General features: G+C 41.4%; 1 protein-coding gene and 1 pseudogene across 1 annotated transcript; one reads left to right on the top strand and one right to left on the bottom strand.

Annotated features, from left to right (window-relative positions):
* Window positions 1–207756: 207756 nt before the first annotated feature.
* On the bottom strand, window positions 207757–1094039 carry Sdk1 (sidekick cell adhesion molecule 1). Its single transcript, XM_027956222.2, has 45 exons — window positions 1093793–1094039; window positions 743548–743707; window positions 715323–715429; window positions 713525–713672; window positions 554805–554938; window positions 445530–445641; window positions 444242–444432; window positions 438304–438387; window positions 434747–434941; window positions 433036–433156; window positions 431713–431876; window positions 429610–429712; window positions 427026–427202; window positions 419455–419588; window positions 399722–399869; window positions 397458–397598; window positions 392809–392990; window positions 369815–369930; window positions 367678–367870; window positions 361330–361428; window positions 354881–355072; window positions 351940–352061; window positions 332197–332306; window positions 330422–330572; window positions 329600–329837; window positions 319011–319126; window positions 317358–317547; window positions 315215–315313; window positions 303283–303477; window positions 300738–300939; window positions 293271–293374; window positions 290080–290150; window positions 280195–280330; window positions 278803–278862; window positions 276593–276694; window positions 259135–259250; window positions 256876–257062; window positions 255038–255175; window positions 246209–246370; window positions 245294–245419; window positions 234716–234880; window positions 232691–232828; window positions 229399–229519; window positions 225299–225428; window positions 207757–211365 (listed from the first exon to the last, which is right to left on the bottom strand). The coding sequence occupies exons 1-45, from the start codon at window positions 1094037–1094039 to the stop codon at window positions 211114–211116; spliced, it is 6579 nt and encodes a 2192-aa protein (XP_027812023.2). The 3' UTR covers window positions 207757–211113.
* LOC114078679 (26S proteasome non-ATPase regulatory subunit 10 pseudogene) lies at window positions 1017130–1017581 on the top strand (annotated as a pseudogene).
* Window positions 1094040–1153433: the final 59394 nt, after the last annotated feature.

Genomic DNA, 1153433 nt, shown 5'->3' with positions numbered 1-1153433 from the left:
CTCACCCCTCATCTTCCCAAGAAGCTGGGATTACAGGCCTGGGTACCCAGCTCCAGGGGAGCCTTTGCTCCCTCAAACAGAATCAGGGAGAAAGGCCAGAAGGGAGGAGTCCCCAATCCTAAAATCAGTCATAGGATGTAAAGTTTGAGTAAGGCTACCAGGTGCATATTTGGTGACTTCCAAAGAATGGATTTCAGCACTGGAGGATGACTGTGTGTGTCATTTCCTTCTCAGACTCCATACTTAGAAAGATTCCAGGTGCCATATTGCTATTGCTAACTAAAAGGTAACTGTTCTTTCCATCATTGACACGGAGAGAGCTAATCAATAGCTTGGGTCGGAACAAGAGCGAGGACTACTGTTTGATAAATTTTTTTTCCTGCCAAAACCCCCCCAAAAAGTTTTGTTTTGTTAGCCAGGTAGGTCTGACTCATTCATTCATCTACCCATGTACCTGTTTGCTCAGCAAATATTCATGGAACATCTGCTGTGACAGGTATTGCCCTGGAGTATAGGGGATGAACAGCTGTGGTGCCCCCAGCAGCAGGGGTTGTTGGAGAGCAGGCTGGGCTGAAGCTGGACACCCTCTAAGAGCAGGCAGAGTCCCCCAAGGCAGCGTTTCCCCCCCTTACATTTTTTTTTTTTGGAAAAATGAAGCCCCTTTAGAAAAGTTGTAAAAACGATACAACAATCGCCCATTGTTATGGTCTGGATATAAGGTGTCTCCTCCAAAAGCTCATGTGTTAGGAATGTTCAGAGGTGAAATGATTATGAGCTCTGTAACCTCCTGAGTGGATTAATCCATCTGATGGATTAATAACTTAAGTGGAGTGGTAACTGTTGGCCGGAAGGGCGTGACTGGAGAGAGTAGGTCACTTTGGGGATTATATTTTGTCTTGCACTGAGAAGATTCTCTCTGTCACATTCTTCTGCCATGATGCTCTGCCTCATCTCGGGCCTGGAGCAACGGAGTCGACTGTCCATGGACCGAAACTTTGAAACCCATGAGCCCCAAAGAAACTTTTCCTCCTTTAAATTGTTCTTGTCAGATATTTTGGTTACAGTGACAAAATAAGTTGAATGACACACCCATACTCTTGGTGCTTTTTCTGTTGTGATGTGACAGAGGGCTAAAGCTATCAGCCCTCGAATCTCACTTGAGGTGTAGCTCAGGGATCTGACAGACAGAAGCAAATGACACACACAGCAACTCGGTCCAGGCATATGACTCATCTTCAAGCCCCTGAAACTGCCCACTCATTCTCTCCCTCCCTCCCTCCCTCAATTCATCTCTTCATTCAGTAGGCATTTGGTTGAGTGCCTATTATGTGCTAGATCCTTCGCTAGGCTTCGAATACGCAGTTTTACTTATACAAGGCACTTTCTGCACTGTCACTGTTAAGTTTTTCAAAACTCACCAAACTGTTCATCTGAAATGGGTCACATTTATTGTATGCAAATGATACTTTAGAGAAATTGTTTGAGAAAGTTCTTAAAAAGTGATTTGCATTCACACAATGGAGTATTATCCTCCATCCTCAAGAAGGAGGTAGAATACCAATGTGGAGAAGTCTTTAAGATACTGCAAGGGAAAAAGGAAAGGTGTATGACAATGGACCCTGGGGCCATGTTGGATTTAGGCCAAATCTGTTTATACCCATGAAACAGTGCCGGTCCTCACTGTGTTCAGGCCACCTTCTACCAAGCTGCTATGACTCTTCAGAGAGTTTTCAGCAGAGGAATAATGTGGTCAGCTGGTCCCTCATCTCATTTTGAGGAGGGTTGTTTTGGTTGCTTTGGGGAGGTTGTACTGGAAGCAGGGAGGCCAGGGAGGGGGCTACTGTGGGCATCCAAGCAGGAAACAGTGAACCTCATTGATGGAAGGTGAAGTGGTCAGATTGAGGTGGTCATATTCCAGGGATACTATGGAGGTGGTTATCTGATGGGCGGGGGGCCGGGGGAGGGGGAGAGAGAGAGAGAGAGAGAGAAAGAGAGAGAGAGAGATGCTCAGGGTTTACATTGGTTGTTGGTGTCAGGAGAGGCCAGCAGAGCCCAGGAGGATAGCTTCTGAGCTGGGGAGGTGAGATGTGTTAACTCTGGAAGGAGCCAGGGGACTCTCTGGGGCTGGGCCGTCACCCTTCTGTAGGCTCCCTAGGAACTCGGGGCTTCCTGCCTGTCTCCCTGATGGCTCCTTGTGTCTTAAAGGCTGGCACTGCTTTCTTCATCTCAGTCCCCCTTGGTGGATGCTAGAGGAAGAAGGTACCTATCTCATCAGGAAACCAAGGCAGTCCTGGGATTCAGGCAGCAAAGGGCTTCACTCATCCAGAGACCAAAGACCCAGATGGATCCAGAGGAAACCCTCAGCTTTTAGGTGAGAAGGTAGAAACGAGGGAGTCTAACAAGAGAACAGGAGGGAGGGTGCCTCTTGCCAAGATGTGCTCCTTCAAGTTTTTTATAGCTGTGTAACAAATAGCCCCGCTGAATGAATTCTGAGGTACAACAAAGTGGATAGGGCTCATCAGTACAGGCGAGTCTCTATTTCGTGAAGCCTGGGACTCACTTGGGAAGACCCAAAGCCTGTGGAGTCCAAGATGTATGTGCAGGACCTTGGTCTTGCACTGGTGGCTGTCTGCTGGGCCTCAGCCCGGAACAGAACGTAGGTTTTCTCCCAGTAGTGGCTGGGGTCCAAGAGCAAGGCGGACATCCGTGGCCCTTGTCATTTATGCTCTATCCCAAAAGTCAGACAGTGTCCCTTCTGCCTTGCCTTGTCAAGGCTTTCACAAAGACCTGCCTAGCCTCAAGGGGAGGGGACACAGACCCCACTGCTTCCTAGGAGAAGTATCAAGGTCTCATTTTAAGAACAGCAGGTGGGAAGGGAGATAGTTCTGTGGCCGTGTTTAGAAAACAGTCAGCTATAAAACTGACGGGGGCAATGGCTAGGGAGACCAAGGATTGGGAAGAATCCTTTGCCAATCCTTGTTGAGGATTTATGCAAAGGAAATTCCATAGAAGGTGGTTCCTGGTTCAAATCTCAGCCTCTCCACTGGCTCCCAAAGTAGCCTTTCTCTCGTATTCAAAACAAACTGTTGTGAGTGGCACAGATGGGTGCACATGGCGCCATGATTAGGGTGCTGTTCACTCTCCACACTCTTAGTTGCAGTTGGTTAGATCGGCTGCAAAATTCCTTTGCGCATCTTAAATGATATACATAAATTGGTCAGTATGCAAAATCCTTTGCGTATCTTAATGATGCACAGAGGTCTAAATAAGTACTTCGCAAAGACATATAGATATGATATACATAAATTGGTCAGTATGCTTGGTGGGCCCCACCTTGTTGTAAAGGTCAACACTGTCTAGAGCTGACTTTGTGTGCTGAGGCACAGTGGATATAAGATCCACCGTGGTCCTCCATAAAGGGAACATCCCATTTGGAGAGGAGGAAAATTTGGGAAAATTCAACAATTCAGAAGCCCTGTGTGTGTTGGGAGAAAGTGCCCTTTTTTTTCTGTCATAGACTCTGTAAACAATTTGGGGGTGGGATGGGGCAGGTGTTGGCTTGGAACCCGCCCCTGGGCTGGGGATGTCGTGTGCTTGCATATCCTACTCAGGGGATTTAGTGAGGCTGGCCTCTGGATTAGAGAAAGCCCATCATTCCAGCCAGGTAAACACTATGCTCCTGACAGTTTCATATTTTGTCATTTTCCAATGCCAGCGCCCTGTGCAGTGTTTATGCCTAGCTATTTTTCCATCTGCAAAATCTCTTTTCCTTCCCTAAGTACCTCACAGGGATATAAAATGCCTGCAAAGTACTTTTGTTCATCAGACAGGGGTGGGGGGGAGGAAGAAGAAGCTCTACCAAAATAGAAGATATTATAAATACTGTAGGATTGTAAAAATGGTGATCAGGGAATTGAGGCGTTTGCAGGACAGCCGCAGTAGTGAATATTTTAGAAATAAAACATACATGATAAAGGAATTACCAGCGCGGACTAATTATAGAACCGAGGGCTATTAAGGGAGGGGAGGAAAAGCTAAGCTGAGGGGGAAAATGAGAAGGAAATTGGTGAACAGAGAGCAGAAAATGGAGCAGGAGAGAAATATTGACGCTCGTCATCTGTTATATCGGCGGTATCTGAAATGTGCGGAATGAAAAGGAGACGTTTGAAAAGGAGAGGGGCCATTGTCGAACCAGGATGATTTATTTTTTATTTTCATATGTGAGTCAGTTTTATCGAGGTGTCATTTACATCTAGCAGAATCCGCCTTCTTCAATGTGCAGTTCTATAATTTTGACAGATGCCTGCCCAACAATAAAGACCTAGAATATTCCATCATCCCCCAAAGCTCCCTGTTTCTACTTCCTCCTACCCACCCCCACACAATCTGTCTTCGTCCTCCATCACGCTGGGGGGAGAGCTCTGGTCAAGGCCAGTGATGACCTTTTGATGATGTTTGGACACATTTGAGACATTTTAGGAGCCTATTCAACTGAGTAGGGTCAGGAGGAAGGTGAGATGGAGGGACAGGTGTAGGTGGGGCCACCTTTCTGGAAAAGGTGAGGAGTACAGTAGAAATGGAGGAAGTCAGATCTGAAGGTCTTCATCATCTTGAAGTGAGAGGCTGGGTTGCCTCCTCGGAGTCAGGACTTTAGGGCACAGGATAAGGATGTGAGGACTCTGCTGAAAACTGAAAAGGATTAGCAGGAGGAATGTGGGGGCTTGCTTTTAGAGACTGAGAGACCTGTAGGTACCTCCACCTGGCCTGGACGTGCGACTCTCATTACGCTCGATCCCAGGGCATGTAAAGAAAAATTAATGCCAATTCTTCTCAAACTGTTCCCAAAAAATCAAAGAGAAGGAAATGCTTCTGTACTCATTTTATGATGCAGGCATTACCATGCCATGATACTAAGACAAATGAATGCAAAAGATACTGTAAGAGAAGAAAACTGCAGTCCAATATTCCCGAGAAATATAGGTGTGAAAAATCAACGAAATATGAACAATCTGAATTTAACTGTGTATTGAAAGGATCACACACCATGCATGACCGGGTGAGTTATCTCTGAGATGCAAGGATAGTTTAATAAATGCATATCAATAAATACATATTGGGCCATGTTAACAAAGAACAAAAAAACATATGGTTATCTTAATAGATCTCTCAAAAGAATTTGACACATTTCAACACGACTTAATGATTAAAATACTCAACAAAACTAGGAATACAGGAAAATAGGAACATAGAAAGGCCACAGTTAACATGTTTAATAGGGAAAAGCTGAAAAAAAAATTTCTGCAAGGTCAGGAACAGACAAGGATGCTCCCTCTCGCAATTCAATATAGACAGAGCAATTGGGCAAGAAAAAGAAAATAAAAGTCATCCAAATTGGAAAGGAAGAAGTAAAAATTATTTGTTTGCTGATGATAGGATCTAAGGTGTAGAAAACCCTGAAAATTCCATCCCCAAATATGTTAGAACTAATAAATTCAGCAGGAATCAAGATTAGCATAGAAAAAAAAATCAGTTGTTGTTTTACAATGAATGACAATGAACAATAAATAATCCACTAGACAATTAGGAAAACAATCCCCATTACAACAGAATAAAACCAAAACAGTTTAGGAGTGAACTTTATAAGGGAGGTGAAAGAGTTATGCACTGAAAACTAAAAAGCATTGCTGACATTAAAGAAGACCTAACAAATGGAAAGACAGCCCATGTTCATGGATTGGAAGACTTAATATTGTTCAATGTCCATACTTTCTACAGTGGCCTACAGATCTGATACATCTCCAAACAGACTCTTTTGACTACAGAAATAGAAAAAAAAAAATCCTAAAATTCATTTGGAATGACAAAGAATCCCCAATAGCCAAAACAATCCTGAGAAAGAAGAGCAAAGTTGGAAGCTTCACATTTTCTGGTTTCAAAGAATATTACAAAGCTACAGGGGTCTAAACAGTATGGTACTTCACAAAGACATACAGACCAATGGAACAGAATAGAGAGCCCAGGAAAAAACAAACACATACAACCAAGTGATCTTTGACAGGAGTGCCAAGATTCCAGAGTGGAGAAAAGATAGTCTCTTCAGTAAGGAACTCCTACAGCTCAACAACAAAACAACCACAACCCAACAATAAATAACCAGATTGAAAAAATGGACAAAGGCCTTGAGTAGATATTTCTCCAAAGAAGAAACACATATGTGAAAAGATGCTCCACACCACTGATGATCAGAAAAAGGCCAACTAAACCACAGTGAAGTATCACCTCACACTTGTTAAGACGGCTGTTATAAAATAACCAACCAGCCAGCCAAACAGCAAAACAGGGATTGTCGACTGGGGAGAAATTGAAACCACTGTACACAGTTGGTGGGAATGTCAGATGGTGCTGCCACAATGAAAAACTGGAGATTCCTCAAAAAATTAAAAATAGAAGAACTCTGTGGTCTAGCAATCCAACTTCTGGGTGTTCATCCCAATAATTGAGGTCAGGTTCTTGAATAGATATCTGTGCTTGCATTGTCTTAGTGTGTTTTGTGCTGCTATGACAGAATTCCTGAGATTAAGTAATTTACAAAGAACAAAGGTTTGTTGCTTTCAGTTGTGGAGGATGGGAATCTAAGATTGAGCAGCTGCAGATGGTGAGAGCATTTCTGCTGTGTCAGAACACGGGTGAGAGAGCAAGAGGAAAGCAAGAGATTGAACTCCCAGCCTTAAACCCTTTTACTGGGAGCATAAATCCACCCACGAGGGTGGCGCCCTCATGATCTAAACACCTCCCATTAAGTCCCACCTCCCTACACTGTTGCAATGGGGATTAAGTTTCCAATGCATGCTTTTTTGGGGGACACCTTCAAACCATGGCATCCATACTAATTATATCATTCACAATAGCCACAAAGTGGAAACCACCTAAATGTCCACTCACGGATGAGCAGATAAAGAAAACACACACACACACACACACACACACACACACACAGGAAAATCAGGCAACTCTGAAAAAGAGATCCTGACATGAGACAACACAAACAACCCTTGTGGACATTATGGTCAATGCAATCAGCCAGTTATATGATTCCACTCACAAGAGGAATCTAAATTTCTCAAACTCATAGACACAAAAGGCAGGTTGGTGCTTGCAGGGCATGGAAGGAAGGAGAAATGGGCAGCCGCTGCTCAATGGGCTCAGAGACTGAGTCGTGCAAGATAAAACCATTCCAGAGATGTGACGTACCATTCCAGAGATGTGACGTACAACACCGTGCTTATAGTGAAGAAATATACAACATACATTAAGAGATTGGTTGAGGGTTGGCCTTGTGTTTTTGTTTTCCCCTACAATAAAAAATAATAGAAAAATAAAAGTAGATTAAAATGAACTGCAGGAAGACAGACTAGAAAGTGGCCCTGATAAAGAGGTGCTGCCGCCCCCAGAAGGGAACAGAGAGGAGACTGGTGGCATGCACCATGCAGGCCCTGGCTACACGGGGCCATGGAGCAGGAGAAAGGTCGTGAGTGTGATGAGGAGCCCCAGAGGAAGTGAGAGGGAGTCCCGAGGTCGAGGGGAGCAAGATAGGAGGTGACGTGGAGAGCCTGCAAGTGCTCAGAGTCACTGGGACCCAGAAGCCATGTATGGGTTTGATTTTGAACTTGGCCTTAAGGAAATTGGAGGCCAGGAATGGTTGTAAGCAGGAGAGTTAGAAGAAAGGGGTGGTTGGGTACAGAGGCCAGCACAGAGGCTCCTGCCATGGTCCAGGTGAGAGGAGGCTGGTTGTGCCCGTGGAGATGGAGTTAGGAGGTGAATTTGACAGGTCTTGGCTTGAGCATGTTCCCCTAGAATAAGAGAGACCAGGTGGCTGCCATCTTTATATGGTTTTATAAATTAGCATAAGTGCCGCCAGCTGCTGAAACAAAGAGCCCCGAGGTCTCAGTCGCTCCAGTCATCAGTTGTTTCTCCTTCACATCACAGACTGAGGCAGGTGGAGCAGGGTCTGAAGTTCAGCTTTCTGGAGTTGCCACCTGGTCCTTGGTGAAGGGGTGGCCCCAGTGAGAGACAGGAGGTCTGCCCCAGGGCAGTCTGGGTGACTCACCCCCAGCCTCCAGAAGAGGTGCCAGACATGGTGGAGCAGTGAGAACCCACCCGAACTTGTCCTGATTCCAAACTCACAGAACCCATGAGCAGAACAAAGGTCTCCAACCAAGGGGCAGGTCCTCCTGGCAAGACTTTTTAGGGGGGCGGGGGTACCAGGGATTGAACTCAGGGGTGCTCACCACTGAGCCACATCTCCAGCCCTATTTTGTATTTTATTTAGAGACAGGGTCTCACTAAGATGCTTAGCACCTTGCTTTTACTGAGACTGGCTTTGAACTCTCGATCCTCCTGCCTCAGCCTCCTGAGCCGTGTGCCCTTTCTTTTGATCCCAGCCCATAGGTCCATGCCTTCTGATTACTTCTTGGGATGGAAGAAGCATTGTGAGGACAGCTTTCTGTAAATGTCATCACGTCATCATTTCTTATTTTGCTTCATCCTGAGAGGTCCTGGGAACCCCGGTAGACCCTTTAAAATCAAACTCATTAAACCAGGTGCAGTGGTGCACACCTGTGATCCCTGCCACTTGGGAGGCTAAGGCAGGAGGATCAAAGTTCAAGGCCAGCCTCAGCAACTTAGTGAGACACTGACTCAGAATGAAAAATAAAAAGGGACTGGGGGTGTGGTTTAGTGGTAGAGCACCCCTGAGTTCAGTCCCCAGTACCATCCCCCCAGATCAAGCTAATTGTGTCCTACGTTAATCAAAAACCTAAGGAAATTGATCTGAAAAGTAAAATATATGGAGAGGAGAAATAGAATTAAAGCTGAAACTTAGGCAAGGGCCAGAGGCTTTGCGGACAGAGGCTCTTCTATTGTGCCGGGTGAAGGTTCTTTGGGGGTTGATTGCTGCTGGCTGGGGTCCTCTCTGGGATGGTATATCCTGTGGCCTCCAGTGTCTGGGGCACCTCTGATTCTGCACTGTGGACCTGTCCACGGGAGGCCTTGCTTCTGCTGAATGCCGGCCCCTCCATCTCTCCAAGCCCCACCACCCACCTGCCCGTTAGGTAAAGGGGAAGCCTGTCATGGTGGGGGGTGGGCCATCAGGTGTCCTTTTCCTAAGGTAGGTTTTTTTGAAGTCACAACAATGACCACAGCTCATATTTATTAAGTGTCCCTGTGTTCCAGACAGATGGCATCTAGGAACTCATTTGCTCTCAACAGACTCCGTGTCTGGGGACTAGACGGTGGGGGGGGCGGTGGTGGTGGTGGTGGGGGGGGCGGTGGTGGTGGTGGTGGGGGTGGTTGTATAATGCCGTGGGGGGACCAGATGCCACCGACGTGTTCCTTCAAAGTGGTGAATTTTATGTGATGTGACTTTCACCTCAATAAATCATGAAACCGACCAACATGACTCAGGGAAGCAGATGAAGTGATGGGGTCGTGTTTAGATGAGGACCAGGGTCCCAGGAGGTAACCTAGTGTCTCCTAGCCTGTCCGCGGGGAGCTGAGATCGAAATCCAAGCTGTTGAGTTGCAGGGCCCTGGATTCAGCCACCGAGAGCCGTTTGGTGGGTGCTTTGCAGGGACAGCAGCACCTCCATGCACACAGGTCTGGGTCTGTGGATGGCTTTTAGAGGTTTCTAGAAGGCCATTTTCTTCTTTGAGGACAGTGAGCTCTTTTTATTTAGAAGTCATTATTTTACCTTTTGCTGTTACCTCCTCTGCTAATGGACTCTCAGGTCTAATGTTCGTGGGATATTATGTAGTATCTTAGCTTTCCATTAGTGCCACAAATACCTGAAATAATCGACTTATTAAGAAAAAGGGTTTATTTTGGCTCAGGGTTTCCGTGATCGATTGGCCCTGCTGCTTTGGCCCTGTGGGGAAGAGGCACATCACGACTGAAGCATGTGGTAGATCGAGACCTCTCAACTCCTGGCTGGGGAGTGGGAGAGAGTGAGGAAGGGGTTGGGGTCCCACCGTCCCCTTGACGGGCACACCTCCAATGACCTGAAGGCCTGCCACTCGGCTCCACTTCCCAGAGCATCCCCACATGCCAATATGGGCCATGTTGGGGGACCAAGCCTGCAACCCGAGGGCTTTGGGGGGGCACATGCCACATCCAAACTATCGCATGTGGGATCCCCAAAGCAGGTCCCGAATGAAAACCAGGAACAGACTTGGTCTCTGCTCAGCAAATTAAGGTTTAAGTCAATTATATTTTTCGACAAAATACTTATCATGAGTCCAAGGCCCCAGGCCTGACTCCTTGGGGGCTTCTCGTTGCTCAGACTTTCAGAATCTTTTATCTAGAACCTTGGGAGACCTTTCATGGGAGTTTTAAAAAAAGCATCTCCTCATGGGAATAGTCCACAAATAGAAGGGGACTGGGTTGCACAGGTGCCTGCTCTTGTCAAAGCTCAATAGATAGGTGTTTAAAAATGTGTCACCTCCTCAGCTGGGTGCCACAGGCAGCAGACACCCGCTCAGCCCTCTGCGTGGCCCCACTTCCCATGTCAGGCCCTAACGAGCCCGTCCAAGTGGCTTCTAACAGGGCAGTCCTTCCCTTTCCTACAGAGAGGATAATTTTCAGTTTGGCACCTTTATTTTTCTTTTAGACGACCCCTGAGCCTGTGCCCGTCCTCCTGGGCCATCCTCACCCTGCTGTAGCCACCGCAGCGTTTTAACAGGCCTGCAGAGTTCACCTTAGTGATGATCGAAGCCCTCCGGCTTCCGTTCTCCTCCCTTTCTCCTCTCTAGCTTTGCCCTGGCCATTTTGGGCCCCTTTCAGTTGCCATGTGAATGTTAGCACAATCACTCTGGAAGATTCTTGGGCAGTATCTGCTAAGCTCAAGTGGCCATTGCACTCGGCCAATAGTCCTCCTCGCAGGTACATAGTCAAGTGAATCACATCCACATGTCAGCCCAAGGCATGGAGGAGAAGGTCTGATCATGGCAGTGCTATTCCTAATGGCTTTGGACTGGAAACTTCCCAGGGTCCCACCAGGACAATGGTCGAATACTACTGTGCAGATTCACTCTGTGGAATACTATACAGCTGCAAAAATGAAGCAGCTATTACTGGCTTTGAACTGGCTTTGAACATGAATCTCACAAACACAATCTGGTGGCTCCATTCATGTTAAAGACAAAGTGAGTCCAGCTCATTTTTTGGGGGGGGGGAGTGGGTTACCAGGGATTGAACTCAGGGGCACTTGACCACTGAGCCACATCCCCAGCCTTATTTTGTATTTTATTTAGAGGCAGGGTCTCGCTGAGTTGCTTAGGGCCTCGCTAAGTTGCTGAGGCTGGCTTTGAACTCCTGCCTCAGCCTCCTGAGCTGCTGGGAGTACAGGCGTGCACCACCGTGCCTGGCTCAACCTCTTACTTACATATGAGTAAACCCTCCAGTCTGCTGTGGCCTGGGCTTTGGAATCCAAATCTTAGGAACAACTTATTTCTCTCTTGGTTTCTGCTTTGCATACTCTCATTGTGGCAGAATGGAAGGAAAAACCAGGTATGAAAAAGTCAGCATTTACTTTCTGAGACTAGACAGCGGTGATGGTCGCACAACTTTGTACAGATATTAAATGCCACTGAATTGTACTTGAACATTTTTATTTGATGTCGTGCAGATTTCACCTTGATTTTTTAAAACGAAAAAAAAAAAAAAAGTAAAAAGAGGCATCAGTTAATAATTTAAAACTGTTATCTCATGACATTGCCACACGACTCGGGAACCAGGTGGAGAGAATGGAATCAGCACCTTTAATTCTATCCTCGCTAATTGGAGCGAGCTCAGGTTTCTGGTTGCTGCAAACTGACTTTATGTGATTAATTTAGCAAATGTCATGGTCAAGAGTACAGGCTGTGGATCGGACCCACGGAGGGCTGAGGCCTGGCTCTGTCACTGACAAGTTGTGTGACCTTGGCAAGATTTTTAATTAAAAAAAAATTGTTCATTTATTATCAGCAGCCCGAGAGGAAATGTGTGACTATTATCCAATCTTCTGTGTCTAACCTTTCATGTCTTAGGAATTTTCTCTGGAGGTGATGTCGGTCAGATCCAGTAGAGAAACATTCAAGAAGAAAGAGGGTAATCAGAAGTCAAAATATTCCAAAATGTCTCCAAATGTTAGAAAAATTAATCACCGACCAAAAAGCACTTTCAGTGTTAGATGCTGAAATTCTTTGCATTTTAGTTTCTTTACCAGTAAATGGGGAATAATAAGGACATAGTGAGACAGATGATTTTATATCCGTGGCTGAAAGATTTGCAGTTTTTGTTGTTGTTATTATTATTATTAATTTATTCATTAGTTCAATGCACGTTCTGAGGGTAAGAAACTTTCCTGATTCTTTCCTTCTACACAGTGGTCCCAGCTTTGAATGGGCTCCATATTTAATAAATAATAATAATAATAATTATTATTTTTTTTGGTACTGGGGATTGAACCCAGAGGTGCTTAATCACTGAGCCACATCCCCAGCCCTTTTTTAAAAATATATATATTTATTTAGAGACAGACTCTTGCTGAGTTGCTTAGGGCCTTGCTAAGTTGCTGAGGCTGGCTTTGAACCTGTGATCCTCCTCCCTGGGATTATAGGTGGGCACCATCGTGCCCAGCTCAATAAATAATTTCTTTTTACTTTAGTTGTCAATGGATCTTTATTTTCTTTATTTCTATGCAGTGCTAAGAATTGAACCCAGCACCTCACACATGCTAGGCTCTGCCACTGAGCCACAATCCCAGGTTTTAATAAATATATTTTTTAAAATTTTAAAAAATATTTTATTAGTTGTTGTTGGATCTTTATTTATTTTTATGCGGTGCTGAGAATCGAACCCAGTGCCTCACACATGCTAGGCAAGCGCTCTACCACTGAGCCCCAGCCCCAGCCCTTAATAAATAATTTTTAATGAATAATTAAATTGTTTCACTATTTAGAATCCAAGATGGTTTTGGAGCCTAAGATTGAATCACAGCTCCCCGTTTCCATTCTAGTTCCCCAAGTCTTCAAAACCTTCTCATGTCGATGTACAACGGGGTGGCCAGGATCCAGGAGGGTCTAGGGAAACCCCCCTTGCAGACACTCATCTGGGATCGTTGGGCATAGAAGGTGACATTATGGCCATGGTCAGAGATTACTACTCCCTAGCTGGCCGTGCTCAGGGTCCAGTGAGTTCTGCCAGCTCCAGGTGGGTCCAGGAGGAAGAACAAGCCATGCTAACTGGCTGTCTTGTGGTTGAGACCCAACTCCCCTAAGCCAGGGGGTGACAGAGAGCTAGCATCTGGGCCTTTAGTCCCCTTCCTCCTGCCCATGTGTCCCTAAGTTTGCCTTTGTGGCATTGGGAGCTTTGACCTTGACTCTGCAGTAGCCCTGAAGCCCTTCCTCTCTGACAGTGAACCTAGACATCCATCTGTCACTTGCTACAAGACCTCTTTGACTTCCTGCAAGCCAGGTCCCCAGCCAGGTCCCTTCGGGCAGGACGACCTTCATTTTTGACCCACTCCATCACGTTTGGCCTTGTTATTTCACAATCATTTAAAACCAGCGGCCGCAGGACGCCAGGTGACCCAAACTGAGATGAGGCTGAAAAGCGCTGGGGGTGGGTGGGCGGTGGCGATCCTGCAGCAGGTGGATTCTCCTGGGAAGGAAAGGGACATGCAAGGACAGGTACAAACAGCGGGGACAGGACCTTCCCTGGAATGGGAGACCTGGGGTGTGGCTCAGCTCCCCAAGGGTGGGAAGTACGTGGTCTGCCTTTTGTGGGTTTGACTGGCACACACATCCCCAGTCTGTGCGTGGCCATAGAGGGCTGCCCACGTCCCCACAGCGTCCCAAAGCCTTATAGAACCTTCATCGGCTCTTCGAAGCTCTGACAATATGTCGCTTCACTTGCTGATGGATGATTCCCTGAACAATCAATAGGGGCTTTTATTAACCTTCAGATGAACTTCCATCCTCAAAGCTCCTTAGATTCCTTCCTTCTGCCCGGGTCCTTCTCCTCCTCCTCCCTCTCTCCATCCTCTTCCTGGTTCTCCTCCTCCTCCTCCTCTTTTTGGTTGGCCGGTTTCATTGCTCCTTAATCATTTTGCAGCTGAGGGCATTGTTGACACAATATTTCAGATGAGTCAACAATGAATAGGGTTCTATTTGTCATCCAGAGGACCAAGGGGTGAGCTGGTTAGGCTGATGCAGAAGGTCAGCCTCCCTCTGCCCGCAGAGCCTGACCGCCAACAGGAAGTCACAAGTACTCCCTCATCTAACCCTTTCCTCTCTTGCTCCCTGGGAATTCAGTAGAAATCCTATTCTTGTCTTTAAGGGTTTACAAAATTGACCGTTCTGTGTCTTGTGTGTGTGTGTGTGTGTGTCTTTAGAATTCTATCGTGGATTGTCTTTCATTTAAGAAATCTTGTCTTCAATAGATGCCCGTGATGGATTCTAGCTGTGGACATTTCCTCATCTGTTCCCTGTCCGCCGCTCGGTCTCCTTGACCTGTTTTCTGGTCGCCTGTTCTTCTTTCATTTTAAAATAGCTCTGAATCAAGCCAGTTGTTCTGGCAGAGTCTGGACACTTCTGATTTTATTTCTGTCTCTTTCCCATTCAAAACTTCCCTCTATAATTTGAGTGTCTTCCTAAGGATTATGAATGTAACTCTTGTTTCCTTAACATCAGAGCTGTGATAGTTTTAAAAAATAGTTAAAATTAAAGGAGGAGGACCGTCTATATCAGTGGAAGAGCTGAAATCGTAAAACTTTTGGAAGAAAACAGGGGGAAATCTTTAAGACATTGGATTTGGCGAGGGTTTCTTGGATATTATACCCCAAATATAGGCACCTAAAGAAAAGTTGATAAATTGGACTTGATCAAAATGAAACACTTTTGTGCATTAAGACTATTAAGAGAATAGAAACACAACCTATAGAATGGGGGAAATATTTGCAACCCATATAACTGATAAGGACTTAATATCCACCATATGTAAAGATCTCTTACAACTCAACAATAACAAAAAGATAATTCAATTAAAAAATTTGGGCAAAGGACTTAAATAGACATTTCTCCAAAGATCAAATTTTTCCAAAGGGCCAATAAGCCCATAAAAAAACTCAATATCATTAGTCATCAGGAAAATGCAAACTAAAACCACAGTGAGCTACCACTTCATACCCACATCCTGGTCATAATGAGAAAAACTGAAAATAACAAACGCTGGCAAGGAAGTGGCGCAGTTGGACCCGTTGAGTCTTGCTGGTGGGATGTAAAATGGTGAAGCAACTATGGAAAACAGTCTGGTAGTTCCTCAAAAGGCTGAAGCTGGACGTGGTGACGCACGCCTGTAATCCCAGAGGCTTGGGTGGCTGAGGAAGGAGGATTACGCATTTAAAGCCAGCCTCAGCAATTTAGCAAGACCCTGTTTCTAAATTTAAAAATCTTATTAAAAAAATGGGGGACTGGGGATGTGGCTCAGTAGTTAAGCACCCCTGGGTTTGATCTCTGGTACCAAAAAAAAAAAAAAAAAAGCTGAACATAGAATTATCCAGCAATTCCATACCCAGCTATATATTCAAAAGAATTGAAAACAGGGATTTAAACAGATTACTTCTACATCCATGTTCATAGCAGTATTATTCAGAAAAACCAAGAGGTAGAAGCAACCCAAATGTCCATAGGTGGACAGATTAAATAAGCAAAATGTAGCCTATACACACCATGGCATGTTCTTCAACTATAAAAAGAGGCTGATACACACCAAACCAGGGGTGAGCCCTGGGGACATTATACTAAGTGGAATAAACCATACACCATGGACAACTATTATGCAGACCCCTTATTTGAGGAAACTAGACTTGGAGGATTGGGAAAGTAGAATGAAGGTTGTCAGGGATGGGGAGGGAGAGGAGGAAGGGGGTGCAGGGTTCCATGGTTTCTGTCTGAAGGGTGTAGGGTCTCTCTCTGGGGTGAGGAGAGTCTAGGGGTGGATTGTGGTGTTGGCTGTATGACATCGTGACTGTGCTTAATGGCACCGAACCATCCGTTACTACAATAAAAATAAAATAAAAGTTGAAACAAAAAAATAAAATGCCAAAAATAAGAGAGAAAAAAATGAAAGAAACTAAAAAAGAAGGAGAATCCCTTTCCATCAGTCCTTCAAGGTGCTACGGGTGTCCCATCATCTTTGCCTTCTTCTGGAGGAATATTTGAAAAATTCTGTTCACCTGTAGGCATTAAAGTAGCTTCAGTAGCAATGGGTCTTATTGATAAGACCCCTCAGATTTTTTTTTGGGGGTACTGGGGATTGAACTCAGGGGCACTCGACCACTGAGCCACGTCCCCAGCCCTATTTTGTATTTTATTTAGAGACAGGGTCTCCCTGAGTTGCTTAGGGCCTCGCTAAGTTGCTGAGGCTGGCTTTGAACTGGAGATCCTCCTGCCTCAGCCTCCCAAGCTGCTGGGATTACAGGCGTGCGTCACTGTGCTTGGCCCCTTAGATTATAATGGTATGAACATGAGCTTTACTTTGGCCAATACAATTTCTGAGCATGGAAGTGTCTGCTTTTTAGATTCCATGTCAGCAAATGTATTCTAAGAGGGCTGATGCTATCAAAGAAACCTTGATGTTTAATGGCAGGTCCTAGAGTTCTTCTGTAAGAGCTGAGTTCATATCCTCAACCTGCCCAAAGTGGTCTGATTATAATTTGAACTTCCTTAGGTTTGTGTGCCCAGTTGAGGTCTTGGTCTAATTTTCTTTCTTTCTTTTTTTTCTCTTTTTTTTTTTCAATACTGGGGATGGAGCTCAGGGGCTCTCAACCACTGAGCCACATCCCAACCCTTTTTAATATTTTATTTAGAGACAGGGTCTCACTGAGTTGCTTAGGGCCTAAGTTGCTGAGGCTGGCTTTGAACTTGCGATCCTCCTGCCTCAGCCTCCCAAGATGCTGGGATTATAGGCGTGTGTCACCGCTCCCAGCTCTATTTTTAAATTAGTTCTTCTAATTTATAGTTATATATGACGGTAAAATCCCTTTGATAAAATTATACAAGCCTGGAATATATCTTATTTTAATTAGTACCCCATCCTTGTGGGTGGGCATGATGGTGGGGTTCACTTAGGTATTTTCAAGGTGTACATAGTAAAATTGTGTTAGATTTATTATTCCCATCTCCCCTCCCTTCCCTTTGTTCCCCTTTGTCGAATCCACTGAGCTTTTCTTCTTCCTCTGTCCTTTATTGTGGTTTTAGCTTCCACATATCAACAAAAACATTTGGATTCTAAAAAATTAAATAACCCAGTCAATAAATGGGCAAAGGAACTGAACAGACCCTTCTCAAAAGAAGTATGAATGATCAACAAATATCTGAAAAAATATTTGACATCTCTAGCAATTAGAGAAATGCAAATTAAAACTACACTGAGCTGGGCGCAGTGCTGCACGCCTGTCATCCCAGTGGCTCAGGAGGCTGAGGCAGGAGGATCGTGAGTTCAAAGCCAGCCTCAGCAAAAGCGAGGTGCTAAGCAGCTCAGTGAGACCCTGTCTCTAAATAAAAAATATGAAATACGGCTGGGGAAGTGGCTCAGTAGTTAGATGCCCCTGAGTTCAATCCCCGGTATCCCCCACCATCCGCCCCCCCAAAAAAAACTACATTGAGATTTCATCTGACTCCAGGCAGAGTGGCAACAATCAAGAATACAAGTAACAACAAACGTTGGTGAGGATGTTGGGAAGAGGGACCACTCACCCATTGTTGGTGGGGCTGTGAGTTGGTCTAATTTTCAAGGGGATTCAGCCATTGTGGCCGTGGACTTTGATTTGGAGCACCTCCTGTTTCTGCCTATCTCAGCCTTCTGCTGAATCCACACCTCTGCCTTGGGTCTCTGTCTTCCTTGGAGGACCTGAACGTGGCTGTAGAATCTGCTGCCTGGGAAGGAAGAACATGGAGTTCTAAGGGACAGATGGGGAAGCCGAGAGCGAAGGGGCTTCCATGGTCCAGTGGGTGAGTGAAGGCTCTCTCCCCCATGTGGGACCCTGGGGCCTGGATCCCCGGGTGATTTCCTCCTAATACTATTTCAGCAGTCCCTTTGTTTTCTCCAGAATCACATGTGCGGCCCGAGCTTGCTGATTCCCACCTTTCATTCCCTGCCTTCTCCGATGGCCCCTTCTCTGTTTCACGCTGTGGCTGACAAACCCTCTGTGGCCCTGAGGACCCTTCTTTGAGTGAGTGCATGGTCTCAGTTTACAAAGCTGCTCTGGGGAAAGCTGCCGGGGCCTGGGCCTTAATGGCTTGGCTTCACCTTCTTCTGACCTCTGTTCCCACTCGGGTGGTGGCCCCTGCTTGGGAGCTGATGCAGAGGGTGAACTGACCTTGGAGGCTCGCTCCAGCTGCAGCTGGTTCCTGCCACCATTGTCTTCCCTCCATCCAGACCTGTCCCTCTGCTCCATCCTGGCAACTCTGCATGCTGGGTCCCTGCGGGGAGTTGGATCCCCAGGAACAAGCAGGAGTACACCGAGGGGGAGCCGCAGGCCTTTGGAAGTAACTGGTAAAGACGGCATCAGCAGCTGCAGGCTGGAGGGAAATGCTGAGTTGAAACCCTCCCTCTCATCTGATTGGCTAACTGCACACACCTCAGCTTTCCTACCAGGCATGGTGCTTGGTGGTGAAGGAGAAAAAAAAGCTTTCCTTCTATCAATATCTCTAACCTCCTATTCATTACTTCTTTTCTCTCTCTCTCTCTCTTTTTCTCTCTGGGTACTGGGGATTGAACTCAGGGGCACTTGATCACTGAGCCACATCCCAGCCCTATTTTGTATTTTATTTAAAGACAGGGTCTCACTGAGTTGCTTAGAGACTCATTTTTGCTGAGGCTGGCTCCGAACTCAAGATCCTCCTGCCTCAGCCTCACGAGCTGCTGGGATTACAAGCGTACACCACCGTGCCCGGCTCATTACTTCTATTCTTTTGAGAGGTTTGGGGATGCATGCTCCAGGCAGAAGGAGCAAGGAGACGTAAAACATCTGTCACACCTCTGTTAGAGTTGGGGCTTTTGGTCCACATGCGTCCTGGTGGATGGTTTCCACATGGAGGGCCTCTGGTACCTTGGTGACTTAGGAATTCTCCTCCCCAGGGTATGTGCTTGGCTCTCTGATGGACAGGTGGGAGGTGCCAAGGGTTCATGCTAAAGGAGCAATCCTTCTCATGGGAAGGGTGGGGATTGGTGGGGAACATCCCAGCTTCTTTGCCCCTCAACCCCGTTATGAGGCGTGTCCTACACAGTCCCTCAGAGGATGCCCCCCCCAGATGCCCTCCCCCCTTCTCCCCAGCAGGGACCTGCTCATTGTCATGCACCATCTTTCCTTCCCACCTTCCTTGAGTCCCATCTCTACCCTCTCAAAAAGCCTCCTGGGATCACCTGCTGAATAAACCGCTTCTCTCCCCTGCTCTGTCTCAGCATCTGCATTTGGAGGAAATGCAAGCCAAGAGCCCATTTGGGCACAGGGGACTTGACATTTGTTCTGTCAGTTGCTTTTCACGAAGGCCACGAAGTACGCTTCAGATCTTTTCTTCGGGTAGGAATGCTGAGGTTCTGATCCCCCGGGTCTCGGGGGGCAAATGAGGGCAGAGCTAGGATTCCAGACCATGCTTGCGAGGCTCCTAAGTGTGTGTGCCCCCATCCCAGGCTGCTACAGGCAGAACCTCGGGTGGGGCTCTGCAGACCTGCCCTCTGGTCCTTTTTTTCCGCCACATGGATGGGTGGGCCTGGCAGACCCCTTGGTGGCCCTTGATCTAAATCTTGTTTGCACCCTCTCCCCCACTTTCTGCATTAGCTGTTCTCTTTGCCTGGAACATTTCTTCCTTCAGTTTCTTCCTGGGCCAGGCATCACTGAGACCATCATCAGATCTAATGATTTGCCAGAAGGACTTAGAAAAGCTGGTTTATTACAGCCAAAGGGAGCAGATTGAATTCACAATGGTAAAAGGCATGCGGGACAGAGTTGGGAGGTGCCCGGGACAAGTTTTCCTTTGTTCTCCCCTGAAGATTTGTACGGTCAGCACTTGGTTCTCCCAGCAACAAGGTGGGAAGACACCCATGACTCACTGTCGACCAGGGAAGCTCACCCACGGGTTGGGGTCCGGAGTTTTTATTGAGGGTTGGTCATGTAACGCTGAAGCACCTGTGTGACTGGCTTTAGCCACTCAGTCTCTAGTTCCTGCGGCCAAGACCCCCACCATAATTCACACCCTTGGCTTAAGCTACCTGTGTGGCCTATTATTCCCAGGTATACAAGATACTCTTACCAGGTGGAAGATTCCAAGGGCTTAGCACATACTTCCCAGAAGGTGATCAAGGGCCAGGCCTTTTTTCTTTTTTTTGGATGTGCAGGGTTTGGACAACACAGGCCCCTGTGTTAACCCTTCCCTGCATATTCTCCAAGCTCAGCACAACATGAGCTCCTCACAAGGGCCTTTGCCAGCCACGTCACCTGTCACCTGGATGATCCTCTGTCACTGCCTGCCACTTCTCCTTGGTGAATTTTCATCGCTCATCTGACCCCTGTGTATTTCCCAGCTTGTTTATCATCCCTCGCCCCCAATGAGAACTGAGACGTTGCTCCTCATCTTCTCTGCTGAATTTCAAGTGCTCAGAAGGGAGGATGGCAGGGCACGGACACCTAAGAAACCCTCGGGTTAACAACACGTGGAATTCTAGAATCTTCTCTGGCTCTCAATACCATGAATCAAGTGAATTGACTCACATTTTCCTTACTAGATTTCTTCCCACTTTTTATTTTATTGGTGCATTATAGTTGTATGTACTGGTGGGATGTTATGGCTTGGAGGTGAGGTGTCCCCCCCCACCCCCAAAGCTCACATTTCAGGCAATGCAAGAAGGCTTAGAGGAGAAATGATTGGGTTGCAAGAGCCTTAACCTAAACAGCGAATTAATCCCCTGATGGGACTAACTGAGTGGTAACTGAAGGTGGGTAGAGTGTGGCTGGGGGAGGTGGGTCCCTGGGATGCATGCCTTTGGGGTCTATATTTGGTATCTGGTGAGTGGAATCTCTCTCTGCTTCCTGATCATCCTGGGAGCCTCTTCCCTCCATCCCACTCTTCCGCCATGATGTTCTGCCTCACCCTGAGCCCCAGGAATGGAGCTGGCTGTCTATGCATTGAACCCTTTGAAACTTTGGAACCTTCCAATAAATTTTTCCTCCTCCAAAATTGTTCTGGCTAGTCTGTAAGTCCCAGCATCGGAAAAAAGCTGATTAAACATGGGATTTGTCATTACCTATTTGCACATGCACATGATATACCATATAACAATATAATCTGGCCAAGATCACTCCCTAGCACTTGCCTTCTCTCTCCTAAGTAGATTTTGAGTTCTAATAAGGAAAGAATATTTTTTCCTAGGATTATTGCACCTGAAAGTCCACATGACTGTTTAGACAAGAGCAGCTGCCTGAGACACACTTGCTGAACGAGCGACTTCTCCCTCGCCTCCCACACCTCTCTCTCCGGGGGCCTCCCCTTCCCTTCTCCCTCTTCTTTCCCGGTGTTGTGGATATGACTTTGAATCATGCTGCTTTCCTCATCTGGGGTTGCATCAACTGTTTTAAGCTCTTTTGCAACGAGCTGGTTCTTTCTGAGGTGACAAGCCTGTCCCCTAAGAATGCAGCTCTCTGATGACTTATCTCTAGCAGGAGGTTCAGAAGATCTCCACCCAAAGTGCATCTTGCTTGAGTCTCCCCTTCCTCTGCCTTCTTACCCCAGTTAGCTTGGATATCCTGTGGATTCAGGTCCTCCGGCTGCCATCGCCAATTCCTACCAGGATGGCTTGAAACAGCGGAAATTTATTCTCTCATGGTTCAAGGTCAAGGCATGACCCACTCCCTCCGTAAGCTCTGGGGGAGGATTCTTCCTGCCTCCCCCAGTCTCTAGAAGTTCTTGGAGTTCCTTGACCTGTGGCCCTGCAAATCTAATCTCTGCCTCTATCTTCATATGACTTCTTCTTTATGTTTCTCTGTCTCCAATCTCTCTGTCCATCCTCTGGTCACTGAATTGGGGAGCCCACCCCCAATCCAGAATGACCTCCTAATTAAGATCCTTAACTCAGGGCTGCCAAGATTCAATTTCCAAATAAGATCACATCCACAGGTACTGTGAGTTAGGCCTTGGACATATTTTTAGCCGGGTTCCTCTTCAACCCACTACACCACTCATTTTGCCTTGGGCCACAAAACTTGTTTGAACGAATTCCTCTTTCAGGGTTTGGCAGGCAGCTGGGTCGTGCGGGGCTGGAAAATGAGTTGCACAGACTCCCAACTTCCCTTTAGGTTTGTATCAATGAACTTTGTCATTAAATGCGCTCTTCTTCCTGACCTTGACTGTCCTATTTAAACTTAACACCTCTTCCCAGAAACTTCTGAATTTTAGCTCCAGGCTCCAAGCTTAAAATAGGATGTCAGGATGTCTCACAAATCTGTAGACGGTACTGGGCGAAGGAAGGGGAGATGGGGCTGTGTCCGGTTCCTGGTAGTGTACGTTAGGGCCCTATATGCAGTAAGCACACACTAAATTCCTTCAGATGACTCTGAACTTGACGTTAAAAGCATAACCTGACCAGGAGAGCCAGAATTTGTATTTTCTACACCCTGGGAAACTGTCTGGTTAGACACAAGTTATGGCAGAAGAAATGCATACAGAATCAGAGAAAGTCCAGGCGACAGATGGCTGGAGGAAGAGAGATCTGTCAATTTCTTCCTTTAGCTAAAGCCAAAAAACAGTGAGAAAACAAGAGGTACTCCCCTCCTACCCCCACTCCTGGGGTGTAGTGATTTTCAAGTGTGCATCTCAATGCGAATTTTTGATCTTTCTGATGTGTCGTTTGGTCATATGGGTAAGCCTCTGTTTTGTTATTGAAATGTATCCTCTTTCAGTTAATTTGGAAATTGGAACACCGGGTAGGTCACAAGCAACCTAGTTTCTGCCTCTTTTAGCTTAAATTGACACTCAGATACAGAGACTGAGAACAGTGAACTGCAAATCCCGGCTCTCAGCCCCAGGGCTCGGCATGAGAGTTCTCAGAAACTTTATCAAAAAATCGAATCTCGACATCCCTTGTCTGTGGTCAAGGACGGTGACCTTGAGCAAACCTATTGTCTGTTTTTGCAATTCTACACAAAGCTTTATGTAAACCGGACTCCGTGAAATAATTTCCAGATTGCAAATCGAAACGTATGCCCTAATATGGAAATGCTACATTTTTTTACATCAAAATACTAAGCATATCTAGGGTTACTTTCCCCATCTTAAGGCAATCTCTCCCATTGCCTGCAAAGTCCACCAGTGTTCAATTCTTTCTTGATATTCCTAGCATTCTGCAAACATCTCACATCTTGTTTCCTATTTTTCCTTCCTTCCTTCTTCTTTCTCATATCACAGCCTCCTTATTCTGGGTTCTATTCCTGAATCTTCTACATCCACATGGGCTTGTGTCTCTGCTCGGGCTCCTACGCCCTTGAGCATTGTTCACTTTCTTCCTCTAGGTGAGAGGCTCCAACACTTTTTTCCCAGACAAGGTTTGGCTACTCACTCTTGATCTTTTTATTAACGGGCTTCCAAAACCATTTGTAGTGAAGCCTTGTGTGGCTCAGGCTTGGTAATTCCCCAAGACAACAAAGGCCGCTTAGAATAAAAGACACATCCAGTATAATGATTGGAAAAGAAAAAAAGGAAATGAGAGCCATTCAAAGGAACAAATAGGCTTCCTCCAGGACTAAGTCACTGTAATGAAATGCTAAATCCATCACCGGGGACTCCTATTAAGCCTGGGCAACGAGGGAAACAGAAGCATTGTGCAGGTCGCATCATTTAATGGAGAAGAGAGCTGGTCTGCTTGTCATTGGAGAGAGGCCCTTTCTGGTTTTAAATTATAGAAGGGACTTTTCAGGTGGATGCTGAATGAGGGACACCGAGCAGTGTCATCCACAAGGCGGAGGCTATTTTGACCTATTTTGATCCCTCCTTGGGGATGGTCCTGTGGGACTTAGCTACGAATCGCTTCACGAATCGCTTCCCTGGGACCAAAAAAGCCGGCCGTCAGAGACAAAGGGTCAGTGTTGACCACATCCTCCTAGATGCTGATGTTGGTACTGATGTTGCTATCATCTCTATGCTGATTGTGTTGGATTCACATTGACACTTCTTTTTTTTTTTTGGTGCCAGGAATTGAACCTAGGGGCGCTTAATCACTGAGTCACATTCTGAGACAGGGGTCTCACTGAGTTGCTTGGGGCCTTGCTCAGTGGCTGAGGCTGGCCTTGAATTTGCAATCCTCCTGCCTCAGCCTCTGGAGTTGCTGGAATGTCTGGTGTGCCCCAACACGCCTGGTTTGTCCACGCTGCTTGAAGCCAGGCTGGGTCACTGGTCATAAAATTTTCTATGGAAAAGGAGCTGCACGTGTTTCTTCCATACACTTTTCCTGCTTTGTGTCCTGGGGCCTGACTTCCACAGTTCGGATCCCAACTCACTACTTGGCCCAGGGAACTGATCAAACATAATACCCATCGTGCTGATGATGACATCAGCCAGCCTTCCTGGTCACCTTTGTTGAGAGTGTTGGGGATGGTCACTCTATGAAGACATGGACCTGATTTTCTTATCTCATCCTGACAGTGGCCTCGTGAACACCCTACTCTGTGGCCTGGCTGAGTTGTATAGTGACTCTGTTCACTTCTCGTGGCCACCATTGCAAAGCTGGGTGGCTTAAAACATTCATCCCTCAAAGGGCTCACCCTCTCATCCTCTCAGTATCCACACCAGCGTCCAGGAGGACCCTGCATGGTGCTGTCCATCAAGGAAGTCCTGGAGGCCAGAACTCCAAACTCAAGGCACCTAGGGGTTGGTTTCTGCTGGAGGCTCCGGGTGAGAGCCTGGTCCACATCCCTCCCTGGTTTCTGGTGACTGTGGGCCATCCTGGATGCTCCTTGGCCTGTGGCAGCTCAAGTCAGTCTGTGTCTCCAGTTTCACGTTGCAGCCTTCCCCTGGCCTGAGTCTCTGTGTCTCTTCTTATGAGGACACCAATCACTGGATAGGGCCCAGCTTGCGCTGGGTCATCTTAACAGATTACATCTGCAGAGACCCTATTTCTAAATAAGTTTGCATTCTGAGGTTGCCAGTGGACATGAATTTTGTAGGGGGGGCTGGTAACACTGATGAATCCAGTACAGAGGACGGGGTCTAGCAATCCGTTGGCCTTCAGCCCACTCTCTCCTGCCAATTTTAGGTGCCTTCTGTTGCTGAGCTGTTTGGGGCCCCAGTGGCATAGCTAGCTCTGCCTTGTGTATGCCTAGTGCTGTGGGCTCCAGCCCTGGACTTCTCTGCTCTGCCTGTCAGCAGAGCCTCAGGGCAGACACATATGGGGCAATGTGGCAGACTTCAGCCCAGACCCCCTGGGTTTAGATCCTGGTTCTGTGTGACTTGGTCCAAGTGACTTAACCTCTCTGTGCTTCAGTTTCCTCAGTGTAAAAGGTTTCTCTGAGCACTGCTGGACAGTGTGTGGACAGGGTGTCACAAAGCACTCAGGACAATTCTCGGCCACATCTACTTTCTAGGTTTCCGCAATTCCTGGCTCTTGTCTCTTCCCTGTTCCTCTCTGGCTCTTTGCCTTCTAAGAAATCCCTTTGATGTATTTTAGTGGGGCTTCAGGAGGCCTCGGGGGAATGCATGTGTTCAACCCACCGTGTTTAAGTTTCTGATTGGAACCTTAAGACAAGGAGGTGTTTGTGAGAGAAAGAGGGCAGATGTGGGAGCCGGAGGTCAAGGTCGCCTGGGGTGTGTTAGCCACACACCTGGGGTACCACTTTGCACACAGACAAGGGGCAGGTGGTGCTGGGCTGGGAAGAGGAGTCAGATTCTGGAGTGGCCTGAGTATGTGTGAACTTTTTTTTTGAGGGTGGGTCCCAGGGATTGAACTCAGGGGCACCCGACCCCTGAGCCCCATCCCCAGCCCTACTTTGTATTATATTTAGAGACAGAGTCTCACTGAGTTACTTAGTGCCTCACTTTTGCTGAGGCTGGCTTTGAACTCCCGATCCTCCTGCCTCAGCCTCCTGAGCCCTGGGGTTCCAGGCGTGTGTCACCGGGCCTGGCGGTGTGAACTTTTGAAGGATGCACTTTGGACGGTGACCGGTCTGGAGGCTGCAGTTCTTGTCTTGGCCTGCCCAGGGAAGAGAGAAGAGGGGAACTATTTGAAGGCTATTTAAACTCTTTAAAAATGTTTTCAGTTATTTCTTCCCATAATTTTATCCTGATGGTTTTCCAATACAGAAAATTGGGGCAACAAAAAGAAATAAAATAGTGTATAGCAAATCTGGATTTGACAATGAATATTTTGCTTTATTTGCGTTTCTGCCTGTCTGGCCACCTCTTGATTCATCTGCCCATCCATTTTATTTTTTGCTGTGTTTCAGGGTAAGTTTCAGAGGGAGGGTGATTTGCCCACCCCTCCCCCCCCCCCAACTCTGCAGCATGAGGGACTTGAACCAGACGAACCTGGTGTGTAAATACAGGTAACCTACTTTGGAGCAGTGCCAATGTTTTGGAGCCAGATAAAGGGGGCAGTCACTCAACACTGTGACCTACTGAGTTATGGTCTGTGTCCTCCTAAAGGCCAAGAACTCCAGCTTGTGGACCAAGGTGGTCTCTGCTGAGCACACCTGACAGAATCTGCTTCCCCTGCCCCTTGGTGCCCTGGAGACCCAGCCACTCCAACTAGCCTCACAAATACGACATATTTAACTTTTTCAGTGATTTTCGAATCTCCTCTCTGTTCACTCTGAGATCCACTCACTAGATTCCCTGCAAAAATGAGTGACGCCATTGGTCCCCATTTAGAGCAAAAAGCAAAGTTGATTGATGGGATTTTTTTTTAATTTAAAAAAAGTTACTTTTTTTGGGTAAAGGTTATATATACACACAATGAAACAAAATAGCCTAAAAGGATTGGGCTTTTATACTATTAAGAATGGTGTTTGTACAACCAAGTGTCCATCAGCTGATTAAGGGCTAAAGTGTGTGTCCATGCAATGAAATCGTAATCATCCATGAAAAGGCATGAATTCTGTCATTTGCAGTAACATGGATGGAACGGAAGGATGGTGTATTAAGTGACATAAGTCAGGTACCCTGATGTCACTTACGTGTGGAATCCAAAAAAGCTGATCTCTGAGGTCGAGAAGAGAATGGTGTTTACCAGGGGCTGGGGACAGAGGCGGGGAGGACCGGGAAAAGTTGATTGACAGGTACTAAGTGACAGCTGGGTAGGAGTCCTGAGTTCTGGCCTTACTGTGGCTCAGTAGAGTGACTCTTAATGACGACTGTGAACTGTACATTTCAGAGAACCAGAAGAAAGGATTCGGATTTGTTTCTTTAACCACAAAGAAATGATCAAAGTTGAGGGGCTGGGTGTGTTTAACGGGATTCCGTCAGCGCGCAGTGGGTGTGTGTATTGAGACATCCTGTGGCACCCCACGAATATGGGAGATTCTTACGTTTTTATGTATCATTAACACATTCAACTTAAAAAAATTCAGATCTCTGCTACCGAAAGAAAAAAGCAATCAAGAAGTCAATGTTGCTCTCTGTATTATTATTAACAATAATAAAAAGAAAGGTGTTTCCCTTTGGGTGTTTGGTAGGTGCTTATTATGGGATAAATCGCATCCCCTCAAAGCCCATGTGCCGAGGGCCCACCCAGCACCTCAGACTGCCTGTGTTTGGAGAAAGGCCTTTAAAGAGGGAATGAGGGGAGGGGAGGTCACTGGCTGGCCCCAATCCCAGCTGACTGGGGTCCTTCTAAGAAGAGGCGATCAGGATGGACACAGAGGACGGCCTGTGAGGACATGGGGAGAAGGTGGCGTCTGCAAGCCACAGAGGCAGGGTGGCCTCTTGGCGGAGCCAGTCCTGCCCACCCCCGACCTTGGGCCTCCTGCCCCTGGACTGCCAGGAATAACTGCCCGTCATTTCGGCCCCAGCCTGTGGTGCTCCAGCAGACTGACCCTTCTGTGTGACTAAGGATGCTCCCTGCCATCTGCAGGGTTTTTTTTTTTTTTAAAGTCACAAAAGAGTGCTGGGAGGACCCCGTGCCTCCCCTGAGGCTGCAGAGAGGATCGCCCCACCTCCTTTCACCTGTCGATGGGATTATCTGTCTTCATGTCTCTTCTCTGCTCATCACCTATTGAGTTCCACGTCAACTCCCTGTTTCTAGAATGTTCCACTTCATATTTTTGAACTAGAGTTGACTGTGGGCAACTGAAAACTCAGAAGAGAGAAACTGAGGCCGAGGAGCCTTCTGTAGTGCCCCATCTATGTTATGCTGGAAACTATTCATTTTTCTTTCCCATGGCTGGATGGAGCAAAGCCCATTAAATAAATGGTTACACATTAGAGTTGATTAGAGAAGAGTTTTAATTTTTTAAATTATTTTTGGTAGCAGGGATTGGACCCAGGAGCAATCACCACTGAGCCACATCCCTGGCCAGTTTTTTGTATTTTATTGAGAGACAGGGTCTCCCTGAGTTGCTTAAGGCCTCACTAAGTTGCCGAGGCTGCTTTGAACTCGCCATCCTCCTGCCTCAGCCTCTTGAGCCGCTGGGATTACAGGTGTGCGCCACTGTAACTGGCTTGTCATTTGATTTTCAGGTATTCAGGTGGGGCCTGGGGTGGCTAAAACAGATTGGGAGATCACGGTCACAGCTGGAGTGACAGCGAGGGCTTCCCCCTTCTCGCAACATGCCGGGTGACAGTCATCTTCTCCTTCCTCTCACACTCCCTGTCCCGTGAGTGCCCTCCCATGTGGTTTTCTGAACTTTGCCTAACGGTCTCTGGTTACTCATTACTTCCGTCACCTTTTACTCCCTGCTTTCCTGGAAACCCAAATGATCCCCATTGCGACATGTCTGAGCCCCTCCCCCGCTCTCCTTCCAATTCAGTGAATGGACCGTTTTTTTTTTTTTAGTCACGGGCAGCAGGGTGTGCCTGTCGTTTATGTGGTCACAACCAGCTCTGAAGCATTTTGCAACCACTATGAGAATGTTCAGGAGGCAGTGGAGGGGGAGATCTGCCCCGGGCGAGGCTGACCGTGCGGCCCAGCTGTTTCAGGAGGAGCCCGGGCAGGCTCACCACCCGCCCAGCTTGGAATCAAAGGATCTGGCTCCCCGCCCTGGATTCCTGGTTAAATTGCTTGGACAGGTCTCTTGTCCACCCTGGGTTCTGTCCCCACATCTGTAAAGTGGGAATTAAAATAACCCGACAGGACCTCTCTCACTGGGTCAAATGTCCTGGGCACAATGGTAGTGAATGAGATGCCCACCCCCTGCAGTGCCAACAGAGCATGTCCCAGGGCCTGCTGCCCTCCTGACTGCCCCAACTAAGAGACCCAAAACTAACAGACCCACTTCCATCGGTGCAGTGGCACATGCCTGTAATCCCAGTGGCTCGGGAGGCTGAGACAGGAGGATGGAGAGTTCAAAGCCAGCCTCAGCAAAAGCGAGGCACTAAGCAACTTCGTGAGACCCTGTCTCTAAATAAAATACAAAATAGGGCTGGGGATGTAGCTCAGTGGTCAGGTGCCCCTGAGTTTCCCATCACTCCACCCCTTCTTTGGTGCTGGGAGATTCTGGTGAGAGGTCCGTTCGGTGGTATTCAGCCTGGTTTTTCATCCGCTTGTCGGTGTTAAGAGATCCTGTGCATTTGGGCAACGGTCCTTGGTCGTCTTGTGGGACTATTTTCTCCTGCTGTGTGGCTTGTGCTCTCATTTTTGAGTTGGTGTCTTTTTGCAGGGTGTAAGTGTTCGATTTCCACAGAGTCCAGCCCTACTGTCTCTCCCTGTCGTGGGTGGTGGTGTCTTTGGTGCTGAAACTCATGTTGGAGTTTAATCCCCACTGTGAGGTGTCAGGAGTGTAGGAAATTGGGCCCAACTCTGGTGTTTAGAAGTGGAGCCCTTGGAGGGCCGTATGGATGAGGGAGGAACCCCATGAGCGAATCCTGGGGGCTTTGTAAGAACAGAGCGAGACAGAGTCAAAACAAACTTCTTTCCTTTAAAAGTTATCCAGGCTGAGGTTTCCTTGTGTTAATAAAATCGGAAAACAGACCAGACAGTAATGATTCAACTTCATGTGGATAGTCAGTTTTTAAAAATATCTTCATTTATTTATTTAATTATTATTCTTATTCTTTATGCGGTGCTGAGGATTGAACCTTGTGCCTCCCACTTGCTAGGCAAGTGCTCTACCACTGAGCTGTAACTCCAACCCCAGGGTATTCAGGGTTTTTTACTTTTTTATGTTTTTGGAATTGAACCCAGGGGCTCTTAACCACTGAGCCACATTCCCAGCCCTTTTCTATATTTTATTTAGTGACAGAGTCTCATTCAGCTGCTTAGTGCTTGCTAAGTTGCTGAGGCTGGCTTCAAGCCCAAGATCCTCCTGTCTCGGCCTCCTGAGCTGCTGGGATTACAGGTGTGTGCCACCATGCCCAGCTGGATATTCAATTTTAACACTGCCATTTGTTGAAAAGTCTGTCCTTTCCCTATTGAAAGGTCTTCATACCCTCATAAAAAAATAATTTGTTGGTACATGTGAGAGTTCGTTTCTGGAGCTCTGTATCTACTCCATCAGTCTGTAGGTCTGTGCTGAGGCCTGTACCACACTGTTTTGAGTACTGCTGCTTTGCACTATGTTTGAAACCAGCAAGTGTATGGCCTCCAAATTTATTCTTCTTTTTCCAGATTGCTTGGGCCATTTTGGGTCTCTCCATATTCCAGATAAATTTAAGAAGATGTATTTTTTTTTTTCTATTCTTGCAAACATCATCACTGTTGTTTCGACAGGGATTTCGTTGTATCTGCCACTGCTCTGGGGGAGTGGACACCTTAGCAAGAGCCGGCCATCCAGCCCACAATCAGTCCTTCCATTGATTGGTGTCTCCTTTACTTTCTTCAGTAAATATTTGTAGTTTTCAGGGAACAGGAGGTTTACCTCCTTGGTTAGGTTTATTTCTAACCTAAGACCTTTGCTCTTCCCATCTTGCTACACCGAGGAGGTGGTTGTGCGAGATAGAGGTGATTTCTTCATCCAATGTTCATTTTGAGGCAATTCTGAGTAAAATAGTTTTCTCACATTTCTTTTCTGATTTTTCATTTCAGTCTGTAGAGACATGACTTATTTTGTGTGTTGAGCTTATATCCTGCAAGTCTATTGAACTTGTCCATTACGTCTAATGTGGTTTTGTAGACTTCGAGGGTTTCTACCATTGAGGTCAAGTGGAGTCAGTGGCCCGTGGATCACCCACATCAGACAGAGCCCTTGGCTGAGGAACTATCGGCTGACAGCCTCATTGCTGGATTCCCGAGTTTTCTTCTCCCGGCCCCTCCCTCTTGATGCTGCCCTGTCACAGGAGAAGGGGAGGGTTTTCCTGTAAACACACTTTGCTGTTTTAATTTCTGGACTGAAATCGGCCCTGTGCCTCTGGTTTGTCTCATTCCTTTACCTGCCCTGCTGTCCCCACCCTATGGGCACCGAGGATGGGCTTTCCCATAAACCTATGTTTCTGGGTTTTTTTTCTTTTTCTATTTCTATGGACTTACATCCATTTTTCTGGCAAAGAAGTGGCAATGATGGACTATCCTGTTTCCGTGTCTTACAATTTGGTGAATCAACTTAACCTATCTCCAGAGGATTGTGGGAAGTGGGCCCTGAGCTCAAAGCCAGTCGCTCCACATGTTGACGATCCCACGGTCCTAATCACTTGGCCCAACCCTAGACCCTCCCTGTACCAGGGACATGCAAGTGGTTCACATCACTGTGACCTGTGACCCTTTGTGCTATGCCAGAGAATGGTACAGAAGACTAATTAATAGGGCTGTTTACAAAGCGATAAGACCTCTGCTCTTCCCATCTTGCTAAACCGAGTAGGTGATTGTGCAAGAGAGAGGTGATTTCTTCAACCACGTGTGCATTCAAAGTCGCGAAGCCTGCACTGCATTCTCAGGCCCTGGGAACAAAGAAATGAATAGACTGATGGTCCAACCCTGGAGAAAACAGTTTCGTGGGCGAGACAGACACCTAATTATTGCACATACAGCGTGACACGTGTCTCTGCAGGTACCTGCATGCAGCGTAACAGGGTTTTGAGGGGAGGGTCAGGAGAGTCTGAGGAGAGGGGTATCAGCCTGACTGCATTCAGGCCCAGACACTCAAGCACACAGTGACCATGACATTGATCCCAGGGCCACTCCTCTGCCTGGATACTGGCCTGTGAGATTTTCCAGCGAGCCCCAATAGAATTGAAACCTTCCAGTCATAAAAGATGGTGCTGCAGGGTTTGGTAGGGGTTTCTAAAATATAGAAGAACATAAAGAATAAGGTAATCAGCACCCACGCTTATTACTCAAGAGTCCAGAACTCAAATCATTAATATTTCAGATAAATATTTTTGAATATTTAAAGGAGATAGAATAATATAATAAAGATGAAGTACACTTTACATCCCTCCTTAGTTTCAATCTCCGTTTTTCTTCCCCAGAGGCAACATTATCATAAATTTGCTATGTATTTGTCTACTCTATTTTAAATGATTTCATCATGCATTTCAATGAATATATATCTCTATGATATTGCAGAGTATCATTTTATGCATTTTGAACTTTTCAGAGGTTTCTATGTAATGCATAGCATAAAATTCTAATGCTTGTTTTTTAACAATTCAACATTATGTTTTCCAAGGTCTGTCTGTCTATTATCCATCTATCTTATATTTAAATCCTTTATAACATTCTTCTATCGAATGGCTTGCATGACTTTTCCATAAATTTTCCTGCAGACGGACATTTAGATTTCCTTTCTTTCTTTTATTTTATTTCACCGATAATTCTGCAACAAGCAGTGTTTACACATCTCCTGATGGAAGATTGCAAACATTTTTTGGGTTGGAGAGTGTGGGCAATACTAGACTATGCAATAGTTGTTCTCCAAAATGGCTGGATCTATTTGCATCCCCCTCCACCACTCTAATGGAGGTTTATAGTAAGCATCTGGTATCGCCGGTCTTTTGGGTTTGCCAATTGGATGTGGAGATGGGGCCTCTTTGCCAGTGTATGCTGGGCCTGGCTTGGGCTGTCCTGGAGAGCTCACCCCAACTCCAGGATCAGGGCTTCCCAGTGCTTGCTGTACGTTGGCTGTGGTGAGGGTATTTACACCTTGGAAAGCGACAGAAGCTGCCTGTCAGACTGTCCTGTGGGGAGCAGGCTGTGGGGCCTTGTGACACTCATGGCCACCCATAGCACTCCAGAGGTCACCTCTGCCTCTCACTCATCTCACCCTGTTTGTGACTCACAGTCTGAAGACACAGGGAGTTGTGGCAGCTGTTGGTGACACAGTGTTTGATGGCGTTTTTGCCACATGACTGTTCTAGACTGAAGGCGGTACCTGGTCAGATGTTCCTGGTGAGTTCAAAAATCAGAAAATGAAAACTCCAAAAGCCCAAGAAAAACCTCCAGGGGATTTTATGTTGAAAGGGGAAGCAAAACGTTCAAATACATTAATATTCTCCCTCTAAAACTTTTTTTTTTCCTGACTAAACAGATTCTGCAGCCTTTTTCTCACCTAATGACATTTTCTGGAACATATTGGATAGTGTATGCTGTGATCTATTCCATACCTTCAGAGTCCCCATTTTATGGGCACACTACAGATGAGCTCGTCAATCCCCCACTGATGGACATGTAGGTTGCTTCCAGCCCTCTGCTTATAGAAAAGAAAGGTTACTATAGATTAATACATGGGTCATTTTGTATTTTTGATTAAGTATATCTAGGATAGATTCTTTTCTAAGAAACTTATAGCAGATTTAAAAAACTTTTTTGAAATAAAATTTATAAACCATAAAATGCAATAATTGTGGGCTGGGGTTGTGGCTCCGCGGTAGAGTGCTCACCTAGCACGTGCCCTGGGTTTGATCCTCAGTACCACATAAAAATAAATAAATAAAATAAAGATATTGTGTCCAACTAAAAAATAAATATTAAAAAAATGCAGGGGCTGGGATTGTGGCTCAGCAGTAGAGCGCTCGCCTAGCACAGGCGGGACCTGGGTTCGATCCTCAGCACCACATAAAAATAAAGGCATTGTGTTGTGTCCATCTACACCTAAAAATAAATATTAAAAAAATGCAATAATTGTAAGTTTCCAGTTCAATGATTTTTCCATAAATTTATATGGCTTTGCGACCACCTCCTTTATTCAGTTTTAGAACCCTGCCATCCCACCCCCAAATCTCCTTGCACCTGTCCCTGACCTCAGACTCACACAGTATTGATCTGTTTATTATCTTTGAAATTCTTCTTTTTCTAGAAATTTCCTAGAAGTGAAATCATACAATCTGCAGACTTTCATGTGGAACTTTTTCACTTAGCATCATTCATTGGTTTCATCCCTGGTGTTTATTCAATAGTCTGTTCCCTTTTATTATTGAGTGACATTTCAATAATAAAAGGGAACAGACTATTGAATAAATAAATGGATAAAAATGTTTATTCATTCCTCAGTTGATAGAGTCTGAGAGTCTTTTTCTTTTTTGGGTACTGGTGATTGAACTCAGGGGCACTTGACCACTGAGCTACACCCCCAACCCTATTTTGTACTGTATTTAGAGACAGGGTCTCACTGAGTTGCTTAGTGCCTCACTTTTGCTGAGGCTGGCTTTGAACTTGAGATCCTCCTGCCTCAGCCTCCTGATCCATTGGGATGACAGGAGTGCGCCAGGGCGCCCGGCTTCTGGCTTGTTTTCAGTTTGGGAATTATGATGGAGAGAGCTGCTGTGAACACTCACCGAGAGTCATTGTGTGATCATACTTTTATTTCTCTTGGGTAATCAGATACCTAGACGTGGAATTGCTGGTTCATATGATAAGTAAATGCTTAACATAAAAAAAAAAAAACCTGCCAAACTGTTTTCCAATTTTACATTCCCACCAACAATATTTGTGAGTTTGACTTTCTCCATGTCCTTGCCATTGACAATGTTTTTGTTTTAGCGCCCCCTCTTGGGTGTCCTTATTGTAATTTTAGTTTGCATCCCCCTGAGAATTCTGATTATCTTGTCAGGTGCTTATTAGTTATTTATGCAGCTTACTGAGGAAATGGCTATTCAAATCTTACTTATTTTTAATTGAATCCTTGGCCTTATAATTTTTGAGCTGTAGAAGTTCTTTATATATTCTGGATACTGGTCCTTTATCAGATAAATACATGATTTGCAAATATCTTCTCTCAATTCATGGCTTGACTTTCCATTTTTCTTAGGGTTTTTTAAAAAATATATTTAATTGTAGATGAACACACTCATTTGGGTTTATGTGGTGCTGGGGATTGAACTCAGTGCCTCACATGTGCTAGTCAAGCTCTCTACCACTGAGCTACAATCCCAGCTCCCTTAGGGGTGTTTTTGAAGAGCAAAATTTAAAAAATTTTGATGAAGTCAACATTTATCATTTTCTTTTTCTACTAATGGTGTCATATGCTTCTGGTGTCATAGCTAAAAAATTTCCATCTATCCCAAAGTAACAAGAATTTTCTCCATTGCTTTTTTGTAGATGTTTAGTGGATTTGGCTCCCATGGAGGTCTGTGATCCCTTTTGAGTTAATCTTGTATGCAGTCTGAGGTTCAGTTTGATTATGTGCACAAAAGTGTCTGGGTTTAAAAGTGTTTTGTTATCTGGTCCCTTCCATCCCAGTCTCCTAGGCCTCCCATGGACACCTTTTGCCCATGGAGGGGGCTAGTCTGCTGGACATCCGCTTCAGCCCAGGGACCCAGCCGTCTCCCCTGGATTTTGTCTCTCTCGTGAGATTTACACCTCCCTCAAACCTGGTGGCCCTTAGAGATCATTAGAGTTGCAGAGACACTTGGGGACCTAACCTTCCTTACAGAACAGGGAGAGGTGAGACGACCAGAAAGCAATGAGGTTTAGGTGTTCAAGGCCACTGTGATCTCATAGGACTGAGGTCAAATCTCCAAATACTTGAATGCTAACTCTCCACCCTGGGTGGGTGGGGAAGTGCCCGGTTCACATCATTTGCTCATGTGTGCTCCCCGCCACCCCTCCCCTGGTCTGATAGGGGAGCCACACACGGAGGCAAGCAGCCATGAGGGTCGATGCAGGAATGAGGATGGAGACGGGGACTGGGCATAGGTGTGGCCCCAGGGGAGGTCAGCAGCAGACCTTTCCCACCAGCATTCTGGAGAGATGTTGCTCACCAGAAAGTGGGGACAATGGCCCCATCCACAGTGTGATGGTTTTACAGACTCTAGGAAGAAACGCGTGCGCCCGCGCGCACACACGCACACACACACATGCACACACATGCACACAAACATTCCCTAGTGCCATTCCGCGTTGCAAATACAGGGCACCATGGCAGGGTTTGGTCCTGCCTCTCAGGGCATCTCAATCTCCTCAATCTCACAATTCAAACCCCCTGAGCAAGCCAGGGAGGGAACTTGTCACAGGTTGAATGTGAGTCCAGCCTAACTTGGTCTTCTAGTATTCTAGTGTTTCCCCAGATGTCAGAAATGTGATTTTTTTAAAAATAACTTTCCTTATTTCTCTAGGGATAAAAATGATTTAAAAAGATTCTATGAGCCAAGCCAAACAAATGTATGCGCCTGATCCCAAACACATGAGTGACTTCTGATTCACGGCAAGGTCTCATCAGTGATAGATCGCCAGGTGGATTAAGCCAACCTGGGCCAGAACTTCAAATTCAGTGGGGAAAAGGAGGTGGGGACGGGAGAGGAGAGTCTCAGCTGTCTCTTTGCCATGGAAACCCGGTGGGAGAAGGCTTATATTTTTTTCCTGTATTAAGAGATCAATGGGAGATTAATAATAATCCGGTACATTGATGTAGCTCTTCAAACTTGAGAGCTTGCTCGTCTGTAATCTCATTTGATCCTTGCAACGGCCCATGAGCTTGTCAAGAGCATCCAGGACGTCCCTGCCCGATTAGTGGGAGATAAGGACTTGGACAATTTCACTTATAGAAAGAAAACAGAGAGAGAGAGAGAGAGGAAAGGACACAGGGGACTCAGGTTTCTGGGGGAAATGCTCAAGAATAAGTTTATTTTTCCTGGGCTTTGGCTGGCCTCTCAGCTTCTGTTTGCTGTGCCTCTCTGCTTAGCAGATGCAGAAGGCAGAGGGTAAGGACCACACACGCGCACGCGCACACACACACTCCCCACATCCTGTAGATGGACATTGGGGTTGCCTACACCTTTTGTCTCTTGTGAATAATGGTTCCATGGACGCAGGTGTACAAATATTTCTTTGAGACCCTGATTTCAGTTCTTTTAAGTCCATGCCCAGAAATGGAATCGTTGGGTCACATAGTAATTCCATTGTCCTTTAGTGAGGAAGCTTTCCATTATGGGGACGCCATCTTACATTCCCACCCAGAGAACACAGGGCTCCCAGTGTCTCTCCATCCTTGCCAACACTTGTTATTTTCTGGATTGTGTGTGTGTGTGTGTGTGAGTGTGTGTGTAAATATATACAAAAATCTTGCTCAGCCTTAAAAAGGGTAGACATCCTGACACATGCCACAATGTCTTCGAAGGAATGATGCTCAATGAAATATGTCAATCACCAGAGACAAATACTGGAGGATCCCACTTACAGGAGGACCCTGTGGTAGCCAGATTCCTAGAGACAGAGAGTAGAAGGGTGGGTGCCAGGGGCTGAGGGAGGGATGAGTGGGGAGTTAGCGTTTAATGGAGACAGAGCTTTAGTTTTGCACGATGAAGAGTTGGGGAGATTGGTTGCACACCAACGAGTATTTACTTAACAACTGAACTGTACCCTAACAAGGGTTCAGATGACAAATCTTATATATATTTTACCTCAATTTAAAAATTAAAACAATTTTTTTAAAAATTGGGCTGAAATCTGAGGGCTGATGTAATCATTCCCAGTCACCCTTAGCTCCCCCTTGGCCTTTGGTGATTTCGGAATCACACTCTGCTGGTCTACATCTTGATGCCACTTTGGGTTTCCTCTATCTGTAATGTTCTTTCCATCTTTATCCTAGTTTTTGACCAAACCTGGCTCAGACAACAGCTTTCCAAAGCCTTCCTCATCCTGACCATCAAAACCAGCCTGAAGCTAACCTGTGATAGGATCTAGGATTGCGTTTGTCAGCTTTCCATTACTGTGACAAAATACCTGAGCTGGTCGATGTAAAAAGAGGAAAGGTTTATCTTGGATCATAATTTCTGAGGTTGCAGCTGTGGGCAGTTGGCTCCATTGCTTCTGGGCCTGTGGTGAGGAAGAGTGTTGTGGTGGAACATGTGTTGGAGCAAAGTGGCTCACCTCATGGTAAAGCAAGGAAAGATAGGCAGGGGCTGGAGTCCTCATGGGTCCTTCAAGGAAACTCCCTTAGCGTCCTGATTTCTTCCCACCAGGCCCCACCTCCTGAGGCAAAAGTCATGAAGTCATTGTTTTCATAGCTGAGTAATATTCCATTATGTATATACATCACAGTTTCTTTCTTCATTCATCTGTTGAAGGGCACCTAGGTTGGTTCCTTAGCTTAGCTATTGTGAATTGAGCTGCTATAAATATTGATGTGGCTGCTTCATTGCAGTATGCTGATTTTAAGTCCTTTTGGTATATGCTGAGGAGGGGAATAACTGGGTCAAATGGTGGTTCCATTCCAGGTTTCTGAGGAATCTCCATACTGCTTTCCAGAGTGGTTGCACCAATTTGCGGTCCCACCAACAATGTGTGAGTGTGCCCTTTCCCTTACATCCTTATTGTTACTTGTATTCTTGATCTGTGGTATATATGCACAATGGACTATTACTCAGCTATGAAAACAACGACTTCATGGCTTTTGCCAGTAAATGGATGGATCAGGAGACTCTCTTGCTTGGTGAAATAAGCCAATCCCGATCGCCATTCCAACTAGAGTGAGATGAAATCTCAGTGCAGTTTTAATTTGCATCTCTCTAATTGCTAGTGATGTTGAACATTGTTTCATCTGTTTGTTGGCCATTCATAGTTCTTCCTCTGTGAAGGGCTTATTCAGTTCCTTTGCCCATTAATTAATTGACTGGGTTATTGGGCTTTTTTCTTTTGGGTGTTGTTTTTTGAGTTCTTTATATATATCCTGGAAATTCATAAAAGAGCAACTGTTTCCTGCTCCCACTGTGTTGGGAATCTCCTCCCCGGGCCCCTCCTGCAGCGGGACCTTGGTCAGGCCTGGGTTTGACTCACGTGTACATGACACAGTCCCAGCTCCGTTTCCAGGGCAGACACAGCCTGGAGTCAGCGCTGAACATGTCCCTAACTGACATGGCCGTCAGGGCTCCCCGCCCAGTTCAGCAGTACTTCTGCTGGTTTGGGGCTGCTCTGAGCCAGAAGTCACCGTGGGAAAGGAGAGGCCTGGCAGGTCCCCAGAGTTCCCAGTCCTGACTCCCCAACAAGTGAACTGTAGCATGAGAGGGGAGGGAGAGGACAGGCAGATGCTGTGAGTCACTCCAGCCCGCAGGGCAGGGGACATTAAGGCTCTCTTTCTGCCTCCTTCCTTCCCTCTCTCCCCACTTCAGAGCCCAGGCACAGCACTGTCCAGCACCTGGCGAGGTCACCGAGGGTGAAAGTAGACTGACTCTGAACTGGATTCATGAAGGACGTGTGGTCTTAGCACCGCCCTCTCTAGCAGTGTGGCCTGAGGACGCCCTAGAGGTCTCTGGTCCTCTGCCTCTAGAAGCATGTGAGGTCCCAGTACTGGGTTTGAGCCAGTTGGAGGCTGGTTGAGGAAGAAGATAGGACCACAAGGTGGCAGTAGAGGGTGGGGTTTCATTTGGTTGAAACTTGGACAAAGTTGCACGTGGCAGGTCCCTCTGCATGGAACGTCCAGAGGCTTTAGGTATGGAGCCGCCACCCAGCAAGGTCCAGGACACTCTGAGGGAGTGGGGGTCAGAGATGGCTCTGACTGGTCGAGGTGTGGTGGTCCAGCATCTCTGAGGGGGGCCTCGCGTCAGAGCGCTGACTCCCTGGTCAGAAGATCTTGTCCCCTTCCTGGCTGCTGACTGACCTTAGCTATGGCCAGCAGATGTTGGGCACAGGTTTTTTTGTTTGTTTTGTTTTGGTTTTTAAAAAGAAACCAAAAAGAACAAGAAGCAAAGATCAAAATCATCCATAATCATAAGCCATTTACCAGTTTTAATTTTTTTTATTGGTTCTTTTTAGTTATTGAGAATTTTTGCATCTATGTTCATTAGAGATATTGGTCTGAAGTTTTCTTTTCTTTCTTTTTTTTTTTGATGTGTCTTTGCCTGGTTTTGGAATCAGAGTGACATTGGCCTCATGGAATGAGTTTGGAAGTGCTGCCTCTTTTTCTATTTCCTGAAATAAATTGGAGAGTATTGGTATGAATTCTTCTTTAAAGGTCTTGGAGAACTCGGCTGTGTATCCGTCCGGTGCTGGGCTTTTCTTGGTTGGTAGACTTTTGATAGCGTCTGCTATTTCATCACTTGAAATTAATCTGTTTAAATTGTTTACCTCATCCTGTTTCAATTTGGGCAAATTATACAACTCTAGAAATTTGTTGTGCCTTAGATATTTTCTATTTTATTGGAGTACAAATTTTCAAAATAATTTCTAATTATCTTCTGTATTTCTATAGTGTCTGTTGTGATATTTCCTTTTTCACCATATATGTTAGGGATTTGAGTTTTCTCTCTCCTTCTCTTCGTTAACATGGCCAAGGGTCTGTCAATTTTATTTTATTTTTTCAAAGAACCAACTTTTTGTTCTGTCAATTTTTTCAATTGTTTCTTTTGATCCAATTTCATTGATTTCAGCTCTGATTTTAATTATTTCCTGTCTTCTGCTGCTTTTGGGGTTGGTTTATTCTTCTTTTTCTAGGACTTTGAGATGTAATGTTAAGTCATTTATTTGTTGACTTTTTCCTCTCTTAATGAATGAAGTCCATGCAATGAACTTTCCTCTTAGAACTGCTTTCATAGTGTCCCAGAGATTTTGATATGTTGTATCTGTGTTCTCATTCACCTCTAAAAATTTGTAATCTCCTCCTTGATGTCTTCTGTAACCCTTTGTTCATTCAGTAGCATATTATTTAGTCTCCAGCTGTTGGAGTGGATTTTATTTCTTATTTTATCATTGATTTCTAATTTAATCCCATTATGATCTGATAGAATGCAGGGTAGTATCTCTACTTTTATACATTTGCTAAGAGTTGCTTTGTGGCATAGCGTATGGTCTATTTTAGAGAAGGATCCATGTGCTGCCGAGAAGAAAGTGTATTCTCTCGTTGAAGGATGGGATATTCTATATATGTCAGTTAAGTCTAAGTTATTGATTATATTATTGAGTTATAAGTGCCAGTAGAATGTATTTTGGAAGGGTCACACAATAGTACCCTACTTGGGGTAGACCCCACACTCTACTGTTATAATAAAGGAGCCAAAGAGGGTCCCTGAATATGGGTCACTGTGTTATTTATTTCTTCAGAGCAGGCTGGGACCCATTAGCTGGAAAGACCACCAGTACCATGTGTATACCAGCAAAATACACAATAGCCAAGTCATGGAACCAGCCCAGGTGTCCATCAATGGATGAGTGGACACAGAGAACGTGCTATGTAGGCACAGCTGAGTTTTATTCAGCCATAAAGGAGAATGAAATTGTAGGAAAATGGAACTTGAGAGCATTTAAACAAAAATAAGCCACGCTTGGAAAGTCAAGGGTCCAGAGTCACATGTTTTCTCTCCTTTGTGGAAACCAGGGAGGAAAATTGGGGACAGAAAGTGAAGGTGGGGGGGCTCTCATGAAAATAGAAGGGAGGCCAGTAGAACAGGAAGGGGAGGGGGGTGGGGAAGGAAAAGTGAGTCACGGGGAACAGAAGTGTCCCAAAGATACGGTGGGCACGGACAAATAGGTAATGACGAGTTCCACTATTATGTATAATTGTAATGCACTAATTTAAAAATCCCCATAAAAAGACCTCTACTACCAGATTCAATTTTTTTTAACACAGACAATTGTTTTAACTATAGTGAAAATAGGCATATTTTTAGCCATTCAGGGTCCACCTGCTTTGCATACCCCTCAATTTATGCAAAAGTTCTCGTTTCATGCCTTATTTCTTATCTTTTGAAGAGTAATGCTTTTGTTGTTTCACTGTTTTTCTTCCCATAGTTTGAGATTGAGTCCTTATACACTCATTTCTATTTTTCCTAGTAATTGCCTTTTAGAGTTTTTTTCTCACAAATTAAACAGTATTTTTATTTTCTCCTGAAGACAAAAATATCAACACTGAACTCCCCTCATTTCCTCTCAGTCTTTCTTCTCATCCCGCCCCCATTCCAAGTCAAAATCTTTTGAAATGTTTTTTCATTTTCTTTTTTTTTGATTGACACCTTCTAATTGTACATGCTTATGGGGTACAATAGATATTTTGATCCATGTATACATTCTGAGTTTTTTAAAAGATATTTTATTTATTTTTTTAATATTTGTTTTTTACTTGTAGTTGCACACAATACCTTTATTTTTATGTGATGCTGAGGATAGAACCCAGGCCCTCGCACATGCTAGGCGAGCGCTCTACCGCTGAGCCACAACCCCAGCCCAACACTCTTGAGTTTTTAATAACCCATAAAAATACTATGCATCAAGAATTATTTGGACATATATATTTTGTTCTCCTCTGTGTTTGAATTTCCTGCTTGTGAAACCCATAAGCTGACCATTAGTGGTTTGATTTTGGAATTTGTTGCTTTCCCTTCACTATGGTTACTTGTATTTTATGACATCTAATTTCTTAAATTTCTTAAATTTTTGTTGGTCTTGTTAGAATAAATCCCTAACTAATCTGTCCAAAGAAGATTTTTAGGGTGACAAACTTGTGAAGCCCCTGTATGTCTGAAGGTATCTTTAGTTTGATCTCACCCTTAAATATTAGCTTTTGACTGAGTATAAACCCCAAAGTTCAAAATAGGTTTTATCTTCAGACTTGTGAGGTTTTTGCTCTTTTGTCTTGGTGTCCGCTGTGGCCAATGAGAAGGCAGAGCCCAGGTGGATTTTTATTTCGTTGTAGGCACATTTTTCTCTCATTCTCATCCTTTCATTTTTCCTACCTTTTTGGGGGGAGTGGCGGGGGTTACCAGGGATTGAACTCAGGGGCATTCTATAACTGAGCCACACCTCAGCCCTATTTTGTATTTATTTAGAGACTCTCACTGAGTTGCTTAACACCTCGCTAAATTGCTGAGGTTGGCCTTAAACTCACAATGTTCCTGCCTCAGCCTCCCAAGCTGCTGGGATGTCAGGAGTACGCCGTGGCTCCCAGCCTCATTTTTCTGGTTTTGACACCTTTTAGTACTTCCTCTTTATCCTTGTTGTTTTGAAATTTCTACAAGATATCTTTAGGTGTTGTCATGGTTTTGGATGTGTGTCCTTCAAAGTCCTTATATAACGTCTTGGAGCTCAGAGTGGTGCTATTGGGAGGTGCTGTGGATCTTTAAGAGGTGGGGCCTAAGGGGAGGTGGTTAGATCTTTGGGGGTGTGCCCTGGAATGGGAGTGTTGGACCTGCCCACCTGCTACTTCCTGGCTGGAGATGTGCCAACATGCCCTGACACACCTGTTATTGCCATCAGCTGCACTAAACCGAGGTCAAACCAATGGGCATCCCTCTCTGCACTGTGAGCTGAATAAACCTCTCTTGACTTCATAAGTAGCTTGTCTCAGATGCTTTGTTGCAGCAATGCAAAGCTCACTAATACAGGTGCTGATCTGTTTCACTCACTGTAATCAGTGATCTATGAACTCCTTCAACACAAACACTGTGTCTGGATTTGCCTCTGGAAAATTCTATTTTATTATAATTTACTCTGCCCTCCTTGCTCTTGTTTCTCCATATGGGAAAATTTTATTAGATGGCTTTTAGGGTGAATTGATTATTTGGGCAATAATTTTTTTCACTTGCATTGATTTACATTCACCTAATCTATTGGGTTTTACATTTTATTTATCAGATTTTTATTTTCTAAGACTCCTAATTGGCCTTTTTTCTCTGATTATGCTTTCCCCACCCCCATAAGTTTACCAGGCATTGTTTTATTGGTGGCAGCAAAATACTTCATAAAAGAACAAACCTCCGTTGTGGGCTCCACGCCCTCAGATTCAATAGGCAGAAGATTGAAAATATTTGGAAAAAATTTGCATCAGAACTGAACAAGTACACATTATTTTCCTTCCCATTATTCCTTACATAATACAGTATAATCACTACTTACATGGAATTTACATTTTATTGGGTATTATATGTAATCTAGAGATGATTTTAAGTATACCAGTGGATGATTACTATGTAATTTTTTTTTTAATAAGAGACTTGAGCATTTGCGGATTTTAGTATCTGTGTGTGGTGGGGAGGTCTGGAACCAATCCCCCAAGGATACTTAGGGACCACTTATTACTCTGTATTTTAAAGAGCTCGACAATTATACATTCATGGTTGACCTTAACCTTGGCCAGGTGCAGTAAGATCTGCCGAAAGTAAAACAGAAATGCTACTATTAAAAAAAAAATGTCCTGCAAGGGTAAACGTATCCATCTTGAGATTCACTTTAAACTGAAGCAACATGAGACTTAGTATATCCCACAAAGAGAGACAAATCAACTAAATAGACTTTTTTCCTGAAATGCTTTCAGAACTCTGCTGCTGCCGCTCTGACTTGTCACACAGTGGACTTAAATTTAGATCGTTCCTTGTTATGAAACCAGGACGTTCCATTTTTCTTCAAAAAGAAATGGCACACCAGAGTATTCAGTTGCCTCATAAAACATTTAAATTTAGCCGAGGAAATAAAGATGTTAATTGCAGTGTTATTTATAGTAGCAGAAATTGGAAACCATTCAAATGGTCAAAAGGAGAGAAGAAAATAAATCATGGTCTATTCAATCAAAGAATATTATGTAGACATTAAAAAGGAGATCGATCAAACCTCCAGGGGAAGACTTCGATAGGGTTAAATGAAAACAGGGTATAAATTGCACACTTAACACAATTACAATTATGCATACGATTAAAATACATGTGAAAACAAGAAAGTACTAAAAAAGATTTTTTTTTTTTTTTTGGTGGTGATGGATAGAGATTCTTTTTATTGGGATTTTTTTTTTTTTTTGGTTTGGTTTTTAGGGCCTAAGTTTTACAACATGAGATAACTTTGGGAAAATAATTAGCTGAGAAGTGGACAGAGCCGGGAGTCCTGGGTTTCAATCTCAGATCTGTTCTGGGCTCAGAACAGTAAGCTATTAGCTTGCTTCTGAACCCTTATTGAAATGGAATATCCGGTGTGCTTTTAATACTTTTCCAAACCTCTTCCAAATTTCAGATCTAGTACTATTGTGGATTTTTTTTTCCTCTTTACAATTATATTTTCTGCCATTTTATGAGATTTAGAGACAGAAGGAAAGGGTGCTTGTAGTACAGAATCAATGACAGAGATCCTCCTGGGGATGTGAGGGAAGGGCTTGGGGACAGCTGACTGGCCTGTTGGGTCAACTGGGTGACAGAGTCTCTCCACCACTGCCTGTTAGGTGGGGGGGGGGGGTTGGGGAGGTGGGTGGAGGGTGGGAAAACCTAGTTCATGTGGTGCTTTGGCTTTTTCTTTCTCGTCTGGGTTAAAGGACAGGGTGGCTTATCTTGGCACTGCCAGAGGGCTTTGGTGGCTGCGAGCTGAGAGGTTGTCGTGTGCAGCTGGGTGTGATGGGGTCTCGCTTACTGGCTCAGGAACACCTTCCACCCATCCCCGGTGTCTTCACTGCCCCTCTGCCCTGGCCTCAGAAGTTTTGGGGATTCGACATGGAGGCTGAGGGCTCCCTGTTCTCAGGAAGAACTTTGGGGAGCAGAGACTTCAGGTCGTATTGCTCTGTTGGAGACAGGTGCCCAGGGCACTGTTCCAACCTGGTCCTGTGTGGGGACAGTGGGTCAGAGAGAGAGCACCTGAGCTTTGGCACTCCACTCTCCAGAGGCCAGGAGGTGCACGGGGCTGGAGGAGGAGTGAACCAGGGCCGAGGAACTGGAGATCTGGTACCTCCCCACCCTCCTGGCTCAGCCTTAGCCTCCACTGCCCCACCCAGACCCACCATCAGGAGCAAGTCGGATCCCCTGCAGCTGGTGTAGCTCTGACAAGCAGGTGTTCAGGCCTGTGGTCCCACAGATGAGAAAGAGGGAGAAGGATAGGGAGGGTAAGCGATAGACGGAGGCAAATTTAATCCATAGCATCTGAGCCAAGATTGTCATTGATTTAAAAAGTCAGGGTGACTTTTTAAATTCAATGCAGAGTTCTCTTTGCTTCTCTATCTGAATGTGTTGCTAAAGTCAATGTGCATGTACTTTCCTGTCTCTTCTTGACCTGGGAAAGCTACTTGTAGTCAACAGCAGAGGGACAAATTCCCCATCACTCGTGACCACTGGATGGATCTGCAGTTAGCCTGAGTGCCTCGCACCTTACTGAATTCTTTAGATAGCCCAGACACAACCAGCAAGATGATTTTGTCGCTTGGAGCCTCTGGGCTCTAAAGGGTGGCAGCTTCTGCCAGGAGGTGCCCTGGTGGGGGGTTTGGATTGTGATTTAGACACAGCTACTAGATTCAAATACTTTTGCAAAGTAGCTATTAGCTTGCTTCTGAGCCTTTGTTGAAACGGAATGCCTGACCCAGGGAGGCCTGAACAGTATCCCTAGTTTTTAGGTGTCAATCAACTCAATTCTATGGCTAGGAAGGTCCCTGATGCCTCACTTGTCCAATAAACATGGAGCATTGAAGATCGTGGTCAGCCTGGTCTCAGAGCTGTCTAGGTTTTGTGTCAAAAGTGGTAGCAATCCCAGTGGGGTGCTTTCTCCTTCCTCTGTTGCCTGAAGAAGAGCTCCGTGGCTGGTTTTCACGGGGTCCATTATTCACAGTTTCCCTCAGATGCCTGCATCTGGCTGAACTGAAAGCTGACAGTGTCCACGGGACCCTCCAGCCTCTGCATTAGCCATACACACCCGAGAGAGGGTCTGGCCGTTCCACTTGGGTGAGACTCAGACTAAGCTCAATCAAAGACACCCTCTTGGGGGCCGTGAGCTGTTGAAGCAGAATGTGGTCGCAGATTGAACTGACAGGGTCCCTGGTGTAGATGGCCAAGGCACAGGCTGGGACCAAAGAGGGACAGGGATCCTGCGGTGTGTAATGAGGGCTGCATTCACTGAGTGCTTGCTGTGTTCTCTGATGAGGCTCAAGGGAAGCCACTGTGACTCATTCTCAATTCTCCATCCATAGAGCCGCTGTGAACGTCCACACACTGACCTCCTTGTGCCCACTGAGGGGCAGTGTGGAGTCAGAGAGGCCGACTCTTGGATCTGAGCGTAGGACAACTTACACATTTTACACATGCCAGTCAGTGGCCTTCCAAAGCCGGTTATAAGTCTTCCCATTTTCCTATCCTGCTAAGCATAGGGCTTAAAATATTTTACTAAAATATGCAGCGTCTGACTTAGGTTTTGCCATGCCATGTTGTTTATGCTAAAATCAGTTTTGCCTGACACCTCTCGAGTTGCTATTCACTCCAACATCTGTGGGCTCCTGATGTGCTCCATGCACTGTGCAGAAACCCAGGAGGAAGCAGACAAAGCTCCCCCCTTGTGAGCTTCTCTGGAAATGATCAAGATAGTGGCAAAGAGGCCCAGGGACACGGGATGGCGGGGGTGGAGGGGATGTGAGGAGACACACAAACCAGAATGAGAGTAGGGAGTGGGCCACAGGAGAGGGAATGTGACCTTCAGATGTTAAGGAAACTCTTCAATGCAAACAAAGGGAACAAGGACCAGGAGGAGGAGATCGATATCAGAGGAGCCATAAGTGTGGACTAAGTGAATTTGTGTTGTATGTAAAAACCTCCCTTGTGAGGACACCTGAGCAGGACTCAGCACAACTGTGTTTGTTCCGTCATCTGGCCACTGATAGAGGATCTTGCACTTGGACAGACCCCAGATCCCACAGGACCAGACTGAAGGCATTTTCCAGACCAATGAACAATGGAGGTTGTGTTTACTGCTCTGTGGACTCCTCTGAGCTCATGTGTTCTCTCTACAACACTTGCGGTCAGTGTTTGATTGGCATGACCACCAGGGCCCTGCCCGTCCAGAATCAAACCTCACTCCTAGGCTTATTGCATTTTTTAGGGGTACGTGCTTCTTGGCTTGCAGCTCACGAGTCTCATCTTTGCATTTTTTTTTAAAGTTTCTGGTAGGCTTTATTAATTCCTTCACAGCGTCCATTGTGATCTAAATGAAAGTATAAAGAGACTGAGACATAAAAAGGCCCAAGGTAGTCTGAATATGTGTGTAGAGCCTCTCTCGTGTGAGGATGAGTTTAGTTTTGGTTTATGGGTCCTTCACACACTCACCCTTACTGTTGCTGATCCCACTGGAGTGTGGCACCCCAGACACCCTCACACCTGAGCGGCCTGCCTGTCACCATGAGGAGGAGCAATAAACAATGACCTCAGGTGGAAGCTGACCCTGAAAGGTTCTCCGAACACCTCATCGTCACAGAGGAAGGCCGGGGCAAAGCTGCTTGGACATTCAGGAAGCTAGGCAAAGGTTCCTTTCTGCACCAAATGAACTGCTAGAGATTTTGACTCCCTTGGAGCTCTCTTAGTGTCTAAGGAATGTTATTGTGCTGCTGACCAAGCGTCCAGTTGTGATGCTCCATGAATGGAAATGCATGAAATTAAGAGCTGAGCTGTCACTCAACAACTGTAGAAAATGTCACTTGAGGTACATATTTTAAGAATCTATACTCTTGCATGAATGCAATTTAGTAAATATAAAAATGGCTGCCTAGTGTACTTCAAAGTGGCATCTCTATGATATAATATAATGCAACATATAATTCATATATCCAATTCATGTAATATATATAATTAACGTCATGAAACATTATGTCATATACATTAATGTATGTGATATATACATGACATAAGATATGCAATTAATGTGACACTGACATGTTAATTATATATGATCATGTTGTATCATGTCATATATGATATCATGGTGCACTGTGTTATAGTTAGAGGGTGACTTGCTGGTTTGATCATCTCAGTTCTCAGAAGTGCAGCTTCAGGTCAGATTGGAGGAGCAGAAACCTAATCGGATTGTTAAAGTGGCTCGGGTTTAATCCGTCATCACTTTGCTCATTCATTAGGCCCGACTCTGCTGTGGAGCTTTGATGTGCATGTGAATCCCATCTGTTAAAATGCAGGTGCTGATCAGAAGGTCCTGGGCAGGACCTGAGAACCTGCATCTCCACCTCACTCCCAGGGATGCAGGCAGCAGGCACCCTGAGGAGCAGGGACTGTCCCTGTGTGCTGGCCTTGGAGACACAGATGTGCCAAGTGGGGCCTGGAGCTTGGGGCCTGTGTCCGGAGCCACGCAGGGCCTGTCTCTGTGGATGTGTCTCTGGGCTGCTTCCCTTCAGCCCAGAGCTGCTCCTGTTTGCACTCCAGTGACTCAATTTTTGTGCCTGTGCCAGAACAGGGTAAGAACTGGCCTTGCCTTTTTGGACTCTGGGCCATCTGTAGCTGCTGGAATTCCTTAACTTCAGGAGACAGAAAAACAATGCTAAACAACTCCAGCAAAAACAGAGATTTACTGGTTCATGTAGTTGGAAAGTCCAGGAATAGGCTGGGCTTCGGCATTCAAATGACGTCACTCCTGCTCTGATCTTTCCTCTAGGTTCTGTTGGCTTGTGGGTGGCTTGTGGGTGGCTTGATTGTGTCTATAGTTTCACATCCTCAGACTCCTATTCTCAAATCCAGCTACGGTGCTGCTGGAGCTCAGGGGTGTGGCCCAGGGCTTCTGATTAAGGTCTGGGATGAGGTGGGAAGACTGATCCTTGTCCCAAACAAGTCCTTAGGTGATGTTGATGAGGCCAGTCTGAGACCAATGCACTGAGAAGTCCTCCCTGGACCATCCTGCGGCCAAGCCTCCCCTCCCCCCCATCTCTAGATCTTTCCATTTACTGTCACATATTGTCAGTTGGAGGGTCCTGTTCTCCTCTGGTCTCAGCTGCACGTGAGCCCCTGGGAGCTGAGCACACTCTTCCTTGTTTAGAACGCAATAGACTCAGAAAATTGCCATTTAATGCCTGGATTTAGAGAACAGAAGCTGAAAGCGTCTGGGTAGTTTGTTGGTCACTGAGGGCTGCAAAAAGGCCTTTTACCCAGACTCCTCTCCCCTCCACGTCCCTCCTGCCATTCACATTTATCTACACACTGTGCCACCGTCCCCGGGAACCCAGCTCAATAGACCACCTTGGAGAGCAAAATGGCACATGCTTTTCCTAGAGATGTAGAGGGACAGTCATCTGTGTAAGTGCTGCTGCTACTCATGGGCTGGCAGGAAGCATGAATGCCCCTCCCCACATGGTGCCAATTGTTACGGCAATGGAGGGGCCCCCTGCCTGCCTGCTGCTGCAGTGGCTGCTGTGTGTATTTTTTTTTTTTTTTTTGGTACCAGGGATTGAACTCAGGGACACTCAACCACTGAGCCACACCCCCAGCCCTATTTTGTATTTTATTTAGAGACAGGGTCTCCCTGAGTTGCTTTGCGCCTCACAGTTGCTGAGGCTGGCTTTGAACTCGCAATCCTCCTGCCTCAGCCTCCTGAGCCCCTGCTTTACTGATGTAGAGCATTTGCTCTGATCATACGGATGTTGGTAGACACTATATGAGCAGAGGTTTGAAGTGTGTTCTTTGCCCATTCATCATCAACCTGAGAAGAGTTCCCCTGTGTGATTTCTGCCCCTGCCACCAATTGTCGCTTGAAGAAGCAGAGGAGCCCAGCCTTCATCAATAAACACATTTTTTTTCACCACTGAGATTTTGTGGTTTGTTATGCAGCAATAGCTGACTGATACATGGGGGGAAAACAATGGGTGGGGATGTTGGAAATGGAAAACAAGATTGTATCACCTTTTCAAATTTGCCTAGACAGGTCCTGCTTCCACACCAAAGACCACAGGTCTGTGCAAGACTTTTCCAAAAGCCTGATTCGTTTTTACCTCCCTCATTGTGGATCTCAGGATAATGATGTCATTAAGCAGCTTTTAAAATTTCACATTAGTCCAGCAATAGGACTGAAACCAACACTTTGGCAAGATTTCAAAACTGAAGGGGATTTGGGAGGCAGGTTCATTTATATAAAATGAAATGACTTGAAGGTTTTAGTTTTCAATTACTAAGGTTCTAGTGCCAAAGCCCAGTCATGCAATTTTGTTCTTAGCTATTTTCGATAATATCTCCTCAGTACTTGACATCTAAATACCCAGCCAATCAAGAGCCATTATGGGATTCTTATTACACGCAGTGTGGCGTATGGAGCTGTAGGGAGAATACACAAAGTAAAAATTGCTCCCTCCTCGTTGGGAACTCATAATTCAGAGTAAACATGAAGCACTAAATAGATCCATTATTGACCGAAGTGCTGACCAAATGTTATCAATGACCCCTTTATTTTTATGAATTACCATAATAACTTGTGTTTATTTCAAATAACTTAAAAAATGTGAAATAGCATAAATTTTGCCAATAATCCTAATACTCAGATAACCATTGTTAACATTCTGATGAGTAAATTTTCAGACTTTTTTCAGGCTATATATGTTTTTGTACACAAACTTTGAAAAAAAATAAGTTAAATTACTGCTTTTCTCCTCCCATTTAATATACGTGACATCTTTTCATGTCCATAATTACTGACTGTAGCATAGTTTTAGTTGCTACAAAGTATTTCTTTGCATGAATATGCCGTATTTGTTTCATTAGACGTTTTAAGGTTATTTTCTGTTTTTTTTCCCCTTTATTATAAAGAGCAATGTGGTAAAATTCTCAGATCTTCATGCATGTGCAATGGTCTTCTTGTGGTCTTAAGTTCTTATGGGTGCAATTTATTTCTAGGTCAAAGCCATGCTGTTTGTATAAAGCATTTGGTACACGTGGGTAAATGCACTCCCAAAGGTTCTATTTTAAATGTCTTCTCTAAAGAAATCAATTTCTCTAGATGGTCACATCACCGTTGAAACATGCTATGAATCTGACTCTCTTGATGTCAAAGCCTATCCTTTTCGGATTTGTAGGTTCCAAAAAAGCTTCATGTACTTGCAACTCAATCAAAAGCTTCCAATTTGGGTCCTTTCAACTCAATGTCTATAAGTTCCATCTTTCCCTGTATTGACCTCTAGCCCACAAAAGGAATATCTATACTGTGTCACTGCAGAGGAAAAAATATAGGACAGAAGGCTATCGCACCCCACCCCCCGCCCCCGGGACTGTATCACCCCCTCCTCGCAGCCCACCATCCCCATTGCAGTAATGGTTTTTGATAAATCAGCAGCTGACCTCCATAGGAGAAGGCTTCCCAACTGCTGGGAAATTCTACAGGGTTGAAAGCTGGCAGCCTGTCCACCGGACAAGTACCACCCTGTGATTCAGATTTCTCACTGTTCCCTCATGATCAAGACTGATGCTCCACCCATTCACCTTCCCTGGGGCTTCTATGGGCCTGTGAGTTTTGTTGTTAATCAGTCTTCTTCTGAATTAGAAGAAAAGGGGATTATAGGCAAATAAGGAGCTTTCAAGGTGACTCAGATGCTGCTGAGCTCGGATGTGGCTCATCTTCCAAAAGGTTTGTGTGTTGGAAGCCTGGTCCCCATTGTGGCTGTTAAGAGACAGTGGACCTTTAAGAGCTGGTTTCTAGGGGGTGGTCAATGGTCTGATGGGAGCGTTGACCTTGGAAGATATAAAGATAGATCTCAGGGGACCTCTAGTTAATTCTCATGATGAGGTTATTATAAAAGTGCAAGATTGCACTCATGACTGTCTCTGGCTTCCCGTGTCTGTCCTGCATGTGCTCCTTACCTTGACACCATCTGCTATGTGGTGATCCAGCCAAGGTGACTTTCACCAGGGCCTGAATCAATGGAGGTTTCTGATTCTTGGACTTTCAGCCTCCAAAAGTGTGAGCCAAGTAAGCCTTTTTACTTTGTAATGTACCCAGCCTTGAGTATTTTGTTAAAGCAACAGAAATTGGACTAATACAGATACAGACTCTATTTCATACAACTTTGTTGAATTAACGGATCCAGGAAGGGGGGCACTTTCTGCTTCAGTGGGGTGGCTTTTCCCTAGGTCTCTTGGGTCTTCCCTTCCCAGTAGGCGCCCCCTCAATGCATGGACCCCAAATCTTGTGTCTGACCTTATGAAAAGTGAAGTAACTAAAATAAAGATGAAGATGAAATATAGCATAAGAAAAGGACACAGTGGGGACTGAGGGTGGCTGTAGTTTCTACAGTTTGTGTGACAAAAAAATTCCTCGGGATGTTCCAAACTCATTCTTCCCCATCTGGCTTCCCTGATCCCATCTGGGGAAGTATAAGGTGGGGGTGTGTATGCAGGAAATGAACCCCTTCCTTAAATTCAAGCCATCATCTGTAGAAGCCAGTGATTTTAGAGTTCACTCTGGGGAGGAGTGAGGGGTTCCTCACTTCTGTTTTTTTTTTTTTTTTTTTTTGTTGTTGTTGCTATCTCTTGATTAAAAGATGTGGAATCAGAAGGTACATAAAAACCAAAAATAAAAGGATGGGAAGAAAAGTCCTGTCAGGCATGTACTACCAAAAATCCTTCTCTCCTGAGATAAATAGCAAACAAAATAGACTTTAAGACGAAAAAGCATCATGGAGCACGGAGCTGGTCTCTGCATGACATTTGCAGGTTCTGTTTAGCAGGAAGAGTCAGGTGCTTAAACCCGGATGCGTGGGATAAGATGGTCCTAAACAGATGAACCTAAAAACAGAACATCTGGGAACATCGAAAAATCTACCCATACCATTCTATCAACTATTGAGAAGCCAACCAGACAAAAAATGAGCAAAATTATTGGAGATGTGGACAAATCACAAGATGACCTAATAGTCCCCATGGAATTCTGCATTCAGTGCCAGAGATATCGAAAAACACAGAGACCCACAAGCATTAATCATGTAGTTTCTGGGCCACACAGTAGCCTCAATAAATCTTCCAGAATAGGTTTCATAAAGTCCGAGTTCTCTGATCACATGGCTGTTAAGTTAGAAGTTAATACAAAAAGATAAGTTAAAAAATGCTCACAGCTCGGGCATTGAAGGACCCTGTGAAATAACTTGTGAGTTAGAGTAGAACCATTAGTGGAAGGTTACCCAGAGCCAAAAGACATGCAATGGGAGCCCCTCTGAACTGGACCTTGTCCTTTGGCCCTAACTCTCTTAATCTTCCACAATGACCTTGATTTTTGAGTAAGAATAAAATGTCCTAGGCAAGCCTGGTGTGGTGGCCCATGCCTGTGATCCCAACAGCTCAGGAGGCTGAGACAGGAGGATTGTGAGTTCAAAGCCAGACTCAGCAACAGTGAGGCACTAAGCAAATTAGTGAGACCCTATCTCTAAATAAAATGCAAAATGGTGCCCCTGAGTTTAATCCCTGGTACCTACTCCTGTCGAAAATCTCATAGGGTTATTGTGGGTCCTCTGCCTCAGACTGTGGATCAACCGTTTCTCCAAGGGATGCTTGTTCCTGTTAGAAGCAAAAGGTATTTAGATATAAAAATACAGATGCCCAGATTGCACAGTGTCCCCAGAGCTGTGCACCGAGGACAACCTACGATGTCCTCGTTTCTACATCTTTCAGTGGAAACCCATCTTTTCTAAGATCATTAGTTGAGTCTTGTAATTCAAGTTTAAATATTTAACACTCAACATTAAAGTTTAAATTAAACATTAAATGTTTAAAAATAAAAATCTCAGAAATTTGCTTCACTTTATAAATTTTAAATTTGTATTTCCTCTTTTATCATTGAAAAGTCTTGTTGCCTTTATAATGTACGTCAACTTGTTTCAAGTTAACATCAATATTATTAATTTACCAAGCATACTAAATGTCATTGAAGGATTTCTTAGTAATTTGATTTTATTTTTGCTCCCGGAATACATCCCACTAAAGGAGTAGGGTTGAAGCACTTATTCTAAATTTGTGTGAAAGAATTCTTTATGTGCTGAGTTTATCAATTCTGTACACAGTTATGCCCATTTATTTCAGTTTGTTTTAAATTTTTAAGGATTTTCTGATTTTTTTAAAAAAATTTAAATATATTTAGATGAATTACAGGGTGCCAATGTCAAAACTATAATAAAATACATTCAGGGAAGTTGGGATTCCATTCCTGTTCCTTTCACCTGTCCCTAATGGTACCCCATAGGTAGCCATTTATAACCGATTTCTGGTTTAAAATATAGAGGGTTTCGTGAGTGAGCACATGCATTTGTATGTTGGAGGGAGGGACATCCACCTTCTTCCTTTTTTTTTTTTTTTGTACCAAGAATTGAACCCAGGGGCACTCAACCACTGAGCCAAATCCCCAGCCCATTTTTATATTTTATTAGAGACAGGGTTTCACTGAATTGCTCAGGGTCTTGCTAAATTGTTGAGGCTGGATTTGAACTTGCAATCCTCCTGCCTCAGCTTCCTGAGTGGCTGGGATTATAGGCATGTGCCACCGTGCCCAGTTCTCCTTTCTTCACTCAAATTCTAACATTTTGTGTCAATCAGGAGAGACTGATTAACTGATTGTCTTGGTCCATTTTTTGCTGCTATAACTGAACACCACAGACTGGGTCAATTATTAAAAAAAAAGTTTATTTAACTCACAATTCTGGACGTCAAGACTAGGGAGCCCACATCTGGTGGGCATCTGCTGAAGGCCTTTGGCTGGTGGGGATTCTGCAGAATCCTGGGGCAGCACAGGGCATCGCCTGGCAAGCTTTGGTTTGGATCTCTCCTTTTCTTCTTTTTATAAACCCACTCCTAACTGCATCATGACCTCATGCAATTCTAATGACCTCCTGAAGGCCCCACATTTGAGTATTATTAGCATATGTGACTTTGGGGATTAGATTTCCAACACGAGAAATTGGGGGATATAGCTGCACCATAAATACATGCCACAAACCCAAGCTCAGGTGTGTAAGCCAATAACAGTTCATTTCTCACTCATACCGCGTGTCCACGGAGGGTCAGCAAGAGGTACCTTGGCACGATCAGGAGCCCAAGCAGACTGAGGCGCTGTCTTGCAGTCGCACCATCTGGACCCCATCCCCTCTTGTTTCTGTGACAGGGGAAGTGAAAACAGCTGTGGTCACCGGCAGCCGCTTCCAAATTTCCTGAACTAGCACCAGCTGTCCTTGTCTTTGGTCTCTCTTTCTCTTCTCGGCTACTATTGCAAGTCTCTATCTTTTTTTTGTATTAAATTCTTTCATCAAAGTTGGTTTCTATTCTCCTGCTTAAACTCTGATGGATACAGCTAGACTCCGCCCCTTATGTCCTCATTTGGCATCTTACAAATTTCTACCCTTACAAGGAAGGGGTGGAGGAATGCCTCAGTTTGAGGGGTCACCTCGGATTTTGCAGACTTTGGAGCAAAGGAGAATTAGCCTCCGCAAATACTCAAGCATATGACAGAGCCACTGTCATTAATATGGTGAGGGCCCTGGCACGGGACTGGAAAGATCAAAGGTCACAGTGAAAATAGAGAAACAGGCACAAGTACCCATGGGAACTAAGTGAAAGGGAACATGGCATTGACTTTCAACTCAGAGGTAAAAAGCTGGATCATGTAACATATCATGTTGGGAAAACTGGTGAGTTGCTTTTAAAAAGATGATATAAATGGGATTTTGACCACATTCCTTTTATCAAAATAAATTCCATTGCATCTCTGTGGATCGCATTTTCTTTATCTAGTCATCCAGTGGATACTGAGCCTGAGTCCGGACCTTGGCTATTGCGGTTAGTGATACAACGAACATGGGAGAGCAGGTATCTCTTTGATGTAATGATTTTGTTTCTTTTGGATACACGGAATACTATTCAGCCTTAAGAAAGAAAGGATTCCTGTCATATGGGGGAATCTGGATGAACCCAGAGGACCATACCCTAAATGAAATACACTAGGCACAGGAAGACAAATGCTCTATGATCTCACTTCTATGTGGAATCTAAAAAAGTCATACTTGGAAACAGAGTAAAATTGCTGCTGGAGGCTTGGAGGGGGCTGGGAGAAGATGGCCGTAAGTACAAAGTCACAGTTATGCAAGATGAATAAATTCTGGAGATTGAACACACAGCATGGTGACAGTAGCTAACAGTGCCCTTGTGCACTTGAATAGCACAGAGTGGATCCTAAATATTCTCAACACACACACACAAAGATGTGAAGAGATGAGCATATTAATTAATGTAATTCAATCATTTCACAATGCATACCTATAGCAGCATGTATTGTACAACATAAACAGACATAATGTTCTACTTATCACTTGTACCTTAATAAAATTGGGAAACTAAAATGCAGAAATAGAGAAAAAAACTTCATAGAGAAATTTTATGTATAAAAATAAAGATATCTCCTCAGAAGAGAGATTGCTGGCTCATGTGATGGTCATAGTTTTAATTTATTTAGGAAATTCCATACTTCATTATAAGAATGTGTCAGGGAATGAATGGATGAAAAATGTAGTATCCATAATGGATTATTATTCAGCTCTAAAAATGTAGGTGATCCTGCCATTTGTCATAGTGTGGATGAACCTGGAGATAATAATACTAAGGGAAATTAGCCAGATGCAGAACAACAAATGCCAATATTACATGATCTTACTTACACATAAAATCTAAAAAAAAGAGATCAAATCCACAATAGTTACTGGGGCCAAGGGCAAGGGGTCTATCTGCTACTTTGCACTTATTTTCTTTTTATAATTTATAAAAAAATAAAAAAGAAAATAAGTGCAAAGTAGCAGATAGGTGTGAACAACAGTCTAGAGATCTAAAGTTCAACATGAGTATAACAGTTCATAAAATCATATTTTTAGGGATTTTTAAAAAATAAATAGATTTTAGTTGCATCTATTACACAAAAAGCAACTGCGTGAGATGACAGGTATGTTAATTTGCTTCATGGTAGTAACCATTTTACTACCTATGTGTATCCCCAAATATCACATGGTAACTTTCAAAAAATACAATTAGCTTTATTTAAATATGTTCTTAAAGTTAATCATTGGTGAAGATTTTTAAAAAATCGTGTTAACATTGAGAAGTTCTGAAAAACGTGCAAAAGATGTAGATTCATGAAACTATCAGCAGGATATAGCCCATGGGGCTCACTGTGCTGCTGTCTAGGTTTTTTTTTTTAAATAAAGTTTTATTGGAACATAGTCATGGCCACTTGCACTACAATGACCATATTGAGTAGTCCCAATAGAGAGCCTATAGCTCTCAGAGTTTGAAATATTTGCCAGTAGACCCTTCACTTAAAAGTTTGCTGACTATTGGGCAAAACCAAACACTATGAAGAAAAAGATTGGTACATCAGAGATCACAAAGGTTAAAGTCTTCTATAAGGTAGCAAAACTCATATAAAATTAATCAGTTTTCAAAAAAAAAACAAAAACAAAAACAAACAAACAAACAAAAAAAAAACTGTTGCAACACAAAGAGCTCTTCTCCCTAAAATAAAGAGTTTTAAAAAACCTGAACAGGATGCACCCAAGCTGCTATAAAGATATTGGCGCTCTCTGGATAGTGAGGTTGAGATTGCGTTCTAAAAACCTATGAGACACTCTCAATTTCTACATAATTTTGCAATAAGCCTATACAGCTTTTACGAAAGCACCGTGAAGCAGAGGGCTGAGATGATCTTAAGAACTTAATCTAATTCCCAAAGTTCGCTGGAATGTAAGCTTCTTGAGGGCGGAAACTTGTGTTTCAGCCACAGCTGAATTTCCAGTACCACGGACAGCGCCCGGCTACCGGTGGGGCCCTTGGTTTGCTGAATGCATCCTGATCATCAAATGAGACACGGGCATAATTAGATCAGGGTTCAGAAAACACAGCTTGTGGGCCAACTCCAGCTCTCCTCCAGCTTCACTTTCACTGAAACGCAGACACACCCATTCATTTGCATATTTTCTTGGGCTGATTTCCCTCTACAATGCCAGAGCTAAGTAGTTGCAACCAAGACCATCTGGTCCGAAAAGCCGAAAGCTATTTACTCTCTGGCACTTTAATGAAAAAGTCTGCCCACCCCTGTATTTGCTCTTAGCTAGTTTGTCCCCAGAGGGGGTGCCTTGGAGAAGGAATGGGGCAACCATTTTGATGTTTCCACAATTCCATTTTTTTCACTTAAATTCCGTGCTAATTTAGTTGGAATTGTACTGAGGCCTCAGACTTTATGGAGGGCAAGATGCTGGTTCAGTCTGGTGGGAGAGAAGGCTGTATCCATGCACCCACAATCCTCATGTGTGACTCCAGAGTTCAAAAGTACTGCAAACTGAACCTTTTTGGAACTCTTTGGCTGTAAAGCCTGACCTGTACTGATGAGACTCTATTTACAACCATCATTTTCCCCCAGTTCATCTGAATATTCATGTATTTTGCTGCATAAATGTTAATAGGTTGGGTTACGGGTGGTGCCTCCAGGTCCTTGAGGGTTTTTAATGCAATATGGAGCAAATGCAGTGTATTATCTTTTTGCAAGCTGCAACTCTGAATTCCAAAACACATCTGGCCCCAAGGCTTTCGGATAAGGCACCTTGGCCTTGAATTGTTACATGAGAATATATAGCTATCCTTGGGTTAGACGCTGAGTGCTTACAAGGGAAAGGAGAGCAGCCCTGAGAGGTGGGGGCACTGGGGTCTCAGGTAAGCAGCTCTTGGTGGGCATTTGGTCACTAAGCCTGGCTCTGAGCACCTGTCAGGCTCTCAGAGATGTTTGGGGGGAAAAACAGAGGAATGCATTTTTTTTTTGTAAGACAGATGCTATCTGAGCCCCCTTCTTCTTCTACAAGTTGAGTTCATTCATCTCTAAGCAACACGGTGGTGCTTATATTGGTGGCTTTTTTTTTCTTCTTTCTACCATCTTTTAATTTTTTTTCTGATTTTTTTTCCTCCCCAGATATCTACCTATAGTAGTCTCCCCTTATCCACTGATTTGCTGTCTGTGGTTTCAGTTATTCAGGGTCAACCTCACTCTGAAAATACAGTACAGTGCAATAATATGAGGGAGGGACGGGGAGGAGAGAGAGAGAACATTCATACAACTTTTATTACAATATATTGTTATAATCTTTCTCTTATTATTATCCACTGTTAATCTCTATTGTACCTAATTGTTAGTGAAACTTTATCATAGATTTACATGTATAGGGGAAAAACCCCACAGTATTGGCAGGGTTTGGTATTAGCCACGACTTCAGGCATCTACTTGGGGTTTTGGAATATAGGCCATGTAGATAGGAGGGAATCCCTGCTTTTTTCTGATGAGGGAGAAATTCTTGTCAGTTTCTGGTTGGGACACCTGGCTACAAGCTTCCTGTCCCTTGCTGTGATCTCCTTAGCTTGGGAATCAACACAAAGTGTGTACTGACTGGACAGGGTAGATCAGGGTTGGAGGCCGAGCATGGTGGTGGGAGCTGTCTTTATCCTTCTCTCCCATCCCCTAAAAACGGTGGGGACTTGTCAACTGCAAAAAGAGATTGAGATGCTGAGTGTGCAAAATGAATGACACATTTGCTAATGTCTTAGAGAAGGAGAGTGATTAGAAAACAAAATGGAACTGGAAAAACCAATGAAATCACAGACATTTCTAAATGGTCCATTGTTTTTTTCTTTTCTTCCTATGGATTCCAACCTTTGCATTTCTCCCAACTCTTCTCACTTGGGATTAAATTTGCTTTCAAAAGCTAGTCATTTTTTTTTTTTTTTTTTTTTTTTTGTCGACTGCTGGAACGATTTTGTTGACTTGAAAAACATCTTGCCAAGTGCCTTTCATTGCTTTTTTTTCCCCTTTCAATCAAAGATGCTTATATTCAGGCATGGATCTGCTCCAAATAAAGTGATTATATGTTGTTGCCTCCATACTCTCTTCTAATTTCTTCAAAGTGAATGGACTATTCACATGCCCTTCTAAAAGTAATGACCCATTCACGGAGGTAGCAACTGCCATCCTGGGTGACTGGCTTCTTGAGGGGAGGTAGATTTTCATAGTGTTAGAATTCTAATAAAAAGGACCCAACAAATGTTTAAAAGAAGGTAAGGGAAATGGTTGCTAGGTTGACAAATCAAGAAGAGTAGTGAACTCTGTTAGAGATTTTTTTCCCTCCTTTGATTTGATTCATTAAAACATGGAGGGAGATTGGTTGAGCACCTACCTGCTGTTTAGCATGGCTGCCCTGGAGTCTGCTGCATATATATATAGAGAGAGTACTGCTGGGGAATGGGGGGTCTGCAGGTGAGGGGCTCAGCTCTAGCAGAACCCAAGAGGCAGGAATGAAAGGGACATGATTAAGCACCAGGGTGGTACTGCAAGTGGCCGGCGGGTGGTCCCTGGACCCATGTCAGTTCCCAGAGCATCTGGAGGAAGAACTTCTTGTGGAAGGATTGTTAGATCCTCTAGGAACTCAGTTTCTTGGGCACCTTGGAAAGCAAAGGACGTAAGTGTCTATCAGGAGGAAAAATCTAGTTAGAATAAATTGCCTGGGAATGAATAAATGCTCACAGAAATGCAGGTGGGCAGGGACAGATGGGCTTTCCAGTCAGTCCATCTCTAGGTGAGCACAGGTGGGTGTTCGTGTTCCCCAAGACGGTTTTTTGAAGTCTGGTGTCTTGGTTCAATCTGAATGAAGGGGATTTGCACTAGCAATGGGAAGAGTTGGGGACAGCTGGGCACCCATGTGAAGTGGGCATGCTTAAGAACCCACTGCTCCCATACCCTGGAGACTGCCTCCCACATTCCTAGATGTGAGGTTAATAGGGGGAAAGAACAAAGGATCGACAAAGAGAAGAGACATCAGTCTCCTCCCTTGTCTAGTTGCCCTCTGTTTCTTCCAGTTGCCTTCCACAGTATCCTCTGCATCTGCATTTTTCCCCTTCCTGACCACGGAGGTCACCTGAAGGCCACTCTGGAATGTGACTACTTTCTTCAACCTTCCTTCCTTTCAAGACTTCACCTATGGTGTCCCAAGCCTTCCATGTGATGTCTACTCCTCCTGCCATGAACTCATCCCCAGCTCCGATTTCCACCCATTTGGATGGACACTTCTGCTCTGGGGCCACCCATTGTCTCAAAATCAAAATGCTCCAAACAATGTCCATCAGCGTCCCTGCCCATTTTTTTATACCCATTCCCAGGGGTACCACTATTATCATTTATGGGGCTTTGGAACCCTCTTAGTCCATTTTATGTTGCTAAGAACAGAATATCACAGAATGGCTTTGTTGTAAAGAAAAGAAGTTGATGTGGATCATGGTTCTGGTCCAAGGTCAACAGGCCCCATCTGGAGATGGCTTTTTCGATGGCAGAGCCCGGAGGCAGCACAGGGTATCACATACTGAGAGACAGGTAGCATGTCAGAGATGCAGACACACTGACTTCTAAAGCAGATTTGCCCTTGAGGTAACCCATGGACCTGTTAATATACTAATTCCATCATAAGGGCAGACCTTTCATCATCTCTTACAGGTACCAACTCTTAGTGTCAATAATGGGGACTGGATTTCAATGGGTTTTGGAGGGGACAAAGCATATTTGAATCATAACCCATCCTTTTCTAATTGGCTGACTTCTGTATCCAGTCATTCAAGAGCATATTTTTATCTTTAGATTTTTTTTGGTAGCAGGGATTGAACCCAGGGGCACTTAACCACTGAGCCACATCTCCAGCCCTTTTAAATTTATTATTTAGAGACAGAGTCTCCCTAAGTTGCTAAGGCTGGCTTTGAACTCACAATCCTCCTGCCTCAGCCTCCCAATCCACCAGGATTACAGGTGTGTGCCACTATGCTCAGATAGAATGTTTCTTGAGAGTTAATTCTTTCCCTTATGAAAAGTTTTTAAATTGAGCTATAACACACACATACAGGAAAATTACTAGTAGCAAGTATACGTGTGTGTGTGAGTGCATGTGCATGCTTGTGTAAAACAACCATCTTATTAAAAAAGTTCAGGCTGGGTGCAGTGGCACATGCTTGTAAATCCCAGAGGCTCTGGAGGCTGAGGCAGGAGGATTTTAAGTTCAAAACCAGCGTCAGCAATTTAGTGGGGCCCTAAGCAAATTAGTGAGATCCTGTTCCTGAGTAAAATATAAAAAGGGCTGGGAATGTTGCTCAGTGGTTAAGTGCCCCTGGGTTCAATCCCTGGTACAAAAGAAAAAATTTCAGAACGTGCCCCTGATTATGGAAGTGTGTCTCCTTCTGGCTCCTTGTCGGTCCATTTTGACTTGGGGGTAACTGCTAATGTCAACAGAGATGGTTTTGCAGTTTTGTATTTTTACACACATGGAACCGCACCCTGAACACTATTTTGTGCCTGTCCCCATCTTGCATATGGTCAACAGAATGCCTGTGAGGTCATGCTATTATTTTTAGCATTCCTTTCTGTTGCTTTATAGTATTCCATTATATAATATGCCCTGATTTATTCACCCCTTCAATTCTTGATGGACATTTGGGTTGTTTTAGGTTTGGAGCTATTTTAAGTAAAGCTGGTGTGCTCATTCTAGTGTGTGGTTTTGGTGGACAGATGCAGTTGGCTCTAAGAGCAGAGTTGCTGAGGACACCCAGGCCTCGTGTGTACCCTGGGGATTTTAATTGACTGAGGTGACTCAGGGAAGAATCAGACAGGTCAATGCCACTGAAAGAGGAAAGTATTACTCTCAAGAGAAGAAGGCATACCATGCCACACAGGGGCATACGGGAAGCCCCAGGGTGGGTCAGGAGGCAGAGGCCAGAGGCAGGGGGAAAAACAGAGGCCAGAGACTTTATTGGTGTTTCCATGGGAAAGACCAGGCAGGGTGGGGAAACAGTTGAGGATGGGCAGCTGTGAGTCTTCTAGCAGGCTTTGGGTTGTTCAGGTGGTCTCTAGTTGCCTGGCATGTGGCCCTGGGATGATCTGGCCAGGGGAACTATTGGCTTGTGCATGAGAGTGAGATAGAGAGGTGTCGGCATGCATCTGACAGGTGTGCTCCCCATTAACACTGTCTCCTGCCTTTAGAAATTAGGTACCCCTGGGAGAGCAGTGTCTCCCAGGGCCAGCAGCTTTTTAAGACATCACAACATCAAAACATGATAAAATGCAGAAAATCTAGAAAATACAATTCACATCCAGGCACAGTGGTGCAGGCCTGTAATCCCAGTGGCTCGGGAGGCTGAGGCAGGAAGACCATGAGTTCAAAGCCAGCCTCAGCAACTTAGCAAGGGACTGAGCAATTCAGTGAGACTCTGTCTCTAAATAAAATACAAAAAAGGGCTGGGGATGTGGCCCAGTGGTTAAGTGCTCCTGGGTTCAATCCCCTGTACCCACCCCCCAAATACGATTCCTACAGCACAGGTTCAGCTTTACTAGATACTAATAGCAATGTACCCAGGCGGTGGTCCCAGTTCCCAGGTCCACCAGCCAAGCTCCAGGTGGCTCACCTGCTTACCAGCAGGTGTCAGGACATTGCCACCGTCTTTTTCTTTAAATGAAGTTTTAGCCGTTTGGATGGATCTATAGTTGCATCTCACTGTGGTTTTAATTTACTTTCCCCCCACTGAGCACATTTCATATGCTTATTGAGTATCTTAAGTATCAGATATCTTGTTTGGTGAAGTGTCTATTCGAATCTATTGTTCATCTTTTATTTGGATTATTATTTTTTCCTTCTTCCTACAACTGAGAGTTGTCCTTCAGAGATCTATATGGCAGATATCTTATCTGGGTCTGCTCATTCTCTCTTCCTACCCTTGAGGTTTTCTGGTGAACAGAGCTTTTAGTGTGAAGTGCAGGGTAGAAGAATGTTCCTTTCTGATGAGTCTGAGTTCTCATTTCCAGGACACCAACATCCTGCAAAGAATCTGCTGTGTTTTCTTCTGGAAGCTGTGTTTTGGTCTTGCTTTTCACATTTACATCCATGATCTACCTCTGAGACATTATTTTTTATGTGTGTACCATGTAAGGCAGGTGTCAGGATCCATTTTCCCCCCCTGGGTGGCTCTGCCAGGCCCCAGCAGCGTTTACTGAGAAGAGGACTCTTTCCCTACGGAACCCTCGAGGGGCCATTGGTGATAAGGGCCCTTCTTGCACAGAGCTGCCTCAGACTCTGCCCTACCCTGCACAACTCCTCATGGCTGCAGTTTTAGTGTAAGTCTTTACTCAGAACTTACTTCCTCCAGCCAAACTTGCCTTTCACAATTCTGCAAAATAAACTCTCTTTTAGCAAGGTCAGATTGTGTGTGTGTGTGTGTGTGTGTGTGTGTGTGTGTGTGTTTGTGTGTAACAGGGATTGAACCCAGGGGTGTTAACCATGGAGCCACGTCCCCATCCCCTTTTTAATACTTTATTTTGAGACAGGTTTTTGCTAAATTGCTTAGGGCCTTGCTAAATTGCTGAGGCTGGCCTTGAACTTGCAATCCTCCTGCTTCAGCCTCCCCAGCCACTGGGATGATAGGCACGTGCCACCACGCCTGGACAGACTTTTTTTAAAAAAAATCTTTGTTTGTTTATTCTCCATTTTGTTTTTGGTTTTAGAAATCAAGGTGAAATTTTACACAAATGCCTAAATATCAAATTAACCAGCATTGATACTTTTGGCTCGAGCCTGAGGGGAGGGAGAGGGGCTGCCCACCCACTTGGCCTCCTCCGGCCTCATCTCCACCCATGCACTCCATCCTATGTTCATTTTGTATACATTTATTATGCATCCTCTGTATGCCACGCCCTGTGCAAAGTCCCAGGGAGTGTGGTGAGCAGAGGGTAGTCTTGGTTTCCTTAGAGTTTCCAGTTTAGAGGACAGCTAGAGATGTTTGAACCACAGATAAATCAGGATATTACAGAAACAGGGTGACAAAGGGGACAGAAGGCCATGACAAGACCAAAGAAGTAGAAGCTCCTTCTGTACACTGTCAGGGAGGGCTTCCCAAGCCAAGGCCTCAAGGATGGGAAGGATCCAGCCACCTGAGGGGAGAGATGGTTCTGAGCAGGGGAAAAAAAATTACAGATATGGGTCCCCACTGCATGTGTTCTGAAAGCAAGGACAGAGGCAGACAGGGCTGTGGGGACCCTGCTGAGGTGACGATTCATCTGGAGCTGGTTTCTTCAGGGGTTGTAAGTTCTCTGAACATGAGCATTGTGTCTTTTTTTTTTTTTTTGCATTTCTCAAATAATATGCTATTATGAACAGCAGAGGGGCAATTCGAAATTATTTATGGAGGGCTGGGGGGTGTGGCTCAGGGGTAGAGCACCTGCCTAAGGTGTGAGGCACCGGGTTCGATTCTCAGCACCACATCCAAATAAATAAAATAAAGGTCCATGGAAAAATAAATGTGGAACAGACCAGTCCAACCCCTTGTCGGGAATTATAGGTGCCTGACCGGAAGCTGAGAAGCCCACTTTTGGCTTTTTTTCCCATGGATTAATTATTTTCTTGTTTCAGTGTTGCAAAGAGTAAGAAATCAAATTAATAACTCCACAAGAGCATGCCCTGGGCCTTATGGTTTTTATTTAAAGATTTACCATCACCCATTTGTAACTTCTTCATTAATTTATGATGTTCTAGTGCTCTGAGCTACCCCCAAACCCTATAAGGAGCATCGTAGGCTGGGAATAAATAGGCAAATAATGACAAAGGCAATCTGTGCCGACCTGGGGTTGGTGAAGAGCAAGCAATGACTATTATGGGATGGATGCTCAACCAACTGTGAACAGCCGCTGATCCTTAACAAGCTCCATAATGGAAGAAATGAGAGGCTTCAGAAACCAAGCACGGGCCTTGGAAGAGAGGTTTGTGGTGGTTAATGACATCATGCTCCAGGTGGTAGATTGATTGACAGGTCATCCCCATTACAGCGGCACGAGTCAGATCTGCTGCCGTTTCAGGGGTCCGGGATCAGGAGGCAGACACCTGTCCAGTTGCTCCTCTGTTATTCTTGGTGGTGTGATCTTGGGAAGTCACGTAACATGGCCGTGTTTCAGTTTCTTCAACACCAGGGAATTCAGTGTCACCCGTCTCTTAGGTTTGCAGCGGCCGTTCTAAGGTATAATGGGGCCTCTGGGCCAAATTTAATCTGCCACCTATTTCTTTATGGCCTGCTAGCTCAAAGCGTTTTTTACATTTTTAAATGGTGGAAAAAAAAAAAAAACTCCAAGAGGAATATTTGGTGACATGAAAAAAATTATATGAAATTCAAATTTCAGTGTCCGTAAATAAGCTCGTACTGAGACACCGCCTCCTTGACTTCGCCTGTGACTGCTTTTCTGAGATGGCAGCTGTGATAGAGGTCAAGTGCCAGCAAAGCCAAAAATATTTATTTTCTGGTCCTTTGCAGAAGAAATTTGCTGACCCCGGGATAATTCGCCAAAAGGGCTTATTTGCACAATGCCTGGTCCTGTGTTGGCTATTGGAATCATATATTAATAAAAATGAGTGTTCGGGTTATTAAGAAAATAAATTGGTTTCTTCTCCACACTTTTCCCCTTCCTTTAAAAATCATTTGATTCTCATTACTGCTATTCTTAGTGGGAGGAAGAGGGACGTCCCACCTCCCTCGGGCTACACCCAGTGCGTGGCAGTGCCCACCCCCCACGCCATCTTCCGGCCATGCTGGCATAGTGACTAGCTGCTTCTGTTTGCAACATTTTCTTCCTAGGGCACTTCAAACCTTTCTTCCCCACCTCCTCCCCTCTGGCTACTCTTTCTCAGCCTCATTTTCTCTCACCTCTTTTCTTTTCTCACATTCCAGAGTTTGGCTGTCCCAGGGTCACGTCTGGGGGGCTCTTCTTGCCTCTGTCTGGACTCCCCATTCATCTTGTCCCTGGGTTCCCATGGCTGCAAATGGCTTCCTTCTGCTGATGCCTCCCACTTCACACCCCAGGTCTGGATTTCTCTGGCTCCACTGGAATCTCTCTTAGTGCCATCTTCTCACCAGTCCATCCAAAAGGAGCTGTGGGTCTACTGTCCATAAACTTGCTCTTTTCTTATTCCTTTCCTCTTCTGTCCAAGGCAGCTCTGTCTTTCCTGTGGCCTCTCCCCCTCACAGCTGATGCCCAATCTGCCTTAAATCCTGTCAGCTCTACTTTCAGAGAATTTGCCAAATCTGGCCATTTCTTACCACTCCCTCCACGGCTCTGTGGCAGAAGCTACAATCGTCTGTCACTCAAATGGTTTCAGGTGTCTCCTTATGGTTTTCCTTGAAACCATCTCCCCACTGACCGTTCCCAAAGAGCAGTCAGATGATTCCTTTATAAAGCAAGTCAGATGTTGTCGCTCCTGGGTTGAAAACGCCTTTGGATCCATTCTCACCAGGTAGCACGATGTTCCGGCTCTCCCAGTATCCCTGACCCTCTCTTCCAACTGCCCCCTGGCCCATTTAGTCGCACACATGGTGGCCTTCTCGCTGTTCCTGGAAACACCAGGCCGACTTCCACCTTGGAGTTGCTTTCTTTTTTCTGGAAGCTTCCTCCTCTCGAGAGCTGCATGGCTTATCACCTTCATGGCTCAGGTTCAATATCATTCCCAGGACAGGTCCCGCTACAGAATAGCAACACTACCTCTCCCCAGCTCTCCAGCCCTTCCAAATCTCCTTATTCGGCCTCTCCTCTCTCCATGGCAATTCTCAGACACAGAAATATCTGTGTATCCCATCTTCTTCTGTTAGTATATTGCCCCATTAGGACAGGAGCATGATCTGTTTTATCTTGCTTCTTCAATGCTTAAAATAGAGTCTGGCTTATAGTGGATGTTCAATCAACAGTGGTTGAATGAGCGATGGTTTTATATATCTATATCTATATATCTATACCTCTCCCTCTCTCCCTCTCTCTATCCTTTGACCTCTCCAGTTAAAAGACAGGTAGTCAGAATGGACACACAAATTAAATTCAACTGTATTCTATGTATTAAGATACCCATCTAGAAATTCAATTGCTTAGGTTTGAAAGTAAAAGGATAAAAAATTATAACAAGCTGGGACTAATGGGCGAATCTTGGTATAAAGGCTTTAAGACAGAAAGCAAAACTGAGTCACTTTATAATGATAAAATTATATTTTTTTCATGAAATCATGGTGTCAACTATAAATTTGTATGCACTACTAATAACACATCTTCAAAACCTATGAAGCAAGAATTAATCAATCCGCGACTAATAATGGGCAAATTCTTAATAATAATAGGAATCTTCAATTTAGCCTCTCAAGCAGACAAAAAAAATCAGCAGAAAAACAAAAATATTTCAAAAATGCAACTAACAATCTTTTTATAATAATCATATATAAAACATATATACAGAAAGCTTTGCATTAATCTGGACTTTTTTTCCCCCAGCGTGTATCACATGTTTCAATTAGGGTAGTGGATGCTATGCTATTGGACCCTTTTTAAGATAAATATTTCATAATATCCCTTTAATTTTCATTTTTGGAGGGTACTGGGGATTGAGCCCAGGGGCACTTAGCCACTGAGCCACATCCCCAGCCCTTTTTTATATTTTATTTAAAGACAGAGTCTCACTGAGTTCCTAAGAGCCTTGCTAAGTTACTGAGGCTGGCTTTGAACTCACGATCCTCCTGCCTCAGCCTTCTGAGCCACTGGAATCACAGGTGTGCAACACTGCACCCAGCTCTGTTTAATTTTCTTAAGATGATTTTTAGAAATATTTGAATCTAGCTTTTACCTTATTTCTTTCAATTATGTCAATCAAAAAAGCAATTCAAGGCCCTGCCATAGTACAATAGAAGCAAAAGAAATTAAGATAAAATAGTACATATTGGAATGTGTACACATGTCCAGCATATTTGAATGTAATACGTATATTTGAATGTTCAGGGGGGCCCATTCTAGAAGATAAAAGAAGGAGCCAGACACTTGTACATGTAAATTGCATGTAGAATCACTGCAGTGTGATAGGTACAGATGCAAACTAATAGAGAGGGTTATTGGCATCTCCAATGATTGCGATTGGCATTATCTCACTGGTTTTCTGAAATGGTTAAGCAACCATTCTCCTGGAAAAATTTCTAAAAAATAATAATGTGATCTTTGCACTGAATTTGCATCCCTAGGAATTCAATGTGTACTAAAACTATGCAAAACAGGGCATGTTTTTACACATAAATCTGAATTTGGTCTAAGCTCAGATAATTATGAGCAGGGTTTTCATCTTATCCTGTCAAAGTCAGTGAAGACATTACAGAGCCGTGGGATATTTGCAGAGGGTTGTGTCCATTACAGCGTGTCTGACGTCTCTGAGCCCTCCTAAGTGGCCCCAATTATTGTGACAAGAAAGCAGCCCCACCATTTTCAAGATGACTCCTGGGATAAGAACTTTCTCCATCCCGACAGGGAAAACCACTGAGCCGGGGTGTCCTAGGGCTTCTAGTTCTTGGCACAAATGAACTCCTCTCAGCTGCTCAAACTGGGACCAGCTGCCTCATCAGGTCCCAACCAGTGTCTTGCTGTCTAAAACACAAGCTGGATTTCCGTCAACAAAAACCCTGTCCATGCCTCGCAGAGCGATAACAAATGTTCAGGTACAAATCATACTGCAAACAATTACCAATAACCAAATATTGGGCGAGAATAACACTGGAAAAGGAGTGATGAAATTGAAGGAAAAAAAAACCTATTTGATTCTTGCAAATATAAATTTAAGTAGAAAAATGAATTTCAAATGCTTTTTATATTTTTTCATAGAGTTTAGTGAGGTCTCTTGTCAATGGTTGATTTATAAATGTAGATCAGATGAATAAAACGACATTCCTTCCTAAATATCTCAAAATGACACTTGTCATTGATTTAGGACCTAACCTTCTTTCCAAACAGTCCAAAATGAGTTTCTGCTGCATTATGTAGCGGATGCACGTTCTGTAGAATCGGGAATGTTATGAATGTTATCTTCAAACTACCTTCCAGCTCTGTGAGGCTTCAGGTGGTGAGGTAGAGACATTTTGCTCTTCCTTTATTTGTAGGAATGATATCTAGCCAGGTCGGGCCTTCAAATGCATTCCAGTGCACTCTTTGAACTGTCCTGTCTTATCACAAAGTTAGGGTTTGGAAGTTTCTACTCCTGTTCCTAAAATGTCTTAGATAACTCAGACTTCCTATGGAAGTCAGAAATTGTATGATTTTTGACTTTCCAAAGATGAACTACTATTGCTGATGCTTTTCAGAACCAGGGGTCACCATCATCAAGAGGTGGACTTCTTCCAAAGAAGTCCTAATTATGTCGTTCTGGAAATTTCTACTCTTTAAATAAAATTTTAATGCTTTTAACAAAAGTGCATCATTAATAGTGCATTACAGTTGTACGTAACAGATGGGTTTATTTGGACATAATCACACCTGCATAGAATTCCTTTTCCTCTGCTTTACAGGTCTTTATTGATTTTTAATGGATGCTTTGTAGATATGCATGAAGGTGGAAATCACTGTGGTATATTCTTTCACGGCTATACCATAATTTTGTCAAATTTGTTCTGCATTTTCTCCCCCTTCCTATCTCCCCCCACAATCTCCTACTCCACTGACCTTCCCTCTATCTTTATATGACCTTCCCTGATTTTTTTCTTACTTTTCTAGCTTCCACATATGAAAGAAAACATTCAACATTGTTTTTCTGAGCCTGGCTTATTTCACATGGCGTGAAGTCCTCTAGTTCCATCTAGTTACTGGCAAATACCATAATTCTGTTCTTCTTTTTTAAAAATTGATTTTATTTTTAAAACAAATGACAGCAGAATGCGTTACAATTCTTATTACAATATACAGCACAATTTTTCATATCTCTGGTTGTATATAAAGTATGTTGACACCAATTCGTGTCTTCATACCTGCACTTTGGATAATGATGTCCATCACCTTCCACCTTCATTGCTAACCCCCTGCCCACCTCTCTTCCCCTCCCACCCTTCTGTCCTATCTAGAGTCCGTCTATTCCTCCAATGCTCCCCCTCTCTACCCCACTATGAGTCAGTCACCTTATATCAGAGAAAACATTTGGCATTTGTCTTTTTGGGATTGGCTAACTTCACTTAGCATTATCTTCTCCAACACCATCCATTTACCTGCAAATGCCATGGTTTTAGTCTCTTTTATTGCTGAATAATATTCCATTGTGTATATATGCCACATTTTAAAAATCCACTCATCTAATAAAGGGATCTAGGTTGGCTTCACAGTTTAGCTATTGTGAATTGAGCTTCTATAAACATTAATGTGGCTGTGTACCTGTAGTATGCTGTTTTTAGGTCCTTTGGGTATAGACTGAGGAGAGGGATAGCTGGGTCAAATGGTAATTTGTTCTTCTTTATGGTTGAGTAAAACTCCATTGTGTATATAGATCACATTGCCTTTATTCATTCTTCTCTCTTTTTTTCCCCTCCAGGTTGTTAGTTTTTTTTAAGTTCTAATTTGTTATATATGATAGCAGAATGCATTACAATTCATATTACACACATAGAGCACAGTTTTTCATATCTCTGGTTGTATAGAAAGTATACAAAGAGTATTTTGATTTGAATTTCTGTAATTGCTAGTGATGATGAACATTTTTTTCATATATTTGTTGAGTGATTATATATCCTCTTCTGAGAGGTGTCTGTTCAGGTCCTTGGCCCACTTATTGATTGGGTTATTTGTTTTTTTTTTGTTTGTTTGTTTTTTGGTGCTTAGCTTTTTGAGTTCTTTATATACCCTAGAGATTTGTGCTCTATCTGTGTGAGGGGTAAACATTTGCTCCCAAGATGTGAGCTCTCTGTTCACCTCATAGATTGTTTCTTTTGTTAAGAAGATGCTTTTTAGTTTGAATCCATCCCACTTATTGATTCTTGATTTTAATTCTTGCATTATAGGAGTCTTATTAAGGAAGTTGGGGCCTAATTTGACATGATGAAGATTAGGACCTACTTTTTCTTAAACTATTAGGTGCAGTGTCTCTGGTTTATTTCCTAGGTCCTTGATCCACTTTGAGTTGAGTTTTGTGCGTGGTGAGAGAAAGGAGTTTAATTTCATTTTGTTACATATGGATTTCCAGTTTTCCCAGCACCATTTGTTGAATAGGCTATCTTTTCTCCAATGTATGTTTTTTGGTGCCTTTGTCTAATATAAGATAACTACAATTATGTGGATTAGTCTCTGTGTCCTCTCTTGTGTACCATTGGTCTACCAGTCCATTTTGGAGCCAATACCATGCTGTTTTTGTTACTACTGCTGTGTAGTATAGTTTCCGTTCATCTCTTGATGGGCACTTGGCTATTGTGAGGTGTGCTGCTATAAACAGTGATATGGCTATATCGCTATAGTATGCTAAATTTAGTTCTAAATAAATACTGAGGAATGGGTAGTTGGATAGTAGGTGGTTCCATTCCTGTGTTTTTGAGGAATCTACATACTATTTTCCAGAGTGGCTGTACTAATTTTTAGTTTTACCAACAATGTACCTTTACCCCCACATCCTTGCCAGCATTTATTATTATTTGTGTTCTTGATATTTGCCATTCTGACTAGAATGAAATGAAATTTCAGTGTAATTTTGATTTGCATTTCTCTGACTTCTGAGGATGTTGAAACTTTTCCACATATTTGTTGGCATTTCATATTTTTTCTTTGAAGAAATGTCTGTTTGATTCTTTTGCCCATTTATTCATTGGGGTTTTTTTATGGTGTTAAGATTTTTGAGTTGTTTATATATTTTGCATATTAATTACCAGTCAGAGGAGCAGCTGGCAAAGCTCTTCACCCAACAGTAGGTTGGTGAAGCCAACAACCCCAGCCCCTTCCAAAATATATTTTTGGCTCCTTTGTCAATTCTTGGATGGCTATAAGTGTGTGCATTTGTCTCCGTGTCTTCTATTTGATTCCATTGGTCTTCATGTCTCTTTTGATACAAATACCATGCTGTTTTATTATTATAGCTCTGTAGTATATTTTAAGGTCTGGTACCATGATGCCTCCAACATCACTCTTATTGCTCAGGATTGCTTTGGCTATACTAGGTCCTTTATTCTTCCAAATGAATTTTAGGATTTTTTTTTTTTAGCTATGTGAAGAATGTCCTTGGTGTTTTGATGGGGATGGCATTGACTCTGTATATTGCTTTTGGTAACATGGTAATTTTGACAATATTAATTCTGCCTATCCAATAACATAGAGGTCTTTCCATCTTTGTGTCTTCTTCAATTTCTTTCTTTGGTGTTCTATGATTTTTACTGTGGAGGTCTTACATCTCCTTCTTAGATTAATTCCCAAGTATTTTATTTTTGTTTTGAGGTTATTGTGAATGGGATAGTTTTTCTGATTTATTTCTTGGCATAATCACTCTTGGAGTATAGGAAAGCTATTGATTTATGAATGTTGATCTTCTTCCTTGATACTTTCCTGAATTTGTTTATCAGCTCTAGAAGTTTTCTAGTGGAGTTTTTTTGAGTCCTCTAGATATAAGATCATGTTATCAGCAAACAGAGATAATTTGACTTTTTCTTTTTCCTATTTGTATCCTTTAAATTTCCTTCCCTGACCTGAGTTTTCTGGCTAGAGTTTCAAGAACCATATTGAATAGGAGTGGTGAGAGTGAACATCCTTATCGTGTTCCTGATTTTAGAGGAAATGCTTTTGGTTTTTCTCCTGTATAATGTTGGCTTTGGTTTTGTTATATATAGTCTTTATAATGTTGAGGTAAGTTTCTTCTATTCCTAGTTTCTTCAGTTTTTTAAAAAATAGGTGCTGAATAGATGCTGAATTTTATAATTTCCTGAATAAGTGTTGAATTTTTATCAAAGACCTTTTCTGCATCTACTGAGATAATCACAGGATTCTTATCCTTAATTCTATTTATGTGGTGAATTACATTTATTGATTTGCATATGTCAAACCAATCTTGCATCCCTGGGATGAAACCGACTTGATCGTGTGTACTATCTTTTCAATGTGTATTTGAATGTAGTTGGCAATATTTTATGAAGGATTTTTGCATCTGTGTTCATCAGGGATATGGGTCTGTAGTTTTCTTTCCTTGCTGTGTCTTTCTCTGGTTTTAGTCTCAGGATGATACTGGTTCCATAGAGTGAATTTGGAAGTGTTCTCTCCCTTTCAACTTCATAGAATAATTTGAGGAAGACTGGTGTTAGTTCTTCTTTAAAGGTCTGATAGAACTCAGCTGAGAATTCATCTGATCCTGCATTTTCCTTTGCTGGAAGGTGTTACGGTTTAGGTGTGAGGCATCCCCCAAAAGCTCATGTGTAAGACAATGTGAGAAATGATTGGGTTATACAAAAATCTTAACCTCAGTGCATTAATCCACTGATAGGAACTAACTGGGTGGTAACTGTAGGCAGATAGGATGAGACTGAGGGAAGTGGGTCATTGGGGGTGTGCCTTTTGGGTGTATCTTTTCTCCATGGTCAGACGGGGAGTCTCTCTTTGCTTCCTAGTGCAATGTGCTGAGCCTCTTCCCTCCACCATACTCTTCCTCCATGATATTCTGCCTCAACTCAAGCACTAAGGAATGGAATTGGCTTTGTATGGACTGAGACCTCTGAAACTATAAGCCCTCAAATAAACTTTTCTTCCTCTAATTGTTCTTGTCAGGTCTTTTAGTCACAACAGTGAGAAATCTGACTAACACAGAAGGCGTCAACTGCTGTTTCAATTTTATTGCTTGGTCTGGTTAGTTTTTTTAAAAAAATATCTTCCTGATCCAATTTGGGCAGGTCATATGTGTCTAGATATTTGTCAATGTCTTCTAAAAATTCCACTGGAGTTTATATTTTATTGGAGCATAAATTTTCAAAATAGTTTCTAATGATCCTCTGGATTTCAGAAGCATCAAGGGTGATATCTCCTTTGTCATCTCTAATTTTATTTTGGTCTTCTCTCTTTCTTTTGATTAGTTTGGTTAAGGGTTTAATCAATCTTATTTATCTTTTTGAGGAACCAAATTGTTGTTGCATTGATCCTTTGTAATTTTTTTTAAAAATTCTCAATTTCATTAATTTCAACCCTGTTTTTAATTATTTAATGTCTTCTACTGATTTTGGCATTAATTTACTCTTTCTTGTCTAAGATCTTGAGAATTAGATTATTTATTTAGGGGTCTTTCTGTTTTTCTATTTTTAAAGGTAGGTACTCAATGCTATAAATTTTCCTCTTAGCACTGACTTCATATGGTCCCAGAGATTTTGATGTGTTGTTTCTCTGTTCTCATTTGTTTTTAAGAATTTAAAAGTTTAAATTAAGAAATTCTTAATTTCTTCTGAGATCCATTCCTCATTTAAAAGAGTATTGTTCAATTGTTTATTTGGTTTCTTTTTTTTTAGTTTTAAGTGGACACAACATCTTTATTTTACATTTATGTGGTGCTGAGGATCGAACCCAGTGCCTCACACATGCTAGGTGAGCATTCTACCACTGAGCCACAACCCCAGCCCAATTTATTTATGTGGTTTCTATAATTTTTCTTGCTATTGATTTCTAATTTCATTCCATTATGATCTGTAGGATTCATGGGATTATGTCAATATTTTTTTTTGTATTTGCTAAGACTTACATTGACCTAGACTATAGTCTATTTTGGATAAGGTTTCATGAACTGTGAGAAGAAAGCTATTTGGGGGTGAAATATTCTGTAGATGTGTTAAACCATTTGATTTATAGTATTTTTAGTTTGGAAATGTCTTTATTGATTTTGTTTGAACAACCTGCCTGTTGGTGATTGGGGTGTGTTAAAATAACCCAGTATTATTGTACTGGGGACTATGTTGAATTAAAGAAGTATTTTTAATGTAATTAGGCACACTGACAAATGAGGCATAAATATTTACTATTGTCATATCTTATTGTTGAATTGTTTCCTTTATCAGTATGTAGTGAGCTTCTTTGTCTCTTCTGATTAATTTTTGCTTGAAATCTGCTTTGTCAGTTATAAGAGTAGCTACTCCTTTTTTTTTTTACTCTATTTGCATGGAATCCTCCCTCTCCCTCCCCCAAATCCTTTTACTCTCAGCCTTTGCTTATCTTTGTCTATGGAACAGTCTCTTTCCAACAACACATAGTTGGATCTTGTTTTTGTTTTGTTTGTTTGGGGATGGAACCTAGAAGTGCTTAACGGCTGAGAGACACCTCCAGGCTTTCTTTTATTTTTTATTTTGAGACAGGGTCTTGTTAAGTTGCTGAAGGCCTCACTAAATTGCTGAGGCTGGCCTTGAACTTGCCATCCTCCTGCCTCAGCATTTGGAGTCACTGGGATTACAGGCGTGCACCACCCTGCCCAACTGTATCTTGGTTTTTTAATCCATTCTGCCAATCTGTGTCTTTTAATTGGGGAGTTGAGAGTATTTACTGCTGAGAGCCATAGCCCAGTCAGAATGATGCATGGCATTTTTGCCAGAATGGAGTGGTTGAGAGGTGACGCCAGCAAGCCATTGAGATGATGATGGTTATATTAAGCTGTGTATTCAATTGTATATTAGACCCCTGTTGTCCACCTCAGCCTGCTACTTTGGAGTTCTCCCCGGGATTCCCAGAGAGTTCCCATTGGTTGGGGAAGTGCCAGAGGAGGGATTTCCGGTTGGTGGTTCCTGGAGGAGCCGTGTGGCGTTCCCGGGAGCATGTGTGGAGTGTGCTGGTGGAGTTCAGAAATAAAGTTTGTTCCTGCTTCAGTGGCTCGTGATTTGTGCCCAGGCAGACTGCGGCAATTTGCATTTAGTGTTATTAGGGACAGATATTTTAGTTTGTTTGCTACATTTAATTCACTTTTGATTTTCATTTCGTTAGTTGCTCTTCTAGTGAGCTTCATCTATTTTGAAGCTTTGGGAGTTGTTTTTGAGTTTTTCTCTGTGCAGTATATCTTTAAGTATTTTTGTAGTTCTGGCTTAGTGGCCATGAATTATTTTAATTTATCCTTATCATGGCAAGTTTTATTTCTCTATCAATTCTTTTTTATTTTATTATTATTCTTTTTTTGGTACTGGGATTGAACCCAGGGGCAGTTAACCACTAAGCACATTCCCAGCCCCTTTTAAAATATTTTATTTAAAGACAGGGTCTCACTCAGTTGTTTAGGGCCTTGCTAATTTGCCAGGCTGGCTTTGAACTTGTGATCCTCCTGCCTCAGCCTCCTGAGTCGCTGGGATGACAGGTATGTGCCACTATGCCCAGCTGTCTCTATCAATTCTGAAAGATAACTTTGCTGAATATATCCATCTTTGTCGGCAATTGTTTTCATCTAAAGCTTTGAATATCTCATTCCAAGCTCCTCTTGATTTTAGGGTCTGATCTGAGAAGTCAGAAATGAGTATGTTCTGTCCCTAAATGTGCCCTGATTTTTTTCTCTTGTACCTTTTCATGTTCTTTCTTCATTTTCTATGTTGGGCATTTTGATTATGATGTGACTTGGAGAAGTTCTTTTTTGATATTGTTTATTTGGGGTTCTATACGCATCCTGTATGTGAATGTCTATCTCATTTCTTAGGTGAGGAAAATTTTCTGCTATTATCTTACTGAAGAGGTTCTTAATTCCTTTATCCTTTATCTCCACGTTCTCTTCTATCACAATGACACTCAGCTTTGGTCTCTTGATCTTGTTCCAGAATTCTGGTATATTCTGATCATGGTATTTTATTTTTTTTCCTTACTGCATACCAAATATCCATGTTCATAGACCCTGTCTTCAAGGCCTGAAGTTCTGTCATTGAAACCTTTCAAGTGAATTTTTTAATTTGATTCATTATGTCTTTCATTTCCAGACGTTCTGACTGGTTTCTTTTTAATATCTCTATTTCTTAATGAAATGTTCTTTCGACTCCTATATTTGTCTGTAGATCTTCTTATAGTTCACTGAACATTTTAATAATCAGTTATTTTTTTTTTTTTTTACTACCAGAGATTGAACCCAATGGCACTTAACCACTGAGACATATCCTCGCCCTTTTTATTTTTTATTTTAAGACACAGTCTCCTGGTCCAAGGACCTGAACAGACACTTCTCAGAAGAGGATATTCAATCAAGCAACAAATATATGAAAAAATGTTCATCATCTCTAGTGATTAGAGAAATGCAAATCAAAACTACTCTAAGATACCATCTAACTCCAGTCAGAATAGCAGCTATTATGAACAAACAACAATAAGTGTTGGTGAGGATATGGGGAAAACAGTACACTCAAACATTGCTGGTGGGACTGCAAATTGGTGCAGCCAATATGGAAAGCAATATGGAGATTCCTTGGAAAACTTGGAATGGAACCACCATTTGAACCCATCTATCCCTTTCTTCGGTCTATACCCAAAGGAGTTAAAATCAGCATACTACAGGGACACAGTCACATCAATGTTTATAGCAGCACAATTCACAATAGCTAAACTGTGGAGCCAACCTAGATGCCCTTCAGTAGATAAATGGATTAAAAAAGTGGCATATATACACAATGGAATATTACTCATCAATAAAAGAGAATAAAATCATGGCATTTGCAGGTAAATGGATGGAGTTGGAGAAGATAATGCTAAGTGAAGTTAGCCAATCCCAAAAAACAAATGCCAAATGTTTTTTCTGATATAAGGAGGCTGACCCATAGTGGGGTAGGGAGGGGGAGCATGGGAGGAATAGATTATCTCTAGATAGGGCAGAGGGGTGGAATATGTTGGACATTATTAACCAAAGTACAAGTATGAAGACACGAATTGGTGTGAACATACTTAATATACAAACAGAGGTATGAAAAATTGTTCTATATGTGTAATAAGAATTGTGATGCGTTCCACTGTCATGCATTTAAAAAATAAAACCAATAAAAAAAAGACATAGTCTTGCTAAATTGCTTAGGGTCTCACTAAGACTGGCTTTGAACTTGAGATCCTCCTGCTTCAGCCTCCTGAGCGTTAGGGATTACAGGTGTGTGAGCCACCACACCTGACTAATAATCACTTCTTTAGAGTCTTTCTCTGGAATTTCATCCACTTTCATTATCTGTGTGTTCCTTTGTTGGGGGATTGTGAATTTTGTGGGGAGATTTGTTGGCACGTTTCCTCACGTCGTTAGATGCCTTGGACTTGTGCATCAGTGGAGATGGATTCCTCTTCCTCTTTTATGCACATGTCCTCTGTTGTATAGCTATCTTTTTTATTCTCGGGAATTCTCTGCTTTTGCTGTGTAAGTAGATGTCCAGGAGTGGGACCTGAGGTCCCCCTATGGTTGTTCCTATTGGGTACTTGGTCATTGGTTTGGGGTTTTTGTCTCCTTTATTCTATGTTTAAGTGTTATTGAGGCCACGTGGGGCTGTGGGGCTCGTTGGTCTGGGGAGTGCGGGTCATTGTTACTTGACTGAGTTGTGAATGAGCTCAGCAGCAGGAGCTCTACTCTGTGATCCTGGAGTGATGCAGTCACTTCCCAGTCCTCCTCGCAGAGAAACAGTCTTCCCACTGTTTAAATCTTGAGCCGAGGAACTGCCGGAAAGTGCACCCTTCCTGTAATCCATCATCTTTCCTAGCGCCCTGGGTTTTCTTGCTCTATACTCCTGGAACCGGTGACTGCAAATACTTAGCTTTTTGTTGTAGTTGTTTTGGTCTTGTTTGCAGTTTTCACCGGTTTTGCTGGGGCGTAGATCCATGGAGTTCTTCACAAGGTCACGCTGAAAGTCCCATTTCTTGGCTTTCTTGGGGCCCAGTGTTTTCCCCATGGATCTTCCCACACCTGCACAGCGGAGAAACTGGGCCCCCTGAGCATAGGAGAGGGAGCCTAGGGATGGATCCAAAGGATGCATGGATGTTTTCTTAAATCCTATTCTGAGCTTGACACAGATGGGAAAATTCCTTTAGCTTTACAATGTAGTCCTAATCAGCCCCAAAGAGTTATTAGACACAGTCACAGGGTTCCAGGTGCCAGGATTAAAATACTCTAGGGAGGCATCCTTGTTCATATGCCCACATAACTCATAGTTCAAAGGAAAATAAATACTTTATCCCAAAGACGAATTGTGGAGTTGTCACAGGACATCAAAATGGTGGCTTTCCTGCCTCAGACCTTTGTGAGGGGAGGCAAAGGCATTGCCCTTTCTGTCAATGTTAGCATCCTCCATCGGCAGTCCCCCAAAGGACGGCTAGAAAATGTATCTCCTGGGGCCTGGAGGTCAGAAAGGAGAGCTTGCTCAAGAGCTCTGCCGAGGTGAAAGGCCATGTGGGACAACCCCTGGGGACAGGGAGGAGCAGGGTGCCACCTGGGGAGCAGCCTGCGTGCACTCGCATGCAGAGCAACTGGACTAAGTATATGTCCCGGGTGGGGAGTGACCTGATGTGGATCCGAGGCAGTGAGCTATTTTGAAGATGACCCCAACCTATAACGATGCCCGGGCAGGGGAGCTTGGGGTGGTTGAAAGCAGCTGGACGGAGGGAGTACTGCTTATGAAAAGGGAGATGCTGTTGGGGATCCTAATAGGGGGAGACTCAAAGACAGTCCTCAGAGCATCTGCCATGGGCAGGGCACCCCAATCCCAGCACACCTTCCTCTTCCTCTTCCCAGAGTGCCTGACCCCGAGGAACCGGCTGAGTCTGGAAGAAGGCTGAGCAAGGAATGAGCAACCAGCTCCACTGTCCCTCGACCTGGAGGCTTCTCAACAGCCACGGCTGCTGGAGGAGAGTTCTGCATGTAAGGAGATCAGTGTTTCAAATTCTTGATAAAAGATCCTATTCATTTATATCTTCTGGAAAAAAATCCAAAAATCTGTTCCGTCTACTTGGAATTCCCTCAGGGGGTAAGAAAACTAGTCAAGAAAATGGGTTTTAAGAGCGATGGTGCTCTCCACTGGTTACCCAGAGCCCAGTTACCGTGGTAATTCCTTACCTGGGCTGTCTGTGGGCAGGGAAGCCAAACCGAAAATTCATTTTCCTAACTGCAGATTCATCTCTTCTAAGCCCCAGACGGGAACGCCTGGCTTAGCTCAGCCTTTCAAACATTTATCTACAGAGGCAAATTCTATTTTATCAATACGTCTAATTAATATACAGAATCCAAGGAATTGATGGGAGCATTATTCAAGGAAGACTTAGGGTGGGCTTTTCATTCTTTTTTTTTTTTTTTTTTTAGTACTGGGGTTTTACCCAGGGGTGCTTTACTGAGCTACATCCCCAGGTTACTGCCCCCCACCCCCAACTTTTTTTTTTTTTTTTTTTAGTTTTGAGACAGAGTCTTGCTAAGTTGTTGAGGTCTCAGTACATTGCTGAGGCTGGCTTTGAAACTGTGATCCTCCTGCCTCAGCCTACTGAGTCCCTGGGATTATAGATGCATGCCACCGTGCCTGGTTAGCATGTGGATTTTAAGCTTGGGTCAATGACCCTCAGGGTTTCAGAATTTCTTCAGATTCCATGAACCTGCAAAACGGCAATCAAAGATCGTAGGTGCTATGCCTGTTTTTGGGAGGGGTGGGGGGGAGATAGTATCTTTTATTTGTTTTCTCAAAAGTTTGTGGCCTAAGAGTGGTCTAGAGCCCATGAATTGGGTCCTTGGGCTCTGATGGACCTTCTGGGATGAGATAACTCCTGTCCCAGGGTGCAGGGCAGCTCTTGGGCTCTTTACCAGCAGATGTGGAGCTGAAGCCATGTGACATGCTCCTGAGAGATCAGCTCCTGAGAAGAAAAGGGGAGGAATCAGGGTTGGGTAGAGGGAAAAAAATCGAATTTTCACACAGAGTCATCAGAGCCCACGCACCCTGGTGAGGGCTGTAACGTGAGTATTTCCACCAGAGCGCCCCTCCCTGGGCTGAGATGGAGCCTTAGTACCCCAGTCTTATGCAGTCACCAGATGCAGGCTACCCAGGAAGGGGTGACCTCGGGGTGGGGCGCTCTGCAGCTGAGGCCCACCCTGCAGGAATGGGTGACTGCTGGGATGCACTGGACACCCTTCCCAGCCGGGTAGCCAGGCTAGCTGGCCGGGGATTCTGCCAACAGCTCCGTGCCCACCACAGCTGTCTTCTGACTTCCAGAACCACCAAAACAAAGCCCTCACCGTCTGCTTGCTTCCCTCTTCGAATTGGCTCTCTTTGGCCATAGCATCCGGGGCCTGGCTGCCCACCAAGAGAGCAGAGGTTCCTACTTGCAAGCTATATTCAGGTGTCCGTTCAACTCAACTCAAACGTGCCATCCCACACTAAGTCAGAAGATGCTCGACCCTTTAAAGAAACCATCCAGGAGTTGGTAGAGCACTGGCCCACCCTGCAGGAGGCCCCCTGGGGTTCCATCCCCAGCACCGCACAAAACAGAAAACCAGGTCTCCAGTTCAACTCATCACAATCACAAACGGTGGCTGTTTTTTTTTTTCCTAGAACTTTCTCATCACAATTTCTGAAAAGTGGACAAAACAAAACAGAAGACTACAAACAACAGAGGGGCGGACAAGAAGAGGAACTCTCTGGGCTTCATGGTGGGCTTCTTGCTTTGTTGCTCTGAAGAACTTCTAGAATCCGGGGCTTCACCTGGTCTCAGGGGCAGGCAGCTTTGCCCAGGTTTCCCCAATTAGGAGTTTTACTCTCACAAACCAGAGTCCTTCCTGGGATGAGGCCGCCCGCCTGCCAGTCCTTTGCCTTTTCAACGTGGCTGCCTCTCAGCTCCAGTTTAATTCCTTGCAAGTGTCAGAAACAGGGAAAGAGAAACGCAGTTCAGCCTTCAGGCCGGCCCTGCGCTGGCCGCATCAGATCCCGCAGCTGCTTCCCCAATTAGAATGTGTTCTGGGCCGTTTGCCTGAGAACTAGGTCGTAACCCGCTTGGTTTCCTCCTTTTGAGGAAGCCTGCTGATTCTCTCTGCGTCTTCCTGTAAGTTAAAGAATATCCCCCATTGTAGAAATTCGACTTTTGACACAATTCTAGAAAAAACAGCTGAGAGGAAGAATATGTGACATAGTGACATTCATTTCTAAACATTTCTATGATTCAAATAGCTTATAATGGCCAAGGACCCACTGAGAGGGAAAGATTGGAATTAATGCGATCCTTCATCCTCAAGTATAGATTCATTTTAGAAGAAAAAAAACAATGCAACCCTGAGGTCTGGAATCTTGTCAGTTACCTTTGCCAGGATTTAATTGAGCAATGGGACACTCAATCGAGAAGTCCATCTTTAGATGGACTTTTAAGTTTTAAAACATGTCTCCCTGTCTTGGAGGAGATTGGACCATGGAGAACAATTTCGAAAATGGGTTTGTGAACTCAAGAACTGACCTCCCAGCCAACATGGGGCTCCTTGGTGACACATGCTCTCCCTTCAAAAGGACTTCACTTCTATCAGTGATCATCCCGGGTCAGCCTTCCTCCTACCAGAGCAGAGGAAAGAACTGACATCTCCTTACTATGCTGCTCATAAGTATTTGTATTTAAGAGGAAGCTCATTTCTTGTCTATAAACTTTCAAGGTAAAAAATGGGTCTATTGCATCCAAAAGAATACTTCATGTGAGACCTACCCTCTTACCATATTTTTTGGAGGGGTACCAGGGATTGAATTCAGGGACACTCAACCACTGAGCCACCTCCCCAGCTCTATTTTATATTTTATTTAGAGACAGGGTCTTTCTGAGTTGCTTAGGGCCTCGCTGTTGCTGAGGCTGGCTTTGAACTCACGATCCTCCTGCCTCAGCCCCTGGAGCTGCTGGAATTATAGGCATGCACGGGGGTGCCCAGCTCTTATCACATTTTTAAGTGCACAGTTTCTTAGCGTCCACCATAAGCCTTGTGCTTTGTAGCAGAGCTCCAGAACTGTCGCCGAATATCCAATGTACAACTCCTGACCTTCTTTCTCTCCCTCCTCCAGGTCACCCCTGTTCTATTGTCTCAATCACTGTATATTTCAGATGTTTCGTAGAAAAGAATCATGCACTGTTTGTCCTTCTGTCAATGACTTGATTCACCTACGATAATGTCTTCCAGATTCATTTGTGTTATTGCAAATGGCAAGTCTTCATTCTTTTTTAATGCTGAATAATATTCTGCTACATCTGTATACACTATAACCTCTCTACCCTGCTGTGGGCACTGGGGTCATTTCCACATCTGGGCTGTTGGGAACAGTGCTGCAGTGAGCATGGGCATGTGGGTATCTCTTCAAGGTCCTGATTCAGTTCTCTGGGATGTATGCACAGTAGTGAGATGGCTGCATCATATGGCTGTTCTGTTTCTAATTTTTCGAGGGACCTCTGTATCGTCTGCCCCAGCAGCTGCGCAGCTCTACGTTCCCGCTAACGGCACACAGATGGTCCCTGACTTACAATGTTTTCACTTTACAGTGGTGTGAAAGCCATGTGCATTCAATAGAAACCATACTTCAAATTCTGACATTTTCCTGGACTTGCGCTATGCCATATAATATTTTCTCAGAAGGCTGGGCCGCAGGAGCAAACAGAAGCTGGCATTCAGCCATGTGGTCACCAGGGAAAGAACTGGCACTCCAGGGTGTCCTGTGTGGCTGAGTCAGGGTGTTTTGCAGGTTAGGTGTATGAGGTGCCTTTTGGACATGAGATTTTCAATGAACAATGAGTTTATTGGGCTGTAGCCTGGTTGTAAGGTGAAGCACGTCTGGGCCGAGTTCTAGTTTCTCCACGACCTTGCCAGCTCTTGTCATTGTTTGCTTTTTGATGACAGCCGTCCTAGCAGGTGGGATGATATTGAAGGGCAGTTTTGATTTGCATTTACCTGGTGGTTATGATATTAAGCATTTCTTGTGCACCCATTAGCCACGTGTATGTCTTCTTTGGAAAAATCATCTATGTCAGGCCCTTGCCCCCTCTTAAGTCACTCATGTATGTGTGCATGCATTTGGTTATTTATTTGCTATTGAGCTGTAGACGTTCCTTATCTACTTTGGAAATCAGTCCCCTTTGCTGGGCAGAAGCTTTTTAATTTGATATAATCCCACTTGTCTATTTTTTTTTTTTTTTGCTTTTTCTGTCATATCCAAGAAATTACTGCTAAAATCATGTCAAGAAGATTTCCCCATGTTTTCTTCTAAGACTTAGATCTTCCTTTAACTATAATTTCAGATCTTCCTTTAACTATGATTTATTTTGAGTTAATTTTTTCAGTATGGTATACTATGATAATCCAATTTTGTATGGGTGTGTCTATCCAGTTTTCTCAACACCATTTATTAAAAAACACAAAATTCTTCTATTGGGTACCCTTGGCACCATTGCCAAAAATAAATTGCTCATGTATGTGGGGACTTATTTCTTGACTCTCAATTACATTTCATCAGTCTGTATGTTTCCTTTTATACTGGTACCATACTGTTTGGGGTTTTTATAACTTTGCAATATATTTTGAAATCAGGAAGTGTGATGCCTCTAGTTTTTTTTTCTTCTTGCTCAGAAACCACTATTTGGAGTATTTTGTGGTTCTGCAGCAAATTTAGAATTGCTTTATTCATTTCAGTATAATAGGCCACTGAGATTTTGATATAGGGTTGCATTAAATCTGAAGGTTTTTTTCTTAAACAGTATGGGCATTTTAACAATATTAATTTTTTCAATCCATGAACATGGGCTATCTTTCCGTTTGCTTATATCTGCTTTAATTTCTTTCATCGGTGTTTTTGATATACAAGTCTTTTGTCTCCTCAATTAAGTTTGTTCTTAAATATTTTTGGTGCTATAGTAAATATGACTTGTCATCCTTGTGGTCCTTGTCGGTGTTTAGAAATACAAGTACAAGTGATTACGTTTGATTTGGTATGTTGATTGTACCCTCAAACTGAACTGAATTTCTCTTTTTTACTGTAAACCGATTTTTTCCCCTGTGTAATTTTTAGTTTTCCACATATAAAATTATGTCACCTGCAAACAGAGGTCATTTGACTTCTTTCCAATTGGATGTCTTTCATTTCTTTTTTCTTGCCTAATTGCTCTGCCAAGGACTTTAAGCCCAATGTCAAAAGATAGATATTCTTGGCTAGGACTGAATTCTGTTTGGTAAGACACAGTCACTTATTTGGCAAATACTTCTGAGAACTGATTAGGGATCATATACTCTGTGAGTTGAATAGATTGTGCGGATGAGAAGTCATGCCCCCAATTATTACATTAGGTGGTACGGGACAAATGTTATTGAAGTTTAAAAAGACAGAGCTGTCTTCCAGCTACATACCCAGCAGGTGTATGGAAGCAATTCTTATGCAGTTGCACTGAGGGGCACATTATCTATATGAAGTTATCTAATTAGAAAATAGAAATGTGGATGCATTTGTATGTTTCCTCCAGCTTACCCTTTCTCCGCAGTAACCCCTTAGTATGTGACAAGAATCTCTGATCCCTACATGGTCATTAAACATTCTTTACTTTCCAAAAACCCCATAACCAGTGAAAAGTTTGAACGGAGTCCTACTTCTACTTCCCAGAACATTAGTCCCCTGAGAGTTGACTTCCTTTCTCTCACTGAGGATTAACATTGAAAGGAGTTTCTGGGTTCCCATAACATCCACTAGTGGGAAAACCAAGGCGATAAAAACCGTTTTTAAAAAAGGAAATGATAAGAGTGCCCTGTGAGCAGAGCCTGTCTGTATTCCAAGCGTCCTTGGCATCTCCTCCGGTCTGACTATAATCTTGCTGAGAGATGAACTCAACTACTGGAACACAACAAGTATTTTCTTTTTTTTTTTTTGTCAAGAAGCAGTTATGCCTATAAAATATCACCTTTTTTCAAAGCCTTTGAGATAGTAAGGGCTTCCAGATGCTGCATAGTGAAGAACTGTGTGCAGGAGTCAATGGAAAAAAAATGCCCAGTAGGAAGTGGAGCGGAGGGCGGGGGTGGTGGTGGTGGCGGTGTGCAAGCTCAGGATCAGCCAGGCAGCACCCTGGGGAGAACCACATGTCATCCGTGGCATTTCAAGAGTTTGCCTCGCTTTTTAGGATACACGGAACTGCTTTTATTTCTCCTAGTAAACAAGTTCCAAGTTCATAAATTTCACTGAACTGTCACTGGAATGGAAATGAGAACTTCCAGACCAGCGTAAGTGGGTATCCACGCACCATTTGAAAATCTAATCTGAAGTATCACATTGAATATCTCAAGCCTTTTCCCCGGTCTTCCCCTTGATCCTGAATTTAGATCAGACTGTCAGCCTGATCCAGACACGGAGCTGTCTGGAGCCCCCAAAGGAAGCAAGTTTTGGGGATTTGTTTTTCCCTCTTACCAGAATCTATGCCAACAGCACAGATATACATGTTCATATAATATAACAATATATATAAATATAACAGTTCACAATTAGGGGTCAGACCTATTCCCTCCACAACCTGAGTAATGCAGGAACAACTTATTTTGCATATTAGTTATCATTTTTAGAAACTTGTTCTTAGAAATGAGGCTAGATTATTACCCTGTTGTTGCAGATAAAGGAAGGGGGTTAACACTGATAGGTCCACTAGTCACATGGCCGAGAGCTTCCGTGTGTGTTACTGTACTTGACCACCATTACCACTATCTGTGGTTTAAAGATAAGGGGACCAAGAGACAAAGCAGAAATGCAGGACAACCAGCTCAGGGCATGTCAGAAAAGACAGGAAGAAAGCCATCTGCACCTGTGGTCATCACCTTAACGTCCCCACAAACAGCATGGCAGGAGTCTTGTTATGTGTCCAGATGTCCCGAAGAATAGGCACAGAAAAGAGTGGTGGGGACATCTATCAGAGAGATAGTAAATGAGGCATGAGTTCTGGGGTGTCCAGCATCTCTTCAAGGGGAGTGATGTGGAACCCTTGCTAATTTGGAAACTTACATCGATGCTTCCAGATTTTTACCCAACATAATAACCATGTTTTGGTGAAGCTCCCCTAGAGTTCTACCAAAAAGCATGCATTCAAAATCAAATTTATCTGGGAGGTATTCAGAGAGAGAAGGGAAGACAGACAACATGGGGCACAGTGTCAAGTCACTTACCATGTGGGTAACTGGAGTTCATTCCCACGAGGGAGCTCTGCCATTGAGAGCATGCACCGCCATGTTATTCCTCACAAGGGATGTGGGGACTGGGGTGTTTATACCTCCCGAGTGCAGCCAGTCATCGTTCGTGGGTATACTTGGAGGGCATAACTTCTCTGGCTATGTGGAAGCCACAGCAAAGAGCTGTGGGACACACTGCAGTGGTAATGACCACGGAGACCTGGGAAAGGCAACTTTGGAATGAATGGCGGACTTCACGTGTCCTGCATTTAGCCAGATAGAGCTCTTGGTTTCCACCTGATACCAGAAAGGAATGAGCGATTTTTAAAAATATTTATTTTTTAGTCTTTGGTGGACACATTATCTTTATTTTATTGTTATGGGGCGCTGAGGATCGAACCCACTGCCTCACGCATGCCAGGCGAGCGCTGTACCATTGAGCCACAACCCCAGCTCCGAATGAGTGAATCTTGATCAAAGGACGTGGAGGAGGAACTGATTGTGTTTTCTCACCTCCTCACGCCTCTCCGTGAAGTATACTTCTGGCTTATGGTTTTAAAAATATGCCTTTGATTTCCGCTTGATGGAGTAGACGTTGTGCCCTATTCATCTTGCTAAGTACAACTAAAGCCCCCGGATGGCGAATATAAAGCAGCATTAGACGGCGATGTGAATGTACCTAATGCTCCTAAACAATGCACTCAACAATGGGAGCAACGGTAAATTTCATCTTATGTATATTTTATCATAAATAAACAACAAACATGAGAAAACACTGAAAGGAGGAGAGAAGGCAAACTGGTCAGGGACTCCTGGAGCCAAAGGATGACATGGCAGTGAATTACCTGCCTCTTATATTTCATCTGGGTCCTGGGGAAGCCAGCCCTTAAGAAATGCCAGCAGGTGCCAATGAACCAAGCCCCACAAAGCTTGCTCTCTCTTGCCAAGGGAAAGGAAAAGAGAGACTTACAAGATTTTTATAACTTACTGGGGATTGAACCCAGGGGTGCTTTACCACGGAGCTACAGCCCAGTGCGTTTTAAATTTTTCTTTTTGAGACAGGGGATCACTAAGTTGCTGAGGGTCTCGCCAAGTTGCCAAGGCTGACCTTGAACATGTGTGAACATGTGATCCTCCTGCCTCAGCCTCCTGAGTTGCTGGGATTACAGGTGTGCACCACTGTTTCTACCTTTGAGACAAGAATCACTCTCCTCTAGCCAAATGCTACAGAAAACAGTGCCCCCTGCCTCTGCCCTTGCAGCAAAGGCCCCAGCTGGACTTCTGTCCTGGGAGGCAGCAGTGGAGGGTCCTGTTCACTGGATAGAGTCAGAAAGACCTAGAAGGGAACTTGGACATTCTTTCCCATCCACACAGAGAACTTAGATTTCCATCCCCAATCAATGGCCCCAAGACAACCTCTTCTTTCTTCTCACTGGGGGGCCGAGTGGAGGGTAAGGGCTTTTACCACTGCCCAGAGGTGCACCAATGTAATGAGGGTTCCCCTGCTTGCCGGTGGTGGCCACCCAGGGAACAGGAATGATGTACCCCTACCCCATCCAGCTAGGAGTGTATCAGTGGAGGAGTAGCAGGACCTTAGACTCCCCCTCTCCTGGAAGTGACGGGAAGCACCATCCTGCAGTGTCCATGCAGGCTGAGTGGGGCACTGAACCTCACCCACCAGGGCAGTGTCCGACAGGCTGCGAAACCCCAGGTGCAAGAAAGAGCTGGAGTCTCATGACATAGTACTCAGAAGGTCAAGTTTCAAGAGAAATCCTAGTCATACCAAGAACTAGGGATGGCCCAACTTGAATGAGGAAAAGACAACCAACAGACACCAAAGCCAAGAATAAAAGGCTCGTTGGCATTATCTCATGATGATTGACAAGCATCATCACAAAATCCTCCAGCAAAAAGCTGCAGACACGCTTGGATCCAAAGATGGAGTCTCAGCGAAGCAACAGGTGACGTAAAGGAAAACATAATAATCAAAATGGAAAATGCAATGGATGGGCTCCACAGCAGATCAGCAAACTTGAAGAGAGAGAACAGAAATGACCTCCTCCAAAACCAGAGAAAACAGACTGAAGTGCCTCAGAGAACTGTGGGAAGAGAAAGGAAGGTCTGGCGTTTACATCGTTGGAGTCCCAGGAGGTAGGCGACAGGGCAGCTGAGAACCCAGCAAAGTGACCTAGCAATAGGGATGCATGCTGAGAAACGTGCCTTTGGAGATTTGGTCCTCATGGGAACATTGTTGGGTGCTGATGCTGTAATCTCATGGGTCCACTGTGGACTGTGTGGTCCATCATTGAGAGAAGCATCCTTATGTTGTATTATGATTGCAAATGAAGAATGGCTGAATCCCCTCCATTTGGCAAAAGAGACTTAGTTACAGATTCAAGAAGCTGAACAAATCTTGCATTAGTCAGATTTTTATTGCCTTGACCAAAATACCTGAACGGCTTAGAGGAGGAAAAGTGTACTTTGGGCTCATTGTTTCAGTTTCAGCTTGTGGTCAGCTGACACCATTGCTCTGGGCTGGAGATGAGGCAGGGCATCATGGCAGAGGGGTGTGTTGGAGGGAAGCTGTTCAGCTCATGGCAATCAGAAGAAGGCAATGAATCTGTGGAGCCAGGGACACAATATGGTACCCAAGGACACACCCTCAGTGACCTGCTTCCTCCAGCCACACCCTATCTGCCTACAGTAACTAATCAGTCAACCATTTGAATTATTAATCCACCAAGTGGATTAATCCACTGATTAGGTCACAACTCTCACAATCTAACCATTTCACCTCTGAACGCTTCTGCCTTGCCTCACGCATGTGTTTTTTTGGTGGACACCTTCTCCCCAAACCCTAACAGATCCCTCACAGGACAAATCCAAAGACATCCACAGTTAAACCTGTGAAATTTTTAAAAAAGAAAGTCTTTAAAAAAGCCCAGCAGAAATGATACTTTGCGTGCAGGTGAGAAGCAAAGTGAATGGCAGTGAATTTCTAATCACAAACAAGAAAATATGCTTGCTTTTTTTTTAATACTAGTGCAAAAGTAATTCAATGAAGGGAGAGCAGAATTTTAAAGAAAATTAATGGAGACTTAAGCATTAGACTGTACAGAAAATTAACCTCAAATGGAAAAATGGGCATAAATGTAAGCACACAAAACTTTCAGAAAAAGGAGAAAATCCTCAGAAGCTTTTAGACATGGCCGCAGAAGTGTGATCCATAAAGAATAACATCATACATTGGATTTCATTTAAGTTAAAAATGTTTGTTCGGAAAGATCCGTGAAGAGGATGAAAGAGCTGGGCTGGGGGGAACAGGAGCAAACCACATATCAGGAAAACCTCAGACCTGAAAACATTTAAAGAACCCTCCGAACTCAGCCGTAAAAAGGAAATTGAACAATCAGCTTAGAAAATGGACCAGAGAGGGGCTGGGGTTGTGGCTCAGAGGTAGAGCGCTCGCCTAGCATGCGTGAGGCATGGGGTTTGATCCTCAGCACCACATAAAATAAAAAAAGATATGTGTCCACCTCTACCTAAATTAAAAAATATATATTAAAAAAGAAAATGGACCAGAGAGCCAGGCGTGGTGGTGCATGCCTGTAATCCCAGAGGTTAGGGAGGCTGAGGTAGGAGAATCACGATTTCAAAGCCAGCCTCGTCCATTTGGTGAGGCCCTAAGCAACTTAGTGAGTCCCTGTCTAAAAATGGATGTGACTCAGTGATAATGCACATCTGGGTTCAATCCCAATCCCTGGTACTAAAAAAAAATATTAATAAGAAAATGCAAAGGTTATACAGATTGCAAAAAGATGCTCCACATCACTAGCAGAAAGGAAAATGCAAATTACACCCTGATGAGGCTGCTACCCTCCCATCAGAGAGGCAGGGATAAAACCCAGGACACCACGCTGAGCGGGCAAGGAGCCACAGGAGGGGGCTCTCCAGCGTCCCTGGAGATGCTTGCAAAGTGGCACAGACGCTCAGGATGGTGGTTTGGCATTTGCTATGAAAAACACTAAACATACACTTAGCATATGGTCCAGCCATTGTACTCCTGGGCATTGATCCCAGAAAATATGCAAACGGAAGTCGACTCAGAACCTACTACAAAGGTTCCTTGCAACTCCCTTTGCAACAGCCCCAACCGCCAACCATGGGTGGTGAGCGGGGGACCTGCCCCAACGTGTGGCCACCTCGATGGATCTCACCTGCGCGAGCGAAAAGGTCAATCTCCAAAGGTCACACGCTGTATGATCCCATTTATATAGTACTCTCAAAAGGACATAATTAAATATGAGAATACATGGACAGATGGTTGCTAGGGTGGGGTGGGGGCGAAGGGCGTTGCGACCACCGTGAAGGGGCAGCTGAGTCACACGGATCTGCACCCACTGCCCTCCGTCACCTGCTCTTCAATTCACACTGTGATTAAGGAAGATGTCACTGCTGGTGAAATCGGGTGCGGGTTTCTCAAGATGCCTCTGTAAGCTCTTTGCAGCATCCTGTGAATCTGTCATGATTTCAAAGTAAGAAGATATTTTAAAACTGCCCGATTCCTACCAATCTGTGAGAATCAAAGACAGGGAGAACTCGAGAGAGCTTAGGTAAGCCTGGGTAGGCACCCCGTATCAAACGTGGAAAAACGCTGCTTCTTAAACATGAGCCCCTGGTACATATTTTTCAGATTTCCTGATAGTTCACATAAATGTCTGGCTTTTTGGCCCAGTGAGTGGCCCACACCTGTCACCCCAGCAGCTGCTCAGGAGGCTGAGGCAGGAGGAATGCAAGTTCAAAGCCAGCTTTAGCAATTTAGTGAGGTCCTAAGCAACTTAACAAGACCCTGTCTTAAAATTAAAAAAATAAAAAAGGCTGGGATATGGCTCAGTGGTTAGGCACCCCTGGGTTGAATGCCTGGTACCAAAATAAATAATTAATAATAATAATGATGATGATGATGATGATGATGTCAGGCTTGGGTGGGGGGCTGTTCTTGAGAGGTTTGGAAATATTTTCCAGTGAATTATCATATCAGGATTAATTTTTTTTTCTTTGAGGAGGATCTCTTGGATCATTTCGGGCCAATGCTGTGAAATTGCACAGAGTGCCGCATGTATCTGTGGGATTTGGAGCTGATCAAAGCGAGAAGCCCTCTCGCAGATCCGAGATTTTGTGAAGTTTTACCCCCCAAAGCTTGGCGATGAAATATAGTTAAGATTCTCTGATTCGTGACAGCCTTGCGAGAGTGGGCTCCCTGGGAAAAGAGTTATGAATGATGAATTCTGACTGCACAATTATAAATGAGCCTAATGGAAAAGATAATGGGGGAAAATGGAAAGAAATCAGCGTGGTGGTGGGGCCCTGGCGAGGGAGAAGGCTGGTTAATTTTGGCCGGGGAAGAGATACGGAGAGGGAAGCGTGGTGGGTAAGTGGGAAGCGCATCTCAGACAGGCATGGTTGTGACGTTGGGGTGGGGAGGATGCGGCCCACGGACACCGAACCCAACCGGCTTGGAAAGCTGAGCGAAAACCAGAAGACCAACAGCGATGTCTAGAATTGGGGGCAAAAATCAGTGTTGGCCGTGTTAGGGTTCTCTAGAGGGATGGGACCAACAGGAGATGATAGATGTCAAAAAAGATAGGAGAGGGATGTATCCGGGCCATTGGCTGGGAAGTCCCACCACAGGCCAGCTGCAAGTTGGAGATCCAGAGAAGCTCTGTCCAAGTCCGCGAGGGTCTCATGACCAGGGGGGACACCAGCAGAACTCTCAGCCCTAAGCTGAAGGCTTGGAGGGGGGGTGCTGACGCACCAGAGTGCAAAGTTGGGGAGCCTGGGACCCCGCTACCCAAAGGCAGGAGCAGAAGGCCCCGGCTCTGGGAGAGACTGTGAGATCTCTGCCTCGGCCATTTGGTTCTATCTGGGCTCAGCTGATCAGGCGGTGTCCGTCCCCATGCAGGGGCAGCTTGTCCACCCAACCAGCCATCTGACAACCAGACCAGCACAGGGTGAAGGTGCTCTTCCTGCCAACGGTGGAGGGAAATCTGTGGGAGCAGAGGCTCCTGTTTCTCGGCCACCCTACCCAGCCCAGCTGGGTGCTCCCATCTCACGGTGGAGCTCGGCTGCAGGGAGAAGAGCGTGCATCTGTGGGATTTGGAGCTGATCAAAGCAAGAACCTCACAAGTCCTAGATTTTGAGAAGTTTTACCCCCCCCCCAAAGCTTGGAGATGAAATATGGTTAGGACTCCCTGATTCGTGACAGTCTGCGAGAGTGGACTCCGTGGGAAAGGAGTTATGAGTGATGAATTCCGACCACGCAATTATAAATGAGCCTAATGGAAAAGATAATGGGGGAAAATGGAAAGAAATCAGCGTGGTGGCGGGGCCCTGGCGAGGTAGAAGGCTCCTCAGCTCCCTTTTCGTGTGAGGAACTGCTGCTCAGAGACAGGAGCTTGCCCAGGGCCATGCATGCACGCCGGCTCCTCAGGCCCACAGAGTCCAGCAACAGAGGGATTCACCATCTGGGAGAAGAAAACTGAGAACAAATTGAATCTCAATTTGAGATCATGAACGAAAACAATTGCACACCTAGTTATTGAAACATGAAGACTTGACTGAGCTCAGATGACTCTCATTTCAGAATGGTCAAAATACCTTCATCTGTCATCCTTCGTTCTGGGTCATCATAATTAAGAAACTTGAGTGGAACTAGAACATGGGCAGATATCCAGGTTTTCAGAGGAGGGTGTTGGGACAATGGACAGGGCTCCTTTAGAATGTTCCTAAGAGGGGCTGGGGATGTGGCTCAAGAGGTAGCGTGCTCGCCTGGCATGCGTGCGGCTCAGGTTCGATCCTCAGCACCACATACAAACAAAGATGTTGTGTCCGCCGAGAACTAAAAAATAAATAAATATTAAAAAAAATTCTCTCTCTCTCTTTAAAAAAAAAAAAATGTTCCTAAGAGTCTCGCATCCAGCTTGGGTGAGGCTAGCCACACAACCCTGCTGCACCCAAACCATGTTCTCTGTCTTAACATTTTGATTTTTTTCCCTTGTTGGCTTATGAACTGACACTTAAAGATTAGTGCCATAGCTCCAGGCATTGCATCCAGACAGAACTGCACCCACGGCCAGGAGACCGACAGGTGGCCACTCAGTTAAATATCCCTAGCACATATTTCCATACTCGATTTCCATATTCCATGAACCAGAACTGAGTCATATTGCTGTATAAGATGATGTGACGTGACCATCCCTGGTTGCAAGTGGAACTGTATCAGGATTTAGGTAAAGCATATATTTAAAAAATAAATTTTATGATTCCCTTGTTTGGGGGTCATTTGGCCTCTCCTTGAACGTCATAGTCCAAGGTCTTTTCTAGTACTCACTTTCCCGCTCACTTTCCTTTCCTGTGGATTGGGTATTTCTTGCTATGCTAACAGTACAGATGGCTGGTCTGGGGATCTGAACCCGGAGCCTTGAACTCTCCAGCTGACCTGGGAGCAATGCAGGCTCTGGTAAGTTCTAGAAGGTCTGAATTCCAGCCACCCATCCCTCCCCCATTCAGGAATTTATACGAGTCAACTCCACAGGTGTGGAAGGAGAGACCCCACTGGCAATATGTCTTGTGAAAAAGATCTGTGGGCCTCAGCTGACCATGGCTTAATTGGAGCCAAAGTCCAACCGGACTCCGTGAACAGCAATATGAGTTCTTGTAAATAGGTGCAAAATCAGTTTCCCGTCTTGGGAATCCAGTGCATTTTCCCGAGTAGACTTGGCGTGTTGGATTCAACGTCTCCCTGGCCCGTCCAGAGAACGAATGCAAACTCATCTCAAGTGTGTGGCAGGCCCTGGGGGTGGGCCGGGAAACCACGTCCCGTAGGACACAGATGGAGGAACTTGAGGTATGTATCTGGGAAAGGTGAAAAGGGACCAGGAGATTTGTTTCCCGGTCTCAAAAATCATTGGGCAGAGGAGGGTTCACTCAACAAATACCTGGTAAGTTCCTACTGTAGGCCGGGCTGGTCCCAGGACCTAGCAGAGAACAGAGAGACTGCTGGGGAGGGGCAGGGGTGAGATTTTAAGTGAAAGATTCCAGGGAGACCGTATTGATGGTGTGACATTAGGAGAGGCTTGAAAGAGGTGACCGGGTCCTGAGGATATGTGCAGAAGGTCAGCTGAGCAAAGGCCCTGTGGTGGGGCTGGCCTGGAGGGTCCCATGACCCACAGAGCAGACAAGTCCTGGGGGCTCGGAGCAGGGAGGGCATGACGAGGGTGTCCTCCTGCCCATGCCTGGGAGGCGGGGCCCAGGACTTACCCAGGAATCTCTAGTTTTTAGACTGAGCCATAGAGTTAACCAAGACCCGAGCAGAGCAAGAAGGTGAGGTGTGGAAAGTGCAAGATCCCGATTTTAGGCTTTAAAATAAAAAAGTCTTTAGACACTTAGTGAGGAGGAGGAGGTGAGTTCTGGGATTAAGGCCTGGCTGGAGGCACACTTTCAGGGCCAGGGTATGAGGACGGGGCTTATGGCCCAGATCTGGATGATGTCACCGGGGAGTGTGGCAGGCCCCAGAGGTCAGGGTGGTGAGGAAGAGGAAGTCACAAAGGGAAGGAGGAGCAGCAGCAAGGGAGGTGGGAGGAAGGGAGAGCTTTGGTGTCTGGAAAGACCAGGAAGAGCCTCTCAGGAGAAGGGAGTGGGTAACTGTGGCAAGTGGCCACCAGATCCAGAAAGAGCAAGGTTGAAAATTGAGCCCTGGATTCAGCCAGATGGAACGGGGTCTTGTTTTTTCTGTTATGGTTTGGATGTGAGGTGTCCCCCAGAAGCTCATGTGTGAGACAATGCAAGATGGTTTGGAGGGGAAATGATTGGGTGGTAAGAGTCTTTAATCCCTGATAGGATCAACTGGGTGGTAGCTGAAGTGTTGGGGTGTGGCTGGAGGGGGTGGGCATTGAGGCGAAGCTTAGGAGTATATATATATTTGTATCCGGCAAATGGAGCCCCTTCTCTCTGCTTCCTGATCATCATCCAACACACTCTTCTGCCATGATGTCCTGAGCCCCTTCTCTCTGCTTCCTGATCATCATCCAACACACTCTTCTGCCATGATGTCCTGCCTCACCTTGAGCCCTGAGGAATGGAGCCTGCTGTCTGTGGATTGAGACCTCTGAAACTCTGAGCCCCCAAATAAACTTTTCCTCCTCTACCATTGTTCCGGTTGGGTCCTTTAATCACAGCAGCAAAAAAAAAAAAAAAAAAAAAAAAAAAAAAAAGCTGACTAAAACAGGCGCTTAATCACTGAGCCACATCCATCCCTTTTAAAACATATTTTATTTTGATACAGGGTCTCGCTGAGTTGCTCAGGGCCTCACTAAGTTGCTGAGGCTGGCTTCGAACTTGCGATCCTCCTGCCTCAGCCTCCCAAGCTGCTGGTATTAAAGACTGAGCCGCCAAGCCTGGCTGGAACGGTGGTTTTGCAAACCGAATTGGAGTCCCCAGGACGAGGCCCTGAAAGGAGGAGACCCTAGACAACATCAGTATCAGTGGGTGACGGGGGGGGGGGGGCAGTAAGGAGGAGCTCACTGCAGCTGGAATGCTGGGCCGTGGAGTCCTGGCCGTGGGTCTGTCCCAGCGGAACCCCCAGCCCTCCAGAAACCAGATGCGCATTTCTTAGCAACAGTGCGGTAAGGATGTGCACCGTGTGTGGAGGGTTGACTGATGATTGATAAGGTCATTCCCTGCTCTGAGATTCCATCATTCATTTTGCCACGGGTTTTATGAGCATCCGCCATCCGGGTCTCCTGATGCAAGAGCATGAATGCGAATGTGCCCACAGATGCTCCTGCCACAGACCTCCCTTCCCGTTGCACGTCCTTTTTCTTTTTATGATTGTCTTTTCACCCCCAGCTCCTCTTCTTGAAATGTCAGACGTAGACCAGCTTCCTGCAGAAGTCCCGGAATTCTTCACTAGATCAATAAGAAACCTGATAGAAAATCATCCGGAAGATGTCTGTGTGGGAGAGAGCCTCCCGGGGCACTGAAACCGGAGGACCAAGGGCCTTCCTGGATCAAGCTGCGCTTGCTGTCTGACGCAGACCCCCAGGGCCTGGCTGGTTCTGCAGGAAGTTGAGGGCTTGGAGGTGCACAGGGGCGCAGGAGAGCAGCCCGGGAGGGTCGCAGAGTCTCGGCCAGGCGTTCCAAGTTTGGATGAAAATGCTCCACGTGCCGGGCATGGTGGTGCACAACTGTGATTCCAGCGGCTCAGGAGGCTGAGGCAAGAGGATCGTGAATTCAAAGCCAGCCTCAGCAGTGAGGCCCTAAGCAACTCATGGAGACCCGAAAAAGCCAGGCTTCCTTTTTCTACCCCAAATGGAACAGATACAACATGGGCTCCGATTTCCAATCCTAGAGAAAAACCAAACCTCGTCACCAGTCCTTAGGAAGTCCTGCTAGGGGCATGGGCTCCCCCGAGGGAGGGGGCCCAAGCTGCCCTGGGCTGCTGCTGAGAAGAGCACCCGACTCTGCCACCCGACTCCCTTGCTGGGCTCACCTCCTCCAAGCCCTGGAGTAGCACTGTAAGCAGCCAGGGCACAGGGCCAGCGCCAGCCGCCTCCCACCTGTCCTTGGGGGCATCTTCCCATGACCAGGAGAGTGGGGCTGAGCAATTCTAAACATAGAAGGGCCACACAGTCACTTGCTTAGCTGGGGTCTGGAGCCTTGGGTTGTAGCCATTGGTCCTGTGTGGCCAGTGACCAGCAGGGAAATGTGTGGCCAGTGACCAGCAGGGAAATGACGTGGAGAGATTCGAGGGCCTCGGCCATCACGGTGCGTAAGACCACAGAGGTTTCACCCCATCCCTGCAGAAGGCTGGCTGGCCCGAGCTCTCACTGGATGATGCTGTCGGCTCTCTGTTCGGGGTCCCTTGTCCCAGGTCAGAAACAGCGGTCAGGTTGGGTGTGTTGCTCTGCCGAGAGCACTGGAACACTCTATTCATGGGTCCAAAGGGAAGCTCACATCTGACAACAGAAATTCCCATTCCCCATCTCTTTTATTTTCCATCTTCATCAGAAAACTAAAAATGACCAGATATTACTTTCTTAGTATTTTTGAATTTTTTTTTTTTTGTCATAGTGGGTCACTACATATTGCAGTTCTTGCCAGTGAGATTTAAGGGAATATTTTTGAGGGGCTTCCACAAAACATTTTCCCTTCTTTGATAAGAATAAGAGAGAATCATGACAGGAAGGACCTTCCTACTTTTGAAGAATAAAAGATGATACCTGGTGCTACAACAGCTACTTTGTGAATGGGAGGCAATGAGCATGAGATCAAAAGCCCACATTTTAAAGATGGAAGAGTAGAAGAATAGGTGGTCTTAGATCCTTGAAAACTCTTTTGAGTTAATGACAAATACCACCTGTCCTCTTGCTCAGGAAGTGAGCCCTTGTTGTTGTGCTTTCTGTTGCTTTCAGCTTGTGGCTGGAGGAGATGAATCGCAGGGAGCATGACTTTGGGGTCTATATTGTGTCCCTGGCGAGCAAAGCTCTCTCTGTTTCCTGGTTGCCAAGACATCAGGTGCAGAGCGATGGAGTCAGCCATGTCTGGACGGAGTCTCTAAAAACCGTGAGCCCAAATAAAACTTTTCCTCCTTTAAATTGTTCTTGTTGGGTCTTTTGGTTACAGCAACGGCAAAGCCAATTGAAACAGAAATTAGTGCCAGGAGGTGGAGTCTTTGCTGCGACTGATTCTGATCATGTGGTTCAGAAGCCTTTGGAGCTGGTTGGCGGCGGGGTAGAAATGTTGAGAAGCTGAGAGATGCCAGCTGGAAAAGCTTTAGCATGTTGTAAATGGAGCTTAATAGAAAATTCTGGTGGCAGCTCAAAGACCAGAATGCTGTTGGGACTGTGGACAGTAAAGGCAGGGCTCATGAGGTTTCAGACAAGGAGGGGGCTCTACCGGAAATTGAACCTGAGGGAATTACAGTTATGTTCAGGCAGAGAAGTTGTCTACAGTTTGCCCATGTCCTGAGCCCTTCTGTGGCTGAACTTAAATGCGATGGTCTAGTTAATCTGGTGAAGGAGATTTTAAGGCAGCACGGCATTCAGGAAGTGGCGTAAATATTTCTGGGATCTTTTAGCCAAGTTTACTGTGATAATCAGTGGCAGAAAACAAAGCAGGGAGATTTTTAAATCTTTCAGTTTGACCAGAAAATGGTGAGTCAAAGTGGGGCTAAGGAAGCCGTGGTTATTAAAGATAATTACAAAAGAGATGTGGAGTGTTCTACCCAGAAACAACAGGGAAGAGAGGTGGAGGGCGTCTCAGGAATTAGTGAAGCCACGTGCCTCTCAGGTTCAAGGGTGTCATAGTCAAAATGTCTTTGGGAAGAGACCCTGGGGGCACCCTGCTCGCACAATGGGGGGCCCAGGAAGTCATCTCACAGGGGGCTGAATCACACAGGCACTCAGAGGCTGCTGCACTCAGAGGCTGTTGATAACTTTGGGCCACAAAGTTTCCCAGGAGTTTTTGGGCTACTGTTCAAGATGGCGGGAGACCTTGGCTTCAACCCTGGGGGTGCTCATTCTGCAGGAAAAGCAGGATGCGAGAGTTACAGGGAAGAAGCTCACTGGTAAACTGTTCCAGGATTGGTTATTTCGGTAAAATCAAGAATTCATTATGGATACAGGTACTTTCTTTCTTCAAACTTTCTTAGTTGAGTTTCCTGATGGCCACAAGATGGCTGCTACAGCTCCAAAAATCATATGTTCATCCAACTATGTTCAAGAGAAGGAAGGGACTTTTTTTTCCTTCCATATCCTTCTTGCCTAGGGAATTCCTCTCATGATTCATTGGATAGGAAGTGGGCAAGGTTTAGCTGGAAGGGAAGCTGGGATGCCATGCAGAAGGGAACAGTCTGCTTCGAAGTGCATCTGTACAGGACAACATTGTGGATGACCATCCAGTTGCTGGGGAAGCAACTGGCTTCACCAATCCACCTTAGAAGTTGGTGTGTTTGCTCCTGGCCCACAGGACAGCCTTGCAGGGGATGGCTCACCACAGTATCACCACATAACGATGCGTCCGTTGATAACTTTGGGCCACAATGTCTCCCAGAGCGTCATAGCAACTTTTTAAACAATGACTTCACGCATGTGTCTCTGTAATGACTTTTTTTTTTCCTTCACCTAATGCACACTAAATAAAATACGCTATAAAGAAGGAATATTTTGCTGGGTACAAGGGCGCACGCCTGTAATCCCAAGAGGTAGGGAGGCTGAGGCAGGAGGATAGAAAGTTCGAAGCCAGCCTCAACAACCTAGCAAGGCCCTAAGCAACTCAGTGAGACCCCGTCTCAAACTAAAAATTAAAAAGGGTTGGGGATGTGGCTCCATGGTTAAGCTCCCCCTGGGCTCAATCCCTGGTATAAAAAGAAACAATATTTTACAGTTTCGAGCAAGGACAGAAAAATTGACTTGACACAGTTTTGGGTTGGAGACTATTGATACCATAAAGTTTAATTGCACACCAAAGGGTTTAAGTTTTGCCTTTCCTGCATCTGCCCATAAGAATGATGGAAGATGGCAACTTCCACAAGCCTCCGTCCCTCTGTTGTGTGTGGATTCCACATTTTTCTCTTGTGTAGAGTTCTCGGGTTTTGCCTTTATTTTGCCCTGAAGGTGATTTTATTTTAAAGTGCACCTGGTGTAACCAGCCCTCTCCAAAACATTGAGAAATGGCTGAACAAAGCTCAGGGAGGAGGAAACAAAGAGAAGGGAACAATAAAACTTTATTACATTATGCTTTATGGACAAACTGTATTTATTTACTTTAAAGGAGTTATTTTATAACCCCGCTTTCCTTGTTCAATTGATCTATGCTTGATCTGCGACAATTGTTTAGATAGCTTAAAGTTGGGATGGATAGTGTCACAATTTCTCCCGTGAAATAATGGAAACATTTTTTTTTCTTCTCCCATTTAATAGCTTTTCACTCAATGCAGGAATTTCCAGAAGTAAATTAAGGTTGTTTAAGTGAGATATTGATGTATAGATAGATGTTGCTTTTTAGAACCACAAACTATGCACAGTATTTCCTTCGTTGTTCTTAATCACTGGCTGATTTATTTACCCTGCTGCATAAAGGCTGCCTTAAAGACGTCTGCATTCTAATCCCTGGAGCATGGGCCGCTCTCACGGGTACACGACGCAGCTGTGCATATTTTGGAATGGGTTTTAAAGTCAGCCTGTCGGGGGGGGGGGGGGAATGTCAATTGCAGGCAATGCTGTCCTCGGGATTTTCTTGGGTTAGTTTTATGTGTTGAGTCAGCTGGGCTAATGTCCCCGGTTATGTAATTCAGGACTAATCTAGGGGTGCCGCAGAGGTACCAGGTACCACATCTGCAATCAGTGGACTAAGTGACAGAGATGATCCTTTAGCTTGGCTTTTTATCCAGCTTAAGACTTTTACAAAATAAAACAAAAGCTCCTGAGGTTTCTCAAATAAGTTTCTGCCTCAAGATCCTAGATGGAATCAGGTGTGGTGGCCTACAACTGTTAATCCCAGCAACTCGGGAGGCTGAGGCAGGAGGATTGCAAGTTGGAGGTCAGCCTCAGCAACTTAGCAAGACCCTGTCTCAAAATTTAAAAAAAAAAGGGTTGGGGGAGCTGGGGAGGTGGCTCAGTGGCTAAGCACCCCTGGGTTCAATCGTTGGTACCAAAAAAAAAAGACTCTAAACTGCGGTATCAGCTCCTGAGTTGTGTCCCGCAGATTTTGGGACTCCCAGCTTCCAATAACTGGTTGAGTCAATGCCTTAAAATAATATCACCATTGATATATTACAGAAAACAATTAATACAATAGTTTGCATAAGCAATATATTCATGTCTGCATTTATAATTAACATGTTACTTGCAACAATTTGCATATTACATCGGTCATATTACTGGTATTGCATAACATGTAGCATGCATATAATATATCCCATATGTATACAGCGTGCACACATATATGGCATCTACGATTTCCCGTGTACACACGGCAGGTCAGTTGATGTGCCGTCCGACATCATCTGAGGATAAGGACCTTTAACCACAAGGTGCCCCCTGGCTCCCAGCTGGGATGTGCCTGGAGAGCCCCCCGGAGCAGGCCAGGCAGGGCAGAGGCTCGGACGGGGACACAGGCTGGTGAGGGGCCAGGGGCAGCCTCGTTGCTCTCTCCTTCCTGCCCTGGGACCTGCTCTGATTCTCATGGCGCAGAAGTGACGTGTATGGGTCACCGGGTCTCGCTCAGCCACAGAGCTTCTACCCAGTTGGGTTCTGGAATAAAGGGTCCAAGGACCGGTGCGGGGAGGGCCATGGGTCACTTAGGCTGATGGCGTGGGTGATGCACCATCTTGAAAGAAGACGCTGCAGGACCCAGGAGAGGTGCCCTGGTGGTGCTGCATTCTGTGGGCCAAATAAATAATCACTGCTAAGTCGCCGAGTCTGGGGGAGCTGACTGCCCAGCCGTAGAGAGCTGATTTTGATGGTGACCACCTCTTGCTCGGGCATCACCTCCCCCGTCTAGAACATTCTTCTTATAAATGACATTGAAGGTCCTCCATCAGGTGATGGGATCTGTGTTCCCTCCCCTTGACCCTGGGTGGGCTTGTGACTGTGGCCTGAACGCCCTGTGTGACCCCCAAGGCCTGGGTGGTAGAAGGTGATACAGCTTCCCCTTGGATCTCTGAGGAGGCTCACTCTTGGGGCCCAGCAGCCATCTTGTGAGGAAGCCCAGCCCATAAAGACCTGAGGAAGAGGTCAAGGTAGGTGCTCCGGCCGAGCTACGTTTGGACAGCAAATGCTTCCTCCAGGCATGTGTCAAAGGCTTGGTCCCCAGTCTGTGGTGCTATGGAGAGGGGGGGCGGAACCTAGCAGGTGGGGCCTCATGGGAGGAAGTTAGGGCCAAGTGACCATGTACTAAAGCCTCAGAAATTGTCAGCCAGAGCCGGAATGAACCTTTCGTCCTTGTAAGTTGACTGTCTCAGTTATTTCATCATAGTGATGGAAAGCAGGCTAACAGAAGCCACCAGCCCCACTGAGGGCCACTCAGCAGCCAAAAACACCTGCCAGACACACGTGCGTGAAGTTGACTCCAGACGTATGCAATCCACATGGCAGTTGATGGCCTCATGTGGCCACTCGATTTAAATTAATAGAAAAATAAATAAAGTTTACAATTCAGTTCCTTGGTTGCACTAGTCACATTTAGAGTGCTCAAGGGTCCACACGTGGCCAAAGGCTACTGCGTTGGACAGCAAAGTTCTAGAGGTTTCCACTGCTTGGCGGTTGAGTTTTTTTGAGGCTTTCTGGCTGAGACCCCAGATGTGGTGGAGGAGCCGGAACAAGCTGCCCCTGAGGATCTGTGTCTGAATCACTGCCCCACAGCCCGCAAGAGCACAAGAACTTGACAGACTCAGGTCTTGAAGGTCTGGGGTGGCTTTCTGGGCAGCCATAGTGCCCAGGGGGCATGCAGGGATTAGTCAGAGTCGGAGGCCCGTGGACAGGGCTGCAGAGGGGAGCCCTGCGCTCCACACCTTGCAGACCTACAGGGGCGGGGTCCGGTGGGTGGGGTCACTGCCTTGCCTGTGTGTGATACACGGTCCCTGGCTGTCCCGTGTCTGGAAGGTTGGCACACTGCTGGAGTTTCGGCTGGAGGCCAGTGTGACCTCCCCGAGCCACCTAAAGGGAGGTGGTCCAGCGGACAGCCTGGCCAGTCTCTGCTCCATTTTGTCCCCGTCTGCCACTAAAAGAGATTCCAAGTCATTTTTTTTTTTCCAGTGACTCTTGGACACCAATAAAAAATACACGTATGTTTCCACAGAGGAGGAATAAAAATCGCATTTATAATTTATAAGATGACCACGGCTGTGACCGAGGTGTTTCTTGGGTGATAAAAATGAGTGCGTTTTGCTCAGATACATTTCACCTGGCCATCGGAAAAGGGAGCATTTGGAGTAAAAATGATTTTTTTTTTTTAAAAAAGCAGAATAGAAAGTGGTATAAAAAAAAAAGCTGTTCATTTGGGGCAAAGTTTAACATGTAGAAGAGCAAGTTTAGGTCAATTATAACTACTTTTTTTTTTTCCTTTGATACCAGGGATTGAACTCAGGAGCACTCGACCACTGAGCCACATCCCCAGCCCTATTTTGTATTTTATTTAGAGACAGGGTCTCACCGAGTTACTTAGCACCTGATTTTGCTGAGGCTGGCTTTGAACCTGCAATCCTCCTGCCTCAGCCTCCAGAGCCACAGTGCCTGGCTAGTGATAGCCACTTCTGTGTGGCTTGTGTTCTCCTGGGGTAACACCCCTATCCACCCAGAAGACCTGGAAAATACAGTGTGGTGGCAACTGAACCTCAGACCACGTCCAAGGAGGGCCACATCCAACCACAACTCTCGGTTCACACTCAACCCATGTCAATAGCAGAAAATAATCAAACAATAAACTCAACAAAAAGACACACAGAGAAAGTTGCCCACATTTATATTCCTCCCACAGAGAGCCTGCTCCCATCTTAAGATGTTTCCTTCCATGTTTATTCCTATGCAAACACGAGCGTTATTTTTACAAAAACAGGATTACGCTATGGATACCATCTTGCGATCTCTTTCTCCCATTTAAAATATGTTCTCTTTTTTAATGCAATTTTCTTCGGATTCAAGCAAACTTTCAAATCTGAGTTGGAAAAGAAAAAGAGGGATAAATAATCAGTGTCATTTGTGCTTAAATTTGTTGGTGGAAACTTTTGAAGTTATAGCCTCTTGGGGAAAGGGGCATAGGAAAAGGGATTTAAAGAGGCTCAGTAAGAAAAAGAACCGGGAATTCAGTGCGTGTCTGCCTAGGCGGCCCGCGGCAGGGCCATCTAAAATGACACTGTGAGATGTGAACCAAGAGCCGTGTGGTTAACAGATGCAGCAAAAGCCAGTTTATTTGTAGCAAACGCTGTCTCCTGGATCCCTGTTAAAGTCCAGGCTATTGTGGGTCACTCCTGTGGGGTTAGCCTGGGGATGCGTGGGGCTGGGGCTGGGGAGAGCCATGGTCAGCGGTTGCCCTGGACTCACATTTGTGTCCCCCCCCCATGCATATGTGGATGCCCTGATCCACAGTGTGATGGTGTTAGGAGGAGGGGACTCTCAGAGGCTATTAGATCATGACCTTGGACCCTCTGGGTTCACTCTCTCTGTCCCTGTCTCTCTGCACCATGTGAGGATACAGCAAGAAGCCATCCCTCTGCAAACACAGAGGAGGGCCCTCACCAGAACCCGCCCCTGCTGCACCCCCATCCCAGGCTTCCAGCCTCCAGAACTGTGAGAAACGAATGTTTCTTGTCCACCCTGCAGTCGATGCTGTGTAGTGTGCCACAGCAGCTCTAATGGCCAAGAGGAAGACACAGGTGTTAGACAGGCGGGCAGGACCCAGAGACCCGGCCGGTCACTCATGCGCCAGGTGTGTGCACCACACGGGGCTGCAGAGTGGGGGACTCCGTCTCCAGGCATCTCCAGATGTGACCTGAAGCCCCAACTCGAAATCACACAACTAGACTATCTGACCCGGTCCTGGCTCCCAGGTAAACAGAGAGCCAGCTAAGGCCGAGCCTTGACGGGGCAGGTGAGGACCTCACGGGCCTGCTGGGTTCTGCACACAATGTAACAGTGTCGTTAGGCCAGTGTCACTCCCCGAGCTTCCTCCCCTCCCCCCTCCCCGGGTCCTGTCCTGCACTCTGCTGATTGACCCCCTTTGGATTTTCATGAGACCCCCCCCCCCCCCCACCCTTTTTTCTCTCTCGCCTCCACAGAGGGAAGATGACTTTATTTTCCTCAGGAGGTCACTGTTCAAACTTGGGCCTGACAGTGGCTCAGATCTTCACTAGCATCTCCCCAAGGCTCTATTTAATAACTGTCAGAAGCACCTTCTCCAGGGAGCGGGGAGAGTTGCACTGGACAAAAGTCTTCACAGTGAACACAGAACGCAGTGCACACGCACACCCACCCACAGGCACACGCACACGCGCGCGCACACACACACACACACACCCCTCTCCGTGCACCATGCATGCGAGTCTATGGGACGGGCCATCTCCTCCGGTGCTGTTGATGACACCCCCAGGCCACCACATGGCAGTTCCAACCCCAGGTGCAGACTCCAGGAAACCCAGCACACATGATGTCCCCGGGGACTCGTTTGAGAAGGGGCTTGGCATCGAGGAGGGAAATGACGAAACACTGTCACCAGAAGAAGGACAACACACTGTGGTGCTGTCACACGCTGGAGTGCCCTGTGGTGGGTTCTGGGGGTGTCGACCCCACAGCTTCTGATTGCAAACACCTGTGCTTTCCAGCTGTGGGGTGGGGTGCCGGGAGGCGGGGGCCTTCTTTGGTTCTGGAGTCTAACTGGCCTCTGCTCAGCCCCAGGGCAGCTCAGCAAGGCCTGGGGGGAGTGGGGGGTGAGTAACTCCAGCCCCACCATCCTCCTGGTCTCTGAGAGGCCCCCCCTGGGTGGAGGCCAGTGGCCCCCAGGGACTGGCTGCTCCCTAGCTGGTCTCCCTGGGCTTCCTCGGGTCACCTCAGGAACGAGCTGGGCTGGAGCCCTGTCTCAGGGTTAGCCTTTGGGGAAACCGAGGCTAGGACCTGCCACGCACCAGGCCCTCTTTGGGAACGATCCCACACCCTTGGCCAACGCCCCGGGCAGGCTTTCCGTACCCCCAAAAGCAAGAAGCACGGCTCGTTCTCCCCTGTTCACGCTGAGCAGGAGGGGGACAGCCAGGCTCTGCACCAGGACCTGCCCTCGGCATCTGTGGCTCTTAGGACTGACCCCCACATCGCTGTCACCGCCTCCTAACAGGGACCTGACCACCTGTCCAGCAAGGCTCATGCTGGAGAGCAGAGATGTGGAGACCTCTTTCCCACCCTTGGACTTGAAGGTGACTTTGAACAGATTGGAGTTGTTCCTCAACAAAACCATGCGATTTCCCCAAAACACACCTTATCATTTGATAAAGGGCTTTGTCGTGAGCTTGTCCCTACCTCGTCATAGCTGAGCGTCCTGCCATGCCACAGGCTGGGGAGGGATTGATGGTTGGAGTGGTTGATTGTTGAATTAAAAAAGTGTACAAATAGCCTCCTGCAAGGACCTGAAGACGGATGTTTCCAACCACACGTGTTAATTTTCTTCTTAGGAGTGAGGGAGAGTTAGATGAATTAGAATAAATATGAAGTGAAATAAAAATGGTTTGGTAATCCTGGTTGTATTTGCAGCAAAAGCTAAAATTGTTCTAGTTTGAAACTGGTCACTTCAACTAAAAGCAAGACAAATTCTAAAATGGGGTGTGAGCTCCAAAAATTTGATTTAGTGAAGTTAAAAGCTAGAATCTTCCATATATATATATATAATTTTTTATATGTATAACTTTTTTTTACATTGCCCTGAATCTCTTCTGGAACAAGAAAGGGTTATGTATGGCATAATCATTTAATTTATTTTATTTGTCTAAATAGGGAAACTTTTGAGATAGAAGAGGGATGATAACTAAAATAATTTAAAAATATTTATCGATTGATTGACAAACTGTTTTCATTTTACTACTGGACTTAAAAATAGTTCTTTTAAAAAATTAGTACCTCTTTTAAAATAACCAAATCCATGTGTATTAAAGTTAATATAATGTCAATTTCTTTTTTTTAAAATTTTCATTTGTTCTTCTTAGTTCTACATGCCAGTAGAATGGATTTGAGTTATCATAATACATTGAATTTAACTTCCCATTTTTGTGGTTGCACATGACTTGGAGTCACACTGGTGGTGTATTCATACGTGAACATAGGAAAGTTATGTTCAATTCATTCCACGGTCTTTCCCATTCCCATCCCCACTCTCTTTCCCCTCACTACCCCCTGTCTAACCCAGTGAACCTCCTTCCTTCCTTCCCCCCACCTCTGCCTATTGTGACTCAGTATCCGCGTGTCAGAGAGGACATTTGGCTTTTTTGGGATTGGCTTATTTCCCTTAGTGTGATAGTTTCCAGTTCCATCCATTTACTGGCAAATACCATAATTTAATTCTTCTTTATGGCTAGGTAATATTCCATTGTGTATATGTATCACACTTTCTCTATCCATTCATCCTTTGAAGGGTACCTAGGTTGGTCTCATAGCTCAGCTATTGTACATTGAGCTGCTATAAACATTAGTGTGGCCACATCAATAGAGTACGCTGATTTTAAGTTCTTTGGGTGTATACTGTGAGTGGGATAGCTGGGTCAAATGGTGGTTCCATCCCAAGTTTTCTGAGGAATCTCCATACTGCTTTCCATAGTGGTTGCACCAATTTGCAGTCCCACCAACAATGTGTGAGTGTCCCCTTCCCCTTACATCCTCAATGACATTTATTGTTGCTTGTATTCTTGATGATTACCATTCTGCCTGGAGTGAGATGAAATCTCAATGTAGTTTTAATTTGCATTTCTATAATTGCTAGTGATGTTGAACATTTTTTTTCATATATTTGTTGACCATTCATATTTCTTCTTCTGCGAAGTGTCTGTTCAGTTCCTTTGCCCATTAATCGATTGGGTTATTATTATTATTATTATTATTTGGTGTTAAGTTTTTTGAATTCTTTATATATCCTGGAGATCTAAAGTGCAGGTGGCAAAGATTTTCTCCCATTCTGGAGGCTCTCTCTTCATGTTTTTGATTGTTTCCTGTGCTGTGAAGAAGATTTTTAGTTTGATAGTATCCCATTTGTTGATTCTTGCTTTTACTTCTTGGGCTTTAGGAGTCTTGCTGAGAAAATTTGTTTCCTAAATGGACATGATGAAGATTTAGGCTTACTTTTTCTTCTATTAGGTGCAGGGTCTCTGGTCTAATGCCTAGGTCCTTGATGCACTTTGAGTTGAGTTTTAATTTATGCAGGGTGAGATAGGCGTCTAGTTTCATTCTACTATGCATGGATTTCCAGTTTTCCCAGCACCGTTTGTTGAAGAGGCTATCTTTTCTCCAATGTGTTTATGATACATTTGTCTAATAAGAGGTAACTATATTTATGAGGGGTTGTCTCGGTGTCTTCTCTTCTGTACCACAGGTCTTCATGTCTGTTTCGATGCCAATGCCCTTCTATTTTTTTTTTTTTAACTATAGCTCTGTAGTATAATTTAAGATCTGGTATTGTGATGCCTCCTGCTTCACTTTTCTCTCTGAGGATTGCTTTGGATATTCTGGGATTCTTATTTTTACCAAATGAATTTCACGATTGCTTTTTCTATTTCTATGAAGAACATCCTCAGAACCTTAATAGATATTGCATTAAATCTGTATAGCACTTTGGGTAGTAAGGCCATTTTGACAATATTAATTCTGCCTATCCAAGAACATGGGGCATCTTTCCATCTTCTAAATGTTCTTCAATTTCTTTCTTTAAAATTCTGTAGTTTTCATTGTAGAGGTCTTTCACCTCTTTTGTTAGATTGATTCCCAGATATTTTATTTTTTTGAGGCTATTGTGAAAAGGGATAATTTTTCTAATTTCTCTTTCAGTGGATTCATCACTGATGTATAGAAATGCAATTGATTTATGGGTGTTGGTTTTGTATTCTGCAACTTTGTGGAATTCATTTATCAGTTCTAGAAGTTTTCTAGTGAGTTTTTTTTTTTTGGTCTCCTAAATATAGAATCCTGTTATCAGCAAAGAGGGATAGTTGAGTTCTTCTTTTTCTATTCATATCCATTTAATTTCTTTCATCTGTGTAATTGCTCTGCCCAGAGTTTCCCGGACTCTGTTGAATAGAAGAGGTGAAAGAGGACATCTCATTCTTGTTCCAGTTTTTAGAGGGAATGCTTTCAATTTTTCTGTATTTAGAACCATGTCGGCCTGGGGTTTAGCACAGATAGCTTTTACAATGTTGAGGTATGTTTCTACTGTCTCTAGTTTTTCTAGTGTTTTGTACATGGAGGTATTTTGTCAAATGCTTTTTCTGCGTCTATTGAATGATCATGTGATTCTTGTCCTTAAGTCTGTTGATGTGATGAATTACATTTATTGATTTCCATATGTTGAACCAACCTTGCATCCCTGGGATGAACCCCACTTGATCATGGTGCATGATCTTTTTAATATGTTTTTGTATGTGGCTTGCCAGAATTTTATTAAGAATTTTTGCCTCTATGTTCATCAGGGATATTGGTCTGAAATTTTATTTTGTTGATGTGTCTTTGTCTGGTTTGGGTATCAAGATGACACTAGCCTCATAGAATGAGTTTAGAAGGGTTCCCTCCTTTTCTATTTCATGGACTACTTGAGGAGATTGGTACTAGTTCTTCTTTCAAGGTCTGGTAGAACCCGGCTGAGAATACATCGGGTCTTGGGCTTTTCTTTCTTGTTAGGCTTTTGCTGGTGCCTTCAATTTTGCTGCTTGAAATTGGTCTGTTTAAGTGTTTTCTATGCCCTCCTAATTCAATTTGGGTAGTCATATGTCTCAAGAAATTTGTTGATGTCTTTAAGATTTTCTATTTTATTCGAGTATAAATTTTGAAAATTGTTTCTGATTATTGGCAGAATATTTCCTTTTTTCATCATGAATTTTTAGTAGTTTGAGTTTTTTCTCTTTCTCTTCATTAGCTTGGCTAAGGTTTATCAATTTTATTTAATTTTTCAAAGAACCATCTTTCTGTTTTGTTGAATTTTGGGAATTGTTCCTTTTGTTTCAATTTAATTGTTTTCTGCTCTGGTTTTAACTGTTGAAAGCCACAGCCGAAGGGGCCCCAGCAAACTTCCAGCTGCCAGCAAACTTCCAGCTGCCGGCTGATGATTGGCTCACAGCAGCCCCAGCAACATCTAGCTGATTGGCTCCTCGGCCCCAGCAACATCTAGCTGTTTGGCTCCTCTGCGGTGATGCTCATTGGACTGTTTCCCTGCCCTTTCAGACCACGGAGCTGCTCATTGGGGGACTTTTTTGGCTCCGCCCACGTGACCCAGCCAATGGGCCTCAAGAGCAGGAGGATTGTGGGAGGTGGGGAGAAGCTTGTGGGGGAGAGAGAGGCTTGTGGAAAGCCGGTGGTGGCAGTTGAGGCTCTGAGGGTTTTTCCTGAGAGGCTGTTTTGTTTGGCGTGTGTGGTTCTAAAAATAAAGTTAGTTTCTTTTGACAAGTGGCTCCTGATTGTGCCCAGCCAGACTGCGGCATTTGGTGGCCCGTACGGGGAGCGACTGAGGGTAAGTGAACTGCTCGCCCCTGAGGGCAGGGCGAGAGGATGGGTAGCCATTTTAAGATTCTTCTTTTGTTATTTTGTTTCACTTTTGTTTTAAGTTGCCTGTCCCTGGAGATGTGTAAGATGGAAGAAAAACCGCTCACATCTGAGGAACAGATAGGGAGAAAGGACGGATGGACATTTCAGGAGGCTATTATAATGATTTTGTGTTGTTCCAATTTTGTTTCACTCAGTTTCAGTTTTGTTAGGCGTTATCTTGTTGGGTTGTATTATAGTAGAAATACGGGATCAGAAATTAGTAAAAAACAAACTGAAAGAGTGTTAAGTAAATTGTTAGAGGAAGGAGGCATCTCAGTAAAATCAAGAACAATCAGGGCATACGTTGATACAATACAAAAATGTAGCCCATGGCTTTTTAAGGAGGAGTTGTTAAATATATCACAATGGAACCATCATGGTGAAGATTTAAAAAGAATAGAAAAGAAAAGCCCAGGGACTCTGCCAGTTGGCACATTGCCATTGTGGACGTTCATATCTTGTTTGCTTAGTCCAAAGCCTTCAGTTCAGACAATGGTAGAGGAAGGAGAAGACATATTGATTCAAGTAAAAGAGAAGGTCTCTCAAGTTAGTCAGACAGAGGAAAAGATTCAAGTAAAAGAGAAGGCCTCTCAAGCTAGTCAGACAGAGAAAGAAAGTGTAAAACAGAAAAAGCCATCAGGGGGAAAGTTACAACAGGAGACTGCTACTAACACCTTTCTATCACCAGAGGATGTAAGTGTCCAACTAACAAGGCCACCTCCATATGCTGGGAGGTCCCCAACCCCCGCAGTTGATAGTTGGGATCCTGAGACAAGATCTCAAATATTAACATGCCCTGTATTTGAGGCAGGAGGGCAGCAATTTTACCAAGTTTTAAATTTCAAAACAGTGAAGCAGCTAAAAGAGGCTGTAACAACCTATGGTCCTCAAGCACCCTTCACTGTAAGCATGGTCGAATCCATTAACAACTTGAACATGACGCCAGCAGATTGGGCTAATATGTGTAAAGCTGTGCTAAATGGAGGACAATACCTGTTATGGAAGGTTGCCAATGAGGAATTTTGCAAGGAGACGGCTAGGCGAAATGCAGCAGCTGGTTATCCTCAGAGAAATCTAGATATGTTGTTAGGAAAGGGACCTTATGAGGATCAGCAGCAACAAATTGCATATGATCCTGGCGTATACGCACAAATTGCTGCAGATGCAATTAAGGCATGGAAGACTTTACAAGGACATGGAGGTTTACAAGGTCAATTATCTAAGGTAATACAAGGAGCTAATGAACCTTATGCTGAATTTGTAGATAGGCTTATTCAAACAGCTACCAGAGTTTTTGGGAATACAGAACAAGCAATGCCATTACTAAAACACCTGGCTTATGAGCAAGCGAATCGTTGGTGCAGAGATATCATTAGACCATGGAAACATGAAGATTTAAACACATATATTAAATTATGTAGAGACATTAATGAACAAGAGCAAGTCGTGGCAGCTGCAGTAAAACAGGCTTTAGATGCCAGAGACATTAATGAACAAGGGCAAATTGTGGCAGCTGCAGTAAAACAGGCTTTAGATGCCAGGCCAAGAACATGCTACAATTGTGAACAAACAGGACATTTTAAAAGGAATTGCCCCATTGGAGGAGGGTTTAACAAAACTAGGTATCAAAGGAGTAGAATACCAGGTATTTGCCCACGATGCCGTAGAGGGAGACATTGGGCTAATGAATGCCGTTCTCAAACCACCATAGAGGGTACTCCATTATCAAAAAATGAACAAGGACCAGGTGTTTATCCACGATATCGTGGAGAAAGGCATCGGGCTCCATTGCCAAAAAATGGACAGGGGGGCCCAATGCTCCGGGGCCCAAAACCACAAATATACGGAGCACTGGAGGAACCCAGCAACCCCATCAGGGTAGTGCCCAGGACACATTGTCCATCAGATCCCTCATCAGACAAACCAGAGGGAGCGCAGGGTTGGACATCTGCGCCTCCGCCAGAGCAGTACTAACTCCAGAGATGGGAGTTCAAATCATTCCCACAAGGGTGAAAGGACCTCTTCCCAAAGGAACAGTAGGCTTATTATTGGGACGCAGCTCTTCTACTCTAAAAGGACTTATGATAAGTCCTGGGGTAATTGATCCCGATTATGAAGGTGAAATAAAAATTATAGCCAGTTCTCCAAAGGGTATATCAGTAATTTCACCAGGAGATAGAATAGCACAGTTACTAATAATACCCAGCGTACATGATAAATTTTCCAGTCGTACTGTAGAAAGAGGTTCCAAGGGATTAGGCTCCACAGGTGTAGATTGGGCTATGCTTTCTTTAAATTTAGATTCTTGCCCCATGCTAAAACTAAATATTCAAGGACATGAATTTATTGGGCTACTGGATACAGGTGCAGACCTTAGCATCATCTCTCGTCAAGAATGGCCAAAACATTGGCCATTACAACAAGCCACTCAAACGCTTCGAGGCCTAGGAGTGGCGACTAATCCCCATAGAAGTGCAATGGTATTAGATTGGAAGGATCCTGAAGGATGTGAAGGAACTATACAGCCATATGTATTGGATCATCTTCCCATAAATTTATGGGGACGAGATGTCCTAGATCAATTAGGTTTGACATTAACAAATAACATCAACCAAAATGCACCCACTATTATGACTAGACAAGGTTTTAGGAAAGGAAAAAGATTAGAAAAACAAGAACAAGGTATAGCAGCACCAATACAAATAGATCAAGGAACAGAAAGACATGGGTTGGATTTTCAGAAAGGGCCACTGAGACAATAAAAATTACTTGGAAATCAGAAAGACCAGTATGGGTTCCTCAGTGGCCCCTGACTAAAGAAAAGATACAAGCAGCCCATGACCTGGTCAAACAACAATTAACGGAAGGACATATACAACCTTCTGTATCTCCCCATAATACTCCCATTTTTGTCATCAAAAAGAAATCTGGTAAATGGAGATTATTGCAAGATTTAAGAGCCATTAATAATGAGATGGTTATTATGGGACCTGCTCAATCAGGGATTCCTCAGTTGTCTGCTTTGCCAAAAACCTGGTACGTTTTAGCTATAGATATTAAAGATTGTTTTTTTTCAATTCCAATTCATCCTGAGGATAGTCCACGTTTTGCATTTACTATCCCTGCACTGAATCATGAAGGTCCTGATCAGAGATATGAATGGAAAGTACTCCCTCAAGGGATGGCTAACAGCCCAACTATGTGTCAAAATTATGTTAACAAAGCAATCCAGCCACTTAGAAATCAAAATCCTGAACTACAAATATTTCACTATATGGATGATGTATTATTAGCACACAAAGATAAAAACACATTGCTAGAATGTTATGCCACACTTACAAACTTATTAAAAAATTATAATCTAGAGATAGCAATAGATAAAGTACAATTAAATTTTCCAATTAATTATTTAGGAGTTCTATTATCCTCAACCATGGTCCGTCCACCAAAAATTCAAATACGAGTAGATCAACTCAAATCTCTTAATGACTTTCAAAAGTTATTAGGAGACATAAATTGGATAAGGCCTTATTTAGGTATACCAACAGGAGAGTTGGGACCTTTATTTGATATCCTAAAAGGTCCATCAGATCCAAATTCACCCCGCATGTTAACGCCTGAAGCAAGAAAGGCATTAAAAATCATTGAAACATATATGGAAAATATGCATTTGGATAGAATTGATATAAGTTTGCCTTTATTATTTATTGTACTACCAACAAAAAATATTCCTACAGGAGTATTCTGGCAAGAAGGTCCATTATTGTGGATACATTTATCTTATTCTCCTAACACTATTCTTACTAGGTATCCTGAGGCTGTAGGACAATTAATACTCAAAGGAATAAAAGCAGCAAAGGGAGTGTTTGGAATTTCTCCCAATAAAATTATTACTCCATATACTATGAATCAAATTGATGAGTTAGCTAATGAGTTAAATACTTGGGCAATAATCATGTGCAAATCTAATGTTTCATTTGATAACCACTTACCATCTAATCCTTTATTGTCTTTTTGGTCATTGCATCCTGTAATTTTTCCAAAAATGACAAGAAAAACACCTATCATGAATGCTCCAAATATATTCACTGATGGGTCAAATAATGGTACAGCAGCAGTAGTTACCCCTGATCAAACTTTTACATTTTTAGTACCCAAACAATCAGCTCAAAAGGTAGAGCTTAATGCAGTTTTACAAGCTTTTGTGATGTTTAAAGATTCTGTATTTAATTTATTTTCTGATAGTCAGTATGTAGTTAATGCTATAGTATCTCTTGAAGATGCTGGTAGGATTTCCCCTTCTTCTACTGTTTTCTCTTTGCTTTCCACTATACAAAGTCTAATCTGGGACAGAAAAGATCCATTCTTTATAGGACATATCAGGGCACATACAGGATTGCCTGGAGCCCTTAGTTTGGGCAATGATTTAGCAGATAAAACTACACATGACATACATATTTTCTCTACACTAGAAGAAGCTATAAATTTTCATAAAAAGTTCCATGTCAATGCTAATACTTTACAAAAGCGTTTTAAAATAACTAAGGAACAAGCTAGACAAATAATAAAACAATGTCAAAATTGTGTGACCTTTTTACCACAAGTTAATCTTGGAGTCAATCCTAGAGGATTGATACCTAACCATATTTGGCAGATGGACGTCACACACTTGCCAGAATTTGGAAAATTAAAATATTTGCATGTTACAGTTGATACTTCTTCTGGATTTTTGATGGGCTCCCTTCATGCCAGAGAAAAAACTAAAGATGTTATAGCTCATTGCTTACAAAATTTTGCCACTGTGGGTGTTCCAAAACAGTTAAAAACAGATAATGCCCCTGGTTATACTTCTACCTCTTTTAAACAATTTTGCTCAACATTTGGCATTACTCATATAACAGGAATCCCATACAATCCACAGGGACAAGGCATAGTTGAAAGAGCTCATCAAACTATTAAAATGTACTTACTAAAGCAAAAAGAAGGAATTGGGAAGGGGTATATATTCCCCAAAGATAAACTTAAAATAACCCTTTTTACTCTAAACTTTTTAAATTTGGATTCATCAGGACTTAGTGCTGCGGAAAGGCATATGTGTCCAAAAAATGTGCATAAGCCCAAGGTACTTTGGAAGGATATTCTAACAGGACAATGGAAAGGTCCTGACCCAGTAATTGTCTGGAGTCGGGGGTCTGTTTGTGTGTTTCCACAGGGAGAACAGCAGCCGATTTGGATTCCAGAGAGATTAACCAAGGTCCTGACCCAGTGATTGTCTGGAGTCGGGGGTCTGTTTATGTGTTTCCACAGGGAGAACAGCAGCCGATTTGGATTCCAGAAAGATTAACTAAAGCGATTTCTACAGACCAAAAAGAAGATGATTTGGCTCAAATCCATAACAACTGATATCCAAAACTCCAGTTTGGCTATTCTTACATCTGCAACAGAACCAGGATGCTTTTTTCAATATCTATTTTATTATTGCCCTTTGCCATATCATGAAGTTCTATTTTGTTTTTTGAGCTCATACAGACCTAGGTTAATGTTTTGCTGATCAGTTCTATTTTTTGACTATAGAGTTTTTAAACATTGCAATGGAGATTTCACCTGTAAAAAGTTATAAGGCCTTTACTATAATGTTATGTGTTGTATGTATTATATTATGTGTGCACACTTGTGTTTTGTGTTATATGTTTGAATGTATGTATGTCCATATATCATATATGATGAGCGCTCATGATAAAATGGATCCAAATATTTTTTTTTCACGTGATTTATATGGTTTAATTTAAATTGGGTAAACAACTGTTGAGGATTGTTTTAATATGTAAAAATGGCATTTTGCATCCTCCTCTACTAGTGATGGTCTAAAATTTGGGGGCCAACAGAGGTGAGGCAAAGAACCTCACCCCCCCACTGGTGCAAAGGCCTATCCACAAGTATAGCTGTATGCTGGACCGGTAGTCAGTGACGGGTATGATCCAATTGCAGTGGTACCAACCTAAGACAGGAGGCTGACGCCTAGAGGTCAGTTCATCCGATGACGGGTAAGGACCATATGTTGAATTGGACTGCCTAACAGACATGGTCCCTAAGCCACATGCTTGTTGTTTAAACAGAGAGGGGGAGATGTTGAGAGCCACAGCCGAAGGGGCCCCAGCAAACTTCCAGCTGCCAGCAAACTTCCAGCTGCCAGGTGATGATTGGCTCACAGCGGCCCCAGCAACATCTAGCTGATTGGCTCCTCGGCCCCAGCAACATCTAGCTGATTGGCTCCTCTGCGGTGATGCTCATTGGACTGTTTCCCTGCCCTTTCAGACCACGGAGCTGCTCATTGGGGGACTTTTTTGGCTCCGCCCACGTGACCCAGCCAATGGGCCTCAAGAGCAGGAGGATTGTGGGAGGTGAGGAGAAGCTTGTGGGGGAGAGAGAGGCTTGTGGAAAGCCGGTGGTGGCAGTTGAGGCTCTGAGGGTTTTTCCTGAGAGGCTGTTTTGTTTGGCGTGTGTGGTTCTAAAAATAAAGTTAGTTTCTTTTGACAAGTGGCTCCTGATTGTGCCCAGCCAGACTGTGGCATTTAACTATTTCCTGTCTTCTGCTGCTTTTGGTGTTGATTTGTTCTTCTTTTTCTAGGGCTTTGAGATGTAATGTTATGTTATTTATTTGTTGACTTTTTCTCCCTTTAATGAAGGAGCTCAATGCAATGAACTTTCTTCTTAGCCCCGCCTTTCTTCTTAGTCCCAGAGATTTTGAGATGTTGTATCATTATTCATTTGTCTCTAAGTATTTTTAAAATTTCATCCCTGATTTCTCCTGCTATCCATCGGTCATTCAATAGCATATTATTTAGCCTCCAAGTGTTAGAGTAGCTTCTATTTTTTTATTTTGTCACTGATTTCTAACTTTATTCCTTTATTATCTGATAGAATGCAATGTATTATCTCTATTTTTTTTTGTATTTGCTAAGAGTGGCTTTGTGGCCTGAGATATGATCTCTTTTAGAGAAGAATCTGTCTGCTGCTGAGAAGAAAGTGTATTCAGTCATTGATGGATGAAATACCCTATATGTCTGTTAAGTCTAAGTTATTAATTGTATGTTTTAGTTTTAGAGCTTATTTGTTCAATTTCTTTATATTAACTCTCAGACACTCCACAATAACATAAGAAGAATAATTATTCTTGATGGCTATTTGCATATTTCTTTCAGCCTTTAAGCCAAAACTACTTCTTATACTATGCCACTGGTATTCTGAAAAATGAAGTTTTAAAATATTATTCTATGTTATTTTCCACAAACTTGTCTGCACTCTTCATTGAAGTGTCTGTTATGGTTAATGGATTTGAAAACGTTGACACCTTCAATTGATCCTTCTTCATCATAATGTTTTAAATTGCAAAAATACCTCCCTGTACAGAAACCAAGGTATCTGTCAAGCTCAGAGCAATTATGATAAATGGCAGTCATTATCAATTTTATTATTTTTGCATTAAAATATGTGAATACTTTAGTCCAAATTTTTCGATTCTCCTTCTGCTTTTATCTCAAACACCTTCTGTTGACAAATATTTTTATGAATCAAAATTTGTAAAACAAGTTTCTTCTACCTAGGATTCTTCGGAGTGTTTTGTTAATCAAAGATGCTGAGAAATTTTAAGGATTGAGTATCAGTTTATCAAGTTATAAATAGGATCTGCAGCAAAAGGTTTTTCCCTGCAAATCTTGATATCCCCAATCACAATCTTAGAAGTTTAAAATTAAACCTTGTGCTCACAACATTTAAGTTGTTTACTTCCAGGCGTACTTTTGTGGGGACAAATTTCAATACCTTCTTGATTGCAGGTTTTATTTCCAATAATTGCATTTTGCTAAAATCTTGAAGCGCTGAAGATCTTTTGGTACTCTGTGATGACTTTAATTAAAAAATTCTAACTGATTGGAAAAAAATAATGCCTTCAAAATTTAGAGGACTCATTTACCAAAAAAAAAAAAAAAAGTCACTATCATTGTAGGTTGCTTCATTTAAATAATATTCTATTTAAAAATATTCAAAGATTCAAACATTTCTAAAATGCTTTGATGATGGGAAAGTAAAGAGAGAAAACATGAGTTTTTTTTTTAATTTACCATCAACATCATTTAAGTAATTTTGTAATTCCGTCACTCTTTTTACAAATAAAATATGTGTAAATTGTGTCAGGCACAGCTTTTATTTTATTGGCAGAATATTGCTGCAAATTTGGGAACAATTATACGTGTAGCAGAACCACTTTGTGTGCATGTTTTAACACCACGGGTTCTGTAATTTATTGATGATGATGTTTTTATGTTGATGTTGTACCTCACAAATTTTGTATTGTATTATCACTGCCAAAAAATCATGTTATCGTTGATGTTTAACTTTTCAGGCTGAATTTTCAGGGGCATTCATGATAATCTCAGACGGGTTCACCTCCAACATAGTGAATTTTTGAAGACTTGGTTTGGTTAATGTAAGTTGGATGAAAAAAAAATCAAACTATAATTATCTCATTTTCTATTTGTAATATCCCATGGCCATGATACTATTAAAGTAAATGAAGATGGAGATCATACCAGAAGAATCCCTGCAAGGATAAAACCAGGTAGATGTCTTCCGTGCCTTAACATTGCTTACTTATAAGCATCAACACAACTTAAATTGAGCTGTTTCTTACAAATGCCTAAAGAGAAAAAACAAGAAATTAGGCTCCACTAATCAGAAGTAGCCAACAAACTTAATTAACTAGAGATTTTCAAGGGAATAGACCAAAAAAACTCTTTCGACTTTTATCATGTCTCAGTTCACCTTTTTTTTTAACCAACACAAGACTGGGATCAGTTAGCTTTGAAATTCTTGGGCTAAAGAGGTCAACACGTATGAAGTGAAGCTCTGGCTTCAATATCTGTGCCCCTGCAAGGGCACTCAGGGGTGAAAATGGGTGACATGAGTTAGAGGTGCCACTTGATCTAAATGAAAAGTCACAGAGTCCTGCATGCACATGCATCCATGGGGCACACATCGAACTGTCATCTTAAAACGTCAATCAGCCCTTGGAGTAGAGCCTGAGGTTTCTGCAGCAGGATTTCCTTTCCCTGACTTTCCCGTGGAACGGGCTTTCACCCTGGCCTCCATGGCAGGTGGTACCTGTTGACAAGCATCTTGTAGGGATGGTGCGTCTGCCGTGGACTTTCTTGAGAAATGGAAATTCGCAACTGGATTTTTATTAAGCATTCAGGTTTGCTTTTCCTTTTCAGTTTATTGTTGGGTTAAGAGTTTGTACCATTACTTGCATCCCTCACTAGTTGTTTTACTCTGTGCAATAAGTGTCCCTGCCGCCATAGCAGAAGTGCTTGGGTTATCCTAACAGACTCTATGGCCGGTTTCCATGCAAACATCACACGCACCCATGGGTGTCTCCCTGTGCAGATCTAACCCATTGGTGGTCTGCTGGCTTCATGCCTTTTGCAGGGTGAAGCACAGGCCTTTCCAGATGACCATTCCACAGGCACTGGCCAGGTGACCGAGCTGACTTATTGCACCTCCTGGGCCTGGGCGAGGTGAGCAGTGCCAGCTGAGCCTCCCTGAGTGCCACACATGCTGCCCCCAGCCTGCTCTGGTGCACCAGCAAGTCTCCTATGTGCTCTCCCTCAAAGACAAGTGTGTCAATGTCAGCAATGGCCAGGAAGCAGGGGACAGGTGGTGGCTGGTCAGCTTTCAAGAATGGCATCCCCTGCATGAGTGACGCACAACTAGGCCAGAGGCTGGAACAGCTTCTAGACACAGGTCCTTCCCGCCTGGCCGTCTTATGACACTGTGATGTCAGAATCGAGAACTCAGAGACCAATGCTGCAGGCATTAACTGGTCCTGTCAGACAAAGGGGGCAGTGTGGTCACCCTGGTGAGGACAGGTGGATGACAGGCAGAGAGAGGATACCTAGACAGCTAGAGAGAGGATACCGATAGGATAAGCTGCAGATGAGAGGTAGACAGATAACTGACACATGGACCGATAGATGACAGACAGGTACTCAGATGGGAAGATGATCATGGATGATGGGTTGACATCTAGGAAAGACTCAGATTGATGATGGATAGGTCAATGTGTAGATCATACAATAATTTTGCAAATCGCCCATTGCAAAGCCATGGAAATTTGGTAAATTCACTATTTTGGGAAGAATAATGCCCACGTGGGGTTTACTGTGTACTGAGACCTCTTCTGGGAATTTATAATTAGTCTCTTTGAGTTTTAACGCTCTTACTTTCAAAATGAAGAGAAAAGATACTTCCAGCCCCTAATACAATGGTGTGATAGCACATGGGTGATGCCTATCAGCACGCTTTGAAAAACGTGAATGAGAAGCGTTCTCTTTTCAGAAGAAAAGGATCCCCGTGCAGAGTCGCTGCGGCTCTGTTCTCAGAGATGCTTTTACATTTCTGCTTTCAGGGGGGAAAAAAATTTCTTATTTCTTATGCTGTCAAGATGAAAGATACAGAGTAGAGATGAAAGATGGTATTCTCATATAGATTTCCTTGGCTTCCAACTAAAAGCTATCACTTGCTGCATTTGATTTTTAATTTAAAAAATATTTATCAAAGTATTATGTACACGTAGTTTAAAAATCAAACAGTATCACAAGGTTTTATACAGTGGGGAAAAAAAAACCCAATCTTCTGTGGCCCTGAATCCTACTCCTCCCTGATAACCATCGAGAACTGGTCTTATTGTGGTAAACTCTATATAACATGAAATTTGTCACTTTGGCCATTTTATTTATTTATTTTGGTACTGGGGATTGAACCCAGGGGTGCTTAACCACTGAGCCCCATCCCCAGCCCCATTTTGTATTTTATTTAGAGATAACGTCTCACTGAGTTGCTTAGGACCTTTAATTGCTGAGGCTGGCTTTGAACTCATGATCCTCCTGCCTCAGCCTCCCAAGCTGCTGGGATTACAGGAGTGCACCACTGTGCACCTGGCCACTTTGGCCATTTTTAAGTGGACAGTCCAGTGGCATCAAACACACTCTCACTTTTGTGCTACCATCTCTGCCATCCATCTCTAGACCTTCCATCTTCCCAAACGGAAACTGTCCGCATTAAACAACCCCCACCCCATCCCCAGTCCCTGTTGCCGCCATTTTGTTTCCTACAAGCCAATCTGACTACTGGAGGGGGCTCACAGAAGTGGAACCCTACAGCATCTGTCTGGCTTATTTCACTTGGTGTCGGGTCCTCGGGGTCCACTGGAGCTGTGGCAGGTGTCATGATGTCCCAGTCTGCAGGACTGGACGATGTTCCCTGGGTCATGGGCCCCACACTTGGTTTTCATGCCTTCCTTCAGGTCACTGAAGCCACTTCCACCCCTGGGCTCTTGGGAATGGTGCCTTTTTATGTCTAGACCTTGCACGACTTCTAACTTTTGGAAGGTTTTCCTTATTTTTCCCCCCCTGGTAATTCTCTTGCTGCCCTCCCAGTGACGTGCTGGTTCAGCTCTGCTTTAATGTTTAGATTCCAGGCCTCCATTAACTCTCTGCTCTGCCAGATGAAGAACTGGCTCTCACATCCACACCTGCATGCTGCCTGGGCAGCCTAATATTCTGAATTAAATCAATAAATGGGATTTACATTATTAGGTGTTTGCTGCAGAGCTAAATTGCCTCCCCTGCTGGCATTCTGTGCCCATGCCGCTGTCACTGCCTGGCGGCCTCCTTCCCAGAGCCACCGTGTCCAGGGACGCTGCCGAAGTGGTTCCCCTTCATCCTCCAGGGCGAAGCGGCTCCTGGTCTCTGGCATCTCATCTTCCCTGATTTATTTGTTCCCTTTGCAAACATCAAAGCTCCCTAAGCCCTTCCTCCCATGAAGGTCACTACTCATACCCTCTGCGGTCAGCCGGGTCCCTGTGCCTTCCTCTCCCCCAGGACAGTCCCTCTCCATCCAGAGCTTGCCAAAAGCATGTGGGAGACTGACATTTTTTCTGAGTCTCTGCATGTCTGGGAATTGTTGGGTGCAGAGCAGGCTGAACTGTGTTGTCTGCAGGGCAGGCTGAACAGATGTTGGCTGCAAGATAGCCCACGCACTCAAACCCCCCTCTATCTGGTCCTTTATCTCCTGTTTGCCTCAAGTCTGAACATTCAACCCCACTCAAGGCTGAACACTTAACCCCCCTTGGGCCAACAAGGCAAATTGCAGACCCAGAGGCCCCATTAGATTTGGGCTATAAAAACTCCCTCCTGCCGGGCCCCTCTCTCTCTTGCTCCCTCTCTCTTGCTATCTCTCTTGCTCTCTCTGTCTCTCTCCTGCATGCGCTTCTTCTCTCTCTCTCTCTCTCTCTCTCTCTCTCTCTCTCTCTCTCTCTCTTTCCTTCTTTCTTTTCTCTTTGTTGCACTGCTGCAATAAAGATGTTTTGGTTGCTCCGAGTGTTGTGGTCACTTTCCTTTCATTTGGTGCCGAAACCCGGGAGAGGGTTAAAACCCATTTTTGGGTCCCTCTTCCTTTGGAAGTGCCACTCACTGGACGGCCTGAACCCATTTTCTCGACTGCCAGAACTCCACCCGCTACCAACCTTCGATTGGTGAGGTTCCCTTCCTGGAGTCCTAAACCCAATGGTGGTGTCAGGAGGATTTGACTGTTGATTGTCCGGCAAACCTCTCTGCCCACCTGCAGGGAGGAAAGCACCCCACCACAGCCTTCAAGGCCACAGTGGCTCTCAGGGACTCCTTCCTAGGGCAGAATAGACTCCTGGGTTCAAAATTATTCCCCTTCCCTTCCCAGCTGGTAGTTTACCAGCATAGGCTTTGTAGGTCTTCCTCGAAGGACTCTGTAACCTCCAGGGACACATAACAGAGAACTGAACATCACCCCACCCAGACCTTCACGGTCTCGGTGGCTCTCCTAAAATCCTAGTCCTCTCACCTTCAAGACTCAGCTGCCAGAGAGAGGCTTACCCTCCCCTTCCTCTCTCTTCCCCTGTCTCTCTCTTTCCCCTCTTTCCAGCCCTGGGAGTATCCAGCCTCTCCAGGAGGAGTCCTGAAAAGCCTTGGCCAAGGTCTCCCATGGCTCCGGCTCCGTCCAGGACGAGAGCTTCGACTGTCAGGATTCAGTGACGACCAGTCTCTGCAGCTCGAACCTGCCACTAAGGCACTCCTGATTTTTGGCTCTAGCAGGGACGCCCCTTTTGCCAATAAATCAGTTTCCTCCTTCTCTCTTATACTATGGTTGCGTCTCCTTCCTTCTCCTCTATACTAAGTTTACGTCCTCTTCCCTCCTCCTTATACTACTTTGCGACATGGGTAATGTGTCCTCTCTGCCTGTTGACTCTCCCCTACAATACCTCTTGGATAACCTCAAAACCCTCTCCTTGACACCAGACATCAAACCCAAAAAATTGACCAAATATAGCACCCAGGCCTGGCCCACTTATCCCTTAGACAACCAAAGCAGATGGCCCCCCTTTTGGGTCCCTGGATCCCTCCATTCTAAGGGATCTCTACAATTACTGTGAGCATTCGAAAAAAATGTGTAAAAAGCTGCTATATCAAAGCTTTCTTCTTGCTTGTGCTCTCTGCACCTCTTGCAGACCTCTGCAAATTTTTCTAGCTTGCAAACCAACACCCACAACCACTGATCCCCAATCTCCTCCTCCTCCGGACTCATCCACTACTTTTGACCCTACTGATGAATTTCCACCCTATCGCCCGGCTCAAATAGTCCTCACCCTCAACCTTCTGCCCCAGCCCCTCCACTGTCTCCCCCACCTGAACAACCTGACTTCTCCTCTCCACTCACTAGATCAAAAACCTAAACAACCACCTTTCCTCAAACCATTGCCTCTTTTCTGAGGTAGCAGGTACTGAAGGAATCCCTTCACCCACTCACTCCTCTCTTCTCCTGTCAGTGCCCACACCAGGTCCCACCAGGTCCTCTTACCAGCTAACCCAAAGCTCAAACAAGCTGAGGAGAGCCCTCAGACCCCTATCAGAGATCTGGTGAAAATGGCCTTTAAAGTTGCTTTGTCATCACTGAAAAAAGGTTACTAAGAATTGTCCCTTATAGGCTTTTTGGGATATTCACTCCCATCCTCCCCTCTGCTCTACCTGTTCTACTGCTCAAGTTTTCCTTGCTAGGGAAAATCCCAAACCCCTTTCCCATTATTCTTTTACATCTCTCCTTCCTCATTCTCAGATCCACTGCTCTCAGCCCCGCCTTCCCGTCTTCCCCCTCCCTACCAGGTCCACAGAAAAGTCTTAACTGACCTTCTCCAGAAATCTTCACCATGGCTGATTTTAGGACTTTCAGCAAAAGAATCCCTATAAAAGAGTTCAGTGTAGTGTTAGAGTCTGTAAACAAGTCAGGATGGCACCTGGCATTTTGCCAGAGAAATGTTAGAGTCTGTAAACAAGTCTGGATGGTGCCTGGCAAAATGCCAGAGGGAGTGGTTTGTGAAGTAACGCCAGCGAGCCATTAAGTGTGGAGATTTCTTATTGGTTGACTGATGTATCTAGTTTATGCTAATTAGATAAGCTGTGTGGAATGTATAAATACCTCTGTTGTCCTACAATAAACGGCTCCTACTCCTGCTGTATCAATCTACACAAGTTGTTCGTCACACACACACACCCCCCCCCCCCCGGTTATTTTGCTGCAGCCGGACTGCAGCAGTGTAGATAAACTTCCTATTTTCCTGTTGCCCTGTTTTACTTGGCCACTGGCTGGAAAAATCAGCACTCAAAAAGCTAGACACCCCCTTACTAGTTTTTCACAAAATATGTGAACAAGACCTCTGGCTTTGAGCTGGGGCTTCACAGAGAAGTCTACATGTCTAAGATAAGGAAGTTACCAACTGGGCTCCATGATAACAGCTGGCAGGGGTGGGGAGGGTGGGGGGAAGAGGAGAGAAAGGGAAGAAAAAGCTCTCCCCCTCCCAAGTGTCCTTGAAGGGTTAGCTTGCCCAGAACAGAGAAAAAAAAAAACCTGCTTTTTGTGAACTTCTGCAGACTGTGAACTTCTGAGCCCCTTCCCTTACATGTTGGGTGCAAAATTCTGAAACAACCTAAACTTGGGGTTCAGGGGATTAATTGATTACAACAGAAGATGTGCCCTCTGAATCCGGTTGCAACCAAATAAGACTGTTTCCTTACCTTCAGTGCTATCTTAGGTGCCTTGCCTTGTCTGTCCCTACAACAGTATAATTCTATATACCTAAACATTGTTCATGTTTTCATGAAATGGTCAACAGATGTGATTAAATGTGTGCTGCAAATAACAAAATATCTCTTATTAAAATGGAATAATTTGCCTAAATTCAGAAATTTACAAGGATTGTTTCAAAGTGTGAATAAAGAAGGAGTTAACAGATAGGAAAGAGAAATTAGAAGGTTCTAAGTATGGATTTAATAGGTGGAAAATGTGTTTCTGGATAAGAGAGTCTATATTAAGTAAATAAGAGGATATAAGCAAGTGATAAAGAAGGTCTATGTAAGTTGGTTATATATGTAAGTTTTTTGAGCAAGTAATCTTGAAGGAATTAAGCATTATACAACTATGGTTAAACAACAACTGTTATTTTGCAATATTATAATATGTTATTTCTAATATTTGAACTAAACTTGATTAATATAAAAACATCAATAGTAATTGTGGTACTATTATTCTTCTTTGTATATTAAATGTGTTCATATTTTCCAGGTATATGTCATTAAGATAGAAGTTTAAAAAATTATATCGAGCTGGTGTTCTCCAAAAGGTTGCATGGTTATTTTAGTCTTATAAAAATAACATATTGGAAATTTATTTATATCATTTAATGTTCTATAAATGGACCTGTTATTGATAAGATTAATATAAAGTTCTATACATTGGGTACAATTTAAATGTAATATACTGTATTATCTAGTATTCATGTGACATCAAGCAACAGCATATATAAACGTTTTAAAGTGATATTTAAAAACAAAGATCAGTTCGATAGTAGAATACTTTACCTAAGATTTATAAATCTTAGCCTCACCTGAGATAAGGCTGTGCTTCCCATCTTACTACATGTCAGAATGACTCCAAAGTAGGCCAGACTTCAGCTAAAGCCCAATACTCTTAATTTAGGGTGAAACTGACTTTGCTGGATGTTTATGATCAAGACGTAAAGTTAAATTAAAATGGCCAAGAAAACCAATATTTGGCTCTGGCCCTCTGAGTCAGTCTGAATCCAGGGAAGAGAGAACTTCTCTAAAGAGCTTTGCAAACTCTGGGCCACATAACCTCCTGATCAGGGAGATTTTTGAGACCACTGGAGAATGAAAAGCCAATCAGTGCACTTGCTGTGAATAGGAGGGTCATTGGAGACAGGAGACATCCCTGATGCTTCCAAGGGAAGCCACATGGTCAAGAAAGACCTGGACCCATCCTAGTGCAAATGGCACTAGCAGAACTAAGAAGCTGCTCTCAAGTCTCCCCACGAGCGACCCCTATGGGAACTTGGCTGACTCTTATCAATAGATAGAAACAAAGTCAATTTTGACCAGCTTGATCTTAAACACCTACCAAAACCAGTTAAGCCAAAACACAGTCATTCCTGGGAGTAATAAAGGACAAGAACAGCTAGAAAAGAGGAGACAGCAACTAAGCCAACAGGCTCCATGGGGAATGTTCAGTCAAGTATGGCCTTGGCTCCTCCCCCTCACAGGACCCCTATTAGTCCTCTCTATGTTTCTCCTAATAGGACCATGTCTATTAAATTGCCTACAGAAGTTCATGCAAGATCAGATACACAGATTCACCAACAAGCTGGTCAATCAACTACTTCTTTAAGACTACCAGCCCTGATGCCCAAGATGGAGACCTATGACTCATGACCAACTCCTCTGGCTCCAGAGACTCTGTGCCCATCTAAAACCCTCTCTAACCCCTTTTTCCAGTTTTCACAACCCCTCTTTCACTTCCTAGGAATGAGAACTACTCTCCAGCACGTCCACTCTGCTTATTCTGTCTGCTCTACAGTATCCCCACAAGGAAGCATCAAACCTAAACTCCCCCTGGTACCACCATGTCTCTCACCTTAAAAAGGCACTTGTTCCAAATGTCCAGTCCTGGACTTCCACCATGCCCACCAAACTCAAGATTTCTCGCCAACCCTCTTCTTCTTTTATTAATCATTATTCTCTCTCAAGTTTTTATCTCAAACCACAGATACCGCTTCTACATCCAAGTGACATGACACCAGGATGACACCATCCACTCTCAGTTTATGGGTCAAGGTGATTGCCCTTCCACTGGCTGCAGTCAGTCTGTCACCCTTAACTGCCGCAGTCTGGCTGGGCACAATCAGGAGCCACTTGTCAAAAGAAACTAACTTTATTTTTAGAACCACACACACCAAACAAAACAGCCTCTCAGGAAAAACCCTCAGAGCCTCAACTGCCACCACCGGCTTTCCACAAGCCTCTCTCTCCCACCCCAGCTTCTTTCCACCTCCCACAATCCTCCTGCTCTTGAGGCCGATTGGCTGGGTCACATGGGCGGAGCCAAAAAAGTCCCCCAATGAGCAGCTCCGTGGTCTGAAAGGGCAGGGAAACAGTCCAATGAGCATCACCGCAGAGGAGCCAATCAGCTAGATGTTGCTGGGGCCGAGGAGCCAATCAGCTAGATGTTGCTGGGGCCGCTGTGAGCCAATCATCACCTGGCAGCTGGAAGTTTGCTGGCAGCTGGAAGTTTGCTGGGGCCCCTTCGGCTGTGGCTCTCAACATCTCCCCCTCTCTGTTTAAACAACAAGCATGTGGCTTAGGGACCATGTCTGTTAGGCAGTCCAATTCAACATATGGTCCTTACCCGTCATCGGATGAACTGACCTCTAGGCGTCAGCCTCCTGTCTTAGGTTGGTACCACTGCAATTGGATCATACCCGTCACTGACTACTGGTCCAGCATACAGCTATACTTGTGGATAGGCCTTTGCACCAGTGGGGGGGTGAGGTTCTTTGCCTCACCTCTGTTGGCCCCCAAATTTTAGACCATCACTAGTAGAGGAGGATGCAAAATGCCATGACATTAAGCCAATTGAGGGCTCCTTTGAAAAATTGTACCACCGGTGACATCATCAGCAAAAATACCCCAACACTACCACAAGTCGCTGCACCAACAGATAGTTCACAATGCATACAGGTGAGCTCACAATGTGTCCAGGCAAGTTCTGCAAGCAGTTCAGTGATGGCTATTGTAGAAGCTGTAGATTGGTTTTAACTTTGACTTCACCAGCACTGGGATGAAGATAGGAATTCTGGCAATAATGGCTAAAGAAAAAATTATGTAACATTACAGAAGGCACTAAAAGAAAACAATTTTCTTAACAATTTACATTGTCTTCACCGGCACTGGGATGAAGATAGGAATTCTGGCAATAATGGCTAAAGAAAAAATTATGTAACATTACAGAAGGCACTAAAAGAAAACAATTTTCTTAACAATTTACATTATCTTTAAGAGAATTATTAAATATAATGAAAAGGAAAGGTGAAAGTAAACAAACAGATCTGTTAACCTTCTTTTTTGTTTACATATTAAAACAATCCTCAACAGTTGTTTACCCAATTTAAATTAAACCATATAAATCACGTGAAAAAAAATATTTGGATCCATTTTATCATGAGCGCTCATCATATATGATATATGGACATACGTACATTCAAACATATAACACAAAACACAAGTGTGCACACATAATATAATACATACAACACATAACATTATAGTAAAGGCCTTATAACTTTTTACAGGTGAAATCTCCATTGCAATGTTTAAAAACTCTATAGTCAAAAAATAGAACTGATCAGCAAAACATTAACCTAGGTCTGTATGAGCTCAAAAAACAAAATAGAACTTCATGATATGGCAAAGGGCAATAATAAAATAGATATTGAAAAAAGCATCCTGGTTCTGTTGCAGATGTAAGAATAGCCAAACTGGAGTTTTGGATATCAGTTGTTATGGATTTGAGCCAAATCATCTTCTTTTTGGTCTGTAGAAATCGCTTTAGTTAATCTTTCTGGAATCCAAATCGGCTGCTGTTCTCCCTGTGGAAACACACAAACAGACCCCCGACTCCAGACAATTACTGGGTCAGGACCTTTCCATTGTCCTGTTAGAATATCCTTCCAAAGTACCTTGGGCTTATGCACATTTTTTGGACACATATGCCTTTCTGCAGCACTAAGTCCTGATGAATCCAAATTTAAAAAGTTTAGAGTAAAAAGGGTTATTTTAAGTTTATCTTTGGGGAATATATACCCCTTCCCAATTCCTTCTTTTTGCTTTAATAAGTACATTTTAATAGTTTGATGAGCTCTTTCAACTATGCCTTGCCCTGTGGATTGTATGGGATTCCTGTTATATGAGTAATGCCAAATGTTGAGCAAAATTGTTTAAAAGAGGTAGAAGTATAACCAGGGGCATTATCTGTTTTTAACTGTTTTGGAACACCCACAGTGGCAAAATTTTGTAAGCAATGAGCTATAACATCTTTAGTTTTTTCTCTGGCATGAAGGGAGCCCACCAAAAATCCAGAAGAAGTATCAACTGTAACATGCAAATATTTTAATTTTCCAAATTCTGGCAAGTGTGTGACGTCCATCTGCCAAATATGGTTAGGTATCAATCCTCTAGGATTGACTCCAAGATTAACTTGTGGTAAAAAGGTCACACAATTTTGACATTGTTTTATTATTTGTCTAGCTTGTTCCTTAGTTATTTTAAAACTCTTTTGTAAAGTATTAGCATTGACATGGAACTTTTTATGAAAATTTATAGCTTCTTCTAGTGTAGAGAAAATATATATGTCATGTGTAGTTTTATCTGCTAAATCATTGCCCAAACTAAGGGCTCCAGGCAATCCTGTATGTGCCCTGATATGTCCTATAAAGAATGGATCTTTTCTGTCCCAGATTAGACTTTGTATAGTGGAAAGCAAAGAGAAAACAGTAGAAGAAGGGGAAATCCTACCAGCATCTTCAAGAGATACTATAGCATTAACTACATACTGACTATCAGAAAATAAATTAAATACAGAATCTTTAAACATCACAAAAGCTTGTAAAACTGCATTAAGCTCTACCTTTTGAGCTGATTGTTTGGGTACTAAAAATGTAAAAGTTTGATCAGGGGTAACTACTGCTGCTGTACCATTATTTGACCCATCAGTGAATATATTTGGAGCATTCATGATAGGTGTTTTTCTTGTCATTTTTGGAAAAATTACAGGATGCAATGACCAAAAAGACAATAAAGGATTAGATGGTAAGTGGTTATCAAATGAAACATTAGATTTGCACATGATTATTGCCCAAGTATTTAACTCATTAGCTAACTCATCAATTTGATTCATAGTATATGGAGTAATAATTTTATTGGGAGAAATTCCAAACACTCCCTTTGCTGCTTTTATTCCTTTGAGTATTAATTGTCCTACAGCCTCAGGATACCTAGTAAGAATAGTGTTAGGAGAATAAGATAAATGTATCCACAATAATGGACCTTCTTGCCAGAATACTCCTGTAGGAATATTTTTTGTTGGTAGTACAATAAATAATAAAGGCAAACTTATATCAATTCTATCCAAATGCATATTTTCCATATATGTTTCAATGATTTTTAATGCCTTTCTTGCTTCAGGCGTTAACATGCGGGGTGAATTTGGATCTGATGGACCTTTTAGGATATCAAATAAAGGTCCCAACTCTCCTGTTGGTATACCTAAATAAGGCCTTATCCAATTTATGTCTCCTAATAACTTTTGAAAGTCATTAAGAGATTTGAGTTGATCTACTCGTATTTGAATTTTTGGTGGACGGACCATGGTTGAGGATAATAGAACTCCTAAATAATTAATTGGAAAATTTAATTGTACTTTATCTATTGCTATCTCTAGATTATAATTTTTTAATAAGTTTGTAAGTGTGGCATAACATTCTAGCAATGTGTTTTTATCTTTGTGTGCTAATAATACATCATCCATATAGTGAAATATTTGTAGTTCAGGATTTTGATTTCTAAGTGGCTGGATTGCTTTGTTAACATAATTTTGACACATAGTTGGGCTGTTAGCCATCCCTTGAGGGAGTACTTTCCATTCATATCTCTGATCAGGACCTTCATGATTCAGTGCAGGGATAGTAAATGCAAAACGTGGACTATCCTCAGGATGAATTGGAATTGAAAAAAAACAATCTTTAATATCTATAGCTAAAACGTACCAGGTTTTTGGCAAAGCAGACAACTGAGGAATCCCTGATTGAGCAGGTCCCATAATAACCATCTCATTATTAATGGCTCTTAAATCTTGCAATAATCTCCATTTACCAGATTTCTTTTTGATGACAAAAATGGGAGTATTATGGGGAGATACAGAAGGTTGTATATGTCCTTCCGTTAATTGTTGTTTGACCAGGTCATGGGCTGCTTGTATCTTTTCTTTAGTCAGGGGCCACTGAGGAACCCATACTGGTCTTTCTGATTTCCAAGTAATTTTTATTGTCTCAGTGGCCCTTTCTGAAAATCCAACCCATGTCTTTCTGTTCCTTGATCTATTTGTATTGGTGCTGCTATACCTTGTTCTTGTTTTTCTAATCTTTTTCCTTTCCTAAAACCTTGTCTAGTCATAATAGTGGGTGCATTTTGGTTGATGTTATTTGTTAATGTCAAACCTAATTGATCTAGGACATCTCGTCCCCATAAATTTATGGGAAGATGATCCAATACATATGGCTGTATAGTTCCTTCACATCCTTCAGGATCCTTCCAATCTAATACCATTGCACTTCTATGGGGATTAGTCGCCACTCCTAGGCCTCGAAGCGTTTGAGTGGCTTGTTGTAATGGCCAATGTTTTGGCCATTCTTGACGAGAGATGATGCTAAGGTCTGCACCTGTATCCAGTAGCCCAATAAATTCATGTCCTTGAATATTTAGTTTTAGCATGGGGCAAGAATCTAAATTTAAAGAAAGCATAGCCCAATCTACACCTGTGGAGCCTAATCCCTTGGAACCTCTTTCTACAGTACGACTGGAAAATTTATCATGTACGCTGGGTATTATTAGTAACTGTGCTATTCTATCTCCTGGTGAAATTACTGATATACCCTTTGGAGAACTGGCTATAATTTTTATTTCACCTTCATAATCGGGATCAATTACCCCAGGACTTATCATAAGTCCTTTTAGAGTAGAAGAGCTGCGTCCCAATAATAAGCCTACTGTTCCTTTGGGAAGAGGTCCTTTCACCCTTGTGGGAATGATTTGAACTCCCATCTCTGGAGTTAGTACTGCTCTGGCGGAGGCGCAGATGTCCAACCCTGCGCTCCCTCTGGTTTGTCTGATGAGGGATCTGATGGACAATGTGTCCTGGGCACTACCCTGATGGGGTTGCTGGGTTCCTCCAGTGCTCCGTATATTTGTGGTTTTGGGCCCCGGAGCATTGGGCCCCCCTGTCCATTTTTTGGCAATGGAGCCCGATGCCTTTCTCCACGATATCGTGGATAAACACCTGGTCCTTGTTCATTTTTTGATAATGGAGTACCCTCTATGGTGGTTTGAGAACGGCATTCATTAGCCCAATGTCTCCCTCTACGGCATCGTGGGCAAATACCTGGTATTCTACTCCTTTGATACCTAGTTTTGTTAAACCCTCCTCCAATGGGGCAATTCCTTTTAAAATGTCCTGTTTGTTCACAATTGTAGCATGTTCTTGGCCTGGCATCTAAAGCCTGTTTTACTGCAGCTGCCACAATTTGCCCTTGTTCATTAATGTCTCTGGCATCTAAAGCCTGTTTTACTGCAGCTGCCACGACTTGCTCTTGTTCATTAATGTCTCTACATAATTTAATATATGTGTTTAAATCTTCATGTTTCCATGGTCTAATGATATCTCTGCACCAACGATTCGCTTGCTCATAAGCCAGGTGTTTTAGTAATGGCATTGCTTGTTCTGTATTCCCAAAAACTCTGGTAGCTGTTTGAATAAGCCTATCTACAAATTCAGCATAAGGTTCATTAGCTCCTTGTATTACCTTAGATAATTGACCTTGTAAACCTCCATGTCCTTGTAAAGTCTTCCATGCCTTAATTGCATCTGCAGCAATTTGTGCGTATACGCCAGGATCATATGCAATTTGTTGCTGCTGATCCTCATAAGGTCCCTTTCCTAACAACATATCTAGATTTCTCTGAGGATAACCAGCTGCTGCATTTCGCCTAGCCGTCTCCTTGCAAAATTCCTCATTGGCAACCTTCCATAACAGGTATTGTCCTCCATTTAGCACAGCTTTACACATATTAGCCCAATCTGCTGGCGTCATGTTCAAGTTGTTAATGGATTCGACCATGCTTACAGTGAAGGGTGCTTGAGGACCATAGGTTGTTACAGCCTCTTTTAGCTGCTTCACTGTTTTGAAATTTAAAACTTGGTAAAATTGCTGCCCTCCTGCCTCAAATACAGGGCATGTTAATATTTGAGATCTTGTCTCAGGATCCCAACTATCAACTGCGGGGGTTGGGGACCTCCCAGCATATGGAGGTGGCCTTGTTAGTTGGACACTTACATCCTCTGGTGATAGAAAGGTGTTAGTAGCAGTCTCCTGTTGTAACTTTCCCCCTGATGGCTTTTTCTGTTTTACACTTTCTTTCTCTGTCTGACTAGCTTGAGAGGCCTTCTCTTTTACTTGAATCTTTTCCTCTGTCTGACTAACTTGAGAGACCTTCTCTTTTACTTGAATCAATATGTCTTCTCCTTCCTCTACCATTGTCTGAACTGAAGGCTTTGGACTAAGCAAACAAGATATGAACGTCCACAATGGCAATGTGCCAACTGGCAGAGTCCCTGGGCTTTTCTTTTATATTCTTTTTAAATCTTCACCATGATGGTTCCATTGTGATATATTTAACAACTCCTCCTTAAAAAGCCATGGGCTACATTTTTGTATTGTATCAACGTATGCCCTGATTGTTCTTGATTTTACTGAGATGCCTCCTTCCTCTAACAATTTACTTAACACTCTTTCAGTTTGTTTTTTACTAATTTCTGATCCCGTATTTCTACTATAATACAACCCAACAAGATAACGCCTAACAAAACTGAAACTGAGTGAAACAAAATTGGAACAACACAAAATCATTATAATAGCCTCCTGAAATGTCCATCCGTCCTTTCTCCCTATCTGTTCCTCAGATGTGAGCGGTTTTTCTTCCATCTTACACATCTCCAGGGACAGGCAACTTAAAACAAAAGTGAAACAAAATAACAAAAGAAGAATCTTAAAATGGCTACCCATCCTCTCGCCCTGCCCTCAGGGGCGAGCAGTTCACTTACCCTCAGTCGCTCCCCGTACGGGCCACCAAATGCCGCAGTCTGGCTGGGCACAATCAGGAGCCACTTGTCAAAAGAAACTAACTTTATTTTTAGAACCACACACGCCAAACAAAACAGCCTCTCAGGAAAAACCCTCAGAGCCTCAACTGCCACCACCGGCTTTCCACAAGCCTCTCTCTCCCCCACAAGCTTCTCCCCACCTCCCACAATCCTCCTGCTCTTGAGGCCCATTGGCTGGGTCACGTGGGCAGAGCCAAAAAAGTCCCCCAATGAGCAGCTCCGTGGTCTGAAAGGGCAGGGAAACAGTCCAATGAGCATCACCGCAGAGGAGCCAATCAGCTAGATGTTGCTGGGGCCGAGGAGCCAATCAGCTAGATGTTGCTGGGGCCGCTGTGAGCCAATCATCAGCCGGCAGCTGGAAGTTTGCTGGCAGCTGGAAGTTTTCTGGGGCCCCTTCGGCTGTGGCTCTCAACAGTTAACATTACTGGATTCAACCAAGCCACCTCCAATACTTCCTAGAGTCCCTGCTACAGGACCAGTGGCTGATACCAAGAATCTCCTCCATCCAGGACTGGTTTGATGCCATCAAGGACTTGTGGCTTCAAGGAACTTTTATGGACTTTACCCTTACCACAGTAGTTGTCTGTAGCCACTGAGTGTTATTTCTGGCTGCCCTGGTGTTCTCAGACCTGTCCCCCGAACATTCCTCCACTTCCCCTTCTAGGTGTAATGCCGCCCACCATTAAGCAGGAAGTAGCCAGAGGACTTTACGCGTCCCCCGTGTCACTTAGAAAAACAAAAAGGGAGGAATGTTGGGTGCAGAGCAGGCTGAACTGTGTTGTCTGCAGGGCAGGCTGAGCAGATGTTGGTTGCAAGATAGCCCACGCACTCAAACCCCCCTCTATCTGGTCCTTTATCACCTGTTTGCCTCAAATCTGAACATTCAACCCTGCTCAAGGCTGAACACTTAACCCCTCCTTGGGCCAACAAGGCAAATTGGAGACCCAGAGGCCCCATTAGATTTGGGCTATAAAAACTCCCTCCTGCCGGGCCCCTCTCTCTCTTGCTCCCTCTCTCTTGCTCCCTCTCTCTTGCTATCTCTCTTGCTTTCTCTGTCTCTCTCCTGCGTGCGCTGCTGCTTCTTCTTCTTCTTCTTCTTCTTCTTCTTCTTCTTCTTCTTCTTCTTCTTCTTCTTCTCCTCTCTCTTCTCTCTCTCTCTCTCTCTCTCTCTCTCTCTCTCTCTCTCTCTCTCTCTATCCTTCTTTCCTTTCTCTTTGTTGCACTGCTGCAATAAAGATCTTTTGGTTGCTCCGAGTGTTGTGGTCACTTTCCTTTCAGGAATGTCTTCTTCCTGAACCCCCATCAATGGACAGTCTGCCTTGGTCAAGGTTCCAAACTGACCATCATGTCCCTTTGGACATTAAAAAAAAAATCCTCCCTTGTCTTCCAGCCTCCAGGGTGGTTGGGAGGTGAGAGTCTCGACCTCTGGGAGGGTGACCTGGCTTTCTGGGTTTTGCTTTCCTTCTGGATTTAGGCTCTTCTCTTGATGCTCTGGGGTCTGGTGTGATGCCCCGTGATGGTGGGGAACGACCCTCCTCCATCCCTCACGGGTGGCTTCTTCCATCATATGTCCCCTTGCATTTTCTCAGTTCTATCAGAAGCCCCGGGGAGTTAGATGTCAGCTCTCCCCAGCCGATTCTCTGTTTCTTATCTCCTTTTATATCACAGTGCCGGAAATCCAATCCATGCTGATAAATTAGTGCATGAAAAAAAAAACTGTTATACCACAATATTACAAGAGAAACCCAATTCTAGGGCAAAAATCAAGCAAAATGAGCCAACAAGAAACACTTGCTTAGTTTATTTTCTCTCTGTACCATTGGACTAGCGCGTGTTGTGGAGGATGGAGGTGGTTTTGTTCCCTGCTTGGTTCCTCAATGTCTGGAATGCTCCATAGGTGCTCAGTTAACATTGGTGGATGCCTCTGTTGGGATGCATGGGAAATGGGTGGGATGACTGGTGATCAGTTCTCTTCTCTGTTGAACCCTCTTGACTTGGACCATGCTTGGTATATAATAGATGCTCATTTAGTAAGTCAGTTGGGTGAGAAGGCACCTTCCTGCTGAAAGATTCCAATGTGCTAACTATGGGGACCCTTGGAGACCCTCTTCAGGGTCTATATTTCTCCAGAGCTTAAACTTACTGTCTGTAGATTGGCATTTGATACCAGGTTGCTGAATTGAGTTTGGAGGGGGTTGGAGAAGGGCAGATGGTCTATGGTCTCATCACAGATACTCAATTAACTCCTCTGGTTTCATCTCTATATTGCTTTCACCTGGGCCATATTGGGGGACTAAAAGTCCCATTTCACTGGGGGTCTGTGGGAATGACCCCCCTCTCCTCCTGGAGCTCTCTGATGTCTGGATTCTCCCTGCAGCCCACAACAGTGATCCATGTCCTCTCAACCAGCCTCAGCCCCTTCCCACCTGCCACACTGTGCAATCTCTCTCCCACTGAGAGTCCTTTGGTCCTCTCTGCCACATTGTCAATTTAAATAGATTTTCATTTTGAATAGATTTTGGCATAGAGAGAAGGTATACTTGACGTTCAAATTGCCATCTTTTACATGTTTCTGTCATGCATTATGGAGGTCCCATGTTTGGGGAGGGAGGTGTTATTTAGGACCACCAGACCCCCCACTAGCAAGATGCTCAGTCTTCAAATCTTGACCAAATCTGATGCTCAGAGTGACAGGGTGGCTGCTTTGGGTGGCCTCTGCAGGAGCAATTCGTTATGGTGGATGAAGCCATATTAGTGGTAAATGAGTCACGGCGGGGAGAGTGGCAGCCACGGGACACGTGGATCCGAGTGGAGACTTTCTGTTGCTTAGGAGGAGGAATGAAGCTACGGTCACTGATCGGAACGTCTCAAGGTGCAAAACCCAAGCAAAGCCTTGGACTCCGCCTGCCAGAGAGGAAGCCCATTTGCAGGCAGAATGGGTGACCTGGAAAAATGATTCAGGGCAGCTGTCAGGAAAACCCAGTGAGGGGCCACTTGGGGCCGCACGCACCATCGAAGAGCAAAGCAACCAGAGAAGATGGAGGAGGTGGCAGGAGAAGCTGCATCCTCGGAGATGGGCAGGAGCTCAGCTGCTGATGGTCTAGACTCTCCCATCCTCTGAGAATCTGCCAAGGTCTGGACCCGTAGATGGTGCTTCTGCGTACTGCAGTTATTTTGCTTTTCTTGGTGACATAAGTGAGTTTTCCCCCCTCCCTTCTGAGCACTGTTATTTTGGGAGATGTGAAGCACGTGGCGGTGGCTCAGGATGGGGGCTCATCTCTACGCACAGGCCCACGGAGCACCTCCCTCCAGTTGCAGGCAGCCGGTAAAAGGATGCTTGGGTTCTGAGCAACTGCTGGTGAGCAGGGAGGTCATCCTCAGGGTGATTGTGGCAAACTTGACATGTCCTTGTCTGCTGGCTCCTCGACATCATCTTCCAGGTGACCTCTCCTGTTTCTACCCCCCTTCTTCTCATGCCACTGAGTTTCCTCCTTGTTCCCCGGAAGCTGCTCTTCCCAGGGCTCAGGTATGGGCCTCTTTCCTTCTTGCTCTAGGGAAGTGGTTTCCTGCTATTCTGAGTCCTCGGGTGTTGAAGGCAAGAAAGAAATAGATGACATCGATGAACAGAGAACAGGTGGCCTGGTGATGAGCTGTGTCCCACCTGGCACTCACCCTGCACTACGGACACCCCACACCCCCTGGGAGCTCTATTCAAGGAATGGTTTGGTAACAGTTGCTGAGATGCCCTGCCCATACCATGTCATTTGGATGATTCCAACTGCCCTTTCTGCCCCAAATAAAAGGCTCTCCCTAGAGTCTTTGCAGGAACAAGGTCCCACCAACATTTTTATTTCAGACGTTTGGTCTCCAGAATGGTGAGGGAGGAAATGTCTGTGTTTCAGTCATCCAGTTTGTGGCTATTTGTTACAGCAGCGGCAGGAAACTGATACATGTCTAGATGGCAGAACCCCCTTGATGTTGACCCCCTTGTCTGAGATACTACTTAGACTGTGTTGAGAGGGACTGTACCTCGCTGCAGTGGGTAATGAGTTCAGGTTGTGTGGCCAGCAGGTTATTTTGGTGGTCTTCAGGGGAGTCCACAGTTCATAACTTTCTTCTAAACACCATGCTTGATTCCCCACAATGCTCCACAAAGAGCCAATGGTGATACAAACATATGAGAGAGAGAGAGAGAGAGAGAGAGAGAGAGAGAGAGAGAGAGAGAGAGAGAAGAGTGGGAGGGGGTGGTGGGGAGAGAACTGTGCCCCCTTGGAAAAAAGTTGCATTTATCCTGAGGCATCTTGGTCTAGAAAATTGACAAATTAATTCATTTGTTCATGTTTTACCCACTTACTGATTTGTTTGTTTACATGCTATTTTACTAAGACCCTGGGGAAACTAGAGGTAGGACAGAAAAAGAAAAGAAAAGAAAAAAAAAAAAACCAACCCAGTAGATAGCATATGGAGTGTAGAATCCTGGAATAAAATAGATTAAGTGGGAAGAAAATACACATCTAAAATGTGAATTATGAATCCTTAATGGCTTCCTACTGTATTAGTATTGATGCTTTACCCAGAACGGAGACAGTTCCTGCTCACAGCAGTCATTCCAAACAGCAGGACAATTACAGCACACTTAAAACACAAAGGGAAGAGAACACACATTTAATAACACTCCACCTGACACCCTGGGCTTGGGACCACCTTAGTGCCATAAAGATCCGCAGGCCCTGGAGGCACCTCAGGTTTTAGAGGGTGGTCTTGATTTCAAATTGCAAGGGTGAGGCCCTATTAACAGCAAAATCCACCCATCTATCTAAAAAGCATCCAAGAGGCATTCTGTGGAGAAGTCAGATTGAGGACTCGGATCCCACACACCCTTGACCTTGGCAAGTCACTGGCCCGACTCGGTGCTATTGTGAAGAACTGACCAGCACGTTCCTTTCCTTGTCTTAGTCTCCCAATGTCATCGCTTGTCCCCCGAGGCCTTCCCTTGCAGCCCCTGACCAGCTTGATGGGAACGTCAAGTCAAATCATTGCATTTCACATCTACATATAAGATGGAGAGATGGGGTGACAGTATTGCAGAGTCGGTTCTCTCGATGTTCACGTCGCTCCGGGGGAAATAAACGCTCTCTGAATGTGTGGTTAAACAGGTTGGAAACAGTAGATGTTTAGATGCCAGCGAGGTTTCTGTCTTCTGCCTCCCCAGCAGGTGAATGAGAAGGACTGGGGGACGGGGGTTCAAACAGGATAGAATATTCCAGAAAGATCTGGGTCTGAGAGGAGAGAGGATGCACGTCTTCTAGGCTGGGAGAAGTGTCCTGTATCAATAAGGTGTGGGAGTTAAGGACGCTGCACAGGTGCCTGGCATAAAGGTCCAAGGCAGCCCCACTTGGGTGGTCACTGAGCGGAAGGGGTGGGACTGAGTTTCCCCGGGAGGATGCAGGCTGGAGAGGTCAGCAGAGCAGTCAGTGAGCTCCTGCACCTGCAGCGGAGAGATGCACATGCTCTTCTAGAACCTTGTCACTCCCAGGAAGGGGTGGAGTCTAAGCCCCTTCCCAGGAATCTGGGAGAGCTTTGAATTGCTTGTTAACCAACAGAATGCAGCAGAGGTGGCCTGTAATTCCCAGGTCGTGTTACAGAGATGAGGCTGCAGTGTCCTCCTGGCTTGCTGGAGTACTTCATGTGCAGGCTTCATTACCAAGTAAAGCAGCTTGATTGCCTCCAGGCCGCCATGCTTACAGGAAGCTCAACCATTCCACCTGGAGAGGCTGTGGGAAGGCATGGACACAGACAGGTGTCAGTCCGGATTCTACCGCCTGGTCCAGACACTGTTTGTCTCCTTGAGACACCAGGAGCAAGCCCTAATAACCCCACCCTGCCTCAAAATCTTGTCCCACAAAAGCCATGAAAGGTTAAAAAAAATTAATGCAGGACCAAAGATGTGGCTCAATGCTAGAACACCTACGTTGCTTGTGCAAGGCCCTGGGCTTGATCCCCAGTCACACACACACACACACACACACACACACACACACTCACACACATACATACAATCGGATAAATGTTTTTAAGTCTCTAAGTTTTGGATTGATTAATTATGTAACAATAGAAAACTGGTGAGAAGGATAAGCTTTCTCCTCTCTGCAGGAATAGAGATTTGAATAGAAGTGAGGTTTAATCAACAAAATTATATTTAATTTTTGCATTGCAAATTTGAGTTTGCAAATGTGAACCCAACTCTGTGAGTGGTCACTGAAGGACCAGAGGGTTTGTGATGGACACACATGGCCAAAGGTGATCTAGTCTTGAAATCCATGTGACTCACTCACTCAGCTCTGGGGAGGGTGGGAGCTGAGGACCTCAGAGTCCCTATGAGGTTTTTTGACATTTATGGGAAGAGGAGTTTGCAGAGTCAAATGCATGAATGATCTGGAGTGCAGGCACCATCAGCCCTAGGACTCCAGCATCCAGAAATCTCCATGACCAGCTCTGACCCCTCTCACAGAGGAAGTGCTCGGCCCAGGCGCGTCCCAGGGAAGGTAGCATATCACACTGACCCTACTGTTTAGGGCATATTTTCAATCTGCAGTAGGTTGAAACTGTAGATGCAGAATCCATAGCCAGGAGGGGCTCCTACATACTCTCAGACTCTGGGAAATGCCTCCCCCTTCCCTCCTGACACCAGGAAGTCTCCTGAACCTTTCTTCTCATCTGATTCTGCAGAAGGAATCGTGGTCTGTACTAACGGATTGTTCCAAAACAGTTTCAACATCATTTTTATGGATAAAGATTTAAGATTAAATCAGAATTTCCCCATCAGTTTCCATAAACCCACAGGGGCTCAAAAATACGTATGGGAGTATAAATGGCTAAAGATGAACACAGCATATATTTCCTTTTCAGTGATAAAAATGAACATTAAGCTTACTATTTCAGTGTGTTTTTATTACTTTTAATTAGAGCCATTTAGAGCCTCTGAGTGTCCATGGAGTGAGCCCGCCTATGAGCTCGTGGGACTTGGGTGCCTGTGGCCACCTCTCCTCTGTCCATTTTGTCCCTTGTGGGATTACTTAGGCCACTGAGGCATAATGGACCATTATGCAGTTTAAAGTGGTTTTTAATTGTATCATTTTAAATGGTTGCCATCCTTAGCCGTGGCTTAATGTGGGACCATTGTTCAAACATGGGAAACATATGGAACTCTGAATTTTAAATATAAGTTAAATAGGATAATAAAAAGAAATCAGGAGTCTTCAAATTCGTCTCCAGCAGCTCTTTACTAGAGCCATAAATTACAGTCGTTTTATAAAAAATGGCACCCTGAGATTTCCTTGTAATTTAAAAACTGGCGTTACAGAAAGTACAGCCAGGATGCCACCTCGGGTGACTCGCTGTCTTTAGGGAATCGTCTTCACACGTCTGTCTCTGCAGCGTGCAGTTTTGCAGGAACGCTAGGAAATGGCAGCCCACAGCCCCTGCACTTAGCTCTTCACTTAGAAATAAAACACAATGTTTATTTAAAAAAATTTAAAAAACCAAAACACCAACAACAGTTGATTGTGCACCACAGGTTGGAATGTGGGAGGGGGCAGCCACCATGGAGACAGGCGTGGGAGTTCCTCTTCTCTGGTCCAAGAACTCCAAGTCGGGGTGCCAGCTCTGAAGGGCTGAACACTGGAATGGGAACAGATGATTGCATTGCCATAAAAGGTGGCAGGAGCCCAGATGTCCACTGGTACTTTTTTGTTATGGAGAAATAAAATGGGATGTCTACCTAAAATGGAATATTAACCAGCCTTGAAAAGAAGGGAAATTCGAACACACACGCCACATCCTGGCCATCATTCAAGGCCAGTCACAAAGGACACATAGTGTAGAATTCCACTCCAGTGAGGCCCCTGGAGCAGTCATCCCCAGGGACAGAAGGTAGACTGGTGTGGCCAGGGGCAGGGGCTGGGAGGGGGTGGTGTTCAGAGCTGCGTTCTGCAAGATGGAGAAAGTTCTGGAGGGGGACGGTGGTGACAGCTGCAAACAATGTGAATGTGCCTGAGGTCATAGGAGTGTCCATGTAAAAAAGAGCTACAATTCCCAAAATGATGCCCGTGGTTCCATATGGCTGGGAAAGGGGCTAATGAATCAGGACTCTGAGGAGACCCTCAGGTACATGGAGAGCTAAATGCAATTTAGTTTTATTCCTTTGTATGATTTTTCTTCAAAACATGAAAAATCTACAGACCCTCACAGCCCACAAATTTGGAGGAGGCTATGGTCATGCGTGTTAATCAGCTTTTTTTGTCACTGTGATAAAAATACGTGCATGAAAACCCAGGCAGGGCAGAGTGGTCGGTGCTTTCTAGGACTAGGGGACTCTTCCCAGGAGAGATGACCTGAGCTGAGAATGAATAGAGTCACTGGGCATTGAGGGAGGCTTAAACAAAGAAAGTGCGAGGGCCAGCGGTCTGCTGGGCATTCGGTCTGACTGGAACATGGAGACTAGGGGCAGGTGGCTGAGGAACGGAGCCAGAGTTGGAGCTTGTCCCACCCTGCACCCCGTTACACCCGAAGCAGAAACCTCACTGAAGAATCTGATACAAACCCTGAAAATGACAGGGAGACTTTGAAGTAGCAGAAGGAAAGTTCAGGCCCAAATCAGGACAACGGCAAATGAAATCACAACATAGAAAATGCTAGAACTGTCCACGGAGACTTGACTTAGAGGCCATGCAGGGAGAGATGGACCAGGGATGGAGGAGGCAGATCACATCATCCAGACGGACAACACCCAAGAGTCAGCAGAGAATTGGGAAGAAGAAGAGGAGTACAGGAAGGAGGGACTGGGGTCACCCAGACCAAATCAATGGAAGGTCTGTGGACTCAAGGCAAAGTTCTCTTCAGCCAGTGGGGAAGGCAGCAGGACTGTGGAGGGACATGGCTGCCGGGGAAGGGTGGCCAAGTTACTGCTGTGTGTGGGCATCGCTGCCTGGGAGGGTGGACACAGGGACGGACCTGGGTACAGACCAACCTGGGGCTTGAAACTTCAGCATTCCCTGGAGTGAGCAGGCAGGTGTTGGTCTGAGGTGCAGACAGTAGGGTGCGGTGGAGACTGGGGCCCGCTCCACAGATTCACAGCTGTGACTCAAGTCCCTGGGCCATCTGTTGGTGAGGAACCCGAGAACCAATGATATTGAATCTTCTAATTGATTTCAGAGGGGTCAGATGTCAGGATGTGAATGGGAAATCATTCAGTTAAAAAGTGTTAAAAAGTTGTTAACTAATTCAATTTTATGATGTCAGAAAAACACCCCACATTTCACATGTCAAGTTTAAGATCAGAGAGACTAAATCTTTCCTGCCAGCAGTTGGAAATCTTCCATTCAAACCCAGAGGCGTGTGATCCCACCAAGGCAGGATTTCAAAACTTGCTAGATTTTTACCCCAAATCCAAAAGCCTTTGCCCTAACGATAGAACCAGGCCAAGCTTTCTGAAGAGGTACACAAGGGTCAGAGAAGGAAACATTATAAGCTCCAGAGTGTCTCTGGTTCCTCTATGCTGGGTCCTGAGGGAAAAAACACAGAGACAGAACCTTGGATCTGAAATGTCCCCCTAAGGCCCACGTGTTGAAGGTCCCAGCCCTTGGTGATTGGGAGTCTGTGGAACCTTTAGGAGATGGGAACTAGTAGGAGGAAGTAAGGTCATTGAGGGTGCACCCTTGAAGTGGATATGGGCACTCCAGCTCCTTCCTGTCTCCCTCTTTGTTTCCTGTCCGTCGTGAGATGAGAAAATTGGTTCCACCATGCTCTCCTGCCATGATGGTCTGCCTCACTACAGGCCCAAACCCATCATGGTCTGAAATCTCCATAATCATGAGCCAAAATAAACCTTTCCTCAGGTGTTTTGTCTCAGTGCCTTCATAACAGCACCTGTCTCCATGTTCTTCAGGTGTTTGCAAGTCTGTCCCTCACTCAACTAGGAGCTCCTGGCATAGTTTTATTAAATCTTCTCATCTTTGACCCCCCCCCCCACTTTGAGCATACAACCAACATGCATTAGTCAGCTAATGCCATAGTCATGCTGCATAACGAGTCATGCCGAACTCATTAGCATATAGCACCAAGCATCAGCTTGAGGCTCCCATGGCTGCCTGTTAACTGCAGTTTGACTGACGTAGGCTGAAAGTGGCTGAGCCTGTCTGTCCCCAGGCTGGGTTTAGCTCAGGTCTACTTTCTGTGCCTTCTTCTTCTGGAATCAGTGTGATGCCTGAGGTGTGTTCTTCTTGTGGAAATGACCTAAGTGTAGAATGCAAGCCCACCTGAGGGACACATGTCCAGCCTTCCCAGCTCACCTGCTTAAGGTCCCACTGGCCAGAATGTGACCCACAGTCTAGTCCAGTCAAGTAGTGGAGAAATGGCCTGCTCATCTGGAAACCAGAGCAGGTGGGTGGGAGCACAGTCAAACCATAAGGAAACCAAGAGTTCACACCCGCCCTTCATTCTACTCAGGGCGCTTAAATATCTGAGGAATCAACAAGTAAGAGACACTCGAGAGATTCTGGAAGGTTCCTCAGTGACTGGATAGTTAACACACAGGTGAGACAAGCCTTGGGAACACAGTGGTCTGTTGGTGGTGGCTCTCCCAAGGGTTCTTGTGCTGAAGGTGTGGTCCCAGCCTAGCAGTGTTAGGAGGTGGTGAGATCTTCAAGAGGCGGGGACTAGTGGTAGGTGATTATGTCATGGCGGGGTGCCTCTGGAAAGGATCCGTGTAGTCCTCTTGGGATTCTGGTTAGCTCTCTGGAGAGTGGGTTGTTGTAGAGTAAGTCCACCCCATGTGCTTGGTTCCTCCTGCATGCCACCATTTCCCTTCCCACTTCTCTACCATGTCATGATGCAGCCATGGGGCCTTCACCAGAGGCCAAACTGATATTGGACTTTCAGCTTCCCAAATCATGAGCTCAACCAGCTTCTTTACTTTATAAGGTAACCAGCTTTGGGTATTTTGTTATAGCAACAGAAAACAGACCAATACAGGGAGGCTGCTGCCTCTTCCAGCATCACCCCACCTAGGCTTGCATTTCTCAAAGAAGAAGTACTGTGAGTCTTATAGAAAGCTGGAGGATCAGAACCCAGGGCTTGATGGCATAGAGAGACACTAGCCTTCGTCTAGTTGCACAGGGTGTGATGGAACACAGCGTACCTCCCTCTCTCTCTCCCTCGATTGATGCTTCTCTTGGCTCCAGGAGGGAATGAAAGGCTGAAACCATACTGAATTCTTGTAGGCCATCCCATTTTATTAGCCCATCACTGTAAAATGAGTCTTGGCATATGTATGGGAATTATTAACAAAGCTTATGAAGGAACAAATAGTTTGGTTCATTATTGTTCCTTTATTAATGTTTGTTCTTTTGATTATTTGTGGAATTCTATTAAACGAAACGAAAAAGATGGGCCCTTTCCAAGTTCCTGCTCATTGATGTTAATCCTAGGGATTTTATGCAATGAAATTTGCTTTTAAGGTTTGTTTTTTTTCTTTTTTTGGTCGAGTTGGTTCAGCACCTCCCTTTGTAATTTGCAGGGAGGCAGAGGTCGGCAGTAATATGCATAAATATTTATTTCCCGAACAGTTAATTCTTACTCTTAAAATGATTTAGGGAAATTTGAGGGGAATAGATTTTCATTACATAGCAGAAAACGTTGAATAATTGAATTGGCATTTTAGAATACCTGACTGCGACGGAGAGGCGGGGCCCGGGAAGCCAGGGGGGTTCTTGGGGATGATCCAGATCTGGAAACCTGCCTGACGGTGGGAGAAGGTGGGGAGGGATGGGAAGCAGCAGGAGGGCCTCTGGAGCGGCTGCATGGGGTGACCTGGAGACTCACCAATTCCTGTCGCCCGAGGAACTAAAAATTACATGCAGACAATCCTGTTGCTCACTACCACCCAGAAGCTATTCTCTGCAGTGTGGCTTAAGTCCTCCACCCTGGGGACAGCCTTCCAATGCACATATAAAGAGGGGAGTCTTTGCTGAGCAATGCCTCATGGCCCCCTTTCCCTGTAGAAACCAGGTACATTATGTCAGGGCAACACACCCCACTCCATTGGTGGAGAGACAGGGCAGCATGACACTTTTTTTTTTTTTAATTGTTCCTCTTCAACGTTGGCACTATTGACATCCTTTGCCTGGGGGCTCTCGGGTGCCCTGGGGGACACTGGGCAACATCTGTGGCTTCTCCCCACAGCCGCCAGTGGTGCCGGCCACCCCCGTGACAATGAAGCCTCCTGTCCTTAGACCTCGCCAACACGTCCCTGGAGGGGGGAATCGATCCTCGTCGTAAGCCGCTGTTTGAGCCCAATCTAAAAACAATTATGTGGTCGGTAATCAGGGAAATGCAAATGAGAACAAGAATTAAATACTATTCCCCCCATTAGCTCTGCAAAAATGCAGCGGTAATGGAGACTGTTGGCAAAAGTGTAGCGCAGCACTTGGAGCAAGCGGGAACCGTGTTGGACAAGGTATTCCGGGGAACCATCAGTGGTTTCTATTAAAAGTACAGATGCACAGATCCAGCGGTGGGGACGGCTTCTCAGCACCAGCCCAGGGGAAACAGAAGCACTTTTCCATGAAGAAGCATTTAAATGATGTTCTTTGCAAAATTACTCGGTGTCATGGAAAACCGGGTTGCCCTCAACGTGATGTGGGGAAGATAGACTGGGGACTGCTTTGCAGCAGGAAAAAAAAAAAATTAAGCACATCTGTGTGGACCCGTGTGGACGGAATACCCAGAGGTGGCATTAAGAAAAAGCAAATTACTGAGTGATGGTTGTGCAAATAATAATTTTGCTCATGCTACCCCGCCACACACACACCCCCACAGGTAAGAGACTTTCTTTGGTCGCACGGATGTGCATGCAAATAGGGATACACAGAGAAGGATCTGGAAATATTTCCCTGAGAGGGGCGGGCATCTCTGCCGCTGTCTCCTCTGCTTAGGGGTCAGAGAGGGCTTCCGTGGGAACTTGCTGGGTGGGGCAGGTGGACAGGGTTAGGCTGGGGGGGGGGGGAGTAGGGGCTTTGAGGGACCTGCTTGTCACAGCCACAGCAGACATTTAGGAAGCAGAGGGAGTGGGGATATGCACTTGGCAAATAGGGCACCCCAAATTCAGGCTAGCAGCAGCACCATTCCCAAGGATGGAGAGGCAGAACCAGGTTGGGTGCCTAGCAACAAATGAATGGATAAACAAAATGTGGTCCGTCCATACAGTGGAATACCACGCAGGCATGAAAAGAACAGAATACTGATACTTGGAAGAACATGAACAGATCTTGAAAATGTGATACAGAAGGAAACTCACCAGACATGAAAAGCCCCATGTCACCATATGTGACTGTCTGATGTATCTCCGATGGCTAAATCCTTATAGACAGAAAGGCTTCTCTGCAGGAGGGAGGGGGGTGAAGAATGGGTTTCTCACAAGCACGGGTTTCCCTGTGGGGGAACTAAGAAAGTTCTGGAATGGAGCAGAGGTGGTGGCTGCAGCGCTTATTAATGTGCTGAATGCCCCCAAATCACTCACCTTGAAACGGTTGATTCTATCATTCTATTGAATTTCACTTTGATAAAAATAAATTCAAAAACAAACAACAAACTCTTCCCCAACAGAGAAGCTCTTCCAAAGTGCAAATTTGCTGTCAAAGAAAAATTGCACCCTATTAATTAATGAAAGTCAAATACGTGGATTCCTGACAAAACACCAAGGAAACAATCCCAACAGCTTCTACCAAACAGTTGGTAGAAAATTATCAAGGCCTTGACCCCCACTCTCGGGGCCTTCTAAGAGGAGAAAACGTTGTGAAAGTAAAAACGGTGTGATCAGTGGACAAATTGTGCCTGAGGATGCCTCCCCCTTGGGCAGAGAGGAAAGGTTCCACCTGACACCCTGGACCCTGGGTTTGCCTGGGAACCTGAGTGATGGGGACGAGTTTGCCCCGGGGCCTCTCAGCACGCCCTCTGGTGGTGGAGGGTGGCAGTGGTGGGTTTCCAGGGTCAGGTGTGCAAGGCACAGGTGGGGGTCCACGCTCACAGGGCACCTGTTCAGTTCCTCGGAACAGCAACTTCTTCTGTCCACCCCATCCCTGCTCCCACCCTCATTTTAAGAAAATGACTTTGCCTCCTTCTTCACTGAGAGAAGGGGAAGAAACCACCAGTTCAAAATTCCTTTGATTTTCAGATTGGGGTCCTCTGTGTGCGGGGGTCCCCTCCTGGGTCTGGACTGTTCAGCCTCCTGCTCACTGGCTTCCCCCCACAGGTGGGCTTTCTGCATGCCAAGGCCAACCCCTCTCCTTGTGCCCTGGAGAATTGCAGCCCTTAGAGAGCATGCCACCCTCAAATCCTGGTCTCTGTCCTCTGCCGTTGCTTTTTAACAAGAAGACATTTTGGGGGGAAATTGGATGGAAAGTGCAGAGAGTTCTTGTATCTCCCCTTCCCACCCTCGGGCTCCCCATCATCAACACCTGGCACCCAGGGGCACACGGCTTTTGACCAATGAGCCAATATTGAACACGACGTCGTGACTAAAGTCCAGCTTTCACTCTTGGGGTTGTATTTCTACAGGCTTTGACAAACATCCACGCCATGTGTCAGCCACTCCAGGGTCACTTGGAAGAGATTCACTGCCCTAAAAGTCCCCTGTGTTCCATCTGGTCATCCCCCCTGCCCCCCAACCTGGAAACCACGGGTCTTTGGCTGTAACCCAAGTTTTTTCCTTTTCCAGAATGTCATATAGGTGTCACCAGAGGACATGCAGCCTTTCCAAATGGGGATCTTTCACTTAGCCATGTACATTTAAGGTCCCTCCATGTGTTTTCACGGGGTCCATAGTTTTTTGGTTTTTTACTACAAAATCATACCCCTTTGCCTGGGTTGTACCACCGTTAGTCGGTTCACTTACCCGTTGAAGAGCATCTTGGTTGCTTTCAGGGTTGGGCAGGAATGAAGTCAGCTCCTGTGTGCGGATCTGTCCTGTCGCATTTTAACCTGAGCAGGCCTTGACTCGGTTTCCCCCACCTTACAATTCCTTTCCCACTTTCCCTCCCCACCTCTCGTTCCTCACCTCTCACTCGCCCCTTGACTCAGCCCAACCTTATGTTCTCTCCCAGACGTTCAGCCCGGTACTTCTCAAAGTGTGGTCCCCGGACCAGCAGAATCAGCTTCACCTACGAATTCTGAAAATGCAAATTCTCGGCCACAGCAGGCCACGGAGTCAGAAAAGGAGGCAGGGCGCTGGCCTCTGTGCTGACAACCCTGGAGGCCGGTGTGTGCTCAGGTGCGAGGACCACAGAATGCCCCGTTCAGCTTCCCCCATGGCAAAGTCAGTCCACTCAAAGACCAAGAGAGACCTCCTGCCGCCCACCACACAGCGGGAGTGAAAAAGTCAGACAATAACAAGCACGGGTGAGTTCCTGGGTCCACTGGGGCCCTCACCTCCAGCTGGTGGCCTGTCCATGGTGTCGCCACTGTGGAAAACCAGCGTGGCGGGATCCAGGGGTCTGACCCACCGTCCCACTGCTCTGAACGTGTCCACAAGGAATGGAAACACACATCACACAAAACCTCCAACACCCAGGGTCACGGCAGCATTATTCATAACCACCAAAAGGTAGAAACAGCCCAGATGTCCACCAGCGGACGCCTGAATAAGCAGAATATGGTCCATTCTTAAATGGGACATTAGGTGACGGTGAGGACATCAGGAAGCCCTGATAACACACGGAGGTCCAAAGGTACCTTGAAGACACCGAGCTTGGTAAAAGCTTGTCACAGAGGGTATACCTTGTAAAATTCTATTTATGTAAAATTTCCCAAATAAGAAAATCCATAGAGACAGAAAGTGGAGTGGTGGTTGCTTAAGGGTAGGATGAGCATGGAGAATAAAGGGGTGATAGCTACAGGTGACAAAGACATCCCAGAGCTGGGCACGGTGGGGCACGTCTGTCATCCCAGCAGCTCAGGAGGCTGAGGCAGGAGGATTGTGAGTTCAAAGCCAGCCTCAGCAAAAAAGAAAGTGAGGCGGTGCTAAGCAGCAACTCGGTGAGACCCTGTCTCTAAATAAAATACATAAAAGGGCTGCAGATGGGGCTCAGTGGTCGAGTGCCCCTGAGTCCAATCCCCACACCCTCAAAAAAAAAAAAAATCCTGGAGTTGACCATGATGAGCATTGCATATTATCCATGAATGAGTTGTGTATCAACAGAGCTGCTTTTTAGAACACCCAAGGGCTATCCATGGCTCTTATCATCAACTTCGGGGTCTGAGCAGCAGCCCATAGAGCCCGGCATGATTGGATGCCCCCTGTGTCCTTCTCACGTGCTGCTGGGTGCGGGTCCCTGCCCCTCCCTCCCAGAGCTCCCTGCCTGCCTGGGACAGCTTTGTTTCATTAGCCTCTGGTTCTCAGGAGACTCCGAGCTCCTCTGAGCTGGGCACCACGTCTCTCTGTGCCAACCCGAGATCGGCAGCACCCAGCGCAGCGCCGGGCATGGAAGGGTGCTCCATAAATATTAATACCATTAACTAATATTAATGGAAATGCTAATTTGCTCCCACACACCTGGGGGCATGCATCAATATTCTCCAAATGCATGTGAAGATCATTCTAATGGCTTTTCTTGTCGCTGAGAGAAATTTCATAATTGCCCATCTTGGAGGTGGAAATCAAGGGGAGCAGACACTGAGTCTCGAGTGACCTTTTAGTCCATAGGGACCTCGAGTTGGGAAGGGAGGAAGGAGGGTGTGCGGTCAGGTCAGAGGCTCCATGGGGACCGAGTCAAAATCTGGAATGTTCACTGCCTCAGGGTGGGACTCTAGAATCTCACATTAACCTGTCACAGGTTTCCACTCAGGGGACAGGTTGTTGGAGGACCAAGAGAGGCGATGCCCATTGGTGGGGGCTCTGAAGGGGTCCTCGCTCTCAGCCCCAACCCCAGGACACAGACGGGGCTCCAACCACAGACCTTGATTTTCTTGCCTTTCTAGAGGTTAAAAATCCAAGATACGTCAGATTGATCTGGGCAGGGCTGCTCCTGCTGGTCCTCTCTCCCTGAGTCTTCAAGTGGTTGTCCCTCTGAGTGTGTCTGTGGCCTGATGTCTTCTTAGAAGGACACCAGGCAGATTGGATTAAGGCCCACACTAGTGGTCCCTCACCTCAGCAGGCTGCTCTCTAAATATAGTCACACCTCAAAGTGTCGGGGCTGGGGCTTCCACAGATGCTTCCCAAGTCAGAGCACTGACCGTCTTATGCAAATAACCGATGACCTCAGGGAGGACCCAAGCATGTGGGGTCTACCCTCTACACCCACAGATTCTGACCCATGGGTCGAACCAACTGCAGATCAAAATATTATATATATATATATATATATATATATATATATATATATATATATATATATATATATATATAAAAATTCCAGAAAGTTCCAAAAGGCAAGACTTGAACTTGCTGTGCACCAAGTACTACACCAAATCCATGTGAATGAAATGGGTTGGCCTGGTATCAGATATCGTAAGTGATCTAAGGATGATTTAAAATATAAGGGAGAATGGGAAGAGGCTGTTGGATAAACCACACCATTTTACGTGAGGGACATAAACCTCCATGGGTTTTGGTTGGTGTTCTTGGGGACCAGTCTCTGGGGTGCCCAGGGATGACTGTATGACTCTGCCCAGACTAGGGACACCAGTATTAGCCATTTCTTGAGTGATATTTGAATCAAAAGCAAAGAAAACCCACCATCCTTCACTCATATGGTATGGACTCTCTTAGCTTATTGTCTAAGTCAATTTGAGCCTAGCCCTCAGCATTTGGGGATCCCAGGGCACGGTCACTGATACAACACAGATGATCTGCCCATGTTTAAGCACTGAATCAGAGCCAGGTGTGGCGGGCACACCTGTGGTCCCAGCCACTCAGGAGGCCGAGGCAGGACGATTGCTTGAGCCCAGAAGTTTGAGACCATCTCAGGCAACCTAGTGAGAGCCTGTCTCACAAACAAACCAACAAAACAAACAAATAAAAACCAAAGGATTAAGTAGAAGTTGATTCATGATACTTATGAGAGAGTTGGACCTAGTCTTCTACTTTTAAGAACATTTTGGTAAAATAGACATAACACAAAATTCACATTTGATTTGAACCCTTTCAAGTGTGTAGTTCAGTCGTACTAAGTATATTCAGGCTATGTGCCCGATGTCCAGAACTCTTTTAAAAGAGTAAAATAGAAACTGTGTCCCCAGGAAGCAATAATTGCCTGTCTGTCTCAACACACATTTTTAAAATGGAGAATAGAGTAAATAATTTGAAAGCTCTGAAAGGAGAGCCTATGGGCATGGGATTGAGTCTGTCTCTGAAGAAAACCAGACCAGAACAGAATATGTGAAGATCCAACTTTAAAAAAACTTATTTGAAACACAGGCTTTGGCCCTATGCAATGAAAGATCACAGACTGTGGCTCAGAGCAGTTAACAATGAAATATTTCTAGGGGCTGGGGCTGGGGCTCAGCAGTAGTGCACTTGCCTAGCATGTGTGAGGCACTGGGTTCGATTCTCAGCACTGCATATAAATAAATAAAATAAATGTCTATCAACAACTAAAAAAATATTTTAAAAAACAATTAAATATTTCTAGTTGGTAACTTAACTTCAAAGATAAAGACAAAAAATTCCTTGGAGTAGTCAGGCAGAAAAAAGGAAGACAAGAAATAAAAGTCCAGCACTTATCAGATATTCAGGTACTCAGTAATATAAAAGTAAAAAAGAAAAAAATCCAGGATGGGGGATATACTCATAATTTCTCATGGAAACTGTGTGAGGCTTGATTTGATACCCAGCTAAACTGTCCTAAAGTACCAAGACTCCCACAAACATGCTTTTGACCTGAAAGAACAAGAGAGCCTGGTGCTCATGAATCCTCCCTGGGGCATTTATCAGAGGGTCAACTCCAGTCAAGCAGGGCATGAGCAGAAAAAGAAAAAAAAATTTTTTTGAAGACAGCAGAACCCTGATAGCAATCCCCGGGAGATGGCGGTAATATTAGAAATGATAATCTTCTTCCTTCTATTAGTGATAATAGTAATAATAATAAAAAAATTCTCACTCATGAATATAGATGCAAAATTTGTAAATAAAATATTGTGTTAGTGAATGAATCTAGTAACATTTCAATATGTCAAGACAGAGCCAGTTATTATGTGAGGAATATAAGGACATTCAACTTGGGCTGGGGCTGCAGCTCAGCGGTAGAGCGCTTGCCTTGCACGTGTGAGGCCCTGGGTTCAATCCTCAGCACCACATAAAAATAAATAAATAAAGATATGGTGTCCATCTACAAGGAAAAAAAATATTTAAAATAAAGAACATTCAACTTGAAGATTCTTTTTTTTTTTCAAATATTTTATTTACATTTTAGTTTTCGGCAGACACAACATCTTTGTTTGCATGTGGTGCTGAGGATCAAACCCGGGCCGCACCCATGCCAGGCGAGCGCGCTACCGCTTGAGCCACATCCCCAGCCCCTCAACTTGAAGATTCTAATAAATATTCCAATTCACAGGGTAGTTAAAAAATCATCTCCATTTTATACTGAAAGGCACTGGAAAAATTTCAACATCCATATTAATGATAAAAACACTCACAGAAACACTGGCAGATGGACACTGCCTTGTTCACTATGGATACGTGATCAAGTGTGCCTACCCTGGCCTAATACCCAGCGTCACTCTTAACAACAACACTTCATGGTGCATTTCTACTAAAATCAGTAGCATGACAATAAGGTCTGTTCTCACTGCTGTCATTTGACATTGCACAGGAAGTTCCAGCTCCGGTGGGCAGACAGGAGACACTACCTCAAGTCTTGTCAAAGGGGTCGAGCACTCCGAATCTACTTGCCAATTTGCAGGTAACACAGAGACTGCAGGGACTTGCTGAATGGCACCAAGGGATGCAATCAGCAAAAAAATAAATGTCCCAGATTTTTTCAACAGACAAATTTCAAGGACAATGAAAGGAATGAAAGGGAAACTGTGAGATTAAATGAAACTTAAAAGACAGAGCATGGTTTTATGTGCTGGGTCACATGGCAGGTGGGCAGGAGAGCAAGGGCCAACCATTGTGTCCTAGGACTGCACACTGGGTAATTGTATTAAGAAATAAAGAAAGTCATGACTGTGTGAGCTGAGTTGCTACTTGGTGAGGAGAAAAGAAGGGATCAAGATTGGAATAAATAGAAAGGCAAGAGCGTTTCTGGGCATCCATTATTAACCTGGGCATTGTTTACAGGAGGGCCCACTGTACGATTTCTCCTCAAGCCGTACACCTCTTTTGTGTATTTTTTTCCATCCCCACGTCTCATTTTACAATAAAAAGGTTGAAAAACAAGTTAAACTCTGATGGCCTAAAACACTACAACAAAATCAAAGACAGATGACAACACAATGTTGGCAACTTAGAAGCAAATGGTTTACTCTAATTATATAAAGAGTTTTTAGAAATCAACAAGAAAGAAGCAACTCTTCGTTGGAAAAATGGACACGAGATGTGAATAACGAGTTTGAAAAACATAAAAGATGCTTAGTTTCATGGAGGTGGTTGATATGTCTGAGGTGCATCAGTGTCTCTGACCCAATTTTCTCACCCACAGTCCTTTGGGGTCAGGTGTGGCTTTGTGACTACTTGTGACAATGAGGCAAAGCCGAAGTGAACCATGTCACCTGCAGGTGGCAGCACTTCCATGCTGCAGAAGGGGCTCCGGGATTCTGCCCTGTCAACGTGATCCTGGCAGCATATTGGATATCAAGGTGCAGAGCTGAGCTGTTACCCAGAGAGCAGCCGGCCAAAGAGTCCCTGAGCTTTATCAGGTAATTTTTTTGTGGGAAGCCGTTTCCCCATGAAATCTTGGGGTCATTTGTTACTGCAGCATAACTTTGCTTATCTTTGGGAGAGTGGAGGATACAAATGTTCTCAAGGGTGGCCTTTCACAACTATTATCATGATCTAGACGGGGAAGAAAAATACTACCGTTCTCTGTGGTAGCTGATCAACTGCATCCTCCAAAGTGGGAAGGTTTCTAAATGTAGCTGATAAGGAAAAAAAAAAGAATGACAACCACTTTAGCAAAGCTGACTACCTTCGTATTTCAAAATGCCACCCCATAGACAGTGAGCTTAGATGACCACAGGATTTCATTTCTTTTGTGATCTCAACAAAATCACTCTATTATGGAAGAGGCCGTCAACCCTTTTCTATTTTTTAATTTTTAATTTCTCTTATTTGTTCCACAAATATTTACTGAGCACCTATTGTGCATCGGGCCCTTCTCTGGATGATCTACGTGGGAATGAAGGAAATGAAAATTCCCCCTGAGTTTACATTCTAGGGAGACAAAGACAATCAACAGCAGGCACAACACGTAAGTACCAGGCACGGCATGACAGGAGGTGACGGGGTGGGGGTGGGGGGAATGAGGGGGCATGAGAAAGATCCGGAAGGTCAGAGTAGGCCCTGGGGGGTCAGGAGAGGCCGAGCCCGGAAAGTGACGCTTGAGCAAGAATGGAGGAGCAGACAGGGGAGTGGCCCTCCGTGGGCACCACGTTCCCTGTGCAAAAGCCCCTAGGACAGGACGGTCCTGTGGGTCAGTGAGGGTGCCAGGGTGGCCCGTGGATGCAGTAGAGGAGGCCGTGAGAGAGAAGAGGAGGAGGAGTGTGTGTGCGTCCAGGTGACCCAGATACCCAGGGCCCAGCAGTGCTGTGACTGCCCTGGGGACTGTAACAGGCCCTTTTGTCACATGGAGAGATGTGGAGGACCAAGACAAACAAGCCACGTGAGGGCCCCACCGTGATCAGCACCCAGACCAGGGGAGGTGCAGGCCCCTCCCTTTCTGGGTTCAGACTTTCAGGGTGGAAGCTACAGGCAGCCAGATTTTTTTTTTCCTGGTTTGACTGTGGAATATGAGAGAAAGAAAGAGTCAGGACGCCTTAGAGGCATCCGCCAGAGCACCTGGGAGGATGGAGACACTGTTTACTCAGCTGACTTGAGAGCGACAGGCTTGGGGAGGGAGACTGGGTGATCAGCTTGGGGCATATGGGCTATCTGTTGGCCATTTGCCACTGCATTAGTGTCCTGAGGTTTTTGTAACCAGTAACTGTAAATGGAGTGTCTTTAAACAGCAGCATTTATTCCCTGGTAGTGTATTAGTCCATTTTTTGTTAATATAACAAAATGCCTGAGGCAGGCTATTTTAAAAAGAAAAGAGGTTTTTTTCATTCACAGTTTTGGAGGCTGGCAGTTCAATCAGCTTTGAGCCGGCTCTGGAGAGGGCCCCTGTTGGCTAGGACATGTGGTGTTCTCTCTCTCTCTCTCCTTATAAAACCACCAGGATTGAGTCGAAGGGACTCCGCCATAATGATCTAATCTAATCCAATCAGTTCCCCAAAGCTCCACCTCTAAGAGTTGGAGAAAAGTTCCCACCCTCTATCAAATTATGGCTTTGAGATGTAGACTCCTGTAGGATTCTGGGGCCACAAAAATATTTAAACCCTATCAGGGACAGTTCTGGAGGCAGGAGGGCTGCAATCTGGCAGGACCAAGTCCCCTCTGGGGGCTCTCAGGAGAATCTGCTCTCGCCTCTTGCAGGTTCTAGCAGCTTTAACACCCTGGGCTTGAGGGTGCACCCCATCTCTGCCTCCCTTCCATCGGAGTGTCCCCTGTAAGGACTCAGTGTTGGATTTAGGGCCCATTGGGATAATTCAGGATGAGCTCTGGGTTGTAAGATCTTTAGTAACATCAGCAAAGACCCTGTCCCCAAATACAGCCACCTTCACAGGTTCCTGGCATGAGGACATGGATGTAACTCTTTGCTTTGGGAGCCCAGTATAAGTCTCCAGTGACTCAGCCTGTCTTCCGGTGGGTTCCACCGGGGTGGCACGAACTTCTTGATATTACAGTCAGAGTTCAGGGGACCCAGTGAGGCGAGGCATGAAGTGAGTTTTGAGACGTGGTCATTGCTTTGTCCCCTGGAGCTAGTCCCGGGGTGTCTGAGTGGCTGGACATTGCTTCTCCCGGTGGTCTCTGGACTCCATCAGCATAAGAGGCTGCGGCAGGGAGAAGATGTCATTCCCCATCAACCCAGGGCCGACACCTGAGTGCAGTGGAGACACCGAGTTAGAGGAGTTGGTCCCTCCAGTTGGCATGTCACCGTGTCCTCGGCAGGAGGAGCTCAGCCTGTAATTCCAGAGGCTCTGGAGGCTGAGGCAGGAGGATTCCAAGTTCAAAGCCAGCCTCAGCAACTTAGTGAGGCACTAAGCAACTCAGTGAGACCCTGTCTCTAAATAAAATACAAAATAGGGCTGGGGGTGTGGCTCAGTGGCTGAGTGCCCCTGAGCTCAATCTCCAGTACCTCCTTCCACCCCCGCCCCCAAATAAAGGAGGCTGATGGCCTCTGAGAGTCATGAGTACAGTCAGCCTCCATGTCCGTGGGTTCTGCATCCACAGATTCAAGCAACCATGGGTCAAAATAAAGGAAACTCTAGGGAACACACATAGTCATTTCCTTGTCATGATGCCCTAAACTATAGAGTGTGACAACTATTTACACAGTGTTTACATTATGTCTGGTATCTTAAGCCGTCTAGAAATGGCTTGGAGTTTGCATAGGTTATATGCAAATACAACACCGTTTTATTTGAGGACTTCAGCATTCTTGGATTTTGCTATGCACAGGGGTCCTGGAGCCGGCTCCCTGCAGATGCCCAGGGAGAAATGCCCCTGGTTTAATCTCTGCTGATGCTCCCCCCTCCCTCCCACCCATCCCCTGGCTTCTCACCCCTTCTCACTCTGTGACTCCTCCCCTCCCCGCTCTCAGGTTCAATCACCAGGAACCCACAGCCCCGCAGGCTCCTGCCCCTGGTGTTCCCCGTGTGACCTTAGGCAGGGAATTCTCTAGTAATTTCTGAACTGAATTTTTGTTTTTTAAAGGAGTAGTGCTGTTGTTACATCCTCAGATTTTTAATTGTAAGTTTGCTCGACGGACAGGGGCCCAAATACCCCAGGGTGGGCTGCTGCTGATCGGGAGGAGTGACCCAGGATCTAAGTCCATGCCCAGCTGCCCGACAGGTGGGAAAGCCAGGCTGGGTCACTTTCCAGCCCGTCTGGGAGGTGACAGGTCCCCGAACTCACACTGAAGCTCAGCTGCAGGATGCCCAGCGTTAGTGATGTTCCCAGCAAGAAGCTGGGCTGTGCCCACTGGAAATGGTGACAGTACGACCGTGTTCCTAAAATGTCACCTTCTTACCCTAAAATTTTCAGTGCATCAGTAATAGAGCAAAACAAAGGCAGTCACCTCGCCCTGGATCCAGGGTCAGCTCCAGCCCATCTGTGTCCACCTGTGGTCATGCCCTGCTCTTCCGGGAGCCAGGCTGATGGCCTCTGAGAGTCCTGAGTACAGTCAGCCTCACCCAATATGTTCAAGGCACAGACAAAATATTTCCTTTATAATGAAGCTATTTCTGATTCTTGAGTCAAAATCCTGCTCCTGTCCCATGTTCATGCTCAAGACTGATTAACCACAAAAACTTGCACCCCTTCATGAAAGCATGTTAACCGAGCACCCTCTATGGGCATAAATAGTGAGGGAGACCTCTGACCCTCAAGGAGCTTACATTCTACAGGAGACACCAATCAACAAACGTACCTTTATAATGTAGTATCAGATACCACTTCACACCCATTGGGGTGGCTATAAATTTTTTTTTTTTTTTTTGGTACCAGGGATTGAACCCAGCAAGGCTTAACCCCTGAGCCACATCTCCAGCCCTTCATTTTTTAAATTTTGAGACATGGTATCGCTAGGTTGCTTAGGACCTTACTAAGTTTCTGAGGCTGACTTCTAACCTTCAATCCTCCTGCTTCAGCCTCCCAAGCTTCTGGGATTATAAGTGTGTACACTGCAGGCAGCAGGTGGCTATGATTTTAAACTGGTAAGTTAAGTATCGGCAAGGGTTTGGAGAAATTGCAATGCCTATATCTTGCTGGCTCAGGTGTAAAATATTATGGCCACTTGGGGAAACAATTGGATACTTCCTCAAAAAGTGAAACAGAATTACTGTGTGTCCCAGCAATTCCACTACTGGGTGGACACCCAAGAGGAATGAAAACCAGCACTCCAGCAGGTGACATACAGCCATATCTATAGCAGCATTGCTCACAATACCCAAAAGGTGGAGACAACCCAAATGTCCATTGGCAGATGAATGGATAAAGAAATTATGGTCAGATACAATGGAATAATATTCAGTCATCAAAAAAGGAGTGAAGCACTATATGAGTTTGCTAGTGCTGCTGTAACAAAGCACTACAGTCCAAGTGGCTTAAACAATGGAAATGTATTTTCTGACCATCTGGAGGCTGGAAGTCCAGGATCAAGGTGTGGGTGGGGCTGGTTCCTCTTGAGACCACCCTCAATGGCTTACAGATGCTGTCTTCTCCCTGGGTCTGCATGTGGTTGTCCCTCTGTGTGTGTCTCTGCCCTGATCTCCTCTTCTTATAAGGATCCAGTTAGATGGGATTAGGATTCACCCAATGACTTCACAGAATCTTAATTATCTTAAGGCAAGGATGGTTCAATGAGAAATCAATGTAACAAGGAAGTAGCAAGAAAGAGCAACCCCCACATGATCACCTTAATCGATGCAATAAGAGCATTTTATACATCATAACATACAGAGCAAAAGACTAAAGTAGAGATCCCAGAAAGAAACCTTCCCATATAAGGTCAAATGAGTTGTTGTTGTTGTTGTGTTTTTTTCAAATGAGTCTTGACGAGAGTGCCAAGACCATCTCAGGATGGGGAAGGACAGTCACACACCAGGGGGACAGTGCACCTCCCTAAAACCACACACAATCTCACCCAAAGTGGATCAAAGACCTAACACAAGACCAAAACCTATAGAGCCTCTAGAAAAAGACACAGGGAGGCTGCACACCTGTGCTGCACACCTGTGACCCCAGTGGCTCTGGAGGCTGAGGCAGGAGGATCACAAGTTGGAGGCCAGTCTTGGCAACTTCGCAAGCCCCTAAAACACTTAGCAAGTCCTTGTCTCTAAATAAAAACAAAAAAGACTTGGGGTGTGGCTTAGTGGTAGAGCACTCCTGGGTTCAACCCCCTCTACCAAAAAGGAAAAGAAGAGAAAACCGCAGGGTGACACTCCCCAACATTGGCCTTGGCCATGACTTCTTGGATGTGGCACTAAAAGCACAGACAGCAAGAAGAAAAGTCAGACAAACCAGACTCATCGAAACCACAAAAACGTTGCACATTGAAAGACGTTTGAGATGGCGGGTGACCTTGGTATCCTGAGTCCGTCAACACCAGGGTGCCAACATACCACAGCACTCCAACGCGTCCCCCGAGAGGGACCTCGGTTACCTGTCAATCAAAGAGACGTCAATGGAGTGAGAGGTGACCCACATTCAGGGGATGGGAGGAACTATCTGCTAATCACATACCTGATAAGGGATCAATATCCAGACTAGATGGAGAATCCAAAGCACATCCACAAGTAACTCCACTTAAATGGGTCCAGGGCCGACCGCGTCGGTGAGTTTCTAGAAGACAGGTCAGTGGCCAATAAGCCCAGGAAGCATGCTCATGGCCGGGACTGGGAATCAACACCATAACGAGATCGTCACCTCGCACCCCTTAGGAAGGCTACTAAAGAAGGAAGAGCTAATAGCACTGGGGGGCGCTGTAGGAAGCGGGGACCCGTGTGCTGGGGACTGTGGCTGGGCTGTGACTGGATGCAGCACCGGCAGAAAACAGCCCAGCGGCTCCTCAAAAATCATAGACGTAGGGTGACCATCCAATCCAGCAGCTCCACCTCGGGTGTCCCCAAAGCTCTGAAAGTGGAGAATTGAGCAGACATTTGTACGTCACACCCATGGTGGCTCTATTTGGTGGCTCTATTCTCAGGAGCCCAAAGGTGGAAGAAACCCCGGTGCTCATGGACAGGCAAAGGTAAGCGGCAGGTGGCCTGTTATTCAGCCTTGGAAAGGAAGGACGTTCTGAACCCTGCTGGGTGGCCCGTGGGGACGGATGCCCAGTGAAGGAAGCCAGTCACAATGGACAGTGCTTCTTGGTTCCATTTCTATGAGGTCCCCCGAGCAGTTAGAGTCAGAGACAGGAGGATGGGTGCCAGGGCTGGGGAGGGACAGGGGGACTCAGGGCTTGAAGGGTGCAGAGTCCCCATTTTATGAGATGAGAAGAGCCCTGGAGGAGGCTGGTGGGAGGGTGTTCAATGTTATGAAGGTTTTTAAAACCACCCAAGAACTATCCCAAGAAAATGGACAAGATGCTCACTTCCATGTTGGGTGTGTGCGTGTTTGTCCTGGGGATAGAACCCAGAGGTGCTTTACCATCAAGCCACATCCCCAGGCTATTTTATTTATTTTTTCTTTTGAGACAGGGTCTTGCTAAGTTGTTTAGGGCCTCGCTAAGTTGTTGAGGCTGGCCTTCAACTTGCAATCCTCCTGCCTCAGCCTCCTGAGCCACTGGGATTAGGAAAGTCAAAAGGAATGAGCTACTGATACACATAAAAACACAGATGCATCTCAGGTGAGTTGTGCTCAGGGAAAGAGGGCAAGCGGAAGGCTCCACCCCCTGTGGCTTCACTTACATGACAATCTCCCAAAGGCAATGTGGTGGGGTGGGGATCAACACTAGATCAGTGTTTCCCAGGAGCTGGGCAGGGGCAGGATGGTCCATATGGGTCCCATAGGGCATTGTTGGAGGAGATGGCTCCTTGTGGTGGTGGTGGTGGTGGTGACACAACTGTAAACATTTGTCAGGCTCAGAACTGACATTACAAAGGGGGAAATTTACCTCAAATAACCCTGACCTCTTTAAAAAGAGGAAGAAAATGGAAAAAGATGTTCCGAGTGAGTTGGCAGAAAAATGAAAGGCTGGGAAAGTATTTAGAAGAGATTAAATTTAAAAAAAAAATCAGAGAGGGGAAAGATGGCGGCGAGGGGAGTGCATTGCCCCCGTGTGCTGCTTCACTGTGTGGGAGTATGACAAGTCAGGACGGCTAAAGGATATCTTGTTAGGAATTTCCAGCAATAGTGGGGTGCTCCGGAATCTGGAGGAAGGATTTCCATCGCACGAGGATCAGCTACGGGGACTCAAACGCGAGAGGTTTGTCGCACTGCTTATTCAGCAAATCGGCCCAAGGCTAGAATCTGCAGCGTGCGCTGGGATAGAGACGCAGGGTTACAGCGCTGCAGTTTCTGCCAGCTGCGCAAGCACCGTACTCAGGGCTGAATTCTGGGTTCGAGACGGGGGAAGGAAGCGGTCCATCTCGGTTCTCCACACCGGTCAGACCACAGAGGAGGCCAGCAGCCACCATGTTGGTAAACTGACGTCACCACCGCTGTTTTCGACTGACCGCAGCTCATTCAGCCATAGAACAGGTAATTTCAGGCTGCAATTCGCCTGCGGCTTGCAGACAGATTGCTAGGGCTCAGCGCCTGGGTGCTTCTTAGAACCTGATCTTATCGGAGTGAATACCCAGCGCGGGGCAGCCAAGTTCCGGCTCCCGGAACCGCCCTGGCCCAGGGCTGCTGAGCCCGCAGAGGCTGCTTCTTGGACCCTGCGCCTACCAGAGCATACAACAAGCACTAAGCAGCCGAATTACGGCTCCCGGAACTGAGCCCGCGGGGACTGCTTCTTGGAGCTTACATTTATAGGAGCTTACACCGAGCACGGAGTGGCCGAGTTCCGGCTCCCGGAACTTCCCTGGCCCGGGGCTAGGAGCCCGCGGAAACTGCTTCTCGGTCCGGGTCCTGCTGAGGGCCGGTCAGGACTCACCCGGTGCTTTGGTTGCCCGGCAAGGGGAACGAAATGCTGCCATTCGCATAGGATACCAACATGGCAGAGATCTGGTGTCTGCAGAAAGCGGCGGAGGAGGGAACTTCATCAATACCAGTGGTGACATAAGCAGTTGGTCTCCTGGTAGGGGGGGTGAGGCACAGTCACCCGAGTCTCCTCAATTTGTCGTCGAGCCAGAGGGAAGGAGCCGGGCCGCCGCCAGCGCCCGGAGCAGGCCCAGCGGCTCGCCAGCGTGGTGACCGCGGGACCCCAATTGGAGAGGGGGTGGAGCGGAGCCGCCACCCGCAACCGCAAGGTGGGCAGACCCGCGACCCAGTGGTACATGGGCGTGGTAGGAGGGGCAGGGCAGAGCCGCGGTTCGCGCTGTGACGAATGAGCGTGCAAGGTAAACAGACCTGTGACAGCCTGGCGGGTCAGGCCCAGTGGCCTGCCAGTGTGGTACACACGTCACCCCAACTGGAGTAGGGGCAGAGCAGATCCTTCTCCCACGCCCGGATCAGGCCCTGCCGGTGTGGTGGTCACGTGACCCCAATCGGGGGCGGAGCAGAACCGCCACCCGTGCCCGCAGGGTGAGCAGACCAGTGATCAACCTGTAGATCAGGCCCAGGGGTCCGCAGGCGTGGTAGGAGGGGCAGGGCAGATCCGCCGCCCGCACCTCCAAGGTAGGCAGACCTACAACAGACCTGCGGATCAGGCCCAGGAGCCTGCCGGCATGGTACAAACACCACCCTAATTGGAGTAGTGGCAGAGCAGAGTCGCCGCCCGTGCCAGGAACAGGCCCAGTGTCCTGCAGGCGGGGTAGTCACGACACCCCAATTGGAGTAGGGGCAGAGCAGAGCCTCCACCCGTGCCCGAAAGGTGGGCAGATCTGCGACCGACCAGCGGGACAGGCCCAGTGGCCTGCCGGTACGACAGACACGTCACCCCATTTGCAGTAGGGGCAGAGTAGAGCCGCCGCCCGCGCCTGCAGGGTAGGCAAACCTGCAACCGACCGGCGGATCAGGCCCAGTGGCCTGCCGGCGTGGTACACTCGTCACCCCAATTGGAGTAGGGGCAGAACAGAGCCGCCGCCAGCTCCCAGAACAGGCCCAGTGACCTGCCGGCGTGGTAGCCACGACACCCCAATTGGAATAAGGAGAGAGCAGAGCCGCCGCCCGCACCTGCAGGAAAGATACGCAAGCAGTATGAAAAGACAAGGAAAGAAAGGACCACAAGCAATGCAGGTCAACGCAACTTTAGAAGAGGTAACAGCTGCAGCAGATGGAATGTCAGATAAAGAATTCAGGATATACATGCTTCAGATGATCTGGAGTATCAAGGAAGACATTAAACAGCAAAATCAGACAATGAAAGATCACTTCGACAACGAATTACGCAAACAAATCCAGGAAGCAAAGGATCAACTATACAGGGAGATAGAGGTTATAAAAAACAAACAAACAGAAATCCTAGAAATGCAGGAAGCAATAAACCAACTTAAAAACTCAATGGAGAATACTACCAGCAGAGTAGAACACTTAGAAGATAGAACATCAGACAATGAAGACAAAGTATTTCAACTGGAAAAGAACATAGACAGCTCAGCAAGACTGTTAAGAAACCATGAGCAGAACATCCAAGAAATATGGGATAACATTAAGAGACCAAATTTAAGAGTCATTGGGATACAGGAAGGTACAGAGCTCCAAACCAAAGGAATGAGAAGTCTATTCAATGAAATAATACAAGAAAACTTCCCAGACTTGAAGAATGAGACAGAATCCCAAATCCTAGAAGCCTACAGGACGCCGAATGTGCAAAATCATAAGAGATCCACACCTAGACACATTATAATGAAGATGCCCAACATACAGAATAAGGAGAGAATTTTAAAAGCTACAAGAGAAAGGAAGCAGATTACATTTAGGGGTAAGCCAATCAGGATAACAGCTGATCTGTCAACACAGACTCTGAAAGCTAGACGATCCTGGAATAACATATTTCAAACACTGAAAGAAAATGGGTTCCAACCAAGAATTGTGTATCCAGCGAAATTAAGCTTCAGGATGGAGGATGAAATTAAAACCTTCCACGATAAACAAAAGTTTAAAGAATTCGCAGCTAGAAAACCATCTCTTCAAAACATCCTCGCCAAAGCATTACAGGAAGAGGAAATGGAAAATAACAATGAAAACCAACAGTGGGAGGTAGGACAGTAAAGGGGGGGGGGATAATCAAAGAGGAAAACAAACCATGTTTAGTAACAGAAATAAACAAATATGGCTGGAAGAACAACCCATATCTCAATAATAACCCTAAATGTTAATGGCTTAAACTCACCAATTAAGAGACACAGGCTAGTAGAATGGATCACAAAACAAGACCCAACAATATGCTGCCTACAGGAGACGCATTTGATAGGAAAGGACATACATAGGCTGAAGGTGAAAGGTTGGGAAAAATCATATCACTCATATGGACTTCGGAAACAAGCAGGAGTGTCCATACTCATATCAAATAAAATAGATTTCAAGCCAAAGTTAATCAAAAGAGATAAAGAGGGACACTACATACTGCTTAAGGGAACCATACACCAACAAGACATAACAATCATAAATATTTATGCCCCAAACAATGGTGCAGCTACATTCGTCAAACAAACTCTTCTCAAGTTCAAGAGTCTAATAGACCACCATACCATAATCATGGGAGACTTCAACACACCTCTCTCGCCACTGGACAGATCTTCCAAACAAAAGTTGAATAAGGAAACTATAGAACTCAATAACACTATTAATAACCTAGACCTAATTGACATATATAGAATATACCACCCAACATCAAGCAGTTACACTTTTTTCTCAGCAGCACATGGATCCTTCTCAAAAATAGATCATATATTATGTCACAGGGCAACTCTTAGACAATATAAAGGAGTAGAGATAATACCATGCATCTTATCTGATCATAATGGAATGAAACTGAAAATCAACGATAAAAGAAGGAAGGAAAAAGCATACATCACTTGGAGAATGAACAATAGGTTACTGAACGATCAATGGGTTATAGAAGACATCAAGAAGGAAATCAAAAAATTCTTAGAGATAAATGAAAACACAGACACAACATATCGGAATCTATGGGACACATTGAAAGCAGTTCTAAGAGGAAAATTCATTGCTTGGAGTTCATTCCTTAAAAAAAGAAAAAACCAACAAATAAATGATCTCATACTTCATCTCAAAATCCTTGAAAATGAAGAGCAAAACAACAGCAAAAGAAGTAGAAGGCAAGAAATAATTAAAATCAGAGCTGAAATTAATGAAATCGAAACAAAAGAAACAATTGAAAAAATTGACAAAACTAAAAGTTGGTTCTTTGAAAAAATAAACAAAATCGACAGACCCTTAGCGATGCTAGCGAAGAGAAGAAGAGAGAGAACTCAAATTACTAGCATACGGGATGAAAAAGGCAATATCACAACAGACACTTCAGAAATACAGAAGATAATCAAAAACTATTTTGAATCCTTATACTCCAATAAATTAGAAGATAGTGAAGGCATAGATAAATTTCTTAAGTCATATGATCTGCCCAGATTGAGTCAGGAGGATATAGAAAACCTAAACAGACCAATATCAATTGAGGAAATAGAAGAAACCATAAAAAGACTACCAACTAAGAAAAGCCCGGGTCCAGATGGGCATACAGCAGAATTTTACAAAACCTTTAAAGAAGAACTAATACCAATACTTTTCAAGCTACTTCAGGAAATAGAAAAGGAGGGAGAACTTCCAAATTCATTCTATGAGGCCAACATCACCCTGATACCTAAACCAGACAAAGACACTTCAAAGAAAGAAAACTACAGACCAATATCTCTAATGAACCTAGATGCAAAAATCCTCAATAAAATTCTGGCGAATCGGATACAAAAACATATCAAAAAAATTGTACACCATGATCAAGTAGGATTCATCCCTGGGATGCAAGGCTGGTTCAATATACGGAAATCAATAAATGTTATTCACCACATCAATAGACTTAAAAATAAGAACCATATGATCATCTCGATAGATGCGGAAAAAGCATTTGACAAAGTACAGCATCCCTTTATGTTCAAAACTCTAGAAAAACTAGGGATAACAGGAACATACCTCAATATTGTAAAAGCAATCTATGCTAAGCCTCAGGCTAGCATCATTCTGAATGGAGAAAAACTGAAGGCATTCCCTCTAAAATCTGGAACTAGACAGGGATGCCCTCTCTCTCCACTTCTGTTCAACATAGTTCTCGAAACACTGGCCAGAGCAATTAGACAGACGAAAGAAATTAAAGGCATAAAAATAGGAAAAGAAGAACTTAAATTATCACTATTTGCAGATGATATGATTCTATACCTAGCAGACCCAAAAGGCTCTACAAAGAAACTATTAGAGCTAATAAATGAATTCAGCAAAGTGGCAGGATATAAAATCAACACACATAAATCAAAGGCATTCCTGTATATCAGCGACAAATCCTCTGAATTGGAAATGAGGACAACCACTCCATTCAAAATATCTTCAAAAAAAATAAAATACTTGGGAATCAACCTAACAAAAGAGGTGAAAGACTTATACAATGAAAACTACAGAACCCTAAAGAGAGAAATAGAAGAAGATCTTAGAAGATGGAAAAATATACCCTGTTCATGGATAGGCAGAACTAACATCATCAAAATGGTGATATTACCAAAAGTTCTCTATAGGTTTAATGCAATGCCAATCAAAATCCCAACGGCATTTCTTGTAGAAATAGAGAAAGCAATCATGAAATTCATATGGAAAAATAAAAGACCCAGAATAGCAAAAACAATGCTAAGCAGGAAGTGTGAATCAGGCGGTATAGCGATACCAGACTTCAAACTATACTACAGAGCAATAGTAACAAAAACAGCATGGTACTGGTACCAAAACAGGCGGGTGGACCAATGGTACAGAATAGAGGACACAGAAACCAATCCACAAAACTACAACTATCTTATATTTGATAAAGGGGCTAAAAGCATGCAATGGAGGAAGGATAGCATCTTCAACAAATGGTGCTGGGAAAACTGGAAATCCATATGCAACAAAATGAAACTGAATCCCTTTCTCTCGCCATGCACAAAAGTGAATTCAAAATGGATCAAGGAGCTTGATATCAAATCAGAGACGCGCTGTCTGATAGAAGAAAAAGTTGGCTACGATCTACAGTCGGTGGGGTCGGGCTCCAAATTCCTCAATAGGACACCCATAGCACAAAAGTTAATAACTAGAATCAACAAATGGGACTTACTCAAACTAAAAAGTTTTTTCTCAGCAAAAGAAACAATAAGAGAGGTAAATAGGGAGCCTACACCCTGGGAACAAATCTTTACTCCTCACACTTCAGATAGAGCCCTAATATCCAGAGTATACAAAGAACTCAAAAAATTAGACAATAAGAAAACAAACAACCCAATCAACAAATGGGCCAAGGACCTGAACAGACACTTCTCAGAGGAGGACATACAGTCAATCAACAAGTACATGAAAAAATGCTCAACATCTCTAGCTGTCAGAGAAATGCAAATCAAAACCACCCTAAGATACCATCTCACTCCAGTAAGATTGTCAGCCATTAGGAAGTCAAACAACAACAAGTGCTGGCGAGGATGTGGGGAAAAGGGTACACTTGTACATTGCTGGTGGGACTGCAGATTGGTGCAGCCAATTTGGAAAGCAGTATGGAGATTTCTTGGAAAGCTGGGAATGGAGCCACCATTTGACCCAGCTATTCCCCTTCTTGGTCTATTCCCTAAAGACCTAAAAAGAGCATGCTACAGGGACACTGCTACATCGATGTTCATAGCAGCACAGTTCACAATAGGAAGACTGTGGAACCAACCTAGATGCCCTTCAATAGACGAATGGATAAAAAAAATGTGGCATTTATACACAATGGAGTATTACTCTGCATTTAAAAATGACAAAATCATAGAATTTACAGGGAAATGGATGGCATTAGAGCAGATTATGCTAAGTGAAGCTAGCCAATCCCTAAAAAACAAATGCCAAATGTCTTCTTTGATATAAGGAGAGTAACTAAGAACAGTGTAGGGACGAAGAACAGGAGAAGAAGATTAACATTTAACAGGGATGAGAGGTGGGAGGGAAAGGGAGAGAGAAGGGAAATTGCATGGTAATGGAAGGAGACCCTCAGGGTTATACAGTGGAGGAGGTAGAGAGAGAGGAGGGGAGGGGAGGGGAGAGGTGGGGAGGGGGGAGGGTGGAGGATGGGAAAGGCAGTGGAGCACAACAGACACTAGTATGGCAATTTGTAAATCAATGGATGTGTAACTGATGTGATTCTGCAATCTGTGTATGGGGTGAAGGTGGGAGTTCATAACCCACTTGAATCAAAGTGTGGAATATGATATGTCAAGAAATTTGTAATGTTTTGAACAACCCACAATAAAAAATTTAAAAAAAAAAAAAATAAAAAAATAAAAAAAAAATCATTCCTGAACAGGAAGCCAAACTGGCAGCCCTTTTTCTCCTTCTAAGACTGAAAAATTCTTCGGAATTTCTTCTCCCCCCATATTACAAAAACCTTCCAGCACAGTTTAGAGAACTGCCTCTTGAACAGCTGTCCACCCCGACCTGGATTTGATAATGAACATTCTGCCATATTTGTGTGGCCACATATCTGTCCATCAACCCATCCATCCATCCATCCATCCATCTTCATTTTGGTGCATGTCACAGGAAGTGACAGTCACTAATACATTTACTCCCTGAACACATCAGCAGGCCTCTCATGAGCCAGTGCTCACAGGTGGCTCAAGCTTCCTTTTATAAGGGGAGGTGCCGTGAGAGGCACCTGCAGGAGGCTGGTGGGAGGGTGGGAGACGTGAGACAGTCTGATGCATGTGGACCTCGGCACACACCTGTGTCACCAAACCCCCCCCAAGGTGGAGAACACATCATCACCCTTCTGCCCTCCCCAGTCTGTCCCCAACTCCTCCCCTCCCCAGGAGCAATCCCTGACCCCCTTTCTGTGACTACAGGTACTTTTTTGACTGTTATATTTTATATTCATGGAAAAAAAAATAGTATGTACTTGGCTGTCTCCAGCTTCTTTCTTTAAGCAAAATGTTTGAAAGGGATTCGTCCTTCCACGCCGTTGGGTGCATTAGCAGTTGGTTTGTGATTTCCGTTCTGTGTGGCAATGGGAAGGGGGACGGGAGGATCACAGGAGCTGTGCAAGGGATCGCTTTTGTACAACACAAGCTGCTTCTGATCACGAAGACTGAGGGAGAACGGGAGAACAGGGTTCGGATGAGCCCAGAAGACAGAGCAGAGAGCATCTGCCCTCTAAGATGCCCCCAATCAGATCCACTTCATCTCTTTATATATCGGGACTCTGGCTCAGATTTGGGGAACCTTTTTATTTTTTTTTCTAAATGAGCCTTGAGATGTGTGGGCAGCCCAGGTGACCTGAGGCCCTGGTCTCCCAGGCTGAGCATGTCCTCCAGCAGGGACACGTCACAGAGAAGAGTCTGGAGTTCTTAGAAAGTCAGTGAACAAACATCCGGCTGCCCTGCTCAGGCGCAGAAGTGTGTGGTGGGACTGGAAGATTCTGCAGGCCCCAGAGCTGACTGCCGCAGGGCATGAGGTCTCGCTGGTGAGATGGGTTGGAAAGGCTCATCACCAGCACTGGCTGCGATTCCCTTGCAAGTTGGGCTCAGGGCTCAGGGAGCTTGGAAAGGCCCATCAGCCCTCCCTCCTCAAGCCCTGCAAATGAGGAAAGAGGAGACCAGAGCTGGAGCTGGGGGGGTATGCTTCCTGGGAACTGCCCTAAGACACGTGTGTGTGTGTGTGTGTGTGTGTGTGTCTGCGTACCTGGGGTTTCTGGGTGAACCTGATTGAACTTAGGATACTGGACTGAGGGCAAGCTGGAGGAGGGGGCTGGCAACTGTATACAGAGCAGGGAAGCCAGAGAGTCCCTTGACCACAGAGAGAGGACTAGCCTGGGGCCCTTGGAGACATCAGGCATCTCAGCTCCAGGAGAGTGGGTTTACATGCCAAAGGGCAGAATGAGGACTGGGGCTCACTCCATATCCAAGGAGCCCCTCCTGGACCACTCAACAAATGACACTGGGTTTGTTATGACCCCACCCCTCCTCCCCTGTGCAATTTTGTTTTGTTTTGTTTTGGTACCAGGGATTGGGGATGGAACCCATGGGTGCTCAACTACTGAGCCATATCTCCAGCGCTCTCTCTCTCTCTCTCTCTCTCTCTCTCTCTCTCTCTCTCTCTCTCACATTGTATTTTGAGACAGGATCTCACTAAGTTGTTTAGGGCCTGGCTAAATTGCTGAGACTGGCCTGGAACTTGCAATCCTCCTGCCTTAGCCTCCCAAGCAGCTGGGATTACAGGCGTGCACCACGGTGCCCAGCTGCAATTTTGCATCAAGGATACACAGTAGGGGAGGAAGGTGATGGTCGCAGAAAGCGCCGGGAGGCGTGGACTCCATGGGGGAGGTGGGTGCACACCCAGCATCAACCCGAGCATGGAAAAGGAGTCAATCTGGGAAGCGGTCGCTGGGGGGACGCGGTGCGGGGAGGCAGGAGGCAACGCGCTGCACTGTGGTCGTCTTCCCAGTCCATGAGGTCCTCCTCTCCTCCGGTAGGGTCAGCGCCTCCTGGCACATGGGTGGCCATTCTCACTGCCCAGCCTCTAGGGCCTCCCCAAAGGGCTTCCTCCAGCGCCGTCTTGCCGGGTTCCCAGGCAACCGGGTGCGGCTGCTGCAGCCCTACGCTGCCAGGGGCCGGCTGCCGTGGACAGTTCTGCTCCATCCTGCGGCTTTGTCCTCTCCACACGACGTCGGAGTCCGTGGACTCTATTTCCTGGCTTCCCCGAAAGCAGAGTTTATGGGATTTTTAAATCCCCCTTGTTCCTTATGTATGATCTCCAGGAGGGGACAGAGAAAAATGTCCTCCCAAGCTTTGCTGGGCCCGAAAGCCGATGGACTAGCTTAACGAGTCACTTTATTCCCGGTAGAAGGAGCCAAGGACAAGTTGGCCCCTTGGTTTAGCGGTGTCAGGCGAAGGGACTGCAGCAAGTACCAATGTAGACCTGCGACAGAAAATCCGCTTGATGAAAGGCGAGATCAGAGGAGGAGGGGAGGGGGAGGGGGAGGGGGAGGAGGAGGGGAGGGGGAGGGGGAGGAGGAGGGGAGGGGGAGGGGGAGGAGGAGGGGAGGGGGAGGGGGAGGAGGAGGGGAGGCAGGGGGAGGGGGAGGAGGGGGGGAGGGGGAGGGGGAGGGGGAGGGGGAGGGGAGGGGGAGGGGGAGGAGGAGGGGGAGGGGGAGGAGGAGGAGAGGCAGGGGGAGGAGGGGGGAGGGGGGAGGGGGAGGAGGAGGAGAGGCAGGGGGAGGAGGGGGGAGGGGGGAGGGGGAGGAGGAGGGGGAGGGGGTAGGGGGAGGAGGGAGGGGGAGGGGGAGGGGGAGGAGGGAGGCTGTCGTCTGGTGCAGGGACAGAAGATGCCTATTGTCCTCCGTCTCAGAACAGCCTTGATGACCTTGCCCTGGGTACCATGTAAGACCACTTTCTACCACTGAAATTGGCTCCTACATACCTTGCAGGCAGGTAAAGACCCCCCCAAAATGTAGAGAATCCAAGGAAATGAATGTGAAAGAGCCACCAAGCCAAGGCCAAGAGCGTGTTGGTGGCACCGACTTCCCCTGTAAGGCATAGCAACCACCAGCAGAAATGAAGACAGAGCGGACCCCTAACAGTGTCGCTGGGGCAGTAGCTCTGACCCGCCTGGCATCTCTGGCCGGGAAAGGACAGAAGCTGCAGCTGGCTTGAGCTGGCTTGAGCCCACTGCTAGTTAAGAGGCTAAAGAGACTCCTGCAGCCTCTGGGGCTCTTCCTTTAGAAAGCAGAGCCCTGGACTCTGAGCCAGGATGGGAGCCTGTCTTCCTTCCTGGAATTCCCCTGCTGGGGACATCCAGAGGGAGCCAGATGCAGAGGACATGATGTCATTCCATTTTAGAGAGAGTGTCACTGGGGTTTGCAGGGTGAAGTGATCAGCTTGACATCCCCAAGCCACAGGCTGGTCAAATAGCCAAGGTGGAAAGCGCCACCTGGGTACCTAAACCCCACCACCACACTTCCTTGTTGAGAGCTATAATGCCCCCAGACCCAAATGATGATTGGGATTGTCTAAGATATTCACGACAGAGCTGTTTCCAACTCCCCAGCCTCTCCTGCAGCTAGCAAAGTCATGTGATGTGATCCAATCTTGACCTGGAAAAACCAAGTTGCTGAGGCTGGCTTTGAACTTGGTGATCCTCTTGCCTCCGCCTCCCGGGCCTCCCGAGCCACTGGGATTACAGGGGTGCCCCACCGCACCCGTATCCATATCTATTGGTTCTTTTCTGATTAGAAAATAAGACACGGGAGCCGGGATTGATTGTGGCTCCGTGGTAGGGCGCTGGCCTAGCATGTGTGAGGCACTGGGTTCTAAATAAAATAAAAAATTTCATCAACAACTAATTAAAATATTTTTTTAAAAATAATGATACACGGTAAGTGCAGAAGCTGTGTTGAGCAGAAAGACAACTGAAACTGAGCCGTACACAGTCACATCAGAGAGACAGCCACACATACCTGTTGGCATTTTCTTTCATAATTCTTTTTTTCCCCAAGATAACTTCAGATCCTGATTATTAATTATATGCCAGAAATAAAACAAGATAAAGTTCCCCTGGACTTGGGGTCAGGAGGACACTGCTTTGGTTGGGGCTCTTGGGGAGCCTCTCAGTGGGCCACACTTCTGCTAAAAGCAAAAGCCCGGAAGATGGGGAGAGAGAGAGGCCCCCATGGGGATAACTGGATAACAAGAGAGTATACTGGGAAGGGAAGAAGATAAAGTTCTTCCATCCCTACATTAACTGTGGATTCCAAAGTACCCACACCCTCCCCCCAACCAGGACATTCTAGAGCCACGTGATTATTGATTGCAGACAGGTCAGGCCAGACCAGGCCAGGAGGAAAAGCAGACTCAGGACCAACGACCATGCAGGAGGGAATAATCCATTTTTTCCCCCACTATTGAAATAAGTTCTGCATTTTAGCCCAGCATTCGTTGGGAGATATAATTAACGTGGGGAGGGAGGACAAGGCACATCGCAGCAAACTGATTCAGCAGAAATCACATCAGAGCTGGTTATTGACCTCAGCAGGAGAGAGAAAAACCAATCAGAGAGGATCAAACAGCCAGCAAATGAAATGCACCCCCGCCCCCAACGTGGCTCACTACTTGTGATGAGCGATGGTCGGCCTGCGCGCAGTAAAGTAAGAACAGCACATAAACAACATTCAGTGTCTTAAAAAATGAAACCATTAGTGTAACTGCATATGCTGCTCATCCTTCCCCTCGTGAAACGTATGAAAAATCCTTTCTCCAGGGCCAATTAGGATCTTCTTCCACTTGCGCAAGAAATGCTACTTATTATAGGTGACAACCTAATGCTAAAAAGACGCTTAGAAATAAAACTCCAGCCGTAATCATCGGGCTGAATAAGACTCCCTGGCTTTGGCAGTCTCGTATATTTGGTAAAAATATTTTCTTTTTACGAGGGTTCTGTCCCTGTTTACTTTTTATTGTTGAGCACGTGTGGCCTGAGGGTTGGAGAATCTCTGCCCGTAATCTAGTGTGCCAGAAATGTCCCATATCTTTAATATCCTTAAGTCAAATTAATCTTACCTCTGAGTCCCCATTCTGCCTGGCTCGTGGAATACCACCTTATATTTTTATGATGCTCCTTCCCCCTCTTCTAGAAATTGGGCTGAGGTTTTGGGGTTCTAGGCAGGGCCAAGGCAGCCTTGGGTCAAAGATAGGTGAGGACAGAGATGCCCAGGGGTGGTCCCTGTGTACCCTTGAAGTCTAAGACTCTCTTTGCTGATTCTAAACCAGTTTGGTGCCCTAAAATCTTTGCTGATGCTGAGAGGCTGGTCTGAGATCCATACCCTGGGACAACCAGTGGCCACTGTCTCTGAGGTCCAGGCACAACTTTGGGGCATGAGGGTCCCTGCAGTTGAGGGGAGCTATAACAGGAGAGCTCATGTCTTACCCGGGAAGAGCTGTCCCTTGTCTCTGTTCTTGATTCAGAGGCCCACCTCTCTTTCAGGCTCTGGTGTCTCAGTGAGCTGAAGCTTTGGAGACTAAACCAGGTGGGGAAAGGAAGGGTTGGCAGACATGACCTGCTCCACCTCTTCTGAGGCCAACAGCTTCAACAGGGGGGAGGGGAGGAGCAGGCACAGGAGAAAGCAAAGCAGAGCTGCTGCGTAATTCCATTCTGGGTGGCATAACAATCACCCTAAACTGGATGTTCCTAAACAACAGGAACTCATTTCTCACAGCTCCATGCAGGGAGTCCAGCACGGAGATGCTGGCTGATTCTGTCTGCTGGGGCTGCCTCCTGATCCACACAGGACACCTGCTCACTGCATCCTCTCATGATGGGAGAGATAAGGGGTCTCTTGGGGCCTCCTTTGAAGGGGAGCCACTCCTGTCCATCCTCATGGCCCAGTCTCCTCAAAGGTCCCACAGCCTAGTACCATCACTTTAGAGGTTAGGGGGAACAAAGCATCCAAAGGACAGTACTATCCTTTGGATGAGTCCTGCGTTTGAATGAACTGAGGATTGGGGCGCCCTGATTGTCGTGTGGCCAGCTCTTAAAGTACCAGTAACCGGCATCTCAGGAGTGTGCTCTAGTGTCTTTTAATTCATGTTTTTTTGGAGTTGATACTTCTGCCAACTTTCTCATCTAGAGTAGAAGTCCATTTTCAAGGTTGTGGGAGATGAGAATCCCTGAAGACCCTCCACTGTGCAAATCAGAGAACCCTAGAATATGGAGGTTATGAAACATTTTTAGAAAGTGGGAAAGCCCCTAAGAGTCACTTATTCACTTATTCAACCTAGTCCAGTAGCAGCTGGAAACATAAAATGTTGAATAAGGTCAACAAAAGAAGTACAAAACGTATACACTTTACAAAACTTTGTTGAAGGATTTAAAGATTTTTAAACAGAAGAGCATCCCATATTCATGGATTGGAAGACTTCTTATTGTAGGATGGCAATCCTCTTCCAGTTGATCTATAGATTTAATGCAATATTTACCAAATCCCAGTTATGTGTTTTTCCAGAAATTAATATATTGACACTAAAATTCTGAAGGAAATGCCAGGGACTCAGAATAACTAAACCACTCTTGAAAAGGAAAAAATAAAAGTGAATATCAACACTTCCTGATTTCAAACTTGGTATAAAGCTACAGTAATCAAATTCTTGTTATACTAGAATTGAGATAGATATAAAGATCAATGGAATAGAATAGGAGAGGCTAGAAATAAAGATATATGATCAATAGATTTTTTTTTAAAGGGTACCAAGACAACTCAGTGGGAAAGAACAGTCTCTTCAACGAATGGGCCTGGCCCAAATAAATAGCCACTTATGACAGAATGGAGTAGGTCCTGTCCTCACATTCCACAAGAAAAGTTTATTCAAATGGACCATAGACTGTAGCCCTAAAGGCAAGAGATAAACTATAATGAAACTCCTAGAAGAAAACGCAGGAGTAAATCTTCATGACTTTAGGTCAGGCAACATTTTCTCGGATAATAATACCAAAAGCACAAGCAATAGAAAGAAAAATAGACAAACTTGGTTTTTGTCAAAACTAAACATCTTTGTACTTCAAATAAAATTGCCAAGAAAGTGAAAAGACAACTTACAAACCAAGAGAAAATGTTTATAAACTTTCATCTGATTTTGTCCATTACATAAAAGTTCTTATAACTCAATAACTTAAAAATTAACCTGAATTGAAAAAAAATGGGCAAAGGACCTGAATGGACATTTCTCCAGAGAAAATACATAAATAGTCAAAACCACATGAAAAGATTCTTTAACATCATTATCACCAGGGAAATGTCAACCCAAGCCACAGTGAGATAGCACTTCCTACCCTCCGAGGATTCGATTGAAGCCTTAACCAAAATGGCAGACAAGAAAAAAATGTTGGTAAAGATGTAAAGAAATTCAAACTCTTGAGTGTTGCTGGTGAAAGTATAAAAGGGTCCAGCCACTTTGTAAAACTCAGTTCCGCAAAATACTAAATGTGGAGTCACCCCACGGGCCACCCGTTCAGCTCCTAGACAGAGACCCAGCCAAAAGGAAAACACAAAAATCTGTACATGAACACTCAGAGCAGCTTTGTTCTAACAGCTAGAGGTGGAAGCAACCCACGTGTACACCAACTGACGAAATGGTAAACAATATGTGCTACATTCTCATGCCATGGAATATTTTCCGGCAATAAAATGGAATGAGGTACTAAAACATGCTAACAATATGGAGGAACCTCAAATACATTTTGCTAAATGAAAGAAGCCAGTCACACACACAAAAAAACCCACATATCGCATGATTCCATTTATATGGAAAGCCCAGGACAAGCAAATCTACAGAGACAGAAGGTAGATAAGAGATTACCTGGCGCTGGGTGTGGGAGGGAAGCAAAGAGTAATACTTAATGGATACGGGGTCTCTTTCCTGGGTGATGGAATGTTCTGGAATTAGATTTGTCAATGGTTGCAAAACTGTAAATGCACTAAAAACCACTACACTGTACACTTTAAATGGTGAATTATATAGCAACTTAGTTATAGCTCAATAAAGCATGTTTTTATATCACAATAAAGCAAATGACTCTGGCTGTTCACATAATCTCTGCTGTGGCCACCTCTGACCTCTGACCTCTGGTCTCTCTACCTCTGATATCTCTGTATGGCATCAGCCCCTGATGTAGTCAATGAATATTGCTCTGAAAAGTTCAGCCAGGATACGTATCACATCAGAGTTTGTGAATAAGGAGGGGTCGTGGAATTCTGGGATGAGGTCACCTTTTGGCGTATATAATCTTGACTTTGGCCACATGTTCATCACAATGGAAGCCTGCATTAATTTGAGCAAGATTCAGTAGGTCCATGACACATATTCTAAAACCCACAAACAACTCCACACCTTATCCTGGTTAGAGGTGCCATCCGCAGAGGTGACCATGGGAACACATGCCCACTGGATGGTCATGTCTTAGGCTGTCTTGGTGCTCGACCCTAGGGGGCGCTGTTTCATTGTGATGTATGGAGAGGGTGGCCTCCTGTGGAGTGGCGCGAGGCACAGAACTCATAAGCTCCCTTCTACACCCTATCCACAAACTGTTAAGGTAGACACTTGCAACGGGGGACATTTATTTATCCCTGGCATTTCTGTGGCCCTTCCAATTTGAAAAAGGGAGACGTGATTCTCTAAGCTCAGTAAACGTCTCCACATATATGAGACGCCTGCATCCTCAGGGGACCGTCACCCTGCAGCACTCTGGCCCCTGCATAGAGCCTCCTCATCTTCACAAATAATGAAAGTGTCCTGAGGACATCTCCCATTGCAGGAGCAGCATCCTGTCACTGTCAGGGATCTGGAGCAACAGCCTTCAGGTGGCCCTCCAATACTTTTTTTGTGTGTTTAATTTGTTTGCAAGTCCTGATATTCTGGGCCACGAACCAACATCTGGAGTGGTAGCAAAGTGCCACTTGCAAAGGGGACACAACACAGGGGCAAGTCCTTTGGGAGTGGCCAAGGGAGCCTTAGAGGGGGTGAAACGCAGAGGAAGATGTGTCCCGTCAGCCATCTCTTTGCAGATTCATTCACAGGAGAGATGCCGCGTCTCCATATAATTTTGCACATCTCTAAATACCTAGAATTCCAAACCTGAGTTTTAGGACCATAAATGTAAATCTGAATGATGGGGGAAAAAATTCTGGAGTAGGTGTCGGGATGAGCCAGAGAGAATGACTCTGGGTTCATGATGCAGCTGGTTAATATGAATCGAATTATTTTGCTTGGCTCAGAAGTGATCCCAAATCTTGTTTATTACCGTGCCTCAGCTGCTCCCCAGGAACATTCTAGCTATCTTGTGGGTGGATGATGAGACAGCCTGGCTCACCTAACTAAGGGGGTTTTGGGCTTTCAATGCTCCATTTTTATAGCCCCGCTCTCCCCAAATTTGGTTATTTTGTGCCTTATTAAGGACTTTCACAGTCCAGGTTCATTTGCTGTGATGATATCGGTGGCCAATGGGTACAAAGTGATCCAGGAGGTTGCCAAATGCCAACGTGGAGGCCCAGGTTTTCGTGCGGAGGGAGAGGCCCTGAAGTGCCAGCACCTGCCCCATGGTTTCCTGGGGGCTTGTTTGCCTCTGAATTGTTCTTGTATTTTTTAGCAAAACAATTGCAGTTTTCCACCTGTTACAAGCCAGGAGTGGTAACTTGCTCTGATGAGAGGGGTGGTAGATTATTGACTGAGCATCAAAAAATAAAGAAAACCCACTAAAATGCTTTCGGTGTGGATAATGGTGCTGGTTTTTATTTCCCACAATGAACTGAAAATTAACTCCAACCTCCTTCATGATAAATCTAAAGGGTACATATAAATACAAACAGCTTGTTTCACGGGTCAGCCTCCTGACTCCTATTTGTCCCGAGGTGTTCAGTTTGATTTTTCTGCCTGTCTTCACTTACTTGTTAAAAATGATGGGCAGTTTCCCGCCTTGATCTTACACGGCATCGCTAAGGCATTTTGAAGTTTAATTACGTTCCTCTCTGATTGCAATTCATGCTAACTGTAGGAAAGTCAGAAAATGCCCACCACCAAAGGCAAAGCACTGTAATCCCAGCAGCTAGGGAGGCAAAGGCAGGAGGATTGTGAGTTCAAAACCAGCCTCGGCAACTTAGGGAGGCCCTGAGCAACTCAGCAAGACCCTGTCTCCAAATTAAAAAAATAAAATAAAATAAATTTTTTAAAGGGCTAAGGATGTGACTTAGTGGTTAAATGCCCCCTGGGTTCATCCCCAGTACCAAAAAAAAAAAAAAAAAAAAAAAGGGTAAGCAAATATTATCCCAAATCACCCCCACCCCGTCCCAGGGTAGGGTTCATACTGTGGTGAATTTATTTCCGAGTGATCTTAAGACATCCCATAATATTAATTGGGTACCTGCTGCACGTCACACACTTCATTATCTTTCCTAGGTCTGTGTGTATATATTTATTTGTTCCTGAGCTAGGATCCACTGCATTTTTAATTTTATAATATGCCAAAGTTTCATCTCTTACATCCCCCCATCCCATTGGTGGTGTTTTAATTGATACATACAATTCATCCTAGAAATTCATCATGGTCTGTTTAGCTGTTTACTTATTTTTACATACGTAGGAGTTGGCCTCATTTCTGGCTGATATAAATTGCTGTCTGGATTGAAGTCTGCGTGCGCTCATTTAGCTGCTATTGGAAGATAAATTGGAAAATGAGGCTCCTCTGTCAAAAGTGGGAAGCTTTGGAAGCTTTGGGTGCGAACTTCCAAATGTGCTCTGGGAATAGGCTGGGGCTTTCCTGTGGCCAAGGGATGGCGGTGTCCTCCCAAAGTCCTCACTGGGTGCTACTTTTCTGTGAAAGCCTCAACAATTTGATGCTTTAACGCCTCGTTTTTGCATTAATTGGTATTTTTGATCATTAATCAATATTTTACATATTGGTGTAAAGTGCCTGAGATAAACAACTTAAAAGGGGGGGGATGTCTGTTTGGGCGCAGGTTCCAGAGGGTTCAGTCCACAGTCGCTCAGCTCTGTTGGTGAGGCAGACCAGCATGGCGGGAGAGCAAGGTGACACCGCTCACCTCCTGGTGGCCTAGGAGCAAAATAGGAGAGAGGGAAGGATCAGAGTCCCAAGTGCCCTCTAAGGGCACAGCCCAGTGACCGAGCTTCCTTCTCTTAGGCCCCACATGCTGGGGGTCCCACCTCCTCCCGTAGGGCCTCAGGCTGGTGACCAAACCTTGGGCGTGCAGAACTTGGGAGGCATTTAAGAGCCAAGCCCCAGTTCTAGGCTGGCTATTTCTTTTTCTAGCTTTAGAACTTGCCTGCGGAGACATCACCTCTCATGCATATCGCACACATTTTTTCTGAGTTTGTCTAACCCTTTTTAATTTGTTCATTCCCGTCCCCCCCCCCCGCTCCCCAGATTCTGTGTCCCCCCCACCCCCAGCTTCTGTGTCTCCCCACCCGCAGCCTCTGTGTCTCTGTGCAGCTTCACGGGTCCCTGTTGCCATTTTGTTCACGTTTTTATGCTCAGAGAGTCCTTTCTAGTTGACTCCCCACCCCCTCCATTTCTTTCTAGTGGATGGTTTGTGTATTTAACTCTAAACCACTTGAAACTTATTTTGAGATGTCATGATGCAAGGAAAGGAATTAACTTGATTTTTATCCAATTAGTCAATGATTGGCCGTAGTCCCTCAGTGACTAGCAGGTGGCATGAAAATTCCAGCAGATACAGAAATAATGAAATGGAACCTAGAGCTGGACCCGGCTCCACAGCCCTCCGCTTCTCAGTGTTGAGGTTCCCCCATCCCTAAATATAACCCCAAGTCTTAGCATATTCACATAATTGTGCACCTATCACCATAATCAATTTTAGAACATTTTCATTACCTGGAAAAGAAACCCCACATCCCTTGGCCTTCACCTTCAATTCCCCCAGCATCTCACACCCAGGCCACCACAGTCGACTTCCTTTCTCTGTGGAGTTGCCTGTTCTGGGCATTTCATATACATGGGATCTTACAATAATGGTCCCTGGTGTCTGGCTTCTTTCATTGGGCACAATGTTTTCAAGGTTCGTCCACATTGTAGCATGTGTCAGTACTCCATTTCTTTTTTATTACCGAATAATATTCCTCTGCATCTCAATGCCACGTTTATCTATCCATCAGTTGGTGGACATTTGAGTCATTCCTACTTTTTGGATTTAGGAATTCCAGAATCATGTTGATGTGGCCATTGTATTCCAATGGCAAGCTCTTAAAATCCCATGAAGTACAGTGTTTCTGGCTTGGGCTTTGTTACCCTGTTCTGGAATTCTGTGAGTTAAGGACCTCTGGGCCAACCTGTGGTCCTCATCTATACTCTGATCACTACTGAAAGGCAACATGACCACAGCCATCTTGAGTGGTAACCAACACGATCCCCCTTGAGTAACCCCAGCTAGCTTCCCTGTGTGGTTTTCCAACATACTATAAATAGGTGCAACCAGAGTGGCACCTGGAGCATTGTCACTGGACCCAGTGCCGGGAACTTGCCGAGCCTTTTTTGGTATGAACTTGAGATAAACCAGGTGCATTCTGGCTTGCATAGGGTCACTTTCGTCCTGACCGTTACATATACCCCTCCTTCCTACCCAAATCGCAGGGGCCCACCTGGGCTTGCTGCTGCCTAGGCCCACGCTTCTGTCAGTGAGTTCCAGTAAGTTGCACTCTGTGTCATCCTGGATCTGTCTGTCCCTTTCTTTGGGCTCATGCCACCTTGGGGGCCTGTCCTAGTTCACTGGGAAGAGAACCAGGTTTTCCAGACAGATGTATTTGCATGGAGAAAACTGTTTGCAGATGGGGGCCTACGCCTCAGAAGGGGAGGCAGTTAGAAAATAAGGCCAGAACTGACCCGAAACAGGAAGCCCTGAAGGGACAGTGCTGGCTTCAGGGCTGGGCGGAGTCTCCAGCCTCCATAACCCCTGTATCCCTGGGTGTGTGTGGGGGTGGGTACTGGGGATCAAACCCAGGGGTGCTCTGCTTCTGAATTGCACCCTCGTCCTTTTTACTTTTTATTTTTGAGGCAGGGTCTAAGTTGCTGACGATCTTGCTAACTTGCTGAGATTGTCCTCAAAATTGCCATACCTCCCAAGTAGCTGGGATTAGGGGTGTGCACCACTGCATCTGGCCCCCTAAATTCTTTCATCCTGGTTTAAGTAAAGCTGTATCCTAGGCCACAGAGTCTGGGGTCCCAGGAAGGGGAAGATTATGCTAAGCACTGAGCTGGCTGAAGCCCCCACCCCTAGGCCAATAAAGAAGCTGAGGGGTTGGCATTGCAGGTCTTGGTGGGGGGTGGGGGAGGTAGAGGGCCTGGCTTTAAAGAAGCCCAGCCTCAAAATCCAGCTCAAGCTGCCTCTATTTGTGGTCACTGGGAGACAGAGTTGTCCAGGTCCTGAATCTGGTGCTGGGGGAGGACCGGGTGCCTCTGGGCCTCTGTCTAGGAGGTCCATTCCTCCCATGGAGGTCCATTCCTCCCTGGGCCATGCTCTCTGTGTGCAGGGCAGGGGACGGCACTTCTGTGCCACAGGGCTTGTTTCTCTTGGAATCAAAGCTCCCCCTGGGCGTCAGTGTCAGCCTCTGGGCTTCTTGTGCAGGGTGAAGTCCACTTTCCGATTCTAAGGGGACCTAGAGGAAAGGTGGAGAGGACTTTGAGGGAGATTCACCCTCAGGGCTGAAAGGTGCCCGGCACAGACGAAGCAGGCAACAGGCGGCTCCCAGCCTGCAGCTCCCTTGGCCAAGCAGAGAGAGCCCTTGGTCACTCCACCTGTGGTTTCAAGCAAGGGTCAGCTCGCTGCCCCCCGAGCTGAAACAGTTTCCTGCACTGGAGGGAGTGATGTGCCTGAATTCTAGACCACATTTGAAACAGGTTGACTGTAAGCCAGAGTGTGAAACGAGAGACCTCTGGGTTAATTGCTGGTGAGTGTGTAGTAAAATATTTAACTTAGCCCAAAGACCTTTGCCCTCACATTCGGGAGGTGACTCTAAGCCCTGGGAGTGTCCAGCCTCCCAGGAATGTTTCTTTTTCCTGGGTCTTTGGTTCATGCCAAGTAGTAGAAGAATGTGATTTAGGTGGAGGCTGTGGGCCACGTGGTATCAGCTCAGACTCCCAAGAGGCTGGAGGATGAGCCACTGTGCCTGTGCCTGTGACATGGAGCCCCAGAAAACCCTGGCTGTGAGGAGCTTCTTGGCTCCTCACATTGTGGTGAGGAAGGCAGCTCAGTCCACAGGGAGGGGGCAACCATCGACTCCGTGGTGGAGCCCTCTTGACTCTGCCCTCTGCCTCCATGCAGATCTCTTCCCTTCACTGATTTTTTTTTTAAAACCAGAGACTGAACCCAGGGGCACTTAAACACTGAGCCACATCCCCAGCCCTTTTTAATTTTTTAAATTTTGAGACAGGGTCTTGCTAAGCGGCTTAGGGCCTCACTAAGTTGCCGAGGCTGGATTTGAACTCACGATCCTCCTACCTCAGCCTCCCGAGCTGCTATGCACCACTGTGCCTGGCCCTTGACTGATTTTGATCTGCATCTTTCTCTGTAATAAACCAGAGCAGTAAGGACACCCGAGAATGTGAGCCCTAGAGACTCACTGATGCTACAGGTGGTCTTGGGGACCCTGAACTTGCACTTGGTGGCAAAAGTGAGGGTGGCCTTGCAGATCATCCCCACACAGCACTCTACAAGCCAACCTGGCTTCTTACAGACACAACCCAAAGGCCACAGGGACTTTTGAATAAAGAGATTCCATTAAAAACACCAAGTGTAGTCTCACGGGGTCTCTGTAACTCTCCCCGGAGAAATTCTGCAGGAGGCTGAAGGGAGGTTTTAGAGAGAAGAGAGCAAACCACATCCAGGTGCCCTTGGGAGCTCAGTGCCACAGAGGAGGCGCTCCCAGGGGCCAGCCTCTCCCCTCTCCTCACCGAGCCTAGTTCCAGATGACAAGAATATCAGAAGGTGAGATAATAAAAACATCTGTGTTCTGGGCCCTCACATGACCTCCAATGTCCGAGGAACAGACCTGACGCTTTGCCCACCATTTATCCTCAAGGCCTGGCACAGTATCAGATGACCTGGATTAGACTGTGTCCCCATCTCCCAACTTCATATGTCCAAGTCCCAATCCCCAGGACCTCAGAACACAACCTTATTTGGAAATAGGGTGATTGCAGATGTAATTAGTTAAATTAAAGTGGGGTCACCTGGAGTAGGGCACCCCTAATCCCACATGACCAGTGTCCTTGTGTAATGGTGTCCTGTGGGAAGCCAGCACGCTCAGGCAGACGCCATGAGGGAGAGTGCCACTGTGGGTCAAGGAAGGTCCAGCAGGACCCAGAGAGGGGCTGGGACAGACCCTCCCGTGCACCTGCAGACACCTGGCATTTGTCTCCCAGAATATAGAGGAATAACTTCTTGCTGCTCTAGTCCCAGCTGCTGGCACAGGGCTTAGAGGTGAGGAACCTACAGCTGCCCCCTGCAGAAGGTGTGTGGGCAGGAGGAGTGGTGAGTACCCTGGGCGAGGGGCATGTCTGGGAAGCTCTGGCCTTCACCTCTCTTCTGGAACAACTCAGTTATAGGGTCCAAGGGCCAGGCCCAGGGTGACCTGAGACTAAAGAAAGGCAGGCAGACCCAGGATGGCATGGAGGGCCACTTACTGGGGGCTCACTACAGAAGTGTGGTTCTGGGTAACAGCAAGACCAGTGGGATCCCTGCCATATGGGTCAAAAAGAGGGGTCTGTTATAGATCAGGACTTTGTCCTATAGAAAAGTGGCTTTGTCCTGGCTGGAATGTACCTGGTTTACCTTAAAATGACTTCATAGTCAGATGCTTCCTGGAGCTAGGGTCCAATTACAAGGCCCCGCACACCACTCTAATGGTGTTGTCTGGTCAGAGTTTGCTGGGAAACTACGCGGGAGGAACTGGCCAGGGTGACTCTGGGTAGTCATGGTGGTAACAAGATGGCAGCAGTCACACCAAGCTGAATGGACACAATCTCCAAGGATGGTGATGTTTCAGCAAGCAGAGAGGGAGGAGGATCCACTGGGAGCCTGGGTTGAGGCACATCTGGACAAGATGGCCATGTTGAGGCCACCAATAGGAGCAGGGAGGATGGGCCCAGGGGCCAGCCCAAATTGGTTCAGTCGGGCCTTACAGTGGCCACCAATCCAACTGGGGACTGGATTTGCCTTCACTCCTGGGCCTGGCTGGACTGTGACATTCTTACTCTTGGTGGATGCAGAATTAATTCCGGCTGTGCCTGACCTGTTGTGAAAAGCGATTTAGTTAAATAGGTCCCAGGTGATTCCCTTGATTGTGACCATGAGGATTTATGCAAAAAAAAAAAAAAAAAAGAGTGGGGACTTAAAACCCTTCCTTGAGGTTGCTCCTGTTTCTGCTCCAGCCCACACATGGGGCCGCTAAATCTTCCTTGGTTCGCTGCTTGCTGGGGCTTCCCGAGCTCTCCTCCATGCCCGCCTCATTTGTTAGGCTGTGACCCTCACCATGAAGCTAGGATATGACTTGCTCCTAACCACAGCTGGAAAATTAAATTTTATTTTCAACCCATCTTTACCCTTCTTGCTGCTGATCTGCCTGGATCCAAGCCAGTCTCCCTGTGGCTTTGGTTTTAATATCTGGCCATAAACCCCTCAATGTTACAGCTGCCATAAGCGGGTCCTGGTGTCACGTTCCTCAAGACAGTTAATTAAATCCCGAGCCCAGTGTGCAAATGGAGATTATAAAGCTCTTTGGCCAGAGAGAGTGGGTTGGATGCTCTTGACCAGCATCTGGTCAAACATGGAATTGTCTTGTAACAATGGCGCTGACACAGAATGGATGGATGGCATCTGGGATGGGGTGGGAGGTCACAATTCTAAGTTTCTTTTAAAAATTCTACCTAAGCGAAATGAAGACACCAGTCCATAAAACCACGTACATGAGAATAATCATGGCAGCATTGTTGGTTTTGGTTCCAAACTGGAGACGATCCAGGCATCTGTAACTAGGAGAATGAAGAAGAAGATGGTGGTAGCTTCCTACATGGACCACTCAGCAACAAGAAAGAACATGTAACACAACAAGTCCATCCTGGAGAATTCCATTTCTTCAAATTCCGTAACCAGCAAGACTAATCTGTAGTCATAGAAATCAGAACAGCGGTTCCCTATGGTGGGATGGAGGGAGCACAAAAGAACATTCTAGAATGATGAAAATCTACCTTGACTGACACGGTGGATGCACTGGTGGATATGTTTGCCAAAGCTCATCAGAGTGTGTGCTGGGAACCTGAGTGTTTCACTGTCTGTCAACATTCCCTTATCATAAAAAGAAAGTTCCATTATGACACAACTGGAAAGTTACTGGCCATTAGAGTGTCTGTCCCACTTGTCTTTCAAGACACATCTCGGGCTCAGGCCAGAGCTCAGAATCATGGTGCAGAACACAGTTGGGGATCATCCCTTTGGGGAATCAAGATAGTCACCCACTGATCTCTGTGGTCTTCTTGGGGTCCTCCACAGATGTCCCCTTGGGATAGAGCCACTGCCACGTCCAGATGCTCCAAATGGAGGAGGACCTCATACTTTGGGTCCACCTAAGGGAGAAGAAGGTGTTTATTAGGTGGCTCTGAATTTGCCTTATGTGACTGTGACTTCTGTTACTCAGGAATTCTGCTAGGGCACTTTTGCTTGCTCAGAGCCAATAAAACAATTGTCCTCAGAGCAGATGCTGTAGGTGCAGGCAAGATGGGACTGTACTGTCCCCTACTTCAGGGTATCATTTATGTCCACTGGAGTCTCCTCCACTGGGCAGGGTGGTTGTGGGGAGATGGTAGCCCACTGCCCATGTTCTCTAGGGATGGTGCAATGTTCCCTTTCTCAGAATAGCCTGTGCCTTCATGCATGGGGACATTCAGTGTCTACTCAGTAGCTCCTGAGAACGGCCAGCCCCACGTGGCCAGCCCTGCCCTGGGGCTAGCTCCCCACGAGATGCTTGGAGCACCAGGCAGACTCAGGAACCACACAGCTCTGCTGACCCCAGGTGGCATCTGGATAACACTGCTGGGGGAGGCAGGCAGGGGGTAGAGCATGAAGCTTAGCATGACCTTGTCACTCTTCCCAAGATGCTGGGTGTCATTCACAAAGAAGTCTAATCCCTTTCCTTCTTTCCATTAATGACCCAAGGCCAGAAGACGTCACTGAAAGGAAAGGGGGACGGGGGGTGGGGGGGAATGATTGGGAGACTTCCTGCATGATGTGGCCACCCAGAGCTGATCTCCCCTGAGGTCTTGGATGGCAGGTGTCTTAGTCTGTTTTCTGTGGCTGTAACTGAGTACCACAGACAGGGTAATTTATAAATAGCAAAGGTTTATTTGGCTCTCCGGAGGCAATGATGTCAAGAATGGGGTGCCCGCATCTGTCAAGGGCCTCCTGGCTACATCCTGGTGAGACAGGGTATCGTGTGGCCAGGAACGGCAAGTAAGTGTGCTCATTCAGGTCTCTTTTCCTCTTCTTCTAAAGCCACTACTGACATCATGGGGTCCTCATGACCTTGTCTGGCCCTAATTACCTCTCAGAGGCCCTGCCTTCAAATCCGTTAACATAGATTTGCGGATTGAGTTTCCAACCCATGAACTTAGAGGGGACACATTCAACCAGAGCAGGTGGCGTGTTGGGGATGTGAGAGTTCTGAGAGTGGTCGGCTGGCAGGTAGGTGTTCAGGGCCTAAGCGGGGCGGCTGGCATGGCTCACACGTGGCTCTTCTCTCCCACTTAGAGATGAGGAAACAGAGGTGAGAAACCGCTCAGCGACTGAGAGCATCAGAGTCTGCAGCAGAGCCTCTGGGGTGTGCTGGGTGTGCTGCGCGACAGACAGCCCCACGTCCAGGACAAGACACCTGCGCTGAAGTTGGGAAGCTCAGAGTTGGGGTGCAAATGTTCTGGAAGAACAGAAAGCAGCAGCAGATGGAAATGCCGTCTCCAAGAACTTCATCTTCCACCAAAGAACCTCCCGTGAACAGCCTGACGGGCTCCATCTGGGATGCGCAGAACAATCCACAGTGCACAGAAGAAGGTCTTGAAATCATGCCCTTATTTTATTTTTATTTTATCCCGTGAAAAAGACTTGTTTTGGGAGTGTTTTATGATGTCTGTAGTACATTCGCACAGTGGTACACAGTGTGCTTCATCAATAAATAAGTGCACATATATTTGGGATGCACGTTTGAAAAATTGCTGCCCACTTGGGTCTACAATCCAAAGAGCCCCGAGGCCTGGACGAGATGGGCTTGGACATTAAGGACTTGCTCTGTGTTAACCGGCTGCTTCAAAACCCCAGTGCGCTACATGGGGCGGTCGTTCTGGTAACGTGGGTCTTCTTCATTCCTTTGCCCCAAGCTTACATGTATCTTTCCCACACTGGGTGTCCCTTGGTGTTCGCCATAGCACGGAGCAGTAGCTGGCTTCTTGGTTTTTCACCAGGGCGGGGGTCATGATGAGGGCAAGGTGACCTGGGAACACAGTGTGTCTCAGAGGTGGCCATGGGCCAGCACTGGATGTGAAAGTTTGCTTGTGGACCAGGAGAAGCGTCTTATATCTCTGAGCATGCCCAAAGGGCCTGGGAAACTGACGGCCATCAGCTGCCTGACACGGTGGGGGGGACTTCTCTAGCGTGAGCCATGGAGCCAGTGTCCACACCAAAGGAGGTGCTGTGGGGGAGGGGCTGTAAATGGTGGCCGCTGCGGCAGGTGAAGACTCTAGGCCCCCACCCCCAAGTCCTGGGATGGAAAAGATAACTTAGAATTTAAGGTCATAAAACAGAGCAAAGAGGTCAAGAGGACCCGGGGATTTTCTAACCCATCAATCAGCCATCTCCTGAGCCCCACCCCCCGGAGCCCAGCAGGTGTCAAAGAACAGACCAGACCCCCCTCCATGCAGTGTCTGAGATGCAGGTTCTGGGAGCACCACAGGAGGACCCGAGGACCCAGAGAGCAGTGCTAGGACAAGGACAGGGCAGAGGCAAGTGGGGGGCAAACAGGGGCTCACCTCGGGAGCTGGCTGGCTGCTTTCTCACCAGGTGGACAGTGAAGGAGGGGCTCCTGAAGGTCAGCGGTTGGGGCCTCACGGGATGGGGGAGATGCGAGCTGGACCTATGAAAGGAGCGACTTTCAATAAGCAGAACAAAAGAGTGGGATGACACCGTGACTTATTAGGGAAATGCAAGCTAAGGCCCTGGTACCAGCTCACGCACCCCAGAGCCCGCAGCTGGGACCCCCGACAAGAGGAAGAGCAGCTGGCACTCACACACATTCTGTGGAAGGTAAAATGGCGCTTGGGACTCTGGAAAACTGTGACATCACTGAGCACACACCTCCCCTATGACCCAGTGGTGTCCTGAGTGTACAAGTCCAAGAATAACGGTGGCTACGTCCACAAAAAAACACGCACAAGAGTGTTCGTAGCTATTTTAAACCTAATGGTTCCAAACTGGAAGCACTCAGATATTCATCAACAATGAATGGGCAAATAAATTCTGGAACAGTCATAGCATGAAGTGCAAACAATAATGAAAATGAATGAGTTGCAATGATATATAGTGCAGGCGAGCGAACACATCACCCAGAAAAAGGGACCCAGAGTCAAAGATGACTCACATAGGATCACATGCATGTAAGCTCAAAAAGAGGCACAACTTACTATGATGATGGAGGGAGAGGAATGGTGATCTGCAGGGAAAAAATGGAAGGAAACAGAAGGGAAAATTCTAGAAGCTAGAAGTAGTCTACATCTTGACTTGGTTGGCAGCATATGGGGAGAATAAATGGAAAAAATTTGCTGAGTTGTACACTTAACCTGCGTATGGTTTACTCTCTCTGAGTTTTCCCTCAATGAAATTAAAAAACAAACAAACAACAAACAAACCCAGACTATCATCAAATGGAAAAGAAAATGGCAATTCTAATAATGACCTCAACTATTACAGTTACTGTAACAAAATCCCTGAGATCATCAATTTAAAAGAAAGAAAGGTTTATATGGTTTCAGTCCATGGTCACTTGGCTCTATTGCTTTGGGCCTGTGGTGGCACAGAACATCATGGTGGGGAGCATGAGACGGAGCAGGCTATTTACATCATGGTGGACAGGAAGTAAAAAGAGAGACAGGAAGGGGACAGGGATCCCAATATCCCATTCCGGGGCATGACCCCAGTGGCCTAACTTCCTCCCCCATTTCTTAAGTGTTCCATCACCTCCCCAAAGTGCCACAGACTGGTGACAAAGCCTTCAACCCAAGGGCCTCTGGGGGATATTGAAGACCTAGACTGTAGCAATTGCATGATAGTAATTTACTGGGGAAAGTCTTCCCCTTTGAGGCCTTCTTATCCTTCCCTCAGCCTTCTGAGGCAGAAACATGCAAGTTTGCAAAACATGTGTCCGAGTCTTTGCTTCCCCACCGGCCTCCCTGTCATTCCCTCCAGGCTTCAGCGCGGCCCCCTGTCCTGGGCTGCGGGGAAGGCTCTGTAAGGCATCAGTGTTCCAAAGCAACCTGTCCTCTCCTCGCAGCCTCATGGAGCAAGATGTGTTCTGGGGACTGCTTGAGGACCGCTGAGCCAGTCGTCCTGGGACACGGTTACCGCTGTATTAACATGCAGAAAACCAGGGCAGAGGCGCCCACTGGCCGTCAGGTGTCTGCAGAGCCTGGGGGCGGGGATTCACTGACAGCTCCAAGCTGAGGACCCACAGGGTCCATTCCCGTTTTACACAGAAGAGAGAAAATCATGGGCTCGAGAGGGGCTGTGTGAGTTGGCATCAAATCTGAGGCCCAAGGGAGGCCCCTGGAGAGCACTCAGATGTTGACTGAGTAGAAGGAGATTAAGCAGATAGTATTCAAAGTCTGTGTCTAAGTTTTCCAGGTGGACAGTACTGGACACACTGTCCCAGGTGGAGGACTTGTCTGGCCTTCCAGTTCTGCATGCTCTGCTTCCTTTCGAGACACCCCACCTGCCCCTGTTGAAGCACCCTGCCTTCCTCTCATCCCTCCCCACTCTGCTCTCTCAGAGAAGGGCTTAAATTTATTCGCGATGGAATGCTAAGCTTGGGTGGGGAAAGGGCTGACAAGTTGACAGGAGGGAGATTTGCATTTTAATAGGACCAACCCTGGAGCTGCCTCTGCCTGCTGAGACTTCAGCCCAGCTTTGGGCAGCTAAGCAGGATGATCCGCAGCCACGCTCCAGGCCCCACTGCAGGTGCACCTGGCGAGCAGATGACCAGGGCCTCGGCTCATGATTTCTTCTTCTAGTAAAATCGTCACATATTTTTTTTAATACCTGTTCTAAATTCACTTGTGCTCTGGGCCCGTTAGCCCACGATAATAAACATGCAGGATTGGAAAAAGGCAAATGGATGTGGCTGACTTCATCCTACCATCCACAGGAGAAGAAAGTCCTGAATATTCATGCCTGGGCTCCAGACAGACAAATCCCCCAAACGCCTCTTGCTGCAATTCCCAGATGCCCTAAAGAGCCAGCTGCTCTTTGGTCCTCCATGAGAGCCACATGCTCTCCGTCATGTTCACAGCCTCATCCCAGCCTTAGAAGGTCTCTGCGTGTTTGATGCAGGGAAAACGTCCAGGGCACAAGATGGTCCTTCCACACCGTGTTGGTGTTGTTATTTCGTCCACAGGGACCACAGCATGTGCGCACCACACACACACACACACACACACACACACTCTTGGTGAATCTAACACAAAAACTCTACTCACCAGATCTGTGGAGCCAAAGGGGAGTCAGGTTAATTAAAAGAGGAATGGGATGCTCCAAGATTTAAATTGAGCAAGGAAAAAGACTCTTATTGCACCCTAAAATTCTTATATTCTTAAAAGGTTTCTGCAGCTCCAACTGACTTTCCTGTTCTCCTAAGTCCAATATGGAATATAACTCTTTCTAGAACTTACGGATCCTCTTAGTTTGAGCAATGACCATGCAGGAAAGATCACTGGCTCAAATTCTAGATGGAGGGAACTCGGGGAGCCGTGGTTACATTTGCCCAGGGATGCTTCAGGGAAAGAGTGCTGACCTGCGCTCTTAGCAATGACCATGGAGGAAGCACTCACCCAAGGCCAGCTTCCAGCTACTAATGACCCATCCCCGTGTGTGACGCCAAGACACGCGTGCGCCACCAGCCCCCTCCAGCAAGTGGTCAGACAGACTCCGGCTCATGGCTCAGTTTGGCCTCTCCAGGAAGATCTTTTTTTTTAAAAAAAAAAAATCCTGCTATAAATTTATTCTGCTATTATCTGTCTCTTTTGGCCTGAAAGTCAAGTGCAGAGAGCAAATCTGGCTACATGGAGGGGTTGAGTTCGGGGCTGATATTTATAATGTAATTGTCTATATTGAGACCTCGCTGAACTCAGTTCTACCTATTTTTGGTAGATTCCTTGGATTCCCTCCATGGACCATGGTACTTTCTGTAAATAAGGACAGTCTGACTTCTTCATTTCTAGCATATGCTATTCATTCTCTGCACAGCACTTCCAGAACTGCGAGGGATGGCAGTGGCAAGAGTGGACACCCCTTGCCTTGTCCCCACCTGGGGGGGAGGTGGCACGTTCAGGCAGCTGTGGGTAGGCTTTTGGTAGATATTCTTTAAGTTCCAACACTTCCTGTCCAGTCTCAGTTTCCTGAGAGTTTGCATCGTGAATAAATGTGGCATTTTTAGGAAATACCTTTTCTGCATTGATTGACATGACGATAATTCTTTTATTTTTAGCTTGTTCATATGGTAGATTGCATTGATTGAAGCTGGAAGATTCAACCATGTCTAGAACAGACCTCACTTGGTCATGGTGTCTAATTTTTTATATTTTGAATTATATTTGCTGATATTTTGTTAATAAGTTGTCATCTCTAGGTGTACGTAAGACATTGACCTGCCATTTTCTTGTTTTCATTGTGTTTGTGCAATGTTAGTATTAGGCTGATAGTGGCTTCGTAAAATTTGTGGGGAAGTGGGTCTGTATCTTTGATTTTCTGGAATAGATTATGTTAAATCAGTGTAATTCTTTAAATGGCTGATGGGGTTCTGCGGTGAATCCATCTGGAGATTTCTTTTTTCAGGGGGTTTAAACTTATAATTTCCATTTCTTTAATATGCTCAAATTATCTATTTCATAGGGGGTGGTACTTAGCACTTTTCTAGGAGTCTATGCTTGCATTAGTCTATTTTTCATTACTATAGTGAAATACTAGAGGTATTAAATCTTAACATGTGAAGCCTCGGTGGACATGTTCACCATATCCACACTGCAACGACCTACTTCATCTGAGAGCTGACTGGGGTGTTCCCTCATTACCCTTTTGATGGCTTCAGAAGTTATAGCCATCTCTCTATCTCATTTATAGTGTTGACAATATGGGTAATTTTTATTTGTTTTGTTTGTTAATTTTGCTACAAGTTTATCAATTTTACTAATCTTTTAAAAGGATAAGATTTCTGCTGTATTGACTTTTCTCTATTTTCGTGTTTTTAATTTCACTGATTTTTGCTCTAATGTTTATTATTTATGTCTTTCTCCTTGCTTAGATTTTAGTTTGGTCTTCTGATTTTTTGAGTGGAAGCTGAGATGATTGATCTGTGATTTTTTCCTCTCTTAAATGTATTGAGTCCTATAAATTTACCTCTCAAAACTCTTAGTTACAACCCACCAATTGATGTGTATTTTTGTTTTAGTTTAGTGTTAGGTGTATTTTAAAAATTTTCCCCAAGACTTCTGCTTGGATCCATGTAGTATTTAAAATATGTTTTTTTAAGATCACAGATGTTTGGAGCATTTCCTGTTATTTTTCTGGTTTTGATTTCTATTTTTATTCCATTGTGTGCAGAGAACACATTGTGCATAATTTCAACTCCTTTAAACATACTGCGGTTTGTCAGGATATGATCCGTCTCGGATAATGGTTCATAGGCATTTGGAAAGAATGTCCCTTCTGCTGTTGCGGGGTGGAATTTTCTATTAATGTCAATTAATCCTCTTGGTTGGGTGGTTTGTTGAGCTTTTGTAAAACCTTACTAATTTGGGGGGATTGTCAGTCTATCAATGATAGGGAGAGGTATTGAAATCTACAAATGCAATTGTAGATTTGCCTGTTCCTTTTTTCAGTTCTATCAGTGTTTGCTAGACATATTTCCAGGTGAGGTTTTTCCCCTTTGATGAGTACACATTTAGGATTTGTTATGTCTTTTGGGTAGATTGACCCTTTTACCATTATGTCACACCTCTCTCTATATCTAGAAATTTTCTTTTCTCTACTTTATCTGATTTTTTAAATAGAGCCATTCCTCCTTCCTTTCGATTAATGTTTTTGAGTCTTTTAATCTCATTATTTTGAAGTAATATTACTGTAGATAGTGCTTAATTGAGTCATTTGGGCCTCCCTGTCAATCTCTGCATTATACTTGGTGTATTTAGACCATTTACATTTAATGTAATTGTCAAGACAATAGCACAGACTTTTTGATGTTGTTTGCTGTTTGTTTTCTTTAGTTTCTGCTTTGTTTTCCCATGGTTACATGGTCACTTTTTTTTAGAATTCTCTCTTTGTCTGCAGTGTTTTGGAATATACCTCTTTGGAAAATTTTTTAGTCATTGCCCTGGGATTATGTTATTGGCACACAACTTATTACAGATAATTTGTGTTGGCACTTTTCCAATTCAAATGAAATGTAAAAACCTTACATCATTCTCATCCCCTACCCTCCCTTGTTTATAGAATAATTGTCCAAAGTATATTTTTTACTTATGTTGAGAACACATTAAAGTGTTATAACTTTTACTTTAACCATCAAACATAATTTAGAAAATTCATAGAAGAAGGAAAATCCATAGAATTGACTCATGTTTCTGTTCTTTCTGTTCTTCTTTCTTCTTTTTTTTTGATATTCCAAGGTATTTTTATTTTCTTTTTTTAAAAAATTTTTTAGTTGTAGTTGAACACAATACCTTTATTTTATTTATTTATATGTGGTGCTGAGGATTGAACCCAGGGCCCCGCACGTGCTAGGCGAGTGCTTTGCCACTGAGCCACAATCCCAGCCTTACAAGGTATTTTTCTAGTATCATTTCCCTCTCATCCAATGAGCTTCCTTTAGCAATTATTTTTGAAATCTAGCTACACATTTTTTCCTAGTTTTTCTTAAGCTGAGACCACCTTCTCTCTCACGAATTCCTGAAGGATATTTTTGCTGGATATAGGTAATAATTCTCTTTAGCACTTGAAAAATGTTGTGTCGGTTCTAAACTTTCTATTTGGTTGTTCTTTATGTATCTTCTATTTCTTTGCTGAAACTCCCAATTCTTTCATTTTTTTCTATTCATAATCACTCATTGAAGAATTTTTAGAATGGTTGCTTTAAATCCACATCAGACAGCTCCAACCACTGTTATATCAGTGTTGGCACCTGTCAATGGTCTTTTCTCATTCAGCTTAATACTCTCCTGGTTCTTGGTATAGCAAATGATTCTCAATTGAAACCTGGATAGTGGGGATACTATGTTATAGGACTTGATCTTATTTAAATCTTCTCTTTTGGTTCAAAACTTTTTAGTCATTGCTCTGGAATTTTCCTCTGACACTGCCCCAAACAGGGAGGGGAAGTGTTGCCTTTTACTGCCAGGTAGGGATGGAAGTCCAGGTTCTACACTTGACTTCCACTGTCACCTGGTTATCACACTTGAGTAGGGATGTGTTTTCAGGCTCCCTGATACATCATCCTAGAAGGAAGGATGGAGCCACCTCATCACTGCTCCCCAAGTGGCCCTCACTGATGCTAGGGTGAGAAGGTGGTGACAGAAGTCCTGACTGTCCACTAGGACTCCTTGGACACCACCATTCTTCTCTTGGGAAGGCTGGGGGATGCTTTGCAACCTTTGGGTGGTGGTGTAAATCTAGGTTTTGTGTGATCTGCATTCCTGGCTTCTCTGAAATGGACTTATCTGAAATCACCCCAGTGGCAGTAGGAAGGAGGGAGGTGACATTGCAGCCTGGCAAGGGTGGGAGTTTAAGCTCTCCGTCTTCATTGGCAGGGGTGGGGAACTCACTATTTTTTCTGTGATGTTTGGTCAGAGTAGAGCAATTATAATCTATTTTTTTATGTCTTGATATGAAAAACAAGCTTTTCTATTTATTTATTTATGTGTTTATTTTGTTGTTTTTAGATATGCATGACATTGGATGTACTCCAACATATTATACATAAAATGGGGTGCAACCTGTCAGTTTTGATCCCATTCTTATGGTTGAACTTGATGTGGAACTATACCAGTCATGTATTGATATTCTTGGGGGATTCTTTGACTGTGTCTATTGGTGTTTGAAGGTATTGACTTCTCCAGCACTAAGTAGGGGTTTTCTGAGACCAAAACTTAGAGAATCTACTATCATGTCATTCTGGCTACAGAAGTCCTTAGCTAGTCTTGCTTTCATTTGCCAGACTCTCAGGGAGTCATCTTCTGTTTTATAGGATTTTACCTGCACTTAGTGGGAATGATAGAAGTGGGAGAGTATATCAACTCCACCTTTCTGGAAAACTAAATCCCTTCTCTACATTTTCTGTTAATTCATCCACAAGAACAAACTCTTTTTGGGGAATTCTTGATCCCTTTGGTCCCCATTCCAATCCTTCCCTAAAGCTAATTATTGATTTAGTGTTTTCTAATAGGACTTCCCCATATCTATCTACACACATGTAGAAATATATAGCTTTCCTTTCTATAAATAGTCAAATGTAAAATATTGTCTGTTATTTGCTCTATCCATTTAGTATGTCAGGAATTGCTCTATGCCACTACCCAGGATTGACAGCATTTGTTTTAGCTGCTGCTAAAATGAATTGTGTTCCATACCATAAGAGTGCAGTGTGTTGAACTAGTCTACAACCTACAACTGGAGATATTTAGGGCATGTACAAATTTTTACTCTTACAAAAATGGGTGCTATCAATATTATCACTCCTGTCTGAATACATGTAAGGTTGCTTTTCTGGAAAGGACACACTAGATAATTAATTGTGCTCACATATTTTAATTTTTACTAACATTTTAACTCACTGCTCAGTAACTACTCTAGCTCCAGTTCACATCTCTCAAAGTAGTTAATGGATACCCACTCCTACATATTCTCTAGTGATTCTTATTATGAATAGTTTAATTTATTACAAGTCAGTGTGTGAAAATATTCTCATTTTTATCTTCTTTGCATGTGATTGATTACTAGTGGGTCTGAACATTCTTTTAGTAATTTTGGCCATTTGTGTTTCTTTTGTGACTCTCCTGTCTGGATCACTTGCCCATTTTCTATAAAATGTTTATATTTGGGGCTTTTTTCTTATTAATTTGCAGGCATTCTTCCTATATACTTGATATTATTCATTTCTTTTTTATAGTTGCACTTATTTCTTCCCAGCTGTTACTTTAACCTCTAATTTTAAAGTGTATTGTTAGCTAGAAAATTTTAATTTTTAATTAAACTTTTTATTTAACTAAGATTTTTGTTAGAGTAGTTTAAAATTTGTAGAAAATTTGCAAAGATAGTGCAGGGAATTACTGTATATGCCATGCCTTTCCCCTACCATTGTTAACATTATAATTATTCTGATGTATTTGTCATAACTAAGAAATCAATATTAAAAAATTACTAGTTACCAAATTCAGCAGCTTATTTTGATGTCACCATTTTTACCTAATGTCTATTTTTGGTTCCAGAATACCATCCAGGATTCCACATTATATGTGGTCATCAGTTTTTCAGAATTTTAATGTTTTTGATGAACCTGGCATTTTTTGAGGAGTGCTGATTATAGGTTTTGTGGATTGACCCTCAATTTTGGTTTGTTTTCCCCTCATGATTAGACTGGTTATTGGTTGGGGGGGAAGGGTACAAAGGGGAAGTGATTGTGCATCAGAGCCCAGGTGTGTGCTGTCTACACAGCTCATTGCTGCTGTCAGTCTGGGTAATCTGACTGGGGTGGTGGTTTCCAGGTTACTATAAAGAAACTAAAAAGATCCAAGTAAATGAAAAGACATCCCATGTTCATGGACCAGAAGTCTTAATACTGTTAAACTGGCAATACTTCCCAAATTGATCTACAGATTCAGTGCATGTTAGTAGAGGTCAAGGTGGTCACAACTCCTGATGCTCATATCTGCTGTCAGAGAAGTTATTTTGCTAATCCTACCAACAGGCAATATGTCTACCTTCCTTGATGTCCTGCTTCCCTGCACTCAATGGGAAGACAGGCTTATCAAGCCAGGGCTTAAGAAAGAGCAGGAGAAAGCTACAGAGGAACAATGACTTCATTGGGACTGAGAGGGCTGTGTGACTGCGACACTGTCACAGAGAGGTACAGTCTTTCAATGGCTCGCTTCCCAGTTTATGCTTTTTCAGGAGCTAAAATTCTGTTTTTTTGCCAGAATCCTGGGGCAGTTGCCCCTCCCTTCTCTTGCACCAGCTGAATACAATTGCCAATGTCATTCTGTGTCTGGCTGAAATGGTCACACCTTGATAAGGCCCCTCCATCAGCTGGGATTGCAGCTTCCTGGGAAGGGTAGGTGGGCCTTTGGATAAGGTTGTGCTTACAGTTGACCCTGGAGGCACTGGAAGCCTCCCTGTGACTGTGGCATGGAGTCTTTTCTCATTGGGTTGTATGTTGGGGGACATGAAGGTGCACATCTGTGTCCACTATGGAATTTTATTTGGTCTGGCATGTGGTGTCCCCCACAATGAGTCTGGTATTTGGTTATATGCAGCCTTCATGGCAGGTGGCATCTAGTGTATCCTTGTCTCCCCTAAAGCACCCAGTGTGGGGTCTGGGTGACACAGGCAGTACTGGAGAGCATGAAGCTAGAAGAAAACACAACGTGTCTCAGAGGGCTAATTGTCTGTTGGTAGAAGGTGCAAGGAACTACTGAGGAACAAGGGCTGAACTGTCTGACCTTCCTGGGACACGGGACATTCAGGGCCTGGAGCAGCAGGTTGGCTGGAGCAGTTGGAGGTGCTTCCTGGGACAGGAGAGGCATGAGTGACCTGAGTGAGGAAAGAATTGAGAGTAGAGCAATGGGGTGGGGAAGGTCAACATGGGGAGGGACCTGGGCCAGGTCCAGGCTAGGGTCGGAGAGGACAAGGAGCATCTGGGTTCTGAGTGGGGCCTGCTCACACTGAGGGCATGAGGTGGGCACTGAGGGAGATGATCAAAGGGGACTCCCTTCCCTGGGCTCCTCATCAGAGATGCTCTGGAGACCTTCCCAGGGGGTGCTTGGGATTCCCATCCCGCTTCTCTCGTTCCTCATCTCTGCCACAGTCCAATTATCTTATTCTCCAATTACCAACACTCTTGCAAAATGTTCCCTAAGACAGGAAGGGATGAGGGCCCTCCCCCACACACCTTGGGGCTGCACCTGGTGAGTGGGATATCAGTCCCACTGGGGACCCACCGAGACTGCCGGCCACAGTGCAGGATGGCAGCTGGAGAGCCCCCCGATAAACAAAAGCACTTTCAGGTTACTTCAGAATATGATGTTTTTTAAATAAAAATATTTGAGTCTGGATCCCATTCAACCCCATAATGTAGTGATTTGCTTAATGACTGCAGAATATTGTCTTATCTGAGGAGAAGCAGGACATTTTAAGACCACAGAGCCTGGAATTAACAGCTTGGAATTTTCACCATGCTGGCTGTTAATTGACTTAAGCCATTAAAGGGAGAGAATTTTTGGCAAATCCTGAGATCCTCGTACAAGCCAAGCCATGGGCATGTTCAAATCATTTTGAAATAAAGTGTCTGGTGAGCCAACTATTTCAGAAAAATGGGCTGTTTAATCAGGAGGTTTGCAAAGGCTTCTGCAGCTTCTGAATAAAGTCTGAGAATAGTGTTCCGCTGCCCAATGGACTAACTCTGGAACCAAGGTGTGAATTCAACACACTAGCAACAGCCACTTGCATTTTTATTTTCTTAGCAAATGAAGTAAGACCTTGCCTCCTACCTCAAAACCACATCTCACTCTGCCATTTTCTTGGGGCCCTGGGCCTCCCCTAGCTGTGGTATGAACAAGGGTAAATAAGGAGGGTTATGGGGTTGCCTGCCCCTCAGGGCAGACAGACATCCTCCATGGCCCATGTGCAGTACAGCAGGGATCCTGAGATCCTGCATCCACTGGGGACACAGCGGATCACCCAGTGCCTCTCCTGTGGGGTTGGAGGAAGAGGTCGTGGTGGAGGAAGGGGCATGGATAGCAAGAGTGTAATTGTTCTGTGATCATTTACCAGAGCCAACCCCAAAGATCTGTGTTGGTGGGCACAGAATGTGCTGGCCCACAGCAGCTGAGCCCCTGATTGGCTGGGGCCATTCAAACAGCTTGATTTTTATGGAGTGTGTTTTTGCTCTGGAAATGCTCACTCTGTGGAAGAGGTGCCAGGCTGGCCCTCAGTGTACAACGGAGGAGGCCGCTGCTGGGCTGCTCAATCTTCTCTTTCATGGGGGACACATGCTCTGTTGGGGAGCATGCTCACTGTATTATGTTGTTCTTCTAGGCCCAAGGAAAGGGGGCAAGGCTGCTGCTCCAGGGCTGACAGGCCTTCCTAGGGACTGTCCCAGTGCCTGAGGACAGTCCTTATGGCCTTCCCCAATTGAGGGGCGGGACCCAGCTGTGCTCACAGCCCAGGCTGGGTGGGGTCTCCTTGAGGTGCAAGAAGCAAGACCTCTGGTTACAAGCAGGTGGACATCTCGGCTAAATTCAGCAAAAGGGATTTCTTGAGGAGATAGAATCTGAGCTTGGAAACTGGAAGAAGGAGAGGCCACTCTGGGAAGCTGGGGGGACACCTCAATGCAGCCTCTGCCTTATTCTTCCCCTAACAGTCCAAGGAGGGGCACCACTTGCTCCATCAGCCCATCTTGAATCACCTGATGCTTCCTAGGCTGGAAGATGTCCCCTAAAAAGGCTATCCCACATAGTGTCACCTTGGGGGGGGAGGAGTTCCTCAGAGGTACTGAGAGTGCCATTGGTCAAGAGAAATGGGTGGTGGGCAGCCCATGCACAAATAAGCTCCCTCCCTGTTACAAATTTGGCCCCTGGAGCCAAGCTGGGCTCAGGGTGCTCTGCTAAGGACAGCTGTGCCCTTCCGGCCAAGAGTCCTGAGGAACCTAGGTCTTAGGTTCTCTGCAAGCGAGAGACAGCCAGAGCCTGGGTCCCTTCCAGAGGAAGCCCAAACTCATGGAGATGGAGGTCCCACAGGTCCAGCCCACGGGATGTCCAATGTAGACACTGGGGGCTAGAGGAAGATGACCAAGGGCTCTGCAGGGCCCAAGTCCAAGAATCCAAATGCTCCCCAACAAGGTCTGAAGCTGGAGGCTTCTGCACCTCCTGTTCCTGTGCCCTTCCTGATTCATAAACAGACACATTCTGGTCAGTCCCAGAGGCTACACTAAGACCCCCACCTGCAATGCTTCCCCCAGCCCCGCTGGAGTGCTCACCTAAGTCAAGTCCCTCTCCTGGAGGTCCCCTTATCTAACTGCCATCCAACAAGACAATGGGGTCTGGCTTTCTCTCTAACAAATGGCTGCACTTCAAAGGTTTCCCATTAAAATAATAATAATAATGATAATAATAATAATAGCTACAAGGCTCTGCACAACCCAGGCCAATTTAAATCAGGCATTCCTCTCCTCGAGGACCATGGAGGAGGAGGGACCTTCGGAACCCATCACATACTGGAGCAGCACGTGCCTTCCCCAGGGCAACTGTCTGTGTGTCTGAGGAACTCTTAGGGAAAAGCAACAGCTTCTTGGACAACGTAGAGGGGCAGTTAGGGACATAGGGACCAGGCTCTGAAGCTCCATCCCGCCTGCCCAGGTTTGGGTCTGGATCTGCCCCCTGCAGCTGGCTCCCCTGAGATCAGTGGCATCCCCTCTTTGGGTAGGTTTCCTCATCTATAAAATGGGCCCCCCAACCCCACCTACCTCACAGCACCCTGCTGGGAAACTTATGGATTAACAACTGCAAAGAACACGGGACGTGGCACGCGTTCAATACTGTCATCTGCCTTTTACACGACAGCTACAAATTCTGAAATGCTGAAGATGATGGAAAATGGGCAAATTTTAATTTTGCATGATGGGGGATGGTGCAGGCAGACAGTGGTGGGGAAAAGAGAGAGAAATGAAGGGCTCTTACCTTGGCTCCTCTGTGGCAGTGACTGCGTCTGGAGCTAATGGGCAGGGCTGGTAAGACAGGAACTGGGGACCCTCTTCCTCCAGCGACCCCTCCTCCTTGCAGTTGGCTACCTGTTCTGAACCCCTGGCTTCCTGAGCTGCAGTGAAGTCACCAGGGGATCAAGCCCTGAGAGTCTGACTCACTTGGTCTGGGCGTGGCCTGGGCCTTGGGAGTTCTAACTGCTCCTGGTCATGCTAAAACACACCAGGGCTAGGGACCAACTGGTCCTAAGTCGGGCAGGGAAGGGACATGCTGTGAAGCTGCATCCTCTCCTGTTGGCCCTGGCACGGTGGCTTCCAGAAGTCTGGGGGTGGCAGATGTCTTTGAAATCCCATTTCTGTAGAGAAGAGAAATGGCCTCGCTTGTCCTGTTTCCCTCAGAGCAGCCCTGAGCCCGTGAGGCCCTCTTGGGAGACTGGATGCTGCAAGGAAGCCATCTTCCTCAAGCTCCCTTCACCCAACAAGGCCAAGATTGGTCAGGAGCCGTTCTCCACCCCCCTCCCCCTCCTGCCCCAGCACCTGTTAAAGTCTTTGGGGACATAACCACAGGGTGTGTGGAGTTAGGTGGCTTCTGGTCCATTCAGGGGCGGCTCAGGGAGCAGGCTCTGGCTGCCACGGGTCAGGATGCTCCCATGGAGCTCTGTGGCCTTTCTCTGACCTCATCCAGCTGGGGGAGTCTCACTGCCCGCCGCCCTTGCACACCTGCTTCTCAGCAGGGGTGGGTCCTGGAAGTGAGCATGTGTGCGCATGTGTGTGGTTCAGAACAGCATCTGGGTTGAACTTCAGTGGTCAAATTTACAACCTTAGACCTCAGGGATATTCCTAAAGAGCCCAGGGGTCATTTCATCAATACTTGAAGAAAATCACAAGCACTTAAGGAACAAAATAACGTTTTTATTAAAAATCGTACCCATAGCACCTCTCTCTGCCTTCCTACATGTTGTTGGGTTATTTCTGTTTCTTTTAATGAGGTCTGGTTTTCAGCACAACTTCTGGTAATGCTGTAGGGAAAATATCAGGACTGCCCCGGGCTCTTCTCAAGCCAGAAGGTGAGTCTGGAGGGAGGCAGCCGTGCAGACCAGCTCTGTTCACGAGTTTCCCCACGTCCTCACCTCGGGTTGGGCCCTGTGCTGGCGGATCGAGGTCACCCAGGTGCTCTTCACAGTGCGCAGGAACACGTACAAACGAAAAACCATGCTAGCAACTGCTACGCAGGCACCACACCATGCTTTGGGCCAGTTGTGATCCAGACAAGCACAGCAGTCAAAGAAGTTAGCAGAATGAGCACCACCCTCGTGGGCTGCAGGGTGCCTGATGTGGCGGCCACTGCGATTCTGTCTCCCCCTGGGGCTCACGGTGGGAAAGACCCTGCTGCCCCACATCTTCTTTCACTGGGGCATCGAATGAAGTGCGCCTTAAGTGAATGGGGGAAAGACAAGGAAGGGAAGGTGGGCAGGAAGGGCTGTCCAGGCCAGCTGGTTCAGAGCGTGCCCTACAGGAGGCCGAGGAGACTACAGCTCAGCCCTGGGTCCCTCTCCAGACTCCTATGCCCTGGCACCCGAGGTGGAGAGGGGATCCTGTGTGCAAACCATGCATCTCAACCAGAGCACAGCCCCTCCCGTGCCAAGTGCACCATCCACACAGGGAAGGGCACTGGAGACTTCTGTGGGGAGACAGCACTACTGCCACCAAGGCACCTGCGAAATGCACCTTGCAGCACCACAGGACAGAGAACAATCGCTGTGCCCCTTGGTTACAATTTTTGCTTATTCTCAGAACTGAGATTTAGATCCAATGTCCATTTTCCTCTTGTGTGAATTTTTTCCCCTCCCTAAAGATGAGTGATTAGGAATGGATAGTTCTCAATGCACAGGTTGCTCTGGGAGGTCAGACCCTGCTTTTTTGGTGCAGGTGGCTCACATGAGACACAGTCCCTGGTGGTGACAGGCGTGACTGTGGCAACTGACCACTGTCCATCAGCAGCCCCAGCGTCAGTGCAGCCTTAAACCTCACTGAAAGTAGAGGGGATACAGGAAAGATGAGCCTAAAACAAGTGTCATGTTGTCACAAAACCGAAGAGCAAAGCCACATCTCAGACCAAATTGTCCTCAACACTTTTCCCGTTAATTAAAGCAATGTCCTTATGGCTTAAGGAAGCAAAGTGCGCAGCGAGGGGCTGGTTCTCTGGAGCATTCTCTCCCAAGAAGTTCAAGTGGTTGAATGTGATCTCCGTCCACTTCACCCTCTCTGGGGCAAGAGGAAGGAGGTGGCTCTGTCCACCGAGGTGGCCCCTCCAGTGGACTAGGGGCGGTGATTCTCACGCAGAAGTGGCTTTGGGCAGAGCATCTAGGATTTTTGGTTTAGAATATTCCCCCTTCCGCGCAGGGAAGGAAGGAAGGGAGGGAGGAAGGGAGGGAGGAAGGCAGGGAGAAAGCAGAGGAGAGAGGGAGAACTTTCCACACTCTCAATTTTGGAAAAACTGAAAAGGGTTTTTCACTCCACACAAAACTTTCCTTGGTCTCCTGGGTCACACCCAGCAACCTTCAAAGCAGAGGATCAAGACAACATCTACACTCTGCCCCACAGAGGGGCAGAGAGAAAATGGCCACGTGGGGACCATGTTTTCTACACTTGGCCATGAGACTGACTTCCTGTGGCGCCGGCCAGGGACCTGCCCAGCTGGTTAGCACTCTTAGCACACTGAGGTCCCTGGGAGGACAGTGCCCCACCTTGTCCTGCTGTTCATGGGGGGTGTGTGGAAGGAAGAGCCTCTAATCCTGTGTACGCTGTACTCTGCCCAGGAGTGAGGATGTGGGGCCCTCAGGAGTCCCGGGACACACATGCCAGTTGGAACCAGTAGCGCTCTGGTCACACCCAGACAGGTCCCCAGGCTGAGAGAGGCCACCTGCAACCGAGCTAGCTGTTGGAAAAGTCAAAGTTTGGCTGGAGGCACAGCTGTGGTCTGGACTCTATATTTTCCAAAGTAGTTCAGACTATTTTCATTTAGCTTAAAAAAATTAGAACAAACGAGTGACAATTACAGAAAAAAAATTCCCAGAAAAACCTGTTAAGGCTTAAAGCTGGCCTTGGATGGGGAGGGCAGCAGCACCGGTGGTCAGAAGCAGGGGGCAGCCCGTGGTGGCAGGAGGACGAACGGAAGGACTGTTCCCACGTGCCTGGAGTGGCCTGGGGTACACGGGGTGACTCGGGGCCCGGTTTCTCAGAGTGGGTTTGCTTTATTTGGAGACATTGTCGCTTCTCGTCTTTCCCATGTACAAAGCAGAACATATTAATAAAAAGGCACCCGGAGACAGCAAAGACGCATTCATTTCATGTGACATATTTTAAAAAAAGATAAAAAGATTTAAAAAATACTCTGGTTAACAATGCACACTTCCTACACTTTGACAAGCAATTCTGCAAACGCCACCTCACTCTTGGTCAGCAGGGTTGGCCGTGTGCTGTGTGTTCACGGGAAAGACCCAGTTGCACGGGCTTCAGGGGCTTCCAGAGCCTGGGGTAGGGGGAAGGGCTTCTTGTTCTTGCACTATCAGCTTGAAAGAAAGGAGGGGAGAAAGGAAAGCCCCAGAATAATTTACCACCGGAGTGACGGTGTGCCCAGCTGAGCCACAATGGGGCCAGGGGACACCACCTCCCAATCACCTGCCCATTGCTAAGACCTTAAAGCTGATTCCTCGCCTAGAATCTGCAGAATGAGAGCATTTCAGACACGGGTGTGGGGGGGGGGTCACCAAGCTGGAGCCCAGGTTTGCTCTCCACACCCCAGGAATGAGCAAGGAGGCCGAAGGTATCCTAACACGGAGAACGTGAGCTGGCTGGTTCTTGGGAGAGGAGGTAGAGAGAGACAGAGGCCTGAGCTCTGTTCCCCTGGCCCTCGGCTCTTCTGCCCCTGACCCACCTCCCCAGGTGACCTGGAGGATGGAGACGCCTGGGGCTGGCGGTGCCACACCAGGGCACCAGGGAGATATACCTTCTCTTAAAAAGAAAAGAAAACAAAGAAACCTGCTTCCTGCAGCGATGTTACAAAAAGCCATAAAAAAAACCTTCCTAAGTGGAACCTAGTGTTCACTTGTAGGTAAAATCATCGCTTATCAGAATTTTTTTTTTTTTTTAAACAAAAACTTCAGCTCAGTTATCAGAGTTGATTGTCTTAACAAAAATAGACTCCGGAAGGTCCGCGGTGGTTCTACCCTGATGGAGGCGCCCGTGTCACACGAAGGAAGAGAAGCCGGTGAGCGGGGCCCGGGCGCTGGGGCCTGCGGGCGTGTACACGCCGCCTGCGCTCTGCGTGGTGATGACTGTGTGCAGGTGCGGGCCTGCCTCGGCCCCCGCCACTGCCTCGTACCTGTGTGGCGCCGCTGGGGGCCTCCGCTTCCAGGAGTTGTAGTAGGTGGGGTCGCTCATGTAGTGGTTGACAAAGGAGTGCTTGGGCAGCGGGTCCTCGTAGTCCGAGTCAGAGGCCTGGGGGAGAGGGACCGTGTGAGAGGGGACAGGGGATGCAGCAGGGATGGAAAGCCACGTGGGGTGGGGGTGATGGCTGCAGAGGGGCTTGGAGGAAGAAGGCAGAGACCAGGAGGAGGGACAGCAACACCACTGGAGTGTGTGGGGCGGTGTCCCTCCTTCCTGCCCTCTCCACCTCCTCCCACTGCCCTGGGCAAGGTATCACTCTGGAAGAGGTCCACATGGCCACCCACAAGACCCCACTGGGATCTTCCTGTGACTTTGGGTGCAGAACACAGAGGTGCAATAGGGCAGGAAAGTCCCCAAGCCGTGGCCTTTGTGCGTCCAGGATGTAGGCTGCCATGGACCAGAGAGAAAGGACCAGGGAGAAGGGAGCCTTGAGCCCCAGGGAGGCTCAGGGGGAGGCCACTGGCAGGACTGTGGGGGTGCCAGAACTGCCGCTGCACCAAAGCGTATTTGCCCAACATTTCCATGTACCCTCCCCCAGCGGTGAAGACCTGGCCACCCCTAACCCTGCCAGGGACAGCTGCATCCCGAGAAGTCTGAGGCTCAGTCCTCTTGAGGGGCGACTGTTATCTTTATAAAACAAGGCAGCAGCTTCCGTAAGAACATTTACCCCATGTTCTCTGTGTTCACTGTCTTCAAGCAAGCTATTCTGTGGTCTTCTGGGTTGACATAAGTCATTGGAAGGATTGCTAAAAAGATGGAGGCCAAGGCAGGGTGGAGGATCCTGCCAGACACTGCCCCCTCCTGGGCCTCTCTCCAGGGGTCCTGAGAGCTTCCTGAGCCCCTCAGGGAGCCATGTGGAGGGGCCAGAGCCCACCAGGCCCATCTGGGCTCTAAGACCCTGGGGACCCCACAGGCCCCTCACGTCTCCAGAATAGGAGGCCACCCACACCTAGACATACCCACATGGTTCTGGTTCTGTCCCCATGGTGGCCAGGCAGCCTTTCAAGCTCAAGAAGGGAGAAAGATAGAGTTTCTTCTTCAAGGTCCTGACAGGATGTGGGGACCCTGGCTTTGGGACATGTGCTGTCTTGCCCTGTCCCTTAGGCTCCCAACATCTCCACTCTGTGCTCTAGACCTGACCTCTCAAGGGGCCAGTCACATCTGCCCGTTTTCTCTCCCCAGTAGACTTGGAATGAGTGAGCAAACCCAGGCTGTCTCAGAATAGTCAGTGCAGCCCTAAGACCAGATTCCTGGGTGGGACTCAGGGCCCTGGAGGTCTGGGATGCTTATGTTTTAGAAGCTCCCAGAAGATTCTGGTAAGTGTGAGGCTGGGAGCTGCTGGCCAGTGGTGGCATTCCAAGGGTGTGAGGCTGGGGAGGTTGTGCCCTAGTCTCAGAGCCTCCTCCAGACTGTAAATACTCTTAAAAGGAGAAGCACTAACCCAGCTCTCCTCGGGAGTAGGACCCGCATCCTCTCAGCTGGGGTGGGTGGGGAGGGGCAGCTGCTGCTTCCCCACTTGGCACATCCCACTGGAGTCCACGCTGAGACTCGGGGGAATATAACATCTGAGTGTTGTGAGTGCCATTGCTGCTGCTGACCCGGACCACACAGGAATCCCTCGGACACACAGGGTGGAGCCCGAGTGTCCCAGAATGTTCAGATACAGACTGAATTTTGGGCTTTAAGTAGAATATTCATATGAAGCAAGCTGCAGAATTGGGACACTGAATGCAAACAGCCCGTCAAGTGGCAACTGAGTGCAGCTATACTTTGCTTCATCTGCTTCTTACTTGTTAAAGCTCCTATAACGCAGCCTGACACTGCATCCCGGGATGCTGAGCGCACCAGCTTCTCTGTAATCTAATCCTGATGACAAACAGTGCAGCGGTTCCTTTTTCATGACCACTTATCACATACCAGATTAATCCACTTGCAGAATCTACAACTGCCTGCTGGCCTGTGCTGTGCGGTTAATCCCATTTCACGGATGAACAATGAGGCTCGGAGAGTCCAGCCAAATAGGAGTCCATGCCTGAGTGCCTAAGCCAAGGGTTTTGTGCCTCCGTGGACAGGAACTTACTCCCATCTCCTGACATCTCCTTCCCACCAGCTCAACCGGCCCAACTCCCTCATGCTACCCAACAACCCCAAACCCACAGTGCTCTGAAATCCCAAACTTTTTAAACTCATCTGGTGGAAGGCTGCCCTGCCTGAAGACAGCTGCTGCAGAGCTGAACTAATGTGGGCAGTTGATCCTGAACTCTTGCTGAGGAAATACGGGTGTGTGTGATGGCGCAGTGACTGTTCACTGTGCTGGGTGTCACTGAACGCAGGGTTGGTCCTCGTCCACTAATGTGGAGTTACAAAGTATGTTTGGCCTTCCCGGTAGGAGATCAAGGACCTATACTGTGGCTGCTGTCTAGATGCACTTTCCATCTGTTTTCTAGAAGACTCCAGGTGGTTGAGAAGGTTCTGTGGACATTAAGACTGGAGAAGAGGGAACCGATCACCCCACAGAAGCATAAGGACTCTACATTGTCAGCCCTGAATTGAGTTGCCCCGTCTTTAGTCGCCAACTTCAATTCTGAATTTCCTGAAGCTTAGGGGAGAGAGGGGTGTTGGAAAGGCCTTAATGACATCACTGTTCTCACGAGAAACTCACAGAAAAGTTAGGCATGGGCGATGGCAATTTTGTTCCATGTTTTACACACTAGGGTTAAAGTCATGGTCATCTGAGGATGGACGTTACACCTGGTTATTACCCCTGCAGGCCACATCTTCAGTGCCCCATGGCCTCCCTCTTCCACCCCCTACCACGAGGAGGCTGGAGGGAAGGGGAGAGGCAGTGACTGGATACAAGTTCCTCGTTTTGTCTGAAAGAATCGAGATTGACAAATTCAAGTGACCTCAGGTCACACTGGCCAGGCCACACTGAGGGTATCTCAAAGTCAGCAGGAATGAAGCCTTGCTAGGAACGGGTAGGGGACATTTACATGTCCAATAAAAGGTAGACAGACACCCTCGCTGTGAGCGTATCTCGGATCAAGTCTCCTAGTGGTGGAGGAATCATGGCGCTCAGTGGGAACATGAGCCATTAATTCTGCTTCAGTAAACCTGTCACTCATCCACTGGGGCTTCCCTCTGCCCTCCTGGTGCCCTTGCCCACCCCTCCTCCTGTGCTGTAGGGGAAGCAGGGGGACCTGGAATGGGCCACTGCATCCTCCCAGGAGCCTGGGTTAACAAGAGTACATCATTGAGACCCACTTAGAGGATGAACATACCCTGTTCCACACAGGTTCCTGTTTCCATGATTAATAAAATGCCTTTTATTGAAGACTTCTTATATGCATCATGTTGCACGGCTCCAACCAAAGGTCTAAACATGCTATGGTGCCAGAAGAGGGGTCTGTGATAAATGCGGCTGCTAAGAAGGGGTCTTGGCAGGAGACACGTACTGGGGGTGGCTGTCCAGCACACAGGATGTCCAGCATTGGTATCAGCCTTGACCTGTTCTTGGAAGGAAGCCATCCTTCCTCATCCCCTGGGATGAAAGGCTCTTGCCTCTCAGAGGGCAGTAGCTGGAACCTGGGTGGGCATGTAACATAGGCTGAGCCAGGCAGACTCGGGCCTCTGGGTTTCCATAGAGCATCTGGGAGGGAGGGGCTCTTGGTGTGAGGACAAAGCTGGAGGTTGGAGCCTGGCGCAGGCCTTGCCCATGGACTCACTCAGGCAAGGGATTCCAAAATCCATCTGAGAGAGCAAAACTGAGACAGTAGGACCAAAGGATAAGTGCACCCCTGGGCCTTGGCTCATACCTGACAGCCACAGATAGGTCCTGCCTTACTTCAAGTACCAAATGTGTGAGACAGTGCCAGGCACATCACTACAGCCAGGGGCTGTCACAACATGGCTCCTCAGGGCCATGTTCCTCAGCACCACCTGCTAGCAGATGATGAACCTGTCTCCTTTCTTCAGTTCCAGGGAGCCGACCTGACACTTTGATGTGGGAGCTGGGTCTCACTTCCAGTGGAGGCTCTAGTAAAGGATTTGTCTGCATGTTTGTATTTGTGGGACTTGGTTTCATTTCTGTTGTCATTGAGTCAAAGTTCCCAGTGTCTGGCATCAAAACCATCATGCGGAAAGGAACTCAGAGGAGAGACTAAGAGGGGCTTCTTTGCTTCTTGCTCTTCATAGGGAAGAGTCAGGAGAAGGTCCCCAGGGTTAAGTGACAAGGAGATGTCAGCAGAGCTTTTGGCTCCTGCTCAGACTGTGCTGTTGGGTCCCCGATAAAGGACAGCATTAAAACGCCATCCCTCCTCCTGTCACTGGCTCTGTTTATTGTTTATATGACGTTATTATTTTTTAATGGGGATATATTTTAGTGAGTGAAAATTATTGACAAAGAGGAAATGCTGCAGGGCCTTTTTCTTTTTTTTCAAAGTTTCCTGTGTGATGTGAAGTTGCAGTGTGTGTTGGTTTCCCAGGAAACCACAGGAGAACGAAATGTGATTGGATGCAGTGTCCAACTGACTGTGAGAGTCCCCAAGGGTGCACAGAGGCCTGGCAGCACCTCCGAGACCTTCTCAGCCCTTGGGGTTCTACTCTGGCAAGCACTTAGGGAGTTCACCAGGTACAAGAGGCTGGTCTAAGTTGGCCAGAGCTGGAGGGATTTTGAAAACGGTTTCTTTGGATTTCAAAATCAGTTTTCACATGTGATTCCAACAGCCATGCTGATAACATTCACAAGCAGCCGTGTGAGGAAAGGTGACAAATCCTCTCATTTCTAACCAGAGCAACAGAAAGAGCCCCAGAGCATGTCATGTGACCAGGCTGGTCCTGTGCACCTGCGAGCTTGCTCATAGAATTTCCACTTTGACAATATTTTTGAAAATGGTTTTAAAATGCCCTGGGGAGAAAAGCATGGCACCGTTATTTTCTTAGTGAAATATTAGCTTCTCAGAATTCTTCCAGCAGAGACCAGATAGGTTTCTAATTCCTCATCCCCTGAGCTCTGGAGAAGCGGGGGAGTAGGGACACGGGCCCTGTCTGAGGGTTTAACCTGAGTCCACACTCCACGAAGCCACTGACTTGAACCTGAGGCAAAGAGTGTCATGACTCTTTATCCCTAGAGTTTGGTTCATTGTGTTTGAATCTATAAGCTGCCTCCAGCAGGAAGGATAACCACCTGAAATCTAAACCCCAGTCTCTGAGTGGAGAGTACTGCATGCAAATGAGGGCCGCAGCTTTGGGGCTGGTTCTATTGCTGATCAGCCCTCAGCCTGCTTCCTGTGACTCCTCCTGTCTCTCTGTGGGCCTCATCTAAAGCTCCGTTTCTGTTTGGAGTTAAAGGACCCGACCAGAAGTCAATGCTACATTAGGAAAATAAACAGCAGCACTCAGCAAATGTTTCTTTCTAGGCCCCTCCGAGTGTGGGAATGATCAATCATGACGGCAAAAGATACTTCCAGAACCGTGGCATGAGGAGCTTGAGGACCCTCTCCTCAGGGGAATGATAACTGGTGAAAATTATTTGATAAACAACCACCTGAGCAGATAGCAAATGGGAAAAGATTCATACAAGAAAACCTGCTAAATATCTCTAAGGATAGTGACAGTCAGTGGTGTTTGAGCCACAGATGCTCTCCGCCCTTTATCCCACTCCCGGCTTAGTGTGACAGAAACTACGTTGGGCAGATGTGGCCAGGAAGACAGAACTGCTGGTCTAGGAACTCAGTCTAACCTGGATAGAGTGTGGGCGAGCTGCCAGCAACTCTTGTTCAACTTCCTCTCTCCCCAAGCCAGCTGCCTGTTCAAGAGGCCCTATTCCAGGCAGGTGTGGCCAGGAGACTAGGCTCTGTCCCCTTGCCAGCCTTCCCTCTTAGGCTGCAGGGTCTGCACCAGCTGTGCCAGACTGAGAGCACTGGGCCCAGCTGCCCCCACCTAACTTGTTTGTAGGAAGAAACTCCACATGGGAAGGAGCAAGCCTAGAACAGGGGGCGACCATCTCAACCAGTGCCACTTGTGTGGCAAGTGGTCATGGGAGAAGAGGGTCACTGTCCCCACCCCCGCTCTGGTGCACTGACATGGGGTCATTGGTGTGTGGGGGAGATAACACATAGGAATAGAGAATGGAGCCTGCCTAAGGGCGTGGGTGAAGACAGAGGAGACTGGGGTGGGGGCAGTAAGAGCTGGTGACTCCACCATGGTGACAAGTGAAGCTGTAAACCAGCCAGCAGCTCAACAGGGAGAGAGACACTGGGGCTAAGGGGTCTCTTGACAGAGCCAGCTTCAGATATTGACATCCTCTGGCCACTGCAAAGGGCTGGACATTAACTGGATCCGTGTATGGAATAATTATGCTTCAAGATGCTGTCACAATAACATAACTAGTGGGGAGTAGAGGGGAGTCACTGGGTGTGATGCCAGTGGAGATGGACCCTGCAGAACATTCATGGGAGGTGAGAAAAGGGAACAAGGAGAGTCCAAATAAAACCATGTCATCCTTGGTGGCCAGAGAGACTGCACAGCCACCCCCACTGAGGAGTGACACCAGAGCATGCACACTGAGAGGAAACACCTCACAGAGCTGGTCCAGCCAGGAGACTAACAAGAGATAAGCCAATGACAGTCCTCAAGGGATGGACATCAGCATTTAGAGTTGCCACAAGATGCCATCCCAAATCACCTGCTACAGACCCCAGGAAGATGCAAGGCACACTTAGGGGGGCCCCAGCCCTGGAGGGGCCCAAGGTTGGACTAACCAGGCAGAGACTCCCAGAGAGTCTGTGACAATGAGGGTCAAAGAACTAGGAAGCTACGTCCAAGGAATCAAGGGAAGACGTGAGGACCATATCACAGCAGGTAGAGAGTATCCATGAAGAGATAGGAATTATAAAAAAGGGTCCAACTGGAAACCTGCAGAGTTAAAATAATACAATAACTAAAATAAAAAAAAAATGCACTATTGGGGCTCAACAGTAGATTTGAGCTAGCAGAGGAAACACTTGAAGATAGATAAATGGAGACTATGCAATCTGAAAAAAAAAATAGAAATGAACAGAGCACTAAATGCGAGAGCGCTAAGTACGCCAACACTGTGTAAAGAGAGCGCAGAAGGACAGGAGAAAGAGGCAAGGAAACAAAACACTGAAAGTACAATGATTTAAAGTTTCCCAAGTTTCATCTAAAGGCATCTGCCTATCCAATGAGCTTCAGTAAGCTCCAAGCAAGATGGACGCAAAGAGATGTACCCCCAGGCACTGCGTAGTCAAAATTTTGAAGAACAAAAAACTCTTGAAATTAGCAAAAGAACAAGGACTCCTCATATACAAGGGAACATAAATAATATTACAATTGACTTCCAGTCAGAAAATAAGGTGGGCAGCAGGACAGGGTAATATGCTCACAATTCTGAAAGGAAACTGCCAGTCAGGAATTCTACATCCAGCAAACCTATTTTCAAAAATGAAAGTGAAATAAAGACTTTCCAGATATATGGAAACTGAGAAAAATTCACTGCTAGCAGACTGCCTTGCAAGAAGTACTATAGGAGGGTTGTTCATTGGAAAGCAACTGACACCGGACAGTAAATCAAACATAGACATACAAAATTGAAAAAAAAAAAGGTGAATGCATAGAAAATTATAAAAGACAGAATAATTACATGTTCTCTTTTCTGATTTAGAAAGCAGTGGTGCATAAAATAGTATGTGTATGTTGTACCACTGGGCCTATAAACCTATAGAAATGTGACACACAGAACAACAGCAACACAAAGGAGGCAGCAGAGTAGGAAACTGACCCCTGCGGACAGGCTGAATCCACAGGAGGAACAAAAGAGCACCAGAAATGGTGGGAATGACAAACTCTCCAAATACACACTTGCTCTCCCTCTCTCAGCTTCTCTAAAAGACATGTAATTATGTAAAGTATTGATTATGAAACACATTCTTGATTTTCTAACCTCCTTGGACACATGGTGTATAATAATATCATAAAAAGGGGGGGGGACATAGTTCTCTACATGTATTTATCCTGATATTCAGGATAAATCTGAAGTGGAAAATGATTCTGGAGCAAATCACTATGAAAATAACTAAAAAGTAGTAAAAGCAAGAGTGAGTGAATTAAAGTGGCATATTAGAAAATATCCACATAACAAAAAAGAAAGTAGGATCAAAAACATAGAGAAATTAGGACATTAAAATGTCAGACATAAATTCTACTTAAGTTATCATTACGTTAAATGTGGATGGATTAAAAAGTTCAATTAAAAGGCAGAGATGGGCATAATAATTAAAACAACATGATTCAAATATATACTTTCTATAAAAGACACATTTTGAATTCAAAGACACAAATAGGTTGAAAATAAAAGAATAAAAATTATATACTATGTAAATAGTAACCAAAAGATAATTGAAATGGCTATGCTAATAGACAAAATAGACCTTAAGACAAAATACTACTGGAGTCAAAGAGGAGACTTCTATGTGAATATAAGGGTCAATCCATGGAGAAGATAAAAGCAATTATAAACATTTGTTCCTAATCATAGAGTATCAAAATACATGAAATTAAAATTGATAGAACTGGGGATATAAAAGTGCAATTCAACAACTATGGTTGGAGACTTCACTACGTTAAGAGATGGCAAATAAGATCAAATAAACAGAAGATAATACTGTAAATCAATTAGAACAAACATACAGAACTCTCTATCCAATATAGTAGAATAACATACTCTTCTAAGTGAATGCAAAACACTCTCCAGTATAGACTACATGCTAGACTGTACAAGAAGATTCAACAAATTTAAAAGAATTAAAAATATGATTAGAAATAATCAATAGAAGCTGGGCATAGTGGCACATACCTGTAATTCTAGCAGCTTGGGAGGCTGAAGCAGGAGGATCATGAGCTCAAAGCCAGTCTCCCATAAAAGTGAAACACTAAGCAACTCAGTGAAGCCCTGTCTCTAAATAGAATACAAAATAGGGCTAGGAATGTGGCTCAATAATCAAGTGCCCCTGAGTTCAATTCCCAGTAACCCACACCCCCACAAAAAAAGAAAGAGTCAATAGTAGAAAATTTAAAATATAAGAAAATTAAAAATATTGGGCTGGGGATGTGGCTCAAGTGGTAGTGCGCTCGCCTGGCATGCTCAGGGTGCTGGGTTCAATCCTCAGCACCACATAAAAATAAAATAAAGATGTTGTGTCCACCGAAAACTAAAAAAAAAAATAAATATTAAAAAATTCTCTCTCTCTCTCTTTAAAAAAATATGCTCCTAAATAACCAACATGTCAAAGAAGAAATTAGAAGGAAAATTAGAATATACTTTGAGATACAGTTTAGGCACAGTGAACCAATCCTATAATCCAGGGATGGAGTTTTGGCATATTTGTGAGCCTAGGAGCTGAGTCCTCTAAGCAGCACCCCCAGGGCTGCCTGCAGTTGACTGTGCTCTGTCCTCTCTCTGTCATATCTCTCAGTCATAAGCACAGCTGAGTCCTGTTGAGTCCTAGCGAATCACTGGACTTGGAGTAGTCTTGGGGATCCTGGACACAAACCTTCATAAAACTAGTTTTAAAATGTGGTGTATCCATTCAATGAAAACATTATGCTGAAATAAATAAACTGGTCACAAAAGACAATCTGATTTATTTAGATGAAATGTCCATCAGACAGTGATGGTACCAGGACGGGACCTTTAGGCCTTTACCAATACTCATGGGTATTGGTATTAGGAAATCTCCCCAAGACTCATTAGATCCCTCTCCTTCTACTGATTTCTATGGTCACAGTCCCTTGTGGGCAGAGGGTTCTCCCCCAACAAAGGCTCTTAAGCCTAAAACTATGGCTCACAAGAAATACTCGTGCCTGACCAAGGCTTGGGAATCAAACTGCTCATATTGAGCATATTGTGAAGTGGGTAAAACTAAGTAAGTACTGGGTATTTTTGAGACCAGTTGTTGAGTGGGTGTTTGGAGAATCACAAAGATTATCTGCATGAAGGCTTCTGTCTGACTAAATTTGAGAAGCCAATGTTATTACCTTCCCAAAATTCCTCTTTAGAGTAACCAACACTCAAGCCCAAGAGGAGTGACAGTAATTTACTGGACAGAAGCTGCTCATAGTACCTCTTTAACTGGAAAACACCATAAACACCGTACAGTGGCTTAGTTCCTACCTGCTCCTGCTTATGAAACACTCCTGATCATTGGTCATTTGACCCTACCTGAACACTCCTCCACAGTCGTGTTTTAAAAGTCTTCCTTCATATTAAGTCAGAGAATATGTCCATTAATTTACTCATGGGTATTGATATTAGTAAATCTAGACATTCTTCCTTGTGGTTGCCCTTTTAAGTATCTAACAATATCTATCATGTGTTTCTCAAGTATTTTTTTTCCTCTAGATTAAATATCTTCAGTTATTAAAAAAAAAAAAAAGAATTGTCCATCAGAGGCAAATCTAAGGAGGCAGAAAATTGGTGAGTGGTGCCAAGGTCTGGGGCAGGCAGGTGGGGAAAGGTGGGATCTTAGTGGTTGGGGTTGGGGAGAGGCTGGTAATGGAATAGGATGTCTTTGGGGGTTATAACAATGTTAGAGTTTGTAGGAATGGCTGCTCCACTCTGTGAATACACTGAGACCACTGAACTGTGCTCTTCAAGTGGTGAGCTGCATGAATGGTGAGCCATGCAGCCTGTGGATCATGACTCAATCCAGTCATTTAAAACATGGTTCAAAGTGAACTTCGCCATCTGAACTGGCACTTCGAGAATGGTCTAAGTCCCAGTCCCTATGTTGGGATTTCCTGAATACTCAGTGCCTGCAAATCTCCCAAGTTCATAAGGTTTAAGATGGGATCAACAAGATTATTTAGCAAAGGACTCTCCAAAAATGCAGGGCATGTTTTAGCTACCCAGTGGTTCAGGCCCAGTATTCTTAGCTGGGACTTGGGGACCTTAGGTCAAGTGACCTATGAGAGGCTTCAGGGAGGTCCTAGGTAACATTCTATATATAGGTGGGGAGAATGGCTACCCCTTTCATTGGCTTCTGTAAGGAGCCCATGCCCAAAAGATATTTGGAACCTGGAGGTGTATCTGTGTAACATACGGAACCCTCTCAGGTCTTGCCAACGGAGCAGGCAGTTCCCTCATGGGCCCTGGCCTCCCCTGCCACATGACTGTGCCTCAGCAGCTCAGTTCTGAATGGCAGGTGCGGTGGGAAAGACGGAACTTAGAGCCCACTGCTGGACCCAGGTCGTTAGTGTGTGCCTTGGGAACATCCCAAGACCTCTCGTGGCCTCGCTCCTCCTCCGGCTTACAAGGAGATGACAACCTCTGTGCAGAATTCCATTTAGAGTGGATTCCATGTCCCGCCCCCATGCCTTCCCTCTTCCTTCCCCTCCCTCTTCCTGCACACTCACCTCCCTGCTCACACCTGTATGCTCATGTTTCTGTTTAGGTATGTATGCTACCTAAACTCATTCAAGACTCTAATTGCTGCTTTGGTTGTCTATGCTGCGAAATGTAAGATACTGAGACTGTGTGCTCCTCTGGGGGTATTTGTCTAGGCATGCATGGGTGCAGTGAGTATTTAAGTATGTGAGTAGGCATATGTGTTAATGTGTGTATGTGCATGCACATACATGTGCATGAGTGTGCATTTAGGTATGCACATGTATATGCACACATGTGATTTTAGGTGTGTGTGAAGGTGTGTAATGTATTTAGGTATGCATGCATGTATATGTGCACATATGTATTTAGGTATGATTATATATTTAGGCATGCATGTAAGCACTGTGTGTGTGCATGTGGTGTGTATGTATTTGCATGTGTGGCATATGCATGATGTGCAGCCTAGTTCAGGGCCTGGGTGCATTTAGAAATCCTCCATAAAAATCAGCTGAATTTGAATCTCAAAACAGCCCACCCATTTGAGAGAAGTAGACCCAAGGCTTCCATGAGCCCATTCTGAGAATACCTTGATGCACAAACAGTTCAGAATCCATGAATCCAGTTCTGGCTGCTTTAGGACACACCTCCACTGCCCGCACTGGGCTGGGTGGTGATGGAGGGGCAGGGTTAGGCTGAGCTCTGGAGACTAAGGATCTGTGAGCACCCAGTTCCACTTCCTACCTTTGGATGACCTTAGTATCTAAACAGGGAGAACACCCCCCATCATGGGGCTGGTGTGAGCACTAGCTGTAGGAGGTCAAACGTAGCCCATGCTCAGTCCCTCAGGGCAATGCACACCCAGAGCAGGTGAACCATACGCAGTTCCACAACGACAGCCAACATATGTTAGCTGGTGCGGTAGCTACTGATGTCACACACAGTGCCACACTGGAGAGAGTGTCCGGCCAGGAGTTAAGAACAGACTGAGGCAGTTCCCGCAGGTGTGCCTTTCTAGTGGTGCCAGGAAGTCCTGCTAGAAGGCTGTGCTGCTGCTTCCACACATGCTGCTTTTGGGATAAGCAGCTGTGTGTCCTCAGCAGGAGAGGTGGGGTGGGTCAGTTTCTGTAGGATTTTACACGACAGACCCTCAAATTTAGACAAATGCACCTTTTGGGACATCTGTACCACTGCTTGCTGTTTGCCAAGCCCAAGGCAATGATGCAGATGCACACCAGCATCCTTTGTAAACAGAACATGCAAAGTCAAGGCGAGCCAGGCCTCCCTGGCACCCACCTGCTGCCCTCTCAATGGGGTTCATATACAAACCATTTAAAAGAAGCCATTTTATCGAGCCTTGGGGCTCAATAAGGCCTGAATTCAGGTCAAAATGAAGGTGAGACTTATTTTAGATTAAATATTGATTTAGAGTAGGAATGCTGAGAGGTGGGGCAGGCTGTATGCGCAGCAAATGGCTCCCTGATTTTCGCCCCTCTCCAGGCTTGGCATACTTGAAACAAAGCATGTAGGACTCATTCAAGACTCTAATTGATGCTTTGGTTGTCTGGGCTGGTTAATTTAAGATACTGAGGCAGTGCACTCCTCTGGGGGTACATGGAGCCCCTCTCAGAGCACCCCCACAGCAGACCCCCTGGTTGAAGTCCCCTTGTGCCTCAGGGAGCCCTCACACAGGAGACGGGCTCTTCTGGAGAAATGCTGGGTACCCAGACAGAAGCGGAGGAGGCCAGAGATGGGCTCAGGGCCCAGGGCGGGGCTGAAGCTCATCTAGTTCCAAGTGCTCAGTGAGGACAGGAACGAGTCTCCAGCTGGGCTGACCCACCCTGTCACCTGGTCCAGAACTACTGTTCTGCACAAGGAGGCAGGATGAGGGAACTTCTCGGGCAGGATGGGGAGATTTGCTAATACCAGGGAAGAACAGGAAGCAACTGTCTGGCCAGGAACAGGGGCTCCACTTTCTGTCAGTGCTGCAGCTCAGCCCCCTGCACTGTGTCTAGAGACCACCAAGATGTGTGGAAACCTGGGAAATATAGGCTCATGCTGAAAGCAAATGGAAGGCAGCAGGCCTCCAGCTCTGAAGCCCACTTTGGGCAGTTACTGACCCTTGCTGGGCCTTATTCTTCACCAGGGTTGGTCCAATGCTAAGAAGCTCCAGGCCTAGTTAGGACAGAGCTTGTGAGAGTGTCCAGACACCAAGCACAGGGCCTGTTGGGTGGTGCTCTCTCAGCTGACATTGCTTTGCTCTATAGGGCAGCCCCCGAGGAGCGGGAGGAGGGGATACCTGTCTTGCTGATCTCTTACCCCAGGATCTGAGAAGGGAACCTGCTCCCCCAAGAATCTGTCCAGGCATCTGCTCTGCTCAGGCCATATGGGAGGTGCCCATGGGCCACAGCGTGGGCACCTGAACTTGGGCTCTGGCACTTTCTTCATCTGTAAAGTGAGGCTTTGTCCTGTGTTCTTCCTGCCTCAGGGGTGGGCGTGAGACAGAAGGAGGGCCCGGAGGAAGCAGAAGCTTAGTACAAAAGGAGGGAGTGGTGGTCTCTGTCCTGAAGCAACACTGACCTCAGACTCTGATGCATCTGCTGACTTCCCCTTGAGGCTCCCGCCCTCTGTCAGCACGGCACCATTGTACTTGTCACAGATGTCCTCATCTGAGTAGTGCAGGCCACCAGGGCTTGGTCGCGGTGGGGACCTAGGATGAAAGTGGACATGGCAAGTTACCCCTGGGCAAAGACACTCCCCCAAGGCCTCCCAAGATACTGCTGGCCTTGACCATGGAATGGGAGGCAGGCCAGAGCCTGTGCACCACTGTGGCCACCTGGTGATTCTGCAGCCTCTCTTCCTGTGCCTGTCAGCCCAGGGACTGTGCTGGGCCTGGGGCATGGGGTGAGCTGTTCTGTCCCAGAAGATGCTCAAGTGGGTGACACTGTGGCTGGGAGCAAAGACAGAGCAGGTGCTTGGTGCTGTGGCGAGCAGGGGACGGAAGCCATGGGGAATGGTCTGACCTGCCAAGCTGGAGGTGCCCGAGAAGTGAGCCCTAGCTGGTATCCTGGGTTGGGTCAGGGTGGAGGGAAGGTTGCTATGGCATTTGTCCTCTGTGGTGGGCAGAATCCTAAGGTGGTCCCCATCCCTGCCCCCTGGGTCATCTGTCTCCTCAAGTATGGGCAGGGCCTGTGATGTGCTTCTAACCAGTGTAATACGTGGAAGGAGAGGGGTGTTGTGCTGGGATCAGGTTATGGAATATGGAAAAGGTGAGGGTTGTCTCTCCCACCCCTCTCAGGACCACATGAGGTTAAATGATACTGGAAATAGAGAGTCTTCCTGGCCTCGCACCAGCCAATGGCAAGAAGAAGCCGGGGCCCTTGGTCACAGGGCCCGTTGGAATGCGTTCTACTGAGAGTCTGAGTGAGTGGGGAAGAAGATATTGCCTAGCCCAGGCTACAGATGAGAACACCGTCCTGACTATACCAGGATTGTAGCCCCTGGGAACCCAGCAGAGGGCCAGCAGAGCCAGGTCCAAAGTCCTCCCCCACAGAAACTGTGAGGCAGTAAATGTGTGTTGGTTTAAGCAGTTACATTTGTCACCAGCAATAGAAAACAAACACAGCCTCAGCCCTCACCTCCTGGTGACTATCATCTTGTGACTGAGTAAAAGCCCAGACTGCTCTACAGATGGAGAAGTCACCACTTGGGAACTCAGAGCACAAATCGATCCGTCTTTAAATGCAGCAGGGCTGAGCACAGCCTACTGCCCCAGGCCTGTTCAGGGACTTGCTAGTTTGTGATCACCAGACAGGCAGAGTGTACTGCCCATGTCCTCGAGGGGCGTGTCCTCATGTCCAGGACTCTCATGTTAGGAGGACAGAGTGCAGAGCCAGGTGGTGGTTGCAGATGGGGTGACCTTTGTCTCCCAGAGGTTAAAGTAACCCTGGTGATCAAGCAAGGAGAAGCCACTGTCCAGGAAGCCAGGCGCTGAGAAGACGAGGCGTGTGGTGGGGGGGAACCCTGGTTTTATGCATAGCTACTGCCTCCTTCAGGTTGGCTCTGTCTCATTTTTTTTCAGAAAAGGCTCAGGGAAGGCCCAAAGGCCTCCTTCCTTTCCACTTCAAAGATAATTTATTTTTGGAAAGACTTCATTTGTCATATAACCATTTGGGTAAATCATTTTTCCCTCATACTGTGCTATATACCCAGTCCTTTTTTATTTTTTAAACATTTTTTTAGTTGTAGATGAACACACAGTGTCTCTATTGATTTTTATGTGGTGCTGAAGATCGAACCCAATGCCTCACACATTTGAAGCAAACGCTTTACCACTGAGCTACAGCCCCAGCCCCATACCCAGTCCTTTTTATCTTTTAATTGAGGATAGAATCTCACTAAGTTGCTGAGGCTGGCTTTGAACTTGCATTCCTCCTGCCTCAGTCTCCTGAGAAGCAGGACTCACAGGCTTATGTCACTGTGCCTAGTTCCATTTGGGTAAATCTTTTAATCTAAGGTGTCTTCTCACAAAGAAGTGGGCACCACAACATAAACAAAGAGACGGGAACTAATCATGCCACACTTAAGGTACCTTGGACCTGATGCTGGAGGACCGAGGCCCAGCAGCCCTACCTGTCCAAGGGTCTGCACCCTTTTGGAGCCCCATGGACAGGCAGACCTGCCCCAGGATCCTTCTGTTGCATTTGGGACTTCAGACTAGAAAGGTGATGGTAAAGAGCCAAACTTTTTTTTTTTTTTGTCTTGGTTTTAGTTTGTTCTTGGTTTCCAGAAGCTTCAGGATGATTTGCATGGACCCTTTCAGGAAGTCCAGGACGCTGCCTGGAGCCAGTTGACATGGATGCCTGAGCCAACCCAGTGAGTGCCATCGGAATGCCACGGCTGCAGGTCAACGGGGCTGAGGGCTTGGGCTCCCATCAGACCACCCAGAGGCTGTGCCCAGGCACTGTCTGAGCTAAGAAGGATCAATTGAAATATGAAAATGTGACCTTGGAGATATGGACTTAGAGCTTAGAGATAGCCACTAAACATGCTGGAGAGAGAGATGCTCTGTGGCCCATCCATCATGTCCCAGATCCATGGCCTGTAGGCCTACCCAGGTCTGCTCATGAGAGGCCCTCACAGTCCCGAGCTTCTGGGACACTTCCTGGCTGGGAGGCTAGTGGTGCCCCTCTGCCCAAGGCTTCCTCACCAACCGGGGGAGCTCCGACCTGGCTATCCAGCCATCCCAACAGCATCCCTGGAGTTACCTGCAGGCTCTCGTTCTACTAATACGAGACTGATTTCTCCCTGTTACAGGAACCCTCGGGGAAATAAATCTCTGTGGGTTGAGATCTTCCCACTTCACCACAAAATAATTTTTTTGGGAGGAATCATATGACTTAATAAACCAGACCGCTGTCTGTCCTGGGGCCACGTGCTTCAAAGCTACGAGCCTCTCTTAGGAGCCTGAAGACAGATCGCAGCAAAGGAGCAGAGCATGTAATATTTTAAAATTCTGTGTGACGAGTCCCTCTTGGTCTTGAAATTATGTGATTGCTTTTCCATAATTCTGTGACAATTCTGTGAGCTTGCCTCTCAGTAGACAAGTGGAGTGAAAGATGTGACCAGACATCACCACTCACTCCTACTTCCTGCCCTAGGAGAGCAATATGGCGGGTGGCAGTCTGCTCTGCTGGGACTGGCCTCCAGGGTGCTGGCCAAGAGCCAATGGCAGGTGGGAGACCCACTGGCTGCCTGCCTCCTCCAAAAGCTGAGGGCCTCTGTAATCTCTGGCCTTAGCACCCTTCCAGCAATTTGAGTGTCCCAAACAGGCAGAGGACAGGAACCACCGAGGCTACCTGTGGGCGATGCTTGCTACAAGAGCTTTTGCAGAAGGGAAAGCAGCTGTGTGAAGGGAAATAGAGACCTTTACTCTGCCTGATGGTATGTGATGTTTTTGCAATAAAAGCCAATCCCCGTGGAGCCAGGCCCAGAAAGAGGAGGCCCCTCATGCTGCTGGGCATGGGTAAGACCCTGCGAGTCTGCTCCAGGAGGACATCTCCAGGTGTCTTGTTTTTTCTACCAGACTGTCAAGACCAGAAGACCAGGCTCTACAAGTCAAGCAGGTCAAGGTTATCCTGCTCATCTCTGGGGAACTTACTTCCTGCTGAAACTGGGAAAAGGATACGAGGGAAGAGGTCACTCTTGAGTGAGTGGGAGGTCACTTTTGCTGTTTTCCTGCACACATCTGAAATGGCCATTTGCATTGCAGGAAATCGTGGAATCCATCAAATGACAAAAGCAACCACTTCCCCTCTAGGACATGCATGAGCCTGCTGCAGCCCGTGTGACTCCCCTGAACTAGGCACTCCCGATCAGAGTTTCCCACTAAGTGACGGGGAAGGCTAACCTGGTGACTTTCAGGTGCCCTAGTCTTGGGCCTCCACACCTGAGGTCCCACCTCTTTTTCATATCCCTGAAAATGCACTGGAAACTTCTCTCACCCTCTGAAACCTTACCCCTGCCAGAGCCAATGTACCCTGGGGTCTTGGAATCATGCCTGTTGTGGGGTTATGCTCGGCTTTCTGGACCAGCACAGGGGGACTCAGTGGAAATCTGTGGGCATGCCCTGGACCAGCACCCAGCCCTGGCTGACCCAGGCCTACCTGTTGCCTCCTTACCTGGTCCCATTTTTCTTGGAGAAGGTGCTCTTGACATTGAGGTGGCGACTGTTGAGCTCCAGGGCAGCAAATCCTCCATTATCCAGGGTCACAGATTCCTCCATGTTGGAGATGCTCTTACCTAAAGCCCCACAAGGAAAGTGAGCACAGCTTTACTAGCCTGCCAACCATGGCCACACCAAGCCACACAGTCAAGGTCAGGAGTGCCTGCGGTCCTGCTAGATGCTTTAGCTCTGGAGGCAGGTACAGCTGAGCTGGGAGCATGGCTATGTATCAAATGCTGTGCTGCAGCAAAATGACAATATTAGCATTTCAGTGTTTATTTTGCCTGATACCAAAATACCAGTTTACTGGCTGATATTTTATGAAAATGTGCTTAGAATGCATAAATTTATTAAAGTCAGGGAAGTTAAATACTTAATAAATTTCAAAATAAAAAATGCACAGTCATATAAAAAAACAGGAAGTTAAAGGGAAATGTATATGGGTATTGTAGCTAAAGAAAGGGCACAGGATCTTTTTAATTAAGTAAGAAAAATGCTCCCAGATGGACAGCAGTGCTGGTGGTGTGTCACTGAATCAGTGAACCAACGGTATACTTTTAAAAAAGTAAATTTACTAATACACACCAGAACATATTAGCAGATGAAATGAACGCGGGTGAAGGAAACCAAACCACATGGCCTCCCTTCTCGTTGGCCATGGGAGCCCCGGTCCTCATGCCTGTCATGAACTTGGCCTGTTCTGTGCCTGTCCCCTTCATCAGCCCCGAGGCCCTGATCCTAGGCAGGCTCACCCCTCCGCGCTCTCCTGATTGCTCGGGCTGGAAGTCCCTTCCCCAGCTCCTCTGGCCTGCTCACCCCTTGCTCCAGGTGGGGGCAAATGTTTCCGTGGTTTGAATAATTTGTCCCCTGAGCCTCTTGATGAAATTTAATCCCCATTATGGGATATTAAGAGGTGGGGCCAGGTGGGACCTCTAAGAAGGAATTAAGTCTGACCTTATGAGTGGATTAATCCATTCATCTGATGGATGGATTAATGAGTTATCTGAGAGTGAGTGTGCTCTGAAAGTCAGGTTCCCCAGGTCTCTTGTGTGCTCCCTGTCTCACACTATGTGATGCCCTGTACCACCTTGGGACTCTGCCAAAAAGGCAGTTGTCACCAGATATGTCTCTGGACCTTGGACCAGAACCCTGAGCCAAAGTGAACTTCTCTTCTTTATAACCCGCCCAGTCTGTGGTATAGTGTAATTAACAACAGAAAACGGACTGAGACAGATGTTGTGAAACCAGCTGGCTCCCTCCCCAGTCCCCAGAGCACCCTCCTCTCCCCACACCTGCATCCCTACAGACCCCATCCCGAGCTAGCCCGCCTGGGGGACTTTTGCAGGAGGACGTTTGCTTGTTCCTTAGATCGCCTTCTGCCTTCCCTCATTGCACTGAGGCACAGACTTCATCTGTTCTGTCCCCCACCACTCTGCTGGCCCTAGGGTGGAGCCCGTGTGCAAACCAGGGCATGGCAGCTACGTGTTAACCCTGGCAGGCTCCTCTCCACGGGGCCCCTGGCATCCTCTACCTGTCGCGCTGCTCTGTGAGCCACAGAGAAACGGACAAGCGCAGAGCAGCACATGGAGAAAAACTTGCCCGTGAGTGGAGATTTGGGTTGGGGGGGGGCAGGAGAGGACCATAATCAGAAAGGAACACAGCCGCGGGTGGCATCTTGGGGAGTGCCCACAGGTAGGAGTGTGAGTGACACCCGGCGGGCTTGGCTTAGGTTCTGCGTGTCTCCTGGGCAGGGAGGGTAGACAGGCCTGGAGACAAGCTTGTCTTTTTTCCTCGGCTTCAATTATGATGTTAAATTAATACTCCAGGGTGAGGCTGGGTATCAGAAGCTGCAGGTCAGATCTGTCTTTTTAAGTCTGCTTTCCAGATGGAGAAGGAGGGTGAAAAGCAGGGAGATTTTCTATGCGCCACACATAGGATTCTGTAATAGCATTAACTCAGTAAAATGACATGCCATTCATACATTGTAAATCCCATAGGAATAAAATCTGATTTACAGACACTTGTTAGAAGTGAATTTATACAGAAAAAAATAAATCCTTTCTTTGAAGGATGAATTGCTTAACTTTACCAAAGCAAATGGTAAGGTGTTGTAGGTGCCCAGTTGTATTAACCCCTTCAGAGTCAGGATGGACACTGCAGATGGCTGGATAAGGATGTTCTGGGCCCTGCTCCTCAGCCCAGGGGCCCGTGGGTTGGGCTATTTTTAAGAGCGCCTCATCAGGGACTTCTAGAAGGACCACTGACGGGAAACCTCCAGTGACAGAGCCAGGCTTAGAAAGAGGCCCAGTCCAGCTGGAGTCTGAGTGTCAGAGGCCCGTCAGCTCCTTGGGCTCAGCTGGAGGACGCTGGCTGGGACAGGAACAGGCACCAAGCTCAGCCGTTTTCTGGTGATGCAAAGAAGCGGCCTCACTAGTAATTATGAGAACTTTTTAAAATTGAGGAGAGCAAACTCACAAAGTGCCCCAGTCTTCAGCGTTTGGTGTGCGGGCTTCTCACTGTGTGAACACCCTCTGTGAAGAGCGTCCTCTGCACTCTCCTGTCTGCACCTCTGCACAGAGAAGCCCTGGAGGACGTGTACTCTTCCCAATGCTCCCACCCCCACAGGAATGGGGCCACCCAGGGTGTCCTCTGGGCCTGGCCTACTGTGTCCATTTGTTGGCTTCTCTGATAAAGTGCATGCCCTGCACCAGCGGGGAGCACATGCTGGGGGCGTCACAGTGAAATGGCCCTTGGAGGGCTCAAAGCAGGACCAGGGGACATAAGACAAGGCCCCAGCTCAGGTCCAGGAGAAGGGAATTCCAGGGGAACATTTCCGTAACAGCCACAAGACACCCCAACAGTCGAGATGTCCAGTCCATTGTTCTCCTTATAGTGGACTCTATAATACTGATTCACATCCTCTCTAAACATTTAAAAACACAGAGCATCTGAGCAACGCTCAGAGGAGGGAACCGTGACCCTGGGAACCAAGTGAGTGCCAAATGCCCCCATCACAGCATCCAAGGCACATGGCTGATCTGCAGGGGGCCAGGTCCTGAGCTATTGCCTGCCTCAACTTGCTGCCTCCAGAAAGCAGACCCACGGCATCTGCCTCGGCCACAACAGCCCCAATGCAGTGGAAAGGTGGATAGTGGCACAGCAGGTCCGGAGGAGGAGACCCGAGGTCACCCCCTAGCTCAGGGGCACCGGGGACATTGGGAGTGGGGAAGGTGGAGGGGACATCGCACCTGCGCCGCAGTTCTTGTACTTCTTGCTCTGTCCGTGCAGCACCAGGGCGAACACTACCAGCAGGACGATGATCAGGCTGGAGAGAGCCATCACCAGCAGGAACCACCACTCCTCATAGAACGGGGCTTCCACTTTGGCTGTGGGAAAGACACAAACACGCAGTGACAGCGACAGAAACCTCGGATGCAGCGGTCCTGCCAGAACCAGGCGAGGAGGACATTGTAGATGACGTGAATCACAGACAAGACATGGCCACTGTCCAGTGTGGGCTACTGTCCCCTTCCCTGTGGGACCCGCTCAGGCAGCAGCCACCTCTCCCCCCACAGCAGGCTTTGGGACCTAAGCTGCTGCAATTTTCTGCCTTTTCAGTGAGGGAGTCAGGCTCAGGGCTCCTCCCACCTGAGACGCCTCTGTCCTTGCCTTGCCCATCAAAACTACCATCATGCCTCTCCTCTTAATGTCACCTGCTTAAAAATGTTGGCTTAGCTGGGCGCAGTGTGCACACCTGTAATCCCAGCAGCTCAGGAGGCTGAGGCAGGAGGATTGCAAGTTCAAGGCTGGCATCAGCAATTTAGTGAGGCCCTAACCAATTTAGTGAGACCCTGCCTTAAAATAAAAAATACAAAGAACTGGGGATGTAGCTTAGAAGTAAAGTACCTCTGGGTTCAATCCCTAGTACCAAAAAAAAAAAAAAAAAAAGTTGGGTTAAGGTGAGGCCCTGCTTCCCTTCCTGGGTGAGGCTTCTTTCCCACCAGCCCACCTCCTTACCCCACATGTTCCTCACCGTCTCTCCCCAGCACGGAGGCAACTGTGTCCCAGATCCACTCTTTATATCGCCACCAGAGAGATCTGCCCAAGATGGAAATGAGTTGTCCCCCAGATTCTCAAGGGCTCCCCATTAGCTCCAGATTTGAGCCTGCTCCTGCCCAGCTCAGGATTCACCCACACCTGCACTCACCTTTCCTCACAGGGCCTCACTAGGCGCATCTGTCTGTCTGTCTACAGCTTGGCCGCCTTTGCTGGACTACGTCCCTAAGGGCTGGCCCTGTGTTTTATTTATTTATTGCCTTCAGGAAAACTGAGCTGGATTACCAGCTCCAGTTTTAGATTTGATTTTGAGAAATGAATAGAAAAGGTTTTGTGTAAAATCTGCTTTGGAAAAGGAAACCCCTCTTTCCTTGGTGTCACTGTTTGCTAAGATCAGGAAAATGGGAACTGGCTTCTTGGGGGGCCGGCTGGCCCCAGGGCCCCACTTGGTGCCCTCCAGCAGCCCCTCCAGAAGAGTAGGTCCAGGCCTCCAGAGCCCTCAAGTAGGGAGCCTCTCACAGGCAGAGCCCAGGGTCTGCCTCAGCTGCCCACATTCACAGACAACACATCTACCTCCCATGAACTACCTCCCGGGAGAATGAAGGCCCTGCGCACACTGGGAATAAAGGGGAATCGACTCTGGATAACATGACACCACAGGGTTTCTTAGGAAATGACAGTATTTTGAATCCAAAAGCTATAAGCAGGTTTTCAGGCTGTGCATTCAATGCTCCTCATAAAAAGTCCAACAACTCCCCAGAGGGCCACCCAGAGTGGCCAGGGTGGGCCTGACTCCAGCACAGGCAGGAAAGAGGGGACCAGGGGGTTCTCACAGCAGGCAGGATCCCTGTGGGCATGGCGGGGGTCCTGATGTGATGAGGCTCCATGTTGACAGAGGCTGGCTTCTCTGAAGGATGTCACTGGCCTACTGTGGGCCAGGGGGCAGCCGTGGCCAGCATTTGGACACAGTGGAATCTCAAAGAAATGCTCCCTCAAGCCCCACGGAGGAGGCTGAGGCCCAGTCCCCGGGAAGGCAGAGCCAGCCATCAGCTGTGGGCAGGGACCCGCATCAGCTTTTCATGGATGGACCAAATAGACCTTTGCCACACAGTTGCGGGGTGCCACAGGAGCTCAGGCCTGCCCTCTTCCTGTCATCAATGGACACGGGGTTCCAATTCTTCCTCATTTCCCTCTGGCTCCCTGGAAGGGGTCCCCACCTGATACTGCCGTGGAGGGACTGCTGGGCTCCCCATAGCCAGCCTTGTTCACAGCCACCACCCGGAACTCATAGGTCACTCCTTGCCGGAGCTTGTCCAGGCTGACGGTGTAGGACGTGGCACTCCGGGGAATGTCCTTCACAAACATGTCCCACAGGCCTTCATCTGCAAGAGGGACAGTAAAACAGCAGAGGTGAGTCTGCTTCTCTCCCAGATATGAAGCCCAGGCACCCGGAAGCCACTCCGGCCTGGCTGACCAGCCCAAGCCGCCTGCTCTGGATGCCCATGCGGTGTCAGGGGTTAGAGAGTCACATGGGGAGGTGGGAGGGACACCTGCTGCGTTTCCATTCCAGGACCCCCCGACGCCCCCTCTGGATTCCCCAGATCCCCTCCTCGGGGTCTCTGCTTCTTCTAGCTTGCTGCGCGGTCACTCTCGTGATGCTCTCCGGCTGGTACCTGTGCAGCTGGGGTGTCCACCTGCATCCAGCCAAGGGGTCACCGTGGGAACCGTAAGCCCCGCCTCTCTCCCAGAGGCTGCTGGCTCTGTGGCAGTCCCCAGCCCAGAGCTGTAGCTGCGGAGGTGGCTTAACTATCCCCGTTCTGCTGCCTCCTCCTTTACAGCCAAGGGCTAAGAAGGTGGCTGGGCAGAGATGCTAGGATTGTGGGGTCCACACACAGGGTGACCACCTGCCAGTCCTGCCCTCATCCTGGACGGTGGCCCCTGGCTTCTGACCTGAAGGACACCTCCAAAGCATGCAGAGCCCCACTGAGGCCAAGCATCCTTTGGAGTCACTATAGCAGCAAACCCGCCTGGCACTCACATAGGTCTCTCTGTTCCATGCTCAGGTGCTGCCTGATGTAAGTATAACTTTTTGGAAAATACATTGAATTTCAGCACCTTTTCCCACAGCAGCATTATTCACAGTAGTCCAAAAGGTGCCCAGGGATGATGAACTGACAAGCAGAATGTGGCACACAAAGAACTATTACTTAGCCTTGAAAAGGAAGGCTGACACATGTTACAACAGGATGGGCCCAGAGGACATGGGGCTGAGTGTATAAGCTAGACGCAGAAGATGAAAGCTGATTCCACTCTGTGAGGTCCTGAAGCAGTCAAACCGGAGAGAGAAAGTAGCACAGAGGCTGTCGAGGGCTGGAGGAGGGGGCAGGGAGTCAGTGTTTAATGGGGACAGAGTTTCAGCTCGGGAAGATGAAGAGTCTTGGGCAGATGGACAGTAGCGATGGCTGAACAACATGAATGTATTTAAGGACATGGAACTGTACACTCAAAAATGGCTAAATGTTATGCATATTTTGCCACAGTTAAAAAAAAAAGCCAGAAAATCTGTAGAGAGGACGGAAGAAGTAAATGGGTCTGGTCTGAGACATACACCAACAGAGCAAAGATGTGATCAGTGGAATCCACCATCATAAAACCAACGACCCTACAGCATCATGGCTAAAAGGTTGAAATGTAGAACTAGACAGCCTTGGAGCAAAGCCTGGCCCCACTCACCGGCTGTGTAACTTTAGGCAGAGTTCTTGACCTCTCTGTGCTTTATCTGTAAAATGGTGATAACAAAGTACCTACATCATAGGTTGCCTTGAGGATTAAACAAGTCATTATTTATAAACTGCTTAGAACAGTGCCTCACACATAGTAAGCACTACATGAGTGTTTGTAAAATAGAATATAAATTTACTCCCTAAGGAGGTTGTTTGCTAAAAGGTGGGCTCAGAGCCCAAAATGTTCATTTGAAGTAGCAATCCTTCACAAATTATATTTTCTTTTATAGGTACAGGTAGGAGAAACTTTAAATAGCAGGAGATCTGTGGAGGAAGGGCCCATTTGAATATGCATGCCCATGCGCTGACAGCTTTATGGGCCCCGAGGGCGATCTGAAAACCAGCGCATCCAGAAGCTGGAGTGCAGACATGCTCGGATGGACCAGCCCCACGGTAAACAAGAGGAGATTGCCAGGTGGAAGTCTCTGTTTGCAGAGGATTTATAGTTTGCCCAACTAAGTCCTTACAGTCACAGGTTAATGAAGGAGAGATGTGAATGATTTTAAAGATGCACGTCCCGGAACAGGCAGGAAGGAGGAACAGTGGTGATCTGCTTCTAAATACCCACATTTATAGTTGCTGCTCATGGAGACACCCATTACCAGGAACACCACCCAAATGGCAAGCTCTAGCTTAAGGTCTCTGTGTTGTTGTTTTTTCCTCCACTTAGAACACTGCAGCTGGCCCATGCTATGGTTGTTGGATGCGGTTTACTCTGAACAGCCTCTCCTGGGCCTGGGGACCTCCACCCTCCTCCTTCACCCACAGACATTCCCAGGCCCATTCTGTGGCTAGGCCCTGCTTCGCCCTCAGTGCACAGTCTACGGCAGGGGAAGGGGAAGACACAAGACCCTGTCACCCTCTCAGTCTCACCTTTTTGAAGCCACCCTGAACCGACCCTGACCCCGACTCTAAGAAGGGATGGCTGCTCCCTGTCCACGGGTCTCCAGAGCATGGATCACATTTACCTGCCTGTCTATACACAGGGCTCTTGAGTTTTTCAAGAGTTCAGTAAGTATCTGTCGCTCTCATCCATCCACCCACTCACCCACCCATCCTCGTGTCCTGGGTCCCTCTGGGGCCTCGACCGTGCAGGCTTTGGGTAATGACACACCATTTCACTTAGTGTTTATTAGAAGCAAGTCACTGCTCCAAGGGCCTTGAATGTGGATTCAATTGTGGAAGGTTTTTCCTCTTAAAAAATAATTTTATGCTATAAGAGACCAAAGACAAAAATACAGACTTATAAGCCAAGTATTGTTTAAATCCACTGAAATTAAGGCAGCAGGAGCGTGAAAGATGCCCTCAGAGTGCTCCAAGGCCCAGGCGCCTCTGGAATGGGATTTTCCAGTATCTTCTGCATTAATGCTTTGTGACTGCCAGGGGAGAAAAATGATCCCCTCCTCCACCATCACCTGGAGGCCACATTTTATTTTAAGTGCTCCATCATAGCTCCAGGAAGTGTGTGCATTTTTTATAAAAACATTTTGAAATATTGATACAGAATCTCAACACTGAACGATTTATTTAGGGATCCATTTACACTCAGAAATGGGGGGGCATGTCATACCAGAATAATTTCTTTCTGAATTAATAGAAGAAAATGTTCACTTTTATTCTGCTTAATTCTGCCTTTCCAAAATTAGCCTGTTCAGCATTTTATACTTCAGTTATAATTCACTGAGCTATTTATCCACATCAATATTTACACCGTGATCATGAGTGGAAACGAAAAATTTGGCAGTTGTTAACGCATCCACTCTTTCTCAACTGTGGGTTGTTTTTCTCATTTGTATTGTGTTACTAAATATCTCAATAAATCAATGATGGAGAAAAGTATCTCTACAAATTAGCAGGAAAAATAACATTATGGAACTATTAGCAATAATGAGATTTGTGCAGCTGATTTCCATGTAGCAGGAGGACTCCGGTGCCTGGACTTTCAACTCAATCAACCCTGGAGAGGACAGCAGGTTGGGAGAGAATCCCAGGCACACAGAGCAGACGACTCTGTCACCCAGGTGTGGCTCACCCACGAGATTCACAGGAGATCCCAGCCTAGCCCTCCTCCCGACTCAGCCAGCTGCTGGGGCGCCATCACAGGGATGGCTGGAAGGGAGGGGTCACAACCCTGGAGAGCAGACGCCCGAGGATGATGCCGGGGTGGTTGGCTCCCAGAGGACTGATCCCCCTGGATAATCGGTCCTCAGATGATTGATCCTTGGACAACTGTTCCATGATTGATTCCCATGTGATTTGGATGATTGATCCCTTAGGCAATTGATTCCTGGATTGATCCCCAGAGGACCGATCCCAGCGCCAAGCTTCCTGCTGGGGCCAGAGCTTTAAACCTCCTGAGGCAATATCTACCTTCGGACCAGACTCCTCCACTTGGTGTCTGGGGAAGCTCGGGAGGTCCGCGCAGTACAGTTAGCTCATCCCACCTATCGACTGGGCCCACCCTTCCCTTCCTGGCTACTTTCCTGGGAAAGAACACTTTCCCAGAGTCTTGCTACTGAGTCACTGTTGGCACATCCCACCACCAGGCCTTAAGCAAGTAGGGGGACCACTGAGCACATACTCTAGGTAAGCCCCGCCATCATCACAAGCCTACACCTTGTCAACCTCAGGAACAAAGCAAATGAGCAAACGAGCACCGACGTGCATGGCTTTGGCGCTCAACAGGATGATTTTTCTTTAAAGAACATAGGCTGTTTGACTTTGCTTCTGTTCTTGTGCTATTTGTCTGCTAAAAGAAGGGAAGTGGCTAATATGGAAGATTCCAGAAAAAGAAATCTTTTCTGGTACAAATAGGTTTTGCTCCCTGAGACCACGCTTGTTCCTAGCAGACAGAATGTGTCCGCGTTTATCTCTCAGTGCTGACATCTTACCAATGGCAGGAGGCACATCTGTTCCCAGACAAAGTCCTGATGGGCCTGGACACATGGTCTCCTCTTTTCTGAATTGAGTCAGAGCCCAGCGCAGCCCATCCAAGGGGACGTCGCTGAATGTATCCCTCCAACGACCTGGGACTGTGCTGCGCACCGCAAGTACTAGGGCAGATGCCATGTCAATACAAAAGTCTGATTTCATGGACAATTAAGCAGTGTCTCCACGCTGAATGACACTGTCAGTCACCGCCTGAGATTTCTGGTTCCATTAACTCACACAACCAACAACCTGACTGTCAGCCCGGAGCTCTGAGCAAATGGAGGCCTGTTGGTTATTTATTTCTTAAATGCTGCCATTTCTCTTTATATAAATGGTTGAGCCAGGTCAGAAATTTAACTGGGGCAGGTGGGGCTTAGATACAAAACTAAGGACACCTGATAATCAAAACACCTTTTAGCTCACTCAAGGCAGGGACAGCACGTGACGCATGTCTGTGCGCGAAGCCTGGCCTGTGATGGAGAAGGATCTGGAAAGGAGTCAGAGGTTGACACACTGTCAATGGACTTGGCCACCAGAGGGGAACAGCGGTGGGGGCCTGACGCAGAGCCTCGGCTGTGTCCTGGGCAGCTTAAAACCTCTGTGGGTGTCAAACCTTCAGATCCTTCTGATTTAACTGAAAAGGCCCATCACCAAAGACCTGAGGAGGGACCTGGGAAGGGCCCAGGAGGACTAGAGTGGACAGCCCCCACTTCTGGTCTCTGGGCCAGAGACATCATCTGTGCAAAAGGCAAAACAAAGTCTGCCTGCACTGGGAACGTCCTAAATATGTATTTCATGGCTGCTCTGGAGAGGAAAATATATTTATAGTTCCTTTAGTACCATTCCAGTCTATTGTGTAAATATGTAAATTAGGCTTCGTGATCTACACAGTAAAATGCCTTGGAATAATTTGTGTAAATAAATCTGCATCTGCCCACTGCGGGGCTGCTGCTGCCTTCCAGAGGGAACCTTGGGCACAGCCAAGAAGTGACCCAGTTGGCTGGCCAGCCTGACGGAGCCTGATGGCTGTGTCCTGGAGCTACACTCAGGGACCACCCTCCCTGCAAAGATGAGGGGCTTGGTGTCCCAGCCTGATGCTAGTTTCAATAGTTGCTGTTCAATTTGTGTCTCAGCGATATGGAGACCTCTTGGGAATTTGCAAGGGTGAGTGAGAGGATATGGACAGAGGAGGGAGAGGCTGACGGCCATCTGCCCAGGCTGTCTGGGCCGCGGGTCACCCCCTGAGCAGCAGCCGCAGAGCTGGTAAACTTCTTATGTCCATGGGGCAAGCAAAGATGTAGCTGGGAGGAGACATCAGGCCGAGCAGGCCACCTGGGTCCCAGGGGCTCCTATCACAAAGGACTTCGGTCTTCCCAGATGCCAGCAGGAGGGCTCTGTCCATGTCCCCTCCTAATAAAACCAGGGCCTGCAGTGCCTTCACAGACCACTCCCTGCCTAGAGAATGTCTCAGTGGAGAGCTTTGGTGGACAAAATGAGAAGATACAGCATTTAATGTTTTGTGTAATGAGGCCTGAAATCGATGACAGCTGAGACCCAGGGCCCCCGGGCACCAGCGAGGTGTTTAAACACTGGCAATCCATAAAGCCTCATGCTCCACCCTGAGATGCTGCTGGCCTGAGTCGCAGAGGGAGGGGCGTCTTTCACAACTTTCAAGGAAAAAACCTCAGGCTCAGAAGCTCACTCAGGTTCAGTTAATGATCCGAAAGGGGAAATCACAGGCAACCTGCTTTCAAATGCCCAGCAACAAAACAGAAGAGGAAGCACATCTTTAGTGTTCATTGAGAAAGATGGTGTCTTCCAGGTCAGTTTCTTGTCATGTCTTGGTCCCCTTGGGTCCATTTCATATCCTGGCACAAGCCCCACTGAGCAAGACCTCCAGCTGACATCAGAGGCTTCTGCATGAGGCTGGGGCCCAGCGTGAAGTCTGAGCAACAAGCTAATTAGTTCTCCTGCACTCTGCTTTCCCCAGGCCTGGAAGCTGCATCTAGCCTGCAGGCATCCTGCTTCCAGAATGAGGGCGGACAATGAGCACCTGCAACTTGAGGAGAAATTAAATGGCTCCCCAGGCAAGTGTGAGAACCAAGACTTCACCATTTGGGGGGAAGTGTCATGGTGGGGTCACAAGAGCGGAGATGCCGAGGCCAGGCATCTGGTGATGTGTTATATCCCCCACCAGTGATCTCTGACACAGGGAAGTTCTTTTCAAAGAGACACTGGTGCTCTTGACTGAACAGCGTGAGGCCATTCACATCTCTTATTATTATAATCATCATTTTAGATTGAACTTTCCATTCTGAGGTCCTTGGAGAGTCCCATGTTGTTATAAGAAATAATACAGAGGGGTCCCACATATCCAGCTTCCCCAGGGGTAACATTTGGCAAAATAGCCAGGATGTCGTCATGATGCAGTTGAGGACAGAACATCTCTGGAGCCCTTGTAGGGCCAGGTGGCCACTGGGAGTCTTCTACAGCAAGGAGATAGTGCTTGGTGGGGAGGCAATCATTAGCAGGACTCTGGTTTTCTAGTGCAGGATTCTTAACCTGTCCTTGGTTCTGTGTACTCCTTTGACTCTTAAGGATATCTTTACAGAATAGCTTTAGTTGCTTAAAGTTAAAAAGGAAACCAATGACATGGGTAATGTGTCAGTTACCTAGAGGCATTGGAAGCTCCTGGTGACCTCTGTCTCCTGGCTAGTGCTGGGGGTGGACTGTGGGTATTTTCTTTGCATTGCTTGTTTAGCTATGTGACTCTTTGGAAGCTGGATTTAGATGACCTGAGACCACCGTTGTCCCAGGGCAACTCGGGAGTCTATGCTTCTTCACAAACTCATTGATTAAGAAGGCTTAGCAGAGTCAACCAACAGCTATAATTTCAAAGTTATGGGGAGTGAAATGATTCTGTGAACACTGGGTGTCCTGTGATAGTGTCGGGGTCCTGCTGCGACTCAGGAGGTTGCTCACCTGCCACTACCTGTTGAATTATGCCTCCCCCAAACCACAAATTCAAGTCAAAGTCATGACCTCGATACCTCAGGATGGCCTTATTGGGAAACAGGATCACCACAAACATATTAGGTCAACATGAGTTTGCAGTGGGGCAAGTCCCTGACTCAACATTGACCAGAGTTCTTCTAGAAAGGGGAAGTTTGGACGGGGACACACATATGAGGAGAAGGCCCTGTGAAAAGGAAGACAAAGATGGCTGACGCATCTCTGAGCTAAGGAGCCCCCAGGATTGCCAGTGACTACCAGAAGGTAGGAGAAAAGCAGAGGACAGAGCCTTCCTCAAGACCTGAGAAGCAACCAGTCCTGCCAACACCTGATTGGACATCCTCCTTTGGAGGTGCGAGATAATATGCTCCTGTTGTCTAAGCCGCCCTGTTTGTGGTACTTTAGTACAATCCTAACGAACTAATGTACCTCCATTCATAACTGACAGAAATGCTAAATTTCAGTTAGATGTTGATTAAAATGTGTTTCCCCCACCTTTCAAGTTCATGGATCTCCTTAATTCTATCCATGAATCTTGTTCATTAGTTCATTTTCTATTTCTATAGCAAAATGCCTCAGAGTGGGTACCTTATAAAGAAGAGAGCCTTCTCTGGCTCACAGTGCTGAAAATTCAAGAGCATGGCACCAGCGTCTGCTCAGCCCTGGTGAGGGACCCCTGCACCACAACATGGCAGATGACAACATGGCGGAGCACATGTGGGAGGAAAAGATCACATGGTGATACAGGAAGCCAGAGAGTACAGAAGGGCCAGGCTTGCTTTTTATAACAGTTCACTCTTGCAGAAACTAACTCACTCCGAGAGACTAACATTAACTCTTTCTGAGGGTAGCACTGCTCAGCTTCCACAGGGCCCCACACTGGGGACCAAGCTTATAACACATGACTCTACTGACCTGAGGGTGAATGACTATATGGGACTCTATGATAGCTCAGAATGGAAGGTTCAATTTAAAATGATGATGATAATAATAAGAGACATGGGTGGCCTCACCCCATGCAGTCAAGAACACCAGTGACTTAAGAGCTTCCTGGTGCCAGAGATCAGTGATGGGGAATGTAATCCATCACACACTCAAACCAACACAGCAGATCCCAAGGTGGGCCAGGAGAACTCACAAGCCACCTTTGGAACACATGCTCTCCCTAGATTGGGGAGAGAAATGTTTGAAGTATGTCCCTAATTCAAGGAAGCCCCTGTCCCTGGCTACCTCACAGCCTCCGCAGCCCCTGAGGCCCAGACCTTACTAGGACATTCCTCAGAGTCCTCATCAAGCTTTGAAGGTGCTCTTGCATGGTGGAGGGCTGGGTGGCTGTTCCAGGAGCCACCTGCTGACAGAGGTATGGGAGACCTGGTGGCCATGGAAGGTCCCTAGTAACTCCTGATCCTTCACCAGCTTGGGATACCTGTCTCCAGAAGAGGTTGAATGTTTTGCTCAGCACACACCATCAGGTCAGTAGGTCTAAACATATGCATTTAGAGCCAAAGAATTTTTCATGGTGCTTTTCAGGTAGAATTTCTCTTTGGAAGTTTCTAGAAACTAGAAACTAGTTATGTCTAACTAGTAATCTTTTGAAAGCAAGCTGTTGGGGGAGGAGGAAAGAAACTTCTCTGACACAGTAATGGATGTAACTTTGAGGATCTTTCCTCTTGGTCTAATAGCCTTTTAAAATATTAGACTAAAATGGCTCCTGATGCTTAGTCTGCCGGCAGAGGGCTTGAGAGCTCCTTCCCGAATGCATTCCTGGAACATTACCTGTTTTCATGCTCAGATGTTCTTGATTAACTGTACAATCATCTGAAGGTCATGGTGAAGCTGCTCAGTGTTCTCCACGTTTGGTGGTAACCTCCAGCTCCCAGCAGTAATATTCAACTCAACCCATCAGAAATTCACTCTGGATAATGTCCACCCTTCTTATTAAAGCAGAATGGAACTCTTATACACTATTGGTGGGAATGTAAATTAGTATAACCTCCATGGAGAACAGTATGGAGGTTACTTGAAAAACTTATAATAAAACTACCATACAATTCAGCTATCCCACTCCTGGGTATATAGCCAAAGGAAATGAAGCCAGCTTATGAAAGAGACACCTGAATGCCTGTGTTTATTGCAACACTCATCACAATAGCCAAGATATGGAATCAGCCTAGGTGCTGAATATATAAAGAAAATGGTGTGCATACCTATACACTACGGAGCAGTATTCAGCCATAAAGAAGAAAGAAATCCTGCTACTGGCAGCAAAGGAGGTGGAAGAGGAGGACAGCATGTTAACTGAAATAAGCCAGACAGAGAAAGACGAAACAAAGAATCAAGCTAAAAATAGAAAAGTGAGTACCAGGAACTGGAAGGGCACGGCAGGTGGGTGAAGGTGGAAGAGGGGATGAGTGGTCAGTGTCCACTGTCTACCTGTGTGGCATTATCACACTGGATCCCTTTTCTATTTTAATCAATATATGCTGATTAAAAAAAACACACAAGTCAACAAGATTAAAATGAAGTAGAATGGAAGGAGGGGGGAAGAGAACTCTTTGGTTGGATAGGGCAGGAAATGGGTCTCAAACCTCATTTTTGGAAGCCTCAGAGGTGAAGCAGATGATGTGCCAGGTTCACTGTTAATAAAGATCGGCACGATTATCAGACGCGAGCACAGCTCTTTCCACAGGTTGCCAGCATTAGACCCCTGAGATGAGTCCCTGAAAACATCCCGAATCTTCCTGATGAGCTGAAATTTCTGAAGTGCCCTTCAGGCCTCACCTACCTATTTCTGAGAATGACAATTATCCTTCTCCTCAGAGTCATGGGGCTAGAGCATCATGAATTGAATGCCCAGGAGGTTAATAACATAGCTGTGGTTATGAGGACCCAAGCAGGGGGCGAGAAGTAAGCCCCTCCTCCAGCACATAGCCCCTCAGTCCCACCCTGCTGGGGACACACAGAAGAGAAAGAGGCAAGGGGTCCCTGTTACCCAGACTCCTCCAGTCTGCCTTCAGCTTGGCTGCAAACCCCTCCCTTGAGCAGCCCACTAGGCCCCACAGCCCCTACCTGAGGGCCTGGCCTCTATGACGTAGCCCGTGGTGGGTGTGTGGCCTGCAGGGCCCTCTGTCCACTGCAGAGTCAGTGCAGAGGCAGATTTGGTGACCAAGATGTCTCTAGGAGAGCCTGGGGACCCTGCAGGAAGAAAGGAATGGTTAGACACGGGCCCTGGGGGTTCCTCCTCCCTGGGTGTGGGGAGATGTGTCTAGTTCTCCCAGGTGGCTTCTTGGCCTCATGGGAAAACTGCAGACTGTCTGAGGATGGAAGGAGGAGAGGCAGGCAGCGTGCCCGGCACTTAGCGGTGCTTCCTAAATGTTGACTCTGATGCCATACCTATCCAGTGCCTAAACCAGGTCAAAGAGTTTACTAAGTGGGACGTTACATGATCCTTCTTTATGACATGTGAAAACTTTTAATTCTGTTTATTTCAAAAATTGAATTAATGTCAGGCATGGTGGTACACATTGGTAATCCCAGCAACTGAGGAGTCCACGGCTGGAAGATTACAAATTTGAGGTCAGCCTCAGTAACTCAGTGAGGTTCTAAGCAACTTAGCAAGAAGGTCTCAAAATAAAAAATAAAAAGGGCTGGGGATGTGGCTCAGTGGTAGAGTTCCTCTGGGTTCAATCCCTAGTACCAATAAATAAATAAAAATTAAAAAGTTGAATTCACTTATTTTCTTTGGTTTCCCCAGAAAACAAAACATTTCTATGCTTAAGGTCTAAGAACTTGTTCACCTATACATGACAATCCACCTGCTGAAGTTTGCGATATCACCAGACTTTCATGCTGCCTCAGCATCCCCAGCTCTGCAGACCAAAACATCTCTGCTGAGATGGTAGAAAACCCCCAGCAGGACAGACCAGCAGGTGGAACTGAAATTTCAATTCACACTCAGCCTTCTGCCTGCGGAGCCCCACTTACCTTCCGCTGGCCCAGCGGTGACATTGGCTTGGAGCTCAGGTCCATAGGTAATGGTCCGTGCTTGGACGCGGAAGAAATAGGTCACTCCTTTTGTGAGGTCCCGCACCTTCAGCCAGCGCTGCCAGTTCCCCTTTACGTCCACTGTCACCACCTTGCTCACCCCTAGAGGGTCCAAAGGCAAAGGAAAAAAGGGGCTGAGCTTGGAGAAGCAATGAGCCCATCAGATCTGTTGTGATAGCAGGGAAAACAGCCCCTGCGGTTAGCTAAGGAAGTATTTCTTATAATTAGGAGGAGTTTAAGTGGTGATCATGGCCAATTTTCAGCACAGATAAGTGTAATTAGAGTTTAAACTTGATAAGTGGTGCTGACGAGGGAAGGAACAAAGCCGACAGACAGCAGGAGGTGGCCGACCTTACAGAGAGTCACAGGACTACCTGTGGGCAGCATGGGTGGGGAGCCGGCACCCCATGGGCCCTGAGCTGTACAAAGTCCTGTGTCACTCATGTAGGTGGCCATAAGCCTCCTGACTTAATCACCAGGGGTAGGAGAGTATGGAAGGGATGGAGGAAGACCATCAATAAAGTTAAATGGTGGGCTTCCACCCAAGGCTCTGCAGTCTGACTGGGTTGGCCAACCCAGGGCCTGTAGGCCTCACAGCCCAAGAGAACAGCCGTATGTCTTGGAGCAAGGATGAAGACGTGTTTATTTATCACTGCCTGTTTTGATGCTTCCATTTAGCGAACTATGACAAGAGTTCTTATTCATAAATATGTAAACAAATAAATAATGCAAAGTGTTGGTCGTATTAAGTACACGAATCCCCCATTATCCATGGGATGTGTCCAAAGACCGCCAGTATATCCTGAAACTGTGGATAGTATCAAACCCCATATACACCAGGTATTTTCCTAGTATCCTGCAGCACTGCCACTTAGTATGAGAATTAATCTGTCCCTCATGTTTTATGCCCATGCCTCCTTTGCACCATTGCTTTCGTACTTTGAGGCTATCACTAAGTAGCATAGGGTTACTTGAACACAAATACTGTAACACTGTGACAGTTGATTTGATAACCGAGACCATTATTAGGTGACTAACAGGTGGGTAGCACATACAGTGTGGATACACTGAATTAAGGGCTGATTCACATCCTAGCCAGGGCAAGGTAGGATGGTGTGAGATTGTGCCACACTGCTCAGAATGGAACACAGTTTAAAACTTACAAATTGTTTAGTTCTCAAATTTTCCATTTATTATTTTCAAGCTGCAGTTGGCTTTGGTTAATGGAAACCATAGAAAGCAAAACTGTGGATAAGGAAGATTACTGTATAATTAGAAAATTGAGATTTAACATTTAGGGGAAGGATAAATACTGAAAATTAAATAAATTTAGCATTTTCCAGAAGGGAAAATGGGGTCCTATGGTTAAGTAAGTTTGAAAATGGTGCCTTTTTTTTTTTTTTTTTAAACTAGTTAATCAAGTTCCTGACCACAGATTTCTCAGAGCTCTGGGTGGACTAATATCTACTGAGCAGTTGTTGGAGGAGGAGGTAAGGATGCTGCATTTCCATGCCTTACTGCTCAGCAGAACTGCTTCCCATGGAGCACGGGGAAGAGGTGCACTTGGAGGACCATGCCTCCTGCCCTGGGTCCAGCAGCCCACCCTGGCATTCCCCAACACAGCACTCCAGGCGCTGGCCTTGGTGCAGAGGACATGTGGTAGAGTTCAACAGCTCTCTGAGGTTCTGTCTGCCTTTTAGCTGGTTCACTGGTTTCATATTATGCTTTCTATAAAACATTTATTCTGCTAAATTATTTTCTTCCAAATTATTTTAGTGTACCTTCACTGTTTTTGATTGACCCTCCAAAATGGGGTTTTCTATAGAAAAATGGGGCTTCTTCTGCCCAGAGAGCCTGACCCCAGCCTTATATATGCTGCTCCAGAAAGAGGATTCAAGGACAACCACCCACAACCCTAACTGTCATCTGCAAATGAAAAGGGTCCTGTCAGATGTAGAGTTATTCTGGTAGCAATTCTTTTTTTGGTTGTTTAAAAATGCCTTCATTCTCCCTGGAGCAAAAACAAACCCATGTACAGATTTCGTAAATTCTATCCCACTAGGAGGTAGAGCCAGTCTGGCCTTCCCTCCGTCTCAAATGTGTCAGAATTTTATTTATTTAGTCAATTTTTAAGCCATGCCCTGCACTATAAAGCCTCAGGGTGCGATCCCATAAAATACTACTGTTTAAAACATTTTTAAAAACATAAAAATAGCTCTGCCGTAAAACCAGATGCCCAAGAACATCATGGCTCAGTGCTCAAATGGCACAGTGTTCTAGGTGGTTCTGTGCTCTAGAGGGCGTGTGGGTGGGTGGCATGGTGCTCCTTGCAGAGACCAGGGACTGGTCAGGGATGGCCTCGGGCTGCATCTCCACACACAGGTTTGAGCCAGGTCTGCTTTCCTGAGGGGGTGGCCATCCTGGTCAGTGCCTGCCATTGTCTGTAAATGACAGGTCTGAGCATCCCACCAAGAAACACCAACAGATGAGATTGCTATTGGACAGCTTTTTTGTATTTTCAAAAAAGCGATCATTACCATAAATTGAAAATTTTTGTTTCCAAAACAAACTTCAGGTAGATAGTTTACAATTGTGCACACATGCATGTAAACGTATCTCTGCCAATCTTCACAAGAGAATTGCCATTGTGCAGAGAGTGAATATAACTGTAGCCTCAAACAAAGCCTCCTGGTGTTCATTACATCTGCAAGCATGTCTCTGAGAAATATTTAGCTCCTACGAGGCATTTTAAAACATTAAAAAATCATACAGAGATCAGGTTACTACTTTCCTAGTTCCCTGTTGGAAATCCAGAATCCAAGAGATAAGGGGTGAGGGTGGGGTTTCTCCAAGAGAGCCCATGGAAAGGCACACCTGTCCTGGGATCCTGGCCTCCCAGTCCCTGACCAGCTCAAGGGGGAGCTGACCAACAAGGGGAGAGACTGACCAGGGTGAGGAGACTTGGGACAGCTTGGGCAGAGTAAGGCGGCGAGGACACCAGATGATATGACCTTCTGAGGTCCAGGAAGCCGCTCTGCTTTTCAGCAATCATTGCCTTCTACCCATCCGCCTCTTGACCATGACCCCAGCCCCTGGCAACCCGGTGCTTTTCAGCTGCATCACAGCATCATCTTATATCCTGCCTTTTCCAGCCCCCGTAGTCAAAATGCCCAGCGTGCCTGAGGGCAGAGAGGGGCCATGGGGACAAGGGTTTCTGGCTCCAAGGCTTTGCCAAGAGCTGGTCCTCTCTGAAATCTGCAGTCAGTCAGTAGGAGCATCCGGAGAGCTGGGGGTTTGGAGTGAGTCCTCAGTCTGTCACTTACTCCTGTGCCACTGGTCGAGGCCCTCGGTCTCGGAGGAGTGCTCAGTTTCCCTGTCTGCTCCGAGGCTGACACATCAAACGCATGGGAAGGATCCACATGGGTTCTGTCGTTGAAGAGCACACTAACTTATAGGACCTTTGTGATCTATGGAGTCCTTGTCCACTGTCCCTCTTACACATGACTGTGGGTAAAACCATGCCTCAAACTAGTGGCTTAAAAACTCGCCATTGGAATTAGCTGTGCTCCTGCTGGCTGATCCGGGTGGGCACGGGTCTGTGTCTGGATCTCAAGGTCAGTTTCAGCTGGGGGCGGCTGATACCCTGTGGTCTCCTCCACATCCTATCAGTTGAGGCAGTGAAGACACCGAGAGTTCTCTCGGCAGGCCAGCGCTGGCGCGTCCGCATGGCTGCAGAGTCCCCAGGGCAGCAGAAGGACGGAGGGCTTCCCACGAGCGGACTCTCTGATCTCTGCCTGCCTCGTGATCACTGATGTCCACTGGCCCGAGGAAGTGTAGGCAGTGCTGCCGAGGTGACAACAGGGCTGCCTGCCCATGGCCCACCTGGCCCTCAGGGCTCTTCCTGAGTGGCTGCTGCATGTGCCTCTGGACAGGGTGCACTCATGGCAGGCCAGATTCAGTCCCACTTGCCATCTTCTGTGTCCCGTGGCTGCAGGATGTGGTTCACAGGCAGGCCTGGGACTGGCTCCTCTAGGGTCCTAGAAGGAACTGCTAGCCCAGGCAGGTGAGTGACTGAGTCTTAGAAGCTCTGCTGGCACCAGGGTGGGGGTGGGGGCTTCCCCTGAAGAGCACAGGGCCACCAGGTGGTGCTGGGAGGGGTTGGTGAGCTCTGTTCCCAGAGAGCAGCCTGTCCACAGCCTGCCAGGAAAGCCAGGAGAAGTCTCCGGCTGAAGCAGGAGCAGCTGTGGGCTGGGCTGGCCTGTGGAGTGGAGGAGCCTGGCGGGGCCCTTTGACTTGGTAAGAGTCGCTGCTTAGAGGCAGAGCTGCCTGCAACAGAGCTGGGGCTGGACCCTTCCTGCCACTCTCAGGGATGGGCAGCTAGGCCCTGGGTTAGCCGTGGTAGATACACAGGAATCAGGAAGTCAGGACTGTGCCCAAGCTACAGTGGCTCCGAATCTGGGAATCCTGGTTTGTTCTTGAGCTGTCTGTGCTGAGAGTCCCGCATTTGCAACCTGTGGAGTGATGGGGAGCCACAGCACCAGAGAGCTGTCCCTCCCGGCTCCAGCTTCGGAGCACAAAGCCCTCAGGGCCAAAGCCAGGATGACAGGCCTAGGAGCCAGCCAGTCCTTGTCAACAGACGAGATAATTCCCGAGAAGGACGGTCTATGACTTGTGAAAAGAGGCGAGATGGTGGTAACTGAGTTATCCTACCCATTGTCACTCGGAGGAGTGACAACCCCACACATGGCATGTAGCTGAGATTGTCTGGAACGTGACATGATTGAGTGCACCCTCCCCGAGCTCCATCTCTGGCGCCCTCCGTCACGCTCGCCTTCAGGAACACAAGCGCTTGGCATCTTCTCCCCATCACAGGCTGTCTAGAGCTGGGCTCTCGTGTCAGATCCCACCTTCCTCATCATCCTCGAAATTCAGGTTTGGGGCAAACAAACCAAGGGTTCTGGGCTCAGTTTCTTGGTCTGTGAATTGGGAATCCAGGCGGCAGCTCAGGGTAGAGTTGTCATGAAGATTTATGGATGGTGAATGGCAAGGATGTGGCGCAGTGCCCAGTTCATAGTGACTGCTCAGTAAACCAACCCACGCTGTGAGTGAGCCTGCAGGGCATTTCTACAGGGGAACATGGCAAGCCACCAATGTGCCACACACTAGGAGCGCAATCCCCCAACAGCACATTCTGGAATGCCTTCGACTTTCCCGATAAGACAAAAATTATGAAAATTAATGAGAAACTGCAACTTGGTCATACAAGGGGAATCGGCAATGTGGGGTCACCTCCCTGGGAGGTTGGGGTGGGGACAGTGTGTAGAAACCAGGACCAATCTTGGCAGCGTGGAAGTGAAGCCAGAAGAACACAGTGCGCTTCGAGTCCCCGTGCCGCATTTCTGACTGAGGAATGATCCTGGGACCCGTCTTGCCTGGAGGGCTACGGACCACGAGCTGCGGCCCAGGTGTGCATGCCAGGGGCTTTCTAGAGACCCTGCAAGGCCGCCAACACAGGACAGGAAGAATGGCGAACTTACGCTCTTTTGATAAGGAAGGACTCAATTAGAATCATGAGGTTTTGACAATCATTTCTCATTATTTTGATGATATCCTCGGAAAAGTATTTGTAACTTGGGCTCCTTGTGCACGTGAACCAATGTACACACCGTGCGTGCGTGTGTGCGCCTGTGTGTGCAGAGGTGTGTCAGGGAAAGAAAACACTGCCAAGCAACATGGAAATTCTCTGCTACTTCTCCCTGCAGAGTACACAGGAATGATGGGCAGGTCCCCTCCTGGACATCTGCCACTGGGTCCTTGAAGATGGCCACACCAAGGCCACCATGTTCCCAGACGGGTGCTGCGTTGTGGAAAGAACACACTGAGCAGGGACCATGCCAAGTCCACGTCCTTCTGGGGCTCTCTTTGTACTTTCAGAACCACGTTCCTGATCGCCTCCGCTGTGTTCACATCACTGTCAGACACAGCGATGATCTCAGATACATTTTGTTTTTCTTTCTCACATTTTCACATCTCTGGGATGCAGCTTAGAATAGATGACACACAAGTATTGGGCTATAGTTTATTAGGAGTATTTTTTCTTTCTTAGCATGTAATAAAATAACTATGAATCTTACATCAATGGCATCTTATTTTCGATGAAATAAAATCTAGTGCTTAAATGTCCTCCTTCAAATCAAGTCCCTGTTTTATCTGAATGTGCTTATTTCAAAAGGAAACTTTTATCACTGCTTTAAATGGAGAGCCAATATTATTTGATATGCTGGTTATATTTTTTCTCCTAGACATTCAATAATCTATAATTTTTACAGTCTGTCTGTATATATTACCAGGGGAACCTGCCCTGGGCCACTGGGCAAAGACAGCTGGGCTTGACTCTGAGGTGAGAGAAATGTCATGGGCCCTCAGTGGACGTGTACACATCAGTCATCTAGTAGATGAAGGAGATGGCCGAGAAGATACCAGAGGCAGGTCTCGCTTTATCAGTGTAGGAACAGGAGTGACCGCCATGGAGTGAGAGCCTACCACTCACTCCCAGCTCCTGTCCTTGCCTCCAATCCAAGGGCAATCTATGTCTCCTTCAAAACACAGCCCTAACCCACCGCCGCTCACCTTTCCCTCCATCATCTGTCTCCTCCAGGCTCTCGTGGGCTCTGCCACAGCCCCTGCCTGCTCTTCCACTGCGGAGCTCCTGTGGGGTCCCTGCAACCTACTCTCCCCAAAGCCGTCTGCCCACCATCTTCTGTTTCCACCTATTCATTTTTGAGCTTTGTCATTTCTTCTCCCAAGCTCCTCTGTGTTCAAACACTCCCTCCTCACTATCCAGAGGGTCTGCTTCTGATTGATCCGGGAAGTTCTGGGGTGATCAATAATCCTCTTTTCATCCTGTGGTATTTAGACTGCAGTATTTAGCCGGGGGGATCTGGGCCTTGTGTCACTCAGGTCCTCTTGCTCCATTTCCTTCTGTGTTAGTCAGTTTTCTATCACTGTGACAAAACACCTGAGATAAAACTTAAAGAGGAAAGGTTTATTTTGGTCTATGGTTGGGAGATTTCAGTCTGCAGGTGCTTGGCTCCATCGCTGTGGACTTGTAGCGAGAAAGACCATCATGGTGGGGAAGGTGGGGAGGAGCAAAGCTGCTTATCTCGTGGCAGTCAGGAAGCAGAAAAATGGGGGAGGAGGAAGGGGCAAGGGATAAAAGATAGTCCTCAAGGGCACATCCCCAAAGACTTAGTCCTTTCACCTAGACCCCACCTCTTAATTTCTACCACCCCCTCCCCCAATAATCCATTCAGCTATGAATCATCAATGGATTAATCCACTGATGAGATCAGAACTCTCATGACTCAATCTCTTCCCAGAAGCCCCACCTCTGAACACTGCTGCACTAAGAACCCAACACATGAGCCTTTGGGGGAACATTCTAGATCCAAACTACAGCACATTCCCTAGGAAAATCCAGACCTTCTCAACCAGCTCTGGCCTGCCACATGTTCCCTCATTCAGCCCAGGTCACGCAGGACACTAAGCCCTGTCTCCCCCAGGGTCTGTGAGTCCTCTGTAGGAAGGTTCACCTCAGACGTGTGTGCCCAGGTCCTTCTTGACATGCAACATCCTCATGTGCTCCTGGCTTCTTTACCTCACAGCATCAATTACCATCTCAGTTTTGCTTGTTGGTTTAATTATTTGCAAGTTGCCTCTGTACGCCTGGAATATAAACTTGCTGGACTTGTAGCCGTGGTGCACTTTATGTTTTGAATATGACTTTTGCTTCTCTGCCATTGCAACTTATTTTTAAAATGGACATGTTTTTTTCTCTTCCGCTCTCCCTGCTCCCTCCTAATCTCTCCCCCTCCCTGATCTCAGGGGAAACAGGATTAACTTTCTTCCCCATCCTAGGCAGATTTATCTGTCCTTGAGTACACACCCACCATAGGAACAAAGTCATCCAGACTTTGGGGATGGTGTTTGTGATCTTTTTCACCAGAAGATCTCAGAAATGACTATCTCCCAAATTAACAAGTGAATTACAACTCAAGCAGAGAACACAGGAAGGCAGCCTTTTAGTCACCTCTTTAACAGCACCCTGTTCCTGCAGATGGGCAGAATCATAGCCTTTGGGACAAGAGTGTCCTGTGTTTCTCCTTTGCTAACAAAGCACTAAACCTTTTTTCTTCCTTTTTCTCTAAACTGTGTCCTTGGTATTGGATTGGTATTGGGGACAAGGACTGAGTTTTCGGCAACAGACTCAGGAAAACAAGGATCTCAATGCAAGACAAGGGTCTGAGTCAAGACACTTGCTTTCCTGGGCCCATGGACTCCAGCATTCAGAACAGTGTTGGAGACACTGCAGGTACTTGATGAATGTTTGTTGAGACACAAAAGAATGACAGGGAGCACCAGAGCACTACCCTGGGACCCTGGACTCTCAATGTCTCTTCTAGGATGCGCATGATATCCAAAGGGCCAACACTGCCAACGGGGTTCCAGGTGGAGCTTGGGGTGGTCTCTATGGGCCACCACAGGGACTCAGCTCTCAGGAGGAATAAGATAGAACCGTCATGGGGTTTGGAGACTAGTTAAGGGAGCATATAACATGGTTCCATAGGGAAATCATCACATTGGACTCTGAACTTGGAGCCTATCTCAGATTAGCCTTTCCTTCCCTTTCTGAGCTTCTGGAAGACTCCATGGCTGAAAGCAAGGTCAGGTGGTAGACCTGGTACCCTCCCCAGCTCCCCCTGATCTTACCTTGGACAGGTGCCAAGGGCTCATAAACCACCCGATAGCCCTGCAGGACACCATTGGCTGCCACCGGCTCTCCCCAGGACACGTTGAGCGTGGTGGAGGTTATTTCTGAGAACGCCAAGAAGCTGGGGGCCCCAGGAGCTGGAAGAACAGAGCACAAAGTGACTCTAAAATACCTTTATGGATCGCACGTATGTGTCTGAGCCTCCACAAAGAAGAGAAAATGTTATTAGGTGTTATTTTCAACTCAGTAAAAGTCTAAATGCCACAGGATGAAAAGGAGACTCATTGATCACCTCTGAACTTCCTAGGATCAATCAGCAACACAGACCCTCCCGAGAAGAGCAGAGAAAATGACAGAGTTGAAACACAAAGGAACTTGAGAGGCGAACTGACAGAGGCCTAAAAATGAATAACAGATGGAAACAGAAAATGAAATGCAGACGGTCCACTTCCCACGACTGCTAGCCCAAGGTCCTTGTCCTGCTCTTTTGGGGAGAGGGAGTTCTGCAGTGGACATGGCCTCTCCCCACCTGGCCTCTCCCTTTTCCTGGGGACCATTCAGGATACCCTCGTGCCTCCATCTGAATCCCCGGACACTGTGGTCTCAGTGGGCCCTGCTGGGCTGACAGGGGAGTTGCTGGCAGACATGGGAGGCCAGGAGTGTGGCCAGGGTGGTGGGGGTTTGCTCACATATCTCTGACTAGGCTGCATGCAGGTGGACATGTACGGGGCTGGCCCTGCCTGACAGGCTGGGTGGGTGCTTCATCTCCTCCACCAGCACCCTGCTGTTCAGAGGGCCTCCTGGAGCAGCAGATCCCTCTTCCCTCCCATTCTGGGTCCTTCAGTCCCATGACTACCAAGTCCTGGTGTCCCAAGGTAACCCCAGCCTCTACTTTCTGCCCTACAAATCTTTTCATGTCCTTCCATCTCAGATTTCAAAACTGGCCTCCTTGGGTGCTGGATGGGGGCAGAAGGAAGCAGCTCTTGAACTTGGGCATAGTAATCTCACAGGATGTGGGCCTGGGGCCCCTGATTAGGGGTTGATCATTTGGATAGGGTGTTAATTGGCTGAACCCACAGAATGTCAGGGAGCCCAAAGCCCTGCATCTTTGTACCCCAAAGGTTCCCGAATCTCATTTTCCTGGTCTTGGACTTCCTGGGTCTCATTAAGGGTCTCTGAGAAATTTTTGGATCTTAATGTTAGTTCACTATTTCTTGGGGGTATCTTTGATTTCCACCACCAAAAGCCAAAACTCGCTAGGGAAGTGGCCTGCTAGCCATACACTGTACCCTCTACATGGGGCGAGGCCTTAAGGACAGCCTTGTCAGCGTGGACCCTGTCTATGCACCTGTGCTGAGAGGCAGCTACCAAGCTACTCCAGGGGTGCTCTATGGACCCAAAACCAGGGAGACCTAGACTTGGAGCCTGGCTTTGATGCACAAGAAGCTCGGCCCCAGGGGTCCACACAAAGGGGGTGGCTCCAATGAGAAGTTTCCACAGGCAATGCCGTGTGGCCTGTAGGTCAGAAATGAGGCTAGACTGAGGGCAAAGCCCTTCCTTCCCTGCCACCCTCAGGGCTCAGGAGGGAACACGCGTTGCTCCACTATTAACTGTGGCTTAGTGCCACCATGGACCAGGCGAGGCCAGCTACCAGGAACCAAGTCCTGTCGCTTCAAATTCCTACTACACAAGGTGACACCAGTGACAGGAAAGGCAGAGCAAAGAGCTGTGAAACCAAAGGAAAGGGTGGTTTATTCTGCCTGGGGGTCTCCAGAGCCACCAGGGAAGTGACACAGGTTGGTGACTGAGGCCTGCAGAGAGGAAACGGCCCACTTACCAGCCTGATGGGTGCGCCCCTGCCGAGGGTCACTCTTGGGCCCGTCGCCAGCAGCGTTGAAGGCGGAGATGCTGACCATATACTTGGTGTGGCTGGTCAGGTTCTTCAGCTTCACCGTGGGCTCGGGGAGGAACAGGACCTTCATTTTCTCTGTTTCGTTCCGCCTGTCTGACTCCCAGTAGTAGATCTGTTAGAAAGGACACCGGGAAAGGCGGGGGCGTGAGGAAGCTGCATGTAGGATCAGCTCCTGAGGCTGGGCCTGCGTCCTGGGAAGAGTCCTGCAGGATGGGGCATCTTCCCCCAAGGGACCAGGGGTGACTATGGGCAGGTGAAGGTCTCTGGCTGCTGATGTCATTGGGCAAAGTTTGGTGTTTCTGAGTTGCTCATCTAGACAGTGAGCGCTGCCTACTCAAACCTTTCAAGATGGGGTCTCAGGGTAGGAGGGGTTCTTTCCTTCAGTCTCCTGTTGGTGCCTAGATTATAAAGCTTGCCCTGCTGGGGCCTGTACCAAGGCCTCTGCTGGGCTCTTCAGTCTTTTGGAGACAGTCTACCTCCTGCTCCAACCTATGGAAATAATGAGCCCTCAAACTCTTCCATGTGACCACATTTTGTTCAAAATTGAGATCTAATTTTTTGATCAATGTGAAAAAATACTTTGGACATTAAAACACTAAAAAAACCCCAGGAAGTAGAGCCATGTTGGACTTAGAACTGGGGTAAAACCCTGTACCTCTCCTGGGTTCCACTTCTTCTCAGCTAGCTTTGATGTGCTCCTAGGTGAACTTGATGCCCAAGCATAAAAGTTTGAATTGGTTGCCAGAATTACTTCCCTAGACAGCTGGCCAGGAACCACTGCCCCAGCCAGTGCCAGCTGGGCTGCCCAAAGACAACACAGGCCAGAAGATCCACCCTGGCTCTGAAGAACTAAGCCTGAGCCAGGCCCTATGAGCACTACACCTTGTGCAAGAGCGGCACAGAGGATGCAGGGGGCAGTGGGAGCCCAGGGCCAGGATCCCACCTTGCACGTGCACAAGTCACATCTCTGCTGAAGCAGGTCCTGACACGTGAGCACCACTGATTTCTACCTGCAAGACACATCTACTTGCAAAGCTGACCAAAGAGGATCCTTCACTCACACAGGCCTTGCTAACTTGAGATCAATATCCAAGTTCAATGTCTTTATCATTAAGGAAATGAGAAAACATATTTTGGACATACATAAATAGCACCTTGCCTCCGAGCTCACAGGACTTGCCATTGCCTCATTAATCATTGTAACAGCCCTGCCAGGGAGGAAGGTATTAATTTTCATAAAACACCTACAAGAATCATTTTTAAATGGACATTTAATTGGTCCAATAGGCATCAGGGCAGGCTAAACCATAGAATCTGGTAACTGATCAACTGGGGCTCCAGCAGGCCAGACAAGGAAATTAATTCTAGAGAAGGATGGGGCATTTTCAGGGAACAGAACAGGGTTTTCTTTTTTTTTCTTCTGAACGGTTTTCACAGCTGTCCAGGGGTCCCAAGCTCTCCTAGCAGATGAGACCTTAGCAGCCAAGAGCTCAAGGTGCCCTGGGCAAACTGACTCTGTGTAACCCACCCCTTGCCCCCGGGGCTTATGGTGGAACAGGATGCTGTCTTTTCTTTTCCTCCATCTCTGAAACATTTAGCTAATGATGACTTGGACCTCATTATGTGGTTCTCAAAGTGAGGTTCCCCAAATCCATGCCACTTGGGAACTTGTTAGAAATGTCATTCTCAGGCCATGCCCAGACCTACTGAACTGAGGGACTTACTCAATGTCCCATAGTGATTGAGTGCACTGAGGGATGGAGAACCTGCTATTTTGAGGACACCTCATTTCCTGTCACTGTCAGCAAATCCGCTGGTGGCTCCAGAGTGGGCTCAGGAAGAAGTTGGGTTCTCTGGGCAGGCCACAGAGGCTGGAGGAGGGACAAACCCAGGCCACCTTTGGATAAGCCAAGGAACCCCCCACCTTGTAGTCACAAAGCAGCAGTAGGCCCACTTCCCACCCCAGGCAGCTTTGATCCCAGGCCGTGGTCCAGCCAGGCCTGTTCCAGATGCTCAAGGCAGCAGCTTCCCGCCTGCTGTGTATTTGCCACTGAGAAAACAGCAGGACCCAGTGAGCTGAGGGCACAGCCCTGGGGAGGAGCAGGATTCCAGCTGAAGCCCTGGGGCCTCATACCGCCAACAAGTGAGCTGGAAAAAAGAGCCAACCCATGCGTGAGAGCTTGCCTTGTAACCCTGGATGTTCCCATTCTGGCTTTCTGGGGGCGGTGGGTCCCACATGACCTCCAGCTGGCTGGCCGTGAGCGGGGTGACCTGGATGTTCTGCGGGGCCATCGCTGGAGCTGAGGAAAGAATAGCACATGATGGTACCTAGCACATTCCTTCAGAAGCTGAGCCCCCCTACCCCCCAGGACTCATGCAAGCCCTAATTCCATGATGGCAGCATGGGAGATTCTGTCGGGACATTGCTCTGGCTTGGGAGACCTAGGGTACAGTCACATCCCAGCTCCAGGCTCCTGCCTCTGAAGTTAGTTCCTAGTCCTTTCATGCCAGGGGATGCTGCAAACCCTTCCAGAAAAACATACTTAAAGGCATAAAGTAACACATACAAAATTACAAAGAAGACTGATCTCACTGAGATAGAGTTACTGAGGATTTGAAAATAAACATAGGATATAGGAATCCATGGGTTCTGGGATAATGCTCAGGAGTGGTTTGATTCCAGTAGCACCTGGAGTGTGGCCAGAGATGCCTATGGCTCTGAGAGCAAGGGAGCCACAGGCACTGCTGACATTCCTCATTGGGGGAAATGCTGATTTTTGAAGAGGTTTTAGGGGAAAAAAAGATATTTGTATTGCCGTTGCAAATACAGGTGGCCCAGTGTGAAGTCTATCCTAGACCAGAAGAGTTTGGACACACAGAGGTGCTCCTCCAGGCTGATGGGACCAGCTTCCTGGGAATGTGGCTCCACATTGCTCTCTGAGGCTCTTGAAATTTGCAAGTTCTAAGCACCAAGTCATTGCCCCTTTCCCCCTCTTTCCCATGGGAGGGTCTCCTTGGGGTACCCCCTCAGTGCACATAGTATGCAGAAGATGAGAACATACCTTATATACAGAAATTTGATAAATTGTGGTATAAAGGTGTATTAAGAATTGCAATGCAAAAAATTATGAATGTAATACACTCCTCTATTGTGATGTATGTAAGAAATAATAAAGAAAGAAAGAAAGAGAGAGAGAAAGATGAGATTTCTATGGGGGACAGCATGGTTGCACCTCTAATGCAACCATTAGGGAGTTGTGAACAATGCACAGAGCACATGCACATTCTGGAACATTCCTAGTCTTTCTATATTTTGCTGGCTTCACACCATTTCTGAATTCCATGCAGAGTACTTTCTCATGATGGTCTGTTCACTGCCTCCTCCTAGGACTTACTCCCTTCTCCCATCTGGGCACTCCGGGTAGGAATCTGGGCCGTGCTGGACCCTGAGGAGCTGTGTGGAGTTATACTGGGTTCCCAGCTCTGGAAGGCCAAGCTCCCCCACCTCACTTCCTATGGCCTTGACCTGCAGACCCAAAACATAGCTGCCTTTTGATTCAGGACTGCTTATAGGCCATAAAGAGACAACAAAACAGTCACTGTCCGAGATGTCTGGGCACCTGGGCTCTGGAGAAGCCTTCCGGGGAGAGAATGACCTCATCAATCACCCCTTCCCAGGTCCCCCTCCCCACTTTCTGCTCTCTCCCCCCAATGTAGAATAAAATAGTAATTAACACCCGCTCAGCCTGACACCAACTATTTATTTTGTTCTAACTGTGTGGTTTCCATATTATCACTGCCCACCCTGCCGTTAATGGAAATGTTAATAACCCACACCAGGTTGTTGTGACAGATGCTCAGCCTCATTATCAGAAATTCTTATTTACCGCTCCATTAAACAACAGAATCACACAAAAAAACAATTCAATCAAAACTAACTGGAGGAATTTTAACAGCCACATTAATAATCCAAAACATAAATAAAGTTAATGTCTTTTGCATGTTTGCCATCGGCAACTCTATTGCAAAATTACTGTTGTACAATTAAAATGTGAAAGGCAAAATTGAGCACGGCCATTACCCTGGTGGTGGGTTAGGACTCCCCCGCGAAACACCCCAAGGTTTTCTTTCCACGGACTTCGCTAAATCCAGAGTCCCAACAGCCCTGGACTAGGATGTCTATCAGCAGGAACTGGTAGGATCCCGTGAGCTCCAGGCAGCCCCAGTGCCTGGGGCCCGCGTGCCTCCTGGCTAGGGCTGACGCACTGGACTAGGGCCCCTGGTGCATCTTGGGCAATTGACATGCTTCTGTGCAGCTGCCAGCTATGCTGAAGCACAGGGCTCTTGTTCCATAAAAATACTGCAGGTAACAAAGACTTTTTTATTGATTACACAAGCAGGGAAGAGAGAAATAAATGTAAACACAGAGCAAAGCCTGTCAGTTTGGGGACTTATTTTTTCTGGCTCCTGAAAGCTGCTGAGCTGCCAGCTCGACAGGAGAACTTGACTTTCAGGAAGGTCCTGCTGTTCCCAGTCCCGAATGCAAGCCTTGCCTGTTCAGTGTATGCAACTGGGAGCCAATGGTGCCACAGTTCAGTCAGTTTCTTTTTGTTCTCCCACTGGAACATTTGCAGCATAAGAAGCCACAAATATCAGCCGGAATTTTTTTTTTTAATGCATGAAATTGTTTTTCAAAAGTGTTTTTGGCCAGAACACCCGGAAATTGTTGATTTGTAGATTGCCCCCACATAGCACTTAAAGGTGGCACAGAAAGGTTGTGGTGCAAAGCTGAGACCTGTCCTGCATGCCTCATGCAGAGGAGGATGGTGCCATGACAGAGCTGTGTTGCTCCCACCCTTGGTGGGTTGGCTCCTGCATCCTTGCCACGGCACTGGCATAACCTTGGAGAGGGACTTCATCAAGGCAAAGACAGAGAGCATTCAGGGACTTTCAGAGGCATCTTGCATCTGATACCTCTAATGAAATTTCCAGAGGCTTCCAGAATTTTCTGGAATTCTGGCTGTTTACTTCGAAAGGCCCTGAAAACTTGGGTGCTGTAGGCTGAGCCAGGATGTGGCACGGCTCTCTCTGGTCCTGCCGCCTGTGCTGGGAAGGGGAGCCTCCCAGGGTGCTAGGGCAACGTCTGGAACTGTCACCTTCAGCTCTATCAGCAAGTAACCCCCAAAGCACAAGGTTTTCCCTGAAGCAGTCTTCACTTGCTGGTAAGCAAAGAGCTTGTCTCTTGCCCCTGCATCTGTGTCCCACTGGCCCTGGGGTAAGCTGGGTCACGCACAGAGCCTTGCACTGCAGCCTCGCCTCAGGTGTTCAGGTGGGTGGCAGGATGGGCACCGCTGTGCTACCACCACAGAAAGGAGAAGTAAGAAAGTTCTACAGCCACCCCCCTCACCTACATTTCACTTCCTGGGGTTTCCATTACCTATGATCAACCATGGCCTGAAAACATTAAATGGAAAATTCCAGAGAGAAAGAGAGACCACATCCACATAACTTTTATTGCAGTATGTTCTCCTAACTGTTCTAGCTCACTGTTAGTTATTGCTGTTAATCTCATGTAATACCTCACTTATAAATCAGACTTTATCGTAGGTCGGTATGGATAGAGGAAAGCAGGACTACCTACAGGCTCAGTATTCCTGGAGGATTCGGGCCTCCACTGAGGTCTTGAAGTGGACCCCTGAGGATCAGGAGGTGGACTTTGGCAAAGCCAAGGAGGCTCAGGAGAGCAAGAGCAATGTTCAAAGTTATAGGGAGTAACCGCAGCAATAAGGAGGCTCATTCATTCGGTTCTTTCCTCCCTCATTCAAAATGCTCACTGCCCCGGGATGGAGGGCCATCCATCTGACCTGAGGACAGTGGTGTGGGTGGAGTTTGCGGTGGCCTCTCCTGGAGGTGGTCTGCTCACCCTCCTCCCACCCAGTTGACCAATGCTATGGGAGCAGTAGTGGAACCCCGGCAGCTGCGACAGCACCGCCTCCTAGCAGAAGCTTCTGGAGGGTATGTGGCATGCTGCTTGCCCCCTTTTCCTATCTCAAGATGGCTGGCCTCATATGGCCAAGACCTCCACCTGAGTTTTGAGGAGAAGAGGAAGCAGAGACTGGTTACGCCTTAAAGGGCAGGCAACATGGCAGTGAACGTAGCATGGGGCTGGAACCTCTGAGAGTCAGGTTCCTGATTTCCAGGGCTCAGCTATGCTGGAAACTTCCTGAATATTCACTAGACCCTTGGCTCAGGGCTGACAGGTGGGTGGACACAGAGATGTAGAAGACAGTTTAACAGGAGAGAAACATGGCAGTAGCCACAATGTAAGATGGATGTGAACAGAGGTTCCAAGCGCTTCAAGCTGGGGATGTGGGTGTTTCCTGGAGGACAGAACATCAGGCTGACTCTTAAATAACGGGGAGGATTTAACAGGGGACTATGGCCAAGAGAGTGAGGGTACTGTCAGAGGAGGGTATGGAAGGAATGAGCATCAATTAAAAGCAGGATGTCTGTTGCGCTCACAGAAGGCAGATGATCTTCCTGTCACTAGGGCCTCCCGAGGCCAGTGGGGCACCAACTACTGCTAGGGCTACCATGAGCCTCACCAAATACCACTATTGCTAGGGACACCCCAGGCCACGCTGGGCATTCACTATTGTTAGGGTCATGCAGGCAATCACTATTACTAGGGCTATGTCAGCCATGTGGGGGTTTCCTGCTCTCGTCAAATCCCCCTCAGTCATGCTGGGAACCTGCTTTTGCTAGAGCCATGTTGGACTGTGATGGTCTGTGGTAGGTTTCTACTTTCAGTTTTTGTAATCCAGTGCTTTATGATTTGGGTAGAGCAGGTTTTTAATGGAATAATTTGAGGATCGTTGTTAATGTTTTACCATAATGAAATAATATTACTTTTAAATTCTACATTCATCAATTTACTTTAATTGCATCAACATTTTCCTGGTCAAATACTCTCTCTGACTCCCCGTTGAAATAAATAAGAAACAGAATTCTCTAATCTAATTTACCTTCTCGGCTAACTTTGCCAACACATCTGTCCCCCTAAGCTGGGACACCTGGAGGCACACTCCAGGTAGGTATGTTGCCTCTGGAGCCTTCTCCACACTTAGAGGAAGTTTAATGAAACATACTGCTTCAACTGGTTGGGGACAAGTCAGAGCTGGTGACAGAGAGCGAGACTCAAGGCAGCAAAGTGAGCCCCTGGGGACTGGCAGGCTTGTCAGGGAGCCAGGAAACGCAAAGCCAGGTACCAGGATGAGCGCAGGAGCCCAAGGACGAGGGTGTCCAAATCACCGTCATCCTCACAGGGCCTGGAAAGCCTGCTGCCCTAGATGGGCCAACTGTCCACAGCCCTGCCCTCCAGGGACTTTGGGTTGTTTTGAGGGCTTTAGTTGGCATCATTGGTAATTTTTAAAAAGCTTACAATGGATGATTCCAAGTAAAAAAAATCATATTTTATAAACCTGTAACAGACATGATGGACACGGATCACCCTTCTGTCAACCTGGAGCCCCCTTCTTTCCAGAATTCTCCAGGACTTTTGGGGTCAAGAGTAGGTGATGATTTCCCACTCGCTGACTGTGTGATTCCAAGTACTTTGTTGGGTCTCTCTGAGCCTCTGTCCTGATATGTGTAAGAGGGGAAGTCACCAAACTTGAAGGGCTTTGAAATGAAATGACCCAGGTGAGATGAAGCCGAGTCCTGCACGCAGGGCCCCAAAGGAGAGGTGGATCCAGATGTCTGGCTATGAGCCCATGAGCTTCTTCCTGAGGAAGTACGGCCATCATGGTCCCTCTCCACCCAGGAAATTGCCCAGGAGAGGGTGGGCACTGGTTCCATCTGGGGCACACCCTATGGAGGCTCTAAGTAGCTATACGACAGTGTGTGAAGAGATAAACGTGTGTCCCCTTATGGGCAACTTCTAACATAGCTCGATGATCTCACCTTGGTTCTTGGACGTGGGTTTAACCAGTGACCTGCTTCTAAGAAGCAGAACCTGGCACTGCTGGGATTCGGTCACAGGAGCCTAGGCTTCTTGCTCCTCCCTGTGGATGGAACCACTTGCCATGCTGTGAGATGCCCCATGGGAGACCCTTCCTGGCAAGGAGCTCAGGGAGGCCTCTGGCCAACAGCTCATGAAAACTGAGCCTTCGTCCAACTGCCTTGGGGAACAGAATCCTGCCAACAATCACACAAGCGAGCTTGTACACTGGTCCTTTCCTTCAAAGACACTGCCAGGCTGATACCTTTTCAGAGACCCTGAAGCAGAGGACCCACTATGCTGTACACACAGACACTGAAGCAGCAAATGTTTATTGTCTTCATTATACAAATGGAGTAACTTGTTGCATGGCAATAGCTGCCTAAAATTATCCTGGCTGGAGCCTGACCTGGGCCCAGCCTCCACACAGTCTGTGTGCTTAGAGACTGGCTGTGGTTTGGTGCAGCCCAATAAGAAACACCGTGTTTGCATGGTGCAGATATTCCAGAGATAACCCACTCGGGGTCAATGAGTCTCTGTACATGGCATGGCGCTGCAGGTATGTAGGAGCCTGGCCTTTTCATTTGCATATGAGAAGAACAGAGCTCTGGAACAGTATAGGATTCATCAAGTGGCTCTGATCACAGGAGCCTCCAGGACACACAGGGAAGAGCTTACTGGAGCTCTAGGTTCTGACTGAGCAGATGGACGGGTGTGGGAAGGCAGGACACTCCAGGTGGAGGATCTCCGAGTAGCAGAGGTGTGGTACATCCATTCATTTTACACTGCTGCCACAAAACACCAGAGGTAGCCTAACTTTATAAAGAAGAGAGGTTTACTCAGTTCAGTTTCAGATGCTGAAATTCCAATGGCATGGCTCCCCATCAGTTGAGGCACCAGCAATGGTGGTAGCACGTGTGGGAGCAAGAGATCATGTGATGAGGAAGGAAGCAGAAGAGACTGAGGTCCCACAGTCTTCTTGAAGGGCATGCCTCTAAATGACCTAAGGACTACCCATGAGCCTCATCTTTTAAAAGTCCCATCTTCTAACATCACCACATGGAGGATCAAGCTCCCATTCCATGTACTCCCGGGGGGATAAGCCACAGCAGTCGGGATGGGCACTCTCCCTTCCACAGCCTCGAGGTAAGCATGAGCTGATCTAGGGTGATGGTAGCTGCCATCCTAAGCAACTAAGTGGTTTTAAAAATGGCTGTTTCAATAGAAAAAGGAGGTTGAGGCCAGAGAATTTCAGACTCATAACAAGAAACATATTTTTCTTACGGATTTGAACTTGCCGTTTTGCCCTGAACCCTTGTTCTGCTGAGCATCCAGCCCTGATTCTACCCAGTAATGATCTCTGTTTTCCCACCACAGCTCACAGTGTTTACACGTTCTTATCGGTTCATCACCGTTATCACCCACTGTTCGATAAGCAAAGTTAAAAGCCACTGAAACCAGCCGGCTGTGCAGCTTGCATGTTTCTGTTTGTTTTTGTTCTTGCCTGGAGAGTGAGCAAGATCCAGGGACTGAACCACTCCTGCTCACGAGGCACCCTGGGCATTCCACATGGGCTCCTCCGTCCCTAGGTAGCCCGCCGCCTCCTGTGCAGTTGGTGTTTGCAAAACTCATGCTGTTGGAGATATAGTTCATCTTACAACCTAGAAAACTAAGGCTCACGTGGGTTAAGCCACTTGCCCCAGAATGGGCTAGACCTGAACTTGGATCTGACTTTAAGGTCCAAGCTGCTTCTCTAGAGCCGGGGTGGAAATTTCCTGTAAAGACCCAGGTACTATCTTAGCTTTGAGGCCTCTGTTGGAACTACTCAGCTCTCCACCTTTCTGTGGCAAAAGTAGCTCAAATATTTACTATTTAGCCCTTTACAGAAAAAGGCATGGCTGCATTCCAATAAAATTTTATTGACAAAATGGGTAAGGAGCTGGCCTTGGCGCCTGGGCCAAGTTTGCCGCTCTGCTGGAGGGCAGCAGGGAAGGAAGAGGGCAGCCGGATCGGGACGATGCTGATGGTTGAGCACCCAGGGGCTGAATCGCCCGGCAGAGCAGCTTTGTCAGCCCAGAGGCTGGAGCGGAATGGTGTAGAAGAGGAGGAAAACCTGACGGCTGAAAGACTAGACACCTCCATGGGAATGCAAAATGCTGACAGAATAGTTGATTATATTAAGGAATTATGATCACTTTTTCCAGGTGTGATAATGACTTTGCATTATGTATTGAATTTTAAAGAGTTCTTGTAGGGATATATATACTGAAGGTATTTTTGGATAAAATACAATGTTTTTATAAAAGAGTATGATGTCTGAGACTCATGGGGAGGAGGGGAAAGGCGGGTTAGATGAGGGGGAGGTTAGCTGACCTGGATTTACAGCGACACATTCAGAAACAAACACAAAGCAGTCATTCCTTCCAGGCTCAGCTGGGATGGGAACGAAGGCCTCAGCTGGTGTTGGGCAGGCCTGGGCTTGGTGAGACTCAGGGGCCACCGCACTCTCAAGTCTGCTGCTGCCTCTGCTGGTCCCAGTGACCCAGAGGGCCACATGAGCCTTGTGTCCATGTGGGACGCCAAGCCTAGGAGGGGTGGGAGTGCCTAGTCACTTGGTGATGGACAGTCTACTCATCTTGCCGACCGGCTTCAGCCGCCGTCCTATCCAGCCACTGCGACACAAAGAGGCCCAACCCTTTAAGGCTGGACCCTGGAGAGCCTTGTAACCCCCAGAAGACCCCATGCCAGGCAGCCCATCCGCCCAGAGACTCCAGGCAGGGCTGCCCTCAGGGTCCTCCCTCCCTTCAGCGGTCCAGCAAGCTCCTGTGCATGTGGGCCTCAGCAAAGCTGTCCCAGTGGATAATACAGCAAACCAAAGGATTTTCCAGAGAATCTGGAACACACTTAGACTCAGGACTGTGTGATGTTTAGGATCTTTTCCAAATAAAGCATTAGTCATTATAATATTCTCCATGACCTTTCTACTTTTATGGAAATCAGGTTATTAATAATGTCACTTATCCACCCACATTTCCTGGGCGCTGCGTCTGCCAGGAGAGGTAGCGACCAGGCTACAGGGGCAGCATATGCAGCATGCAGCATGGGAGGGACGTCCGTTCAGGGCAACCAGCATGATGCTCAGGGTGTATGGGTGGAGGAGGTCTGAGCAGGATCCAAGGGGTCCACGGGCCAGTCCCAGGAGGAGATTTGCTGTTCCCCTAGAGAATGTGGGGACCCACCAGGGTGGAAACAAAGTGCAAGAATGAGACCTGCACTGGACAAGGACCACTGTGGCAGGAGTGCAGAGGGCAGGGGGGTGGGGTGGGATGAAGTCAGCAGCCCCAGAGGTTCTGAATGTCCCTCAATAGAGGTTCCCGGGGATAACAGCTCACAGCTGTGCACATGGTCACCCACAGCATCCCTGAGACTGTGTCCGGGTGTTCTCTTTCCCCTTCCTCTCTCCCAGGGGCTGTGTCTACCTCTGAGCACAGGGCTTAGTCCTGGGGGTAGCTGCTCCTATAACACAGCCCTGCCCTTGCCACCCCCACTTGGTTTCCCCATTCACTGTGCTTAGAGCACCCCATCCAAAGGGTACCTGGTGCCCATGGCCTCCCCAGAGATGCCTGGGGTGGCATGTGCCAGTAAGAGCCTAGAGGAGAGCCCATATGACAACTTGATCCCCCCAGTGTAATGAGGCGGGGCCAAGCACCCACCCTACTGTGCACAGGAAGCCCGATCACATCCCAGACGGCCCCCCTTTGAACCTGGTGATGGCTTCCAGATGTGTCTGTCCCCAAGGAAGCAGATGCTGGAGACCCACAGCCCTCTGCCCCTCCTGACTGGTGATGAAGGGCTACTCCACCCCCTGAGGTCAGAGACTCATCTGTGAGCTGCAGGTGGCAGTTCCCACCCAGGTGACCGTGTGGGCTTTTGCAAGATGTTCACTCAGCCCTGCCCAATGGAAGGCCATGTCTGACCTCCTCACAGCGCTCGCTTCAGCGCGGGCTGCAGACTGACCACAGAAACAGCAGACACTGACAGTGATCTGCTTGTGGTCACTACCCAGTGTTTGGTTAATGGCCACCCAGGCTTCCCACCGAATGGCCATGATGAGATAGCTCAGCCTTGTGAAGTGCGGGGCGACTACATTAATTGCTCTGTAAGCAACTGCCGTTCTCTCTTCATTATAAACACATTTTCCAACACACACAGCTCTGAATCCTTTTAATCTCACTTAATGGGCTCCAGGACTGGCTTTATTTGTCACTAGGGGGAGCTAAAACAGCCAGAAGCTTTGTTATTTTGCTCTTGTTCCAACCAACGGTAATTAAAAGCTGGTAGTATTTTAGGAAAGGTAAAACCTACACTCCACAGTTAAGTTTCTCATTCTTTAAAAATAACGGCAAACCCACAGTGTCAAGATATTTTCTGTCTCCCAAAGCAACAGCCGAACCCAAAGCAACCCAAATACTGCCTAAGGCAATTGAGTGATTAGAAACACTGAATTTAAGAATCTCTTTTTTTCTCTTTGGGGGAAAGTTGTAGCGCCTCAGACCAAAGTTCTGATTCTTTAGCTGGGGTCTGCTCTTGGAAGTGAGTCCCCGCTGGGTGTAGAAATGAGGCGAGTCCTGGCTCCCTTTTCAGAGAGCCAATAATGGTGGACTTTTATTTGTTTGTACTTTAGTGCTGGGCAGGGGACGGGCCTCTGCCTGCTGCTGAGCCACACCCCAACCCCAAGGGCTCTTTCTGCTGGGCTTAGAGTGCCTAGGGAAGCCTAAGGTAAGGTCACCATGGTTATGCCCTTGGAAGGGACTAGGTGGTTCTTGTGGGACACTCTATGGGTACAACAGGGACAAATCATCACAGAACCCAGGTTCACAGAAAGAACTGCCAGCCACAAGCACTAAGCAAGCAGGACTGTCCCAGGAACACCTCCGTCCCCACTATGGGATGGGGAAGGAGGGACAGGCCAATTCTTGGAGAGGAAACAGGAGTGGAATGAAGACGTCAGGAATGCTGAAGTCCGTTTGTAATATAATATGATTGCCATCAAAATCCCAGTAGAATTTGCTTTTTTGAGCACTTGCCAGAATGATCATAAAGTTTATGGGATGGCTGAGAAATTTTGGAAAATGAAGAAAGAAGACAAGCTGAAGTGGATATGAGCCATGTGTAATAATGTGGTATAAATGAAAGGTCTGGTGGCACCAGAGCCATGGTGAAGTCACCCACCGAACTAAGGAATTGCCTCAGAGAGACTGGACTGAGTGGAAGAATTAAAACACCACTGAGCTACACTGCAAAGGGTCAGTCCATGGACAGCCTGTCTCTGGAAACAATCTGTGCGGGATCCTACTTTATACAAGGTGCCAAATTCAATTATAGCCAGATTAAAGATTTTAATGGCAAAAATTAAACCATAAAGATTCAGAAGAAAATCTGGTGTTTGCCAGGTTTCTCAGCGCAAAAGGGGCGAATCACAGAATTAAAAAGAAGCAATAGGAAGGGAAAACTTTGCCCCAAACATGATCAAGTGTGGCATCCTCAACACATAAGGAGTTCTTCAGTTAACTCGTAACACTGGACTTGTTAAATTGAAATGGTGAGAGGCCAGGCTCTAGACTCCCTGGAGAAACTTCGACTGTTTCTTCTAAGTGCCTGTGTTACAGAAAAATGAAGCTTAAACTCAACCAGAAGCTTCCAAGTAACTAGAATTATACAACTGGGGACTTCCCAGGACACAGACTAGAGAAGGCAATGGCACAAGGGGAACCAACCAGCATTTTTCTTGGGTGGCTTCCACATTTGTATTTGCTCCAAGTAGAGGAGAAATCACACCCTGGCTTTGGGACCTCTGGTCACTGGCAACTGGTTTGGCGATGGGCGTGCAAATAAAGGCAGTCTGAAGAGAGAGCCAGTGGATTTCCACAACAATGTAGAAAGTGCACAGCTTTCTGTGGCTGGAGCTGAGGGCCACCTTGAGGAAGAGAAAGGGGATGACTGAAAGGAAAGTGGAACTAAGAGGATGCTCAGAAGCAGCTTGTTAGGGCACTGGATCCAGCCGTGCCTGAAGCTGTATCTGGCTCTTCAACTTTTCTGTTACAGGAGTGCTAAGGTTTGGATATGGCTTAAGTGAATCCCTACAAAGGTTCATGTGTTGGAAGCTTGGTCCTTAATGTGGCAGTGTGAAAGTGGACCTTACAGAAGAGAGGCCTAAAGTAAGATCATGGCATGCCTTTGGAAAGGACCAAGTGGTTCTTATGGGACTCTGTTGGTTCTCAAGGGAGGCTTGTTCTAAAGCGTGAACTTGACCCTCTTTGGCTCCTGGGATCCTCCTGGAATGGGTCCTTGTCTAGACAGGGTCCAGCCCTGCTGACTGGGGTCCTGATGGGTGTGTTATTTTTACCAACTTGAGATGCCTATACTTGGAAACCAACCTTGATCTCAAGGAGAAATCTCCTAACTCTGCCTTTTTCTCTGAGCTTAAAAAGATTTAAATATGACCTCCTTGGGCTACAGGGGACCCAAAGTTCATCACTCTACACATCTTGTCATTTTCTAGATGCGACAGACAGTCAAGTGACATGAGAGAGCCTGCTCCAGGCTCCTCTGGGTCCTCTGGCTGGGTACCCCCTGCCTATGCAGTGCTCAGGCTCCTCTGGGTCCTCTGGTAAGTGCCCCTCACCCAGCAGTGCCCAGGCTCCTCTGGGTCCTCCAGTGAGTGCCCCTCACCCAGCAGTGCCCAGAGTCCTCTGGGTCCTGAGGGTGAGCGCCCCTCGCCCAGCAGTGCCCAGGGTCCTCTGGGCCTTATGCCACCTGGCTCACGTAACAAGCTGTGAGGGTGGCTGTGGTTCCCCGTCTGCCTCGGGACAGTGTCCAGGGGCACTGCTGAGGAACCGTAGAGAACTCTGGGCCTCCCTCTTTCCGACTCCCTGGCCTGGCCTTTCCTTCCACCATTCGCCAGGCTTCTCACCATGCCTGAAACCACAAAGGCGGTCCTCAGTGGATCTCGGGGATCTGTTTTCACCAGAGAAGGAACCCTCTGGGAACTGTGGACCAGGCGCCATTCCCACCTGGACAGGACCCTGTGAAATGTAGCGGGGGACAACTTCCCGCCATCATGGAAGACATCCTCAGACAGTAAAAAAAAGCACCACCGTGCCACCATCACTGAGGTGAGACTTTGGGCTCAGGGATCCTCTCCATAAGGTGCCAGGACTCAGAGTCCTCTGGGCGAGCGCCCCTCTCCTACCAGTGCTCAGTCTCCGTGGGTCCTGTGGGTGCCCACCCTCAGCTCCCTGTGCTCAGACTTCTCTGGGTCCTCTGGGCGAGCTCTCCTCTCCCACCAGTGCTGAGACTCCCGGCCTGGACCTTGAGGTTGAGTGCCCCTCGCCCATCAGCACTCAGGCCCCTGGTTTCTGTGGGGAGTGCTCTTCCCTCACCATGCAGACTCCTCTGGGTGCTGTGAGGGAGTGCCCTGCACCCAGCGGTGGGATCCCACACTGGCCAGGCCCATTCTGGACATGCACATTGTGGGTAGAACAGAGATTTGGTGGTACAGCTGGGCGAGACCCTGAGCTTCCCGCCCTGGCACACAGATCTCCTGGCTACGCCATGAGCCTCTAACCAGAGCTCAGTGCTGAAGCCACTTGCTCACGGTCACGCAGCTGGCGAGAAGGGTCTAGCACTCAATCACGAGGCCACAGCCCAGTCTGTTTTCACAAAAGCCTCTGAGCACTTGAGGCCCTCTGGGCTGTAATGCTCAGAAGCATCCAGAAAATGAACAGAAACTGCCAAGGTGAGTTCGTCTCTGAAGTCTCCCCTACTGTGTGCCAACACGTCCACAGTGCCTCTCACCGTCAGGTCCTCAGGATGCAATGGGAATGACTGACTGGCCTCCTCCTTCAGAAAACTCCCTCCAGTGTGAACACGGAGGACAGAGGCTTGCCAGGCTGACTGGCAGCAGAGGCCCATTTGTAGGACTGGGCCCTGCCAGGGTCATGTCTGAATGGTGTGCATTGCTTCAGGCAAGAAAGAGCCCAGCCACACAGAAGTGGGGGCAGACTGCGCCAGAGGCAGAGATTCACTCCAGGGAGAGGGTCCAGGAGAGTCATGTGGAGAAATGGAGTGGGAGGACTCCAGAGAGGAGGAGGGACCAGCACAGGAGCCCTCGGGGAGGCATCCAGAGGTAACCCCAGGCAGAACCCCAGACAGAGGGGAGAAAGCAAGGCAGAGTGGCTGGGAGCCCCCTGGGCCTGAGCCCTGCCTGCTCCATCCACAGGAACAGGGCGACTAGTCTGGGCTCACGTCCTAGGTGCATGGGACCTGAGAAGGATCGAGGGCCACTGACTCACCTGCTAAAGTCAGGGAGGTTTAGGACATTTGGGAGGAAAGGAAAAGGGAAAGGCATGGTTTTCAGTGTGTGTGTGACCGCACTGGGACACCAGGGAGGGAACGAAATTCTGTAGCAAGCAGCTGGAAACGTGGTGCTGTGTTTCCACCCCAGACCCACAATATGGCAGGAAGAAACACAACTTCCTTCTACTCCTTCCTTTCTGCCTCCACCCACCCCATCAGCACTGTGCTGGGTACAGAAGTGACACCACACATGTGGGCTTTCTCACTTGGGCCCTCCTGGGAAGGGAAGAATTCTGAGCGCAGAGCAGGCTGGCTCTGGCTGCCATCACTGCCTCCTGCCCTAGGGACACGCAGGGGCTGTGCAGTTGTCTCATACTAGACAAAGGTGCCAAAAACTTACATTGGAGAAAAGAGCCTTTTCAACAAATGGTGCTGGGAAAACTGGAAAATTCATGTGGAACAAAATAAAATTAAGCCCCTATCTCTCACCATGCACAAAATTCAACTCAGAGTGGTTCAAGGACCTAGGAATTAGACCAGAGACCCTGTGACTAACAGAAGAAAAAGTAGGCCCTAATCTTCATCATGTAGAATTAGGCCCTGACTTCCTTAACAAAACTTCTAAAGCACAGGAAATAAAATCGAGAATCAATAAATGGGATGGATTCAAACTGAAAACCTTCTTCTCAGGAAAAAAAACACAAAACCAGTGAGGTGAATAGAGAGCCTACAGAATGGGAACAAATTTTTACCACATGCATATCAGATAAAGCACTAATCTCGAAGATCTATAAAGAACACAAAAAAACTTAACACCCCCCCAAAACAAATAACCCAGTCAATAAATGGGCTAAGGAACTGAATAGACACTTCTCAGAAAAAAATATTCAACATCTCTAGCAATTAGAGAAATGCAAATCAAAACTACTCTAAGATTTCATCTCACTCCAGTCAGAATAACAGTTATTAAGAATACAAGTAACAATAAGTGTTGGCAAGGATATGGGGAAAAAGGCACATTCTTACATTGCTGGTAGGGAGACCTCAGGAATGCCTTGATGAACACCCAAGGGCTGCAAATTGGTGCAACCATTATCTGGAAAGCAGTATGGAGATTCCTTAGAAAACTTGGAATGGAACCACCATTTGACCCAGCTATCCCACTTATCAGTTTATACCCAAAGGACTTAAAAACAGCATGATACAATGATGCAGCCACATCAATGTTTACAGCAGCACAATTCACAATAGCGAAATTGTGGAACCAACCTAGATGCCCTTCAATAGATGAATGGATAACGAAACTGTGGTTTATATATATACAATGAATATTATATACAATGGAATATTGTGGTTTATATATACACAATGAAATATTACTCAACATTAAAAGAGAATAAAATCATGGCATTTTCAGGTAAAATGGACAAAACTTTTTCCCCCCAGAAAACCAAAGGCCAAATGTTTTCTCTGAAAAGTGGATGCTGATCCATAAGGGGGTGGTGGTGGGGAGCATGAGAGGAATGGAGGAACTTTGGATAGGGCAAAGGGGAGGGAGGGGGAAGAGAAGGGGCATGGGGGTAGGAAAGATGGTGGAATGAGAAGGACACCATTACCCTAGGTACATGTATAAAGACACAAATGGTGTGACTCTACTTTGTGTACAACCCAAGAAATGAAAATTGTGCACCATTTGTGTACTATGAATTGAAATGCATTCTGCTGTCATGTATAACAAATTAGAAAATAAATAAATTTTAAAAATAAAGGACAACTATCACATGCTTCTGTTTAGACGACATACCTAGAATAACCTGGGCATTTAGAAAGACAGAAGTAAGTTAGAGGATGTCAGGTGCTGGCAAGAGAGAAAGGAAAGGGATGCTTAATTGGTCTGGGATTTCTGTTTGGGAAAATGAGAATGTTCCAGAAGTGAAAAAAGCTGCTCGAACACTGAGTGTGCTTAATGACGAGGAACTGTGCACTTGACAAAGGTAAAGGTGGCAGATTTCATGTTATACCTATCTTATCACAATAGCAAAAAACAAACGTACCCAGGAACCAGGGCTGGGAGCTCAGCGGCCAGTCCCGCTGGCCTGTGCTGGCCTGCCACACCCACCCGTCTTTGCTTGGCTTCCTCCTCCATGTTGCAGCTCCCGTCTCTGGAGTTCTGGTCCCTGAGACAGAGGCCCTGCCTAGGAGCCCTGAGCCCCTGGCACTCAGCTGTCATCGGGGGTATAGGCTGACAGTGGGCAGAACTCCCGCATGCCACTGCCTGCAGCCACTGTTTGGGTTACATGGATCTCAAGTGGCCAGTCATGTCAGTCCCCACACTCCACCCACATGGCCAATAGAACCCACTGCCTGAACACCTTAGTGGGCATGCATCTGCCACAGCCACCCTTTACTGACACATTGCATGCCCCTCCTCTGCCCCAGGGGATCTTCTGGGGCTAGGTGAATCCCTCCCACCTTCGTGGCTGACTAACTCAGACAGACTTCTGAGGAAAGAGAGGCAGAAATAATGGAAGCTCCAGATGTCCCATTTCTGCAATCTCATTTGTGTGCAAATATTGTTTGACCATTCCAGAAAAAGGCTAGACTCTAGTGCCCTTGACTGACCTCTCCAAATGGCCAAAGGACATCTGATGCATTTCTAATCTCCGGCCCAGCAACCTGACCCACTCCCGCTCCTCAGCATCTCCCTGAGGCTGGGGCTGTGTCCTGGGGGAAATTCTCATTATCCTGGGCCTGAAGCATCACTCTTCTAAATTCACATCAGCTGATGGAGCAGAAGTACCAGGTGCATGTTGAGGAAGCCCTGAAAACCATCAACCCAGGAGGCCTGCCTGTGGACGGGACTCCTCAGCAGCAGGGAGGGCGTGAACACCTGGCCAGGAGGAGGAAGGAAGTTCAAGTGGATTAAAAACATGACCTAGGGCTGAGATTGTAGCTCAGGGGTGGAGCACTTGCCTAACATGTGTGAAGCACGGGATTTGATCCTCAGCATCACATAAAAATAAATAAAGGTACTGTGTCCTTCTACAACTAAAATATATATATTTTAAAAACATGACCTATATTTCACTGCAAGTTAGCCTGCTGTTCACTTGAGCGGTTGGGAAATCCTAGTACCCTCCTAAGCCAGGTTTTGCCAGTGGCGTCACAGAAACTTCCACCCCACCAAGGCTGGACAGCTGAGATGCCTGGCCACATAGTTCTTGGCCTTCCCATCCCTTACAGGGTCCCTGGATGGCTGCAGGGTGGGTGACATGAGGAGCTTACCAGCCTCACCAACGAAGACTTCCACAGGTGTGCTGGCCGGGCTCTCACCAATGATGTTGTAGGCGGTCATGATGACTTCATAGCGCCTGTACTTCTTTAAATCTACAAGGGGAGAGGATACGGGGTCAGCCTGTGGCAGCAGCATCCTCCATTCCTAGAAAGCTCCATTTGTGGACCACACTAAAGAACAGAACTCGAAGGAGAGGCAGGAGAAGTCTGTAATATGCCTATAACCCTAGGATCACATCCCCATCCTCCTGGCTGTCAATCAAGGACCACCAAAGGGAAGGGAAGCAGGAAGAGTTCTCCTGCCCTGTGTTCAGGTGAAGGCCGCATGAGGTGCCCTTCCACAGTGAAGGGGTAGAGGCTAACCAGGCCCTGGCCTGCCTTTGCATCTAGCATCTCTCCTGAAAAGTACCAAGAGGTGGAGGGAGATGTCAGTATTTAAAGGAAAACATTAAAAAGACAGGAGAAAATCTGAGCCCCTTGAGTTGTCAGTGACTCCATCAGGGCTGGACTTCCGAGGTGCCTGGGGAGGATGGGAAGGCCTCCAATCGTGTGGCCAGGCACCTCAGATGTCCAGCCCTGCTGGACCCTGCATGCAGAATCACACAGGCAGACAGCTAAGCACAGATTGCACACTGACAGCAAGAGTGACTGACCTTGAAATCAAAACATTCTGGAAAGTTCTCCCACTGGCAGTACTGCCTTGTAGCTGGCTCAGCTGTGCTAAGGCCCTGAGTGCCATGTCTGGGTGAACAGTGCCGCCTTCAGTGGTGCCCTCCCTGGTAAATGAGACCACCCAGGCTCCCCACCATTGCTCTGGGGAACATGTGTGTGGTCTGCCCTGATGGCTGAGAAGGGGCCCACCTCTCTGCCTCAGCCCAGCTAGAACAGGAACAGCCCTGAGGAAGGCTGCCCACACCCAGCAGCCTGGCTTGCTAGTCCCAGCCTGGGACCCTTGTGGCTGAAGAGTCCACTGAGACCTGCAGCACAGGGATGACAACCTGGAGCAATGTCCTGCTTGGGACCCTCCCGACCTGAACTTGATTTTCCTTTTTTTTTGGCGGGGGGAGGTGCTGGGGATGGAACCCAGGGCCTTGTGCATGCAAGGCAAGCCTGACCTGAACCTGGTCTGTGTCCTAGCTGAGGACACTTTTGGGAGGGCACCAGGTCCTAGTGGTCACTCAGCAATGTGTACTTGGGAGTGATGAACATGGGGGTGAGTGGAGTGGGGTGGAGTGGGGGAAGGGGAGCAAAGGACTCACTGCTTTGGGGAGCAGCATGGAGCAGAGGGAGGGGGAGCATGTGTGGGTAAATCATGCTCCACAGCCTTCCTGCAGTGCCTCCTGGGGGAGGGGCTCAGGAAGGCCTAGGCCCTCCCCTCCTCTTCCTTCCACCCACTTTCTAATCTGTCCAAATTCTCTACATCAAAGCAAGTCACATTATGGGATGTCCCATGAGCCCAGCACTTGGATCCTGAAACCCATCCTTAGTTGAAATCAAAGGGGAAGCAGGATGGGTTGGCTTAAGTCAAGGGAGAAACACAATGTGGGCTATACATCCAATGGAAGGTTATTCAGCCACAGAAAGAAGGGCATTCTGACCCCTGCTGCAACATGTATGAACCTTGGACGCATCCTGCTCAGAGAGGTGGGCCAGTCACAAAAGGCCACACACTGTATGAGCCTGTTTCTGTTCAGTTCCTGGAGTCTTTAGTCTCATGGAGACGGAAAGAGCATGGTGATGCTAGGGCTGGGGAGGGATTGGGGCGCTAGTGTTTAGTGGGTGCAGAGCTTCAGTTCTGGGCAAGATGAAAAAGTTGTGGGCATGGATGGCAGTAAGTGGACCACCATCTCAAAAATGGTTAAGGCGGTAAACTTCATGTTATGTATATTTTGCCACAATTTAAAAAGAAAGAGTGAAGGAAGTCAAAGAGGAGGCCCTGCTGGGTCTGACTTTCCTTTCTGTCCCAGACTGGGAGATTGGATGCCAGGACTGCAAACCCCTCTACCTTCTGCTTCTAGAAGTTTCCTTTCCTGTCTCCTGATGGTTTTGGCATGTTGAGAAGCAGCATTTGAGAGGCAGAACTCCAGAAATTAGAGCCATTAATCGAAGCTGGTTTCACTTGATCTACTGAGAAGCCAACTGGCATACTACAATGAGCTGCCTCGTCACAGCAGCCCCTGCGGAAGGCGGTGTGGACTTACGTGTTAATTCATACGTGGTTAACGTGGAGCTGCTGTTCACGGTCTTGAAGCTGCTTTGGGCTATTAGAAGTAAGCAAAGCAGAAAGGCAGTTAGCACGCAGGGAAACCGTTACTGCAAATGACACACAGCAGAAATGCGGGTATGGAGCGGCCTCACTTGGAAGCTGTTCCAGCTCCCATGCTGTACCTCCAGGGGTGAAAAGATCCGAGCCAGCCACCCACATGCCTCCCTTTAGCTCCCAGGGGGCTTACTGCACTGCTTTATAAAAAAGCAAGACACCTCAGGGTGGGGTGGGCTCACCTTCCCATAGCACAGAACAAACAGTGTTTGGCAAGCCATCGCACCAGGCAACGCCGAGAGAGAGGGACAGAGTTTCTTCTGGGCACCGGAAGGTTGAGCTGTCAGCTGACTGAGGCTCCCCTGTGGAGCCCTGGTCTGAGGGGATGGGCAAACCACAGAACAAAGGGCACCTGGGACCAGGTGTACGCACCCAGCTTCATCTCAGGGTCCTTCTATTTTGAGGTGTTTTGATTTGGCTACAAAGCCCAAAGAGTGACAAGGACCAACACAGCTCACTGCTGACTGATCATCAACAAGGGAACCTTCGGGGTGTGCAAGGGTGTGGAGGACAGCTGAGCCATCTCCTCTAGTCAACACCCCTCAGCACCACGCCAGGGGTTGGCAGGGTCCAGCATGTGCACACTGGTGCTGCTCCTCAGAGAGGCCTGGGGAAGGAACTAGATGGAGAGGGAGCCCCCACCTGCCTCTGGGCAAGCATGCCCAGACAGCACCCCCATGCCATGGGCAGAAGAAGCAGGAAGGTGCCAGCAGGAGGTGGTGGGGACCTGCTCTCCCACCCCGTTCCCAGCACCAGTGTGTCACGGGCAAGGAATATTTTCTGTGACGCTGTTTGGGGGATGCCAGGAAATGAAAGCTCTCTACCCACCTTCTGAATAAGGGGAGGTAGCAGAGGGAGGCCTCCCATAGTTCCAGAGGCTGCCTTGGTGGCAGCTGGACTACTGAGAGCCATGCCAGGTTGTGGCATGGTGCAGGCCTGGCACAGACCTGCCCAGAGACGAGAGTGCTGACCTGCACACTGTGAGGACAGGTGGAGCCTGCTCTTGGGCTTGGCTGTGGCCACAGGACTGGTCCCCCTCTGTCTCCAGCCCCGGGCCATTCCTCAGGCAGGCCCGGTTCTCCTCCCTCTGCCATGGCACTTTACGCTCTCCAGCCTCCCAGATGTGCGGGTCCAGTCACACCCACTCCAAATGCAAAACTCCCCAATCCCAGCAAAGGGCTGTACATCCCTGTATTTCATCCACAGCATGTCTATTTCCCGCCATGCTTCACGTGGAGCAGACAGATATTTGGGAGTCCAGGAGGCTGCTCACCTGCGAGCTCTGCGCGCAAGGCAGAGGGGCTTTTGAGTGTCTTGGTCTCGGGGCCTGAGCCCACCTCGGCCTCCAGCTCCCGGTAGTAGATCCTATAACCCTGCAGAAGGCCATTCAGGCTCTCATCCCGGGGAGGCTGTAAAGACATCACACAGCATCACTGGGTCAGCCTGCATCAGGGGCATGGTGGTGTCTGCCAGTTTAACCAGCCAATGGTGCAGGGGAGGCCACTAGTTTAAGTTCATGGCTCTTGTTAAAAAAAATGAATGAAAGGTATAAAATTGAAGAAGAGAAATGCAGGAACCTCCCAGGAGCAGAGCGGAGGTCGGGAACCCCTGCACAGGGCTGTCTTCCTAAGCATGTGTTTTGGGACATGAGTGTCTCATCCCATATTCAGCTGAAGTCCTTGAATGAGCCCCAATGCTGAGACAGGAGAGGAAGCTGCCCATTGTGGGATAAACCAAGAGAGTAAGGGGTCTGGGATGTATCCTGGCTGGGAATTGTCCACTGGTTGGCCCTTCCTGGCCTACTCACTCCCTGGCCACCCAGGCTTGTGGCAGTCTAATCAGCCCCTCATTGACCTCTCCACATGCCATGTCACCCCCACCCCACCAACTCAGACCTACGGCTGAGTCCTCAGGGCTCTTCCCATGCCAGCAGGCACAAGAGGGCCTCAGACAGGTCAGGTGCTCGTGTCCGTGCAATATGGAGCCAGGTGAGACCAGGCCAGCATTTAAGCAGGTTTGTTAGGCCCCAAGACCTGTACAAAGTCACATTAGGATGTCACTGCTCATCATTCAAGACCCAGTCCAAGGTCTTCTTCCCCTAGTCTGTTAAAAGTGAGTTCGGGAGGATGCTTCATTTATTTGACAGATCTGTCACTACAAGAAAAGCCCCCTGTTCCACATGGGCTCCTCGTAAAGCCTCAGTGGCCATAGATCCCATCTGGCTGTTGGGGCTCCTCCCAGGTTACTCAGATAAGGGACGTGGAGTCAGAACCTTGTGAGCTGCATCAGGAAGGTGGATGGAGACAAGCCTTGTCCCGGGATAGGATGTGCACCAAACACACTGGAATTAGTAAAATGAGGTCATGCTGGATTGGGTGGGCCCTAGCCTAATGACTGTTCTCCTTCTAAGAGGAAGGAAGTTTGAACATGGACACACAGGGAGAATGTCATGTGAAGATGGAAACAGACGTTAGAGGAGACACCCCAACAGGCGCCATGGTGTGTTGTCTACCACAGCTCTAAGCATGGCTCTGCCAACACTTGGATTTTGGACTTCTGGCCTCCAGAGGTGTGAGAGAATACACTTCATTGTCACCCCATCTGTGGTAATATGGGACCGCAGGCCAGGAAACCAACATGCCCCTGTAGTCTAAACTTTTGCTCACACTCCATCTATATTCCCTGAACCCAGGGACCACAAGGCTTGTGTGTTCCAACACCCCTTCCACTCTCAGTCCCAAACCCAGATTTAGAACATGGGATATCCTTTGCTCTCCAAACCTACCAACTGAATAACCAGGGGTATGCGTATTGCAATAGTAACCACACACACACACACACACACACACACACACACACACACACGCCAGCAGAGCATGGTATGCACACGACACACTCAGGATGTTTCAGAAATGAGAGTTGCTGACACGCTGACCCAGCAGCCCCCAGGCCTGCAGTGCAGAACAGCTCTCTGACCTTCTGCTCTGGGGGCCCCATCCAGGAACCACAGCACAGAAAAGTATTCCTGGACACCTGGGTACACTTGCCAAGTCCCAGTGGCTCACTTCAGAGGAGCCTGCAGATCCACAGAGCAGCTGGCTCTTTCACCTAGAGGAGCTCCGCTGTCCTGCCAGATCTTAGAGTCCCTTGTGCAGGTCCAGGGCCAGAGGGCTCCTTCTCCCAGCCACCATGGTCCCAACCTCATGCGTCCTTGTCCACACCCACAGCCCTCTTCAACTCTGCCAAAAGTCCGGTGTTACCACTCTACTGGCTGCAGCCCCAGCTCCAAGGATTCCCACTGCCCATATGGGCCACAAGGGAAATGGTGTGTGGAGACTAAGACTCCAGATTCTCAGACGGATGGAGGAAAGCTCTGTCTCTAGGGGCTGGAGACTGCTTTGAGAATAACTTTTCCTTTCCTCCCCTCACCTTCCCAGAAGCAGGGGAACCTCAGAGCTGGCTCTGCTCCTGTCTTTGCTAGACCCCCTGGGGAGGGGGACACCTCTGGACACCCTGGTGCTCCCAGGCGGAACTGGGCATCCTGTGTGTGCTCTGGCATCTCTGCTCCTTCCCCTTTTCCAACCTGCCTTCCTTCCACAGGACAGCCACAGGGAGAAGCCTTCACAAGTCATCTCACAATAACCGAGCGAGTGAAACAAAACCAAAGCCAACAAGCACAGACCAGGGTCTCTCCTGGATGGGGTACGTCCGTGTGGGGACAGACACCAGAAGAGCACAGCAGGGTGCCCTGCTGTGACCACTGACCATTTTTTCCAGTTCTCTGCCTGTTGCTCACCCAGAAGGTTCCTACGACATGTCACTCATCAGAAAAGCAAAACAAAACCCCAAACAATCAGTACCAGAGCACCAGAAGTGCTGGATGGACGTAGAACCCCAGCAGAGGAGGCAGGCTAAGTGACCCCAGGGGTCTGCAGGAAGGGAAGGTTGTGTATTTTATGGTGGTTTAATTTTGTTAAGTTTTGTCTTTTTCCTTTCCACTGATTTGGTTAACAACCTTAGTGTCTGGGACACCTTGTGCACCCAGCAATGGTGAATGGCTGGAGTTCTGAGCTGTTGGTTAGCTTCCCTTGCAGCCCACCCATCCCGGGTCCCCCAGTCTTGGTCCAAACTTCTCTCTGAGGACACAGCATTTCAGAATTTTTCCTGGGGGCCCATAGGGCTCGTTTTCAGTTGCTCTTCCCTGGAGATTCTATAGACCTGTTTCCAAAGCAGTTGTTTTAGGTCTTTTTCCTGTGCTCCTGGTGGCAAGGCCGGGTGCCATCCAGTATTACACTTGATGGCACCTGGATACGCTGCTCTCAGCACATTGCCACAGAGCAGAGATGGAAACTGAGTGTGTGCAGCCCATGACACATGGCACACGTCCACTCATCTAAGGACAGGGGTTGCTGGCAGTCCACACTGTCCACTCTAGTCCTGGTTTTCTTCTGGGGTACAGTTGAACCTTAAGGTGAGATCTTTATTCTGTGGGCATCCTCCTGCAAACCTAATACAACCACACAGTAACAGACAGCTTGTTTAATCCATTCTTCTTAAGAGAAGTACAATGAATTTAAAAGTTGGAAAGTGGGTGATAAGAATAAAGAGGCATTTATCACACACTAATGTTACAGAAATAGTGGAAGGAGTCACCCGGTGAATGAAGGATGCAGGAAAATGCTGTCCTTTGCTATTTTGCCAACTAATCCCAAAGATTCAACACCTCTCCCCCTCTGACTGCAGGTCGGTGCACAGATGTGGCCTTTTGAGGGAGGGAAGATGACTCTGGGCCTGCTGGGCCCCTCCTGCAGCGAGACAGGGCAGGGATGCTCTGCTGAGGACAGGGATGATGGGGAGGCCTGTGTGCACACTTCTTGCAGAGCTGTCCCCATTTGCTCACTATGCACCCCGGGGTGGGCGCAGGGCAGACTGAGTTAAGTCATGAGCTTGATGAGCTCCGCTCGTTGGGGAGTCAGCGGTAGCCTCATCATCCTTGGGTCTACAGATTTCCTGGGGTGTGATGCACAGTGCCACAGAAAGGGGATACGCAAGGACCAAGGAGACACCAAGGGGGAGCGGTTACTGCCCACGGCAGAACCAGAGAGTAATCTATAGAGGAATGACTTTGAGCTGCCCTTGAAAGAGAAGAATCTTTTGACAAGCAGAGGAGGGGGTGGTGCTCCAGGAAGTAGGCCACATGCCTGGTACAGACCCACAGGGAGCTCTGGTGCTGGGGCAGGTAGGGAAGAGCAGCCAGGCTAAGGAGTACAGTCCCTGAGACCTATGCCAGGAATGGTCCAGGTCCTATGTTGTCCCCCACAGGGTGGACTTCCAGAATGATCTGCAACTGAACTCAAGACACTGGCCAGAACGGGGCTTCCTCCAGGTCCACTGAAGACCCACCTGTGGGCCCAGATGGTGCTCTGGGCCCCTGCTATATACCTCTGTGGCAATGCAGGAATGAGGAGCCCTTTGCCAAATGAGGGAGAGAGGGGTTCCAAGACCTCGGGAGTTTTGGCCTTCCTTTTTTGGGTCCCTGACAACCAGACAGAGAGATGCACCCCTGTTCAGCACAGTTGAGTGCCAGGGAGCCTGCGCTTGCTCCTCAAGGCTCCCAGTCTGCTCAGATGACACCGGGCAATCCTGCTGAGAGTCTCTGGGCACTGTCCTCTCATATACTGGTGGGAGGTGGGAAGAGCAGGGGTCTGGCAGGGAAGAGGAGCTGCTGGCACTCCGGTTTCTGGGAGCTGGGCTGACTGGAATCAGCAAGAAGGGAGCAGCGAGTGGGCAGATCAAAAGCTTGCAGCTGGGTCTCTTTAAGCACCAGTCCAGCAAATCTCACCCTGCGGGTCACCTTCAAAGCCTCCCTCACAGTCCCGGATTATACCCGGGGCAGCTCAAGTACTCAGCAGGAAGATTGCGAAGGCCCAGGCCAACTCTGCAGCCACATGGGCAGAGTCGTGATTACAGTGAGAGCCATTTACTGTGGAGGAGGAGGGAGGCTCAGGCTGGTGGGGAGGACCCAATTCAGTTCACCAAAAATATCAAATAAGTGGAAAGTTGGGAGGTTGTGAAAATAAAGATGGCTTTGCTGGGGAGCAAATGTAGCTCTGCAGCTGGCAGTAGACACATGTCCCCAGCCCTTGTGTGACAATCCTGGGGTGGGGGTGGGAGCAAGGGCTGAGGGCTCCTCTCAGCAATGTTCCTAGCGTTCAAGGTGGACAGGGTGCTCTGGAGGCTTAAGGAGAGGCCCAGCCCCCTCTGCCCACAGGCATGAGGACCACCAGCCACTGGGCTGGGTCCACATTCACCAACAGGCTGACGGAGGCTGTCTGCAGCAGAAGTCCCAGGGCATCTCAAGAGTCAAAATGTGTCTCCCTCTCAGCAGGAGACTTCCAGGGAGGAGGCAAAGCCCTGGAATGATTTGGATAATGTCCCCCCAAGGCCGGTGTGTTGGAGGTTTCATCCCAAGGTGACAATACTGGGAGGTGGTGAGACCTTGGGGAGGTGGATCTTAGGAGGGGGCACTTAGGTCATTGGGGGTGCCCTTAAAGAAGATTCTGGGATCCCAGTCTCTTCCTCTTTTTTTCCCTCCAGTGCTGGGGATGGCCTTGTGCCTGCCAGGCAAGGGCTCCGCCGCTGACCCACGCTCCCAGCCCTGGCCTGGTCCTCTTTCCCTCTCCTTGGACTGGAACCTCCAGAACTGGGAGCTGTAAGCCTGTTCCCGTATAAGTCCTTCTCCTGGTGTTTGGTACAGTGACGGGTGCTGAAGCCCTGAGGTGGCTTGGCTCGAGGCTGCCTCTGGCCCAGGCCTGTCTGTGCACAGGTTCTGTCTTCCCAGCAGGACCTGTGCTTGTCAAGGGCCAGGTGATGCTGTGGAGACTCCGGGATGCCACCAAGGCCTCCTGGACAGGGTTTGACCCCGCTTTCTGCCGCAGCTGTGAAAGGGCTGAGAGGCTCTGGAGCCCTTGGTGGTATCAGCAGGCAGCTCCTTGCAACACACGGCTACGGGAGGGAGGGCGAGCAGTTCAGGCTGCGACTCCAGGCTTGGCTCCGATGCCACCCTGCCTGTGCACTCCCCAGCTTGCCCTAGGCCTGTAACAGGTGGGACTCTGTCTAGGTGGTCTCCAGAGTGTTACAGGACTCTGAGCCCAGGGTTTGCTCCCAGGCCGGCTCTCTAGCCCCTTCCTGTTTCTGCTTTGGCACTGACCAAGAATGCGAGGCTCTGGCAGCCTTTAGTTCCCTCCCCACAGCACCTGGGACGGGCCTTGGACAGGCTTTGGACGTGGCAGGTGCTCAATCAACGCTCGTGGAATTGAGTTGGACTTGCTGAAGTCCAAGATGACCCTGTCTGTGCTTAATTTCATCCTGGATTGGCCATCTGTATGGGCAGATGCTTGAAGGGAACTGGGAATCCCTCTGAAAGCTGTTTCCCTCTGCCTGCCACCATCAGAACCCACCAGCAGACTCTGTGGGAGTCCTGCAAGGATTTTCACTCTTCAAAAGCCCACTATTAAAATGCAGGTGACCTGGAAGGAGTGCACCTGGGTGTCACAGGCTGAGGATCTGGACCACTGGGTTGAGAGGATGGCCTGGGCCACATGCCTGTTTCCCCTCTGCTTAGGTGGGGAGGAAGGTGGGCAGGACCGACTTTTCCCCACTTCAAAGGAAGGTCTCCTGGGGAACATGATCTCGGGCTGTGGCTCAAGTCCAGATCTGATGGGAGTGCCATGCCCCCTGGGGTCTGTGTTTATATTCCCCTGACTTCTGCTTTCTGGAGAGTGGAACACAGATTCCCTCTGGGATTAAATCCCAGTAGTTCAGAGGAACACAGGAGGCTCAAGGTGCCTTCCCATGAAACACAGGGTCAAACACAGCACAGCCTCTGCTTCGGCTGTGTCTTTGCCCTGCCTTGGATCTGGGAGGCCTGTCCTTCCTGTAAAGTGTGCTCAGCTGTCCCATCAGCCAGTCAGTGGCCCCCTGGCTGTTGTCTCATAACAGCCTGAAAGAGCTCCTTGGGTCTACAGTCATCTGCAGCCCTCTGCCCAGGGTGAAGCAGGACATCCCTGAGATTTGTTTTGAAGAAGTCTGCAGCCCCTCTCCCCCAGTGCCCAGGCACCTGTCCTCTGCCCTGACAATGCTTAGTCCATCCTCAGCTGACAGCTTCAAGTATGAAGTCATCTATTGGTTAGGACTTTGTCTTTGCTAGAAACTGTCTCCAAATGGACATAGAGGAATCTGAGTGGCACAGGGGCCGTATGTGGCAGGCTGTGTGGTCCTCGGGAAGGTTTGGAAGAGCTAGCTCCCCCGCTGCCATCAACTCATAAACTTCACTGCCCGTTATGAGCAGTGCTCAGCGGGAATGCAGTGCACCCCTGTCTAGGACGTGCGTTCAAATCCTAAGAATTCAAACAGAAGCAGAACCATGAAAGGTGAGATTGATTATCCCACAAAGAAGAATGAAATCTGACAGACTGCTGGGGGAGGCATTTCGTGGGGTCTGCTGCCTTGAAATTTCAGCTGGTGTTTGCATTTTTAAACAAATTTTAAAAAATAAAGATTTACAGGTGAAACATTTCATTTGGAATGCAAATCTATATTTAAACCTAGTTTCTTTTTCTTTGTTCTATTCGCTCTGATTTAGTAAATTACTCATAATTTTAATTGTACTTCAATTGCCTGGCAGTTGACAGGCATTCATTTGTACAATGCAGCGTATTGACCACCTCCTGCTCTGGGCTTCATGCAATTAGTTTGTTCTGTTAGGCTCTGGAGAGGACAGCTGATGGACACATATGCCAAGTTCCCTTGGAGCAGCCCAATGCTTCAGAGCTGTCCAGCAGCAATGGAGGGGCCTGGAGCCATGCTGTGGGGAGGCAGGACGCTGGGGCAAACAGAGCCCCTTGTTTGGGGGAATGAGTGTCCCAGCCTGAGCACCAGCTGCCTTTATGGAAAAGGAGTTTACCTAGTTATTGGCAGGCCACTACCATGTTCACAAAGAAAATGCTGATTTTTTGGCAGAGTTTAGCATATACAAAGGACCAATCTCCTTTCAGCTGATTATGTTTGCGGAAGGTGGGAGTATCCAGCGCTGGGGACCTTGAATTTCCATTTTGAATGTTTCCAGGGCCCAGCATGGCCCTAGAGGAAGTCAAGGCCAAAGCAAGGGCTGTGGAGACCCGGAACACCAGGGAGCTCACACCTTTGAGAACTTTGCTTCTAGAGAGAAACCTGGAGCCAGAGGGTCACAGTGGTCCAGGTGAGTTAGGGGCTAGGTCCTTTGTCACTTTGCTCAGACAATTCAAGGCAGGTCAGAGCCTGGGTTGGAGGCTTCATGATCCTGGCCCCATGCCCTACACTGTGGTAAACTTAGAAAACACTAGGAAATATCTTTGGTCACCTTGGAAGATTCCCAGCCATAGACAGGAGGTGAAGAAGTGGCCCCAGCATCCTCTCACTACTTGAAGGAGATGATGGGCACCTGGAGGAAACCCCCCTTTGTTATGGAATCCACCCTTGTAAGTCACGGTTAATCAGGGGGAACCCCACAAAACTGCCACTTTTGTACTTTAAATGTGATGGTATTTCACAGGATTCAACCTGAGACTTCAAGTGACAACATCGCGGAAGACCAGCACCCTCAGGAGTCACCAGTCACCAGTTGGCCAGGTCAGGCATACTCCTGCTCTCATGGGGTCTACCAGCTGCCCTGGTCTCCTGACTCACTTCCTTCCCTCAGCTCCTTCCCATCACTCCTTGCCCAGGCCCTTGTAGGTGCCCATGCTGGTGGCTGCCCTGGCCCTGTCCTCCAGGCCTGCAGAGCTAAGTGCTGCCACCCCAGTGCCCTTCTCCAGGGCCCAGGGAAGTGCTCGCCTTGGGATGAGCTCCCCAATGGCCTAGCACTCCGGTCCCTTCCCCTACTGCTCCCCCATCAGGTCACCCCTATGCCTTTCCAGTGGACACTCTCCCAGCTTCCACTAGGCTGACAGTCTGCATGGTCAAGAAACGGCCCTCTCAGCTCTCCAAGGCCATGTCCAGACCTCTGGCGCCTGGTGGTCATCAGCATCACTGAGTTTCCTTTGTTTCCTGACCTCTTGAACGTTTCCTGCCTGCTGACTTCCTGCTGTACTTGAGCTGGCACCTTCCATTCTCCTTGACAGTATTGTCATCTGAAGGAACAGTCTCATGACCATGCAGGCCACCCTCTTGATCCCCCAGATCAGAGGGCCGCTCCTGGGCCCAGTAAACCTTGCTGTGGAACTGAACACCGCTCTTGATGGTATCTGTCCCCATTCCCCAGCATGATACCCCCATTCTGGCATCAGGGACTTCCCAGTTAGCCGGACGCCCTGCTTGTCCTCTCATCACTGTCCTCACCCTGCCCACTGGCCTGTCAGCCTGCTGTTCCTGCCCAGGCAATCTTCAGCCCTGGGAAACTCAGCATCTGCCTCCTCTGCTCCTGGACCTGGGCTCCTGGGACCCTGAGCCGAGCCCTCTCCTGCAGATTCCCTCCATCATCCCCTAGCTGTTCTTTCCCAGGGATCTCTGTGCCTTTCTCTGGCCCTTCTGCCCCTCTGTCATTTGTGTCCTCAATACACTTCTTGGTTACCAAATTGGAAATAAGGCAGAGAGGGTGGTGTGTCCTTGCCAATGGGCCAGCAGAGTGGTGTGATTATGCAGGAGAAGCTTCTTGGGTTTGGTTCAATGTTCACTGGAGATTAAAATCACAGACTTTGTGCAAGTACATGTAATCCTGTAGCTATTTTATCTGCTGTCATTGATTTCTCTAGAAAAGACAACTGCGGGCTGGAGTTCACTGCCCTGTGGGCCATTGGTTCTGTTCTGGAGAAGGAAGCCCAAGTCCAGCGCCCTTTGTCACAGGCTCCTAGATAGACAGCAGCTCTAAGGCTCTGAACAACCTGGCTGCCCCAGAGGCCCTGCCCTGTTCCCTCTGTATGCACACCACAGCCCTGTTTCTAGGACTTTGGAAGTTACACTTCCACATCATTTTCCCTTCCAGTTTGCCAGCCTGACCAGACTGTGTCCCTTGTTCCACTCAAACACTTGGCAGGGGCTCTGCTTGCATCTGTGTCCAGCCACTGGACCAGCCAGGGAATGATAGCCTGTTTCATAAACACTGAGGTCTCCCAGCTCTTACCTGCCACTGGATCAGGACCGAGGAGGTGGTGTGCGGGGTCGCGGAGACAGACCCTGGAGGCTCTCCTGGAACTGAAGCCAGGGAAGAAGAAGCAGGGTTAGAACAGCTGTGAGCCTGGCCACGGCAAGCTCTGCCTCCTTCCCAGGGGCAGCCTTCTCTGGGCCTTCCCCACAGCACCCTGTCCAGTCCCTCCCTATGGTTCCAGATCTGTGAGGGTAGGGTGGGCATACATCATTCTAGAAGTCTCTTAGGTCAGAGCTGCTTCTGAGAAGGACAGATGGTCACACTGAGATAGGAGTTTGGAGATACAGAAAAAGAAAGATATACTGAGTCTCAAAAGAAAAGTGTCCATAAACAAATGCAGAAAAAACCCAAGAGCCATTGGAGTGCAAAGCAAGCAACCAGGAACACCCAGCTCTCGACCTTGGCCAGCCACCCTTGGCCCTCATCCTTGCCCACAAAAAGTGACACCAGGAGGGCAAGACGGAAGGGCAGGGAAGCTGGCATGAAGTTGTATAACTCCACCCTGCCTCTTTCTCTCTAGTTCAGCCCTGGCTTCTGTCCCTCTGTGAACATTAACATCCCAGAGCAAGGGGTTGTGGATTGTCACTCTGGAGATGGCCAGCATTCTCCTCAAACGTGTGTCAGCTTCCTAGATAGCTGTCTCTAACTCATGTGTCCTTAAGTTCATTTCTGCCAGTTTGTGGAGAACAAGAACCCCACTGTCCTTAGTTATGGTCCCCTTCTCTAGGAACTCCTTGGACCCAGTGTTCTTGGTTCAAATTCTAATGTGACTCTTAAGAGGGCTGATCTCTGGTGAGGCTGTCGCTGGCTGGGCAGCAAGGCCAAAGGCAGCCAGTCAGGGTCCTGCGGCCATGATCTTGGAAAAGACCAGGTTGTTTTGACCTCTGCCCATGGCAAGCCCTGTCCCTGGCCAAAGTGTGGCTTTCTGTCACCCGCCATACCCAGGAGGTCATCTTTGACTACTTTTCTATGCCCTCTGCTCCTTCCAAATTGATGCGGTCCTTTTAATGTACTGAACTGACCTCCCCATGTCTCCTTGGCTATAAGGTCACAGCAGAGGCCTGACACATATTCTACATCCAGTAAACATCCACTGAACTGCATAAGATTGAGGGTGTCCCCAGACCCTGTCTGTGCCTGGCAGACTCTCCACTCTGGCTCTAAAACTCCTGCCAGGTCAACCTCTGTGAATCTCCTCTGGATCTGCCAGCCGCCCCCAGCCACACCCAGCCCCAGTTCTGCCTCCCACAGCAGGGTCTCCATCCACCCTTGGAACTCCTGCTGGCCTGTCCTCACTGTGGGCCCTTCATCTAGCCTTCCTGAGAGCCCCTCACAGCAGACTGCAATTATAGGGGCCTCTCAACATTCTCAAGCTGTGAGGTTATGCAGGAAATAAAAATCACAGTAATAAGAAAATCTTTATCAGTAAACCATCCACACACTCCAAGGATCCTCCCCATCAAGCAGGGTCAGCCTGTGCCTGTCAATCACAGCTCTCAGCAGGAGACAAAGCAACACAAATACAATGCAAATCTGATGCAAAGGGAAATTGCAAATCTCAGAGAAGGAAGATGCTCAGATAGGTGCATCAAAAGCACTGATTTGAATATCAAAGGACTGAGAAAGGCCTGGGAGCTTGGAGAGTCCCTCGAATGGTTTTTCAAGAAATGGCCCATTCCCGCAGGTCACAGGGAGGCTGTTGGATCTTGTGCTCACATGGTTTGTCAGAGATAACCCAACAATAAAATCAGCTTGTTATGTGTCTTTCTTCTTTCTTCTACGAATTAGTGCACAGTTGCAAAAATTACCTCAGTTGTGTTAAATGTAAATTAAAACGAAAGCATTTTCAGTTTCAGATGATGCTTTAGTTCCAGTGCCAACCTTCCCGGTGGTTTAGCGTGAAGTTGGCCCCCACTTGAAGTGGATCAATTGGAAGGCTTTGGGATTGCATGGAGCCTCAGTCATGAATGAAGGGGTTTGTGGACTCTTTACCTCTGCACTGACCTAGGAGCTCCCTGGGGCTGACTGGCTCCCCTGCCCAGCAGAGCTGCTGAGCCCCACAGGACTCTGAATTGGGGATTCTCCCCCAAGCCTCTAAGGCTTCTCTCCCCTCCTGCCTTTCCTCCAGGCTCCAATAAACTCCCAGGTTTAGTGCACAGGAAATAGTTTGGGAGAGGCTCAAGGAGTGGGGCAGTCAGTCCTCAAGGGCAGGCCAAGGGCCTCCTGGAGGCCAGAGGGCATCAGGGCGCAAAACCAGCAGATTCTACCCCACTGGGAGAACTAGTTTTCTAGCAAAAATCAGTTTTTCTGTGTCGCTGAGGAGTTGAGTATGGCTCCCCTCCTCCCTGGGCTGGTCCCTAAGGTCCTGCGAGGCTCTGTTTAGGAAACACTAAACTTCTAGGTTCTAAAAAAAAAAAAAAAATGGAGATGTGAGGTCACAGGGTGAGTGGCTGGAAGCTGGTCTATTTGGAAATCTTTCCACTGGTGCGTTAAATGGGAAAGACAGGGCTTTGGGCTTGGCTTAGGGAATTATTATCAAGCACTGCTGGGTGGACTAAGTGCTCAGGCCTGGGGCCGGCTCTGTGCCTGTTACACAACATCCATCGTTTCCATCCCACAGGCCACCAGACCATCGCTGTTCCACACATCTGATGGAGCTGTCCCCTGGGCTCCCTTCGGCCTAACAGGATGGGGCATAGAAAATTACAATGAACCTTCAGGCCCAGAGCTTCTGAGGCAGGATGGGGGTGAAGAACCACCTGGTGCTCTGAGGAGCTCTGCCTTCCTTGACCTGCCTGTGCTATTCTCAAACCAAGGGCCTTTAGAAAAACTGGGGAAACCTCTTAAACCCAGCTACCCACTGACATTCATTTTTAACGACCCTATCAATTATTCAACTTCTGGGATGCTAATGGATGTAAGGGGCTTTGGAAGCCAATCAAAGAAAGTTCCATTCCATTTGGAAGCCCTTGAAGCCTTGATTTACGACCACAGGGCAGGCAGGAACACTGGAAGCTGTCTGTCACTAATGGGATTCTGCTGCTCGCCACTGCTCCCTGGTGATCCCTTCCTTCCTGGCTCAAGACAAAGTGGGGCCTCTCTCTAGGAGCAAGTGTTTGGGGCCTCAGGGACAGCAGTAGAGAATGGTTGAGCCTCAACTTGCTCACCGTCCTGCAGTGTGGTGACCGCCTCCGTCTCTGAACTGAAGTCGCTGTCCCCGATGTCATTGGTAGCTTTCAGGCGCAGCTTGTAGGAGGTGAAGGGCCTCAGCCTGAAGTGGAGAGAGACTGTGACTGTGACGCACCTCCCACCTTGTTCCGTCCATCCTGGGCAAGCACAGAGGGAAGGCAGGTACCTTCCCAGCCCTGAGAGTGAGGGGCTCTTGTGCCAGTAGAGATGGGCCATTAAATCACCCCCAGGTACAATAAACGGGGCCTCTAAGGGGACCGTGGAAAATTACAGTGAATCTTCAGGCCCAGAGCTGTGAACACACAGCTGTGTGAACAGCCTGTGAACACCCTGGACCATGATATCAGGGTAGGAGGGTTTCCCATAGCAGAGATCTGGGAGAGATCCTGGTCTAGGAGGCACCACCATCTCCAAAGTGAGAGTCCACAGCCAGCCACTGCCCTCTGGGGAAATTGAGGGGCAAGGTTGCCAGGAGATGCTAATTAGATCAGCCCTAGCACTGACCTGCAAAGCGGGCGCCTGCCTGATGCACCCCTCTGCTCCTAGTGCTCCTGCGCGTAGTCTTCCCTGGCCCAACCTCAGGGGTCAGCCCAGGTCCAACTCTGCACAGCTGGGAGGGCCACCAACCTCTCCCTCCCATTTGCTGAACCTGCCTGGGACGAGGCACTTGGTAAGTATCATCCCATTTGGCCTGCATGGTGGCTTGATGGGCAGGAGTCATCGCTATGCCCATTTCCAGGCTGAGAAAACAGGCCAGTCGGGCCAATTCACTTGCCCACTGCCAGAGGACTGGTAAATGGCACAGCCAGGATTGGAATAGGGGCTTGTCTTGAAGCAGCATTCCTATGTCACATAATACAATGTCCATGTCAACTGTCCCTGTGAAAAATGTCCCAGACCCCTGATGAAGATGTTAGGGCGCTAATGCTCTGCTTAGTGCTCACACTTCAGGCCTAGCTGTGCCTGCTCCCCAGCCCGCCCTCCCTTCTTTCCTTCCTTCCATAACAGCAATAGGGGAAGCATTTCTTTAAAGTATATCCTTGAAAAGATGTTTTTTCTTAGAGTGACTTCCTCCTCCCCACCCAATCTTTCCCTAATCTATTCCCCATCTTTAACATCCCTTCCTCCCTTTCTCTCAGTTTCTAAACCCGGTTTCTAAAGAAGTCCCTCTGCAATGCCTTTCCTCTCTTCCATCAAAAAGTAGCATGTTTATCTGGAAAGAAGATGCAGATGCTGGCCCAGGAGGTCAGGTGCCCTTTGATGTGATAAGGAGGCAACAGAGACTCAAGGCCAATGTCTTGGAAGAGAGAAGCCTGTGAAATTCCTGCCTTTTACACCTCTTCCTCTCATAAAAGCTTTCTACCCCCTGAGTTCTCTGAAGAAGGAGCTTTGAGACTGAAAGTTCTCTATCTTGCTCAAAGCTTTGAATAAAACCTGTATTTTCCTTGCCAACCTGCCTCCCGGGTTTCAGTGGAGCACACAAGCCCTAAAGCCTTTCCTTCTTGGTTTTCCTCCTTTCTTCCCCTCCCAGCCACCGAGCCATGGTGGCTGTTGGGGCTCACAAGCCAAGCCCCATGCCAAACCTAAGCTGAGACTTCAGACTACACAGATGATGTCCCTTCTTCATGTCACTGAGTCCGTCAGTGACAAATGCCCTGGCTGGTTCGGTGTCAGGCCAATCGGCTCTTCCTGGTTGCCCTTCACTTCTGCATGGGCAGGCAGGGAGGCCACATTGTCTCCCTCCCCACCAGCAAGCAGCTCTGCATCAGGCCACAGCTGCACCATCCTCTGTGTTCCAGGCCAGAAGACTTGAGGGTGATTAGGACCCTCAAATCCCTGTCCTCAATACCAAGCCAACTATAAGTCCCCCTGACTGCCAGTCTAAGCCCAAGTTCTCCTCACTTGAAAGCCAGTCCTCCCCCCTTTACCACCCCCTCTAGAGCCAACCTATAGCCTGGGGGTTTTGCAGCCAAGACTTGGAACCCCTGAGACTAAGGACCCCGTGAGTGCAGAGCCCCTGCCGCCCAACAGCAGCAGCAGCCACCCCACTGATGCCTGGTTTGTGCACTCAGGGTGGAAAATACTTGTTTAGAGAAAGGGTCCTGCTTTGAAGGAAACCGATAACCATTTCTGGAAACTATGAACAGAAACCTTTCCAGTTCCCCTGCTTCCACAACACTCCTGCTTGAGATGGATTACAGCCCTCCTCCATCAGCTCCAGGGATGCTGTACCTCAAGCCCCCAGCAACCAACTCTTCCTGGCTGCTCCCCACTGGCCTGGTGTGGCTGCTCTGCACTCAGCTCCTGCAGCTGGGAAGAGCAGTGACCAGAAGCCTCAGGACTCCAGAGAGCCTTAATGGAGATACTTTCAAAGTCCCACAGCTATGATGGTCTCTGCTGCAGGCTTTGCCCTGTGAGGGCCTAGCCTCACCCAGCTTAGCTGCCCACATATGCAATGCCAGCAGCTTCTCCTCCTGACACAGGAGGTGGTCCAGATGGCCCTTTGGCATGTGGACTCTGAAGTCAAAGTGCTTAGCTTGGTTCCCAGTCACCCTGGATAGGCCACATTGCCCCACTTCCTAATATGGATGGGTAATAATGCTCATGTCACAAGGGTGAGAAGATTACTACATTCAGGTGAGGTCTTAGGAGAGTCTAGCACAGTGTAAGCACTCACTTAACATTCGCTGTTACAATGTCACCCTTTAGGATCAGCTTAAATAGCTAACATGCCTGTCCTGCCAGCTGTCCTCAGACCTTGTTTATTTCCCTCATCTCCTTTATCCCAATCTCTCTTTCCTTGATGACATTACAAGAGACAACATCCAGGAGGAAGGACCTTGTCCACCTCACTTCCTGCAGTAGCTTCAGCACCACACCAGGTGCACAGTTGTCCTTTACTGAAGGAATGAACAAAAGAGGACAGTGCCAGGAGCAGAGGACATGGATAGAAACTAACACATGTCCGGTGTGTGGAAGGAGCTTCAGAAAAGACTCAGCCTTACATTTAGCAGCGTGTAGCGCAGGACTTCACTGTTCACTAATGATTTAGGAGTTTGGGGACACACTGAATGCTCCTTGAAGACTCTCTCCCCATAATCCCACTTGGGTCTGTAACCTCTGGGGGCCCAGAATGCCACACAGTGACGAATCTTGTCCAGCTCTGAGATTCACAGGGCTGGGTACAAGGAGAGAGGACACAGTCCAGCAGCAGGCTCAGGTTCTGCCAGGCTCGCCTCATTCAACAAACATAATGAGCTGCCTCGGGGAGCCGCAGGGCTCACACACATGCCTGCACAAGGGAATGGCACCCACTGTCCAGATGAGACATGTGACAGCCCTTCTCCATCAGCTCCAGGGATGCTGCACCTCAAAGCCAGGTTCCCTGGCTCGGGGCTGACTGAGCAGCATCCTGTGCACACTGACCCCAGCCCCCTCCACCCCTCTGCAGAGCTGCTCCTCTGGACTGCTGGTCCACTTCCTGGCCCGCTGGTCCACTTCCTGGCCCTGGCACCTCCAGCCTACCTCAAGCCCAAGCCAAACTCCATGCTGTGGGGACCAGGACTTCAGTGACTACTTGAGACAGAAGCAAAGGAACAAATGGGTCTGGAACTCTCCCATTCATCTCTTCTGATTCCCCCAAATTCCGTGCATGCGCTCGCTTGCGCGCTCTCTCTCTCTCTCTCTCTCTCTCTCTCTCTCTCTCTCTCTCTCTCCAATTCAAGCCTCTGCTTTGGAGCTGTCAAGCAGAATTTCCATTCTGGCTCTGCCACTACAAACTGGGGCAAGTCATTTAGCTTCTATGGCTGTCACTTTTTCCATCTATTAAAATGGAGAGGATGGTATTGACACTTCTCAGGGATGTTGCAGAAATTAAATTTCATAACCAACCCCCCTCATGGAGTCTAGTGGATCTTGGCATATGGTAGGCAATCAACAAAGGTGGCTTTCTCTCTCTGGTCTTCCTGAAGGCTTTCCTCTGAGTCCTCTTGCTTTCTTTCAGGAAGCCCTTTGATGCAGGGGGCTGCTTCCCCTGGCCATTTGCATATTCCACATGCCTCCCCTTCCAAATCTCCACTATCCAACCTCAGAAACCTAATAGATTTAAGTACATTTTAGAGATGACATTTGTTACCTAAACTCTTGCTTCTAACCACCTCTAACACCCAGAAAATGAACCCAGTAGATAATACAGGACCCTGGCTATCCAAACTTGCTTCAGAACCCTGCTCCCCAAGCCCCCGAACAATTACACTGAGGAAATAAGTGTGTGCTGGTGCTGGCTCCAACTATTAATCACACACAGGAATGTCACCTCCAGAGCCTTCTGCTTTGCGTGGGGCATGGGGCATGGCTTAGAGTTCAGTGTTCTTCCCTCAGAGCTATTTTTGGGGTCTTATCAACAAAAGGAGTTCCTATATACTTCAATTGTTTTGGTTACAGTGTAAACTGTATGAGTTCTGGGCATTAAAAAACTATCGCCTTTTATTTATTTATCTTAAAGGCATCAAAACTAATAAGAACTCATTATTTGCATCACAGAGAACAAAAAATATCCAACCCATGCATAAAATCCTTGGCCGAATATACCTGATTTTTAAAAGTCAGTATTTTTGAAGATTATGTAGAAGAAGAAATGAAGACCCTGATGGATTTAGGGTCAGCATGTTGGCTCTAAGTCCCTGCTGTTTGATGTGAGAAATCCCTTCTGGCCCTCATGTTTTCTCTATGGGTTCATGGCACCTGTTGCAGCAGAACAGTGCTGAATCTTTTTTTCCCCCTTTGTTTCAGATGGTTTCACAAAGTGGTGAAGTTATTCATACCCATGGGTGCTGCTAATTAAGCTCAGCACCCAGGGCAATTGATCGTGGTTTATTAAGTAAGGCAGAAAGCCAGAGTCTACTGCTCACTCATGCATAGCCCCCAGGGTCCATGGTCACTGTCCATCCTGAAGTCCATATGGCCCCCTCTCTCTGCACATCTGTGCTAGGCTCACAGTCTGACAATCCTGACCATTGTCTAGGAGCTCACGATGTCCACACAGGTCTCAGGTGACCTTCTCCCTGGTGCTCTGGAACTAGATCCAGGCACAGTCACAGATCTTGACAGTTAAGCACTAAGTAATTTTTTTTTTAAGCAGGTTTCATGAGACAGGTAAAGGTCAAATGGAGCTGTCAGGATTATTAAGCAGGAAGGGTGATCATACCACAGCAGTGTACAAAATATTGCTTCCTTGGGATTCTGCCCGTGATGTGTTTTCTATTGACAAGTGGAGGAGGTATTTGTCCTAGTTCTGGCCTGTTAGGAAATTGATAAAAGTGTCCTCTGTACCAAATAAAACTGCCTGTCCTGAAACATGAACCTCTGCTTTTCTTGACCAAACAAAGCACACAATTATCTGGGCGATCTCAGAAGGTTCCAGAAAAAAAGTGCTGAATCTTTTTTTCCCCCTTTGTTTCAGATGGTTTCAAAAAGTGGTGAAGTTATTCATACCCATGGGTGCTGCTAATTAAGCTCAGCACCCAGGGCAATTGATCGTGGTTTATTAAGTAAGGCTGGGCACGTCTGGCCACACTCACCTGAACCCCAGAGGCAGGACAGGAGAATTCTAGAGGTGACACCTGTGCCCAGAATGGCTCCCCTCTGGAGCGCTAGGAGCTATACCTCCCAAGCTCCACTGCTATTGCTCCATGGGTGACTGGGTGCTGGCAGAAGCCTGGGAGAAGTCTGGCCATTCAGGATTGCCTATTTTTTGCTGCCAGTTTGCTGGCAGTCAATAATGAGGCCAGTTGGGGACTCAGCCGAAAGAACCACAGGATTGACCTTCAGCCCTGCCTTTCACAGGTGATGAGAGGGAGCGTGGCAAATATCCGGTGATGAACTTTTCCCAGGCCACGAGGCTATGCAGGGTGTCCACAAAGACTTGAGCTACAGGCCCACAGAAAGGCAGAGCCACAGAGGAGCCAAGGGCTCAGCCAAGGCACTGCACACCCATCACCTAAAACATCCTGCCTCAAGCTTCTCACTTGTGAAGTGGAATTCTAAACACTCCGACCTGCACCTCCACAGGGCTGCCGGGAGCAGCGTATGACCTATGGGAGTGGTGCTTCGGGTGACAGTGCTGTACTCTTAGTCACCCCCTCAATCAAGATTTTGCTCTCCTCATTTTCAGTTGCTCATGACTGTCTGAGATCAGAAAATATTAAATGGAAAATTCCGGAAATAAGCAAGTCCCTAAGTTTTAAGTAACTTTTATCACAGTCCATTGTTATATTGTTCTATTTTACTATGAGTTTTTGTCATCAATGGCTTACCATTAAAGTTTATCCTAAGTGTGTTTGTACAGGACACAGCACAGCAGGCAGGTGCAGCACTATTGCTGCTTCAGGCATCTGGGGGAACGTCTGGCAATGCGTGGGTGCAGCTCTGGGTGCAGCTCTGCTGAGGCAGGGCCTCCCCTCGGCCTGTGACCTGCCCTGATCGCCAGCTCCAGAGTGAGCCCAAGCCTGAGAGCCACTGCAGAGAGCTGGTCCTCATTCCCTCAGAGGAGGGGATGCTCACAGCCTCTGATCAGCTTTCAGGGTCAGTGCCTCCAGGGGGCACAGTGTGGGTGACAACGGCCATATCAGCCCACCTCTGGTTACCACTGCGCCAGCACCTGGTGCCCTGGGTGTCATGCGGTCCTTATTTCAGGCTACTCCATGACTTAAAAGACTGGGGGTGAGGAGATGTCTAAGGTCAGTCAAATCACCTGTGCAAGATGACCCAAGAGCAAGTGGCAGAAGCCAGGCCTGAACCCCCACGTTCTATATAACAATCCCTCCTCTTATAATGTGCTGTGACCACCCCTCCCATGTGTCACCTCCACCTCTGTCACTTGTCCCTGAGGGGCATTTCTCTTTTCTTTAGATCACCCCATTGTCACACCTAAGAGGCAGTGATGGAGCCACACTCCCACCTGCCCTCATCCCAAAGCGTATCCTGGGGTCTCTGAGGATGGAGGTGCCCGGGGGCTTGTGAGAAGCCCGGTGTCAGGAGTTTCCTATGTGCCTAATACCGATCTCCCCGGACCCCGCAGTGGTGAGGATGCTGGAGGCCTGGGGCCTCCTCCAAGACTAAGGCCTGACAGTTTACTTAGCCTCTCAGCCTGTTTCCTCCATAGTAAAGGGGGGTGAAAAGGCAGTCCTGAGCCCCACACAAGCAGACCTTGGGTCAGGGTCCGAACAGGAGGACAGTTCCTAGCTTATTCCCTGGGGCCCTCACACCCCACTGCCCACCCCCTGCTCACCCCTTCTCCATGCTCTCCTTTCCCCAGCTCTACCTTCTGGAGGAACTGGGACTCGGAAGCCACACAGCCTCCCACTCTGTAGGCAGGAGGAGGCCAGGGCAGAGACCCACAGGGCAAGGCCCAGGCTACTTGGGGAAAGTCCTGGTTCCCATAGTACCTTTCAACGGCACAGGCTGTGGCCTCGTGGCTGATGGACGAGGAGTAGGTCTGCCACTCTCCCCTGGGCAGCTCCCGAACTTGCACAGTGAAGTACCGGATGGGGGAGGCCCCATCACTTCCTGGAACCCACTGGAGCTGGAGGCTGCGGGCTGTCACTTCCGCCTGGGGCACCAGGAGCTCTCTGGGGGGTGCTGGCCGCTCTGCAACCAAAGGAGGACAGACCAGGGATGGGTGAGAGGGTGCTCTCTACTGTTTCCTGCTGCCTGCTTAGACTCGGTGCATCAGGCACCAAAAGGCTTGTCTCCATGGCTGGGGTGAGGAGGTTGTCTTAGCTGATTTTGGACATGCCCAGCTTGGAGCTGACTGGAGACTCCTGCTGGCTCCCACAGCAGAGCCAGCCAGAGGTGGGCAGAGGTGAACACCATATGGGCCCCCACCCTCCCACCATCAAGAGCAGGTGTGTGAATGACAGCTGGCTTTGTAGGGGCTAAGACATCTCCTGCCTCATTCAGTCCCTCGGAGTTTGGGCTCAGTACATTCCTAAGCGTGGACTTTCTTTTCCTTGCAGTCAACCAGAGTCTAACTCATTAGCGGCATCTCCTTGGTTCTTCTGAGGGGCAGGGAGCAGGTGCAGGGCAAGATCATCTCTGAGCTACCATGTCTGCGGTGATGAGACTGAGGTATGGGGTGCAGGGTGCATGGGTCCAGCCCAGGCATCACTTTCCTGTCACCCTGGCCTCGTTTCCCATCGATTTCAATAGAGAAACTCCACAGAGGGAGGAATAATTGTTTAATTGTTTATCATGAAGATTATTGATTCTGATTAAAATGTGTGGCGTGTAATAAAGCAGCAATTGATTGTCGGCCCTGCAGTGATGGGTCCGTGAGAAACGCTTCGATCTAACTTCATCAGCAGTCCGATCCTTAGGCACACGCTTTGGCTGCCTGACTTCTCCTGGCCCGAGTAATAGCCGGGCTCCCCCCTGCTTCCCCCCTCTGGACATACTGCCCGCAGGGCTCCGTCTTCCTGAGCTACCAACTGAGGGCCGGGCAGAAAAATCTAAACTCTCTGGGCTGGAGAAGCAGGTGGCTGGGAGGAAGCAGGGTGCAGGGTGGGGAGCAGTGGCCCCCACGCCCTTAGCAGCAGGCCAGTGTGGACCAGGCCATGAGGGTCCACCCACAGGAGGATGTTTGTGTGAGTATTTCTACTCAACTCTGGAGTTGAGCCATGTCTGCCTTTGGCCAGCCGCCATGCTACCCTCTGCTTGAGAGCTGAGTCCTCCTAAATGGTGTTACCCAGAGGAAGACGGCATGGATCAAAGGCCACTAGGCACAGGAGCCAGGGCCTCAGCTGCCACCCCCAGGCCATGACCACTCTCCCCAGTAACAAGGACCCTAAGGACCAGGATGCAGCTCCAGTTCCTGGGAATCTTCCCAGCCCAGGTTTGGCAGGTCGCTTCACCTCTCTGAGCCTCAGCCTCGTCCTCCACTAAAGGACATGGAAAGAGTACCGGCTGCTGGAGGTGTGGGGAGGTGAGGGGCATTTTGGAGAAGCACTTGCTCCCAGGCCAGACTCACGGGAGGAGCACAGTTGGCCCATTTGAGAAAATGTGGGTGAAAACACGTGCACCAGGAAAAGGTGGAGAGGTTTGCTTTGGGAGAGTCACTGATTATTTTCTCCCAACTTCAGACAAAACTTTCCCCTGATAACCAGGGGTGGCAGCAAAGGGAACTGAAGGTGGTCCTTTAAAGGGTCACTGAGTGTGACTGGCCTTTCCCCTCCATCTGCTGCACACTCAGAAGTTCTGGCCTCTCGGTGACATGAAGGCGCCTATAAGGATACCTTCTATCAACAATGCCAACAGACAGCCGCACCGGTGGCATAGCGGATGTGCATTATTGAGTGCTACCGCACCCTAAGGGAAATGTCACCACTGTCTCCCTCACTGGGAAACAGGCCTGCTGCTCAGTGATCCACTGGGACTCCCAGAGGAAGGCGGGTTTGGTCTTCCCTGGGAGCTTCGGGGCCACTGGGAGAGGTCAACTACAGGAGGGGGAAACCAGCCTTCCCTGCCCTGGTCACAGGCTTGGGGGTAAATAGCACCCAACGTGTGCCAGCTCACAGGGGCCAACTGCCCATCTGTTTTGAGCTCTGCCTCAGTGAAGTCAGACTGGTAGTGCAGAGTGGACCAAGTGTGAGGACTAGCACCCTGGAAGTCAAGAGCATCCCACAGGTGCTGCCTGGGGGCCTCTGGGAAGAGTCGAGTCACAAAGTCAGATCAGGAACAAGTCAGCCGAGGGAACACCAAGTGCCACACACAGGAGCCTAGGGGACTAGGTGGGTCCTAAGGCCTGGGGAGGGAAGGACCTCAGGCAGACTTGGGCCAAGGTGGGCTCAGAGAGAGGTGGCAGGACCAGGCTATGGGCTTGGGAAGCAGGGAGAAATCAGGCTGTCCTGTTTCTGGGCTGCTGTGGGCTTGGAGTGCAGGGCCCAAGGCCATCTCCTCCTGAGGGTGAGGTGAGATCAGGCTGGGAGGGCTTACCTCTCTTCTCTGTGGTGATGACTGTGGCCTCCAGGGGCTCCCCCCATCCCTGCCTCGTCTTGGCAGACAATCTGAAGATGTAGGCAGACTCTGGGGCCAGCTCGGTGGCCGTGAATTGCCGCACTGTGGCACCAACCTCCACGGTGGTGAATGTGTGGGGGCTGCTGCTGGCCAGGCGGTAGGCGATCTGGTACCCTGAAGGTGAGGTGTGGGGAGGGAAGGAGAGAGCTCAGCCAGCCCTTTGTACATATGCTGGGAAACCCGCCCTCCCACCACCTGTAATTGCTTCTGGATTGAAAACCCAAACGCAGACATTTGTTCCTTCCTGGTTTCTGGAGGTGGTCGAGGTGTGCACTGAAAGGGACATGACACCTACAGTGATGAATGGAGTGGCCTCTGAGTGCAATCCCCCCATGAAGTTTGTTTTACTCTTCATCCCTCACCAGAACAAGGTGGGAAAACAGTTTCATCTTTCCTGAGGATGCTGGCACACGGGGAGAGTGCCACAGGAGCCAGGACCCCAGGTTGTTCTTGACAGGAAGGTGGAGCATGCCCTGCCTGTGGCTTTTTTTTTTGCCCTCTGTGCCCCTCCCATGATGGAGTCCTTCCCCTGCTCTGGCAAAAGAGGGCAGTGCCTGACCTTGGCAGCTTCTTCCTCATTTGCCAACACAGCACAACCTGCAGTGGGCAAGATTATGCTGGTCTCACCTGTTACACTTCCCCTTCCTCTTATCTTCCCACCACCTGTAACCCTCGTGGTTTGCTCAGCAGCCCGGATTTCCTCACCCACTCCCCTGGTGCCGAGATGGGTGGCGCCACTTTAATTCTCCTTCTGTGATTTTTAATCATTTGAGGGAGGGCTGGGCCAGCTCTGGCCATCTCTCCATGTTCCTTGATTATTAAGGGTTCACGGTTGATCAGACATCATTAACGATCAAACCTCTCCAACAGGGCAACCCAGACCCAGCCTGGGTCTGGGCACTGCCTCCTCTGGGCTCTCAGCGTGTGGTCCAGCCACTGTGCCCCCATGCTGATTAAAAACAGAGCAGATAGGGTGCTGGGTGTCCAGAAAACTAATGACAGCCCATGGTTCATGGTAAACAAGGGGGGCACAGAGGGGCATATCAAGCCAGCAGAACTGAATGGGTCCTTGGTTGCTTGACTGGCATGGGCCGTCTGTGGGCGGGCAGCACTGCAGGGTGCGGCAGGCCTTGCCTCCTGACAGGCGGGCTCATGGTACACAGTGTGCATGTCCCCAGCCTCTGTGCTGGACGCAGTGCCTCCTCTGCCTTTGTTCTTCCTGCTTGCAGGTCCTTGAGGCCAGGGTGACTGCGCTAGCTGGCACCTCCCCAGCTCTGCACATTGCTGTTTCTCTGACTGTGTAAGGTGTCTGGCCCAGCTGGCCATACGGAGGTCAGGAGAATGAGTATGTGGAGATCAGACTGAGTGGGGACCCTGACTTAGCTCTAGCCTTTGCCTGTGTCATCATCACACAGACTGGGGATCAGCAAACTCTGCCTTATCCATAATGATGCCACCTGGAGCCCAGGTATTTGTGGGACCCTGAATTGCTGTGTGGCGACCCTGCCTCATGGACTAGGGCTCTTCTCCCTGACATGGGGAACAGGTGTCCTGGGGATTTCCTGGGGTGCCCAAAACTCTGACACGGGTGTTCTGCCCAAAGCCTTCCTCCTTCCCATCCCATTTGAAGACAATGGACTGGCAGCCCAGGGAAGGCTGGCAGGCCACTCCTTCCTCCTTAGTCATGCTTAGTCATGGGGTGAGGACCTTGAAGCTTGTGGAGCCAGTCTCAGGCCTTCAGAGACTTGTGGGCACTCAGCATCCTGAAAATGAGGGAGACAGCTGCTGTGGCTGAGCAGGCCACATGCAGGGCCCCTGCTGGGCTCCCAAAGCCCCTCCCACACCCCCAGCCTCACATCAGCCTTAGAGGGTGGCTGGTGAGGAGGCAATGGTACATGAGAGGTTATGGGGTTTGCTCAAGGTCACTGAGAACTGGAGCCCGGGTCTGTCTCACCCTTCCTTAAAAAGAACCTATGCCCATCTCTCAGCAAGGGGACAGGCCCTCAAGGGCCCTGATGATCTAGACCATGCTCCCTGTAGTACTGGATGAGGGGATTTTCCAATAGCAACAGTGCTCCACAAGAAGTGCAGGTATTCTGGAGGCTGAGACTCAGGTTCTGCATGTTTCCTACTGTCACTCATGTAACAGTGTCACCCCCTCTGACCCTCAGTCTATTGAGCTGTATGGGGGGACAACAGGAAACACTCACAGGGCTTCTGGGGTTACATAACCTACAACAGACATAGCCTCCTTGTACAGCCATTCTTGGCCTTGATGTGGTCACAAATCAGTAGCTGTCCCTTTGCTCAAGGTGTTCTGGTGGCATCTCATGATGCTCACGGGGTTGTTTTTCCATGAGGGTCCCTGGTCCTGCCAGGCACCAATGCTAACACAGTTCTGCAGAAGCCATAGGCCTTGCAGCTCCAGGTCACAACAGTGACCACCCATCAGAGGCAGCATGGGGACACCAAGCAGGTATGCAAGACATGCTCAAGCTCCCGGCCTGACCCCAAAGGAGCTGGGACAAGTGCTTAGCTTCCCTCACTTCAGCTATATTATAGTAGCAAAGCCCCGACTCTCGGACCTTGGACCTCTTCCTCCTTGAGTCAGCTACATCTGCTCGTGCTCAGCCCTGAGGAGATGCACATCAGGTAACTGTAAGTGGGTCCTCCCCCGGAAGTACGTAGTTTCCAACAGCTTCCTGCTTCCAAGTGCCTGATTCTAGGTCATCTGGCAGGAAGCAGCATATCTGGTTATGGAATCAATATGCATTTTTGAAAACTTCCTGGCTTAAGTTGCCTTTTTAAAAAGGCATTAAAATGTTATAATGTGTTGTTATTACTTTTTAAATTACTTTATATTCACATGGCTCAAAGATTATGTAAAAGGCAAAGAAAATAGTGTAAAGCGTTTCTCTGGTGCCTGCCCTCCGTACCTCCCTGAGCCTCTCTTCCATGCAAGCATTGCTGGTTTCTTGGGTGTTTTTCTGGTGATAATCTAAGAATACGAGAGCAGAGTGCTTAGGATGACAGCCTCATTCTTTCCTGCACATGAGAGCACATCAGTCATCCAGTCCTGTGCATGGCTTCTCTCATTAGCATCTCTATACTTGTCATTTGCTTGGATGGATGTGGGTTTTTCCTTCTCATCCTTTTGGATGGTTTATCATTTATTTTTGGTTCTTCCAGTTCTTACCCTCAGATTTACAGGTTATGCCATCTCCTCAGTCGTTGGCTTCTTGAGACAGCATCTGATAACTCGTCACCATGAATGATGATGAAATTAGCCTTGTTCCCCTTCTTTCTACCTCTATCTTTTCTGTCACACAATTTTGGTTCAGTATATTACTGCTTTCCTTTTTCCTTGTATTTGCCTTTATACACTTAAATGCATTTATATCTCTATTATCTGGTAAAGCTCTGAATTGTATCTTTTGAGAGTCACCTACTGTCTGAGAGATATAAACCAGTGTTCTTGCGTTACACTGACCTCCTCAATATGTCCACCTCTGGCTTTCAGAATCACATGATTATTCTCAAGGTGCTGATATTTGGAGAATTTGCACTTACGTTGTGCGATCAGGGGTTGCGGGTGCACAGTGATGACGGCTTTCAGCAGAGGTTTAAGAGGCACACGGGAGGGATCAAAGCTGGAGGAAATGGCCAGCCTCTGCCCTAGGGAAGTGAGGTGTGTACAGGATCTCAGGGGCCTAAGCAGGCCTCATCATGGACCAGGTGTCAGTTAGCAAAATGAGTTACACAAGGAACTTCTACCTGACCATTTGAGCACAATCAGGCTGTGGCTGGTACAAGAAGCAACTGACCAAGACCCAATGCCATTGTCCCATGCATATATTAAGGAAACCAAAGAAAAGCATTTTGCAATAAATAAACAAAATTTTACAACCAAGCAAGAAGTCTACACTGGCAGACATAACATGACCAATAAGACCATGATCAAATATAGTGTTTTAGAATCATCAAGAATATTGTGCAAGCTGGGCATGATGGGCATGTCTGTAATTCTAGTCACTTGGGAGGCTGAGGCAGAAGGATCATAAGATCAAGGCCAGCCTCAGCAACTTAGAAGACAGAGTTTGTCTTGAGAAAAAAACAAAAAAAGGCTATGGATACAGCTCTGGGATAAAGTGCCCCAGGTTCTATCCCCAGTACCACCATCAAAAACAAGCAAACAATAAAAACAAAAATGAAACCAAACCCCTGATTAGTATGAATTCAGGTACTTGAATGTTGTTCCTGGGGATAGATATAAATCATTCCTAGAGAAGCACAAATTAAGTCTGTAACAACAACAGATGAGTGCTGTACATCTGTGGTCTATTTCCTGTGCCCTACACACTGAAGACCAGGGAAGGATCACCTTGCTGGTTCTGCCCAGGTCTAACTGAGCAAATTTCTCCTCAGTGTGCAAAAAGCCTGCGTTTTCCTAAGACAGAGAAGTGGGACTGACCTGGTGCTGCTGGCTCTTCAGGCTCCTGCCCATTGCAGAGGCCTGGCCCTGCCACACCTCCCACTGTCGATCACCCCGTGGCTTCCCAGGTCCGCCCCCACCTGCCAGTGCACCCCTCTAACCGCCAATGGGTGTTAGCTCCCTTTCTGTTATTTTGCATTTTGCAGAGTTGTGTGTGATCAAGTCTCCTCTCTAAAACCCAAATTGCCTTTCAACTAAGAAGTTTGAATTAATGAGGTATTATTTATTTTTAGGACCAGGACATGAGTACAGATGTGCTTTTGTCATAGTTTAATCTTCATTATTTTATCACAGTTTATCTCTACTTAGATTCTTCTGTTGCTAGAGGTACTAATCCTGCGATGAATTGAAGATTGTGTTCAAAGGCTAATCTTTGTGAATCACAGAATTGGGGGATTAAGTGGAAACTAGTCTCTCCTTGCCAAGCCAGAACCTCCTTCCCATCAAAGGCTCCACCCTAACTTTCCATCCTTCCCAGGGTAACCTGTGACCTCAGATCACAGGAATGGGAGAGAAGGCTTTAGCGCTGTACAACAGGGTAAAGTATTTATCCACCAGTTCCCAGTGATCACTGGCTCAGGACTGCAGGGTGGGATGGGGGAGGACCCCTAAATGTCTGACCCAATCCTCAGAGCCCAGAGGCTTCAGCAGTCAGAGGCAGGGTTGCAGGTTGTAGACACTGGGCATCTGGGGCTGTCGGACATGGATCTACAATAAGGTCACCTTACACTCAGACACAACTACTACTTACTTCTACTACTTACTTGAAATTTTTTTTTCTTTTTTGGATGATCATTTTTCCATGAATTTTTGAAAACAACTGAAGTTTTACTCTAAATACGGCTTTTTCATTCTGAGATTTCTGTAAAACATCAAAGGCATGCTTTTCCCTTCAGAAATGGGAGTTTTAATGACTGTTTAATATAGTCAACCCTCTGTATCTGTGGATGCACGTTCTTAGATTCAACCAGCTGAGGATCAAAAACATTCAGAAAATAATTCCATCTGTATTAAACACGTGCAGACTTTTCCCTTTGTCATTATCTCCTAAATAATGCAGTCTAATCACGATTTGCAAAGCATTCATGCGGAATTAGGTATTATAAGTCATCTGGAGGTGATTTAAAGTACACAGAAGGACTACACCCGCCAGTTTACAGTGGGGACTTGAGAATTGATGGAGTTTAGTATCTGTGGGGTCCCAGACCAACCCTCTAGGATTATAGAAAGGTGTCTGTGTTGCCTTGAATGGGCCTTCATCACATGTTACCAACAGCTGGGTAGGAAGGGGGTCTTTGCCACCCTTGTCTCTTCAGAAATTTCTAGTTTCTGGTGCTGGAGCACAGAGAGGATGACATCTAACTGGTACAGTGTCTGTAAAGACTCAGTAGGTAATGCATGTAAATTGCAAACACAATGTCATTTGTTCCTAATTGCAGCAAATCTGGGTTATTATTTTCTCTCGCTGATCCAGGTCCCACACTGAGCCACTGGGAGGAGATTCCTCAGCCTCTGGTTATATTTGCACTTTCCTATTATATCCTCTTAAATAAAGATGTTATCATTTTTAGTTCCCACATCATGGTCTGTTAAACATAAAGATTAATACTTATATCTTACCCTGACACGTTTAAAAGGCTCACTCGCTGAACAATAGAAGGGTTTTTCCTGGGCGTATGTAGCAAAAAAAAAAAAAAGGCAGTCGTGTAATAGTCCTAGCATTTTTAGAGAAAATGATAGATGGTATTAGAGATAAGAGCGTTTACGTGGAAGAGGTTGGTTATGTAATTATGGCCAGAGCCAGATCAGAAACATTAGCGCACTGAATTTCAGCAAGGCAAGGTCAGAAGGCCGCGGTGTGCGTTAGGAAAGAATGAATACACTGAATCAATAGGAGGGCCAAGTGCGGCCTGAGAGAAGCCTGTTGTTAAGGTTATGGGTGTATTATGATAATACAGGTATTCAAAAGAAGTAAGGCCAAGCACGAGGAGCATCGATCCAAAATGAAGATTAAAACACCCAGCAAGCAGCTTGTGAGGGTTTCTGAATCCACCTGGAAGACAGAGGGGGCACTGTGCACCTAGAAAAAGAGGTGAGTGTGAGTGTGAGATGTGTTCTAGAACGAGAGACACAGAGAGGAGACTCCAGGAAGATAAGGCCACAGACTGCAAGCCCCATGGGCCTCAGTTCCTTGAAGCCTGCTGCCAGGGAGCTGCACGACCATTCGGGGCTCCATCCAGACATCTGGGGTACTGCAAGTATTTCATGGGTTGTGCTGTCACTCAGCAAAGAAAAGGCATCAGTTTGAGTCACCCTAATGCTCAGGTCCGCAGAGCAAGGCCACCAGCAGGGCACAGTGCTGCTGACCTTAGTAGCACTGGGAGGCAGAGACACCCCCACCAACCTCCAGGAAGAGGGCAGAGAAGCTACAAGTGGCCAAATGGCCGTAGGCAGCTCATGGGCCTAGCAGATGCCCGTTGGCTGTTGGTCTTCCCGTTTGCCCACTTGAGGCTCGGGGCACACAAATGCCTCAGGGAGTCCAAAGGAGGAGTCTGCAAACATGGATCATATTCAAATGGGTTCCTAATTCTCAGCAGAGTTCTTGTGCACCCTTGGTAAAAAGCTCAAGGTAATTGTTAGGCCCTGGGTGGGCAGGAGGCCTTCTGATGGGCATGGAGGCAGAGGCAGAATCTGGAGTGTTGGGTAGGGTGGGCTCAGGGATCTGAAGGGCATGTGCATTTCCTCTAGCTTAAGAGCATTAAAGAGTCCATGTCTGGCAAGTGAGGAGGGATGGTTATACTCAGGAAGCTCTGCACATCCCCCCAAGGATGGTCCAAAATGCTAAAAACTCTCCATAGTAAAATATTTACTCAAATAAGCAAGTGTTTTTCCCTCCAGGTGCTTGCTGGTGTTTCCTGCTGTTAATCTCTTTTGGAAATGCAAGAACATGTTTTGATATAGATTACAAAAGTGGGAGCTGCAGAGGTGTTTACACACTCGGAAGGCTGCGCTGCCAGAGCGGAGGCATTGATTCGTTTTCTGGACATAAAGTGAGTCATGCAAAGAGACAGATTCCTTCCTCCCCCATGACCCCCAGCCGGAATCTCTGGGAATTGTTTTGCCATCTTGCCGACAGCATCTATAATTTGGTGCACTGGCTGTAGGAACACACAGGTGAGGTGTAACCCAGACAACATCCGTTGCAGCCAAATGCCATTACAGCAAGGGACGCTCAAATGGGGTGCCTTCTGCAGTACAGGTGGACCCAGTGCTACCTGATTTAGCACCTCTCTTTTCACAGTTGGGGTCCTCTTCTTACCTGGACTTTGTGATTTTCAGTGACTTCCCAGAGATTCCGAATCAAAATCAAAACTTCCCAGCACACATCAGGGACATTCTGTGACCCAAATTGCTTTCCTAGGCTTTCTTTTTTCCCTTAGCATGAACCCCTAGCTCCAGCAACCAGATAGAAAACAAGGCAATGAAACATGTCATTGGTGTCAACAAAGTAAATACCTGCACAGGCCAAGCCTAGCATGACACGGAGAGCTGCCAGCCAGCCCTGGGCACAGGGGGCCTTGAGCTAGGAGCATTCAAACCGTAAATATGACAAACACTGACTACGTGGCAAGCATTGTTCTGAGTTCTCTATGTGCAACTCATCAGATGTAATGACGAGGCCCAAATGTCACTCATCTCCTAGGAATGGGGAAACTGAGGCATAGGAATGCCAAACAACTTGCATAAGTTCACTCAAACAGTAAATTGTAGGCTGAGGTCTGCACTTCAGCATGGCTTCCAGGTAGGAAAACTCATCGCCTTTCCCATCATGCCTGTCGGTAAACCAGCACTTAAAATACAGGGGACATCTGCCATAAGTCTTCCAAGAGGAGCAGAGCTCCCCAGGGAAGGGGGTCCTCCAGGTAAGAAACAGGCCAGAACCTTGGCTCAGAGCCTGTTGAGGTCAGGGCCTCCTAAGTTTGCAAGACCTGTGTGGGCCATTTAAAGTTGCAGCATCAAAGAGACCACAGGTCACCGGGCAAGAGAACACAGCTGAGACGCTAACTGCCATACAGCCACAAAAGGGGAACACAGGCAGGCAGCCCTAGACGCCTGCCATATGTGGCACATTGTGGCTACTCCCTTTTCTTATTACTTCAACCAATCTGCAACAAGTAGCCCTGTGCCCAGGTGCAGGGATTGCTTTCAGGAGTGCTGTGGAGAAGTGGAGACCTCTGCGACAGTGGGAGGGGCACACACCTTCCAGGTGTGGCCACTTGCCCTCAGAGGGTGGTGCAGTCCTAACCCGAGAGGTCCTACTCCTCCACATCCTCGTGTCTGGTGTCATCAGACTTCAGGTTTGGAGTCTGATACATGTGAATTGTGAATTGCTGCCTTTCATTTAATAGTACTTTTATAATCAGAAAAACAAATGTTAAAGACACTCTGAAAAGTAAATGACAAGACTTGCAAGTGAGCCAAGAGTCCCATCTGGACGGCGAGACTTGGGCTGTGCCAGGAGAGCAAGGTGCTGGGGGGGGTGAGGGAGAGGTGCCTACTAGAGAGCCATGCACACGAGGGAGGTGGTGGGACTCCTAGGCAGAGGATGTGAGGGTCTGAAGAGAATGTGAAAGTTTTTCCCACAAAAACCCAAGTGGAAATTTCATCCCCATTGTGAGGTATTAAGGGGTGGAAGCAGGTGGGACCTTCAAGAAGGGACGAGGGTATGCTGTCATCAATGGGCAAATCTGTTCAGGGAGTCCTGGATTCATGGGTTAATGGCTCCACTGCAGAGTGAGGGTGTCATAAAAGCCAGTTAGGTGCACATTCACAAGTGTCCCCATCATTATGCAATGCCCTGGGCAGGGTCAGGACTCTGCAGAGTCCCCAGGAGCAAGAAGGGCCTCACCAGAGGTGGCCCCTCCAGCTTGGAACTCCCAGCCTCCAGAATCTGGAGAAACCTTTGTTCTGTGTGAGCTGGTTTTAATATTATATTTATTATTTCATCTTCTGTTGGACCAGAAGAAGCTGCAGGTCCTTTAGGTCCAGTCTCACTGTCCAAATGGGACTCTCAGCTAGCATTTAAATCTTGTTATTTCCTTTTCAGGGTGTCTTTAACATTTGTTTTTCTGATTATAAAAGCACTTTGAACTGAAGCTGATAAATCTTTATAAATTACTCAGTCCATGGTATTCAATTATAGCAACAGACACCAAACCAAGAGGACATCTGCCCTGAGTCTTCCAGGAGGAGCAGAGCTCCCCAGAGAAGGGGGTCCTCCAGGTAAGGAGCAGGCCAGAACCCTGGCTCAGAGCCTATTGAGGTCAAAGCCTCCCATGTTTGCAAGAAAGACCTGTATGGGCCATTTAAAGTTGCAGCATCAAATAGACCACAGGTCGCAGGGCAAGAGAGCATAGTTGAGATGCTAACTTAAGAGTCCCCAGTCTGCCATACAGCCCTAAACTATAGAGTGGATTCTGGCAGTGCAGTCCCACTATAGGGCACACACAGAGAATCAGCCATGGCTGGGTGGGTCGCCGGGGCTGCATCTTCTCAGAGCCCACAGTTCTGCAGGCTCCTGGGACTGTAAGCAACAGATCAGAAGTTCACATTCTTCAGCTCTAAAAAATCTCCTCCATCTCACTTCAGCGGGCTGGGATCACTCCTGGGTAATCAGACAGCTGACCCTGTTTGTTCCAGAAAAGGCTGCACCTGGGTGTGGCCTTGCCTGAATGTGGGCAAACCTCTCCACCCTGTGTATTTACTTTGCAGGTCTGGGCTTATGGTGCAGTTCCCAGAGGCCGCCTGCAGCCCTTCTCAGTAGGAACAACCCTGAAACATTTGTTTCAACAGGAGCTCCTACAGCTGTGATGGGGCAGCCAGGACCTGGGATTCCAAAGGTCTCCCAGTTCAGAAAGTAAAAAGAAAAGAAATGCTATCCTCATAGCAATATTTCTATCCGGAAGCTGCAGGAGCCCCACACGGAAGGGTCTGATGAACACAGGCCTCTGCCTTCTTGTGTGCGTGACATAGGAGCACTCCAGGCCCATCCTAATGAAGCAAGTACTCCATAAACACCACCCTCTCAAGCCCCTTCTCTTGGCAGCCAAAATCGTCACCTAGAAAACAAATCTGATCATGTAATTTTCCTGCCCCGAGTTGGTGGGTGACTCTCCACTGCACTCAGTACAGGGTTTTAAAATCTAAAAAAACTGAAGCGAAACACTTTCTTTAAACCAAATCTTAGATTCCCAAGATCAAAACCAGCTAAAAATAGTGACTGTAAGTTCATATTTCTAATTCCACTGGAAGTCACCTAGAACACAAGCTAACTTAATGGAGGGTCTCCCCGCATCAAGATTAGGTGACTGTCATATTTGTGCGCTGACCTGGGTATGGAATGATATTCTGTGCTTTCATCTCTGCCTTTAAATGCCCATTTTAAGTCTGTCACACACTCTCCAGTGCACAGTACAGCACTCACCCCAGTCCCCAGCCTGGCCTGGCCCAGCCCTTGGATCTGTCTGCCAACAGGCTTCTGTTCTGGGTCAGCAGATGCCCCTTTCCCTTTTTCCAGAGCTACAAATCCACTCATTCTCAAGATCCAGATCAAAAGTAGCCTTCTGCCCACTTACCCACCCTAAAGGAGTGGCTTGCCATGGATGGGGGCATTCAATGAATCTCTCTCAGGTCACTTACTGTGTGGTACTGTCACTTGTATTATCTCCCTGATGGGACATGGGCATCTGGAGGATGGGCAGGTTTTATTCATGCCTGCTTCCCCCTATGCATGCAATGTTTGGTACTAGAGTCCTTAGTTTGTCTCAGTGAGAAGGGTAAATAAAGGGTAAATAGTTAAAAATATAATTTGCTGCCTTTGGGAAGTTAGGAAAAATTAAGGCCTTTCATCAATGTTGCTTCCCTGAATGAAAAATTAAATATGAACAAATTCCCTGGGACCTGAGGCCTGCACTTGATCTCAGTGGCTTTCAGCCTCAATGCAGAGGAGCTGTGTCCTGGAGCTGGGGCTGGAGGCCCAGGTCCACATGGTCTGTGAAAAAGTAGCCAATCATTTCCAAAACACGGCCAACAACCCAGAGTGGACGCAGGATGAATTACAAATGGCACTGTTGTGAATCCTGAGCAAATGGAAGAAATTCTGGGCTAACAAAATGTAAATTCATTCCACAAAAAACCTTTAGTGCATAAGCTCAGGAGACAGTCAAGGGTCCATGATCATCTCAGTTCAGAAAATTCTACATTGCTCCCGAAGGGGTTTGTCTTTACCCTTGTAACTATCTAATAAAAATAGGAGAAAGTAATCTAGTTGTCATTTCACTCTTTCCCGCCGCTCCTTACCCAGAATCACGCCATTGGGTTCCTCTGGGGGTTGCCACACGATCCGCACTGCCGTGAGCCTCACCTCGGGGAACACCAGCCTCACAGGAGGGCCTGGAGCTGGGAGAAACACAGGATGTGGATGCACACAGGATCTGAGGCCAGTTGTGCACTACTTCTGGGACACTGCTCATGGTGGAACATGCTGAAGCTTTTGATGAATCACTTTTGGAATCTACATGGCTTTGTGTGGCTCCCTAACAATTTTGGAAAAACACCTCATTTTTAATTCTACCCATCTGCTTTCCAAGTTTTCCAAGTTTCGAAAGCAGTGCTCATAAACTACTCAGGGAGTGGTGCAAATGCAGCTAGTATACTGCAGAACTAGTCCCCTGGCCACTAATAATAATTCTGCAGAGTGTGCAGCCAGTTGGAAGAAGATGATACTAATCTGAGCTCAGACTCCTTTACTGGGTTTGAGAGTGGGTGTGAGACAAGGCATACTCAAATCCCTTCCAACTCTAAGTGGAGGTTAAACTATTGATGAAGCAACATGTTGGCAATCAATGCTTTATCTCTTATGCATGCCACCCCTCTCCTGCCTTGTCCTAGAAAATTAAGAGTTGATGTGCCCAAATGCATATAATAATTTTCTGTGGTTCAGTGCACTGATAATTCAAAAAGCAGTTGTGTATTGTGGAACCACTGAATAATAGGGTCATAACCCTCATAAAATTTATTTGCTTAAATGAATAGACAAGTTAGTGTGTGGCCAGGATGGGAAATTCTTGTTGGACTTAATCATGGATTGATTCCGGGTAAGAGGCCATGGGCACGTGACAATCAATACAGAAACAGAACGAGGAGGCCCACAACAGCCACTGTGGACAGCTGAATTCTGCCTTGAGCTACTAAACTAGGATCAGTATTTAAAATTTTGAATGGGTCTTATGACACTTATATTTGGGCAAATAAATGTCCGAAGGAGACCATGAGCTCACAGACTCAGACTAATTCACAAATATGCGAGCTAGGAGGGCAATTGTGACATTGGCCTCCTCCAAGCTGAACATTTGGATTATGTTGAAATGAGAGGGAGGAAAGACGTGTTTCTATTAGGACTGAGAAAGAAGAGAAAACATCATTCCAAGACTAGCCAATGTGTCCTTTAGGAAGAGCAGATGGCAAAAGACCGGGAGTTGAGGAGTCTCTAAAATGCCCCTGGGACTTCATCGGAGCCTCGCTTCATACAGCCTGCAGTGAAACCATGTCCACTTCCCATTTCCCTGCTGGGTCCCCTCCACCTGAGCCTCTGGGCTGGGGAAGGATGAGGACCTGGGTGCAGTGCTCGGTTCTCTGCAGAGGCCAAGCCTTGCTCTAGTCCCTCTGAGAACAAGGGAGGGACAGTTTCCACTCTGCAGGTAGAGTGCATTTGGGGCTCATTAGTCACCTTGGTGAGATGCTTAAGAAAAGCTGCACTTGTTTCCATTCTGTCAGATGCCTCTGATTCCAGGGTGAGTGTTTTGGGGGAGATGGGTAATATTTTCCCCTGACACTTTCATTACAGTCTCTTTAAAAATGAAAATGCAAGGGAGCTAACCTTTAAGTGTTTGACATCTGCAAAGTGGAAAAACATATTTACTGATGATTCAGACTTCTATAAAAACAAAATCAGCAAGATATGCTTGTTACTCAGTCTGGAAACACAGGGGTCTGGGGACCCTGGGAGCCATCAAATGTACCGCTCTCTACATGGGAACTTATAATTATGTCTCATTACACAAATGGTGAGACCTGGGCAGTCCCCTAAGCATTGGGACCCACTGGCCCAGAGTGGATTTGTAACTAGCTTTGTATAGGCACCATCAAGATGAGCAGCTCACATTTTACAGCCGGGCCCACCCCTCGCCAGCACTGCCCAAGGCAGAGTTATGACTGAAATTCTGCATAGCTTCATAATCAGGCTGTAAAAATCCACTCCAGGCTGAAATTGGCCATATAAATGCTCAGTGACTGAAAAACAATTTTGTTTTGTTTCCCTCAACTGAGAAAAAAAAAGTGGTTGGAAAATTATGTTAAAAACACTCACAATCCAAATTGTTTGGATAGGGAAAGCAACCCAGGGAGGCGGTGAGGCCAGCGAGAGTGCCAGCCTGGTACATACCATCATCCTTGGTACGCTCGAGGATGAGAGGCATGCTGGGGACCCCGTTCCCGATGCGGGTGAACGCCAGCACCTGGAGCTCGTACAGCACGAACTTGCGCAGGCCGGCCAGCAGCGCCGACCGTGTGTGGTTCCCCCGCACGGTGTGACTTCTGGGCTCAGGATCCAAGTCTTTGGCTCGGTACAGAATCTGAAGCATCAACATACAAGTGCGGACAGTTGTGATCATGCTGTGTTGGGAAGGGTCTCTGTGGGCACAGGGCAGGCTTGTAACCATAAGGCTGGGACCAGCCAACTGGGTGCAGCTGTGTGAGGAGTGTGGACTCAGGTTCTATACTCCAGCATTGGGGAGGAAGATGATGATGAAGTGACTGAATACCAGAAGGGGCGCTTGAGCTAACACTCAGCCCACAGCTTGGCGGGTTGGCTGCCTGGCCACAACTGTCAAGATCTGAAGCACTCAGCTGCAGCCATGCCAGCCGTACCCACTAAAACAAGGACTCAATTATGAACACGGGCTTTCTGCATCCTGCAAAAGGAGCCAATAGCTCCATGGAAACTGGTTCCTGCCCCAGTAGACTCTCTGTTCCCCACAAGAACCTGAGCCCTGAGCCATATCAAAGCCATCCTGAGATGCGCTCCTCCAGGGCCCTCCTTCTCCTACAGAGTTCCTATGTCTTCCCTCCATGCTCATCCCCTCTCTCCAAACTCTTCCCAGAGATCAGTGACTCAGAGGTCATAAAAGGCAAGCTCTCCAGGGAAGAGTCTGAAAAGAGCATGGAAATCATTCTTGTCTGGGATCCAGGAATGTGGTGTGCTGTTGTGGTCACCTGAACCTAGGACTAGCATATATCATGGCTTGGTCATATGTCATGGCACTGCCATGTATCATGGGGCCAGAAGGAAGCAATTAAAATACCCAGGGAAGAGGGGTGACATGATAACAGCTGGGGGAAAACAAAGAACAGGTGTCTAAATTACGGAAAGGCAAAAAGGAGACCGCTCATAATCTGTGGAGCAGCAGAGAAAGAAGTGTGGCCTTGCTGGCCAAATCCAGAGACCCTCATCCCGCTGCTTGGAAGAGCTGAGCTGAGGAGCAGAATCAGGAGACGGTTTTCATCACCCTCCAGTGGTGAACAGGAAGTAGGTTTTCAGTGGTCCAGGTAGATGCATGGAAGACAGAACCCAGAGAAGCTGGGACAGGTCCAAGTCTCAGAGGCAGGTGGCACTGCCTAGGACCGTCCTGGGCCTTTACAATATTCACAAACAACACACACGTCTATCTGCACTTAGCAAGTCAGGAGCACTTCATAAAACAGTCCCTTGCTTCTCACACCACCTCTGGGAAGCTGCCAGTATCATTCCCATTTTACAAGTGAGGAAACAGGTGTGGAGTGAAGAAGCTGTCAAGGCACCTCAGCTGGTGCTGTGCAGAGCCAGCGCCTGAGCTCCTGGACTTCCAGCTCCTTCTTCACCGGCTAGGCATTCCAAAAGCACTTATGCTTCATTCCCAGACTGCAATGAGCGCAGAGGACAGCTAATGGGAAAATCAGGAAAGGGGAAATGTCTGAGGATCTGTGAGAAAATCGGAGTCTGTTTGGTAGCAACCTCACAGCAGCTCCACGAGGAGAGCAAGGTCACCATGACACATACCTTGTAACCTAGTATAAGCCCATTCTGGTCCTGCTCAGGGACAGATGCCCATGTCAGTAAAATCTGGGTGGAGCTGACGGCCTGGGCGGACACGTTTTCCGGAGCTGCTGAGGGAACTGCAGAGAAGGAGTGACATCAATTGGCATCAGAAGTCTAAAGGCTTCTACAAATAAAGGTCCAATTTTCACCCAAATAATCAAGTTGTCCTTGAAAAATGATGTATTCTGAGAGTTTTGTAGGGATCAGATTAAACCTGCAGGAGTATAACAGATATGTAAATCTCTTTAATGTTAGCAACAAATTCCATAAATCCTGGGTATTTAGAGCTCAATTTTCCCCGAGTCCACCCAGCAAGAAAATATGCTTGGTCTGTTCTCTGTAATAACTTGTGGAAACTTCAGGCTTTTATCTCAAACAAGAAATCCTCACTTTCAGACAGCTCTGTGACATCTCTGAACAGGGCATTCTGCAATGGGGGCAGGGGCCAGAGCAAAGACCTTACAATGTACACAGAGGGAAGGGGAGGGGCGGTTTGCCTGTGTCTGTCTCTCTGTTAGGTGTTCTCAGATTTCTAATTGAGTGTAGTCCCAAAGTGACCCAATGAGGCAGTTGTCATTATCCTTTGTGCAGACGAGAGGACTAAGGCTTAAGGAACCTCATTTCATTCTATTTAAATGGATGTTGTTTTTCACAAGGAGATGCCTACAGAGGCCCTTGCACATGTAGTTTTCCTGATTTTATGGAAGCTCTTCTTTTCTCCGTTTACCCTGTTACTGAACTCATTGTTTTGCTATGTGTGCCGGGATTCAGGTATGATGTGTAAAAAGAAAACAGTAAAACCTTAAAAACAAGGACTTCATATTCTAGACAGTCTCAATGACTTCACTATTTTTCTATGGGGCCCACTCACTCTTCAAGGCCATTCAGACAGGAAAATATGGATCTGGGTAAGTCCCCAAGCAAGTCAGAGGATGCACCTCTGATTTTATGGGTCATAAGCAAAGAGGAACTCTGAACCTGGGCCTAAAGGTCACATTGTACCCCAGGGCCACTGTGGTATAAAAGGAGGAATGCACTTCAAGTTTTTTGCATCTCACAGTAGGCATCAGACAGGTACCTGCCTGTCACTTGGGCTCTGAGGTCACTACCAAGTGCAGAGTCATCTTTTGAACTGGGAGGCCATGAGGCTCCTCAGGAAGAAGCAGCTGAGGAGCAAGAGCAAACCCAGAGTGGACCTGAGGATGCCATTCCACCCCCAGCCTCACTGCCCCACGTGGGAAACTGCTAAGTGCAGCACTTTCACTGAGCAGGTACTTGGTCCTGAAGACAGGGAGGTGATGATGCTGTAACCAGGTGTCGCACGAGGATGAGCGAGAGATGGGAGTGCTGGGTGTAGTTTTTGGAAGCTGGACAGACACCTGCAGTCCTCCAGGGCCCAGGCTGGGGGCCCACACATAAGCTTTTCCCACTCATTCATTCATTTACTCAGGTGGCATGACTTCCTCCTGTTGTGTAGAGGCTGTGAGGACCCAGTTCACCTGAATACAGCCAGAGCCTGTGTCTGCACAATAATGCTGCCCTTGGACATTGGATCACATCATAGTTTCATGCCACATGCTCTGATCTTTGTTAGGCGTTGAATCGTGTACCCCTCTGAATCCATACTTTGGAGCCAGACCGTAATTGGAAATAGGGCTATTGCAGATGTAATCTGTTAAGGTGTGACACACTGGAGTAAGGTGGGCTTTAATCTAGCAGATGGATGTCCTTACAAAAAGGAGAATTTGTAGACACACACACAGGGAGATGCACGGGAATGAACAGACCCACACACAGGGACAACACCATAGAAAGGTGAGTCAAGGACTTCCAGGACCAGGAGAGGGCCTGAGGGAGACCTTCCCCCACATCTCCAGCCCGCTGATGCCTGGACCTCAGACTCCTGGCCTCCAGGATTCTGAGACAATGCATTACTGTTGTTTAAGCCACCTGGTTTGGGGTACTCTGTTATAACACTACTATAGTTTTTTTGTTTTTTTTTAAATAAAGTTATAGGTGGACACAATACCTTTATTTTATTTATTTATTTTTATATGGTGCTAAGGATTAAACCCAATGCCTCACATGTGCACTCTACCACTAAGCCACAACCCCAGCCCCAGTTTTTAAGACAAAACACCAGAAGTCATTAGTCTTAGATATTTGGCAAGCTTAATTGAGATACTAGTTCAGCTCACAGTGTCTTCTTCTTCTTTTTTTCTTTTTTGTTTTTTTGTACTGGGGATTTAACCCAGAGACCTTTTACCACTGAGCTACATGTCAAGCCCTTTTATTTTGAGACATGGCCTCACTAAGTTGCTGAGGCCAGCCTCAAACTTGGGATCCTCCTGTCTCAGCCTCCAGAATTACTGGGATTACAGGCATGTGCCACTGTGCTTGGCATCAACCAATAATTTCTGCAGACCCACAGTGAGCCATAGTCTAACAATATAATCTGCTGAGGAGATGCTGATCCTTGGGTAAGGGGCCTCACCCACCTGCAGAGATCTTCCCAGGGGGTGGGGGGAATCACAGAGAAGTCCTGGAAGGGCCAAGACCTTGGCTGCCCACCCCCAAGAAGGTCCATTTCCTGACTCCTGATAGCCCTGGGGGCAGCACCTTTCCCCTCCTTCCTGAGTACCTCTCCTTACTGCCCAGCCCTGAATCTGCTGCCATAGTAGGTCAGTAAATGTGTCTACAAAATAGAAAAGTCACCTGTTTACCTGTTAGGAAAAGCCACAGTGACCATCTCTATGTTTTGGAGGGAGATACTGCTGGTCAGCTTAATCTAGTAGACAAGCTTTCTTCTCAAACACGTCAGTTGAGAGTCATTCACTCAATTGTTCAATCATTCAATGAAATAATGTCAATTTATATGAGCAGATATGTGACACAGAGAAGGGATATTTGTGATTTTAAGTTTAGTCAGTTCTCAGAACAGGAAGGATGCTTGTCTCAGGTGCCAGCCCCTGTCCCAGTTGCATTCCAGCTGTGGCTTCGGCATGGCCCCTGCAGACTCCCTGAGCGGACAAGGGGCTCCTATTGGTTGTCTCAAATGCTACTATGTCCTTTTCCATGAAATGGTTTTTACATTTGCTTATTTATAAAAAAGAGTAACAAACAAAATAGACTAACAAACTATGAACTAAAGGAGTCACTATCATTAAATGAAATGTAAACCTAAAATTTATCTGAATTTACTTAAGGTATGAACACCAAGTATAATGTATGCCCACAAGTTTAGTTTATGTTCTCAAAACTCTGTCTCTTGTCTATAAGAAGAAGGGCCATTGTCATAGCAACCCAACTGCTCCACCTCCTGGACCCTTATCTATTTCCTGCGAGTCAGTCTTTGAAACAATAAGTGCCCAGTTCTCACTGCAGACCTACAAATAACCACTGATTTTCTATGATGTGGTAGGTAATATATGCATCCATTTATTAGAGGACCACGCATGTCCCCAAAGAATGAGGTCAACCTGATGACTTTAGCGACTTGGGCTTTGTGCTTGGAACATGGCTGGGTTTTTCATAAGGAGAGAGCTGGGTCGAGTTGTTAAAGAAGAGAAAATGGCAAAGTTCAAGATTAAAATTTTCAGCCAACTCAAATTCCACCCAGGCAAAATCTGCCATTTAGTTACAAGATAGGTTTTTAAGATTTGAAAAAGAAATACCTTGTATCTGTTCTGAGGTAGGTTCAACATCTTTTCCAATCTGACATCTTAAGTTTTGCAATGTTCTTAGAAATTCCCCTTTCATTAAAAAACAAATCCATTCAAAAAACTTATTTTCTTCTTCTCTACCTATTCTCTCCTCTCTTTGGGATTTCTTACTGTGCAGTTCACTGATGCTCCTCGTGTGGTCTCTTTTGATTTTTAAGGCCTCATTTATCCTTACAATATATCGTAAGATGTCATGGAAGAAATTAGACTGCATTTCAGAGCCATAAATTTCACTTAAATGTGGTTCAAGATGTTCTGCTCCATGTTTCCAATCCCTTTTCAGTATTCTTGCTAACTGTGCCATTTTTCAGTTCCAAAGAACTATTGTTTTCATGGAGGTGAGACTTGAACCCGGGTCAGCAGCTTTGCCCTCTTCCTCAGCTCTCTCTCCAATACCTTCCCATCCCATTGGCTCCACAGTTCAGCCTGTGACTTCATCAACCTCATCTCCCCTCCTCATGCTATGCAGTGCCTGGCAGGATGGATCTCTGCTGAGGAGGGTGAGTGTCAGCAGGAGCAGGGAAGCTAAGAAGTCACAACTGTTGCAACAGGGAGGGTCTTGCTGATCAGAGGGAGGAGTCTTCCACATGAGCAGTCTCCAAAAGCTCCGTGCAGAGGAGGAAGAATTGAAATCCTGCAACACCACAGCATTGGAGGGGGCACCTGAGGGTTTCGCAGTGTGACTGGGGGCTGCCATGGAGAATCAGCACCTACCATAAAGGGCTTGGCCTGAAAGGGGTCCCAGCATTAAAAATCTATGAAATCTAAATTGTCTGCATCTTAAAATGAATACCAATAACCCAATTATCCAAATTATGATGAAGCCACTTGAACCAAAACTCTTCTTTCCAGACAGATGTATTGCACTAAAGTTTCTAACTGAATAAAGTTCAATGAAAATCTAAAAGATAGTTTTCTGTAAGCCATACCCTCAAAAGAAGAAAAGACATAATGATGAAGAAAGAGAAGCTTCAGCTGCAGAAACATCAAGTCAACTATAAACACAACCACACTGCAGTCCACAGTTCATTCTGCATAGGCTACATTTGATTCCCCTCCAGAGCGCATGAGACAACAGACTAAGACAAAACCAACTCCAATATGCTTCTCTTGATATGAAATCTATTCCTCCATATTAAATGAAATGTTGTAGTCCCTACAAAAATGAAACTGCTTGAGAAAGACCCTTCAAGTTACTGTGAAAGAGAACCAAGATTGTTTGAAGTAAACAAAGCCAGAAGAAAAACATGTGGAATGAGCTTATCTACAGAACATTATCCTCTGCATTCTCTAAACCTGTAAAAATAGGTTTTCAATGGCTGGAAAGGTTCATACAAAAAAATATAGACCCAATTCAGAAATTCTGCATTGGTTAACTCTGTTTTTAAAGAGTATTCTTTGAAAAGTTCTCAAAGCAATGTTTCTATTTTCTCTATTTTTATACAACATGTAGTTTGTTGTTTTTTGAATGAAATCACTAAGAATAGTTTAGCTGGGTATAAAACTTCAGTTTGAGGGTTCTTTCCTTTCAGTCCCTGCAACAAAGTGATTCCATCTTCTTCTGACCCTCATGGTACTTGAGAAGTTATTTCAACCAAGCTGTCATAATCACCTCTGCAGGTCATCTGTCTTTCACTTCCAAATGTCTTTATGGTTCTGTCTTTGGCTTTGGTGTTTAGCAGTTGTAGCTGAAGGCATTTTGGTGTGGATTTATTTTTACTTATATTTGGGATCTACCCTTCTTCAGTCTGATGAAAATGTCTTTCATCAATTCTGGTATTTCTCAGCCATTCTTTGAAGATATCTTCCTTATATCCCTTTTGAGTCCTATTAGATGTGTATTAGACCTCTCACTCTGGTCTTTGTTTTTCTATCTCTGTTATATTTTCAATTTTTATGTCTTTGTGTCTTTGTGTGTTTTCAGTTTCTGGCTCAAATCTAAAGTTTAAATGATTTTCCTTAATAATTTGAAACTTTAATAATTTCAAATGTACTTATTACACATTCTTTCAAACTAGTATGCATTTGAAAGCAATCAGGTCCTCTGTACTTTCTTTTTTAAAAGCTGTTTCATGTTTACCTGTGGCAGAGTATTTCCTTGTGCATCTGTTAATTTTCTCATTGTAAAAAGGGCTAGGTTTTATTTGGGACAATTTGGCTGTGACAATATTTGTTCAGAGAGAAGTTGTATTTGCTTTTGTTGGGTGTGCAGAAGGTCTGGCTTGCAGCCAGTTTCTTTCTTTCTTTTGGAGGTATTTTTCTCTTTGTTTCATTCTGTTTTGGAGAAGAGGACAATCTCCAGTATGGTACAATATAGAGCTATTTCAGGATGGTGATGTTTCTCTGAGAATGAAACGATATTAATGTAAATGAGGACAATCTTCAGTGCTTCTGAACATAGGCAAAATGCAAAAATCTATGCACTACACTTATTTTTATAACATTTTATCTATACAAAATTAATTTACAAAAGGCTGAGCTTTTCTTCAAAAAAACATTTGTATTGTGATGTAATCCATATATTCTAGAATTCACCTATTTCGAGTGTACAATTCAGTGTTTTTAGTGTATTCAGAATTGTGCAACCATTACCATAAGGAACTTTAGTTTTCATTACCCCCCAAAGGAACCCTATACCCATTACAAATTGCCCCATTCCACAGGCCCTTCCTCAGGCTTAGGCAACCAGAAATCTACTCTCTGGTTCTGTAGACTTGTCTATATTAGACATGTCATATAAATGAAGTCATACAGTATATGATATTTTGTGTCTGGCTTCTTTCACTTAGTATGATATTTTCAAGGTTCATCTACCAGATTGTATCATATTATGTACCAGAATTTCACTCCTTTTTATTGCTAAATTATCCTTTGTATGGATAAATCATATTTTACTTATCTATTTGTCAACTGATGAACATTTGGTTCTTCCTGCTTTTTTTGGTTATTATAATGAATGCTGCTATGAACATTCATGGTCAAATTTTTATGTAGACAAACCTTTTCAGTCTTCTTGGGTATATACCTAGGAGTGGAATAGCTGTGTAATATGGTAATATTATGTTGACTCTTTTGAGGAACATCAGTTGTTTTCTGAAGTCACTTGCATCATTTTGCATTGAATCACCAAACTGTAAGGGTTCCAGTTTCTTCACATCTCACCAATACCTGCTATTGTCCATCTTTTGAAATAATTTTAGCATATGAAGTGATACCTCATTATGGTTTGATTTGCATTTCCTTACTGACTAATGGTGTTGAGCATCTTTTCATGTGCTTATTGGCCATTTGTCTATCTCCTGTGGAGAAATGTCTACTCAGACATTTGCCCAGTTAATTGGATCATTTATCTTTTTACTGTGAAGTAAGAGATCTTTATATATTCTAGAAACAAACTTCTTGTCAGATATATGATTTGAAAATGTTTTCTTCCTTTTTTTTTTTTTTTTTGCATTTTGTGTATAAAATTCTTTGAAGCACAAAAGTTCTCACTCTGATGAGACCCAATTTACCTATTTTTTTTTCTTTCATTGCTTGTACTTTTGGTTTCTGGGACCAAAGTCTACATTAATTTCTCTTCTGGGAGTTTCTGGGTCCCTCATAAGAGCCTGAACCGGAGTGAGGCACAGGCCTAGTCATTTTCCCCATCCACGGTCTAGGTGGACACAAGTGAAACTCTGTGGGCAGATACTTTTAACCTTAATATGGAAGAGCCTCATCCTCACATAGGAGCTTAGGTCCCAACTCCCATTTCTGCAGGCTCACCTTCCTGCTCCTTCATGTGCATCAAACCCTGAGTCCTCACAATGCCAGGATGGATCCAGCCCACTGCGTAGCACTTGCTGCTTGGTTTTCAGTTCCCTTTATGCTGCTGACACCTGGAGATTTCACTGTTTGTCTTCTGAGCATACCATTAATTTTAAAATTGTAAAAATTTCTATTTTATCCACAATTTTATAGTTGGGTATAGCAAAAGATTTTTTAAAAAAATATTTTATTTTGGCTCAGAGTGTGTGGCTCAGTGGCAGAGCGGTTGCCTAGCAGATATGAGGCCCTGAGTTCAATCTCCAGCACCACACACACACACACACACACACACACACACTATTGTTCTTCCTGTTACTGGATTTAGAACTAGCCCTTAAATTTTCTCAAATTCTCTACTTTGTTACAAAGACTCAGAAGTTGAAGATAATATAGCTTTCTAAAAATCCACTTGCTCAGTCACAAGCCAAGCATCCGTGTGTCTCAATCTCTTCTAATATAATAAAACCTAGTCTGAACAAAGCCCAGACTTGCTTCAGCAAGATCCTCTCTCCCAGTCCCCTGGGGACATGCCAGTCAGCATGACAGCAAGCCCTCAGTGGCTCCATTAGCAGGTTCTGGGTTCACATTGCACGAGGAGAAGATTCCTGCCTGACAACAATTCTCTGTCTCCCTGCTCCTGTTTAAATTCTTCCACCTGCCCCAACTGTCCCCTGACTGGGCCCCCAGAAAATGAGGAGGAAATAAAGTCACGAACCTCATGAAATCTTTAGCTTGGAGTTTGTGACTGAGAGTGGACCAAAGTCAGGGAGGGCCCTGGGAACCCAGTGCAATCCAGGTAACAGCAATGTCAATTTAGACCTACACGGTGTCTGTGGTTTGAGGAATGAGCAAAGGAGATGAGAAGATGCTTCTCAGTGCCTCTCAGAGCTTCCACAGCCCGACTCATGCAGGAAGTGGTGCCTGCAGATACACTGTATACCCCAAGCAGTCTGTGCTGCCACCCCTGGCCACCTGGAGGGCCAAGGGCCAGTTCTGTGACACACCTAAAGCTGTGACTGCACACACAGGGCCCTAGCTGGCACTGGGTAATCAGGCAGTAGAGGAAGCCAAGGGGCCCATGGCCAGCAGGCTCAGCAGACCTCGTCTTCCTGTCAAAGCTGACCCCTCCTTACCAGCTTCTCTCAGGCCTCACTGCAAGCCTTGCACGGTCTTCCCTGGCCTCCAGTCCCTCTTGGAGCTCAGGCAGGCCACTGCTAGGGCCACAGCACCCGTCCCCTTCTCCTTCCTGCCCTCCCTGGCCTCAAGGATGGCTGCCTCTAGAGCCACACGCAACTTGTACTTGGCCTTCCTAACTTGTTCTTCTATATATTTTCCATCACATTCATGCTGAATTCTAATTTCCTCCTAAGGTGTTTTTCAATATTAAAAACTTCATTAATTAATTTTGCTACTTGAAACTGCCCGGGGAGGCCCTCCTCCCATGGTGTCTTAGTGTGGGGATAGGAGCAGAGGGTTCTGGTGGGGAGAGGAGCCCCTGGGTGTTTTCAAGCACTCCAGGTAGAAACAGCTGCTGCAGGTACCCTGCCTGTCGACTCCCTCTTGACCCTTCTCAGGTTCTAGGGTGACTCCCTGATGTGTCCCTGGGAGCCTTAAGGAAAGGAGACTCACACTGGGCTCAGGGAACAGCAAGGCCCTGATAGAGTTGAGGTGGGAGAGTAGAAGTGCTTTCACTTAATGTAGTCAGTGGAGAGGAGGCAAAGAGAAGGAATAATAAGCAAAATGCAGGGGGACTTCCTGGGGAAGGAGTGGAGGGCCTCCGTCTTCACCTCCGACCCCTGAGCCAGGTCCCTGCCTCCACCTGTCACATTTTCCCCTCATCTGGTGTGGACACAGGCAGGGTTTATTTTAAGAACTATTTTTTTTAAGAGAGAGAGAGAGAGAGAGAGAGAGAGAGAGAGTTTTTTAATATTTATTTTTCACTTTTCGGTGGACACAGCATCTTTATTTTATTTTTATGTGGTGCTGAGGATCAAACCCAGCGCCTCGCGCATGCCAGGCAAGCGCATTACCGCTTGAGCCACATCCCCAGCCCAGAACTATTTTTAATAGCCTTGGTGAGCCTAGAATTAGCAGCTGCTGGATGTGCTGAGTCCTTGCCAGAACATACAGGGCAGCTCGCTCCTCCCTGTCCAGGGCCACACCTCACCCATGTGGCCTGGGTGGAGGCCAGTCCATGTCAGGTGTCTCTGAAAACTGTGCTGCACTCTTCCCTTTGTGCTTCTAAAACTATGATGAGGCTAGGAGGGTCATCCAGATTTTGAGACATGACCATCCACAAAGCCTAGAGGATCGGGGGACAGCTCATTATCAGCACAAAGCAGCAGGGACTCTCAGTGTTGACCAAAAACTCTTGTTCTTTACCTCCTGGCAGTTAGTAGTACCCATGATCAAGACTGATGGAGATGAACAGAGCAAAGGGCTGTTTCTACACAGGTTTTCAGAGGAGGCATGCCTGCTCTTTGCTCGTTCTCCTCCCTCTGGTAACTGGGAGCAGAGGGTGATTAGCCCCATGGGACAGCAGAGCCTGGGCCCTTGAATTACCTCATGAAGAAAGCTATGCACCAAATAGGGACAGCCACTTAGCCTGCAGTCACATCAGCTATAGCACTGAAGCAACTGGCCTTCAGGGTCTACTTGTTACTGCAGCTACACCTCAGAACACACTACCTACATTCTTCCCAAACAGGGGGTCCTGAACACCTTGTAGTTAAAGATTCCCTATCAGATCTTCACATGCTCTCACTTTTCATCAGTATAGGGAAAATGATCCCTAACTTAAAAAAATGAAAGTATGAGTCCAGCCCCTGCTAGGTTCAACATCAACCTCAAAGGAGTGGCACTAGGCCTAAAGTTTCACTTAAATTCCTTTTGGAGCATGCCAACACAGACACAAGAAGGACAAACCAGAGAGGTGCCATTTACTTGGGACTTAGAGACTCACCAGGTCCCACCTCTAGTGAGTGGGCCACATCTCTAGGGCCCGCCTTGTCCTCTTCTCACCTGATTCCCGAGTCCGTCCCCGCACCAGCTCGCTCCAGGGCCCGGCCCCGATGGCGTTGAAAGCCTGCATCTGCAGCTCGTACTCCGTCCACTCCTCCAGCTCCTCAATGGTGAGCTCCCTCTCTAGCCGGTCGTTGATGACTTGGGCCAGTGCCGAAGATGGGAGGTCGGAGCGCCAGTACTTCACCCTGTAGCCCACGGACTCGGGGTTCCCATTGTACTGGGAATCAGGCAGAGGCTGGCAATGAAGGGCAGTCTGTGACAAGGTGACACTTTAAAACCATTGTTTTACAAGATGTCAAAGGATAGGCCTGTGTTATGAGGCTGGTTCCATGGAAAGCATGGGGGGAAGATTCTTAGAACCACCTATTTTTCCCTAAAACTTTTCTTTTTTAATTAAATGAAACCCTGTCAGTAACTTTGGTTGGACATAATTTCTTTTAATACATTTTGGCTTAATTTTGTGGGGAAATGTTCTGATTAAACATCAGGCTGGCCCTCTAACAAATACTGAGTATTGGTTCCATGTTGACAGAAGCTTAAAGACTTATAGGTCCAGCATGGAGTGCCATCCACATTCCTGCCCTGAAGAGCAGCCTTGTTTCAAGAAAAGAGTGAACAACGCTAGTGATTAATGAGACAGCCGAGGCGGGTCTGTGATCCTACACTAATTGGAAAGTATAATGCCGTTGGGCTTAAGGATGGATCAGTCTTGACAAGGAAGAAGGCCTGACTAAGGACTGTGCTAAGCTCCGGATCCCAGGCCTGCCTCAGCCTCCTGGGGCACCGTCCTGCATCCTCCCCTTCCCAGCTCCCACTTACCACCCAGCGCAGCCGCAGGCTGGTCTCACTAGCGGTTCGGACAGTGATGCTGGTTGGAGCCACATCGGGTGGGGCCTGCAGGGTCTGGATGACCCGGGATGACTGGCTGAAGGGACTTGAACCAACGATATTCACTTGTCTCATTCGAAATCTGGAGGGAAAATCAGGGATCAGAGTTATTCCACAGTAAAAGGTAATAAAACAAAACCCTCTTGGCTGCTCTCAGGGAGGCTCAGGGTATGTCCACCTGTTCAGAAAGGCCATTGCTCGGGGACACACTCTTCCCACCTGGTTTCATTAAAAATGCAAATTACATATAGGGACCGCTTTCTGAAAAGCCTTCAAAGACTGCTCTCTTGTGAGTCAAGGAGGTTAAATTTTGAGTGATACAGCGGGATGGGTAGAGGGCCAGAATCCAATCAGCTGCATTGGCTGATTCAAGTTTAGGGTAAACTTGATAGTTAAGATTCAAGGGACTACTGGACAGAACAGAGTGTCACACTGTTGCTACCAGATGGCAGTTTTGAAAGTCCAGTGTTGTTTTAATGTCTAAGGGTACTCTGTACCCCACTTTCTATTGGTTCAGGAGGAGGGTGGTGGCCCGGAATCTACACCCTGGCACTTTAACCACGTGCTGTGAGCCTTTTGGTAAACCAGGCCAAAACTTCCTTATCTGCAAAGCCAGGTGGAGTCGGAAGTCCTTCGAGGTTCACCTTAATGCTTTCAGACCTGTCTGTTCTTTATCTGCATGTATAATTATTTGAACTGAATTTACATACAATGAATCCCCTAAACTCTCATGCACATGTTTATTACTGTGGTTCCCTAAATTTATGCGAATTGAAAATGTGGACACAGATTATAATCATAGTTTCTGACCTTTGGAATAATTACAAAGATTCAGCTAATTTCACATACCAAGTCTTGTAAGCTAAACGTTTGTCTCTAAAAAACGAGTGTACTGTGCCTTGATTCATCTGCTCTAAGCTTAGGAGGGATGTTAAAATGAATAGATGTTAAGATGTATCTCTCATTAGGATTTTTTTAAATGCTAACTTTGGTATTGTACTAAAAAAAATGTTCTTCATGAAGATGTAATTTCACCTTTTACTCCCTGAATTAGTAATTCTTATTCTTTCATTCCCTGATCTCAAGAAATGTATCCATCCTGGCAGAACAATGACATTATCAAACTCAACATCTGGTGATAACTGGAAATTTCATCTCTTTCAACGATCTTACGGGAAGTTATAACATCACTAACAGCTCATGATCGCTCTGCCCTCTGTATGGCCAAGGATTTACTGCGGATAAGTTTGGGGATCAAGAAGCAAAAGGTGAAATGGCATGTTAAGTGCTTGATTAGTGAGACTAGCAGCTCTTGGGTCCCGGAAGAGGGAGGCAGAGGGATGCTCCTAGGACATCTGTTTGGTTTGCACATAGCATGTGAACAGTCCCAAGGGGCCTTAGAGCTCTGTGAAGAAAGTTGTCACATCTTTGTGGCCCATGGCCCCCGGCTGTCACACTGAATCAGTGAATCCTTTTGTAGAGCATTGTCTGGCCAGCACTGGTGGACAGACACGGCCACTCTAACACCAGAGTTATTCCCCTTGTGTCTTTCCTGCTTCTCAGGGTTTTGATTTACAGTTTATTGCTACTTGGAAACTTTTGATTTACATATATCACTGGGTTTTTGTTGGTGACAGAAGCCACTGGCTTGAGATGATGATGTGTCCTCCAGCAGGAGGTTATCAGCTGTCACCTGCTGTCCTCACCTGTAGTGGGTGTAGGGCGTGAGGTTTGGGATTTCCAGTGTCTGGGCATCGGGCTCATTCTCCTCCTCATAGAGGCTCACCCACTCCTCCTCATCACCGATGGCTCCAACCTGTGGAAAGGGATCCTGAGATCAGCTGGACAAGCCACAGGGACTGAGGCTGCCCGGATGCTGTGTGCACCTGCTGTGTGTGTGTCGGGGACTAGGCAGAGCACCATGTCCTCTGTCCCTGGGATAAGCTGGTCCTGCACACACCATCTTGTGCCCTGGAGGTATAAGTTCTTGGCATTCCCACTCCAGTCTGGGTGGGTCTTAGTACAAAGCTCACAGTCAAGATTGGCCTCAGGAAGGTGTGGCCTGAGGTGGAACCTCTGAGGCTTAGAGACCACTGGTGATGGAGAAGACACATCTTATCCTTCCTCCCATTTGACAGGTGAGGCCTCAAAGGCCCTGAGAGAAAGTCCCAGGCAGGATGCTACAGTGGGCAGTGACAGAGCCACGGGCACAGGTGGTCTCAAGGTCCAGAGCGGTTTCCTCTGTAGGCTGACCCAGGGGGTTTAGTCTCTCTCCTCATCCACTTGACCCTTTCCACCCCAGACATATACCACAAAGACTCCAGTGCTGGCCCTGGAGTAAGGAACATCCTCCACAGAGCAGGATGGAGCTTCTGCCCTGAGAGCAGACCTGGAGTGCCTCCCCTTCAAGATTCAAAACAATGGCCTCAGAACAGAGCTGATAGGAAGAGCCAACCCCTGTACACAGATGTCCTTTCCCAGGAATGCCAATGAGGCCCACGGGGCGCCTCCAAGTTGCCCCATCATGCACCTCTGTGGAGCCCTGGTTCCCACTCTGTGGTCTGTCTTGCTGGTTTTCATCCCTAAATGAGCCCCACATCCCATTGGCTCACTCAGGTGGCACTGTCATTTCCTGTGACCTGCCCTAGCCTGACCCTGCCACGCTCTTACTCTTGTCTCCTTTCTGTAGGATGTGGCCTTTCCTTCTGCCCACCAGATCTAACACATACTTCCTTGCACCTTGCCGATGCTTCAGGGGCCTGAGAGCCAGAGAGCACAGGGGAGACACTGTGATTCCTTTGTGCAGATTTCTTCATCCCTGCTGCAGGCCAGGCCTTGTACGACTGTGTGGTCCTGGGGACCCAGGGGACTCATACAGAGGGCAGGCTGTGAGCATAGAGGGGGCATGAGGCCAAACAAACTGCCCAGCTGGGATCAGCCAGCACCCTGGCATTTAACACTTCATAAGTGACTTAAACGACAGGAGAGGAGTGGTGCTCATTAAGTTTGCAGAGGAAAGCAAGCTGGCAGGTGGCCAGCTTGCGAAGAATGGCCTGAGGATTTAAAACGACCTTGGTCTAGTGCAGAAATGGACACAAAGGACGAGGAGGGGATGGGAAACAGAGCACTGGCAGTGTGTTTCCTGAAGAAGATGAAAAGCAAATCACAGAGCTCTAAACGCTCTCGATTACAAACATGAAAGTAGTTGGCGGCTCCTCAAAGCACTGAACACAGAGGACCATGGGACCCAGCATTTCCACGTCTAGCACACTTGCAGAAGTGGCAAACTCCTGCACATACATGTTCACTGCACAGCGTTCACCACAGCCAAAGGTGGAAACCATGGGTGAACAGTGCTGGTCCATCCTGTCCACACAAGGGAACACTGGGGCCACGCAGGGGGACAGCACACTGATGCAGGCCATCATGCAGACTGCCCTCAAAAATATTCTGCTGAGGCAAAGAGGCCAGACCCCCAATTTGACACCCTGTAAGATTCTACTTTATGAACTACCCAGAACCCACCACCTTACAGAGATGGAAGGCAGAGTGGTGGCTGCCAGGGCCCAGGAGAGAAAGGGGGGGCGTGACCACTGGTGGGGGCAGGGCCTTCATCTGGGGTGATGCAAAGGTTTTGAACTAGATAGAGGAGGGGGGTGCACAACACTGCAGATCTACTAACTAGGAAATTGTACTCTTTAAGATGGGTAATTTTATGTTATGTGAATTTCACCTCAATTAAAAAAGAAACATTAAAATGAAATGTGGGATTCTGTCCAAAAACACTCGGTGGGGAAAGAGCTAGAGGTCAGAGGTGAAATGGGTAGTCTCGGATTCTGGGAAGCAGGAAGGAAACTGAAATGGGAAGAGTGATGAGAAGAGAGGGTGCAGGCTGCACCACTGCAGGAGGAGGGGCAGGGCCTGTGCACCACCAGGGCCAGTCTCTGCACTGTGGTCTCCAAGGTAGACCACAGGGTGGACCACCCAGGCTCTATAGCAGGGCTGGGTGGGTGAAGGGGTGCTCTGGGCTCTTTATTTCCTGGCTTCTCTGTACTTGCATGGGGGGAAGCAGGCTCATGGCAAGTTCAATCCATCCTCTGAGTCCCCAGGTGTGTCTGGCTATTTGCATGGCAACTCTATTTCTCCACCCCTCCAGTCCCTCCCTTTCAACCTCTCCCTGCAAAGAAGGTTGGGGTCCTGGGTGTCAAGGCTCTGGCAAGCACTCCCTGCCCTCCTGCTCCTGCCTCGCTATCACCATGCTTGATTCAGCCTGTCAGTATCACTGGCTCTTGATCCATTCACCCAGGGATCTGACCCTGGGGACATTTCCTAGCCTATTTAGGAACTAAGTGATCACATGTTCTCTTGGCCATGTGGGTTACCGCAGGGTCAGTGCTGGTCAGAGCAGCAGCCCTGACATTCTAAGCCTTTCCACTCACAGGAACAAGAGGAATGGAAGAGAACTGTCAAGACTTGAGATGCTACCCAAAACGGTGGCTGCTCTTCCAGCAGGGGGCTGCCACTCCTCTACAAAGATGAGTTAGCACAGTGGGAGGCTAGGAAATGATCCTCAGTCTTCGCCAGCATGAGAGTCCTGGAGGAGAGGAAAGGGGTCTTCCAGTCTGAGACCTTATTGCCATTATCCCATAGTTTCTGAACTGCTGGCTAGGGAGGGAATCAACTGTAGAGTTTTGCTGAGCATGAGCTACAATTTCAGGGTGAGGACCAGATGGAGTGGGACAACATGGAATGGCTGAGGCTTGATCCAAGGTCAAATGTCTCTGCCCTTCCATCTCGCTCAGCCTCCCTTTTCCTAAGTCAATTTGGATGGAGGCCAGGCTATTGGCAAGCCCAGGTGGTGCCACCTGGCTCTGCATTCTGCCTGCCACACTGCCTGCCATCCATCCTACCTACCTCTGATGGTGCTGCTCTTGTGAAAGCAGTGACTGGAAAAACACAACCCCTGCAAGTACAGGTTGTGTGGGGGGAGTTACCTTGCTCATCAATGAGGGAACAGGCAGGATTGTAAAACAGGTTTGGAGGAGAATACAAGGGTGATTGTATGTAGAGTCAGTGGAAGAAAGAAGGCCCAAATAAGACACGCAAGTTAGAAATAAAACTGGCTACAGAGCAATACAACTGTAACCTCTGGCTTAGCCACTTTTAATCTTTACAAGTTGTCTTCTAGCATCACAGAGCCTGGGCTAGTGAGTCAAACACAGTTGTATTCCATAAGGCAGAGGACTTGTGGGCAGTTTATCAAACAAGGTTCCACTAAGTCAGGAAACTTTGGACCATGGGCCAGAGTCAGCCCACTCTCTGCTTTCGCTGATAAAGTTTTATTGGAACATAGCCATGCTCACTGGTGTGTGTGTTGTTGATGGCTGCTTTCATGACTCCACAGCAGCTGCATAGTTACAATAGAGTCCATCTGGACAGGAAGCTGAAAAGATTTACTACCTGGCCCTTCATAGAGAAAGTGCCAATCCCTGCTCAAGAGCACCACCCAAAGGGCATGAGGTAAACAAGCCCTGGGTCACTTCCCCATCTTCTGGTCAGGTTGGTGCAGTCCCTTGCTGCTCATGCAGGTGCGGGGTCTTACTCCTCACCGTGTCCCCAGCATCTCCCCCACGCCCCACCTCAACTCTGTGCTCAGCCCTGTTTCTTTATCAGTATTGAAAATGGGTTGTCCACCATGGAGCTCCAAAAGCAAATTATTACCCAAAATATCCCTTTACTTGTAGACCTCTGGGGGATACAACTTATATTTCCATAATAAAAGGTTTACATCTTTATCTGAAGAGACCAGGATTCTTCAATCCTTGCTGGCCTCCTCTGGCTTAATAGTTAGACTTCAAGACTATAGTAACAGAGAATTCCAGAAGTAACTGGCCACTCACTGACAATGTGCTGGACACAGAGTGAGACAGAGCTCTTTAAAGATAAAACAAATTGAAGCTCCCATGGGGAAGCTGGGATTTTGAAAGGTTTCTCCCCCTTCTTCTTTTAAAGCTAAGAAACAGCACTTTATAATACTTATTACAAAAGCAGAAATGCCACACATTTCAAATGCTGCCCAGTAGGGGGCCAGTCCTTTGGAGCCATTAAGGAGGAGCACGTGGTATCCCCTAAAGCCACAGGAGTCCAAGCCCTGCCATGTTGCACCAGGAGGACTGATGGCTTGCCTGCTCCCATGTCTAGCCTGTGTTTGGCACCAACCAACCAGGAGGCTGGGCCCCTCTGGACATGTGCATTCATTTAATAACCAGGGGTTCCGACCTGTCAACTCCTGCTAAGAGACTTTTTCTATCAGAACTCAAGCATTGCACCAGGAAAGCTGCTAAGCTCAGCTGGGCCTCAGGAAGTCTCAGGGAGACCTTGTGGCCTAGGAAAGACCTCGAATGCACCTGCCAGGTGCCAGGGTTCAGTGGCTACTCAGAGGACACTCATTAATCTCTCCAATAGATGATCCTGCAGATGGAAAGGAAGCACACAGGACTGCAGCAGATGGGAGGAGGATGGAAGGGGAGAGAAAGCAGCTCTCTCTTCATTCAGAGCTAAGGAGAGGGGAAGACTCCCAAGCTCCTTCCATGGAAACCTGCCAACCCAGTGCATCCTGCTTGGTTAAAACTCTGCTGTCAGCAGGAAAACTTGCATGTCTAGCAACTTGCACAGATACCCAGTACTCTCTTGTTCTGAGTGGAGTTCCCTTGCGCACAAGTCAAATGAAACTTCCCCAAAGGAGGCATGCTGGAGGGCACAGGGCAGATGGACAGATAGGGGTTTCTGCACACATGCTTCTGGCAAGGACACAGTTCAACCAGGGAGGGACTTGATGCCTGTGAGATCCATAGGCCAGTTCCCCAGACAGATCCAGAGAGCAGCACACTGATGAGCTTTTGAGGGGATCTCCTAAGCCCTCGACTGACCCTAGCTGGTGCATGGTTCCAAACAGGCCCCAAACTGATTCCCCTTCCCTTGCCTCCCATTTGCTATTTTTCTAGGTTTTTGTTTGTTTTTGCTTTTTGTTTTTATTATTTCATATTTCTAACTTCAGAAGAAGGAAATGGCTGCCTGGTTCATGTTCCTTCCTCCCTCCAACTTCCCAGTGGTTTCTCCTGATTACTTCTTTGCTGCCCCTTACACCCTAAAATGACATCCGTCTTTGCCCTTCTTCTTTCTCTTGTGGTGATGGCCTCTTCCCAGTGGCCTCCAAAGTCCCTCTGCAAGGAAGCCCTCTGAAGGGCTCTCCTGGGCTTACTCCACATGAGTGCAGGACCTGGGTTTTGAAGCTCTCAGCTTCATGCTGGCCTGTGTTGATGATCCAGCTCAGTAAATTAAAAAGAGAGTGTGATGTTGTCTTTGCTGCCTTATGACAAACCAATGGGTAAGGGCCACCTGACTGTTGGCCTCCCAGGTCCCCATGGTGCTAGAGGCTCTGGTGAATCAGCATCTCTTGTGACAGTTTGAAAACCACAGGTCTCAAGGGGCCTCTCATATGTGCATCTTGGAGGGCCACCTCCCACCATTCACTTGACACTGAAGGATGGGTCTCAGAATCCTCTGGGCTTCCATGATTATAGCTACACAAATGAGATGGATCCTAGGGTCTCTGCCTATGCAAACAGCTCAGAGTTGATCCCTCTGACTCAAGCTCTGCTCTGTGGTTCCCAGGGTCCAGACATACTCTTCTGGCCCAGGCTGCCCGAGTTCCACCCTGCTTAATTTTTGCTGTGTCTTACTTTGCTTGTTCAGGCTTCCACAACAAAAAACACAGGTTGAGTGGTGTACAAACAATGGGAATTCATTTTCTCCTAGTTCTGGAGACTGGAAGTCTGAGATGGGGATGTCAGCCTGATCAGGTTCCAATAAAAAGCCTCTCAGTTTGCATGTGGCCAAATTCTCCTTGAATCCTATGTGGTAGAAAGAGGGTGAGAGCTCTCTGGGGTCCTTTTGATAAGGGCACTGATCTCATTCATAAGGGCTCCCCCCACGACCTAATCCTCCCCAAAGCCCCTCTCCTGAAATCCTCACCTCAAGGGAAGGCTTTGACAGAATTTATGGGACACAGATATCGAGTCCATACTGCCTGTCTTATCTCCCCTATGTCCCTAGGTTTTGGGAAAATCCGTTTACCATTGTCCGAATGTATCCATTCCCCTGACATGGCCTCTCCATTCCTTCCCTCAGCCTCCCTTAGGGTTCCAGCTTTCTCCTGGAGCCCACTCCTCACGAATGGCTTCTCCTGGAGGTCACCTTGTGCCCCAGGACAGTCCCTGCTTTGGATGCCCATGATGTACTCCAGTCAGAGCATCCTGGCATTGAATTTGAGCCCTATGGCCTTGGGACAGACCCAAGCCCTTCTCCCTGCAGCCCACCACCATTCAGTTCATGCTTGTCTCGCACATCGCCGGCTTCCCCGGCATCTGTCGTGAATGCTGAGCAGCTGGTGTTGGCGTCTGCTCCATCTCCGGTTATATTCAACCTCTCGTGGGGCCTGAGGGATGTGATGGGGTGGGCCTTGGTGCTAACTTTCTCTAGTTCCAGAAGATGTCTGTTCTCTACCACATGGGATGTGGGACGCTGAGAGCTCAGCCTTCTTGTCCTTAAAGTAAGGATGACAGCAGTCATCCCCAAGTGCCATCAGAAGACCCTGAGGGTGAAGTGCCCAGGATCCACCGAGCTTAGGGACAGCCTAGCTTGGCAACCCTATGCAGTGTGGCGGTCCTGTCTTCCCCTCGTGGTTGCAGAGCTCATGGAGCTGCGATGCTGCCGCTGCCTGGCACTGCAAGGGGGAGTCACACTGTGTATTGATAGCTTGGGGAAGACCCACATCCAAAATTCAAAGGATGGTTTATCCTGAATGTGTATTGCTTCTGCACCAAAAATTATAGGTCAAATCCTGCAAAGTCGGGGCTGCCTGCCTCTCCACTGGTCATCCTGGGCCTGGTTCCAGCCTCACCAGCCCCTGGGCTCCCCTCCTCTGCCTCCTGACAGAGGCAGCCCTCCTCTTGAGATCTGTGAGGAATAAAATGTCTTTTCAATGCCATTTGTTTTGGAACCTGTGGCCTCACCATACCAGAATAAGAATAAAATCCACATTTTAAAATAATAGGTGCTGTGCCATCTCCTCCCTCCAAGCATTCCTCCTCCCATTCTCTCTTCTGGGAACCCCTTCCTCCCCCTGGAACACCGCTCGCCCTCAAGGTGCAGCGTGAATTCTACCTCCTGCCTTTCCTGACTGCCTACTTCCCTCAGTGCCTCAGAGACCCCCCCCCACACACACTACCAGCAACACACCAGCATGAAGATCCTCACGAATCTCACGGTACCACTCATCAGATCACATTCAACCCTCCCTCCTGTCCTCTCCAAAAACATGTGAGTTTCTGTTGAGGGAACCAAGACTTTCCCACCATAGGACTCCACAGTGTGACGCTCAAAACAATAAAACAGTAGGTGCTTAATAAACGTTTGCCCGATGAATGGATGAATGAATGAAACAAATATAAAACCTAATGACCAGAAAAATGAATCACAGGCAAATCTAAAAATCCAAGAAGAGACCTAGGATGAAAGGACCAGAGCACAGAGAAGTTCTCGAAAAGAACAGGGAAATATGACTCTCGTAAAATTTAATTTGGTTTGACAGTTGTGATTTATGAATACAATTGACCTGTTTCTCAGAAATGACATTTGTAGTGAAATGCTTCCCTTGGTCCTACTTGAGTTGTCACTTACGCTGCAGCATTTTCTTCTGCATAGTTTTAAGAGTCCCCTAACAGGACCTGAAAGGATCTGATAGACTAATGAACAAAAAGGCCACTTGAACCCACTCACCCCTACAGATTTCCCACGCTGGTCAAGGATATGAGAGAAGAGTCATTGTAATGGAGTGATTATGGACAATCTAGCAAACAATAAACATTTTGAAATATCTGAGTATGTATTTCATTGTCACCTGTCACCACAGCACTCAATGCTTGTGCAGACACATCACACCAGAACAAAAGATGGAGCCTGTCTTGGCAAATTTGCCCAGATGACCGCAATATTATTGAAGGACCCATTAGAGCTGATGACAGCTATCCCATGCATATGCGACAGACTATTCAAAAATAATGCCAGTATTTTTCTTCCTATTATGAAAAAGAAATTCAACTACAGTTGGGTTTATTACAACTGCAATGCTGACAGATACTTATCAAAAGGCTACAACAGCCCTAACATCCCTTCACAAGAAGGCAAGAAAGAGATCTGATGGGTGATTAGAAATCCCCAGCTACAGATCTCAGAGTGAGGACACAAAATCATTTAGCCCAGGAACTCTGCAGGAGACCAAGGACACTAGGGTTTCATTCTACTTCCAGAGGTAACAGGAGACCAGGTTGGCAGTGACAGAAGCAAAGAACTTGCTTTTAAAGGACGGGTCACTCCCTTCAGTAGGCTGGGCTATTTCTGTCCCCAGGTGGCATTTGTGCAATGACCTACCCACATTCACAACAGGCATTTCCTGGCACCTTCCTCGTGTGTACCAGGCCCTGGACTTTGGGTGGAGGCTACAGCCCGGATTTGCACAGCAAGGGCCTGTTCTCACTAAGCCGTTGTTTCTGGGAGGATTGGAAGTAACTACATCACAAATAAATATAGGAGGACATCTCTGAGACAAAATGGAGCCCTGGGAGAATCCCTTGGCCCCAGTGGGTGAATTGAGAGCCAGGTCCAGCTGCATCACCACCTCTGGCCTGCTGTGGGTGGAGACAGGAATGGGCAAATTCTTCTGCAGAGATGGGCTGCCTCCCCCAGGGCCAGATGAAGCCTGGGAGCCCAGTGTGCTGGGTAGCAAGCCCTCTTGCCATTCTTGAAGTTAATTTCTCTAGGACAAGGAGACAAGAAGCAGTTGGATTTGACATTCTTCAAGCTGTGGGAACGTAATGGGTGGAACGCAAGTACCATCTTGACTCTCCACTGATATTTTGATATTTCAAGGTGCTTTCTGGCCCCAGGACTGTGGGGCTCTTCCTGGACTACAAATCCTTGGACTCATTGAGAACCTGACTCACCTTGGTTCGCTGACCACAAAGGCCTCCCACATTCCTCTAAGCTGTGTGAAGCTGGCCTTGCCTGGGCCCTGGTCTGAGACACTGGCCTTAATCCTGAGCCTGCCCTGGTGGCCTGCTCGGTCTTCCAGGCATTTCTACGGCTTGGCCCTGCATTAACTCTCCAGGCCTTTCCTCAGGAATGGAGTCTTCTCTCTATAGCCTTCTTTAAAAGTGCTTGCCTTATCTTCATTATTTTTATTGTTATGAGCTTCCATTTAGTAAGTGCCTAATATGTGTTAGTCTCAGGCTAAAGTTTTAAATGTATCCTTACTCTCCCAATTTTGTGATGAAGAAACTGGGGCTTGGAAATGTTTTCTTTTTTGCCTCAGCATGGCTGGTTCTCTAGGGCCCATTCCTCACCCAATGCTGACCAGTCAGCTCTGATGGGCCCTCCTGTCCCATCACAACCCTGTGCCAGGAGGGTGGCCCATTCCTAAAGTGCCTCGTGTGCTTTAATCACTGGCCTGACCCTCCCCTGGCCTTGCCCATGACCACAGAAATCCAAGAAGGTCCAATCAGTTCCATCCTGCAACAGAGATGCCCAGTTAAGACAGAAGGACAGAGGCTAGAGGACAGAGGCCCATGTGGGGATCTGAGCCTCTCAGTCTAAAGACTGAGGCATCTCAAAGCATTGACGTTGCTCAACTTGCTATTTTTAACATTTCTACTGACCCTTAAGAGAATAAAACAACTTCAAACATAAATGTTCCTGACTTATGATGAGGTTAGTCCCAATAAGCCCATTCCGAGCTGAAAAGAACTGAAGTGTAAAATGTGTTTAATATACCTGACCCACCAGCCATCCCGTGTCACCCAGCCGCCTCCGACCTTCTCAGTGCACTGACGTTAGCCTGTAGTTGGGTAAAATCATGAACACAAAGCCTGTTTTATAATAAAGTGCTAAATCTCTCGTGGACACACAGATGGGCATTTTGTAGACAGGATGGGATGCAAAAGCACAAAATGCCAATATCCAAAAGCAGTGGCAACACAGGACACTGGACAGAATGGCCCCACACTGTCCTCGAGGGAACAGTTACAAGGTGAACCATCTAAGTTGGGGAATGTCCCTGCATTCACAGGGAAATGGAACCTGCAACATTTTAGGACAGCTATCTATTTCACGCATGCCTACCTCTACTTTCAGCTTAATATTTTTTTCCCTTCAGTCCTGGGGATGGAACCCAGGGCCTTGTGCATGTTAGGCAAGTGCTCGACCACTGAGCCACATCCCTGGCCCCCACTGCTGCTTTCTTCATAAACAAGTCTCCCCTGGGGCTCCAGCCCTTTACTTTCAGAGGCAGGGCCCCTGGCCTTGAGGCCTGGGCATTTACTTTCTTCCATGAGTCTCTCCTCCTTCACCAAGGTAGACACTGCTCTTTCCTTGTTTCTGGGGTTCTAAAGTCCAGTCCAGATCTGGGGCCCAGCTCAGCTCAGCTCAGCTCATGGGGGCTGGAAGCAGGAGTGGACAGAAGCAAGATCACTTCAAGGAAGCAGAGGGGACTCCAATTCCTCCTGAGAACCCTCAGGAAGGACATTTGGTTTTGATCCCCTGGTGGCTTAGGCAAAAGGGGACACCCTGGGACATATATGTGTCAGCTTCTGACAGACATAGACAGGATCATCTGCAGAGACATTTTTCCTAGAATTCACCACCAATGGAAATGTATTGCGAGTGGCATTAGATAAAGGGTGTGTTAGGCAGACAGAAGGCCCCATACAGCCTGCAAGACGTCCTCACAGGTAAGCGCATCAACAAACAGAAAAATGAAAGAGCTGCCTGAGGTCTTCCATCCATCAGCCTGCCATCCGGTCCCTCGGTGTGAGGAGACAGACAGCATTACTGTGTGACCAGGCTTCAGCAAGGAATGTGTCACTCCAAAGGGCTCTGGCACAGACGTGCCCGGCAACCTCAGCATCTGTAAGCATCAGTCCTGGGGACACCAGGGCACCCGGCCGCTCGTCTCCACTGCTCCTTAGTTACCGAGAGACCAGCACTGAGCCGACTTGCGCTGTGTTTTATTAGCCCATAACACTCTCTAAAACAGCTCCTTTTAAGAAAATGGCTGCCATTATGCACAAATAAGCACTAAGTGGGCTTTTTCCCTCTGCTTTCCATTTTTGGAATGGAAACAGTTTTATCTGTACCCGAAGTGTTACCACCAGCATCTTCATTACTGAAAAATCTGCCCAGCGCAGTTTTTTCTTTTTCTTTTTTTTTAAATTGGAGAATTTGGAGAAGACTGGATGCTGCTCTGACTATCAGAGCGTGGCAAATGGCTGTGAGGCTGGGGCTTACAGGGAGCACGCAGGCAAACAGAGGCACAAATGACAACTGAGAAGTTTGCATCCTCCCCTTCTACAGTATGCCCTAAAAATGCGGAGAGAGCTGTTGTGTTCACTTTGCAGTCAAAGGTTACTAATTAAGCAAAGCATTACTGAACCAGAAATACCTATAAAAGCTTCTTTTTTTAACCTACATCTGAGCATCAACGTATTACAGGGCCTTTCAATGGGCTCCTTCAACGAATCATCCCATAATTCACCGAGGATAACTCAAGTCCTAAAACCTTCTTGGTGCACAGAAAAAGAAAGAAAGAAAGAAAAAAAAAAAAAGGTCAGAACTTAAAGGTAACTTCACTGCGAAGAAGATGTAACTAAAAAAAAATAGTGGATCAAAGGAGGAAAGGCTTTGCTACCACAAATTGTCTTGGGAAATGTCCTTCAGTCCTTGTTCCACTCTTTGGTGCTGCCTGGGTGACTAGCAAAACCTGGATATGTGGCCCAATGTTGTCCCCCTCACAGTCCTCAACAGCCACCGATGGACTTGCGTGGTCCCTTGTGTTCCCCTGGCCCAGCAAGCTTCTGAAGCCACCCTGGTTTTATGTTGTACAGATCCATTCTCTCTTGGTTGCATAACTTGGTCTGGTTTTCAATCATCTACTAGATAATCCCAAGAAAATCTCAAGATCTGACATGGTGAAGGTCAGCCTGACTCCATTTCTAGCTGAAACTATTGTACCTTCATTGAGACCTGTTTCTGCTCCTCCAAAGGTGCATTACAGCAGAGCGTCCCTTTGAAAATGAACAAATGGCCTTTCTGTAAACAGGTCAGAGGTTTTACTGCTAGGTCAGCGTCCTCAGGGCTGTGCCCTGTGTCTGCAGACTCAGTAGACAGTGCCGGGACCCGCCCTCGCCATTCCCTGACATGCTCATGGTATATCTAGGGGAAGAACAGAGCTGCAGCCGTCTTCATTCCCAGCCCCAGGTCTCTGCCCTGCCTTTCCCCATGTGCCACCTGCCAGGCCTTTGCCACATTCCATGGGTGGCCCCAACACAACCCCAGGAAACTCCACTGACAAGTTCCCTGAGGTCATGCAATGATGTGAGCACAAATAGCTGGGGCTTTGGGAGGGGTGGGCAGGGCTCCAGTCCCTGCTGGACACTGTGGCTTTAGGGGAGTGTCTGGCTCAAATTCTTAGCTGTAAAACAGGAATAACAACACCTGTCTGCAGCGTGCTGAGAGATACAACATGGGGTGGTATTTATTCTCTAAGGTACATGTGCTCTGCTTTCTATAGGGCATGAGGCACCTTCCAGAACAAACCTCAGAAGGGACCTGGCAACCCCTCAGGGTAGCCTGGGGGTCTGTCACCAGCCCCACTCCATCAACTGTGAGGGAACTGGTCACTGGTCCTGCCCAGCCTCTTCTCCTGCAGACAGGCTTGAGGGGTGCCCATAATAGCACAGTGTTCCTGAAGACCAGAAAGTGGGACTCTTAGGGCTGTCACTGGTATAGGTGAGGTCTTCTGGAATATTCTACTTCTTACCATATTCAAAAGAAACACAAGTTAAGCCCAGGCTTTCTCTGTTGATGTAAGCAGCTCCTCCTCCATCCCTGCTTAGGTTCTTATTTGGTAGAGTCTGCTGGTAGAATCAACCCAGGTGATTGAGGGGAAAACTGTTTCTCTTATGTAGCACAAAGATCCAGCAGAGAAGAGACGCCATGGCTGCGTGCACTGCCCGGGACAGCTCTGAGGCTCCCCGAGTACTGAGTGATGAGAGACGCCGCAACTCACTTCTGCTTCCCCTCCTGACTATTGCTGTTTCCTAAAGAGCCGGAGGTACACCTCCAGTCCTTCCACGGCTCTTCAGAACTAAGCTTCTCTCTACACATGAACACTTACTCTCTAGGAGCACTAGACACAAATGGCTCAGATCATGAGCTATAGCAGGAGAAAATTCTCTTTTGGTTTTGAAATTTCAACCAGCTGTACCACTACAGAACTTTTAGACTTGCAGAGTTAATTTCAAGTATCTCAGAAAGAATACTGCTGAGGGGCTTCCAGTTCTGGCAAGGTGGCAGAAAAAGAGCCTAACAAGATGCTCACTCTGAAAGCCAGGGAGAAGGGGTATTATAGGAAGTGACTGAGTGACTGCCTGTGATCTTTAAAACTGTCAAAGTCACAAAAGTCAAGGAATGGCTGGGAGTGGAGGAGACTGGGAGATAGGACAGCTGGCTGTGGCTGGGGTCCTGGTCAGATCCTTAGTCACCTAGCACATTTGGGGACAACTGGCAACCCTTGGATGGGCCTTCTGGTGAAGAAGTTCTGTGTAGGCTTCCTGCAACTTTTTTTGCAGTTTCTAAAATGATTTCAAAATGAAAAGCAAAGTTAAGCTTCAGGGAAATTGAAAACTACAGGTTAAATGTTGAATGAGTAGCCATGCACTGACAGAGTTAGCCTGCGAGGAACAGCCCCAGGGGCCACACAACCAGGATGTGGCCCCCAAGTAGGCACCAGGCCAGGGAATGTCCTTATCTTGGGCATTCAGAGCATAGCAGGCCTAGGGAAGGGGCAGGGTGTCCTCTGGGAAGGCATGGAGCCTCTCATGTCATTGTCCCCTGCAGAATTAAACCCTTCAACCCTCTGAGGAAGAGCCAGGGAGAGGCTAGAAGGCAGGGCACATGTGTCCCACCTTGGACCTGGCACATAGGGCTCTACAACAAAGGGGTAGGTGTTCAATCTACTCTATTACCTGGGAAGCCACACAATGGAACATAGCCCTAAACCCACCCCTGAGCCTCTCACAAACTGATGTGGGGGGTCTGATGTTTTATGTGCAGACAGGACTGAGGAACACTGAGCACCTCTGAGGCCCCCAAAAGTCCTTGGCATGTGCCAGCGAGGTCAGCCATGCCCCTGCATCTCACCTCGCTGGCTGAGCTGTGCAAATGCAATCAGATATTCATTTACGGAAACTGGAGAGAAAATAAACCACAATCTTAAAAAACCAAGCCACACCCAACAGCCAGAAAAAGCCAAGTTCACTTACAGACATGGATAAAAAATCTGAACTTAAAACAAAATCAAACAACAAAAACATCACATCCAGTGTCATCTCAGGACACTGTGATGGGGACACCTTAGAAAAATAATGTGACCATCTTGCCCACAGATGAAAGCAGAAAAATGGTGAATGACTCAATGAGTGAAAAGTGTAATTGGATATAATTTAACTTATTTATGATTTTTAAAACTCCAAGAAACAAAACAAAATACCAAATCCACTTGTAGCAAAGCAGGACTAGAAAAGAATTGTCTCAACCCAGTATAGGCTAGCTGTAACAAAAGACACTTTCCATGGACATTGTACATATCATACTTGATGCTAATACCTTAAAGAATTTCTATAAAGTTAGTAGTTAAAAAAAAAAAACTGCCTTCTATGATTGCTCCAATTTTATATGATACAGAGGTTATTGCCTTTCCAGAAGGGTTGCAAAATAAATAAATAAAAAGAAATAAAAAAGAGAAAGAAAGGATGTAAAGATTTCAGAGGAAGAAACAAACTGTTACTACTAACAATCCATGTGAATTTTTTACATAAAGTTATAAGGGAACTAACAAGAACATTCCTGAAGTTTTTGGCTTGCAGCACCACATGCCAGGCTGAGCAGCAAAATGCCCAGCTGGGATCAGACAGGAAACTCCATGCTTTATGTCCTGCCTGTAGAATGGGACAACAGGAGCCAGAGAAGCACAGTGAGCACTGGATGAGCTGGTGTTCCTGCATGCCAGCAGCCAGGGCAGAATGCAGTTAACTATGCAGACATTAATTAATTCTCACAATGATCTTACAGATATCCTGCTGACCCATTTCACAGATAAGAAAAATCAGACTCACAAACAAGTCAAGAATAATGTCCTGGAGGATCCCAGGCCCTTCTCTTTATATGGCAGTTTTCAGAAATACTCATTGACCCTAATTTCCCTGCTCTTCTGAGAGCCCAGAGGAGTTAGAAATAGGACTCCAGAGTTGTGACAAGAAGAAAGGAGCTGACACAGTAGATTTAGACAAATGGGGTGACATACCATGTTCCTGGACAGAAAGGATCAGCATCATGAGGGACCAAGAAGAGCAACTGAGAAAATTCTAAAAATCCCAATCAGTGGATGTGTGTGTGTGTGTGCGCGTGCATGCGCGAGCGTGCAGGGCCCTGGGAAGATTTTACAAGATAGTAAAACATTTTAAAACCTCTATAATTAAACAATGTAGAATTAGTGCATGAATAACTAGACTAATAGAATGGAATAAAAAGTTCAGAAATAGATCCAAGTGTATATGGAATTTAATGTTACAAATCAGGAGGAGGAAAAAAGTGGATATTTTATAAAAGGGCCATGGGACAATTACATAGCTATTTGCAAATGGATTCATACCTCACTCCATATATAAGGACAAGTTCTAAGTGGATGGAGCTCTCTATATAAAAATGAAGTCATAAAAGTGGCGGCAGAAAATGGGATGAATTCCTTTATAATCTGAAAGTGAAGAAAACCTTCTTATCTATGACTCAGAAATCCAAAAGCAAGCAAGAGAAGATTCTTAAGTTAGACTTCAGTTATTTTTTTGCATGGCAAACACACACACACACACACACACACACATATTTCTCATGGGAATGCAAAATATTACCACCTTCTACAAGAAGTGGGATTTGGCAATGTCTAGAGAATCTCCATGTACAGTCACTGTTTGATCCAGAAATCTCAATTCTGAGAAGCTACCCCAAAGATTCAGTGGCAAAAATATAAAATTATCATGCAAAGGCTGAAAACAATCTTCTGGCAAAATAATGTGCCCCAAATATGTCCATACCTGTTCCTTAGAACCTGTGAGTATGTTCTCTCACCTGGCGGAAGACTTTGAAGACATAATTAAGGTTAAGAGCCTTTAAACCAGGAGATTGTCCAAGTAGATCCAAAGCAAGCAGAAGAGTCCTTAAAAGAAGAAGAGTGCCAGAGACGAGGCTGAAGGAGGGGAGAATTAAAGTCTGAGACTCAACTCATTGTAACAGACTCTGAAAATTGGGGAGGGACCATGAGGCACAGAATACGGTGGCCTGTGGCAGCTGGATGGCCTAGCTAACAGATCCTCATAAACAGGATCTCAGTCCTGCAACTACAGGGAAATGGCACTCTGCCAACATTTTCATGAGTTTGAAAGTGAACTCCTCCCCAGAGCCTCTAGAAGAGACCCTGCCCTGGGGATGCCTTGAGTTTGGCCCATGAAACCCGTGTTGAACTTCTGACCTATAAAACTATGATACATTTGTGTTGCATAAGGCAATAAGTGTTTGTTAATTTGTGAGGGCAGTGATGTAAAATGAATACCCAATCCAAATGTGCCCCCAACTAAAAGGCTAGCTAAGTAGATAATCCCCAGTGCATGCCCTCTGGGGAGACCTGTCCATGGAAGTACAGGAAGTATCGAGGGAGCCATCTACATGGATAACCAGTGAGCTTCAGGATGCTGTCACACGAGGAGTGTGAAGTTCAAGATGCTGCCTTCCATGTAAGAAAGTGAGATATGAATATATGAATTTGCTTATGTTGCTGGGGGAAAAAAGAGATTAATTCCAAACCTAATACACGTAGCTATCTATGGGAGAGACAGGAAACAGGGTGAAGGGGGGACTAAGGTGAACATAAATTTCTCTGAATGTGACTTTTTAAAAAACAGTTTTGACTTTGAGATCATGAATGAATTATATGCTCCAAAATAAATTTAAAATTTTTCTAATAATATTCCTAAAGAAAATAATTTGATTTTTTTTCCTTTTTATTGGTTCTTTTAAGCAAAATAATTTTTAAAGAAATTGGTCATTAAAAATTGAAGCACAAAAATGAAATACATGAAACAAATTCACTTATTCTCTATTAAGCTGGTGGTTACACAGTCAAAAAAAAGAAAGAGTTACACAGCATGACTTTAGAACTCAATGTTTTGACTGTATATGCATTGTAAAATGTATCTTAGAGACAAACACTCAAATTGCATTTGATAGTTACACTACTAAAATCACCATTTTGAAACTCTTAATATAATAGTCACATAGAATAAATATTTATGTATGGGTTTCTAAAAAACACAATTTTAGCATAAGAAAAATGATATTTAATATATAAATTCAGGAATAATAATCTTAAAAACTGGAATGAGAATATTGATATGTATTCATCATTAAAAAAATTTTGTAGTTGTAGATGGACACAACTCCTTCATTTTATTTGTTTACTTTTTTCATGTGGTTCTGAGACTCGAAGGCAGTGCCCCTCACATGCTAGGCAAGCTCTCTGCCACTGAGCTACACCCCAGCCCATGTATTCATCATATTTTTAAAAATATCATTTCTTCTTTCTGTCCACTGGAAAGGTCTAGAACCAATGACCAACTGATAGCAATAATCACCCATCCCTCTGGTGCCAGGTTATGGTCCTTTAAGACTCCTCTACACTAAATGAAACCAAGGCCTATCAGATGGAGGGATGGCTCCACCTGAGCTTGGGGCAGGAAGGTACAAGCTGGGCCTGAGCGGCCTCAGAAAGCAAAGTAATCACCAAAAATAGGTGGCTTCCAGTAAGGGGGCCCAGGACAAGAAAGACTGCCCAGGCTAAAGATGGATGAATTTGGGGCTCAAAAAAGAATAATGACAGCAGGCGGCTGCAACATACTGAATATATAAAACCCTATAGCCCTATACTTCCATAATAAAACTCAGGGAAAGAGATAGCAGGCAAATAAATAAATAAAAGAGGGAAAGAAAAATCTTAACATTAAAAATAACAGGGATAATTGGTAATTAAAGGAAAAGATATCAAGGTTCTTCTACATTTTCTTCTAAGATTTCCAAAGTTAACTTCCATTATTTTGGTTTTCATCCACTGGGGATTGATTTTCTTGATTAGATGTGATGCAGGGACATATTGTTACATTTCTAAGTAAATAAATGTTCCAGCATCATTTATGGATTGATCCCATGTACATGGTTCACACTTTGAGGATCCTAGGTAGGTTTTCAGAAACGTCTGCTTGATGAAACTTGTTAAGATGTGGATGGACTCCATCCTGATTTATGGCCAGTTTCCAGGAGTGACAGCCTTACCATCACCCAGTGCCAGTGCAGGCATTAAAGCCACTAGGGTTTCACTGCAGACAATCACCGCTCGGAAACTTTACTGCTCTCGTAATCTGGCTCTTTATCTTTTTTCTCCTGCTTTTATTAGAACACAGAAGTGGCAGACTGTGGTATTCACCCCTGTTGGTGGGTCCTGTCCAAGTACATCCCTCTCACAGACACCCTAGCCCTGCAGTACCGCTGTGGGCCTTGGCATCAGAACCCGAGTCTTTCCCACGGCTCACTCTAGGATCCCGTGTGATCTGTGCCCTCTCTCACCATTCACTTCGCACCTCTGTGTGCTGCCTCCTGCTGCCCTCCAAACCCAACCTGGGAGTTCCTTCCTGAGAACCAGAGGTCCTTCCACCCAAGAGAGAACATTTCCCTGTTACAGCAGAAACCTCATCAGTTTTTGCTTATTGCTAAATCCTCCATGCCTAAAACAGTGCTTGGAGATTGAACATGCTCCAGAAATACTGTTGAATGAATGCATATTCTTTGACAGACAAGTTGTGCTAAACAGTCAATCCCATCAGTATATTTGGTAGCTGATTGTGATGCAGAAGTTTAAAAACAAATCAGTCAACTGGGTTTTCAAATTTGGGGTACCTATTTTGAAACAACTTGAATTTGAACTCTTATTCTCACTCTTTTGATCACCCAGTAAGTAGGACCCTGTCTTCCCTGGTCTTGGCACATCCTGTCCCCAGCATCTGAGTTGGTTCTATCCTCCCCTTCTCCTCCTCTAAGCACAATCACATCAATTGTCCCTATGTCCTTGCTGCTGCTATTGGGTTGTCCTGCAAGCATCATTCAACCGTCCCTCAAGGACAGATCCCTATGATACTTTCTGGAAACTTCAGCTTCTGGTTTTATGAGACACATACCTGCCCCTCCACAATCCATCTGGAGATGGATGTCTTCCCATCGTAGCCTGGCCGGAACTGCAGAGTAGCTGAGCGAGGGCTGATATTGGAAATGACCAGGTTGGACGGTGCCCCAGGAAGGTCTAGAGATGAATGAGAGAGGGAGGTGGGGTTAAATTCTGTCAAGACTTAGGCAGGTATCATGTCAGTTTTGTGCCAGTTTCTATACCAAGAAAGAGTTGTTTTTCAAAACAATGAAAGTAAAAAGTAGCAGAACTTCCTCCAGGATAGAATTGAGCCTGTCATCTACCAGGCTCCAGGCTACCTGAAGTGGCCCTAGGAGGCACATGTCTCATTTCTTTCTGAACAGACATGGTAGTTAATTAATAAGTACTTGTTGAATGAGCAAAGGGTGAATGAATGTAATTCCTCCCATCTGCTAAAACCACTAAGTGTTGTGTCCAGCTTTCTTTCATCATTCCCATGATGCCCTGGGAAGGAGGGTCAGGGAGGCCAGGGACAAGGATGGCTTCTAGGTAGAATGACATGGCAGGTGTTCAGGTCTTAGGCTTAGGCTTCTTGGGTCTGGTTTCCAAGACAACCAAATGCAGGTGACAGTGCAGAACTCTTTCCACTCTGCCTGTATTCCGTTGCTTTGGCAACGAGACAAGGTGGAAGGTGGGTGTGCGCAGAAGGAGGCTGCCATCATCTGAGCCTCCCCATGGCTCATGCTGTCTCGCAGACTAGACACCCTTGGGTGGGATGCTCCCCAAAGAACCTTTCCAACTCACGAGTGCAATACTGTGTGTTCAGATGAGAGATCTGATAATTTATATAATAATTTCGTATTATTTGTTAGGTGATGCACAATACCCTAGAGAAAGATAATGGGATAAAATGAAAAAAAGAAGATTTCAATTCAAGCCAGCTTTCTACCTGCAGTGTTCCTAAGGAGTGACTTCCTAACATGCGTTGCTGGGGCATTTAAAGGCACTTGCCAGGGACAATAAAACCACTTGGTCATCAGTTCAATATTGGCACACGCGGGGTCTCTAGGATCTCAAGGGTCCTTCTGCATCTAGTTTAATGAATTTGAAGCAGAAAATGTTTAAACTGGAGGACAAGAGACTCTTTTCGTTATATTCCTCAGCTCTCAGTCACTAATGGATATGAACCTCAAGAAGGGCAAACAGAACACAGCTCCCCAGAAGGGTCTGTCCTCACAGCATGCTGCCCACAGCTGATTCCTGTGGTATGCCGCAGGATGGCTCTCCAGCTGTAGGTGACCTGTCCTGCAAACACAGAACAGCAGCCCCCACTCCCTTCACCCTTGACTAACAGGCCTGATCTATTTGCCCCCAGATCGCCCCACTGCAGGTCCAGGTGTGGCATGGACACAGTAATGCTGGATGCAGAGGGCATCTGGAGGTCAGTGAGCCCAGTCTCCTGCCCTGGATAGACAGTGTCCAAGCCATCCCAATAAAACCCTGGTAACTCATGCACGGGTGTACTTCCCATGCTGCCCTCCGTCGGTGTGTGCAGCCCTTATAACAAATTAAACAGTGCCACATCATCACCAGTGTTCTGAGAGTACTAATGATATTTCAAATATGTGCTTTGGGAACTGGCTTAAGACACTTTAAATATGTGTTATGGGAACTGACTACTTGTGTAAGATAAATGAAGAGATGAAAAAGAATCTTTCTGTAGGTCAAAGACTTAAAACAAGGCTGAACTGCCTCAGAGCAGCGGTTCTTGAGTGGCATTCGGCTGCAGCAGCTTCGCCTGAGTACTGATGACCTCAGAGTCATTGCAGATCAGACCCTGGGGGAAACTCTGCTGCAGGATGGGCCTATGGATTTTGCACAGAGGCAGTGTGAGGGTCACGACTGGATGGGCAGAAAGACGTGCCCCTGTGTTCCCTGCTGGGGGTGGCTCAGTCCAAGGGAGCGCTCCTCCAGCAAGGGCCAGGGAGGGCAGAGTGTCTTGTGGCAAAGAACCACAGAGAACCTTATGACTAAGTGGCACCAGAGTGGCACCATGGGGGAGGTATGGGACAGCAAACGGTGGTTCACAGGAGGACTTTCACCCTCTTTGTTTTATGTGTCATGTATTATCTTCCAATCACGAATGCCACCCTCCCAGGAGAATAGTAGGGTCATGAAACCTGAACTGAAAGTGAGGCAAGTATGGGGACAGGTGTGGCTTCCCGTGGGTCTTTCAGACTTTACATATGAGGCAGTCATGTTTCTCTCAAATACGGCAAGCTGACATCTTTTAAATGGCAAGAGACTTATAGCTTTAATTAAAGAATTGCTCTGACCTCCCCGTGACATTTTCTCACATTCACATGTATTTCTGATTCTCTGCAAAAACACCTTTATTTTAAATGTAAACTTTACAATTGGAGAAAAAAAGAAATGGGTAGCAATTTTCTAAAGCTGGAATGAGTGTGTGGAACATTTAGGAAGATAGCCTGAATTTCAAAAGGACAGGTCTGAGTCTGGCGGCACTGGAGCGCCAGCTGGACGAGGGCAGCTTGCCAAGCACACCCCTAGCTCCGGCCCCTGCCCTCTGCCCCCTGCCTTCTGCCCCCTGCCCCTGGCCCATTCTTCCCACTGTCTCCTGCTCCTTTTTCTTGTTGAAACCCTCAGTTTGTACTTCTTGTAAAGTGAGTAAAGCTCTATGCTTCCTACTCTAAATGGCAACCTCTCCTTCCCCCTTAACACATTCCCACTCGCAGGAGAGACAAGGACAAGCCCCATCAGATAAGCTGGAGAGCGAGGCTGAAGGCAGCCGATGCCTGCTTAACCTCCTGCCCAGAGTGGTCCAGCAGGAGGCTGACACTCCGCCCTGTTCAAGGCATTCAGTGGGTTCTGCAAGGAAATGCCATTGACCTTGAGGGTCAGGAATCTGTACAGGAAAGATGAGAGCAGGAAGGGTGCTCAGGGATCTTACCGACCTGGGGGCACTCCAGAAGAGATGGTGGATGAGGTGGCCAGGCCCACCCCTGCTGCAGTCAAGGCTGCCACATCAATGGTGTAGGTGGTGAGGGAGGACAGTCCTTTGATTTTATATTCGTGTGTTGTGCTATTGAGGGTGTGCGTGAGCCGAGAGTCGTTCTTTCCATACACCTCCCAGGAAATCTGATAGCCTGAAAGGACAAACAGGAGTTGAGTTGTGACCCCCACCAGCCTGAGGACTGAGATGGATGTCATGCCATTATCTTGGCAGATCTGGGACAGCTGAGGCAAGGAGGAAGTTCAGCTAGATCTGCCAAGGTCACGGTGGGATTCATGGCCCTGCCCAAATGGAAATGAAGCAGGGCTCCTGCCTCTGTGCCCCACGGAAGTTCGCCATACCCCTTCTTTCACTGCAGTGGCAGTGTTTCCCCAACACAGTGAGCCTCAGGAACCTGGTGTGTAGACAAAGAGTGGCGGATGATTATCATCAGCTGCTTGCTCCGCATAGCTCCTCTTGTCTAGTTATGTGTGGTGCATTCTGCCAATATTTCCATTTTAAGAAGCTACTATTTTCGTGATATTGTGCTCTAAACCAATGGCTTGCTCTTGGGTTGCATCTGGTTTCTGGAATCCCTTCTACCTTTTCCTTTTTTAGATGATTGACAGACCACTCTTCCAGTTTGCAAAGTGCTGTCCCTGGAAAAGTTCCTTTTTACCTGAGAGTGTGAGTTTTGCTTCTAGCTTTCCTTCTTCCCTTTTTGGATATTCTGTTTTCTTAGCAAAATTTAATTTCCCCCTATACTCTCTTCGGTCCTGCAGGGCCTCATGATCACAATTTATCCAACTCTCACAACTTGAGGCTTGGAGAAAAAGAGATCTGACTAGTGCCTGAGTCACCTTCCTCAGAGGGGTAGAGAACGCTTAATGTGTCTTTTAAATAAAGAGGGAGACCGTGATGGAAAGAGCTCTTGGGTCCAAGATACAGGAAAATTGCTGAAAGCACTTGCTCCCCCTTCTCCTCAGTCAATAAGCTCGGGGATGCTAAAGCACCAGGATGCATCCTGACTTCCTTCTCTTTCTGATGAAAGTAATAAATAAAGCTGGAAAGTTGCATTTGTAGGTGAACAAGAATTTAGAGGAAAGCATCTTGGGACTTTAATATTTTAGAAAACAAAAAAAGAAAAAAAGACTAATGTCAAAACCAGCTCCCTACTCACTGTCCCTGTAGTTCTCATGCAATCTGGCAAGCTCAGTGTGCAGGCCCAGACACTTTCAAGCTGGGTGGTTCATCCAGGAACAGCAAAAGAACAAAGGTTCCAGAGGGGTGCTGGCCACAGTGCCACAGGGCCACCAGAATACCTGGAATTACACTGGCCAGTGGCTGGGTGGGTCTTTGCTCCAGCCATGTAGACCCCTGGGCCACCTTCCTCTGTGCAGGTTCCCACTACCTCTTGGAACCAGTCCCCTTTTCCTCTGCACAGTGCTGGCTTGCTGACTCCTGGCCACTGCCTCCTCCCAACTCCCCAGGGTTGGGTCTCAGGCTCTCCCTCCTAACCTGCTGCCCAGCCAGCTCATCTGTACAGACCAGCACTAAGATCACTAGGCTCCTCATTAGTTCTTTCTTTTTGGCTAATTTGAAATTTTGGAAATAATTATACAATTAATAAAACAAAAACCTTCAGGATAATGAATACTAACAATATCAAACAGAGTGTGCACAAGGTCCCTGGGAACATCCTAAGTACTCCTCATGTAACCCACATAGCACACCTTTGACACTGGAAAGCTGCCATCCTCATTTTACAAAGGGGAAATGGTACAGGGAGCTTCAGGAACTTGCTGGAAACCAAGAGGCACTTCTAGGTCCAGGCTTCTCCTCAGCATGACAATGTCCTGCCACCCATGCCAACTTCTCCATAGTGTCTGAAGAATGTGTCTCCATAGGTCAGACACATGACCTGACCTTGAGCTCATCAGGTCAACGTGGAGCTGAGACACAGCCATCCCAGCCTCTTTAGTAAGAACAGCATTGTTGGGATTTATTAGAATCAAAATTGATAATATGGTATGTTCAAATTGTTATGGATATGAACAAAAACCAAATGAACAACTAAGGAGCCTGCTCTGCTTAGCAAGGCCCTAGAAAAACATCATCAGGGAGAAAGGCCAGCCCGGACCTCACAATGAAGAGCAGCACAGGACACAGCAGCACAGGACACAGCAAGCCCACAGACAGACAGGGCAGTGAGCACGTGGCAGCTGAGGATGCCCTCCCACTCGTGTGCAGCTTTGGGGATGTGCTGGGTGGACCCAGTCGCTCTGGCCAGAGACTGTTTCATCTGGCTCTAGTGCCCCTGTATGAAAGGAGAGGGGAGGGGCGCCAGGAGCCGGGCCGGAGCCTCCAGCTTGCGTCCACCTGCTCCAAAAGGCTGCCTAACTGAGACTAACGACCAGAGGAGCTTCAGAAATAATTTTCTGTTGATCTGAAGTAAATTCTCTACAAGAGAGCAGTGCATCCAATCACAAACTGTCTGTCTGCATCCCGGCCCTCATAAATCAGAGTGTACAGAGGGAGGAGTGGAAGACACTGAAATTTACAATAAGAGTCCGATGGGCAATTTACTCGGGTGGGTGCTTGGCTGCCCCTGCTCAGCGTTTCCCTTTCATTCTGGCCCCAAATTAAAACTGAGGCACAGGGGGGCCTGATGTGGCTGGGCTGATAAAGCAGGATTTCCAATGGGCCCCAACCATACAGCGTGCAGGGCACAGGACCAAGCCATCAGCGAGGGGCCCATGCTCCTCCCTGCAGAGGCCTTCAGCATCAGCTGCCCTGAGGGCCAGGTCTTGGGGAGGCGCGTGGGCTCTGGGGGCCTCGGTGGCCTGCAAATACAGCTTTTCTTTTGCTATACTTGATAAAATACCTCCAGTACACAGAGACGTCCATGGTGCTGCTGGAATGTTCCATGGGAGAGTCTATGTGGGGTGCCACTGAGAGCCACACTGAGGGTAGGTGTCACAGAGAGGTGAGGGGGTGATTTTCCAGTGACACAGCCATCCACTTCACCCTTGGGAACCTTCTCCTCTATAGTACTGCTCAGACAGAGCATGGGCACCCATTGCAGTTTCTGAGGATGGGGTGTGCTTTATAGTGTGGGCAGAAACAGAAACACAGGCCACGTGCAGCGAGGTGGGAACAACATGGCCCCTTGAGAAGAGGGACAGAGTCTGTGGCAGCAGCCCAGGCAGTGGTGAGAGGCAGGCTGGCAGACTCCTACTTGGAAGAGCCCAAGCCTTCCGAAGGTCAAGTTCCACAATAAACCATAGGCGTTTGCTTGTAACTACAGGTATTTGTTTAAATAAAATACGAAAATGAGTTCATTAAGTCCTATTAGCTGGCAAGAACAGCTGATCATAAATTGGAAGTATTGGCACCCACACTTGGCTATGCAACTTGGGGAACTCAACCTACTCCACCTGCTATTCCCCCTCAGGCTTTAAAGTGAGAATGGAGACTGCACTGAGATCAGAGGGACAGGGCAGGCTACGCCCATGTCTGTGACAGGGACACCCTTCTGAGACAAGATGTCTACCCAGGAGTCTCATCCAGAGTTCTGGAACACGGCAGACTGCCTTGAAATGCCAACTGGGCAGAGAGGAATTGCCAGTCTCTCTCCCTTGGTAGCCTGTTTCTCAACTGGTGGCAAGCATGGCTTTGTTCAGTGCCAGGGTTACCCTGAGAGGTGCCCATACAAGGCCAGACTGAAGCTGTCTGGACCTGCACGCAGCCCTGCCAAGCCATGCACACCCCGCCCCACTCCCCGGAGTGATTTTCCATCCTTTTGTGGCATAAAGCAATGCTAACCAGTGGGCTCCTGCTCTCCATCGTGTCCCGCCTATCCCCACCATGTTGACTTCCTTCCACGCCAGGAGACAGGAGGGCTTTCTTAGTCTGTACACTCAGTGCCTGCAGTCCTGTGCCCGAGAAGACCTCATCCCAACAGACAGGGGTTTGAAGTCCAGTTGGGACAGTGCTACTTCCCAGTCCTGGACTGAGGCACCCCGAGTGGGTTTTAAAACATCGGCTTCTTGAAGGCAGGCCAGAGGATATGTTCACTTCATTAAAATGTCTGAGGTGGCATTAACTTCAGGGCCTGTGAGTGATCAGCACAGCCACCCTGTGAAGGGTTCGGTGGACATAGTTGCACGCGGAGCACATACCTAAGGGCAGTGGCAGGCAGACGCCGGTTCTGCTGCTGGAAGGAGACTGGAGTTAGGGTGGGGACAGTTCCTGGAATGGCCACTGGGGTGCTGAACTCTTTGCAGTGAACTCCCAGGGCAGTGACCTTTGCTGCGGTGACACACAGGGTGTCTGACACCTGTTCCTACCACATGCCAGATGGAGTTCAGCGTCCCAAGGAGAGTGTGGCCCTCCTCTGTACACCCTATCCTCTCATAGCAGAGTTTCTGGCTGTTGCTGTGATATAGCATGAAACAACACTGTGAAGGAGGAAGTCAAAAAGTAACAGGAAAATCCAGGAAGCCCAGTTAGATGAGCCCACGGCTCAAGAAGCAGGACAGCACCAGTAGGGGCACACAGCCCACTGCGAGCACCTGTGGCCAGCGAGGGAGGAAGAGGGTACTCTGCTCTTGATGTGCATCATTTTAAATGGCTGTTAAGCTGTCAGCACACAGGCCCTGATGTCATCTGGCCCTACTGAGCAGGCCTGCCAGGAACGTCCTTGGCCGAGGGCTTTGAGAGACATGCAGGAGGCTGTGGACAGGGGAGAGAGGGTTCCCCCATGGGGCAGGGGCACAGTTCACCTCTGGGTCCACATTTGATGATGCAGAGGAGAGAATGGATGCCAGTCCTGGTGCTGGCTGGGCCACTGTAGGTCACGTGACCATGGGAGTCACTGCCCTAGCTCAATGTTCCTATCAAGTGGATGGGTGCAGGCTGTGCCTCTGTAGTGGTAGAGGCTGTGCCTCCTGCAGCTTTGAGGTGCCTGGGCAACAGGGTGCCCCGGGTGGTCACTGTTGTCGTCCAGGATGCTGGTGGCAGGAGGAAAGGATCACAGCCCTGTGGCAGTGACAGGCCACCTGTGCTCATCTGTAGGCTGCAGGTTCCTTGTGCAGGTTTTCAGACACAGTGGACAGCAGGTATTTGCTCCAGGAACCACAGGGAGCTAAAGTTCCCTGGGTCTGAGAATGTGACCACTGTCATGTTGTGAACAGCTCAGGCTCCAGACTGACATGTGTGCTGACAAATGACTCACTCAGAGCTGGGACCACCTGGACCCTAAGGGCCCGACTGCAAAATACCTAGGAGAAGCCTTTGATGGGATATGCCATGCTATTGGCAAAGTCCCTAGTGAGTACTGACATATGTACTCAGTGTGTGTGTGGCCAAGCAATAAGAATATGAAGTGGCTTGCTTAAAATTCCAAAAAAATATTTTGGAAGAGAAAAGGGCTGCTCACTGGTGGCTAAGCGGCTCAGGGCCAGCTGGTGGGCCACCCCCTCAGTACAACTTGCCTCAGTTAGTCCTCAATAGCCCTGGGGGGTGACATGGTCCACAGTTGACACAGGGCCTGGGAGGTCAGCTGCAGTGCCCACAGTGGAAGAGAGGCCTCCCAACTTCATCCGAGGCTAAAGCCTCTGCTGGTTTCATCAAACCAAGATTTCTTTCTTTTCAAACTGAGATTTAAATTGAGCTTTAACCTGAACAATTTTCAGAAACCTCTTCTATAAAATAATCACTGAAAGTCCTACAAAAGGTGAGCTGCTTCCTGGAGGCACCTCACACCACAGGAGGGGAGTCTCACTGAGAGGCAGCCATGTGCGCCCAGGCCTCCTGGGCACAACTCAGAAGCCCTCTCAGGCTAACAGGTAAGGCGATCTCCTCGTTCTTAGGTTTCTCGCAGTGGGGAGGGCCTGGAAGGGGGGATTTGGATTCAGGTGACCCCAGCTTTCTTCTGGCCTTGCCACTCATGGCAGTGGGGTGAGAGCCAGGACCTGGCAGGCAAGCATCATGGTCACTGCCTAACTGGCTGCATGTTGGGAACCTGCTGCAGACAGCAGGCTTTCAAAGAACACTTGCCGAATGACGGAAAGGTCCCCTACCCTCTGGCCAGAATATCAACCTTTGCCTTACCACAATACTAAGCAAATATCTCATAAAATGACCAATTCCTATTTAATCAAAGAGACTTTTAAGGCTTTTGACTATAAGGAGAACAAATCCCCAAACTGCCCACACAGTAAAATGACTCACACCTTTGAGTGGCCCTGGCCCAGGGGCTGTGACTGCCACATGGCTAGACAGACATTTCTATTATTCCGAGAGGGCCGTGATGGGCGCCCACTCTCCACTTTTCTGTCGGGGACCGTCACCACCTCTTTGTGTAGGGCACGCTTGTTGTTTCCTCTTGTGGGACTCAGGAACAAGTACCTGTAATGATGCCGTTTTTCTCCAGGGGCTCCTGCCAGCTGACCTTGAGAGATGTGTCTAGAATCTCCGTGAAGCTCAGATGTCCCACAGCTCCTGGTCCTACCAATTAAAAATAGAGGCACCTGTCAACATGAGAGCCCAGTTCTCTTTTAATCATATTTGGCTGGAAGATTCCAACTATGAGTAGGAAGAAGTGAGTAATGGCCAGCAGAAATCTGTAGGAAACATCAGGAAAAGTACACAAGGTTCAAGGGAAACAGGTTTAAAGTTGTCCTAGGTATCACTGCATGAATTATTTTGCCCACTCTACCCCAGCCACATAGAGAACTGAAGCAATGGGCAGCAGGAGATTTATACATAAATCATGCTCGGTCTTTCTCCTTGATCTAATCTAAGGTAGAATAATCAGGTGGGCTATATTCTAAACAGATCACTCTCATGGAGTGTCCCTTGATGGACAGACATTTGCAGCCATGTGTCTGGCTTATGTGGGGCTATGGGTCCTTTCAGAAGCTAGAACAGGGATGTCTTAGCCCACACTAGGACTAGCCCACACCTGGCCCACAGGCAATGCATGCCAGACTGATCCAGAATTCCGGACTCCAAGACCCCTCTCCTGAGGGATTCCAGAGGGGCAGACAGGTGCAAGAGAAAGTGCCAGCAAAAAAATGGTTCCTTTCTAGGAATTTCTTTGCACTCTAGCCTTTCTGCTAAGGGAGTGTGGAACAGCAGAGACAAGGTTAGCCTGGAGGTAAAGCTGGGTTTGAGACCTGGCTGCACTGTGCACTATCTCTGCAATTCAACTCTCAAAGCCTTGGTTTGCTCATCTGTGAAATGGGAAAATAAAAATAATTCTACAATGTAATGTGAGAATAAAATTTAATAAAGTCCAATTCTGCCTTGACACTGAGGAACTCCTCGGTGAACATTAATTGCTATCATTATTAATTATTGGAAGGACCATCCTATCACCAGAGGATATTGTCCAAAGATTAGATTTCTGCCAGTGGAGAATAGACTTGAGAAGCCACAACATGAGTTACCAACCCAAGCCCAGGCCCTGCACAGTGAAACAACCCACTCAAGGACACAGCCATGAAGCACAGTCCAGCACGTGGGTGGGTAGATCTGCTTGCTATCCAGGACAGCAGGGCAGGGAATGGGGAGGCTGCAGGCTAGACAGCAGCTCTCTGGGCAGTGCACCTCAGTTTACAGCCCTTTGCAGCTCCTGCAGCCCCCCTGGTGGGCTCAGCCCAACCTGCCTGGTGGTCAGAAGGTAGAAGAGGACACTATAGCCCAGGGGTGACATTCTTGCTGATGCTGGGCACTCCCAATTTAACTTGGTCTCTTGACAGTGTCAGTGGCTATTTGGGGCCTGGGGTATAGGCAGATGGCAATGAAAATGTTTAGGAGGTGGCTTTTAAGGTGGGAAGATGGGCTACACAGTCCAGCAGGCCCAGTGCTAAGTGGCACCTCCCAGATATCCCTCTGTCCACGGTTTACAGCAAATGCACCTGGTTTGCTCAGATCTGCTCTGAGTCCTGCCACCCTTCTGAGCCCGCTGTCCTCTGACAGTGCTCCCATGCCGACCCCTCTCAGCCCAATTCAGGAGAGATGCAAATGAAGAAGTCCTAAAGAGAGGGTGGGAAGAAAGGGTGGTTCGAAGGCAGAATTGGAGACAGAAGAAGAAAAGAAGAAGCTTGGAGGTGAGAAAGGACACTGCTGGTGTGTGCACATCAGGTGAGCACCTGCTCTTCTCCTATTGACGGTGCTGTGCCATCCAGCTCTCATGAACCTGATGGGGAGGACTGCACTGAGATCCTTTTAGTGGTAAAAAATGCAATTTTTTTTTCAAACTTAAATATGAACACATGAAGTCTAGGGTGCGGCTTGTCCTGCAGGAGAGGAGGGTTGGCAGGATCCTTGCAGACATGCCCCTCCCTGCAGTCCTTGTTCTGGTTCCCACCAGCCTTTCCTGCACAGGGACAGATTTTTAGGTGAATTCAATACCTAGTTCCCAACTGGTATGCTGACAAAGCCTTCTAACACAACTTGTGACTTTTAAAAAATGGTAACAGCCTTGGAAACCACATTCACCTGCAAAAGACTTTAGGATGAGCTCAGGCACTCTGACAAACGCAGCTTCCTCGCTTGGAAGATGGTAAAATAGAATGGCTGTCAGGACCGCCTCATCACCCTGCAACCATGAGCCCCCAGAAAAATATTCTGACAGGTTTTTGAACTGTCTTGTTCTTTTTCGATCGATGGAGTAGCAAAGAAAGCTTTTTGCTCCTTTTATATTCTCAGTGTATCTGCTTCCTGGATTTCTGCCCAAAAATGCTGTCCTCCAGCTCTGCTGGAACCAGCTGGCAATGTCTGGGCATAGATTTATACTGTTTCTCTTTACTGTCCCCCCTCCTCCAACAAGCTCCCTTGGAGCTTTAGGAAAGAAGGCCTGCTGCAGGTGGAGCTAAATGCAGCTGCCTGGGAGCCAGGGCCAAGGCCATTGCCAGGGACCACACACACAGAGGCTTCTCCCAAAGGCTGTGCTCCCTAAGCCAACTTTGTCCCACCTTCGACTTCACATTGACAAGGATGCTGCATCCTTCTAAATAGGTTAAATAGGCTCCCTGCCTATAAAATAGTTCCAATTAGAAAATTCTAAAAGGATGACCTTACTTCTTATTTTCTCTGATGGAGAGTACATAATATTTATGGCTGAAAAGCAGATGTCACAGCAAAATAGACATGTTTTAAAAGTACTCATTGAACACTTTGCCAAGGGCCACCAAGTCTTGACAAATTCAAAAGAACTAAAATCAGATCATGTGTGTTTTCTGGCCATAATGGAGTCAGATTGGAAATCAACAGCAGTAAGACCACAGGAAAATTTCCAAACACGTGTTAAATAGCATATTTCCAAATAACCATAGGTCAAACAGGGGGTCTCAAAGGAAATAAATACATAGAATTGAGTGGAAATGAAAGCATGCATATTGAAATATGTATAGTGCAGCTAAAACTGTACTGCGAGTAAAATGTATAGTACTAAAATGTTTACACTGGAAATAAAGAAAGGCCTCAAATCAATAACTCAAGTGCCTATTCTCAAGAAATTTGAAAAGGAGAAAAAAATCCAAACTAAGCAGAGGGAAGGAAATAATAAATAGCAGAAATCAATGACACTGAAAATAGGAAACAATACAAAAATCAACAAAACAAGAAACTGATTCTTTCTTAAAATATCAGCAAAATTGATGGCCCTCTAGGAAGAATGATAAAGTTTAAAAAGAAGACACAGGTAACCAATATCAGGAACAAAATAGAGAACATCTCTACGGCTCCTGTAGCCTTTGAAAAGATAATAAGGGCAGAGCTGGGGCTGTAGCTCAGTAATAGAGCACTCTCCTTGCATGTGTGAGGCACTGGGTTCGATCCTCAGCACCACATAAAAACAAAATAAAGGGGTTGTGTCCAACTACAAATAAAAAAGTGTTTTCAAAAAAACTTCTTATTAAAAAATTTTAAAAAAGAAAAGCTAATAAGGGAGTTTTACAAACAATTTCACATTCAGAGATCCAAACTCTTAGAAGAATGATTCCTTGAAAACCACAAACTATTAAAACACAACTGAGGTGAAACAAACAACCCGAATTGTCCTATAACCATTAAGCACATTGAATTTATTATTAAAACTTCTCTCCAAGAGAAATTTCCAGGCCCAGAGGGTTCCAATGAAAATTTCTACCAAACTTTTGAAGAAATATCAACATGAATTTGACACAATTTCTTCCAGGAGACGAGAGAAGGGAATGCTTCCAATACCAAAACCAGACAAAAGACAGTCCCCCCAAAAGAAAATCACAGACCAATATCTCATGCAATTAGATGTTAAAGTCCTCCACAAAATATCAGCCAAGTGACTCCAAAAGCAGATAAAAAGAATTATACACTGTGAGCAGGTGGGGTTTATTCCAAGTACACATGGCTGATTCAACACTACAGAATCAATCAGTGTAATCCAACAGATCAACAGAGTAAGAAGAAAAATCGCATGATCGTATCAACTGATGCAGTAAAAGCATGTGATAAAAAATCAAATATCTATTTGAGACAAAAACTCTCAACAAATTGAGAATATAACAGCGGGGGACAGCCTCAACTTGACAAAGAACATCTACAAGAACTACCCTGCATAACAGTGAGAGACTTTTCCTTTGGAGATGGAGAACAGGCAAGAGTGCCTGCTCTTATCACCCCCACTCAAGGTAGACTAGAAATTCTAGATACTACAAATAAGGCAAGAGAAGAAACAGAAGACATGGATTATAAAGGAGGAAAGGGAGGAAGGTGGTGTGGTACTGAAGAGGAACCTCAAGGATCTCTGTGGTTTCAGGACCATTCAGGTTCTTGAATGTGGTGGTGGATAAACAAACCTACACTTGATAAAATGTGTAGAACTAAACATACACATTTACACAGATGAGAACCAAAAACCTGGAGAAATCTAAATCAAGCCATTGAATGCAACCAACATTAAAATCCTGGATGTGATGCTACATTATAGTTTTGCAAACGTCAGCAATGGGAGAAACTGGGCAAAGGGTACATGGCCATCTCATTAGTGATTCTTACAACCTCATGGGAATCTATTACTCTCTCAATAAAAGTTCATTTAAACACAAAACAGAGAGCAGATCAAAGATGTAGTGTAAGACCATCCAGGATCAATTGATGGTAACAGCAGAGTTGCTTTAGATCTTTTTTTAGGGGGAAGTCAAGTCAATGGTCTCAGAAGGTCAAGACACTCATGTTCTGATCTTCCTGATATAGACCTTGTGTCAATGGCAAGGTGGCTGCACTATGGTGGATGGCTGAAACCAGACTGCTCAAGGTCTGGGAGGGCATAGAGGACAGAAGGTAAAAGCAATAGTTTATAAGGAAAGGAAATAAGAAGCCAACTGGAAAAGTCCATGGGGCAGCAAGGCCACAGAGTTGCCTGTCCAGGAAGAGGGAGACCTGAGCATGTGTGGGCTGAAGAGGTGCCATGAGAAGTGACGGGGCAGAGAAGAGCCGATGATCCTGGGAGATGGGGGAAGAAGAACCAGGGTGGGAGAAGGGTGGCGTCCCAGGGGGCACAGGCAGCTGGTCTTGGGTAGCCTTGATGTCTGCAGTGTCACCTGCTAGAGTCAGAGCAGAGGTGAGTTCAGGAAGCTGAGCCATCACCAGAGACCAGCCAAGACCTGAGAGAGGTGCAGTGTGGCCCTGGATGACCGAAAAACACACCTCCCCTAGGTTAACTCTCCTTATGAAAGAAATCATGGCAGAAATTTTAAAAATGCAGAAAAATTCAAAGGAAATGTAAAAACAAAATATCCATAGTCATTCCACATGCAGACACTGACTCAAAATTATGTACAAATGTACCTTGGAAAAATCTGGATCGTTTTATAGACTATTTTTTTTTCTTCACTTAACATTATACTATGACCATTCTACCTCAAAAATTTTGATCTTTACGGTTTGCGTTTTTTAAAAAATATGTATTTATTTATTTTTTTAGTTGTACATGGACACAATACTTTTATTTTATTTATTTTTATGTGTTGCTGAGGATTGAACTCAATGCCTCACACATACTAGGCAAGTGCTCTACCACTGAGCCACAACTGCTTTTTGTTTTTTTAATAACTATAAATTTATTATATAGTCAGTTCATAATTTTTTTCCAATCCTCTCCACTTGGGACATTTGCTTGCTTTTCTTTTTTCTTGTTCTTCCAGTTGCAAATTACTGTAACATGTCTCCTTGGACACAAGGTATTGTTCTGTCTGTGATGATTATCTCAGGATAACTTCACCAGCCAGTGTCTTCCTATCCCACGGGTTGGTTTGGGAGCAGAGGAGGAGCTGAATGGAATCCAACAGTGGAGATAATGCAAAGCCAAAGTCAAGGAGCTCAAAAGAGCTGGGTGAACACCCCAGGGCAGAGTCAGAAGTAGAATGGGCTGGAGAACATGAATGGCAGTCAAGGAAGGTGAGTGGACTAGAAATTTAAATCTTGGTGATGAGCTAGCTCATCATGACTTAAGGAGTAGAAACAGGACAGGGCTAGTCCCCCATCTCTGTCCCCGAGCTCCTTCCTCATTCCTTGGACCACCTTCCCTGAAGCACTATCAGCTGTCAGCGACTTACCTTCCCCAGATGAGCAGCCTGCAGGCCCTCTGGGAACACGGGGCTTCTTCATGCCTGTCTCTGCCCTGGCCCAGTGCTGGAAACAGCGGCCACATCTGTCGTCAACTGACTCTGGGAGACAGGCCTAGGGAGACGCATGGAGAGGAATACTCACTGTCCTCATGCGTCCACACGAGCTGAGGTGTGCTTGGAGGCCCATCGCCTGGGGTGGTGAAACACAGGACCGACGTGAAGTAGGCAGTGAACTTCTTCAAGTTTGTTATGTACCCATGGTGGATTCCATGGAAGTCTGGGGCAATGGTGACCACAGCGGCTGCCTCAGGGACATCTGCTGGCCATGCGAGAAGCTGGAGTGAATGGGTTAAAAGAAGTCCTCTTAATTGAATTCCCTCACTCCAGACTACCAGAATTTTATTTTGCAATTGGTAGGATAAGCTCAGTCACCATTAAATAAGCCCATAAATCTTACACATTATAACCTCATTTCAAAAAGAATGAATTTCAAAGACCTCAAAATTATTGCCTACAAATGTACATATACACGCACATATTTCATACACATATATAAGTAAAATAACTAACTCATGGAATAATGGATGTTCCCTCAAACCTTCACTGAAAGAACATGTCGATTTTTTAAAATCAACAAGTAAGAAATAAAATGACATCATTTTTAAATTCAAAGTAAGGAATAAAATGACATCATTTTAAAATTCAACTGTATCCATCTAAGGAGACAAACACATATATCTCTCCAGATAGGTGTCTACTATGATTCAAGAAGTTTAATAGAAACAACCTTAATTATTTATAATTGATATCACACTGGTTTCCTGAAAGAGATTTGAGGAGAGTGGTCAAAATTATTTTATTTTTTACTTTGTGTTTTGGGGACTGAACGCAGGGCCTTCTCGTGCCAAATAGGTGCTCTTCCACTGAGCTCTACTCCCAGACCCTGGTTAAAATTTTAAAGCAATGGAGTAGATGCACACATTCCATGGAAAGTAGCTTCATGCTGTGGCAACATTATGTAGTGTGAGTTTTAATTCCTTTGACACCAAACATCTCTAGGACTAATTAGTTCTGAGAGCTGGCGTGCTGCAGGACACACAGCGCTTCCAAGCAGATCAAACTGACAACTGAGCCGTCAAATAAGCGCGGTAGTCTTGCGATCAGACCTGGCAGGAGAGGCAGGGGGGCCGAAGCATCTGGGTTGAGCCGTACGATTTTCTTTCAAAAAAGCTTCTGACTTTAGATACTTCTGAGGAAAAGGGAAACACAGGGCAAACTTCCAGCCACGGAGGTTTCTACCCTCCTCGCAGACAAACAAGTGTTTTAGTTAGCTGAACTGAAATCTGAGGAAAAATACAACAATGCGTACCTGGGGAGTGACCTCCTCTGAAATTGAAATGACCACAGATTCAAGCAAAGAGGACAGAGCCCCTTCTTGACTCCTGAGTCTGCCAGGATAGAAGATTATATGGGGTATGTGAAAGGCAGGCAGGCTCCTAAATCCAACCAGGAGAAGGTGACTCAAGAGGAAGATGAACCCTGTTCTTGGGTTGTTTGTTTTGGTTCTGATTTGTTGTTACTGGGGATTGAACCCAGGAGCACTAAGCTATATTCCCAGCCTTTTTTATTTGGAGACAGGGCCTCACTAAGTTGCTGAGGCTGGCCTCAAATTTTCAATCCTCCCGTCTCAGCCTCCCTAGTCACTGGGATTACAGGTGTGTGCCATTGTGCCTGGTTTGAGTCATACTTTTGGAAATTGCATTTGAGCCAATCTATGAAGATAATAGATTCCGGTAACTAAGGACAACAGAAGTTGGATGGTGGGAATTTATCTGTGTCTCTAATTCAGTTTGGTCAAGTATCCTGTCTCACTTCTTTAAGCAGAACTCCCTGAAGCAGGGAGCAGGAGGAAGAAGCCTCCTTATCCAGGAGGAGACTGTGGCTCTTGCACAGCATGCTCTGCTCTGAGTGTGCATTTGCCAGCAGCCTCCCTTCCAGGAAGAGTGGCAGGGACACATGCTGACTCCAATCAACCCTGACACATCTCCCAAAGCCATTGAAAATGAATGCCTTTCTCCTAAGACTCTGCTCTTTTATGTATGAGGCCATCTCCTTGCTGACTGATCATTTGAGTTCTGAGCCAGGAGAGCTGATGATAAGACCTTGGATAAATGGTGACCCTACCAAGGTCAAGATGCTCTGTATTTCATGCACGGGGTTTTCCCTGATCATCACAGACCACGAGAGCCACCCAGAGGCTCCAGACTGAGGCCCGGTACCTTGTATCCCTGGTTGATGCCGTTGATAAACTGCTGCGGGGGTGGGTTCCACAGGAACTGCACAGTGGTGGAGTTCACCGCTTCCGCCTGCACGTTCTGTGGGGGCGCGGTCGGCACTGTTCCAAGGCGGTCATTGGAGACAGCAAAACAAATGGCAGGCGGCACAGTGGAGAGGAGAGATGAAAAAGAAACCCTTAGCCGCCACTCACAACTCACAGGCAATTACAGGACGGAGACCGGGAAGTGTGAGGGATGTTTCTGGAAGCTGAGAGTGGCATCACAAAGAGGGGGAATTGGGCTATTTCTCATTTTCTATTGGGAAATTCCTTAAGGCATAGGCAGAAAACTGGACCAGATCATCTTCTCATTCCACATGAGAGCCTTTCCCACAGATTCAAGATGGACAGCAAGCGAGCCTTTCTCTAATTCCTTTTCTCAGTTGCCCGATAGTTGAGACGGAGGCGAGGTGTCATCTAGAAACCCCCCACCATTACCTACCTCTGTGTTCAAGCTCAATTATTCTTTCTATATAAAAAGCAAGCAAGCAAAACAAAAACACTGCCACTTCCTGTACGCTTTGGTTGTTGATACATTTGGAAGCAAAACTTCCCTGGGTCAACCTCAACAACTACTTTGGGCTTTCCCACGGTTTCTTTCCTTCACTGAACAGCTACAGGATCCACTGATGCACCTTTGAGGGCTGTGCGTCCTGGCCTAGTGCTCCTGGAATGGCGAGTGGGGAGAAACGTGCCTCCACTCTGGAAGGGATGGAAGCTTCATTTGGTCTAGACTGAAAGAAAGGCTCAAGCTGGGAGGGGGCCGACCTGGAGAATGGCACTCTTGCTGGGGAACAGTGAGACCAGCATGGCATTAGGAAGGCGCCTGTGAGGTGGGAAGTAGCGAGCGGAGCCAGGCAGGGCATAGGGCGATAGGAGTGAGGACGTGGCCGGTCCCCTTGGGGTTGACTAACACACCCTGCACAGTGGCTGGCCATGCGTATGGTGGGGAATGGGGGATTGAAAACTTTGTGGAAAGGGCAGTGGTGCGACAGGACTGGCTTTCCCAGGAGGGCAACCCCTGTAGCCTGCAGAGAGCAGCCACTGGCTGGACCATCAGACCTTCTGCAGGACAGCAGGATGGTCCTGGCTCTTCAGGTCCGTGTTCCAAAAGTGAGGCACAGAAGACCAAAGGATCCTTTGACTTCCAGGAGACAATGCCAGGGTCTCCTGCCCCACAACACATGGTCCTGTTAAAAATCACTGCACTTCCCATGGCTCTCACATCATCAGGCAGAGATGGGAAACATGAGCATCACCAAGCCGAGTTGTGCTGTCGTTCCACCTGCTGCTGACCTTGGCCATATCATCCCCTCATCTTTCCCTCCACAACTCACCAAGGAAACTGTCTGACCTCCCTCTCAGCACCCATGTGAAACTGTGGATTAAAAATGGCACAAGGACAGCTATGCCTGGAATGTAGTTCAAATTACAAGAAAATATGGGGCTCCCCAAGGAGTCTGCCTCCCGTCCCTCAATGACCACTGTGCAGTTGGGTGAGGAAAACAAGCTGGCTTCCTCTACAGACTACTGCTGTAGGCTGGAGTGGGCTTCTTGACAGTATAGAGTCCTTGGGAGCCACAGAAACACACATAGTATGCTTTACATACACAGAAACAAAGATGCAAATTCTCAGTGTTTCCCTGGAGAATTTCACCAAACATTTGGGGAATAATTTAATTAGTTCTCAAGCATTACCCTGATAGCAAAATCAGAATAAAAGAACATTTAAAAAAAGAAAATTATAGACTAATATCCCTCCTGAACACAAGTTCAAAAACTCCTCAACAAAATGTTAGAAAATAAAATTCAGCAGTGTATAAAAATCATAATCTAGCCTGATCAAGTGGGATTTATCTTATAACTGCAAGGCTGGTCCAGCATTTGAGTATTAATCAAAGCAAAATGCCATATTGATAAAATAAAGAACAAACACTGTCATCTTAATGGGTTTAGAAGAACATTTAATAAATTATAACATCCAGTGAGGATGTTTTTTAAAAAATCCACCTCTCAGCAAAGGAGAAATTTAAAGGAAGTTCATAAACTTGATAAAGTATATCTACAAAGCACCTACAACTGATGTCTCATTTAAGATGAGAGGCTGAGAGCTGACTCTAAGATCAAGGTTGAGAAAAAAGACACCTTTCTCTTCATTCCTATTCTGGAAACCCAAATCAGGACAGTAATGCACGAAGAAGTGAAAGGCACACTGATATAAAAGCCAGGGAAGCCGCTCTTTATTCACAGAGCATATGATTGTCTATGTGGAAAATTCCCAAGAGTGAACACAATTAAAGCTTCTAGAACTAAGTGAGGTTAGAACGTTCACAGGACACAAGATCAAAATACAGAAATCAATTATATCTCCAAACACAGGCAAGATACAACTGGACACTGAAATTTTTAAAAAATCAGTGCTGCTTAAGGTAGAAATAAAAAGATAAAATAGACACAAACACTGTACAAGGTTTATACTGTGAAAACTAGGAAACCTGATCAAAGAAAGCAAGGACCTAGGTAATGCAGTCACAGCATATCAACAGGATGGAAGACAATGGAGGAGAGAGGACCATCTGATCTCCACAGGGAACTAATCCCAAAGTCACAGCTGGATACTTCTTAGAAATTGAAAAGGTGATTTTAAAATTTATATAGAAAGGCAAAGTAATTAGAATAGCCAAAACAATTTTGGAAAAAAAAATGGACAAACTTTAATACTTAAAGACTAACTGTGAATCTACTAATTAAAACAGAGTGATACTGGAAGATGGATGGACACATTGATTAATGACCTAGAACAGAATCCAAAAATTACTCAACATATATCAACTGGTTTTCAAAAAAATCACAAAGATAATCTTTCCAACAAATGATGATGAAGAAATTATATATCAGTATGCAAAAAAAAAAAAAAAAAGAAAGAAAGAAAAAGAAAAATCTAAATCTATACCTCACACCATCAATAAAAACTAACTCAAATGGATCACAGGGGTAAGCACAAGCCTATAATTATAAAACTTCCAGGAAAAAAATAGTTGTGACATTGGGTAAGGCAAAATTTCTCGGGTACAGCACCAAGGACACAATCCACAAAAGAAAAGATAAGTTTGATTTCATCAAAATAGAAAACTTCTTTTCTATGATAAACATCTGCTAAGAAAATGAAAAGACGGCCAGGGACTGGGAGGCAGTGTCTGCAGTGTCATCCGATATCTGATAAAAGACTGTTACTCAAAATACATCAGGAACTTTCAAAATCCATTGACAAGAAAACCAAAAACTCAAAATGTGGATAAAGGAATCAAATAATTACCTCATCAAAGAAAATATGTTGGAAAATAAGCAGGTGAAAAGACCCTCAGCATTGGTGGCCACAGGGAAATTAGAACCAGGATATGACACCACCTTTAACTGATGAAAGGGCTAAAATAGAACAAAGAACAATAACATTCAAATGCTAGTGAAGATATGAGGCAAATGACACACTCAGTAGCTGGGAACAAAGTGGTACAGCCAGGCAGAACAGGTTGCAGTTTCTTAGAAAGCTAAACGTGTAGTAGCCACAGAACCCAGCCATCCTGCTCCTAGGAATCTGTGCAAAAGTGCAACACTCAAGTTCACATAAAATCTGTTTGCAATGTTTACAGCAGCCTTAATAATCCCCCCAAAACTACAAAGAGCCCAACTGTTGGCCAACTGGTGGATGGGTAAACAAACTGTGCTACCTCCCTGGAGGGACACTGGTCAGCAACAAAGGGAGCAAAACTACTCATACAGCAGCAACCTGGTGACTAGATTACAGGGAAGGAGCCAGATTCCAAAGACTACATGTGGGGTCACTTCATTCACTTTATTCTCTATAAAAGACAAAATCGCAGGAAGAGAAAGAATCAGTGGTTGTCAGGGCCTGGGTGTAGGGGTAGAGGGTTGAGCATAAGGGGTAGTGTCAGGGAAGCCAGAGAATATGGAAATATTCTCTCTCTCAACCATGGTAGCAACTGTGGACTAAAAATGGCTGTGGAACGTAAGGTACTGTGGCCCAGAAAGGGTGGATTTTACCAGATGTTAAATATACCACCATAAATTTCACTTTAGACATGCTGAATTGGTGGTCTCTATGCTAGGGCCCCTTGAATGTGCGTTCTCTGACTCCTTTGACCAACAGGATATGATCTAGGCCTTGATGAAGTAGCACGTTTCCCTTTCTGGGAGCAGAAAGTGGTGTTACTGGAGAGGACGGGCACACTCATCAATGACACAGAAAAGAGGGTCTAGCAATTACTCACACATGAATCAATCAGTTTTCTTTTTTTTTTAAATATTTATTCATTTATTTTTTAGGCGGACATAACATCTTTGTTTGTATGTGGTGCTGAGGGTCGAACCCGGGCCGCACGCATGCCAGGTGAGCACGCTACCGCTTGAGCCACATCCCCAGGCCTCAATCAGTTTTCAATACGAGCACAAGGGAAAAAGTCTTTCCAACAAGCAGCACTGGAAAAATTGGACATCCTTCCTGGAGCCTTACCAGCCATGTAGAAAGTTCAAGTACACTGAGACCACTGTGGGGGAGAAGCCACGTGCAGGTGCTGCAACAGAGACTCCCCGGGGAGCCTCCCTGTCACCATCAACATGGTGTGGAAGCCCCCTTCCACCTCCCTCCGCAGATGAATGAGTGACACTCCGTGGAGAAGAGCTACCACCCAAACCCTGCTCAAGACCCTGACCACAACATCATGACCCACAACATAATGGTTGTTGCCCTTGACTGCTAAGTTTCAAGGTCATCTGGTATGCAGCAAGAGAAAGCCAGGGCAATATTCTCTGGCAGAAAGAAAAAAAGAGAAAAAAGGAAAGAGGAGGAGGAAGAAAAAATAACAAAGGGGAAAGCGCAGGGGAAAACATCAGAAGCTCCTGGGAAACACCAAAACACGTTTTGCCTTTTTCTGTAGAATCCATGCTTTTTGGGACTAAAGAGGAATTCCTTTCGTCCTTCGTGTTGCACCTTCAGAATAGCATCCGTCCCAATTACTGCTTGTGAGTTTATAATGCTTTTTCATCAAATGTCATTAAATTCTCTAAAATAAGACATGGATCATATGCTAGGAAAAAGGATACGTAGCCCAATCTAAATCGGAAATGACTTTCCAAGTTTCAAGAGGACGCCTGTACCTTTGTTTCTCTTCCCTGTGGTGTAGGAGTCCTGTTGAGAGATGAGTTCTTTCCTGGCCCTGTCCTTATGGTGGTATAATTAACATCCGGTAAAATCCACTCCCAAAGCACTTCTGCTCCCTGCTCATTGCATGGGATTTCACCAATAGGAGCCTAACTGTCATTGCACCTGGGCCACCTCAGCCCAAGCCAGAGCCTTAGGGTCTAACCCTCTGGCACACACCCTCCATCCCCAAATCAGAGGAGGACTCGGGTTTCTCTTTCTCTACCACCCTGGGCTTTATTCAGAAAATCACCCATTCTTCTCAACCCTCTTCTATTCCTAGATCCTTGGCTTCTCTTTTTCCTAATTATTGTCATTAGAAGTGACTCAGAAATTTGTGGACAATGGAATTGAAAATTCCCTCAAGCAAGAAAAAGAGCTACAGCCAGTAAATTCTTCCTGACAATGTTTCAAATAAAAGAGCAGTTATGGCAGGAAAGGTCTTAATTATTGAGGTTACATCACCCTATCCCTACAGGGGGAAAGACAGGGCTGCAGGCTCAGCCAGGGCTCCTGGGAGGAGGAGAGAGGGTTTTAGCATTGCCTTCTCCCAAGAGCTCCCAGAGCTGGCTTTTAGCATTGCCTTCTCCCAAGAGCTCCCAGAGCTGGCTTTTAGCATTGCCTTCTCCCAAGTGCTCAGCTGGAAGCTGCAACTTCCTGCTGCTCAGAATCTGACCTCAGGGGCATTTTCTCCCTAGATAATTAGCGTTTGAAGTTTGGTTCTTGCCAAACCCCTGAGGGCTGGACCTTGAAGCAGCTTGGTAAAGTGGCAGGTGTTATGTTTTTCTTTTTTTTTTTTTTTCTGATTTTCACTGCTAAGAAAACAGAAAAATATCCACTTTCACTAGCTGATTTCCCCAACAGACCTGGGTGGGTGCTCAGTCTTAAATTCAACATAGTCCAAACCCACTCGACACAGTGTCAAATCCACATGGCCATGGGTGAGCAGCTCCATTATGTAGCACAAGTGCTGACTCCTGGGGCCCAAGGATAACCACAGGTAAAAGGCAAAATGAACCGGGATGTGCACAGCCAGGACTAAAGAGCCACTGCTTCTTCTGCTTCTTGGAGTGGGTGGGTAGGAGGCAGGACAGTGCAGAATGGCCCTGGCACCATGCCATAAGGGTCATAAGACCAAGAGATACTGAGTTTGCATAAGGGTAAATCATTGTTGACTGACATTCAAAACTCTACTACTGTTGAAATCATGTTTGAAAACCATACTTACACATTGTATGTTACCAGGTCAAAGGAGCCAATCTGAAAAGGGTGTGATTCCAGCTCTGTGACATTCTGGGAAAGCCCATATACGGCCTGGCTTGTAAAGGATGTAAATACAGGAGGATCTTGTTCTTTTTTTTTTTTTTAATATTTTTTTAGTTGTAGTTGGACACAATACCTTTATTTTATTTATTTATTTTTATGTGGTGCTGAGGATCGAACCCAGTGCCTCGCACATGCTAGGCAAGCGCTCTACTGCTTAGCCACAACCCCAGCTGGAGGATCTTATTCTTGATGAAAATTCAAAATGAATCACTTGTTCTTGGAAGAAATTTAAAAATTTTTTAAATTAAATTCTACAATTAAATAAAAAATGGAATTTGCAAAACATTTTGTATTAGAAATGACTTCATTTCATACTGACTAATTTTTCAGAATTTTAATTCTCTTATCAAATAAAAAGGAATATAATAGTGTTGCCTATTTTTCTTACTGCATGCTTTGGTTTTTAAATTTTCCAACCTGATTTATGTTGAATGATCTTGGTGTGTACAACACAAATTTCTCAGAAGTTGGCTTCCTCAAGCTGTGAGAGTGTACAGTCCACTTTGTATACTTTAAATATACCGGCTGATATTATGAACAATATTTATGTCAATATTACCAACACTATTGTATGTTTATAGAGCCACATTTCCCCACCACAGTGAGTGAACAACTTTTCTATTAAAGGGAGTGAAAACACTTTCTCTTCCGAGAACATCAGGAGGATGCTCCCCAATTCAGATTTGCGTCTTCCAAGAATCCTCCCTTCTTCAGCCTCAGTGTTGTACTTAATGAAAAAGGAATCCGATGAAGCAAGGATTCCAGTCAAATTGTACCACACTTTCCTCCAAAACACGGCTTTTAGACAGAAAAAAGTTGGGACTGATAAGATCGTCTGAAAGCCCGAGTAAGTACCCATGAATGAGCTTGGTTACAAACTGTATCTGATCAGGTACAAGAAGCTAGTTTCAATGTCCTGCCTTTAGTAAAGGAAGCTGAAATTTTTCCTGCAATTGCAGAATCACTCATGTTGCCGCATGGAGACTGTCAGCTCCACATTTGGGACCGATGAAGTGCAGGAAATAGGAAAGGTGCTGTTTTAAATAACGGTGTTAGAAGATGCATGGATGACATGTAGGTGGACCCAGAGATAAATTCTAGTCTAGAAGACTATTAAATCACATCAGTTTGCATTGCAGGTTGATGGACACTGATGTGAGAATCTTTAGTGGGTATACAGCGAGGTTGAATCCCTCGAAATCAGTTCTTCTGTCAATATGGTATCCTGACTTCATATTTTCACAAAGCAAAAACCAGGAGGGACCACAATCTTGGATTTTATTTGATTTTCTACTCTGTTAACATCATTTAATGAGCAATTTGGATCTGCACATCACTGTTTATATAAGGGACCATCTCTGTGACTAAAACAATGGATCTCTTGAATCCCAGGCTTTTCAGGTTGAATTCTGCTATGGTATTTATGCCTTTCTGTTGGTGTTCATGTCTGAAACTTACAGATGTTTTCCTCTAAAATGTTATTTATTCTAAGGTAGTCTTTTGCTTCTGCATTCTAGAAGCCCTTCCTACATAGATAATAACCATTTGGGGGGGGGGGGCTAGAAGCTGCAATTATTTGTCTTTTTTCCCTTTGTTTTTAAAACTTGTACATAGTCAAATTTATCTGTTTTTTTTTTTTTTTTCATTTATTTCTTCTAAATATTGAGGCATAGTTAGGAACATTTTCCCTGCTTCCATGTTTCAGGGGAACTCACTAAAGTTTTCTTCTAGTACTTTCATATTTCATCTTTTTGATATCTATATCTCTGATGCACTTTGAATGGATCCTTACATATGAAACAGGGAATGTATCCACTTTTATTTTTTATATATAGGTATCAATTTATTTCAATAATTCTAATCAAAAATTCTAAATTTAGTAATTCAAGATGCTGCCTTCTATAGTGACACAGGCACACCAATGTTTATAGCAGCTGAATTTACAATAGGTAAACTGTAGAACCAACCTAGATACCCATCAATAGATGAACGGATAAAGAAACTGTGGTATATATACACAACAGAATATTACTCAGCATTAAAAGAGAATAATGTGGTATTTGCAGGTAAATGGATGGAGTTGGAGAATATTATGATAAGTGAAGTAAACCAATCCCAAAAAACTGAAGGCCAAATGTTTTCTCTGACTTTGTTTTTTTTCTGATCTATGATGGGGGAAGGGCATGGGAAGAATGGAGGATCTTTGGATTGGGCAAAGGGGAGGGTGGGGAAGAGTTATGAGTGTATGAAATATGGGGGAATGAGATGGACATCATTACCTTAGGTAAATCTGTGATTGCATGAATGGTGGGTCTCTATACCGTGTACAACCAGAGAATTGAAATGTTGTGCTCCATTTGTGTACGATGAATTGAAATGCACTCTGCTGTCACATACAACTAAGTAGAACAAATTAAAAAAAATTAAAAAGACACTGCCTTTATTACATACTAAATTTCCATATGTAATGGAGTCCATTTCTGTACTTTCTGTTCTGCTTCATGCATCTATTCATGCACCAACATGATGCTGTTTTATTTCTAGAGCTTTATAATATGTTTCACTACCTAAAGGACTCAAGCTTCACTGCTTTTCTCTTTCAGGATTTTTCTGGCTACTCTTGCTCTTCTCTCTGTCTCTGTCTTTCTCTCTCTCTCTTTTTCTTTTAATTAATGAACTTTAAATTAACTTCTAACTCCAGAAAAAAAATCTACTAATATTTTTACTGGGACCATGTGATAATTCTAAATTAATGTAGAGGATACCAACCTCACTGTGACATTGAGTTTCCTATGCAAGGACATGAATGTCTTTTCATCTGTTTATAACTTTTGTGACCTTCTGGAATGTTTGCAATTTTCCTCATATGTGTTGGCCAGTTCTTACTAATTCCCAAGCCTCTGTTCTAAGGTAATTCTGCTACCGTAAATGGGATCTTCTCTTCAATGATAACTTCTAGCTGTGCTTTGTTTGTGAGTATGAAGTCAGGTTTTTTTATATGCTGATTTTATAAGTTGCTAGTTCATTCAAGGCATTCTAGATACCAAATCTTATTATCTGCAAATATAGTTTGATTAATTCCTGTTCAGGCCTCCTGCCCATACCTGATTTCTCTTATCTATTGCTTTGACTAACTCTTGCATTTAACAATAACAAGTAGAGGAGGCAGTAGGGCCTGTGGCTCTTCCTTCTGTAGGAATGTCTGTATGCTTCTGATTAGATAAACAGAACACAGATTGTGGTTCAAGGTACACACATGGTTTACCATTCTGAGTAAATTTCTATTTATATGTTTTTACTACAGAGGAGAGTTGAATATTGGCAAATGTCAAAACTATATTCTTAGAATAAACCCCACTTGCATATGATCTACTATTTTTTAATATGTTGTTGAATTTTATTTGATAATTTCTAGCATATTTCCACCAATGCTCATAAACTAGTCTATGACTTTCTTTTTTTGGTGCATTCTTTGGAATTGTTTGTGGCCTATGATGGGATCCATTTGTAAAGGGTGTTCTCTGCTACCAAGGGTCAGAGTTGCATATGTAGCTATGACTGTTCCTGTATATTTTGTGTTGCTTGGTTTTTTAGTAAGTTAGTTTGCTTTTTGTGCACATCTATCTTCAACTGGAAGAAGCATGCTAAATTCCTTGAATAAGTATCTCCCTCTTTGCATCTCCTATAGGCTCTTCTTTATAGAAGTTGCTGCCATGTTCCTGGGTGCACAAGTTATGGTTGTTATGTCTTCACTGCAAATTGTGGCTTTTAGCATTGAAAAATTCTCTCTTTGTCTTTAATGTTTCTTGATGCAGGTTCTACTGGTCAAATATCAAGATTATGACTCTGTCTTTTTTTTTTTTTGTATCAGGAATTAAACTTAGGGGCACTTGATCACTGAGTCACACCCCAGACCTATTTTGTATTTTATTTAGAGACAAGGTCTCACTGAATTGCTTAGTGCCTTGCTTTTGCTGAGGCTGGCTTTAAACTCACGGAACTCCTGCCTCAGACTCCCAAGCTGCTGGGATTACAGTGTACGCCACTGTGCCAGGCGACACTTGCTTTCTTTTTGTTTTATTTGCCTGTGTCTCTTTGTTCATCTTTTCCCTTTTTAGCCCCCCACACCTCAGTCTTGCTGTAGGTATCTCTTATTTACAGCCAAGTGTTGGATTTTGGCTTTGTTAGCCAATATAGAATATTTGTGTTTTTATAGGTAAATTAAGTCTATTATATTTATTGACACAATCAATACATTGGGCTTCAGTTCCATCATAGTATCTACATAAATAATGTTACAAATACATATTCTATAACTATATATGATCATGGATATATGTAAGCGTAAGTGTGTGTATTTCATGAGATGCTATGTTCTGTTTTTTCCTTTATGCTGTGTGTTTTGATAATTAGAAAGGTCTGCATACATGCTTGTATGTGTGTGTGGGTGTGTACGTGCATATGTGTACATGAGCATGTGTGCTTGGATATGTGTGTACACACACATCCTACTGGCTAGCCAGGTCCTTTCTTTGTGCTTCTGCAATGAATCTAGGTATGAGGGTCTTGCCTTCATGGGGCTCAGATTCTAGTGGGAGGAGCAGACCCTTTAAATTCTATATAAAAACCACTACAGCAAAGGTCAGCTTGTTTCCTTAAAAGAGGATCTTATGGAGGAGCTAGTTCCTGAGCCAAATCTTTAAGTAGAAGCACCAGATAAAGATGCAGTAAGCAGGGAAATGCAACCTGCACACGTGCTGAGCGTATCTGCAAAGTTGAATACATGCACTCCCCTCAAGGTTGGTCTGTGAAACTGTAATACGCAGAGTCTGGGTGAAGAATGCCGCCTCTGGAACTTCCCAGAGCCAAGAGGCACAGAAACAGCCTCCTGCGATGTGTGCATTCTCGTGCAGCCTGGAGGGGGAGCTGTGGGGCCTCAGGTCAGGATTCCTGTGTGGGCAGGAGCCCTCAGCAGCCCAGTAGGTGGCCATTCAGCCCCAGCTAGTGGATTGGCTTTTGTAGGCCTTCAGTTGACATTGCAAAGGGGATTTTCGGCACATGGAACTAAAACCTTTCCTTCTGCAACTTCTGCCCATTGTTTCCCACTCTGTTTCCTGGGTAAGCCATTCCTTGTATGCACACATAATCTGACAGACTATTTGCAAATCACAAAAATACCCAGCATGGCTTTACTACTACAGGCCCAATAAACACCCTCCTTCTTCCCTCCACGTCTCATGCACAGGACGACTGAGCGGTGCCTGTGCTGGTTCTGGCTGTTTTCTGAGGAGCAGGGACTCTCTCACTATCCCTTATGGTCAGGCACCTGGAGTGGCTTCTCTCCAGCACATGTTGCATGGCATGACATTATGAACTGCTGTCATTTGTTAAGAGAGCTTAAGGTCATGGTCAAGGTCTCCTTCAGCCTCAAAGCCCCAAGTGTTTTCAAGGTGATTGGGAAGGTCGGGTCCCCAGGTCCAATGTCACAGTGTTGGTTGTGAGGTAGGATGGAAGAGATAAGGATAGGCAGAAAGGAACCTAACAGGGAAGGGAAGAGAAATTATACCTTTAAATCTGTGAAGCTTCACAAGCCCCCCCCCCTTTACTCCCCACGCCTGTCTTCCTCCAGGCCTGAATTCATAAAAAGAGCCCTTGAATGTTAGAGTATTGTGAGTCCAGATGATTAATGCCCACATTCATTGCTAGCCTACACAACATATTTTCTTTAGACTGAATAAAGCAAAGGAAACTATTGTTAGAAACTTATGAGTATCTCCCAAACGCTATCTGTTGCCTTGATGACATCAACCTAGAGATTCTAAAAGAAAGAGACCACTATGATGGTCCTTGGTTTCACTATTAAGAGAGCTGAGATCAGCAGGCTGATGCTGCCCCCCAAGAACATCTCATGTCCACTGTTTACAGAGCTTCCTTTAAAAAGAAGAGCCTGTGACCCCAAAAGTGAGTCTCACCCTTGAGCATCCCTTATCCCTGTGAGTGTGTATCCTGCTCTATTACTTGCTTTTCTAAATAAATATTTGTGCCTCTTGTGATGTGTCCTGAAATTCTTTCCTGTGACATAAGTTAAGAATCGGCCAGGGCTGGGTGGAGGTCCCCTTCTCCCATCTCAGTGAGGTCTCTTCAGACCCCTTTCTGGTGACAATGGTTTGTATCTAAATATGGTATTTTGGCTTATTTCTCTTACATTGCAATGTGTTGATTTTGATCATCAATCCAACAAAACAATTTGCTTTTGATTTCTGATTCTGAGGCTGAATAGATAGCTTACCCATAGACTTGTGACTGTGCCAGGCAGGCCCGTTCCCCACAGATGAAAAGAGACACAACACAGGTTGTTTTCTTCCTTCTCTTTTTGTTTTTCCTCCCCATCCCCCAATACTGAGGTTAGAACCCAGGGCCTCATACGTGCTAGGCAAGTGTTCTACCACTGAACTACACCCCTAGCCTGTCATTTTTATTCTTGACATTTCATTTAAATCAGGCAATATATGAAGACAACATCAAGCTTATTTGGGACAACCCTTCCCCACCACTGAGTGAATTCTAGTCAATCATTACACGTCCTCTTTTCCCCAACCTACATCAATGACAGCAATGGTTTAAATGATAATTAATCCAAAGAAGCCTCTGCTGACCATGGAACTGCATATGGTTTTGAAGATTCACATGACAAATGGAATTAATAAAAGTGACATCATGAAAGACTGGCAGAGAAATTTGTGGGGCCTCGTGGGACAGGTGGATGTGGGCATTCGGGCCTCTGCAGTAGGACTGATGGACCTCTGTCCTACTTATTGTCCCCTATCAGATGGATACAAACCCAACCTGAGGATGGCAAGCAGCCCACTGGCAATGCTGGGAAGTGAGCTAAATTTAGCACAGAGTGAAATTACAGTGTATTGTCCACCGGTTTTTATATTCTAATGTGCCCAGTTGTATTGATTATGATAACATTATCTTATCTGTTTCAGATAAACTGTGAAATCTCATTAACACAATAAAATTTCATCTTTCATTACCCTCAAATGCAAAGTCAGTTTTCCTGGGGGGTGGGTGGCCTTGCATGTGACTATTCAGGGAGGATCAGTCTCCTTGGCAGCATTTCCAGTGGAGGAAAGGGTCAGAGTCCAGGCTCCTGAAAAGAGCTGGGTCCTTGTGGGAGGGGGATGCTTCGGAAGGCAGGCTGTAGTCTCCTAGCTGGCTTTGGGGCCACCTGTGCCCAGAAATGAGTCTCACCACGTCTCCCACTCCCTGGTGAGAGCCCAGCACAGCTGCTCTGCCACGAGGGGGCTGGGCAGGGAGCTGAGGGCCAGGCAGCTGCTTTGCAGCAATATGGCGACACTGTGGAAAAGGGCACAACTGCACACCCTGTTTTCATTGCCCCCAAAGAATACGATTTACAATACTAGGGTCTGAAGTGCCTATCTAGGACTTAATGGGGATTCATGGGCATCTACTTCTCCAGGTAACCTCACAGAATTAAGCATATATGCCTTTCAAATGGGAGAGGTGAGCTCATTACATAGAAGAATTACTGGCTACGCATTACTGGGTGGATGTATATATTACAATCTGTGTGCCGGCTGTTATCGTTAATTCCACATCATTATAGGCTACAGCTGAGTTCTTGTGCTGTTATGGTTCTTGCAGTTTTGATATACCTAAATGTGCTCACTGCATTAAACATTTCCAACACATTATTAGGATAACAAATCTTTGACAAATAAACTTGAGTATCTTTTTTATGGCCTTAGTAAGAAAATACTTTAAAAGTTCTCTAGGTCCCTTTCTGGACTTGTTTTTTTTCCAGTTCTTTGTTTACCAGGCATCCAGAAGTCTTCGGGGCCAATTTTCAGGTTGAGGTAACATCACAGGGGCTAGGCAGGCAGGCCTGGGCACTTTGTCTGCCAACCTTGCCTAGGTCGGCCTGCTCCTCTGAATCCGTAGCAGGTTAGGGACAAGATGATAGGAAAAGAGTGTTTTTATTCATGAAATGCCAATTTCATTTCTGAGAAATGTTTTCACTTGTGACCAGGGCTGAGCTTCCCAAATGAAGGCCCAAGGCTGGCAGGGAGTGGCTGTGTCTCAGTCACTTTTGGTCCAGTAGCACTTCACTTTGAGGTAGTACCTCCTCCTTTTCTTCATCCAAATCCCGGTTCCCAGGCACCCCATCTTCATGATTTCTCAGTGTGTGTGGAAAAGCACACTAGAGGCTTCTTTCTAGTTCTTAACTGCTTTCCACACTAGCCTTTGGCTGCCTGCATACACACATGCCCATCCATACATTTAGGAAGTTGAGTTCTCTGTGATGCTGAATGACACACTTCCTGGACATGCTGGGTGACACTTTCAATGCAGAAGTTTTCATGGCATGTCTTTTAGGCTGTGGCCCATGGCAGCACTTCTGGCAGAGCAGGGGAGGAAAGTTCTGGGTCCAGGCTCTCGCATGGGGCTGGGTCTGTGTGGGAGGCACTCAGGTGAGGCTGCTGATGCAGGATGCAGGAAAGACACAAAGGGCCCAGTCCACTGTGACAGTGCCTGGAGATGCTTTCCCTAGAGCATTCGAGATAGTGAGAAGAGCAGGACACAAGGCAGGTATTATGTCGGCATAGCACTGAAGAGTGAAATAGAACCCGTGAGCCTTCTGATTATAATCAGACATTCATTTATGCTTTGTAAATGGGTCAGGCTTTGCTCTTGGATATGAAAATACAAATACAAAAAAGGCAAATCAGAAACAGCCCCTGCCTTCAGAGTCCCAGGCTAGTCGGAAACACGGGGCTGTAAATCACAAAATAATACAATGGCCAGAGCAGCTGAAGATGGGTTTCACTTGCTCATGTGTCTTCTAGCGGCAGCTGAAGGACAAGCTACAGAACCCCTCCCTTCTCACAAGGTCACCTGCAGGTTACAGATGCTGGGATCCATCCCAAGCCAAGGAGCTCCTGAATCTGAGCTCTGTGCCCAAGCTGGGGGCCCCTGCTCACATCCCCAGTGAGACCCCCAATTTGTCTTATAGCTGGACATATAGTACAGGCTCCACAGCCCAGACCCTGCTGAGCCCTAACTCCAGAGATGAAATCAGTCAGACCAAACGTCCTGGATTGCTGGAGTCCAGCATTCTTTAAACTGTGGGTCACAGATGATTAGTGGATTAGGAAACCAATTTGGCAGTCACACCAGCATTTTAAAGAGAATGAAACAGAATGGAAAAGAACAGAAAATATCAAAGAACATCATACACTGCGAGGGTAACTGTTTTTCCATGAACCCTTTGTTTCAGGTGTGTGTGCATACCGGGGTTGATGTAAAATAGATTTCTTATTGTGCACTGCAGTTCACAATGTCTGACAGCCACTGTTCACCCACCTGCCATGTGAGTACAAGTGAGATGAGATTTCATTTCTTTTTTTATTTCACATATGAGCTGCAGTGAAGTATATGAAGTAATTTTTGACCATGCTTGGTATATGCAAAAAAAAAAAAAAAAAAAAAAAGTAAATTCTAGTGATGACAAGTCACTGCAGTTAGGGCCTGGACTTTGGAGATCACCTGGCCAAGGTTTAAATTCCAGTATTTTTCAGCATTTTCTAGCTATGTGACCTTGGGAGAATTAGTTGCCTATCTGAACTTCCTTTATTTTTCCCTCTGTAAAATAGGGACAGTATGTCTGTCTCACATGACTATTAGGAGTCATGTGAGTAGCATAGCATAATGAAAAGCAGTATATAGTGGCTTCCCCCCAAACACTGGCTTCCTATCTTTTCCTTCCTGTAAATTCTAAAAGACCAAATTAAGCCCATACCTAATGGAACATTCCATATCTATTTTGTTCAGCTTTTACTCGGTGTTTTAGGTAATGCTGGGAGAATTTGGAACATTATCCTATTCTGTAGGAAAGGCCCGAGGTCTGGAAAGTCTTAGGGATTGAGAAACAAATCTTTTGTGCAGTGTCATTTAATGCCACATTGAGAATTTCCCAAGAGGAGATAAGAATGGGGCTTGCAAACGAGTGTTCATTTATAATCCTTACTTTAGAAAACCTTTGAAAGCCCAAGTGAACATTTAGGAGCTTTTACTAATGTTTTAGAAATGTGGATAACCAAATATTTTCTCCATTTCTTTTTAAATATGAAATATTTCTCTTTCATTATAAGATAATGTTCTGAAACCAGAATAAATCACCATAGCACAAACATACCTGTTACAGGAAGAAAAATGATAAAAGAAATAAAACCAGAAACAAAAAAAGTAAAACCTTGTTGCTCTCAAAATGATGATTTATGGTATAATTTGTCTTTGGATCCTTTTTGGAAAAATCAACATCTATATCTTAATGGATACAGTTTTAAAATGGGGAGCAGGAGTTTGCTAATCTACATGGGTTTGTTTCAGGATGTAACCACGATCTAGTACATTTTATATTCCAACAGTGCATGAGCAGGAGCCCCCCACCACAGGCTCACCTGAGAAGAACCCATGGGTCTGTCTTTCATGGTTATTTGAATGATTTTGAACAAAAACTGAATCCTGTGAACCATAGACTGAATTAGCATAGGATATGAACTGCTGATTGCTTCCGGTGACTGGTACTTTCCCTCCCATTCTGTACCATTAGAAAGTTGCTGAAGTCGACATTGGCAATAGGAAAAATGCTTCTAATTACTCTGGGCATTTAGTGTGCAGAACTTCCACTCTGGGTTTTTTCCAATTGAAACCAAAAGCATATCGATTTCTGGGAGCACTGTGAAATTTTCGAGTAAATGCAGGTTATTTTCCACTTCCTTCAGGGAGTCATGGTAGAAAACCGACAGGTGGGCTTCAAGCATGTTGAGATTTCAGGCCACAGGGTCTGCATAGAGCCAGCGTTTCTTATCACCCCTTGCAAAGTTCACTTGGCTGAAACTGTCTTAGAGTCGTGCTGCTCCATTTGTAAGTTAATATATCCCCTTTAAAATGCCTCGAACAGAAAAGGTCAAAGAGGCGCTGTTAATAAAATCTATTAAATGGAATTGGCAGACAAGAAACTGGGGGCTGGTGGATGAAAGGGGAACTTGAAAAGTTGGGAAGTTAGAAAGTTGGTAGCAGGCAGTACCCGTGTGCCCGCAGCCAGTCCATGCCAAGATCTTGTAGAGAGCCAGCGGGGACAAATCGCTCATTTCTAAGACATCTCAATAATACACGGAATTAAGCAGGAACGCAGGGCGTGTAGCAGGTGGATGGTGGGTTCAAAACTACGCTGTGCTGAAGTTAGTGTAGAAATAACTTCCTTATCTTCCTTAAGGAGCTTCCTGGAAAAACACACTTGAGACCAAAAATGTGTTTGCAAGAGAAAGGAGCTGGAGCGAGCAGCGCTCCGTTAGCTGCCAGTGCCAGCCGAGCAGCTTGCGCGCCCTGCGCTGCGCACCCCGGGCGAGCGCTGCATCATTTATGAGTTCTCTTTGAGAAAGACTGTCTAACAAGTTCCACTCCCACCAACGGCAGTGTGAGCCGCACATCCTTCCCCAGCGGCCTGTGCCTTCTCTGGGGGCTCCAGCCAAGCCCTTGTTAGAGCCAAGATGAAGCTACCTCGCTGCCCCCTCTACCCCCGCCCCATCGCACTTGCCCTTGGATAAGGAGAAGCGATCAGGCGGGCAGGAGGCAGCCCTCGCCCTCCCCAGGCTGAGTAATCCTGCCTCTCTCAGATCTCCTGATAGACTGCCAACCCGTGTTTCTATACATTCTGATAATTTCCCAAATTAAGCTGGCAAATAATTAATTTTATGAGTTATTCTTTTCTCCTTTCCTATGCAGGCATTTTAATTATTTCCCTTTTCAGTCTGAAGGACCTACTCAGCCTCCAGGTCTTCCCCACACTCAGTGCCAGCAGCTGTGGGACACTCATGGCCTAAGTGGGCTCCCAGGCAAGGAGCCTGGGCAAGGAGCCTGCTCAGCTGCTGCCCAAGCTGGGTGGAGGTCGTGGCCTGCGGGCTGTGGATGTGAAGTCTGCTGATTCCAGCAGGGATGATTAGGAAGTACCCGGAGGCGCTCCTGGGAGGCAGCCCTGAGGCAGCGGACTGTGCCATTTCAAACCTAGAAACCTTGCAACTCCTCAGCTACTGTCACCTTGGAGAGGAGGAAACTGCTAGCTGCCCCTCCAATAGCCTCCCCTTTTCCTGCCTGAACAATGGATGGAAAACCATGCAGCTGAGAAATCCACATTTCTGGCTTTTCCTGCAGAGAATTCCATGAATAGGAAGCAGAAGTCAGTGACACATGGAATTCTAAGAAAAATACTAAAAGATCTTTAAAGGAATACTTGGCCACAAGACACACCCATGTTATGTTTTCCTCCAACTTGCCTTCTAGAATGTTGATGTGATAGCAGGCATTACAGTAGATAGCTTATCACCATGAGGCAAATACCAAAGATAGCAAAGCAAAAAGACAGAAAATCCTGATTCTCTGATGATCCCAGAGTGGCCCTACAACCCACATTCCCACCCACTGCCTGCTCTTCTGATGTGAGAAAAAAGAAAAATCACATCTTCATTTTGTTTAAGCTACTGTCATTGGGGTCTGTTTCTAGCAGCTGGATCCCATATCTAACTAATACAGACAGCTACAAACTTGATCCCTTGCTGGTTCCACCCCAGGGATCCCAATAAGCCCCTCTTTAGGGGTGGCTCTCAAGTCTATGGTCTGTTCTGAGGGTTTTGATTGGGGAATTGTACTCCTCCTCTGGAGGAATGAGGAGCGACCTCAGTGAAGCTGGTTCCTTGACTGGTTCTTGCCCTTATTCCTCAAGCTCTAGTATACCTTCCTCCAGGACTAGCCTGCAGGAACCGAAGCAGAGGCTGTCAGCATCTTCTCGACCCTGATGGCAGAGCCCCTCCCACAGCTCTGAGCATTTAGTTGGTGCCCACATTAATTCTCAAATAGCTATTTTACTATTAGCAGAAAGACTGACCCCGAATATCTTTCTGTACTGTAGCTACTGAGGAAACTTTCAAACACCAGGTGGATGGATGCCCAGTAGGAAAGCAAACACACCCCAGCAGACAGGTCTGTAAAGCCCCAGTTCTCAGAGCCTTTGCACACATGTATTGTGTCCTTTTCTAGTCATACCTGCTTTCAAGGCAGCCAGGGCAGATATCAAGGGCCCAATTTTACAGATGAGGCCCCTGAGGCCCAGAGAGGCTTGGTACACTTCCTAAAGAAATAGGATAGAAAGCAGGAGGCCCAGAGAGGCTCTTATCGGGGTCTCATCTTCAGAGTGTGTGTGTGTGTGTGTGTGTGTGTGTGTGTGAGAGAGAGAGAGAGAGAGAGAGAGAGAGAGACCATATCCCAGCACTCCAGTCTGCCCCTTTGCTGCTCTAAAGCACTGTGGTCCTTCCTGTTGTCTTTTCTTCCTGCTGTGTCACCTAGTCTGACTGTTTTTATCTTGCTCACTGGGCAGGTGTGACTGTGCCTCCAAGGCACCCAGAGCTGAGGGCTGGTTGTGCTTTCCCAGCCAAGTGTTATAGCCTGGCTTATAGCCAGTGCCACAGCCAAATCCAAGGCACAGCATCCTCATGCTATTATTATTAAGTGTCACCACCTCAATCTGCCCTGGGGCTCCACACATTCCTTGAACAAACAGGTCTGGTGGGCAGGTGCTTCCTGGAGATGTCTCTGAGGCTGTTGTAGTCTGATAATTTTCACCAGTGGCCCATGAAAGGGTTTAAGGTTGGGGTCAGGGTCTGGAAAAAGAACATGAAATGACCAATGGAATCCCAGCAAGCTCTGAGGATATTCCCTAGGGGGCATTAACAGTCCCAGAGAGCACACAGGAAGTCTGAAACATGCAGAGGAAAAGCTGCATCCTCAAAGGGAAGGCAGACAGAACTGTGTTCCTGAAGCCCATGAGGAGGAAGTCTTCACACAGGGCTGGGGGTCAGGACAGCCATCATGAGCATATGAGGAAGGTCCATGTATGGATGAGGAAGTCCACGTGTACATGAGAAAGTCCTCCAGAGCATCGAAACAGAGCTGCCCCATGGGGAGTGAAGATGTGAATTATGGCCATGTTTGCTAGGTACCCCTGAAACCTGTGGGGCTCCAGGTTCATGTGCCCACACCTGACATCCAACACCCAAGCAAGGGAAAGACCACTCAGCTCCAAAAGTGAGGCTGCACATGGAGAATTGCCCGCGCAACTGTGGTTCCAATATTAACTTATGAGAGTCAAACAAAAGCAGATAGGGAGGACTGGAGAGAGAGCAAGTGGAGTCAGGTTCTCACCCATGTGAAGAAAAGAGCCTTTTACAGAGCTATGGCTCACTGCAGGAACCTCACCACCTGATAACTGCTCAGAGGAGCGGGATAGGAGCCCGCCCAGCACGTTGCCATTCAGCAGAACACATGCTCTGGCCTGCTAGTCCAGCTGCTAACATGCCAGAACCTTCTGAGGTCCTGCTGACATCAGGGGCTGCTGATGTCACTCAGAAGACAGTGGTCTTATCTCTGAAGATTGCATATTAGAGCTGTTGCAGCCATTTGCTAGATGTGCAATTTCATACCACCTAAATTCAAGCTAGCTGGCATGCAGTTTCTTTATGCATAGTGACTGAAGATACCGCCTGGACCCCATTCCTGTTTTTATACCCAGTTCAACTGTGCAGGAAGCAACGAATGAGGCTGTGAAGCTCAGCTGTATTGCCTGAAGGATTTCAGTGGAGCACAACTGAGGTAATACATGTAAACTGTTTTGAAAGGACAACACACCTCCCAAATATAGATCCTGACCCCTTCTTGTTGTAACCACTGAAGTGGGGGAAATCACCACTTGGGAGCCAAATTGTTGCTCTGATGTCTCTGAAGTTGTTGCCGCCATCTTTGCTTCCTCCCACCTTGCTTGCACTCCACTGACAGATTCATTTTCCAGGACACCACTTTGATCATGACATCCACAGCTCTTAAGCCTTGAATGGCTCCCCATTGCCAACTGTATAAAAGGCAAACTCCAAGCCTCAAACCCCCCCTCAGTCAGGCTGAGATCTGCTTCCCTCTACTCTCTGCAGAACTCAAATGCACCAGTAAGTAACACAATGAGGCAGTTGCAGTTAATAGTAATAGGGGATTATTAATAGCAGTATTAGTCATTTTAAGCCTCCAAGTTTACTGTTATTTTATTAAATAGACTAATTAAATCAAACATTAATGGTCCAGGTTTTCAGCTATTTTCTTCTTCCAATGAACGATCAAGAATCACTTGCAGATGGACAGGTTCTTCTGAGCTGTCCTGCATTTTAATATTTCTTCTAGCCACTGTGCAGGCGGAACTGACTACGCTTAATTTATAAAGGAGGATTTATGGGCTTGGGGATGACAACAGACAGCCAATCAATAAGGGATGATAATAACAGCGTGTAATATCAAGGAACATTAGGTCTCGGGCATGATTTGGGGAGAGAAGTGGGCAGTTAGAAACCTTATCATTTGAAAAAGGTCAAGGCCTGGCAGCCATAAAAATGCCTAAGCAAATAAAATCACACCTGTGAATCAGGAGAGGGCATAAATTGCTGAGTGAAAAAGGATTTTAGATTTTGTGGAAAAATTACTTCCCTGGGCAAGGATTTGGGCTGCTGTAGGACAAATGCAGTTGTGTCAAGAGAGGGTCTATTTATTACCGCTCAAACAATAACATGCAATGCAGATGGGGAGAGTGTTTCCCGGCCAGCCGGCAATTCCTGGGGCTGGGACCAGAATCTTTCAGAAACATGGGAGGAGTCAGAGGCTGTAGAGAGGCTTCCAAAGACTGGGCCGAGTTTCAGCACATATATTTAAGAACCATTGGCTTCATGACTTTCTGTCTGGTCATTCCCCCTCTCCAGGGCTGGGGGGAATTTTTATTGATTTAGTAAATTGGTTGTGTAACTGAAAAAGGCAAAAAAAAAAAAAAAAAAAAAGCACAAAGTAGCAGATTCTATTACCAATAATCATATTCCATCATGAAAACCAGGATTGGAAATAATCGTTCTCTTTGAAGGACATTCACAGCATTACACAGAGCTTTGTGACCAGCTCAACTGAAAAGATGCCCTGATGGCATTTAGAAAAGTTCCCTTCCACAGACCCTTTCAAGAATAGGTGTGCTAGGAAAGGATGCGAGCAGACACTTCCTGCCCTCGGCACCCAGAAAAAGCAGCTGGAACATTATGCTTCCCTTCCACAGCATCGCTTCAGCTTAGAGGAGGCAGAGAGATGAAATCGCACACATGATGGATTTCTTCTAAACACTCCCTGGAGGAATGCACCCTGTTTTCATTTCTAGCACATTGCAATTTGAACTTCACAAACCTGGCTGCCTGACCAAGCTTCTGCATCCTGGTGGTTCTGGAAAGCAAGCTCACCTCCTTGTAAGGTGTATTCGGTCACTGCCCTGCTGAAGACACCCAGGCCAGCCCCGTTGTAAGCGGCCACCTGGATTTCATACTGTGTCCAGATAATCAGGTCTGTCACCAGGCAGTAGTTCACCTCCGGGCTAGTGATGTTTCTCTGCTGATGCTCACCAGGCAGGCCAGCCAGGCGATACCTGCACCAGAAAGGAAGCCCATGATGGCACAGAAACAATTCAGACTTGAGCTGGTTTTCTGTGGTTCTATGCAAATAAAGAAAAATGGAATTACATAAACCAGAGAGGGGCCAAGAGGTCAGTCCCAGACAACACTGTATCCCAATTCAACAATTTCAAAAGTTTATACTCAAAAGGTAGCTTCCAGGCATTCTAAGGTATATTATAAGTTCTGAGCAAAACAAAAGTGTCATTTCAACTACATTATGGTTATGGGAAAACAACAGTCTTATAAGTGTAACTTGTCCAGGGCTAATGGTGACTTAGAACTCCAAATTCCCCAAGTGATTTCTGTCAGGGTTTGAGAAATACTTTACTCTTGCAACTGAAATGTGGGGAGAAGTGGAGAAGCCAACAGTGTGTGGCCTCTTGGCCTCCAGGGGCTGAGCTCCCAGTTCTGGTCCATTTAGGAAATCTGGGTTTATCTAAGTATACCCCAGAGCAGGAAAAAGTGGGCTTTGAAAAGGCGTTAACACTTCTAAAATGCTAGTTTAGTGCTAACTACCACAAATTGTTTTGGGGGCTTTTGGAACACTTGGGTGGTATGATCTTTAGTTTACTAAAGGCAAAAATTCACAGTTATGTTTATTTAAAAGGTGACTCGCACACCTCTGCACTTAGAAAATGCATAAATTAGGAAACTGCATTTTGCACTATGAAAGGACTTTCAGAGCATTATTTTGATTAGCAAATGTTTTTCCATGATTCAGTTTATAGAAGTTAATGTACTGAACTGACTTAGTTAATTTGCCGAGCTTTTCTGGATCAGTCTCCCTGGTAAATGAGGGAACATGTATAGTAAAAGTGATTTCCTAATCATCTGCAGCTTCCAAAGCATCTAATTTCTATCCCAGAAGTGGTTCTTGCCTCAGAAAACCATGGCTTTGTGTGATAAATGGAAAGGGGAGATGAGTGATAAGGGATCCAAAACCAGAGTGGCAGCAATGAATCCGCTGACTCTCCACAGCACACGGGAACCTCTGGGCTCCTCCCCATGCTGCCTTGTCCTTAGGGCAGAGCGCCTCACATGAAAGGAAGCACCTGAGATAGGTGCACACAGACCAGGGCATTAGCAAGGCCACCATTGTTAGAAAAAAAGCAGAGACTGCAGGATTTAGGCTCTTCAGGAAAAAACAATGTTCCAAAGAGAAGGAGAGCTGAGAAGTCAATAGGGAAGTAGAAGATGGTAATCAAAGTTTCTTCATGAAAATCAGAGTTTTCTGAGATTCTTTCATCCTCTCCTGTTATAGACCACTCGCTCTTGGTGAAGCCAGTTTGGAAGAAAAGGTAAATGGTCAAGGGCAGCACATGAATGCTGGAAGGAGCATGGCTTCCTTCTGTCTCATGCTTGAAAGCAGGTGGCCCCAGGCTCTGGGAGGCACCAGGGAAGGGAGCTGTTAATTCTCTGGTGGGCAAACATGGAAGTTATCAAGCCACACCTCTGCCTCACACCCCATCAGCCTCTGACACTTGCTGAAGTGGCATCCTTAACTGACCACCTGCACCAACCAACGGCAGGTGCAATTCATTACAGGTACTCAGGTCGTTGAGGTAATAATGGCCCTCAAGGCAGTAGGCCACCAGGAGAAAGGCCTGGCATGGATTGACCCATGTGACAGATATTTCCATTTAAATTCTCTGCCCACAAAAGATGAACTTTTAAAATAAATGGTACTGAGACAATTAGCCATTTGAAAAAGGGTAAAAATTGGCTCCACTTCCATATCACACATGGGAATGGCCCAGGCATGTGAATGGTACTTGCAGCCAGTGTGATGTGGTGAGCTTACCCCTCAGGAATGACTTGCTCATGTGGACCCATCACCACATGCTGCACACGCCAGGCAAAAGCAAAGAAATCAGCATCAGAAGACACAGGTGAGGACCTGTTCAGCCATGATGTGCCCGGTGACCTTAGGTATCTTCCTGTAGCCTTTTTTCCACCACTCTCCGATGGGAATTTTTAATAAAAGCATTTCGTAGGTTCTTGCAAGAATCGAGTGGAATGATGAATGTGAAGGAGATGTGAAGTATAAAGCACCCCAATTTTGTTTTAAACATTGCTCTTCTACTGAGGAGAGTGTGGGAGATAACTCTGAATTATGAACCACCCGTATTCTCCTAAGCCACTCACTCAGTACAGTTGTGCAAAAGGAATTGCAGAATTCACTTCTTCCAAACCGGCTATGCTCCCTACTGGAATGGGCAGGTTGGTCCACTCTGACTGGCAGCTGAGGGTGCTTTTGTAACATTCACAGGATGTCTAAGAAGGTCGCGATTAATAAGGGGAATGCAGGCATCCTACTCTTGCTGGTTGGCCATGTTGCCCAGGAGACATGCTGAGCCAGAACAAGATGATTTTTTATACAGAAATAAACAGAGAACATTTTTAAAGGACATAACCCTATGCTCCTCTCAGAGAAACACCCTGCCCATTATTATAAATATTTTATTACTGCACACGCATCCTAACTACTTCTTATGGCCAGAGCCACGGAGGTGATTTATTTCCATTTGCTCTTCCCTGTATTGTGCCTCAAATCTGACACAGAGACTATGCCCTGGAGGATACACGCTTGCAAACACAGAGCTGATTTGCAGACCAGAGGATTATTTGGAAATGTTTCCAAGCAAATTCATTTTGGCATGGGTATTTAATTTCTGAAAACTTTGATATTCATAGGCCTTGGGTAGTGCGCCCTCATTTTAAGGCTTTCTTGATTTAAGCCCCAACAAATACAGATGCCCTCTTCTCCAGCACTCAACTTACTGACACCATCACAGAAAATCCTTTTAACAGCAGTAATCCCACGAAATAGAGAAATGTGCAGTCCCTGATGTGGCCTTGCAACATCAGAGAGATGTTATTAGGAAAGTCTGCGCCCCGAGCCTGGTTCTGTGAGATGACTATTGAAGCCTTTACTTGACGGCTACTGCCCGAGGAAACTTTTCCTCACTCCCTGCTGAAAATGGCAGGGGCTGCAGGAGGACAAGCGGGAGGGGTGGCCGGGCCGGGCAGGCCAATTATTTCCATTCGTGGAACAAGAGGCTATGGCCAACGCTGGAGCAAGCGGCAGGAGGGGACAGATGGCCTCAGCCTGGAAGCAGCAAGGCTGTGGGAGGAGGTCAAGTGAATAGGATGGGTCCCAGGGGCATCAGGACAGAGCCCACAGGCCTCGCCTACCAGGACAACTCTCAGTCTCCTTGACCTTCTTTACACGGGGAAGGACAGGCGGGGGCACAGAGACACAGGAGCCTTCCTGCTCCCCAGAATGGGCCATTTAAACCCTTCAGGAGACAAGGAGAACCCACAGGCTTGAGTGGCAGGAAATTGGTTGTGACAGACAGATATTACCCATGTGGAGACAGATGCTGTTACCCAAGGAGTGCATGATTCTGGACATGCATATAGGAATGGGGGGTCCTTTAGATACACAGACAATGCAGTTAAAGAGCAATGCCATCATAATTTCTTACATTTACATAAGAAGTCAAATGTGTTCAGTTAAGAGCTTTGTTAACCAAGCATTTACTGATCGTAACTCCACAGGAGCCCAGTGTAGGCATCTGGAGGAAGGGAATAACGGATCCCCATCGTTCTTGCCCATATAAAGCCAATAATACATCCAGAGCAGACAGCCGACTAGAGATTCAATAGTTACCCTTAGGCTCTGCTTTATCTCTTCTTCTTGCTAGGTCGACAAACCACTGCAGTAGACACACTTGGTGCAGCTTTTAAAGTAGTGGGAGTTTGGCAGAGGACATTTCTCCTCCTGACCACAACCACATACACATATGGTTCTTTCAATATTTTTAGAAGCCTCACTGGCTCTTCTAAGGCAGAGATAGAAAACTGGCACCCTTTGGTTACATCTGGCCCACGGATGTGGACATCTGGCCTGCTCTATTGAACTCCTGAACCGGGAGGTTGTATGTAACTCCTGAACACTGGGAGGTTGTATGTAAAAGGCCAGGTATTGGAATTTTCTTGAACTCCTAGAAAATCTGGCAAAACTGAGCAACATGCTCATGTGGTAACCATTGGATAATAACTAAATCACATTAATTAGTATTAATTTAAGTGATTATGCTTAACAATACATGGATCTAGTGAAAGTGTTAAAGGAATTAAAAGGTTTACAATGAATAGCAACATTGCTCCCTTACCCAAGATGTCCCCTCCAATCTCCTGCCAAATGCAACCACCAATGCCAGTCTTTGTGCAGACTCTGCAGGTGGACACACGTGGGAGTTCTCTGCAAGGTGCCCACATTAGCATGTGCTCTCCAGTTTGCCACAGTCTCCACCACTCCATAGCATCTGACACCTGACCTGAGAGCCTGCACTACTGATTGTCTCCTACAGACATTTAGAGGAATAGACACCTGACTCTTGCTAGGGACCATATAGAAATCACTGGCTACTTGCCTGAGGATGTACCCGCGTAGCACCCCATTATGCTCAGTTTCTGGGGGTGGCTGCCACTGCACCATGATGGACTGGTTGGTTCGCCCACTGGCCACAATGTTTTTTGGGGGAGCACTGGGTGGTTCTTCAGGTAACATCAGCCTAAAAATAAAGGATGGGTAGGAGAGAGGGAGATGAGTGCCAGAAACATATGACCCTTGTCAGCCAAACTTGGAGCCTTCCTCTTGGTAAAAATCAATAAATGCATGTATGGGAACATCACAGAAAGCCCACTAATCTGTTCAATTAATATGACTTAATATTTATAAATAAATAAATTTCGTAAAAATCTTTGGTTGACAGAAGCTAATTGCAAAAAGTCAAAAGACAAATGGAAAATTGAGGGCAAATTGTTCACAACTCATTTCACAGCCAAGGTTTAGTGTCCCTGGTATTTTAAGAGCTCTTACAGTTCAATAAGAACAAGACCAATCATCCAGAAGAAAACTGGGCAAAGAATGTAAAGAGTTCACAGCAAAAAGAAGTATAAGTAGCTCTTAAACACATGACTAGTCAACTTCACTCTTACTAAGATAAACACAAGTTCAAACTAAAATGAGATACCATTTTTACTAGTAGATTAGGAAAAAACATAAATGTAAAAATATACTGTGTGTCAAGGAAGAGGGATGGGCTCTGTTGCACACTGCTGTTGCAGGTGTCATTTGGTGCCTCTTAGAGCTGGGCAATTTAACCATCAACACTAGTTATTTTTGTAATACTGTGTGCTGTACCACCAAACTGGTGGCAACCTAAACATCCATCAGTTGGGGATTTGTTAGATAGAGTATGGTACAGTGTTACAACAGGATACTATGTCGCTGTGAAAAAAAAATGAGGGTACTTCTTATGAACTGATATTGAAAGATTTCCAAAGATGGATTATGAAGTGAAAAAGGTTTCAGAATAATATGTATGGCATGCTCTGATTTGTGTAGAAAGGAAGAGACTGAATTGTAAATTCGTATTTACTAGTAAAGTGTATACATATTTAAATATCTGGAAAAATGTATGGGAAATATTTACATGGTTACTGGTTTAGAAAGGTGAAGTGGAACACAAGGGCAGGGGTGGAAAACAGACATTTGCATAAATATTTACTTAATTCTGAATCATATAAATATGTCATCTAACTTAAAAATTAAATTATTTTTTAAAAAGAACAAAACACACAGCAATTGTGCTGAAGGACTTTGTGAGTAGTCATGACCCTAAGCACTCTGCAGCTCAACTAGGCAGGCGGCCAGGAAGACCCACCTGCTCCGTCAAGAGCTGCAGAGCCTCAGCTCCCTAAACCACCACCAGCTGAGTGAGCCACTCACACTCAGCGTCCAACACTTTTTCTGGATTGTCTCTTTGGCTTTATTTTTATTTCTCCTCTAAAACTCCCACATTTTGAAAGCCATCTCAATCTCACTATTCTACAATCCAGGTCATAGAACTGGGGTTGGTTTGCGGACAGGGGAGAACCCTAAAATTGGATGTAGTCATTTGTCCCCTTACAATTGCAGGGCTTCCAAAATGGACCTCCTGGAATGTGTGGGTGAGGACACTGCTCAGGAGAACAGCACTTGAGAGACACTGGCAGCATTCAGCTTCCTGCATGACTACTACATATTTACCTCTCAAGCCCATGGCACAGCCTACACTCTGCTGGCAATTGTGGGGAGAAAGAACTCTGAAAGCCAGGCATGGGGGTGTTTGCCTGGAATCCCAGTGGCTTGGGAGGCTGAGGCAGGAGGATCCCAAGTTCAAAGCCAGCCTCAGCAACTTAGTGAGGCCCTAAGCAACTCAGGGAGACCCTGTCTCTATATTTATAGAAAAGGGCTGGAATGTGGTTCAGTGGGTAAGTGCTCCTGGGCTCAATACCTGGTACCAAGGGAAAAAAAGAAAAATAAAAATGAAAGGGCCCAGAAAACACAGCCAGCAGGTGAGCTCTTAATCTCCTGGGTACAGAAGACTGTGCCATCAGGAGCCATCGATGCAGGCACACCCAGAGCACCACAGGAGAAATCCAAGACACTGCCTCCCAGCAATTAAGAGAAACCCAGCTAGATCAACACATGGCCATGTTTGCACTCTTTGTGATAATTTTTTCTGCTCATGCTTTTGCCAATATCCCTGAGGGATGATCAATTAATTGCCTCCACCTCCTGTGATGCCTCTGTTTGACTCTCAGGCCCTGCTGTTCCTGGCCACTGTGCAGAGAGCAGGGCCCCACTCACCTGCTCGTCTCTGTGCTGTACTGGCCCTTGCCCACTTGATTCACTGCACACACCCTGAACTGATAGGTGCGGGCTGGAGTCAAGCCACCCACGGTGATTCCTGTCATCTCAGGGCCAACGTTTGACAGATGCACTTTCCATGGAGAGTCTAAAAGAATGAGCAAAACAGATTCACACCCACATGAGTACATGTCTGAATGACAAGCGAATGCAAATATGTTCTCACAAATTATCTCATTTGCTTTCCAAGACAGCACTAGGAGAGGAGGGCTGTTATCCCCATTCGACAGACATGGAAACCAAGGCTCAGTCATGCAGCTAGCAACTAGTGAGCCTGGCATGAAACTCAGATTTCTCAGCCCAGATCTAGTGTGCTTCCCATTACTCTGGGCTGTTGTCAAAAAGTAAAGGCATCCTTTGTTCAACCTGCACATGGTGGTTTAGAAGAAACCAAAATATTCCTGGGTTCAAGATGTAATGAGAAAAAGTTCTCTGTGGGCTCACATGGTTAGACAGAGTGCAGATTTATCTCCCAGAAAAGGAAGCTGCACTTGTCACTGAATGATAAATAAAAACTATATTTATTAACATTTTAATAAAAGAGGAAATGAGCATGATAAAGACAGATGGGCTGTGCGTTTTGCAACCCATCTGCAGCATGGCAGCCCATTACGCCACACCCTGAGTGGCTCTGGCTGGAGAGACATCAGAATTCAGAGCTAGTCTGGAGCCTCTTTCCAATCAGCTTTCCGGCAGGTGTGGAAGAGCGACTGTCAGCCAAATGGGCTCCCGCCTGCAAGAAGGTTCTGCAGGATCCCATGCCTGCATGAGTTTTTGCAGAGTTTAAGCATGCTTCTTGCTCGATCGTTTTGTAGAGTGATGCCCTGGAATGACCTGACAATGACTTTGAATATCCACCATCAGCTCCCATTCTGAGCCACTGTGATGCCTGGATGGCATTTTCAAGTTATCAGCAAGGTAAAATATGAGCTGGGACATTCCTCTGGAAATTAAACTGTCTTTCTCCTTCTTCCAAAGTGGTGCTAAGTTCCCTTTCATCCACATTGGTCAAAAAGACATGACTCCACTATGGTGCTGCGCTGTGCTCAGATTGCAGACAACACTTGCTGTGTGTAAACTCCAACCCCGCCCCCCCCCAAAAAAAAATCACATTGGCTCCTTCAGAAACCTCAAGACTGACCGTGCAGATTCACAGTGTATGCGTGGAGCTCATGGGAAGGAGACCTGGCATTTTAGTTCCTTAGAGGTCACCAAGAGGTGGCCACAAATTGCTCAAAATGAAAATGAAAGTCCCAAAGGCCACGTGAAGGTGTCTCACTAATTCAGAACCTGTAGCTCGGATTCCTCAGCACCAAGTTAAGCTGCTCTGAGGTGCAATGCCAGTTGGACGACAAAGATTGAATCTTTTTAATTATTTCAAATAAAGCTTCTTCCAAAAATGGCTTTCTGGGAATGCAGTCTCCACCACCAGCTGGGCAATTCTGTACTCTTGGCTCTTGATTTCCAGTGACACGGTAATTGGCGGTTGATGAGGATCCCCTTCTCTTTATGTTTCCTTTAAAAACCTGATGTGTGCACCCACATTAACTATGGAAAAGCCCACTCCACTGCTCTTTTTGCTCAGGGAGTCTGAGAGCCTCTGTCAGCATCAAATACTTCATGGTGATCTGGCTTCTAGATGGCTTCCCTAAAAAAGGCAGCCACTTGTCAAGGCGAGAGGTGAGAGGGCCTTCCCTGAAACCCGTGCAGCTGGCAGGGGTGGGGCCTCCACGGAAGGAGTTTTCGTTCTAAAGAACTGGCACATGTGGGAAAAGCATGGAGACCATGGTTAGCCAGAGCTCTTCACTTAGACTTTGATTTCATGTGAACTTCTGTAGAAATGGGGGACAAATCAAAACTGCAACGACCTACCACACCATGCCCTCCAGGATGGTTATTATCAAACAGATATACAAACAGAAAATAACAGCATCAGTGAGAACTTGTACACTGTTGGTGGGAATGTAAAATAGTATGGTGATTCCTTGAAAAAATTAGAAATAGCATTCCCATCTTACCCAGTGGTCCCGCTTCTGAGTATATACCTCAAAGAACTGCAACAGGGTATTAAAGAGGTATTTGGAACCCATGTTCACAGTAGCACAAGAGGTGGAAATCACCCAACTATCCATCAAGGGATGAATGGATAAACACGGAAAGTGGTCTAACCTACAGTGGAATATTACTCAGCTTTAAAAAAGAAGGGAATTCTGACACATGCTACAACATAGATGGACCCTAAGGACATTATGCTGGGTCAAATAAGTCATAAAAAGAGGAATACAGTGTGATTCCACGGATATGAGGTACCTACAGTACTCAATCCATAGAGACAGACAGTAGAAGGGGTTGTGGGAGGGAGAATAGGGAATTATTGTTTATGGGTGCAGAGTTTCACTTCTGCAACATGAAAAGAGTTCTGGAAATGGCTGTTGGTGATGAGCACACAATATTGTGAATGTACTGAATACTACTGAACTGTATTCTTAAAAAATGGTTGTGGATATTCTGTTATGGGTACTTTACCACAAATAAAATCAAAAACAGGTGAGAAAATAAAGTAACATGAAATCCCAAGGTCTTCTGAGTATGAAATGAGACAGTGAACACTGGGACACCATGCAGGAGGCCTGGCCTAGGGACACTTGTGCAGGACTGTGTCTGCTCCTGCCTCTTGTCTCCCCTGGGAGATCAAGAGAGCATAGTCAGGTCATTTCCTTCCTCACTGAGAGGGTGGCCTTCACTGTCCCTGTCCTTCCCAGGTGCCTGCTCTTCTCAAGGGGGCAGGTCTGCACAGCCTCTCTCTGAGTTCTGCAAGCCCCTGGTCTCTGACCCAAGAGGAGCCGACTGAGGCCACCAGCCCTGGGTCTCCCTCTGCTCACATCTCTGTAGACATTCTCTAGACCTCCTCCTGGACTGGTCCTATTGGGAGTGCTGTCTGCTTCCTGCAGGAGGCTCTCTTCCACCAGCCCTTCCTTCCTTCTGATCTCGCGGTGTCTGTCAGTGGACGGCTCACCTGCTCAGTCAGACACAGGGAGTAACAGCTGTTTCACAGAGGGACACAGGCAAGGACACCTGTGGTAATCAGTTGGCTGAAGTGACTCTTCAGAACAAGGTGGGGTGGGGGCGGAGAGGACCTGGGGATGCTGCCTGTCCTGGTCTGTATCAGGTCGTGCCCAACAAAAATCACCGAGGCTGGTCCCTGGAGTGGCCGAGTGGGAGGCAGTGCCTTGAGGGGAGTGGGGTTGTCAGAGGGATTAATTCTCTTACAGGAGTGAGTTCTCAGTCTTGCAGGATTGAACTGGTTACCTCAAGTGTAGGTCATTACAGAGTGAGTTGGCACCTCACCTTGGTCTCTCTGCATGGACCGGCTTTCCATTTTATTATTTTTTAAAATTTTTTATTTGTAGATGGACACAATATCTTTATTTTTATGTGGTGCTGGGGACCGAACCCAGGGCCTCATGCACGCAAGGCAAGTGCTACGCCACTGAGCTACAACCCCAGCCCATGGCTTTGCATTTTAATTCTCTGTCATGTTGTGACATGACAGCTGGGGGCCCTCCTCAGAGGTTGGCACTACACAGTTTGGACTTTCCAGATACCACAATCATAAACCAAACAAACCTCTTTTGTTTATACATTACCAGCCTCAGGTATTCTGCTATAGCAACACACAACTACACTAAGATGCCCTCAGTGTCATCCTTCCAAGCCTCTGCCCTGTTCAACCCTTGGCCATTTCTTCACCTAGAGTGTAAACAGCTCTTGAAAGTCCATAACATGAGTCACAGGGTCTGCTGCCCAGTTTGATTTGACAACAGGGCCTATTAATCTCCTCTGTCTCTGGCTCGGCTCAGTCCTCCAGTTACATCTATAGAATTCTTTATTTATTCTTTTTCCTCCCCACTAGAAGATAAAAGATCTGGCAGGAAGAGAGATTAGACTGAAAACTAATACAAATGAACCCTATCCATCTCATGGGCGTTCTGATTTGTAACAAAAAAAAAAAAAAAAGTGGTTTGGGAAGGATTTGTCTGTTCACAAGCTTTGCAATTGCAAGCTTGCTGAGAACTGTTAAAATTTAAATAGCAAGTCTGTTCCCGACAATCAACAGGAAGACTCCTTTTAAAAGGCTCTTCCAGCCAGTTCTCACAGAGACTCCAACACAAGGCTTGTCTTAGGGGATGGAATGCAGCAGCAGAATCTTTTGATGAGTGAACCATCCCATAAAAGTTGCAATGCCTCTTTCCTCCCCTTCAGGGATTCCTCTCTGATCCACAGGGCTGGGGGATTTCAGACTCCCCCAGTCAGGCTGCAGAACAAGCCTCTGCCACAGAGAGCACTGTGCATATCCCTCTTGGGTGCAGGGTTCAGGGCCCACAAGGACTTAATCACTCCCTGCTATCTCTGCTGGCTCAAAAACTGATGGTTTTCAATCTTTGGAAATGTACTAGAAGCTTTTTCCGATACAAAGAACATTACCATTTCCTCAATTAATGGTACCTCAGGAAGGAAAATGTTTTTTGAAGAAAATTTTCTCTTAATTGCCAAAAGGCAATTAAATCCCTGTCACTATTAGTGTGGATATTTGCATGGCTATGTTCAGTCTGAGGGTGTCTCCCCACCTGCAGCCCCTGGACCCTATTTTGGGGGAGATTTCATTGCGTCTTTTGTAATCAAGAAAACCAAGACTTGGGCTGGGGATGTGGCTCAAGTGGTAGCGCGCTCGCCTGGCATGCGTGCAGCCCGGGTTCAATCCTCAGCACCACATACAAACAAAGATGTTGTGTCCAACGAAAACTAAAAAATAAATATATATGTGTGTGTGTGTATATATATATATATATATATATATGAAATATACTAAGCTTTAAAAAAGAAAGAAAACCAAGACTCATAGAAACCTTAAATTACTTCTCCCAAATTCTGCAGGTGGTCAGTACCTAGACAAATGGCTCAACCCTAATAGTGCGAGAAGTAGAGCAGCTGGGCCTCATGTCCCTGCAATGGAAGGCCACAGCTGCACCTGAAGCACTCACATATGTGTATCACACAGTAACATACTTTATAAAAAACAAAGCCAGCAACACCTGAGGCACACAGAAGCACACACGTGCTAACACACTATACAAGAAAACAAACAAAACCAAGAATGTGAATCAAATCTGTCTCCAGGAAATAAAGAAGATGCAAGGATCAATTCAACTATGACCCAAATCCAGGATGTGGGACACTTTCAGGACAAATGTCATGGCTCCTGCCCAGGCAAGGGAGGAGAGGTGGAGAAGGCTGGAGGCTTTGGTTGATTCCAAGACATTAAGAGTGAAACAACCAGAATGTATGGACCTGGTTTGGAACCTTATTTGAGCCAATTGAGTGACAAACAAACAAACAAACAGACCTCTTCTAGAAAAGGGAAAATGTATAGACTATTAGGTGACACAAAGTTTACTAATCAGTTCCACTGGTGTGATGCCCCCTTTCTCCTTTCTTTTTAAAAGATGTTTACTGAGTCAAGAGGGATGAAGTGGCATAATTTCTGGAATTTTCTTTAAAATACTCTAGCAAAAAAAAAAGGCAGGAAATATATGAAACGTGCTAAAGTGTTAACGGTTGCTGAAGTTGAAGTCATACTTCTGTGTCTATTTAGTACAGTTTTAAAGAAAAGGTTTTTGGAAATAGACTGTTCTGTCACAACATTGGGAGTCCTGAGCATTGATTATCATCTTTAATTGTCTATTTGGTAAATAAAAAATGGGACTTGGTTAATGTGTACCTTGTGTTTTTACATGAAAGAGAATGAATATTCCTGCATTAAAACAAGGCCACTTCCCTCAGGTCCCAGAGTTAAGTGGAAGAATTAAGGGGCAAAATTCTTCTTATAATTCCCACTTCATTTCTATTTTGCTACCACTGTCTGATGTTCTATCTCCTGAAATATAAATATTGGGTGGTAAGAATAAGTTCTACTCACCAGATGGGCTCCTGGGACCTATGCTATTCCCTGCTCACTCCCCAGCAGCTGGAAGAGTGTCTGACGCCTAGTAGAGGTTCAACACCCGTCGTGTTCTCAGCACTGATGATGGCTTTTTTTTTTTTTGGTGCCACAGACTGCACAGTAGCCTTGAGATAGTCGTGTCCATCCTCATAGGAGAGGAAGCATGGGCTCCCCACCTGCTATTGATGCACCTTGGTAGAAACCCTCCATACACTGGCCAGATCTGCCTTGTGCCTATTTATTGCCTCAGATTGAAAGCTAGTGAGTTCAGGGCTTGGTCAGAGATGCTCCCGCGGCTCCAACAGAGTTACTGAGGCAGGAGGCCTCATGCTAATCAGAGGCCCCCTGCCAGTGCACCAGGCTGTCTCTCTACACTGAATATAAGGACACTACATTTATTAAGATGATATTGCACACTCAAGACAGGTGTTGCTGAGAGTCTAACTCTAGGCACAAATTAAGCTAAATGTTCCAACATTTCAAAGGCTTATCAGGCATAAATGGCAATAAGTCAGGTTGAGAGTGTGCACCCTGGAGGAATGTGATGAGGATGGAACTCTACCCCTGTCCTCAACCCATTCTAACCACAAGAGAAACATCAGATATATCCCAATGGAGGGAGCAGTGTTCTTCCACAAAGCCTTGGGCCAGTCCTCTCAACTGTCAAGGTCATCATAAACAAGGAGAGCAGGAGGACGTGTCCTGCCAGGAGAAGCCTGAGAAGACATGATGACCAAGTGTCTTGTGGGATCTGGAAGGGATCCTAGGCTAGAAAATTGACAACAAGGGGAAAGGGAGGACTTCCAGGGCTGCGTTAACAGCAGTGAAATGATGGGTTTGATAGAAACCTGCCACACTGAAGCAAGATGCTTGGTGTAAGGGAAACTGGATGCGCAGGGACTCTATCTTTGAAATAATTCTGTAAACCCAAAACTCTTTAAAAGTTTAATAAGAAAAAAAAAAAAGGAAGGCCTACCAGTGAACCAGTTGGTCTAGAGCTAGGCAGGAGAGGATCAAGTTATGAAGCTTTGAGTACAACCTGAACTGGAAGATTCTGAGTGCTTTGCAAGAGAGAACAGAGATATGTGTGTGTGTGCGGTGTGGTGTGGTGTGTGTGTGTGTGTGTGGGTGTGTATACGATGCTCAGAGAACACACTTATGAGCATTTGAATCCACATGTGTATGCCCAGGGACACAGCAGCTGGAGGCTGAGAGACATCCAGGAGTCAGGGCTCTCAAATGTGGCTCAAGTTCAGCCTCAGTGTCTGCAGGAGCAAAGGGTGGGGACCTCCATGAGCTACACACAATAGTCTCCAGGCCCCCTCCTGGCAAGAGGCTCACATTGGCTCCAAAGCAGTGTGAACAGAGGGGCCCTGAACTCTTGAACTTTTGCCCTTCATCTCCTTTGGCCCTTCTTCGGGCCCCAGGAGAGGTCCTTTCAAGGCTGTGTTATTTTTCTAATGAAGAGTTCCAAAATTATATAAGCTATAGAAAGCCTGGTTACACCCCTGAGAACCTGTTGATCTTCCTGACCATATTTTTTATCATAAAAGTAATACAGAATGGTAAATCTTACCATTTTATGTATTACCAAAATATACATAAAGTTATTATGTGTGTATATTATATATATACTTGTATGTATGTATATGTCTGTATATATGTGTACATTACCTGTACCACAAAATAGTAAAACAAGTTCATTAATGAAAATCAGAAAATAGAGTCTCAGAAGACATGGAATGAAACTAGCACAAGCACACACCGCAGCTGCTTCTATAAAGCATTCTTGTGGTTGTTCAAGGACTTTGACTAATTACCTTTAAGCTTTTCAGAGATTCCAATCCACATTTAATGTTTACCCCAAAGAGCTGTCAAGGGTAGTCTGGTGGATGAACAGGCCTTGCTCCTCCACATTAAAGAGCCTATTTCCTGTCACATGAAAAGGAATGCACACAGTACCCCCAGCTAAGGAAGCTGCTCTCAGCCTGATCATAGCTTGGCTGAGCATTTAAAGCAAAGCACAAAGAATAGCCCCTGCCATAGAGATTAAATGAGATCTTTCTTCAAGACTCTGGTTTAAGGCTATTACAGGAAGGAAAGAAACGTGATTTTTAGTGGCACTGTGGAATTCTAGTTTGAGCTGGAAAATATGACATGTAGAATGGGCTGTCTCTTGCAAGAGCACTGTGAGGGTCCCCACATGGAGAGACACTATAAAGTATCTAGACATACATGAAATGCGAGAACACAAACATGATTTTGAAAGAGAGTTGGGCCACAGAACTGCTCATGGCAACCCTGGGAAATGAGACTGAGGCTACAGGAAGACCAGGCCATACTTAGCTGAGGATGCCAGAGAAAAAAGGAACTTAGGCTAGATGGGGGCTTCATGGACAGGGAGGGGGAGTAGGAAACAGATGGGTATTTTCCACCCAAAATAAGACCCTGAAAGTAGACAGTTGAAATGCAGTTTGATGTCCTTTGCTTTGAGAAGGCCTCTCTGCTATATATGCCTCAAGAAAATCTACATGGTTCAGTTAAAATGTACCAAGTCTGCCTTAAATGTTAAGAATTAAGAACTAAGGTATTTAGGTAGTCAAACCTGCAATCAAGGGATGTAGCCAAAGTGACTAGGAACAGGTTCAGGGCTTTTCGCTATTCTTATCTGAGGGACTGTAGCCTCCAGAGATGTAGGTCAAGACCCCAAAGGTGGCCACCAAAGGCTTGGGCTTGATCCATGAGGAGACACAGGCCCCTGGCCAGGGTGGGGGCTGATGTGCAGGAGAAGCAGGTCCCTTCAGAGAATTGGAAAGGAGACTGGACAATCCAGAAGCTCAAGGGAGTTCAGCCTGGGTTAGTGCTGGTGAACCCCTACAGCGGGGCGGTGGTGGTCTAACCATGGCTAGCAGACTATGTGTGGAGCAGGTGGCTATGTCTGGATGGAAGCTGGCCCAGACTTAGGGACCACAGTCCTAGCCACTCTGAATTCTATACCTAGCTGTCACAACAGGCATTCTCATTTAGGAAGTACTGTCTAACTGCAGGACAGGCTTGGGCAGAGCAGTCCAGGAAATGAGATGAGGGACCAATCGAGGACATGGGGTCCGCATTGGGCCTCCACCCCCTCCTCATCTTGCCTGAGAGCAGGGAGCTAATTGCAGAGTGAACCTGGAAGCCCACCCCAGTCCTGTTCTGGGACCATATCACCACAATGGCATTCCTTCATGAACACCTGTGACAAGCCCTGTCTCCCAGGCTGCATTTTAAATGGGAGTAAATGCTATTAATGTGAGGCTCCATATGCAAAAGCCCAAAGGAAAATGAGCTAAAACATAAAATACTCTCTAACAACTCTGAGGCTATTAGAAAAATACCTATGTGAGATAGATTTCAAAGACATCATTGAAAAGCACAGAGAACAAAGTCTCTGCCGCTTTGGCAAGCAAAACAGCACAAAGCCCATCAGCTTTTAAGTACATAATAGCAAACGTGGATCAAGATGTTTAACATATTGTGCGGTGACAGTTGGGAACGGCTTTCATACCAGAGCAAATGAGCTCATGGCGCACAGTGTGCAAGACAGCGACGGGTCTGTACATGAAAAGACACCTGTGGCATTAGAAGAAAGGATTGAGCCACATAGCTTAGAAATTCTCTTTGTGAAGGAAGAGATCTCTCCCCCAAAGATGCCGGGGATGGGATCAGGAGAGGCATTGAGTCTCAGAAAATGGTCTCCTGAAGCCAATTTTAACTTAGTAGCTGGCAGAACCAAGCCAAAATGGGTGGGTGCAGAGGAGACCACAGTGAGTGCTAGAATGTTCCTGCTTCTCAGGACCAGGACTGGGGTTCCCAGCTGTCTTTGGCCTCCTCCTTTCAGAGAAAGGCAATCAGCCATTTAGGAATGACGGGCTGTCTGGCATGTCCCTTGGCAACTGCCCCCTAACCCCAGCCTTGAGATTTATAGTTTTCTTTATTCCTACTTCAAGGTGAATTTTGCTAAAAACTAATTTTCACATACATTCCCCTGCTTATGGGTTATATGGCTCTCTGTTGTGTAAGATTGCGGCCTGGCATTCTCTGAGCTCTTGGTATTCCTTGCAGGTCTCCATTTCATCATGGAAGGGTATACACTAGGCTGCAGGCAACAGTTCCTTGTGGTAGAGGCAGATAAGAAACTCTTCCTTTATACATCTGGTAACACTTGTTTAGCTGCAATCAGCATGTATTACTTTGTACTTTAAAATATATTATTACATGGAATTTTTTTAAAGCAATTAATTTCAGCCATACCTTAAGCTTTTCCTGCCCCTAAGAACCTTCTGTTTCTACAAATTCATTTGCCTGGGAATGTCCTGGATACCCATCATGCTATACAGCAGCATTCAAGCCTCTGCAGTCTTGGATCTCTCCTGTGAGGACGGCATGCACACAAATCCTACCCACTCCCATATTTAGCTCAAGGCCTTCTTCCAAGGATAGCCTCCTTGACCTTTCTGGCCCACAGTGACTGCCCCTCCTTGAGGAGCCCTGTCCCATAGCAACTCTTTGTGTACCAAATTAGGCCATCTCTTGTGTTCTTGGATCTGTTATTTAATTTTGGGAGTGTTCTTCTCTGCCTCCCTAATTGACTTTATGTTCTGTCCAGGCATCTTCCTGTGTTTAATACTGTCAGACAGGAGTGACTATATAATTTGCAGATTTACTGAAGCTGCTGGGGTTCATATTGCAAAATGATGGGGAGGAAAAAAATAGATAGCTCCAGGGCTTTCCTGGAAGAATGTTTATGTAATACCTCTCTCTCTCTCTCTCTCTGCATGCGTGTGTGTGTGTGTGTGTGTGTGTGTGTGTGTGTGTGTGCAGAGAGAGAGAAAGAGATCTCCTGCTTTTAAATAGGACTTAAAGGTCTTCTAAAACGAAAGCATACACAACACTGGATGGCAACATGAAAATAAATAAAAATAATACAAAATCATAAAGGAGAAGTCAAAGATGTTATATGCACCCCATTCCTTTGGTGCTTCAGTTAGGTTTCAGTTAAGCTTTGGGCTTTGTGACAACCAAGGCAAAAAGAAACATGTTGGATAGTGGAGTGTCAAAGGGGAGCTCCTCTTTTCTCTAGAAGAACAAGATTCTCTCAGCAGAAGAGAAATCTGTCCTACAAAGCTATACATGAGTGACAGGAAGTGACAAAGGATGTGGGAAACTTCTTCCCATTTCACTTTATTTCTTTTGTATTATTATTTATTTTGCAGTGCTGGGAATTGAATGCAGGGCCTCCTACTTGCTGGCCAGGCACTCTACCACTGAGCTACATTTCTAGTCCCCATTTGACATTCTTTCTCCCAATTTACAGAAGACAGTGTTTCTTTCTGAGTTAAGGAAAAACACATTGATTTCAGGTATGAGGCCTGGGAGCCTTGAACCATGGATGGAGACAAGAGTTCCTCAAAGCATCAACTTGTCTTGTGGGGCAGGGAGGGCCTGGGGAGCTCATGTTGCAGTTGGGGTCCTGAAGAATAGTCACATATAAATTCTCCTGAGTGAATTATGGGGTACTTTCAAGTTCAATACCAAGTTATTTTAAGAATAATTTGCTTAGAAGTAAGAAATTTCCCTATACAATTTTTAAAATCCTAAGAATAAGGAATGAAAGAATGTGTTATGTGCTGGAAAAATCACACTTTTGAATCAATATCATATTTGCTTATAAAACGAAGTTCAAAAGTAGGCAAAACTACCCCATGATGAAAGTACTTGCTTCTGAAGGAGGAAAGGTACTGGACAGGAACACAGGAACATTCTGGAAGATTAAAAATGATATATCTGGCTTGAGGTGTGGACTACATGGGTATATATATTTCTCAAGACTCACTTAAGATCTCTGCATTTTTTCTCTATGCAAAGTGTACCTCAATAAATAACCAAAAAAAAAATCAATATTATACAAAACAATAAAATCCTACCAGCAATTCCACTGACATCAGGGAAAAAACAAGACATATTACCATACTAATTATAATTTAAAATTATTCTCACAATCCAGTAAGATATGGAAAACAAAAAGGAAACAATAAATTTTTGTTATTTAGAGAGGACAATTGTCTACCTTGAAAACCAAGAGGATCATTAGAAAAATCCTTAGAATAATAAAAGAATATGGAAAGTGGCTGAATGGAAAACTAACATCTAAACATCAATAGCTTTCCTATAATCCAATAAGTAGTTAGATGATGAAAGGGGGAAAATCCATTTAAAACAGCTGTGACACAAAATCTTAGGACAACCGTAACAAAAAATATGGAGCCTGTGGGTCTGAATTTGCAAACTTCCCTAAGCAAAATAAGGAAGAACTGAATAAATGGGATAGATACTATGTTCTGGATGGAAAGAGAGAATTATCTGAAGTCAGTTCTCATAAAACTCATCACAGGCTGAACTCAAATAAAAACCCTAGGGGACTATTTTTAAAACTTAATAAAATAATTCCACTTTTTTCTAGACAAATAAATAGGGACCAGAAGTAATAAATTCTAAAAAGATTAGGGGACTTGCTTTATCAGCTTTGAAAATATATTTGGAACCAAAAGAATTAAAATACTATAAAATTAGCAGGAAAATAAATGAGTCAATGGAATCAAACAAACCCCAAACATTTAAAAAAACATGTCACCTTAATATGCAAAAAGGGAAACATCATAAACAAGTAGATTAGTCGATAAATGGAAAATGGGTCCTTTGGAAGAAAGGAAAAGATCATGCCAAAATATATATAACATCTAAATTCCAAATAAACTAAAGAGTTAAATTTTTGAAATTAAAATTTAAAAACAATGCAAAAATCGGTGATGACATTTATTTTATGCATAATAGTGTCAAAATACCCAAACAAAATGTAATGAAAGGAATCATAAAGAAAAATACCAACAGATTTAACTACAGAAGAATCAAACATTTCTCTGTGATTGATTTTGTGCACCAAAATTAAGGGCAAAAAGCATATTGAAAAAATACTTGTCAAAACGACAGGAAAAACCCTAAGGCCTGGAAAGAAAAAATGGGAGGAAGGAAACTGATAGATCACAGCAGAGAAAGTGCAAAAAGTCAACCAACTTGGAAAAATGTGTTTGACGATGCTGCTAATCAAAGAAATGCAAACTCACCTATCAGAGGATATGAACCTCAGACCCCAAAATGTTCTGAAAACATAATATATTTGAAAAGTTGAAGTGGGAGATTATTAAAATAATTTCCTTCTAGTTATACTTATCAGTGTCACTATCTTACCTTTGCTGGTCCACTAAGTGCTTAGTTTGCTGGGTGAGCATTTCAGCACCAAGGACAGCACCAAGCACAGCAGTTAGGGCAGTGCCTCCTAGAGGAGAAGATGGGGACTGCACTGTTTACACTTAATTTAGCCAAAAAACCAAGAAGGCATGGACTGTATCTCCTGGAGGAGACTGGACAGTGCTTGAAGACCAGGTAAAGGCCTAAGGGGAGATGTTAAGTAGGAGCTGACCAGACAAAGGTAGAAGGGAGGAGTAGGGGAGAGAATTCATTGACACAATGAGCACTGAATGTCTGGTGTGTTCTGGGAACTATGAGCAACGCCTTGTTATATAGCACAAAAGGCAAAGCAATGAGTGGCTGGAGATAAATCTGGGGATGCAGGCAGTGGTCAGAGATGAATGGCACTATCTGCCATGCTAATAAGTCTGGAAGCTATTCTTCAAGCAATGAGGTGTTCTATATAGGATGGGATTGGGCTAGCACTCTGCTTAGAGGGCGGGCCAGCAACTAGGTTTCAGGCTGCGCTGGAGGTAAGAGTCATTTTCAGGGAGTCAGTGGTGATAATGGGGAAGCTCAAGACCCACTATCCAGTGCCCTGTGGGGCCTTTCTGGAGAGCTCTGCAGGGTTTCATCATGGCCAGGTTTGTACTTTGTGGGGCTCCCTCTGGTGGCCCGATAAAGGATGGCCTTGAGTAGTACACGTCCATGGTGGGCAACAGAAGGACAGCCTGACAGTCATCATCAGTGTCACAGGAATGGAGAAGGGCAGTGGATTAGATAAAAATAACTGAATAAAGTCAACAGAATTCACTGGTTTATTTGTGGGGGGAGGAGGGAAAGGCATAGGAGTCAACGGTGACTGTATGGAATGGAATGAGAGAAGGGGAGGTAGAGCCTACTCCTTTGGGTAGAAGGAGCCATGAGAGCAGGAGAACTTGAAAGAGGGCAGTGAGGGAATAAAAGATGGAGCCAGGTTAAGGAGGAAGTAGGAAGGAGGGACCAAGGGCTTGGATGGAGGGCTGGCTTTTGAATATGAAGAATCTACGTGATTGTTTTTATTCTTTATGCTTTAAGCAATTTACAACTTTTTATTAATGAGCATATATAACTTTCACAATGAAAAGTACAATTTTATTTTATATTCCAATAAACCTTAAATACTATAAAGTATAATACAAAAATCACAACTACAAACACGCATGTCTACCAAAAAAACTAACAGCATAACTAAGTGGGATGGAATATTCCGAATTTTTTGTATGTTTGTTAACAGCAAATGTTCACTAGGAGATCCATGGCAGCAGGCACCAAGTTTTAAAAACATCATGAGGAAATGATTGAATTTTTACTAACTGGTAAAAGACCATTATCCTATTTCAGCTGCATGATACCTTAGTCCAGATCATGGAAAACATTTAGGTACTCAGTCTGAGACCTTGGCCTCTCCCCAAATATCAGTGTTACCATGGAAACTTGTGACATCTGTTGCATTAGAAGATTTTTTTCACTTCTAATACTAAGTGATGCCAAATGTTCATGTTTGAGGATACATTTATAAAAAGAAAAATTATGGCTCTTTTTTTGGTGGGGGGGTCATAAGAGGAATTGAACTCAGGGGCACTTGAGCACTGAACCACATCCCTGGCCCCATTTTGTATTTTATTTAGAGACAAGTTGCTTAGTGCTTGCTTTTGCTGAGGCTTGTTTGTGCCTCACTGAGTTGCTTAGTGCCTTGCTTTTGCTGAGGCTGGCTTTGAACTCATGATCCTCCTGCCTCAGCCTCTCAAGCCACTGGGATTACAGGCGTACACCACCATGCCCAGCAAATGATGGCTCATATACAAATACAAAATGAATGTGTACCAAAAATTTTAGTTAGCTCATTAATTTATGAAGGAAACAGTAAGATGTTAATAACTGTACAGTTAAAAGGAAAAATTCAAACAGCACACATATGTTGACGATGCTAAAATAAATTCACAAACAGATGTGAAACTGGTCAATGTCTGCAGAGCAGTAACCAACATATTATTATATTCTACAGGATAAAATTTATCTGCATTTTTATGGACAAGAATCATTTGCATTGCTATAAATTTTCTGAGGTTTACAGAGTTGCAAATGGCCCCGTGACAATGAAAGGTGAAGGTCCTTATGGAGTCATAAGCCCTGAAGGTGCTAGATGAGACACCTAGTAATCTTTTTTTGGTTCACTGCAAAGTCACAGATTTTCCTTGACAGTGTCCCCCCTTGTGATCATAATCACCTCCAAGAAAGATCATTCTTGATCGTAATCAAGAGACATTTAGAAAGCACGACAGGTACTTCTATTATTTAACAGAAGTCTCATACCTGGCTATCAAGCCATTAGGAATCGCTGCATTGTCTCAACAGAGGAATCCGCCAGGCTCCTGTCCCCTGTCACCTGGTCAGACTCTCTGTACTCCTCTGCACACGAGGTGAAGCAGGCCGTAGGACACTGCTACCCTTCTTTGTGCTCCCAGTTCACTAAAAGGGGACCTGGGACAAGAGGATCACCCAACTTCACAAGAGAGCAAAACACAGGACACCTGCCTGCAGAGTGCCAATCTCCATTCAAGGTTTCAATTCCAGTCAAGTGCATGCACAAAGGGGGTCAACTCCAGCTCCAGAACTCTGCTCTATAAAGTTCTGAAGAGGCCTTTTTTGTAGCAATGGGAATGTCTTGAGGACAGGTGTTATAAAGCACCTGTCATGGACACTAAGCCCCTGCAGCATCCATGGTTTCCAGCAGACCAACATTCTTATCAGCCTGCTGGCTGCAGACACTCCCACACAGAGGGGTGGAGGACTGCTGTTGGGGTTATTTAGCACTGTCTCCTTTCACAGTGCTGAGTGTAGGCCAGATACAATTTCCATTTTAGTGTACTTGCGCTAAGCTGTTCTTTCTGACTATAATTAGCCAGCATGTTCAGCTGCTTCTTAAGGGCACTCATTCCTAATAAAAACAAAAACCCAACGGATGGCCCGATGATGGAGCTGGTCTTCTATTTGCTGTGGCATGGCTAACCAATTGGTAGCAACACATGCTGCTCAGCCAAAGCTGCAGACTTATCTCATAGGGTTGAAATCAGGGACAGCCAAGAGACAACCATCTGATCCATTTCAGTTCTTCACAATTCTTCACACAATGATACCTACATTAGATTCTGAAGGCAAAATAGCTGGGACTCACATCCAGCTCCAAGACGGTCCAGTGGGAAGAGTCAGAGGCTAATGAGGGATAAATGACATTCTTCATCCCTTTCTCAGTGAAATGAAACAACCAAACATATATGGGATTATCCAGTATATGCCAGGCACTGTGTTGACTACCACTAGTACTGACACAGGGGTGAGCGTGTGGCTCAGTGCCAGATAACACTTGCTAGTATTTAGGAGGCCCTGGGTGTTCCACTGTCAGCACCACAAGAGAAAGAAAAGAAAAATGACACATGGATCCTGTTGTGCCTGACCAACTCCTCGTTGTTAACAATGAGGCTGCTCATTTTGTCTCCTGGATCTCAGCACCCAGCAGAGTGCCTGGGGTACAGCAGATGTCCAATCAACACATGGATGGATGGATGGATGGATGGATGGATGGATGGATGGATAAATGAACAGATAGATACCTGTAAAGCTTGCTTCTGGTTTAGGTAAGATGTTGGACTACAAGACCCAGTCATGCAATCAGCTGAGAAAATGGTTAGTATGGCAATCTGAATCAACATCTTATTTGATATAAACTGGGGAAGGCAGAACATTTCCCTTGTAGAAGATGGTCTAGGACTGTAATTTGAAGTCCATCATGGGGGCTCTACCAGGGCCCCCATTTTAGTTCAAGTTCACTTGTTGAGTGCCACTGAGCACTAGGGACTAGAGACAAAGGTGAACAGAACACAATCCCCCATCTCCTAGAGATGGGTGCCTGACAGGAGTTATTTTTTTGGTGGATGTTTGTAAGGATTCTGACAACAATGGCTCTGCTCTCATCATATTCTCCCTACACATCACTGTCACAGGCATACATCCATGACATCCTCAGGAAAACCTTACCTTCTCAAAGGTTGCTTCAGTAGTAATGCCAACACCTACCCTCTCTGATCAGCACTGCTGAGCTGGAATGAAGAGCTGTCTGCAGGCACATGGGTCCCCAGACACCACACTCTCTGAGGAAGGACCCAGGTCAGTGGGTACCGCGGGAAAGGGAGAAGGGCCTGACTCCAGTACCTTTCTCTGAGCTGGTGCCAAGCCCAAAGCTATCCCAGTCAAGGTGATACCCAGGAAATGGGAAAAACACATGGCCTTTGGGACCTGTCTCAGAACTGGTTTGGGTGAAGTATAATCCAAATCAACCTTCTCAGATTCATACATGGCTCCCTGAATGGCCACCAACCTGGTATGCTTGCCATTCTGTCAGCCTTCATTGAGAAGCCCCCACTGAAGTGCAGAAGGGAGGCTGCTCTGAAGAGTCCTGATGACCATGAAGAGCTGAGCTCCAGGTCAGATGGCCAGGAGGTGGGGGTCCTACTGCTACCTGTGTGGCCCCGGGGCAAGACACTTCTACCCTATACATCCATCTCTTGGCCATAAATGAGGCCCAAACAGCACTGCTGTGGCTTGTATGGTGCTATCATTATATGATGTTCGTGGCTTTCTGAACCCAGACCTCCAACGTGGAACCCAGTGACTGGACATCTCTACCTCTGGTGCCTCACAGACATCACAGACTTAATGTCTTCAAGAGTATGCCAGGCTTGGTGAGGGGGAGACCTAGAGCAGAACTCCACAAGTTGTTCCCCATGACAAAGTGAGGAGTTTCACCAGGAGAGTGAGATCTCAGGGCCAACAGCACTGAGAGCACCACTCCTGGTTGTCCTAAAGGCTAGGACCCATTCAGAATGCAGTGTCACCATGAGACAAACTGCAGGCTCAATGAGAATGACCATCTTAAGAGCCAGGCCACCTAAGGTCTGGCTGGTCTGCAATGGGAGCCTAGGGAAGAGTCAGGGATAAGAGAGGCATGATACAGGAAGGACTTCAGCTCAGGCAGTCAAAGGTTAGGTGCAGCCAGTGTGCTGGTGCGCTTCTTTGAGGAGGCAACAGGTATCATGAAGGGCAGCAATCTAGCCTCTGAGCACTCCAGGCGGGCAGGTGGGAGAGATGAGGCCCCTCCAGAGAGCCACCTGAAGCCAGTGGGGTTGGCACATGCTGAACAGAGAGAAGGGTGCCTGGGGGCAAGCCCAGGCTGCACGGGACTGGGGAGTTAGGGTTTCATCCTCTGCACAGCACGCATGCTCAGGGCCCCCAGCCTGAAGAGAGCAAGAGAAGATGCAGGGTCCAGTGGGGAGAGAGCTGTAGCGTCTTGATAAGAGAGAAAGGTCTGGGGGGTAGAGAGGGAGCAGATTCCAGCTGACTCTAGGTACATACAGGATTAGGGCAACTGCTGCCATGATGAGCTAGAGAGGAAAGGCCGGGACCATCCTTAGGCTCAGGCTCAAGTAATATCAAAATCAAGGGTGCTGGGAATAGGCTGAAATGGCTGCAGCAATGAGGGGCGAATAGGGTCAGGATTAAAAATCATGGCAAGATGCTCCTTGAAGGCATTAAGTTTGTGACGTCTGTGAGGTACCAGAGGTAGAGATGTCCAGTCACTGGGTTCCTTGTTAGAGGTCTGGGTTCAAAGAGCCACGGACCTCATCAAAGAAAAGATGTCGGTCTCATCATGGGAACACAGGAGGCTTCCCAGGAAGAGCAGCTGGGAGCAGTAAGCAGGACAGCATGCAGAACCCTCACTTCAGCCAGCAGGGAAGGGGGAGGACCCGCGAGGCTGGAGGAAAGCCGGTGTGGAGGGCAACTCTGGAAGGGAGCTGTTTAATGAAGGTGGCTTGGAGGGTGCTATGCTGCTGAGAGGTCAAAGCAGGGGGCAAAGGAAAGACAAGCCTACTCTATACTTGGTACCATGTTGAGGCCAGAGAAAATACCCACAGATTCAACTATTGCTGCTGCAAACTCTCAAATCAGCCCCTTGGGAAATTTTGTTACCCATTCCACATGCACCCCAGGGAGGATGCTGTCCTGCAGTACTCTGCCTAGAGCATTCTGTGTGCATGGCCATTCTACTGGCCTGGCCCCCAGACCCAGGCCCTCATAAGAGTCCTCTCGTGACCCTCCCAGCCCTGCTCCCAGCCCACATGGCCATTTCTCTTCCTCAAGTGCAGGCTGTGCTTTCCCTTTACAACCATAAAGCACTGTAACCTTCCTTTTGACTTAGTGGGTCTGAACCAGCAGTAAAGATTAGGGACACTGAGGACACAAAGAAACCCAACAGCCATTCAGGGCAACCATTGTGTTTGTTACTTACTGTTTTCAGACAGCTCCACAATGTAGTAAAGAACAGGGCTGTTTCCATCAAAGGGCCGGACCCAGGAGAGCACCACGGCGTGGCTGCGAGAGCTCAGGCTGGCCAGGAGGTTCTGAGGTGGGTGAGGCAGCTCACTTGAAGGGTAAGGAGAAGGAACGAGAAGAAAGTGTGTGTCAGACCAACAGTTCACCTGGGTGCTCACTATGGAGAGTCCTAGGGTGCAATGTTTGGGAATGGAGAACATAAAATGCAGCCCCAGTACAAAAATACTTCTTACTCCTCCTCTCCTGCAAGAGGAACAAAGCCCAACTCTACCACTCACAGTGCCATTTTGTTTTCTAAACGTAATTTGATGTAATCCCTATGGAACTGAAACAACAAATGACACTGTCACTTAAATGGGGCAATGTGTGCACAATTTTTTTTATGCAGTATATTATTTAGTAGAGAAAACTTGGTCAATGATTTGTTTTCGCAACTAGAAGCTGGTAATGGAAATGCAGTAAACCATATGAACAGGAAAAGCCCTGGTAGATATGACTTAATGTGAAAATTTTCCACACTAGCCATTTGGAATTAGTATTGAAAATGCCCATCTGCATTCTTAGACAAACAGAGTTGCCTCATTTATTGACAGCATGAGGTTATATTGTCATTCTGTTTTCTGTTGGATAATAGAGGTTTGGGGGAAGCACTTAAAAGGAAATGTGGTGAAAACACTAACTAAAATCCCATGGAAATGGTAAATAACACATCAGCACAGCCATAAAATGGAAATGCAATTAAAGCAAATAAATTCCAAAAAGAAGTTACTAATAAAAAAGTTTTTACTGGGATTTACTGGTGACAAAGCTGCACACTATACTGTGTCTTTCTCCCAGTGACTGGCCTGAAGTCACAAGTTCCCCATGTCCTGTGTTTAACCTTGATGTCCCATGGTCTGGGGGCAGGACCTGCTTTGGGAAGGCACAGGATGGCTGCCACTTCTGCAAATGTTCCCAGGCAGTGCCGGGGGAAGGTGCTGAGCATGCCCCATTTCCCCCATTAGCTGGTTTTGGGTCTCTCTGAGACATCAGGTATGGCCGAACCACATAGGGTCAGAACAAAAAGCCATAATTATCCTGGATATTTTTTTATTTTAAAAATGTACTCATTATACTTTAAAATTTATTAAGCTGTTTTGAGCTTTCAGCTACCTAAGAAACACAGCTCTCTCTAACCCCTGCACACTGTTTATAACAAAGCAGTATTTCTCATGTAGACTGCAACTACATTGTACACGGGCACAGTAAGCAGAAACCTCAGCCTGAAATGTTGCTTGTTTTCTTCTTAACTGTGAATTGTTTTAAATCAGAGAAAGGGCTGTTATTTCTAGTTGAGTTCTCCAACAACCAAACCTCCATTAGATTTCTAATAAAGACCAATATGAAGGAAGTACTAAGATAAAAACATCTATTCTACCTCTCCAAAGCCCATTTCCTATTTTCTCCCCCAGTCTGAATTGGTTTGAAATCAAACCAAAGTTGTTGAAATAGTTCACCTGAAAACAAATCATGAATAAGCTTGAATAGATATATCCAAATAAGACTACTGAATAATAAAGAATTTGTCTGATCTGGGCTGGAGCTTCTAAGCCCTTGGAATCTCTGGAGGGACAGAACTGTCTCTGTTACCCAGGGTGGGTCTCTGAGACACACTGAGTGTATGCTTAGGAGGCAACTTGGGGGTCCCCAGATTGTTCCAGGAATGGGTTCTGGCCATGCTGGAAAGACCAGCCCTGTGATAGGGTGGGGGTTTTAGCCAGTGCCATCTGCCCAAACCTTCTGGCCTCCAGTGTGTATATGTATGGGGGATAGAGATTGAATTCAACCCTGCACCAGTGATTGAATCAATGGTGCTGACACAACAAAGCCCCCAAAACACTCTGGACATGAAAACAGCTGAGATTTCCTGGTTGGTAATCATGAGCTGATGCATTCTGAGCACGAGGAAGCTTTGAGTTTGGGACCCTGCCCACCCTGCTTCATGTTCTGTTCATTTATCTGGTCCTGATTTTTGTCCTTTATAATATAACTGTATGCAGGGCACTTTCCTGAGTTCTGTGTAGAGAATTTGAACCTGATGGCATAGTGGGAAGTTTCAGATTTTAGCTGATTGGTTAGAAATGAATGTGGCGTGGAAGTCCTGAGCTGGACGCCAGTGCCTAAAGCTGGGGCATCTTGTTGGGGTCTGTGTCCTGGTCTTGTAAGGTCTGTGCTAAACCAAAGTAATTCTTATCAGTGTCAAGACTCCCCCTCAAAATGGAAGGCTTTCTGACATGAGGAACAACTTAGAAGACTAGCAGGGCTGTCTGTGTTCTGGGTGGTTTTCCATGTGCACACTGCTGGTGCTCTAAGAGGTTCCCTGCAGCAGACGGACATGTACACAGCCTGAATCTCAGCTCAGACGCAGTGTTCACACAGGTCCCAAAGACACAATAAGAACCTGGGAACTCATGAATGGCACCTTGAGATAGGAAACAATCCCAATTACACATTCCAGAGGGATTAACACTGGGGTTTGACATGAGTCATGAATCATTTCCCACCAAAATGAGTGCTTTTATTTGCCCACCCTTTCCAGTGGAGGGCACACGTAGAAATGACCAGTCTTACAGGTGAGTGGATGGCCTTTCTCCTAGGGCTGGACAGCTCTGTGATTGTGCTTCAGGTGCATTCACTTATTGAGGGGCCACTGGTGGAGCTCTCACATTGTCCAGGGTCAGCCCACGGTCCCTGCACTGTGCTCACACACATCCCTCTGCGCACCTCCGAGCTGCTGGCTCTCACCCAGGATGTGATGTAGTCAGTGTGTTTTTTTCTGATTTCCCATCTCCTGGCAGCTCAGAAGCAATTGATAAGAAGGTGACGGGTCTGCTAGGAAGCATACCAAGCCACAATGATATAGTCCAGAGCCTGACATTCGGAATTAAAAAACATTTTTAAAAAGAGACTTAAAACTAGACCTGATGGCACACAACTGTAATCTCAGTGATTCAGGAGGCTGAGGCAGGAGGACTGAAAATTTGAGGCCAGCATCAGCCATCTAGTGAGACCTTTCCTCAAAATAAAATAAAATGGACTAGGGGTGTAGCTCAGTGGTTGAGTGACCCTGGGCTCAATTCCCAGTTACTGGAAAAAAAAAATTTAAAGGTAAAGTGGTCTTGAGACATTCAGTGTAGGACCCAAGACCTAGTGACCCAATGGTATCTGACAACATCACCACCCCTGATGCACCGAGAAGCACAGAGCTCTGATCAACCAGGCCATGCTCAGTCAGAGATGTCTGACAGCACAATGCAGGAAGTGGCTTTTACACATGTCACAGAACTCAGAATTGGAAGGAGAATTGTTTTTCCTGATTCTAGCCCCGACCCTATGTGAACAGTGCTTCTGTCATTTCTCTTGTGTCCAACATTACCTGTTTAGCCATGCAAAGAGCTTGTTAATAGACACTGAAAATATAAACCATTCCTTTACATAAGTTCTGGTTATCTTGTGAAACCCTTGACTAGCCTGTCAGTAATGGATAAATGAGACTCTAATATATTCTGAATCTATTTCAGAAAATCTTACCTAATAGGAGAAGATTGCATCCAGGCATTTCTCTGCCAACTTTGAAAGGAGATAAATGATTGGCAGTGACTCACAGACAGTGATACCCAGAAGGGTAACAAATGGAAGTGATCCGAGAAAAATGGAAACGAAGCCCAGTGCTGAGTCACCTTACAAGGTGATGGGACGGGGGCAAAATCGCTACCAGCAAATTACACCACAGGAATATCAGAGAATAACAAAAACACAAACTCAGACTGTATGGGAGGGAGATTAAGTGAGGTGTGTGTGTGAAGAAAACAGATTTAAGGACAAGAGCGAGAAATTGGTGAAACTGTGGCTGTGGGGAATGGCTTGGGCAGAGGAGGAGCAGGCAGGGATTTTTCTGTATAAGCATTGCCCCTTTGATGCACAAATGATGCCTTGGTAAAACTCATCTTCTTCCACTCTGCTCTGAGGAGGAAGATGATGGGCCTGATAACTGAAATTGTTCACTCATTATGGCTTTGTCAGAAGTGGTTTTATTGGTAGAAACCTCTCCCACTGCCTCAGGGTCAGAGTCTTCATGTCTTGCTCTGTAAATTAGATTTTCTCTGTACTCTAGGATCATAAGAATTAGTCTCCAACTTCAAGAGGAGAGAGGCAATGCTAATTGGGTCTTTAAATGATTGAACAATTAATCAATCCATAGAGCCTAAGGGGTCTGGCCCCTCTGTGCTCAACAGGGCGAGATGCTTGCAGGGATACAGAGTCATCCCAGGAACCAGCGGCTCCTGCCTTTATGGTACCAGCAAACTAGGGGGAAAGACATAAGCAAAGCCAGGGTGACCGCGTTTATGAGGACAGTGCTGTTAATTTACAGGATACATCACAGAACCATCTGGAATTTTAGAAGCCCCTTCTTTTGGACAGGGGATTATAGCCAAGCCCACGTGAATTGTAAATTAGTCTTTGTGGGTGATGCAAAACAGACCCTCATTGTAAACTCAGCAGAGTGAGCCTCACCCAGACATTCCCTAGCACCTACTATGCCTGGCACTGGGGGAGGCACCCAAGGCTCTGCAGCAGATACCTCTGGCCATTAGGTGGATCCTGAAGGTGGGGTCAAAAATAGCATCCTGAGGCTGCAGAGTCTGTGATGCAGGAAGGGGTGGGGTGGAGAGGAACAGAAAGGTTGGGATTCCTTGAGGGCCCCTCTTCAGCCCCTCAAGGGAGAGGTGTTGCCCTTCCAACTGGCTTAACCAGAAGCTTCCCGCTGGATATTAGGTGGCGGGGTGAAGAAGCATGAGGATGCACCGATGGACAGTCTATTTTTGAAAAGCTCATTTCTAATGCACTTAATTTCTATATTTAACAAAGTGGTTTTTAGCTGAAGTCAAGAGGGAAGGGGAACTGATTTTCAGTGCTTTGAAGGACACTGTTTAGCTATAAGAACCTCTCAGTCCCTTCTGCAATGTAAGATTTATTTCTTGATTTTTTTTTTTTTTGCCATTTGAGTAAATCAGGGGAGTGTGACAGGGCTCAACCTCAAAGTTCTCTTAGAAGCATCAAATGCCCCACAATCATGGATTAATATTATCATTATTATTGTCATCACTGATCTTGTAGAGTCTCAAAACCTGTTTGGATCTAAAGGTGCACAGCTCTCCTGATTCATTCAGAGCTGGAAGAAGCAGTGTTTATAATACCAACAACTCACAAGGACCAGTGGCCTTCCTAATCAGTTCTGTGACCAGTGCCACCTAAATAGGTTTGAATCACAAATCTGCAAATATTTCTAAATTTAGAGATGAGGTGTTTTACCACTACAGAAAACCTATTATTTTATACATACAGCAACATTTGTTGAAAAATGTATTTTACTTAGAGGAAATCAAATAAGCAAATAGTAGGGAAGATATGTAAATCAGAAGAACATAAAATTGTGCAGAATAAAAAGAATGTGCTTATTGGAAGTATGCAATTTGGCTTCTGCTGACAGAGTCTTTATGAACTGCTAACACTTATTTATTTGATACCAACAATGGATGATCTAAGAGTTCTCAAAGGTAGTTTTAAAATTCTGAATAGCAGAGGATTATATGAATTCACTGGCTATGCTCTCTAATATCATAAAAAACAATCCCTGATCTGAGACCTGGAAGGAAAGAGGACAGGAATAGCAGAGCTGGACAGGGATTTCTGATGGAGCGATGGGAGTTCGTGTGCTTATTTAGTGGGGAGCCAACTCATGAGCATGGAGGATAAGAAGAGGAATCAGAAGGCCAACCAGTGGCTCAAAACATTCATGCATCACTCCATGCATTTGTGCATTCAACCAACAAACCAGCCCATACTTATTGAGCACCTGTTGTGCATCAGACACTGTGTCAGGCATTCAGAATGCAAAACTGTGCCACTGAGGTGCTTCAGGAGGGGAAGGTAGGCTCATCCCTCACAGTGTGATACATGCTACCCGTAGAGGGAGGCTAGGCCAGGAGCTGCGGGGACTGCAAGAGGTACCCGAGTACAAATGGCAGGAAGGGATGATGCGGGGGAACACTAAAGAATATATGAGCAGGAGCCCTTCGGGTGCCAGCAGAGAATACAGCTGTGCTATGGAGGCAGCAGGTGACTGAGGCAGCAAAAAGACTGAAGCTGGAGATACAGGGAAGGCAGAAAGCCTGGAGTTGGGCTCCAGTGCTGATGGTCCAGTTAGGGGAGATACTGTCTGTCCAAAGCCCAGAACCCTCTGTGGGAACCACAGGGCCCTTTCTCATTCTAACTAGGGTGACCTTTGCTCCAGACAGTAGCTAACCTCTAAAGAGAAAAGGGGTATCCTGGATTTTTCAGATGCTGAAGGTGCAGCAGGATGCTTTGGATTGGCTGCTATGCAACATTAACCTTTTAAATTCCAAAAATAGGGGTTAGGGCAAGCTTGTTCTTGGCCACTCATTCATGCATGCAACAGGCAGAAGGCTGTATGTGTATGTAGTTTTAGCAAGTGCCTTTGTCATTCTTAATTCCCTTGGCTGGCATCTAAGGATTCAAAGACAAATAAGATGTGTTATTTTTAGGAAATTATTTTTGTATACAGAATCCTTTCCAGATTAAGGTGGGCAGAGTCCATGGGAAAAAAAAAATCTCTTACAAATGCCTTTTCCTGATGGTCTACTGTCTAACATGGCCAGGGATGGACCTGTGGGTGTGTTATGGATGGGTGGGTGTGTCACCATCACCAGCTGCTTCCTTGGCAATGGTGATGCTTTGTTTTCATTTTCAGGTTTTATTTTTATACTCATATGCTTAGGGAATATCTGGGAGTGCACACTTTTAAAAAAGCAAATAAATTCACACTGGAAAAATGAAATTTGTCAACAGGCCTTTAATTTTCTCACTCCATGCATGGAGAGAGAGAGAGCTGAGGAAAGAGTGTGCAAAAAGATCAGTGGTTCCCACCTGCGCCCCTGGACCCCCAGGAAGGTCTGGGCTGGAAGTAATGGGCAGCTGCCTGCTATTTTCAGGATTTAAAAGACTTAGTGGAAAGTATCTGTTCACCCACAGAGAGGCAGCTGGGACTAACTTAAGCTCCAAGTCTATTGACTGCCACGGCAATGGTCTTGCTCGTGGGCTGACCCTGATATTTCTCCTGGATAGGAAGCTCTGGTGGGCAGTCAGATGGAAAAATGAACTCACTGCTGCTTAACCACAGTGTGGCAAAGAGCCTTTCACACTATGGTGTCTGTAGGGCAGACATGACAAAGGATCAATGGGGATGATAATCTATGATTAAATCATCTGCACCAAGAATGCAACATTTTAACTTTGAAGTTAAAAATAAGATCCCCCCAAATCTTGTCAATGCACATGGCCTGTAGAGCATGACATATTGACTTGGGACCACTTGGGCTTCTGAGTGGTATTGCTTTGGAGGTGCTGGCTTAGGGTAGCAATGTAGATAGCAAGGAGCTGGCTAACACCCAGAGAGAAGGTACTCACATCACTTCCAGCCGGGCTGTTCTGGAATCATTCCCTCCCTCAGATATGATTTCGCAGGTATAGTCCCCAATGTCACCTGACCATGTCTGGCTAATGAGGAGGGACCCATCCTTCTCCACCACAATTCTAGAGCTGCCAGATGGGGTGATGACCATATTGTCCTTCTTCCAAATGTAGCTGTGGGCCAAGAAAAGAGTCTTCAGTTACAGAACTCTCAGGAGCAGGAGCACTGGTCCTTCCCTGTTAAATAGCAACAACTGGTGAATGACCTTGAGCATATAATAAAGATCAATCAATTTTGCTCTTTAAAAGGGTAACTTTTAAGGCTTTTGAATTATACCTAAAAGAGAAAAAAAGGAAAAGAAAAGCATCCAGATATCTTTGTCAATATACAAAAGTAGATGCTGAAGTCAAACTAGGACAACGAAGACTGGAAACATTTGTCTGATCTTGTGTATAGGAACTGAGGACTCGTGCGATCATGTGCATACCTGTCACCTGCTAAACTGTACTTAACACCCCTGCCCTAGAAATGTACCTGCAGGACAAGAGTGCCCTCTGAACAGGAGTCAATGACTGTTTAAAAATTCCAGATAGGCCAGGTATAGTGCACATCTATAATCCCAGTGACTTGGGAGGCTGAGGCAGGATGATTGCAAGTTCCAGCCTGAGCAACTTAGCAAGACCCTATCTCAAAATAAAATAATAAAAAGGAAAAGATCTAGGATTGTAGTTCAGTGGTAAAGTGCCCCTGGGTTCAATTCCCAGTACTGCCAAAAACATACAAACAAACCAAAATACTGGGCGGCTAGGGATATAGCTTGGTAGGTAGAACAGTTGCCTAGCATGTGAGAAATCCTAGGATCAATTCCCAGTGCTGAAAAAAAAAATCCCAGAGTAGAATTACCCAACTACTAACAACAACAACAACACAAAAAGAAAAACAAACAAACAAAAAAACCCACAAAACAAATAAATAAAGTCACATCTCAGTATCTCATAAACATATTTAAGCATATATTTTAAAAATCCTAACATTCTGGCAGATGGCCCCTAAAATTTCATTTCTTCCTCACTTTATCTTTATCTATGTTTTAGCCCATTTTTCTTTTCAAATAGAGAATCAATTAAGAGCCTGTCCAGTCTTTTGATGTCCCTGGGCTAGATGAGATGAAAAGTGCTCGTTTTTTTTTCCCTCCAGAATAATTTGATCAGATTTTCAAAATGTACCCAGGTTTTTTAAAGCTTTCATATTCACAGAGCACTAACATTTACAAACCCCTCATCTGAAATTATGCTGAGATAGAACAGGACAGATCCCCGAAGAAAGGAATGGAGAGATGAGCACCGGGGGCAGAAAAACCCCAGGTTAAGAGGGAACAATCCAGTTCTTTCTCTCCAAGGGGCCTCCCATTCAATCAACACTACAAGAAAACCACACAGATCCAAGGGGCTTCTCTTTAAGCTCTCAGAGTAGCAGAAAGCCAGCCTGTTTGTTCTTCATTCTCTGGAATCGCACTCCAAAAGTCATTTAGAATGAATGGATTCTTTTCTAGGCATGATAACGATTCTAAGCCAGCCTCCAAGGATTCACTGGGTAATCTTTAACTCACTAGTTTCTGTTTGTTCATTTTGTTTTGCATTCAGCATTCCTGTAACTAAACCAAACTTGTTTTTGAGCCCTGGGCACCTTTGGAGAGCCAGGTGAAGATGTGGAAATTCCTGATTTGCCAAACAACTTCCCAAAAGAGTGAAAGAAAGGCTGAGTCTGTGAACATAGGCAAAAACATATGCATCAAGAGTCATCACCTCTGCTCAGAGAGAATGTCCCAGGAAGCAGGCAGGCTTTTGATTCCAGCACTTTGGTGAACTATACGGAGCTAAGACCAGAGTAATAATACTAAGATGACTGGATTTCTTTCTTGATTTATATTCAAGGCTGATTTTGAAAATTAATAAATTATTCTGTAAGTGCTGCTCTTTGGGAAAAAACTCACCACTGAGGGCCACTATGCACCTACCTAAAGGGCCAAGTTTTTTATCATCACCTGGCAGGATGTCACAATTGTTTTTGTGAACTGACAGCTAGTTTCCTTCTTCACATGTTATTTTCCTCTCAGTGTTTCAGAAAACCATAGCTACCTTTCTTTTAAGTGCAGGTCTCCCTTGCTCTCCATGTCACAAGGAAACTATCCTTGGAATAGAGAAAACCCCTTTGGAGAATTGCAGAGTCCCCATGTAAACACTGGTGAAATCCTATTCAATCCCTCTGGATTTTTCTCTCATTAAGTATCAGCTGCTGACAAGTACGTTTTACAGATAGTGTATTAACCTTGGCAGAAAAATCATGAAAAGCTGTATTGAAGTCATGAAGTGGAACGCAGCTCACTGTAAATAATACATAAGGCTGGAGTGGAAAATGGGATTCGTGTGATTAACGATGGAGCCGTGACCATAGGATGCCATAATCAGGGATCTGCTGCTGAAATCAAAATCCCCCAAATTCTTCCTCCTCATCTCAACTCCACTTTTAAGCTCACAGAATATTAATAAATCCCAAAGTATCAGAACTAAGGAAACTGACCGGAGAGAAATCCGGGGGTCGTGAGTGGCTCCACAGCGCAGCGTGGCCATGGTCCCCTTTATCACTACTTGGTTCTCAGGAGGGTGAACGATGGACGTTCGATCTGAAATAACACAAGACACGGCTCAGATGAAATTACAAGTTTCAGAGTCTTTGCCCTTAGGGGGATAATGAATTGATCATCTGACATCAAAACCTTCAAGTTTTCTCTTATCTTGGCAAAACGAGAGTAAATGGAAGCACTCAGAAGTGTTCAGGGAATTGAAAACAAGCCTTCCCACTTGCAGCAAAGTCCATCTTCCCTCCCCACCCCTCCTGTGTCAGCCTGGACCCTCCACACCCTCCGGGGGAAAGAGAGTGGACAATGCTGTGCAAACACCTCCCAGATTCTATACTCCTGGTTAAAATCCAGATTCTTTTCCAAGATGATCATTGTTGGACAATTTCTAATGTTCCCATGACAAAATACTTTCACTCATGTTAATTTATTTAATCCTCACAACAATCTTGTTAAAGCTCTAATATAATTATACCCAATTTTCAGGAATGCAAATGGATACTCAGAAACACCTTGACTTGCTCCAAGCCACAGAGTTCATGAGAGGCTCATCAGCTCTGTGCAGACCTGCAGCTCCTAAGCTCCCTGGCTGCTCCAAAGAATGTCAGCCTCCCTGCACATAGCCCAAGCATTGTGTTCCTGCACCACATACTTCTGTGGGGGACGCTACTCTAGTCCCATGCATGGAACTTGGAAGTCACAGGGCTGATATGACTGATTTTTAGCAGCACATGAAGAAAAATGTTTGAGTAGTATTTTTCTTGTCAGTGAAAAGACATGTTACTGTCACTAACAGTTGTACAAATTAACATGGGTAATCTAGGTTGAAAATGCTTTGCAGGAGCCAGGCACGGTGGAGTGCAGCTGAGGTCCCAGCCACTCAGCTACTGAAGCAAGAGGAAGACTTGAGACCAGAAGTCTGAGACTAGCCTGGGCAACATGGTAAGACTCTGTCTCAAAAAAGGAAGGGGAATGTTCTGTAAGCCACCAAAGTGGTATACCACTCATTCTAGTACAGGTACAATTTTGAATCTTAGCAGATCCACAAAATTCTAATGAGTGATCTTTAGAGATCCAGACCTCATTTTTCACAAGTTTTTGAATGTATGGTTAGTTTTTGGTGAAGCACGATGAATCAGAAGTGATTTACTCCAATCACCAAATGGAACAGAATGTTTTTTTAATAGTTGCCAATATTATAGGAATTTGGATTAACTTCTTTTAAATTCTTGGTGTTTTTTAGAACACCTAAACAATTAGAAAAGGATGATTTATCAAAGTGGATACTACAAAATGCTGATCAGATATGAAATGAAGCATAATGACTTTTATTTAAGGATGGCATTTTAGCAAATTCTTCACTCAAGTGAGTTAAACTTTCTGTCCTCATTAACCTTATGAAAATCTGTTGGTGAGCACTGTCTTTTGCTTTTTTTGAACAATGAGCTTTTAGTGACATGGATTTGGATGAAGAAGAGAGGGAAAGTACTTTGGCAGTTGAAGGGGTGGGAGTGGGATTTGGTACCCAATCCTTACATTCCAGAAAACAATTTATTCTGCAGAAACTAGTATCATGGATAAAACAAAAATGATAAAAGCTGATTTTCTTCCACTTTACTCCTAATATATGAGAAACATTCATATTTAATGTCCTGGGAGTATAGCTAATCATAATACAGCACAGAAAAAACTTTCTGTAGGATTTTAATTCTTGAATCACTTTCCTTATAAAACTCTTATAAATTTAATCAACACATCAATTTTGTTATTTGAGCTAGTTGGGCATAATATCTTTACTGACTTTAAAAAGTCAATCTCTTATCTCTCCTGAAATATCCCCATTAAGTCTTGAATACATCTTTTAATTATTCTTTTAGAAAGTGAAAAATTAATTACTCAACAGACTTCTATAAATTAGTTATAAAAATAATCATTCTCTTTTGATTAAATGAGAAAGTCCAAGGGCATATTGACATCCCCTAGGCACAGATGGCATGATGATTAAGCATGATTAATGGAAGGTTCACAAAGACCGCGGTCCTTACTCCACACAGTGAGTGCTGCGGATGCTTCCAGGGACCCCTCTGTGTTAGCCGCATAGCAGGTGTAATTGCCAGCATCCTGGATGAACACAGGGGTTATCTGCAGACCCCCAGACTCCAGCAGCATGAACCTAGGAATCCGGACAGAGCCACTGGCCAAAATTTGGCTTCCTGAAAGAAAACAGGAATTTTAGAATTGTAGGAAAAATAGAATGTGTAAACTGTAAAGTTTCAAAAGAAAGAAAAAATTGTTAGGCAGCAAGTAAGAAAATAACTCAAGAAGACCATCAGAGTAAAGTGAAAATTTTATGTACAAAATAACCAAAGTAGTTTTCTTAGCATTACTTAGAATCATGAAAACCAAGAACATCCTTATTGTCTAACATTGAGAGAGTCAGTAAAACAAATTATAATCTGTGTATGTGATCATTCTCTTGGGTGACTGGTTTTTATGTTTCTTTGTATACACATGCATTTGGGAATTTTATATATAAAGCTGCTATATGTTCAAGATCAAGAAAGAAAAAAATAAATATGTATAAAATAAAAGAAGGTACCCTCTTGCCACTGCTCTGCAGTTTCCCAGGTCCTTACCTTACCAACCATGTCTGAGTGCATGACCTTCACTTCTGAGAGGAAAGATGCTGCCATGCAGCTTTCTGGTCTCGAGGACCAGAGGTGACTTCTGATGTGTCCCCCCAGGTCAATCCGCCCAGAACTATTTGCCAAGTTACGCGAATCAACACAGCAAAGCATGGACTTAGTGAGATGGGCTCTGGGTACTGGTCATTTAGTGACAAGTGGGCTGACTTGTAGAAGAGGCTGTGGAGACTACCAAGACAACTGTGATGTGCCAGGGAACTGAAAACACAGCTGAAATTAAGCTTCATAGGTCAAGCTGGGGGAGGGTAAAAAACGATAGCATCTTTATTTAAAAAAGGCATGATTCTTAATTTTGAATATTACAAGCAACAGTTCCTCCTATGTATAGGAAAGCTGAGCCTTAGCAGAAATACTTCAAGTCCAATACTTAATATTTGAAAGAACCCCAGGGGACCATGGGCACTCCGTGAGAGCTTAGGTGGAGGAGAGGACATTTGCACAATTCTTATTATTGTTAATATCTGTTCTTTTTCTAGAAGGCAGGGGTCCTGACTGTTCTATTCACCCTTTTACCTCTGGCGTTTGGCACTGGTAGGGACAGTCAATAAATGGCTGTTCAATCTTTACTGAATGAATTCGTGGATGCACGAGAGTGAAAAGAACAAAACACAGCAAAGGCCCGATCTTCCACACCAGCCATGCTGTCCAGAAAGCAGAAGCCACCTGCCTGTCTTCCACGTGATGGCAGGCTTAGGAGCCCCAGACACCTCGCACCGAAGAACAGCTGTCATCCCATCAGTGACCGTGGTGTCCTCTGGACGCCGGATGAATGCTGGGGCAACATCTGTGGAGAAGAATTGAACCGTAGGTGGTCAGCACATTGTCCCTGGGGAGAGTGCCATGTGGCTCTGCAGACCCAATGCAATGAACAATAGCGATAAAACACAGACCCTTTCAGGAACCATCATTTGTCTCCCAGGAGCTCTCTACCTTTACAACCTAGAGAGAAATGGATATAAAAATGCCAAGTGCAGGGACCAGCAAGGGCAGTTTTGGGTGAATGCTAAAGAGAAAAGAGGCCTAACTCAGTATAATCCTCATGGGAACCAGTTTAGAGGAGCACTTTCATTTCAGTTTCAACTGAATTTCCAGTCTGACCCTCCTGAGAATCCTGCAGACAGGGCTGCTTTGTCCCTTGGGGATATGTACGGAAACTGAGGCTGAAGGACATTAGGCAAGCACCAGGGTGGGCTCACCTCTAGTCCCCAGGTCTCCTGCTGCAGTGGGGTTTGGCCAACTACTCACTGTGAACCATGTCCAGCCAGCTCTCTGTTTTTGCAAACAAAGTTTTATTGGGTCAGCCATTCCCACTCGCTCCACACTATCTGGTGGCTTCCACACTGGTCAATCCAGCAGAGCTGACTAGTGGAAACCACGTCCCTCAAAGCCTCAAGTATTTACTATCAGGCCATTTATAGAAAAGAACCTGTTTGATCCCTGCCCCAGAACTCCTGGCCACAGTTTCAATGTAGGCTCTAAATAATTCTACTTGATCAAAACTCAGTTTCTGGCTTAGGTATCCAATATTATTTCTACTGCTTGAAGCTACACTCGTTTCATATGCTCCAAAATGAAGGGCAAATTGGACCCCTGGGCAAAGGTCAAGGAAATGACCTCCTATTTACCAAAATACACATATGGATCTTTAGAAATTTTGCCTCTTTACAGGCCCTGCCTGGTGACCGCCAACGGCCACGCACACACTGGCATCGACTGGCTTTCTCAATGGCTCTCACACCCGGAGACATCAGCACTTTGCTTCCCAAAAGGGCAACAGAAAAGGTATAATTCCATAATCACTAAATTCTACTTCATTTTAGAAGAACAATATTACGACTGTGGGAGATTAAAAAGAAAACCCACAGATACAATGAAAACCTTTACCTTTATTTTATTTTTCAAAGACAGAGTGCCAAGGTATTTCTGTTAATGGGATAATAAAAGAAACTCACAAAAGAACTATAATTGTTCAATAAAACTAAAATAGAGAATGAACATAAAAATAGAAAAAAGATCAAAATAAAAAGATTAGCAGTGAGCTATTCACTCCACAGTCTTTCTGATTCTGTCCAGAAAAATGGGGGATGTTTTCTAGAGAGGAGGGTTCAGTGCTAGGAAGACAGAGGCTCACAAGGACAGGGTCAGGGAGGGCACCAGCAGTGTCCTTGCTGCTTATGGGCTTTAGGAGACTTTCCCAGGACCCATTAGTGGTTTAGGTGCCCCTGAGGTATGGTGGCCATGGCCAAAGGCCTGGTACACCCAGTCTAGGGGCCACTATTCTGTGTGTGTCTGGTATGCCTGGCTGAGGGTCCTTCCAGGTGGGAGGCTCTGGCCTGAGACCCCTGTCTCGGCTTTGCTGGTGAGCAGTACTTACTGGTCACATCAAGGTAGGTATGAGTCTGGATCTCCCCTCCTTCATTACTGGCAAAGCACTGGAAGATTCCAGAGTCCTCCGGACATAGCTTCTGGATGCGCAGGCCTCCGCTGGAGAGTACCATGTACCGAGGGTTCTGGAGCTTGCTGATGGAGACAGCATCCTTATACCACTGGAGGGTGGGAAGAGGGACCCCTGGGCAGGAGTGAAGGGAAACAGGCACTTAAGAATATTAAACTCCAGGAATTCCTCACCAGGACTACAGCAAGACTGTCTGGAAGGCTGTATAGCATTCTCATGCATTTTCTCTTCTACCAGTCCTCTGAACCACCTGCAAGGAGGGATTTTCTTGACCTGAAGAAACCCACACCAAGAACCTCTGAGAAGAGCAGAGGGAGCTCGGGATGCCTGGCTGAGGGTCCTTCCAGGCTGTCCCTGAACTTTCTCGGGTGTGTACTCTTATTTGGAGAAAGATCCACTGTGGTGGACTCAAGGTTCTCAGTTGGGATGGAAATGAAGGGCTCTGGTTCTGCCCCTATACAAAGGCACAGATATAAGGTCATGACCTACGCCTGCTGCACATGGGTCACATTCTGTTCTGGGCAGAACACTTTGTTTCTGTTCCCTCTCATGTGGGTAAGGAAATAATAGCTGTAACCTCAAAAAGTGTGAAGATTAGACACATTTATATATGAAACTCTCGGCTGACCACAGTGAGTGCTTGATGGGGAACATCAGTTCTCATTAGCACTACCAGCAACGACATGAGTGACAGCCACTTTTCACATACCCTCTATTCAAGAGGTTGATTCCACAAACCTGAACAGAACCCCACTGTACTGGAGGAGCAATCAGGAAACAAGCATGTGAGATGCATTTGGTTAAAGGTCATGGAAACATAAGAGGTGTTTAGTTGTGGATGTGGGAAAAGTTGCTTCCTTCCTTAAGACTGATGGGAGAACAGGCAGGGCTCTGGGGGTGTAGGTTGGCTCCATCCTTGTACCCCAAGAAATGAGTGAGCTGAGAACATGGCAAAGAGTTAGGCTCAAGAGGGGAGCCTGAGGCTTGGCACACAGTGCTGCTCCTCCTTCCTCACGGCTGTGGTACACAGAGGAAAACAGGGCCTTTTTATATGCAGCTAGGCTTCTAGGTTTCCAGGCTGGGATGTGGAGGAAGAGCTGGGATGGAGACGAGCCAAGGAGGCTAAATTCCACGTGCTCCAGCTGCAGCCTGCTCTATCTGAAGGAAGGGAGATTGGGCTTGGGAGGGGTGCATGCTGACAGCACAGGACAAGCTCACAAGGAACAGACCCCGGGCTGCAGATGGAAGGGACTGTTAGCCTAAGGCATGAGGACTCCATAGCTTGTCCTTTATGTGGCTGTGGTCAGCAGGATGACCCAGATGCTGAGTGAATGCTGCCAGGCTATATGTGGTGTCCCCGAGTGGGGAATGTTAGGCCCTTCTGGGAGTTTCTCTGGGCCTAGGAAACCAGCAACAGAGGACACTGTTTCCTTGGAACCTCTCTAAGTCTTTTTGAAGTCGAGAAGGGAGGACTGGGAGGCTTGGGAAGCACCACACAGGATGGACCAAGCCACAGATAGCCAAGTCCAGAGATACATGGGGAAGGGAGGGAATACTCAGACCTCTTTCAAGATCTCAGGTGGCCTCTCCTCAGTTTCCCTAAATGTAAAAGGGATAGAAATAAAACCCATCTTGCACCCAAGCTCCTGTTGGAGATGCTGCATGGAGGGGTGTGGGACATGCAAAGTGAAGAAAGTTAATATTACAGACACTTCAAGGTCATGACTTCTCAGAGCCTGTTCTTTGCCCTAATTATGCTTCTTGTCATCTTTTATTAAATCACCAAAATTAAAAATCCATTTCAAGGGAGAAGCATAACCAATTCATGTGAAATCTCATACTGGCTACTACATGTGTAGCTCTCATGAAGAACCTCCCTTCTCAAGCTGTTAGAGTCTGATTATCAAAAGAAACCAGCAAGTTCTACAATGGTGAGCAGTGCTGAGACCTGTTTGTTATGCATTTAAAAGTCTATGCTTAATGAGCAGTTTATCCTGTAGAAATCACGCAAAAAAGGAACATTTTCTTTTCAAAGGGAGAGTTTAAGATTGTCACTTATTGAAAAGTAATTGTTAGTATGTGGGGAACAAGGATATTTCTATTTTGGGGCAATTTAACATGATAAACTGAAGTTGTATCCCCTGCTGCAGCGTGTGCTCTCGTCTCTGAGATGTAAGCACTCTAAATATTTTATAGCTTCGCCTTCACAGAGTTGTCCTCAAGAAGCTGGCGTTTGTAGAACAATGCAGCCACAGTGAGGAAAATATTTCCATTTAAAATTCATATTGCTCTTCTCTCGCCCTTTCTCCCCTCCCCTGCGCCTGTGTTAGTAGAGCCAGAACCCAGAGAAGAGAAAGAGAGACCTGTTCAGCAGCCATTGAGAGCTAGCCAGGAGCAGCTGCCCCACACAGCACAGGACCGGCTGCTCTCTGATGAAAAGCCACACGGTACTCATCTTCAGAAATGCAGAAGGACATGCACCCAGTTGCACAAACAGGTGAATGGAAGCCCAGGAGCCAGGTGTCCTGGTGGGAGCATGTGCTTCTGTAGCTGAAGGAAGGGGGTTGAAGCATTTCCAGTACCATGCGACCTCAGTATTTAATGAGCAACTCCTACATGCCAGGTCTGAGCAATGGTTTTAATAAGCAGCACCTTGTTTTATCTTTGTGGCTTTGAATACATTTCTTGACCTTGGTTTCTAAGGCTCTGGTTTCATATGTGTACAGTGTGACAATGATAAATATCTCTCTCATGGAACTATTTAGAAAGTTTGCAAGATTGGCAGAAAATCTAACTCTCTGAGCTCTTAGAGGGCAGAGGAAAATACCCCCCTCAAGGGGCCAGGTCTCAACAGGGAACGATCTGGCAGGTGCCAGAATACAAACACAGGTTTTGTTAATGAAGTTGCCTCTTCAGCCTGCCTCCCCAGTTTGCCTGGCATGGTGGGCAGCAGCAACCAAGGCATGGGGAAGAGGGAGAAGTTACCTGTTGAGTAATAAAAGAAGGATGATCCAAATCTGGGGAAGCAGAAAAATGGGGAAATTTCCAGTGAAAAAAATTTTAAATGATTTCCCTTCATCCTGGATGGATGTGGTCGCCAGCCCCAAACCCAACCGCTGGTAGATGAGGATAGTTTCTTGTGCGTGCTGTGAGTCTTGGAAACCAAACATTTGAGGGGAGTCCACGGGGCATGCTTTGCCTCCCCTCTGATTGGGAGGGAGGGGTGAGGTCTTACTCCTCATTCTCTGGGAGTAAATATTAGTGTGCCCATTTTACAGATGAGGAAGCAAAAGCCCCAGCAAGGTCAAGGACTTCCTCAAGGTCACAGGCCTGGTTACTAAATTCTCCTGCACTCAGCAGTCTGTTCCCAGCTTGGCCCTCACTGTCTCCCTGGAGGGACGCAAACCCTGGCCTGGACATAGGCCTCATCATTCCTCCACACCACGGCTCTTTGTCCAGACGCCACCCACACTCACCCATGGCTTGACATGCGATGACCACAGTTTCTTCCACTTCAGCTAGAATCCGACTTTCAGGCTCGGCAGTAAAATACGGTGGCTCTTTAAACAAGAAGAAAAAAAATCAATAGCCCCTAAGTAAAAGAAGGATATGTCAAGGAGCACAACAGCCTCAAATAGTTTGAGCTCTGTTTAAAAACTATTTCTAAAAACTTCGTCACTAGTCACCATCGCACACACAAATCCAGGATTCAGTAAGCAGCAGCCAGAGGCAATTTATATTCTAAGGTTTCAGAAAGCAGATTACTACTCAGCGCGATGGCTACTTTTCAGTTTATGGGCTTGAATCATGGAATATCTTAATTCACATTTTAGAAGGACCATCCCAAGAGGTTCGTAAAGGTTTATATTTACAGCACAGTATTTTATAGGCTAGTTTGCTTCAGTATCTCAACTAAACACCAACTCATGAAGCATGTCAAATAAAGTGTCATTGCAAGGCACCAGCCTGTCCCAGGGAGCACTGTGGCCTATTAACATGTTTATTAAAGTCTTAGCAGTTCTTTTGCTCCAAAATATAGATTTAATACATCAATGGAATGCAAAATAATAACAAAAAGAGAGAGAGGAAAAAAAACAACGGAGGGGACTTTCACATCTCCAGTAGCAAAGGGAACCCTCCACCACTGCGTCCCTAGACTCCGCACTCGCCTGGGCAACAGAAATAGTGGTTGTATTAAACAATGTATTTCCTCAGAGAGTAAAATGAAATATTTTTCTCAGTTTATTCAGCAGAAATTCAACAGAAGCTTGGCCAAGTTTGGGAGTATTCAGATGGTAGTGATTTCATTATCCTGATAACAAAAGGCGGGTGCATTCACTTTCTGCGTGATAATTAATATCTGGGGACTGTCTCCAGAGTGGCTTGTTCTCATCGTAACTGCGTGGAATGTGGATAATGTAGGTTGGCATGCCTCCTATATTGACTGTATCTTTAAAACAGGGTAGGACATAAAAGAGGAAACAGAAATAAAAATGTAGTATTTCAAAGAAATGATTAAGGAGAAAAAGCTGGAGGTTTCTGAATGGAGGCAAAGTTGGGTATCAATTCTGCAATTACCTGGACCACTCAAGTGGAAACAATCTGCTTGAATTACCCACTCTGGCTTCAGAGATGGCTGCAAATTCACTAGCTGGAATCAAATCATCTGCTTAGTTTTTGTTTGTAGTGACCAGGCCTAGAGAAGCTGCAGATTTAATACCTTCCTTCTCCAAGCACAATATCACAAACAGGATATAAACACTGATGCAATCAACCTATTTTATCTAGCTCTCCCCAGTTTTGCTTGTGTTTGTGTGTGTGGTGTATGTATATGTGTGTGTGTTTGAGAGAGAGAGTGCATATACACACGCAAGTTTAGTTTCATGCCCCATCACCACAAGTATAGGTTCATGCATCCACGCCACACTGAGACATAGGAAGCTTCTCTTCTGTAACCATGCCCTTCCCAAGCCCCCATCTCTACTCCTGGCAGCAACTGATCTGTTCTCTGTCATTTCAAGAATGTTATATAGATGGTCATACAGCTTGTCACCTTTGAAACTAGCTTTTCTCACCCCACAGCTCCCTTGAGATTCCTCCCAAATGATCTGTGCTTGATAATGCAAATCTGCACCTATAAACAGCCAGCACCTTCAGGACCACAGCACCTTTCCCCAGGTGTAACAAGGACTCAGACTCTTCACTTCTGCCTGCAAGTGTCCCCTAGGTGGCTAAAAGCAGGACTAAAGATGTGGCATCTCTGCCTCCATTGTGCATATGTCTCCTTTCTCTGAACCACCTTGGATTCCAGGAGTGACAGATCTGATGGAGAAACATCTTGTGATGAGGTGAAGCTACTCCGCAGAAGCAGCCACTTTCTTGTCCTGGACAAGGCCCCACCTGACCAAGCCTGAGAGCATGATGGACAGACCACACCTGCTTTGGCAGCTGTGAAAAACCTCCAGCTGTGCAAACCCTGATGCTTGCCTTCATTCCCTTCCTATAAAACCTCAAAATCATTGTCAGTCCCTGAAGACAGAGCCAAGGACGAGGGACTCCTTGACTCCCTGCTACACAGATTTAAGTTCCTTTCCTGCCTTTTGCCACTACCTTTTGTTTGTTTTTTGGGGTAAGTGGCTGGGCCTGCTTATTTGATCTCCAGAGACAGGCCTCTGGTGACAATTTTACCCCTAATTTCTCCCAAGAGCCAGGGAGGCTGGAGCTGGAGACGAGGAGTCCACAGAGTAACCCAGGGGCCGAGGCCAGGCTGAGACCATCCCTTCCCAGGTGCCCTCACTCCACCCCAGTCAGTCACCAGGTGAGTGGGCATGGTGCATAGGGCCACCAATAGGTGGGAGCTCCCTGCCCCCTGTACTCCTGAGCACCTTGCCAGGGCCCAGTCTGGAAGGGCAATCTGCTGGTGCCAGGCAGCTGCAGCATTTCACATCCCACCCCCAGAGAGATGGCATGGTACAGCACAGCAGAGCAAGTTGGTTCCTTGCTCCTGGAAGCCTTCAGGTGGTGGAGCCAGCAGAGCGGGCAAACCTTGGGCCACACAGGCCCTGTAGTCCCTGATGCTTCTGCTCTTCATCGTGTTATTACTTCCCCATTGTCTGCAGGCCACAACCTCTAACAACTGGCTCTTCACACTGCCTGGTCTCATCAGGTGCCTGGAAGGATTTTCTCCCCATCACTAGCTACTTGTTCACTCGCAGTCTGCTAGGAGAAGAAAAAGCAGGGGGATTCCAGGCCTACCAGCCATGGAGGCTGTGAGTTGAAGCGTGGAGATCAGCTATGGGCTAGCCCTCCAGGGCACAGAGCATTGCAAGCACTTAATCTTCAAAGGGCAAGAGAGTGAGCATGTGTCTTCACAAATCAGCAATACTCTTTCTAGAACAGGTGTGTTGCCAGCTCACACTGGACTTTTAAAAATTGATCACAAATGCAGCCAATAAAACTGGGGATTGAAACGGACATTTCTATCTCTTTTGAAGCAACGAGAAGACATCAAGAAAAGATTCTCATGCCCAGTGTTAAATCAAAGGTCATGGACCAGCTGTTCTTGGATATCTGCTAAGGCTGCCAGCCCACAATCTCAGACCTGGAGGTGGAGATTCCCCCCAGGCAGCCCCCACCAAGGGCCTCTATCAAATCCCCCACTCTTCAGAATGCCAGGGTGATAGAGTGCAGTTCTGGCCTGATTGAGGCAGCCACAGTAGAGGTGGTCATGGGCACCAAGGATTCCTCATCTTTTTCTGATCTTGGTGCTAGATAGTGGCTTCTGAATACAATTCAGGGTTTGTCCCAAGCAGGGATTTTCACAAGGCCTGAAGACATTCCCCATACTGTTTTCCCTCCAGAGGCCACCTCAGTGAGCAGCAGGTAGGTCCCAGAGTGTGGCCACAGCAGTTGTCACTATCTACACTCAGGAGCCTTCGTCCACTGCAGTGGGCAGAATGGTTCCCATGGACATCCACACCCAAATCCCTGGGCCTCTGAGTATGACTTGAAGATGGGCTCAAGGTTACCAATCTAAAGTCAGTGAACAGGAAGACTCTTGGCTTAGCTAAGTGGGCCTGGTCTAACCACGTGAGCCATCAAGAGTGGAGAACTTTCTCCACCCAGAAACAGGAGAGGCAGAAGGGAGGGCAGAGATTCTAAGTGGGATGGGGGAAAGGCAGGGAGGTGGCACTTTTACACTGGGACATGAACATGTAAGAGGGGCTCCGCTTCAGCTCTAGAAGCCTGTGGAATAAAGCTGCAGAATGACTTCTCAAGTGTGATCTTGGTATCAGCCGAGAGATGCTACAAGTAATGAAATTTTAAGGTATTTGAAATTTCTGAATGATTTGTGTTCACACCCTGAGGGCGCAGGGTGGGGGTTAGGAGAAAAGGGCCTGCTGAGAGATAGCAGCACAGCTGAGCCCCAGTGTGGCAGAGGGGACAGACCACCAGGACATAGAGCCTACTGACTGTAGCGAGTGGGTGCCAGGCATCTTCCAGCAGCACCAGGCTGTCTGATAAGAGCTCAGGGCTCCTGTTTAAACCACAGAAATTGAGCAATACGGCAGGGAAGCTGACAGGTGGAGTAAACAGTGCAACCAGGCTGTCTGGTCTCATCAGTGTGAAATAAAAGTAATTGGGAGCCAATTTGTTTCTGCTTTCTTTCATCTGCATGTTTACATCAATAGCTCTTCCCCCAGTTCCACGGTGACAGCCGTGGGAGATTGGACATGTATTTTGAGGACCTTCCAAGGTGGCTGGATGTGGGGCAATAATCCCACCAAGTCCTCAGAACCGCAGAGACACTCTTCAGGGCTCTTCCAGTGTGAACCAACCACAAAAATCCCCCATCACAGTGAGTCCTTATGAATAAAAGAGGATGTAAATCAGCATTGTGAAGAAGTGAAGTGTGCTCATGTGCCTTTAAAAGTCAGAGCACAGAGAGACGTTAACTGTAGAACACAAAAGCATTCTGCTTTGGAGTTCCGATATAAATGCAAGACCTAAGTTCCTATGATAGATTTAAATATTTTAAAAAGGAATTATGATTGAAACAAACATTCTAGTTTACAGGGAGATAAATTTCCTCTCTTGTTTAAATTACCTTAAAATGTTTTAACACAATATAGTCCTGTCTACAAGAGATTTACACATCACAAATTTTAATTTTGGTTCAATCTATAATGCGCTGTGTTCATATAGCTGTAGATCAACCTTGATGAAAGTCTTTGCAGAGAACGAGACGTGATATTTACATTACAGCCCTGGCACCGCAAGGAATGGAGATAGGCAGCAGCGGAGCAGCTTGGATCCCCAGTGGAACAGGCAGCGATCTGGGACCCAAGCCTGCTTCTTGGGTAGGCACCATCCTGACACTTCTTTCAGAGGGGCTAACAGGTTTACCCTGCAATGTGTTTAGCAGAGCCAACCTGGGGGCACAAAGCCCTACATTTTGTGCAGTACCCTTGACATCCTCTTGCTAATTTCAGAGGGAGCTACAAGCTTTTGGGTTTCCTTGGTTTGCAATCGCAAGCTGCAAGATGTATTATTGGAGGAGCTACTGATATCCAAAGGCTTCCTTCCTATCCTGCCTCTCCAGTTCTCAATTCTTCTTACTCACAGGAGGGAGAGATGGAGCAGAGATGCTCCTGTCTGGAGCTGACCTCTCAGATGCTCTGATCAGCAGTGGCTACCACCAGGAAGGATGGGTACCAGGACAGTAATCACAGCCACTTAAGCAAATGAAGGACTGACTGGAGCTGGAAAAGTCGAAGAAATGAAGGCACTTGCCTCACAATTTAATGTAATCTTTTCACAATCTGACAATAAATCTAAGATTTTCTCAGCCTGTACAAAACACTTTCTAACCACTGTTAACTTCCAGCATTTAGAGCTAAGCAACTCAGAGGCACTTAATCTGACCTCTCATTCTCCTTGGTTCTAGGTTGACACCCCATTTTTATGACGCATCTGTACTCCTACCTTCTAGTGAAACCAAAGATAGCATCCAATAGTGAGTCAAAAACTTAACAACAGTAATAGAATGACTTTTGAACATCATCATAATAGCCCAAAAGAGGTACGGAGAAGCATGGGGCAGAAAGGCCAGACAAGGCAGGTGATTTCCAGGACGAGGACCTCACCCTTCAATCCCAAGCTTTATGATCTGAAGTGCTCAGAAGGACATTTCCTGGAAGTATCAGGCACATCCACACTTTTGGTTTAATAGATTCATCGTCTTGGAAAAGAAGAACAGGATGAATTTGAAAGATAAACACAACCTCACATGCATTTTATGATTCAAAAATAAAGTCGGTGAAATACAGGGTTGCCATTTCATGTACAGGGAAGTGTCAGTGTGGAGTGTTATCTCAGGACGCTGATGGTGCCACTTATTGGTTTGAGCCTTACCTATGATGGAAAGGAAGGCTTTTGCCCTGGCTGGCTCGAAAGCACTCCCCTGCAGCGTCGCCTCACAGACATAGAGCCCCGTGTCCGCGGAGGTGGGGTTGCTGATGGTGAGACGCCTCCCGAAGCTGTGGAGCCCGCTGGTGAGTCTCACTCCGTTTCTCTTCCAGTGCACGCTCAGCTCTTCCACAGGCCTGCGAGAGCAAGGGCATCGGTGACAATGATTGTGAATCATGTAGATGGCAATAATAATAATTTCAGGCATTCAGCACGAGCCCGACAAAGCTAATTCTACCAGGAACCATGGCGGGTTGAACAATGGACATTTAAAAATCAATCCAGATACAGCTCTACTCCCTTACGGCACACATCAACGATACATTCTGCTCAAGGGCTATTGAGCAAGGATAGCTAATTGCAGCAGCAATGGACCATAAGTGCTAATGATCCCATTTGCGCAGGAAAAGAATGTTTAAAATAAATACTACTAGGGGACACTACAGCTACATGGGAGGTGTGACCACCCGAACTTGATTTTGGAGTGACCACGAACTAGGCAGAGAACGCTTATGACTACAGTAGGGGAGAGAAATGAACTCTTCTTTGATGCCTAGGGGCCCTGCTCTTTTTTTCTCCAGCTAGCATGGTAGAAGCAGGCTCCACCATTACCCATAGCTAAAATGAAAAGCAGCCCTTATTGCAGGAAGTTTGGGGAACATTAGGGCCTGCCTCTGCTGAAAGTAGGGGGCATATGTCCCTCTTCCCATCATGGTCTCGTCTCAGGGAGTATTTATTAGTATAGGCTCAATATCCCATATCTGAAATGCTGAAGACCAGAAATGCTTTTGTATTTCATGTTTTTTTCTTTGATTTTGGAATAGTTGCACATATATAATGATATATCTTGGGGATGGAAACCAAGCCTAAAACATGAAATTAATTGATTTTTTTCTACAGCCAGAGGGGATTACATACAATATTTTAAGGACACCTGCGTTTTTTTAAAATATTTTTTTTAGTTGTAGATGGACACAATACCTATATTTTATTTATTTATTTTTATGTAGTGCTGAGGATCAAACCCAGTGCCTCACACGTGCTAGTGAAGTGCTCTACCACTAAGCCACAACCTCAGCCACAGCACCTGTGTTTTGACTGTGATCCACCAAATAAAGTCAGGGGTGGAATTTCCCACTTAGGGTACCATGTCAATACTCAAAAAGTTTTAGATTTTGGATTTTTGGATGAGGAATACTTAAACTGTGTGTCTGTATCCAGAGCACACCCGTACCTGGCATTGGCTATGCACTCCAGGGTCGTCTCACTGGATCCTGCCACCACACTCCTGTTGCCTGGGGCAACCACAATAACAGGGGCCACAGCTTCAGGTGTGCCAATATCTCCTGTGTCAGAGAAAGAGATACCATCCATGGAACTTCTCTCTGAATGGAAGAGGGGATGACTAGAACAGCAGATGAAGGGTCCTGTCAGATACACCGAGAGGAAATCCAGAACTCCATAACCTACCTGTCAGACCACAGGCGCCCCGTCTACACACATCCAGCCTTGGAAGCCCAGCAGCGACTAGGAGACACGCACCGGAGAGCTCATGCTGTGCTCCGTGCATAGGGCTGCGATGAGGCTTTTAACTACTCAGCATTTTGCAAAATGCTTTCTGGCTGTATTTTATTTTTTTCATTGATTTAAGACTTTGTCCATTGAGTCACCTATACACCCACTATTTTCAAATTCAGTCAATTGCACAAATACGCCATGTGTCAGGCACTCCGCTAGGCACAGAGGTCAACAGAAAGCGGCTGAATGTGACTCCCTGAGCAAACACATTCAATTAACAGTGTTCAGTTCCTTCACTGCAGTTTCAATCCTTTTTTTCTTTTCTGCAAAGTAAATATCCTGAATCCATCTCAGTTTTGTGAGTATCAAACTATAAATAATTTAGCTCATACTTTGGTGACAAGGGAGAGAAAACTAGGATGCATTTCTGCCACTTTTCTCTAAAACACATTTAGCATCAAAATTAAACTACCCACAGCACACTTTACTACTGTTTATTTAGGGAAAATGAAGACCAAACAACATTTATAGAATAGGAATTTCAATAAAGGGTGGAGATGTAAGAGACTGGAAATAAAAACAAATTTAAACGACTGCAAATGCAAAATGCCTCTTGTAGCACTTCATGCTGAAGAGCTCGCCATCCGGGCAGCGAAGAACTCTGGCCAAGGAAAGGTTGTGGCCTCCAGGCTGGTGGGCACTCAGCCATCCACAGGGACAACAAGGAAGAGGGAAGGCCTCCTTCCCATAACTCAGTGTCTGGCATTCACTATCTAAGCAGGATGTGATTTTTCTATTAAATGTGCGTATGAATTTAAAAAAAGGAGGAGGAGAAAGAGGAGGGGGGAGGGTTAGGGGGAGGGGTAAGCAGAGGGAGAGGGAGGGGAGGAGGAGAAAAGCTTGTGCCAGCAGTCAGCAAATTAATTTTCTTAAACCTTCACATTGATTACATGATGGGAGACCCATTCTTAGGGATTTTAAGGCTTTCCCAAACTCTGGGCCTCTGAAGCTCCCCACGGCAATGGCTCCTCTGGGAACCCACCTGGTAACATTCTCCCTTTAGAAATTTCACAGATTGTGGGGCTGGGTGCAGATTTCTGAGGGAATGCTGGAGTACAGACACATTCACTAAGGCCAGAGTATAAACTGTTAAGGAACAACCCTCTGGTCACTTGTGAAAGTCACAGATGAGGAGGAATGACCCGAGGAGCTAATATTTGCAAATAGTTATGAGAAGTGAAGGGCAGTGGCAGAGGAAGCTGAAAGGTCACTGAGAGAGGTGCTGACTTGGCATTAATCACCGTGCAGCCACGGTGGCAGACAGGAAGCCCACACTTAGCACTCGTCACTGCCTAGAGAAGATGGTCCCCTGGCTCCTGGCTCCTGACCCCTGGCTCCTCTCCTGCACAGGCCAAAGAGACTAAGTGTTGGACAGGAATGCCCCAAGTCTGAGCTCACAACCCTCTGGGACAGGCACAATAGAGGCTTTGCTCCAGCCAGCCACAGAGAGAAGGATGAAGCAGTCCTTAGTTCGGGTTCCTACAGAACTGTAACTTTTATTCATATAATTTAAAGCACACACAAATATACTGCTGCAGCACACCTGCCAGACAGAGGCACAGGGTGAGCTGAATGGCTTCTCCATTCAGAGTGAGTAGATGTCAGTCTGCCTCTAAGCCAGCCCTTGGACCCCAACTCCTGGCTTCCTTCTAAGGATGCATGCACCACAAAGGATACTGGTGGGAGAAACAGAAGGTGCAAGAGATGCTGAAGCAAAGGTAATAGGGCCTAAAAGAGTAACTGCAAGGTGCCCACAAGGTCACAGTGAGGTGAAGTGGCTCCATGGGCATGACCACAGCAAGATCAAAGCAAGAGTCCCCTGATGCAAAGCTGTGCATTTTTTATGGCAATTGTGTCAAAACATTGCAGAAAATTTTCACATAGGTGATGAATTCAGACATCCTGATTAGCAAGAATAGTGCTCATTACAGTATATGATTCTAGTATATGTTCTTCTTTTTAAAAGTTGTTTTAAAATTTCGATCAATCCCCAAAACCAAAAAGTAAATTTTAAACTAAGAATAAATTTTAAAGTCATATGTACACATGGATTAAAAAGAACAGTAACAATACTTAAAATAAAATGGAATAATCTCTCATACCACCCAAAAGCAATCTCTTCTAAATCTTTTCATGCTTTAATTTAGTTTAAATTTAATGTATTTATGGCTATTTTTTGATTCAGCAATTTCAGGCATTGTTTACTGACCATCTGCTGTGATGAATAAAATTGTGCCTACACTACTTCACGCATCCTCTCAAACAGAATTTTTGGTTCTTCTGTTATTTACTTGGAATTATACATATCTCCTAAAATGTATAGATGTATGTGTGCACACTCACATTATACACACATACACATCTTTTAAAAAAGGAAGGCGATTAGAAATCCCAGGAAAAGAAAAGGTCCACATAAGAAAGAAACGATCTTTGAATATGACCTCACTGTGCAGTGGATGACCTTTACATAATACATATAATATCAATACTATATATTCATTTAAAGATAGTTAATATTTATTCTATTATTAATAATCTACAGTCAGAGTTGAAGATGCAATTATGATTCTGAAATAGACTATAAATGTTATTAACCCTGATGTTGTGAAAGTAAGGAAGATAGAGCAACGTGGAAGAGCAGAAGAGAATTGAAGGGAAGGGTGGCTTCACATCACACACAGGAAGTAAGAAGTTACTGTTTCCAGGAGCCCAAGAAATAGAGGGGTGTGTGTGTGTGTACACATATATCCATATATACGTATTACCTTTGTAACTTTAAAGTACAGCCTCTTGCTCTATGTATTTTCTTTCTTTCTTTTTCTTTCTTTCAGTATACAGTTAGAAAGGTGAATAATGGAAGAACTAAAAATTTCATTTTAACTCTGTCGAAATGGCGTACAAAGTGGTATGAGCTAAAAACACATCATCACAGTAGTCAATAGATAATGTCTGAAATGGTACATCGAGAAATAGCAAGAAATACATAAACTTAAAACATGGTATTAAATGCTTAAATAAAGGGTTAAATTGAGAAGAAAATGCCTTTGGCTTGAGAGTGGGGAGTTGCTGCATTTCATCTTAAGACTTTCATACTGTCCTCTTCCATCCATGTGCAAGCCCTCTACTGCGTTTCCTTTACAGCAGACTGACCCTGTTCCTGTTAGTGTGGACCTGTCATCCTGAGACTATTCCTTGTTGCATTCTTGGGAATAGTCATTGTTCCCTGTAGCTCATGTTCCCCTTTTGACTTTTGTCCTCATTTTTCTGGAGCATCTTCAAGTATCTTCCTAAGAAAAGAATGTGTGGAAAAGGTAAGCTTGCAAAGTCCTTTAATGACTGAAAGTGGCTTTAATCTATTTCCACATGACTGTTTGCCTGGACATACTCCAAATACAAAAAGTGATTGCCTTAGAATTTTGAAGACACCTTCCACTGTTTTCTAGTGTCTAATATTATAGAGGAAAAGTCTGATATAAGTTCAGTTCTCATTATTTATAGGTGATCTTTCTTTTGCTTGTTTTTATTTCTCTCCTGCAACTTTTGGGATATTCTCTATGTATTTAAAATTTTTATGATCTTTTTTGTTCTGCTGTGTGAGGTACTTGATAGGGCCTTTTGTTTTGGAGATGCACCTTCTTTTGCATTATTTCCAACATTATTTTCTTACTAGTTTTCTGTTTCTAGAGCTCTTATTGTTTGGATTTTAGGCTTTCCAATTGATTCAATATGCTTGCTTTTTAAATTTTTTTCCAATTTTGGAGAGATCCTCAACTGTACCTTCCACCTGATCTTTTGAATTTTTATTTCAGCAACCGTACTGTAATCATCAAGAGTGGCTTCCCCTCATGATTGTTCAGGTTTTGTAGCATCCTGTTCTTATGCAATATATTTTATGTAATATATCTTTTATGCAATATATTTCCAAATTATATCTTTCACAATAGTGTCTTTCTTCAAATGATCCTTATATGACCTTTCATACTTAAAAATGATAAGAAGTTAATGGAAAGATAAACATTTGGCTTGTCACTGACAGCTACAATCAGGTAGGACATTGATTACTATTATGAAGGGCCCCTAAATCACAGAGTATAGAGGTCTTTTTTCTGGGACCATTCATTCTCAGCCAAGTGAATTCTTACCTACTTGTCAGCCTGTCTACTGTCCAGTAATTTTAGTTGTTGAGTATTCTCAACAGTATTGAGTGACAGGAATAGGAAATAGGTTGCTCCATATGCAAATTATTAGCCAAGCTCTTACTTCTAGCTCTGTGTCATAACCAGCTCTTCTATGATCAAGTCTGCCCCATGAGTCCCCACACTGTAATCTCCCCCTTGGTCAGAATTCCTCCCTCTGAAATCTGCTTTCCAGTTGTTTGTCTTCATCCCTCATTCAGTGATGGCTACTCTTAACCTTTCTTTTTATCCTGAAGGATCTCACTCTTTTGTTCCTTTACTGCTTTTTAATGAGTGTTTATTCCTTTTTTAAGCAAGAAGATGAAAATACATGCACTTGCTGGTTTTTCTACCAGAATTTTTTCCACATTCAATTTTTAGAAAAAAGATACAAAGATGAGTATCTAGGCATTTCTTAAAAAATAACCTCTTTATTTCTGTTAGCCCCATATATATCTAAGATTCAACAAAACACTCAACAAATACCCAGTGATTGTTTCACAAATATTCTACATAAATGAGCTGCCATCCCCCACCCCATCTCTCTATTAGTGTTCTACCTTAGCAAGTAGTTTTGAAAATGCCATGTGCCAATTGTGTTAGTCAGCTTTGTCGCTGTGACCAAAATACCTGACAAGGACAATTTATAGGAGGAAAAGTTTATTTGGGGTTTACAGTTTCAGAGTTTCAGTCCATGGTTGGCTTACTCCACTGCTCTAGGCCTAAGATCCGCTCAGGCAGAGGTAGAATATCATGGTGGAGTATTGCTCATCTCATAGCAGACAGGAATGGGAGAGAGAAAGGGGAAGGGGCCACAGGGAAGCCACTCTTGCAGGACATGCTCCAGTGACCCATCTCCTCCAGCCATGCTCCACCTGCCTACAGTTATTACCTAGTAGTCCTTTCAAACTAAGATGGTCTGATTAGGGCTGGGGTTGTGGCTCAGGTGGTAGAGCACTTGCCCTACACATGTGAGGCACTGGTTTCCATCCTCAGCACCACATAAAAAAATAAAATAGATATTGTGTCCATCTACAACTAAAAATAAAACATTTAAAAAATACAAGGGTCTCAGGTTGTGGTTCAATGGTAGAGTGTTCACTTCGCATGTGGAGGGCACTGGTTCAATCCTCAGCACCACATAAAAATAAAATAAACATATTGTGTCTATCTATAACTAAAAATTAAAAAAAAAGATGGACTGATTAGGTCACAGCTTTTGTAATCCAATCATTTCACATCTGAACAGTCCTGCATTAACCCAGGTACTTTCTGGGCACACCTCATATCCAAACAATAACACCAATATATGAAGACTTATTTCCTAGAAGAATGTAAACAAAAATGAAAGGAGAAAATTTGTTTTAGCAATCTCTCAGAAAGCCAAAAAATACTCTGCTAATGATTACTTACATATGCTGCCCACTTCAACAGCCCAGTAAGTTGGCTATTATCTCCTTGTATAGATGGGAAAACTGAGGCCCAAGTCATATGGTTTCATAGGTAAAATAAGGCTTTAAATCAATAAATATCTTCATCCATAATCTTTTTTTTTCAACATAATGCTGAGTCCTTCTAATGAAGACTTGGGTTATGCTCAGTTAACCAAACATGAAATTAACTAGCGCGCTCCTTCCTCCATTCATTTCCTTAGCTGAGGCTTTTCAGCAGCTTTCCCAGCTGAACTCCTTCCGGGCTGGCCAAAGCTGGAGGTGAAGTTGTTGAATCAAGAGGAGTCTTGCAGGAGCCGGCATCAGACGGACACTAGGCAGTGTCATAAGCAGATGGACAGACACTTGAGGTGAAGCCTCTTTGCAGTTGTAGGAATAAACTCAGGGGAGTAGACCCTGGTCTCAGGCAGCATCCCCTGCATGAACCTCTGCTCCCCGAAAAGGCCATGGGAGAGGTCACGCAGCTTGCATTTGACTAAAAAGGGCACTTAAGAATAGCAAGTCTCTCCAACAGAGAATTAAAAAAAAAATTTTTTTTTAAATGTCCTAAGGTAACCTGAACTGTTAAGCTGTGGAATTATTGCAGACAAAGTAGGATGAATGCAAAACACTGCAGGCAGGCAGAGAGCTGGAGGTGGGAGAATAAGCATATGGCCCACAGCCAGTCATGGAGGCTCAGCATTAGGAACAAGAAGAGCAGTGGGACTGATGAACTTGGACCTTGAAGACAGCAAGGAAAGAGAGCCAGCCATGGGGTTCTCTGGGCACAGCACATCCCAGGCAGAGGAATAGCCAGTGTAGGACGATGAGGCAGAAATGTGCTTGCTGTGTTGGGGGTGTAGCCAGTGAGGCTGGAACAGAGCAGGAGAAGGGGCAGTGGATGACAGCGGGATCTGCTCAGGCAGGGCCCTCGAGACCAGGGTAAGACCGCTGAGCTTTATTCTCAGTGAGGTGGGGAAGCCACTGGATTTAGGACAGAGTAGTGATGTGATCTGAAGAGCAGAATTCTAGAGACTGTAGGGAAGTAATTCTAGTGGCAAAGATGGCTAAGGAGGACAGCCAGGTGGGCACAGGAGCCTGTGTCAGACACAGGGCCATTTAGGCTGGGGCTGGGGTGGGTAATCATGGCATCTAGGTTTCTGATACTGTCAAGGCAGAGCCACATCATTTGCTTGATGGACCAGCCCTGGGGATAATTGAGGAACTGGAGCCAGAAGAGGAAAAGTTGGCATTTATGAGATGGAAAGTCTGAGAGAGGGGAGGAGAGTGGTCAGGTTGAGGGTAAGTCGGGGATTGGAATTCAGATATGTCATACACAAGATCCCCGTTAACCATGGGGTCAGCAGTACCCCTGGGTCCCTCCTGCTTCTCCTTCACCTCTCTTCATCCTCTCATCTTGTCCATACCATACCTCTTAAGGAAGCTGCTACCCTCCTAGGACTGACTGGGGTTTTGGTTTGTTGGGACAGTTCTCAGAGAGCTCTCCTTGGCTCAAAGGCATGGCAGCCTGGGGTCCAGATGCCCCTGCTCCTATGCAGGCCCCCAGGGGCATCATGGCCCACATGGTGCCTGAAGTCCTCAATGGCTGGTAAGAGAAGGGCATACAGTGGTCATTTCCAGAGCACCACTAGCCAATCTTCCCGGCACTGTGCACCAGATCTTAAAGGATGCAGTATAGACTCCTCACTCCTGGTCCTCTCTAGACTGTGCTTCACACTCTGCCTGAGTGGGGTCTGAGATTGTGCCAGAGGCCCTAGTGTAGGTGTGTAACTTGTTTTGGTCAATAACACCCTCCAAACCATAGCCCTCTTCACCCTGCCTGTGCCCCACTCTTGTTCTCATAACCCTGCACATCCTCCCACGTTCCCATGACTCACTTGAGCATTCTGTGAGATTAGCCTGTCCTGAGAGCATGCAGTATGGACCTGGTGACATGCTTAGCCTGGCTGCCAGCCCTTCTCCTTAGACATGTAGCAAGTGATGCTGGTGTGGTCTAGGTGTGGCAGACCTCTGTCCCTACCCGACCTTCACCTTTGGCCCTTCCCATTCTACACTGAACCTCCTTCCAAGGACCCAGACAAAGTTTCCACCACCAGACAGCTGAGAGGCACAGTTCTGAAGAAGAACATAGAATCCCATGTACCTGGATATGCCTTGGCTCCTGCTGCTCAGGGGCAAGGTATTTCTCTGAGCTCCTTTGTAAGGCAGGAATATGAAGGATGAGGATGTGTATGTCCATCATTTGCACATATATGTGTATGTGTATGATGTGTAGACAGCCTGGTTGGGCTCAGAACAGGAAGCTTGTAGCCAGGGCTCTGAGATCAGGCCATTTCCGGGAGACTCTTGTTTCTTCAGAAAGTCTATGCCTGAGAGAAGTGGGGTTTCCCAGCACATCTGAGAAGAGCCTCTGTTTTGGTTTCCTCCAGTAAGTCCACCATTTGGGGTCCTGGTTCAGAGCCAAGTGATGCTGGCAAACATTTCAACATTATGTTGAAAAAAAGATTATGGATGAAGATATTTATTGATTTAAAGCCTTATTTTACCCATGAAATCATATGACTTGGGCCTTAGTCTATAGCAGCCAACTCCATAGGTAGAGGCTGTGGGCTGTCATCTCACAATGCCAGGCTTCCCTGTGCCAGACCAGTGGTGATGAGGCCAAATGAGATGCTGAGTCTTTGCCTCAAGACACGAAACTCATGCAAAGTCTTCACATTCACATAGTGAGTGGTCTGTTTGCTCTTCTTACATGAAAGCAGATATAGTCAGTGAGAGGTGGCTTTCTTACAAGGAAAACTATAGTATGACAACAGCCACCACAATTTTTTTTTTCCCAGAACCAGGGATGGAGCCCAGGCTCTTGCTCACACGCTGGGTGTGCCTCTACCACTGAGCTAATCCCCACTGCCAACCACCACAAATTCTAAGACTAAAAAGAACCTCCTTGTTGCCACCTCTTCATTTCTAAATCTATAGCGTTTTTGGTTTTGTAAAAACAGGATCCCATTGCAAAGCTAACAGGTAAGGGAGCCCACGGGAACATTTGAAACCTCAAAAATCTTCCTGCTCCAAAAATAACTGGTCTAATGCTTGTTGAAGCCAAAGAGAAAATTAGACTGAAAACAAACCCAGGAGGGAAAGACTCTACTTAAAACCTTAGTCTTGACTCATTAGTTTCTTGGCTTATTTTAAATCCTTTTCAATATCCCATAATAATAATAGTTATTGATTGTATTGACCAGGTGAGAGAGAGAACAGTTATAAAAATGTCTTAAAGTCCAGACAATGTCCATTGGGAAAAAATAAGAAGTGACCACTGTATGGGTGCCCAGGCCCCCAGCTCCTTTCACATAGCCTGTCTCACGGCTCCTCTCAAGGCAGGGCCATCACTTGTTGGTAGACCTGTCCATCTTTGGAATAAGGAGAGGTGGGTGTGTCATTCTACTTCGTAGTCAAATGCCTAGACAACAACAGTCCTTCTATTGGCACTTGTTGAATAAAGAATTATCTAGTTCAAATAATATGTGATTGATTATCAGAACAAGTACAAAAGCGTTGTTGTGGAGATTGAGGGGCACAGGGAAGGGCCATGGTGGGACCGGTAGGTGAGTGTGGTGTTGAGAACAATTCTTCCAGGGGAATTAGGAGAATCTTGTGCAAAAAAATGGATAGGTGCTCACAAGACAGGGAAAGAGAGGTATTTTAGGAATAAAAAAGAAGGTGGGGCTGGGTGTGGTGGTGCATGCCTGTGATCCCAGCCACTGCAGAGGCTGGAGCAGGAAGATGGTGAGTTCAAGGCCAGCCCAGGCAACTTAGTGAGACCTTGTCTCAAAAAACAAAATAAGATGTGGAAACTAGTTTGGCCCATCTGTGAAATGGGAAAATGCAGCACTTCTTGATGGGTGAGGGCTCCTGGTGTCCATAGCTGGCCACTCTGGAGGGAGACTGTGCCAGGCTGAGGTGCTTCTCTCACCAAGAGGGAGAAGAGACTTGTAAAAGACTTCAGGTGACTGGGGGTGTGTCTGTGGGTAGTGTGGGGGATCAAATAGTACGGCAGGCTGGAAACAAGCCTGACACAGGGTGGGGAAAATTCTGGAGCCCTCAGTCACCCAGATCAAGGTAGTTGCAAGGGGATAAAGAAAGAGGAGGGGGCAGGTCAGAGGTGAAGGGAGAGCAGAGGGCAAAGGGAGGCATCTGGCAGCCAACCTCCCTTTTAGCTTTGGGCTTGAGTGGCCCCAGGGATGGTGGAAACTCACACATCAAGGGGGAAATGCACTAGGATGGGCTGGTGGTGTTGGTGTGCTGGGGTGTAGGAGCACCGTCTTCCTGAGCACCTGCCTGTGCTTCACTAGAGATGCAATGGGAGGATTAAGGGGTGCTGACTGTGGAGACTGAAACCACAAGACTATGAGGCCCTTTCTCAGGAGCATGGAGAATGAACATGGGAGACAGGCTTTGGGCAGCACCCAGGGAGTGCTGGCTTCTGAAGGGCAGGGAGAATGGGCAGTCAGGGCAAGGGGGCAGGAAGAGAAAGCTGGTACAAAAGCTGCAGATAGAGGCTGTCAGTTTTTCCCAAATGGACAGGAATTCCCGTACATAAAATGAAGGCTACACCTGCCCCATTTTTGAAGATGCATCTCTGGTTTACCTTGTAGGACAGTCACTTAGGAATGTCACAATCCTGACCTTCCCCAAGAACAGCTAGGCTGTACTGCATAGCCCTGAGCGTTAGAGAGCTGCATTGCTGTCTTTCAGTTCTGTAGCCAGAGTCTGCAACAGGCCAGTTCCTCCCAGGTGGGTCTCCACCTGCTTTCTGACAATGAAAAGGGCATTAATTGGCCAGTCTTTTCCTGTGCTTGACCTCCCCCATGCACAGCCAGGGGCACAGGTGCTCCTTGTGGATAGGGATGGAAACTGCCTTTAAAGACATTGCATTTAAAAAAAATCAGGTGGATTTTCTGCCTATCAATTACCTTTGAAACCACTTGGAGTTCATCTCTGGCACATTATTAAATGGCCTGCCAAGGGATTAAGTGATTTCCTATCTGCAAAAGCATCTCAAAGCCACAGGTGTGTGGTCTTTTGCCATCCTGAGGAGCCACATCTTGATAACACCTACTGTAACTCCAAATCCCCCAGAGTTCGTATTTTTTAATATAGACACAAGTGCATGTGTACGTGGACACACACACACACACACACACACACACAAACCTCCAAGAAGCCACATAACCCGGACAATTTGGAGACTCACATTGTTGGGCAAACTAAAATAAAAAGCATAGTTTCTCTCCTGATAGGAAAAATTCATGTTCAGCAAGTAGAAAATTCCTTTCACCTTTTGCTTTTCCCAGATTCACTTTTTAATGTGCACTCGCCCAGCTCCTGAGCAGATGAAGCTGGCTGTTAATCTTCTAGGTTAATAACATTAGCCATGTGTTGCTTATGGAGGTGTCTATGGAAACTTTTCTACTTTTTTAGAGGCTGTTTCCTCCCTAGTTCATCAGCCAGAACTCAGTCACGGATCTCACTGTGATGAAAGTGCAGTGAAGCATGCCGGGATGGGGAGGGTGGCTGGGAGACAAACCCAATTCCCAAGGCTCTAGCTGCTCCCTAAAGTGGAGTGTGCACCAGCTGGCTCGATTTTTCTTGTTTGCTGTCCAACAGTAGGAGGGAAAGAAAAATGGGAGGAAATACAGCAGTATATCCCATTTACAATTTTATCTTTACATGTGCTTCCATTTTTATCTCTATACACTTCTGGACTTTTCCATTGACAAGAGACGATAAATAAAATAATATGACAGGTTGACAAATAATCTGGCAGTTTCTTTTCTTCACACTTATAACGTATTTGAAAACTTGTACATTTGGAAATGAATGGAATGTAACAAAGAATGTATTCTCATCGGCTTTTTACTGGGCAGAGAAAAATGAAAGTGACTAGAGGCAACTCTACAGTTGGTCGCCTTATTTATTTATTTATTTCAGGATGAGCATGAATTGATAAACCATAAAGGACTGTAGATCTAGGAACTGCATGATTAGACACTAGAGTGATCCAAATATCTGATTCAAGAGACAATAGCTGAAAACCTGCCTTGTATTAACATACACAAATGTATAATCTACCACTTAATAGAAGAACCACACTCCATAGAATGAATGGGACCAAATGCAGTTGGGCAGACAGAAGGGTGAGATGGTACTTTTCAGTTTCTTGAATGGAGTTCCCAAGTTACAGAGAACTAACAAGCACAGATCACTTTGAGCTTCATTAAGGAGTGCGCTTGAGGGGCTGGGGTTGTGGCTCAGTGGTAGAACACTCATCTAGCACGTGAGAGGCCCTGGGTTCGATCCTCATCCTCAGCACCACATAAAAATAAATAAATAAAATAAAGATATTGTGTCCAACTACTTCTAAAATTATATATATATAATTTATTTAAAAGAGAGATGGGCCCTTGAACCGTTCTGCCAAGTATACACATCTATGCATGCAGCCGATGTCCATTGAGGCCATTAGCAAGGACAATGGGAATGTGCAGGCTGAGGTGACAGGGTCTGTGATGCCCTGGTCTCCTCCACCCCCAGCCACAGGAGCTTTGTGGCAAGAAGATCCTTTCAAAGTTGAAAGGAAATCACAAAACATTTAGAGGTTCGTCAAAGTGGTAAGTATTCTTAGATCTCTAGGAAGGGTCAAAGTCAACTTTAAACTTTTTAAAATAATGTCCACAAAAAGCATGGCGCCTTCGGTGGGTGCAGCACCACTGAGCAGCCCTCCAGTCTTTGGGTGATGATCGATGGTATTGGCTATGGACTTATGAAACCCATCATCTTAAAATATTGAGCTTAAGAATTTTTGTGGTGAAATTTCTGTAAATGGTGCAGTCTCTGCTTCAGTTTCTAAAGCTGGAAAAGGACCTTCCAGCAGCCATATTGTGGCAGGCACCATGGACCTGAACCCTAAGTGGAATCTCTCATGTTATTTTCCGTGGTGCTAGACAGGATCTGCACAGCCCTGCTTCTGCTAATGCCTATGAGTTAATCCCATCCAAATAGAATCATAAGAATTCTTTGGATTTCATCCTCAAAAATAGCCAAGGAATTTGAGTGACTGAGATCACCATCATCACTTTTAGCAGCTAGTGAAGTTGGGGTATAACTAAAAATATCTGAACTTCAGTTTAGGTGGTCTGGGTATAATCTCATGTATAGATGGGACTGCGGTGATTGTAAATTGAAATTGTGCATACATTGTTGTAGGAAGCTAAGGGGAAACAATGCTTGGCCTCAAAAAGCATTTCTCATTAGATTTCCTGTGAAGTCATTGTTTCACTTAAAATTTTGAGGCACAATTAAAGGTTCTTCTGTTTTGTATTTTTTATTCACTAGAAATGTGGACTTCAGATTGAGACTCAACGTAAGAACATTAGTTGTTCTATGACTCAAGAGAACATTCTTAGGAGTTTCACAGAATAAGAATTTGATCTGTTTTTTTCTTTATTTGTACCTGCTAAAGTGAGTCTATACAGCATGTATTGCCACCCACAAACATTGCTTTCTTTTACCTTAAATCTAATAAAGCACTGATAAAGGTAAAAAAAAAATGTCCACAAGACCATCATTTTTTAAATCCAATGCTTAGGAAGAGGAATGAGGACACAAGCTACCCTGGCTGATGATCTTCTGCAGGCTGGATGGCTGTGACAAGGCCCGTCCCTCTGTCCCTCTCCCTGCTTTGCCTTACTTTCCATTTCCCACTTGTGGGGCTTGTTTTGTGTCTGTTCCCCTGGGAGGCAAGACCACCAGTGCAGACATTTTCACCTGTCCTGTTCCATGCACAGTCCCAGGACATAGAAGTACCTGACATATAGTAGGTGCTTAATAAATGTTTGTTGCATGAGCACATTGAAGTCCCGGGGACAAATCTCTCCTCCTGGGTCTATGGGAGGACTCTGGGGGCCCATCATAATATGCTAACCCAACTCATCTTCACATCCTGAGAAATGCTCTGGCCTCTTGAGCCCTGGGCCACTGCACAGCAGCTTCCTTGACAAACTGGCCAAGACCAGGTGCAAGGTGACCGCAGCCACGCAGACGCCCTCTCCTTCCCAGGTCCAGCATCCTGGAGGTGCAGTGGCACCTGGCCACTGGTTTCTCAGACACCCCCTCAGCTCTCTTCCAACCTGTAATGACTTGCTCTGCTCCTACCTCCTCCCCACTCCTCTGTTGCTTCCTGAAGTCTCACCCAACCACAAAGCCCAGAGAACCTGTCACCACCTCCATGCAGACTCCCAGCCCCAAATTAAAGTACTCTTCTCTCTTTTTACTTGTGGTACACTTCTTTCTGTTGGGGTTAAAGACACATGGACTTTATCATCTCAATTTTAAGTGCACAGTTCAGTGGCATTAAGCACATTCACATTTTCATGCAACTGTCACCGCCATCTGCCTCCAGAACTTTTTCATCATCTCCAAAACTCTGTTTCCAGTACATACCAACTTTCCATTTTCCCTCCCCCAGCCCCAGAAACCACCATTCTGCTTTCTATCTCCATGAATTACATTACTCCAGGGACCTCACATAAAAGGAATTGTATGGTATCTGTCTTTGATGTTCATGATGTCTTCAAGCCTCATCTATGTTCCAGCAAGTGTCAGAATTTCCTTCCTTTTTAAGGCTGAATACTATTCCATTGTATGTATATATATCACCATCCATTCATCTGTCAATGAGTTTCTTTTACCTTTTGGTTATTGTAAATAATGCTGCTATGGATGTGGCTGGACAAATATCTTGTTTTCCATTCTGTACCCACAGTAGAATTGCTAGATCATATGGTAATTTGCTGTTTAAAGTTTTGAGGAGCTACCATATGGTTTCCACAGTAAGGGCCTCATTACTGTTCCCATCCGCAATGCACAAGGGTTCCAAATTCTCTATAACTTTGCCAACACTTGTTGGTTTCTGTTCTTTTCTGATTTTATTAATAGCTATCCTACAGGGTGTGAACTGATATCTCACTGTGGTTTTAATTTGCATTTCTCTAATGATTAGTGATGTTGAGCATCTTTTCCTGTACTTATTGGCCATATGTTTATCTTTTGTCTATTTTTTAAAATCAGGTTATTTGGTTTTTTTTGTTGTTGTCAAGTCAGAATTCTTTATATATCTTGGGTCTTAATCCCTGTAAGACACATGATTCATGAATATTCTCTCCCATTCCATGGGTTGCTTTTTCATTCACTGATAATGTCCTTTGATGAACAAAGTTTTTAATTTTTGCTTTTGATGCCTGTGCTTTGGGAGTCATAGCCAAGATCATTGCCACATCCAACATCATGAAGTGGTCCTCCTACATTTTCTTTTAAAAAGGAGTTTTATAATTGTATTTCTTACATCTGGGCCTTCAATCCATTTCAAGTTCACTTTTGTAAATTGTGTAAGGTATGCGGTGACGAGGCTGTTAGGCCAGATGCCCCATGAAACTTGCTTCCAACCAAAGGGATGTGAGCTGATGAACAAGTACTCTCATTTTCTCCCCTCAGCTAAGCAACACTAACGTGATGCCCTGAGGTCACCAGGGGGACTGAGGCCTAGCTGCTCCCCACAGTGACAGGCTCACTAATGCCCAAGTGTTGCCATCTTTCTTTTACCCATGCTTTCTGGGATTACCTCTAAACAGGTGATTGCACATACATCTCTGGGTTCACATAATCTGAAGGTCAGACCAGAGTCTATCTCCTTCAGCCAAGTGCATTCATACACACGATATTGCCCCATTCCCTGTAAACTCGAAGGCTCATGATCCTTGAGAACTCCTGTATGCTTCAGAGCATCTGGCAAACAGTAAGTGCTTAATAGATGTTGGCTAAATTGAATGGATTCAACTTTACATTTTCCAAGTAGATATTGGCACAGTTCCTAAGACTTCCCAAGTCAAAAGTTTCTCTTGCATGTGCCAGGACAGCAGCTAGCTCTGCTCCTGAGATACGTTTATGACGATTTGCCAGCTTCCAAATTCCTGCTGAAAATCAGATGTTCTTTACAGAGCATGGGATTCACAAATAGTATCTGTAACTAAAAATGTAACAAAGAAATTCAATCTTTAGTCCCTGGTGAAAACAGAACATTATCTTAACAAATGTTTTGAGCAATGAGAGAAAGAAAGTGAAAAAAGGAGATAAATAAGAGGGAAAGGGTCACAGCCTGTTCAGAGAATATCTTGAATGCTGTAATTATGACCCCTCCTTTAAATACAAGAAAGATCTTTAGAAAACCAGACTAAATTGCAGTTATTTTCTTTTGCTGCAGACCTATGGTTCAGCTCACAGACCAGAAAGTGCAGCAGTCAGAGCCGGAGGCAAGCGCACAGTCCAGCCACAGAGAAGCCTGCTTGGGAAGACCGGCTGCTGGTGACCATTCCCAGAGCTGGTGCTTTTCAAGACTTTGCTGGATAGAACAAACAAGATAAATTAGAAACCTTTATATTTGATCCCCTCCTGCAGCCATGCAAAACCCACAAAAAGTCAAGGGGCTAAGATTTTGGGAGACAGGGTTCTCAGGGTTTCGATTCCCAACAAGAAGAGATGCCCCACAGACCAACAGATGACTGACTCTCCTTTGATTTTTTTTTCATATTTTAAGTAAAACTAAAGCCTCAGAAATTAAAAATCTACAGTAGAATAAAATCCGTCATTTACATAGTGATTCATAAAACTAAAATGCTGGAAGGTGGTAAGACTCAGAACTTAAAGAGATAGTTAATCTTTCACACAGCATTTTCTTTTGTTAAACATCCCACCTTAAACGCAAATATTCATACAAATATACTGAACATTTCCTCTGCCCAGTTTTTAGATAACCTATTTCTTATTTCTTTCTTCTTTGAGGAGGGCAAACTCTGAGCCAGAAAAATTTTCAGGGTTTCTATTCTAACCAACATAAAGCAACTGTGAGTACTGAATGTTCCAAGCAATAAACACTAATAGCTTGAGAGCCAACCAGCCCTTCAACTACATCATTCCAAATAAGCCCAGGAATAGAAGGAAATTCTGTTTTCTGACACCAGGATCCAGGTGTGTGTCTCTCTGGAGGATGGGGTGGGGATTCTGCCCTACCTCCTCTCTAGGTGAGCTTGGCCAGGCTGTATCCTCTACTATTATGGCAGAAGTAACTCCTCCTAATACACCAGGAAGGCTCTGGGCTCAGCCTCTTTGGGGGTATTTATCATCCTGAGTGGAGAGCCCTGATTCTGAGAAGAAGGCTCAGCACACATGCGCAGAACTGAGATAGAAGAAGGGGTCCTAGATTCTTATTTGGTCTTTATCACGTGTGTGTGTGCGTGTGTGTGTGCGCACGTGTGTGTGTGCACATCTCTGGGAATTGGGAGCCTCATACTAGACCACAGCATGAACCAGGGGACAGGAATGCTTTGAGAGTGCAGAATGAGAGCTTGAAACTGTGGAGGAATGTCCCCTCTGTCTTCCCAGCTCTTTTCCTTTTGTTAGAAGTTGCTATATCAGAATTACCCTTGGGTGTCACAACAGAGGTACACACAAATCAGGATATCTTAAGAAGAAAATATTTCTTCTCCTGTCTGCTCTAACTTCCTTTAAATGAATAAAGTCAGTCCCACTGCGCAAGAACAGAGTACTCTGCTAGAACAAGACATTTTCTGATATGACCCAAGGTTATCTATTTAAACCAACTGGTTCTCCACTCAATCTGCTGTGAAGCAAGATTTTTCCCTCTTTTCTTATGAAATGTCAACAAATCTCATTTATATTTTGGTCTAAAATCAACACCAACAATAAATCTAAGGTTTGTGATAGAGAGCAGGAGAGTGTGTGGAACTGAAGCTGTGTGTGTAGAATTAAGTATATGGAAACCTAGCTAAGACCCCTCCTCAGATACATACAGATACGTCACAGGGAGCAGGATTGGGAGGGAGGATGTTACTGTTAGAAACACAAGGAGTCTGTTCACATGGGTCAGGTGAATAAAAAAATAAAATCCGAATCCCATTTATGTGATCGTCCAAAGACACAAAGAAGCTGGTGAGCGGGGGCCTCCTGGAGACGTGGAAGGTGAGGGCTGCTTTGCAAATCCAAACGCGCAGACTGTAATTCACACACATGAACGCTGAGTGTGTTCCAGACACTGAGCAGTCTCATGCAGTTTTAAAGCAGTGGGGGTGCTCAGCTTTTTGTGAGGCAGCGTGAATAACTGATATATGGAGAATTTATAGGAAATCCAGAGGTAATTATGGCAAATCATTATAGCAGGTATCTCCCCCAAACCTCTCCCGAAGCTCCCAATAAGAGGATGTCATCTATTTATTTAAAAATTTGACTTAGTCTCTATTAAATCCATAGAAAAGCTTATATGGAGGTAGCAAAATGCCCCATGGGAGGGAGAGAGAAAGGCAACGAGCAAGGATGGCACATCCCTGTAGCTCAGGCATCAACCTGACTCAGCAAGAAGTCGTAATGCTGGGGTGCAATGGGGCACAGAGTAGGAACCACAGGGCCAGAGAGGCAAGGGGAGGTGTGGGACCAGGGAAAGGACTTCTCTGCAACACAGACACCTCCAGAGACTCAAGAAACACCAAAACGTAGTGGAACTTCAGCCTGCAGAGGAGGAAGCAGATGGAAGATGGGTTGAACTTTGGAGACGGAGAGGTCAAGAGAGGACTGACACATGCGAAGAAATGACCAAAGTGTGGACACCATGGTGAGTGAGAAGGAAAGACTGCTAGGAGAGAGCTAACGAGTTGGGTGGCCAGGGACACATTAGGCAATGGGGGGGAAGGGTAGGAAAGGCGGAAGGGAAAGAATATTAAAGACCCCACAGTCATGACACGTTTGGAGGTTACTGACAGGGGAACTGATTGACAAGGCAGGTTATGTGGCCAACAGCCACCAATGGTAGAGCCAGGGTAACACGGGGCTTTATTTATGGCTGGAATCTGGATTCTCAACCACCACCCAATCCTGACTATGATGAGGAAGCCAAGGTGTGTTCACAGGTGACACAAGTCACACAGATGAAAGCTCATGAACAGAAGAAGGTGGAGACTCTGCAGCCAGAGTTGACATCTGAAGGTGAACTCAGGCTGGCCTTCCTGGAACACACTGGCATTGTGCACAGACCCTGATGACTGCTCTGCTACCTGTCAATTCAAGCCTGAACCTTTTGACTGCGACAGGAGATGTTAGTTAGGCTCACTGACGTTCTGAGTTCTCTTCCTGGCACAAGGGGAGGGTCATCCATTCCTGCCCTCTAGAATGCAGATGTGGCCATGGATCTGGTTTAAAATGTGAGTGAAAGGGACCTGTGTTACTTATCTGTGGACACACATTCAAAGGTGCGTCGGTGCCCTGGTGCCTGACACAGTGAGCCTGAAGTCGCCTGCGGAGATGGCTGCATGAGAAATAGGCATGTAATGGGCTGGGTCCAAGTGCCTGTAACACACATGTAATGTCATTGGAAAAGCAACTGTGTTGTTTCAAGCCATGACACATGACTTTTGGGCTTTCTTTATCTGGACATATTGACTGACAAGAACCCCATCCAAAAAGTCCAACTTTATTCTCCACTTTTCTTCAATGGCCTCCCCAACTCAGGTCTTGCTGGTTTTCCGACTGCCCTGTTTGTGTGGTACCCCCCCCCCCCATCCCAGCTCTGTGTGGGGCTCATTTTCACACACCCCTATTTCCAGGTGACCTCAACAGTCATCTAGCACACAAACCCCACCATCTTTCAGTCCCACTTCCTCCCAAACTTTGCCTAATCGTTCAAATCCTTTCTTCCAAATCCTTACAACCCTCACGGAGAACATTTTGAAAGACAACACTTCAGTGAATGTTGTGTGTAAAGGAATCAGGAAGAGCAGCCCTGCTGCTGTGTCCATGAATGCAACAGAATCCTGAAACTGACCTTCAAAACACTCATGGGGAAAAAAAGAAAAACAAAAACAAGAGAGCCCGTCAAGATGTTCCTTATAGGTTTAGGTAGACTCAGCAGATGTTCTTCTGGCTGCTGCATCTTCAGAACAGACAGAACAAGTCAGAAACTTTTAGAAAGACTCATAAAACATTCTGGGCAACTGGACAAGTGAGCACACCCACTAGATGAAAATCAGTCCTGTTCAGGCTGGCGCGGATAACCTAGTGCACACTACCCCAAGCAGGGGCGGATAACCTAGAGCATACCACCCAAAGCAGGTGTGTAAGACCAGCAGGTCAGTTTACCAAGTCTCTATAACCAGTGATGGAATCTGGTAGCAAGTATAATACTGAGGACAAATATAAGCCCACTCCACCCAGACAATGGTGAAGATACATGCAAGGGTGTCCAACCCATAATAAAACTTAAAGGCAGCCTAGTCTTGTTTGTGTGATGTTCCTATATGTCTGGAGTTGGCATCCGAAAGGATGACGTTTCCAACGTGTCCTGTGGTGACTGAGAAAGGAGTATTGAATGGGCAGGGAGTCGGGTCCAGTGAGGCACATTTTACATTCTTCGGATGAATCAACCTCTGTGCAGCACTGAGTGAGTCACAGAGTATGTGTAGGAGTTGGCCACCTGTGTCCAGATTCCAGCTGTGCCACACAGCTGTTTGAATTCGAACAAATTCCTAACCTCAGTTTCCTCATGGCTAGAGCAGGATGGTCCCACCTGCCTGAGAGACCACTGTGGATGCAAGGGTGCAGGCGAGTTTGTGAGGGTCGGGACCCGGCCAGGTGCAGAATGAAGGTGTGCTCAGGGACATTTCTGTCACTATCCTAGCTGCCGTTATTCTCCAAATTACTGGCATTTCTAGAGAAAAAACATTCTGTTTCTATTGCGCTAGATAAAATCAGATTCTACATTTTCATAATTCTTGACCTAACCTGTTTTTTGCCACACTTTAGCAGTTTTTTTATTTAAAAAGTTTCATCACCATAATCAAATAATACTTGCACGTGTAGATAAAATGTGCATATATTAATATAATTAACTTGTGAAAGGTTTTTAATTAAGTTGTAGAATTGAGGCATTTTCAACTAAATACTATTATTAGCTCACTGAAGGGAATTTTATACTGAAAAAAATAAACCAAAGATTTGTTCAATTATCTAGAGAATTCAGACCAAAAAATCCACTTGTACTTTAATCAACAAGCCTGGCAGCCCTGATGGTTCTGGATACAGTAGATAATGACTATAATTTATATTGGCTAAGAATTCTATTAATTTTCCTATATCTTTTTGAAGTTATATCATTAATTGTTATTAATGCTTCCTAATCAAGACAGAGCCAGTCACTGAAACAATTAACCTGCTTCTGAAGGTGCAAATAGAAAGATAATTCATCAATTTCCTAATGTTTTTCCTCTGCTGCAACACCAGCCTGGCTTTTCTCACTAAATACTCTTCTACTAAGGACCCACAGCAGCTCCTGTCAGCAATCAAGAAAAAACAAAGAATGTGTTCATTTATAAAGGTCATTCCTGTAGTTCTGTGATGAGGAACAATCATTTGTTAACTTGGGAAAGAACCTCAGTCACGACCACAATTTCCACTATCTAAAGACATTAAATGAACTATATTCCTGCAAAGAAATATTCTTCAAAATCCAATTTATTTATGAAATTAGAGGGTATTGTTTTTACTGCTGAGCAGTATTCTCAAAAGTGACCTAAGCATACCCAGACAAACCAGTTGGACAAAATAATGGAAGACAGGGCAGATGAATCCTTTCTTGTAACTAGCATTGGCTGAGATTGGTCGTTAGCCATGGTAAACCCCGTGCCTTCAGAAGAACAGTGCCAGGAGAAGTCAGAGTGCCTTGGAGTCTAAGCTCTGGCTCTTCCACTCACTAGCTCTCCAGCCCTGAACAGCAAAGTGCCCTCTACTACATGACAAAGGGGCTACGCCTGTTTTATAAAATAATTATATAAAATCATTGCAGGGACTTAAATAACATATGCTAGGAACAGATAAATGTTGCAACTAGCAGGCAGCAGATGCTCAATAAACTATACACCCCATAATATGTAACCCCCAAACAGGCAGGAAACTAAAGAACCTACCACATGCTGAATGACAAAAAATTATATTTCAATAAAGTTATGCCATTGCTTTGGAATGTCATGTATTTTTAAAAGGATTCTCAGATACTGACATATTCAGAAACTTTTTACATTGAGTGCAATGTCAGAATTGGTTCAGTAAGATCGCACAGGTAATTCCTTCCAAGTTCCAATTATTAAATCTAAGAGAAAAGTGTTGGCCTCTAACTGCCCATCACACAAAATGTGTGCCAAATGAAATCCACAGGTGGACAGATCAGGAATTGGCCTGTGGCCTGAATCTAGTATTAGATGTACTGAGGGGCTTCAAGTTAGGTTCTAAGTGTTACCAGGCTACTGAGACAGACTTTAAGAGGAAGTCCTTATAAGTTCTGCTGGAAATCTGGCTCCTGCCTGCCCTCCCTGATAAAGGAAAAAGGATTATAATTCCTGTTTTACAGATAGGAACAGTTAATGCATGGAGAAATCAAGCAATTTGGCCAAATTTCACAGTTCCTAAGTAGTTCAGATAGAATGTAATCCCAGATCAGCACGCCACCAGAGCCTGTGTTCTTAAACCCCATACTTCACTGTTCCTTGGAAAGCTTTGGCTTGGATGTGACAGCCTGTGCTTTAGGGGTCAGTCTGAAATCGAAACAATTTAATATTTCTCTCAACCCAACTCTAGAGAAAATTGGGAAAAGATGATAGAAACAGATTTAACATCTGATACACAAACATAATACACTGACATTTACTTGACACCCTCTGTGTGCCAGACCCCATGCTAATTGCTATATTATCCTTGTCAGTGTTGGCAATAACCCTAGTGGAGTTCATTATCCTTGGCTGAGGGTTTAAATGAGTCAGCTAAGGGTCCTCTGAGGTGAGAAGTTCTGTCTACTGGTCTGCTCAGTGCTTGGCTAATATTCTTTCCACAGTGACACGATTGTCTGTAGACTCCTTTAGTGCTTATTTAATAAGAGGGGTTCACCCAAGCCTTGGAAGATTAGAAGCAATGACTTGTAACCCAGCACAGGGGCACTGACTCCTGAAGCCACTCCTTAGACTCTATTCCCGCCCACACTACTGCACCCTCTATGGTATCTCTTTACTCAGGACTGACAAGGGCTGACAAGCTCATACAGCTTCTTTAAAAGCCTTCGTTTGGGAATACATAGTATTGTTAAAAACTCAATTCCAAAAGACCTTTGCATTCCATCCATGGGAAACAGATGAGGCAAGATTGGCCCTGAGGAGAATCGCTGAAGCATATTTTGCCCAGGTAGGGAAAGTGGCTTGGGAAGAGCACACCTGCAAAGCCTTTCTCGCGAGATTGCTCCCAACTTTACAATACTTCCCTGTAGCAGTTCTTCAGCTGAAGAGAGGGTAGATCGTGTGCCCTCAGCTCCTTGCTCATTAAGGAGTCCCTGCCAACCCTTCCAGAAGAGCATGTATCTGGATGGCAGATGGGCCAATGAGAATACACTGCACCTATAAGCACAGACGCCACACCATTCTGCTTCTGAGTTAAAGCTGTATACTTGGTGACTAGAGATTAACAGTGAACTGACAGTGGGAGAATCACCATTACTCCTGACAATAACAACTCAGGTAAGGAACCTGAGCAACAGACCATGTTGTGCAGTTTATATGTGGAAACTTGAAAATACTTCTCCAAGATCTTAGCAAACTCAGAAGTCAGAATTTCCACTTAGTTTCTTATTGCTTTTCTTTATTTTTTAATGCCAGTCATGTTAAGAGAGGGTAAATGTTCTCAAATTACCAAAGGTTCTTTCTGGAACATTGTGTTCTTCATCTCTACCTGCTTCAGGGTCCTCCTGCAAGAGGAACCAGGACTTTGCCCTTATGCTGGGCTTTGAGGAGGCTCTGGGCCACAGACCTCTACCCCCCAGCCCCTGTTCCCTGGGAGTAGGCTGCCTTGTTTTGTTGTTTTACATACTCAGGATAAGCAGACAGACTCTAAGCCACAAGAGGACAGAGGGAAGAAGAAAAGAGAGCTGGCAAAATCAGTCACCAAGATTCAAGTTAAGGTTGAATCTAGCAGGGTGTCCTCCCATCCCCAGCCAGTGACCATAATTAGGAGAAAGAATCCAAGACTTGAAGTACTAGACAAGTGGGTTATTTACTGTGAAGGCTGGCCCCTGAGCCCCTGTCACACTCAACACAGGAACAAGAAAAACAAACATTCTGAGTGGGAAGAATTACGACAGACAGGAGGAGGGTAATGGGTGAAGAAATTCATTATTATCTTCAGTGCCACTTCGTAAACTTGAAAATTAACATGCCAGAACTCTGAGGGATGGCTATGGAAAAGCTACACACTAATCAACACAGCAGAAGCGCTATAAACCTAGGAAAAAAGGCAACTTCTTGCTCGTCTCTCGGGGAACCTGGAAAAATGACTCAAATGCCGCTTTCATTGGTAGCAAATTTTAATGTAGAAGACCCAAAAGGAATGGCTGGCAGGATCAGTTCTTCATCCTGTTTGTTGTCAGGCAGAGGGAATGAACTTGCACGTGCCTAGGCTCTCCCTGAATTTCTGTCATGGCCACATGCTCAGACCAAGGTCCTGGCCACATCAGCCACATTAGGGATGGTCACCTTCATCCACTCACATACCAGCAACCAGCCTTCCCCCAAGCCCCAAACAATCAGAGTCTCTTCTGGTAAGTTATCAGGCAGCTCAGTGCCCTTAACTCTATTCACATTCCTTCCCTTCAGCTGCTACCCAGGGGCTGCAGTGCGCCTGAGAGATGCTCAGGGTCCATTTCTCTCCATAGGCCCAACACTGCTTATGTCCTACAGCCAGGCCCTGCCTCCCCGTGGGGAAAACAACAGCTTTTCCTCCACCCCAGAAAGTTCTGTGGTCACACTTCTTCAGGAAGTCCAAAACAAGGTCATCAAAAAAAAAAAAAATCAAATTTTTCTCCCAGGAGTTTTTAACTCACCCATTTCACACTTCTTCCTAAGTTCCTGAACGAATATCCAACGGGGAAAAATATTAAAAAATCTGTATTCACACCAAAAATCAGGATCCCTACTGCCCACAGGGAACAGCCAACATAGCCTGGGTAGGTCCTGCTCAAGAATAAGGCTTAAAGTCAGAAAGTCCCCTCCTGCCAAAGGAAAACTCACCTGGAGCGTGGGTCAAAGGACCAGACTCTGCAAATGTCAGAGCTCTGGTGCAAGGGATGGTGTGGTCTGTGGGGCTGACTGGTGGGTGGGTGAGTCTGCAGACACCTGCGAAGGTGGACTTACACTTGGCCTCAACTTGCCATGGACAGAAGCCATGTCTTGTGTGCATGAGTAGTCCCCAAACTTTGATGGACGTTTAAGTCACCAGAGGGCTTGTTAGGACACAGGTTTTTGTCTCCTTTCTCCAGTTTCTGATCCAGTATGTCAAGACTGGGTTCTAAGAGTATGTGTTCCTAACAGGGTCTCTCGGGGGATGCTGAGGCCACTTTGAGGACTTCCCAAGCACAGTAAGTGCTAGTGAAAGAAGAGCAGAGCCCCAGCAATTCCTAGATTATTAAAACAAAAGTGGAAAGAATTCCTTTATCACTGTAATAAAACTCCCTTTACCAGACCACACTGAACTATAGTCACCTCCCTACAGCCTACACATTCATTAATGTGCCAACATAAAAGCGCAATAACCCTGATAATAAACTCCATAATGAAACAGTCTGCAAGATAGGGATGGAGTCAAAGAACATGAAGAAATATCCCCTTAGAACACTTTAGGAAATTTCTGAACCAAATTGACTCACATGAATCAGAAAATCTGAATTGAATCAAACACTTGAAAGGAGCAATGACATGCGTAAAAGGGAAAATGGAACAACCTGAGATCAGGACAGACTGTTTTCAGAAGACATGATTGCCAAAATTAAAACTGCAACAGGAACCCTGAAGAACAGGCTGGATGGTGCATAAAACCAAATTGGTGAGTTTGGCTGGAAATTCATTTGAGAATTTTTCTTTGATTTCAGAGAAAATAGATCAAGTGAGCTCTGATGAGGAAAGGTAAGCCAAATGGAAGACCGATCCAAGAGATCCAACAGAAGACAACAGGAATTCCAGAAGGTGAACGCAGACTCAAGTTAATTAAATTAACCATGTAGGAAACCTTCTCTTAAAACGGGGAAACTTGAGTTTTCAAATACAAAAGGGCTCACCAAGTTATCAAGATAGAAGGAACCACAGTGGTCCCGTCTCAGCAAAATATTTGAGCTTCATGGACAAATAATAAAACTTACAAGGGTCCAAAGAGATAAAACAAGGAGTCAACTCAAAGAAAACAAAAATGAAAATGGAAAAACTCTAGCTTTCTTCCCTACAACATTAAATGCTGGAACAGAATGAAATCACATCTGCAGAATCCTAATGGAATTAAACCGTGTTGCAAAGACTCTAAATGTGTGGGTCACTGGCCATACTCCCTTCTCAAGAAGTCTGATGTGCTGCTCCATGGGACACCAGTGCATTCCAATAAGCATTTACCTACAGTCCTGACTCACAGCACCTGCTGATTTTCCTCTGTGGCAGAAGTCAAATCCAGTCGGCGCTCACTGGCTAATGTGAGAAGGCTCCAGCACATCACTGGCTGAAACCCACTCTTGGCCCCCAGTTGCATGGCTGCCAGAGGTTAGCTGCTCAGCACTCAGGACTTGCAGGAAGCTGTCGGTCAGACTCACCTCAAGAGTTTCAACTAGAAGTGCCTGAGCCAGGTGGTCATGACACAAAATCGAGTCTGATAGCAAGAGAACTGAGCACAACAGACTGGTGATGGATGGGGGGAACTGAAAGACACCAAGAGCAAAGGTGAGTGTCCCTGTGGCTCCTGAATTACAGGACAAGGTCCTTTGGCTCCAGGGAGCTGTTTAGATTCCTCCTTTCCTTTTGTTCATGTTAATCTCATTCCCATTATTTTTATACTGAGCTAGCAAGACTGCAGGGGTGTCTATTTCTTGCAACTACAAAGCTTAAATAGAACACATTTTAACATAACAGTTCCATTTCTGTTGAAATTGGAAAGAAAAGTTTTGATGTTCATATAGATGTAGCTATGAGGATATTTGACATTCTATTCATAATTGTGAAAATAGTGAAAAAACCCCCATGTCCAAGGATTGAAAATCATGTCAATAAATTATAAATTCACCTTAGAAAAGGAACTAAGAAGTTATTTTAAATGATATTGCACTGATTTGGATATGGTATAATCCCTCAAAGTTTGTGTGGTCAGAGTTTGGTCCTCAGTGTGGTGACATTGTGGGGTGCAGGGACTAGTGGGATGTCATAACTGGCCACTCCCCTTGCTTCAGCTTCTAGTCTGGCCATTTGATCTCTCCCTGTCACACACACTCCCACCATGATGCCATCCGCCATCAGGTGACACAGCCAGGGGTCCCTTGCGAGAGCAGATTTGAACCTCCGGTTTCTAAAACTGTGAGCTAAATAAACCTCATTTCTTCATATGAACCAGACTCAGTGTTTAATTATTTAACATAAAACAGAGATTTCAAGATAGTTAATATTATATAAATAATAAGTGGAAAATTTTACAAAACAGTGATGTGCTGTATGGCCTCATGTTACTGCATGGCCTCATGTTACTGCAAATATCTATTTTTATTTCCATGAACATATATAACAATCTCAACAGCCATGGATCTGGGTTGTAGAATTGTGAGTTATGTAGCCTTCTTTCTGTTTTTCTAAATTTTCTAATTTTTCTACAATTAACATTTATTACTCTTATAGTAAGAAAGAAAATGACCACTGTGTTCCCACAGTGCTTTGTGTATATCTCAACTCTGGGAAGTCGGAAGTTGATCTATAATTATCTATTTAACTGGCGATCTTCACTGGGGGCAATGACGATATTTCTTCATCGTTGTGCCTACAGTGGCTTGGACCAGCATGATGAAGTCCTTAAGTTATTCATTATCGAAAGCCTTTTAAAAGAACTGGAATTCAAGAGATCTCTGTCTTTCCAGAGTGACTTCAGAGCAGCTGCTCTAAGTCCTTGGTATGTCCTATTCTGGATCTAATGTCTGCTGCTTCCTCTTATTATTTATCCTCCTCCTTCATTCCTGATGGTGGCCTGTCCTTCACACATACCCTCTCTACCCTCCTCTTGAATGAGCCCATCTGAGGTTACTGGGAGCCACGCTGACTCCCAGTCTCCATTCCAGCCCCAGTTTGCAGTTAACTGTCTGCCTGCCTTCTGGACAATTCTGTCTTGGTACCAGGATTCACTGATTTGTCTTTTTTCCTTACCTTCCACCTAAATCTGCTCCTTGGATAATCCTGACACCTGAAAACATTGCCTCACCTATGTAGAAACCACAAAGTCACAGAAGATACTGACCTCTCTTCGGCCCCATATATTAATATATGATAAATCTCGCTGAGTCTACATTTCTCCACACTCACAGGCATGTCCCTACTCTCTCCCCTTTCTGTTCCTCTCTTGGTTCAAGCCCTTGTGACATCTTACCTGACTTAATCAGAAGCTTGCCTTCAAACAGGCTTACATGCTGCAGCATACCAGAACTTCCATAATACTCCTGGCCTCAAAATCCAGAAAGAAATCTAAAAGTCTCAGTATGAACAGCTTGATCGCCCCCTGTTGGTTCCCAGTCCCACATTCTGTCACTTCCCAAGACACAAATATCCACCAGCCAGTGTGAATGCATTACCGTTCCTGAGAGGTTCTCCATGCCTTGCTGGGGCTTCCTCTGCTTGCCCTGCCCCTTGCCCAGGCCTCCTAACTACATTCTTCCGCCCCAGGGGTTCCTGTAATTGTCATCCTCTGTGAAGCCTTCTGAGAACTGGAGCCTCCCAGGCTAATTAGGCACCCCTCCACTGTGACCCCAGAGCCTCTTCCTTGACTCCAGCAGTCAGCAGCACTGGTCCCTCCTCTGTTTTTTTTTTTTTTTTTAAGAGAGAGAGACAGAATTTTTTAATGTTTATTTTTCAGTTTTCGGTGGACAGAACATCTTTATTTTATTTTATGTGGTGCTGAGGATCGAACCCAGCGCCCCGCGCATGCCAGGCGAGGGCATTACCGCTTGAGCCACATCCTCGGCCCCTTCCTCTGTTGTTTTACTGGCCTCTTCCTGGGAGGACTGTGACCTCCCTAAGGTCCACGTCTGTGTCTGAATAGGGCATGTGTGAGCAGTCCAGGGTCTAGCATCGCCTCTGACACGGAGCAGGTCCTTTTGAGTTATTCTGACCTCACAGTCTCTAAGAAGATGGTGAGTTCCGCCAAGATAGAGGCTGTTAACCAATCATGGGCTGCACAACAATGTTGTGTCAATGAATAAATCAGAATATTCCAGACTGCTAGCAACTGATGGTCTATCCAAAGCAGAATCTAAGGAGCATAAAACACATGGTGCTATTCTGCCAACACCTTGATATTGTCAATATTTTCTACTAGCTCTTTCAATTTACCAGGAAGAGCAGGGGAGCAACTCTAGCTCCTTGGCCTCCCCCTCTCCCCTCTCCTCTATCATCTGTTGTCAACTCCATGGGCAGAGGGAAGAGCACTTGTCTCTGATGCTTGACCTGCAACATTAGGCAGGTCCCATGGAATCAGAGAAGGCAAAATCTGATTTAAAGAGCAAAAGTTTATATTGGTACAGCCACCTGGGCCACAAAACGAACCACTCACCCCAGGCCTTGTGTTGGTGGAGGAACTAATTGTTCATTGATCACTGGCACACATTCATTATAGCCCAGGGAGAGAAGCCTCACTTTTTGAGTCTGCAAGGAACTCCATGTCATTGAGTTGGAAACATATGGCAGGGAGAAGGTGAAAGGAAGCAGAGGGAGATGAAGCAGCAAAGATAGATTATATGAGACGGAATATAGTTAATAATAGTAATTATATTAGTGATAGCATGAATTATTCATATTTACTTAATAGTCATTATATTAGCAATGATAGTAATAGTTATGAGTTAATGGGCTAATGATGATTGCATTGAATGTTGTAATAATAATAGATAGAAGAATAATTCTATGCTAACAGATCAATCTGAAAAGAAGTGAAACAGTGCCGTGAGTGGAAGGATGTGTTCAGTAGGGAAGGGAGTGTAAGAGATGACACGAGGGGATTATTACAGGATATTCTGGCTACAACTGAAGGCTTTCAGGAGAGCTGCCTACCTAGTTTCACGTCCTGTGGAGACTTGAGTAGCACATAGAGCTCCCGGAAGGCTCCAAGGTGTCATAGAACTGAGATGGAGGACACAGGACCCCCACACTCTGGATCCTGGATCTTCTGCTGAGTTTGAGGGAGGAGGGTAGCACCTGGAGATCTAATCTAAGCCCAATCAAAAGGACAGTTGCTATGTCCTCTCTACTGAGAAGGGACAACTACTAAGGTACAAGAGATCCACTTTCTTGGGTCCTGAAACAAAAAACTGGAACTATAATAGCTTTATGAGGAGTTAGTCTAGAACTTGTGAGCCCTAAATCTTTTCATCATCCACTGGTGACCATGATCCTGAGTGCAGGAGGGGTGTGTGCATACTTGTGTGTGACTATGAGCAGTACTGCTTCCTACCCACACTTGTGCATGTGTATAAGCAGGAATGCACCTTTGAGATAAGTCTGATAGAAATAAAAGTTACAGTGTAGGATGTCCTAGTTTCTTCTTGAGAGCTCTGGAAATAAAAGGCATGACTTACATTTTTAATTTGTCAGCTGGCCATCTAAAAGTTCTTCTAAGCTGGATTAAGGAGTTTGGCTCATCTGGCTTTGCTCAAACATGACCCATGATTTCCTGACTCCTCCTTTCCCATACACACACTTCCTTATTACCATCCACCCCCTCCTTGGGTCCATTTCAATTGCTAAGTCCCCTACAAGGCCTTCCCTCTGTTCTCCTCTGAGCCCACAAAGTGCATGCAGCCTTGCCTTGGGAATTCTTTCACATGTCTCCTCCTGTCCTGGCCAAAAGGCTACCTTGGGAAAGAAGTCCCCACAGCTAGATGCCTGACAGGAGACTCACTCTTGTACCACACATAATTCCAAACAGAAAACAGGTTCAATAAATACTAGCTGCATACACAATGAATTCTGACTTGAATGAAACACAGACAACAGATAGAGATTGGAGACTTATGCTATTCAGTGATTGATTTTCATTTATTGCCAAGTCTGATTTAAAATGATAAGCTTGAAAAGAATTTAAGAAATGTGTGGCCCATGAAACAGACAGAATCTTTGTATTTTTATACTACTTCAGGATCCATTTGATTGAAAACAATTACATTATGGTCAGTGTGCTAAGATATGGTAGTAGAATTCTTTTTTTTTTTTTTTTGGTACCAGGGATTTAACCCAGGGGCACTTAACCATGGAGACATATCCCCAGCCCTTTTTTGTATTTTAGAGACAGGGTCTCTTGAGTTGTTTAGGGTCTCACTAAATTGCTGAGGCTGGGTTTGAACTCACAATCCTCCTGCCTCAGTTTTCCAAGTCACTGGGATTATAGATGTGTGCCACTGTACCCGACTATGGTGGTAGAGTTCTTAATGGAGCTCTGTCTTGGGTTTGTAAGCCTCTGGGACAGTCATCAAGATGGTGAGATGCTGTCAGGAACTTGGGCATGAGGAGTGAATCTGAGTCTGTGCCTAACTCAGGAATTGCTGTAGGCACTAAAATCATCTACCTACATACCCATCAAATATATCCACCTATCATCTATAACTTTCTTTGTCCATTGGATGGAAGGTGATATCAGAGGCAGTATGATGTATATATATTGTGAAAGGTATATGGCTAAATTTCTTTAACATATGATTATTCAGGAAAGAAACTGCTATTCAATGTTTTTCTTAGACATACACTGCTCATACACACACAGAGACAGAGTGTATAATTCAGGCAAATGTTTCTAACCAGTCACTAAATAATCATCTGAGGCCACGTTAAATTTCACCTCGGCATGGCTCATGATGACTGGTTTGCTGTCACATGCATGAGCTGTCAATTATCCATTGTCTATTAGGACAAGGGCAGTAGGAGGACAAATAATCTCTTTTCCTACAGATCACTAAGAAGTGAAAGGATGGACTTCTCAGAGCTTGGTCTTGCTTCCTACTGAATGTAGGTGGAAAAGAATAAAGAAAAGAACAAACAGTAGGATGTAAAATGAAAGGAAAAAGAGTAAAATACCTATAAAATCAGTAGTTCTCCACAAGGTGATCTGGCCAGCCAGGATTCTGACAGCATACTCTGGGAAAAAGGTAGACATAGTGTGAGAACCAGTGAATCTGAGTTTGACTAGCACAGCTCTTGAGAGTACTGTGTGGATGGCCACAATAATTTGAAGTTGGCTGCAGAGGGTGTTGGTCAGTATGCCTGCTCTCTAGAGCATGATGACCAAAGACGCCCTGGCTCCACGTGGGTCCTCTACCATTGCACAGACATCTGGCTTTGCTAAAGGGCTAGAGAGAATGGAGGGAGGCTGGGCACTGACTTCTCTGGCTCACCCCACCCCTGCCACTGCCTGATCAATCATCTTAGACTGTTATTTGGAACATACCATTGACTGCTCATGCTGCTGGGGGCTGATTCAAAGCTCCCAGGCACAGAAGCCATAAAGGTCCATAATCAGCAATTGTAAGACTTCTAGGAGAAATATGCCTTACACACTTTACTGAAGGATGGCATATGATGTGAATTTGACAGCTGCATCCATATTATCAACACCCACATAAAGCGAGTTCAATCTTACCAGTCACTCAGCCACATAAAACACTCACTCTCACAAACTTTTGAAAAGATTTCTTTTTAAAAGTTCAAATGATTGCAAAGGTCTCATTTAAATTCTCAAAAAAGCAAGTAAATTAACCAATCAAATTGTATGGACGTTTCTCAACATTCCATTTAGCTTTTAATTACCCAACGGGCTGGGATGGCTCCTCTGGAGCAATTCACAGCTCCCTGTCATCGCTGCTGTCACAGATATCCGGCGCTCTGTCCTCAAGCAAAAAATCATTTTGAAATAAGAGTTGAGAAAGATTACTGTGAATGTGCAACAGTGAGCCTTTGAACTTCCCTGCCTTAGTCATCTAAATGTTCTTTTTAAAAATAGCTGCAGTAATTAGACCATGATTGTGCAGTAACTGCAAACAGACAGTTTTGGGGCTGCAGAGCATGCAGCCCCTCTAATAGCCCCTCTAAGCTGTTAATCGTCTCTCCTCATTTCTGCCACAATCTCCCTGAGATTCCAAGGCAGTTTCTCTCTATGTACACACGAGTATATGCATTTTCTCTCTATGTATACACGAGTATATGCATTTAAAAGACATGACATGAAGCCAATAAGACAAAATAATGTTAAGATGAGCAGGAATAAAAAAATGCAAGCACAATAATAACAAACAAGCATACTGTAGCAGCAACTCGCACCTAATTACAATAAAGGCACAAACGAACTGTATAATGCAAATGCTTTAAATGGGTTTTCACTAAATGCAAATGCAAAGCCATCCCCAGCACTGGGCCTTTATAATTGCTCCCTACCTTGTTTCAACATCTGGAATAGGCTCTTCTATCTTTATAATAAGAGTAAGAATCTTCTAGAAAAGCAGGCATGGTCAAGGAAGGAGTTTGGTCTAGTGGAAAGGAACACTGGGATCTGGTCCCTGGTTTAGAGATGAGGGGGAGAAGTGACAAGGAGAAATGTGGAAGAAAAAATCAAAGAGAATTGGTTACAGGTCGGCCCCTGTCTTATTCCTTATTCCAAATAAGGTTTCTTATTTTTGCTGTGCAGGGGACAAGAACAGATGAACATAAATAAACCATTGATGACTGTCCCCATAGAGACTTGGGGGACTTGGGCATTGAAGAAGCAAAAGGTCATCACATAGCAGCGAGAAGTAGAAGGGAAAGGTCAGGGAGGGAGAGAAGAGACCCAGGCATCCAGAGGAGACTCAGCAGTGGGGAGAACAGGATGTCCCTGGAACCGGGAGCTCGATACCCTGACGGCTCCGTGACCCTGGCTCCACGCACATCTACAAATGCTTCCTTCAGGCAACTCTTTCTCATTTTTACTGTTTTCCTGAACATGAAATCCCCCTTACTCACAGATTCTCATTTTTAAAGAAGAGAGGAAAACAGAAGCGCGATTCCATTTCTCACTCACCCTCTACCCACAGTGGTTTCTTGGAGCCTCACATGAAAATTGTTACTTGCATCCAGTAAGAGCAGATGGTTAGTGGAAAGGTCACCCTGCTTTTGGGCTAAGGACTGAAAACATTTTTCAAACAAGTTCAATGTATGAATGGGGAGGTCAGGTCTTCTTTTCTACCCGCTGCCAAGTAGCTTAGTTCCCTTCCTCTTCCTTCCAGAAAACATCTCGGAAAAAGTAACAGATAAGGGTGCATCTCTGCTACAGGAAATTGATGAGTAGACTCATGAGAATGCTCTGCAGGGTGGGCAAGGACAGGAGAACAAGGGACAGGAACCTTCCTATTATGGTTGGGATAGGAGGTGTCCCCTAAAAACTCCTATGATAATGCAGGAATATTCAGAGGTGAAACACTTAGATTATGAGGACTGTAAGCCATTCAGTCCATCCTAGTTTGAATGGACTGATTGGATGATACCTGTGTGCAAGGCGGCATGGCTGGAGGAGACGGGTCATTGGGGCATGGCTGGAGGAGTTCACTGCCCCTTCCTCCTTCCCTCTCTCTGCTTCCTGGTTGCCATGAAAGGAACGGCACATCCTCCACCACATCCTTCCGCCATGCTGTTCTGCCTCACCTTGGGCCCAGAGCACTGGACTCAGCCAACCATGGCTAAACCTCTGGAACCAAAATAAACTTTTCCTCCTCTAAATAACTTGTTTAAGGTATTTTGTTCACAGTAACACAAAGCTGACTAACATCTCCCAAACCAGCTGGGGGATGGAAGCACTGGGGTATCAACGGTTGGCTTCCAACCTTCAGGTCAATGAAACTTCAGCAACCATTACATCATCCCTGTATAGTTACCAAACCTCTCACTGGCACCTCATATTGATTTAGCCCCTGTGTGGAGCAGGGTCTCCTGAACCTTGTCCTGTGGAATATGGGTCTTGTACTTGCTTATTTGTTCATGTAAAAATACTGATGGCCTCTCCTGTGCATTAGTTACTGTTAAAAGAGGTTTTGTGGTAAAATATATTTAGAGAATCTCCCTCTTCTCAGAATTCACAATATATGCATTACATAGGAAAATAAATTCTGGAAGAAATAAAGCCAGTCTCCTGCAAAAGGCCTCAGAAACGCAACTGAGAAACTGGTCCTGCAGTCCGTCTTCCACAGGACTGGATTGGACTTCCTGTGACACAGCTGCCATCACAAGGTTCCATGGCTTTGAACCTTCAATGATGTCATACAGTAATACCAAACCCCACCCAAGCTCCCGTAGTCTGGCTGGTTTTCTAGACTTACTCTGAGAGCTTACTCCCACCTCCAAGGCCATGCTCACCTCCTTCCCCATGCCTGGGTTCCCTTGCCCACCTCCAAATCCCTGCTGTTCCCCATCCTTCAGGCACACCTCAAAGGCTGGCACACAAGATAAGCTCTTTACCAACCTCCCCAGGCCAGAGGCCTGTGCCCTGAGTGAGATTACTGGCATCATCTACTACCAAGGGAAATTAATCAAATTCACTATTTCCCCGTAGGCTCCTCCGTGGCAGGACCTGGTCCATTTTCATCTTCCTCATTTTCACCTCCTGCATAAACTCCACCCCAACATCTTACATAGCACTAGAGACAGAACATGCCTGGTAAAGATCTGGGTAACTGGGCTACTTGCCAGACATAGACCTTGAGTAGCTGGTGTGGATTGAATCCTTGTGCACCCCCAATATTCACATGTGGAAACTTAATCCCCAATGTGATAGTGTTAGGAGGTGAGGCCTCCAGGAGGGTCACAAATGGAATTGGTGTCCTAGTAAACAGGTAGGAGGAAACTTGTTTGTCTTTCCCACCATTCAAGGACACAACAAGAAGGTGTCCTCTGTGAACCAGGAAAGGAGCCCTCACCAGACATGGAGTCTGCAGGTACCTTGATCTTGGACTTGCAGCCTCCAGAATTGGAAGAAATCATTCCTATGTTTATGAGACACTCTTTCTGTGGCATTTGGTTAAAGCACTGAATATATTAAGACAGCAGGTCATCTAATTTTCCTTGAATAGGAGCATAGGTTTGGAATCCAAATATACAGGGGTTTTAAATCCAGCTGGATCATGGGCAGAGGAGATGGCCTCAGCCATCTCAGTCCAGGAGTGCATTGACATTCAAGTTGATCCAGGTTGAGCCACTCTAGTACCCACAAACTTCAGAGTTGGCATCGAGTCAAGGCTATACCTTGGAAAGGCCTCGTGTCACTGGTGCATGAGGAGAGGGGAAAGCTGAAGACAGCAGATAGTTCGGGAGCATGAGGTATGTGAACCTGAGCAGAGGGGAGCCGTTGGCAGTGGGAACCCACCCTGCTCCACAGCATTTCATGTTTATGGGGTACAATAGAATGCCTATTATCCACACTAATTGGGGATTTAACGATCCGAATAATCAGTTTTTCTGGATAATTGATTGTGATGGATGTAGAAAGAAGATTCACCAGCTATTCAGGCAGAAGGGCCAAACAACTGGCCTTTTAGGTGACTTGCACTCTGGAAATTAACTACCTACAGGGCAACCGGGAAGTGAAGATCCCAATTCTACACCTTGGGTTAGGTGTTTATGCAAGGAACACAATCAGGGCAGAAAGCAGGCCTTTCTTCAGGGCCACAGAGGCTTAAGACCAGGATGGGACCCTTAACCTAACAGAATGGCATCTCCAATTACTCAGTAATTTTCAGTAAGCTCAAATACTATGGAAACAGATTCTCTGGACACGAAGTTGGGGCCACTTCAGGAAATATTCTACAATATGCAGCTATTTCCCTATACATGCAGATTCTCTAACACAGAGCGCCTTTATAGACATAACACTGTTTAAAAAAATGTGCCTGACAAGAGACAATTTTGAACAGAGCATTGTGCTGCGGTGATGCAGCAGCACAGCAGAATAATCTGTTTTTGTTTTGTCTCTCTTTGAACGTTCAGATTCTCTTTCTGCTGAGGCTCTGAGTGCTGGAGAGAGAACAGAGGCACAGAGCCCTGCACATTCCACAGAAAAATAATGCGACTGTCTGCTGACGCAGCGTTGCAGGAGCCATTTGTATGCTGTGTCATTTTTTTTCCCTGCAAAGAAACACAATGATTCCGCATCAGCATCACCACAAAGTTAACAGTCCTTTCAGATGGACTTTTCGTCCATGAGCACTTTTATTATTTTTGTACATTTTAAATGAATCTTATCCTTGGCCCCTACTTTTTCTCATATAAATATTCACTTCCCTGGGGGTGTAGAGGAATAGTAATCCCTACTGCTCATTCTGTGTTTTCAAGGCTGTGTTTCGATCCTGTTGTATTTAACTTTTATTCAACAGGGACTGATTTATGTATGAAGAGACACGCCACTAAAGCAAGCAAGGTGCACAAAAACATAAAGCCATAGATCACAAGAGTTAAGAGATGGTTTTTTAATCACTGTGCTTATTCACAGTAAATTTTAAAATATTCATATTAAGAGGATGTGTCTTTGTCTATCCTTGGAAATAATATAAACTCATTGGATAGCATATCCAACTCTGTCCACACAAACCTGATCTGTAAGACCACAAACACGGTTCTTGTCCTCTGGATGTTTTCTGAGCCTAACATCTGTGGAAGGGCTAGCAATGTGAAAAAAGTATGAAAGGTCAATTAATGCAGGTAGGTGGCCACACTGGCTTGAATGGAGGCCACGACCTGAGGAAGGAGGCTTCTGCATGGGCACAGGCCCCACCCAACCTTGCTCCCCACACAGCAGGACAGCATCATCTGAAGACTAGATGGCATCCATCTTGTGGCTGGGGCAGAAGTAGCATGGAGCTACTGGTGGCCATCCAGTTATCATCCAAGGACCAGCCTAGCAACACACCACCTGCCCTGGGGATCCTCCTGTTACTTGTGCCAAGAAATTTTCTATTTATTTTTAAAGCCAGTTTCAAAAATATATAAACTTCAGGTGCAACCAAGAGGAAGACAGGCAGGCCAAAAGGCACAGCCAAATCGGCTGCCTTTCTAATCTCCCCATCACCTGCTGTCCACTTGAGTAGTGACCATCCAGATGTGGCCTCCCTGCACCATCTGATGGCCTGTCCTGGATTCCAACGTGACCTGCACCAGCAGAAGCACAGAAGGAAGGAGTACAACCTGTGTTTTCAAATGAGGTTCAATGTCTCTATTCCAAGGCACCCTCCAAATATGTTCTTCCTTTCTTGGATCCCCAAAGAATGTTTCATTTTCCTTGTTCCTGCTCTAGATACCTGGGGACACAGGTAAAGAAAATTGATCATGTATGAGTGTGATTTCTCCCATTGACATAAAAATAAGACAGCTTTCAATATAAGCTTAAGTGTGGTAAGAGTCTGAGATTAGTTGCTGGAGGAGTATTTAAGGGAAGAAAGAGATTATTGATGTTGTACCAGTGAGGCCAAGCATCTGAATGGCCCCCTTTAAAGGGGCGCTTCCCCATTAACTGCTGAGCTGACTGCACCATGCATGGGCACTAGCCAGCTGTCAATGAAGGGAACTGCCAGCATGGCCTCAACACAGGCCCAGCATGGAAAACTGGACCAAGCAGATCTTCTCCTGGATCTGGCAATGCTCTTTGGAATCCTGCCTTCCTTATTGCCATGTGTACCTGGGCAATGAATTTTCCATCACTTGCTGAAACCTAAATGAGTGTTTATTTTTTACAGTCCAATATGCAAAGCATATTAGGTGCACAGCAGGTATCAGCCAGACTGTGAATGTAGTTCCATGAACATTCTGCATATTCTCTATTATGCACTCACCATATTGCTCTGTAATCTTTTTTCTCTGTGTGTACCTGTTTCGCTGAGTAGGACTCACATCTTACTGTGCTGCTATCACAGAATCTAGCAGATTATGGACACTCAAATGTTTGTTAAACAAAGGAAAACTAAGCAGCAGTCTGCTGAAGGATGACAAAGACTGAAGATGATGTACTGATGCAGGAAAATGCACAGCACGAGTCAGCAGTCTCCAAGCTTAGCCAAACAAAACAGCCCCTCCTAAAACAATAGAGAAATATGCACACATACACATACAAGCACTTGCTCAAATTATTTTAGTCCTATTTAAAATCACATTGGATGGATACGGTGTACACTGCTGAGCAATAACTAATAAGAAATGGGCAATTCTAGGGCTAAAAGGTATTGCTTGTGTGATATGTTGCCTTAGAATGTCACACAAGTTAATAAAAAGATATGCAAGACAATACAAAACCCTTGTCACCTCTGCTGTTTGAGAGCACAGTAATCACACTTTTGTGATTTATTTTGCTAAGAATCTATTAAAAAACAAAATTTCCAGATAATGCAGCAAATCCTCTCCTAGTTTAAGGGAAGAAAGAGATTATTGATGTTGTAACAGTGAGGCCAAGCATATGAATGGCCCCCTTTAAAGGGGCGCTTCCCCATTAACTGCTGAGCTGACTGCACCATGCATGGGCACTAGCCAGCTGTCAATGAAGGGAACTGCCAGCATGGCCTCAACACAGGCCCAGCATGGAAAACTGGACCAAGCAGATCTTCTCCTGGATCTGGCAATGCTCTTTGGAATCCTGCCTTCCTTATTGCCATGTGTACCTGGGCAATGAATTTTCCATCACTTGCTGAAACCTAAATGAGTGTTTATTTTTTACAGTCCAATATGCAAAGCATATTAGGTGCACAGCAGGTATCAGCCAGACTGTGAATGTAGCTCCATGAACATTCTGCATATTCTCTATTATGCACTCACCATATTGCTCTGTAATCTTTTTTCTCTGTGTGTACCTGTTTCGCTGAGTAGGACTCACATCTTACTGTGCTGCTATCACAGAATCTAGCAGATTATGGACACTCAAATGTTTGTTAAACAAAGGAAAACTAAGCAGCAGTCTGCTGAAGGATGACAAAGACTGAAGATGATGTACTGATGCAGGAAAATGCACAGCACGAGTCAGCAGTCTCCAAGCTTAGCCAAACAAAACAGCCCCTCCTAAAACAATAGAGAAATATGCACACATACACATACAAGCACTTGCTCAAATTATTTTAGTCCTATTTAAAATCACATTGGATGGATACGGTGTACACTGCTGAGCAATAACTAATAAGAAATGGGCAATTCTAGGGCTAAAAGGTATTGCTTGTGTGATATGTTGCCTTAGAATGTCACACAAGTTAATAAAAAGATATGCAAGACAATACAAAACCCTTGTCACCTCTGCTGTTTGAGAGCACAGTAATCACACTTTTGTGATTTATTTTGCTAAGAATCTATTAAAAAACAAAATTTCCAGATAATGCAGCAAATCCTCTCCTAGTTTAAGGGAAGAAAGAGATTATTGATGTTGTAACAGTGAGGCCAAGCATATGAATGGCCCCCTTTAAAGGGGCGCTTCCCCATTAACTGCTGAGCTGACTGCACCATGCATGGGCACTAGCCAGCTGTCAATGAAGGGAACTGCCAGCATGGCCTCAACACAGGCCCAGCATGGAAAACTGGACCAAGCAGATCTTCTCCTGGATCTGGCAATGCTCTTTGGAATCCTGCCTTCCTTATTGCCATGTGTACCTGGGCAATGAATTTTCCATCACTTGCTGAAACCTAAATGAGTGTTTAGGTCTCTATCCAAAGGAACTGAAAACAGGGACCTGGACAGATATTTACTTGCATGGGAATGATCACAGCAGCATTATTAATCTAGCCAGTGGTGGAAACAACCTAAATGCACAACTACAGGTAAGTGGATAAACAACTGAGAAACATCCACATAAAGTAAATATTATCCAGTCATACAGAGGAATGAAGCGTGGACACGCTAAACACCATGGAGGGATGTGGAGTCGTGGTGCTGAGTAAAATACACCAGACCCAAAACCACAAATATTGGCTCCCTCCACTTATAAAACATCTGTAAAATACACACATTCACAGATAGACAGCAGATTAGAGGTTACCATTGCTGGGGTAGGGTGGGAAGGAAGGAGGAGAGGAGCTGGTGCTTAACCGGTACTGAGTTTATTTGGGATGGTGAAAACATTTTGGAAATAGGTATTAGCAATGTTTGTATAGCACCGTGCATGCAATTAATGCCCTAGATTGTATGACTGAAATGGCAAATTTTGTGTAATATATACTTTATCACAGTAAAATAAAGACAAAAATCTAAAGATTTTTTATTTTAGCTATATGGCAGAATAAGCTATCACAGACTGCATTCATGCTACAGGCACATAAAATTCTAAGTGAAATATAAGAAAGAAATTTAGCTAAGCTTATTAGAAAAAAAGACAACAACTAGAATGTACCAGAAAATAAGATAAAAATGACAGAGAAATGCTACCTGTGTCTTGTAGGACTCTGTAATGTAAAAAATCAATTTAAACCAGTTCCAGACCAATGAAACCAGTGGGACAATGGCACAAACAGATACAAAATCATTACATAGAAACACACAATCCAAGGAGCATGGCAGTCCTGTGAATTTAACAACTAATAATAAAGAGGAGTTCACAAGCCCCCACACAGCTGCACTAGGGAAGATCTGTGCATTCAGATGCAAACATTTCACTCCTGAACTTGAGACAATGGAGTACTTCAGAAAAGATTATAAAGCAAGTAATTTAAAATGATTAAACATAAAAAAGGAATATAATTTTAACAGGTAACAGAATATTAGGGGGAAAAAAGAAAAGGAAGATGTAATAAGTAGCAAATATATCTACCAATGAAAAATATAGTTACTGGAATTAAAAACTCGAAGGTGAAGACAAATACCATCAGATAAAACTAAACAAAATAATCAAATAGAAGAAGATCAAGAAACTTCCCCAGAATGAAGCAAAGAGATAGATGCTAAGAAGATGAAGCCAAGAGAAAATAAGGTACAATAACACAGTCCCAAACATGTTTAAATAGGAGTTCTAGGTAGAGACTAAAACAACTGAGAGAAAAGCAATATTCAGAAAAAAAACAAGACTGGGAATTTTAAATTGATAAAAGACATGATTCTTCAGACATAAGAAACAATGGTTCCTAAGCGGGAGAAAATAAACTGCAGACAGCAGAGACAAGGGGGAATCTTAAACACAGCCCTAGAGAAAGATTACCTACAGAAGAGTAATTGAACTGACAACAGCTTTCTTATCAGAAAAATAAAGAGGCTAGAAGAAAATAGAATAATAGTGTCAAATGGTGGAAAGAAAGTAAACTTTCAACATGGAATTTCACATACATACAGACTATCATTCAAGAATGAGGGTAAAATCATCTCCAGTGACTCAGAAACATATGCACATATATTCACTCTGGCATTACTTATAACAAAAAAATATTGAAAATAGTTTAAATGTCATTTATAAAAACATGTTGGAGTAGAAAAAAAAGAAATAAATCGTAAACATCTCTATGTACTGAGGTGGACACAGTTTTAAGATGTTCACTGGAAAAAACAAGGTACTACTGAGTCCATCTGAACATATGTATTTGTTGAGATATAATGACATGCCATTAAAGCCACGATTTAAAAGTACACATGTGAGTGTGTTTTACTGTGCATTCATATTAGAATATCAAGGATGTATTCCACTATTTAATTGCTGAACATTTCACCACCCCACAAAGAAACCCTGTACCCTTTCTCAGTCCCTTCCCATTTGTGGCTCTCCCCTGAGACCCTGGGGACACTACTCGTCTACTTTCTGTGTCTATGAATTTACCCACTTTGCACATTTCATATAAATTGAATCACAAAACACCTGGGCCTTTGTTCCTGGCTTCTTTCACCCAGTGTGAGGTGTTGGGGTTCACTGTGTTCACCACAGGTCAGTATTTTGTTGCTTTTCATGGCTGAAGATGATTCTATTGTATGGATGTGCCACACTTTGTCTCTCCATTCATCTGCTGATGGACACTTGGACACTTTTGGCTCTTATGAATAACACTCCAAAGAACATTCCTGTACCAGTTTTTATGTGACCATGTTTTTGGTTCTCTTCAATACATTCTTGAGAGAATGGCTGGGTGACATAGTATCTCTTCATTTCACTTTTCTAGGAACTGGCAGACGGTCTTCTACAAAGTTGTACCACTTTACATTCCCACAGCAATGTCCGAGAGCCCCAACCTTCCAACTTCTGACCAACACTTCTTATTTTTCATCTTTAAAAAATCATCACCATCCTCCTAGTGAGATTGAAGAAGTATCTCCTTGTGTTTTGGTTCATTTTTCCCTGATGACCAGAAATGAAGCGACTCCTCATGTGTTTGTTACTTCCTCTGGAGACCTGTGCATTAAAATCTTTTGTCCATTTTTAAATTAGATCATCTTTTCATTACTGAGTTTTAAGAATTCTTTACATATTCTAGGATTCAGACCTTTACTGGATATATGATTTGCAAATATTTTCTGTCATTCTGTGGAATGTTTATTTTAGGGAAAAAAAGAAAGGAAGATTCTAGAAACTTATGACAATGGTAATTTATGGGGCATTGATGAGAATGGGACACAAAGTACAGTCTAGGGGGACTGGGGTTATGGCTCAGAGGAAAGTGCTCACCTAGCATGAATGAGGCACTGGGTTCAATCCTCAGCACCATATGAAAATAAAATCAAGATATTGTGTCCACCTATAACTAAAAAATATTTTTTAAAAAAAGTATAGGAAGGGAACGGGCTTCTCTGAGCATATCTTTCCATGTGTTTTTGACTTCTGTACTACACCAATGCTTTACACATCTAAGACTGTATTATTAACTGAGTAGAAAAGGGGAAACCTTCCTATACAGAAACAGATGAACCCAGCTGCAGAGCAGATAATATAATATACAGATAAAGAAAGAGAATCAATGCAAGAAAGTTTGGAACCCAATATCTGACTATAACCTTAATGGATTATCTTCTAAGCACAAAAAGGAATAGAAAGAAATCTTGTATTTTTCTTAATGAGTCTGTAATGGGTAGTAATACAAGCAATTCTGTAAAATTTAGGATGAATAACAGGATTGAGTAAATGAGTAAATATATTAATGTTATTGGGAACTAGTGTCCTTATTGTGGGAGAAGAAAGACACACTATGGAATGGAGTGAGGAGAGGAAAACTGCATATACTCTTGACTTTAAACTCACGTGTGCACACAGAAACACACACACACACACACACACACACACACACAAAGTATTTTTCTTCTAGGCTCTTTCAGAAAACAGAAACCTACAGCCTCAGAAAGAGCCTAGAAGCAATAATATCCACGTAGTGGTGGGCATGCCTACTTCACAGTCCTGGTACCAAATACCACATTCTCCTCAAGGAACCAAGGCTCAGGAACAATGGCCAGCTCTAGGGCTGGGGGTAGGGGAAAAAACAGGTGAGCCCAGACTACCTTGTGTGCCAGAAATAAGAAATACTCAAAACAGATGAGAGCACATTGAAAGATGTGGGAGACACTTTGAAGGAACTTTCAGCAGCCAAATGTAGAACAACTTGAATGTCAAAGGAATAACTGAATGATTAAGTTATTCAGGAAAAACTGAATGATAAAAAGAACACGTGAGTCTCTTTCAAAAGCTAAGAAATGGTAGAGGTGTAGAAGAGGAAAATCCACTCTTTACAGAAGTATAAACATGAATAGGATGGAAGTGTTATTTTAAAAATCTCTAGGCACAACTATCATGGTAATATTTAATTGAGGCAAGGGTCAGCAATAAATGAGTTAAGAATAGAGTAGTCACATACTTTCAAAATAATGTCACAATAGATTATTAGCAAATTTCAAAGGAAAAAGCACCATTGCATTTGGTCAAATCCGTTGGATCCCATTTAGCAAAATAATCACACTTAACATGAATAATGTGTGAAACTAAGCTGGGGTTGTGGCTCAGTGGTAGATCACTTGCCTAGCCCATGTGAGGCATTGGGTTCAATCCTGAGCACCACATAAAAATAAATAAATAAAATTATAAAAATAATAATGAAAGGGCTGGAGTTGTAGCTCAATCTTGGAGCACTTGCCTAGCACGTGTGAGGCACTGGGTTCAATTCTCAGCACCACATAAGAATAAATAAATAAAATAAAGGTCTTGTGTCTTTCTAAAACAACTAAAAAGAATTTAAAAATATTTAACAAAAAGATAATGGAAGGAACTGATGTCATGTGGCTTTTGCCTCAGTGTTCCTGAAAAGTGCACAGTATCACCAAATGGTTCCTCTGATTCTGATAAAGAAAAACCAATCAGGTAGGTCCATTCCAAATTCAGGGTATTCTACTAAAAAAACTTGTCTGGAATTTTGAAAAATATCAATGTCAAGAAAAACAAGAGGCCAGAGAACTAGTAGTTTAAGGGTAAGAAGATGGAGGGGTCCCAAGAGCCAAGCACAGTGAATACTCCTTAATTGGATGCTGGGATTGAAGAAAAGAAAAACTCCATGACAGTCTTTTTCTGCTACAATTAGGGGCATTTGGATTTGAATGTATTAGACAATAGTACTAAATCAATGCTAAGTTTTTAAGGATGATCGTTCTATTGTGGTTATGTAGGAGAGTGCTCCTGTTCACAGTTGACAGACGCTGTAGTCTCAGGGTGGGATGTTGACAAAAACATTATCAGATGCTTCAGTCTAAAGAAGTGTGTGTGTGCAAGACACACATGTGTATGCATGAGGGGGAAAGGAAGAGGGAGAGAGGAATCAAAAGAGATGAAATGTGAACAACTGGTGAATCTAGATAAAGGATATAGAACAGGTTTTATTCATCTTACGTTTCTTTTTTTAAAATTTTTTTGTAGTTGTAGATGGACAGAATGCCCTTATTTTATTTGTTTATTTTTATGAGGTTCTAAGGATCCAACCCAGTGCCTCACATATGCTAGGCAAGTGCTCACCGCTGAGCCCCAGCCCCAGCCCTTATCTTACATTTCTGCAGGTTGAATTTTTTTGACACCCGCTTCCTCACCCCCATACTGGGGATTGAACCCAGGGGTACTCTACCACTAAGCTGCATCCCCAGCCTTTTTATTTTATTTATTTATTTTTAATAATTTTATTAGTACATTGTATTTTATTTTGAGATATGGTTTCATTATATTACTCAGGTTGACCCTGAACTTGTCTCAGCTCAGGTTGGCCTTGAACCTGTCTCAGCCTCCTGAGTCACTGGGAATATAGGTGTACACAACTATGTATGCCATGTAAGTTGAATTTTTCAAAATAAAGTGGGAGAAAAATAAAATAAATAAAATAAAATAAATCAATGTTAAATTTAAAACTTAAAAAAGGTGAGATGAAATACATATATCTCCAGATGAAATAAAAATGTCTCCAGCATTTTAGTAGGAAGTAGCATCTGAAGGAGGAACTATAATAAAAAGACATATAGCCCTGAGGACAGGCGCAGGAGAAACCACGAGGAACAGATCATAGTTAGCACTGTCTGTGAAAAACAATTTTTGCATCAGTATTATTTTAACCAATTTGTAATTTAAAACAAGGCAGAACTAATACACTAGACAACAAAAATGGAAGAGAAGTAGGTTGAACTGAAATACTCCAAGGCCTGTTCATGTTCAGAACGTGTTGGTTAATTTTAAATTCTGTTATGTCAATTATTATGTGTACTAAACATTTGAGAGTAACCACTCTAAGAATAGAAATATTTACACACACTCCAACATATACAAATGACATTCTATTCTACAGAATCACAGGGATGAGAATGGTGCTAGAATATAAAAACATGGAAGAGAAGGAGCAGCTCTGGTGTCGGCTAATGGCTCTGCAACAGAGAAGAATGGGATGGTGGGGGTGGGGGCGGGGTCAGGCTTTTTGCAGAGCTGTGTGTCTTTAAAATGTTCATATTTATTAAATGTTGGTGTCAGGTCAGTACATATGAAATACCTGAGGGTTAGAAATTTTTTAAAAGAATCCATTTGAGTACTTTAAAATGTGTGTGGTTAGTCAGAATGTGAACAAGGGAGCCACAAACCAAGAAAGGACTGAAATTTACTAGGGACAATTCCTGCAGCAGAGACCCACAGCAGACCCCGGGATCAAGGGCAAGGAGTACCTCGTTTTGCTTGGGTGTCAGGTCAGGGGATGTCATGGAAGAACATGGCCTACACAAACACTTGAAGATGTTTGTTGGTGGGCAGGGAGGCAAGCACAAGGGCACACCCACAGAGACGTGCCAGAGTGGGCATTTCACAATGGCACGTGGCTGAGAACTGGTGCAGGGTGGCACAGGAATGGGGCTGACAAGTCTTGGGAGACAGGAAGAGCCCTGCTGTGCTAAGGAGTCCAGAGCAGGGCACATTTCTGGAGCGCCCACCCTGTGCCAGGAGACAGGCAGAGGCCAGCATATGCATCCTCTCTCATCTTCCCAACAGTCGTTTGACATGGCCACTATCACTCCCATCTCATAGACATGAACACTGAGGCTGTGAGAAAATGAGTGCTGTAAGTCCCACAGCATGTGGTAGACGGTAAGAGTTCTTGAGTTGGAAGGCAGAGAGAACACTGCTGTCACACAGAATGTAACCTGCAGATGATCTGCAGATATGAAACAGGAGAGGCACACAAAAGGCCCTGCACAAGCCCCAGCACTCAGTATTTCTGCAGGGAAGGGAAGGAGATACTTTTAAAAAAATCAAGACTAGCACAGAGGTCCCTGGACACTAGATCAACAAGTGTGGGTGTCTTTGCTTTCCAAAGGCCATACTTGTTCTCTGTCTCATTTATAGCTTCCAGTAAGACTGGCAGAATTATAGGAAAATTATTTTTAAAAATTTGTTCTGATTAAAATTTCAACAAAAAGAAACCTAGACTGCTGATGTAACAATGAAATGAGGTCTATATGGACTGTTTTACTTTATAGTTGGGAAGCCATTCTTTCAAAATTTATGATATGTTAGGGATTAAGTGAAAAAAGTCTACATTTGTTTAAAGATAAAATATCACTTTAAGCAAATCAACAAATAAGATGTTGGCAATGCAATTGACCTAGTGGAGAATAAGCTACTTTGCACTTACAAATCAAACAAATCACCATCTACTTATTAAAACACATTCCTAAAGAGCTCTAATTGCTAAGACTTAGTTCGACAATCAAGGGTGACACAATGCCTTTCACATAACAAAACTAAAATTCTAAATTAGTCATGCAAATTTTTTATGAATTCAGATGACTTACCACTAGTCAGAAGTACTGAGATTCTGCTCTTACATTTCAGGAGCAATTATTTTCTTAAAAACAATAGGTATAAAAAGGACATGACAAATGATAAAATTGGAAAAATATTTGCAATACACAATGACTAAAAATAATAAAAATGGTCAAAGTGCAAGATGAATAAATAATATTCATTGTCCAATTTTAATTATCATACATGTGTACGTGTGTGTGAAAAATTTTCTGTATATTACTTTAAAATTTAAAAAGCTGGTTTAAAAGAATTCTTGGGGCTGGGGCTGGGGCTGGGGCTCTGTGGTAGAGTACTTGCCTACCATGTGTGAGACACTGGGTTGGATCCTCAGCACCACATAAAAAAATAAAGAAATAAAATTAAGTTTTAAAAGAAATCTTGGGAGAAGAGATCTGGATGACATCAGGACAAAGCCATGTGTTAGGGGAAACCTGCTCCCTATAAGCCCAGCAGCACCAGCACTCGGGGCTCAGGGTGGCTGCCAGCTCTTCATGAGTCTTTCTAGATTCTCCCTAGCCATAAATAACCTCTCCTCCCTGAATAATGGAAACAGTATCTCTGTGCTCCCTTCCTCATTTAGGCCACTCTGGTCAGGTCACGCCACAGCCATTGATGCTTCTGTTTCCTGTCCACTCCTGAACTGGAACTGCATCCTGCTGCCATGGCAGCGTGGCACCATGCTGAGGGCTTTGGGCACCAGGGTCCCTGCAGTGGGGACAGCAGTCACACAGGAGGAAGCCAGGGGAAGAACTGGAGGACTTGAGGGGTAGGAGAGGACAAAGGCAAACAATGTGGGAAAATGAAAGGGAAGAGAAAACAAGGAAGAAAAGGAAAACAGTGAGAAAGGAAATGTAAAGAAAAAAGCAAAGGAAAATGGCAAGGAAAAGGAATCTGATCCAAGTTGGCTAATGACCTTGATCCATGTATCCATGTTTCCCTGAAAATACCCTCAGGCACCCTCGTGTACACACACACAAGTACAGCTTCAAAGCAAATTGAACTCTATGGTGAGATGGCAATCAACATTTAAAGAATTTTAACAAATCTGTGGAACATTAAAAAGCACGTGGGAAACACCAGCATTGTTCACAACAGTCCAACAGGGGAAGCCACCCAAGTGTCCATGGATGGATGAGTGGATAAACACATTGTGGGGCATACATTCAATGGAATATTATTTAGCCTTAAAAAGGAAGGGAATTCTGGCACATGCTCCAGCATGGATCCATTTTGAGAATATTATGTAAGTGAAATTAATCAGTCACAAAAGGGCAAATAATGTATGATTTTACTTACATATGAGGTATTCAGAGAATTTGAGCTCAGAGAGACATAAAGTAGAAAAGTAAGAAAAGTAGAAAACTTCCAGGGGCTGGGGATAGGGAAAAGGGAGTTACTATTTAATGGGTAAGTGACTGATTTGGCGAAGATGGAATAATTCAGGAGATGATGCCTGCACAACGCGAATTTATTTAATACCATTGAGGAGTATACTTAAAATGGTTAAGAAGATAAATTTTATGCTTTGTGTATTTTACAACAATTAAATGTTTTTTTTTACAAAGTAGATGGAAAGGACTTTGTTTCAGCCATTATGGAACAAGAGCCAGATTTATTCTCCCAACTTAAACAACTAGCAAACCAGACAAAATTCAGAAAACAATAATATCCGGGCACTGGATCACAGATAGTGTGGGACAATGATCCCTGAGGGGGAGGGAAAAATGGTTGCCCAGATGGCTGCCTGGAGGGCTTCTTCTATTCCAGGGTGAAGGGACCCAACAGATCCCAGAGGGACCCCTGAGTGGACAAGCCAGGGTTCTGAGTCTGGGGAGGGCTAGGAAGCTTAAGCTTGTGGCAAAAAACCCAGAGAGGAGGCAGCTATACAGGGGGAGCTTCAGAGATCTGCTTGGGGTTCCCCTCTGGGTTTTGCTAGGTACTGCTCTGTGCACACATGCAAGAAGATTATCAAGACCAGAATCAGCAGGAGGAGGTAGCATCACCCCAAGAGCCCACATGAGGCCAGAAAGACGACCTGGTCCTCCTTGGACCTTCACGCCCAGGGCATTTACTGAGTAGACCAGCACTGCAAGACATGTTAAAGGAATGCCTTCAGGCAGAAAGAAAATGATGCCAGGTGGAAGGCTGGATGCATGCAAGGAAGAAGAGCACCAAAAATTGTAAAAATGTCAGCAAAAATTTTAAACAAGTTGCTTCTCATTTTAAAATTTTCACTTAAAAGAAAATTAGAGAATCAGTAAAGATAGAAAACTTGAACCACACTATCAATCAGCTTGACCTAATTGATATTTACAGAACACTCCACTCAACAACAGTAAAATACTAATTCTTTTTAAGTGCACAAAGAACATTTGCCAAGATATTCTGGGCTATAAAACAAGTCTCAATGAATTTAAAAGGATTAAAATCATGCAAATTATGTTCTTTGATCACAACAAAATTAAATCGGAAATCAATAATAGAAAGATATCTGGAAAATCCCCCAATAGTTGGGATTTAATAACATATTTATAAGTAACCCAGGGGTCAAAGGAGAAATTACAAAGGACATTAGAAAATATTTTTTCATGAATAAATGAAAATCTAACATCAAAAACTAGGGGGTACACAAGCGGAAGTACTTTAGGGATATTTATAAATCAGGCACTTACATTAGAAAAGAAGAAAGGTTTGAAGTCAATGACTAGGTATTCACTTTATGCAACTTAAGAAAGAACACCAAGGACGATGGGGTGAAAAGAGAGAGTGTGGGTGGGCCCCTCAGCATGTGGGCATTGTCTCTACTTCATGGTCACAAGATGGCTGTGCCACTTCCAGCTCTACATCTGTGTTCCAGGAGATGGAAGGATGGCAAAGTGGTGTTAGCCACATCTTTCCCTTTCAACCTGAGACAGAAAACAGTCATTGAAACCCCGTTTGTCAGATTTCCACCAAATTCTCATTGGTCAGAACTTCGTCATGTGGCCATGTCTGTTGGAAATGTGTGGGGACTGAGCTCTGGGTCAGCCGAATGATGAAAAGTCATACAAGAGTCAGGGATAAGTGCCACTGAGCTCCGATTGTTAAGTGAGTGGATAACTTCTTGTAGAGATTGCAAAATGGGTTTTGTGCCATTCTTCCTATACCATAATAGAAACTTTTACCCTATTGAGTAAAATCAACAAAATTCTTAGAGGAATGAGCAAAACATATGAGACATGTTGATAAATGAGAGCCAGGAAATAAAGGTAACACCATTCTGCTTTTGTCTTAACACATAACTCATGGATGTGAAGCACAGATACTTTCAGTGGATCTCATGCCCTATTTCACTGTCCAGGAAGACACACTGATGAAGATCCTGGAGCACCAGGAGGCTGGACAATGGGGCTCAGGGACCCCTCAGGGACTGGGTGCATCTCAAGAGCTTTCTATGGTTACCCCCCTAGGAAGCTCTGCTCCCACCAGCTCAGGGGTTCCCAGGCTCTGTGAAGACTGAGGTTTTGGACAGAAGCAGAACATGTAGTTTTACTTAGGTATTAGTCACTGAGCTTCAGCTGCTGTAGCTTCCAAACCACGGGAAGGCTATGGGGAAGCTGTTGGATTTAGCAAGAGTCATGCACTCTTTAAAACTGTTCCTGATTTAAGTTACAGGGAGAAGTAAATTACATTTTATGAAAGCTTTGACTTTTAATACTATCAGCAGTATATTAAAATGTTCTGAAGATTATTTATGATATATATTTTAAAAGCTGATCCAACTGCAACGATGGTGAGCAGGGCAAGCTTCAAGCATGAAGTGCTTAAGGTGCTCGGTGCCAGATTGAAAAGGAAAGCTCTGGAGATGCTGCTTACAAAACTTCCATGTATGCTCGTGAATTTATTCTCTTATCTTAAATATCTCTAGGTGCCTGCCCACTGTGAAGCCAGCAGGGATATTGCTGGCAGCCAAGCTCGGTGGCTCACAAAGGAAAATGCAGGTCAGACATCAAGATCCCACATCTCCTGCAACATGACACGTGAGCAACTTACAAGGCTTGTTCTGTAGACTCCAGACTGCGGTAGCTTGGTCTGCCCAGAGTGGACTATGCTTGCTTCCAGGCAACTGATTTTTTGTATAAATACTGTGGAAATTAGCAATGTTCATTCTGAATGCCAATATTGTTTGCTTGATATGTAAATGATGGTAATTTTTTAAAGTCTTGATTCGATTTGTCAGGACCAAATGCTGAGTGAATCAATCTCTACTTTAAATATAAGTGAAGGAATAAGTGACCATTTCACAGACTTCAGAAAAAAATAATGTATTTCTCCTTATTCTCCAACTGCAAAGGCCAAAGGTAATTAATTTTTCTTTCCCTGTTTGAATAATTTAACTCTTCCAGGTATCCACTTAGCAAATTAGCCATTCTAGATTGTTAAAATAGAATGCTATCAAATAAAAAATTCAAAGAATTAATAAATAGTTTGTGATATTAGAAATAGAAGTAACATTTGAAAGTAAACCTGTAAAATTCTTAATATTGGTCCAGAAAAACTAAAGTTAGAAGTATGGCAGTATGTATAAACGTGGATGTGTAACCAATGTGATGCTGCAGTCTGTACAGGTGGTAAAAATTGGAGTTCATAACCCACTTGAATCAAATGTATGAAATATGATATATCAAGAGCATTGTAATGTTTTGAGCAACCAATTAAAAAAAAGAGGCAAATGAGTGGTTCAGGAGGCAGGGTCAGGAGGCATAAGACATCAGGCAGCTGCCTGGGACACACAATCACCACAGTCTGGAGAGGGCAGAGCCAGAGCAGAGCAAGTGCCAGGAGGCAGGACAAGGGAGACCATGGGCAGATCCTGCCCATCTGTGTAGATGTCTGGAGCGCACAGAGTGTGACCACCCCGGGATGGTCAGCCTCCAGTCTGAAAGCACTCACTCACTTTTCTTTTGCCTCTTAACCAGAGCTGCCAAAGGGAACTCACAGAAGACAGCTAGACAGGCAATGAACACAGGCAATCTGACATCTGCAGAATGCTTGGGAGAGTTGAGACCATTTAGCCTGAAGCAACAGGGGGGATGTGGAGGTTATGGAAATCAGGCTTAGTACCAGAGCTACTATTTGGAATAATAAGGGCCACCAGCATGGCATGCATTGGTTCATCTGTTCTTACAAGGCCATTGGTGGGTACTGTTGCTCCCCCATGGATAGCTGGGCACACTGAGCACAGAGGCAGGAAGCAGCCTTTCTGCAGGCACATGATGCTACAGGCAGCACAGGATACATGCAGGCATTGGCCACTCAGCTTTGCTGCCTCTCAGCTGATGCAGTCCTGGAGCCAAAGCTCCCTGGTGAGGACATCAGGCAAGATGAGTCTCCTAAAGAGAGGAACTGCTGAAAATAATAATCCTAACGGCAGCCCTGTGAATCAGGTTCACTATGCTTACTTCATAGACAAGGAAACAGACTCAGGGTTGAAGACAGCCACACTCAAACATCTGACAACGGCGGAATGGGAGTCACTACCTGATTCCTGACCTGTGCTCTTTCTGCTGCAGACCAGGCTCCTGGGCACACACCATGCTCCCTGTCACAGGAAGCAGGCAGCCAAGAACCAGAGCACTGTTCCCTAGAGCAACCAATACACGTTGAGTCCAACCCTTGCTCATGTAGAAGAGGACTTGAGATTCACAGAGGAAGTGGCCACCTAAGGTATGAAGCTGGGTGGCTGAGCAGAGGCCAGTGCTCACTCATCTAAACCTCCACAAGCCTCTCTCCACTGGGCTGAGCCATGAGCACACCTGGGCATCCACATGAGGCAGGGATCCTCCAGTATCATGGCTCACTGTCATATTTGTACCTCTGCTGCTGTTCTGGATGCCGGGCCTCACGATTTGTCATGGGTTTCCGCACGGGTGTCTATACCTGTGAAAGACTTACTTATGTACAATCATTTGCCTCCACCTTTCTCACGCATGACTTCCAAGAATGTAAAGGGCACATAGCCACCCAATGACCAGGGCTTGCCACATGGTGTGTGGCAGAAGGTGAGAGCTTGCCAATTCCAGGCAGAGGTTTAAGGAAATATGCAGGTTTCCACTGTCCTTCAGAGCTCTTGCTGTCCCCCAGAAGAGCACAGCCCAGATGGCGGGCGGCTGCTTGCTGGCTCAGTCCTGGCATGAGAAGACAAGGAGAACACAGCCAAGCTCAGCAGAGTGGCAGCTGACTTGTAGGACTCTTAAGTGAAAAATAAATGTTAGAGAACATAGAGATTTGGGGATTAGTAGTTACTGCAGCCAAAAGATGACTCATTCAGAAATTGGTATATAGAAGTAGGGGCTGCCATTACAAGAACTAGAAATAAGGGGTACTGTTTTGGACCTATGCATGGGAAGCAAGAAAACGCTTCAAAGGAAGTTGGAAAAATGGCAACCCAACAAGGTATGCAGTGCCAAAACATTTGTGTAGTGGGGGTGGGGCGGGGATCACCTGTGATTATTAAGAAGGTAGAAAGTGTATGTATTAACCTTGTTTTCAAAGTTATGTTTCCTGGGGGAATTGATTATCATAAAATGCTTTTGATAAAATGTGGAAAAAAATGTGCCCCTACCCCCCAAATATCCCACTACTTGGCATACAGAATTGAAAGGGATCATAGAAAATATCCAAATTCTAGGACTTGAAAGAATTTGAAAACTGAACCTGTTTCTCATCAACTTAAAGTTGCCCAGGAAGGTATAGCCTACTGGCACAGACCAAATAAAAAAATATGAACATCATCCCTTTTTGTTGAAATCTCTAATTGGATTAATTTTGGTCCCCAATGAATTTCAGTTGCAGAAAATGGCCTGAAGAAAGAGACACAGAATTTGGTTTCTTGGAAGCATGATAGCTCAATGTACTTGTAACACAGTTGAGAGAGAGAACTGAACTGAAAATAATTGTGGAAGTGCTTTATGCACATGGAGCTGACAGGAATCAAACATTAAAAACAAGCACAATGGTTTCAAAAGAGATGAATCCCTAGCCACACTCGGAGCATGGATTAAAATAGACTGTGCTACTGGAGATCTGAAACCATTCTTGGTATTCATCTTTTCTAGGGCATGAAACAGGTTAAGAAATCTCCATCATCAAGGAAGTCATATCTTCTAGTGCTTTTTTCTGGGGAAGCCATGGAGGATGTCAGAAGAGTATGACTACATACTCTTCTGACATCCTCCATGTCCAGAGACACTCATACAATGGACTGGGCAGCCCTCTCAAGAGCAAATAGGGCTATCTGAGGAATAGTTTCTGCTCCCAGCCTAGGAGTCCCCTAAATATTTGCCTAATAGGGTTTCAGAACTGGTATGGACTGGTGTGGGCTCCTTCCCTTCTTCTTTTGGTGGTTTTATTGAGTGCATCCTTTTTTCAGCTTATCCTCTGGAGCTTGAAGAACATAGATAATCGCTTCTCTACAGGAGCCTGCAATTCACACTGAGAAACAACGGTACCCAGGTAGGATTAGACCAGCCAGGCTGTGTCCAGGAGCTAATGTAGACCCATAGTGAGATACAAGAGGTAGCTACAGTAAGCCTCTAAAATTTGAGGAATATTTGTTGCTACAGCAAATCTGACTAATATAAAAACTCAAGAATCAAGCAGGCCTGGTGTTCAGGTGTTATGTTCTTGGTTGTAAACTGTAGCTTTGTTCAGTAGGAATATAATCCAGCTTCCACAGGTGACTTCATGTTTTAGGGAAGCCAAAAGTTTTTTTTTTTTTTTAAAGGTAAGAACAGATTTAATAATATATTTTACCTCACCCATCTGAATGTTAATATTTCAAAATGTTATCAATATAAAAACATTAACTTGAGATAGTTTACATTTTTAATACTAAATCTTCAAAATCTGATGTGTATTCTACACTTTATAGCACACATCAGTCAAAGCCACACTTTAAGTACTCAATCACTACTAGTGTCTATGGGCTATTATACTGGATTGTGCAAGTCTGCAGAATGATTCTTCCCCTGACTAGGACTTCCACAAGTGAAAAGAGCAATATGTTTGGGTTCAGAGGAACAGAGTTGTAGCCCCAGCACAGGTACCAGTAGTCTGCAGGATCTGAGCATGTACCTGAAGGTAGAGGGAGTAATCAGACCATCTCCCAAGTCTCTTTTTGATTTGAGCACTTAGAAAATGTCAAATCAACACTGACTGCTTCATCATTAGAGGCAGTTCTTAGTTGTCAAGGATAGAACCCAAATTAGGCTAAGTTGTGCAAAGGTTAGGAGGAGGCATCAGGAGGCTTCTGGAAGGCTCCAAGAGTTCACAAAGCCAATAAAAGGTTGACCTGTCAGCCTTTGGGAGATGAACCAACAGGAGCTAAGTCACCTCTGAAACATTCTGCCTGGCTTTCATTTTCTGGGAGGAATCATCTGGTCAGGCTATCTCTGGCAATGCTGTGGGACTTGCCAAATTTGGATACCACCGAGGTGAATTCTAATGCAGCTGGAATTACCATAAAGGAGACCAACACTCCCTTGTCCTTCTGCTACCTTTGCTCACCCAGCTATAAGCCTGACTCCTGGAGGTTATGGGCCAGGGAGGGGCACTGCCTCCCCAAGGGCTTGCTGTCTGTTTTCCCAGCACAGTGCTTCTGGACACTGGCAGTCTTCTGAGTATAAACAAGCAATAGGAATTCAAGTAAGTGCTGTAGGATGAGGTTTTCAAGGACCCTACCATTTGGTTGGATCTTAGAGTCATTGACTAGATTTCACTTTCAGTCTCAGTGCTTATCATAATGGGGAGAGCTACAAATTGCTAGTGGGTTTCCTGAGCTTCAAGTTCCCAGAGGGTAGCAAGGGCCATGGGCAATTACATTAGGATCCTTAAAGTAGTACCAAGTAGTATCAACACATCTCATTAAAATATTATGAGCCACAAAATTATGCTATTCCCAGATCTCCACTTCTTAAAAATCAAACTTCAGAGCTCCTTCTCAACATTCTTGCAAATTTCAGAAGTGCTCCTAGGTTCATTTCTAGGTGAAAGGAAAAACTAAACTGAGCATAGCATATCAGACAGCAGCAGAAGAGAATGATTCCAAAGATGTGACACCCCTGACAATTCTGTACCCATAACTTATTGAGAGCATCAACTTCTTATGATACGTGCATTCTTCTTCCCAGTATTTTTTTTACCTCTATACAATGTAAAAATGAATCTACTTCTCCACAAATACTTATACCCCCAAATTAGATCTACACTAAACTTTTAAGATCCTCTTCATGTATAATTTGTCAAAGTCATTTCTACTGTGGTGATTTGCTATTGTTTTGTGATGATATACTGTATAAAATGACATTATCCAGAAATTGCATTCTGTGAACAAAGAATACAGTAGCAATCTATTAATGCATCACCATTGAGTTATTTAATACATTTTCTCTTTGGATGCTTAGAGGCTTTTATAAATCCACTCTGTACATCTGAGCAAATAATGCATAATCCCTCCACAGGTGGGGTATGGTTCATGTCCCATTTGGCCTTTAGTAGAAACCATCTCCAATTCCATCCCAGGGGCTAGAAACCATAGTGGGATGGGGAAGTGCTATGCAAACAGCATCATTTAAGTGACAGTTCATTCTCACTTGAAACCAGGAATTATTTCCACAGTTTTCACAACAAATAGCTGAGTGAACACCTCTAAGCGTGAGATTTCCTCCTGCATCACATGAAATCTGTGCAAGTCTAACAGAAGACTCAGCATTTATTACTTGTTTATGATATGGAAAAGCCCAGCTCCTATGGCCCACTTGAGTAAAGCAGATCTGACACCTCCCTAAATCTGTCAGTCTCCACTTGGTTGAATCATATAAAAAATCTATATTATTTGGAAAGCATCTTTAATGTGAAAGTGGCAAGAATGACTTTTTTTTTCTCTGTAAAACAAAGAAAAGAAAGAGAATACATAAAGAGTAAATGAAAACTTTCAGGGTCCAAGACCAGCAGATCTTTCACCAGTTGCTAGGGGAAAAAGGCTTATTAAACACTAAAACATGTTTCTTTAGTCACTTAGGTTTCAAAACAGCCATGAGAACAACTACTGACTACTTCCCCAGGATGATATTCCAAGCCAGTAAGACTTATTCCCAACTATAACCAGGAAGGAAAGAAAAGGAGAATTACAACTAATGTGACAGATAACATGGAGAGTACCCTTCTGCCTGAAGAGTAGCCACAGTAGAAATGAAAGCATGCTTTCTGTTTTGTTAAATAACCAAACAAATGTATTTTGTTAGCAGTAGCAACAATGGCTCTGGGCATTTCTGATGAATTAATGAGCAGTGACTGACATTTACAGCCTAAGGCAAAATTCTTCCAGCCTTTTACAAAACCCCAGGAAATGCCCTAGGCGGGCCTTGATCCTGATTACTTAATTATTATTACTTTTCTCCTGGGGAAGACACTTCTAATATATATTGCTAACATCCCATGGCTCTCCACCTTCCTGGGCACAGGAGATACCACTCTTTTGGGCTTCCTTGTAATGAGCTGGGTGGCTTCGGTTGATGGGATGGAAGCAGAAATGACACTCTCATTGCTGGACTGAAGAGAAAGCCCAGCATATGTCTCCAGTTCCTGCAACCTCCACAGCTGCTGGTGAATTTGAGATAGGGGATCCACTGGATTCAAGCAGCCTAAATCCCTGAATCATCACAAGGACCAGCAGTGGACACCATGCGGGTGAGAAACCCATGTCACGTTAAAACACCAAACCATGAAGCTGTGTGTAGCAGCAACAAAGCCGGTCTGTCAAAGTATGAATGATAACACATCACTCCTCCAAGAACATTTCCTAACCTCACTGGTGTCTCTTCAGATTGAGATGAAACATGTTCCTCCACAGACACAAGCAGGTGCAGCATTGCAAGAGCTGACCTTTCAGGCAGGATCAAGTGGAACAGCACTCACTCAGACCCAGGCAGACACTGAGTTCACTCAGCAAGTTAAAGATCAGCACTGGCAGAAAGGAAAGAATTGTTCACAGAGGAAAGAACACCAATGACTTACAAGTGCTACCTGAAATAAGAGACTTTGTCCACCAAGACTTCATTTTCTGTGAGATGAGACTCCCACGATGGCTAGCACAGTGGGCTACGGGTACCTGCACCATACTCCTGGCTTCATGGCACGGTGCCCAGTAAACTCCCTCTGGTTGGCATTTCTTTACCTTTCTGTTTTCTATGGAAACTGGAGGCTGCTCTATCTTTATCCACACTGGGCAGATCTGCCAAAGAATTAGCACCTTTTATGTACACCTGTCAAGCCAGTGATGACTGCTTGGAGCTGGAGAATAACATCCCAGATCCTCCTTATCCCTGCTGAGGGCTGCCTATGGGTCACATGTTCCCTCTGGTCCAGAAGGGTCAAGCTGAGGTTATCCACAGCACCACTGACGTATAATGAGCCTGCTTTCTCTTCCCCGGGTCACACATCACTCCTGCCCTAGGACCCCCTCATAAATAATCCCCTCATACTGAAACCCCTGGGATGACCAGGGCTCAGAACTCAGCTTAGGTAAGTGGGAGAATTCGGAGCAGAACAGCAGAGTGCACACTTCAGTACCGGGCTCCAGAAAGTGCTCATTAAATGTTAGCATGTTATTACCACTGTTGTTTATTATGGATATGGGGAGGAAACAAGAGACTGGGAAGGCTTCCATGAAACTGACGAATGCAGGCAGACACCATGGAATGATGGGAAATAAAATAGGCAATGAATTAAATAACTAAGCCATACCTATCCTATTTCTTCAAAAATAGGAGAATAAATGCCACGGTATTCACCAACTTAGCAGAAGAGAGCAGAGAAACATGCGCAAGCCCCACTAGCACCACGGAGACGAGACAGGGCAGAGCCTGGAGCGGGGCTCCGGCCTGCCCCAGGAGCCTAGACTTTTTTGTTTCTGAGGTTGAGCATGCACAAGCGCGCGCGCACACACACACACACACACTCACACACACACACACACACACACACGCGAAGCCTGTGTGGGATAACGTATAATAAATGTACAATGTACACAGGGTCTGTCTTATGTTTTCTGCTAAACATGAGAAATGTGCCTGACAGGTGACTCAAGGCACTCTGTCCATCATGGGCTGCCACAGACCAGCACATCAGGTCATCCTGCCAAATTCCCACATGCCGCATCCAGTAAGGAGCACCCAGTGCAGGCAAGGCAGGTTCAAGGACACAGAACCCATAACCATCCCCAGGCCACTGGCAGAGAAAGGGCCCCACTGGGAGGCCCAAGAAGGTCACCTTTTCATCTCCTTTATGACTTGCTCAGGACCACATCGAGAGGTTGCCCTTCAGGAAAGAACCACCTCTGATCCGCAATGACTCATCCAGGGAGTCACTTTTTTCTTCTAAAGGTGAAGGAAGGAGGCCATAAGTACATTCTGCTTATGGAGCCCAACATGCTTGCTTCATATCAAGGGGGAATGTGTCAGTGCTCCCCATAAGAGCATAATCCCTCAGAGCTAGGAGACCTGTCCTCTACCAGCCTGGACCCCATATGCAGGGCTTGCCCTCAGCCTCAGTGCCTGCCCAGTCCTGAGAATATGCCTGGCACAGAGTAGGTGCTCAGGATGGCTAAAACAAAGTTTTCTAAAACAAAGTTTCCTCATTTAGGAAGTGGAGTTATCTGCTTCTCGGGGCTTTAGGTTGTTGTGAGGAGTTAAAAGAGGCAAATGCCAAATGCCCGGCGCACGGTAATGTCCAATAAGCAACAGCAAAGACAACAAAGTGCAATTCAGTGGAGTCAGTTCAAACGTACAAAATACTTTCATGAGTTAGGCACAAAGAATTCAAATGCAAGAGGCCCTCAGCGAGCTCCAACCTTGAAGGATTTGAAATATGCACAGCCATCAAAAAGCTATAAACAAAGAAATTGCTTACAAAACTGTGTGAACTGTAAATACCTTATCAAAAGACTCTGGACTTCCACCTTCTGGTTAGAACCTCACTAAGGATTATTTATTATTATTATTAGTTGTTCAAAACATTACAAAGCTCTTGACATATCATATTTCATACATTTGATTCAAGTGGGTGGAGACTTGGTCATCCCTGCATTTTAAAAGTAGGACCCTTGAGGCTGTATGGAGGATTAAGTAAAGAAGGAAAGGCTGCAGGCAGAACAATTAAGACATTAAGTCATTTAGGAAAAAATGTTGAAGACAAGGGGGCAGCAGAGTGGGGACGGAGGGCAAGATCCAGACCCTTTGTGGCAGAGTGAAGACCAACAGCACATGGAGTTGGGGAGAGGTCTGTGGAACAATGCTCCCTCCGGTTCTGATTCTGTCCGTCCCCCTTATGCCTTGGTTTCCTGGAAATGCTTATGTGTAAATTTCTGGAACTCATTTTGCAATGAGTTGGCCCTAAATAACAAAGAGCTTCGCATCCCCCACCCCAACACATATAGGTGCACACACGTGCACACACCTGAATTAATGTGTGGAAGACAGAGAAAGGAACTTACTCTCTCATATATACCCCACTTACACTCTTGTCAAGTAGACCAGTTGGTCTTAGACATCCCAGGAGGCAGAGCGAAGGGCTATCAGGTAGTTCTTCAAATTTTAAAAAGCTTTCTATTCTCCCCACTATCTTATGAGGAATCCGTCGTTGAAAACTGAGAAAAGGAGCTGGGGCTCTAGCTCAGTAGCAGAGCCCTTGCCTAGTGCCTGTGAGGTACTGGGTTTGATCCTGTGCACCACATAAAAGTAAACAAAATTAAATAAAAGCATGCTGTCCATCTACAATGACAAAAAAACAAAAAACAAAAAACTGAGAAAAGCAGACTGGTCTGACTGAAATGTGGGGGTGCTCTGCCCTGTTCCCCTGGAAATCTCTGCTTTATCCTGGGAAGACCCCAAACACCTGTTGAGAACCCTGGGTCCCAGGGTGCCCCTTCAGAAGGCCTCTGGCTCAGACCCTGTGCCCAGAGTTTCAACATGGGAGCTCCTGTGCTCTTGGTGTATTACCAGGATCACATTTGTGTTACCCTTCCAGCCACCAGCTCCTTGACCTATGGACATGGGACAAATGCTTCATTACTGAAGGAAAAAGCCAGAAAAATCTCTTTTTTTGAGAAACTGATGTGACTCCATTTTTGAGAAACCAGCCTCTACCTCAGAGAAAAGTCTGTCCAAGGGGGCATGACCCTTGTCCTTGGAAAAACCCATAGAGCATTCCTAAGCACATACCCACCCTGCTGAGTTGTTTAATCTACAAATAACAGGAGAGATCTGCTGCGCCAGGTGTCCCTGACTCAATTAGTCTAGGTGAGGACCCATAGCAACCCCCTAGCAACCACCAATCAGCATGGGACAGGGAAAATACCAGGAATGCCAGATGACCCCCCAGTAGTTTATGGTGGTTGATAACGTGTTGGGAAACATGTAGTTTAGCACGTACACCCCTCATGGATTAAACCAATCAGTTCAAACGATTCCCACTCTTGTACTAACCAATCACCCCTACCCAACTTGTTCCCGCCAGTGAATGTGCTAATCAATGTTAAGAGTTGTTGTTTGACTTTCCCACAGTATGAAATGATTTGCTGTGTCATGTTGTGATGCATAAAGTATCCCCCCAAAACCTATAAAATCTCACTGAACAAAGGACCAGGACTCACTCCCTGGGACTGCTGCGTCGGAAATGATTGTGAGTCCTGGCTCGAGCTTGCAATAAAGACTCTTGTGTGATTGAATTGGATTCAGCTCCTGGAGGTCTATTGGGGTCCTACGAATCTGGCATTACACTTTTAGGTTTGCATGACTAAATTGTTTTGTGCATCAATACAAGACAGGAATCACAAGAAGCAAAGAAAGTCTAAAATGTAGATTTTTTTTAAAAAAAATTCAGTTTTACTCATTTTAGCTGCTGAAATGAATTACTTACAAAGTAGTTTCAAGGACAGGCCTTGCCAAGTCTGCTTTTATTTTTTAAAAAAGAAAAAGTTCATTTGTAAATAATGACATAATGGTACACATGTCCTTAAAAACAGTTTGCTCATGTAAGGAGGCAAAGCAGGCCTCTACCCTGCTATTTATACTCCAGAGAGGCTCCACATTCAACTTTCCCACTGAGGGTACAAGGGTAAATTCCATCGCAGGCCAAGTCACATGATCATAAATTCTCAAAACGGATGTATTTGCTGAGTCCAAGCACAAACTCTAGAAGGAAGGAATCAGTGTCTGAGGTCAGATTATATAGGAGAGAAGAGAGAGTAAAGTCCTCACAGAGACAGAGGGTCTGTCACCTGAGCATCTCCTAGTTCATGCTGCATCCTCTTCTCATTCCAGGTCCACCCTGCCTGCAGCTCTAAGGAGCAGAAGGGCCTCTCCCATGGCTGGCACACTGCCTTCCCATAACCCAGCAGCTTCGCAGATGCACAGCCACAAGCTCTGGTTGCCTGACGTGGAATGTGAGGGGAAGCTACACTTCCCCAGAAAGTCAACTGAGCACATGTTTAAGGACATGTAAGCATGAGTCACTCATGTTACGCTGGAGCAAGGGCTCTCTTCAGAGAGTGTGCGTGTCACTGAAGCATGTGTATTAAGATACTGTCCATCCTGGCTCCAGTTGTTTTCAAGATCAAGTAGGCAGCTAGTTACCAGTCACTGTCTCAAGATCCTAGGAACCTCCTGTGGATCTGAAGCCAGCACTGAAGGCCTCCTTCGGGGTTCTTCAGCAGGATAAATGATCTGTGCTACATAAAGTTCTAACAAGGCCTGCCTTCGGTGCCATTCTGTCATTCACAACTGCAATCAGAATCCCCAGCAGTTCTGGCACTTGCTTTCAGCCTGCCAGCCTTAGTCCTTCTGTGAAGGCCATGTCAGGTCCATCACCTTGGCCAAGGAAATGTATTTTTGGGGAGAAATAAGTGAGAGAGGGATGGGGAAGAAGGAATAGGGAGCAACTGTTTGGGATTTAGTTCAGGTGTCTGGGGCTGAAAGGATTTCTGTTTTTCACCTGGCTGCATGTTCTTAAAGAAAAAAAAAAAAGCAACAGGGCATTGTTTTAAAAATGTCACCACATATCTGTGCATGGCTGCACTTGTAGTTTGATCTTGGCAGCTCTCCAGAGAGGCGCTGGAGTTCATGCAGGGCTGAGTGTGCGCTGCAGCCGGCTGGCACTGACCCCTGGCTGTGTTGTCCAACTGCTAATCAGAGGGTCACCCGTTCACCTTTGACCGGCTGTGCAGCTAACCCCTGCATTTTTCCATCACTGATTGCTTCACGTGGCCAGTCTGCAGCCTCAACCAGCTGCTAGGAATTTATTTGTAATAGGGCTAATGTTTTAAATCGTTTTTGTCCAGGACTGGGGACCACCTGACTGTCCTGAGGTCATGGATGTATTCCTGTCCCTGAGGAGTATGGCAAGCATTCTGCTCATTAAGAGCCTTTTCACAGTGACATCCTTACTATCAAAGGGCATAGAGATGATTGACCTTGGCATCCAGGATTAAGGCAGCATTATTTTTCTTGATTACCAGCAGCAGAATAGAAGGGAAATTATAAAGCCATTGAGAGGATTAATATGGCCTTGATCTCTCTCTCCTGCTCTTTATCGCAAATGATTAAAATTCTGAAGGAAAAAAAATGGTCACGTAGCATACGCTGGCTGCCACAGAAAGACACGGTATCAGCACCACGCATCAGCTCATGGTGACAGGCGCACAGAGGTTAATTATGCATGCTGTATATAGTTTTAATCACTTTAATCAGAGCGCTGTTCTACTACAGCCCAGGCTATAACTTCTCCACAAGCAGGGGCAGCTCTTTGGGCATGGCAGTGTTTGTGTAGGGGAAGAAAAGGGAAGAAAAATGGTACATTAACCACAGAAAGAAAGATAATGCAAAAGCTATTGACTGAACAACAAGATTAAACCCGATGTCCATCCTGGACACGCACTGAATGGCTAAGTGAGGTGGAGCGCAGGGGTGGGAGTCGCTGGCTGCTGGCCACCAGTGCAAAACAGAAACCTTCTCTGCCAAGATTCTGAGGTAAAACCTGGCCCCTGGGAGAGGGCATGAGGCCCAGGAGTCAGGGAGAGTGGACCTTAGCCTCTTATAAGTACTGAGTCATGAGCAAGCTGTGGAACCTCTAGGCCTTTGCAGCCCAGATGTGGCACCAAATAATCTGTACAGGCACTTGTCACCCTGCAGGCTTCCCAGGGAAGTGTGTGGTTGGTTCCCTCACCTCCACCTTTTTTTTTTTTTCCCTTCCTTTCAATTTTATTTATTTATTTTTTTGTACTGAAGATTGAACCCATCAAATATCTATGGCAGCCTGGTGTTGGGAGAACAGTAAAGAGGAACAAATCACCTTCTGCCTTCCAGGAGTTGATGGCTGGTAAGATATGTATGGAAATGTGGTAGTATCAGTGCTGTCCACCAAATATGGTTGTTCTCCTGCAAAACCCACAGTAGGATGGTACTTCTCAGCTTTACAGTTGGGTGTGTCCTTGCTTTGGCCAGTCACTGCTGAGCTGAAACGCGGTGTTCCAGATCTAGGCGCTCCATGAAAGTTGCTCTGGCAGCCTGGGTCCCCAGAGAGGGAATTTGTAGCTGAGCCCCAGAAAAACTGATAGGGATATGTAGCTTAAGGAAGAAATAAATGTATCGGCCACTGAAAGCTTTGGAGTTGCTTGTTACTGCAAAAGTAGTGGAGGAAGAGATTCTAGGACAATTTTGCCTTTTTCATAATGATCATCTGTAGTAGAAAATGTTAATAAGGAATACTTTTTGATTTTGTCCTGGTGGTGACAACACAGGCCCTTACTTGGTGATAATTTGTTCAGCTGCAATTCTTGTACTTTATTGTATACATGTTGTACTTCCATTAAAATAATTTTAAATGTTACAGGGCAGTACCAATGTTAGGAGAAAAATAACATTTTCTCTAGGAATAATAAAGATGGCTATTTCAATACAGGAATGAGAATGAGAGGAAATGTAGCAGAGAGGAACTGAGGAGACTCTTCCTCTTCCCCTGAATGAAGCCCTCGCTTTGCTCCTCTGCAGAGAGGACAACACAGGTGCTAATGAAGATCCCACTACTTCATACAGGTATAACTATTGTCACAATTGAAGGACTTCATGTGTAGTCAAAAGCTATTTTTTTTTATTTTTTGTGGTACTGGGGAATTAACCCAGAGGTACTTTTTCACTGAACTACATCCCCAACCCAGGTTTCATCGCTAAGTTCCTGAGGCTGGCCTTGAACTTGTAGTCCTCGTGCCTCAGTCTCCTGAGTCATTAGGATTATAGGCATGCACTACCATGCTTAGCATGTTTATTTATTTTTTAAATAACTATATTTTAAAACTTCAATAAGAAGAGATTTTTAAAGATAATATTTGTAAAATTTAAGACAGAAATGCTCCTTTTTACCAAGGAATATGAAAATATTTTATTTTACTAAAAAGATCATAAATGCAGAGAGAGATATGGATACTACATATGGTTTAACAGAAGTTTACCTTAGTTTTGTCTTGTCTTTTAAACTTTTATAGCTAAAAATTAAAGGGGAAAATCAAATCATCTAAAGAATTTTTAGCTGGAAAACAAAGAAGTGTCTTCACTAGACATAGTTTTCATCTTTATTCAAATGTCCAAACTCCAAAAAGATGCGACTCAGGGTAGGCACAATGGACTATAGGGCTCTTGTTTCCTCAAGATGTATGGCATTTGACAATGTCACAACAGAAGCTGCACTCTGCTATAAACAGCACTGCCAGTCTTCCATAGCTCTGCAAGACAGAGCCATCATCCCACAGCTGTGGAGAAAACCCAGGCTCAGAGCAGCTGACTCCCTGGTGCAGGAGCAGTAGCTGAAAGAGGGGTGATACTTCCTGCTACAGGCCAGAGTGGCTTGAGGTTACAGGTCTCTGTAGAGTCAGGTGGCTGTTCTAATTAATCTGGGGTCCATTCCTGAACAAAATTTGAATCTGTGTCTAATTCCAAAGTGGGTCTTTTAACTGTGCTATTCCACTATGAACACTCTGCCCTGAATCTAAGAAAGGATTTATGTATAAGGCAAATGGGAGGGGCAGAGAAAGAGGAGTCATTGACCTTATTAAGAAAGCCTTGCATTAAGAACAAAGTAGAATTCATTTAAAAAGAAAATCCTCCTTAATATTTTGAAATGACTCAATTTCAAATATTTTGGGAACACAGGAAAAGTCTGATAGAGCTGTATTAAAATGTTAAGATTTGGTGACTCCAAGTCGACCTGTGTATCTCACCTTAGCAATGCAGACTTCATATGGAAGTGTGGCTCCTTCTCTTGATCAAGAATCACAATGTTAACCAAAAAAAGGAAGTATCCAACTTATCCAACTCTCCTACCCCCCAAATCTTCCATTTGGCCACTCAAGATATACTATGGCAATATGTTTTGAGTTCTGAAATATGACATACAACTTTCAATTAATTTAAACTCTAAGTATCTTATAGTAGGATATTATGAGCCACTCTAAATGGCAATCTAACAGTTTTTACGTAATAAAATTATAAAAATAATGCTTAGAAAAAAAGTACTTCCTGGAAGCATTTACTAAAAGCGTCTAATCATTTGAAGACAACGAGCACTGATAAGAGAATTTAATATTGGCTTCTTCCTGGCTTAATTCCTATTGAGGTTATAAGAAATATAAGTGACAATTCTTTTCACATTCCAGGATAGAAGATTCTCAAAACAGATCAAAAACTTGTTTTGTAACTTTTAGCTGAACATGACTAAACAATAATGGGTTCTGGGTGTTGGGAGGTCTTAACGCTGCATCACCTCTAGCCAGGTGCTAGGGCAATTTGGATATGTGCCCCTGGCAGTTTGGGGGAAACAGTAGATGAGTACCTGACTCACCCCAACTGAGAGGCCAAGGGGCTGGATCATGGTCTGCTCAGAGGGGAGGCCAATGGAATGCAAACTACTCCCACCTAGGGTGTGAGGCCACTAAGGTGGAGGATTCCAAAAACCATATAGAAGCCCATGTCTTGGATCCTGCTTCAGGGGACTGCTGGAGATGGAGAGAATAAAGAAGGTGGAAGTGTAGTTCCTGACGCTGTGGCTCAGGAAGGGGACACAGGACCTACGCACTGAATAGAAGAGGTGTGATTTTCCATATTAAGGGTTCCTCAAGGGAGATTCTCTGTGTGACAGGGGCTTAGGAGTTTATACAAGGAGTATCACAAGATAACTTCACCTTTAAACACCTATGGTGGTCTAGGAAAGCACTAGTCATGTAAGAATTTCTCCTTCTTTCTATCTTTCCCTTCCTTTCATGCCTCTCAACAATCTTTCCTTCCTGTCCCTAAGTCCCCAAAGTGGGAGGGTTTAGTTAGCTGGGAAGATAGTGAAGAAACCCAAGTGAGCAGAGAAACTGCCCAGCCTAGCACCCTTCCACTGAGCATGAGCTGGGACAGGGAGAGAGAAGCTTAAAGAGCGCTTCCTCCATCTGAGGCCTGGCCTCTCAATTTCTGAAAGGAGAATTTGGGTACTATAGGGATTGAAGGGCTGTTTATTTTTCTAAGAGTGACGTGAGAGATGGATGGCTTCCGCAAACTTCTGGTGTCAGCCCCTACATATAGAGAGAACATCATTTACATCATTACAAGAAAAACACCAGGCAAAATAATGAACTTTCTAGAACCTATCAAAGAACTGAGACTGCCCAGTGACCAACTAACTGCAAATCTAGAAAACCTAGAGAGAGAGATGCACTTCCAGGAAGAAACAGACCTAAGCATTTGTTTGTCTAAGATAGTCACCCAAAACATTAACATGAACCCATAGGAGGATTTGGCTAGAAGATTCTGTGAATTGTCTAAGGCCAAGCATAGGCTAGTGTGAGTGTGTAAAGTCCTAGAGACCAGAATGGAAGGGGTGATTTAACAGCCTAGAGTAGGGATTTAGGCCCCCTCTGAGCACTGATAGGGCAGATCAATAGAAATTCTAAGACAGTTTCCTCCTGTTGCTGGCCAGGGTAGGGGAATAATAACCCCTGAAGAAACTTCCCAGACCCCTCTCTTCTGTGTCCCTAAAAGAACCAAAACTTAACCTACAGAGAAGACAAAACAAGAAAACAACCCTGCCTCCCCCAACACATACATATGAATTATAACCTTAAGACACTGGTAGAAACCTGGTGCAGCCACAAGAATACAGTGGCAGCCCCACTGGACTCTGTCACACCCATATTTCCTATCTTCTTTAAGAAGCAAAATGTCAATGTGCAGGAGAAAGAGCAAAAAATAAACAACAATCAAAACCGCAGCATGGGGGCACCAGAGGGATCCCCCTGCAGACATGGAAAAGGAGCAGGGGAATACCCTTGGAGAGGTGCAGTATGTGTGAGGCCTAACATGACGTTTAGCCAAGGAGCAGGACATTTGTGAGGGCCATGTCATTGGTTCACAGGCCCTGCCTAAGAGTGAGGCTTACAGTATAGAAGAATGCCTTCCACCTCTGTCCGCCCCTCACATGAGCAAAAGCAGTGAGTGAAGGTATGTGCAGGATAGAGCGGGGGAGCTGCAGACTCCCTCTGGGGAGCAATGCAAAGAGAAGGCCCCTGAAAGACCAGCCCATGCCATAAATACAAGCTACCACTAGAGGAATGTGTGGCCTCCAATGGAATGAGGGTAACCATAGCAACAGCAAGCTTTAAACCCTACCTGATCTCTGGTTAATTTAGCACAAACCCTCACTGAAGGCCTAGAAGAAAGACCTGCTCATGTACAAACAGAAGAAATATTTACTTGGCATCTACTGTCCTGTACAACATAACTGGCTTTTAACAAAAAAAAAAAATTATGAAGTATACAAAAAAAAAAGCAAGAACGGACCTGTTAGATAAGGAATTCAAATAAACTTTGGCTAATGTGTTAAAGGTTCTAATGGTAGAAAAAATATATAAGATCAGATAGGTAATTTCACACAGAAACACAAACTATAAAAAGAATTAAATGGAAATGAGAGAAATAAAAAACACTGTATTGAGACTAAGAAGGCCTTTGACGAGCTCATGAGTAGACTTGAAAGAACCAAGACAAGATTACTGATCTTGAAGACAGATCAATAAAAACTAACCTAACTGAAATGCAAAGGAAAAGAGAAAGGGTAAATAAACCCAAACAGAGTAAGAAAGAAATGTAGAACACCAAATAACCTAACATATATATAACTGGAATCCTGTCAGAAGAAGAAAAAGAAGGGATAGAGAAATGATTGAAGAAATAATGGCCAAGAACTTTCCAAAGTTAATGACAGACATTAAACCATAGATCCAAGCAGCATACAGACCATCCAACAGGATAAAAACAAAGAAAGTTCCATATCTAGACTTCATGTTTACACTGCTAACAACCAAGGACAAAGGATCTTTCAAGAAGGCAGAGGGGGGAAAAGATACACTGCCTAGGGTGTGCAAGAAATACAGTGAATTTCTTGTCAGAAGCCATGTAAGCAAGAAGACAATGGGAATGGTTCCAAATGTTAAATAAAAATATGTCAATACGGAATTATACACCCAGTAAAACTATACCCCAAAATTGATGAAACAGGACATTTTAGACAAAGACAAAGTTGAAACTCAGGGAATTTATTGCTGGCAGATATACTCTTCAAGAAACATTAAAGAAAATTCTTCAGAGGTATATGGTATAGGTCAGAGACCTGGACATACACAAAGTGGACAGCTTCATAAAAGGAACAAATGAAGGTAAATTAAAATCTCTTTATTTTTAATTTTCCTAAAAGATGACTACTCAAAGCTCTGGTGGCAACAATATGTTGTATGTTGTATGACACATAATGGAGTCCTGTCATGGAGGAGTGTGTGACAATAATGGTAAGGGTGGCAAGGAGGGGTCAGGGACATGCTGCTGTAAGGTTCTCCACTGTATGTAAAGCAGTGTATGGAATTGGATTAAGATTATTTTTAAATGTATACTCTGAACCTCAAGAGCGGCCTTGTTTTGCTTTCAGAAGAGGCATAAAAATCAATAAAACCAAAAACTGCTTTTTGAAAATAGTAATAAAAGTGATAAGCTTATGATAGATTTTGTGAGAAGACACTAATTATACTATTGGATTGAAAGCAGGGACATCACTCTTGACCATGTACATTAAAAAGATAAGAAAGAAATACCTTAAATAGTTCTTTGCCTGTAAGTTCAACATTGAGTTAAAATGGACTAGTTCCTAGAGAGAACTGCTGCCAAAACCCACTCCAGAAGAAACACACAATGGAATAGTCATGTATCTGTTGATAAAATTGTATTTGTAGTTGAAACCTTTAAAAGCAAAATGAGATAAAACTCCAGGCTCAGATAGTGTCCCTGGTGAAATTCTACAAACATACCAATTCTACACAATCTCTTACATAAAAGAAAGGAGAAGAGAATATTTCTCAGCATAATTTATGAGGGCTACATTTCCCTCATTACAAAGCCAGAGAGTCACATTTTAGGCAAAGAATCTACAGATGAATACCCCTCATGAAAGCAGATGCTCACAGTCTCAAAATATTAGGAAATTGCATCCAGGAATATATAAAAGTATATATAAAGGAATGACTTTATTAGCAAGCAGGATTCATACCAGGATTGTACAAAGGTTTCACCAATCAATGTAATCCATCATATTACCAGACTAAGAAAAACACCATATGGATATCTCACTAGACACAGAAAAATAATTTCATCATAAGTTCATGATAAAGACTCAGAAATGGAAGAGAACTTCCTCAACCAAATATAGGGCATCCACAAGAAACACCTTATTTCATGGTATAAAACCATTCCTTAATTTTCCCTTAAGGAACAAGGAAAGATGTCCTTTTTTACCACACTATACCATATTTTTCTTGGTCCAAACCAGTGTGATAAGGCAAGAAAGTGAAACAATACATATTGGGAAAGAAGAAATGAAACTCTTTATTCACAAATGAAATGAGTATCTGCAAAAATCTCCTAAGTACTTGTGAGAAGCTTCTGCAACTAGTGAGTTTAGCAAGATGGCAGAACATGAGGTCGGTGTATGAGGTCAACTGTATTCCTGCATACCAGCAATGAACCATGGAAACCTGGGGGAGAAAAAAAAAGGACCCCAAACCAAAAGCTACCATTTACTCTATCACACACAGAGAAGAAAATACTTGGGTATAGATCTAACAAAACATGGGCATGATCTCTGTGTTAAAAACTATACAAAAGCTGAGAAAAGAAATTGAAGTCCTAAATGAACAGAGAGGTACAGCATGTTCACAGATTGGAAGATGAAGTCTATCAAGAGGTCAGATTCTCTCCCAGTGGATCTACAGACTTAATACAGTTCCAGTCAGTCTCTACAAAATATCAGACCAGTACCCTTCCAAAGTATCAAGGTCAAGAAACATGAGGAGACAATGAAAAAATGAGATGCTAGAGGAGACAAAGACCACATAACAACCCAATGCAAAATGGTATCTTGGAGTAGACACCGCAACAAAGAAAGATGCGAGGGGAAAATGAGTGAAATCCAAACACAGTCTGTGATTAGGGAATGGCTGAGAGCTGATGTTAAAATGTCTTATTTTTGATAAATGTCTTATGGTTGTATAAAATATCAACATTACAGGAAACTGGTTGAAGAGTATTCAGGGACTTTTTGAACCAGCTTCCTTAACTCTTCTGTAAATCCACACTATTTAGGATTAAAAGTTTATTAAAATTAAAAAAAAGATAAATGGCACCTGCTGGATACTTTTCCTGAGGGATCAGGGAAGAATGAGTCTAAGGAGAGCACTGTGAATGGGCAGTGAGAGACAGGAGTAAGAGCTATTTATTTGAAAATTATTATACTCTCTAAGTCCTACTTGTTCATGAAACCGTTACATCCTTACTGAGCACTCCTTTTATTCTTGAGAGCCATCATTGTCCCCTGGAAACTGGCAGGCAAGGTCAGATACCTCAGCTTAAAAGGGGCAAAGAGCTGTGAAAATAATGAGAAGTGGCAATTACTTGATATATTAGAATAAATTTATAGAACGAGAGAGTTAAGTTTAATATAACAAAAACCCATGGAAACTATGGCCCCAGGATTATAATATCTTTATGGAGTCTTAAAAGCAAAGTATTATATAGCTGTCCATAAACTTTTCTGAGTGCTGACCAAGGCTTTGTATTAAAGGATAATGCATTTTTAAATGCCTTTTATTGTTTTGATCATTTCTACTTTTAATGATTCAATGACAGGACTCCATTATACAGAGCCTTTTGCATTATACCTAGATGGATGACCCCAAATAAATCCATGAAGTTTTTAACTTGTAATACTCAGGAAACAATAAATATCACAGGGCATTTCTTTCAAATAAAACAATTTAAGCAGCATTTTTGTTTCCTACCCTGTGGGAACCAAAGGATCCAATGCATTATTTGTTAAAGGTTGCAGGTAATGTGCTAGGTCGGTTTTTAATTTAAATGTACACTTTACCTCACTTTTGCTAGGCAGGCAGGCATAGGTGACTGATTGCTAAAAGAGTCAATGTCCTTCTCCCAATAAAGTCTCAAAATATTAACTTTCCCAAAGTTAAAAATGACACATCCATATTTTCTGACTTGCAAGGAAAACAGCTGGCCCATGGCAGCTGAGTGGCCGGAACACTGCCTGTGCAGAAGGAGGAAATGCTAGTAGGAGAGGGGCCAGGAGTTGAGCTGGGTGGAGGGAGCTGGGTCCAGAAGGCTCCAGCAGACCCTCACTCATCCACCCTGCTTCCTTGTTTGCTCCCCTGATTGAGAGCTCAGAGAAGTGAAAAATACAAGCACGCCACAATGCACATGGGTAATTTCCACTTTTTTTTTCTTTTAAAGAAATCTTCAGCTGACAATGCCCTAAAGCCAAGTAGAACCCCCAAACAGAATCACCCAAATCAGCTTTGTTTTTCCCAAATGAGATATGTCAATCGACTTCATGTTTCCTTTCCATATTATTGCCTTCCAACAACGTAATGTAGCAATTTACATTTTCTTATGCAGAGCAATGATATCATACACATCATTTATTTTGCTCAGAATATTGGGCAATGAAAACAAGCAACATGGACATTTCTCTCTGGACACTGAGATGCCAAATGCAACTTTTTTTCATAAACAGCAGCCCATGAACACACCTGTGTGTGTGAGCTACAGGTAACATGTGTGCCCTCAGTTTATGAAGAAATAAACAAGTGCCTATCTACATCATGTTATGGTCTGAAATCAGGATGAAAGTCTAGAGTGTTTATCAATGCAACATTAAAATTGTAGTAAACTCTCATAGAAGAAAATTAAGATGAAAGAATAGGGTTTGACTATGGTAGCAGAGCACAGTATATTATCTGGATGCTCATATATTTTGTTTTATCCAATAGTAATGCAAATTATGTTTTCAACAAAAATGGAAAATTTATTAACCAGATGTCACCCAGTCTGTAAAGCCAACTTTGATAAGGTGGCTTTCTTTTCCTACTTCTGCTTTAATAAAGTCTTGTCATCTGAACAGACAGTTTTAATCTCATTATATCAAGGGTCTTCTCGATGGTATTTAATAACCATAGTGCTTTTCTGAGACAAATCCCCCCACTCATATTCCACCAGTCATTGGAACAAATGAAGCAGCACACTTTTCAGAATCCATGATTGGTGGCAGTTTTGTTTATTATTTACTAATAAACAATAAATGAAGAAACCTCAGGGTGGTGTTAGGTTTCTGGATCATGTTTCCTGCTGGGGAGTGGGCTGGTCTATGACTCATCAGATGGGGGCTTTTCTTCTGAACTTTCCAGAACACTCAGCAGTGATCCTGCAGCACAGCTGTTAAAGATGCCAGGATTAACATTCTGCTAAACATTCAAACCAAAGTTACTTTCGAGTTATGAAATGGGATTTTTATGGCAGGCTTTATGCAATCCATGGACTCTGATCATCTCTAGAAAGATATAAAGGATAAGTAATGGTCTGACAGAAGTGATATTTATCTCTTCCATGAAAGAAAGAAAAAAAAAACAGAAAGAAAGAAAGAAAGGAAGGAAGGAAGGACATGCTAATGTAATGGGAAAAGCATGCACAGACAAGGAATGATAGCTAAGAGATAAAACATATTTTTCTCAAAGAAAATTCTGATTAAAAAAACCCCACATTATCTCAAAGTTAGAAAATAAGCCAAAGATCATATGTTATATTTTAAGTTTTTTAAAAATGTTTTAATCAAAAGAGCTACATTTTTATGAATCTCTATACCAACCTACTGTAGAGATTATAATCTCTTCATGAAAATATGCTTTCAATTAAAACTCTACTTTCTTTGTTGTTGTTGTGGGTTTAGACTCTTCTTTTTCTTCAGCTAGTTTGAACTCATGTCCTCAGACTGAGGTTGGTCAAGGGCAGTTTACATCCCATTTGAACCCAAAAGGATAAAATCACATGCTTCTGTGTTTGATGAAACCTTAATTTCCAGTAGCTCTTATGTCAATGTTTAGAGCAATATGGTCTTTCCATTATTGCTAGGGATGAAGACCCATGCCCACACACTGGACCTCTGCCTGGATAGTTTGTGGCTAATTTGCCAGAAGGACAAAGAAGGAGCCTGCTGCACCCAGCAGGCTGAGGCCCCCAGGGAGACCACTAAGGGTGTGGCTGAGGGCTGTAGACCTTTCTCTCAGCGTGTGGTTCCCATGACCACTGGGATCAAATTCAAACTCTCCAGCTTGGTTATCAAGTCCTTCATAATCTGTCCTCAACCATTCTCCACTGCTCCCCAAATGCTGTCACCATTAAATGCAGACTCATTCCACCATTCCCATGACCCTATGCTAACCAGCCAGTGTCTGTGTGTCGTGAATGGATGTTCAACCTCTCTCTTGAATTAGTCTGTGAATTCTGGACAGGTGGAGGAGTCTGTAGTTTCCTAGAAAGGCATGATAACTGGGAGTGTGTGTTGTTCTGCAGGGCTGGTCCCTGGTGCACACACCCACAGCCACACACAGGTCCCTGTGATCCAAGGACTCCGGCCTTCTTTCCCTAAGCACACAAACTCCTGCCCGCCTAAGGCTATGCCCTTGTTCTCTCTGTTGAGAAAAACAGCTTGCTCCCTGGCATCACTGGAAACACAAATCACTCTCCAGAATCGTCACAGCCATGTGCTTGTTGACTGTCTGTTATCTCTCTCCCCACTGGGCTGGGACTCAGTAGAGCAGGATCCTCTTTGCCCTGCTCACCACAGAATTCCCAGAGCCTGGAACAAGACCCAGCCAGTGAGAGGAGCTCAATCAATATTTGCTAAATTAATGATTATATGAATGGATCAGCTCTCAATGTGGTTGGAGACCTAAGCAAGGCTCTGATTTGATGGCTGTGGAGGACAGAAACCAGTCTTCCAATAATCAAAAGGACTTTGGGTTATACATTCTAAAATGCCTAAAACTCAGCAAACAAAATACATTCATTTGTCCTATGCTGTGTTCTGGTCTGTGGCCGTGACTCCCCTTCAAATACATATCAGTCTCCCCTCAGAGTTGCATAGCTCCTTGCTTCCTTTCTCTTTGTTGTTCATGATGCATAAAGGTATGTTTACTTACACAAGTAAGTACTTCACTTCCATGGGCACATCAAAATGATTTCTGGAAAGATGCAAGAGATAAGGACCCTGGTCTTATGTGGGTTAGAAGAAATCCACAAAACTGATGTGATAAGAACTGAGGTGAAAACAGTCACCTGGAGTCTAGCAAGTGACCATCTTTCTCCCTGCAGGCAGAATTTTTTTATGAATAACATGTCATATGTGAAAAAAAAATTCTCAGCCTGTGGTTTTACTTCTGTCACATTCTACAGCACCTCCAAAGGGAGATGGATGGAATGCCTTCTCCATTCTCCCTCTTCAGGAGGGCTTTGTGGCTCCCACACTACTGCCTCCATGTCCCTACCTCCCACCTGCCCGGTTCACAGTGGCTCAGAGAGGGATTTTAGGAATCTTTTATCCTTGGATATATGTCACTGCCAAGAGCAGGGGCTGTCCTCATGCCACGGGGAAAAGTAGTGGGACGCTGAATGAAAGTATGGAGAATATGGTCAAGCATACTAGCAACCCCAGGATGCCGTGGTCAAAGATCAAGTTCAAATAAGGGTGAAGGGAGTGTGTGTGTGTGTGTGTGTGTGTGTGTGTGTGTGTGAAACATGAAGGATGCATGTGGGGAAAATGCTCCTTGGCCACTTCTCTTCTTTGTAGAAAGAGTCATTATTATCATATCTCCTCTCTTCCTCTGCTTCCTCATTCTTCATCTCCCTATAGAGAGATGTGTGACTTAGTTAATGGTGAACATTGAGAAAACGAACAGGGGGCACCCATTTAGCTCCTCTCTTCTTTCCTTTCCAAGAGACCTGCCTGCTGTGCTCCTTCATGTCCTCCTTTGCAAAGTAGATGGCAGACAGCTCTTCAGCCTGACCAAGAGGGACAAGCTAGGTTCACCTTAGCCTCTATTAAGAATCCCATTTTCCTGCAGATATTAGCCACATTCCCCAATATCCCCTTCATTGGTTATTAAGATAATATTTTAACCTCCTATATTATTCTGCCTTATTTCTGTCTTACTTTTCAATAGGCTAAGAACTCAGGCAGAAAAGAGAGGGAGCAATTTATTGGATCCCTGGAATCATAACAATTGTCAACATATATTCACCTCCTTTCCTACTCCAACCCCACTAAAATGACAGCCAGAGATCTTTAAAAATTATTTGCCTGTAAGTACAAAGTGAACAGAACAGGAGATACAGCTTCCAAGAGAGTACTGCAAATTTAATTAATGGGAATAGAGGAAATCATAGCATAAGAATCTGTTAAAACAAGGTAACCTAAAAAGTGAAGCAACATGTACTACAGAACCAAGAACAGAGGCAGACAGTGGGGACCATAGAAGTCTGGGAAACTCTGAGGCTAGAAATGGAGGGTTGTTTTTATATCTGTATACAGAATAATTTGAAGCTCCTGCCCAATTTTACATAAAAACAATCTTTTTTCTCAGTGTAAAAATATTAAGGGTAAGTCAGTTCTAGGCAATTATATAAAAAATGGACCACCCAACCATTTTATACTTGTTAAGATGTTTATCATGAAAACAAAACAAAACAAAAAAACCAAAATGGGAATTAAAGGTTGGCAAGGATATGGAGAAATTGGAACTTGTGTGTGTTTTTGGTAGAAATATAACATGGTGTAGCTGCCACTGAAAACAGTATGACAATTCTGCAAAAAGTTAAAGACAGAGTTACCATGGACCCAGCAATTCCACTCTTAGGTATATACCCAGTATAACCAAAACAGGGACTCAAACTGGTATTTGTACACCCATGTTCACAGTGGTATTACACACAAGAGCCAAAAAGTAGAAACAATTCAAATGTCCATCCATGGACAAATCAATAAATAAAATGTGGTCTATCCATACAGTAGAACATTATTCAGCCATAAAAAGCAATAGAGTTCTGATGAATGTGATGGCATGGATGGACTTGAAAATATTATGCCAGGTGAACTAAGACAGACATAAAAGAGCAAATATTATATAATCCCACTATGTGAGGTACCTCATGCACTTAAATTCTGAGATAGAAAGTAGAAGTTCTGGGAATGGGGACATGGGGACACTTTTACTTTGGGAGGACGAAGTTCTATAGGTAGATGGTGGTGATGGCTACACAGCAATGTGAATATGCTCAAAACCACTGAACAAGACACTCAAAATCAGGTAAAATGGCTGTATTTATTCAATGTATATTTTATATAAAAAATGGACCACCCAACCATTTTATACTTGTTAAGATGTTTATCATAACTTTTTTAATGGACAGCTAAGCCATGGGATGCCAATCTCCAAGGGACACTAGACCTCAGCAAGATTGCTGAGAAGTTCAGAAAGGTTTTTGCCTGGCCTCATCTCAGAGAAAGTTCTCTAATTCTGTTGGAAGAAGAAGTGAGGAACCCAGGAGACAGGCAGGAGTGAGGACATCTACTGCCTGTACTCCTTCTGAGGAGTCAGGACTACTCACTAAGTAGAATGTTTCCATTTGGGAAGTGAGGGTAGAGCAGGAGGTAAGAAAACAGGCTGAGTGTTCCCTGATATTTCTCTGACCATCCTCCAAGTAGCTCTGGAACATGGAGCTAAGATGTCCCTAGTAAACTACTAGTAACTCACATACAGGTCTTATCAGAAAAAAAGGCCAACTCTTCAAGTGAAAATAAGGAAAGTAATAAATAAAAGTAATTGATTATTCAAACTTTGCCTAAGATACAATTTGGTACCCACCTTTTTCAAATCGAGAATTAGGAAGCATTCTTTGAGAAAATAATCTTTCTGATTCACAAATTTGAAAGTCTGACATAGTTACAAAAGCTATTTTTTGTTACGCATTTAACATATAGCCTTTTCCAGAAAGAACCAAAGGTCAATAATCACTCTATTTTAAAAGATTTGGTCACCACTCTGTGATAGCATCAAGTGAGAGTGCAATGGTCTGAAAGTGCTGTCTAGATCAGGGGTCCTCAGTCTGGGCAGCAGATTGTATAGGAACAACTGGGGAGCTTCAGAAGCACTAGTGCTGGCTTCCTCTGGAGACATTCTGCTGTAATTGGTCTGGGTGGACTCTGGGACTTTTAAGAGCTCCCCATGTGGTCCTAATAGGCAGCCACTGCTGAGAACAAAGGAAACCAATTTCCTAATCATTGCATAAGTAGATAGATCTGTGGATGTCTAACAAGCAAGACCTTTGCGCCAGGAAACTCCCACTACCCCAGGCAAGGAGTTTTCAAAAGTCCAACCTCCTTGCAAAAGCGTTGATGTACAGGAGTGCCCAGGAGCCTCTGTTTGAGGCCAGGTCACTTGAGCATGATAACTGGAGTCTCTGGATGCTAAGTAGGTCTCCGTGAAGGAGCTGCAGCCACAGCAGGACTCCTTCCTTCGTGCCACAGCTGCTGGGATTGTTTTCCATGGAGGATGCCCACCTTCACATTGGGACAGATAAACACAAACTCCTCTAATTCAGTAATCAGGACAGATAATTGCATCCTCTTAATTGTTTTCTTTTTTCATCTTAGGTTCACATTGATGGGAGACGGTAAAATTAGTCCACAAGCCATGTGAAGTTTGCTACTTTGCTGATTAAAGCTTTAATTGATTCAGAATGTTTTACAAATCAATCTCTGTGAATTACTTCAGGCTCATGAAGGCAGCTTATAAAGAAGTGTTAGGCCCAAATAAGGTTCTGAACGAGCATGGTGTTAGCAGACACCCCTCCTGGTGAAGGCATTCAAGTTCTCCCTGGTATGAAAATGAGTCTTGCTTTCCCCCATTTGTGTTCAAATTACTCATTCCATTTCTTTGTGGTGGCTCCCAAGCAGCAGGGGGTCAGCTAGAACTCTCCAGTCTGAAGCACTCAAGCACTCCCCAAGCCCCAAATGCCTGCACAGTGATTACCACCCTCCTGCAAGCACATAACCATCAGGCACAGAAGAAGCTGCAGTTTATAAGGATATCAAATGAACCTACATGAGAATTCTGTTTAAACAAATGTGTGTAACTTAAGTAACTAGTGGAAAGTGAAGTTTGAACAGTTTCTTTCCCAATCTTAATGCACAACATGGGATTGACCTTTATGCATAATATTGCATCTAGAAAAGCAATAGATGATTTAATCATTCTTTATTCAGGAACATCAGGACAGTTCTCAAGTCCTTTATCCTTACACCTCTCCTGGTCATCCTGAGCAACTATTTCTCATAGCACTGGACTGAGGGGTTATAGAATGTGAGGATTTATTGTTACAATTGATCACCAAAATGTTCTCCAAAATGACTGTATTAATTTATACTTCAATTAACAGCATTTTGAAAGTTCCATTATCCTTTTACCCTGTCCAACACCTGACATTATCAAACTTTTTAATATGTTTGATAATTTGGTGAGTGAAAATTTATATTTTGTTTAAATTTGGATTTCCTAGATTAATTTTGAGCCTGACCATCTTCTCATAAGCTTACTGGCAATATGTATTCATTTTCTATCAACTGCCTTGTCATATCCTTTGCCCATTTTTTTAATTGAGTTGTCTCTTTTCATATTTATTGCCTTTATGATATCAAGCCTTTGTAGATTAACTTTGTTGAAGATATTTCTTCCAGTCTATCTCTTGTCTCAATTTTGTTTATAGGGCCCAATGTTGCAGAGTTTTTTTTTTTTTAATGTTGATGTAATGGAATATTTCTGTTGGTTCTTTCATTGATTTAAATTTGGTTTCCTAGGGCTGGGGATGTGGTAGTGCATTTGCACTAGGCCCTGGGTTCTATCCACAGCACTGCAAAGTTAAATAAATAAATAAGGTTTCTTTTAAAGGTCTTCCTATCACCATTATTCTCTATGCTTCATGGTTTTTACATTTTGAATACATGTTTAATCTTGTTGGAATTTACTCTGATACATATGGGAGGGAGGTACTGTGGACATTGTGGTCACTCCTCAATATTGAGGCAAGCCCTGGAAACCAGCTCAAGCCAATGAGCACATAGCTGTCCCCTGGTGACTGTAATCATATTTGACCCTAAAGATAAAGGAGAATTTTCGTGTGAGACTTTGTCTCCTGATAATGAACAAGAAAGCAAGAAGCCCAATCCATCACCAACAGTCATTCTGACTTGAAATTAAGTCAATGCTGAGGTCAGGAGAGCAGAAAAAAAGAATCCTGGTCTTTGATGCTCTCATATGCCACCTGGGTGTCTGCACTCCCCTTGCACTTATGTGACGATGACTTATCTTACTTGAGAAGCCAGTTTGAGTTGAGATTTTCTGTTACTGAGGTCCAAACCACCTAACTGGATTTTACCACTTAGGCAATGCCACTCCCCTTCAGCCATGATGCAATGTGTGGTTCAAGACCTGAGCAAGGGCCCTAGAGAGGGAGATGCCACCGAGAGAAAGCCGCTATGGAAGCAGAACTCCAGCCCAGCTATCAGGCTTGGAACAGGTGGGCCCCAGATGAGCCCCCCAAATAAGCTCCTATTCCCAATCACGGCTGGCAACATCCTAAGCACAAGAAAAAATAAGGCTGTTTTAAACAACAAAATTTGGGAGTCACTATTAATCTAGATAAGTAATACATCTATTCAATCTTGCTCCAATATCACAGATCTATTACTTTACAGTATGTTTCGACACCAAATGGGGACATTCTCCCATATTTTTCTTCCAGATATCATGTTTCACATACTGTTAGGCAACTTTCCTCAAATACAAAAATGAATGCTTGACGTTTAGCTATGCTAACATGCACAAATCCACCTCATTACTCTGAACTGATCCTTTGTATCCCATAATATGATTGACTATGGTTTACTAACACATTTCTTTTTAATTTTAGAATCACTTGACAAGTTTTCTGATTGTACTGAACTTACAGAATTGTTTGGGAAAAACTGACATTGTCATATAATTGAGTCTTTCTATTCCTCACTCTTTTGGTTCCTTTTTAAAATCTTTAATAAAGTTTTTCAGATCTCTGTATGTTCCTTGTTGGGCCTTTAACATTTTTAAAAGTTTAGCTTGCTATAGTGAATGTGATATTCTGAATTTTATTGTGTTGATATATTTTTCCTAAGTAATTATTTCTGATGAGAAGGAAAATGGTTTGCATGTCAATATATGCCCAGTTATTTTTCAGAACTCTGAAAACTCCTAATGATCAACTGATCATTTATGCCTCTTCCTTTTCTTCCATTGTTTCTTTCTGTCTCCTCCTGTTTTTTGTTAGTATAATGTCAAAAACAGACATCTCTGTCCATACCCAGACTTTAAACTAAATGCTTCTAATAGTTTGCCATTAAGTTGTTTCCAGGAGGATTTTGTTAGGTGTCCTCTACTCAGTTAATATTTTTTTATTCTATGCTCAGTCTGCTAAGAGTAATCTTTTCAATGGAGAGCAGTTGATTTTTTTCCCATAGTGTAATTCTGAACCATCCCTGCATTTCTTGGAATTCAATCTACTTGGCTATGATATATTAATTATAAATATTTCTTAGTAGGTTCTTCCCTTTTCAACACGAAATATTCCTCTTTGTCCATTGTAAAGCTGTTTTCTCTGAATTCCAATTTTAAGATATTAATATTGCTATGCATAATTACATGGTTAACATTTGTCTGACGTGTCTTCACATGCTTTCTCTTCAACCTGTTATCTAAAAATTGTGTAAATTCTGCAAATAGCAAATAATGTCACTATGTTTTCAACTCCAACTGAAAAGCTCTGTCTTTCAGAGGTAGGTTTAAGGTGGTCACATTGACTAGGACTCCTGATCTGCTTGGACTGGTCTGACGTTTTTTGGATTTATTTTACCATAATAAAAAAAAGTTTTGGCTGCCCTTAATTTCTAATGTTGACTTACACTTTCCTTTATATCTAGACTTACTTACTGGTATACTCTTGCTTCACTCCTCCCCGACCCTGGCTCTCTCTTCCCCTTATCCATATTATATCCAATTGTTAGTAGCTCTTGTCACTTAAGTTCTGTATTGATACTATGGACAATAAACATCTTTTAGATTTGAAAGTGAGGTTTGGGGAATTCTTTTTTCATTATCACTTCATTTGCATGTAGCTTTCACACTGCTGGGGTCTGTCATTTATTAATTCTTTCATAGTCTGTAGTTGGCAAGTTCCTGAGACCTTGAATGACCAAAAAAGTCTTTACTATCTTTGTTTCATTTTGATCCCTGAAAGAGAGCATAGAGTTCTATATTCTAAGTTTCCCCTGGAAACCTTGACTGAAGACCCCTGACCCCAGGATCTTTTCAAATATTGTTTTTAATTAAGTTTGTTTCTGTCTCGTTGGCACCCAATGACCCCTTTGATTTGTCTTTCTTCGGTTATGGAGAATTGCCTGAGATTTCTTTGCATATCCTCTCCTCCACATTCTTGTTATGAAAACCTGCCAATAGATGAAAACTGGCACTGCCGGGTCTGTCTTCTATGTCTATCAGCTTTTTAAAAATTTACATACATCACAGCTCCTAGTCTAGATGGAACATATTCTAGAATTCCTAAGCTTGTTCTCCAGCTGTTTCCACTTTTCCTTTGGTCTGCACTTTCTCCTCAGGGATTCCTCCTACTACATCCTTCTTCCTCTTTTCTGTGCATCCATGCACGTACCTACCTGTCTTTTCCATTGTTGTCTTTTTCTATCACTTCTATATTGGGGGTGACAGGGAAAGGCTTGGTAGGTACTTGGTCTGACATTTGACCTAATACTCCTCAAGCTTCTCTTTCAGAGATATTATAGAAAACAAAACTCAATTGTCACTTCTGTTTTCTAATACATGCAGGCACTCAAGTGAGTTGTGTGACTTTAAAATTTCATGAACAACATATTTCTTAAATTGCATTCCATTCTCACTGGAAGATCTTGTTGGCAATACAGAACATGGTCACTACTCTTCTATACTAATCAGATCACCTTCAGCAGCTAATAGCTGACACTGGTAGTGAGTAGTGAGGATGTGGGTCAGTCTATGAGAAGAGGAAACAGTTAACATTTGTTTAGTGCCTGCTGTGTTCCAGAAGTTCTATTTCTATTACCTGATTTAATATGAACAAATGCAGATCCATACTGTATGGACTGTTTTGCTTTTTATTCATATTTCACAAGTGAGACATCTGACATCCTACCACACCACATACCAACATCTTTCACATGTTATTACCAGGAGGCATGATCCTTTCTCTTGGATTATTTTTATTCTCAAATTAAGAAATTTGTCAAGTATTATTTTTAAGTAAAAGTAATGTATACATATTCATGCATACATAACAATTAATTACAAGAGCTTTCTAAAAGGGCTTATTACAAGATTAAAAGTCACTTCATTAAACAAATGCATATACCCACACACAATCTGAAGACATAAACAGACTTGCTTGTGATGTCCTTGAGCACAACCATCTATAATGCTGTATCTCTAATAGCTGGTACCTAATAGATGCCTTTGCTGAATAAATGAGCAAACTGCAGATCTATACTTAGGACCACAAGCCATTTCTAAGACTAGTCTGAAGGACAGATTTTTCCATTACTTTAGCCAAAAAGTCAACACCTTGGACACTGTCCAGTGGCAAATGCTACCTTATTCACACTTTTGGGCAGGAAGGCAACCAGTTAGCTGACCTCAGTTAACCTTCTGTCTTCATGCGGCAATCTTCTCAAAAAGGCTCTGAGTGGGGAAGACTAAATGATGAAGGTGCTTGGAAGTCAGCAGAATGTAATGCTAAGTGAAGTTAGTCCCCCACCCCCTAAAAGAAACAAATTTGAAATGTTTTCTCTGATATAAGGAGGCTGGTTCATAGTGTGGTTGGGAGGGGGAGCATAGGAGGAATAGATGAACTCTAGATAGGGAAAAGGGGTGGGAGGGGAAGGGAGGAGGCATGGGGGTAGGAAAGACATTAAATGAGATGGACATCATTACCCTAAGTACATGTATGAAGATACAAATGGTGTGACTCTACTTTGTGTACAACCAGAATATGAAAAATTATGCTCTATATGTGTAGTATGAATTGTATTTCATATATAACAAAATAGAATAAAAAAATAAAAAAACTTTATTAAAAATACTAAAAAAAATCCCTTTTTTATTTCCTGAAACATCATGTTTTAAAAGTAAATTTCAAGAAAGATTTTCTTTTTTTTAACACAAATTGCACCTCTCTCACTTTTGCAAGATTCCTGAAACTGACATATCTCCAGTGGCAATGGCTGATGGGAACTCTGTCTCCCACAATGCAATGTGTCTTCCAAACACATGAGGATCTTTCAAAGGCTTTGTACTGTCCATTATTCTGGGAAGGTCAGTTTCTTTTTCTCTTTTTATTTTTTATTTTTACACATAATAATGGTACGTATTTATGAGGTAAAATACTAAGTCTGAATGCTAGTATACAATGTGTACTGATCAAATCAGGTCATTTAGAGTCTTCATCTGCTTATAATTTCCCTATGTTTGAAGCTTTTGAGTCCCTTTCTTCTAAGTCTTCAAAAATTATATAATAGGTTATTGCGAACCGTGGTCTAGAACACTAGAACGCACTCCTCCTGTCTGTTTTGGTACCTGCTCTCCAACTTCCCTCTCTTCCCCACTCCTTCCCAGCCTCTAGTAATTTCTATTCTACTCTCTTCGACTTTGAAATCAACTCTTTAAGCTTCCACCGACAAGAGACAGCACGCAGTACTTGTGATTCTGTGCCTGGCTTATTGCACACAACATGGTGTTTTCCAGTTCCACCCATTTTGCTGCAAATGACAGGAGTTCATTTTTTAATAAGATGGCCAGTTTTTTATGCTTTTACAGAATATTAGCAAGAACTATTTTTAAAAATCAGAATTTCAAAATGATTTAAATAATCCCAAATAAAAATGAACAATTGGCGCTCTCACACTTATCACCCACCAGCGGGCTGAGGACCAGCAGTGAGGTCTGTCCTTTGACGTGGTCATCAATAAAGATGTCCTATGGAAAGGAGTGTTCCAATCCAAAGAAGTCCCCTCTTGTCTTTTTGTTCACTATGATTAACTCAACATCCACTCTGCCAGCAATCTCTCCATGCACCAGCAGCATTAAACAGTATAAAACACACTTCAAACACATTTTTCCTATCAGGAAAAACATTTTTCCTTATTTGTCAAAATCTGTCATGGGTATGAGAATATACTACTTTATTTATAGATCATATTCTTTAATAACAACACTTTAAATCTTATTTTTCTTCCTCCGGGGGTGTCTGAAGCTATTTAGCCATTTAGCTTAAATGTCTAGTTCTTTTCCAGAGGCCATTTTTTCCTGGGTTCAACCTCATTTCCACCTATGAGGCAGGTTTACTGGTGGGCTGTGTAAAATCACTGCAAAGCCTTCCCATAAATCACACATACCAAGCTGCCCAATGCCAGCAACACTTGCTGGTGAGCAAGGCTCTGTTTAAAAATACACAGCGGCACAACACTTGTGTGATTGGCAAGTTTTCACATCAAAGTTATTACTGATCTCAATTATTTTTCCTTTGGGATTAGTATTTTCAAAATATAGCTCTGTTAAAGGAAAAATCTATGACAAAGCAAGAACATAACACAAAATACAAAGCCCACACAGCATGCTTCCACCTTTATGGAATATTAAGTATAAATTAACTGTAACTGAGATTTTAAATATGTTAAGTACTTAAAACATTATTAACATGAAGCAGAAATTAAATATCAGTTTCTTAAGAAATATGAAAATAGGAAGATTCCTTCATTAAAATGTTAATCTTGCCAAATAATTCAATTTACAAAAAAGACTATCATGTCTTCAAAGAAAGACATTGTTTCTAAAAGCTTATTATTCAGGGTAGATAGCATCTTTGTCTGCTTTTAACAAGCTTTAAGTGAATTTTAATAAAAAGATAAATTTCATTCTAACAAGCAGAAATGCCAATATATATTGTGCAGTTTTGAATCAGTAATCATGGGCACATGAGGATTTTTTTAGTTGATCCATCAGGTTTGGTCAAAAAATCAGATAATTCTTAGACATTTTTTTAAAGGTGTCTAATTTTCATTCAAGACAATAATAATTAGGATGAATAACACTTTACTACCTGTCACACTCTGGTACAAATGCTTTACATGCATGTATTTAGTACTGAGAATGTCCCTAAAGTCAGTGGTGTTGCTACCTGGACTCAGCAGATGGGACTCTTGGGGGAGAGGAAGTCTTTTTAGCTTTTGAAAGGTGAAGGCTAGAGACGGGGAGGCTGAACCCAAAAGGAGTGCTGGGTCCCAGCACTGGTGTTTGCCTTTTCCTGCAGGAGAACAGTGTGGAAGAAGATAACTTATAAATATAGAAGGAAACACCTTCCATGGTTTGACTTGTTAGATAACATCCAGGAAATTCTACTAAACTTCTGGACCCTTCTCAGCTTGTCAATTATCTGTCATTCCCACTTGTGAAAATACATATCATTATTCCAAATTTCTGAATTCTCTTTCTAGCAAAGCTAATATTTTATCATGGTGCCAAATGCTGCCTTCATAATTAAAGGTCTAGCCAGCTTTTTTGTCACAAACTCCCTTTATGAGCTTTGGAACAGCGTTTTTAAAAAAGATTTATTTATGATATTTTGAAAGTCATACGGAAAGGTACAAAACAAGAAAATAAACAAACAATCCTACTACTCCCAAAGGACTGTTCCAATATAGGCAATGACTGGCTACCAGCAACATTTCAAACTATTATCAAAATGTGCAGCCCTCTCAGAATCATGCATCAAAATGAATTCTGCATCCTGCTCTAAATTGAAATTCTCTAGTCAGTGCAAGGTTCAAAAGATCTTACAAATTTGTAATATTTTCTTGTGATATTCCCTAAAGTCAAAAATTAACCTTTCAACTGTTTAAACAAATTTTCCTTACAAATTATCTAAAGATGAATAAATCAGTTTTCACATAAACATCCAAGAAGTTGAATTCTTGGCATCTGAATTGTAAAATTTCCACTCCAAACTGGGTGCTGGGCATTGTGTGTGGCCCGAGGATACATGGTCAATGAGAGGGTGTTGCCAGGAAAGGAGCCTGAAGCTCCCCAGGCAAGGCGGGCACCCAGCTCCACAGGGTTGGAATCACGACAGAGCCCAGAGCCAGCCAGAGGTGTGCATGTGGCTGTGGAGAAGAAGTGATCCAGGGGCCTTCTGGAGAAAGCTGGCAGGATGAGGGGAGGAGAGTACTCCAGGCCAGGGGGTTTGCTGGAGGAGTAGTCCAGGAGGCAGGGGTATGGGGAAGAGTGGAAAGAAAGTTGGGGTGGAAAGCTGAAACCCTAAACACAGACTGGGACAGGAGTGAAGAGTATTCATCAGCAGGCCAGAGACAGAAGATCTTGTGCTCTGGGCCTACCTGAAGTCCTGAGAAGGAAGTGGAGTGTTTCATAAAGAACTCCACTGTCACGGCTGCAAGTGACCTGAGGAGATGTGATCTTCAGAACAGGGCACATGTTCCCCTAGAGCCATATGTGTCTAAGAGCCTTTCCAAACACGGCAGGTTTAAAGGTATCCATTTCCAGATACTTAATTTCATATGTCCACTGTCCTGAGAGTGTCTGCCTCAGAGGTATCCTCAGCTCCTGCTCTCCTGTCTTTCCATTCGCAGCTTGACCCTGCTCTAAGGACAGGCATCCCCTCAGCACCCTGGCTTCTGAGGACTTGCCACCCTGACTGAGACCCTTTGAGAAAGACATGACTGTAGGAGAGTGCTGAGACTGCTTACAGAGCTCTGGATAAAGCCTTTCTGAATAAAATCCTCCTGGGCACAACAACAAAGGAACAGTTTGAATTCTTTTTCTCAGGGCACCACAACAGAAATGCTCCTAAATCTGGTTCATTAGAGATACATTTCCAATGTTCAATAATTATTTATGAAATTTGTAGTATACTTATGTATTTTGATAAATTGTGTTCTATAAATCATCATCATAATAACTCAATACAAAATTAATTTTTTAACATAGAGCTTACAATCACTGGAAATTACAAATTTAAAATGCAATATTTTTTTTGTGCATGTGAGTGTGGGTATATGCACATGCATAATTAAATTCTGGGGTGGGGGAAAGCAGGAGTGCGTAAAACCACCTCCAACTGACAAAGTGGTTTCCACGTGCTTTTGAAATATTGATGGGATCAAGTCACTATGTTACTTAGATATTCCAGCACATCCATTCAGAAGGATGATAACATAGTTTTATTTTTAAAGGTAAATTATTCCACACAACTATTTATGTATAAAAACTAATATGCTATTTTAAAATGTGCAAGGGGGTATGTGGCTTTCAGAAATTATTTCAGGAGAAACAGTAGTGAAGACATCTGAAGAGTGCTAGTGCAGTGAGATAGGATGAGAACCTGACAGCAGGAATAAGGAATCAGTCTGACAGGAGAGACAGGAAGGGACTGGCAGGCTGGGCAGCTTATGCCACTTATTAGTCCCGTCGCCTTGGCAAGTAGTTTCCTCTATAAAACCGCCGCCTCAATACAGTGACCTGCTAAATAAAATCCATATTATTTCAGAAATAAAATTAGTAGAATTTAGGAACTAATGGAATAAGTGAAGAATCATGACCTTACTGATAGAGAGGAATTGGTCTGGTCAAGAAATAATGAGGGGATGGGGTTGTAACTCAGTGGTAGAGCACTTGCCTAGTACATGTGAGGCACCGGGTTTGATCCTCAGCATCACATAGAAAAAAGTAAATAAAACAAAGGTGTTGTGTTCATCTACAGCATATATATATATGAAATAATGAATTCTCTCACTTAGATGTTTGTTTGAGGATGAGAACATGGGACATCTACACTGAAGGGATGTGTGTGAATTCCAGGAGCAGGGTTCAAAACCACAAAGGCAGGAGGAGGATTCAGGTGTAATTCACAGGTGTGAACAGAAAAGAACAGGAGGCAAATGCAGCTCTGGATGAAAACCGTATTGCTTGGAAGGTGACAGAGATAGAATAGAGGAAAAGCCAGTCAGAGCTGTCAGTGAGCTGGAAAACCTAGGATGTGGGGGAGGCTAAGAGGACAGTCAGTGCTGGGCCAAGGACCAAGAAGAACAGGATCAAGGCAGACCCCAGGTTTAGAGATGAGTAAGTGACCTTTCACCTGTGATGGCAATTCTGCTGGGGCCAGACAATCGACAGCCAGTTCCAGCAGCCTAAAGGGACCATGAAGGAGGTGAGAGAGGGAGAAGATGGGTAAGAAAGGGGTCACCTGGTGGGAGCCAGGGCCTAAGGCACAATCATCTAGAAAAAGTGCTCTACATTCTCTAGAGTTCCAGGTAAGGTAAGACAGAGAGGGAGGAGAGAGCCTAGCCTGAGGTGGGGTAGCGCAGAGGGACAGAGCTGCTCCTCTGGAACAAGAGGAGTGAATAAGAATGAGCCAACCTGCCCACAGGTGAGGGAGTTCACTAGGGATGAGGGGCAGATGGCTCCTTTTCAGCAGGAATTCCCAGACTGTGAGAGGGGTGTGCAGCAGGCTCTGGGAAGATCGTGCCAAGATGAATGCTCTAGATTATTTTCAGAAATGACCCATCAGTAGATAATCAAATTTCTTAAACAAATGTCCCTCTCTTTTTAAAATCAGAGGGCAGAATTCCCTTAGCACATTTAGAATTCACACCTTACACTCTAGTTATTTTCATGCAATAAACATAATTTATAGGAAATCTTTACTGCGATTCCTTTAAACAGTATATTAACTGCATACCCAAAGGGGCAGGGTGGGGCATCTCCCTTTTCCTGGGCGCGTGTGTGCATGCCTGTATTGAGTATATGTTCCCAGTTATACTTTTTATTATTCAGTTCATGAAATTAAGAGAGAAAGAGAGTCATTTATCAGCAAACTAAACCTATAGTTCATAACATTCCTGGAGTCTCTTTCCTCCTGCAATGTGCAAGTTACCCTCATTTACTTCAAGCAGAAATACATATATGTTATCAAGAAATACAAACCCACCTTTTTCCTTTAAGTAATTGGGAATAAGGTCTACAATTATTAAATTGGATTTCTGCAAAGCCTTCTATAGGGGAGCAGCTGAAATAAAATATCATTTCTACTGAGCTTATTCCAGAAAGCACAATTTCAATCTGTTTATACTGACAATTCAACCATTCTAAATGTACCAGTAATTTTCTCTATTCACTCAAATGTGATTTTATTTTTATCATTTCCTTCTCATACAGCAAAAAAACTTGCTCAGTGTTAAATAAATATTCACTGCAAGTGGAGTTTCTTTTTAATTGACTGGGCTAAATTTGTTTTAAAAAGAGAAAAGAAGGAAGGAAGAAAGAAAGTCAGTCAGTGAGTCAGTCAAACAGCATCTGTCTGAAGGGAGACCTGGTGCACAAGGGCCTCAGAGTCAAGAGTTGTTTGTTTGTTTTTTTTTCCTCTCTAGCTTCCTGCCTGACTTCCAGTTTCCCAGCATGCCTAGCATATGCAAAAGTATCACTACCATGCCCAACAGGTGTGAACCTGCTCAGACAGACAACCACCTCTCCTCTCCATCCTTTGATGGGTCTGGATAACTTATATCCTCAGATGGTTTTCACTCTCACCTCAACCCTTCATCCTGAAGCAGCTTTGCCCCCAACTCAGTGTCCATCCCTCTCTGCTGTCTTCAGCTGGGCACCCCAGTGTCACTTCCTGGCCACTGCTGGGCCCCCTTGTCTGAGTGGCACCTCTGTGAAGCTGACCCACTTTGCCCCTCTGGACAGGCGGTGAAGTCCAGATTTTCAAAAACTTCCTTTTCTGTCTGTTGAATGACGGCAGATGTTTTGCTGAAGTATCATTATATCTAATAAAGAACCATATTATAAGCTCTTTTCCTGGAAAAAATTATTTGGTGAGTGATAATTTGATTAATTCAGGAGGTTCTACTTATAATGGATTTTGAATGCAGAATTGCACATCTTATAAAAATTCAGGCTCCTGTTAAACCAGCAGCATGGTAGGTAAATGGGTTGGCCTCTGTCTCCAAGGCCTTAGGAAAACAGCAAGGTTATGCTCTGGAACTGAGGCTGGAGAGCTGCTGTTTGCATTGAGTGGTACTTTTTTAAAAAGAGATTTCTCTTTCTCAACTTTTCCTTATTGAAATTGTAGTTAGGAAAGTGGGGTTTTATTTAGTGAAATTTTATTCACAGTTCCCAGTTACATCAGAGATCAAATTGCAGGGACCTGCACATCTCAGGAAGAGCAGTACAGGTGGGGGTCCCAAGCTGGATGGTCCTGAGAGCCAGCACAGTGCCTCAGTTTCCTCTCAATCTTAGCAGTAAGACTTGGGGAGGAGCTGGTAGGGCCACTCCTCTTCTTCTCCTCTTTCCTCAGTGTGCAGCTCTCCTTCTCCCTAGATGGTTACTGGGTAACGGGTATCCTATCTTGGGCTAAGGAAATGTTTAATCAGTTAATACTTATATTAACTTTTGTGTATATTCTTATATATATCTATCCTACAAATGTTTCTTAATTTTGTTCCACTTATGAAATAAAAGTTTAGAGTTCAAATGATTTGAATTTCTCATCTGAGGAATTTTATGGGAAAATCAGAAGGAAAAACTGAGGCCTGGATCCAAACAGCTAAAGAGCATCCATGTTCTGGGGCTTCATCGAAAGGTGAGTTCTCTCAGAAAGACACAGGCTCTGAGCCCCGAGGCCGGCTTTATAATATGGGCTTTTTATATAACAATGCCTGAATGCCCATGATAATATTGTTTCAGCTCTAAAAGAAACTAATTAATTTTCATCAAAAGCATAATGAATAAAAAAATCAGATGTGCTAAAAAGTGAATTAAAAGTAATAAAAGAATATCACCAATTGAAAACAGGTTGATTTTACTTAATTCAGAGAAGAAAGAGCCAAGTCCTATTTTGCAGGTGATGGGACTTTAACAATTTCTTCTCCACAATAAAAGCTTCTTTTTTTTAAAAAAGCTAGAGACAAAGCTAATAAATCATATCCCATCTATGGTTATAAAATAGACAATCTGAAGCCAAGAAATTCAACTTGGGCTGGAAGACAAAGCATCGTGAACTGGTACTATGCAGAATTCTGGAGTAAATAAAAGTTAACAAAAAGTTGAGGAAAGGGGTTCTGGTTCCCCCTTTTGGAGTAACATTGGGCTCCATGCAAAGACTTAAGGTTAAGGTCCATCCCTGTGTGCTCAGCCAAACCCCAGTGACAGGAAATCGAGACCCTGGAGAAGGCAGGCCTGCATGGAGCTATGGATAGTCCTATACCATTAAGTATACCACAGGCATGTTTTCAGAAATCCAGCTGCCAAGCAGGTTTAAGGAGTTGCTGGATGCATTTCCACCAAATGGGAATGTGAGCTGGGCTACCTGCTTCTTTTTGGTTGATAGGTCTTCTGAGAATCCCTCCCACAAGGGGCAGGTTTGCATTGTTCTGGGCCCTACACATGTTGTGGCAAATTTCTGGCAGTAACCATGGTGACACAGTCTTCTCTCTGCTATGTAGATTCAGACTGCTCTGTCCCAGCCTTGGTTCACATTTATCAGTAAGCACAATTTCAGTGAAGCAAAAGTGAAGGAGAAGGAGTGCGATTCCCTCACTCTTGAATAGTATGTCAGCTGGCCCAGGTTGCTGGTCTGATGGGATGACCAGACCTTTCTTGAAGTGTTTATTTGAGTCACCCTTGGTTGCTACAACTGCCCTTTGACCATTACCTTAGGGTGGGGGCATCTGGGACATACCTGCCAGTCACCTGCAACTGGTCTAACCAGTCCCTCCCCTTTCCAGGGTGTAGCAGAACCTGGGCTCCTCACAGTGTCAGCAACAATTGCCTAAGGTAGTCCAGCAGTTGGTCCATGGAGCCCTTGTGTATGCTCTTTATAATATGGCCTTTTTGTATAACAATGCCTGAATGTCATCTTCCAGGACACAGGACTTTTAGCAGAATAGAGCCTAAGGTTTAGGGACAGGAAGCACACACCTAACAGCCAGTGGGAGGACGGTGAGGGCACTGCTGGGGATTTCCCTTTACCAATGCTGGCCAAGCCCTCTGGGGAGAAGCAGTATTGTGCAACTATAGTTTCAGCTGGCAACAGCATATCACTAGGATGCACCTGTGAATCAGTTTCAGGGTCCTACTTCTCAGTTGGTCACAAGGGACCCTTTCCATTGAAGCTACAGCCTTGAGGTGGAGGACAAGTGTCCATGACTAAGAGCTAGGGACATGGAGTCTGGGGTCACCCATATGAAATTTACTTCTTTCTTCTTTATTTGTCTGGGCCTGGCTCCACATGTACCATTTCCACCATTCAATGGGTTGCTCTTGCACCTGATCAGCCTTGGATTTGGAAAAGCTAATATTGCCTGGTTTTTGATAGGTGGCTGGTTCCCAGTTACCTGGTGCTCAGTTTTATTAGAGTCCAGAAACTCGTTAGAGTGAGATATTGGTCCTTCTCAAATAAGGAACAGTTCTTTTCTGCAGAAAGATCTTGCTCCAGAACTCAAGGGCCCAGAACAGCAATTCTGACAGGGCTTATCCAACAAGGATGCCTTGAATACCATCAGATCTGCCCACCCCTATATCTCTAAAACTGGCAGCCTTCTGAATTACTCAATACACAGGTAGGGACAGCGCCCAAGGCTGAACAGGCATGTGGCACAAGAGAATAAGCATCGCACTATCAGCTTGTGCCTGCATAAAACAAGCCGTGCATTCAGGATCCCTGCAGAACAGATGTCTGGGGGCTTGGACACAGGGAAGCTTGTGGTGAAAGTTTCAGGTGCTCTCTCATTAAACTGGATCTTCCTAGAATAACTTGAAGCCCCAAACAACATGAGTTTGGTTGGTGGAGATTTGCCCTAGAGCAGTCCTTCTCAAATTGTAGTGAGCATCCAAATTACCCAGAACCATGATTAAAACAAGACTTCTAGAGTCCACTCTCAGATTCTGGTCAGTAGGCCTAGGATGGGTCCTGGGAATCTTCATGCCCAACAAGCATCCAAGCGAGGCTGATGGTTCTAGGTTGGGGACCATATTTTGACCAGCTCTGCCACTGAACCTCTGAGTAACAACAGAACTTTGCTCTTGAACCAGTCACACTGGCATCACCTGGGAACTTGTTAGGAATCTTGTTTTTTAAAAATTTTCATGTGTGTACCAGTCACCTAAGCATCTTGTTATTTGCTTCAGTAGGCCTGGGAGGAGCTCAGGCTCCTGCATTTCTAAGGAGCTCCCACAGTGGCGCTTATATTATTGATCCAAGCACCACACTTCATTTAGTGAAACAATTTGCCACTCTTGCTATATATCAGAAACACCTATGGACAAAAAAGTCCTGACCAAACCCAGATGACTCTTATGGGATCTGGAGTTAAGAAAGTGTTACATATTTAAAAGATTTTTCAATGTTGTTACTTTTTCTTGATGATGATTTTTAAACACATAGGCCCAGCACCTTTTCCAAAGGCTTGCTCTGCCCTTCATTTGACTTTTCAGTGTTCCCACCATTCTGACAGGCCTCAGCAGGATTCCTTCCCCACAACTTCTCTTCTCCCATTCCTCCTCTATTCAACTTTAATTTCAAACTAAACACAGACATCTTACTACCATGTTCAAGGAACATGTTCTTTCAAGATATTGCCCATGTACTCTAGAAAGGAATTTTGAAAAAAAAACTACCACCCTCACTTATTTAAAGTTTCTATTTAAGTGTTTAAGTTTCATTTCCAGTGTATGGTAAACAAAACATTAGATCGCTCTTTCATATGCCTTCAAAGGAACCCAAAACCAATATGATTTGATACCTACCATCATCCACTTACAAATCTCCTTTTTAACAATTGAAAATTTTACAGCATTCTTTTTTCTCCTTCAGTCCAGACACAAAATTTTACCATAATATACACTAAACTTTGAATGTCTTTTGTTACTGAATCACACCTCTCCATACAAAAAGGATAACTTAAAAAGTGTCCTCTGACCCTAAAATTCTAAGTGTTAAAAATTTTTCTGGATTTGTTATCTATTATAATTATTATTAATAATCATATTAACATACATCATGGCAAGTTTTAACAAGTAATTATTGAAGATGAAAAGTAAAATCTACTAGAAATGCATCTCCTAATGAGATGAATGGGACTGCTCTTTTTTAATTAGTTCCTGTATTCATGGATGAATATTTATTATTATTTCTAGCTAAAATGAAAAAGCATTTGGCATCAAGTTTATTTCTATTTTTCATTTTTATAAATATATTCTCTAAGAAATTTTCTTTTTATAAATAGATGGGAATGGAAGGAATTCTGTCATAACAATTTCACTCGATTCCTTCACATTATTTGGACTATTATGCCCATGATCACAAAGTAATTTATCAGCAATTATTATTTTAAATGATCTATTGGCTGACAACTTGATTAGGTCCTCTCTCAATTTTGTTGCAAGCTAAGAATTGTAAGCCTGATTTGCAAGAGGATTCCTTGCCCAGTTAGTAAAGTCATCTAGTTCCTCAACGCTGCCCTGATACATAAAGTTATCCTTTCTCTGACTAGTATAGGACTTTACAGTCCATAGCAATACACCAAGAAAGGTTACGGCTTGGTAGGAAGAATGCTTTTCTTTTGGAAGGTGGAAGATCAGTTTGGGAAAAGAATGCATATGTAAATTGAGGTGTGGAAACAGATTCCCTTAAAATCATCCAAGACCCCCAGAGTCAGAGTAGATTTAAAATTCTGTCATTCAACTTTTACTTAACAAAGATTGATATCCAGACTGGCACTTGGGCCTGGAGATAACATTTGAGTAAAAGTGATATTTAAAGTCCCAAGAAGGAGATCTCCAAGGCAGAAAAACACAAAGAAAGATGGAACAAAACAAATAACCCAAACTAGACAATGGAGATTCCTCCTCTGTGGGCTGAGGAGAACCAAGAGGTTGTGATGGACACTGAAGAAAAAGGAGCTAGAGGAGAACAAGACCAAAGCCCGGGTGGAGGGATCCCAGGAAGCAGGATGGAGAATCAAGCAAGGAGGGGAAGATGGGCTCACTGCAACGCTTCCTCCATTCAGGGACAAGTGTTCACTGAGGCCTTGTGTGGCCTGGGGAAACAAGAGACACAACCCCTGCTCTTGTGAAACTTAGGTTCTGATGGGAGACAAAAATGACTCTTGGAATGAGGCTGCATGAAAGGTGGAGTCTTGCTGGGAAGACTGGTGTGAAACAAAGGGAACAAGTGACAGTACAGGATGACAACAGTCCCTAGTGGCACAGCAACATTCTCCCCAAATGTCTTTTCCTTAATCATCTCACTGGTGGTGCTTTTCTCCTTAAAAGAAAAGATTTTTTTATGGAATTCTGCTAACAAAGCTTTCCCAACCTCAGAAGAATCCACAGCCCCCTGGCCTGTGCTCCCGCAGGGTTCCGGCATAACTCTGTAGCCTCTGGCCTTGAACACACTGTCCTCTCCCATGAGGCTGCCTCTCCCAGCCACAGGGGAGCAAAGTCCATGGTCAAGGTCCACAAGTCTTCTTCATTTAGCTTCCTCAGGATCAAGCACGAAGCCTGGACATCAGCCTGTTAAGCACAAACTTAACAGGTGGACACGATACAGCATATCTTAATTCCTGGAGAGGGTTTGAACAAGCAGAACTGCTTCCTAGATTTTTATCAATCATAAAAGTAAACATGCTCACTGTCATGACTTTAAAAACTACTATAACTAAAATGAACAAAGAAAAAAAAGGTCAGAAGATTGCCTATTAACCTCACTTCTTTATGATGATGCTGTTTGTGCCTATGTTTTGACTGAGGCCATTTTTTCATTCAGGAGTTCTCTCAAGTACTATGAGACCACTTATGCGTTCTGAAAGCAACTAATAACAAAAGGTTAACTGATGCATGTGGTTTCTATACCTAGATCATTCTGACTGATGAGGACAGATAGGAATGGAGAGGCTTGAATGCTGGAGCACATCTGTGCTGGAAACTTCCCCAAACGCAAGTCCATCCTCTCTGAATCAGTGAAACCACAGTGACAGCCTGCAGGAAAAACAGACTGCATCAATCTTTCAAGGAAAGCTGGGAGTGGCACAGGGGGGGCACGTGACCCCAGGTGGGAGCCCCCTGCACTAACAGCACCTCAGTCAACAACCACCAGCATCTGCACATAGCTGGAGGGCTGTCTTCTCTGACTCCTTTTTGTCCAGCTCCTGTTCCTCAAGTCCATGCTGGGAAGACATTCATTCTTTCAAGGGTTTCACTTGAGCTTTATGCTTCTGGTTTTGTGTGTGTATCTTGCTCTCTGGGAAAATCACAAAGCCATTACAGCCCGCAGACTCCCCAGATGGTCATTCAGGCTCATAACTGAGGTGAACCAGAAAATGCCCAGCTCACATTTTTATGATTCTATAAAACTACATAAAATAATAATCTTTGGAATAGTCTTAAAAGGCTACACCTGCCAGATATTCCTAGGCAAAAGAACAAGTTGCCCTGACAATCAGGAGCCATGGGTTTTCTACCCCTCCCATGTCCTACTTCGCCAAATTTGGAGCTACACAAGGCTGGAAGAGTGGGAGCTGATTTGTGCTAAGACGATTCCTGAAGATCACGAAAGGTGAGAGGGCACCAACAGAATAATTACCTGAAGAATCACAGGCAGAGACTATTGCTAAGAACTCACTAATTATAACACACAATCTACATCTTTGGATAATTTTCTGGCTTCTATTATTTCTGATATAAATTCCACTTCTTTCCATCTCAGAGAAAAAATGTTTTTGGAAAAGTGAGGAGTCCAGTACTGACCCTGGCTTTGGTAATGGACTTCAAAGTGGCTAAGTGGTCTTTCACTGTAACAGATACTTTACCTAATTTTCCTAAGGCTTGATTTAGTATTCTCAACCACATTGTAAAGATCTACAGTTTTAATTACCTGCTGTAATTGCCTTCTATAAGAGCCAAAAGAGCATCATTTACAGTGATCAGTAATAAAACATTATGACTAAGTGGTAAAGGTAGAAATGAACTGTGATCAAAGGTGACCATTGTCAGGCAGTATACACTATAGCAGCCAGATTAATAAATTTCAACATGATTTTAAAAGTCAAACCAATACAACACTACAAATACTCTCAATAAGTAAAATAGTGAAGGTCTCTTAATTTAGGATTCAAAATCAAGCCATCTAACTCTGTAAGCCTGTGCAAGTAATTTATTCCTTTGGTTTGTTTTCTCATTTATATAATGGGGATAAATATTGCTCACCTCATAATTTATTGATTTTAAAATGGGGATTAAATGGGGATTAATGTTTTTAATTGAGTATAATATTTGCACATTGAACATATAGTAGACATTCAATAAACAGCTGCTATTGGTACTACCATGACATGTTTTCATTATACTGTGGTCCAAATCATGACTCCCATCCAGGCTTATAAGCTGAAGTTAAAGTTACCACAAGATACCAGGCATATCCTCAGCACAAACACCATGCTATTATGGCAGTGCTTGGTTTCACTCTACATGTTCCCTCCAAACCAGAAACTCACATAGTCTCATTTTTTTCTCCCTGAAATATGAGATATAAAAAGACAATTTTCCCAGAAAATCAGACATGTCTGGATTATGAAAATCTCAAAAATTCTTAAGGTTGAGAAAAGAGACAGGAGCTTCTTAATTAGCATCTTCAGAATAACAACCTTCTCATAAAAGGAATACTGGGAAGGTCCAAGTAGAACTGTTTAGCCCAGAAAATAACTAAAAGCCAAACATCAGAGAAATAACCAGGATTATCATTTGTATTTCACTATCAAGTAAATACAATTTTTTAAATGAAAACTACATTTACAACTAACAAGTAGTTCTGTAGTCTCATCTCAGTTCAATAACCATTTCTTTGTTTAGGATTTTCCCAGATAAGATGTGTAATGGATGTATGTTAGTGCTTGTAGAATGACTGCAAGGAAAATTTAATATTCTATTCCATTTATTTGTGGCCTTTATAGGTTTCTTAACTTTTCTTATCGTGGCAGAAAAAACAGATCCAGCACTTTAACATATGGCACATCCAAAGTGATTATAGAGTTGGGAAGTCACCACATGAGCAAGTTACAATGTTGGGTCCTTCTCGATACGGTGTAAATTCTGAAATGCCATTTCACATATTATAAGCCTTCAATGAAATTATCTCAAACTCCCTGTCAATTGAATTCAGGCATGCAGCTATTGGCTAAGTTTGAGAAATTATATCCCAGAGTCAAGGGTAAACATTATTAGGGCTACTTCAAGTTCCAGCCCTTCAAGTACCACAATTAGAGGACTCCCACACTTAAATATCTGAGCATAATAATTTAAATTGGTACATTAACAAGAGGGTGGGAGGGAAGGTGGTTCATAGGAATTATTAAAGCTCAGCTTTGTGGAGGAGTTTGTAAAAAATCTGATTAGGCAAATCACTGCCGAATGATACTCTGTGCCCTTAAATAATCATAACCATAATTGGGAGAAGTAAATGAATACTTATGATCCATTTACTGAATCCAACTGGTCAGTTCTGCTTGGTAATGAGTTCTCCGGAGTGCCTACCTTACTCCTTAGGTGGAGTTTACTCACTGTGCAAAATCTGCCCAACAGCTCAACAGTAACATCTGGGAAACAGTGAGTTTGATCATGCACATCAGTCGTGTAAATCCAGCGGGACAGATCATGTCTTATTTTATATCCCATGTGGTGTCCTGTGTATTGCTGCTCTGATGAAATAGCCACTATATTATTATGAACTGTAACTTATTGTAGTGATGCTCCATTAGCAAGCACTGACTCCAGGCTCATCTCCTATTACTCCCCAAAACCAAACCTGATCACCCAAATGTGCCTCTCCAGGTACCCAGGGATATCAACTTCAAAGCCACACATGTGTGGCCAGCACACTGTTATCACCTAGACTGAATGTCTACTGGAGTATTTCTGGCATCAAAACAGAAGGCCTCTGCTTCTAGACACAAAGCCAGCCCCTCTAAAGCTAGAGTGTGCCAGAGCTCTCACAGAATCTGCAACGGAAGAGGGCTGGCTGGTGCACACCCCTCTCCCCAAGTTTTGTCTTCTCCTTTGGCTTCCCTCATATGCACAAAGAGCAAAATCAGCCTCTGAAGCACATGGAGAAACCAAGATTTGGGGTCACAGAAGCCTTAACTGAGTCCTCACATTCATATTCTTGGGACTGGGCATGATCTTCTTCTGTGTACTTGGCTTGAAATGGAGCTGGTTCTTGTTTCCAGGGCTGTCGTGGAAACTGGGCAAGGCAAACACACATGAACACTTTCATCTGGTGCTCAAGGAGGCTAGTGCCCTCATCCATCTGTGCCCTGGAGGGTCACGAAACGTCACTTTTTATTTAGAAATTATCACTGAATCTGCATGTAGCTTAAAACAGTTTATGCTTCTAGATCATCTGAAAAGATTTGTAGAATGATCTTTTCCACATTCTAGGTTGACATCAAAGTTTTTCATTATAAATTTGAGGGGATGCAAATAATATAATTTTCAGTATATTTTAATATTCTGATATATTTTAAATAAAATGAAACTATTGCTGTACTTTTTCTTCAAAATTTTTTTAGTTGTTGATAGACTTTTATTTTATTTATTTACTTATTTTTAGGTGGTGTTGAGGATCGAACCCAGTGCCTCACAGATTGCTAGGCAAGCTCTCTACCACAATCCCAGCCCAGGTATATTCTTTTTTATGTATTCAAAGGAATCTAAATATTTGATAGAACAGGTCTAAAGATTTGATACACATCATCACCCACTTTAAAAATATATGAACAAGCTCTAACTCTTAATAGTAAGAAATTTTACTATTTCTTTTTTTCTTCTTGAATTTGTATTTCTATTCTTCTTTTCCTACAGAATTTTATCCTAATTTACTACATTTACTGACTGAAAGTATCTTATTGATCAGCCCATTATAGCCTCCAAAAAATATGTGCATAAATTTAAGTTTTACCCAGGGACTGAATGACTTTGGGAGAAACAACAGCAGTACTTACACTGAGTTATTATTATAGTTATCATTGATCCTCCGCCAAAAAGTTTTGATGAATATTTTATATATTTTTTAAAAACTGGAACTGAGCCCCTCAATGAGATAGATGGATAGTGAAATTTAACCCTAGTTCTAATCCTATCTAAAATAATCCTTATCTAAAATTTTATGTTTTATAGATATAACTACTATGAAATTTTGTCCAAGTAAAGTTATGAATGAGAATGAAAGGAATTTTGTCATTGAATATCTCTCTATTCTTTAAATTGCTGAGTTATAAACCTAAAGTCACAGAGTCATTTACCAATTGGGACAGGCTGATTCTTTGTTTAAATAAAAAGCAAACATGAAATCTCAGGGCAAGGGCCAGAGCTTTGTTTCTCACTCCTGAATCCAGTTCTGCTGGAATGCTCCTGTGTCAAGCTTTCCTGTGCTGACACTCAGACCTGGATGCTTCCCTCCTGTGGCTCCACCCTCTCGACCTGTGGCCTGGACAGGGAAGAGCTTGAAAGTGACACACTATATTCCACTCATGGCCCCCCAAACTGCAAAGGAGATGGAATTGCCTTCTTGTCCCAACAATAGGGGGACTATCACAGCAGTCATTGGAAATATTTATAATGAAATGTCATCTGGTAATGTGTCTGGGTCCCACTTCACTTTGAAAACAGCAAAAAATTGATTTACAAAATGATTTATTTCCCAGTTATTAGTCTTTCTCAGTTCTGCCACTGACATTTAGAATCGTCCCTCTGTTTGGCCCCTGTGCATTTATATCCTCAGATAGTGCTCATGTTGAAAAGCAGAATGAGTGACACATGAGCCTTCCATCTTGTACATGAAGGAAAGGACAATTGAGAGAAGAGTCACCTGGACCCCAGGTATCCTCAGACAGACCTTTTTAAAAGAGTGTATGAAAGAACCTGGACGAATCCCCTGAGAATGTCATTTGTTTGCTTATCCCTCTGCAAGTCCTTTTGGGCTCCAGGTAAGACAGCCCAGTGGGAAGATGCTGCCTTGGGAGACCAGGGGTGCTGGGCTATTCCAGATTTGCTCAAGAGTTCAGGGCAAATTACAGTTCACAGTTGAACCTGATTCTTTACGGTTGACCTATGGCAAAGCAAGGATAGGATAAATCACAAAAAGGAAAGAAAGATACATTGGGATAAGAAAAGCTGGAAGATGAGTGAGATAGTATGAAGGGGCAACAGAAATAATCCAGTCTTGGTTTCGGGGTGTGCGGAGAGAATGATGGCCTCATCTCTTCAGTCTTTCTGTTTTTGTTTTTTGGATTTTTTTTTTTTTGTCTTTCCTTAAGTCTTGTTGTCAGTCACCAGCTGTCCTCAGAGTTTAAAGTCATTCATCAGTCCACACATGCATGTGAATATTTTGGGTTCAGAAACAAAATATTAGACTTGACATTTTAATTAATGTTTTTAAGTGAAAATAAGTAAAAACCAAGCTTTAACATTGTTCATCAAGCAGATCAAGTATTTAATTGGGTGGTCACCTCTCTCACTGTGTTCAAGCTATCCCACGGGCATTTGGATGTTCTCACTTATCAAGAAGTAGACAGGATGCCCTCCTGTGCCTGTCTGCTTTCAGAACACTCCAACAGGCTATGGTTTCACCTTTACCAGCAGGAGCACAGTTATCCATATGGATATTTAGTTTGAACTAAACAAATTCTTGTGGAATGGATATCACATGACCAGGAAACACAATTCTTTGCAACCACAAGTCATAGGAATTTGGCCAAAAAATTAAACATTATTACAATGATCAAGTGAAATAGGAATTTCTACTTACAAAGTATATATCATGCCATTCCAAAGAAATGAAATTTTTATGATGAGCAAGATTCTTAAAATATTTTATACTTTGGCTTTCTCTCTTTGGTATGACATCAATCCTTACAACTTCTACATAACTAAGTAATCCTAGGTTGGGGATAATGCCTGGGGTTCATTTCCTAATGGAGTATGTATAAAGGAGCTACAGAGTGCAGAGCCCCAGACATGGTCCTGCCCATCAGGACCAGAGTGGCTCCAGAGACTGGAACCAGCACACACCTCTGTCTCATTACACACCCAACTTAGCAGGTTCAGTATGTGGCTAAACCACTAAACTCATGATTTCTCTATAAAATACACTTTCTTTTTTATATTATCTGAAAATTCTGGCAGTAAAGCATCATGCAACCTATAGAGTTGCAGCTTGATTCGAAGCTGATCACCTGGAATGTGGGTCCTATCCCCAGACAGATTTTGAGTAAGACTGTATTTCAAACTGTTCCTACTGTTTAGGAATTCAACTTATGTCAGAGTCCATTTGAAAGGCTTATGCCTGCCCCTTGTCCCCTTTAATGTTAAAGGCATAAGGAAAATGAGATAGAATTTTATCCAGGCACACAAAAGGCATGTTTTACAGGGCAGTCCTCTCCAATGACTGTGCAAAGATATTATTCTCAGGAATCCACTTTCAACTACTAACCATATATGAGGTCTGCAGTTAAATTAGCATTATAGAGGACAAAAGAATGTTAAGTGGTCTTCAGAATTAAAAGCAAGGGTTTGTCAGCCTGAAGGAGAATCAGCTGAAATGATATCCTATCTGCAAATGTTGTTTGAAGAGGAGACATTAAAATGAAAGAGGTGAAAAAAGCAGGAAGGAGAGAGGCAGTCATTTCTTTTTTAATCTAAGCTTCATCCCTAGTAGAGAATCTCATTACACTGGACATTTTGAATATTGGATCAGAACTGATGATGTGTCTGAGGTATGTACAATGGCACTTAAACAATGATTGATTAATCACTCTACAGAATTCTTCTCATCTCCTAACTATGGTCTTTTTTTTTTTTTTTATAAGAAGAAACTTCCATTCACATATTAATTCAGTTGAGAAGATTTGATCCACAAAAGTGAACTCAATGTAAAATCTTCAAAGTTAGACTGAAAAACAGGTTGACAGGTTTATAAAGCTTGCCTGGGTTTGACCTCAGAATAGAAATGTCGACTCTCAGGTGAGTCCTGACCAATTCTTTTTCTGGTGTGCATTTGAGCTGCGGGAGCCAACTATGAAAAATTCATACAGGACGCTTCAGCAGTCCCACCTGTGTCCTTAACATCTGCTGGTTTCACGTCACATAAGAACTTCAAAGTGAATCCACCCCTGTGAAGGCAGCAAGCTTTCCCTACTGGCCAGAGATGGAGAGCTCAGAGACCTCCTGGACTTCCCGACAGGAACAGCCGTGCTGCCCAGGCTGCAGTTTATCTTCTTAACCAAACAAACGGGGAGAAGCCTTAAGACATAAAAAATACCAACGATGAAAAGCGTACGTAACAGCAGGTGTGGCCACTACAGGGCTGCATTTCACTTCTAACACTCCTGCTTTTAAAAATTTATTTATTTTTAGCCATACTCTCTTTATCTTTTGCTTCCCACAAACTTTAAGCATAGCCAAAATATTCAGCAAAAGGTAGTAAGGATTTTGAACTTTGAGGTACAGTTGTTCTGGAAACATTTTTTCCTCCCATTGGCAGTGATAGCACATGGCTCATCTACATGCTCTGAGACAAGGCTAGCCCCACTGCTCCGTCCTCATGCCCTGCTGTCCCCACAGAGGGGAAGGAGAGGTAGGACAAAGGACACACCACTGCTAAATTAACTACAGTGCAATCCACCAGGAATCTGACTCCTGGCACATTGCTACTCTGACTACAGTCACTACACAAAGGTTCTTACTTTATTCTTCTGACACCAAGGAAAGATGTGTCTTCATTAAATAATAATTGGCTGTAATGTCTTTTGATTCTTCAGAAATGCAGGCTGGCAAATTTAAAAAATTTTTCATCAATCTTGTTGGTGTTTTCACAAAAGGCTACCTCAGAATAAAAAGATTTCTAGGTCCACAGCACACTATGTCTTGCCAAGGTGTGAAAGGGTATTTTGAATATCTAATTTCATAATAAATCCAGGGTGGTGAGGGGCCTGCAGTGCTCCCCAGGCGTCAGGCCCAAGCTGTGGCTCCCATTGCAGACAGCATCACCATGGTCCAGACAGAACCTAATTTAAACATGCAGTTCTGGGGAGTTCTACAGATTTATCAAGACTTCTGATCTTTAGAGGTTTTCAAAATAGAACTTTTAGTGGGAAAATGCATAATTGGTGCCATTTAACATTTAGCTAAATCCAATGTGTCATAGGAAAGGTTCTCCTAGGAATTAAATAATGAAGTTTTCCTCAAAGTCCTTCCTTTCCCTGCTGTACCTGGTCCTGATAAAAAGCAAAGAATTATAGAAAGAAACAAAATGTGGGTTTTCTCCCAGTCCAGATCATCAACCTCATTATATCTCACCTTTTACACATTCTCTTTAGTGCCAATGAAAAGATAAAAATATACAATGAAACAAAATGCAAGCCAGTTAATTATAATATTTATGAGCAGATTCCAATATACTTTTAGTTGGGGTAGAAACAAATTATTGAAAAAATCTACATATTCCAAATATCTAATGCCATGGTATTGCATTCATATCGTAATTTGCAAATGTACTGTACTAGCTTTATTTTCTATAGGCTATCAGAATGGCCTATAGGAAACTACTAAATGTAAACTTTGAGTGTTCCGTGTACCAGAATTTTTGTGAAATTATGTTTCACCTCTTTTAACAAACTGAGGCCAATTTCTTTGTTTCTGACTTAGAAGTCTACCATCCTTGACTATTATTGTTTATATCACAATTGAGTACTAAATCAGATTTGCTAAATAGAATAAATGGCTCTAGTTGTAAAACGTGGAAATCATTAAAAATAATCACAATCTACTTGATAATATAATGTCCACCCTTTGTTATCACTGTTGAAAAAAGTCATATTCATTTCTCCTTTGACTCTGAGTTCAGATGATCCTTTAAATGGCAGTACATCATACACTGGATTTAGAACACTCCCATCTAGTCAACTGGCATAATTCTCAGATCATTAAAAGGCCTCAGTGATTCTACATCTGCCCAGCCTCGGGAGCAGGATTCAATTCTGGGAATTAAGGACTTATGGCAGGATGAAGCACATGCAGCTGGCCAGATCACCTAACAGGATGTGGAGGCAGGTAAGAACTCAATTAATCTGCAGATTCTAGCACCCAGCATTTGCTATGAACATTTCACCCTGTGAACTCTACTGGGCCTAAAGTAATTGTCCTGAAGGACCATGTGGAGCAAACTCCACCCTCTGTATGCCATACACTTTTCAAGCTAACTGAAGGAGAAAACCTTCAAGCATTGTTCAAAAAGATGAAATCTGCTACTCTACAGCCAGACCTATATAATTCACTCTTGTATGATGTGATCATAATATTTTGAAATTTACCATCTGGCATTACTATTTCCCAACCACATTTTCTCAACAGCATAATAACTGCATTTTGTACCATGAAGCTTCACACTGTCAACATTTGATGACACGCCCTCTACTTTGCACATGTGGATCCAGTATAGTTCAAAGTTCCTGCTTTGAGTTATCTTCCCCTTCTCTAGCAATTATCTCCTGCTGTACAATTTCAAAGGCCAAACATTTAAAGTTTCCTCAAACTAAAATGCCCTCAAATAAACTGTACATATAACCGCGGTTTGTACACGTTTTCTTCATGATCCATGCTCTTAGTTTAATCAGATAGCAACAGTCTTAAATACTGTGCTTAAATACTGGTGATTTTACCACAACTTCATCGGCATATTTTTTTCCTCAAGAATATTATTATTATTAAAGGAACACAATCTGTACCTGATCTAGTCTCAAATAAAGTTCAAAAATACAATTCATAGTCAAAAGACGTTTTGTTGTTGTTAAACCAATGTACATTAACTATGTACAAAACATTTCTTTAAATCCACAAGACAAATAAGATCTTGCATTCAAAAATACCAGTTCGATTCATATTTTCTGCAAATCATTTCAAAGGAAGCAACAGCTCTGAAGCTCTTCAAACTATTGATGTTGGATCAATATTAAACCATAACTACTATACCAGAGAGAGATGCGATTCATTGCAAAATGTCCCATCAGACTGTGGTTATTAATTAAGGCAAGATTTTATTTCTTTAGGAATTATCATCTGTAATTCCAAAACTCACTTGCTATGCTCAGATGAATGAAAGGGCTTGTCTTGTTTTCTCCGTTTCTCTCATTGACCGCCTGCACGTAATAAGCCCCGGAATCACTTGCTGTCGTTGCAAGGATCACCAGCTGATTCTCCAGCGTTATGGCTCTGTTCCAAAAATCAGAGACAGTGTCAAAGCCACTCCAGATAAGACAAAGTTAATTTATTAGACCAACTACACAGCAATATCTAGAGTTTAAAAAAAAAAAGATTTAAAAGGACAAAAACAATACACAGGCAGACTTTAGGAATGTAGCAACAGTGAGTCTTCTCTGGTCCCATGGAGTCCTGTGGCCATAAGTCTCAGGTGCTTCAGGTGCTCCACATCTGTACCAAGCTTGACTGAGAGGAGACAATGTTTTGGAATACATACATCAAGAGGTTGCTAAAATCCAGAGATTCCTATAAGAATTCATCACAAGGCCATAGAGAAGTTCCAGGGAAGCTGTTCCTTCTTTTTCAGGCAGGGTTATTTGATCATGAAATGCTCACAAATCTTTGGAGTAGAGGGTTAGACCGTCAAATCTTTGGCCCAGGGCAAATGAGTCTGTCAAGATTTTCTCCATCAGGATGGGGGATGGGGGTGCTCGCTAGAACCTTTGCATACTTATGTTTATACTGGTGAGTAGAAGGAGGTGTCCAATGAGCACAGTGCTAACCCTTCAATTTTTCCAGCATCACTAAGAACCCTCATTTGCTTGCTCTGTCTCCACATCCTAAGAGTGCAAAGAAGTAAGTAGACTATTTGGTCTACATGATTGTGACCAAATCCTCCTCAAATGTCCCAAGTATAATGCCAAAGGAACTGGAGACACACTTGACCCACCCATGCTTTCTCTGAACCACAGCTACCTGCAAAGGTCACATGGCAACCAGGCATCTACAGAAGTAGACTAGTACACTTTCAATTGCTCCACATAAAGACTCTCACCATGCTACTCATTTTTAAAAAGGAAAGCAAATAATAAAGACACAATGTCCATAAATCCAAGCAACTTTTCATTGAAATGGGGCCCCTCAGTGTCCTTTGCTTCTGTTAGGATTCTGTATTCCTTTTGCTAGTTAAGGAGGTGAGTGGGGGAGGTAGAATTTGTTAAAAAATATAAACTGTGAACATGGGTAAACTTCTTTCCAGCTGGTGAGTTGGACAAGGAGGGCAAGATGCATTCTGAGCACAGAAACATCACTTCATCTGTGCTCTTATCTCCAGTGGACCAGAGACCCCAGGGCACCCAGTGGACTGCACCAGCAGGGAAAGCTCTGCTTATTTGTTTTTTTTGATCCCAGTCAGAGCCCTTCTAGAATTGGATATGCAAACCTAGTAACTTCTCATGAGGAATTCAATGTAATAACAACCTTTTCCTTTCTGTTACCTTTTGAGAGGTTTTTCAAAAATTCTTGGTTTTTAAACATTGTATAAAATTAGCTTAAGGAGAGACTGCTCACTCAGGGCTCCCACAGGACAGATTACACTCTAGGTCTCTATGGCTAATTTATTTCATGTCTCATTTAGGAAAAATTCCCTATTAGGAAGTCTTCAATTTTTAGTACCATAAAAGTATTTCAAAAGAGTTGTACTATAATTATTTATGACTCCTTTATAGGTTCTTTTATAGAACCATAGAAATTGTTCCATTTTATTTTAGTGTATGTTACATTGGCACCTAAAATTAAATATGAATATTTACTACACATGAAGTTATACACATTTAATAGCATAATTTAAAAATGGGATATATAACTTTTTGCTTTAACATCTGATTTTCACCATAGTAATTTCAAATATGCTTATTATTTCTCAGAATTAGTCTTGTAAAATACCCATTAATTCTCTATATTATTTGTTACATTGTTTCAAGGATCTTGAAAACTTAAAAGTACATAAAAATTTCCTCTCATATGTGGAAGCTAGAGGAAAAGAAGGAAATAAGGAGAGGAGAATTGGAGATCATAAAGATGCAGGGAAGATGAGTGGAGAAGAAGAAGGAGATTGAAGAAGAGAATGGAAGGATGGGAAAGGCGAGGAAATGCAGAATGAATGCTTAAAAAGAATGCTATGTGCATATATAAACACACCCAGGGAATTTCTCCTTTATGTTTAAGTAGACAGAACCAATCAAAAATAAACAAATGGGGCTGGGGTTGTGGCTCAGTGGTAGAGCACCTGCCTGGCATGTGTGAGGCACTGGGTTCGATTCTCAGCACCACAAAAATAAATAAATAAATAAATAAATGAATAAATAATTAGAGCTATTGTATCCATCTACAACTACAAAAAATATTTGAAAAAATAAACAAATGGATGAGTGAAAGGAAGATCAATAGAGTAACAGAAGGAGGACAGGGAAAGGGAGGAAGAAAGGGAAAAAGGGGGACATGAACTGAAATTGAGTTCTGTTCATGTAATAATTCTGTCAGGATGACCCAAATACGATGTATAACTATAATTCTCTTAAAAAAAAGAGCAATTGGAAACATTACAATTTACCTCTATTAAGGTTTTTATTTTTAAGTTTTTTTTCTGTTAGCTTTTAATTTCTGAACATGTTTAAGTCACTATTCATGAAAAAAATTTATTATTTTTTTTGTTGTTGTTAAAAAGAAGACACCACAAAAATGCTAAATCTTTGGACAATATTAGATAGATGAGAATTAGTTCTCCATAAAACTACTCTTGTTTTCTCTCCAAATTGTTCTAAAAAAAAGAGTTTTTACAAAGGAAACTGATTTTTTAAATGTAAATAAAATATCTAAAAACATTCATATCAATTTTGAGTCCTGGTAACTGTTGTGATGCTTTAAGAAAAGAAACTTTTTTTTTTGGTGACAGCACAGCAGCACGTGCCTAGAGTACCCAGCTTTCCTGTGGCAGCCACACCTGCCCAGGCAGCCTGCAGGGTAAGGGGGCCGCCTTTCTCAACATCAGGATTGGACATGGTCATTTGTCCCTGGTGTTCATGGTGGCAATTTTATAGCTATGAGGATATGACCTTAGCATGAAGCTAACAATGTGGGTAGAAGGACAGGGAGAACAGAAGGTCCTTGGGTCCCTGACAGCCTGGCAGAGCCCACCAACCAACCACCCATCCTGCAGCCAGCCTGCCTCTGCACATCCTATTTCAGGGATACCACACTTCAGTCAATTTAAAACCTATTTTGAGTCAGAATTTCTGTTACTAGACTTCAACAATGTGCTGACACAGATTCAAAAAGCCCACGTAACAGCATCCATTTGGGATGAAACAGTGTATTCTTCTGGGCGCCGAGAAAACAACTGTACACATGACATGTCCTGCATGTGTGCATGAAGCATGCAGCCGCAGGCGGCCTCTGAGGAGGGAGAGTCAAGTTAGTTTCTTTTGAATTATGTATTTTAAAATATTTTCCAACCTTTGTACTGTAAACAAGTATTACTTTTGTTATCAGAAGAATAGTGTTCTAAAGGAATGCAAGGGCATGCTAAGTAATTATGGTAGCAAAATTCAATACTTTGACCATAATATGAACCACTCAGCTTTGTTAGAACATAATTCCAGAGAATTCATTTAAAACTTACATTGAATTTACAGGAAAATTACAGTATTCAGCCAGAGAAATTTTCCTTTTACTTTATAGAAATGTACATATGGCTTTATATAAAATCATTTCCTTAGTCTTCCTCCATTTTAATTCTATATTTAAAAATAAAACCTCATAATTCTAACTTCTAATTCCATGACTTGGTAATAAAAATAATAAGGACAATCTCAGTTCAATATGTGTGAAATGAACTACAGCTCAGAAAACTAGAATGTTGGGTTTATAAAGAACATATTAGAGGGGCTGGGGTTGTAGCTCGGTGATAGAACGCTTGCCTAGCATGTGTGAGGCACTGGGTTCGATTCTTAGCACCACATATAAATAAAACAAAGGTCCATTGACAATTTAAAAAATTTTGAAAAATAACACGTTAGAGGATCACTTAATAACTATTACTATTTGTCCCTGGTTTTCACAAGAGAGAAGTCTGTTGACTTAACAACTGAGGTTCACTAACAAAGAAAACACTGCTATTCAGTGAAGGATGACAGTCTTCAGTGGGAACTTGTCAAGCTTCTGAACATTCTTCACTCGATTCCAACACATGCATGAGGTACCAGACAAAGTAATTGTTCTCTAATTCAGAAAAGACGAAGCCTCACGCAGAGAGAAACTACCTGGGGGTCTCTGACCATTAGCACTAATTAAAAAAATTTCTTTGGAGGAAAGCCACCCTGGAGGTGGATGCCTAGATCACACTTGGGCATACAAAGGGACGGCCACTTTGCTGGGGAATGTATGGTGGAGCTTCCTGCTACCCATTTCCAGGTGATGTCATGTTCCTCATGCCACAATAGATCATCTGCTTTCAGAAATGTGACATTAACATAATAATCCTGGAAGCACAGGATTTATGATTGGTAGAAACAGTTCAATGGGTAGTTGAGGGACCTCCAGACCAGGAAGGAAAAGTCAGAGCATACATTTGTAGGAGCAGAACCAAATACTTTTGTTTACTGTCTACTGAGTGACTATTTGGGTTATCAGACCTGTGACTGAGAGTGGAAGGGAAAATAACTGAACCAAGAATATACTGTTTGGGGCCCATGGAGCTTATGTTGAGTTATTTATATACTAGGGGAAGTGACAGAAAGTACTTTAATAACTTTCCCTTAGAAGTATTTGTGGGCAAAGGGAGGAGTTTCAGGAGGGGTTCAGAAGCTTCCATGGGGTGCTGCAAAATTTGCAATGAAACCATCCTTTGGCTTCCATGAAAAGATAAATCATCTTTAGTTACCAGTAAGTATTTTGATCTTTGGCACTTTTAACACGAACTAGGGAGGGTAATACAAGTACTGAATTATATATTATGATGCAAATTCAATAATGTCCAGTAAAAGAAGAACTTAGCCCATAACATATAAAAGCATAATTTGAGTCTGTAGTTTTACTATTACAAACGCTAAAGTAACATTTGATTAGTTTTAACTGACATTCAAATACATTAAAAAAATCAGAGAGCAGGAAAATGTAGAACATTCATTTTTAAGTCCTTAAAAAATTAGAACATTTAAAATATTCCCCATTTCAACAAAACAACTTTTTAATGGGTTGGTTCTAAAGCTCACTGTTCTGAGTATAATCTAGATCTCAAGCCCCACTTTAATAGCAAGTTCAAGGCAGACAACTTTGGAACTGATGAACTTGGCTTAGCTATATAATTACAAGAACTAAAATTGCTTCCAAGGAGTTTTGGCAATCACGAGGCCCTGGATACTGGATAAATGTTAAGGCACCACAGTGACATGTTTACTGAGTCAGGAAGTAAACACTTGCTGTCCACCAGTGAGTGACTCTGGGATGAAAGACATTTAGAAAGCAAGTGAGGAAAGAATCTGGGAAACCTGTTTCCCAGAATTTCAAACCAACATAAATGACAAGTGGAGTTGTGTTCATTAACAGAATGTATGAATCTAATATTGTCCCTGATTTTGTTCCCTCAGGTTTATCACTTGGTCCCCAGAAGTCCTAAGCAAGCAGGCACCTAGGGGAAAGGCAGCCATCAAATCTGAGAGCTGTCATTATTCTGTAAAGATACACTGCACTTTCCAGAGAGGGGAGACTAGAGACAGCAAAGCCTTCTGCCAGTAAGTTGTCTTAGAGGTCCATGCCTTGCAAAACACTTCAATGTAGTATATGCAGGGATCATTTCCTATGGCAGGTGTAGTTAATTTCATACTGGCGAGTATATGGAAAAGATACAGTTAGATTTGTATGAATTCACCTTTGTACAACTCTTCCATATTGACGATCAACTCTTAACTAGAGATGCAAATGGAGGTAAGATATCCCATAAGTCCCGTGGATTTGAAATACACCCAAATTCACACATTTTGTCATATCCACAATGTTCCCTGGTTTTTAAAGCAGAGAACGTGATAAACAAAAGCATACAATCAATAATTGTGTTAAGTATGGGGCTGGGGCTGGGGCTCAGTACTTGCCTCACAGGTGTGAGGCACTGGGTCCGATCCTCAGCATCACATAAAAATAAATAAATAAATAAATAAATAAATAAATAAACAAATAAAGGTATTTTTAAAAAAGAGTACATTAAAAAAATAACTGTGTTAAGTGAAATGCAAAAAAATAAGAAACTATTTAGGTTTTCACACTCACATATTTGCTCTGGCTATTCCTCTCTGAACTTGAAACTACATTTTAATACTTTGAACCCTAGTAAGTGGAAAAGTAATTTTCCCTTTCAGTAAATAGGAATGGAGTGCATACTATGTGTATGATACCATCCAGGGAAAGGACACTGTGAAATGTGATCATTAAAACACAAGGAGAGGGGCTGAGGTTGTGGCACAGTGGTAGAGCACTCACCTCACATGTGCGAGGCCCTGGGTTCGATCCTCACACCGCATTAAAAATAAATAAATAAAAAATAAAGGTATTGTGTCCAACTACAACTAAAAAAAATAATTAAAAAAGACCAAAAAAAAAAAAATAAAAACCACACAAGGAGGTATCTCAAAAAAAACCACACAAGTACAATTAGAAAAATGAGAAATTATACCCCAATGATACAAATGCATGAATTGCCAAGATCATTGTAATGTCATGTGTAGATAATAAAAAAAATAATAAATTAAATTGCTAGAAAACTCAAAAAACAAACAAACAAACAAAAACACACAAGGAGGTATCTCATAAGACATAAACACAGCTGGATGAAGTTCCACAGGTGGATGGGATTTTGGAGGAATGATAAGCCAAGTACCTAGCCCCCATCACTGACATGCAGATCTGACCACAGCTGCTCTAGGATAAAATATGATGCAAATCAGAGTGGAAAGACAGACCCAATTCTCTGACCTTAAAGATAGTAAGAGTTCAGAACTGATCTGGTTTTGCTGTAGGTAATGTGGGAGGAAACACCACCCTCACTTCTGCTAACTCACCCATGCAGGAGTCTCACCTTCCATGGGAGCTCTGGCCAGGGGCTCCTGCAGGTCAGGCAGCACAACCAACTCTCTCCCAAACTTGGGCCTGATTTGGGCCTTCCTGACTGCTTCCAGGAGCATGGGTGCTGGGTAAGTAGCCTGGTCTGCCTGGCCCCCAGCAGCAGAAAGAAACTTCAGTGGACCATCAGAAGAGAAGCAGAGAGGCACATTCCCCTACCCAAGGAGCACACTGCTGGTCTCCAAATAAAAGCAGAAAAGAGACCTGAGCTCAGGTTCGTTCATTTATTCATCTTCTCCCAGCCCAGTTCCCTGAGTGACCTGGTATCTGGAAGCAGAACACAGACTGCCTTAGAATGACAGCCCAAAGAGTTCTACAGGGAAAATACCTTGTTTTCTCACCAGAACAAGATGATTATGGCTGAAAGGAAGTGAACACCATAAATGAACCCGGGTTGAGTTATCCAAGTCTCTTGTTAATACAGAGGCTCTTTAAGCAACCAGACAATGCACTCTGGGTTGAGTAATGGAACTAGAATCTAATATGTCCCTGATTTTGTTCCCTCAGGTTTATCACTTGGTTTTTCCATCTATAAAATGGGGACAAAATACTGACATCAAAAAGCCTTTATGAAGTGCAAATAAGGTAAGATGTGAATGGGGCTGTCTAAGCCACTCACTGATATTTTACAAGTATGAATGTTGTTATTGGGTGCAGCCCCAATGTGGGGCTGCAAATTAAACACTTTATAAAGTCTCAGTCAGCAGACTGCTGTACACACATAGCCAGACCCCCGAATTATAAGATGAAAATCACCGAATGACCAGAAACTTCGGTCTACTACCTTAAATGGCCACCTGACATGCACAGGAGACAGAATGAGATGATGTCCCAAAGGCCTGTCCCTGGCCTTCCTCAACACCTGTTCCTGTGTCATGCACAGAACTGGTCCTTTCCTCTAGGAGAACAGATCCTGCCTAGGAGGAGGGATGGAAAAGAAAGGAGCTTATAGGGTAACTGCTGATAGAACAGATGAAAAATGCATTCATCAGGGCTTTTGACCAGAAGAACTATATTTCTTATTTATAGCAGTATTTCTTAAAAGTCCCAGCTAATCTAAACAGGATTTTGGTCCATTTTTACTTTTCTGAGGGCTTTTGTTATTGTAACTAATTAATTCTAGTACAAAGCACAAATAAATGGCCATGCCAAATTCTTGGTGTGAACAATCACAAGAGGATGGCAGGAACGAGGAAGGACTACGTAGAGCTGAGGTCTATACACAAAAATTTCCAGCCAAGATTTTTTTTCTGAAAAAGAAACAAGACCTAATAAAAAAATGTGTGGAATATACATTTTTAAGTCTTTTAGCTTCTTAAACAAAGGAACTCACCCAGTGTTAAAAGGGGGGGGGGCATCAAAGAGAGCCTCTCCAGATGGGCCCTCGTGGGAGCCCCTTTCTCCCTGAGATGCTCTGTAAACACCAGACAAAGTTGAGGTAAGTTCAGTTTATACATAAATGGAATAAAACAAAACCCAATTCAATTCAAATTAAAAGAATATGGCTATGGAAGGGAAGACACTTTTCACCAAATTGATGGAATGTAAAGACCAGTGCTGCGGCCAATGCAGTGAATGCTAGAGGGCTCAGGTGCAGGACTCACAGTCATGCACCTGTGGCCAGAGATGCTCCCCACCAACATGGATGACGTAGGCTGAGGCAGGAAAGCTGGAGGCTGGCAATTCACGTTGCAGCCACAGCTTCTCTCCACATCCTACTTTCTTCAGAACAAGGTACTCCGGAGTCTTTCTTTCCTGTGCAGATAAAGGGGCATAGGCAGAGCACTTGACCCAGGCTCTGCGGGACTCCATCCGCATGGGATTATGTCTTAGTGGCAGGATCAAGCATCAGCAGCAGCAGCTATGAAAGAGCTAGCACTTTTCTAAAAGCAAATAATCGCAGAGGAATACTCGAAAATTACGAGCGGAGCAAATTGCTTTTTTGAATGTTCTCCACCTTTCACGTCTGTCTCTGCATTAGCTCCTCTTTGAAGGAGCATAATTATTGCCAAGAGTTCCACTCTTTTGTTAAACTCCTTTTGATTACTAAGTGACAAAGCTGTGCCTGCAGAGATGGGAGCACCTGCGAAGGCCGAAGCTGATTCCCGCCTCAAGTGTGACAGCTCATCTTAGTGACTGTCATGCCTCTCGCTGCCTCCTAGAAAATGAGGGCTCCCCAAGCCGCAGGTAGTCAGCGTCATGCTCCAGGACAAAACTCGGTCAACAATGAAGACAGAAGGAATCCGAATGGAAAGTGAAATTTTCTTTCAGTGGCTTTTTGATTATGACAGACCTTTCTGGAATGTGTGAATGGCGTGCCTGTTGGGCCCTCTGCTGTCCTACCAGCTGGCCCCACTGCTCTCTGTGGCCATGGACACAGTCCTGCAGGGCAGTGGGACAGCATCCAACAAGTGTAAACTAATTTATAAACAAAGCTGGGAGATGTTCAAAATCCTGGGCCCCTAAACTCAACTGTAAAAGTGTAAAATGGACTTCCTGGCCACCGAGCAGAGCTGCCCTCCCAGGCTGGGCTGTGACCAGGAGACCCTGCACTGTTTATACCTGTGCTGTGGATTTTTCCAAAGATGCTGGCCATCCATGCAGCTGAACTGTTAGCCATGGCTGGGAAACAGACCCCCATGTTTCTTTCAAAGTTCTTAGAGATTTCCACACAGACGACCACAGCCATGAGCCTGCTGGTCTGGGGCCCATCTCCCTGAGGCCTGGCCTTCCAGTCTTTCCACATCCTTCTACCTCCTGGGGTTGATGCAGTTCCTTGGAGGACACCAAGCTCACTCCCTCTTGACTTTCCTCAACCAAGCCTCTGCTCTGCCCTCCTGGCAGGAGAGATGAGAAGAAGCCTTTCTGGACACTTCCTAAGGGCCTGCAAATTGCTAAAAGCTCTCTGCTCTCATCCAGTCCTCATAGCAACCCCACAAGGACTCAAATTCCTTCACAGGGGACACCAACGTTTTAGATCCAGAGACACTCCTTCAGGAGCCCCTTCTCCAACACTGCCTAGCTGTATGACACTGTGACATTGCACAAGCTGCTTGAATGGTCCTGAGTAATGGGGATAACATACCTGTCTCTTAGTACTGGTAGAAAAATTACATGAGACAATATTTTAAAAATCAGTGATTTATGTAATATCTAGCATATACTCAAAACTCAAAACTGGTTAGCTACTGTCATTGTCTCCACTTCACAGACAGGAAACTGAAGCTTAGAAGTGACAGAATTCCTCCAAAGAAAGTGAAGAATGAAGACTCTAACCCAGTCACACACCCCAGATGTTTCAACTTCCCTTCAAATCTCTTGTCCTCAATCTCCATGCTACCTTTTCTGTCCCCAGAGAGTAAGGCCAGACTCTAGGAATAGCATGCCCTACAAACCTTTGTTCTGGCAATCACATGCTGCATCTTAGGCACCTCCTGCCCCCTGTCCCCAGGTCTCACACCTGACTCCCAGAGGCTCTACCCAGGCCTGGAATATGGTATGATGACGAAGAAATAGGCAAGGACATGTAGGAGGGTGCAGTGCCACTGGGTTTAAGGAAGCCCCAGATGCGGCCTGAACCAGGAGGACTGCACCACAACACAAGGAACCTCGGGGTCACCATGCCATTCTAGCTAAGTAAGCTGGACTTAGGGGGTTTCCTTTCTACCAAGACAGACCCCCAAAGCCAAGCCTGGTTAACCAGAGGCAAAACCAAGAGCCCTGGGTCTAGTCATTGGAGATTAATGAAAACAGTTTCCTTTAGAGAGAATATATTTTTTTTTCTCAAGAGCTGCTGAATTTGAACTCTTCCAGAAAAAGCTTTATAAAACCCTTTGTTATAAACATTTAGGTTGTGTCTAAAATGAGAAAATAAGCAGGTAACTTCAGACTTGCCTGAGTGAATGGTGATATGCCCAAAATTTAGCTATACATAATTTAAAGAGGACTTCTAGAGAAAGTCTTATTATAAGAACACCTTATTAGGGCTGGGGATATGGCTCAAGCGGTAGCGCGCTCGCCTGGCATGTGTGTGGCCCGGGTTCGATCCTCAGCACCACATACAAACAAAGATGTTGTGTCCGCTGAAAACTAAAAAATAAACATTAAAAAAATTCTCTCTCTCTCTCTCTTTAAAAATAAAGAACACCTTATTAACTGTGAGAACCACCTGTGAGAAATAGGCAGGAAGTATATTTAAATAATATCACTCAGTGCCTAAGTATCCCACATGAAAATAAAAACATAAGAAAGGAATAAAAAAGAAAAAAGGGTGGCAGCCATTTTCCCCAACTGTGTCTACTTCTTAGCATTGTCAATGATCATGCTGTTCATTTCCATGACAAACGTCACATGGTGACATAAAACCCAATTGCCTCCATCTGTCTTCCCAGAGAATTACAGTGCAGTTCCTTAAGTTGTGAGGTATTTTTTCTTAGTCCCTGGCCCCATTTCTCAAATAGGCATTTTAGGTTTGACACAAGCAGCAGTTAACTGGCTACTCTGAACCAAAATGATTAAAATGCACCAAGCACTAAATTTTGAGCAGATTGAACAAATGTTCATTCTTTACTCATCTAAAAACTAGTACTGAGCACCTGCTGGGTATTACTGACTGAGAAGAGAGTACTGAAGAGCTCATCAGCCATCACAGTCCAGCAGGGACAGAAGTTAAAGGTGCTGTTGTAGCCCTCAGTGCACACTATTGTCCTAAATGCTACTCCCCACAAGAGGAGCCAGTGCTTTCTGGAGAAATCCTGGGTCTCAGCAGGAAATGTACCGGATGCCCCTGGACCATATCACATAGTAAGGAAGCAAAGGCGAGGTCATGCCAAATGGACCCAACCTTAAAGACTCCCATTATTCAGAAAGGGGACATTTTGAGCATCAATGTGAACAAGTCAGAAAAGAAGAATAAAACCATATCAGTTTGCAAATGACATCATCTATATAGGAAATAACCAAGAAATCTACAAAACACCAATGAAGATGACAACAACTCAGAGACCATTAAGCAAGTTCAACAAAGGTTTCAGGATAGAATGAAAAACAATTGATTTATTTTATTTAAAAAAAATTTTTTTAGTTGTATATGGATATGATGTCTTTATTTTTATGTGGTGGTGAGGATTGAACCCAGTGCCTCACACATGCTAGGCAAGTGTTCTACATCTCCAGCCCCAATTTATTTTATTTTAATAGCTAAACAGTACAAATGTATTTTTTAAATGTCAAATAATTGTATATGTTTATGGTGTATGTCACAATGTTTCAATATGTGAATATACCATGGGATGGCTAAATCAAGCTAATTAACATTTGTATTACTTCCCATATTTATCTTATAGTGAGAATACTTAAATTCTACTCTCCTAGCAATTTTCAAGTATACAATACATTGTTATTATCTATAGTCTTCAAGATGTAATATAAATACTTTGAACTTATTCCTTCTATCTAACTGAAATTTTGTGTCTTTGAACATCTGCTAACCCTCACCCCAATTCTATTTCTTTTAATTTAAATATTTTCTTTTAGTTGTAGATGGGTACAATACCTTTATTTTATATATTTATTTTCATGTGGTGCTGAGGATCAAACTCAGTGCCTCACACGTGCTAGGCAAGTGCTCTAACATTGAGCTAAAACACCAGTCCCCCAATTCTATTTCTATGGAATAGTAACAAACATGTGAAAACCAGAATTTAAGCCATAATAGCATTTGCAATCACTCAACAGAAATATACAGTTGAAAACTGAGTAAATATGTACAGGATTTGTATGCCAAAAATACTAAGGGAAGAAGTTAAAGCTCTAAATAAATGGAGATATGTGCTGAATTCATGGATTGGAATAGTTTCAACAAAGTAAAAATATCAGTTTTCTCCCAATGGGTCTCTAAGTTTAATGTTATTCCTACCAAAATCTCAGCAATAGGAAAGATTATTATAAAATTTGTAGCTATAGGAAAGACTATTCTAAAATTAATATGAAGTGGCAAAGTAATTAGAATAACTAAAAAAAAAATTTTAAAAATAGTCAAGTGGTAGGAATCATTCAACCAGACATTAAGATTTATTATATAGCTGCAGTAATCATGACAGTGTGGTATTGGAAAGAAGAAAGATGCACGCAATTGAACAGAATAAAAAACTCAGAAATGCGCACAGAAAAGTACAGTCAACTGATTTTTAGCAAAAGTTCAAAAACAAGTCAGCGGAGAAGGAAATGTCTTCAAAAATCAGCACTGAAGAAATTGGTCATTTATAGGAAGAAAAAAAAATTAAACTCAGCCTAACACTGGTATGCCAAAATTAACTCACGATAGATCATAGATTTAAATGTGAAATGGTAAAAATTTTAGAAGAAGCTGGGAGAAATTCTTTGGGACCTATGATGTGGCGCAAAGTTCTTAGACATGATACCAAAAGTACAATTCACAAAGAAAGAAATCTATAAATTGGATTTAATCAAAATTACTATTTTGTTTTTCTGTGAAAGACCCTGAATAAGAAAATATAATTGAAAAAAAAAATACAACTGGAGACTTGGAGAAAGCATTTGCAAAACATAAATCTGATAAAGGCTATATATACAGAATATATAAAGAATTCTCAAAAGTCAATACTTAAAGAGCTCCAAAACAACCCACCTAGAAATTGGACCAAGGGTTAGAAGCAGCATTCCACCAAGAGTCTGTAGACAGCAAGTGAGTACATGGAAAGATGCCAACATCACCAGTCATTGGGACCAAGATGAGTTACCAGGACACCTATTAAAACAACTAAAGTAAAAATTACCAGTGCAGAGGAGCTAGGCCTCTCACAGATTGCTGGTGGGAACAACCACTATATTGCTATATGGAAGAGAATCTGGCAGATTTTTAGGAGCTAACCATATTTGCCACTCCACCCTGCAGGGTCTATTTTTACTGGACATTTTTCCCAGAGAGGAAAAAATTTTTATCTACACAAGAACCTGTGCAGAAGTGTTCATAGAAGCTTTATTGATAATAAATCAAACGTGGGAAAACCCCAGATGTTCCTCAGTAGGTGACGAGCTAAACAATTATGTCACTTTTGTACTGGGGAATACCGCTAGCAATACAAAGAAACAAACTATTTGTATGAGCAACTTGAATAAATCTCAAGGGCATTAGGGTGAGTGAAAAAAGCCAATCTCAAAAGGATGCATAATGTATGATTCCATTTATATGACATTCTCAAAATGACAAAATTATAGAGATGGAAACAGAGTGGCAGTTGCCAGGTTGGGAGGTTGAGGAGGTTGAGCTCTGAGTACAAGAGGCCTGGGTGATGGGACAGCCCTGCATCTAGATTGATTGCATGGTGACCACACAAACAGACACAGGCAAATGACACAGTGCCTCCCCCATACACTGACCAATGTTACTATCTTGGTGCTGATATTGCTCCCCAGTTGTGTAAAATACAACCATTGGGTAAAGAGTACATGGGACTTCTCTGAACAGTTTTTGGAGCTTTCTGTGAATGTACAATTATTTCAAAATCATATGCTAAAAAGAAAAACACTCTGATAGAGAAAAGGAAGAAAAAGAAGACTCCTGACTGAGGTCAGAATGAATTAGAAACTGAAACAAACAAGCTATCTTGTCCTCCTGAACACAGAAGCTCCTGGCAAAGACCTCTGATTGCAGCCACCAGGGAAATGACAAATGTGAAGTTTGGGAAGTGAATAACAAAACAGGGTAGACCTGTGAAGACCCAGGGTGGAGAATCTGGAAGGACAGGGACAGACTTGGTGTGTTGCGCGTTGTCAGAGGAGGCCCTGGAGGCCAGGGCAGAAGGAACAGGAGAAACAGGGTTGGGAGCTGGGAGCATCCATGTCTTCTGGAACCAGCTGGGTTCAGGAGTTCTTAGCAACCTGAAGGACCTGCAATCCATGGCCCTGAAGCCCCTTCCTGCTAGGTGAAGCCTGATGATCAGGGAATTCAACCCTTAGGCTGAGAAAGGGGGAGACAGACATTGACAATCTACACTGGAAATACATAAATGATATAAATGTAGCCATATGAACTCAGAGGCATAATTGAGGCCAATTAGAGAATTGAAAAAAATAAAAGTTAAAAAATTTCAGTACACTCTAAGGGTCATGGAATAGGAATTTATGATTTTAATTATAACCTTGCAGTGACATTGAAAGAGAATAAATTATATGCACTAGACTCCAAAGAAAAGAATAGCCATATTAGAAAAGTTTTCATTAAAGCTACTACAAATGGGGAGAAAAGGCTATATTGATAAAATACTCCTTTTGGCTATAAAAAAAGCACTTATATGAAATAGCTAATTACACAATAATGTTTCATAAATGAAACTAGTAATGCATCTTATTTACCATCTGCATCTATGTCTTCCTTCACTAGAAAGCTGTCAGCTGGGTCTGCTAGTTTTATTTTGGTTTGGAATGTGCTGGGGAAATAAAAGGACTTTGCTAAAAATTACATTCCACTGTGCAAATATATAAGTTTGGGCTACTTCTGTTATAGTGAGGATGGAGGGGTCAATATGAAAAGAAAATTAGAAGAAGTCAGGTTAACCAGCGCCAAGAATTGTGGCAAAAACAGGTCTATTAGGACAACAACAGACTGGGGTCAGCCTGCTACCCTACCTGAGCCTCTGCAGAACTCAGTATCTGTAGGTTGGTGGGATGCACCTTAAAGACAAAAGATGTTTCTCTTTGATGCAGGAATAGGTGTGTATATGTGTGTGCATATGAACAATTCAGATGGAAAACTCTGAATACTGTTGGAATTTTATGAGTGCATTTTGTTTGTGATGACAGAGAAAACAGTACTTAGAAAAAGATAGCTACTAATATAGCTAAGAGCATATCAATGCAGCTAGAAATTTTTATTAATAAATAATGGGAATAAAAATATATGACTCATTAATTAAATACTAAGTTGGCTAATAATTGATAGAACAGGGATTTTTTTTTTTAGAATAAGAAAACAGAATTACTACATCCCCTTATAAATTCAGACACAGTAGACTAGAATCTTTCCAACCTAGCATGCTAGGATATAAAGTCACATCTAGCACACTGAAGCCTGCCAACAGAGAAGTTGGGCATCAGGACACAAAAGCATGCCCCTGTTCTACTCTAAAAACATCTGCTTTTTCTCAAATGTAATTAAGGACTATAATGAAACCTGTGCAGTGACCTACATTGTTTCATTGCTCTGAAAAAGGTATATTGTTCTATCTAATGGAGACAAGAAACTAAAACTTGACCTAGAAGGGGAAGAAAGAAAAATGTAGAATAAATCAGGTGGGGGGGCGGAATCCATGAACCAAGTATTTATATTATAGTAATTTAGTCAGAGCTTGTAAACTCAGGCAAGGGAAGAGAGAAGTTATGGGCCCATGTATGTAAATTTTAGACTAAATCGTGTCTAGCATATTCATATGCTGTTAACATGGAGAAGCTAGAAGGGGCCTCAAGAAAATAATTAGAAAATGGAAATGCATGTCATGTCATACTTTTAGAAAGGATAATTACTGGATCAAAATGATATTTTTTTCCAGACTCAGTTGCAAGATTTAACAAAATTCTAAGGGACACCCCAACTGAATTTTCTGAGAATGGGAAATATTTCGAAACTTTTACAGGAAGAATTTTTTTAAAAAATTAATGAAATTCTCAACATTATTTTAAAAAGGAAAATATTAAACATAAAGAACTTTTCCTACTAGTTATCAAATGAAATAAAATTCATAGTTTGATAAATAATAAATTAATAATAAATAATCAAAGGAGATGTCACAAACTAGGAGAGTTCCAATTTAAGAATGTAGAGAAAGGAAGGAAATGGAAAAGTGACCAGAAAAATCCGCAGAAATAGTTGCTATGGGAAGAATCTCCTGATGAATGCTAAAATCAGAAGGCAATAGTTTTTAAGGAGAAACAGTATATTTACATAACCTCAAAGCATCTACTCCAAATATTTATTAATTTTTGAGTTCATTTTAATTTATGTTCATGAATTTGGAGCTAAATTACCTTTCCCTTGCATGTGGGCTGGGAGAAGAGACTCACTTCTAAGAATATAACATGGATAAGGAACAGTAACTTCAGAGTGGGGAAACCTGGATGACAACACCTTAACCAGTATTTAAATCTTGGTGACAGGTGTGCCTCTATAATGAGAGGAGAAGTCACCCCCATGGGACTCATCCCTAAATCCATAGCCCCGACCTAAGCATGAGAAAACATAGACAAGCCCAAATTGAGGGATGTTTTAAAAGATAACTGATCAGTAATGTTCAAGAGTGTTCCAAGGTCATGAACTTAAGGAAAGATCAAAAACTATCTCAGATTGGAGGAGTCCAAGGAGATGTGATGACTAAATCTAATGTAGGATCCTGCATGGGACCCTGGAACAGGAAAAGGGAATTAAAAGAAAATTCAGAAAAGTGCCAAAGTCTCTAGTTAATAGTGTTGTACAAATGTAAATTTCTTAGTCTTGATACATGTAATGTGGCCATATAAAATTTTTACATTTGGGGAACTTAGGTGGAGAGAATACAAAAAAAAAAAAACCTCCTATGATTCTTTAAATAAGCCTATAATTATTTGAACATTAAAAGTTTTAAAATTATATTGAACAAGATCAACAACAAAAGGTTGATATTTGTATGAAACAGAGAATGTACAAACGGACAGCAGATATCCATGATTAACACGTAATAAAGGAAAAGCTTTAAATCAATAGGGCATAAATAGATAATCCAAAAAACATCAAGAAATACTGGCTAGACATTAAAAAAAACATAGATTCTTACTTCATGCAATATAGGAACAAAAATTCCAATGGGATTTTCCAGTACAAAACAAATTATGGAAAAAAACTATAAATTATGACATATATACAACATGGAACATAACACAACCAGTTAGAGCTACAAATTAAAGCTATATAAATGGGGTTTGGGCAGGTATTCTTGAAAAGCAAAATACAGAAAAGCACATAAAATGTGATCTAATTTTTCATGCACTTGTGTGTGCATGTGCCTAAGTATATGTGGAACTATAGTGACTTCCCAGTAAAAAAGAAGAGACATATTAGGTTATTAACATATGTTGTAGATAAAGAGACAAAAGGAAAAAAATGAAGGAAGCAACAAAAGGAAAGGGAGAAACATGAACAAACTTTAAAAAAGTATGATCATATTTATACATATTAAAATTATATGTGAAGCCAGGTGCAGTGGTGCACATCTATAATCTCAGCAGCTGGGGAAGCTGAGGCAAGAGGATCAAAAGTTAAAAGCCAGCCTTAGCAACTTAGCAAAGCCCTAAGCAACCTAGTGAGACTCTGTCTCAAAATAAAAAATAAAAATTAAAAAGAGCTGGGGATGTGGCTCAGTGACTAAGAGCCCCTGGGTTCAATCCATGGTACCAAAAAAAAAAAAGTGTGAACATATGTTAAAGAAATTAAATATAAGAATAAATAAATAAACTATTATTATGTGTAATCACTAACTATACATTTACATTTAGAAATATAGAAACTGTGTAATAAATAACAGAGATTAGTAAACTTGCTACATCACCTTTATTTTGGTTTATTTAAAAAAACTGAAAGACAAACTGGCAAAAATGTATAAAATAGAAGATTCATTTAAAAACTAAAAGTGAATAATATACATGTGAAAAATGCTTAACATAATTAATAATCAAAATAAAGAAAACAAAACCAATGGAAACCATCACCGTTATAAAACCTAGAGGTGCATAAAGCAATCTAACTGTCAGGAGGCGTCAGCTTGAACCAAGGTGGTCCTGAAGAGGATGTGAGAAGCAGTTGCAGCTGGACACTGAGTTCCTGGACTGGGTGTAGGAGGGAGGAGTGAAGATGAAGGGAGCCAGGGAGGATACAGGGGGAAGCTTTGGCCCCAGGAGCTCCACTTGCAGCAAAGAAGAGCAACTGGCAAGGAAAGGGCCCCAAAGCCCCAGGCTGAGACCCTCTTCACCACTCCATTTCTGACCAGCCTCTTCCACTTTCTCTGGTCATCTGTGGACCCTGGGTCTAATTCTTTAGCACCCTATCATTTATCCTTCTTCCTGTTGCTAGCAGGGACAGACCCAATCTCTCTTTCTTTGTACAGAACTAGTTTCTATTCCATGATCACTTTTTCTCTTCTTCAACCTCACATGAAGCTGTATTCACACCACTAAAAAAATCAAGAGAGCCAAAGGAAGAGAAAACTGCACAAAATGCAGTACTCCCGGTAGGCCAGTGGAGCTCCCAATATACTGTGACTTTTAAAGCCAAAGGTTACAAATTCTATTTCTTAGCACTCGTGATGTCTGTGTGTGCATCTGATCATGAATCATGACTTTCTCAGAAACACATTTTATGAGAGCTAAGTATAGATTTATTGCCCTCACGGATATTATTCTGAGCATAATCAGTCAATTTCACAGATTTTACTACTTGACTCCAGGAAGAATACAAATGGGTACATGCCCACTCTTGCAACTTTATCACACAACTACGCAACATAGGGAGAACATCAGCTCCTTTCCAGACTGATGCTTCAAAATGGCACATTCGAAGTCAGGTCTCAGTCCTCAATCTAATGCAATGGGTTATAACTCACCACTGTCACTTTCCAATTTAATGCAATTTAACTTTTCATGATAAATAAGAGAAGAAAAGTCAGCTATAAGACAGACTTTTAACAACTGAACACAGTGAGGAAGAGAAGTTTCCACAAATACAACCAATCCTCCTCCTTTTGCTCTTTAAAGTGACCAGCCCTCTTCTTGGGTCCATTTCTGAAGCAGTTCCGAACACTTTGTAAACTCACACAATGACCTACAAAGCTGGAGTTAGGATCCCTCTCTATCGCAGGAGGCACTGAGAGCCAGGTTTCTGGCTGGCATCAATGTTTAAGACATGCATCCGCATCAAGGAAGGAAGGAACAAGGAAGAACATGTCATAATCATAGATACTATCCTGTCTGAGGGTGGTGTAGGATAACGATCTGCATTCCACTAGTAAACTCCATCTAGTGGAGGGGCAGTTGGGGTCTTGAAAGATTTTGGAGTCAGTCAGTTTTTCACTAACCTTGGAAAAGCTACTTGACCTCACCAAGGCCCCAACACCCCATCTGTGGAAAGGAAAATGATGCAGCAATGAGGGTGGGAAGTTGGCACCTGCACCGCTTCCAGCAGAGATCCTGGCAGAGTTTGGACCTAACAGCATGGTCGTAAAAGCAGCCATCAAAGCTGTCATTACTTTTAAAATAGGCCATGAATCTTTTCTTTTTTATGTTTTTATTAATGCATTATAGTTATACATAATTTGGGGTTCATTTGACATCATCGTACATGCACACAATATAGTTTGCTCTATTTCAGTCCCCATTACTTCCTTTTTCCATCCTTTCTTCTTGCTCTGTCCCCCTTCTTCTCTACTGCCTTCCCTTTGATTTGTTATAGTTTTTAAATTGGTGCTTTGTAGATATAAAGGTGAAATTCACTGTGGTATGTTTATATAGGTACATAGCATAATTTGATCAATTTCCTTTTGCTGTTCCTCCCTTTCCCATCCCTTCTTTCTTCCCCTCTATCCCCTTTGCTCTACTGATCTCCCTTCTATTTTCATGGGATTCCCCTCTCCATCTTTTTTATTTTTCTCTTTATTTTGGTCTATATGAGAGAAAACATTTGACCCTTGACCTTTTGAATCTGACTTATTTATTATTATTTACATGATGTTCTCCAGTTCCTTCCATTTCCCAGCAGACATCATAATTTCATTCTTCTTTATTGTTGAGTAAAATTTCATTGTGTATATATACCACATTGTCTTTATCCATTCATCTGTTGATGGGCACCGGGATGGTTCCATTACTGGGCTGTTGTGAATTAGGCTGCTAAACATTGATGTGACTGTACCAACATAGTATGGTTTTATTTCTTTAGGATAAATACCAAAAAGTAGATCATATGGTGATTTTGTGGAATCTCCATAATGCTTTCCAAAGTACCAATTTGTAGTCCTACCAACAATGTTTGAGTGTACCTTTTCCCCCTCATCGTCATGAACACTATTATTTATATTCTTGAAGGCTGCCAGTATAATCAGAGTGAAATGAAATCTCAATGTAGTTTTTATTTTCATTTTCCTGACTGCCATGGATATTGAGCATTTTTTCATATATTTGTTAGCCATTTGTATTTCTTAGAAGTGTCTGTTTAGTTCTTTTGACTATTTATTATTGATTGGGTTGTTTTTTCTTTTTTAGTATTAAGTTTCTGAGTTCTTTATTTATTCTGCACATTAATCCCCTGTCTGAGAAGCAGCTGGCAAAGATCTTCTCCCAGTTTTTAGGCTCTCTCTTCACATTCTCATCTCCTTTGCTGTGCAGAAGCTTTTTATTTGGATACCACCCCACTTAGTTCCTGGCATGTCCAATGTAAGTTTTTGGCATTCTTGTTGAGCATCAGATAACTGTATCTATGTAGATTTTTCTGTGTCCTCCATTCCTTTGGTCTTCATGTCTGTTTTATTGCCAATGTCATGCCTTTTTTGTTTCTATAGCTCTTAAGTATAATTTGAGATCAGGTATTGTGATGCGTTCAGTATCACTCTTCTTGTGCAAGATACCTTAGGCTGTTTGGGGTCTTTTGTTCTTTCAAACAAAATCTTAGGACTATTTTTTCTACTTCTGTGAAAAATGTCCTTAGTATTGGGGGGGGGTTGCATTGAATCTGTATAATGCTTTTGATAGTATGACCACTCTAACAGTATTAATTCTGCCTAAGAACACAGGAGGTCTTTCCATCTTCTAAGGTCTACTTTCTTTTTTCAGTGTTTTATACTTTACATTGTACAATATTTTACCTCCTTAGATTTTTGCCCATTTATTTGAATTATTGTAAATGAGAAAATTTTCCCGATTTCTTTCTCAGCAGATTCATTATTGGGGTACATGCAAATGACTGATTTCTGTATGTTCATCTTACATCCTATTTCTTTGCAAACTTTGTTAACCAGTTCTAGAGGTCTTCTGGTAGAGTGTTTTGGGGGTCTTCTAGATACATACAACATCATGTCATTAGCAAACAGAGATAATTCAACTTCTTTTCCTATTTGTATCCCTTTAGTTTCCCTTTCTTTGAATAGGAGTGGTGAAAGTGGACATCCTTGTCTTGTTCCTAGAGAAATGCTTTCAGTTTTTCACTGTATGATGTCAGCCTTAGGTTTGTCATGTACAGCCTTAACAATGTTGAGGTAAGTTCCTTTTATTCCTAGTTTCTCCAGAGTTTTTAACAGGAATGAGTGTTGGATTTTTTCAAATGCCTTTTCTGCATCTATTGAGATGACTGATTGATCTTTTCTTAAAAGCCAAGTTTAGGATCTCAGAATTCACATAGGGCATCATACAGATTTTCCAACGCGGATGTCTTCAGGGTCAACCAAATGGAAGAGAAGGATGATGTCTGACCTCCAAAATGAAGAGGTGTATGTGCTCAAAATGATACATTTTCTACATATGCCTTCAATTTTTTCTGCCTTTATTTAAAAAATCATTTTAAAATTTAAAAGAGAAGCAGCTCAAGTGGGAAAGTTTAATATCTAGTTCAGGTTGGTGTCTATGTCTGGAGAGATGGAAAGGTGAGAAGGGCCTTCTCCAACACTGGTGATGTTATACACCCTCAACCTAAAATGAACTCAAGGAGCACATTAGAGAAATTTTACAAATATATTTATTAAAAGCAAAACAAATTTGGCCTGTGCTAAGCCCAAGAGCTCCATTCTCACTCCTGGGGGAGCCGAATACTGGTATAAGGGGGCTGGGAGTACCTCAGGGCAAGAGGCCTTCAGGAGTGGAGGGCTGTCTTAACTCTCCAGGAGTAGGGCAGGGTGTCCCTGCTTTCCTCAGGGAAAAATAGCAAGGTAGGACGAGCTACATTTTCCAACGTGACTGCAATTGTGCAAAAACACTGCTCCCCACCTCCACTTTGGCCCACTCCCTTTGTGATCCTGGAATGGCTACCCTGCACTGCACAGTCATTAAAAGAATCTGGTATTTGAAATGCTGACACCCCATTTATACTTTAAACCTGCTTCCAACAGGCTAGTAAGTGGCAGAGGAGTTAAAGGTTAAAAGAGATACAGTTTACAGCTTGCCAAATCTAAAGAAAGAACAAGATTGCTTAGTTGTTGACAATAGGTATAGAACTGACACAAGGAGGATGCAAAAGCTATAAAGGGCAGAGGCTCAAGGGTCTACTTGGAAGTTTGAGTTAAGAAGGAAACCTGAAGACCATCTGAGGCATGCACACAGAAACCTTTCATGAGCTAAAAGCGACCATCATTGTTCACTGGAATATTCAGTGTGAGGCATGTCAAACACCAGACAGGCTTTCTTTGGAGGGCATAAGATCTTCAAACACAGAGCTTTACTCCCCATGCAGAATACCTATGTGCAGCTGATTTTGCTATTAATGATTAGTTTTTTCAAAGAGGAATACAACAAAATTTAAAGCAAAGCAAATGAATCACTTATAAGACCCTTTAATATTGGAGGGTGGCCTTAAATTTAAAAATGTATTATTTGTCTTTTGTGGAAACTGACCGTAATTATAACCCTTACATGAAAATAAAGCTTTTTTTCAAGGGACCATTGGGAAGATACTTTTCATAACAGCACATTGCTTTTCTTAATGGCACTCATTTTTGTCATCGTCCCATTTGTAGGATTCTGGAATCCTTTGACCTTTGTTCTATTATCTCTTACACAATTTTCAGTATTGTTGTGAAATGAATCTTCTCCTTAAATGAAAGGCTTGCGTAATTACAACCTTAACATTTCATTGTTCAAAGCCACAACTAAATGCTTTCATTAAGCTTTCTATGTTAAAATGCTAGGCTTGAATTTGCCCTGGAAGAGGTCTTAGTGAATGTAATCTAAGCAGAAGCCATCAGCAGTCCTGTTGTTAAGTAAATAAGCCCAAGAGTGAGATGTATAGAGGACCAAAAGAGATAGGAGAATACGTGGGTGAGTGGATGACTGGCTGGCTGGACCAACAGAAGCTGGTGCATGAGTAGATGCATCAGTGAACAGATTCATGGGTGTAGGTTTGGATGAGTAGATGGATGGATGGATGGGAAGTAGAGAAGAAAACACCATTTGGGCACTAGGTGAAGCATGATCAGTTATTCATCAACTATGATGGGCCAGTTCTTTGTTGGGCTGGCTTGTGCAGGGGAACATGAATGTAAACTGATTAAGATACAATGCATGCTGTCAACAATATGCGTCTTAGTAAAGAAAATGAGAAAATTAATTCTCTGATGGACACTAGAAGTGATTGAAGAGCAAGGGAATGGGAATGCGAGGAGGGCAAATCAATAGCACACACAGCTGTGCCTGGTTCTGGGGTGAAGGAGTCACCATCACATAGGCAGCTGCAGATAAGATCTGGCCGTTACATGACATAGCACTGGGCATCCAGGATGGTGTGGAGCCAGACCATTGTAAGAGGCCTAGTTCAAGGTCCAAGCAAGTCTCAAAGCAATGCTAGGACTCCTAGAGCTTTGCTCCATCTCTGCCAAAAGATCCAGACATTGTCTGCAACCTGGAACATACTGGACAAAGGAAGTTCACAGCTATGCCCTTCAGACAGGAAGCTGTTGGCTTCTTTAGCTGAGGGGTCCCTGGTAGTATGAGCCCTTACCCTCCCCAACTCTTGCCCACACTGGGGAGTGATCAGAGTGTCATACTCAGCCTTAGAGCGAATGCTGAAATAACAAAGGCCAGGCAGGAACCACATTAGCATCTCATCCCTCTGGAGTGTAGGATCTGAAATGTGGTGCTATTTTGAGCTGATGACATAGAGGCTTGGGGGATACTCAGAATGGCCAGCTGCCATGTGGCCCATCATTTCTCCTGACCATACCAGGATGACCTAGTGCATATGATGTGGTTTCTGCTTAGTATCCTTGTAAAATCTGGAACCTTGATATTTAAATCATTCAAAATAGTTCCTCAGGGTTAAATCTTCTCCAGGACTCCTACTCCTGCAGAAGTTACATCCAGTGAAATGACATAGCAACAGTGTGCTCCTGCTTACCTTAATTCTGCTTTGCTTGTTATCTCAGACCTTAATGGGAAAAAACATAGTCCAGGTATTTTGTTTAACCAGGACTTACATGCTTGCTACACAAAAACATTATTCTAAGGGCTTTACAATAATATATAATACCCTAGGAGCTGTGTAGTTATTAGACCCATTTGAAAAATGAGGAATCAGGGCACAGAAAGGCTAAATATCTTGCCCAAGTTCAGAGAAAATGAGGGATAAGGCTATGATTCAATCCAAGCAGAGGGTACAAAGTACCTCTGACCACTGTCAAGAAAATTTCCATATACTTTAACTTTTCTCCAAAAATTCAGCCCTGCCCTAGTCATCTCCAGCCCAAATCCACTCCCCAAAGACAATAACTTCCATAACTTTTGACCATTGGATTAGGTATTTGCCTCTGTATGGCCTATTTGCCCATCCTAACACACCCTACCTACACTCTGCAAACTAGGTTGATGGACTCCTTTGCCAGTGGGGTCCCTGATAGGAAATGCAATGAGAGGCCTTAGAGACTGGAGAGGAGAAGGGTTTCTTCCCTGAAGCCTGCCGTGGGCAGTGGCAGAGTGCCTCACAGGCACACTTTGTTTCAGGAGCAGTGGCTTTGTTTGCAGTCTCTGGCTTCTGCATCTCTGGATACACTCCACTTTGACCCTCGCATCCCCCAGCAGCAGCCAGGTGGCGCCACCTCCTCAAGACTACTGAGTCAGGCTCTGGGGGGGCAGTGTCCTGGTCTCTGCCCTCATCCTAGAGATGGCAACTGCTCCCTGCAGTTAGCTGCTTCTGCTCTTTCAGTCCCCATCACCTAGGAAACCAATGCACATGTTCAATTCCTCTATGAAATACCTACAAGGCTTCTGTTTTCCTGACTGGTATATATAAATAATCTCAAAGTTTTCTTTCTGAAGCCATCCAGCTTTTCCAGAGACAGGGCTCTGATTTCTGGGATGAGATGTAAACATTTGGCCACTGGCATTTGGGGAGCAGGGCAGAACTGGGCTGGTGGTTCCACCATCCAGCACACAGACCTCACTTCTAGTGCAGGTCTCTCTCCAGGTCAACTTTTTCACAGAAAAGAATTGGTCCAAGGAATTGAGACTGGCATTGGGAACAGTGCAGAGGAGGCTGGCATGCTGCACATTCACTTCCTCTTGCCCCTTATCCTGGCACTCCACAGCCCTGTGTGGGGCTTTCCTGGGTGGCTGAGCACACTCATCTCTAGTTTCTTTGACTTAACTGCCTTAGTTCTGCCACTCAGCTCTTGTGCCTCCAAAGGCTGTCTACCCCACAAGGGTCTGCTGAGCTGTCTCAGAGACTGCCACTGTTGTCCCCTCTGATCCCCTTGTCCTTGCAGTTCATATATCCTTATTCTCTTGCTGTCATTTCCATGGAGTTTCAACAGGAAGAGAAGAAAAAGTGTGAAGTTAATGTTCCATGTTCAATCAGAAGTTAGACGATCCATTTTTCAATCTGTTAACACTTTCCTTTTTTTAATTTAAAATGTATATACAAAGAACCTCACTAATGTTTCTAAAGTTACCTAACACTGAAGTAATACTGATGAAGTTGATTTTAAAGAGATTACCTAGAACACTTATCTACACTATATGAAGTAGTACAAAAGCAGCTGCCAGTAGAATTAATTTACCCAGTTACAGAATTTCCTGGGGTCAGTCTCTTCCATTCCTTCAGGATATATCCCTGAAAAGAACCCAGTAATATCACATCTACTGTGCGGTCAAGCTCTGGTCCCCCAGAAAAGGCCGAGCTAGCCAAGGACACCACACCCCAATCTCAGAGAGCAGAGGGGGCAAACAGTTCAGTTGTACCTGTCAACTGCACTTCATGCCAGGCCTCCTTCCCCGATTTGTGCAGGAGGCCCACACAGCCTGATCTGACTGAGGTCTGAGGTCCACTTCCTCTTCTGTCTCTGGGAGATGCCATGTCAAGGGAAGCTTTTTGAAGCATCTTTGGGGAAAAGTGTTTATGATACCGTGCCCAAACATACAAAAGTAAACAAAGAATGGCATTAGGACAGTGCAGCACACAAAATTCCACACAAAAACATTACCAAACATGACTCCTCTGCCTACAGGAGCTAAATGCATTTCAAATCAGAGTGGGTGGGAGATGTCATCGAAAAGCTTGCTCAACTTCACCTCGTTCCCCTTGTAGAACACCTGGCCTGGCAGGACTAGAAAACTCAAGAGGATCTTGCTCTGACTCCCTCCTAGATTTTCACACATGGGGGGCTCACATGGCAGTGCTGGAAGAGAAGGGAGGGGTGGCATTTGTGCTGTTTCCCCTGACAGGTATGGAGGAGCGGAGCAGGTGAAGGTATGCATAAGTGTCAAGCAGCAGAGCAGGCTCCTTGAGTTGCTGGCACCTGCATGTTCCCTCCACCTGCCTCCAGGTGCAAAGCAGCTTCCTGCTTTGGACCTGGGTGGAGGCACACAGTCTCGGGGAAGGGAGCTGGGGCTGCAGCTTTGACTGTGCCAGTTCCATGACATCAACCTGACCTTCTCTCCCAAGCTCAGTGTCTGCCCTACTCCAGTCCTCCTGAAGGAACTTAAGCATGGGACTCTTGTGACCAACTCCCTTCTTAGACTACTGAGAGTAGATACTGTGCCATGCATTTGACCTGACTGCAACAAAGATCCAGGCAGTCCTGAGGTAGAGGGGCCCCAACCAAACGACCTCTTATGTTTAAAAGTGCTTTTATGCAGTACTTCACAAAGCTCATGAGGGACAGCAGAGTGCGGACGTGGTACACTTCTGCTACACAGGTCAACTTCAGAGGGGTTTTAAAAGTGCATCTCAGAGTTAACTGAGTTACAGTGAACTGGCCAGTACAAGATAAGAGAGGACAGCTCTGACTCAGGCCAGCTTGGAAAGCACACAGGAAGGAGCCAGCATGGAAAGGAAGGATTTTCACTATTCGTAAAAAGGTACTGTGGGAATCCTTGAGAAACAGAAATCAGAAGAGATTTTGTACGTTTTTGGGGGACTGTACCCAGTCTCTCCTTCCCTTCCCCGGCTCCTCTCTAGACTGTGCCGAGGCTCCCGCACTGACACCTGCCTTGGCTGCTGTGTTTCCTGCCTCTGCATCTCTGCAAATAATACAAATGTTTTCCTTGTGCTTCCCCCAGTTACTCAGAATTTGTCTTTGTTTATAAAAAGGAATTCTGGCAATTATTATCACCACTCAAACAATTGTAGAACTGAAAATTAAGAGGGAAAAAGAAGAGATTCGGGGCAGCACTCTACTGCAGGGAAGTTCTCCTCATGCGAGTTTTGATTTTAGTGAATTCAAGAGTAAGTCCTTTCTGGAATGAAGGGATTAATGATAATGAATACATTCTCAAGAAAAGTCACATTTCCTAGTTGCAACCTGAAAACCAAAACAGTGTTTATGTCAACTACCATTAAGATGAGAGGGAAAATATGGCCATCAATTTGAGCAAAAGGGAGGACAATGTTTATTCTTTATTTCCTCTACCTTCTCTACTATTTTTAAAATAAGACACATTAAAAAAAAGATACATGGAGTTCCAGTAATTCTTTCCTATGGATCAGGGTGTTTCCGGGGGTGGTGGGAGGAGGGGAGCCACAGGCAGCTGCAGGCCACCAGCTGCAGAGCAACTCGCTGGTGTGTGCTCCAAAACACTGTTTTTAAAAAGAAGAGAAATATGTAAAGCGCCTGGGAACAGCTAAGCACACCTCTTTTCTCTCTCCAGCCCTAACATAAACACCCATTTCATCAGATAGAGACCAGAGCAAGTGTTTGTGTATAAGAATGTGCTGTTATCAGGGTAAACAAGGCCGTGCTATATTTCAGTCCATCCACTGAAACCTGAAAATAACTGTCACTCAGAAGACACACAGTGGTGGTCCTGGTGTTTCTGTCTGTAGCCTTTATCTGGAGAGGCTTACAAGGGCATTAATTATAACCACCTCCCTCCTCAGGAGTTTAATGTGCATGGTTGTCACGTGCATGGCTGTCCTGAGGCCAGGATCAAGATCGTGAACTCCAAACTCTCTGGCATGTCTTAGGTGAGGAAGAGGGGTAGAGCTACAGGGGTCTCTTCCACGGTCTCTTCCTATTTCTCTAATGAAGAGCCAACATTCACCAGAAAACTCTGCTTAACCCTGCAACAAGTGGAAAATGCCAATTATTGATTAAGCAGCAAAATGGAAGCTACAAGAAGACTGTGCTGTAAATCAGCCTGGATACTCTTCTGTCTAGAATATAAATGCTATTTACCATAAGGAGGAGAAGAAGAGAGTATAAGAGGGAGAAATCAACAGGCAGAACCAAAAGAAAGAAAAAGTAGGAGTGCTTAAAGAGAACCACTCTGCCCTCTGCTTCACTGCAGCAACAGCTGCTCTTATTTTGGAAGAGCCCGTGTTTCATGTTGTACAAAGGACCACAGCTATATCATTTCATGGATCCACATAACAAGATCCATAACCTAATAAAAGTAAGCACTTCACCCAAACTGTGTTTATTTGAAATAAATACTGTATTTGCTCAAGGGTTATTTATTTCACTATTTTACAGGGCAAAATAAGCCCATGGTTGTCTAGCAGGATTGCAATGTGACTGGCAGTTGGTGAAGTGACTCTGGGCAGTCGCATCTGACCTGCAGCGCCTAGGACGTTTCTGAGGCACCATCTCTTCTATACACGACTTGGACCCAGAGCTTGGAAGGCGCTTGTCACCCAGGGCAACTGTAGATTGCAAAGTAAATGCTTATATTTATGAGGTAATTTCCCTCCCATAGACAATTACGTATGAGAGATTTATATCAATAGTCTGAGAAAAGAATTAATTTTTAGTGTTTTCCTTCATCTTCTTTCCTGTGTGTTTCCTTTCACTTTTTTCCCTGTGTTCAACTTTTTTGAGCATACTGGCCTAAGCCTATTAATTATATGATTTTATTTTCAAGATTTGATTCAGTCACAGGTACGTCTTATTTTAAATGGCGTTTGAGGAAAAGAGAGACAGTATCAGGTTCATCGGCATTCAAATATAAGACTGTTTTCAGTGATGGATGTTTAAGTACAGTCAGGTCGGAGTTGGCTAACTTCATCCTTGATTTTCAACATATAGGTCACTGTTTTTTGCCACATTGTAAAGAGCATGACCTCACAAACAAAAATCAACTACTGTTCAGTGTCTTCCATCTGTCTTCCGAATCATTAGTAATTCTGAGAGCAGCAACATGTTAGACAGAGCTGCCTGGCCCTCACCCACTCAAGAATGGGGATTTATTACAGGCCATTTTTAAACTATTCCAGCCCTAATGTAATTACTTGCTGAAGCTTAGGAGGGACAACCTGGCCAACTCCGACTCTGTCCTCATTCTATTTAGAATTTCTTGGACCAGATGGTATACCTAGTCCTAAAGAGAGTGTGTTTATTTTTTCATATCAATCAATTTAAAATAATATAATTAGAAAAGAAACTCTGCAGAATTCTTAGCCAAATGATAAAAAAGGAACATCCATAATTTAATACTGTCTTTGTTAATTTCATTTTACTCTAAGGCATTCAATTAAAGTGTCATGCAATAAAAGCTGCTGCTACAATGGAATCCCAAATCCTATTAAGTGTCAAGGATGTTAAACCCACAAAACTAACAGATTCTTTAGGCTGAAACCATTTAGGTACTTTATAGTGCTGCCAGCTAGCCTCCCACCTGAATGGAATTTTACTGGAAAGGCGGTCTATAATGTGTAATCACTGAAGGCACTTTGAAATAATCGACCCCACAGGGCCCTTAAACCTTATTCAGTTTACATTAAATAATTATGAACCCATCATTTTGTTTAAGCTTATGTTTAAAGTCAATCATTCCACCAAGTCTACTCTGTTAAGATTAAATACATTTTAGTTTCTGGATCACGGTAGACTCATGTTTGATCTGAATATACTTCAGCCTACTACAAACATGAGAGGCATTTGACTACAATGAAATTTATTTGGTATTTAGTATTATCCACTAAATAAATGTATTTACTTATTTAGTATTTAGTAAACATACACTCATGTTATCAATTCATAAATATAGATGTGTGAATGTGGTCTGCTCAGATATGCAGAAATAACTATTAGAAGAAACAAAAACATTCTTTGGACATATATGTTAGGTATAAAAAGATAAAAAAAACATGAACTTTAACCCAGACTGTTAAAGAACCGCACAATGAGAAATGGGACTTCTCAAGGAGGTTTTTTGTTCAAAGACAAAACACTTAACAATACAAATCCAAGCCAGGAGGGCCTTTTCTAAGATGTAATATCACCTTACTTTTTTCACACTGACACATTTTCTTTAGGAAAATGCTATTAAAATATGAGCTAATGTTAGTAAACAAAACTCCAGCTTAAGCTTAACCTTCTTTGTTCATAGGGAAAACAAAACTCTATGTGTGGGCAGGAAGGCTGTCCTCACAATTGCCACTTGGTTGTTGCTGAGGTGGTGGTCCTGATGGTGTGGAAATGTGTGGCAACAGTGGATTGCTATTAGCAAAAAGCATTTATTTTGCTTGAAAGGAAGACATGAGAATACTCAGCTGCCCCTGTAACAATGTCCATCATTCCCTGGGGCTCCTTTCTCAGAAAGGAGCAGCTGCTCTCACTTAAAATTAGGGAGAAATAAAGGCCACATCTCCTTTTATAATTGTAATATATTTTTAGCAATACTTTAAGAACAACTTTTTTAAAGTCTTGTAGCTTGTGATAACTATTGAAAAATAATACTTATGTGCATTTGTGGTGTGGCATGGAAAGTTTTAAACTGATGGACAACTGGAAATCTTTGAATACCCCCTCTAGGCTTGAGGCTAAATATACCAGTAGCTATGAAGGGACATGATGACAGAGAGGTCTCAGGCCCATCTGAAGCCTGTGTCCAGCTTACCAGGAGCACACCAGCTGCGTAAGTATGAGAGATGAGCATGGTCCTGGCTGCAGCCCAACCATGGCTTGGCTAATCCACACCAAAGGAGACTTCCTTGTGTGTAAAATGACAACCACACCACCCGCCATGACTGTCTCACAAGGTGAAGATCAAACTGGATTATGCGAGTAAACACTTTGCCAGCCATAAAGTCTTATTCAAACATTAGGCTATTTCTAAAAAGGCTTAGTGATATCTATTAAGCGGCACACTTAAAAGGGCAAATTAGTGCACAGCCACCTGAATAGGAAGGGTGAGACAAAAGCTTCTCTAAGTTCAAACTTGTGTTTCATTCAGGTCTGCAGTTAAAACATTCATTTTATATCTCAAGCACCTTTATCATAATAAAGTTTGCAGCCCTACAGTGACATCTTTATCTCATCCTATATAAGTGCCAAGGGGGTAGAGAGTAATCAGAAAGGGTGCATTATGAAATCGATTTTAGAGAAAAAAATACCATCTTGATTAGCAGTGAGGAAGCAGGTATCTGAGGCATTGAGAACTCAAAGATGAAAATGAGCCGGTGGCGTGCAGGGAGTGGAAACAGATCCCTCTTGGTAGATCAGAGTCCACAGAGGTATGCACAGCTCCCTGGGAGACACTGCTTTACATGTTACCATGGAGATTTTGAGAAGTTTCAGTATATGGTGTTTTTTGTAAGACTACTGCTTGATGTCTTAGGTTACTATAACAAAACAAAGGTCAATTTCTGTTAAATGTCTTTCAGGATTTATCCTTGACCAGGAAAGGGTTTTATTTTTTGGATACACAATTTAAGGATCTGCTTTATTTCTTTCAGGAAAACAAAAAAACAAAAATACCGCCCCCCCACATGCCAGGAGTTTTTTTTCCTAGATCATGTACTAGAGGCAATGATTGACAACTATCACACACAGTGGTGGCATGCTTCACACACATCCATTCTCATAGTGCTTTATACACATTTGCACACTACTTCCAGTCCAATCGTACAACAAACCTATGGGGTAGGTTAGGAAAGTATACAACAGAAACATAATACACAACAATGAGATCTGACTGGGTGCATTATATTGAGCTAGAAATGTCAAATTAGATTGAGAAACCTGCACAATTTGTTTAGGTGATAGCAATAGAAGCTTTAAATTACTCAAACATAAATCTGACAGAATGTCCTTTCAGTGTGTGACTGGGAAGCAGAATGTGGGCACAGTGCATATGAAAGCTAAATATCTTCACAGCCTTCCAAGGAACTCTGCATTGGTACCTATTACTGTCCTTTGCACACTGAAATGAAACTATCTGCTTACAAGTTTCTCTCTTCTGAAGACAGACAGGTCCTCCAAAGCAATACTATCATTCATTCATTCCTTTCCTTACTCTCGCTCATGTATTTGTTCACCAAACCTCTACTGAGCATACAGTATATGTGTGTTACTATCATGTTCATGACCCAAATGCCTGTCACGTGGCCTCATGCATAGTAAGTAATGAATAAAGAATGCCATGGACACCACTAGGTGGGAAATGCTACACTTGCCTACAAGAACAAATAGGGACTGGAGGAGGATTCACTTGCTCAAGTGAATCAGTACAGACTGGCCCAAACAAGTTATAGGACAGGAGCAATCAAAGACACTAATCAAATAATTATTTCATTTAAGGAGTCAATAATTGAGTACAAAATGTTATGGAAGGCTGAGAACTGCCTTAAGTGATCAGCATGAATGGCCAGGACAAACATGAGGTATGAGGATGGAGAACGCCAGACTAGAGAAAGAGCCCAGTCTTCAGACAGACAAGAAAGGCTTTGGTGACATGCTGGGGGTGACGAGAAAGGTCACACACATGTTCAGTATTAGCTTGAACTACGTACAGTCTCCAGCACTGAATTACTTCTGAGCTACAAAATGGCAATTGCACATGGCTCAACTTCACAGAAGCCAGAAGACCAGTGAAGAGAGCCTACCTGAGCTCATGAAAACAAATACCTTGAACTGTGTCTAAGCCTCTAATTTGACCTGTATTTACTGAAAACCAGAATTCAGACCAATGACCCAGGTAATTCCAAAATAAGTTCTTGAACTTTCATGAAGATGATGTTTTCCTGAACAGGAGGGGAAGTACATGGTCAGGACTCCTGCAGAGCTGGACCAGGTCAGCTAACATCTGGGCATCACCCTTTGTTCGCAGTCTCCTACAGTGGTCACCACAAAAGACCTTCCACAGAAGCAAAATGTTTCCAGGCACAGAAGGAAGAGTGAGATACTTCAACAATTCTGTTTAAAAATAACCACATCATGGTTTGTTGGATTCAGAAAGCAAGTGTTATGTGGATGCTAATACCACAAGTTAACTAAACAAAGCAGAATTCAAAAGAAAAATCATAAAACATAGGAAAATAGCTCCAAATATTATGACTTTTTAGATTATAAAAATGATATAAGAATGTTTCTGGGATGATATTAGATTGGGAGGCACCAAGAATCTGCCTCCTCACCCAGGCCATGATTACACTGGTAGGAACCCACCCAATCAAACTATTTTGGAACTCTGAGAATTAGTGAAGGGTTGCAACTTCCAGGGGAAGGCTGGGGATGGTAAATGGCAGAAAATCTTGGTCATTTCAGCTCTCAGCACAGTATCACCAGGCACCCCTCACCCCACAGCAGGCAGCATGCACAGGTTCCTGCAGCACTTGCACACAAGTGGGAAATGGAAGGCAAAAAAGCTGCTGTCCTCCAAAAACCTGAGCTCCGAAGCTCTAATCACTGATTGCTACTTTGGACCCCAGAGGTGCAGACCAAACAGGCCAGTGGCCTCAGTTGTGGTGCTCCCCTATCTGTAGTCCTTTTCCCCTCCAGCTGAATAGATCCCTACAGGACCTCAAGGTCCCACTCTCTCCCCTTCATTTTTGTCTTTCCCCTTTTGGCAGTCACATATTAAAAAACAGTATATTCCACTACATATATGGGGAAGACTAGGAAGTGACTGTGGGCACCCAGGTAAAAAGGAAGACTCAGTAAAGACCTAAGAAGATTTTAAGTGCTTATATCCTAGGCCGAGTCTCAGCACAGACACAGCCTACATCAACAAAGCAAAACAGAAACATTCCTTGGGTAGGGGTCTTATTCTAGATTACCACATTATCAGATTCAAATGTCCACTGTCAACAAAACATCACAGGGCATACAAAGAAACAAGAACATATGACCTGTTTGCTTATTTATTTACTGAGAATGAGTTTCAATGTTGCTGGACTGGCCTCTGACTTGTGGGCTTAGGCAATCCTTCGACCTCAGCCTCCCAAGTAGCTGGACTACCACCATACCCAGCTCCATGTGAAACATAAAAAAAAAAAATAAAGTTAACCAATGGAAACTGTTCTTTCATGGATTTAATACACAAGAAAATATAATGTCGGGCTGGGGATGTGGCTCAAGTGGTAACGCGCTCGCCTGGCACGCGTGTGGCCCGGGTTCGATCCTCAGCACCACATACAAACAAAGATGTTGTGTCTGCTGAAAAACTAAAAAATAAATATTAAAAAATTCTCTCTCTCTCTCTCTCTCTCTCTCACACACACACACACACACTCTCTCTCTCTCTCTCTCTCTCTCTCTCTCTCTTTAAAAAAAAAAAAGAAAATATAATGTCTGGAAACTCCCCAAATTTGATAAAAGACCTGGACATAAACATTCAAGAAGCTCAACAAACTCCATGTAGGATGACTTCAAAGAGACTCACATTGAGAAACATTATAATTAAACTATAAAGAGAGAATCATGAAAGCAGCAAGACAGAAGTGACTCAGAGCATACAAAAGATCCCGAATGACATTATCAGCAGATTTCTCATCAGATACGTTGGATTCTAGAAGGCAGTGAGCTGATGCCATCAAGGTGAAAAAACAAAGAAAAAAATCCCTCAGATTTGCAAAAAAGAATCTATATTTGAACGAGGAATTAAAACATCCCCAGATAGATTAAATGAAAAAATTTAAAAAAGAAGGATGAGGGAGTTCTTCACTCCTAGGCCTTCTCCACAAGAATTGCTGCAGGGTGACCTGCAGGTTGAAATGAAAGGATACCAGACAGAAATCCAGAGTCAAATGAAGAAGTAAAGATCTCCACAAAGGAAAAAACAGGGACAATTATAAAAGCTAGTATTATTGTAACTTTGGTTTATAACTTCACATCTCATTTTCTACATCATTTAAGAGGCGGATACACTCTTTAAAATCATTAGTTCATGCTTTTGGATACACAATATATAAAGATGTGATTTTTGTGGCATTGACTACTAGAAGCAGTAGAGGGGGACTAGAAATATAAAGAAGCAGTGTTTGTATGAGGAGGTTAAAATGGTATAAATTCAAATTAGAGTGAATTTCTTTAAATTATTAAATATAATCCCCATGGTTAACTACAAAGAAAACAGATACAGAAATGTAAACAAAAGAAAATGAGAAAAATTAAAACATTTCACTACAAAAAAATCAACTAAACACAAAAGAAAACAGTAACAAAGGAAACAAGGGACAAAAAATTAAAAAGCTATGAGCCATATAGAAAAGAAATAGTACAATGATAGAAGCAAGCCCCTTTTTATCAGTCAGCCTTAAAAAGGAAGGAAATTCTGACATATGGTACAGTATGAACAAACCTTGAGAACATTATGCTAAGTGAAAGAAGCCAGTCACAAAAAGAAATGCCATATGACCCCATTTTTCACGAGGTCCTTAGAGTAGTTGAAATCATAGAGACAGAAAGCAGAAGGTAGTAGCCCAGGGCTTAGGAAAGGGAAGCCTGGGGAGCTATTGTTTAATTGATGTAGACTTTCAATTGTAAGATAAAGAGAGTTCTGGAGATGGATGGTGGTAACAACTGCACAACAATATGAATGTACTCACTGGCACTGAACTGTATGTTCAAAAATGGTCAAGATGGTAAAGTTTATGCTATATATATTTTACCGCCATAAAAAATTTGGGAAAAAAGATATGGATACATACTGCTTTTAGGAAACTTGGAAAATGCAGAAGAATGTCAAGAAATAATGTGGCAAAGATAACAATTTCTGAGAAGATGGAGCATATTGCTTTCAAGGTCCGACTCTTTCCCCTTCATTTTTGTCTTTCCCCCTTTGGGAGTCACATATTAAAAAACAGTATATTCCACTACATATATGGGGAAGACTAGGAAGTGACTGTGGGCACCCAGGTAAAAAGGAAGACTCAGTAAAGACCTAAGAAGATTTTAAGTGCTTATATCCAAATATACATATTTGGCTTTAAAAAGCCAAATCCATCCTATGAAGTAATGAGAAATGCTTTAGCTGTCAGTCTCTGTAATCAATGCACGGACAAGCTAAAGGCATTCAGGACCCCAAGAGACTAACCCATCACATACATGGGCAACAAGGAGGCCAAGGTAAATGTATTACAAAAATGGTCTCAATTCCTCACACTTCCCTGTGTGTACGCTTCTTGCAATGACTCTGAAGTGCCTCCCATTGAGGAGAGTCAATTTCTCCTCCCCATGAATCGAGGCTGGCCCTGCCACTTGCTTTGGCTGACAGTGCAGCTAAGTGAAGGCCTGCCAGTTCTAAGGCCTGAGAGGCTATGTGCACACCCACACCCTCCTGGACCCTGCAACAGCCATATACCCAAGTCCAGACTGCCTTGCTAAAGGATCAGAGACCCCATAGAGGACAGCACAGCTGTCCAGGTCAAGGTCATCTTAGATTGTTCTCTTGCCAGTTGACCCCCAAACATGGGAAAGAGCTCAGTCTAGGCTAGCAGAGCCACTGAACACATCACATGAAGGAGTACAGCCACAACTGGAAAGGCACCCACTGGCACAGACCTATGGCAGTAAAATGCCTGTGTAAACAAGCAGGAGAACTGCTTAGGGACTCCAGGGCTAGAGGAAGTACTGGCACAACATCTTACCAGAACCCTCCACAGCCACCAGAAGAAAGTGAGCCAGGATCCCCTGATTTCCCAGTCCCTATCTCAGCACCAAAAGGCAGTCTGGCAGGCCTGTTCCACCAGAATTCAGCAGCCACAGAGGGTAAGCCAGTGGCTTAGGTGAGGACATTAGTCAGGAACCCATGGAGAATAAGCAGCCACAGAAGGTCCTTCCTTCCCACCAGGCCTGGGACAGCCCTGCTCACCAAGCCACACCAGGCACAAAGCAGCTGCAGCAAGGGTGACCATGCCATGGCACCCAGGTGGGAAGCCTTGTTGTTCCACTCATACATTGCTGAAGTAAAATGTGACAGGCACTGAAGAGCAGTGTGGCAGTTACTTGTAAAACTGAAAATGCAGTGACCATAGGCAACAACTGTGCTCTTGTATGTACATTCTTGAGAAGTGAAAACATGTTCTTGCAAAAACCTGTATGTGAATAGTCACAGCAGCTCTATGTGTAACTGCCTCAAACTGTAAATAACTAAATGTTGGACTGGGCTATGGCTCAGCGGTAGAGTGCTCACCTAGCATGCATGAGGCACTGGGCTAGATCCTCAGCACCACATTAAAAAGAAAAAAAAAAAGATTTGTGTCCACCTAAAACTAAAAAAAAAAAAAATATTTTTTAAAAATAACCCAATGTCCTGCAAAGGTGAATAAGAAAACTGTGGCATATCCACCTGAGAGAAATTACTTGGCAACAGAAATGAATGAACTATAAATATACATAAAAATTGGGGGGGACCTCAAGTGAATTGTATTGAGAGAGAAAAAAAAAATTTCAAAAGGTTACAAGCTATATGATTCCACTTACATAATGTTCCTGAAATGATATAATTATTAAAATGGTGAACAGATGTGATTGTGAGGGTGGTGGACCAGAGGTGGGGGTCAAAGGCTATGAGCGTAGTGACAAGAACACTAACAGGGGGTCCCTGTGGTGAAAGAGCCATCCTGTACTTGACTGTGGTAAGAACACATGAACTTGCACATGTGACATATTACTTAGATATAAATACACACACACAAATGATGAATACAAGCAGGACTAGGGGATCTGTGTAAGGTTGGTAAACAGTATCAACATCAACATCTTGTTATTGTTTTGCAAGATGGCCCCATTGCAGGAAATTGGCCAAAGAGTACAGTGGATTATTACATTATTCTATTATTTCTTACAAGTACATGTGATTCTACAGTTGTTTCAAAATAAAGTATCTTTTGAAAAGCTTGACTGATCAAAACTCGGTGGAGGTGGGCATGGTGGCATGGCACATGCCTGTAATCCTAGCAGCTCAAAAGGCTGAGGCAGGAGGATCACAAGTTCAATGTCAGCCTCAGCAATTTAGCAAGGCCCTAAGCAGCATAGCAAGACTCCGTCTCAAAAAATAATATCTGAAAAGGACTGGGGATGTGGCTTAGTAGTTGAGCACCTGTGTTCAATCCCCAGAACTCCTCCAAGAAACCAAGCTCAGTGGAAACCACTAATGTGGTGCCAAGATAAAGCACTGCAACCATCTTGCAGATGTCACTCAGCAAACACAGTTTGGTCAGGACATAACAAGTCCATTAGGAGTCTGTGGGCTCCTAGGAATGTGCTGCATCCTCCCCTGTGTTCCTAAGACAGGTCCACCACACTGGGTCTAGAGGAAGGGGAAGGGAAAATTGAGTGAAAAGAAGCATATGAATGACAATTTGGGCCATGGAGAAGGTGGAGAGAAGGAGGCAGAGGGACAGAAACAGGGTTTCATAAGATGGAAAGCACTGGTGACCATCTCTAGTCAATTTTTTGGTTTTCTTACCTTCAGCTATGCACCAGAGCTTTAGGTCTTATGCAAATGCAAAGTGTTAAAACTCCTGTCACGATGTGGAAATGTGCCTATGAAGTATTCCAGGCACCTGGGGGCAGTGGAATTTCCAAGTTAGCCACTCCAAATGTAAGGCACATGCCTGTGTGATCCCTTCAAATGATTAGACAGACTGTGTCTGAGAAACTGCTGAGCCAAGCCACACTGAGGGGTTAATAACAAAGTCTTTTCTATTTAATGAAATACTCTTTGAGTCTGCTGATTTTTATTTAGTTTCTTTAAAGTTTAAGGTTCAGCATGATAATGAAACATTTTATCCACCGGCTAAATTTGTTGTACACATGAATTACAATATTGTCCCTGAATTTTGGGGGCTTTTGTTCTCTGCCTTATGCAAGATAAGTCTGCGCTCTTACATATCCTTCAAATCAACAGTTTTTCTGTTGAAACTTACGTGGTAAAGAAGAGGAATTTTTGTTATTACATTCATAGCTTCTCTAAAGAGAATGCAGTTCAAAGGCAGGTAAACTAACAACCCAAAGAATAAATGAGGCATGAATGACCATCAGCATGAAATCAAGATCCTGAGGTGGCATCATGCTTTCTACCCTTACCTGCCATGTGACCTTAGAAAAATCAGTGCACTTGTGTAAATAGGGGTGATCATAATGGTATTCACCTGTCAAAGGTATAATGATTAAAAAGGGGAAGGTAATGGAACTGTCTTAAGATAGTAACCGGCTTAAAGCAAATGTTCAATAATCATCTCTCCTTGCTCTGTAAGATGTCATTTTATAGCAATGCCCTGGAAGAACAAAAACTATAACTTTATTGTGCTATGTGTTTTTGTTTTCTTTTAGATGATTACAAAGATTTTATTTGATTGTTGAATGGTTGGAACAATATATCATAATTAATTTTTAAGAGAGAGAGAGAGAATTTTAATATTTATTTTTTAGTTATTGGCGGACACAACATCTTTGTTTGTATGTGGTACTGAGGATTGAACCCAGGCTGCACGCATGCCAGGCGAGTGTGCTACTGCTTGAGCCACATCCCCAACCATAATTAAATTTTAAGGATACAGATTTGGGACTGACTGTCCAGGTTCAAAGCCCCATTTCTCCTCCTAACCACTCATTTCGCACAGCGCCTATCTCCTCCACTGCAGTCACAAGGGGACAGTGCCTCACTCTCAGGGTTGTTGGGAGGATGGAAGGAGTTGGTTTTATGTAAAGTATTTGGACCAGCACAGCAAGCAGAATATAGTATGTAAGTATTGGCTATCAAGAATTCCAATTTATGTTAAAGTAAGTGATTGCAATAAAAATAATGGAAAATGAAAAAGAGATGATGCCTTACATATTCTCACACTGGAAGGCTGCCTCCCCCAGCAGGCTCTCAGCACCACTGGCATTATGTTCTGTGTATTTTAATATGCTGTTAGGCTGCTCTTGTTCTCCTGCCCCTCAGCAGTGCTTAGACCTCTGCTCAGCTGCCTGCTCAACCCCCAGACAACTCACAGAAGCCAGTCCCAGGTCTGAGGCCCAGGGTGGAGTATGCACCTGCCAGTCCTACCTGTCTCCTTTCTCACCACCCTACAGAGGCCTTCTTTCTCTCACATTGTCTCCTTTAGCCATCCCCCCACAGGCATGGTCTACTGTCTTCTCCTCGCCTGTCCTTGAAAAAGAAACCTCCCTTGGTCCCCATTCTATTCTATTCTATTCAAACCTCCCCCAAATGGATACACACCATCTCCACCTCCTTTCTATCATTTACTCGGAAGACTTGCCCTACTAAGATTACTAATGGGTCCTAAACTCAATGCTCCATCTGACATCACTACTTTTTTTGTATGGAATTTAAATACAACTATAGTGGCACCCCCTTTCTCCACAGAAAAGTCCTAACTGGGCTTCTCCAGAAATCTTCACCATGGCTGATATTAGAACTGTCAGCAAAAGAGTTCAATGTAGATAAAATTCCTATTTTCCTGTTGCCCTATCTTACTTGGCCACTGGCCGGAAAGAAATCAGCACTCCAAATGCTGGACACCCCCTTACTAGTTTTTCACAAATATGGACCCAGTATAGTAGTTTGTAGAAATGTGTAAACAAGGCCTCTGGGCCTTGAGCTGGGCTTCACAGAGATGTCTACATTTCTAAGATAAGGGAAGTTACCAATTGGGCTCCATGGTAACAGCTGGCAGGGGGGAAGAAAAAAAGGGGGAGAAGAAGCTCTCCCCTTCTCAGGTATTGTCCTTGAAGGGTTAACTTGCCCAGAACAGTGAAAGAAAACACTGCTTTTATGTGAACTTCTGCAGACTGTGAACTTCTGAGCCCCTCCCCTTACATGCTGGGTATACAATTCTGAAACTACCTGAACTCTGAAACTACCTGAACCATTTTTCATTGATTGATTACAGCAAAAGCTGTGTCCTCTGAACCTCGCTGCAGCCAAATTAAAACTGTTTCCTGCTATCTTCGGTGCCTTGCCTCGTCTGTCCCTACAACACAGCCACTTTGGGGTATGTTATAGAAGCAATTATATGAGCTTGCTCTAAGGAGTAATAATTACTTATTCATATTTTTAATATCCATGTATCTACATATAATAGTCAATATATACTTGTTGAAAACAAATAAAAGTAATTCCAAAACTTCAAAGGAAACAATTCTTAATCTCACCAATTATGAATATTTTTGAAGTCATAAGAGCTAATAATATTAGCTTTATATTTAGTATTTCTAAGGTCATAACAACCAATAACAAGCAAAAGCTATTTTTAATCACTTACTAAAATCTTACTAACCAATCCAAGTATCTAACATTATACTATTCCATTTAATAATCAAACAACCCTACTAAGAAAGTATAAAGAGGTTATTAGGTAGGCATGGTACTCCATTTCATATATGAGGTTGCCAGAGAAGTAAACTGTCTAGTAGTGCCCGGTTAAAATCAAGGTAGTCTAATATCAGAGACTCACTTCTAGCTGCTGTTCTGCTTATTTCCCAAGGTGAAAATAAGATAATATGCTTCGTAATTAATGATGTTTAGATCATTTTCTTGAAATATAAGAACTTCTTGAGCCATGAATTTAAAAAGTGTTCAGACTATGAAAAATGGACAACTAGTTTGCTTATTTAATATTAACTAATGCAAATGAGATACCAAGGAGATAAATATGATCATATATAATAAGAATAGCATCCTCTATAAATCAACATGAAATATGTACATAATTCCAGATGCCAATCCTCAAACATGAAGCTTTTACCCACCACTGCAAGTTTCAGCCAAACTGGGCAGATATGTCATCTCTTGGAGAAATGCCATTTTTTATAATAAATGGTACACTTATTACAACATGTTCTTATCATAATATTATGACTACTAGGCTCTGTAACTCATTGAAGATGATAAGGTAGCTAAGAGAATAAAAACTTTAAAACATGACCCAAAGAAAAGAGTCTTAGTCCTATTGGACTCAATCACTTCCCACATCTTCAACTACAAATATTTAATAATGCCCCCTTACTCTCCAAAAATACAATTTATAGATAAAATAACCAGTCTTTACATATAATTTGTTAAAATCAATACAATACTCTAACAAGATATAAAGGACGAATAAAAAAAGCAATTTATAATGACTATGCAGTTCCATATGTAAATTCTTAAGCTGACTACACTAGAAGCATAATGAAGCTGTTAGATTCTTGTACTTTCTTATAATAAATATGTCTGGATGTGGAAATATAAGAAGATTAAAAGCCATTCCCTCTGCAAGTACAGGAAGATAAAAAAGCACAGGTGGAGGCAGATACTAGAACAAGAACTAGTGTTAGGAGAAAAAGAACAAAGCATTACTGCACACCACCTCACTGCCAAAGCTCATAAGCATAACGTGGAGCAAAAGCAGCCAGACAAAGAAGGACACACTTCCTCCTTCATGCTGCCCTTGGGGAGCACTGTATCCTGATCTATGCATGGGTATATGTAACCTAAAAGTTCACTGACTGACGGTATTTTCATACAGTGGACTATTATTTATTGATTAAAAAGGAACCACTGAGTAGCAAAAAAACAGGGAGGAATATGAAAAACGTTATGTTAAATTAAACCTTAGACAAAAGCCCAGGCACATACTGTAGGATCTGTTTATGTGAAGCTCCAGTATAGGCTAAAGCAGAGTCCCCCAAATCCAGTATGGGTTAAACCAGTGTTCCCCCCAATTTTTGATATCAGTATTCTCATACAGTCTAAATATTTAAATTATTTTGATCACTATCAAAACCTTGGTTTATGTTTGTTTTATCTATTTACATTTACCATATTAAATTTTAAACAGACACACTTATATTCATAATTTGTTAAAATGACAATAAAGCTTATATTATCATATGTAAAATATTTAATAAAAATATATTTTCAAAAAACGTTAAAAGAAAGAAACCATTTTTCATTTTTGAGAACCTCTTAATGTATGGCTCAACAGAAGACAGCTGGATTCTCATATCGGTTTCTGCACTTAATTTACATATCAAAATACATATTCATTATGATTTACTCTCTTATTTTGATATAAGGGGATATCAAAGCTAGGATATTATTTTCCTTTTAAAAAATTATGTACAAGCTGGTTAATTTAATCTATGAATTTCATAGTAGGAGAGTAAAGTGGCCATGATTAGATATTGAAGACATCTCTTAAGTGACATTATGAAGTCTCAATTCTTTCCTTAGCTCAGGGATATAGGGGAACTTTCTGGGGTAAGAGTGATATCTCATACCTTGCAGGGGCTTACTGGATACAAACATGCACATTTGTAAACACTAATCCAGTTTTGGTACATCTAGTATTTATGTATTTCATTGTGTGCAAATGTCACATCAACAAAAGAAAATAGATATTGACCACTAAGGACAAGCATATACAGTGTTTGGGAATATGTGTTCTGATTTTGGCAACTTACCTGAAAAGCATCAAAGAATAAAATGGACTGGGGCAAGAATGGAGGGATGAGGAGATGCACAGCCATGTGATGGAGCAAATGTAGAGAAATGTGAGCTGCAGAATCTGGGTAAGTGGTGTAGCGTGCTTGTTTTACATTTCTTCCAGCTTTTCTCCGTGTCTGATAATGTTCCTAATAAAATGCTTTAGAAATTCATTGAATTATCTATACAAGATTTATGTACTTTATACTTCTATTTAAAAAGATGAAAGAATGCTAAACAATGAAAAATACTAAGGTTTAGCTAAGACTAACTATAGACTAGGCTTATTTGTAAGTGATAGAAAAAAGAGGAATTAATCTTTACTGAAATAAAATTCCAAGATCAATTATACACTGATAAAGTGAAGAAAAAGAAATATGACATTCTCAGAAATAATGAGGCTTATTTTTTAATGCAGTGTCAAAACAATGTCCTATGTTGACAAAAGATATGGTTCTGGCAAAAGGTCCCAGAAAATATATCTCATATCTTGAATCCCATCATGTGCCAAGAGACAGACCCAGTCTGACACATAATGGGAAAGGAACCAAGAGGGTATAATAGTTACAATGTGGATTGCTAGGCACAGTGTCAGAATATGACCCAAAAGCTGCAGGCAACCACCAGAGTCAATAATTTAAGTGGGATTTTTAAAACATATTCCATATTGCAATACTATTAAAATAAAAATATATAGAAAGTGATAATATTTAAAAATTTTATGAATAAAATTCAGCGATATCTTCACCCTCCATGTTCATCTACTAATTAAGAAATATTTGCTTCTGAGTCCATTACTCGAACATGAATCCCCTCTGCTACCTATTTGCTTGTCTCAACTGCAAATGAAGACTGATACAAGTGTGCCATGCTTGCAGCTCAAACACCACAAGTGCATTGCCGAAATAGAGAGGCTCCTGATAAAGTTCCCTCAGTTTATTCAGTGATTGTGTTTGCAGAAATTTTCAGTGTATGTTAAAACACTACAGAAAATATTCTGTATATTTCTAGAAACAGAGTGCTAGGCTCAGATCATAATAAATAGTTTTGTTTTTGTTTTTGTCTTGTTACCTGCAGAAACATCGAGGGGATGCATGAGTGCACTGGCCAGTCTTCATCCTGAAGACTGTCCTGAGCACTGCAGGATTTCTAGTCTGGCTTCTGTTCCTTCAATGACCACTGCCACGGGGACTACCAAAAACAACCCCACAAATGTTTTAGGTGTCCCACAGGAGGCAGCCTCCCTCCATTAAGATGAAAAAATGTTTCAGGAGCATTTAGATTTTAACAGCAGACATTTATTTTCCCAAAACAGAATCAGTAGTAGCCTGTCATTTGTTCATTCCTAAATCATTTAATGCAAAGGTATTCTTAACTTCTTTATCTAATTTGTGGTGAAATTGTGGTTAAAATCACTCAGCCCCACAAAGATAAGCTCAAAACACAGCGATCTGCTGATCTTTTGTGTCTATATTTCATCACAAAGGAAGCATTTCAAACAGCAGCTAAAGACTTGTCTTACAGAAACAATATTTGCTACTTTTGCCTAAGGCTAGATTTAAACCACTGGGCCCAAAATGAAAACTCAAACATTCTGCTATTCAAAATCTAAGCAAATACAAAAGCATCATACTTGTTTTCACACATTATTCTTATGATTTTTATCAATTTTCAGATCATCCAACCTTACTGTTCCAGTCCTGCCTGACTACATAACTTTAATGTCCTCATTTCCATTTGCCAGCCACCTCAGCACTGCATGTTTCTGCTCTATTGAGGCTTCTATCATCAAACTCCTCAGCCATTTCCACATCCTCTGCTCCCTTGCCCACACCTGAAATGCCTCCTGCCTTCCCTCCTCCTAGCTCTTCCCTATCCCTTCATCAGCCTTGTACAATGATTGGGCCTATTTTTTTTTTAAGGCAAGAAAAGGCAGAATGGTACACAAATAATTTGTTTAGATGAACTGCCATCAAATAACTAAGTAGATTTTAAGTATACAACAAAATAAAAATGTGCCTGATCAAAAGAATAACTGCTGAATTTTTCAAAGAAATTGAAAGACAAAAATCAGTCAACTTAAAAAAGTGATGTGATTTGACAATCACTATGCTCACTAGGGAAAGGTCCTGTTTATTCTATGCTATGTAGTAACAAAAAATAAACATATACTTAAAACACTTAACATATTTCTAGGTATGTATGAAAGTGAATTTAAAATAAAAGTGTATGATATAAATGTATAGGCAAATGTTTATTTCAGATTTATTCATAATCATCCCAATATCCAAAAGGCCCTTCCACGGATGAGTGGGTAAACAAACTGTTACACATCCAAACAATGAACTACAACTCAGTTTCAATGGAAATAATATGGATTCGTACAATGCATGGATAAATCTTAAATGCATTTTGCCAAGTGACAGACCCAAAAGACTAATGTTGCATGGTCCCATTTATATGACCTATTGAAACAGACAAAACTGTAGAATTAAAAAAAGATCATTGGTTGCCAGTTTAGGAGGGAAAGACTGACCACTAAGGGACATATAAGGAAAGTTTCAGGGTGAAGGATTGTTTGTAGAGTCTGCAGTGATGGATACCCATGCCTTTGCGAATCCCACAGAAGTACACACCCAAGAGTGAATATTATTATATGCAAACTAAAAACAAATTTACAAAACCAACCAAGATACTGTGGGACTCCCAAGATGTAATGCTGATTGTGAATGAATAATGCACAGGGAGTGGAAAAAGGAGCTGACCTATCTAAATTTGGAAGATGGTATTTTACAAGGCTGAAGGAAGGAAAAGAAAAAAGGGGAGCCATATGTAAATGCTGTGTCCTAGTTGGTAAATGTGTTTCCCACAGGGGACTCATATATGAGTTAGCAATTCTAAAAGTAGCCGGCATGTACGGTAGGGTTGAACAAGTAGACAACTTATAGATAACAGGATTCAGATTTCTTAGAGAAAGAAATTACAAATACACAATGGAGGAAACCTGTAATACAGGCTTAGAGGAGGAAATACCTGTGTAAACTCATGGCTATTCAGAGAGAGAGAGAGAGGCGGCAGGGGTGGGCGGGGGAGAAATCAGGCTTGGGAATTCATGGATTAGAAAATACATGAACATTTGCTAGCTGTCTCCACTGAGAGGCCTACAAGTGGTGACAATCTAGTTGCAAAAGCATAATCAGCACCCGGAACTTACTTTCTAACCCCCTTTTTCCACTAACAGAAGCCAGAGATTCTCAAAGAAATGGCTGCTTTGGGACTGGTGCAGGAAATGTATGGAGAAAGCTTGGAGCACCTCACAGTGCCAGATAGGAAGGGAAGCCAGGGAAAGGAAGAAGATGAGAGTGTGTCAGACAGACAATGGAGTCAGCCTAAGAAAGCTCCCATGGCCAAAGCTGGAACAACTTGAGCTACAAATTTAAAATAAAAGATTAAAATCCAAGAATAAAATAAATATCCATGTGTCCACAATATAATGAATTATAGAACGAATAAATAAATAGGAAGAAAGAACAAATCCTCCTTACAGATGAATTCCAAAAAAAAAAAAAAAAGTAAATGTAAGCTGGGTGTGATGGCACACATCCTTTATTTCAGTGACTCAGGAGGCTGAGGTGAGAGGATCACAAGTTCCAGGCCACTTTTAGTATCTTAGCAAGACCCTGTCTCAAAATAAAAAATATAAAGGGCTGAGAATGTAGCTCAATAACAGAGTACCCCTGGGTTCAATCCCCAGAGAAAGAAAGAAAGAAAGAAAGAAAGAAAGAAAGAAAGAAAGAAAGAAGTAAATGAAGGAAGGAGGGAGATCAGAAAATCCCCCCTGGAATGGCGCCATATTGCCTGATGAAACCAAGATCCACTGGTGAATGTTAACATTTGTGGGCCAAGGTTTAGGAGAAATAGATATTTGCTTAGCTTCAACATATCTCCTCCAGAATATTTGCTAAATATTATGATGTTTTAACATATGCCTACAAATTATTTAAAACTTTTTTTCACTAAAGTGGAGCTTAATTACCTCCCTTTCAAGGGTGGGCTTCTAAGAACTGTGGGATAATGAAAGATACATATTTGGTCTTTGTTTCCAGTGCCTGGCACAGATCTTTAAGGCAACTCTTGGTGGGCCCCTAAATACCTTCAGGATGGCGTCAAGACCAAACCTTGGCTAGAAACTTATAATTTCCAGGGAGGAAAGAGAGGCTGGAGATTGGATTCAATCACCAATGGTCAATGATATAATCAGTTATGCCTACAAAACGAAATCTCCATAAAACCCTAATCAATGGGATTTAGCACATGGTTAGCACATTGAGGTGCTAGAAGGGTGGTGCCCAATGAGGAAAGGAAAGCTCCCTCCATCCCTCCATACCTTGTCCTATGAGTATCTCTTCCCCCTGGATGTTCCTGAGTTGTATCCTTTCTGGTAATAGCAAATAAATTCCTTCCTGAATTCTGTGAGACATTCTAGTGAATTAATGAACCTGAGGATGGGGTTGCAGGAACCCCAAAATTATAGTCAGTTGGTTAGAAGCACAGGTGGAAACTGGGACCTGTAGCCAGCACCTGACATGGAGGCAGTCCTGAGCCCTCACTCTCAGGGTCTCTGCTAACTCAAGTTGGTGTCAGGATTGCCTTGAACCATCAAACATCCAGCTGGCATTAGAGAGTAGGAGAATCAGTATGGAAAAACACCATATATTTCATCAGTATGAGAAAAAACCCTCAGGAATGGGGTATTGGGAAAACAAATAACTTTACAGGGGATAAATCTGATTACATCCCTTGAATAGGTGACCAAATTCATGTCACCAAGAGTAAGCCATGCTGGCACCACGTGCCCCATGTGATATCACAGAAAGGGCACTTCACCCCTCTGGTGCTCTTCCCTAAAAATCCCCAACCCCAGGCTCATCATCAGGAAACATTTGAAAAACCCAAGTGGAGGAGCATTCCTACCCAATGCTCTTCAAAAGTGCCAAGGTCATGGATACAAAAAAAAAAAAAAGATTGAAAATCTGTAACAGGTTGGAAGAGACTAAAAAGATGTGATGACTAAATGCAGTATAGGTTCCTGGGTTGGCCTGAAAAAGGACATTAGAGAAAAAAATGATGAAAGACAAATGAGGTTTAGTTTTTTTTTTAAGGGGGAATAAACTGTTGATATTATTGATACAAATACAACAATGCAGGTATCATATAGAATGTTATAGGAAAGAAGCAAACCTGAAAGAGTTCCATACTGCATGTCACCTTACATGACATTTTGGAAAAGGCAAAACTATAGGGGCAGAAAACAGGTATGAATCAAAGGAAGAACTGGAGGAACCAGAGGAAGCCTTATGTGCTTCCCAAATCCATGACAAATGATGGCCCCCTGCTAGTGACTGCCACTGGCCTCCCCAGCCAGCAGCTTCTGTTAGCAGACGCCAACAAAGAGGCTCCCACTCTCTGCCTGCCTTTGAGTGTCCAAGAGTGAGGGGACAGAGTCTGATCCCCACGCCTCATCCCCCCACTACCACTCTAGCAGCTCTGAATCAACAGCCTGCTTATTCCTCTTTGGTCTTGGTGGAATTCCACCAAAGCAAACCCACTTTAAAAAACAAAGCCTTATCAGAAATTAGATAGAGCAGTGCCCAAGTGCTATGTATTCAGCAATGTCGGAAACTCAGGAGTAACAAACCAAATGAGAAAGGCAGCTGGCAAGGCTCCCTGTGCAGTGATTCCCTTTCAAAATCACCAAGCCCTCCACTCCTGTTCCCCTAAACAAGGCCACCTTCATCTCCACCTTCATTTAATTGGGAGAAACAGGTGCTTCTTGTCAAGTGAGACCTGGTTTCACCATCTGAATTATTACATATATACTGTTTTCACTGGCAAGGGACTTTGCTGCCACTAGAGTAGCAATCCCAAAGAACTTCTGGGAAAGGAGACGCTTAGGGAATGCAGGGGAAGAGGAGGTCCAGAAAGGGCCAGCTTCTGAGTAACAGTTAACTGCTAATAATGGAATGCCTCCAAAGACCCATGAAAGATTTCATGCCATAATAATTTAACATTTTAATGCTCCCTATAAAAGAGTTTTCTTTCTCACCACCTGTAGCAGTTTGCCAAGCTATTTGAATTTCAGAGGAAATATTAATATGAGCTAAATTAGCCAATGTAAAATTAAATTATTCTGACAGAACAACACCAAGCAAAATTTGCTAAAGGAAGCAATAAATTAAGAAACCTTCTTAAAAATGCAATATTCAATTATAACTCAAATAAATCCCTAGGGTATGAACCAAGACAATTGTATTAAAATGTAATATAAATTTCTCAGAAAAAGAATTGTAGTACAGTGAAATAAAAACCTTTCCAAGAGCCAACTTCATTAGCAGCATAACATCAAAGACTCCTGGAGTGACTGGCGGATCTGAAACATCTTCCACAAGCAACTTCCATATGGCCTAGTCATTTACCTTCAGTCTGGGAAAAAGTCCTGAATGGCCAGCCAAGAGGAGTGCTTAGAAATATCAAAATTTCCTCATCAAATCATTAATTATTTTTCATTTTACTTTCCTTCAGAATTATATGTTACAGATAATGCTAAATTCTCAGAGGCATTTTTTAAAATCAAATATAGTAATAAGAAGACAATAAGACTTTTCATAACTACTCAGTCTACAAAAGCCCCCTCTTCGACCCATTAGTGTCACCTCACTTATGAGAAAATACACTGCGGCCAAATATCTCAGTGCTTCCCTTGATTCACAGGTCTGTGAAGTGGACAGGACAGGATGGGCCTGATTGCTGGCTGGTCACCTTCAACACCCCAAGCCTTCTAGGGAAGGGTTGAGAGACTTCCCATCTGGGCTGACTGCTACCTGGCCAGATCCTCCCGTTTTCTTCCCTATGAAGGGCAACTGCCTGGCCCTTCTCTGATGTGAGTTCAGAATCTATCTTCTCCTGCTGCCCAGGTTCATTAAGTGGCACAGAGTCTTCAGCTTAGCAAATCTGCCTTTTTTGCTTCTCTAAGACTGATAGTGATGTGCTTTGCTTCTCACTGATGATGTTTTACTAAAAAGAATTATGTTTCAACATCAACAGTTTCCGTGGAAATGCAGAAATCAAGTCCACACAATGATTGAGAGTTTTGATTAAAAAATTGTATAAAATCATGTTAAAAATAGGAATGAAATTTAAATTTGACAATATCGTAACTAGCTTATCTGTTACCATGTCTGAAAGATTGTACCCCACCCCTGATTCTCTCAGTTTTTGATCACCACCTCAGAGACCTTACTGATCTGACAGCAGTGGACTTCAAAGATTTCCTGGCAGTTCAGTGCCTTTCCTTGTATTTGGTTAGATAACTAGTAGCTTCAATGTTGTCTAGCCTTTATCTTTCAGGGAAAAGAGACACTAACTAGAGAAAGATGGAATTTGATACTGAGATAATAATGAAACCTAGAAAGAAGAAAGTCCAATATTTTTATTATAGATTTGTTATAAATATTGTGGAAATTTCCAAGGATGAGGAAAGATAATAGACTTAAAATTTATTTACAGGTAACAAATGAGCATTTTTTACACATTGTTTCCCAATTCTAAGATTCTCACCTTAGAAGATCAGTCTTATGAGTCATAATAATAAAAATGCAAAGAAAGAAATGGATTCATAGAGTTTTTAGAATTGAGGATTAAAAGGGGGGAAAAAAAAGATCATACTGCGCAGTCCCAGATGATATCAATCCATGAAAGAATACTAGAATCAAAACTCAAAAAGGCGATTTTCATAATGTTGTTTTTGACTTTATCTCCTGGCATTTTTTGATTTCTTAAACACAGAACCATGCTTTGACCAAGAGTATAAAACTCTCAAAGCCCAGTAACAAAGTTTCCCAAGATCCTTATTTCCTCATCTTATTTCCATTTAATTCTATGAAAATCCTAAAGTCAGATGATATTAAAAATATTAGGTGGGCTCTCTTACAGAACAGTAATTATGTATCAAAGTAAAGGCACCAAAACGTGATGTCCAGGAAATTATTTAAATGGGGAAAAATCAAAAGAAAAAGATCTTTGAAGTCCTAAACATGCATTAAGATAAAAATAATTGATCTAATAAATTCATCACATAGACTGCAGTTCTTAATAGCAGGGAATAAAAACTTCTGGAAGACAGTTAACAGAATCAATTTTGGGCTCAACTATCAGATTGGACAAAATGGAAACAAAACTGCAGTGTAAATCCAACCATATAGGCAGTGACTGAGGAAGCGTGTTGGTCAGCTTTCTCCCAAAAAAGCTGATCCAAAATGTCAATCACAGAAGGCAAAAGAAATATTTTTTAAGCTGGCTGAGGGTTCATCCTTCTTCTAATCTTAACACATCTGACATGAAATACTATTATCTCTTCCTCATTACTTGTGATATTTTAAAAAATTAGAAATAACCACGCAATTTTCATAGATAAACCAGAAAAAGAAAGGGAGTAGGAAACCATCTTTCCTGGGATTTCAAAAGGGGGTGATCCTTCTCTGAGGAAATTTACAAGGATGCTGTTTGTAGCCCAAGCGGGCCCATTATTCTGCAAGGTGGCCTTGGGTTACCAGCAGGAAATGTCCTTCCCTGAGACCCCTCCCAGCGCCTGACAGCTGTGCTTGATCACAGTACTTGGCACTGCCATCTGTGAAAGGTTAAATAGCTTCTTTTGAGGAAAAAGACCTTTCATGAGGAAGTCTGTGGCTGTCAGAATTGTCCCTGATAAAGATCAGTGGGGCCTGTGGGAAAGTCCACACTGGACATATAGGGATGGCTAAGCAGCATGAGGCTCTTGGGCTTCCCACGATCCACCACACAGCTGTCCCCTCATCACTCCCACTCCCAAAGAAAGCTCTGTTTCCATGTGGCCCCTATGTCTGGCTCTTTTCAGGGCTATGGCTTGCCACACGCAGCTCCTTGAGGTGAACTCTTGTGCAACAGCAATGAGTCAGAGCAGAGACCAAATTTTTGGTAGACAAACTTCTGAATCTTATCCTAGGCCCAACTGTGTACTTCCTTGTAAAATCCAGTTTCAGCAAAACAACCCCATGTCACCAGTTTGGCCAGGAGTTCCCATCCTCACAATTAGATAACCCTCAACATCAGACTGAGTTCCTTGTCCTCTGCCTTCCCTCAGTGATGTCCAGTCACCCTGGCCAGTCTTCAGCAAGAATCCTGTTAGGTCAGTGTAGCCAGAATCCCCCTCCCCATGATGCTTCCACTTAATAATCTGCCATCCATGGATCCCTATTCTGCTCCTCAACTATAAATTTTTACATGTCCATATGCATGAGGGGCTGACCCAATCTTCTTCCTTGCTGGAGGTCCTACACCTGTTGTGATGGTCCTCAGTGAAGTCCTTCTTATTCTGCTTTACAAATGCCACTGAATAATCTCTTCTTGAACATTACCTATAGAAAGCAACACATATAAATTACAAATTCAAATACTTTAATGCCTATTGAGTTGGCACATGGTAGTCGATGTTGAAATCAAGTGGGTGAACTCATACTTCACTCTTCCACAATGCAGTTAACACCTCTTTCTTAGTCTTGTTATCCAACCAGTCACTTTTCTGCTTGAATTAGGTACCTTCTTTTTACAGATGTCTGTAAGATCATTTAACTCTTCAGTTCTCCTTTGCAATAACAAATGATCCTATGAAATAGTTTTTAATGGAAGCAGTAAAAATAGCCATAAATTCAGAGAGAAAAACATTTTTGCCAATTTTCTTCAATAAATTAGGTCAATTTTCTGCTAGGCAAATAAATCACATCTTGGTTCCTAAACACGTTTTACCCTAGTCTATAAAGCCTGTGTGAGCTCTGTATTAAAGAGTGTGAACAAATGCCTAGATGCTAACAAGAACTTGAATTCAACTAAATTATGTTGGTTGCACAGCTGGGAAAGATAGGTCTTTGTTTCATCTTTGTATCTTATTTACAGTACTGACTTGATCTACATTACTTTCTGTTGCTGCTATTTTACACCACGATAGTTCCTTGGGAGTTGTAGGGTCCATTCCCACCATAAGAAGGCAAGAGACCAGAATGCTGGAACTCTAGCCCAATGCACCAGCCAGGAGGAACTTCAACCCCCTGACTCTGGTACATGTCAAGAGAAAAGAGGACTCTTTGTCTCCTTTTGCACCAGGGTTGAACCCCGAGCAGCTGATGCAGGGGTGCTATGGTTTGGATATGAAATGTCCCCCAAAAGCTCATGTGCGAGACAATGCAAGAGGATTAGAGAAGTAATGATTAGAACCTTAACCCAATCAGTGAATTAATTCCCTGAAGGTAACTGAAGGCAGGTAGGGTGTAGCTGAAGGAGGTGGGCATTGGGAGTGTGCCTTTGGGGTCTATATTTTGTATCTGGAGAGTGGAGTCTCTCTCTGCTTTCTGATTATCATGTGAGCTGCTTCCCCTCTCCACACTCGTCTGCCATGATGTTCAGCCTCACCTCCAGCTCCAGGAATAGAGCTGGCTGTCTATGGACCAAGACTTCTGAAACTGTGAGCCCTCAAATAAACTTTTCCTCCTCTACAATTATTCTGGTCAGGATTTTTAGACACAGTAGCAAAAAAGCTAATTAAAGGGGAAAGGGCTGAATAACATCATGGGCACTTCTGCCTTATATCACAACTTTAATTTCTTCTTTTATTTCACATTAAGAGGTGATGTTCTTTAATGCATTCCACAGAATCAATCAACTCAATCAATCAGTAAAATAAAACCAGTTGTTTGGACTTGACAAAACATGTATCTTGAACAATGATGAAGCTATGAATAATACTGAAAATAAAAACATATAGCAGCTGGGAGCAGAGGTGCACGCCTGTAATCCCAGCAGCTTGGGAGGCTGAGACAGGAGGACTGGAGTTCAAAGTCAACTTCAGCAAAATCGAGGCACTAAGCAACTCTGGGAGACCCTGTCACTGAATAAAATACAGAATAGGGCTGGGGATGTGGCTCAGTGGTTTAGTGCCTCTTAGTTCAATCCCTGGTATACCCCCAACCCGCACCACCCCCCCAAAAAAAAGCATACAGCAGCTAAGATCCTTGGCTTATGTATAGTAATTATATAGTTGTACTGAGTACTTTCGAATTTGTTTTTGCTCCCAGTCAAATAAAACAGGGATGAGATTTAATTTATCCTATGATTTTCCTATGGTAACCAAAATAGAAATTTTACAGTTGAATACATACATGAAGCATAAAGAAACTGAACATGTATTATAATTTCTAAAGCAACTGCCCAAGGTAAGTTGGTTTCAATTTCTCTTCCAGATCTATATGATTGAATAATATATATCAACCAAACTTTGAAGTTTAAGAGTTCTTAATGGGAATGTGTATGTTGATGAGACCTCAGAGGACAACAGCCAACATCAGCCCATACCACCTGACCTGTGATGGACACTTCTCAACATCATTTCATAAGCCCATTGTAATATACAGACTATTTTTTAATTTAAATGTTCCTACATAAACAGAATCTATTTTTCTCAAATTCTATGTATCTTTTCTTAGAAGAAAGTAAGAGAATTTGGAAAGCAAAAAAGAATACAAAAGTACCCTTCATTCTACCACCCAGAAAACCACAGTAATAACATTTAAGATCCAAATATAAAAACCACAGCAGCAAAACTAAAAAAATATATATAACTACCAAAAGTTATATATATTTTAAATGCCTTCAATAAATACTGCCAGGTATCCCTCCAGAAAACAGCATAACAAGCTTTTTCCACCACCCTTAAAAGTACATGAAGAAGTGATTATTATTAAATGAGTTTAATCTATATATTGTCTATTTGATAGCAACTATGCTGTGGACTTTTCAAATGCATTTTTAGGGGCTGGGGATGTAGCTCAGTGGTAGAGCACTTACCTACCGTGTGTGCTGCCCTCGGTTCAACCCCAGCACAACAACAACAAAAAAGGCACTTTTAATTAAAATGAGAAGTTTTTCCATATACATGCCTTCTAATGATACTTCTTCTGGGATACCCTGTTCACAAAATTTACTATCAGTATTTCTGCATTTTTTTTCCTACTTTATATGCTGCATCATTTTAAACAGCCATGTGCTTCAATATTTATTAAAAATTTTTTCTGTAATCATTGTTTTGTTATCCCACTTTTGTTGTATTTAAAAGGCAACAGAGACTGTGATTTCTCTTGCTGTTAGCATACCTTGTAATTTTTTGTTGAAAACCAGGATTGACATCGTGGCTATTAGAAACTAATGTAGTTAGGCTTTCAGAATGAGGTCATATGCTCCTCTGGCTAGGTGCTAGGCTATGTGAAGTGTTTGCTATAACTGAGGTGCCTGAAGCTTCAGTCTCCTTATTTTTTGTATCCCTTCCCTACTGTCTTTGGGTTTTCCCCAAGAACTCCTTAAATAGAGTCTGTCTTGTAACTCTCAGTTGCTACCTATTGTTACTGCACTGGATCTCTGCTGTGATGGTGGGAAGGCATTTAGGAAGAGTTCTCTATCCTCTGACTATTACATCTCATTTTTTCGTGGGTATGAGTCCTTGGGCTGAGACCATGAGAAATACTTCTTAGCTAGTTTTTTCTTCTTCCCCTCATGACAGAGGAAGGCTGGAGGAAACGAGCTGGCCAACTGTTCTGCCCCCAGGTCAGATCTGCGAAGTGTTTCTCTTAGAAGGCTGGCCTTTGTCCCAGGAATGCTATGGCTGTGTTTCAAAATGGTTACTTTTCCTCTTTTCTGCCTGAAGCAAGGGGGAGTTTGTCTCCCATTTTATAGTAAGAACCTGGAGGGATTCCACAACATAAATCCCACAAAAGTGTGGAAGCCTCCCTAAGTCTTGCCTCAAGCTAGTCACACTTTGCCTCCAGAAATTCATTACAAACACCTCTTCAAAGTTTCTTCCAGCTACTGGCCTTAGTGGCTTCTGTTTTAGGTAGCTGATCTTAGCAGTGATTCTGCATACTGACTTGCTTCTCCAGCTTTTAGATAGGCCACTTTCCCTGTGCTGGTAGATCTTTACTGATGCTCTTTGTTTTCTCTTGTGTATTCAAACTGCCATTTGGAGTCATCTGCTTTCTGCCTGAAGAGCTTCCTTGGATTGTCTTTAAATGCAATATTACATTCGATCACACTGATCATCAAATATAAACAATTAATGCAAACAATGTTGGGTGTGTACCCCAAATGGCATTCAATGCACACTAATTAAACACTATAAGCAAATCACACAAACCTAGGCCAATCACGAGCCCCCAAATACCTCCAATAACATGTGATTTCTCTTAGCCAAAGAGCAATGTTGTCCTTGTCTGGTGGTTCTCTCCAATTGATAGCTGGATGTCAGGGAATGGTGCAGTCCATCCAGGGATGGACAGCAATGTGGCCAGTCTTACCACTATCCTTAGAGCAAAACTCTTCAGTGTGGCAAGACAAGCAATTTAAATACAGTTCCAAGTTGGTGGTATATGTTGGTGATTGGTTACACCTAGTGAAAATCAATGTCCATTGGTTATGTCCAGTGAGGTGATGTAATTGCAACAGGGCATGTTCTCTGTGCATGTCCAGGGAGCTGTGCTCCCCAGCAATTTTAACCAGTCATTGCTAAGCCTGCCTATGGCTATTGCCCCTTACAGCTCTTTATCAATTGCAAGAAGACATGACTAAGCAGTTCAATAGCTGCTGTTCCTTATGGCCAGCAACTTAGTGAGTCCCAGCATGTCTATGGCAGATGCTCCTTCCATTCCTGTAGTAGTTCTTGTAAGGACAGTCTGCTACAAACAATATCTCTTGGTGATTGTTTATCTGGGAAAGTCTTTATTTTACCTTCATTTCTCAAAGACAGCTTTACCAGATGCAGGATTCTTGGTTGACAGTTTGTTTTGTTCTGAGCAGTTTGAAAGGTTGTCCTACTACTATCTGGTATCATTTGCTTCTGCTGAGAGGTCAGTTGCTAATTGTAGTGGGGTTCTCTTGGAAGTAACAAGTCATTTGTCTCTAGCTGCTTCTAAGATTTTCTCCTTACCTTTGACTTCCAGCTTTCTTACTATGACTTTTCTGTTGTGGATCTCTTTGTGTTTATCCTTCTTGGAGCTCCCTGAGCATCCTTGTATGGGTTGGTTACTGCTTTTAAATGAATTTGGAATGCTTTCAAAGTCATCATTTGTTTCAATATGCTTCCTTCTCCTTTCTCCCTCTCCTCTCCTTCAGGAACTCCAATAGCACATGTTATTGTGTTTATGGATCTCACATTCTTCTTTCTTCATTCTTCATTCCCTCTGTTCTTCAGTATGCATAATCTCTACTCATAGATTTTCAAGTTTGCTTTTTCTTTCTTCTGCAAGTTCAAATCTACTGTTGAGTCCTTCTAATTGCTTTGCTTTTATTTTCAATTATTGTACTTTTGAATTCCAGAATTTCCATTTGGTTATTTTTGTAATTTGTATCTTTGTTGATATTCTCTTTATAATGCAATATTATTATCATTTGCCCCTTTACTTCTTTAATCATATTTGATTAGTTCTGTGAACATGCTTTATTGGCTACTTTGAAGCCTTTCCTGAAGAATCTGGATAACATCTGGTCATTTTTATGTTGTCTGCTTTGTTTCTGGATGATATTCCCTACTTCTTCGCCTGCCTCATTTTCTTTTGGAAACAGGATATTTCAGAAAATATAATGTAGCAACTCCGGGTGTTGTTCCCCAATCCCACCACTGTGGGACTTATTATTTGTTTATTAACTCAGTGGCTGGTGGAATGTTCAGTGAAGTTTGTTTCTCCCTAACAGGAAGCTTCTGGTATTGATGCTCAGAAGCAGCAGCATTGGGCATGCCCACAGACAACTTACTGTAACAGATTTTAGTCCAGGTAACCAGCAATCAAATTCCACTAATTGCCTGTTGACTACTCCATTGTTTCCAGTAATGCCCTGAGGCAAAACTTGCTCTACAGCTCAACTAAATAGTAATTACTTTGAAAGATGGTTCCTAAAGCCAGTGTGGGATTTTTGTTCTGATCTCAGAGGAAAGAAACCCCAGAGTCAAGGCAGCTGGAGATGGGTATGGGGACAATCTCTCTGTCACACACACTCAAGCTTGCACCTGTAGTTTTAGAACCATCACCTCAAGGACAGTTGGGGCCCTCCTGCTCTCACAAAGCCTAGCCAGTCTCCAGCACACAAACCAGGCTGGGTGGGAAAAGGAGGCTTGTCCTCTGATTCAGCAAAGAGCAGCCCTCCTGGGAGAAAGCCGTCAGCCCATCAGAGTCTCAGCTGGAGTAGTCTGCAGTGGGGTCCTACCTGGCTGAGCTGGGAGGAAGAGCAGGAAGCAGTCTTGATTTAACTTGATTTAAACTTCACAGAATCTCATCTTTCTTATTGAATTTTTGTAGGTTTTCTTGAATAGATGCCACATTTGGGGTTATTTATACTTAGAGCCATTTCCAGGGGTTTTAAGTTTTTAAAAAATAATTTTCAACAGTTTCACTAAGGAATGAGTCATGCTAAAAATTGATATCCTCTGATTTTTTAATACTTATTTTTAACAAGTCACTCTACTGATTTATCAGTGGAAATAACATTAATAAGAAAAACAATCCATTAGTTTGAGGTTAAAATATATGAAAATGACAATATGTACCCATTTTCATCTACTAAACAGCTATCATTTTCATCTACTAAACAGCTATTTCCTATGTTTTACCCACTCCATATTGAATGGGAATGTTATATTCATTAATCCCCACAACTCAGTGATGTAACTACTACAACTGTCCCTGCTTTACAGGTGAGGCAACATTCACAAAGAGGTTAAATGATTTACCAAGTGACTTGAGAGCTTGCACGGAGAAGCTGGGATCCAAACCCATACACTGAGCTCCAGAGTGGCTGCTCTTAATTACCACAGTGTAAAAAGCTCAAATTAACGGTATTTCAACCAGCCAGGTGTGGTGGCTTACGCCTGTAATCCCAGTGGCTCAGGAGGCTGAGGGAGGAGGATCATGAGTTCAAAGCCAGCCCCAGCAAAAGCAAGGTGCTAAGCACTCAGTGAGACCCTGTGTCTAAATAAGACATAAAATTGGGCTGGGGATGTGGCTCAGTGGTCGAGTGCCCCTGATACCCCCACCCCCATAGTGTTTCAACCACTAATATTAGACTTTTCTTGAGATGAAAACATATCATTTGCAAACAAAAAACATGTGGATTTCTACCCTTGTCTTTTTTTCCTTTCAATAGTGTTACTACTACCAACCATGACTAATCTCATTGGCTAGAAATCCTGAAACACATTACACATCACTGGGGATGATGCAGTCATCAAGTCATCCATCACCTCTGTGGTAATGGATCAGTTGTCTTAGACTAGAGGTGGTCAAATGACTATGCCTGGGATCAAGCTGTACAGAATAATTCACATACACACATACAAAAATGAAGGCATACTAAAACTGGTACAACTCTACAGAGTGTGGCCTAGAAACAGCACTGCATGACATCAGTTTCTTGAACTTGACATGGTGCTACAATGATACAAGATGCCACTACTGGGTGAAGGTTCCATAGGACTCAATATTATTTTTGCAACATGAGAGTCTACATTTAAAAATAAATAGTAGCAGCGAAAGCATGTACCTACATCTAATTCTGGATATTAATAGTAATGCTCCAGGGGCTGGAGTTGTAGCTCAGTGGTTGAGAGCCTGCCTCAGGTGCATGAGGCACTAGGTTTGATGCTCAACACCGCATTAAAAAATAAATAAATAAAATAAAGATATTGTGTCCATCTACACCTAAAAAAATATTTTAAAAGAAATAGGAATGCTCCAGGATTTCACGTCTAAGCAGAAAGTTGGTTTAAAATATATATTATTAATGTACATAAAGAGTAACAGTCTCAGCATATAGAGAAACTGAGATGATAGGCTTCAAGATACCACAGAATCTACCTAAGTTAATTTGATATAATTCATGAAATGGATAAAAAAGAATTCCAAAGATAACATTCACCAATGGTGTGGAACTTTGGTGCAAAAAGTAGGATGGGTAAGTTGTGAATTTTTCACCTCCAAGGCAACATTAAAGCCAACAGATGTCACAATCGGAAGGTTCACTTAACTTGATACCTGCAGCTACTCTCCCGTCACTGGCTTATATAGAGCACAGTAGGCGAGTTCACCTTCTTGGGAGAGAAAAAGCCAACCACAGAAAAACACAGACTTCATTCTCGTTAGACTACATTATTTCGGCTATCAGATAAGCTGATGCTTTGTGTACATTTGGCTGATGAAGCCCATGCCCCAAATGAGAGTTTTATTGTAATGAGACAGACACTAGAGACAAAGACAAATATATGCATAAGGAAGGATGTGTCATGATAAGTGCTATGAAGGAAATCAAAGTAGGGCAAGGGCTCCGCATAACTAGTGAAATAGGAAGGGGGACTTTGGATAGCAAGGACCTTTCCCAGGAGATGAGCTGGATCAAGGAATGGACCAGGCCTCCGAGAAATCAGGAACACCACTTAAGCAGATGAACAATAGGAGGGAACCTAAAGCAGGAACAAGTTGGGAAGCTGTTAACAAGGTGAGAGATGGCAGAGATGATGAGAGACCCAGTAGGACTACTGTGGATGCAAGTCACAGACTGTGCGGGTAAAGGCTTCTAGTCAATACTGTCTTATTAATCAGACAGATTGCATCTGGAGGAAGTACCTGCATGTCAAGGTGTCTCTTAGAGCCCACTCAAGGACTCGGGTGGTCGCTGCCTCATGGCTGCCAGTATTCCAGGCAGTGCACCTTCATGAAATAATATCCAGGTGGGATTCTTTCCACCAGATCACTCTGTGCACCTCTTCACATTTGGGTTCCATAAGCACAATGGAGATCTATAATCTCCCATATGCTCCTCCTAAGAGATCCACTTACAATGGCCAGTATACACCACGCAGTAAGCACAATACTGACACAGATTAATCGCTCCTTAAATGTTACCTACCATAATTTTCACTGAAGTTACTTGAGGCATTAGGCTATTGTGATCCCACACACTTGTTCCAGTAAAGGAAAATGAGACTGAGGAGTGACTGCACTTGAAGGAGCCTCCCATCTTCTCTGGGGTTACTTTTCCTTTCCCCATGATTAAGTTACAAATCCATTCTGCTTTGCTCATTCCAGCCATGTACATTGAAGGCCATACAAAAAGACAGGTGAGGGAACTGTGGCGGGGAAAAATGCTGAATGTTTAGGGCTCAAAGACCCATGCTGACTACTGAGAGGAGCACTCCAGGCCAGAGGACACGGCTACAGAGGCCTGGCCCAAACATACCGGTCACAACGTTTTCCAGATCCAAACTCCTATTATCATCTCCAGACACAAACCTAAATAAAAGAGGAACTCTTTTTTTTTGGTGGGGGGTGGGAGGTACTGGGGATTGAACTCAGGGACATTCAGCCACTGAGTCACATCCCCAGCCCTATTTTGTATTTTAGAGACAGGGTCTCACTGAGTTGCTTAGCGCCTCATTTTTGCTGAGGATGTCTTTGAACTTGTGGACCTCCCGCCTCAGCTTCCTGAGCTGCTGGGATTTCAGGCATGTGCCACTGTGCCTGCTGAAGAGTTCCTTTACATTATCCCTCACAGGATTCCCCCACCTGGCCTCTACATGGAAGCCTTCCAACAAGTGGGTCTGCTTTAGTACTTCTCTCCCCGTGAGGTATGTGAGGCCTATCATATTCCTGAATATAACCTTTCCTGATACACAACGTGTGCACTGCTATGGGGAAATTCTGTACAGCCAAGTCCATGCCCATCAGTAAGCAGGAGTCACATCATCTCAAGTATCAATATGTGTCTACAAATGTTGAAGAGGAGTCATCTTGTAGAAATCCAATCTCGTAATAGCTGCCATTCTGACTGGAGATGAAATCTTAAGAGTAGTTTTGATTTGCATTTCTCTAATTGCTAGCAATGATGAACTTTTTTTTTAAAGAGAGAGAGAGAGAGAGAGAGAGAGAGAGAGAATTTTTTTAATATTTTATTTTTTAGTTATCGGCGGACACAATATCTTTGTTTGTATGTGGTGCTGGAGATCGAACCCAGGCCGCACGCATGCCAGGCAAGCGCGCTACCGCTTGAGCCACATCCCCAGCCCGATGAACATTTTTTCATATATTTGTTGATTGGCTGTATATCATCTTCTGTCTGTTCAGGTCCTTGGCCCATTTATTGATTGGGTTATTTATTTTTTTGGTGCTTAGCTTTTTGAATTCTTTATATACCCTAGAGATTAGTGCTCTATCTGATGTGTGAGGGGTAAAGATTTGCTCCCAGGGTGTAGGCTCTCTATTCACCCCTCAGATTGTTTCTTTCTTTTTTTTTTTTTTCAGATTGTTTCTTTTGCTGAGAAGAAACTTTTTAGTTTGAGTCTATCCCATTTATTAATTCTTGATTTTTAATTCTTGTGCCAAAGGAGTCTTATTAAGGAAGTTGGGGCCTAATCCCATGTGATGGACATTAGGGCCTACTTTTTCTTCTTTTAGACATAGAGTCTCTGGTGGTTTAATTCTTATGTCCTTAATCCATTTTGAGTTGAGTTTTGTGCATGGTGAGAGATAGGGGTTTAATTTCATTTTGTTGCATATAGATTTCCAGTTTTCCCAGCACCCATTTGTTGAAGAACCTATCTTTTCTCCAATGTATGTTTTTGGCACCTTTGTCTAATATAAAATAATTGTAACTTTGTAGGTTAGTCTCTGTGTCCTCTGTTTTGTATCATTGGTTTACCAGTCTGTTTTGGTGCCAATATCCTGCTGTTTTTGTTACTATTGCTCTGTAGAATAGTTTAAGGTCTGGTATAGTGATGCCACCTGCTTCACTCTTCCTGCTAAGGATTGCTTTAGCTATTCTGGGTCTCTTATTTTTCCAGATGAATTTCATGACTGCTTTTTCTATTTCTATGGGAATGTCATTGGGATTTTGATAAAAATTGCATTAAATCTGTATAGTGCTTTTGGTAGTATGGTCATTTTGATAATATTAATTCTGCCCATCTAAGAGCAAGGTAGATCTTTCCATCTTCTTAGGTCTTCTTTGATTTCTTTCTTTAGGGTTCTGTAATTTTCATTTTATAGCAGAATGGCAGCTATTATGAATACAAACAACAGTAAGTATTGGTGAGGATGTGGGGAAAAAGGTACACTCATACATTGCTGGTGAGACTGCTATTGGTGCAGCCAATATGGAAAGCAGTATGGAGATTTCTTGGAAAATTGGGAATGGAACCATCATTTGACCCAGCTATCCCTCTCCTCTGTCTATACCCAAAGGACTTAAAAACAGAATACTACAGGGACACAGCCACATCAATGTTTATAGCAGCATAATTCACAATAGCTAAACTATGGAACCAATCTAGATGCCCTTAAATAGATGAATGGTTAAAAAAAGTGGCATAATTAAAAAAAATACACAATGGAATATTACTCAGCAATAAAAGAGAATACAATCATGGCATTTGCAGGTAAATGGATCGAGTTAGGGAAGATAATGCTAAATGAAGTTAGCTAATCCCAAAAAACCAAATGCCAAGTGTTTTCTCTGATGTTTTACCTAGAAAGTGTTGGGGTGGGGACTTCATAGGAAGACTAGAAAGCCCCAAAGAAACGGCTATACTTGGAAGATTTTTATACCAGTTGGGAAAAGGGTGAAGTTTTTAAAGAGAGATGACAAGACACAAGAAAGACACTGAGTTTCTGGAGTGGGAGGCTGTGGGAAGGCAGCTGAGAAGAGCAACTAATTGTAGCTGAGGCCCAGCCCCAGGGGGTTGGTGTACTCAGCATCCCTGGGGTGTTGTTATACTTAGTGCCATCCTATCCCCAGTAATAAGGCTGATAGTGGTTGTCTGGAAATTCTCCCCAGAGGAAGGGAGAGTAGGAGGAACACCTCATAGGGAAACTTGTGATGTTTTTAGCAGCTGGGGAGGGCAAAGAGTTCATCCCATGTACTTCTCAACTGCTTTCAACTCAGAATCATCCATTTGCCAGAGTGGGGCATTCTGACCTCTTGCAACCCTTTAATGACATGAACTTTGACATAGATACAGAAGGCTCAGGAAGCAGGGGAAGAGAGAAGAAAGGAATGGAAAAAAAAAGAGGGACAGAAAAATAAATACAATCAGATATATGAAGACAGAATTAAAACTGCCCATCAATTAATGTTCTGTCCTTTCTATTTCAAGCGTTCTAAAATCAACAAAAACAGAACACACATGTGCAGTACAGTACTAGCTCACAAGCTGCAGACAAGAAAACACACAGGGCATTGGGATTATAGTTCAGAGACAGTGTGTGTGTATCTTTAGAGAAGCCATTTATTTCTTGTTTTTTGGTTTATATGGTATAAATTGAGCATTTGTAATCTGAAAATCCAAAGTGCTCTGAAATCTAAAGCTCTTTGAGTACAACATGACACTCAAAAATTTTTATGTTTTAATAGGGTAGAGTGATGCACACCTGTAATCCCATCTACTTGGGAGTCTGAGGCAGGAGGATATCAACTTTGAGGCCAGCCTAGACAATTTGGTGAGACCATGTCTCAAAATAAAATGAAAAGAGTTGGGAATGTAGCTTGGTGGTAGAACACTCAAGGTTCAATCCCCAGTACCCGCCCCATCCAACCTTCAGATTTTAAAGCATTTTGTATTTCTTATTTTCAGATTAGGAATGCCCAATCTATAAAGTCTATGCAAATATTCTCAAGTCCAAACAACTCTGAAATCTGAAATACTTCCCATCCCAAACATTTCAGATAAGAGATGCTAAACCTGGGGTAAAATTAAAGTAATCAAGCATTTCCTGCTCAGTAGTTCCTATTTTTCTTTGGTGACTCATGAGATATAGGGACATAGGATAAATGGGGTTGTAAATGTAAATACCAGGCTCCTAGCTTAAAAAATTTATGTAATTTACATAAATCTGCATGCTGAGTTCAAACGGCACAAATCTGTAATATTAAAGTAAATTAGGGCAAACTGCTATTTAATATAAATCCAATATTCAAGAATAACACAGATAAAATACAGAGCAGTTTTAAAAAACAATTGTTTTAATCATTTCCTGATTAGGATAACTAAAATAGGCTCCACGCACATATAGTATTGCCAGTGGAGTGCACACTCCCACGCAGATCACTGCAGGGAGAAGGGTAAAGACAGGAGCATTCCTGGAAGCCGGAATAGGAGCTGGAGATAGGGCTCAGGGCTCCAGTGAGGGAGGCAGCTGCAGTGTCTTTCTAAAGTTTGGCTGTGACAAAGGCTCCATCTGGGAAAACTCAAGATACTTCCTTCCACAGTTGGTGGAGAACCATCCCAGGCAGCCCTGAACATCCCTTTCAGTGCTGAAGAAGGGACTCAGAACGTCCCTCAGTATGCATGAGGCATCAGGATGGAGTTTTCCATTGTGCACAGACACCTTACAGCACGACTTGCCAGAGGAGACCTGGGCACATCAACCACAAGATAATGCGTGACACCTTTCTATTCAAAGTGACCTTCCCTGTATCAATACCTGATTGAACCACGAAGGTCCCCTGAGAGGAAAAATACTCCTGGAATGGCAGAGTAAAAGTCTCCAAGAATCAGCTCCACCATGAAATCAATGAGAACTCAGGCAAAAATCATAAGCTCAATTTTCCAAAACTCTGAAAATTAATCAAAAGCTTGCAACAATCCATGAAGTGTTTATTCAAGACAAATAGACGTTTCTTATTATGAACAAGTAAACAATAGGTGTTTTAAATTGCCCTACTCCCATATCCCTTTCCCTGGTATGATAGGACCTTTAAAAACCAACAGTCTTGCAACTGCAGTAGCTGTGAAAACCAACAGCCTTGAAGCCACTACAAGAATCAGAACAGAGAAGTATTACTATCCAATCTGCCAGAAGCTCCCTGGAAAGCTCCCTTCTTAGTGCTTGCCTTTATTTGACCGGAATCAGAACTTGCTCTGTGCAAAAAGCCCTGTCCTTAGGGCATTGATAAAAAACAATCATTGACAATTGTCTAATACTGCAGTTGCCTGTGGCAGCAATACTAGCTGGGACTAACACAAGCGACTGACGAAAAAAAGGAAAAAGTGGAAGATGAGATTTCAAAGGGGATTTTGAAAATCTCTTGATATATTCTGGGAATTTAAAGGGCACACGCATGTGCAGGGCTGTACACATGTGCAGAGAAAAGATGTGAAAGGGCCCCCATACCTCACCTGTCTGACCTTTGGCTCTGGACCAGCAAGCAGGGAAGGGTTGTGTAGCAAGCTCGCTCCTCCACACATTGAGCCTTGCTAAAAACTTGCAAATGTATTGGTCAAATTGTTTAAAGGAATCCCTGTCCAGCCATTAGGTGGCCACTAAGCTGACTGGTTAGGGACTTTAGAGACTAAAAGTACACAGAATTCATATTTAATAGAATTAGTCCAGGAAGATGATTCAAAAATAGAGCTAATGTTGGGAGTCTCCCTGAGAACTCCCTGGGCCTTTCAAACATGGCGGTAGGCAAATTGCCAATGGGCAGCTAGAACTCCCCTGGCCTTTCAGATAAGGAGCCCCTAATGCAACATGGCAGGCAAGTTGCCAGTGGGCGGATAACAAGTTGTTTTGAAAACCTTCTAATTGCTACCCCCCCCCACCGTCTTCTGTACTTGTGGACAGTTCGTGCCCCCCCATGAATCTTATGCAGGGCGGACGTGCGTGCACCATAGGTGATGACCTGACCTTTACTATGATTGGCCCCAGGAGCTTCCTGGTTTAAGATAACTGCCTCTCACTTTCTATATAAGCCAGCAGCAGTTTGTAATAAAGTGCTTGCTTCATCTTTGTCACTGCTATCTGTGTGTGCATTTTAATCTCCAATGACGAACCTTGGCCTTTTAGCTAACATATACACAAATCCTGGGTAGGGTAGGAAACCCAATTTCCAAAGTTGCCATGTTACATCCATTAAATGCCTACTTTTGATAAGTGTATATTATATATCCAAAAACAAAACAAAACAAAACAAAAAAACAGGAAAAAAAAAAAAAGGGAGAGAATGTATAAGGTGTTGGTTTAACATCTGCTGAGCAGCCATCTTAAATGTTAACCGCCACCTTATGGGAGAATTTTCGCTTTCCAGTAGTACTTCCTCTTACCTCAACTCCTCCCAACCATATTAGTGACCTACCCCATGGTACCGTAACCCTAAGCCAATCCCAGAAGGACATGACCCCTTGACTCTGGAAAGCCCCATGGTGCCACCACCTAAGCCAATCCCATGCTATTCCCCATCCACCTAACTCTGACGCAAGCAGCTCCCAGCCTATCCCATAGTGCCACAGCTACAACTCCAAACCCCTTTACCACAAAAGCTGAACACCCAAACATCTTGGGCGACTCTCTCCACTCTATAGAGGAATGGCCTTAATTTGTCAGCTTTGACAAATTAACCTTTGTGTGGATCTCTGCCTGGTCTCTGTCCTTCATTTCTTGCTTGCCTGTCTCTCACTTTCTCACTTTCCTTTCAGAATAGACTGGAGAGGAAAAAGCGGGCAACAGAAGCTGTCCCCAAGGAAGCCCATGTACTGGACTTTCTTGACCAAACTTTAAATTGGCTATTATAAGTATATTTTAAAAGCAAAAAGAAATAATTTCTAAAGAATTAAAGGAAACCAAGAGAATCACATCTTGCCAAACACAGAATATTAATTAAAGAGTCAAGACAGGTGCTTCTTTTGGAACTTACATGCAAGCATTGAGTGGAGATACTAAGCACGTGACTCCAAGAGAAAAATGCTCCCAGGACTGCCTGCCTCATCCCGACAACCACTCTGCTTAGCCTCCCATCTCCAGAGCAGCGAAACTTAGGCCCACCAGCTCTGGAGAAACCAACTGATTCCTCTTAAAGCAAGGAGAATACTTTTATTATTTGTAGATTGTGGGGGGAAATTTACAGATCTCCAGGAATGAAGTAATTTTTCTGTGTAGACAAATGTCAAAAATGCAAATATCCCAGGATTATTTGCAGAAACTGGGTTGCTTCCCTAGACCACAGCATCATAGCCAATCAGGATAAACTCATTCTCCACAGCAGGTGAGGAAGTACTGTTTTATGTGGAACAGCACATGAAGGATACTCTGGTCACCATGCCTACATTCCAACAGACATTAAAGTCTTGAGCTGCTTCACAAGTACTTCCCCATGATGCTTTGTAGCAGCCATGGGGCCTGAATGAAAGGTTTTCCTATGATCTCTGCTGTTGAATTATATTTTGTTGAGTGTATTCCTAGACATTTCAATGCCTCAATTAAACAAATGAAGCAGATATACTGCAAGGATTAAGTAGTGTTTGCCTCTCAGGCTCTTTGGATACTTCCTAAGGAGAAAGCAGAGAAATGTGTTGCCAATAAGAAAATGAAAGAATAATTATTAGCACTGAACAAAAAGGGAGTATGTGAATAGAAATATTTAAGATGAAGAGAGGACTGACGTAAATGCTGTAAATATAAACTATATAAAGTAAAAACTCACTGTATAAATCCTTAGGAAACTCTTCCTATATCTTTCCTTGGAATTTTGGGAAGTTCTACCTTATTCTGTTTAAATAAACTCCAAAAAACTCTGGAAAGGAACCTGGTGTCCAAGGTAGTTATTCACTATAGGGTGCAAAAACATATTCCTATCACCTAGGCATGGTTTTAAATACCTTTGTACTCATTTGCTCGTAGCAATTTGAAAGCTAGCAGTTTTCTCACCCCCTACAGGCAAATACACAAATAGCTGGAGTTGAACAGTTCACTATTCCACCTACTTCTAAAAACCAGAAAGCCAACTGCAGTTCTGTGTAGTCATTACTAACAAATAGTCCTTCCTTCACCATTGCATCCTTAAAAAGAACTACAAGGATCCTTTTCTCCACAGGGATTTCCTTCTATTTCTTCCTGAATCTGTATGCTTCCTTCATTACATTCATCTGAACATGCCACATTAGAATTTGTTTGTATCATCTTGGAGTTTCTATCATCACATAGGTGACATGGCAGAATGACTAAGAGATAAAACAAAATATCTACTTAAAACACTTTGTCGAGATGCCTGATGAGGTGGATTTCAACCACTAGGCAGATTAAACATATAATGTGTTTCGCTCCAGATGTGTTCTACTACAACATATATGAATAGAAGAAATATCTTTCTGAAAATTAGTCAGAAGCTGTCAACTGGCTTCCTTGAATTTTAGCACTATGGCAGAGTGATGGTGTCAGTGGTCGTGACATGACTCTCTGGCCACATCTTTAGTAGTGCCTTCTCACATGGACTCTGGGCTTGGCCATGTAACTTGCTTTGCAGATTTGGTAGCAAACTTGATAAAACAGAAGCTTGCAAAAGCACTTGTGCAGAGACTGGGTTTGTGGCTCAGTGGTAGAGCACTTGCCTAATACATATGAAGCTCTGGGTTCAATTCTCAGCACTGAATATAAATAAATAAAATAAAGGTACATTGACAACTAAAAAAATGTATATGTATAAAAGAATGGGTTAAAGAAAAAAAGCATTTGTGCACTTTTGCATTATGTCCTGGAAAACATGCCCATGTGAGCCTTGTAGGTAGATACTGGAGACAGGTGGAAGAGAAATGAGTGCCCCATCTGAGCCAGACACAGTCATTCTACCACCAAAGGCCACCGATGTCTGATCAGCAGAATCACTCAACAAACCCATAGACTTGTGACTAGTCTTTAAAGTTACCAAATAACTAGTCTTTAAAGTTACTAAATTCAGAGTGGTTTGTTATAGAGCAATAGCTAACCACTCAATGAAAGACTAGAAAATATGAATTGAGAGGCAAAGTTATCAAAAAAGTGACAGACATTCATCTGGGTTCTTAAGACTAAGGCTGAAGTTCATAAAGACTAATGGCAAAGACATGAGAAGACCCAGTTTGGGAGCCAGGGGAAATCTGTGAGGCTAGAACTTGGTGGTCAAAGGAACCTGGTGTCCAAGGTACAGAGTTTAGTAGGAGCAACTGCCAGCAGACCTTCATACATGTCTGCTCCCTTCACTTCATCTGAGCCTCTTCCAGTTGGCCACCTCTGGATCTGTTTGTTCTAAACATTTTCCTGGAAGGAATGTGAAACTTAATTTTGTGTATAAGGAAAACTGATTGAAGGTCTGGAACCCCAGGCACAGCTCTCACACACCATTGGCTTCTCTCCCAGAGAAAAAGACCGTTTGTCACCTCTTCTTCTCTGTCTGCTGCCAGGACACTTAATCTTCCGATGGGCTCTTCCCATTGGCATCAGTCCTCTCTCTTCCTTCCTAGAATCTTCTCATTCACATCTTTATTACCCTCCATGTCCTACTCTCCTGTCATTTCACAATCTGCTCTTACAGATGGCCCCGGAAGATTCAAATTCTTGGCAAAAGTCCACTCTGTTCACTGGCTTCATTCCAGAGCTCCTACACTTGTTAGAGCTAGAAAAAAGCAGCCTGATGCCTTAGCTGTCAGATTCTTCACACCACAGGTGAGTATGGACACTACAGTGACTCTTCATGATTGTGCACACAAGTTTAATAAGTAGGCACGTGTGCTCAAACATCCCTCCCGCCTCCTAGATGGTGAGGCCATTTGTCTTAGCTCCAGGTGTGGGTGTTCTCCAGGGAAGCTTTGTCTCAAAGGAATCTCTCATCTGCAATGCTCCTAAGCTGTGTGCGTTTGGATGAGGAGGACATAGATTTCCATCTAGGGGCCATCAAACCTACTCTATCCCAAGCACTATCTATAGACTGATGAAATAATGAGATAATTGGACAGAGATACACACACAGATGCTACCGTCTTTCCAATGTGATCAACAAAATAGAAATTAATTTAAATATATTACTAACCCCACAGCCTCTCTCTCTTTCTCTCTGTGTATGTGTGTGTGTGTGTGTGTGTGTGTGTTAGCACCACTTGTATTTTCTTAATTACTGAATAATGGGAGCTCAAAGCAATCATGTCAGACTCCTTGCAAATTCTAATCTTCACATTCCAATATGCTGGGTGGAAAATTATTCTAGATCATCAGACTCATCCTTAGGTCAACCGAGGGCCCCATTCTCTGGGGTCATCCAGCTAAACTAAATATACAACATGTCTCCAGGTATAGAGGAAGTTAAAACTGGAGGCAGTGTAGCCTACAATTGATGTTTCTCAATAGTGGCACTGCTGACATTTGGGGTCAGACAATTCTTTGCTGTGGGAGTTGTTTGTAGGATATTTATCAGCACTGCTGGCCTTGATTCACAAGATGCCAGGAATTGTTCCCCATAGCAGCCAGCTGTGACAATCAAACATGCTCCAGACATTGTCAAGTATTCCCAAAGAGGTAAATCCCTCCTTGGAGATCTGAAAAAGGCAAAAGAGGGGACTCCATCAACACAGCTTCGAAACTGTCCATCTTTATGATGGTCTGTTTTCATCTGGACTGAGATCATTCCAGACTTGCATATGTAAATGTTAACTTTGCCCCCAAGCATATGACAAAACAATGAGCTTTCATAAGATAAGTGATACTTAGTTTCACTGAATTTTATATCCAAACTTTCATTAATACCCCAAAGTTTTAATACTGACAAAACCAGTATGAACATTAGCTAGGCAAGGACACAGTTGTCCCCAAGTTTAAATTGAGTGATTTAGTAAGAACCTATGATATCTATACCTAATGTCAAAGGCCAGCATAATGAGGCACTACTGCCATCCTGTATTCTCCCTCGAGTTGCCTTCCTAACTTTTAAATACAGGTTTTCTACTGAATGTTGCAGATGCTAACAAATTATTATTATTATTATTATTATTTTTCCTTTCGTACTGGGGATTGACCTCAGGGGCACTTAACTCCTGAGCTACATCCCCAGCCCTTTTCTATATTTTTATTTTGAGATTGGGTCTTGCTGAGTTACTTAGGGCCTCACTTTAGCTGAGTCTGGCTTTGAACTCATGATCCTCCTGTCTCAGCCTCCTGTAGCTGCTAGGGTTACAGGCATGTGCCACACACCTGACTAACAAATTCATTCTTCAGTGCAACCACTTCAGCGGAAGTTTGTGGTTATTTAGTTACATACTGCATTTCCTCCCCCAAAAGGCCTTTGTGGTTGCTTTCATTCAGATGCCAGCTTTGTGCTCGCACTTGGCTGGTCCTAAGGATGAAGATTCTCCAGTCCTTTGTGCCACAGGGAAACTTATACATATGCACAAGTAATGATAATGCAATGTGACAAGGCATAGAAGGCAAAAACATGGGAGCTCAGCTCTGGGCTAAGAAGTGGACGTTGCAGAGAACAGAAGACATGCTCTCTGATTTAAAGTTAATTGAGGGGAAAATTTTTCAGAGAAGATAAAAGTAAACAGCACAGGTCAAGAATAATTAAAAGCTCAGAGTTCTGGGAGAGGGATTTCAGAGACACTAGCCTTTATGACAGACTGAACCATATGTCACACAAACTGCTAGTTAGCATAGGTAGGTTAAAATCCCAGCAAAGTGACAGGTCCTTAAGAGTTTACTGGAGACACTAGCTCCTTCTCAAATACATATCTGTACCCTCAGAAACAGCCAGGGGAGTTCTCTAACTCAGGACTATCTAGTATCACCTCCTTTCTGTGCCACAAAGCCATTCTTAGAGTTCTGAGGTTTCCCCATTTATAAGAGAAAGACTATAATTGTGACATGTTACAGAATCATAGTGTGGGTCACTCGACTAACACAGCTAGTCCCCAACACAGCTCTCAATCAACAGCCTCTTTTAAATCCTAAGTCTGTGGTCTAACATTCCCCTAACTGGTCAGACTCAAGAGAAGACACCTAGGAGGTGAGCCCAGAGCCAGTCCTTACAAGATAGGTAGAGTTAAATAGGTAGAAGTAGCATGGAAAGGTAGCAGTAGAGAAGTGTGACCAACAACGTCAGCCAGCAAGCAAGGTCACATCAACAGCAACAGTCATGCTGACAGCCCATGCCCTCCCTAGGGTATGATGAGAGGGATACTTGATCCTTGTGCTCTTCCTCTCCAAATTCACAACCAATCTAATATGAGAAAAACACCAGAAACACCCACACTGAGGGACATTCTGCAAAACACCTGATCAGCACACCTGGAAACCATCGTTCCTATCAAAAACAAGGAAAGTCTGAAAACAGTTGAAGGTTGAAAGAGCCTAAGGACACATAGTGGCATGTAGCATCCTGGATGGGACCCTGGGTTAGAAAAAGGACACTGAGTAAAAATTAAGGAAATCTGAGTTAAGTAGGGGCTTTAGTAAAATGCTTTATTCTTGGCAAGTCAATAATAATTGTTGTTCTGGCGAAAAGGAAAGGATGGTAGGGCACAACCCGGCTCAGGAGGAACCCAGACAATAATGCAGAGGGCTTCAGTGGTGACAAGCTAGAAGGAAATGTTCATGACGAACCCAAAATTACACCTTCTCTCCAGAATACAGATCAATGGAATGAAACCATTTCCTATTTAGAGATTCTGATTACATATGAGATCAGCAGACACAAGCAAACAGAACTCTGATTAAATCAATATGGCAACAAGGCTGCTTTTTAAACTTAAAGTAACCTGCTTCTCTATCTGCCATGTAAACAATCAATGAGTGAGACTTTTTCCAAAACCTATTTATGATGCAAGTGAAAATTTTAAAAATCAATCCCTTCAATAAAGGGAAATGTTTTTGCCTTTCTCAGCATAAGCTGCTTTCTTATCATAAGCTATGAAGTCTGCAAAGACTGAATTGTATGTTCCAAAGAGCGTCAGTCAAAGGGACCTACCTTATTCATGGTCAATTTATCAGGGAGACAGGTAATTACGGTTTGATTAGCATGTAATAAATGGTGTTTCTTTCCAATATATCTAGCAAAGTGGTTGAGCAAAAACCACTTGGTGAGATTTATACCCCTATGGACTACAAAGTAGAGATATAGTTAATATCAAGGGGTGGAGCAAAAGCAAGAGACAGGAGAGAATTTTCTAGAAGAACCAAGGTCAGAAGATTTTGACACACCATCTGTAGGAAGGCCTGTTCCACTGGGAGCACTACCCAAATCTTCTGTGGTTCTCCCTAGCTCCTGGTGATACATGAAGACCAGAGTTTGATGCTCCCCACTACCCACATTTCTAAGCTTTTGAAACTTTAAAGATTACGTTTTTTTTTTTTTTTAATTTTCATTTTAACCTTGGAAATGATTCAGCAACAAAGAATACAATCAGAAACAATTGCCTTAGAGTGTAGTATACCAAATGAAAAATATTTTAGAAAGCTCTAAGAAAATTCAAATCAAACATTTGTGAATTCCCTTAGAGGAAAACATGCAAAGGAGTGACAGGTGAGACTCAAAGTTTGCCAAGAGACCACCAAAAAAAGTATTCTATAAAATATACCCAGAATCGAGTCACTGTCAATTTAATTGTTTTCATATACCATTTATGTTAGTAACTGAAAGCATTAGCTTTGTTTTCCATAATGATCAACAAATTGATTTTGGTGAACATACTAAGTCTGATCTCAATTTTTTTTTCTGTGAATCCAATGACATCACATTTTACTTGGAGTAGGAAAATAAACCTTAGGAATTGAGTTCTAGTACTAGTCTAAAATGTTCTTTACTCCTTAGATCACTAGACCCTTTCTCTTTAAAGCAGGAATCCCTACTTTTCCAATTTCTCTGGGATGCTATGAGAGCAAGGCAATAGGCAAATGTAAAGTAGCAGTACTCCAAGCATACTTCATACTTAGTAAATCATCAATTTATTTTCCCCTAAAGAATTTTAATATTGTCTCTCTTGCACTAGGATATTGGCTCCTGAACACAACCTTATTTTTTTCAAACCAGTCATTATTTTGTGATGTAAGCATGTTTTAGCCCAGAATCAATTGACTGTTCAATACAATTGGATTCCAACTGAAGTAATTTTAGAAACTTTATTACAGTAGTAAATTGTGGTTTCAAATCAGATGTCATTCATGACCAGGCTTATAAAAGGAGCAGACGACAGTGTAACTCTTGCATTGGCACGAGCAATTTTCTTCTCTCCAGTGATCCTGGCATGGGTGTCTGTGTTTGACTACTTATGGTTGATGCTCCAGGACAGAGACTTTATTTTTCAGAGTCACTACCCTCTCTTCCTTGGGGCTCCTGACTTTCTACTTAGGGTCTATGTTAAAAGCGGAGAGCCAGAGTAGTAAGGATGGGCTAAAGTTGTTGGAATAAAAAATTATTGAGAGCACTCATGCTTTCTTAATGGGAATTTTACCATAGTTTCTGTAATAAGATTAGAGAACTTTTATTTATTTATTTTTTAAAGGACTTTGTTAAAACCTGAGTAATCTTCTGGTTTTAAGGAGAACAAACAGCATTTGTGTTGAGCCCTGGCCCCACTAGCCTTGCTTGTGATGCACAGTAAGGCAGTTCCTTCCCTATTCAAGGTCCAGGCATACTTGAGCTCTGACTGTGAAATTCCAGGAGTGATGTCCAAAACAGTTTTTCCTAAGCCCCACACTCTTTTATATCTCTAGCAGGAATTGAGGAAGACTTTCTTGCAGCTTCAGAATGTCCTAGCAAGTTTTCTTCACTAAATGAACTCAAATAAAAAAAAATTAATTTCTGTATCAACTGGGATGGAGAACTACCTTTCCATTAGAAACACTTATCTGTGCCTATTTATAGGGAAACAGGATTGGTTACGCAGGAGAGCCTAGACTGATGCAGTTTAGGAAAGCCTCCTGGACAGTGGGGATTACTGTCCACCAAATGCAGTTTTTGTTTCTAAAATATATGTCTATACATGAGAAGCATTTCCCCAGCCAGGAACTTTATTTCTAACCTCCTTGCAGGCAAGTGTGGCCATGTGATGAGTTCTCTTTAAAGAAGGGTTGGTGGGAATGATGTGGAATGCTGCCAGGCCAGGCCAGGAAAAGGCAGGTGCTTCCCAACCCAACCCCTCCCCCCCCACCAAAAAAAAAATAGCTGAAAGCACCGAATGGAAGAAGCCTGTGTCTCCCAACCACATCAGGGAAGACAGCACGCAAGGAAGGACCAGAAGCACCTGTGCTGGGCTTCTCTATGAACGTGACCCACTTTTGTTGTATATGAGCTTTATTCGTGTCTGAGTGCTTTCGAGCCCAGTCTGACTTGATCCATCAGCCCTCAGAAGGCACAGTCAGGATTGCAGTTTCCTGCTAACCTCACCTCTCTTCACTCAGCAAATAAATGCTGCTCAGACATAAGCAGCTGTTGTTGCAATAGCAAGACAACTACTTGGAATGCCATTTTCTCCTCCATGTCTAAATGTGTGGATTATCTCCTTCCAATTCTTCAAACTTCATTAAAGGAAAAAAGTATACATTTAAAATCCAGATTTTGCAATGAAAAACTCATTATATGACAATTAGGTCAACAGATATAATTTCCTGATATTTTTTTTCTAATTTCACTACTACCCTGGATAAAGCAAACTAAAGAAACAACCTCTTTTTAACTTCCCTATTTGTGAAGTCATCAAGATACTGTAGCAATCCTTAGAAGTTTCTTTTTATCAACAAATATATTTTTCAAAGGCTTGTATTTAAGATATAAAAATTGTTATTCTATTATTTCAGGAAAGTGCTGTCTGATTTTTATGGTAATCATATGAATTTATGTCTATACTTCAGTACACAAAGGCAACTTACTTTTTTGGTCTAACTTATTTACTGTCTCATTTTGAACTCCTGATTTATTACTCAATGGGGACAAAGCTAAATTTTGAGTACAAAAGCCTTTTATTTTAGAACACACTTGAGAATGGTCTGAGCATAGAATTATAAAGTCACAAATTCCTTCCTAACACAGATCTGCTATCTGGCATTGTGGGAGTTACTTAACTTTATTGTTTCTGTTTCCCAAGTGTGAAATTGAATATTACATGTTCCTTCTTTTCTTCTCCCAAAGAGTAACCTGGTTTCAGGTTTGTGAAGCAATTTCAAGGTAAAAGGAGTTTACAAATACTAAGTACCCAAGCTAATTCTTCTCTGCACCTGGGGCAAATCATGTTTCCTGAGAGAGAGGACAAGAGAAAGCCAGGTGGGGATCAGGGGACCTTGAGAGTCAGAAACCTGTCTTTCTCCAGCTTTGGGATATGATCAAAAATAATAAAAGTTAAAAAAAGAAAACATGGCAGAGAATGTGCTGATCTGCCATAGCACAGTCCCCAGCCCAGCGAGCTGGGACCAGAGGGCAGAACACTTGAACTCAGCAAGGAGTATGTGCCTGGGTACCCGAGGGTGAAGTGTGCTGTTAAATACATGATGGTCCTTGATAAGCCCCCACGTGTGGCATGCTATAGCGTGTGCAAGCACCGCATCCCTAAGGTGCTGGCAGTTCTGAAACAGCACACAGAGGACTGATTAAATCAGCAGGCCAAGGGCTCCTGTGTGCTCTCCCCTCGTGGGAGTTTCCCTGTAGTGAATAAAAGTTCTATATTTTCTTCTCTACCCTAGGCCACTGCCCAGGGAGCCCCTTTCTTGTGGCTGACATGACAGGGCACAGACATTGCTTTGATTTCTCTTCTAGCTCAGTTCTTCTTTTTCTCCTTGGGGTCCCTGCCTCTCTAACAGTGGCTGCGCACAGTATGTGGTCCCCAGTCACCCCTTTTACCATGAAGTCTACAAGATAGAGTGTTTTCTGAATGGAAATGTTCTTAGAGAGTTTTCTTGCTAACAATTATGACAGAATCAGGGGATAAATGACACCAGGGAGAGTTTAAAGGATAGCAGACAGTTATGCTACCTGGGCCTAAGCCCTGGCAAGAGTGGAGTAGAGCATGTTCCTCCTAGTTCCCAGCTCTGGATTCTCTTTTCTTATGGCCCTGCATCTTCTTCCCTTCTTCTTCATCTTCTTCTCTTATTTCTGAGGACAAGTCATCATTCCTTCCTCATCATTTGAGAGAAAATAATACACTCTGGTCTTGTCCCATTCTTCTATGGAAACACCAACCACCTGCTAGGGCAGATGTCTGGTTAGACAGTCCTTTGCATTACAAGGGCACACCCAGAGGTATTACTAAACTGCAAAAGCCTCCTTCCAAAATCTAGAAGCTTATTCTCTGAAAACCTTATCATTTTTGATTTTTACAAATTATTCTTAATGTTCTTAAAATGTTTTAATTTTGAAATAATTATCTATTCATAAGAAGTTTCAAAGAAATGTACAGGGAAGTCCTGTATGCTTAAGTCAGCCTCCCCCAATGGTGACATCTTGACAAAATGGGAGTTCTATAAAGATCAATATCAGGAAATTGACACTAGCAAAATTCACAGAGATTATTCAGGCTTTACTAGTGTTGTATGCACTCATTTGCACATGTATGTGAAAGTACTTCCTTGTGATTCTATGATAGGTAGCTTCGGGTTGGCATCATTATGTAAAACCAGGATAGGAAACTGTCCCAGGACCTCAAAAGTCCTCCAGCTACCACATCTGTGCCTTCACTCCCAACTAGGCCTGAGCTCCTGGAAACAGGCCAGCTCTTCTCTCCTTCTTGGGACATCTCAAGAATGTTACATAACACAGTTATGACCACATGGGACTGGCCTCTTTCACTCAGTGTAATTCTTATGCAGACCATCTGAACTGAGTGTATCAGAAGTCCATCGCTTATTACTGAGCAAAAATTGTTGGAAGAGAAGCAATAAGGTTTTTTTTTCTTAATATTTATTTTTTGGTTATAGGTGGACATAATATCTTTATATTATTTTATTTTACGAGGTGCTGATGATTGAACCCAGTGTCTCAAGCATGGTAAGTGAGCGCTCTACCTCTGAGCTACAACCCCAGCCCAGCAGTAAGTTTTTTTTTAAAATAACTTTATTTTTAATTTTTTTAAATATTTATTTTGGACACAATGTCTTTATGTGGTGCTGAGGATCGAACCCAGTTCACATGCATGCTAGGCGAGTGTTCTACCTCTAAGCCACAACCCAGCCCTTATAACTTTATTTTATTTATTTATTTATATGTGGTGCTGAGGATCAAACCCAGGGCCTCACAAATGCTAGGTGAGCACTCTACCGCTGAGCCACAATCCCAGCCCATGGTTTTTAAAAACTATCCATTGATTGCAGGATATTTGTGTTGTGTCTAGGTTTGGGCTATTACAAATAAAGCTGCTGTCTGTGAACATTCCTACACAGGTTTTTGTATGAACAGAGTTCTCATTTCTCTGTGCTATGCCCAAAAGTACAAATGCTAGATCATATAGTAAGTACATTTGTACTTTCAGAGGAAACGTCCAACCTATTTTTCAGAATGACTATACGTATATATTCTTACTGGTAGTTTAAATTCTTATGAGCAAATAGAGCGAACTACTTTCTCTACATCCTCACCAGTATTGATGTTATCAATATTTTTTACTTTATTTACTTTGATAGGTGTTTGTCGATATTTCATGTGGTTTTAGTTTGCAATTCCTAATAGTGATGCTGACTATTTTCACATGTGCTTATTTTCCATTTTTGGAAATATCTGTATGTATCTTCAACCATTTTCTAATATCAGGGTTTATCTTTTTAATGTGGAGTTCTGACAGTAGTCGATATATTCTATATATCCCAGCATATTCAAGATATGTTCTTGTTCTTCATCAAATATGTATTTCACAGATAATTCCTACATGTCTGTAGTTTGTCTTGTCATTCTCTTTATATGTTTATGCATAAAGGTTTCTGTGGAGTGTTTTTATTTTCTCCTTTGTGGATCATACATTTGGTTTCCATCAAGTTTAAGAACTCTCCTACTCTTTGGTCCCAAAGACATTCTTTGATCATATTTCCTAAAAAAAAAAAAAATTTATAGTTTCACATTTTACTTGTAAATCTGTTACAACTTTGATTTTTAAAATGACTGTAAAGTCAAGGTCCCTATCTCCCGTTTTTGTTTTTTTTTTTTTTTTTTTTTTTGGCTATGGATGTCCAGTTACTCCAGTTAAAATTAATGTAAAGTCCAACTGGTTTTGTGTGACTTTGTATTCTGAAATCTTGCTGCAATCACTGTTTGTACAGGGCTTTTTCATATATTGTTTTGGATTTTCTATGTAAACAATGTCATCTGCAAATTGGAACAGCTCTATTCTGCCTCTCCATTCAATAACCCTTACTTTTCCTGCCTTACTATAAAGATTAGGCAGAATGGCAAGATGGGAAAGAATGGAAAGACTGACATCTTTGCATTGTTGCCAATCTCAGAGGTAAAGCCACAGAGTTTTTCACCATGAAATATAATGTTAACTGCAAGTTTCTGTCCATATTCTTTAAGAAGTTGAAGAAGTTGTTCCCTACAACTGGGTTGCTGAGGATTTTTTTTTTTTTTAATCAGGAGTGACTACTAGATTTCATCAAATGCCTTTTCTGTGTCAATGTACATGCTCACAAGACCCCTTCTTTAGTTTGCTGATAAGATGGATTATAGGTATTAATTTCCAAATATTGAACCAGCCTTGCATACCTGGATAAAACCTATTTGTTTATAACATATAATTTTCTTTTTATACCTTGCTAGAATCAATTTGCCAAAGTGTGGAAAGGATTTTCCATATTCATGAGACACAGTGGTTCAGAGTTTCTTTTTTCTGTGTTGCCTTTCTTTGTTGGCTTTGGTATCAGGATAATACTGGCCTCGTGACAAGAATTGGGATGTTTACAGATTTTCCTGTGAGATTTGTTATTACTTTCTAGTTTGGCTCCACTAGGTTCACAAAATATGCTGTGCATGACTTCAATTCTTTTAAATTTGTTTAGGTTTAATGTCCCAGGATATGGGGCATTTTGGAGAATGTTCCATGGGTGCTTTAAGAGAATATGTATTCTTATGTTTTCAATTAGATCCTAGCAGTCAGATGCATTTGATATCCTTGCTCTCAATTGGTGCTAGCTCCCAAATGTAACTGTGGATTCAATTATGTCTCCTTTCAGGTCAGTGAATTTTTACTTCATGTATTTTGAAGATGTGTGTTGGGACCATATGCATGCATGACTTTTTCTCTTCCTGTTGGATTCTCCCTCCCGTATTCTACAATGCCTGTTTCCCTTTGTGATTGTCTTTGCCCTAAAATCCACTTTATCTCATATCAATATGGGTTTATTTGTATCCGATATAACTTTCCATTCTCTTATCTTCGGTCTACACAAGTCAGTTTTGTAGGTTTTAAATCCACTTTGCCATTCTGTCTTCAGGTGGTGTGTGTGGGGCTGAGTTACTATTGCTTTTTTCTCTGTTCTTGCTTACTGCTTTCCCTCGGCTTAGCTGATCCATTTTTAGGATTTCATCTTGACTTATTTTCACAGTGTTTTTGGTATCTCAGTTCATGAAGTTTTCCTATCAGCTGTTCTGAGTATCACAATCTACATTTACAGCTCCTCACTGCCCACTTGCACTGTCCTTCCACAACTCCAAGTGAAGAACTGAGACCCCTTTCCTCTCTCTGCTTTTAAAACATAATGGTCTTGAATATTTCCTTTCATATTCAATTCCTTAAATATAATTATTTGTATTTAAATTATATAAGTTATAATAATTTATATTAAATATTTCCCGTACATACATTTACCATTGTTCAGATGGCAATGCAATTCTTTCCTTCAAACTTCAAATAAAATTTAAGAAACCCATGGGGAGTCTGTTTGCCTCTCCTCGTCTCATTCTTCTTTTTGAGCTTATTCCTGTAACTCTAGGTCGCCTTCTCTGACCATTTCCTTCTGTTTGGAGGACCTCTCTGTATCATTCTTTAATGCCAGATATTATAGTCTCACCTTATCTGAGATTCTCTTCCCCTTAAGTGATATTTTTGCCAGACACAGAATAGGTTGTTGAGAAGGTTTTGTTTTAACTTGGCCAGTTTTAAATTTTCTTTGTTTTTAAGAAATTATCCTGGCTGGGGATGTGGCTCAAGCGGTGGCACACTCGCCTGGAATGCTCAGGGTGCTGGGTTTGATCCTCAACACCACATAAAAATAAAATAAAGATATTGTGTCCACCTAAAACTAAAAAATAAATATTAAAAAAGAAATTATCCTATATCTTCAAATGTATTTCTTTTTTTTAAATTGTATATACTTATTTTTATGTGTTGATGAGGATCGAACCCAGGACCTCACATGTGCGAGGTGAGCACTCTACCACTGAGTCGCAACCCCAGCCCTCTTCAAATGAATTTCTTAGGGTTTACTTGTAATTCATTCAGCTTCCTGAATCTGTGGCCTTTTGGGCTTTCTGCACAGTTTTGGAAGGCCTGGTCATTATTATTTTTTAAATATTTTTCAGGTCCATCCTCTTTATTTAATGTCCGTGTTGAACTCCAACAATATGAAAGTTAGATCTTAAGATGTAGAACCGCAGGTCCCAGAAGTTCTGCTTTTTTCTAAGTGTATGTTTTGGGCTTGAGGTGCAGCTCAGTGTTAGAGAACTTGTCTGGGGTTCTATCCTCAGTACTGCTGAAAAAAAAAATTTTTTTTGTTTGCTTTGTTGTTAGGAGTGTGTAAATTCCACAGATGTGTCCTCAAATTCACTGATTCTATCTTTGTCGTCTCAACTTTACTGCTTAGCTCATCCAGCTAGATTTTATTTCTGTTTATTCACTGATTTTCGGTTTTTACAATTTCTTCTCCCTTGTTGAGATTTTCTGTCTCTTCATTTGTTCCAAGAGTCTTAAATAGTTTGCTGATGAAGTACATTTATGATGGCTGCTTTAAAATCCTTGTCAGGTCATTCCAACATCTGATTCATCTCAACTTTGGCTTCAGTTGACTGTGTTTCTCAAGTTGTGACTTTTGCTGGATCTGGCCTACTTTTCATGGGCTTTAGTTGGAAGGACAATTTACTTTGCAGAGCTTTTCTGTTTTCCTTGGCTCTGTAGGGTCTACAGGATACCTGCTCTATCCTTGCTATTGCTTCCTGTGGTGACAGAAGGTGTTTCCCTTGGATTCCCTGGGTCCCCAGGTGAAAAGAGGGAGATGATAGGCCCTGTAGTAAGTTTCTCTGGGTCATCTGTGCTTGTGGGCTTCATGTTCAACCTTAACTGCTGCTGCGAGGGATGTGCCTACCTGGTCCACCTTCTGATACTGGGGGTGGATCAGGAAATTAAAAACTTCTGGCAAGTGAATACTTACATTAATTCATTTATAGTCTGGAGTTCATCTCCAGAAAGTGAAATAAAACCTCAAGTTTGCAATTATATTTGGACAATTTATGACAATCTTGTGTGTTTGTGAATAGAGTAATTTAATATCTCTCATTAACTGATGCTAATTATATGTGCAATTATTTTTGAATAGAGTGAACAACAATAAGGACAATTACAATCTTAGCATTTAACATATTTTAAGTCATCATTTGAGAGGTTGAGCCAACTGAGAGATGAGTGTTCTCTCTACTTGATTCTTTTTATTTTTTATTTAATTGAGTTTTAATGCTACACAATATTGAATCACAACCTAAAAGATTAGAATTATAATCAATCTAAGCCCATATTGCATTCTCTCAAAGCCCATTTTAAATTTTAAAAATTGTTGTCATTTATTAATTTCATTATAATTTACACTTAATTAGAACCTCTCCATGTTTGAGACTTATGTATAAAACAACTCATTCTGGCACAACTGGGGAATGAGCTATCCTACAAAAGCAATTTTCCAGATACTTGATGCTCAGTGCTGCAAGCATGGGAATTTGATTCAGAATTGTTTTTTAGAAAAAATAAATTTTCTAAAATGCTTTACTGATGTATATCAAATGACATTTAACCTTTTCTCAGGACCACTGTCGCAATTCATATACTGTGCTATAATGCAGTAAGGAAAATACCAATCATTTACCTAAGATGTACCAGAATGCAAAGCACTATGAGGACATTATCTTACTGATATGAACAAGCCAAATAAGATAAACTATTCTTAATTTGGGAGGAAACTGAGGCTCAGGGAAGGTGGATGAGTGGTCCATAATTGAACAAATAATCAATCAGCAGAAAAAAATGGATAAAAACTAACATTTACATTATACTTCTTTAGTTCCAAAGCCCTATCCACAAATACTTCATTGGATCCTAACAATAATTATTCTTTATATTTTACACCATGTAACTTAAGTTCGGATATTTTAAGCAAAGCATGGTGTCACAGAGAGGACAAGCAAGGCCTCCCGCTCCTCACCCTGTACTTTGAGGGGTTTGAAACCTTTTGAAGCTAAAGTCTAGGCTGCCCCAAATGAGCAAAGTTATTTCCACCTTCACAATGTAGTTCCAAATTCTCTGATTTTTTTAATCCTTGTCTCTGCACCTTGTATACTCTCTCCCTCCTTTGCAGTCAGGCCACCAGCTCTCTCCTTGCTACTGTCTGTATATCTACTTCTCACTCTTGGCAGTATAAAGCCTCCCTTGCTGATTTCTGGTTCTCAGTTTTGCTCTTAGTTGCGATAGTTACTAAATGTGAGACTTGCCAACAAGTGAAGGGTTGTGCCTCTAATATCTTAACATAAGCAAACTGCACAATAATTAATAGTAAATTGTTGAATAGTTTTGCTTTCAAAGCTAGTATATTCTCTAGATTAAAGCTCTAGTTCTAATTCCATGATCAATAATCAAATATGGTGACAGAAAACTGTTTAAAGTAACCTGATGACTGTTGATGGGCTCTTACTCTAATGGAATTGACATGTATATGAAAAGATTCTTTCATGCACTTTCTAATGCAAATACTGCAGTCTAGACTAGTCCTAGTTCAATGGTAAAAGACAGGAAAGCCAGTGTCAGAAAAGAAACAGGAGATGGTTAACATCCTGAAAGCAGCAAATATAGAACTTCCTGTGGGGAAGCAAAGAGAAGGTGTGTAACAATCAGCTTTCACCTTACAACCCTCAGATCTTCCCTTAGTTTAAACACTATGGAAGCTCTCATTTCTTTTCTTGAGGAATAGAATTTCTCTAGGCCTGAGAAGATAAGCAACCCCAACTGTACTTTATAAAAACAGGGCTGAGCTCCCAAAGCAATTAGCAATACAAAGATCATTCTCTCCCTCATCCTCACCAAGGGAGACATCTCCACTGCCAGCCTTCTGACCAGCCACATCAGTTGTGAACATGGTACTGATCCCAGGATGCCCTCAGACCTCCAGGACTACTGAGGGTTCCCTACAAATGCTGCCACAGCAGTCCACAACCTCCTGCTCCTCCAGGAGACGCTGCCTGCTTTTTGCATACTTCATCCAGCCTCAGGGGCACTCTTCTGTTGTTTCTATCCCCCTATGTCAGGCTCCTGAGCGACCTAACATTTAGCATTCTTATGTATTGAATATGTGGGGCTTCCTCTCACAGGGCCTCTTTGTCAATACCTAAGACAAAGAAGAGAGTAGAATGGCACCATGAAGTCCCCAGGGAGATACTGGGCCTAGGCCAAACTGTAGGCCCATTTGGGGTAGGTTAGCCACAGTTAGACAATGCAGCAGGGACTTCCATTTGCTCCAGTTTACCCTAGGTATATCCCCAACAATGTAACTATCATATAGGACATGTATGTGGATAGGCCCACTGCTGTGTGCTTCATGAAGGCAGTGAAATGTCCAATTCATCTTTACAATAATGGGTTTCAGCTTTGTTATATTACTGAGCACACCATTTGTTGCAAATTCTCTGTTGACCCTTTTATATTCATTTTCTTCCTCCTCCTCCTCCTCTTCTTTTTTTTTTTTTCCCCAGTACTGGGGATTGAACACAAGGCCTTGTGCATGATAGACAAGCACTCTACCACTGAACCACATACCCAGACCCTTCATATTAATTTTCTTAAGGGGTCTTCCCAACAGCCCTATCAGGTGACTCCTCCCATGAATGGTCTACTCCAACCACACTCACTCACCCTGATTGGGCTCCTTGAGAAAGCCCTGTTTTTCTGCCTCAGGCTTCTGGAGCTTGTCATTTCCTTGTTTGGAACACTCACCTGGCAAGTCTGGCTCATACTTTAGGAATGATAGGTCACCTTCTTAGAGTAGCTTTCCCTGTCCATCCACCAAAAGTAAGCTCCACTACCTCCTTCATGTAATTCACAGCTCTAATCATCTACTCCCTGCCTGCACCCTCTTGTGACCTCCTGTCTCCCCCACGTAAACTTATGAGGTCAGGGACCTTATTTGTCAACTCTGATATCTCCCTGAAGTATAAACCCAGTACTAAATATTTAATGATAGAATAAATGAATCCTTAATAGCAAAAATGATGGATAGCATGGTCTCTGAAATTAATGGATACTTATTGAAAAGAGGAAATCCACAAGAATATTCAGACACAGTTGTATATATCCTCTAAAACAGCTAAGTCATCCTGTTTCCTATGATTAAAGAAAAAGTCTATCAACCTTCTTAAATTATATAAAATCAAACTTTGGTAGATAAAGTTGGTTTTCCTTCTGAAAAATAATATAATTTGCTACCAAATTATAGCACATGAATTCACACACACACACACACACACACACACACACACACACTCCTGAAAGCATCCTGGGAATAAAACCTAATTTTAAAGTCTGAAATTGGTATAAATGTACAAGAATTGCCTTCAAACACACTTCATATTTTAGAGAAAAATCTTCATATTACTACATGAAGCCACTGCAATAAAGACATCAACCAGGTATTTATTAATGATTTGGCATTCAATATTCTATTATAATAGCATAAGGTAATTTGAAAATAGAAACTAAACAATCAAATGCCAAAGCAAACATTCCTAGGAAACTTTCTGACATGTATGAGGTTGGTGGCTGTGATTATTGACCCCCAGCCACTCTGTTGCTGCCTCAATCAACTGGGTACTCTTCAGTTCAAGCAATAAGCTGTGGTGAAGTTAACTGTGAGTCTAACTTACAAGAGCATATAAGCACCCCACAATCTTTGCCTTGGATATAACTGTTCAGTTTTAGCTTAGGAGATAAAACAGTAAACACATACTCTCTTAACTAAGAAAAAGTACATTGCAAAGCACTAAAACAGAAGAGAAAAATTCCCCCTAAAACAGCTTGTTCTTACATCAATACTAGAAATGTGTTCAACCAGACTTCTGTCATGATAGTTTTGACACAAGAACATTAATGAAGAACAATCAGATTTGGGCAACAGATCTTTTCACGGTCTTATTAAAACAGTATGGAACTGAATAAAAGTCAACTGGCAAATTGTTATGTGTTCAGTACATTAGGATCTTGCTTCAAGATGCCACTAGCAAGGAACTGGAGGAATGTCACATGTCCTCTTTAGAAGAAACTTAGGTGGGAAAACAAAATCCATGCATGTGAGAAAACAGAACAATTAATTGCCACATATCACTGGCTTTGAACACCACAGAATTTGTCATTGAAAAATGAGAGAAGAATCAATTTTCTAACTAACTGTCCTAAAGGGATTTAAAACATAAAATGTGTTGTAAGCAATATCAAAAGTTTAACAAGAAATGTTAAAAGAGTTTTAGAGTGAAATTTGTTTTTTTATAGTTAAGTAATATACCAAATAATTTAAAGTATCTTAACAAACGATTTTTAAAAATACAAAAGCAAGATTAGAGGCACGTGATGCTTGCTTTGCTTCCTTGAGCTCACTGTGGGGTGTGTCCTACAGCCAGATGTGGCACTACTGGTTCCTTGATGACAAACAGCAAGAGGAGAGAACCTATGGTTTCTGACCTTCATGACCTCTAGTAGACAAGTTCTCCTAAAAGTTAAAAGTTTAATTCATCCTGTAAAGTAATAATAAAGTTTTTAAATTGGACTTTTAAAAAAGTTTTATGTCAAGAGTAAGAAAATTAGCGTTGATGCAAAATATACATAGAAAACTACAGAAACAATAAAACAATAACAAAGGCCCTCTGGGAAACCAGTGATAAATACTCTGAGGGAACATTTGAGACTGCTCCTTTTGCTTTTTAGCATTTTATTTTGTAACAGTTATAGTTCATAGGAAGTTGGAAAAATAGTACGGTGAAAAACTACCTACCTTTTAGCCAGATTCCCCTAAAAGATACATCTTAAAATACAGTGCAGTGGGAAACAGACATTATAGAGTGACTTGTGAGGAAAGCTACCATGTGTGACAGGCCCCACCACCACCACAGGATACCAAATGAAATACAGAACCAGAAATCAACACCAACTTCTCTCCAGGCCACCTCCCCTTACCTGAAGCCATCAATTGCTTTTTCTATTTTGTGACTTGTCACATTGAGACTGTTAGGCAGTCTGTGACCTTTGGAGATAGGCTCTTTCTATTCAACACAACTCCCCTGAGACCTGTCTACCTGTTGCTTCACTAATGGAGTCTTCATCTACGTTTCTGAGTCACAGTCTAAGTAAGGATGTACCAAACTTTAATCACTCACTCCACTGACAAACATATAGGTTATTTCAAATCAGGGCCATTAGGATGAAAACAGAACATCTGTGAGCACATTTTGTGTAGTCACAAGGCTTTCATTTCTGTGGAACAAATGCTCAGAGGAGTGCCGCTGCTCAGACTTACCAGCATAATTTTAGTTCCTAAACTGCCTGTTTTCCAGAGTGGCTATTATATTGAACATGCCCATCAATGACGTTTGAAAGATTGAGTTTCCTCATATCCCCTCCAGCCTTTGGTTTTGTCACTACTTTTTATTTTTCCTGGTTTTTTTTAAATAGTTTTTTAGTTGCAGTTGGACACAATACCTTTATTTTATTAATCTGTTTTTATGTGGTGCTGAGGATCGAACCCAGTGCCTCTCATGTGCTAGGCAAGTTCTCTACTGCTAAGCAACAACCCCAGCCCCTATTTTAGCTGTTTTAAGAGCTACTTAGTGGTCTCTCATTGTGGTTTTAATCTTCATTTCCCCAATGGCTGGTGGTGTTGAACACCTGTCCACAAGCTTACTGGTTATTCATATATCCTCTTTAGTAAGATGACCCCCTCATATCTTTTGCCCATTGTGTAGTATTTTTTGTTGCAGAGGTTTGAGAATTCTCAGTTTGTGGATATGTGTTTCTCAGATGTGTGGCTTGCAAATAATCTGTTGCAGTCTATAGCTTGTCTTTTCACTACCTGAATAGGGTCCTTGGAAGAGCAAAAGTTTCAAATTTTAATGAATTCCAGTTTATGGATTCTTGGTGCCTTGATGTCATGTCTAAAAACTCTTCAACAAATCCTAAACCCAGAGATTTCTTCTACAAGTTTACTAAAGCCTAATAGTTTTATGTCACACTTAATCCAATATGTTTTGAGTAAAGTTTTGTGTAAAGAGAAGGGTTTGGGTCAAGGTTTGTCTATAGATGTTCAGTCACTCTAGCACCATTTGTTAAAAGACAGCATTCTCCCTTCATTAAATTAACTTTAAGCTTGTGTTAAACAAATCAGTTGGCTGAGCCAGGTGCAGTAGCACAAGTCTGTAATCATAGCGATTTGGGAGGCTGAGGCAGGAGGATTGCAATTTCAAGGCCAGCTTCAGCAACTTACTGAGGCCCTAAGCAACTCAGAGAGTCCCTGCCTCAAAATAGAAAATGAAAAGGGATGGGGATGTAGCACAGTGGTGAAGCACCCTTGGCTTAAATCCCTAGAACCACCTAAAAAAAAAAAAAAAAAAAATATATATATATATATATATATATATATATATATATACACACATACATACACATATATATATATGTATATGTATATATCAGCTGGCTCTATTTACCTGAGTCTATTTCCCTATTCTGTTATGTTGATCTATGTGTCCATCCCTACACAAATGGCACAGTTTTGACTACCTTAGCTATTTAATGTGAATGCAGATTGAGCAGAGTGATTCCTCCACTTTTATTCTTATTTTTCAAAATTGTTTGAACTATTCCAGCCCCTTTGCTCATGCACATAAATTTTAGAATAATCTTCCTATACTTACAAAAAAATCTTGCTAGAATTTTTACAGTAAACCTATGCATTAAATTCAGGTAAACTGACTTCCTACAATCTATGGACATGACTTATACCTCCTGTCTATAGAGAAATCTTTGATTTCTCTCATCAGTATTTTGTAGCTTTCAGCATCAAATCCTATACATGCTTAGATTTATTCTTATTTCTTTTAAAAAGCAACTGTAAATAGTAGCCTATTTTTAAATTCCAACTTCCACATATTCATCACTGTTTTATAGAAGTGTGATTGACTTTGTATGTTGTATCCTGTGACCTTACTCAACTTGTTTCTTCTATGAAGATTTAAAAAATAGATTTCTTCAGATTTTCCAGGTAGACCACCATGTTAACTTAATTAGGAAGAACTCTTTTCTTCCTCTCTTATCTGTATGCCTTTTGTTTCCTATCCTTGAATTATGGAGCTGGCTAGAACTGAAGAAGAGTGGTGAGGGGCAATGTGCCTGTCTGTTCCCAAGTGTAGGGGAAAGGATTCAGTATTTTGCCAGGCATTAGAATGTTAGTGATAGGTTTACTCTTTAAACAATTTATCAAGAGGAGGAATCTCCTGGTTGATTGAGAGTATCCAGAAATGGGTGTTGAATTTCATCAAATGATTTTTCTGCATCATTTCACGATCATGAGTTTTTTCTTTAGATTGTCAATATGTTGATTGCATTTTAACACCCAACCAGTCTTGCATGACTAAAATAAACAGCCTGAACTCATGGTGTATAATTCCTTTTAATATATTGCTAAATTCTATTTACTAGTAATTAAGGATTAGTTATTTTCATTTACGGGGTTATGTTGGCCTATATTTTGTGCATATAAATGTTTTTTTTTCCTTTGGTATCAAAGTAATACTGACTTTGCAAAACTGGGAAGTATTTCATTCTCTATAATTTCTGGAAGAGATTTACAGAATTGGCATTTTGTTTGTTTCTTTAAGTTTGGTACAACTCTCCAGTGAAATGATCTGAGCCTGGAAATTTTTTAGGAAGGTTAAAATTGAGTCCAATTTCCTACACAATCACAAGATGATTCAACTTATCTATTTCGTATCAGATGAGCTGTAATACTTTTTGCTTGTTGAGGAACTAGTCCATTTCACCTACGTTGTCACATTCGTGTGTGTAGGGATAGTCATGGCATTGTGCATGTTCCTTTTGATGTCTGCAGTAATAGCTTCTGTTTCATTCCAAATATTGGTAGTTTGTTTCTTCTCCCTTTTTTTCCAGCCCTATTAAAAATTTGTTGTTTTATTCATCTTTTAAATAATTAGTTTTTTTTCACTGATTTTCTCTACTGTTTTGTTTTTAATTTCATTGTTTTCCAATTTGTTATTTCACTTCCTTTGCTTGCTTTTGGTTTCTCTTACTTTGGTTTCACTAGCATTCTAAGGAGAGGAGTTTACTGATTTGAAACTCTTTTTCAATATAAGCATTTATTGGTATAAATTTCTCTCAGTCTTGCTTTAGTCATCCATCTCTTATAGATTATATTGTATTTTAATTTTTATTTAAAGTTTTTTTTATCTTTTCAGACTGTTTCTTTGACCCATTGATTATTTAAAAGTGCATTGTTTCCAAATTTTCCTGTTATCTTTCTTTTAGTAAAGTCTAATTTGAAGTCACTGTGGTCAGAAACCACACTCCGTATGATTTTAATTCTTTTAAATTTGGTAAGATTTTTTTTATTGCCCATGATATTATCTGTTTTGGAAATATTCAATGAATGCTGGAAACAATGTGTATTGTGCTGTTGTTGAGTGAAATACCCTATGTCAACTAGACCCTATTGGCTGATGGACTGGCTTCAAAGTATTCTATTAAATATTGAGAAGCATGTAAGTGTCAAATATAGTTTTGGATTTGCATATTTCTCTTTTCAATTCTATTTGTTTTTACTTCACGTATTTTGCAGCTTTGTTGTCTGGTTTACACATATTTATGGTTGGTATGTCTATTTGGTTGACTGACCCTTTTTCATTATACCTCTTTTAATTTGTTTAGTTGTTTTCTTTGCTCCAAATTCTTTAATATAACCGGTTCTGTTAACATTATATTTGCATGGTATATGTTTTATGTCTTTTACTTTGAATGTACTTGTATCATTATTCTAACGTGCCTTTCTTATAGATAGCATATAGTTGGGTCATGATTTTTTATTTACTCTTCCAGACTCTGTTTTTATTGGTACACTCAAACCATTTATACTTGCTGCTGTTGTGGATATTTTAGAATTTAGATGTACCACTTATTTTTTATTTGCCAGTTTCTTTTTCTCCTTCCTGGGCATTACTTTAAGATTTTTAAAAATTCTGTTTTGATGCACCTACAGTGTTTTTGTGTCTATTTCCTTGCATAGCTTTTTAGTGGTAGGTCCAGGCATTACATTAGAGCTACATGATTTGGTATGCTAGTGTCAACATTTTACCAGTTTGAAGTATAGAAACCTTTTCTCCCTTTAAATGCTTTGACTAGCCCTATGTAATATTGTCATAAATATTCCCTCTATACCATTGAAAACTACATTTGATAATGTTATATTTTCTGTTTCAACTATCAAACATAACTTAGGAAACTCAAAAGGGAAAAAAAACTATTTATTTCATCTAATCTTTTTCTTTCCTATTGTCTGAAGGTAATCCCAACTTTTTCTTCTTTTATCATTTCTGATTTTGAAGGGTGCTTCCTTAAGCCATTTTTTAAGAGGAGGAATTATAGGAATACAACCTCTTAGTTTTCCATCAGCTGAGAATGTATTAATTTCCCCTTCAATCTCAAAAGATATGTTCAACAGATATGGAATTAGCAGATTACAGTTCTTATCTTTCAGTCCTTGAAAATATTCTGCCACTTTTGTGTGGTTTCTAAAAATAACAAAGATCAGGTGGAATAAATAGTTTTTTTTTTTCCCCTTGTGAGCTCTCCTTGTGTGTTCTCATTGGGTATCTGATGAGAAACCTGGTAAAAGGTTGTTTTTCCTGTGTAGTAAGGTTATGTTTCTCTCTAGAGCCTCTTAGTATTTTTTTTTTCTTTTTGTCTTTAGCTTTAGAAGTGAGATTATTATGTTTTTCGGTGTGCATGTCTTTGGATTTATTCAGTTTGGGGTTCACTTAGCTTCTTGAATTATAAGTTTATATGTTTTAAAATGCTCAATCTGGGAAAACCACAACAATTATTTCTTTGAACAATATTTGGCCCTGCCCTCTTTCTCCTCTCCTTTGATTTTCTGATGACAATTGTTAAATCTTTTGTTGTAGTCTCAGAGGTCTCTGATGCTCTGGGCACTTCTGTCCATCTTCAGGATCATAGAGTTATTTTTTTCCTGTCCTCTCCACTCTGTAGTTGAGTCCATTAACTTGGGTTTTTATTTAAGTTGTTCTATTTTTCAGTTCTGTAATCTCCATTGAGTCTTCCATTATCTCTTGTACTTATTTGCTGAGATTTTCCATTCCTTTAATGAGACACCCTCCCCATTTGTTTTCAGCATGTTCATCATTGCTCATTGGTGACATTTTTGGACTGCTGTTTTAGAACCCTGGTTCTAAAATTCCTAACATTAGATATTCCTAACATTTCTATCATCCGGATGTTGGTGTATGTTCGTTATCTTTTCCTCATTCGTGAGGAAATTCCTGGTTCTTGTTATGATCAATTATTTTCCATCAAGACCTGGACATTTGGGGTACTATGAGATTCTGAATGTTACGTAAATCTATGTTTCAGCAGGCCTCTTTTGACACTGCTCTGGTATGAAAAGGGGCTACAGCCCCTCATTGCTTCCAGGTAAGGTGGAAGTCTAGTTTCCTACTTGGCTTCTACTGACTCCTGGAGCACAGAGGTGACCCATTGTTACTGTAGTTGCACACTCAGGTTCCTCACTAGCTGGAAGGTTGGTACAGACTGAATGTTTATAATCCCCCCATTTATATGTTAAAGCCCTAAATCCAATGTGAAGGCATTTAGAGATGAGACCCTTTAGGAGATGATTAGGATCAACTGAAGTCACGAGGGTAGGGTCTTCATGATAGAATTAGTGCCCTTATAAAAATAAATATCAGAAAGAACTGTCTCGCATCCCTAACATGTGAGGATGACATAGAAGATTGATGTTTGCAAGCTAGGCAGAAAGCCCTCAACAGTAAGAGAACTTGGTCAGCACCTGAATCTTGGAATTTCCAGCTTCCAGAACCATATGAAAAGAAACTTCTGCTGTTATCTATTCTGACTGTGGTGTTAATTTGTGGCAGTCCATCTAAGACAAAGGTGGTAGGCGTCTGTTACTGCTACTTAAAAATCCACAGGTGACACTGGAAGAGGGGCCTTGTTACTACTGGGCAGAAGTGGCAATCCTATCTAAGAGGTCTCTTCTGAAATTTCTGAGTGGGAAGCCAAGGGCATTTCAATATAACCAGATGGGAGTGGGAGTCCAGGCTTCCTAGCGAGCTCCCCTGAAGCCACAAGTGGCAGCTCACCACACAGAGAGGAGCTTTAGTCTTAGTTGCACACCCATCCTTCCTTCTTGCCCCTCTGATTGGGTGGCTAAGGAACCTATTTGGTGAGCCTGGAAGTCTGAGCTCCTAAATTGGGCTTTGCTACGGGGGTTTGTGAGTGTGATCACAGTTTCCTTCTGAAATATTTGGCTGGAAAACAGCAGTTAGGGGCTAAAGTTTTTCTGTCTTGCTAAGAGGCCCCTTTTGAGGCCCTCTGGCTGGAAGGGCAGAGTTGAAGGGGCTTTTATCCCTATGCCCATTGGCATCAGGTTGTCAGCTTCTCAATGAGAGACGTAAGGCAAACAGAAAGCGTAAGGATCCTCCACATGTCATGCCTAGATGGCTCAACTCCTTCTCCTCATCTTCTAGTGTCTTCTAGCATTATTTGTACATGACATTCAGAGTCTTTAGCGTGACTTTGTGGGACAAGAAGGGAAAAGTACACCCACTTTCCTTTGTCAGCTTTTGTGTCACCGAGACAAAAATACTCAGCAGTAACAAATTGGAAGAGGAAATGTTCTTTTGAGGCTCACCGTATGAATTCTCAGCCCATAGATGGCTGACTTCATTGCTCTTGGCCCAAGATGAGGCAGCACATCAAGGTGGAAGAGCACAGTGGCAGAAAGCTGCTTAGCTTTTGGTGGGGTTAGGAAAGGAACAGCGATCAGGGAAGGGAACACAGGGATGCCCTTCCCGAGTAAATTCCCCATTGCCACACTCTTCTAGCCATGCCCCCCACTTGCCTATAGTTCCCACCCAGTCTATTTAAACTAGAATGGACTTAATAGGTAGAGTTCCAATAATTCAAAAATTTCACCTCTGAATATTCCTGCATTAACACAAGAGCTTTTAGGGGACACCTCAAATCCAAACCATAATGCATCCCATCTTTCTGGAAGCATGCATCAAGAAGCCTCTTTTAAGACTTTCTCTTCCCTACAGTGATGATCAGCAAAATAAGACTCAAGGATAATTATAACAGAATAATGATTCAGGAACAACAGGAATAAGAATCTACTGTGGGAGTGAAGGGAGAAATTGAGTGCATAATTTTATGCACTACACACCAAGTGTAGGGGTGAAAACAGGTATCTCTTTGCTGCTTTGCTCAGGTGAAAAAGACAGACTTGGAGATGGTGATTATCGGAGAACTGAATGGAGCAAAAGGGAAGAGGAAAATGAGATAATAATAAGTTAAGGAGGAGTAGAGCACGTTAATGTCACATGTCTGAGGAACAGAAGCAGGGCATCTTTCTTAAGGTGTCACATTAACTTGATGAAGTGAAGAGGAAGAGAGGCTCTCCACATCAACAGCTGAATGCCATACAACTCACTGATTGCAGAAAGACCTAAGTATCAAGAAAAGGCCAAGAAGAGGCTCTGAGCCAGCACTGCCATCCTGAGGACACCTATAAGCTATGGTGAGAGAGAGGGACGAGTCACATGTATCACACAAATTTCAGTGTTTTGGCTTTTCTCATAATCAGTAGATAGTGATTTAAGAAACAGAGTCCCATACAGAGTCATCATCATATTTTCCAGAGGTAGGAAAGAGACTTAGAAAGTAATAGTTGAAGTTCATTTTACTTATCTATCTGCTTTTATTATAAGAGTTAGTCAATGAAGGTAAAGAAGGAGAACCTAGAAAATAATTTCTTTCACATTCTAATTGTTACACTCAGAACCTGAGAGTATATCCCTTTCCCTTTCAAGATCTTCCAAGCATTTCTCAAGTACAAGTTCTAATTTTTAGCACTGTGATTCTGTATACAAAATTAGTTTGCCACACACACCATGTTACTTAAGTTTTCTTTAAGGAATTCCAATGGTAAATATTAGAAATCTCCTAGGTACTAATTGTTGGACAACCTGCAGTGTTAGAAACAATGAAATGTTCTTCCTTTATAATGAATCACTTTCTTATATTTTAGTCCCTAAATTCAATACACTTTTAAATATAATAATTATAGAATCAATAAAAAATTAATATAAATTATTTCTCTCACCTTTTCATTAATTTTCATAACATGATTTTAGAAGTTTGCATCAACACAGAATTTAGAAATTTAGAAAAAAAGGTAAATAACATTAATTGGTACAGCTTACTGAGTCACTTTAATTGAGATGATGACACAAAGTAAGACAGAAAAGTATGCATTATGAGCAAGAGAAAGCTGGAATACCTGTCTCAGCACCATCACTGCCTTCTGAGCAAAAAACAACAGGCTACACACAATCAGCCAGGGAAGATGTTCATCAGCGTCAGTCAGTGGTCAGATCAGTCACTTCTCAGTCATCTGCCACTCACTGGCCATCCTCAACATGTGTGCAATACACCCCTTTAGCAGGGCACAGCATGTGCAGAAGCAGAGACAGTGATCCAAGCCACCCAAAGACAGAAGCATGACCAAGGCCAGACAGTAGAGTGTGGGGCTGAACCTGGACCAGGATAAGTGGGAGAAGGCGAGTGGAGTTCCAAGGGAGGGGAAGAGACAAGAGGATGCATATTGGTAGGGTTTGTCCCAGGGGGTGGGTTAAAGACACAGGTGAAAGAAGAAATCACCTAGGGAGACATTTTAAAGCAAAAAGAAAAGGGGGTCCTGTGGAGAATGGAAAGGATTACATACATTTTAAGGACAAGTAGATAAAAGCAGAACTTATAGAAGTTGCTAGTAGCTGAAAGAGACCATCAAAGGAAAAACAAGGACAGAATGATGTTGAGGAAAGCAGAAGAGGAGGCATCAGGAAGTGAAAGTCCAAACAGTTCCAAAAGCTTCCAATGACAAAACAATGAAAAATGTGGAAAATCCCCACTGCCATGATAATCTGGCTGCTACAGCAAACCGAGAGAGGAAACTTCAGTGGTGTCTTCTGGGTATTAATGCTGGTCCCCCTCTAAACCCTCTACTGGCTCTCACTTGCCTTCCTTGTTTATATCCAGCCATTTATATAATTCAGATTAATAAATACATGTTAGAAGGAAAATGTTCACCTGATAGAAATGTCTTGATTCAATTAAACATATTTAGGTGAACTACATTTAATTGGGTGAAATTAATGTAATAGCAATGTCATTTTTTACATTGAAAATTTTTTGTAAGATTATTCACATCAAAGTACTATGATACAATAAACTTTAGCCCATTAAAATAATTTTTACAAAGATTATGACAAATGAAATTATCATATAATTTTAATTTTTAACACAGCAGTTTATCAAGAAGGATCTCAGTAATGAAAACATATAAGAGAAAGTGGAAGTACAATAAAGTGCTTATGGAAGCCTATTGAGAATTAGATTAGGGGATTTTTTTTTTCTGTTTACTCACTTTATTCTGCATTTATCACATATATTGCAATGAATATGTATGTTATAAAATGTAAAAAATCATGGAAAGGAATAATTAGGTTCTCTTATACAGATTCAATTTCCCACCTCCTACAAGCACATCCAGTATGCAATCTTAGAGGGAGATCATTTTTAATTTGCTGTGGGAGGCGGCCAAAATGGACAATGCTGATTTACGAAGAGGTTATCTTACAAGAACTCTGCCATCATGCATGGGAAAAATATTTTTAGTTATCAAGAAAGTATGAACTATATGAAACTACAGAAAAGTTTCATGGGGCTGAGGTTATGGCTCAGTGGTAGAGCACTTATCTAGCATGTGTGAGGCACTGGGTTCGAACCTCAACACCACATAAAAAATAAATAAAATAAAGGTATTGTGTCAATCTACAATTAAAAAATATATAAAAAGAAAAGTTACACAACCAAACAATGGTTTATCTCTAACATGGACAGTTCCCAATGAGCCACCTCTGTGCCTGCTTTCTGGGCAATGCATTTCCATACACAGAATATTTCAGATTATGGTGGATCAATCAGAAGACATGAAGAGAAATAGTAGAATACCAAAATACCTTTTAGGGCATGTGTTTTGGTGTTTGTACATGTATTTTTTTACATTTTATTTCATAGAACAAATGATGGTCAGCAAGGCTTGTATATGACCATTAAAAATTCTATTGCTCTAATACAATGAATCCCCAAATTCCCTGATGACATGAATTACAGGGGTGCTTTTAAAAATGTAGAGTCCTGGGTCCAACCTATAGAATCAAATTCTCAAGAGGTGTGGCCTAGAAACGTGCTCTTAAAAAGTTTTCCAGGACATGAACCAGGATCTGAGCACTGTTTGCCTGAGAATGTTTTATGGCATCTACTGAATAGATGGGCACTTTATTAATTTCAGATTCTTCTCTCTGCAACTCTTCCCATCAGTACACACACACACAGACAGACACACACACACACACACACACACACCCTCTCCAGACTAATACAAGTGCCAGAGACAACCAGAGGCCCCCCGGATTGAGGTTCACCTTCGAACATGACCACCTAGAAGTCCTACTTCTATGCCTTCTACAAACACTTGGCTGTTGCCCCAGATCTGCCAAGAGCAGCCACCTAGAAGTCAGTCTAATTCAGAGTTTTCAATGGAAGAACAGCATGGCGTATAAATGACCAGACCTGGCCCAAATGGACCTCTCAGACTAGTAGGGGGAAAAATGGCATGGTCAATCTCTCTTTGATTTGCATTTTTCACATTGTACAGTGCTTTCACACAACCTTGGGAGGTGGGCAAAGCATAATAGAACAGTGAAGAATCAGAGGCAAAGAAAATCTAATTGACTTTCTCATTGTCACAAGACTTAGGCTTTTGCCATTTACTTTCCATCCTGCCACACTTTATAGGCAAGATAGGTGTATAGATAAATTATTAAAGGCAAAATTTGAAGAATACTGCAAAGAAAGGTATCATGAAAATGTTTGGAAGGTCTCAAGAAAGAGGCAATGAGTGGCAGATCAGATACCTTCTGAGTGGAACAGCAGAAGAGCAGGATGTCAACAGGCAGACAGGGCAGGGTGCGTGAGAAAGCTCAGGCTAGAGTCCACTGCAGGACTCAGGTGTTTGAGTAGCTCAGTTGCAGCTTGCCTACATGCAGGAGGACAGGAGAAATTACACACAAACTGTAGGCCAGTGTCATAATCTAGAGAAGATACTCAACTCAGCTGAAGATGATCTCCAAGAGAGAAGGATAACTATTATAGTCAGAAAAGACAGTCAAAAGAAACTATTCACAGTAATATATATATATATATATATATATATCATACATATATATAATTTCTAATATAATTACAAAGCATGAAATCTATGAAAAAAAAGAACCTATCAAATGTCACTGGAGCATATAAAGGATTAGTTTAGATACAGACAATATTTTTGGAGGTGAGATGCAATTTTGTACAGATGTCAGTTTTCTCTAAATTTAACTTTTACATTTGTAATTCCAACCAAAACTATAAAGATATATATTTTTAAATGCTCGATGTAATTCTGAAATTCATGTGAAGAATTAAGAGAAAACATCATGAAATAGTAAGAATTACGTATTTACAGGGATTGGCAATGATAAATTTTAAGACAATAAATATATGTAATAATAAATATTAAGGCTTATTATTCAAAAAAATGGAAATCAGTAAAAGAAAAGCAGAAGTATTAGTGTTTATATAAGCTCTAAGCCTATAAGGAAAGCAGCATTGTGAGCATGTAGCATTTTGTTTGTAAAACAAAAATAATTGTGAATATCCTTAAAAATAATGTCACTCTACATCAATATATTATACAAATAATGTAAAATCATATTAATTAATATATAACATGGCATCCATAATTTTATGTTATTTATCCAAACATGTTCAAGACTATCATCTCAAAAGAAAAGTGGCAAATCATACACATATGATAGACAACTGGATGTTATATAAATGGAAACATTAAATTAAAATCCCAAGATGCTACTTTTGTCCATCAAATTCCACATATTTAAAATCAAAACATTTTTGATATGCCGAGGATATGTAAACTAGGCACTATACATGGCTTGAATGTATGTATACACTGATACAATTCTAAAAAAATAGAACACTTCAAATTATATATTATATGAGCTTCCAATCACTCCTGTAAGGTAGGCGGGCCTGCGACCAACCGGCAGAAGAGGAGCAGCGGCCTGCTGAGAGGCAGAGCCGCCCCCTCCCCCTGTGCCGGCAAGGTAGACGGAACTGTGACCACCCACAGAGCAGGCCCAGCGGCCTGCTGAGGGGCAGAGCCGCCCCCCACCCCCCGCGCCAGCCAGGTAGGCGGAACTTGACCACCGACAGAAAAGGCCCAGTGGCCCGCGGAGGAACAGAGCTTCCAATCACTCCTGCAAGGTAGGCGGGCCTGCGACCCACCGGCAGAAGAGGAGCAGCGGCCTGCTGAGAGGCAGAGCCGCCCCCTCCCCCTGCGCCGGCAAGGTAGACGGAACTGTGACCACCCACAGAGCAGGCCCAGCGGCCTGCTGAGGGGCAGAGCCGCCCCCCACCCCCCGCGCCAGCCAGGTAGGCGGAACTTGACCACCGACAGAAAAGGCCCAGTGGCCCGCGGAGGAACAGAGCTTCCAATCACTCCTGCAAGGTAGGCGGGCCTGCGACCCACCGGCAGAAGAGGAGCAGCGGCCTGCTGAGAGGCAGAGCCGCCCCCTCCCCCCGCGCCTGCAAGGTAGACGGAACTGTGACCACCATCAGAACAGGCCAGACCTGCAACCGACAGAACAGGCCCAGTGGCCTGAGGAAGGGTAGAGCCGCCCCCCCCCCCGCCGCGCCTGCAAGGTAGGCGGACCTGCGACCCACTGGCAGAACAGCCCCAGAGGCCTGCAGAGGGGCAGTGCCGCTGCCTGCGCCTGCAAAGTAGGCAGAACTGCGACCACCGACAGAACAAGCCTAGCAGCCCGCAGAGGGACAGAGCCGCCGCCCGCGCTTGCAAGGTAGGCGGACCTGCTACCGACCGGCAGAGCAGGCCCAGCGGCCTCCCGGCGTGGTAGGCACATTGCCCCAATTGCAGGAGAGGCAGAGCCACCGCCTGCGCCTGCGAGGGAGACTTTGCAACTACACAAGACCAATATAAATATATAGGGGGAAAATTCAATAGCACAACAGTTTCACCAAGTAGAAAGGAATGCGAACAGTATGAAGAGACAAGGTAAGAAAGGACCACAAGCAATGCAGGTCAACTCAACGTTAGAAGAGGTAATATCTGCAGCAGATGGAATGTCAGATAAAGAATTCAGGATATACATGCTTCAGATGATCTGGAGTCTCAAGGAAGACATCAGACAGCAAAATCAGACAATGAAAGATCACTTCAACAATGAATTACATAAACAAATCCAAGAAGCATAAGATCAACTATACAGGGAGATAGAGGTTATAAAAAACAAACAAACAGAAATCCTAGAAATGCAGGAAGCAATAAACCAACTTAAAAACTCAATGGAGAATACTACCAGCAGAGTAGAACACTTAGAAGATAGAACATCAGACAATGAAGATAAAGTATTTCAACTTGAAAAGAACATAGACAGCTCAGCAAGACTGTTAAGAAACCATGAGCAGAACATCCAAGAAATATGGGATAACATCAAGAGACCAAATTTAAGAGTCATTGGGATACAGGAAGGGACAGAGTTTCAAACCAAAGGAATGAGCAATCTGTTCAATGAAATAATACGAGAAAACTTCCCAGACTTGAAGAATGAGACAGAATCCCAAATCCTAGAAGCCTACAGGACGCCGAATGTACAAAATCATAAGAGACCCACACCTGGACACATTATAATGAAGATGCCCAACATACAGAATAAGGAGAGAATTTTAAAAGCTACAAGAGAAAGGAAGCAGATCACATTTAGGGGTAAGCCAATCAGGATAACAGCTGATCTTTCAACACAGACTCTGAAAGCTAGAAGATCCTGGAATAACATATTTCAAACACTGAAAGAAAATGGGTTCCAACCAAGAATTGTGTTTCCAGCGAAATTAAGCTTCAGGATGGAAGATGAAATTAAAACCTTCCACGATAAACAAAAGTTAAAAGAATTTGCAGCTAGAAAACCATCTCTTCAAAACATCCTTAGCAAAATATTACAGGAAGAGGAAATGGAAAATAACAATGAAAACCAACAGTGGGAGGTAGGACACTAAAGGGGGGTAAATAATCAAAGAGGAAAACAAACCATGTTTAGTAACATAAATAAAAAAAATATGGCTGGAACAACAACCCATATCTCAGTAATAACCCTAAATGTTAATGGCTTAAACTCACCAATCAAGAGACACAGGCTAGTAGAATGGATCACAAAACAAGACCCAACAATATGCTGCCTACAGGAGACGCATTTGATAGGAAAAGACATACATAGGCTGAAGGTGAAAGGTTGGGAAAAATCATATCACTCATATGGACTTCGGAAACAAGCAGGAGTATCCATACTCATATCAAATAAAATAGATTTCAAGCCAAAGTTAATCAAAAGGGATAAAGAGGGACACTACATACTGCTCAAGGGAACCATACACCAACAAGACATAACAATCATAAAAATATATATGCCCCAAACAATGGTGCAGCTATGTTCATCAAACAAACTCTTCTCAAGTTCAAGAGTCTAATAGACCACCATACAATAATCATGGGAGACTTCAACACACCTCTATCACCACTGGACAGATCTTCCAAACAAAAGTTGAATAAGGAAACTATAGAACTCAATAACACAATTAATAACCTAGACTTAATTGACATATATAGAATATACCACCCAACATCAAGCAGTTACACTTTTTTCTCAGCAGCACATGGATCCTTCTCAAAAATAGATCATATATTATGTCACAGGGAAACTCTTAGACAATATAAAGGAGTAGAGATAATACCATGCATCCTATCTGATCATAATGGAATGGAACTGAAAATCAACGATAAAAGAAGGAAGGAAAAAGAATACATCACTTGGAGAATGAACAATAGGTTACTGAATGATCATTGGGTTATAGAAGACATCAAGGAGGAAATTAAAAAATTCTTAGAGATTAATGAAAACACAGACACAACATATCGGAATCTATGGGACACATTGAAAGCAGTTCTAAGAGGAAAATTCATTGCTTGGAGTTCATTCCTTAAAAAAAGAAAAAACCAACAAATAAATGATCTCATACTTCATCTCAAAATCCTTGAAAAAGAAGAGCAAAACAACAGCAAAAGAAGTAGAAGGCAAGAAATAATTAAAATCAGAGCTGAAATTAATGAAATCGAAACAAAAGAAACAATTGAAAAAATTGACAAAACTAAAAGTTGGTTCTTTGAAAAAATAAACAAAATCGACAGACCCTTAGCCATGCTAGCGAAGAGAAGAAGAGAGAGAACTCAAATTACTAACATACGGGATGAAAGAGGCAATATCACAACAGACACTTCAGAAATACAGAAGATAATCAAAAATTATTTTGAATCCTTATACTCCAATAAATTAGAAGATAGTGAAGGCATAGATAAATTTCTTAAGTCATATGATCTGCCCAGATTGAGTCAGGAGGATATAGACAACCTAAACAGACCAATATCAATCGAGGAAATAGAAGAAACCATCAAAAGACTACCAACTAAGAAAAGCCCAGGACCGGATGGGTATACAGCAGAGTTTTACAAAACCTTTAAAGAGGAACTAATACCAATACTTTTCAAGCTACTTCGGGAAATAGAAAAAGAGGGAGAACTTCCAAATTCATTCTACGAGGCCAACATCACCCTGATACCTAAACCAGACAAAGACACTTCAAAGAAAGAAAACTACAGACCAATATCTCTAATGAACCTAGATGCAAAAATCCTCAATAAAATTCTGGCCACTCGGATACAAAAACATATCAAAAAAATTGTGCACCATGATCAAGTAGGATTCATCCCTGGGATGCAAGGCTGGTTCAATATACGGAAATCAATAAATGTTATTCACCACATCAATAGACTTAAAAATAAGAACCATATGATCATCTCGATAGATGCGGAAAAAGCATTCGACAAAGTACAGCATCCCTTTATGTTCAAAACTCTAGAAAAACTAGGGATAACAGGAACATACCTCAATATTGTAAAAGCAATCTATGCTAAGCCTCAGGCTAGCATCATTCTGAATGGAGAAAAATTGAAGGCATTCCCTCTAAAATCTGGAACAAGACAGGGATGCCCTCTCTCACCACTTCGGTTCAACATAGTTCTCGAAACACTGGCCAGAGCAATTAGACAGACGAAAGAAATTAAAGGCATAAAAATAGGAAAAGAAGAACTTAAATTATCACTATTTGCAGATGACATGATTCTATACCTAGCAGACCCAAAAGGGTGTACAAAGAAACTATTAGAGCTAATAAATGAATTCAGCAAAGTGGCAGGATATAAAATCAACACGCATAAATCAAAGGCATTCCTGTATATCAGCGACAAATCCTCTGAAATGGAAATGAGGACAACCACTCCATTCACAATATCTTCAAAAAAAATAAAATACTTGGGAATCAACCTAACAAAAGAGGTGAAAGACTTATACAATGAAAACTACAGAACCCTAAAGAGAGAAATAGAAGAAGATCTTAGAAGATGGAAAAATATACCCTGTTCATGGATAGGCAGAACTAACATCATCAAAATGGCGATATTACCAAAAGTTCTCTATAGGTTTAATGCAATGCCAATCAAAATCCCAACGGCATTTCTTGTAGAAATAGAGAAAGCAATCATGAAATTCATATGGAAAAATAAACGACCCAGAATAGCAAAAACAACTCTAAGCAGGAAGTGTGAATCAGGCGGTATAGCAATACCAGACTTCAAACTATACTACAGAGCAATAGTAACAAAAACAGCATGGTACTGGTACCAAAACAGGCGGGTGGACCAATGGTACAGAATAGAGGACACAGAAACCAATCCACAAAACTACAACTATCTTATATTTGATAAAGGGGCTAAAAGCATGCAATGGAGGAAGGATAGCATCTTCAACAAATGGTGCTGGGAAAACTGGAAATCCATATGCAACAAAATGAAACTGAATCCCTTTCTCTCGCCATGCACAAAAGTTAATTCAAAATGGATCAAGGAGCTTGATATCAAATCAGAGACACGCCGTCTGATAGAAGAAAAAGTTGGCTACGATCTACATACTGTGGGGTCGGGCTCCAAATTCCTCAATAGGACACCCATAGCACAAAAGTTAATAACTAGAATCAACAAATGGGACTTACTCAAACTAAAAAGTTTTTTCTCAGCAAAAGATACAATAAGAGAGGTAAATAGAGAGCCTACATCCTGGGAACAAATCTTTACTCCTCACACTTCAGATAGAGCCCTAATATGCAGAGTATACAAAGAACTCAAAAAAGTAGACAATAAGAGAACAAACAACCCAATCAACAAATGGGCCAAGGACCTGAACAGACACTTCTCAGAGGAGGACATACAATCAATCAACAAGTACATGAAAAAATGCTCACCATCTCTAGCAGTCAGAGAAATGCAAATCAAAACCACCCTAAGATACCATCTCACTCCAGTTAGATTGACAGCCATTATGAAGTCAAACAACAACAAGTGCTGGCGAGGATGTGGGGAAAAGGGTACACTTGTACATTGCTGGTGGGACTGCAAATTGGTGCAGCCAATTTGGAAAGCAGTATGGAGATTTCTTGGAAAGCTGGGAATGGAGCCACCATTTGACCCAGCTATTCCCCTTCTCGGTCTATTCCCTAAAGACCTAAAAAGAGCATGCTACAGGGACACTGCTACATCGATGTTCATAGCAGCACAATTCACAATAGCAAGACTGTGGAACCAACCTAGATGCCCTTCAATAGACGAATGGATAAAAAAAATGTGGCATTTATACACAATGGAGTATTACTCTGCATTAAAAAATGACAAAATCATAGAATTTATAGGGAAATGGATGGCATTAGAGCAGATTATGCTAAGTGAAGCTAGCCAATCCCTAAAAAACAAATGCCAAATGTCTTCTTTGATATAAGCAGAGTAACTAAGAACAAAGTAGGGACGAAGAGCATGAGAAGAAGATTAACATTAAACAGGGATGAGAGGTGGGAGGGAAAGGGAGAGAGACGGGAAATTGCATGGAAATGGAAGGAGACCCTCAGGGTTATACAAAAGTACATACAAGAGGAAGTGAGGGGAAAGGGAAAAATAATACAAGGGGGACAAATGAATGTCAGTAGAGGGGGCAGAGAGAGAAGGGGGGAGGGGAGGGGAGGGGAGGGGGGATAGTAGAGGATAGGAAAGGCAGCAGAACACAACAGACACTAGTATGGCAATATGTAAATCAATGGATGTGTAACTGATGTAATTCTGCAATCTGTATATGGGGTAAAAATGGGAGTTCATAACCCACTTGAATCAAAGTGTGAAATATGATATATCAATTACTATGTAATGTTTTGAACAGCCAACAATAAAAAATTAAAAAAAAAAAACCAAATTATATATTATATATAATAGATCAAGAGAATAAATATTTCATGTTTCATACATGATATGATATATGAAGCATTACAAAACTTTATGTACCATTTGCTCAACGACTTTAAATTCTAAATTATTTGCTAGACTTGAAATAAAAAATATGGAGAAACACTGGTTTTCATTCATCAACAAAAATTGGAGGACATACACAAAATGTGCCCAAATAGAGCAATCATTAAATAATTTATGCTACAAAAATAAAATAAATTATTCAGCAAACCTAAGAGATATTTTTAAAGAATATTTAATAATATGAAAAATTCTCACTTTTTAATGATCATTTAAAGAGAATGGCAAAACGGAATATGCAGTGTGACTCCAAATATAAACACACATATGTTCACATATGTATACACACATATACACAGAGAAATATGTACAAAAACACAGGTTAAAAATGTTAACAGTTATGATGGGATGGTAGAATATCTTGTGCTATATTTCTTTTTTTTCTTATATTTTCTAAATTGTCTATAAAGTTGTGGAATTATAATGAATTTTTTAAGAAGAAAAAAATAGAAATGAAAAATTGTTTTGGGGTCTCTGAACAAGAATTATAATTATAATTACAATGAAATTTATATGATTACTCATTTAATGTCCATTTCCAACTCAATTATAAGTTAAATCAGAGTAAAAACCTTATTTATGTTGCTCTTAGCTATCTTCTGTGTGCCTGGCACAGGATATAAACTTAATAAATATTGATGAAAGAATGAATAAGTAAAAGAGAGAAAGGGAGAGAAGATGAGAGGGAGGGAGTGACAGATGGACAGGGGGATGGAAAGGCAAGATCCTGGTGAGTCTGCCACAATAAGGAGCCCTTGAACCTTCAGCTTCTTAAGGTCACTCCTGTTGCCTAGCATGAAAACATTCTGAACACATGATGCATGAATGAGTAGATAAACTAAGATTTACCTCTTAATTAAAGCCAGAATGAATACTGCAAGCCCCCCGCCCCCCCCTTAATCCTTTCTGACTCAAATGTATTCCAAGCACAACTGAAATTAGATATAATAGCTAGGGCTATAAGTTTGTGTTATCATGTGTGACCAAGATCACAAAAGGAAAATCAGTAAGAGTTGTGCACCATGGATCATGCCCGGGAATCACCTATTTCTATTTTTCAATATCACATCAGCAGAAGCATATATACTTTTTAATGTAAATACAATTCTCTCCTGATGTAGCACCTGGAAGAGAAAAGGGTGGCCTGGTCTGAGCACTGATGTTTCCAAATCCCCTCAGGTCACAAGATGCGCTGATGGGGGCTTGCTGGGGCTGCTCCAGGAAATGCGGCTGTGAGGCCCCACAGCTGCCATGGGTAGGTACCCACTACAGTCTAGGCAAGCCTGTGACTACATGCACTTCGAGGAATAGAGTTCAGCCTCTTCCATCAACATAAGACACTCTCACTCTATGGCATTTTGCTCTGTTTTAGGATGATACAAAAACTTAAGAAAATTTCAAGTTGGAAATTCAGAAATCTCTGATTTTCAAATATATTTGAATTTATTCATGTTGAAAAGTAGTTCTAAGCTATAAAACATTGGTGTAATTGTCTGAAAGGAATCAGAAAGCTTCCTGCTAACTGATGAGAGATGAGTATTTTTTCTCTCCTAAGTTTAAGAAATTTTCTTCCAAATAATTCCCCTTAAAGAACAAAATCATCTGGTGAGGACATGCAATGCTTTCTGATATGTCACCGTGTTAAAAGAAAACCTTAGCCCAGTGAACTACCTGTAAATCCAGGATAAAATATTAGTGTATTTTATTTCTGAAGTGTTTTTGAGTACATGTTATAAAAGGTGCTATATAGATGCAAAGTATTACTTCTAGAGTAAATTTTCTTGGACCTCTAAAGACAAGTCATGTGGCTTTTATTAATGTAACATTTATTTTGACCTTGTGATGCAGAGTATAATCAACTTGAATAAAAACATTAGAATAACATAACCTGGGGTTAAAGTTAATGTGGGATCTTAAAGACAAGAAACGTTGCTATTCTATCTAAACAAGATGGACTGTGACATGTTGGCTTGGCAATTTATCCGTGAAAGCTATATTATGATCTCATAATTTAATATTGGTAGGGCTACCTGATGTGTGATTTATTGGGATTCCGTTTATCCTAAATGCCAGCAAAAGGGACATGCTATCCAGGGGCCTTACTTATCCATTTACTACATGAAAAATTTGAAAGAGAAACCAATATGGTTATTAAAAGATAAACTCTTGCCACTATCATTGAACATTAACAATAAACCTCAAGTGAATTATATTCTTTTGGGGAAAATATGACTTTCTCATGACCCTCAAAGAAAAAAAAAACAGTTGCAGTAAAAATATCAATATTGTATGATACTTGAGATGTAACCATAAAATGTCACTTGGTTTTACATTCATGGTAACTGCCATGTGGAAGCTCAACCAGTTAGCACTGGGAGTCATATTAGGACCATTATAAAGAATGGGAAATCTGGCTTCATCAGTAATCAGACTGTCCATAGCTGCTGCCATTCCTTAAGTTTTTTAAAAATATGTTTTAGTTGTTGATAGACCTTTATTTTATTCATTTATTCTTACGCAGTGCTGAGAATTGAACCTAGGGCTTCACACATGCTAGGCAAGTGATCTATTTTTTGGGGGGTGTATGTGTGTGTGTATGTGTGTGTTGCTGTGGATTGAACCCAGGGCCTTGTGCATGCAAGGCAAGCACCCTGCCAACTGAGTTATATCCCCAGCCCCTCCTTATTTTTCAAAAAGTTTTGATCTGTTCTCTGTTATAAACTGTAAACATTGCCTAATAGCATAAGTGCCACTGGATGCTTATCTGAGACAATATTCTAAGAAAAGGATGAATATGTTTGCAAAAACATTTAGCAAACATATTTTGTAGCTTAACTCAAATACAAAACATTAATTTCCACACAGATGATCAAAACAACTACATCTACACTGGAAATATTTTTGTTTGCAACTGAAATACATGTTCTGGTTGTCAAAACATTTCTAAATAAAACATGATTTTTGCAAAAGGTATTTAATTTGGTGAATATGTGCCTGTGTAGGCATAGACTCAAAGTAATTTAGAATTATGTATGGATTCATCAGGAAATAAAAATAATATCTTCCAATTACTTGCTTACTCTACAGAAAGAACTGAGCAAAAGCTTTATATTTATCATCTAATTTAATCCTCATTATTATTAAAGTGTGAGACAGATAGGAAATCTGAAGCCTAGAGAAGTAAAGAAATTTGTTCACAATTTTACAAATAAGCCTATAATTGTTAGGTTGCATTCAGTTATAGGCAACAACAACCAATGATTTTAAAAGTCTTATGAAAACAAGTTTATTTTTTCATATAACAAAAATACTACAAGTAAGGAGTCCAGGACCAGGACAACAGCTGGAGAATCCCACCTGCCTTCTTTCTGCTCCACTCCCTCTGGCCTGCCCACAGCTCATTGCTATATAATTCAAGAGGGCTACCACACCTAGAAGCATCCCACCTACAAACAACCAAACACAACCCAGCAGGAAAAGGGAGGAGGGAAACACGGGCCATACAATCCTCACAGGTGGCAGGACATGAAGGACATGACTGACATGACTTTCTTAAATGAGGGGTCAGCAAACATGTTCCTCAAAGAACTGGACAGCAAACAGCTAGGATTTGCAGGCTCCATGGTCTCTTCCACAACTGTTCAACATAGAGCTGGTAAAGAACCTCAGCCAAGATATAAACAAATCGGTGCCCCAATGAAACTTAATCTGGAGATACACAAGACAAGCAGAGGGTGGGGACATTGGTGGATTTGCCTCTTGGGTATTTCGAGTAGAGTAGTAATAGAGTAAATAGAACACTATTAGTAATTGTGATTTCACCTGGGGTGGGTGAATTACAGTGCTGTTCTGAACAAAATCCCAGTCTTGTAGGAAAGTTGAGGGAACAAGATATGGATTGGCAGTAAGCAAAGTGTGTCTTGGAACTGAGACAGAAGCAAGATTTGAATTGAGGCCTGAGAGACTCTAGCCTGTACTTTCAATCATGGCTTTATTACCTCTAAAAAGTTCACCTCAGTATCCAGGAAGTTAGAACCTGGAAGAATGTTGACCTGTCATCTACTCAGACATACTGAGGTTCTATAGGAGACCCAAGTATGGAAAGCTAAGAGGCCTTCTAGAAATCACAGTTGTTGAAAGAAAGGATGAAATCTCTCTCTTTGTCCCTCTGCACCACTACTATACATGCTTTCAATAATAACAGCAGCAAAGTTGGCATTGTAGAATGCTTATGAAGTGCTTTCATTGTTTCATTTATTTTTTATAACACCCCTATGATAGAGATACACTTGACTTCTCTGATCTCATACTAAATGTAAGAACTTAAGCCCCCAAACAATAACTGATTTGTCAAAGATCATACAAACAGGAGGAGGTAGAGCTGAGCTGTGAACCTTCGTCTGGTGTCTCAGCACCACCAGACTGCACTGACTATAGCTCCCTGTTAGCTTGACTGCTCCTTAGGGCCTTGAGAAGGTATAGCACATCCCTAAGGAATACTCAGAAGCCTCTGCAGTTTTAAACAGTAGTGATATGCTGACCTTGGGGTGCACCACATCAAACAGGAGTTAAGCAGTGGCTGTGCTGTTACCACAATGAGCATCTATGGTCTTGAAGCTCTTAGTATACTGCTTGCCCCCAAGAACAGATACAAATAGTTGCTAGAGGAGTTCCCTTTTGGGATCTGTCTAGCCTTTGGGAATAAAACCTCTTCTAATAGTGTTAGCAGTTGTCACATTTCTCCTCCCATTCCCTGTCTCTAAGCTCTGGAGATAACTGATGATCCACAGGAAGTTTTAAGAAATAATAATGCACAGATCCTGTGTCTCCTTTACCCAATTTCCTGAAATGGTAATAGCCGGTAAAATCACCACTAGATACCTGACCAGAAGGCAGCTGTGACAAAAAGCAAGGCAGAGAATTTCCATGGCAACAGGCTCCCTTGGGCTGCCCTTCTATAGTCCACTCACCTCTAGCCCTGTCCTACCTCACTAACCCCCAGAAACCTGCTTATTTTAATAATGTTATATAAATGGAATCAAGAGCATGTGCCCTTTGGGGTCTGAGTCTTCCATCACCACAACTTCTTGGAGAAAATCAGCCAACCACACACATGCTTGTTATAGGTAAGCCATTCCTCTGCCACTTTGTTATCCTGTCCCAGGCTGCAGTTTTTTTCATGGCCCTGTGGTGGTCTGACCTCCTTCAGAGCTGTAAGTAACAAAGAGCTCTGCCTTGTCTCTATTCCAGGGCCAGTGTTTTGTGTCCTGCCATCAAGTTAACCTTCAAAATATTTTAAATACTCCAAGAATCCATTTGAGGAGTTGTATAGTATCTGCCTACTTAGATTTATGGAAAAATTGCCAAACCATTTCCCAAAGGGACTGTATAATCAAGTTTCAACCAGCAAACTTGAGTATTTAAAATATTTAATTTTAAATGAATGACAGGAGTGGGGCTTCTTACAGACACTTATTAGGCGGAGGACTTTCTTATCTATTCTTAGTTTGCTGTGAGTTTTTACCAAAAATGGATATTATATTTTACCAACATTTTTACAAAAACTAATATGATCACATAGTTTTTAGTCTTTAGTCTGATATTATTAGTGATGCCATGGAAGATTTTCAAAATGTTGAACCAGTCTTTGATACCCTGAATAAACCCTTTTAAGTTGTGGTATATAATTCTTTTTATGCATGGCTGGAATCAATTTGCTAATATTCTGTTGAAGATGTTTGCATCTAAATGTATGGGGGCGGTTCTTTTTTAGTACTGTCTTTCACTGGTTTAGGTTTCAAAGTAACACTATCTTGATAAATTAAATTGGGTAGTATCCTTGCCTCTTTTATTTTCTGAAAGACAACCATGTAAAACTAGTGTCAATTCTTCAAAAGTTTGAATACTTTACAACAAAATTCATTTTTAATTCAATAACATTGAAAATGGCATGGAGAGCTGGGGGTATAGCTCAACGGCAGAGCATGTATGAGACTGGGGTTTCATCCCCAGTATGACCTAAAAAGCAAGAGGTGGATAGAGAGAGAGAGAGGGAAAGAGAGACAGAGAAGAGACAGAGAGGAAGAGGGAGGAAATAAACTTCATGGAATTTTTTTAAGATAAACTACAAATTTAATCTCATTGTAATTATTGAACTATTCAGATTACCTATTTCACCTTGGTTGAGTTTTGGTATATTTCCTTTGGAGATTAGGTCCATTTCATCTGAGTGAACACTTGTATACGTGTACAGAGCTTTTCATATTATTTCCTTGTTATCATTTTCTTTTTTTCATGATGTGTAGTTGACACTTCTCTCTTATTTCTGACCTTGATGATTTCTGTTTCTCTATTTTCACTGTCAATCTTGCTAAAGTTCTGCCAATTTTACTATGTTTTCAAAGAACTAGCTTCTTTTCTAACATTGATTTCTTTTGTCCTGCCTTTCTTTTGTCAGTTTATCTCTTATCTTTATTATTTCCTTCTCTTTATTTGCTTTGGATTTATTTTGCTCTTTCTCCACATAGTTTCTTAAAGTGGCAGTTTAGTTTAGTTTAAGATTTCTCCTTTTTTTTTTTTTTGAGTACATAATTTTGTGCTATAAATTTTCCTTCCAGAGTTGCTTTAGCTGCACATCACAAACTTCAATATGTTGTTTTTTCTATTTTCATTTACTTCGCTGTATTTTAAAGAAATTTTAAGTTTTCCTTTTTGATCCAAAGATTATTTAGAAGTGTTATTTAGTTTCCAAGTGTTTAAAGATTTTCTATACTTTTAAAAAATATTTTCAGTTTGATTTCATTACAGTTAAAGAAGATTGCTCTGGGGCTGGGGAAGTGGCTCAAGTGGTAGCGTGCTGGCCTGGCATGCATGAGGCACTGGGTTCGATCCTCAGCACTACATAAAAATAAATAAAGAGAGTGGCCCAAGGCGGGACAGAGCTTCCAATCACTCTTGCAAGGTAGGCGGGCCTGCGACGCACCAGCAGAAGAGGAGCAGCGGCCTGCTGAGAGGCAGAGCCGCCCCCTCCCCCTGCACCGGCAAGGTAGAGGGAACTGTGACTACGCACAGAGCAGGCCCAGCGGCCTGCTGAAGGGCAGAGCCGCCCCCCATCCCCCGCGCCAGCCAGGTAGGTGGAAAGGTGACCACCGACAGAAAAGGCCCAGTGGCACGGGGCGGGACAGAGCTTCCAATCACTCCTGCAAGGTAGGCGGGCCTGCGACCCACCGTGAGAAGAGGAGCAGCGGCCTGCTGAGAGGCTGAGCCGCCCCCTCCCCCTGCGCCGGCAAAGTAGAGGGAACTGTGACCACGCACAGAGCAGGCCCAGCGGCCTGCTGAGGGGCAGAGCCGCCCCACACCCCCCGCGCCTGCCAGGTAGGGGAACCGTGACCACTGACAGAAAAGGCCCAGTGGCCCGCGGCGGGACAGAGCTTCCAATCACTCTTGCAAGGTAGGCGGGCCTGCGACCCACCGGCAGAAGAGGAGCAGCGGCCTGCTGAGAGGCAGAGCCGCCCCCTCCCCCTGCACCGGCAAGGTAGAGGGAACTGTGACCATGCACAGAGCAGGCCCAGCGGCCTGCTGAGGGGCAGAGCCGCCCCCCATCACCCGCGCCAGCCAGGTAGGTGGAAAGGTGACCACCAACAGAAAAGGCCCAGTGGCACGAGGCGGGACAGAGCTTCCAATCACTCCTGCAAGTTAGGCGGGCCTGCAACCCACCGGCAGAAGAGGAGCAGCGGCCTGCTGAGAGGCAGAGCCGCCCCCTCCCCCTGCACCGGCAAGGTAGAGGGAACTGTGACCACACACAGAGCAGGCCCAGCGGCCTGCTGAGGGGCAGAGCCGCCCCACACCCCCCGCGCCTGCCAGGTAGGGGAACTGTGACCACCGACAGAAAAGGCCCAGTGGCCCGGGGCGGGACAGAGCTTCCAATCACTCCTGCAAGGTAGGCGGGCCTGCGACCCACCGGCAGAAGAGGAGCAGCGGCCTGCTGAGAGGCAGAGCCGCCCCCTCCCCCTGCACCGGCAAGGTAGAGGGAACTGTGACCACCCACAGAACAGGCGCAGCGGCCTGCTGAGGGGCAGAGCCGCCCCCTCCCCCCCGCGCCTGCAAGGTAGACAGAACTGTGACCACCATCAGAACAGGCCAGACCTGCAACCGAGAGACAGAACAGGCCCAGTGGCCTGAGGAAGGGTAGAGTCGCCCCCCCCCCCACGCCTGCAAGGTAGGCAGACCTGCAACCCACTGGCAGTACAGCCCCAGAGGCCTGCAGAGGGGCAGTGCTGCTGCCTGCGCCTGCAAAGTAGGCAGAACTGCGACCACCGACAGAACAAGCCTAGCGGCCCGCAGAGGGACAGAGCCGCCACCTGCGCCTGCAAGGTCGGCGGGCCTGCTACCGACCGGCAGAGCAGGCCCAGCGGCCTCCCGGCGTGGTAGGCACATTGCCCCAATTGGAGGAGGGGCAGAGCCGCCGCCCGCGCCTGCGAGGGAGACTTTGCAACTATACAAGACCAATATAAATATATAGGGGGAAAATTCAATAGCACAACAGTTTCACCAAGTAGAAAGGAACGCGAACAGTATGAAGAGACAAGGAAAGAAAGGACCACAAGCAATGCAGGTCAACTCAACGTTAGAAGAGGTAATATCTGCAGCAGATGGAATGTCAGATAAAGAATTCAGGATATACATGCTTCAGATGATCTGGAGTCTCAAGGAAGACATCAGACAGCAAAATCAGACAATGAAAGATAACTTCAACAATGAATTACATAAACAAATCCAAGAAGCAAAAGATCAACTATACAGGGAAATAGAGGTTATAAAAAACAAACAAACAGATATCCTAGAAATGCAGGAAGCAATAAGCCAACTTAAAAACTCAATGGAGAATACTACCAGCAGAGTAGAACACTTAGAAGACAGAACATCAGACAATGAAGATAAAGTATTTCAACTTGAAAAGAACATAGACAGCTCAGCAAGACTGTTAAGAAACCATGAGCAGAACATCCAAGAAATATGGGATAACATCAAGAGACCAAATTTAAGAGTCATTGGGATACAGGAAGGGACAGAGTTTCAAACCAAAGGAATGAGCAATCTATTCAATGAAATAATACGAGAAAACTTCCCAGACTTGAAGAATGAGACAGAACCCCAAATGCTAGAAGCCTACAGGACGCCGAATGTGCAAAATCATAAGAGACCCACACCTGGACACATTATAATGAAGATGCCCAACATACAGAATAAGGAGAGAATTTTAAAAGCTACAAGAGAAAGGAAGCAGATCACATTTAGGGGTAAGCCAATCAGGATAACAGCTGATCTTTCAACACAGACTCTGAAAGCTAGAAGATCCTGGAATAACATATTTCAAACACTGAAAGAAAATGGGTTCCAACCAAGAATTGTGTTTCCAGCGAAATTAAGCTTCAGGATGGAAGATGAAATTAAAACCTTCCACGATAAACAAAAGTTAAAAGAATTTGCAGCTAGAAAACCATCTCTTCAAAACATCCTTAGCAAAATATTACAGGAAGAGGAAATGGAAAATAACAATGAAAACCAACAGTGGGAGGTAGGACACTAAAGGGGGGTAAATAATCAAAGAGGAAAACAAACCATGTTTAGTAACATAAATAAAAAAAATATGGCTGGAACAACAACCCATATCTCAGTAATAACCCTAAATGTTAATGGCTTAAACTCACCAATCAAGAGACACAGGCTAGTAGAATGGATCACAAAACAAGACCCAACAATATGCTGCCTACAGGAGACGCATTTGATAGGAAAAGACATACATAGGCTGAAGGTGAAAGGTTGGGAAAAATCATATCACTCATATGGACTTCGGAAACAAGCAGGAGTATCCATACTCATATCAAATAAAATAGATTTCAAGCCAAAGTTAATCAAAAGGGATAAAGAGGGACACTACATACTGCTCAAGGGAACCATACACCAACAAGACATAACAATCATAAAAATATATATGCCCCAAACAATGGTGCAGCTATGTTCATCAAACAAACTCTTCTCAAGTTCAAGAGTCTAATAGACCACCATACAATAATCATGGGAGACTTCAACACACCTCTATCACCACTGGACAGATCTTCCAAACAAAAGTTGAATAAGGAAACTATAGAACTCAATAACACAATTAATAACCTAGACTTAATTGACATATATAGAATATACCACCCAACATCAAGCAGTTACACTTTTTTCTCAGCAGCACATGGATCCTTCTCAAAAATAGATCATATATTATGTCACAGGGAAACTCTTAGACAATATAAAGGAGTAGAGATAATACCATGCATCCTATCTGATCATAATGGAATGGAACTGAAAATCAACGATAAAAGAAGGAAGGAAAAAGAATACATCACTTGGAGAATGAACAATAGGTTACTGAATGATCATTGGGTTATAGAAGACATCAAGGAGGAAATTAAAAAATTCTTAGAGATTAATGAAAACACAGACACAACATATCGGAATCTATGGGACACATTGAAAGCAGTTCTAAGAGGAAAATTCATTGCTTGGAGTTCATTCCTTAAAAAAAGAAAAAACCAACAAATAAATGATCTCATACTTCATCTCAAAATCCTTGAAAAAGAAGAGCAAAACAACAGCAAAAGAAGTAGAAGGCAAGAAATAATTAAAATCAGAGCTGAAATTAATGAAATCGAAACAAAAGAAACAATTGAAAAAATTGACAAAACTAAAAGTTGGTTCTTTGAAAAAATAAACAAAATCGACAGACCCTTAGCCATGCTAGCGAAGAGAAGAAGAGAGAGAACTCAAATTACTAACATACGGGATGAAAGAGGCAATATCACAACAGACACTTCAGAAATACAGAAGATAATCAAAAATTATTTTGAATCCTTATACTCCAATAAATTAGAAGATAGTGAAGGCATAGATAAATTTCTTAAGTCATATGATCTGCCCAGATTGAGTCAGGAGGATATAGACAACCTAAACAGACCAATATCAATCGAGGAAATAGAAGAAACCATCAAAAGACTACCAACTAAGAAAAGCCCAGGACCGGATGGGTATACAGCAGAGTTTTACAAAACCTTTAAAGAGGAACTAATACCAATACTTTTCAAGCTACTTCGGGAAATAGAAAAAGAGGGAGAACTTCCAAATTCATTCTACGAGGCCAACATCACCCTGATACCTAAACCAGACAAAGACACTTCAAAGAAAGAAAACTACAGACCAATATCTCTAATGAACCTAGATGCAAAAATCCTCAATAAAATTCTGGCCACTCGGATACAAAAACATATCAAAAAAATTGTGCACCATGATCAAGTAGGATTCATCCCTGGGATGCAAGGCTGGTTCAATATACGGAAATCAATAAATGTTATTCACCACATCAATAGACTTAAAAATAAGAACCATATGATCATCTCGATAGATGCGGAAAAAGCATTCGACAAAGTACAGCATCCCTTTATGTTCAAAACTCTAGAAAAACTAGGGATAACAGGAACATACCTCAATATTGTAAAAGCAATCTATGCTAAGCCTCAGGCTAGCATCATTCTGAATGGAGAAAAATTGAAGGCATTCCCTCTAAAATCTGGAACAAGACAGGGATGCCCTCTCTCACCACTTCGGTTCAACATAGTTCTCGAAACACTGGCCAGAGCAATTAGACAGACGAAAGAAATTAAAGGCATAAAAATAGGAAAAGAAGAACTTAAATTATCACTATTTGCAGATGACATGATTCTATACCTAGCAGACCCAAAAGGGTCTACAAAGAAACTATTAGAGCTAATAAATGAATTCAGCAAAGTGGCAGGATATAAAATCAACACGCATAAATCAAAGGCATTCCTGTATATCAGCGACAAATCCTCTGAAATGGAAATGAGGACAACCACTCCATTCACAATATCTTCAAAAAAAATAAAATACTTGGGAATCAACCTAACAAAAGAGGTGAAAGACTTATACAATGAAAACTACAGAACCCTAAAGAGAGAAATAGAAGAAGATCTTAGAAGATGGAAAAATATACCCTGTTCATGGATAGGCAGAACTAACATCATCAAAATGGCGATATTACCAAAAGTTCTCTATATGTTTAATGCAATGCCAATCAAAATCCCAAAGGCATTTCTTGTAGAAATAGAGAAAGCAATCATGAAATTCATATGGAAAAATAAAAGACCCAGAATAGCAAAAACAATGCTAAGCAGGAAGTGTGAATCAGGCGGTATAGCGATACCAGACTTCAAACTATACTACAGAGCAATAGTAACAAAAACAGCATGGTACTGGTACCAAAACAGGCGGGTGGACCAATGGTACAGAATAGAGGACACAGAAACCAATCCACAAAACTACAACTACCTTATATTTGATAAAGGGGCTAAAAGCATGCAATGGAGGAAGGATAGCATCTTCAACAAATGGTGCTGGGAAAACTGGAAATCCATATGCAACAAAATGAAACTGAATCCCTTTCTCTCGCCATGCACAAAAGTGAATTCAAAATGGATCAAGGAGCTTGATATCAAATCAGAGACACGCCGTCTGATAGAAGAAAAAGTTGGCTACGATCTACATACTGTGGGGTCGGGCTCCAAATTCCTCAATAGGACACCCATAGCACAAAAGTTAATAACTAGAATCAACAAATGGGACTTACTCAAACTAAAAAGTTTTTTCTCAGCAAAAGATACAATAAGAGAGGTAAATAGAGAGCCTACATCCTGGGAACAAATCTTTACTCCTCACACTTCAGATAGAGCCCTAATATGCAGAGTATACAAAGAACTCAAAAAAGTAGACAATAAGAGAACAAACAACCCAATCAACAAATGGGCCAAGGACCTGAACAGACACTTCTCAGAGGAGGACATACAATCAATCAACAAGTACATGAAAAAATGCTCACCATCTCTAGCAGTCAGAGAAATGCAAATCAAAACCACCCTAAGATACCATCTCACTCCAGTTAGATTGACAGCCATTATGAAGTCAAACAACAAGAAGTGCTGGCAAGGATGTGGGGAAAAGGGTACACTTGTACATTGCTGGTGGGACTGCAAATTGGTGCAGCCAATTTGGAAAGCAGTATGGAGATTTCTTGGAAAGCTGGGAATGGAGCCACCATTTGACCCAGCTATTCCCCTTCTCGGTCTATTCCCTAAAGACCTAAAAAGAGCATGCTACAGGGACACTGCTACATCGATGTTCATAGCAGCTCAATTCACAATAGCTAGACTGTGGAACCAACCTAGATGCCCTTCAATGGATGAATGGATAAAAAAAATGTGGCATTTATACACAATGGAGTATTACTCTGCATTAAAAAATGACAAAATCATAGAATTTACAGGGAAATGGATGGCATTAGAGCAGATTATGCTAAGTGAAGCTAGCCAATCCCTAAAAAACAAATGCCAAATGTCTTCTTTGATATAAGGAGAGTAACTAAGAACAGAGTAGGGTCGAAGAACATGAGAAGAAGATTAACATTAAACAGGGATGAGAGGTGGGAGGGAAAGGGAGAGAGAAGGGAAAATGCATGGAAATGGAAGGAGACCCTCAGAGTTATACAAAAGTACATACAAGAGGAAGTGAGGGGAAGGGGAAAAATAATACAAGGGGGACAAATGAATGTCAGTAGAGGGGGCAGAGAGAGAAGAGGGGAGGGGAGGGGAGGGGAGGGGGGATAGTAGAGGATAGGAAAGGCAGCAGAATACAACAGACACTAGTATGGCAATATGTAAATCAATGGATGTGCAACTGATGTGATTCTGCAATCTGTATATGGGGTAAAAATGGGAGCTCATAACCCACTTGAATCAAATTGTGAAATATGATATATCAAGAACTATGTAATGTTTTGAACAGCCAACAATAAAAAATAAAATAAATAAATAAATAAATAAAACTATTGTGTCCACCTAAAACAAAAAATTTAAAAAAAGAAGATTGCTATGTGATTTAAATTCTTTAAATTTATTGAAACTTGTTCATGGCCCAGGATACTGTCTATCTCTTGTGAATGTTCCAAGTGTGCTTGAAAAGAACATATGTTCTGTTTTTATTAAGTCAAGTGTTCTATGTAGATTAAGTTCTGTTGTTTGGGTTGTTCAGTTGTTCTTTACCACTGCTGATTTTCTATTTAATAGTCCAATGAATTAGTAAAAGTAGAGTGTTTTAATTCACAATGATAGTGGTGGATTTTTCTATTTTTTTCCTTTTAGCTTTATCAGTTTTGCTTGATATATTTTAAGGTTCTATTATTTGTTGCTTACATATTTAAGATTATTAATTCCTGGTATATTTTTTTTTATCATCTTGAGATGTGTCTTTTTGTCTCTAGTAATTTATTTTTCTTTGGAGACTACTTTTAGAGGTTAACTGAGCCTGGCCCTCCATCACCACCACCCCCCAAAACAAAATTGAAGTTCTAAGCCTCAGTACCACATAATATGATCATATTTGGAAATAAAGGAATCAACATGTAATTAGTTAAGATGAGATCATATTGGAGTGCAGTAAGCTCCTAACCCAGTAAAACTGGCATCCTTATGAGAAAATGGCCATATGAATACAGAGGTACACAAAAAGGATACCATGTGGTAATGAAAGCAGAGATTGAAATCGCACAATTACAAGGCAAGGAATGTAAAAGAATGCCGGCAAACCACCAGAAGGTAGAAAAAAAGCAAGAAAGATTCCTCCTATGGGTTTCAGAGAAAGTACAGTCCTGTCAATACTTTGATTTTAAACTTGCAGCCCCCAGAATTGTGATACAATAACCTCCTTTTGTTTTAAGACTCCTAAATTGTGGTGCTTTCTTATTTCCTACCGAAGCCCTGGGAACCTAATGCCACTGTGCTTTATCTGATGTTGATAGGTACATTTGTGCTTTTTAATATATTGCATCATATCTTTTTCTATTATTTTATTTTTTAGTCCACTTGTGCCATTGCATTTTAAATGAGGTTCTTGTAGATAGTACATTATTGGATAATAGATTACTCAATATACAAATCTATTTAATGTAATTATTGGCTTAAATTTGCCAGTCATTTTATTGTTTTCTGTATATTTCTTCTGATTCTTGTTACTCTCTCATAACTTTTTATAGGATATTTGAACATTTTTAAAGAATCCATTGTGATTCAATTCCAATGATTTTCTGGATCTTTTCTACAGTGTTCTTAGTGGTTACTATGGGTATTGTACATACAAAACTTACCACTCTGAATGAAGAGTAGAAACCTTACTTCCATGTATATCCCTTTAACTTCTCCATTTTTAAATGTAATTATTTTAAGAATTTCCTCTTTATACACTGACTACTGTACCAGAAGGTGTTATGTTTTTTGCTTCCCTAACAGATATGTTTAAGAACCTCAACAGAAATAGGATAATCTATTATATTCATCCCGATTTTTGTGTATTCCAATGTTCTATCCAGTCTGCAGTTTCACACTTTCTTCTGGTATATTCTTTCTGATCTGAGAATTTTCTTTGTTATTCTTTTTGCTAGCACAAAAATTGCCTAGTTTTCTATCACCTGAGAATGTCTTGATTTCCCTTTCACTTTAAAGGATGTTTTTGCCAGATATAAAATTCGCTATTGACAGTTTTTGTTTCTAGTAGTTGAAAAAATGTCCCATTTACTTCTATCTTCACAGTTTCAGATGACTGCTGTCATTTGAATTCATGTTCCCCTATAAGTTACATTTCATTTCTCTCTGACTTTTTAAATGACTTTTTTCCTGTGGTGTTCAGAAGTTTAATTACTATTAGTCTTAGTATTAATTCCTTTGCATTTAACCTAGAAGTTGATATATATACATGTAGATATAATTTTTTTTTTAAATCTGGGATACTTTCAGTCCTGATTTATTTAAAGACCTTTACCTCAACCCTTTTTATCATTTCCTTCTGGTTTTGGTGATATTAATATTCCCTCTTGCTATTGTCTCACAGGTCCCAGTGGGTCTGTCTGTTTTTTTTGTGTGTGTGTGTTTTTTTTCCCTCCAGCCTGTTTTTTTAAGTTCAGTTTCCAGAATGGCTAAATGCTTGATCTGTCGTCAAGATCACTGTTCAATCCTCCATCATCTCTATTCTATTACTGGGCCCATTCAGCAAGGTTTTTTTTGTTGCTTTGTTATTATATTTTTCAGTTCCCTGCTTTCCATTTGGTTCTTGTTATTACTTTTCTGAGAGTTTCCATTTTTTTGCATTTTGTGAGAATTCATAATGAGCAAATGAAATACTTTTATCATTGGCTACTTTAAAATCTTTTTCAGTTAATTCCAACATCTGATTTATCTCTGTATTAGTGCCTATTGATTGGCTTTTCTCATTCAAGTTGTGACTTCCCTAGTTCTTAGTGAAATAGGTGATCTTCAATGGTGTTCTAAATATTTTGGATGTTGTGCAATAGGGCTTTGTATCCTGTATAATATTCTCTTTTTAGCAGGCATACCCATCACTTACGTGTAGCATAAGAATTGGGTAGATTTGTCTGGTACATAGCTTTGTATTGGATTATTCTAATACAGCCTTGGCAAAAATCCCTGCAAGGACAAGGCTACTCCATCTTAGAATATCAGGTCAGTATGTATTTTTTGAATGATTACTATGTGCCAAGTGTAGATGAGTTTCCATCCTCACGAGGTGAAATAAATATTAACAGAAAATAAAAAAATTATAATAATCCATAATGACTACTCTCATGGAACGCGCCCAAGCCCACCTACCCACCTCAAAAATCTCCCTATCTTTGTTCTTCTGTCTAAAATGGTTTTGTTAAGAGCCCATAATTGTTGATCCATTAAGCAAATATTTGGCAAGTGCAGGGTTATGAACAATCTCTCATTACAGGTAACAAGGAAGCATTGGAGACCAAAGACAATGGAAAATCTTACGCTCACATGGCTTACCCTCCACTGCAGACAGATGAAAGGCAATAAACATAATGCCTAAAAAGACGTATACTACATTCATTCAATCAATTCACTCAGTGTAAATGCCTTGCTAGGTAATAACTTTACATGAAAATTGTTCCCAGTATAATTTGCTATTTAATTCATAAATTTAAATGTTTGATTTCAGATCCTCTTCCTGTTTTGAGAGAGCAGAGCAAGCTGGAGTATAATGGGAAGTACTTTGAGCTGATTTGGGAAAAAGTTCTCAACAAAGGAAAGAGAACACAGGAAGGGCAGGTGGGTGATGCTGAAGGCAGCGTCACAGTATGTAGAGGCTCAGTGCTTTTACTGTGGCAGAAAAAAATGAATTCTGACCCAGGACAGTCCACTGCATTTATAGGCCTCTGTGGGAACACTGCCATTACCTTTGTTTCCAATCCCCGGACAACCGTGCATGACTCATGACAGCTTCATTGTAGAGGGGCTTTCTCTTTCCCCTCTGGAAATGTTAATTTACAAATCACAGAAATTGCTACTTTCATCTATAACAAGCAGCTGTGGCACTGTTCAAATAAAGTATTACAATCAGCAGACAAAGTTTGTGTCTCTGCACTGCTATTTACTAAATCCTGGTGTGAGATCCTTATTTTCTGTTGCCTCAACGACCTCATCTGTGAAATGGAAAAAACTATATCTACACTGCCTATCACCTCAGAGTTGTCAAGAAGAATAAACCATTTTTATAAATACTGATGCTTAACTTTTAGCATTATCATTGGAGGTCTGACAGACAGATTCTTTACAACTCTAATAATCAATGCTATTTAGTCTGTTCTTATCCCTGATAGTGTCCACAGCAGGACACTCTCACATTTGATTTTGAGATGCTCCAGAGAATCTTCCAGTATTAAGCTATATACAGTATAGGCGCTGTATTGTCTTTCTGAAATGCAAAGAACAAACATCTCTGGATTGCAAGACACACTAGGTCCTGAGGAGTTTAAGAAAAAATAAATAAAAACAAAAAACCTTGGAGCTCATTTGTTCTAACTGATGTGAAAGGGGGCAATCAATTAAGGAAGCTATCTTTCAGATGCAGCACACATGGGTTCCATTTATTCAATGAACAAATAATTATTAAGGACCTACAATGTCCTGGGCACTGTTCTAGATACTGAAATACAGAGTAGAAAAAGAAGTACATGATATCAGAAGCTAATATTTTAGTGATCAAAGACATATAGTAAACATCATACATAAATATAGTATGTTAAATGGTATTAAGTGCTATTGACAAATGAATAAATAGGATAATTTTGAAAAATAAGCACAGTGTGCTCATCCATTCTGTTGTTGATTGATTTTGAGCCATTTCCTGATTAGACTGTTAAATGCAGTGCTGCTATGTCCCTTTCTGTACATGGCTGGTATACTTTGGAACCATGTTTCTCTTGGATTTTACCTGAGAATGAAATCACTGGATCATAAAGGTAGGCATGTCTTCAACTTTTTGAGAAAATGCTTATTTTTCAAAATCATTCTAAACTAAATAAAGTCCCAAAACTGAACTATTAATACATGGGGCACATGCAGGTAGCAAAACTACAAAGAAAGGAAAATTTTAACCTGGGTGTCAGTACAGTTATTGCCTTCAAGGGGAACAAGAAGGGGCTGGACTGGAAAAGGGAAAACCTAGGCTTCTCAAAAGCTGCAATGTTCTGAGATATTAAATGAAACTTTTTACTTTATGATAATTAAGCTGCAAAACTATATTTTAAAAATCAACAGATTTTAAATAATAATATATTCATAAGAAGATGAAAATATATTACAGAAATATTTCATGCACCCTTCACCAAACTTTTCTCCAAAGATAAAATCTTAGACGGCTATCACAGAAAAACAGAACCAGCACACGCACTGGTACAACTCCAACCTTAGACTGCAACACCTCACATGCATTTCTTTGTGTTGGATACTGTGATGTAACTTGTTTTGAGTGCTGACCACCACCACAGTCAACTCACAGAACTGCCCACACCTCAAAGACCCCTTTATAGTCACAGCTTCATCTTCATCTCTGCTTTGTCTTCTTCCCCAAACACTCTTCCATCACTGACTCCTGGCCACCACTAATGTTTTCCCCATTTCTATAACTGAGTCATTTTGAGAATGTTAGATGAATGAATCACATGGTATATGTCCTCTGAGACTGAACATTTTACTCAATACAATGCCCTTGATGTCTACCCAAGTGCTCCTGTATCATTAGCTCATTTCTTTTTATTGAGGAGATGTATAGATGTACCAGTTTGTTTAATCCTTTGTCCACTGAAGAATATCTAGGTTATTTCTAACTCTTTGTTAACTACAAATAAATTTGTAGTTTTACCCATTAACCAATAACTTCCCATTTCCTTTTCTCCCCAGCCCCTGGTAATTTCTATTCTATACTGTCACTCTGAATTTGCACATTCTAGATACCTCACATAGGTGGACTCATGCAATATTTGATTATGATGTCTTTGATAAGGGTGACATTTTAACAAAGGCTTGAAGCAAACTAGATGGGATTACAAAGATAATGGGGACCAGACTGTGAAGGTCTTGTAGGTCATTGTAAGCATTTCAGGTTTGACTGTGAATGAAACAGGAAGTCAATTCTGGTTTTGAAGAGTGACACAATCTAACATATACTCTAAAAGAATCATTGACTAAGTGGTGAGCAGAGTATACAGAAGCAAGAAGACGAGATCAGCGATTAAAAGCTGTTGTAATAATCCTCATTGTAGATGACTGTCATCCTGGTCCACGGTGGTAGCACTGAAAACAACTGGATTCTGAATACATTTTGATTGGTGGACTGACAAGTTTTTCATTGCTACAGCTGTAAAGATGACAGTAAGTCTTGACTTGAACAAGTTGAAAGGCAAAGTTGCCATTAAATGATATGCTCTAGACAATAGGTGGGATCGGTTTGGGACATGGGGGGAGATGAGAATTTGAGATATCTATTACATTTCCAACTGGAAATGTCCAGGCATGATGAGGTCTGGAGTAATGGCTCCCACTCTGGCCAATGAGTCAAATCTGAGACAGGCCTATCTGCATATAGCCTACCAGGTAAGAAGACTATTGTTCCTCAGATCACTGTGATTCTATCCATAGGTTAAGAGGGATACTATGTGCCCCTTGCTCCTGACCACTAGCAGTCTTGCCAATCATCAGCCTGGGTCCACCAAGATTAATCCCATCATGACTTTTATTCAGTGTGTGCCAAAGTTGGCCTCTCCTGGTTCACAAGACCAAATGTTGTCATTCTCTGTCCAACTTCTTGTAAACTAAAATGGATGAACAAAGTGACCACTATTGTGGGAAGTACTGATACCAGAAAAATTGGTAAAAGCTACAAATTAGGACTTCCCCTACCGAGTACCAGTTAGTAAACATTTAACAGCACATCACTGCCTCTGTCCTGTGAATGAGATAAAGCTCCACTCATCTCCATACAAACTCCTGGACAGAGCAGCTCTCAATCCACTGCATCCCCCATCAACCTCAAACTCCTGAGCCACTTCCACTGCACCTTCTGGGATTCACATTCCAACCCCAGGAAAAGCACCTGCCTTGTCAATCTCTTTTCTAGAGGTGTCTTTGTTCTTGCTCCACTTGAATCCTGGTTATCCCCTATTGAAAGTACTGCCCCAGCAATCCTTTCTAGATGCCCCTACCCTTTATACCACTACACACAGACATGGGGTGCGTGTTCTCCTCCCTCCTCATTACCACACTCAGTTCATTCTCTCTCCCTCTTCTCTTAACTGCTTCATTCCCTATGAATCTCGTGCCACCCAGCTTGATACCCATAAATCAAAGGCATTTCTGTATATCAGTGGCAAATATTCTGAGATGGAAATGAGAAAAACTACCCCATTTACAATAACCTCAAAAAAATAAGATACTTGGGAATCAACTTAACAAAAGAGGTGAAAGATCTATACAATGAAAACTACATAACCCTAAAGAAAGAAATCAAAGAAGACCTTAGAAGATGGAAAGATCTACCTTGTTCTTGGATAGGCAGAATTAATATTATCAAAATGACCATACTACCAAGACCACTATACAGATTTAATGCAATTCTGATCAAAATCCCAATGGTATTCCTCATAGAAATAGAAAAACCAATCATGAAATTCATCTGGAAAACTAAGAGACCCAGAATGTTTAAAGCAATCCTCAGCAGGAAGAGTGAAGCAGGTGGCATTACTATGCCAGACCCTAAACTATACTACACAGCAATAGTAACAAAAACAGCATGGTATTGGTACCAAAATAGACTGGTAGACCAATGGTACAGAATAGAGGACACAGAGACTAACCCACAAAATTACAATTATCTTGTATTAGACAAAGGTGCCAAAAACATGCACTGGAGAAAAGATAGCATCTTCAACAAATGGTGCTGGGAAAACTGGAAATCCATGTGCAACAAAATGAGATTAAGCACCTATCTCTCACCATGCACAAAAGTTAACTCAAAATGGATCAAGGATCTAGGAATTAAACCAGAGACTCTGCATCTAATAGAAGAAAAAGTAGGCCCTAATCTTCATCATGTGGGATTAGGCCCCAACTTCCTTAATAAGACTTCTCAAGCACAAGAATTAAAACCAAGAATCAATAAATGGGAAGGAATCAAACTAAAAAGTTTCTTCTTGGCAAAAGAAACAATCTGTGAGGTGAACCGAGAGCCTACATCCTGGGAGCAAATTTTTACCCCTCACTCATGCAAAGCAAAACTACTCTAAGATATCATCTCACTCCAGTCAGAATGGCAGCTATTATGAAGTCAAACAACAATAAGTGTTGGCGAGGATGTGGGGAAAAAGGTACACTCATACATCGCTGGCGGGACTGCATTTCCTATTATTCCTTGACTGTTGCTCTCAACTTCTGATGCTGCCTCAGTCTTCATGTTTGATAGTACAGCTCTTGGACCATGATTTCCATGTGCTCATTGATAGTCCTTCAAACCATAGCTGGTCTATTCATGCTACCCAGAGATATTGCCACTCCTATTGTCTCTTCTAACTCTTAGTGAATTTTAAGAGTTCAAAAGCACTTAAAAGCTACATGGTCAATCAAATCTCTCAGCTGTCATCTACTAAAAAGGACCTCAAATAATCCCTTATTCCCAAGATTTCTGTACTTATTCTATAGATTTCTATCCTTATAATCAAATAGATTTCTATAATAAAATATATTTCTATTCTTTTTTGCTTTGTTCTTATTTTTAAGAATGATTTATAATCACTTCATTATTAACAATCTCATATTTAAGATGAGGCATTCAGAACTAACATGTGCATCTTCCTCCTTTGGAGTGTAAAGCATTGCCTGCCATGTGATAAAGCCACCAGTATATGCCAGTCCCCATATACACAGAGCAGCAGGGCATGCAATCCTGAAGGGACGCTCCATGTTGATGGCAGACCTTTTGGCTTCCCACAGCAAGACAAAGCTACCTAATACTGTAGGAAAGTAGGATATTCAAAATAATATGAGACAGGAATGAAAGAGTGAGATGACACCAAAGCATCTCACAGTGAATGTGAAGCCCTCATGTGGGAACACCAGCAGGGGTGTGGTATGCTAGCATTTTTATTTTAACATGTTTAAATATTTGATTAAAAATTATTATGAATTTTGAGATTCTTACAGGATGAGAACAAAAAAATAGGAATGAAGAGAATGTAGAAGGAAGAACCAGTGAACAAAAAGCATATGACTCCTGGGGGAAAAAATTCTTTCAGAAAACTAATGCTTTTATTTCCCCTTTCTTCTCTATTGACACTGTCTAGCTCTCAGATCTTTCCATCCAGTGAATGATCCCGTTGATCATGAACTGCTCCCGGAGGACTTGCTACTGCAATGCTTCATTCTGGTCTTACGCTTCTATTCTATCAAATGTAGTCAATAACCTGTCTGTAGGATCAGACTGCTGCAGATAAAAATCAATTCCCTTTGGAACTCATTTTCTGAAAAGGATGGTGTAAGCACTGAAATTTAGGAATTTGACCAATTTGTAAGACAAATCAATTTGTCTTACAAATTGGTCAAATGCTACCAAAAAATACTTCAGTATTTCAAGTATTTGTTTACTATCAGTAAGAGCTTCCCCATAGATAAAAGTAAAAGTGAGAGGTTTATTCCTTAAAAAATGATAGAAAATGCAAAAAATAAGGAAATTACATTAAAAAATAATAAAAGATGCACCTAGAAAAGTGTAACTGTTTCAAGAGTTAGAGCTTTTACCCCCAAATCATTGCAGACACTTACCGGGGGTTCTCATCACAAGTGGTTCTTTGGTACAAGTGTGCTTTGGGCATACTTAGAGCTTTCTGTTTTCCTCCTTTTCCCAAATTACCTCCTATATCAAATAAAACTCACTCCAGACTCTGAATGAGATTGTTTCTTAGGCACTGGTTTACAGTTCAACTTCCTTCTCCACCTATATGACCTACCTTTTTTGGGCGATGCCTCAGGCTTTTCCTTAAGAGTTCTTAGTGGAAGTATAAATTTAGCTGTAGTTTTTCATATTAGGCTACCTCCATGAAAACTAAGAAACAGAAAGACACCCCAGCATTTTGGGGGTAGTACGGTAGATAAGCTTCCTGCTCTGACAGTTCACAGACACGATGCTACTGTGGGAGCCACGCTGGGCATGCTTCAAGTCTCACCAGCAGTATGGACCACCTCCTTAGAGTCCCCCTGCCCCTCATTTTTACAGTATTTCAGGTGAGATAAATGGTTACAAGATGACCCAACATTCTGCAGAGTTACCAAGAAAACTGTCTCAAGACCTCAGGAGATCTTGGGTCCTGAAGCATGATGAAGAGTCCTCCCAAGGCCACCCTGACTTCCGAGCAGCCACATGTCAGGGTCCAGGTCTTGCTGCTCTAGCCATAAGCAATGGCCACTTATGTATGCATCAGTTATAAGGAGAGCAATCAGCTCAGCTGAGTTCCTAATGTTATTAAATACAAACAACAAGCAAGCAAGCCATCAAGCCAAGACCTCACAGACATATTGAGAGATGCAAGTAAATCAGAAGGGGAAAAACTCTATAAAATGGTTTCAGTATTTCCCACTAGTGTTACAAATTTCATTTCCTGCTCTTAATTTCTATTCTAGGTTTTTCATGAGACTGTCTCCTCAAGGATTTTTTTTTTTTCTGAACAACAACAAAATGTTTGATTAGCTAACTGCCTGGAGAAAGACAATTTTATTTTAAATAATCTTAACTTGAGGGGTTTTTCCCCCCTATTAGCTCAGCCTTAAATCTGTTAACTTCAGATTACACAATCATACAGATGATGTATTTCCTCATATGTATTGAGAACATAAAGACAGTATTCTGGTTTATACATTAGTAGCTCATAAGTAAAAGGGTAACAATGAGAACTTCAGTTGCTGGGTGACACTTTAGGTTAATCTGTCTTTCAGGAGAAATAAATTGATTCTGAGTCTGAGAACATGATAGATTAATAACTAATTTGTGATATCTTAGAAAATAGGTAAGACGTGTCTATGATATGCATAGAATATAGAGTCTGAAGGAATTTTAAAGAACATTAAGTCCAATTTTCTCCTTTTACAAGATGAAGAAATCAAGCCCAGAGAGGGAAGATAACCTGATATTTAATGTCAGAAACAGGACAGAAGGCCAGGTCAAATTCCTGTTAGTGTTTCTTCTTTCTGCTAATGATGTTTAGTGAGCGATGACTGCAAGTCAACTGCTGGGGACAAGTGATGAGCTAGATGGCCCAGGTACTGGTCCTCTGAGAGCTGCAAGCCCAGCAGGAGAAACAGGCCTCAAGTAATTAGCTACACAGTGACCCACTTTTTTAATGTGACAACTACTGCAAAGGACAGTACAGGATGTGCTTTAAGAACAAATAACAGGGGACCTGGCTCTGTGGAACTAGGAAAAGTTTTCCAGAATGTTACTTTTAAATTTAGTACCAAGGGGTGAGAATATGATTTATTTTACAAACCAGAAGAAAAATGGGACACCAAATCCTACATAAGAGGTGCTAATTGATCTACGACAGATGTGAACTGAGCCTGTCCTGGGCCACCCAGAACCTAGGGGCCTTTGGAGCAGAAGAATATGTCCATACTGACCAGGCAAAGTGAGGGCAGCCTCCTGCTCAGGGGCAGGAAGAGCCAGCGGGTGTTCCCAGAGATGATAACAGAGACTCTTAAGGAAGTAATCTGACATTTATTGGGGGCTTACTAAAAGCCAGTCACCATGCCACCAATTGTCATGTTTCATTTCAATTCACACAACCACCCTATGAAGTTGGTTAAAACACTGGTACCACCATTCTAGTCTGGGGTGGGGAGTGGACTACAACAGGGCCTAAGGGAATTTGGGGGATGATAGAATGTTTCACATCATGAATATGAGGATGGGTCAACAACTGTGTGTTTGATAAAATTCAATGACCTGTACATCATAAAGAGTGGATTTTATGCATTATTTTTTTAATTGATGGGGAGGAAAGAACACCTCAGGTTCACTTGGTCGGTAATACCCATTCTTCTCTCCCTGGTGAAAGACTACAGCTAACAGGGGTGGGGGAGTTGGGGTGGGGGACAGTGTGGCTCAGCATGTGGCTTGGAAAAAAAGAAGTTCAACAAACAAAGACTTGGCTGTGTTTCTCTTGCCCACAACAAGAGAGAAAAAGAAATGGAACTGGGTGCATAGAGGACATGCAGATGGACTGCTATAGAGATAGGACAGAGTCTAGCCTCACCATAGCCCAGAACAAATATTTCTTAAAATGACCTGGATCCTTTTTTCTGCATACAAAGAAATTTGTAACAGCAACCTGACTTCTTAGATACTCTTATACTGAATAAAGGGTAGCCTGAAGAATAAATATGAACTTAATGGGCAGTGCAAGTACTATTCCTCAGGCCTCTTACTAGGATAAAGTCTAAGGATGCAAATAACAAGTCCAAGTTTGGAATGGGCAGAGTTGAGGACTTGATCCAGGATGTGGCGAAGAGTCTCTGTAAAACCCGAAGATCTTCCCTGGTAAATGTTCTGTCTCTACATTGAAACTGCAACTCACAATAGATTTTTCAGGAGCTCTGATGAGAACTGAGAAAGCAAGCCACAGAAATTAGGAAACATAATCTGAGCAACAAAACAAGCAGTGACAACCCAGCATCTACATAGAACTCTTACAAATCAATAACAGACAGATAACCCAATAGAGAAAATGGGCAGAAGATCTGAATGTTAAGTAGGTACTTCATAAGAGAAGAAACACAACTGCCCAGAAACCAACAACAAAGTAAACTTTATTATGTATCAGGGAAATGCAAATTAAAACAATAGTATGTTTTAATAGTAAAATACCACTGGACTGGCAAAACTTTTAAGAATGAGATGAGGGCTGGGGTTGTGGCTAAGTGGTAGAGTGCTTACCTACCATGTGTGAGGCACTGGGTTCGATCCTTAGCACCACATAAAAATAAATAAATAAAATAAATGCCTATCAACAACTAGAAAAAAAATTAAAAAAAAAAAAAGAATGAGATGATGTCAAGTAAAGAGTTGGAGTGCTAACTGCTGTGGCCATTGTGGGGATCCATGTTGCTTCAGTAGCTTGGGAAGCAGCTGACTCCCCAGCAAGGTTGAAGACAGGTACGCCCCATGACCCAACAACTCCCCGTTCAGAAGCTACATGTAGAAGCAGCCATTGTGTGCTGCTCATCATAGCCACACTATAAACGAGATCCTCCATCAGGCACAGAGTGGATAAACCATGGCACAGCCACACAATGGAAAACCATACACTATGAATACAAGCGACAAATGACAATATCTATGAATCTCAAAAACCTCATCCTGAACTAAAAAACAAAACAAGATAGAGCACATTTTGTTTGATTCCCTTTATATAACAAGCCCAAAAAGAGGTGAAAAGGAAGTCAGAAAGTATCACCATCAAGGTGGAATCTGTCTGGGGAGGAACAGGGTGTGACTGCAAGCAGAGGTGCAGGCTTGCAGGAAGTGTTCAATGTCAGACTGGGAGGTGCTGACAGGGGCACTTGCTTTATAATTGTTTCTTATTCTACACATTTGCTTTATGTGCTTTTCTGCATTTATGTGTATTTCCTAATTAAGACCTTTTTCCCCCATGCCAGAATGAGGATATATAGTCCTGATGGTTAATCTAAAGGTGGGAAAGAAACTAAAAAAGAAAGAAATCAAGTTTAGAATTTCTGTGACTGGGTTAGTCACAGAAATTAGTTGAAACAAGGACATTAACAGAAGCTGAGTGGGAAAGAAAACCAACTTCATAGCAATCAGTTCAGGTAACAGTGGGTGATGTGGTTTCAACATCCCCTCCAAAACTGCTATTGAAATTCAACTGCTCTTGCAGCAATAGGAAGAGGTGGGCCTCGCGGTGGCAATGAGCTCATGAGCACTCCACTCACATGATCAGAATGATGCTGCCATCAAGGGGGTGGGCTCCTGATGAAAGGATGACATGAAACCCAGTTTTTTTCCTCTCTGTTTCATGTGGGCTTGCTTGCCTTCTCACTGTCATGACAAGAAGAAAGCCATCTTGGACTTTACAGCTTACAGAACCATGAACCAAAGAAACTTCTACTGCTTGTAATTTGCCTGGTCTGTGGTATTCTATTATAGCAGCAGGACGATACTAGCACACTGGATTATTCAGCAAACTGTGTGTTGGTATTTAGAGATGATGAAGGGGAAACAAAGTCTTAGTTACGACAGTCAGAGTGGAAAGCATACACTTTAAATTTTTTCTCTTAATATTATGTATTATATTTATCTTAATTTCACAGAAACACTTTTCTAAAATAAATTAGCTTACATGAAATAAAACAGACAAATGATACTTCACCTGCTATATGTTTTTAAACTCTCTATATGTGTGCCTCATTCCTTAGCTGAACAAAGCAATACTGAGAGTAGTGAGTCTATTAGTCTATTGGAATGTGGAGCCTTCAAGTTATTTTATTTACACAAAACCCCAAAAGTTAATGCAGGGAATGTTCCTCTCAAACCATCTGTGATACTTGTATCTGCCTCTTTCTTTTGAGTCAGCTATTTAGAGTTTTTCATTGAGCTCCAATTTTTCAAAAACTAAATTAAAAAAAATCATTATAGGCCTAAATGTTATTCTACAAATTACTCATATAAAAAGAAATAAGTGATGTTATTGTAATAATGGAATAAGTAGAAGCTGCAGTTTCCTTTGCACAAAGATGTGTTTTTGATAATGTAGTTATGAAAAAACTTCATGGATAGATCTTTCTCAAATGAAAATTACCTACAGTTAGGACAGAATAATCTGGAAAGGTATAGAGATATGCACAAGAAATTGCATATGTCATAAATCATTGGGATTTTATTTCTTTTATCGTTTATTTTTCTTCTAGGAGTACTTAATGGAAAAAATAAGTCCCTCTCATAAAATTTCTCAAACTATAAGAGCATCTAAACAAACAAAACACAAGCCCTTATAAAGAAAAGGAAATTAAAAAACACACTTCAATTCCAAGTTCAGAGAAGTGTGAGGCGACTCACAAGCCAACAGTGCTTAGGACTTAGAGCAGATACAGGGAAGAGAAAACGTGAGGCATTGATCCCTCATTTCCACTCCACAAGGCCCAAGACAGGAAAGGAATACATCAGCTTACCTGCCAGACATCGTTCAAGTGTGTTCTCTCGCTGATATTTTTATTTCCATAAATGTGCTCTGGCAGATTAGTATGGAAAAAAATGTGTTTTGTTTTTGTTTTTTTTAATGTGAATAAGCTGTTTACCACTTTTGTCTCCAGCCTCTGGGAAGACAGGAGCATTACAGGAAGACCACAGACTGCTTGGTATCAGATTGGAGAAAGATTCACTGTTTAAGAAATTACTGTGTGTCCTGAAATGACCCAAGACACTACTGCTAGTTGCCTTGTGTTATAGCATCTTGTCCCTCTCTCCCCGTAATAAAATAAGAGAAAGAAACTAAGAGAGAAATATTTATTAACTGATAAGGCACAAGACAAAGCTCCATTCACCCAACCAACCAACATTTCTTGAACACCAACACATGTGGTATTTGTTATATACAAGAAATGCAGAGTTGAATACAAATCAGTCCTGACCCTCAAAGAATTTCAACTTCACTGAATTTAAGGTAACAGGGACTGGCATAGGAATAAAAGCAGAACTTTCATTATTTTAATTGCATTGTAGATGTAAGTGAGTTAAAGGAACGATCCAAGTGTCCCAATAGGGTCAGCTATAAAGCATGTTGGGCTAGGGGCAAGCCTTCATTACAAGGTGGGGATGAGGATAGAGATGGTTTTGGGTGCATAGACAGCATCTACACACATGCAGCCATGTGTCAAGTAAGGACCTAGGGACTTGGCACCTGGCACCTATAGAAGAAAGGCCTACTCACAAAGTTTTCAAAGCTTGAGAAAAACAATGGAGAGAAAGCCCATTTGTGGTTAAAGACTTATATCATTAATTTATTTCTCTATTTCTGTGGTGTCCTCCAAAATCTCATATGTGAGACAATGCGAGAAGGTTCAGAGAAGAAATGATTGGTTGCAAGAGCCTTAACCCAATCAGTGAATTCATCTCCTGGTGGGATTAATTGAGTAGTAACTGAAGGCAGGTGGGATGTGGCTTTGGATATATATTTGTATCTGGTGAGTGGAGTCTCTCTCTACTTGCTGATCATCACATAAGCTGCTTCCCTCCACCACACTATTCCACCATGATGTCCTGTTTCACTTGACCCCTGAGGAATGGAGCCTGCTGGCTAGGGACTGAGACCTCTGAAACCATGAGCCCCCAAATAAACTTTTTCTTCTCAACAATTGTTCTGATTCGGTCCTTTAGTCACAGCAGCAAAAAAGCTGACTAAAAAGTCTACTTTCATGTAAATTAAAGGCTCTCTGAGTTGGCCAAAAAAGCCCAAAGTTACAAAGGTCTTGATTGTTCGGCTGTGGACATGAGTTGTATCAATTTCCTGAAAAATGATAGGATAGGTCATAATTTAAAATCAACAACATTCTCTCAAAGTGGAGAAATGAAAACAACATTTTCTGTTTCTTGGCGGCAATGTTCCTTTGTATGAAAGTCACAATCAAGGCACCAAATTATTAGGACTCATGTAGATTTCAAGGAATATCAAAAGCACTACCATACTATTTCTGTTTTTCAAATTTATAAGCACCACAGAAAAGGCTGTAGGATGTTCAGAAGGAAATGCACCTATGGGTTCAGCGCACACACAGTAGGTTTTCTCATTACACTTTTTCACCACACAATTGCATCTGGGCTGGAGCTGCCTGGTCATAGGGACTTACAGCCTGGAATTTCCCCTTTTAACAATGGTGATTACAAAGAGCATTCCAGGACTGGCTCCCTGGCACCCCTTTGACTTGCCTTATATTTTACACTCTCTTTAAGGCATGTGTGTTGCTGTCAAGCATTCTACCCAGAAGAAAGAAAGTTTCTCCTGTGGAAAACTGGAAGATGCTTCCTGAGCTAATCTCAACAGGTACCCTTCAACAAGCAGTGAGTGTCCATCAAAGAAGAACAGAGGAAGATACAGGAGAAGAAGAATAAAAGGAATATGACCGAAATGAGAGGCCAGGGTCAGGGAAGATCTCAGTTAATTTTTCTCAAATTTGCAAGCCTAGTGTGCTATAGAAGCATACCAAGTTCTTCCTGTAGCAACGACGACACATTACTGAGAGAAATGCTTTGAAAATAAATTCAGTTCTGTTTATGAACAGAATTTTTTGGCCTTGCTTAGCATTTATAGGATAGTTAGCTAATCTTAATTTTTTTTAACTTTCCATATTTCTTTCTAGATGTTGAACCTTTACAGTGGTAAAGAAAAGACACAATTATAATAGGGCGAGTTTTATATACCCAGGAGCTATAAAGAAGCAGGGTGGCCAACCACCTTGGTTTTCCCAGGGACTAAGGAAACATTTATTGCTAAAACAATACTAGCAGAAACTCCGAAGAGGACAGCTTCACAAAAAGTAAACCCACAAACCATGAGACCAAGGAGACAGGTCCCAGGCGTAAATCTTCCTTCCCTAAACATTTTATTAGTTAATAATGTTAAAAGGGGGAAAGGTATCCATGAAACAAGCTTCAGCTCTTATCCTCCATCTGAAACCACCCACTTGGAGAAAAAAACATGGATAATCATTCTCTGATGTTAGATATTTTATTTTCATTACAAATCTTGCTCTAAAAGTCAGTATCATGATTTTACTTGAGACACAGACAAGGGTCAAAGACTTTTAACCCTGTAATAGGTTTTAAAATATGGAAACAAAATAATCTAATTATTTAAATATCAAATTAAAGTTATCGAATCTAATTATCAAAGTCCAAAATGAAATCATATGTGTGTATTGGCTGTCTGATACTCACTCGCCCGTCTATGCAGACACACACACTTGCAGAATCATTCCATAGCTTTACCATATAAGTATGAGACACATTTGGAGGAGGCAGAGGGCAAAATATCTGTTGTTGCTGCTGTGCACCTCCTTCTCTGATCTAAACCATGAGTGTGGGACCCTCCCTTCAGCAGCCATAGTCAGCACCATTCTTTTATCAGAGTCACCAGAAAGATGGTCTGGACCACCAGTACTTTCTCTGACTGCTAAACAGGGCCTTGAAATGCACAAACAGCATCTGGGAGGGCTGTCCATAAGGATGGGTTTTACTTTCAGGGATAGTATGTAAGGCAAGGAAAGGAAGCAAGGAGAAGAGGTGCTTTTCACTCCAAGTTCCATACCAAGAAATATGTCAAGAATTTTTTGTAACCAAGGACAATGTCATTTGAAAAGCACTGTGACAAGTTTGGATACTTAAAACCTGCATAACTTACAACTCACATCACAGCATTCATTTCACTACTACTTCATCAGTCCCTTTCTACCTACTGCTATTAAGAATTTTGACTCTTATTCTCAAAAGGATTAAGGAAATATTTTTCACACCTCCAGATCGCATGAAAATAATCAGATTTACAAAATAAAATTCTGCTTTCTAAGAGTTGCTTGAACCAACAGAATAATTCCACCATTGCCTCTTTCTCTGTTGGAAACGCTCAAAGAAGTAATAATCCCACAGCCCCTCCCTATGATCCCCAGGACATATGTTCTAAGACCCCCAGTGGATGTCTGAAACCCTGAACACTATCAAACCCTAAACAACAGTGATTTTTCCTAGGTACCTGCAGTGCTGCCACAGAGTACCAGAGTTAATCCATCCTTCATGTTTTATGCTCTGGTGCCTCCTTTGCATCACTATTCATATGCTTTGGGGCTGTTATTAAGTAAAATAAGCTTATATGAACACAAACATGTGAAATTGCAACAATCTGATAACATGCAGGTAGCATATACAACATGGAGACATGGGACCAAGGCATGATTCATGTCCTCAGTGGGATGGAACAAGACTTCATCACTATACTCAAAATGGCAAGTAATTTAAAACTCATAAATTCTTTATTTCTGGAATTTTCCATTCAATACTTTAGGACTACAGCTGACTGAGGAACTGAAATAGAAAGGGAAACTGTAGATAAAGGGGATCTCCTGTAATAATGAGAAAACCAACAGTTATGATGGTCTTTCCTTAACCCAGGTACTAATCTAGGCCCTGTAGATTTACATGTGTTTTGACAGGTAATCCCACATCAGTTTGAGGCAGGCATTATCATTATCCCATCTTTACAGAAAAGGAAAGCAAAATCCTGAGAGGCTGAGTAGTGTGCTCAAGGCCACGTGGCTGTGATGTGTCAGAGCCAGGAGTCAAACCCAGGCATTCTGATTTCCAAGTTCACATTCTTAGCTACCATTTTGCATTGCTTCTTTCCAATGTTTACCTAAACATCCTAAAGATGTTAAGAAGAATATTAAGATAACAAAACTGTGCTAAATCGAGGACATTTTCCACGAAGAATTCAGAGTTTTTTAAAAATAATTTAATCACTAGATGCTTTTTCAAAAATTCCATGACTGCCACATTCTTTATTTCATCACAAGATCAAAGAAATGACTAAATCAGACCCAGGGCATTTATGATTTATTCAAATTCATAAAGAGTGTAGTAGATGAAGGCCAAGCACTAAATAACTAGACATTCCACTCACAACCAAGGATCAGAGATAAGCCAAAGGCAGGTTGCCAATGCCTCCTTTCTCTTCAAATTTAATTAACAGGAATACTGTTTTGCATTCATTTATACAGATAAAATTCTTAAATTTAACTAAAATTTATCTCAATAACTTTAATCCTTATAGAGTAGCTTCAAACCAGACTATGATTTCTCTTTATTTGTCCATTTTAAAATAAAGAAAAAGTTAATAAAAATATTGAGAGTGAATTAGTTGTTCAAAGTACTTGACATGACACAGATTTTCAGATAGAATACCAAATTCTATAAAGCACAGGTAAATGGTAATTTAGATCACTAAATTAGCTCATAATGGTTTCTCAGTGATTTTATAGAATGAAAAATAGATGTCAAAAAGACCATGAACACAGACTTCAAAAAGGTGATTTCCTAAATACCAAAAATTATTCAGCAGAGGTCATTCTCAAAACTGCTTCATGTATTAAGTTATAGGTCCCAACTATAAAAATATACACATTGTACATATCACCAGAGGACATAATTTATCTCTCGGATATAATAATTTACCTCTTCTAATAATGAATGGGCAAGTCTAGACTGAAGAAGGAAAGATTCATGCTCTCAAAGATAAATAAGTTCTAAGGATGCCTCCTCATTTATAACCTTCCAAGGTAAAACAGTGCAATTCCGTCAGCTATGATAAAAACCAAGCACTAAAACATGAAGAAAAATCATCCTGGGTGAAGCATGAACTAGTGCTGCTATGGTTGTCTGATCCCCAACTTTCTAATCTGTCCACAGCACATTTTTCCCAGGGGGCTTTCCAATTTATAGCCGTAGTGAGAGTGAAGGTGGACCTTTTCCCAACTAGGCTGTGGACCTGAGTCTGATATGTGCAGGTTTTACCCAAAGGTGATGGAAGCTCTAAAGATAGGCTCCTCCACCCCTCACCTGCTCTCTGCCTCTTACTTTTCTCCCTCACGCCTCCTATTCCCTGCCTCTGCTTTGTGGATCTCTTTTTATTCATTTTGTACTGAATTCACTTCCTATTGACTCAAGACTCCTCAGCCAGGCTGGAATTGGCTGAAAAGGCTGATTCCTGGTGGCTCCACGCCACCAGGCTTTCTTGCTGCCTCCTCTACATCTGCACTGTTGTAGCATCTTATCTCTGTACTTTTCTAAAGGTGGCAGATTCTCAGAGTTTGCATCTCTTCTCTCTAGAATCTCCCCCTGAAGGAGCCTGTCCATTCACATGGTTTCAAGTACTCCCTCCACATTGATTATTCCCTCTTCGGTATATCCAACCCCAGCTTTCCAGTGAGCTCCAGACATAGGTGTATGCAAATGTCTAGTCGATCTTTCTGCCTAGGATTTTCGTAAGTGTCTCAAACCCATCTGAATCTCTCTATCCTTACTTCAGAAAAATGTATACCCAAGGGCTCAAATTAGACCCTGACTCCATTGTACACTCAACCCAACCTCACGAGCTGACCACTCTCCTTTGACATAGCTTTTTTGTGTGTCCACTCTGCTTCACTTCTTCTGCCAAGTCTTAACCAAGGCTGCCAGTGCACTTTGCCAGGATTTCTGCAAAAGCTTCCAAAGTATTCTGTTTCCACTTTGACCCTTGTTATCCACTATTCACAGAGCAGACAGATTTTTTTAAATCAAATCAGATGACAGCACTCTCCTGTTTAAAAACTTTTCATTGCACCTGGAAAACTCCAAACCTGTTTCCCAAGACAAAGCCCCAGGTGATGTGGGCCCTACTCATCTGACCTGGGGCCACCCTCCTCATAGCACTGTGGTCACTCTGGCTTCCTTTCAGGTCTCAGAACTCACCAGACTCCTGCCCAACTTAGCTCCTCTGCAAATGCTGTGCCCAGCATCTAGCCCCAGCTTTTTGTGTCACTGGGTCCTCCTTCAAATTTTGGTATAAATGTTCTAACCTTGGACAAGGCTTCTATGATCATTTGATTATGTTTATGTGTTTGTGCTTTGCTAATTTTTATCAGTTTACCTTTATCAGACTGTGAATTTAGTGAGAATAGGAACCAGTGGAATGTGACCTAAAGGAGGCATCCCATGACAAGTACTTGTTGAAGGAAGGCATGCCTTTTCTTTACTCCACAGAACTCAGGCCAGAGAAGTACCATTGAAATGACTCAGTGAAGTATATGATGATGATCAGCAAAAGACAAAAGGGAAGAAAAAGAAAGAGAGCTGAGCTAAGGCCATGGATGTGTCAAAAGTCCCACAGTGTATACTCTTTCTGTATTAAATGTGCAGAGTGGACAAATCATTGAGACAGAAAGATTCATGGTTCCTGGAGCTAGAGAAGAGGTACGAAGGTGAATGACTACAAATGGGTACAAGATCTTCTTTCAGGTTAGAGGAAAATTTCTGATAGATAGTGGTGTTAGGTGTACAACACTGTGGATGTGCTAATGCCCCTGAACAGGACCTGAACACTTCACAAGTGAATTTTATGGTGGGTAGATTACATCTCAATAAAGCTGTTTAAAAAAAAAAAAAAAAGGCTACATGAGATGAACTGCTCTGAGGCAGCTAGAGCCCACTCACTAGACTACAAGCCCTCAAGAGCCAGGCCATTTTATTGATCTTTTTATCTGCAGAGCCTAGAACAGTGCTGAGACTTACTGACTGAATAATGACTAGATCCTAGGGACTGTCCCATTTGGAAGCAAATACTCTTGCCATTAGACCTAGCTAGGCTTCAATCAGTTCTGATTACAGCAGAGTGAGCCCTCATGAGAAATGATTTCACATTGAACACATCTGAAACTTGGTAATTCACAGAAGACTCCCATATCTGTGCCAGTATTTGATAATTATGAACAAACATAAAAATCCTATGAGGTAGGCAAGCCAGCTCACTATCCCTGCATTTCACAGAGGGAGAAAAGGAACTTCCCAGAACTTAGCAGTCTGCCCTGAGATGTGGCTACATATGGTATCACAATTCCCAATGCCACCCTCATGGGCAAGTGGAGATGAACTATGTCACAAGCATTCACAAAAATGACCAGAGCCCATTCGAGGGCTGAGGTCCATCCTGAGCTCCACCTCTAACATATTCTTTAGCTTTAAATCATTTACTCATTTTCTTTCCCATCCAGTTATCCACAGAATCTGTATGATAAGACTTCCTGTTTTCATTGATAGTATGACATGAGGACTGAGAGCAGTCCTGCAGATAGGTAAGAAAAGTGTTTGCCTCCACATCATTTGCATGGGCTGCATGTCTCTGACCCCTGCTTCTAGCTTCTATCCTCCTAAGGATCTTCCAGCTTCCTCCATTCCTCACCGCAGCCCCATCCAACAAAGGCAAGGTGTGTTTGTGTCAGACAGTCACAGGACTGCTGTACATTCACTTTACATGTGGGAAAAAAAAATGGAAACCCCCAAACATTGTTAGGTTTTTCTAGAACCAGAAAGTGACTGAGGAGGACAATTGGTTCTCAAGGCCACTCTTTCCACTCTAATCCAGTGTGCTCCCCATATTCCTCCAGCTCCCACACACTTTCCTTCATATGGTGATTGGCCTCATCCACTTCCAAGGACTCCACCTCAGTGGGCACTCCCCCCCGCACCCCGTGCATGAGTTGCCAACTGCAGCAGCTGCTCCCATCAACTGTAAGTGGCCTACCCTTACCTGCTTAAAAACACTTTACCCTCCCCAACCCCCACTCATTTCTTCTTTCCAGTCTACAACCTCCGTGCAGCCCCGACCATGAAGAGTTCCAAGCCCTGGCGTGGGACTCACATCACCTGAGCTCTAAGTACAGCTCTTCTTTTCTAGGGTTCCTTCTCCAGGGATAAGAGAACAGCCTCTCCCTTTCTCTAGTATATATGAGAATGTAACTTTGGTGGCCAATATTTCTGCTAAAGACCTGGGATTAAGACCAAATAGGACCAGATCACCATGATGAACAGTCTTCTAAGTGCCAGTGCAGACTGAATCCCAGTGATTCGTAGCTTTTCCATGGATGTACAGGTGCCAGGCATCCTGAAACATCGTCAGAAGGTGTGCTTAAGGACCATGCCTATGTCTGGATCCAACTAAATAGCCTTACAACTATTTTCCCAACTCCCTTTAGTTTTCGCAACTCGCTATTACAACAGTGTCCCTGGCCAGGGTCAAACCACATTTGCCTTTTAGGGAATTAGGTGCTTCAAGAGTTAAGTTTTACAGATGACATGAGCATAATTAGGTACTTCTTAAATGAATGAATGAACAAATGATGAAATGACCTGTATCTGAGGGAGAGTAGCACTGACACTGATAATTCAAACGAGATGCTGATAAAAGTCATTCATATTTGACTGGGTAATGAACTGTACATGAGATGCACAGTTGCGATGCCTCCCTAATTACGCAGTCAATATTAGAATGGTTTGAATTTCCCAAGGACATTGTCACTGAGGAAGAAGGGAAGGGGAAAGGGAGGGTAGATGGGGCATAATTCCTAACAGTCTGCACAGCAAGGCAACATTAAGCAAAGACTGAAAATTCATTTAGCAAAAACCACCTAAAAACAAAATTCCAAATGAGATGAGGAGTTGGTGACTCTGAATACTAATAATGTATGTTCATGTGTCTAATTAGAGTATAACAAGCAGAAGTGGGCATGACAATAATAATGCCACCACATGATGTTTACTTTACAGGTTAAGGTGTGTTTTTCCCACCTACAATTTTATTCCTCAAATAAATGTTTGCAGTCATAACTCCAAGAGCTTGGCAGGGCAGCTACTACTATCTCCATCTGAGATATCCCATTATCTCAGCTTTGCGGGAGGATAGTTATCTGACTTGCCCCAGGTCACAGATCCACTAGGGTCAGGGCTGAGACTGAGGCCCTCACTCAGTCCAGTGTACTTTGTCTGACCCCACCCTCCCAGGAGCCATATGCTATCTTATTTATTTATTCATTAATTCAAGAAATACTTATGTACTCATTTGATAAATATTCAGTGCTTAGTATGGGTGATCACTTTGGTTAAGTTGCTGGGCTTTTTCCTCGTATCCAAGGACTACAGTTAGTGCAAATAACCCAGGTATGCAATGAGTATAGACAGATGAGACAGCCATAAAGAAGCATTATTTCATAGTACTTACTATTAGATGCACTTAAAAATGCCTCTTGCATATGACTCTTTGCCATTTCAAAACATTATATGGACACAAATTTAAGAGCTCAAAAAGAGAAAGGTATGATTCAAATAAAACATTCCAAGCTTGACAACTTCAGAATTTATTGCTCATTAAAACTGTATTTTAATTATCCTAATTTTAATTAAAGCATTATGTAGAGTTGGTGAAATGCAATTATGAGCAACTGACTTAAGATGTATAATAGGCTAATATTTGTTAAGAAATGCATTATTGTCACTAGATCTGCTCATGTAAAATGAAGTGGCATTTTATTTCAAATGAAAAATTGGTACACAGAATATTAAACTCTTGTCATTAAAGTTAAACACAACCTTGCCAACCCAAATGGAACCAAGTCATTCTAAGAGCCCACACTTCTAGGGCTGTTCAGTTTACACAGATACAGTTCCTGGCCTGCCGCACACCTTCAGCTACCTGCAAACGCCAAGAGAGGATACTAGAAACCTCCATCACTCCAGCTGCACTAGGGAATGATGCAGACCTCAAACTTAACTGTCCACCTACTGCCAGCCAGTGCCCATGACCTGGTCTAACACAGCCTGTGAGGCAGCCCTCCTCACACCTCCTGACAATGTAAAAAAAAAAAATATGAAGTTTTCATAATAATCTTGGTCATGGAGGCTTTCACTGTGCCCAGTGGGATTCTGTGAAAAGCACAGGACAGGCAATGGAGTCAACAGGCTGGATACTATTTGTTGAACCCACATAATTTCCATCTTTTTCTTACCCACTCCGAGGGACACTAATTTGCCTCAGAATAACATTAGCTTAGATAAGCGAACTCTGTGACTTACCCTCCTGGATGTGGTCACAACAGCAACAACGGAAAGGATTTTCTGGGCTTTAGAAACTAGCACTTAGACTTGGAAAAGCACCAGGGGCATTTACAGGAGCTGAGTCCACTGGGACAGAAAGACTGTGCCCTGAGCTGCAGCATATTCTTTACCTGAGGGTTTGTCCCTTACACCCATTTTGCTGTGTGTCACAGAAGACATCTTCACAGCCATGCAGAGGAATGCATCTATACAGCATCTTCAAGGGTAAATACCCAGGCATTAGTTGTTTTTGTTTGTTTGTTTGTTTTTGAGGGGGGCATATAGCACAGTCTTCACTTCATTGGATACTAGTGGGCAAATTACCTTCTTGCTTATAATCTAACCTACCACTAAATCTCACTATTCTCGCTCCAAAAATCATGCTCCCTGCTGCATAAATGAAGCCGGGGTGCCCCAGGACATATACTTCTTTGGTGAGATTCCAAGCTGCCAGAGGCTGGAATCAAATGCCCAAAGGAGCAGTCCCAGGAGGCCTTCAGCACATCTAGTCTACCCAGAGCAAGCCCCCACCAAAGCCACAAGCAGGCACTAGCCAACCATTCCCACCCTTTCTCCTTCCAAGTCCCAGCTGCCTTAAAGCCCATGAGATCAGGCTATACTTGTATTTCTTCTCAGTGATGTCACTTCCAAGGCTCCAAATGCTCCATTTACCTATAGGCCCTGATCTCTGCCTTCCACTGACTACTGTCCTCACTCTAACACTGGCCTGGGTGCCTTAGTCCTCCCACAGCCACTGACCTTTATCTCCATACTCTCTCAGCCTCTCACTCTTGTGGTCACTCCCTAAACCTCATCAATCCTTCTCAAGTTCCAGTCTGAAGTCTAGACTTCAAATACTTCACAAGTTAGTCCAGTTTTCCCAGAAAACAGAGCCTTTGCAACAGCCTGTACACCAACCCTTTACAGCAGAGATCCCAGGACAGCAGGAGCAAGGAGGGCACAACCCACAGGAAAACCTCGGGGAGGTACGTAGAGATGGGGTGCTATACCTTATTTGCTGATACACATGCATTCAACTGTTCTAATTCTCTAATGATGAATGTTTGCCCCACAAAAAAATTCAACTCTATCATGTTACTGGATTGCATCACTTGATCTCTTTGGAAGGAGAAGCCCAATGTCTAGGATTAGATGAGTGGTCAAGGTGAGAATAAGAAGGCAGAGCCTAATACACCCACTTCCTCTCCTTTGCCCACTCAAACTATTCATCTAATCCACAGGTGCTCATAGTCTTCTAGCTGAATCATATTTGTCTGTCATTTCATCCCTAAATCCATCATCACACACTGCAACTGTACACTTGTACTCAAAGGATCCCACAGCCCCACAAGTCTCCCTGGATGATTATTCAAACCTTCACTTCTCTTCAAGTGGCACATGTCACCTCAAGCTCACAAGTTCATCCCAGTATTTAGAGAGAGTTCAAGTTTACAAAAAAAAAAAAAAAAAAATCCATCGATTTCTTACATCTATCAAACAACATACCTGCATACCTGTGTTCTGGTTTCTGACCTGTTAGGGTGGAAGCTGACCCAGACTTTGTTAAGGGCCTCGAAGCACCACCACATATAGTTATGGGACTGTACACTGCACAGCTGCAGGGCCCCATCCTTATTTGGGAATGCCCTCATCCCTAGCCCACATCCCCTCCATGAAGGTTTGCACCTCTCATGTATTTGCTCTCTCTTGAATCTTCCCAGCCCCACTCTCCCTCAGATAATTTCCACTGGCATATAAATATTCTCTGTTATTCCTCATCTTAGGGGAAAAGCACCACCTCGCCTTCATGTACCCACTAGGGACATCACACCATACTCAGCAGCCATTCACAGGGTCCCAAAGAGTTACCTCGACTTGCTGTCTCTATCTTTTATGCACATATTTTTAAATTACTAAACCTTTGTTAACTAGAGAAAATAAAATGAAGACCAACATTTCTAACATCCCATTACCTACTAAATTCAGTATCTTTTCTCAACCTTCATTTTTTTAGCAACTTGCTTAGGAATATAAATTTTCAGTCTTATCTGAAAATATCTTCACTTTCTCCTCAGTTTTGAATGTTAGTTTAGCAGGATGCAGAATTCTATGGCTTTCTGAAGGTATTATTACATTATCTTACACATTATTGCTGTCTATTTTCTAATTATTGTTCTTTCTGTGATGCTTTTAATATCATCGTTGTTGGGCTGGAGTTACAGTGAGCACTGGGTTCAATCTTCAGCACCACTTAAAAATAAATAAATAAAATAAAGGTATTATGTCCATCTACAACTAAAAAATATTAAAAAGATCTTTGTCTTTTAAGTTTTGTAGTTACATTATAACATGTATGGATGTGGATTTATTTGTACTCCATTTGAAGTTTGTTCTGTTTATTGACTCTGAAGACTCATCATTTGAGAAAACACTGTAGAAATGATATCTTTAAACATTATCTAACCCCCATTCTTTCCATTCCTTCTGGAAACTTCTGACATGTCTACTGATTATCCTTCTATCCTCTATCTTAGTCTTTCTCCATAGTTTCCATATTTCAATCTCTGTGCTTTATTCTGAGTATTTTCCTCAGATTTACCAGAATAACAGTTCTTATTTTAGCTGCATATTGCCTGCTCTTTTACTTTTTAAAAAATGAATACATTTTTCAAGTTGTGACATTTGAGTTTTCCTATTTGGTCTTTTTTTAAATCAGCACATGAAAAGATGTTCAACATCACTGGCCATTAAGGGAAATGAAAATTAAAAACTCAATGAGATACCATTATATACCTATCAGGATGACTGAAGTAAAATATAGAGACAACACCAAATGCTAGAGAGGAAGCAGAGAAACTCGATCATTCATATATTGCTGGTTCAATTATAAAATGGTATAGCCACTCTGGAAATTTTTCTAAACAACAACAGCAACAAAAATTCCTAAACATATAGCTCAGTCATTGCATTCCTGAGTGTTTATCTCAGAGAAAGAAAGTCTTATGTTCACACAAGAATCTTTTATAGCAGCTTTATTCATAGTGGCCCAAACTAGATACAAACCAGATGTGTTTCAACAGGGCAATGATAACACAAACTGAAGCACATCCACACCAAGGTGTACTACACAACAATGACAAGAAACCAACACTCCGTGAATGAATGTTGACAAGATCATTGACAAATCAGAGAATTATACTGAATAAAAAAGTCAACTACAAAAGACTACATATTGTATGATTCCACTTACACAAATTCTTGAAATGACAAAATTATAGAAAGAATAAGCAGATTAGTAATTGCCAGAGTTTAGAGAGGGGTTGAGGCAGGAGAAAACTAATTGTAGCCGCAAAAGAGCAATGTGGCAGATCACTGTATAGACAGAAATATTCTGTATCTTATTTGTATTATTGTCAGTATCCTGGATTGTGATACTATGCCCGTTTTTCAAGATTTACTGATATTGGTGAAAGAGTACATAGCAGCACTCTGAATTATTTCTTGTAGGTGCATGTGAATCTACAATTATCTCAAAACACCATTTAATTAAAAACTGAAAAAAAATTAAACAAGGTAAAACTGAAAAATACTGTAGAGTCCACATCTATGAGGTCCATAGAGTAGTTAAACTCATAGTCAGAAAATAGATTGGTGATTTCCAAGGGCTGCAGGGACGAGGGAGTGAAGAGTTAGTGTGTAATGAGTATAGAGCTCCAGTTTTCCAAGTTATGGGGGTGGATATTAGTAATGGCTGCACAACAACATGAATGTATTTAATGCCTCTGGACTACATGTTAAAATGGCAAATTTCATGTTATATAGATTTTTACCACAATTAAAACTTATTTTCAAAAACAAAATAAAAGGAAACCATCTTTCAAAGTATTCCCAGGTTTTACAGAATAAAACATATTCCTTTCCAGATTCTGGGGCCTACAGGGTCTCTGGGTCTCTTTTTGACTACTTGTCTGTACCTTCTCACCACACTTATCTGACCATACCATAGACTCTTAAGTTGTGCAAATACATGCAGCTCTTTCCTGTACCTGTCTGTCTTTGTCCTCTGCCTAGAACACACCTCTGCTGGGTCTGTGCATTGATAACTGCTTCCCACCCTTGGACATCACCCTAAGAGCCAGCACAGCAAGTGTGTTCTCAGAAATCCAAGGGCACTAACACTGCGTGGTTGTTGGCCTCTCTTCTCACCAGTAATGTGAGGATAATAACAGTACTGACCCACTGGGCTGCTGTGAGGATTAAATAAATCATTATATATGAAACACTTAAAAAGTGTCTGGCACTCAAAAATTGCTAATTATTGTTATTATTAAATATCATATTGAGAATATCACAGAAATTATGTTGAATAAATAAAGTAAGACACAAAAGATTTCATATTCAATGATTTCATTTCTATGAAATTTTAGGATAGGTAACAACTGATAATATATGGTAAAAGAAATTAGAATATTGGCAGGGCAAGACTGGAGGAAAGGGTGGAGGGAACTCTCTCCACTAGGATGGCGAGTTCTTCTGTGCACACAGTTGTTAAAATCCATCAGCCTGTGTGCTTGAAATTTGTACAGTTTGTTGTATATAAATTATAAATTGATAAAATGGCTTTTTAAAATGCCACTTCCATAAAGAGGCTGTCCTTCATGCTCAGTTTAAAGGAGCCTCACCCCAGCTCAGTGCTCTTTGCTATCTTGTCCTGCTCATGTCCTCTGAACCTTCATCCTCAACTGAGAAGACCCTGCTTACTAACCCATTCCTTCATCACTGACAGTTCTTTTAAGACTTCACTTTCCTTTCTCTACTTAGCATCCAGAACAGCACCTGGCACTAAATCAGTGCTCAGTTTATGGAATGCATAGAGGAAGGAAGAGAGAGGGAGAGACCAAACCGGCCAGAAGCACCCAACATCCATAAAAGCATTGTTCCATGTTAACACTGGAAAGAATCTTAGAAGTAGTCAATTCACCATCTTCATTTTTGACATGAGAAAATGGAAACAAAGGAGAAAAAGTAATTTGCCCAAGGTGAGAGTTGTAGCAAAAGCAGGTCTGGAAGCCATATCTCCTAGCCTTTTTTAGTTAAACTCAACATGGCTCAGTTTGCACATACAGATATACTCTATAACATTTACAAAATACCCATAAAATATAATATGAAAATTTTAAAAGCACATTATTTTGAAAGCTCAGTTAACTATAAAAATATTATTACAACCAGATCTACTTTATTCAAGCATTAAGTTGTGACTTCCAATACAAGTGTTAATTTAAACAAATTTTTCTTGGGGCAATTGAAATGAAATGGTAATAAGTTAATGGATGTGCAAGTATTTAAGCATGGACAATTATGACTCAGAATGTTTCCCAGTCACCTGGGATGCTGTTTACTGCCCATGCTTCACAGTCCAGATCATTACTGGCAAGCCGTCTATCGCAGTACTGACTGGAGGTTTGAAATATTTAACCATAAACTTCACAATTCCAGTAAAACACATGCAAAAACACTTATGCTTTCAGATTCCTGTCAGGTAGACTACAGGATGCAATTTAAACACAAAAATCTGCAATTAAGCAAAAGAATGGCATTGCTCAGACCTAGTTTTGGTGTCCTAATCTGATAACTGCCAACATAAATTCCCTCCCAGAGGTAAGAGAAGCATTACATGGCATCAAGATTCACATTTTGTAGTCTGAGAAATAGAAGGAAACAGAAAATATAAACCAAAGCACACACAGAAGAATTTTATTTTAAAATAAGACTATACTTATTTTAAAAAAGCTATTCTCATCTTTGATATGCAAAGATAGAAAATTAGCTGTTTGGTTTCAATAAATCATAAATAAACATGCATTTTTCATCTTATCATATAAATAAAACCCATAATTACCTATTCAAAATTCTGAATATAACTTATTCTCAATTCTTCCAAAATATCATTTGCTTTTCCAGGATATTTTTATGATCCAATAGCCTCTATTCTTGATGTTTGTTATTCTTATCTTTTTCCTCCTTCTGTTTACAGACCTTATCTGACTTTTTTCACATCCTTTATTCATTCTACTACCCTAGTGGTATGCTACACATACCACCAGGCGAAATATAGTTTAAGAAACAAAGATGTTTCAGAGGGTCAACACCCAGGGTCAGGGACTGGGTCTGATTAGAAAAATATCTGGGCCAGGTGCAGTGTCACACACTCAGGAGGCTGAGGCAGGAGTATCACCAGATTGAGGCCAGCTTCAGCAACTTAGCAGGACTCTGTTTCAAATAAAAAATAAAAAGGACCAAGGATATAGATGTAGAATGCCCTGGGTTCAATCCCCTGTACCCATGGGAGTTGGATGGGACAAAAAAAAAAAATTATTTGAATAGACAGAACCTACAGATTCAAATAGTTATTTCAATGCAGAATATCCAGAATGTTAAAAAAACAAAAACATAAAACGTTTCTTTTCTTGTCTCAAAGTTTTGATGGAAACCATACTATTAGGACAATGATGTTGTAAGAGCCCAAGTATTCAAAAGAGAACTGCTACAAAGTGGGCATGAGGATCTAGTTACTACCTCTCCTATCTACACTACAAAAGAAATGCTTAGCCTTTCTCCTCCCAGAGGTAGCAGAGGAAGCTTGGGAGAATGAAACCTCTGTCCTGGAATATATAGGTAACAAACATTGGAATGTGACTCTCAGGGTTAAAGCCTATGGGCAAGATGCTGAGACAGAGAGGTGCCAGCATATGAGCATGCACCTATTAGGGTAGACATACTAAATATTTTTTTTAATATTTATTTTTTAGCTTTCGGTGGACACAACATCTTTATTTTATTTTTATGTGGTGCTGAGGATTGAATCCAGCGCCCGTGCATGCCAGGCGAGCGCACTACTGCTTGAGCCACATCCCCAGCCCCGACATACTAAATCTTGACTGCACTAGTTGGAAGATTGCCTTTTTCCTTTTGTCCCTTCTTCCCATCTGTATCAGTTCTTCTTCAATTATAATTCCCCTCTGCCATGTAACCTATCATGTTCACATGTTCCCAGAATTAGGCCCTTGATGTCTTTGGGAGACTATTACATTATTTATTAGCTCCCTGGACCACAGAGCAACCCTGGTAACTGCTGAGCCCTCTCCTATTATTCAGTTCTATAATTCCCTATACTCCAAAAAAAAAAAAAAAGTCTTTTTTTCAAAAGACAACCAAAGTCAACCTCTGTGACTTTCAGACAAGACTGATGCAATGAGAGCCCTTGGACCTGCTGGCTCGTATGTTTCATAGGTTTGTAAAAAGCTTTAAATATCATTAACATGCCAAATTTAACCTAGATATCTTTGCTAACCTTGGGTCTGATACATACAACTATCTAATCATTGGTTCCTTTTGGCTACGCAAATATACACCTCAAATTTCACATGTCCAAAAGAAACTGCAGACACCACCATCAAATCCCACCCACATATTTACAAAACTTGCTTCTCCCCAAAATGTCTCCCCATATCAGGAAAAGTTAATTCTACCCTATCAGTTGATCAGGCCAGAAATCTTAAGCTTCCCTTTCCCAGAAGGAAATCTTATTAGATTCTAGTTTTGAAATATAGCAATAACTGATACCTCTACACAAATCTAGGTTAATCTAAATATAACCTATATAAGAAGATCAATGTTCCCATGTGTACAATGCACTTTGGGCTAAATATTCTAGATTTTCAAGGCACCTCTGGTGGTGCAGAATACATCTGATGCCATCAGATTTTTGCCTGCCAACCATCTGGGCAGGAGCAAAAGAGAAATGCCTTTCCATGTTAGTCAGAAGTGAAACTTTGATTCAAATTGAAAGCCAGTCTTCTACATGAATGAGGAAAAAGACAAACAATATATGGAAAAAATGACCAAGAGTATGAAGAAAGTTCAGCGAGTAAAGTGAAAAGAAGAATTAGCCTGATACAGAAGAGAGAATGATGTGTAGACCTGGGTTGGAATTTTAGCTCATCAGCTGTGCCCTTAGGTAAGTCTGCAGCGCTAATTTGCAGTTCTGAAGGTTGTAAGTAGAACTAATTATACTTGCCTCAGAAGCCAATTGTGAGGATTAGAGAAGATACGTTTCAAGAGGTCCTCAACAAATAATAGCCACCAAGATTAATAGGCTATTTAACTAATTTTTCAACTTGGGAAACAAGACTTACTGTTTATCTTCAAAATGAAAAAAAAAATAATAATTTACGTCTAAGCCTAAAAGCTCAACATGAGATAATGTTAACAAATAGTGGGAGGGGTAAAGAGGTTTCTCTGCCTAGACAAAGTTCCCTCACTCCTGTTGGGTCAGGAAACTGACTGAAGAGACTTAAGGCAGATGCAATGTTTCAATGTGTATGAGGCTTCCAGCCAAATGTTCCAGGTTGGAAAAGCTCCTCTGATGATGTACATCTGATGCCATCTGACTTTTGCCTGCCAACCATCTGGGCAGGAGCAATGCAGGAATGTCTTTCCATCTTTAGTCAAAAGTGGAATTTTTAGAAGTAGAAAGCATATATAAATGATATATAAATTTGTGAAGAAAGCCATGCATTTACTGATTTATGATATCTTGCATAGCAGGTACTTAATAAATGTGGAGTGATTATGAGGTGGAAAATATGAAGCTAAAAGGCCTTGCAGAAGTGTAAATATCCATAATCAGTCTCATTTCATCTCTTTTAAAAGAGGTATACCAGCACATTGTTTCACTGAGATTGGATGTTTATCAGTAGCATCACAATTGTAAGCAGACCATTTGTTTGATGGGACACTAAACTAAAGCCCTAACAGTATTTTTACTTTATTAGCTCATTAGGAATTAAACACTCTTTAGCACGAATCTGCAAACTTAAAAAAGCTCATGAAATTAAGTGTTATTTTATTGTGTACCCTTTCATACTTCTTGAATAAACATTATCTTATAAATAAAGCTAAACCACAAGTTAATAAATTAATACATGCTTATTTGCTATCAAGTTAAAATAACCCTTCCACCATATATTTTACTGTAATTGATAATAATTAAGAAGAAGCTTGATTCAATCTACCTCCCCATCCCTGGTACCAATTTTCCCCTAGCAATTATTCCTCTTTCACCTGTCATACTGTGTTCAACACTGGAAGCTTCCAGAACATTCATATAAAACTCTGAGCTGCCATTTGCTCAGTCTAACAATTTCCTAAGGCAATGAGATATTGATCCTTCATTTTTTTTGTTTCACCCAAACTCGAAAGGCATCTGCAATGATTGGAATCAATATAAAGGTGGATATCTAAGTCACTTTTCTCAAAACAAAAACAAAAGAGATAGCAGTTATTCCATTTTCTAAGATCATTCATAGTTTTAGAATTTAAAAATATGGCTTTTACATATATTTCATGTTTTTTTTTTCTGTTTCAATAACCAAAATAGAAACATTTGCTAAATAAGCTTATGGATATTCTAGATTCAAAAAGTGTTCCAATACCTAGGTGGACAAATGACAAAATCGGGCTTAAAGAAGAGATTCCATGGGTACTCCGATAGGGGAGAAAGAAGGTTTATGCCACAGTCACTTTCATAATTTCAATTGAAATCTTTTCAACAAATTGTCTTAGAAATGTTCTTTTTGAAAAACAAAACACACAAAAGCTTCTTCCCATCATGAATTTTTATGTAAATGCAACCAATTGGCAGTATAAATATTTGACTTTTACTCCAAGCTTACAGCATTTCATGATCCTCTTGGAAATTATCATCCTTGAAACCTTTATATTTGGAATATTGTCTTTAGATTGCAAAATGCCTAGTTATGAAATATATATCAAATGTTCGTTTTAATCACTTAAATCTCCAAATGAAGAAAACCTGTCTGGCATTAGATAAATATCTTGAATGTGGGATAGGCAAGAACACCTTGAAATAATGCTTAACTAATCACAAAACGACTATTCTGCAATAGATGGGGCGAGCCACTAATTAGACAAAAGGAAATAAAACTGTCATGGTAGGATAAAAGGATAAAGAGAAATAAGCAGTAATTACTGTTTTATCGTCGGAGAAAGTAGTATCAAACATGGCTCAATAAAAAGAGGAGGGAAATCCCACAGCTGTACAAGTAAATACCAGGCTGGTTAAACCAGAACTAGAAGCTAGATACAATTCAAGAATGACCATGACACCTTAAACTCCATCCAAGAACAGAAAGAATGGGCTACAAAGAGTGGGCAGGAATTCTTTAGGTTCCGGGTGTGCAACATACTGAAGAATAATATTACATGGGCACTGCTTAAGCTGTTTAAAAATGACCAAACCAGTCTCAAAATAGCTATTTATTAAGGACTGAGTTAGGACTCCTAGACAAGGCTATTCTTTTCAAATCACTGGTAACCTTAATTGGTTCACTTAATATGTAAATGGTGCCAGTGAGCATAATCAATTGTATCTGAAGCTTTAATGTTTAAAGAAACTTACATTCTGTTGCTTGGAATAATCTTGTGCCCTTCTCTAAACCAGGTCACTTGAGGTCTGGGGCAGCTGGTGATGGGCAGTAAGTTTAGAACTGCTGCATGTCCTTGTGAAACAGTCTTCCTCTGGTCTGAATTCATGAAATTTCCCATATCTGCAGAGAGAAATTAGATTTTTTAAGTCTAGAAAACAATTTGTGGGGAGAGTAGAGGTTGGAAATGGAAATAACTATATTTTACAGTAAAGTTGGCAATGATGCTAGTCTTAACAATAAGACTGGCGAGGCTGAAGTGCAGCACTGTCAAGCACAGATCTGGCTGGAAAGAAGCAAGAGGCAAAGCCCCACACCTCCAAAGTAGCCAAGAAGCTTACTACTCCGCAGAGTCACACCTCCTTTATCTTACTGTAACAACAAAGAGGATGATTGCAACTGCTTGCAACACTAAAATAAACTGCTGCAAAGTATCCTAGAGGTACAGGAAGCTGTTGTCAGAAAGCTGTTGGAACTGTGAAAAAATGCTTCTGGACCTCTCCCAGCTACCAAATCTTTCAGGCCTGTTCTCCCCAGCACCAGTTCTTGCTCCACTTGGTTTCTCCTCCTATTCATTTCTGGGGTGACTGCCTCCCTAGCAGGTATTTTGGGAGCAATATTTTCTAACTAGTGTGGAGTTTATAAGGAGTTTTCTTACCTATTCACTGTTGACTTAATTTGGGTCACTCTTGTTCTAATGGTTAAAAACATAAAAATGAGGTCAACGGGAAAAAAACAGCAATTCAAATGTAGATATAAATGGCTAATTTTTAAAATGGTACCTTGAAATTTTTGAAAAATACCCATATTATGATTAGATACAGATTAATGTGTACAAACATAGATATGGCAAAACACTACATTTTAAAATGTATATTAACTTGGAATTTTCCCTAAGAAAGCTGTATTATCTATGGCTTTCTCATTCAATTATTATTATATTTTTTGCAGTAAGATTTTTACCTTTTTTTAAAAAATTATTTTTGATGTAACATTGTATAATATTTGAGGGAAAGATAAAACAAACCAATGAATCAGATTAAGAAAATATCCATGGTTACTTTAAAGTAAAGAGAAATTTGTTATCAAAGGGAAGGAGAAAAGGAAGTTAAGAAAACATCTAAGAGCTATAGATGAAGGGCAGAAATAAGGATATAAATAATTAACCAAGGAGAAGTACAAACTCAATTGTATAAAATAGAATTTAATATATTATAATAAATTCCAGGCTCTTAACTTACTCAAATATGGTTTGGGTATTGATCTGTACTCTATTTATTATATTTTCAAATATCCTATTGAATAAAAATTATGAATTATTCTGTACACAGATTTAGCTGAATGACTTCATCATCACATGTCAAAAAAACTTATGCCTGCCTAGTGATTTAAAAACAGAACTGCACATGTACAGTATCAGTACTGAATTCTGTATAATATAAGATAAGAGCATCTAACTGATTCATCAAACAAAAGTCATTTTATTCCTTTTTGCACCCCCCAGTGCCTTTCGGAGGTCCCTACTGCACCCTCCCCAGTGCCTTATGGAGGTCCTTAACCTTTTCCATTGGAAAACATGACATCTGCCTCATTAGTCCCTCACCTGGCCATCCACACTAGCATTCACTCCTCTCTCACCAATTTCAACAATCATTCTATTTGACTTGAATCAACAATAAACTTAGTCCCTACAAAGGCTAAACATGATTTTGATTTGCTCCCCACAGCTGCTCTGTCTTGTTAACATCACAGGTCCCTCTACTGAATACATACATGCAACTTGAACTTCTGATTTTCTTTGTAATAGCGCACCCATCCGGTTTCGCACCACACAGCGGTAAAATCCAGCATCGAGCTTCTGCAAAGATGGAATAACATACCTGCCAAATTAAAAAAAAAATGTTAGTGGTCATATCTGGACAACATTGGCATCACATCTAGCAGGTGCTCAGCTAACATTTATTTTTGGTAACATAAGATCTAAGCAACCCTTCCCTGACCAAGGTACTAACAGCAACTATGAGTTATTTGTGAGATAATTTCACCTTTATTTGTAAGTACAAAGAACCATTCAAAAAATAAACGTGTGAAAGATCAGTAGAGTAGAGGAAGGAGAATTAGGGGAGGGAAGAGGGAAGTAAAAGGGTGGGAAGGGATACTGAAATTAATTTCATCCACGTATGATTTTGTCAAAATGAATCCATCTACTATGTATAATACTCCAATAAGAAAAAGAGTAAGGTTTGAGCAAACCAGCTAATATTCAAACTTTATAAGGAACTCTGCAGTGAAAGAGAGAACTCAATTAAAACATGGGCAAAGGAGCTGAACGGGTATTTCTCCAAAGATAATGTTCAAATGGCCAACATTTATATAAAAAGGTGCTCAACATCATTAGTCATAAAGAAATAAAATGAAATGTTACCTCACACCTGTTAGAACGCTATTTTTAAAACAAGGAAAAACAACAAATGAGTTGGATATGGTGGTACATGACTATAACCCCAGTTACTCAGGAGGCTGGGAAAAGAAGATTGAAAGTTCAAGGCCAAACTTGGTAACTTAGTAAGACCCTGTCTCCAAACAAAATAAAAAGGGGTGGGTATGTAGTTCAGTGATAAAGTGCTAATGTGGTATTCAAGAGTCCCTGAGTTTGATACCTGATAACAAACACACTCCTCCTCCTCCTCCTCGTCCTCCTCCTCATCATCATCATAAATGATGTAAAGGTGTACAGAACAGGGTATCCTTTACACCACTGGTGGGAATGTGTACTAGTATAATCATTGAAGAAAACAAGAATGAAGGATTCCTAAAAAATTAAAAATAGAGGGTTGGGGTTGTGGCTAAGCAGTAGAGCTCTCATCTAGCACAAGCGAGGCCCTGGGTTTGATCCTTAGCACCACATAAAAACAAACAAACAAACAAACATATTATGTTCAACTACAACTAAAAAATAAACATTAAAAAATTAAAAATAGAAATACCATTGAGCCCACAATGCCACTTTTGGGTACATATATGAAGGTATTGGAATTAGTATCTTAAAAAAGTATCTGCAATCCTATGTCATTTGCAGTTCCACAATAGTCAAGATCTGGAAACAACCTAAGTATCTGTCAACAGATTAACAAAGAAAATGTGGTATATGCACATTCAGCAGTATTATTCAGTCTAAAAAAGAAGAAAATCATGCCATTTCCACAACAGCATGGATAAACCCAAAGGACATTATGTTAAGGGAAATAAGTGAGAAACACAAGGACACACACAACATGATGATATTTGTAAGATGAACCTAAAATATTAAGCCAATAGAAGCAGAGAGCAGAATGGGGGCTGTCAGAAGTTAGTAGGAGGGTAAATAAGAAGGTAGCAAAGGAAGCAAAGATTTTGTTACATAAGAGGAAAGAGTCATAGAGATCAAATGAGCTTACAGTGCTTATAGTTAACAATACAATATTGCATATTTAAAAACAAAAGTAATAATGAAAAAAAGTGGCATTTGGGGGATGATAGAGAGCTTGCATTGTGGATTGTGGCCTTGGCTTCATGAGTATATACTTACCTCCAAACTCACCAAGTTCTGTAACTAGATAGGTTAACTATCTCCGAAGAAAGAAACACCTAATTGTTTTACAAAACACATTCCTTCATGTGCAAAGAAGGGCACCATAAAAAAAAAATGTTGTCTTACATTTTCTTTAATTGTTGAAGAACTTCAACAATTCATGAGATTTGTCATTACATACTCTTACATGCACACAATATAAATGATATAACAATATAATTTGGCCAATATCATTCCCCAGTATTTCTTCTTTCCCTCCTCCTGGTTCTTTTCCTCTACTCTACTGGTATCCCTTCCATTTTCATGAGATCCACCCTATATCTTTCTTTTCCTTTATCCTCCCTAGCTTCCACAAACAAGAGAAAACATACCACCTTTGATTTTCTGAATATGGTTTATCTCATTTAACATAATTCTCTCAAGTTCCATCCAATTTCCTGCAAATGACATAAATTCACTCTTGATTATGGCTGAATAAAACTCTATTGTGTATATATATACACCACGTTTTGTTTACCCATTCATTTATGGGCATCTATGCTGGTTCCATAATTTGACTATTGTGAATTGTGCTACAATAAACATGGGTATGCATGCATCACTATGGTATGGCGACTTTAATACTTTTAGGATAAATACCACAGAGTGGTGTATCTATGCTTTATGGTAGTTCAATTACTAGTCTACTGAGGAAACTCCACACTGATTTCCATAATGGTTGCACTAATATACAATTCCACCAACAGCATAAAATGTTTATTTTTCTCTATATCTTCTCCCACATTTATTATTGTTTATATTCTTGATGGCTGCCATTCTGATTGATGTGAGATGAAATCTCATTGTAGTTTTGATTTGCATTTCCCTAATTGCTAAAAATATTAGGAACTTTTTTCATGTATTTGTTGACCATTTGTATTATTTTGAGAAATTTCTATTTAACTCATTTGACTATTCATCAGATTATTTGTTTTTTTTTATGTGTGTGTGTGTGTATGTGTGATCTTCACATATTCTGGATACTAATCCTCTGTCAGAAGAGTAGTTAGCAAAGATTTTTTTTCAATTCTGTAGGTTCACTCCTCACGTTCTTAATTGTTTCTTTTGCTGTGCAGAAACTTTTAAATTTGGTACTATCCCATTTATTAATTCTTGGTATTATTTCCTGAGCTTTAGGGGTGCTATTGAGAAAGTCATTCCCTGTGTCTACAGGTTCAATTATTGACCTTACATTTTATTCCAGGAGGTGCAGAGTTTCTAATTCCTAGGTCTTTGAGCCAATTTGAGTTGACTTTTGTGCAGGGTGAAGAAGAAGGATCTACTCTCATTCCTCTCCATAGGGACAACCCAGTTTTCCAGCACCATTTGATTAAATGGATGTCTTTTCTCCAGTGTGTGCTTTGGGCACCTTTGTTAAGGATCAGATGACTGTTTCTGTTTGGGTTTCTCTGTATCTTCTGTTTTGGTCCATTGGTCTATGTGTCTGCAGGTTTTGTTACTGTAGCTCTGTAGTATAATTTGAAGTCAGGTATTATGATGCCTCCTACATTGCATTTTTTTGTCTTAGAAATACTGTGGCTATTTTGAGTCTTTTTCCCCACCAAATGAATTTTAGGACTGTTTTTTCTAGTTATTTGAAGAATGTCATGGGTACTTTGATGGGGACTGTATTTAATCTGTATACTGCTTTTGTTAATATGACCATTTTACAACATTAATTTTGCCTATCCAGGAACATGGGCATTATTTCCATCTTCTAAGGTCTTTTTGATTTCTTTCTTCAGCATCCTAGAGTTTTCATTTTAGAAGTCATTTATCTTCTTAGTTATATTTATTCCTAGGTGGTGGTTATTGGGTTTATTTTCATTTTTAATTTTTTTGAGGCTATTGTGAATGGAACCGTTTTCCTGATTTCTTTCTTAGCAGATTCATTACTGGTATAAAGGAAAGCTATTGATTTTTTGTATGTTGAGTTTTTAACCTGGTTTTTATTAAATTTGTTTATTAGCTCTACTAGTCCTCTGGTGGAGTTTTATGGATTTCTAAACACAAGGTCATATCACGAGCAAACAGTGATAATTTGGCTTCTTTCTTTCCTGTTTAAATCCCTTTTATTTCCTTCTCTTGCCTAATTGCTCTAGCTAGAGTTCCTAGTACAACAGGAAGGGTGTACAATGCACATTCTTGTCTTTTTAAAAATTATTTTAAAGGAAATGCTTTCAGTTTTTCCACATTCATTATGATGATGGCCTTGGGTTTTTCATAGATAGCCTTTATGAGACTACATATATGCTGAGTTAAGTTCCTTCTATTTCTAGTTTTTTCAGTATTTTTATCATGAATATATAATGAATTTTATCAAAGGCTTTCTCCTTTTATAAGGAGAAATGACTATGTGATTTTTGTCATTAATTCTATTTATGTGGTGAATTACATTATTGATTTGCATATGTTAAACCATACTTGCTTCCTTGGAATAAAACCAACTTGGCCATGATGTACAATCTTAATATGTTAAATGTGGTTTGCTAATGTTTTTTTAAGGATTTTTTTCATTTAATTTCATTAGGGATATTTGTCTGGACTTTTCTTGATGTGTCCTTATCTGGTGTATCACAGTGATACTGGCTACATAGAATGAGTTTAGAAGTGTTCCATACCTTTCCATTTCATGGAATAATTTGAGGAACATTGGCATTAGTTCTCTTTTAAAGGTCTGTTAAAATACAGCTAATAAAATACCACCTGGTCCTGGGCTTTTCTTTATTGTAAGGCTTTCTTATACTGCTTCTATTTCATTGCTGCTTATTGGTCTGTTTAGGTTTTATATCTCTTATTTACTCAATTTTGGCACCTCATATGTATTTAGAAATGTACCCATTTCTTCTAGGTTTTCCAATTTTTTAGAGTGTAAATTAAAAAACAGTCCCTAATGATCCTCTGGATTTCTGCAATGTCTATGATGATTTCTTCTTTCTCGTGTGTCAATCTATTTTTTCAAAGAACCAACTCTTTGTTTTGTTGTTTTAGTATTTATTTCATTGATTTCAGCTCTAATCTTAATTATTTTCTTCCTCCTACTGGTCTTGAAGTTGGTTTATTCTTTTTTTTCAAGGGTCTTGAGGTGCATCATTAGGTTGTTTATTTGGAATCCTTCTGATTTTCTTACATAGGCATTCATAGCGATAAACCTCTATCACTACTCTCATTTGATTCTAAGAATTTCTTAAATTTCTCCCCTGATTTCTTCTATCACATATTTGTCTTTCAAAACTGTATTTATATAATTTCTGTAGCTTTTTCTGTGTTGATTTCTAATTTCTTTCTAAATATGTAACTTTTTGTTAGTCTATATTATAATAAAATGTATACTCTAAAATTTATAAAATAGATAATTTTTGAATGTGTAAATAAAACAGAGTAAGATCTGAGGTTTGAATACTCTTTACATATACAAAGGTATTTACTATGAGAAAGAGAAAGAGCTAAAATCAAATCAGATGATAACTATATTCTTAAAAGGAGGAGAAAACACAGTGATGCTCCCCTTTATTAAAATGATGTTCTGGTAATAGTTACCTACAAATGAAAAATATGTCCTCTTACAAATTGTCATCAGAGAAGCATGTTTAAAATGAGGTAAAAACTAAAGCATGTAGTATGCTTTATTTGTTCAGTTCCAAGCATACCTTAAAATCATTTCTATTCAACTATTCTTTTTATTCAAGAGGGTCCAATTATTCTGAGAAAAGAACTGATAGGACTAATTTTAGGTGAATAAAATTTTGAAAATACAGGTAATTTGACATTAAGCAAATATTAATCAAAATATGTTTTCCCTCTGAAATTGTTCTTGAGATCTATGGCAAGATTTGTAAAATCTTTAATGATAAAAAAATATTGCTGAGCTTTTCTTTAAAAATTATTCTATTATGAAGAAGAGTTCATCTCAAACAAAATTAATTAATGAAGACAATCAGAATAATATCAAACTGAACACAGAGAGTCAATTCCATTTATTTAAATTACAAATCAGAATTAGAAGGCTGAGCAGCTTGATTATTATATACTGTGATTCTAATAAGGAAGAGTTTTGAGATTCAGTTAAAACAAAATCAGCACAAATTTTTAGAAAAGAAGTAGTACAGGTATAGGTCACTGTAGTACAGATTTGAAAAAATACAAGGACAATTTTATTATATAATTGTTTTTAGTCTACTTTTTTCTTTTTTGCAGTGTCCTAAATAGATCTAAATTCTTATGAATTTCTATAATAATCCTATGTACTAATGCACAAAAATAGCAGTGCTTTCAAACACCAGGGAGAAGCAGATACAAAATTGAATATTAGGCATATGCTGTTTTGTATCATCTCTTTAATCTAATGTCTCACCAGGGAAAACAATCCAAAAAAGTTGCAAAGTCTTACACCTATTACCAGACTTCCTATACAAATTATGTTCACCTAACAGATGGGAATATTCATTGTAAGTCTATTGTTTATAAACACACATTTTTAAGCAGAGAAAGTTTCCTGGCTCTATATAAGAAAGTATGATAAAATCTTAGCACCATATGCCTCTAAGATATAGGAAATGCCTGCTCCTGTTCCCAACAAACACAGCAGGGAATGTTTGTATTCTCTTTATCAAGGCAGAATTCTATGAGACTAACAGAGTATTTTCCAGGGCTAGTCCATTACAAGAAATAATACATTAAAAAAACTAAATAGGTAACTCTAATAAAACCAAGGATTTATTTATTTATTTTTATTTTTTATTTTTTGTGGTGCTGGGGATTGAACCCAGTGCCTTAGGCATGGAAGGCAAGTACTCTACCAAGTGAGCTAATGCAAATAATAATAATAATAATAATAATACTCATGTATAATGGCATAATTTGGCATGAACATACTTTATATACAGACTTACAAAAAATTGTGCTGTGAATGGATAATTATGATTGTAATGCATTCCATTATTGTCATGTATGTAAAAAATTTTAAAAAAAGAAGGAGATATCTACCACTCTGAATGGGCCACTAGAAGGACCCAAGAATTTCTCTAGGAAGCAGTCTCAGGACCATATTAGTCCATGAACAAATAATTGCCTGGCTACCACTGGAGTGGACATGTGGCAAGCTTGGTCTACCTAGGATCTGAACCACTTCCCTATATTTGGAGAGGTCTCCATTCTACAAGTCTTGGTAGAGACAGAGCTCATTTCAAATTAATGGACAAAATATGTAGATACAAATAGCCTAATCAATAAATGGGCAAATGAACTGACAAAATAAGAAATACAAATGGACAACAAGTAAATGAGAAAATGTTTAATATATTTAGCAATTAGAAAAATGCACATCAAAACTACACAGAGATTTCATTTCATTCCAGTTAGAACAGCAGCCATCAAGAGTACAAATAATAACAAATACTGGAGAATAATGTGGGGGCAAAGAAATACTTCTACACTGTTGGTGGGCATAACCACTATGGAAATCAGTATGGAATTTCCTCAAAAGACTAGGAATGGAACCACCATGCGACCCACCATACCGCTCCTCAATATTTACTCTAAAGAATTAAAGTCATCATACATGCATACATATGTGATACATGCATACCTATGTTCATAGCAGCATAAGTTACAGTTGCCAAGTCATAAAACCAGCCTAGGTGTCCCTCAAGAGAAGAAAGGACAAAAAAAATGTGGACTATATATACAATGGAGTTTTATTTAGCCATAAAGAAAAACAAAATTATGTTATTTAAAGGAAAACAGATGGAACTTGAGAACATATTAAGTAAAATAAGCTAAACTTAGAAAGGAAGAGCTGCATGTTTCTCTCTGTCTTGGAGCTGGAGAGAAGTGGGGAGATGTTTACATAGAGTGGCAATCTCATGAAAATCTAAAGGAGATCAATAGAATAGAGGAAAGGGTCCAGGGAAAGGGCAGAGAGGAGGGAAAGGGGTGGTACTGGGAACAAAATTACCAAATTATATTGTTATGTTGTGTGCATGTATGAATATATAGCACCAATCCCAATATTATGTATAATTATAATGCACCCATAACAAATTTTTAAACTACAAAAGAGCAAACAATAGAGTTAATATTGAAATGTGAAATGTTCCCTAAGACTCTTTATCCGGATCTCTGTTATGTGATTTTTATTAACATAAATAATATTGCAGGAACCATTAATTCTTCATTCATTTCTGCCTTTCTTTAATGAAGGCAGGGCAGGAAAGGTAAAATCTGCATTAAATGAAACATGGACATATGACTGGAACCACTCTGTGAAATCTAGCATTATTAGGATTAAATACTTTCTCAAGTCAGTAAGAAATGGTATGTCAGAAAACCTTTGGGAAAGAAGATATTGATTTTTTTATGGTTAAAAATCTTTTATTCCATCTCCAATTACTTCTTTATAATGCCAGATTCTTTGTGGACATAAAAATTGGAACAATTATATCCAGGATGGAGGAATGAAGGCGATGTTAGTTTCTACATAGTTAAAAATATCCATATCAAGACAAAATGGAAAAAGACAGTAAAAGAGTAAGTACTATAATATAAGAATAAGTGAATTCAAAACATAATTTTAAAAGCCTTTACTTGAATCATTTGGAAGTATTTGTCAACAATAGATCATCTTACAGATTAGATTGATCATTCTGGTCAAAGTTCTTCACTTAGATACCACAATAATCCCCAGATAAAAGAACCAAGAGGGATTAAGTATTTAAATCCAAATCATCTCCAATTCAAAATCAAAAATACCTTGAAAAGCTTAATGCTAATTCTGCATCAGTGATACCCAGAAACAATCATATCTAGCATAACTACACAGAGTTGAAAAGACAGTCACACTAGAGCCAGAAATAAAAACAAATAACACACAATTTTGTGGAAGAGATACGAATATGAGGCCATACTACTATAGGAGGCAGACATCGACCAATCTGAGAAAAAAAGTAGAACACAGTTTATTTTTCCACAGACTGTCTTATTTCTCTCAGTTTTCAGTGTAAAAATCCTGCAGAACACTTAATGGATTTATCCTTAAGTGTTTCAGATGTTTTGTTACTTATAGAGGGGTGTGTGTGTGTGTGTGTGTGTGTATGTGTGTGTGTGTGTGTGTGTGTGTGTGTGTGTGAGAGAGAGAGAGAGAGAGAGAATGTGTGTATTTATACATGTATATGTAATTATTTATAGTTGACATTTAGTATCTCTGGAGGGAATGACCATGAGATCACCACACTCAATACAAAAATCTACAGGAACTCAAGTCTCTTACATAAAGAGCAAAGCATTTGCATATCTTTCCATGTACTTTAAATCATCTCTAAATTACTTATAATGCCTAAACAAAGTAAATGCTGTGTAAATAGTTGTTATATTATAATGATAGAGAAAAATGTCTGTACATGTTCAGTATTGACACTTTCTTAAAAATTTTTTTTTCCAACCTGGGCACCCTATGGATACAGAGGGCCAGCCATAACAATAATAAAATAAAAATTTTCAATTTTTGCTAGTGTATACAAATATAATTGATATTTATATATTGATCTTGCATCTGATAACATTGCTAAACTCATCAGCATCTTTTTATATGTATCACATTTTCTACACATATGATCATCACACTTGAAAATAAAGACAGCCTCATTTCTTTTGAATATGGATGACTTCTTTCTTTTTCTTACGTTATTGTACTGGCTGGTAACTCCAGTTTGTGGTTGTTGTGACTTAGTAGTTTTCAACAAATTTGGAAAACTTTTAGCATTAGTTTATTTAAGTATTTTTTTTCCCATCTTTCCTTTAGGAATTCCAATTACACATACAATACCATCTGAAATTTTCTAATAACTCACTAATGTTCTTTCATTGTAGGAGTTTTTTCTTATGCCTTTTATTTTGGACAGTTCTATTACTAAATCCTTAAGTGTATTAATATTTTCTTCTGCAATGCCTAATCTCTGATAGTCCTGTCCAAGTTTTGTTTCATCTCAGACATTATAGTTTTCATCTTTAGAAGTCTGGTTTATGTCTTTTAAATATCTTTCATGTCTCTACTTAGAATGTATGTGTGTTAGTTGTATCACAGTGGCAAAACACCTGACAATAAAAAAACTTAAAATGATGAGTGATTTATTTTGGCTCATGGTTTCAGTCCATGGTCAACTAGCTCCGTTGCTCTGGGTCTTAAGTAAGGCAGAACATGATGATGGAAGGGAGAGGAAAGATGCCCAATGTATGACAGACAGCAATGAGAGAGAGAGAGAGAGAGAGAGAGAGAGAGAGAGAGAGAGAGAGAGAGATGAAAGGTCCAGGGACAAGACAGAGTACTCAAGGGCATACCCCTCCAACTAGGTTCTATAGTTTCCACCATCTCCCAGTAGTCCACTCAGATTATGAATTTATCAATGGCATAATCCACTGATGAAGTCAAAGCCCTTATGATCCGATCATTTGTCACAAGTTCTACCTCTGAATATTGCTGCACTGGGAACCAAGAATTTAACAATGAGCCTTTGGGGGATATTCCAGATCCAAATCTAACAATATAAAATACAGTCATATGATATCATTGCCTTTCTCCAATTCTAATATTTGGGTCAGTCCAGCCTGGTTTCAATCTATTAATTTTCCTCTTCTTTATGAGTCATGCTTTCCTGATTCTTTACAAGTCTTATAATCTTTGATTGGACTATAGACACTGTGAATTTTACCTTGTTGAGTATTAGATATTTTTGCATTTCCTATAAACGTCCCTGAGTTTTGTTCTCTGATACTCTAAAGATACTTGAAAGCAATGTGATACTTTGGTCTTGTTTTCTAAGACTTGCTAGGTAGGACTAGAGCAGTAATTTCTTTAGGACTAATATTTACCCTCCATAGACTCAAGACAATCTCTCTACTCTATTCATAGTCCTGAAAGTTTGGCAGCTTTTCATTTTGGCTGGTGAGGACAGGCCCTCTATCCATTCCTGGGCAAGCATGGGGACTACTCTTCTGAGGCAACTCTTTCCTTGGGCTCGTATAGTTGACTCAACAGAAGTGATGAGGAAGGCTCTGTTGAATACTCCAGGGGGCTATCTGCAGGCTTCCAGAGTCTTTTCCAGGCAGCTCTTCCTTTACTGTATGCCATCCTGGAAATTTTAACTTGGTCAATGTCTCCAAATTCTCAGATCTCTTCAACTCTGTAAGTCCTCCACCTGTGTTCCTTTTTAAAGTCATGGCCTGGAAATTCTTTAAAAGCAATAAGATGAGGGCAATTACAGAGCTCATCTTGTTTGTATTTCACCTCTCAGGGACCAACATCTTTCACTGCATGATATTCAGTGTCTTACAAACCATTCTTGCATATCTATGATTGAGCTTTATCATTGATTCAGGTAAATCTAATCCCTGTTAGTCTATCTTATCCCAGGCTGCTAGGTTTAGTGGAGCCCAGAATGAGAGACGACTAAGCATCAGGATTAAACAGCATTTCTAAAGTAACCCTTCCAGTTAAGACACATATCGCATCCTATCAGACATTACCAGAGATATTTGTAATAAACAAAGATACTGTGGGGAGTTTCTAGTAACCTCACAGGAGAGTTGTGCGCAGATCCTTAAGATTCTAGAACATGATCATGTCTTATGCAGCAGGGGACTATATACACTGAAAAGCACCCCTAGTGAGCTTACTATAAACCAAGAGTGCAATCAGGGATATTAGGAAAACATACAACTTAAGGTAAATGTTACAAGTAAATCATTATCAGAGCCAAGTAATCTTAAGAGTAAGGCTACTTTCTCAACTACACTCAGGCCTCATCAGTTGATGGAGCAGTTACAGTTGGGCCTGGGTTTATACAATGTCACCTTAATGCTGAAAACAGAGATGCCACTACCACAGTCTTACAAGTGGCCAAAAGGAACACAGTGAAGGAATATCCTCTCAAGAAGGGAGAGTACAGCAATACACTTGGGTCCTTATCTTTTGACAGGAATGTTTGAAAAAGGAATGGCTTAAAAATTGATATAAAGAAACACCTTGGCAACAGAAAATACTTAGCTAATGGGACAGAGGCTTAAGAGGAGTAAGAATGGAAATTCTGAAAGTAGACACATGTCAACAGATCAATGGAGATGGTTATAAAATATGGATTATTTTAATAATACTAGAGAGTTTCCACCTTGAATATGGTATTCAACACTTCACCGGACAGGATGACTCATGTGTGGAAGTAATCTAGACTTCCTCACAACTACTGAAGTGTTACATGAGCAAATTAGCAACACTGGCAAGGCCTGAAGCCACGAAGAGGTCCAAGAGAACTGACTCCTCCTTATCAAAGCCAATCTGGCATTTGTCTGGCATTTGTCTGGCATTTGCACTGTGAGCTGTCAAACCTAACAACAGTTCAGACTGATGCTGAGCCCTCATTACAGCACCCTTTTCTAAGTGGTCACTTGATTACATGATTATATCTGCCACTTCCAACACGGAAGCATGAAGTGATTCATTCCTATCAAACTTGGTATCTGTTCTGGATGTGGATCTGCCTTCCAGGCTCATTGACACCATCTGGGGACTTACACAACACTTAATCTTATAAGCCTGGTAGCCTGCACAGCACTGCCTCAGATGAAGGACTCATTTCACTTCCAAAAGGAGATGTGAAAAGAGGTGCTTTACCAGGGGACCCACTAGTCACACTATCTATAACATCAACTGGAAATAGCAATGCTAATAGAACATGGAATTAGGAATAACATTATGTAGTGTCGGGCACCATTCTCTAAGATATATGTGTTGAACCAGTTGATCACAACTAAGGGATCAAGATCTCACTGGCCTCTATCCCCAGGACCTATTTGCATTTCCCAATCTGAAGCTCTTTTGGATCAGAGGTATTGGTTCTTAAGGGAAAGTGTTTCCCACTGGTAATAAAGTAAGGAATCAGAGAACCTTACCATATAATTCACCCTGGTCACTTTGTTTTCTGCATGCCAATAGCACTCCAAGAAATTAGTTACTACTTTTATAGAGGCAACTAACCTGATTACCTAAGAAGCAGGGTTGGTGCCATATGGTGGAGAAGAAGAGGGAATTCACTGAGGTTTCTCTTAGAGCCAGTAAGATCATCTAAAATGACAAGTTCTATGACCCAACAAAAAGCAAGGCAAATAAAAGCAGAGGTAAAGGGTTGGATCAAGCTACCAGTAAGCAAATTAGACCAACTGAAGTTCTAGATGAGAGTTAGGCATACCCAGAATAAGATGGAGAGAAAGGCGAAACATAGGATCAAATAGAGCCTTGAGACTTCCCCAAATAAGAAAAATAGCTTTTTATACTAACTCTCTTAAAAGAAGTCCTTGTACAAATTGTAGTTAATTATTCTCTTGGAGGACACTCTTTGATGGACTTAACAGTAGGTACAGATGAACTGAGTGGTTCAATAACAGTCTCAATGCTATCTTTTTGGCTATACCTTCAGTCTGAGCCACTGCTGTGATCAGCGGTTCCACGTAGTATGGAGTGGCTTTATGCCAGTGCAATTGGCAGCAAAAGTGTCTCCACCCACGCCTCATGTTTCCTGGGGTTCTCTGGCACCACATCCAGAATGTTAATTGAGTACTAATGCTTGAGCTAGTTAGAAATCAAGGCCAGTGACCATAGGGCAATATTTATCTATCAAATATGGGAGCTGATAAACATTTTCCACAGTCACCTGTAAGGGTAGACATTTCTGAGATACATTTCATAAGGCTCCAGAGAAGTTCCAAGTGAGACTGGGCTGCAGCCACTTACAATGACCCCCATTTTGATAATACATGCCTTTGTGGGTTTTCCTCCTTGTTTCTTTGCCCTGCCCCGCATTAGCTTGAATGTTAGGGGCACATCTGCATTCCTTTGATTACATGTATTTTCATGTAAATCATGATCTGGCTTAAAATTTCCTGTGGAATATTTATTTTCATACTACTAACTTGTTATTTTTGTGGGATTCTAAAATGTCCTCATGCCTAGAAAGCAGAATTCCTCTCCATTATTCACCTAATGTTTTAAAATTTGTTGGTATTCTTTTTATATTATTAAAATTTGTTCTAATTAGTTATACATTACAGTAGAATGTACTTTGATATATCATACATATATGGAGTACAATTTCTCATTCTGTTAGTTGTACATGATGTAGATCCCCACTAGTCGTATAGTTATATTTGTACATATGGTAATGATGTCTGATTCACTCTTCTATCCTTCCTACCCCCATGCCACCTCCCCTCCCTTTACTCCCATCTTCCTAAAGTAACTCTATTCTTCCCTAGTCCTCACTCCTTGTTGTGAATTAGCATCTGCATATCAGAGAAAACATTTGACCTTTGGTTTTTGGGGACTGGCTTACTTTGCTTATAATGATATTCTCTAGCTGCATCCATTTACTAGCAAATGCCATCTTTTTCTAGGCTGAATAATAATATTCCATTTTCCACAGTCACCTGTAAGAGTAGTGTATATATATATAATATGTATAAAATATATATAAAATACATATAATTTTCTTTATCCATTTATCTGTCCAATGGTACCTGGGTTGGTTCCGTAGGCTAGCTATTGTGATATTGTGAGTTGAGCTGCTATAAATATTGCTGTGGCTGCATCACTGTAATATGCTGGGATTACATTTAAGTCCTTTGGGTATAAACGAAGGAGTGGGATAGCTGGGTCATTCCAAGTTTTCTAAGGAATCTTCATACTGCTTTCCATAGTGGTTGCACCAATTTGCAGTCCCACCAGCAATGTATGTGTGTACCTTTCCCCCCATATCCTTGCCAACATTTATTATTGCTTGTATTCTTGATAACTGCTATTCTGACTGGAGTAAGAAGAATTCTTAGAGTAGTTCTGATTTGCATTTCTCTAATTGCTGAAGATGATAAACAATTTTTCATATATTTGTTAATCAATTGCATTTCTTCTTCTGTGAAGTGTCTTTTCAGTTTCTTAGGTCATTTATTGATTATTGGTATTCTTTTACGCTTATATTTTTAGATGAGCTTTAGAACAATTTCCTCAAACTATCTACCAAAAAAATCTCATTGGCATTTTTTATTAAAATATCCTGCGGCCTGGGATATAGCTCCAGTTGGTAGAGTGATTGCATTGCATGCACAAGGCCCTAGGTTCAATCCCCAGCAACACACATACACACAAAATATATATATATATATATATATATATATATATATATATATATATATAGTAGGTTTAATAAGAGATCTACTGATAATAGGTTAAACGTGTACAATAATTTCAAAGGAAATAGCATTTTTACAATGCCTTCGTTTCCTACTAGGATCTTCTTTTTTATCTCTCAGGGAGGCTTTGTGTGATTTTTCTTCATGTTGGTTCTACTCATTTTTTATAAAAATTATTTGCAGGCATTTAATAATTTTTATTGATATTGGAATTTTTTCCTTTTTTATAAAACATAAGAAAATAACTTTCCTTTTAACCATTCCTATTCTTACTGAAATGAAAAAAATAAAGATACACCAAATTTCTATTGTTGGAGTGAATTGAAAAAGAGATAGGTCTCATAAGAAAATTGTATAAGATTTTCAGTGGTTTAGAGTATCCAATTATTCCTCTTTGTACAACTTAATATTGCACTAACATTAAGAAATTCTTTGCACATGCATACACAAGTACACACATTAAATATAAGCATAACATTTTTTCCAAAGTAGAAAGTAATTTACAGTAAATATTTCCTGGAAAAAATAGATGCAAATATACCTAAGACACTCATATAAGCTTGGCTTACCTACTGAAACTACTATCAATTTGCCAGTGTCACGTGTGCCTATATTCAGAATATTCACATGAAACATAACATTTTAACTGCACTGAAATAGCAAAGAAAATGCTATTTTTAAACAAAGCTAGAAATGGTGAAATTATTTATTTGCTGTTTATAAGATTAGCATTGTCATAACTGATACCAAAGAAAGAAAAATAGTGGCTCACTTTCAGGTAAGAAACAGGTACCACTTTCATAAAGAATCCACATGTCCCAATTTGAGATTTAGAAAGGTGTCACAAAGGGTAACATATGAAAGCTGAAGATGCTTACTGGAAGAAAGCAGATGAAAGAGTCATTGGAAAAAATAGCATAAGATTTTTGGACAGATATATCTTGGAAAAATGATGACAAAATATGATGGATTTCTGATAACCCATCTGAGTACCTGAAGCCCTCAGTGAACAGAATGTAATTCATCACATCTACCCCAAACCATTTTTCCTCCAGAATAACCCCTTCTTTGTAACAAGTTTCCAGTGAAATGTAGTAAAGCATTTACTTCATTTCAATGGCCTATACATAATGAGTCACTCCCTCATTCTTTCTCAATATAACCAGCAGTGATTGTCTGGTAATGGCCTATCAAGGCATTTTTCAAATGAACAGGAAAAATTTGCAAGTGAACGGAGGAAGGCAAAACAAAACACCTCAATAACTTTGAAGTTAACACCAAAACTGTTCTATCCTAAGCTTAAGAAGTTGCATATAACCATGACACACTGTTCATTTGGGGATTTCAAAATAAAACTATTACACAAGAATTTTAAATACATACGGAAGAACGCAAATAATACTGTGATTTGACATCTGTCTTTATCCATGTTCAGTAAAAAAAAGTCCAATAGATAGAACTTCAATATTTTTCTTTTTCAGTCTTACATCCCTAAAGTGTAGTCCCACAGGAAGACACCTAGTGTAGCTGTGCACCTTTCCTCTGTGAAGTGGGAGAAATACAAGGATAGGAAAAGACAACTGGCAAGGAGCCTGTATAAAAGGCATGTTCTTAGGCCACTTAGTTCCAGACTAAGGAATAGACTTAAAGATAAGAATCATATGATCATCTCAATAGATGCAGAAAAAGCATTTGACAAAATAAAGCATCCCTTTATGTTCAAAACACTAGAAAAACGAGGGATAACAGGAACTTACCTCAACATGGTAAAAGCTATCCATGCTAAGCCCCAGGCTAACATCATTCTAAATGGAAAAAAATTGAAAGCATTCCCTCTGAAAACTGGAACAAGACATGGATGCCCTCTTTCATCACTTTTATTTAATGTAGTTCTTGAAACTCTAGCCAGAGCAATTAGAAAAAGAAATTAAAGGGATACAGAGAGAAAAATAAGAACTCAAACTATCACTATTTGCTGATGACATGATTCTGTACCTAGAGGATCCAAAAAATTCTAATTGAAAATTTCTAGAACTAATAAATGAATTCAGCAAAGTAGCAGGATATAAAATCAACACCCATAAATCAAAGGCATTTCTGTACATCAGTGACAAGTCCTCCGAAAGAGAAGCTAGGAAAACCACCCCATTTACAATAGCCTCAAAAAAATTAATAAAATACTTTGGAATCAATTTAATGAAAGAGGTGAAAGACCTCTACAATGAAAACTACAGAACGCCAAAGAAAGAAAGTGAAGTAAACCTTAGAAGATGGAAAGATCTCTCTTGATCTCGGATAGGCAAAATTAATATTGTCCAAATGACCAGACTACCAAAAGCACTACACAGATTTAATGCAATCCCAATCAAAATCTCAATGACATTCCTCATAGAAATAGAAAAAGCAGTCATGAAATTCATCTGGAAAAAATAAGAGACCCAGAATGGCCAAAGCAATTCTTAGCAAGAAGAGTGAAGCAGGAAGCATCACTATACCAGACCTTGGCATGGTATTGGCACCAAAACAGACCTGTAGACCAATGGTACAGAATAGAGGACACAGAGATAAACCCACATAAACACATTTATCTCATACTAGACAAAGGCAACACAAACAAATTGGAGAAAAGATAGCCTCTTCAACAAATGGTGCTGGGAAAACTGGAAATCCATAAGCAGCAAAATGAAATTAAATCCCTATGTCTCACCATGCACAAAACTCAACTCAAAGTGGATCAAGGACATACGAATTAAACCAGAGACCCTGCACCTAAAAGAAGAATTAAGTAGGCCCAAATTTTCATCATGTCATATTAGACCCCGACTTCCTTAACAAAACTCCTAAAGCACAAGAAATAAAATCAAGAATCAATAAATGGGATGGATTCAAACTGAAAAGCTTCTTCTCAGCAAAAGAAACAATCAGTAAGGTAATTGTTTAGAGAACCTTCAGAACAGGAGCCTACAGAATGGGAGCAAATTTTTGCTACATGCACGTCAGATAGAGCACTAATCTCTAGGATATATAAAGAACTCAAAAAAAATTAACACCAAAAAAACAAACAACCCAATCAGTAAATGGGCCAAGGAACTGAAAAGACACTTCTCAGAAGATGATATACAATAATTAATCAATAAATATAAAAAATGTTTAACATCTCTAGCAATTATAGAAATGCCAATCAAAACTACAACTGGCCAATCCCCCAAAACCAAAGGCCAAATGTTTTCTCTGATATGTGAATGCTGATCCATAATGGGGATGGAGGGGATCATGGGAGGCATGGAGGAACTTTAGATAGGGCAAAGGGGAGGGAGAGGAAGGGAAGGGATATGGGGGTAGGAAAGACGGTGCAATGAGATGGACATCATTACACTAAGTACATGTATGAAGACACAAATGGTGTGACTCTACTTTGTGAACAACCAGAGACATGAAAAATTGTTCTCTATATGTGTACTATGAGTTGAAATGCATTTTGCTGTCATGTATAACAAATTAGAGTAAATAAATAAAATTTTTTAAAAAAGGAAACTGAAGGCCTAGACCAAAAATTTCTTTCCCACAATTCATAACATGTACCCAACTTTGAGAACCACTGTTACAGATTGTGTGTGTGTGTGTATCTCACTACTTTTCTTTCTTTTTGTGGTACTGGGGATTGAACCTAGGAGTACTCTACCACTGACTTCATTATCAGCCCTTTTTATTTTGACAAAGAATCTCACTAAATTGCCCGGGCTGTCCCTAAACAATCCTTCTGCCTCAGCCTCCCGAGTCGCTGGGATTATAGGCATAGACCACAGTGCCCGGCCACAATATTATTATTATTGTTATTTTTTTAACTAGGAAGAACAATCTGGGTTCTTTTGAAACATTATTCCTTTCTTCCTAGGGCACCTGGAACATTTTGTCATTTAATTTTCATGAGAATCCTGTGATAGATGTTTTATTATACTCATTTTACATATGAGAAAAATAAGATCAAAATGGTTAACTTCTCTAAAGTCACAGAGACAGCAAATTGAGTAGCAAATACTTGAACTCAAATCACTTGCTGTTCAAGTCCATTACTTACACATGGATCTCATTTCTAAGTTTTCTATTTTATTTTTGCTTTTATACCCCTATTAACAAACCAAGCCCCATAATGTCACATTATACTGTAGAATGTTGCCTAGATTACTTGTGTTCCAGAAAATATGCTGTCTTATATACATTATAATCTTTCAATGCTTACAATAATCCAAGTGAGTTGTCACTGGCTCCATCTTACAGATCCTTATAATAGGAGCACAGGTGGCTGTCCAAGGCCACAATGCTAATACTAACAGGTACTGGAATGAATTCTAACCTAGGGATACTTGATTTCAGTGTGCAATGATAATTCATGATAAATTAATGAAAAATGATGATAAACTGCTCCCCCCAAAGCACATAATTTTAAAAAACAGTAGGCCTAATAATTTAAGAGAAGGGGACAAATTCATATGTCTGTAAAGAGTGAGCAGACCATGGAAACAAGCAAATCAAGTGTGGGGTGATAAGGCTAAGAGGGCCAGAGGGCAATGACAAAAATAAGAGTTATGGGCTAGTACCACATGGTCATTGCTTCTGTGCTGGGCTAAGCCCAGGTGGCCTGTCCTCTGCTGACTGTTCTAGGGAGAAAGAAAAGCAGGGGTTTGGGGGCTGGGGTTGTGACTCAGCAGTAGAGTGCTCACTTAGCACGTGTGAGGCCCTGGGTTTAATCCTCAACATCACATAAAAATAAATAAATAAATAGGGCAATATATATATATATATATATATATATATATATATATATATATATATTTTTTTTTTTTTTTTAATTTTTATTTTTATTTATTTTTTTTTTTTAAAGCAGGGGTTTCACAGGAACACTCACTGCTGGCAATCAATAAAGTGCATGTGTGTGGTGTTTAAAACACATTCTGGACAGGCCACCAAGGTACATCGTCTGAAGTAGAAGAGGACTGGGCTATTCCCTGTGTTGAGTTGGCGGCCTCCCATACAGTTCATTCCTTCTTAATCCACTTATGAGAGACTAGGGCATTGCTGACTTCTGTTTATTTTGGAACCTCTTGGGCTCTGCAGGCACCACTAGCTCTCTGACTTACTCAGAGCTGCAGCAGCAGCCTAACAGCCCCGATAGAGAAATGTAGGTGAAACAGCACAAGCAAAGGAGCTCTCAGGTCCTATGAGGAGAAACTGAGCCTTAAAAGGCAGTGCTGGGCTGCTTCCTGGGTAGAGTAGCACTTCATGCTTATCCTCAACTCCAGCTCTCCCCTTGACCTCTTCCCCCAAGTGGTGCTCCTTCCTATCCCAACTCAAAAATACAACTAGGAATGTTTTTGTTGACTGCTCAGAGTTCCAGAAAACTATGAACCTAAAAGTTACTATTTAAACATGTATAGCCTGTTAGATAGGAATAATATTTCAGGGTGGAGACAATGCCACAGAAAAGTAAATTTATCATGCTAAAGCATTATGTGAATTCTCTATAACTACACTAGATTTTGTGTAGCAGTTTCGCTAATGGGCTTACTCTTAGAAAGATAATGACAGACTTCTACACGAAAATACAATCTATATCAAATAGTAAATCACGAGAGAAGGAAGATGGCGGCGAGGGGAGTGCATTGCCCCCATGTGCTGCTTCACTGTGTGGGAGTATGACAAGTCAGGACGGCTAAAGGATATCTAGTTAGGAATTTCCAGCAATAGTGGGGTGCTCCAGAACCTGGAGGAAGGATTTCCATCGCACGAGGATCGGCTACGGGGACTCAAACGCGAGAGGTTTGTCGCACGGAGGGTAACACTGCTTACTCAGCAAATCGCCCCGCGGCTAGAGTCTGCAGCGCGCGCTGGGATAGAGACGCAGGGTTACAGCGCTGCAATTTCTGCCAGCCGCGCAAGCACCGTACTCAGGGCTGAATTCTGGGTTCGAGACGGGGAAGGAAGCGGTCCATCTCGGTTCTCCACACCGGTCAGACCACAGAGGAGGCCAGCAGCCACCATGTTGGTAAACTGACGTCACCTTCCCTGTTTTCGACTGACCGCAGCTCATTCAGCCATAGATCAGGTAATTTCAGGCTGCAATTCGCCTGCGGCTTGCAGACAGATTGCTAGGGTTCAGTGCCTGGGTGCTTCTTAGAACCTGATCTTATCGGAGCGAACACCGAGCGCGGGGCGGCCGAGTTCTGGCTCCCGGAACCGTCCCGGAACCGCCCTGGCCCAGGGCTGCGGAGCCTGCGGAGGCTGCTTCTTGGACCCTGCTCCTATCAGAGCATACACCAAGCACTAAGCAGCCGAATTCCGGCTCCCGGAACTGAGCCCGCGGGGACTGCTTCTTGGAGCTTACACTTATAGGAGCTTACACCGAGCACGGAGCGACTGAGTTCCGGCTCCTGGAACTTCCCTGGCTCGGGGCTAGGAGCCCGCGGAAACTGCTTCTCGGTCCGGGTCCTGCTGAGGGCCGGTCAGGACTCACCCGTTGCTTTGGTTGCCAGGCAAGGGGAACGAAATGCTGCCATTCGCATAGGATACCAACATGGCAGAGATCTGATGTCAGCAGAAAGCGGCGGAGGAGAGAACTTCATCAATACCAGCGGTGACATAAGCAGTTGGTCTCCTGGTAGGGGGGGTGAGGCACAGTCACCCGAGTCTCCTCAATTTGTCGTCGAGCCAGAGGGGAGGAGCCGGGCCAACGCCAGCGCCCGGAGCAGGCCTAGCGGCTCGCCAGCGTGGTAACCGCGTGACCCCAATTGGAGAGGGGGCGGAGCGGAGCCGTCACCCACACCCGCAAGGTGGGCAGACCCGCGACCCAGTGGTACATGGGCATGGTAGGAGGGGCAGGGCAGAGCCACCGTTCGCGCTTGCAAGGTAAACAGACCTGTGACAGCCTGGCGGGCCAGGCCCAGTGGCCTGCCAGTGTGGTACACACGTCACCCCAACTGGAATAGGGGCAGAGCAGATCCTTCTCCCACGCCCGGATCAGGCCCTGCCGGTGTGGTGGTCACGTGACCCCAATTGGAGTGGGGGCGGAGTGGAACCGCCACCCGTGCCCGCAGGGTGAGCAGACCAGTGATCAACCTGCAGATCAGGCCCAGGGGTCCGCAGGCGTGGTAGGAGGGGCAGGGCAGATCCACTGCCCGCGCCTCCAAGGTAGGCAGACCTACAACAGACCGGCGGATCAGGCCCAGGAGCCTGCCTGCGTGGTACAAACACCACCCTAATTGGAGTAGTGGCAGAGCAGAGTCACCGCCCGTGCCAGGAACAGGCCCAGCGTCCTGCAGGCGGGGTAGTCACGACACCCCAATTGGAGAAGGGGCAGAGCAGAGCCTCAACCCGTGCCCGAAAGGTGGGCAGATCTGCGACCGACCAGCGGGACAGGCCCAGTGGCCTGCCGGTACGACAGACACGTCACCCCATTTGGAGTAGGGGCAGAGTAGAGCCGCCGCCCGCGCCTGCAGGGTAGGCAAACCTGCAACCGACAGGCGGATCAGGCCCGGTGGCCTGCCGGCGTGGTACACTCGTCACCCCAATTGGAGTAGGGGCAGAACAGAGCCGCCGCCAGCTCCCAGAACAGGCCCAGTGACCTGCCGGCGTGGTAGCCACGACACCCCAATTGGAATAAGGAGAGAGCAGAGCCGCCACCCGCACCTGCAGGAAAGATACGCAAGCAGTATGAAAAGAAAAGGAAAGAAAGGACCACAAGCAATGCAGGTCAACGCAACTTTAGAAGAGGTAACAGCTGCAGCAGATGGAATGTCAGATAAAGAATTCAGGATATACATGCTTCAGATGATATGGAGTATCAAGGAAGACATTAAACAGCAAAATCAGACAATGAAAGATCACTTCGACAACGAATTACGCAAACAAATCCAGGAAGCAAAGGATCAACTATACAGGGAGATAGAGGTTATAAAAAACAAACAAACAGAAATCCTAGAAATGCAGGAAGCAATAAACCAACTTAAAAACTCAATGGAGAATACTACCAGCAGAGTAGAACACTTAGAAGATAGAACATCAGACAATGAAGACAAAGTATTTCAACTGGAAAAGAACATAGACAGCTCAGCAAGACTGTTAAGAAACCATGAGCAGAACATCCAAGAAATATGGGATAACATTAAGAGACCAAACTTAAGAGTCATTGGGATACAGGAAGGTACAGAGCTCCAAACCAAAGGAATGAGAAGTCTATTCAATGAAATAATACAAGAAAACTTCCAAGACTTGAAGAATGAGACAGAATCCCAAATCCTAGAAGCCTACAGGACGCCGAATGTGCAAAATCATAAGAGATCCACACCTAGACACATTATAATGAAGATGCCCAACATACAGAATAAGGAGAGAATTTTAAAAGCTACAAGAGAAAGGAAGCAGATTACATTTAGGGGTAAGCCAATCAGGATAACAGCTGATCTTTCAACACAGACTCTGAAAGCTAGAAGATCCTGAACATATTTCAAACACTGAAAGAAAATGGGTTCCAACCAAGAATTGTGTATCCAGCGAAATTAAGCTTCAGGATGGAAGATGAAATTAAAACCTTCCACGATAAACAAAAGATAAAGAATTTGCAGCTAGAAAACCATCTCTTCAAACATCCTCGACAAGACATTACAGGAAGAGGAAATGGAAAATAACAATGAAAACCAACAGTGGGATGTACGACAGTAAAGGGGGGGGGAAATAATCAAAGAGGAAAACAAACCATGTTTAGTAACATAAATAAACAAATATGGCTGGAAGAACAACCCATATCTCAATAATAACCCTAAATGTTAATGGCTTAAACTCACCAATTAAGAGACACAGGCTAGTAGAATGGATCACAAAACAAGACCCAACAATATGCTGCCTACAGGAGACGCATTTGATAGGAAAAGACATACATAGGCTGAAGGTGAAAGGTTGGGAAAAATCATATCACTCATATGGACTTCGGAAACAAGCAGGAGTGTCCATACTCATATCAAATAAAATAGATTTCAAGCCAAAGTTAATCAAAAGAGATAAAGAGGGACACTACATACTGCTTAAGGGAACCATACACCAACAAGACATAACAATCATAAATATTTATGCCCCAAACAATGGTGCAGCTATGTTCGTCAAACAAACTCTTCTCAAGTTCAAGAGTCTAATAGACCACCATACCATAATCATGGGAGACTTCAACACACCTCTCTCGCCACTGGACAGATCTTCCAAACAAAAGTTGAATAAGGAAACTATAGAACTCAATAACACTATTAATAACCTAGACCTAATTGACATATATAGAGTATACCACCCAACATCAAGCAGTTACACTTTTTTCTCAGCAGCACATGGATCCTTCTCAAAAATAGATCATATATTATGTCACAGGGCAACTCTTAGACAATATAAAGGAGTAGAGATAATACCATGCATCTTATTTGATCATAATGGAATGAAACTGAAAATCAACGATAAAAGTAGGAAGGAAAAAGCATACATCACTTGGAGAATGAACAATAGGTTACTGAATGATCAATGGGTTATAGAAGACATCAAGAAGGAAATTAAAAAATTCTTAGAGATAAATGAAAACACAGACACAACATATCGTAATCTATGGGACACATTGAAAGCAGTTCTAAGAGGAAAATTCATTGCTTGGAGTTCATTCCTTAAAAAAAGAAAAAACCAACAAATAAATGATCTCATACTTCATCTCAAAATCCTTGAAAAAGAAGAGCAAAACAACAGCAAAAGAAGTAGAAGGCAAGAAATAATTAAAATCAGAGCTGAAATTAATGAAATCGAAACAAAAGAAACAATTGAAAAAATTGACAAAACTAAAAGTTGGTTCTTTGAAAAAATAAACAAAATCGACAGACCCTTAGCCATGCTAGCGAAGAGAAGAAGAGAGAGAACTCAAATTACTAGCATACGGGATGAAAAAGGCAATATCACAACAGACACTTCAGAAATACAGAAGATAATCAAAAACTATTTTGAATCCTTATACTCCAACAAATTAGAAGATAGTGAAGGCATAGATAAATTTCTTAAGTCATATGATCTGCCCAGATTGAGTCAGGAGGATATAGAAAACCTAAACAGACCAATATCAATTGAGGAAATAGAAGAAACCATAAAAAGACTACCAACTAAGAAAAGCCCAGGTCCGGATGGGTATACAGCAGAATTTTACAAAACCTTTAAAGAAGAACTAATACCAATACTTTTCAAGCTACTTCAGGAAATAGAAAAGGAGGGAGAACTTCCAAATTCATTCTATGAGGCCAACATCACCCTGATACCTAAACCAGACAAAGACACTTCAAAGAAAGAAAACTACAGACCAATATCTCTAATGAACCGAGATGCAAAAATCCTCAATAAAATTCTGGCGAATCGGATACAAAAACATATCAAAAAAATTGTACACCATGATCAAGTAGGATTCATCCCTGGGATGCAAGGCTGGTTCAATATACGGAAATCAATAAATGTTATTCACCACATCAATAGACTTAAAAATAAGAACCATATGATCATCTCAATAGATGCGGAAAAAGCATTCGACAAAGTACAGCATCCCTTTATGTTCAAAACTCTAGAAAAACTAGGGATAACAGGAACATACCTCAATATTGTAAAAGCAATCTATGCTAAGCCTCAGGCTAGCATCATTCTGAATGGAGAAAAACTGAAGGCATTCCCTCTAAAATCTGGAATAAGACAGGGATGCCCTCTCTCTCCACTTCTGTCCAACATAGTTCTCGAAACACTGGCCAGAGCAATTAGACAGACGAAAGAAATTAAAGGCATAAAAATAGGAAAAGAAGAACTTAAATTATCACTATTTGCAGATGATATGATTCTATACCTAGCAGACCCAAAAGGCTCTACAAAGAAACTATTAGAGCTAATAAATGAATTCAGCAAAGTGGCAGGATATAAAATCAACACGCATAAATCAAAGGCATTCCTGTATATCAGCGACAAATCCTCTGAAATGGAAATGAGGACAACCACTCCATTCATAATATCTTCAAAAAAAATAAAATACTTGGGAATCAACCTAACAAAAGAGGTGAAAGACTTATACAATGAAAACTACAGAACCCTAAAGAGAGAAATAGAAGAAGATCTTAGAAGATGGAAGAATATACCCTGTTCATGGATAGGCAGAACTAACATCATCAAAATGGCGATATTACCAAAAGTTCTCTATAGGTTTAATGCAATGCCAATCAAAATCCCAACAGCATTTCTTGTAGAAAAAGAGAAAGCAATCATGAAATTCATATGGAAAAATAAAAGACCCAGAATAGCAAAAACAATGCTAAGCAGGAAGTGTGAATCAGGTGGTATAGCGATACCAGACTTCAAACTATACTACAGAGCAATAGTAACAAAAACAGCATGGTACTGGTACCAAAACAGGCGGGTGGACCAATGGTACAGAATAGAGGACACAGAAACCAATCCACAAAACTACAACTATCTTATATTTGATAAAGGGGCTAAAAGCATGCAATGGAGGAAGGATAGCATCTTCAACAAATGGTGCTGGGAAAACTGGAAATCCATATGCAACAAAATGAAACTGAATCCCTTTCTCTCGCCATGCACAAAAGTGAATTCAAAATGGATCAAGGAGCTTGATATCAAATCAGAGACACGCCGTCTGGTAGAAGAAAAAGTTGGCTACGATCTACAGTCGGTGGGGTCGGGCTCCAAATTCCTCAATAGGACACCCATAGCACAAAAGTTAATAACTAGAATCAACAAATGGGACTTACTCAAACTAAAAAGTTTTTTCTCAGCAAAAGAAACAATAAGAGAGGTAAATAGGGAGCCTACACCCTGGGAACAAATCTTTACTCCTCACACTTCAGATAGAGCCCTAATATCCAGAGTATACAAAGAACTCAAAAAATTAGACAATAAGAGAACAAACAACCCAATCAACAAATGGGCCAAGGACCTGAACAGACACTTCTCAGAGGAGGACATACAGTCAATCAACTAGTACATGAAAAAATGCTCAACATCTCTAGCTGTCAGAGAAATGCAAATCAAAACCACCCTAAGATACCATCTCACTCCAGTAAGATTGACAGCCATTAGGAAGTCAAACAACAACAAGTGCTGGCAAGGATGTGGGGAAAAGGGTACACTTGTACATTGCTGGTGGGACTGCAGATTGGTGCAGCCAATTTGGAAAGCAGTATGGAGATTTCTTGGAAAGCTGGGAATGGAGCCACCATTTGACCCAGCTATTCCCCTTCTTGGTCTATTCCCTAAAGACCTAAAAAGAGCATGCTACAGGGACACTGCTACATCGATGTTCATAGCAGCACAGTTCACAATAGCAAGACTGTGGAACCAACCTAGATGCCCTTCAATAGACGAATGGATAAAAAAAATGTAGCATTTATACACAATGGAGTATTACTCTGCATTAAAAAATGACAAAATCATAGAATTTACAGGGAAATGGATGGCATTAGAGCAGATTATGCTAAGTGAAGCTAGCCAATCCCTAAAAAACAAATGCCAAATGTCTTCTTTGATATAAGGAGAGTAACTAAGAACAGAGTAGGGACGAAGAGGAGGAGAAGAAGATTAACATTTAACAGGGATGAGAGGTGGGAGGGAAAGGGAGAGAGAAGGGAAATTGCATGGTAATGGAAGGAGACCCTCAGGGTTATACAGTGGAGGAGGTAGAGAGAGAGGAGGGGAGGGGAGGGGAGAGGTGGGGAGGGGGGAGGGTGGAGGATGGGAAAGGCAGCGGAGCACAACAGACACTAGTATGGCAATTTGTAAATCAATGGATGTGTAACTGATGTGATTCTGCAATCTGTGTATGGGGTTAAGGTGGGAGTTCATAACCCACTTGAATCAAAGTGTGGAATATGATATGTCAAGAAATTTGTAATGTTTTGAACAACCCACAATAAAAAATTAAAAAAAAAAATAGTAAATCACATTCTAATTACATGTTCAAATCTAGTCCTCTAATCCTTAATGCATTAGAAATTCAAGCCAAAAACTTCACCCCTTGTGCTATTATGGCCAATAAAGCAAGTATCCTAAACACATAAACCTGAAATGAAATCTTATTTGCAATCAATCAATTACTTATATTCGCTGCTGTAGGTGGTGAGCTCACTGTCATTGTGCATCCACTTGAATTCCAAAGGCCAGCTCCCTTCTGCAAGGCAAGTGAGGACAAGGCGATTCCCTTCCAGGTGCATCTGTGGTAGGCCTGGCTCTGTTTTAAAATATGGTGCAACATCATCTGAGATTTAAAAGGGGAGAGAGAGAAAGAAAAACACTGAATAAACAATTAATAAATCAATTATGTAAACAGAATTTAACCTTAAGCTTTCAACTCTGAATCTGTCAACAAAAATGACACAGGTACATTAAAGTGGATTGGAAATAATAATGGAGAGCTTATATATCCTTTATGCATATTTTCATGTTTTTTTCCAAATGTTCTAATTTCACCTTTTGCTTTTCTCAAAAGAACAGACCTCTAAAAACATTAGAATCTCATAATAACACACAGTCTCTCAATGACTTTTAAGGAGATATAAAGGAGGAAACTTGTGGTATAGTCACACAATGAGATATTACACAGCAATGAGAATGATACACCTAAGTTATTTTTAGGTGTCCGTCATCTAATATAATGGGGAAAAATGGGTTAAAGAGAAGAAATAATGGATGTTTTAAGTAGCAAATAGTCCCAGATCTGCCAGAAATATGCAACAGCCCAGACGATATTTCACAAGGCCAAAAATTCAATGGTACCACTATTTGAAAGCATATGACAGGTTCATCTAAAGTTTTTTCTACTTATGATTAATACTAGCTTATCAAAGGGACATATCAGGCAATCCCTGCTCCTACAGGTCTTTGGTTTTAACTAGGCAATCTATTTTCAAAGTAACAATCAAGGGTATTCAAAGTAACAATCAAGGCTATGATAGAGAAATTTCTTCACATAGGCTTCAATAGATTTTTAAAAAGTGACAAGGATAAGTAAGATTAACATACATACACAAATGACATGACTCATAGTCTAGCGCACTCTCTCTCTCTTTCTCTCTCTCTCATACACACACACACACAGTCTCTCAGTGTCTTTTAAGGAGATATAAAGGAGGAAACTGGTGATATAGTTACACAATGAGATATTACACAGCAATAAGAATGACACAACTATTTTACACATGGTACCATGGATGAATTTCATAGCTAAAATGCAAAATGATAGAACCCAGATGGATGGAATTAAAGGTGGAGTACATGCTTCGATTTGCAAGCTTTTGTTCAGAACTAGGCAAAACTACTCTAAGGTGTTAGCAGGGTAAGTATTACCTATGGATGATAGAGAAGTGATGAAGAAGGGCTTTGGAGAACATGTGACATAGACTTATCTATTTTGTGGAAATTCACAGAATTCTCCATATGCTTTATGCTTTCATTGCATATATGGTTTTGTATCAGTGGTTTTTTGCTTGTTTTTTTAAATGAATGCAGGGCTTCTGCATCTAGTTCCATCCCTACTTAGATATATGACCCTGATCAGGGCAGGTGAACTTGTTTCTTTCTTCATCCATAAAATAAACAGAATTAGGTGACCTCTCATGTTTCTACTAAAATCCCGTAAGATCCACCATGCAGTCAGAATCCACTACTTCCAGTCTATCTTTCAGGCCTCCTGCCCTCTCTGCTCCATGCAGACTTGTCTGCTTTTACATTTAACCAGGGCAAAGATCCCCCCGCCCCCACAGCCTGCATTTCTCCTTCCCTTACCTGGGATACTCTGTGCAGGCTGAGTTAACTAAGGCTCCTCCCCACCAGTATATCCTAAATCATTACATTTATTGCAATCACAATATTTGTATCAGAGTTTCAAATTATTTATAGATTATGCCTTAGTACACTTCCTTTCTTAATCATTTCTGAATTCCCAGCATCCATTACAATGCCAGAAATAGACTAGATAATAAATTTGTATAGAGTGAATAAATATAATGGCAGTAAAGAAAAAATATAAGAAATAGCTTGCATTTATTGCGTAATTAACATGTATTAGAAATTGTCCTAAGTGTTTTATATAAATTTATTTACTTTTGCAAAACCCTATGAAATAGGTATCATTTTTATATCTATTTTACAGAGCAGTAAACAGAAGCACAAAGAATTTAAGTAAACTGCTCAAGAACGACCCAGCCATAAATGGTTGTCATTATATAAATCCAGATCTAGAACTCAACCAATTCTATACATATGAATCAAAATGTTACAAATTTCTCAAAAGCAGGAATTTTCTTCTCAATCCATATCTAACTTCAAAGTTTTGATAAGTTAGTTTGTGGACTTATTTGGCTGGACTTTTAAATTAAATTACTATTTCTTTAACAAATTAAACATCAAATAAAATAACAGTACTAAAATTGCACATAAAGTATAGTTACACATGAAACTTTGTACATACACTAATACTAAATATATACAATGTAAATATATTACCAGCACTCCCTGTCCACAGGTTCTACCTCTGCAGATTCAATCAATAGCAGGTAAAAAGTATTCAGAAAATAAACTTTCCTGAACAAGACCTTTTTTCTTCTTGTCATTATTCCCTACATAGTAGGGAATTAACTAATTAACTATTTATCTAGCATTTGCACTGTATTAAGAGTTACACATCATCTAGAGATGATATAAAATGTATGGGAGCATATGTGTTATATGCATATATATATACTACACCATTTATAATCTATGGATGTGAGCATCTGTGGATTTGGATATACACAGTGGGGCCTAGAACCAATCCCCAGTACATACTTGGGTATGATTATATAATTTGTCTTTGTGTTGACCAACTATATATAATTGATACACTGGCAGGACCAACCACTTACTAGTATTTATTAATTTGTTTACTCAAATAAATAAATGGTAAATTGGAACTTTGTGGTCAGAACATATAGTAAGGTGACTTAAACTGGTCAATGAGATTGAATGCAGGAATTGAGAGCTAAAGGATCAGAGGTCAAATACTCCAGCAACAGTAAATACAAGGGGCCCATTGGTAAGAAGAAACATGATGAATAACTTTGAAAAGTACAAAAGAATAAAAAATAGCCCTTACTGCAGGGGCAAAGAGTGAATGGAAGGAGGGTGTGCTAGGCCCTACAGGCAAGGCAAGCACATGCCATCCTGCATGCATATCAGTGATGTCCACTTCACAATAAAAGTGTTCTCATTTTAGTGACAGATGATATGATCATCCTGTTTATACATCTTAGTCAAAAGTACTGTCAATGTGAAGGTGATGATAAGCTATTACTACCAAAGAACTGCAGGAAGCCTTAGAAAAGGTTGTGTAGTAAAAGATCATTCTGGTTGCACTGCAGAGAAAAGAGCTAAAGAAGGACTGGAGTAGTGGGAGATGATTTGGAAGACCACCACAGGAATCCAGGTAAAATGCTCTAAGAGGGGACAAATGGTGGGTTGGTTGGGCAAAGATAGCAGTAGGAATTGTGGTGGAAGAGATGGAGAGAAATGGGTGGTTTTAACATACTAAGTGGATTCAATGATGGATTGGGTATGGAAGTGAAGATGACATAGTTGGTCCAGAGGGATTCTTAAGTTTCTGGCCTGTATAATTTTCTGGTCCATAAACAGACAGTGATTCTATATGACAGACCCTGTAATCAGCATTGGAAATATAAAGAGAATAAGACATGGCAACTGTCCCTTAAGAGATTATGGTCTAAGTCTGATGACACAGGAATATAAACAGTCAAGTGTTAGGTGCTATAACAAAACATGTCAAAGTCAGGAGGAGCCAATGATCCAGGTCCTATTTCAAGAGTTACACCTGCTTCTGTTGCATATGATGTGGTCTAAGATGCATTTCAAGTGTATTTCTAGGTTTTGATTGTCAATAGTGTGTCCAATTTCCATTTTTGCTGTGTACTTCAACTAAAAATCATCCACTTTTATGACCCAAAGAGTGTAATAAAGCTGAATTGCAATGGATATAGCTTTGATACCTTGGGATTTACTGAGCTGCAGGCTTTATTAATGTCTTGCCATTTGCACTCTCTTTAACAATAGAAAAAGAAATGCCACTTCATATGGTTCCAGTGTCCTACATGCATGAGTCATAAAAAATACATCTTTTTGAAAGGAAAAACTTAAAGATAGAAGCTCAAGAATTTGAATTTGGTTTTACAATTGACACTGCATCATCAATTTAATACATTATACAATAATGGTTTTGAATGTAAATCATGCCACAGCTCAGTTCTTCAAAGAACTCATAGTTAACCAAACATGCCTACACAAATGTACAAATTATCATGCTTGGTACTGTGATCTAACAGAAAAAATTTTTTTTCCACAAAGAACAGTTTTCCTACAATTTGCAACAAATATTTTTGTAGTCTAAGTGATGATAGGATTATGGTTAGCATATATGCTGATATTTATTATAAGAAGGAAGGGCAAATATGTCAATGTTCTGAAGTTTTAAACTTCTAAATTAAAATTATTACCACAAATATTTTAACATAGATTAGCCAATGTGAAAATAATAATCTTCTGAGCCCAGCATTATGTATCACTGAAAAATATGCAGAGATCTTGAAATTTAATGAGTACATAAAGGTAACAAAATACAAAGCTTTGGGAAGAGAAAGAAAAGGGCAGATTAGTATTCAGGTGTGCACGGACCCCCACAAAAGCATGTGTTCTTTCTATACTTTAAATAGGATAGAGAAAAGTTTGAAAAGATCCATAAAGAAGAAAAATGATTGAATTACCTCTGAGGTAAAGTTATCAAACTTTGACCTGGGAAAAAGCCAATGGTGCACTTAATGCTCTTTGAGAAGTAGGCGTGTATATGTTTTAAATAATAACTAATAGATCACCCCCCCTCAGAGAAAACATATAAGAGATTATGCACACTTACATATTCTAACAATGAATATTCTTAGGTCCTAGAATGAATTACCAAGAAAAACTGTGAAATTTCTATTTTCATACTTTTAAAAAGAACATAAATCATTTATGAAAGAGAGTCTCATTTGTCTGGATAACATAGATTTAAGGTCCATCCAAAGGAGAGGAACAGAGTTAATGTTCTTTCAAGACAACACCATAATTTTATGATGTCAAAGTCACTTCCATAAATGGACTTTCAAGGTTTTCGGATATCATATAAATGGATTTAACTTTACCTGCCCAATGCAAAGATAATCTTCTCATCTATAAAGGAACCATGACCCATGCACCACAGTAGAAATAGTTTCCATGGGGAGCAGAGGAGCGTGAGAAGTCGAAACTGAGCCTTGTGCTTTGGTTCAGCTCCCTTACGTGAAGGGAGGCCACGTAATTAAGGCCTTAATTGTCTGCTGTATGAGGGAAAATTGATAATCTTTTGAAACCCCTTAATGGTCAGATGGACAGGAATCATCTATTAGGTACTGAAAATGTGAAACTTCAAGCTATTTGTGTGACTCTGCCAATGGGAGAGTCAACCAAGTTAATCGTCTTCTACTTAGTAACTTGCTCTTTTCTCCTTTCTTTTCAAGTGATAATGAATAAAGAAATAATAATCAACCTCCACTTAGCAAAGGAATCAACGGAATCTCAAACGAGGAGGTATGAATTAGATAAAACCACATGTTCTGGTGACATGAGGAGAAAATCTACTGAGCCCCCGCAATCAGACCATCAATCAGGTGTGAGTCCAGTGGGGAGTCGCAGCATGAATGGGCAATCAGCTGGAGCAGGACCTTTTATTAGGAACTCTTGCTTTTGCCACAGCTAAATTTCCCAGGGCGACTAATCCTTTAGTTTAAACCACTAATCTTCTTTTCAAAACTTCTTTATATCAAATTCAAACATTTTCATGCCCCAAGCTTATGAATTTGCCACTAACACAAAGTTCTATTTTTCAAATTCCAGTGAAAAACAAAAGCACAGGGCATAATGAATTATTTGTGAACAACTATTCTGAAAAATAAGGGTAGAAGATCCTCTTCTGGTAAATGTAGTCATTCCAATTTCAGCTGCTGGCAGTTCATTATGTACACCTATTGAAGCCAAGAATTTAATCTCATGGTATGATATGCTTTTCTCATATTAGTAATATTAATCTTTTTAAAGAAAATAATTATGTATTTAAAATGCACTTCTGAGGTAAAAATATTACTTGATATGTTCTACTATGATTAAAACTGCAGATATGAAAATGTCACCCTATGGTGCTCTTAAGAGGACCCTACTGTTTCAGGACAAAGTCTCCTAAATGCTTTAGCATAAGGCAATTCAAGCTGCATTTTCTATGACCACCATTTAAACCTTTGGGAAGTTAAAGGTAAAATGAGAGTGGGAGGGGAAGAGAGGGTAAATCAATAGTAGATAGTAATTCCCACACTAGCTAATTACCCTTCCAGTAAAGAGCTGGTTCTATCATCATAGCTAAATTCTAGTCTTCATTACCTAAACTTATCAGACATATTTATTAATATTTCCAGTGGCAGATTTTCAAATATAATAGAAAGTTCTATCATAGTCTGTGGTTCAAACAAACAAAAAGTACCCATCTTCTCTATATTGTCACTTTATATAGTACTACCTGGTAAAATAAGTATCAGAATTCCAGGTGAAAGGTATCTACAACTGAACAAATGTGCATCTGATTTCAAACACAACCAAAAAATGAAACTATTATGATGACTGTAACTTACAAGAAAAAAGGTGTTTTTTCAACTATTGCCCTATCACACTCAAACATTTCTGATGGGATAGGACTAGAAGTTTACCTAAGTCAGGTCACACCCACATGTTCCCTAGTTCAGCACCATGCAGGACCTCTGAACAGCATGAGAAGAGCCCCCCTGCCTCTCCAGTTCTGCAGGCCTTTGCACAGACAAGGAGGCCTAACTCAGACACCCGCACTAGCTGTTGCTCCTTTACAAACTGAGGCACTTTGTCATTCCTCAAGCATTTGTTATGCTCCAGCATTCCCTGAACATTTCCTGGCCATGGGGCACTGGGGATTACAGCTGGCCCTACCCAATGAGCTCATAGTCTAGAAAATGAGACTTGTAAATAAGCCAAGAGAAATACCATGAACAGAGGGGACAGAGGTATGAAGTCAGTGCTGTGAGAAGGCCCTTGATGGGGTTCATGGATGATGACCTCCCTGAGGCTAAAGTCCCCACATCTCAGCCAGGGCAGAAGTATGGGCGTAAGCTCCAAAGGAGCCTACAGCAAGTGACAGAAGGCTGAGGTTCCAAGGTGTTACAGAAACAAAAGGCCCAGAGGCATCCTTAAGAGCTGCTTCTGCTACATAGTAGCTTTGTGTAGCTTGTTAAAGAGTTGCCCCCTGTACCATCATTCCTTATAAATGAGATTTTTTTTTTTTTCAGACAAATGCTCATAAATCCCAACTAAGAAGCAGCTGAAAACCAATTTGCCTGCTGCTCATGCCTGCTCTAGCTATGGCGCTAAGGACTCCTGTAGAGAACTCCTGTACCTTGGAGAGACCTGGAGGTCACACTGAAGACAAAGAGTGGCTTATCGGGGGCCACAATGACTGTAACCCTTGGTTGGGACAGAGTCTAGAGACTCAGGCATCAGGATAACTGAGCACACTCTTAGACCAAGTAAGAGGCAGACTTGACTATCCTCCTTCCTGGTTTCTGTTCCTGTTTTCTGGAGGGTACGGTAATCAGAAGGGACAAAGCAGATCAAAAATTTGCACAGCATATTCCAAGGTCTCACCACAAAGTCATCACTTTTTACTTAGAAGTTTAGCTAATGAGGATAGAATTTTCTCCAAGTAGTTGGTTTGTGTTATCCTCATAATATTTCAGTCTGCATGTGTGAAGATAGAGAAAGCAAGAGGATTCCTCCTAAGATTTCCATTAAACAGTATTGTGAACAGTTTGCTGGGATTCAGTGAATATGGAAGTCTCTGTTTGTCTCTGTCTCTGATTGTCTCTGTTTTCTCTGAAATTGATGCGAATTAACAACATATTTAAGGCAACTCATGGGGTAAACCTACCTTCTAATATTTTCCCTTAATAAACCATTTAAGTTTTCAGTGACATTTAAGTACAGTTAAGGTGATGGTAGAAAGAAAATGGTTGTATTTATGTCCTGATTTGACCTGCACTGGGCTAATCTATTTTAACATATAAATTAATAATAGGAAGAGACAGTGGGATAAAAGCAATTCCCTATATCTCCAACTGAAATAAGCTTCCAGCTCTCATATTTTACTTCTAAGTAAAAGTGTACTAAATTGTCATCTTTATGGTTTGTAAAGAGAAAAACTGTGACCCAAAAAATAAGAGGAAAGTTACCAGAAATAACCAACATTCTTGAATACAATACAGTATTTCTTTCAAATAATCCTAAAAATCCAGTTCTTATTAGATAAAAAGGTCAAAAGATCTAAGACAAGAAACTTAAATATGATTATCTTTCCCTGCTTAGATGTTTGCTAATAATGAGTTTATGGCACATATTTACTGACATAGAAACTCAAAAGAGATAACTAAAAGATTTCCTCAGACCAAGAAAATTGCATGTGAAAGAAATTCCTAAGAATATCTCAGTTCAATCAGACAGAGCCTGTTGATTTTAGCAAAGTTACAATCCATAAGGGATCCTCAAGGAGGAGCTCCTCCATGATGGCAGCTCAGAGCAAGAACTCTGGCCTGGGTTCCAGGCCCTTGCCTCTCCCTCGTTTTGTCATCCTGGGTTTCTAGGTCAGCAAAACAATAAAAACAACCTCTTCAAGACAACAGCACTCAAAATTCTTGGCCTATAGACCACTTTGCCACTTTTATAAAACAAACAAACAAAAAACATAGAGGACTCCTAAATTCCTATTTCCATATTTGTCATGTTAAAAGGTAAAACTGTGAACTTTTCAAAATATTTATTTATTAATTTTACTGGGCTCAGTGGCAAAGCACTTGCCTCACATATATAAGGCCCTGGGTTCCATCCACAACGTGGCCCAACCTTTTAAAAAAATCATTTGAAAATAACATTAAAGTCCTTATATTAACACAAAAGATATATTTATGAAAATGTATTATCTAATACAAAACAAAAAATATCTTAACAGAGGAATTCTTCCACATTTTTTCAGTTTCTACCTTTGTAAAAAGTAGAAAAGAGATTCTCACATGAACTTCTCCATTTAGTCTTGGTAGTATGTTGTTTCACTTGAAGGACACGAATAACATACAGACTTTTAGATATGTAGTTAGAAAGCATGAGAAGTAATAGTCTTTTCAAATAATTGAGAATATTTTTGTTGATACACAACTGAAAAAGTGTCAGTTTCATAAAGATTAGTAGTAACATGGAATCTTAAACCGTATCAATAAAATTTTGGTACTCTGTTATATTAAAATTATTTGGTCTATCTTGTACTTTGGATCTTTTACACACACGACTTTGTTGAGTCATTGAGTTTTGCAGATCTTCCAAATGTTGACACATTTCATTACACACACACACACACACACACACACAAAAGTCACATGTTAATATAGCATGAGACAAGTCCTTAAATAATGGGAAAATGTCAAGCTTATAGAGGCATAATAAGATTTCCAAAACTCCATTTTTTATTTATGACCACAATTTTTATCATTAGCCACAAATACTGTTTTAAAAATAGAATAGAATTATTTTGTTCACTTTCAAGAAAATGCTGCCAAATATCCAATACTAAATAATTATAGTTTGTCTGTCAGTCACTAACTCAGGTAAAAACGGAGGACCAAGAACAAAGAGGCGAGCTGGGCTGCCAGCTCATACATCCTCACAAGGACTTTGCCTGGAAGCGACCGTCCTGCTTGTGCATTCAGCAGAAGGATTTTATATGTGGTTCACATTTGGACACAGAATATTAAAAGACATTCATTAAGTTCAAAATTTAGCACAATTAATGATTTTTAATACTTTCCCAAGAATATTAAGGGAACTGAATTTTTTTTTAATCAGAAAAAAACACATGCCAACTGTTAGAGTTTGGCATCACTGTTGATATACCTGCTCATGTGCCAGAAGTTTTGCATCATCAATAAAATCTCGACACAGGGAAAAAATCTCTGTATTATTATAAAATGCTTTTGTCCTGATAGACTCTACTGGCAAAGGGTCTTGGGGCTGTCAGGGGTCCTCAGATCACATTCTGAGAACTGCTACTCTTGAGATGTCCTGGGATTAAACCAGTTAATATGCACAAAATGCTTATGACTGTGCCTTGTAAAAAAGCACAATATGCTAACTGGCTTCTATTAAAACACTCTGCCACAGAATGAAACTGCATCTTCCTGCAGAAGGCTGAATCTTGAACTTCATCCAGAACGCATTTACTTTTGGCTTTCTAAATAACACACATAAATCAGGCCACAGTCTTAAATGTCAATAACTATTAAGCCAAAGAAGTTGTTCAATTTAAAGAAAAACAGGTGTTCCTATTTTCAATTACTTCAAATTTCTAGAGAAGTCTAAATATTGATTTGATTATTTATTCGTTCATTCAACATACATTTATTAAATACCTACTTGGACTTCTATAAGATGGGAATACAGATGTGAATGTAAAAAACAAAACAATAAAAAAATTACACCTTCATGGAAGATATTAAGAGAGATAAACAGTAAACAAAGAAAGAAAATATACAGAACAATCTATTTTGCTAAAACCTCTATTTTTTATACAAATTACTTCATCTGTGGTTGATAAATAGGAAATTGATAGTGGTGTAATGCAGAAGTAGTACTGATTTACACATGGTCCCCCCAGAATATTAATGTTACAACATTATCATGAACAAGCTTCATTGTTTATTAAAGAGTGAGGCTTAAAATGTAAGAAAACAAACAGCAGCAGCAGCAGCATCAAGAGAACTACTTTAAAAACCAAAAATGTACCTTCTTTGTTTAGTACATGAAGTAACTGGTATAGGCACATCAAGAACCACATTTTTTTCCACTACATTACACTATTGAGAGAAGCTTCAAGGACAGGTGAATATGCCTGGAAGGCTTTTCTCTCCGTATCAAAACAGAAAACCAATGAAGAAAGTTACTAGGAGTATTATTTTTTATTAGTGTCCTAATAGCAAAGTTACATAGATTTTATATGATCTGCTCCAACAGGATTTTTCCCATAAGTTCTATTTTAGTTTATGATTTTATAGAACATGGTATTTTTAAGGAACCTATATGGAAGAGGAAGAGAATTTCTTGCATATGAAGTAGTAATAATGCTATAGAAAAAAATATGTAACAGAAGAGGAAAAGACAATGGGGGGAAGGGATGGCAGTCTTAAATGAGGAAGAGAGGGAGGCATCACTGAAAAGGTTGATTCCTGAGCAAGGAACAGGAGGGGCTCAAGAAGGGAATCATGCACTGAAGCAGGAAAGGCCAGTGTGAAGGCCTTGAGATGAAAGTGAGTCCGCTGTGTTTTAAGAACAGCGGGAGACAGCATGGAGAATGGAATAAGGGTTGGGGATACTCGGAAGAGATGAGGCTGCAAAGGTGACAGAAGGAAGCCTTATATGACTCTGCTGTTTTTAAGTAACAATGGGGACATTTGAGCAGAAAGGTGGTATGCCCTGACTTAGATTTCTGCTGGTCCACTACTCACTCAACACTCAACTGTGCTGAGATCAGGCAGGAAGGGCATTGGCTGGGAGGCCACACAGAAGGCTGCTGAATTAATCCAATGCAGGATGATGGTGATGTGGTGAACTGGTTGCAGGGAACATGACAGGAGATTAGACTTCAGACATTGTAAAGTTAGAGGCAACACAATTTAGAATCACAGGGCATGGCATCTGAGAGAAAGACGAATCAATGACAGTGTCAAGGTTTCTGGTCAGAAAAACTAGGAAGACATGGTTGGCCCTTCCTGGAGTGCAGAGGACTATGTAAGCAACAGTTTAAGAGGAAAAGAGCAGAGTTCAAAGTGCATCAGTTAAACCTGAGCCATCCATGGGACACTCATGTAGAGTAGCTAAAAAGGCAGGCGGATTCACGCAATACATGTGATCTCCTCAAAATGCCAAGTCAACACTGCAAAAACTCATTGATTTAAGAAATATACTGTTGCCAAAGATATGAAACATATAATTAAATAACATTAAAAACAATTTTGTGAGAAGTTAAAATTTAAATATCCTAGTAGACTGTATTAAAAATAAAACCAAAAGTAAAATTTGTATTGATTATCTAAAATAAAGATTTGTAAAATCTCCAAAATAATTTTATCCTGAAATATTTTAATTTTCATTGTATTACCAAATGAATTCAGTTGGTATATTAAATTTAATTATACAATCATACCTACTAAAAATTACTCTGGAAGAAAATAAAATAATGGGTGACACTTCTGTCATTCAACAGGAAAATGTCCTTGCTAAAGATAATGGCATCAACAAGATAATGGCACCATTTTTACCATGAAGCTATACATCAGTTTCTTCCCATGAAAAATTAATAAACACTAAGAGAAGTCAAACACAGGAAGGAACTGCATGCCTGAGCAGTGAAGGAGATGAGACTTAGAGCTGTAAAATGAGGCCTCTGGGCTTATTTTCCTTAGAATGTTTCCCTTCCCCCCCCCCCCCCCCAATAAACAAAATATTTGTTAAAGCACAAAAGAGTCCTATAAACACAGATGTAAAATATGCTTTTTTCCTGACAGATACAATGCCCAAAATTCCACAGCTGTTCTTTCAAGTGCCAATATCACAATACGGGGGGGGGGGGGGGGGGGGGTGTGAATTAATACAGTAGTCATCACATCTATCACATCTAGTATATGCATGTTTTTTTCCTTTCTTTTTTCTTCCTTTCCAACACTCAAATGCCCATATACTAATTATCAAGACGTCCACATTCTGGTCTATAAAACAAATCTCAACAAATTTAAAAGAACTGAATTTACAGAAAGTTATGCTCTGACCATAATCAAATAAAAATAGAAATCAATAACAAAAAGACAACAAGCAAATCTCCAAACATCCACAAACTGAGCAATATACTATTGAATAATGCATGAGTCAAAGAACAAGTCTGAAAAGAAATTTTAAAAAATATATAGAACTTGCTAGGAATGGTGGGCATATGCCTGTAATCCCAGCAACTTGGGAAACTGAGGCAAGATCAGATCACAAGTTCAAGGCCAGCCTGGGAAAGTTAGCAAGACCCTGTATCAAAATAAAAAATTAAAAAGGGTTGGAGATGTAATTCATTGGTAAAGCACCCTGGTTCAACTGCCAATACTGGGCAATTAAAAAAAAAAAAGTCCAACAACTGAATGAAAATGAAAATATGTGGGATGCAGCTAATGCTGTTCCAACAGGGAAATTTATAGCATTAGAATATTTACATTGGGAATGAGGAAAAGACTTAGATCAATAGCCAAATTCCTACCGCAAAGAAGGAAAAGAATATTAAAATAAACCCAAAGCAAGCTCAAGGAAGAAAATAACAAAGGTAAAAACAGAGTCAATAAAATTGAAAAGATAAGCATAATACAGAAAACCAATGGATCAAAAAAGCTGGTTCCTGGTGGTGAGGTGACAACTGATAAACTTCTAAAAAAACCTTTAGAGATGATAGGAATCATCAATACCAGCAAATAAACAGGAGTACCACTATATATCTTGCAGCCATTAAAAAGGGGATACTGTGAATAAGTGTAAGCTCATAAAATGGACAACTTAGAAGATATGAGTCAATTCCTAGAAAACTATAAACTTCTAATATTCACATAAAATGAAACAAATAATCTGAATAGTCCTATAACCACTGAAAGAAATTAAACTTGTCATTTAAAACCTTCTAAATAAAAAAAATCTACCAGATCCACATGGTTTCACTGGAGAATTTGACCCACAAATAAAGAAGAGTTAACATCAATGTATACCATATACTCCAGAAAATAGATGAAAAGAAAACATTTCCCAGATCATTTCTTGAAGTTTATATTATCCTGATCTATATTCTGGAAAAGACAATACAAAAAAAAAAAGTCATCTATAGACTGATATCTCTTAACAATTTAGAGACAAAAATTTTCAACAAAATATTAGCAAATCAAATCCAGTAAAATACTTTAAAAAATTAAACACCATGACTAAATGGAATATATTTCAGGTATGTAAGGCTGGTTCAACATTCAAAAATAAATCATGACAAATCTACCTTACCAATGGGATTAAAAAAAATTTATTAAATTTAATTATTTATTTATTTTAATTAGTTATATATGACCACAGAATGTATTTTGATTCATTGTATACAAGTGCAGCACAACTTTTTATTTCTCTGGTTGTACATGATGTAGTGTCACACATGTGCAGTCATACGTGTATCTAAGGTAATGATGATCATTTCATTCTACCATTTTTCCTGTCCCCATGCCCCCTCCCCACCTCTCCTTCCCCTATGCACAATCAAAATAAAATGAAACAGAAAAATCACTTTGCAAAACCCAACATTCATGATTTAAAAGAAACAAAACAAACAACAAAACCCTCCTCCAAACTGAGAACAGAGGGGAACTTTCTCAATCTTATAAAGGACATCTACAATGAATAAATAAATAAATAAATAAACAAACAAACAAACAACAACAAACCCTATACCTAACATCACACATAACAATTAAGGATAATATTTCTCCCCTGAATTTGGTAATCAGTAAGGATGTCTGTTCTCATCACTCCTATTCAACAGCCTAGAAAGGCTTATCCACTGAAATAAGGAAGAGTGAATTGAACAAGGCTGCAGGATATAAGAGTAACACATAAAATCAATTACATTTCCGTTAATTATTAAAGAACATGCAGAAAGAAAAATGAAACACACAAACCATTTATAATCACTCCAAAGAAAATGAAACTCTTAGGTATGAATTCTAAAAATATGACCTATATGCTGAAAATGATAAAATGCTCATTACAGAAATAAAAAATCTAACTACATAGGAAGACATGCATGTCCATAGATTGAAATACTCAATATAATAAAGATGTCAAATCTATACAAATGTACATACAAGGTTAATGGAATTTCAGTTAAAAAGCAAAATTTTATATATATATATATACACACACACACACACACACACACACACACACACACACAGAGAGAGATTATTCTAATATTTATAGAGACAGGCAATGGAACAAGAATATCTATATTTTGAAAATAATAAGATGGGAGGAATTGCTCTTCCTGATTTCAAGATGACTTATCTAGTCAGAGCAATAAAGAGGGATCAAAGGCACAGAAGAGAGCCTCAGAAAACCCAACACAGGCACAGTCAACTGACTTTTGACATGTGAAACCATCTTGGTGGAGGAAGGATAGCCTTTTTAAAAAGTGGTGCTGGAGCAACTGAACACCCAGATGGCAAAAGAATGAAACACTATCTAATTACCATGAGTTACATAAAAATCAAATCAAAATGGATCTTTGACTTAAGTATAAAACTATAAAATTTTTAGAAAAATACACAGGAGAAAATAGCTGAAATGTAGGGCTAGGGAAAGTCTGAGACTTAACCCAAAAAGCAGAATGTATAAAAATGTAAGTAATAAAAGATAAATTGAAACTGATATCAATATTAACAACTAATACCCAAAAGAGGTAATATATTACAGAATGGTAATATATTACCATTGGGAATGGGAGAAAAATGTGTCCACACTGCATATCTGTAAAAGGACTACTATTTAGAACATATAAAGAACCCCGAAAAGCTAACAGCGCAATGTAAACAGAAAATTGGAAAAAGATATGAAGAGGAATTACAAACAACAAATAAGTACATGAAAATTTAATGTTCAATATTGTTAAGCATTAGAGAAATACTAATGAAAACAATAGGATATCACCACATACTTATTGGGATGGCTAAAATATTCATGATAACATCAAATGCTGGTTAAAAAAAGATTACTCATATTGCTGATGGGTATGTAAACTATCATAGAGGATTGAAAATAGATTGGTAGTTTCTTATAAAACTAAAATGCAACTACCATTCAGCCCAGCAATGGCACTCTTCGGCATTTATCCCTAAGAAATGAAAATGTGCTTACACAAAAATGTTCCCACAACATCTCCATCAGATAGGTGACTTTTTAAAATGCCCATTATATAGGGCAAAAAAAGTGACTAGATGATCATACTGGCTTTAGTCATAATGGCTAAAAACTGGATACAAATCAGATGTCCTTGGGAAGCTTGGTGAGTGGTTATACAATCTACGATACACCCATACCTTGATAATATTTGATAATAAAATGGAACAAACCATTATTACAACAACGTGAATAAATATGCATGGAATTGTGCTTAGTGAAGAAAGATCACATGCATTGTGAATCACTCTCATATAACATTCTGAAAAATGACAAAATTATAGAAATAGAGAAGAGATTGATGGGGGCCAGGGATGGAGCAGGGGGATAAGCTGGGTGGTGAAGGGCATGTTCTTTTGTCTTGACTGCATTGATGTTAGTAGCCTGGTTGAGATACTGTGCTCTGATTCTGTAATATATTACCATTGGGAAAATCTGAATAAAAGGGACAAAAGTACATGGGCCCTCTATGTATTATTTCTAACGATTACATGAGAATCTGTAATTATCTCAATATTAACATTCTATTTAAACAAATATGCTTAATGAATAAGGCAACCCCAGAATGGGAGAAAACAGTCATTTTATATACCTTACAAAGATTTTTATCCAGATTTTATAAAGAATACCTATTTCTTCATAACAACAAAACAAATGAGAATATATAAATAAAATGTGCCAAGGGCTTGAACTAGTATATCATAATGGAAGATACACAAATATCCCAAAAAGCACACAGGAAGGTGCTCAACATTTTTTGACTGGGGATAAACAATAGCTACATTAAAAAAAAACAAAACACCATTAAATATAGGCAAATGTGCACAAAAATTTCAACTCTCATACATCACCACCAAAAGTGGAAAGAGGTACAATCACTTTAGCAAAAGATTTAATTTCTTATAAACCAAACACATAAACAATGACCCAAAAATTCCAGGCAGGGCATCTCCTCAAGAAAAAAGGTATGTCAATGTCCACACAAATAATTTACCATGAACAGTAGCAGTCGTGTTTATAACAGCGTACACTGAAAACAACAGAGACAGTAACTCAGCACTGTGCAGAAAGCTCCCAGACATTCTGCTGGGTTAAAAAAAAAAAAAAGACAAAATTTTCCATTTTGAATGATTCCCTTTATACGAAATTCAAGGACAAGCACAATTAATCTCTATTTAAAAAATCAGGGAAACAGTTGCTGACAGGAGGGAACTGGCTGGGGCGCTAGAAATGTGAAACATCTGGGTGAAGATAGTAGCCACCTGAGACTAGGTGTCTCTCCAACTCTGCCTCATACACTCAATATCTATTAATTTTCTCTGCAAATTTTACCTCAACTGAAAATGGCTAGCATATATACCTACCTGTTGTCTCAGAAATGGAGATGTACCTTTCTCATTCACTGTTTCAAACAGCTTAAAAGCAGCTGTATACTCAAATGGTCACTACCACTTTAAAACACTCTTTCTGGTACTAATAACCATCCTAAGGAAATTTTCTATTTGTTACTAAAATTTTAATTATTTTATTACTACTTAACTTTTTATATGTGCCTTATCTCATAATCAGATAGAAGAGAGGCAGCAATATAACAACTTCTATTAGTACCATTAGTACTACTTCCTAACAATTATTGAACATTTACTGCATATCTAGGAGGAAATATTTTAATAAATAATATCTGAAATGTTCCCACAACATCTCCATCAGATAGGTGGCTTTTTAAAATGCCCATTATATAGGGCAAAAAAAGTGACTCAGAAAGTGGCTAGGTAACTTATGGAAAGTCACATGAAAAGTGGTAGTGTCAAGGTCAAAATCCTTGACACCTAATTCCAAGATAATGCCATTCTGCTCCACAGTCCCTGAGGTTCAAAATATAAACTAAAAGTAAATAAAATTATAATTGTATAACTAAACACTAACACTAGTGTTGATAACTTTTATGTCTGGGGATTAGTTCATGTTTTTATTTTAAAGAACAGAAAATATATATACAAACAAGCTTATTACCTATAAACAAGCTATGTCCAGATAACACTTTTAGAAAAGTGATTGAAAAAATATAGTACATTAGCTATATATGCATGTTCCACATAAGGAACATTCAGTGAGTAGGTAAACTGAGGCATAAAAGTGAATATGAATATATATATATATATATATATAAATACACATATATGTATGTATATATGTGTGTGTGTATATAAATCTCCTACAAGCAAAATAAAATTCAACAATACTACAGAAAAATGTGTTAACTGGCCAGTCAGAAAAAGAACTCATTCAGGTATATATTATATATAATTATATATAAATGTGTGTGTCTGTGTGTGTGTGTGTGTGTATAATTGGTCATATCTTATTTCAATCTTCTAAGAGTTGCTGAGAACAAACTGGAACTTACTGTGTAGCAACAGATACTTTTCATGCTAAAAACACTAATTTTTAGCATTAAAACACAAAGGAGAGATCAAACAAAACAATATAATCTCTCTATACATAAACCTACTAGGAAAATGACTGAACAATAAACATTATCATGACTTAGTTTTTATCTAGAACTGATACTTCCTTACATTTAATAAGATATTGGTACAATTCTTTAAGTAGCTTTACTTAAAAACCGTCCTCCTATTATGGCTATAAGCTTTATAAAAGCAGTGACTGATTTCTTATAACTCTATTATCTCTGAAATAATCAGCCCTTTTCTTATAGTCAATAGAATGTTTGAGCTAATAAGCACATGAAAAATGTTTAACATTATTAGTCATTAGCAAAATTCAACCAAAATCATAATTAATGAGATAATCCCCCCAAACCAAACACTAGAATGTCTACATCGAAACAATAATAACACGTGCTGGGAAAGCTACAGGGAAACTGAAACTCTCCTGCATTGCTGATGGGAATCAAATGGGAGAAGATGTGCAGGTGCTCAAAATGTTCAAATATCAAGTTATCATATGATCCAAGAATCCCACCCCACACCTGAGAAAAATGAAAACATACATCCATACAAAAATTTATACACAAATGTTCACAGCAGCATTATTCATATCCCAAAAATGAAAACAACATAAAGGTACATCAATTGATGAATGGATAAACAAACTTTGGTATGTCCATACCATGTAATATTATTTTGCAATAAAAAGGAATCAAATACTAAGGTTGCAACAAGGATAAATCTTGAAAACATTATGCTGAGCAAAAATAAAAATTCAGTGACAAAGGGTCATATACTGTATGACCACATTAATATGAACGTTCAGAATAAGGAAATCTATAGAGGCAAAGTAGATTAGTGGCCACCAGAGGATGGGGAAGCAGAGCAGGGAGGGTGGAGGGGATGGCTAGTGATGGCTATGGGTACAAAGATTTTTTGGGGGATATTCTAAAAGTAGAGTATGGTGGCATATAACACTGCAAACATATTAAAAACCTTGAAGTAAACATTTTAAAAAGGTAGACTTCATAGCAGTAAATTATATATTGACATGCCTATTAAAAAGCAGTATGTTGCCAGGTGCTGTGGTGCACACCTGTAATCCCAGCAACTCAGGAAGCTGAAGCAGGAGGATGGCGAGTTCAAAGCCAACCTCAGAAATGGCAAGGCGCTTAGCAGCTCAGTGAAACCATATCCTCTCAGAATAAAATACAAAATAGGGCTTGAGATGTGATTTCAGTGATTGAGTGCCCTTGAGTTCAATGCCCTGTACCACTCCCCCACAGAAAAAAAAAGGCAGCATGTTTATAAGAGTACTATTTGTGCTAGGTATGGTAAGTGCTATTATTTCCATTATTTTACAAATGTGGAAACTGAGGCACAGACATGTTAAGTGTATTTCCAGATACACTTCTGGAAATAGGCAAAGCTAGAACTGAGGACAGGTTAGCTGTTACCCCCATATGCCATCTGCCTTCCTGACAAGAGACAGCTTTGTGTCTGGTGCATCAGCAGGTAGAAGGGAATGGAGATAGGAGGGAAGGATGCAGGGATCATTGGCTCAAGTTTGGACATGCATTCTTAAAAGTGAAGAATAGTCAGGGTACATTGTTTTGGACAAGGTCCTTAGTGAGGCTGTTTGATGCAGATAGATAGATAGACAGATAGATAGATAGATACATACATACATACATGCATACATACCAGGGATTGAACCCAGGGCTGCTTAATCATTGAGCCACACCCCAAGTACTTTTTTATTTTGAGACAGGGTCTCACTAAGTTACTTAGGACCTTGCTAAAGTTTCTGCGGCCGGACTGGAACTTTCAATCCTCCTGTCTCAGCCTCCCAAGCCACTGGCATTACAGGTATGTGCCACTGTACTCAGTTAGTTGATGCAATGTGAGAACAGGAAAGAAAAGAATCTAGAGAAGGTATCTTCACAGTTTTCTTCTAAATAATCATCTTCAAAACAAGTGGAATTATATCAAGATGAGCTGAGTACTTTCACAGCTACCAAGATCTCTGAGTAAAAGCAAAATTTGCTTATGCTTATCTTGATCCCATGTCATTCCCAGACCTTCAGGGGGAAAGGAGTTGGGAACTGGCCTCAGTCTGTCTCCAATGACTGACATGTGCCCTGTACTATGGAGAGAAGCACAGGAAGCCACCACTGCACAGAGAAAAGTGAAGGCAAAATGCCCCTTTCAAAACTTCTGAGGTGCTGAGAACAGAACACTCCATAAATATGTTCTTAATGCCAAGAAATTAACAGTAAAGATAAATAAGATTCCTCAAAACAATATATAACATACTAGCTTGTCATGGTAGAAACCACATAAACTCAATCGCCAATAAGCAAGGTAGAGGCGGGGATTCTCTCCTGTACTTCCACTAAGTTCCATTTGCATCTGCATGTCAACAATGTTTTTATAGTTGTGTCATCTTTTCCAAGGTACATGTCTCAACTGCCCAAGGGCATGTAAGCTTGCAAAGCACAGAAATCCACCTCCATGGACTCCAAGTTATACCCATTGGCTAGTTTTCACCTTCATCTCAAGGACATTAATAGGTAACAAATTCAAAACCAGTTTTAGTGCTTTGAAAGATAGCAAACAAATACTTTCTAATAATCAGGTAAACTCTTAAGATGTGGCCATCTAAGCTGTTTCTGGAGTTGCTAAGATGCAGCCAAGTTCTTCTATGTATGAAGCGGTGACATTTACCCACACAGGATTCTCACAGCAAGAGTCTCCACACTTCACCACCCTGCTGCGCATTACACAATGGCATGGAAAGGAATGTCTGGGAGCAGTTAAGAAAGGAAACAGAACACCAAGATAAGTAAATAGAGGATAAAAATGCAGCTCAGGAAAGAATAAATAAATAACCTTCACTTGGCAGAATTCATCAGCAGCCACACACAGCAGCATCATTAAAATGTCGAAAGAATGACCAGGAGGTAGAGAGAGAAAAGGGCAGTGAGTGGAGTTATAATTATCTAGACTATTAAAAGACTAAAGTAGAAGGCAGTTTCTCAAATTTGCAAGGCTTGAACCCTGAATGCTCCTTCTCATTTTGCAAGGATTTTGTTATTCTGAAATGTTTGACTGTAAGGGGGTGGAGTTGGCAATTATATTTTTAAATGGTGCATAATCTTTTTACAATAGATAGCTGACATTTTATAGTGAGACATCATTTTGATTTCAAACTGTTGGGTGATTCTTATAATGACTTGAGGAGCACTAAGGAAATAAAGTACCAGCAGGTGGTCAGTCAAATACTAAGAAATTCCTCACTCCACAGGCAGTAATCAGGTTGAAATACTTCCTCCATTACTTCCCAAAATAGAGTAGACAGTGATACACAGGCCTTCTCAGCTCCAAATCTCTAATTTCCACAAATGGTAAAAACATATGTATTTGTTTCTGTATAAAAGCATCCACAGCATTGTTCAGACTCTGTAACAGTGCACTGAAAAGCATAATCTTCTGTAGAATTTTATTTACTTCAGTTCTTTCAAGCTTTGCACCTCACCCCAGGTTTACTGAATCTGACCCTGACATCCTACAAAAGTCTGAGATTCACAACTTTTTTCCTTCCTTGGAGAAATTTTGCAAACATCTAAAAAATGACCTTTATGTTTGAAATGCAAAGAAAAACAACATTTGTATATCTCTGCCATATACCGGCCCAAGTAAGGAAATGATTGTGGACAGCGTCCAGTCACTGTGGCCCCATCCTAGTCATTAACCCTTTTCCAGCTGTCAGGGTAAATGGGCCCTCTGCAGTTTCACCAAGAAATATGCCAGAAAGTCACTCATTGCCTGATGATGCAGAGGAAGAAGTCCCAACATTTACTGTGATTTGTTTTTCTGAATGTCACTATGAGCAACCAGTGCAAAATATTTCTTTAATTTCATGACTTTCAAAACTGTGCCCAATGCCAAGGCCTCTGGGCAGATACATGAAGGACATCCAGGAAGGAATTAATAATGGCAATGCCTCCCCTAGGTGGCCATGATACTTCCCATGTCAATCAGATGAAAGGTACTGAATTAAGAGCCAGGTCCAGTCATGCCCTGCAGGCTCAGTGAAGTTTTAAAAGAGCCTGTTGGGAGGTTTCAAAAACTTAGGTCCTGGCCCTAAGTATTATGATGCTGTCAAAGGAAAAGGGTAATCCTTACAATAACCACCATCTAAAACATAAAAACTGTGAAGATAAAGGTCAACACTTTGAATTGCCTATAAGTTGATCTGAGCTGCTTTCCTCAGAATATTATGACAACTATAAGGTCAAAATGTTAAAATACAGAAATCTACTTTTTAAAAAAAGATTAAAGAATGATTATAACAAAAGCAGTCATTCTTACCTTTGCATATTAGAATCTCCTAAGGAGTTTTTAAAAATGCTGACACACAGCCCTCACCCCAGACTAATTAAATCTGCATGTCTGATGGTGAGGCCTGTCCATCTGTATTTTTCAAGCTTTTTTTTTTTTTTTTTTTTGGTAATTTCAATGTGCAGCAAAGGATGAGAGCCACTGCAAAGAATTATAGGGTACCACAGTTATTTGAAACTGCAATATTCCTCCAAAGATTTTCAATTTGACTTAACAGATTTCTATTTCATAAAACAAGAAATCACTATGACTTAGTGATTTCAAACTTATTAGCTTAACTTTTTAGATGCTAAATAGAATATTTTAAATTGCTGCTTAAGTTTCTTGTATAATTTATTTCATTAAACCTTTTATATAAGGTAAAAGATTCCACAATTTGTTTCTCCAGTTTATCCACAATTTGTTTCTCCAGTTTATTCATAATCTACTTTTATTTTCATACAAAGATTGAATTGGATGATCCAAAGTTTCCATTGATCCATGCTTTTCAAATTAGTGAAGTAATATGTTTCCTCAAGAGGTTATTACATAAAAAATATAATACTGTCTTCCAAAAACAATAGTCACAGTGACCAATAATAATATATGTGAAAAAGCAGCATGGAGAGGCCATGAAGGGAGTGGTCATCAGCTGGAAGGCATAAGGAGGCCACACATGGGTGCTGATCAGCAGGGAAGCCATGTTGGGAGTGATCAGCAGGGAGGTAGGCGGAAAATGTGGATAGGTGCTAATGAGCAGGAAGAGTCCACACACTGACATCACAGGACTTACACTAACAGTGAGCCTCAGTTTCTACACCTGTAAAATGGGAATTAAAAAATTCTACCCTGCTCAGTTGCAAGAATTAAGTGAGTTGATAATTTAAAATGAATTAGATAATATCAGTACAAATTAACTGCAGCCCCCTACATCTGGTTCACTACTCCACATCTAGATTTAAACTCATGAATGAAAAGGCAGCTTCATTTATAGTGAGCAAGAACTTCAATCTCATTTTTGACAAGCACAAGCATCTAAAAATGATTACTGAAAAGAGAGCAAATAAAATGCATACCTTCATTCTTTCATTTGGATCACCCAAAATAGCGATTCAAAACAGCTCTACTCTTTTCTCAAGTCTCTCTCATCTAATAAATTACTTTATTCTAGAACACAGCAAGAAGAACTAAATCAACCCAATACAGATGTTGATAAAGCCCGATCAATTTAAAATGAATAATTCAATCAGTGAGGTGTCCAAGGGTTTCACTAAATCTTTTCCAACATCTTTCTCACACTTAACATTAAGCCACTGACTGAAAAGATTTTCATCACCTCAACAGCAAGTCTAGGAACACACCCTGCAGGACCCGGCACCGGTCCAGCACATTCATCATCTGCACAAAAATCGCAGAAGGAAAAGAGAATGCTTTGAGCTGCAGGTTTTATAAAAGGTATTTTCTTGGGCAGAAGCTTTTTCTGTTTTTCTGTTTTGTCTTTTATTCTTAACCTTCTATAAACTGCAAAACAGTTCAGTATAGACTCTATTCATTAGTGTATTACTGAAATAATGTTTTAAACAAACCTAATATCTGCAGACTAAAGATAAGTACTTTCAACAATATGATGTTATTAACCTAATGTTATAAATTCCATAGCTAGGCTTTTCATCCAGTCACTTGAAGTAACTTTACATTTGACTGCAAATCGTATTGTGACAAGTCACTTAATTCCTCTGTAACTCAGCTTTCTTATCTATAAAAAGACAACAGCACAGTAAAGGACTCTTGGATTCACAGAGATTCAGCAAGGGTTCCTTGAAATGCTGAACATCCCTACTACATTTGAAATAAGATTCAATTTACAAAGAATTGATTTACCCACAGCTTTTCAAGAGCAATTCTGTATTGGCATAGACATAAGTTTATTGGATCAATGAAGCATCCAACACATTTTTATTGAACATTTAGTACATGCAAGGCATTGTGTCAGATACAGAGAACATATAGGAGAAGATCTGGCACCCTGATCCTACAGGAGCCCATTCTTCAGATGTGGAAATCTGACGTGCACAGTCCAAGAAAGGTCAAGGAGCAATAGGAGGTAGAATCTGATATGTCAGCTTTACTAGATTATGGGATATCTAGATACCTGATTATACATTTTTCTGAGTAATTCTCTGAAATATTCCTGGGAGAGATTAGCATTTGACTTGGTGGAATGAATAAATCAGAAGGCCATCACCAACATAAGGGTTAGCCACTCTGTTTAGGGTCTGAACAGAATAAAAAGTTAAATACAATTGAGCTCGAAATCCCTAGCCTCACTGCTCAAGTCAGGACATCAATATCCTGCTCTCAGCATCTCTGTTTCTCAGGCCTTTGGATTCAGACAGGAACCCACATCATCAGCTCTCAGGCCTTTGAACTGTACCATCAGCTTTCCTGGGCTATCCTTTGCACAGGTAGGTCAGGACACTTCTCAGCTTCCAATAAATTTTGTTATCCACACATGCATGTGCATACCCATTATTGGTTTTATCTCTCTGGAGAACACTGGCTAAGACACACAGAAAACATTTAAAATCTTAAAGTGCTAAATCCTCTCTGAACACCATTTCTTATCATTTTCTTCTTATATTCCCCAAGTTCTCTGTCTTTGGCCTTAATCTAACTGCTAAATTCTTCATTCTTCCCTCTTTCCTATGTTTCCAAGTAGATTTTTCTGTTAGATGTTAACTATTGTGCCTGGTCCTATAACCAGCCCTTTCAACAGAGTATGTAGATAAACACAACAATCCTTCCTAACAGGACCTTGGCCCATGCCCACCATGCAAAATCTGAATCTCTGCATTGTGCCCTCTGCCCTTTCCTTCCTCTCCTATCTCCAGAGCTAGCAACCATGCTGACAGACATGCTGCAATGCCAGATAACCACATTTGGACCACCACTGCTATCAGAAACTAAAATCTCCTATGAAGGTCTTGTTGAACCAACTGCCTCATGACTCATCCAGCCTCTTCCCCTCGGCTGAGGCTGAGCAACTCTATGCAGTCACTGCTTTCCACTTGCCCATAGACCAAGAACCCCATGACACTTCAGAAGAGGTCCAGCTGTCCTTGACACTGGGATAAGACTGCTTCTGCTGCCCTGTCCCACATGTGTGGGACAAATATAGAGGCCTAAACCATCTCAATTTTGATGCTAATTCCCAAATTACACATTCTCATGGCTACATCAACTGGGACAATTTTCCCACTCTCAACTCTTGGCCCATGACAGATTCTTTCACTGTCCATGTTGACCCAGTACCACCTCCTGAGCTACTCAGAACTGGGTCCCAGTGGACCCAGTAGAAACCAGTTCATTTTGTGTGACTTAAATTCTTCCTCTCTCCATGCCCTCCCACCCAAAATGCTCCTCCAAGGCATTTTTCTCTGTGGCACACCTCACTGAATGTGAGGCAGTGGTGAAGTTCCTCAGTCCTCTCTGCCTGCAATGCCTCTATACAATGCCTCTGTACAATGCCTCCCACTTATTTCCCAGGCCAGTCCCACCTCCAAAACCAATTCCCTCTTTTTTAAAAAAATTTTTTTTTAAAGCACAGCAACTTAGCTCTGTTGCACCCAGTCATCTCTGGAGTCCACATTTGCACATCCAAAAGCTCATTAGTGTTTCTGCTCCATCAAAGAACCACATATTCCATGTCTTCTTCAACAACAGCAATAAGATAGAGGCCCAAAATGTCAGCCTTCCTTTGCCAACAGTCTTGGAAAGCAGAGGGGAGAAACAGATTAATTTCCACACTTAGAAAATATATACCACACCTCTAGAGGTTAAAAAAAAAAAGGTATAATTTGCTTTGGGTTTAGATTTTTTCCTATTCCAGCTCTCTTATGCTTTCCTTAGCAATGATGTACTAAAGTTGCCATATTCTTTCTCCCCTCTGCTTTTCAGATTGTTGGTGCCACTGAGTACCACCTCCTGAGCCACTCGGAACTGGGTCCCATTGTTCTCCATTTCACTCACCAGTGGCCACGCATTTCAAAAATCCAGGGTCTGACCAATTTCTTATGTGGTATCTTCAGTGGCTCTGTACCCTGGGCCTCTGCTCCTGCTTCCACAACAGTCCTTTATCTACAGTATGCCCTCTTCCCTCTTTCCAGGCCTAAATGCTGCCCTCTCACCTTTACTACAACTTCCCTCTGCAGCACACACCATCTGCAATCCCAGACTTCCTTCAGTCATCTGTAGGAGACCTTCCTGGAGGCATTACCTCCAGCTCCTCTATTCCAAGTTCTGATTCACCTCATCAACTTCCTACTAGACATTTCCTGTCCTTATTTTCCCTATTTCTTGCCTAAACTATTGTAAACCTGGCCATTTTTAGTGCACAATGCCCTGACTTGGCTTTTAGAATTATGAAACTGCCAATTCCCAAAACATGTGAGTCCTGGGAAATACCAGCCTGAATTGCTGGATGAAATCAGAAGCCTGTCCTTGACCAGGTACTATAGAAAGGAGAGCCTGAGGCAAGGACTCATGCTGATAAGCTGCAGGAGCTAGGACTGAAGGAAGTAAAGAAACAGGTGTGGGCAGCCAGAAAAGATGTCAAGTCATGCATCACTCAGGTTAGCCCACATGGAAGACATGCCTAGGCATGTGACTTCTCTGAATAGTCTTCAGAAAAAAGCACGCCTTGGGTCAGTCCATGAAGGGAGAAGAATGAGAAATCTACCAGTCCACATCTACTCAGTCAAGATTCACCTCTCAAGGAACTAACTCTCCCAGGACTTTGGGGTTACACCATCTAGCCCCTTGGTGGCAGCTAAGAACCAATCATGTGGGTGCATCATTTTACCCAAGCCCAGAAATGAAGGGACAACTCCATCAGAATAGAGTCCAGAGTGATGGGTCATGTGGGGCCAAGAAGAGAACTAGGCAGAGATCCAGGCAAGCAGCATCATGAGGAAGAAAGAGAAAGTCAGAGGACCCCAATAAGGTGATCCAGGTTTGAATCTAGTTCTGGTTCTATAGTCAGATGTTTAGAAATGACAAATGATCAGCATACTACAGTGACACAGTCACATCGATGTTTATAGCAGCTCACTTCAGAAGAGCTGAACTGTGGAACCAACCTAGATGCCCTTCAAGAGATGAATGGATAAATAAAATGTGGTACATATATACAATGGAATATTATTCAGCCTTAAAGAAGAATGAAATCATAGCATTTGCAGGCAAACAGATGGAAACTGGTATATATCATGCTAAGTGAAATAAGCCAATCCCCCAAAACCAAAGGCTGAATATTTTCTCTGATAAGTAGATGCTGATCCGTAGTGGGGGGTGGACAGGTTGGGAAGAATGAAGGAACTTTGTGCAGAGGGGAATGAGGAGAAGGGTGGGTCTGTGAGGATGGGATGGATGGTAGAATAAGACAGACATTATTACCCTATATACATGTATAATTATACTACTGGTGGGACTGCACCGTGTAGAGCCAGAGGAATAAGTTGTGCTCCATTTCTGTACAATGTGGCAAAATGCATTCTACTATCATGTATAACTAATTAGAACAAAAACTTTTTTAAAAAATGTAATGACATATGATATATCTACCTCCAAAATGTCACAGAGCATATTAAATGGTGTAAGAAGTCTCACAACAAAGACCTATTTCCCAGACTTAACTAAGCACAGAACTTTTTGGCTTAGAAACTTACTTTGTAAAAACATACTTTGGGGAAAATTATTCGAATTAATTTATTTCTGAAGGGAAAGCGAGACGGATAAGTGAGAAATGAAAGATGGAGAGCAGGCAGAGATACACGAGGGTTTATTTGTCAGAGCTGATAAATAAAGACCATCTCTCTATAGGAGAGAGAGGCAAAACAGGCTTGAGTTCTGCGACTTTTATGGGGGAGGCTCAGGAATCAGAGCTCAGTGGGTCCTGATTTGGTGGTTAAGGGTTGGGTTGGTATGAGGGAGTGGTAAGCCTTTCCAGAAATGCCCTTGGGTGGGAAATCGAAACTTTCCTTAAAATGGCAGCTGTCACTTAAGATGGCCAGCCAGATGCTAAGCAAGGACCTTATAATTTCCCTTGCTATACTAACCAGAAACTTCACCTTAGATGGGCATCTGGTTCCCTCCTGGAATGGTGAGAGATGGGGTTTGTTTGGGTCTGACCCCAAATCAGGGCTGCAGCCTCTATTTTCACTGTTCTGTTGACACGTGAACATCATTCTAATCAAACTAAACTACTCCTGCTCCAGGAGGTCCCAGGCTTTCCTCCACTCAGCTCGTTCCCTCCACCTGAAATGTTTGCCACCTTCTATAGTTAAATAAATCCTTCTGTGGCAAATGTTGCCTGATCCTGAAGCAGGGGCACACAGGCCTCCTGTCACCTCTGGGGCATGCCATACCTCTCAGGTGGCCTCTTATTATATACTTGTTTTATTTCCCCTTACAAACGGGAAAGGCTTAGGTGTCAACGATTGATTATGTGTTATTCTTGTACCTTAAGGACAGCCCCATGGACAGCTTTGCATGCAACAGCCACTCAGTGAATCAAATAGAAATAAGAGCCCTGAACTGGATGGAAACAACCTCTAAAGGCTAAGTACAGATGTGGATGCCACTTTCTACCTTCTCACATATTAGTAGCTATTGATTACTGACTCTCTTGTGCTCTAACACTATTCCAAACAGAATCTGGTTTCAAGGTAAATAAAATATTCTTTATGAATCAGTCACCTTTAAGAGCAATTTGGAACCAGAAGAGGAAACTTTCTAAATGGTAACATAATAAACTGAAAATTTGTTTACTAAGAAAGCAGTCTACTTCCAGAAAGATGGAGAATGTTATTTTAGAGCAGGAACTGCCAAATTTACATACTCTCAGGCATAAATGATAATCCTCATTAGTCTGGGAGCTGTAAACAAGGTCGTGCTGATATACGGTCTGCCTGTTAGAGCCAGGGCGCACACGTAAGAAGCAACCAGCTGCTAGGAAAGTGTTTACTCTTATTTGTCCAGAGTCTTGGTCTGAGTTTCTTTATCGAACAGTCTACTCTCACCCAATCCCACTGTTCAAGACCAGGCTTGAGCATCAGAAGGGAGGATCATGGGGACACAACCTGCCACAGACCTGTGAAGTACTAGGTGAATGATCATTACACCTAACAATTTACTTGCTATAAGCTGCCGTCCTTCCATACATATGCAGTTGGCAATGTTGAGACACTCTAATAAAGCTGCTGCCATACTCTGCGCTGGGAAAATGTGAGACAGGGCTGGTCTGGGGAAGGCTAATGGCCTAGCCAGAGCAACAGAAGGGGAAACTGTTTCCTTTATTTGTAATATTAGAATGAGGTCTGGAAACTAATTCCCTGGACTCTCAGGCTAGCACTGGTAGTACTTGCGCAAAGCCCCCATTTTATAGCAAAAATAAAGCAAATTACAGGGAAAAATATATAAGATGATTGCCCCAAAAAAGGAAGGCAAGAAAACAGAAACGTTACTATGCCTCTCGTCATTGTAAGTTGAATCAAAAGAGTTAATTTTATTTCCTCTCTGGCTCTTATTTCTTTCAATCATTTCTTTAACAGCTTCAGATTTCCTTTAAACTGACTCTAGTAATGGAACACTTCAGGCCTCTTTGGTGTATGGACATACTAGGTTACCTGATGAAACAGGTATTATGGTTTAGATGTGATGTGTCCCCCCAAAGCTCATGTGTGAAACAATGCAAGAAAGCTTATAGGTGAAATGACTGGGTAATGACAGTCTTAATCTAATCAATTCCTTAATCCCTTGAGAAGAATTAACTGGGTGGTAACTGTAGGCAAGTAAGGTGTGGCTGGAGGAAGAGGGTCATTGGGGCCTTGCCTTTGGGATATATAATTTATCTCTGAAAAAACGGAGCAGCTCTTTCTCTTGCTTCTTGGTGCCCATATCCTGACCTGCTTTTCTCCACCACACCCTTCCACCATGATGTTCTGCCTCTCCTCAAATCCCGAGGAATGAAGTCAGCTATCTATGGACTGAGACCTCTGAAACCGTGAGCCTCCAAATAAACTTTTCCTCCTCTAATTGTTCTTGTCAGTTCTTTTGGTCACAGCATCAGCAAAACAAAAACAAACCCAAACTGACTAAAACAACAGGAAATGAAGAAAATTTACTTTCCTCCCTCAAGAAGTTTTTATCAGTCAGGTATAGTGGTACAGACATGTAATCCCAGCATTTAGGGATGCTGAGGCAGGGGATTGCAAGTTCAAGGCCCAGTCTTAGAAACTTAGCAATACTCTGTCTCAAAATAAAAAATAAAAAGGACTGGGGATGTAGCTCAATGACAAAGCACCCCTGAGTTCAATCCTCTATACCAAAACCCAAACCTAAATGAAACATAAAAAGCTTTTAACATAGTTGAGGGACAATATGACATACAAAAACATAATGCAAGCCAATTCCCTCATTTGTAAAAGAAAGAACGCCTTGCTCTCAAGGTTCTACGGAATTCAGTTCTCAATGCATTCCCCTTCAAATTAACAGATATGAAGAGCTCTCAGCACAGGTCTGTCACAGACAAGGCTGGATAAATAGCAGCAGAATGAAAGAGTTCCATGAGGATTAGCTCCCTGGAATGAGTGGAACCCCTGCTAAGAACCCACTGCACAAAAAGTGATCCCTGAGATGGAAGCAGCCACAAAGAGGGGTGGGGGAAGGGCATAGAGTCTGCTCACAGGGAACAAAGGTCTCCAAAAGCTCACAAAGTTCAAGGCAGCAGGAGGTCAGCAGCACCACAGTGAGGCACTCTGGACCCATCTGACACTCTGCCTGGCAGCCATCAGACTTTGGTTTGGGTACCTAACTCTGAGTCGCCATTGCCTAGTCTGTAAAAGGCATACAGGGTAGATCCAAACTTGGAGCAATGTAATGAGCTATTCATAGTGTTATTCATTGGGACTGTATGATGACTTGTAGAGCAATGTAAGGAAAGGAAGTGAAAAGATGGGCCCTGGGGGGTTGCAGGAGATCTGAGAAACTGGATGGAGGAACATGAATATTGTCTAGAATGGCTCAGAGGCCAGTGACATCATCCAGCATGTCACCTTCCCACAAATTCATGTGCTTTCCTGTCAGTGCAAGGTGGGCTGAACTCGGGCCATGTCAGGAGATGGCTGCAAAGGCACCAGTGAACAATAATAATAAAAACCAGTGACAGTACTGCAAGGACGAGGGGATATACACCAGGGTCTGTTTTCTCACGTGCCTGGCCAGCTCCCAGGAAATTAAACCTATTGCCCAAGGGCAGATTTAGGAGTCCCGGCAAATAGCAGCTGACATCTACTTTACAGAGACCATGTGGATAATTTACAATACCTTCCCTCTGAAGCAAAGAAAAACACCAGAAACAATGTAGAAGCTCTGGTTTCTGGGGAGCAAATAAAGAAACACCTTGTTTAGTTTGTACATGTGGCTTAACAGGCAAAATACAGCTACATAATCTGTGTGGGTACAAGTAATGTTTCATGTGCTGGATGGGAACAAAGATAGAGTTCACTATGATTTGCTTTTTTCCTAGCAAGTCACAGATCCAGGTAGCTTTACTACAGCATAACCAAAATATTCATGTAAGGAAGTTACTGGCTGGACAGTTGAGGGCATAAGTTGCTTAGAGACCGATGTACCAAAGAGCAAGACGTCTCCAACTGTCACCATGCTGTCTGGCTGCAAAATGGAACTTCTCTGCTCAGTGTTCTGAGCACTGGCAGGCCCAGGGGAAGGCAGGTTTTCTCTAACCAGGCACCGTGTTGCTTCCCTTGCTGCAGCTGCCACTTGCTACTTCAGAGCAAATGGAAGTGCACAGGGTCATCTCAGAAACCTCCATCTGGTGAGGCCTCCAACCAAACTCCATAAACAGTGATGATCCCGAGAGGCCTATATTGGGGTAATGGCCATAAAAGAATGAACAGCACAGAGTCATCATTCCGCATTATTTATAATGGCTGTAATAGATCCAAAGCACACCTGGTTTGATGGAAAATGCTATCAAGAGCTGGAAACAATGTAGCTTTCTCTAATTACAATTCAAAATCTCATCTGAAAAGTAAAGTCAGATATGTGATTTTCTTCATTTTTCCCTTCCTTTTTCTTTATCTCTGAACAGAACCCAGGTAAATAAACACACTCATGCAAGGAGCAGGCACCGAGTCACTGCTGGCCTGGGTCACACAGGAAGAACTACACAGAGATGAAAGGCTGCCTCTCCTGTTTCTCTTGGCTATTCAACAGTCTCACTCTGGAACCCACACTTCTAATAAAAAATAAATAATAGATTTGCAGCCTCCTGGTTTCTAACAGATAAATACCATTGTGTTTTGGGTTTCAATGATATGTGATAGACTGGGAAGCCTGTTTTTAATTCATTCCCGTAAGTTGAAAAGAACAAAGAAAACTTGAAGAATTTGACTGCTACTAATAAGTTGATACCAAAAACTTTCTCTAAATAGATTTATTCTCTTTACTAAGATGGTCACTTTGAAGCATGTACTTAATGAAATTTTATTGTTGCTGTCTCTAGATTTTTCTTGATCTTGAATATCAAAAGCCAGAAACCACCATCTATAGCTAAAGTGTGTGAATTTTTTTCTCCAGAAACTGTACAAATGTATTCTTTAAACTTAAATAAACCTATCAAGTGAGATGTTGTTAAGGGCTGAGTACGTGTGTGTCCTACCTAATAATTTATCCGACACCCTAACCCCAATGTGCTGGTATTTGGAAATGGGAACTTTAAAAAGCAAACAGGGTTGGATGTGACCATAAAGGGGGAGTCCTCTTGATGAATCAGCCCTATATGAGAAGAGACACCTGAGAACTTGCCAGCTATCCTCCACCCATATATACGCACCAAGAAAAGGCCATGTGAGAACATGGGGAGGAAGCCACCAATATGCCAAGAGGAGAGCCCTCTCAAGGAACCAACCCAACTCGCACTGTGATCTTAGACTTGCAGTCCAGAACCAAGATAAATAAACATCTATTGTTTAAGCCCCCAGTCTATGGTGCTTTGTTATAGCAGCCTGAGCTAAGACAGAAGTGTCAACTCAGGCTTCAGAATCTAAGCAAGTCTTATTTGGCTAACCATGTGTGTAAGATAGGGATGAGTTGGATAACCTGACAGGCTCAGAACACAACTGCCCTGGATTGGCAGACACCAAGTGGGTCCAACAAGATAGCTCAGGCTCAGACACGTCCTACAATCAAGAGACAATGCCTTTCACATTACTGATTTATGGCACTTCCTAATTCTAGAACTCTGACTTCCCCTTTTTAATGGATTATTTTACCTTTTATCATTTGTTTCCTTATCCCTTTCATGTGGTTTAGTATTTGCTCTGATTCATGACTTTAAATGAAATGTTTTCCTTCTGATTTTGTAAGTCTGGCAGCACAGTGTGGCATCAACTCCTTTGTACACTCCTTTAGGAGCCTCAAGTGTATGGAATGAGTGAAGTTTTGCCCTGCATCAAGCACCACCCAGAGCCAGGCCTGAAAAGCGAGCATGCTGGCCTGCTGGTCACCTGGATCCTGGGCCCTAGTTGGGTTAACAATAGCAGAAACTCCAATTCAGGTACAAGTCAAATCAGGGACTCTGGTAGGAGAGCCAACTCCTCAGCTGCAGGAGCCAAGTCCACTCTTGCTATCCCAGGAAGCTAGGAGGAACTCTTTGACACATGCTCCATCTTCAGAATCAAAATTAAACAGAAGCTCCACAAAGAATGACATCTAAAATACAGCCTTGCCTTTAGTAAGTATTCAACACATGCATGTAGAATTGACAAACCTGTCAGAATAAGACAAAAACCACAGTGTTTAGATTTGGCCTAATTATATGCTCAGTTTCTTTCCTTTTCTTCCCTCCTCTCCCCACCAAGAACACTGGAAGAAGAGTGGAAAATGGAAGAACAGTAGGGTGCTTCAAGGGATCTCAGCATGCCTAGGAAAGAAAGAACAGAAACCACAATGTTACTTGGTCACAGCAACCACAAGGCAGTCTGGCTACCAGAAGTCTGCCTTTCCTAGTTGAGCTAATCAGGATAACCCCCTATTCCTGGGGAGAAGAGCATTTGGTTATTGTTCTTTATATTCAAAGGCGGGCTTTGGAGGAAGTGTCATTAAGCAGGTGCTGGGTGTGACTGAAAAGATTCACAGTGATTCAGCTCTTCCATGCTGTGCCCATGGATGTTGTTTTCTAGTGGACAGCTGCATCTGTTGTCCACATTCAGCAAGGGCTCTCTAACACCTGTCTTCCTGGACCTTGAGTAATCAGATCCACCCATTTTCTGAGGATAAAGAGCACACATTAAGATAAGGCTTGGCCCACAGAGAAGGGCCCTCTGCTGAGCCTCAACTTTGTTGCTCCATTATCTGTCCCTCTGTGGGATCATTTACATTCTTCTGCCTACCCAGGGCACTGTTGCTCAAGACCAGTCCCTTGCCCACTTCTGGTCTGGTTCCATGACTGCATTTGGTTCTGTAGTTCCTCCTCCACCATCTCAGCAGGGTCTCCTCTCTGATAACAGAGAAATCTACACATTTTACCAGGTCACAGGACTGTCTGTTCCTCCCCACTGCTCTGGGAGAAAGCCACCATTTAGTCTGCCCCCACTGTGAGGCAATTTGCTAGATACTGTTGTGTTTGCCTCATTCAATTTGTGCCCTTTCTGGTACATTCTAGCTGTCTCAACTATGGTCATTTAGTGGACTGTGCACCTAGCAGGACACACGGTAAGAAATTAATAATATGTCTGGCACCAGATCTTGGGACCCAATTAGGAAAACAATCTCCATTCTCTTGTCCTGTGGGGCTAAGAGATCTTGATCCCAATTAGATTCCACATCCTCTCTGCTGAGCATTTTTGCCTACTATTATCATTAAAACACCTTACTTTACAAAATTCATGATATGTCACTAAACCAATTAAAAGTCTTACAAAATTTTATATATATATATATATATATATATATATATATATATGAACATAAATTACTTTAAATTAGGACCTAATCACTTATTAGTCCTATCATCCACAGTACTTTGAACATAGTAAGTACCCACCCTATATTTGTTGAATGAAATAAAAAACCTGAGTTGTTTCTTGCTGATCTGAAAGTTTTAGTGTGCCCTTACACTGATGGTTAGGTGGGGGTAGAAAGCCAATTAATTCTGTGCATGGCATGTTCAACCAGTTAAAAACGATTTTCCTAATAGGATAACAGGTAACTCAGGTGAGAAAGAGAAACAGCTAGAGGAGAGAGACAGTCAGCTTTTTAAAGGCTAAGCATAAGTTAAAAAATTACCTTTAAAAATATAGAAAGCAGAGTTAACATAAAAAAAAAAAGACAAGTCACTTAGCTAGGCATGTAATCTTAGCAACTTAGGAGGCAGAGGTAAGAGTATTCCAAGTTCTAGGCCAGCCTAACTGCCTCAGTAACTTAGTAAGATTCTGTCTCAAAAAAAAAAAAAAAAAAAAAAGTAAAGACAATGTAGCACAGTAGTAAACACCCCTGTATTAATCTTTAGGAAAAGGAAGGAAGGAAGGAAAGAAGAAAGGAAATAGGTCACTTTATACTTCCTCATAATTCAAGCTAAGATTGCTCAAAGTTAAAAATTTGATTACATTCTGATTATCAAGAATGCTGTATTAGGGCTGTGATTGTGGCTCAGCGGTAGAGCACTCACCTAGGACATGTGAAGCCCTGGGTTCCATCCTCAGCACTATATAAAAATAAACAAATTAAAGGTATTGTGTACAACTGAAAAGTAAATATATATAAAAAAGAATGCTGTATTAGCCTGTTATGGTGGCACATGCCTGTAATCCCAGCGGATCTCAAGTTCAAAGCCAGGCTCAGCAAAAGCAAGGCACTAAGCAACTCAGTGAGATCCTATCTAAATAAAATACAAAATAGGACTGGGGATGTGGCTCAGTGGTTGAGTGTCCATGATTTCCATCCCCAGTAACAAAAGTAAAAAAATAATGCTTTATTAAGTGAGCCCCTCACATTTCTGAGTGTTTGTTATTTTGAAAAAGATTTCAGATCAGTTAATATTTTTTTAAAAGAAGTAGTGCTATGAATTCCCTTATGGCAAATCTAAAACAAAAAGCTGCTTCTTTAACACAAAGATAATGTATAAAAAGAGCAATAACATCAAAACTAAGATTTTGTAGACTGGTAATATACAATATCTGGGATAAATTATATACTATGTATATTTCCATATTCAAGCTATTGCATTGAAGTAAATTATCCACTTCAATAAAGCCAATTCTAAATAAATAATACAGAACACCTAACTAGAAGTTTTTCAAAAAAGCATTTCAACATGAAGATTCTAATATCATTAATATGGTTAAGAAAAACAAAATATTATCTACCTGAGAAAATGCAAAACTAATGTGTATACTGTGAGTACAAATATCTCAGTGAATATTCTGACAGAAAAATTCATACTACAGATGGTAAACACATAAATCACCACAGATTAAAGATGCATGCATGAAAATTAAGCAAATAACTGTGATTATAATGAATTCTGAGCATCTATATATTGACAAAAATCACTGAACAAAATAAAGAACATTAATTTGTGTTAAAATAAAGTACTTTGTAGAGCAAAGCTTGAAGTGCCTCTGGGAGCCATCAGTGCAGCAAATTGCACCCGCTCTCCATGCCTCAGCATGGGATGCTGTGGGACATGGCTGGGCCATTGCCATCTGTGATTGTGACACAAGTTAATGATCATGTTGTTATAAATTAACCTATCGTTAGAAAACAAGAAGTCTCTCCAGATAAGACAGAATTAGAGACATTCTCAGAAGAGCAATGGATTAAATGGGAAACCCTGTCAACCAGTGAGAGGCAGAGAAAGGTTTAGGAAAATGGAGCTATTAGTCAAACAACATCAAGCCAGGGAAGCAGCAGCCCAAGGAGTGGCCCAAACCAGCTGGGTGCTGGTGGCCACACAGAGAATAAGGGCCAGGGGCTTCTGGGCCCATTCTTTCAAGTGATAGAACTGCTATCCTTGATTTGTGAGGAAAAGAGGGGGATAGGAGAAAATGATGGCCCTAGGGATTCAAAGAATAAAACACCTTGAGTCTCTAGGAGGAAGCAGAAGACACACCAGGTGGACACATGCCCACCCAAACAGCAGACCAAGTTATCAACTGATGTCAACAGAAACAGGCTCTAACAAGTCTAAGGACAAATCCTTCCTCCCAGAGTAACTGATATATAGTTCTTATCAATGGAGAGGAAATTCCCTTTGATAAACACAAAGCAGAAGTCAATTAAGAAGCATGAGCACAGATACCCTGACCTCTCAGAGGGTGAGCGGACCACCAAATGTTGTCAGGCTTGAGATCCCATCCAGCAAGTCCTTAGTGATTCTCTTGGTCTGCCTGTCAGGATATCTTACCCTGTGTGGACAGAGGGTTACCTGAGACTCTTTACAGCTTCTATGAGGATCCAGTGAGCCATTTATTGCTCATTAAATCACAAGACCCTCATTTTCACATTCAAGAAAAGTATCTCCTGGTTCTATTGCCATGAACAGCTGTACTTCCCAGAGATAGCTTGAGCAGATGAACCTAGGAAAATGGGCAACTGACTAGGATTCCTTTCCCTGTTGGCTGCTATACAGTCTATCACTACAATCAGGCTAGCCATGGGGAATGGACTAGGCCATCAGCCTTTTCCTGTCAACTTCATTTCTGGGTCTAATCTGAATGCTTGCTCTTATTATCCTTGTTTTTTGTTGTTGTTGTTTCATTTTAACCTATGTTTGTTTTTGTGTTCTCTGTATCCTTTTCACCAAATTCAAATGCGTTTTAAAACTAAGCTATATGTATAAAATTAATATAATATATAATGATATATTAAGTCAGTAGATAAATATAAAAAAAACAACTTGTTAATTTTTCATATGAGACTATTAAGGTCTAAAAACCACTGATAGTAACATAGTACAAGAAAAAAATATGCTATGGTAAATATTCAGTAATAAAATATACTAAAACAAATATTTATTTGTACATCATTGGTCTATAATTCTTTGGAAAAGATATTTTCTATTAACAACATAAAGTAGGAATAAGTACCTATACCGGAGCAGAACTTGCTGGAATTTGTATGGTGTTTCAAGGGAGGCAGTAACCAACATTCTCCATTATAGATATACTCAAAGATGATATCAACATACATATCAGGCAGCCAAAGCATATCCCTATGTGGAAGGTAGGGCCATGAGTTACAGTGGCTCTTTCCATCCATGGTCTGATCTTGACCACAGGTTGCTGGTGAGAATCCTACCTGCAGCCATTAGAAGAAGACAGGAATAACCCTGGGGATACTCTGAATATTTAACAGAAGAAAGTATAAAGAATACCAAGGAGGGGAAACAACATTCGATTTGACAAAAAATTCTTTGTTAACCAAAAAGTTCAAAAGTGAACTTCCAACAGTCCCTGAACAGAAGAATCTAAAATCTAGTGAGGTAAAAAAATCTGTGTGTACTGTAATACGAAAAGGTAGGGTGGTTATTGTTCTCACAGAGGCACAAAGCATTATAGCAGCATTGAGAAGTACAACATAATTTTCATCTGGAGGGCTGCTAGGAAGCTAGATGTGTATCAGTGACCTAGAGCAGTTGATTAACAAAGATTAATATACTGCATGAACTGATGCACATGTTATCACTAACGACACTGGCTTAAACAACAATTCTCTTAAGACTCTCTCTGTTGAGAGAACCAGGGAGGTTGTGATACAGTCAGCAAGTGGGCAGACACATAAGCACTTAAACGTGATTAGGAACCACAGGTGAACAAAAGAAAACCCACAGAGGTTAAACCATCTCTTACTGATCTTTGTGAAATGATATGAAAGACGAGTAGGTGATCTAAATGCTGAGCATGTCTGAATCAAATCAACATTAAAAACAACTACAGCACTCCTGAAACTCCAGGAGCTCAGGAGGCTGAGGCAGGAAGATCACAAGTCAGCAACTTAGCAAGACCCTGCCTTGAAATAAAAAGTAAAAAGGGTCGGGGATGTAGCTCACTGAGAGGGCACTCCTGAGTTCAATCTCTAGTATTGTGGGGATAGGGGTAAGGGAAGAATAGCTACAGATTTTTCTTTAGCACTCATTTCAGGTAATTTAAATTTATTTACTGTTATCTAGTTTACTGTGGTAGCTTGTGTCCACATGATATCTAAGATATATTGAGACAATAAAAAAGTCAAACAACTTTGGATGAGCCTTAACAAGGTTCATCCTAGGGCTCAGTGGTAGAGCACATGTGAGGTACTGGGTTCAATCCTCAGCACCACATAAAAATAAATAAATAAAATAAAGGTATATAAGAAAGGTTTATACTAAGCAATAAGTACTTTTGTTTCTAAGAACAAGGCTTTTTTAAATAGCCACTGCTTACAAAGCATACTTGCTTAGGCACTAGTCTTCCTAAGTAGATAACCTGTAATGTGACCAAACGATATCTGCCAAGATGTTCACCACATTATTTTATTATTATTTTGTGGTGCTTGTGACTGAACCCAGGGCCTCAGAGATGCAGGCAAGGGCTCTAACACTAAGCCACAACCCCAGCCCCAGTACTTTTATTTTTTAAAATCCCTAACAATCAAAACATCTGACAATAAGGAGATAGCTTGCATAACTATCAATAAGAGGTAATATCACATCACATCAAAACACATATGTTTGTGATGCACATTTACCATGTAAGCATAAAACAACACAAAATTGAATATATACTGTGAACACAAAAATATGCAAAAAATAAAAATTGGGGTGAAATGCATAAAAATTTTAAGCTTTAGGGGTAGAAATTATACATGGCATTTTATTATTAATGGTTCAGGCAAAGTCCCGTGTGTGTGTGTGTGTGTGTGTGCATAAATTTATGGATGAACTCTCTCTTAAATCCATTCTCTATACTCATTTCCCTGCCACAAAAATTACCAATTTTAATATGTTTAGTGAATATCCTTTCATTTGAATGTTCTCTTACAAAGTATTTATTTTATGTGAAGGTATTTTTAATTCTATAAATGACAACACTATGCATTAATTACCACCTGCTACTTACTTCTCCTTCCAATGAGATGTTCTGCACCCTCATACCATGCTCCATATTAGCTATAGTTGCTTCCACTCACTCCATTGCATGCAGCCACCACATTCTTCTCAAACACTCCCCTAGAATGGCACCCAAGCATACTGCCTCTAGAAATAATTTTGTTACAAACACCTTTTGCTTATCCCTCACTTGATTACTGAAAACATCCTGGGGAATAAATGTCAAACCAGTGCTTGTGTGTCTAATTTGATTAAGAACTTCCAGAACTGTTCTCCACTGCAGCCACAGTCACAGAGTATACATCCCATCACCATTGCGTAACAATCTCTATATCCATAGATCTGCACTGGTATTTGCCATCTTAGTGTGCAATACCATAATACTACTTTAATTCTCACCTGAGTACTAATGACCTTGATGATTTCACCCTATGCTGCTAAATTTGGGGCTTACTCATTTCTGCAGGGCATGTTCATCTCTTTCTTATTTTTCTACTCTCACTGTTATCACCTTCATATTGATTTTCAGACACTTATTTCCTATCAATCTCTTACAAATTCTGGACACTGCATACATTACACCCTATTTTGTAATCTGTCTCCAGATGCATTCATTATGCAGAAATCCATAATTTTAATATAATTAATCCACTTTTCTCCTATTGCTTGATATTTTCAATAGTTTATCATGCTCTTCAAGAACAATACAACTAAAATTTTGAGGATGAAATGAATATTAAAAATTAATTTAGGAAGAACTCATGCCTTTTTAATACTACCCCTAAGAATAAAACGTCTCTCTATTCACTCACATAATCTTGTCTTTTATTAGAATTGTAATTTTCTCTCTAAAGAGATTTATGTGCATCTTAATTCATAGATACAATTTTCATTGCAATTATGGGTGGTATGTTATGTTTCACTATATTTTAATTGGTTATTACAGGTATTGAGAAATTACATTGATTCTTATGGATTGATGATATACCAAAATCACTGCACTCATTAGTTCTAGTAATCAGTTTAATTGTTGGTTTTTGATGGCTATGTTGTCTATAAATACTGATAATTTTATCTAATCCTTCCACTACTTATGCCTCATTTTTTTTTCCTTCTTAGTTAGCATTGCTCAGAACATCAAATGCTATGTAAGGCAGTTGCAGAGATAATTTGCATATGTGGTAGATATTTTAGATTGAATTTCTCAAACTCCATTCCACTTTCCCACTAGTTGAATAGGTCTAAAAGATAAAAATTGCATTCCCCAGATTCCTTTGCAGCTAGGGTTCTGGGTGTAATTTAGGAGCAACTAAATGCAATCTCCTGAGACTTTGTAAAGAATAAGTAAGTTAGAGGCCATTTCCTTGCTCCAGTGGAGGTGGAAAGAAAGACTGGAGAGTTCATGAGGCTGGACTTATATTCTGGTATCCAACTCTCCATTTATGGGGTTTGTAAACAGCATACTATAATGAAAGTGACAGTGCAGGCATTTCCTGTTCCTTGGTTTCTAATTATAGTGCTGTGATCTGAAAGTGAATCCCCATCCCAAATCTGTTTCTCCGGCCTTTCCAATTTTAAGTACTTGATTCATCCTACTACATCTTTTTGCTTCAAAATCTAGATGTTTTCCCTTGCAGGAAACAGTGACTGATCCCAGTATACTTGTTTGCTCCCAATATTAGAAGGAATGTATCTAAAGTTTCTCCACTAAATATAGTCTTTGATAAAGTTTTTGGTATGTAACTGTGGAGGAAGTCCTCCTCTATTTCTTATTTTTCATGTACATGGTTTTTCTGACTCAAATAGGTGAACTATGCTTTTGCTCAGCTTCAGATAAGCACTTTTTCCTCCACTCATTTAATGTACAGTATTATATTCACAGATTTTTCTGATTAAGGCTCCAATAACTTTATAAAATAAGCTGGGTAACTTTCCCTCTACTTTCTAGTTCTGGAATAACTTGTAAAGGATTATAATTGCCTTTTTTTAAAACGTAAATTCAGTAGAATTTGCTTATACAATTTCCCTTGGGGGTTTTTGGGAGAAAAATCTTTCACCACTATTTCCATTTCCTTACAATGTGTAGGTCAAACCATGTCTCTATTTCTTAAGATAATTTTGCCATTTAAATTTTTTCCTGAGAATTTACTCATTTTATTTCACATTCTATTCCAATTCATCAGTATATATATTTCTTCCAATAATCTTTTCAATTTTTGAAAATGTATTTGTTCTCACTTATTTTCACTTTTATTATTCCGTATTTTATTTTAGCTTGACTTCTCTTCATTTTCAGTCTCTCAGAGGTCTATCTCATTCATCTTTCAAAAAGCCAAGTTTGGATTTTCTTAACTTTCTCTATCATTAATAGTAGCGTCAATATCATTCTGATTTATTTGCTTTCGGTGCTTACCTTTATTATTTTTTACATAGTTTCTTTTTTCCTTGGATTTGGTTTGCTCTTTTTATAAATTTTTTAACTTTACGTGTTTACTGATGAATGTATATAGAATATAAAGTCCCTTTAAGCACTGCTTAGTGTAGGTCCCACAAGTCTGACATTAAAAAAATTCATTTTCTTTCAGTTTTAAATAACATACTTTCATTTTTTAATTTTCTTTTTAATCCAAGGATGATTTAGAACTGTTATTTAAGTATAGGAATATAGTTTGGCTGGGAAAGTGCTTGTCTAGCATCTACAAGGCCTTGGATTCAATCCTTAGCATCATGCCCCCCCCACACACACACACACCCCGTGGGGGGACTATGTTATTTAATTTGTAACCATAAGAGTCTAAGGAGGCTACCATTTTGTTAGTAGTTTCTTACTACATTGTACCTAATTTGTTTTACTTTCATCCTTGGGAAATTATTGAGACTCCCTTTATGGCATATATATGGTTTGTTTTTATAACCATTCCATATAAGTTCAAAAAACACATTCTCTGTTGACTATGCACTTTTAGGAAGATTTCTAATGACTCAATGGATTAATTGCATTGTTCAAGTTTTCTTTGCCTCTGCTTATTTTTAAATAAGGATTTATCAGTTTGAGAGAGCTATATGCTAAAAATCTTTAAATATAATTGTTGATTTTCTCTCTTTGCAGTCCTGTCAGCTGCTGTTGGTGGATTTTCAGGCTGTTCTGTGTTTCTGATGGTTAGAATTTCTTGCCCTAATGTTATTTTGGCCAATATATAACACCTCTTTTTATCCCTTATGATATATTCAAGTTACTGCTTTCTCTCCATTCACATTTCTGTAATTCATCACTTTTGTGTTCTCTTATTTTCTACTTTCCCCTGCCTTTCTTTTGAAGAGTTACTTACAGCTAACTTATTTTACACCTTGATTTTTTCACCTCATCTGAGAATTGCTCTTTATGATGGATAATACAGTAACATATATTGCAATTACTGCCACATTTACTTTTTTCTTTTTTAATTTTTTATTTTTTCTCTTTAATTATACATGCAAATAGAATGTATTTTGACATATCATATTTATATATATGGAGTATAACTTCTCATTTTTGTGGTTACTGTCATATTTGGACTCACTGTTCACTTAAAAAATTTTTCTCCATTTAATCTATTTTCTTTTTGTTTCTTCATCACACTTGGTTCCCTGTTTCCTATTTTTTATTAGATACTTCAAGGTCCCCCCCCCCCCCCCTGCTAATTTAAAAGCTAGACCTTCTGATTACCTGTATTCCTGGTGTATATGCCCTTCAGATCCATCCTAATGTTTATTTACTTCTACTGTCAGATACCACTGGATTCCCCTATGCCCAATAATGCTGATAAAATTCTGAATTTTACATCTGGGTTATTTTGCATGTGTTTTCTCTTTTCTTTGATCCAATGATTCTTTTAAATGTCATCAATGAATAAATACTACTTGGGCATGTGACCTCACCTGTCTGTCCTGCAGCGGATGCTCGTTCCCATCAGGTTCCCTCCCAAAGTGTTTCCATGTGGCTCTTTCTGCATAAAGCTTTATAAGACTTGTACACCTGAGGATACCTCTTATGCCCCCACACTGAGTGATAATTTGACTGGAAACAAAATTTGAGGCCATAGGAGAGGCAAAAGGAAAACTACCTGTAAAGGAACTTCATGCTACTGATATGTATACTAAAAAGGGCTAAAATGGTAAATCCTATGCATTTTACCCCAACTTAGAAACAGCTTCAAAAAAAGCTTTCCTTCAGACTCTTAGAACACCCCTTCCTCCCCCCTGGCTGTCATTGTCCATTTTCTAGCACACAAAAGCTAGAGGAACCTGCAGTTGGGGGTTTTTGTTTTGTTTTATTTAGTTTTTGTTTCTGTTGTTCTTGTTGCCATTAGTTCTTAGCAGCCATATTTCCCTCAAGATTTTGCAATTCCTCAAAATCTAATATGGGTTAGGGAATATTTAGGCTATGCTAGTTTACCAACTTAGCTGTATCAAAAAGCCAACAGCACTTTTTAATGAAAGAATATGCCAAAGTATTTTCTATGATTAAGCAATGTTTTACCTGAAGAAGCAATATAAAAGAAAAAAAAAACGTACTTTTAAAGGTAGGGGTCAAAACTGATAATGGCAGGTTAGTTTTGGAAAGTACAGAATATGATTTGAAATCCTTGGAGATACCATCTGCCCTGTACTTGGAATTATTTTTTCACAAAGGCATTATGCAGTTTCCCAAATAACTGAATACTATTCTTCAGGTGAACGCTGGCTGAGACAGCACACATATATATGGCATTGCATTCTATCCTAGATCAAGTACATAAACATAGCCATGGGTTACTGATAAAGAGACCTAAAATATTTATTATGGATGCATATTTTCTCTATATTTTTCCCCACTGGTATTTTGTTTCATTAATCCATTTCAATCTATTTTAACAAACAAATAAATAAATAAAAGCATATATAAATTTAAAGACTTTAAAGAAAAAGTAAAATATTCATAATTTCCAGCCCCATAATGAATCTTGCTTAAATCAACATCAGAGTCTCTTATTTAGCTTCCTTGGTTTTTATTGTTTTGTTTTGTTGAATTTCTTTTCATTTCTCTGGTTGTACATGATATAGAGTCCTTATTAAGAACAATGTGCTCTAGAAGGGAGCACATGCTCTTGGTAGCCCATCTTTCAGGAAGCAAAATGTGAGGGCCAAGTGTAACCCACATAGAGCGAAGCTAAGTCAAGTCACTGAATTCAAAGGTAGGGACTCAGGAATCATTTACTGAGCACTTACTAAGCACCAACATTATGCCTGGCAGAAAGAAGCACTAAGCACACCTTGATTACTGTCAGTCTCCACAGGTGTGGTCAACCAGAAAAAAAGCATTGGTCATGAGATAGGACATGCTTTCAGAAATGTCCCCAGTCACAACCATGCCTACCACAGCTAACACAGAGAAATACTGGCATATCCGGGAATAAGTAAGATCCAAGAAAAGGGTGTCTCTTTTCTTCCCTAAATGTTTAATCCCTGAGGCCCGAGGAAAGTGGCAGTCACAGACAGTAGAGAGGGCAGCTCAAAAGTATTTCTGACATAAAGTTATAATGGTATCCTAAAACCAAGAAGCAGGCAAACAATTGTTGAAGACAAGTATCACAGATCTGACCCCAAGAAAAGCAAGGGTTAAAAGGGAGGATTCTAATAGAACTCCAGCGTCAGAATTAAAGATCTCCTGGATTCCTACTAAGTAACATAACAGATTTCTTTCTAGCCTATCCTCACCAAGCTTACAACTTAGGGACGCACTGGAGCCAGCAGGCAGGGACAGACATCAGATACCCTAAACACACAAAACATGTGGTATGTTAGGTAAATGCCAAGAAAAGAAATAGAGTGGGAAAGGAAGTGTGTTGGGGAGTGGGGAGGTTGGCTGATGAGAAATGGTAGCTAGGCTGAATTAGGAAGACCTCACTGAAAATGTGAGTTAGGTGTAAAGTCCCATTGGAAAAGGGAAGGAGCTAGCCATGTAGACATGTGGTACAGGAAAAACAGACCTGGCAGAGGGAAAAAAGACAAAGCACAAAGTAGCAAGCAACATAGGCACACTGGAGGAACAGCAAGAGGGCCCAAAGGCTGGAAGAGAATAACCAGGGGAGGATGCAGGAGAGGTGGGCTCAGGGATGGGCATGGGGACTGCTGGGGAGATGGAGGGAGACCAGACAGAGAGGCTACTGTACAAATCTTAGAGATAGTGGTGGTGCTCTGTTAGCAGTTGGAACTGGTTAAAAGTGATCAAATTCAGCAAACATATCAAGGTACAACCAACAGCACTTCCTGACACATTGAATGTTAAGCTTGAAAGAAATAAAATAAATAAGCCAAAGATAATTTAGGAATTTTTCTTGCTCAATCAACTGGAAACAAAGAGTTGCTATTAATTATAATGATGAATTCAGGAGTGACAGAAATAGGAAGACATAAATGTGAATGTCCTCAACATATAGACAGTACTTTCACAGAAAGTAATTAATTGGACACTTGAATTTCTCAAAAGCAATACAAGTTAGCTAGATAGAGGTCTTCAGGATAAGTGCTGTATACTTTGCAGAAGCATAATAGTGTTCTATGAAATAACATTTGAAATAATTTTTGTAACAAAACATCCTAATGTGAAGTAGAATTTAGAACTTGTTTTAATATAAAACTCTAGGGTTCAAAGAATGTGCTGTGTGTGACATGCTCCTGTTTCATCCCAGTCTCCTGGGGCTGTGCGTTGCTCTTTTGCCAATACAAGTTTTTCCATGTTCTTCCATGTCCTTAGGGGCTCAATACTTCTTCAGTTTATTCACACCAGTCACCTGGAAACACTTATTGAGTGTCACGCAGTATACTAGGGGCTTTGGGTGCAATGGTTAGCAAGACACAGCCCCTATCTTTGTGAAGTCTGCAATCTATGTTGATGACACTAAATAACATCTGTGCTTGGTTTTGTTTAGTCATATTTTTTAAAAAGGAAAAAACAGTGTCATCTGTATTTATATTATGAGGTTCAAATATTTATGATTATAAAAATTGTTTAGGAATTAAAAACAGATATACAGGTGAAAGGACTGGAGTCTGCTTTTACAACAGGGCTTCAGGCTGATAAAGGAACAGCTACTGCAAGACGCATAACAATAAATCAGAAAAGAATCTGAATGACTGTTTCTGAGGAAGGCAATTACTACATTTGGGCATCAAATTGTGCTCCTCAGTGCCCTGGCACTAAGTAAACATTTAAAACACACTCCCCCACCCCATTTTCTGACCCAAAAAAGATACAAAACATCTTTTGTGCAAAGAGAATATTTTTCCTGGAAGTGGAACCAAGCAGAGTCCATGTGGGTCTTCATAAAAACTATGATGGTAACAGAGTGGACAATATTCCCAGCCACTGTTCTGCAAAGGATACAACAGCATTGTTCAAACTGAGGCTTAATTGCTGATGAGCTGTGAAGTCAAATGGCCTCACAGTGAGTTGGTCAATTATGAAATCCTTGCTAGGGTCATTATACTGGGATGTTATTTTGAAGTGTATGTGCTATTTTTGTAATGATAAAACAATTATATATCATGGATTCAGTGTGTGAGTTACAGATTCAAGAACAGTAATTTCAGTGGATAGTGCATGCTGTCTATTTTAATTCCTTAAGTTATATATATATATATATATATATATACACACATACATATATATACATATATATATATATATATATATATATATATATATATATGTATATGTATATATATATATATATATATATATATATATATATATATCCTGTAGGTAACAGGAAAATAAAACATTCAAAGATTCATTCTAATACCCATGAGTCAAAACCTTTCTTTCAAACAATATTACATATGTGACCTTGTACATGGCAGGGGAACAGTGAAATGAATTTGTAGTGGCATACATATTTGCTAATAAAATGCATACTAAAAGTATACAAAAGGGGGGCTGGGGTTATGGCTCAGTGGTAGAGCGCTCACCTGGCACATGCAAGGCCCTGGGTTTGATCCTCAGCACCACATAAAATAAATAATAAAATAAAGTTTAAACAAAAAAGTATACAAAAGGGCTGGGGTTGTGGCTCAGTGGTAGAGTGCTCGCTTAGCACATGTGAGGCACTGGGTTCAATTCGTAGCACCACATTAAAAAATAAATAAATAAATAAATATTTTTTTAAAAAAAAAAAAAGTCCCTAAAATATTGGTATATTTGTGATTTAAGATGAGGACAGACTAGAGCAGCTCCCACGGTTTTCCCTAGTGGCTGTGTCTAGTTTACCCTCTGGTCCATCCATAAGGCAACAATAATCCACACCCCACCATTGTTTGTGCTGAGTTAATCAATGCTCTTGGAAAAGGGTGAGACGTGATTCAAATCAAGCTGATTCCAATCTTTCCTAGGATTTTATTTATTTATTTATTTAATAAGGTCGGGGACACTTAACCACTGAGCCACATCCCCAGCCTTTTTTTTTTTTTTTGTATTTTTTGTATTTTATTTAGAGACAGGATGTTGCTGAGTAGTTTAGAGCCTCTCCAAGTTGCAGAGGCTGTTTCTGAATTCATAATCCATCTGCCTCAGCCTCCCATGCCACAAGAGATTCCCTTTTCTTCTTAAGACTTCTAAGACACTGGAGGCCACCAATGATCTGATTGCAAACCATATGTGGAGTAACAGTCAAACTTCATGAAGAAGAAAATATAACAGATGTGTCTTCGATTCCAAAATCTGAGAATTACCACTCGTCTCTCATTTCTCCTATCAATTATCTTATAATCCACTGCAAGATCCTTGCAAGATATCATATACTTTGGGCATGTAATTTCTTCCAATCCTCTGCCAATTTTCTTAGTGGTTACACAATTGTCAATATTATCTATTTCACCTTGGTTAAGTTTTGGTAGTCTGCAGTTTTTGACACATTGGTTTGGTTGTTTCTTTGCTGGCAAATTTATGAGATGCCACATGTTTTCTTTGATATAAGGAGGCTGATTCATAGTGGGATAGGGAGCGGGAGCATGGGAGGAATAGATGAACTCTAGATAGGACAGAGAGGTTGGAGGGGAAGGGAGGGGGCATGGGGTTAGAAATGACGGTGGAATGTGACAGACATCATTATCCAAAGTATAGGTAAGAAGACATGAATTGGTGTGAATATATGGTGTATACAACTAGAAGTATGAAATACTGTGCTCTATTTGTGTAATAAGGATTGTAATGCATTCGGCTGCCATATATAAATAAAAAATAATAATAAAAATGAAAGTAGAGACAAAATATGCTATTTTTGACCTGGAAACAAAAAAAATTTAGACGAAAAATGAGATATGTTTGTTTAATAAGGTCAGGATCATTCAAATATCTGTTGATGACATGTAATAATTTCTAACAAAAAAATTAAAAATCTGAGGTATACTATGTCATTTTGTTTTCCTGAGTAGCTTTTACTCCCCAGTTAAAAATGTTTTTTCCCCTAAGAAATCCATTAAATAAATTATGATCATTCTGCATTATCAAGTAATTTATAAAAAAAAATTTATGAGTGTGAAGTCCTCCCTTATTACACCTTTATGGCTTTGATATATTTAATGTTTGCTCATTTCATTCCTGATAACAGTAATTTGTTACTTTTCCTGAGTTTATCAATTTTATTTTTTGCACAGAACCACTCTTTGCTTCACTGATTTCTCTCTACTATTCTCATATTTTCAGTTTCATTGACATCTGCTTTTTGTTATTTGCTTCCTTCTACTTGCTTTGAGCTTATTTTCCTCTATTTTTCCTGAATTCTTGAGAGAAGAATTAAGATTATTATTATTGAAACCTTTCTTCGCATTTTAAACTAAAGCATTTAGAGCTATAAATTTCACTCTCAAAACTGCTTTACCTGCATCCAACTTATTTTGATACATGTGTTTTGTTTTCATTCAGGTTTATGTAATTTTATTTCCTTTATGAACCCCTCTTTGATCCATTTATTATTAAATCTATTTTGGATTGCTAGTTTGAGTCCACTATGATTAGATAATACACTCTTAATGAACTTGATTGTTTTAAATGTAAAGTCTACTCTACAACCCAACCTGTGCTCTGTCTTGGCAAATGTCCCATAAATTCTTGAGAAGACTATGCATTCTATTGTTGGGTAGAATGTTCTAGAAAATGTTGTTCATACCTCCATCTCCTTGCTGATTTCAGTCTCGGCAGTCATCCTGTTTGGATTTTGCATCCTTGTTAAATTTGTGGGCTGTGGTTCCAAAGACGGCTTAATTTCAGAGGATTTGAAGTGTTCTTTAATCTACTCCACTTATCTGCTGCCAGTGGGGCTCCCTCTGATCACTGCTGTTGCTGCCTAGGAGGGTTTCCCCAGGCCTGGATCCTGGCATTTCTTAGTAGAGAAAGTTAGGGTGCTTAGGCCCACAGATGGAAGAGGCTCCCCTGGCTGACTCTGTGCCTTAGGGTGCAGGAAGGGAGTCTCAAGTTCATGGAGCACAAAAGTTACATGGCTGGATCATTTTTCGGGTGGGATCCCACTAAGCAGGTGCATCCCAGAAGCCAAGATGTTTCTCAATGGGAAGGGGCTTCTCCTGGCCCCTTTATTTTGGAGAAACTCCTACTGTCCTACCTTGTGGATGTGCCAGGTTTGTTCCTGTTCCATTAAAAGGAGGAAGGAGGTTCCTTTAGGCTGTGTTGGTTGCTAGTAGAGGTCAAGGAATGCCAAATATGCCTGTTCCTTTGGGTGTGGGAATATGATATTATTGCCATTGTACTGGTGCTATTTTCCTCAGGGACCAAACCAGCTTGATTTCTTCCTACTACTTTTGAAATTCATAGTTCTTTGTTTCTTGCATTATTTCCAGGGCATATTATATTACTTAGTAGGGAGGAGAAAAGAAAAGACGTCTATGCCATCTTGTTCATCCTGGAATTCTCAAGTTTCTAATTTTTTGACATTGAGCAAATTCTAAGCCCCTGATTCATCAATAGAAAATAGCTGCTTATTTTCTAATATTCACTGCTATGAATATTAAACAGACAACACATGTAAAGCTGTTAACTCACCACTTCCTTCCATGAAGTAAGCACTCTGAAAATGGCAGCTATCACAATATAAAGCAATGATTAAATTTTGTCAAAAAAACAGAAAATAAAGGAAATCCATCAAATTATACTTCTATATCTAAATTTTATCTCATTTTCCCTGTTTTCTAAATGCTGTATAATAGGTTTTTGACTAATGATTTAAAAATATTTAGGCAAAATATAAATATTTACCTTATCAATCCTTAAGGTAATTTTTTACATACTTTCAGTATAATTTTCAGATAAAGGGAGGAAGATCATGAATGCAATGAGATCCTAACTTACCTGTCACTTCTAGGCTTATGAAACATTAGAATAAAATGACTAAGCAAGAGTATTTGTTGCTGCTTTGTTCTGAGAGTATAATAATTATTTCAAAGTCTTTCATTTCCTTTGACCCTTGGAATGGCCTAATTAGCAAAATGCATGACAGCTGAGATAAATGGCTCAATATGACTCACAGCCATGAATAAGTTAAGATTCTACCCTGTGGTCATTACAGCTTAGAACATTGCCGGGAATCAAACCAAAAGAGAAGAACTCTCTAAAATGTGGTTCAGTGAAACACATACTACTTTCAAAGGAAAACCCATGTATCATCAACTCGTTGTATCATCAATTTGCATTACAAATTCTGCCTTCTTTTCACACTGTCAGCATATATGAGAGGGGAGAAGAGGTAGGGAAAATCTGTTAGCATCTGGCAAATGGTACAGATGAGCAAGCACGCACGCAAGGAACAACTACTGAGGGCCTGGGACCTCAACTTATAGAAATCAGAGGTACCAACAGATTGTGATCTCTCACTTAGGAGTGGTACTGCAGCAAAACCTGAATGATGTAGGCCATAATATCAGTGCATAATTTCTCAAGTTAAAGAGTTTTTAAAAGTTTGATAACATGATTCACAGTTTCCAAGTCTAAATAACTTCCTTAATAAAAATTTTTCAATTAAAAAAATTTCAAAGTTGTCTGTTGTATAAAATTACTAAATATAGGCAGAAATATAAGGTCAGCCAACTTGTTGTTCCTGGTTTTATTTTTCCATAGATTCCAGGAGGGGGGCAAAAAAAAAAAAAAAAAAAAAACGGTCTTAAGAGGCATGCAAGCAAGGTCAAAGTTAAAGGAATTTAAAAATTAGCATGATAGGATAACAACATACACAAATACACAATTAGCATAATTTAAAGATTGTGTCCAACTTTAGGTTTATATGACCTGTGAAATGAGGGAGAAACACTGCTGCCGATTCCCCATTTGGGATGGAAAATTTAACCAGAATAATTTTGGCACATCATATATGAACATTAATAATTCATTTTATTTTAAGTACCAGAAAATAGTAACCAGACACTAATTTTAAATAATTCACCTACCATAAGGTACTCATATATTAAAGTAATATGACCTATATTAATAAATGCTGCATCATAAACACAGATGTGATTTTTTTTTTTTTTTTTTTTTTTTTGTACAAGGGATTGAACCCAGGGGCACTTAACCACTAGGCCATATCCCTAGTCCTATTTTAAAATATTTTGTTTACAGACAGGGTCTCACAGAGTTGCTTAGGGCCTTGCTAAGTTGCTGAGGCTGGCTTTGAACTCACGATCCTCCTGCATCAGCCTTCTAAGCAGCTGGGATTATAGGAGGGCACTACTACATGCAACTTTTTTTTTTTTAAAACTTTTGGGTGGGTTGTAACTTCCATAAAACATTTTCTTCTGGCAAGTAACTATATGGTAAACAAAATACCAAAGGAAAAAAAGATTTAAAAATTTTTTAAAATTAGTTTGCATGATATAAAAGTTGGTTAGATCCTGAAATAGGCTATTCTTTCTCCTGCAGTGCTTAAAAGAAAAAAAAAATATATTAAAAGCTGGTTGACTTTACTCAACACTGTTATAAAATCTATTTTTAAATAGATTTTCCTTTTTTTGAAATAAGTGAGATTGATAGAAAGTTTAAACTAAGCTAATACATTAATGTTAAGGTTTCAGAGCAATACTGCAAAAAATTATAAATCTCTTATCTTGAATAGAGTGAAACATTTCCTAGAAATATCAAATCATGAAAATTAGAGGAAATATGATGAGAGTTCTTAAAAGAATTCTTTACTTTTTTAAACCATCACTTGTCATGGTAAACTATTAATATCACACAAAGCATTTCAAATTTTGATTTATATTTTAATGACTGTAAGAAAATTTCTGAACACATCTGTCAAGTGGACATAATTATTCTTATAAGAGACTTCCTAACTTGTTCTACGTGTTCTGAGAATTCAGTTAGTAGGCATCATCCAGGATTAGGGATAGAGAAGAAGCTAAGTAATGGAAAGGACAACAAGAAATATCCTAGCTCATCGAGTAAAGGAGTAACAGTAAGTATGCAGCAGTAACCAAGGAGAGGCTGAAGTAAAGGGGACATGAGGTACTTGCATTACAGCCAAGTGTTGTTACAGCTCTGACCAAATCTGTGCAATACTCATAAATCTTACTCTTGCCAAATTGATTTTAAATATATTCATTCATCTGAAGATAGCATTTAAAAGAGGAAGAAAAGGCAAGCAAAATATTTGTGCTATCTAAAATATATATATGCAAATTAGATAGATAGATATACACACAGCTTTATTTCTCTCTCTCTCTATATATATATATATGTACACACACACACATACAGATGTATGTATGCATGTGGCTATATATATCAATATATAAAGCTATAAGTGTATGTCACCTTTCCAAATACCATTATCATTGTGACAATTGTGCTGATGTTCAGAAACTTATTATAGACCTTTAGGTTATGTGTTTTTACACGCAAATCTAAGAGACTGTAAACAAAACTGCATTGTTTTACTTCAGTGTCGCATGCACCAAAATTTGTTTTTTCTTCCTTTACCCTTTATGGCTAAATTTTAGCTTGAGGAAACAATTGGCCTAAGCATTAAAAACAACCAACCAACCAAACACACACACACAGTCATGATTCTGTTTACATATTAGTTGGTTTATACAAAGTAAAAGGAACATAGTAAAGAACAGTGCCTTTATGTGCAGTAAGAAAGCCACTTACAGGACGCTATGACAGTGGTATTGTTCAGGGCCAACTTAAAAATAGCCCTACAATAATCTTTGTCTTCTTTAGTAAAACAATCCAAGTCAATATTAAAAGTGAAAACAAAAACAAAACCCCCAGTGCAAAGAATAGGGAAGTCTAGTCACGGGACGCAAACACACTAAATTCAGTCTCATATGCACTATTTATGGCACTTCTCTATTCTTTTTTGCACAGAAAAATGTAAGACATAAAACTCCCTACCATGAAAGGAAATTACTTTTATTTTCCTTTTACACAAGGGATAATATTTAACACATTATATTATTTAAAATATTTAAATAAAATAACCCACAAGGAATTCTATGTATATCAAATAATTGGTAAGATTTTATAACTTCAATACTGTCTCATATTAGTTTACAGAGAAAGGTACAAAAGGTGTGTCTAATAAAAGTAAATAGTACTGATAAACCCTTTGGTGCCTTCCACAAAAAGAATGCTCCTTCCCAGGAAGATGAGAATTCAGAATGGCCACATTCCATAGCCTTCAGAATAAAGTCAGCAAATTCTGAATTCTATCAAGAGCTGTATACATAAAAGATATCAAAGGCAGGAGCAAGTCTCAATACTTTACTTTTCTTACACAGTTTGAAAATAGGTTATTCTTTAATTGAAAAGGTAACAGAAAGTGACAGAAATCAAGGAAGAGCAAGTATACCTAGAGAAGCAGTTCACTGAGGCACAAGCCGCCCAGGCAATACATGGACACTGTAGAAGAGAAAACCTGACTGCTGCTGTCCCGAGCTATTGAACCATAACACAGGTCTCTGATTAATGCTGCAGAAGGAGGTATTTGGGTCAAAGAAGTAATATTTTCTTCATGAGCTTATTAGTACATCATCTGCAACAGATAACAAAAATACAAACCATGAATTTCAGGTTGCCCAGGAAGCCCTAGATTATAGAGGTGTGATGCATTAAGATGTTTCAGTCAAAAAATAGATAACACACATGATGGTGCTCCCATGAAACTATAATAGAGCTAAAAAATTCCACATCTGGTGAGGTGGAAAATGTCCTGATATAGCAGCACAATGTATTCCCGTTGCTGATGCCAGTTTGTTTTCATAAATGTACAGCACACATAATTATGTACAGTACATAATGCTTGATAATGACAATAAATGACTGGAACTGCTTTTTGTATGTACCATAATGTAATTTTATCATTATTTAGCATATACTCCTACTTATTAAAAAAATGTATCATGAAACAGTATGCCCTGTTACATCAGAGTAGCCTCTCATATCTCATGTCCTCCCTTTCTGAGTACAACAAGAGGCCATATCTGGTGATGTACTCTTATCATCTAGGTTTGTGTCAGGAGACTCACAACAATGAAATCACAAAACACATTGTTCAGAACATTTCCCTGATGTTAGGTGATGTATAATGACACTTAACGTGGGTAGAAAACTGGCAAAAGATAAGGGAGACAGGAGTATAGTACTTCTCTATAACAAATGATGGTCTGTTCTGAAGAGAAAAATAATGAGATATTAAATACTACAAAAGAATAAAGTCACTAAAATGTCATATCCTTTCTGAAGAATAATTTGGAAGTTTTCTTTAAGAGTCTTGAAAAATATGACTGAACTTAGACCCAGATTTTTCACTTCCAGGACTTTGTTTAAAAGAAAATTATGAATGTACTTATCAATATGGGCATAAGGATGTTCATCACAGCATTGTTTAAGATGATAAAAGATGATAAAAAAATGAAAGCAACCAAATGTTAGTTCTCTTGTCTCTCCTTTCTGAAATCTGACTTCTGATATGTAGGAAAGCTACTTTGAAATGTAGGTAAGTAGCTGGAGTTACACAGACCTACATACAAATACTTCCTTTATTACTTGTATATTTTTATAACATTGTGATTAATTTATTTGAAAATTAATTTTGGATACAGTGTGAGAAGGGTATATAAAATTATTTTCTTCCACATGTACAGTCAATTGTGAATAAACCACCTTTTAAAGCTGATTTTTACCAGCTTTACCATACCTCAGATATTCCTACACATGTGGATCTCTGACCTATTCAGTTGATCCACTTCAATGCTAATTCACACTGACTTATTTGTGGAAAATTTACAGTACATAGATTATAACTTCCTTACACTATAATTTGTCAATTTGATAGCAGAACCTTGGATTCATTTTTCCATTATTACTTTAGAAAAAATAAAGTATGTGTTTGAAAGAATGAAAGGAGAGTGTGGTGGGAGAAATTAGCTATGCTTTCAAATACATTCTTCAACAAGAATTTGTGGGTCAACATTATCAGAGAAGGTTCTGAGGAGGAGACGGCCAGGCAGAAAGGAAAAAAGGACAGTAAAAAGGTAATGTTTAAGGCTGAAAAGCATCTTCATGATAAGGGAATGAAGAATGGCCAATATATTATTTTTCCCACTGGCTTTTGTTTTGTTTTTGAGGTGATATGTCACTATTCTTCCCCAGCTGGTCTTGAACTCCTGAATCCTCTCAATTCAGCCTCCTATGTAGCTGGAACTATAGGCATGCACCACTACACCCAGCAGCCCACTTATATTCTTGGTTTTCCATTTTAGTTTCCTTTAAAAAATCTGGGGTTCTATCTTAAAAAATAAGAAATATGTAGGACACATATAAGGTGTTCCAGAGAGTTGGTTAATATGAAGGGCCAAGGTAACAAGGTCAGAGATTCTCAATCTTTCTCAAGTATGAATGTGTGGATCAGTTTCATGTTACAACAAAACATCTAAAATGATTAACTTACAAAATTAACTTATAAAAGAGAAGATTTGTTCTGGCTCACAATTTTGGAGGTTCTTGTCCATGAACAATTGGCCCCATTGTTTGGGACTGTGGTAGCATATCTTGGCAGGAGCACATGTTGGGGAAAACCCACTCACATCATAAGCCAGGGAGCAAAAAGAAAGAGGAAGGAGCCAGCATCCAACAATCCTTTTTGAGGACATGCTACCAATGACATACATATCTTCTACTAGGCCCCATCTCTCAAAGGTCCCACCACCTCCCAATAGCATCAGCCTAAGGACCAATCCCTAACTTACAGGCCTGTGGAATTACTTTATTATGCCAAAAATCTAAATAGGATCCATATGTTATGGACTGGACAATTAATATTTTTTTCTGGACAATTAATATTGATTAAAATAATATATAATAAAATGCTATCACAATGTGCAGTAAGCATGTGTTACCTTACCCTAGATGGTAAGGTATTACGTGTGGTTACACTACACTGTCTAGAGCTCAATTATTACCCAGATAGTCTTTGCCCAAAATAAGCTTAAGAATCTCAATTTCATTGTCAAAAATAATTTCTGCTTACCACATAACTTTCTCTGACCTACACAATTAACTCATATTTTTATCCAAACCAAATGTAATAATTATGACTATTAAACTATAATTTTTTCTAATCTTAAATATTTGGCTATTAAAGCACTTAGAGTAAAAATATTAATATTATACACCTAAAGTTAATTCTAAACATACTATTATGTATAATTTTAAAATATGAGGGTTAAGCCATAGTGAAAATTATCTAAAACTATAAGAAGACAAGGTCACACATCCTAAAAGTAAAATGCTGTTGCTGGTCAACTATGTATGAACTACATTTTTAATCTCAAGAACCTAACATTTTTGTGATTTTTTTCAAAGATTTTCCTCCCTTCCCACAATTGGCTAAATAAAAAGAGTGTGGGTAGATGACTTCATATATCTTTTAAACATTTGTTTTTACAATATTATTTGTTTGTTGAGAGCATGAGTTTTAAATGCAGGCAAAACGGATAAATTTATATTCTCTATAAATTCTTAAGAGGTAGGTAACCTGAGACTGAGCCCAAAAATGGATAAACACAACATAAAATGTGATAACATTTTAGATGTCTAGGTCCCAGACCATCATCTACACAAGAGACAGCTCTAACATGAAGAATGGCAATGATCTTCCACAAAGTGATGCCTTTAATAGGCAAGTCTTGACAAGGCCCACCCTCAGCATTGTACCACAACCTTCTTTCCCCTACATTCTTCACATCCATTCATTCATTTGGCACTTGTGTCTTTTCTGTTCCATGCCCTACCTCCCACTACCTAATAGAGGGTCATGTAAATTTTGAATGTAAAATGTGTGTTCATGGTTCATAATCTATAAGATATTATACTCTTACAACATCATTGTTTTAAAAACTGCCATTAGTGTACAATTTCATCTGATCTTCCATGAGGTCAACTGTGACCTTCATTTTCCACAAGGAGGAAATAGAAGATTAGAGGGGCTGAAAGCATCTTCAACAATGTCAAAAGGTTAGTAAGTGGCATCATGCAAAGTCAAACCTATAATTATTTACTCTGTTTTCTGGTTCCCTTACAATATTGTTTGTCAAAGGGTAGTCCTCAGACCAACACAATATGATCATCCCAAGGAATGAGATACAAATTCTCAGGATCCACCCAGGACCTAAGGCAACAGCAACTCTGGGAATCAGGACCTCCAGTTAGCTCTAATTTACTCTCAAGTTTGAGAACCACAAGAATTATAAGTCAAATTATTTGTCTAATTACATTCAGTAATTTCATTAAAAAATCTGTAAAGAATATTAATATGTTATTAAAGTCTTTAAAGGACTTTGATTATACAAACTTAGGTATTCATTCATAGTAATTCAAAGAAATGAAATTAAAACATATAGAACAAAAATTAGATATTTGGTACAAATGTTTTTGTCCTTCTTTTAATCTCAGTACTACCTTATGAACCCTCCTACTTTGCCCCACCAACATTAATGGAGTAATGGCCTGAAATTTGAGAAATGCCATCTTGCTTTATCTGTTTCCACCAGGACCAATACCCTGTGCCAGGTGCAGCCACATGAAATACTGAGCCAGACAGAGAGAACTGCAGGCACCAGGGGCAGGAGGACCATCATCTGGTTTCCATAAATTCATTCTATATCCACGTGGTGACTGCAAATTACTTGCTAGGCATAGAGGTTACAGAAATGGTTCCTTTTCCTTGAAGAATTCACATTGAGTGGGAATATATGTAAGCAAGTAGAATTTGAAGAAGCCTTAAAGGATGAAGAGTAGAAGGTATGGACAGCTATGAGGAAGACAACAACCCTGTCATGCCAGAATTGACTTCATATCAATCTTTTCTTTTCCTCAAATTTTCACTACCATCTTGGTCTAAAATGGGCCAGTAACATGAGACCATTTAGCATTTTTTCCACAGTGCTTATTTGATACATTGCTACTATTTTCCTAATCTTTTCATTAATCACATGACGTGTCTCTTACCTTCTGTCGTTTTGCTCATCCCTAATAGCTTTGACCCCAGTTATCCTCAATAAAAAAACTGTAAAGAATATTAATGTGTTATTAATATTCTGCAAAGTATGGAAATACAATGAGCAAGGCTGTTCATTTTCAATTAAAACCCCTTCTAATGTTGGCTTGGGTCAGAAGATGCCTTACGAGAGGTATGGTGTCACAGGAGCTGCACAGCACAGGAACCCAGTTCCCTTCTCAGACCTGTAAAGATGACAATACCACACCCCTGAATCAGGAATGGTCTCATGCTGAAGCCAATGAAATGCAGAGGATTTAAGAGTCAGGGAGATTACTGAGATAAAGATAGATATTCTGCTGCACTTTTTCTGTGACACCTATCAGCAACCTCTGAAATGGTGGCTGCTCCATCAGACTCCATCCTCAAGTAACTTCTGTGAGCAGAAATCCTCTACCCAACCCACACTGGTATATACCCTAAGCATAACATGAACTTGTTTTGAGACACTAAGCTATTCAAATTGTAAATTGCTAGAGCATAACCTAGTTCCTCTGAATTTTTCAGAATATAATCCCCAAATCTGCTTTGATACAAAGACAAATATCAAGACCAGATGAGCTATCCATGTTCATATGAACTTTTAGAAGTTAAAAGCTAGATCAATGATCTTTTTTCCTAAAAGCTACCATGGAACATCATTAAACCAACATCTCATCTGCCAGTGAAGAAACTGAGGCCAAGAAACAAGCAGTGATTAGGAAAGACCGAGTTCCTCATTTGGACAGTCAGGACTCAGGCCATCTTGGCAGATTCTCAGTGCAGTGCTCTCTGAACACCCACACTCTCTCTGAAGGGGAGGCCCACAGCTGCTTGATCCAAGCCACTTACGATGCTTTTTCTGACAAAATGTGTTCTTCTCTAAATTAAGTTACACAGGAAAAATGTCTTTTAAATTATTTTGGCAGTTATAAACTGTTGAGAACCAAGACAGATACATATGGTCTTTGGAAAATGAAGAATTCTTACAGAACTAGACTAGAAAATTTATAAGCAGTCAAGCATGTCTTTGCAGGCATTTAAAAATAAAATTGATGCTATAAAGGCCAGATAGTCAAAAGCATTTACTAAAGAGAAAAGCCTTTAGCCAAGGATAACACAATTTATGAGGAAAATAATTCAAATGTAAAAACTATCCAATTGTTATGGTTGAGGAAGGAATTAAACAAGTTGAACAGTAGTAGCATACACATATAGTGATAATAATCAATGAGTAAATAAATGATCATTTTCCAAAAATAAATTCTATCTTTAGGATAAAAATAAAAACTTTATAGAACTCAGATTACTACTGGTATTTTCATTATCAGGTAACTAGCAAATGAATATGTTAAAGTAATTTAGAAGCTAATGTTAATTAAATGTTCTGAAATGATCATCCTTTTGTACAGATTACACCAAAAGTAAAGCCCACATAACTCCTGCCCATGTTCATGAGAAAGCATAACACAATCGCACTCAACAAATGAAGAGATCTGCTTGCTAAGAAATACACTGAATGCCATTCCAAACCTCAAAAGCAAGTGACGTCTTGTTTCCATACCTGCCTTCACGTGGCTGTGTAAGCTTCATCACCCACTATTTGAAGTGGTTCCTAAAAGGATATCACTAGCCAAGAGCAGATCATGACAGAGTAAATTATCTCTCCCACCAGTGACTCATTTTGCAGTCCTACAGCCTTAGGAACCTTCTGGTGGTAGGAATGGCTCCTGTATAGGGCAGGAGTCTAGTCTTATGGCTTCATCCTCAATACCTTCTTCTCTCATTATACCTTCCCAAGGCATAATGATTGTATTCACAGAAATTAAACATGGGAAGCATCATAGGCATGGGGAACCAGATATGTTTATAAAAGGTCAAAATCCTATGCAAATGCCATTTCAATGAAAATTCACATGATAACATCGCAGGTTTTCTTGTACATGGTAGAAATATTAGTTTGTCAATTTTTCCAAACAAAACTAAAAAAGAAGCATAATTTCAGTTAACATGGAGGCATATGAAGCCAGAATTAGACAGGAAGTCTGTATAGATAGGTAAATAGAGTCAGGTGGGATCTAGAAGTCCAACTTTGAGTGAGTCCAGGAAGTTGGAGACTGTCCCCTGAGGACTGAAATGTTAATTCCTTCATCCTTATCAAGAACCTTCCCCTGCTCCAACCTGTTGCTAAGATAACCTGTCCCTAGAATTGCCCCTCCCAACAGGGAGCTATGGGTTGTTTGTTAATTAATGTGTCCTGGGCTGTCCCATCCTGCCCTTCCCCCTTCAACCCACCTGTTTCCTGCCTTGTGGCCATCCCACAGAGCATTCCTGGGCCTGGTCACAAACACAAGAAGGAGAGTGATAAGGGGAAGAAAACAGGAGTACAAAGGAAGTCTAAGACCTATAAAAAGGTATCCCTCCCCTCTTGGGATACCAGGATACCAGCTATGGCCACCTTCTCCCTCGGGAAAATAAACCCTGCTTATGTGTTTGCCTTGTCGTGCTTCTCTAATGTTCAGACTTCAACATGTAAGGGAGTAGAACTCATCACGAATAACCAGCAGTACCATATTGTTCAACAAATTTTGGCTGGAAACTTGGAACACACATAGGAATTACTTCTAAACTTGTCCCAGCACAGAGAAGAAAACAGCAAACAAAACCTTGCCATAAAGGAAGTTTCCAGAAGAGACTTTTACCATTAGGCAGTGAAAGGGGACCAAAGGAACAGAAGAGCCCTCATCAGGGACCTTCCAAGAAGGTAAATCAACATGTACTTCCTTCTTATAAGTCTTTGTATTTGATTTTTTTTTTATTTCTTCACTTGGGCTTGAAAAGAGACCCTTTTTAGAGCTCCATGTCTTCTCTGAAGATCTCTTCCAGTAATCCAAATATAAAAGTAAAACTACCACACAGTTTTTGAAAGAGGCTTAAAGAGAGAGACACTGGCACCATAAGGATATAATCGATAGCTACTCTCGGGTATTTCCATAAATTAAAGTCTTTCATTTTAGTAGTATTTATTTTTATAGTTAACATATCAATGCTATTTAACCAAGTAGTATTGCAAAAACACTTATTAAATGCTAGCCTAATATAATCCAGGTGTGATAACAAAGCTGTCTTCCACTCAGCCCCTATTCAGTGATTCTTCTTGGAGACCGAAGCTCTGCCTAGAGCTGGAAAAAGAGAGGCTACGCTGGCTGGAAGGCATGTGTAAAACCAGGAGTCATGCTCAAAATCTCTACAAACTATCAGTTGAAAAGGAGCTTTTAGATGCACTGGATCCACTTTCCAACAATAGTGCTGGGGAAAATAGCAGAATTCTAAGTTGTAAAATGGGAAACTGCATTAGTCATTAGATTGCAGGGCCATGATTTTCCATATGGCATATCTCCACTGTGTAATATCATTCTATGACATAATGAGAAATCTACTGCACATTATTACAGAAATCTCTGAATCATTCTAAATGAATTCTACAGTTTGGAATTGTCTTCTTATACAATATTAAAATTTTAAGTCAATATGAAATATCTTAAAATATAGTAAGATAGTGTGTAAGTTTTTGAATTAGTTTACAGAGACTTAAATACATATCTACTCCTTTCTCTTTTAAGGATTCCTACTTTTTGTCCATTTCACAGAATCACACACCTATGCCACATAAAGGACTTTAATTACTAATACTGTTAAGCTTGATAATTCCTTGATAATGTGCTGGGTGAATATTTGATTTACCGAAGTCATGCACTGGAGCAATGCCTATCTTATTGATGCATTTAACCTAATTTATCAATCATTTGCTGAAAAAGCCTGTCTACTACTGTCATGTATAACCAAAAGAACAAATAAAAAAATTTAAAAGAGGAAAAAAGGTATGTCATTATATGCCATTGTGATTACTAGCTAAGCATGTTAATATAGAAATAAATTTGTTATAGCATAACAAAAAAGCTTGCTTATATCAGATATGTGTTCAGATGCAGAAATTAACTACATGGACTCTAGGAAATCTAGCCTCGGGGAAGAGAAAAATAAATACCAAAACTATAATTTGCTAAGTACTGTTTCAAGGGTCCATATAAATTCTCATAGGGAGAATCATAAGTAGGTGTTAGATATCTCCATAAAAGAACTAATGTTTTAAAATGTTTCTGAAGCAAAAGTAGGAGTACACAAGAAAGATTAGAAGAGGAGGATAGGAAAGTATGGAACATTCCAGACAGACAAAAACACATGAGAAAAGTCACAAAGACATGGAAGTACACAGAAAGATTAGAGTATGGCTTAGATTGCTCTCTGTTTGGCACAGTGATAATAATAAGTTATCCATATAGCATTTAGGATATCAAAGTACAGGAAAGAAGCTTAGTAAATGGGTTTTGTTTGTTCTACTAAAGGATCTCTAACATTCACAAAACACTATTACAGCTATTTCCAACAATCAACATAAAAATGAAAACATATTTTATTAGGCCAATGCTTTAGGTAAGAGATATTTAGCAAAGGATATATACTCTGTTCAATTTTTACTTAAAATGCATATGCCTCCACACCCACCCCCCAAAAAAGGCTTAGCAAATAAATGGAAATTATTGTGTCAAATGTTGAAAGACATTAGAAGTCTGTTTTTTGTTGTTAACATGATAGGAAATCAACACCAGGATTTTAATTGTGTTTCCCTCCAGTAAAATAAAACCTCCTGGAAATAGATCTACTGTCTTAACTTCTACCTGACAAACAAAAAAAAGGTCAATTCTAGCACAGTGAAGAAAAGCCACAATAAGTGTTGTTGAGGATGTGGGTAAAAAGTACACTCATACATTGCTGGTGGGACTGCAAATGTGTGCAACCACTATGGAAAGCAGTACAGAGATTTCTCAGAAAAATTGGAATGGTACCACCATTTGATCCAGTTATCTCACTCCTTGGTTTATATCCCAATGACGTAAAATCAGCATACTACAGTAATGCAGCCACATCAATGTTTACAGCAGCTCAATTCACAATAGGTAAACTATGGAACCAACCTAGGTGCACTTCAACAAATGAATGGATAAAGAAAATGTGATATATATATATATATATATATATATATATATATATATATATATATATATATATATATCTCCACTGAACTATTACTTAGCCATAAAGAAGAATGAAATTATGACATTTTCTGGTAAATGAATGGAACTGGAGAATATCATGGTAGGTGAAATAAGCCAATCCCAAAAAATCAAAGACCAAATGTTTTCTCTAATATATAAAGCCAGAATTACCCTGATAACAAAACCAGACAAAGACACATCAAGGAAAGAAAACTTTGGACCAATATCTTTGATGACTATTGATACAAAAATTCTCAATAAAATTCTGGCAAACTGCATACAAAACCACTTTAACAATATAGTGCATCATGGTCAAGTTGGTTCAACATACACAAATCAGTAAATGTAATTCATCATATAAATAGACTTAAAGAATCACTTATTATCTCAATAGATGCAGAAAAAGCAGTTGACAAAATACAGCACCCATTCATGTTTAAAACACTACAAAAACTAGGGTTAGCAGGAACATGCCTCAACATTATAAAAGCTGTATATGAAAAAATCAAGGCCAACATCATTCTGAATGGAGAAAACCTGAAAGCATTCCCTCTAAAAACAGGAACAAGACAGGGATGCCTACTTTCACCATTTCTATTAAACATAGTCCTTGAAATTCTAACCAGAATAATTAGGCAAAAGAAAGAAATTAAAAGAATATGAATAGGAAAAGAAGAGATTAAACTGTGTGCTGATGATCCTATATTTAGTTGTTTTGTTGTTGTTGTTGTTGTTTGGTTTGTTGTTGTTGTTTTGGTACTAGGGATTGAATCCAGGGGCACTTAACCACTTAGCCACATCTCCAACCCTTTTTTATATTTTACTTAGAGACAGGGTCTTGCTGAGTTCTTTAGGGTCTTGCTAAGTTGCTGAGGTTGGCTTTGAACTTGTGATCCTCCTGCCTCAGTCTCCCAAAACACTGGAATTACAGTTGTGCCTCATGGAAGTGCTCCCTCTTTTTCCATTTCCTGAAATAAATTGAAGAATATTGGTATTAGTTCTTCTTTGAAGGTCTTATAGAACTTGGCTGTGTATCCATCTGGTCCTGGGCTTTTCTTTGTTGGTAGACTTTTGATGGCATCTTCTATCTCGTCACTTGAAATCGATCTGTTTAAATTGTGTATATCATCCATCAATTTGGGCAAATTATGAGATTCTAGAAATCTGTCGATGCCTTTGATATTTTCTATTTTATTGGAGTACAAGTTTTCAAAATAATTTCTAATTATCTTCTGTATTTCTGTAGTGTTTGTTGTGATATTTCCTTTTTCATTACATATGTTAGTAATTTGAGTTTTGTGTCTCCTTCTCTTCGTTAGCATGGCTAAGGGTCTGTTGATTTTATTTAATTTTTTCAAAAAAACAACTTTTAAAATTGTGTTTCCCTCCAGTAAGATAACTGTCAATTGTGTTTCCCTCCAGTAAAATAACCGTCACTTTTTTCAATTGTTTCTTTTATTTCAATTTCAATGATTTCAGCTCTGATTTTCAATATTTCCTGTCTTCTATTGCTTTTGGTGTTGATGTTCTTCTTTTTCTATGGCTTTAAGATGTAATGTTAAGTCACTTATTTGTCGACTTTTTCTTCTTTTAAGGAATGAACTCCATTCAATGAACTTTCCTCTGAGAACTGCTTTCATAGCATCCCAGAGATTTTGATATGTTGTATCTGTGTTCTCTTCACCTCTAAAAATTTTTTAATATCCTCCTTGATGTCTTCTGCAACCCTTTGTTCATTCAGTAGCATATTGTTTAGTGTCCAGTTGTTGGAGTGAATTTTATTTCTTATTTTATCATTGATTTCTAATTTCATTCCGTTATCATATGATAGAATGCAGGGTAGTATCTCTACTTTTTTATATTTGCTAAGAGTTGCTTTGTGGCATAGTATATGGTCTATTTTAGAGAAGAATCCATGTGCTGCTGAGAAGAAAGTGTATTCTCTTGTTGAAGGATGAAATATTCTATATATGTAACTTAAGTCCAAGTCACTGATAGTATTTTGAGTTCTATAGTTTCTTAATTCAGCTTTTTTTAATATTCATTTTTTAGTTGTAGTTGGAAACAATATCTTTATTTTATTTACTTATTTTTATGTAGTGCTGAGGATTGAACCCAAGGCCTCGCATGTGCTAAGCAAGTGCTCTACCACTGAGCTACAACCCCAGCCCCTTTGTTCAGCTTTTGTTTGGAAAATCTATCTAGTGACAAAAGACACGTGTTAAAGTCACCCAAAATTATTGTGTTGTGGTCTATTTTACTCTTGAGCTTGATAAGAGTTTGTCTGATGAATGTAGACACTCCATAGTCTGGGGAAAATATATTTATAAATGTTAAGTGTTGTTGGTGTATGGTTCCCTTGAGTAGTATGCAGTGTCCTTCCTTATCCTTTTTGTTTGTTTGTTTGATTGACTTTAGCTTGAAGTCTACTTTATTTGATATGAGAATGGAAACCCCTACTGGCTTCTGCAATCCATATGAGTGGTATGATTTTCCCCAACCCTTTACCTTTAGTCTGTGGACATCTTTTCCTATGAGATGAGTCTTTAGGAGGCAGCATATTGTTGGGTATTTTTTTTTGATCCAATCAACTAGCCTATGTCTTTTGATTGGTGAATTCAGGCCATTAACATTCAGGGTTATTATTGAGACATGATTTCTATTCCTAGCCATTTTTGTTTATTTTTGGTATTTAACATGACTTGGTTTCTCCTCTGATTAGATTTTCCTTTAGTGTAATCCCTCCCTCTGCTGATTTTCATCATTATTTTTCATTTCCTCTTTGTGGAATATTTTGCTGAGGATGTTCTGTAGTGCAGGCTTTCTAGTTGTAAATTCTTTTAATTTTTATCATGGAAGAATTTTATTTCATCATCAAATCTGTGTTATCAATTTGTGTCTTCTCTCTTTCTCTTGTTTAGTCTGGCTAAGGATTGTATCAATCTTGTTTATTCTTTCAAAGAATCAACTTTTCGTTTCATTGATCCTTTGTATTTTTTTAATTCTCAATTTCATTGATTTGAGCTCTGATTTTAATTATTTCCTGTCCTCTGCTGATTTTGATGTTATTTTGTGTTTTGTCTATCCATTGAGATGAAATATTAAGTTATTTAGTAACTTTCTTTTTTAATGTAGGAAGACAGTGCTCTAAACGTTTTCTCTTTGAAATACCTTCATACCTGAATTGCCACCAGAATACTTCTAGACCTGACTAACATATTTAGTAAAGTAGGAGGATACAAGATCAACATACATAAAGTATGTTGATATTAGAGTTAGCTACACATGCTTGCTTATGGCTACCATTTGCATACTATTTGCATAGAAGTTTTGATATGTGTATCATTAGTTTCTAAGAAATTTTTATTTCCTGATTTCTTATGTTACTCATCAATTATTCAGAAGTGTATTATTTAATATCTAGGTGTTAGAGTGGTTTCTGTTTTTTTAATCTTGTGTTTGATTTATAATTTCTTTCTACTATGATATGTTGCAAGGAATTATCTCTTTTTTGTATATGCCAAAGTTTGTTTTGCACCTTAAAATGTGATCTAGGTTAGAGAACATTCCATGTGTTGCTGAGAAAAAAGTGAATTCAGTTGTCAATGGATGAAATATTCTACAGATGTCTGTTACATCAATTTGATTAATAGTACTTTTTAGTTCTGAAGAATATTTACTTATTTTATGTTTGGATGAACTATTCAGTTTTGAGAGGGGTGTGTTGAAATCACCCAGTATTATACTACTGTGGTCTATTTGGCTCTTTATATGGAAAGGGTTTGTTTTATGTATGAAGATGAACTATTGTTTGGGGCATAAATAGTTACAATCACTATCTTGTTTTGTTGGATGATTCTCTTAACCAGTATGAAGTGACCCTCTTTGTCTTCATGAAATGAGTTTGGAAGAGTTCCCTCCTCTCTAGTTTGTGGAATGATTTCAGGAAGATTGGCATTACTTCTTCTTTATAGATCTGGTAGAACTTGGCTGAGAATTCATCTGGTCCTGGGCTTTTCTTTGTTTCTAACCTTTCAGCTTCTTCAAGTTCATTACTTGAAATTGATCTGTTTAAATGTTCCATATCCTCCTGTTTAAATTTGGGTAGTTCATATATCTCTAGGAATCAGTTAACGTCTTCAAGATTTTCTATAGTATTGGAGTATAAATTTTCAAAATAGTTTCTGATAATCCTCTGTAATTCAATATTGTCTATGGTGATATTTCCTTTTTTATCACAGATTTTTAAAACTGGATTTTTTCCCTTTTTCCTTTGGATAGCTTGGCTAAGGATTTATCAATAGTTTATTCTTTTATTCTTTCAAAATAAACAACTTTTGTTTCATTTTTAATTTTTTAATCTCAATTTCATTTATTTCAGCTCTGATTTTAATTATTTCCTATCTTCTACTGGTTTTGGTGTTGATTCATTCTTCTTTTTCTAGGATTTTGAGATGTAATGTTAGATTATTTATTTGGTGTCTTTCTATTCTTTTAATGTGTGTTCTCAATGCTGTGAACTTCCCTTTTAGAATCTCCTTGATAGTGTCCCAGATATTTTGATATGTTGTATAATTATTCTCATTTGCTTCTAATGTTTTTTATTTCATCTCTGAGGAGTTCCACTGTCCATTTATCATTCAAAAGTGTATTATTTAGTCTCCAGGTGTTAGTTTCTATTTTTTTATCTTATCATTGATTTATAATTTCATTCCATTATGATCCGATAGAATGCAAGGCATTATTTCTATTTTTTTGTATTTGCTAAGATTTGCTTTGTGGCCTAAAACATGGTTTATTTTAGAAATCTCATACAATGCTGGTGAGAGGAAAGTATATTCAGTAATTGATGGATGAAATACTTTATAAATATCTGGTAAGCCTAAATTATTAACTATATTTTTAATTATTTAGCTTCTTTATTTAGTTTTTGTTTGTATGATCTATCCAATGATTAGAGAGGCATGTTAACGTCAGCTGATGCTATTGTGGTAGTCTATTTAATTCTTGATATTGAGAAGGGTTTTTTTGATGTATTTAGATGCTCTATTGTTTGGGGCATAAATATTTATAATCATTTTTTCTTCTCCTTATATGATTATCTTAAGACCTTCTTTGTCTCTTCCGATTCATTATGGCTTAACGTCTACTTTATCCACAAAAATAAATAAATAAATTTTAAAAAACAAACAGGTTTAGTCTAAGTGACACCTAAGTTACAGCATGGACCATACAGATGCCAGTCCAAAAATGGTTGCAAAATGTTAATATGCATTCTCCATGCAATGATTAAAAAAGATTCACAATGTTCTTCAATTTCTTGATTTCTCCATAGCAGGTAATCATCAACTCTGCCCCTTTGTCTTGAAAGTCTTCTTAGATTTATACTTACTGCTCTCTTTTTATCTCTTAAATTGTTTCCTCTTTATCCTTTTCCAGGATTCTTTTTCTTCCTTCTGCCCTTTAAATAAATAAAAGTTTCTTGTCTCTCTTCTCTCTCTCTCTCTCTCTCTCTCTCTCTCTCTCTGGTCTACCAGAGAAGCCAATGTGAAGGTCTACTAATCAAATCTGACCAACATGTTTTAGTTATGCCTCAAAGTATCACAAGTTTGAACATGAAAGGATATTTCATGCTACTATCCAGTGTTTTGCTTAAGTCTGAAAAATTGAGAGACATATCATTGTGCCTACTGCCTGTATCTAAACAACAACTACCCAGTAAGTAAGGCATGTGCCCTCCTATCTGCACTCTTTACCTCCACACTGAGGCTGGTCTTCAGCTGTCATCCATCATCCAAGAACGGGTACTCTTCTTTCATTTCTTGGGATCTGTAAGCATTGAGTTGGTGAGCTGTGAAATGTATGCAATAAGTCTTACTAATCTCATTCATTCCCCTATCTCACTTTGATGTGGATGACTGCCATAGTGACAACTGCCTCATTCAGTCATTCATTCTACAATTCTTTATTGAGAACCTATTACACACTGTAAATTATAGCAGGTGCCAGGGTTCCAAAGACAAATGAGATGTGGCCCTGCTCTGAGTCAGCCAGGCAAATCTGTCAATCTCTGCTGAGCACCAGACCAGAGCTGGCATGCATTCTTCTGGTCCAATCTAAACCTGCTACAAGAGGTTTTAATACTCCTCTTTTGATACTCCAGGCAGTAAATGCAAGGGCCTAAAAGAGGTCTCATTTTCCCACTAAAATTCCATACAAACGTGTTTTTTTTTTTTTTTTAAAAAAAAAAAAAACGTTTGTCTGTGTTGCCTGATTTTTCTCTGCTTTCTTAGTTTAATGTTGCACTTAGGTCTTTTTTTTTTTTTTTTAAGAGAGAGACAGAGAGAGAGAGAGCTTTAATATTTATTTTTTAGTTCTTGGCGGACACAACATCTTTGTTTGTATGTGGTGCTGAGGATCGAACCCGGGCCTCACGCATGCCAGGCGAGCGCACTACCGCTTGAGCCACATCCCCAGCCCCTACAAACGTGTTTTAAACTGTTTGTGTGTGCATGTGCACGTGCTCATGTGTCTTATATATTTGAAGGAACTGGTAAAAAACTAAAAGCAACATGAAGAATTCATAGATATTTTCCAACTTTTGGTAAAACAAGAGAATGTTCTAGGTTATCCGTACTCCATAGGACCTAACTCATGAATAATTAATATCACCGACCAGGGAAATAAGTGCCATGAGCTATCAATTTCTAGGGAGCTACTAGGAAAACTCTCCTTTGGGTTCTCTTGTCTGCATAATGGTGGTAGGGAATGCTCAATAAAAAAACAACAAAACCAGAAGCCATTTCTTATGAGTTGAGCCAAAGCAGTTAGTGACTGGGCAGTGGCAGATGTTACCTATTTGGGAGACAGAAGAACAGGAAAAAACAATGACAAAAAAACAGCAAAAAAGCTCTCAAGCTGATCTTTTTGCCTCTTGTGATGCAACCATAAAATCAAATTGTAGTATCCACGTGTTTTGGGGGGTATCTCTTTCTTTGCCCTTTCTGTTCCTCAAACATTACCCAAACACCAAAGTAACCTTCTATTAGGTTACTTTGCCTTCCCTGTAGGGAATGGCTTTCTGGTGGGCAATGAATGTCTTAAACCTTTGTTCTAAAGAATTTTTGAACAGAGCATCTGAGCAGACTGACATGAGGAGACCATGTAGACTTGGTCAATTCCCACACTTCAAGAAACAGAATACAAATTCCCTAGCACAGCATCTAAGGTATTTCACAGACCAACATCATCATCCTTTCAGTTAACAGTGTACTATCCTGGAATGAAGGAGGATAATTTGCTGAACCCAGTAATACGAAAGCACTTAGAGTCAAAATGACACTGATTAACAGAAAATGCAGATATCCAGTATTTCTGAACATGCTTCAGAATTAACAGAAGGAAGCTTACTAATGAAGTCTATAGACTGATTTTTTAAATAAGGATTTTCTTTCAAAGGCAAAGGGAACACAAGAGAACACAAAATGACAGCTGGAAAACATCCCAGCCTGGGAAGTGATACAGTTACTGTCACAGCGAGCCCAATGCTGGCAGGGAGGGAAACCAACAGCCAATCTAATTCACCATGCGAAATCCCTCATGGGGAATGCAGAGCCTGGTGGAGCTACCCCTGAAAGGAGTGAAGGGAGCTAAGAAAGGAAGACTGTTCTAAAAGGAGATGAATGAGCTCTTTGGGGGTTGTTTCCATACACACAACACAGAGCCCACTCTCTTCCCCCTGGACATGCACTGCTGCCTCTGGAGAGGGAGGCCTGAGCTAGCTATGGCCAGTCAGGTGCTACTGAACATCAGACAGGTGTGCCCCAACATGACGTCTGATCACTGACAGCCAGGTTACCATCCTTGTGGTAGGAGACCACTAGAATCTTCTCTGGGGAATCTGATCTTGGGGAAAATACCTCAAAATACCAATGTCAAGTTCACCCACATCCAGGGTTCAGAGTTGACAAGCTGCTTAGAATAGCCTATGACTCACAGGGGCCCCTTGATGAGTATCTGCAGAGGGAAAACTACTTTTGTGTGTGTGTATGACAAATTTGTAGTTTGTTCACAAAGCCTCCAGTAGCATGATGCTACAGTGGAAAATCCACATGTATTGAATAAAATGTAAATTGCTCAGTGTAACATTCAAAGTACTCACACTGACATCCTCCTCCCTATCAGTAATTTGTGTCACAAGCACGGAAAGCAGCAAGTGCCAAAAGTTAGGAAAAAGTGCAGACCCCAGGACCAGGTTCTGGCCCCTCCTAAACATTAAGAATATAAATAGAGGTGAAGAAACAGAAAGTATTACAGCCAGAAATGAAAGAATATGCTAGGATTCCATTTATATTATGTTTCAAACAGAAGAAACTAACCCATGGAATAGCTATCTTTTGGATCTGTATAAGCCCAAGTGGAGGGGAAGGCCTAATTTAAAGGTACTTGAGGAATTATCTGAGATTATTTTAATGTTTTATATTTTAAGTGCAGTGGATTAAAAAATTCATCAAAGGTTATAGTTAAATATGTGCATTTTATTACATGCAAATTATACTTCATTTAAAAAGATTGAGAAAAACAACAATAAAATATTTTAATGGGATACAATTTAATAGTCAATAAATAAGGTTTTATGGTTCAATTAAATAACAATTGATTGATAATTATTTAATAACAGTATTGTATTAAAATGGGGTTTTCCTAATAAAATATAAAACATTAAAAACATGAAATATGTAGAAAATCACTTCAAATTCACCAAATACAAACACTGTTAATACTTGCTTTATTAATTTTTAGGTATTTTTCTGTGCATAGATTTAAAAAATATTCTCTGGATTCAAATATGCAGATAGAAAAAACAAAGATTTGGGAGGAAAAGACTTAACTTTCTTATAAATTTGTAAATTTTAGCTACTAGCACTGCCTGGAAATAAATTGGTTCAAGAACATATTGACAGAAAATAATTTCTAAAGTGTAAGGGGAAAAAAATGTAAGGTGCTAAAAAGTAACTGCACTGTGACTTACATGTATATGCTAAAATTTTGAGCAATTGTTACCTCTGTCATTGAACAGTTTTCTTTTAATGTGTTTTGAGGAGTGGTGACAAGCTGATTTTTTCACAATAATGTCTGAATTTTTAATCATGTATTGGTGTATGCTGATAAATACACACATAAAATGCTTGCATTAATCATTCATTTATTAACTTAGAAAGAAACACCATGTAGACATATGTTGTCAAAACTAAATGACTATTACGATCAGAAGGAACCTAGGGAATTAAGCTATAGAAGGCTTTTATAGTGAGAACACTTTAAAGCAGTGTAAGATCCCTTAGCGGACAAGCAGCCTGAAGGACAGTCTTGCTCCTTCTCAGATCAGCTGCCTTCCACACACCACAGGGCCACCATAGAGTACAAGGCAATCAAATGTTGTTAAAAGGAAGAGTGAAAGTCATAAATTTATGAATGTGACAATAAAACATCTAATTAATGTAATACACAATTTACTTTAAAATTAAGTCAATAAATAGTCTATAATATACCATAGCTTTCTTTTGTATTAATGTAAATTTTAAAAACTACCCAAATTTAATATAATCATTCTAATCAAAATTAGTATACATTTTTTTTACTTTATTAGCTTGACAGTTCTAAAATAAATTGGTACATTTTATTAATTTAAACCACAAAGCTAAGTGCATTATTTCCAACAAGATCCTGCATCTTTTAGTAACATGATTAAAAAAATGTTCATCACTGCTATTCCTATGAAAACTGAACTCTCCCTGTGACACCTGCCTGCTTTTCTACATTGTTTAAAAGCATTTAAATTATTTTTACATAAGCCAGTTTCCCTACAACTTTGTTTATGAGAATGAAGAAAGTGATCCATTATCTCATCCTAATTAAGGATCAGAGTAATGAAGACTCAAGAGAGGTCTCCACTGCTTGAGGGGCTAGCAATCTCACCAGAAGAAAGTGTTCGCTGGAACTTGCTAGTTAACCATATGTAAGCTCTAAATCACGGTGAACTTAAGAAAAGAATAGTAATGCACCTGAAAACAACACCAATTCAAAAAACACAAAGACAAGGATCCTATTAGCAGATACTCTAAGAAACCAAATTATCACAAACACATATCATTGATATTTAAAAACCAAAATAATTAATAGGTTTTCAGAAGTGATAGAACTTTTCATGATAATTCAATGCAATGTTTAATATTCATAGAATTTAAATCTTTCTTATATGTCAGGTAAACTGCTTCCTAGGTTTGATAGGCAAATACGGAGAACTTAATATAGAAGGAAAGATCTACACTGTATATAAGATGAATCATCTAAGTGGAAAAAAACAAAAAACAAAACAGCATTTAAGGCTCATCCAAGTGAAAGGAGGAACGAAGGGGCAACTACTAAGCAACAGACAACTGGGGAAACCCTCCAATATGAAAGATAGGGCCCAAATCAAACTTGGAAAAATAAAAGCAATGGTTAGTTACCTAGGACCTCACATCTGTCAGGATGGCTGCTACCAGAAAACAATGGACAAGAAGTGCAGGTGATGATGTGAAGAAAAGAGAATACTGCACACTGTTGGTGGAAATGCAAAATGTACAAACACTGGCAATTTCTCAAAAATTAAAAATAGAACTATCATATGATCCAGCAATCCTACTTCTGAGTGTATACATAAAGGAATTGGATCAGGATCTTGAAGAGATGGCTTCACACTTCTGTACCCTGGAATATTATTCACAGTATCCAAGGTACAGAAATACCTAAGCATCCAATATCAGTTAAATGGATAAAAGATGTGGTGTATATATACTGTCTAAAATGCAGATAAAATTTTACAATATGAGACAAGATGGAAAACTTTATGCTAAAGGACACTGCTAAATGAAATAACCTAGCCATGGAGGACAAATACTGCATAACTCTACTTATACGAGATATTTAGAACATTCAAACTTATAGAAGCAGAGAACAGATTTTACCAGGGAGGAGCAAATGAGGGCCTGGTCATTAAAGGACAAAGAGTTTCAAGATGAGTAGGTCCCATAGACTTGTTGTACAACACTGTGCCTTCAGTCAACAATATGATGTTGTATTCTTAACAATCTGTTAAGAAGGCTAGGGATATAGTTCAGTTGGTAGAGTGTTTGCTTCGCATGCACAAAGCCCTGGGTTCAATCCCTAGCACCAAAAAAAAAAAAAAAAAAGTCTGTTAGGAGGGATCTCATGTTAAGTGCTGTGCTCATTCCACTTTAAAGGAAAACAAATTCTAAAGAAAGTAGAAACAGAGGCAATAAGAAAGAGGGGAAATGGAATATCTTCAGATAATTAAGAAATGGTGCTGGGAAAACTGAAAATCCATATGCAACAAAATGAAATTAAACCCCTATCTCTCACTATGCACAAAACTCAATTCAAAGAGGATCAAGGACCTAGAACGAGAGATTCTGTGTCTAATAGAAGAAAAAGTAGGCCGTAATCTTCATCATGTGGGATTAGGCCCCAACTTCCTTAATAAGACTCCTATAGTATGTTTTGGTGCCAATACCACACTGTTTTTGTTACTATTGCTCTGTAGTATAGTTTAAGGTCTGCTATAGTGATGCCACCTGCTTCACTCTTCCTGCTAAGGATTGCTTAAGCTATTCTGGGTCTCTTATTTTTCCAGATGAATTTCATGATTGGTTTTTCTATTTCTATGAGGAATGCCATTGGGATTTTGATTAGAATTGCATTAAATCTGTATAGTGCTTTTGGTAGTATGGTCATTTTGATAATATTAATTCTGCCTATCCAAGAGCAAGGTAGATATTTCCATCTTCTAAGGTCTTCTTTGATTTCTCTCTTTAGGGTTCTGAAGTTTTCATTGTATAAATCTTTCACCTCTTTCATTAAGTTGATTCCCCATCTTATTTTTTTTTAGAGGTTATTGTAAATGGGGTAGTTTTCCTCATTTCCTTTTCAGAGGATTTGTCACTGATACACAGAAATGCCTTTGATTTATGGGTGTTGATTTTATATACTGCTACTATTCTGAATTCATTTACTAGTACTAGAAGTTTCCTGGTGGAACTTTTTGGGTCTTCTAGGTATAGAATCATATCATCAGCATACAGTGCTAATTTAAGTTCTTCTTTTTGTATACATATCCCTTTAATATCTTTTGCCTGTCTAATTGCTCTGGCCAGTGTTTCAAGAACTATGATGAATAGAAGTGGGATGAAAGAGGGCATCCCTGTCTTGTTCCAGTTTTTAGAGGGAATGCTTTTAATTTTTCTCCATTTCGAATGATGTTGGCCTAAGCCTGGTAGACCAATGGTACAGAATAGAGGACACAGAGACTAACCCACAAAATTACAATTATTTTATATTAAACAAAGGTGCCAAAAACAAGCATTGGAGAAAAGATAGTCTCTTCAACAAATGGTGCTGGAAAATTGGAAATCCATATGCAACAAAATGAAATTAAATCCCTATTCACTCACCATGTACAAAACTCAACTCAAAGTGGATCAAGGACCTAGGAATTAAACCAGAGACTCTGTGTCTAATAGAAGAAAAAGTAGGGCCTAATCTTCATCATGTGGGATTAGGCCCCAACTTCTTTAATAACACAAGATTTAAAACCAAGAATCAATAAATGGGATGGATTCAAACTAAAAAGTTTCTTCTCAGCAAAAGAAACAATCCATGAGGTGTGTGAGGGGAACAGAGAGCCTACATCCTGGGAGTAAATTTTTACCCCTCACACAGATAGAATCAATAAATGGGCCAGGGACCTGAACAGACACTTCTCAGAAAAGGATATACCATCAATCAACAAATGTATGAAAAAATGTTCATCATCACTAGCAATTAGAGAAATGCAAATCAAAACTACTCTAAGATTTCATTTCACTCAGAATGGCAGCTATTATGAAGACAAATAACAATAAGTATTGGCAAGGATATGCGGGAAAAGGTACACTCATACATTGCTGGTGGGACTGCAAATTGGTGTAGCTATTATGGAAAACAGTATGGAGATTCCTTGGAAATCTGAGAATGGAACCACCTTTGGACCCAGCTATCCCTCTCCTCCATCTATACCCAAAGGACTTAAAATCAGCATACTACAGGGACACAGCCACATCAATGTTTTTAACAGCACAATTCACAATAGCTAAACTGTGGAATCAACCTAGATCCTTCTCAGTAGATAAATGGATAAAGAAAATGTGGTACATATATATAATGGAATATTAATCAGCAATAAAAGAGAATAAAATAATGGCATTTGCAGGTAAATGGATGGAGTTGGAGAATATAATGCAAAGTGAAGTTAACCAATCCCAATGAACCAAATGCTGAATATTTTCTCCCATATAAGGTGGCTGATTTATAGTGGGGTTGGGAAGGGGAGCATGGGAGGATTAGTTGAACTCTAAATAGAGCAAAGGAGTGGGAGGGTAAGGGAGAGAGCATGGAGGTAGGAAAGATGGTGGAATGAGATGGACATCATTACCCTAACTACATGTATGAAGACACAGACTGTTGTGAGCATACTTTACATATAACCAGAGATATGAAAAATTGTACTTTATATACAACCAGTGATATAAAAATATGTGCTATTTTTGTGATAAGAATTGCAATATATTCCACTGTCATTTATTTTTAAAAAATCAATTTAAAATTTTAAAAAAATGAAAATAAAAAAATAATAAAACCTTAAAAAGAAAAAAAAACAATACTGTGAAACTACATAGTAGGGAGGGGGGACCCAGTCAAAGAAATAAAACAGAAAAATGAAGTAGAAAAGTAGATTAAAATAAGATCTACTAGGTTCAACAGGAAAACTAGCAAGTTCCAAAAATGAGATTAAAAAAATAAGAGAGAGATGAAGATTATCAAGGAAATAATACCAGGTGGGGGTATCCCTGAACATAAACATCTACCTTTTAAGAAGAACGAGAATACCTAGCACTGCTATTTTTATAGAGTTATAGTAATAACTGGCTTTACATAGCATATCTATTCAGATGATAAAACATGTACAGTTATAACACTGCTTATGGGCTGGGGGTGCAGCTCAGTGGTATAGCACTTGTCCATCATTAAATTCCCAGTAAGAATTCCGCAGGAAGACAGACTGCTCATAATATCAGCCCTTACTGTCCTCTAGAGAATTTATTTTGGCATCATCCTCAGAATAATAAAATCCATGTATTTATAAAAACAGGTATGAATCCTCCCTTAACCTTTCCTTTTCAAATTTGAATAATCCATTGTTAGACTTCACTAACAGCCCTTTCCATTAAAATTTTGAAGTCAGTTGGCAGAGCTCACATCCTCCAGCCCTGCTGTACTCTCTGTTTAGCCCCATAGTAGAAATGGAACTCTAATCTGAGTCAGATCAGCAGAGCACTAACCTTCACACATGGGACAGGCGAGATAAGCACATTACACACCACAGGCATACAGGGTTTGCACTATATCTTACTCTATATTGGTCACATGGTTTATGAGTGGAATAATGCTTGAATCATTTCCTTTCACTTCATGGGTGCTTGTTTCACTTGTTCTCTGTCTGTACTTGGATATCTCGATTTTCTGCTCACTGGTACTCATTCTCTGCTCCTCAGCTGCTCATGCTTGTGCATAGTCTTTCTCCCCCATACTTTTTCCCTTTACTGATTACTGACAGTAGCCAAATGGATGGTAGATTTGAAGAGGATGAGCAGAGCAAAGGGAGAAAAGGCAAAGAGAATGAAAGTCTGAAACCACATAACAAGGATGGAGGAGAAGTAAGACCTAAAGATACTCCAACTGAATAAACTGTGGCAACTCTCACTGCAGGGCAGAGAAGACAAGGATGACTCTGGTTACTAGCCTATTTAAGAGTGTGAGTAGCAAGAGCCCATCAGGAAAGAACACAGCCTTTTTTTTTTTTTAATAAAACCACTAATAATGTTTAGAACAACTACCTGGAGTTAATGTCATAGATACAGTAGGAAACACTGGGCTTGAAGACAGGAGACTATTACTACTAGTGTGTGTAAACTGGATCTTTCCCAGAAGGTTCTTTTAGAGATCAGGCTACTTACCTGGGAAGAGAAGGTGCAGGCACCAGGGAGACCTAACAAACCAAAAGTCAGTGACTCCCCAGTAATCACTCTTTCAAAGAAAGCTACAAATCCAAAAGTAACCAAGGCAAACATGAATGCCAACAAGGAACAAAAAACACACTTCCTTAGACCCTCACTCTGATCCTCCTGGATTCTGATTGGACATAATCAGTGATAGATATCTAACAACTTGAGTTGTATAAGCCATAGAGAATAAATGCAAAACCATTAAGGGAGATTGAAGAGTTACTGCAGGTAGAGACACCTGAAGAAGACAGGGCAGCTTACTGATCATCTGACCAACATGAGAAAAAAAAAAAAAGCTTTAAAAGTAACCTAAAGCCAGGCACACTGGCACATGCCTATAATCCTAGCAGCTTTGGAGGATGAGGCAGGAGGATTTAGAGTTCAAAGCCAGCCTCAACAACTTAGCAAGGCCCTAAGCAACATACTGAGACCCCTATCTCTAAATAAAATACAAAAATGGGGCTGAGGGTGTGTCTCAGTGGTTAAGTGCCCCTAGGTTCAAAACCCAGTACCCCCCAAAATAAAAATAGTAAACATAATGCTCAATTACTTCGTTTAAAAAAAAATAGTGGTCCTGAGTAATCAGGAAAAAAAAATCAAGTTACATTTGTTATCCTCTAACTTTAAAATGCAGGAAAGTATGAAGTAAAAAATATATATTTTGTAAAATTTTCCACCAAAAAGGTTAAATTTAAAAGACTGTAGCCCTTGAAAGTATAAGATTCAGTTGCCTGGAAAACTAATTTATGATCAGTTACCTGGAAAATTCCATCTTATTCTAGAAAATGACCAGATAAATGGGGTGTTACTGAATATGCTACTTTAGTACAAATAAATGAATCAAGTTTAAAACAGAAGTCTGCTTAATTTCGAGAGTTTATTTCACCTGAATTGCAAAGTAAAGGTTGAGGGTTGTTATCCAAAATGCTTGGGAACATAACTGTTTCCTTTTTAGTCAATATTGGTTGGAAATCCCTAATCCAAAAATTTTCAGATAAATATTTTAAATATGCAGGTTAAGCATTTCTTATCTACAATGCACCATAAGTGGTACACCAGAAATTGCTCCTTTGATAAGAATAAACCCTCCCATGTATCACTTTTAAAAACTGTCTTTACCCAGGTGGAAGCAACAAAAATAAACAATGGAATTAGCTTAATTACCTACACAAATAAATGGAAAAGATAGTATGGATGATGGCACATGATGAATAAATAAGTCACTTGCACAGGACTATCTAAGACATATTCAATGACACAAATACAATTAATTTCACTCTCAGTATGTTCTAATCAATCTACCTTCCCTTCTCACTAGACTCAAAACATGGCTAGGAAAAGCTGGGTCTCAGAACAAGTCTAAAACATATAGTAAGTGCTAAATTGCACATAGCTCAAATTCAGTTTTTCAATTTTAAGAAGTTAAACTTTAAGTTTGTCCTCAATTTGGGATTCGAAATGTCCACCATTTAAATTAAAACGAATTTTCCAACACATTTCTCAATACCCTTAAATTAAGTCAAAACAATCATAAATATTTCTATACAAAGCAAAGAGTACATAAAAGATTTACAATAAGCAATAATACGGGACACTGATTAAGACAAGTATAAAATGAAGCCCTGAATCACCCAAGGAAAAATGTAGACTTATCAAAATATTCACATTTAACATCAGCTAAAAACTGCAGCTTAAGAGGCAGCTGTTAGGTGTGACAATGAGAAACAGAACCAACATTCAGGGTAGCAATCCCATTAGTCAAGTCTTGGGAGAATCTCAAATGAATGGTCATTTATTGGTATATGAAGAGTTGTTGTTGTTGTTATAGTAAATTCCTAAAGCATGATTCTCAACACCAGCCATGTCATTCCCAAATCAGTGAAAAGTCACAGATTATCAACTATACAACAAGGAACTTTCAGTATAAAACACATCTATTAACATTCAGAGTTGGCTTCCTGGATAGTTGGTTACTAGGATTTTATACAGAGAGAAATAAGAACACAAATCATGAACTCAGAAAACATGTTATCACACAAACTAGCTTGCAGATGTAACTGGAAAGACCCTAGGAACTCCTCATGAGGTAAATGGATTCTGAAACTCCATGTGTGAATTCAGTCACCTTAATGACATTTTTATTTCTGATTTATTCACATATGCTAACTTCCTATTCAAGGTAATTTTGAAAAACATGATTTACTTTGCATGCCTATCTATTTGAAAGTAAGTATTACTCTATTAATATTATCACAAATAAATAATGGGAATACTACTTTCCTCCTATTATTCATTTGAGCCATACATGTGCCCTTTATAAAACATCAATCTTGAAGCTCTGTCCCCTCTTTGTCCTATCTGACTTGGTTATCATTTCTCCCATGGCACGCAGTCTTTTAAGAACTAGCTATCAAGAAATATATTTTGTAAGTTATCATAGATTAATAAAATGATAATAGAAAAGATTTCTCTTAATAATTTGCACAACCCTAACATTTTAATAACCACTTAGCCAGTAAGAAAAACACAGCCCATAAATTTTCATTGAAATTTGAAAAGTGGAAGGATGATGAAGATCTGTGAAGGATAGCAAAGAAAATACTCTTCCATCAGAAATATCACATTCCCACTCTCAGACAAGTTGAAATGGGTCATTTTGAAGACTCCATGGTTTATTCTATTATTATTTTAAAACATATACAAATAAACTGTTGCTATTTAGATTTGATATAATATCACTTACACGCATATCATTGGTGTGAGTCTAAGCTGGTGCTAGGTTTGGTGAATATAATTTGACAATACTCTCCAAAAGTCTTTGAAAGTTCTTACCATTTGATCTAATTTCTATGTTTGCAGAATTCCATCTTATGGAATACTTGAAAGTACTGAATTTTATCCAAAAGTGTATTCATCACATACTAGTGAAACATTACAAGAATTCTGAAACTATAACAATGTTAAATTGACTTTTTATATAATGAAATATTAGTTTACCATTAAATGTTGCTTATAAATAATGTTTAAAACCAAAGGAAAATGATGAGGTAATAGCAAGGCATGGAATTGTATACATAGCACGATTTCTGGTACATAAACAGTAAAATAGTATGTCAAAATCAAATGCTGAGTGTCTGAGTGAATTTGTCATCTATTTTATATACTAAAATCTCTATAATGAATACTTCCTTTAAAATCAGATTTTTAAAATGAAGACACTTTTAAAAGAGGTTAGTTTGATTTTTTCTGTCTTAGTGGTCCATCAGTGTGCCTCAGTGTTTAGAGCAGAAACCTTGCAACTGTCACACAGAGGCCTGGGAAAGTCTCTCCATGTATCTTCATGACCAGTAAGTGCCTACCAGGCTGTGTGAATGAGATCCAGATCAGCCCAGATCCACTGCAGGGTGGAAATGGTATTGAACCTAGACCATGACCTGACAGATCATCACATAAAATGGGTCAAAATTAAAACTGATTATACCCAACTTTGTAAGGAACAATTCCATTATGCATTATCTTAGTTTTGTTTTAAACTTCTGTCAAAATAAGGACATTGAGGGGATCCAACATGTCGGCGAGTGGGGAGGCAGCGCTTTCAGTACCTCCTCAACAACGGGGTCAGAGAGACGCATGGATACGCTTAGATTCGACCTGCTGAGAAACTCCTAGCAAAATTCCACTAAAGAGAGACCGGCCGGGAATTGGTAGGATTTTTGGAGGTGACAGTTTGCCCTAGACCAGTGAATCTCCGCCACGCAGCGCAGAGGTCCAGACCCGCCAGCCGCTGCCCGCGCGACTCGGCGACTGTCGGCTGCCTGCACGCGACCGCCGCGTCAGGGCGGATAGCCTCCGAGGCGCAGCGCAGCAGGAGCGGTGCAGGGACTCTAGGAAGAGGTCTCTCGCCAAGCCTTCATGAAATAGCGAACCAACCGGGAGCTGAAACCAACCAGAGACAGACCAGTCCCACCCCTCCCTTCGGACACTCCGGCAAGGAACCTGGGGCCCGCCATAGCAGAGAGGTGACATCACCAGAGTTCCGCCCACAGAATTCCTTCCCAGCAGAATCCACGTTAGCAGGTGTGTGACTCCCACCCCCTCCAGATACAAGCAGCCAGGAAACCTCAGGAATCTCTCCGGGGGCGTGTCTGTAGGGAAGCAGAGGGGACTCCAGATCCCCACCTCCCCTTAACACCAGCGGCGACACCCAAGATCTTAGCCGCCAGTTTCTGGGGGCGTGCCCACCAAAGGGGTCTGGAAAAATTAAACTGTTGGTTCCCAGATCACCCCACCACAGCACTGGGGCTTAGATGAATGACAGAGAGGGTGTTCATCGTTCGGGATATAGGACACACGGTGGGGCTGCAAGTGTAATCAGATCCTTGGGGAACCGCCTCCGGTGAACAGGACCTGGCTAGCTGGCTGGGAGGAGGAACAGGGGGAGGGGCCGGATAAGTGAAAGGGCTCTGGAATAACAGGACTGAGAGACTACCAGGAGCCACCTTACAGGGATTTCTGTCAGCACATAGAGAGCAGAAGCTTGGCTCAGAGGGCACAGCTCCGCCTATTGGAAGAGAAGAAAATGGGATTCAGCCATAGAACAGGGGATGCCAGCATGGCAGAGATTTGATGTCATCGGAGAGCGGCCGAGGAGAGAACTTCATCGGTGCCAGCGGCAACGGAAACAGTTGGTCTCCTGGTAGGGAGGGTGAGTCACAGATACCCGAGTCTCTCTCGCTTTGTCGTCGAGCCAGAGGGGAGGAGTGGGGACGCCGCCCGCGCCCGCAAGGTAGGCAGACCTGCGACCAACCTGCAGATCAGGCCCAGAAGTCTGCGGGCGTGGTAAGAGGGGCAGGGCAGAGCAGCCGCCCGCGCCGGCAAGGTAAGCAGACCTGCGACAGACCGGCGGATCAGGCCCAGCGGCCTGCCAGCGTGGTACTTCACCCCAACTGGAGTAGGGGCAGAGCAGAGCCTTCACCCGCGCCCAGATCAGGCCCAGCGGCCCGCCTGTGTGGTGGTCAAGTGACCCCAATTGGAGTGGGGGCGGAGCGGAACTGCCACCCGTGCCCGCAAGGTGGGCAGACTGGCGACCAACCTGCAGATCAGGCCTAGCGGTCCCCGGGCGTGGTAGGAGGGGCAGGGCAGAGCCTTCGCCCCCACCTGCAAGGTAGGCAGACCTGCGACAGAACGGCGGATCAGGCCCAGGGGTCCGCAGGCATGGTAGACACCTCACACCAATTGGAGGAGGGGCAGAGCAGAGCCCCCGCCCGCACCTGCAAGGGAGACTTTTCAACTATACAAGAGCAATATAAATACATAGGGGGGGAAAAACTTCAAAAACAACAGTTTCACCAAGAAGAAAGAAACGCAAGCAGTATGAAAAGACAAGGAAAGAAAGGACTACAAGCAATGCAGGTCAACTCAACTTTAGAAGAGGTAACAGCTGCAGCAGATGGAATGTCAGATAAAGAATTCAGGATATATATGCTTCAGATGATCTGGAGTATCAAGGAAGACATTAGACAGCAAAATCAGACAATGAAAGATCACTTCGACAAGGAATTACACAAACAAATCCAGGAAGGAAAGGATCAACTATACAGGGAGACAGAGGTTATAAAAAACAAACAAACAAAATCCTAGAAATGCAGGAAGCAATAAACCAACTTAAAAACTCAATTGAGAATACTACCAGCAGAGTAGAACACTTAGAAGATAGAATATCAGACAATGAAGACAAAGTATTTCAACTTGAAAAGAACATAGACAGCTGAGCAAGATTGTTAAGAAACCATGAGCAGAACATCCAAGAAATATGGGATAACATTAAGAGACCAAACTTAAGAGTCATTGGGATACAGGAAGGTATAGAACTCCATACCAAAGGAATGAGCAATTTATTCAATGAAATAATACGAGAAAACTTCCCAGACTTGAAGAATGAGACAGAATCCCAAATTCTAGAAGCCTACAGGACGCCGAATGTGCAAAATTATAAGAGATCCACACCTAGACACATTATAATGAAGATGCCCAACATACAGAATAAGGAGAGAATTTTAAAAGCTACAAGAGAAAGGAAGCAGATTACATTTAGGGATAAGCCAATCAGGATAACAGCTGATCTTTCAACACAGACTCTGAAAGCTAGAAGATCCTGGAATAACATATTTCAAACACTGAAAGAAAATGGGTTCCAACCAAGAATTGTGTATCCAGCGAAATTAAGCTTCAGGATGGAAGATGAAATTAAAACCTTCCATGACAAACAAAAGTTAAAAGAATATGCAGCTAGAAAACCATCTCGTCAAAACATCCTTGGCAAAACATTACAGGAAGAGGAAATGGAAAATAACAATGAAAACCAACAGTGGGAGGTAGGACAGTAAAGAGGGGGGGAATAATCAAAGAGGAAAACAAACCATGTTTAGTAACATAAATAAACAAATATGGCTGGAACAACAACCCATATCTCAATAATAACCCTAAATGTTAATGGCTTAAACTCACCAATTAAGAGACACAGGCTAGTAGAATGGATCACAAAACAAGACCCAACAATATGCTGCCTACAGGAGACGCATTTGATAGGAAAAGACATACATAGGCTGAAGGTGAAAGGTTGGGAAAAATCATATCACTCATATGGACTTCGGAAACAAGCAGGAGTGGCCATACTCATATCAAATAAAAGAGATTTCAAGCCAAAGTTAATCAAAAGGGATAAAGAGGGACACTACATACTGCTTAAGGGAACCATACACCAACAAGACATAACAATCATAAATATATATGCCCCAAACAATGGTGCAGCTATGTTCATCAAACTCTTCTCAAGTTCAAGAGTCTAATAGACCACCATACAATAATCATGGGAGACTTCAACACACCTCTCTCGCCATTGGACAGATCTTCCAAACAAAAGTTGAATAAGGAAACTATAGAACTCAATAACACAATTAATAACCTAGACTTAATTGACATATATAGAATATACCACCCAACATCAAGCAGTTACACTTTTTTCTCAGCAGCACATAGATCCTTCTCAAAAATAGATCATATATTATGTCACAGGGCAACTCTTAGACAATATAAAGGAGTAGAGATAATACCATGCATCCTATCTGATCATAATGGAATGAAACTGAAAATCAACGATAAAAGAAGGAAGGAAAAAGCATACATCACTTGGAGAATGAACAATAGGTTACTGAATGATCAATGGGTTACAGAAGACATCAAGGAGGAAATTAAAAAATTCTTAGAGATTAATGAAAACACAGACACAACATATCGGAATCTATGGGACACATTGAAAGCAGTTCTAAGAGGAAAATTCATTGCTTGGAGTTCATTCCTTAAAAAAAGAAAAAAACCAACAAATAAATGATCTCATACTTCATCTCAAAATCCCAGAAAAAGAAGAGCAAAACAACAGCAAAAGAAGTAGAAGGCAAGAAATAATTAAAATCAGAGCTGAAATTAATGAAATAGAAACAAAAGAAACAATTGAAAAAATTGACAAAACTAAAAGTTGGTTCTTTGAAAAAATAAACAAAATCGACAGACCCTTAGCCATGCTAGCGAAGAGAAGAAGAGAGAGAACTCAAAATACTAGCATACGGGAAGAAAAAGGCAATATCACAACAGACACTTCAGAAATACAGAAGATAATCAAAAATTATTTTGAATCCTTATACTCCAATAAATTAGAAGATAGTGAAGGCATAGATAAATTTCTTAAGTCATATGATCTGCCCAGATTGAGTCAGGAGGATATAGACAACCTAAACAGACCAATATCAATCGAGGAAATAGAAGAAACCATCAAAAGACTACCAACTAAGAAAAGCCCAGGACCGGATGGGTATACAGCAGAATTTTACAAAACCTTTAAAGAGGAACTAATACCAATACTTTTCAAGCTACTTCAGGAAATAGAAAAAGAGGGAGAACTTCCAAATTCATTCTACGAGGCCAACATCACCCTGATACCTAAACCAGACAAAGACACTTCAAAGAAAGAAAACTTCAGACCAATATCTCTAATGAACCTAGATGCAAAAATCATCAATAAAATTCTGGCAAATCGGATACAGAAACATATCAAAAAAATTGTGCACCATGATCAAGTAGGATTCATCCCCGGGATGCAAGGCTGGTTCAATATACGGAAATCAATAAATGTTATTCACCACATCAATAGACTTAAAAATAAGAACCATATGATCATCTCGATAGATGCGGAAAAAGCATTCGACAAAGTACAGCATCCCTTTATGTTCAAAACTCTAGAAAAACTAGGAATAACAGGAACATACCTCAATATTGTAAAAGCAATCTATGCTAAGCCTCAGGCTAGCATCATTCTGAATGGAGAAAAATTGAAGGCATTCCCTCTAAAATCTGGAACAAGACAGGGATGCCCTCTTTCACCACTTCTGTTCAACATAGTTCTTGAAACGCTGGCCAGAGCAATTAGACAGACGAAAGAAATTAAAGGCATAAAAATAGGAAAAGAAGAACTTAAATTATCACTATTTGCAGATGATATGATTCTATACCTAGCAGACCCAAAAGGCTCTACAAAGAAACTATTAGAGCTAATAAATGAATTCAGCAAAGTGGCAGGATATAAAATCAACACGCATAAATCAAAGGCATTCCTGTATATCAGCGACAAATCCTCTGAAATGGAAATGAGGACAACCACTCCATTCACAATATCTTCAAAAAAAATAAAATACTTGGGAATCAACATAACAAAAGAGGTGAAAGACTTATACAATGAAAACTACAGAACCCTAAAGAGAGAAATAGAAGAAGATCTTAGAAGATTTAAAAATATACCCTGTTCATGGATAGGCAGAACTAACATCATCAAAATGGCGATATTACCAAAAGTTCTCTATAGGTTTAATGCAATGCCAAACAAAATCCCAACGGCATTTCTTGTAGAAATAGAGAAAGCAATCATGAAATTCATATGGAAAAATAAAAGACCCAGAATAGCAAAAACAATGCTAAGCAGGAAGTGTGAATCAGGCGGTATAGCGATACCAGACTTCAAACTATACTACAGAGCAATAGTAACAAAAACAGCATGGTACTGGTACCAAAACAGGCGGGTGGACCAATGGTACAGAATAGAGGACACAGAAACCAATCCACAAAACTACAACTATCTTATATTTGATAAAGGGGCTAAAAGCATGCAATGGAGGAAGGATAGCATCTTCAACAAATGGTGCTGGGAAAACTGGAAATCCATATGCAACAAAATGAAACTGAATCCCTTTCTCTCGCCATGCACAAAAGTTAATTCAAAATGGATCAAGGAGCTTGATATCAAATCAGAGACACGCCGTCTGATAGAAGAAAAAGTTGGCTACGATCTACAGTCGGTGGGGTCGGGCTCCAAATTCCTCAATAGGACACCCATAGCACAAAAGTTAATAACTAGAATCAACAAATGGGACTTACTCAAACTAAAAAGTTTTTTCTCAGCAAAAGAAACAATAAGAGAGGTAAATAGAGAGCCTACATTCTGGGAACAAATCTTACTCCTCATACTTCAGATAGAGCCCTAATATCCAGAGTATACAAAGAACTCAAAAAATTAGACAATAAGAAAACAAACAACCCAATCAACAAATGGGCCAAGGACCTGAACAGACACTTCTCAGAAGAGGACATACAATCAATCAACAAGTACATGAAAAAATGCTCACCATCTCTAGCAGTCAGAGAAATGCAAATCAAAACCACCCTAAGATACCATCTCACTCCAGTAAGATTGGCAGCCATTAGGAAGTAAACAACAACAAGTGCTGGCGAGGATGTGCGGAAAAGGGTACACTTGTACATTGCTGGTGGGACTGCAAATTGGTGCAGCCAATTTGGAAAGCAGTATGGAGATTTCTTGGAAAGCTGGGAATGGAGCCACCATTTGACCCAGCTATTCCCCTTCTTGGTCTATTCCCTAAAGACCTAAAAAGAGGATGCTACAGGGACACTGCTACATCGATGTTCATAGCAGCTCAATTCACAATAGCAAGACTGTGGAACCAACCCAGATGCCCTTCAATAGACGAATGGATTTAAAAATGTGGCATTTATACACAATGGAGTATTACTCTGCATTAAAAAATGACAAAATCATAGAATTTGCAGGGAAATGGATGGCACTAGAGCAGATTATGCTAAGTGAAGCTAGCCAATCCCTAAAAAACAAATGCCAAATGTCTTCTTTGATATAAGGAGAGTAACTAAGAACAGAGTAGGGACGAAGAGCAGGAGAAGAAGATTAACATTAAACAGAGATGAGAGGTGGGAGGGAAAGGGAGAGAAAAGGGAAATTGCATGGAAATGGAAGGAGACCCTCAGGGTTATACAAAAGAACATACAAGAGGAAATGAGGGGAAAGGGAAAAATAATACAAGGGGGAAAATTGAAGGTCAGTAGAGGGGGTAGAGAGAGAAGAGGGGAGGGGAGGGGAGGGGAGGGGGGATAGTAAAGCATAGGAAAGGTAGCAGAACACGACAGTCACTAGTATGGCAATATGTAAATCAATGGATGTGTAATTGATGTGATTCTGCAATCTGTATATGGGCTAAAAATGGGAGTTCATAACCCACTTGAAGCAAAGTGTGAAAGATGATATATCAAGAACCATGTAATGTTTTGAACAACCAACAATAAAAAAATAAAAATAAAAATAAGGACATTGAGAACTATAAGTAGCCCAACGTGATGCAGATTCATAATCCTATATTACTCTTTACTTGTTGCAAATATCCAAATTCTACCTCCCCTGATCCTCTGTACCCTGAGACTATGCCCTCAAGAAGTCACTATCTGTCACAACCCTACACCCTCAATTTCTTCTTTGAATTACGCTATCACCTCTTTTTCTAACTAACCGTAAATGGCAGGGTTTTTTCCCTTCTGCACACCATATGCCATTGGCCTGAAAGTGGTGTGCAATGGCCAGTTTCAGATCTTTTTCCTTGCTCAAAAACTTAAGAAAATTTGATGAAAAAACTATTTTTAGTAGTTTTCTATTGCTACTCTAACAACTTATCACAAACCCAGTAACTTAAAACAACACAAATATATTACCTGTTATGAAGGTCAAAAGTCTAGAATGGTTTCATTGGTGTGAAGTCAAGGTGTCAGCAGGGCTGCATTCCCTCTGGAGGCCCTAAGGAAAGGCCCTTCCTATGCCTTTTCCAGCTTGTAGACACCCCTTCCTCCACAGCCACAGTTTTGATGTGGTTTGAGCATGTCTTCCAACGATTCACATGGTGAAAGCTTGGTCCCCAGCATAGCAATGTGAGAGGTGGTAGGACCTTCAAGAGGTATGGCATAGGAGATTATTAAGTCATCAGTGGAGCTGTTCTGGGAAGATACTAAGGCAGCTCTGCTGGGACACTGGTTAGTTCCTGAGAGGGTTATTTGTTATGGAAGAGCAAGACCAAGACCAATGTTCCCTAATCCCTGCCTTCCAAACTTGCTAGGTGCTCTCCCTCTCATATGCACCTCTGCTGTGATGTCATCCATCCCATCATGATGTGACATAGCCATAGGGTCTCTCACCAAACTCACTACCTGGCTGTGGAGGCTTTTAGCTTCCAACACTATAGGCAAAATAAATCTTTATAAAGTGCCCAGCCTCAGGTAGCATATAGAAAGCCCACTAATACATCCATCTTCAAAGTGGCCACAAAACAGCTTCAAGTCTCTAAATTTGCTTCCAAAATACCTCCTTCTCTTGCTTTAAACTCCAGCCTCCTTTTTAAAAGGACCTTTGTGATTTTATATTTGACCTTCCCAAATAATTTAGAATAATCTAATTAATAATGTAATTGCATCCACATGAAAGGTAATATATTCACAGGTTCCAGGGAATAGAACATGGATATTGAGGGACATTATCCTGCTTGTAATACCTTTTACCCTATAAGTTTCTTGGTAAAATCTCATGGTTGCCCCTTCCCCTCACTGATGAAAATCTCAGCACCGAGAGGCACTCTTTTTCATATCATCACAATTTTCTCACCACTCAACATGCACAAAGAAGATCAATCCATCACACTCTTCTTTCAGCTCTCTGTTTTTCTGAAGTTTTTCCTTTATCCCAATTTGGTCACCTCCCTCCACAATAATTCTCCCGAGACCTTGACAAAAATCTCAATCTCAAGTACTCTACTATACTCACTCACAGAATTTAAAGCTACTGCACTGTGCAACTGGAGCTGTGTAGCCAAGCAGCCCTGAAAATGTACCCAAACAAAAAGAGATTGCCATGGAGAGCTGCAATGCACTGACCACCATGGCATCTTTACAGTCCACTCCCAATGTGTCTGATCACCATCCCTGTTTATATCACCATCTACTGTCCATCGTGATATTCATGCCCTTTCAAGAACCTTGAAGTCCCTTCCCCCTTTCATAGATTATTAATTAATTAACACTGATTAAACTCAGTTCTCCACCTCCACTTCACCTGCACACAACACGGTTTATGAAAAACACAAAGCTGACTTTAACTTATTCCAATGTCTTCTTTATAGTCATAAATCCTAAAATTACTTCCAAACATAATTTCCCTTGAAATCTAGACTATTATATGCAAATTCTACTAAAATGTCCATTTGGATGTATAGGCATTTAAAACCTAACATACTAAAACAAGAAATAAACTTGATTATGTTATTCAAATTTGGATAAATCTATGAAGAACTGGATCGTCTGCATCCAGATTTATCAGCTGTTAATACTTCATCACATGTGCTCTATTTCTTTATTAAATTTATTCATTCTAATTACTCTTTATGAACAAGTCCTAACATACTGGCTCCCTAAACATTCCAGAGCATATTATTAAATAATAAAAATATTTACCTATATACCTTCAAGACAACTTCTTAGTCTTTCTCCATCTCACAGTGTTAATAATTCTAAAGAGTTCAAGACTTTCATTAACTAGGATGTCCTTCAATCAACATCAATGTTTCCTCATATTCAGACTCAGGAATAGCACAGAAATGATGCTACACTCTTCTCAGTATTTCTCATCAGGAGGCACATGAGGTCTACATACACCACCACTGGTAATATTGGCCTCCATCACATTATCACCTCTTTCCCTATGTAACTAATAAATATTCAGAGTAAGGAGATACCCAAAGACTACCTCCATATTGTTTTTCTCATCAAACCTTCCCTACCAATAGTAGTATCAATTGATAACTCCTACTTGAATCAATCACCTCTAGGATGATTGCAAATAGGGGCCTTTTTTTTTTTAGCTCCATCATTTTAAAATTAATTGTTTTTTGGTACTGGGTAATGAGTCCAGGGGTGTTTTGCCACTGAGCTGTATCCCAAGTCCTTTTTCTAAGACAGGGTCTCACTAAGTTGCTGAGGCTGGCCTCAAACTTAACAATGCTTCTGTCTCAGTCTCTCAAGTTGCTGGGATTATAGGCATGTACCATATATGGCTAAATTATTTATTAACAGCCATTTTAGAATAAAAAACTCTCCTTCTCTCCCATTTATTTATATCCAACACTATATTTTTTTCAATGCTCAAATTGTCCATGATTTAGCCAGAATAAGTATCTTTTAGCTGGCTCCTGTAACTTTGTGACATGCTCCAGCATTCTGAGTAGTCTTTACTTTATGGCACAAATATATATTTGCTAGGTCCTTCTTGTATACTTAACATGGAATCAGCTATTCCTCTCAAGGAGCACTGGTCTGGAATTTATATACCAGAATCTATGCACTTGGCATGCTCACTGCTGATGGGTGATCATGTGCTTCCAGAATTTCTGTGTGTGTGTGTGTGTATTTTTCTATAGCCACCAATAAATACATACATTACATTACAAAACCATGAATTGACATTAATACTTCCAATTCCAGTATAATACTTTGAGGTTCTTTTTAATCTTCCCCCATCAATTATAAATCCTTTATCTGTCAATCATAAACCTAGTTCCTATTATCCTTAATATATTTACTTATCTGTTTAATCCCCTATATATAACCAATATACCAATTATACTGGCTGCCTCCCTAGCTTCTGTCCCACTGCCCCCCAACTCCTAGCCTTGATGGCTTCTCTCAGCCTCTGTACCTGTCACTGCTTTAAAAGAAAGGGAAAGGAAGGAGATAAAGAAGAGCCAATTTAAAACCCAGAAAGGAACTCCTGACTTTTTTGCTTTTGAGACCTCAACTTCTTGGTAAATTTCATCACAATACACCCCATTGCTGAGATAAAAAAGCTAGGGTTTGCCTCTCCTGCTCAGAAACTAGAGCTAACCCACTGTCAAGTCCTACCTGCTCTGCCTTCAAATGCTAACCCATGTGCTGTCACTCACCATCTCCAGGGACTCCTGCAGCCCAAGCCTTCTTCCTCACTTATCCACGCTGCAAAAAAAAAAAAAAAAAAAAAAAAAAATCTGCTAGCTTCTCTCTCTTGCAGTCTATTCTCCAGACAAAGCAGAGTGATACAAACAAGCTCACCATTCTACCCATGATGGGCTTCTCTTACATGTCTAATAAAATCCAAACTCTGTACCATGCCCTACAAAGTCCTTGGGCTCACCCTTGCCACCTTTCCTCAACCTCCCCACCCCATCTACCAATCACCCCCAGCTGACTAGAATCAGTCACCTTGCCCATTTTCAGGTCCCTCAGACTCTAAGCCAGTTCTGCCTTAGGAACTCAAACCCCACTTCCTTCCCTAAACTGAGCTTTACTCCATCACATCAAGAGGCCTTCCCTGACTACACCCCAAGCCTGAGCTCCATCTTCACACCTGTTTTTCACTACTTATTGTCTGCTTCCCATACCAGAATGTAATTATTTTTCACCATAGTATTCCCTTTGCTTACAACAATGTGGACCTTTGTTGATAAAGTGACACATGGAAATGTGTATATTACAAAATTATAATTACAAAACTTTATGAAAGAGGAATATAATAATTTGTAAATATGGAATGATTATAAATGCAAAATAGTAGGGTTGGTGACCACCAGCAACATCAAGATACAACCGTCAAACAAGAGATGTACTTTAGTAAGAACTTATATAATTATACAATACTGAAACAAGATGGATTTATACCAAGTTAACTGACAATCTGCTGTCTGAACATTACAAAAGGTAAGCAAAAAGAGTCTTGAAGAAAAAGCCTTTCTGAGCTGCCCAAATGACAAATATCTTCATAATAATATAAGGCTACATCTGGAAGACATATAGAAGATTCAAAAATGCATACTCCAGTGGTTTGTACATGCATCAAGAATGAAAATCAACTGAATAAAAGACCATCCATGGCTCTTTGAGACCATGAAAGAAGAAAAATAAAGAGAACCAGTGCACAAATGAGACAGATTGATGGCATGAAGGAAAACTTGACAAAAATAAATGGGACTACAGAAAACAATCATGACAATGAAAAAGAGAAATGAAAGTTACCATTTCATCCAGCATTCCCAAGCAAAGTGAGGCAGGAAAACATAAGTGAAAATGAAAATTCCACCTAATAAATATTAGTAGATGATAAAACAAATTAAATATACACATACACATAACATATACCCTCACATTACTACATATAGAAAATATATGTTACAAAAAGGAGACTGACAAGACTTTTAATCTAAAAACAACGATTAAATGGAAGTTACATCAAATCATAAGTGGGGGGAAAATGACCTTAAAATTTTTTCTCAGGCTGGGAGTATAACTCAGTTGCAGGCATTTGCCTTGGCTTGAGCAAGGCACGATGAAAATGAAAACAATAAAAAATTCTCTAATAGCTGGAAAAAATTCCCATTTATAGTAAACTAGCTGTCATAAATACATGATAAGCTCTAAAATATATCACAAATCCTATAAAAGCTAAAGTGTGAAATATCCAAGTGTAGGGTTATATCATTAACTTCTATCACCACCCAAATTTTAAGTCGTTGATAAAATTGTATTTAAGAGAAAAAACTACAAAAGACAAATCACTACATTACAATTGATAATTTTGTATTGGTCAGGTTAGGGGATTTAATACAGAAGAAATCATTTACAAAGCAACTGAGACAGGAAATAAAAGTGCACTTGGGGGAGGTCATTAAAGATCAACACTGAAAATGGTTCCTGAATTGGCATCACCTATCTGAAACAATCCCTTTATCAGAAATGGGACTCTGCAAAGAGAAGGAAATTTTTTTTTTCTGATACGAATTAATCTTGACCCAATACCCAGTAGATGCCTTTGCAATCAGAAAGACATGGCACATGTGACAGTTAAAAACCAGTTCCATGTTGGTAGTGGTAAGATGTTGAGAGCCACAGCTGAAGGGGCCCCAGCAAACTTCCAGCTGCCAGCAAACTTCCAGCTGCCGGCTGATGATTGGCTCACAGCGGCCCCAGCAACATCTAGCTGATTGGCTCCTCTGCGGTGATGCTCATTGGGCTGTTTCCCTGCCCTTTCAGACCACGGAGCTGCTCATTGGGGGACTTTTTTGGCTCCGCCCACGTGACCCAGCCAATCGGCCTCAAGAGCAGGAGGATTGTGGGAGGTGGAGAGAAGCTTATGTGGGGGAGAGAGGCTTGTGGAAAGCCGGTGGTGGCAGTTGAGGCTCTGAGGGTTTTTCCTGAGAGGCTGTTTTGTTTGGCGTGTGTGGTTCTAAAAATAAAGTTAGTTTCTTTTGACAAGTGGCTCCTGATTGTGCCCAGCCAGACTGCGGCATTTGGTGGCTCGCACGGGGAGCGACTGAGGGTAAGTGAAACTGCTCTCCCCTGAGGGCAGGGCGAGAGGATGGGTAGCCATTTTAAGATTCCTCTTTTATTTTGCTTCACTTTTGTTTTAAGTTGCCTGTCCCTGGAGATGAGTGAGACGGAAGAAAAACCGCTCACATCTGAGGAAAAACTATTTACGTCTGAGGAACAGATAGGGAGAAAGGACGGATGCACATTTCAGGAGGATAGAAAGGCTATAATGACCTTTTGTTGTTCCCTTTTTATTTCATTCTGTCTCGGTTTTGTTTAGCGTCATCTTGTTGGGTTGTATTATAGTAGAAATACGGGATCAGAAATTAGTAAAAAACAAACTGAAAGAGTGTTAAGTAAATTGTTAGAGGAAGGAGGCATCCCAGTAAAATCAAGAGCAGTCAGGGCATACGTTGATACAATACAAAAATGTAGCCCATGGCTTTTTAAGGAGGAGTTGTTAAATACATCACAATGGAACCATCATGGTGAAGATTTAAAAAGAATAGAAAAGAAAAGCCCAGGGACTCTGCCAGTTGGCACATTGCCATTGTGGACGTTCATATCTTGTTTGCTTAGTCCAAAGCCTTCAGTTCAGACAATGGTAGAGGAAGGAGAAGACATATTGATTCAAGTAAAAGAGAAGGTCTCTCAAGTTAGTCAGACAGAGGAAATGATTCAAGTAAAAGAGAAGGCCTCTCAAGCTAGTCAGACAGAGAAAGAAAGTGTAAAACAGAAAAAGCCATCAGGGGGAAAGTTACAACAGGAGACTGCTACTAACACCTTTCTATCACCAGAGGGTGTAAGTGTCCAACCAACAGCACCACCTCTACAGGAGACTGCTACTAACACCTTTCTATCACCAGAGGACGTAAGTGTCCAACTAACAAGGCCACCTCCATATGCTGGGAGGTCCCCAACCCCCACAGTTGATAGATGGGATCCTGAGACAAGATCTCAAATATTAACATGCCCTGTATTTGAGGCAGGAGGGCAGCGATTTTACCAAGTTTTAAATTTCAAAACAGTGAAGCAGCTAAAAGAGGCTGTAACAACCTATGGTCCTCAAGCACCCTTCACTGTAAGCATGGTCGAATCCATTAACAACTTGAACATGACGCCAGCAGATTGGGCTAATATGTGTAAAGCTGTGCTAAATGGAGGACAATACCTGTTATGGAAGGTTGCCAATGAGGAATTTTGCAAGGAGACGGCTAGGCGAAATGCAGCAGCTGGTTATCCTCAGAGAAATCTAGTTATGTTGTTAGGAAAGGGACCTTATGAGGATCAGCAGCAACAAATTGCATATGATCCTGGTGTATACGCACAAATTGCTGTAGATGCAATTAAGGCATGGAAGACTTTACAAGGACATGGAGGTTTACAAGGTCAATTATCTAAGGTAATACAAGGAGCTAATGAACCTTATGCTGAATTTGTAGATAGGCTTATTCAAACAGCTACCAGAGTTTTTGGGAATACAGAACAAGCAATGCCATTACTAAAACACCTGGCTTATGAGCAAGCGAATCGTTGGTGCAGAGATATCATTAGACCATGGAAACATGAAGATTTAAACACATATATTAAATTATGTAGAGACATTAATGAATAAGAGCAAGTCGTGGCAGCTGCAGTAAAACAGGCTTTAGATGCCAGAGACATTAATGAACAAGGGCAAATTGTGGCAGCTGCAGTAAAACAGGATTTAGATGCCAGGCCAACAACATGCTACAATTGTGAACAAACAGGACATTTTAAAACGAATTGCCCCATTGGAGGAGGGTTTAACAAAACTAGGTACCAAAGGAGTAGAATACCAGGTATTTGCCCACGATTTCGTAGAGGGAGACATTGGGCTAATGAATGCCGTTCTCAAACCACCATAGAGGGTACTCCATTATCAAAAAATGAACAAGGACCAGGTGTTTATCCACGATATCGTGGAGAAAGGCATCGGGCTCCATTGCCAAAAAATGGACAGGGGGGCCCAATGCTCCGGGGCCCAAAACCACAAATATACGGAGCACTGGAGGAACCCAGCAACCCCATCAGGGTAGTGCCCAGGACACATTGTCCATCAGATCCCTCATCAGACAAACCAGAGGGAGCGCAGGGTTGGACATCTGCGCCTCCGCCAGAGCAGTACTAACTCCAGAGATGGGAGTTCAAATCATTCCCACAGGGGTGAAAGGACCTCTTCCCAAAGGAACAGTAGGCTTATTATTGGGACGCAGCTCTTCTACTCTAAAAGGACTTATGATAGTCCTGGGGTAATTGATCCCGATTATGAAGGTGAAATAAAAATTATAGCCAGTTCTCCAAAGGGTATATCAGTAATTTCACCAGGAGATAGAATAGCACAGTTACTAATAATACCCAGTCTACATGATAAATTTTCCAGTCGTACTATAGAAAGAGGTTCCAAGGGATTAGGCTCCACAGGTATAGATTGGGCTATGCTTTCTTTAAATATAGATGCTCGCCCCATGGTAAAACGAAATATTCAAGGACATGAATTTAATGGGCTACTGGATACAGGTGCAGACCTTAGCATCATCTCTCGTCAAGAATGGCCAAAACATTGGCCATTACAACAAGCCACTCAAACGCTTCGAGGCCTAGGAGTGGCGACTAATCCCCATAGAAGTGCAATGGTATTAGATTGGAAGGATCCTGAAGGATGTGAAGGAACTATACAGCCATATGTATTGGATCATCTTCCCATAAATTTATGGGGACGAGATGTCCTAGATCAATTAGGTTTGACATTAACAAATAACATCAACCAAAATGCACCCACTATTATGACTAGACAAGGTTTTAGGAAAGGAAAAAGATTAGAAAAACAAGAACAAGGTATAGCAGCACCAATACAAATAGATCAAGGAACAGACAGACATGGGTTGGATTTTCAGAAAGGGCCACTGAGACAATCAAAATTACTTGGAAATCAGAAAGACCAGTATGGGTTCCTCAGTGGCCCCTGACTAAAGAAAAGATACAAGCAGCCCATGACCTGGTCAAACAACAATTAGCGGAAGGACATATACAACCTTCTGTATCTCCCCATAATACTCCCATTTTTGTCATCAAAAAGAAATCTGGTAAATGGAGATTATTGCAAGATTTAAGAGCCATTAATAATGAGATGGTTATTATGGGACCTGCTCAATCAGGGATTCCTCAGTTGTCTGCTTTGCCAAAAACCTGGTATGTTTTAGTTATAGATATTAAAGATTGTTTTTTTTCAATTCCAATTCATCCTGAGGATAGTCCATGTTTTGCATTTACTATCCCTGCACTGAATCATGAAGGTCCTGATCAGAGATATGAATGGAAAGTACTCCCTCAAGGGATGGCTAACAGCCCAACTATGTGTCAAAATTATGTTAACAAAGCAATCCAGCCACTTAGAAATCAAAATCCTGAACTACAAATATTTCACTATATGGATGATGTATTATTAGCACACAAAGATAAAAACACATTGCTAGAATGTTATGCCACACTTACAAACTTATTAAAAAAATTATAATCTAGAGATAGCAATAGATAAAGTACAATTAAATTTTCCAATTAATTATTTAGCAGTTCTATTATCCTCAACCATGGTCCGTCCACCAAAAATTCAAATACGAGTAGATCAACTCAAATCACTTAATGACTTTCAAAAGTTATTAGGAGACATAAATTGGATAAGGCCTTATTTAGGTATACCAACAGGAGAGTTGGGACCTTTATTTGATATCCTAAAAGGTCCATCAGATCCAAATTCACCCCGAATGTTAACGCCTGAAGCAAGAAAGGCATTAAAAATAATTGAAACATATATGGAAAATATGCATTTGGATAGAATTGATATAAGTTTGCCTTTATTATTTATTGTACTACCAACAAAAAATATTCCTACAGGAGTATTTTGGCAAGAAAGTCCATTATTATGGATACATTTATCTTATTCTCCTAACACTATTCTTACTAGGTATCCTGAGGCTGTAGGACAATTAATACTCAAAGGAATAAAAGCAGCAAAGGGAGTGTTTGGAATTTCTCCCAATAAAATTATTACTCCATATACTATGAATCAAATTGATGAGTTAGCTAATGAGTTAAATACTTGGCCAATAATCATGTGCAAATCTAATGTTTCATTTGATAACCACTTACCATCTAATCCTTTATTGTCTTTTTGGTCATTGCATCCTGTAATTTTTCCAAAAATGACAAGAAAAACACCTATCATGAATGCTCCAAATATATTCACTGATGGGTCAAATAATGGTACAGCAGCAATAGTTACACCTGATCAAACTTTTACATTTTTACCACCCAAACAATCAGCTCAAAAGGTAGAGCTTAATGCAGTATTACAAGCTTTTGTGATGTTTAAAGATTCTGTATTTAATTTATTTTCCGATAGTCAGTATATAGTTAATGCTATAGTATTCCTTGAAGATGCTGGTAGGATTTCCCCTTCCTCTACTGTTTTCTCTTTGCTTTCCACTATACAAAGTCTAATCTGGGACAGAAAAGATCCATTCTTTATAGGACATATCAGGGCACATACAGGATTGCCTGGAGCCCTTAGTTTGGGCAATGATTTAGCAGATAAAACTACACATGACATACATATTTTCTCTACACTAGAAGAAGCTATAAATTTTCATAAAAAGTTCCATGTCAATGCTAATACTTTACAAAAGCGTTTTAAAATAACTAAGGAACAAGCTAGACAAATAATAAAACAATGTCAAAATTGTGTGACCTTTTTACCACAAGTTAATCTTGGAGTCAATCCTAGAGGATTGATACCTAACCATATTTGGCAGATGGACGTCACACACTTGCCAGAATTTGGAAAATTAAAATATTTGCATGTTACAGTTGATACTTCTTCTGGATTTTTGATGGGCTCCCTTCATGCCGGAGAAAAAACTAAAGATGTTATAGCTCATTGCTTACAAAATTTTGCCACTGTGGGTGTTCCAAAACAGTTAAAAACAGATAATGCCCCTGGTTATACTTCTACCTCTTTTAAACAATTTTGCTCAACATTTGGCATTACTCATATAACAGGAATCCCATACAATCCACAGGGACAAGGCATAGTTGAAAGAGCTCATCAAACTATTAAAATGTACTTATTAAAGCAAAAAGAAGGAATTGGGAAGGGGTATATATTCCCCAAAGATAAACTTAAAATAACCCTTTTTACTCTAAACTTTTTAAATTTGGATTCATCAGGACTTAGTGCTGCGGAAAGGCATATGTGTCCAAAAAATGTGCATAAGCCCAAGGTACTTTGGAAGGATATTCTAACAGGACAATGGAAAGGTCCTGACCCAGTAATTGTCTGGAGTCGGGGGTCTGTTTGTGTGTTTCCACAGGGAGAACAGCAGCCGATTTGGATTCCAGAGAGATTACCAAGGTCCTGACCCAGTGATTGTCTGGAGTCGGGGGTCTGTTTATGTGTTTCCACAGGGAGAACAGCAGCCGATTTGGATTCCAGAAAGATTAACTAAAGCGATTTCTACAGACCAAAAAGAAGATGATTTGGCTCAAATCCATAACAACTGATATCCAAAACTCTAGTTTGGCTATTCTTACATCTGCAACAGAACCTGGATGCTTTTTTGAATATCTATTTTATTATTGCCCTTTGCCATATCATGAAGTTCTATTTTGTTTTTTGAGCTCATACAGACCTAGGTTAATGTTTTGCTGATCAGTTCTATTTTTTGACTATAGAGTTTTTAAACATTGCAATGGAGATTTCACCTGTAAAAAGTTATAAGGCCTTTACTATAATGTTATGTGTTGTATGTATTATATTATGTGTGCACACTTGTGTTTTGTGTTATATGTTTGAATGTACGTATGTCCATATATCATATATGATGAACGCTCATGATAAAATGGATCCAAATATTTTTTTCACGTGATTTACATGGTTTAATTTAAATTGGGTAAACAACTGTTGAGGATTGTTTTAATATGTAAACAAAAAAGAAGGTTAACAGATCTGTTTGTTTACTTTCACCTTTCCTTTTCATTATATTTAATAATTCTCTTGAAGACAATGTAAATTGTTAAGAAAATTGTTTTCTTTTAGTGCCTTCTGTAATGTTACATAATTTTTTCTTTAGCCATTATTGCCAGAATTCCTATCTTCATCCCAGTGCCGGTGAAGACAATGTAAATTGTTAAGAAAATTGTTTTCTGTTAGTGCCTTCTGTAATGTTACATAATTTTTTCTTTAGCCATTATTGCCAGAATTCCTATCTTCATCCCAGTGCTGGTGAAGTCAAAGATAAAACCAATCTACAGCTTCTACAATAGCCATCACTGAACTGCTTGCAGAACTTGCCTGGACACATTGTGAACTCACCTGTATGCATTGTGAACTATCTGTTGGTGCAGCGACTTGTGGTAGTGTTGGGGTATTTTTGCTGATGATGTCATTGGTGGTACAATTTTTCCAAAAGGAGCCGTCAATTGGCCTGGTGTATCTTCCTCCCTTCTGCTTGTCATGATCGTCCAGCTAAAATTTGGGGGCCAACAGAGGTGAGGCAAAGAACCTCACCCCCCCGCTGGTACAAAGACCTCTCCACAGGTGTGGCTGTATACTGGACCAGTAGTCAGTGACGGGTAAGATCCAATTGCAATGGTACCAAAGGACCATATGTACTATTGGACAACCTAAGGCAGGCACGGTCCCTAAGCCACATACTTGTTGTTTAAACAGAGAGGGGGAGATGTTGAGAGCCACAGCCGAAGGGGCCCCAGCAAACTTCCAGCTGCCAGCAAACTTCCAGCTGCCGGCTGATGATTGGCTCACAGCGGCCCCAGCAACATCTAGCTGATTGGCTCCTCTGCGGTGATGCTCATTGGGCTGTTTCCCTGCCCTTTCAGACCACGGAGCTGCTCATTGGGGGACTTTTTTGGCTCCGCCCACGTGACCCAGCCAATCGGCCTCAAGAGCAGGAGGATTGTGGGAGGTGGAGAGAAGCTTATGTGGGGGAGAGAGGCTTGTGGAAAGCCGGTGGTGGCAGTTGAGGCTCTGAGGGTTTTTCCTGAGAGGCTGTTTTGTTTGGCGTGTGTGGTTCTAAAAATAAAGTTAGTTTCTTTTGACAAGTGGCTCCTGATTGTGCCCAGCCAGACTGCGGCAGTAAGAGATACTACACAATTGCACTTAAGCTCAACTATCTGAGCAACCAGCCACACTTGCAAACTCCTAGAAGAATAAATGTCCCAGGCCTTCCAGGAGACAAGGGAGAAGCAGAGTAAAGAGGCTTCTCCAGGTGTGAGAGAATAAACTACCAGTGTACATCTGCTAGACAGAGAAGACATGTTAAAAAATAACCTGCTGCTCAGGAAATACCCTCCGGTGGCTCGAATCCATGGAGGTGCTCTCTGTAGTTTACAGAAGTAATTCCTCTCTTGTACGTGAGAACCACATTTCTACTCCCAGGTAGCTGACTCTGCATAGAGGAAAAAACACAAACACACGGACTGGCCTCCCTCTGAATACAAGCTCATACCCTCCAAAAGAACCCTCATGCTGCCTGGCAACTGCACTTGTCTGGCCTCTCCACTCTCCCAGATGACTGTTTACAACCCCTTTCCTACCTAGCAGACATACAGTGGGAAGTTTATTTTCTCACAGCTACTTGCTTCATAGCTGCATATTCTGCTCCTATTGCTGAAAATAAATTGGCCACTCTCCTATCTAAGGCCAAAATTTGCATGTGGACACTTGATTAAGAACATCATTTGTGCAATTTCTCCCTTTATCCCTAACTCTTCCTTTCCCATTAGGTCTACAAATGCTCTCCCATTAATTCAATAAAAGCCACTTTTGAAAGTACTCTCACTCCTTCCTCCAGCTACCACTCCTCTCTGCTACCCTTGTACAACAAATATTTAAGAATTATCTATCTTAGCAATCTCCAATTTCTTCTTTCATTGCCTCTTATATCCACTTCAACTAGTTTCCACTAATTCCACTTCACCAACACTATTCTTCCAAGTCATCAATAGCACCCAGTGGCTGAACCCAGTGTTGAGACATTAGGCTTCCTCAAGAATAGCAATGGCACTGCACATAGCTCACCTTTCTTCCTTTGGCCTACAGGACTCCATGTCCTTTTGGTTTCCGCATACTGCTCTAATAGCTCCTTTGCAGACTCCTCTGTCTGTTCCCCTGTATAACCCAGATGATTAAATGTTGGAGAGTCCAGTGTTCATTCAAAAGCCCTTTTGTCTTTTCCATCCCTTAGTGATTTCAGTTATTCCCATGAACATTAAACCTTTTGTTAGACTGAAGATTTGTCATCCATTTTTTTTTTTCTAATTGGGATCTCTACAGAGCAAACACCAAATTTCTACTTAAAACTGCCTATTCAACAGCTCCTCTTTTAAATCTAGCAGACATCTCAAAGTCAGCCTGACTAAAACAAAGCCCCTGCATTCACTCTCATGCCTGCTGCTCTCAGTTTCTCCACCTGAGAACATGAAATCATAAATTCTCAGGTCAAAAATGGAGTCATTCTTAGTTCCCTTCTTTCTCTCCTATCTTCTCTGGACATGTATATGCACTCGTGAACACATTCTCTCTCCATAGCCAATCTGTCAATAATGCCCATAGATACAATCTTTCAAAAATGTCCCCAAGTCCTACACTTCCTACCATCTCTACTCCTACCACCTGATTCAGTCATCTCATTATCTTGTTCGAGAATTTATCATTTAAATTGCCTCTTAATTGATTTCCTTGATTCCCTTCTTGCAAACATCATACTTTTCTTAACACAACAACCACAATAATTTGGTTAAGACATGAGTAAGATCTTGTCATTTCTACCTCTAATGGCTCACTCAGATAATGCTCTAGAAGGCCCTACATAATCCCGTGCCGAGGACCTCACCTCTCATGTCAAAAGCAATTAATTTTGCTGCTGCTTCTTCCTGTAAAGTTCTTCCCCACATATCCATAATAGTTCACTTCCTTCTTTCCTATAGGTCTTTGCTCAAATGTCATCCTCTCAGGCTATATTTGTTGAGTGAATCAATCAATCAACATTGTCAATAAAGCTGATATGCTGACACAGGCTAGGCACTGCAGACTAATCCTGTGATGTCAAAGAGGAGCCAGGAATCAGAAGCCAGACTCAAAGGACACTGTCATTAGCAGACAGCAGAGCTTATATCCATAATCACAATAGTATTTTCATCATGTAAATTAATAGAAAAAATACACAATCACAAGACTGCTTTGTGGATGAAATTAGAACAGATACTTGAATTATCTGGTAGAATATAGAAAAAAATAAATCACACCAGTTACACTATAGTATTGATGCTCAAAAGTATAACCTTGAACTGATGCCAGGCCAACACTATTACTGGTGCCAGAGAAAATAAGGATAGAATTTAAGAGTAAGCACTTTGAAACTTACTGAATTTGTACTTTGCTGGTACAAGTTAGTGAATTTGTCTTGTTGATCAGGGTATATACTAAGTTTGAGTCCCATGTGGCATGACATACATACTAATTACATGAAGAAACATCATTAGTTAGTCTGTGATGGGTTATAGCTTTAAAGAAAGGGGGAAAATACTTTCCTTGCATAGCTAATTGAAGAACAACTACTATAAAGTGTAATTTTTCAGTGGTCAAAATATAGGCCTTTACCTGATAGTTCCTCCTTTAGTTAGATAGAAAAACTAATTATTGCTTTCCATACTTTTTTCTTAATTAAAATGGCTATTCATTTTCTTTTCACAACCTATATCCATAAGCAATGGCAATTTGGAAATTTTAAGATTTTTCTTTTTTTATTTAACTGACAACATTGATAGCTTCACTTTTTGCTATTGACTAAGTTATAGCATCTTCATAGAGATCAACAGTCCCACCTTAAGTACATAGATTCTACTAAACTTTCTCATAGAGCTTCCTGAAGTTTATAACATTATAACATTGTATTTCCACTTCCTAAAGCCCCTCAGTCCTACAGATGTCCTGAGGACAGTTCTCAGCACATTCCTATGTAATGATCTGTTTGGCTGCCCATCTTTTCCATCAAACTATAATATCTATAGGAGAAGGTATGATGATTTAATTGGTTTAGCCCAATACCTAGAATACTTCCTGGTTTGTAATAGTTATTCAATAAACAGTCACTGAGCAAATGAAATCACTTTATTACCTGTAGGTGAACCTCAGGTAACAGAAAACGTGGAAACTCTCATTTGGCAAAAAGGAAGGAGATGTTTCCTAAATATGAGGACATTAGTCCATGGTGTAACTCTACACATCATGAAGATGATCAAGGTTTGTTCTAAAAATTCACATGCCTATGAACAGACAAAGCAGGTAAAAAGAAATTACATTCAATGGAATGTAAAAAAAGTTTTAAAAAATTAAATAAAATAATTAATAATGACAACAAATAAACCAAAGTTTCCTTTGAAACAGTATGTTTGCTCCCAACAAATTCTTGAACCCTCACTCGGCTCCTACTTAACCAAGGAACATGTCAGGGTAGGGAGAAAGGACAAATGTAGGGACAAGTATTCCATTGTCCCTGGAGGTAAATTGATTCCTGTCTAAGCTAAAGTATTTTAGTTTTCCTTTATTTTTACTCTCTGACTTGTTAAAAAGAAAAAAAATTATACTGTTGCAAATCATAGTTTGAGTGGTTGTTGACAAGAAGTGCAGCTTAATATTTGATAATTCTGACTTCTGAGTTTTTTAAGTTTTTCTTCCTGATATGGGAGGCTAGGGGTTTCAAACCTTCCCCTCTTATACTCATTCTAAATACAGAGTCCACTGAGGTACTGCAAATTCAGGAACAAATGTGTACTTCGCATTCTGTAGGCTATAGGGGAATAGTTGGTGAAAGGTTGAAAAAAAAAAAAAAGACAATGGGAAACATATGGTTCTTAGCTAAATCTTGAATGATTAGTAGCCATTCACTAAGCAGGCAGGGTTAGGAGAAGGGTGACTTATTTTCTCCAATCCATCCCTTAGTGATGGCCTGCTAAGCACTAAGTACATCCACATGTTCTTGCTGAGCTCCTGGAAAGCTTTATACTCTGCATCCCTGTGTCTCATCAACTAGACCAGAAGCTCTGTGAAAACACAGACCACATCTCTAGGATTGGAACCTATCACACATCCCTGCACATAGAACATATTTGAAAATATTAATTGAGAATAAAGTAAACTTTTACATTTGGTGACTCTTTTAACAATGAGTGTTGTTCCAATCAATTGTGCATAGTTTTTCAGGTTTCACTCCTTTAAGTTTTGCCAGAAATACACAAATACTGTCATTTCCAATTCAAATGTGATACCTAATTTTTCCCCTTTATTTAATCCTGATCTACATCATCTGTCTCATAATACAAATGTTAAAGGTTTACCAATTTACCACTTTGTATTAAATTACAAGTTTGCCTTGAAGAGGTTTTTGATAAAACTATTACACAAGTCCTGTAAGGTATAATTAAATAAGTCAAACCATCCCTTAGGGACCACTTACTTTGAAATGAAATTTCAGAGCCAAAAAGTGCCTGTAACCTTTAATGACGTTGTGTCTACAATACTGCTATGAACTTAAGTTAATCAGATCTCCACAGAGGGCCAATCGTACCTCACTTGTGCGAATCTTACCCCCACCAAAAGGATCAATGTGGAAATTATTTTAGAAAAAGATCATGTTTTCCGAAGAGCACTGTAAACCCAAGGCCCAGAACTCTCCTGGTGACTCAGGTTTAAGCCAGAATCTCTACTGCTTTGCAAGCCATCCCCTCCAGCCTTGACAGTTGAGAAGAGGCTAGGAAATAAGAAGTCTTTCAAATGTCCTCCTAGCTGCCCCTGCCTCCAATCATTGATTGATAAACACTAGGGGCTCCTCCTACAACAAGGCCCACAAGGAGCCTGAGGGTACCAGATAACCAAGACAGTTCCTGCCACCGAGAAACAATGCCAAGTATTTTCTTTATGCCAAATAAATAAGTTATCTCCTCTAAAACCACATGTAAAATTAGTACGATGATTATTCAGCCTGTGCATCGCACATTCTCCCAAATTATCTCCAACAATAGCTACAGGGATAGGGCACAGGATCAGAATTAAAGACCAGAATTTTGCTGCTACTTATGATACTGACATGCTGGATGCTCTTGAAAAAATAACTTAAGATTTCTAAATTTTACTTCTTCATATTTAAATAGAAAATGCACTTCTTTCTATGCTGAATTAGTTCTGAAGACTACTATCTGACAAGTATGTGAAGCATTGAAAGTCTGACACAGAAGAAAGTGCCACTCTTATTGACATCACAACCTCTGAGATATACTCTATTCAGGAAAACAAAATAGACGGGTTAATGAGGTAGTCACTTAAAACTAATGCTTTCAAATGATAAAAACATATGCAGACAATGTTTAAGATTACCTAAGAATATGCTTCATAAGGATAGTCCAGACCCTGTATCCCATGCTCACCTGTCCTAACTCTACCTTCTCCAACTTCAAGCCTTCTTGTGTAGCACTACTAATCTTCATGAAACATTCATTTTCTTATATTAATCTCTCAAAAAGTTAAATATTCCATTTTAAGAAATCACACCTAAATTATATTTTTACTGACTCTCTAAATCTTCTGAAATTGTATATTTAAATTCTTCTTACCTAGTCAATATAACCTCTTTGCTACCACATAAAGACATCAAACCCAATCCTCCCTCATATTTGTTCAAGGTTGTCAAGTCTTCCCCACCTTCTGTAAATCCTCAATTTTTATAATATCAAAATGCAAAGTAGTCTTCAAGGACCCCCTCAGGTGCTTCCTCCTTGTAATGCCATCTGTGTTTCACCTCTTCCCTAATTTTACTTTCCTTTATGCTTCTAGAATACCAACATAAGGGTATCACAAGTCCCCACCTAGCTTTCCCAACCCATGTGTCAGAACTATACCCCTTACTACCGGGGTGTCACTGCAATGGTACTCATGTGGAAGGCCTATGGATGAGAACAAACAGGCTTACGGTTGTAGGCAGAGTGGCCCCCAGAAAGTGCCCTTCATCCCCAAACCCTATGAATATGTTACTTTACAAGGCAAAAGGAACTTTTCAAATGAAAGAGGAGATTTTTATGAATTATGTGGATGAATTCAATCTAATCACATGAGCTCTCTAAAAGCACAGACATGTAGCTGAAGAAAAATGAAAGATTCTCTTAAGTGGGAATCCAGCAGCAGCTGGAGAAGGCCACATGGAACACCCGAGGAGAAGTGAGCAGCCTTGAGGAGCAAGGACCAGTCCCTGGCCAGGAGACGAGAGGAAAAGGGCTCCATCCTACAGCACAGAACTGAATTCAGGCCATCTGAAGGAGCTTGGAGGCAGAGACTCCAGAAAAGAACCAGAAAACACTGCAACACCTTCATTTTCACCCTGTCAGACTCTAACAGGGAGAACCAGTGGAGCCACACCAAACCTAGACTCATGACTTACAGAACTACAAAGTAATAAAGGAATGTTGTCTTAAGCTGCTAAATTTGTGATAATTTATTATAGCAGTGACAGGAAATCAATCCACTAGCAGATATGGCTGTGCCAGGTCAAACAAGAAAGTGGGCAGGACAAAATATAATTTCAGACCCGCTACCCAAACATACGTGATTCTTTAAATGCTAGTTAGATATAAGATTAAAAAGCACATTTGAACAGGGATAACAGCAAAACACTAATGTTTCCATTTCTATTACAGAAAACCTGGCAAGACTGAAATATTCCAATAGCCAAACAATGTTAGAGTAATCAAGTCAAAACATTAAAACTAAAGCATATAATAAGACTATATGCTTCATCTTCTTTTGATTAAAGCAAGAAATTTATATTGATACTTCCAAATTTTCTCAAAAAAAAATCCCCCTATGATCCAGTGGGGTTTCCTTGACAGAATTAGTGGTACAGGCTATAGCACAAAAAAAAAAAAAAAACAGAAAAGTTGAACAGCTGTGTACACAGAGACTGCATACATGGCCTTGCTGTTATTAGCATTATACTAAAACAGGAAAGCCACTGAAGAGCTCTGAAGAGCAAACAGATCAGAGCACAGAATGCTCTTCACTAAATTGACAAACAGGTTATAGGTAAATCAAGGGAACCAGATGGGATTTCTCCAGACACTCTGAAAGAAACACAGGGTGAAACTAGAACTATATTGGGGAAATCCTAAAACCCCATCAATTTATAAAATTATTATGACAAAAGACAGGCAAGATACAAATGTTACACCAACTGAAAGGGCTTCAGAAAAGATTCTGGTATCTTGATATCTAGCATTTTTACTTGTCTCTCTCTTATAGGATAAAAAACCAAAGCAATAACTTTTAATTGAAACAATCATAAATTTTCTTTCCAAATGCAGAATATCATGCTAAATGAAAAAGCCCGTGGAAAACAGAAAAACACATGCACAAATAAAACCACCTATAATCCCACATCCGGAGGTAAGCAATATTATTACTCTTCTGTTGGATGCTTTTCTGTTTTACACACATTATCCATGTTCCATTTTATACTTATTAATAAAAAAAATAGTAATATACTTCCGGCTGAGAATCACTTACCTGGCATGCCTAAGGCTCTAGATTTGATTTGATATAAAAGTATACTTTAAGTATACTTTTTTTTTTATAACCCAGTGGTATTAATAAAAAAAAGTATACTTAAAGTCTATAAGGTTTTGGAAGGTAGTACTTAATTTTTTAATCTCCTTATAGAATTCTATTTAATATAGTCTTCCTAACAATAACTAAAAATAACCTCTATTTGTGGAAACAAATAGATTCAAAATTTCTAATCTTCTACATATATCTTATACATACCTCTGGATATAACAGAAGCAAAATTCTGACTTCACCATTCACTGGCCATGTTACACTAGACAGACACTTGAATCTTATGTACCCCAACTTATTTAATCCATATATTGTATATAACAACAGCATATAATTCAGAAGTTAACTGTAAGGTAGATAAAGTGATATATACATAAAATGCTTAAAATAGTGCACAGAACAAACAGAGCAGAAGGTAAACTGTTACTGGGTTTATTTATTTATTTTTTATTTGTTCTAATTAGTTATACATGATAGCAGAATCCATTTCGACTCACTGAACACACATGGAGCACAACATTGCATTTCTCTAGTTGTACATGATATAGAGTCACACCACATGTGCAATCATACATGTACCTTGGGTAATGATGTTCATCTCATTCCACCACCTTTCTATCCCTATACCCCTTCCCACTCGCTCTTTGCGCAAAGTTCCTCCATTTTCCCCACATGCCCCTGCCCCCATTATGGGTCAGTATTCACTTATCAGAGAGAACATTCAGCTATTGGTTTTGGGGGATTGGCTTATTTCACTTAGCATGATATTCTCCAACTCCATCCACTTACATGCAAATGCCATAACATTATTCTCTTTTAATGTTGAGTAATATTCCATTGTGTATATGTACCACAGTTTGTTTATCCATCCACCTATTGATGGGCATCTAGATTGCTTCCACTGTTAAGCAATTGTGAATTGTGCTTCTATAAACATTGAAGTGGCTGCGTTAGTGCAGTATGCTGTTTTTAATTCTTTAGGGTATAGACGGAGGAGTGGGATAGCTGGGTCAAATGGTGGTTCCATTCCAGGTTTTCTAAGGAATCTTCATACTGCTTTCCAGATTGATTGCACCAATTTGCAGTCCCACTAGCAACGTATGAGTGTGCCTTTTTCCTCACATCCTCGCCAACACTTATTGTTGCTTGCATTATTGATAACTGCTATCCTGACTGATGTGAAATGAAATCTTAAGAGTACTTTTGATTTGCATTTTTCTAATTACTAGAGATGCTGAACATTTTTTCATATATTTGTTGATTGAATGTATATCTTCTTCTGAGAAGTGTCTGTTCAGTTCCTTAACCCATTTATTGATTGGGTTGTTTATTTTTTTGGTGTTAAGTTTTTTGAGTTCTTTATATATCCTGGAGATTAGTGCTCTGACATGCTTGTGGGAAAACATTTGCTCCCATTCTGTAGGCTATCTGTTCACTTCATTGATGCTTTCTGTTGCTGAGGAGAAGCTTTTCGTTTGAATCCATCCCATTTATTGATTCTTGATTTTATTTCTTGTGCTTTAGGAGTCTTATTAAGGAAGTCGGAGTCTAATCTGACATGATAAAGATCTGGGCCTACCTTTAGGTGTAGGGTCTCTGGTCTAATTCCTAGGTCCTTGATCCACTTTGAGTTCAGTTTTGCCAGTGACATGATTCTATACTTGGAGGACCCAAAACATTCCATCAGAAAACTTCTAGAGTTAATAAGTGAATTCAGCAAAGTAGCAGGATATAAAATGAATACTCATAAATCAAATGCATTTCTATACATCAGTGATGAATCCTATGAAAGATACATTAGGAAAACTCCATATTCACAATAGCCTCAAAAACAAAAAAAAAATACTTGGGAATCAATCTAACAAGAGAGGTAAAAGACCTCTACAATGACAACTGGAGAACACTAAAGAAAGAAACTGAAAAAGACCTTAGAAGATGGAACTATCTCCCATATTCTTGTATAGGCAGAATCAATATTGTCAATATGGCCATAATACTTAAAGTGCTATACAGATTCAGTATGATTCCAATTAAAATACAAACATCATTCCTTACATAAATAGGAAAAGCAATCATGAAATCATTTGGAAAAATAAGAGAACCAGAATTGCCAAAGCAATCCTTAGCAAGAAGAGTAAAGCAGGAGGCATCACAATCCCAGACCTTAAATTATATTACAAAGCTATAGTAACAAAAACGGAGATATGTCCATAGCATATCTCCTTGCTGTCTCCTCCAGGACAGCAAGGAGATATGCTATGGACAGCAGGGAGTGGCCTGGAACCTAAGTCCCAATGACTGTGGAATTGCCACATAAACCCTGGACTACTACCTGTCTAGAAATAAGAGAGAAATTAACCCCATCCTTGTTTAAACCATATCAATTTTCTAAGTTGGAAATGAGAAACTTTTAGGAATAGAGAATGTCAAGTCTCATTAAAATCACAATGCTTACAAAGATGCATTTATAAGAAACCAGAAAAAGAAAAATTATTAATGGAAGCAACCAACATTAAACTGTTCTAGCCAAACTCACTTGTTCTAAGATGGCTGCCATGCAACCCACTCCTTCAATATAATCCACCTGCATGCTAAACGACACCCCATCCCCAACCCCAGCACCATGACAGTTGGCAATTGTCATGACTATGACCAGAAAGAGGAGAGAAAAGAGATAGCAAATTCCAAGAAAATCTCCACCCATTTCCAGCTAAAACATGAAATATTTCCCCCTTTTATTAAGTCATATCCTTCCCCCTCATTTATTTTATCCTTTATCTACAACCTCCTGACACTGAAGGGTTGGGGAGTTGATTTGCGAGTTTATTTCCTATTTCTATTCTTAAAGAAAATAAAACCTTCCTTCACTGCACAATGGATGCTCAATCTGGTTATTGGTTCCACATTCCAAGAGGGAAAAAGTAGAGAGTAAAAAATTTGTAATAATGCAATGTATAAAGAGGCTCAAAAATGATTCTACTTTCTCAGTCACATCATTTCTGGGCTGTTCTCTAATAAATTAACAGAAAACACAGGGAAGGTTTTTATGCACCATTATTTTTTTGATAATGTTATTTATCATTTTCTGAAGTTGGAAACAAGAAACTTCAAAGAATAGGGAATGTCAAGTCTCATTATAATCATAGTGCTTTCAATGATGCATTTTTAAGAAAACAGAAAAAGAAGATTTCATTGTGATGTTAACTGGGTAAAAACCCCACAAAATTATTATTTTTTTTAAATTTTTTATTGTTGGTTATTCAAAACATTACATAGTTCTTGATATATCATATTTCAACCTTTGATTCAAGTGGGTTATGAGCTCCCATTTTTACCCCATATACAGATTGCAGAATCACATCAGTTACACATCCATTGATTTACATATTGCCATACTAGTGTCTGTTGTGTTCTGCTGCCTTTCCTATCCTCTCCTATCCCCCCTCCCCTCCCCTCCCCTCCCCTCCCCTCCCCTCCCCTCTTCTCTCTCTACCCCCTCTACTGTCATTCATTTGTCCCCCTTGTATTATTTTTCCCTTTCCCCTCACTTCCTCTTGTATGTACTTTTGTATAACCCTGAGGGTCTCCTTCCATTTCCATGCAATTTCCCTTCTCTCTCCCTTTCCCTCCCACCTCTCATCCCTGTTTAATGTTAATCTTCTTCTCATGCTCTTCGACCCTACTCTGTTCTTAGTTACTCTCCTTATATCAAAGAAGACATTTGGCATTTGTTTTTTAGGGATTGGCTAGCTTCACTTAGCATAATCTGCTCTAGTGCCATCCATTTCCCTGCAAATTCTATGATTTTGTCATTTTTAATGCAGAGTAATACTCCATTGTGTATAAATGCCACATTTTTTTTATCCATTCGTCTATTGAAGGGCATCTGGGTTGGTTCCACAGTCTTGCTATTGTGAATTGAGCTGCTATGAACATCGATGTAGCAGTGTCCCTGTAGCATCCTCTTTTTAGGTCTTTAGGGAATAGACCAAGAAGGGGAATAGCTGGGTCAAATGGTGGCTCCATTCCCAGCTTTCCAAGAAATCTCCATACTGCTTTCCAAATTGGCTGCACCAATTTGCAGTCCCACCAGCAATGTACAAGTGTACCCTTTTCCGCACATCCTCGCCAGCACTTGTCGTTGTTTGACTTCATAATGGCTGCCAATCTTACTGGAGTGAGATGGTATCTTAGGGTGGTTTTGATTTGCATTTCTCTGACTGCTAGAGATGGTGAGCATTTTTTCATGTACTTGTTGATTGATTGTATGTCCTCCCCGAGAAGTGTCTGTTCAGGTCCTTGGCCCATTTGTTGATTGGGTTGTTTGTTATCTTATTATCTAATTTTTGGAGTTCTTTGTATACTCTGGATATTAGGGCTCTATCTGAAGTGTGAGGAGTAAAGATTTGTTCCCAGGGTGTAGGCTCCCTATTTACCTCTCTTATTGTTTCTTTTGCTGAGAAAAAACTTTTTTAGTTTGAGTAAGTCCCATTTGTTGATTCTAGTTATTAACTTTTGTGCTATGGGTGTCCTATTGAGGAATTTGGAGCCCGACCCCACCGACTGTAGATCGTAGCCAACTTTTTCTTCTATCAGAAGGCATGTCTCTGATTTGATATCAAGCTCCTTGATCCATTTTGAATTAACTTTTGTGCATGGCGAGAGAAAGGGATTCAGTTTCATTTTGTTGCATATGGATTTCCAGTTTTCCCAGCACCATTTGTTGAAGATGCTATCCTTCCTCCATTGCATGCTTTTAGCCCCTTTATCAAATATAAGATAGTTGTAGTTTTGTGGATTGGTTTCTGTGTCCTCTATTCTGTACCATTGGTCCACCCACCTGTTTTGGTACCAGTACCATGCTGTTTTTGTTACTATTGCTCTGTAGTATTATTTTTACCCCAAATTTCAACTATTCATATACAAATGCATAGAAATAAAATGATGCAAAAGAAATTATAGCATTAAGAAAGTTTGCTTCAAAAATCCAAATTTAACTGGCCAAAGATCTTAATAGACACCTTACAACAGAAGAGATACAGATGCAAACCTATTAAAATGAGATGCATATCATTTATCACCAGGAAAACCCAAATTAAAACAATTATGTCCATTGCACAACTATTAGAAACCATGCTCAAAATCCAGAACACTGACAATAACAAGTGCTGGGAAGATGTGAGTCTAATCCATAGGAACTCACAATAATGGTTAAAAAAAATAGGAAATGTTGCACAATTTGGAAGAATAGCACACAGGTAGCTTAAGAATACCTCCAGATAGGCATTTACTAAGAAGTGTTTATAACTGTATACATGTGTTTCTTGCAACTCAGAAGCATCTCCCCCAAGGAACTGAAATGTAATCATCAAAAGAATGAGATCTGTCTCTAAAACTCCATGGGAGGACAGAATCCGAACTTTGACAGGCAACAAACACAACTGGTCTAATTTCATTTATATTTTTCAACTCTTTGTATTTTTTTAAATTTATCTTTATCTACTAAGCCCTCATACTCCTTTTCCTTTTCAAAGGACAAAATCAGCATGGACCTCAGTTGTTTCTTCTACTGATAGGCATATAATAACTTCCTCATTTTTAATCATTGTGCAAGATGTTTCTTTCACAGAATACTTGTCCTGTGAGATGCAAAATATCCAACCTACAGACAACCCCAAGTTGAAATGAACTACCAAGTCCCAAATCAACAGAACCTTGGATTCAGGACTGAGAGCTACAGGGAGGGATATTAACTATGAAACCACAACACAGAAATAGTAAAATCAGGAAATACACAACTACACCCAATCAAGACCTAAGACATTATCAGAAGCATCAACTCAAAAGCTATTGAAAAACAGCCTGACTGGTCGGTTGGGAAGGCAGTTTTAAGCATGCTTCCTGTCTCCTTCTTAGTCAACCTTCAATAAAATTTATTTTCTACAAAAATCAATACCATAATATTGGTTCTATATCAGTTGGGCAACAAGCCCTAGCTCAGTATCCATTCCTGTACCAAACATAGTCATACAATACCATATCAATAATAAATATTCAAATACCAGACCATCTCACAATAGAGTTCCATGGTGTTTACTCAAAGAAGTTGAAAATGTATGCCCATACAAAAAACCTGGGCAGATGTTGATAGAAGTTTTATTCAAAATTACTGAAAGTTGGAAGCAAACAAGATACCCTTCAGTAGGTGGAAGATCAACTTTGATAGATACAGATGATGGAATGTTATTCAGCACTAAAAGAAATGAGCTATCAAGTCATGAAAACACATGGGGGAATTTAAATCCACATTACTAATAAGTGAAAAGAGCCAGACTGAAAATTTTTCATACTGTATGATCCCAACCTTATGACTTCTGGAAATGGTAAGATTCTGGAGACAATGAAAAGATCACTGGTTACCAGAGATTAGGAGGTAGGGAGGGACAAACAGTTGAAGCACAGTTGGATTTTTAGGGCAGTGAAGCTACTCTATAATAATGGGTGCATTATTGATAAGTTCGTCCAAACCTGTAGACTGTAAAACACCAAGAGCAAATCCTAATATAAACTATGGACTTGACGTGATAATGATGTACATATAGTATAAAGTCACCCTTGTTGGGGAGGCAGACTGTGATTGTGTGAAACTGAAGATACGTGCAGGGCAAATCTCTGAATTTTCTGCTAAGTTTTGCTGTGAACCTAAAACCTCTCTAAAAAGTAGTTTCTTTAAAAAAAATGTTGCCTCAGAATGGTACAATTATGGTTGGTATTATATTTTTATTTCTTGCTTCCTTAAGCTTCTTGTGCTTTATTAATTTTCTATGAACTTGTTTTATAATAAAGAAGTTTTAAAAAATAATTCCTTGCTGACTACTGCCACTTAACACAATTATCAGGAAAAAAAAATGGATTAGATGGTTAAAGGGATCCACAGTGTTAAGAAGATAGGAATAACTGCTAAATAAACATTTTGACAAGCCACTTAATAGTCTGACAGTTTGGTTAGAAAATTTTACCAAGTAGTTAAGTGTTCATTAAGCAAAAATATTTTAATGTAAAGCACTAAGTAAAATGGCCTACATAATCCCTTATTAAATTTTAAATAATTTAAACTTGAATGAATTGGGGTTATTTTGATCAAGACCTTTATTTAAATTCCTTAGTCCTGAAATCACATGTGAAATGCCAGAACATGTAAACACACAAAGATATCATCACTACTTGTAAAAAGAAAACCATCAAATTATAGCATGTTTTCAAAGTATACTAAGTTATGTTGTCTATACTAACAAGGAAGAGAAAAGTTCTAATCACTTATTAAACTGACAGGAGCCTATGGTGACTTCAGTAGAAACAAGTACAAATTAGAATGCTCTTGTCTCTCAGATGACAAGTCTATCCTGAGATCCTCCTGGCTCTACCCACATCCCTAACATGATGCCCTTCTAGGCCACCCACAGCCACCACGTTCTCTGTTCTTCTGTGCCCCATTACACTTACCACCTCACAACATACTGTATATTTATTCACTGTTTATCATTCTGTCTTCCCTAAGCCCCTACCATTAAACAAACATTCAGCAAGGGAAGGAATTTTTATCCATTTTTTCTGCTGATGTCTCCCAAGCTCTAGAGCTTAACTGGCCTTAGGATAAGCTTACTAATTTGTTGGAATAAAAGCAAGTGGCACATTTATAAAACATAAAACAAAGACATAGGCATACAATAGTAAATCTGACCAAAAAAAAAAATGTTAGGGTTCTCTTTGGGAAGACTGGTTACAATTTCTGTACTGTTAGGAATGATTATGCTCATGTAACAGAAAACTGCCTATTAGGAAGAGAGACACACACTGGAATGCCTGAAAAGATAAAGGCATTCCTTCTCCAAAACCTCTCCCATTATCCTTCAGTTCATCGAATCCTTCATTTGCCAAGTTTTAATTTATTGATTTTTTTAAAAAAATAAATGACAGTGGAATGCATTACAATTCTTATTACATGTATGCAGCACAATTGGTTTCCTTTGTTGGTTTTTCCTTTAGTGTAACACCTCCCTTTGCTGATTTTCTTTGTTGTTTTTCAATTCCTCTTCATGGAATATTTTGTCGAGGATATTCTGTAGTGCAGGCTTTCATGTTGTAAATTCTTTTAACTTTTGTTTATCATGGAAGGTTTTTATTTCATCATCAAATCTAAAGCTTAATTTTGTTGGATATTAGATTCTTGGATGGTATCCATTTTCTTTCAGAGCTTAATATAGTTGTTCCTGTATCTTTTAGCTTTCAGGGTTTGGGTTGAAAAATCTGTATATAAACTAATTGATTTCCCCCATAATCTGATTCGTTTCTCTCGTTGCTTTTAATATTTCTCTCCTTATTCCGTATATTAGCAATTGTCATTATAATGTGTCTTGGTGTGGATCTGTTGTGATGTTGTACATTTGGCATCCTGTAAGCCTCTTAAATTTGGTTTTCCAATTCATTCTTCATGTTTGGAAAATTTTCTGAAATATCAAGAAAAACAATTTCATTGAATAAATTGCTCATTCCTTTGGTTTGAAACTCTATGCCCTCCTCTATCCCAATAACTCTTAAATTTGGTCTTTTTATGCCATCTGATATTTCTTAAAATGTTCTGCTCATTGTTTCTTACAATTTTCAGTCTGTGGTCCACATTCTTTTCAAGATTATATATTCTGTCTTCATTTTCTGAAGTCCTGTCTTCCAAGTGGTCTAATTTTTTGGTGATACTTTCAATTGAACTTTTAATTTGGTTTATTGTTTCTTTCATTTCAAGGATTTCTGTTTCTTTCTTTTTTTAGAACCTCTACTTCCCATTGATGTAATCTTTTTACTTCCTATATTTGTTTATGTAGTTCTTTGTCAAAATGATCTTTTGCTGCTTATATTTGCTGTCTTATATCATCCTTTAATTTGCAGAACATTTTAATTATGTAAATCCTGCACTCCTTCTCTGTCATTTTTTCTGCTGTGCTGGCCATGGATTCTAATAATGTGGTATCTTGATTTGTTTGGAGCAATTTTTCCCTTGTCTTTTCATATTGCTTGTGTATCTTCCCTTCTACCACTGAGGATCTGAGGAGTTACTGATTTTACCCTATAGGCTTATCAGGCCCCTGTAGGATTTCAATACCTCTCTGTTGAAGTGAAGGACGATGTTAACAGACCCCAATATAAACAATATACACCATAAAAACAAATGTTTGCTATTAAGACATTTACAGTCTGATCGCAAGGCATGGAAATGGTGAATCAATTATTATGTACAATATATTCAGTAGGTTTGTAAAAGGGTTTACAGTTTCTAATGGCAGACAAAAAACTGGGGGTGAGGAGTAGGATGATATGCTAAGGAGGTAGGAAGTGAGGATATAGAGTTATTATATCTTAGGAAGTGTGAAAGAGAAACCTAAAGACAAGATTAGTAGCAAGAGAAGGGAGAGGAAGTAATTTTGGGTAGACAAGTAAGTGGAAAGACAGTAGAGTACATAAATATACATATATATTAAGAAAAATTTTTTTAAAAAGTAGAAATTGATGGGGAAAAAAGAATATACAATACAATTATAATACAGTATTCAGATGTCCCAGCCCTCAAAAATCCTAATTCATGCAAAATACTTGATTTCACATATGCTGGGAATGTGAGGGCGGGAAAATAGAGAGGGAGAGGGGAAAAAAAATCTTGAAGGAAGAAACAGGGATTGTTTTGGTAGGAGATTATTATTTTTCCTGCTTTCCTTCTCATTCAATAAGTGGGGTCATCTGTTGTTAGCCAGTATCTCCACCCTAAGGATCATGAAGATAACCAGGGTGTTACTGAGCGGGGGCAGTGACTGCTGGAGGGAGGGGGGAGTTAGAAACTGGATACCTGGCTGGCCAGAGTTCCAAACTGGGAGTTGCCCCCCACTGAAGACAGTGATAAAGGTGACCCAAGATGGAGGCACCTGGTTTCAGCAATGGGGTATCCAGTCAGGTGTGGGGAGACGGGGGATGGCATTGGACAAGGGATTCAAAGACGAGCTCTGTGGCATGCTGTGTGTGGCAGTCAGCTGACTTCAGAGCCTGTGTGAAGTTCTCAGGTGCAGGCAGGCTACTGCGCATAGGGCACTATCTTTGGTACTGCAGAGTCCCAAAATGGCAGCGACTGGGGGAGCCCCACATTGGTAGATTGGGGTCCACAAGGGAGTGGTGGCTGGATTTCCTGTGTGTGGGAAGCTGCCAGGTGTACTGTGTGGGAGTGGCTACTGTGATTTCTGCTTAGGTGGGGAGCCAAAAGTTCTGCTTGGGTACCTGGTCCTGCATAGGTGAGTAGTTGGGAGACCTATTCTGATGCTGAGGCCTGGAGGCTTGGATGGGCACAGTGACCATGATTCCTGAGATGGAACAGGAATATCGCTCACAGAGAAGCAGTATCCTTACTACTTGAGTCCCAGGTTACAGAGTGACACAGAGTGCTGCCTCCCTCTGCCTGCCATCTTGGATCTCTATTTTCTAAAGATTTTGTATTTGCTTTTGTGGCTTCTTTAAGAAATTATTTAGTATTAGTGGAAATTTTAAAAATTTCTTTTATTTGGCTATTTTTGGATTACATTTTTGTCTTGAATTTCAGTTTTTATTCCATTAACTTTAGAGAATGTGATCTCTATGATTTATATTCTTTAGACTTGAGGCTTCATTTGTGACATAATATATAATCAAATTTCTAAATATTCCATGATCACAAAATGATTTTTGAATTCCATTACAGTGTTTATTAGTTAGGATGCTTTTATTTACAGGTAATGGAAAACCACCTGAAAATGGCTTAAGCAGAAAGAAAATTTATTATCCACATAAGCAGAAGACCTGAACTAGGATAATTCTAGAGATTGTTATTGGGGTCCCAATCAAGTTATCAAAAACTTAAATTGCCTCCATTTCCCCTTCTCAGAGTGACAGCTTGGGCTTGCCATCTTGGACTGACTCTTCTCAGAGTCTCACAGGTAGCAAAGGGGTTGAAAAAGGAATGTCTTCTTTCTAGCACCTCTATATATGTGAGGTCTTTTCAAAAGTTTCCCCTATGTCCAGCAGACCTTCCAGTAGCAAGAATTGTTACACCCATTCCCAAGCCAGTTAAGGAGAATGAGATTGTCACAGGAATTACTGTGTTCCCACTCCCAGGCCAGTCATGGGGAGAGCATCACAGGCAGTAGAGTACAATGATTGTCTGCCTGAGACTGAGCCTAGTGTAGAGTCAAAGAGGTTGGGCAGGTCACCAGCAATGCCCCACTTTGTCAGCAGAGACATTACATAGATGATCCACACACTTCATTTGGAATGTTCATCCCTTCAGCTATGACTTAGAAATTGTTTTTGATCATAATTAATAGAGTATCTTGCAATGTTTGGGGTGATTTTTGTCTATAATAAGTAATTGCTACACCCCTGAGACATGATTACTATAAAATTCTCTTTCTCTACTATTGGCATGTCAGATGTTTTTTGCATTTTTAAAAAACAGTTGTGACTCTTAAGATTTTAAGCACATATTATGTCTTCCTTATTTTTCACCTGGCAGTGAGCAATGGATTTGCAGAAACTAATTATTAGTAATAATAAAAGGTATGTATGTATCTAGAGATAGATTGAAATGTAACTCAAGATATGATTTGCTTACCCAGTTTATTTTTATTAAAACATTATTTTCCCTGCATATTTGTAATCCAGGGAAAGCTTCTAATATGAAAAATAGATTTATTTTAAGGCAACATGTAAAAATAATTTGTTTAACAGTACTATGTGAATACAGATGAGATGATCCTATTAAATTTGGTCACCGAGTGCTTATGGTTATGCAGCCAAATTCATCCCAGCCAATTAATAATTCAAGATGGAGTGAAATGTTCAATTAGTGGGAAGTTGTGGTATCACTAAATAAGTCCTGTCATGAAGAAATGGTACTGTCAGTTAGTCATAAAGTAGCCAAAGGCCAATATATTTGGAGAAATATGTGTCAGGATGAACTATTTTCCCCTCTATTGTGCTTATTGGTTATTTTCATTTTGAGAGAATGCACAAAAATAATATATTGTTACCTGCTTTGAAGCTGGATTATTTCTCAGTGTTTTAAGCATAGGCATCAATTAAGTGAAAAGAAATCTGTCTTAAGTGAAATTATTTCTACTAGTATTGTGTATCTTGTAACTGTTGAATCTTGTAAGTGCTAGGTTCTTTACTTCATATCCAGTTAATGTAATATGAATAATGGATTATTAAATTCTTTTCATAGGAAATAGTCATATTTTAAGTTGACAGTATTTATCATTGATACCAATTAGCAGAAAAGAAATGAATTCCTTGGATTTATATTTCTTAATAGTTCTTTCAGGATGGCTTTGTTACTCTAGGGGAAGGTGTATAAAATTTGGGCTAGTATCACATCTGGTGTAAAATAAATTTATCCAATCATTCTTGTATTTATGAAGTATGTGTCATTCCTGAGTTCTATACATAATTTTAAATACTGCCATTCCCTTTCTTCTATTATTCCTTTGAATTTTTGGTCAAGGATTTCCCATATAGGATGTTGCAACTTCCTGTCACCTACATTTAGCTCTCAATAAAGAACAGATTGAGCATGTGAACCTATGAAGACCTAAATGTCCTCCCATATTGTTGCAGTCTTTCTGTGTTTTGAAATTACCTGAGGAGGGGCTGGGACTAGCATGCATGAGGCACTGGGTTTGATCCTCAGCCACCACATAAAAATAAACAAATAAAATAAAGGCATTCTGTCCATTTACAACTACAAAAAAAAAAAAAAAAAAAGAAAGAAAGAAATTACCTGGGGAGCTTTTACAATCAGACTCTTGAATTGCTGTTCTGGCCAATTTGTCGAGAGCCTCTGGGTAGAGCCCAGGTATCAGGGAGGATACAGTTCCCAGATGACTCCAGTGCATAGCTGAGTGAGAGGCTTAGAACTTTGACAACATGGTTGTTTCTGCTTTATGGAATATGTCAAATGTGTTGACAAATGGCCTATAAAATGAATTAAAGACTAAGGTATTTCTTCCCACTCATAAACCATTGAATTAGTAGTGTTAACTTCTATAGAATTACCTAATCTTACTTGATGAGATTAACTTTAAAAAGCAAATAAACCAATCTCTCTCTCTCTCTCTCTCTCTCTCTCTCTCTCTCTCTCCTGAAATCTGTGTGCAGCTACTAAATAAGGCAATGCACACAGTCACTGCTGAGGTGAAATTTTAGATATTGTCTCTTTACTCTCCTGATAGGAGCCTAAGTGTTGTGAATCTTTAACTGAACCAGAGCAATAAATCCAGTGTTGTTTGCAAGCCAACTACTTTTTCTTATATGCCAACAATTATGTTATCCAGGTATAAAGTCAACATTTAAAGATTCATTAGTCTTGAACAAAATTTAAGAATTAAAAATAGTCGTTAACATAGGTGACCATGTTTTATTGACCACTTTGTAGTTGGCATAGTGGATACGAATGCTCATGTGAAACAAGCGTTTTCATCCCCTCTCCACACAGATCCAATTACTTCTTGTTCTGTTTATGTGACTTCCTGTCGGTCACTGGATACATCTGAAGGTGATGAATTCATTTTCAGAGCTGGATGTGACTTGGACATTTGACAGAAATTATATTTCTTAATATAATTAATAGTGTTTTACGTTCTTGAAAAGCAGCTAAGAAACATTAATACCTGTTTATTTAAATCCAAAGTACTTCTGAAAGGCCTGTTTGCCTCAACCTTTCTTCTCTGCTAGACCTGTTACATGTGAGAGCAGAATTTTGAATTTTAGAGTAATATCCTTTATTAAGAAGCTGGCACCTGACAGATACATCTGTGAAATTGTGTGATCTTGCTGAAGGAGGGTGTGGACACAGCATTGTCCCCTCCTGCTCTTCCACAGGGTAGGTTGAATCCTGTATCCCAATAGTTCACATGGAACTTGGACCTGTTGGTTTCTGGACAAATGACATTGAGTTTGTTACATGGTATCCTCACATCATATTGAGGCTGTAATTGTAAAGTCCCAACTCCTTGACAGTAATGGCAAGAAGAAAGAAGCAGCTATTTAGCTTGCTCTTCTTGATTGAACACAAGACTTTTAATTTGGCTTTTTGTTGACTTCTGACTAAAATTTTTATATTTAAAGATGAGCTATGAAAGCACTGGGCACTTAACTGTGATTTAGTAATAAGCAGCTTATGGATGTACTGTGTTCAAAGAGATGATGTGTTTATCCACTTACTACCTACCTGTGGTGTGACCACCCAACTTTAATTTAATGTGAGAGCTAAAATTCCACCTCAGAGTTTTTAATCTTTAAGTCCAGAGCTTAGTTCACTGAGTTATTATACTCATCAGATTTTTAATGGATGCTGATGGATTTTGTTCTAAAAAAGGAAAATTAAAAATGTTACTCCAACATGTTGTGTGCTGTTCTCAGTGGGAAGTATTGTTTTATTCTTCTGTAATTTACATATATTTCCAAGAAGTGCCCACATTGATAAAACAATCAAGAAACTTAACTTTCTAGGACTATAATTTAACTAAATAAAGAAAAGGAGAATTATAGAAAGAATTTTATCAATGCTGTCTTTATAAGCCAGGGCTTTTGCAATGCTAGGGCTTTTCAACTCCAATGTCTCTCTTGCAAGGTTAAAAGAATTATTACTTTGTTAATTCACAAATACTGCATTTGATCATCTTTTCTCACTTATGACATAGCCTCTGTGACTTACAGACATTGAGTTTGCTGTGGCAGATCTGTTTGAATCTCTCTCTACATGGAATGATGAGACTGAATTGGCACCAAACTTCCATAACAAATTCTTCATCCAGCCTTCCAGTTTGAATTGAAAATATTAATTCAAGTTCACAAGTCATCAAATGATTCAGTGGTTTCAGATAGCCAAAGCAGACAGAAAAATACATTCTGGTATGAATTGTTTATTGAAAGGTTTCATTCCCTATTATACTTAGGTGAGTTTTAGAAAGTTAAAAGGTTTTTGTTGTTGTTTTGTTGTTGTTGTTGTTGTTGTTTTTAAGTGTACTCTCATTCTGTTTCTTTACAAGTCAGGAATATTTGAGAACCTAGGGGAAAGCAAACAAACCTGTTCCCCGCAACTCCCAACATTCAAGATAGCTATTATAAAGTTCTAAAATATTGCATCTCTCTTACTGCAAAGAGAAGACTTTTCTGTACTTTTATCTTGTTTTCATAAGATATATTATTTATATTTATTTTTTAAAAACACAGATGAGCTTTTCATTTTCTATAATATGGAATATCCTTCTAAATCCAGGTTTCTCTGCATGTTCCCTAATAAACACTACTGATTCCCAAGGAGAGTGAATAAAATCACCCATAATGCATGCCTATAGTACGAGTAGGAGACAGAGAACATCACAACTATAGTTTCATGCAACTAGGAAATACTTCTAAAAAAAAAAAAAAAGAGACAGATCCAGAATCCTCAGTGGAGCTGACAGGTGGTGACTATAAGGAAAAGAGAACCGTGATATTATGATGAGCATGAATAATGTCAACTCCAGACAATGAATGGGGAAACATTGAGAATAGAGCCAAGACTTGATATAGCAGAGCTTTAAAACTTAAGTTTCATTAAATCACTATTTCTGCATGTGGGGAACTTCCCTGGAGATTTGGTGATAATGTACTTTTATCTTGAGTCAATTTCATACAATTTTAATAAGCTTTGTTGTATTTGATTCTATTTCAGTCCAGATTAAAGATGGTAGTTTAAAGAAGTAGAAGAGGCAATGACAAATGATGGAGGCATCCTACCTGGAATGGGATAGGGGGGTTATTATAATAGCTGGGGACATTTAGGATGGTGGTAAACAACTCTGACCACAATAACAACGTCTAAGTATATCAACATTATGTTATAGCACGACAACATTGGAAATTATAAATTATGAAAAAGAATTATGCATTTTAAATTTTCCCACAAATTATAATTGGTTATGATACCTATATGATTGGTTACACAGTTATGATACCTATATCTTTGTGTAGATGTGAGATACATATATCTCTACACAGTATGGAGTGATTGTTCAAGCTAGTTAACATATCTATCACCTTTAGCTCTCTTCTCTGTGAACAATACCTCCTTATTCCCCAAGAATTATGTTTTATATACTAAGCTAGAAAGATGAAGAATATATTGGGAAAAATCAACAGAGTTATTACAGTTTTCACATATGATTAAAATGGTAAGCATGACTATTAGCTATTTGGATCCTCTAATTGATTGATTATACTAAATAATTAAGAGATTACTTCATAAAATTTATCTGGTAAACATTTATCCTGTACAAGAAGTGATGTGGAGTTATCCCTTTCTGTGTGTGCGCTTCTTGCTCCCATGATTTCATGTGTCTCCTTCTCTCTGCAACAGAGACTTCCCTCTTGTGTTTCAGATCATTACTTCTTTGGTTATTGGTTAGCACTGTCCTTACCTCCTGTAGGAATTTCAGACCTAGTGTTTTTGTCTCTTTTTTGTAAAGTACCATGCTCTGTGGCATTCCCTGTCTTGGTTAATGATGGATGATCTGTATCTTATGCTTGAAACTTCAGAGTACACTGCATTTTCAGTTCTTTTTGTATTATCCATATCCAGTTGATCACACATGGTCATGAACCCTCAGAACTTCCGTCTCAATGACAGCCTTTTCTTCTTTTCTGATGCTTTCCTTGAAGCCCACTGCTAGAATACATAACAGTTCCCTACGTGTAGGCAGTAACAACATTGGTAGATTTACTTTTTTTAAAAAAATGTATGATGATGCTGTGCTTCCCATGAGGCCTCACTAACTGCTCTACTTCCTACATTGCTTTAGCATTCGCTCCTTGCCTTCTCCATACATGCACCACAGGTAGGTGGCAGGGTCCTACCATAGTTCCATGACTTTGTGCTTGCTATTCTCTTTGCTGGGATTCTTTTTTAGAATGCTGAAGCCCAGAAGAGAATATCTACCTGTCTTCTGAGTCAGCATCTTGTCCTAGTATATCTTTTACCCCCACTTTTCAAAATTTCAGTTTTTAAAAATTCTAGAATCATTTTAGCTATAGCTAGTATATATTTATTATATTTTTTCAGTTGCCTATTACTGTAAAATTAAATAAGAACTTAATAGTAAAATAAAACTGGTATTCCTGGAAGTGAATTGATATACAGAGTATTGAGAGCTTGTATTCTGGTGGCACAGTGGCTTGGTTTTGGATTATAGTGTTCTTGCGGAGTAACCATAGAATTCTAATTTCTCTGTCAGTGTTCCTTCCCCAGCATTAAAATGGAGGTAGCAATGGTCCCTGTCTCAAGGGTTGCCAAAGAATAAAGTCAGTGAATCTGAAGATCTAAGGACAGCGTCTGTGAGCCAGTGTTTTGTTTATAGCTGCAATTATCATTGTTGGTTTTGACCCTATGGTTATAGCTGTGTTAGTAATTCCCACTATATTATATTGAGGATTCTTGATTAAAACCTTAAAATATTTAAGTTTCTACAACTTGGGATATTGAGCTCTATTAAAGAAAATTTATTTTATTAGTACTGGGGATTGAATCTGGAACGCTTAACCATTGAGCCACATTCCCAGCCCTTTTTTGAGACAGGGTCTCTTGCTAAGATGTTGACGTTGTCCTCAAACTTGCAATTCTCCTGTCTAAACCTACCAAGTTGCTGGAATCATAGGTGTGCACCCCTGCATCCAACTTGAGCTCTATTTTTAATGTTTTTAGCATTGTACAGAAAAATTGTCTTAACTTTATTTTGCTTTCTAATTATCCAGTATAGGGAAAAGTCATACTGTTTTGTATGAACACATGAGTTAATTGGAATAGGTTGCATGGTAAAAGTGAAAATTTTAAAACAGGGTTCAGGTCAAATATAATATATTGGTTTATATGAAACAAAATTCATAATAATGAATTTTCATATGTCCAATTTCTCTGTTTTATGTAGAATATCTGTATTCTGAATATTTTATTTCTCGTTGTGTTTCATTTGTTACATTCTGAAAGAGTGGGCTATTGGCTGATCCAATTAGTTTGGTAAAGGAATCCAAAAGCTAAATTTGGCTACTTTCTCCTGTAGGCTGAAAAACAAAATCCTAAACCCCCATGGTTAGGTTAGTAGTGTGTGACCAGACTCCTCTTCAGAGGTCACTTGATTTAATTGTGGTTGTAAAGCAGCCAAACAATCTGAATACTATATATTTGTATTTTTGTCCTTTTACATTCTTCACACAGGATAATTATAATTCTTATTGTTGATCATGTCATCTTTACAGTGAAAAATATTCACAATAAGTATATGATCGTTAAAATTGTTGCAGATAAAAAAAATGCTTATTAACAGAGCTTATTGCTAAGGCTTCATTTTAACATGTATCTTATGGAGTGGCCCAGAAAAATGCCCCTGCAAGAATGTTACCTCTACATGCACACAGTGGTTATTCTTATTTTTAAAATTTGTTTGCCCCTAAGGTAGTCGTCCCCACTGCTGGAATTACGAAACAGAATGTATGCAAGGAGACTGGTGCCTGTAGATGTGTGTGGATAAATATAGTACTTATGAGGAATGTTGTGCTGCCTGCTCTTTCTTACATTTTATTTTTTTATTTTTTGATAGATGATGTTTATCACTCTTTTTGTAGCTCTCTGCTGCAGACATCATTGCACCTTTATTATGAAAGTGCTGTAGCTTTCCAGTCATTGCTATTCTGGAGTGACTTTCTGAAGCAGCAGGAGTGAGATGATTTTGCAAATTGCAATATAATACCATATATGATCTTGTCTCAACCTGTAACACACACATCCTTGCAGAAATAACATTTAATTATGGTAATATCCTCTCTGATATCAGACACAGTATGGCGCCTGTTAAGATTATATTGTTTGTAGTAAGATGGAGTAAAAGTGGTTTAAAGATGAAGGAATAAAATCACATACCTTGATAAACTCTTTAGATGTTATTTAGGCTGTGGAGAGCTTTTGATTTTGTTTCCTTTCTTTCCTCCCCAAATAAAAATGCAAACAATAATTTGACAGACAAACACTGTCACACAATGTAACCCTATCTAATCCCCTCACTGCACATCTTAATCATCTGATGGACTTTTCTCAGATATATGGGCTATGGGGTTAGAGAGTTTCTGGATGTGACACTTTTTCCAAAGTCTTCCAGTGACAGATGCAGTGACCTTATCATGCAGACAGCTCTATCCAGTTTGACAGTCTAACCATCTGGCTTGTATTGGTCATAATTGATTTAAAGAAACTAGCCCTCTCAAATTTCATTATTTAAAACTCAGGGATGAATAGGCCTACATTTAGCTTTAAGTTTTAAACCTTAATTTGTAACCCTAGTTTTGAACTTATTCATAAAATTCAGCTGAATTTCTTATCTGTATGGGATTTGGGGATAAAAAGTACTCATTACCTGCCTTGAAAAATATCAGAATTTATAAGGAGTATGAAATACTCGTAAGACCTTAAGTTTTTAGACTAGAAAGCATTTATATAAAAAAGCGTATCTGTAGACAGATTTGTGTCTCTTTTTTAGATTTTGCAGAAGTTTAAAACTTAAGTGGACTTGGATTGTGGGGATGGTTTTTTTCTCTACCAGCCTTCTAGACTTGGGCTCTGTACGTCCTCTGTGAGATGTTGTTTCTAGAAAATGAGATGCATATGAGAAGAGTAAATGAAATAATGTGTATAGGTGCTCAGCACAGTATCTGAATTGTGTGTAATAAATAAAGGCTTATTATTTTGCCCTTGATTACTATTACTACTTAATAGCTACTATAGATACCTATTATTTCTTCCTTTCTTGAACTGCTTTCATTTGTTGGTCTCAAAACCTTCCTCTCACCTTGCTTTCCTCCACCATTGTACTTGGTTTCAAACGTGAGATCCTCCTATCTCAGCTTCCTGAGCCGCTGGTATTACAGGTGTGGTGCCTGCTTCCAGGAGATTTCTTTAACTTACTTCTCCAACTTTTTTTTTCTCCTGCTATGATATTTTTTTCATATTATAGAAATTCAATGACTTTTGACGTTTTCTTCTCTCTGCATTATCTTATAGTCCGTACACTTACAGTTTTTATTTATGATTTCTCTGTTGTCTTGCCTTAAATGACTATTGTTCAGAGGTAGGCACATTATAATGTGAAATGGCATTTTAAAAAGTTGCCTATAAGTCTGAGGGGGACATACTAATTTGAAGTTTCACTGAAGGGTCATCTGCTAGAGTTCTTTGTGGGTATTTTATTAGTTTTTTATTTATATAATATATCTGAATGCATTATAATTGATTTTACACATAGAGCACAAATTTTTCATATCTCTGGTTGTATACAAAGAATATTCACACCAAATCATGTCTTCATACATGTACTTTGGATAATGATGCCCATCATATTCCACCATCATTTCTACCCCATGACCCCTTCCTTCCCCTCCCACCCCTCTACCCTATCTAGAGTCCATTTATTCCTTCCATGCCCTCCCTCCCTACCCCACTATGAATCAGCCTCCTTATATCAGAGAAAACATTTGGCATTTGTTTTTTGGGCATTGGCTAAATTCACTTAGCATTATCTTCTCCAACTCCATCAATTTACCTGCAAATGCCATGATTTCATTCTCTTTTACTGCTGAGTAATATTTCATTGTGTATCCATTCATCTACTGAAGGGCATCTAGGTTGGTTCCACAGTTTAGTTATTGTGAATTGTGCTGCTATAAACATTGATGTGGCTGTGTCCCTGCAGAATACTGTTTTTAAGTCCTTTGGGTATAGACTGAGGAGAGGAATAGCTGAGTCAAATGGTGGTTCCATTCCCAATTTTCCTAGGAATCTCCATACTGCTTTGAAACAATTTGTGAGGTGAATAGAGAGCCTACATCTTGGGAGCAAATTTTTACCCCTCACACATCAGATAGAGCACTAATCTCTAGGGTATATAAAGAACTCAAAAATCTAAACACCAAAAAGTCAAATAACCCAATCAATAAATGGGCCAAGGACCTGAACAGATACTTCTCAGAACATGATATACAATCAATCAACAAACATATGAAAAAATACTCAACATCGCTAGCAATTAGAGAAATGCAAATCAAAACTACTTAAGATTTCATCTCACTTCAGTCTGAATGGCAGCTATTATGAATACACAAAACAATAAGTGTTGGCGAGGATGTGGGGGAAAAGGTATACTCACACACTGCAGAGTGGGACTGCAAATTGGTGCAGCAGCCAATATGGAAAGCAGTATGGAGATTCTGCGGGTAACTTTTAATATTAATATCTTTAGAGAAATTCCCCTAGATTAGTGGGATGCCCCCAAAAGGGTCTTTCAGTCTCCTGCTTGTCTAGTAAATGTTGTCACCATTCATACCTCTCCTCTTCTCTAATTTGCCATTGCCAATTTGCCATGGTTTAGGGATTGAGGGAAAATACCTGATTAGAATAGTATTCAAGTAGAAGAATGAAGTTCTGAATAATAGCCTATGTGAGGAACTGGCCTGTGCATGAAACACTTTATGAGTTTTTTGGGCATTTATTTTGATGACCCAAAAACATGCATTTGAATTTCTAGTTGTATTCTGGTAACATGTTGCAGATGGAGTAATTTATTTTTGTAGGCCATTTCAGTTGATCCAGTATGTGTATTTTTCTAATTGATTATAAGTTGATTTCTTCAATAATTTGTACTCTCATCTTTCTAGTTACTGAGCTACATGCTATGTTGGCCCATAATTACCATAATATTCCTTTTATTTATGAAATGGTAGTAGTCATTTGCACTTTTCAGTTATTATGAAAGTAATGTGAGGTAGTATCTAAGAAATATTTCTTTCTTTTAATGTTCTTCCAAATTCACATCTGAGTTTCTGTTGACTTAAAGATATTTGGAAGTTTAAAATATTTTGCAACCATATAGTTCTTATCCTAATTTGTGCTTAATGTTTTATCCTCCCAGACTGGAGGTGTTCTTTATAATTTTTTATTTATCTTAACAGGTGGATTTCTAGTGATGGACAAACTTCAAACAAAAATTCCATTTATACATAAATTCGTAGCCTTTTGGTTTTTCTGCCTAAAAATATTTAATGTTAGATTTGTGTAATTGTAGTCACCAATTAAAACCTATGAGATGAAAATTCAGGTGTACACAAGGATCATTAACTAGGATTGCTTCCTTAGAGAGTTTTGGCATTCATTACCTTAGTAAAATAAATCTTCCACAAAGATGTTTCAAAATTTATATATTTAAAATAATATTTTTGGAGCTGGGGTTGTGGCTCAGTGGTAAAGCGCTCACCTAGCACACGTGAGGCACCGGGTTCAAACCTCAGTACCACATAAAAAATGAGATAAAGATATGATTTAAAAAAATAATATTTCTAACACATTTAGAGGATAAATACATATACAAAATTTAGATTCATATACATTTTCAGAGCTACATATTTGCATAAACATACACCTATGTTTCTTGTAAAATGAAAGGGACTTTATCAGGAATAACTGCAGATTTTGATTTTCTGAATGACCTTGAGCAAACTGTTTACTTATTCTATAATATACCTTCCTGGGTACAAAACTGAAATGAAGGTGTAACTCCTCATCCAGCCAAATCATTTTGATATTGTAGGGATTAATGAACTCTTTGCAAAATATTTTGTTTTTGTTAGATTTGGAATTACTTAAGTAGATGATATTATCATTAATATTATGTATTATTTTCAGCATAGCAGACTAGATAATGATGCCATTGTATTATCTAATGTTTTGGATTTATTTTAATTAAAATTACATGGAGATATTGGTAGGCTTACTGCAATCTTGTCCTCCTCTGCAAATGATGAGTACTAACACAAAATATTTAAATTATACATAATTACAAGGTTCTTAAGAATTTAGCAACTCTAGGAAAAAAGGAGTAAGAAAACATTCATTAAGACCCAGGGATTCCAATGTAGCCCTATTTGGAAAAATTGGATTATTTGATTTATGGTGTTAATTAATGATATTTCAAAATGATTAATTATTGGCCAGTGATGATTGAGTCTGGTCAAACACAGTGTACAACAGTGAACAATTTGCAAATTAGGAAAACTATTAACATCAGAAATGAAAGAATATTTTATGAATGAATACAAGATTAGTACATTTAAAGTTACAAAACCTTGTTAAATGAAAAGAGTATCTAAATAAATGAAGAGAGATGGTAAGTTTGTGGATCAGACAATATTGTTGAAACAACATTAATCTGCAAATGATACACAATTTATGTCAAATTCCAGCCATATTTTGTTGTAGTTGTAGAATTTGACAAGCTGATCCTAAAATCACATTGTAATAGAAGAGAACAGAAAAGCCAGATGATATTGGAAAAGATGAAAGGTGGAACACTAACACTTTTCAATTTCAAACACTGCAAAACTACAGTAATCAAGACACTATGGTACTGGCAAGAAGAAAGACATACATCTCAAGGAAATAGAATGTAGAGACCAGAAATAAACCTTTATATTTAAGTCAATTGATTTTCAATCAGTACTAAGACAAATTAAGGTAAGTTTTTTGTTGTTATTGTTGTTTTACACAACTGTACTGAAACAACTAGATATCCATTAAAAAAGAACTTTTGGATCCCAACCTAACACCATACACAAAAATTAACCCAAAATGCATAAATAGCTAAAGCCACAAAACAATAGAGTAAATCTTCATGATAAAATAGTAGAGTAAATCTTCATGACCTTGGATAACACTTAAAGTAAAACAGCCAAAGGGGGAAAAAGCTCATATTTTATTAGTGGTGTGTAAAATGGTATAACCACTTTGGAAAACACCTTGATGGTTCTTCAGAATGTTAAAGATCTAGCATTTTTACTCCAGATAGATATCCAACAAAAATGAAAACATGGGGCTGGGTTATAGCTCAGTGGTAGAGTGCTTGCCTAGCATGTGTTAGGCACTGGGTTTGATTCTTAGCACCACATATAAATAAATAAAATAAAAGTCCACTGACAACTCACAAAATTAAAAAAAAATGAAAACATACATTAATGCAAAAACTTAGAAAAAAATTTTCCTAGTAGAATTATTCATCAAAAAGTAGAATTAGGGCTGGGGTTGTGGCTCAGTGGTACAGAGCTCACCTCACACGTGTAAGATCCTGGGTTTGATCCTCAGCACCACATAAAAATAAATAAGTGAAATAAAGTTAAAAAAAAAATTCCATGACTGAAATCCCTGAAAACGAACTTTAAAAAAAGTAGAATTAACCCAAGTATCTACTGCTGTGTGAATAAAATATGATATATACACACATTTGTATATTATTAAGAAAAATGAACAAAATATTGATACATGCTACACCATGGTAGAACATTGGAAACATGTTAAGGCAAAGAAGCCAGACACAAAGACCATACATTTGTGATCTCATTTATATAAAAGGTTCATAACAGACAAGTGTATATAAAGCAGGTTAGTAGTTGCTTAGGGCTAAGCTGGGGAGCAGGAGTTAAATGCTAATGAAGTTTTTTTTGATGGTAGTGAAATACTCTCTCAAATAGCCTAAAATCAGATGTGATAGTGACACAACTATGTAAATTTAATAAAATCCACAACTGTACAGTTTAAATGGGTAAATGTTATGGTATATGACATATCTTAATAAAGTTGCTTTTAAAAACCTAACTATTTCATAATGGTAAGTGAAATGATAAGAAATGGAAGCTCTTGAATTATGCTCCCTGGGCCTTTTTGTTTCACAGTGGTGTATTTGGGTCCGCCTTGAGTATTAGGGAAGTCAAGTGGCAGGGTGCCTCCAGGCCTTCTTTGAACATCTAGTAGGTTGTAGTTACACATAGAATTTTGCTTACAAAATGGGTTATTCTGGTTTTAAAAATAAAATCATGAGGTATTGGGGTTGTGGCTCAGTGGTACAGCACTTGCCTAGCATGTGTGAGGCACTGCATTCGATCCCTGGCACCACATAAAAATAAAAACAAATAAAATAAAGGTAAAAAAAATTTAAAAAATCATGAGAAGTAGGTATTCAAAACACAAACTGCCATTTAAAGGAATCAGCTTACCATAAAATATTTTTTAAAGACTAATTTATGCAACTAATTTATTGAGTACTTCCTGTGTGCCTTGTAGTGTTGTAGGCACAAGGAGTTCACTTTGATAAACAAAATAAAGCTTTACCAAAAATAATCAAGTTTTGTGTTCGTGGAACTTTAGCCATAATGGGGTAGAAATTCAGTGAACCAATAAAAATGTAAAATGTGAATTTGCATTTACTCAATTCTTAATCTACTTCATTCTTTCCTTTACCCAGTAGTCCCTCTTGGAGACCTTTCCTCAGGACTTCCCTATTGCTTAAATCAGTGGACTTGTCTCAGTTCTAATCTTCTTTGATTACTGGTGGCATCTGACACCTTTGACCTTACTGAATTTTTTTTTTCCTGTTCCTTCTTAATATCTCAAGTTCTTTTTCCTTTTCTCTTCTGGCAGTCCATTTTTTTTATCTGGCTTCCTTTTTCTCTCACTGGGCATTTATGTTGAGTCTCATGATATTATCCATGGGCCTTGTCTTTTCTAATTCTATATACTGCACCTTAGCTGTCTCATGCTTCTGTTATTTGAATTATCATCCAGAATCTGGCATTTTCTAGTAATTTTTTTCCTGGCCATACACTTTTGGAGCTTGAGACTGATGTAGACAACTAGCTGTTGAAGTTCCCTTTCCCTCAGGCGTGCTACAGATGGAACTAATCATTACTCTTGGCTCTCTGACATTATCACTCCTCTGAGTACAATTTAGATATGTCCAGTTCCAGGAATCCTTTCTTGTCTCTTAAAAGTGTTCTGTTTTTATCTGTCTTCAAACTTAGAGCCCTCATATTAAAATCATCTTGTAGCACTTTTTTTTCCCATTATTTGGCTTGAAGTTCATTGATGGCAGAATTAGCTGCTATCATGAAATTTATAAGAAGTGAATTTTTCTTTATTGAATGCAGGAAAGTTATTCTGTTCTTAGAGAATGATCACATCTACAATGTTTTTTTATTATTAATTTATTTATTTTAATTAAATATATATGACAACAGAATGCATTTTGATTCATTGTACACAAGTGCAGCACAACTTTTCATTTCTCTGATTGTACACAATGTAGGGTCACACCTTATGTGAAGTCATATCTATGTAGGGTAATGATCTTCATCTTATTCCACCATCTTTCCTGCCCCCATGCACCCTCTCCACCCTCCCGCCCCTTTGTCTAAAGTTCCTCAATTTTCCCCATGCCTCCCTACTTCCTATGATGGATCAGCATCTACTTATCAGAGGAACATTTTCCCCTTTGGTTTTTTGGGATTGCCTTACTTCACTTGGCATGACATTCTCCAACTCCATCCATTTATGTGCAAATGCAATGATTTTATTCTCTTTTTCTGCTGAGTAATATTCCATCGAGTATGTATACCACAGTTTCTTTATCCATTCATCTATTGATGGGCATCTAGGTTGCTTCCACAGTTTAGCTATTGTGAATTGTGCTGCTATAAACATTGATGTGACTTTGTCACTATAGTATGCTGATTTTAAGTCCTTTGGGTATAGACCAGAGTCGGATAGCTGCCTCAAATGCTGGTTGCATTCCAAGACATGGAATGAATGATCTACTGATAGCTGTGGAAGGGATGGCCAATAGGCAGGCAGTGACAAGGAACACAACACATTATGGCCCACTGACTTGGTCTGAGGCCACCAGCCCTGATACCAATGTGTGTGTCGATTCCTCAGGTATTTCCTATTTGTGTGTGTTATGTTTTCAATATTTATTTTTTAGTTGTAGTTGGACACAATACCTTTATTTTTATGTGGTGCTGAGGATCAAATCCAGGGCCTCACACATGATAGGTGAGCACTCTACTGCCGAGTCACAAACCCAGCCCTGTCTAGTGTTTTTAACACTAGTAACATGAGGTGCTCCTGCTGATCCTTGAACCAGAGCTTCTCAGGTTTGAATCACAGCTCTGCTAAGATGTGACATGCCGTAGGTTCCTTTACCTTTTTCAGCTTCCCCATGTGGTAAGGATGAGGCTAGTACATGCTTCTGTGAGGTAATGTTTATGAAGTTCTTAAAGATATCTGGCACACAATAACTGCTATTTAAGGGTTTGTTAAATACTTAGAGCCACAGTGTTGGGGGCCAATCTGCAACCCCCACTTATAGATACAAATCTGAGATTCAGTTATGTTACTGAGGTCCCACAAGTTGCCAAGCTGATCTCCGTCTCCAGGCTACTTTCCTAGACAGTGCTTCCTGCTGCTTCACTTATTAACAGCTCTGGATCTCACAGCTGTATGTGGGTGTGTTCTGCTATTACTCTGGGGAGGATTTATTTATGAAGAGCAAAAGGACAGGCAGAGAGTTGTCTCCCTCCACATAGAAAATGAGTATTTGGAATTTAGATTTTAGAGAACTGAATGTTCAAATCATGTGTTTTCAATTCAGGCTATAAATTACAATCACCTAGCAAGCTTTTAAAAAATTATGGATGGCTTACCCCAGAGCAGTTGAATCAGTATCTCTGGTAGGTGGGGGCCAAGTGCTTTTCAAAGATCCTGAGTGGCTGCAACACCCAGCCCTGGATGAAAAGCACTGAGATAGAATTGGGAGGGGTAGCTATTGTCCCGTTCTTTTGAATGTTCCTAAGAGACATATTCTTCAGAATATCCCCTTTTAACTCATGTTGAAAACCACTGTGCTGCCAGTTACATGGTGAGGGGTGCGTTGTGCACAGGGCATGCTTTGAGGAGGTCACCGTCTACAAAAGCAGATCTGAATGCATGCAATGTCATTGATTAACGTAAGATTTGTCTGCAGTAGGTGTCACTAATAAGGTTTGACTGTTTGATGTTTCCATTTTCCTCATGTTTGCTGGTCATCCTCTTCTCAGACTATACCCAAAAGACCTAAAGACAGCATACTACAGGGACACAGCCACATAAATGTTTATAGCAGCACAATTCACAATAGCTAGACTGTGGAACCAACCTAGATGCCCTTCAATGGATGAATGGATTAAAAAAAATATGGCATATATACACAAGGGAATATTACTCAGCACTAAAAAATAACAAGATCATGGCATTTGCAGAAAAATGGATGGCATTAGAGCAGATTATGCTAAGTGAAGTTAACCAATCCCTAAAAAACAAATGCCGAATGTCTTCTCTGATATAAGGGGAGGTGACTCAAAATGGGGTAGGGAGGAAGAGCATGAGAAAAAGATTACCTCTAGATAGGGAAGAGAGGTGGGAGGGAAAGAGAGGGAGAAAGGGAATTGCACAGAAGATGGAAGGAGACCCTCATTGTTATACAGAATACATGTATGACGAAGTGAGGAAAAAGAAAAAAAAAAGTGTGTCACATTAGATTGGGTAGAGAGAAGTGAGGGGAGGGGAGGGGAGGGGAGGGGAAGGGGGGGGAATGGAAGGACAGTAGAATAAAATAGACTTTATTATTGCTGTATGTATATACGTGATTGCATGACCAATGTGATTCTGCAACCTGTACACTCAGAAAAATGAGAAATTATACCTCATCTGATTCACATGTATGAATTGTCAAGATCATTGTACTGTCATGTAAAACAACAACAACAAAAAAAAGAATCTCAAAACAAAAATACCAGGGCACTTAAGAAGACCTACAAAACTGGCAAAGTTTCAGTAAGTCTGATTAAGAAAAAAGAAAGTCCAAATAAGCCACACTAAAAATGAAAAAGGAAATAACTTCAGGTATGAAAGACATTTAATTTTCTCTATAAGTCTGGGGTAGCTCAGTAGTAGATCAGTTGCCTGGCATGAGGGAGACTCTAAGTTCAACTCCTAGAGAACGAAGGAAGGAAGGAAAAAAAGGGAGGGAGGTAGGGAGGTAGGGAGGGAGGGAGGGAAGAAGGGAAGAAGGGAAGAAGGGAAGAAGGATGGAAGAAAGTTGCTTTAAGAACTAAGCAGATTAAATAATTCCCATGTTATATATACACTGTCCTAGGATAAAGGAGGAAAAGATTTCTTTTAAACCCCTAATGTATTTTTTTTTATTTTTTATTGTTGGTTGTTCAAAACATTACATAGTTCTTGATATATCATATTTCACACTTTGATTCAAATGGGTTATGAACTCCCATTTTTACCCCATATACAGATTGCAGAATCACATCAGTTACACATCCATTGATTCACATATTGCCATACTAGTGTCTGTTGTGTTCTGCTGCCTTTCCTATCCTCTCCTATCCCCCCTCCCCTCCCCTCCCCTCCCCTCTTCTCTCTCTACCCCCTCTACTGTCATTCATTTGTCCCCCTTGTATTATTTTTCCCTTTCCCCTCACTTCCTCTTGTATGTACTTTTGTATAACTCTGAGGGTCTCCTTCCATTTCCATGCAATTTCCCTTCTCTCTCCCTTTCCCTCCCACCTCTCATCCCTGTTTAATGTTAATCTTCTTCTCATGCTCTTCGACCCTACTCTGTTCTTAGTTACTCTCCTTATATCAAAGAAGACATTTGGCATTTGTTTTTTAGGGATTGGCTAGCTTCACTTAGCATAATCTGCTCTAATGCCATCCATTTCCCTGCAAATTCTATGATTTTGTCATTTTTTAATGCAGAGTAATACTCCATTGTGTATAAATGCCTCATTTTTTTTATCCATTCGTCTATTGAAGGGCATCTGGGTTGGTTCCACAGTCTTGCTATTGTGAATTGAGCTGCTATGAACATCGATGTAGCAGTGTCCCTGTAGCATGCTCTTTTTAGGTCTTTAGGGAATAGACCAAGAAGGGGAATAGCTGGGTCAAATGGTGGCTCCATTCCCAGCTTTCCAAGAAATCTCCATACTGCTTTCCAAATTGGCCCCTAATGTATTTTAAAAGTCTAGCATAAATGGATTCATAAACAGGAAACAGAAGCTTTGATGGAAATAGCACTCATGAACATGGAATATTTTAAAGTAACTATTTCAAAGAATCAAGGTTAGCCAGTGTTGTGACCATATGGTACTAACGCAAAATATTATAAAAGTATTTCCATTACTAAAAATAGAAAAGAAAAAAGTTTCAAATAATTATATTAATGTATTAAAGGAGAAAAAAATCATATGATTACGAAGTACAGACTAAAATATTATTGATAATATAATTCAAAAGAATTCATTAAAGTGAGGAATAAAACAAGGTCATTTTTTCTTTCTGCTAAAATCCCACACTGTACTGATTGACTTTTTGCAAGTAAGACAAACAAAAATTTAAAGATGCAAATATTGGAGAGAAGACAAGATTATAATAATTCGCAAACAATATGATTATTCACCTAGAAAATCAGAGGCAATGAATAGAAAAGTAGGAATAGACGTTTAGCACACACAAGGTCAACACCCAAATCAATATTTTCTTACACCTCCAAAATAGCCAATTTAAGAATCTAATAGAAAAAGGCAACATAAACCCTAAATTAGGTATAAAACTAAAAGAAATGTGCAAGGTCTTTATGAAGACAACTATAAAACTTTACTAAAGGACATAAAAGAAGCCTGGATAAATGAAAAGATATACTCTGTCCAGGAACAGTGAGACTCAATATTGTAAAGATGTCAGTTCTTAACAAATTAATCTATAAATAAAAAACCCTATCTTTATCAAAATTGAAACATGATTTTAAGAATTTCACAAGTTAATCCTAAGATGTACATAAAAAATATGTAAGAAAAAATTTAAAAAGAACAATGAAAGTTTGAGTTATACAACAAGGAAGCAATATAGCTTTATACTCATGGTGCGATTTTATAGCAGGAGGAGAGAAATCAGTTGGCAGAGAAAAAGCCTTGAAATTTTCAACACTGTCCTTGTCATTGATGGGATCACAGCTAACATTTATTTAACATGTATTATATGCCAGAAATAGTTCTAAATTTATTTCATTTAATTCTCACAACAATCCTTTAGTTATTTTTATTATTTCCCAAACTAAGACACAGAGAGGTTAACTGTTCTAAGGGTCCCACACCCAGTATATAATAAAACATGGATTCAAACTCAGTGTGTCTGATTACGGCATCCACATGTTGTACAGATGCATGTACTTATGGACTTTGATAAGTAAAAAGTAAAATTTCCAATAAAGGACATGCTGGACATCTTCCATGTACCTTTCTAGATATGCCCTCTGCACCCTACTCTGTCCACCAAGGCTGGCTTGCTTGGCTTGCAGGGATCAGTAGGTTCCCTGCCTGTGGCAACCAAAGGTGTGCAGTTAATGGGGAATGAGGGCAAAGAATTAGGTCCTGAACTACCCTTTCTCCCAGCTCCCTTTTTATAAGGTTAACAGGTTCATTACATCCATTGGAAAAGGAACGGCTTCTTCAGGTGACCCTCTCCACATGTAGTTTCCACTTGCCCTTATTTATCCTTTAAGGCCTGGAAGTAGAAGAAAGTAGAAAACTCATCCATCACACTAGGGCATGACATTGTTCCTTTTGGTTCCCCTAAATTGATACACCTTTGTAAAACTCCCTTTATTAAGCTCTTCCCAAATTATTCCTGTTCTATCACACAATTTTCTGCCAGGATTCTGAATGATACAGTGTGAAAGCAAAAATTAATAAAATCAGATGTCCCTTTGTGGAAATAGTATGTCACACCAAAAAGCTACATTTGTTTGAAATGTGTGTGTGTGTCTATGTGTGTGTGTATGTATGTGTGTGTGTGTATATATACACATATACACACACATATATACACACACATATGTAGGATTAAAAATTGAAATGTTAAAATGTCAAAATATGTACATAATAGTCAAGTGAAAAAACATTCTACCAGATATCCTGTAAAGCTGGAGTAATAAAATAGTTTAATACTGATGTGTATTGAAGACATTTCATTTTACAGTATTATGACAAATTATATACCCTAAACTACTTAGCCTCTGACAACAATTAAAAATGTTAGAGGAAATATTTCAAAAAAGCCATTTAGAACATATATGTGATTTGGCAAGAGCGCAAGGAACTGACACTGGGAAAAGTGAAAGCTGAATTCCAGGGAGGGCAGTGGGCTCCTCAGACTGCTTTGACCATCATTCTGAACTCTGCAGTCTAGAGCTTCTGGTCTGCTACCTGCATGGGGCTCTAGAGATTAGCCATAAAGTCTATGGTCTCTACAAGGTGGGGAAAATCGAAAGAGATCAATGAATACAGCTCAAAGTCCTTCAACCTCAGACCAATGATGAACTTCTCAAAAAATAATCCCAGCATAAAAGAGAAAAGCAAAAAAGCAAGTATGACTCGTTGTAGCAGAGGAAATGCTCTTCCCTGAAAATGTGTAACCACCAGGATGCCCCTCCCCTGCCACATTCCTGCTATACCACAGAGAAGGTTGTTAGGGTCTGTAAACAAGTCAAGATGGCGCCTGGCATTTTGCCAGAGGGAGTGGTTTGTGAAGTAACGCCAGGGAGCCATTAAGTGTGGAGATTCCTTATTGGTTGACTGCTGTATCTAGTTTATGTTAATTAAGATAAGCTGTGTGGAATGTACATATACCTCTCCTGTCCTACAATAAACGGCTCCCACTCCTGCTGTATCAATGTACACAAGTTCTTCATCACCCCCACCCCCCAGGTTATTTTGCTGCAGCCGGACTGCAATAAATAATCATGTTGAAAGAAGTGGGATTTGAGGGCAGATAAGGCTATAAAAGAAAATAAATAAGTGAAAAGCTTTAGAATAGGAGTCTACAAATTCTTTCTGTAAAATGTCAGTAAATACTTTAAGCTGTAAAGACCACATGGCCTTAGCTAAAACTACAGATCTCTGCACACACATCCACAAACAAATGAGTCTTACTGTGTTCCAATAAACTTTATTTATAAGACCTGAGGAGGCCTGGATATGGCCGTTGGGTAATAATTTGTCAATCCTTCAATGAAACAGGAACAAATAATTTTTGTGAAACCATCATAAATATGCATATATTAGAAAAATACAAAAACAGTCTAATGAATACCTAAATACCAAAGAAGCAGACTTAATATTAACATTTTGTCATGTTTGTTAATATTTTAATGAATTGTTTAAGTAAAAATATCAGACGTCAAGATATAGCTTCATGCATACTTTAGCAGGCACCTTTCAAAACTAAGGATATTGTCCTATATCATCACACTATTATCACACCTAATTATAATACTTAATTTAATCTTACTCCTGGTCCATATTCAAATTTCAAAAAAGGCAAATGTCTAAAAGACTTAGCTTCATAGCTGGTTTGATCAAATCAGGATCTAAGGCCAACACACTGTATTCAACTCTCAGCTCACTCTTGAGTGTTTCTTAATCCTGAGCAGCTCCCATTCCCTCCCCCACAATATGATGACTGGAGAGAATCACCTAGACAGCAAATAGATGCAGGGGAAAGGACAGTCTCTGAAAATGGAGATTTTAAAGACCTACAATGCAGCAAAGGCAAATAATCAGGATATTTTCGCCTATTTCTAGAAATTGAATTCAGAGCATGTACATGTTAGGCAAGCATTTTACCACTGAATCACAACCCCAGCCCTTTTTAGATTTTTTTAAATTTTGAGACAGGATCTTGCTTAATTGCAAGGGTTGGCCTCAAACTTGCAATACTCCTGCCTCAGCCTCCTAAATCGCTGAGAATACAAGTGTGCTCGCCAGAAAATATTTTTTAAAAAAGGTTAAGTGACACAAAAAATAAAGAAGTTCTAACATACATATAATAGGACCCCTTCTCCCTCCATGAAGTTGGGCAAATGTACTTCTGAGACCTGAACTCAGTCTATCGGTTATTAAAAATACCCCTTCACTCTCTTAGACAATCTTATCCACCTTAAAAACCAGATGTAGCCTCAAAACGAGGATGTCTTTTATATAAGATCTCCAACATTCTTCAAAAAGATGAAAAAGGGAAGACATGACACCTGAAAGATCCTCCAGAATTGATGACAGACACAAATCATCAGATTGAGCCCAATGAATCCCAGTAAAATATCCATACCAAGATGCATGATCCTGAAACATCAAAACACCAGAGATAGACAATATTAGGAATGACAATTTATAAAGAAATTCTCACCGGCAACATTGGAAACTGAAAGGCCAAGATTCGTGGTCGGAGATTAAAATGCACACACACAGATAGCAGTGACAAAGATGAAGCACTTTACTGCAAGCTGGTTCTAGCTTATATAGAAAGTGAGAGTCAGTTATCTTAAACCAGGAAGCTCCCGGGACCAATCATGGTAAAGGTCAGATCATCACCTATGGTGCATGCACTCCTGCCCTGCATAAGATTCATGGGGGGCACGAACTGTCCACGAGTTCGGAAGACAGGAGGGCCAATTAGAAGGTTTTCAAAACAACTTGTTAGCCGCCCACTGGCAACTTGCCCACCGCCATGTTGCATTAGGGGCTCCTTATCTGAAAGGCCCAGGGAGTTCTAGCCGCCCACTGGCAATTTGCCCACCGCCATGTTTAAAAGGCCCGGGGAGTTCTCAGGGAGACTCCCAACAGAAACCAGAAGACAATAGGACATTTTATGATGCTTAAAGAAAACAACTATTAGTTTAGCAAAACATCCCCATGATAATGAGAGAAAATAACCGTTGGGGCTGGGTTTGTGGCTCAGTGGTAGAGCGCTTGCCTAGCACGTGCAAGGTGCTGGGTTCAATCCTCAGCGCCACATAAAAATAAATGAATAAAATAAAGGTATTGTGTCCAACTACACCTAAAAAATAATAACTGTCAGACTAGAATCTGATAGCAAATAAAACTTTTTTCAAATGCAATGGCAAAATAAAGTCTTTTCAGGCAAACAAAATTAAGAACATGAAAATCAATGCCAGAAAGAAAAGTATTAAATCTAGAAGGATGAACAAAGATGGAATAAGGAAAGTGAGGTCTAGAAACCAGTAAACATGTGATTAATTCCAAACAAATATTGGCCATATAACACAATATTGACATTGAATTTGGAGGATTACAAATAAAAACAAGATGGAACTAAAAATACTGGAATGTATAAGTATGAAGAGTATGACCAGAGTTAAGATATTTTGAGGTTATGGAATTGTTAGAAAGAAGCCTTCTCAAACTTTAAGTATGTCATTAAGCTTTTAAGAATAACCACAAAAAGAACAGAAATAATTTCCTATGACAAAAGTGGTAGGGGGAAAAACATGAAAAGGTAATATTTTTTCAATAAGACAAAACAGAATTTCAGAAATATAATGGTAAACGTGATTCTATATTGTTAGTAATCCTAAGTATAATTGTTTGAAATTCTTCAATTAAGCCAGGTGTGGTGGCACACACCTATAATCTCAGTGGCTTTAGAAACTGAGACAGAAGGATCACTTGTTCAAAGCCAGCCTCAGCAATTTAGTGACACCCAAAGCAACTTAGGGAGACCCTGTCTCATAATAAAATATTAAAAGGTCTGAGATGTGGCTCAATGGTTAAGTGCTCCTGGGTTCAATCCCTGGTACCAAAACACACACACACTGTCAGAATATGTACATAATCCAAAATCCACATAAAGAAGGTATATATACACACATAACCATGTACACAATGCTTAAACACAAGGACACTGTCTGACAGACACCTTAAGAAGGAAAAGAGTTGTGCCTGAAAGGCACTACAGCCAGTGTCTCCAGGAGGGTCTCTGCACTACTTTGAGCAGTGCTACATTCCTTCCTGCAGGCTCTGAAGAGAGCTCAACTAAAGCAGTCTTGCATCTAAGGCTCCTCCCATGTCCCATCTCCCATCTCCAAAGTCAGCAGTGGCTGATGACATCTTTTGCCTCCAACATTTAAGGACACTTGTGGTTACATAGTGCTCACCCAGATAAGCCAGGTTTAGCTCCCCATTTCAAGATGACATGATAGATACCTTAATTCCTTCTGCTACTTTCATTTCTCCTTTGCCCTGTAAAAGTATTCACAGATGTAGGGATTAGAATGTGGACATTTTTAAAGGAGGGAGAGAAAAGAGGAGAAATTGTTCTTTTAGAGGATCTAACAACAGTTTCAAGATGCATAAAGAAAAATAAATACAAAACTTGGGCAATTTACAGACCCATTATTTAGTGTAATATTTTAACATATCCCAATAATTGGTAGGTAATCAGACCAAAAAGAATCATTAAAGATATTAAAGATTTGGACAATATAATTAACAAGCTCATAAACAGATATTTTTAGAACACTGTGTCCAACAATTGGAGGGAGAACAAATATTCTTATGAAAATGTGAAACATTTATGAAAAGTGAACACACTGGACCATACAGTAGGTCAAAACAAGCTTTGAACAATCAACTTAGTAATACATCTCAAGTCCTTTGACCAAATGCAATTAAGTTTGAAACCCATAGTTTTAAAAAAAGAAAATTTTTCACTTAAAAAACACACTTCTAAATAATTTTTTGATTAAAAAAAGAAATCATAATTAAAAAGTTTTTAAAAAACAGTTTCTAACGAACAGCAATGAAAATACTATACATCAGAACCACTGATAAACAGCAAAAGTAACTTGAAAAAAACTTTACATTTCAATGCTCATTTTTTAAAATATAGAGTGAATACCAATAAACTAAGCATCAAATTTTTAAAAAGAAAAAAAACAACAGTATAGACCTAAATCAGGCAAAATTAAGGAAACAAAGAAAGCAAAAACAAATGATTTAATTAACAAAGGTTCAATGGAAATTCAATAAAATACTAACAATGCATCCAACACAGATATGCAAGGATTATTGAAGAAGCAAATTTATAAAGCAGTTTAAAAAGTACAATCCAAAAAATTACTATAAGCATTCAAGCAAAATTTCACTCTTCAATTTCTGTATGTTCTTCTCGTTGACTCCATGGATTCGATTAGAATTCAAGAATTTGGGGTGGTGCCAGCTTTTGGGTAGCACTGTGTGCAACAGAACACGTGGCATAGGTAATTTGGGTTTCGGGTCCTGTTCCACTTTAGCAAATTATTTCACTCATTTGTAACTGTATTTCCAATCAGTCACTTCTGATCTTCCTCACAGTGCTTTTGTGATGCTAGCCATACAAACTGAAGGCACAATGATGCCTATGATGTTGATAAAGATGGAAGAAGAATAGCAAGAGGAAAAATAGGAAGATGACCAAGCAGGAGGGGAAAGGGTCAAATAACACAGGTCACCAGTCTCTGTAATGGATTTCCATTTCATTACTTTAGCACTGCTTACTAGGTTTACTTCCATAAGTATTTTTGCCATGGGTTCTAACGTTGGCACAGTTTGCTGGCTGTTACGTAGCAAGTTACTGCCTTCAGTCTCTTCCAATGTAAACTGAATAAAGTGTTAAATTTTTGAAACTTTATGATATTTCATAAACTTCAGTAAGATACTGATTCAATTTCTTCAAAATCAGAACTAGTATACTATTTATTTCAGGTCATTGCTATTGGGAAGTAACAATAATCTTATAAATGTGTTCTTTTAAAAAATACATAAATATTATCTTTATCTTGTATTGTTTTCTAAATTCATAGTCTTGCCCCTCCAATAATATTATACATTTCAAGGCAGGAAATTTCGTTGCTGCTGTTGTTTTTCATTTTCCTTGCAGTTACTAACAAGATACTTTGCTTACACCAGATGCTCAATAAAATATTGCACAAAATGCTCAACATGTAGAAACAAAGCTGTTCTTCTTAACCCCTTCCTCATCTACCAGACGGTATTCCAAAATTATATGAGCACTATATGGCTAAAAAAATGGAATTCTGGGATACTAAAAAGCAAGAGATGAAGAATAGCATTTATAATCCCACTTCAGACAAAAAGTAATGGCAGGAACCTACACATTTACTAACCCAAAACACAGTAGGGGAAACCGGGAGAAAGGGTTGATAAAAGCACTCACACACAACAAGCTTATTTTGTTCTTGACTACTAAAAGTAGCATTATCTGTTTCCTTACAATATCATCTATAAATTTTCCATCTAAAAATAAGCTAAATTGGCCTATAAATTTGAAGTTGACAGCATTTCTTATTCTTGACTTCCAACACTGTAGTCAAGTTGAAAAAATGTAAATATGTGAGATTGAATTTCATTTTAATTATTTGAACAATCTAAACTGACTGCTCATATTACTAATATTATTAATGACTCCTTAATTACCAAGGTTTTAAGTACCTGTAGTTTGAGGATTAGCACATATTAAAGATAATGGTGTGAAATAATCCAATTTACAGTATCAGAAGACGATAATGATTTTTCAGAGGAAACGAGATATAATAAAAATAATCCAGATTCCTAATACCATTTACTGACAATCACTGCTTTACATCATGCTAAAGTTACATACTTACCTCCTCATTAGCAACTAATCTCACTTACTCCTCTTGCCAAACCAATTATAAGAACATTTTCAGACTCAAAGGAATTAATAGGACACTTGGACTTCACTCAGTCTTCTCGTGACTCAAGTAATTAACAAGCACTTATATATTAAATCCAAATAGTTTTACTAAACTAATTAATGAAATGAAGGACATCAAAATGTTATCAACTAATAATAACTCAAGTCCCATACAGCAAGAATACCTGCAGAGATATAACAATATCTCTGCAATACGTTGACAGGGTCTTTTTGGTCAACTCAAGAGACTAATTTTGGATATAAATAAGGAGGGAAAATTTGCTTATCAAATACAGAAAACTATTTATGTGATAAAGGAATATTTTATAGACAGTTCTTTCTATATTAAACAGTTTCTGGATTCTAAACTCTGTAAGCACATAATACAAGGTGAATAAACGATAATAGAGAAATTTGCATTTATATGATATTTTCTTCCAAGCAGCTCAAAATGGAACAGCATAAGGCTAAGCCATTTTCTCAAAATTTCAAAAAAAAAATGGCTGGAATTTCTAAAAAGGAATTCAGAAAGCTAGATTCTGCTAACAGTTCTTTATTTTCTGTATCCTTTCAACCATTCACTTCAGAAATCAAATAACCCTTGGTTACATATTCATGTAGTTTTCTCTGTTATCGTATGCCCAAATCTAATAAAGTCTTCAAACTTTAAACCTCTCTTCCCAAATTATCTTCCTAACTGAATGAGAACCCCTAATAGACTTTTTTAGACATTTGATTTCATAAATTAACAGCTTATCAGCTATTCTTAGATATAATTCTTCAAAAAATTAATAGTTTAACAGAAATTTAGTTGACTACAGATTTTATATTCTTTATTTAACTAAGATCCTTAGCCAGGCATGATAAGAGGCTGAAGCAGGAGGATTCTGAGTTCAAAGCCAGCCTCAGCAACTGAGCAAGGACCTAAGCAGCTTGGTAAGACCCTGTCTCAAAATAAAAGAATGAAAAATGGGCTAGGGATGTTGCTCAGTGGTTAAGCACCCCTGAGTTAAATACCTAGTACAAAAAAAAAAAAAACAGACCCCTCACAAAATCTTCATAGTGGTACAATGTCGGAAGACAGTACATTGACAATCTCAGACACCCACAGCATGCACTTTGTGCCCTAGAAGAAATGAAAAATGTTCCCTCATACATACTGAGTCAATCAGTTTTTAACTTAAGATGAAACCACTGATAGACATAGTCATTTTCCTGATTTAATTCAGAAAAGCAGCTTCACCTGATCTGAAATTTTAGGAAGCTTTTTTTTTTTTGGAAAATGCCTGACAGACTTTTTAGTCTCTTTAGATAAAGCTCTCTACTCAGGCTGATGTGTTTTCTGTCAATGGCTAAGAGGGAAGAAATAGAAGTCAGACAAACTTCTTACAGGATCCCTAAGTAATTAGGCACTAAATGGAGAATACAAAGTCCACAGAAAGGTCAATGAATAAGAAGAGAAAGTGTGTGTGTGTGGGTGTGTGCGTGCGCTGGCACACACACTCACACACCCACAAAACAAAACTTTATTTGGAAAACAAGCATAGAAAGGGCCCTGAGCAGAATATTAAACTACAATTAAGTAGATAAGCTCTTCATAAATATTCAAAATTACTTAGGTGTGCATGACCCAATTCTATTTTTCATGGATGGCAATTTTCACTTAAGAATTTCTGATGCAATTACTTAATACAAAGTTCCAAACTTAAAATCAGCCTGTACATAATGACATGATCAGGAAAAAATAATCTGTAAAACTAACAATATGTTGTTAATAACAGTATTTCACACCATGACTTCAAGTAACTAGGGAAAGGCCCAAATGTGTCAATAATTAATCCCCCAAATCTGAATAGCCAATTTATGGTTATATTTTCAGAAAATCTATGATTGAACACAAGAAAATTACATTTCATTAGTAATGAAAAATATATACTTCCTTAGGACAATTTGAACAAAACATTAAGAATAAAGTAATGTTAAATATATATGTGTACTTTTCACAACATAAAGGAATTACTGATTATGATTTATTTTTTTCCATTCAAAAATATTGATATAATTCATTCTTTGGATATACTGTATTATGTTATTAATATCTAAAGTGGAGAATTGCCTTAAATCCTCAAAAAAAACACATGATAATGACAATGACTATGCCACCTGTGTATTATAATTAGAAAGCCAAAAAGCCTAAAAGTTAAAAAAGAAAAAAAATGATCTTATCAACTTATGATATATTTTCAGATTTCTCCAAGCACTGTTCCAGCATATAAGCTAATAAAGTCTACTGCTATTTTCATTGGGAAAATAAGTTATAATTAACTACCATCTAATAGCAAATATTTTACCATAAAATTAAGTTTACCTTTAATTTTATCTCAATGTGTAATACAAAAAAAGTGGAAAGAAACTTTTAAAATAAGTAAACTCATAATAAAGATTTAAACAAAGTATGTTCTTTAGGAAATTTAACATTGACAAAGAATGGATTATAATTTCCAATATACTTTAGTAACAGACACTAACGTTAAAAGAATTTACTATGATAGAGAATTACTTGAAGGCTGGGGTTATGGCTCAGTGGCAGAGCACTTGCCTCATACATGTGAGGCACTGGGTTCAATCCTCAGCACCACATAAAAATAAATAAACAAAATAAAGATATTGGGTCTGTGTATAACTAAAAAAATATTTTTAAAAAGATTACATGAAAGCAAATAAATTCATTCAGGTAAAGGAACGCCTAGCTATTTCTCCAAAAACCAATTAGATTTTTACTAGTCTTCTGATATATTTTGTATATTTTATTTTTTTGCATTGTACATTCTTTAGTACATTTTGAACTTTTACACATAAGTATGATAGACAATTCTTAAATCCCATGAGAGGTCCCAATGACATGAATAAAAGTATTTTTTTTTTCTTTAAGAAAAATGCAAGTGGTAATTAGCTCCAATTCTAATGTTGCTTAATATACAAATTACTGTGTTTTTAATTACTGGTAAATTTTTAAACATTTTTCTATTTTAGCAGTAACATATGATTATAGAAAAAAGTACTCCTACTGATACTAAAATAAGTTTCCCATAAAGAAGACAGCAAAGTCTAAAAATGTAAAATGCATCCTAAATTCTACCAACCAGGCATAACCACTTCTATTAATATTTTACATCTTTCCTTAAAGTCTTATTACTCACTACAAATGTTTTACACTGTTTACTATACACACGCACACGTGCACATACACATCTTTATTAGTGTGTTCAAGAGAGAAAGACGTTTCAAAGAAACTAGGAAGAAAATACTAATGAAAAAGCTTACCATGGACTGTTTGTAAACATCTCCAACTATAAAAACACAATGCCTCCAGTCACCCAGAATTAAGTTAAATACAGAGTAAACTATTAGTCGAAATTCTTGGGTATGAAAATGGACTTTATGTTGTTCAATTCAACTCTGCTTTGTAGATGGGGTAGAGGAATAATCCTCTTGACATATTATCAAAGTTGAATAGTTCTGCCATTATTAGCAAATGTGACAACAGAAAAAAAGCCTGTTTTTATTTTATATGATAAGCAAGAATGACAAGCAATTTCATATGAACAGTGGATATGTATGGCACATGGCTCAAAGAACAGATAGATTCATATGGAGATAAGAACTGATGAAAACAAGTAAACCTGGAAGAAACAGTGAAGGCTGAGCTTAAAGCTAAACTACAAAACCCAACTGACAACACAACTGGATTCTTGAGTTTAGGATATATGCTAAATAAAAACCCTGTCTGTGACAGAATTTCACTTTATTAGACAGGTGAGCCAGTACCATTTCTCCAGTGTCAGAGCAGACGTGTGGTTTGATGACACTGGGCTTCTTCGTGAGCAGTAGCATCCACAACATCATGATGAATATCTCATGGGCAATGCAAGTGTGTGCTTCCAGAACTAGCACAGAAAGCTAAGAATCTGCCTCAGACTCTGAGGCAAAGGACTGAACGAAAGTTAAGACAGTTTCTTATTGAATTTAAATGTGCTCAATCATGACACATGCGGTAATGAAATCTCACCTCCTGACAGAATTGTCCAATTGAGGATAGAAAAACTACCATTTCCTTTTGAAGGAGTGGCCAGGTCTCTTTAACACTCTGTCCAGGAAGAGAAACAGATGGAAAATTACTACAATGTATTTTATTCCGGAAGAATCTGTGTGAACATGTCTCAGGCATGATTTCTATTAAATTCCCCTCGGCATGTCCTTACACTGGCTGGTCCATGGTTTTAGAATGCTGGTTTAACCCAGTGATCATGCTCTGCAATGTTCCACGGTAGGCTATAAAGTGCTTCAATAAACTTCCTAAGCTGGCTCACCAGATACTCCTTCCAGACCTTTCAAGTCATATGCTCAAATGCCAGATAAACAGAAGATAAGAACACGCCCCCTCCCTTGTAGCCCTTCCCATCCTTGGTAAAGTGGTTCATGAGGAGGAATGTCAGCACAGAGGGTTTGATCCTATCAATAGCCTAACAACCCACAAACCTTAGCAATGCAAGGGATGTCAAGCCACTGAAATAAAAAGGGACATTTAATTCAGGCATTAAATCACACACACACACACACACACACACACACACCAAAAAAAGGGGGGGGGGCTAGGGATGTGGCTCGCCTGGCATGCGCGGGGCACTGGGTTCAATCCTCAGCACCACATAAAAATAAAAAAATAAAGATGTTGTGTCCACCGAAGACCAAAAAATAAATATTAAAATATTTTCTCTCTCTCTCTCTCTCTCTCTCTCTCTCTCTCTCTTTTAAAAAAAAAAAAATTGTCAAGGACACCAGACTAATCTGCTAGAAATACTCTTCTCAGCTTTTGTCTTCACCTGCCAAACATCAGGTTATGCTAAGGTTACTATTTACATTCCCAATATATATTTCTTCTAAGAATTCTTGCTTTAAAGTATTTTTACTAGTACAGCAACTCTGTGTGTATTATGCAAATATGGTGGGAAATCATCTTAACCCCTGAAAATACCAGGCTTATCACAAACACCACCCAAAGTATGAGGGCCTCTGCTTCCCCCTAGAAGCCTAGCATATCACAAATCAAGATAGTCACTGTGGGGCTGTCCTTGGAATCCACTCCCCACACTTAAAGGGAAGTGCAATTCCAACTGGCTCTGGGGCCTCTTTAAGTTGTAGTCTGGTCCATGGAGTTAGCTCTACTACACCTAAACTTTCTGACTTTTGATTTTGGTAAACATTTGTGTGCTCCCTTTCAGAAGTCTTTTTCAGCAATACCTTTAATGAGCAATAATGTCAGCCTTAGCAGCATGAAGTGAATTATTTAAAAAAAAAAAAAACTCAATAGAGGGCTGGGGTTGTGGCTCAGTGGTAGAGCACTTGCCTAGCACGTGCGAGGCTCTGGGTTTGATCTTCAGCACCACATTAAAAAAAAAAAAAATGAATAACATAAGAGTATTGTGTCCAACTACAACTAAAAAAAATTTTTTTAAATTTAAAAACCTCAATAGAAACTATAGTGCAATGAAATACTAAAGGAAAATAATTATGTAATTGTTCATTTTTTTCCAATAGGGAATAATTTAATATAAAGTACAGTTAAAGTTATGGCTTAGTTGGAAAAAAAACTGCTAAAAAGAATTAAACTTAGAAGTCATAAGTCATAAAACTGAAATATTTCAGCCACAGTACTTCATGTGCATACACACATATGCATACAATGAATGTTAACATATTATGAATGGGTATGAAGTTTTATAAATGTTGGCTTTAGATTCATACCTTTTTCCTGCCCCCCCCCCAAACACACACACAGAGTTGATGAAAGGCATTTCAAGTCTTGGTGGTTTTGGAGGTCCCCTGCCCCTTTACTGGAGACTGATCCCAGGGATGCTCTACCACTGAGCTATGCTCCAAACCTGTTTTGTTTTTATGTTGAGACAGAGTACAAGTTGCCTAGTCTGGTCTTAAACTTTTGATCCTCCTACCTTGACCTCCTGAGTTGCTGGGATTACAAGTGTGTATCACTGTGCCCTATAATACCTTGTTTTAATAGTGAAAACTAAAATCCCCCCCAAAAAAATGTGTTTGCATACTCAAAATGTAAAACTTAAGTTGCACTCAGTGTAGCAGTATTCAAAAATAAGTACATAAAATATTTTTAGAATAGATTTTTACAATTGGTTAAGTAAGTTAAAATACTCTAAAAGGATTTTGATTTTTAGATTGAAGCTATCAGAGAGAGATTAATGGTGAGAGGACCATTTTAAATCTGCTTGGCCTTCCGGGTATTAAAGCTCCAAAGCTGCAGAAATACCCTGAGCCCATGAAAGCTCAGAGTAGGATAAAAAAGCTTTGGGACCTGGATGCCTAGAGTGTATAGAAAAAGCCAGTCAGGTTCCAAAGGCACTATAAAATCAGATCCTCCTCCCAATATGGAAGGAACATGCTAAAAGCCATCAGACACCAAGGCCTCTAGAGACACATGGAGAAATCAGCAGAAAGACAAACAGAGACAAAGACACACAGAGAGATAGATATACAGACACATACTGAGGCAAAAAAGGAGGATAAAGACCAGAAAGGTCCCGCCCAAGTCTAAGCCCTGTCTCCATTTTTTTCCCTTTGGGAATATAAAATAGTTAAAATAAGCATAGAAAATACAACTTAGTAAAAAATTTGGTGATAATAATCATCATCATATAGCAATTTATTGGCATTTATCATGGGCTGCCACTAAACTATGCATTTATTCACACTATTATGCTGTAGTCTGGCTGGGCACAAGTCACGAGCCACTCAAGCAGAACAAACTTTATTTCCGAACTCCCGAGAACGCCACCCACTCAGCCCTTCCAGGGACACCACACACCAACCGGAACTCCCTCCCCTGGAACTTCACCAACCAACTTGAACTCCCCAGGAATCCCCCCGCGAGAACTCCAAAGTATCGGGCGCCCGAGGTGGACAGCAGGGGTCTATATACAATTGAATACACAACCTGTTTCAATCCAGCATCATCTTAATGGCTCGCCTCTCAACCATTACTTCTGGCAAAATGCCATGCGTCATCCCTACTCGGCTGTGGCCCTCAACACTATTATATACAATTGTTATCCCTGTGTAACAGATGAGGAAGAAAGATTTCAAGAGAAACTGATCTCCACAAAAAAGGTCACACAAAAAGTAAGTATAATTATCAGGATTAAAACCTACCCTAGCCAGGTGCAGTCAGGCAGCCCTATAATCCCAGTGGCTGGGAGACTTAGGCAGGAGGATAGCAACTCCCAAACCCACCTAAGCAATTTAGCGAGGCCCTAATGAGACCCTGTCTCAAAATAAAAAAAAAATAAAATAGAGCTGAGGATATAGCTCAGTAGTAAAGTACCCCTAAGTTAAATCTCCAGAACCAGAGGGAAAAAAAACACACACAGCAACAACAAAACCATTCTACCTGACTTCATTCATTTAGTCATTCAGTAATGTGTATGGCCCGATTATATAAGCTTTATGCAGCACCAAGGTTAAAATGGTAGGGGGGGGGGAAACAAAAGGATATTGTCACTGCTGTCATACAGAAAAAAAATTTATAAAATTATCACAAAATTAAATGTGAAATTATGCATGTGTAATAGACTATGAAGAACAAGCAAGACCTACGACAATCACTGACCTGCCTCTGTGGAAACAAGGACAACTTCTCTGAGGATACAACACTATGCTGAGATCTGAAGGATGAGATGAAGTGGGGCAATGAGTCAGATAGGGTTTGGATAAGAAACAGGACAAAACACCATGGCAAGAGGAACGAGGCACAGCTCGCACATGGGGGAAAGAAAGGGAGAGAGCTGAAGAGAGTTTTTTGCCAGTGCAGGAGGCCAGGGAGGCAAAATCCGAAGCATGCAGTCCATGGTGAAGGTTCTGTGCTAACAGTTGAAAGGCAGTTGAGTGTAAACAGATGGGTAACATGATATTCTTTGTTTTTCAAAAATCATTTTGGCAATGTGTGGCAATCAGAATAAATCAGTCATAAAACTACTGCAGTTGTCCAAGAAAGAGATGATGAAATCTTGATTAGGGTAGCAGCAGTAGACACAGAAACAGAATACAGAGATATTAGGGAAGAAGAATGATGGGGGTGAGGCATCCAGAATAAGGCCTGAGTTTATGGCTTGTGAGACTGGAGAGAGTGTGCTCTAGAACATGTCCACAATGAAGTGCCTTGGAAACATCCAAGGAGGAATTTCAAATTAATGGCTGGATACACATGATGAAAATTCACATAAACATTTGAGTCATCAATATATACCATAGAAGACAATTCAAACCACACTCTTGAATGACATAGCTCAGGAAGAATGTGTTGAGGACAGAACAGAAATAGAAAAAGTTTTGGGGAACTCTGACATTTAATGACAGGTAAATAATGATATTCAGCCAGGGCCGAGAAGAGCACAGTGTATTTAGGAGGAAAACCAAGAAAGTGGGTTTGTTATGAGTATTTCAAAAGAAGAGAAATTTCAGTAATAAGGAATGCTACAGAGAAGTATAAAATGAAAAATATCCTGTAAGTTTAGTTTCTCTGAGGCAACTGATCACCTTTTTGGTATAACAATGAAAGTGGAAACAATATGATAAAGATGTGAGTTGAGGCAGTACGTACAGACAACTCTTCTCAGAAGTTCTACTATAAATGGAATGAGAAGAAAGAGGACAATTGCTAAATAGAGGATAAGGAATGGCAAAGGTTTTTTTAAATATGGAAGTGTTGAGCATGCTTAAATGCTGATGGAATTGATCCAGTTAAAAATGACAAGTTGAGTATTCAAGAAAGGAAAAAGATAAATTTGTAGTACTTGCTCCTTTAGGAAGACAGATGGAATTCAAACCCAAAATAGAGATATTGACCTTAAACGTTTAGCAGAAGAAAAAAAAAATGCTGGAATGTACACAGGTTTTAGAAAAAATTTTCTTTATTCCATACTTTATTGGTGCATTGGTGCACAATACAGTTTGTTGTTACATATTCAAACATGCTAGAAAGTCAAATTTTCTAAAGTAGAATACTCAGGGAAATTTTACCTAATGGCTTTCTTTTTCTGTCAAGTATAAAATGAGGTCTTCTGTTGAAAAGATAAAGATGGCAGAAGGAAGGAGGAAAGTTCTCAGTCAAAAGGAAAACCTCAGAACAATTAAATGATGACCAAAATCATAGAACTGCCAAGTATCATGATTCTAACCTGTTTTCAAACTTCCATTCATACCTCATGCCACTTTTCACATTAGTTGTTACTCTGTCCCTAATTAATTTATGATTTTTCTTCATATCATCTCCCCCACCCATAACTCTTATGCAAAGAAATACTGTTTAATAAACTCACAGGACCCTTCTGAGAAATGTGGGTGTTACCTAAAAATTGAGAGGCTTGTTATACCACTCATAGTTCTGGTCTTAAGTAACAGAATCTGACTTTAGCTGTATCAAACAAGCAAGAAATTAACAGAAGGCAGATCACTTTGCTCAAAGAATTGTCACAAGGACTGGAAAACAATTTTCCAAAAAAGGCAACAATCGAGAGAACTTACACAAAGCCAAACCCCAACAATGTTAGGGTTGCCTAGGCCCCCACTAACTGTTGGGCCTGCACCCTTCTCACTTAACCAGGGGAGGCCAGATTGCCCTCCACACTAGTTTGCATGACACACCAACTACCACACGAGAGTTTAATAAAAACTTTATAAGCCCTCAAAAAGAGTAAACTGTGTCAAATCCAGTTAAATTCTGTGTAAATATTAGCAAACTTCCACATCAAACATGGTTTTCAAATTAGCTATTATGTAGCCTTTAATGTTTATGTATTATTTAGAACATAAAAAGAAATAAAGCTGTCAAAGATTACTCTTTAGTCAAAAACCTAATCTGAGACTTCTTTATTTAAAATTTCCACCTGATAGAGGACAGGGCAATGGGAATTATATAGCTTAAAGGAGTTTAGATAAGTAGACTTTCATATTCATTAATTATCCGATTTATAACAAGTGAGCTGTTTTTAACCCATGAATAAGTTTTTAAATCGGTTCATTCAAAGTGACTAAACAAAGCCACTTGACACCATAGTCAAAACTTTTTCTAATTCCTTTGTCATATTAGGCAACAAATGGAACCCTTAAAATAAGGAAGGCCTAAAGAAAAAAAAACAGCAAAATTCAGGTTATTAAATTTGGAAATTATATGAATGAGATTTTGATACAAATCAATTGATATGACATACTGTCACATCATAAATTATGAGAACTCCTGCTTTTCTCATAAAAGCACATTGCTAAATTATTTCTGAACTCCACAAAAATATATATAAATCAGTTATATAATCTGAATTTCATCAAATAACAAAAGATATTGTTAATTTCAGCTTTTCCAAGACATTAATATCTGCAGCTTTTCATACAGATATTGACTGAGTCTAAAGCAAAATTCTTAAGCTTAATAATTCACTAAACCTTCTCAGATAAAATTTATTTATTCACCCATTTCTGTCTTTTGCAAACTATTCTGAGGGAAGGCATGACTTAATCATCCAAAAACATAACTATAGCAGCAGGAATGTGAACCACCTGTAATGTAGTTGTCCTTGTTCTGTAATTTGGCTGAGGAAAAATTAAAAAAATATTTTTCTATCAGAAAGATGTTTTTACCTGAAACATGTCAGGAATAAAGAGTTGTGGAAAAGATAATGCAATTTACCATCTTAAAATATTATTATATCATAATAGATAAAACAGACTTTTTTAAAAAAAAATCCCAAAACCAGTTAATTTTCAAATGTTGAACAAAAACAACCAAAGGGAAAAAAAAAATCACTCTCTTTGATATCCAACAAGTATGCAAGTTTCAAACAATTAACAACTAACAACTATATATTGAGAAAGCTAAATAAACGTGACAGACACCTTCTCTTGCCCACACAGTATTTTTCTGCCCCCTTCCCCCTAATAAGTTCAAACAGCACAGTCAAGGAAGGCCCTGCCCCAGGCTGAAGACAAGAACCATGACTGGTCTCCACAAATTGAAGCAATCTCATGGCCCTGGTTTCCAATCCAGAGAGTCTATGTGACTGAGTTCTGACCAATAAGAAGAAAGCACCAGCCTATGCAGCTATATTTGAGAAGGCATTTTCTTTCTTAATATTAAAAAAAAAAAAGTACAAATGCACTCTGTAATATTCTTTTGTCTCTTCCTCCTCTTTCCTCGTTCCTACCTGGAATAGAAAAGAAATGTCTCAAATATGAGGTAAAAATCACAAGGATGAAAAGTAACAGATTAAGGAAGAAAAAGCAGAAAGGAAGAGACTGGGTTGTTGGTGGCATTGGGAACCAACCTCACACTGACTACTGGTCAACTTTAAAGCTAAACACACACACACACACTTACTTGAGCAAGACTTAAGACTTTTATTTGAATCCAAAACCATTTAAAAGTAATAAACCACACCGGAAAAATGGTAACTGAAAGCATACCTTATTCAAAGAAGGCTGTAAAAATTTACTATAAATACAGTATCAAATTCCTATTACATGATCAAGTGCTTTGGGGAATAGATAGAAAAATTCTCATGATTTATTCAGAAAAAAATCCAAAAGTTATAATGAAAGAACAAAAACAAATCACAGCTATAAAGATGTAACTGCCTCCTAGTTAATCTAGGGATTCAATGCAATCTCATTCAAAAAAAAAAAAAAAGCAGTTTTGTGTTTATGTATAGTGATTTGACACACTGATTCCACAAATTTACATGTAAATACAAAAAGGTCAGGAAGATCAAGACAATCTTGAAGAACAAATTTAGAGGACTTTCATTATCAAATATAAAGACTATAAAGCTACAGTAATTAAGACAGTGTTCAAGGCACACAGACAAGAAAGACCAATAAAACAAATTCTAGAGATACAAAGAGTCCCTCCAAAACACAGCCACTTGATTTATAACAAATGCGATATTCTACTACCTTGTAGAAAGGATCAACATTATAATGATGTCATAAAATAGACATCTACATAGGGAAAAAAAAATTGACCTCTACCTCATACCACATATAAATCAATCCTAAGGACTGTATACCTATTGCTTATTCTATTTCTCACCACAGCTCTGAAAGGCACTTTACAAATTTTATTTTATATATATATATATTTTTTTTTTCATAAATTCTGAGGTAAAAGTAGTAGATAAGGCCCTTGGAAATAATATTTTAGAAAAAAACATTTGGGTGTGATGGTGAGTGCATGTCTATAACCCAGAGACTTAGTGGCTGAAGCAGGAGTATTGCAAGTTTGAGGCCAGTCTCAAAAATTTAGTGATAATTTGTCTTAACAAAAAGAGAAAAAGGAAGGAGAAGGAGGAGGAGAAATAAGAGGAGGAAAAAGGAGAAAGAGGAAGAACTGAGAATGGAATGTAGTTCAGTGGTAGAGCACCCTGGGTTCAGTCCCCAGTATGGAACAAAGAGATGGGAGTGGGGAGAGAAAAGGGGGCAGAGGGAGGTAAAGAGGGAGACAGAAAGAAAGAGAGAGGGAGGGAGGGCAGGGGAAGGGGAGAAGAAAAAGAAGAACAACAACAACAACACAGCAGGAAAATTGGAAGATCAACTGAGGAAATCTCCCATGAACAAAAAGAAAGAGAAGTGAAAAATAGGAAAATGGGGGGGATTAAATCCAGAAGATTTACCTTTCAGATAGAAAGAGTTCATTTATTCACTCATTCATGCAATGAACACTTACTGTGTTTAGTTTCTCCTCTGTAGAGATACTGCTCTAGGTACTGGATGAACAGTTAATGGAGACAAAGCCCCACTACCTATGCAGTTTATATTCTATCAGATTTCAAAAAGAGAGGAAAGAAACAAAGGGGAAAGAGGATATTAGCCTTTTTCCTGTGAGGCGTGGGGAGTGGGGACAACAACATCATTAGTTTCCAGAGTAAAAATCCTACCACGTAGCCCAATACAAAATATTAGAACAAAGAGACATGAAAAAAACAAAGTACAAGAATCAGAGTATCATTTCACTTCTTAAGTGAATCACTGGTTACACTTGTAATCCCAGCAATTCAGGAGGCTCAGGCAGAAGCACTGCAAATTTGAGGCCAGCCTGAGCAACTTTATGAGATCCTGTCTCAAAATAAGTAATCAAAAGAGTTGGGGGTATAGCTTAGAAGTAGAGCAACTCTGGATTCAATCTCCAGTACAGGGTAGGGGAAAAAAATGAATAAGAATGAATCACTGGAGACTGTGACAATGGGCAACATTTCGAACATTCTGAAGTAAAGTTTCCAACCAAGAACTAAATCTTACACAAGTGAGAGTAAAATAAAGACATTTTAAACGATCAAAAGTGTACAAAAGTCTATCTCATATCCTTGTTCTCCAGAAACCCTCAGGAAGTATGTTCCAACAAACAAGAAATAAACTTAGAGGAAAACATGGAATTCCAGTAATTAGAGAGAATGTAAGAGATAAGAGAAAGAAGATAGATGGAATGGCAGTGGCATGAAGTTCCAAAATTAGAGCTGTGTACAAGGCCCAGAGAACAAGTTCAGACCGAAGCAAGCATGAATATTTCCAGGGAAGAAAAAAAAAAGACAGTAAGTAAGCTGGTACAGGTTGAATTTTGTAAAGGGTTGGAATAGACTAATAAGCATTTAGAAGCCCTAGCAAAACAGAAACTTAAGAAAAGAGTTGCCTTCGTAGTGCACTGGCCTCAGAGTCAGGGCAACTATGAGTAATAGTCATAAAGACATAAATATCAAATTATGATTTAACCAGAAGTTGAGAGACTGGGGAAAACAGAATGGGGAAGTGTGTGTACAACACTGGGGAAAGGTATAAGGATCATGATGCTAAATCCTCATTCTGCAAAAAGACCTCTGAAAGGTGGAAAGCAGCAGACAAACTGGTTAAGGATGCTAGAATTAGAGGGAAAACATGATGGCAGGATGTCTAGAGCCCCACCTAAAGGGAGAAAGCAAAGAAGCCTGCCATTTCCTGATCCCCAAAATAGCAGAGATGGCAGCTAAGGTAAACTTGTTCTTCCCCTGACCAAAAGGAATCCCAGGCAGTGACAATCACTTGAGCACAACAGCACCAGAAATGGGCTCAACAGAACCACATGACAACATCAGCCAGAAGCAGCACTTGCCCTCCCAGACCTTCCTCTCCACTCAAGTCACCAGAATCCAGACTGAGGAAGCACTTTCTATACCCTTAGGAGGCATCAGTAGGGTCTGTGGGAGGCCAAGGGGAGGTAAACAAAAGAGACCAAAATAAAAAGACAACCGCTCTAAAAATCAAGGTCTCACTGGAACCACCAAGAAACTTAGAGCAGGTCGTGAGTGCCAAACCTAAATAGGGTGGCTGTCAACTAAACCAAATGGTTTAAGAAGGATCAGGAGTTTCCTCACATGATAGCCAAAATGTCTAAGATACAGTTAAATATCCCAAATCATACCAAAATCCAGGAAAATCACAACCTAAGCCAGGAAAAGAATGATCAACTAATGCCAACAGCCAGACGACACATAAGTTGGACCTATCTGACAAGGATTCCATTATAAATGTGCATTAGCAAGCAAACTATATATTCTCTTGGAACAAATGAGAAATAAAAGGAAAATTTCAACAATTAACTACAAGTTAGTTAAAAGGAAAGAAAAAAGGTAAAAATCACACATGAAAGTTAGATATGTAGAAACAAAACAAAAAACACCTCCATGGAAGAGCTCAATAAGAGAATGCAGATAACAGAGAACAAAAAAAAGAAATTAAATCAGAGACAGAAAGCATGACTTGACCAATATAAAGAGAAGGACTGGGAAAAGAGCAGAGCCTCAGGACCTGCAACACAACAAAAGCCTAGCACTGTACCGCGGGAGCCCCAAAAGTAAAAGACAAAGGTAGCGAGACTCAAAGAGTATTTGAGGACACATGGCTAAGTATTTTCTAATTATAGCAAAAATATATAAAATTACATAGTCAAGAAGCTAAGTGAAACTGAAACAGAATATACCCAAAAAAATTCACACCAAGAAAATTAATGAAAACTAAAGAAAAAAAATGTAACATTCAGTCAGAGAAATACTACCTTACTTACAGAGGAATAGCAATTTGAATAACACCAGATATCTCAACAGAAATTATTGAAACAAGAAGGTCATCAACACAACAGTTTTTAAGTACTAAAATAACTGTCAACCTCGAATTTTATATCAACAAAATTACCCTTGAGGTAATTTTGAGACAAGGCAAACTGAAAGAACTTATCGCTAGCAAACCTTTTCTCAAAAACTGTCAATTCTTCTCCAAATTGACCCATTGATGTACTACAATTCCTATTAAAATTCTAGCATGAATTTTTCAAGATACAGACTACTTAAAATTTATATGAAAAGACAAGGAATCTAGAATAGCTAAAAATAGTTAAAAATAATCTTTTAGCTATTCAAGGAAGAATAAAGTGAAGAGAATCATTCTATTCAATATCAAGACCTATTACCTAGCTACAGTAATCAAGACTGTGTGGTACAGGTTAAGTGATAGACACAGATCAATGGAACAGAACAGATAATCTCGATATATCACACATACCAATATGCCCACCTAATTTTTTTTTTAATTTTTTATTGTTGGCTGTTCAAAACATTACATAGTTCTTGATATATCATATTTCACAATTTGATTCAAGTGGGTTATGAACTCCCATTTTTACCCCATATACAGATTGCAGAATCACATCAGTTGCACATCCATTGATTTACATATTGCCATACTAGTGTCTGTTGTATTCTGCTGCCTTTCCTATCCTCTACTATCCCCCCTCCCCTCCCCTCCCCTCCCCTCTTCTCTCTCTGCCCCCTCTACTGACATTCGTTTGTCCCCCTTGTATTATTTTTCCCCTTCCCCTCACTTCCTCTTGTATGTACTTTTGTATAACTCTGAGGGTCTCCTTCCATTTCCATGCATTTTCCCTTCTCTCTCCCTTTCCCTCCCACCTCTCATCCCTGTTTAATGTTAATCTTCTTCTCATGCTCTTCGACCCTACTCTGTTCTTAGTTACTCTCCTTATATCAAAGAAGACATTTGGCATTTGTTTTTTAGGGATTGGCTAGCTTCACTTAGCATAATCTGCTCTAATGCCATCCATTTCCCTGTAAATTGCCCACCTAATTTTTGACAAAGGTGCAAAAGAAATATAGAAGATGAATAGATTTTTCCACACATAATGTTGGAGCACTTTGACCAAAATAATTAAATAAATAAAATAAAAATAAATAAAACTAAAAGAACCTTGGTCTATTTCTCATATCTTACACAAAAATGAATCTATGGGGTTTAAGGGATCAAGAACTCAAATATAAAGTTTAAAACCATAAAACTTTTCAGAGAAAGAGAATCTACTAGATTAAGAGTAAAGAGTTCATAAAGGAAAAATGGACATATTGGATTTCACTAAATTAAAAACTTTTGTCCTGGAAGACTCTGTTAAGAGGATGAAAAGACAAACTATAGACTGGCAAAATATATTGGCAACTTACATATCCAACAAATACCTAAGAAATATGAAAAACACTGATGACTTGACAGGAGAAAAGAAAATGGGTATATGACCAGAACAGACATCAAAAGACATTCAATGTCAATAGCCACTAGAGAGAAATAAAAATCACAACCAGACGTCACTAAACACCTATCTGAATGCCTAAATCATGTAACACTACTGTCAAGGATGCAGAGAAATTGTACCACTTATGTATTGCTGATGACACAATAAACTGGTATGGCCACTCTGCAAAATAATTTGGCAGTTTCTTATAAAACTAAACATGTAATTATCTATACAATTTAGCAATTGCACTCATGAGCATTTATCCCAGACAAAAAGTTATGTCCACATAAAATCCTGTACACAAATGTTCATAGCAACTTTATTGATAATAGCCCAAAACTGGAAATAACTGAAATATCCTCCAATGGGCAATGGTTGAATAAGCCATGGTACAACCAAGTCCTACTGTACTCCTTTGCAATAAAAATGTGAACTACTGATAAACACAGCCACTTAAGATAATTTCCAAGGGAATTATGCTGACTGAAAAAGTGAATCCCAAAACTGTTAAGTTTTTTTTTTTTTTTTCTCTCTCTCTCTCTCTCCCTGTACTGGGGATTGAACCCAGGGACACTTAGCCACTAATCCACATTCTCATCCCTCTTTTTATATTTTATTTTGAGACAGGGTCTCACTAAGTTGCTTAAAGACAGCTTAGCTAAATTGCTGGGGCTGGCTTTGAACTCAAGAACCTCCTGCCTCAGCCTCCTGAGTAGTTGGGATTAAAGGCATGTGCCACCACACCCAGCTCCAAAGCTGTAACATTTTTGAAATGACAAAATAACAGAAGCAGAAAACAAATGTGTTACTGTAATACGTTAGATGTTGGAGAGGGAATGCTTGTGCAAGGACAACACGGGGACCTTTTCATAATGGAACTATTTTGTATCTTGACTAGACACAAAAAACAAAACTTGTGATAAAATCACAGAGTTAATTAAATGTGTACAATGCACAGTAATTACAATGTGGAAAAACATGAAAAAAAAATCTAAACACATTAACAAAATCAGAAAGTCGGGGCTGGGGTGAGTGGCCTCAGTGATATAGCACTTACCTAGGACATGAGAGGCACTGTGTTCAAGCCTCAGCATCACATTAAAAAAAAAAAAAAGTCATTTTTAAAGGGAAAATCTAAAAGAAACACCAAACAAAATTAAAATGAACACTAAAGATGAGACTCTGGAAACCAAGTTTTATAATCTTCCTGTATCAATTTCATTTGGGGATGTGATTTTCTTTTGTGTACATTATATTTATGTATTCTTATTTAAAGGTTCCTTAAAAATTTTTACAGACTAAGACACATATAAATAAATGAGCAACCAGTTAACCGTAGGTCCAGATTTACATACAAAGTTAAAAGTGTAGTATGAACTTGTTAATGTACTACAAAAAAAGTGAATTATAATGAAAAGTCAACATTGCAAAAAAATGACAAAGCTCTCAACACACACACCAAATACACATAACCTATAATTTCTAAAATTTACCTTTTTTTTTCCCTGCTCCTCCAACACAGTCATGCATTGCAGCAAAATCAAGTAATGAATGGAATTACTTTACGGACCTGGATTAATTCAGATTAACAGTTAATCCAAATGTGCCTTACTGTAGTTCCAAAAGAACAGACTGGAGGATAAAACTGCCTCTCAGTTCTATTAAAGAATAGTGTCTAAACACCAGTCTGAGACGCAAGGTGTCACACACCAAGCTGAATGCAAGTCAAACAGCACAGACAGCCTCCCCTTCAAACAAATACTGTCAAAAGTGAAAAGAGGTGAGTTCCTGCAATAGAATTATCAAGGCACTAGTCAAACAATGAATATTCCTGGGTACCACCCAAAGCTACTTTATCAGCTTCCTGCTATGGTCATAACAAAAGACTTCAAGAGTTTTCTCAATGTGACATTTGAGTAGAAAAAGATTTTAATTTGTTATTAATGCATATTTATAATACATGAATTTTTATTTAATAACCATTAGGTTAACTTTATTCCAGAGGTGTTTATGGTCAGAATTTCCCTATGATTGAAAAGCAAATTAACTGTTATTAACATCAGTCACCACGTCAGTCTCTACTATCAATCAATCACCTCTGGAAGTGACAAAAAGAAACCAGAAGCTTAAACCAAGGCAATAGAGCCAGCGTCTAAGAATTGGGACACCTAGTATCATCCTTGAGTCGTTAAGAAAATAACTGTTTACCCAGAGATTAAGATGAAATTTAACGTATTCTAACATGAAAACTGATTTCACAATTGTCCCAGGTATGTTGAACAGATGAAAACAAAACTCTTTGTAACTTAGTTATTTTAACTGTGAAAGTCAGCTTAAATAACCCTTGAAAAATTACACAATTTAATTCAATAAAATACTTAGTTCTCTGTTCCTGGTTTTAAAAACAAGTTTATTCACCTTAATGAATTTTGGAAAAAATTATGTTTTCTATATACAAAAAAAAAAAAAAAAAAAAAAAAATCAATGGTAGAACTCATGAGCTAAGAGACCATCATTTTATGCTAACACTCCCATTTGGAGTCTATTTTCTTGACAACTACCCAAATCAGCACCTATATGTGTGCCTCTATGTTTTTCCCTTATGCTAATTCAACAGGTCATATCTACTTGGCTTTTAAATGTTCATAGTTAGTTGAGAAAAAGAATGTGAACATTTTGAGCCAAACAATGGAGAGTGACCAGAACAGAAGCCCTGCCAGTTGACAGACCTATTTGATTTATATATTGTTAATCAAATATTTACTATAGTTTAAATTTTAGTAAATTGTTCAATCCTGCACTAAATATAAATTTTTGGCATAAAATCATCTTACCTGGTGAGAGAAAACAAATAAAATGAAATCTCCTTTATTCTGATGCTTTGGTTGATTCTCTGGCTAGACCAGTGACCACTGACCACAATCATTTAGACACATCATCACGAGGCAGCACTCTCTCTGTCCCTCAGATCCCTGCCTCTCCATCTCTGTTCTCTCTTTCATCAGAGGGCTTGCTTGATTCAAATAAAAATGCAGCAATTCTAGTTCTTTCTCTGCTTACCCTGCCTCCACACAAACTCACTTGTGCCTCACATTATGACCTTTTCCTCAACCTCCAGACTCAGTGGGAAAGGGGTCCTTGTTTTTCCTGAGAGTGCCACGCTCCCTCAATTATTTCCCTCTTCTATATTCTCCCCCTCTCTATTCCCCAGATTCAGGACATTACACAAGTCCTGCTTATCTTAAACACATACCCTTTTCTCAGCCTTCTAGCTACTGCACTGTGTACTTGAAGCCCACTCACTGAAATAGAATGCACATCACACTGTATACTTGTCACCAGTTCAACTATGTTCTCTCTTAGTGCCTGAGAGCTACCATCTATCAGTGACCCTCCAGGAAACTGCTCTTGCTTATAACACTGATAACCTCTTTATTTCCAAAACCAACCAGATGTCTTTGAGGCTGAGCTGGGGTGCAATCTCTGCCATCTGACAAGGACTACTACTTCCTTCATGAAAACTTCTCTTCCCCTGGCTTCCACAAAACTCCTTTCTATTTTCTTCCTTTCAAGCTGTTCCTTCTCAGTCACCTCTTGGTATCCTCTGCCGACATCTTAGATGTCTACACTTTTAGCCCTCTTCTCTTTTCATGTAATTATTCCACGTATGCAATTTCAATTTTTTCCATGATTAAAAACACCCCAATGTTGATGATGTTAAAATCTAAAATCACATCTATACAGCTACCCAATAAATATCTTCATTTCTTTCTGTAAAAGGCCTCAAAATAGTTAAGTCCAAAGCAGAACTCAGTATCTTCCCATTACCAAACACAAATAACCCTGAAATTCATTAATGAAACTTTACATACCCACCTGTTCCACACCAGAAATCAAGCTGTTATCTAAGTCTCTTTATTCCACAATTCCTAGCAGTGCTACTTCTTTAAAATCTCTCAAACTATATACACCCACATCCACCCAAACATTTCTCATCTGGGTTGATTCTGCTGTCATCCTACCAGTCTTCATGACCCTGGACTTAGAACCTCAGCCACACTTTCTCTCCAGAGAAATCTTAAGAGCTGATGAAGAGATGAGTTCCCCTGCCTAAAGTCCTCCTTCAGGATAATTCAGTTTCCTCAGCTGTAGGAAGAGGTCTTCCTTACTATGACTGGCTCTACACATCTTCTTTTATACTGATAAACATGTACATGCAAGTGATCCAATTAACCAAACCAATAACTTGGACTTCACCACAAACATTACAGCTATTCTTTTTTTTAAGAGAGAAACAATTTTTTAATATTTATTTTTTAGTTTTCGGTGGACACAACATCTTTATTTTTTTATTTTTATGTGGTGCTGAGGATCGAACCCAGCTTCCTGCGCATGCCAGGCGAGCGCACTACCGCTTGAGCCACATCTCCAGCCCTTACAGCTATTCTTTAATACATACATTAACTATTCACTCCAATCTGAAAGCTTTCCCACCCTACTTCACCCCCCAAAATAATCCTCACCCACTTTTCCTGGAAAATACTTTTTTTTTTTTTTTTTTGAGTTCAACTCTAATGTTACCACCTCCAGGAAGTTCTTTAACCACCCACTCCACCCAACCCCCCACCAATCTGATTTGTTTCCCTCCTTTATATTCTCACAGTATGCTGAGCACTCACTTGCCTGTTAATACACAGTGTTGCAATAGTATAACCTGTGTCTGCTAGCTTGCAGGCTAAGTAAAACTGCACCCTTCATCTTTGTTCTCCAGTGTGTCACAGAGTGCCTAAAGAGAAGCTGACAATTGGTAAATACTATTGAATGAACAACTGAGTAAATTAACAAACAAGTTACACAAGCAGTCTTTGCTGCCTAGTGTCTTTAGAGTTTAAATTCTGGATGTCCACTAAAGATACTTCTTTATCATGAACCACATTACAGTGAGAATATTTGTCTATGATACCTCCGTATTCATCAAAAACACAACATTTAATAACGGCATCCTATTACATTCCTAGGAATGTAGCACATTGTATTTGCTCACATCCTTACTATTGGATATTAAAGCTGTTCATAAGAGAGTCCTTTGTTCTGCAAGAGTTTATTTCTAACTGCAAAGATGATCTGTCATTATGGTAATGCAATATATAACCAAATCCTCTCAAATCTGTAATTGATACAGTTCTTCTAGCTACTTTATAACTAGACATATTGAAATCATATTGCTTCTCCATCATTCATATAATGGTATATATATTCAATCAACCTTTCCCAATCTGATGATTTTGAATAGCATACTACATCACCATGCCCAAGGACTTATTTCCACAATGAATGGAAGTAAGATACATCTGATTTTGATCTTTCTTTGAACCCAGAATAAAAGCATGAAGTTAACAGTTGCCTTCAGCGCTCTCCAAAGGTACAGCTTTGAGACACCCAGTCCCAAATAACCCACATTCTTAATTGGAGAGCCATCCCCATGCAGCCTTTGCCAAGAAGGCTTTAACGAATCCTAATTTTTCACGTGTCTGAAAAGAACAGAAAGAGAAAAGCAGGGAGGATGGAGGGGTGTCCTTGCTTTCTCACAGTTCCTGAAAGCTTTTCTTCAGTTATTGCATGTTAATTTGCTTGTATGTTATTGTTCTTGTGGAAGAATTAAATAAATATCCCAAATTTCCCCCCTTTTTATCCATAGTCTTAAAATCATTGTTACATCCTGATTAGTAAGATTGCTCTCAGCAATAATCCTTCCTGTGCTTCCAATTTTAGTCTGCAACAATAAAGAGTATCAGGGAGCATTTGACATTTTGAGCAAAGAGAAATAACCTTTCCAATTTACTAAACCCTGCTTTAAAAAAGTCATTACCTTACTGAAAATGGGTTAAGCTAGGAAAGAAATGCAATCATTTAAATATTTTTTTAAAAATACTGATGGCATTTAAATTCAGAAAGGATAGTCTATTTACTAAATGGCATTAGCATAATAAATGGCTAGATCTCTAGAAAAAGCCAAAGTTCTGCTTCTATATTTCTCCATATATGTAAGTAAATTCCACATGAATTTAAAACTTCCACATAAAAAAGTAACACTCATCATAAAAGAATCTAAGAAAATGTTTTATAAAATTAAAGAAGAGAAATATACACAATACAGAAAATATACTTTTTATTTATTCTAATAGGTATAAAAACCCTAAATCACTATGGAAAGTTATAGATTGGGAAACTGTATTTCTAAATAAAAAAATTACAGAGTTATCCCTAATATAGAAATTACTCTCTCATATTGGTAAGTAAGAGATAATTCAATTGGAAAAAATGCACAAATTATATAAAGGAGAAAAACACGGAAGACAAAATTGAAATCGTCAACACAAAAAGATATTCAACCTGACAATATTCAGTAAATGCAACATAAACCAAAACAATACCATTTTTTTTGTCCACCACATTAGCATAACTTAGAGTGATAGCAATTAGTATGCTAACGGTATGAAAAAAATAAATAATTTTATGTCATATTTTTAGGAATAATATTTGTAGTAATTATTTGGAAAAGAAATGTGGCACATCCATACACAATTAAGTATACATATCCTTTGACACAGTAGTACCATTATCAGAAGTCTACCTTTAGGGGAAAAAAATCATTGCTATATAAGAATAAAGACAGATACATAAGCAAAGATGTTTAACACCTTACTGTAAAGAAAAAAAAAAAAGAAAAATTCACAGGAATCTACTTAAATAACCATCAACAGGGAATAACTGAATAAATTAGTACACCCACACTATTTTTGTCTCTATTGTCCTAGAAGAATTTACAGAGTAGTACAGTTAAGAACAACCCAATTTAAGGAGGATACAATTATTACTGAAGTTCAAGATATGTGAATTGTACATGTATTTATGGGAGCACTGTACTTACTTGAACATGTGGGAGAGTTTGGAAAAAAATACAATGTTAACATTAGAGAATTAACTGAGCACAAGATGATTGGGAAAAGAATTTTTGCTTCATAGTATTTGTTTCAGTTGCTACAATTAAGATATTTAAATTTTGTAATTAAAGGAAAATATTAAACATAAAAACAACTGTTTCCTCTATGTAGTTCAATGTATACTATTTAACATTAAAATATTTAATATTAAAAATATATTTAATAAACATAAATACTGACTTATAAACCTGTTCAGAGTATATTTTTAAATGATATTTATTCTATTTGCATCCTCAAAAATATTAATAATATTTCAAGTTCAGAGCTTTGTAACCTGTCCTTTGCACAGAAATAGAAACCTAAAGCCCATCACACATCCTTGCTTGTGGATATTCCAGATTGTCTCATTAAATCTCCCTTCACGGAATTTATCCGTCATTTTTCAACCTTTTCCTTGAATGTTGTTCAGCTGATTACATGGTATCTAAAAAGATGAACCAGGCAACTGCAAAGTCTGAAACAGATTTTGAAGACAATAAACACACAACAAAGCAATAATCTCATAAGCAAACCACACTTGAGTGTATAGTTTAATATCTACTAACTCTTGTAGCTAAAAAATATCCTGGAATTTTAACTAAACACTATGTAATGCCACTGATTTATGTTATTTATTCCTTGGGGGTTGAGTTCAAATAGAGTTTAATTTTGTTTGAAAACAAGTATTGTTGGGGCTGGGGTTGTGGCTCAGCAGTAGAGTGCTCACCTAGCACCTGGGAGGCCCTGGGTTTGATCCTCAGAACCACATAAAAATAAATAAAGGTATTGTGTCCAAGTACAACTAAAAAATAAATATTAAAAAAGAAAACAATTATTGCTTAAAATCATTAAGTTGCTCTACAAATTATATTTTATAATACATTGTGAGGAATCTGTTAGAGAAAATCAAAAGCAAAGACTTGGTAAAGTTGAACTGATACAAAATAACAATGATAAAGTTTCTGAAACTATATTTGGTGATTTTTATGCATATCCTATTTGTAAGAGTCTACTTTAAATATTAGTCAAATAAAACACTGATAAGAATTTTTAATTTTGTAGTGTGAGATGGGCTGATAGAAAATTTTCCAGCTCTCAGGTTTTGTCCAACTATCTGCAACTGTATGGAAACCTTTATAAAAATTACTACAGAATTATACAATTCTCAACTATGCTTTAATTGTGTGACTGGGCTAAGTACTTCCATGAGCCTCAGACTCTTCCATGAGCCTCAGACAGAATGGAGATAATACAACCTCACATGCAGGTTTTCATGGGAATTAGAGCATACCACATGCCAAACATGTAGCAGGTGGTACTCAATGAATTACAGTAATTAATACTGTGATGAGCAATATTACAATTTATTCCAAGGGTATTAAAAATTTTTTTTAAAATACAGACATAAAACAAGTACAAGTTAAACTGGCTGAACATTATTTTCCCCTAAGAAAAATATAATCATTAAAAACAGCTTCCTGACTTCTGACTCCCTATCAAATGAAGAGGACATCTCTCTCTCTCTGTTCCTCTTGCTAACTGCAACTAAAAACATTGGGCATTCTATATAAAGCAAACCATAAAAAGAATATTCAAGGTAGAGAGAAATCATATTTGGCTAGGATCTTCAGGAGCTGATTCATGACAACAACACATTCCCTGCACTTTCTTTTGGCTTCATCCTAGATTGGGTGTTGGGAAGACAGCAATGTAGGAAAACCAACAGGAGCAGAAAAAAAGAAAAAGAAATTCTCCTGGAAAAACTTGCTTTCTTTAATCAAAGGACCAGGAAAGAGGCACCCTCCCAACACACACACACACACACACACACACACAAACTTTCAGACAATAACAGACAATAAACCACTCAACCACTCTTCTCCAGCCATGAGATGGGGACAGGGGTGGAGACCACATCCTATTTAGCTAAAGTCAAACAAAGTGGGTAACCTAGACTCCCACCCTTGTCTGGCTGTATCAGGATACTACTTCAACTTCTATCCCACTGGAGTGATATCAGAGAAGATAGAGTGGAGCTGGAACTCTCACCATCACCTAACTGTATCAAATCCTAGCCTCCCCTCCACATCATGTCAGTAGAGGTCACATGGATGAAGACATTGGATTTTCATTCACCCACAATGGAAACAAGGCACCTTTCTCCAGCCCCACCAAGGGGGCATCAGATGAGAACAGGCAAAGAACCAGGACTTTCACAACCACTCACAGGCTCCTCCCCCTGTGGTGTCAGTGAAGCTGTGTGGAGAGCAGTAAGTAAGTGACCCTCCTTCTCAAGCCAAGAAAGTATCAGGATATTCTACTGGAGAGTGTGGAAGCAACAACAAGGTCACTCTCCTCTCTAAGCTGAGATGGTGTCAGTGGACCTTGTGGAGACTTAAGATCCTACTGCCACTAAGCAGCAGTGAAGAGCCTTGGGACCCTGTGCTTTTAGCAAAAGCTGAGTGGGAACTATGAATTCCCTCACCCTAAAACTGGCAGGAAGGTAAGAGAACCCCATTCCCCAACATGTATAGTTTCTGAGAAAGCCTGTCAAAAATAAGGTTTAAATAAGATCCAGAGTCTTACAACATAAAATCCAAAACACCTAAAATAAAAAAATACCTGTCAAACAAAGAACCAGAAAAATGTCTCAACTTAAATGAAAAAAGCCATTAACAGATGCCAAAACCAAGATAAGAGGTGTTAAAATTACCCAACAAGAATTTTAAATCATCATAAAAATGTCTTACAAAATTATTTGAAATAAAATAAAAATATTTTTTTCAAACAAAAGGAAATTAAAGAACTGAATAAAACAACATCAGAAATTTAAAAAAAAAAAAGCTCAGTGAATGGGATCTATGTCAGCATGGAGATGACAAAAGGAAAATCAATGAACTTAAGTACAGCATAATGGGATACTGTACAGCAAGGAGAGAAGGGTCTTAAAATCAACAGAGCCTCAGAATCTGTGGCACTATAACAAAAGATCTAACATTTATGACATCTGAATCCAGGAGAGGAAAGGAGTATGTGGAAGCTGAAAAGGCATTCAATGAAGTAATGGTTGGAAATGATTTAAGATTTTACTAATGATTTGCTACTTTTCAAGTAAGGAAGCAAAAAGCTGGGGGACTGGGTCAGGAGGTAGCAACCATCTATGTCTAATAACTGAGAATAGAGTCCAACCTGTCCTTTCTAGGGGGGAAAGAAGGAATAAGATAGGCACAATGTAAAGGTTTTCGAAAAGGGAAATTCACTATAGCAGTGTATCAGAAAGAGGGAGAGAGAGAGTAAGCTGGCACAGGTGGGAAGACTGCACAATGATGTCCCTGGAAGCCATTTGCTTCTTGTCAAGCTTCCATGCTTATTGCCAAGACAACTGTAATTGCTTCCTAACTGCTCTAGCCCACATCTAGTTTGGCTCACTTCAGTTCATTTCTCGATGGCAGCCATAGTAAATTTTATCAAAACTGAAATTTGATCATTTCACCACCATTTCTTAATCTCTCCAATGGTTTTCCCTACACTTAGCATAAAGACACATCTTTCAGGGCCCTGCAAGTCCTGGCTCTTAGCTAATACTCCAGAATCCTCTGAAACTTCAAATACCCTCCTCTGCTCCAGCCTCACTGGCCTTCATTCTGTTAAAGGTCCAAATCCATCATGTTCACTACCACAGAGACTCTCCACCAGCAGTTTTTCTATGTGTACACCCTGAAGATAGACAAAGGATCTATCTTTTCATCTATTCAGCTTTAGTATCATATCCCCAAGGAAACCTTTCTTGATCTCCAGCAACAATAACAATAAAATGTTCTTACTCTTCAGAACACCTACAACACTTAGAATTGTTGGCTTAACTATCAATTTTCTACCTCCCTATAGGGAATAAGCTGCTTAGAAATGCTAAAGAATCTGGCATATCACTAAACTCCCAGCATTAGTTTAGTGTCTTACCTTCAGTAAGCTCTCAATAAGTGCTGACTGATGGAATAAATGCATGGAATCAGGAGCAAGGGTTCCTTATAATTTGTGATTTCTAAAGTCAAACACACCTGATACCACCTACTATTTATGCCTAAGTTCCTCAGTCAACAGAACAGCATTTCTCTTTCATAATAAAGCAAATACCACATTAGAAGATGACAATGAATGGTGCTCTTTATTAAACCACTTCGGTTGATAATATTCTGCATTCAACTCTTCAAGGCAAATCATGTTCTACTTAGCTTTAATTGAACTTGAAATTACCAGTTTGTACTTTATTATGAAACTTCCAATGGTGACATCACCAGCCTGACAACAATAAAATTTTAATAAAGGATGTAAAAACGAAAGTCATTGTGCTTGTTGTCCACCAGACAAAAATACATTACCTACCTTCAAGGTGACTCAGAACTGAATTTAACATATTCTCTTTCCCCTTGGCAATCACAGAGGAAGAGAGTACGCACAGATCAAACTAGAATCAAGACTTGTGACGTTTCTATTTGTGCCAGCTGTATGGGAAATATGTAAACTTGGTATTCAGTTAAATTTTGTAACTAGTCATCATCTCCTTCATTAATAAGCAGTTAGTGACAAAATCAGATCAAGCTGGAAAATATTCAGGGTATACAAATTTTATTAGCATGGCTGACATCTGTCAGCTATTTTGGTTAATTACTATTGAATTTGGAGTCTGTCCTTCAACTATTGCCAATTTTAATATATTTGACATAAATGGTTTTCAAGCTACCAGTATCTGTTGAGTATTTCTGTCTTCTTCCTATTCTAAAATTATCAGAAATAAGTACTGCTACTTCCAATACTGACAGTTCATCTGTAGCTAAATAATTGTTAATTGGCAGAATACTACCTATGTCACAGTTAATTGTTTTTGTCAATGCTTATTAAGTATTTTCATTGTTACTATATAGGATATAAAAACTCTCTTAATTACATAAGGATATAATCCAGGAAACTTTTCCCTACTTTGAGTAGGAAAAAAATTATGACTGTTTTTAATAGATTGGATATGGGCAGGTTGTTTGTGTATCTTTATAAATAAACAAGTTTACCACCCCTCTTCCAATCTGTAAGTCATCTGTGGTGTGAGAGAGCAGGCTTCCAAGAAGAAACTAGTTTTGAAGTGAAAGAGAAGCCTGACCAGGGTAAAAAGTTCAAAACTAATTTACAGAAAGTAAAACAAAAGCAGTTCACTCATCATACAGTTCCAATTTTCACAGGTAGTCAGTGGAAACAAGGACATACAAAATTAAAGACAAAAATAGAGAAAAAAGTATTATGCCAAAAACCCAAATTAACTACATAATCAATAATAAGTACACATTTTTAATCTCTCCATGCTATTATTATAATTTCTCATATCCTTCAAGATAAGAGAGAAATTAAATGAAGCCACAAACTGTAGAGTTAGCAACAGCAGAGTGGTAATTTGAATCCAGGTAGGTTAACTTTATGCCATCAATCACAACACTGTGGTTCAAAAAAGGCAAATTAAGCACTTAAAAGGAAGGTCTTCTCTTGATGACAAATATGTTCTGTGTTGTCTTTTAAGAACTGGTGGTTCATCAATGCTTAGAGCAGCTCAATTTATAATAACTAAGCTAGGGAACCAACCTAGATGCCTGTCAACAGATGAATGGATAAAGAAAATGTCACACACACACACACACACACACACACACACACACACACACACAATGGACCATCACTCAGCCATAAAGAAGAATGAAATTGTGACATTTGCTGGTAAATGGATGGAACTGGAGATGAACATGGTAAGTGAAATAAGCCAATCTCAAAAAACCTAAGGCCAAGTGTTCTGATATGTGGATGTTAACACACAATAAGGGGGTTGCAGAATAGAAGTTCATTGGATTAGACAAATAGGAATGAAGGGAAGGGAGAAGGCAAAGGACTAGGAAAGAGAGTAAAATGAATCAAACATAATTTTCCTATGTTCATATATGAGTACACAGCCAGCAAAACTCCACATCATGTACAACAATGAAAATGGGAAGGTATACTCCGTGTATGTATAATATGTCAAAATATACTCTACTGTCATGTATAACTAGAAAAAAAATTTAAAAGAAAAAAAAGAGAACTGGTGGTTAATCTTCAATGACCCAATCACCACTCTACTTATGGTCATTATGTAATTGACCAAAGAGAATTGTGGGAATCAGACAAGGTGGCAATGAATAATCCAGCTGACACATATGGTAGGTAGTCCAACCTCATACTACAATCATCACTTTATAAAAATATAAAGCCCTAACCTAAACAGTTGTATCCTATAAGACACAGCTATCTAGGCATCTATGCCACCTTAATCCCTTTCCTTCCTGACTAGAATTAGGTTGCTCCCATTAATAATATCTTAGTCATTGGCCTTTCTTGCAAGAAATGCCAGGGCCTTCCCAGGTGTTGATTAGGGAAGAATTTGCATATTGTTCGATCTTCGGTTTAAATCCATCCTAATCTCACTCCAAATGCCCACTACCAACAATGAAGTCAACAGACAAGGTCTACTGGTACCTGTGGGACAAGGGTACCTAGGCAGAGTTCAAGGTTCCGGTTTTGAGTAAAGCCTACAATATTTAGACATATATTACATAACTTTTTTTAAAAAAAAATCAAGCAGAAAGACCAGTTTCCCATGTTCTGCTTACTCTAATTGCAAGGCACCCTAAGGATTCCCTTTTGCTTCCTTTTTGATCAGTGTTCCTGAGTAGTTCACATATTAAATCCAGATAATAGTTCTTAAATTCCAGAGACTCAGAGACTCTGATCATGGTCTGAAAGATTCAATGTTATTGTCAATTCTCCCTTGATCTGTAGATTAAATAAAATCCCAATCAAAATCTTGGTGAATTTTCAGACAAAACTGAAAGGCTGCTCCTAAAATTCTATGGTATAACTCAACTGCAACAGTAATCAAAACTGTGGTTTTGATACAAAGAAACAGATCAATTAATTGAACAAAATAAAGTCTAAAAATGAATTCACACTTTCATAGATAAACAATTTCCAAGGTAGTAAAAAGGCAACTCAGTGGAGGAAAGAATCTTTTTCACCAAAGGGTACTGAAACAATTAGTTAGCCATATATAAGGAAGGGAAAAGAAATTTGGAATTAGAACCATATCTCACACTATACAAAACTTAACTAAAAATGGGCCATAGGTTTAAATGTAAAACCTAGACCTATAACACTTGTAGAGAAAAAACTTTAGAAGAAAATAAGACTAACTTTGACAAAAATTTCTTAGATATGGTACCAAAAGCACAAATCGACCAAAGAACAGACTGGAAAACTAAACTTCATCAAAATTAAGAACTTCTACTCATCAAAAGACATTATTAAGACCATGTAAAGGCAAGTCACATATTGGGAGAAAATCTTTGTAAAGCATATACCTGATAAACTTATGTTCAAAATAAAGAACTTTCAAAACTCCAAGAAAACACTCTGACATAAAAGCTTATAAAATACTAAAATAGTACTTCCCCCCAAAAGATATAACGATGGTGAATAAGTGCATGAAAATATGTTCAACATCATTAGTCATTAAGAAAATGCAGATTAAAATATAATGAGATACCTCTAAACACTTAATAGAATCACTAAAATTAATAAAACGAACCATATTAAGTGTTGACACAGTTGTGGAGAAACTACACTTGTCCTAGAACACATCATAACCACTTTGTCAACCATTTATTAAAAAGCATATGACCCCATCATTCCATTCCTATATTTTACCCAAGAAAAACATTAATCTATGTTCAGACAAACACATATACAGGAATGTACATATCAGATTTATTTGTAATAATTTAAAGCTGGACATAATCCAAATGCCTGTCAATACAAAAATGAATAAATAAACTATAATATATCCACACAATGGAATACAAGTTCAGCAATTAAAAGAAAGAAACTAGCAGTACATGCAACATAATCTCAAAATAATTAGGTCAAATGAAAATACAATGTGCTTTCTTGCCATTTTATCTAAAATTCTAGAAGATGTAAATTGATCTACAGTGACAAAAAGCAGATCAATGATTATATGATGATGGGGATACAAAAATTTCTCAGATACTATGCTAAGCTTATAGGGAACTTGATGGAAGACTACATTTCACTCAGTGAAATTTGGGGAGAAAGGATATATACTTTCACTATCTTAATGCTAGTGATGATCTTGATACATACATTCAAAATATATTACATTCTTTGACTATTTTCCATTTATTTTTTGTCAATTACACCTGAATAGAGTTAAAATTTTTTAAAATAGTCCAGTTTAGAATGGTTTGGAAATTGTCCTATTCTAATTCACATCACAAGCTTTGAGGAACAGTATCAGGATCCTGTGTTAAGAAAGGAGGTTTTTGTGGATGTGGCTACTACTTTATGGTCATTTGGACTATCTTCCTCTTACAAAGTTGGTGGCTTTAAATCATGATGATATAGCTAAATCATGTAGGAATGACAAGATTCTTCCTGTTCTATAGAGTAAACTATGATATTTCACCCAAAAGTGTATTAGATCATTAAGAAACCAACTTAAAAGGAGAAATACACCATTTTTCTCACTTAGAGTAGTAACTAAATCCTACAGCATCCCCCTAACAGTGCCTCCCAGCATTCCTACAGTCCTCCCAAGCATCATGTGGTTAATCTGGGCTTCAAATTCTGTAGCTGGGCACATAACTGGTTGCTGTTGACTGAGGCAATGTCCTAGGAAAGGCTGGTCACACTCCAAAACAACCTAATGTCACTCCTGATTAGTACTTCAGAGCTTTGTGAGTGGCTCTCATGGAATAGCTGAGTCTAGAACTTGCATGTACCACAGGTAATAATCACACCTTGAGAAACCTTATCAGTTTGAAAGGAAAAATCAAAGTGCAGGGGTAAGCATTTTGGAAAGAATATTCACTCAGAGGAAATCAACTTATTTATCTTTTAAAAATAGGTTAATTGTTTCTAATCAGATCAGTCTCAACTGGAAAATGCCATAAACTACACATTTAAGAAGTTCCTTTACTAATGGGAAAAGGGAGGAAAACAATTGTTGCCAATGAGGGATTTATGGGAGAATAAGTTTTTCAGAATGGGGCTATGTGTGTGTCTGAAGTGAGGGGAGAAATTCAAAGGAGAGAAAGAATAAGAGTTTAAATGGGAAAGGAAAAAACCCAGGATAAGAGTTAAAAAGATCCCACATCAGCTAAGTGACACCAGGACTGTAGCCAGGCACAGTCTGCTCCAGAGTCCAGACTCAGACACCACAACAACCAACTCCTTCACGCCATCAAGGTAACAACAGAGAGCCAGAGCCTTCCGGAGGATACTTGATGAGACTAGTGCTGTCCACATTGCCCAGGCAACAAAGCTAACATAATAGATACTTGGCAACAACGGGAAGCATGAACATTTACGAGGACTTTCTTACACAGAATCCTATAATCTAGAATATTCTATGTTTAAAGAGAAATTACTCTAAATACATGACACATTCATTTTCTCTGTCTTTATCAAAAGGTAATAAATTATGCTAAAAAACAGATAATGTTTATCTATTTATCATTTAAAATGATAAATTCAATATTTTTAAGCAGAAATCACATTCTTTGGGAATATGAAATACCGTAAGTCTGAGTAATAAACTCAGCTTAGTGTTAACTTGAATGCATAAAAGCAAACAAATCATAAGATCATATAATGCATGGCTAAGGGTCTGTCAATCTTATTATTTTTAAAGAATCAACTTTTAGTTTTGTCAATTTTTTACAATTGTTTCTTTTGTTTCAATTTTATTGATTTCAGCTCTGATTTTAATTATTTCTTGCCTTCTACTGCATTTGCTACTGATTTGTTCTTCTTTTTCTAGGGCTTTGAGATGTAGTATGAGGCCATTTATTTGGTGGCTTTTTTTTCTTTTAAGGAATAAACTCCATGCAATGAATTTTCCTCTTAGTACTGCTTTCATAGTGTCCCAGAGATTTCAATGTTGTGTCTGTGTTTTCATTTACTTCTAAGATTTTTTAATTTCCTCCTTAATGTCTTCTGTAATTCACTGCTCATTCAGTAGCATATTGTTCATTTTCCATGTGATGTAGGAATTTTTCTTCCTTATTTTATCGTTGATTTCCAATTTCATTCCATTATGATCGGATGAAATCATGGTAGTATCTCTACTCCTTAGTATTTGCTAAGAGTTGCCCTGTGGCATAATATATGGTCTACATTTGAGAAGGATCCATGTGCTGCTGAGAAAAAAGTGAATGCATTTGATGTTGGTTGATATATTCTATATATGCCAATTAAGTCTAAGTTATTAATTGTGTTATTGAGTTCTGTAGTTTCTTCATTCAACTTTTGTTTGGAAGATCTGTCCAGTGGTGAGAGAGGTGTGTTAAAATCATCAATGATTATTGTGTTATGGTCTATTTGACTCTTGAACTTGATTAAGAGTTTGTTTGATGAACATATCTGCACCATTGTTTGAGGCATATATATTAATGATTGTTATGTCTTGTTAGTGTATGGTTCCCTTGAGCAGTATGTAGTGTTTTTTTTATCCCTTTTGATTAACTTTGGCTTGAAGTCTATTTTATTTGAAATGAGTATGGACACCCCTGCTTGCTTGTGAGATCCATATGAGTATGATTTTTCCCAACCTTTCACCTTCAGTCTGTGTATGTCTTTTCCTATCAGATGAGTCTCCTATAGGCAGGATATTGTTGGATTTTTTTTTTTTAATCCAGTCGACTAGCCTATGTCTTTTTTTTTTAATCTTTTTTATTGGTTGTTCAAAACATTACAAAGCTCTTGACATATCATATTTCATACATTAGATCCAAGTGGGTTATGAACTCCCATTTTTACCCCAAATACAGATTGCAGATTCACATTGGTTACACATCCACATTTTTACATAATGCCATATTAGTAACTGTTGTATTCTGCTATCTTTCCTTTCCTCTACTACCCCCCTCCCCTCCCCTCCCATCTTCTCTCTCTACCCCATCTACTGTAATTCATTTCTCTCCTTGTTTTTTACCCATTCCCCTCACAACCTCTTATATGTAATTTTGTGTAACAATGAGGGTCTCCTTCCATTTCCATGCAATTTCCCTTTTCTCTCCCTTTCCCTCCCACCTCATGTCTCTGTTTAATGTTAATCTTTTCCTCCTGCTCTTCCTCCCTGCTCTGTTCTTAGTTGCTCTCATTATATCAAAGAAGACATTTGGCATTTGTTTTTTAGGGATTGGCTAGCTTCACTTAGCATAATCTGCTCTAATGCCATCCATTTCCCTGCAAATTCCATGATTTTGTCATTTTTTAGTGCAGAGTAATACTCCATGGTGTATAAATGCCACATTTTTTTTTATCCAATCATCTATTGAAGGGCATCTGGGTTGGTTCCACAGTCTAGCTATTGTGAATTGTGCTGTTATGAACATCGATGTGGCAGTATCCCTGTAGTACACTCTTTTAAGGTCTTCAGGGAATAGTCCGAGAAGGGCAATAGCTGGGTCAAATGGTGGTTCCATTCCCAGCTTTCCCAGGAATCTCCATACTGCTTTCCAAATTGGCCGCACCAATTTGCAGTCCCACCAGCAATGTACAAGAGTACCCTTTTCCCCACATCCTCGCCAGCACTTCTTGTTGTTTGACTTCATAATGGCTGCCAGTCTTACTGGAGTGAGATGGTATCTTAGGGTGGTTTTGATTTGCATTTCTCTGACTGCTAGAGATGGTGAGCATTTTTTCATGTACTTGTTGATTGATTGTATGTCCTCCTCTGAGAAGTGTCTGTTCAGGTCCTTGGCCCATTTGTTGATTGGGTTACTTGTTATCTTATTGTTTAATTTTTTGAGTTCTTTGTATACTCTGGATATTAGGACTCTATCTGAAGTGTGAGGAGTAAAAATTTGTTCCCATGATGTAGGCTCCCTATTTACCTCTCTTATTGTTCCTCTTGCTGAGAAAAAACTTTTTAGTTTGAGTAAGTCCCATTTGTTGATTCTTGTTATTAACTCTTGTGCTATGGGTGTCCTATTAAGGAATTTGGAGCCCGACCCCACAATATGTAGATCGGAGGCAACTTTTTCTTCTATCAGACGCAGAGTCTCTCATTTGATATCAAGCTCCTTGATCCATTTTGAGTTAACTTTTGTGCATGGCGAGAGAAGGGGATTCAGTTTCATTTTGTTGCATATGGATATCCAGTTTTCCTAGCACCATTTGTTGAAGATGCTATCCTTCCTCCATTGCATGCTTTTAGCCCCTTTATCAAATATAAGATAGTTGTAACTTTGTGGATTAGGCTCTGTGTCCTCTATTCTGTACCATTGGTCCACCCGCCTGTTTTGGTACCAGTACCATGCTGTTTTTGTTACTATTGCTCTGTAGTATAGTTTGAAATCTGGTATCGCTATGCCGCCTGATTCGCACTTCCTGCTTAGAGTTGCTTTTGCTATTCTGGGTCTTTTATTTTTCCATATGAATTTCATGATTGCTTTATCTATTTCTACAAGAAATGCCATTGGGATTTTGATTGGCATTGCATTAAACCTATAGAGAACTTTTGGTAATATCACCATTTTGATGATGTTAGTTCTGCCTATCCAAGAACAGGGTATATTTTTCCATCTTCTAAGATCTTCTTCTATTTCTCTCTTTAGGGTTCTGTAGTTTTCATTGTATAAGTCTTTCACCTCTTTTGTCAATTGTTTCAATAGTTTCTTTTGTTTGAATTTCGTTGATTTCCGCTCTGATTTTAATTATTTCTTGCCTTCTGCTATATTTGCTGTTGTTTTGCTCTTCCTTTTCTAGGGCTTTGAGATGAAGTGTGAGCTTATTTATTTGTTGGTTTTTTTCTTTTTTTGAGGAATGACCTCCAGGCGATGAATTTCCCTCTTAAAACTGCTTTCATTGTGTCCCATAGATTCTGATATGTTGTGTCTGTATTTTCATTTATCTCTAAGAATTTTTTGATTTCCTTCTTTATGTCTTCTGTAGCCCATTGATCATTCAGTAACATATTGTTCATTTTCCATGTGATGTAGGGTTTTTCCTTCCTTCTTTTATCATTGATTTCCAGATTCATTCCATTATGATCAGGTAAAACGCATGGTATTATCTCCACCCCTTTATATTTACTGAGGGTTGCCCTATGGCATAATATATGGTCTATTTTTGAGAAGGATCAATGTGCTACTGAGAAAAAAGTATATCCACTTGATGATGGTTGATATATTCTATATGTGTCAGTTAAGTCTAGGTTATTGATTGTGATATTGAGTTCTATAGTTTCTTTATTCAACTTTTGTTTGGAGGATCTGTCTAATGGTGAGAGAGGTGTGTTGAAGTCACCCAAAATTATTGTGTTGTGGTCTATTTGATTCTTGAACTTTAGGAGAGTTTGTTATATGAACGTCGCAGCACCCTTATTTGGTGCATAAATATTGATAATTGTTATGTCTAGTTGGTGAATGGTTCCTTTTAATAGTATATAATGTCCTTCCTTATCCCTTTTGATTAACTTAGTCTTGAAGTTGATTTTATTCGATATGAGGATGGCCACCCCTGCTTGCGTACGAGGACCGTGTGCGTGGTATATTTTTTCCCAACCTTTCACCTTCAGCCTGTGTATGTCTTTTCCAATCAGGTGTGTCTCCTGGAGGAGGCATATTGTTGGATTTGTTTTTTTAATCCATGTTACAAGCCTATGTCACTTTATTGGAGAGTTTAAACCATTAACGTTTAGAGTTACTATTGATATATGGTTTGTACTTCCAGCCATGTGTGATTATTTATCTTTTTTTTTTTTAATTTAGTTTGTTTCCCCCGCCCTCTGTCTTTACTGAGGTACTTCCCACTGTTGGTTTTGGTTATTGTTTTTTTATTTCTTCCTCGTGTAGTGTTTTGCTTAAGATGCTTTGCAGTGCTGGTTTTCTGGCTGCAAATTCTTTTAACTTTTGTTTATCATGAAAGATTTTTATTTCGTTGTCGTACCTGAAGTTTAATTTTGCTGGATACAAAATTCTTGGTTGGCATCCATTGTCTTTCCGTGTTTGAAATACGTTGTTCCAGGATCTTCTCGCTTTCAGCGTCTGTGATGAAAAATCCGTTGTTAACCTTATTGGTTTACCCCTGAATGTAATCTGCCTCCTTTCTCTTGTAGCTTTTAATATTTTCTCTTTGTTCTGTATATTGGATATCTTCATAATAATGTGTCTTGGCATTGGTCTACTGTGATTTTGTATGCTCAGTGTCCTGTATGCATCGACAATTTGTATATCCGTTTCCATTTTTATTTGGAAAGTTTTCTATAATTATTTCATTCAGCAGGTTGCTCATTCCCTTGGTTTGAACCTCTATACCTTCCTCTATCCCGATGACTCTTAAGTTTTTTTTTTTTTTATGTTTTCCCATATCTCTTGGATGTTTTTCTCATGATTTTTTACCAGCCTTTCTGAGTTGGCTAGACTCTTTTCAAGATGATATATTTTGTCTTCATTATCTGACGTTCTGGCTTCTACTTGCTCCACTCTGTCAGTGATACTCTCATTTGAGTTTTTAATTTGGTTTATAGTTTCCTGCATTTCTAGAATTATTGTTTGATTTTTTTTAAAATCTCTATCTCCTGATAAAGATACTTACTTGCTTCTTTTATCTGTTTCTGTAATTCATTTTCAATGTGTTCTTTCACTGTTTGAATTTGCTGTCTCATATCCTCTTTAAGATTCCATTCCATCTGTCGAAGGTATTCCTTGAGTTCTTTATTTGGCCATTTTTCTGATTCCTCTAGGTCCTCCTGAATATTTAGGCTGTCCTGCATTGTTTGTACTCCTTTTCTTCCTTGCTTTTTCATGCTGCTCATGTTACTTCTTGTTCTGTTTGACTGCTGAGTTACTGTTTACTCCTATAAATTTATTTGGTGCTTCGGAGGAAAGGTATTAGAAGGGAAGGGAAGAAGTCACTGTCGCCGCCGGTTTCAATGAAATTATCTCCTTCACTGCATTCTGATGATGTCAGTTCTCTGCCATGGTGGTATCCCATGCAAATGGCGACAGTTCGTTCCCTTTACTGGGTGACCAATGCAACAGGTGGGTCCTGACTGGCTCTCCCAAGCCCCGTCTCAATCCTGTGGCCACTGCCTTTGAAGGCTCGGTTGGTATTAACCTCCGCAGGTTCAGAAGGGGCGACCAGTTGTTTCAGCGGGATCGTTTAGTGCTGAGTCACAGTGGTTTGTCTGCGAGACGCAGGTGAACGGGAGCTTGAATTCAGCCGATCCGGGCTCGGTGTGTGTTCTGAGAGGTCCAGACTGTTCGCCCCAGATCCACGTCAGCTCAGCATTGCCTAGTGTTCCTGAGCAAACAGCATTTAGACGGTTTATGACTCCCTATGCCCGCGCAGCTGAAGAGGTCAGAGACTTGATCTCTCTGCGCCCGCCGCCATGTTGGATCTGCCTAGCCTATGTCTTTTGATTGGTGAGTTTATTGAAAACTTTGGAACCCTAAAGAGAGAAATAGAATAAGAGCTTAGAAGGTGGAAAGATCTACCTTGCTCATGGATAGGCAGAATTAATATTATAATGACCATACTACCAAAAGCACTATACAGGTTCAATGCAATTCTGATCAAAATCTCAGTGCCATTCCTCATAGAAATAGAAAAAGCAATCATGAAATTCATCTGGAAAAATAAGAGATCCAAAATAGCTAAAGCAATTCTAAGCAGGAAGAGTGAAACAGGTGGTATCGCAATACCAGACCTTAAACTATACTATAGAGCAATAGTAAAAAAAGACATCATAGTACTGGCACCAAAACGGGCTGGTAGACCAATGGTACAGAATAGAGGACACAGAGACTAACCTACAAAATTACAACTACCTTATATTAGACAAAGGTGCCAAAAGCATGCACTGGAGAAAGGATAGCATCTTCAACAAATGGTGCTGGGAAAACTGGAAATCCATATGCAACAAAATGAAATTGAATCCCTATCTCTCACCATGCACAAAAGTTAACTTAAAATGGATCAAGGATCTAGGAATTAAACCAGAGACTCTGTGTCTAATAGAAGAAAAAGTAGGCCCTAATCTCCATCACATGGGGCGAGGCCCAAACTTCCTTAATAAGATGCCTATAGCGCAAGAATTAAAACCAAGAATCAATAAATGGGATGGACTCAAACTTAAAAGATTTTTTTCTCAGCAAAATAAATAATATGTGAGGTAAATAGGGAGCCTACATCCTGGGAACAAATTTTTACCCCTCACACATCAAATAGAGCTCTAATCTCTAGAGTATATAAAGAGCTCAACAAGATAAGCACCAAAAATAATAATAATAATCCAATCAATAAATGGGCCAAGGACCTGAACAGATGCTTCTCAGAAGAATATACAAAAAAAATGCTCATCATGTCTTGCAATCAGACAAATGCAAATTAAAACTACTCTAAGATACCATCTCACTCCAGTAAGAATGGCAGCCATTATGAAGACAAACAACAAGTGCTGGCGAGGATGCTGGGGAAAAAGATACACTCATACACTGCTGGTGGGACTGAAAATTGGGTGCAGCCAATTTGGAAAGCAGTCTGGAGATTCCCTGGAAAGCTGGGAATGGAACCACCATTTGACCCAGCTGTTCCTCTTCTCGGACTATACCCAAAGGACCTAAAAACAGCATACTACAGTGACACAGCCACATCAATATTTACAGCAGCACAATTCACAATAGCTAAACTGTGGAGCCAAACTAGATGTCCTTCAATGGATGAATGGATTTTAAAAAAATGTGGCATTTATATAGAATAGAATAGTACTCAGCACTAAAAAGAATAAAATCATGGCATTTGCAGGGAAATGGATGGCACTAGAGCAGATTACTCTAAGTGAAGTTAGCCAATCCCAAAAAAACAAATGCTGAATGTCTTCTCTGATATAAGGGGGGGGGGGGGGGGGGCGTAACTCAAAATGGGATAGGGAGGGAGAGCATAGGAGGAAGATTACCTCTAGATAGGGAAGAGAGGTGGGAGGGAATGGGAGGGAGAAGGGGAATAGCATGGCTGGTGGAAGGAGACCCTTATCATTATACAAAATACATGTATAAAGATGTGAAAAAAATAAACATAATAAAATTAAGGGAAAAAAGATCATATAATGCAGCACATTAAAAGCACTGTGGTTAAAAAATAAAATTAAAAAGATTTTAAAAAGAAAAAAAATTAACGCACTATGGGGTTGGTTTGAAAAATCTGGGGTGAAGATTACTTGCAAATATTAACTATGTGGCCTTGGATAACTTAATTATTACAAGTCCATTACTTCATCTTTAAAATTTAAGAACAATTTCATTTGCTTTAACAATGTCTCAAACCTTAGAGGATTAAATGAAAATATAAAGAAACTGTCTCACATGCAATAAGGAGCATTCTCATGACCACTACGTTCTTCCAGATATGTCAGTCATGCCATTTCTACACTAGTAAGTCCAGTCCTATAGAAGATAGAACTTCCATTCAGTCAAAGCTCCAAATAATTTTTTTTCGCCGTAAATATACCTAATTTTGACTGCTGACATCTACTAGGAAATTATAGGTTTCTAAATTTTCCTATCATTTAAAAACTTTCTGCTTTTCATATACTATGAAACAGTTGTCATATTATGCTAAAACATTCTTATAGAAGTACAATTTTGACTTTGGAACTAATCATCATCTTTTATTCCATCCCAAAAGGCACCCCTCAAAACTGAGAAATAACATTAGAAGACTTTTTTCTTGGGGCTAGGGTTGTGGCTCAGTGGTAGAATGCTTGCCTAGCATGTGTGAGGCACTGGGTTCAATTCTCAGCACTGCATATAAATGAACAAAATAAAGTTCCATCAACATCAAAAAAATATTTTTAAAAAAGATGACATTTTTCTTTTAAAAAGAAAGAAGGAAAACAATTTAATACTTTCCCAGTCAATTTTTCATATATTCTTTGCATTAGAGTATCTCCCTTCATTCCTGAAGGGCACTGGACAATGACAGTGAAAGTCTACAGAATGTCCTGTATTGATTTTAAAGACTGTGTCCTAGGATCATTTGGAGGAACAGCCATTTTAAGTCGACCAGACTCTCCTGGGTAACTGGATGGCTGCTGCCCCTTAGGTAGAAAACCAGCAATGATCATCCTATTGTTTATACACGTTTCTGGAAAGTTGTAGTTGGATATGATGCCTTTATTTATTTTTATGCAGTGCTAAGGATTGAACCCAGTGCCTCCCACATGCTAGGTGAGGACTCTACTACTGAGTCACAACCCCAGCCCAGGTAGATGATTTTTTAAAAAACAGTCTAGCATTCTTCTATTGTTCACGGCTCTAGACCACAGGTTTTATGGAAAAGAGAAAGAGGGTGAGGACAAAGATTGTGTTCTAATGTAAATATTCTTCATGATTTAGCAGTAATTACTTCTTCTAAGGTTCAGTCATCTTCAAAATATCACACACAAAAAATTATGTGGTTTATAGCCAAGAACATTAATAAAAAGACCTCTAAAGTATCATCATTACTTTCACTTTCTATTCAAAATTTTTCATTTTTTATCATCTCAGTAGCCAAATTTCAATCCTCATTGATTAAAAACACAGAACTCTTTGCATACAAATTTATTCAGGTTTGCAAACATTAAATCATCATTAGATTAGAATGACAAGAATGACAAAAATTAATACACCAATAGAAGTTCAGGGAAATATGAAACCTAAAATGTATTGAATTAAGTTTTAAATTGAACCCATACAAGCTTAAGTTCAATGAAAACCAATATTGCATACTTTTTAATCAATTATTTCATAATCATCCCCCTAAATCCTTTAATTTACCAAGAAATCCTATCTAAAAAGTTTTCTAAAGTCACCATAAAATACTGTTGAAATGCAAATTGGATCTAAACTTCCACTAAATCCATCAAATGTCACCTTATTTTAATTCATCAAATCACTTTACATAAGTGAATCTTAAAAGTGTCCTCGGCGTTCATTAGTGTTACAATTAGGAACCATAATATAGTGAAAATAAAATGACATAATTATTTTGAACAATTGTAGATCTGAACTCTTTTTTAACAGCTTATCATGCAACCACATGATACCAAGCTCATTTATAACCTAACACAAAATTTAGACCTAATTTCCAAAGCTAATGGGTACTCAAAAGCAATAGTCCTGCCTTTAAAAAATATTTTTAATAGCAAGAACCTTTTTTGGTTCCTTGTAACAATCTTGTGGTTAACAAGTGATTGCAGGTGAGAGGTTAGGGCTATAAACATAAGTTTGAAAGTAATCATCATAAATTCTTTGAGAAAGGATGGGACCCCAGAGAGTGAGAGCAGACAAGCCAGAAGATGCAGGGGAAAGACAGGCAAACAAGCTGGGTCAGAAGGGCATGTAAAATAGCATACAAGTTACTCTTTAGTCCTTCCTAACAAAGCTTAGGAACACATTAGCTTCTAATAAACCAGGTACCAAAATATATGAGTCTGGAGATCACACTGGGATAGATCTTCATTGCAATCTGTTTTTTTTAATGTTTAGTAATACTTTCTCCCAATCACTATCTACTATGAGAAATAGAAAAAAATTATTTCAATAGTGAATACTTTTGTAAAAAGTATTAAAAGTCACAAGAACAGTAAATTAGAAATCTTTAATTCATCTGAAACTGAATAGATTATGATAACTGATCAGAATACGAATTACATAACTTGGTACTCTTTAGGATATAACTTTGTATTTTACTAATGGGATCGAGATTCTTCTAAAACTGATCTAGAACTTTTGCTCATCATCTTTCCTACTGAAAAATCATCTCTGAGAAAAGAGAACATAAAATAAATACTGCTTCAAAATGGGCCAGCTCCAACCTGTGTTGGTTTTCTGGGGGTCAATGAAAAATGGGAGGCTTCAACACAGTAATAAGTCATTATATTTATATAATTTTATAGAAAATTTTAACATAAAATTGTGCCTAAAACACAAATTCCTTCAGTTAACTGAAGCAAGCAATCTGCAACTTTGTCAAGATTATGATACATGGGCTGGGGATGTGGCTCAAGTGATAGCACGCTTGCCTGGCATGCACAGGGCCCTGGGTTCGATCCTCAGCACCACATAAAAATAAAAATAAAGATGTTGTATCCACCGAAAACTAAAAAGTATTAAAAAATTCTCTCTTTAAAAAAAATGATTATGATACATAAGAGCAATGTTAAAGACTACAGTTTTTAGCATTTATAATAGTATCCTTTTTCTTTTAAGCACAAAGTATTACTCTTAAAATGTTTCTGAATCAGTTGAACTAGAATGACAAAAAGATTTCCTACATGTTTATGTTTGATGTTGGTCACTAAAGCCTGCCATACAAAAATTAATATTGGCCAAGTGATCACTAATATTGTGATTCACTCAGTCCTTGGGCTAGAAAATTGTTTCTATTTAATATAAACCTAAGGAGGAGAGGAAATATGGGAAGGAGTAAGGAGATGAATATATATGTGAGATAGACAGATAGATGCATGCAGAAGAGCATCTAACCACCTGAGAATTTATCTTACTTTCCTTAGGGATAAGAAATAAAAGTAGAAATCTAACCTTAACTACCTTTACCCCAAGTGTTGAAATACTGAAGCAAACATGAACTAGTACACCACTCTTTGAAGGTGAAAGCATCTGTAATTACAGCAGTATCACAAAGGGCTACAAAATTAAGCTCTCCTATCACATTCATTGGAAGATAGAAGTTGTTAACCAGACACCACAAGTGAGGCCAGGCACATTCTCTGGCCTCCCCTGGTTCCACTTGGACTTGCTGAAAACTGTACTGTCACACTGGGAAGCAACTGGTCAGCCTGACTTATGTTGCCTGGAATCTCCGGGGATATGTTTTGCAATTAAGAATTCTCACCTGGGATACAGAAATGCCTTTGATTTATGTGTGTTGATTTTATATCCTGCCATTTTGCTGAATTCATTTACTAGTTCTAGAAGTTTCCTGGTGGAGTTTTTTGGGTCTTCTAGGTATAGAATCATATTACCAGCAAATAGTGCTAGTTTGAGTTCTTCTTTTCTATAGTTATTCCTTTAATTTCTTTCATCTGTCTAATTGCTCTGGCCAGTGTTTCAAGAACTATGTTGAATAGAAGTGGTGAGAGAGTGCATCCCTGTCTTGTTCCAGATTTTAGAGGGAATGCCTTCAGTTTTTCTCCGTTTAGAATGATGCTGGCCTGAGGCTTGGTGTAGATAGCCTTTACAAAGTTGAGGTAAGTTCCTGTTATCCCTAGTTTTTCTAGTGTTTTGAACATAAAGGGATGCTGTATTTTGTCAAATGTGTTTTCTGCGTCTATCAAGATGATCACATGGTTCTTATCTTTAAGTCTATTGATGTGATGAATTACATTTATTGATTTCCATATGTTGAACCATCCTTGCATCCCTGGGATGAATCCCACTTATGCAGCACTAAAAAATAATAAGATCATGGCATTTGCAGGGAAATGGATGACATTATAGAAGATTCTGCTCAGTGAAGTTAGCCAATCCCAAAAAAATAAATGCAGAGTGTCTTCTCTGATATAAGGGGGGTGACTCAAAATGGGGTTGGAAGGGAGAGCAAGGGAGGAAGATTACCTCTAGATAGGGAATAGGGGTGGGAGGGAAAGGGAGGGAGAAGGGGAATAGCAAGGATAGTGGAAGGAGACAGTCATCATTATACAAAATTCATGTATGAAGATGTGAATTTGGTGTCAACATACCTTATATACAAACAGAGATTTGATAAATTTTGGTATAAAGGTGTATTAAGAATTGCAATGCAAAAAAAACATGAATATAATGCACTCCTCTATTGTGATGTATGTAAGAAATAATTTAAAAAATGAAAAAGAAAAAAAAAAGAATTCTCACCTGGGAAAACCTTCCCTTAAATTGAATGGAAAATAAGCTTAACTCAGAAACCTCAGTACCAATATAAAAAAAAAAAAAAGAAAAAAGAAAAAAAATAACTCTTAAAGATTCCAGTCACTTTTTTCTATAAATGAATATTTACAAGTGAGTAATAACAGGCTATGAATCTGTACAACGAGGAGCCTCAGCTATGAAATTCTTTCCAGAAAATGTGGCACAGCATTATTCATCTTCCCAAATTTTCATTCTGACTAAAGAGAGTCTCTTAGAGAGAAATAATTTTTATGTTATAAGCAAATTTTGTTATATTTGGGGGTGAGAGTTCTTCAAAAACAACTTAAAAGTGAGTCAGTTTTCACAACCCATTCAACCAACACCATTCAACCACAGTTCAGGGCACAGTCCAGAACAGGAAGACAACAAACCTGGGTTCTGATTAGAATTCAGGTACTGTCTGTTCTTAGCTACTCTGTGCTTCAAGAGCTTTTCTATACAAAACCTGGCAGAATATATTTCTCCTCCATACTAATATACTTTTAAATAAGACTATTACATAAAGTCAACATAAATTTATGACAAACTACTACTTCATCCTTCCACTTTAAGCCTTTGAGCTTGTTTACATATTAGCTTTTAGGATATTTTGTTCTCTAGAGAATTAATTCACAAGTAGGCATAAGACTGTCATGGTACAAGTCAATCCTTCAATGCTGCTACATCAAAATTCTAGCAATAGATAAAGTAACTCTGCGTACAGTCATTCTTGACTGGGGCAAGAGGACATAGTGCCAGTGCATGCGGTCTTGGCACCACACTGGCACAAGTGTATGTCAGAATGCCAAGAATGATGTGATCATACTGATGTCAACACCATAGCCACAATTTAGCAAAACTGAAACTAATATTACTCTTACACTGCCAGAAGCTTATCTCGAAATCTAGGGAATAGAGATATTCTGTTTGCTGCAGCCTGAAAAAACAGTTTTTAAAGTATTTTAAACAAAATCACTCTTCTTTTAATTCCACAAAACACTAAAAAAAAATTTTTTTAACCTCATCCACTGTCTTTTTAATACTAGTATGTATAAACTTAATTTTTGTTAATTGAAGTTTAAACAATGGAAAAGAGGTTGGGTCTTATAGGAATTCTAGGGAAAATCTTTTTTTTTGAAACCACAAACTTGAGATTAAAAAAAGAAAAAAAAATCCTGATTTACATAAAATCTGTTATTCACTATGCTCAAACCTGAATGCATTTCCATTGGGTAGATCCCGTTTTACATATGAAAAGGTAGACAGAGGCTAAGGACCTTTCTCAAGGTTGCAAAGCTAGTCACTTGCAAAATAGATTCTTCTATCTTAGAGCTCTAAATTTCCCATTCTCCCCTTAGTCCACTGGGCCATGCTGCTTCTCTGACAGAACTGAAAATAGATTATAATAAAAGATTACCATAAAAGTTTGATTCTTCCATTCACCATTTCATGAACTGCCTTTACAAGTACAATACTGAAAAAAATGAGTTGATATTCATCTTTGATATTTTTTATTGCAATGAAGTAGCACAGAACATGACCAAAAAGCACAGTATCAGTCACAGACCATGCCAAGGTGTTTTCAGACCAATCACCCAAAGGGTCAGCAGGCTGTTAGGATGCTGGTGAAGTAAAATAAATAAATTTGCCTGAAAAGAATCTTGTATATTTTTAGAGAAAATCTGCTTCTGGTCTTTGTACTATAGTTCTTTGGAAGCTGTTTATGATCAGGGACAGTGTGGATGTGAAAGTTTCATTTGAAAGCACAGAACAGGCATTTTCTTAATATAAAAGTAGTAAAAGATAGAAACCCAGCATCAAAAAAGCTAAATGCAAGTGAATCACAAATTTCAGCAGGCAGCCCCCATACTCTATTTCATTCCAATAGAGGGGTGAGCTCTACCAGTGTGAAGGGCAGAATTAGGACACTTTGGGCCACTGACAATTGTGCTACCCATGGATACCTAATTAGAGTTGGATAACCAGATAGTGCAGGGCTTCTAAACTCCAGCTGGACAAAAGTCACCTTATCTTTTGGAATTCTAGAATCAGGTGTCCAGTTCCATTCATTTTCTGGCAAATGCCATAATTTCACTCTTCTTTATGACTATGTAATATTCCATTATGTATATATACCACAATTTCTTAACCCATTCATCTGTTGGGGCGGGACATAGGTTGGTTCCACAAGTTTGCTATTATGAATTGAGCCGCTATAAACATTGATATGGTTCTGTCACTGTAGTATGCTGATTTTAAGTCCTTTGGGTATATGTGGAGAAGAGGGATAACTGGGTCAAATAAATGGTGGTTCCATTCCAAGTTTTCTAAGGAATCTCAATACTGCTTTCAGACACCAATTTGCAGTCCCACCAGCAATGTGTTAGTGTACCTTTTTCCCCACATCCTCACCAACACTTATTGTTACTTATATTTTGATAACTGCCATTCTGACTGGAGTGAGAGAGAATTTCAATGTAGTTTTAATTTGCATTTCTCTAATTGCTAAAGACGTTGAACATTTTTTCATATATTTGTTGGGCATTTGTATTTCCTCTTCTGTGAAGTGCCTGTTCAGTTTCTTTGCCCATTTATTGACTGAGTTATTTTTTTTAATATTTATTTTTATTTATTTATTTTATGTGGTTCTGAGGATTGAACCCAGGACCTCCCACATGCAACTCAAGTGCTCTACCACTGAGCTACAACCCCACCAGCCCTTGTTTATTTTTGTGTTAGGTTTTTTGAGTTCATTGTATATCCTGGAGATTAATGCTCTACTTGAGGTACAGGTGGCAAAGATTTTCTACCATTCTCTGTTCATGTTCTTGATTGTTTCCTTTGCTGTTAAGAAGCTTTTTCGTTTGATAACATCCCATTTATTGATTCTTGAATTTACTTCTTGCACCTTAGAGATCTTATTGAAGAAGTTGGTTCCTAAGCCAAAATAATAGAAATGTAGACTGGGCCTACATTTTCTTCCAGTAGGCACAGGGTCTCTGCTCTAATGCCTAAGTCCTTGACCCATTTTGTGCAGGGTGAAAGACAGGGATTAAATTTCATTCTACTACATATGGATTTCCAGTTTTCCCAGCACCATTTGTTGAAGAGGCTAACTTTTCTCCCATGTATGCTCATGGCACCTTTATCTAGGATGAGGTAACTGTACTTATGTGGGTTTGTCTCTGTGTCCTCTATTCCTTTCCACTCATCTTCATGTCTGTTTTTCTGCCAATACCATGCTATTTTTGTTATTGTAGCTATGTAGTATAATTTAAAGTCTAGTATTGTGTTGCAATACTGCTTCACTTTCTCATTAAGGATTGTTTTGACTATTCTGGGCCTCTTATTTTTCCAAGTGAATTTCTATTTTTATGAAGAATGTCACTGGGATTTTAGTAGGAACTGCATTAAATCTGTATGGCACTTTTGGTAGTTCAGCCATTTTGACAATATTAATTCTGCCTATCCAAGCACGTGGAAGATATATCTTCTAAGGTCTTCTTCAATTTCTTTAGTGTTCTATAGTTTTCATTATAGAGATTTTCTTCACCTCTAGAAAAGTACATCATTTAAAAATCCATACAATAGGCAGTGCATAATCAAAAATGAGATATGCATCCCCCAATTTTCTTTTAATAATATTCTAGTCTGGTTGGTATCTTTCACTTAAGATTATGTGATCTATTTAAAAGGCCTTGGTTCAAAACCCAAAAAAATCCTTTATTACTTACTAGTTCTATGACCTTTAAAAAGTAACTTATATGCCTTAATCTCTGAAATAATAAGCATTAACATTTACTAACAGGATTTTTATGAGAATTACATATTAATTTTTTAGAAAGTCATGCATAAACTGGGTGCAATAATTCCCACCTATAATCCCAGTGACTCAGTAGGCTGAGGCAGGAGGGTCACAAGTTCAAAGCCAGCCCCAGAAACTTAACAAGGGCCTTAAGCAACTAAGTGAGACTCTGTCTCAAAATAAAATATAAAAAGGGGTGGGGATGTAGCTCAGTGGTAAGTACCCCTGGGTTCAATCCCCAGTGGGGGAGGGGGGAGTTATGCACAGGCTTGTCCTTTCAGAGACTCTAAATAATGCTAATATTTTGTTCTTCAATCATAATTTTCTCAACTTTCATTTTACTGGCCTGAGTACTAATTGTTTTAGTCCATCTCCTCATCACAGTTCTGTATCCTGAACACTTCTGATGTTCCAAACTGAGCGTCTTCAACATTTGAGAAGCTAGGCTGTAACTGAGAATCACACCCACTGAGACTGAACTACTTCACCTGGACTCTGATCAGGAAGCCAGGTCATTGAGCAGAGACTATGGTGAATCTATTCCTGACTCTTTGAAGCTAAATGTCAGGTTACCTAACATTCCCCACTCACTACTGATGATTTACCACACTGACCAAGTATTTCCATCATTAACTTTTAGCCTAGTTTTCTCCACTTGACTACTGGAATCTTCCTTTCATCAGGGATTTTTTTTTTTTTTTTTTTTTTTGCTCTGGGTTGGTCCCTTCTTCACTCCCAGGCTAAGGACTCTTCATTCATTCTAAGAAAAAACCTCATGTAAGAGCAGGTGTGCCACTGGCATTCAACAGCTTCGTACAATGATCAGCTTTTCATGTCAGCCCTGACAATCTTATATGGTCAGCTGAGCTGGGCAGAAATAAAGAGTCCCTACAAGACTGCATACCTGATTAGACATGCTGATTCATTTTTTTCAGAGGTAATCCATTTGTAATTTGGACTCCATCACTATTTTCTTTGACTGAAACATAGACAGGCCATGCTTCCTTATAATATTAAAGACAAGAGACATTTAAAATTACATTAATTGATGAGTCACTTTTTAGCTGTGTGACTGAAACAGGAAGTTAATATTTCTAAGACCTAAGTTTCTTCATTTGTGGAGTAGTTAAAAATATAGAAAGTCCTTGCTTTGTGAAGTTCTGAGGTGTATAAACTTCATTTACCACAGTTTAATTAACATGATTCTTCCCAAAACAAGATTCAAATGTTGGTACATTAACCGTTAGCAATTACATAAAAGACAAACTTCACCACTATCTCTTCAGTGTACAAATCACTACATAGTTAACGTGTGTGTCATGATTAACAATTCATCAATCACTTCCGTCAAACTCTGTCATGGTGAATCTTAATTCACACACAGCAGAGAGGATGGCAGTGTTGCCTCCATATTTCTAGTGATAAACCCACTTGTCATTTGACAAGAATGGGTAATCCAACCGGCAACTTGCCAACAAAAATGTAAGTGCAGCAACAAAACACTGGTAACACTGAAAGTGAAATTTAAATCAAATAGAGTAGGGAAGAAACAGCTGATGGTAGGAATGTTGATACCTCTGCATTTGAGATATACTATATATTGCAGCCACAGGGACTCAGGGAAGGCAACTTATCACAAACGAGCAAAAGGATGAAGATGTCCCCAAGGAACTGATGTCAGAAGAAATTTCACATTAAAGGAAACCTAGAAGATATTTCACAACATCAAAAGAACAAAGGATAAAATGATGGGAACTGATCCAAACTTAGAAAGGAGTACGGATATTCACCCAGGCATAGAAAAGATGCTTGCCCCATGCTATGTGTTTATGATAACATGAAGGCAGGTACTGTTCAAACTATGCACATTAAGTTTTTAATTCTCCATGTTTCTAACATTTTATATTATCTTGTGCTAAATATTAGTGTTTCACCATTTTTTATTTCCATATGCATTTATAACTCAGTTTTTAATATTTTAACAAAAGTTCAATAGTCCTGGGATGCTGTAATTTTCCCACAGATTAAGACTACTATGGGTGGTTCAGTTTCCACCATCATTATTACATTCCTGCAGTACAGTGCAGAATAAACACAACGTACATATTCTTTGGAAAGTTGCAGTAAGAATTACAACAGATAATGTTCGTGAAGTATCTGTTGGGAGAAGACATTGGAAAAACAAGTAAGGGTTAAAGTCTGAAGAACTTCCATGTCTTCAAAGCAGAATCATTAAAATGACACAGAACCACTGGAAGCACTTAAGAGTGGTGGTCTTAGAAAATTAAGGACAGTGCATTTTAGAAAATTAACTGGTCATATTATGCAGGATGGAGTTGAACAAAATTTTAGTATAAGAAAGCAAATTCATATGCGAGAGAAAATCTCTAAGGCTATGGTCATAATGAAGAGGAAAAATGAATTTTTAAAAACATTTAAATGGGGCTGGGGTTGTGGCTTAATGGTCGAGTTCTTGCCTAGCATGTGTGAGGCACTGGGTTCGATCCTCAGCACCACATATAAATAAACTTATAAATAAAATAAAGGTCCACCCACAATTTATTTTTGGTAGGTTTTTTATTTTAAACTTATTTATTTATTCTAATTGTTATGTATGACAACAGAATGCATTTCAATTCATAGTACACATACAGAGCACAATTTTCATGTCTCTGGTTATACACAAAGTACAGTCACACCATTAGTGCCTTCATACATATACTTAGGGTAACAATGTCCATCTCATTCCACCATCTTTCCTATTTTAATGTCCCTCCCTTCCCCTCACCTCCTTTTTCCCTATATAAAGTTCCTCCATTTCTCTCATGCTCCTCTACCCCACCCCCATTATGGATCAGCATCCACATCAGACAAAACATTCGGCCTTTGGTATTGGGGATTGGCTTACTTCACTTGATATTCAGCATGATATTCTTCAACTCCATCCATTTACCAGCAAATGCCATGATTTTATTCTCTTTTGATGCTGAGTAATACTTCAGTGTGTGTGTGTGTGTGTGTGTGTGTGTGTGTGTGTGTGTGTGTATCACAGTTTCTTTATCTATTCATCTATTGAAGGGCATCTAGGTTGGTTCCACAATCTAGATATTATGCTGTTATGAACACTGATGTGGCTGCATCACTGTAATATGCTGTTTTTAAGTCCTTTGGTTATAAACCAAGAAGTGAGATAGCTGGGTAAATGGTGGTTCCATTCCAAGTTTTACCAAGGCATCTCCATACTGCTTTCCAAATTGGTTGCACAATTTGCAGTCCGATCAGCAAAGGCTGTTTTCCTCACAAACTTGCCAAAACTTATTATTGCCTGCATTCTTAATAGCTGCCATTTTTTATTTACATTTCTCTAATTGCTAGAGATGAACATTTTTCATATATTTGTTGATTGATAGTATATCATTTTCTAAGAAGTGCCTGTTCAGTTCCTTAGCCCATTAATTGATTGGGTTATTTGTTTTTTTGGTGTTAAGCTTTGAGTTTTTATATATCCTAGAGATTAGTGCTCTATATGTGCATGTGGTAGAAATTTGCTCCCATTCTCTAGGCTCTCTTTTCACCTTACTGATTGTTTCTGTTGCTGAGACAAATTTATCAGTATGAATCCATTCCATTTATTGATTGTTGATTTTATTTATTGCATTACAGAAGTCTTGTTAAGGAAGTGAGGCCTAATCCAACATGATGAAGATTTGGGCCTACATTTTCTTCTATTAGTACAGGGTCTCTGGTTTAATTCCGAGGTCCTTAATCCACTTTGAGTTATGCATGGTGAGGTATAAGGTCTTAATTTCATTTTGCTGCATACGAATTTCCAGTTTTCCCAGCAACATTTCTTGAAGAGGCTATCTTTTCTCTAATATATGTTTCTGGCGCTATTATTTATTATGAGATAACTGAATTTATGTGGGTCTGTCTCTGGGTCCTCTATTCTGTACCAGTAGTCTACAAGTGTATTTTAGTGCCAATACCATGCCGTTTGTTACTATTCCTCTGTATTATGGTTTAAGATCTGGTATAGTGAAGTCTCCTGTTTCGCTCTTCCTGCTAAGAACTGCTTTGGCTATTCTGGTTCTCTTATTTTTCCAGATGAATTTCATGAATGATTTTTCTATTTCTATGAGGAATGTCATTGGGATTTTGATAGGAATTGCATTAAATCTGTATAGTACTTTTGGTAGTAATTTTTACAATAATAATTCTGCCTGTCCAAGAACAAGGAAAATCTTTCCATTTTTTTAAGGTCTTCTTTAATTTCTTCTTAAAAATTCTGTAGTTTTTGTTGTAGAGATCTTTCACCTCTTTCATTATACTGATTCCCAAGTATATTTTTATTGGGCTATTGTAAATGGAATAGTTTTACTAGTTTCTCATTCAGGGGATTTATCACTGATGTACAGAAATGCATTTGATTCATGGTGTTGATTTTATATCCTGCTACTTTGCTGAGTTTGCTTATTCTAGAATTTCTCTGGTGGAATTTTTTGGATCTTGTAGGTATAGAATCATTTTGTCGGCAAAAAATGATAATTTTAGTTCTTCTTTTCCTATCTGTATTCCTTTAATTTCTTTTGACCAATTGTTCTGGCTAGAGTTTCAAGAACTATGTTACAGAAGTGGTGAAAAAGGGCATCCTTGTCTTGTTCCAATTTTTAGATAAAATGCTTTCAATTTTTCTGTTAGATTAATGTTGGCTTTGGGCTTAGCATAGATAGCTCTTACAATATTGAGATACTTTCCTATTAGCCCTACTTTTCCTAGTGTTTTGAACATGAAGCAGTGCTGTATCTTGTCGAATGCTTTTTCTGCACCTATTGAAATGATCATAATTCTTTAAGTCTACTGATGTGATGAATTACATTTATTGATTTCCATATGTTGAACCAACCTTGCATCCCTGGGATGAACCCCACTTGATTATGGTGCACTATCTTTTCAATATGTTTTTGTATGCAATTTGCCATAATTTTATGGATAATTTTTGCATCTATGTTCATTAGAGATATTGGTCTAAAGTTTTCCTTCTTTAATGTGCTTTTGTCTGGTTTGGGAATCAGGGTGATAATAGCCTCATAGAATGAGTTTGGAAGTCTTCCCTGTTTTTCTATTTCATGAAATAATTTGAGGAGTATTGGTATTAGTTCTTCTTTGAAGGTCTTGTACAACTCAGCTGTGTATCCATCCACCTGGTCCTGGGCTTTCCTTGATTGGTAAGCTTCTGATGACATCTTCTATTTCAATTCTAGAAATTGATTTAACTTGTGTATATCATCCTGAATCATATGAGTCTAGAAATTTGTCAATGCCTTCAATATATTCTATTTTATTGAAGTACAAATTTTCAAAATAATTTCTTCTGTATTTCTGTAGTATCTGTTGTGATACTTCCTTTTTCATCATGGATGTTAATTTGAGTTTTCTCCTTCTCTTAGTTAGCATGGCTAAGGGTTTACCAATTTTATTTAAGCTTTCAAAGAACCAATTTTTTTGCTATGGAACAAACTGAATTAGGACTGGGTTATGACTCAGCAGTAGAGCACTCGCCTAGCACGTGTGAGACCCTGTGTTCAATCCTCAGTACCACATTTAAAAAAATAAAATAAATGTTTGTGGCCAACTATAACTAAAAGTAATTTTTTTAAAAAAAAATTGGATTAATAATTTTAAAATATTCCCTAAAAGAAAACCCTTAAGCCCAGATGACTTTGCAAATGAGTTCTTTCAAATATTTTTTATTGATTTTTTTATATATGACAGTGGAATGTATTACAATTCACATTATTACACAGAGCACAATTTTTCATATCTCTGGTTGAATACAAAGTATATTCATAACAATTTATGTCTTCATACATGTTCTTTGGATAATGATGTCCATCACATTCCACCATCATTTCTAACCCCATGCCCCCTCCCTTCCCCTCCAACCCCTCTGCCCTTTCTAGAGTTCATCTATTCCTCCCACGCTCCCCCTCGCTACCCCACTATGAATCAGCTTCCTTATATCAGAGAAAACATTTGGCATTTGGTTTCAAAGAACCAACTTTATGTTTTGTCAGTTTTTTCAATTGTTTCTTTTGTTTCACTTTCATTGATTTCAGCTCTGATTTTAATTATTTCCTATCTTCTACTGCTTTTGGTGTTGATTTGCTCTTCTTTTTCTAAGGCTTTGAGATGTAATATTAGGTGATTTGTTTGTTTACTTTTTCTTCTTTTAAGGAATGAACTCCACCAAATGAATTCTCCTTTTAGTACAGCCTTCATAGTGTCCCAGAGATTTTGATATGTTGTTATCAGTGTTCTCATTTACTTCTAAGAAAATTTTAATCTCCTCTTTGATGTCTTCTGCAATTCATTGTTAATTCAATAGCATATTATTTAGTCTCCAGGTGTTGGAGTAACTTTTATTTTATATTTTACCATTGATTTCTATTTTGCATTCTATGAGATCATAATGGAATGAAAGAAACATTTCTACTTTTTTATATCTTCTAAGAGTTGCTTTGTGACATAATATATGGTCTATTATAGAGAAAGATCTATGTGCTGCTAAGAAAAAAGTGTATTCACTTGTTGATGGGTGAAATAGTCTATGTCAGTTAAGTCTAAGTTATTGATTGCATTATTGAGTTCTATAGTTTGTTCAGCTTTTGTTTGGAAGATCTATCCAGTCGTATGTGGGAGACCAACCTTGTACATGACTGGGTCACACTCCCTGGCTGGGCGCTGAGGCATTCAGTCGCAGAAATGTGGCAGAGCTTTTCCCACCCTTCTTGGGTCCGAGGGTCAGTGTCTTGTGCATGGGTGTGTCTTGCTACAGCCCCATGGGTTAAGCTATGCTCACCTGTTCCTTTGTAATATAACCCCCTTGCCCTGTTTAGGATAGAATCTTCCATGGAAGTGCCTTGTGTGTGTCCCCTTCTCTTACTGTGTCCTTGGGTGTGGCCAACCCAGGTGTCAATCAACCTGCTGACAGTGGACATCATGAAGATAGACTCAGACCCCTGAAACCTGACCCCTTGCCTCGCTTAAATAACTTCTCCTCAATAAAAAGGGTCAGCATGTGCTCTTGCTCTCTTTCTGCAGACCCTTAAGGTCAGAGGAGCCGTCACAGCGACCCCAAAGAAAAAGGTATTGTGTCTCTTGTGTGGTTATTTCATGCAGCCCAGTTAGCCCAGTTTAACTGGAGTGACCGACCCCTGAGCCTTTTAGTCATGAGATCAGAAACCTGGCAGTCGTGAAAGGGTGTGTTAAAGTCACCCAGAATTATTTTGTCATGGTCTATTGACTCTTGTACTTGAGAAGACTTTAATGAACACAGATGCTCCAGTGTTTGGAGCATATATATTTATAATTGTTATGTTTTGTTGATGTATAGTTCCCTTAAGCAGTATGTAATATCCTTCTTTATCCCTTTTGATTAACTTTGGCTTGAAATCTACGTTATTTGATATGAAGATAGAAACCCCTGCTGGTTTTACAGTATATGTGAGTGGTATGTTTTTTCCCAACCTTTTACTTTCATTCTCTGGATGTTTTTTCCTATGAGATGAGTGTCTTGAAGGCAGCATATTGTTGGGTGGTTTTTGTTTTTGTTTTTTTTCATCCAATCTGCCAATCTAGGTCTTTTGATTGGTGAGTTTAGACCATTAACATTAAGGATTATTATTCAGACATGATTTGTATTCCTGGTCATTTTTGTTTATTTTTGGTATTTAACTTGACTTGATTTATCCTTTGATTGGTTTTTCCTTTAGTGTAATATCTCTCTTTGCTGATTTTCATTGTTGTTTTTCATTTCCTCCTCATGGAGTATTTCACTGAGGATGTTCTGTACTGCAGGCTTTCTAGGTATAAATTCTTTTAACTTTCATTTATCATGGAAGGTTTTTATTTTGTCATCATATAAAGCATAATTTTGCTGGATATGAGAGTCTTAGTTGGCATCCATTTTCTTTCACACTTGGTATATGTTATTCCAGGATCTTCTAGCTTTCATGGTCTGGATTGAGAAATCTACAGAGATCCTAATTGGTTTCCCACTATATGTGATCTAATTCCTTTCTCTTGTGGCTTTTAAAATTATCTGCTTATTCTGTATGCTAGGCATTTTTATTATAATGTGCCTTGGTGCAGATCTGTTGTGATTTTGTAAATTTGGTGTCCTGTAAAATTCTTGTATTTGATTTTTTTAATTCATTCTTCATGTTTGGAAATTTTTCTGGTATCATTTCATTGCATAGATTGTTCATCCCTTTGGTTTGTAACTCTATGCCTTTGTCTATCCTAATAATTCTTAAATTTGGTCTTATTATGCTATCCCATAATTCTTAAATGCTCATGATTTATTACCATCTTCACTGTGTGGTCAACTTTATTTGCAAGATTATATATTTTGTCTTCATTGTCTGAGGTTCTGTCTTCCAAATGATCTAATGTGCTGGTGGTGCTTTCTATTGAGTTTTTAATTTGGTTTATTGTTTCCTTCATTTCAAGGTTTTCTTTTCTTTCTTTCTTTCTTTTTTTTTTTTTTTTTTTTTTTTTGAGAACCTCTATCTCCTTATTGAAGTAATCTTTTGCTTATGTAGCTCTTTATCAAAATAATCTTTTGGTGTCTATATTTGCTCTCTTATATCATCCTTTAATTCACAGAACATTTTAATTATGTGCATCCTGAACTCCTTCTCTGTAATTTCTTCTGCTGTGCTGGCCATGGATTCTAATAATGTAGTATCTTGGTTTGTTCACGGTACTTCCTTTCCTTATTTTTTTGTGTTGTTCATATGTCATCCCTTCTTTCACTGCAGATCCAAGGTGTTACAATTTTTACCCTATAGGATTATAGTGTCCCTTCAAGGGGGATAACAATATTAACAGATCCCAATACAATCAATATACAACCTTAAACCAAATACCTACTATTAAGACATTTATGGTTTTGTCACAATGTACAGAAATAGTGAGTTCAATTATTATCTATGATATGAACAGTAGTTTTGCAAAAGGGTCTACAGTTTCCTAGGTTGGACAAAGAGAAAACCAAGGGTGTGCATAAAATGAGATGATAAGGAGGTAGGAGGTGAGGATATAGAGTTATTAGATCTTAGGAAGCATGAAAGAGGAATCTAAAGAAGTTGGAGGAACTTCTAATAGAAGTTTCCTCTAATAGGAAGAAAAAAGAAAGAAAATGATTTTGGGGAGACAAGTGGGAAGACAATAGAGAGAGTACAAAAGCCAAACATAAAAATTTTAAAAAATTTAAAAATGTAAAAATAGGAGATAAAAGAATATCCAACACAACTCTAATACACTATTAAGCTAAGAACTGCTAGGGGTGTGGCTTAGCAGTAGAGCATTCACCTAGCATGTGTGAAGCAATGGGTTTGATCCTCAGCACCACTGTAAATAAATAAAATAAAGGTATTGTGTTCACCTACTATTACAACATCCCAGTCCTCAGTAGCCTAATTAATGAAAAGTACTTCATTTCACAAATGTTGGGGATGTGAGGGCAGGGGAAGAGAGAGAAGCAAAGAGACAGAGAAAAAAAATAATCTCTAAGGAAAATACAAAATTCTTTTTGTTGGAGTTCAGTATCTTTCCTGCTTCCCTTCTCATCCAATAGGTGGGTTGTTTGTTGTTTGCTTGTATCTCCACCTGCAGAATGGTGAAGGTTATTAGGGTATAAGGGTTGGTTTTGGGGTAGGAGCTCCTGGAGGTGGGGTATAGCACTTGTCATTCCCTGATGGGAGACTACACCTCAAGGATCACCTTTGGGGCCCACTAATGTGATGTGGACACCTGGTTTTATCTCCTTATATTGACTACAGACCTCACAATTCCTGGTCTCTAATTTTATAGTCTCTAAACTATATCTCACTCACCCCCTCCCTTTCTACTTCCCAATCAGAAACTTCTTTTTCCAGAGATCTTGTCGGCTGTGCTCTGGGGTCTGTGCACCTGTGCAGAGAGCTATTTTGTACTGACAGTTCAGGGCCAGGCTTTCCAAGCTACGAACCAGCCCCATAAAAGCACTGTGCCACATTAGTGTCTGAGGGGGAGAGGAGCGACTTGGGGACTATAGGTACCTTGGTATTGCTTCTAGGCCCCAGCCAGTGTCCCAAGCTGGGAGTTGCCCCTACTAAAGATTGCAACAAGGTGTCTTAGATGGAGGCGCCGGCTGCTTTGGGGTGTCAGGTTGGGTCAAGCCAGGTCGTGGTGTTGGGTGGCATGTTCAGAGATGCAACTCTGTGGCATGCAATGTTCTGCCTGGCGGATGTCTCTAGACCCTGTCCTGACAAGTGCTATATCCCACCTCCTTTCCAGCTGGTTCATAGCTTGCAAAGCCTGGCCCTGAACTATAAGTACAAAATAGCTCTCTGCACAGGTGCACAGACCCCAGAGCACAGCCAAGAAGATCTAATGCACGTAGGGGACTATGGCAGTGGTTGCAATGTCCCAAGATGGAAGGGAACAGGGGAGCCCCACATTGTTATACGTATGTCCACTCGGGAACAGCAGTCAGATGTCCTACATGGGCAAGTGGCTGGAAGTCCTACATGGGAACAATTGTCCAGGCTTGCCCTAATTACTTGCATTGAAACAGTATTCCCACTACTAGAATGTCACTAATAGACACAGAATGCAGCCTCCCTCTAGGCTGCCATCTTGGATCTCCCACAATTTAAAAAGTATTAAACAAGCAAATATTTAAATGAAGAATTGGTCAAAAGTGTTGACTAACTAGAGTGTCGAGTATGGCTATAGCTGAGCAGCATATGGTCATGATTTGCTAATATCTATTGACTGCTATGTACTACTGTCCCAAAGGTTTTACGTGCACATATTAACTCAATCCTCCAGGAGTAGGTTCTCTTATTATCAGCATTTAGAGACAGGGAACTAGGGTACATATAAGGTATCTTGACCACTTGTATAACTAGCACCTAGCCAGGTGGAGCCAAGTGGTCCAACTTCAGAGACACTCACCCCTGAATCCATTCTCATCCCACTCTTCCAGCAGGCCATCCTGTTCTCATCACCTGGAGCTCTGCACTCTCCTGCCATAGTCCTTTCCCTCTATGTGCTCTCCTTCGTACCTATTGAGCACACTATAGGATAGCACTGTCTTCTTCCTTCTATTATAAAAGTTCTTTTCAAAAAAGCTAAGACCTGTTGGGGTTGTGGCTCAGCAGTAGAGCATTCAACTAGCCTGTGTGAAGCAATGGGTTTGATCCTCAGCACCACTGTAAATAAATAAAATAAAGGTATTATGTTCACCTACAACTAAAAATATATTAAAAAAAAAAAGCTAGGAACAACTGTTTATTTCCTGACCAGTCCTTTCTTATAAGTCGTTAACTCTTTCAATAACACAAATAAATACAACACAAGTGAGATAAAAGGCTATGTATCTAAGAAGATGAAAAAAAAATCATATCTAACAAATGTTTTATCTATAAGACACCAATTATAGATTGTAAAAAATTATGAGTGAAAAAGAAACATACATGAAAATACTGGTGTCCTTCAGCCACAAAGAAATAGGTCCAGGACTTCCCCACACTGGTACCAAAATCCAAGGATACTCCAGTCTTATATATAATGGAGTAATATTTGCATAGAACCTACATACATACTTTCATTTTTTAAATAATCTCTGGATGGCATGTGAACACCATGTAAATATCATTATACTGTATAGTTTAGAAGAAAAATAATTTGTACATGTGCAATACACAATTTTCCTGAATATTTTTAACACACAGATGAGGAACTCATAGATACAGAGACCCAACTATATTTTTAAGCCACCTGACTGATAGCTTTCTTCTCAGAGAGGGCACCTACTGTTGTCATCCCCTTCAGAATATTCACCTCTTCCAAAAGAAAGCTTCTTAAGAAGTTGTATTTAACACATTGTAGACTATTTCTTTCATGTGCACTTTGCTAGGACTTCAATAAGAGGTGTCTCATCTTTGAATGTCCTAGAAATTACTTTTTCTATCTACCTGTTTTCCCTAATTAATGCACATTTTATCATAAGGATCTTCAATATTAAAATTTGAATTTCTTACATTTTCCCTCTTCTGCCTGAAGAGTGAATATAGGTGTGGGCACAGGAACAACTTGGGAGTTGGAGCCAGGAATATCACAAGTTCAAGGGATGCCTCAATAACTTAGCAAGTCCCTCAGCCAATAAGTAAAATACTGCCTCAAAAAATAAAAAGAGCAGGGGATAACAGTGCCCCTGGGTTCAAACCCCAGTACAAAAAAATAAAAAAACAAAAAACAGTGAATGTAGTCTTGTTGTTAATTCCCATTAATGGGATAACTATGTAAATCTGTTTCCTACATTATTAACTTTGTTATTTATGGAAGTATACAGGAGCGTAGGTGAATCCTAGAACTACCTAACAAAGGAAAATAAATCTATCATGCTGGTATTAACTTCTAGTTTAGATCAATTTACCAAAATACACAAAATTGGTAGATGACAATGTAAATGGGTTACCAAAGTTACGCAGAAACCAAACTCTCATAGATTTATGTTCAAAGAGAAAAATTCTCATTCAATTCTTGATTTATACCAGTCATTCATAAAAGTCTTCAACAGATAAAGGTCATAAATCTGCCTCTAAAAAAACATAAATCAGTGTCATAGGAGAATAACAACAAGACTGTCTCCCTGAGATCACTGAACTGTTAAACAGCAGCTTACAGGAAAAGAGAAGGCAATGTTTTTAGTTTAGTACTTCTTATGTTTCTACCACTTGTTTAATACAAAAAGACACTTTTATGACTATTAAGAAAAAAAAAGACTTCAAGTCTGAATACTTTTACCATGGAGTATATGAGGAGATATAGTAACTAAATTAGTAAATAGAGGAGTTGGCTAAAAATGGTTTTAATCAGTCCTTGAAACTTAAAAAAAAAAAAAAGGAAAAGTATGTGTTTTTTAATTATTTTGGGTTGTTTTAAAGAATAAAAGATATTATGTGAAGTAAAATTCTTAGAAAACTGTATGAACTAGACTAAGAGCAAAAAAGAAAATAATCAAATGGAGGTAGTAAGACTCATAAATGAAACATAGCCTCACAGATCTCCCATTGTTTTCTCCCACAATATTATCTTCTCCTGTTTGCATCAGCATGAATGAATTCCCCAAAATAGTCCACTATGTTTAAAAAACCCTTACATCTGAGGATAGTATAACTTTATTTACATGTAAGAATGTTTCCAAAGAAAAGATTTATCTAAACATAGGTATTCTAAATCAGTATCAAATATTTTACAGCAAGCTACTTTGGTTATTACATGTCAAGGCATAAAATAATTTATCTTTTTATGATTTTTGTCTCAAATGAGTCATAAAATAACATCCTCCAAACTAAATTGGTATGTATTTACCAAGAAGTATTCATTTTTTCAGAATGTGTAAACAACACAGCAATGGTTTTATAATTTGTATTTATAGAAAAAATTAGAAATGTTTTATGAAGACAGAATAAAATTTTCAGTCTGATCATCTGTTCTTATTTACATAAAGGAATTTTACTAATCCACCCAATCATCAAAAGCAAAACTAAAGTCTGTTTAGACTACTGAGTTTCATAACACAATACCACCTAGAAATATACCTCCTTTATATTTAGAAATATTCTTATTGGAAATAAAAATAAAAAAGCATAAAAAGCAATTGATTCAATGATTAAAACACAATGCAAGGTCCTTTATCAATTGACTTGTCATCTTGAATTTATTGCTTTTATGTTCTCATTGCTGTATGGTTTGGATGTGAGGTATCCCCCCAAATCTCATGAGAAGGTTCAGAGAAGAAATTATTGGGTTACAAGAGCCTTAACCCAATCAGTGAATTAATCACCTGATGGGATTAATTGAGTGGTAACTGCAGGCAAGTGGGGTGTGGCTGGAGGACATGGGGTATTAGGGGCATGTCTTTGGGGTATGTATCTGGTGAGGGGTGTATGTGTGTGTGTGTCTGTCTGTCTCTCTCTCTCTCTCTCTCTCTCTCTCCCCCCCCTTCCTGATCATCTTGTGAGCTGCTTCCCTCTGCCACACTCTTCCATGATGGTCTGCTTCATCTTGAGCCCCAAGGAATGGAGCCAGCCTTCTATGGACTAAGACCTCTGAACCATGAGCCCTCAGATAAAATTTTCCTCCTCTACAATTGTTCTGGTACAATCTTTTAGTCACAGCAGTGAAAAAACTAACTAAAACATTGCCCTTCCGCCCCCGCCCCCCAAAAAAAATCTCATGAAATCAAAGGAACTTATTTATCTCTAGAAATTCTTTTGGTTAAAGATTCAATTACTCCTGCTCAGCCAATCTGCTCAAAAGTTCATTGTTCTTTTGATAGGAATCATACGAATTAACTCCATGTTTCCCCCTAAGACAGAAAACTCAGGGCCTGATTCAATGGTTTAAAAAAAAAAAATTAGTGTCCTCTACTATCAGATATAAAACAAGTTAACTGTAATTAGTCTTACTGTAAAAACAAATTGTTGAAATTGCTTGTGTTAAAATTTTCTTATGGAAAGGGTCACAAGCTCTTACCAACCATGTATTCTTTTCTTTTCACATGCCAGATCAACAATAGTTTCCCTTCAACTCCTTACTATGATTACTCCCTAATCTTTTCAATTTAAGAGTTAATATTTTAAATCACTTTAAAATTAATGTACCTACAATACTAATAAAGGTTCATTACATTTTTTGCAGGTACATAAATTGATTTGTCTATAAATTGTCCTACATGTTATCCCTGATGGAAGGATATCCCTGAGGTAACAGAAACAAAGTAGTTAGCACAAGACCTTTTAAGACTGAATGAACATTTTCTATTTCTAAGATTATTTCTGAAAATCAGATAAACTGTCTCTGGTATTTGACCCTGGAATTGAGGGTCTATCATTTTATCATTTTCTCTCCCATCTCCTAAATGCCCCCACTTTTTTCCCACCTTTTATTCCCTGCCCAACTGTTATGTTGCCAGAGAGTTTTTTAGTCAACTTGCATATGAACTCCAAGAGTTTCAGAAAGAAATAATTTGGTGTTTTAAAAGGAACTCCAATGTTAAGAAAAAATTGTTTGTGTTCTACCATATTGTGTCAGTGAGTCCATTTATCGTCTGAACCTATTTATTTAGATTCAACTCAAGTTCTGTTCATTGCATAAATTAAAATTTGTTCATTCCTGTTGTAGTGTACAGATTGTTCACTCTTGATTTTGCCAGTGCCTTAAGTATTTTATAAATATTTTTCTGAAAGAATTCACAAAATAATAGCATGGCAGCAAATATTGATCTTTTAAACACCTAAATAATACTACTTTGGCTGGGTATAGAACTCTTGCATCTGATTTTCTTCCACTTGAAAATAACATGTTTTATTCTAATTAGGAGCTTACTAAATTTTCTATTTTGAAATTCAGAAATCTGATTATAGGCCTTTTGTTATTGATAATGTGGAGGCCTTAATATCTTCTCATTTACTCCCAACCAAGAGTTGATAGAAAGCCTGAAGTAGCAGACTATCACACAATGTAGGAAATGTTCACTCTCTAATTTCATTTCACAATGTAATCATTTACATAATACTGAAAGTTAAACTTTAAACAATGGAATCAATAAACTTAAAAAGTATTCATAAATACTTATTCTGAAACTTAAAAAGTGTTTACAAATTTTTAAGTTCAAAGGTTTCTATCAGAAAGTTCTAAGAAAAAAAAATGTAGTTTAAAAAGCTTTGGTAAGGGTTTGGGTTATGGCTCAGTGGTAGAGTACTTGCCTAGCATGCATGAGGCACTGAGTTTGATCCTTAACACCACATAAAAAATAAATAGATAGGTAGATATATAAATGTATTGTGTCCATCTACACCTAAAAAATATTTTTTAAAAAAAAAGCTTTGAGGGGCTGGGGCTCAGAGGTTGAGTGCTTGCCTAGCACATGCAAGATGCTGGGTTCGATCTTCAGCACCACACAAAAATAAGTAAAAACATAAATAAAGATATTGTGTCCAACTAAAAAAATCTTTGATTGTGAACATCATAATTATTTAGTGACAAATGGTAAATTTAGCATTGTTAACTAGAAGTGGGAGTATAAAGAAACAAATTTGTCAGGCTGGGGTTGTGGCTCAGAGGTAGAGCACTTGCTTTATTAAAAAAAAAAAAAAGGCATTGTGTCAACCTACAACTAAAATATATTTAAAAAAAAAAAATTTGTTGCCAAAAATCACTGATATAAAGCTTTATGTTTTTCCCCTTTAGGAAGTCATTTCATCAATGAAACAATCCAGGTTCTGTGCTTAAAAAAATAATTGTTCTAGACATATGGCTAATTCTTCCACGAAGATCCTCTTTATTTTAAAAGAAGTATAATGGCAAGCCTGGTACAATGACACATACCTGTATTTCCAGTGATTTGGGAGGCTGGGACAGAAGTTCAAGGTCAGCCTCTGCAACTTAGTGAGACCCTCAGTAACTTACTGAGACCCTGTCTAAAGTAAGGAAGATGACTGAGAAGGTAGCTCAATGGTAAAGCATCCCTGGGTTCAAACCAAGGAAGGAAGTAATGAGGGAGGGAGGGAGGTGGAGGCAGGGTCAAGGGGGAGAGAGAAGAAAAGAGAGCTAGAAAGGGAGGGAGGAAATATAATGACATAGCATTCACTTTCTCCAAAACAAATAATCCTCCTCACTATTGAGACATATAATAGGGGACAGGGTGAATCCCAAAATGCAATACAATCTCCCCTAAACCCCTTCCCCAAAGATTAGCAAGACCATTAAGTGTTGTGACAAACAGACAATACAGAGGAGGCAGGAGGAGTTCATTAGCACCTGACTATATATACAGAGAAATGCTTACTGCTCTGAAGGAAAAATTAATGAGAAGGGGAAAATGCAAAAAGATCAGAGGATGCTAAAACCATGTTCCCTGCTGCTAGCAATCTATCAAACTGTGCTAAATAAACGCTGTTTCTTCTAACCTTTAAAAATCTTTTAGGTTAAACAATACTTTCAAATTCACAAAATCAAAAAAGTAATGAGAAAATTTTTAAAGCTAATATGACAATATTGTTGATCCTACTATAATATTGCTAACACTTTAAAATCTAAAGGATATCAACTGAGTATTAAATAGCAGTTCATTTTGTTTTTACTTCAGGGCATTCTTTTCTTTACACATAACTACACAGCCTCTTCAATGGGCCACTGACAAGAAGGTTCAAATGTCAGAGAAACACCTCAAAAACTCAAAGCATTGGTGGCACATTTTACTGTCACAGGGGTTTGATGCATTTCTCATTATTACCTACTTCTGAGTCACTGGGACATCTCTAACAGCTTTGCATATTTTCCAATTTTACTTATTTATCTTTGCTTTTCCACATTTTGCCCTTTTGATTGTGGAACTTCGAGTCAGGGATTAATACAAGGCCATACTGAGCTTAGTTTTGTTCTTTAGAGAAAGCTGTTAATTCTCTTTTAAATAGCACAGTGCATTTCTTGAATACCGGGAACTTCAGTACTTAAAGCATAAACAGGTAGTTATCAACTTAACAACAGACTGTGTTCCAAAAGTGCACAGGTAAATCAGTTGTCCAGAACTAGGAACACACTTTCCCCATATGATCAACATATGTGAAGGACGACTAGGAAATCTGAAATGACATTCAAAAATCCACAGAATCCTCAATAAAGCTCTTGCTACAAAAGGAGACTACAAAAAAGATGGAGGTGTCCAGTGAACCTGACACTTTCCAAAAATAGCAACACTTCTGGAAGAGCTGCCTAGGGGAGAAAGCAGATGCCACTGGGTCCACAAGACACTCACACTGGAGGTAAAGCAAGGACAGGTGATCTCGGGTCAGGAATGTGACCCAGATGGCAGGAAGAAGGCAAAAGAGGGAACAGCGCTTAGTCTTAAGGGCTGAGTTCAGTGTACACAGAGGTGCAGCACAACCTGGGAGCCAAGAACACAGATTCAAATGCCAATGCCAATGTGTTAGGCAACTTACTTAAACTCTATGAGCTTAAGTTTCCTGATCTAAAAAGGGCTTAAGGGCAACTTTCTCATAGAAATTGTTGCTGGAAATAAGTGAGTTAACACTAAGTACTTAAAACAGTTAATGTGCCCAAATGTGTACACATGTGTAATTATTTTTAACTATAGGTAGTATGCATAGTACTGCCCATAGCACCTTACCACCTGGAAGGTCTTAACAATGGAAGTTCTCACAAGGCACTTTCATTCTACAAGGATTTGTAAATTATCTCATGCTCTTATGAAGAGTTCATTTTTTAAAATCTATGTTTCAAGTCCTGTCAAGTACAAAGATGAGAAAACACATTTTTGATGCCATTGATATTTATTAAAAGAAATGACTATATTTTTAGCTCAGTGATAAGCACAGGATATCTAACTTATCTGGGATACTCTTTGCTGTTTTCAGAGCATAGTGCTTTAACATACCTACCTGTGATTATTTGTACTGAAGTAAATATTCCATTCTATGATTATCCACTGAGAAAAGAAGTCACAATGCCATGTCTTGGGATTAATTTCTTATCCTACTAATGTAATCTGGCAGATTCTGACAATGTCTACTGAATTAGTAAAGCATGAGAAAAGTTTCAATCAGTAGAGAAATCATTTGCAAGTGTTCCAATATTTTACAGTGCATAATTAACTGTTGCTTTTATCAGAACATTTTAAAACTCGTTTCTGTCTCCACCACTCCGCTAGAACTATTTCTTCTAAAATATCCAATGACTTCCACCTGCCAATCTATGAGATACCTTTCAGTTGTTGACTTGCTATATCTTAGCACTGTAAGTCCCTGCAGAACACTGCTATTTCACTCATTCAACAGATTTCTATTAGGCACCAACTACGTACCAGGCAATGAACTACACTCAGAATAACACATGAAGATTATTATAAAAGTGAGACAGGCAAAGAATAAATCTCTGCTTAAGTAAATATTTGATTACAGTCATGAAAAATGCTACAAAACGGAAACAGGATGGATAGTGAAAACACATCTTATGGTGTATCTATCTCAGTACACTACAGTATTCAACTTACCTCAAATGTCAGAGGAGGTGACTCTCAAGCATAAGCTTAATGATCATACAACAGGGAAAGATAAAGCTCAGAGAAGTGGCTGGAAGGAGGGACAGGAGTCAAACCTCTTGCCCCCTCCATCTGTTCTATAATTTTTAAAATATAATTATATACCATATCCAATAGCCAGAGCAAGAATTTCCTTCTCTAGGTATAAGGCTCACGACTACCCTCTTTGGGTTCTAACAAACTGAGCATAACCACAAGTAATTGGCAGACACATGAGGATCACAACCAAGCTTCTGGAGGTCTGGTAACATATGCTCCAAACCTTCTGGGGAACTGTACTGCTGAATCCAGCCTGGGCCGCAGGGCAAAATGGGGCTTCCTGCTGTTTTCCCCTTAAGATCTGAAGGCAGCCAGGTCCACAGAGCAACCTTGGATCAGGAGCAGCAGAAGCCAGTCTGGGCCAACCTAGGACATCTCCCAGTCCTACTTACTGCCTGAAGGCAGCTAGCAATTAGGGCGGAGAACTGGTACCTTTTCACTCCAGGAAGCACACAAAGAAAGAGAAGAATGGAGGCCAGGTGAAAACATAATGACTTCACCCATATTAATGTCAAGCTCTGAACTTTACAATTTGCCATACTTTTTTCCCATAGGGAGGAGTTAATAAAGGGAAAGGTGATGGGGCCCTAAAGTGGGAGCACAGCTCTCCCCCACAGTAGCAAAATGAGACCAGCACCCCCTGAAAGGCAGAAATTTCAATACTACAACTTCCAAATCTGAAAATATACATCTTTCTTTCTATAACTACCTATGCTATGTAATTTGACACTTAATACAACAAAGCTGTAAAGATTTATATGATCCATAATCATTACCTTGACAAGGAAGATAAAATCTACTGAGAAATCATAAAATAATCTGTACTTTAAAAGAGATGGCAATGACTTTTGCAGCAAAGGTGTCTTTTACCCTGCCTGTGTGCACACACCATCTGCTTTATTATGTGTCATGTCACATGGAACTTCTCTTATAATTACAAGTTTCCTGTTATGATGACATCAACCAAATAAGAAGGTACTGAGTAGAAACAATGAGCAAGTAAGGAGAATGACCTATTTATTAGCTTTGCCCTCTATCCCTCCCAAAATAATTTAAGCAGCCTAGAATTTATTCAGTCTTTCGAAAATATGTTTTCCCATATATGTGCTAAGCAAAAGAGAACAAACAGTGAAGAAAACATAGTCCCTACTCTAAATAAATGTACAGTGTTAGAAATAATTAATTAAAATATTAAAGAGAAATGATTAGGATTTTAAAGCTCAGGAGCGGGGATGCAGAGCAATCACTACCACAGATTGGTAGGGAACTGCCTAATTACTTTTTATACTTTGTGTGTGTGTGCATTTATATCAAGAGCAATATACAAATAGTATTACTTTGAAATAATATTAACTACGTAAATGATATCATTCTGCAAGTCATTTTTTTCTCTCACCATGTTTCTGAAAATCTACTTCAGTGATTACATATATTTATATTTAACTGCATATATCCCTGAATACATTCTTCTACCATATGGATATTAAACATTTTACTTACTCCTTCTGGCAAACATACATTTAAGTTTCCAGTTTTACCCTATTTCAATGCATCACTGAACCCAAATTTAAATAGTTTTGTGACACAAGTTTTTCTCTAGCCCATCTAATACTCCTAATCTTCTGTTCTCTTTCTAAGTATTTGTGATAAATAAATTAAATGAAGGTTATAAAGCACTTTCTAAATAGTAAAGTCCTACATAACCTAAAACAGGTAAACAGAGTTTCTAGAAATTCCACTCCTACGTATTTAACCAAGAGAAATGAAAACATGTCCACAGATGAGCTTGAATACTAGCATTCACAGCATATCATTCATAATAGCCAAAAAGTGGGAGCAACCCAATGCTCATCACCTGATGAATGAATTAACAAAATGTGCACAATGAAATATATTTCCAGGTATAAGAATGAATGAAGTAATGACACGTGCTACAACATGGATTAATCTTGAAAACATGCTAAGTAAAAGAAAACAATCACAAGAAGCCACATATTATATGATTCCATTTATATAAATGTACAGAACAGGCAAATCCTTAGAGATTTGGTTGCCAGGGGTTAAGGGAATGGTAGTAACTGTCAATGCTTACAAGGTTTCTAATGTGATAAAAATGTTCTTGATTTAAATACTGGTGGTGGTTGCACAACCCTGTAGATAACACTAAAAATCATTGAATTGTTCATTATTAGATGGTGTAAGTTTCATGTTATGTGAATCATATCACAAAAAATTTTTTTACAAAAATATAATGTATTACTTTTTTAGTTCCATAAGTCTGCAAGCTTTGTCCACTTTTTGTGAAGGTAAATCTACAGATATATATGTAGAAGGAAGATAACAAAAATAACACAGAAACCAACAACATTTTCCAGATTTTGGAACATTTATGGTGACCATGGGATGTTCTTCTCCCTACCCATGAGAGAGGTCCAATGACAGAGGTAAGGGTTCAGAGATGCCCTGTCTCAAAAACCCAGGAGTGGTTCCAGTTCTTTGCAATTGCTATTCCTACAATCTTTACTCAAGACTTTGACACATCTTGCTTCTTTACATCACCCAGGGTTAGCTGAAATGTCACTTCCTCAGGGATACATTCCATGACCAGTGTGCCTTTTTTAAATAGCCTGTCCTCCACTAGTCACAATCACAATATCACATTTATTATCCTCATAGTATTTAATACTCCCTGGAATTATTATACTTGTTTATTTACTAGAATATAAGCTCCAAGAGAGCAGGAAAGTCCTGATCCCTATTGTCTCCCTAGAAGCAAATGGTTTGTGATAAATATGCTTAATCTCATCTGGGCATTAGGTTGAAAGCACAGTGATTAAAAATAATATGCATTAGGAATGTCACATTCCTTAAATCTTCCAGGAATGGATTACTTATTAGCCCAAATAAACTCCTAATTAGCAGTTTACAGCAAGCAGCACAGAAAAGACATTGCCTTAAAATTAAAAGTCTTTTACATACTTACAACCTCCAAAAAGAGGCCACCTGGCTATGTCCTTCCAAATCCTTACTGTATCTACCTCTTAATCCTGCTGTTCCAGGAATTACCCTACAGTTTTATAGCACATGTGTCAAGTGACACACGTAAAAGATTATTTTCTATAGCACTTTGTATAATAGCAAAAGATAATATTAAAAAACAGGTCAAATATATTATGACAGCCATGTAATGAGACACTTTGCAATAACCTTTAACAAAAGAATGAAGAAGCTGCCTATGTACTGGTTACATACTGCTTATGAACCATTTCCAAGAAATACAGTAAATGGGAAAAGGGAAAAAAGGCAAAATGCAAAAGAAAGTGAACAGTTTTGACACCATTTTAGAAAAGTTTCATTTCTCTTTTAATTCAAAATTTTCCAGCTAAATTAGAAATTTTGCTTCCTTAAACATGCCTTCTCTCAATTTTTTGCTGGCAATGTCCTCTTTCCCTTTCTTCTAATGAAATCTTACATTCCTTTACACAGTACACACTGAATCTTATTTCTTTTGCCAACTTTCATGTACATGATGATCCCTATTAGAAACGATTTCTTTTCCTCAAGGGCACCTATAAGGATTTACTGGTAGTCATCTTAGACTTCAGCACTAGCTATTTCATATTGTTATTCATCTTTGTAGTACAGACTCCATCTATTTTTAGGCAGTAAACTTCTCCAGGATATGTACGGTGGCTTACTGGACTCTATATTCCAAAACAGTTGGCAAATAATATGTTCTCAAATTATAGTTGCTACATTAATATAATAAGCCCCACAAATATCATCACTCAGGGTTCACTGGAAATCTCATCCTTAGAATATAGCAGTTTTACCTTTTCTCTGACCTTTAGTAAGATGAAATATAGTTTTAACTAAAGAGGGGGAGGTCATCATACAGTAAGGCAAGTGAGTTTCCAGGTGTTGACCATGGAAACTTCAAATGACAATCATTATAAGAGTCCTACAGAAATATAGGAAGTCGGTGGTGTATCATCTTATAATACTGGATGAAGAGTGCCTGAAAATCTTTAGTCAAGGAATCCTAGGGACTATGATCAGGCTAGTGTAGAGGTCTGAGAATTTACCTATAACTTCTGATCAGGATCTTGAGCTTGGCACCACGATGTTCCTACTTATATTAGGGCCCACCACCTACACACATATACATGCAGTCAAAATTACAGAAAAGCCTAAGTTTCTTTTAGATATATTTTTAAAAAGTAACACTTATGCGCAATATACCTAGTTCAATTTCTGTTTTTGTTGTTGTTAATTTAGAGGCAATAAAATAATGATGTGCATGATGACATTGTCAGATTTTGTTTTGGGAAGTGTTATTAATATGAAGCCCCATGGAGAGTTCATCCATTCCTTATTTATCAAGATTCTACTACACACCAGGCACTACTATTGTGAGCAATAGAGTCCCAGCTCCCATTTAGCTGTCACAGACAATTAAACAAGTTAGTCTCGAACATTCATAGAAGTCTGTTGCTCTCAAGTGACAGTCAAACCAGGTAACAACTTTGTAAGTATGAAGAAACCAAATATAAAGAATGCAGAAAAAATGAGAAGAATCAATATGAATAAGAGAAATCACTACATTAAAAGACAGCTTTTCCAGGTTAGCATTAGCACATTTTTCACTTCATGGCAACGTATCTAATTGCATTTCAGACGTGCTGAGAAGCATCACAGATATTTAAGATAACTGAGTTTTGCAACTGGATCTCTAATTAAGCTGACAAATGTCACACATTGCTTAATACTAGAATTTTCTATCTGTAAAACATATGAATTGTAAAAGGGAGGAAAAAGGCGTAAATCTAGGCTCCAAATTTTAACTAATTCAAAGAATTATAAGAAATTAAGAATTTTATAATTGTACTTAAACCAATTGCTTTTAGCTCCAAAGGTAAATAAATTTCATCTCCTAAGACTAAAAAGTGATTTAGTCTGCCTTTCAGGCCTCACTCTCCTTGACCTCAATGCAGTATCTGACAGGGTAAACCAACAGGTTTTGTGTTGGTTTATTTGTTTTTACAGTACTGGGGATTAAATCCAGGATTTTGCACATGCATTTGCATGCATTCTGTCACTCAGCTACCTACCTAGTCACCATAGACAGTTTTTAAAGTTCCTTTGTTCCTAAATGCAGAAATGACATGATTCTTCCTCTTGCATTCTTGTTCTGACTTCGCTTTGCCCTACACTGATCTTTCACTCTTCCTCGGTAGACTAAATGTCAAGCCTCCTTCCTATATTTCTGTAAGACTCTTAAAATGATTGTCATTTGAAAGTCCTCCTTATACATTTGGAAAGGGTATTGTCCATTTAATACTCAAAACAACCCTCTGCATGTCAGGTATTATTTTGTCCTGCATCTCTCCTCTATAGGACATAGTCTCTGCTGAAGAGATTATTTTCACAAAGGAACATTTAAGAATATGGTCTGACATGGGTTCAAATTTGGACTTTGTAATTTAAAAATTCTATTCTTTGGTCAAGTTCCTGGAGCCAACTTCCTCCACTATGAAAAGTGTATAAAAACACCTCCTTCCAAAGGGGCACTAGATTAAATTCTGAAGATGACAACATTTAAATATTGTTTATTATGCACTGAATACTATTAAGCACTTTACATATACCAATTCATTGAATCTTTAGAAGAACCCTACTATTATATCCTTCCAAGATCATGAAACAGAAGCACAAACACCATGTTTATACAGCACTTATCACAGTAACTAGCAGTAATCAGTAAACAGTAGATGTTGTTATAACTGCCTCTATGCTGTGGCTCTCAAATATATATCCCATCAAGTATGTATCTTCATTTATGTCAATTCTGACAGGAGAATTCCACACGACTTACCAACAAAATATTAAAAATACCAAACTCCACATTCCTTTGCCCTGCACCCCCAGCACACCTACACACAAAGCATGGCTCTCCTCACCTTCCTCCTTGAGGGCAACAGTCACCCTGGGTTTACTCTACAGTCAGTGCTGTCACTCTTGCTGCGGTCTTCAACACAGCTCCAGGACTGTGCTTTTTCCTACTTGCACTTTCCTCCACTTCCATTTTCTGTAACCCTATCCAGCCAGAGAACTGGATTCTGGAGCCAACCAAACTCTAATAAATTTACATTTGTAGAATAATTCTGTAATCTACATAGAGTTTGAAGGAAATAGGAGCAGCAACACCACAAAGCCTCAACCATAAAGGATACCCGAAAGTCAGTGGAGGGGCAGGACAAAACAAGACCAGCTGACAGTACAGGCAACAGAGAAGTAAATATGTGATCAGATGGCAATCTGTTCTCAGGTTAACCAAAAGCATTACTAAAATGGCCTTGAAAGCATCCAAAACCAAAACACAACAGAATCTTGAAACAGACCATGAAACGGGAAAGTGGGATAAAGGATATCAAGATTAGTGAAATTTCAGTAAAGCAAAGGGGTAGAAAAACACTGACGTGAAATTGAATAAGAAGACCCATGTTAATCAGAAGCAAAAGTGTCAGTTTACATTATCTGGTTTTATTTTTATCTCATGAAAATGAAAGCCAATTCATATCTCAAGGGTGGAAAAGAAAGAAGCTCTCCACAGTAATACCATTCTTCCATGTTGCATTCTAACTGCCCTGACAGGCTAGCACTGTAGGCCTCCAACTGTCAATAGGGCTGACAGAACCACTTAGGCTAATTAACTGGTTAGGTCTTTAAAATGCAATGGGAACTGCACATCTGCATTGCTTAATTATTTCAAGACCACAACTGCTAAATAAATATTGGAAGCCTTTGGCAAATAAACAGCACTGCCATTTGATGTGTTATTATCATCAAACCATATTGAATACAGCTTAGTATTCAAAAGCAAAGTTTTAAAAGGAGAATTTTTAAATGTATATTAAATAAAAATAACTTACACTTCATTAATAGAGCAATCTACAGTACTGTCCAACATATCAAAAGCAAACAGTTAATTCAAGTCAGATCAATAATTTTTTTATAAACAGATGCCTAAAAAGAATGATCATGTCAACATACAGAAAGCAAAGAGGAACCAGCTAAAACTTCCTTGAAGACCACAATAAATGAGATTCTCAAATATATTATCTAAGTATTATTTTTTCAGTAATTTGTCAAATGATAAGCTGGATAGAATTTTGGTAATAACTTCTTTAGGAAATAATAACTAGAGTTTAAATTTTTAAAACAATCAATAAAGCCAATGCTTATAATTAAAGACAAGATTATTTAATAATATGAAATAGAGGAAAAGAAATATTTTAGTCATAAAGTGAGTTGATACGAGCCAAAATGAAACAGTGAATGAGGGTGTTGTCCATAATATCACAGAACACTAGCCTCTACCCAGTTCTTTCTAGATTCTATCTTGTGTTCACCTGCCTCCTGTCTACATTCTTCTCATGACACTAAGTGTGCTGCAGAAAGAGCTGACTCTGCCTCTTCCAAAGCCTAGAACAAGATCTGGCTCATTACAGCCACTGAATAAGAAAGTTAAAAGATGTATTTTCAAGGTTCTTTCTGCTACAAGAATTGGACTCCTTGAGGGGAAAAAAAACCAATTTTATGTTTATACTTGTATGTTCAATGCCTAGAACAATGCCTGACATATAACACTCAATTGCATAATATTATAACAATAACAAATATTATAAGTAATAAACCAAAGAAATTCAATGTATAGTACTTGGTCTGGGAGTTTACAATGCATTATAGTACAGGTTACTAATAAAAAGCTGGTTTCCTAAAAATGTTTCTCATTTATTAAATAAGAGCAGGCTGCCCAATGTCACACACAGGGATAAACATTTTAGTACACTGTCACTGTATCTTTTCCTTCACTTATCTGTTCACTAATATCTTTCAATTGCAGATATTTGAATACATTGCTGAGACCAGTCAAGCAGGCATTGGTCACAAAAAATATCACCTAGCAAGATGCAAATTCCATAAAGCTTAGCATCATATAAAGAGGACTCCCCAAAGCTTTGTTTTTGATCAGCAACAGAAAAAATAATCATTTAGTAATGAATATCAACAAAGGATATGTAGAGTTTGAGCTGGGCATAATGACGCATGCCTGTGATCCCAGCTACAAGGGAGGCTGAGGCATAAGGATCATAAGTTCAAAGCCAGCCTCAGCAATTTAGCATGACCTAAGCAAATTAATGAGACCTTGTCACAAAATAAAAAATAAAAAAGAGTTGGGGATGTGGCTCAGTGGTTAAGCACCACAAGGTTCAATCCCCGGTACCAAAAAAGGAAAAAAAGATTAATTTATGAAATTTTTCCTATAAAGTTCTAGGAAGCCCAATGTATTCTGAGCAAGTTGTGAACGAAAAGGAAAATGGATGTCGAAATATAAAGACCTCTTTCGCCCCAAACATCCCTGGTGCAGAGTGTTCCTTGTCTCTCTCATTGGTTTGTTTGTACTTTGTTCCCATACCCCCTTCCCACCCAGTAGAGGAAGAATCCATTTGGGGTTGAAAGGATGATCTCTATCTTCTTCTCTAGTTTTTTTCCCTGCCTTGGTACTGGATTGAACCCAGGGACACTCAACCACTGAGCCACATTCCCAGCCCTTTTTTGTATTTTATTCAGAAACAGGGTTTCATTGAGTTGCTTAGAGCCTTTCTAAGTTGCTCAAGCTGGCTTTGAACTCATGATCCTCCTGCCTCAGCCTCTTGAGCCATTGGGATTACAGGCATGAGCCACCATGCTCAGCCTCTAGCATACTTGATCCCACTGACAACCAATTCTTTATGGCCCACCTACTCTGTAGTTTACTCAATGTTGTCCACAGAGGTAAAAACTAGAATAGGATATTCTCCACTCATTTCCAAATAAAAGTAGACTGCTTACATTATAAATGTAGTATTTCACAGAACAGAAACTCTTTTATTCATCAATTAACTTTCTAGATTCATTTTGTGTGTATATCTATTTTGGTACACACGCACATGTATAAATCCCCTTAAGTATACATGAGTATGCTAACATGTGGACATTGTGTGTGGCTTCTCAACCATTCAGAAAGTCTTCAATGAAAGATCAGATTAATATTTTCCCCTGAAACTCATACCTTTGCAAATACATCCAAAAACTAGGAGATTGGCTTATCCTTCCCTTTGGTACCCTAGTCTGGATGGTAAAGCTATGTACTTTTAAGTATGATATTTCACTGAACCCCCAATCTATACAGTAAAAGGGAAAGCAAAGCTCTCTATTAATTTGTAGATTAATAAACTGGCCAAGTGCTGAAGAAAGAGAGGAGAGATCTGAATGAGGTCTGACCACAGAGTGTCTGGTCCTGACAGTGTTCCAAGGCAATGTAGGAGGGGAGGGAAAATTAATCCAGCAAGGAAGAACTCCACAGAGAGTAGTTTCAGTTTTCTATTACTGTAACATATACCAGGATAAACCAACTTAAAAAGACAAAATATTGTTTTGGCTCACAGTTCCAGAGATTTCAGTTCATGGTTGGTTGGCCATATTGCTTTTGGGCCTGTGGAGAGGCATCAAACCCTGGTGGGAGCATGCAGTGGAGCAAGCTGCTTGACCTAATGTTATGCAGGAAACAAAGAGAGAGGAAGGGGTCAGGATCCCAACATCCCCTTCAAGGGTATACCTCTGATAACCTGACTTCCTCTCACTAGGCCCACCTCCTAAAGGTTCTACCTCCTAACTGCACCAGGATGGGAGAAGAGCCTGTAACACCTGGGCTTTTGAGGGACACTCCAGATCTACACTACAACACTATTTAAGAGCATCAGGGGCCATTTATGTTGTCTGGCTATAAAAAGCTTTCTACAGATAAAAAGATCTTCAGAGTCAGGATTCTGGAGTCTAACACATCCAAAATCTGGGCCAAGATAAGCACAGTGAGATACTAATTGACTGAGTTCACATATAAAATCATTAGCTTTGGATTCTGCTGCTGCCAGCCGGAGGTCACCTGGAGGTCTTCTTTCTGGACTGCCACTGAAGCCACTGCCATGCCCAGAGGTCTCTTCTCTGGGCACGGCCTCTGTTACCTCGGACATGAATTCCGACCTTATGTCCATGGTCACTGCCCCTGAACCGGAAGTCTCCTGTCAATTAACCACCTCCTGCACCAATACCGCCATTGCTGCTGACTCTGATTTGGCTTCTGCCAGCCTGAGATCACCTGGAGGTCTTCTTTCTGAGTGCTGCTGCCACAGAAGAAACTGCTGCCCTGGATGCAACAGAAACTGACACTGCTGCTGACCCCCACCCCCCACGCCCCCGAGATTGCCTGGTGATGCTGTCCCCACAGCTGCAGCTGCCACTACTGCTGACCAAAAACAACAGCCACCACTGCTGCTACCATAGCCTAGAGGACTGCTTTGGGGAGACTCCAGGTTTGGTTGCACACGGCTGCACCCATTTTAGGACACCAGCCAGGGCCCAGGGCCGCAGTTCCAGCAGGTTTACCACTATAAGAGCCTCTGTCTGGGGATGCCTGCAGGTCCAATGTGGGGGTACTCGTGGGTTTGGAGGAGCCTGGGGTCTTCCTTCTGAGAGAGCTGGTGGTCCTTGTCTTGATGTTGCACCTCAGAGTTGCTCCTTTGCATGAATGTATCTCTGGTGGCCTCTCTACAAGTAGGAGCAGCATTGAGATCTTGGGACTCCAGTGTGGCCGATCCTGAGGTATCTTAATCACAGACAGGTGGGATAAAGACTGGGTTTCAGATGGCTGATCTGGGTTTGGCAATCCCAAGAAATGTCAGAGACAGGGCTGAGAAACTGTTGAACACTGATAGAGATATTTTGACTTTCCAGAAAGATTTATTTTATTTTTTGATTCACTTATCTCTCTACCATATTTAGAACAGCATGTTTTTCATGCATAAGTGTGTGGAGGACAATGAAATATGAATGGTGTTTTGCATTTTGGTTGTATTCTTATATCTTTAATTTTTTTCTCTTTGTTTGTATTCTTCCTCTCTCTTGTCTATTTTCTTGGTTTTTCTTTCCAATTTTTCTCCAACCAACAGCCAATCTCTGTGGGCTCCTCTTGACTCTTCCTGTAAATTTTTACTTCTAGCTTCTCTCTTCTTCCCTTGCAAATATTTCATACTACACTACCTCTGTTCTCTCATCCACCATTTGGAATTATAAATCGTTTTAACAAATATTCTGTTTGTATTATAGATAGTTATTGAACTCATCATTTTGATTTAATGCGAGAAAGCAGTGGATGTCTTAGTGGGAGAAATTAGGTTTAAGGGTGCTGTTGATATTGGTCTCACCAATAAAGGTGAAGTGCTGGAAATCTTCAGGGACATTACAAATCTACAGGGTAGAATTTATCTTGCCTTAGATCCGTACTTTTAGATGGGAAAACACACTAACAACATGAAAAAAACGAGGGAATAAAGTGCCAAACAAACCAAGATGCTTCAACAACAGAAGCTACTGATAACACAGTAGAAGAAATGTCCAAGGAGTTCAGATTGTATATAGTTAAATTGATATTTGAAGTATAGAAAAGTATAAGGAGTTAAATTTAAAAAAAATACATGAAGTGAAAGACCACTTCAATTGATCATGGGGGAAAAAAAAGCGGAAATACTAGAAATGAAGGAATCAGTAAAACAAATTATAAACTCAATACAAAGCATCACCAGGGGCTGGGGCTCAGTGGAAGCACACTTGCTCAGCATGTGTGAGGCACTGGGTTATATTCTCAGCACTGCATAAAAAAATATATAAATAAAATAAAGTTCTGTCAACAATTAAAAAATATTTAAAAAAAAAAAAAAGAAAGCATCATCAACAGACTAGACCACTTAGAAGATAAAACCTCAGACAATAAAGACAAAATATATAATCTTCAAAGTAGAGTTGAACATATGAAGAAGATGGCAAGAAACCATGAACAGAACATCCAAGAATTATGGGATAACATGAAAAGACCAAATTTAAGAGTTATCGGAATAGATAAAAAAAAGTAGAGATACAGACCAAAGGAATGCACAATCTTTTCAATGATATAATAGCAGAAAATTTCCCCAAACCTAAAGAATGGAATGGAAAAATCAAATACAAGAGGCTTACAGAACCCAAAATGTACAAAATTACAGCAAACCCATACCAAGACACATTATAAAGAGAACTAACACAAAGAATAAAGATAAAATCTTAAAAGACTGTGACAGAAAAAAATCAAATTACGTATAGGGGAAAACAATTCAGATTTCAACTAATTTCTTAATCCAGACCCTCAAAGCTAGAAGTTCCTGGAATAATATATTTCAAGTTCTGAAAGAAAATGGATGCCAACCAAGAATTTTATATCCAGCAAAATTAAGTTTCAGATTTGAAGATGAAATTAAAACATTTAATGATAAACAAAAATTAAAGGACTTCACAACTATAAAGCCTATAGTACAGAGCATTCTCAACAAAATATTCCATGAGGATGATGTAGGGGGAAAAAAAGTGAAAACCAGCAAAGGGAGGATTTACACTGAAATGACATAGAGCCAAATGAGAAACTAAGACAAATCAAAAGCCAGAAATAAATCAAAATGACAGGGAATACAAATCATATCTCAATAATAACCTTGAATATGGGCTGGGGTTGTGGCTAGTGGCAGAGTACTTGCCTAGCACATGTGAGGCACAGGGTTCAATCCTCAGGACCACATAAAAATAAATAAATAAAATAAAGATACTGTATCCATGTATAACTAAAAAAATTTTTTTAAATAATAACAACTTTGAATGTTAATAGCCTAAACTCATCAATCAAAAGACATAGACTGGAAAATTGGATTAAAAAGAAAGACCGAACAATATGCTGTCTTCAAGAGATTTACCTCATAGGCAAAGACATTTACAGGCTGAAGGTGAAAGGATGGGAAAAAACTTATCATTCATATGAACTGCGTAAACAAGAAGGGGTTCCAATTCTCATTTCAGATAAAGTAGACTTCAAACCAAAGTTAATCAGGAGACACAAAGAAGGTCATTTCATACTTCTTAAGGGAAGTATATATAAGGAGGACATAACAGTTATAAATATTTGTGCTCAAAAAAATGGAGCATCTATGTACATCAAACAAACTCTTCTCAATTTCAAGAGTCAAAGAGACCATAATACAATAACACTGGATGACTTTAACACACCTCTCTCCCTACTGGACAGATCTTCTAAACAAAAACTAAACAAGGAAACTATATAACTAAATAATACAATCAATAATTTAGACTTAACAGACATATATAGAATATTTCATCCATCAATGAGCAAATATACTTTCTTCTCAGCAGCACATGGCTCCTTCTCTAAAATAGACTATATCTTATGCCAAAAAGCAACTCTTGGTAAATACAAAAAAACAGAGATAATATACTGCATTCTATCAGACCATCATGGAATTAAATTAGAAACCAACAATAAAATTTTAAAAAGAAGCTACTGTAACAAATGGAGACTAAATAATAAACAAATGAATGATGAATGGATAGAAGAAATTAAGCATAAAATAAAATATTCATCAATGTTGATAACATTGATACAATATATCAAAATCTCTGGGACACTATGAAGGCAGTACTAAGAGGAAAGTTTATTGCATTAAGTGCATTCATTAAAAGAATAAAAAGTCAACAAATAAATGACCTAACACTACATCTCAAGGTCCTAGAAAAAAGAAGAACAAATCAACACGAAAAGCAGAAGTCAGGAAATAATTAAAATCAGAGCTAAAATTAATGAAATCGAAACAAAAGAAACAGTTGAAAAAATTAACCAAAAGTTGGTTCTTTGGACCACGCCTTCCAAGAGGCAGGCTACCAAGGGAGCTGAGATCCAGCCCAGACCATCCACACTAGCCCATGGGGGGACCCAGGCTCACAACAGGCCCAATCCACTCCTCCACCAGCAGGGCAGGCACAGATCCAGATCCACCCATGACGACTTGCGCAGGACCTAGGTCCAGGATGCAGTAGCATACATTCAGGGACACTAGCAGGGTCTGGAAGCCCAACATCAAGGTGAGGTACAGACAATCTGCACAGGTACTACAAGAATATAGGGAAGAAATGTAATATCTCAGATCTACACTGCAAGAAAGGAAGACACACAGACAACATGAAAAAATAAGGGAGGAAAGTGACCCAAACAAACCAGGACACTATAATAACAGAACCCATGGACAGCAAAGTTGATGAAATGTCAGAGAAGGAGGTCAGAAGGTTCATAATTAAAATGATCTGTGAATTAAAGAATGACCTAAATGAGGAAATACAGGCAAAAATTGATCATTACAACAGAGAGCAAATACAGGTAGCAAAAGATTACTTCAAGAGAGAGGAATTTCTTGGGTAAAAAAAAAAAGTCAGTCAGAAATTCTTGAAATGAAGGATACAATAAATCAAATAAAAAACTCAATAGAGGGGCTGGGGTTGTGGCTCAGGGGTAGAGCACTCACCTAGCATGTGCGAGGACCTGGGTTCCATCCTCAGCACCACATAATAATAAATGTCCAACTACAACTAAAACAAAAATTTTTTAAAACTCAATTGAAAGCATAACCAATGGACTAGATCACTTGGAAGAAAGAACATCAGATAATGAAGACAAAGTATACAATCTGGAAAATAAAGTTGATAATACAGTGAAGATAGAAAGACACTATGAACAGAACATTCAAGAATTACGGGAAAGCATCAAAAGACCAAATCTAAGAGTTATTGGGATAGAGGAGGGCACAGAGATTCAAAGAAAAGGAGTGCACAATCTCTTCAATAAGATAATACCAGAAAATTTCCCAAGCATGAAGAACAAACTGGAAAACCAAATATAAGAGGCTTACAGGACACCAAATGTACAAAATTACAACAGCCTACACCAAGGCACATTATAATGAAAATACCTAGCAGTAGATAATTAGAAACTATTTTGAAAATTTTTACTCTAATAAAATAGAAAATATTGAAGCATTGACAAATTTCTAGAGTCATGACCTACCCAAACTGAATGAAATCATACATGCTTTCAACAGATCAATTTCAAGTAATGAAATAGAAAATGCCATCAAAAGCCTACCAACCAAGAACAGCCCAGGACCAGATGGATTTTCAGCTGAGTTCTACAAGACTTTCAAAGAGGAATTAACACCAATATTCCTCAAAGAAGGAAACCCTTCCAAACTCATTCTATGAAGCTATTATCATCCTGATACCAAAACCAGACAAGGACACATCAAGGAAAGAAAACTTCTGACCAACATCCCCGATGAACATAGATGCAAAAATTCTCAATAAAATTCTGGCAAATTGCATACAAAAACTATTAATAAGATAGTGTACCATGATCAAGTAGGATTCATTCAACCCAGATGGAGGGTTGTTTCAACATACAGAAATCAATAAACATAATTCATTATTTCAACAGACTTAAAAATAAGAATCATATGGTCATCTCAACAGATGCAGAAAAAGCATTTGACAAAATACAGCACACCTTCATATTCAAAACACTAGAAAAATTAGGGATAGTAGAAACATACCTCAACATTGTAAAACCTATATATGCTAAACCCAAGGCCAGCATCATTCTGAATGGAGAAAAATTGAAAGTATTCCCACTAAAAAGTGGAACAAGACAAGGACATCCTCTTTCACCACTTCTATTCAACATCATCCTTGAAACTCTAGCCAGAGCAATTAGACAAAAGAAAGAAATTAAAGGGATACAAATAGATAAAGAAGAACTCAAATTATCACTATTTGCTGATGACATGATTCTATATCTAGAAGATCCAAAAAATTCCACCAGAAAACTTCTAGAACTAATAAATTCAGCAAAGTAGCGGGATATAAAACCAACACCCATAAATCAAACACATTCCTATACATCATATATGATGAAGGCCACTGAAAGAGAAATTATGAAAACTACCACATTCACAATAGCCTCAAAAAATAAAATACTTGGGAATCAATCTAACAAAAGAGGTGAAAGGCCTCAACAATGAAAACTACATAACACTAAAGAAAAAAATTGAAAAAAAAACTCAGAAGACGGAAAGATCTCCCATGCTCCTGGATAGGCAGAATTAATATTGACAAAATGGCTACTATCAAAAGCACTATACAAATTTAATGCAATTCCTATTAAAATCCCAATGACATTCTTCATAGAAATAGAAAAAGCAGTCATGAAATTTATTTGGAAAAAAATGAAAGACCCAGAATAGCCAAAGCAATCCTTTGCAAGAAAAGTGAAGCAGGAGGCATCACAATACCAGAACCTTGAACTACACTGCAGAGCTATAATAATAAAAACGGCATGGTATTGGCACAAAAATAGACTTGTAGACCAATTACAGAATAGAGGACACAGAGACAAACCCACGTGAATACGGTTATCTCATACAAGAGTGCCAAAAACATTCACTGGAGAAAAGATAACCTATTCAACAAATGGTGCTGGCAAAACTGAAAATCCATATGTAGCAAAATGAAATTAGGGATGGGGTTGTGGCTCAGTGGTACAGCCCTCGCCTAGCATGTGCGAGGCCCTTGGTTCGATCCTCAGTACCACATAAAATCAATAAATAAAGGTACAAAAAAATTTTTTAAAACAAAATTAAACTTTTATCTCTCACCCTGCACAAAAATCAACTCAAAGTGGATCAAAGACTTAGACACTAAAACAGAGACCCTACGCCTAATCGAAGAAAAAATAGGCGCAAATCTTCACCACGTTGACCTACAATCTGACTGTCTTAACAAGAGTCTTAAAGCACAAGAAGTAAAATCAAGAATCAGTAAATGGGATAGATTCAAATTTAAAAACTCTTCTCAGCAAAGTTAACAGTTAATAACATGAGGAGAGAGCCTACAGATTGAAAGAAAATCCTTACCATATGCACCTTTGATACAGCATTAATCTCTAGGACATATAAAGAACTCAAAAAACTTTACACCAAAAAAATAAATAACCCAATCAATAAATGGGCTAAAGAACTGAAGAGACACTTCACAGAAGAAATACAACTGATCAACAAATATATAAAAAAGTGTTCAACATCTCTAGCAATTAGAGAAATGCAAATCAAAACTACTTTAAGATTTCATCTCACTCCTGTCAGAATGGCAATCATCAAGAAAACAGGCAACAATAAATGTTGGTGAGTATGCAGTGAAAAAGGTACACTCATACATTGGTGGGACTGCAAATTGGTGCAACTACTACGGAAAGCAGTATGGAGATTGCTCAGAAAATTGGGAATGGAACCACCATTTGATCCAGCTATCCCACTCCTTGGTTTATACCCAAAGGACTTAAAATTAGTACACTATAGTGACACCACCACATCAATGTTTATAGCAGCTCAATTCACAATAGTTAAGACTATGGAACCAACCTAGGTGTCCCCAATAGATAAATTGATAAATAAAATGTGGTATATATACTCAATGGAATATTACTCAGCTTTAAAGAAGAGTAAACTTAAGGCATTTGCCAGTAAATGGTGGGAGTTGGAGAATAACATGCTAAGCAAAATAAGCCAGTCCCACAAAACCAAAGGCTGAATATTTTCTCAAATATGCTAATGCTACTTCACAATAAGGCGGAGGGCACCAGGGAAGAATAGTATTAACTTAGATTAGGTAGAGAGGAGTGATGGTAGGGGATGGGAGGGGATGTGGAGATAGGAAAGATAGAATGAAACAGACATTATTACTGAATGTATATATGTGACTACATGACCAATATGATTCTGCAACATGTACACTAGGAAAAATGAGAAATTATATCCCATCAACGTATGATAGATCAATGTGCATAAATGTATTCTACTGTCATGTATAACTAATTAAAACAAATTTTAAAAAATTTAAAAATAAAATCATCAGCTTTTAAATGAAAGCAAAGATCTATGGAATAACCACTTGACTAACTTGTTCTAGAGTTTGTTTAGAGATTCAACACAACAGAATTATACTGAGGAAGAAGGTAATAAAATAAGATCAAAATGACAAGTGTCAATTCTATTACAGAGAGAGTTCCTTACTGCTCAAGACTGCTCCACCAACTCTACATAGTGCTGCTAAAGTGAGCTTTCTAATAAGCACATCTAATCCACCACCACCTGCCCAAAGCCCTCCTCTGTCCACAGTACCCCAGCATGGGGTACACTCAAAGCTTATCAGGACAAGAGACAAGGAAACTAGTCCAGTATGAGACTAGACGGAGGCAGAGACTGTGGGAGTTGGAGAGCACATACACTTATAACACTATAAATTCAAACTTTCACTCATGTTATGTGTAGCATAAACATAAGAACATATGGCCAGCCCACTGGCTACTTGCCCCTACCTGTGTACTTACAATATAAAAATGTGCATTGCTTTTGCTAGTGGTAAGACTGAATTTTCTAACAAAATAGGTCTAAGTTTTACCCTTACCCTCAAAACCTCAACTCCTATGATATGAAAGTATTTACAGAGCCACCAGTATGCCTCTGTATTAGTTTTAAAGTATTCCAAGTCTTAGAAAAGTTTTACCAATGAGGAAGTTGGACTAGGCCAATGCTACACTAGAGCCTCTTTAAAAACAAGAAAATCAAGGCTGGTGTAGGCAGGCAGTCACCTGAGTCCATGCCCTCTAGCACCTAGTTCAGTTGTTTTAAACCAACCAGGTTTTGCTCTGCATCTTTCAAAACACAGAAACAATCCTTTTTCTCTACAAATCTCATTTGAATATTTTCATTTATGTAATACCTCTACCTTGTTATATACATTATAGGACACAAAATTAACAAGTTACAATATTTTAAACTTTGTGCCTTTGAAAATGCTCCAAAATAGCTTTTACGTTCTTGTTCAATCAAAACACATTTGTTAAAATTCCAATTACAGCAGCATTTATAAGGATCCCATATTGTACTGCTGGACAGAACTAGACCACATGCCAAGGCTGCAGTCCAAGCTCTGAAGCAACTAACCTCAGTCATGTGAAAACACTGACAAGAATCAACTGGCCTTCAGCCAGAGAAGCTTTCAAACCAGTTGGCAGTATTTAATACTTCTAAACATTTCAAAATTCATTTTTCACTGAATATTCCAATACCCCCAAAAGGCAGACTAATAAGTTATTCATTAGGTAAACAAAGTCAACAGACTCCATTAATAATAATGCTATCAATTCTGGATTACTTAAATTAATTTGTTTGTCAACCACAGCAAGAAATAATAAACCATGTGGGAAAAATGTAATTTACTACAAATCAGTGACAATACTATAATAAGAACTAAGCCATAGGCTAAAAGAAATCTAGTTTTTAGAGCTACAAATGTTACATAAAGATACAGATCTAGATATATACATATATCTTCATGTGCCTGTAACACAGAGTAAAGAGATATTACTCTAGAACACACACAATATAAAGTTCCCTACCCTTCAGAGAATGCACATGTGTGAGCCATCAGCATGGAAACTGAGAGCAGGAACATATCATTTTAATAGGTAGTAATCACTTATTTTACAACAACAATAACAAAAAAAAAACAGTATGATGTTGCATCTCCATTTCTCATTATACCTGTGTTCTTTTTACTGTTTATTCGGATATCTAGGTATCATATGTCACTTTCCTCATAGTATCTAACTCATTCTGCAGCTACCTCAACAATTCCTCTTGAATTAGAATCAAAACACCTATTTTTCAGCAGCATTTGTAAGTCAGCACCACTAATCAGAGTATGCTGTCAAATAATCACAATATTCAAGTAACATGAGATGGGCAATAATAATTGACAAATCTCCTGAACTCATTTCCAAAGTTTTAAAAGAAGCAAACATTCATTATTTTTATAAGGGGGGGAAAAGTAACATAAATTACAAAATTTTTAAATAAAGGAATATTAGAGATCTCCTAATGAGTAAGCTCATGAGAAATACAGATAAAGAAATGTTGGTTTAATTTGTAATAGAGTGTACATAATTAAATATCAATCAGAAGCTGTCACATTTATGTAAGAGCAAAATAATCTTAATAATTAGTTTCTACAGAGTTACAATGGAATCTACTGAGGAGTTGAAGATAAAGTTTATATTAACTAATAGGCTCAATAATGTTGAGACTTAACTATGTTGGTTTCTATTTTTAAGCTATACAAATAGAGAAGAGAAAATTGCAATCAAGAAGAAAAACAACATTGTGATTTATTTAAACACCTCAAAATGTCATCATGAAATGGCCTACATGGAAAAAAAAAGGAACTACTTCAAATTATTTGCCTTCCACAATGCATACTCTTATTTCCCTTGGAAAATTTAATTGTGTTTTGCATGTGACCTTTAAAGCATCACTGTCACAGCTTGATGATAACATCCAAATAATTTCAATGAAACATCTACCACAGATTGGAAATCATAAAATCATAATAGAAATACTCAACCTTTATAATAGTATTAAGAAGAAATTTCTTTTCTAAAATAGTCTTTGCCTCTTCAGAAATGAATATTGTGCTTCCAAGTGAATATCTTGAGAAGACACAATAAAAACAATTGAAGTACCTCCCTCATTACTCTCTGAATAGCCAAACTTCACCATCTTTCGTATCTGATCATTCAGTTTTTCAAGTCCTCATTAAAGCTTTTCCTAGGAATCAATTAGATTTTATACATACCCTCTACACATCCTACTGAGTGCAAGACTAAGCCAAACTGAGCTTTCCCTTTAAGTTCTTTTTGCATTTATTTTCTGCATACTAGTCTCCTTAAATGACACTGCTTTGTCGTTATTTATTGATATAAAAGCCACACCTCACAAACCAGACTGAGTTCTAGGACAGTAGAATCCAGTTTTCACTTCTTTTATATCACCCATCATAGCTAACACAAGATACATATATAGCAAGGGTCCTTACCTTCTGACAAACACATTAACAGAACTACACAAATATATAAGAGCATGATATAAACTGCTAGGAATACAATGCACTGGCCTTCAAGTCTAAAATAATGATAAATTTTTGGTTATGCATTTGTACAAATGTCATTTGCTCATTTTGGCCGATATTTGAAGGTTGTTTGACAATTTAAGTACCTGAGAAACTAAGGAGTAATTTCTGCATTCTATTATTAGGTATAAAATCATTACACACAGGCAGTATCATCCTCATGGTTAATATATGTAAACTAAGGTTCAAAAAAGTAATGTAACTTCCCAAACTACAGGTAACAGGAAAATCTGGAAATCAAACTTGGGTCTTTACAACCAGTAGACTATGGCTAGCTTGGCCTAATTGTGGCCAGAGCCCCTGGATCAAACATTTGAGGTATGAGCAATTATCATTTTTTACCAGCAAATCATAAAATTACCCTTTTCTAAGGGAACAATACACGAGAAAGTTTGTGAAGTACTTTTTTTAATAATTATTTTTTAGTTTTCAGTGGATACAACATCTTTGTTTTATTTTTATGTGGTGCTGAGGATCGAACTCAGCACCCGGTGCATGCCAGGCAAACGCGCTACCGCTTGAGCCACATCCCCAGCCCATGAAGTACTGTTTGACTCTATAGATGTTCTCTCAAAAAGCTTTTCAATGAAACATTATTCAATGATGGTACTCCAATATACAAGACACCATGTTTACTCTTCCATTACAACATGGCATATTTTTTTCCAGTACTAGGGATTGAACCCAGGGGTGCTCTACCACTGAGCTGTATGTATCTCCAGTTCCCCAACTTTCTTTGACAGTTTCTTACTAAGCTGCCCAGGCTGTCCTTGAACTTGCAACCCTCCTAGCTTAGCCTCCCAAGTTACTGAGACTATAGGCACATGCCACCATACCAGACTATAAAACATTCTTTAAAACAGGAAAACTACAATTGTTTAACTTTCCATTTTCTTAGATACCTTTCATTCTGATCCTGCCTCCACAATACCATGCTTAACTCATCTTGATTGGAGTTTTAGGTATTCCCCAAATCTTTATTCATAATGATTAGTCTAAAAACAAAAACATCTCTTGAAAATTTGTCTAATGGACTAACATCAAGTATTGACTTGACTATGGATAAAATGATCTGTGTATTTATTGGATTCTCTTCTATGTGTACTAAAGTTTTAAGGGCACATTATGTAGCTGAGTGCTTTGAGGCTGTAGATGGCAGCTGAGATCCAGCCAGGGACAGTCTTAGATGGCTACTTATCTGCAAGAGGCAAATGTTGCCATCCTTCCTTTCTTCACCAGCCCTGTCCTGATATTGGAGTTAGGCCAACTTAGACAAGCTCATGCACGACTGGGTAGGGATATGCCCCCAGCTGAGGTCAAAAGTCCTTTTTAAAACTCTGCTGCATAAAAGATTCTCCATTCTCACCTGTTAATGTTAAAGCAACAGAAAACAAAGGATTTTTGCTTGTATATTTTTAATATTGTAATAAGAAACCATAAACACACCACTCCAAAATTAAACTGTACCCTAATGATAGCATACAATAATCCCTCAATATCTGCAGTTTCACTTTCCATTGTTTCAGTTACCCACAGTCAAGCACACTCCAAAAATATTTATTAAACATTCCAGAAATAATTCATACATTTTAAATAACTTATTATAGTACACTGCTATAATTGTTTTACATTATTAGTTATGTTAATACCTTGCTGTGGCTAATAAGAAATTAAATTTTATCATAGGTATATGTATAAGGAAAAAAGAGCATATATACGATTCCACAGTTTCTGCAGTTTTAAGCATCCACTGGGGGTCTTGGAAAGTATCCCTGAGGGATAAAAGGGACTATACATATATATTCCTATGTGACATCCCTTCCATCCCTGAAAACAGTCACCACCTGAAGTAACCATTGTCTTGAAATCTACCATCTTCCTTTTGTCATTTTTATGTTCATTTGTTTTTTGTAATACAAATATTATATATTTTTGTATATTTATATACATATATTTATGTTCTTCTAGTGGTTTCTAAATTGATAAAATGGGTTAATGCTTTATTTAATCTTCAGGGACTGACTTATTTTACTTGTTATTAAAATGCATCCACACCAGGCATGGTGGCACATGCCTATAAGCACAGTGATTCAGGAGGCTGAGGTATGAGGATCACAATTTCAAAACCAACCTCAGCAACTTAAAGAGGCCTTAAGCAACTTAGCAAGACCCTGTCTCAAAATAAAAATATAAGAAGGGCTGGGAATGTGACCCAGTGTTAAGTGCCCCTAGGTTCAATCCCCCATTCCAAATAAATAGTTATAAATAAAATGCATTCATTTAAGGAGGTGGAACTTTTCGAAAGGTAGACTTGTGAAAATGCTTTCATCCATAAAACAAAAATGCTGGCACAATTTTCAAAATTCTGGAATCTAACCAAAGGTGTATAATAACTTACGGCATTACTCTAAGAAAAATGCTGAACCTCTGTTAAAATAGCTGAGTTTCTGGCATTTTAACTTCATCTACTACTGCACCCCTCTCTCTGCACCACTGCAGCAGCCTCCCAACCACAGTAATTAAAACACACAGTGCAATGGTCATGGGATTGGGGTAAGGGAAGACAATCTGGTCCAGACCTCCCCAGCAAAGCACCAATTCTACAGCACTGTCACTATTTGACCTTTCTCACAGCTCCTCTCACAAAGCATTACCATTATTTGATATCACTCAGAATTCACTCAACAGGAAAGCCCTATTCCTAAGGATTTTTTCAACAACAATCAGCTGCAATTGAATAATATCACAGCTATTGGGGCTAGGACTGTAGCTCAGTGATAGAGCTCTTGCCTTGCATGGGTGAGGCACTGGGTTGGATCCTCAGCACCGCATAAAAATTAATAAAGATATTGTGTCAATCTGCAAGTAAAAAAATTTTTTTAAATCACAGCTATTAATTTTTTCATACCAGTAGAGCCATCAAGAGTCCAAAACTTTAAAAGGAAGATCTGTGAAATGAGATGTCTAGGGGGCAGGGGGGGATTGAAAAGCTCTGGAAATATTCATGAGGGTCTAGAACACCATGCACAAATGAAGGATTATGTGCATGCCCAGAAAAAGACCTGAAGAGGATCCTAATCTCTCATTTCTGGATGACCTTGGAGTGCTACACAATCAGAAAGTTAAGACCAAGGGTAGACCCATAGACCACCTGAGTGTTGAAAGTATGCCCCAAAATAAACACAGCCTCAAACAAAAGGCTGGGAGAATCATCAATTAAAAAAAAAATAAGTAAGTCATTATCTAGTTATTGGGTGATCACAATTCAAATCAAGCAGAGACTTTAATGGCCACACACAATAAAGAAAATAAGCCTTTATAGGAATTTTTAAGGAAAGTTACTATATGAATAGCAAACATATCAATAAGAAGATACCAGGGGGACATTAGGAATTTGGAGTTCATGTGTTAAATCATTTAATATTTTCCATGTGGGCTGGGGATGTGATTCAGGGATAAAGGGCTCACCTAGCATGCACAGTCCTGGATTCATTGCCCAGAGGGGTGAAAAAATTCCAATGCTTGACAAGAACTTATAAGACATGCAAAAACACAGGAAAGTATAGCCCATATACCAGGAAAAGACCAGTCAAGAGAAACTATCCCTGAGGCAGTCCAAATGTTGGACTTATGACAAAAACTCTAGCTATCATAAATATGTTTGAAGAACTAAAAGAATGTATGTCTAAAGAATTAAAGTATGGAAACAATGTCTCACAAAATAAGGAATTTCAATAAAAGACAATCTTATAAAAAGGAAACGAATAGAAACTCTAGAGCTAAAAGGAACCATAACCAAGGAAGTATTTACTACCGAGGCTCAACAAAGAAAAACTGGCAGAGGAAAGAACCAGCAAACTGATTGAAGTCATCTTATCTTAGGAACAGAAAAAAGACATAATGAAGAAGAACAGAACTGAGGCCTCTGGGACATCCCAAGTTAATATATAATAGGAATCCCAGGAAAGGAGAAAGAAACAGGCAGAATGAATATCTGAAGAAATAATGGGGCTGTCAGTTTCTGCTGCAACAAGTAATGAGCTTGAAGACCCATCCTTACAATAAGAAAAATGCTGAAAAACTGAAATGAACAACTTTTCAGAGAATTGAGGTCACAGGGCAAACAGCTGTTATCAAAAACTGTGGACAATGGCACATGTTGGTAATTCCATAGCATAGACAGGTTGAGACAAAATTTCAAGGCCAGTCTGGGCAACTTAGCAAGACACGGCCTCAAAGCAAAATTGTTTAAAAACAAATAGGGCTGAAGATGTAACTCAATGGTAGAGCACCCCTACATTCAATCCCCAAAACTGCCCCCCACCACAAAAAAGAAAAAAAAAAAAAACTGGAAACTAATAGAAACCCTGAAGTGGTAACTATCTACCAGAACCTGAGTATAAACTATCTTGAGAGAGAGAGAGAAGACAGGCCCTGAGGCCCAGTCTTAGAGGACCTTATACTTCCTTAAATTTTACCTTCAGGAGTCCCACCAGGTGAAGACTGGGGGAAAGTAGCATAGTGCATCCTGTAAAGGGAGAGAAAAAGCAGCCAATTTGAAATATTTGTAGGGTAAAAGAAAGCAGAAATATGCCCAGATCATTCTGTTCTCCGTAACTAAGACCTTTCCTCAAGGGAAAATTCTTCACCAGAACTTCTTCAGACCTGTCAAAGGGACTACATAACTTAGTCCCTTCTAGTATTTCTGTCCCCCTTTAGAAGGAAAAACTGCTGAGAAGCTCTTTCGCAGGTCACAGCCCAGGGACTCAGGCCTAATAAAAGCCCTGAGAGTTACCCTAAGATTATAACACACCTCCTCTCCATAATACCTTACCACCATATCAAAAAGGTTCCAGTGTAACAACAGAGCACAGCTAAGAAATGCAGACATAGATTTTAAGGAGTTTCTAGGGAAATCCAAAGAAAACAGGAAAGAAAAAAAAATAACAGGAATATAGGTTAAGCATCCCTAACCAAAATTCTGAAATCTGGGTTTGGGGATTCTCAACAGTAGTGCACTTGCCTGGCTTGCATGAAGATCTGGGCTCTCCCCTAGCACTACGGGGAGTGGGGGCGGCGGGGGGTGGATCTGAAATGCTATCTCAAACTCAAACTTTTTGCTCATGATGATGCATGGAATTTTGGAAAAGGGATGCTCAATAAGTCTATGCAAATATTGCAAAATAAAAATGTTTTAAAACCAACACTCTGAAACAAGCATTTCAGAAAAGGGATACTCAACTAGAGGAAATTAAGACCTCTAAAACACATAGTTACAGGAAAAATTAAACCTAACTCCAAGCCGGATAAATATAAAACCTCACCCCAAAAAAGCCTCAGTTTACCTCAGTTCTGGTACATCATGCCTGGTCTCCAAGAACAAAATTATAAGGCGTGCTAAAAGGCAAAACAAACAAAAATCTCACAATCTGAAGGGACACAGCAAGCATTATAAACAGATTCATGTATGACAGAGATTCTTGCCATTACCCCTATGGAATATTCATGAATTAATCCCAACTCATCATCATCAAACACTACTCAATCCTATCAAACTGAAAATTGATAATTATGATCAATATGCTAAGGACTATAATAGAAAACAGTATAAAACATGCAGGAACACATGAGTAAAGAAGAGCTGCAAAACAATCAAAAGAAAATGCCAGAACTGACACACACTGTAACAGAAAACAATGGCCAAAAACTTCATGCGGCTGACAGAAAACTTTAAAATACATACCAGAGAAGCTCAAGCAACTCCAAACAGGATAAGTTAGAGATCTATTTTTAGACAAATTGTAATCAAACTGTGGATATGAAAAACTTGAGCAGCACCACCAACCAGTTCACCTGACAGGTATCTCTAGCACACTGTACCCAACATCCGCAACACACAAGTTCTTTTCATGCACACCCAGAACATTCTCCAAAGTGAGCCACAAGTTGGGCTAGAAAAAAGTGATAACAAATTTAAACAGATTGGTGTTGTATGAAGTATGCTGGACAACCACGATTCAGTTAAGTTAGGGGGACAAAAAACAATAGAAGGAAATTTAGGGAGCTGGAAATGTGGCTCAGTGGTAGAGTGCTTGCCTTGCCTAGCATACACAAGGCCCCAAGTTTGATCCCTAGCACAGGAAGAAGAAGAAGAAAGAAGAAAAGAAAAAAGAAGAAGGAAGAAGGAAGAAAGAAGAAGAAAAAAAAGCGGGGGTGGGGTGAGGGGAAATCTACATATACCTGGAGAGTATACACTGGATTTTCAAACAAAATGAGTCAAAGAAAAAGTTACAAGGGGAGGTGGCAAGTATTTTAATCTGAATGAAAACAAATTCAAATGGCAAAACGACTGAGAAACAGGCAAGGGAAGACTGTAAAGGAAAATTTACAGCATTAAATGCCTGTATTAGTAAAGAAGAAAGACCTCATACCAATAATCTAAGCATTTACTAAGTAGTAGAAAGAAAGCAGAAATAAGAAAATAAAGAGCAAAAATTAAAGAAATGTAATAGAAAACTAATACAGAAAATGAGACCAAAGATGGTTCTTCTAAAACATCAGTAAAATAAACAAACAGATATACAAACACTTAGCAAGGAAATAAGAGAACACAGTCCACAAAAACCAGGAATGAAAGAGATAATCACTGACCTCTCAGAAATTAAAATGATTATTTAAAAAAAAAGACTATCAACAACTTCATTCCAAGAAATTCAACTACTTAGATGAAATGAACAAGAAATTCCTGGAAGTCACAAATGAAAAAGAATGAAGGAGGAATAGAAAATCTGAATATACCTATAACAAGCAGAAAAAACTGAATGAGCAATTAAAATATTTTCCCAGAAAGAAAAGTGTAGGCTCATATGGTTTCACAGGTGAATTTATCAAATATTCAAGAAGAAATAATCTTAATACTTGACACATTTTTCTAGGAAGTAGGAGGAGGATGGAATACTTTCCAACTAATTCTAAGAGGCAATAATACCCTGATATCAAGCCAGACAATCCATTACAAACCAATATCCTTCATAAAAACAGGTATAAAAATGCTTAATAAAATATTAGTGGATTGAATCCACCAACATATATTTAAAAAGGTTATATGCCATGATTCAGTAGGGATCACCCCAGGAATGCAAGGTTAGTGTAACAGCTGAAAAATCAATTAATATAATATAGCATACTAATAATATAATATAGCATACTAATAATATAACATACTAATAGAATAAAGGATAAAAACCACATGAAAATCTCAATAGGTACATAAAAGGCATTGCCAAAACTCCACTATAAAAATTCTTAACATACATAGGAGGACATTTCTTCAAACTAGTAAAGAGTATCTGCAAAAAATCTGCAGCAAATACAACACATAATGCCAAAAGACTGAATTATTTTCCCCTATAATAGAGGGGAAAAGTATGGATGACTTTCTCATCTATTTGACATAATACCAGAAATCCTACCTATTCGAGGAAAAGAAAGTTTGCCAAGAATGAAGCAAAATTGTTTTTATTTCCATATGAGATGATCTTGTATACAGAAAATCCCCAAACACTACTAGAATAAAAATGTACATCATGGTCACAGGATAGAAAATACAAAATCAATATACAAAAATAATTATTTCAATTTATAAGCAATAAACGACTAATTAATGAAATTAAGAGCACAGTCCCATTCACAAAGGCAGTAAAATATGTAGTTCAGAAAAGCAGTAAAATATGTAGAAATAAAATTTAACATAATAATTGCAAGACTTGCACCCTGGAAATTACAAAACTTTCTTGAAGCAAATTAAATATCTTTAAAAACTGTGAAACATCCAATGTTCATACACTAGAAGACTCCAAATTATGAAGAAAGCAATCCTCCCCCAATTAATATATGGATTCAATTCCATCACCATTAAATTCTAGGTTTTTTCATAGAAATTGAAAAGCATACTTTTTATATTGAAATGCAAAATATTTAGTATACCCAAAACAATTTTGAAAAATAACATATTTAGAGAATTTCTGCACCCCAATTCAAAACTTACATAAAGCTAAGTGATCACAGCAATAAGTACTGGTAAAAGGACAAAAACTGATCAATGGAACACAATTCAGAATTCAGACACAAATCCATGTATTTACAGTCCACTGAATTTTTTAAATATGCCAAGGCAATCCACTGAGGTAAGAAAAGACTATTCAACAATAAAACCAGGACAATTGTTTGTACACCTGCAGAAAGATAATCTTAAATCCCTATCCCTTCTCTGTACACAGAAGTTAACACAAAATGGATCATAAACTCAAAATCTTCAAGACCTTGTTTAGGCAAATATTTATCAGATAAAGTATCAGAAACACAGTCCATAAAAGAAAAATACTGACCAACTGAATCTCATCAAAATCCATAAAATTGGGCTGGGGTCGTGGCTCAGCGGTTGAGTGCTAGCCTAGCATGTGCGAGACGCTGTGTTAGATCCTTGGAACCACATAAATAAATAAAGGTATATTTTTTTAAAAAATCACATCAAAAAAATTTTTTAAATCCACAAAATTTTCCTCCTCAAAGACACTGTTAAATAAATGAACAGTCTAGGAGACCATGTTTGGAAAGCATATATTGTATTAAAAAAAAAAAAAAAAGACCTGTATGCAGAATTTACAGAGAACCCTTACAACACAGTATGAAGAAAAATTACCAAATCAAAGAATGAACAAGAAATATGAAGACATTTCTCCAAAGCAAGTGTAAGAACGAGTAATGGGTTCATGAAAAGATGCTTAACATCATTTTTCACAAAGCAAATGCAAATTACAACTACAATGAGATATTACTTCATACTCAATAGAATGGCTATAATAAATAAGGAAAATAATAACAAATGTTGGTAAGTATATAGAAAGATAGAACTATTATACACTGCTACAAGGAAGTACAAAATACATACCCAGTTTGGGATACAGTGTGTCAGTTTTTTTAAAACTTATAAACAAAACTACCACACTATCCAGCAAGTATACTCCTAGAGAGATAAAAACACATCCACAAAAAGACACCTTCAAATAAGCATTATCTAAATAGCTATAAACTGAAAAGAAACAAAATATGCATCAACTAGTGAATGGACACAGAAAATATGTTTTATCCACACAATGAAATACTATTCAGCAATACATAGGAACAGACTACTGACACATTCTATGTCATGGATGGAACTTAACATTCCTTAGATAAAATAAGTTAGACATAAAAGGTTATACATTGCACATTAACCATTTATGTAAAATATCGATAAGTAAATTTAGGGAGAGAAAGTAAAATAAGTTTCTTAGGGATGGGGAAGAGGAAGAATCAGATCAACTATAAATAGGCAGGAGGGATCTTATGGGAGAGAAGGGTGAATGAAAATGTTCTAAAATATTTATGGCAACTGTTACATCACACAACAAAGTTAGCAAAAAAAATCACTAAATTGTATATTTGAAATGGGTGAATTTTATGATACGTAAAATACACCATAAAATTGCTTTACAAACTAGGCTATTAAAATTTCTTATTTTATCACTACATTCTATATGACTGCTGTATAGTACTCCACTGTATAAATACAGAGTTCATGAATCTATTCATTCAGTAGGCATTTTGGTTTTTCAAACATTTTTTGCTATTATAAACAGAATTGGTATAAACATTATATATGGTAAGGATTTCTTCTACATATATAACTAGGGTGTATGTGTATGTTCATATTTATAAAACTTATATATACAACATATATACACATACAACTGTGTGTGTATGTAAGTGCTGAGTTGTAAAGTATATAAATTTTCAATTTTATGATATAACTTCAAGCTGTTTTTCCAAACAGAACAATTTATGTACAAATGCTTATACGAGGAATGGGTCAACATTTTTGTAGGTTCACGACTTTCCATCCAACTCTTGGTTTTAGACTTAAACCTCTAGCAATTAGAGAAATGCAAATCAAAACTACACTAATATTTCATCTCACTCCAGTCAGAAAGTCAATTATCAAGAATATAAGCAACAATAAATGTTAGCAAGGATGTAGGGGAAAATGTACATTCATACACTGCTGGTAGGATTGCAAATTACTGCATTATGGAGATTTCTTAGAAAACTTGGAATGGAACTACCAATTGACCCAGCTATCCCACTCCTCAGGTTATACCCAAAGGACTTAAAATCTGCCTACTACAAGATGCTAAATGTAAATCTTAACCATTCATTTTTCCTGCTAAATATGTATTCTGTTGTGTGAATAATCCAGTTAACATCCTCTTTTCTGATTCAGAAGTCAGTTTTGTTCCCTATTTTTCACTCTTAGGTATGCCACAATGAATAATTCTGTGTAGGTTCCACTGAAAAACTGCTAGAATGACTACACTAAAAGTGTTGTCAAGGATGTGGAAAAAGAAGAACCCATGTACTTTTCAGGTAGGAACATATTATAGTGCAATCATTAAGGAAAACAGTTTGGTACTTCCTCATAAAGCCAAAAACAGCATTACAATATGACCAAGCAATGTCACTCCTGGGTGTATGCCCAAAGGAACTGAAAACAGGGGCTCAACAGTATTATTCAGAATAGCCAAAAGGTGGAAACTTACCTGTGAACAGATAAGCAGACACATGAAATGTGGTATGCACATACACTTGAACAGTGGTCAAGAATGAAGTTTTGATACATGCTATAATATGCATAAAACTTGGGCTGGGGTGTGGCTCAGCGGTAGAGTGCTTGCCTAGCACATGCGAGGCCCTGGGTTCAATCCTCAGTACAACATAAAAATAAATAAAATAAAGGTATTGTGTCCAACTACAAATAAAAAATAAATACTAAAATATAAAAACATAGGGCTGGGGGTGTGGCTCAAGCGGTAGCGCGCTTGCCTGGCATGTGTGCGGCCTGGGTTCGATCCTCAGCACCACATACAAACAAAGATGTTGGGTCCGCCAAAAACTAAAAAATAAATATTAAAAAAATTTTCTCTCTCTCTCTCTCTCTCTCAATAAAAACATATGCATAAGACTTAAAAATGTTATAAAAATAATTAAATTATGAAAAAGTCAGATGAAAAAGAATATATATTATAAATTCCATTCACAGGAAGTACCTAGAACAGTAAATTCATAGAGACAGAAATTAGATTATTCTGGGCACCATCTGTAGTTCCAGCTACTCTAGAGACCAAGGCAAGAAAATCACAAGGTCACAAGGTCAAGTCCAGCTTGAGCAACTTAGTGAGACCCCATTTCAAAATTTAAAAAAATAAAATAAAAGGAACTGGGGATATAGCTCAGTATTAGACTGCCTCTGGGTTCAATCCCCAGTATGGGGGTAGGGGTGGGGGGAGTAGACTGGAATTTACTAAGGTCTGGGAGAGGAAGAAATAGGGAATTAGTGCTTAATGCTTGCAGACTTTTTGTTTGGAGTGATGAAAAATTTAGAAATCATGGTAATGGTTGGCCAAAACTCTGAATATAATTAATGCCACTAAATTACTTAAAATAACAAATTTTATGTACAATTTACTATACATATTCGTGTGCATGTATGTGTATAAATCTCACAACAAAAGAGATTCAAAAACAACCCAATGGAGTAATTTTAAGGGAGAACTGGAAATCCATATACAGCAAAATGAAAATAAGCCCCTATTTCTCACCATAAACAAAACACAACTCAAAGTAGATCAAGGACCTAGGAATTAGACCAGAGACCCTGCCCCTAATAGAGGAAAAAGTAGGCCCAAATCTGCATGTCAGATTAGGCCCTGACTTCCTAAACAAGATTCCTAAAGTGCAAGAAATAAAATCAAGAATTAATAAATGGGATGGACTCAAACAAAAAAGCTTCTTCTCAGCAAAACAAACAATCAGGTGAAGAGAGAGTCTACATTTTGGGAGCAAATTTTTGCCACATGCACATCAAATAGAGCACTAATCTCCACGATATTTAAAGAACTCAAAAAACTTAACACCAAAACAAACAAACAACCCACTCAATAAATAGGCTAAAGGAGCTGAACAGAGAATTCTCAAAAAATGACATACATTCAATCAACAAATATGAAAAAATGTTCAACATCTCTAATAATTAGAGAAATGAAAATCAAAACTAAATTTCATCTCATGCCAATCAGAGTGGCAATTATCAAGAATATAAATAACAATAAGTGTTGGTGAGGATGTGAGGGAGAAGGCACACTCATACATTGCTGGTGGGACTGTAAACTGGTGCAACCAATCTGGAAAGCAACGTAGAGATTCCTTAGAAAACTTGGAATGGAACTGCCATTTGACCCAGCTATCCCACTCCTTCATCTATACCCAAAGGACTCAAAATCAGCATACTATAATAACACAGCCATCAATAATAACATCAATGTTTATATCAGCATGTTTCATAAAAGCTAAACTGTGGAAGCAACCTAGATGTGGTATATACACAATGGAATATTACTCAGCATTACAGCATTAAAAGAAAATAAAATCATGGCATTTGCAGGTAAATAGATGAAGTTGGAGAATATCATACTAAGCAATCCCCAAAAACCAAAGGCCAGATATTGTCTGTGATAAATAGATGCTGATCCATATTGGGGGATAGGGGTGGAAAAACGGAAGAACTTTGATAGGGCAAAGGGGAGGGAGATGTGGGGAGGGGACATGGGGAAATAGGAGCAGGAAAGATAGTGGAATGAGATGGACATCATTACCCTAGATACATTTATGAATACACATATGGTGCGACTCTACTCTAGTCATGTACAACTAGAGAAATGAAACGTGCTGCAATTGTGTACAATGAATCAAAATTCATTCTGCTGTCATATATACCTAATTTGAATAAATAATAAAAAATAACCACAAGATTCAACTTGTAGGTGCCCCAAACAACCAAAGATGTTCATATCAATAAAAACTAGTGACTGACACAAATTAAATACCACAAATATATGCAACTTCATAAGTCAATGATTCATTTTTTTTAGTTGTAGCTGGACATAATCTTTATTTATTTACTTTTATGTAGTGCTGAGGATTGAACCCAGGTCCTCGCACATGCTAGGCAAGCACTCTACCACTGACCAACAACCCCAGCCCCAATGATACATTTTTTTAAAATTATTGGTCAACAGTGGACTTGCTATAATATGATAAAGGTGGCTGTGAATCCTTTCCCACTCTCTACTTAAATCGAGGCTGACCTTATTTGGAAAAAACAACACAATAGAAGCGATATTCTGAGACTCCAAGGCTAGGACATAAGAAGCTTTGCAGCTTATACCTGGGGCTCATGGAATATTCTCTTGGGGAATTCTGAACTGCCACAGAAAAAATCCAACTACCTGGGACCACCATGCTGGACAGGGCATGTATAAGCTCTCTGATGGATGGTCCCAGCTAAATTCCCCTTCTAACCCATCCCACTAAGGGACCAAACATATGAATGAACTTGTCTCAGACCTTCCAGACCAGCCCATCAACTTGTTAAACCTTCTGCCACACAGAACAGAATTGTCCACTCAAGCCCTCCAAAATTCTTGACCTGTCAAGTCATGATGTATAATAAAAACCACTATTGTTCTGTGCCCTTTGAGTTTTGGGGTAATTTGTTATCCAGCTACAGATAACCAAGCATGCATCAGTTCATTACTCAGAAAACTGGTAAAGGAAAAAAAAAAAAAAAAACAGGAACCAAACATTTACCCTATCCATCTAATAGAAACTATTTCAGACTATTATGTAACTATTATATAACTTCATAGGGATAGGTCTATAAAGAATCATAGCTAATAAAAGCAGAAGGAATCATATAATAGAAATACACTGCTTTATAATCTCTGAAAGAATGATCAGTGAAGGCCAAAACTTCAGATAGAAGGTTTAGAGAGAAGGATCAGGCTCATACCACCTGAACACACACACAAACACAAATTCAACAAATCAACTGCATGAAGTAAAAAGAGGGGAGGCCAGCATACAATAAAACAAGCTTAAGAGGCAGAACAATCAAATACAATAAAATACAATGAGGGCAACTTGTTTACATCCTGATTCAAAGAAATTTAGTGTAAAAAGCTATCTTGAGAGTCAACTGGAGAAATCTGAACAATGGCTAGAAAACTAGATGACATTAAAGAATTCTTATAAATTCCTTTTAAGCATTAAAATTGACTAGTAGTTGTTTAAAATGATTATTACTCAACAGAGATGCAAACTGAAGCAATTACAGTTTGCTTCATAGGGCATGAGGATCTCTGGTCCTGCTTTAAAATCCTCCAGGAAAACAAGAAAAAACAACCCCACTGAATCCTTGGAACTGTAACAAGATTGCCAAAATGTTAATTTTCAAAGCTGTATAATGAGTACCTAGGGTGCATTTTCTATTCTCTTTACTTTTGACAAGTTTGAAAATATCTGTGATGAAAAATATTTTAAGTGTTCAGTAATTTATTGGAAGTGAATTTGTGGATTAATGTGAGGACAATAGTCATCTTTAAAATATTGATACTTTCTAGCATGAATGTGGTATATGAACATATTTGTCTGTCTCCTTATCTCAGTAAAGGCTTTGCATGTTTTTTGCTAAATTTAACCTTAAGTAGTATATAGATTTTGCTATCAGAATTATATGATTAACATACTTTTAAAATTATTTCAATTGTTCAAGTTACAGATATGTACTTTTAAATTGTCTTTTAACACATTTTGAGTACAACTATTTCTTTGTGAGAAAAAATATTTTCCAACAGTAGAAAAACAAAAAGGAAAACCATCATTTTACTTATGAATTTACTTTAATACAAAAATTCCAGGAATAACTCTACTCCACAAAATGAGGCACCCTTTTACTTTTAGCACTGCTAGGAGTTAACTGCTTACACTCAAGGTACACTCTTCAGTCCTGCACAACAAAACAAAAGTCATATGTGGCTGACAGGTCAGAGAAAAAGAATAATCCAAAATTTGTTTTTAAGAGCTGAGTTCTACAGTGTCTACCTACTATTTTCCTCATCAGCTCAGGACAATTGTTATAGGTAAAGAAACAAACAGCAGATATGGCAACACTTATTTATACAACCGTCCTTCCAGCTCTTTCTTGTCCCTTCTTGGTTTGATATTATGTTTGACTCTGTGTCCAAGGTCTTTTAACTTCATTTTAAATCTGATCTGTATAAAGGGGGCAAAAGGTGACACTGCCTGTAATCCCAGAGGCTTGGGAGGCTGAGGCAGGAAGATAAGAGAGTTCAGAGACAGCCTCAACAATTTAGCAAGGCTCTAAGCAACTAAGCAAGACCCTGTCTCTAAATAAAATATAAAAAGGGCTGGGGATGTGGCTCAGTGATTAAGGATCCACTGGTTCAATATCCAGTACCCCACAACCACCACCACCACCACCACCCCCCAAAAAAAGAATTAACCAAGGAGCTATGGTACCTATCTCAGCTCCTGAAACTCCAAATTTGGAAAACAGCCATAGCAGACATTGGCTGGGTGGAAAAGTAGCATTTTCTATTGCGCTTTTAAAAATTAATTTGTTACAATCATTACTTAACCCTTACTTATTAAGACGTGTTAGTTCCATGTGGCTGTGGTAACAAAATACCAAACTGGTATTTTAAAACAAGGTATTTATTCTCACAGCTCTGAAAGTCAGAAGACTTCAATCAAGGTGCCAGTTCCTTCTTGGGAGACTCAGGAGGAACTTTCCATGCCGGTCTCCTAGTTTCTAGCAGGTGCTGACAATCTTGCTTTTCATTGGCTTATGATCTATACTTCTATCTTCACATGGCCCTCACCCCACGTGTCCCTGCATCCCAAATTCCCCTCATATAAGAAGACACCAGTCACTGGATTAGAGCCTATCCTAATCATGTATGAGTTCATTCTTAACTTGTTACATTTCCAAAGAACCCACTTCCAAATGAAGTCACAGTCACAGGTCTCAGGTAGATGTGAATTTTGAATAGACACTGTTCAATCCAGTACAGAAGAAAGGCTTATGAATAGTTTGTAAAATAATGAGTATACAGTCTCATATATCTGTATTTAGATCAATGAAGTCACTGCCAGTGGTAAACATTTAGAAGGCTGATAAGCAAATCTAAACTCTTGTGTGTAACATACTCTTGATACTCATCAATATACATCATACTCTATAAGCTTGCTACTCAAAGTGTGGTCCATAGGCACAGGCGGCCAAAAAGGGCAAAATAGGACTCTCAGAAGTGAGGCTGAAGCTGCAGTTCAGAGGTGAAACTTCTCACTTTACCACAAGGGGCAAAAAGAATCCACCCAGTACCTTCAATACTTCACTTGGAAATATTCTCAGCTAAGAATCCAAGTTCATCACTTATAAGTGCTGATTTTATAAAACTTGTAGGAAACACAAGCCAGCTAAACTTTCTGCCACTTTATAATAAGGACACATTTTACCCCAGTTTCCAGTAACAAGTTCTTCTTCCTTTTGAGCACCCCAACAGAGTCTTTAACATCCAGTCTGTTCAAAGCATCCAAGGATTTTTCAGCCATGTCCCTCAAAAATTACTCATACCTCTACCTGTTTCCAAAGCAACTTACACATTTTTAGTTATATGTTATAGAAACACCAGACTTCCAGGCACCACATTTTCAGGTACCAAAATCCGTATTTGTTTTCTATTGCTGCTCTAACAAATGACCAGAAATTTATGCCATAAAATGACAGCCTTTGCGGGTGGGTGGTAGTATGTATTGAACCCAGAACTTCGCACAAGCTCCTCACCATCAAACTAAAAGTTTTAGTCAGCTTTTCTTCACTTCTGTGACTAAAAGACCTAATAGGAATAATTGTAGAGTAGGAAAGTTTCTTTGAGGGTTCATAGTTTCAGAAGTCTCAGTCGATAGACAGCAAGTTCTATTTCTCGGGATTGAACATCATGGCAAAGGAGTGTACCAAGGGAAGCAGCTCACATGATGACCAGGAAGCAGAGAGATACTAGGCTCAGCTCACCAAATATATATCACAAAAGCATGCCACCAGTGACCTTCCTTTAGTCACACCCTTCCAACTTCAGTTACCACCTAGTTATCCTATCAAGGGATTAATTCATTAAATGGGTTAGGGCTCTCAAAAACCAATCATTTCTCTTCTAAACCTTCTTGAATTGTTTCTAACATGAGCTTTTGGGGGACATATTGCATCCAAACCATAACACTACACTCCCAGCCCTTTTCTATTTTTTTTGAATTGGAGTGTCACTAAATTGCTCAGGCTGACCTTGAACTTGGAATCCTCCTACATTAGCCTTCAATAGCTGTAATCACAGGCATGTGCCACTACAGCCAGAAAAACAACAGAAATGAATTCTCCTACAGTATTGGAGGCCAGGAGTCCAAGTATCAACCTAAAGGAGCTATAGTAAAGGTGTTAGCAGAGCTGCACTCCCTACATTTCCTGGCTTGCGGCCGCTTCCTCCATCTTTAAAAGCAAGGGTATATATGCAGCATTTTCCCCAACTCTGTTTCTGCCACATGGTCACTTTCTCATCTGTACTCAAAGCCCCCTCTGGCCCCTTCTATAAAAACACTTGAGATTCCATTTGGGGTCCACCCAGATAATCAAGGATAATTTCCCCATCTCAAGATCCTTCACTGAGTCACATCTGTAGTCTCTTTTCCACTGACTGTCACAGGCACCAGTTCCAGGGATTAGGATGTGGACTTCACAGGGACCACAATTTGGCTTTCCATACTCACTGAGAATGCTACTATTCTCCCACCTTCACCTCTTCCCTATTCTTCTCAGCACTGGTTCCCTTCTTGTCCTTCTATCAGCTTTTACTTAAAATGTCACCTTCTCTGAGAGGCCTCCCCCAAGCTACCCTATCAAAAAGTTGACCCCATCAGAGATTCTCTAACACAGAATGCTACTCTGTCTTTCCCAGCAGATATCTCATTCTCTATTGATTTTATCTACTCAGTTGTTTAGCTGTTGACTGTCTGCTTTCCCACTGTAATGCAAAATCCATTTGGGCAAGTTACCTTCTCTACCACCTCTACACTCCAAAACATGATGACTTACACATAGGAAAAAAAATCCCTTAACATGAAAGATTATGTTAAACTACATTCTACATTATACCATATAAAACAATTTCTCTTTTCCTTTAAAAATTTCAAGGAACAATATTTACTATATTTACTATATTTATCTCCAATGAAGTCTAAAAACAGCTTATAAATTTCAAACTAGAAGTTTTATACACATTGTGACATTATAATACCACATTTAATATTTGGAAAACACCGGGAGGCTGAAGCAGGAGGACCACAAATTCAAAGCAGCCTCAGCAACTTAGCGAGGCCCTAAGGAACTCAGTGAGACCCTGTCTCAACAAAAAATATAAAAAGGGCTTGGAATGTGGCTCAGTGGTTTTAAGCTTCCCTGGGTTCAATCCTTGATACAAAAAACAAAAAACAAAACAAAAAAAAAAAACCTGGAAAACAACTTTTCTGAATGAAGTTTAAGAATATTCATCTATCCATCTTCAATCAAATAGCATTTTAAGAATAAGACTATAGGTTATTTTAGACTACTAATTCTTATTCAACCTCAGAACATCCAGATCATTTATAATCAGAAGGGAATTTGGCAATAAGCTTTATACAATTTCCTTATTATTTTAGCTGAAATTATGAAGATCAGAGAAGTTACCCTGCTCACAATCACAATGTGGCATAGTCACAAAGCTGGAATTGAGAATTCTAGCCACCAGATTCCCAGAATAACTTCTATCTAAAGATTAAATATAGAATAAAATTAGGACAATGTATATTTATGTTACTCTATTGATTGATAGCATGAGCTCTGAAGCTAAACAACTTGGGCTTGAATTCTGGTTTCCTACTTAACAGTAAGCCAATCCTGGGCAAATTATATAATAGACAGCACTGTTTTCTCATCTGTAAGATAAGGATTATTAGTTATTTAATAAGGTTGTTGAGAGGATTAAGTGAATCGAATTATAAGATGTAAAATGCTCAGAATGGTTCTGAAATGTAGTTAAAACTTCATGAACTTTATCAAATATAATTTTATTAAGTAATACAATTTTCCAATTTTTATTATAATCAAACAAAATCACCAATTTAACCATTTTAAGTGCATAGTTTGCTGATATTAAGTGAATTTCTACTGTTGTATAACCATCACCATCACTCGTATCCAAACTCCTTTAAGCAGTGTTTTTTTTTTAATTTGTTCTTTAGCTCTACATGACAGTAGAGTGTATATTGAAAGTTATGTCCAATTTATTTTACTGCCTTTCCTATTCCCATCCCTCATCACTTCCCTTCATTCCCCTTTGTCTAATCCAATGAACTTCTATTCTTTTCTCCTCCCCTTATTGTGTGTTAGCACCCACATATCAGAGAAAACATTCAGCCTTTGGTTTGGGGGATTAGCTTATTTCACTTAGCATGTTAGCCTCCAGTTCCATCCATTTACCTGTAAATGCCATAATTTCATTCTTCTTTAAGTCTGAGTCATATTCTATTGAGTATTTTTATCACATTTTCTTTATCCATTCATCTACTCAGGGGCACCTGGGTTTGTTCTATAGCTTAGCTGTTGTGAATTGAGCTGCTATAAACATTGACTTAGCTGAGTCCCTGTAGTATGCTAATTTTAACTCCTTTGGATATATACTGATAGGATAACTGGGTCAAATAGTAGTTCCATTCCAAGTTTTCTGAGCAATCTCCATACTGCTTTCCAGAGTGGTTATACCAATTTGCAGTTAAGCAATATACTTTAACAAATACAAAGATGAAAGGGAAATGACATCTATCTTCAAAATATGGAGGCCTGGTATAGGATTTAAAACTCCACTGTGATTGGCATATGTTGGAGGTTGTTAGATTCTATTAAAACATAGCTAAGAAGCAGTCTTAGAAGAAGGATAAGAGTATTCCTGGTGCCAGTCACCAAAAAAGGAGATAGGACTTGAGTAATCAAACAGGTATCATAAGGGTGAACGCAGAAGAGGTGGAAAACAACAGTCACTGTCTCTCTGGCTACCTCTGGATTTTGAGGAGATGAAGCACCTCTAAGAGAAACCTGAGGGTGGGGTGGGAACTGTTAAAGGTGGGCTTCATGGGGGCCCATACTGGGACAGAGAGGGGATGAACTCGTGCCCTATTACCATGTACCCTGGCTTAGGATTTGTTCAACCTGAGAAAGTAGAAATCTGCCTAGAGGGGTCATCAACCTTGTGATCTGTCAGTCCAAAAGAAATACGTGCACAACCTCTGAAATGTAAAAAGGCATTTATGTGCAAGCAACAGTCCCAACTGCTGAAGATATGGATCCCTTAATCCTAGAATCAGAACGCTTAAATTCATGATTCACAGTACTCTCTGGGCTCTCCTCCCTTCACTACACTGTAGTATTCATTAAAGGTTTAAATGTGATAGCCTTGTTTCAGTTAAGACATTTTGTGTACTCTTGGACCAAGACATTAATAAAGGATCAGTACCCATTCCCCTGAAAGATAACTGTATTTAGCAGAAAATACCCCAAGAAATTGAGTCTCTGGGATTGATTCTAAGCTGCCCAGTCCAGATGCACTCACTCCCAGTGCTTACAGAAACTGAACTAGAAGATCTGGGCTGGACTTTCATTAGGAAAGCAGCATTTTCTTGCAAATGGAAAACAGGTAGGTTGGGCATGGTACCAGAAGGGAAATGTTTATAGAAGCTCAGAGAGTCTACTTCAAGAGAAGAATAAGAAAATATCTCAGGAGAGGGCTGAGGATGTGGCTCAAGCGGTAGCGCGCTCGCCTGGCATGCGTGCAGCCTGGGTTCGATCCTCAGCACCACATACAAACAAAGATGTTGTGTCCGCCGAAAACTAAAAAAATAAATATTAAAAAATTCTCTTTAAAAAAAAAAAAAAAGAAAGAAAGAAAGAAAGAAAATATCTCTCAGGGGAAAACATGGAACATAATGAATGACCTAAGAAAACAAACAGAAACTCCTAGATAGCTCTTTTAACTCTGAACGAAATGTTTTGAAATTATTACAAAAGTCTACAACACAAAGCTACATAAAGCTAAATCATGTTCTTATACTTAACTTTTCTAAAGGAGGAATATTTATTTTACTTTAAATATTTGGATTCCTAATAGCCAAAGTTATAGTCTGTGTGGTATTAAAAGTATAACCAAAAAAATTAAAAAGAAAAACATATTTCTACCAAAAATAATAAGCTATGGTTTGACTGTCCCCTCCATAATTTATGTCGAATTTTCATTAGCATTACAACAGGGTAAGAGGTGGGATCTCTGAGAGGTGATTAGGCCATGACTGCTCTGCCCTCAGTCATTGATTAATGCTGTTATCATGGTTGATTTGGCCATTTTCTCCATCTCCCATATTCTCACTTGCCCTTCTGCCACAATGATGCTGTATAGAGGCCCTTGCCAGTCCCGCTCTTCCCAGCCTCCAGAACAATGACCCAAACAAATTATTATTTTTTTTAACAAATTATCCAGTCTGTGATATTCTGCTACAGCAGCAAAAAACACACTAAGTGTAAAACTAAATCTTCCACATCTTCAAACATCATTAACCTTACATTATATAATCAGTTATAATTTGGCCGCATGCTAACACATAAGAAGTCGTATTTTTCTCAAATATTTTATAAAAATTATCAGTTTTAAAACCAGCAGTTCCACTATTTCCTATTGCCACCTACTAAATCTGTCAAGAAAAATATTTTCCCATTATTTAATTTTCTTACTATCAAAAAGTTAAAATATTTTCTAATTACAGCTTCCCTCATGTGGGAAAACAATTTCCATGCAGAAAGAGGGAAGAGCACAATATTTTTATAAAATTCTATTAGAGAATTCTACAAGTCTCACTACTAAGTAACCCGTAATATATGACAACTTCATCAGTTGTAAAATGCTGAAATAAGAGGTGTGGAAAAACTATACAAGCAAAACAAAAATTTGCTTCAAAGAAAATTTTAAATTCAGAATTAGAAAATGTAGCAATACTTTACTAATCTCTATAGAATATGATCTTCACTTTACCTCACAAATGACATGTGCAAACATGCCTGAGGGCAAGATATGGGAGGCAAGCTCCAGCTATTACAACAGTACATTACAAACAACTGCATAGAACACAAAGTCGCTCCAAGTACTCAGGATGCTCATGAACTTTGTGCAGAATGAGACTAGACGTCTGTCAGAATTATAAAGATAAAATCAGGAAGAATAAAGGGGACAGGGAGAGACATTCAGAAGCAGTTTTTAGGTGGTCACAAGGTGAAGGATTGAGTATGAGAGCTAAATTATGATAGAAAGGAACAAATTATTGTGTGTGGAAGAACATTCCAGGCAGAGGGAGTAGCTGATCAAAGGATCTGAGGCCAAACACAAAGACATTATTTTATTTTGGCTGAGGCAGGGCGTGGGGTGGAATATAAGGTGTTGATCCCTGGGGTGCTTAACTACTGAGCCACATCACCAGCCCTTTTTATTTTGAGACAAGTTCTCACTAAATTGCTTAGGGCCTCACTAAGTTGCTGAGGCTGGCTTTGAACTTGTGATTTCCTCCTGCCTCAGCCTCCAAGGTTGCTGTGGGATTACAGGTGTGTACCACTATGCCCAGCTAAGTTGTTTTTTGTTTTTTTTTTAAATTAGGAAAAGGATAGAAATTTCTAAACAATAGGAAAAGCCAATTCACTATATAATAAATAAAACTATATTCATTTTTCTGTTCATTGTTTAATGATTGTCTTCATCAAAAATAAAATAGTAATTTTTTTCTCAAAACCATATATAGAATAGAAAGTTAATCACATTTGGTATGTTTTTTGTTTTTTGCAAGTCCAGGAAAGATACATTTTTATTTTATAAAGAAAAAAGAGCCATGCAAATAAATGCACAGGAGCAAACCTACAAGTGCAATATTTGTTTTTTAATAAAGCTTTATCCCATAAAGGGAAAGATACATTTGCAGCATTATATCAATTTAAGTAAAAATAAGTGCTAGATGCAGTCTGTATATTAATTATATTCCATCCACACTACACACTAAGAATTATCCTCAGTCATGAGAAAAACTGAGGTTCTAAGAAAATCCATAACTTGCCTAAGATGACATGAGTGGAAAATGGTAGAATCCATGCCTGAGTTTGGGTCTTAAGACCCAAAATCCAGGGTCTCTTTTTATCAACATACTTAATACTTAGTACTAAAAATAGTCTATCTTTGATGTTACAAGTGACCCAAGGAAGATTTTATCTGCATACATCACAATGTCATATTTTGTTGAGCCTAATGTTAAGGTTTTTCTGCATCTTAAAGACAGTAATTAAAATATATCTCATAGCAATTAAAATATATCTCATAGAAAATGTCAAAGATTTTCTCACCCATTTATTCCACATTTTCTGATTATACTATCTGCTGCATACTGCAGGTATAGTAGTGAGTAAAACAAATATTAAGCACCAATGTATATATGTGTATGTGTGCTTATGATATGTACATTTATAGATGCAGGTGTTGATGCAGGAATATATGTAGCAGACACACACAGCTACAACATTTGAATGCTGGAGGGCAAGATATGGGAGGCGCTCCAGCTATTACAACAGTACATTACAAACAACTGCATAGAACACAAAGTCGCTCCAAGTACTTAGGATGCTCATGAACTTTGTGCAGAATGAGAGTATTCGTCTGTCATCAGATAAATTTTGGAAACTCCATATTAGAGGACATTAAATTCATTTAATTCTTTGCTGCAGTGTTTCTCAGATACTTCACTATGTTAATGGAAACTATGAGTCTTCTAGGAAGAAGAGATGTTAAGTAGTCTCAACCACATTTATTGAACCACAGAATTCTTTTAGGAAAACCTTCTTCAGAACATCCTTCAAGATATGCTGTTATTGAAAATAAAAATATATTCCAGTAAACTACTGTGGAAGCACTGTTGAAAAGCATTCATAAAAAGAAATATTAAAAAATTAAGAACTACATAACCAATAAGGCATGGCATTTCAAAAAATTTTAAAAGTTAATATTCAAGTTTTATTTTCTAAATAGCTAAAAAAGAAGTTTCATTTCATAAATCTACCGTAATAATTGCTCATTAATTCTACCCAATTTTTAAGGCCTAAGCTAAGTCTCTATAAAATAAAAAATTTAGGAGTTGGGGCTTTGGGCTCAGTGGTAGCACACTTGCCTAGCATGAGTTGAGGCACTCACTGGGTTTGATTCTCAGCACCACATACAAATAAATAAAATAAAGGTCCATCAACAACTGTTTTTTTTTTTTTTTTTTAAATATAAGGAGGCTGATTCATAGTAGGATAGGGAGAGGGAGCATGGGAGGAATAGACAAACTCTAGATAGGGTGGAGGGGTTGGAGGGGAAGGAGGAGGCATGGGGTAATTAAGATGGTGGAATGTGATGATCAAAGTACATGTATGAAGACAGAAATTTGTATGAATATACTATGCATACAACCAGAAATATGGAAAACTGTGCTCTATATATGTAACAAAAATTGTAATGCATTCTGCTGTCATATGTAAATAAAAAATTTACATTTAAAAAGGGGCAAGAGAAAAGAATTATATTATTATATTATATGCAGGTATAAATATGTAACAACAAATTCCATCATTATGTACAACTATAATGCACCAATAAAAAGTGGAAAAATGTAAAAAAATTTTTAAAAAACAATCTTTTAAAAAAATAAAAATGTATAAGCTTTAATAATGCTACAAAGTAAAGATAATAAATGACCTAAAAGTCACATTTTTTTTTTTTTTTAAAGTCACATTTTTAATCAATTTATTTTAATTAGGTATATATGACAGCAGAATGCATTTTGACTCACTGAATACAACTACAGCACAACTTTTCATTTCTCTGGTTGTACATGATGTAACATTGCACCATATGTGCAGTCATACATGTACCTAGGGTAATTATGTCCATCTCATTCCACCACTTTTCCTGTCCCAATCCCTCTTTTTTTTTTTTTTAAGTATTAGTTGTGAATGGACCTTTCGTTCTTTTTTACTCATTTAGTTATGCATGGTGCTGAGAATTGAACCCAGTGCCTCACACATGCTAGGAAAGTGCTCTACCACTGAGCCACAACCCCAGACCTAATATCTTATATTTTAAAATATAATAATCATCCATAAGATTGACTTATTTCAGTTCTCCAGGTGAAAAGTCTAAAAATGTTTCCCTAAAAAAACAAAACAAAAACACTATTTGCTGTGATCCTTTCAATGAGACCCATTTGTCCAAGAAGGACTTGTCTAGTTATTTAAATTATTCAAATGATACTGGAATTTAATAGGCTCTATGTATCAAAGATGTTTGACAATCATTAACCTCTTAGGGCTACAGTAATTTGTGCAATTAACTTAGGGGAAATTATTTTTCTCGGTCACGTAATTAATTGTCCATGCCTTTTAAAAGAATTCTTGTACCTGAACTAAAAATTACATGAAAATATCAAGACCATACAGTTTAAGATCAGATCCTCAATACAGACAGTGCAATTAGCCAGAAATTTTTTTAAGCCAGACAATTTTTAAGTGTCTCAAATTTGCATGCAATCCAACTGATAACTGACAACACAGAAGCCCACTCCCAAAAAAAGGCCAAAGTCCCTCCACAAGCTTTGTAAGTAACCAAACACTAAAATACGGCATTTTAAAAAATCTTTTTGAAGATTTTTGAATTGTTTTAAAAAAAAATCACCCATTTCTAAGTTCATAATTTTAATGAGATTTTTAACTGAAATATAAGAATTTTTGAAAAGACTATTTCACTAGTAAAGTTAAAGTGAGTACACTGGCTATTATCTGTTGTTACTCACGATTTGAGGATGAAGTGAGGAGATAAGAGGGCATTCTTTCTGATCACCAAAATAAGCTGCAAAATGAAAGCATCAGACTGATCATGAGACAACAAACATAATAAAACAGAAAGCCAGCCTGGAGTTGTGGCTCAGTTTTAGAGCATTTGCCTCACATGTGTGAGGCACTGTGTTTGATTCTCAGCACCACATATAAATAAAATAAAGGTCTATCAACAACTTAAAAAAAAAAAAAAAAGATGTTTTAAACAAAAAACAAAAAATGACAGAAACCCACTGAGTTAAAAAAACAACCCACAGCAATCCCTTGAGAGACTAACACTCAATGATCAGATGTTATAGGGAATTAAAAAAAAAAAAAATCACATAAAAAACTACACTCCATGTCCTATGGAAATTCTGTATCTATTGACAATATTTCCCTTCCCCTTCCAACCAGAGGCGGGCTATCTTTGCTTAACACAGCAGACAGGTTTTTTCTCATCTGTCTCCTAAAGACAAAGCCCTCCGGTTATTTCTCCTATGGCTGCCACCAATTACAGAAGTCCCTTGTGTCCACACACCTGCCCTCCTCTCAGGGAAGCAGAGATGCTTGTCTTTCCTTCTAAGCTTATCCCTGGATCTTGACTCCCTCCACTTCCCTAGGGACTACAACCCTTCTATGATCTCCTTTCCCAACCATCTTCAAGGGCCCCCACCCTCCTCAAAATTAAGCTTTGTCTAGTATCACCTGCCTTTAAAAAAAAAAGATAAGAAAGTCTTTTCTTGACCCCAGTTCACCTTTCTTCCTCACCACTCCATTGTGCTTGGCCTTGGTTAGGCTTTGAGGGTCAGGTGTGTCCACTTTCACAACTTTAGATCTCTTTCACTCTGTAGCTAGGGCCACCACTGAAAATGCTTTCTCCAAAGTCACCAAGGGCTTCCTCTACTAAAACTCAAGTTCATACCTCAGTTCCCAAAGGAACACATTTACCAGCATATAAGAAATATAAACTTTGCCTTCCTCTACCCAACTTATGTACACCACACCACTCTCCCAGTGCTGACACTGATCCCTCAATGTCATTCTTTCCTGGCACCCGTAAGAACACATATTCCTTTGCCTGTCCCTTCAAACCAAAAGTTCCTGAGGGTTCCTTCACAGATTCCCGTACTTTGTAAATATCTTTCGAGTAATCTTAACGATGCTCTGGCTTCAATCACCTTCTATAAACCAGTAACTCCAGAGTTCTCAGAGTAAGTTGCCTAATCATACTCATTCCTTTATTAAAAGAACCCTAATTTTGTTTTGAACAGCACTGTGCTCTAGTTTAAAAACAGAAACATAAAAGCTTGATTTCTCTTATTTCCTTGCAACTAAAGATGGCTCTGTGACACATTTCTGGCCATTGCAATGTCAATGGAAGTTTAATGGATGAAATTTCTGTGAAAGCTGTTTTCATTCATTATTTTCTTTGTTTTGTTTTGTTTATACAAAAAGGTACAAATCCTACTAGCACCCCTTTGCCTAGGTGGTCCACAGGTATAATTTCTAGAAGAACAGCAGCCACTTTGTTATTTGAAGCCAAAGCCACACTATAAGAATGATAAGTCAACTGGTTCCTGATGATCTAACTACCATATATGAGCTGAACCTGAAAAAACTGAATGTAACATTTGCCTTAAGTTACTTAAGTTTAAGAAACATGAGACTAGCAAGAATTCTTGAGGATAAAATAATTTTCTTCTATTGCACAGGCTTGGTTTTGCTACCAATCATATGCCATTCCAAGTACATAATATCTTTATAATACTGAAGTTGATATATCTAACAAGCTCTACATTTTTATATACTGTAAGCCAAGCCATAAAATAACACCACTTTAAAAACTTTCCAATTGTAATAATAATCCATCCTCATAGAAAAAGCTTAAATTCAAATTAAAAGTTTAAAAGAATAAAAATTACTTTTTACCCCATCTTCCAAAAATATTTTTAGTACTGATATATCACTGCTTTACAGTATTTAATACATACATTGCATAATATGTAAATTGTAATGCTTTTCACATATTGTTGTTATAGAGCTTAATTAATTATTCTTTGAAGTGTCCCAGTTCAGGATGGCTCATCTAACTTTTTATCCTACTCAGATCACATGAAACAGGAAAAATCCATAACAATACTAAATATCTATCAGGAGTGATACTAGCAGGCAGGACCTTTCATCGTCTGTAAGATTTTATCATACCTTGTTCCCTCTGTTTGGAACACTCTTCTTATCCCTGTTCACCATCACCTGGCCATTCTTTCGCTTCCTTTATATCCGAGTCAACTGTCACTTTCCCAGGTAGACTTTCATGACAATCTCAGGTTTGCCTTTCATATGCCCCCACAGTGCAATGGCCATGCTTTGCATGTGTAAATGAAATTTTAATGCTTGTCTCCAGCACAAGATCATACATGATCCACTTTATGACGGGCTATTTCTCTTCCTAACGCCCAGCACATCATCCTCCACCATCAAGTTACAGAACAGATATTATGAAATTCTGGTAAACTTTAAAATTCACAGGAACAATGTTGGCGACTCTAAATTAGTACAAGGACACCAGGAACTTGTATCAGCTGAAAAGTCCCCCAGCAACAACTAAGAACAATATCATTATCAGTACAGCACAGGCTATGAGGAGTTAGCATGAGGCCTTGCCAAATAAAACTAAAGGCTACAAGACCAGGTTCCCCAGGAGTCCCTGCTTTCAGTTGACTCAGTCACTGCTCCAGCTAAGAGGTGGGAGGTCAGGGCAAGTGTGCAGCTTTCTGACAGAGGCATCCTAACATAGAAGACAACAGAGTCTCTTGCACAATGGAATAGCTAAATCAAGACCCTTCTCTACAGCCTGCTCCCCTTCTTCTCCCCTATAAAGTCATCTGAGGCTCATGGCCTGACTCGGAACCTGCATTAGCTACCAGTGACAAGGAATTCTCATTGGAGCAGAGCAAATATACTTGGTGGTCGATTCTTACCTATGAATGGGGAAAGAAATACAAGAAACAGCAAATATTTGAGGTAGACAAACAGAATGTAAGAGGTACCAAACTGAACAACCAGAAGATACATCAGAAGTTGGGATTTGGAGTAAAGATCCTGGATCTGAACCCAACCCTAACTTTAGCATTTTCCCCTGCACATGTACACTCTGCTAAACCTGAGGAGACAGGGAATACAGTGAGAAAGAAACTCTAAGATGAATAAACTCAAGGAGATAACACAGCTGTGGCAAGAAGAACAGGTCAGTAAAACGTAGGTATCTATTTCCCCTCCCACTCAAGTCTCCTGAACTGATGGGAGAGACTACTGCTTTTAACAAAAATTAAAGAATCCCGGAGATGGGTTGTAGATCAGTAGAGGAGTGATTGTCTAGTGTTTGTAAAGTGCTTGGTTTGATTCTCAGCACCACATATAAATAAATAAATTAAATAAAGGTCCAACAATTTTTAAAAAATTTAAAAACAAGTAAACAAAGAATCCTAGAACATGAGAATGGTGCCATCAGCATCATTTTATGGAACACCTGGAGAACAGAAAGAATGTAGGGCAAAAATAGAAAGACAAAGCAATGGGTACTGAGGGCCTAAACAAAGACAAAGCCATTCCCAAGATATCAAAGAGAAACTGAGTCAACAACCACAGACAACACTGGTTTAGCAACACACAGATTAAAAATCAGAGTTTAGATAACTAGGCTAGTAAGTACAACCCTCTGCCCTCAACACAGAGATGAAAAAGAAACCCAAAGCAGGTGATTTATCTGAGGAGAGCTCCAAATGTACATATTAGAACTTCAGAGGGAACAGAGAAAGAAAACTCCTAACTTCTATGAAAGACAGGCATAGAAGCCAGCAAAGGGCTGGAGAAGAAGAGCATTTCTGTCTGAGAATAAGACCATGATGCACCATATGACTGAGTTAATAAGTCCTTGCATTGCCAATATGGAGGGAAGCCAGATTGCCGGCTGACTCCCCACCTATATAGCACCCTTCAGGGAAGCTTGCCAAGCACATGCCCCATGCTTTCCACAAAGTCTTAAGTAAAACCCTCCCTTCTCAGGGACCGCCACATAATTAAGGAGGAAACCTGCAACAGCCACCAATATTAATTAACCCAGTCCCTTCTTAAATATGAACAGTTAGCCAAGGACCATCAGTAGGTCCTGGAGAGGAATTTGTTAAGGGTGTGGGGAGGGGGGACCCTGGAAGAAACAGGACTCTTTCTAAACAAGCGATCTAAAGTTTTAAAAAAAAAATTCTCCATTGGTATCCTCAGAGATTTCAAGAGTTATTAAACACTTTACAAAACAGAATCCTAGAAAAAATAATTTATCAGAAACAAAAGTATTTCTGGAAGTTAAAAGCAACTGCCAGGGGGCTGGGGTTGTGGCTCAGAGGTAGCGAACTTGTCTGGCATGTGTGAGGCACTGGGTTTGATCCTCACCACCACATAAAAATAAAGTAAAAATATACAATAAAGGTATTGTGTTCATCTACAATTTAAAAATATTTTTTAAAAAGCAACTGCCAAAATAAAATTTTCAAAGCAGGGTTGAATGTTAGAATGGATGGCAAAAAAAAGAGCTAGAAACATAGACGTTACTAATAGAGAAAAAAAATCAAAGATTTGAAAAATAAGAGTACATTGTTGCAAAGTAGAGGAGAGATACAGAAATTTCTTATTAGGAAAATAGAAAAAGAGGGGAAATCTTGAGAAAAAGGAGAAAATATGACCAGATCAACAAACTGTGGATTTCCTAATAATGTACCAATCCTCCTATCTGTGCCCAATTATTACTATGGGATAAATTTATATAAATAGAGCACTCATTTTGAGAGCTGAGACTGCCTAGAAATCATATGAATCTACATTTCCACCCACATTTTATAACCTTCTTGCCAATTCAAAATTCTGTTTAACATCTGTCAATCTGATAGGTAAAATGTGAACTTTCATTATTTTTAATTACATTGCTTGGATAACTACTGTTCATGCATTTACTCATATTTCTACTCTGTGAATTACCGGTTCCCGCCCTTGGCCATTCTATCTACAGTGTCTTATTGATTTTTCAAGTTCTCAATAGCTCAAAGATATTTGCCTTTTGTAACACAGATTGCTCACGTTTTCCTGATCTGTGGTTTGTCTTTATACTTGTTTATGAGGTTCCTGTGTCATAAAAAAAATATTCTAAATTGTACTTTTTGGTTCAATTGCATAATTATAAAAGCAGAAAGTCATCTTTCACCTTTAAAGTATTAAAATTTTTAGCCTTTCTTCCAGCAAGGCTTTTGATCCATCTGGAACTTCCTAAATGCAAAGAGGAGAGTAATAATGCAACTTTTCTCTCCAAATACTACCAAGATGTTCCAACACCATTTCTTGAACAAGGCAATCAGTTTCTTACTGCTATGTAACAAATCAATCCAAAGCTCAAGATGATAGTAAACCTCTCTCTCAAGTCTCCATGGGTCAGGAATCTGGAACTTTAATTCCACAGTTTTGGTCTGGGTACATTTCATGAGGTTGTAGACAAGATATCTCACTGAGCTGCAGTATCTAAAGGCTTCACCAAAACTGGAGATCTACTTCCAAGATGGCATTCGCATGGTTAACAAGTGGATGCTAGCTGGCTAATACTTCATTTTCTCTCCATGTGGACCTCCCCTAGGGTTCCTGGGTGTTCTCCTAACACAATAACTGGCTTCTTCCAGAGTGAACAATCCAAAAAAGCACAGAGGTTACAAAGTCTTTTATGAATAAGCTTGGAAGTCATACACTATCATTTTCATGCTATCCAACTGGTTACATAATCAGTTAATGTGAGATAGGTCTATACAAGAATGAAAATTATAGGAAGCAAAGGTTATTAAGAGCCATCTTTAAATTAAACTCATTTAATTTAAAATAAAACATTTTGGACATACACTCAACCCCCATATATACATTGGTTTAATTCTAGATTTTATTTTCTGTCTACTCCTAAGCTAGTATTACATTTAATATTTATAGTTTTATATACAGATAAGAAAAATTGTGCTCTATATGTGTAATAAGAATTGTAATGCATTCCACTGCTGTCGTATATTAAAAAAAATAAAATAAAAGATTAAAAAAATTATAGTTTTATCATAAGTTCCTTATGTATAAAGTTTGTCTTCATTGGTGTTCATTTTCCAAGTTTTTCTAAAAACCCAAATATTTATTCTTGCAAATGAATTTCAAATTAACTTTATTATATGTGGGAGACTACAGACTGACTAGCAGGGGATTTTGACAGATACTATGTAAGGAAAATGCTGATACAGCACCATTAAACGTATAACATTATGCTACTCAAAATACTTTATTAAATGATTGCACATTCACCAAGAAATATTTAGTAAATGTCTTATATTGCAGATTCAATCAGATATGTTGGATATACAATGGTAAACTAAGGAGACACAGTTCCTATCCTTTAATGGAGTAACAAGCTGAACTGTAAAGAGACTGCATAAAATAAAACACAGGGTTTAAACAAATGAGCATAACAAAGGGAGTTAGTTAATTGATTATGAAAAGTCATACAAGGACTCTCTTCAGTACTCCTTAATCTGAGACCTGAAGGATGAATAACAGTTGAATAGGTTGGGTGGGGTTGGGGGCAGTAGTTACAAATATAGAACATACACAATTATAGCTTTTGTAAAAGTCCTGAAGTGGTAAAGAACTTACCTTTTTCAAAGCAATGAAAAAGGACAGTAAAGATATACCATAGGGAAGGTGATTGGTGGAGCAGGAGCCTGGGACGTGAGGTGGGAGTCGCTAATGCTTCACAGACATCCTGGGAAAGCGAAATGGAGGAGTGTGTATCTAACCTGATGGTCTGCAACCTGGCCTACAGCGGGAAGCTGGAGGAGATGAAGGAAAGCATCCTGGCCGATAAATCACTGGCTACCAGAACTGACCAGGACAGCAGAACTGCATAGCACTGGGCATGTTCAGCCGGACATACTGAAATTGTTGAGTTCTTGCTGCAACTTGGAGTGCCAGTGAATGATAAAGATGATGCAGGCTGGTCTCCTCTTCATATTTCTGCTTCTGCTGGCCAGGATGAAATTGTAAAAGCACTCCTGGGAAAAGGTGCGTAAGTGAATGCCATCAATCAAAATGGCTGTACTCCCCTACATTATGCAGCTTCCAAAAACAGGCAAGAGATTGCTGTCATGTAGAAGGTGGGGCTAATCCAGATGCTAAGGATCATAATGAGGCTACAGCAATGCACTGGGCAGCAGCCAAGGACACTTAGCCTGTGAGGAGGAGAGAATAGAAGAAGCAAAGCTGCTGGTGTCCCAAGGAGCAAGTACATACATTGAGAATAAGGAGGAAAAAAAAAGACACCCCTGAAAGTGGCTTTTCTTGGTTGGCAGTCTTTTGATTGCTTCTTCTATTTCATCCATTGATATTGGTCTGTTCAAATTGTGTGTATCCTCCTGACTCAGTCTGGGCAAATCATATGACTTAAGAAATTTATCGATGTCTTCACTATCTTCTATTTTATTGGAATATAGGTTTTCAAAATAATTCCTAATTATCTTCTGTATTTCTGTAGTATCTGTTCACATGGAAAAATAAAAGACCCAGAAAAGCAAAAGCAACTCTAAGCAGGAAGTGTGAATCAGGCGGCATAGCGATACCAGATTTCAAACTATACTACAGAGCAATAGTAACAAAAACAGCATGGTACTGGTACCAAAACAGGCGGGTGGACCAATGGTACAGAATAGAGGACACAGAGCCTAATCCACAAAGTTACAACTATCTTATATTTGATAAAGGGGCTAAAAGCATGCAATGGAGGAAGGATAGCATCTTCAACAAATGGTGCTGGGAAAACTGGAAATCCATATGCAACAAAATGAAACTGAATCCCCTTCTCTCGCCATGCACAAAAGTTAACTCAAAATGGATCAAGGAGCTTGATATCAAATGAGAGACTCTGCGTCTGATAGAAGAAAAAGTTGCCTCCGATCTACATATTGTGGGGTCGGGCTCCAAATTCCTTAATAGGACACCCATAGCACAAGAGTTAATAACAAGAATCAACAAATGGGACTTAATCAAACTAAAAAGTTTTTTCTCAGCAAGAGAAACAATAAGAGAGGTAAACAGGGAGCCTACATCATGGGAACAAATTTTTACTTCTCACACTTCAGATAGAGCCCTAATATCCAGAGTATACAAAGAACTCAAAAAATTAAACAATAAGATAACAAATAACCCAATCAACAAATGGGCCAAGGACCTGAACAGACACTTCTCAGAGGAGGACATACAATCAATCAACAAGTACATGAAAAAATGCTCACCATCTCTAGCAGTCAGAGAAATGCAAATCAAAACCACCCTAAGATACCATCTCACTCTAGTAAGATTGGCAGCCATTATGAAGTCAAACAACAAGAAGTGCTGGTGAGGATGTGGGGAAAACGGTACTCTTGTACATTGCTGGTGGGACTGCAAATTGGTGCGGCCAATTTAGAAAGCAGTATGGAGATTCCTGGGAAAGGAACCACCATTTGACCCAGCTATTGCCCTTCTCAGACTATTCCCTGAAGACCTTAAAAGAGCATACTACAGGGATACTGTCACATCGATGTTCATAGCAGCACAATTCACAATAGCTAGACTGTGGAACCAACCCAGATTCCCTTCAATAGATGAATGGATAAAAAAAAATGTGGCATTTATACACAATGGAGTATTACTCAGCACTAAAAAATGACAAAATCATGGAATTTGCAGGGAAATGGATGGCATTAGAGCAGATTATGCTAAGTGAAGCTAGCCAATCCCTAAAAACCAAATGCCAAATGTCTTCTTTGATATAATGAGAGCAACTAAGAACAGAGCAGGGAGGAAGAGCAGGAGGAAAAGATTAACATTAAACAGAGACATGAGGTGGGAGGGAAAGGGAGAGAAAAGGGAAATTGCATGGAAATGGAAGGAGACCCTCATTGTTACACAAAATTACATATAAGAGGTTGTGAGGGGAATGGGTAAAAAACAAGGAGAGAAATGAATTACAGTAGATGGGGTAGAGAGAGAAGATGGGAGGGGAGGGGAGGGGGGATAGTAGAGGATAGGAAAGGTAGCAGAATACAACAGTTACTAATAGGGCATTATGTAAAAATGTGGATGTGTAACCGATGTGATTCTGCAATCTGTATTTGGGGTAAAAATGGGAGTTCATAACCCACTTGGATCTAATGTATGAAATATGAAATGTCAAGAGCTTTGTAATGTTTTGAACAACCAATAAAAAAATAAAAATAAACTCCCCAAAGACAGAGCAAAGATGAAGGCTGAAAGCCAAGAAGAAAAAACAACCTTTTTATTAAGCTCAGTAGCTGATGACAATCTTTCAGATTGTCTTCTGTCAGAGGAGGAGTCTCAAGTCTTCCAGAAAGTTGTCAGGTGCCAAGCAGAAAAAAATAATACCCTCAGTTAAGCGAGGGAGCCTTGCTACTAACGGAACGACTTGAAGCAATAGTCCTGATACTAGACTCAGATCATCTTCCCATCACCCAGCCCTCCAATTACAAATCATACAATGCTGTGAATCCAAAGACCTCCACTACTCCAACTACCTTTGGTATCAGAACATCAAGTTGTAAAAAATGCACAATTTAGATTGGGATTACATTAAATTTAGAAACCAACACTGATATTTTTACAAAGTTGACTATTCTTATGTAAAAATAAGATAGAACTTCAGGTTTTCAAGTCTTTATGCCTCTTTAAAATGCTGCAGTTTTCTTAACATAAACTATATGTTAAGAAATGTTACAAAGTTTACTTCAAGCTTTTTGATTTGAAATGATGAATGAAGTCTCCTCTATTATTGATTATAAATGGTTATTGTTGGTGTGTACAAGAGTATTGCATTATGTGAAAATTTTGTTCACTTTTGTTTTTCCGATTGTATTTTCAAATTTCACTAATTCTGCTTCCTCTTTTTTTGCCATTTACTATATATTTTCCAGGGTTAAATAACAACATATCACACTTCCAAACCAAAAAATATTAAAATGGCACCGATAACAGTATTTGGGAATTTGAAGTAAACGTTTCTAGGGCTTCAGCATAAAAAATATTGACTATTAATTTAACACACATCTGACTATGTTAAGATGGGAAACACTCTTCAGTCCTTATGTTATTATTACTTAGAGGTTTTCCTTTTAAAAGGAATAAATATTAAATTTTATTGAATAACTTCCTAACATCTATCGAGACTTATGAGTTTTCCCTTCATTCACTTGTTCCTAAATTGAATGATATAAAATTCCTTCACACTGCTCAATCATTGATAATACTAAATAGAATATATTCTAATTTTTTAAAATCAGTTCTTGGGCTGGGGATGTGGCTCAAGCAGTAACGTGCTCGCCTGGCAAGCGCGGGGTGCTGGGTTCAATCCTCAGCACCATATAAAAATAAAATAAAGATGTTGTGTCCACCAAAATCCAAAAAATAAATATTAAAAAATTCTCTCTTTAAAAAAAAATCAATTCTAATTTTTTTTGCTGGATTCTAGTTTAAAAATGTTAAGTTTCAATATCGAAAGTCTTAAGTTTTTTTCCCCTATGTTATGGTCTTATATTTTTAAATTAGAAATACAATAAAAATATTAGTTTCTGAAATGTTAGAATTTAGATCTATATTTTAAAATAAAATTTATCACTTTCACACATTTGCAATTCTGCCAGGACAGCCTACAATGTACAGTCCTACACCACAGACTATCTCCCTTGCATAGCTCTTTGTCATTGTGTATCACTTAATATGTACTGAGGAACAAGTAACAAAAATTCCACTTTGATAACAGACTGATCATCCCCACATAAAGATACAGCCAGAGGAAGAACCATTTCCAGGTTCCTTAGACCAGAGGTCCAAGATGTTCTTTAGAACCCAGGTGGTTCCCCCCACCCCTCTACTCTGTCATTCTCAGGGCATGAAATTTGTCCTCATATTAGCTCTCTTCCTAGTTTCAAATTGGTTTAGGAGGCAACTGTGTTCTGAAGCACAGCAGTTTTCAATTTTGACTAAGTTAAATTTTTATCAAGTTTTTCTTTTATCACTTTTTCATATCATTTCTAAGAAAGTACTTACTTAACCCCAGGTTTACCTTTAAAAGTTCTGTCATTTCAACTCTTAAATTTAGGTCTGTAATATATCATGAGTTAATTTTTGTGTAGGATACAAGGTACGGGGTTTTTTTTTTTTTTTTTTTCATTTGGATATCCAATTACTCTATCACCACCTGTTAAAAAGACTATTTCTTTCCCACTGAATAGTCTTTTCAACAAACAGTGCTATGACAATTTTTTTCCCATTAGTTAGCTCTTAAATCTAGGAGCCCAAACCATGGAGCTGAGGATGGAATGGATTCCTGACAAAATCAGGAAGCTTTATAGGAAGAAAGTAAGGGCTAATGGAAGCTAGTAAGACAACCAACAATGTGGCAAAGGGTTAAAAAAATAAATAAAAACAAAACACTGCTATGTCTGTTAGGAATAATTTAAGTTAGCACAGATATGATCTTCATTTACCAAGAAAAATTCTGGGTCTGTGTGTTGCAGGGAAAGAGTGAGCAATTTATATTTTTCTAGAAAAGTATCTACTTTGTTTCAGATTCATGGTCACATGTATTTTTTCATTCCTTATTTTCTATGTTGTTTGCCCTGTAAGATTACCCAAAATCTTACTTAAAATATTGGAATTTTTCCCCAAAGAAAAGTCCTTAGATTTATCAGCTGTACTGTTAATGGTTTTGTGCATATTTCTTTATTTACCTTTAATAGTATTCCTTATGATTTCTTTTACTTTTTAATGTCTAATCTGCAATGCATGACTTTTATTCCCTTTTTCTTAAAAAATCAGTATCTAAACATAATAATTTTCTCTATTTTGCTTCTTTAATCACATCTCAGTGTTAATATGTATTCTACTTCAAAATTCTTTCTAGAAAATTTATAATTGCAGTTTTGCATATGTCTTTAACCCAATCAGGAATTACTTAGGAAATGACTTGGGAGATAGGCATAAAATCTGATTTTTTATGATTTTCATATGTAATATTTTTGAAATTTCACTACTGTCAGAGAATAAATTTTGCATCATTTTTAGTTTGTTCAAATTTTAGATTATTTATGGCCTAGAACAAAATTTCCTTTGGCCCTAGAAAGAAGGTGTTTGCAGGGTACAGGTCTCAATGTATTTCCCTTCAGTCATCCTTAATATTAGGGGATTTACAATCTCTATTATCTTTCCCCACTGTGTCACTTCATCTGTCAAAGAGAGGTAGTGTCTCATTACTCTTACTTTGCATTCCCAATAATGTTTACCATGATGTAGCTTATAAAAATTCATGGTATTTATTGTGGCTTATGCCTTTTGTCTTCATAGTTTCCAACACACACACACACACACACACACACACACACACACTTTGTTGTTTTAATAGTACTGGGGATTGAACTCAGGGCCTCGCACATGCCAGGCAAAACACTCTACAATGAGATATATATTCCAATCCATTTCAATTTTTGAGACAAGGCCACACTAAATTACCCAAGCTGGCCTAGAACTTCCAATCCTCCTGCCTCAGGTTCCCAAGTTATAGGCCACCATGCCCAACTTTGTCCAATTTTAATGCTTTATCTTAGAATACTCACATTCTTTGTTTGCATTTATCAATTTCTTTAAGCCTTTGAGTCATTTTATTTGGAAGTGCCCTTCATAAAAGATGTATAGTCAGATTTTTTTTCTTTGTTTTAATGAGTGGGCTTTTAATTCTCTAACTGTAATTCAGGATGCATTTTCCTTTGGATGACCCAATTTCCTGATCAGTTAAAATAGCCTACCCTGTACTGCTAACCACTAATCATAAGATATGACACATAAATATATACCAATTTCCCCAAAGGTCAGGAGATAGTAAGACTTCATGCCACCCTCTTCCTTCAAAATCTGAGAAATAAGCTAAAATCCAAGAGTGATCTCTATCGCAAATGAAAAACATGAATTCAAGTAACTTTTTAAAGGACGGATAGAACATGTTTACTCATTAAATCGTACATTAGTAAAGTAGCTGAAAACAGTTCTGGGCCACAGGCTTATACACATCAGGCATTTAATAGATGAGATGCCTGAGATAAACCTAATTTGTGTTCTTTTACAGGTACCTCCTGGGGGATTGCTTTATCCCTAAAATTCAAATATTTTGCTAGGCAGGTCTAAGCAGGAAACTTTTCCATTAATTTTGGCTGATTCTCAGGAGTCCTTTTGCTATTTACTCACACTTTTCTTTGGTGCAGGAAAGTTCATCTTGATTTTCCTGATAACTGCTCTGGCTTCCTGTTCAGGAACACCTCCCTAAAGTTAAAGGCCTTTATCTGCCCTCCACACCCACTTTCCTCATTTGCAAACCTTTGCCTATTTCTTCTGTGCATTCCGGGAGTGTTCAAGTTTGTCATCCATATGACTCTTCCATTTTCAGAGATCTGGATCCTCTTCCACAGCCTCCATTTTAAGTCTCACTGAAATGGTGATTTCTCTGCACTCATTTATCTCAACCAGCCTCTTTGACAGCTTTCCATCTCCAGCTGTTCCTTAGGACCCTCTGTTTTCTTTTCTTCTTAGGGCTGTGATCTTTTTCCACTTAAGACACCAGAGGACTTATGCTAAATTACTAAATTTGTTACCCATTTTTCACACATAATCATATTCAGAGACACACGTCATTCTTTCCTTTCCTTTGTATTGTAGATGCTTCATAAGCCACATGTGAGGCTTCCTCCCTAGACACTCACTTTGGTGACAATCTAGATGATAGGCTCCTGCACAGACAGGTTAATACATCCTTAGTGTCCTCAATGTCCATTAACTTCTAGCCAGCTCTCCTTTCAGGATTAGAAATGAAATAATATGTGCTCTATCCTCAGCCTGACTGGTAACATGTGACAGACATTCCTTCCAGGCATCTGGAAAGAGTACAACTTCCTGCTGAGAGTCAGGCCCTACTGTCAGTTGTCTCATGCACCACAAGCAGAACACCAGCACACAGAATGCAGTTCTCTCCCTTTTTCCACACTAGCTTCAAATGCTTTCCAATTCTTCCCCTCCCACCCCCAACATACACCCAGCACTACAGATAGAGTCCAGGGCCTCAGGAATGCTGGGCAAGTGCTTTACAACTGAGCTGTAGCCCGAGCTGTAGCTGGTGTGACTTGCACCCAGGACGGTGGGCACCCCTTGAATTTCCCTCACATTCTTGCTGCTGGGCTGCACACTGAAAGCTACAGATTTAAATCAAAGTGAAAAGAAAAGAACCAGTAAAGATGGAAAGAGGTGAAGGACCTGGCATGACTGGGTTCACAGTGATAAACCTTGGCCACTCAGCATATTCCTCAGGCTTCCAAAACGTAAACACATTACCTAAGTTTTAAATATGCCCTACCTTTTGTAGGGCCATCCATCCTACTCTAGCTCAGAAAATGAAACATATGCTATGTGGTCCAAGACTATTCTTAATCCATTCCACCAACCATATTGCATATGGCTTTTGCTTTACAGGGCAACTTCTATGTTTGTCATCTTTGTGGATACTTTAATAAGAATTTGTTAGTAGTATATCAGGCCCAAGTCCCCAAGTCGTGTGTCACCACGTTATGCCCAAAATGTCAAACATTAAGAGGTGGCTTCCTATTTGAAATAAATATATCATCTTCCACCATTTTAGTGATAATTCAAATCACAGCCTGCACTTATACATTTAATGCATACTTTTTTTAAAAAAAAGACAAATTACTTTTCACATCATTCTGAAGTCAGGATACAGACTTATAAAGACCAACTAACAGCAATTGTCTTTTCTCCCTAAGGCTAGCATTTGTGTGGCTGTCTCTTGGTTGGCACACCCTGTACTGCTGAACATGAGCCATCTGCTTTGCTGTCTGGAAACACCACTCATCTGATACTCCCCTGCCAGTGAGGAGACAGTGTTAGAAACCCATGTACTCATGAAGCCGATCTGTTTTAGATATTAACTATCAAACTGCACTCACTAAAGCCATATGCACATCTCCACTCAAAATCAGGTCTAAATTCCAACTTTATCTTAAGCCAATGTCATGCTCTGAATCCAAATAAGATCACAGTAATGTTAATTTAAAGACATTGTAAAAGTCCTATTCCTTTGGTGTTAAACTGTCCTTCTGGATGAAGGCCACTTACCACCACCATCCCTCAACCCCACCCCTCTGCCCCTGGCCTAGAGTGCTGTGCTACAAGTTGGTACTGCAAGCTAGTTGGGCTCCACACTGTCCTGAAATACTCACATTAAGAAAGTGAAATATTACATGCCATAAATATGAATAAAGATTTATTTTTAATAAGTCAGAAGCAATATACCACAAATTTTATAGGTTTTTCATTATAAATAAAGGAATAACTTCAAACCTTCAAATTGATTCACACAGGTTACTACAAGTGGTAATGTTTTACTGATTCACCATAATTCTTCAAAATCAACTCTTCAGTAGCAATATAAATGAAAACCAGAGGAAACATCTCGTTTCATGTTATCTGCTTTTATTTGCTTCAGTGTGAGATGTAAAAGAAAAGATAACTAAGTGGTTTCCAAAAGCTGCTCTATAATTGAGAACATTTACTTTTACCAACCTTACTTATAATGGGCCAAACATTATTTTGTTTTGCAAGCCATATAATCTGTAACATCAACTCAGCTTGTAGATAAGAGCAAAAGTGGCCACAGATAGCATAAAATGAATGAGCATGACTGATTCAATAAAACTTTATTTTCATTATTTATATTAAATGAGACACCAGGAAAAAGTATAATGTAAACAGATATTATAACTTGAGACAACACAATTCACAGAATGATAAATTTCCTCTCTTATACACAGAGACAATAGGTAGCAATGTTTATGTTATATATCAGTAATCAAATACTAGATGAAACATCTTCTGTTTAGTTTCTACTATGTATCAAGCACTGTTCCAAGTGCCTTGCATTAATCATCGTACTGAGTCTCACTAACAGCCAGGGGGTGTGGAATGGAGTGGGAATAGAAGCAGTGCCAGGTTCCATCATAACACTTCTCGCTTCTAGAAGTAGAAATGATGAGTAGACACCAAAGGTCCAAATGGCACACATTTGACAAAGTCCTGGTTTCTAGTGGGTCTCCTCTGCAACAATCCTAATTGCCCTTTGATCCTACCATCCCGTGACCTAAACCCCTCTGTGCTAATTCAATTCTCAAAGCATCATTTTCATTCTATCTTCTCTACTCCACACTCAGTGTTCTGCTTCAAAGCTATGAAAACTGAATGAAAATATGAGAGTAAGAGATACTGACTATGCAATCCCTCCAATACCATATAGAAGAGAATAAATGTTTCCCAGAGAAGGGATTACCTGGGCAACAGGTAATTTTTTAAATGTTCACTTAAACATCCATCTCCTAGAAAGGGTGTCAATGGCAGGTGTACACAGTTTCTGGCTCTCAGGAGAAGAGTCCTAAAAGCCCTTTCTCTTCTTCATAACAGCAGACACAATCATGCCTCCTATAATGGTCTCATTCTTACATTTTTCATTTATTTCAGATCTTTGTATTCACAGAAGTCATTGGGCTTAATTTTAGTTGGAGGACTATAAAATACTCATAAATATGTGACAGAACTCCTTCCTATTGCAGATCACTCTCTCATAATTATGACTTCTACAGTAGAGCTGATGATGTGGCTACATCATTTTTTAATAGTTTCTCAGCAATTTTCAACCTTAAAGGGAATATTGTTAGCAACAAAAACATTCAATAAATTTAAGAATTTTCTAGTTATTCTGACTTTCTAAGAGAAACATTTTCCCAATATTCATTTTGTTCTTCAATTTTGTTACAGTGGTTTATAAATAAAGTAATAGTTTAAAAATGAAGTAAACAAGACCTAATCATCATCACCCAAACAATATACTGCTGTCCCTGGAGGGATACGGCTATATTAAGATTTTATCTTTAAGGTAACTGTGATTTGACTGAACTCAAACTAACAACAAGGAAATGGGCAGTTAAACAGACTGAAGGAGAGTTAAATTATGACAATCTAGTGCCCACATCAGCAGCTTATGGCCCATGGACCAAATATGCCTAATCTTTCCCTTCTCATCCCATCCCCCACCTATTTTTGCAAATATAAGTTTTACTAGAGCACAGCCATGTTCATTTATATAAAGCTACTTTTATGCTAGCCATGAGTGTGAGAAAAACTATATAGCCCAAAACACCTAAAATATTTACTTCTGTCCCTTTACAGAAGTAGTTTACTTTTCAACATATAATGTAGGAGCAATTAGACATTCATGGATTAAAAAAAAAAAAAGAAAGAAAAACCCTAATCTGTATGCAAAATGGATCATGGACTTTAATGGGAAACATAAAATTATGAATTTAAGAAAGACACAAAGGAGAAAATCCTTAGGAATGAAGGACAGGCAGAATTCAGTCTTGACACCAAAGAATGATCCATAAAAGGAAAAAAAAATATCAATTTGACTTCAACAAAATTAAAGACTTTTTCTCTGCAAAAGATTCTGTCAAGAATATGAAAAGACAAGCTTGCAGATGCCAATGTTGCCTGGTGCTGCCCACTTCCAGTCATGGTCAATCCTACTGTGTCTGTCAAGGTCACCATCAACCGCCAGTTTGGGGCCACATCTCCTTGAAGCCATTTGCAGACAAAGTTCCAAAGACAGGGAAAACTTTCATGCCCTGGGCACTAGAAAGGAATTGGTTATAAAGTGTCCTGCTTTCACATAAATCCTTCCAAGACTCATGTGACAAGGTGTGGACTTCATATGCTGTAAAGGCACTAGAGTAGAGGCGAGTCCATCTACAGGAAGAAATCTATGATAAGAACTTCATACAAAGCCTACAGATTCTGGCATCTTATCCATGGCAGATGCTAGACTAAATACAAACAGTACCCAGCTTTTAATCTACACTTCCAAGGCTGAGTGGCTGGATGCAAGCATGCAGTTTACAGAAGGTGGGGAAAAAAAAAAAAAAAGATGAACAAAGCCATGGAGCACTTTGGGACCAGGAATGGCAAAACCAGATAGAAGATCATCATTGCCAACTGTGGACAACTCTAATACATTTGACTCATGTTTATCTCAACCATAAGACCATTTCTTTTACAGCTCAGGAAAGCAACCTTCCACCCCATCTGCTTGCAATATCCCATAACCTCTGTGGTCTCACAACAGTTCTTGGATTCCAGATTTTCCTTATTCCCTCCAAGTCTAGATGGATTCAGAGTTAAGTTTATGATTAAGAAATAAAAACCAAATAAGAAAAAATGATCATGAAAAGACAGCCTACAGAGTGGGGGAAAATATTTATAAACCACACATTCAATGAAGTATCTAAAATATATAGAACTTTCAAAATTCAACATTGAAAAAGAATCAAATTAGAAAATAGAAAAGACAGAGGCATTTTACCAAAGTCAATGGATATACAGATGACAAGCACATGAAAAATGTTCAACATTAGGGGAATGCAATTAAAACCAAAACAAAGTATCACAACACAACTCTCAAAATGACTAAAATACAAGGTACAATAGTTCCCCCACTTTTCATGGTTTTAGTTACCTTTGTCAACATGGTCCAAAAATATTTAATGTAAAATTCCAAAATAAACCATTCGTAAGTTTTAAATAATTTTATTACAGTTTATGGTTGTTTATTTTACATTGGGCCTCATTCATGAATTAAAATTAGCACAGTACGGGAAAAAGCATAGTACATATAGAGTTAATACCATCCTTGGCTTCAACTATCCACTGTGGGTCTTGGATCATAACCCTGCATTAAAGGGAACCACTGCAATGACATCACTGAATGCTAATGAGGATATGGAAAAACTAGGTCATTCATACATTGCTGGTAATAATGTAAAAAACAATACAGCCACTTCAGAAAAAGTTTTTTAAACACTAGATGGGCAATAGACATATGACCCAGCCATCATTTTCCTGGGAAGTTATCATTTAAAAAAAGAAGGAAAAAAAAAAACACTTATACACAAATGCTTATAACAGCTTTATCTGTAAGAGCCAAAACATGGAAATAACTTGTATGCCTTTGATGAGTGAACAGCTCAACAAACTATGATACATAAATTCCATGGAATGCTACTCAGTAGTAAAAAGGAATAAGCTATTATTATACACAACAAACTGAATGAATCAACAAAGAATTATGTTAAATTTTTTAAAATCCTTAAAAGTTCCATAGTATGCTCTTATTTGTAAAATATTCTTGAAACGATAAATTCATAAAAATGAAAACGAATTAGTGGTGGCCAGGAGTGGTAGGAAAGGCAGCAGAAGAAAATAGGTGTGGCTATCAAAGGTCAACATGAGGGGTTCTTATGATGGAAATGGTCTATACCTGGGCTATATCAACTTCAATGTCAGCATGTGACCACTGGGGAGGGGGCCTCTACATAAAGTGGACAGAGGCTGCCTCTCTCTCTCTCTCTTGTAACACAATTGCATATAAATCTACAGTTGTTTCAAAATAAAATTAACTTAATGGAATAAATAAAACTTTAAATGGTTAAACCACATTGACATGAGATACCAGCGATTATCATCCTAAAATTATCCAAGTTTTCCTTAGAAGTCTGGTAAAACAAGCATAGGAAAGTATAAACAATAATCACAAAAGGTACCTTCTAAATGATTCATGAAAATATTTTCCAGGAAGAAAACTGGTTATACAACCATATTTCTGAGTAAATATTGTTTTCTTCAAGTTAATTATACCTTTCAATACTACTTCACTGTGCAGAAAGTTCACATGCAAAATAAATGCAAATTTATTTTCTATAAAAATTAATGAAGTTGAAACCATGTGTTCCTTCAGAAGTTTAGGAGGAAAAAATAAATTATACTTGAAAATATTTAAGCCTTAATATCTTAATGGAGCTTGTAATGATACAGGAAAATATGAACAAAAAAGTGTTCCTTTAGCAATGGTGAATCCAAGAATAATTATGAATTATTCTGCTGCTATATATTAATATTCAAACACAACAAAAATCCTACTCAAACAGTAATATTATCAAGATGACAAAAAGAGAAAATTCAAGCAAGTGTTAGAAAAATCCTCTCCAAAATGAGTCTTCAGAAAGATTGTTCCAAAAAAGTGAAGGCAGGCTGCATTTCCACTAAGCTCACACATGCATTTGTGTACCAAACTGTGTGAAAACAGGGATATATAGGGTTCTCCCAGGGTTAATTTCATCCAGATTCTACAGGAAGAGTTATTTATCACAGCATAGCCCTCAGATCAAAATGCTATTATAGGAACAAGGTCCCTTCACTCAGGAAAATTATTTTTCTTTTCTTTCCATAATGCTCTAAAATTGTGATAATAAACTTTAAATCCTTTAGGTCTGAGAATTTTGCAATAAAGCATGGGTACCAAAACATAATTAAATGTAGAAAAAATAAGGACTACCACTGAAAGCTTAACCTACTCCAAGGTATAGATCTAGAACACTAACAAGACTCTTTAAACTTTTCCAGTTAAGCATACAGCTGACTTTCAGCATATATTATCAGTAGAGCACGTAAAAATCTACTAGTTATTTTTTTAACTGATTGAGATTAGAAAGTTGCCCAGCTATACTGCTCATGAAACAACTACAATGTTTTACCCACAGATAAACCCATAGTAAATATCCTACCTACTTGGCAGGACCAAAGGAGAGTTGTAGCCAATGATTCTAAATAGATGGCCACAGGTAATGCATCAGAAAGTATACCTGCTTGTATCCTATTTGAACTGCTGACATTTATAAATAATTTAAAAATAAACCAAGGAGAGATGGTCAAAGTATAGCTTTAAGTAGAGTGAATCAAATAGGATGAAGAGAGAAGATGCCAGAAATCGATACAGGGTAGAAGAGGAGAAAGAAACCCTAAGAATGAAGGGATAGAGTGTTGGGCACAGAGTCAGGATGCCACGGCCCAACAATGACAGCCGTCTCTAGGGTTCTAGGCTTCTTCCCGATTAGGAGAAAGAGCCCGCCCCAAAGAGAAAATACAGAGTTAGAGATTCTGAGAAAAAACAAGCAGATATACTCAAAAGAAATCAATAAAACAAATTATAAATTCAATGCAAAGCATCAACAACAAACTAGACCACTTGGAAGACAGAACCTCAGGAGATGAACACTAAATATGTAATATTGACAATAAAGTTGACCATGCAGAGAAGATGGTAAGAAACCACAAACAGATCTTCCAAGAATTATGGGATAACATGAAAAGACCAAATTTAAGAGTTATCAGGATAGACGAAGGAGCAGAGATACAAAACAAAGGAGTGTACAATCTTTTCAATGACATAATACCAGAAAAATTTCCAAACCTAAAGAATAAAATGGAAAAATAAAATGAAATAGACCTACAGGAACCCAAATGTACAAAATTACAGCAGACCCACACCAAGGCACATTATAATAAGAAATACTAACATACAGAATCACAAAGCTGTGACAGAAAAAAAATCAAATTATGTATAAGGGGAAACCAATTCGGATCTCGACTGATTTCTCAACCCAGACTCTCAAAGTTAGGAGATCCTGAAATAATATATTTCAAGCTCTGAGAGAAAATGGATGCTAATCAAGAATTTTATATCCACCAAAATTAAGTTTCAGATTTAAAGATGAAATAAAAACCTTCCATCTCGAAAGCTATACTACAAAACATTCACAAGAAAACATTCCATGAGGATGAAGTGAAAAAAGAAAAATTAAAAACCACTGAAGGGAGGAAATACACTAAAAATATAGTCAATCAAAGGAGAAACTAAGTCAAATTAAAAATGAGAAATAAAACAAAATGACCAGGAATACAAATCATAATAATAACCTCAAATATTAACAGCCTAAAGCTATCAATCAAAAGAAATAGACTGGGCTGGGGCTGTGATGCAGTGGTAGAGCACTTGTCTCACATGTATGAGGCACTGGGTTCAATCCTCAGTACCACATAAATAAATAAATGTATTGTGCCCATCTACAACTAAAAAAATTTTTTTAAGTCTTAAAAAAGATACAGGCAGATATTAAAAAGATACAGGCAATATGCTGTCTCCACCTAATTGGCGAAGACATCCACAGACTGAAGGTGAAAGTATGGGGAAAAAAACATAATCACTCACATGGATCATGTAAACAAGCATGGGTTTCCATCCTCATATGTGATCAAGTGGACTTCAAACCAAAGTTAATAAGAAGGGACACAGAAGGACATTTCATACTGCTTAAGGGAATTATAGATCAACTAGACATAACAATTATAAATATTTATGCCCCAAACAATGAAGCATCTATATACAAACAAACCCTTCTTTTTTTTTTTTTTTTTTTTTAATTTTTATTGTTGGTTGTTCAAAACATTACATAGTTCTTGACATATCATATTTCACACTTTGATTCAAGTGGGTTATGAACTCCCATTTTTACCCCATATACAGATTGCAGAATCACATCGGTTACACATCCACTTATTTACATACTGCCATACTAGTGTCTGTTGTATTCTGCTGCCTTTCCTATCCTCTGCTATCCCCCCTCCCCTCCCCTCCCCTCTTCTCTCTCTACCCCATCTACTGTAATTCATTTGTCCCCCTTGTATTATTTTCCCCTCACTTCCTCTTGTATGTAATTTTGTATAACCCTGAGGGTCTCCTTCCATTTTCATGCAATTTCCCTTCTCTCTCCCTTTCCCTCCCACCTCTCGTCCCTGTTTAATGTTAATCTTCTTCTCATGCTCTTCGACCCTACTCTGTTCTTAGTTGCTCTCCTTATATCAAAGAAGACATTTGGCATTTGTTTTTTAGGGATTGGCTAGCTTCACTTAGCATAATCTGCTCTAATGCCATCCATTTCCCTGCAAATTCCATGATTTTGTCATTTTTTAATGCAGAGTAATACTCCATTGTGTATAAATGCCACATTTTTTTAATCCATTCATCTATTGAAGGGCATCTAGGTTGGTTCCACAGTCTAGCTATTGTGTCACTGGCATCTCACCAGCCATAGTTTCAAACTGTGTCACAGTTTGTAAAGATATTAATCTCACTGTCTATCATATGGATTACTGTTTAAATGACTTATTCACACATTAAAAAATGTCTTTAGGCATGTAACTGGGGTTATTTATATATTTTAATTTCAAATTTAAATTAAAAAATAAGCAATCTATCCACATGGTTAAAATTTTTTTAAAAAGTACAAAAATTCAATGAAAAGTCTTCCTTCCTGTGTGAACTCCACAGTCATCTATTTTCCCTCCCTGGAGGCAAACAGTGCTTTTATTTGCTTGTGTATCCTCTAACAGATATTTTATGCACATGCAAATAAATATGTAATTATAGTTTTAAAAGTTATCAGGTAAGAAGAATGATGTCTTAATTTGTGGTATCTGAAATTTGTCTTAATAAAATATATATTCTGGTTAAGAAGCCTTTCTTCTTTTTTTTTTTAAATTTTTTATTGTTGGCTGTTCAAAACATTACATAGTTCTTGATATATCATATTTCACAATTTGATTCAAGTGGGTTATGAGCTCCCATTTTTACCCCATATACAGATTGCAGAACCACATCAGTTACACATCCATTGATTTACATATTGCCATACTAGTGTCTGTTGTATTCTGCTGCCTTTCCTATCCTCTGCTATCACCCCTCCCCTCCCCTCTTCTCTCTCTGCCCCCTCTACTGACATTCGTTTGTCCCCCTTGTATTATTTTTCCCCTTCCCCTCACTTCCTCAAAAACAATGCTAAGCAGGAAATGTGAATCAGGCGGTATAGCGATACCAGACTTCAAACTATATTACAGAGCAATAGTAACAAAAACAGCATGGTACTGGTACCAAAACAGGCGGGTGGACCAATGGTACAGAATAGAGGACACAGAAACCAATCCACAAAACTACAACTATCTTATATTTGATAAAGGGTCTAAAAGCATGCAATGGAGGAAGGATAGCATCTTCAACAAATGGTGCTGGGAAAACTGGAAATCCATATGCAACAAAATGAAACTGAATCCCTTTCTCTCGCCATGCACAAAAGTGAATTCAAAATGGATCAAGGAGCTTGATATCAAATCAGAGACACGCCGTCTGATAGAAGAAAAAGTTGGCTACGATCTACATACTGTGGGGTCGGGCTCCAAATTCCTCAATAGGACACCCATAGCACAAAAGTTAATAACTAGAATCAACAAATGGGACTTACTCAAACTAAAAAGTTTTTTCTCAGCAAAAGATACAATAAGAGAGGTAAATAGAGAGCCTACATCCTGGGAACAAATCTTTACTCCTCACACTTCAGATAGAGCCCTAATATCCAGAGTATACAAAGAACTCAAAAAATTAGACAATAAGAGAACAAACAACCCAATCAACAAATGGGCCAAGGACCTGAACAGACACTTCTCAGAGGAGGACATACAATCAATCAACAAGTACATGAAAAAATGCTCACCATCTCTAGCAGTCAGAGAAATGCAAATCAAAACCACCCTAAGATACCATCTCACTCCAGTTAGATTGGCAGCCATTATGAAGTCAAACAACAACAAGTGCTGGCGAGGATGTGGGGAAAAGGGTACACTTGTACATTGCTGGTGGGACTGCAAATTGGTGCAGCCAATTTGGAAAGCAGTATGGAGATTTCTTGGAAAGCTGGGAATGGAGCCACCATTTGACCCAGCTATTCCCCTTCTCGGTCTATTCCCTAAAGACCTAAAAAGAGCATGCTACAGGGACACTGCTACATCGATGTTCATAGCAGCACAATTCACAATAGCTACACTGTGGAACCAACCTAGATGCCCTTCAATGGATGAATGGATAAAAAAAATGTGGCATTTATACACAATGGAGTATTACTCTGCATTAAAAAATGACAAAATCATAGAATTTACAGGGAAATGGATGGCATTAGAGCAGATTATGCTAAGTGAAGCTAGCCAATCCCTAAAAAACAAATGCCAAATGTCTTCTTTGATATAAGGAGAGTAACTAAGAACAGAGTAGGGTCGAAGAGCATGAGAAGATGATTAACATTAAACAGGGATGAGAGGTGGGAGGGAAAGGGAGAGAGAAGGGAAAATGCATGGAAACGGAAGGAGACCCTCAGAGTTATACAAACAAACCCTTCTCAATTTCAAGAATCAAACACACTAGAACACTGTAATAGGGGGTGACTTTAACACCCTTCTCTCAGTACTGCACAGATCTTCCAAACAAAAACTAAATAAAGCTGGGCGGGGTGGCACATATCTATAATCCTAGGAGCCTGGGAGGCTGAGGCAGGAGAACTGCTAGTTCAAAGCCAGTCCCAGCAAAGGTGAGGCGTGATGCAACTCAGGGAGACCCTGTCTCTAAATAAAACAAAATAGGGATGGGGATGCGGCTCAGTGATCAAGTACCCCAGAGTTCAATCCCCAGTATTCCCCCCCCCCAAAAAAAAAACTATAGAACTAAATAATACAATCAATAATTTATACTAAACAGGCATATACAGGCATATATAGACTATTTCATTCATCAGTGAGTGAATATACTTTCTTCTCGGCAGCACAAAATCCTTTTCTAAAATACACCATATCTTATGCCACAAAGTGACTCTTAGTAAATACAAAAAAATGGATAAATACCATGTATTATATTATATCATAATGGAATGAAATTAGAAAATGTCGTATTGCTAACAATGACAAAAAAAAAATAAAAGCTACTTTAACACCTGGAGACTAAGTAATACATTATTGAATGATGACTGGATAGCAGAAGGAATCAAGGATAAAGTAAAAAAATACTTAGAGGTAAATGAGAATACCAATACAACATATCAAAATCTCTAGGACACTCTGAAGACAGTGTTAAAAGAAAAGTTCACTGCATTAAGTTCACTCATTAAAAGAATAAAAAGTGAACAAATATATGATCTAACATTACATCTGAAAGCTCTAGAAAAATAAAAACAAATGAACAACAAAAACAGTAAGAAGAAATAATTAAAATGAACTGAAATCAATGAAATTGACACAAAAGAGATAATTCAAAAAATTAACAAAACAAAAAGTGGTTCTTTGAAAAGAAAATAAATAAAATTGATAAACCCCTTTCCACACTAGGGAGTAAAAGAGAGAAAACTCAAATTACTAAAATCTGTGTTTGGAAAAAGGAAATATCACAATGGACATGACTGAAATACACAAGATAATTAGAAACTATTCTGAAAATTTAAACTTCAATAAAATAGAAAATTTTGAAGACATGGACAAATTCCTAGAGATATGACCTACCCAAACTGAATCAGGAGAACATACATGATTTAACCAAATCAATTACAAGTAATGAAATAGAAAACACCATCAAAATCCTACCAATCAAGAAAACCCTAGGACCAGACAGACTCTCAGCCGAGTTCTACAAGACCTTCAGAAAAGAATTAACACCGAATACTCCTCAAAGTATTTCGTGAAATAGAAAAGGAGGGAACACCTTCATATCATCCTAATACAAAAACCAGGCAAAGACACATTAAAGAAAGAAAGTTTCAGAAGAATATCCCTGATGAACATAGATGCAAAAATTCTCAAATTCGGCAAATCACATATAAAAACATACTAAAAAAATAATAATGCACATGATCAAATGGGGTTCAACCAGGGATGCAAGGTTGGTTCAACATATGAAAATCAATAAATGTAATTCATCACATCATTTGACTTAAATATAATAATCATGATTGTATCAACTGATGTTGTAGAGAAAGCATTTGACAAAAACACAACACCCTTTCATGTTCAAAACCTAGAAAAACTAGAAACAGTAGGAACACACCTCAACATTGTAAAAGCTATCTATGCTAAACCCAAGGCCAACAACACTATAAATGGAGAAAAATTGGAAGCATTCCCTCTAAATACTGGAACAAGACAGGGTTGACCTCTTTCCCCACTTCTATTCAACATCATCCTTGAAAATTAGCCAGAGCAATTACACAGATGAAAGAAATTAAAGGGATAGGAATAGGAAAAGAACTCAAACTATTATTATTTGCTGATGACATGATCTATATTTTAGAGGATCCAGAAAACTTCTAGAATTAAACAATGATTTCAGCAAAGTAGCAGGATATAAAATCAATACCCATAAATCAAATGCATTTCTATGCATCAGTGATGAATCCTCTGAAAGAGAAACTAGGAAAACTACTACATTCACAATAGCCTCAAAAAAAAATATGTAGGAATCAACTAAGAGGTAAAAGAACACTACAATAAAAACTGCAGAACACTAAGGAAAGAAACTGAAAAGGACCTTAGAAGATGGAACAATCTCCCATGCTATTAGATAGGCAAAATTAATATTGTCAAAATGGGCATACTACCCAAGCACTATACAGACTCAATGTGATTCCAATTAAAATCCCAACATCATTCCATATAGAAATAGAAAAAGCAATCATGAAATTCATTTGGAAAAACAAAAGATCCATAATATCCAAAGCAATACTTACCAAGAAGAATAAAGCAGGAGGCATCACAATACCAGGCTTTAAACTATACTACAGAGGGGTTAGGACTGTAGCTCAGTGGTAGAGCACTTGCCTTGCATGTGTGAGGCACTGGGTTCAATCCTCAGTACCACATAAAAATAAATTTAAAAAAAAAAAAGGTATTGTGTCCAACTACAACTAAAAAATCTATTTTTTAAAAAAACTATACTACAGAGCAATAGTAACAAAAACAACATGGTATTGGCACCAAAACAGGCATTTAGACCAATGGTACAGAATAGAGACACAGAGACAAACCCACATGAATATCTCATACCAGACAAAGGTGCCAAAAACACAGACGAGAAAAGATAGCCTCTTCAACAAATGCTACTGGGAAGCCATATGTAGAAAAATGAAACTAAACTCTTGTCTCTCACCATGTATAAAATTCAACTCAAAATGGATCAAAGAACTAGGAATTAGACCAGAGACTCTGTGCCTAATAGAGGAAAACATAAGCCAAAATCTCCATCACAGTGGATTAGGCCCCAACTTCCTCACCAAGACTCTTAAAGTACAAGAAATAAAATCAAGAATCAATAAATGGGATGGATTCAAACTAAAAGCTTCTTCTCAACAAAAGAAACAATCAGTGAGGTGAAGAGAGAGCCTACATTTCGGGAGCATATTTTTGCCACACGCATGTCAGAGCACTAATCTTCAGGCTATATAAAGAACTCAAAAAACTTAGCACCAAAATATAAAAAAAATAGATAAATAAATAAATAACCCAATCAAAAAATGGGCTAAGGAGCTAAAGAAACACTTCTCAAAAGATGATATATATTCAATCAACAAATATATAAAAAAAATTCAACATCTCTAATAAGAGAAATGCAAGTAAAAACTACTCTCAGATTTCATCTCACTCCAGTTAGAATGACAGTTATCAAGAATACAAACAACAATAAGTGTTGGCAAGGATGTGGGGGAAAAGGTACACTCATACATTCCACATTGTTGGTGGAACTGAAAATTGGTGAAACCAATCTAGAAAGCAGTATGAATATTCCTTAGAAAAATTGGAATGGAACCATCATTTGACCCAGTTATCCCACTCCTTGGTCTATACCCAGAGGACTTAAAATCAGCATACAACAGTAATGCAGCCACATCAATATTTATATGAGCATGATTCACAATAGCTAAACTGTGGAAGCAACCTAGATGCCCTTTAATAGATGAATGGATAAAGAAACTGTGGTATATATACATAATGGAATATATATACATACTCAGCATTAAAAGAGAATAAAATTATGGCATTTGCAGGTAAATGGATAGAATTGGAGAATATCATACTAAGCAACATAAGCCAACCCAAAAAAAGCCAAAGGCTGAATGTTCTCTCTGATAAGGGATGCTTATCCATAATGGGGGGAATGAAGGAACTGTGACTGGACAAAGGGAGAGAGAGGAGAGGGGGAATCGGGACAGGAAAGGTGGTGGAATTAGATGGACATAATTACCCTAGATACATGTGTGACTGCACATATGGTGTGATGCTACATCAGTACAGAGAAATGAAAAGTTGTGCTACAATTGTGTACAATGAATAAAAATGCATTCTGCTATCATATATACCTAATTAGAATAAATAAATAAGTTTTTTAAAATGAAAAAATATTCTAGCAAATCACATACATTAAAGAGATAGTATACCACGATCAAGTAGGGTTCATCCCAGGAACGCAAGCTTGGTTTGATGTATGGAAATCAATAAATGCTTTACATCATATCGTTAGACTTAAAAACAAGATTCATATGATCATCAACAAATACATAAAAAATTTTGACAAAATACAGCACCCCTACATGTTCAAAACACTAGAAAAACTAGGGATAGTAGAAACATACCTCAACATTGTAAAAGCTATATGTGCTAAACTGAAGGCCAACATAATTCTAAATGGAGAAAAATGAAAGCATTCCCTTTAAAAACTGGAAGAAGATAAGGATGCCCTTTCCCCACTTCTGTTCAACATCATCCTTGAAAATTAGCCACAGCAATTAGACAGATGAAAGAAATTAAAGGGATATGAATAATAAGAACTCAATTGCCTATGACATGATTCTATATTTAGAAGATCCCAAAAATTCCATCAGAAAACTTCTAGAACTCCTAAATAAATTCAGTAAAGTAGCAGGATATAAAATCAACACCCAGGGCTGGGGATGTGGCTCAAGCGGTAACGTGCTCGCCTGGCATGCACGGGGCGCTGGGTTCAATCCTCAGCACCACATAAAATAAAATAAAGATGTTGTGTCCACTGAAAACTAAAAAATAAATACTGAAAAAAATTCTGTCTCTCTCTCTCTCTCTCAAAAAAGAAAATCAACACTCATAAATCAAACACATTCTTATACCTCAGTGATGAATCTACTGAAAGAGAAATTAGGAAAACTAATTCACATTCACAATAGCTTCAAAAAAAAAAAAAAACCTTGGGAATCAATTTAACAAAAGAGGTGAAAGACCTCTACAATGAAAACTATAGAACATTAAAGGAAGAAATTGAAAAAGACCTTAGAAGATGGACCAATCTCCCATGCTCTTGGGTAGGCAGAGTTAATATTGTAAAAATGGCCATTCTACCAAAGCACTATACAGATTCAATGTAATTCCAATTAAAATCTCAATGTTATTCCTTATAGAAATAGAAAAAGCAATCATGAAATTCATTTGGAAAAATAAAAGACCCAGAATAGCCAAAGCAATACTTACCAAGAAGAGTAAAACAGGAGGCATCACAATACCAGACGTTAAACTATACTACAGAGCTACAATAACAAAAACAGCATGGTATCGGCACCAAAATAGGCATTTAGACCAGTGGTACAGAATAGAAGACGTAGAGACAAACCCACATAAATACAGTTATCTCACACTAGACAAAGGTGCCAAAAACAGTCACTAGAGAAAAGATGACCTCTTCAACAAATAATGCTGAGAAAATTCGAAAGCCACATGTAACAAGATGAAATTAAACCCCTATCTTTCACTCTGCACAAAACTCAAAGTGGATCAGAGATGTAAACACTACAACACAGACCCTGCACCTAATAGAAGAAAAAATAGGCCCAAATATTCACCATGTCAGCCTAGGATCTGACTTCCTTAAAAAGATTCCTAAAGTGCAAGAAGTAAAATTTAAAAATCAATAAATGGGATGGATTCAAATTAAAAAGCTTCTTCTCAGCAAAGGAAATAATCAACAACATGAAGAGTGAGCATACAGAATGGGAGAAAATCTTTACTACACACAGCTCAGATAGAACATTAATCTCCAGGATATACAAAGAACTCAAAAACCTTAACACCGGGGCTGGGGCTCAGCAGTAGAGCACTAACCTAGAACATGTGAGGCCCCCGATTCGATCCTCAGCACCACATAAAAATAAATAAAGTAAAGGTATTGTGTCCATATATAATTAAAAATAAAGAAATAAATATTATAAGAAAAAAAAACCAACTCAATCAATAAATAGGCTAAGAAACTGAACAGACATTTCACAGAAGAAAAAATATAATCAATAAATATATGAAAAATGATCAACATCTTTAGCAATTAAAGAAATGCAAATCAAAACTTCTCTAAGATTTCATCTCACTCCAGTCAGAATGGCAATTATCAAGAAGACAAGGAACAATAAATGTTGATGAGGATGTGGGAGGAAAGGTACGCTCACACATTGCTGGTGAGACTGCAAATTGGTGCAACCATTACAGAAAGCAGTACGGAGATTCCTCAGAAAACTTGGAATGGAACCACCATTTGACCCAGCTATCCTACTCCTCACTTTATACCCAAAGGAGTTAAAAATCAGCACATTACAGTGACACAGTCACATCAATGTTTATAGCAGCTCAATTCACAATAGATAAACTATGGAACCAACTTCGTTACCCTTCAACTGAATGAAGGTACTAAGAAAATGTGGTGTGTGTGTGTGTGTGTGTGTGAGAGAGAGAGAGAGAGAGAAAATGAATATTACTCAGCCTTAAAGAAATTATGGCATTTGCTGGTAAATGCATGGAGCTGGATAACATCATGCTAAGTAAAATAAGCCAATCGCAAGAAACCAAAAGCCAAATGTTTTCTCTGATATGTGGATGCTAATTCACAATTGGTGAGGCAGGTCCTAGGGACAAATAGAGTTAACTCCAGAGCAAAGCAGATACCTCCAGAATCACTCAGCCGGGGATATAGATCAACAGGGGAGAAAATGCCTAGCATTCAGAAAGCTCTGAGTTCATCAAGCACCATCCCCACCACCACCAAAAAGAAGAGCTGCAAACTTTTTTTTTTTTCAATTTTATAAAGAATAGAAACAGATAACTTGTGCTATTTTATTAATTCCAAAGTGGGGTATAAATGTAACATTTCTTTCAGTTCCTGTGTTTTAATTTTTTTTAGAAATTATGGTTACTTCATAAATTGGGAGTCATGCAAATTTATAAATCCAGTACAATTTGTAAATCCAAATGTGGACTAAGGTTCTATTCTAAATGCCATCAATTTTCAAAATAACCCCCAAGATCAAAGATAATCATTAAAATTAATAAGTGGCCATCCAGAATTAAATCAAGCACTCTAAAAAAAGCAAAGCAAAACAGGCTATATTCTATTTAATAGCTCTTGATTTTTTCCATGCCAATGCTTACATTACTTACACATCTACCCTCTACTCAAAATGTTACAAGATAACAGGAAATAAAACAGAAAAAGAAAGAAAGACTGCCCTAGGAAAAGAAACTAAATTGGAATAATGTGGGCAATTTTTAAAAGATAGAGACAATGGGATATGATCACCAGAAGAACACACATCTACCAACACTTCATATACTCTTTTATGCCTTCTTTGTCCTTCTTGTTCCCCCATGAGTACATAGCTTTTTCCTGCATCCACATGAGAAATTATTACTTCAACCTGTTACCTGTTCTGATTTTGACTCCCTCTTTCAAAACACAAGCAAGAATCATTTCCTTACAAGAAGTTGTAAATGCCTGAATTTCTGCCTGTTCCTCAAAACTTTAAAAAAGGAGGGGGAGTGGGGGGAAGCTACTCCAGATTACTAATAATAAACAATAAATTAAAGAAAATCTCCCCTCTTTTCCTCAGAAACAGAAAGGGTAAAGGGTAGTGAAACACCTAACAACATATCTTAGCCTTGGTGTTACTCTGTTTAAATAAGGATGTAAAAATAATCTCCTTCAACGTGTCTGAGTCTTAAATTTCTTTGTCTATCGAAAAACTCTTAACTATACGCTGAACTGTCAACTAGCCTCTAAATATTTGAAAGCCACAGCCACAACTCTGAACATAAATCCATGTTTTCAGTATTCTACACCATTCTCCTGCCAGCAGCAGGGGCCATCTCCTCCCAATTTAGCTCACTTACTTTTCTAATCCAATATGAGATCACTAGCCATTGAAAAAGGAAAAGTCTCAAAAATACTGGGATCTCTAGAATATGTAAGTATCAAATACTTGGGACATCAAAAAAAATCTCTCCCCCCCCTCCCCCTCCCTCCCCCGCAGAGCTGGGTGTGTGGCTCAGTGGTACAGTGCTTGCCTAGCATGCAGGAGTCCCTAGATTTCATCCCCAGCAATTTTGTTGTTGTTGCTGTTGTGTGGTTTTTTGTTTTTGTTTTGGTGCCAGGGGTTAAATTCAAAAGTGCTTAACCACTGAGCCACATCCCCATCCATTTTTATTTTGAGACAAGGCCAAAGTAGATTGTTTACAGCCTCGCTAAGTTATTGAGGCCAGCTGCAAACCTCCTGCCTCAGCCTCCTGAGCCACTGGGATTACAGATATGAGCTACCATGCCCAGCTGTTTTGTTTTTTAAAATGACAGTGTTTTTTCATTTCATAAAATTTTAATATTTTCCTAAGGCTTTGTTAACTTTTAAAATGTTTCTTTATTTCAAGACATATGGGGATATTCCTGCTATCTTTTGATTCTTGGTTTAATTCCATAACAGTGGTTTCAATCACTTAAAATTTGTCCAGGGGCTGGGGTTGTAGCTCAGTGGTAGAGTGCTCACCTAGCACATGCAATGGGCCTGGGTTCGATCCTCAGCACCACACAAAAAATAATTTTTAAAAATTTGTCTAGATTTGCTCTAACAGTCCTATACAAAATCAACGTCAAAGTTTCCTATGTGCATGAAGAGGGGGTTACACAGAATTATTATGGTCTGTGTATGTCTATGAGATCAAATTTGTGAGTCATCTTCTTGAAATTTATATCCTTCTAAGTTTCCTGTCTGCCAGTTCATCAATTATCTAAAAAGGTATGTAAACTTCCCCTAGCATTGTGGCTATTTTCTTTGTTTCTGTTTTTTCCCTTTTTGTAATTTGTTCCCATAATCCTGAGTCCCCAAGTTCCTGGTGAACTGAACCTTTTATACCATGTAGTGATCTTCATGTTAGTTTTCTGCCTGTCTATTTTGTCTGATATCAATATAGTTATACCAGCTTTGATTACAATGAGCCTGAAATTTTCCATTCTTTTGCTTTCTGTATCTTTGTGTTTAAGATACACTTATTGCAAACTGAGCATCTCAGACTTTTTGTTCTTTTATCCAATATGATCACCTTTGCCTTTTCACTAAATGATCTATTTATTATAATCACTGACACTTGGATTTCTATCTCCCATGTTGTTTTGTGCTGTTTTTCCTGCCTCTCCTATAATCTTCACAATAGAAAATGATCCATCTTTTTCTTCCAAATTTCCCACCTTATATTCTTTTGAGTAATGACAGTACATTACAAGGTAAAAAAAATGATTCATCAATTTTTATTCTTGTTTTATATGAATAAATATAACTTTGTAGTTAATAAATTCTCATACTTTTACCTGATAGCAAAACACAGGACATAAAATCTTTATGGACTTTTGATAGAAGTGTCATATGGTCTTTAAGATTAAGCAATCTATGTTAAGTTCAAAGCTGTCCATTAAAAACAATGGCAAGGGCTGGGGATGTGGCTCGAGTAGTAACGCGCTCGCCTGGCATGCGCAGGGCGCTGGGTTCAATCCTCAGCACCACATAAAGATGTTGTGTCCACTAGAAACTGAAAAATAAATATTAAAAAAAATTCTTTCTCTTCTCTCTCTCGCTTTAAAAAAAAAACAATGGCAAGGGACTGGGGTTGTGGCTCAGCGGTAGAGCGCTCGCCTAGCACATGCAGGGCACTGGGTTCGATCCTCAGCACCTCATAAAAATAAAGATATTGTGTCCAGATGCAACTAAAAATTAATTTTAAAAAACAATGACAATAGAGTCTCAGAACAACTACTGTATATGCAGCAACTAAGCCGATTTCAAATTTGCTTTTTTACTTCTAGCTTTATCCAATGAAACTAAGGTATATTATCACAAGATATATCTATGTACCAGTATTATTGATCCTATAGCAATCAGATGTCACTAATGTTTACCCTGTCATAATTCTTTTGGATTCTCCCCACCAGATACTGGGAGCTGAGCCCCACATCTTGTGCTTGCTAGGCAAGCACTCTACCACCAAGCTACATCCCCAACTCCTTATAATTCTCTTGATACCTAACCCAAAATAATGACCAGTTGAAGTCAAATTCCTCAGAAACATGGTTTTTTATTTTTAATGGAAAAAAATTTTTTTCAGTTACAAAACTATGAGTTCAGAAAAACAAGAATTGAACAAAAAGTTTGTCAGAATCTATGTAAATTTAGTTTAAAAATTTAAGTTTTGTAAAAATTATACTGATCATGACAATGAACATGCACAAAATTTAGCATTATAAGCAATGGTTAGTTAATGTATGACATGTTTAGTGTCTATAGAAGTTAAACTGAGATATCACTAGGAAAAGGTTACCTGGCCACTACCAACTTCTTCACAGACCAGCAGGCATGGATAAGGTCCTGACTTGTGGCTCAGTGACCTTACTCATTGCAATCCTAGAGTTAATTGGACTTGGGCGAAAGAACTCAGGCCAAATTTAAAGCCTATCAATTTATAAAGCAAATAAAATTATCAGTATTGTTAGTAGTTTACAAGAAAATAAATAACTAGTAAGAAGACTGAACACTGAACTCTTTTGATCAATGTAGTGTGTCCCACTAGATAAACTACAATGGATATCAGTAATCAACAAATGCTCCATAAATTTGGAATGTTAATAAAAGGAGTCATCTCCTAGTTTCAAAAGTTTATGGTATCATGTTGTGTACACTGACACTAACAGTGGCACAGCACTTGCCTGCCCAAGCATAGCTCTTCAATACAGAATGCTTGCATTAGCACTGATGAACTTTTTGTTCAATTAATTCTTGTTTTTCTGAGCTCACTGTTAAATGACAATCTTTTGCATTTGTGGCATATTCATTCTATTTATTTTTTCTGGGTATGTCTCCTTTGATCCATTATACACTAACCCCAAATGGACTGCCCTGGTAAGCCAAATTTACTATCATTGAGTATGTCACCCATATCTATAAAGACCATAAACTTTCATTATTGTGCTCCATAAATGTGAGATGTGCAAAGTCCCCAAACTTCATCCTCCTGCTATTTTATCAACAGCCAATGCCCAAGGAGTAAGCCCTTGGATATAATAACAGGAGGTGCTGTATTAAGATACACATACTTTAGCCCTCAAAAGCAGGAATAACAAAGTAAGGCGCCTTACCCATATTCTTCTCTTCTTAGTCCTGTGCTTTCACAAGCTGGTTGCTCTAGGGCAGCTCTTTCCTAGAGATCTTCATCACATTCAAGTCCAAGAATCAAGCCCAGGTTCACCTTATAGTAACCCAGAGTTCTTCCTTGCAGACTCCCCAATTCCCTATTCCACTCTCTAGTCTAAGGGACTAGCTTCTTTGTCAGATGAGCAACTCCAAGAATGAGTTTTCCTTAAGTGACAATGAGCTAAAGTCTAATAAGGGCCAGACCCTGCTCTTATAACAAAGCCATAGTCTTCATAAAGTCAAAGCTATATACCTACACACACACAACTTTTATTATTATTATTATTGTAACCCTAGGATAACTGAAGTCAATGGACTGAGAAAGGAAGCAGAAAAGTAGAAGAGAGGTAGAGATATAGAAGGGATATGAAGAAAATTACAAAAGTGAAGTTTATTTCAAGATACTGCTGCCCAGGGGGTAAAAAGGAGAAAGATCAGGCCAGCCACATGAATGAACTCTACAGTGACAGGCAGAAAAAAAAATGGGAGTGAAATGCAAAGACAGGACAGAGCCCAACACATGAGAAAGTGCAGAGCATCAAAACATTTTATACTATGAGAGGTTTATTACATCTGTACCTAGAACTCTCTGCAGATGAACCTATTGTAATTAACAAGAGTAGCAAAGCTATCTCCTATTTAGTGTTTGCTATTATGTTCCAAGGCATACTACTTGGTATTTCCTATCATTTATTTCATTTGATCTACTCAAAAGATCCCTAACAATGACTAATAAAAATAATAGCTCAATTTATTAGGTATTTACTTTCACAACTTGAAGTATTAGTCCAGTTTACAAGCGAAAAAAGATGAATCAAAAAAGTTAAACTGGGGCTGGGGATGTGGCTCAAGCAGTAGTGCTCTCACCTGGCATGCACAGGATGCTGGGTTCGATCCTCAACACCAACCACATAAAAATAAAATAAAGATGTTGTGTCCACCTGGGACTAAAAAATAAATATCAAAAAAAAGTTAAACTGCCTAAAACCCTGATAGCTACTAGTGAAACCAAGAAGTGAACCCAGGCAGTGTACCTGGGTGATATATCAAAACCTAAGAACACAACCACTGTGCTGTCCCTGATTTAAACATCATCCGCACATTAGAGATGAAAAGAACTTAAGTTCAACCCATGAGGTTGCACAGGGCAATAGGGTTGAACTAGGATGAATCCACTTCATTTTGTATAATAATAATATCCCCCCTCATTTAAACATTAAAACATATTTAAGTTATTTATGAAGCAGCTCCACATCCACTTGTTTTCAAGGACCCACATCCCAAAAGATCTTTAAAAAAAAAAAAAAGCAACTCTAGTGTTTTTAACTGACTAGATACAAAGCCACATACTAATGCATAATTTTTCCCTGGGAATGAATAAAGTGCTTAAGAAACTTGTATTAACTCTTTCAGGCCACCAGAGTACCATTCAGTGAACTGAAACCTGAATTTACTAAAATGATGCCCAAGAGGTTCAGAAGTTCAGAACTTTTTTCCAAGGTAGGAAACCTTAGAAAGCTATTTAAGAATATACACTAAATACAGAACAAAATTAAAAAAAAAAAAAAAGAAAGAAAGAAAGCTTTAAGGAAATACTGTTCTAGTAGATTTGACTCTGACCCTCAAACATTGGGCACAAATGGAAGTATGAGAGGCTGGAAATACCTAGGTCTTCAGAATGGAAAGCCACCTTGGACAGAGTGTGCAGGAAGAATGACTAGGTGTAGACCTGACAACAGCAATCAAAACAGATGAAACAAGAGAAAGCTGTTTTGCTCCCATCTCATCAAGTACTGCTCCAGTGAGAGATAGTAGGGTCTTAGAAGAGTCACCACATCTCCAACTGGCACAGTATCTTCTCAGTTGGCAGTTCTAACATCTTTATCAGCCTGCCTGCCTAAATTACACTTCCTCTCACCACCTCAGAATGGTAGCACACCAATATCCACAGATCTCCGGCAATCTAAATCTTACCACATATGTTGTACACAAAACAATATAAACATTACTAATGCCAAGTTAGTTATGCTATTGCTCTATACACTACAGAGTATCGGGAGATTTATGTCAAGTGTTGTCAGAGTAGTATCCAATTGCAGAACACATAAAAAATCATTTCTGGTTTGTGCAGTTGAAGAGGAATTCTTGAGGAAGTGGCATCTAAGCAGGGTATGCTTGGATAAGTAAAACTTCACTTAACAAGTTACCATTCAGAAGCAGGAGAAAGCAGACAGGATGGCATAAGCAGAAGCAAGGATGGAAAAGTCCCTCAGGAAGCAGACTAACTGTAGATTTTGGCATATGAAACAAAACTAGTTCAATTTCTTTGGAAGAAGGGAGGATAAAGAATTCTCCCAACTGCACTGCTAACTTCTTTTCAAATGCTATCTCCCTGACCTTCCTCTTCTTACTAATTCTGATGTTCTTGTCAATGTTCTCCTTTGTATTTTTGCCATATTTCATTTTTAGCAAAGATATTACTAGCCATACTTAGAGTAATATAACCATTCTACTCCACAGGTTCAGGTCTTTCTTAAAATAGCCTCTGCTACACTAACATTGCTATCCCCATTGTGCTCCACTTCTAGTTCTACTGAAAGATGCAAACATGGTCAGATACCCCACTGATGCCAAGCCCACCAGCTCACAGAAGTCTAGGTTTTACATCCTTATTCCAGAAATCCAAGCCTTTGAAATCCCTACAGTTTTGTTTTCTCATTTAAAAGGAAACATTCTATAAGTACAACTTCTCTCAATAGGATTTGGGGATCCTTAGATTCTTATATGCAAAATTCAGGTTCCACGTTACAGAATAAGTATGACCATACCAAAAGACTTACTCAAGTGGCCTTCCCAAAGCAGCATTTTGTCTCAAAAAATAACTTTGGGCTCCATCCCTATAAAGGCAGAAAACTTCCAAGAATTTTAAAAACCTTAACTTCTAAAGTTCCAGTGACTAGGTTTTCAAAAGCTAACTGGACCCAATCATCATGGACTGGTTTCAAATCTTACCTCCACCAAATCATAGCTGTGTGATCGTAAACAAACAACTTAAAAATCTCTCCCCAACCTTCTCATTCATGTTTAATGAAGGCAATAATGGCACCTAGCCTCACATTCTTGCAATGAAGATTAAATAAGATAATGCATGTAGCATATGTGGCTTAAGTGTTCGGTCAATGTTATTTCTCAATACTATCATTACTGTGTAGGTAACAGAGAAGATGGCACATTAAAAGAACCTCAAATAGTTTCATGTGTCAGAACCATAAATATACATTTGTGGGTTTGACAGGAAGAAGACAGAATAAGGCAGAGCCTTGATAGAAAGCAAGTCTGATGAACAACTCATCTGAAGGCTTGTTGGAGCTCCACCAGCCCAGGAGAAGTCTGGTAGTGAGTTAGGAAAGTCCCCAAGGATCCTAACCGCCCCAGAGATTGTTTGTTTTGGACCACTAGTCAAAACAAATAAAAAACCACCTCCTCATTACTGGTACCACATTCAGGACAGGGCCAACTTTGTCAGCAGCAGCAGTCCTGCATGCTAAAGAGTTTCAACTTTCTTCTGAAGATGAGGGCCCCCTACAAATTTTAAGCAGAAGAGTATGAGATATTCAAGGTTGTATTTAAAATTCGAAATCTTAAAAATGAAACCCCAAAACAGCTTATCTAGTACAAACACCAGAAACATCTAACAATGGGATTGTCCTTAAAGATTTAATTATTGTACACAGAGTGACAGAATACCAAAGGGACTACAGCTTGTGACAACAGGCTGAGAATGGCAGATCACTGATGTTAATGTAGCCCAAGATATGTGATCTAGACAGGGTGATGTACATACTAACAGACCAAAAAGTACTGCCATAGTTACTTAATTTGAAAAAAAAAAAAATTCAAGTACGAGGTCACTTACTACTGAGGAGGAAAGAGTCCTGAAAAACACTGAAACAGGAAAGTATAATGGAAAGGTATGGTCAGGCCAAACACATACTGAAGGATCATCTTAAGTGGGTTGTGGCCTGGCCTAAAATTTGGGTTTCCACAAACATGTCACAGGCCCTGATAAGTGAAGTTACTAAACTCCTCTCTTCAAACCAAGGACAATTTCCTGGAAAATAGAAAAATCACTAAGTGGTGATTTTTTTGCTATTAAAAAAAAAAAAAAAACAGCATTGGGCTGGGATTGTGGCTCAGTGGTGGAGTGCTTGCCTAGCACATGTGAGGCGCTGGGTTCAATCCTCAGCATCACATAAAAATAAATAAATAAATATAATAAAGGTATTGTGGAGAAAAAAATTTAAATCACATTGCCAGACTATGCTTATTGTAAAAATGTGTAAGTAAAATATACTTAATGTATTCACATCACTGAGAATAGGATGATGTATAATCTTTCTTAGGAAGATCTGATCTCTCAAAAGTCATATCTACTCATGTTACTTACTTGACTAAGCTAACCCCCTCATATGTTTCTTACCACATATTATGTCCCAATGTTTTTTCAAAGTGTTCCTTTGAAGATTTTACAGAAATAATGTTCATCTGAAATAAGTCAGGTCCTACAGAAACCAGAAAATAAACCATTATATCAGCACATCTTCACTATATAACCAATAAATCTCCTGAAAATAAAATTCTCCAAGTCCAAAACAGTTCCTAATAGCATTCCTCCTGTGTATTACAGTGCAACAGTGCAGTAGTAACCCACACTCCACGGCACCTCAAGGTTCTTCAGCAACACTTCGAGGTTCCTCTGAACACTTAAGACATGTTTGTTTTTAAATCTCTAATAAAATACAGTGGTGATAATCAGAAGAGAACTACTTCGTATTTTTACATAAAAAGTCCCCCAAAGCACTACCTTTTGTGGTCAGGTTACTCTGTGCTTGTGCAGACTCTGCAACAAAGCATCTCTTGAGATTACCACACAGGAGGACAACTTGCAGTAATTATGTCATTAACTATAAAGGCTCACCACTAATCATTTTCCAAATTTAGGAAAGTTGAATTTTTATATTCACTCTCTCAGAACTATACCATCAACCATACTTCTGCAACATAACATGTGCCAAATTAGATTATATACCAGGCAGGGCCCAGGCACATCTCACTGCAATGTGCTTCCAGCACACCATTATGTTCTGTCCAGCAACATCAAATGAGAACACAATATCCATCTATTCTGAGATCATAATGTAGTTTTAATGTTTGTTGGAAATTTGTGGGTCTTTTCTATTTATGATAATAATATGAGCAGTTGTCACATTTTTATTCATCTTAGAAATAAACTTTCTACAATTCCTCTTTTTTAATTTTAATATTTATATTTTAGTATTTGGCGGACACAACATCTTTGTCTGTATGTGGTGCTGAGGATCGAACCCGGGCCGCACGCATGCCAGGCGAGCGCGCTACCGCTTGAGCCACATCCCCAGCCCCTACAATTCCTCTTTTAAGCTCTACCTCAATATAACTAAAGCACATCTTCAAATTGAAAATGAAACTGTCGAAAAACTAGTTAAGTAAATCAGAATTCTCTCAGATATCATGCAACTAAATCTGTGAACAACTGGATAGAGCTTTACTTTCACAAGGTAAAAGTAATTCTAGAGATTAGTTGCACAAAAATATGTACTTATGAATTTATTAATAAGAACTTACATAGTAAGATGGAAAATTAAGACATATTTTAGAGTTTTCAAAAGCACTTTTTCAGTTAGTTATGTAGGAGAATGTTTTTTAACATTGTGTTATTACTGAAGACATTTGATTCTAAAGATTTTTCCCTGAATATGGTTTGTCTTTTTAAACTTTGATAGGTGCAATTCCTTTTATTGCTTTGATCAAACTAAACTTTTTATTAAAATTTAGCAGCATTTCTAGTTGTTGTTGTTGTTGGAGGGGGATTTTGATTTTTGGTTTTGTATTTCACAAATAAGTGATTTGGTGTCTACATATCTTTGCTATTATATCCTCTTTGTGAATGATGCTTTTTATCCATAATGTTTCCTGTAATAATGTTTAGGGCTTTCAATTTAAAGTTTCAAGTGATATATTACTATTCCTGGTTTTTTTTTTGTTTTGTTTTGTTTTGTTTTTTGGTATCTTTAGACCTAGTTCTTTATATTCATCATCCCTTTAACAACTGACTTGTAATTAGCTGTGTTAAGGGCAATTCCAATCCTGTTTTCTAAAAGAATCAATTCATGCATATATTTCAATTAAACTTTTTCTTATGAGATAGTTATAAATTCATAAGAGTTGTAAAAAATAGTTCAAATATATTCTGTTCACCCTTAACCAAGTTTCCCATGACAATATCCTGAATAGCTGTAGTGCAAATTCCACATACAGTCTACTGACACTGACAGTCAAGAGTCAGAATGTTTCCATCACCAGAAGGATTCCCATAATGGCCTTTTGTTAGCAACATTCCTGTCCTTCCCATTCTTATCAGCTTGTTAACCAGTGGAAGCCATGAATCAGTTCTCTTTCTATAATTTCATCAATTCAAATACTATATAAATGGAATCATGCTGTATGTAACCTTTTGGAATAGGCTGTTACTCTACATGGAGATTCATTCCATGACATATATCAATACTTTGTTTCTTTTTATTGTTGGAAATAATCATGATACAAATGTAGTATAGTTTGTTTAGTCATTTATCCACTGAAGGATTTCTGGGTTGTTACCAGTGTGGAGGATTACAAATAAAGCTTCTATGAACATTTGTGCTCTGATCTTTGTACAATTTTTCTTTTCTGTGGGATTAATATCTAGGATTCCATCTGCTGTGTTGTATGGTAGCTGTATGCTTAATTTTATGAGAAGCTGCCAAACTATTTTCTACAAAGTACCATTTTAGATTCCCATTGGGAATGTATGAGAGATACTATCTCTCTCTATCCTCGACACTCTTTTGGTGCTGTCACTCTTTTAAATTTTAGCTATTTAGCAATGGTTTATCCCTGTGGTTTTAGTTTTCATTTCCCTAATGGCTAATGATACTGAATGTCTTTTCCAGTACTTATTTTCCACTTACATATCCTCTTCTATGAAATGTCTCTTTTGATATCTTTTGCCCATCTTCTAACTGGATTGTTTTTTATTAAATTCTAAACATTCTTTAGTATTCTAGATACTAGTGTTTTGACCAGTCAAGGGCTTGCTTATTCATTCTTCTTAATGTGGTCTTCTGTAGAGCCAAAGTTGTTAAAAATGTGAAGGTTTCCAGTTCAATTTTTTTCTTAATCTTGAAACCAAAATCATGGTTCATTAAGAACTCATTGCCTAGTCCTGGATCCTAAAAATTTTCTATATTTCTCCCAAAATTTTTATAATGTTTATATGTAAATCTGTGATCAATTTGAAGTTTGTTTTATATAGGCTTCAAAGTTTATATTGAGAGTCATCATTTAGTCTAAGGATATATAATTGCTCTAGCATCATTTGTTGAAAAATCTATCCACCTGTCACTGAGCTGCTTCTGCATCTTTGTCAAAAATTATTTAGGCATATTTGTGTATTTTTTGATTCACTGTCTCACTGCATCGATCTACATGTCTATTCCTTTGCCAACATCACACCACCTTAATTACTAAAACTATAGGGAACGTTCTGGTATCAGCAGAGTGATTCCAACCACTCTATTCTTTTTCAAGACTGCTTTAGCTACTCTGCAGCCTATGGCTTTCCATATAGTTCTTAATAATCTTGCCTGTCTACCAAAAAAAAATTTTTTTTGCTTAGGTTTTTATAGTAATTGCAAAAATTGAATTATTTGGGAGAACTAATATGTTTATTTTGAGTCTTTCAGTATATGAGTACTGCATATGTCAATGTCTACTTAAATAATATTTGTTTTATCAGTTTTTGTAATTTTCAGCACAAAGACTCTATATATGTTGAAGTTTAAACCTGCTCCATGTTCTCTGGAGCATCTGTAAATGGTATTACGTGTTACATGTGCATTAGGATAGAGAAATGTGGTTGATTTTTGTGCCAATCTTATATACAACAACCATGTTAAGTTCCCTTAGAGTTGTTCCCTAGATCCCTTAGAATTTTCTACAAACAATTGAATAATCTGTAAATAGGAACAATTTTGTTCTTCCTTTATCTGTATGCCTTTTAATTTTCTTTTTTGCAAGCTAGAACTTCTAATACTACTTTGGGAAGCAAAAGCGGAGTACAAATCCTGGCCTAGTTACCAACCTAAGAAAAAACATCCCATATTTAACTACCAAGCATGGTCTTTTGGTTGTGTTAAATACTTTTTATACCTAACTGGGTTCAATTTGCTATTATTTTTGTTGAGGATTACCACCTCTAAATTTGTAAGGTATTTTGGGCTAGAGAGTTTTCCTTTATTGTGTTGCTCTTTAATATTGCTCTCAGAATAATACCAGATCCATGAAACGAGTTTGTAAGCCTTCCTTTTTCTTGTATTTTCTAGAAGAGACCTGAATAAAACTGGTGTTAATTGTTCTTTAACTGTTGGTAAATTCTCCAGTGAAACTATATGGACCCAGAGGTTTCTTTTTCAGGAGCATATTTTATATTAAGAATTCCATTGCTTTAATAACTGACAATATTCAAGTTGTCTATTTTATCTTGGGTAAGTTTTAGTTGGTTTTAGATTTTGATTAAAATAAAGACATTCCCTTTAAGTTGTTAAATTTATAAGCACAGAATTATTGGTAGTATTTTCTTCTTTTAACAGCTATAGGGAATCTATGTGATATTCTCTATTTCATTCTTGTGATACCTTTCTTTTAATCTTTGTCTTGCTAGTATTACAACAATTCTACTGATCTTTTTAAGAAACAGTCAGTTATGGGGGTTTTGTCTTTTCCGTTTCATTGGCTTCTCTTTACTTCTGCTTATTGTGGGTTTCTCTTCCACTTTTCTAGTTTCTTATGGTACGAGCATTGATTATTGATTTGATTGATTTCTTTTTCCAAATATCATTTAGTGTTATAAATTTCCATGTCAGCGCTGCTTTAAATCTCACATATCATATTTTCACGTTTAGATTTGTCCTCAGGAGAGTTTTTGACCAAAGGATCATTTATAAATGTGTTGTTTAATTTTCAATTGTTTGAAGATTTTCCTGTTGTTTTTAGTTTGATTCCATTGTTGTCTCAGAATATACTCTATAGGGTTTTAATATTTTTAAATTTTTAGTGTTTATAGCCCAGGATAATATCTATATTGATTAATATTCCACAGGCACTTGAAAAAAATGCTCTGTTCTGTTGGGGTGAAATGTTCCAAACATGTTAATTGTATTTTGTTGGTTGTACTAAGTTCTCTCATACTCTTGCTGATTTCCTGTCTAGGAGTCCTATCATAGGATTGTTATGCCTTCCTCATGGATTGATCTTTGTCTCATAATGTCTCTGTCTCTGGTACTTCCCTTCACTGTAAAATTTACTTTTTCTGACATTAATAAAAAAACAGGAGTGCCTATATTAATGTTTGTAAGATATATATATATATCCATATTTACTATCAACCTATGTCATACTGAATTTCTTGTAAACAATACAATCTTGGATATTTTTGTATCCACCATTCTTTCCTTTAAATGGTATATTCAGACCATCTACTTTTAATGTAATTACAGATGCTCCTTGACTTATGATGGATTCATTAGGATGAACCCCATCCTAAGTTGAAAGTACTCCTAGTACAAACACACATGTAGTACAACCAAGCTACTTTAAATGTGCTCAGAACACTAATATTAAGCAACAGTTGGGCCAAATCATGTCACACAAGCCGTATTTACAATAAAGTGTTGAATGTCTAATGTAATTTAATGAACACTACACTGAAAGTGGAAAATAGAATGGTTGTAGGAGTATGCTTTCAAATTATCATAAAATTGAAAAACCATAAGTCTAACCATCGTGAGCAATCATCTATATTTGTATGATAATCCTAAGCCTATCATTTAATAATGTTTCTCCTTACTTTCCTATAGGCTGAATTTTTTAAAAAATATATATACATATAACTCCATCTTGATTTGTTCATAGTGTTTTTGAGCATACACTTTGAATAGTTTTCTTAGCAGCTGTTTTCAGGATTACAATGTATATATGACTTCTACTGGTATTGATACTTTATCCATACAGGTATAAAAAACATTTCCATTTATCATCCCTACTGTTATCTTACCTATTTCCTTTACATATATTTAGCATATCATATCATAACTTTACCTTCACCAAATATTTAAAATCAAAGATAGTCTATTCTATTTATTTCCACTATAACTCATTTTCTTTCCTTTCTGAAAGCCCTCTTCTGTTATCTCCTATCCGTTTAGAGATCGTCCATAACCTAAACATTAAGGGTATTTTTATTGGCAAAAAAAGTCTTCTTTCCTTCATTCAAGGTGGTTTTCCTTTCCCCTCAATTCCTGAAGGATATTTTTGATGAACACATAATTTGTGATTGACAGTTATCTTCTTTCAGTAGTTGAAAAATGTCATGCCACATCCCTCTGGCCCCAACATTTCAGATAAGGAAGCTCCACTCTTTTGTACTAGTTTTCCCCTGTTAATCAGTGTGGCATCTTACTCTGGCTATTTTCAATAATATCCCCTCTTCTGTAGTTTGCATAAATTTAATCATGGTGTGTATAGCCATGCATTTCTTTGGGCTTATCCTGTTTAGGGTTCACTCAGCTTTCTGGATACAAAGTTTGATATCTTTCATCAAATTTGGGAAATTGTCAGATTACTACGTCAGACACTTTTGGTCCCTTTCTCTCAATTCCTTCCTTCTGGAACTGCAATGACATAAATTTTAACTCGTATTGTCCTAAAGCTCTATGAGATTTTTTTAGCCTGTTTTCTCTGTTGTGCATATTCAGTAAATTCTAATCTTTAAATTCACTGATTGTCCTCTATCATCCTCCACTCCACTATTTTATCCATTAGGAACTTCTTATAAATTTTAGTTATTTCTCAGTTCTATGCTTCTTTTTAAAGTGTTTCTTGGCTGAGGTTTTCCAATTTGTTTCAAGATATTTATAATAGCTTGTGAAAACACTGTTATCACAGATGCTTTCAATTCTTATCAGATAAATTTCAGGGTTGGCACCTATTGATTGTTCTTTCTCATTTAAGTCATTTTCCTATGTCTTCGTATGATGAGTAGATGGATTTTTTTAATATTAAGAGACCTGGATCCTATTTATTACTCTTCCATTAGCAGGCATATTGTGTTCCCCTGCTAAAATGTGTAATACCAAGGATTTGTGGGTGTTCATGTTCAGTAACCTACCCTTCTTGCCATAACACTGACAAATGTGAGGTGCTGACTCACACTGAGATATTGAAGACAGGTTGGAAGCTCAGGTCACTGACACCATTACAGAAGAAGTGTAGCTCCAAGTCATTACTGTTGCATCCCCATGAGGAGATAAGCACCCTCTTTGGTCAAGCTACCATCAGTAAAGCAAAAAACCAAGGGGTAAGTCATACCATTTCACCATTTGTTGCTGCATAATGGAAACAGAAGCCCACTGGCCCAATGGCCCCCACACCAATTTATACCAGAGAAAGAAGGGGTAAGAGAAGTGCCAACTACCCCACATCTCATTCCAGCTTTCTGGTGCCAGTGAATGTGGAGGCTTACCCCACTACTGGAAGATGAGAGGGGTCAAGTGCAACAGTAATTAGCCCCTAAATGCACCACCTAATTGAAGCTGGTTGTGGTTACAATTAGAACCTTACTGACAGTGCCCTGGCAGAAGAATTCGAGCACCAGTACTTCTGCCAGGTGAAGAATGGGAGGTCAGCTCCCTGCTAGGCCCTGTCAACTTCAATGATAGGGGGAGGGCCACCTGCTTCTGCCAGCCAGGGAATGAAAGGTTAGCATGCCTCCAACCTCTAGGTGGGAAATTGGAGTGCACTGCCTGTTTTCAAAACCTGAGAGGATGAGAGTGGATAGTTCCCTTGGTATTTCTTTGTTAGACCACCCTTACCTGTCCTTTGGCTAGGGGGGGAGGTCTCTAGACTATTTACAATCCTCTTTTCACCTTTCAGCATCTTCCCATCCTCCTTGGTTACCTAAAGTCAAGGGATTTTTTAAAATAGTTTTTTATCTGTAGATGAACACAATACCTTTATTTATGTATTTATTTTTATGTGGTGCTGAAGATCAAAACCAGTGCCTTACATATGCTAGGCAAGCACCCTACCACTGAGCCACAACTCCAGCCCAGATCCAGGGATTCTGAATTGTAAAAAGGTAGAACTGGGAGGATCTTAGCAAAAATGGAAAGTCTCTGGCCCACTTGCATTTATTTCTTTTATCTGCCTTTCAATTTTATATTGTTTCCACTTTTCCTGACTCCTAGTTTAGTCATTCCATTTTTTTCCCTTGTTAACGTGAAATCTGTACCTGTCCCATTCCTTGTAATAGTAATCATTCATATTTTACCAACAGTTCTTACAAACTGCTCCTTCACAAAGATAACTCTATTCTTCAATCTTTCAATTAGGACAAGATCTTTAAAATAATTTCACTGACCCTACCATTCATTCAATTATTTGCATATCTACTGTGGTACCAAGCAAAGAAAGGATAAAACAGGTTGGTGGGTGGTGGGGGAGAGTCCTGCCTTCCAGAAGTTTATATTCTAGCAAGAAATAAGAGGGAGAAAAAAAAAGAAATGTACTATTAGGTATCAATCTCAATGAGAGGGGAAAGTAGTTGTTTTAAACACAGGAAAGAATGAAGAAGCAGTGTGGAAGCACCTTCAATGAGTCTGGTGGACAGTAAGAGGTGACACCAAGAAGACCCAGGACCATATACAAAGTACTTTGTAGGCCATTATATGGATTTTAAATTGTCTTCCAAGTACAATGGGATTTATAACCAAAGAGAGAAGTGGAAAAGATTAGATTTATGTCAGTCTGGCTGCTGAAACAGAGGTTCAGAGCAAAGTCAGATCCCCCATTTAGGAGGCTTGTTAATAATGATGTGGCCTAGAGTGGCAGCAGTAAGGTTGGTTACTGGGTATATTTTGAAGGCAGAGACAACAGAATTTACTAATGGATTGAATGAGTTAAGACAAAAGGACAGAACAAAAGGTAACTCCAAGGTGTGAGGTATGAGTCACTGGGTAAATTAAAAAGTCATTTACAAAAATGGGGGACACCAGGGCTGGGGTTGTGTGTCCTACCCAAGCTTTCTCTCTTTTTTTAATTATTATTATTATTTTTTTACACAATACCTTTAATTTATTTTCTGTTTATTTTTATGTGGTACTGAGGATCGAACCCAGAGCCTTGCATGTGCTAGGTGAGAGTGCTACCGCTGAGCCACAACCCCAGCCCCCAGCTTTCACTTGGGAGTTGGAGCCAAGGTAGTATGTTCTGCCAGGAGTTATGCAGCAGCATTCATGTTAGCATCCTGATTAGCTAAGCACTGGCTACCCCAGCAGTCAACTTCTGCAGGTTATGCCAGAGAGTGTTTTTCAGCACCCTCATCAATTCAACAAGAGCAGAGAAATCAGGAGTATGCATATGACAAGACAGATCAACACAGAGACAAAGCATTTCAAGGGTTCTGATGTGTGAGTTAGAAATGACCCTGGAATCCAGGCTGAGTATGAAAGGAAATAAATCCACTGCCAACAAACAAGAAGTTAAAGATGATGAAAGACATGGATGTGTAGGAGACCAACTAAAAACAACGCAAAACAAAACCTGAACATTCCACAGTTACAATAAAGCAAGGTCTCTGACCTCATTAAAGGGTAAAAGTTATGAAATGTAACAAACATTCCAAACAATGGATCCTTTCTTTTACCATTAGTATGTACTTTCCAGAGCCTAGTAGATTCCCTGGAATGTCTATATATTCCACATATTCCAAGTTTCTGAACATAATTTTTGCCAAGAATAGGATACACTGGCTCTGTGCATTTTGGCCTTCATTAGAAATCAGGCACCCCCAGGACAATAGAACCACCGGAAGAAACCTTGCTCCCAAGTTTTTTTGTTTATTTATTTTTTAGTTTTCGATGGAAACAACATCTTTATTTTTTTATGTGGTGCTGAGGATCGAACCCAGCGCCCCACGCATGCCAGGCGAGCGCGCTACGGCTTGAGCCACATCCCCAGGCCGCTCCCAAGTTTTTAAGAGATGTGAACTTATGCACAGACAACCAACTATGAAAATACCAAAGTCAAAAATACACATTAAAAGCTTGGTCTTCCTTTGTTAGCATGGCCCTTACTTGGGTATGATATTCTGACAGGGGAAAATATATGGTCCTTTTCTGGACATTCAAACCCATTTCTCCAGCTCATCTCTGTCTTCAGTTTCAATCAGTGGTAATGTCAAGGTGGTAAGTTGAATAATCATTTAACTTTAAAATTTTAGTAATATTCAGGCACTTTCAATAACATGAGAATTATACAATAAAAATTTTGCATATTTACCAAAAATACTTTCTGTATCTAGTCCTGAGGAGTAGGAAATTATTTGGAACACCTTACTTACTTAATCTCAGAACTTTAAAAGTATCACTGTCCACTAAAGCACATTATGACATTCCTAGTAACTGTTCCAGCTTCTACTAATTTCAATTGAATTATGAAATGCAGAGCCTTTCTAGGGCCTGGAAATATAATAATTCTTCCTAAAATAAATGGCAAACAATTAACATTTATAACATATGGCAATAAACTTTGTTTTTCCAAATAGATAACAAATTCTATTATCATTCCTTTATAATTACTCTAACTGCATTTCAAAAGAGTTATTGCTTATTAGAAATGTGAAGGGCAATTTTTAAGTTCTGGAATCCTGTTGAACCATATCCCTTTTCACCCACAAAGTAAGAATTTATACTCACATAAGATATAATGCCAGAACAACAGGGATAATGTGAAAATAATTTACAGCACTGACATTTAAGAACGGAACCCTGCTAGGATTAATTTGTGCAACTTAAGTCATACTTATCAGTAAGCCATGTCCTATACATTAATTATGGCGGGGGGGGGGGGGGGGGGGAGAGATTGAAAACTATAATTCAAATAATAATTTTTACAAAAATTTTTAATGGATGACCAAAAATAAGTCTCCAAAATCTCACTGGAGTTATTATAGTCATTCAAAAATTATAAACATATTAGCCTTTTTAAATACCTTTATTTTATTTATTAATTTTATGTGGTGCCGAGGACTGAACCCAGTGCCTTGCACATGCAAGGCAAGCACTCTACAGTTGAGCCACAACCCCAGCCCAAACATATTAAGAGTGTACTAATTTGTATAAAGTATTTTAGCCTAAAATAAATTAATCACCGTCTTCTTAGCATAAAGTTTAATGCTAATCAAAATAAGGCAATTGAAAGCTATTTTTTTTTAATTTTTTTTTTTGGTAGTTGTAAACAGACAGAATGCCTTTGTTTATTTTTTATGTGGTGCTCAGGATCAAATTCAGTGCCTCACACATGAAGGCAAGCGTTCTGCCACTGAGCTACGGCCCCAACCCAAGAAAGGTATATTCTTTAATTGATTCTAGAATTCTATAATTGATTTTTAGTACTTATAAAGTAAGCAATAACAAATGTTTTACCATAAATATGCAAATCTACATTGTAGACTCACATTTTATTATAAAAGGTACATTTTCTCATCAATATACCTTTGCAAGTACTTCCAAGTGTCCAAAAGTCAACAGGCACTGCCTTAAAATAAAGTGCATCTGAGCTCTCCCTCATGGAATGGGCAGTTAAGGAAAAAACATGTTGAATATATCATGAACCTAGTTTCATCAAGCAAGCCCTCCCCTTTAAAGATGTATATTTAGATATGACACCAAAAGCACAGGTGATAACAGAAAAAAAAAAGACACCATCAAAATTACAAACCTTTGTGCTTCAAAGAATACCATTTAAAAAGTGAAAAGGCAATCTACAGAATCAGAGAAAATATTTGGAAATTATATACATGATAAGGAACATGTATATAGAATATACAAAGAACTATTACAACTCAAGAAGAAACACTGAAAATAGGCAAAGGATATGAATACATATTTTTCCAAAGAAGATATGTAAAATGCCAATAAGCATGTGAAAAGCTGTTAAACATTATTAGCCACCAATGAAATGCAAAACAAAACCACATAATACCACTTCACACAAACCAGAATGGCTGTTTTCCTTTCAGAAAAAGAAAACAAGACATGTTCACAAGGATGTAGAGAAATCAAAACCCTCATACTTTGTTGGTAGAAATCTAAAATAATGCAGCTACTTAGGAAAGAATCCTTTGGTTCCTCAACTACTCAAACACAGAATTAACCTCCATATAACCCAGAAATCCACTTGTAAGTATATACCCAAGAGAGATGAAAATACATCCATACAAAAACTTCAGTATGGTGGGATTATTTCTAACCATCAAAAGTTACAATAATCCAAATATTTATTCATCAAGTGATAATGGATAAAGGTGGCATATTCTATAATAGTCTACTATTCAGTCATAAAATAGAATAAAGTATTGATGCACACTGCAACCTTGGGTTAATCTGGAAAACATTATGCTAAGTGATGGGAGCCAGTAAAAAAAAAAAAAGACAAGTTGTAGCCAGGCCTGGTGGCGCACACCTGTAATCCCAGCAACTCAGGAGGCTGAAGCAGGAGGATTCCAAGTTCAAAGCCAGCCTCAGCAATGGTGAGCTGCTAAGCAACTCAGTGAGACCCTGTCTCTAAGTAAAATATAAAACAGGACTGGGGGTGTGGCTCAGTAGTCAAGTACCCCTGAGTTCAATCCCCAGTACCCACAAAAAAAAAAAAAAAAGACATGCTGTTTGGTTCTAGTAACATGATATGTCCAGAATAGAACAGTCTATAGAGATAGACTCTGAACAGTGATTACATGGGATAGTCTTGAATAACCCAAACAATATCACACTGTCAATTCATTTAGGTACATACATCCATCATTTCATGCTAGGAATCTACTTTTCCAGTTTTCTTACAAAAAGATCCTACTATATAAATAAGGATGTTCATTCATTAAATGATCATTTCCACTAAACAAAAACAAAAAACCAGAAGGCTCATCAGTTGAAGAACAGGCTGTGAAAGTTATGTTACACATGGAATACACACAAACTAAAAAGGAAAGTAGATCTGTATGTGCACTATACAAATATCTCTAAGATTAAACAAGGCAACGAAATATTGAGCATGATCCTATTTATGTTTTTTTAACAAATACTGATGAATAAAAGTTTTCTGGGAAAAAATACACAAAAAAAGAGTAAAACTTTTACATTTGGACAGAAGATTGAGGAAGGAAACTTTTTTACTTAACACGTGTGTTAGTGCTGTTTGATTTTTAACCAAATGAGTTGCTGCTGTTATAAATATGTTCTTAAAATCATACTATGTTCCTTTCTGTATGAAGTTTGGGTCTTGCCTTGCACAACAAGAAACCTAGACTCCTTTAACTAGGATGTTAGCATGACCTAAAAAGAAATCATCTTCATCATTTATAAGCAAGTTCAATATATGCACCTAGAAGCAAATTCTAAAAGCTTGTAATTATAGACCTTAAAAAAGGCCTGATTCTGTTTTAGGATACATTACTTCATTTCAAATAATTCAATAAGAACTATGCACCAGACTGGATTAAGTGAAAATATTTTTAAAACTTTTGTTGTTTTGCCTTTTGGAGACCTCTCTATTGAAACTGTTAATATTTCAATCTTCTCAATTATTTTCAGAAGTTAAACATGTATAAGAATATCATGCATATAACATGTTTAGGCAGTCTTATTCTCAGTATACTCTACATAATAATCTAATTTTCAAAACTTTAAAGGGACAAACAGGAAAAGTACTATCATCCTCATTTTACATGTACATAGTGATCAGGTATCAAAATACAGTGAATACCATTCAACAGATGAGAAAACAACTCTAGGTATGAATACCCTTTGGATCAGAAATGTTTAGAATGCAAACCTTTTTGGGTTTTAGAAGGGCAATTACAATATTATGTAATACTTCCTTGAGTATGGAAAAGTACACCATAATCAAACACATCATTATTTCTGCAAAGAAATGTACTGAGTATTCATACCAAATGGGATAAACACAGACATATCTGTTCAGGTCAAAGTTTGCTTCCAAATGAGTTATGAAACACATTTTGTTGTGAGGACTTGATTTTGAAACTAGAGATATAGGGTTCTGGACATACACAAGGTAGCTCTCAGTTGAAAAAATATATATATTTTTCACTACTTATAAGGCAAAAAAAAATCCCTTTAAATCTCAAAGTTAAATCCTTCTTTGGAGAGAGAGGTGTGCAGAGTAAAACATGACAAAAGTCATCTCAGGGTTTCCTGGAAACCCAAAACCATTTCTGTCACATAACTAATCACTTGCTTTCATCAGCCACATATAAATAAGATCAGTAAAAGCTAAGTATGAGAAGATAAAATTTATCACTAATTATCAGCCTCTTCCTTGTTCTCCTTGAAAAGTTTTCACATGTCAGCCACATCTTCAGATGGCTGTCTCTAGCCATCACTCTCTTCCTTCAGTTTTGCCTTCTGAGCAAGGATGCCCGCCTGGTTCCTTCAAACATTGTGTGTGTGAGACACTATTCTCTAATTTCACCATGCTGGTGGCTCTCTTCTGGATCTGCTCACCTGCCAGTGTCTTACTTGAAATGTCACATGCAGGACCAAATGCTGCTGACCTTGCTTGTCCAGCATGAAATCTGGTTACTTTCCTGGAACTGAACATGATCTTTACATCTCACAGGTTAAGATTATTAAAACGAAGTGCTAAGATACACTATAGTGATTGGTATAAGCCTGGAGAAAGAAAATCAATTAATTCACTATTAAATTAAAATGTATAACCACTTTGTACCCAATAAATATATAAAAAGATATTCAGTCTCAATAATAAATGAAAAAAAGGTAAATGAAAATGATATATCATAGATTAAGTGATATTATGTCTAAAACTCACTTAACAAAATGGGAAGAAAAGAAACAAGTGGCATGTAGATGAAACAAGTGGCATGTAGATGAAACAGATTTGCCATGAGCTGAAAACTGTGATGAATGCCTATTCTAACATTGCATACACTTACATTTTTTCATGATAAATAGTTGAAGCTAGAACAAAAGTAAGTGAAATAAAGATAAAAGAGGGGGAGCTACATATTTCTGATTGGCAATAATTAAAAAGACTATCAATGTTGATGCAGAAATGAAGACCTAGTGGAAATGCAAATTAACCCTACTTTCTAAAGTACTGTTTGGTGATATGGAACAAAATGGATATGATCCTATGACCCAGCAATCCTACTTCATAATATTTACTCTATCTAAGGTGATTCTTAGACCAATAGAACAAGATGTAAACACCATATTCATCAGTCATGATTTATTTACTTTTTTATATTTATTTTTCAGTTTTCGGTGGACACAACATCTTCATTTTATTTTTATGTGGTGCTGAGGATCGAACCCAGCACTGCGTGCATGCCAGGCGAGCGCATTTCCACTTGAGCCACATCCCCAGCCCTCAGTCATGATTTATAATGGAGAACACTAAAACAACTTCAATGTCTATTAACAGCAAAGAAAAATATGACTCAACGGATGAATATTAATCTATTGAAACAACGGTACATATATGGATCTGAAAACTGACACTGTTGAGATCACAAAACAGCATATAATTTCATCCACTTCACTAGATATGTATGCTTTTACACAAGTATAAAGGCTTAGAGATTTCTGGAAACGTATATCAAAAATGTTAATAATGGTTATCTCTGAATAAAAGGATTTGGTTTCACTTTCTTTAGATAGTTTCCCATACTCTATTTGCAATGAGTATCTTTTTTACCAAAACTAAGCTGCCAAGGGACAATAGAAACTAACCACCTGATTACAGTTATACTAGGAAATGGTTTGCAGTATCTTTACCATGTTCAGCCTATATACAATTCTCTGTCATTTCATATAGCTGATTCTTTTCCCCATGGGAATACACACTGGAGGCCATCAAGTGAGCTGCTCTGTGTTAGATCCCTCAAGGGTATTATGCTAGATTCACATAGCCTAATCCTGGTTTCTAAAAGTCTACTATCTTTATTTCAACAACCACCTATATGATTTTCCTGCTCAAGAAAAATTAGTTGAGTAAAATGTCAGAGAAATTCAACTGGGGGATGGGGTTGTAGCTCAGTAGTAGAGTGCTCACCTAGCATATACGAGGCCCTAAGTTCGATCCTCAGCACCACATAAAAATAAATAAATAAAATAAAGGTATTGTGTCAACTACATCTAAAAAATATTTTTAAAAAAAAGAAAAAGAAATTCAACTGGAATGAAGACTGTGTAGATTTTTTTTTTAATTTATAAGACATTGTTCAGCAACTTTTCTGGAACTCTTTTTTTAGATATGTAAAACTATTAATTTGTAATATTAATAATTTTACACAAGAAGCTAATTTATTTTGTTGATATACCCTTTTATTCTTTTATGACAGTTCCACAATAAAAATGGTTTTATATTCTATTGTCTATAATTAATAAAATTATTTTGGTCCCCAGGAACTAGAATTACATAAAAGAGTTTCTTCAATTGCTTATTGTAATAAGTGCAATACCTAAGTTCTCACTTTTAAATATATCCATGGTTTTTCCTTAAATTTATATTAATTGAATATTAGTGAAAATACAAAGTAAAATTACTTCTATCACTTATAAACATAGGAAATAATTCATAACATTAAGGCAATATTGAGCAACAAGTGAAGATACTACATGCAAAGGTGAAAATGTTAAATATAAAGGGTTATAATTACTATATGTAATTAGAAAAAAATAGGCAATTGAGTCTCAGCTCATGAATCCTTACATGTTCAATATTTAAAAGACAGGGCAGAAAGTTCTCAATTCTCTGCATTGGAGAACCACAGCAGAATCCGAAACTCAAACATTACCAAAAAGTGGCTGGGCAGAGAACTTTAAGGGGCCTGGGAAGCTGAGACAGGAGGATTACAAGCTCAAAATCAGCCTCAACAACTTAATGAGACCCGTCTCTAAATAAAAAAATATAAAAAGGGCTGGGGATGTGGCTCAGTGGTTAAACACCTACAGGTTCAATCCCCAGCACCACCACCACCACCACCACCACAACCCTCCCCCTAAAAAAATGCCCCAGGTAAGATGCAAAGTTCTCTGTCCCAAAGGTCCATATGAGAAGGACCTGACCGTAGTCACTGGTTTGAAGATGGAAAATCCAGGTTCCTTTTGGTCACAGTGATCATAACTGCAGTTCAGAGACACATAACTAACAGTCATTCCACTAGAATTTCCACCACTTCATGTGAGGCTTGAATGTAGTTTCCCAAAGCTTGTCCTCTGATGAAAAAGAAATATTCAACAAGGAATATTTCTGTTTAAACAGAAAAATTAAGCATGGAAAAAAAGACCTCCTTTCAACTGTTCAACCATAAGAACTTTCAAACAGAGATTCTGAAATGTTGTCCTTAACTTTTATGGGCACAGGCTTAATAAAATTATAAATGAAAAACTAGAAATAATGGTCATAAAAATAAAATATAAAAGCCAGCAACCACCACAAATCGACCTCATTAGGATGACTTATTTCCTAAAGAACAGTTTTTCAGTTTCTATTTTAACAGAAAAAGAGCCTACTATCGCTTTGAGTGCAAACCCATTTTTGTAACTAAAAGTTACAGTTATATGATGGGAGTTTATTTTCGATTATGAAGAAGATAAGGTATCTAGCCCCACATCACCTTTGATCACCAGGTCCCATATTCAACAGCAGACAAACCTGAGATCTACCTCTGTCTATCCTTATCCCCTGCTCTAAAACAGCCTGAGGATTAGCTTTTTGTACCTTCTTCTCAAATTAATAAAAATAGTAATGAGAAAAAGGATTAAGTAGGCTGAAAAGTCATCAAATTAATAGGTAAGCAAAATGCTGCTTGTAAAGGGGTCATCAGGTAAGCAGGCTTCTGGCGTCCTAGTAAATATTCTAATACTTTTATTTGGGTATTAATTACATGTGTATGTTCCCTTTGTAAAAATTTTACCAAGTAATATTATTTCTCTTGTGTATATTTCAGTAAGTTTACTTTAAAAATTCTGCTTACAATCAAAACAATCTACTCAATGATGTCAAATGCTAAGACAAAAGGGGACCAAATAAATGACAAGAAAAACAATCTTCTAGGAGTAATGGTGCATACCTGTAATCCCAGTGACTTGGGAGGCTGAGGCAGGAGGATCACAAGTTCAAAAACAGCCTTGGCAACTTAGCAAGATTCTATCTCAAAAATAAAAAAGGACTGGGGATATAGCTCAGGGGTAAAGTGCCCCTAAGGAGGAGGGAAGAAAGAAAGAGGGAGAAAGAACAATCTAAACCTAAAATTGCATCTGCAATGTGAGAAAGAAGTATATTTCCCTCCATCAATGCAAGCTAGACTTCATCATGAGGGCCAACAGTCTATTCATACACTCTTTTCTCTTTAGCTTATTTCTAAGCTTTTTTCTTATGCTTATGAGATATATCACATGGTAGATCCTTGTCACATACAAAGGAGGCCAAAAGGCATGGTGAATTGAAAACAGGTGGTATAAGCCTTGCAATCAAAAGGCAGAGAAGAGGGCTGGGATTGTGGCTCAGTGGTAGAGCACTTGCCTTGTTCATGTGAGGCACTGGGTTCGATTCTCAGCAACACATACAAATAAACAAAATAAAGTCCATTGACAACTATAAAAGTTTTAAAAAGAAAATATTTTTAAAGTATTTTTAAAAGAAAATACTTCATTAACTAAAGCAGAATCATTACCCAATCTATCAATGCATCATTACATTATGTGCATTGTAATGGGCAGAAATTTTTTTTTAAAATGTTCTTTTCCAAACTCTAGAACCTGTGACTAAGATGAGATCCCACTACTGTGAAGATGTCACATTCTATGGCACATTTGGCCTGAAGACAATATTTTGCTGATGGGCCTGATACAGGTGCACAAGCCCTTCAGACCAGAGTTTCTCTGACCCAAGGTAGGTCAGAGACACTCAAAGACTCAACATATGAGAAGGACCTGACACGTAGTCACTGGTTTGAAGATGGAAAGGCCATTTGAAGCAGAGTGTACCCAACTGGCAGCCAACAAGGAAACTGACCTCAGTCTTACAACCACAAAGAACTGAATGTAACTAACAACCTGAATGAGCTTGGAAATGGATTTTTCCCTAGAATTTCCAGAAAATACCAAAACACTGGCAAATGTTAACCACTTCTTCCTACCTCTTACAGTAAACTCTAGAAATTCAACATGCCTGACAGAAATGGAAATAAAAAGAATTATACAATTTATGTATTCATTCAACTAATATTTATTGGGTTCCTATATGGCAAATGCAGGGAATATGACAATGAATAAAATAATCATGTCTTTTGAAGTTCACAACCTGGTAAGAGATTGATAACTTTTAATGAGGAAGGCACAAACATGGGGGGAGATGCAGAGTATTGTGGGAACCAAGGAAATTCTTGATGTAAAGGGCACAGAAACCAGAAAAAGCTACAAAGAGGCAGTAATGAATGAGTTTAACATCAACACATGAGTTGAGTGGAGTAGGGGACAGGGAGGAGGCACCAGCATTCAGGATTAAAGGGACCAGCAAAGTCAAGTCAAAAACACCATGGTGTGCTGGGGGCAAGGGTGCAAAAGAGTGGAACTAGCAATTTAGTATTCTCAGAGTATCAGTGAAACCTAGAGAGCACAATGCAATGCAAAACAAGGCTTGGCCTATAAGGATCCCGGAATGCCACAGTAAAAGCCATTATAAGCAAGACTGATGGTAAGATTTATATTTTGGATGCTATGAGGGGTGATGGATTTGACCAAGAACATAGCAGAAAGTTTATTCAAAATAATGACATATTTGAGAATTATTTATAATAGGAGTAAAACCCATAGAATTTCAAGATTGACTGACCATATAGCAAGGGTGGTCAGGAAAAAGAGCTAGACTCCAGGTGAGTCTCAGATTTCTAGCTTAGGAGACTCAGCTGATGATGGCAACAGCAAGACATGGAAAATATCTAAAATACTGGTTAAAACACAATCCAGTTACAGAAGGAAAGAGAAAAGAATACAAATGAGCTATATTGAGAATGGTATACAACTTTTGATTCTAGACTCAACTCAAAAAGCTTTGTGGAGCCACGAAAGTTTCTAAAACTAGAAAGGTAATCCAAAAATAATCTTTAGAAAAGCTGTTAGAGCTAAGGATATAGCTCAGTGGTAGTGTGCCTGCCTAGCATATGTGAAGGCCTGGGTTCAATCCCCAATACTGCAAAAACAATACTTATAAAAACAAAAACTAATAGAAAAGCTATTAGTCTTTATAATGGTCCAGACAGTGAGTGGGGCTCACATTCAGGCAGTAAAAAACAGTAGGGAATGATCATACACTGCATAATGTTTTCTGCCAACAACAGACCACATTTATCAAAGTGGTCCCATGGAACCGAAAAATTCTTGCCTAGGGAATACACAACTGAAGAGGTGAGAGGAAAGGAAATTGCGGGTGAAGGGGGAAAAACAAACCTACAAGAATATTCACAGGGAAGGTTTTTAAGCTTATGCAAGTCTCAACAAGCTCCTTAAAAAGTCTGAAAATATGGACCCCCAATACCCAAAGGTTTTCATTAATAGAGAGAAATGTTCATAGTACTTTATCTATTTAATGAGTAAATCTATGATAAAAAAGAAACCAAGCAAACCCCTATGAACACACTCTGAAAAGAATGACACATCTAGGCTGGGGTTGTGGCTTAGCAGTAGAGCACTTGCCTACCACATGTGAAGCACTGGATTCAATTCTCAGCACCAAATATAGATAAATAAACAGTCCATCAACAACAATACATACACATATATGATATGTATATCATACACACACACACACACACACACACACACACACATCCTTAAGGAGAAGCTCCAACAGGTCCTTCAGGAGGTTTCCAGAAGGCAGATCTGCTATCATAGGATATGACAGCTCCATGCATGTTATCACCCCTGAAGACCTCCCAGTGGGAAAAGATCTGAGGTGGAAGTCAATAATATTGATGAACCCAATCCTTGTATGCATCTTAGTTTTTAACAACAAAAAAAAATTTAAGTAGAAATGGAATGGGATAAGGATTTAAAGAAAATATTTTTGTACAGTTGTACAATATATTTGTGTTTTAAGATAAGAGTTATCCCAAAAGTCAAACATTACAAAAATTAATATCTATAAAGTAAGCTTAATTATTGAAGAAAGAAAATTTTTCTATAAATTCAACATGCAGTTTTATAAAGGCTACAATAGTGTACAATAATGTCCTCAGCCTTCAATTCACTCACCACTCACCCGCAACAACTTGGTCCTACAAGCTCCATTCAGGTTAAATCCCTACACACCGTTCATCGTTTGTATCATTTTTACTGTAGCCTTTTCATGTTTAGATACACAGATATGAACCACTGTGTTACAATTTTCTTCAGTATTCATCATAATCACAAGCTGTACAGGTGTAAAGCTGAGGGGAAATATGCTAGATCCATAGCCCAGGAGTAGGAGGCCATCCCACCCAGGTTTAAAGACACTCCATGATGTTTGTACAAGATATTCCTCAGAATGTGTTACCATCCTTAAGCAACACATGACTGTGAAATACTTCCATGTAAAAACAATGGGGCCAGCAACTGACTGGACAAGTGGCTTTCAAATGTTCTGAATAATATCACTTTAAAAAATAAGTGTGGTGGTGCATGCTGGTAACCCCAGCATCTTGGGAGGCTGAGGCAGGAGGATCAAGAGTTCAAAGCCAGTCTCAGCAAAAGTGAGATACTAAGCAACTCAATGACACCATCTCTCTAAATGAGATACAAAATAGGGCTGGGGATGTGGCTCAGTGGTTGAGTGCCCCCCAGTTCAATTCCTGGTACTCTCCCAACTTAAAAAAAAAAAAGTAAGATAAAAAATCTAGATGAAAAATGTCCTCAATCAGTTATAGCTCATTGCATTTACTTATTCCAAAAACAAAAATACTTGCCCCAGTCCAGGCACAGAGGCACGCACCTGTAATACCAGGGGCCTGGGAAGCTGAGACAGGAGGATTGCAAGCCCAAAATCAGCCTCAGCAACTTAATGAGACTCTGCCTCTAAATAAAAAAGTATAAAAAGGGCTGGGGATGTGGCTCAGTAGTTAAGCATCTCTGGGCAATCCCCAGCACCCCCCCCACACCAAAAAAATGCCCCAGGTAAGATGCATATCTGGATAATGTAATGATGACTTTAGTTGTGGAGTACTGAATTTGAGGTTATAGTAGGGTGGATCAGACCCAAAACGTAAATAAGGAAATACAGGTGGAATCCATTTGTTTAGGAATGATAGTGCCAAAGAACAAATGAGACTACAAGGTAGAAAAGGCCACAGGTGAAACCTGAAGCACATTTACAAGTATGTAGCAGAAAAGAGGAGGAGAAATCAATGTAAAACCCTACATATTAATTCACTTATAAATCTCAGCTATAACTAATTGAGTATGCAATGTCCTGAGAAATTGTCAATTGTCTGAGAAAGACAATCTCTGGTCATAAGGAGTCCATAGCACCACAGGGGTTTATCCAGGTTTAAAACTAGACAGAAGCTTCTAAGTACAACAAAGATTCAGGAAAATGCTATGAGAGACTGGGGGGGGGGGCGGTATTCTAACTGGGTGAAGTAGGAAATATCTGTGAAGGAAAGGCATCTGCTTGGCCTTTCAAAGGGAGCAAAATAGATATAAGCAAAGGCAAGGAGATAACAAAATAAAAGGAAATAATAACAAGTAACAGTGGGGTGGGGCTTTACATTATTTGAGTCAATTTTTACAACTACTCTCATTTTTAAAAGGGAAGAGATAATTTAAAAGGTTAAGTGCAGGCCAGAGAGTGTCTGTGGCAGGGAGGAAGGCACTCTTCCTCATTTGGCAGAAGATCTGTTTTCCTATAAGCAAAAATCTAAACTCAAAGTGGGTATTCATGTCAATGTTAAGATTTTTCAGTTGAGGATAAAATAGGTTTTATTCCAAATGGTATGTTAACTGGGCACAAACCTCTTATATTTGGAGTTTCACATTATAGAGTCTAATTGTAAAATACAACTGCCAGTTATCAGGGGCAGCTAATGTCCTGGGTGGGACTTAAGTCTGACACTATACAAAAATTCTTACAAGAAGAATAAAGGTAGAGGGTTGTGGAAGCACTAAAGGAAAACTAAGAATAAATGATTTTCTCTCAGGGATTTTATATTTAAAAGACTAGCTTTGCTGCAACAATCACACTTCCAACAAGGTGCACAAAGGTAAACTATTAATGATACTATTCAGTGATAGCTGTTTGGAACAGCTGAAGAATGGCAACAATCCACTAGCCAGGGGTATCCACAGAATGAGGCACTGCAAAAAGATCGAGAGAATCCCTATGTGCTAATATGGAGAGATTCCCATTATATTATTACATTGAAAAAGGGAAATTTCTGCCAGATGTGGTAGTACACACCTGTAATACCAGCAACTCAGGAGGCTAAGGAAAAAGGATCTCTTTGAGGACAGCCTCAGCAACTTAGGGTCTCACAAAGTTGCTTAGGGCCTCATTATCTCAAAAGAAAAAATAAAAAGTATTGGGGATGTAGCTCAGTAGTAAGTGCCCCAAGGTTCAATCCCCAGTATGAAAGAAAAAAATAAGAAACTAATTTACAAAAGGTTCTGTAAGTGAACACTATCTTTTACGTAAAACTCAGGGAATTTGAAAGAAAGAAACTAATTTACAGAAAGTTCAAATACTATAAGATGTTTATAGTGCCTTTAAGTGTCTTTGTTTAAAAAAAAAGGCATGGCTTGTCATTCATGGAAATGATCATTAACTGATCCACTATTAGCCTATTTAAACAGTGCCTTGAATTAGTCTTACAATAGGAAGAAAGGTTGTGATATATTCCCAACTGCTTGACATTCTTTGTTCAGCCTCCAGTGCCAAAGCAACAGGTCAAAACTCACTGCTTACAGGTCAGCCACCCAGAATTCTGTCCCAGAATTGTGCTCTAAGAAACTTTATGTGCTCTAAAGAAATTGACTCAGATTAAATGACCCAGGAAAATCAAAGAGAACTTTCTAATTCATTTTTACTTTGATCATTTGTGAGTAGATGATAGATCCTTCCTCATTGCCATAGCACACGATGCTATAAACCCAAAAAGGACAACACTAAGATTATCAAACAGTCTGTACATAATCAGGCAGTGAAAACCTGTCAGACCAAAAAGCCAGAGAACTTATTACTCTTAAGGAGACTATAAAGCCAACTCTGACTCTTGAGCCAGCAGGGCTAGACACATAACAGAAGGTGAAGACAAGTCACACTGATACTCTGGAAGGAACTCAGCCCTCACAGGCCTCACAGGCCTCACAGTTCTGGGAGAACCAATCCTCACTTCAACAAGCATGATAATCTGGTGAACCCACAGGCTTCAAGTAAAACCCATCCCTACCCTGGGAAGAAGGAAAGGGGCTTTCCATAGCTAGATAGCTTGCATTCTGAGGCCAAACAGGAAACAGCAGTAGCCCAGAGAGACTATGCTTCCCCGCTACACAACATGTTTTTGGTTTTCACACATATATACACATATACAACACCCTGCATGGCATTCCCTGTGAAGCCCCACTGACTGTCATCAAGCCAAAGTTAATTGAACAATGCACTGTATTCACCACCCCTGTCCCCACACACTCCCCCTTGTGACTAACCCCTAGGGACAATCTTCCTGGAGCCATCACCAGACAGGCCCAGACAAGTGAAACACTTCTGTGGCATCTTGGCCCACATTTACCACCCTCAATCAAATAACATCTGCATCCAAATCTCAGTTCTATTCATTTGGAAATCCCAATCACAGTAAGAATCATCTAGTGATGTAAATAAAATTGGTGGCCAATATTTAATTTAATCCAGAGTATCACCAGCAAAAATATTCCCCCCCCTTTTTTTTTTGAACAAGGATTGAACTCAGGGGCACTCAACCACTGAGACAAATCACAAGGTTTTCATGAGGATTAGAAGAGATAATGTATGTAAAAGTACTTAGCACAGTGTCTTACTAAATAAATTATAGTTATTGTGTTCATTAACTTATCAAATAAACCCCTCAACTAAAATAAAGTACATAGAAAGTATTTTTTCACTTTTTGCTTGTTTTGTGACCTTTTTGCCTTAGCTTGGCTGTCCTTTTTTTCCAATTCCATTGTTTATGTTTCTCTCCCCCCATCCCCACTGGTTCCCCAACAAATGTTTATTTTCTATTTTGAGGTTTCTTGGCTTGTTGTTGACTTTACTGACCTATCATATCCTTACTGCTACCATTAATTAGGTGCTACCATTTGTAGCTTAGATTTTTTTATCATGTTTTTCATGATAGGCCAGGTGCAGAGGCACATACCTATACATCCTAACAGCTCAGGAGGCTGAGGCAGGAAGACCACAAGCTTAAAGCTGGCCTCAGCAAAAGTGAGGCACTAAGCAACTCTGTGAGACCCATCTCTAAATAAAATACAAAATGGGGCTGGGGATGTGGCTCATTAGTCCAGTACCCGAGTTTAATTCCTGGTACCCCCCACCACACAAAAAAGGCTACACTTATGTCTGAAACATGGATCAAATGTGCAGCCATGCATGAAAAGGAAAAACCAGTTCCTATGAACACAGAAGAGGAGACTGTAAAAACCCTAATGGAGATAGGGAAGAAAAATCAGCTTCCATTATTATAACAAATTATCAGCATTCTGTTACTATAACAAACACCTGAGATAATAAACTTGTAAAGGAAAACAATTTATTTTGGGCCATGATTTCAGAGGTTCCAGTTCACAACTGATTAAACCCTGCTGCTATCAGACCTGTGGCAAAGCAATGAATGTATCATGGAAGGAGTATATGGCAGAGTAAAACCACTCACCTCATGGCCAAGGAGCAAAAGAGAAAAAGAAGGGCCCATATTCATTTGTTATAATTACACGGATAACATAACCATTAAGAATCAATATATGTTCCTTTGCTTGTCTTAACTTTAAGAATTACAATTTTATAATATGATTCAAAATTGTTGGTAATGAGTATTAAACATCCTTCCTCATTTTTAATAGTTTGAACTGTGCTCGAAGAAAAGCAACTCTGGACAGTTTAAGCAAAAAATGGGGATATACTGGAAAACAAATAGATGAAGAACTGAACATCCAAATCTCAGGATGGACAAAACCCACAACAGCTCCAGGCTGCAAGCATTTGTAGAGCTCCATAAAAACAAGTCAAGAGATGACTGCTATGTACAATGCATTCTCAGAAAATGGTACATCTTTAGGGGATGGAACTCAGGGGTAGAGCATTTGTAGAAAATGGTACATTTTTGTAAACCAGGTGCCACCCAACTGTTACCTACAACACTACAGCATGCATACATGATGCTCTCATAATTTACATTTATATTATATTTAGTATACTTAAATTTAACTTTTAAAAACTAAATTTACATATATTTAAATTTAAATTCACTCCTAATTTTAATTTACAACTGCATGTTTCAATGATTTCGTGCACAGTATCATTAAAAAACTTGTATGTACTGAATGGATTCGATATCTGAGTTGTTATTGGGAGAATTTGGCAGTGGAATCAAAAAGATTAAACAGCCCTAACAAGAAATCAATGGTACAAATGTGTTTATCAATCCATCTTTCAAAGTAGTTTTTTGTTCTTACAAAGAGCCTGTGACTTAAGATACTGCATACCTTTTTCAAGCAGATGAACAAAATAAGGCCCAAACAATAATTTAATATCCCTCAAATAGGAAAAAAATCCAGATCCCCATTTAATCTCAACCTGAACCACTAAACCACTTTTATACCATATTCCTCCTCAAATCCACTGATATCATAAAGGGCAAAGAATTTTAATGGCTTTACATTTTAATAAAGTTACAAAAGCTCACTAAACAGTATATTCAGAAAGAAGATTCCTCAATAACAGAGATAAACACTTTAAAAAGTTTGTGTACCCCTTCAGTCATATTGCAAACTGTAAATCACAATAATTTCTTACCTGTTTTATTTAATACTCCCATTTTTTTCATCTTTATGTTTCTCTATAAGACTTAACATTATTTCTTATTTCAAAAGCAACCTAATCTCATTATAGAAAATTAGAAAAATAGAGAAAAGTTCTTAAAAGGACATCATAATTCTACTCACCAAAAATTAGTTTCTAGGCCCTTTTCTACTTTCACACACATAAAAACCTATATTTGGAGGCTTCCTGTGATAGAGGCTCACCACAGTGCAGTAAAAGTCTAAGAACAGGTGCTCAAAGACAGCCAGCACTGCATCCAAATCCCAGTTCCACCACCTAAGTGAGTGACCTTAATGTCTCTGTACCTCCATCTCTTCATCTACAAAACAGGACATAAAAGATACTGCATAGAAAGTCCTCAGTACACTGGCCCGTATGTGAAAAACATTCAATAAAAATGTGCTATTATGCTGTACAAAGCATTCTGTAACCGAATTTCTCACCTATATCAAACCATCCTTCTATGTCAATTAGAACCACTTCTACATTCTTTTTAATACCAACACAGTATAGTAATCTTCTCATGTGCCACACCAGCCACTATAAAGAGACAGAAAAATTCAGATGCTTATCATGTTTGTCAGAGTGACCTGATGTTGACCACAGGGACACAGGACTCCAGCCAACACAGCTTCCTCCTAAGACAAGGGAATAGAAGTGAGAGGTTAGCACTCCCCATGTTTCCTTAATAGTTCATGTGGGATAATCCACAGGTTACATGAGATTTGACTTTAAAAAGTTTTGATGCCAATAGTACCTGACAAAATTCAGTTTATTTACCCAAAAAAGAGCAATTTTTGAAATGAAGTAACTGCAAGTTAAAAAAAACTAAAAACTCAAGCTGTATTTGAAGCTAATAAAATGCTATACTTTTAAATTTCTGTACAGTATCCATCTCATCTACATAGATGTATACCACATCCTATGCTTCATGCTTTTGATGACTTAACAAAGAACAGCAAAGACACAGAACAGCAAAGACACAGAGGATCTTTGTCTTTCCAATAGTCCATGGCACTAAATTTGAGCCATTTTCAAAGTTTAAAAGTTGGTGAGAAACCACCAGTCAACCAGACATGTCAAGTTGCCACAAAAATGCAAACTATATTTTCATGTTCCTCTATGTATACGCTTCCCCTCAATTGTTAAAAGTACTTTTTTTGTTCTTTTTAGTTAATACATAATAGAATGTATTTTGACATATCATACAGACATGGAGTATAACTTCCCATTTTTGTGGTTATACATGATATAGAGTTACACTGATTGTGTATTCATATATGAACACAGAAATGTTATGTCCCATCAGATTCATTCTACTGTCTTTCCCATTCTCCTCTCGCTTCCCCGACTTCTCAGGTCCAAACCAGTGAACTTCCATTCCTCCTTCCTCACCCCACACTGAGTCAGTATCTGCATATCAAAAAGAATATTCAGCCTTTGGCTTGGGGGGATTAACTTATTTTATTTAGCATGATAGTCTCCAGTTCCATCTACTTACTGGCAAATGCAATAATTTCATTATTCTTTATGGCTGAGTAATATTTCATTGTGTATATGTCCTACATTTTCTTTATCCATTCATCTGTTGAAGGGCATCTAGGTTGGTTCCATACCTTAGTTATTGTGCATTGAGCTGCTACAAATATTTATATAACTGTATCCCTGAAGTATGTTTGATTTTTAAGTCTTTGGGTATATGCCATGGAATAGGGTAACTAGGTCAAATGGTGGTTCCATTCCAATTGTTAAAAGTATTTTATCTTTGCACTTTCTGATAGCTATGAAAGGTTGTACAGAATATTGGCTATGACAATAAGACCCCAGCGTTCAGAATGTAAAGACAGCATTCCAAATATATCAGCTAAACAGGAAGGTCTTGATGTTTGGAACTCCTGTTTGGCAAGATAACTTTTATCTAAGAGTTGAGTTCCTCAGTTCTGTTACTCAGCCTCTTTCTTCTAGAATTCTTCATCTTTATGTTCCCAAGTGCTACTCTGCATCCCCAGAGTCTAAAATGCCCACTAGCATCCCCACTTTAATCCTCATCTCCCCAGTTTTGAGCCTTCTGTCTGGCTTAAAGGGCCCTCCAGTGTCAACTGCTCTGCCTTGTATCTGCAAGTATGCATGTCCTAATCAACCACAGGGCCCACAAAGGAAGAAACTGTTTCACTGACTGTGCCTTTGTTGCCTCATACAGTGACTTAAAGCACTGACTGAACTAATACTGTCGCTCCAACTTTTTAAAATTTATTCTAATTGGCAAAGACTGTATATAGTTGAGCTTTGAACAACATGGGTTTCAACTGCATGGATCCAGTTACTTGCAGAAGTTCTGTGTTTTTGGTTTTTTGTGGGTTTTTGTGGTGCTAGGGATTGAACCCAGGGATTCGTGCATGCTAAGCAAGCACTCTACCAACTGAGCCATATCCCCAACCCTTCGTTCTTATTTTTATTTTTGATATTTGCAACAATTTGAAAAGCCTGCAAACTGCTTAGCCTTGAAACGTTAAAAGAAAAAGATATGTCTTGAATATATAAAATAGGTATAGACTAGTCCATGTTATCATTTTCTACTATATAATATACACAAATTCATTATAAAAAGTTAAATTTGGGGCTGGGATGTAGCTCAGTAATAGGGCATTTGCCTATCATATGTGTGAACCCCTATGTTCAATCCTCAGTAGTGTAGACGGAAAATGTTAAAATTTATAGAAACTTACAGACAAAACACAGTACAGTGCCATTCAAAATGGAGAAAAATATAAACAGTAAGATGCAATATTAAGTCACAACTGCAGGCTAATGGAAAAGCTCAGTTGTACAGCTTGTGTTTACAATGTACAAGACTCCAAGTTTAGTCCCCAGCACAAAAAAAAAAATTTTAAACTACAATTAACTGTAGCCTATACTGTCCTACTGTAAAAATTTTGTAGCCACCTCCTGTCACCAATGCAGCAAGTTCAAGTGTCCGTTTAAAACACCATGTCATTAACCATCTCAACCTGAATAGTTCTCTCTAGTAAATGACATGCCACAGTAAAAATTTGTGGTATCTGTGGTTCCAGTTATTTCCCACTGTATATAATACATATAGCCTACAAAATATGCTTTAAACAGCTGTTTAAATTACCAGTAAGGTTTCCAGTCAAGTGCAGGCTATCAACTTTCAGACAATCAAATATTATTCACAGATTTTTGCCTGCCCAGAAAAGTCAGTGCCTCTAACCCGTGTTGTTCAAAGGCCAACTGTATATTTACCATATACAACATGTTTTGAAATAAGTATACATGTGGAATATGCTAAATTGAGTTAATTAATATATGTGTGTTCTTTCAAATACTTTTTTATGGCAAGAACACTTAAAATCTATTCTCAGCAATTTTCAAGAACACACTGTTATTTACTCCAGTCACCATGTTGTGAAACAGAACTTTTAATGTTATTACTTATGACTGAAATTTTGTTTCCTTTGACCAACATCTCAAACTCATCCACTCTACCGCCACTCACACTCTTTAGCTAACTATATTCACTACACCCCATAGCTCACACTCTTTGAGCTAATCTGTACATATTACAACATTAGCAATGGAAATTGCTGATATAGTTGTCCTTCAGTATCCGTGGGGGATTGATTCCAGGATCTTCAGCCCTTCTCCCCTACCAGACATTAAAATCTGTGGATGTTCAAGTCCCTTAAATAAGCACAGTATTTACACATAAACTATGCACATCCAATATACTCTAAGTCATCTCTGTATTACTTTTAATACATAATACAATTCTATATAAGTAATTGTTATATTGTATAGGGAATAAAGAAAAAAAGTTTGCACATGTTCAGTGAAGATGCAATTTCTTTTCCCCAAATATTTTCAATGCAAGGTTGGATTAATTCATTGATGTGGAACCCAGGTTTATAGGTTTACTGACTCTCCTTACTTCACAAGTATTTACAGAACAAACTTAAAAAAGGTAACACTACATTGCTTCCTATCACTTAGCTACTTGCATCTCACTCCTTCCAATTTCAATTTCCTTCTTCCTGAAGTACATCTTCTAGCAGTTACTCCAGTGAAAGCAAATAAATGGTCAACTTTGTCTTTATCTACAAAATCTTTATTTCACTTTTTAAAAAATATTTCTTTATATGAAGACAGACTTCTAGGATGATTTTTTCCCCTTCGGTACTTTGAAGCTGTTACTCAAATATCTTCATGATAAAACACCTGCTAATCTAGATTATCTGTATGCCTCAAATTGCTTTGTCTTACTTTCTAGTGTTTCACCTACAATGTATCCAATTATGAGTTTATTTTTACCAATCCTGTTTGGGGTTCCTTGTGATCCTGGAACCTAAGAACTCAGGCCTTGCATTATGAAAAATATTCAACCATTATGTCTTCTAATAGTGCCTCTCCTCTACTTGCTCTTCCTAGAAGCTTACAGAAGGTAATACTAGCCTTTCTCATTCTAAAGTTCATGAATCTTAACCACTCATTTTCCATCTCTTTATCTCTCAGTACTGAACTCAAGCAATTTCCTCAAATCTCTTTAAAAATCAATAGTTTTCTCTTCAATTATATCCACTTGGCTGTTTAACCTGTCCTTTGAGGTTACTTTTTTAAATTTAATGACCATAATTTTCATTTCCAGAAGTTTTATTTGGTTCTTTTCCAGATCTATATGTTCCCATTCTAATCTATTCTTTCATTATAGTCTTACTTCTTTCATCTCTAATAATTTTAACCAAGTAATCTCTTTCACATGTCCTATCATCTCTACCTCTTGGAGTACTAATTCTCCTATTTATAACATCTGCTGACTCTCCTTCACAGTGATTCATTTTCTTGTGTGGCTGGGCCATTTTGAATTGCAAGTTCATCTTTAACACAAGTTATTTCTTCTGCAAAAGTCCTAGGTTTTTAATTTGCTTTTGTTTATTCTTGCTATATTTACACTTACTTCTGAGGGCTCTATTAGTTTCCATAGTTCGGGACCAGATTTTGTGCTAATTTCTCAGTATGAGAGTTAATTGCACTGGAAGAAATGTTGGATTTGAACCTACCCCCACTGTGAGTTGCAGACTTAAGTTTAAGATTGTTTTTTGGTTTATTTTTTTAATCCTAATTATCACTACCTTAGGAGGACAGCAGTTTATTTGCACTTTCCCAGACTAGCAGGCATAGTTTTTCTAGTCCTGTTTTCACATATGGGACAGCCCTTCAAGGGTATCTTTTATGCCAGGGTACCTCCACTCCACCTTCCAAATTTATGCAGACCTAAGGTCAAGTCTTCTGCTCCTTTAATAGACTCCCAGACCCAGCCCTTGCAACCCATATCCAGATCTGAAACTGTCACAGGCCTGGAGCTCCTAATTACTGTCCCAGCACAAGCTTTATTTGCATTTCTTGCATCTGGGCATGTCCTGGTCTTTCAAGCCCAAGAAAGCTTTGGTTTATTCTTGCTCTATTTTTGTCCAGTTTCTACGTGTTTACAGTGGGGTGGGGATTTGAGTCCTCTATATCAGCTCTGCTAGCAATGCTGCTAAAAGCTTCCAGTAGTCATAAAATATGAAACTGAAATAACAAAATTGTGATGAATACATACCATTTTGCCAGATGACAACAGCCCACTTTTTCTCCCCCAGTCTCAAGAACAGTTTTTAAATTTAGAAAGAAAGAAAAAAAAAAAAGATGAGTATTCCCAAGGCATTTTAAGATCATTTTGTCATTATGCATTTCAAATGCCTTGGAGGTTCTTTCACTGCTTGAGAATTTCCACAGTAGAAGAACACACCTGTTGCCTCCATTTTCTCCCTACCCATAATCAGCTTCTACATACTTTATTCTGAGAACTCCAGAAAACTTATACTAAAAAGGATCACTACTTCTCACCTCATCAACAAATCCAATGTATGGTCTTGGTCCCCATCTCATTCACCTCTTGGAGCAATACTGACCATTCCAATACTACCAGAGTTCAAATATTTATTATTCCTAACTTACCCTCACCATTCCACTCCCTCCCCCTGCAATTTACCCATTAAATCATAGCCAGATTACTACTACTAGAATACGTCTCTAGTTGTGTCAGTTGTTTACACTCCCACTCTATTACAGTGGCTCACTGATCTCTATTGCTATGGAGGGTAAAAAAGATTGAATGAGGCATAAGGCCTGTCCACCAAAGTGTAAATAAAAATAGCATGTACTTGGTAAGGTGCTAAACACCTTACCCAAAAATCATATCAATTCTCAAAGGCTACTTATATACTTATTATACAATTCTTCAGGGATAAGAAAAATAAGGTTTGAAGAAGATTACGAAGCGAACCCAAGGAAGCACATCTAGCAACTGATTTTGCCAGTTTTGTTTTATGCCAGGCCCATTCTCTTAAGTTGCTAACTATCCCATCTCCATTAAGTATTTATACCAAAAGCATAGACTTCTCAGATTTCAAAACTCATTTATATAAGCACTTTCTTAACAGCTCTGTCCAGATGCCTCCAGGGTACAACACACTAATACATTCAAAATCAGAATCATGACCATAACTGCTCCAAGTGAGATGGTCCAACCTCAATGAATAACCAACTAGACATGCAAGCTAGAAACCTGGATATCACCTTTGACATTATCTCACTTACTCTCCATATACAACCTATTACCAAATCCTGTTCATTTCTGGCCTCCTAATCTCTCACTCTAGCATCACCACCACAGTTCAGCCTGCCCACTCCTCCCACCTTCGTTTCTGCTACAGCCTACTTCATCTATAGTCACTCATTCTGGTTTCTTCTACCCTTTCTTAGTTTTGCAACAAAAACAATGCTCTCCCTCCCGCAACAATGATTTTAAAATACAAATCTGATCATCTCACAAATTTTAGACTTGGTATCAAAGTCTGTCCCTTTTCACAAAGTGCTGTCCCATCTGTGAAAAGAGGACTAGAAAAACTATGCCTGCTAGTCTGTGTACATGAGCACTTGGCTCTTGTTATTCCTGAGGTAGGCCTTAATTATAAATTTGCCCAAGTTTCAAGGTATCCTTCTAGTTACACTCCCAGATCTCTCCAATAAAATTATCCACCCCCCCCACCCCCCCCCACCCCCCCACCCCCCCACCCCCGCTTAAGCAGTTCAGACTGAGTTTCTAGGTTGCATTCAGGAAACATTAGCTAAGCAAGCGACTTTAAGAGCCAGGATGACACACTTTCAAAAGAGGGGGCTATGCCTACAAGGTAAAAATAAATTTTACATAAAGTAAAAATACCTTTGGTCAGCAAATATATAAATATGCTTAGTGTTTGTAAATTCATATATCTCCTCCCTTTAAAGGTGTTACATAAAATGCTTTAGGGTAAGAACCACACTTTCTTTTATGTTCTGCAAATCATCACAGTTTACCATAAGAGATGAATAAATGCAGAATTTAAAAAGTGGAAGTAGAAGCATGACTATACAATAATATAAATGATAAAATGACATCCATAGAAACTCACTTCCTTTGGGAACAGTTTATGCATTCACTCATGTAAATAAAAATCTCTTTCTAATGATACTGTATCACTACTCTATTTTGTGATTAGATTGTACATTCTCAGGTAGTACAAACTCGAAATTGTCTTAACTAAAAACTTTATAAGTATACTGAGAAGAGGCATGTATCACAGAAGAAAAAAATATTAGCTGTGTAAACCACAGATTATATCCTATATAAACACTTTTTCTGTTGCCATCTGGTGGTTCATGTATAAAATCAATGCTGACATCTATTCTATAGAAGGGCTTCCTCTCACAGAATCAAAATATTCATTCTTTTTGTAACACATGTAACACCCAGGGAGAAGTCAAGACAGAACTGCCCTACACTTTGAAAACATGCCCTCACTCATGGGGGAAGAAAACACACACAAAAAAAATATATCTGGATATGATTGCCCTAAATATAACAGGTTATACTTAATGACATTCAAAGATCTCTCCTTAGCCCAAATCTGAAACATATTCCTCATAAGCCTCTTGAGTTACTAAAATTCCTAACAACTACTTGTGCTCCCCCACTTATTACTCTAGCAACTGATTACTCCCCAAGTCACTATAGTTACTCCCCAAGTCACTATAGTTATTTTTTGGTTACTTCACTTTTATTTTTAGTTTTTGGAAATACCATTCATCTTTGTAAAAATCAATCTTGAAAACCTCTCATGGTAAAGAATCTGAGGAGAGTTATAAAAGGAAGAAAAGGCAACAAAACAGCACCCAAGGCTAATTTTGTCTTTGTAATAATCTTTCTGCCTTCAAGCCTTCTAAGTAGCTGGGATTACAGGCATTCACCACCCCACCTGACTCATTGTATTTTTTTAAAAAATTATAATTTTAATGGATAAGGCATGACTTTGGAGAGTGGGCTTTAGAGAATGGGCTAAACCACTCTCTCCAAAGTCATGCCTTATCCATTAAAATTATAATTCTTAAAAAAATACAACGAGTCAGGTGGGGTGGTGAATGCCTGTAATCCCAGCTACTTGGAAGGCTTGAAGGCAGTAAGATCACAACTTCACCAGACCCTATCTCAAATTTTTAAAAATAAAAAAGGATGGGAATATAGTTCAGTGGTAGAGCACCTGTGGGTTCAATCCCGAGCAGAATCATCAAAAAGAAAAAACACAGTGTGGCCAAAATACTGAAAAAAATTATAGTCTTAGGTCATGTTCAACAAGTTGATCTCCAAAGGTCAGTAAATAAATTTACTTGACTGACACATCAGCTGTCAAGAAACTGGATTATTTCATTGATAGCTATTAACTTCAATAGACATTGTCTGCATTATCAACAGAATGCCAGCTAAGCCAGTTAAAATAAAAAATCATTGGTATTTTTAAGAACTCTTTGATTTACTAATGAACACAATTAAACCAACATAACATTAGTTTGAGCACAGAAATATCAACAGACATCATCTGCTAATCTCTTTAATTACTTATGATCACTGTCCAGTAAATGTAAACATTCTCCTAACCATTATTTCTTTTTAAATTTCTTTGCTGCATTAATTGCCTCCAGTAGATTTCTATTAGTCTTGTCCTTTTTTTTTTTAGCCATTTAGATAAATAACCATCTCCCATTTTAAGAAAATTTATTTCCACAAACTTCAGATATACACTGATAAATTATGGCACTAATTTGCTTTACAGAACCTAAATTTTTGAGCATGAACCTTTTTCAGGCTAGAGTAAATACATTATCTGTTAGATGACAGCACCTTATATTACACCTCAGTTGACTTAAGCATTATAAATACTCTACAAAAGTAAAATGAAAAGAAGTCAGTTCTACAAGCTAAGACATGGAGTTACAGAATCCCAGATAGGAGACACCCAAAGACTCTGGTGAAGGCTACAAAGGATATAACATAAAGATCAGAGAATCAGAGCAGAACAATTTTGAACATCTAATCTAATCCCCTTCCTTTTTGGGGGGGAGGGGGGACTTCACCTGTTTGTTGTTGTTGTTTGTTTTTTTAATTTTTAGTTGTAGATGGACACAATATTTTATTTGTATGTGGTGCTGAGGATCGAACCCAGGGCCTCGCAGTGCTAGGCGAGTGCTCTACCACTGAGCCACAACCCCAGCCTTCCCCCTTCCTTTTATAGTGAGAAAACAGACAGAGAGGCCAACAAACATGGTCATATTGCCAGGTAGTTTCGGAATGAGATAAAAGCCAGGGCTATTAACATTTAGCCTAAAGTCTTTTCCACTTGCCACATCCGTGTTTCTAGGAAAGCTTTATTAGAGAGGAAATTATACACACACACACACACACACACACACACACACACACACGACTGGAGCCATGCTGACATAATAAGTCTCTGACTTTACTGTCAGGAAGCCAAATAATGTAAATACTAGAATAAGCAAATGCACAAACATAAGTCTTCTAAGGCAATGCTCCCATAGTATTTTTTTATTTCTATATTTGGATATAATAATAAAAATAGTGTTAATGTAATAAAGTTTTAAAACTAATAATAAATTTCTCCAGAACATGTCTCAGGTATAGAACCAACAAGTGGCAGGCAGTGGTCTGTCAAACTGACAGACTTCCACATATGGGCTACTCAGTGAAAAGCTTATCACTGTAATTTCTATGTACTGCCATAGGAGGGCAGGAGGTGCCATACTTGCAGTCCCAGATGATGAAATCAATTCTCCCTCAGGGTTATGGATGCAAATGTTCATGCCCTTTTGATTCAAAGATGTATAGATTTAGAGTACATCTAAATTTAGATTTAGAGGGGAATTTAAGGCAATGCCTTATAAAAAAAATTGAAGCTTAATTACAATAAAGGAGTCTAGATAGATTTAAATGTTCAATTACATTAGGTAGAAAGGCATCACTTCTTACTGGGAGTATTTAACCAAATGAAACTTACATTAATACCTTTTATTTTAAGGTAATTAACCCTTTATACTATACCTTTCCATCTATTTTCATTTCCCACTTTGACTTCACTCAATGTTCATGCATGATACTAAAGGAGGTCTAGTCTAACTATCACTTTCTTCACTTTTAGAAAAATTTAAGCCATGACCTACTTGAAATCCAGTGTTTTCCTCCTCATTGTGTCCTTCCTAAATTCTAGTGTTAGTGATCCAACATAACTGGTCTCTATCTCAGGGATAACCGAGGAAAGTCAGAAGGCAGGGAGAAGATACTATAAGCTGTAAACCACCTGAAATATCAAAATTCATTTATCAACAAAAATGATGCAAGTACCCTTAGGACGAAAATATAAAGGCAACAGAATTTAACTAGAAAGTCTTATTTGATACCACTGAATTGCCTGCTTAAAATCTTCCACTTTGTTTTGCCCCAAGATTTAAGGGTATGGGAAACTTTCTGGCCAGGAATAATCCCAGAATGTAGCTGAACTTATCAGATGTTAGACAAAATGCATGCTAAAGAGACCTAATAAATGACAGATCTGTACAAACTCTTGTCTCTTTATTTAAAAGTCTTAAATTCATGTACTTGAGTATAGATAAGAGACTTTACCAAATGTTCCTCAAAGATATGGTTGATCCAGTCCAGTCCCACTCGGAAAGGCCCATTCAATTCCAACAGACTGCCACAACCCACTTTCAGCTAAAATTTGAAGTTATGTTATGAAAAATATGGAAGGGAGGGAGAAATACACCAAAATAGCAATAGCCATTTTATCACGGGAAAATACACATTTCTCTGTCTTCCAAATTACCTAATTTTTTATTATCTTTCAATCATAAATGTAAAGTAAGCTGAGACTTAAAGTAACTCAATGTGTTATTTAAAACATTATTCCCATCTCTTTCCTGAAATTAGGATCAGATTGCTCCCCACTCTCCACTCCACTTATAAAGGCAGAGGCTACATGGGAGACACTCTAATCCAATGGTTGTGAACTCTGGTTAATATTCACAGACACTGATTCAGACTCCCTACCCCCACCCCCACCCCCAGCTCTACCTCCACCCTCACCCCCAGCTCCAACCCCAGCTCCACCCCCAGTCCTGGGACCTTAGGCAAATTACTTCTCTCTCAGTGCTATTTCCTCACTGGTAAGATGGGGGGAAAAAAATGCTATCTGGCACTCAGGAGTCATAGTGAAAAATAAATAAGCCCTTGGTGCCTGATACATAATGGCTCACTGAAGGAAAGACTACAGGTGGCTACACACGCAGACTGTATAAGTGACAATCCACTTACTATTTATATAGTCACCCATCAAATGACTAGTTGCCATCTGTAAAATATGCAGTGGCCTAATGATATTTAATTCAGTAAATATCTGGGTACTTACTAAGCATAAGACTGGGGGGGTTGAAACAGGAGGATCATGAGTTCAAAGACAGCCTCAGCAATTTATGAAGACCCTAAGCAACTCAGAGAGACCCTGTCTCAAAATAAGATATAGAAGAGGGCTAAGGATGTGTCTCCAAGGTTATGCGCCCCTGGGTTCCCAAAAAAGAAAGGAAGGAAGTACCAAAAAAAGAAAGGAAGAAAGAAAGACTATCTACTAGAGCAAGGTAGGTTCCAAACTTGGTCTGGAACCGAAATTTCAACTAAAACTCAAACTACAAAGTTGTGAGGGGAAGGTTCAGAGAAGGAACAAAGCACTTCAGCATTGAAGGAAAGCAATAAGGGCTTAAAAGGAAGCTAGATTTGTAGTTTTGTAGTGATCCCAATAAACACGGTTTTGTAATTTCTCCAAATAAGTCACAAAAAAAGCCTAATTAGTGAACCTTACCCACGGCTGGGAAATGGCCTGAGGAAAGTGGTCCAGATCCTAGAAATCCGGGTAATAGTGACAGAACTGGATGAAATTATGTGATTAGCCAACACAAGGACAGAAATGCAATACAAAGAAACAAGAGCAGCAGCTCTCAAATGTTGGTAAACATAACAATAACTGGGGAATTCTCACCAGCCTGATACCCAGGTCAAACTTCTAGTTAATCAAACAAATTCTGGAAGTAAGATCCAGGCATGGGGCTGGGATTGTGACTCGGTGGTAGAGCGCTCACCTAGCACGGGCGGGACCCGGGTTCGATTCTCAGCACCACATAAAAATAAAGGCATTGTGTTGTGTCCATCTACAAAAAAGATATATTCATTCTCATTCATATTCTCTCTCCTTCTCTCGCTCTCGCTCTCTCTCTCTCTCTCAAAAAAAAAAAAAAAAAAAAAAAAAAGATCCAGGCATTACATCAGTTAAAGCAAACGAGTGACTCCAACATGAAACCAAGTTTGAGAAACACTGGGTTACAGTTTTCAGGAAAAAGGCAGATGACTAGAGTGAGGAAAAACAAAGTAATGTGTGTTAATGCTTCTCAAACACCAGTGTATCATCTGGAAAGTAAGTTGTGGCTCAAAAACAAAAGGAGTTGGTCCTCTATAGTTTTGCCAATTGTCTCTGGTGATTCTAACACAGCAATGTGAACCACAAGTCTAACTCCAAATGAGAAACTGAGGACTCTGAATAACCAAAAAAATTCCTATCCCTCTTGGCATGATGGATACAAGCTCAGTCTGTAAGGTGTTCTAAGCATGACCAGAATCAATAAGTCTACAAAATGTCTGGCAGTAGAGCTAAAGAAAGGCATTCATGTGATAACTTAGGAGGCACCCACTGCCTCCGAAGTCATCTTTCTAAACCACTCACAGCTGGCTCCTTGGTGGACAGCATAGGAAAGCATGCATTGCCACCTGCCTTTCAGAATCAGATCTGGCTTCTTAGGAATCCACAGAAAGCACAGACACACCAATAAGCAGAGTATACATGAGGAATTCCCATGTAAAAAGAAGAAACTCTAACATATTAAAGTTACATTTGGCAGATGAGAATCTAGCATTTCACATTTCACACATTTCCTCTTGTAGCTATTTCAATAATACACATAACTTTTAATGAAAAACGTTGCCTTTTATTTTTTTTCCAGGATCCTTTAACAAAGCCTACCCACATGAAGCGCCAAGAGAAAACACTTGAGCAATTAGGAATAGTTTCACCCTGCTACATAATAATGATATGGTACTTATCACCAGTTCCAACTTAGTGGTAACTATTCCATTTAGAATGTTACATTTTATCTGATGAGATTCAAGAGAATGCATTCCTGTGCATATGACCAACTCATCATTCCATCAGAAATCTCTGTAGCAGTATCAGAATTTTCATTTTCAAGATACATGAGCTTTTGTCAAATGGTGACATCTCCTCTGTAATATGCATTTTCAATATGATACAAAAAAATGATGGATATATTACACATTTCACAGAGCACAGAGAACAGAAACCTGTCAATGAATTTAAAATTTGTGACAACCTATTTGAAATTTTACACTAAAAAACCCGTACACTTTCATAAACCATATAAATGTAAAACAGGTACCAATGTTTTTACTGGCAACAAGGAATAAAACAGTCCTCCCTAACAAAGCTCATGTTACATTAGGTTTTTTTAATTAATGATTTTCATTAATGTTTCAGCTGTAAAAACCTAACACTTTATATGGTCTTCAAAGTGCAACTGATGAAAACTAACTACATGCAATGTACTTCAAAACAAAGCCACTGATGGATTTTTTTCCCATCACTTTAATTTTACACTTATCTTCGAATATTGAAATATATAGGTCTTACTATAAAGTGCAAGTTACTTAGAAAGAAGAAACACCATTCTTATTCTAAAGATCATCCTAAGTGATTGAGATTTCTTCACCCAAACCTGACTTCTGACAATCTACAGATGCCATTTTACAAATTGACTCAATTCTTTTCTCACAGACTAAATCATTAAGCAAAAAAAAAGCACAAATAAGTGAAATAAAATTCTTTAAGTAATGGAAGAGTTAAACAGCAATACAGCAATTTGTTTTCATGTAGTAAAAACACCAAAGGAGGCATTTATGAAAGCCTGAGGGAGACACTGACTCAGAAAACATTAGATAAGCCTTAATTTAAAAGTTATGTTATCTGATCATAACTGAGTTCAGACCTTTAAAATGTTATCACATTGAAATCACTGGCACACCTAAATCATCTTCACCTGACACAGGACACAGCTAATGCTGGCAACTTTCATCAAACCCAGAATATAGTTTCTTAGTATGGCAATATTTCAGGACACAGGTAATGAATACCACAGTTAATTTTTCTAAAGCAGATAACAGCAAAACGAGTTCACGGATGTGTTTTAAAGACCCCACCAAAGAGGAGTATTAACATTTTATTTTTAACAGCAAACTTCTGTGAAAGAAGATGCTACCTAGAAGGTTTGATAAAGGTTTAGGTGGGAAATTCAGATTTAGGTGGGAAAGCTCTTTCCCAAGAGATTACATCTCCATTTTTCAAAAGGTCATTTGAAATCAGCAGATTCCCTCTCCCCGTTTTAGAGATCACCACTGTATTCTAAATACAAGTCAACAGAGGGAGAAAAAGCGGAGTGGCAAAGCTGTGGACGCTGAAAGTTTTGCTCCACCGATTGTACAGCACCCACTTGGGGTCGGGAACCAGGACTTGGGGGACTCCAAGGAGGACAGGGCCCTGGAGAGAGAGCTGGAAAGGGAGACTCGCAGTGACTGGCACTTGACATTTGAAGTCCACCGCCGATGTCACCGTCCTTAACAAGACTGCGGTGCGAGGACTCAGACACTCATCAACCCACGTTCAATCAGAGCAATGGGACGGGACTCGGGCGTGCTTTGAAGGAGAAGGTGGGGCCGTAACTTTAAAGGTTGTACACGGCTTCGCTTCAGGGGAAACAAAAAAGCAGCAAATACGGTGCATTCTCTAGATAGCTCAGTTTCCCTCTCCTCGATTCCGGCGCGGATTAAAGGCACACCGCATTAACCCAACAGCTGCCTCCAGACCCAGCGATGCGCAGTCCCGACCTGGGGACTCGGAGGCAGAGTCGGGGACCCAGAAGCTCGCGCTCGCAAAGTTCGCAATGCTGCGCCCCCGGGTCGGCGCCCACAAGCCGAAGCCCACCCGGGGCGGCGCCCCCCGCAGAGTCCACCCAGTCTGCGCCCACCCCAGGCCACCCAGGCTGCGCCCCCGGCCTGCGCCCATCCGAGCCCACCGAGGAGGCGCCCCAGGCCTCAGCCCGCCCCGCCGGAGCCCACGAACAGGCCCGCGCCCCCCGGCGGCGCCCGTCTCCAGCGCCCACCTACCTTGCGCCAGCGCCCGGAACAAGTGCAGCTGGAGCGTCAGCAGCGCCCACCATCTGCGGCCACCAGCGCCGAACTTTGCTGCCCACCTTCTCGCGCCCCGGCCGGGGGTCTCGGGCGCCGCACGGGGTCCCAGGGGGTCGGCGCCGGGGTCGCGGCCCGGCGGGTTCCCCCGCGGCCGCCCCGGGCCCGCCAGTTCAGGGGGCGCCGCGCCGCTGCCGGCCACCGAGGGCCGTGCGCCCCGGGCCATGCCGCGCGGCCGCCACCCCGGGCGCCGGAGTGGGCAGGGACGCGGCAGCTGCCCCTCCGCGGGAACGCGCCCGGTCGGGCAGCGGCGCGGGGCTGAGGGGCGGCGTCCCGGGTCCGCGAGCCGGCCGGGAGAAGTTGTCGGGGGCAAACGCCCAGCACGCCGCCCTTACCACTCGCGGCCGCCGCCCCGCGGCCGCAGCGCCGGGCCAGTCGCGGTCTCCAAGGGGTCCGCGGGCGCCGAGCAGCAGTTGCCGCCGCCGCCGCCGCCGCCGCCCCCGCCCGGCGCTGAGGAGAAAGTGCGCCCGCCCGCGCGCCGGCTCTCGCCTTGGCCGCCGCGGCCGCCGCGCCCCATTCACAGCCCGGTCGCACGCGCCGCCCGCGCCCGCCGCCCTCCGCTGATTGGCTGAGAGAGGAGGCTCTGCGCCCGGACCCGCCCCCTCGCGCTCGCCTGTTTTCAAACTCACAGCGCCCGCCCGCCTGCAATTTCGCGCCGGCCCCGGCGCTCTGCTCTGGCGGCTTCCCGCGCCGGCTGCGCCCCCTAGGGACCTGCGGCGGACACTGCAGTCGGCGCCGTCTCGGCACGCGCTCCGCGGGCGGGCTCGCTGGCCCGGCGTGCGCGAACAGGGTGGCGCCGCCTCGTCCCGCCCGTGGCTGTCGGGCGCCCAGGTGCTGTGGGCCAGGTGGGACCCGCCCAGGTGCAACGGGGCGAGCGAATACTGCTGGGTCGTTGGGCAGGAGGCATGGGGGCACGCCCCTCCACGCACTCTGGGAGCCGCCCTGCTCCCACCCGCGGACTCTGTGCTTGGGTGGTTACGCGCCAAGTTGCTGTAATTACAAACGAGAAACGAGCGCAAACGGGTTTTTCATTCCTAGTAGCAAGAGGCCCCATTGGGCACAACCCTGCTGCCAGTTCAGAGGAGTGGACATGGCTTTGGAGAAGAGTCCAAGGTCATGTTTGGCCAGGAGGATCGCTGCGCCGGCCGCATCCCTCCGTGCGGTGGGCGGGTCTGGGAGAAGGGCCTTCCAGGGAAAAGATCCCAGCAGCCGGCTTGGGGAGTCCGCGCGGGTGGGAGTAGGGGTGGGATGGGGATGGGCGCGGACGCTCAGCCGCATGTGGTAAGCATTAGCTGAGTTTATGGGGTGAACTAAACGCTCTGGAGCTGAGAGGCCAGCATTTTTGTGGGAGGAGGGCTGGAGAGTGACAGACTGATGCTGCTGGGAGTTGGCCGGGAGGAGCCTGGGGGCATGTGATGGTGATTGAATGAGGTCATGTAGGGGAAAGCCACAGGACAGAGAGTGCGTCCAGCACAGAGCCGGCTGTCCAGGAAGTATTTGATGCAGACTTGTTGGTATTGTCGTATTTATTGTTCCAGTCAAAAAAAGACCCCAGGCGGGAGAGTAGGGAGCATGTCAATGGGACTTGGGGAGTGGGAGCTGGTGCCTGTTTACAGAGCACCTGTGGTGAGTTAGCTCGGTATTAGGGTCTGAGCACCGCCCTCCACAAGTCTTAACGGGGAAAGGAAAGGTGGAGAAACTGAGGCCCAAAGACAGCAGCCAAGTGGAGCAGGTGGATTAGGAACTACATCTGACCCCAGTCTCGCCTTTTGACCCTTCCCTTCCTGTGCTAGAAGCGACATAAGGGTAAAAAACAGCCCAAACGTGCTCTGTTCTCTGAGAACATAGTGAGGTTCCCTAAGAGGCACTGGCTGCCAGAACCCAGTAGCGCCCTTTTGAAGACCCTGGTGCCCTGAGGATATGTGGATGAGACTGGGTTGGCAGCCACAGGGGCTTCTTCAAACTGGCAAGGTTATATGAAAGCCTAGGGGGGGAGATAACAAGCAATACCTTGAGCACTTAGCATAGGCCAGCCTTCCACAGTTGCACCATCTTACCCACCATGAGAGATGACTGTCATTGATACAGATGGGGAACTGAGGCTTACAGAGGTTAAGTGTCTTGCCCAAGGTCAAGAGCTCAAATCCTGTCCCCCTCCACCTGTAAGCATCTCTGCTTTGCTCAGGGGTGGGAGAGAGATGTATTGGTGAAGCAGATTAGAGCTTGAAGGATTTAGCTCTGCTCTTTCAAGTCGTGAAATTTGGGCAAATCACTGGCTGTAAGTTCCTGGAAAAAGTTAAGAATAATTCCCATCCCACTGGGTTGCCTCAAATTGAGCTAATTCACACTCAATAAATGCTAGTTTTCCTTTCCCCGCACCAATATGGCAGTGCCTGTCACAAACTACCCTTGTTCTGCACACCCTTTGAGTTTGGCCACACTTAACCTTTTCCTTTCAGATAGCAACATATGCCCACACTCCCGTACAGTATAGGCAGCTTCTTGACTCTAGGATACTCCAGAAAATGTCCAAAGTCTCTTTTGCTGTGATTTATCTTGCAGTTAGCAGAAAACTTTGTGGAAACTGGCTTGGAAATTGGAAAGCCAAGTCAGTATATGATAAATTATAAGAGATCAATGACATCACTGCTACTAGAGTAGGTCTGAAGACCCCTCTGGGAAATTTTTTATTCCAGTATCATCCTGGGGAGGTAAAGTTCTATTATCATCTCCATTGTGCACTCAAAGAAATGAAGCCAGGAAAGTTTAAAATTTGCAAACCAGCTGTGTTGAAACCAGATCTCTAGTGTCCTGGTCTAAGACATTTCTCCAGCCAGGCTATGTTGCCTTTTACAAGACCTATCAGGTTGTTATCTTGAGAAGTGTTTAGACTACAGCTGTTCTCAAAAAGAGAGAGAGAGAGAGCCCTCTTATAATTCTGGGAAGAGGAACTAGCCAGGGCAGGACTGGAATTTTTCTGCCCAAAAAAACTAATTAATCTTTCATCTTAGTTTTATCCATCTGAATATGGCTTCAAGAAGTGAACATTTTAGGGCTGGGGATGTGGCTCAAGCGGTAGCGCGCTCGCCTGGCATGTGTGCAGCCCGGGGTTCGATCCTCAGCACCACATACAAACAAAGATGTTGTGTCTGCCGAAAACTAAAAAAAATAAATATTAAAAAAAATTCTCTCTTTAAAAAAAAAGAAGTGAACATTTTATATGGAATATTTCTGGCACTTACAAAAATTGTATTATTGAATTTGGTGATATTTGAGGTATCCTTTCCCTTTTAAAAATTTGTAACTGATTGTGATTTTTCTCATAAATACTCACTTCTGTTTTTAAAAACATGAACATTCTAAATTTGTACACTTACCTTTAAAAATTCTGGGCTATATGCCAGGTGCAGTGGTTCCTGCCTGTAATCCTAGAGACTCAAGCGGCTAAGACTGGAGGATAGCAAGTTCGAGACCAGTCTCTGCAACTTAATGAGACCCTAAGCAACTTACACTCTGTCTCAAAATTCAAATAAAAAGGGATGGAGATGTAGCTCAGTGTCAAATCACCAGTTGGTTCAATCCCCAGTACCAAAAGGCGGGGGCATATATTCTAAAAGACCATGAGGTAGAGGGTTGTTACTCCATGAACACTGATGCATTTTTCTTTTAAAAAATGAGCTGTAGTTGTCTCCTACTTTCCAGAATATGAAGTTGGGAAGATAAGCTTAGAGAGGGGAGTGTTTCCAAACAGATGATAAAATGGAATTAGGATGATCACTGAGCCCACTAATGTTTTCCCCATTGTTACAATGTAAAGCCCAGCTATTCCAGATGTGGTCCATGGACCATGCAACTCACTTGGGAGCAGGACTGAAATGCACATTCTCAGGCCTGCCCTGGACCTACTGAATCCAGTCTATACATTAACAAGACCTCCAAGTGATTTCTCTAAGTTAAAATTTGACATCCACTAAATAATCCCTTCGTGTCTCTTAGGAATTTAATAAGCATGCTGAACATAGCTCTCCTGTGTCCCTTCTCCCCTCTCTGCTTTCATTCCTCTTATGGACCATGAAATAAACAAAATTTTTCTAAAAAAAATAGATTCATTAATTTATTTTTAAGGAAAGAATATGCAGGTCTCTAAAAGATAAACAGAGCCAGGCTGGAGTCATAGCTCTGTGGTAGAGCACTTGCCTATAATGTGTGAGGCACTGGGTTTAAGTCTCAGCACTGCATATAAATAAATAAATAAAAGGTATTGTGTCCATCTACAACTTGATAAAAGATCAATAGAGCCCACTATAAATTAATACATTCTGTCCCATCATTCCAGATGTGGAATACCTATAAAAACTTACATTATTCAACAAAGATACCGCTTATGGTAACTTTGAGATAATATTTGACTAGTATGTTCACAGAATTGAAGACTTAGGACTTAATGTGCTAAAAAATAAAATCATTTTTATGGTACTATAAGAAAAAAACTTGGAGGAAGTTTATATAAGTGGCTTTCCTTCAATAAGAAAAATAGATAAACAGTTTCCTACAGGAAATGAGCAAAGAACATGAACAGGCAACTGTTGAGAAATAGGAAAATAAATGTTTGAAAAAGGCGCAAAGAAACTGAGCCCCCCGAAGAATGAATAACAAACTCATATGAGTTTTCCTTCATGGTGTTACTGGATAAGATCTAAGGAGGTCCCCCAGAAGGGAGATGGGAATCTCAACTTGGCCCTGGCAGATTATTGACTTACACCACAGAAAGGAATTTCAGGACACATCAGAAGAAGCACAAGGATTTATTTAGGAAAGCAATGAGATTATTGAGAAAAGCAAGTAATAGAGCAGGATACACAGTGAAAGGGAGAAGGGATACAGGCACTAGAAAGTGAGACTCATTGGAGGGTCATGGGCTCTTTTTAAAGGAAAATTTGTAAACAGTGAATATGAGAGTGCCAAGGGGAGGGGCACAGGGTGATGTCAATCTGCTGAGCTCAACTCTCTTAATCATGGAGCATGGGGTGGGTCACAGTGGCCTGCTTCTTTCAGGGTTTCTAGGTTGATGTCATCCAGTCAATAGATAATGTGAGGAATACACCCATAAGTACGTTTTCCCCTTGACTTTACTTAGTCTAAAGGAAATATATAAGCTAGCAATGTATATAGGCATTAATTAGACTCACAGTACTTTAAGATTCAAGGTCTTTTAAAGAATGTATTTCTGGAGGAGGATAGTCTTGGGGAGTAAAGTTGAGGGTGTTCATGCAGCTTCTCAGATTTAAAGGTACAGTTTCTTTGTTGGTCTCCTTTCCACCTATCCTTATTTATTCTGTCTCTACCTCAGGAGGACATGGAATTATATGTTTTCCTGTTCTTATAAAATTTTCAAATGTGAATATATATTTTATAGTAAACTAGTAAAGCTTGTTTTTTAAAAAAGCAGGTGGTGATGAGTCTAATAAGTCATTTCTTACCTAACTCATTAAGAAATGTCCCAATGGGTTCTCAGTGGTTCTTCTGAGAAAAATAATCCCCAATCCCATTAGAAGGCAAGTTACAATATGAATGTGTCCACGTGGGAATATCGTGCATCTTCCATGTGCAAACCAAGGCCCCCATTCCCCTTCCTGGGGGGGCTTCTTACACCTGGCCCCAGTGGTCCTCTCCTGATGAGAACTCTACCCTCAGGATGCCTCAGTGGTTCACTCTCAGATCCCTGCCAATGGCTAATCCTAGCCTTAGCCTCTGCTTTGTTCTGTTGCCTGGCAACCCATTAATGAGCAGGGAGCAGCTCCAGGTGCTGCCTTTGAACCCTAATGGGACGTGCTTTCTTTATTCCAGAACCCACCTAGTTTCCTGAAAACATTTTTAGGAGCTAAAATCTCACAAAAATCTTCCTACGAAGGAAAATGTGAAAAAAAAGAGAAGTGCTAGAAATATAGCAAGCCTCCAGAAATGCCTATCTATATCCTTGAAAAGTAAGTATTACTTTTAAGAGCCACTTGACATTGCATGAAACAGGTTCTTAATGTGAGGTCCCTGGCCAGCCTCAACAGCACCACCCCAAACTATGGAGTCAGAAACTCTAGGGGTAGAGCCAGCAGGCTGGGGTTTAATAAGCCCTCCAGGTGATTCCACTGCAACTCAAGTGTGATCACCATTGGTGGAAAGTAATGGCTTTCATTCTAAATTTTCAGCAAGTATTTTTCAAACACTTGATTTTTGCCAGCCCTGGTGCCAGGCAAGAGAGAAACAATTACAGTAATTTTATGACAAGCAAAAATACTTCCAGGAACATCTGAGAAGGGATCTGAAGCCTTGAGGAATTGGGAAAAGTTTTTCAGAGGAAGTAATGTCTAAAGTGAGACCTTTTAAGATGAATAAGATGGAATCAACAGTCAGGACAAAGGGTGTTCCTGGTGAAGGGAATGCCACGTGCAAAAGACTGGAGTTTGAATCTTAATGTGAGAAAAACTGAGTACCATGAAGGCTTTAAACAGGGATTACATAATCCAACACATTTTTAGAAAAATTACTCAGGCAATGGACTGGGTTGGAGTTAGGCAAGATTGGAAACCAGAAAACCTGCTAGGAGACCACCGCTGCAATTTAATTAAGAAATTACAGGGTCTGGAGTTGTGGCTTAGTGGTAGAGCGCTTGCCTAGCATGTGTGAGGCACTGGGATTGTCAGCACCATATATCAATAAATGTCCATTGACAACTAAAAAAAAAAAAAAAGTGGCAGCTTAAGGAGCTGTTTAGGAGATAAGACCTGTATGATTTGGATCTGGAATGTTCCTCCAGTGTCCCTGGTACTGCAACATTCAAAGATGGGGCTTTTGGGAAGTGGTTCAATTATTAGGGCTGTAACTTCACCAATGGATTAATCCATCAATGGATTCATAACAGAATGAACAATTGGGAGATGGTAGAAACTGGTGGATATGGGACCAGTTGGAGGGACTGGGTGTTTGGATTCTTTCCTTGGAGACTATATCTTGTCCCTGCCCCCCCTTCTCTTTCTCCCTCCCTTTCTCCTTACTGTCCACTATGAGGTGATTAGCTTTGCTTTGCTTACATACTCCCCACCATGATGTTCTCCCTCACTACAAGCTAATAGCAGTGGGGCCAAACCATAAGCCAAATTAAATCTTCCCTCCTTTTAGTTGATTTTCTCAGGTAGTTTGTCACAGCGATGGATATTTGGCTCACACAAGCCCCATAAATAAGAAAGAGCATTGTTGATAATGGATCCTGTTTTCCAGCTTAGAAGTGGCTGTTTCATTTCTGTAGAGAGAGAACACAGGTGGAGAGACAGAATTGGAGGGACATAGTACAAAAGACAGTGCCAAGTTCAATTCTGAATCTGTGAAACTTTATGTGTATGTGGGACAACATTAGATATGTGGATGTTGAGTATAGGAAGGAAGCAAAGAAAGATAACTCCAAGCTGTCTTCAACAGCAAAGTGTCAAAAAGTTAAGGACTGAAAAAGTGACCTCCATATTTCATGATGAAGATGTCCTCACAGACCTTAGGACAGAATTTTTGGTGGAAGTTTGAGCCAGCCCCAGGAAATTAGAGGAACAAGGAGATGGTGGAAATGGCATAGATGGCATTCGGAAGAGGCATGGTGCCAAGGTGAGGCAGAAGATGGCAAGAAGGTACAAGCATGAGAAAAGTTTATTTCCTATAGAAAGGTGCACCCAGCAGAAGGGGTTGATAATCAGTAGCTCTGGCCTTGACCTCTAGGAGTGTCTTATGAAGTGGAGGTTTAGCCGTAAGCAGGGGAGAGGGATAGCTTCATTGGAAGAATTAGCAGGGGAAATTTATCTCCTGTTGAATGTGAGGGGATGGGGAGTTGGCAGACTTTGAGGAAAGAGCAGGACAGAAAACTTTTGAGATATTTACTTTGGAGAAAGGGAAGGACCTTAGCAACAGATTCAGCAGACATCCCTCCCCCCGATTTTCACATAAGCACTTTAATCCTCACAGCAATCCCTGTGTGAGAGAAAGTATGTTTTTCCATTATATTGAGACTCAGATAATATTTTTTCCTGCAGTGCTGGGGATGGAACCCAGTGCCTTCCATATGCTAGGCAAGTGCTCTACCACAGAGCTATATCCCCAGCCCTTCAGATCATTTAAATCAGTTACCAAGGGCCACCCAACCAGTGAGAGGGGGAGCTGGGATTTGAGCCTGTGTTTCCCATCACTGCTTTTTGCTTTTGTGTGTATGAAGGGGGAGGTAGAACAAAAGATAAAGCATCATGCAGACTTAGCAGAAGAGATCTGGAAAAGCATTGTATTTAAAAGCAGAAGTTTTAAATCAAAGAAAATAGAATTTTCTTAAATCCCGGTGAGAAACAAGTGTGGAAATGATGGACTCCCAGAACTGGAAGGGTGAGGTACAACAGACCTCCGCACTCTCTAAGTCAGTCAGTCACCCACACCAGGCATTTCCGGTGTCATCCTTCCACTTGCTGAGGTCTAAATTGTAACTAATTGTTACACTGAATTGTAACCAGCCTCTCTGCAGCATCCACTCACCAGCCCTTATTGTGTACTCTGGAGCAACATTTAAGCACCACCAGCTCTCCCCAGCAGACAATAGCATCTGTTGACAGGACAAATGGTGGAAGAATCTCTGACCAACAATTGTGAAGCCTTAGCACGGCCCTACTAACTAGCTGAATAACTTTAAATAAGCCACAATACCTCTTACAGTTTCAGCTTTTTCATCCAAAACTGTGGTATAAAACAAATCATTTTACTATGCTCACAGGTCCTGGGGGTCAGGAATTCAATAGCAGGGAAATGGCTGGGGACTGGAATCATCTGGAACTTCATCAAACTCATGCCTGGGGCCTAAGCTGGGATTACCTGCAGGCTGGGCTCCATGGGGACTGTTAACCAGAGTGCATTTCTGTGCTTCCTCGCGCAGCCTAGGCCTCCTTTTAACATAGCAGCTGAATTCCGAGAGAGGATGTCTGAGCAGGAATGTTGGGAAGCTGCTTGACCTTTTTCTGAGTTGGCCTTGAGGTCGTGAAGCATCACTTTGACAGCACTCAGTTGTTGCAAGCAAGTCATGAAGGCCACTTCAGGTCCAAGAGGTGGAGCTGGACTATACTTCTTGATGAGGGGAGCAAGGTCACACTGCAGAAGAGCAGGTCACATAGGTAATACTGAGGCTCCTTGAGGACTCCCAGAAATACTTGGAGGCAGGATACTTTGCAGTGGCCTAGAGGCTGCTTTTTGATGCTGATGAGAATAGATTGCAAACAGAAAGCCCTCTGCATAAACCAGTTCTTCCTCTAGGGGAAGGTAATGGTTGGAGTTATGTCCTCCTAAAATTCAGATGTTGAAGCCCTAACTAACCTCAATACCTGAGAATATGACATTTAGGACCTTTAAAAAAGTTATTGAGTTAAAAATTAAGTCATTAAGATAGACGGAATCCAAAATAACATGTGTCTGTGTAAGAAAAGGTGATTGGGACACAGACCCACAGGGAAGGACAACCTGGTGAAGACATAAACAGACCATGTCTATAAGCCAAGGAGAGGCCTTAGGAGGAACCAACCCTGTCCACACCTTGATCTTGAACTTACAACCTCTGGAACTGTGAAAGAATAAATAGCTGTTGTTTAAGCCCCTACTCTGTGTGGCATTGTGTTAGGGCAGCACTAGAAAATAGATATGGTGAGTAACTGGACACCTTTCAGCCATGAGGGCATAGAACCTAAGAACTGCCATGCATTAAGAAACATTTTCTTACATATCTGTGCTCCCTGGCATTTCTGCCTCAACTGGGACATTTATTAAGTAGGTTTTTCAATTATGGCAGTTTATCTCAAATTTGCTTTCTAACTGTTGGTGTTTTCTTCTTCACTTAAGGGGCTTAAGGTCCTTGGAGAGAAATTTAGGGTTTTGTGTATAGTTTTTACATTTTACTCTTCTGTCGTGTACTCTGGAGCTACATTCAACCATTCAAGTAGAGTTTACCTACTCTATCTACTCTATCATTCTGAAAAGTCACTATCTAAAAGAAGAACATAAAAAAAAGGAACATGACAGCATTACACACACACACACACACACGTATGTGTATATATTTCCTTAATAAAGTTCATATTCTTTGCCCAAATAATAATTTGGTCAGTATAATAAAATATCTCTACAATAAAATATCTCTCTAAGTAAAAATATGAATGTCTGTGTGTACAAAAATCTTTCTCTCTGCATTGCAGTAAGAGGAAAAAATTAGAGTCAACCAAAATGTCTAGAAGTAAGTATTATTATACATTATGGTTTACTGCTTTATGGAATACTGTGAAATAATCTATATTTTCAAAGAATAGCTAATGACAAGGGAACATGGTAAAGATAGTGTTAAGTGGGGAAAATTTTATGCCATTTTTCTTTTACAAAATTTGAAATACCTGGGTATATAGTAAAAGGAGGAATGGGTGGGAGGAAGGAAGGAAGAATGGATGGGAGAAGATGCACCAAAATATTAGTGGCAGTCATTTCTGTATAGAAACATAAGGAAATTAAAGGGTACAGGGAATTTATGGTGGTACTCACAGTGGGTTTTTTTTTTTCTTTATAATTTTCCTTAGCTTCTAAGCATTCTAAGAAGAATATGGTTCACGTCAAATGAGCAAGTAAACTACATGTGATAAGAAATGTTTTAATGTGGGGGTGGTGCTAGCAACTATCTTCCCCCAGACGAGGCTGAACTCATGCTGAATGATGTTTGCAGTTTTTAGTAATTCTGCCTCTCTCCACCCTCTCCTTCCTTTCTGTTTCCTCTGCCTTTACCTCTCAGAGAACTTTACAACTTAGGCAGCCTCTTCCCCAGCTGGCTTCATTCTGGGACTGACAATGGCACCAAAGAACATTTGGTGGGAGGACAAAGAATCACAACATTTTAGAGCTGAAAGGGACCTCAGAAACTATCTAGTCCAATATAGTTATTTATCCTGATGTGAGCTGGAAAAGCAAGAAATGTACAACAGAACATCCCAGTTTGCCATAATAAGCCATTATGGGTCTCTCAACCATGAAGTTGCCTGAATCATTTTTGAAGCTATTTGTATTTTCAAGTCTGTACCACTTCCATAAATCTGCTACCCATGGTGCAAGGCCCAGGCTGGGGGAAAGGGTTTAATAGCAACACATGTGAGAAAAGCCTCCAAGCTGCTCTCAGTCTGTGAGCCCTGTGGGAGCCCACGGTGGTGGTCCAGGGCTGACGTTGGGGCAGCATGGTGTGCAGAAGCAGGCCAACACTGGGCTGAATGACCATCACCGGAGCAACATAGTCTGTTCCTGGTGATACAGCTTATGAGGCACAGACAACTAGAGCAAGGTTCATGTAAGATGATCGGCAGAACAAAGGATATGTAGAATAGAATGGGAAGACAGGAAGTGTATCTGCGGGCCACTTTTAATTCCTGACTGTGTGGACAAGTTCCTGAACTTTACTATAGGACTGCTAAGTGAGCTCTGTCCTGTGGCCACTTAAAGTTCAGTTTTAGGCGGAACTTTTCTAGCATTTGAAGCATTCCTTGAAAAGTCTCCTTTGAGAGGTAGTGAGTTCCCTGCAGTTGGGACAAGTGGAAACATCCAGTTTTCACGCGTGTGAGAGATAAGGAAAAGCAACAAGCAGAAGGTTGAATTCAGCAAGTTAAGATCCCTCTCTACCTCTCCCTGTCTCTCTTATTTATCAACTCTGTGATAATAAGGGTCAAGTTATAGTAATAGGAAAATTAATCTATAGTGATAGGGAGCAATTCAGTGGTTGCCAAAGGTGAATGAGGGTGACTGACTTCAAAGGGGCATGAGGTGACATGGACATGATATGTACATTGTCACTGATGATGGTTACCTGGTGTGTACATTTGTCAGAACTACACACTCACAATAGGTGCATTTGATTGTATGTAAATTATACCAAAACTAAGCGGATTTTTAAAAAATACCAACGTTCATACCCAGAACAATTCAAGTCAGCTGTCATTCATTTGAAATATACTTTAAGGTGTTTCTTACTCATCGAAGGTTATCTCCTTTTGCCAATACTCTGTGACCTTGTGAGCAGGTTGTCTTCTCCTTACTGTTCAAAGATTCTGCTGTGTAACTTGTGTTTTGCTCTCCTCTCTCCACACTGAAGAGCCTTCCATCCTCCCCTGGATCATTGGACTTCTTCCAACTCCCTGGGTCTGTTTTGAGGTAGAGAGTTAATCTGCTCCCCATGCATGCATCCCATAAGTACAGTAACTACTGAGCACCTATTGTGTCAGAAATATCTCTTGATTTTGAGGAGATTGTAGGCATGATATGAACATTAAACCATGTTAACAAGGCTTGTTTTTTTGTTTGTTTGTTTGTTTGTTTTTATTTTCCTTGGTGGTCTGAGTAGAGAAAGCTATCATTAATGCTAAGCAGCCATGACCAGGTGCATGGTTGGGGAAGGCCTGGTAGAAAAGGAGGTTTCTGAGTTGGAAATTAAAGAGTACAGGGAATTCATGGTGGTACTCAACAATGAAGAGCATGATGATGTTCAAAAGCACAGAGTTACAAAAGGGGACATGGACAGTTAAGAAGAACCCCTGATAAGTGTACAGGATATGGAGGGAGAACAGTGGAAGAGGAGACATTTCAGAAATCCAAGGAATAATGAGCTATGTCTTCTGATGGCCAAATGTCCTTCCTAGTGATGGCTGAGGTGATCCAGCAGCAGTGCACGGTGACTCCTTGGTCCTTTCCTTGGGTCACAACGGACCTCTCCACTTTATTTTTCTCTGGATGAATTTCCAGGGTCTGCCTCAGTGCAACTCATTTACCACCTCCCTGCCCACATGCTCCACCCTGAAGACCTCCGACGTCCATCTCCATTGGCCTGACATTCCACTACTTGGGAAGGTCCAAGGTCACAGGCTGCATCAATGACTTTATTGGGCACATTTTCCTCCAGATCATTTGTAAAAACATCAGCAGGGTCCATTTCCAGCGCTCCTGGCTGATCCCTGCAGCTGACACTATTCTTACCAGAGTTGCCTCTGTCTCCTCCCTGCCGCTACAGAATCTTCTTTTCCATTTGATCAACCCACATTGCCCGCCCCATACTATGCTAACTACAGGTTTCAAAACAGATTTTTATACAGAACCTTGCTAAGAGCTCTTTGAACATCTAACATATTATTTCCATGTGTTTATTGCCTCTTGACAATAGACTGGCTTACTTTCTACAAGATCTATCACCAGGCCTGATTTTCCCACCCAAATAATGGCACTTTTCTCCCAGATATCATTTCCTTTGGGGTTGGATGATTGCATTACTTATTCTGAGTCTCTATCTTGCCCAGAACACAAGTGATATTCACCTGGCTATCCGCAGGGTCCTTGCTGTGCAACCTACCCCAAAAACTCATTAAAAATTTTACCAATGTTCTTTACCCTCATAGTGGAAAAGGAACATACTCGGTATGTACCAAAGAGCCTTAGGCAAGGTTTTTTTTTTTTTTTTTTTGGCAAACTCTTTTAACAGAGGAAATTTTTTGTTCCACAAAGTCTTAGAAGGACATATATTCATTCAATATTTATTTTAGTGTCTACTCTCTGCCATTTCCTTTCCTGGGTCCTTAGAAGCTATCAAGGGGCCAAAGTTTCCAGTCTCTGGAGCTTCAAGTAATTGCAGAAGGAGGAGGGAGAGAAAGCAATAAGCATAATAAATAAATCATATTGTATATCCAAGGGTGATAAGTGTGATGGTACCAAAGAGAATGGGCCAAGGAAGACAGGGTATCACCACTGAGAAGGTGGCATTCAAGCAAAGAAGTGAGAGGGGAAGGTTTGCATTGTGGGGATTAATGGGGGAAAGTGTTCCAGATAGCGAGAACAGCTCTGTCAAAGGAGGCTCCCTGGACGTTTCCAGGAACACCAAAGAAGACATATTGGCGGAGCAGGGGGAGGTCTACAACTTCACAGGGAGGAGTTTGCTCAGGGAATCATGGTGGTATTTTGAGCAAACAACTGCCATGATCCAAGAGATGTTTTAAAAGGTTTACCACGTAGCTGGGTGCAGCGGTGCACGCCTAGAAGCTTGGGAGGCTGAGACAGGAGGATCTCAAGTTCAAAGCCAGCCTCAGCAACTTAGTGAGGCTCTGAGCCACTTAATGAGGCCCTGTCTCAAAATGTAAAAAAACGGCTAGGGATGTGGCTCAGTGGTTAAGCACTCCTGGTTCAAAATGTGGTACAAAAAAAAAAAAGTCTACCATGTAACAAGCTAATAGACAAGCCACTCTTAAGGGGAGAAGAAGAGGCAGCCTATCAATGGGCTGATCCCAAACCCCAGAGCATCTGCAAAATCCAATTTCAAATCTCCAAGTCCATAAAATATATGTGTGCTTTAAAACATAGTCTTCATTTTTATTTAGGAATGGTGAGGCCAGTAGCTCAGAGGAAGCTGCCATTGGAGAAGTAGCTTGTTATATTCTGTTCCCAGTTAGAGGGGGTACCACGTGGCATGAATGCCAAACAGGGAGTGGGAGCACTGGGGTCAGCCAGAGGTAGAGAAAGGGAGAGGAAAATGTGGGCAAGAGCCCTTAGTGTGGTTTCCATGAGAAGAAACAGGTGGGGTGGGGTAGACAGGTTAGGGTTGGCTGGCTTAAATACTTTCAGTATTTAAGGGGCACAGGGCTATTCCTTATTATCTGGCATCTCATCCCAAGGAGATTAGGGAAGGTGGATGATGGCCCAGGGAGTTAGAGCTCAATAAAGGAGGCTGTTGGGGCATGAGCTCTGCATTGGCTGGCTTCTGTTTGAAAAGCCTACTCAGGTGTGAATCATTTGCCATCTGTAGGAATTAGCTAAGTCTGGGGGTGGAGAAAAGTCCCTAAGGGATCAGTAAGACCCCCCACTAGATGTCAAATCATCAACAATACAAGGAAGACATATTAATGCACAGAGATTCTCATTAGTGCCATGCAGGGAGCTTGAGACCAGAGTGACCCTTGGCCAACTGGGTCAGGATATGGGGTTGCTGGAGAGTCTAACACTCAGGCAGTGCTGAGAGCCACACCTCACCCCTGCCCCAAAGACAGAGCCCCTAGTGGGGAGGGAGTGGTTGGGGACCCAGTTGAGCTGCAACCAGCCCTGGGATCTGTGCCAGGTCATTTTCCCTCCATGAGCCTTAGCTTCAGGCTCTGTGGAATGAGGACTATGTTTTGATCTACATCTCATCAAAACGTTTGGACAAATATTGTTCTTATTATTTTGCAGATTTCTTTACCCAAGAGCTTTTGAGTTCAGTTCAGAAGAGGGACTCTGGGTGACATTTTCACCTCTCTTCTCATTTTGCTTTGCATGATTGGCTCTGGTGTACTTGGGTTATGCTCTTAGAAAATGCTGGGAGTTCCTTAAAAGCAATCAGTGGCCCTTCAGGGTGCGAAAATGGCTCCGGGGCTTCCAATAAGTTTTTTGAATGAAAGCAAAAGGGTGTGACCAATAGTGGCTCAGGAAATAGAAGTTACATGGACTTCTTCCCTATCTGTCTGATGCCTTGAGTAAGAAACAGCCCCTGCGAACACTTCCTTGCATAACAATGACATCGGAGGCTTAAGAGACAGGGAGGTCTTTATGAATTGTTAACCATCTGACGTCTCAGGGGAAATGCTTGTTTCCTCTGAATGATCGTTCAATTAGCAAGGGGTTAGGGTTATAACAATAGGGATGTTGCTTTTATTCAGCGAACACTTCCATACTTCATTTCTACTATGTATCACACAGTTTAAAGGTCAAAGAAAAAGACAAGAATAAGCCCCTGTCCTCAAAGAACTTACAGCTCAGAGGCAAATGCACACAGAGAAACAATGAATTAAAGTACAAATGATTATTCTGCTATCACAGCCCAATAAAGAGTATATTACAAGAGCTTAAAAAGACCCACCATTTATTACACGTCAATTTTCTAAACTTAAAATGGGAGAAAGCAGCAAGCACGCTATATAGGCTAATGAAGCTTCTGTTGCACCAGGAGACAGCCCTGTAACCTCCTTAAAAAAATAACTGGAATAAACACCATGTGACCCATCCAGTGAGGCAGTGGGTGGGCAGACAGCAGACAGATAAGCAAAGTCAGATTACAAATCTCAACCCAGGAGCCTGAATAACAGGATGGCTCATTATGGACACGTGGCAGCAGACAGAGATCAAAACATAGCTGCCATCTCAGAGACATGGTGGCCAGGGAGCAATGGATGAGACAGGATTCCAGGAAAAAAAAAATCCCACAAATGAAGAGGAGTAGGTGAATTGAAGTGCCCAATAGAAGGAAGGGTTAGGGAATCCTAGGAGTGGAAATTCCACATCAAGAAATAAAAAGACTTTGCTAACAATTGTCACCCACACTTCCAGTCTCTGGTTGAGATGACAGAAACATTAACTGGTACTGATGGAAACCATTTATTACCTACTACATAGGCATGGGTGGGCCAAATATCCCATTGAACAGAAAGTACAGGCCAAATGGCATTGACAGTTTTACTTTTTAATTCAAATTTATTTAAAAAAATAGTTGAAAGTATAGTACAATGGGTACACATGGACCTTTCTCCTTATCATGGGAGAAGGGATGTCTTAGGGTCTGAGGAGTTCCCAGTGGGGAGGGGAAATTTGGCTCAGGACCAGTGGGGTTCTTGGAAAAGTATTTCAGCATGAGTCAGACAAGGCTCAGACAGAGGTTTATTTAGGAAGCAGAAACACATTCAAGGGAGATTGCCAACTATCTTGAGAGTGAGAAGCCCTGCCTTGGGTTAGGGCTCCAGTCTTTATGAAAGGGCTGTACTTAGACTGTACTGGAGGTGGAGGCAGGATGGAGCTGTACAATTCCACACCAGTGTTCCCTGCATTTGGTCATTTCCCTCCCTTCACAAAGGCCCAGGTCAAGGGCATGTCACTCAAGAGTTACAACCATCCTAGGGAGCTTTGTGCATCTCAATGGCTCCTGGACATTTCCTTTGAAATTCCTGTCTCACCCTAATGTTAACAGCTTCCCATTAATGGAGGTGACAGTGTACCACTCTCCCCAGCTCTCCCTCTCTCCCCTCTCTCTCTTGCTGACCATCCATCTCTTCATTCCTAATTATTTCATCATGCCCTTCCTAAAACTAAGGACATTCTTCAATTTTTTTTTTTTTAAACAGGGGTCTTGTTGTTGGTGTTTTACTGATAATAGCTCTGATACCAATGGCAGGCCTTAAGAATTACTGTTAATTCAACTACCTAAGGACTTCCCTCTTGTGCTCCAGGGTGCCTTGTTTTGACTGGTGTGTACTCAGATGCACTCAAAGCTTGCCTGTGGTATTTGTCTTTGGACAGAATGACCCCACTTCTTTTTGTTAGTTTGTCTTCAAGGCCTCCATTGTTTTCTGAGTCTGGGGCCAGTTGTCTCAAAGAATGCCCCCTTTTCTGAGTTTGCTGATGGCTTCCTCACAATTAGACTCCTGTTCAACACTTTGAGGAGAACATGGGGATGTGGGCTCTCAGCACATCACAGGGGTGAGGTGAGGGGTGGGAGCACTCTCATCAAGGTGTCCCACTATTGGTGAGTCCCCTTTGGGCCAGTTGGTTAAAGTGGTATGATGGGCAAGTGATGGGGTGCCCGACTCTTTCCTACAATAAGCAGGTCAGGCCCCTAGTGTGCTAGTGATCAGTGACTGGATCAAGAAGTCATGGAGGAAAGTCAACAAAAAGTCAACCAAGTAATAGGAACAGTAGTAGCTACTGAGTATTTACTGTTTCTAAGACAAATGACTGATTTCTCCATGGCATTCTCACTTAATCCTCATAAGCACCCAGCAAGGTAGGTATTTCAGTCCCAATTTTACTGATAAGGCTGAGAGAGGAACAGTGATTAGCCCATGGTCACACAGCAAGTTAATGGACCAGCTAGGATTCAAATGCCAGCCATCTTGAAGTGGCACCCCCTTTCTCCACAGAAAAGCCCTCTTCACCATGGCTGATTTTAAGACCGTCAGAAAAAGAGTCCAATGAGATAAACTTCCTATTTTCATGTCACCCTGTTTACTTGGCCACTGGCCAAGAAGATACCAGCACTCCAGGTGCTGGACACCCCCTTACTAGTTTTTCACAAATGTATCCAGTATAGTACTTTGAAGAAATGTGCAAACAAGGCCTCTGGCCTTGAGCTGGGCTTCACAGAGATGTCTACATTTTTAAGATAAGTTACAAATGGGCCCATGGTAACAGCTGGCAGGGGGAGGAAAGAAAGAAGTTCCCCCCTTCTCAGGTGTTGTCCTTGAAGAGTTAACATATCCAGAACAGTGAAAGAAAAAGCTGCTTTTATGTGAACTTCTGCAGACTGTGAACTTCTGAGCCCCTCCCCTTACATGCTGGGTATAAAACTCTGAAACTCCCTGAACTTGGGGTTCAGAGGATTGATTGATTACAGCAAAGGCTGTACCCTCTGAACCTGGCTGCAGCCAAATAAAAACTGTTTCCTGCTATCTTTGGTGCCTTGCCTCGTTTGTCCCTACAACAATCTGACTACAAGTGCATGTGTTACTAGCTAGTTAGACGACCTTCTAAAAACAGAGCAAGTTCAGCACTTGGGGGAAAAGCATGTGCCCAAGATTTAAATTACTTGGCTACCTGTTCCATTTAAAGGAAAATACAGTCAAAAATATGCTTTAGAAAAACGCAAAGAGGGCATTAAAAAAAGCAAAAACTACAAAAGCAAGAGGATTATATTAAGACAACAGATGAACGGTGCTTCATTCCCAATTGGATGTGCTTTCATTGGGCTGTTTTACCTCTTTAGCCTCATTTTTCCTGCTTTAGAATAGGCTAATAGTACCCCAATGTAAAGGCTGGTCCTGGGTGTTATGAGATTGAGGTTCATTCAATCTGGAGGCCTCTATGAGGGAGGAAAAAAAAGATTATTTATAAAATCAGAAACAAAAGTCATTTTTTTAGAATGAGAAAAAAAAATCATTGCAAAAAGGCACATTTTAAAAAATTGGCTTATAACCCCCACATCACAGAATCCAGGCATTGAAGGAAGGATCATGTATGTGAGGGGTCAAAAGAAGGCCACATCTTCAAAAAGGCCTCCTGGGATCACGGAGAGCACCTGGTCTACAGTGGCACCCAACTCACTGCCACCTGGATTTCTGTTGTGTATTCAGTACTCACCTGTTTGGGTCCAGCATGGGACTGTAAGCCCATGAAGGTGGGAGTGCTGAGTTATTCACCAGTGCGTTCCCAGTGCCAATAGCAGAGACAGATACATAGTAGGACTGTTGATTGCATGAACAGATCTCTTCATGAGGCACAGTTTTGAGAATGCTTTTAAATCATCTGTATCACCAAAAGAGGAAAACAGTAACATGTCCAAGCCAAAGCAGAGAATCCTCTGAGACACTCAGACATAATTAGGTTCAAGAAAAGTTAGAAAAACCTCAAGAAGTCACCTGAGAAGAGACCAAACCAGTCAATGAAAAGAGACTCTTTTTTTTTTTTTTTTTTTTTGGTGCGGGGATAATGGGGATTTAACTCAAGGGCACTTGAACACTGAGCCACATCCCCAGCCCTATTTTGTACTTTTTTTTATTTAGAGACAGGGTCTCACTGAGTTGCTTAGTGCCTTGCTTTTGCTGAGGCTGGCTTTGAACTTGAGATCCCCCTGCCTCAGCCTCCTGGGCCGCTGGGATTACAGACATGCGCTACTACACAGTCAGAAGAGAACTTTTAATGATGTTAAAGAGGAAAGACTTGTAGAGACTCAGTGGGAAATTCAGCTGGGGGCTGGATTGATCTAAGCTCTGGTTGCAATCAATAGGATCCCAACTCATACTAACTCAAGCCAAAAAAGGAAGAAATGGAGTCTAAGGATCCTTCCACTCACCACTCTCTAGGCCTCTCTTTCTCCCTGTTTTTTGATTCTCTTTCTCTGGGCATATAATCATTCTTTCCTGCTTCAAACATATCTGCTCTGTTGGAGAAGTGAAATAATGGTCATGGAAGCTCTGGCATTATCTGCATGAGGAGGAAGGTCCTCTCCTGTGGGCTCCATTTAGGAAAACCTCAAGGAAGGCTACTGGTTGACCCAACCATGGACTAATTGCCATGGTCAAGGGGATTGTATGCAGTGGCTTGTGGTCCCCAATAGAACCACTGATGGAGTGTGGGGGAATCTTTTTCCCAGAGGGAAAGAGAGAGAATGATATTGAGGAGCTCTGCAGGGGGGAGTGGTGGCACCAGGGCTTCATTTCAGCTCAGGTCAGTTTGCCTCTCAAGCTGAAACTCTCAATCACTAAGCAACACAACTTCCAGATCACAGTACAAGGTCAGTACCCTACTAGGAGAGCACAGTCCACCAACTCAGTTGCCATTCCATCTTTGGAAAGGATAGTATGACTAATAGATGTTCCCTACTGAGGAAAGAATGAAAAGAATATGCTTAATGGATTAAATGGACTTCCAGACTTGGTCTACAGAGCTATTTAAATAGCTTCTGCAGCACAGACATACTAGATCAAACCATGGTCTATATCGGCATGTTCTAAACCAGATTGGAATCAAGGAAGGGCAGCTAAATCACCACAAGCAGATGGCATCCACCTGAGAGAGCTTCAGAACTTCACAGACCAAGTGGGGATGGTGGGTTGGCAGGAGTATGAAACCTGTCAGTGCAAATGGCCACTATTCTGGAGAGGACATCAGCTCACAGATGTGACCCCAGCCTTAAGAGTGCCTCAGCAGGGCCTGGGGAATAGCAGCACTGATGAGTCAGCTCTCAGCCTCCATCTGGATCAAACTGGTGGCAGTCAGAATAAAGAAGAGAAGCTGTGGACTTAAAAAAATAAAGGACAGGGAATGAACGTGGTATGGGGGGGGGCAAGAGGGGCCACACAGGTGCTGCTCAGAGAAATCATACTTGATTGCTGCACTAGAGTCCTCTGAGGCCCAGAGGGTGAGTCAGTGTGTGCACAACGGGAAACTGATGACTCTAGACTCCATGGGGGTGATGTACAGCAAGCAGCTGATATCTCTGGAAAAGAGTAGGTTTTCTGAGTCACACAGTGCTGGCTCAAATCCCAGCATTGCCACCAACTCAGACTATGTGAACCTGGGCTGGTTGCAAAGTTTGCCTGTGCCTCTGTTTCCTCACCTATAAACTGAGGATAATTACACTGTTCTCCAAAGGTGGTTGTGAGGATTAAAACTGATAATAAAAGTATCTGTCAACGGGCTGGGATTGTGGCTCAGTGGCAGAGTGCTTGTCTCGCACATGTGAGGCCCTGGGTTCAATCGTCAGCACCACATAAAAATAAATAAATAAAATAAAGGTATTGTTTCCATCTACAACTAAAACAAGAATTTTTTTAAGCATCTGGCAAGTAGCAGGGATTAAATAAATGGTGGTTAGTATTGTCGACTATGGGACAAATGAATTTTCCAGCTGAATTCTACAGAGCCCTTGGGTCAGTGGGAACACAGTCTTGGCAACCACTATGGAGGGGTCTTTGGGGGAGGTCAGGAAATAAATGCAGAGGCACCCCCTATCCACTTTCCTCAAACATATCTGCTTATAATGATTTTCCCTATAAGATTCCTTTTGACAAAAGGCATGGCATAGTGGGAGTTTCCGTGCCCTCACTTTCCAGGCCATCCTCATTACTTGTAGCGGTCATTTAGCATGATTAATGATAGCACTACCTAAAAGTAATATGAGTTCATTTGCTTCTAGATTTATGATTCCCAAGACTTAGCAGCACCTGCACCTTTCATGCAGTGGCTGAGAGCAGGGGATCTGGAGCAAGGCTGTCTGAGTCTAAACCCTTGCTCTGCCTTTACTATCTACATCTCCTTAAACAATTTACCTAACAATTCTTCTGCCTCAGTTTCCTCATCTGTAAAGTGGAGTTGATCATAATAACACTTGGTTCATAAGGATGTCCTGAGGATGCTATTTAGTGTTTACTACTGTGGCCATCACCACCATCATCTTCACCTTGTCACCACTATTATCACCACCACCAACAACATTTTCTTAATCACTCCTTTCATCATCATCATCATGACCACTGTCATCATCGTCAACAACATCACCACCACCATTATCACTGCCAAAATCATCATCACCACCACCATCGCCAACATTATCATCACCATCATCAACACCAACATCACTATTATCACCAGCATCACCAACATTATCATCGCCATCATTGTCATCACCAACATCACCACTATTATCACCATCATCCTCATCACCACCATCATCATCACCACTACCACCACCATCATCCCATGACTATTCCCACAGAAGAGTGAAACAATCTTTTTTGCTGTCTAGATAGAACAAAAACTAATAGTTTCCTTGACTTTGGGCAGGAAACCAGGAACAGGAGGCCAGGACCCTGGATTGTGAGTGGACTGAAAAGGGAAGGTGAGGGATGACCTATGGAAGATGAGCTCTCCTAGAGCCCATGTCTAAGACCAATTTGGTAAAGACCTAAAAGTGATCCAACAAGGAGACTATTTCTGAGATGCACCATTCTCTGAGCTCTGTTCATAATCATCTACCAATCAATCAAGCCACCTTTTCAGGTCTTAATCTAAACATTCATGCTCTTCTAGAGGCTGGTGTAGCATAACATTGTGTGACCAAGGGTTAGAGAGCAGGGAACAAGTGCCAAAAATAAAAAGACAGGGCCTTTTTTTCTATAGGGAGGTGTAAAGAGCAAAACTCACAAAAGATCAGGGCCAGCCAGTTTTATTTAATATTCTTTTAAAGAGCTGGAGGAGCTGGAGTTGGAAGGAGCAGAGAAAGCTCTAGGTTTGCAGATGAAAGGAGAAGGGACGGGAGTTGACAGAAAAACAGGAAGATCTTAAGGCTGTGCAAATGGGCAGGAAGGAGGGAGACAGGATCGAATGCCACAAGCTCAAGGACGCATTTCATAAAATGGGCTTTCTTGGAAACTGCCCCAGAACAAGCTGCCTTGGCAAAGTCACTAGATCTGACATCACCAGGAAGAAAATTAAAAACAAAATGGAAACGTTGCTGTTGCTCATCTCTTATATGTTAGCATCATTAACACCTTCTCCCCCTAGTTTCCTATATTTGGGGGGAATGTTCTGAGCCCTAGCTCAGTGAGACCCAGTAATGCCAAGGTTGGGAACAGATGAATTGGGAGAGGGGGAGGTCAACGGGGAAGACTGCCATCAGCTGAGTGGACCATCTGGCTTATTCAAGGGCTAATGGCCTTGTTACCTTCCAGAGGATGACCTACAGAGAGGATAAAAGCCATAATGCTGCTATCAATTCCCAAGATGCTCCATCAACTCAAGTGGTAGATGACTGTGTTTTTCTCTCCAGAGTGCTCATGTTCGATCAGTGGTCCCCCATGCCCAGTGGCAACATTTGTGAGCCACAAATGCTTAGGATGAGCTGGTTATAAGGCTACTTCCTATTTCTTGTCCCCCACAGTTTAGTACCCAGGGACGATTTCCCTGTTGTTTCAATTTCCAGAGAGAGTTCATTGCATGAATGGCCCAAATGGGCTCTCTGACCAGCTGGCTCTCCCAAATGAGCACATTCCGCCTTTTCCACTCCCCTGTTTTCTTCCATGAGGCTGAGTTTAAGAGCAAAGCAGACTTGGCTTTTAAACAGCATTATGTGTCATCTAAATAAATACATTTCACTGGGGAAAACATGCTAAATATGATATTCCCGTGAGTCACAGAACAGCTGTCGGGCTCTGCAGTGTAAATCTGCTCCTCCATCAGCAATAAGGGTGGAAGAAGAATAAAGCAAGATCACATTTCAGAATGGGCAATCCCGGGAGAAGCAGGAAGTGGTCACCTCCTGGCACCCAAACTGCACCTTCCAAACTACTATGACAAGCAATTGAGCCAAAAGGAACTAATAAAAGCACCCAAATAAAATCTGAGCAGGCAGCTCAGCACAGACTTCACGTTAACCATTAACGGAGAAAGAGTGGGCGATGGGCAGAGAAAGTTCTGCAAAGCGGAATGATTAGATCTCCCAGTGATTTGATTCCCATTATGATTTTAAAAGATTAAATCAAACCTAACACACTCTCCACCTACCCACTGTCCCTGCCCGCCAAGTGCTAGGGATCTTGAACTTATAAACAAATGAGCTAATATTTGCAAAGTCATTTAGTTAAATATAGAGTGTTATAGCTAGAGTTCAGTCATCATTTATTATCACGTAAAGGGTCATTTAGAGGTGTGGCTCTCTCTTTGGATCCTGTGTGACAGTTACAGGGAATGAGGGAGAAGGAAAGGAATTTGACAAAAGTCAAACCCCAGGTTTCTTCCTTTCACATGTCAGAGGGTCTTAAAGAATGGCTTTTTGCTGTGGTCATGTTCAATGAATTCAAAATTCAGAAGGCAGTAAGGAAAAAAAATAGTCTATTTCATTTTACTTTCCCCAAATGGCAATTTAGTTCTGCATTCTCTAACCTAATTAATGGGAGGCCACGCGTGTCACGGTGGGGGAAGGCTCTCTGTACATGACCAAGTTTTCCTGCTGAACTCCATAGAGGTGAAAATTTGAGAAAGAATCTTTAAATCACACTTCTAGATAGCATATTTTTTTGAAACACATTTTGAGACCACCTCCAGGAAAGAATCAACAGGCAAAAGGTATAAGGATATTATCTTCAACCATTTAGAGAGTTTAAGGGAGATTATCCTAACAGAGATGTCACCTTCAAGTCTTAATCCTTTTAGACTCAACAAACAACCTACCAGTTTCCCCTTTCCCTAAATCCAAGGATGCCTCTGGCCAAGGTGGCCTAAGGACATTTCAGGAGGAACAGAGGATCAAGTAAATGGATCTGAGATTCTAAGATATCGTCCATGGACCACCTGTCCCCATGGCCCCAGCTGTGATTTTCCATCTTCCTACCAGCTGCTCATGAACCTCTGAAGCGCATCAGCCTCCAATCTTGCACTGAGAATTACATGTGGAATGCACTGTCATCTAATAAAAAAAATACGAAATTAAATCCTTGCATCCTTTGATAGCATCTTTCAAAAGCAAAATTGCCTGCTCAATTATCCAGATAGCACACTTTGCCTATACAGAGAAAAATGACACACAACAGAGTTAATATGCTTAATTTTACATTTTCAGAAGCATGTACCATGGAATATCTATGTTAGTGTAATTAATTTAATTGAATCATACCTACCACAAATTATATTGCTAGTTGAATAGGTGATATAATTATAATAAACTAACATTCTTTTTTCAAGAAAAAAAAATTTCACATCGTATTTATTGCCAGGTGATGGGAAGAAATGGAGAGAGCGATGGAAACCATTACCGAGAAGGCTTGAACAACCACAATTTACTGCGAAGAGATAAAAACCAAACACCTCAGCCATATTATCACCATAATTGCCTGCAGTTTGCCCATCTTGTAAAATATACGGATCATGAAATGTGAGAGCACATTTCAAAACATACATAGAAGGTGTTGGAGTGATGATGCGTAGGCTGCCCCACTTAATTGTAAATTGTTTTCCTTTCAGTGGGAAGTGAAAAGGTATTAATTAGTAGTGATTTTGACCAGAGTGCAGAACTCCACAGACTTTGGCTGCGAGAGAGCTCTGGGGAGGTGCTGGTGTGCTTGGAGGTTGGGGGTCTGGTTGTTTTCTCTTTAGCTCTTGCTGGCATTTTGTTGTCTGCACAAATTCACAGATCTGAGAGATAAATGCACAAGGAGCTTTTCTCTCCTAACTCCAGGTGGCAGAGGCGATGGCTGGACAGCGTTGTGTGGCCCCAGGGAGCCGCAGACAGAGGCTCCAAAGCAGTGGCAGCCTGGCCAGCTGTCTCTTACGTCTCAGAGGCGCTGGCATCAAACCAAAATCTGACTCAACGCTCCCTTCCCTGCCTTCCCAGGCACTCTGGCCTAAGCCTTCCCCACCAACAGGTCCTCATTCTCAGCAGCCAAATAATTTATTGTTTTCTTCCGTTCTCCTCGGCTGAATCCTCAAGCGCACAGACTCGCTCCCCGTTTTCTGGATGGAGTCTCCATAATTCAGCGGGCACCTCATCAGCACGGTGCTTCTTCCCCTAGTCGTGATTCTTTCTTCCTCCTGAAGTCTAAGGGGAATCACAAGCCAACAGATGCTACCCTGGAGTGCAGTTTGGGTTAAACAGAATGGGGAATGAACCTGACCGCATTCTTACTTCTTGCCTGGAAGGAGCTCCGTTTCTCCGCTGCACAGGTAACAAGTCAGCTTCACTGAGGCAGCGGACATCGCCCCTTTCTCTCCGGCAGGTTCTCAGGTCTGTGTTCTCGTTCACAGATCTATGAATTGCATTCTTTTCCTGCAGCATCTTCTGAGCTTCCATGTACCTTGTTTTACCTGGATAATTAGTGCCGCCCAACTGTAGAGTGCAAAAACAAAACCATGATGGTTGAGTCTCTTAATTAAATTGGGAATGGAGTCTAAATGTGTGAGCGCATGGGTCTGGCAGGCAAATTCAGACTGTCATCTTTGGTGATCTGCCCTCACAGGAAATTCTCTGATTAACCTCACCAGCGATGGGGGATGCTCCTGTCTCCGCAGATGAAACAACCCGATCACATGGAAGCGAAAGATGAATCACTTCAAATGGAATTCTGCCGGGCTCTGTGCAGTGTATGTTTCATACCAGCTCCTGTTATTTTCATAGCTTGGATCAGACTGCTGTCAGTCCATTAATTTCACTGGTACACTCCAGGGAACTGTGAGCAGTCAATGGGAGAGCATGTGGCTGGGTGTGATGGCAGAACAGGGACAGTGATCCACCTTGCAACTCCCACAATGTGGGACCAAGTAAATGGAGCACAGCCCACCACTGCCCAACACACAAGAAAACAGATTGTATGTCAGGAACATCTTACAATGCTGCATCCTTGCAGCCCAGCTGAGAGACCCCACCAGCAAGTGTCTGTGGACTTTACACTTTATGATAACATATCTCAGTGCATGGCTAATAATTAAACATTTTTAATAAAAATGTGAAGGAATGAATGTTAAAAACAACAACAACAACACTGGCCTGGAGCACAAGGTATCAAGACCACTCTGTGATACTCTATTGATGACTGTAATATAGCTGTCCAAACATATGGAATGTACATTACTGAGAGTAACCCTGATGTAAACTATGGACTCTGGGTGATAAAGTGTGCTAGCATAGGTTCATCAATTTTAACACATATGCCACCAGGGCAGAGGCGGATCTTGAAGATGAGGGAGGTTGTGGTATGTGTACATATATTGGAATTGCTGTGCTTTCTGCTGACTTCTGCTGTAAACCTACCTAAAACTTCTCTAAAAATGAAATCTATTAAAAATAAATAAATAAACAAAACCACAGTGGGTCATCCGACCACAAATTGTTTATGAAATGAGGTCAACTTAAAATGTTTTTTTTTTTTTTAAAAAAAGCCATCCCATACATTTAGAGCATATTTATTGCTCTATTTAATGGTGGTAGTAGAGAGACAGGCAATAAATGAGGGATGGGAATGGAGGTCCCCTAAGAGGGGCAAGTCTTAGACACACATCTAAAAATAATACCTATGCCTCCCTTTAGGGCTGTGATTATTTTAACACCCCTGGTGAGCTGTCTGAGAGCTGAGATGGGAACATTCTCCAGAGCCTCTCCTGTAGCCCCTGATACTTGGTTTGTTACTTTATATAAAGCAGACATCAGGAGAGGGAAGGAAATGGGAAACTGAGGGCAAGGAGGGAATTTGGGAACGTTGTCAGATCCACCCACAGCTGTTGGCAGGATGCCAGCCGAGGGTACAGAAAAGCCCCCAGGATTTACTTCTTCCTCCCAGCTTCTTCAGAGGGCTTCAGGAGTAAGGGATGAAGTGCTTCCCCATGTTGAACGCAGCTCTCCTGCCATCTGATTGGATCAACACTGAAGATCAGAAAAGAGCTTCTTTGGACAAAACTCATAGACTTGGCGTTGAGAAGATGAAGCCAGCCATTAGGAAATACTGTACAGCTCTATGATTTCTTCATAAGAAAGTCAAAAAAGCAAACATGATAGGTGGCGATTGAAGTCCCCAGTGCCTCCCTCGCCCGGGGGCGGCAGGTGGGGGGGGGGAGTTACCAGTGGGAGGAGCCTTCTGGAATGCTCTGGAACGCTCTTGCACACGTTTGCTTTGTAAAGATTCACCTTAGCTGTACCCTTGCAAAGTGAGGACTCAGTATACACACTGTACCTCCTTAAGCTGTGCTTGTACGTGGTCCCGATCACTCTCTTCCTCTAGCTTAGGTCCTACAAAAAACATCCAACAAAGAGGGAATGAGAGTGTTCCTAAAGGCTCTGCGCACATGGTTTTAACAAGTCCTACTATTTTGCTGTTTCTTCCAAATCTTTTTCTTTTGAAGAAATGAAGCATTCCAGGTAGAACTGAGACCCTTGACGTATCTGTTTCTGATCGCATTGCTGGGTAACCACAACCCCGCATTTCCTGTCTTTCATTCTCGTTCATGTTTGTATACCTTTCCAACGTAAGTATTTTATGTAGCCATTAAGGACGTACTGTGTGGTTCTGCAGGCCTTTAAACTATATAAATGGAATCTTATAGTTTCAATCATTCTGCAACTTGCCTTTTAGGGCAAGAGATTTCACTTTGAGGATTAGCCATATGGATTCATATAGCTCTATTTCTTTCATTTAAACACTGTATAGTACTCCATTGTACAAATGTACTGCACCTTACTTATCCGTTCTCCTAAAAATAGACATTTAAGTCTAGTGGCAAAGACTGCTGGCTGCTTCCCAAATGCCCTCTCCTCTCCTTGGTAAGAGCCCTGCATTTATGTAAAGCAACAATGTGCCTACTTGAAAGACTATTTCCCTACCAGTCTTGCTTCCCAGGGGTGGCCAGGTTTACATTCTGGCCACTATGATATACACAGAATATTAGCAAAGTCTCCTTTAAAAGAGGGCAGATTGGGACACATCCTTTTGCTCTTCCCCGCTTTCCTTCTTGTTGCTTGGAATGTGCATTTAATAGCTGGAGCTCCAGCTGCCGTATTAAACCATGTGGTGATGCAGAGGATAGAAGCCACCTGCTAGGTCTGTCAGAAAAAAACGGAGTCCCTAGTAATATTGTGGAGTTTTCATTCCAGCCTGGTCTTTTTTGTGAATGCAAGAGAATGAATTCTTCTATAGATGTCTCTGTTATTAGAAGGTGACCATTACACTATCATTACTAATGGACTGCATTTGAGGATTACTACAAGTAATGATGCAATGTACGTTCTTGAACCTGTATTACTATACACATGTGTTGGTTTTCTATAGGGCATTATATATATATATATATATATATATATATATATATATATATATATATATATATAATTTATTTGGTGTTTGTCACTGACACAGAGCTTCTAAGACCCTTAGAGAAACTTCTGCTGTTCTTCATAACAAGCTCCCTTCAACTATACCTGAGTTTGCACTTATGCATGCTTCTTGATGGACCCTTGATAACTTCAGGATGGAGATGGTGGCCAGTAAAGCCCACCACGTGATTAAAGGGCTGTCCTCTAGGGAGGGGAGAGGGACTGGAGATTAGCTAATCACCAATGGCCAAGGATTCAATCTATCATGCCTATGTAATAGAACCTCCATAAACCCCCTAAAGGATGGAGTTAAGAGCTTCTCATTGATGTGCATTGAGGTGCTGGGTGGCATTCCCGGAGAAGGTATGGGAGCTCTTCCATCTCCTGTACCTTGCCTTATGAACTTCCTGAGTTGTCTCCTTCACAATACATCAGAAATAACAATAAAGCACTCTCCTGGGTTCTGTGAGTTGTGATTTATCAAACCTGAGTAGGAAGCCATGGGAACCCCTGATGATAGCCAGTAGGTCAGAAATACAGGTGGCAACTTGCAACTCAGGTTCAAAGTGGGGGCAGCCTGTGGGACTGAGTCCCTAAACTGTGGGTTCTGTGCTCACACGAGGTAGTTAGTGTCAGAATTGAACTGAATTGTGAGCTGCTCACTTGGTGTCTGGTGAGTTGGAGAACTGGTTGGTGTGGGGAGGAAAAAAAAAAAGCCCACACATTTGGTGAAATCCGCAGGGGCACACTCTTGGAAACAGCTGGATTGAGGGAGGCAGTGCCCTTGAGCTTCATAAGATACTGCCAATTGCTCTTCAAAAGTCCACATCAGTTTACACCTGTATAAGACACTTGAGAACTTCTACTTCTCTCCACTCTTGCCACTTGATAATTGCCAGGCATTCATGTTTGCCTTCCTGATGGGTGGGAGACAATACCTTGTTGTTCTAAGTTGTATTTGCTGATTCCAAGGGAGACTGAGCATTTTTTTCCCTATCTCTTTATATGCTGGGCAGGTTTCCATGTCCATGAATTATCTATTCATTTTCTTTGCCCATTTTTCTGTCAAACAGAAACTTCTCCTTTGTCTTCCTCTTCCTCTCTTCTTCTTTCCCCTCTTCCTCCTTCTTGGCTTGTAGGAATTCTTCATTTTAGAAACCACACCTTCATCAGTTATTGCTTCTCTTTATCTGTGTTTTATATTTTTATATTGTCTTCTGTTACACAGAGGCTTTATTTTATTACAGTCACATTTATTCATCTTTTACTTTACCGTTTGCACATTTTCTGTCTTGCCTAAGAAATTTTTCATACATGAAGGCTCCAAATACACTTTTCTATATTTTCAATTAAAAGTTTTCCAATATTTTTTGTATGTGTGTCTTTAGTCCATTTTGAATTTATTGTTGCATATATTATGGAGAGATAACTATTTTATATGGATTTATATTTTTATATGGATTATCAATTCTGATGTGGTCTTGTTTGGGGCAAGGGTGAATAAACAAGGTCCTCACTTTAACATGTGGTTTACTGTGAAAGACAATCAATAAAGACCCACCTTTTCTTCCTGCCCCTTCCCACATGCAAGGTAATGAATACCTCCATTTCCAGGATAGCAGAGTGATAATTGATAGGATATGGTGCTTGGACCTTGTCTTCTTGAGAGATTCCAACTAACTCTAGTAGAGATTCTACTAACTTCATAAAGTTTTTGTACCTTTCCCTCTTTTGCTAGCCTAAGAAACAGATTTGACAGGATGCTCTCTATTCTCTGAAGTTTTGTTAGAACCCATTTGTAAAGCATTTACATATACTGGGGAGGGGGTGTGTTGTGGGAGTGTGGTAGAGGGCACTCGTGACTGCCAACCCAACTTCTTCAATGGTTTTTGGCTTATTTATTATTTCAAAACTCTTCTTAAGCCCATTTTAATAATATTTACATATAGAATATATATAATGTATATATATTCCAAATATATATAATATGTATGGAAATACAGTGGTTGGTCTCTGTTATTTCTGCTTATTTTTCTATAAAATGATCAATTTCATCTAAGTTTTCGAACTTGTTGGCATAAAGTTATTTATTGCACCCTAATTTAAAAAAAAATCCCAACTGTATTTGTATTTGTTTATTCTTCCATCCCATTAATATTTATAAATAAACATGTCTTTTCTGTCCTCATTTAAAACAATCTTGCTATTGGCCTATTAATGTGTTTTCATTAAAATTACAGCTCTTAAAAGTTCTTTCTCCTTTATCTTTGTTTTTAATTTTAATTTCACTAATTGTACTTTTATGGGTTTTTCTTTTCTTTTTTTCTTCTTTTGCGGTGCTTTGATGGCGCCCAGGGCCTCACACATACTAGGTAAGTGCATTACCACTGAGCTACAACCCCAATCCTAGTTCATTACATTTGTCAGTGTGTTCCATAAAATTTTTGTGCCATCTCTTATTTCTCTCTTTTCATGCCTTTCTTCTGGGTTTACTTCCTTTTGAGAGTGAACATCTACTAGTAATAAACTCCCTTTGTTGTTTATCTGAAAACATCTCTGTTTCTCAGTTTTGTCTTTACTGCTGAATGATAGTATAGGGAATAGAATCCCAGAAAAGGCTCCCCCACCAAAAAACTTGAGACAGCATCTCTTTATGTCACCCACGTTGGCCTTGAATTCCTAGGCTCAAGTAATCCTCCTACCTCAGCCTCCCAAGTAACTAGGATTTCAGGCACCCAGCTATAGGGAAGGCCTTTTTAAGAAACATTTCTTTTTTGTGCATCTCACATGTAATCGTTAGACCCATTGTGTGATTATTTGAGAAAAAATACTCCTCTTCCTCCAGAATGATTTTTGCTTGTTTTCTTCTCTGTGTATCCTCAGCCCTAGAATGATGGCAGGCACCCGGTAGGAACTCAGTAAATAAGGATTCCACAAGTGATTGAATGAATCCTTTGCTAGTCTCAGGATCTCTAAAGGCAATGGGGGGCATCTTCCTGTGCAGGGCTGAGATACAGCACCTTGCCTAATGCCTGGAGTGAAATTAACTACACATTTGTTGTAGAAATAAATGAAATTACCGACGTTATAAAACAACAAAAAAAATAAGAATAGTACTCTCACAACTAAAGCGTTTTGAAAAGGCAATTGTCTCATCTTCTCTCACAACTAAAGCTTTTTGAAAAGGCAATTGTCTCATCTTCTTGGTTCATATTTTCTTTTAAAATGTTTTCCCTGGGGTTGCCTGCAAGGGAATTTGGAGCTTTGGTGAGAGCGCCTGCCCTCTTCTACCATGATTTGCACAGACTTTCAATATAATTATTGAAATAGTCACATTTATTCTGTTCATAGACAGGATAATGCTTTTCAGTTTCACTGGGAGCTTGACTGATCCTTGTTTCTAAATGGACTCTTGATACCTTATCATTGGTGGCTCCTTTAAGGGACCGGGGTGTCACAACAGGAAAGATGACATCCAGATGCGGGCTAGGGAGAGGCACAGTGACCAATAAAACACACAGCAGTTACTGCTGTGATTTCATGGTGGGCCCATGCCACAGCAGAGGACAGTGCTGTGATTCCCTGCAGGAGGAATAGGGAAGAAGAGCATCAGGATATTGCAGGAAGATCCATTAGGAATGGGGCGGGGGCCTCTGAGGCCCATTGTTCAGCAGACATGCAGAGATTCAACCCCTAAGAGAACTGAAATGGTTCAACTTGGTCATTTATAAAATAGAAGGAACCATTAGTACTCAGAAAAGACTCCATCCTGAACCACTTAGAGGACACAGGGGTCACCTGTACATCAACAAAGCAAAAGGGACATCCATAAAGTCCCTCGTCTGTTTGTCAGCTCCCAAACCCCACCTATCATTCCTAGGTAGCAGCTGCATTTCTCCATTCTCTGGCCAGGAATAGCAATTCTGGCCAGAAGATTGTCTCATCCCTGACAATCTCAATATCCCAGCTCTGACAAGCTTTTAGAGGCACATGGAGCTCTGTTCTGCTCAGAGAATCCCTTTGAGGTTAGATGATGTTACAATTACTATTTTAACAGGCACCTTTTGCCAATTGGTGACGGGGCTACCATGCACACCTCTGCCTTAGGTGGCTCACAAAGCCACACAGTTCAAGGACAGCATAGTTGGGAAGAAACCACAAAAAGAGGAGAAAAATGTGTGTTAAAGATGCCAAAGCAAATGCATTAGTGAGAGTTTAAAAACATGTTTTCCTTGGCTCTCAGAGAACAGGCCTTTTTGCAAATTGCGTTTCTCTCATCCATGACATCTACTCAGAAACATGGAAGCATAAACAGAGGAAATATTCTTCCCAAATATTGGTTCAGATGCAAGCAGGACACAGTTGCCGAAGGACAAGAACAAATTCAGAGTGAGAAAAGCAAATTTTTTTTTTGAGGCATCAAAGTGAGTTTTCTAAACAAAGACGAGTGCTATTGCTTTGTTGGAAGTAGGGGGAAAAAGCCATTATAGAACATACTTTATAGTCACCCTTGAATGTCGATGTATGGCAAAAATGTTTTTGTTGCTCAGTTGCTCAGTGGGGCCTCCGATAGGGGCCCTCTGTTCCACTATTTGGTTTTTCTTCTCAGAGACTACCCAGCTTTGGTGTCCTCAAGAAAGGGCTTGCTACTGCTGTCAAGAAAGGAGTGACAATAACAACAATAATAAGGCGATGAACTGGCCTTCAGTCTTGGCAAAATTGAAAACCATATGTTCTGAGAATCACTTCCTTCACTGCTAATTAAGCTCCCCCTCAACATACATACATACATACACACACACAATGAAACTGTTTTTTTTTTTTTTTTTAACCAGAAAACCAGCATTAGGCATATGGACATCTTGATGGGGCCTCCTCTTCTCCTCTGAGGATCAAATTCTGGCCAACTTTGTTTGAAGTTCAGAGCCCTATATGTTAATAAAACAGTGTAGCATTTTTGGAGCTGATGTCTCAAAACTTCTTCCCAGGAGAGATGTTGTAATGACAACTCACTAACTTTAGCAAAAAAAAAAAAAAAAAGGAAAGAAAGAAAGACAGGATGGTCTCCAAGTCACACTGTCACACTGATATTATGGAATCATACATATGTCTTCGTGCCACCCCAAGGATTTGGTCTCAGGGATGTCTAGGTCTCTTTCCATCAATGCCAGCCCAGATGGTCACCAGCCATCTCCACAGCAAAAGTCACTGAGCATTTGGGTAGATACACAGCTTATTTGTCTTCAGTTAATGCAGCCTTGTGAAGCACAGATGTTTTCCTTTTAATCCTGTTTGTTCTTTGCAATGGTCACACTCGATGTCATTTGGCTGCGGGAAACCCCTCCAGGAATGATCTTGCAATGGTGCCATCTGATTTGGGCTAGCTCCCCGCCTGTCTGCATAGCTGAGCACAGTTAATTTATTTGAATGAGTGAAATAGGTTATGAGAGTGAGGATGAACCCATAAATACCCCCCCACACAATTTTTTTTTGGATGCTAACTCTACAGGATCTAATCATCTGGCCCTTCAAGGTAAGTTTATGACTGTGCTTAATGTGCTTTTCTCTACCAGAATTTGAAAGGAGGCTTCCTGAAAGTCTTGGAATTCAAGAACTCAGATAGCAAACAGCCTTGACCCAAGCCTTGAATCTGCTGTTTCCTAGTTGTGTGACTTTGGACAAATCACTTTACCTCTCTGGGCTGTTTTTCCATCAGTAAAAAGAAGCAAATACAAGTGCCTATTAAGGGAGATACTGGACAGAATGAATATGCAGACATATTTATTATTTATGTATTCCTTTGTTTCGTTTGTGTCCCTTGACCTTTAGTTCTCTCTTTAAGCCCTTGATCTTTTTAAAAGTTATTTTTAGTTATAAATGGACACAATACCTTTATTTTATTTGTTTATTTTTTTATGTGGTGCTGAGGATCGTACGCAGTGCCTCACACATGCTCTACCACTGAGCTACAACCCCAGCCCCTAAGCCCTTGATCTTGATTGGCATAAAGAACCAACTTCAGTTGGAGTCCATGTGTATTATTTTTCCCCACCAAATTGTCCACCTTGCTTCTTTGGATTAAGGAATAGAGGCTAATGTGAAACATGATCTCACCGTGTTGTTATGCCATTGTGGTACCGTGGTGTGGACTTTGGATTTACCTAGAGAGGACTGGCCTAGATGAACTGGACAAGGGGTAGATCTGGTTGGGTGCGTAAAGGAAGGTCCAGACTCAATAAGCCCTGATGAAGGGGCTACTCTGTGCCAGGAAATTGATGAGGTCTATTCTCCACACAATAGGACTGACATCACTGTGATCTCCATTTCATAGAAGCAACTACATTAAGGCAACTTTTCCCAACCGCCAAAAGGTACCCCCAACTTCTGCCTCAACCTGTGGAATAAATCCCCAGACCCAGGAGATTCTCTGTGGTGTAACCCTCCATGAATCCATTTACCTCATTTTCTCCTTTCCCTGCCTGCGCTCACTACCACCCAGTGAAACCTGGATTTTTTCCCTCTTCGAAGAGAGACTCAGACTTCATTCAACAGCTAGCCCTCAAAAGCACTGAACTATATGAGCAGCATTACTGACAATTTCTTATGGGAAGACTTCCCACACAGAGGGATGCCCTAAAAACCCACTTTTCACACTACTCCCCTCAAAGCCCCAGTTCTTCTGGGAGCTGCTCATCTTAGTTCCTTTTCTCCTTCATTAATTCTTAAATGCTGCTCTCTTGGCCTCCTTTTCTTCCTGTGGCTCTTCTCCTCACCTTCTTCAAATTGCAAAGTGTGGCCAGCTGTTGCTCCTACACTTATCTCTCCACCCCGTGTGCAGATTGCCTTGGTGAAGGCCAGCAGGCAGGGTGATCAGAAGATTGCAAAGATGGATGCAAACACTTTTCAATCCTATGCACATGGCACTGTAGGAAAAAACTGAGCTATTGGATGGTTCCTGCATGGTGATTGGCTCCTACTCAAGTGATGGGCTCCTGCACATGTAGGGGAGTTCCGGCACAGGTGATAGGCTCCTACCACTAAGGTCTCTTGTCCAGGCCTTTATTCTCACTGTCCTCTCTGCAGCCTTCTTCTCCACTAATTCCTCATCCTCCTGCACCAACACCCTTCTCAGGCACTCAGAGGAGACCCTCCCTGATTTAAGGGCCCCTTTACCTGCAGGAGGGCCAGGTGTCCCTTTCTGGGCTCCCATACATTCTTGCTCATAGTTCATCTGTTGTCCTTACCATGGGAAGTTACCATGATTTGCCTCTGGGTCCATCTCTCACCACAGTTTCTCTCTTGTCTTTCTCAGGGTCCCCTGGTATTCTGTCACAGGTGATTGCTCCTGTGGGGTCCTTTCTGGAGAGATTGAAACAGATATGAATTTGTTTTCTAGAGGAAACACCCAGGAGCAAAGAGTACATCTCCTGAGCTGGCTGGCAGCACAGAGGCAGCCCGGTCCCAGGTCCTTCCACCCTTCCCTCAGGGGAGACCCTGTTCCTGTAAGAGGGCCCTGGAAACTCTGCACAGTGCTGCTGCATTCAGAGGTGGACACTGTGGGGAGCAGGTGGCAGAGCCAGCTGTGTCTGAACATATGAATGGACGTCAGGAGCCCAAAGCAGCAGCATTCCAGTACCCAGCCTCCTAGGGGCCCTGGCAGCTCCTGGGTCTCCGCGTCCCCGGGAAAAGCGTGTTTAATGGAGTGTTATGATGTGCTTTGTTTTTAAATTTGTTTTTTGTTCTTTATTGGAGTGAAATTCACATAAAAAGGTTATCCATTTTAAAGCGAACAACCTGGTAGCATTTAGGACACTCCCAATGTTGTACCACCACCACCTCCTCTATGTGGTTCCAAAGCATTCCCATCCCCCTAAAAGGAGACCCTACTCCTTAAACAGTTGCTCCGCATTCCCCTCCTCCCCTTGTCCCTACCAAACCACCAATCTACTTTCTGTATCTATGGATTTGTCTGTTCTGGACATATCACATAAAAGGGGTCATACACTGTAGCCACTTGGCCTGTTTTTGAGGTCCCCCCATGTTGTAGCATGGTACAGTTTCTTTGTTCCTTCTTATAGACAAACAATATTCTATGGTATTGCTATCCCACATTTTCTTACCCATTCATCTGTTAGTTGACACTTGGGGGGCTGTTAATGATGCAGTCTTACATCCTATCCTACTGTGACCCTGTGGGTGTCTGCCCTTTGGAAACAGAACTTTCTGCACCCACTGAGAGCCACTGGGGAAATCAGGAGCCACGCAACTAGGGCCTGTCCCATCCAGGCCAGCCTGGGCGGGAGCCCAGCCGAGGGCATTGCTCAACACTGGTGTCATCTTATGTCTCTCTTATTAGTAATCAGACAGGATTCATGGCTGGTGGACTCTTTTTTCTTGCCAGAGGCTGATAAATTGGCCAGATGCAAGAACCATTCTTCAATAATTAAAAAGCTTTATGGCTTTCAGGAAGAAGCAAACCTGGGAGTAACCATGGTGGATCAGTGCATCCCTCTTCCGAGCCAGCACTCGGGGTGTTCTGTCAACTGGGCTGTTCTGTTCCTGGTCTCCAGGTCTCTCAGTTCAACCCTCCAAAGGTCATGGTCTCTGCAGAGGTCAGGTTCTTTTGTATGTCCCTCAGGGACTCAATATGGATCAAATAGTCCAGCCAAGCCCGCAGGTGGCCCCTGGATGAGTTCAGCACCCAGGAGGTTCGAATGGAGGGACCATTTCAGATCCTTTTAATTTTATGCTCTGGAGACAAAATACAAATTTCTAGAAAGAAAAACTGACACACTTGCCTCAGCCCCTCCAGGGAAGGACTTGATATCCTTAGTGAAGGACTCAGGGGAAAAAAAAAATGCCCAGCCTTTGGCTTATGAAGTAAAGGAAGAGCTGAGAGATGTCACAAAAAGCCATCTTATCAGATAAGCACAGCCCTGGCTGACTTCCTATGCTCAGAAGCAGAGATTTTATTTTAGAATGAGCCATTGTAGCATCATGCTTAAAAGCTCTGGGCTTTGAGTCAAAAAGACATGAGTTTGAATGCAGACTCTGCCATCTACTAGCTGGTTGGTCTTGGTAAGTTGTCTAACCTCACTGAACCTCAGTTTCCTCATCTATGAAATAACATCCATCTCACGAGAAGAAAAGAGAATAATTCATGCAAAGCACAGTTCTGGCACATGGTTAAGAGCTCAGCAAACTGTAGCTGTTAACGTAATTTGTGTCTCTTCCATTCCCACTTCCTTTACCCTGGGGAGCCAGACAGAAAGGCCAGGACTCTCCCACCTCCCCTACTATAGTTGTTCCAATCCAAGGTTTTGCAGGCTGTAGTCCAGCCAGGGTATTTGTCTTAGGGGGCCCTCTTTGCCAGGATGGGCTGAGGATTAGAAAGTGTGGTTAAGAGTTTCAAGGTCAAGCGTAGTACTTCCTATGAAAATAAAAGATGGTAGTACATTACGTTGTCAAGTTAATACAGGGTGATGGAGCATCTCCAGACTGCAGATCCTGGAAGACTGTAAAAGTCTAATAGATTTAGGGAAACTGTACCTCAGGGAGCAGATTAGACAGCGCTCATCAATGGATCAAAACTGTCTTAGAGACTCCCTTCCCAGCACGCAGCAGAACCCTTCTAAATGATTGCTTTCTCTCCAACAACCCGGAGATAAATTGTACTTCATACATTAACTTTGAACGAATGGGGCACTTATTTTGAGTGGAGAGTGCACCTTCTTTTATCCCAAATGAAAAAGTATATCCTTTGAAGGCCAAATTCTCTTTTATTTTAAATGATTGTGAAATGACATGATAACCATATTAATTCCCTCGTCTCCATCTGCTGATTTTGGATCTATTCAAGCACATTTAGCTTCACGTTCCCTATTGGTGAGATGCCTTCAATTATTTCAAAGGGTGTTTTGATGCATTGAAGTTTTGATCCGATACAAAATTGGCATGGTGTAAAATTTTGTACGTATGCTCTTAGAAGGATATCATTTTAATAAGCATTTGTCCTAGGAAGAAATACCATTTTATAAAGAAAATGATAACAAGAATGACATAACTGGACCATACAGACTTTGTAAGAGTTATAGCAGGCGCAATCATCAGTTTTTTTCCCCTCATTCTGTGCACTTCTAATGTTGCTTGGGCTTTCCCAGTCTGAGTAGTCACTAAAAAGCCATTGTCCCAATGAGCTGAGATTTGATGAGGAATAGCACTGTTGACAGATTTTTGTCCCCAGCTTCTCATGCATCTTTTCTGTTAGTTGAGATTTAATCTCTTCCATGGGGAGGACTGTTCAAATGGAGCAATTTAAATATCCACAGTGACCAGACAATGCATCATGGTGCCCCTGGGGACCAGGCTGCTGCTCACAGCATCTATTATAGGAGTCCTGATTCCTTGGGCGGGGACAAGATGCTGTGAGCGGCCAACATTATTCTGTTTATATCACAGAACATGCCCTTGTTTGTGGGTGTTACACTACTGATCAGAGTGGGCGACAACATGACTTGGGGAGGAAAGGAGAGGTCATTACCGTGGTTTTGTTGCAACAGTTAGAGAAGCAGACAGCCCAGTCAATGTTGTGCAACAAGTTATCCCCCATTTAGCATCTTTCAACAATAACAAGGTGTTCTATCTGCAATGCTGTGGGCTTGGCGTTTGAGCAAGGCTCAGTTGGGTGATTCTTCAGCCTCTATGTGGTTTTGACCGAGGTCATGCTGTATGACGTGGCTCACAGATAAACTGATCTAGAGGATCCAAGAGGACTTCTCTCACCTGTCTGGAGCTTCGGGGGGTGCAGTTAGAAAGTAAGGACTAGTGAACAGAGCAGCACATAAGTCCTCTCAAGCATAATGGCCTCAAGGTCATTGACCTCTTTCATAGCACATTGGACTTCTGGGGGGAGTGCTCCACGGGGTATAGGCATAAGTCACAATTCTTAAAAACCAGTTTCAAACTATGCACATTGCTGCTCCCATCAGCCATTTTCCAAAGAGTCATAGGCCAGCCCAGGTTAAAGGGAAAGGGAGGAGGCCCCATCCGTTGATGTGCAGCCCACAAAACCCACCACAGCCACCAAGAGCACCCGGCAGGCAGTGGTGGTTGTGTGGAAACTGAATGTCTCTCCTGCCCGAGGCACATTGTTAAACTGTGGAAAGGAGTACTGACAAGGAAGCGTGTTCAACCAAACCAGAGGTAAGTTAATTTCTAGACTTTTTACAAAGTAAATTTAACTTATCCGAGATCCTCATTCTCCATTTCCAAGAATCACTGAAGTTTGCTATTTTGCTTTCTAAATATTGTGTCCCTCTTGCTACCACCTCTACCATCACCACCAACACCATCCCGACGTCTGCCATCATCAACACTATGACCACCATGTTTGTTCAAGCCTCCTTCACTTCACCTACAGTAGCCTCCTGTTTCAGTTACAACCACCTTGACCCCTTCCAGTGCAGGTGCTCCACAGCAGACAGAGTGATCACTTCAAAGTCTGATCACTGCCTCAAGCCTGCCTGCCACTCTTCAAAGACTTCTCAGTACTCTTATAAAGAAAACCAGTGGCTGGGCATGGTAGCGCATGCCCGTAATCCCAGCTGCTTGGGAGGCTGAGGCAGGAGGATCTTGAGTTCAAAGCCAGCCTCAGCAACTTAGCAAGGCCCTAAGCAACTCAGCAAGACCCTGTCTTTAAATAAAAAATACAAAAGGGCTGGGGATGTGGCTCAGAGGTTAAGCGCCCTGGATTCCATCCCTGGTACTAAAACAAAACAACAACAACAACAACAAGAAAAACAAACTGTCATGGCATGCAAGCCATGTGGCCTATCTACCTCTCCAGCTCCAGCTCATATTGAGTTCTCCTTTCTTTGCTTTGTCTCATCCCAATCCTTCCAGGTTTTTCTTCTTGCCATATTTCCATGACCCACAGACAGACTTCCTAACCTCATGGCCTATCCTCCCCTTGAATAGGAAATTTCTATTCTCAGTTTGTGTCACCTTGGACAAACCAAATACTCTAAATTTTAAAGTCTCAGATCAGTGCCTTAATTTTGCTTATCATGTGTGCACTCTGATGTTTGCTTGTGTGATTCTCTGGTTTATCTGCATCCTTCACTCGAAACAATAAGCTCCTGAGGGCAAGGATGCTACCAACATAGCCCCAGAACCTGGGAGTGGCAGCCCAGAGGAATTACTCAGTAAACATTTCTTTAATGAAGGAAGGAATAGGTATTATGGGCATCATGAAGGTTCCATTTACTCTTGCAAATTGTGAGAGTGATTTGAGGGTTTAAAATGGGAGCAAAGTTATGGCTGTTGTAAAACACATTTCCCGCTTGAAACAAGAGTCTTGTAGAAAGAACCAATCAAAAATAAATAAGCAAGTGAAAGGAAGATCAGTAGAGGAAGGAGAATAGGGGGAGGAAGGAAGGGAAGGAAAGAGATGGGATTGAAATGGAGTAAATCAAGTTCCATGCATGTATGATTTTGTCAAAACAAACTCAACTACTATGTATAACTATAATGCTCTAGTAAAAGAAAATGGAAAAAAAAATAGTAGAGTCTTACTTCCCTTGCTTTGTGATAGCATCATTGATAGACTTGTTCTTTGTTAATACTCAACTAATTTAACTATGGAACATCTTATTTAAGGTGTATTGTACTCTGAAAAAGAGCTCATGAAAAAAGAATATTTCCATCGATTAAACATGAGAATCTAATCAAATGTTTTTGTAATCCTGTGTACTTGAGCATTAACACAGAACAAGTCTATCAATGATGCTATTAAAATATATAGATAAACAGTTTTCTCAGCACCACTTAATAAAAGGCTGTCTTTTCTCCAATATATGTTTTTGGCACCTTTTTTCTGGACTATATTTTTAACTGCATATAATATTCCATCATACACATAAACCACAACCCAGTCTACTCTTGTACTGATAGTTTAGGTTGTTCCAAAAAAAAATTTTTTTTGAGAGAATTTTTTTTTAAATTTGTTTTTTATTATTGGTTGTTCAAAACATTACAAAGCTCTTGACATATCATATTTCATACTTTTGATTCTAGTGGGTTATGAACTCCCATTTTTACCCTGTATACAGATTGCAGTATCACATCGGTTACACATCCACGTTTTTACATATTGCCATACTAGTGTCTGTTGTATTCTGCTGCCTTTCCTATCCTCTACTATCCCTGCTCCCCTCCCCTCCCCTCCCATCTTCTCTCTCTACCCCATCTACTGTGATTCATTTCTCTCCCTTGTTTTGTTTTGTTTTTTTTTCCTTTCGCCTCACATCCTCTTATATGTAATTTTGTATAACAATGAGGGTCTCCTTCCATTTCCATGCAATTTCCCTTCTCTCTCCCTTTCCCTCCCACCTCTCGTCCCTGTTTGATGTTAATCTTTTTCTCATGCTCTTCCTCTCTGCTCTGTTCTTAGTTGCTCTCCTTATATCAAAGAAGACATTTGGCATTTGTTTTTTAGGGATTGGCTAGCTTCACTTAGCATAATCTGCTCTAATGCCATCCATTTCCCTGCAAATGCCATGATTTTGTCATTTTTTAGTGCTGAGTAATACTCCGTTGTGTATAAATGCCACATTTTTTTTATCCATTCGTCTATTGAAGGGCATCTAGGTTGGTTCCACAGTCTTGCTATTGTGAATTGTGCTGCTATGAACATCGATGTAGCAGTATCCCTATAGCACGCTCTTTTAAGGTCTTCAGGGAATAGTCCGAGAAGGGCAATAGCTGGGTCAAATGGTGGTTCCATTCCCAGCTTTTCCAGGAATCTCCATACTGCTTTCCAAATTGGCCGCACCAATTTGCAGTCCCACCAGCAATGTACAAGAGTACCCTTTTCCCCACATCCTTGCCAGCACTTGTTGTTGTTTGACTTCATAATGGCTGCCAATCTTACTGGAGTGAGATGGTATCTTAGGGAGGTTTTGATTTGCATTTCTCTGACTGCTAGAGATGGTGAGCATTTTTTCATGTACTTGTTGATTGATTGTATGTCCTCCTCTGAGAAGTGTCTGTTCAGGTCCTTGGCCCATTTGTTGATTGGGTGATTTGTTTTCTTATTGTTTAATTTTTAATAAGGGGGGGGGAGAGAGAGAGAGAGAGAGAATTAAAAAAAATATATTTATTGTTTAGTTTTCGGCAGACACAACATCTTTATTTGTATGTGGTGCTGAGGATTGAACCCGGGCCGCACGCATGCCAGCCCTGTTTCCAAATTTTTATTGAGTAAACTTTGTTGGGATAGACATTGACACAGGTACAGGAATTTCTTTACAGCAGATGCTTGAATACAGAACTGTTACTCTGGGCTTATTTTCAATTTTAACATGTATTGCTAAGCTGATTTCCAGGTGGTTGCACAATGGTCATAGTTTCCTTACAGCTTCATACACTGATGTTGTGAGACCTTCTAAAACATTTTTTTAAAATTATTTATTTATTTATTTATTTGTTTGTTTGTTTGTTTATTTTTGCATTACAATTCTTAATACACCTATATACCACAATGTATCATATCTCTCTCTGATTGTATATAAGGTATGTTGACACCAAATTCACATCTTATACATGTATTTTGTATAATGATAAGGGTCTCCTTCCACTATCCTTGCTACTCCCCTTCTCCCTCCCATTCCCTCCCATCCCTCTTCTCTATCTAGAGGTAATCTTCCTCCCTTGCTCTCCCTCCCAACCCCATTTTGAGTCACCCCCCTTATATCAAAGAAGACATTTGGCATTTGTCTAAAGCATTTTTTTTTGCCAGGCTGATTGGTGTGAAATATCTAGTTATGTTTTATTTTTTGTTTCCTGAATTATTAGTGAGGTTGATCATTTTTTAAGTATTAATTAATGATAAGGTTTTTTTTTAAATTTCTGAATTTCTTCTATTTTTTCATTGGTTTATTTTTCTCTTTCCAAGAGTTTCTAAAATATCTTTACATACTCCAGGTACTAATGTTTGTCAATTATATATGTTGCAACTACATATATTGATATTTTGTCTATTATACATGTTTCATATTTCATATTCATGTTTCTCCCATTATGTGGTTTACCAGTTTAATTTATTTCTAGTGTTTTGTCATACAGAAGGATTATATTTTAATGTAGTCAAATTTATCATTCTTTTCCTTTGTGAATTGTGATTTTGTGGTCTGGTCCCTAGAATTCTTCTACCCTATGAAGTAATATAGATGGTTTCCATATGTTTTAAAATCCTACTTTTCATATTCAGTTTTCAAATTCCTCTAATACCTATTTTAGGGTAGAATGTGAAAAGTAAACTTAATTTTATTTTTTCCATGTGGAAAGCCAGGGGTCCTTACATTGTTACACATCTTATTCAATAGTCATTCTTTCTCTGCAGACTTTAATTAATGGATAGTAGGATGATTTTTTCCTGTGTAAAATCCTATGAATTTTAATCCAAGTATGCAACCAGTAAATAGCACAGTTTCATCCCCCAAACATGAATGCGCCAAACGACAGAACTACAAAATAGGTAAAGCAAAACCTTATGGAACTAGAAGAAGAAACAGAGAAATCACAAGTATAGTTGAAGCTTCTCCTTTCTCAAAAATTGGTAGAAAAACAAGACACAAAAATCAGCCAGGATATACATTACCAACATTATCAACGAATGCATTGTAATAAAGATTTACTGAACACTCCATTCAATAATAACAGAATATATATTATTTTCAAGAACTGATGAAACATTTACCAAGATAGAAAATAACCTGGATCATTAAACAAATTTCAACAAGTTTAAAAGAATTGAAATCATGCAGATATGTTCTCTGACCACAATGGAATCAAACCAGAAATCAACAATTAAAAGATAACAGGAAAATCTATAAACACTTAAAAACTAAACACATTTATTAGAAATAGATGGGTCAAGGAGGAAGTCTTAAGTGAAATTTACAGATCCATTGAACAGAATTAAAAGATAATATATCAAAATTTGTCATTGTAGCTAGGGGCTGGGGTTATGGCTCGGTGGTAAACCGCTCGCCTCACACATGCAAGGCCCTGGGTTTGATCTCAGCACCACATAAAAATAAATAGAATAAATAAATTAAATAAATAAATAAAATAAAAATAAATTAAAAAATAAATAAAATTTAAAAAATTGTTATTGCAGCTAAAGCAGTACAGAGTGGGGAATTTATAGCACTAAGAGATACTTTGAAAAGAGGGAAAGTCTCATGTCAGTAATTGAAGCTCCTGCCTCAAGAAACTAATGAAGTTTTCCTAATTTCTCTTTCAAAGGATTCATCAATAATATATAGAAATGGATTTGATTTATAGGTATTGATTTTTATATCCTGCTTCTTTGCTGGATTCATTAATTAATTCTAGAAGTTTTCTGATGAAGTTTTTTGGATCCTCTAAATACAGAATCATGTCATCAGCAAATAATGATAGTTTGGGTTCTTCTTTTCCTATCCATATCCCTTTAATTTCTTTTGTCTCTCTAATTGCTCTGGCCAGTGTTTCAAGGACGAGAATGATGTTGGCTTTGGGCTTAGCAAAGATAGCTTTTACAATATTGAGGTATATTCCTACTCTCTCCTGTTTTTTTGGTGTTTTGAACATGAAAGTGTGTTGTATTTTGTCAAATGCTTTCTCTGCATCAATTGATATAATCATATGATTCTTATCTTTAAGTCTATTGATGTGATAAATTATACTTATTGATTTCCATATGTTGAACTCAAAGTGGATCAAGGACCTAGGAATTACTCTAGAGACTACCCTGTGCCTAATAGAGGAAAAAGTAGGCCCAAATCTCCATCAAGTCAGATTAGGCCCCGACTTCCTTAACAAGACTCCTAAAGCTCAAGAAATAAAATCAAGAATTAATAAATGGGATGGACTCAAACTAAAAGCTTCTGCTCAGCAAAAGAAACAGTCAATGAGAGCAAAATGGGAGCAAATTTTTGCCACACACGTCAGATAGAGCACTAATCTCCAGGATATATAAAGAACTAAAAAACAACTTAACACCCAAAAAGCAACCCAATAAATAAATGGGCTAAGGAACTTAACAAACACTTCTCAGAAGAAGATATACACTCGATCAACAAATATAAGAAAAAATGTTCAATATCTCTAGTAATTAGAGAAAAGCAAATCAAAACTAAGATTTCATTTCACTCCAGTCAGGATGGCAGGTATCAAGAATACAGATAAAAATAAATGTTGGTGAGGATGTGGGGGAAAAGGCACACTCATACATTGCTGGTAGGACTGCAAATTTGAGCAACCAATCTGGAAAGCAGTATGGAGATTCCTTAGAAAACTTGGAATGGAACCACCATTTGACCCAGCTATCCCACTCCTCAGTTTATACCCAAAGGACTTAAAAACAGCATATCACAGTGATGCAGCCACATCAATATTTATAGCAGCACAATTCACAATAGCTAAACTGTGGAACCAACCTAGATGTCCTTCAATAGATGAATGGATAAAGAAACTGTGGTATATATATATAATGGAATATTACTCAGCATTAAAAGAGAATAAAATTATGGCATTTGCAGGTAAATGGATGGAGTTGGAGAATATCATGCTAAGCGAAGTAAGCCAATCCCAAAAAACCAAAGGCCAAATGCTCTCTCTGATAAGTGGATGCTGATTCATAATGGGGAGGGGGAGGCATGGGAAAAATGGAGGAAATTTGGGCAACAGGGAGGGAGGGTAGGAGGTGCAGGGGGTCAGGAAAGATGGTGAAATGAGATGGACATCATTATCCTAGGTACATGTATGACTACACATATAGTGTGACGCTACATCATGTACAACCATAGAAACGTAAAGTTGTGCTGCAGTTGTGTACAATAAATCAAAATGCATTCTGCTGTCATATATACCTAATTAAAATAAATAAGTTAATTTAAAAAAAAAAGACAAAGAAACCGGAAAAACTCCTTGTCCAAAGCAAGTAGAAGGAAGGACAATATAATGATGAGTGTAGAAAGCAATGAATTTGAAAACAGAAAACATGAGAACAAATCAAGCAAAAATCTGCTTCTTTGAAAAGAGAGATAAAATTGACATATCTGTAGCAAAAAAATGATTCTGCAGATAGCAAAAGAATGGCAAAGGGAGAGCCATCAGAAGGATTTAGAATGAAGGCTATATCATGGGAAGGATGATTGACAATGTAGTGGCACCCCCTTTCTCCACAGAAAAGTCTTAACTGGGCTTCTCCAGAAATCTTCATCATGGCTGATTTTGGGACTGTCAGCAAAAGAGTCTCTGCAAAGAATTCAATATGTAGATAAACTTCCAATTTTCCTGTTGCCCTGTTTTACTTGGCCATCGGCCGGGAAGATACCAGCACTCCAGGTGCTGGACACCCCCTTACTAGTTTTTCACAAATGTATCCAGTATAGTACTTTGAAGAAATGTGCAAACAAGGCCTCTGGCCTTGAGCTGGGCTTCACAGAGCTGTCTACATTTCTAAGATAAGAGAAATTACCAGTTGGGCTCCATGCTAACAGCTGGCAGGGAGAGGAAAGAAAGGGGAGAAGAAGCTCTCCCCTTCTCAGGTGTTGTCCTTGAAGGGTTAACTTGCCCAGAACAGTGAAAGAAAAATCTGCTTTTATGTGAACTTCTACAGACTGTGAACTTCTGAGCCCCTCCCCTTACATGCTGGGTATAAAACTCTGAAACTACCTGAACTTGGGGTTCCAGGGATTGATTGATTACAGAAAAAGCTGTGCCCTCTGAGCCTGGCTGCAGCCAAATAAAAGTGTTTCCTGCTATCTTCGGGGCCCTGCCTCGTCTGTCCCTACAACAACAGAAGAAAGGATAACAAACCTCCATTTCCAAGATGGGTTCTGTTTTTTTGTTCTTTTTTTTTTCCCCTGGGTTGCTCCAAAGAATAGAATTAGGACACTTGGATTGAAGTAATGAGCCCTCCGACTTGCACTCAGGAAAGACTAGAACTATCCATACCTGGGATGGGTTGCTTCATGTGGAGTAAGAGTCCCAGGCCTCGGTCAAAGCTGGCCAATGACTATGGAGATGTCCTAGAGACATCCCCTGTAAGGAACTGATGACTTACATGATTGCTTCTTATTCTGATTCTGTGTGTTCTAATACTGGGGTGTGATATTTTGGAACAGAGGTTGGTAAAGACAGCTGGCAGGCAAAATTCAACCTGTGGTCTATTTTTTATAAATAAAGCTTTATTGGAACACAGCCATGTTTATTCATCTGCATGTTGTATATGGTTCTTTCATGCTCCAGTGACAGAGCTGAGTAGTTGCAAAAACCTAAAACAGCAACTATTTGCTCCTAAAAATTCTGGGAAGATTTGGGCTTTACATTGGATTCTGGTTTACATTTGATTCTCCAGCTTTTCTGTGATTTGGCAGCACATTCTAGTTTCAGAACTCAGTTCAGTGTCGGGGACACAGCTGGTGCTCAATAAATACTTGAATAACTGAGCCAGAGGGTGAATAGTAACTGGCAAGGTGGCATCTTTTACAATGAGGAGTCTGCAAATATCTGTAGGCTCTGTGAGGGTAGGGAACATCTCTATGATGTTCCTGCTGCATCCCTAGGGTCCCATGCACAACCTTTATATGACAAGCCCTCAAGTGTTTGTTGTTTTGAATTGATGGGCATGCATTTATGGCATATTATTTGTTCAGGCTGAATCTTGCCAATGGACCAGCAATCCTGTCTGGCTTTGAGGGGCTTGAGTGAAGAAGCAGTTTCTCTCATGCCTTCAGCAGACATCTTTGTTCTCGAAGTTTGTACATCTTGGATTGCCCCTTCTCAGGGAGAGCAGCATGGTGGACTGTTCTGTTAGATGAACCATCATCTCCTTGTCAGAAGCTGGGAGGAGGGTGCCACACTATTCTGTCAGTATGCACTGCTCTTGGGTTTGATAGACCCACAATATTTTTCCCACCTAACAGTCACCTGAGGCTTCAACCCATAGATTGTGTCCATGTGGAGGTCACAATCAAGATATCCACCAGGGCTGGTGGAAGAGCTATCTAGTGGGTCTTCTCTATAGGAACCAGAACTGCTTTCTGTTCTCTTGTCTCCTCCTTATCCATCAAGAGGAATGTCCAGTGTCACCTCCTCCAGAAAGTGCTCTAGAAAATTCTCCCTGAGCTCCCACCCTTCCAAATTCATGATAAGGCCACAAAGCACTTCTGAATAGCTTCCATAAAATTCTGGGCCATTTTGCAAACCTAAGGACAATCTAATTCTAAATCAGATAAAGAATAAGTTTGGGGAACAAGGACTCTGGAAGATGAAAATCTAATCTCAGTTTATTATTTTATTAGTAATTTAACTTTCAGGGTCTTTATCTGAGAAATGGAAGAATTTCTGCTTTCCTCAAGAGACAGGTCAAAGTTTTTCACCTCAAAGAGCCTTCCTCAAATTTTCATGGGCTCTATCTTCTCATAACCTCATTGCCCTCATTATAATATCCCAGTGTAACACACAGTTTTGAGCCTACATTCCTCATGACTGCTCACTAATGGTTTCTTATATTTTAGACTTCTTGCCCCAGAGAGCAATTTTTTTTTGCATTTTTAAATTTCTCTTAAATGATAATGACATAGGAAAGCCTTCTGGTGGGATAGAAATATTCTATACCTTGGCCAGGGCAGTGGTCACCTAGATGTTTGCAACACCTGTTGAGGTCTGCATGTAAGACTTGTGCACTTTACTGTAATATGTTGTACCTTCATGAAAACTAAAGACAAGGCTGAAACAGGAGGATTACAAGTTCAAGACCGTCACAGCAACGTAGTAAGACCTTGTCTCAAAATGAAAAATAAAAAGGGCTGGGAATGTAGCTCATTGGTAAAGTGCCTCTGGGTTCAATCCCCAGTACAAAAAAAAAAAAAAAAAAAAAAAAAAAGAAAGAAAGAAAGCAAAGGGAAAAAAAACTAAATTAAACCTAAGGCAATTATAATGACATAGTGATATATTAACACTCACTAGGTACTAGACGAGGGGCCTTATCTACATTGCTTTTATCCTCATTGCAACCAAATGAGATTGGTAGGACCACCAAAGGGCCCATCAAAAAATAAGCAAAAGCTCAAGATGAGGCAGTTTTCTGGTAAGTTCTGGATTCATGAGTCAAACTCAGGCAGATCTTACTGTGAGTCCTGTGTTCTCAATTAAGCGCGCTTTCTCTCTCTCTCTCTCTCTCTCATACACACACACACACACACACACATGCATGGGTGCACACATACACCAACTCATACATAACATACGCAAACACAGATGCATGTGGTGTGCACAGACGCATGTGCGCACACACACACGCGGCTTATTCAAGATGAACTTGCAAACAAAAATCCCAAAGCACTTATAGGACATGACCAACAGATTTATTTCTGCCAACAAATGTAAAAGCATAAGCAATCTCAGAAGGACTTGTCAAGGAGGGGACTCACAGAGCCCTTCTATGCACTAAAATCACCTGGGTATCTAATTAAAATATAGATTCTGACTCAGTATATCTGGGGTGGACCCTGGGGTCTGAAGCTCCCATGAATTCAGGGAGATGCTGAGGCTGCTCACCTGTGATCCACACTTCGCTAGCTAAACAGCAGAGCGTATTGTGACTTGCAAGGGATTGATCAAGTCATTAGCAAAATACAAGAAATTGATTAGAAAATGATAGTGATTCCAGTTTCTCCCATCAGGGCAAAAATTTAATTTTCATCCTAAGTAATGCATTTGAAACCTGTTTCTGAGGAGCCCAATATAAGGCCCACAGGTCTCAGGGTCCACCTTGTTGACAGGTATCAGGTTCCCCCATGGCCCAGCCCAAGCCATGGGGTGGAGACACTGCAAAAAGAAGACTAGGCCCCACAATCACAGTTTCCCTCTGATGGCTTTCACACCTGCAGCTCCAGGTAAGACACTGTAGTCATAACCAATCCCTGTGAGTCTGCGTTTGAAGATGAGCAGGATGCAAAATTCCTTGCTCCTGCCATCTCCTCTCACCCTCCCTGGCCCCAGAATGTTGACTGAAGCCCATCTGTGTGTTGGCAGCACACCAGCAAGGGTATGCAAGCTGCCAATTTATAAAGTCCTGGTCCTAAATTCAGACAGAATGTGGGATTCACCTCCAGGTCTACCTGCGGTGACTGGCTTATTTATTACTGAGAGATCAAAATAAAGGGTGGTAGGGAACATCTAACTTAGCCTGACATACCACACAGCCCGTAACAAAGATAGCTTCCCATCAAACCAGCTCTTGTACGTTGATAACAACTTGCTCCCTGAAATCACACAGTGGCTCAGTAAAAAGAGGTGGACAAGATATATAAATATTTTAATAAACACACACACACACACACACACACACAACACACCACCCATAAAGGTATTTTGATTCTTGGCACCAATGCTTGCTCCCCTATAATCCAAAGCACAGCCTTGACACCTCATCAAGAATGTCATTCCTTGATCTATGCTGCAATTTTGAGCAATCTGTTCAGGGAAAGAGTTTCTGTTGTGTGTTTCTCTCTGTGTATGCATTTTTTAATGTCCCAGGCAGGCCAGGAGGGAATGACGGTCCTAAGACTGAGAGCATGGAAGGAATGTAGGAGAAATACAGGGGGCTGTGCCACGGTTCAGAAACGCAGCAGCGGTAATCAGCTGCAAGTTTGATTTGGAGCTGCCAAGAATCGTTCCCCTTGATAGCTGTCTCTTTTGTGAGATGCTGACGTACAGGCTCTGTACAGCGTTGCCAGCGGCTTTGTGGACAACCCTGTTATAAGGCCTCTACAAAGATCCAGTTATTTGGCTGTTGTTATGGGAACGGTACAATTATGGCCAAATTGAAGTGGTGATGGGGGACAAAAAGGAAGTGGATTGGGGGTGGGCAAAATTGCTATTTTTGTCCAAACATATTTTGGCTGATCACCTGAACTGAATGAGAACAACAATCAGGACAAACAGGTAGCAGAAATTCTGCTTGGCTCCGGGGATCACAGACCCAAGTTTGTACTGAAAAAAAAAAAATGCCTTTAAGAGAAGAAATATCACAACCTCTTATTTTCTTGGTGATTTTACAAAAATACTATAATTGTGCATCGGAGCAGGAAGTTCAATGGTGTTCAGAGATTTTATGTCGCTTCATTACTTTTGTTAGCCAGGTTAATACATGTTTGATATATGTAATTTTGCAATTTAAGGTTTTTTGATTGAAAAATCAAAAGTAGAGGTAAATTACCTTCCAAAAGGATTGTTGTCATCATCCAGACTTAAGACAGTTATCAAGCAAGTGCCTGACCATGAGCTAACGAAGACAACCTGAAATGTCAAGGCAATTTGAGCTTCGTGAAACTGAACTTCCCTTTCAAAGCCACAGATAGGAAGAAATTATGTTCCATAAAAATGGTATCAGAAGTTCACATAATATTTTCCTGCTTCCTCCTCTGAAATCATAGAAGTGGTGAATAAAACACAAAAAATATATTTTAAGACTTAACTGCCCTTGAAAAAAATATATCTAGATGCTTTGGGAGTTAAATATGCAAAGTAAGGGGAACAGAATTGCTTCCATGCATTCCAGGACTGCCTCTGGTTTGAGGAGGATTTTTCCACCCAGGAATAGAGACCTAAATACTGCGACAGTGCCCCTGGCAATTGCCTGAAGTAGCAGGAATGAGCAGATCATACTCAATCATACTGTATCAGTGTCTGTGGGACATACGTCCTGAGCCCACTTATACAAGATCTAGTCATCAAGAACCTGATGGGCTAGGTGGAGGCAAAGCAACACTAATGGTCCTGGGGGAAAGGGGTACACACACACACATGTACACACACACGACAACCCTGCTATTCAAGATGCACTTTCAGACCAAAATTCCAAAGCACATCTTATAGAAGATGATCCACCATGTCATTGCTCCCAAGGAAATGCAAATATTGGAGCAATCTGCAAAGAACTTTATATAAGTATCATTTTAATCCTCACAGGTATATAAGGGAACACCACCCCATGGTCAAGATCAAGGCAACAAATAAAATGTAGGCAAATAAGGATGAAGAAAAAAGAAACATTTTTAAAAATCCTGAAAATAGGAACTTCCAGTTATAGAAAGATGATTGCCTGCAGAAGAATACAACCAAAATAAAACCTCGATGGATGAGCTTAACAACAGAATGGAGTAGACTGAAGATCAGTGAACCCGAAAATTGAGCAATCAAAATTACCCAATCTGAATGACCGAGAAAATACGTTGAAACGCAAAAGGAAAACAAAACAGAGCTTCAGGAACCCGCAGCACTGTAGCAAAAGAGCCAACATCCACGTCACTAGAGTTCAAAAGGGGAGAAAATGGGTGGGGCTGAAAATTCTTCCAAGGAGGAGTGACTACAAAGATCCCAAGTTTGGCAAAAGATATATATTTATAGATTTGAAAAACCTGAGTAAATTCCAAACAGGATAATCCAGAATAAATCCACATCATAGTCAAGTTTAAAAAGAAAAAAAAAAAAAAAAAACTCTTGAAAGCAGTGAGAGAGAAATGAGATCTCACCCATAGGCAAGACACAAGTCACAGGGCAGCGGGTTTCCCATCAGAAACCAGGGAAGATGGTGGCACAACACTTCAAGCACTGAAGCAAAAGAACTGTTCATCCAGAACTGTCCATTCAAAGAAAATGTCCTTTAGAAATAAAGAGGAAATCAAGATATTTTATTTTAAGAAATGGGTGTTTTATTTTAAGAGATGCTATATTGCTTGGACTGGTCTAGAACTCTTGGGCTTGGCCAGGCATGGTGGCACCACCTGTAATCTCAGCTGCTGGGGAGGCTTAAGGCAGGAGGATTGCAAGTTCAAAGCCAACGTCAGCAATTTATCAAGGATTTAAGCAGTTTAGGGACACCCTGTCTCAAAATTTAAAAAAATATATAAAAAGGGCTGGGGACGTGGCTCAGTAGTAGTAGTTAAGCACCCCTGGGTTTAATCCTTGGTACCAAAAAAAAAAAAAAAGAAGAACTCCTGGGTTCAAGTGATCCTCCTGCCTCAGCCTTCTAAGTAGTTGTGACTACAGATATGAACCAGTTCTCAAGACATTTTTTTAAATCATGTGAAGCTAAGAATCCCTCACCAGTAGACCATGCTAAAAGAGTGGGTTAGTGGAAGTTATCTGAACAGAAGGCAAATGACAAAAGATATCTTAGAATATCAAGCCAGAAGAAAGAACACAATAGACTCTTGAGATTTGTAAATCATGGTGGATAGTTGAAGCAAATAGAATAATTCTGTCGGGTGTGATTTTCAATGCATGCAGAGAGGATTATATCATAAATGGGGAAAGATAAAGGGACATAAAGAGAAGTAAGTTTTCTACATTTCACTTGCTTTGCTAAAAATATTAGCACTAGTAGACTGTGAAATATTAGGTATACATAATAAAATGCCTTGAACCAAAACAGTAATCTCTAAAGATACATTCAAAGGCACTATAAATAAATCAAAATGGAATTGGAAAATAAAGGGTCAATAACCACAAGAAAGAAGGAAAAAGGAAACAGGAATTAAAATCAGGAACTTGAAGGCTGGGGTCAGAGCTTAATGGTAGAGCACTTGCCTGACACGTGTGAAGCACTGGGTTTGATCCTCAGCTCCACATAAAAAATAAATAAAATAAAGTTTAAAAATATTGGGAGCTTGGAAGTTTTCACTCCCAAGAAAAAATATGGCCAAATAGAAAAGCAACAACACTTCTTAGATCCATCAGAGAATTGAGGTCACAAAGCAAAACACTGCTTTGAAATTTGTGGACATAGGTGAATACAAAGAATCCATCTATGGAGAGCAGAAGCTACTGGAGCCAGTAACAAATAGAACCAATTAAAATGTAATTGATTGGGGCTGGGGTTGTGGCTCAGTGGTAGAGAGCTTGCCTAGCATGTGTGAGGCACTGGATTTGATTCTCAGCACCACATATAAATGAATAAAATATAAAGGTCCATCGTCAACTAACAAATATTTCTTAAAAATATAATTGATTGACAGATGGAGGTGGAATATGGACTATCTGAAGAGTTGAACACTCCTGGGGCTTAACCTTTAGATCCTCCATACTTTTGTGAGTTTTACCCACCAGGAGACTCACCAGGTTCTTCCCATGAACACTGGGGTGAAATCCCCTCATGCTACAGGTAGGAGGAAGCAAAAGTCATCATTGTGAAGTATACCCAGAGAATTCTGTGTTCAATATAAAGTTCTGCTCTCAAGAGAAATTTCCAAAATCTTCTCTGATTGAGGGCGAGGGCCATTAGATAATCAATACAGTTCTGGCATCCTTTTCTCGAATAGGGGGAGGGTGGGGGAAAATAGCTGAAAAACTCTTCTGAAAGTCACAGCACAGAGATTCAGACCTGCTTTAAACAACAACAACAAAAATCCTGAGATTTAATCATAAGATTACAGACCGGTGTCCCCTTCTCAGCATCTTGACACCACACCAAAAGGGTCCAGTATAATAGCAGTGGATTATAATGTGGAGAACTGCAAGACACATACTCTTCAAAAGGAAGTTTTCAGGGAAACCCAAAGACAATGGGGGAGAAAAGAACAACAACAAACAAACAAGGACAAGAGAGGAAATTGAAGCTTCTGACACCTACAGCTCCAGTGAACATTAAACTCGACCTGACTCCCAGCCAGAAAAACATAAAACCTCACATTAAAAGCCTATTTGCCTCAGCTCCTTTTACCTGATCTACCATGTCTGATTTTCAGCCAAAAAATCACAGACATGCAAAAAGCAAGAAAAATATCTAAAGAGTCAAAGCAAAGGAGCTGGGATTGTGGCTCAGTGACAGAGCGCTTGCCTTGCATGTGTGAGGCACTGGGTTCGATCCTTAGCACCACATAAAAATAAGTAAATAAAAAGTAAAGGTATTGTGTCCATGTACAACTAAAAAAATATTTGAAAAAAAAACAGTCAAAGCAATATCTGAATAGATACAGATATGATACAGATGCTGAAACCACAAGGTTGGGAAGGATTAATATGTGAAGGGGTCTGATGGGGGGCAACACGAAAGAACAGATGGGCAATATAAGTGGAGAGATGGGCATGGTAATGAGGAATCAGAAGGAAATGAGAGAATCAAAGACACTGACAAAAATGAAAAGTGCTTTTGACGGGATCGTCAGTAGACTGGACATAGCTCTAGAAAGGATCAGTGAGTAGGAAAAGTGTCAATAGGAAGTTCCCAAACTGAAATACAAAGAAGAAAAATAATTTTAAAAAAAGAAGAAGAAATAGAATATCCAAGAAAGGTGGGACAATTTCAAAAGGTTCAATATACATTTGATGAACATACCAGAAGATGAAGAAAATGGAAGAAATATTCAAAGTATTAATCTATGAGAATTTACATGACTAACAACAATCCATATTTCCAGGAACCTCAGGGAATATCAAAGAGGATAAATAAGAAAAATGAGTCTCTAGACATATCATATTTAATCTGCAGAAAATTAAAGATAAAGAGAAACCCTCCAAAGAAACCAAAAGAAGAAAACAACTTACCTGTAGAGGAAGGAGGGTAAGAATCACATCAGATTTCTCTTCAGAAACTATGTGAGCAAGAAGAGAGTGGAGTGTAATATTTAAAGGATTGAAAGGAAAAAAACCACCAATCTAGAATTATATATCCAGCAAATTATCCTGTAAAAGCGAGTAAGAAATACTATCTCAGATTAAAAACTGATGAATTATGTCACCAACAGACTGTCCTGTAAGAAATGTTAAAAGTTCTTCAGAGAGAGAGAGAGAAAAAATGATAAAGATTTGGATGTACATAAAGGAAGAATGAATTTCACAAAAGGAATAAATGAAAATAAAATAAAACATCTTTTATTTTTATTCTGAATTAATCTAATATACAACAATTTGTTCAAAATAATAAGAGCAACTGGATGATTATAAGAGCAATTGGATGATTATAAATTAAGGACAAATAGAATGAATGATAGCAATATTATAAGGGATTGGAAAGAAAAACTGAGAACACCATCATTACGCACCTGCACTACTCATAGTGATATCTTAAAGTGGACTTGGATCGGTTGTAAATATGTATTGCAAATACTAAAACACTTTTTAAAGAAAGTATAATCATCATGATAATAGGGGAGAGAAAATGCAATCATAAAATGCTCAACTAAAATGAGAGAAGGTAGGAAAAAAAGAGGAATGTGAGAAGAAAACAAAAGAAATAACAAAGTACAAGGGCTATGAATAGAACAAAGCTTTAAATGTGATAGATGTTAACCCAACCATGAAACACTTGTTTCCAGAGAGAAGCCTCATTCCTATCCCTTTCATCTCACTCTGTCCCCTAAACCATATAGATAATTGCTTTCATTAATTCCTGGTTCCTGTATTCCTTTTCCGAAAACACACACACACACCAAAACAAAACAAAACAAAAAAACGCTTATCATATTATAATTCTCTTTTGTACGTTGCATTATTCACTTGGCAATATATTGTGGAAGTCGCCTCCGCTGAGTTCTTTGAGATCTTTCTCACTATTTTTTCAGCTGCATAGAAATCATTTGCAAGGGATTATCATAATTTATTCAATGAGTCTCCCACCATCGAGTATTTAGATTGCTTCCTGTGTTTTACTCTTAGGAACAGGGGTATGATAACTGGCTGGTAGAGGTGGGTCTTCACAGTGAAGGCCTGGAAGAAGTTGGGGAGGTCACAGGATAAATGCTCTGTAATTGTTTGGATATTGCCACATTCTCTCAAGTAGGGTTTTCCATTTTGCATACCCACCAGCAACCTATAGGAGGGCTTAAATGGCATCCCTCCAACAAAGTTGTCAACTGTCTTGAATTCTTGCCATAATGAAATCTACAAAAGGGTACCTTGGTATTGTTTTAATTTTCATCTCTCTTATTAAGAGTGAAATTGCAGGGCTGGGGTTATGGCTCACGGGTAGGGCGCTCGCCTAGGAAGTGCAGGGCCCTGGATTCGATCCTCAGCACCACATAAAAATAAAATAAAGATATTGTGCCCATCTACAACTAAAAAGTAAAATATTAAAAAAAAAGAGTGAAATTGCACATCTCTTATTTGTTAAAATAGCTATTATTTGTTGATTTTTAAAAAAACTCTGTTTTCTGCTCATTTTTTTTTTTCAATTTTATTGTCTTTTACTGCCCATGCCCCTGCCCACCAGTTCAAAAAAGCTTTTTACATGTTAAGGATATTTGCTTGTTATCTATAATACAGATTATAAGCATGTTCCTCAGTTTCTCATTTGTTATTTTTTTACTTTGCTTACTTTGACTTTCTAAACCATGAAAAGGTTATATTTTTATATATTCAACCTTATCAATCTTTTAATTTATTGTATCTGGATTTTTCATCATATGCAGAAAGCATTTCTCCAAATCCATGTTACAAATTAATTCACCCACAATTTAAACCCTGTGTGGTTTCATTACTTACATTTAGATTTCTAATCCATTCTGAATTTATTCTAGTGGATGGTGTGAGGAATGAGTCAAATTTTTTCCAAATATCTACCTCAAACCATTTATTTAAAAGTCTATCATTTCCCTGTAATTTGAATGGTCACATATATCACATACTAAATTTGCATATGCCCTTGTATTTATTTCTGGATTTTCTATTGTATTCCATTGTTCTTTCTGTTGATGGACTCATACCACAGTCTCACTATAGAGGTGGTAAAATATGTTTTAATATCCAGAAGGGTAGTTAGCCTTTTTGCCCTTTTGTGTGGTTTTCCTCTATTTGGAGGAAATATATTTATCTTTTCATCTGGACATTCAAATCAACTTGTCTGGCTCCAGGAAAAAATGTTGGTATTTTTATGGATCATATCAAGTTCACATCTTTATAATGTTGAGACATCTTACCCAAGAATAGATATCTGCCTAGGTGCTCAGGTTTATTTTTGTGGAAAGATTGAATCCTTAGTTATAACTTCCATATGTTGTGCTGAGTTGGATAAATATAAATAAATCCACACATAGACAATGTTAGAGAAACTACAGAATATTAAAGATA

Source organism: Marmota flaviventris, chromosome 19, assembly GCF_047511675.1.
Source record: "Marmota flaviventris isolate mMarFla1 chromosome 19, mMarFla1.hap1, whole genome shotgun sequence".
Lineage (NCBI taxonomy): Eukaryota > Metazoa > Chordata > Mammalia > Rodentia > Sciuridae > Marmota > Marmota flaviventris.
This window is presented reverse-complemented; position numbering and strand designations above follow the sequence as displayed.

Excerpts from the sequence above, each read along its gene's own strand:
- Sdk1 (XM_027956222.2), bottom strand. The coding sequence starts at position 1,094,039 with ATGGCCCGGGGCGCACGGCCCTCGGTGGCCGGCAGCGGCGCGGCGCCC. Across the intron at positions 397,599-399,721 it reads TACAGCACAGAGACGAGCAG|GCTGATGTTACCTGAAGAAC; the intron begins GTGAGTGGGGCC and ends CTTTATTTTTAG. Across the intron at positions 352,062-354,880 it reads CTCTTCTGGAGTGCCCCCAG|ACCTTCCTGGGGCACCGTCC; the intron begins GTCGGTAAGATC and ends ATTCATCTCTAG.